Consider the following 873371-nt stretch of genomic DNA (forward strand, 5'->3'; position numbering starts at 1 on the left):
ATCGCCCTCACTCTATCTATTGCCCTCACTCTATCTATCTATCTATATATTGGCCTCACTCTATCTATCTATCGCCCTCACTCTATCTATCTATCTATCTATCTATCTATCTATCTATCTATCTATCTATCTATCTATCTATCTATCTATCTATCTATCTATCTATCTATCTATCTATCTATCTATCTATCTAACTATCGCCCTCACTCTATCTATCTATCTAACTATCGCCCTCACTCTATCTATTACCCTCACACTATCTTTCTATCTATCTATCTATCTATCTATCTATCTATCTATCTATCTATCTATCTATCTATCTATCTATCTATCTATCTATCTATCTATCGCCCTCACTCTATCTATCTATCGCCCTCACTCTATCTATCTATCGCCCTCCCTCTATCTATCGATTGCCCTCCCTCTATCTATCGCCCTCCCTCTATCTATCTATCGCATCACCACAGCATGACTCAGCATCACCACAGCATCACTCAGGGGCACCACAACATCACTATGCGCTACCACAGCATCACTGAACGCCACAGCATCACTCGTCGCCACCACAACATCACTCAGCACCACCACAGCATCAATCTGTGCAACCATTCAACAACAACTGGTTCATATATGTTCTCTCAATGTTTCGAGCTTTATTACAAATGTCACAAAAAGATGTTAATATTTCACTTCTGTTATTGGATTTTTGTCACAATAAAATACACTGAACATAATCTTCATAAAGTTATTTACAAAAGTTTAAGCTATTGCCATTATAAATTACAATAACTTTTATTTAAGTATTAATTATTTAAAAAAATTAAAAGACATTGTTATTTGTAACAGCAATACATCTAAGTCACGTAAATACAACACATATTGCATTACAAATGCTATAGGTGTCACATTTGCGAAAGTTATAACTATTGGTATTGTAAATGACAAAGCTATTAATTTAGCTATTTTCAAAACCAACACATAAATAAAAAAATTGTCATTTACAATACCAATAGCTCAAAGTTTCCTAATGCAAGACCTATTGCACTGCAAATTCTTGTTGATACTTTGAACCGTCCTCATGTAGGTATTTGGAAAGCCGGGCAGTACCCAAAATTACCGGTGGGACTGATAATGCTGAGAGACTTGGAGACGTTTGTTACTACACTGCCTCACATTTTAACCTGAATTTTAACCCTAATGTAATGTAGACCAGAAGCCAGGGATTTCGGGCCAGATGTAGGTAATCCAGATTCACCGATTCTAAAATACCGAAATTTACCGGTCGGGATTTTAGAATCGGTAAATGGGATGTAAGTATTCATTCGGTATTTTTTACCGAATCGGTAAGATTCGGTAAATACCGAATCGGTATTTACTGATTAGGTATTTCCCATTCATCCCTATGGGCCTCCAGGCCTATAGGAATGAATGGGAATTACCGAATCAGTAAATACCGATTCGGTAAAATGGGGAACACATTCAAGGGTGGCAGGGTGTCACTTTGACACCCTGTTGCAACCCTGAATAGTGCATGGGTGCACATGTGGCACACATACATGCCCTAAGGGCATGTATGTTTGCCACATGGCACTGTTAAAAAAGCACAAAATTGCTTTTTTAACAATTTTCGTTATTTACCACCAACTTGTAGTTGGTGGTAAATAACGAATCCTTACAAGTGAAAAGCCCTCAATTGAGTGCTTCCCACATTAAGGATTCGGTAATTTACCGAATCGGTATTTAAGAATTCAGTAATTTATCGATTCCTTAAATTACCGATTCGGCGAATCCTTAAATTAGGCCCCTACATCTAAAATGCCTAATACCAGTCGGTAACGGCAGAAATTCAGTAATTTCGGCCGTTACCGACCGGTATTAGGCGACCTACATCTGGCCCTTGTTGTATATATTAATGTTTCTAAATTGAGAGAAAATGTCAAAAAGAACACAGAATCTCTGATTAACAAGGAAATCCACTGGATTAGGAACCGGAGGGGATGCCTCTCACTTATTTATTCTGACATCATTCCTGCATAACACATAACAAGAACTTCTAATTCCCTGGACTTTATTAAGCTGGAACTAAATTATCAGAATCTGGCCGAGGGTCTCTAGTGAATTTGGATACAAGATCTATTCCATCCTTAATCACTACATTCCATTTCTAATTTAAGGCCGCAGAACTTACTCCTTCAGATCCCCCTCAGGCTGCTAGCTCAACCCCTGTGCTAGGCTACTCACCTGCAACCCATAGGCTCTTTTCTTCACAAGCTAGTGCTCATTGCGATCGTCAACAATCTTCTAGTCCTTGCTATGGAGAGGGTGCCTCAGGTGTGTTAACTAATCCATCAGATTCTCAGGTCCTTTCTACTTCTCCATTTAGGCCCCGATAACGAGTTTGGCAGTGTATGAAGCTGGACTGCCACTGCCGGGCCTCCACGAGTCTGGCGGTCCTTGGACCACAAGACTTGTAATCAGGACCTAAAAGAGATCGACTGTGCAAATATATGGGGCCTTGGATATTATAAGCAGGGCTTTACCCAAAGATCCATTGGTAACGGTACATCCTCCTTTGCAAACCCAGCCTATTCTTTACAATGTATCCCCTGTTGTTGGCCCCACTGACAACTTAAATATTTGAATTCTCTCATGGAACACCACCAGTCACTGTCCCCTCGTGGAATACATTTGTTGATTCTTTTCACATTGTTTTAATGCAAGAATCCTGGGCTGCCTCCCCGGTTAACAGAGTAGGGTAGGTTTTGTATTGCATTGATACCAGGCCTTCTAACAATGGGAGGCCCTGAGGAGGCTAATTATCTGAGGCACGATCTCCCTACTTTGTATTGTAAAAAAATTAGACATTCCATCACCATATATCTTGGGGATCAATATAAGATCCTTGAAAAAGGTACTGAGGTCAATATTTTTAATATTTATAACTGCTATGCAGCGAAAAACAAAGATTCCCCAAACCATATCTACTTTTGAAGACCATCTCTCGTTGAGTGTCTCCCTCCTATGATTATTTTGGGAGACTTTAATACTACCTACAAACCCTTGGATTGTATGACCACTATGACCCAGAGGGAAGACAAGTCTTTATGCATTCCCATTTTGAAGGCTGAGCCTATCAAAACCAGGAATTCTGCATCTTTCCAACTTCTCTCATTAACTTTGACTTACAGTCTCCGAACCTATAATGGCAAGTCCAAATCTGATAGGGGTGGGGTCTTTTCTTTTGAAAGGTGCCAACAGAGAAGTCATATTGACTATTGCATTCTGGATACCAGGCTATGGGGGGATTTCAGGGTGATCCCTAGATGGGATAGTGACTATAATGTCCTGGTACTCTCACTCTCTGCGGAAATGTTTGATGTCTTGATAGGGAATTCCCAACTCCACCCATTCCAACTAATAATAGGCAAGCCATAAAATAGCCCTCGCTTGCGGGTGATCCTGTTCAACTGACCAAAATCTATGAGGTATTTTTGTTCACCTTCAAAGCATCTGTCAATGTTAGATACACACACGGGATCATTCTACCTATTAAAAAACGTTTTCACCAACCCCATCAAGTAATTCACTATTAAAACTCATAAAACTACTTGGTATGATTCTGACTGCGGCCAAACCAAATCTAATCTTATTTCGACTGTAATGTCTCATAATCTAGCAGCTGTTAGGGACACCAGACTTTCCTACAAGAAGCGTTTGCATAAAAAGTAAAGAAGGTGGGATGAAGCAAATTGGCAGGACCTTTCAGAGGGTCGCCAGGCAAAAAAAGTAAGGTATTCTGGCACATTATAGCCAATGGCCATCTAGGCACCAGTCCCCAAACTGGTCATTTTATTTCACCTTCCACGTGGATGAAGCAATGTACTATATTAAAGATCTTGCCCCAAAACATCCAGTGAACAGTAGTTTAAATTGTACGCATTATATCACGCACGATGAGGACTGGCTATACTTTTCTCTGGTTGATACCAGAAATGCTATAGAATCTTTTCATCCAGGGAAGGCTCCTGGTCCTGATGTGATCCCTGGAGATCTCCATAAATCTGAAACTGATATTTGGGCTCCTTACATTAATCGCTTATTCAACAATATCCTAAGGGGAGCTAATCTTCCCGCCACTTGGTGTGGCACCCATATCATTCCAATTTTTAAGACAGGTGACAGGAATTATCCAAGGAATTATAGACCTATCAGTCATTTTTTGTTTTCAGTTGCTTGGTAAATCACAGGGCTGGATTCCGTCTGAAGGTCAGCACTATTGATCAGATCTTTCGGTTCTCTCCAATTACCTGGAAATATATCACTATACAATAGGACCATCTTTATGTGGCCTTTGTAGATCTAGGAGCAGCATTCAACCTGGTTCCCAGAAACACTTTTTGGGAAGTCCTTGGAGCATTGGGAGTTCCTGCAAACATTTTGAGCACCATTATTAGGTTCCATCAATCCACCTATGCCCAAGATGGGGTAGACTAGGAGAAATGACTGATCCAATCAAGGTTGAAAGAGGGTTACATCAAGGGTGCGTCTAGGTCCTTACTTAATTTTCATTGTTCATTAATGGGGCAAATGAATATTTTAATAGTGGCAAAATTGTTGCCCCAAAATTAAAAGATCCTCGCACTTCTCTTCGCAAACAATATGTTACTCATTTCGAGGGCACCTTCTGGTCTACAATACCTGTTTCACAAGTTTGAAGAATTCTGAAATGACAGAGGATTGGAGATCAAATTCAAAAGACTGAGCTTATGGTCTATAGACCACATAAAAATAGATTGAGTAATTCTTGTCTGCCAGATGACAAGCTTGAAGCAGTTAAATCCTTTGCTTACCTCTACCTAAAGGTTGCCACTTCTCTTACATGGTACAGATTCTTAAATGTTCCTATACTTCCCAGCATGAGGCTGCAGTCATTCTAAAAATGCATAGATCTTCACAGTCTGAATCTGTTTCTCCAGCCTTACAAGTATTTAGGGCTAACGCACAATCAGCTGCCCTATACGGAGAATTATAGGATACTGCCAAAGTAGGAATTCTGATAGGAAAAGAGTTTACATTTTTTAAACCTCTACTCAATCTTCCTTCTGGTTGGCCCAATTTCCCCATACTTTTTGATACTAGTCTTAAAGGCATTTAACATCTTGAGACACTCAAGCCCCTTCTGTACTGGGCGAGGCTCTTGTTTTATCATGAACTGGAGTCCTATAGTTCTGAACTACTAAAGTCTAGTGGTTTTCCCTTGTAAATGAGTGGTTTACAAAACTTGGATTTGAATCTTTTTTACAACAATCCGTCTTCTATTTCAAAACACACCAAAGGTCTTTTAATCACCACATACTGGGCTTACGTTGTTACCCAATTGCACCACTCTACTACCCCGGGGTCTTTGACTGATATGTTTTTATCTCACAAACCCATTACCAAAATTTGAGGTCTTTTTAGACAAGGTTTTTCCACCTTTGGCAAATCCCTTTTTGTTAAATTAAGATTAGCAATATTAACATTAAATGCCATCACTGACAAATGGTCAACTACTGCTCGATGCTCCCCACTGTGCAATATTGCATAACAAATTATTTAGCTGCTCTTAGGGTCCTAAAGTCAGATACCTCTAGGACAGTCTTGTTCGCCCTTAGCAAATCTTTTCTCTCGGCTTGGTTTAATAGTAACATACTGGCCTAAAAATGTTTGATATTACATTATAAATCAAAAATGTTAAATTGGAAGCAAGAATTGCTATTTTGTCTAGAATTTCGCCCATGCACTTTATTGCAAACTTCTGTAACCTCTCTAACATAGGTGTTGTCTTAGTTTTCAAAAAGAATGTTCTTTGTGTTCTATTCATACTGTACTTTGTTGTAAATAATCCAAATAATCCAATAATTGAAGGTACTGGTTTAATGGATACAGCACAGTACTCTCTTCATCAAGTTCCAGCAGAGATCTGCCAGTACAGTTACATTCACAAGTAAATAATTCTAAAAAGAACCTACAGACAGGTGCATGTGCACAGAACTAAGATACAGTGGATTAAAAGGGAAACACTACAATATGACTAAAAAGGGAAATAACATGTGAGAATAAAAATACAAAATACAACACATTTCCCTTCTTAAGAAAATTAATGATATAAAGTAATACATTTAGAAACACGTCTGACATTCCAAACTTTTCCATCTTGTGTGACAATACTGTTGCGATTCACTTTCACAACTTTGATGGGCTTACCAAATCTTGCTTCACCTTTGGAAACAAAACTAGGTTTGCGAATCCTTACCCAATCCCCACACTTAAACTCAGGTGTTTTAACTTTCATACGAACATCATAATCATACTTGATCTTCTCTTGCTTGATTCCAACTTTATGACCCACATCAGTAATTTCTGGTACAACATTATGAGAAACAGTACTCTTTTTTAACCACCAAGGACACAATTTTGAAATAGGATCTCTACCCCTCAATAACCGGAAAGGAGAAACTTCGGTAGTGGTATGAGGTGTAATCCGATATAACCAAAGTCTCTCACTCAACCTTTCTTTCCACAAGTTACCAAAAGTCCGGGCCCAAAGAATATCTTGTTTGAGTACCCTGTTGTACCTCTCAACTTGTCCGTTCCCTTGTGGTTCATACAATGCTGTTGTGATATGTTTGATACCACAATCTTTAAAGAATTCTTGAATTTCTGCAGATTTGAATTGCACACCATTATCAGAGATTATCATTTCAGGACAACCTTCTCGAGCAATCAGTTCTTTTAAAAACAAAATCACATTTCCTGAATTAGGATGAGAAATAAGCTTGACCTCTGGCCATTTGGAATGATAGTCAACAACCACAATGGCAAACCTGCATTCAGTGGGTAAAAAATTGAATGGACCAGAAATGTCAATACCCAGCTTTTGCCACGGATTCTCAGGCCATTTAATTGGAATTGAAGGAGCTGAACTACATTTGCAAGTCTTGTCACTTTCTATACACTCTGGACATTCTCTTACAAACTTGTCAACAAATTTATCCACCGCAGGCCACCAAAAATTTGATCTAATCAACCTCTTCATGGAAGACATGCCCATGTGACATTCATTTTTTTTGTTTGGTAAATATCTTTTTATTGCAGCAAAGTAAGTGGTACATTCAAATCACATGTGTCATTCCCTCTATTGACCATTACATCTATGAATCTCCAATATACGTGCCACACAGCCATTTAGCTCACACCCCGGAGGTCGAGCGGCGCAACAGCAGAGAAAGTCTTGTGCAGGGTAGAACAGCATGGATCAGTGGTTACCAGCTTTCTGGGAAATGACAGTGCTGCTTTCCGGACCTCCCATTCCCCCTCCCATGCGCAGTGTCCAGTGAGATCAGGAAGTCCTCTTCTTCATTCTTGAGCAACAACCCCCGACCCCCCATCCCTCCCTACCCCTCCCAACCCCTTCTCCAGAACTACCCCTCCTGCCCCCAACTCTGCCCCCCCACCCCCCAGACGTGCCAGCGTATCATCAGTGCGAGCCCACATCCATCCCGACCAATCCAGTCCCGAAGTAGGCCATCAGGAGCAATCAACAAACAACTTGTAGTCTTCACCCAGGAAGTATGGGAACAAGGGAGGGAGCCTAGGTCACCATCTCTCTGGGTAAGTGTTCTGCCGAAGCAGGGGGGTGTCCTCCTCATCTAGGCCCAAAAGCGTGAGGTCCAAGACCAACCCCTCCCACGCCCTGGCCCTCTCCAGAGACGCGTCATTGTCTGCTCTAAGCGCAGACTGCATACGGAGCTCTCCTTCACACCGGGCCCATTTGAGCAGCTCAGCCTTCCACCTCTCCACCGTGGGGCCCCTATTCGCCTTCCATTGGGATGTTATGGCCCGCTTTGCTAGGAGTAGACCCAGGTCCAGGAACTTGCTAGTAATTGTGTTCTTCGATGTGTGTGGGAACCAGTGTAGGATGCAGTGTGCCATGGTGAATTGTAAGTCCCTCTCCGTGACCTCCCTCAGACTGTCCACTACCTCCCGCCAAAAGGAACCCAACTCTGGGCAGGACCAGAACATGTGCTGGAAATCAGCCAAAATAAACCAAAGATTACGCCAAAACTGATGTATGAATTCAACATTAAATTTTTAACTCGTAAGGTACAGACATTAATCCAAACCTGAGATGTTTGCCAGCAGATAGCGATTTATTCATTTAATTTGTGAAAATTTCGTTTCAAAAAAATATTTACATTTTATACAAAACTACACCATTATATCATACAACACTCAATCAACTCGTCATCCATATCACAATCACACAAAATCAAACATCCATAAATGCACCAAATTTAAGAAAATGTCACAAGGAGAAAAGAAAACCGTGATAATAGGAAGAAAGAGACAAAAAAGAGACAAAAGGCTGCTCAAAAAATATACATTTGTAATATACCATCTATCTATACAATATGTACACTGGAAAATTAATCATAATCAACTTAGATGACGTAGCACATTGTATATATACAAATTAAAGCATTCAAGTTAGCACTTGTTTGAATTTTTAAATTTAGAGAGAGCAGCTCTTTGTGAAGGGGCCTACGCGTTTCGAGTCCTATACAATGAGGGGACTCTCATCAGGGCCATAGGGAATTATCTGAAAAGAAAAATATATCTCCATGTCAGAAAATTTGCTCAAGACCCTTTAAAGTGATTTTTTTTTTTTATTTTTTTTTAAAGTGATTTTTTGGCATAAACACCAATCCTCTCACACTGGAGTAGACCCAGGTCCAGGAACTTGCTAGTAATTGTGTTCTTCGATGTGTGTGGGAACCAGTGTAGGAACCAGTGTAGGATGCAGTGTGCCATGGTGAATTGTAAGTCCCTCTCCGTGACCTCCCTCAGACTGTCCACTACCTCCCGCCAAAAGGAACCCAACTCTGGGCAGGACCAGAACATGTGCTGGAAATCAGCCAAGGTCGCCGGGCATCGCGGGCAGGCCGCCGGATGGGCTGGGAAGTATTTATGTAATTTGTCAGGTGTCAGGTAGGCCCTGTGCAGGACATAGAAGTGCATCAGCTGAAACCTAGCGTTGCGCGTTCCGCTTCGGGCCCGCGCCACAATGCCAGCCCACGCCTCATCTGGGATCTCCGTTGCCAGGTCCGCCTCCCATTTCGCCTTCAGGGTCAGCAGAGGAGCAACAGTCTCCGAGACCATGCGTCTGTATAGGCACGTGACTGCCTTGACCGTCCCCGCCATCATTACCACGTACTGGCAGCCCAGGGACAGTGGCGGCTCCGTCATACCCGTCTTCCAGTGCTTGCGGATCCCCGACGTTAGAGCCGCATGAAGGAGGAAGTCCCCCCCCCGTCAGCTCAAAGCGGTCTCTTAGAAGGTCGAAAGGCAGCAGCACCCCATTCTCATAGAGGTCCCCCATGGACTTGAGTCCCTGCAGCTCCCAATCCCCTAGCCTGTGCCACGAGCCCCCATGCGGCAGCGCCCCGCACAGCTTGAGCGGTATCTCAGGGGCATATGGGACCATAATACGGCCCCTCCGGCGATATCTATTCCAGCATTTCCGGGCCATCGCAAATTCTTGAGTGAGGTGGAAATCTCCCATCGGGAGCCCCAGAACAATCCGGGATAACACCTGAACCGGGCCCGCCGGTTCCCCCGATCCGTCCTCCCCTCTCCTGGCTCACGCGACCCATTGCGTCAGCCACTGCAGCTGGGCCGCCAGGTAGTACAGCTCGTAGTCTGGCACCGCTAGCCCACCCTCCTCTCTAGGGCGGAGAAGTATGCTGTGCGCCACCCTGCGTCTGCCCGACCCGCACAGAAAGCCGATTACCATAGATCTCAACCGCCGGAAGTAGCTCGCCAGGATCCAGATCGGGAGGGTCCTGAAGAAATAAAGCAGCCGTGGCAGGGTCACCATTTTAAGAAGTGCTACTCTCCCCATTAGCGACAATGGGAGCGTGCTCCAAAACTCAAAGTTCTCTTTGGCGTGTCTAATTGCCGATCCTATGTTCCCCTCAAGAATATCCGCCTTATCATGAAAGATCGAGGTCCCTAGGTAGCGCAGGCTCCTCTCCTCCCACGTCACCCCCTCCGAGGGCTGTGGGCATATTCTACGTGGGCGGGTCGGGAACAGGTATGACTTCGCCCAGTTTACTCGGAGACCCGACACCCTACTCAGTGATTGTAGGAGGGTCTTAGCTCCACGCAGAGAGTCAGTCGAATCTGCCAGGAACATCAGCAGGTCATCTGCATACAATGCGATGTGGTGTACCTGGCCATAAACATCTAGCCCCTGATATGTCCGACCCAGCCGGGCTCGCGCCGCGAGGGGTTCGACAGCTATGGCGAACAGTAGGGGAGAGAGAGGACATCCCTGACGGGTGCCCCTGCTCACCGCACACATCTCAGAGATGATTCTCCCAATTCTGACCCTCGCCGTCGCATTTCGGTAAAGCAGCGCCGTCCAATCCACGAAGCCCTCGCCCAGGCCCAGCGTGCGCATGACATGAAAGAGATAAGACCATTCCAGGCTGTCAAAGGCCTTTTCCATGTCTACTGCAAACACCGCCGCCTCATCTCCGTCATAGGTGTCAGCCTCTAATACATGCAGGAGCCGTCGCACGTTGAGCGCCGTGTTACGGGCCGGGATGAAGCCGGACGGGTCCGCGTGGATCAACGTGGCCATATGGGGGAGCAGACGCGTCGCTAAGATCTTACTCAAGATCTTGTAGTCCAGGTTGAGCATGGACAGTGGGCGATACGCTGTCCTGTCCCACGGCTGCTTGCCCGGTTTCAATAGGGGGACTATGAGCGCTTCACCAGCGGACGTCGCAAGGCTGCCCAGCCGCTTCGCCTCATTGTAGACCCACGTCAGTTTGGGTGCCAGGAGGTCGAGATATGTGAGATAAAATTCCGTCGGGAGCCCGTCTGAGGCCGGCGTCTTGTTCCTCGCCATACCCTTGATGGCGACTCTCACCTCCCTCTCCTCAATTTTGCCCCCGAGCAGCTTCGCGACCTCCTCTCCCAACTCCGGCAAGTCTAGCCCCTCTATGAAGCTCTGGAATTCATCCACCGACGGCAGGACCCTGCTGCGGTAGAGCTCCGTGTAGTAATCATAGAATATCTCATTTATCCCTCCCTGGTCAAATCGTGCCACTCCCGAGCGGTCCCTGAGCTCAAGGATGACCGAGCTCCGGCGAGCCGGATTGGCCAGCCAGGCCAAAAGAGCTCCCGACTTATCGCGCTCTGAGTGCGCGCGTGTGAGGTAGGCCTTGTAGTCGAAGCACCTAAGGCGCTCCACTGTCGCCGCCACCACTTCCCGCGCCTCAAGTAGTGCCTCATGTGTGTCCGGCCGCTCAGGTCTCGCTCTCTCCAGCTCCCGCAATTTCTCGTCCCCCTTCGAGATGTCTTCTAACAAGGTCCTCCTAACTCCCGACGCCGCCGCAATGCATTGACCCCTCACCACCGTCTTGAAGGCGTCCCACTCGATCGCGGCGGAGCCCGCGGTGCCCGCATTGACCTGAAAGTATTCCTCGATGTTCGAGGCTATTGTTGTGCGGAAGAGCTGGTCGTCCAGCGCCTCCGGGCGCAGCTTCCAGGCAGGGATTCGCGGGCGGCACTGCGACCAGCGCAGCTGCAAAAGTAGCGGGTTATGATCCGAGATCGTGCGCGTGAGATACTCACTGTGGCACACCTCTGCATGCACGCCCTGGGAGCACAGGAAGGCATCGATGCGAACGTGTAGCTCATGGAGCGTGGAGAAAAACGAATAGTCCCTGTCTGACGGATGGTTAGCCCTCCATGAGTCGACCGGGTCCCATTGGCGCTGCCAGGCAGAGCGCGCAAGTGCTAGTTTGCCAGCTGGTGCATTAGGTAGGGGGGGCTTCGATCTGTCCAGGGCAGTGTCAGTCACGCTATTAAAGTCCCCGCCAAGGAGCAAGGGCTCCACCAAAAACGGGGCCAGCCTGCTGGACAACAAGGAGAGAAATGCAGGCTGGTCTACGTTCGGGGCGTACAGGCAGCCCAAGGTAAGGTCCCTCCCATCCAGTTTGCCCCTCACCATGACATACCTCCCCTCTGGGTCAATTAGATGTTGTGTGCACTGGAAAGGAACGCCCGCCCGTATCCAAATGGCCACCCCCCTAGCATATGCGGAGTATCCTGTGTGGTAGACCTGCCCCCTCCATCTCCGTTGTAGTGCCTTCCCCTCCTTAGCTAGTAGATGTGTTTCCTGGAGGAAGGCGAAGTGAATACCCCGCCTGACTAAATAGGAGTGGATCTTGTGGCGCCTCTGCATTGTATGCATCCCTCTTACATTCCACGTGAGACATTTGTAGCCTAAGTCGGGTCCCATTGTAGAGCCCATCGCGAATCAACCACTCTCTCAGCGATCCCCCTGGCACGCCCGGGTCCCACCCCCATTCCCCCCAACCTGATCAATTAAACTTCCCCAACTCCCACACCCCAGGACAGACAACCAACGTGGAAACCCCATCCAAACTCAAGTAGAAAGTGTACGTCAATAGAATAGGGCTAGGGTGGCCAGTACGCCGACCCGGGCAGGCCCGAAGCCCCCCGCTCCCGCCCCACCCCCCTCGGAACATTCAGGAGAAGCCCCTCGGCCCTTCCCCCCCCCCACAGCACAGTAATAAGTCTTTGGAGGCCCCCACACCTCTCCGCACAGCATCCGAAAGCATCCTCAAACCGCACCCAGTACCTTACAAATGTGCCCAGTGTCTCGTCGTCCGCCTCAGTCAAGAACTCCGTCCGCTGTTTGGGGGGTCACCACCGGCAGTTCCGTCTCCGAGAGATCGTGCCCACTACTGGAGCCAGGACTGGGGGCACTGACCCTCGACTGTTCCGACGCGCTACTGGATGGGCTGGCGTCTCCCTGGCTGATGGCCACCACCGCCAGGACTGCCTCAGCTCTCTCCTGCTGCCATCTCGACGGGGAACCAGACCTCCGCGTCGGCGTCATCTCAGCAGAGTGTCTTCTAGGCGAGGTCTCCGGAGGGGCGTCTGCACCCGACTCCCCCCTGGTATCTAACCAGCTCCAAGCCTCTTGCGGTGTGAGGAAGAAGTGGGAGCGTCCTCCAGTGATGACCCTCAGTCGAGCCGGGAACAACATAGCATTGGGCAGCTGCAGCGACCTCAACTTGCGCTTGACCGCCAGGAAAGATGCCCGTTGCCTTTGCACGTCTCTGGTGAAGTCCGAGAAGACCATGACCCTGCTATTTTCAATTCTCAGGTCCGGCAGGTCCCTGACCCTTCGGAGGATGTGATCTCTATCTCGGAAGTGCAAGAGGCGCATCACTATCGGCCGCGGCGGTCTTCCCGGCTTGGGGGGGCGCGCCGGGACTCTGTGGGCCCGTTCCAGAGCAAAAAATGGGGAAAGTCCTTCAGGAGCCACCGCAGTCCGCAGCCAATCTTCCAGGTAGGTGACCGCATCCTGGCCCTCCACTTTTTCTGGGACCCCCACGAGGCGGAGGTTGTTGCGTCTGGAGCGTCCTTCACTGTCCTCGGCCCTGAGCTCCAGCACCCGGACCCTCTGCACCACCTCCGCCAATGATGCTCTCAGAGTAGCCACGTCTCCAGGCAGATCTTTCAGGGTTACTTCCGAGGTCGCCACTCGCTCCTTCAGCTTCCTGTGGTCATCCTTCAGTAAGATCAGGTCCGATCCGATGGTGTCTATTCGCTTTTCAAGAGCTTCCCGTGACGCTACTATCGCCTGCATGATGTCGCCCAAGGATGGATATCGTGGGCAGGTCGAGCTTCCCGCTCCAGATGTCGACGCATCTTCCTCCACGAGATGGCCCGGGTCCTCCAGCTTCAGCGCGTCAAAGCACTTCTTTCTGCTTCCCCGCGTCATTCTGCCGGGCTGCAAGGCTTACGTGCCCCTGCGGTGGCCACCAGTGAATCAGGTCGTACCCGGGTATCCCTCCGGTCCCGTCTCAGCCGCTCGGCTCTACTGCGCCTCTCCGTTCTCGTCAGACGGGGGTCCAGACCATTGTCCAATTCAGGGAGCAGGTCCCACTCCACCAGGTCGACGGGGCACCAGAGCCCCCGCTTCAGTTACTTTAGTACAGGTGTTGCCAATCCTCCAGGGTGTCACATGCTGGTTTCGCGCTTCCAAGCGCCAGGCCGGCCCTGGCCAGGAATCAGAGCCTCACCACCAGCAGTCCAGGTGCCCCCGCAGTGGCCTCCAGCTAGGCAAGGCACTCGTGTATGCCTCTCCGGTCCCTCCTCCGCCACCCGACCCTGCTGCGCCTCCGGGCCCCCGTCAGGTGCGGTCTCTCTCCGCCAGGGCGGCGGGGCAACGTGTCCCTCGCTCCAGTCGCCCGACGGGTCCTCCCTCTCCGGGGTGCCACAGATCGTTCGCACGCCTTTGAGCGTCAGGCCCAGAGCAGCGGCAGGCGCGCGAGTGTTCCCGGCCAGGAAGTTGTGCCTCCGCTCGTCAGCAACCTGAGTGCCTCTCTGGGGCGTGTGTCGGAGCCCGCTCACCGTAAGTCCACAGGCAATGTAGGCGCCCGCTTCCCAGGGCGGAAGGGGCACCAGGGGTATGCCCGCGGCAGCAGGGTGAGTGTAGCACACCTCGTGGCCTCAGGGTCTCCGCCGCCGGCAGCTAGGGCAGCTCCTTTCATGCACGCGGCGCCATCTTGGGGTCAGGCAGCTCGTCAGCCCCTCGTTCTCGGGTCCCAACCGTGCCCTGATGTTAGGCGGTGCCTCTCACCTCCTACAGCCCCCAGGGGTCCTCCGCTGCCGAGTGGGGGAGTTTCTCCGTTGGACTGGGCTCCCCTCTGCTGTCAGCGTCCCTCCGCCAGGCGCATCAGGCAGAGACAGCGGCCGCCATTTTGCTCGCCCCTCGCTCCGGCCACCTCGCCTCACGAGGAATGCTCCCTGCAGCTAGTTATCGGGGCTCCCGGGTCTCTAGAGTCACCCCTTGTGCTCCCTAGATCCTCCCCTGCATGTCTAGGGGTCCATCCAGGGTCCGGGCCGGGGTACAGGATGTGGTGTGGTGCGAGGCGGGCGCGGAGGAGCTCCGGAGTCCCGCTTCCACCTACATCGGCGCCTTAGCCACGCCCGTCATGCCCATGTGACATTCATGACTAAGTTTTAAAATAAACTCACAAATCTCAAAGGGAGGAGTACACTTTCCAGATCTAAAAACCAAATCTCCTTCAGTAACTAATTCTTCTTTAATATTAAGAAAAGGTATGAGCTCACCAGACACCTTGTCCTTAGCAGGCCAACCCTTATTGATAAAATCTCTCACTTGACAAAGTAAAACATCTTCATTCATACTTTTTTCCCACATCTCTTTGGATATCAACTTAAAATTGTCAGATACAGACTCTGTAATACTAACTACAACCTCTTCATCACTGGGCTTATCAATACTGTCACATGGCAGTCTGGACACGCCCAGCGAGGCACGCCCAACCCGGAATCGAGCGCGTAAACAAAGCGCTCTTAAACTCATTCACCGGCCCCGCTCTCCATCGTCGGGGTCCGGTCCAGAGGGTTCTAACAGGTTGCCAAGCGGGATGTGAGCGCTGAGGGCGTGAGTCTGCACCCCCGGCGGAACGGCTACTACAATTAACAAAAGCTAAGTGCCTGTGTGTTGTATGGGTTATGCTGACATTCTCATCACGTTTTTTCTTAGGATGTGCCAAGCGCGCTCCAACCCCCCTCCCGAGACCCATGGTGCAAGTAGCGCCCAATTTTAAAGTGAGATGTTCTCCATATTTCACCATCTTGTGGGGGTCACCGACCATTTGGTCAAATTGATCCCTTCTCATGGAGAGTTCACACCGCATTTTTATCTCCTTCACTACAAGTAGTAGTTTTTAACCACCTCTAGCACTTCACCTCCTAGCCAGTACTTATATCCCTAAGGGCTACTCGGAAGGTGCATAAGTTATCTGTTATTGTGTGCACACATAGGTTTGCCACCATCTTAGGAGCACTATGATAAGTCTACGCTGGCATATACTAATCGTATGTTTGTCTATATTTGTTTGTCTGTATGTCTTTTCTTACAGGTGCTGATACACCCATAATTCGGGTTTTTTGGATTGAGCAATTTGCTCTCCTTATTTTTAAGCACTTTTTTCACTTTTTCCTTTTCACTTTCACGCCCCCAGGTCAGGGTGGACTATTAGAGTGTCCATACCGCCGGGGTTATAGTCCTGAAGAATGCCATGGTGAATATATACCACACTGAAGGCAGAAACATGTTGACTGATTTTAATAATATTGTGGTATCTAGCTGAATTTAAACAAAATCCTAACAACCTTGGCTTTTAAATTCAGACACATATACCACTTACACGTGTCTTAGGGATCACTCATTAAAGTTTTTTTGATACCCTTTTAGTCACTTTTAATTTGAGAAATCTTCACAACACCTCCTCCCCACACAACCAGCTCCGCAGTCTTTCTGGCGTCGTAGCACACCGAAGAGACACTCGGTCTCTTCGGTGGGGCCCGATGATGAAGCATGACACTGACTAGGTCGGTGTGTGAGGGCTTTCATACTCAAATAGAGTGACTGTGATCCCACTCAACTAGAGTGACTGTGATCAATACTATCCACTTATCCTTTTGCTCCTCATTTCTGGTAGTCGTGGACTTGACCAGATCAGACCTCTCTCTTTTTTTGTTGTTTGACATTTAACCGGGGACTAAGAGAGTGTCTATGAATCTCCCTACCTCTCTCCTTGTTGATATATATCATAGCAGCGCACAGCTGTGAGAGTTTTCTTTTATTACGAGCAAGACAACAATAGTTTCCTTTTGTTGCTTACTCTTTTAACCTACATCTCACTATGGCGAACCTGGGTCTGACATACTCTGAGGCAGAAATCGAGGAGTTGATGTCAGATGCTGCAGTTTTTGCAGACCCTCACATATCACAGGCAATAGCCAACACGGCTGAATGGGACAGTCTGTCAGAAAAAAAGAAAGAGCACATACGCACTGTCCTTCATGGTACTATCATGAAAGGCTATTTAACAACCAACACAGCACCGAAAGGTCTTTTGGTAACCAATGCCCCACGCATCTTTTTGAATGATGCTGCCTTTCGTAAGGACTGGGCCGCAATCGCATGGCACTGCACACGCGATTGGATGGTTCTAATAATTAAAACAGCCTTAAGACTTTCGGAATCCATTATGATAGAAATCAGGGAAACAGAGTCTCACTTCAAAGCCACTATCACCGGCTACAAAAAACGACTAGATGAACTTAATAAGGAGATGAACGAATACAGAGACAACCTAATGCAATCAAAGGTGACAAAACTTCAAAAGGACCAAAAGAAATTTGAGCATGAGAAAGTATATCCATATTCTGCGGCTTCATTCACTCCACCAGCACGCAATGCCAATAACCCAGACCATTCAGATGATGATTCATCGAATAGCAGTAGCTCCAGTAACAACTCATTTAAACAAACAAAAAGAAGGGGTAACCGTGGCAATAGAGCGAACAGAAGTGGACACGGAAACCAAGGCAACCACCAACAGTGGTACCCCCCACAAATGGGAATGGGCACCCACCCTTATGCTTTTCAACAGCCACCTTACCCTTTTATGGGCTGGAACCCAGGATTCTTGCCTCCGGCCAACTACCAACAACAGTATAGACAGCCTTTTTTAGAGAGCGGCCGGAGAGGCAGAGGCAGAAGAAGAGGGAACACCAGAGTAACCTGGCAGGAGGACGACTCAGTAGCGAACCACACCCGGAGCAACCAGCAGCCGGGTCCGAGCGGAGTCTAAGTCTAGTGACAAATCTATCCACCAGAATACTCACTCCTGTGGAGATCAAAGTTTTGGAGAATGGGCTGGGTTTTGTCCCCACAGCCAAACCCGATAAATTCAAAATGCACTGCGAATTAGCAGGGTTTTTTCGCAAATTGAAACTGAAAGCTTTTTTTGACGGAAAAACAGACCCACTGGAATCAGTCAGGAAAGGGGACACAGGCCTAAGACCTAACTCCACCTTCATCCCGCCCTCACACACAATACCAGCAGCTATAACTGCCTTTGAGCAAGCGGTATTTAAGGACCTAGAACACTGCCAAAACCCGCGAACATTCGGGAATTTCAGTACTGCTGAATTCGAGGCATTGCAACACTTGAAAAACGACATCTCCATAACCATAAAACCTGCGGACAAGGGCGGGGGGATCGTCATCCAAGACACTACTGCATATGAGACTACCTGCAAAGATCTACTCAGTGACGTTAGAAATTACACGCCACTGGCCTTGGACCCAACCCCAGACCTCATAAAAAGAATTAGTTCCATGGTAAAACAAGCAGAGGACCAAGACCAGATTTCCAAGAATGAAGCTGCATTTTTGAATAATACAAGTAGGATAATACCCTACTTCTACACTTTGCCTAAAATGCATAAGAACAAACTCCCCCCTCCTGGACGTCCAATCGTCTCAGGAATCGGGTCCCTTCTGGAACCACTATCACAATTTTGTGATCATTTCTTAAAACCATTAGTCCAGTCGACACCAACTTATCTGAAGGATACCAAGAGCCTGTTACGACTTTTGACAGAAATCAACTTCCCTGAAGACTCCGTCACCCTTGTAACATTAGACGTGGAAAGCCTCTACACTAGCATTCCGCAGGATGATACAATCGAGGTCCTTAAAAAGGCCCTAGACTCAACCAACTGGGAATTCCAAACTCCAAAAAAATTCATCATCGATTGTGCCACTATAGCACTAAAAGAAAACTTCTTTTCATTCAAAAACAAACTGTACCTTCAATGCTCTGGGACATCCATGGGCAGCACCTTCGCGCCGAGCGTGGCGGGGCTTTATGTGGCTGATTTCGAGGCCAAACATATCCTACCACCAACTGCCCCCTTTTTTGCGTCAATGCTTTTGTGGAAACGCTACATTGACGACATCCTACTCATTTGGAATGGTAGTGAGAATGACCTGAAAGATTTCCTTTCATGGATCAATACCTTAGACCCTAATCTAAGATTCACTAACACCACAAGCAAAAAAGAAATCGTGTTCTTAGATGTGGTCATCTCAATCAGTGGAACAACACTGGCCACAAAAACCCATAATAAACCTACTGCAAAAAATAATCTCCTGCAATTTAACAGCTTCCACCCGTGTCCGCTAAAAGAAAATCTCCCCTACGGGCAATATCTGAGGCTGCGGAGGAATTGCAGTACAACCAGAGACTTCAAAAATCAATCAGCTGATCTGACCGAAAAACTGAAAAATAGAGGCTATCCCAACTCCACCCTAAACAAAGGATTCAAAAGAGCTAAAAATCAACCAAGGGAAGCTCTTCTTGAAGAAAAAACTAATAATTCAGATCAGATTCCTCTCACCTGTGTCACAACATACAGCAGTCTCTCCAACATCATGAAAAAGAGTATAAACAAACACTGGAGTATTGTGAGAACCTTTAAAAAGGATTGGGAAAAACCACTCTTTTCCTTTAAAAAGGGACGCAGTTTAAGAGATACGCTGGTCCACACACGCCCAAAAGAGAATCCACTGAATGTTACACCATCAGTGACAATGTCGTGGGGATTCCCCAAAATCACCGGGCATTACCCCTGCTCGGACTGTAGTGTTTGCCATTTAACACAACCTACAAAAACCTTGGCATTGGAAGAAGGGAAAGTGTGGACGCAACGTGACCATACTAATTGCAACTCATGCAATGTGGTCTATCTAATCACATGTTCCTGCAATCTTCGGTACGTAGGCATGACGACTAGAAAAGTGAAACAACGGATCTGCGAGCACCGAAGTAACATAAGGTGCAAGAAAGTAACAACAAAGCTGAGCCGCCATTTCCTAGAAAAGAATCATACCACTAATGACATGAAGTGGACTGTCATTGAAACCATTGACGGCACAAGGAATACACAAAATAGACTGTTCGAAAAAGAACAGCGTTGGGTGTATCGTCTGGGGACAAATATCAACGGGCTCAACGATGATATCCCCTGGAACACAGTCCTCACATGAACTCCATCACCCCAGTAGGCTGTTAGACATCATACTGAACTGGTCTGTTTTAAACAGACAACATTCAACATATTTTTCTAATAAACTCTGTGCACTGTAACATCTTGTCCACAGTAAAATCCCAATCCTTTTTGAATGTATGTGTTTTATGAGTATGTGCTTTTCGCTCTGTCCCTCTTACACATAAAAACCTTTTTATCCATTGATTGGCATCATTACCAATATCATGAAAGCAAAGGAAAACGACCTAAATCCTTCGTTTTATTTACCGAAAATAATAATCACCCATGGTCCTGACATTAACCAATAGCGTACAACCATCTCGCTCATGCAAGCGCAGGGATAGGCTTTCCAATCCAAGCCTCGGTCTGATCCCTAATGCGCTCCGCCCGAGGGGGCGTGTGCGCCCCAAGCCTCGTTCCCAGCATGACACGCCCAGCGAGGCACGCCCAACCCGGAATCGAGCGCGTAAACAAAGCGCTCTTAAACTCATTCACCGGCCCCGCTCTCCATCGTCGGGGTCCGGTCCAGAGGGTTCTAACAGGTTGCCAAGCGGGATGTGAGCGCTGAGGGCGTGAGTCTGCACCCCCGGCGGAACGGCTACTACAATTAACAAAAGCTAAGTGCCTGTGTGTTGTATGGGTTATGCTGACATTCTCATCACGTTTTTTCTTAGGATGTGCCAAGCGCGCTCCAACCCCCCTCCCGAGACCCATGGTGCAAGTAGCGCCCAATTTTAAAGTGAGATGTTCTCCATATTTCACCATCTTGTGGGGGTCACCGACCATTTGGTCAAATTGATCCCTTCTCATGGAGAGTTCACACCGCATTTTTATCTCCTTCACTACAAGTAGTAGTTTTTAACCACCTCTAGCACTTCACCTCCTAGCCAGTACTTATATCCCTAAGGGCTACTCGGAAGGTGCATAAGTTATCTGTTATTGTGTGCACACATAGGTTTGCCACCATCTTAGGAGCACTATGATAAGTCTACGCTGGCATATACTAATCGTATGTTTGTCTATATTTGTTTGTCTGTATGTCTTTTCTTACAGGTGCTGATACACCCATAATTCGGGTTTTTTGGATTGAGCAATTTGCTCTCCTTATTTTTAAGCACTTTTTTCACTTTTTCCTTTTCACTTTCACGCCCCCAGGTCAGGGTGGACTATTAGAGTGTCCATACCGCCGGGGTTATAGTCCTGAAGAATGCCATGGTGAATATATACCACACTGAAGGCAGAAACATGTTGACTGATTTTAATAATATTGTGGTATCTAGCTGAATTTAAACAAAATCCTAACAACCTTGGCTTTTAAATTCAGACACATATACCACTTACACGTGTCTTAGGGATCACTCATTAAAGTTTTTTTGATACCCTTTTAGTCACTTTTAATTTGAGAAATCTTCACAACACCTCCTCCCCACACAACCAGCTCCGCAGTCTTTCTGGCGTCGTAGCACACCGAAGAGACACTCGGTCTCTTCGGTGGGGCCCGATGATGAAGCATGACACTGACTAGGTCGGTGTGTGAGGGCTTTCATACTCAAATAGAGTGACTGTGATCCCACTCAACTAGAGTGACTGTGATCAATACTATCCACTTATCCTTTTGCTCCTCATTTCTGGTAGTCGTGGACTTGACCAGATCAGACCTCTCTCTTTTTTTGTTGTTTGACATTTAACCGGGGACTAAGAGAGTGTCTATGAATCTCCCTACCTCTCTCCTTGTTGATATATAGTCTGGACAAACAGTCTGCAGTGACATTCAATTTGCCCGGAACATATTCAATATCGAAATTATACTCCTGGAGACGTGACATAAGCCTGGCTATGCGAGCAGTAGCTTTAAACCCTCCACCAGGTGACAAAATATTCACCAAAGGTTTATGGTCTGTTCTTAACATGAACCTTGCACCCCAAATGTAATTACGAAAATGTTCTACAGCCGAAACACAACCTAATAGTTCTTTCTCAATAACAGCATACCCTCTCTCTGTGGTGGTGAGAGTGCGAGACGCAAACGACACATTCCACTCCTCCTTACCTGCCCGCTGTGACAAAACACAACCTAGACCGTAAAGACTTGCATCTACCGTTAACAAACACAACTTATTCAAACAGAAAGGTTTGAGAGTAGGAGCAGCCACCATGTCAGCTTTTATAGAATCAAAAGCACTCTGTTGTCTACTGCCCCATACAAATTCCACGTTCTTCCTAGCAAGTTCTCTAATAGGTTCCATTTTAGAAGCAAAATCTTTGATAAACTTGCTGTAGTACTCACAAAGACCTGAAAATGATAGCAATTTATCTTTACAATCTGGTGCAGGTGCTTTTAAAATAGCGTCAACTAATGACTTTTTAGGAGATACACCATCTTTAGATATCGAGTGTCCTAGGTATTCTACAGTTTTCTGAAACAATTTGCACTTTTTACTCTTGATTGTCAAGCCAGAATCACTTAAAACTTTACATACATTTCTTAAATGTTCACTATGGACTTCTTTGTCTTTTGAGAAAATGAGAATGTCATCCTGGAAGCATTTAACATAATTTCCCATTTCTCTAAACAGGTGAAACATTGACCTTTGAAAAACGGAAGCTGCAGAGGCTAACCCAAACGGCATACGCTTAAATTGGTACAATCCCTGAGGAGTAATAAAAGCCGTTAGGTGTCTAGACTCTTCTGTCAATTCGATTTGATGATATGCCGATCTAAGATCGAGAGTTGAAAAAACTGTGGCATCCCCAAGCATGCTCTCCACCTCATTAATATTGGGTAGGGGATGGCAATCAACTACAATATTAGCATTCAACGCTCTCAAATCAATGCAAAGCCTCAAACTTTTGTCAGGCTTTCGAGCAAGAACCACTGGAGAAACCCACTCAGATGATTCAATCTCCTCTATTATTCCACTGTCCAACATTTCCTTAAGGGCTGTACCTAATTCCTCTCTGACATTAAGTGGTACATTCCTAAGTTTTTGTACTAGGGGTATGGCTCCTTGTTTGAGCTTGATGGCATGAGTAAAACCCTTCAACCTTCCTAACTTTTCCGAAAAAACTATGGGAAATTATTTAGCTAAATTTTCCCACCTGCAGTCATCCCATACAGTTACTATAGAACTCGTTTCTGAAAACATATCATTGCATAATGTGACTGGATCTTTACATCGTGGATTTAACATTATTCCTAACTTCCATTGATCCCTCCAACCAAGTACACCAATATCTTTTTTTGCCACATATAATTTAATAACTGCAGATCTTCCTTTAAAATAAATTGTAGACTGTAAATAATCAATACAATCAATGTTGGATCCATTGAAGCATAGAGCATTAATATCTGGGGAAGCCAGCTCTCTTTCTGACACTTTTGAACCATACTTCTCAGAAAAGTAATCCCTCGTAATGATGGTCCAAGGAGAGCCAGAATCTGCCATTAGTTCAAGATTCACATCCATAAAACTCACAATACACTTAGGTGAATTGAGTAACTCTGCGTCCACAACTCCGATGTTCATTAATGAAACAACCATCCCACTTTCTTTCATCATTTCTCCATTTTTTGAATGTTCACATTGAACACAAGAAATCTCAGAAGAAGGATAGGATCTCACACATGAAACTTCATTCTTTTTGAAGTGACTAATATTTCGATCACCACTCCCTTTTTTCAAATCCCTACATGCTTTAGAAAAATGGCCAATTCTCCCACACTTACTACACTCTTTACCAATAGCAGGACAGAATTTGAAAGATGCAACATGATTACTACTGCCACATCTGTAACAAACAATTTGATTTTCCCCAACATTCTTATTTGATTGAAAATTGTTCTTTACATTGCTTATAGCACAAACTTCATCTCCAGTCTTGTCATTCTTTACACCCTTAGAATTCTCTTCAATAGTTTTCATCCATTTATTGGATTGTTCAAATGCCTTAGCTGTAGATATGCTTTCCTTTAACGTTGGATTCCCCAAAATCCATAATTGTTCTTGTGTTTTCTTACACTTTACATTCACTATAATCTGGTCTCTTATCATTTCGTCAGTGATTTCCCCAAAATTACAAGAGACAACTAAAGATCTCAAGGCAGTTAAGAAATCATCAAAACTTTCAGAATCTTTTTGTGCTCTGGTATAAAACTTATAACGGTTAAGAGCAATGCTGGTGGTTGGTTTAAATCTAGTCTCAACTCGTAGCATGGCTTCATCAAAATTGCCTAAATCACCAGATACTGGTGGAAGAGTCCTAAAAATAGCTTGCCCTTCTGATCCTAAACAATGAAGGAAAATATTTTTCTTCCTCTCATTCCCCATCCTCTCCCCATCAATAGCCTTAAGATAAGTTCAAAATTCTTCTTTCCACCTATTCCAAGGTATCGGAGGATCACCCTTGTTCTGGAGAAATGTTGATGGAGGATCGAATTGCATGGCAGCAAAGAAATGTAAGGTGAAATCTTATGCTAACCAATATATTTTATGTGACTATAAAATGTTGTGCTTAAAATACTATAACTAAGAATGTCTACACAATACTGCTACTGAAATATAACCATTTTGATAAAAATAGAGTGTAAAATGAAAGAAGGCATGTTAAAGCATTTAAAAAATTAAGCATATTGTCAAAATGAGTAATAACATATTAAACACTTCTTTGAAAGTCAAGACACTTTAAAATCAGTCACTCTAAAGTGATAATGCAAATGTTGTAATACTTCAAAAATTGTTACTGCAGCGTTATTAAGTCGAAATCTTTCCTTTGCGGTTGTTATCACCGCGCTGTGTTACTAATTCAAAATCTTTCCCTTTTAGTTGTCATCACCGCGCTGTGTTATTAATTCGAAATCTTTCCCTTTTAGTTGTTATTGCGCTTTGTCATGAAATCATCCGGTGAGCGATTGCCGCGTTGCTGTGGAAACCTAAAATGGCTGCCAATGACGTATTACGTCTTCGTGTAGAAATGCAACGTCGTTTAGCCCAATCCGGTCACAGTCTCGTTGTGATGTAGCGCCGCTGCGCCCAACCTCTTCACAGACCTGTGATGTTGCAAAGTCGCGTTCACTCGTAGTCCAGCAGAACTCCCAAATAACAATGCTGAACGCGCGACTGCAGATAGCTTCACGCGGCTTCAACGTGAACAGGTTTGAAAAATGCCGAAATGTTTCTAAAATTCGTAATTTGGGAAAGCAAGTTTATGGAAAATCCTAGTTTTGACAGCAAAACACTGGCGGCGTTTTCAATTGACCAGCTCACAGTTGAAACAGCGTAGAATGTAAATCTCCTCAAACTGTTCAGATGAAAGTAGTTGAAAGTTCTTTTCAGCAGTAATAACAGGTTCAAAATTGCGTGTAAATTCGCATTCACAATGAAAATCCCATTTGAAGATAGTGATCAGTTGTAGGAGTTTAAGAAAAAGAAATAATCTTCATTAATATATATAAATCATTACTTCATGTCCAAAAAATTTGGAAATCTTGAAAATTTGTACCACTCCTGTGCTGTAGGTAGAGTAGATAGGTACTGGTCACCCTCGTCGCCAAATTTGTTGTAAATAATCCAAATAATCCAATAATTGAAGGTACTGGTTTAATGGATACAGCACAGTGCTCTCTTCATCAAGTTCCAGCAGAGATCTGCCAGTACAGTTACATTCACAAGTAAATAATTCTAAAAAGAACCTACAGACAGGTGCATGTGCACAGAACTAAGATACAGTGGATTAAAAGGGAAACACTACAATATGACTAAAAAGGGAAATAACATGTGAGAATAAAAATACAAAATGCAACACACCACTGTATTTGTACTCCCAATACCTTGAAATGTATGGTTCTATTTAAAAAAGAAAAAAAAAGATACGTGCGTGCTAGATTCACTGTTCTCTTGGGGGTTGATGAATGAACTGAACCTATGTTTCCTCATCACTTTACTCTCGATTTTATTACACACCTTCTTGTATAATATTTTATACACTTTTCACGAAAATGTTTTATGATTGTGTAATGTTTTTATGTACCTTTATTGTTAACTGACTGAAAGAAAGTAATTTGATGATGATGATGATGATGATGATAACGAAATTTAAAAAAAGTATTGTTTGTTGTACATTTTAAATTCAAAATAGGTTTTTAAAATATTTCCCAATTAAATAATACATGTGTAATTATTTTATATTTCTTAACATTTATTTATATTTTTAACTATTTTAAATAATGAAATTACTTTCACATTACTTTCTATGGGGTTTTATTTTAATTTCCTGCACTTCCATGTTTTTCTATGGCATGGTGCTTCAGTACCAGTGGTTGGTCATGTGTGGTGCTGGATTTGCTACTGTTTTTTTTAAACCAGTCACTTGCACTCAGATTTTGTGAATAATCAAAAGTGTAAGCTTCCTTTGTGGATCAAACCCTCGCTTTGAATCTAGATGCAATTTCCGTTATGTCTTTGCAGGTTTGTTTTGAATCTGAATCGTCAAGAGTATTTTGGATGTTTAAAGTCAGATGCAGAGTTTTTGTCTTCTTGAGATTTCACTTCAGATTCAATGGTTCTTTTAAAATCGTTTTGGAAAAGCATTACTAAGTTTTGTTATGCCCGGTACCTTTTGTCAATTTTGTCATTGGGGTTCAAAGTAGCCCTTCAGCATCAGAAGATGCGGACTTAGGGGTTTATTTAGAGTTTGGCAGAGAGGGTACTCTGCCACAGAGGTTGCAAAATGTATGGTTCCCTCGCTCTGTTTAGAGTCGGGGGAATCACTATGTTTCCACAGGCAGAACCTCTATTGGTTCCGCCAGCGGAAATTTTGACTGACGGCTCAACTGACATTCAGCCATGTCATTTTTTCCTGTTTGGGAAAGCCAGAGAAAGTCTGGTTGTCCTATATAGGAATCATGATTATTTCTTGTTTCTCGTCAGCAATCTCCTGCTTTAGGAATTTGTCTTTGAAAATCAAAAAGCTTCGCTGTGTGGATGCATTCAACATGGCGCCTGTACAACAAAGAATCTGTGCATGCGGAGGGATTAACCTGGTGGTACATCAAGATAAAAGCACAGAGATAGAGAATATGCTGGGTTGTACTGCGCCATGACAGTGGAGTACATTTCCTAACCGACCTGGAGGAACGTAGTTCAGCCGCTGAACTGTAAGTTAGCCTATTAGTGTTCATAGTCTACTCACGCTTACTCCATGATAGGAAAGCCCAGAATCGAATGATTACCATTATGTTCTGGCCTGTACAATGATGTAATGTCCACATTGTCCACATTTGTCTTCTTAAATCTGTCTCTTTAAGACGGCCGGAAAATCACATACACATTTCACCAATTTTGTGGTTCAGTTCAGGGAGATATGATGATTCATAAATTAATCTACACCTTGCAGTTTTATGATTATCTTTCATTTCCGATTTTCAGGAGAAAATCTATTAAAATGGTAGATTTCCATGCATGTTCCTCTTGTACAACACCTTCTTCTGATGATTATCTGCAAGATCACCAATCTTTGAAAGATGAAGTGATATAGTATGCTGTGCATCTCCAACAAGTGTGCGGTCCATTCTAAACTTCATTTGTTTTTGAGAGGTAATCTGCCCCAACATTGTGCATTATTCTTATTCCTTTAGATATTGCCAATCTCAAATATATAATTGTCTCATACACTATATTTGTCCTTATATCTTAAACGTACGCCTATTGTATAATTATCTTGATTTTAGCTTTGCGTTCTATAGTATTTTCTCAACAAAAACACATTTCCAGAACAAGAATACCTTTGCCTAAAATGTGATAAATATATAATTTTTTGCGTAATCATTCCTAACATAAACACAAACTACGGAAATGTTTCATGGGTGAGAATGCCATGCAATTGTTTTTTTTATGTTTGTGAATACTCATAAAGATTCAACTGTGAAGGTGTTCTAAGGTATTTCCATGTCAGTCTCCCTCCACAAACCCTTCTGCTCTTCTCTTGGAACCTGAATGTTTCTATACAAGCAAGCGGAATTTGTTACAGGAAAAATGTGCAAATCCAGATTCTGTGACTCAGGGTTCAGAAATTCTAACTTCATATCCAACTGTTTGCACAGGTATTTGGTGCAAATGTTTTCAAGATCAGGCCCTGAATGTATAAACACTGCCCACACAAGAGTCAATCAGAATTATCACTGGTGCCACCTAAATCCTCTAAAGCCCAGGCCCAGGGCTACATTTCTACTTATTTAAACTTCTCTTATGGCAGCTAAGAAATCATAACTCATGGTTATCAAAAGTCTGCATCTATTTCCCATGCAAATGGCCGACAGGCCCATGCCCAATGATGTGACTCATAGTAATCAAACACTCCCATACCATAACAGAGAAGTGCAGACACATAAACTTGCCGTATACCACAGAAGGAAAGACAAAGAGGCCTCACCCTCACTTGGCAGGAAACCCAAGACAAAAAGCAGGATCACCAAGTTTCTTTGTAACTTGTTTACACATTTACATATGTAACAAGTAAATATTACACTGTTCTCTTTCTTTAAAACATATTTATTGAAATGCATAAAAACAGACTTGCCATTAGCTTTCACAATATTTTATCACGTACTGTTATTTTACATGACCACTTCATCCCGGGCAGTCTTGATAATTGTAGGTTGTCCTTGTCCTGGAGACATCCAGCCACGCCATCCTAGCCCTGGTTATTTTATGTTGGTTTTACATAGAGCACGTACGCCTTTTTCAGCAGCCCTTCAGTGCATTCAATGTATGTATGTATGTGGTATTTAGATACAGTGAAACTAGTTAAAAGGCAGTGGAGCAATGCTCAAAGAATAGCCATTTTAACATACATCAAGGACTGAGATATATGTAATATCACTTAAACATGTAATAAAAAGTCATGATGCACACCTAATGCGTGTGCAAAAGTGTCACATTTCGCCATTTTACTATATCTTCTATACAAACGTAATCCAATCCGAAAAAAGACTGGATATAAAATATCCTAAACTTTGTTAAGTGATCCTAAGGTGTATTTAATTACGTTTCATAACCCTCACAGCTGATTTTAAAAATGTGACTAATTCTGGTGCATTGGAAGCTCTTAATGTCTAACATCTTAAATAATGCAGGAGGATCAGCCACCTGTAATATCTGTGTCACTTGTTTTAAGCTATGTAATACTTGAGATGCGTCAGTCTGTTGCTGACTTTAATGCTATATCCTGCCTTACTGGCAATAAATATATACTGTCTAGCTTGTAAGGGTTTGCTTTTGCCTATGAGAGCTTGTTTTTGGGAATAACTCATATTCTCAACATTCAGACACCATATCGACTCGCCTGCAATGACCACCATTGCAGGCGAGTCGATATGGTGATGGCCACCATTGCAGGCGAGTCGATATGGTGATGGCCACCATTGCAGGCGAGTCGATATGGTAATGAGACATAGCCCCGCGCCACGCTGGATCACGACTGACGCATCAGTTACAGTGACACAGTGAGACAGTGACCAAGCACATACTCACACAATCATGAGGGTACAGGTATGCCTACAGAGGGCCGGATCTCGGAACACTAACAGAATAAATCTATTGGTGCAGGGTGGAGTGACAGACCAACGGCCTGAAGAAATTGCCATGAGTCATCCGTGGGCAATGAAACATGTTGGCTTTTATGTGAGCAGGCACACAGCATTGAATAAAGGTCCACTAGCTAGTGGGGTCTAGCTCGGTTTTAAGCAGGTTAGATGCATCAGAAAGATTTGATGTATTGAGACCTCTCCTTGGGTCCAGTCCTGCGGTACACCACACTTGTCCGGGTGTACAGCCAGGCTTCAACACCCATGCACCTTCTTTGTATAGTTCCTTTTCTCTTCTTTTCTTTTGTGCACTATCACAATTTCTGTTTGGAGTGGTGGATGCTGATGATGAGAACCTAGGTAGCAGGCGAGTACCTTCCTGCTGGCCTCCATGGTGTTACTCCCGTGAGGCTCCACCACCCTCTTCACACACTTTTCTTTCTCCTTTTTCTCTTCACCTAGTCGAAGTAGCGCTTTGTGAGAGGGGAGGATTGAGATGAGGAAGGATAATAGTGGGAAACACAGCGCACCTTTTATAAACCAGTGTATAGACTGTGAAAGTGGTGACCCAGATCCATTAATTGCAGACGGCATATAAATAGCCGCTGCTCCAATAATGAGTTACAGTGTTAGTGGGATTTTGAGGATTTTATGCACCGTATGAACAGGTCCTAGGTTGTTTATGAGATTTTGAGTGGGGGATGACCTGTTCTTTACCCCTGTGGCTCCTATGTGTATGAAGCCATTCTAATGTATGTCAAGCTGCTATCCTGGACACTATAAGATTCCAGGTGGGACAGTTGATGCTGGTCCGCCTGGGGTCAGTTGTATAATTCCGACTTCTGAAATTAACCTCTTAAAATACATCGCTGTATGGTCTCAGACTGGTGACAAGGATAAGATGTGCAAAAGAAGACAGAACAGCTACCAACCCCACAGAGTAGTTCATGTTTTAAGTAATGGTTCGATCAGCACGGGCAAGCACTTCGCTGAACTGTGAAAACAATTCTATTTGTTAAACTTGAAAAATGACCAAAAAAATAATCTCAGAAATGTGGGGATGTGATCACATTAAAACAATATTTGGAAGTAGGAAGGATACCAAGGGGTCTAAGGATTAATATATTCCCTGCGGTGGAAGTTTTGGATGAGATTCAGGCAGAGAAATGGGGAAGAAAACAGAAACGCACAGGAATTTAATATTAATGTTCATAGAGCAGACAGAGAGTAAGATGGAACTACTCGGGTAAAGACATTGAGGCAACACGTAAGGAAATTGCTAACTTAAGGTTAGATGATGGGCACCAAGAAAAACTATGCTATTTTGCAGGAGGTATTAGACAAAAACAAGGATGAAATTAAGGAGCGAAAGAGATCTAAATTACTAGGGATTATAAACAATCCAGAATCTACTCATATGCAAGGAAATGTTATGCTCATTTTAGAAAAAGGGTATCTAGTATGGTGCCATCACAGGGGAGCAGTTCATTATCAGATACTTCTAGCATTTTTCATGTAGCATTTGGCACCATTTAGTGGCATTTCCATGTGAGCTGCCTCATCACTAATAATACAATTTACAGCCTAGCTTTATAAATCTATTAGTAGATTTCAAAGCAGGTGACCAGGACCATGCAATAAGGTGGGCCTGGGCCATAATGCCCACTTTCAACGCCCTTCGGATGGCCCTGATGCTGCATACCTGTTTCTTTCCATGCAGTTGATTTGTCCCAAGTCCAGGGGGCAGATGTCCAAGACTAGCAGTCCCTTCATCACGTTTTATGTTCCAAGCTCATCAACTGTGTGCTGGCAGGCTGGTGATGACAGTGGCAAGGAGCGATTTAGAGTACTATTCATGACCCACAAGTAAGCTAGGAGAATGAAAGTTAGACCCTTCCTACTGGCCTGTGGTTGTTGATGTCATTTTCCAGGTGAAAGACATACTACTAGGTTTTTGAAAGGACCAGAGAGTCAGCCAGGAGCACTCATCGCTCCATGGATGCCAAGTCCTTCTCTGTGACAGTAGCCAAAGCAGGACTCTTGATGACGTGGAAATGATGTGGCACAAGAAGCATATCAAAGAGTGTAGGGTTGCTTAGGAGTGGAAGCCGGCCAATCATTGGCTCACCATGCAGAACCAGAGTCTGGACTGATGTAAGTCATGGGAATCTCTTCCCAGAAAACAAGAGATCACCAATGGGAATGAAAGGCATCTTTCTAAATCCTTTTAGACATACAAGGGCAGGGCATACAAGAGAGAGTTTAATGAACTGCTCCTTTCAAACATCAGTGGCGTACCCTAGACTAAATAAAACAACCATAAAACGGAAACACTTTTTTTGAGGGGTGGAAGACTCCATAGGTAAGATGTAAAAAGAAGGTTTACCCTCTTGAATCACAATACTGCCTATCTCAAGATCTGGATAATCATTAGCAAGACCGTTACAATATAACTTTGAAAGGGAACAGTAAAGTGGAACATTGTCCAGTTTTTGCTAACCAAAATGGATCAACTCAAAAGCCTGAGAGAAACTAGGCTGACCGAAATTACAGAATAAATACAATCCGACTAACAAATGGCAAAAAGCAATGCCTAAAATGTTGAACTCAGTGATGGGCCAAGTAGGAATATCTAGGTGGTTAGGGATAAAGAATGCACCTAATAAAAAATTAAAAGCTGAAAATTCTCCTTGAAAATATAACTGCTTAAATAGCTGCAGTCATCACAGATAATAAAAATTACATTTTCAAAATTGGCAAAAGTTTTATGTCCTTGAGAGACAGAGTTGTAGAGGTTTTAGAAGGTAGGCCGATGACCAGGCTGAATCTAGCTCCAAAGCGGAAGACATTGAGGAATAGTTTCTCAAACTGCAAGATGGACTTGAGTTACAAGGTAGAAATTAAAGGGCAGTAAACATCCTTTGCATTGGCATTCAAGATAGCGAGAACGTCAGTAAGATTAGTTTATGCATAGTGAAAAAGAATGTAGGCAAAAGAGTACTCCAAGAACCTTAAAATTGCACTAGACATGGCGAGGAGCTTAGAAGCCTTTTTAATCGAAAGAACAAAGAGCTTTCTTGTCTGGATAACATAAATATAATTTGACAAGGGAAATTAAGCAGACCACCTAAAGGCCTATAAATTGGATGTCAGACTGCAGAAAATATTTTTCCCTAAGACAGACAATTGGGATATGTAGTGCAGGAAAAGTAAAAAATACATATTTGAGGATCATTGTGTACGGTATTACATGCTTCTGAAACCCCAAGCAGTGCTCCTTAAGAACGTTACACTAATATCTCTGAGTTACAGAGAGGCGAGAACATAGCTTCAGAAGTAACAGAAAAAATAGGGTAATTTCCGATATACAATACTTAGACCAAATGTGTTTATTTGGTATGCTACCTTTACTTTGGCAAAAGAAACAATTGATGAATGGAATGCTTGACAATGCAAGCATTCACCCCCAGTCACAAGGATCTGGGTTTAATCCATCATTCTTTTGCTGACCACACCTCCCCAGTTTGGACCCAGCCATATGCTAAACAGTCTTGATCCTGTTCCTTATATGAACAGTCCATCCCGAACTGCCATGCCAGGGCCTCCCTGGACCAGAAACAAGCATAATGGGACCAGTTTTGGGGACTCTCCCCTCATCAGCCAGGCTAGCATGAATCCAGTGGTGCAGCGAGCAAGGGACTCACGTATGGGCATACCCTTCCCACTTAGGGTGACAAATGCAAAAGAAACAATTGATGGACTGAGTGCTGGACAATGCAAGCATTCACCCCCAGTCACAAGGATATGGGTTTAATCCATCATGCTTTTGCTCACCACACCTCCCTAGTTTGGACCCAGCCATATGCAAAACAGTCTTGTCCCTGTTCCTTATGTGAACAGTCCAGCCTGAACTGCCAAGCCAGGTCCTCCCTGGGCCGGAAACAAGCATCCAATCCAGTGGTTCAATGAGCACCGGACCCATGTCTGGGCACACCCTTCTCACTTAGGGTGACAAATACAAAAGAAACAATTGATGGACGTAATGCTGGACAATGCAAGCATTCACCTCCACTCACAACTGGCAGTTCGGGCTAGACTGCTCACATTGGGCGCAGGTTCAAGACTGATTTGCATATGGCTGTTGGGGCTGGACTGTTCCTATTTGGCGCAGGGTCAAGACTGATTTGCATATGGCTTGGTTCAAACTGGAATGGTATGGGGAGCAAAACAAACGATGGATTTAGGCCCAGATCTCTGTTCTGGGGTGAATGTATGAAATTGTTATGCATTCTGTCCATCAATTATTCCTGTTGCATTTGTCACCCCGAGTGGGACAGGTATGCCCTGCTCCCCATGCCACTGGAGTCAAGCCACCTTGGCTGATGAGAAGTGAAACCCCAAAACTAGTCCTAGGATGCTTGTTTCTAGTCCAGGGAGGACCTGGCCTGGCAGTTCTGGCTGGACTGTTCCCATCGGGCGCAGGGTCAAGCTGATTTGCATATGGCTGGGCTCTAACTGCCATGGCAGGGAAGCAAAAACAAACAATGGACTTAGGCCCAGATCTCTGTACTGGGGTGAATGTATGACATTGTTCTGCATTCTGTCCATCAATTGTTCTTTTTGCACCTTTACTTTGGCAGCATTACATCGTGAGTAATCAATGATGTCATCAATGTTGTCATTTGAGCTGTCATCAGTGATGTCACCAATTATATAATTTAATGTTTCATGAGTGATGCAACATATGAGGTCATAAGCAGTGCATGATGGGGGAGGAATTTATTGTTAGTTTACCAAGGTTTTTTAAAACCTATAATATGAACCTACTAGCCAAGCTACCCTTCACTTTAACCTTTGTTTTTTTGTGATTTTTTAAAATATATTCTGCATTGAACTGTTTTTAGTATGTCAGCTTCTTCTAATGGCTAATCGTGACTGCACACATACTTTGGCTGTCTGTTGTAGGGACTAGCCACATGGAATCTGCCGAAACAGCTGTGAGAAGCCAACCCCTGCAGCACCTGACCTTTAGCCATGGGAAGCAGGGGTTGATGACAGGGCATGACTTTTGGCCAGACCATGCTCCCAAACTCTTCATGGGATGGCTGCGGAGCCTGGACCTGAACCCACGGTGTACATGGTCTTGTGGCCAGGCCCTGGACCCTACCTTCCGCAACTCTAGGAGGATAGTAAAACTGATTCCTATCTACCAGATCAATCAATCAATCAATAATTTGTAAAGCATAACTACTCACCCATGAGGGTCTCAAGGCACTGAGTGGAGTGGTGGGGGTCTGCGGTTCAGTTGAAGACCAGGTCTTGAAGTCCTTCCTCAGATAGCAAGGACCTGAGAAATGCAAGGTCCTGTGAGTCAGAAACAGGTTGTTAAAGAGAACCATCTTACAAACTGGGAGTCAATGTAGATCTTTGAGATGGAAAGAAACTGATGCTCGGGGAGTAACTTCATAATCAGATGAGCAGAAGAGTTCTAGACCACTTTCAGCTATCTGATAACTTGCTCCAGAAGGCCTTAATCAAACGTTCTCATAATCCAAACTAGAAGTAATGAGTGTGTGTATCTCAATTTTTTACAAATGCGAAGAAAAAAGGTATATACATTTATTTAGGTCATGCAACAACGAGAAACGGGATCCTACTACTGAGGAAACCTGAGGATTGACAGAGCTGTGAGTCAAACCTGACACCCAGATTCTTAACAGAAGTGGACTGGAAGGGTGCCGTTAGGGCAGAGGGCAGCAGTCTGCCAACCGACTGGAATGGGACTTACCAAACAACATGATTTCAGTCTTCTCAGAATTGCACTTCAAGTGTCTGTCCATCATCTAATCCAAAACCCCAGAAAGACAGGTTTTAAAGGATTGCTACATGGAAAACGAGTCACACTCAAAAGAGAAGAACAACTGAGTGTCATCTGTGTAGGAAACCACTTTAAAATGTATAATTCAGCCAAAGAAGCCAGAGGGGACATATAGACATTGAACAAAGTAAGGCTTAAGAAGGATCTTTCAGGCACCCCGCAAAGTAAAGGCTTGGTGGCCGAGGTGTTGTGTAGTTCCTAAAAATCTCTATAGGATCGAGTTTAGACAATGTAAACTATAGGAGTGGTATCCAGACTGATTCCAGATACCCCCACATGATAGGTTAGTCTGTGGTCATGCTAGCTCACAGTGCCCTATACAACCCTCTTACCATGGAGTGAATAGTTTCTGGCAACTATCGAACATGACAACCCTGATCCCTCAGAATCGTGGAAACAGTGCAGTATTTTTTGCTCAGTCACTCGTGCTCGATTCATCTCAGAGAGATACACAGAATAAACGGTGGGGACATTTTCAATAAGCATTTATTGAATCAGCGTCATTCTAATGTAAAATAGGTGTGCTGAAACAACCTTAAGACACAAACAAATATAAATGATTGTAAGCACCAATAGAGTAAAAGGATGGTAGATTCCTGCTATAGTGCTAAAACAATGAATACAGGCAAGTATAAAAATACATGACAGTAATAATGCGCACTCCTACGATGCAAGCCTATCTAGATGTACCTATGTGTACTTAACATGTATGTAGGTGTGGAGCCAAGAATCCCCCTAGGATAAAGCCAACCCCAGTACCTGAAATGAAAGACTTTGGGACCCTGTCTTGGGCTCGAGATGGACACCCCTCAAGGGATATCAAACCACTGTGATCTGGAGTGTCTGTGTGCAGGAACCTCAGCGTCTTGAGTCAGTATGTCAGCATGGAAGGCCTTTTTGCCTCTCCCTGCCTCAGCAGAGATATGGTGTGTATATACCCAAACTGGTACCCCCCTCAGGGGATCTACCTTGCTGTGTCATGTCGGACTAGGATGACGTAAGGAATAACTCTTATACATAGTCATTATGCAGGAGATGGTAGTCCTACTGAGATTCCAAGAATCCTCATGCATAATGAATGAGGCTAGTTTTCAGAGAAAAACCCACGTCATTTAAGCATTACCTCAACTAGGTAACAGGTCAGTACCAAGAACCATTATGTAGTGTAATGGCAGGGGAAATAAAGGTGAAAGGTTAGTTATTACCTGAGCCTATATCGGGGTATGTGTATGAAACATAATAGAGGTCAACGTAGCCAGCCTGGCCAGCTGTCCTTTGTTTTCCAGGAAAGGTTTAGAATGCCTTCTCACAGAGTATTTCATGTTAAATTTTGTGCGGTGTTTGGTACTTTTGGGGTAATCTTGTCTAAACTTTCATCCGCTGTGCCTGTTTTTTTAAACTCTTGGAATCCGTTGGCTCACCTGTCTTCAACTGCCGTCCTCTTGCCTCCAGCGCGAGCCCTGGCTTTGGCAGCTTGCAGTATGTTCTGCAGCTCCCACACTGTGTTGCACATGTGTGTCTGGAGTCACCCGGCACGCTCTTAGTGTACATGTTGTCAGCGTGCTGCTATCTTAATTACAGGCTGAAGTCGGAGAGTGTTAGATATTTTCCCTCAGCTGTATTGTGGTGATCCATCAAGACTTGCGCATCTGTGTGCCTCAGCGAGGAGTTCTGGTGTATAAACGTGTGGAAGCGACATTTTTGAACAGGAGGAGTTCTGGTGGCTAAACGGTTGGAAGTGACTTTGTTAAAACGGCAAGCCTCAATTTTGTTTCCTTTTAGTTGCATTTTCAGCGGTAGCGGATCACCATCCTTCTTTTTGGGATGACCATCACTGTCTTCTTTGGTATAGTAACCGCTTCAGTGCTCACCCTGGAAACTCGAGTAAACGCCAGGCCCTGATTGCTCTAGCCTAAGTTCTTGCTCTGTATTTCAAGCTGAAGGGTTAGGTTTTAAAAATGTTAATGTCTTGGAAGGGGTGCTTCACTGTATATGTATTTCCTTAAATCACAGTTTTTCCTGTCTTTTGGAATTCCACTTGCAAAATTTTGTTCTTTCGAATGATTGTGGTTTGTAGGTCGACTCTTTAACTTTAGGGTCACTCTGTGTTACCACCTTGTGGTGGTTGTCAGAGACTTCGTTGAGTCTCCTTCTGAGTGTGTGTGCCAGAGTTGACTTTTACGTGTGAAGTCTCTCTTGGTTATACTCTTGCCGTTGTTGTGGGAGTTTGTGTATCTCTCACTGTTGGGGGTGTTTGTACGAGAAGGCTATTAGGTGCAGAGCCTCCATGGCCTACCACTCTTTTTGTGGTTTTGGGTTGACTTAGGTTTGTCACCCTGGTGGGCGCTGTGTTAGAGTTGACTAGTTAGAAGTCTCTCGTGTCCATCCCCTTCGTGTGGTTGGTAGTCGAATTTGCTTTCAGCCCTGGTATAGACAGAAAGAAATTGACAGGTAGATTCTACTCCTGCCCCTCCTGTCCTGGATAAGGCACAATGTAATTCTATCGCTGAGTTTTTTATCACCAAGGTGGAATGAATCTACGATTCACTGGGTCTTCGACCTTTGAGCAAAGATTTACCTTCTACCCTTGTGCCGGTTCAAGACAGTCAATTCCCTACGACAATTAAACTTTCAGAGTGGTCGCTTTTTGATGATGTTTCTTTTGCCCATTGCCTTGAGAGCATCAAATCCGGTTCTCCTTGTGATCCTCTACCGGCTAAAATTTTGAAACAACTTGACCTGAAATGAAATGAAATGAAATGAAAAAATTGCATTTGTATAGCGCATAACTGCCCTAGGGCCTCGCAGCGCTTGGCCTGACCTGAACCCTCGTCGTGTGGTGATGAGGCTCCTTAATTCCTCGCTGATGGAATCCTGTGTTCCACAGAAGTGGAAACATGCGATGGTAGTCCCCCTGCTAAAAAAGGCTGGAGCGGATGCTTCCAATTTATCCAATTTTAGGCCCATTTCGTTGTTGCCTATTTTTTCCAAAATCCCAGAAAGGCACATTAACTCACAACTGACTCTCCTGGTAGAGAGTTCGGGCTTTCTACATCCATCACAATCTGGATTTAGAGCTCACCACTCCACAGAAACTACTCTTTTGGGAGTTACTGAGAATTTACGGCACGGTATCGATCGCGGGGAAACGTCTGCACTTATCCTTTTGGATTTAAGTGCAGCGTTCGATACCATGTCCCATTCCATTCTTCTCACATCTCTCCAATCTCTGGGAGTTGGGGGTTCAGCTCTGGCTTGGATTGCGTCTTTTTTAAGTGAGCGTACCTTTCAGGTTTTTTCAGCCAAAGCATCCTCCAAAATGTGTGCATCGGCGTACGGCGTTCCCCAGGGGTCTATTCTTAGTCCATTACTATTTAATATCTATGTTAGACCCCTGGCCACCATTGTGGAGGATGCCGGTCTGAATTTATTCTCTTACGCTGACGACACACAAATTATTTTCTCCCTCTCTAACAGGGAAGGCAATAATATCTCGGCTCTTAAGCAGGGTCTGTCTCAGGTGGCAAGGTGGATGCAGGAGAATTTCCTAAAGTTAAATGGAGATAAGACCGAGATTGTGATCCTGGGCAAGGGTAAAGACCTATGGGGTCCTCAACACTGGCCCGAGAGTATGGGTCCTATTCCTCAACCCGTGGCCCAGGTTCGCAATCTCGGATTCCTCATTGACGATAAGCTCACAATGCGGCAACAGTCCGTCAAGGTGGCTTCTATCTGTTTTGCCACCTTAAGATGGCTTCAAAAAATTTTGTGGATGCTTCCTGTCTCTACACAAAGGACGGTAGTCCAGGCCTTGGTAATATCTCGCCTGGACTACGGGAACGTCCTCTATCTTGGTGCCGATTTAGCAACTTTGAATAAACTTCAGGTTGTTCAAAACGCGGCCGCACGGCTGTTATGCAATGTTCCTCGGAGAACATCTGCTTCTCAAGCCCTTCGTGATCTACACTGGCTGAGAATAACAAATAGAATTAAATTCAAGGCCTTATGTTACATCTTCAAGATAAAACAGGGCTCTGCCCCGAGGTATTTACAGAATCTCATTCATGCGTATACACCTAGTCGCAGCCTGAGATCCTCAGGAAAAGGAGATTCTATCGTTCCTAGATTCAGGTTAGTGAAGATGGGCGGCCGCTCCTTTTCGCATTTGGGCACTAAATCCTGGAATGCCTTACCTGTGATATTGAAGCTGGAAACAGATCTTCTTCGCTTCCGTAAGGGCTTAAAAACTTGGCTCTTTCAGCAGTAATTTTGAACAGTCTTCTTTAGTAGCTCCACTTATAGATGCCTGGTAGTTCTTTCTTCTTCAGTCTATCCCTTGGCGCCGGGAAACCCACTGCGGGTAGCCGTGCGCCTTATAAGTTTAAATAAATAAATACATAAATAAATTGGGTGTGTGTAAGTCACCCTGTTGCTGTGGTCTTTGAGTTGACTAGTCTTTAGTCACTCATGTCTACCACCTTTGTGTGGTTGGTGGTTGATTTAGGTTTCAGCCCTGGTATTTGGTGTGTTTAAGTCACCCTTTTGGTATGGTGTCTACCACCTTTGTGTGGTTTTTAGGTGAATTAAGTTTCACCTCTTGCTTTGGCATTGTGGTTGAGGATTGTCTGTGTGATTTTCCACCCTTTCCTTCCTCCTTTATAGCTTGGGGGATGGTCCCTTGTTGTGTATTTGTTTTTCTGTGGCGAGATAGCTTCTGCACCGTTGGGGTTTGGTTCCCTGTGTGTTCACTTTCATTTTTCAGCTAGTTTGTTTGTGGCATACAGGGTTTGTTGGTTGTGTGTGGTGTAGAAGTTTACTGGTTTGTTAGGTGTTGTGTGGAAAGGTGGAAGGTATTTGTTTGATTTGTGTGGAAAAGGAGTCGATGTGGGTAGGTGTTGTCTTTTTCTTAAAGACTGATTTTCCTTGTCCAGTTTGTTGTTTTCATTTTTGTGAGTACACAGGTGGGCATTGTCATTTTTCATTATTGTATTTTTTTATGTTAATATTCAAGCAAATTGTCACTTTCTCCTGTGCTGTGTTGTATTTTGATGTTAACTTTCAAGCCCATTGTACTGTGTTTTCCTTGCCTTTGTTCTTAACTGGTTTGCCCATAACCATCTTCAGGTCTTTGCAATGGATCCTCTTCTTATTTCTGTGCATGTTATTTTTGCCAATGTTTGCTTCTTCCTCTGACCATTGCATTGTGTTCTTGTTCACTGTGAGGAAGGGAGAAGCGTCATACCTGCTGCTCAGCCAGTGTGAGTGTGGTGTGTAATGTTGGTGTGTGGTGATGAAGTGGAATGTTGGATGAGTGAGGCTGGCCGTTGGTGTATGGGCTGAGCAGCAGGAACTTTGCGCCTGGTGGGGCTCTCTGTACCTTTTATCCTGAACTTACTATCATGATAAATACTACCTAAACTATACTGGAGTTGGATCTTCGTTTCATTACAAGTTTCCTATTTAGATTTTTCACTAACCTGAGCTATTTTTCTTGTCATCAGATAAAATCATGTTCCAAACGGCCTGTGATCACAGCTCGCATGGAACAGTACATTTTATGTACAAAGGCAGGCATTGTATCCTACATTCGTCTCATGCCTTTCATACTTGCATGCTACTGGGTTTGCAGTGTGCTTGTTTTAGTTTATCTTAATGCATCTTAATGTACGTCTAGCACCATTTGGTAAAACACCTTGTTTGGGAGAGGCTTGCCACAAAAGAAAGCAACGGTGACTCCATAAATGCAAGGCATTGACACATTGCACTGTATTGCGCTGTACAGTAGGTGGTCCCAGTAAGAAACTTTACTTTTCATGCAGCAGGGAGACGATTCCCATGGAAGCCCGTGCTGTTAGACAGTCACATCCTCCTCCAGGAAAGATGTGATAGCAGGATCTGTGCAGTTTTTGCTTAAGGAGGAGCTATATTTTGTAACCGTACCTGCTATATAAAACCACCCAATTTGAAATCTCTCCACAAGGCCTTGATAAAAGGAACTGATAGAAATATGCAATGCACTTGAAGTACCTGTGCTGCTTAATTATTTTCTACAGTGAGCTTCTGAAATAATCTCTAGTAGGGAAGCTAATTTCAAACAAAGGGCCTAGAAATCCCAAAGTTTCTTCTTCCTTACCTGTCTGAAGCTCAGCTGTGAAGACACAGCCAATCCGGGGTAAAGAGGTACTCTGGTTTCTAAAGGCCACTTGTAAAGTGTAGGGTGGACAAACACATCAATACAACCTAAATACTTAAGAAGAAGGCGCTAGTAGGATGTTGCCTCTTGGTGACCTCTTAAACATCAATTCTCATAAAGGAGAACTAGCATGAAGCAAATTTCCAGGCCAAATACTAGTGTGGGTGCCTTGCAGCAGAGAAGCATCTTCATAAACATCCCTCCAGCTGATTAGATGAGGCACCTTTGCAGGGTTTGAACCTTCGCTTGTAATAAGTCTGGAGGTTCACAGTTCCTCATAAATATCATCTTGGCTTTGCATCTATTCACGTTGGTTCCGCTGATGCACTTGCCCATGGTGCAGGCTTCACACGTGTCGTGTAGTATAGAAAAACAGTGGTCCTACACTAATGTAGCTACAAATTCCTGTTTTGGCACATGAGATCAAAGGCACACATGTAAAATACAAAGGCCACTTACAACAAATGAATGAATAACTCAAATGTATTCATTCAACCTTTGAGTTATATCATAGTAACATATTGACATTTTTCGCTTGTCAGATATACATTGTTATACTTATACGGTTATTACCAGATGAAAGAAGATACGTGAGAAAGTGGAGCTCATGTGAAAGGATAAATAGAGAAGAAAGTGCAATGGTAGTAGCATAGGGTATCCTTATTTTCAATATTTACAAGAAACAAAGAAGGAGGGAGCCAACATGAATTGTGAAGGTCTCCCAAAATAAACAATCAGGCCTACCCACGAATACACAGTTATATACAATATGTTAATTAGACTGTTGTTATTCACAGTGAAACATCATCTGTTTGTCAGGTGTAGGGGCGGATGTAGGGTGTAGGCCTATTCGGGGTCGTCGACGTTTCGACCCTATTGCAAAGGGGTAATTAAGATCCTCAGCGGCGGGTCTTCCTCAGGACGGGGGTGGGGGATATCCAGAACCTGAGTTAGGTGAGTGCCAAAGGCTATTGGCCTCAATGTAGGTAAACGATAATTATTCCAGTGAGTACATCTTGGAAGGGGAAAGCCATTCCCAACACCGCTATGTGTTGCGGCGGCGTTGGGGTCTGGCAATATTAAAGGATTTCAATGAGTATTTGGTGTATCTGTTTCTTTGGAAATCGATCGTCTCCTGACAGCGCGCTTCATTAGTCACACATGTCGTGGCCACACAAGCCTGTTCCTCCCGTGCTTTTACCCCAACAGGATAACATGTATCTGTCGGCTGCAATTCAACCCGTGTAGGAGTGGCGTGTTGGGCATTTTAGTATACTCCTCCGTGGGTTCCACCAGGGAGCCAGGTGTAACCAGCTGTTCAGAGGCCGCAGTGGGCGGCCCCATATCACGTGGCCGCTTCTGGGTAGTATGGCCCTCAACAGGCTTTTGAAATCCCCTGGAGTCCCATCAGTTAGGGTTCACCTGCCTTTGGTATTCTTCAAAGTCTGTCCTTCATCACTCAAGTCTTATATAATGCAAGGAGGGACCGAGGCAGTATCACTGCGCGGCACCCCACTTACCAGTTTTTGATCTGTCCAGATCCAGGTTGAACTGAGCACCATTGCTATCTGTGGAGGCACTGTTCCTTGTGTTGTGCGAGAGAGAGCAATATAATGGAAGGCCTTTTTCGTTGCGCTAGTCACCCATTCTGGTTGTAAATAACACTTTCCTGCCTCTGCTATTTTTGTAGGTTCCTGCTAGTTTGCACAGAAACCTCACACATAGACGGCCCTGCTCTATTTACATATGGATTGAGGAACTGGCTACTTCTGTTACAGGGCTATATCAAGGTCAAGGTCAGCAGGGCGAACTGGGGAACCAAAACCAGCCCCAGCAAAGAATGCTCAAACCAGCCCGCTGCCTTTGTCTCCATGTGCACGCTCTCTTTCGACCCACCCTTTCTCCCTCTCTCTCTCCTCACTCTCTTATTGGTTTCTTTAAACCTTTCCTCTCCCTCTCTCTCTTTCTCTCTGCCTTGTAGCCTTCCCATACAAAAGAATCTAAAAGACTCCCCTAGGTAAAAATAAAATCTCATCAAACACTCAAACTTCACCGTGCACACAGCCAACATATTAGAAAGCGCAATACACCCAAACACCACGGAAGTTTAGAAAAGTACATGACTTTAATCGTCTATCATAAAATAATTTCAATTTACAATTTCTTATCAAGAAACACATTTCTAACTAAAGCACATACATATATCAAATAAAAATACAATAACACGAGAGGACACCTGAGACAAAAATGGTTAGCCTTCATAAAAAAGCACATCTGTTCATCGTGTCAACAGGGGTTCATGAATTAATTAGATAGTGGGTTATCCGATTGTTAGTACAATCTGTTTTGTGAAGTATTTTGACACCAGTTATAGTTCAGATTCGAGCACAAACTCCAGTTTGCACGATTACTTCTGCACTCCGAACAAGGCCTTGTGTTTTTATTCGACATGTACTGACAAAGTCAGTTGTTTTCACGTTTGAACAATAAAATATATTACCAAGCTCACTAGCACATAGGTACACTGTGAACATCAGCACTGCAAAGAAATGGTGGCCGCAACATTTGCAGTCTCAGAGCAAGACACACAGACACATTTGCAGTCTCAGAGCAAGACACACAGACACAGTGATGGAAGAAAACTTTTACTGAAAGTAGCAACTGCAGTCATTTGGGCCCACATGCATCATTGTGTCTTTTTGCATTTCTTAAATTGCGAAAAATAAGGAATCGCAAATTAAGAAATGCAAAATGATATGCATCAATATTTTCGGTATTCTTGTGGGATTCGGTAAAAATCGCATTTTTTACCGAATCCCAAAGAAATACCGATTTCTTAACTTAATTTTCGCAATTCCCATTGATTCCTATGGGCCAAAAGGCCCATAGGAGTCAATGGAAATTGCGAGTGGCACTTAGAAAATTTCATGGGTGCAGGGGGGGTCCAAAGGACCCCCCCATGCACCCCTGAAATGTACTTTTCAGCATAAGTTACATACACACATGTCCTAAGGACATGTGTGTGTGTAACTTTACAGTTTAAAAAATGCATTTTTGTGCATTTTGAATCAATTTCGCAATTTACCACGAAGTTTAACTTCGTGGTAATTTGCACTTCAAATTTAAAAAAACGCATATTTTTCTATAATGATGCATAGCATTTAAGAAATCGCACAATTGCGCTTTCTTAAATGCTAACGCAATTTTAGAAATCGTAAAAAAGATGCGACTTCTAAAATGGCATGATGCATCCCAACAAGCACTTTTGCATTCGCAAACGGCCGATTTTAAGGAATCGCACCGTCTGCGACTGCAAAAATGCTTGATGCATGTGGGCCCTGGTTTGTCGTTTCCTACTTCCTTTTCGCTATCCCTGGAACATCACAATAACAGATCGACATGTACAGCTAAAACATAAAAAAGGTTGGAAGGACTCCATCGACCAGTCAAGCCAATAAGAATGAAGGGATGAAGCAATAGAGAGCCATGATGCCATGTCATCTTATGCAGTGATCCATAGCGTGAAGAAAGTTTGCAAGTGCAAACGGGGCGACTCAGACAGAAACATGAGCTGAAGAGCACCCGAACAACTGCAGGTCATGGTGGGTTAGTTGGGGCTCCATTCTGACAGCTGTGGTAAGGATCTTCTTCATGCCTGCTTTAGAAGTCCTCCAGTGGTGGGCTTTAAAGTGCTTAATGGTGGTTTGGTCTTCAGCGTTTTTTTGAGGGCACTGAAAACTACCTCTGAAATTCACCCTACTGACATGCGCATAGTGGGGGATCACACCCATTAGATATCTTACACCCTAAAAAGAAACTGTGATCTTTGCAGAAAACCTGCAAATGTTTCTCTTTCCTCTCTTGATGTTTAATTCTCATTTGTGTTAAAGATTTCTTGCTTTTGCAGATGATATTTATGTTGGTATTTTTGAAAGATTCGAATTTATTATGTGCTTATCTTCTGTAAATCCTATAAGTGGTAGGAATGAGAAATACCTCAGTGACTATCGGCTACATGCATCATTGTAGGATTTTGCACTTCCTAAATTGCGAAAATTAAGGAATCGCAATTTAGGAAGTGCAAAATCCTATGCATCAAGAAATCCTAAAAGTTTTTAGGATTTCTTAATTTTCGGAAATTGCGATTCCTTAATTGCGAATTGCAATTAAGGAATGGCATTACATTGTTTCCTATGGGCCTAGAGGCCCATAGGAATCAATGCCGTTTTGCATTTCTTTTTTTTTGAACTTTTGAATTTGTTGATGCATTGCAAGGGTGCAGAGGGGGGTCCAAAGGACCCCCCCTGCACCCCTGACATGTATTTTAAAGTGCATGTTTCACACACACATGTCCTAAGGACATGTGTGTCTGTAACATGAAAGTTTAAAAAATGCATTTTTTTGCTTTTTTAAAGATTTTCGCAAATTAACACGAGGGTCAACCTCGTGTTAATTTGCACTTCCTATTTCAAAATTCGCATTTTAAAAAAAATTGATGCATTGCATTTAAGGAATCGCACAAATGTGATTCCTTAAATGCATTCGCATTTTTAGGAAATGCAAAAAAAAGCAAATTTTGAAACATTGTTTCATGCATCCCAAAAACGTATTTAGGAAGCGCAAACGGCCGAATTTACCGATTCGCACCGTTTGCACTTCCTAAATAGGTTGATGCATGTGCCCGCAAAAGTGGGGTAAGAATGAAAACTAGACACACAACAAATATTGTTCATCGTACATAATAAACCCTAGTTGATTTGTGGCACATCATTTACTAGTTCATAAAATTGACCAAGTCATTTAAAACCTCCCACATTCCTGCAAGCAAGGAGGCCTCAAAATAATCCCCATTTGACAGGATCTCTTCCCAGCCACTGGTCAGTTTCAAGGCCCTTGCTCAACCGCTATGGTCTTTCATAACAATTGCCTCTTAGGAGCTGATGGTGAAAAAGCGTCTGATGTACTTGCATTTTGCAACCCGGACTAAAAGCAACGCTCCCATTAGAACTATCAGGAATCCCGGAATCGAAAGTGCTGGTTTCTTTAAAATCTTGTCAGCACGAGGTCATTCTGCAGTCAGACCACAGCTGCTGCGAGCACCGCAGAGAACGGAAACATCTTCTCCCAGCAAATGCAACATGAACTGAAAAATATATTATAATCGGTGTGTTTCCTTGCAAAAATGAAGCAGAAAAACTCATATTAGTTTAGTTCTAAAATCTATGTCTCGCACAATTATGTTACATAAACCAATCATTCATATCCTTACCAATGAAATGGTCTGTGTTGACATGCATCAAGGCCTGTAATACTTTTCATTATTACCAAACGTAAAATCACCTGGCAACCTTGCACTTATTCATACATTAAACTTTCATGACTCTACAGGCATGTTAGTGTTTGCTTCCAAGGACTGCTGAATTATGCCCAACCAGAAGGAGGGCGACGGCAGACTGTGGGCTGCCCGTGGTCCATGAAGGGGACCCTCCTAAGAGGTGGGCCGGCGTAGTGCCACAGGAAGGCACACGAGTCAGCGGAGTAGGGTTTGCCGGTCTAGGGGCCAGATTTCAGTTGGCCGCTTCACTTCCGGCCGTGGTGGGGGAGGGCAGGGGTACTTATACCTTCCGCCGCCCACGGTGAAGCCTCTTTCTTGCTGCAAATAAACCTGTAGCAATTTTCTCCACTAACAAGGTGTTGTGTGGTTTATTTATGTATTTTGCGGTACGAAAACTGAGAAGTGTTGCTAAATATTGGCACTAAGTATGGTGAACCCTGTTTAGGGCAAACTTTAGCTTGGATACTGCAGGCAGGCTTTTCAATCAATCAGTCTGGATTTTTAAAGAGCGGCTAATCACCTGGGAGAGTATGCAGGCGCTGAGAGTGCTGCTGCCGAGGCTTAGTTGAACATCCGGGTCTTGAGTCCCATGCTGAATTCCAGTAGAGAGAATGAGGTCCATAGGTGAAGAGGGAGGCCGTTCCAGGCCTTCGTCGTGAGATAGAAGGAGTGTCCTCCACTGTTGCTGCGGCGAATGTTAGGGATGTGGGCGAGGCAGAGGGAGACAGAGCGCAGGTGTCTGAAGGGATAGTGGAAGTTCAGCTGTTGGTTGATGTACGCTGGTCCCTGGTTGTGGAGGGCTTTCAAAGCGTGGGTAAGCATTGTGAACTGGCATCTCTTCTGAATGGGGAGCCAGTGGAGATTCCTTAGGTGGAGGGTGATGTGGCGCTACTTGGGGAGGTCTAGCACAAGTCTGGCTGCTGCATTCTGTATCATCTGTAGTCTCTTGAGGAGGTGCAAGGTGATCCCTGCATAAAGTGCATTGCCGTAGTCCTGTCGGTTGGTGACCAGGGCCTGTGTGAAGGTGTGTCTGGTTCTGATGAGGAGCAATCTCAACATTTTGTAGAGCATGCAGAGGACAAGGAAGCATGCAGGTGAGAATGAGTTGATTGTTTTTTTCATGGTGAGCTTGCTGTCAAGAATGATGCTAAGGCTGCGGGCGTGGTCCGTTGGGGTTGGTGCAGGTCCTATTTCAGATTCAGGCTTCATTCCAAGGGGAGGTGCTTCCAAAGAACAGCACTTCCGTCTTGTCTGTGTTTAACTGTAGGCAGTTGTTCTTTATCAATAAGACGATGTTCGTCATGCATTTGCAGAACTTTGTCAGCATAGTGAGGGGTCTTCTGATGAGGAGATGGTGAGCCCGGCATTGTTGGCATAGGATATGATGTTGAGACCAGGGGATCTTACAACGTTAACCAGGGGTTTTTGACTGCTAATATTGTGGCAAATCGTCCTTTAAAGAGTCTCTGTGCATATGACATTTTGAGTGACACACAACTGCTATTTGAATGTTCCACTAATAATTGTAAATATTTGCAAGTTTTGTTTTAGGTGTAAGATTTTGGGGAGAGCCTCATAGTGCCATGAGCAGTGCTTGAGATGTATATTGTGTTTGTAGCAATAGGCAAGGCGTAAAAAATAAACTGTGTAATACTGTATGAACAGTACCTTTTTAAAGAAAGCTGCAGGGAAAATGACCTTTTTAACTTCCGTCAGCTAGTGCAACTCTCTGCGAAGCCCCCATAAGCAAAATCAGATTCCATATTTTAAGTTCCACTTGCTGAAACATCCATAATGCGTTCCCTATAGTGGGATAATCACAGCAATCCTCCCTTTAGTAAACCTATGTGCTCAGATATGAGATGCTTGTAACAAAGTCTATCCGAGCAGATCTTCCTGAACACTTCTCTCACCAAACAAGCCCGCTCAGGACCATGAGTTGTAAACAAAATATCAGACTGAACATCCCAGTGTAGTAGCCATAGAAAGAGATTATTATCATATGAAATACCACAAAAAGACCTGCACAGTTGCTCAAAACAGCACGCATACCGAAAAAACGTGAAGTGCATGATTGTCTCAACCTAATATAAACTTATTTTGACTTTTACTTCTGTGGTTGTCTATTTACTTACTTATATACTATCGCCAAACTTCCTCTGATGTGTCTGTAAAACATACATTTTGTCCTGAAGTTTTGTCCTGAATTTTGACCTTCTGTCCTGAATTTGTGTCCTGAATTTTGACCCCTTGTCCTGAATTTTTACACTTACCGTCCTGAATTTGTGTCTATGCCAATTGGTCACCCTAGTGTAAATGAGTGCCCTGTCCTCCTTCACAAGGTGTTACAGCAAGGGAGACCCGTCAATATCAAACCCCTCCTTCTCCCATCTTGCCAAATAGTGTAATAGAGGCACTCTCATCATTTAAATTGGCTACTTACTTGAAAGCGCCGTGGTGAAAGGCATAAGATTTTGGGAACTGTTAACACAAATCAGCGTTTTCAATTCCCAAAGATATTCCTAGAGGCGTTTCCAAGACAACCTTGAATTGATGTGAGGTTCTTGTAAACACTTCTAACAGGTGGCATAGTAATCTATCTAATGACCTTGCCTCTTGCTTCAGAAGTTAACTTTTCATGCTAGTGCTCATTTGGGGACGAGGGCCAGGAGTGTAATACCATTTCACTTCATTCTTTACATTGCCATGCTGGCTGTGTTGTACACGAAAATTATGTGTTAGCCTGGCTGGCGTCCAATCATTCGGTCTCACGGTTCAAGTTTGAACTTTAAGCAAGTCCAGCCAAGGCATATGGTTTTTCGGCACTATGTGCTAGAACTCCTTGACAACAAAGACCTTCTCTTTCCTGACCCTTCGAAGTGAGTTGAACGCTTGTTTTGTAGCCGATTGGCGTTCTTTAATGACATAGCCATACCTTCTGAGCTGATATGCCCAGAGAGGGTTTTGTGACCTATGCTTGTGTGCAGCATAAAGGGACAATGCCTCAGTGCTTCCTTGTTGCCGTTGGTTGCTGGTGGTGGCCACCAGCACTTATTTCTAGGACCGGGCAATTTTTTTTCATCATCAGACTTTGACAGGGCAGTAGCTATAAAGGAACAGGGAGAAAGATGGAGGAAGAGAAAGATAGGAAAACAGAGACAAAGGGAGAAAGCAGAGATGAAAAGGACCTTCAAGAGTGGGGAAAAGAGACAGGAAGTGTAGGGTGGTAGAAGAAAGAGGCGCAGGTGGAATCAAGACTAGGCAGCCTTGGTATTCTGCAACCCGAGCAGCGGGTCATACAAAAAACTCTGGGCCCCTGTGCTTAATGGTTTGCAAATTGAACACTGCAGTACCCACAAGACATGGTAGAGTATAGGAATTCACCACTATGTTTTGATTGAGTGGGTGAACCTGCCTCACCCATTTAATTAAATCATATTCTGAGGGGAGGAAAGGTTTGAGTATGAAAAAATCTGAGCAGGATATAGGCTAGAGAGACGACAACTCTTAGGGCCCAATTCCGATCCAGCTCGGAAGCACTCCTGACAGCATCCGTCAGGGGCTAGTCCAAGTCGTACGATTGATATCTGGGTGACTCGTACAGCTGTACAAGCAAGCAAGTACTATACGAAAATTGCCTCGGCTCCTAGCGACGCATCAGCGAGCCCCTACGGACGACTCTGCTATGGCCGACACACACAGTGCAACGGGGTGGATTCCCGTACAACCAAGTATGATGCGCGCGATGAGCAGCCGGATCGAGCGGAGCCTCTGACTCGAAAAAGCTCCGGGAAGCAGACTTCGGGGATCCATAGCTGGCCCCCTGCATCCGGGGCCCTACGACTAGATCACTGGGGGGGGTACCAAGGGTCCCCCCTACACATGAATGCACGGTGTGGGTGGGACCTAGGCATCCCGGTGACAGGGGGACCCTTGTCCGAGACATGCCTTTTTTTGTCTATGGGAGCCTATGTACGCAACATGCACCAGGCTCCCATAGACTTCAATGGGCTCCAAGCGACCAGAGTCCATCAGCGCTGCAGCGCATCATACTCTGTCACTCAGAGCCCAGGAGCCCAAGTCGCTCGGAAAGCTCTATGGGCGCGAGTCGGCCGTAGGGCTTTCCCAGCGAGATCGGAATCAGGCCCTTAGTCTACAACATAAACCTACATAAATAGCAATGAATAACAACACATCAGCAGTTGGTGTTAAATAAAAAAATGCTTCTAAAAGTGCAGTATATAGAATATTTATTTTACACCTGCTACAGATGAAACAGGGTTAGGTAAATATATACACATTAGACATGTATGTATGTGGTATTGGTGGAGTGGGTATTCAGTGTGCTCCACTATAAATTGTTCTTGATAACTTGCAAACTTGCAAAATCCTACCAGGGAGTGTTTGTCATATAGATCTAGGCATTGAGGTAAGGCCACAATTAGGAGTCGGCCAGGAAACGGTGAGGTATTGTAATTGTAACTTGAACTTATATAGCGCTTACTACACCTGTACACACCTGTAAACATACACAAAAAACGTGATACACACATATTCATCCATCCCTGGGCGAAGCCTAAACCCATACTGATGCACACATGCACAACGGCAGTTCCACATCCAGATACACATATTCATGTAATGCAAAATATACATACATTACATATACATAGAATAAAAAAATAGATTGATATACCTACAGACATATATAAACATATGCATTCATATACATACACATAACAGTGCCAGCCCTATACAAAGTATACAAACTATACACTCATATACATACACGTTTGTCCATATCCATTACAGAGTTTCCATACATAGACATATATAAATGTGTAAGCTATGGATATACAAGCACTGTTATATCCATAGCAGAGGTACTATATATATTAACTGACATTTTCACCAGATATAACGTCCATTTAACTTTTGTTTTTTGATGGAAAATATATATATATATATATATATATGTATATATATATATATATACATATATATATATATATATATTCCATTAAAAAACAAAAGTTAAATGGACGTTATATCTTGTGAAAATGTCAGTTAAAAATTAACATTTTAAACTAACAAAACCACTGAAATCCACTAGTTATAGTCATCTCAAGTAACTAAAACTCGTGCCCTAAATTAACTATAATTTGTGCCTGTGGTTTATTATGAAGTGAGATATTATTCCAATTCCTAACTCTACTGTCACTTAAACCTTTGGGTTTTTTCAGTAAATGTTTAATTTATTTTGTAAAGTAAGATGTCCAATGCTGTGTGTGGCTGAATTTGCTGAACTACCCCCCTCCACAGGCGCACAACCCCCTGTTGTGCATGGCCTTTGCCCGTGCATGGTGTAGAGTTGGGCACAGGGTCTGCTTGGCCCCCTGTGGACACCCAACTCCCTAATTTTCTATTTTGTTCCACCATACATTTACTGCAATTACTGGGGCTCGCTGTTGATCCGCAGCACCACAGAAACCTCCCCTCAAATTTTATTTCAATAATTTGGCCCTGGGGGGACCCCCTCCCACATGGCTCTGGGGGTCAGGGTACCCATACCCTGATCCTTATATGTAATATTATTTTGTAGGATTTGGTGACTGAGTACCCTAGTCCTGCGATGGCTGCCGCAACTTTTCCTTCAGGATGTGACCAGCCAATTACAATGTGTGCTTCAGCTTGCAGGTCTGCTGATCTACTATGGTGGATCCGCTGTGGAACTGTGGCATGAAAAATACATACATTTTGAGCCTTATTTTCGCAAAACTATTGAATGGATTTAAACAAAATCACAAACAGCACACTAACTGAGTCAAGACCTAGCTTTCTGTCAAATTTGGTGTAATTCCGTTCAGTCATTTTCAAAGTATCACTGATCAATTTTCCTATGAAACATTGCATGGCGAAAACTTGTCAAGTGACCCCTCATTTTGTATTAGCCCTCACTTCAGAGATCACCCCAAAACTCTCCAGGAAGAAGCTTAGGTGGATGCGACCTTTTTTTTGTAAAGTTTGGTGATGATTCTGCAATTGGTGCCAAAGTTATTAGCAAACCAAAAAATCTATTTCCTATTGAAAAATGGTCCTAACTATAACTACCTAGCGACTGCCACTGGGTAATGAATTCTAAACTCTATAGTTTAGCTGCTTGCACAGAAAAAGATGTTTTACCCATGTTTTTTTTCTAGTATGCTGGGATTTGGGGACTGGGTGCCAGTCTAGAACATACGTTTCAGTGTTGAATGTATTTTGTGATTTTCTTCCTGATAAACAGTGGGACTTTACCATTTTTGTGCCTTATGGGTGATACAGAGCAAGTTTAAGGAGGGCTGTCTGGTAACTGGCAATCAGCGGAGGGCTTGTGACTTTACATGAATGTATAGTCTGGCAGCCGAGTTCGGAATTCTCTTTAATCTTTACACAGTTGATAAAGGGGAGCTGTGATACATTTTATTAGCCTAACCTAGTTTTAATTGGACAACAGAGATTGTTGCTTGGACCTTGTGGGTGGGAGAATCCTAGGTGTGAGAAGATGCATCACAGCATTTTCATGGAAAGAAAGCAGATCTATCTTGATAGTTTATCCACTTGGGCATTCAGGGACAGCTTGGAGTCCATGGTAATTCAAAAGTTTCTTACCTCTTTGGATATTTTTGGTAGTGGTCCTAGATCAGCAGGCCATGCACAAAGAGGGACTTACTTTTTTGATTTGCCACAGGTGAGTATTTCAGGCTTGGAGGTGTCCTATTGTAGGATGCTCCATGTCATTCATTAGTCAATGGCCTGGTAGCAACTCAAGATTTTAGAGTGTCCAGTTGATGGCTTTCCAATGTAAAACATATCCGTATATCATCTGCATATTTATAGTAGGTGAACTCAAACATTGGTTAGTTCTGGTAAGGATTTCTTGTAGATCTTGAGAAGTAGGGGGGACTTGATAGAGCCTTGATGGAGTCACGCTTTTATGATGTAGGGTTTTGATGAGAAATGAGGAGTATGAATTACACATATATTGTGTAGGTAAGATGAGATCTAAATAAGAGCTGTAGCCTCTATGCCTTCTTCCTTGAGTCTTAGGAGTAATGTGACATGATCGACTATGTCGAAGTCAGCTGAAAGACCTAAAAGATTTCAGGTAGCATCAGCATTCTTGTCTACCATATTTTTTATATTGTATTTGGACGGAATACTTTTTCTATTCGTTTGCCCAGGAGTTAACAATTTGGTATTGGTTTGTAATTATCGGGGTCTTAAGGGTCCAGGTTGGCTTTCTTTAATAATAAGGTTATGTATGCTTCTTTCAAGTCTTTTGGTAAAACTCTAGTTGTTAAGGACTTGTTGATCAGTGTTCAGACTTGGAAGAATGTTTTTGAAGATTTGTGGTGGACAAGAGTCAGGAGGCTAACCGGCATGCCTGCTAGCTTTTACAGGATCTGAAATTCAGTTGGTGATATTTCTTTAAAGGAATGTAGACTGTGTTAACTTTCACTTGGGGGGGGGGGTGCTGGAAGTGGGTTACTGCTGATGGTAATTTTGTGTGTTAAGTAGGGATCCAACATGTCTGCTTTGGTTCTGTAATCAGCTGTCAATTTATGACAAAATTCCTTTTGAATTGTGAAATTCTATATTTTAAGACATTGTTTAAAATGGGGTTATTGGGTTAGTTTGCTTTGTGGATCCTGCTTTTTGATTGATGACTTGTACATTCAGTTATGTCTGTGTAGGGTTGTTTGTTTTGAGCCAGGTCCCTTGAAGGTTTGTGATTTGTTTTTTTAAATCTTTTTTGAATCTGCATTTATCCAAAGGACTTTTTTCTTTTGTTACGTTTAATGTTTTCTGTGTGATTAACATATCAAAAGCTCCATGGAAAACCCCATGGAGTTTGTAAAATATGTTATATGAGCCCGGATCGATGTTGGAAGTGAATTGGGTATCTAGGTCCTCCACACTCAGGTTGTTCCAAAGTCAAAATCTAGTTGTGGGTAGCTGAAGTTTGCTGGGGTGAGGTGTGGTGTCTTGTGTTGGAAGGCCACCAGTTGGTGTCCTCACTAGGTAACAGGAATAATCCTTTGGAAGGTGACTTGTTATGGGTTAGTGAAATGACATCTAAAGTATGCCTTGCAATGCTTGCAGGTTTGGGAATGAGCTGTTGTAGGTTGAGTGTGTCTGGCAGTGGGAGTATCTATCTGGGGTGGGACATACTAGGATTGTCAAACCATATATTTAGGTCACCAAGGATACTTCAAAGCTTTATTTCGATATGCACAAGATATCATAAAAGCACATACAAAGATTAAAAAAATGAAACCACCAAGGATACATATGTTTGAATATTTCGTAAGTAGGTTTGAAGCTTCCTCTAGAAAGGTGTTTGGGGATGATCCATTACTACAGGCTGGTCAGTAGAGAATGAGAAAGTTACAGGTAAAGGTTGGGGTGTGTTGCATCTTATAAGGAAGGTCTCTCAACTGAGTAAAGGAAAGATCCTCAGCTTTGGTGAGAGTTGCTGTTCTCTTCCTTTGTAAATGCAATTTTGAGTAATGGTTTGATAGCCTGGTGGAACATTTCATGAAATACTGAAGCCATGTCTTCCCCCAGCCATGAATCAGTTATGGAGACTAATTCAGGTTCTGTGTAAACAGGCCGAAGATGTAGTACTTGTTTCTGGACACAGAATGAGCATTTATTAGTGGGCAATTTAAAGGACCTGTTATGGATGTGGTGTGATTTTGTGTTGTGGGAGAGTTAGTGTTGACCTTGAAAGTTGTACGTGATGTGCTGTTGGTGGTTGTGTCAGCTATAAGAGGACTAAAAGGAGTTGGTTTTGTGTGTGGTTACTCTCGTCCAGCAGGCCTTTTGTTAGAGTCTATGTACGTGGGTAGTAAGGAGACAGCTTGTAAGGGAGGGGATGGGTTGCAGAAATGTCTTTGAGTAGTAACATTGTTATACAAATGAGATATAACAACAACAACATTTGTTGTGATGTAGAAAAGTGGATTCGAAGTTATGAAGAGTGGTGTGAAACTACGTTCTTTTGCATGAGTTGAAGGTGCAAGGGGTATGATTAAGATGTGGTGATGGAACATGAGGATCTGCTTTTATGGCTCTGAATTGTACAATTGATGATAGAGGAGTGAGTCATGTTGTAGTATTTGACACTCATATGCATGAGTAGTATGTACAACCACATAAGTACTCATACTACAGATGTGCCAAATACCTCATGTACTCTTTCTCTAGAAAACGATTAATTACATGGGGAACTGACGTTTTCTCATCTTCTTCTGTTTGTTTTTGAATTTGCCATGTACATTTCAGTGGGTTGGACCTGCTGACGTTTATGAGTGGAAAGTTATGGAGGTTTCGTGTTTTACCACAAATCTCAAAAGCATGAGTTTCCCAATGGATAAGAAATCACCACCCCACTTGTTATCAGGCCCTTAGTGGTGCGGCTGGTGATGGAAATCTGATTACTCCCTCGGAGTAAGGTGCACTATCCAAGTGCAGCAGTTTATGCCAGTAGCAGCTTGAGATGACGACCTGCAGATTGGCACAGAGTTAAGAAAAAAATTTACTGATGATATTAGCATTATGTCACGGAGAAGATCTGCTACTCGTGGAATGGCAAGGCCATCCGGGTCACTGTGTTGGCAAGGGAACCTAACATGCCACTAAAAACACCCTAATTGGGAATCAGAAATGGAAAATGGAGGCAGACTGAGTGATGGTTGGTAAAGCTGCAAATTGTGGAAGTCTTTTGGTGGGTAAGTATTTTATATTCTATTAACGAGGTTTATTGATTCCATGGGGTTGCGTGGCATCGTGTAAGGAAAAGCTGAACTGAAATCACGGCCTAAACAATTAAATAGATTAGAATAAAAATGTTTTCATTTTTTCTTAGATGTGCACATATCTCCCTCAAGAGGAAGAGGAGGAGGGCGCTTCTATGACAAAATTGGACCCTGATTGGAGAAAACTCAACTGCAGGCTTTCACAGACCTACCAAGGTTAACACGGCAATTGTGAGAGCAAAACTTGCTTTGAAAAATAAATTTTCAAGTTTTACCACTATTGACTGATGGAGCTCCGAACCAATTCCTAAGGAACTAGTATTCATGACACCCCTAGGGCAGGAGTACTAGCGGAATATTGAATTTTTCACTTTGACCCACAAAAATATTGACTCTGAACATCAAGTACCAATATAATTTCACGGTAAATATGCATTCATAAGTATATATTTACAGTTCTAAATTCCACATGTATGTGCTTTGAGGCAAATATCGTCCAGATTTGTGGAGTTAAGAATAGTAACTCTGTGCTTACCTTGAGGATCTAGCTATAGTTGATATTTTTATGGTTTGATATTTGTGAACTCATCGCTCTGGCATACAATACTCTGGGGAGTGCAACCCAAAAGTACGCCATATTTGGCCGTGCCGCGGATATCACGCAGGGCTATTGGATGCATATTATAACAGTCCATCCATATTTCTGATGGACTGCAGGATTACCATATACCTAACACTGCCACACAGCTAACTCTAACAAAACTGTGACCCTACTTTAATCCGACTACAAGATGACAGGAGATGAACTCAAGGGATGAGTACGAATAGAGAATAGAGAAAATTTGACCAAAAGGGGAAAAAGTAGCATTCAGTCAGGTAATTTTGTGAAAAAGTCTAACCCTGATTCACAAAATCAGAGTTACACTGCCTACTTTTTGAGAATTTATTCAATTCATGTTAGATCGTTTCCTACCCTATCTAGAAGAGACGAGGAGGAGGAGGAGAGAAGATAAGGAAGGGGACTGGTTTTAAATGTTGCTATTCTCTTTCCTCGCGGCCAGAGCCTGGAACGCCCTACTGCTCCACCTCAGAGAGACAACATCACTCTCCATCTTCACGAGCAACCTCAAAACGTGGCTCTTTGACAGACCCCCTCCTTGATGGACTGGAACCTGCACCTCCCCTCCTCCCCAGCGCCTTGAGACCCTTACGGGTGAGTAGTCGCGCTTAACAAACACATGATTGATTGATGCATATCAGTCTGACGTCGGTCATGGAGTGAGATGAAGGTATTCCAACAATCTTGCTTTATGTTTAACAACCAAGTGTACTTGACTGACTTAGAAGAATGGAGTGAGTTCAAGCTGTTAAGATGGCTGGTTATACAGTTACGTTTGTACATTCTGAAAATCTTCCTTTATCTGTCACATGCAAACGTGCTAGAGTTTTAGAGCAGTGTGAATTGGGAGGTGACAAGGGCATTAGCCTCGTAAAGTGGCAAACCTATGCATGCTCATGACCAGCACTGTTTGCTGTGAGGTCTCCTTCTTGACTCTTGACTGCCCAAGGAAAGAGCAACTCCTCCCATTAGCTACGGTGGCACCCTGCTCCTGATAGTATACGCAAAACGTGTCAAGTGTCTCGTTAAGACATGATCTTTTAAGGGCTTCTTCAACATATCCTTATCTGGAGAGGTTTTAATGATAGTTGGGGTGTGGGTTTGTATTGAGATCACAAAGCTAGTTTGGAGTCAGCAAGACCTCTGGGCGTCGTGGGAAGTATTTCTGTTTTGAAATGCGGATAAGGTCTGCTATTAACTTCCTTCCGCCTATGCTTCAAAGAGGTTAAAATAGAAGATAGGAGAAATGAAAGTTAGCAGAATAGGAAGGCCCTCAGCACTTGCAAGAAAGTAGATGAAACACTATAAAAATCCCTAAAGTAAAAACAGGAAAATAGAACCAAAAGATCCAAAATGGTGCTGGGAAATATGAAAGAAGCAAAGACCGGAAGCCTGGAAACCTTCAGAAAGAGTAATTTACAGCAAACAAAGCTGCAGGGCAAGGATATGCATTAATTCTCAGTCTCCTTTTATAGGTGAGTGTGACCTATGACCTGGAAGGTAATGTGGAGCCATCTAAGATGGAGAGTTTAAAAAGGAACACTGTGGCCTGAGGCTTCCTGAGGTAAAACATGCCGCTCAAGGAACTCATCGTCAACACCTGGATCTCCCGTAAGCTAACCCAACCTGTGTAATCAATAAACTTGCGACATGGTTTATCCACAAAAAGTTTCCATTTAATTTATTGTGTTGCACGCACTTTATTGTTGTAAGTTAAGGGTTATCACAGTCCAGAAGGGCTAGGGGTGGCAATGCTACGCTGCAGGCCACAACTAGCTTGAGGGGAGCAGAGGTGTCAGGCAGTAGATCTATCTTACTGCAACCTCCATCCAGCAATCCAGCCTGTGAGCAATCTTCAGCATCCTTGACGGCCTCATGGTTACAATATGTGGCTGTCTAAGTGCCACAAACGTTATGGGAATCCCACACTTTATATTTCGAATATGGAGTCACAGCGTCTAGTCGGCAGGCCATGCACTGTGGCAAGAGACTCAGAATATACGAAGTGCATTAACTTAGACTCTCTTTTATTGCCGAAACAGGGGGGGGGGGGCAGTTTCATGCAGCAAAGAAACAACTGATCTTCTGTGGCCCTGAAAATATGCTTACAATACCTATGAGACCCCAGGCCTCCTCTGTAAAACATAGGGCCAGACTGAAGGCCAGGCATTCCAGATGGGTTGGACAGTGTTTTGCGGAGAAGAATGGGGTGCACAGCACTGCCAATGCATTTGTGTCTGTGGGTGTGTAGAACAAGGTTTGCAATATGCGCCAACCTTCAGAGCCTCCACAGTCTTTGCACACAGCAGCGGCTCCTCCGCTGTGGCAGAGGAGCATCGACCCACCAGCCAGCAGCCGAAAAAATGAAAAATAAAACGATAATAAACTCTTGTTTATTATTGTTTTCTTTTTCTCTCGGAGCCGATGCTTGTGGGCGGGGCCAGGGTGGTGACAAACTGGAGGGGCAGTGCCTTCACGGCTAATGTGGGCTTGGCCGGCCGTCTCAGGTCGGCCAAACCTACATGCGCAGTGAAGCTCTCTCCAATTCCAGATGCATTGCCTGGTTGGAGAGAGCAGGCACAGGTTCCCAGTATGTGTGGGAGTGCAAATCCACAGAGCTTAGGCCAATCCTGAAGCTGCTTTCAGCAGCATGACAGCAGCGTCAGGATTGGCCGCAGTGCACTCTGGAAGCCTGTGCCTAGAGAAGCGAGAAGCGGATGCGGCGAGCAGGTAAGTGTTTTTTTTAAATTTGTCTCCCCCTCCCCGTTCCTCACCGCCCCCCGCCATGCCACTCTGTCACCTCGCCAGCCGCTACTGTCTGCACAGCTCTCTTTTGACATTTGAAGGGTTCCTCAGTTGAATCCCTGCTGACATTGCTTCCTGATGGAGATAAGAATAGGTTTACACATGCAGGAAGTACATTTTTCCATAACTAAGGCGTGTATATTGTTACTGGCAACGTGGGAACCTTCCCTGCGTTTCAGGAACTTTCTCCAGCAATAGTAATAGCAGCAATTTAGAAGTGACGTTTCAGCATTCCAATTAAAAGTAATAATGGCTAAGCGTTAATATCTTCTTCATTGAGTATTAACAGTGGTTAAGTACCTGGCTCACAATTATGAGTCCAATTCAAAATCGAGGGCGCATGATGATGGGAAGGGCAAAAACAACTGTTATCACTTAACTGGAGTTCCCTCCCCCATACATCTCACACACATCACAGGCAATAAATATGTCTATTGTCAGACGGCTTCATGTCACTGAATGTAAAAGACAAACTACAGTAGATAATGACAGGAGTCTAACCATTCTGATTGGCTAAGTCGTTCCTGGCATTCTATGCCATGTGCCAAAATTACTATAATTAATTATTATTAATATTATTCTTGATATTAATAGTAGTCATATTTTCTTTAATAAAACATTCATCAATAGGTGCTGTAAATAAGATGTTACTATCACCCAATGTCATAGAACCCAAGACATTATGTCCAGATAAGCAGCATTTAAACTGGGGTTCAGTGTGACGTCATTGACTGCATCAAGCTGATGCGTCATCGAATTGCCTCATGACATCATGGAGTATAATATATCACACGTACAGAAACAAAATATTGGAAAGAGTTTTAGTTTATATAATTTACACTGGTTTTATATTTCATGGTTGATCAGTGCATTTGTACAAAAACATGTCCTTCATCATACCCCACATGTCATGGAAGTGATGTTAAAACGTTATTTTATTTTCCACCGTTCACTGAAACAAAGTCATCCTGGTGGATTTTATAGTTCAGCCGATGGGAAAACTAGACATGTGTACACTGCACCATGTTATACTGTGATATTTGTTGTATATTATTACACATTGTTTTCAGAAGCCAGTGGGATTTACAGATGACTTCTCTTTCTGCCTCTTGGATTACTATCATATCACCAGAACCATTTCTCTTCCAGGGGATCCTCATCAATAGTCATAAGCATTAGCGGGACCCAGGAAACACTATATTATATGTGCCCCACATATATATAACCATATATATATGCATATATATATATATATAAAAATAAGCAATAGCAGCCTACTAAACACTGGAGCTGAATCATGCTGTAAAGAATTTCCCCCATACATGAACAAACATGCATTATAACATGAGAAAACAACAATAAAGTTTGTTTTAGAACTGTTTTAATGCTCAGAAAGCAGTAGAAATTCTTATAAAACACTGAAAGCATAGGAAGCTCCCAGGCTGCGTTGCAAATCCCCAGTCTAAAAAGACTGGAAAGCTAACCTGCAGCTGAATGCAATAAACTGACACCGTGCCTTTAAGGCACCCATGACCCCCAGCTTCCCATCATGCCTCAGGGGTGACAGTTAGGTCAGTTGTTCTTTCCGGCTCCTTCAGGAAGGATCCTGGCAACACAGCTCCACTCATTTCTGTATTTTCTGACAGACATTTTCTTCACTTTTCACAGTTTTTTTACTTACTTTGACTTTTTACATCTTGTCAAGTAAGAACCTGTCCTTTTTTGACAGTTTGGTGGGTATTTTCTGCTTTGAAATGCCTTCCCTTTTTGACAACTGCCCTTCTTGTGGCAACAAGAAGGCCAAGACAAACAGTCATGAAGTCTGTATTCTTTGTCTACCTGACAATCATGACCTAAAAGCCTGTCCTCACTGCAAAACCCTGTCAGGAAGAACTCTAAAGGATAGGGAGAGGATTCGCATCTATGGCCTAGCTCAAAGGTCATCCAGAGGAAGGTCTCCGGTAAGGAAGGGCTCCAAGAGGGCTAGAACACCTTCAAGAGATAAATCTTCACTCCCTTCAGCTTCAGCGTCGAGCTCGGCGCTGAGGAGAGAACTACCGGTGGGTCATTCATCTAAAAAATGACCGTCGACGGTGGGCTCGCTGTCGAGAAGAGGGGATTCAGGTACGTCGTCTTTGAGAATTCCAGACCCTCCGCCATCGTCAACTTGGCGACGATCGGCGTCGAGGACAAAGATCCCTCCGCCGTCATCAACCCGGCGACGATCGGCGTCGAGGACAAAGACCCCTCCGCCGTCGTCAACCCGGCGACAATCGGCGTCGAGGACAAAGACCCCTCCGCCGTCGTCAACTAGGCGACGATCGGTGTCGAGAAGTGTAACCCCTCCGCCGTCGTCAACCGGGCGACGATCGGCGTCGAGGACCAGACCCCCACCGTCGTCACGACGTTCGGCGTCGAGGAGAGGCTCACCTCTGTCGTCGCAGAGAGCCCGAGATCCTCCGCCGTCGACAACCAGGCGTCGATCGGCATCAAGGAGGAGATCTCCGTCGACGTCTCGTAGGCGTTCGGCGTCGAGGGTGACCAATACCCCGCCCCCGTTGTCGCGTAGACACTCGGCGTCGAGTTTGACTGCTCCTCCGTCGCCCCGGCGGCGTTCGGCGTTGAGGGCTCCGTCGGTGGCTTCACATCGCCGCTCGGCGTCGAGACATCGCCGATCCTCACATCGCTCACCGCCCAGGCATTCGACGACGTCGAGGCATCAAGAGCGGGCTGGGTCGACGTCGAGGAACTCCGCTTGAGGGAGAGAATCGGTGATTCTAGTGACGGAATCAGCCTCCCGCCACTCATCCTCGCATTCGTCTGGGCGAGCCGCTTCAAAGTCCAGAAGCCCTGCCCGCAAGTCACCTTTGAGGGACCCTTCTTCTGCAAATGTGAGGTGGTCCCCTAGATGGAATCTGCCATTGGATCATTGGCGGGATTCAGGGGCTGCGAGACGGATGCAGGAATACGCCAGTCCTGCACACAGGTCTCCGCTTCAGAGACTAGTGGATGAAGTGGACAGATGTAGTCCTCCCAGGCAAGCTGAAAGATCACCTGTAAGGAGGCCTGCTAGATCTCGTTCCCCCAGAAGGGAGGAACGTTCAAGAAGATCACGGGATAGGAGGCACAGTGCTCATCGCAGGAGTAGGAGGACACCATCTACTTCTTCTACATCCTCTACCCGATCTTCTAAGAGGGATTACTCTCCCACACTTTCGGATAGCCCTATCTCTAGGGTCTCACCGGTTGATGACTTCAACACTTTTCATGATGTTCTGCAAAGAGGAGCTCAAAAGCTCAACATTGAACTGTCTGTTCCACAAGTCACTACGACAGTGATTTTTGAGACTCTTCATCAGAAGTCTGCTTCACGTCCTTTGCTGCCATTAGTTCCAGGGATTATGGACCCGGTCAAAGATATATTCCTGGCTCCAGCGAACATTAGAGCGGTGCCGGCTCGCATCCAAAAAAAGTACAAGCCAGCATGCCTCTGACCCGGTCTTTGTCAAGTCTGATCCTCCTGCAGACTCAGTGATCGTAGCAGCAGCACGAAAAACACACTCGGTCACTGCTACCTCCTCAGTCCCGCCAGATAAGGACAGCAGATCACAGGACTCGTGGGGTCGTAAGGTCTGTAACTCTGCCTCTTCTACTCTGAAGGTCTCCAGTGCGGCTGCACTGTTGGGTAGATATGATAGAGCCTTGTGGGACTCCATGGAGCGTTTCAAGTCCAAGCTGCCGAAAGAAGACCAGAAGGACTTTGAAGAGACAATGACAGAAGGCTGTCTGGTAGCGAACCAGATGATTAGCATGGCTGCGGACGGCGCAGCCCTTGCGGCGCATTCATATGCCCATGGAATATGCGCCAGAAGGTCGTCTTGGTTGCGCCTGACAGGCCTCAAGCCCGATGCACAACAACGCATCTTAAACCCTCCTTTTTCTGGTTCCTCTCTCTTCGGTGAACACACTGACGAAGAGATGAGTAGATTGACAGCCGAACAAGAAACAGTCAAAGCAGTAGGTTTGGAAAAGAAAAAGGAGTTCAAGCGCCGTTTTAAAACCAACAGGGGCAGAGGGGCTCAACAGAGGGTTCAAACCCCTCAGTGGTCCCAAAACAAGAATCAGGGCAAGACCCAGTTTCGTGGAGGAAAATCCAACCGAGGTAGAGGAGGTCATCAACAACAATCCTCTACATCAACGAGAGGAGGGAAGTCATGAGCAGTGGCTTCCTCTGGCGCCGTTGCCCACTCCAGTGGGAGTAAGTGCTTCACAACATCTGGCAGAGTGGTGCAGCATCACAAAAGGCAGGAAGGCGATTGGATGTGTTCGGTGGATCTGCAAGATGCATACTTTCATATTCCAATTGCACTGCATCATCGCAAGTTCCTGAGGTATGTGGTCGGCAACAAACACTACCAGTACAAGGTGCTACCCTTCGGGCTCAAATCGGCACCTCGAGTCTTCACCAAATGCATGGCGGTGGTGGCAGCTTTTCTTCACAAAAAGGGGCTCTTCGTCTATCCGTACCTAGACGACTGGCTCCTAAAAGGTCCATCTCCTCTACAAGTAGAGAGCAACTTTCGCCTTTGCCTGCAACAATTGCACAAGCTCGGCCTCCATGTCAACGTGGAAAAGTCAGTCTTACAGCCAACCCAGTCCATCCACTACCTAGGCTCCGTTCTGGACACAATTTTGGGAAGAGCGTATCCTTCGGAGGAGAGACTTTTTTCGATGCAACAAAAGTGCAGGATACTGCTCGAGAGCCAAAGTCCAACAGTCCGTCAGGTAGCCTCCCTGCTGGGTTCCATGGCGTCCTGCATCTTCCTCATACCACATGCCAGGCTGAGGATGCGTCCTTTGCAACAGTCTCTGGAGGACCAGTGGGACTAATCGACACGGCGCTGGGAAGACCGGATCAGTCTTTCCCTGGCAGCAAGGATTTCCATCAAGTGGTGGACTCGACGTCAAAATCTGTTGGTGGGAGTTCCTTTTCACCAACCTCTTCCGACTCAGTCAATAGTGATGGACGCGTCCCTTCAAGGCTGGGGGCACACATGGGGTGCCTTCAAATACAGGGTCGGTGGTCGGTGCAAGAGCAGACCTACCACATCAACATGCTGGAGCTCCGAGCGGTGCATCTCGCTCTCAAAGCCTTTCTCCCTGCAATCAAAGCCAACTCGGTCTTGGTGCAGACAGACAATACGACCACCATGTTCTACCTGAACAAACAAGGCGGCACACGATCACACCCTCTATCTCTGGAGTCCCAAGCGATCTGGCACTGGCTTCTAGCTCGGAACCTCTCGCTGGTAGCAGTGCACCTTCCAGGCGAGCTAAACATCAAGGCAGACGCACTCAGCAGGCACTTCGAAGATCAACCAGACTGGGTGCTCAACAACGAAGTAGTGGCAGAGCTTTTTCGTTGCTGAGGTCGTCCGGCCATAGACTTGTTTGCAGACGACGAAAACAGAAAATGCCACGCCTTCGCGTCCAGATTCCACCGCCCAGGGACGCAGGGGAATGCACTCTTGATGGATTGGTCAGGGACATTTGCCTACACATTTCCCCCCCTGTCTCTGATTCCGAAGGTGGTTTCCAAGCTCCTCAGGTCGGACATGGAGATGTTCCTAATAGCTCCGGACTGGCCGCGGCAGTGGTGGTATCCGGACCTACTTCATCTGTCTGTGTGTCCACACAGACGTCTACCTTGCAAGCCGGACCTGTTGAGCAAGATGAGCGGGAGGATTCTACATCCCAACCTCCCCTATCTGAACTTGACGGCATGGCTCTTGAAGTCCTGCAGTATGGACATCTGAATTTGCCTCCTGATTGTATGCGCATTTTAAAGGAAGCTAAGAGACCCTCCACAAGAGCGTCATATGCGTTCAAGTGGAAGAGGTTCTATATTTGGTGTAGGGAACATCATCTTGACCCTATTAAAGGTCAGGAGGATGTTATTCTTCCATACCTTAACAATGTCTGGTTTGAAGTATGCTTCCATTAGAGTGCACTTGTCAGCCATTGTAGCGTATAGGAAATCGCCAATCCAAAAGTCTTTCTTCCAGTTGCAAGTGGTCAAGGACTTCCTGCAGGGGTTAAAGAAAGTCTATCCCCCTGTTCGAAATCCTTCCCCTCCCTGGGAGTTGAATCTTGCATTATCCAAGTTGATGGGAGCTCCTTTTGAGCCCATCCACAAAGCAACGTTACAACATTTATCTTGGAAGGTCGCTTTCTTAGTTGCTATCACATCAGCGCGCAGAGTAAGCGAAATCCAAGCATTGTGTACAAAAGAGCCTTACACTATTTTCCACCACAATAGAGTAGTATTAAGGACTCATCCATCCTTTCTACCAAAGGTTGTGTCTGATTTTCATATTAATCAGTCTATTTCTCTTCCATCTTTTTTTCCAAACCCTGCGACCCCTGCTGAGCGGTCGCTGCATTCTTTAGATCTCAAAAGAGTGCTTAAATTCTATTTGGAGAATACTAAGAGAGTATTAGGAAGACGATCAGCTTTTTGTCAACTATGGTTCCATGAGAACGGGTTTTCCAGCTGCCAAACGATCCATCTCCAGATGGATCATCTCCTGTATTAAATTGGCTTATCAGCTAGCGGGCAAGCCCTTGCTGTTGACACCTAAAGCGCACTCTATGTCTATGTCAGAGATTTGCAAGGCTGCAACCTGGAGATCAGTTCATACCTTTACAAGGCATTACTGCCTAGAATCTGATTCCAGGACTGATACTCAAGTAGGGCAAGCCTCTTTGAGGAATCTATTTGGGTAGCCTGCGGCCTGTTCGAGCTTAGTTTTGTCTAAGCTCATGAATGATATACTGTTTTTATTGATCCTTTGCCCGCAGAGAGATGAGGTGAGGCTCGCTATTCTATTTTAATGCTTATGACTATTGATGAGGATCCCCTGGAAGAGAAGGATTAGTTACTTACCTGTAATCCTAGTTCTCTTCCAGGGGTATTGTCATCAAAGTCATAAGCAACCCTCCCGCCTCCCCGGGCAAAGGACTACTTTAACTTGGAGATATTGTTAACCTATTGTTTCATGGTTTTTTCAGTCTCCGCAAAGAACAACTGACCTAACTGTCACCCCTGAGGCATGATGGGAAGCTGGGGGTCATGGGTGCCTTAAAGGCACAGTGTCAGTTTATTGCTTTCCAGTCTTTTTAGACTGGGGATTTGCAATGCAGCCTGGGAGCTTCCTATGCTTTCAGTGTTTTATAAGAATTTCTACTGCTTTCTGAGCATTAAAACAGTTCTAAACCAAACTTTATTGTTATTTTCTCATGTTTATAATGCATGTTTGTTCATGTATGGTGGAAATTCTTTACATCATGATTCAGCTCCAGTGTTTAGTAGGCTGCAATTGCTTATTATTATATATATATAAGAGAGCACACGAATACATTTTGCAAATCTACCTGAATGGGTCCGGTTCATTTTTTATCCTGGTGGCAAAGGATGACCTAACGGAGTTCCTGGAATTTATATATATATGGTTATATATATGTGGGGCACATATAATATAGTGTTTCCGGGGTCCCGCGCATGGGCGGGAATATTCTAATGCTTATGACTTTGATGAGGATACCCCTGGAAGAGAACTAGGATTACAGGTAAGTAACTAATCCTTATTGACATTATAGGAATATAGCACATGGTTACCACTATGCATTCTAAATATATAGGTATCATAAATAGATTGATCTCCAATACTTGGTGGGGAAGACGAGGCTATATCATTTTCACAACCACCTCTGGAAACATCCATGCAATGTGTCTTTTGGGCATTGCGGGCTCATAGTTTGTTCAAAATCTTTACATTTTATACAAAGCCGAATTGATAATTCCCAACTAATTCTGACTGCCCAAGCAGACAACTCCCCCCGCATATACAAGCACCTGAAGAGCGATATATTAATTTTCCAAATTGATCTTAATGCCTTTTATAGATGAATGAAGAAAGCATAGTTGCTTGTTTTAAATGATGTAGCAATGTTTTAGATTTTGTGGATAGAGCTGTGCTTGATGGGTCTAGCATGCAAACACTTTGGGCCCGATTCTGATGCGGTTAGGAAAGCATTCCCACCTAAGGCCTGATTCTGATGCGGTTAGGAAGGACTCCTAATAGCATTTGCTCCTTCCAAATTGGATCGGGAATGTGTCTTCCCGACCCAGGGCCCAATTATGATGCAGTTAGGAACATATGCTCCCATAGAAGTCAATGGGAGTCTAACCAAATCGTATCTGGAAGCATCCGGATGCATCGTACTCTGACGGTTGGACTCTCCCCCGATCCGAGTGGGTCGGAAACCATTTTCAAACCGATTTGGTTGGGAAGCTTTCCAACCTGCATCAGAATCAGGCCCTTAGTGTATTTGCAGTTCATGAAAGGACGCATACCCGAGGGGTGTCAGAGCCCTTTACAAAGAAAGAGTCCAGTGGTTGGTTACATGCAATCTTTATTATCTAGTATGTACGATCATTTACAATACTTGCTACAGCAAGAGAAATACGATTTTTTTTTTAACTGCAATAAAACATAAAAATGCAATAAAGTATGCACTATTGAAATATACATAATGCGGAGATTACACCATTAAATAGGTGTCTAGGAAGTCTTTCGGGATAGCAGTAAATAGGAAACAGGTCCCACTATTAGATCCTTATCCTGGGCAAGGCGTCAGTGAGTGAGATGACGATTAAGATGTGTTTTAGTTCCTGTGTTGTTTGAATCGCTCTCCCCACATGTACCTGTTTCATCGCAGGAGAACAGCTATTCACTGGTAGTTTGGACTTTTGTCTTCTGGCACTACCCTAGGGGACTAACATGAAATATTTAAAAAGGAAGACAGTGGTATATGGACGTTGAAAATGCACTTCAATTAAAATATTAAATGTAATAATATAAATAAATAAAATCACTTAAGTATATTTTATCTAGCTAAAGTTGATGGACTCAATCATACTACTAAAATACTAGTTAAAATGGCTAGTTGTATTGCCAGATGTACATTTTCTGTTTTTCTATCTTTGGACAATGCCATTGGGCAGTAGTTTCATGCTGATGGTTGGTCTAGGGGCACTGGTCGATTTGACACTTTAATAATTTGAAGGCTGTTTTTAAAACTATAGATCGTGTGTTTGGTAATAACAGTGGCGACAGCTGCATATTAGACGCACAAGAGATTGCCATTACTTTCCTTTTATATGTACTGTGCTATCGAATGACCGAGAAAGCAAATTATCAATTACCTGTAACTTCCATGGGCTGATAGACATTGTATTAATAATTGATGTTTCTCATAACAGTCAGTCTAAGAGACTGAAACCCTTGTGCTGCACTTTGACTAAAATCTTCTTGGATAGATTCTCTCATGTGATTCTTCTCTAACTTAAAGGAGACAATGCCAGAAATAGATCCTTTTAAGGTTTTGCCTACAGACAGCTTAAACTGCTTGGGGAGAGGCATGTCATCACTCAACACACACACAACACAACACACACTATACAACACAACATACACATACATACTGTGGAAAAGTAAATTTTGCCATGTTCTGTGTCCCTACGCGTCCTCCATCATATGTTATATGTGCATGATTAATATGCATATGTATTCCCCATGTTTGATTAAAGACGCAATTACAGTTGTGTCCACCTCTAGTATACCAGTTTCCAGTTCTCGTGAATACTACGAATATCAGGCCTATGTAAAGCTACGTTGCCACGTTCCTCAGTGTGCACGTTATTCCATTGTAAAGTCTCCGTTTCTAGGCCTCAAAAGGGCCTGGACACCAGATTTCAGCTCCTGTCTCCTGAGCCCTCGCTGAGGAGCGATACAGCCCCCACCTGTATCCTCGACCCTTCACTTACTTCCTGCCTCACAGTGCCCGGTTCAGCCTGGCTCTGCCTCTGAGTCTGCCAAGAGTATGTTATGATTCTAGTTATCAGTTCAGTCCTCCTTCTCTGCATTCCTAAAGCTACTGAATCGCATCAATAGTTTCCGTCATTGTCTAGCCTCTACGTCTCCATGTAAGAGAAATACTGCATTTAATGGTCATCTAATATTCTTCATCACGCACTACATGTAGAATAATGCATGCTCCAGTCTTAGAGTCTGTTCGCCTTTACCCCGATAACTTTTGGATTCCATCAACATGTTCTCTAAACATCAGATACTAGATACTACTTAGGTACATGTCGCCCTGACTCTCCAGACTTCAGTCTCTGCTCCTAGCACAGAGTTCATAGCCCCCAGCTTCTCCTAGTAACACGTCATTGCCAGTTTGCGCGCACCATCAGGTTAGAGGTCCCGGCTCCTTAGGTAGCCCCCTCCATGGTTTCCACCCCATTCATGACATATTCTGTTACGTTTGCATCACATGTCTATGTATACGCCCTGTTACACCCCTTTTCACCCTTATCTTTCGCGACTGCTACGCGTCACGCCTATTGCTCCACCCACTGCTACGCCTATTGCAATGTAATGCTATGTGTTTGCGTTATGTATATATGCTCATGTACTGTTATTAAATACCACGCTAGCCTTCTTGTCCAGATCCTGACCCCGGCAGCGCTGCCAGGGCTTGCCATCCTATTCCTGTGCAGGTTGTCCTGTCCCTGTCTTTATGCTGTATTAAACCTGCAAAAACTCCTACTACCTCGAATCTTGACTCTTATTTATTGAGCTATCTGTTATTCATTTATGCATTCAAAAAGAGAGGTATTATTTATTTATTTACCACATAATGGCGCCCGAATAGGGACTTGCCCTTTCCCCACGCGCCGGTGAAGCCACGCCGGCCCCCTGACCCTCTGCAGCCGTGACGGAACCATACCGTGCACGTGCAGATATTTCTGCTTCAAGTATCCCTCAGGCCCACGGAGGAGACGGAGGAGGCGGTCCAGCATCCAGACGAGGCGGTGGAGGAACGCGGCGAGTCCCGACCAGAGCCCAAGCCGAGAGTCCAAGGTCCGAGGTATCCGGAGGTCCACCCGTAACTGAAGTCCGAAGTTCGTCGTCCGTCGTCGTAGCAGTCTAGTCCAGTCCGAGGCCTTCCGTTCTTGCTGCCCGGTGAGTACCGTTACTGGGGTAGTATCTAGACAGGGTCAATTTAATTGACTCTGGTCCGTGGGTTGGTGGTACACAGACCCACAAACGAAGTGTCCATTTCAGTGGATGCGGGTCCTGACGTGTCTCTTTATGAGACCGGTAAGTTTCGTACTGTTTCAGCAGTGCATCTAGTTTCTGTTCTAGTCAGTTCTGTTCTCGAGAAAATTCATGTATTCTGTGTTCCGTATTCCAGGTTGTATTCTGTTCGAACTGTTATTCTAAATGTTCTTCATGTATTTTGATGTTGTGGTATGAGTGTGAAGTAATTATCGTGTTTATTGTGTAATTACGTATTGTGTCTCAGTTACAGTTCAGTCATGCCCTTGTTTTCTAAGTTACGTCAGTTAAAAACTAGAAAGGGTCTGCTGGAAGCAGCAGTTCCTGTCCCGTCTAGGGACAGTCCAGGTCATTTTATGTATCAGAAGCATGGCATAAGTGCCATATTATATCTAGATTTATGGGTAGAGTATACCAAAGAGTTAGAGGAAAAGTATAGATGGCCTGTATCAGGCACATGGGATGCCGAGTGCATCATGCGAGTAGAAGAGGCATTATGGAAAAAGAAAGCCAGACAGTCACAGAAAGATGCCATCGAGTTATGGCGCAAAGAATCTCATAAAAGAACCGAAAAAGAAATCAGAAAGTCAGAATTAAGTAGAGAATCCTTGGAACGAGCCCAAGAAAGGGAGTTAATCGAGATTGGTGAACGAGTTAAAACCGAACAGTCAGACAGACAGAGGCATGCTCTTATTAAGGGTATGTATCCTCTTCTTGCCGAGGGCTTGCCAAAAGCGACCCCGGAGGCATCCAGTAACTTTCCGCCACCATTAGTTCCGACCAAGCTACGTCACAAACCGACCGCAGCTGATATTTTCATCTCGTCCTATTTGGACGACACAGTCCCAGAATATGCAAATCCTGTTACTACTCCGCCAGTCCCTGTAAATCAGGCACTTCCCGCTCCTCCAGACACCGGAGTACCTGTTACGGTACCCCCGGTCCAGCCCGCCATACAAGTCCAGTCTGCATTTCCATTTCCCACTCTGCCAGGACGAAGAGTATCAGTTGACGATTCTAGTTTAGGGGCCGCAGGAGGAGGTCCTCCTCAGACCCCGCCGCCACACAAGCGTTTAACGTTAGTCGAATTACATGCTCAAGCGTCACAGCGTACGCCCAGATATCAGTCTGTAGCAGAAATAAGAAAAGCCCTTAATGAATGCGGCTATGATCCAGTCCCAGGCGAGGATAATATGGTTTTATATTCATTACGCGTAAGAAAGGTGGCCGAGTATCTAGTCACCCTACCGAATATGAAAGAAGATCTAGACAGAATATATCGTTTCATCCGTACAGGGGATGATCCAGAAAGCATTGGCGAAGTCATGTCTCAAAGGAAAGCCGAGATCCAGCTCATGATACTAAAGTTTTTGATTAATTGTTTAATAAGAGAACAAGATTACCCGTCCAAAGATCAAGCCGAAATGAGAACCCTGACAAAGTGGAGTGATAATATAGCCGAGGGTAAGCACAAGACCATCAGTGCTATGGAAAGTATGTACAAGAAAATCCGTAAAGAAATAATAAAGTTACACGAACAGCGTAAAGCAGCACAAGTAAGCGAGAAAGAAAGTAACTCTGATACTGAAGAGGTAGACGACGAGAATCCCGCCAGAATAGCGTATGTAGGAAAATCTAGATTTCCAGATCGCCATTTACGCCTAGAACACAAGTCAACTTTCCATCATCCAGCACCAGAACAAGGTTCTCTAGAACAAGTATTTCAAGCTACCGATCACATTCTGAAATCACGAATCGGTTATAGCGAGTTAAGTACCATGCATGAACAAGAACTAGTCCGATCAGCAGTCCGATGGACTACTGATTCTACCACTTTTCCAGACGAAATAGTGGCACAAATGTTTCTGAAAATGCCCCCAGCCGAGCAACGACTGGCGGGTATGTATATGATTCAGCACCTCATTACATTGTATGAGGGTCAGCACTCTGATCCAGGCCCGTTACATGATATCCTGAACGAGTTACTCCAGTATAGATGGAAAGGTTTAAGTACCGATTTAATTAGTGTCATTCTAGAACAGCGTCACAAATATAGAACGTTTTTGAACCCGCATTTTGTTTATGTCTCACCCCCAGAAAGTAAACCATTTTACATGGAGAGACAGAATCCGTTACGAGAAGTCCACCCAGTTAGAGGAACGGGTGGCGAACTAGAACGAGTGTTTGTTTACACCCCGATCACAAAGATGGAACTCTTAGAGATGAAAAAATTAATTCCCTGTCACGATAAAGATCCAGCAGGGTTCCATCGAGAATTAAAAGACATGCTCCGTATGGGAGAATACACGTATCCAGATATAATTAAAATGCTAAAGGTTCTGCTGCCCGCAGGGGTGTATGAAAAGCTCAAGGAAAAAGAATGGGAGGTGGGAGAGAAAAAGATCGATGGGGCAGTTCTAGAAGCTGAAGATAAGGCACGAGTACCAGGTACCGGTCTTGGAGCGAAATGTAAAGAATTACCTGAATTATTGATTCAAGTTTTACCCAGATTGTTAACAACGAAAAAGGAAGACTGGGATGCAATCTCAGCCTGTAAACAGAAACAAGACGAAGACATTAGTGATTTTTATTCTAGATTTGAGAAATGTTTTAGCATCAACAGTGGCCTCAAGACAAGTAGTGAGTCATACCCTCACCTTTTTGTTACTAAATTAGTCGAGAATTCAAGTCCACCAATTAAAAATCGAGTTCTGAAAGTCGAAAGTACCTGGCAAGCTAATACCCCGTCCCAGATGTTACAGATGCTCCAATACCACCAGAATAGAATCAGGGAAGAACAAGAACACGAGAAAAAGCGTATGAAAGACACGAAAATGAAAGTACTAGTTGCACAATCTATTCCACAAGACAGTCAGAAGAGGGGTCCGAATCAAGCCAGTCATCCTGCAGCTCCCGTTAAAGGGAACTGCAATTATTGTAAACAGCCAGGTCATTTTATAAACGAGTGTGCAGTTCTGAAACACAACATAGCTACTGGTAAGACTAAAGAAAGACCACGTCCACCTAGACAAGAACAAGTTTCACAGACTCCTCAGCCACAGAATGCACCACAGACAGTTACAGCACCGCAGCCCATCGCTGCAACACAGCATGTTACACAGCAGATGTACCAGTATGCACAGTCCGAATATCCAGAGTATCAACCGTATTCATGAAACAGCCTAGAGAGGGAGGTAGGCTTGCCTCTCATCGAGATACCTGTAGATCAAGAAGGTCCCTATGTTCACAGTCAAGTATTAGGGAAAGACAGAAAGTTTCTGATTGATACAGGGGCAAGTAGGACCACAATAAGTCACGCCGAAGTTCCAGGGGCTCCGCTCTCAGGCTCAAGAAATGTTTCCCTTGGATTTTCAGGAAAACCCATTGTAAATGAAATATCAAAGCCAGTTACTCTAGAAGTAGGTCCCTTGTCTCGTACTACTGATCTGTTACTTACTAAGTCATGTCCAGAAAATCTATTAGGTATTAAAACACTGAAAGAGTTAGGTGCAGTTATATGCTGTTCCCCGAAGGGAATACGTCTGTTCCTACGTGACTTTAAGGGTCACTATGTATTACGAGATTTTGATCCAAGATTGTCTAATGTTCCGCAGTATCTATGGGCGCAAGGTCCAACTGATGTAGGTTACATGCAAATCACACCCCATCGTGTGACTCTCAAGCCAGGTGTAGTGTTACCACGAATCAGACAGTACAGATTGCCACCTGAGGCTGTAGCAGCCTTATCCAACATTATTGACGAGCTCATCGCTCAAGGAGTGGTTGTAGAAACTGACTCCAATGTATGCAATTCTCCGATCATTCCAGTCATGAAACGTACTGATCCAAATGCACCCCCAGTATATCGATTAGTGATTGACCTACGAGAACTTAATAAATGTATTATTCCTCAGTACCCAGTTGTTCCAGATATCTCTTCCCTATTAACAGCCATTGATTCCGAAGCCACGTTCTTTACTGTAATCGACCTCAAGAACGCGTTTTTTAGTGTTCCCATTCATCCAGACAGCCAGTTTCTTTTCGGATTCTGTTTAAATGGAAGGAGCTATATGTTCACACGAGCTCCTCAAGGTTTCACAGAAAGCCCTAGTATTTACAGTCAAGCACTTAAGAGACAACTTGATAATGTTCACATGCCAACTGACACTGCCCTGCTCCAGTATGTCGATGATCTATTGATCACAGCCCGTTCTGAACGTGCTTGCGAGCGAGCATCCCTCACAGTTCTGTATTTCCTAGCCGAGATGGGGCACAAGGTGTCCCCTTCGAAGCTTCAATTCTGTGTACAGCAAGTGGTCTACTTAGGACACTTACTGTCCAAGAGGGGTAGGCAGTTGACACCTGACCGTATCCAGTTAATAGCGAGTCTTCCTCAGCCCAAGACCCAGAAGGAGGTACGTGCTTTTATCGGCCTTACTTCTTATTGCCGACAATGGATTCCTCAGTATGCATTTCTAGCCAAACCACTGATACAGTTAACGACACAGGAGGCAGCCGTATCGACTGTTCTCCCTTGGACATCTGAACATACACTTAGCTTCAATGAATTAAAGAAAGCTTTATGCCAAGCTCCAGTTCTAGCTACACCAAACTACAGTAAGCCTTTTACACTTTTCGTCACGGAACGTGAAGGTACAGCATTATCTGTCCTCACACAAGATCAAGCAGGACAATACAAGCCCTGTGCTTATTTTTCGAGCACATTAGATCCTGTAGCCCAGGCTCTGCCTGCGTGCCTCAAGTCAGTTGCAGCCACAGCACTAGCTATCAGACAAAGTGATTCCATAGTATTAGGACACTCCCTGACAGTACAAGTTCCACACTCCGTGGAAGTTCTTTTAAACCGAACACAAACTCAGCACTTGACAATTGCACGTTTGACAGGTTATGAATTGACACTGTTCCAGCCACACATAGAAATCAGACGCTGCAACGTTTTAAATCCTGCTACACTGTTACCGTCAGTTACTTCGAATTCTGCCACACACGATTGTGTGGAAGTAGTCAACATTACGACAAAGCCAAGACAAGACCTGACCGATATTCCGTTACCAGATCCCGACCTGACACTTTATGTGGATGGTTCATGTATGAGAACAAGTACAGGAGAATTAGTCGCCGCGTATGCAGTGACTACTGACACTGAAGTTATTGAGACACACCGCATTGACACCCTGTCCGCTCAAGCAGCAGAGCTAGTTGCTCTGACACAAGCCTGCATACACGCCAAGAACCTGAAAGTTAATGTTTACACGGATTCACGCTACGCATTTGGAGTCGTACACGACTTTGGAGTGCTCTGGCAGGAGAGAGGTTTCATGACTTCTCATGGAACCAAGATTCAGCATGGTCTCCTTATTCAAGCTCTGTTAGATGCAATACATTTACCGACATCCATTGCTATCATGAAATGCAAGGCACACACGAAAGTTACTGACATTATCTCTCAAGGTAATGATCTAGCAGACCGCACAGCCAAGCTTACAGCTCAGACTCCAGACATTCCAGTTAACATGACACACACTCCAGATCCGACTACATGTATGACAGTTAAGGACCCTACTCAAGATGTCATAGATATCCAGTTACATGCTACTCCCGATGAAATCAAGAAATGGTCCGAACAAGGAGGGTACCAGACAGATCAAGGATGGGTAACGAAGGGAAAAGCCACATGGTTTCTCCCCGACTCTATGGTTCAAGTCATTATCAATACCGCACATAGTCCAGCACATTTAGGAGAAAAAGCTATGTTAGACAGTATACAGAACCTTTGGTTTAACAAGCACTTACGAGCTGCAGCCAAGCAGAAAGTCCGTACCTGTATGATATGTTGTCAGTTTAATCCAGGTAAAAGTGTCCCGGTGGAACAAGGTGGATTCCAACCTCCTGACCACCCCTTTGAAGTCCTCCAGATGGATTATATTCAGATGGAGCGATGTCGAGGTTTCAAGTATGTCCTCGTAGTTGTATGCGCTTTGTCCAGGTGGACAGAAGCATATCCAGTCCCAGATTACACAGCCGCGACCACTGCCAAGCAGTTGGTTCGTGAGTTCTTCCCCCGTTATGGACTCCCTAGGGTCGTATATTCTGATAACGGCCAGCCATTCTCCTCAGAGTTAATGAAGCATGTTTCCCTTCTGTTAGGATACCAATGGAAGTTCCATTGTGTACGCCATCCTGAAGCAGCCGGTCTTGTAGAGAGACATAATCAGACCCTGAAAATTCGAATTGCAAAGGTTTGTCAAGAGAAAGGTGTGGACTGGCTAGTAGCTCTGCCAGTCGCTTTGTTCTATATGCGCATGGTCGCACATTCCAGATCAGGTCTGTCCCCGTATGAGGTCGTTTTCGGCCGCCCCCCTAACATGTGGGGTACACCCAGACCCCAAAGTATTACCGATGTTTCAAGTAATATGCTGACAGATTACCTAGCTTCCTTGATGTCTGCCCTCAACTCTTGTCGTTCACAGGTTGCCGCCGCATTTCCAGACAATACCGAGGTGGCACCGCATGTAATCGTTCCAGGATCCATGGTCCTGGTGCGAAATTTCGATCGCTCAAGTCCGCTGGAGCCTCGCTGGAAGGAGCCCCGACAGGTCCTCCTCGCCACCCGTACAGCCGTGAAGTTGGAGGGACGCAAAGGCTGGGTGCATCTTTCGCATATAAAGAAGTTTTATGGACTGAAACCGGTCTCAAAGAACATTTCCCAGGATTCTAAAGACTGCCAAAGTACTATTCTTAAGGACTGTCCCGCAAAGAACAATGATACTGCACCCTCCCTGTTAGAGAAAACTCCGCAGCAGGAGTATAAGTTGAAACTCCGGTCTAGTAAAATAAGTCAGCCAGTTTGATTGTCTAAGTCCTCCCCTAGGTGAAACGGTTAGACTGTTTCTGACATGTATAAAATAGACCCCCATAGTAAGAGAGTTAGTCAAAACTCAATCCGATGTATCGTTTTTCTATGTTTCATATTATTTCTCAGTATTATGATTTCCTGCACCAGTTATGCATTTTACCTGTATTTTCCAGTTTCTCATGTAAATAAGTCTTCTAATGCTACAGTAGAGCACACGTTTAGTGATCTGCCTCCTCATGAACTCTCCTACCGCCTTGCTATGCGAAATAATTCTTTTATCCGCATGTTACATTATTCACACCAGACCAGCAATGCCACTAATTGTTGGGTGTGTGGTCGACTCCCCCCTTTCCAGACACCGAAGGGAGTTCTGCCACTCTTTCCTTATCCTTTTTCACATAATGGTTCGTGTGGAGCATGGTCCACGTTAACGTCATCCTCAACAGATATGTCTTTTCTTAACAGTACATGTTTTCCAGACAAGCAAGGTCTCCCCCACAGAACCGGGTTGGATCTAGAAAATGAAGTGTATAATTTAGGTAATTATTCTTCGAATTTCATGGTCCTGAATGTTCAGTCTGATACTACTCCAGACTTACCTGCAATTTCGGTACTACCAGTCAAAGGCGAATTATGTGTCCGAAATAATGGTTCTACACACGTAGGACATAGCGATTGTACTACTATTGTCAAGTATAGTGACAGTGGGAAATCTATTTTCAAAGCTTCAGGTCATTCTTATTTTATTTGTGGTCAGACCGCATATGTTCGTCTGCCCCTCGATTGGGAGGGAACCTGTTACATTGCCTTCCTACTGCCACCGGTTTTTCTAGCCCCACCCGACTACCATAGGAATTCCCACCTAGTACATACTAGACACAAGAGAAACCTCCCGATTGTCGATTATACTGAAACTGCTCTAAAACAATATATAGATATCAATAAAGGTGTCTTCCCTTATTTGGGTACAGTTGTGAATAGTAAACTGATACGTAGGTTAACCAGAACCCTTGAAGCAGTAGTAATTGAGACTACTTCTGCTCTAAGTAATTTAACCGAGGAACAATCCTTTATGAGAATTGTCGTGCTCCAGAATCGTCTCGTCCTTGACGTCATATTGGCCGATAGGGGCGGGGCCTGTAGAGTCATCGGATCTAGTTGCTGCATTTTCATTCCAAATAACGCACCGTCTGTTTATTCAGCTATAACCAGACTCGATAAAATTGCCCATCTGTTACACCAAGATCCAGGCACCTGGACATGGTCCGGTTGGTTCTGGAATGTAATTTCCGCCTGGGGATGGAAAGTCTTGTCCTTTCTAGGTATTGCAGTAATGATCATATTCAGCTGCTGCCTCTGTATACAATGTGGCCCTGCGATTTGCGGCATCTGTGCTACCTCTTGTATTCCTAGTCCCAAACCCCATTCTAAAACCCGTTCCAAGAAAATTCGAGACGAGCAAATGATACTGTATGAAATGATAGATGGTATCATGAATATTGATGTTTCCTGAAGGAAACGTAGTGACAAGGAGGGAATGTGGAAAAGTAAATTTTGCCATGTTCTGTGTCCCTACGCGTCCTCCATCATATGTTATATGTGCATGATTAATATGCATATGTATTCCCCATGTTTGATTAAAGACGCAATTACAGTTGTGTCCACCTCTAGTATACCAGTTTCCAGTTCTCGTGAATACTACGAATATCAGGCCTATGTAAAGCTACGTTGCCACGTTCCTCAGTGTGCACGTTATTCCATTGTAAAGTCTCCGTTTCTAGGCCTCAAAAGGGCCTGGACACCAGATTTCAGCTCCTGTCTCCTGAGCCCTCGCTGAGGAGCGATACAGCCCCCACCTGTATCCTCGACCCTTCACTTACTTCCTGCCTCACAGTGCCCGGTTCAGCCTGGCTCTGCCTCTGAGTCTGCCAAGAGTATGTTATGATTCTAGTTATCAGTTCAGTCCTCCTTCTCTGCATTCCTAAAGCTACTGAATCGCATCAATAGTTTCCGTCATTGTCTAGCCTCTACGTCTCCATGTAAGAGAAATACTGCATTTAATGGTCATCTAATATTCTTCATCACGCACTACATGTAGAATAATGCATGCTCCAGTCTTAGAGTCTGTTCGCCTTTACCCCGATAACTTTTGGATTCCATCAACATGTTCTCTAAACATCAGATACTAGATACTACTTAGGTACATGTCGCCCTGACTCTCCAGACTTCAGTCTCTGCTCCTAGCACAGAGTTCATAGCCCCCAGCTTCTCCTAGTAACACGTCATTGCCAGTTTGCGCGCACCATCAGGTTAGAGGTCCCGGCTCCTTAGGTAGCCCCCTCCATGGTTTCCACCCCATTCATGACATATTCTGTTACGTTTGCATCACATGTCTATGTATACGCCCTGTTACACCCCTTTTCACCCTTATCTTTCGCGACTGCTACGCGTCACGCCTATTGCTCCACCCACTGCTACGCCTATTGCAATGTAATGCTATGTGTTTGCGTTATGTATATATGCTCATGTACTGTTATTAAATACCACGCTAGCCATCTTGTCCAGATCCTGACTCCGGCAGCGCTGCCAGGGCTTGCCATCCTATTCCTGTGCAGGTTGTCCTGTCCCTGTCTTTATGCTGTATTAAACCTGCAAAAACTCCTACTACCTCGAATCTTGACTCTTATTTATTGAGCTATCTGTTATTCATTTATGCATTCAAAAAGAGAGGTATTATTTATTTATTTACCACAATACAGAAGCGGAAAGAGGCGTTTGGAAATCTGGCTTCAGACCTTGGCTACTGAGTATTAGCTGACTTTAGGTGTTGTCCATCAAAAATGATATCAGCGCAAGGCATTTTGCAAATGTGAAGTATCTAAAAAAGTAGTCCACACACGTTAATTCCTTTTTATTAGTTCATGCATGCATTTTTTTATACACCTTGATCCACGTTAGCCCACCAGCGCATTCTTTGATGCTGTCAGCCGGGCTGCTCCAGTACATTAAGAGCATCTAGCAAGAAACTTTAATACTCCGACAACCACCCCACTGCTGTCAGCCGGGCTACTCCAGTACATTAAGAGCATCTAGCAAGAAACTTTAAGACCCCGGAACCCACCCCACTGCTGCAGCCGGGCAGCTCCAGTACATTGAGCATCTAGCAAGAAACTTTAATACTCCGACAACCACCCCACTGCTGCAGCCGGGCTGCTACTGTACATTAAGAGCATCTAGCAAGAAACGTTAGTACTCAACAACCACCCCACTGCTGCAGCCGGGCTGCTACTGTACATTAAGAGCGGTGAACAACCTTTACAACGAAACTATTACAACGCACTACCATTACAACGCGGTCATTACAACGCAAACCATTACAACGCATTGCGCTGGGGGGCGCTCTAGGATAGGGAATAAGTTTAATTTTCTATCCAACACCTTCCCTAGTGTCCACGGGGACTGGAGTTGGAATAGAAAATTATACTTACCACTATCCAGCACCTCTAAGCGCTATGCGTTATAAAGGTTTGCGTTTCTATAAACCGCGTTGTAAATGCAGGCGTTGTAATAGCCTGCGTTTAAACATCATACATACATTAAGAGCATCTAGCAAGAAACTTTAGTACTCAACAACCACCATACTGCTGCAGCCGGGCTGCTACGGTTCATTAAGAGCATCTGGCAAGAAACTTTTAAGACCCAACAACCACCCCACTGCTGCAGCCGGGCTGCTACGGTACATTAAGAGCATCTGGCAAGAAACTTTTAAGACCCCCGAAAACCACCCCACTGCTGCAGCCGGGCTGCTACGGTACATTAAGAGCATCTAGCAAGAAACTTTAAGATCCCGACAACCACCCCTCTGTTGCTGCCGGGCAGCTCCTGTACATTCAGAGCGTCTAGCAACAAACTTTAAGACCCCGGAACCCACCCCACTGCTGCAGCCGAGCTTCTCCTGTACACTCATGGAAGTCAGTGAGCAGTTTTCAGCATCTCCTGGATTCGTCGCACTGCTGCTGATGGTTGCTCCTGTCACCTGCTCGCACTTCTCACGCTTCTCCGGTATCCCCCAATGCTTCCACCAAGTTGTACCTGTACACCTGAGTACTCGCCTCCTGCTGCCGCAGCCACTCCTATACTCTCAGAGCACCCGAAGAGCAATTTTATGCCCCTGAATCAGCCTCGATACAGCAAAAGCATTGACAAAGCCAATAGGTCTGCACTAGCCTGTAAAAGGCAAGACCTATTAGCTTTGCTAAAGCTTGTTAGTTTTGGGCACAAAGAGAGGAAGGGCTCTTCTGACCATGGTGAGTTTTTAAGGAAAATCTTATATTATGGATAATCTCAGGGCACCAATGCCTTCTTCATATTTGCTACAGAATCATGCTACGTAATTTACAAAATAATATCTCAAAAATCACTTACTGAATTAAACATTACTTCTCTTTCCCAATAACCAATAAAATAGTGACTATTAATCCGTTTGACTAAATATAGTATCAAACCAGGATAAAACAAATCACCCCCTTTTCATACAAGTTTATCTTACAGAAATGTGAAGATTGTAGGACATTAGGATGTTTGTGGACTAGATACGCCCAATTTTCGCCTGGTGTCAGTGTGTTTTGACTGTAGTTCACTGGGATCCTGCTAACCAGGACCTCAGTGACAGTGCTCTCTCCTTCAAATTTACTGGTAAGTACCTTGTACACCCCACAATTGGCATACTGGGGTATCAATTAAGTACCTAGTATATTTGAGATACCCAGGGCATTGGTGTGCCTGGGGTCTCCTGTGGGCTGCAGCATGTGTTGTGCCATCCATAGGAGCCCATGCAAACTGTGTCTGTAGAGCTGCCACTGCAGTCTGTGTGACAGTGTGCATGCACCCTTCACTTAAGATATAAGGTTTCCTTAGATCCAGGTAACTGCACTCCAAGCTTATAAGTCACCTCTAAGGTAGGTCCTTCAGTTCAAGGGCAGGGTGCATGGTTCTAAGTGTGTGGGTACCCCTGCATGAGCAGAGGTGCCTTACAAACCCTGGATTCAATTTTCTGGGATGTGTAAGTGCAAGACAGCCATTCTTAGGTATGTAGTGGACACTGGCAAGTCGAGATGTCTTACTACATATAAGCTGCCCCGAACCTGGTCATATTTGGTATTAAACATGTTGGAATTATGCAACTACATAGATTCCAGTGTTAGTTGCATGATACCATGTACTTGGGGGCTCCTTAGAGGACCCCCCCCTAATACCTATTTGTGTAGCCTTCCAGGGTCTGACTGCCAGCCCGTGCTGCTGCCTACCCTAGACAGTGTTCTGCTCCCCTGCTGATGAGCTTCACTCGGGCAGAGGTAGCTGAACAAAGGATTTCCTGTGAAGGAGAGGTGTGACCACCTCCTCTTTAGAAATTAAGTATGATGGAGGCGCTTCCAAGCACCACTAGACTGCATTGAAGGGCACATTTAGTGCCCTCCATGCATAAATCAGTTTTGCCCAGTTCAGGAACCCTGGGCTCCCAATCTGGTGCAAAACTACACAAAGACATGGGTAGTGACCACCCCACTGTTCAGCTCCTCCCTAGCGAGATTCCCCAGAACGCCTTTTCGTGGCCACTTAATTCTGCTGTGTTGATTCTTGGCCCAATGGAGCACCTGACTGGCTAGGACATTGGAGTAGCGTCCCTGACTCCCTCTGATAGGTGTGTCACGTGGTAAGAGCCCCTTACCTTTTTTAAGGTTACTTAAGGGCCCCCATGAGGGTGGGTACTTAGATTAGTACCGACAAAAACTTCTGGAACCAACTGCCTGTCGTTGAAGATTGTTCAAATACTCTTCTGCTGGTGGACACTGGAACTCTGCTGTTCTTTAAGCCAGGAACCATGACAAGACTGCTCCCAGTAGGAAGAATCCTGCTGCATCTTCGTCCCTGTGCTTCTCCAAAGATCTGCGACTCCATAGTCGTGCCTCCTCAATGTCACAAAGGACTCAGTCTGCATCTTAGTCGGAAGGAATCTCCCTTGAAGTGAAGGAGTCACTTCCCTGCATCTGCAGGCACCTCGACGTCAACAACCAGTTTGCTGATCCTGTTCTCCCACCGACATCGCCCAGCTCTGCAACACGGGGTGTAGTTTGTTGGTTCTCTAGAGGCCTGATCAGTCTTCCCTGCAAGGTGGAAGACGGTAATCCCTCCCCAACCAACGTAGACTGCCTACTTGTGCATTGCATCTGTTTGGCGTTACCAAGGCTTGTTGGCTACTTCCACTGAGGCTCTTCAAGCTCCAAATAGCCCCTGCCTCCAGCACTGCACAGCTCTAAACCCGTCATCCTGCCTGCGTCTTCTGCCGCATGGGCCTTTGTTTCCGTGTGTGCTGCTGGGGCTTCCTTGCAACATCCTGTACCTGCTGCCAGAGGGCCCTCTAGGGGGCTCCATCAATTCCTGCTGGCTCTCCATCATGCTGAGGGCCTGCCTGAATTTCCTTTCTGCATCCTGGAGCTGCATTGCAATGCCAATTTCCCTCACACTTTGGTCCTCCTTTCCACTGCATCTAAAAAGTATCCAATGTAGCTGGGGGCCTCTCCTCTCATTTACTCCCAACAAATAACTTGTGCAGTTCCTATCTCTTTCTTTTCTTGCATCACCACGGACGAAGGACCACGGACTTCTGCTGTACCCTGCCTGCTAGCCGCTGCTGCTCGCCGGACCCGCTGCGCGGGTCCCGCTTCGCGGTCTAGCAGCGTGTTGAACTTTGCTTGGGGCTAGTTGGGGCTAGTTGTGATACCGGCAGGGCTGCGAGGGTAGAGCGGGTGGACTCTGTGTTCCAGGAGTCCCCGCGCGCCCCGGTCAGCTGGGCTCCTCTCCCTGCCGGCCGCGCCCCCAACCACAGCGGTATATAATTACCTTCAACGCTCACGCCAGCGGGAGTCTCTTTCTTTTTCTTGCATCACCACGGACGAAGGACCACGGACTTCTGCTGTACCCTGCCTGCTAGCCGCTGCTGCTCGCCGGACCCGCTGCGCGGGTCCCGCTTCGCGGTCTAGCAGCGTGTTGAACTTTGCTTGGGGCTAGTTGGGGCTAGTTGTGATACCGGCAGGGCTGCGAGGGTAGAGCGGGTGGACTCTGTGTTCCAGGAGTCCCCGCGCGCCCCGGTCAGCTGGGCTCCTCTCCCTGCCGGCCGCGCCCCCAACCACAGCGGTATATAATTACCTTCAACGCTCACGCCAGCGGGAGTCTCTTTCTTTTTCTTGCATCACCACGGACGAAGGACCACGGACTTCTGCTGTACCCTGCCTGCTAGCCGCTGCTGCTCGCCGGACCCGCTGCGCGGGTCCCGCTTCGCGGTCTAGCAGCGTGTTGAACTTTGCTTGGGGCTAGTTGGGGCTAGTTGTGATACCGGCAGGGCTGCGAGGGTAGAGCGGGTGGACTCTGTGTTCCAGGAGTCCCCGCGCGCCCCGGTCAGCTGGGCTCCTCTCCCTGCCGGCCGCGCCCCCAACCACAGCGGTATATAATTACCTTCAACGCTCACGCCAGCGGGAGTCTCTTTCTTTTTCTTGCATCACCACGGACGAAGGACCACGGACTTCTGCTGTACCCTGCCTGCTAGCCGCTGCTGCTCGCCGGACCCGCTGCGCGGGTCCCGCTTCGCGGTCTAGCAGCGTGTTGAACTTTGCTTGGGGCTAGTTGGGGCTAGTTGTGATACCGGCAGGGCTGCGAGGGTAGAGCGGGTGGACTCTGTGTTCCAGGAGTCCCCGCGCGCCCCGGTCAGCTGGGCTCCTCTCCCTGCCGGCCGCGCCCCCAACCACAGCGGTATATAATTACCTTCAACGCTCACGCCAGCGGGAGTCTCTTTCTTTTTCTTGCATCACCACGGACGAAGGACCACGGACTTCTGCTGTACCCTGCCTGCTAGCCGCTGCTGCTCGCCGGACCCGCTGCGCGGGTCCCGCTTCGCGGTCTAGCAGCGTGTTGAACTTTGCTTGGGGCTAGTTGGGGCTAGTTGTGATACCGGCAGGGCTGCGAGGGTAGAGCGGGTGGACTCTGTGTTCCAGGAGTCCCCGCGCGCCCCGGTCAGCTGGGCTCCTCTCCCTGCCGGCCGCGCCCCCAACCACAGCGGTATATAATTACCTTCAACGCTCACGCCAGCGGGAGTCTCTTTCTTTTTCTTGCATCACCACGGACGAAGGACCACGGACTTCTGCTGTACCCTGCCTGCTAGCCGCTGCTGCTCGCCGGACCCGCTGCGCGGGTCCCGCTTCGCGGTCTAGCAGCGTGTTGAACTTTGCTTGGGGCTAGTTGGGGCTAGTTGTGATACCGGCAGGGCTGCGAGGGTAGAGCGGGTGGACTCTGTGTTCCAGGAGTCCCCGCGCGCCCCGGTCAGCTGGGCTCCTCTCCCTGCCGGCCGCGCCCCCAACCACAGCGGTATATAATTACCTTCAACGCTCACGCCAGCGGGAGTCTCTTTCTTTTTCTTGCATCACCACGGACGAAGGACCACGGACTTCTGCTGTACCCTGCCTGCTAGCCGCTGCTGCTCGCCGGACCCGCTGCGCGGGTCCCGCTTCGCGGTCTAGCAGCGTGTTGAACTTTGCTTGGGGCTAGTTGGGGCTAGTTGTGATACCGGCAGGGCTGCGAGGGTAGAGCGGGTGGACTCTGTGTTCCAGGAGTCCCCGCGCGCCCCGGTCAGCTGGGCTCCTCTCCCTGCCGGCCGCGCCCCCAACCACAGCGGTATATAATTACCTTCAACGCTCACGCCAGCGGGAGTCTCTTTCTTTTTCTTGCATCACCACGGACGAAGGACCACGGACTTCTGCTGTACCCTGCCTGCTAGCCGCTGCTGCTCGCCGGACCCGCTGCGCGGGTCCCGCTTCGCGGTCTAGCAGCGTGTTGAACTTTGCTTGGGGCTAGTTGGGGCTAGTTGTGATACCGGCAGGGCTGCGAGGGTAGAGCGGGTGGACTCTGTGTTCCAGGAGTCCCCGCGCGCCCCGGTCAGCTGGGCTCCTCTCCCTGCCGGCCGCGCCCCCAACCACAGCGGTATATAATTACCTTCAACGCTCACGCCAGCGGGAGTCTCTTTCTTTTTCTTGCATCACCACGGACGAAGGACCACGGACTTCTGCTGTACCCTGCCTGCTAGCCGCTGCTGCTCGCCGGACCCGCTGCGCGGGTCCCGCTTCGCGGTCTAGCAGCGTGTTGAACTTTGCTTGGGGCTAGTTGGGGCTAGTTGTGATACCGGCAGGGCTGCGAGGGTAGAGCGGGTGGACTCTGTGTTCCAGGAGTCCCCGCGCGCCCCGGTCAGCTGGGCTCCTCTCCCTGCCGGCCGCGCCCCCAACCACAGCGGTATATAATTACCTTCAACGCTCACGCCAGCGGGAGTCTCTTTCTTTTTCTTGCATCACCACGGACGAAGGACCACGGACTTCTGCTGTACCCTGCCTGCTAGCCGCTGCTGCTCGCCGGACCCGCTGCGCGGGTCCCGCTTCGCGGTCTAGCAGCGTGTTGAACTTTGCTTGGGGCTAGTTGGGGCTAGTTGTGATACCGGCAGGGCTGCGAGGGTAGAGCGGGTGGACTCTGTGTTCCAGGAGTCCCCGCGCGCCCCGGTCAGCTGGGCTCCTCTCCCTGCCGGCCGCGCCCCCAACCACAGCGGTATATAATTACCTTCAACGCTCACGCCAGCGGGAGTCTCTTTCTTTTTCTTGCATCACCACGGACGAAGGACCACGGACTTCTGCTGTACCCTGCCTGCTAGCCGCTGCTGCTCGCTGGACCCGCTGCGCGGGTCCCGCTTCGCGGTCTAGCAGCGTGTTGAACTTTGCTTGGGGCTAGTTGGGGCTAGTTGTGATACCGGCAGGGCTGCGAGGGTAGAGCGGGTGGACTCTGTGTTCCAGGAGTCCCCGCGCGCCCCGGTCAGCTGGGCTCCTCTCCCTGCCGGCCGCGCCCCCAACCACAGCGGTATATAATTACCTTCAACGCTCACGCCAGCGGGAGTCTCTTTCTTTTTCTTGCATCACCACGGACGAAGGACCACGGACTTCTGCTGTACCCTGCCTGCTAGCCGCTGCTGCTCGCCGGACCCGCTGCGCGGGTCCCGCTTCGCGGTCTAGCAGCGTGTTGAACTTTGCTTGGGGCTAGTTGGGGCTAGTTGTGATACCGGCAGGGCTGCGAGGGTAGAGCGGGTGGACTCTGTGTTCCAGGAGTCCCCGCGCGCCCCGGTCAGCTGGGCTCCTCTCCCTGCCGGCCGCGCCCCCAACCACAGCGGTATATAATTACCTTCAACGCTCACGCCAGCGGGAGTCTCTTTCTTTTTCTTGCATCACCACGGACGAAGGACCACGGACTTCTGCTGTACCCTGCCTGCTAGCCGCTGCTGCTCGCCGGACCCGCTGCGCGGGTCCCGCTTCGCGGTCTAGCAGCGTGTTGAACTTTGCTTGGGGCTAGTTGGGGCTAGTTGTGATACCGGCAGGGCTGCGAGGGTAGAGCGGGTGGACTCTGTGTTCCAGGAGTCCCCGCGCGCCCCGGTCAGCTGGGCTCCTCTCCCTGCCGGCCACGCCCCCTAGTTTATTTTAAAAGAAGTAGCCGTTCCCGCAGCGCGGGAGCGCGCGGGAGGGCGCCGGGAGAAGCCCGGGACAAGGGCGGGACCGTCTGTGGCCGTCCGGGGCCGTAAGAGGCCGGGCTGGGCCTGACCCCTTACATCTTGCAGTTTGGAGGATAGTGTCTCGATACAAGAGGGACATGGCAACAGAAGAGGCTACTCCGGGTAAAAATTCTAAATTACGCAATGGCTCACTGGAGAATTACTTTTCTAAGAAGAGTGAGGGGGAAAAGGACGCTACCTTAGCTGAGCGCAGGGCAGAGCGGCGCCGCTCAGTTGAGAATTTGAAATCCAGACCCCTCTCCGATAGTCTTCATGTATTGAACCGGGAGGGAGATTCGACTGACTTGATTGATTTGAGCGAGGTTAACACTAGCCAAGACGGAGTTCCCTTATTATTTCGGGACTTTGTAGCTACCCCCTCTCTGCCCTCAGAGGACATTGTAATTGTCTCACCCACCCCTAGCAGTAGCCGTGTTGTTATTGAGACTTCTAAACATAAGCAGCATAAAGTAAAGTCCTTACCTGTAGTTCAGATTCACCGCCCTCCCCCCAGTAAAAGAAGGAAGAAACAAAGGGTGGTATCAGGCACAGCCAAAACATCGCACACCGACTTTGGTAAAGGGTCTAATACTCTTTTTACACGCGAGGCCCCAACAGTTGTGGAGCAGGATCATACACCCCAGGGTGTGGCTATACCGACTCTTTGCTCTGCTGTAGTGGATACACATGATGCGGCTCCAATTAACAACAATGGTGCGATGCCATCTGCTACTTCACCCCAACTTCCCTCTCCAGCGACAGGGAATTTGGAATTCTTGTTGAGATCTCTTCTCCGCCCTATTAATGAGTCTATTAAGAGGGTTGAAATTAGATTAACCATCCTGGAAGCTGCTATAACTAGTTTGTCCACTGCCACTATTAACAAAGGGAGTGGGGCGGTGCAATCTATACCCTCGACAGGGCCCCCTCCCACTATACCGTTAAAGAAACCTGGAATCTCTTCTGTCCCCGCCCAGATTAAGCAAATTAGCCAGTCCCAGGGCAGAGTTGACCCCCCTCCACAAAATTCATCGCCGTCTAAACATTCAAAGGCAACAGTCACTGCATCGGGTGTTGTCCCCACTAAACCACTCTTAAAGGCTTCGATTAGCAACACCCAAAATACAGTCAGGGACGGTGAAAATAGTAGATCTGCTCATAAAAGGGTTCCACAAGTAGAGATCCCCCCAGAAGCTGTGCCTTACGTTGTGGTTTTATCGGGGGTGCCACAGTTAACAGGTAATAAGAAGGAGGGATATGTTGACCTTAAGAATAAAATCATCCACTGGTTGAGGCTGCATAGGCCGATAGCACCGAATATAGATGGGGACATAGTTCATGTCAGAAGGATTAACTGGCTGGGGAGTACTACGAAAAATATAGAGGGGGACTTAGTGGTGGTTAACTTTAGAGACCCTCGGGCAGTTGATTATATCTTAAACTGGCCACCTGGGAACGGAGAAACTGGCATCTCCCCACGGGCTTTAACATTCTTTTATCCCAGGCTTGAAGCCACTACCACTAAATACGCTAAGAGACCTCGGCCTTTTAGGCCGCCCCTTATAAATCCCTATATTAACAATCATCCCCAGTATGGGCACCAGTCCTCTAGGATGCCTGATTTACACTCCGCTTGGTCTACGGTTCCTTATAGACATTCGCTGAATATGGGCTCTAGGATGAACCACCTAATACCATTTACCCCGTTGGATACTTACAATCGGTTTTCCCAGCTGTCAGGGCTGGAAGACTGCGATTGAAGTTTGGGGCTTGGGGGGGGTGAGTATGAACCTTATGGAGCAGAGGACACTGGATTAAACGGAGGGATCATAGAAGCAGGAGTAGATAGTTTACTTTTAGCCCATACGGCCATTACCAATGAACTTATTGAAGATTCTGGGCTAGCCGGGCCTCTACCTATTATGGCTGATCGCCCTATATCCACTACTTCACTGGTTAGGGAGGGGGGGAACCATATGTGCAGGGCGGTCGATGAGAGTCCAACTGTGGTGGGTAGCATTTCTTTTCCTAGAGGACAACGGGTAATAAACCTCCTATCCTGGAACATTGCCGGGTTAAAGAGGAAGCTCGACATCCCGGAGTGGCATACATTCATTGAGCAGTTTGATGTTTGCCTCTTTCAGGAAACATGGAGCTTAGTCCCGCTACACAAATCGGGGTTTACCACCCACTTTGTGCCTGCTGTAAGCAAAGGTAAGGGCAGACCAGCGGGTGGGCTCATTGTTTGGCTAAAAATAGACCTGAATTGGGGGGTCACACGCCACAATGTGGAGTGCAATGATATACTCCACCTTTCGGCGAGAGGACGGGAGGATGTAGCCAGGCTCGATCTACTTAATGTTTACGTTAGAGGGACACCGGGTGACTCTACCTCTTCGACTCTATCAGCCCTTGAAATGGCCTTAGCCAACTGCTCTTGTTCGGCTAAAATTCTTGTGGGGGGTGATTTTAACTGTACTTTCGAACCCCTCCTTGGTGATGACCCCTTGGGAATTGAAGAGGAGGATTCGAAATGGTCCATTCCAACGCTCTCCCTCCCCACTATCAAGAAGTGGTCACCTAGGGTCATTCAATTGAACGCACTGACTAGGGATTTTAAACTAAGAGCCCTTAATGGCAGGACCTTATCCGACCAGTCAGGGGCAGTGACCTTTAATAGACTATCAGGCCCGTCCCGAATAGATTACATCTTAATGGATGTTGGATTCTGGGCGGACCTCATTGATATGAAGGTCTCTCCTAGCCAGGATAGTGACCACAACCCCTTGTGCTGTAAGTTCAATTGGGGGGGTCTTAATGCCAGGGGGGTGAGTGACTCCTTAAAAATATCTAAAGAGGTGGTCCCATGTAATAACAACCGCAGATTAAAATGGGACAAGGCTAACCTTGGGGAGGACGATATGGGTAGCATTAAAACCCTGATTGAGGGTTTGACCTCTAAATTAGAGATCTGGGAGGGAGACAACCGGCCTACTGATTCCCATCACCCCTTACTTGATTCTGTCTATAAATCGACAATAGACCAAGTGGGCCAATTCTTTACTTCCAAGGGGAAAGGTAACAGGGTTCCCGCTATGCCGTTTACTCTTTGCAAACCTTGGTATACTGAACATTGTAAGAGCACTAGGAAAAATCTGACAAGAGCTCTGCTTTCGGGTGACTCCTTGCTGGTTAGAGCGGCCAGGAAGGATTATCTGAAAGCATTATTTCTGGCCAAACGGGAGTGGGAGGAACGGCATTGGCAGGAACTCTCCTTGGCTGTGAGCAGTAGGAACCCGAACCTCTTTTGGGATTTGATTAACAAAACAAGGCAGGGTAAATCGCAACCACTGGCTGTTCATATAACTAGCCAGCAATGGTTTACTCATTTTTCATCCCTATATGGTGACATAGAGGAAACATCGAGTTTTGGGGTGAATGGGCTGGGTGAAGGGGCAAAACCGGACGACACAGACTTGCTATTTTCGCCCTCAGAAGTACTGTTGGCAATCAGACGCCTTATCCCTAAGAAAGCCGCCGGGCAGGATGGGATCCCCGGAGATTTGCTGATGGCGGAGCCAGAAGTTTGGGCCAAACTAATTGCCAGTATAATGAATCTGATCACGAGGGGTCATCAAGTACCAGACTCCTGGAAAGGAGCCGAGGTAGTTACTGTGCATAAGAAGGGGGCAAGAGATGACCCTGCGAACTACAGACCTATTAGTCTGATTGACATCATTCAGAAAGTGGTCGGCAGGGTCATCATCTCGAGAGTAGATGACTGGATAGAGGAGGCTAGTGTTCTCTCCCACTTACAAGCGGGGTTCAGAAAGAAGGTTGGCACGATGGACCAGGTCTTTCGCTTTTTTGCAATCTATTGGAAGGCGGTTACCATCAAGAAAGGCAGTTTGTATATGGCCTTCATAGATCTCAAGACTGCTTTCGACCTGGTCCCTCGTGCAAAACTTTGGCAAATACTCGGTGAAATGGGGTTTCCCAGTAGTCTTCTGCATTTAATAATGAAGCTGCATGAGGGGAATTATGCGCGGGTTAGATGGGGATCGCAGGGACAATTAACAGATAAGATCCCTGTGCGGAGAGGAGTACGCCAGGGTTGTGTCATGGCTCCGACCCTCTTCTCCCTATTTGTAAACGGAGTGGTGGACCATCTGAAGGGGGAAGAGACGGATGCCCCATCCCTGGCGGGGGAGAAAATCCCCACACTTCTCTTCGCGGACGACACCCTATTAATCTCTAAATCCCCGGTGGGCTTACAAAAACTCTTGAACCTGTTTAGCTCCTTTTGCACTACCCGAGGCTTAACCATCAACACTTCAAAAACCAAATTGATGGCTTTTGCCCCCTCAAAAAGATTTAAAAATCACCTCGTGCTCAATAGTGCCCCCCTTGAGCTGGTCACATCTTTTGACTATCTTGGAGTCCGGATAAACAGTCGTATGACCTGGAAAGATCATCTTTCCAAAATGCTACTTAGTCATCGTAGAGTTTCCGGGGTGACGTTGAAGGAACTCCGGGAATCAAGCAGTAAACCGGTTTCTCCAGTTATGGCCATCTATGAGGGACAGATTCTTCCTACAGCACTATATGGCTCCGAACTTTGGGGGTTCGAAGGGGTTACAGATTTGATGGTGGCAGAAAACAATTTCTTTAGGAAAGTGGTTGCTCTCCCCGTTTCAACACCAATGATCCCCCTAAGACTAGATTTGGGCAGAAGATCTTTAAAAGACTTGGTGGGGCTTCGCCCGTTGCTCTTCTGGTCCCGACTAAGAAGAACTGAGGAGCTTGCTAAGTATGCAGAAGGGATGGACGATCTACTCTTGCTGGATACAGGTAATAAAATAGGATGGCTAAAAAAATTGAAAGACTTGGCCATTAATCTGGGTCTAAGAGAGGCATGGGAGTCGCAATCCCCGCCACCCAAAGCCGTTATAAAAAAACTTTACTGGGATTGGGTTCAGAGTAAGGCCACGAGGGCTATGAATGTGGGTTCACTTACGGACCAATTTTTATCAATTAAGTGTGTAAGGAAATTGGAACCCTTTTTAGACCTAATAACTAAACCGTTGGATCGATCGCTGTACTTGAAACTGCGTTATGGGACGCTTCCGGTACTTGATTTCACGGCGAGTTGGTCGACCTCTGATGCCCTCTCACGTACATGCCCCGGCTGTGCGGCCCCCAAGGAATCGGTTGCCCACCTGTTTTTTGCATGCCCAGCCTACAAAGGGGCGAGGAAGTTTTGGCTGAAACCCGTCTGCAGGGAACTAGGGTTGAGGTGCCATAGACAGGCACTTCGTGTCCTCTCTACAGACTCTTCGTCTGCCATTATGATCTGTGGGGTGGCTAAATTTTTGGGAAATGCATGGTTGATACGCTCCCGTTTATTAAAATCCCGGGGGGCCCTACAGGCCGATACTAATCTTGATGTGTTGTAAATTTATTAAAAGGAGATCTCCTTGTTCTTATGTATTTTACAAACTTTTTACTGGTAATTGGAATTGTATATGTATTATGTACTCTTTTATGGTGATAAAATTGCCGAATAAAGATATTATAACAATAAAAGAAGGTACCCCAATATACGGAGTCCTTCTGTCATCTCCGAAACATTAACCAATGAGGCCCTCTCCTCAAAAAGATTCATTGTCCCCTGAGACCATACATAGTGAGATTCTTTCAGCGAATGGTATGACGGTGGTCATTATGACATTGGTGGCTTGTGAGCTATGAAAGAGGTGGGGCGTAATAATTGCTATGGATTCACCCTGTTTGTTTCAACATTTGCTGTGCATGCCCCTTGAATGTTAAGAACTACTTTCAGTGTGACAGTGCAATTACATACAATATGCCAGTAGCGGCCCGTGGAGGGAGTTCTGTGGGGCGGTGAGGCGGGGCGGGGGAGGGGCAGGGTGGGGAATAGTAAACACCGGAATATGGATGAACGGAGGTAAGTAATCACTTAAATAAATAAAACAAATGTAGTTGTGTGCGCTGCATCACAAAATGCGGGGCATATGGAGGGTTAAGTGATGGTTAGAGAGGGGTTTGGGAAGGACCTGAACCCATCCACAAAAGAGTAAGTCCATGGCTATTCACAAACTGTGCTTCTAAAGTTACTACAGCCAAAAAGGGACTAAAAATTGAAGTAAATTACTCCAGTTCAAAGCTGGTGTAAATCCAGCACCACTCATGCCTAACCACTGGTACTGTAATACCCTCTATAAACAAGCATTGGCATAGCCAATAGGTCTTGCCTTTGAGACCTTATAATTGTTTAGCCATGCAGCACATTATCACCCACCGGGAAGATTTCTGTAATGGAACTAGTACTTATGTAAAGTGCTTTGATACCTTCATTCGCGCTACATAATGCAAAAAATAAAAAGGAATGAAAGGAGAAGTGCTTGCAGATTTCTGAGATGGGGGAGCGAAAAGATGCACTCTGTATAGTTACGCTGTGCCTACCTGCTGTAGATGTTTGTTTTTTCTCCACAACAGTTAGGGTAAAATGCTGATTGCTAACGTTCTTCTGCTTTGTTTAACCAGAAGCATGATCATCAGGTCAACAAATGGTTAAGTATCACAATGTAGCTATTTACTGAAATCCCACGAGGATCGTTCCCTTCCTCTCCAAGACATGAGTGGCCTTTAAGGAGCTTTACCTACTGTAGCAGCTGCTTATTGCCTTCTAGGGTAGGCTTGTTGGCCAAGACCCACTCATTAGGCGGTGCTGACGATTCCACTGAAAAGTAAGATGTCACCGTAATTGATTTCATTTCTGTTCCTTTGTGTTTTAGAGAAAATCTAAACGCACTCTTGTGGCGGTGGGGGGAGGGGACGCGCGTTCTAATGAAAGCGGCATGGTCTTGAAATGGAACCTGACCCAAAACAGATGGCAGCCTGCGCGCAGCCGCTGTTGGTTCTTATTATATAATGCCAGTACCAAATCAGTCCCAAATCAGAAAGCAAGCACAGTATAGAAAATCAGGAGCCGAATTGAAAGGAGGCGAAAGTGAGCAGCCGCGGCTGGTAGTGGGAGTACCGGCCGGGCGGTGATGTAGGGAGGGGGAGGAGCAGGGTGGGGGGTAGTAATGTATGGATTCCAGACCTTAACAGGTAAGTAAACATATAAATAAATAAATAAAAGGAATTTCGTTGCGCGCACTGCATCACCAAATGCGATGCAGTGCACGCAACGAAATTCGTTTTATTCATTTATATGTTTACTTACCAGTTAAGGTCCGGAATCCATACATTACTACACCCCACCCTGCCCCTCCCCTCCTCACGTCACCGCCCGGCCGGTACTCCCACTACCGGCCGCGGCTGAAAGTGAGTTATCCCAGTGTGCAAGTGAAGGCGGGGCTGGAGTATGCTGCATCTTGGTGCCGAGTAACAAATGTTTATTGCCAACCAAATGAATGTTAATTAGTTTGTCGGCCTCTAGTAGGATGAAAGGCTCAGCAGATTTACTGTAGTTCAAAACTGCATAAGATTAATAGGGTGCTTGCCTTAAAGTTAAGATTGCCTTCCTCCTTCTACAAGTCAACTGCAATGGGCCTAGCATTACAGCGAATGCACAAGTTTCTCATTGCAAACAGAACTTTGGCAGGGCTGTGCATGTGGCATGTGAAGGAAGGGTTGGTTAAAAAGAATGGCACGAGAGAGAAGCGGGGCGAGTGAGCACGCCAGCGCGGCGAACGCGAAGCGCTAATTAAAAACAGATGGTGACATGACCCCGGGCAGATGGCGCCCTGCTCGTAACCGCAAGCCGTAGGCTGTGGGCGGATACATTTACTGGGAAAGGTGGGACATGCAGCCGCCTTTGCCCAATTGCGTGCTGTCTTTTTATAAAGACGCACGCAAAGACCAATTGAAATAATGCAGAAAAAAAACCACACGCATGAGAGTGTGGAAAGTCCAGAGTGATTCCAAGAGGTTGTTTTCCTAGAGCAGCTCATGCACGCTGCGCTAGGCTCAACCTAAAAATAATGAAGTTAGTGACTTAAAATAACACCCCAGAGGAACTATTGTTAATTAAAATAATTTATTTAAAATTGTTGAACATTTAAATGATTATAATTCAATGTTTACCAAATATATAAAACAGTACATATGTTTTAATTATAAAGCGTTTATTAACCTTTTCTGCATTTTAAAGGTACTGTAAAATACATTTTATTAAAATATTATTAAATTACTTGTAATTAATTATATATGTCACTTATATTAATTGTTAATGCATAATACCATGTTTTACTTTTATTGAGAATTTATTTTTTAATTTAAATATGACAAAAATAATGTAATGCAATTTAATATATTTATGTTAATTAAAGTTTTTGTTCAAAATGTATTTATTAGTGCTGTAACATTTTTCTTTAGTTCCACATTTATTATAAATATAAAAAATAATGTACATTATTTTTTATATTAATACGCTTCAGGTGGACAGTCTCCTGTGACGTTTCATCTTTAGTTTTCATTGTTGCTTACACACGTTTTCCAGCAGCATCGTGCGGAGAGCCACCCGGTACAGCGTCTGCTGCGTGCCGCCATTTTGCAGTGTGCAGCTGTAAGCAGCTTTCAGCAAGTAATAGCCCAAGTCTTATTTTGCCGGTTGGGACATCGGTGCATGTGGAGCGCAACACAGTACCATCTATCTGTGGAGGTAACGAACATGATGGTCATTGTGTGGGTTTCGGTGTGCTATTAATGACCCATGTCATTGCGGTACGTGTTCCTGGGGTGAGTCTAATTTATATTGTAGACTTTGTTTGTGAACTCTGGCCCATTCTTTCAATCAAAATTTGAACGGTTGTGCGCTCTTTCTAAAACCTCAAAGAATACATGGACTACACGTGTTATGGGGCTATTGTCACCAGTGAAGAAGGTGGCAAAATTCGGCAGTGAATTTCCTGTCCTGGTGTTTTGACTGTCATAGTCTTCAAACTGTCTTCGAAGGAGAACTTTCTGAGCTGGTATCTTGTGTGACACAATCTTGCTACCCGTTTAAAGAAGACTCAGCCTGGGAGAAACCTCGGGTGAGACATCTCTCACCGGAGCTACATACTTCTTGTTTGCTGAATTTACTTGTGACATAATATTGCTTGTGTACTTAATTTACTTCTGACAGTTTTAAAGGGGATTTACATTTTATGTTCTGATTTTGTCCTAGTTGTGTTTCTAAGGCTTGTGAGCTTTGCCAGTGTTACTTAGAATTTTGCTTGGTACAATTTTGAGGTTGTTGTGGGAGCTAAGTGCCCCATATTTTAAGTGCCCCATATTTTGTTCCTCTTTGTTTTCCCGCTTTGACTGTAAGGTTGTGGGAGCTAAGTACTTTGAATATGTTTCACAGGGCATTTTATACCCTGTTACTTATACGTTGTGGAGTGTTAACTGCTCTTATTTTGTTATATAGGGTTGTATGTGTCCTAGTTGTTTGCTTTTGGGTCTGTGTGTGTCACAGTAATGATTCCTATGCACACAGCGTAATTCAGGAAATGTTCTTATTGTATTTGGGTAAGGTTAGTCCTGGGTGAGGGAAATTCTGCAATGTGTGTCCCGATCCATTATTGAATATTTAAGCATTTGGGTCAGGTAAATCCTGTAATGTGCACAAGTGAGTGTGTCTCAATTTATTATTGATTATTTAAGTACCTGGGTGAGGGAAATCCTGTAATGTGCACGTATGAGTGTGTCCCGATTTATTCGTGATTTTTTTAAGTATTTGGGTGAAGAAAATCCTGTAATGTGCACAAGTGAGTGTGTCCCAATTTATTATTGATTATTTAAGTATTTGGGTGAGGGAAATCCTGTAATGTGCACATGTGAGTGTGTCCCAGTTCATTTTGATTATTTTCACGGGTTAAGCTATTCTTGTAAACCCCGTTACGTTCTTGTTGTATTTAAGGGTGAGTGTATCTCTGCAACTTGTTTTGGGTGAGTGTATCCCTGTTTTCTTACTGGTGTCTTCTTTGTTGAGTACCAGTTGCCACGCATGTATCTACATTCTTGTTTTGGTTCTTTCAGTCTGTTGTTCTTCAGTGCTGGTTTGCTGTTAACTTCTTGGCTCCTCTTTAATCCATCATTTCTTCTGTTGCCGCTGACTGGATCTATGATGCATAAGGGAGCCTGAGACGTCAGGTTTACTTATGTTATACATGCGTTTCTCTATTTTCTCTTTCCGTTGCCTGTTACATGTTTTCTTTTCAGGTGTATGTATTTTCGTGGCACGAGTCTTGTTTTGCCTTCCTTTATGAGAAATGGGGATGGTGTACGTGCCATTTATTTGCTTATTTACAGATGAATTGAGTATGTATGTCAATACTTTCCTTCACAATGTGAATGTTATGTTTTGAGTATGCATGCTCTACTTTGATGTTGATTTCCGTTCATTGATGTTGGTGTTGCTTTCTCTAATTCCTCTTTTGTTATTTCCCTAAAGAAAGGAGATATGTTGTATGTGATCTTTGTCTCTTTTCTTCTAGTTGGGATTTCCCTGTGACTTACATGATGTCACTGTTAGAATACTTGGTGACATCGTAGAATGTTGGGGGCTTGGCCTGAGCTGACTGGCAGTTGGTGGCAGGCAGGCTGAGTGACAGGGAGGTCACTCCTGGTGTTTTTTTTATTATATTACCATCTTATGATCTGGACCAGCAACTCCACATGAATAAATGTAACTTGATTATATTTCTGGCTCAAGGACTTTGTTTATGTACATCAAGATCTCCGCCCTAACGGCTGATATCCACTCTGTTTTCATTCTGTTAATGAGGGAGGATTGCATGTTTGTTTTTTCACCTTAATACATTTCATCAGGTAAACGTTTGTTGTTCTTATCTTTGTTGACCCTGCCCTGAGTTTTTATGGGGACGTGCTTGATTGCTGGCCTTGCAATACCTGTAGTAGGTGTGATGTAATATGGTTCTTCTGCTTTCTGTGTAAACGAAGTTTGCCCTTCTGCCACTGAGTAATGCAAATGGTGCCCCCTCTTCTGCACCACCTACACTCACTAACCATTTTCTTCATGGAACAACTGCCACAATTATTGAGATAATGAAATGGACAGGGACGATTCCTCCATTGGAGTGGAGGAGCATCGCCCCACTTAAATTGCCCCCCAAAGGCCCGAAATGAAAAATAAAATAGTTATTCATTACCATTTTATTTCTCATCCCCTGTCCCGAACAGAGCATCAGGACAGACGCTGTTGAGTGACAGCAGCAGGGAGGAAGGTGGGCTGGATAAGCACTTTTCAAAGTGTGCATGTCCCTTTGGCCAGTCGACTTGCGACGGCAAGCCAGACATGCGCAATTTGAAACCTCTAACCCAGCTGTCTTAATGCCACTGGGTTACAGTAAGTGCAGGCAGCCAGAGTGCTGTGGAGCACCGAGTGAGGCCGCTGCTGTACGCTGCTCTCATAGCATGAGAGCAGTGCCAGGATTGGTTAAGGGGGTTGCAGCATCCAGTTCCTGTGGGCGTCGGCGTAAAGAAGAGCTCGGGAGCCGAGGACGGTGTTCGATACGTCTTATTAATTTAATTTGCGTGCGTGTCCACCTGCCCCCTACCCCGGGTAGATGCCAGCCGCCACTTGAAATGGAGGGACACAAATGCGATGGGGAAGCATTTTATTCTATCCATCTGAAGTGGGATCCAATTACTGTTCAAAGATGTAGTCCGTGAATTTGCTTCTGCACCCCCAAATGGGCAATAATTTAGCCATTATCTCGCAGTGGCCCCCAAACAGCTGCTCTACTGCTTTAGCAGTTCTGGCTGCTATCTACATTATAATTGGCTGCTACAGGCAGCCCACCTACCCAGACCAGTTTGCAGTCTGGTGAGGAGCAGGTAACACATTGAAATTGCTTTCATTTCAATTTTTTTCTTTTACTACATAATGTTTATCCCTTTAATCAATTAGTACTACTGTACTCCAAAGCATTTCGGGCTTCTGCCCTTCCTCAGGGAGCATATCTGTAAACAGAATCGTTTGCACACTTACTTTACAAATCCAGTTGGACACGAACGTCGGGCTAATGGAAAACGACGTACAATCACTATGAGCACCGACAATTGTAGTTTTACATGTCAGGGGGACATAATTAGAAATCACAAACACATGCATGATACACAATAAACCTTTTAAGACAAAATATTAGATGGGGGATAGTGACACTTATAAGTCAACTGAGAAAATGTCTTGTATAAACCTCATTTGCACACTGGATTTGTAAAGTATGTGTGCAAACAATTCTGTTTACAAATATGCTCCCTGAGGAAGGGCAGACACCCGAAAAACATTGGAGTACAGTAGTACTAATTGACTAACGGCATAAACATTTCAATGGAGATAAAATAATAAAGAACTTGATGGAGAATGTTGTATGAACCAATGTGATTATTACAAAGAGCAGAATATAACAAATCCTTGATACAAGCAGAAGGAGTGCCTAGGGGGATGCATCCAAAGTATTTTGGAAGCACAACACTATCTATAAGAGTGACGCCCATACAGGACGGAAGACGCAACCCCGAGAGCACCCTAAATACCACATTCATTTATCAAAATCAACTAGAAATATTTTTAAAAACAGTTGTGCGCAGGCTATTAATCTGCTGAGCAGGTAACACAAACAGGAATGATTTGCCTCTCTCATGGCACAAATATGCACTTATTCTAGTCTATCCACAGAGCTGATATTGATTTTTTATTAAACTGCACTCTTCTCTGCAGTAGAACTAAATATAACAAGCACTGGTAAATCCAACTGGTTTGGTGTTTGCAGGCTGATGCAATGGTTATTTTTTTTGTCCATTTTTTATTGCAAGAGTATTCGAAAACAATACAAAAAATAAAAAACATTTACCCACCTAAATGTGACCGCCCATATGTTTGGAACAACAATTCAAAGCTAAAAAAAACCATAATGCTATGACTAGTGATTATTTTATAAGAAAACTGTACAGTTGCATGACACATTTTAGTATTATTATTTGTGAAGGAGACAAGAATAACTCACCACCTAACCAAGCACTCAAACAGCAGGCAGCTACAATTTTACTGTGTCAGCTCAGCCCTTTCTAACTTTAAAAAGGTTGCAAGAAATAAATCATCATCTAACTAGGCCCCAAAGTGCAGGCAATATAAATAGTCGCTATTTAAATGTTACTGGCTTTGTCCAGTCACTTAAAATGATATTATTTAAGGGATTTTGAGAGCAGGTGACACCAATACGGAAGGTGTTCTGGTGCTATTTTCTGCTTTATGTTCATACTTAAAGTGAAGGAAGCTAATGGGTAAAGTGGCCTGAACCATAACCCTAAGCTGTAGTGTGTGGAAACAAAAGACGAATGAGTGTTTAACAGACTAATGAATCAAGCCCCCTGACCAAAAGCCCATCTAGGTTTCTATAATGTGTGTGCATTTTTTGAAGAAGCAATAATCAAGCAAAAAAGCTAAAGCTGTCTCAAAGGCCAGACCTAAAAAATGGTGAATTCTGCTAACCACTTTTGGGGGGAAATCTTCACTATTCCTGTAAAGAGCCCAATTATATGAAGTGTGAGGCACTGCTACAGGAAAACAGACACCAGACAAGAAAACATGTATTTTGGGAAAAACGTATATTGGGGCAGGGGCGCAGGAGAAGATGGACAACGAAGCGTGAACACAGGAACAGGGAGATACAGATACTGACACTGGGAGAAGGAGTAACAACCACCAGCGCTGGTGCAGCCAGGGCCGTCTTAACAGCATTATAGGCCCCTGGGCAAAGCAGCGCACTGGACCCTGCCTAAAGAACCACTCACAGGAATAAAAATGTTTCACGGAAAATTAGTGTTAAATTCTGGTCTGCATGGGACCCCTGTACTCGTGGGGCCCCAGCCGCCCCACGGGCAACTGCCCAGCATACCCATGCGTTCAGACGGCACTGGGTACAGGGAGGCGTGCACATGGGAACAGGGATATGGTAGGCACACAAAGGTGGTGGGTGTGGGATAAAGTCCCAGAAAAGTAAAGACAAGGGGGCAGGAAACACAGACACTTGTATAAGAGCGGACAGGTAATTTATTCCACCAGGCATTTTCCTGGTGGGCTGCAGCCCTAGGAGGCCAATTTTGAAAGTCTAAAGTGCTCCAAATGCTTCTGTCACTTTCCACAGGTCCTGGAGGTTAACTGCAGCAGGCATAGAGTGGCTTCAACAGAGAGGGAGGGAGGGGGAGGCAGGGAGGATGAAGCGATCCCAGAGGGAGAAGAGAGAGCGAAAAAGCAAGCGAGAGAAAGAATGGATGGATGGAGAGAGAGTGCGAGGAGATAAAAGGAGCAGGGCTGGTTTGAGCATTTTCTCCAGGGCTGCTTGTGGTTCTCCAGTCCGACCCTCACCCTGTCTGATAGGATGACCCAGACATCCCACATCCGCCCCACACCTGTACTTCCCCCGCAATACAAGTGCCCAACCCTAAGAGCTTCACACTGACAAGGAGACACCGACACGTGTGCAGAGTTAAGCAGGCGTCCCTATAAGGATGCATCGACCGTGATGGGAAGCATAGACCTGTGACAGGTGGGCATATACACTGCCACTGGAACAGACAGAATCGGACAGTGACAATGCGAATATATCCTACGAGGATACACTGCAGCAGTGAGACTGTGTCACTGCAGCAGCAAGACAAGGATACTGAGACATGGAGACGCATGCTCTGGAGGTCGAGCGATAATAGCAAGGAGGGCACGAGCTCAGCGGCACGCGGGGGTAAGAACAAACCAAAGAAAGCAGGGGGATCAGATCCCTGGCAGCGCGAGACGCGGATGCTGACAGCGGAGGTGCAGATGCTGACGGCAGAGATGCTGATGCTGGCATCAGAGAGATGCGCAATGGAACAGAGGGAAAGTGACACGGGCAAGACATAGACGAAGGACAACTGATAGGAAGACAAGGACACTGAGACATGGAGACGCTTGCTCTGGAGGTCGAGCGATAGCAAGGAGGGCACCAGCAGCACAGCAGCACGTGGAGGTAGGTAAAAACAAACAAAGCAGGGAGATCAGATACCTGGCAGCGGGAGACACGGCTGCTGACACCAGAGATGCTGATGCTGGCTTTAGAGAGCTGAGTAATGGAACAGAGGGAAGGTGACACGGGACAAGACATAGACGAAGGACAACTGATAGGGAGACAAGGGCACTGCGATATGAAGACAGACACCGCCGCAGTGAGACATTGGCAATGCGGCGCATCAGAAGAGGGACGTATGTTTCCAAGTGAGACACCCACTCAGTACAAAAAGACATGGATGCTTGTACAGGGAGCAGGTCAACAGGACTGTCGGGTGCTGTGCCATGGTTGGAGAAGTACAGAAAGATATAAGAACAGGGACACTGAGATACCGACAGCAGAGTGTCTTGACCTACAGACTCCGAGCTTTACAATAACAATTTGTACTGAAGCACACATACACCAGATCCCTTTGTCGAATGTGCTTGGTACTTATCAACGCGGTGAATCAGTCAGGAAGGAATGTGCATCTCTATGACGTCAGCAAGTGTACCTTACAGAGAGGACCCTGTCCATGTCACTGATGGCCCTGTGCCTCTCAATGGCAGTGGTGAGCCAGTCTGACTCTGAAAGTCCCTTAGGGCTTTGGGAGTAAGTAGTTTAACAGACTGACCCTCACATGCAGCTGACTGACTCTACTACAACCTAGCACAAGGGGGTGCATGGAAAAGGATTGCATTCATCTGAAGTGCTCTATATTACTCTGGGGCAGCCCTTTCACTTGTTTTTGTGCAGCTTCGCCATTATAGACACAAACCAATCATATGTAAATACATTTTGTCCTCTGTCCTAAAAGTACAATCCAGTACAAATTTCTAGTTTTCTGAATATTAACACAAGCTACCCCAGATGTAGTTCAGCCTTGTTGGTCCAATGACTTTGCAAGCCGGGAACCCACATCCACACATCCACCTGTCACTCAGGTGACTCAGCACAGAACTGATGGATGGAAAGGCTTGAATCAATCAGAACCACTTGTAATCATTATGGGTGCAGTTTTTCATTTTTAGCTCATCTACTCTTCAGAACCCTGGGGAACAGCAAGTTCGTTGTCAATCTGGGGGCAAATCCAAGTCAATTAGGGCGATTTACTTAAGCAGCACAATTGTGATAGATGAAATGGTTTAAAGTACCAAAAACTTGTAATTACTCTCGGTGCTCTCCATTCCACCTGCTCATGCCTAGCTTCTTTTGAGGAGCAGAATCCTGTCAGCGAATCTGCAGATTTTCATTCAGACAATCCACGTATACTGTATTTTTACATCATGACCTGTGACTAGTGCCCTCTTTTGCTCTTTCCTTCTCTGTTCTCTCTTCCTTTCGTTCATGTGCTCTTGCTTCCTCCACAGCTTTAATCTGTCTTCTCTATGAATCAATCTCTCTCTCTCTCTCTCTGTCTCTATATATATATATATATATATATATATATATATATATATATATATATATATATATATATATATATATACTTATATGAAGTCCAGGCTCTCTCTTACTCAAGAAAGAGTGTGACACAGCTCCGGGGGAATAAGCAACAGATTTATTGATTCTCGCGCTGGCAATAATTGTCCCTGAAACGCTTGGTAGACCCGGTTCAGCCATCAATTTGCCTCATCAGTGCCCGTCCCAGCTGCCTTCTCGCTGTTCCCGGGGGTCCGTAATGGCGATGTTTAAGTCCATGACCACTCCCATTCATGTGATCACTCGCCCCTCTTTTGCCTCACAGGTGTAAGGCACCTTGCTCTCTCCTACAGTACTGTTGCATGCTGGGCATTGAAGTCCTCCATTAGAGCCCATACAGTGAAGGGACTTTTAAAACACCAGGTGGTGCCTCCAAACATTCTTGGCCGTTGATCACACGCCGCTGCAGCTGGATTTGCAGGTAAATCTGTCCTTTGTCTCCCTTATCAGGCAAAAATGCATTTCCTTCTCTCTCCCCATGTGTCAATCTCTTCCAAGTGGGAATCCCACACCAGGGGGGCAACGCGTCAACAATGCCACCAGAGGTTGCAGGTACACCGCGTAGCTCCAGACCGAGAGGTCACGTCACAAACCAGCACCACAAGTTTAGAATGCTTAAAAGCTGTTTGCAGGTCCCATCTGGGGAGGGAAGTAATTGTGACCCGGGGTGTTTAGGATTCTCCATCCCAAATACCTGTATCAGACGTGTGCTGTGGAGGAGCACCTCATGTGTATGGCCACATTAGCCTTGGGGTATTCACAGCAGTGCGACCCCTCCTGGGCAGCTAAGAGGTATGCTTTAGGCAGGTGACAAGTGAGTAGGCAGAGGTCTTGTCTGGGGAGGAGGTTCCGCAAAGTCAGATCAGGGTAGGTGGTGTCTGGCCTCTTCCTTAAGCCAGGGAATATTGGGGTGCTTGTAATGTAAGACAGAGCCATCCATGCTCCCTAACCGTGAATGGGACTCCAATATCGACATGGCTCATTCAAGTGTAGGTTCCAGGGTGTCACTGCACGTGAAAGTGGACCATGGCCGGAACCTTACATCCCCCCCAAGGAAGGTGAGAGAGCATGGTAGCCCCAAATGTGTATGTAGAAGGGAGATTAGGGCAGGGGCCTGTCATTTTCATTATGCCAACACTTACTATCCTATATGTATATATAGGATATTTCTATAGTGTGATCCTGGTGAAAAGTCAGTGAAGTACTATAAAGAGTACAAGACAAGCATATAGTCAATGTGTGATAAGAGCGGTAGCTAGGGTGTGGAGAGTTAATCCATTGTGATATAGTGTTCTTTAAATAAGAGGGTCTTCAATTCTTTGCTAAATTGAAGTAGTGTTGGGCAGTCTTGATGTATGTGACAATGTTGTTCCAGATTCCAGGTGCATAGATGGAAAAGGTCTGCTGCCTTGTTTTTGTTTTTTATACTTCTTAGTCTCCAGTCGAATGATGTTCTGACTTCGGGTGTGTCAAGCAGCTAGTATTTTATTTGTGTGGAGCCTAAGCCTGGGATTTTCTCACCCTCCCAGCTGCCCCCGCCCTCAGGGGCTTTTACTCTTTGGTTCTAGCTCGTGTTTCCCTCCGCTTGGCATACTCTGCTAACCCACCTGACTTCACTCCATCTCCTCCGTGTTTGGCTTCCCCCGTCGCTGGTGCTTCTTCGACATAGCCCAACCCGACGCCGGGTTTTCCCGTTCGAGCGGCGGGTCTGTGTTGAAACGAGCCAGCTGATCTTGCATCACCTGACCTATGGGGGCGGAGCCCTACCAGAGGCGTCACGGTTGGGGACTACAAAGACTAATGACAGCTGGCCGCGCGGTAGTCGTGTGCAGACTTTAGATGCTTAGTGAATATTTGATCTCCTTCTCACCGCATTGAATTGGCGTTTTAGCGCGAGTAGGCGCTTTTGGATATTCCGTCTTGCGGTGCGGTCTGGGTCCCTCTGCCTCGTGGTGTTTTAATTTGGAGCTAGTATTTTATTCGTGTGGAGCCTAAGCCTGGGATTTTCTCACCCTCCCAGCTGCCCCCGCCCTCAGGGTCATTTACTCTTTGGTTCTAGCCCGTGTTTCCCTCTGCTTGGCATACTCTGCTAACCCACCTGACTTAACTCCATCTCCTCCGTGTTTGGCTTCCCCCGTCGCTGGTGCTTCTTCGACACAGCCCGATCCGACGCCGGGTTTTCCCGTTCGAGCGGCGGGTCTGTGTTGAAACGAGCCAGCTGATCTTGCATCACCTGACCTACGGGGGCGGAGCCTTACCAGAGGCGTCACGGTTGGGGACTACAAAGGCTAATGACAGCTGGCCGCGCGGTAGTCGTGTGCAGACTTTAGATGCTGAGTGAATGTTTGACCTGCTTCTCACCGCATTGAATTGGCGTTTTAGCGCGAGCAGGCGCTTTTGGATATTCCGTCTTGCGGTGCGGTCTGGGTCCCTCTGCCTCGTGGTGTTTTAATTTGGAGCTAGTATTTTATTCGTGTGGAGCCTAAGCCTGGGATTTTCCCACCCTCCCAGCTGCCCCCGCCCTCAGGGGCTTTTACTCTTTGGTTCTAGCTCGTGTTTCCCTCCGCTTGGCATACTCTGCTAACCCACCTGACTTCACTCCATCTCCTCCGTGTTTGGCTTCCCCCGTCGCTGGTGCTTCTTCGACACAGCCCGATCCGACGCCGGGTTTTCCAGTTCGAGTGGCGGGTCTGTGTTGATACGAGCCAGCTGATCTTGCATCACCTGACCTACGGGGGCGGAGCCTTACCAGACGCGTCACGGTTGGGGACTACAAAGCCCACATGCCTCACCGGCCGCGCAGCGGATGCGCGCCACTGGCGCGCCAAAGGCGCGACCAAGGCAAGCCCGTCTGCGCCCGTCCGCGGCAGACCGGGGCAAGGGGCATGTGATGCTGCCCAGATTTTTAAATATTCCTCCTTGGAGCTTATGGCGTGCCAAGGTGAGTGGTCTATCACTAAACACGTTCAGACCAAGCTTAGTTCACTTGGCCTCTACATTTGTTCCAATTCTCCATGTTCGTCACCTTGTGCGGCGGTTACATCGGCCTCGATAGATAATGGGATGCCGCCTATTGTTCCCCACCCGGGTGGTCTCCCTGTGTCCTTCTCGTCATGTTTGCTCAACACTCGATCGTTGGTCAAGTATCATTTAGAGATTTTTACTTTTCTTAATCAGGTTCAGCCTGACTGTTTATTCCTGTCTGAAACCTGGCTCACCCCCTCCTCCTCCCCAGACATTTTAGCTGCGATTCCTGACAACTACTATGTCTTACACTCTGACCGTGTATCTGGTAAACATGGTGGGGGGGTGGCCGCGATTATCCACTCAAGATGGTCATTTTCTCTAATTCCTTCTCCGGCGATTCCTGCCGTGGACTATTTAGTCATGAAAACACTGTCTGTCTTTCCTCCTCTTTTTTGTGTCTTATTTTATCGCCCTCCTCAGTCTATGCCTGCCTTTTCTACTTTGGTAGGGGATATCCTTGCTAATTTGATAGTAAACCATGCGCGCATAGTGATCCTAGGCGACTTTAATTATTGGCCTGGTGATCCTATGGAGAACTCTCAATCTAAAGAGTTCTCGGATTTACTTACTCATTTGAACATGACCCAACTGGTTGAACTTCCCACCCACACATCTGGCCATATCCTCAACCAAATCTGGTCAGCTAATCTGGATGTTTCTTTACTTTCGGTCCTTCCCTGTTTGTGGTCTGACCACTATTTGATTTCCTTTTCCTTTACATTAAATCCAGTGGTTAGTACCCATTCTCCTGTTAACATTAAAGTCAGGAACTGGGGACGAGCTAACATTAGCGCTTTGTGTGCTTCTCTTGTCGCTTCTAGCGTACTAGATGGTGACTACTTAGACTTATCCCTCCATGACCAGGCCTCGGCCATTAACACCTGGCTGACTTCATCGTGTGAGGAGTTGGTCCCTTTAAGATCAATTCGTCTTTCACGCTCACACGATTCACAAAAGTGGTTTTCCTCTTAGCTTCATGCAAAAAAACTCCAGCTTAGACAGGCCGAGCGCAAGTGGCGTCGGAGCTACGTCCTTTCTGATATGCTGTCTTACTCTGCTACTCTCAGAGATTACAAAAAAGACATTCTTGCTGCCAAAATTCAATACTTTTCTAGGCTGATTGCATCCTCTTCCAACAAGCCTAAGGACATTTTTTCCACCCTTAATAGCCTATGTAAACTAGATAGAGTGATTGCTAAACCTCAACCATCTCAAGATTTATGTGATTCTCTTCAGGATTTCTTTTTCACAAAAATCTCTATAATAAAACAACACATTGCCCTCCCCTCCTCTTCTTTTGATCCCCCCCCTTAGTACTCACTTGTTTACCCGCTTTCCGCCTATATCGACGGAGATTTTTATCAGTTTAGTGAAGTCTACAAAATCAGGCTCTCCTACTGATAGCTGTCCCGCACCCATCCTTCGGCAGGTTTTTTCAATCTGCCCTGACCCTCCTCTTGCCCTGCTTAACAAATCTTTGTCATCAGGTGTTGTCCCCAATATTTTTAAATCCGCTAAGATCGTACCGGTCTTGAAAAAGGTAGGTGCCGATCCTACTGTCTCTTCTAACTTCCGTCCCATCTCCTTGCTCCCTTTTTTGGGCAAGGTGTTGGAGAGACATGTAACTCAATGTTTGAGTTCTTATGTTGAAGCCTCCAATTATCTAGACCCTTACCAGGCCGGCTTTCGGCCTTCCCATTCGACCAAAGCAGTTATTCTTTCGGTCTTGGATGATCTAAGAGTGAGTGCTGATCACGGCTCTTCCCAGGCTTTGATACTCCTCGATCTATCGGCGGCGTTTGACACGGTCGACCATTCTCTGTTGGTCGACCGTGTCAGATGCGCTGGCATTTCGGATGTTGCCTTAAGTTGGATCGCCTCGTTCTTGGATAATCGCCAACAGGCGGTGCGGCTGTCCCCTTTCTGCTCCTCCCCCCGTGCGGTCACTTGTGGTGTTCCCCAGGGTTCCGCTCTCTCTCCCCTCCTCTTTAATCTTTATATTTTTCCTCTAATTTATGCTTTGGGTCGTCAGGAGGTCACAGTGTTTAATTACGACAAGGATACTGAGACATGGAGACGCATGCTCTGGAGGTCGAGCGATAGCAAGGAGGGCACGAGCACAGCGGCACGCGGGGGTAGGAACAAACCAAAGAAAGCAGGGGGATCAGATCCCTGGCAGCGCGAGACGCTGATGCTGACAGCGGAGGTGCAGATGCTGACGGCAGAGATGCTGATGCTGGCATCAGAGAGATGCGCAATGGAACAGAGGGAAAGTGACACGGGCAAGACATAGACGAAGGACAACTGATAGGAAGACAAGGACACTGAGACATGGAGACGCTTGCTCTGGAGGTCGAGCGATAGCAAGGAGGGCACCAGCAGCACAGCAGCACCTGGAGGTAGGAAAAAAACAAACAAAGCGGGGAGATCAGATACCTGGCAGCGGGAGACACGGCTGCTGACACCAGAGATGCTGATGCTGGCTTTAGAGAGCTGAGTAATGGAACAGAGGGAAGGTGACACGGCACAAGACATAGACGAAGGACAACTGATAGGGAGACAAGGGCACTACGATATGAAGACAGACACCGCCGCAGTGAGACATTGGCAATGCGGCGCATCAGAAGAGGGACGTATGTTTCCAAGTGAGACACCCACTCAGGACAAAAAGACATTGATGCTTGTACAGGGAGCAGGTCAACAGGACTGTCGGGTGCTGTGCCATGGTTGGAGAAGTACAGAAAGATATAAGAACAGGGACACTGAGATACCGACAGCAGAGTGTCTTGACCTACAGACTCCGAGCTTTACAATAACAATTCGTACTGAAGCACACATACACCAGATCCCTTTGTCGAATGTGCTTGGTACTTATCAACGCGGTGAATCAGTCGGGAAGGAATGTGCATCTCTATGACGTCAGCAAGTGTACCTTACAGAGAGGACCCTGTCCATGTCACTGATGGCCCTGTGCCTCTCAATGGCAGTGGTGAGCCAGTCTGACTCTGAAAGTCCCTTAGGGCTTTGGGAGTAAGTGGTTTAACAGACTGACCCTCACATGCAGCTGACTGACTCTACTACAACCTAGCACAAGGGGGTGCATGGAAAGGATTGCATTCATCTGAAGTGCTCTATATTACTCTGGGGCAGCCCTTTCACTTGTTTTTGTGCAGCTTCGCCATTATAGACACAAACCAATCATATGTAAATACATTTTGTCCTCTGTCCTAAAAGTACAATCCAGTACAAATTTCTAGTTCTCTGAATATTAACACAAGCTACCCCAGATGTAGTTCAGCCTTGTTGGTCCAATGACTTTGCAAGCCGGGAACCCACATCCACACATCCACCTGTCACTCAGGTGACTCAGCACAGAACTGATGGATGGAAAGGCTTGAATCAGTTAGAACCACTTGTAATCATTATGGGTGCAGTTTTTCATTTTTAGCTCATCTACTCTTCAGAACCCTGGGGAACAGCAAGTTCGATGTCAATCTGGGGGCAAATCCAAGTCAATTAGGGCGATTTACTTAAGCAGCACAATTGTGATAGATGAAATGGTTTAAAGTACCAAAAACTTGTAATTACTTTCGGTGCTCTCCATCCACCTGCTCATGCCTAGCTTCTTTTGAGGAGCAGAATCCTGTCAGCGAATCTGCAGATTTTCAGACAATCCATGTATACTGTATTTTACATCATGACCTGTGACTAGTGCCCTCTTTTGCTCTTTCCTTCTCTGTTCTCTCTTCCTTTCGTTCATGTGCTCTTGCTTCCTCCACAGCTTTAATCTGTCTTCTCTATGAATCAATCTCTCTCTCTCTCTCTCTCTCTCTCTCTCTCTCTCTCTCTCTCTCTCTCTCTCTCTCTCTCTCTCTCTCTCTCTCTCTCTCTCTCTCTCTCTCTATATATATATATATATATATATATATATATATACATTTATTTATATGAAGTCCAGGCTCTCTCTTACTCAAGAAGAGTGTGACACAGTTCCGGGCGAATAAGCAACAGATTTATTGATTCTCGCGCTGGCAATAATTGTCCCTGAAACGCTTGGTAGACCCGGTTCAGCCATCAATTGGCCTCATCAGTGCCCGTCCCAGCTGCCTTCTCGCTGTTCCCGGGGGTCCGTAATGGCGATGTTTAAGTCCATGACCACTCCCAATCATGTGATCACTCGCCCCTCTTTTGCCTCACAGGTGTAAGGCACCTTGCGCTCTCCTACAGTACTGTTGCATGCTGGGCATTGAAGTCCTCCATTAGAGCCCATACATTGAAGGGACTTTTAAAACACCAGGTGGTGCCTCCAAACATTCTTGGCCGGTGATCACCCGCCGCTGCAGCTGGATTTGCAGGTAAATCTGTCCTTTGTCTCCCTTATCAGGCAAAACGCATTTCCTCCTCTCTCCCCATGTGTCAATCTCTTCCAAGTGGGAATCCCACACCAGGGGGGCGACGCGTCAACAATGCCACCAGAGGTTGCAGGTACACCGCGTAGCTCCAGACCGAGAGGTCACGTCACAAACCAGCACCACAAGGTTAGAATGCTTAAAGGCTGTTTGCAGGTCCCATCTGGGGAGGGAAGTAATTGTGACCCGGGGTGTTTAGGATTCTCCATCCCAAATACCTGTATCAGACGTGTGCTGTGGAGGAGCACCTCATGTGTATGGCTACATTAGCCTTGGGGTATTCACAGCAGTGCGACCCCTCCTGGGCAGCTAAGAGGTATGCTTTAGGCAGGTGACAAGTGAGTAGGCAGAGGTCTTGTCTGGGGAGGAGGTTCCGCAAAGTCAGATCAGGGTAGGTGGTGTCTGGCCTCTTCCTTAAGCCAGGGAATATTGGGGTGCTTGTAATGTAAGACAGAGCCATCCATGCTCCCTAACCGTGAATGGGACTCCAATATCGACATGGCTCATTCAAGTGTAGGTTCCAGGGTGTCACTGCACGTGAAAGTGGACCATGGCCGGAACCTTACATCCCCCCCAAGGAAGGTGAGAGAGCATGGTAGCCCCAAATGTGTATGTAGAAGGGAGATTAGGGCAGGGGCCTGTCATTTTCATTATGCCAACACTTACTATCCCATATGTATATATAGGATATTTCTATAGTGTGATCCTGGTGAAAAGTCAGTGAAGTACTATAAAGAGTACAAGACAAGCATATAGTCAATGTGTGATAAGAGCGGTAGCTAGGGTGTGGAGAGTTAATCCATTGTGATATAGTGTTCTTTAAATAAGAGGGTCTTCAATTCTTTGCTAAATTGAAGTAGTGTTGGGCAGTCTTGATGTATGTGACAATGTTGTTCCAGATTCCAGGTGCATAGATGGAAAAGGTCTGCTGCCTTGTTTTTGTTTTTTATACTTCTTAGTCTCCAGTCGAATGATGTTCTGACTTCGGGTGTGTCAAGCAGCTAGTATTTTATTCGTGTGGAGCCTAAGCCTGTGATTTTCCCACCCTCCCAGCTGCCCCCGCCCTCAGGGGCTTTTACTCTTTGGTTCTAGCTCGTGTTTCCCTCCGCTTGGCATACTCTGCTAACCCACCTGACTTCACTCCATCTCCTCCGTGTTTCAAATCAAAGCATTTATATAGCGCACTACTCACCCGGAGGGTCTCAAGGCGCTTGGGGTGGGGGTGGGGGGTCTGCTACTGCTCGAACAGCCAGGTCTTGAGCTGCTTCCTGAAGGCGAGGTGGTCCTGGGTCAGTCGGAGGTGGGTAGGGAGGGAGTTCCAGGTCTTGGCGGCCAGGTAGGAGAAGGACCTTCCTCCAGTGGTGGCTCTCTGGATGCGGGGGACGGCGGCGAGGGCGTTGTTGGTCGATCGAAGCTGGCGTGTGGGGGTGTAGAAGTTGAGGCGGCTGTTGAGGTATCTCTGGCCTTGGTTGTGTAGGGCTTTGTGTGCGTGGGTGAGGAGTCGGAACGTGATTCTCTTGTTGACCGGGAGCCAGTGCAGGTCTCTCAGGTGTCCGGAGATGTGGCTGTGTCGGGGGATGTCGAGGATGAGTCTTGCTGAGGCGTTCTGGATCCGCTGGAGTCTCCTCTGGAGTTTGGCGGTGGTTCCGGCGTAGAGGGAGTTGCCGTAGTCCAGGCGGCTGGTGACGAGGGCCTGGGTGACTGTCTTCCTGGTCTCGGTGGGGATCCACCGGAAGATCTTACGTAGCATGCGCAGGATGTTGAAGCACGACGAGGAGACGGCGTTGACTTGTCTGGTCATGGAGAGGGAGGAGTCCAGGATGAAGCCCAGGTTGTGTGCGTGGTCTGTTGGTTTGGGTGCGATGCCCAGGGCAGGGGGCCACCAGGAGTCGTCCCATGCGGAGGGTGAGGAGCCCAGGATGAGGACATCCGTCTTGTCTGAGTTCAGTTTCAGGCGGCTGTTCATCATCCACTCGGCTATGTCTGTCATCCCTTCGTGTAGGTTGGCTCTGGCAGTGGCGGGGTCGTTGGTGAGGGAGAGGATCAGCTGGGTGTCGTCGGCGTAAGAGATGATGTTGAGATTGTGTTGGCGTGCGACGGCCGCGAGGGGGCTCATGTAGACGTTGAAGAGGGTGGGGCTGAGCGAGGAGCCTTGAGGGACGCCGCAGATGACTTCGGTGGCTTCTGATCTGAACGGGGGGAGGCGGACTCTCTGTGTCCTTCCGGCGAGGAAGGAGATGATCCATTCTAGTGCCTTTTCTTGGATTCCGACGTTGCTGAGGCGCTGCACTAGGGTGCGGTGGCAGACAGTGTCGAATGCCGCGGAGAGGTCCAGGAGGATGAGGGCCGCAGTTTCCCCATTGTCGAGCAGGGCCTGGATGTCATCGGTGGCTGCGATGAGGGCGGTCTCGGTGCTGTGGTTGGCCCGGAAGCCGGACTGCGAGAGGTCGAGGGATCCGTTCGTCTCGAGGAAGGCGGCCAGCTGCTTGTTGACGGTCTTCTCGATGACTTTGGCCGGAAACGGGAGGAGCGAGATGGGGCGCTAGTTTTTGAGTTTGGTGGGGTCTGCTGATGGTTTCTTCAGTAGAGCGCTGAGTTCGGTGTGCTTCCAGCTCTCTGGGAAGGTGGCGGTGTCGAAGGAGGTGTTGATGATGTCCCGCAGGTGGGGTGCGATGACAGCGTCGGCTTTGTTGAAGACGTGGTGAGGGCAGGGGTCGGTTGGGGATCCGGAGTGGATGGAGTTCATCGTGCGGATGGTGTCTTCGGTGGTGATCGGGGTCCAGGCGTGGAGGGTGGTGGTGGGGGTCGTTGGTGCGGTCATAGGGTGCGTCGGTTGTGTGCTGAAGCTGTTGTGTATGTCTGCGATCTTGTTGTGGAAGTAGGAGGCGAGGGAGTTGCAGAGGTCTTGTGATGGGGTGATGTCGTTGTTTCCGGCGTTGGGATTGGAGAGCTCTTTGACGATGTTGAAGAGTTCCTTGCTGTTGTGTGCGTTGTTGTCCAGGCGTTCCTTGAATGCGGTTCTCTTGGTGGTATGGATCAGTTGGTGGTGTTTTCGGGTTGCGAGCTTGAGGGTGGTCATGTTGTCAGGTGTAGGGTCTCTGCGCCAGGCTCGCTCGAGGGCACGGCAGTTCTTCATGGAGCTCTTGAGTTCGACGGTGAACCAGGGTGCTTTCTTGCTGCCGGGTCTGCTGGGCGGGGTCCTCAGTGGGGCGAGGTCGTCTGCGCAGTTGCTGATCCACTTCGTGAGGTTGTTGGCGGCCTGGCTGGGGTTCGCAGAGCTGGCGGGGGGATCTTGGCTCAGGGCTGCGGCGAGCTGGTCGGCTGTGATCTTGTTCCATTTTCTGCGTGCGACCTGCTGCTGGTGGTGGTGGATCGTGTTCTTTCTGAAGCTGAAGTGGACGCAGCTGTGGTCCGTCCAGTGGAGTCCGGTGGTGTGGCTGAAGGCAATGTGCTTGCTGGATGAGAAGATGGGGTCGAGTGTGTGTCCGGCGTAGTGGGTGGGGGAGGTCACCAGCTGCTTGAGACCGAGGTTGTCGAGGTTGTCCAGCAGGGTGCTGGTGTTGCGGTCGTTGTTGTTCTCCAGGTGAAAGTTGAGGTCCCCAAGGAGGATGTAGTCAGCGGAGGGGAGGGCGTGCGGGCTGATGAAGTTTGGCTTCCCCCGTTGCTGGTGCTTCTTCGACATAGCCCGATCCGACGCCGGGTTTTCCCGTTCGAGCGGCGGGTCTGTGTTGAAACGAGCCAGCTGATCTTGCATCACCTGACCTATGGGGGCGGAGCCTTACCAGAGGCGTCACGGTTGGGGACTACAAAGGCTAATGACAGCTGGCCGCGCGGTAGTCGTGTGCAGACTTTAGATGCTGAGTGAATGTTTGACCTGCTTCTCACCGCATTGAATTGGCGTTTTAGCGCGAGTAGGCGCTTTTGGATATTCCGTCTTGCGGTGCGGTCTGGGTCCCTCTGCCTCGTGGTGTTTTAATTTAGAGCTAGTATTTTATTCGTGTGGAGCCTAAGCCTGGGATTTTCCCACCCTCCCAGCTGCCCCCGCCCTCAGGGGCTTTTACTCTTTGGTTCTAGCTCGTGTTTCCCTCCGCTTGGCATACTCTGCTAACCCACCTGACTTCACTCCATCTCCTCCGTGTTTGGCTTCCCCCGTCGCTGGTGCTTCTTCGACACAGCCCGATCCGACGCCGGGTTTTCCCGTTCGAGCGGCGGGTCTGTGTTGATACGAGCCAGCTGATCTTGCATCACCTGACCTACGGGGGCGGAGCCTTACCAGAGGCGTCACGGTTGGGGACTACAAAGCCCACATGCCTCCCCGGCCGCGCAGCGGACGCACGCAGCAGGCGCACCGCTGGCGCACCGAAGGCGCGATCAAGGCAAGCCCGTCTGTGCCCGTCCGCGGCAGACCGGGGCAAGGGGTATGTGATGCTGCCCAGATTTTTAAATATTCCTCCTTGGAGCTTATGGCGTGCCAAGGTGAGTGGTCTATCACTAAACACGTTCAGACCAAGCTTAGTTCACTTGGCCTCTACATTTGTTCCAATTGTCCATGTTCGTCACCTTGTGCGGCGGTTACATCGGCCTCGCTAGATAATGGGATGCCGCCTATTGTTCCCCACCCGGGTGGTCTCCCTGTGTCCTTCTCGTCATGTTTGCTCAACACTCGATCGTTGGTCAAGTATCATTTAGAGATTTTTACTTTTCTTAATCAGGTTCAGCCTGACTGTTTATTCCTGTCTGAAACCTGGCTCACCCCCTCCTCCTCCCCAGACATTTTAGCTGCGATTCCTGACAACTACTATGTCTTACACTCTGACCGTGTATCTGGTAAACATGGTGGGGGGGTGGCCGCGATTATCCACTCAAGATGGTCATTTTCTCTAATTCCTTCTCCGGCGATTCCTGCCGTGGACTATTTAGTCATGAAAACACTGTCTGTCTCTCCTCCTCTTGTTTGTGTCTTATTTAATCGCCCTCCTTTGTCTATGCCTGCCTTTTCTACTTTGGTAGGGGATATCCTTGCTAATTTGATAGTAAACCATGCGTGCATAGTGATCCTAGGCGACTTTAATTATTGGCCTGGTGATCCTATGGAGAACTCTCAATCTAAAGAGTTCTCGCATTTACTTACTCATTTGAACATGACCCAACTGATTGAACTTCCCACCCACACATCTGGCCATATCCTCGACCAAATCTGGTCAGCTAATCTGGATGTTTCTTTACTTTCGGTCCTTCCCTGTTTGTGGTCTGACCACTATTTGATTTCCTTTTCCTTTTCATTAAATCCAGTGGTTAGTACCCCTTCTCCTGTTAACATTAAAGTCAGGAACTGGGGACGAGCTAACATTAGCGCTTTGTGTGCTTCTCTTGTCGCTTCTAGCGTACTAGATGGTGACTACTTAGACTTATCCCTCCATGACCAGGCCTCGGCCATTAACACGGCCATTAACACCTAGCTGACTTCATCGTGTGAGGAGTTGGTCCCTTTAAGATCAATTCGTCTTTCACGCTCACACGATTCACAAAAGTGGTTTTCCTCTTCGCTTCATGCAAAAAAACTCCAGCTTAGACAGGCCGAGCGCAAGTGGCGTCGGAGCTACGTCCTTTCTGATAAGCTGTCTTACTCTGCTACTCTCAGAGATTACAAAAAAGACATTCTTGCTGCCAAAATTCAATACTTTTCTGGGCTGATTGCATCCTCTTCCAACAAGCCTAAGGACATTTTTTCCACCCTTAATAGCCTATGTAAACTAAATAGAGTGATTGCTAAACCTCAACCATCTCAAGATTTATGTGATTCTCTTCAGGATTTCTTTTTCACAAAAATCTCTATAATAAAACAACACATTGCCCTCCCCTCCTCTTCTTTTGATCCCCTTCCCCCTTAGTACTCACTTGTTTACCCGCTTTCCGCCTATATCGACGGAGATTTTTATCAGTTTAGTGAAGTCTACAAAATCAGGCTCTCCTACTGATAGCTGTCCCGCACACATCCTTCGGCAGGTTTTTTCAATCTGCCCTGACCCCCCTCTTGCCCTGCTTAACAAATCTTTGTCATCAGGTGTTGTCCCCAATATTTTTAAATCCGCTAAGATCGTACCGGTCTTGAAAAAGGTAGGTGCCGATCCTACTGTCTCTTCTAACTTCCGTCCCATCTCCTTGCTCCCTTTTTTGGGCAAGGTGTTGGAGAGACATGTAACTCAATGTTTGAGTTCTTATGTTGAATCCTCCAATTATCTAGACCCTTACCAGGCCGGCTTTCGGCCTACCCATTCGACCGAAGCAGTTATTCTTTCGGTATTGGATGATCTAAGAGTGAGTGCTGATCACGGCTCTTCCCAGGCTTTGATACTCCTCGATCTATCGGCGGCGTTTGACACGGTCGACCATTCTCTGTTGGTCGACCGTGTCAGATGCGCTGGCATTTCGGATGTTGCCTTAAGTTGGATCTCCTCGTTCTTGGATAATCGCCAACAGGCGGTGCGGCTGTCCCCTTTCTGCTCCTCCCCCCGTGCGGTCACTTGTGGTGTTCCCCAGGGTTCTGCTCTCTCTCCCCTCCTCTTTAATCTTTATATTTTTCCTCTAATTTATGCTTTGCGTCGTCAGGAGGTCACAGTGTTTAATTACGCTGATGACCTCCAACTTATTTTTTCTCTTTCTGCTTCCCCTGATTCTGTCTCTTATTTTCAGAACACTATGATTTTTATCCACGATTGGATGTGTACGAACCATTTAAAGCTGAATCCCGACAAGACGGAACTCGTCTTGATCGGTGGTTCACCTAATCATTGTTGCTCTAATTTTTGGCCTTCCTCTCTTGGTCCTGCTCCCTCTGGATCTAAATCTGTGAAAAGTTTGGGCATCAAAATCAGTGATGATCTGTCGATGCACACTCAGATTAGCATGATTGTTTCCTCCTGCTTCCTATCTCTCCGTATGATTCGGAAAGTTTCTCGTTTTTTTTACCATTGATGCTCTGAAGGTCATCCTCTTGGCCCTTGTAATTTCTAAGGTGGACTATGCCAATTCTTTGTATCTTGGCATCCCTGCCTACGAGTTGCGGCGACTTCAGCTTATCCAAAATCAGGCTGCTAGGTTGATCTACAGTCGGTCTAGATTCCATCCTGCCCTCCCTCTTCTCAGACAATTGCATTGGCTGCCGGTCACCCATAGATGCCAATTCAAACTAGGGTGCCTCATTTTTAAGTCTCTGGCGGGCTTAGCTCCCCATTACATGGCATCTAGGCTCTTAGCCTACACTCCTTCCAGGCCTCTACGGTCGTCGTCAAAAAATCTTTTGGTTGTCCCTCGTTTTATCAGGAAGAAACATGGGGGGTCGTGTTTCTCCTTTTTGGCGCCCAGGTTCTGGAATGCCCTCCCTGACAACTTACGTTTTTCTCCATCATATTTGGAATTCCACAAAGGCTTGAAGACCTGGCTATTCATTAGAGCGTTTGAAGTCTAAGTTGTATACATGAGTTGCACACGATTAGCGCCATTAAACCTTTTTTGGTAAACGCGCGCTTTATAAATTGCCCCAACTTCAACTTCAACTTCAACTTCAAGAAACACCATACATGGTGAGCTTGTCTGCAAGATAAGCGGGGGCACTGTTTGAAATGGCTGTTAGAGATGGGATTTTTGGCAGGCTAGGGCATGTGTCAAAGCCAGGCAGGAACCATCACTCTAGTCAGGATAAGGGAGTTACACTCCTAAAATAACCCCTGCTCCCCTTGATAGCTTGGCACGAGCAGTCAGGTTTATCTTAGAGGCAGTGTGTAAAGCATTTGCACATAACCATCAGTAATACAGTGTAATCATTACAAAAGGACACCACACCAGTTTAGAAAAATATCCAATATTTTTATATACTTAAGGCAAGACCAAAAATGATAAAAATCCACAATACAGTACTTCAAAATCCACAGTTATCAAAATACGCTTTAAAACAGTTCCTTGATGTCGATAGCTCCGTTCGGGGCTATCACGGCGTCGTGAGCAAACAAATCCAAACAGTTCTGGCTGACCATGGCGTCACGGGCCAGCTACGGTGTCGGGAAGACCCGTAAACAGTACCTTTTAGAAATGCAGGGCATTGGTGACCTCTCGTTGAGCTTCCGAAACCACGCCGTCCGCTGGTGTCAGTTCCCGAGGTTGGTGCAGGAGTCATCGGGGCCCTCGTAGTCACACGCGATGCAGGTGGATCTCCTCTCTGTTGGAGTCAGGAGCGCTGGCATCGGCAGGCGTCGGGTGCTGTGGTGCGAAGTGCAGCAGTGAGGTGTGCGGTGCCCTCAGGTCGCGGTGCGAGAAGTGGCCTCGGTGGCGGCGTCAGATGGCGTTGTCGGTGAGACCAGGGTCGCGGTGCGAGATAAAGACGGTGCTCGTCACGGTGCTGGCAGGTCATGGTGCTGGCAGGTCACGGTGCAAGCAGCGTTGTCGGCGTTGCTGAAGTTATGTCGTCGGCTGACGAACTGGAGTCGATGGCGCTGGCATTGGTAGGCCAAGGCTGCGGTGCGGGATGAGGGCGGTGCATCGTGTAACTTTACTATCGGTGCCCTCGAACCACGGTGCAAGCAGCGGCATTGATTTCGGGCTGGAGCGGTGTCTTTGGGGAGGCCAAGGCTTCGTCGTGAAGCGAGGCGGTGCGGAGTGTGGTGCCCACAGGTCACGGTGCAAGCAGCGGCTCCGTGGCGACATCAGCAGGTGTTGTCGGTGAGACTAGGGTCGCGGTGCGGCATTGCAGCGGTGCCCTCTGCGGTGCCAAGGCATCATCGTGAAGTGAGGCAGTGCAGAGTGTGGTGCCCACAGGTCGCGGTACGAGCAGCGGCTCGGTGGCAGTGTCAGCAGGCGTCGTCGGTGAGACCAGGGTTGCAGTGCGGCATTGCGGCGGTGCCCTCTGCGGTGCTAAGGCATCATCGTAAAGCGAGGCGGTACGGAGTGCGGTGCCCACAGGTCGCAGTGCGAGCAGCGGCTCGGTGGCGGTGTAAGCAGGTTTCGTCGATGAGACCAGGGTCGCATTGAGGCGTTGCGGCGGTGCCCTCAGCAGTGCCTTCAGGACACACAGTCGGCAGCGGCGTCGTAGACTTCGTCAGGTTGCTTTTCTTCTGTTGCAGCACAAAACACACAGTTCCCAGTGCTGAGGTCAGAAGAGCTTGAAGTGTTTGCTGTTCCTGAGACAGGGGCAAGCTCTACCTAAAACCCTTGGAGAAACTCACGAAAGTAGTTTGCAGAACGTTCAGTCCAGTCCTTTCACTGCCCAAGACAGAAGCAGCCACTGCAGGCCAACACAGCAAAGCACACAGCAACGTGGTAGTTCCTCCTCACAGCATCTCCAGCCCTTCTTCTTGGCAGTCTTCTTGAACCAAAAGAGTTCTAAAGTTCAGGGGTCGGGCCCCAGTATTTGTATCCAAAAATCCTTTGATCCTCTAGGCCGAGGGTGTCAGTGCCCAGCCAGACAAGTTCTGCCTTCTCTGGTGTGATTTCCTGGCAGGGGGTGGAGATGGCATTGTCAGAGGCAGACTAGGCCCTTTGAGGTACGAGAAAATCTCCTCCCTCTTCCCCCATCGTAGCCCAGGTCTATTCAGCCCTTTCCTGACCTACCTAGACCATCAGGAACCACCCTTGTGTCCTAGCCATCTGTTGTCCAAAACCCAGACAGGCAATCCACATTCCAGCAGAGGCACACTGGATGACTGAGCAAGAAAATACCTACTACCTAAAAGTGGTATTTTCAAACAAAGAATGTAAAAATTACCTTTACTAAAAGATGCATCGCTAGATTCTGAGTTCAGGCATACTAAAATTTTATTTTCCCACCTAGTTCCCAAGGCCAGTGATGTTTAAAAGATGTTATACACAAACTTCCCAGTCTGTCCAATGGGGAACAGGTAGCCTTGCAATAGTGAAAAACGAAATGGGGTGTAATTCACTATCAGGACATGCCACACACACCAGGGCATGTCCTACCTTTCATATACACTGCACCCTGCCCACATGGGTACTTTGGACCTACCTTAGGATTGCCTGACATGTAAGAAAAGGTAAGGTTAGGGACTGGCCAGTGTGTGCACGGGCCAAGTCGATATGACAGTTAGAAACTGCGCGCAGCCTCTGAACTGGCAGGTCTGAGGTACCTTTTCCGGGCTACTCACGTGGGTGGCACAGTCCGTGCTGCAGGCCCACGCGTAGCATTGGATTCCCAGGCCCTGGCACACTCAGTGCTCTTTACTAGGGGCTGACAATAAAACCAAACAGCCAATCATGAAAGCACTAATCAATACCACAATTTACACAGAGAGCATATGCACTTTAACACTGATTAGCAGTGGTAAAATGCCCAGAGTCCTAAAACCAACACAAACAGGTCAGGAAAAGATAGGAGGAAGAAGCAAAAAGTTTGGAGATAACCCTGCAAAAAAGGCCATTTTCAATAATGGCTTTGCAAAGGATGCTGCAGGTTTTGAAGATGGTGTTAGCGGCAAGGGGAACCAATGGTGTACCATCAGGATGGAGTTGATATGATCATATAATTCTTAAGATGGATAAGAGGTGCTGCAATGTGAAGGATGTCCTTAAGTGGTGCCACAATGTAGTCTGAGAGACCGTGAGGCAGGGCGTGTGCATCCAGAATCGAGGCTACAAGGACTTGAACATCAGTTCCGTTTTCACTTTTTGAAGAAATTGTTTTACCGTGCTTAGAAGAGAGAGCTTTCAGTGAAAGTTGAGGTTCAAGCTGATAGATTATCATGTGCTTTGGTATGTCATCATTTGATAGTCATTGTCATCGTGTTCCCCCGGTATCTTCTAAATGGCATACAAGCTGTGAAGTGTCACTGTTTCCTTAAATGCCAGTAATCCATAATGTGACTCTGTTCGGCAAGCTACTCGATGATGTGCATGTTTACCCATATGCCAGCCATGCCACTACATGCTTAATTTCCCCAATATACTAGCCCTGACATGATGTAACCCTCTTGCCCCACTTAACAACTTTTTGATGATATGCCACTCTTCCCTCTACATGCTAACCATTGCATGATGTGTCTTTCATCGCATCTGCTATTTATGACCATCTCCTGACCATCTTTTGTTGTCTGATGTTGATGATATTCAGATATGTGTACGGATTCCCTGGCCATCCCATCGTTGGAATGTCTTGGTTTAACCTGTTTCAGTGTATTTGACAGGTGGCGCATCATGTGTCGTAAGCCTTCTTGATGGCTTGCTAGAGTGAATCTTAACCATCGGTTCATCTTGCTCATATCATTGTACCTTGTGAATCAAGTGAGTATGGTGCATTACATTCGGATTAGGGTAATGAGAATTGTGTCCAAATATGTGCTTCCTGCCAATACTGTTGTGTTAGTGGAGGTGGTAGGCAAGGCAGGATTTACTCCATTATATTTATTGGCTGATCTGTGGTCCTTCATCTGTATCACTGCCGTTCCTCCAGGTGTTTCAAACAACTACAATGTTACAGGCTGCAGTATTAATTGAAGTGCATTTTGTCTAAAAGTAAAATCACTGGCTGGTCAATGATTTGTTAATTGCTATTATGTGTTTGGCTGAGTTCTGAGTTTCTAACCCACGCCACCTTCCTGAGTAAGCCTTGGACTGCTGTGTCTCTATATCAGGAGGTAAAAGGATGTACTTGGTGCTGATCTTGGGTTTAATAGTTTGGTGGCATCAGGCCTTTGGCTCTGTCCCTTTGTTGATCTTCGTTATAGGCAGCTGATTAGGGAGCAGTTGAATTGCCATTCATAAGAAGTAGTTCCCTTGCTCATGATGCATAAAATCATCGTTAACACAGACCCCCACTTCAAATACAGTATTCAGGGTCTTTGCATGGTGCAGGCCCATGAAAAATACACTAATAAAAGTATTTTACATTGTGCATTCTCTGACAAATGCTGACAAACGCAATAGGGATGGGATTATATTGTGAACATCACAATAAACAATACAATAAATTGACTGTAGATTTTATAACACTGGAAGACCTTCTTATAAACATCTCTGATTCAGGTGGGGCTCGAGAGGGCTGGCTTTCATTCTGTATGTATAACATTTTATGTTCAGTATTTTATAATAAGTACATTAGAGTATTTTAGTTTTTAAAAGTGAAATCACAGGATCTACATTTGTTTATGTTAATGTATTTATTTATTTGAAAAGTTTTATATAGTAATTTTGTGATTAATGGAGTTCTGAGTTTCTAATCTACAGCTGATCCAGGGTTAATTAGTGGACATCTCTGTCTCACCACACTGAGGGTGAAGTACAACAGGGGTGTATCCGGTTTCAGTCCAATGGTAAAGTGGCTCCAGGACACCAGAGTTAAACCGTCCATTTGTAACAATTGTAGCAAAGTAACCAATGATTGTCCTGAGGTTCCTTCAACAGCTTCCCTCATTCCCACATGAACTGCAATGGAAGTGCCTTGTAATTGCCCACTGGAACAGAGCTATAAGTCTGCATGTCTCTGCTGGAGCACTGCAAGCTTCAATAGCTGCACAATAGTATTTCAAGCCCCTTATACTCATAGAGGCAGGGTTGGTATAACACAGTATTCTACACACTGGAGTCACTACTCTCCAGGTGGCCACCCCATTTAAAAGTAATGATGCAGGGGCATATGACTAGTGGTGTGCTTTGCAGTAATCACATACATAGCTATGCCACTGTGGCGTGCTTTCTGCACCTTTCCCACTGGTGATTATATTATGCATTGTCTCAACTACTGCCACACGTTTCCCGGAGCCATCAGTGACAACAGTCGGTGGGGACTATGCTGTGCTATCCTGGTTCATCCAGTGCGTGTGTATACCCCTCCTTAGTGATCTGGCTGGTGGTGAATCAGTTGTTCCATCAATCACACCCTATAGCATGTGTGACTTGCACATGAAAGGCACTTTGTTCCACTTGAGCAGAATGTGTGCACACATGCAGGGGGGTGGGAGTGGGGTTGAGGTTGAGGCACTGGGGAAGTCATCAGCCAAGCAGAGAGAGCAGCTGCGGGAAACTCTAGAAGAGCTGTTCATGTGAGGCTGGGGCAGTGTCCCAGACCAAAGGGCGAGTGTCGGCATAAGTCTGAAGGTCATACACTGTTAACTATTGTTACTGGTGCTTGTATACATGATGTAGGAGTACGAGATCCAACAAGGGGGTTTGTTGGTGGGGACAGCCTGTCAGCAGACACTGAGCAAATGATTTCAAAAGTAAATAAATAGGAAGCCAGGTACATAAATGCCCCTTCTTCCCCTAGTTTTTGGGCAGCCTCAGGAGCCAAAGCAGACCATCAAGGCTGATAAGTGGAGGGAGAGGACTCTGCTTAGTAATAATTGCTGCCGCATTGTGTCAAGGGTCAGACACATCCATCATTATATATTTACAGATCATGCCTTCAACCACAGTGTCAATGACAACATGATGGGGAGTGTTAAAGCTCATATGGTGGAAGAGCAAAATCACTCTGAGTAAAGACAGCAGTCTCACAGTCTTCATAGACTAGCAATGAGACATTACCAGAAGCATTCTAATACTCTTCATATACTAGCAGACTTACACTCCTGACACTTCCATGCATTACATCTGAATAGCAGTTAGACACAACCAGAATCCTTCTCACACCCCTCAGAGACTAGTAGTCACAACCTAGTAGTCGCAAACTCCAACAGCTCTAAACATCCCTCAGAGAAGCACTCTCATACCTAACATGCTAGCAGTCACACACAAATAAAACACAAACAATATGGCGTTCCATTGGGCTAACCCCACTTACATATTAAGAGGACAAGCTAATGTCTGTCCACTAACTGACCTCCTAACGTCATTGGAAAATCACTAAGGGTGTCCAAAATTTGTATTTTAGAACCCTCACCCACCTAGCTGGCATGCTTCATCATCGGATTCAGCCCCACGGTAGGCGGGCGCTGCAATGCCTAGTGGACCCTACCACCCCCAAAAGGGGGAGAAAGGTGTAGATCTATCATGATTGGTTCTTCAGTTATGTGGCGGGTGACTGTGAATGACGAAATCTAGAGCAATTGTGCACATGCTTTATTTATGGGGGTTCCTGTAAAGATGCAAAGATTTAAAATAGTCTAGAGGGCCAATGGAACATAAGTAATTCGGTGGCCCCTCTGTGATTATATATGTTTCACTCCTAAATCTGTCCAATCAGGTCACATGGCGTTTCGTCAGGATAAAAACAAGTATTTACCCTACCCTCGCGCGGTATAAACTGTCAGAAATCCCCACTATCTAAAAAGGATTCCTTTTTGGCCTGCCACCACCAACTCAAGTGGAATAAGCAAGTCAAACCCCTTTTACAGTGGGCTTAGGGCCCCATTGGACAACGGTGGAAGAGTCAATCCCTCTTTTACTGAGATCTGAAGGACGTCAGGAATGTCACCAATATTTACTCCCCAGTCCTGAAATGTCATATGACCACTCTGAAAAGGGTGAGTTTCATAATTGACGGGAGGATATACAACGGACCATTTGAAATCTCTCTTGCCCCTCTCCTCCTATGTTGAGGGTTTCTGTTGGATGGGAATAGAAGTCACGCTCTACTAGAAGCAAACACACCGCCACAAACTAGCAGCAACACCAGGAAGTCTGGCTCACAACTGAGTGAGTAAGTGCAGGATTTAATCAATTAGAAGTAAGGGAGCGGTGTGGCGCCGCGGCCAGGGCAACTGACGCTGGAATCTGGGGATCACGGTTCGATCCCCGGCTCCGGCGGCAGGTTAGCCCAGCACCATGCGACTCTGGGCAATAGCTTGCTTAATCTTCCCGACGGCCCCCAGCGCCTAGAGACCCTAACGGGGGATTGTGCGCTATACAAATGTGGATTATTATTATTATTATTATTAGAAGAGCTGATGCATCAAGTCAAGGATGAGCAGTGAAGTCCAAGTTTAAACCTGAAGTCTAAGGGTCCACCTCGTAAAGGTAAACTTAGACCTGAATTATAGGTTTAGATTCAAAGTCTAAAGGCCCAATTCACAAATGTGTAAGTTTACCTTTGTGAACTGGGCCCTGAGTGCATAGATAGATGAATGGCTGTATGGATGGAAACATCCAGGCACTTTCAGTTAAAACCAGACCCATTGGCTTTGCCAGTGCTCATGCTTACTTAGATTGTTCCTCTTGCTTGGACTGTATAATTATGTTCACTGTTACTTTTGGCACACAAGGGGTTTGGTACCTCTATTTTTCTGAACTGTAATTATACTTGAAGGCTTTAAAGAAAATGAGTCCTCTCTAGATCTGTTCTTGTGTATTCAAACATTTTGCTGCCCAGACTTGCATACCTTCCTTGCAGACCGGCCTCAGCTGTTACCGGATATATGAATTATTACTTGGACTCAGCTCTGGCGGAATTCCCCCCTGACCAATACTAAACCACATGTCTGCATGAATAGTATTTCTTGGATGCATGGCAGTGTGCCATCTGCCTGGCTCAGACCCGCCCGCCCATTCCTGTGCACACCACCTCTGGGCTGCAGGGCGGGTTCCTCACATGGCTCCAGTGTTGTGCTAATTCTGAAGGAGCTTTTATCCTTGGTATATATTTAATGTGCTTAACTAGTGTTATGTCTGATGGCTGAGTGAACTAATGCATCCATTGAAGGAACTGTGTTTGTCTCCTTATGCGCCATTGAGTTCGGGAACAAAACACATTAGCTATTCAGCACCAAGAAGCCAATAGGTGAACATGTCCTTTAGTAATACACCTTATGATCAGGGGCATAGCTTCAGGAGGTGTTTGGGGTGTTACAGCTCCCTAATACATTTATTTTCTGGTAAATAGTTGAGTACAGATGCTTTTAGTTGGTTATGGTGAGGTGTCTGTCTGATTTCACTAACAATGTTTACACACACAGACAAAAAGCACACATACTTCCTCCCTTTCTTTTTTAAAGTTTTCACAAATGTTGGTTATTATGCAAAATATTGTGATTTTTTTCACTTAGTACTCCTACCAATCTGCATTCTTCTCACCTTTCCACTGCCCTTTGGGCCCCGTTCATGTACTCTATTTGTCGTATAATGTATTTTAGTACTATATGCTAGTGTGATTGTTGGCAAATCTAAGCCCCTGCCCCTCCCACCACCGCCCCAACACACGCTCTTACTGACCAAGCTACTCCCCCGGATATGACACATCAATTGTAAGCAATCTTAAAGTTGCCTCAAGCACTATCGTTTCCAGCTGGGATTCAGTGTCGTAGCACAGTGGTCCGTCCGTCTTGGGCAGCATGAGTTTTTGGGGCAGCGGCCTCCCCAGAGCCCGCTCATACCTGTGGCCATCTCAGAGCGGCAAACGCAGGAATCGCCAGCAAATAGAAGGACCAACTTCTGGAGTGATGTGTTTGGCAAGGAGATTAAGGTTGGTTGAGTGTAAATTAAGATTTGAAATCTTTCAGGTCATAATTGAAGATTAGCAAATGAGACAAGTCATAGTGTTACTGCATTACCACTGGAAAATTAAATTTGTAGCCAACCTCAAAGCATGGGCCTGCACATGGAGCTTGAGCAGGGCATTGTTCTGAAAGGGCTTCAGCTCTTGTCATGCTTAGTAGGCTACGCAGAGTGAGATGAACCTTATTTTGGTGGTTATTGGTACCTGCAAAACACCCTCAAGAATGGAATTTTAATTTTGAGATCTCATCCCATGACGTTAGCAGCAAAATGCCCTCAAGGATGGAATTATGAGATCTCACCTAAGACATAAGTGGAAAAACGCCCTCATGGATGGAATTTTGAGATCTCACCCAAAACATAACTGGAAAAACGCTCTCAATGATTGAATTTTGAGAACTCACCCCACGACATAACTGGAAAAACACCCTCAAGAATGGAATTTTGAGATCTCACCCCACGACATAACTGGAAAAACGCCCTCAAGGATGGAATTTTGAGATCTCACCGCACAACATAACTGGAAAAATGCCCTCAAGGGTGGAATTTAGAGACCTCACCCCATGACATAGGTCATCAGTAGTGCAGTAATGTTTCGAATACAAAGAACATTAGAAACAATGCAGCATCATAAGCTCTCATCATGATCTACCTATGAAATGTGGTGGAATAAATAGCAGCACATCAACAATGCAATGAGGCACTCACAACTAAAAGTGGCAGATGCTGGATATGGCATTCATTCTGAACACCAGATAAAACTTCTCACACCAAAAATAACCTAGGCTCCTTACCTCTATTAGTGGTATTGTACTGGCTTTCAAAGACCACCTGGCCATAGATTAGAGAAGCCGACAGAGACAAAGGTTGCTGGTTCAAGGAGGTTATCTAAAACTCATAGTTTGAATGCATGCATCGACAGCGGAAAGGCAAAGACTGTCTTGAGGCTTGATTGACCAATTTTATCAAAAGCAGTAAGTCATCAATATAAGCATAGAGAAGGATCCCACAGGATCTAATCAAACAGACCAAGGGGCAGGAAAACAGGTTCCATAAATAAATAAATAATAGAACATATAGAGTGCCCCTTTGAAAGACCACATGGGAGAAGACAAGATGGAGAGGGGAAAGTGTGAACTCGATGGTGGTTTGAGAGGAATGCTAGCTTAAATCCAAAGCCTCATTCTCCAGTCTGACATGACGTCGGCCAGTGAAGGTGTATTTCACAATTATTGGCATTGAAAGCAGTTGGCTGACCTAACAATATCATTGAACAGACCATAGGTGAAGATTACAGTGGTGGGCGACACGCATCCTTGTTCTTGATCGCAGCGGTGATTGAACTATGTTTGAAACGTGGACACACAGCAACCTAGGAAATGGTCAAATGCACAAGATCCAGTTCTGGATCACCAGGTCTTTGGCATGAGAGAAGGTTGTTCTAGTAGGAAGGTAGGGTTTTGGGTACAAGAAGACCATAATGACAGCCCAGGCCAGAGATGTTGACACATGTACGACAGACAGAAGACATTGTCTGACAATTTGTAGATGGAAGGTAGAGTCAGACAATTCTTTCTGGTGTGAGTCCAATGTGGCAGCACATCACTGGAAATGTTACGGTATCACATTGAAATTGTGTGTGGTCTAGCAGGAGCGTAACACTGAGCGGTTGTTTGAGCTGGAATTAAATCTATTGTGAAGTACTGGCTTTGCTCAATGATATTACTTCCATACCATAAGATCATTGGCTCTGTGTGATTAATTTCCAAGTAGAACCAGTCATCGATACCCAGCGAGATCACCTGCTCTGCATCATTGTGCAGGGCACCATTGAAGCATGGACACTGAGCCTCATGAAGTGGGTGCCATCTTGGAAACGTTTGTGGACAGCTACAGTGCAATAGACCATCCTCAACAGACTGACTCCATCACACTCCCAAGCTGACACATGCAGGCTAAGGTGCTATGAGGGTAGTATCAGCTGTTCACATAAAAACAGTAGCAAGTGAGGAGATAAGCTGGATTTCTGGCAGTCACATCGGCCACTGTGCAAAGATTGAGAATGAGGTATAGCTGCACTTGCTCCGCACCCCATAACTGGTAGAAATTCCAGTTACAGATGGTTGTATTCGAACCCACTATGCTCTGCAACAGCTTTGCTGTATATAGTGAACCAGAGATGGATCTGAAAATGATGAGTTTAGATGGTCCAGTGCTTTTTCTTTTCTTCAAGGGAGGTGGTAAAATCACTCTCTTGATTTATGGTCATGAATAATTTTTAAATGGCAATGACAGCAGTTGTGGACATTCTTTGCGGGACCACTAACATACAGATAACTGTAAACATATCTTGGTTTATAGGTAAAGTGGTTATTTCCCTTTTTTAGGTCTGGGTTTTGACAAACAGACCAACATCTAACAATATCCTAAAAATTGGACTTGGAGTCAGCCTCTTTCAACCATTAGCTTTCTTTAACCAGTATCTTTCAGACATTGGCTATGAACTTTGTCAATCACATCTTGGTTCAGACTAGAGAGGTATTCATCTCTTACCTAATGCTTTGGCTGTTTGGATGTACCCTTCCGCTTCCACTCTAGTACTTGCATTGAACTGCCTGAGGGACTATTATATAACTATTGCACTTTCTTTACCTTCCTGCTGGCTCCCACCCATGTGTTTCTGTAATATGCTGATGCTGCATGCATTAGCACATCAAACCCAGAACTATTGGCTTTTCCAATGCTTGTTTTTAAGTTGCACTGAGAATAGCAAGTAGGAAATAATGCACTTTAAAACAAAAAGGATGCATAATGGCATTTAATATAAGGGGCAAATAAGGTGAGCCCTCTTGAATTAAAGTGTCAACAGCAAGCACGGGAAATTCATAGACTTCCTCTTGTGTGATTGCTACACATTGAAAAGAAGAGCCTGGTGTTAAGTTCTCATACTCCACCCCGCTTTGGAACCAATCCAAGCTACAAAGGAAGCGCAGAGAGCAGGGAGCGCCTTGCAGCACGTGGGCCTGGTCCATGTGAATAGGAAAAAGAAGGGAAGCCAGAGACTGATTCAGAAGCCGCATAAAAATAACAAACCCGAAAAGACCGCCGTAGCTGGTGTGTTAAAACAAGCAGTAGCAAAACCAATAGGTGTCTCCTACACAAGAGCTAGTGGCTTTGGCAATGTGTTTTTGTGATGTTGTACACCAGTGTGGTTGCTGTTTAGCATGTTTATCAACAGGAGGACAAAGTTCCTAGAACAGGGTGCAAAAGTCACCCATAGATCAAGGTGCAAACAGTCACCAACAAGGGTGCAAAAAGTCACCCATGTATCGGGGTGCTAACAGTCACCCATATATTAAAACAAAGAAAAATTAAGAAAAAAAGGGTGACTAAAGTAATCCTAGGTTTAAAAATGTCCTAATGTGAGAGGGAAGATAATTCTACATCCTCTGCTGCCCTCACACACCCCAGGGGGTGTCACGCTTCATCATCTGGCGTTTGCTCCTCGTAGGGCAGGCGCTGCAATTCCCTACGGGTCCCCCGAAGGGTCACTTTATCGGAGATCTTTTTGAGGATTGACGGATGTTGCATGCTGGTGTGTGGGGATTGGGTAAAAGGAGGATAAATCAATTTATGTGCACGTGATAGTGTAAAAAATGACTGACCCAAAAAGGGCCCATTCTGCCTGGGTGTCAAAAGTCAAGGCCAACATGTTTCGCGCCTCTGTTGCCCGTAGGTCATTGGCGCTTCTTCAGGACCACAATAATAAACAGTGTAGTGCACGTGCTATAATAAGTAAAGATTAAAATGAGAACCCTCTTAACTCAGCCAGGGCGGGTCTGTATACCCTCAAAGTGGTTACAGCTGCTACATGGAAGCCGCTCCTGGGTAGCACCCTCTTAACTCAGCCAGGGCGGGTCTGTATACCCTCAAAGTGGTTACAGCTGCTACATGGAAGCCACTCCTGGGTAGCACTCAGCCAGGGCGGGTCTGTATACCCTCAAAGTGGTTACAGCTGCTACATGGAAGCCGCTCCTGGGTAGCACCGTCCGGCTTCTGGATGGGTCCTGGCTGCTACCGTCCTACGTTTTTGATTTTAATGTTTAGCTTGGCCAAAAGTTAGTGGCGTGGAGTGTTGTAGAGTGGATTTGTTGGAGTACAGTGTTGTAGAGTGGAGTGAGGGAGTAGAGAGTTGTAGAGTTGATAGAGGGGAGTAGAGGTCAATGGTTTAGTGGCAGAGAGTGTCGTAGAGTGCAGTGGTGAAGAGTGGAGTGGCGTGAGATGGATAAGGGTGGACTGGGTTGGAATGGATTGAGGTAGTGGTATGGATTGAGTTGAAATAGATGGAGGTGGATTGGATTGCAGTAGAGTGTGGTGGATTGAATGGAGTGCGGTGGATTGGAATATGCTAGGGTGCAATGCAGTGTTGTGGATTAGATTGGTTTGAGGTGGGTGCATTGGATTGGGGAGGTTTGGAGTGGGGTGAGTTGAAGTGGGGTGGAGAGGAATAGGGTCGATTAGACTGGACTGGAGGGGGCAGATTGTTTTGGATTGGAGTGGGGCAGAGTGTTTTGGATTGGGGTGAGGCAGACTGTTTTAGATTGGTGTGCGGCATATTGTTTTGGATTGGAGTGGGGGAGATTAGAGAGGGGAATATTGAACTGGGGTAAAGTGGATTGGACTGGAGTGTATTGATGTGGGATGGATTGGATTGGAGGGACGTGAATTGGGTTGGACTGATGGAGTTGGATAGGAGTGGGGCAGATTATTTTGGTGCATATTGTTTGGTTTGGAATGTGGCAGACTGTTTTGGATTGGAGTGGGGCGGATTTTAGTGGGACAGATTGTTTTAGATTGGAGTGTGGCATATTGTTTTGGATTGGAGTGGAGCAGATTGGAGAGGAGCAGATTGTTTTGGATTGGAGTGCGGGAGATTGGATTGGGCAGACTGCAGTGGGGTGAGGTGGTTTAGATTGAAGTGGGGTGGATTGGATTGGGCTGTATAGGATTGGTAAGGGGTGGATTGAATTGGAAGGGGGAAGATTGGAGTGGGAAAGATTTGAGTGGGACAGATTATTTTGGATTGGAGTTGGGCTCATTGGATTGGAAGCGGGAAGATTTGAGTGGGACAGACTCTTTTGGATTGTAGTAGGGCAAATTGCTTTGGATTGGAGTGGAGCAGATTGTTTTGGATTGGAGTGGGGCTCACTGGAGTGGGGTAGATTGCTTTGGACTGGAGTGGGGGAGATTGGATTGAGGCAGATTGGAGAGGGGAAGATTAGACTAGATTAGATTTGAGTGGAGTAAATTGGAATGGACTGGAATATATTGATGTGGGATGGATTAGATTGGAGAGGAGTGAATTGGGATAGAGTGAGGTAGATTGGATTGGAGTGGTGCAAATTGTGGTGAGGCAAATTGTTTTGGATTATAGTGGGGCTGATTGTTTGGATTGGAGTGGGGTTGGTTGTTTTGGATCGGAGTTGGGCGGATTGGAGTAGGACAGATGGTTTTGGATTGGAGTGGGGAAGATTGTTTTGCATTGGAGTGGAGCATATTGTTCTGGATTGAAGTGGGGCAGATTGGATGGGGCAGCCTGCAGGCGGGTGATGCGGAATGGATTGGAGTGGGGTAGATTGGATTGGATTGGTAAGGGCTGGGTTGGATTGGAGTGGGATGGATTGGAGTTGGGCAGATTGTTTTGGCTCGGAGTGTGTCAGTTTGGAGGGGTGCCAATGGAGTGTGCCAGATGGTTTTGGATTGGAGTGGGGCAGACTGTTTTGGATTGAATGGGGCAGATTAGAGTGCAGAAGACTGTTTAGGATTTGAGTGAAGTAGATTGTTTTGGATTGGAGAGGAGCAGATTGTTTGGTTTGGAGTGGGACAGATTGTTATGGATTGGAGTGGGACATATTGTTTTGGACTGGAGTGGGGCATATTGTTTAAGATTGGATTGGGCAGCTTGTTTTGTATCGGAGTGGAGCAGATTGTTGTGTACTGGAGTAGGGCAGAGTGTTCCAGATTGGAGTGGGGCAGATTGTTTGGACTAGAGTGGGGCACATTTTTCTGGATTGGAGTCGGGCAGATTGCTTTGGATAGGGGTGGGGCAGATTGCAGGGGCTGATTGTTTTAGATTGGAGTGGTGCAGGTTATTTTGGATTGCAGTGGGGCAGATTGTTTAGGATTTGAGTGGTGCAGATTGTTTTCTATTGGAACAGAGCAGATTGTGTTGGATTGGAGTGCGGGAGATTGGATTGGGCAGACTGCAGTGGGGTGAGGTGGTTTAGATTGAAGTGGGGTGGATTGGATTGGGCTGTATAGGATTGGTAAGGGGTGGATTGAATTGGAAGGGGGAAGATTGGAGTGGGAAAGATTTGAGTGGGACAGATTATTTTGGATTGGAGTTGGGCTCATTGGATTGGAAGCGGGAAGATTTGAGTGGGACAGACTCTTTTGGGTTGTAGTAGGGCAAATTGCTTTGGATTGGAGTGGAGCAGATTGTTTTGGATTGGAGTGGGGCTCACTGGAGTGGGGTAGATTGCTTTGGACTGGAGTGGGGGAGATTGGATTGAGGCAGATTGGAGAGGGGAAGATTAGACTAGATTAGATTTGAGTGGAGTAAATTGGAATGGACTGGAATGTATTGATGTGGGATGGATTAGATTGGAGAGGAGTGAATTGGGATAGAGTGAGGTAGATTGGATTGGAGTGGTGCAAATTGTGGTGAGGCAAATTGTTTTAGATTATAGTGGGGCTGATTGTTTGGATTGGAGTGGGGTTGGTTGTTTTGGATCGGAGTTGGGCGGATTGGAGTAGGACAGATGGTTTTGGATTGGAGTGGGGAAGATTGTTTTGCATTGGAGTGGAGCAGATTGTTCTGGATTGAAGTGGGCAGATTGGATGGGGCAGCCTGCAGGCGGGTGATGCGGAATGGATTGGAGTGGGGTAGATTGGATTGGATTGGTAAGGGCTGGGTTGGATTGGAGTGGGATGGATTGGAGTTGGGCAGATTGTTTTGGCTCGGAGTGTGTCAGTTTGGAGGGGTGCCAATGGAGTGTGCCAGATGGTTTTGGATTGGAGTGGGGCAGACTGTTTTGGATTGATTGGGGCAGATTAGAGTGCAGAAGACTGTTTAGGATTTGAGTGAAGTAGATTGTTTTGGATTGGAGAGGAGCAGATTGTTTGGTTTGGAGTGGGACAGATTGTTATGGATTGGAGTGGGACATATTGTTTTGGACTGGAGTGGGGCAGATTGTTTAAGATTGGATTGGGCAGCTTGTTTTGTATCGGAGTGGAGCAGATTGTTGTGGACTGGAGTAGGGCAGAGTGTTCCAGATTGGAGTGGGGCAGATTGTTTGGACTAGAGTGGGGCACATTTTTCTGGATTGGAGTCGGGCAGATTGCTTTGGATAGGGGTGGGGCAGATTGCAGGGGCTGATTGTTTTAGATTGGAGTGGTGCAGGTTATTTTGGATTGCAGTGGGGCAGATTGTTTAGGATTTGAGTGGTGCAGATTGTTTTCTATTGGAACAGAGCAGATTGTGTTGGATTGGAGTGCGGGAGATTGGATTGGGCAGACTGCAGTGGGGTGAGGTGGTTTAGATTGAAGTGGGGTGGATTGGATTGGGCTGTATAGGATTGGTAAGGGGTGGATTGAATTGGAAGGGGGAAGATTGGAGTGGGAAAGATTTGAGTGGGACAGATTATTTTGGATTGGAGTTGGGCTCATTGGATTGGAAGCGGGAAGATTTGAGTGGGACAGACTCTTTTGGATTGTAGTAGGGCAAATTGCTTTGGATTGGAGTGGAGCAGATTGTTTTGGATTGGAGTGGGGCTCACTGGAGTGGGGTAGATTGCTTTGGACTGGAGTGGGGGAGATTGGATTGAGGCAGATTGGAAAGGGGAAGATTAGACTAGATTAGATTTGAGTGGAGTAAATTGGAATGGACTGGAATGTATTGATGTGGGATGGATTAGATTGGAGAGGAGTGAATTGGGATAGAGTGAGGTAGATTGGATTGGAGTGGTGCAAATTGTGGTGAGGCAAATTGTTTTGGATTATAGTGGGGCTGATTGTTTGGATTGGAGTGGGGTTGGTTGTTTTGGATCGGAGTTGGGCGGATTGGAATAGGACAGATGGTTTTGGATTGGAGTGGGGAAGATTGTTTTGCATTGGAGTGGAGCAGATTGTTCTGGATTGAAGTGGGGCAGATTGGATGGGGCAGCCTGCAGGCGGGTGATGCGGAATGGATTGGAGTGGGGTAGATTGGATTGGATTGGTAAGGGCTGGGTTGGATTGGAGTGGGATGGATTGGAGTTGGGCAGATTGTTTTGGCTCGGAGTGTGTCAGTTTGGAGGGGTGCCAATGGAGTGTGCCAGATGGTTTTGGATTGGAGTGGGGCAGACTGTTTTGGATTGAATGGGGCAGATTAGAGTGCAGAAGACTGTTTAGGATTTGAGTGAAGTAGATTGTTTTGGATTGGAGAGGAGCAGATTGTTTGGTTTGGAGTGGGACAGATTGTTATGGATTGGAGAGGGACATATTGTTTTGGACTGGAGTGGGGCAGATTGTTTAAGATTGGATTGGGCAGCTTGTTTTGTATCGGAGTGGAGCAGATTGTTGTGGACTGGAGTAGGGCAGAGTGTTCCAGATTGGAGTGGGGCAGATTGTTTGGACTAGAGTGGGGCACATTTTTCTGGATTGGAGTCGGGCAGATTGATTTGGATAGGGGTGGGGCAGATTGCAGGGGCTGATTGTTTTAGATTGGAGTGGTGCAGGTTATTTTGGATTGCAGTGGGGCAGATTGTTTAGGATTTGAGTGGTGCAGATTGTTTTCTATTGGAACAGAGCAGATTGTGTTGGATTGGAGTGGGGCGGATTGTTTTTTATTGGAATGGAGCAGATTGTTTTGGATTGGAGTGGGGCAGATTCCTGTGTATTGGAATGGGCAGATTGTATTGAGGCAGATTAAAGTGGGGAAGATTGGAGTGGGTGAGGTATATTGGATTGGAGTTGGGTAGATTTGAATGTCTGGACTGAATTAATGTTGGGTGGATTGGACTAGAGGGGGAATTGGGATGAGTGAGGTAGATTGGATTGGAGTGGGGCATGTTGGAGTGGGGCGGATCGGAGTGGGGCAGGCTGTTTTGGATTGTAGTGGGGCAGATTGTTTGGACTGGAGTGGGGCAGATTGTTTGGATTGGAATGGGGCGGATTGGAGTGGGGTGGATCGGACTGGGGCAGGTTGATTTGGATTGGCGTGGCGCAGATTGTTTGGACTGTAGTGGGACAGATTGTTTTAGATTGGAGTGGGGCAGATTGTTTTGTATTGGAGCAGAGCAGATTGGAGTGGGGCAGATTGTTTTGTATTGGAGTGGGGCAGATTAGATTGGTAATTGATGGATTGGATTGGAGTGGGAAATTGGATTGGGGTGGATTGTAATGAGGCAGATTGTTTGGATTGGAGTGGGGCAGCTTGTTGTGTATGGGAGTGTGGCAGATTGGAGGGGTCGCATTGGAGTGTGCCATATTGTTGTGGGTTGGAATGGGGCAGACTGGAGTGGAGCAGATTGTTTTGGATTGAGTGGGGCAGAGTGTTTTGGATTGGAGTGGGGCAGGTTTGAGTGGGGTAGATTGGTTTGGATTGGAGTGGAGAAGATTGTTCAGGGTTGGAGTGGAGCAGATTGTTTTGGACTGGAGTGGGGTGGATTTGAGTGGGTCAGATTGGTTTGGATTGGAGAGGGGCAGATTGTTTTGGTTTGGAGTGGAACAGACTGTTCTGGATTGGAGTGGGGCAGATGGTTTTGAACTGGAGTGGGGCAAATTTGAGTGGGGCAGATTGGTTTGGATTGGAGTCGGGCAGGTTGTTTTGGACTGAATTGGGCAGATTGTTTTGGAATGGAATGGGGAATATTGTTTTGGACTGGAGAGGGGCAGATTGGTTAGGATTGGAGAGGGACCGATTGTTCTGGTTTGGAAAGTGGCAGATTGGAGGGGTCACATTGGAGTGTGCCAGATTGTTTTGGATAGGAGTGGGGAAGTTTGTTTTGGATTGAGTGGGGCAGATTGGAGTTGAAAAGATTGTTTTGGATTTGGGTGAGGTAGATTGTTTTGGATTGGAGAGGAGCAGATTGTTTTGGTTTGGAGTGGGACAGATTGTTATGGATTGGAGTGGTGCAAATTTGAGTGGGGCAGATTGGTTTGGATTGGAGTCGGGCAGCTTGTTTTGTATCGGAGTGGAGCAGATTGTTGTGGCTTGAAGTAGGGCAGATTGTTCCAGATTGGAGTGGGGCAGATTATTTTGGACTGGAGTGGGGCAGATTGTTCTGGGTTGGAGTGGGGCAGATTGTTTTGGATAGGGGTGGGGCAGATTGCTTTAGATTGGAGTGGGGCAGGTTGTTTTGGATTGCCGTGGGGCAGATTGTTTAGGATTGGAGTGGCGCAGATTGTTTTCTATTGGAATGTAGCAGATTGTTTTGGATTGGAGTGAGGCAGATTGTTATGGATTGGAGTGGGGGAGATTGTTTTCTATTGGAATGGAGCAGATCATTTTGGAGTGGTAGAGATTGTTTTGGATTGGAGTGGGGCAGATTTCTTTGGATTGGAACAGGCATAATGTATTGGGGCATATTAGAGTGGTGAAGACTGGAGTGGGTGAGGTGGATTTGATTGGAGTTGGGTAGATTTGAATGGTCTGGACTGGATTGATGCAGTGGATTGGATTAGAGGGGGAATTGGAATGAAGTGAGGTAGATTGGATTGGAGTGGGGCGGATCGGAGTGGGGCAGGCTGTTTTGGACTGTAGTGGGGCAGATTGTTTGGATTGGAGTGGGACAGATTGTTTTGCAAGTGGGGCGGATTGGAGTGGGGCGGATCGGACTGGTGTAGGTTGTTTTGGATTGGAGTGGGCAGATTGTTTGGACTGTAGTGGGACAGATTGTTTTGGATTGGAGTGGGGCAGATTGATTTGTACTGGAGCGGAGCAGATTGGAGTGGGGAAGATTCTTTTGTATTGGACTGGGGCAGATTGGATTGGTAAGGGGTGGATTGGATTGGAGGGGGATATTAGATTGGGGTAGATTGGAATGAGGCAGGTTGTTTGGAATGGAGTGGGGCAGCTTGTTTTGGTTGGGAATATGGCAGATTGGAGGGGTCGCATTGGAGTGTGCAAGATTGTTGCGGGTTGGAGTGGGCCAGACTGGAGTCGGGCAGATTGTTTCGGATTGAGTGGGGCAGAGTGTTTTGGACTGGAGTGGGGCAGGTTTGAGTGGGGCAGATTGGTTTGGATTGGAGTGGGGCAAATGTTCTGGATTGGAGTGGGGCAGATTGTCCTGGATTGGTGTGAGGCAGATTGTTTTGGACTGGAGTGGGGTAGATTTGAGTGGGGCAGATTGTTTTGGTTTAAAGTGGGACAGATGGTTCTGGATTGGAGTGGAGCAGATTGTTTTGGACTGGAGTGGGGCTGATTGGTTTGGATTGGAGTGGGCAGATTGTTTTGGATTAACAACCAGCTCGCCGCCTTCCTTGAATCCAACAACTCCCTCGATCCATCTCAATCCGGATTCCGAGCCAAACACAGCACCGAAACAGCCCTCATTGCAGCAACAGACGACATCCGAACACTACTGGACAACGGTGAAACTGTGGCCCTCATTCTACTCGACCTCTCCGCCGCCTTCGACACAGTCTGCCACAGCACCCTTATACAGCGCCTCAGCAACATCGGAATACAAGGAAAAGCCTTGGACTGGATCACCTCATTCCTCGCTGGGAGAACTCAAAGAGTACGACTTCCCCCATTCAACTCTGAGGCCACCGAAGTCATCTGTGGAGTACCACAAGGATCTTCACTCAGTCCCACCCTCTTCAACGTGTACATGAGTCCACTCGCCTCCATCGCGCGTCAACAAAACCTTAACATCATCTCTTACACCGACGACACCCAGTTAATCCTTTCCCTCACCAAAGACCCTAACACCGCCAAAACCAACCTTCACGATGGCATGAAAGAAGTAGCCGAATGGATGAAACAGAGCCGCCTAAAACTCAACTCAGACAAAACGGAGGTGCTCATCCTAGGATCTTCCCCATCTCCCTGGGACGACTCTTGGTGGCCTTCCGCTCTGGGCACAGCACCCACACCCACAGACCATGCACGTAACCTTGGATTCATCCTAGACTCCTCTCTCTCGATGTCCAGACAAGTCAACGCAGTCTCATCATCCTGCTTCAACGTACTTCGCATTCTCAAAAAGATCTTCCGTTGGATCCCCCTCGAGACAAGAAAGACTGTCACCCACGCACTGGTCACGAGTCGACTGGACTACGCCAACACACTATACGCCGGAATCACAGCAAAATTACAGAAAAAACTCCAACGCATCCAAAACGCATCAGCGAGACTCATATTAGACATCCCTCGCCAAGCTCACATCACCGGACACCTAAAAGACCTCCACTGGCTTCCCGTCAACAAAAGAATTACATTCCGCCTTCTCACCCACGCACACAAAGCCCTTTACAATCTAGGACCCGAATGCCTCAACACTCGACTGTCCTTCTACAAACCCACCCGCCAACTAAGATCGTCCAACCAAGCCCTCGCCGCCGTCCCGCGCATCCGAAAATCCACCATGGGTGGCAGATCCTTTTCCTTCCTTGCTGCCAAGACCTGGAACTCACTCCCCACTCACCTCCGCCTTACTCAGAACCACATCTCCTTCAGAAAAGAACTTAAAACCTGGCTATTCGACAAATAAAGAACCCCCTACCCAAGCGCCTTGAGACCCTCTGGGTGAGTAGTGCGCTATACAAATACCCGAACTTGAACTTGAACTTGAGTGGGGCAGATTGGTTTGTTTCGCAGTGGGCCAGATTGTTTTGGATTGGAAAACAAGATAATCACCATCTTTTGAGAACAGTGCCCAAAAGATACAAAACATGAGTGTAAAGTGAGAAAAGATGAATTGGCAACATAAAAGAAAGTTAACTATAAAAAATAAGACTTTTTGCAATTTTGTTTGTACTGCGGCATGTTTTCGCCAGTCACCCTTCTGTTTGCAGTGCACTAGAAGTTTAAAAAGAACAAAATAGTACCTCAATCACATCGGGAGCAGTGGACAGGCACTGATTAAATTGAATCAATCAGTGTTTGGTCCCTAGTCCATGCAAAGGAACGGAAATAATGCTAGGCCTGCAGTGATCAATTACGAGGATGTAAGGTGTGCCACGCAAGCCAACACATGGTAAACAACGGGCAGCCTTTAGTCCTTTTTTGTTAACAACAGTGTCTTGCAAGCGATATTCATGCACTAGCACATGCTATCGCAAGCTCAACCCTAAAAAAAAAGATGCCCTTTGGAAGAGCAACGTTTTGAGAAGGCTCAATGATCATTAAGCTCATGAACATATGGAGCTTCTACTTGGATGGTAACATTTGCTACAGCAATTTAGTCTTGTATTTTTGCATTTTACACACTTTCATTTGCTATTTGTGTGTCGAGTTCTTATTTTAGGGCCTTGATTAGTGTACTTATTACTTGCAGCACCCCTTTTCTCTCTTCATTAAGTCAGAATGGTGCATTATAATTCTAGAATCTAAGAACTGGTGTAACAAAACTCAATCCGGACTCAATCAGGTGCTCTCCGGCCAGAGTAGTGTGCTGAGGAGGCCCCCTGGAGCCTCCTCAGCACAGTATTCTGGATGAGGGGGCCTTTGTTAAGCCACTGCATTCCCAGAGCCAGGGCTCCTCAGTTATGCTCACTCCTTTTTTGGTCTGTCTACAAACAAAAACAGCTAATGCTTTTTAAATGCCATCCTGTCATCAAGTACTCAACAAGCATTTGCAATGCAATAGGTCTCGCATTAGGAAAGTGTGAGCTATAGGTATTGTAAATGACCAATTTTTTTAATATGTGTTGGCTTTAAAAATATATAAATTAATAGCATTGTTATTCACAAAGCCAATAGCTTACACTTTCCTAATGCGAGTCCTATAGGCTATGGCAATGCTTGTTGGTAGCAAGCAAGGACAGTGCTGTTGTGGTGCTGAGTGATGATGTGGTTGGGCTGAGTGATGTGGTGGTGTATTAGAGTGATGTGGTGGTGTATTAGAGTGATGTGGTGGTGTCCCAGAGTGATGTGGTGGTGTCCCTGAGTGATGTGGTGGTGTCCCCGAGTGATGTGGTGGTGTCCAGGAGTGATGTGGTGGTGTCCCTGAGCGATGTGGTGGTGTTCCTGAGTGATGTGGTGGTGTTACTGGGCGATGTGGTGGTGTCCCTGAGTGATGTGGTGGTGTCCCTGAGTGATGTGGTGGTGCCCCTGAGAGTGGTGCCCCTGAGTGATGTGGTGGTGCCCCTGAGTAATGTGGTGGTGTCCCTGAGTGATGTGGTGGTGGTGTTCCTGAGTGATGTGGTGGTGTCCCTGAGTCATGTGGTGGTGCCCCTGAGAGTGGTGCCCCTGAGTGATGTGGTGGTGCCCCTGAGTAATGTGGTGGTGTCCCTGAGTGATGTGGTGGTGGTGTTCCTGAGTAATGTTGTGGTGTCCCCGAGTGATGTGGTGGTGTCCCCGAGTGATGTGGTGGTGCCCCTGAGCGATGTGGTGGTGCCCCTGAGCGATGTGGTGGTGTCCCCGAGTGATGTGATGGTGTCCCCGAGTGATGTGGTGGTGTCCCCGAGTGATGTGGGTGGTGTCCCCGAGGAGTGATGTGGTGGTGTCCCTGAGTGATGTGGTGGTGTTCCTGAGTGATGTGGTGGTGTCCCTGAGTGATGTGATGGTGTCCCTGAGTGATGTGGTGGTGCCCCTGAGTGGTGCCCGAGTGGTGCCCCTGAGTGATGTGGTGGTGTCCCTGAGTGATGTGGTGGTGTTCCTGGGTGATGTGGTGGTGTTCCTGAGTGATGTGGTGGTGTCCCTGAGTGACGTGGTGGTGTCCCTGAGTGATGTGGTGGTGTCCCTGAGTGATGTGGTGGTGTTCCTGAGTGATGTGGTGGTGTTCCTGAGTGATGTGGTGGTGTTCCTGAGTGATATGGTGGTGTCCCAGAGTGATGTGGTGGTGTCCCCGAGTGATGTGGTGGTGTCCCCGAGTGATGTGGTGGTTTCCCCGAGTGATGTGGTGGTTGATGTGGTGGTGCCCCTGAGTGGTGCCCCTGAGTGATGTGGTGGTGTCCCTGAGTGATGTGGTGGTGTTCCTGGGTGATGTGGTGGTGTTCCTGAGTGATGTGGTGGTGTCCCTGAGTCATGTGGTGGTGCCCCTGAGAGTGGTGCCCCTGAGTGATGTGGTGGTGTCCCTGAGTGATGTGGTGGTGGTGTTCCTGAGTAATGTGGTGGTGTCCCCGAGTGATGTGGTGGTGTCCCCGAGTGATGTGGTGGTGCCCCTGAGCGATGTGGTGGTGCCCCTGAGCGATGTGGTGGTGCCCCTGAGCGATGTGGTGGTGTCCCCGAGTGATGTGATGGTGTCCCCGAGTGATGTGGTGGTGTCCCCGAGTGATGTGGGTGGTGTCCCCGAGTGATGTGGTGGTGCCCCCCGAGTGATATGGTGGTGCCCCCGAGTGATGTGGTGGTGTCCCCGAGTGATGTGGTGGTGTCCCTTAGTGATGTGGTGTTGTCCCTGAGTGATGTGGTGGTGACACTGAGTGATGTGGTGGTGTCCCTGAGTGATGTGGTGGTGTCCCTGAGTGATGTGGTGGTGCCCCTGAGTGGTGCCCCTGAGTGATGTGGTGGTGTTCCTGAGTATTGTGGTGGTGTCCCTGAGTGATGTGGTGGTGCCCCTGAGTGATGTGGTGGTGTCCCTGAGTGATGTGGTGGTGCCCTTGAGTGGTGCCCCTGAGTGATGTGATGGTGTCCCTGAGTGATGTGACTCAGGGACGCCAGAAGGCAAGAATTTCCATCATTAAAGAGATTAAGTCTCTATTAAGACTATATATCAGTTTCAGACTCCTCTGAGAGATGAGCTGATGAGGTGTGCAACAATTTTATACAGGCAATTCACTTAACATAAGTTATCTGTCACAATTTCGGTATTCTACCAACATGAGACAACTCACGAAAAGCTGGTAAGGTGGTGTTTGGAATTTCTTTAAATACTTTAGCTTATGCTGATTTATCAGCAAACTCAGTGTTAACTCGGTTCTTGCATAAAAGCAATGTGTTTCACGCAGACTTCATGGTCTTCGGTCCCACTTCCTTGAATAGATTTTCTATTAACAGCATGCAGCAATTTACCCTTTCAACCCTGAACACTACATTGGTATTTATTTTCTGTTTTATTTGAAAATAATGTGCATTTCCAGGGCATTTTTATACAAGCAACTGAGAATGCTGCTTAGAAATGTACAAGTATCGCAGGCTGATCAAAACGGGTTGCACATATCAGAACATCAATGGAACATAAGAGAACTGTGTGTCAACCTGGCATTTCAAAAACAGTCCCGCTGCATGTTAATCCAAACAAAAGCATTTGAGAAGCTCTGAAATGCTGTAATAATCCATCAAGGTTTACATGTGCTGCCCCAGATGTTCTCTGGCATGCAGCGCCTGCACTCATGCAGAGATCAACAAATAACGAATTACCGAGAATTACACTTAAACGTGACTACAAGATATGAGTGGTACAAATAACATGGCGACATGAAGGCCTGCAACTTGGTAAGAGGGGGAAACAGGCATAAAACATGTGTACGAATAGTGATTCCGTAGATACAGGGAGATACCCTAAAGCATAACCAGTAACAAACTGGATAAACCAGATTTCACTAAAACAAAACAAATAAAAAGCAAGCAGAAGTAAGGAATCTACGGGATGCACGAGACATGGAACCTTTGTTTTTGTTTTCCTCCCCCCAGTGCACATGGCCCGGGACTGGACTGGATTATTTTCAAAGGGGCCGCTTTTATTCCAGGCCGTATATGGTCTCATTAAGAAGGTTCCCCGCCTGCCAGCCTGGGTCCTGTGGGGGAGTGCACGCGCGCCCGTGACGTGCTGGGAAAAGAGACTCCTCAAAGCAAGAAACCTCGTGAAAAGAGGGGTTTGTTTACAGGACTGGTTACAGAGCCGCCGTCAGATTATGTTCAATGTCACTCTAGCGCCAGTTAGGGTGCCGTTCTTTCTCCCGCTCTAATAATAGAGTTTACAGTTCCTCAGGGTGTATCTGGCCTCTCCAGTATCACCTTCTCATCAGTAAAAAAAAAAAAAACAAGATCTGTACTACCCTATGGAAGAACACGCGGTGAGCATATAGTGTACATACATGCACACGCACACGACACACATTTGAAACAATCGATACATTAAAAAAATGCATTAAAGCATCACAGATGAGCAACATTCACCTATGGTTCCTGCTCCGACTGTTTATAAGTGGTGTTATAAAGTAGACTAACGGTGTAGTAATATAGGGTGCTGTTCCAAAATGTATATGTTAATGGTGGCCATAAACAAAACGTTGAGGTTGGGTACAACAGTGGGTACTAAAAAAAATAATAAGATTGTGTACGATGGTTTCATGTTTGTTTTAAGCAAGCAAAACGGAAAGCACCAAGGGAAGGTAATATTAACAATTAGCAATTGTGACCTGCATGTGTTTTTTGTATGGCGCAGGGTTGTAAAATAATGTTTTTTGCATAGATATTGTAATATGCTGTTTCTGTTTGTGTGTGTGCATTGGGAAAATGTTGAGTAACATATGATACAGAGATATATGTGCACGTTTAGGAGCGCTGCTTCTAAACATGTAAAAGCAAACACCAGCAAATCGGTTTTGTAAGTTACCCTAAATAATAGGCTAATACTGTAAGAGCAAAAGTAGCATGAAAATATAAGTTAAAGCGCAGAAAAATGTACTGTTGTGATCGCGGCAGCAAAAGTACTAATAATGTAAAAAGGCTCCCTTTTAAATTAAAGAATGCGCTAAAATGCGAGGAAGTAGAACCGCTATAAAAACAAGCTCTCGGCATTGCTGTGGCGGGGGGATGGGCGGGGGAGCGGCAGCCTTTAAAGTCTGATGCTGAGGCACAGACAAATGGTGGCGTGCGAGCGGCTTCCTTTCAAGTCTGATGGGGTAGGGGGAGGCGGGGGAGCAAATAGTGAGCGCTCGCCTGGCGCACATGCACTGGCCATAATCCGCATTCCAAAGCCCTCTTGGCAGCCTTTCCTGGAGCCCTTACATAATTCTCGCCGAAGCAATGCGCAAGCGCATTGGCTCAGCGAGACCTAAAAAGGTACGGAGAAACAGTGGGGTTTACATCAGTCTCAATCAACCACTGATTTTCATGTGCTTTTTCCTGGTTTGTTATTGCTTGGCATTTTGTGGATGGTTAATGTGTCCCATTTGTGTTCCCATTATGTTTTGGGGATGGGTCAGTAGTCCTTCTATTAGTCTTTAGTCAGTGTGTGTTCTTTAATGTATTTACTTTGCTGATACAACATTTTAATTGCTTATTTGTGGTTATTAAATTTAGGAGGTTCTTCTGCCTTTATTTTGTTTTATTTTACTGTCATTATACCGTTTTTGAATTTACAACGTTTTGCCCACAAAGAGATGCATGTGTATAGGCTTTCTGAAACATGGAACAAAAATGTTATCCCTTTGTTAAAAGAATCTACTATCCAATATTTTGCTTTCTGTGCCTTTTAACTTTACCGCTTGTAACACAATCTGTCTCGAACTGAACTTTTCCGTGTTCATAATTAACATACACCTCTAACAACTGCACGTATATCGCATACAGTGTGTTTAACATTAGAAATATCTACCATAAAGACAACTGCCAGTCATATTTAAAATATCTAGCCTGATATGTCTGTTTACATAGAAAATATATAGCATACTTACAGTGGTGGCTGGTAGCCTTAGAAAGTGGTGGGTGAGCCAAGTGCCACACCGCTTCCCAAAAACCTAAGTTAAACAACGTATGCCTCCAAAAGTAAAAAACAACCAACCCCTGCCTCCAAAAGTCAAAAACAACCAACCCCTCCCTGCAAAAGCCCAAATAAAGACAACCCCATCCACTCAAACCCCTACAAAAACAAACAGTAACTTAATCACTACACTTACATGCATTACACATTCTTAATTAATAAAATGATACTTACCTCGAGCTCCACATCCTCCTCTGTGTTACTCTGCAGCCTGATGCACAAAGGATGATCCCCTAACCAATGCAGACGCTGCTCTCATGCGGCTAATCAGCTTTAGAGCAGTGCCAGGATTGGATGGAGCAGGCTGGCTAGACGCTCCTTCAGGCTCTGCAGGCATGTGCTTGATCAAAGTGCACATGTTACTTTGGCTAGTGCAAGACAGCCGCCCAAACTGATATGAGCATTTGGAGCATCCAGCCAGCCCCTGCTCCAGTCCTCTGCTGCCACACCTCCATTTCTCCTGGCTCGGGGCAGGCTCAAGGCTGCGACGCTCCATAGTAAAAAAGAAAATGGCAATAAAATAATTTCATTGACATTTTATTTTTCCTGTTTAGTGCAGCTCACAGTGGGTGGGGGGCCAAATGAAGATACCGCCCCTGCATACTTAACACATAAAGCAATTTTGACAATTTCTAGATCTAATAATAATAACTTTGAAACTAAAACACTGTTAAATTGAAAATGTCTAGAAAGATATTGTGGCTGCTTTCATTCACTAACCTAGTCTTCTGTATCCGAGTTATCTCCTCTCTCTCTGGACATTCATGGATAGTGGGTGACCGGACCATGTCACTCTCGCCTTTCTTTTATTGCTCTCTCCTCCTCCGCTGCACTGCATATTTTTTGCCAATGCTGTATTTCTTTGTTTCTATAGTTTGCTTCCTTACTGTCGGCCCATGCTGTATTTCTTTGTTTCTATAGTTTGCTTCCTTACTGCCGGCCTACGATCTAATGTAATGTCTTTCTGCTGTTTACTGTGTGTATGTAAAGCGCTCTGATACTTACGGGTTAAGCTAGCGCTATATAAAACTTTTAAAATAAATAAATAAATAAAAATTGAGAACATCGAACATAAATCACATTAAAACAACATTTGCAATATCTGGGCTGTATGGGAAATGTAACATAACATATCTAGACTGATGTTATTACACTGAAAATATCTTGAATGTTATTGTGGCGAGTAGCATGAAGAACATTGAGAATAACATTGAAAATAGCTAGGCTGATACTAGCCTCCTGCACTGACGCATGCTCTCCTCCACCAGTCCTGTGTTTATGCCATTTTAGAAAGTTAATGCCCATCACATCCTCCCGCACTTCCTTCCCCCAGTCAGCACTTGTGTACATTCCTTTGCCGCTCCTCGCCCACATGTGCTTTAAACAATACGCCATTTTGGTCGCCTGTCTCTGGACTGTCTCCTGTCTGCTTTCATGTTGTTCATATTTCCAAAAGCGGATATTGAGCAGCTGCAGCAGAGGCGGCAGATACTGGGTACAGGCTTGTTTCACTGAACATGACGTAAAGTAAACATAAGCTATTGTGTTGATTTATAAATCCCCTGAGCCCTTGCTTCATTAAGGCTTGGAGAAGGCTCCTGGCCCGTAGATTGTTAACAGGCTTGTTGTGCCGGGTTAACAACTGCGAATGGGAACTTGGTGGTTTACGAAGAGGCAGCGTGATTGGTCGAGCCGCGCTCCACAGGCTTTGTGGTTTCACGGAGAGGCAGCGTGATTGGTCGAGCCGCGCTGTTCAGGACTCGAGACGAGCTTTCTCGTGGGACGCGCGACGCTCCCAGACGAATTAATCCTCTTCAGTTAGCTCTCTGTCTCCTTCATTAGAGGTTGCTTTGCCATGGTCACGCATCAACATTCTCCCTCACACCAGGGATATCGATTAGCGTTGCCTAGAAATGAATAAAACAAGCGTTGGCAAATGCAGTGGGTTTCACCTCGTTGACCTATTGGCTTTATTTTTGTGACGCTCTTTAAGATCGGGTAGCCGCCTCCTCGTTCAGCGTCGGTTTTGGCAAGTGCATGATATGCTTTTGGAACTACGCATGCGCAAACATTCGTCTTCTCTCACACATCTTTCAGCCAGTATTTAATCCCTTAACTGCTGGACACTTTATTTAGCAATTAACCACGCATGCATACACAACCGGCTTTTTATTTTTTCAATAGCTGAAAATAAACTGTTTCCACAAGTCACAAAATAATGCACTTAAAACTACTGTTCAATAGAGGCATGAGAACGAGCTTCGTTTGGCAGGACCCTGCTTCCAGTTTTCACACTTCCCTTTCTGCGCTTGCCCGAGGCCACGCAGTGGCCATCAGGAGGGCGGGCTCCTAGTCAAGGAGGGCTGCCCCCGCCCACCTTGTGGCCAGCCACTCCTCGCCTGGGCAGGTATCGCCCAGTAGGAGGTAGGCGGGTCGCTGACGCACGTCCGGGGCGGCTAGGAGGAGCCTCAGGGGGTATATGACCCCAGTGCACCATTGTGGAGGCCTCTTTGCCGCTCCGGACATCGCGCGACAGCGTCGGGGACACTCTTTCTGGCTAGCGGTGAGTGAGGCTCCTCGGGGCCGGTACCCCCCCTCCGCCTACTCCCTCTCCTCGGAGGTTGAGCCGGGCCAGGAGGCCTGCTTAGGTAGCGGGCCGCTGTGGAGGTGGGGGTGCAGAGACAACTTGTGCCCACGCGGTGGCCGTCGTTGGTCGCACCGGCGGGGGATAGGGGCAGGCCTGGGCCGTCCGAGACGGGCCTCAGGTCCGCCTGCGTTGTCCACTATTCTTACTCACTGCTTGGGGGGGCCATGGGGATGGGACGGGACTCTACTCGTCCGCGGTCCCCGGGCCCGAGCATTCGCATCGGGCGGTCCTCCCCTTCTGGCGTCTGGGACTTGTCCCCGGCATCCTCCACCCCTCCAATCGACACTCCATTATTCAACCTCTAGCCCGCCCTTGGCGAGGCTCGGTATGGGTGTCCTGGCTTGCTCTGGCTGGGGCAGGCGGTAGGCCAGCATGCGGGCAATGAGCAGCAAATAGGCAGGAGACCTCGCGTACGGGCCAGCACCCATGTGTGTAGGGTGCCCGATTCTGTTGCGTTCGTAATTGGCCCCCACGCGTGGAGGCCACCCCCCCTCTCATCAGGGGGGAGTCGGTAAGAAGGCGTTTTCCTCAGCCCGCTTTGGGCAGCTGCGCCAGGTCCGCTCGTCATTGGCAACGTTATAGACCCCTTCAGGTCATGGTTCCCGTGCAGGGTGAGGGAATAGGCAGCTCCGTAGTTGCCTGCTTCGTCGACGAGGGTGTAAGGACACACCAGTTCGGCACCATGTATGAAGGGCTGGGAGGTCTAGGGGCCGGACACTGCTCTTATGTGAGCGTGCTTCTCAGAGGCCGCCGTAACACGAAGACCTGTGCTGGAGTGTATTCTCCCTCCCAGTCCTGTTCTCTTGAATGCATCCCCAATAGATAATACATTTTGTTCGGATCAGCTTCTACTCAGATGGTTCAGGCTTTTCCGTTAGAATAAAGCTCCAGGAGGTAGGCGGTACGTGCCAAGCTAAGATGATGCTCGGTTCTTGCACGTGCTTTGGGTTGAATAGGTTATTGTGCACACAGTAAATAGACATTTGAGCCTCAGACGTGTTTAGTTAGACGTCTGGCTGTGCCCAGCAGGCCACCAGAACGCTTGGCCCTGAGACTGTTTAGCGACGCCCTGGGGTGTGGGCGGCCTTTCACCTTCCCCCAGCCTAGGTCGGAGACGTTTAGCGGTATGGGGGCATCTTGGCCAGTGCCCGGGGTGGGCGGGGAAACCGGATTGTTGGTGTGATGGTGACCCTATAGCCATCTGCCATCATGGGCCGGGCTCGTGAGCATGGCGCGCGGGGGCTGCGAGCTGGCTTCCTTTTCACGCTCACCTCCGGTTATGGGAGCTAGGCACAGGGTCACCCCTGTAAGTCAGAGGGCGGGTCCGGTTATGTCGGGACCACAGCCCCAGTTGGAAGTCAGACCGTGGGCAGACATTGAACTGATGTGTGGTGTATGTTTATGGCATCGCGGTACTATGCCGCCAATGCAACGTGTCTTTAAGTACTACTGTTGTACTCTTTCTCTTTCCCACTTCCGAGGTATATTTACCATAGTTCGGTTTGCGACCTGACACGCCTTTATATACATCCCGTAGAACCCATATTATAATTGCATGCCGGGCAGGATACTATGAACATTTATTCACAGAGCCAGCTTATGTTGGAAGAGACTCATTTCGTAGTGGATATTTACCCCCCTGGTTTCCTGATTCTGCCAGGGATTAGGAGCAGTCTTCACTGCCACATTTTATGTCATTGTCTCCTGAGATGAGTTGCAAGGTTAATCTTTTCGTGGAGATGTTCCAATTGCAACGCTAACAACCGGCGGCTCCAGTTGGGAATTTTTGAGTTAGCCGTGCGTTCGCTGCCCTGGTGCGGAAGATGTAATATATTCAGCTAAACGTGGTCACTTGTGCTGTCGTCTACAGCAACAGCTGTCTGGGTTCGTCACCGGCAACCATGCGCCAAGCCCCCCCCCCCCCCCCCCCCTGTGTCCAACACGGTCCGCTCGGCTTCTACGTTGTTATGGTTGAGAAATTTACCACCAAACAGTATGGAATATTTGACAATTGGCCGGCGCATTCGAGCCTGTGCCTCCCCGCCGCCCTCGCGTACCCTAGCGGCGTGCGGTGCTCCAGCGTTCCCGCTGGTGTGTGTCGCCCGCTGGTGTGTGTCGGGGGTGGTGGCATCAGCGGGGGAGGAGCGGTGTATGCGCAAGCCCCAGGGGCTGTCAATTCCTCGATTAGGCGAATCGAGTTTATCATCTATCATACCCCCTGCTGTCCATGCTTCAGCCAGGGTCTCCTTCCCGGGAAGCGGGTCGGAGGCTTGGCGTCTCCCCTCCATGGCGCGCCGGAAAGATCCTGAGCGCCACCTTATGAGAGATCAGCGCCGGGCCAACGCTGGTGTTTGCTTTCGGCAGAGCGGTAACACCCTTTAGTGTCCACGCTCACTTTTTACCCGGTGTGGAGGGCCCGTCTGGATAGATGCTTCTGGGCTGGTGTTCTGTCCACCCTTTCTTCAATCCAGATGGGGCTCAGCCATGCGGGGAACAAGTTAAGTTTGTACTTGTCCTCTTACATTGCGTCTTTAGGTAGCGCAGACTTTACCCGCGGGGTCAGAGCGCTTCTCATTAGGAGCAGTAATGATACATGAGGAGCAGACTCAAGTGAGCATGCTACTGTAGCGAACGTTACTCTACGTAAGGCAATAGTGACAACCGTGCATGTATCGAGTGCAATCGGAAATCTTCGTAGCAATCGACACGGTGCAGGAGAACCTAAGTGGCGGGTGCAGGTACGTATGCGTACATGTACAACCCGGCAATTCTGGCCAGATTCGCAGCACAAGAACAAACGTCTCGATCTGAGGCAATGGTCGACCTTGTGCATGTTCAAGCACAATAATTCAAGGTGTTGAGGTTTGCAGGACATGTATGGCCGGGTTAGTAATAGCTGTAAAACACTGCAGGGTCGACGCGCCCGGTGCTGTATCAGTGTCTGCGAATTACAGGGCAACTTTGTGCACTCCGTGAGAGTAATAAACAATGTTTTCCAATGGCACCTACTGTTAGCTGAGATAGGCATTGATGCTGTCCAATTAGAGTTGTCCGCGTCCCCGTCATCCGACACCCCCGGTCCAGTCAATTACTGTACATTCACTCATTCCGGGCAGATTGCTTCACTATTTCGGACGCAGCTGTCCATGTCAACTGTGTGGCTGCTCCCCGCTTAGACTGGCTGCGGGTGCGGTCGTAGCACAGGGTTCGGAGATTTGAGCTTGTCGGGCTGGCTGCGGTGGGGGTGGGCCCGCTATGCCCTTGTATCTCCCTGCTTCCCGGAGATGTAGCTCTACGGCAAGGGCTTCGGCCTTTAGGGCCCCTCCAAGGCATATGTCGAGCACCAGCAAGGGGGGGAGGGGGGGCATCCTTGGGGATCCGAGTGTCCTCTAGCACGGTTCCCGGATTGTATCGAACCGGGTGAAGCGTCAATCGATCCGTCCAGGGGGATTGCCAGCACACAAGTATAATTGCATTCCTGCCTCTCGATTGGAATGGTACCCTGCGTTGGCAACTCCAGTGCGCTTTCCGCCCCCGCACTGTGTTTCTGCAGGCGGCGGTGCGCCTTGCAATAGGAACAGTAATGACACATGAGGAGAAACTTAAAGTGTACAGATTACAGGCTGTCCTTCAAGAAAAGAGTGGCGGTGTACGTACACAATCGTACCATGCTGGCACGAACATGGTTCTAGGTGTCAGAGCGCCGCATAGAAGAACCATTTTCATATACAAGCCATGGTTTATGCTTCCGGCATGCTGCGGGGCAGGAGCGGTAGCTTGTCTTTTTAAAAGTGTTTTATATGGCGCGGCCTTTGCCCATAGGTGTCAGAGCGCATTACATAGAATTAGTTCCCTACATTGCCCCGGGCTAGTAATTCTATATTAGACAGAAATGCCTACAGTTGCTTAGGAAAGGGGATGAGCGGAAGCGTTTCTATTTCACTTGCTAGGTTCTGCCATGGGGTTTGTGTACACCTGAATTGGGAGTGCTTCAGTGCCGGGTGAGGCAACCAGGTTGGCAGCAAGCCGACACTGCATGATACTCAGCAGGTACATATCCTGGGTGCCTGCATATAAGTTAAGATGATATACTCATTATGTTTACAGGTCTGAGTCCTGCATTTGGGGTGGGCGGTACACCAGGCCATCAGCTAGTGTACTCTGCATAAGGGCTGCTGATGTGTACGTGTGACCGGGTGCCCCTGTGCAAGAGGTGTGTTACATCAGACATGCAGCGAGCTAGACTGTATGAGGTGACTCAGGAGTACGTTATCTGTGAGCCCATGTTAGAGTTGTTGTTATCCCAGACAAACAGTAAGCCAATTAGGCACGAGGTGTGCAGCATGTACAGGTGACCGAGTATCCTGTTCTAGAACATATGCGATACACCAGCCAAGCAAATGCTACGGCATAGTGTGGACTAGATGCACACACAACCGATTGCTGGTGTACATCTCATGCAGAGGAGTTGCATGGAACAGACACGGTGTGCGGTGTGCGCAGCGTACATGTGAATGAGTGCCTGTCACCCGCAGGAGAGGTGCCGAGCTAGGGGTCATGTGTGCACAGCAGACTTATGTATGACTGCTCGGCCCAGGAGAGGCGCGTAGTTGCGCGCTCAGGTACATGTATGTGAACGGACGCCTGCTCTTGCGCATTTGTAAGGCCATTTTGAGCGTTTACTGGACTCCAACTATCATTATCCTTAAACAGGATAGGGCGACTGTCAGAACAGATGTACGTAGACCACAACAGTGTGGAATCAGTGTGCCAAAGGTGTTAATTTTCAGTCACTTTTCATGTATTTGGCGTCTTTTGGGTCTGTTCTATTACAGTGGAGCAGGCACTCCATAGAACTATACGTCTAAGTGTGCTAGGGGGAGCCCCGAGCTGAGTTGTGACTATTGATGGCGGTGTGCAAATTTATATTGGCACCATAATATCATACATATGGCAGATTTGCTGCGGTGCTTACTCCTGAGTCGCTCTATTGGGAGGGTTCCTCACTTTTGGGTATTATCTTACTGTACTGTCATGACAAGGTACGACTGTAGGGTAGTCTGTCTAGGATGTGCCAAATTTAAGATATTTAGCTAATTCTAGGTCTAACACTAGGCTAATAGGTCCATATCCCCTTGCGCATAGCGATCTCCTGGGGCCTTCCCAAGAGGCATAGTTAGTCTTGTTTGGGAACTTTCCTGGGACCTGCACTGTTTGTAGCTCAACCTTGAGAGGATAAGGTCACATGACAATAGTCATTTTGCTCTGCCATACTACTGTTGTTGCCTGCCTGTGTTTCCTAGGCTCTGGTTCCGGGAAGACTGCCATCCGCTGAGCCATCAGATCGGGAGATCCTGCTGCCTTTCATTAGTTGGTAGGGTTCGGCCTGTAGTTACATTCACTTCACGTACTAGGGGGCAACTGTGCAACCACTGCCGGAGCTTGGACTGCCAATAATACTTAAAGGAGTGGCCCCCCCTAGAAGACTCTCAAACTCGAGCTGTCCTGTGGCAGAGGACGGGCTCGCTGGCGGCACGCGATTATTTTAAAATTTAATTACTCACTCTCTTCTAGGCTGACCACTAGCCTCCGGATACTTTCCCCGCTGAGTAATAGCGGCGATATTCTTTTTGGTTTATTTTAAATCCCCCCGCCCTACCCGCCCTGTTGACCCCGCCCATTCTGGTCACGGGTCTATTTACTCCTCGCTCTCTCCGCCTGCCTAAACTCGAGCTGTCCTGTGGCAGAGGACGGGCTCGCTGGCGGCACGCGATTATTTTAAAATTTAATTACTCACTCTCTTCTAGGCTGACCACTAGCCTCCGGATACTTTCCCCGCTGAGTAATAGCGGCGATATTCTTTTTGGTTTATTTTAAATCCCCCCGCCCTACCCGCCCTGTTGACCCCGCCCATTCTGGTCAAGGGTCTATTTACTCCTCGCTCTCTCCGCCTGCCTAAACTCGAGCTGTCCTGTGGCAGAGGACGGGCTCGCTGGCGGCACGCGATTATTTTAAAATTTAATTACTCACTCTCTTCTAGGCTGACCACTAGCCTCCGGATACTTTGCCCGCTGAGTAATAGCGGCGATATTCTTTTTGGTTTATTTTAAATCCCCCCGCCCTACCCGCCCTGTTGACCCCGCCCATTCTGGTCACGGGTCTATTTACTCCTCGCTCTCTCCGCCTGCCTAAACTCGAGCTGTCCTGTGGCAGAGGACGGGCTCGCTGGCGGCACGCGATTATTTTAAAATTTAATTACTCACTCTCTTCTAGGCTGACCACTAGCCTCCGGATACTTTCCCCGCTGAGTAATAGCGGCGATATTCTTTTTGGTTTATTTTAAATCCCCCCGCCCTACCCGCCCTGTTGACCCCGCCCATTCTGGTCACGGGTCTATTTATACGGACCTAATGTGTCAGCGCAGCGGACGAGCGCAGCGGGCGCGACGGAGGCGTGCCTGAGTTAAGCCCGTCTGCGCCCGTCCGCGGCCGGTCGGGGCTAGGGGCTTGTCACTCTGCACCCCTTATTACCTATTCCTCGGCTAGTCTGAAACATTTACAAGGTGAGTGGCCACTTCCACCGGTCATTAGTAGTAACATCTCAAGCCTTGGTCTCACCCCTTCTACTCCGACGCTTTGCCCTTCTTTGCCCTCCCCTCCCCCCTCTTTGTCTTTTATTTTATTAAATACGAGGTCAGCGGTGAAACATCACCAGGACCTATTTATTTTGCTTGACACTCAGAAGCCTGATATACTGTGCTTAACGGAGACGTGGTTCGGTGACTCGTCACTCCCCGCTCTCTTAGCGGCTCTTCCCCTTACCTATGTGGCTCTTCGAATAGATCGCCCCGCAGGGAAAAAAGGAGGTGGCGTGGCGCTTATCGCCAAAACCAAGTACAACTTCCAGTTAATTCCATCTGTCGTTATTGACTCCGTTGAGTATCTGGTAGCTCGCTCTGATACCTTCTCCCCTCCTGTGATTTGTCTATTGACCTATCGCCCCCCTCAAAATACCCCTCATTTCATTACAGCCTTCCAGGACCTAGTAGCCACGCTGACAGTTAATTATGCCTCCCTCCTTATATTGGGGGATTTTAACTATTGGCCTAGCGACCCGTTTGAATGTCAGGCTTCGAAACAATTCTCTGACCTGCTCCGGTCTCTGAATTTTATCTCCCGTGTTCAGGCTCCCACGCATATCGGTGGACACGTGCTTGACCAAGTTTGGTCTCTTAACTATTCTATCTCCTCTGTAGCAGTGTCTCCGTGGTCTGATCACGCCTTCATTTGTTTTACTCTTTATCTTTGCGTACCAGCCAGGATCCCGCGGGAAAAGAACTCTTGGGCCAGGAATTGGAACCGGGTCGACCTGACGGTGTTATCATCATCCCTCTTAACCACTGCGCCTGACTTAGGCGGTTTATCCTCGTCAGCACAACTTACTGGGATTGATACCTGGCTTACGGAAGGCTGCGATTCAGCGGCCCCCCTACGCCGGATCTCAATTAAGAGACCTAAGGAGGCGAACAGATGGTTTGACAGTAACCTAAAAGAAAAGAAATTGTCCCTTTGCCGCGCTGAAAGACTCTGGAGAAGGGAATACTGTCCCTATCTGAAAACTCGCTATTTAACACTTCGGCAAGACTATAAGAAAGCTATCGTCGAAACTAAAACTACCTATTTTTCATCAAAAATTTTAGCAGTTGAGAACCAACCACGAGAAATTTTTTCAATAGTTAAGGAGCTAGCCTTCTCTGATAGGAGTACATCTAAACCCCTCCCTACTTAAGCCCTATGCGACTCATTAAATTCTTACTTTATAGATAAAGTACTTAATATTAAAAGTAACATCCCCCCTCCCTCCGCCTCTTATGTTGACCCCTGTCCACCAGCCCTGCCGCTTAGCTTAATATCTATTCCTCCTATCACGGAAACCGGGTTCCGGGAAATTTTGCTAAAGGTTAAGTCAGGTTCACCAGCGGACACCTGCCCGGCTCGTATCCTGCAGCAAATTTTCACGGTCTGCACACAGCCCCCGATCATCTTCCTAAATAGTTCCCTCTCACAGGGAATTGTGACCCCGGCCCTTAAAGTAGCTACCATTTATTTATTTAATGGTTTTGTAAAGCGCGTAGTAACTCAGAGAGCATCCCAGCGCTGACCTGATTCTCCAAGGATTTCAGCTGTATGGTGAGCTTATGTCTGCGGGAAAAGGAGGGTCTTTAAGGTTTTTCTGAACTGGAGGTAGTTCGGTTCTGTCCTAAGTTTCCGTGGTAACTGGTTCCAATGTTTTGCCGTGTGAACCGAAAAGCGACGGCCACCGGTCTTGGCTTTTCTGACTCTCGGGACTATGATAAGATTTTCTGCACCGGACCGGAGGTCTCTCTCCGCTTTGTATGGGATTAGGAATTCTTTAAGAAGGGGGGGACCGTTATTATTGATGGTTTTGTGGGCCAGGCAGAGGGCCTTGAAGACGACCCTTTCTCTGACTGGGAGCCAGTGGAGGGATTTAAGAGCCGGCCTGGCGGAAGATCTTCCTGGTGTGCCCGTGAGTAGACGGGCAGCGGCGTTTTGGACTTTTTGTAGTGAGTTCAAGGTGGCTTAAGGGGCTCCCAGGTAAATGGGGTTACAGTAGTCTAACCTTGCCAGGATTAGACCCTGAATGAGGAGCCTCCTTGCAGTCTCAGGGAGCAGGGGGAAGACCTTCCTGCAGGCTCTGAGTAGCCCAAAACATGTCCCCGCCGTTTTTTTAGCCTGGGTTTTAAAGCTCATATCCTTCTCAATCCATACACCAAGGCTCTTGACCTCTTCCTTGGGTCCATCGTGCCCATCCTGAAAAAACCAGGGGCCGACTCAGCTATTTCTTCTAACTATCGGCCCATCTCGTTGCTGCCGTACTTGGCCAAGGTGCTTGAGCGGCACGTGGCCGCGGTGCTTAGCAACCATGTTGAGGCTACGGGAGGCTTGGCATCCTGCCAGGCTGGCTTCCGCCCCAGACACTCGACTGAGTCTGTGGTGGTGTCGGTCCTAAACACACTCAGGGAGGGTCGGGACCAAAATAAACATCAAGCCCTGGTGCTCCTCGATCTTTCCGCCGCTTTCGATACGGTGGATCATTCCATCTTGCTTTCACGTATCGGAGCGGCGGGAATCGGGGGGTCAGCACTAGTGTGGCTCTCGTCCTTCCTGCGGGATCGCACTCAGGCGGTCCGGCTGGGAGAGTTCAAGGCAGACCCTTTGAAGGTCACTTGTGGTGTCCCCCAAGGTTCCTCTCTTTCTCCTTTATTGTTTAATCTTTATATCTATCCTCTTATCTTTGCACTTCAGCAGCTGGAGGTTGCTGTGTTTAATTATGCAGATGACCTCCAGCTGGTCTTTGACCTCTCTTCTTCCCCTCACGCTATTTCCAATTTTCAGTCTATTATGATTTTTATCAGGGACTGGATGAGTCACAATCATCTGAAGCTCAACCCGGATAAAACCGAGTTGGTGCTTACGGGTGGCTCCTCCAGTCCCTGGAACTCTGTATTTTGGCCCCTCACTCTTGGTTCTTCCCCCCTTCCTTCTTCTACGGTAAAAACATTGGGCATAAAAATTAACAACCAGCTCACTCTTCACTCACAGGTTGGTGCTGTTGTTTCTTCTTGTTTTCTTATGCTTAGAACTATTCATATTGTTTCCCGTTTCTTTTCCCCCCTGGCACTTAAACTCATAATGTCTGCCTTGGTCATCTCCCGGCTAGACTATGCCAATGCCCTTTACAACGGCATTCCGGCATATAGCCTACGCAAACTCCAGCTTGTGCAGAACCAAGCAGCCCGGCTGGTTTATGGCCTTCCCCGGTTCCATCATTCCACACCTCTGTTGAAGGAACTGCACTGGTTGCCTGTTCGGCAACGTTCGCTTTTCAAGATGGGGTGCATGGTATTTCAGGCACGACAGGGAACGGCCCCGGCCTTCATTTCCTCCCTTTTAACCAACTATGTTCCCGTCAGACATCTCCGTTCGTCTGATCGGTCCCTATTGCTAGTCCCTCGTTTCATCAGAAAAAAATGAGGAGGTTCCAACTTTTCCGTCCTAGCCCCGGTATTCTGGAACTCCCTGCCTGACCACCTTCGAGCTTTAAAACAATACCCCCTTTTCCGCAAGGGCCTGAAAACTTTTTTGTTCGCTCAGGCTTTTTCCCTCTAAATGGCCCAGTCCTGTTTTATTGCTAGCCGCCAAAGCGCCAAGAAACCGTAATGGTGTATGATGCGCTATATAAATTTTTTAAATTCAAATTCAAATTCATTGTAGATTTGCTCTAGAAGTGAAGTAACAGTTGTTATGGAAACTCAGTATGGCTATCTGGTACTCGAACACCCTTTCGTCCGTTTTCTCAACTATGGGTGGTGGCTTTGCACGATGGGCTCATTTCAGGATTAGGATGTAGGTTAGGCTGCATAGCTCAGTCATGTCAGAGATGACTGGGCGTGCTGATAGCTCCTCTCTGGGATCAGAGTTTGATCCGCATGGAACTCAGCTGCACAACTCCTTAGCACAGAGGGATAGCTTTACCCCCTTCAGTCTCATGTAATTGAGTGTGCACAGCGTAGGAGCTACACAGTCCTATGTCAGCTTGTTTGGCCTGGGCCGGCTAGAATGTTTTGGGCAACAGCATCGGCCTTTTGGCAGGGATAGGTCCCCTGCCCTCCTCCTTCACGCACTTGGGATAGTCGACACTATTGCTGTAAAGGGTTTCTGCCCGGGGGTTTATGCTGATTAGTTCAGAGGTGGTACTCCTTGGTTCAGCTTACTCTTCCCTTGGCGGGGGATGTCAGTCAATTTTTTAGACAAGCAATTCATTGTTGGCAGCAGGGTCTAAGCAGTCTCCGGGTTTAAGCAGTCAGGGTCTAGGCAGTCTCCGGCCTCCAGGGGGCATGTGTTATCGGCTGCTTACCTAAATGTGAGTCCACCACTCTAGCTATACTATTTCGCATCGAGCACTTAAAATAGCCCGCAGTACTTTGCTTGAGGATATTTGCTCAAGCGTACACAAAGCACAGTTTACTGTTGTATTTTGGGCACGGCATTTCAGCAGAAGTAGTACTTTACTGGGTGTAGTCTGACGCTTTGTGCGAAGGTGTGTGGTGGGTATCAGTGTCATGCGCTGGTTCTACTATGGTTCTGATCTGGGAGCGATATCAGCAGGGGAGGTCCCCTCATCTCTTGGGCCCTTTCCAGGGGTATTACCTCTAGAACCTGGGCTAGTCTACACTATTGCTGTAGAGGGATTCGTTCCCTGGGGTATTTGCTGACTAGTTGCAGTGTGCTTGTGGTGTCAGCGGGCGTGTCATGTGGCAGGTCGGGATCTTAAGGGGGCACTTTGTTTCTGTCCCAGCAATCCCTTGGTGGTGGTCTTGAGTCATTCTTACAGACAAGCTATTTACAGGTAGCATGGCCTAAGCTGCTTCCAGACTAAACCCGAGAGGGCAGGTGATGCCTACTGTTAATACCTGTTCAATCCTGTATTGGCATATGCAAAGTCATCGCCCAAGTATATAGTATAATATGTATTTATCCCTTCAAGGCCCCTGTGCTCTTTCGAGTATAGCTGCACAAGCGTCATGGTAAGCACACTTTCTCCATGTTTGCGGAGAACGGCGTACAGCAGGAGTTTTAACTGGCTGGGTATAGCCTGCTGACGCTTGTTGTGAAAGGGTGTGGTTGAGTTGCTGGGCATGTGCTGGAACGCCTATTGCTCGTCTCGAAGCACCTTCAGTAGTAGGAGCCCCTCCTCATCACTTTGTCATTCACCTGGGAGTATGAGGTCAGGTAACTGGGTTTGGTTACACTATGGTTGCAAAGCATTAAAAGCCCGGGGTATCTGCAGATTAGGGGCAGAGGGGCCTGGGCTACTTCAGGCATGTAATTTTCATGGGTATACACCTGTTACAATGCATTTTTTACTCCGCACTACCATTCCAACGCGACTTTTACTCCGCATACCGTTACAACGCATTGCGCTGGGGGGCGCTGTAGGATAGGGAATAAGTTTAATTTTCTATCCAACACCTTCCCTAGTGTCCACGGGGACTGGTGTTGGAATAGAAAATTATACTTACCACTATCCAGCGCCCCAAGGCGCTATGCGTTGTAACGGTATGCGGAGTAAAAGTCGCGTTGTAATGGTCTGCGGAGTAATAGTATGCGTTATAACGTCATACATCCTTTTCATGTCAGTATCAGGTCGCTGCGAGGTGGAAAGGGTCCTCCGCTCACCTGTCATTTTGGTCTTGCTCCTTGGACCGTCAAAATGCTCTGCAGAGCAAGGGTTGCAGGTTTCCCTAAAAAGCACAGTGGTGGGGGGCCGTGAAAAGATTCACACAACAGAGGGGCCTGAGTTTCATCAAACACGAGATGATTCAGGACAAGGTCAAGGATTACTTTGAGGAGGATGGTGTTCATCTCACGCCTGTGGGCGTAGACCTGTTCCTCCTAGACCTTTAAGGAGCACTTTCGAGCAAAGGTTGCAGGTAATGAGTAGTAGCAGTGGTGGGGGGCCCGTGTGGCAGCGGGTACCACCGCACGGGCTGTGGCGGAGTTACTGGGCGATCCGGAAGAAGAGAGGTGCAAACACTGTACTTCAGCAGGCACATAGGGGTGCCAGAGCCTAACCTGTAACCTCATGGGAGGTGCAGTACTCGTGTCGGTGCCCCAGTAGTCCTTCGGGCGGTTGTGGGCCTGTGCAGCCGGGGGTTTGCCTAGTCACGCCCTGCAAGGGGCTTGTGTAGTATAATTATAATAATTGTGCAGCAGTTGGGTGGTTCGCCACTATGCTGATTGGCTCAACAGGCGGGCAGGTGGCGAGAATGCGGCCTGCCTTCGGATCGTCCGTAAGATAACCCACCATCATTACATATGTTTTATGTAATAAACCTGCAGCAAATTTTCCCAAACTTAACACTTGTGTCTGTGTGTTATTTTGCGGGTCTGGGCATCACGGGGGCGGGGGGTTCTGTGGCCCTGATGTGACTATGGTCCTTATACTGCTTGACGCCCTCGAGGGGTGAAGGTGCATTAGTTACAAAATTGTAACAAATGTAGGACACCTACTGTTGTGTTGCACGCCGGGCTGGCGCCAACACTGAGGTGACTATGGTGTGGGCCTAAGGGGGCACAGTAAATGAGACACGGGAGGCTGGATATGGGTTGCTACTGGGACTCGTCTCCGTAGCCTGAAAGGCGTACGTTTGCGCGTAACTTACTTTTAGTTAATCTAGGTCATATGACCTTAATGTAACGTACGTGCCTGTTACGTCACAGGCACGATACAACATTCCTCCCCAACAAGCATCAAAACAACATTAGCTTCAGACCCCCAATACCGGACTAGTTGTCAAACCACACATTCCAGGACCAGCATCATTATATTCAGTAAACAACAAATCATGAGCAGTCTTACGTGAAATAGTCCTTCAATCGGCATGATGGTTCAGGATTTCTTTGCATTCTTTATTGGGACTGGTCTCGATTTTGAGAACCAGCAACTTCAGCTTCAGATGTGGCTTCACAGCAACCAGTCTCGGAATTATCCCGAGAGACCTCCAGCCCCGCACTGCAGATGCCATCTTGCTGAGGGAAACTAGAGGTGCTGGGTTCACCACCTTTCTCCAGGGGACCCAGCTCCGTCACGTCCTCTTGACTTTCACCATCCACTGACAGGGTGTCGTGACCAACCTCAGGCTGAACCGGGGATGACTCTGACACCTCCGAGTGATATTTCTTAAAGTGGGACACATTTAGGGCCACAGTCTTCTACCTCGGGCTGCAATGATCCGGGTTCCTTTGACATTAACCACAGTCCAAGGCTTCTTTTCGTATAGCAACCAAAACTTGCCAGTGGCGAAACGATTCCTGAGCAGCACCAAGTCCCCCCTTTCAAACTGTCGGGGCTTGGCCTTCCTCCGCTGACTGACTTGGGCGTAGGCCTCTCGACGTCGGGCGTCAATCCGGGTATCATCCGATGTCTTCGGCTGCCACTGCGGGTGGTGAGGTATTGAGTCCATGACCACCTGGCCCACGAGCAGGTGCGACACCCGTGGTGGTGTGGGGTGTCTGGCGGTAGCTTCTGAGAAAGGTAAAGATAGCCAGCTCTATTGACTGTCTCTTGTCGTGGGCAATTCTGATTACTTTATTTACAGTCCTCATGAATCTCCGTGCATCACCATTGGCTTGGGGCCATCTGGGAGTGATTCGGCGGTGGCGAATGCCAAGATCTTTGAGGTAGGTGGCCAGTTCTTGCCCCTGGAAGGGAGGCCCATTGTCTATTCGCAGTTCCTGTATCAGGCATTGTGCGGCCATGATCTTTTCAATCTTCGGTATCACTTCAGTGGCACTAGGAGCGGCTATGATTTCAACCTCGGGATACTTTGAATGTTTATCAATAGTCACAAATGTATGACAGCCATCAGGAAGATTGCCGAAATCAAGGCTGACGCAGGACCACGGAGACCTCGGCCGAGGTTCCGCAGTGACAGAAGCAGGACGAGGCATTTCCCCTGTCACTTGACATGACAAGCAAGAACGGACAGTAGCCTCCACCAATTCGTCCATCAGCGGGAACCACACTTTGGTTCTAAGACGGGACTTAGTCTTAACCATGCCTTGTGGCCCCATATGGGAAAGCTGGACGCATCTATCCGTTAACGACGTTGGGATCACCAGCCGATGTCCCCTCAGCCAGCACCCCGTATTGTTTTCGGTGAGCTCGTCCCTGAATTGGTATAGGCTCTCCAAGATCCGCTGGGCAGGTATCGTCAAGATCTTCCATTCTTCTTTGGCCTTGTGCCAATTGCCACTTTGAAGAGCAGCCGTAGCTCTTTGCAGACAACCATTGTTGGACGTTGCTTCTGTGAGATCCCCCATGGAGAGGGGAGGGGACACGAGCGGGTCGCAACGCACCTGACATATTCTTCCGTGTCGGCTGCGTCTTCCATCTCCTTGGCCGCGGCCACTTGGGGGTGCCGAGACAGGTAATCCGCAGGATTGCGGGACCCTGGTTGATATTCTACCTTGCAGTTATAATCTTGAAGCTGCAACATCCACTTCTCAATCCGGGGAGGTGGTTTGGTAGATGTCCCTGAAAACAGAGCCACAAGGGGTTTATGGTCTGTCGCCACTACAAACGGCTTGCCGTAGACATACAGGTGAAAGTGACGACACCCCCAATGAATGGCAATGGCTTCCTTCTATATTTGAGAATATCTCTGTTTGGTCTCGGTAAGGGACCGGCTTGCAAAAGCCACAGGGGCCCAGTCATCCTCCTGATGTTGTCTTTGCAGCAGTACAGCCCCTAAGCCCATGGGACCCGCATCCACCGCTATCTGGGTCTTTTCCCCCGGGTCGAAGAAGGCAAGAGTCGTCGCCTCTGAGAGCGCATTCTTGATTTCCTTGAAGGCCTTGGTTTGGTCCGGACCCCACTTCCAAGAAACCAAGTACTTGGTGAGCTCTCTCAGCGGTAGTGTCAAAGAGGTGAGGTCACGGATGAACCTGCAGCAGTAGTTCACCATGCCGAGGAAGCTGCGGACTTCCGTCATGCTGGCAGGAGCTGCGGCGTCTTTAATATCTCTGACCTTTTCTGGATCTGGGTTGACTCCGTCTGTGGAAAAGGTGTAGCCAAACAATTGTAGCTTTTCTTCAGAAACTCGTACTTTTCCCAGTGCAGGGTGAGTCCGACGTCCCGCAAATGGCGAAGCACTTGGGTGAGGCGAGAGTTGTGCTTTGGAAGTGATTTTGCATGGACCATGATGTCGTCACTGACGTTGATAACACCTGGGATGTCCATGATCAGCGCATGTATGATGTTCTGAAAGATCTCAGCTGCACTAGACACCCCGAAGCTCAATCGGGTATAGAGTCGAAGCCCCACATGAGTTGAGAAGGTGGTGATGTTTCGGGATGCTTCATCTAGCACCAATTGATGGTATCCGGACCGCAAGTCGAGCTTGGAGAACCAGCAGGCTCCGGCCATTTCCCAGAGGAGATAATCTATGGTTGGGGTGATGTGGCGTTCCCGTTTGATTGCGGCATTAGGTAGTCGTATGTCGACACTCTGCTGCTTGGTGCGGAGGCCCTCCACAGTATCGACACGTTTTTGCTTGTCCTGCGGTCGTTGTACCGGGCCCCTTCTTGCTCCACCTTGTCGTGGGCTTGGTCGAAACCGCATTCACCGGCTCTGTCTTCTCCGGGGCTTGGAGGGCCGCCTCCATGTGTGCTGCACGTGCCTTGGACAGTTCCTTGGGGCGCCCCAGGGTCAGAATGTTGGTGAGGGACTTACCGGATTCCTCTAGAATTCGTTCACAGAGTTTGGCGGAGGCACAACCCTGAATCACTTGGCCCATTATCTCTTCCCTCTCATCTTGGAACCCGCACGTGGATGCGAGGTTTTTGAGTCTTGCGTGGTACGTGTCCAACGACTCTTTGGGGAGTTGGCGCGCTGCCTACATATGAACTTTTCATAGTCCTGATTGGCCATCGGCTCAAAGTGTCCATTGAGGGCATTTATTAATGTGTGGTGATTCTATGGCGTGGCTTCTACAAGCGTCTTAGTGATGTTATGTATGTCTTTGCCCCCGAGATGTAACAGCATTGCTTTTTTCTGGTCCTTGTGAACCATAGTGCCTGGGCCACATGTGTCTCGCCGACGGGCGGAGCAGCGGCTCTCTGTCGCGCACCCACACGGTGGAGCGTCACTACATGGCAGTGCACAGCCGCGGCAGGCTGCACGTGCGGCGGGCGGCTTTGCAGGAGGCAGCGCTGGGGCAGGCTCACCTTCTTGGCCTCACCAGACCGCTCAGTCCTCTTCTCTCCCCGCACGGGACGCCGGGGCTCCACTCCAGCCGCACTTCGGGGCACGAGCGCCGCGAGCAGGTGGAAACGCTCGCGGCCGCCACTCCGTCCGGTGCGAGGGCACGACCACCCTCGTCGCCATGTTGCACGCCGGGCTGGTGCCAACACTGAGGTTACTATGGTGTGGGCCTAAGGGGGCACAGTAAATGAGACACGAAAGGCAGGATGTGGATTGCTACTGGGACTCGCCTCCGTAGCCTGAAAGGCGTACGTTTGCACGTACCTTACTTTTATTTAATCTAGGTCACATGACCATAACGTAACATACATGCCTGTTACAACACCTACCTCGGTTCCATGTTGGCGGCCAGGAGTTAAGTATTTGTGTTTAAGGAAAGGAGGGGAGACGCAGCTCATAGACTGTAAAAACACTGAGCAACAACGACGATTCCATTCAGAAACATGCAGAACCTAGTTAGTCACCTGCTCCCACAAAAGCAGGCCTTACACCCTTCCTTTTCAGCCTGCTGAGTGCCCTGAAGATACCAGGTCCATGATCTCAGGACTCCTGTCCTAGCCACTATCTGGTGGACTGAATGAATGGAACTGAAGGAAAAATCACCCACTGCACCCCTATTGCATCGAATGGCATACGTATGCAGTTTACATTTTTTTATTTTGGGTTTGACTCGGAGGGATTAGGAAAAAGCATAATGTTATGAAATGTGCATTAAGAATATGTCAACCCCGCACCCTTTTTTCCTTCCTTTCTTCTTTCCTTTTCCTTTTTTCTTTTCCTTCTTCCTCCACTCATGTATATTCCATGCTCCATGTAAATATATATATTTTTATACACAATAAAGAAATACAGAAATCAAAAAAAAAAAGAATATGTTCAAAGTAATTTTGTGACAAGAGACAAAAGTGGATAAATAGAAAGCAAAAGATTACGTTGTTCAAGCTGATAAGTGTGGTGATTTCACATTATAATTTGTACACATGATGCTTCATTTGACTAAAATGGGGTGGGTTTTGTGTTACTGACAGTGAGAATTTCAAGTCCACGATGAGCTCTGTATGAGCATCCCAAAATGTACACTATTTGCAATAACTCCTAAAATGTAAGAGAAATCTTAAAATGGGTAACAGAAACCTAGACACAATACATAGGCAGTGGTCACCAGAAAATGCCTAGGTGTTACATGAATCAGGGGCTCATCGCCCATTGGGCTTAACGGGCTCAGCCCCCCCACACCCCCCCGGTCGTCATCATCAGCCGGGCTGCCAAGGTTCAGATGATGGAGTTACATGCACTAACATAATTAAAGTATGCAAACCGTTCTGCGTCTGTTTCATTTGTATTAAGGCTCCACGGGTAGCGTTTTTATTATCGGAAACTTTCGCATCCCAGAATTTCATTTCAGTGATCACTTCTGAGAGGCCCCCAGGAGCCAGCCAGCCTCTGAAGGTTTCAGCAACCCGCCCTTTTGTTTTCTTTGAGACAGGGTGCCACCGAGGTGATATCCTTGCCTGTAGGCAAGGATTTCACCTAAGCACGGTTGATGTGCTGTGCAGCATGGGGTGAGTGTGTGAAGATGTGCCCATCAGGGGGCTATGACGCCAGCAGGAATTCCTTTACAAAGCAAAAGCGTCACCTGCACTAGTCATCCCTTCCCCCTGTTCTGTTTTGCACATCTTCCCGCGCCCTGCCATGAGGGGCTGTTGTTCAAGGGCTAAAGGGCGGTGCCCCTCCCCCTTTGTTTTGTTGAGACTTACTCCCAGTGAAATTCATGCACTTTCACAAGTGCCTTTGCCACTGTACCTTTGGGAGCACGTGGCTGAGGTATACAGCAGGGCTGCCAGAGCTTGCCCATGCACAGCCCTTATGTTTTATCAGAACTTCAGTCAGCTGCTATTACTTGATCCGTTCTTATCTCCTCACATGTCGGTGAGATCAGCAAACCTTACTGAACATACCCCATTCTATGACAAAATGGGAAAGAGTGGGTTTAAGAAGCATGTTACTGGAAGTCTGCACATACTTTATAGTCACATTTTATTAGGAGTACGTGACATTCTCTCAGCTCTCCCATCCTTCCCCCTCCCCACATCTCTAAGTGGTGGTGTTAGTTTCAGTAATTTATCTTGGCTAGTGATGTTTGTTTTATTTCTTCTGCAGATTAATGACTACATGTGATATATCAGATTAAACACATATTAAACAATCTGCAGGTTAAATAATACATTAACAAAGGCTCTATGTATAGCTTTTAATCACCGAAACTGCTTGATACTGAACGGTAAAGCTGTGTGCGTTTGTGTGAATGGATGAGACAATGATTGCAGGAGTTGACTTAGATGTTGAGTAAATGTGGGTGGCTGGGTACACGAGTTGGGTGAATGACAGTGGATAGTGTAATGTAGATGAGTGAATGGGTAGGTGACAGAAGGCAGTGATTGACTGAATTGTTGAATGCAGTTGGATGAGTAGTGAATGAAAGTAAGTGGGTAGTGAGGTTCAATCGTACGGTGCAATTCTGTTTGTATTTAAGCCCCACCACGATTTTCAATCACCAGCTGACACTGCTCCCTGCCCCAAGAGTTGTGTTATGAGACATTGGGTTTCGTGACTGACCTTTCAAGTGAGGCCCTGTCTGCCCTGGGCATTTTGGACACAGCATTTCGAGGAACACCTCAACCGAATTTTTATCAGTAGCTGTCATTACTTGTATCTAGTCTGTGTCTTTGGAGCGTCGTTAGATTTGGTGCTCGTCATTTTGATGTTGGGCAGGCTAAAGAATGAGTGACTGAGCTGGGAATCAAGCTTGTGATGTGGAGGCTACATACGAGATCGATGCTGTGAACACTCAACCCGCAGAACTGCACGAGGGGATGAGACACATTACGATGGTACTTTGAGGTTAAAATACTGTGTCAAGAGCCCCGCACAGGCGTCCTGTGGGTACTGTACGGGCATTCTTTGTGTGACCCCCGCAAGTAAGTCTCAGATTTACACTCATGATCAGTTTTTTGACTTAACACAGTGAATGGGGGCCGCGAATGAGTGCTTCCCATTGCCTCCTATGGCTCCTTCATTGGTTGGGGGGGGAGAGGGGCTATAAATGTGCATAAGCACAGCTATAGCACCCAGTAGGTTTTGGCACTGCTGACAATGCTTGTGCTGACAATGAAAGTGGCACATTGAGGTAGAGAGCATGGAGGCACCTACAGTTGGTGCCTGGAGTGGCTCTGTGGCCAGAAGCAGGCAACCGTGGGCCAGCGTCTGATAGGAAGGCTTTAGCAGCCATGTGTAAAGGAACTCTTTAATTTATTGCCCAACTAGTCCTTTCTTTGTTCAGTCCATTTTTATAATTTTTAACAAATCTTGCCACTGAAGGGCCTTACTTGGTTGGAAATAACATGTTAGGCCCTGGTACCCCACAATGCTTGTGCATCAATGGATGTAGGTGTTTAGATTCAGTTTCTGCACTCCTGGGTGGGCTGTGGGGTCACACGCTGAAGTGAGAGCAGAGATCCTGCCTTGAGGATGATGGCTGTTAAGTTGTGCGACATCACGTGTGTCCTGACCGTACACCATGAGTGTGATAGAGCTGATTGTCAGGGGCATGTGCTAGGTCCCAGTTCAACTGAGTGGGCTTGGGGCAGTGATGCTACGGGTACCTGCCTCTGTGTCTGCTTAGTGGTCCTGACATTGGTGCCATGGAAGGGCGGTACTTGCAAGTGATGCTGTTGCGAAGCAGATCGTGGTCTCACTTCCAGCAAGGGGCCTTGAGGCTGTGGTGCCCCTGGCATGTCCTTGCAAGAGATGCTCGTGTGAAGCAGAACAAGCCCCCCATATCTCCTGAGTGGCCATGGCCAGTGGTGCTACTGGTGGGAGGGCTTCCTGCCTGTGATGTATGTCGATTGAAGCATATGGGGCCCATTTCTAATACATAAAGTAATTTCTAATACATAAAGTCAAAGGGTAGGTTGGTCTTTCTAAAGTAGTAGATGATCGCTGAACATGTCTACCACATCCTAAGTTTGGATTGGTAGTATGTGTATTGCAGACAGGTTCCTTAATTTATTTGTGGATTTTTAGTTTATTTTCAAGTTTTTCTTCGATTCATCATCTATCTCAATGAAGAAGAATAAAACCTGCCAATCTTAAACATTCACTGTGCTGTAATTCATTTGTTCATCCATCATAATGCACATTTTAAGATGCCTTTTGCAAGTAACTGGCAATTCTTTGTAGGAACTTCCTCCATCTGAAGCCAGGCCCCAATGTGTTAAGCTGATTTATTACACCAGGCCTGTTCCCAGGCCATTTAGCTAGCTTAAGATAACTACTTTTTCTTAGTTTCATTTCATTATTCGTTTACAATGCAAATTGGCTTGTGTTTGGTCTCATTTTGTTATTTTCTTCAGTCTTTAGTATTATTTGCCCATTTGTTAAACATGGATGTTCACTCGCTGGGAGCCTCTTGGCGCGATAGATATGAAACAGATTCAGCTTGGTGGAAGGCATTATAGGTGAAAATACAGGGTTTTTTTTCCCCGTTATTTAAAGTGGGATAGTGGTCTGCAGTCTGTAATGGTATGGAATGATCTAACACCTAACACAAACACACAAGTACAAAAACACTTGACAGTCTAAGAGTATGAAATGCAACTTTATTCAACATATATTACCTTCCCTATGCATATATATATGTCGAAAACAGATTGGTACTGTGAAAGATACAGACATGAGCCACAAATGTATATTGTTTACAAAAAATGATTGCGATTTGCACAGCCATAGTTTTTACTATTATTAAGATTTTCATGTTTTTATCAACATATTGAATATATGTCACATGAATTTAATATGTAGTTCTTCACATATAGAATGTGAATTTGTAATGTTTTTTATGGCTAAGGTTTTTTATGAATTCTAATTATTTATTTATAATTAAATAAATAACATCTGGCCTCATATCGCTGGGTTTGTGTCTTTGTTCGCCAGGTGGAACGCGTCAGGTTCGAGGTTCTTTAAATAAATAACATCTGGCCTCATATCGCTGGGTTTGTATCTCTGTTCGCCCTGTTTCTCACCATATACCGCTCTCAATATATCCTCTACCTCAACTCTCTGCCTTATCTCAAATCTCACTCTACTACTTACTCTAATGGACTACCCTATTTCTAACCCTATACCACTCTCAATATATCCTCTACCTTGACTCTCTGCCTCATCTCAAACCCCACTCTACTGCTTACTCTAATGGACTACCCTATTTCTAACCCTATACCGCTCTCAATATATCCTCTACCTCAAATCTCTGACTCATCTCAAACCTCACTCCACTACTCTCTCAAATACACTACCCTACTTCTAACCATATACCTCTATCAATATATCATCTACCTCCACTCTTCATTCCTCACCCCTCTTTGCATCATCTCATACTTCATTTACTATTCAGATCTCCCAAACAAGCATTTATAAACCCTTCCCTCTGACTCTCCCCCCTCCACCTCCCCTTTACTCATCCCAAACCCCCTCCTAATGGTATGAACCCCCATAAAAAATTCTAGACCCTTCCTTCTTCTATCCCTCCGCTATTCCTTTTCAATACAAATAACAGACTAACATCTCTACCACTCAAATAATTTCATATTTCCTTATACTAAATCCTGACTAATCCTATTTGGGTTCCGGAGTAGCGTGCTACAGCCAAAGAGCACTTCAGCACCTCATAAGGAGTAGCAAGTGCTATACGAATGCATAACCTTCCCTTTTCCATCCCGCCACTATCTTTTTCAATCCAAATAACAGACTAACATATACACTGCTCAAATTAATTTCATATTTCACTTTACTAATTCACCACTAATCCTCTTTGGGTTCCAGAGTAGCGTGCTACTGACTGAAAAAGCTTTTTGACGCCTCGTCAGGGGTAGTATGCGCTATATAAATGCAATTACAATGGGAGCTGCACCAGCTAACGAGATAAGAACTTTGTGACAGGGATATAATTACCAAGTTCCGTGTTTCTCGCAGTATTCATTACCTGGCATTTGACCTGTCTTTTGCAGAACAGCAAATGTAACATGATGATACTGATCCAGCGCCCCTATAGAAAAACTGTCTCAACAACGCTACCCAACACCATGATACTCACCATTAATCATAAATCACTCACAAGGCCCATTAACCAAGGAGACAATTTTTGGGCAACTGAATCATGTGACCTAATTAATCAGAACCTATACACAAACTATTTACACATTTATATACATCTGCAGTTTATCAACTCTTACCATGGTTTTTATGCAAATAACATTTTAATTAAGTCACTAAGGTAAATGGATCAGCTAATGGTAACTAGACCATGAATAAACAAGACCAGCTTGTCGTTTCAAAATCTAATTTATTAATTTTATTCTTCAAAGGAAAAGCATCTTCTTTATTAAATCATAATTTTATTAGCAAATAAGCAGCATTTAATGAGGAATGATCAATTAGGCTGACATTTCAAAGCAATTCAGTAAGCATGTATTAAGGCAAAATAACAGTTTCCAATCCCTCAAACTATTTCCCTAACTAATCTTTGCTCCACCTGTAAGGGAAAAATCATTTGGGCCTATTATCCTTACGTGCGCCAAAAGTCCGTCAGCACGACACGCCCTTCAGGAATCGGAAAGCGAGAGGCGCCCTCCTGTCAAAGGGGTCAAGTTTTTATACCTTTCTAACTAGCTAATCTCCACTAAAAGTATTCTTTTTCCTGCCATCCAAAGTTCCAATTGGCTGACAGATGTCAGTCCATGTGAGATCATCACCTTTTTTTCAATCCAAAGTTGAGCTTTCTAAAACACCATTGTCTTCTCAGTCATGCGACTTTAGCTTCCTCGGAAACGCAACATTTTATTGAGTAACAGTTCGTTGCTTCCTTAGCTTGGCTGATTTGCCGCATCCTGTCCTTGGATTTGTCACTTTCAGAGCACGTCTTGCACAGTCTATTTTATTTATTTTTCTGATGCATTTCTCTGTGCTCAGCTCTTCACGACAGGATTCCAAACACCCACTTTCACAGGCCTCAGTCCTTAGGCCTCTCTCTTGATAACTAGTATTAAAACAAACACAAGACATTAATTAATTAAAGTAATGAAACTCGTTCTGTTACCCACCCCCTTTGCTAATTATTATCCCATTAATATATGTTACCTAGCTGAAGCACAAAGAGCTGCATATTTATATCTACCATCTTCATTTAGGCCGCAGAATCCTTCACGAGCTAGTGCCACATAAAGACGAAAAGACATAACATAAGCACACAAAATAAGCACATGCCATTAATTAAACAGTCGCATTTAATACTGACAAAGACAATAGACAAGGTTAGTTTGTTATTTTTTACGAACTTGCAGTTTGCAACATAAAGCACATGAGTTAATCCCTTGTGTCGTGTATGCATTTTAAACTAGGTTGATTAGTACATTTCATTACAAACTCATTAATACAGTTATATTATGGAAGTTTAACTTGGCGAGTCAGAACAAATTTTATTCTAAATCTCGCTCCATCAACTCCCTCATCTGGTGATTTCTAAATCACCAAACTACACCCAAAATTTTTAGCAACATTTTAACCCTTGAACATGTTTTGACTTTCACTGTATTAGTGTTCTAAAGTTTCGATTCTGCTGTCTGCTTGTAACTCTCATACTGTGATCTGCGAAACTCTTCTAATTCTATTTCCTTATCTTGTTCCTTTCTGAGCTTATAAATCCTCTTCTTTTCCCTTAGATATTTCTTTCTCTTGTGTAGCATGCAACTAATTTTCAACAAAAGTATCACATAGACTATAACTAATAAAGGAGTCAGTATTTTGCCTAAAATTGAACTACCAATCTCTTGAATCCAGGTTTTGATTGCTGCAATTCTTTTGCTCAAACGTTCTGAAAAGTCTTCATCTTCTAAAGGAACAATTTCTGAATGAAATTCTGTAATGTTTGTAATGTACATCTCAATATTCTGGCTTTTATCAGGAATATATGTGCAGCAATGCTGGACATGTAATATTCCACAAACTCCTCCCTCTTTTGCTAGCAGAATGTCTAAAGCAAGAGGGTTCTGCATAACCATGGTTCTCATAGCAATAATTTCAGTATCCACTAGCTGAAAACCACCAGCAGTATCAGTGGACAATCTGTCAACAGTTGTGGACAATTTTCTGATTTTAACTGCATTCAGGGTTTTACCCACAAAAGGTATTACTGCACCAAAAATATCTCCCAAAATTTCTGAAAAACTTTCTCTTTTGAATCTACTCAGATGATTGATAATTTCAAATGAACCTTTTTCATTTCTGTCTACATGAAAAATCTTTGGGAAAACTAATCCCACATAACAAGTCCCAAACCAATGGTCTGGGAGATTATAGTAAGCTTTGTCCCCACATACAAAATAAATTCCAGGAAACATTGGATCTTTGCCACCTTTGAATACCCATCCACCCAAGATTTGATAAGTATCCTCACACTGGCTTGCACCCACAAAGTAATTGTCAAAAAGCGTGTTGTCTCTTCTAATGCAAAGCTTTCCGCTAACAGGTGTATCTATCTGAACAGCAACATTTTCTGATGATCTACCATTAAGCTTTTCATCCTCAATTTGCCAAAACTTAGATTTGGTTTGTTTCAGCATTTCATTTCTCTTATAAATTGCTCTTCTCTCTTCAACTAAGTTTAAGAGAGATTTCTCTTCAGCTATCAATTTACAAGTTAAATTGTTTCTAAAAGCATACTCATATGTAAGTTCATTAGTTACAATGAAAAATTCCCTCATCTGTTTAGCTCGTTTATGCTTATTCAAGCTTTTATCAACTTTTAAATTTGCAAAAATCTCATCGTAATTAGAATAATAGTACTCTAAATGACCTGTTTGATAAAACAGACTAGCTATTACGCTGCAAGTGATGCCATAAGTAAGGGGAAGCATATTATATGTCACCCCCTCAGAAACAGAAACAGAAGCAGGAGTTTCACACAAATGAAGCAGTCTTTAACATCCATGACCCTAACATATTCAGATAAAAGCCTTGAAAAGGTATTACTAGAAAAATCACCAACAGATCTATCTTGGTGGATCTCTGGCTTGTGATCAATAACTCTATTAGTTTTGCCTGCTGTACCATGATTATCTTGTTAGCCATAGCTTTGCTTGTCATGTTAGCTTTGTACATTTCCTTTTCAACTCCAAAAGGGAAAATGACAGCTAAAATTAACCAGACCAAGATTATTAAAAACACACAAATTAAAGACATTTTACAACATCTTCTTAGAATGGAACATCTTGAATTTCTGTTAGTAGTAGGCATCTTTACTTTGTAACAAGAGCCTTACAAAAAAAATCAAAAATTTAAAAATTACTAATACCAATTACAATTACTAATACTCCCCTATTTTACTTTAAAAAAAAAAAAGAAACCCCTACTTCCTAACAGCTTTTCTTCAACCTTATGTCTTACATCAACGTATTTTCTAGCTAACACAATTTCTTCGACCTTGTGTCACCTAACACAATTTCTTCAGCCTTATGCCAAATGCAAATTACAAATTTATATGGAAACAAAATCAGTCATCATCACTTGTGTCATTTATATCTTCCTGACTACTGCTATTCACCTCCACCACAGGTGGGATGATAATATAAGTCCACTCTGGGGACTTGTACTTCTGGTTAGGCTTTACAACTCTTTTTGCTCTATTGCTAATTACTTCTATTTTCTTTCCTGACTGAATTTTCTTATCTGTATCTCCTTTTTGACTTGATATTTTATTAATTTGCTCTTTTGATCTGTTCACCAATTTAAATTTTAGGCCCTCATTTTCATTAGGCCAATTATCACCTTTTCTTGGTAATTTCTTCTTTGGTTCAGATTTGTTACACTCTGCTCTCCAAGCTCTCTTTCTAACATTTCTTATTTCATAATCTTCATCACTTTCATCTGATTCCGTTTCTGAGATTTCAATTCTAAATCTAGGTTCTTCTTTAATCTGCAGTTTCACTCTGTTAGGAACATCATCCTTATAGCTGGTACTCGGAATTTCGTCTTCTTCTTCTTCTGCAATAACTTCCAACTTCCCAGTTTCAGGACTCCCGTTCCTGCCTTCAGAGCTTCCAATCTTCTTTACAATACTCTCCTGATTTTGAATCTCCACTTGATCAGACTTTTCTTCTGCTTCTTTTTCTAGCAGATTTTCTTCATCTTCTGAGTTTAATATCACAATTTCTTCAGTATCTTCATTCGCAATTGAACTCTCCAGATGTCGACCTTCTTGTCGATCTTCAGGATCTGGATTTCTTTCAGTTTCGTCTTCAGAATCTGAATCAGTTGTAGTGTCACCTTCATCAGGATTTTCAGGTGGTGGCACACGAATGGTGTGACTATCGTGAATCCACCTCTTCAATCCTCTGCACTTTACTGCATTTGTTGTGACAAGTATCACTTGTCTTGCTTTTTGCCACCTGGGTACTAGACAATTTCTTCTCCGGTGTATTTTTGTCCTCACCCAGTCTCCTGGTAACAGATCATGAGCTTGTTCCTTCTCTCTTGTAATTACTTCAGTTCCCACCTGATGGAACACAGAAGTCACGACGTCAGAAAGGTTCCTACAGTATTCCAAAATGACGCTATCATTTATACTCCTTAATTTTCCAACAGGTACAAATGCTTGTCTCATGACTCTACCCATGACAATATCATGAGGGCTTAGACCTGTCTTTGTATAAGGAGTACTTCTCAAAGACATCAAAACAAGTGGAAGTGCATCAGTCCACTTTACTCCTGTAGCTAGACACATTTTAGCTATCCTATTCTTGATTGTACCATTTATTTGCTCAACAACACCTGATGCTTCTGGTCTGTAGGCACAATGCAGCTTTTGTTTTATATTTAATGCTTCACAAATCATTTGTAGTAGTCCGTTTTCAAAATGTGTGCCACGATCAGTTTCAACAGTCACTGGAAAACCGTACCTAGATATGATCTCCCTTAAAAGCAATTTTGCAACAGTAACTGAATCATTGTGACGTGTTGGGAACGCTTCCACCCATCTTGAAAACAAACATCACTAGAACGTACCTCAACCTGTTATGGGGTGGCATATCATGGCTTATTACCCTTAAATTTCCCTTGATTCTGATTAACATTTTTATTCTCCAGTGTTGCTATCTGTTGTTCAGCTACCTTCACCTGTGCCCACATTGCTTTCTCCTTTAGCTTCTTTTGCTTGGCATCTATTTCATCACTACAGTATTTTGCTTTTCTCAAAATGTCATCAACTGAGAGTGATTGCCAACCAACTATTCCGTTTGGTTTTGCAATTACTGAAAATCCACTAATCCATTGGCGACAATAACCAACCATTCCTAAAAACATTCTGACCTGTCTCTGTGTTTTTGGAGGTTGCAGTCCTTGAATCATTTTAATTCTCTCAATTGTCACTTGCCTGATTCCTTTTGCAATCCTGTGACCAAGATATTTAACTTCTTGTTTGCAAAACTGTAATTTTACAGGAGACACTTTATGTCCCTCATCTGCTAGATGATTCAAAAGAGTAATGATATCTGTTACACAGTTGTCGCGTGTTTTTCCAGCCACAAGGAGGTCATCTATGTATTGCACCAATGTTGATTTTCCAGTTAAATCTAAGTTTTCCAAGGATTTCTTTAGCAACTGATTAAAGATAGATGGACTCTCTGTATACCCTTGAGGGATACGACACCATGCTAAGATGCGATCCTGGAACCTAAACGCAAAAATTTGCTGGCTTTCTGGATGCAATGGAACAGTAAAGAATGCATTGCAAAGGTCTATAACTGTATACCATTCTGCATCATGCGGAATCTGATAAAGAATTACCGCTGGGTTTGGAACAACTGGGCAACATCGAACAACTATCTGATTAACCTTTCTCAGGTCTTGAACAATCCTGAAAGTTCCGGTTGGCTTTTTAATCCCCATAATCGGTGAATTACATGGACTGCTTTCAATTTCTTTTAAAACACCTTGTTTTATGAATTTCTCAATTACAGGTATGACACCTTCAATAGTTTCTGCTTTCATTTTATACTGAGGAATGTTTGGAAAATCTACTCCTTGTTTCACTGTAACTTTAACTGGGTCAACATTTTTCATCAAACCCATTTCACTTCCTGTCAAATCCCAAATTTTAGCATTGACTGTCTCTTTTAATTCATCTGGAAGATTATCTTTATCAAATGCAGGAAATAATTTACTTTCCTCTGCTTCAACCATTAACATTGTTAACCTGTAAAGTCCATCTTCCTCTTGAGTTTGAAGCTCTATACCATCCGGTGAGCAATATATTTTGCAATTCATCTTGCACAAGATGTCCCTCCCTAACAAATTTACTGGACTGCTGTTACAAATTACAAATCTATGTTTGTTTTTAAATTTACCAATTTCAACTTTGACCGGTTCTGTTAAATCTGTTTTAATTTGTTGATTAGCTACGCCAACTACTTGGATGGTGTCCCCAGAGAGAGGCAGGTTTTCTATTTCCACTGATCTAACAGTAGAACGGGTAGCACATGTGTCCACAAGAAAAGTGATTTCTACATCATTCACTTTACCATTTACAAATGGACCAGACTGATCTACCTCAAGAGTGGCTCCAAGCACACACTCTTTCTCCTCTCTCAGGCACCGTCATAAGTAATCCTCTGAATCACTCCCTCCATTTTCATTCAACAAATATTGTTGAGAAACATTTTGCACATTCACTCTTTGCGATCTGTTTACCTGTTCACCTCTGCAGAATCCCGTTTCTGTATTGTATCTCTGCACATTTACACAGTTTGGAAGTGGCGGTTGTGGAATCTGACTCTGCTGATTCACTACCTGTCGCTGTAGCTGTTGCTGCAGATTTATTTCATTCTGTATCTGTGGATTTAATGATGCATTTTTAAAATTTCTGGGCGGATTTTTGTTATCCGCGCTTCCAGTGTCCAATTTCGCCGCAATTAAAACATGGGAGTTTTTGCTTTAACTCTTCAATATTACCCATCAATCTAGGCTTATTACCCTTAAATTTCCCTTGATTCTGATTAACATTTTTGTTTTCCAGGGTTGCTATCTGTTGTTCAGCTACCTTCACCTGTGCCCACATTGCTTTCTCCTTTAGCTTCTTTTGCTTGGCATCTATTTCATCACTACAGTATTTTGCTTTTCTCAAAATGTCATCAACTGAGAGTGATTGCCAACCAACTATTCTGTTTCTAATCATCTCACCAATTTCAGGTCTTAAGCCATAAACAAACCTGTATATGAAGTGGCTCGTGTCCTTTTCACTTAATTTTTCATAGCCACTGTACTGTTTAAAAACCAACAGTAACCTTTCATAAAATTAATGTACTGATTCTTTTGGCTCTTGATTTGTTCTGTCAATTTTAACCCAATCAACTTCTTTCGGGGGAATCTTGTTTTTCAACTAGTAAATTACTTTATCATACAGATCCATAACATCTGCTGATGGAGCACCTGTTACTCTATTTCGTTCAGGTTCTTCCTTGGGCCAACTTACAGAAACTTTACATTCTGTCCAAAGATCCGATGGGACAACAAAGTCAAAGAATCCATCAAGATCAATCCACAGAACTTTTGAAACTTTGATAAATCTATCCACCTGTCGATACCACTCCACAGGCTTTTCACTCAGCCGAGGGAAATCATTGGTGAACAATACGATGTCCTGTCTTGTCCAAGGAACATGCACATACCCACCTCCAGCTATTTCTCCGATTGGAAACTGATTTGCTACTTCACCTCTTTCTCTTCTTTCTTCCTCTCTTTTCTTTGTCCATTTTACTCTCCATTTACTTAATTCACCTAATGTTTTTAGGAACACAATTAATTCTTTTATATGAATTATTCTTCCTTTAGTGTTCAGGTTTTCAATGTCTTTTTCAGTGAAGTCTGCTCTGTAATGTTGTCCCAAATTCTTCTGCCTGCTCAAATCAACTTCTAATTCAGTAGCTAATTCTTCTAACTGTTCATACTTTGTTTTGGTTTTCCATTGTATGCTTTTACAAATAAACAATAATTCTTCATCCTGATATTGCTTTAAATTGTCAGGTCCAATTGTACCAATAATCAATTCCTCCAAATCTTCTTTCAATTTTGCAACATCAAGTAAGTTAGTTTCTGGAGTCTTTGGGGTATGCGTTAAATCTATTTTATTTATGCTCTTTTCTGGCGATTCAGCATCAGATTCTGCACCTGTTGGTGTTCTACATAACGGACTTTGATTAAAAGTTAAATCGGGCATCATTGTTTTTTCTCTGTGAATTTCTGACAAATCTGAATAAAACTTTTCAGACACTTTCTGGATTTCTGCATTTAATGGAATAGTTAAAGCTGAGGTCTAACTTCTCTTTGATCAAATACTGGTTGTACAGGTCCAATCGTTACTGGAACTGTTACTGCTTCCATGCTTTTAGTTAACTGCTGTATTAATTCATCTTTTGTTCGAAAATATTCTGAAGTATTTGGCATTTCCCCAGAACCTTTTGTTCTCATTACATTTCTTGCCGTTTCTTTTCTGCGAACTGAAGATTCTGCATAATTTCTGTTTTCACCAGATATACCGGAATTAGTTCTGGTTTCTACTCTTACAGGAGTTTTTGCATTATTCGGGTATAATCTGGGTGATGCTTCATTAATAATTTCTCTTGGAGGAGCACTTGGAGTAGTTCCTGAAGGAACCATCGAGGAAGACCATGTACGGGCTGGTTGATAGGGAGTCTTTTTCTGATTTGTAATATAAATTTCTTCTAAAACTGGATCTTCTAATTCACTTTCTTCAACATTATTATTTTTCTTTCGGGCATTGTTTTGACTAGTACAGACCATCACATGCACTACGTCTCTATCGACGCATTCTATCCTCATGAGTTTCTCGATCAATGTCTAATCTGGTACCTCTTGTTATACCTTTACTCTCCCGTTTCAATTGAAACATCTCATCCTCCCATTCTGCTAAAGCCTCAAATTGTGTGGGTCTAGGCTTTGGTTCAAGTGTCATCATCTTGTCTCTTAAATTTTTCATAACCTTAATGTTAAAGGAACCATCTTCCGGCCATGCTAAAACACCATAATTCTTGGTATAATCCATCCAATTTTCAAACCAAAGGCAAGTATGATAACTATATTCACCTTCCATATAAGCTGCAGGTGTCTTGTACTTTTTCTTGTCAGATTTCAATTTATTTTTCAATTTCTGAAACCATGAAAGCTTCTTTTTCTGCTTAGTATAATAATAATCCATGTTTTAAATCTGTTTCCTTTACTTCAGTAAAGATTGTAATAAGGAAGTTAGTATTCCGCTGCACCAGCCAATCCGTGCGCAAAACTCACTAGCAAGCCAATCAGGTTAAGCTACGTCACCACCTTGCTCAACCAATAGAATTGCTGTTTTCAGGAAAAGCCAAACAGCTATCAGCTCGTCTTAGTCACGTGAACCAATCAGCGCGCTTGCTGTGACGTATGTTAGCCAATCACAGTGCCGACCCTGTGACGTACACTTCCGCTGCAGCTTCTTGTCTCTCGCTCCTAGAGCTCACCCCTCCTTCACAAAATATTTTCACAGCGCCATTTTAAACAAAACTTTTCAATGAATTTCAATTAGTAACTCCAGAAAAACAAACCATTTGTCTGTTTCACTAAAATAAAGTGATAGCTTTTACAGTCACTCAAGTATTCTTTTGCATGAAATAGACAACGCTATTTTCACAGAATATTCATTCGTTGATAAAGTAAGACTACTCTACCCTTCTAACAGATAATAACGAACTCGTTTCCCTCTGAATGCACATAAAGTAACAATTCAAAGCTTGACTTGATCGTATATTACAAAATCATTTACGCACATTCATACGGAAAATATCCCTAACCATACATACATGAAATCCTGGTAGGACTTTAACCAACCATAGAAATCCACACTCACTAGTAAGAATAGACAACGCTACCTTACCCTTCACTCAAGCTTGGATAAATTCTACTACTCTTTTCACAGTGAGTTTTAAAACAGCACAGATGTCCCTATACTCGAAGCAACGGTTTCATAGATAACCCTTACTATACATTTTACCTAACACACCTAGAATCCCTAAACTTGTGCTGTACGACCACAACACTAGTGATATATGACAATACCAGTGTTTTGAAATAGAACAAATGCACTGTGCAACTTCACCTGTTACACTACTCTTGTACCGGTACAAAACCAGGAATTTTCACACTGCTGGAAAAAACCTTTTGACTACATATAACAACTGAACAAACTCAACATATGTTAAACATCAATCCTATGTAATTACCATGTAGCATGACAGTTACCATAGCAACCGTAACTCTGCTACCAAGGAATTGATCCAGCGCCCCTATAGAAAAACTGTCTCAACAACGCTACCCAACACCATGATACTCACCATTAATCATAAATCACTCACAAGGCCCATTAACCAACGAGACAAATTTTGGGCAACTGAATCATGTGACCTAATTAATCAGAACCTATACACAAACTATTTACACATTTATATACATCGGCAGTTTATCAACTCTTACCATGTTTTTTATGCAAATAATTATTATTATTATATTATTATTATAAAGGGTTTTGTAGCGCGCTCTGTTACTAAAATAGTATCCTGGCGCGGAGGGAGAGGTCAGATTCCGAGGAACAAAAGAAAATAAAGATGTTTTGCAGAATTTAGAGGGTGATTTTGAACAGGTGGGTTTTCAGCCCTTTCTTGAAGGCCGTAATGTTAGGGGCAACTCTAAGATGGAGAGGGAGAGCATTCCAGGCCCTAGAGGCCCTAACCGAGATGGACTGGCCACCTAATCGGGAGAGCCTGAATCTGGGGACCGTCATTTGGCACTGATTGGCCGAACGGAGACATCTGTTGGGGATGTACAGGACGAACCTTTTTCTCAGATAGACAGGGCCGGTCAGATGGACCGCACGCAAGGCCAGAACAAGGGTTTTAAACAGAATCTGGTGAGCAACTGGAAGCCAGTGGAGGGTCCTGAGACAGGAGCGGACACTAGAACTAATGGGGAGATTGAACAAAAGCCTGGCGGCAGCATTTTGGATAACCTGGAGACGTTGGATCAGGAAGGCTGGGAGACCACAGAACAGACCGTTGCCATAGTCGAGCCTAGATAAAATTAAGGCGCGTAACACCGTCTCCTTGGCCTCTCTCGGAATGAGGGGAAAAAACCTGCGGAGCGCCTTGAGAGTGGCAAAGCAAATCCCCGTAAGGTTTTTGATATGCTCTTCAAACTTAAGGTCGTTCCCGATCCATACTCCAAGGTTTTTTGCTGGGCCGCCGATGGATTTTGGGCAGGGCAAGTCGCGCGGCCATAAGAGGTCGCTAAAATTGTCAGGAAAGGAGCCGTAGAGGATCACCTCAGACTTGTCCTCATTGAACTTGAGCTGAGCAAGCGCTAACCAGCGGAAGACGGATGAAAGGCAGAGTTGGACCGCCGACGTATCCAAATTGTCCTTTGGCCAGGTGAACAAAAGTTGGGTATCGTCGGCGTACGCCGTGATTTTGGCCCCCAGTTGTTCCACCAGATAAATGAAAGGGGTCAAATAAATATTAAAAAGCAGGGGGCTAAGAGTAGACCCCTGGGGGACTCCGGTAGAGAGTTTCTTGGGGAGGGAGGCAAAAGGAGGCATCCAGACCTGTTGAGTCCTATTGTCCAGGAAGGACGTCAGCCAGACTAGTGCGGGGCCAGTGATACCGACGGCCACCAGTCTAGTGAGGAGTAAAGAATGGGGCACCGTGTGGAAGGCGGCAGAGAGATCCAATAAAATCAGAGCTGCTCTGCCGCCACCGTCCAGGCACTCCCGAATAGCCTGCGACACTTCGACAAGCGCCGTTTCGGTGCTGTAGGCGGCCCGAAATCCTGATTGAGCTGGATGTAGTGCATGGGAATTTTCAATAAAATTGTCCAAGTGTTTAAAAGCGATCTTCTCGCAGACCTTTGCTAAGGCAGGCAACAAAGAAATGGGGCGGTAGTTAGAGAGTACAGCTGGATCAAGCCCAGTCTTTTTTAGAAGCGGCAGCAGTTTGGCTTGCTTCCAGCAGAGCGGGACAGTGGCAGAGGAAAAAGAGAGATTGACAATCTGGGTAATCTCATTGCTTACTGTTGCTGCTATCTCACCCAGGACCCTGGCCGGGCAGGGGTCGGAGGGAGATCCTGATTTCAAGGTTGCAACGACTGTAGAGATGTCAGACACAGTAGGGGGAGAGAAGAAAGCAAACTGCTCAGTTGGCTTCGGCATAGCGAAGGAGGGGGATCTGGGAGGACGCTGAAAACCAGCACAAACAGTCTGAAGGTTTTCTTGGATTTTAGCAATTTTGTCTATAAAAAAACAGGAGAGCTCTTCACACCACTGCTCGGAGAGGGGCAGTGTAGGCTGTGCCGCACATGGTGATAGGAAGCTTTTTACAATGGAAAATATTTCCTTACTATTATTGTTAGCTTTTTCGATTCGCCCTCCATAATAGCTGCTTTTAGCAGATTTGATAGCAGCATAGTATTTTTTTTGCGCCGTACGCAGGTCACATTTAGCCGCAGGCTCGTAGGTTTATCTCCACACCCGTTCAAGTTTCTTGCAGCCCAGTTTTAATTCCCGAAGGGTGTGGGTAAACCAAGGTTTAGAAGGGGTAAACCGCATTCTGCGAATGCATCCTTTGTTGATGGATGCGGCAGATCCAAGTTCTACCCAGGTGTTAAAAGAGCTGACCGCTGCATCAATCTCCGAAGGAAGTATCGGACCAGTTTGAGACAGGGAATCAGCCAGAGTGACTACGTTGATCCTCTGTGAGTGGGCAAGTAAGGGACCGAGCTCTTTTTCAGCGAACGCAGACCAAGAAAACCTGATCAACTTATGATCAGACCATGTCACACTTTCAGGGCAGGTCATATCAATGTCAAAATTGGAGCAGACTAAATCTAGTAGATGGCCTCCATCATGGGTTGGGAGGGCAACCAGTTGTTTGAGATGGGCCATGGAGAGGGCCTCTCCAAGGCGAATGGCCTCAGAGGCATCTGAGATGTCAACGTGTATGTTAAAATCTCCGAGAAGGAGATACTTGGAATATCTCAGAGCACACGGAGTAATGACCTCCTCTAGGGCTCCCACAAAGTTCCCAACATACCCCGGAGGTCGATAAACCAGTGAGCCTCCGAGGGTGAAGTGAGTGTTGAGCGCTAGCGAAAAGTGGAGCACCTCAGCGTCCTCCAGCACCCCCCGGGGCTCGCAGGCGAAGACCCACTGATCCCTATAGATCACAGCAACAACGACCCCTCTGCCGAGCAGGCGGTCTGCCCTCGCGATTTTAAAGCCTCGGGGAATAGCTGGCTCCACCACCGGGGCACACGAGGCGCTTAACCAGGTCTCTGTGATGAATAAAAGATCAAGCCGCTTCTCCGCCAACAATTCGAATATATCGGCCGCATGCTTGACCATGGACCTGCCGTTGATTAAGCCCGCTCTGATCAGCAGGGGGTCGGCATAAGAAGTAACCTGGCAGCTCAAAGTGGGGTGGAAGCAGAATTTACAGGCAGAGCCCTCACGGGATACACTGTCAGAGACCTCCCATGGGTTATCACTCCCACAGGGCATGAGGTTGCAGGCAGTGAGCTCATCGGGTGAGTACCTTAAAGTGGAGGTAAGAGGTTTTCTGTGAGGACGGGCAGGGGGACTGGCACTGAGCACATCCGGAGCACGGACGGGCACAGACGGGCCCTCCTTTGGCGCTCCTTCGGCACGCATACGGTGCGCCCGCTGCGCGTGGCCGCTGCGCGTCCTAAAGTGCATCGCTATTTAAGCCCCAAGCCCCTCCCTTAGCTGGACCGCTAACTCGGGTCCCGCAGGGGACCGGGCCTCACTCAAGATGGCGCCCGACCTGGCCCTCCACAACAATCGGCACCAAGAAGCCGCGGTGGAACGGGGCACAGTGAGACCGGGTGCAGTAACATTTCAATTAAGTCACTAAGGTAAATGGATCAGCTAATGGTAACTAGACCATGAATAAACAAGACCAGCTTGTCGTTTCAAAATCTAATTTATTAATTTTATTCTTCAAAGGAAAAGCATCTTCTTTATTAAATCATAATTTTATTAGCAAATAAGCAGCATTTAATGAGGAATGATCAATTAGGCTGACATTTCAAAGCAATTCAGTAAGCATGTATTAAGGCAAAATAACAGTTCCAATCCCTCAAACTATTTCCCTAACTAATCTTTGCTCCACCTGTAAGGGAAAAATCATTTGGGCCTATTATCCTTACGTGCGCCAAAAGTCCGTCAGCACGACACGCCCTTCAGGAATCGAAAAGCGAGAGGCCCCCTCCTGTCAAAGGGGTCAAGTTTTTATACCTTTCTAGCTAGCTAATCTCCACTAAAAGTATTCTTTTTCCTGCCATCCAAAGTTCCAATTGGCTGACAGATGTCAGTCCATGTGAGATCATCACATTTTTTCAATCCAAAGTTGAGCTTTCTAAAACACCATTGTCTTCTCAGTCATGCGACTTTAGCTTCCTCGGAAACGCAACATTTTATTGAGTAACAGTTCGTTGCTTCCTTAGCTTGACTGATTTGCCGCATCCTGTCCTTGGATTTGTCACTTTCAGAGCACGTCTTGCACAGTCTATTTTATTTATTTTTCTGATGCATTTCTCTGTGCTCAGCTCTTCACGACAGGATTCCAAACACCCACTTTCAGAGGCCTCAGGCCTTAGGCCTCTCTCTTGATAACTAGTATTCAAACATACACAAGACATTAATTAAGTAAAGTAATGAAACTTGTTCTGTTACCCACCCCCTTTGCTAATTATTATCCCATTAATATATGTTACCTAGCTGAAGCACAAAGAGCTGCATATTTATATCTACCATCTTCATTTAGGCCGCAGAATCCTTCACGAGCTAATGCCACATAAAGACGAAAAGACATAACATAAGCACACAAAATAAGCACATGCCATTAATTAAACAGCCGCATTTAATACTGACAAAGACAATAGACAAGGTTAATTTATTATTTTTTACGAACTTGCAGTTTGCAACATAAAGCACATGAGTTAATCCCTTGTGTAGTGTATGCATTTTAAACTAGGTTGATTAGTACATTTCATTACAAACTCATTAATACAGTTATATTATGGAAGTTTAACTTTGCGAGTCAGAACAAATATTATTCTAAATCTCGCTCCTTCAATACTATCAAAACTTAAAGGCTTTTCTATTTCTCATTCACCCTATGAATTTCAGCATTGTTATTCAGGGGGTGCTGCTGCACAGCACACCACCCACCCCTACTTCAACTGCCTATACATTAAAGGACCATGCTTTGAAGACTTTACTGCCAATAAGTTAATGTTTGTTAGGGCTATAGTTTGTAACAACACTGCAAATGGGCAGATTGCAAAATCTGAAATTCCTTCTGTGTCTTTGGGGGTTGGATAAGTACATGACATATGTGTCCAAAGTCCCCTTTTTTGTGTGAATTATAACTTTGACCAATCTAGGTTTTCCAAAGAGTAGCATATTGTGCTGGGCTCTTTTGAAACAGTTTCATGAGCATTTCATTAGAAAGAAGGGTGTAATTTTAACCATTTACATGATATCGTTGTGTGACAATATAATGCATTTGAGTGACACTATATTGAAAGATGAATAAATCCCTTATGTCTGTTATTATATAAATGGTTGAAATTACCCTCTGTTCTCCAATTCATTTCCTATAAAACTAAATATTGTCCAGTTTCAAATGCAGAGTTTTGCCACTTCTTTTTCTTAGCTTGGCCTGAGCATTACCCGATTGTCTGCCATTTTAGCCCCGCCCCATTGATTAACATGTTACCCACGCCCCTTCCTTTGCCATGTTAGCCCCCCCGAAGTTAAGACCTAGTTGCGCCCCTGACATGAATAGTCCTCATTTTACTGCTGTTTCAACCATGTTGTCTCTCACAACCTTGTGCTCTCTCAATAATTCAAATGCTTACATATTTATTCATTTTGAGAAAATACATCTGCAAAAAGGGTTGTACTTATTTCTATCCTCTCATCACATTCACCTTTTCTTTTCCTGTTTCGTACTTACACCCCCCTCGTCTCTTACACCTTCAGAGCGCATCACTCAGCAGGTTAACTGCTTCTGCTGTAGAAACTTACAAGACTTACTCAGCCTTTTAGCCTTCTGAGCTCTTTCACCCCTCCCCTGCTGATGACGGAACCGCTCCGTCATCAGCCGCGGTCGCGCTGTGCTGATGACGGAGCGGTTCCGTCATGGCCCGCTCGGCACGCCTGCGCGGCGTGGATTCCGCGCCTGCGCTGAGCGTTCTATTGAGCGGGGCGGGCCATGACGGAACCGCTCCGTCATAAGCACAGCGCAACCGACGCTGGTGACGGAGCGGTTCCGTCACCAGCATGCACCTGCCGCACTTCCGCCCCGCCCCCTTAGCACTGCGGCGGAATAGCCGCCGCAGTGAAGGGGTTAAGATGGATTCCACAGTGTTTTTTTCATCACATGAGTATGGGGAAAAATAATAAGAAATTTATGCTGTGAGAACACTACTTTATCGATGATGGTGTTAGAACTGGAAAGTTAAGGGAAAGGGGATCGGTTAGCGAGCCACAATGCGCTCGCTGGCAGGAGACCATCACACACTTTCACACCATCATTTTCATTATAACATGATCATTCCTTTTTCAATTATACCTATTTCTGATGGAGGGAGGAGGAAGAGAGAAGAAAAGAGGGGGAGGAATGAAGAGGAAGATATATGGAGGATAAATGTTGAGGAGGTAGAAGTGAAGAGAGAATAGATTTCAGAGTTGCAGTGAGGATGTGGAATGAGAGGGGAAATGAGGCAGAGCAGCCATGATATCCTGAAAAAAAGAGGCTGGGGTGGTGAACCCTCAAAATTTCAAATCTGCCCATTACATTCGGAAAGCTATAGCTATTTTGTTTTATATAGGGGTGAATGCCAAACCTTGCCCGATCTGCCATTGGTTCCTGGTCTGGTTGTGTAGGCATACGTCTCTGTGGTAATGGGAGGCTGTGGTAGGCAGAAGCAGCATTTTGGTTGAGGCGAGGATAAGAATATACAAGTAACCGCAGATGCCCCACTGCTCAAAGAACCCTAACAGAGGTGGTACTCAAAAACTGCAATATGCCAGCCAGTAGCAAATAGTAATCAACACTAGATGAAATAGGATAAGAAAATGACTTGGAAATCTGGCAGTCATGATCTTATGTTCATCTGAGAATGCAGCACTTGGAACTGTCTCGAAATTATACACATACATGGATATTGACATGATGATCCTAAAGGGAAAAGGTGCCCTTACCCTAATGTGTAAATGACACACTTACAGTAAGCTGACAGGGATGACCATAGAGTAATGCTGCAGTGTTATCATTATCTGACAATAATATGTTTATTCACTAGCATGCTTATAACTATGTGGCAGCATTATGTTGATTTAACAGTTATAAACTTCTAGTGATCTGGCAATGTTGTTTTGCATTGTGAGCTAGAAATGTTGCACTTCCTTTATTCGAGAAACGAGGCACTTCCAAAAATAAGGAACGGCGGCATTTACATTGAGGTGGAAATGACCACCTTCAGTGCTGCCATTTTCATTTCAAAATGCATAACTTTGTGATGTAATGAGAGTGACAACTAATGCAGCTAGAGCTTTGTAAAACAATGTACATCTATTTGCAGTTTGGCAGCATTTATGTGCCATCCATTAACCGACTCAATTGTGACACATTGTGCACATCTGCACAGAGCCCAATCAGCTGTCCTGATCAAGACCATATGTGTGGAAAATCTTGCTGGGCATTGGGATACATCGTTTTTTGGTATTGTGTCTTGCCAAATATATGACTATTTGTACTCCACGTTGTCACTTTCAGTGGCTCCAGTAGGCCAAACGTCGCTTGGCTTCGCTTCCAGTGACGTAATCAGGGTAACGGTCAGTTGATGTCACTTCCTGTTGATGTCACACAGGGGTCATATGGCGTGTGATGTCACTTCTGCTACCACTAGCATTTTTGTGAATTGATGTCCATGCTTAGGCCTCTCAGAGTTACAGTCCTCTTCCCAGCCCTAAGACTCTCACAATTAGAGGTCTTTTTCCCTCCCAGAATCTCTCGCAGTCACAGATGTCTCTGAAGGTTACGGCCCTCTCCTCTACCTGAAGCCTCTCGGGTCACTTGCTTTTCTCACAGGAATAAAATAAATGCTTGCATCCGGTTTCTTGACACCTTGCAGGTCTGAAACCGGGTTCCTAACTAAATGTTTCATATGTGAGTTCAACCGCTGATTTCTGGCATTCGTTGTTAAAGCCCTGGTTCTTATTGTTTTTTGTTACATAACACAGAGCAGCACAGGGAGCCTAAATTATTTATACCCCAAACTGTCAGAATTTAATAGTTCTAGGGCCATATGTAGGTCACCGATTTTGGCCGTTACCGACCGGTATTTGGTGATTGAGATGTAGGGGGCAGATATTTTACAGAATCAGTAAAATACCGAATCTGTAATTTTACCGAATGGGTCAATCCATATGTAGGTGGCACTGGAAACAGTGCCACAGGCCCCTAAGAATTCGTTATTTACCATGTAATACTATTGCATGGTAAATAACGAATTTCTGTGTACATGCACATCTGTGCATGTACACCTGTGTCATGTGGCACACATACATGCCCGGAGGCATGTATGTGTGCCACATGGCACACAAGCCTGAATCAGGGGTGCAACAGGGTGTCAAAGTGACACCCTGTCCCCCCTTATAAATTCGATAATTTTACCGAATCGGTATTTACCGATTCGGTAATTGACATTGGTTCCTATGGGCTTCATGGCCCATAGGAATCAATGGCAATTACTCAATCGCTAAATACTGATTCGGTAATTACCGAATATTACAGATTCGGTAAAGAATTCGGTAAATATACCTACATTGCATTTACCGATTTGTAAATACCGAATCGGTAAAATTCGATCTTTACCAATTGGTAAATGCCATTTACCTACATCGGGCCCTTAGTGTTTAGTACAACAATAAATGTATTGATAAATCATAGGTCGTGCGATTGTGCTTATTTTTACATCAAGTATTCATTTATAATTCCAAAAAGAACCACTCTTCTTTCTGATGTTGTTCTAAGTTATGTGACCATATATCAGCTACAGATCAACACATATCATAATAAGAGAAATGAGTAAGATTTCCCTGACACGCCATGTCAGCACTCTAATGTAGGTGGTATGTAAAATAAACATGTGTCTGTGTTGTGTTCGTATATTATTCAGTTATTAGGGAGCTTTAGCTATGTCAATTATTTTATGCCATTAGGGTTACAGTTATGTGGCAACTCTTCCTGTGAAGAATCAGGGGCAAAGGTTATTAAATGCCACTTCACTTGACATTATTAAGGTCAAAGGCCATGTGATGTCACTCCCACTAAGTTTGCAATTTTGGCACCCATGATTGTTCCATATAGTGAACAACGAACATTGTACAAAAAAAAGTGTCATGTCTGTATAAGTAGCCAATCCAGCGGTTTCAAAACAGGGCTTGTGTGACAGAATTGAGGTACAGATACTACAGTGTGTCTGGCTTAAATTGATTGAGGACAAAGAATTAACAATTAGTTAGGCTCCACTGTAATAATCAAGCCGAGATCTGATTAGACAACTTCATTGCATCCTTCTAATGTGTGGTGAGGTAGTATGGGTCCATTTTTTCTGAACTAACTCTACTAAAATGATTGAAACTTGGTTCCATCTGCAGGGCAGTGAGATGGCATACGATTCAGACCAAAGTTTTGAGGCCATATGAAATTGTGCCAGACATCTGATTTTTCTCCAGTGATATGAATTTTCATTTTCTCTCTATTAAACGTTAGCCTGTGCTGTCCCATCTAATCTTTGACTTCCGAAAGGCACTAGAGAGCTAAAACCATAAGTATGAACAACAGTTAGGGGAGTGTCATCTGCATATGTGTATGAATGTATACTATGAGATCAGGTCAAAGAGAAGAGTGACCTGAAATACAATAATGGAAATAACATTCTCATTTTAAAGGGTCTGGAACGAGACATGACTCAAAAGATAAGAACGTCAAGAAGAGGTAGCCTTCATGAAGTGCTTAGTGAAGTGGCCAGTTTTATGTTGCAAGCTAAACTTAGATTCCCAAGTCATTTTACATGGATCATGAACAAGCTGACAGAGGGTTATGGATTTTGATAACTATTGACTTGGGACAGATAAAATACTGTGAATCTATAGGTGAAAGCCTCTGCAGCCATACTATTGAGCCATCTAGTACTGACTAGATGTGTTCAAGCATTACGAATGGAGAAAATAGTCCATATATACTCAATGAGAGCTTTTATGGCCATTTACCAGACATAGATTCTGCTGAAAATACACTCCAGGAAATGGCTCAGGCCATTACTAAAGATCAGGCTGACCTTGTAACAGCTAGTCAGGAGAGGGCGTTCCTAATAAATCGCATCACTCATACCTTGTAACCTCCTCAAACTAATTGGAAGTCCAAAATAGTCACACGAATTGTTCGTGGGAAGTCAGACCATGGTGACCCCTTCAGTTCCCACAGAGGTAGGGACTCCCTCATCTTTTCTAGCACCTCCCGAAAAATACTTTGGAAACCCTTAACAGTTTCTTCATTTCTGACCCAGTGTCATTTACATTTTTAATTAAGATCGTAGTATTTTTCTGGTGGCACAGTTAAGGTTAAATGAATTTGTTGTACCTCACAAAAGAATCTATGGTATGCGCATCTCGATACATTTTTTGATAAGAGTCACTGTCTTTCAAATTAAGACCTATTTAGGACACAGATTAAGGTGAAATTTAGCAAAGATACACTTTGTGTTCAGCCTATTCTAGCCTCCATATGTTAAAACAAGGAAAGCAAGACCTTATTCCCTTCATCCCTCAGTTTTAACCGGTTATGTTTGAGGTCACAGAGACGGATGGAGCAGCTGCTGCATTTTGTCTATGGCTCAAGAGGAATTAAATGATGCCCTCTCTTTAGTGGTGCTCTGCCTCACCATAGCCGTGGCACTAATTTACTCAACATTACAGATGGATGCCCGATTGCAAAAAAAGGAAAGAATAGAGTTAGTCGACTCATCACCCAAGGCATGCTCCCATTCTTGTAGATGCTGCAGAGAAGTCCAAGGGTGAAGTATCAATGTAAGTAGAACCCTTATGCTGAAAGAATACATAGCAATATCCTTTACAACTCATTTCACTACAACGCAGCCATTACATTGCATGTCACTACAACGCATGTCACTACAACGCAGGCATTACATGGACTTAGAATAGTAATTTTTAACCCTACACTATCCAACACTTACCCTACTGTTGCACCCCCTGGAGTTAGAATAGTAATTTTTACCCCTACACTATCCAACACTTACCCTACTGTTGCACCCCCTGGAGTTAGAATAGTACTTTTTATCCCTACACTATCCAACACTTACCCTACTGTTGCACCCCCTAGAGTTAGAATAGTACTTTTTATCCCTACACTATCCAACACTTACCCTACTGTTGCACCCCCTGGAGTTAGAATAATACTTTTTATCCCTACACTATCTAACACTTACCTTAAATGCAATGTAATAGTAGGCGTTGTAATGGTATGTGTTGTAAGGGTATTATGCGATGTAATGGAATGCGTTGTAAATGTAGTTTTAAAAAATGTGTTGTAATGGCAAGTGTTGTAAATGTATGTGTTGTAACGTCATTGTCATCCTGCAATAATACACCATTCCAAAGAACTTGTGAAGTCTTTGGCAAATGTGGAACAGAGGAGACTGTGATTCTCTCTTCAGGATTCCTATCTGCACAACAAATTTGTCCATGTCTCAGAGATTGCAGCTGATGGATTCCAGAGTTTATCCAATATTCTTGGCATTCAGGGCCACTTAAATGGGGGAGTCCCTCAGTGATGCAGCCCTCAGGTCTTCATGGTTCAGTTGTGAAAGTGGCGTCTGACCCAAGTTGGCGATGTTGTGATATCCAGTCAGGATGGCACGCTACTGCTCAAGGTTCACACATTACAGTGGATGTTTCTGTCTTTCAGTGATGTTGCAGAGGACAATGACACTGCAGCTGACAATTCCATGCAAGTCAGCCCGGGCTACTTTGGATGAGGGTGTCTGATCAGAATGTCAGCATCAGTGTTTGTCCTCCCTGATGGGGAAGCGCCCAATGGCACCCAGCTTAGCTATTGACTTCAAGAAAGCAGCGAGGCTGCTGTCAGCCATCACTGCAAACTTGGAACTTTATAACTCATCATGAAATTTCATAGTGACCACACTTCAAGGTGAGATATTTTCACTTATTTTATGGGGTAGTTCTCTGACCAGGATGGTTTGCGGCAGGCATAGGCAACAGATTGACGAGAGCGAGGTTGGCGGATCCAAGGTTTCTCTTGGGTATGTGAAAGGCGATTCTCTCGTTGAGGTATTGGGGTCTGGTATTGTGGAGGCATTTGTAGTCATGGGTGAGTATCTTGAAGGTTACTCTCTTCTCAACAGGGAGTCAGTGGAGGTTCCGCAGGTGTTGGGTGATGTGTTTGTGTCGAGGGATGCCGAGGATGAGTTTGGCTGCGGTGTTCTGTATGATCTAGTGTTTGCAGAGCAGAGACTTGTTGATCCCCGTGTAGAGGGTGTTTCCGTAGTCCAGTCTGCTGGTTATGAGTGCGTGGGTGTTGGTCTTCCTTGATTGGGGGGTTAATCCATTTGAAGGTCTTTCAGAGGATGCGGAGGGTGTTGAAGAAGCTGGAGGCAACAGCGTTGACCTGTCGGGTCATGGAGAGGGCAGAGCTAAGTACGATGCTGAGGTTTCAGGTATGGTCCGTGATGGTGGGAGGGCTGCCGAGGGTGATGGGCCACTAGATGTTGTCCCGTGCAGAGGGGGAGGGTCAGAGGATGAGGACCTCTGTCTTCTACGAGTTGAGCTTCAGGCAGCTGTTGCTCATCCAGGATGAGACATCCTTCATTCCTTCCTGGAAGTTGAGTCTGTGGGTGATGGGTCCTTGGTGAGGGAGAGGATGAGCTGGGAGTCGTCGGCGTAGGATACCTTGTTGAGTCCATGCTGTGTGACAATGGTGGTGAGGGGAGCCATGTAGATTTTGAAGAGCGTGGGGCTGAGCGACGATCCTTGGGGTACTCCGCAGTTGGTTTCCGTGGGTTTGGAGAGGAAGGCTGCAGTCTGATTCTTTTGGTTCTGCTGGTTAGGAAGGAGCGGATCCAGTTGAGGTCGATTCCCTGTATGCCGGCGTCATGGAGTCTGGCGGTGAGTGTGAGAAGGTGTCAAATGCTGCAGAGAGAACAAGTAGGATCAGGGCCACGGTGTGTCCTTGGTAGAGGATGGTGCGGATGGCATCTGTGGCAGCGAATAAAGCGGTCTCGGTACTGTAGTTGCTGCGGAATCCGTATTGAAAGGGGTTGATGATGGAGTTTTCTTCAATGAATTTTGTTAGTTGGGTGTTGACGGTCTTCTCGGTGGCTTTGGCTGCGAAGTGGAGGAGGGAGATGGGTCGGTAGTTCTTGAGGTCTGTGGGATCTGGTGAGGGCTTCTTGAGTAGGGGTCTGACTTCTGCGCATTTCCAGTCACCGGGAAAGATGCCAGACTCACGGGTGGCGTTGATGGTGCGTCGTAGTTCCGGAGCGATGGCAGCTCTGTGGAATATGTGTGGGGGTAGGTACCCGTTGGGACTCTAGAGTGGATGCCTTTCATGGTTGAGATGGTGTCTTCGATGGTGACTGGGACCCAGGAGTAGATGGTGGGCTGGCTGGTGTTGCTGGAGTAGAAAGTGGTTTCGGAGTCGGTTGTCAGGTCGTGGAAGTTGTCGTAGAGGCCTTGGATTTTCAGATGGAAGTAGGAGCCGAGCTTGTTGCAGAGGTCCCGGGATCGGGTGATGTCTATGGTTTCACTGGCGACCTTGGTGAATTCCTGGATGATGCTGAAGAGTTCCTTGGAGTTGCTGGAGTTGGTGAGGATTTTGTTCTGAATGAAGGTCCTTTTGGTGGATCTGATGCTCTAGTGGTATTCCGTCATGGCATTCTTGTAGGTGGTGTGATCTTCCAATGTTTTGCTGTTTCTCCAGTAATTCACGCGACATCTGCAGGTGCGTCTGGATTCTTGGAGGTTGGTGGTGAACCAGGCGATGTTTGTCAGGGTTTCGTAGCAGTGCAAGCTCGTTTGCGCAGTTGGAGAACCATCTGTGGAGTTCTTTGGCTACGATGTTGGCGTCGGTCGAGGTGGTGGGGGCATCGTGGTTGAGGGCGGAGTTGAGTTGCTCCTCAGTGACTTTGCTCCAGTTTCTTCATGGAGGGCGTGAAGCGGGTTTGGGCGGCGTGGGTTTGTTGACATATGTAAGCATCAAAGTTCAGTTAGCTAGAATTGACCCTGGTGTAGGAAAATAGGATCTGCTTCTTATGATTACCCTCACTTTTTGCTTGATGTTACACTGTTTTTGACTGGTCTGAGTGGGATCCTCAGGACCCAAGTCTATCTGATTTCTCCCTAAAATGTTATGCCATGTACTTAGTTACACTCCAGATTGGATACTGGGGTACCCTTGAAAGCCCCTAGTATATGGTACACATGTACCCAGGGCATAGGTACCCCGGAGGCCTCCCATGGGCTGAAGCATGTATAATGCCACCCATGAGAGGCCGTGCAAAATGGAACTACAGGCCTGCCAATGCAGCCTGTGTAAGCTGGTGCTTTCACCACTTACAAAAGATATAGGTTTACTATATCTATAGGTCTCTACACTTAAAACCTATCAGTCACCCCTCTAGCAGGCCTTGACAACCCTGTAGGCAGTGTGCTGAGTTTTACGTGAGAGCATGACCCTGCATGAGCAGAGCACCCTTGCAGCCTTCGGAGACCATTCTCCTGAGTCGTCGGTGACGTAGCCAGACATATAGTTAGAGGGGCATTAGATGCTTGTGTAAAATGCTATTTCGAAAACCGCCTCAACAAAACATGTCGTGTTTGGTATCAAACACCTTGGAATCATACCTCCACACCAGTAATAGGTGTGGAGGTATGATTCAACCCTTCTGAAGTGAGCTTCGTGGGGTCCCTGTTTTTCCGGTACCAGCCTTCTCGACCTGAACAGCACAAAATGGTTGCTGCCAACCCGAGATACATTTCTGCCCTCCTGCTGTTGAGTCAAACTCGAGCAGGGGAAGGCAGGACAATGGTCATCCTGTCACAGGGAGGTGTGACCACCTCCCAGACAGGATTCAGTTTATTGGGGCTGGGCTAGCACTTCCAAAGTGTCTGAAAGTCTGCACGTCGGGCACATTTGGTGTCCCTGTGCATAGTCCAGTTCAAACCAGTCCTGTGAGCCGTTGGCTCCTGCTCGGGTGTGAAACTGGACAAAGGACAGGGGAGTATCCTCCACACTGTCCTGACCCTCCCCTGGGAGAGTCCCCTGAATCTGTTCAACCCTGTCCTGTGGGTACTTAAAGGCTTGCCTGGCTGTAGGACGTGTAGAAGATTCTGAACCAGAAACCAATGAACTTCAACCATCTGGATACTCTGGACTTCGACTGGGCCCGACACCATCTCCCTCTCCATCCAAAGCATCATCCATGCCCGTGCACCGCACAGGCTTCGTGCAGGACCTGTGGAGGATCAAGGACAATGTAAGTATCTTCCACGTGGTGAATGAGTCACTCCCCTGATCCTGAGCTCCTGCGGACTCCGAAGGCTACAGCAACACAGGTGGTGGGTTCCTACATTACTTGAGGTTGGGCTGCCCTCTCACCAAGTCTGAGGCTAGTATCCCTCATGGGGACTGCATAACTCAAACCCCTGTACATAGCGTTCTCTTGCAAGGTCTCCATCATCACACCTGAAGCACCCGACATCGGTGGGCATTCATCTACCGGGCCCCTGCTCCCTCCTAAGTGACCCAGACTCTGTCCCCTCTGCTTTCAGCTTACTTCCATCAAGAATCCACCTCTGGGTTCCAACGGACACTTTTCTTCTTTCCAGCAGTGGCATTTCTTTGAAGGCTCCCATTGAGATTGACAACCGTTTCCGTCCCCACTTCAGCCCTTTGCACCCGGCTATCCTGGGATAGGTAACTCTGGCACTTCAGTATCCACGGGTGGGTTGGCTCTCCAACTTTCTATGTTCTAGAGGGTTTCTTCGTAATCCACTGGGAAGGTTCCTTAAACTTTAAAACTGTAACCGCGACTCTCCCATTGAATTGTACGTAGCACACGGTTGTGTTCTCACATGGCACCCGTCCTCCGTGGGGTCCCTCCTTACCCATTTGGTTGGTTTCTTGGGGTCCCAGTGATTCTACAACCTCTAGACAATGTCTTGACTCGAGTCGTGGTTCTTATACCACAAATTTAGTATATGGTTTGGTCTCCCCCTGGAGTCCACTTTGTATTAGTGCTACTTACGATTGTTTCTGTGCTACAGTATTGTGTGCTTTGTGGTTATATGGGTGTAGCAGAACTTGTGAGGTATTTAAGGTGTGTTATAATAATAAATACATATTTTTGTAACTACTGTGTTGTTCTCCTTTCATTTAACCAATACAATAAGGTTGCATTCTGGTAAAACAAGCTGATTAATATTCCCTCAAGACAAAGCCGGAAGGCTGCTCTCCACAGCTACCCCTTGGATAGCTTTCTAAGGTTATCTTTGACCTCTTAAATCACCGTAAGGGTTGTTTGAACTTGTACAAGGTGCCCACTTTAATTAGTGGACTGCAAATACCAGGCCAACCTCTCACACCTGGGTATGCCCAAAATAATGGGGCACCTTTGTTCTCCACAAGAATTGCTCTTTTCCCAGAGACTAGAGCACACCACAGCGATAATGATGATTCACCTTCTTTGTACAGAGGGACTTTTCCCACTGGTACGTTGTCTTCCTGTCTGCAGTGGTTCCTTACAATTAATAATGCTTAATCAATAAATATAGACGAAGCTCTTGCCTAAGCCCTTTTGTTTGTTCCCTTTAATTGTTCCGTGTCCTGATATTTCTTGTGTGATTGACTGGGTACAGGCTTGTGCCCTGTCTTGTATATTGTGTGTTATTCATGTTTTACATTGACTGAAAAGTAAATACTAAGACCTCTGCCCGACTGGGCATGTCGCTTTCAAATATAGCAACAACTTCGTCTATATTTATTTATTAAGCATTATTAATTGTAAGGGACCACTGTTGCCTTAATAATATTGACTCCCAAGGTCCCCTGCCGACTTCTTTGGGTTCCCTTGTTTTTAAAAAGGCTTCCTGTCTGCAGCCTTTTAAAGGTAAGTCTGTTGACTCGCTAGTTCATGTGTCTCCAACCTTTTTTTGTAGTGAGAGCTACTTCTGATCAGTGAAAATCATTGTGAGCTCCTAAGGGCCAAAGAATGTGGGCATTGTTCCCATAGACCCCCAAGCCCAGCTTCTTTGACCTAGTTTAAGCCTAATTTCCCTGGAGCCAGATACTATGTTTGATCCAAATACTTAGAGTTCCCTAGCTACAAACAGTGATGGTTTTCGCCAAATTTGTTGTCACTGTGCTTCAAAACCTTTCAATTATCAGCAGTCACCAAAATAATAATTAAAATGCAACTCAAATAAACAACAAATAGGAAAATCAATCTTACCTTCAATATGGTACTGCATGATGTCCTCCAAGGCTGTGTAATCTGGCAGTTTCAGGTAGCAGTTCTGAAGCAGTCACCCACATTTTATTGAGATGTTTCCCGTCTTCCATCTGCACCTAAGATCCCAGGCTTCCCATCGAAGTAACGCATTGCAGAATTTAATGGGAATAAAGGGCCTGGCAGAGATTATATTCTGGAACAAAAAAGTATATAATTGTCTTTGTCGCCTTAAAGCATTTTTTAAAAACGGTCTTAAATCATTAAAATGTCTTCATTTCTTGGACGTCTTGTAAGTATCTCTGAGCATAATAGTTGTGACTCCCTGTCCTTATTTAAACTTATTTGAAGTGTTTTCCATATGGGAAACAAAAACAAAATGCCTTCCAGGTCTGACAATAACACAAATGCACACTGCAAATGGTTATCATTCCTAATGATGTGGGACTGTTCATCAACACTACAGCAATAGGATGTTCGGAATTGCACCTGCATTTGATCTGAAAGCCTAAAATCGAAAACTGTAATGTTGTTCTGTGTTATTACAGATAGTGCACGTGTTAGGGAAAAATAATAAGCATTATTTTTTGGGTGGTATGATTCATAGGATAGTAGCTGAAAGGCTATTATAGATACGTATACTGTTATTCGGTGTCATTCTAATAAAAGTTAACGCACTTGATACGAAAAGATAAATATGTTTTGTTTTTTGCTGTGATCCATTGAGAAAAAAAATATGCTTATTATCTAATCTTAGTAAGTGCACTAACGTTATTAGAATAACACAGAACGACATTACACTTTTCTATTTCAGGCTTTCAACTACTATTATATGAAGCATATCAAAATTAATAATGCTTATTATCTTTTCCTAGCAAGTGCACTAATTGCAATAACACGGAACAGCATTACACTTTGTATTTTCAAGACCAGCTAATCGTGTTTGTAATTAGGGCATGACGCTTACAGAGACAGAAAACAGAAATCAGTCTCCCCCACCCCGTTGGCTCCACTCACAAATAAAGCTTAAGTGAGATCCAGCTTTTTAAATAACATTTTCTGAAAAAGAGACATCAGTTCCAATAATGTAGCTTGGAATTGCTCGAGGGGAGCCCATCCTGCTCTCACAGGACTCTGGCAGGAGGAGTCAGGCTGTGTCCTGGGCTCTGCTATCAGACACAACCCAAGCCCCACAGCCACTGCTCAAGGCCAAGACTTGGGTGCTTGGCTGCTGCAGGGAAGGCAGGTGCTTGACAGGGCCGGACTGGGAACCAAAACCGGCCCTGGCAAAGTGCTCGGCTGGCCCCCCTCCCTTTTGTTCCAGGGCCGATTTTGCAGCTATGCCCCCACCTGTGCGGCGCACTGGGGGAATGCCCGGTGCCCGCTACGGCCAGTCCGGGCCTGGTACTTGAATCGCTCAGGCCCTAGCAAAACGGTGAACCAGAGCCCGAGCAAGTTGTTGCTACACGGAACCGCAGTGTCCCTAATCGCAGTTCAGAGCAGCGTAAGACAGGTGGCGCAGTACCTGCCATGACGAGAATTTGGTGCCGCTGGACTAAAATAAATAATGAAGAGGCCTGGGCACAAAATTAAAGGATCTTTACAATAGAAAGAAAAACGCTATACGTTTACATTTTAGAATACAAACATTTAACTTTTTCCCCCCAAATAAGGCTGCAAGCTACTCTAAGGGGGCCTTCGAGCTACCATTAGCTCGCAATCGACCTGTTGGAGACACCTGCAAGTGTAATTAATAAATCAAGAGGGTCATTTACAGGAAACAGGACTAGCTGAGACTCTCGTAGATTAAGTCCAAGGCTGTTTCTAAACACATATGATAAGGTTCTTAAAGTTATCATCTTGTGTTTTTACCCAAAAAATGTAGTTTCATTACAGAAGGCACAGTAATTAATAAATCAAATTGATCAGCAGGCAGACTGATGGTAAGGTATGTCTCCAAAGAAAAGCTTAAACAGCTCTCAGGGCAGTAAATCTCAAGTCAAAGGTCTCAGAGTAATGATTCCATTGCAAAAAAGGTCTACATTTCTTAAAAGTGTGAACTCAAAAAGCCTGGATAATCTCCATTTAGCACATCCTTTTATAATAATTTTGGTACAGAAGGCACATGCATTTTATATCATGATTTTACGTTGAAGAATGTTTTGTCCACCTAGGACAAACAAGCTATTAGGGGCATATTTACAATATTTTGGCTCAGGGCAGCGCAGAAATCCTTCTAGGTGACCGCAACTACGTCAAAAGAAAAGGGCAGAAATGCGCCATACCTACAAGATGCAGCGTATTACTGTCCTTTATGCCGGTGCAGAAACTGCAGCTGCGCGCCAACGCAGGCCCCCTTGGGCCATGGTGGCAGGGTGTCTGTGTTGTTGACATGATTGTTTTTGAGCAGGAAGGGACACCTTCCTGAACTAAAACAATCAAAGGAGGCGTTTTCCTTGTTCTATGAATGCTGCAGAGTACAGCACACTTGGAAAGAGGAAAATAGTAAACATTTCCCCTCATTGCGCCTGCTTTGGGAAGGCGTTAGCTTCGGCGCTGACCCAGATTCATGCTATGTTGTAAATCTGGGGCAGTGTCAAAAACCATGGGTGTTGCGTGAGAACACCCACTGCAACACCCATGGAATGCCCCTTCCACGCATAGTAAGGCATTGCCTTACACCATATTTACACAATCATGAAAAGCAACACAGGGTGGTATTGCGTGGCCTTGTAAATATGGGACGGCACACTACGTCTTCGGAGCATTACAGAAGTGATGTTCTGGAGGCGTAATAGTGCAGCATGGCCTTGTAAATATGATTCTTAGTTGCTATGAAATGACTGCAACACCCACTTCCTATAACAGCCTGTTGGAAGAGACATAATTAATTAAGGATATGAGCTCACACATTAAGAACAATAGCTTGCTTTAACTTCAGTGCACAGCTTCGAGCGGCCTTGACATTGCTACATGAGACATCCTTCCCCAGTTCTACAACAGAACACGTTAGTTTTATACACAGACTCCATGGCTAAAGCTGTATTTTCGCTAAATTTATGAGGCACATGCATGTAGAAAACACGCACACATAACATAAACTGACACTTTTCTTCCTGTGAATGATTTCAATTAAGCTAATTTATGGTCTAGTCTTGCTAACTAATGCATCTTAATTAATCATTAATTTCTAATAAATAAAAACTGTTCTACATCTATCTGCATAGAGGGTGCATCCTGTGACTTATGACAAAGCCAGATCCTTCAAAGTTTGATACTGATCAGTGAGGGTGCTGAACCAGGCACAGTATTTTGGCAGTCAATTTTCTAGCTATGATATTTTGCAAGCATAATATTCTTCTTGTTGATATTCTGACGTGCAGCTGACTGTGTAGCAAATCAGCAATAGCCCTCTTAGCCCACAAGGGCATTGCTCTGGCTCCCACCAGTTTTTCTGGTAACAGTCACCTTCTTGGCAGGTTCTCTCGATTTGGCAGCTTATAGCTCCACTTGCTCATTTGACCCCTCTGGCTTCTGCTGGTGTTCTGGTTTCTTGAAGCTGCCATCTTTCAGAGGTCTCAGCTACTTCCACACAGAATGCTTGTATTTTCCCCTTATCTTATGAAGTGTAGTAGGTGCTGAACTTCCTTGTCCTTCACCTTGAATTTCTGGATTGAGGTACTCGTAGATAAATGTCTATCCATGCCATATTTGTCACAGATCTACAGCCAGTGCTTTAGGTCTAGTTCTCTCCTGTATTTAATGTTCCTTTACTTGTTGATCTCTCAGGGTTTTCAGGACTTTCGGCTCAGTCTGGTGCCCAAGTTCCTTAGCATCAGGGTGACCAGGCTGAGTGGTGGCTCCCAAGAGATCTATTACCTTCGGTTTAGGTTCTCTTCCTACCAGCTCCTTCCTCCTCCACTGAAGTAAGTCTCTATGACTACAGACCTATCATCTTCGGAGTTGGTTCGCTTTACACTAGCACAATTGCTGTCTATCCAATATTGCGCATGAAGGCTGCACTCAGTATAACCAACAGAAGCAGAGACGTGATAGATTGAAGTATGGTTTCCAATTCCTTATTGCCGGGAAAACTAATTAAGCAGGCCTGAACATGGGATAAAATGATTCAACTCCTGTTTGCGACAATTTACATAGGGTGTGAATATTATTACACGTGGATACACCCTGGAATAAAGCCAAGCAATGCAACTTAAATACCTACTGTTATGTGATTTCTGCAGAAAAGGTCCTCCTCCAGGACCTTACATAAAGCAACCAAACCTTGTGCAACGGTTACCATAAATAGAGGCAGGTAAATAGAGAGGTGGGTGGGTAAACTGCCCTTCTGGAAAGATGACCTCACCACAAATCCAGCAGCAGCAGCTGTGAGTGAAGCAATTTCTTCTGGGAGAAATGGGAGGAAGTCAAGTTGAGTCATCTTCCTTACTTTTATCTGACCACCCTGGACAAACCCTTGGGGTAGCTCGGCTGCAAAGGTCAAACTGATGCCCTTGCAGTCAGTTTTAATTGGTCTCTGATGCTGATGTACAAGGCAAGGACCAGTGTGGATGGGAGTTAAAAGCAGTCATGTAACATGTTCATATCAGCCCCATATTGTGCAGAGTAGAGCAAGTGAGTATGTCTATCTCTAGAAGGACTGGTGGTGGGAGGGGGGCATTTTATCTATAAGACAATTTACAAAGAGCCCCTTGCAGAATTTAATCGATCCCTGACCCAAAAGCAGAAATCAAGGGCTGATCACCATAAAGTAGTTTCAGTCTGTTTCCTAAGCGAAGCTGGGCTGTGGAAATGCTCTAAAGTAGAGGTTCTTAACCATTTGAATTGTGTGGACCCCCACAGAGGCATTACTGGAAGCCGAGGTCTCCGGTTAAGCAATTTGGATGATTTGAACTTCAAAATAATACACAGAAATAGAGAATAAGCAATCATCAAACAAATAAACAACACCGGTCGGTACATTTCAGAGAGCTACCCGGTGTACAGGGGCACACGGCAGGGTTGTCTCCTGTCGCCCATCTTATTTGTCCTAACGCTGGAGCCCTTGGCCATGGCCCTTCGGGCTCGTGAGGAACGGATGGATATTTCCATTGGAAGGACGCATAACCTGATATCGATATATGCAGACAATATATTATTGTACTTCCGTGATCTAGCGGAGGATCATTCTGCGATAGCCGACATTTTCCTCCGCTTTGAGGTGGTGTCTGGCCTAGCTATTAACCCTGGAAAATCTGTTGGCTTTTACTTCAGGGAATTACCACACCCTCCTCTTGTTCACTTCGGGGGGTACCAGATTCCGGTGGCCCAAACCACGTTTAAGTATCTGGGAATTCAAGTTTATAGAACGCCCAAAGACCAGATTGAGGGCAATGTTCGAAAGGCCATCACTAACCTCCGCAGTAGAGTGGGGTTCTGGACGTCCTTGCCCTTGTCCGTCATGGGCAGAATCGCCGTCTCAAAGATGGTCCTGCTCCCCGCATGTTATATTAGTTTGTTAACCTGCCGGTCATCCTTCCTCAACAGATATCCAGCATCTTAAATACAATTTTGATCACTCTTATCTGGGGGTCCGGGCGAAGACGTATCAGCCCCCGAAAGCTCCAACTTGACACCAGATCGGGAGGTCTCGGAGTGCCAGACCTGCGAGGATATTATTATGCTAGCCAACTTCAGTGGCTGGCGCGATGGGTGGCAGGCAGGAATCTGCATGAGATTAATTTCACGGCGGACCTACTGGCACGCGGCGAGTTACACTCCCTGCTATTGCCTAAGGCCAGGATTCCCCCAGATTGCCACCCTCTTCTACGCACGGCTATGATGTGCTGGAGGAAGGCACTGGCATACACTTCTACGACCACACCATTCACCATTCACGGAAAATCACGGGGGCTCCCCACCGGTTATACTTATTACATGCCACTGTATCACACTACATAAGACGTACATGGGCCCCACAGCGGATCAAACCTGCACAACATGAACTGGTGCACTTAATCTATTATATGGGGGCGGGTGGCCACTTGGTGCGATGGCTCTACAAGGGGATCAGAGAACATGCTGCCACATCCCTGACCACACTTAGAGACACCTGGACACAAGACACGGGGGAGGTACTATCGGACAAGGCATGGAAGGTTGTCCTTGAGCACCCCAGGAAGGTGTCTGGAAATGTCAAGTTTAAGTTTATTCAGGTTATGGTGTTACATAGGGCATAACTTACACCCCAAAGGCTGCATCGAATGTTCCCGGATTCCCCCCACCATTGTCCTCGTTGTCAGACAGAGGAGGCTGGCCTCCTTCACATGCTCTGGGCATGCCCGCGATTATGCAGTTATTGGAGGGCAATCTGTCATATGCTACGCACTGTCACCGCCCTGCCGGTACCAGAGGAGGTGTTATATTGCCTGGTGGGACACCGTAAACGTCATAATCACCATAAAGCCCAGCAGAAATTCCTGGACCTGGCTCTGTTACGGACAATCAGAGCTTTGACAATGTGATGGAAGTCCCCCAGTCCCCCTGGAGTAGCGGTGTGGCAATCTGACATGCTGAGATGGGGCAGGGGAGAAGGAACGGCCTTACGCCGGGAGGAGGAGAGAGGACAGCGGAAATATCCCATTGCACAAGTCTGGGAACTTATGCTGTTAGAATTGGAAGAAATGGAAATAGAACCATCGCAGGTTAATGGGCTGTAAATGGAAGACCTATTGGAAATTATTGGAGTATGCTGGATTAGGGCATAGGATTAAATTAATGCGCAGGTGGTCCCTGATGTGATTCTACACAACATTTCAAGGTAACCCGTCATCTGCGGCACAAAGTGTTGCCAGTTGGTACTAGGGTGCCGGGAGATGTACAGGATGAGGGGTGGGGGGAAGCGGTGGGTGGGATGGTTCAATGGCTTCTTTTATTGCTTGATTTGCAGGATACGGCTTCTGTATAATGATGTGGTGCGTAATGATACACCGAATATATGCTCCCAATTCATTTTCCTGATTGCTACAGCCAATGTAATTATACAGCCAGTGTTGTTTAAGCCGGTTTGGGAATAGTAGGGGCGAAAAGTTAAAAGACTGTATTTCATAACTGATGAAAATGACGAGATGTATGTTATTATGCAGTCGCAAATAAAAAGTAAAAAAAAATAAAACAAATAAACAAATAGTGCAATTTTTTTTTCTTCAAAATCAAATATACTTTTTTTTTTTAATTGTCATTTTGATGGGCCCGTTAGGGTATTTCTAAAATCAACTGAGGACACCCATCAACTAGTATTGTATTTTGTTTGATACATTTGCACTGTTTCTACAAATCAATCTGAGGATACCAACTTATTTTTTGGCCTCCATTTGCAAATTCCTTCACACTTATTTAATGTTTCAAAATTTTACAACTAAAACTTTATTTCTTTATTACCCTCAGGGGTTCGCAGACCACAGTTTAAGAACCACAGGTCTTAAGAGCCTTTTGTGCTCGAACTTTTCCATGTTGAAAGTGAATGGAGGATCTCCGGATCATTCCAAGACAGACCCCCCAGGATATAGCGGCATGGATTGGCAAATTTAGCGGCACAAAAATGAAAATTTAGTGGCACAAAAATGGAAATTTAGCGGCATTTAGCGGCATTTTATTTTGGGGTTTTTGCAACACCAAACACAGATATCTTACTGTTTGAGTTATTTGACAACATGGAGCTATGTACATTTTGTTTATTTACAATTCAGCCCATTTGTTTTAGTTAAAAGGCATGTTAATCTTGGCCACGTACGTTCAGTTCTTCCGAGCACTCCAAATCTCCCTCTGCTCTACCCCCCCGACTTACTGCCCTCCATTCTTTATTCCTACATCCACCCCCGCTCCATGCTCTCCCTCTCACGTTGAAACCCCCCCTGAACCCATCGAACAGCCTAACTTTGTAGAGTAAAGAAACTAGGACTGTACTAATTGCTGAGCATATATTAATTAAATTTTTTTTTATAACAAAACGATGTCACTAATTTTTGTTTCTTTTGCAGGTGACTAGCTTGCAAGTAGGGAGAAAGCAACATTAATATCCACATTTACAAAAATCCTTTAGTCCTGGACACATACGTTTTCGTAAGCCTGGGTTTATGTTTTCCTTCATGCAAAACTATAAATAATTGTAAAAGGAGAGACAAGTGGTGGGACATGTCAGGACCGCACAGTTACCGGGTTTTAAAATATACAGAAACCAAGAAATGGATGTGTGGTATGAATCGTCCAACAGCCCTTGCAGAACTCTTGAGCACACAGAGTAGATCAGTGTATGCCTGTGATTGGAGGGTGTGCCTTTTGTAACTTGCACACACCACTCTGCCCTTGCAACACACGGCTGCTACCTCTCACATGTTTTTACCTTTGACACTTGCACAAGTGCCACCTTGCCCACGTAACGCTTGTTCCTGTGCCTGAGTGTCTAGCACTTATTGCAGTACTATACCTCAAATTATACTCTGTTTTCTCTTATAACTGCACACTTGTCACTTTCATCTCCTCTTGTGCACTTTTGACTACCTCATGCATTTTTGGTTGCTCACAATTTTTACTCAAGTATTTTGTTTGCTCACGATTGTCACTATTACCTTTACTACCTCATGTATTTTTGGTTGCTCACAGTTTTTACTACCTCATGTATTTTGTTTGCTCACAAATGTCACTATTACCTTATGTAAGTAACGTATGTTTTTGCAATCTGTTCTTTTGTAATGTTTCTCATTATGTTTCATCTCTGTTCCTAATGTGAAGCGCTCTGACGCCTTCAGGTAAAGTCCGCGCTATATAAAAATGCATAAATAAATAAATAATAAAAACTTTACCAAAGGCCGGGCGAGGCCTGCAATAACAGCTTTTCCCTCTCTCCTCTTCCACGTCTCCACTGCCCCCCTCCCACCCGGGCAGCGCTTCTTAACGAAGCTGGTTTTAAACTTGCCTACGGACGGTACCTGTCAGTGTTCTGTTCGCCGCCGGCCGGCTTTCCTCCTGCTCCGACGAGTCCGAGTCTCTGAGGAATGAGGAAGAGTCTTCGTGTGTGTCGCTGCCGCTTAGTGCTCTCTCCCCCTCTTGCTGGTGTGGTGCTGGTCTTCTCCCTCTCTCGGCCGCCGTGGTCTTCTCCCTCTCTCGGCCGCCGTGGTCTTCTCCCTCTCTCGGCCGCGCGTCCTCGACCTCCTGGCTCCTTCTCTTCTCGCCGCAAATCAAATGGAAAATGGGTGCCTCGCTCCTCTTCGGCGGAAACGGCAAATTTCGCGGGCTTTATGCCAAATATCACGGCATTTCCAGAGATCGCGCGATTTCGCGATTTTTTTGCAAATCGCGAAATGGCGATAAGCTGGAGGGTCTGCCAAGAGCACCCTTGTGCACCATTTTATGCTCTTTGGATAATACCTCAAGACCTATATTTTGGAATTTTTATGAATGGTTAGACACCAATGTGGTACTGCCCCTTTTGACGTAAAGTCCCTAAGGCCAGACTCCATTTTGAGGAGTTCCAGACTCCCTTTCACAATTTTTGTTAATTATTGACATGTCTGCTTTTGATGCAGATGTCGTCTGTACTTATCTATCCAAGAAAATGAGAAAGTGTCAAGTCATTCAGACAATTACATTGATAAGATCCCTGATGCGCAGACAATGACTTTGATAAGACAACCTAATGTGATATCAGTCTGGGAATAGTGCCTTGTTATCTCTATCACAAGGTCAGATAATAACGATAATATAAACATTGTAGTCTGAATTGACATGAAATTACCGTATTTGTTCAAAATAGATAGTTTAAGGCTAGCATATTGATGCACACAGGTTATGTCAGACATTCCTAAGGCTATGGCAGAAATTAATTTCTCAGATAAGATATAGTGTACCACTTGCTCAAAGAGGTCCTTCGTCCCAGATTATCGCACAAGATAGTGACATAAAATCACGGGAACACTTTCTCCTGGCTACTGATAACTATAGCCCCATGCTGTAAGTAGGTATGCAGTGCATTGGTTCTCCCTAAGAAACACTAGATGTGAGTTACACAACTTCATGTACTCATAGTATAGCGCATGTAGATGTAAATGTAGATTTAGGGTGTTAGGTTGCTAGATGATATTTCCATTATGATACAAATGTAAATTTTATTGTCGTTGTTTGCAACAGGCATTAGTGCAGTTTTAATAATATTTTCTGTAGCTATTTTAGATGTACAAATCAAAAGGATGAGACAGTTGAAATAAACACTTTAAGCATAAAAGGGCAGATTCACTAATATTTCAAGCAATGAAATGCAACAAGACAACTTGCTGTAATGCGCTGCGTCAAATCGAAAGTGCAGGAATGCGCCATATCTGCTAAGATATGGCGGGTTCCTGCTCTCTCACTGCAATGGTACACTTGTGACTGACAAGCTCCAATGCAGGCACCCTTGCACAAAGGTGCAAGGGTGCCTGCATTACAGCCAGGTTTGTTTTTGTGCAAGAAGGAACACCTTCCGGCAGAAAAAACAATCCTCTGAGGCTTCTTGCTCTTTCTATGTGTTCTGCAGAGTGCAGCAGATGTAGAAAGAGAAAACAAGCATTTACAATGCAATAGGTCTCGGGTTAATTAAGTTTAAGCTATTGGCATTGATAAATATTGCAACACCAACTGCAACAAAAGTCTATAAATTGTAGGCCAAAAAAATGTGTATTTATTTTTGTAGCAATGGTGGCATGCTGCGCTTTAGATGAATATGTTTAAAAGTAAAGTGCGCCATACTGAGATTGCTACAATAGTTAATTGTGGATGCGTTATCAAATGATGTGTGCACTGATGACTGGTGGTGTGTGTGCCTGTAAAAAATTGAGCACTGATGGCTGGTGGTGTGTGTGCCTGGTGAAAGTGCGCACTAAAGTAAAGTAAAGTAAAGTCCACATTTGTAAAGCGCACAATCACCCGTAAGGGTCTCTAGGCGCTGGGGGCCGTCGGGAAGATTAAGCGAGCTATTGCCCAGAGTCACATGGTGCTGGGCTAATCTGCCGCCGGAGCCGGGGATCGAACCGTGATCCCCAGATTCCAGCGTCAGTCGCCCTGGCCGCGGCGCCACACCTCTCCCCCTCTCCACACTAACGCTGGTGGTGTGTGTGCCTGGTGAAAGCGTGCACTGACGGCTGGTGGTGTGTGTGCCTGGTGAAAGCGCGCACTGACGACTGGTGGTGTGTGTGCCTGGTGAAAGCGTGCACTGACGGCTGGTGGTGTGTGTGCCTGGTGAACGCGTGCACTGACGGCTGGTGGTGTGTGCCTGGTGGAAGCGTGCACTGACGGCTGGTGGTGTGTGTGCCTGGTGAACGCGTGCACTGACGGCTGGTGGTGTGTGCCTGGTGGAAGCGTGCACTGACGTCTGGTGGTGTTTGTGCCTGGTGAAAGCGTGCACTGACGGCTGGTGGTGTTTGTACCGGGTGAAAGCGTGCACTGACAACTGGTGGTGTGTATGTCTGGTGAAAGCGCCCAGTGACGGATAGTGGTGTGTGCCTTGTGAAAGTGTGCACTGGCGGCTGGAGGAGTGTGCCTGCTGAAAACGTGCACCGCCTACAGCACCACTCAACCCCAAACGCCTACATCACCACTCAATCCCCACAGTGTACAGCACCGCTCAACTCCCAACGCCTACAGCACCGCTCAACCCCCAACGCCTACAGCACCACTCAATCCCCACCGCGTACAGCACCACTCAATCCCCACCGCGTACAGCACCACTCAACCCGCAACTCCTACATCACCACTCAACCTGCAACGCCTACATCACCACTCAACCCGCAACACCTACATCACCACTCAACCCGCAACGCCTACAGCACCACTCAATCCCCACCGCATACAGCACCACTCAATCCCCACCGCGTACAGCACCACTCAACCCGCAACGCCTACATCACCACTCAACCCGCAACCCCTACATCACCACTCAACCCACAATGCCTACAGCACCACTCAACCCGCAACGCCTACAGCACCTCTCAATCCCCACCGCGTACAGCACCACTTAACCCGCAACGCCTACATCACCACTCAACCCGCAACGCCTACATCACCACTCAACCCGCAACTCCTACATCACCACTCAACCCGCAACACCTACATCACCACTCAACCCGCAACTCCTACAGCACCACTCAATCCCCATCGCGTACAGCACCACTCAACCTGCAACGCCTACATCACCACTCAATCCCCACCGCGTACAGCACCACTCAACCTAGCAACGCCTACATCACCACTCAACCCGCAACACCTACATCACCACTCAACCCGCAACGCCTACATCACCACTCAATCCCCACCGCGCACAGCACCACTCAACCCGCAACGCCTACATCACCACTCATCCCACAACGCCTACAGCACTACTCAATGCCCACCCAAATGTTTGTTTGGTAGTTCTGCACGTCTAACTGCAGAAGCCAAACTTTAAGTCCCAGAAGAAACGAGTGCGCCCCTTCCAACTGCCCTGAGTCACGTGCCCATCTGGGCCGCGAGCGGGGCGTTGCCTGACCCGGATCTGTGAAACTCCTCGTGTGCCAGCGCGTGGAGAGCTGCTGTGGTGCGGAGCGGGTTAACATGTGACCCAGCGCGGGGAGGTGACCTTGTGTCTCTTTTCGTGCATGCGTGTGTGTGTTGAGAAAGAGAAGCGTGCATGTGAGCATGAAAGGATGGGTGTGTTCGGGAGACAGAGTGATACTGTGCAGAGCAGGGCTGGGTGTGGCGGGTCCGTGACCTCGGGCTTCTGCGTGCTCTGGAGGGAAACAAAAGCGTGGCACATGAGCCTCTCACGACAGCTGGGGGGCGCACCCAGTGCGAGCAGACCAGAGCGTGACCGCACAGGGGATCTCTGGGGATGGGACGACGCTGGGCCAAGAGTTCATCCCGGAAGTGAACCTGTCTCCTGCCCGCCCTCGAGTACACTAGAGGAAATAAGAGCTTTGAGCTGGCCGTTCGTGAGGCTTTGTCGTGCTCCGTGGGGTGAGACTTGCGCCCAATGAGTGAGAGAGGAGGTAAGTGGGGCTACATTGGCATCACGTCCATAAGGATGTATGTATTGGGCAAGGAATTGCTGTCTGTAAATGAGCCAGTATGATCGTGTCTGTGTAATTCGGGGAAAGTGGCTATGTACGTGCACAGATCTGACTTTTAGTCTCTGCTTTGTTAGATATGGTGTGATGTTGTGCCTTTAAAACACATGTTCGTCTGTAAGCCACAATATAATTGTGTGAGAGTGTTTAAAAGGCATCTCACTGCTATGTCTGTAAAGCAGTTTGTGATTGTGTGATGATAACATATCGGAGTGTTTTGTGTCTGTAACACATTGCAAAATTGTGTGTCTTCAACGCATAGCATGACTGTGTTTTTAACTCATAAAAAGGTTGTGTGTCTGTACGGCCTAGTGCGGTTTTGCATTGGTAAAGTTGTGACTGTGTGTTTGGAAAGGAAAAACACTACTTCTCACAGCTAGAGACGTATTCTTCTTCAGTTCAGAAGGCAAGAGCCAGAGTCTCCAGCTAGGCAACCTCAGTTGCCTTGTGCACTCATAGGTATAATGTGGCTGAGTGTCTCTAATAAATGATGTATTTTTTTATTGTAGATCATGGTGTTATTGTGCGATTGTTTAGAGAAATGGAAACTATCATGCGATTGTAGAGCCCTCTTCCGAACCTGCATCTGTCTATATTTATAGTTCAAAGAATTATGAATCTGCAGTGGAGATTCACAAAATAATGCCACAAAAAATAGGTTCAACCTATTATTGAAAGAAAAAACACTGATACATTCCTGATGCACACTGTAAAGGATGTTGTGAACGTGCTGCCTGTCTCTACCCCTGGTATGCCATATGGAAATGTCTTCACTCTGTTCCCTTAAGCCGTACTGCTTTCATAATGCCTTTAGATGCACTGATGCAATAGCCCTGACATCATGGCCGGGAGGTTCTCCTCGTGAAAGTAGGGGTTGCCTCCAGAGCAGCGCTATTGTGAAAACAAAACAAGCAGCAGTGAAAGCGATCGCTTTCGCGATCGCTATTGTAAAAAAAAAAAACGTCCGCGAGTGGTGCGCGCCTACACATGCCACTGTGAAGCAAATGTCTTCAATTATTGTGCCCGTGTCTGGGCACTATAATTGAAGACATATGGCCTTTGGTGCACGTAACAGACACCAATAGGCCATGGGCGGAGCTACGCGACCGCCCATGGCCTATTGCGTGTTCTGTTAAAAAACTACACGCACGCAAAGCCCAATGAAAATGGACCATAGAAAATGAACACGCACGAGCGCTGTCATTTTCTAGGTCCATTTTCAAAACCCAGAGAAAAGGACTCTGGCTCCGCGAACACTGCTGCGCAGTGTACGCTAGGCTGAGACCTAAAAACTAAGAGAACAAAATATATTTCTCCACATTATATCTCCCTTGGTAAGGTGTACTAATTTGACGCATTCCCAGGATTAGTAGTGTTAATAAATCTGAGAATGTGCCAAAAACTATGGGTAGATGTGTGGGAACACCCATGTTCGACCCATGGAACGCCTTCTGGGTGCAGAATAATGCAAAGCAGGGGCTTGCGTTACCTTGTGTTACTCCAGATTTGTTATGCTACACAGAGCCATGCAAGGTGGCTTTGCATGGCATAGTAAATGCTTAAATGCTTGCATTCTCCTTGTGTCACCTTGTGAGATGCAAGGGCAGCCCTTGATAAATCTGACCCAAAGGGCCTTGTGTGTGATATTGTAAAAAATTTAATTGGGTTTCAAAATAAGCACTGCGTACCTGGTTCCCCGTGTAGGGACTGTTAGTATCCTAGAAAGCAGAAACGCCACATCAACTATGCATTGAGTGTGGTTGTGTGAGTCTATAACAACCTGGTTTTTCACATTCAGTAGCTCGTACATTAAACTAAGTTCACTCATGAAACCTATGGGTGTGAAAGCAAACTTTGTTGAGATAAGCCAGACACTCTCTGTGTCCTGTATCTGCGCTCAAACTTATGTAATACACGGTGGGGAATGGTTTGCAAATAGGTATTTGTTAGTAAATAAAGACACATTCATCGACACATCGATAGATGCAGTTCTAGTGTGGGACATTTAATGGTATAATAATGGACACGGAAATAGATTTACACCTGTTTTTTGGGTTGAGATGTGTGTCTCAGTATCAACCTCTTTGAGGATCATGAACTGGATCTGTAATTATAATTTTCAGTTGTTTATTATGTACATAACACAAAATGCCACACGTTTTATAACAGCGGCAAAGTGCAGTAAAAACAAAACAACAATATAACCCCCAGGGCAACCAATCGTAAACCAATTCATAAAAGACAAATTACTAACAATAAAGCAGGAAAAATTACTTATCAATGTGCTATTACTTTTAAGCTATTGAAAAGGCTAGTGGTGATTTCAGTGGCATTCTTCTTTAACCTTTAAAGATTTACCTCCCAGCCACTTGCACTTACACCTCAAATACTCAGTTTACGTCAACTGTTGACTACAGTCGGGAGGCACACGGCTAGCACTTAGTGTGCTACTCTATGTTGGATTTTTAATTTGATGGTGAGCCAGCCAGGCTGTTTCCTGGTTTGGTGACATGCTCAAACTAATCAGGCCACAGATAGCCCTGGTTACCTAGTTTATAAGTGCCTTTAATTCCTTTAATTTAATTAAGAGTAATTACCAGTGGTTGAGATAATTCAAGCTTTGCATATGGCAACGCAGCAAGGCACATAGCTGTGCTCCTCCTCGCCGGGCAGGAATGCATTGTATTTAAGCACGGGCGGGTTTTGGCAACCTAGCGCCAATGTAGGCACCCTTGCGTGCCTCTTTTGCATGCAAGATTGTTTTTGTGCAGGAAGGGGCACCTTCCTGGACAAAAACAATCACAAGAGGTGTTTTCCTCTTTCTATGTGTGCAGCACAAATAGAAAGAGGGAAAACGAGGAGAAATAAACGTATTTCTCCTCATTAGGCCTCACCTCGGGAGACATACAGATTTAGCACTTCCCCAGGTTTAACATGTTTTTGTAAATCTGGAGCAACGTCAAATTCCATGGGTGTTGCATGGAAAAACCCACCGCAATGCACATGGAAGGCCTCCCGGGAGCAGAATAAGGCAATGTAGCTATTTGCGCAGCGTCGCCTTACTCACAGCAGCGGTGCGTCCATTGGGGCGTAGGGGCGTAGCCCCACTAAGCCCTGGACGCACCGTGGTGGCAGCATTGCATTGCTAAGCTTAATAAATATAGCTGCACTAATTCGCCGATGCCATCAAAACATAAACACTTGAGGCATACAGAACGGGCTGGTAAAACGCAGCGCGGGAGTGACACGGATCTCGGCCGGAGTGCGCAGGGGGTGGGCGGGGCTGCTGGCCTGCTGCAGCTGCTTGAGTGACAGTCTGCAGCAGGCCAGCACTGTGCGCACGAGTGTGCCGGGCTGATACTTGCCCGCGCATGCGCCGATGCCAGATTCAAAACACTTCAGGCCTAGAGACGGGGCCGGGGGTGCGGATTCAGCCGGCCGGGTTTAGGCTGCCCAGGGCGAGCAGCAAATGTGCCCCCCTAGCCAATCCTGGCGCTCCAGGCAGTGCCAGGATTGGCTAGTCCACCACGTAACATCCTTATTGGATGCCACGCGTGGGTGGGGGCAGAGTGGCGCGAGGAGAAGCTGGCAAGCAGACTCTGGCGAGAGCCCCGGAGACCCTTGCATAGAAACTTCCCTTGGCCAATGCCGGCCCATGCGTGAAACTAGTGGGGCAGTTTCAAACTGTCTTCCTGTGACCGTCACGTGCAAGAAGTGTTCCAGACTGCAGTCAAAGAGCTGGGTGAAGGCCGGGCACGCTGTGAGCAACAGAGGCCCTCTCAGAACCTTCAGATGCGGAACACGATGTGAAACATGCTGCTCGTCACCCGGTAGGGACCCAGCGCTTTCCCCGTGTTCTCTTTCAAGTTTTAATTCTTGTATGCATGATGCAGCCAGAGGAAACTGTTGGCAAATAGGCCCCTGCTCCCGACCTGGTGGTTTTAATTACACTGAACTTAAGGTGACGGGTGATGGTGGTGCGGAGCCCTGGGGCTAACGTGTCACCCAAGCTATGTATATATCAAAAGGGCGGGGCTAGGGGGCTTATGGGGCCCACCTGGGGGCAAGGGGGGGCAGAGAGAAGCTGGCGTAGGTGTGTGGGTGCTCCGCTATCCCGGGCAACATGGAAATGTACATTTAAAAAATATGTATTTGATGTGTTATATAGAAATCTGGCTTTATAAACTCTGATGTGTTTTTATTATTGGTGTTGTGTAAAGCGCCAGCATCTCCCTCGTAGCGCTGGGAAGTCTTGGGCGCTATGGTCCCCAGTGCAGGGTTGCCTGCTGCCATGGCAGCAAGTGTGGGGAGAGAGTTGGCGGTTCTGCGGGCGTTGTTAGGGGTCCGTTACATCCTTATAAGAATAGATGACTCGGGGATTGATTTAGTAGCGTGGATAGCTCCTTCTTGAAGAAGCGGGTCCTCGCGGAGCTAGCCGCATTAGATTCCACCCAATAAAATACATCCACAGAAACCCTCTAGATCACGCCCCTTCAGGCCCTTCACCCTCTGTGGGATAGAAGAGGGCTGGAGCTCAGCTGGTGGTACGGGTGACACTGCACATAGAGGAACACTGGGGCAACCCTGTGACGATGGGGCCCTGTACCGTAGCAAGGTAATTTGCAATGAAGTAGCCAATGGATGCATGAACACACCAAGTACGGGCCGACTCAGCCTTTCATCCTTCTGAGTCTGGTTCGCATAATCTTTGATGGGGGAGGTGCCGAGGGGCAGTTGGCCTCATCTAGAGAAGCTTTAGCTTGTCATTGAAACTCATTTAATGGGCAGCAGTAACTGCGGTAGGGGGGGGTGGGCATTGCGCAGCAACACACACAAATGTGCACTCGCACAACGAGAAGCGGCGCGAACCTAGGAAGGTTCGGATTATAAAAGTCTATACATGATAACAACGAGGGTCAGTGAATTGCAAGGTCGCTGCTACCAGGTCAATTGTTGTGCAAAGTATGGCAGAGCAGAGGTACATTTTCTCTCAACACTGCCCTGCTTTGTGGGCGGGCAACCACTTGCAGTGACGCCACACCCACAAATAATTATTTTTTTAGGCTGTCAGCCATTAACACCTGCGGATCAAGGTGCCCGCTTTGAATTCTGCCCGTTTTACCTATTTTTTCATCCTTTTTCCCAGGTTTATTTTGGCAAGTATGACTTGCCGAAATCTGTTCGAGTTAAAAACAGCGGGGTTGCGATGACTGATAGACAGCTCAAAATATCGAGGATCGAAATTCAATCCCAGCTTGTAGTCAGTGCCTTTGTCTCAGTGACAGTCGTGATATTTTGTGAATCAAATGTTGGTAATTGATCATAATCTCTCCTAAATACTGTACCACTCACAGTGCTCAACTAATGTCACCGAAAAGCTAAGTACTGCATCCCAGGAGGAACCGTTGTTTAAACAACAAAAAAAACGATGGATTGCAATGGGCGCTTAATTTGAGAAAAGCTAACTTTTTGAGTAAGTTTGTCCACATTACTGTCGACTGCTGCATTACATTTCATGAAAAGCATCACAATTACGAATGTGCGAAAAGATGGATGGTTTGCAGGGGGGAGGGGAATGGGTTCTGGATGCATGGAGTGTTCTTTAGATAAACTTTCTTAAAACATTACTGAGCAATGGAGAGAAAGGAGCTGGCCTCTCCATCAGCATCAGTGTGAGAAGCTGCCGCGCACTTTGAGCAGGTGACTGCGAGAGTGTAATCACGGGCCTCTGCCCTCTGGAGCCCATATGCCTGTGTATTATAATGAGTATGCATAACGGCGTGATCACAATCTTTGGAATTACTGGCTTTCATAATAAATTCACTCGTGTCTGCAATCCCAGACACATTAGTCTTGATTTCCTGTATTGTTCTTTCAAGCATGCTCATTATATGTCGGTGGTCTGGATCTTTGTAAACAGGGACAGGCTGGGAAATTATATGTTATCTTCTTTTATTGCGGCGTGTCCTAAACAAAAAAACAAATTACAGATGATGGGAAAGTCATCTATCATGTTTTATAATTGGACCAGAGAATAAATGCTTGAAACGTCGTGCCTCTGGTCATAGCTATATAACTCACTCGAGGTAAATATGTATCCAAGACAGCTTGGTGATATCATTTGAAGGAAGCTGGCGATCTCTTACGCTGATGATTATATGCACTTCTGTGAATCACTCGGCAGGACACTTGTTTACGTTTTCTCATATGTAGGCCGAACTAATTGAAGCATCTTCAAGGAAGGAAAAGCATTTCTTCTCGCATTCAAATGTGTTTGGTTGCTAATTGGGGCGAACCTAAGCGAGTAACAGGGTCCGTATAGTAAACTGTTCTAACAGATTCTGTACCAAAATTTCAAGGTAAAAAATATTGCGATACAAAAATATTGCGGAAAAAATACTGAGGCCATAAATATAGAGTGTTGAAACTGGCCTATTCTGTAGGGTCATCCCCAAACTTTTTGCCTCCTATTTGTCTGTCCTTGTTTCGTTGGCTAAAGGATTCTGGGCACTTTACCACTGCTGATCAGTGCTAAATGACATATGCTGTCTGTATAATTTATGATATTGATTGGTTATCCATGACTGGTCTATTTGATTTACTGGTAAGTCCCTTGTAAAGTGCACACTGTGTCTGGGTCTATTAGTCGGATCCTACTAATGGACTTGCAAAAAGAACAATTGATGGACAGAATGTTGAACAATGTCAAATATTCACCCCAGTACAAAGATCTGGGCCGAAATCCATTGTTTTTTGTTCCCTATGCCATTCCAGTTTAAACCCAGCCATATGCAAAAAAGTCTTGACCGTGCACCCAATGGAAACAGTCCAGCCTGAACTGCCAGGCTAGGATCTTGCAACACTGGTTGTGCCACCCACATGAGTAGCCCTTTAAATGTGTCTCAGACCTACCACTGTAGTGTCTGCATGTGCAGTTGTAAACTGCCATGTTGTCCTGGCAAGTGCACCCACTTGCCAGGCCCAAACCTTCCTTTTCCTTACATGTAAGGCACCCCTAAGGTAGGCACCAGGTAACCACCATGGGCACGGTGCAGTGTATGTGAAAGGTAGGACATGTAATGGTCTGTGTAACATGTCCTGATAGTGAAATAATGTGTATTTTGTTTTTCACTATTGAAAATACATCTGTAGGGACAAAATAGGAAAATGGAGTTTAGGCTCTCTGAACTCAGAATTTATTAACACACCTTTTGGTGAATGTTGTTTTTAAATTCTGTGTTTGAAAATGCCCCTTTTATAAAGTGGGCATTTTCTTACCTTACTATTCTGTGTGCCTCCGACTGTTTGTGTATTTAGCAGCTGGTGTTTGAATGACAGGGGCTGAGAAGTACATTCATTCTAGACAGTCACTGGGGGGGTTGATATGTTTCCTGCCTTGCCTGGGTGACTTATCGCAGGGCTGAATAGAACTGGTCCGCATTTAGAGTGGTGGGAGGAGTTTCGCTTGCATCTGAATAGGATTTGCCTTCCTTTTCACAATGCTAACTCGCCCCCTGTGGTTATGCTGCACTAGGCAGAACAGGACTGGTTTGGACTGGTTTGGACTGGGTTCAGAGACCCTTACACAAAGAGAACAATGATGTTTTGGGTTATAACTACTACACCTAAAACCCCAGGACTTTAGATTACATCAAGAAACAAGAAGACCCTGCCAAGAATAAGAGTTATGTTATGTTAACAAAAGCTTATAAAGCACACGGTCACCAACGGTTTCATGGCGCTAATCCTATGTAATAGCGTTGCGTACGGACTATTAGTAGGCTTGCTTAAACAATCATGTTTTCAAGGCCATTCTAAAGCCCAGAAGGTTGTCACAGCTCCTAATTGTCAGCTGGAGAGAGTTCCAAAGTTTGGGGGCAAGGTAGGAGAACCTACAGCCTCCCTGCTGCTTGAGTTTGATGGCTGGGATGGTCAGTAGATGTAGGTGGGCTGATCGTAAGTTGCGCCTAGAGACATGCTTTGTGACCATGTCGTTGATGAACTTAGGGCTCTTACAATGCGGCGCCTTGAAGGAAAGACAAGCCGTCATAAATGCCGCCCGCTGCGCCATTATTATTTTAGCAATCGTATGAATGGTCTCCTTGCCAGGTAGGTCACTCCCCCACCCCACAGCTCCGCCTGTGCTGCCCTGCTGCTGCTGGTTAGTGCTCTTGCCTCTGTCCCCCACTGCCTCCTCGTTGCTGTGCCAGTTTTTCCTGTTGTTGCCCTTTGCCCTCTGCCTTCTGTTCCTTCTGTTCCCCTCTGTGCATGATTCTGTGCCTGATTCTGTGCCCATTTTGCCTTCTGTTTCCCCTTGTGTGCCCCCTTTCCCTGCGCCCCATTGTTTTGCCTTCTGTTTCCCCTTGTGTGCCCCTTATTCTGTGCCCAGTTCTGTGTCCCTCGCCACTCCCATTCCCCTCCACTGCGTCCCCTGCAGCCCCGCCCCCCTGACTGACCATTCGCTGCCCCTGCCTCCCGCCTCCTGCTTCCCAGCTGCTCCTCCCTCACACCTCCCCATATATGACGGCCTTTCCCGAGTTGAATATCCCAGAGTATGCCCCCAAAAAGTTTTAATTTAGTTGCCAAACTATTTCCATTGATGTGCTGAATTTCTTAGGCAGGACCCGCACAGCGCAGTGTTAATGTGTTCACAGTTTCTCCTTTGCTGTCTAGGCATTTCAGACAAATGTGAGTAGGCAGTGTGCACGTTAAGGAATTGAAACTGTTCTCCTTTACTGTTTGAATGAAGTAAGATCTTTCCCAAAATGAAGGTAGCCTACGTGGTTTCCCCCTTTCTCTGCTTTGTGTGATCAATTGCACCTTTTTCCATTAAAACATCTACTTCTTAGTACCTCGTGCAAACAGGTTGTATTTTTGTAAAAATAATTATACAGGTTAAAATATCCTGGCTAGCTGGTGTGGGTGCTTGTGCAGGTGATCATGGGAAATTCCTTTTCTATTTTATGAACTTTACAGTATTATTAGGGTTTGGTGTTCCATAAGGACGCACCAGATCGTGATGCAGAATCGTGGAAACTCCTCCAGTGTCATTGGAGTGTTTTTTCGACTTTTCCAAAGACAACTACAAGAGTCCCCCTCCTCATTGGAAGTTGATTGTTTACCGAAGGTTTAGCTTATCCAAATGCTCTGCCATCATGCTCTGCCATCATACATGGGTTTGAACAAGTTCTGGAAGGTTCTGAGCAGCATTCCTGTTCATTTCAGGTACATCATGGAGCTGGTTACCAGTGTCCAATGGAGGTTTTTGTAGTTATCTAGCGTTTCTAACTATTAGCTACATTTATATACAATTACACATAAAATGTGTATACAGAAACCTAACAGATGCAGTTGAAATTGTTATCCTGGCTTTCACCAGGGTTACAAATTGCCTTAACGTCTCTACTTTGGAGACCCGGAAATGGGTTTGTCTCTTAAGTGTAAGAATGGTGCTTATTTCAGTGAACCAGGGCTTTCATTGAGATATGTACCAAATAATGTGCCATATGGACTGAATCATTGGTGGTATGAGGTGTGAAGCAGGAGGAATACTAATGCCCAAGCAGTCATTTCACACTTCTCAGAGGTGCTTTATTAACCTTCCTGCTTTCTCAAATTTGCTTGAAAATGCACGATTTTTCTTCTTTTTTTCAAAATTTTCTTGGGGGGGGTTATCACCCCAAACCCCCCTTTTGGGGTTCGGGCTCGCTCGCTTCGCTCGCTCGCTGCGGTGCTGTATGCAAATCACTTTGCGCCCCACCACTTTCAAATGTCACCCACCGCCCCTGCTTACTCATGATTTATGAGGACCCTCAAAGCCACGCAGGGTGGCTTTGCGTGGCTTCATAAATCCGAATGAGAGCCCCACATCACACATGTACCTCTTTACGTGGTGCAAACGCGGTGAAGGGCTCTCATAAATAAGCCCCTAGGGTACAAACGAGATTCTCCTTCAAAATAGGGTTCCTACTGCATATGTGCTTAATGACCTGTACCCCAAACTAGTTTGCACATAAGATTGTGAGATGCCAGCCCTGCCGCTCTCCGAGTTCCTGTCACAACAGTATAGGAGAAGTGATACACACTTTGATATTTTCATTTCATGCTTCTGGATTAATTTCCACAGGGATATCAGAGAAAGCCTCAAGGAGTTATGACGTTGTGTCCCAGTTACCTATTTTACGGTTTTACGTGGTTTTATCCATCTGCTGTGAGCGCCAAGAGTCGATATGATTTATTGCGGGTCTGTTAAACATGGGCCCAGAAGGCCTGGATATATGCCATATTTCCTGGCCACTCAAAAGATAAATATACATACAGTGAATGTAAATGGAGCTCATTTACATTATCAATGGGTGGTCTGAACACATGGCATGGTGATGGCTCTCTGGCACCTCAGATTTATAGTGTACACCGTATACAGGTTTGCATAAAAGTATAAATGTACATGAATGCATATGCATTTGTAAGACGCTCTGCCACATTTGGTTATTCTGACTTAGGTCTTTCACGTTATGATAAATTCAAATTTGCTTGCAAACCAATATGAACTGAGCTCTTTCCAGTCTTTGTTCGTATTTTAACCAATGCGACTGCTCAGGTGGGATGTAGCGGAAAAGTTCCTATGTTTCTGCAAATAAACCTGTATGGCACATTCCTGGCTACAGCCCCATGAGGCTGAATCTTAAGGATATTTAAAGAAACAGTGACATATTTTTTACATGCAAAATCTTTTCAGTTTAATTGGTTTTATGTGCTGTTTACTGAGAACGTTTAGCTTTCTGATGTTGAAGACCTATTGTGGACAGTACCAATGCTTAGAGTGGGCTTTGGTTCAGCCCATTGATTACTATTGGTTTGCAAACTTGTCAATCTTATTTGCTTGCATCTTATTCCTCTTGTGTTTGTCACTCCCCTCGAGCATAGCGTCTTTATTATCCTTTTGATTGGATGACATGTCCTTCCACAGCTTAGAATCAGGGGACTACTTGCTTCCTTTGACTTTAGCACTCCGGGAGTACGTGCGTTTTCTTGCTCCCTCCTCTCTGTGCTGCTAACCACTTCACATGCTTTCTGTGTTACTCTTCCGGCCCTATGCTTGCCCTTCTCTTCCTCCTCCTCCCCCTTCCAGAAAGCTCCCTACTTCTTTAAAACGCGCTTTTGTGCACATGTAACTTTTTTTTTTTTACTTACCTTAAACGATTGGTGTCCGCTGTCTTGGAAAAGTAAATATCACCCCCTAATATGATGGCTGTGTAATGTAATAAACACATGCATATGCTGCTCATGCATATACATTATCATCTGGGGCCGCCACGGCATCGTGACATATATAGTATATTTTTTTGAGGCTGGACTTTGTTTGAAAACTACCCTCCTCCTCTTTGTGGATGAATTTGCTCTATTTGTGTTTCCCTGACAAGTTGCCATCCCGGGTTGATGTTTGGGAGCTTTCTCCATGTGTTGTCGCAGTGATTTAGGTATTGCTCGTGATTTGAGTTGAAGGTGTTTTCCAGCCTGTGTGAAAAATCAACTAAATAGTTAGAGAATATTTCTCTATTTTAGTGACGCCATTGACGCCATCCCCAATCTCACTGACCCCGTCCCCATTGCACTCAGGATCATAGTACCCATACTTTTTTTAATGCACTTCGACCGATGTTGTCAGGGCACTTTCATCTTTTAGCTGCTTTGGATTGTGACAAATTCCTGTCACTTTGGTACATCCTCACAGAGTTAAGAATGGGGTGAGCAATGGTGTGTGGAGTTAACAGCTGGATTCTTACCACTAATCTTCATTACTCAGATTTTCCCTTTCTCCTCCCAGGTCTTCTTTCCTTTCTCCCCCCTCCCTTCAACTGGGAGTGATTTATCAGTGATCCTGGACTTTGCATCTTATGATCCAGGACGTTGCTCGGGCGGATCCAAACTTCAAGGGATCACATAGGAAGGTATGGCCTGTGTTTAGGCTAGTAAGGCAGAACACCTTTTTTAAAGGGTTTAAGGAGCTTTGCAAAGGGTACCTGCCTGGGTGGAACTGATCGCCGATCATGGAATAAGTACTATGATAAAGAAAGGAGACTTGGTGTAATGAAGATTACTGTTAAGTAATCAAGTCATTCTGATGATGCCCGTGGGGAAACAACATTTACAATGCCACTTTTACAACGCACTACCGTTACAACGAAACTTTTACAACGCAACATCCATTACAACGCATGCAATTACAACGCAACCATTACAACGCATGACACTACAACACACACCACTACAACGCATGTCATTACAACGCAGTCATTACAACGCATACCAACAACGCATAACATTACCATCCAACACTTACCCTACTGTTGCACCCCCTGGAGTTAGAATAGTAATTTTAACCCCTACACTATCCAACACTTACCCTACTGTTGCACCCCCTGGAGTTAGAATAGTAATTTTTACCCCTACACTATCCAATACTTACCAAACATGCAATGTAATGTTATGCGTTGTAATGATATGCGTTGTAAAGGTATTATGCGTTGTAATAGAATGCTTTGTAAATGTAGTTTTTAAAATTTCGTTGCAATGGCATGCGTTGTAATGGAATGCGTTGTAATGGATGTTGCGTTGTAAAAAATGCGTTGTAAAGGTATGCATTGTAAAAGTGTACATTCATGCCCGTGTGTCTGAAACACATTATTTCCTAAAACACACACCCCACAAATGTATGCATGTACAACCTCATATCACTCTCTTCAAGGACTCAATCCTGATGTTTAATCGTGATCATATCTCAAATACTGTCGATCTGCAATCTCTTTTTCTTCAGCCTTGCACTTTATGCACTCCCAGGCTGCTTCCTAAACTTAACCACCTTCCAAGTCAATTGCACATCCACACCACTCAAACAATAGTGAGCACCATCTTTACAGGAAGGCCTCCCTGCCGAGCTAAAGGGCAGCCCATGTCAGTATGTCCCATAATACAGAAAAAATGACAATTCAAGAGGAGCTACACAATGTCTTGGAGATTGAGTGGACCTGGAAGAAAGTAATTGGGACATATGAATAAATACTTATCTAGAGTAGTTAAAAGGCATACATAACTGGCAGTGATAATCCAAGTCTATTTTAAAATCTGTTTTTCCAAACTTGTGTTTTATGAAGAGAATAGTAGTTCTGATCGAGACACACAGTGTGTCTCTGACTGGCAGCTCTTCCATTCGAAGTGAATTGGCGTGGACTTGTGTCCACCCGCAATTTATATTTTGCGGGAGTGCACTACGGCTGCACCACTGCTGCCAAAGCAAGGCACCACTTGCATCACTTTGTCCAGCATCAGATAGTTTTATGGGGCAGACAGCTTCAGCCATATTATTTTCCTTGCATGAGGATCCTTCTCCCTACACCTTCCCTTTGCCCTAAATAGGGGCCTACCTTTCCATTTATTGGTGTTCCTTTCCTTATGTTTAGCAATTATTTTCAATTCCATATGGAAAGTTTACTTACTGGGTTTAGGTCTTGCTTTCCTGTCTTCCTTATTGGTAAACGAATGTTGGTTGCTTGAAGACATATCTTCACAAGGCTTTCTAATGGAAAGTTTACCCCCTTCAACCTGTCTTTTTATTCATATTTTTCTAGTGATGAGCTTGAATCCTGAGTATAATAATGAAAACAAAAATCCATGATCTATAGGTCAAGGATCTGGGTGACAAGAGGTCCCCTGCACTTGGTGAGCATAAATACTAAAGATGACATATAATCAGGACGAATGTATAGGCTTTCCATGCATTAGATAGTAATAGAAATCACATGGCCGAAACCGAAACCATGGGAGTCTTGCAGGTGCAAAAATAAAATTATATTAAAATTTCACTTACCTGAAGGGCCGCTGCCTCTCCTTCGTCCACTTCTCCTAGCAGCATGGAAGCACACAGGCTTCGAGACTCTCCTGGCCAATCACGACGCTGCTGTCATCAGCATGACAGTAGCATCATGTTTGGTCTGAGCGGACTGATTCGGCGCTCAGACAGGGACTGGGAACCTGTGCATGTTCTCCACATGACTGTGCAACACAACCAGGTGGAGAACATGCTAAGTGGACATTATACCACTACTCCTCCCTCTCCCTGTGACACAGCCCAGCCAGCCCTGCCCTAACCTGGCTCGGGCTTCTTACAGAAAAAGAAAATGATAATAACCTAACTTTATTAACGTTGCATTATCATCATATTATTTTTCCTTTTACATTCAGTGGGGCGATGCTCCTCCGCCTTAGCAGAGGAGCAGCCACTGGTTAACGCAGGCAAATAGAATGCAGCCGGTGATCACAGCAATGCTAACTGGAAGGTCTCAGACTAGTGTCTGTTGTCAAGCCAGTGTCATGCAGTGCTTCCTGGTGCCTGGCCAGAGCCCTGCTGCAGCATCTAGTACTGCTGAGCCATTCCCATGTCTTCTGATTGGTCAAGGCCCTTTATGCGTATCTTGTTCTCCTCCTGCACACTGGGACTTTTTTGGGAAACAATATCTCAGTGTGATGTATTTGCTAACTGACAAATTGACTATCAAGAGCAGCTGCCGTTTACTATTTTTGCAGTGGCATAAAGCAAAATGACGGGGCACCCCTGCAGAATGAGACGATGGGCCCCTGAGTCTCTTGTATCTCATTGATATTCATTGACCTTGGGCTGAATGAGGACCACCTGAAGGACAAAGGGCCCCCTGGACAGTTGGGGCCCCTCCTGCGCTGCAGGGGCTGCAGGAGCCTGCATTATGCTTCTGTATTTTTTGCAAAAAGTTAGTGACAGCAATCTAATTTAAGGGAAGTGCTAACTATCTCTGAGGGAAGTACAAGAGAGAAATTGTGACTATTTTAGTCAGAGAAACCCAGCCACTCTAGTGGTTGGTCACAGGAAATAGTTTGGGAGTTTTGCTGACCGCGTTCCTAAATTCGGATACAGCACAGTTTATTCAACCAGTGATTGTATATGTCCTTAATCTTTAGCATTTTTTTGTATCCAGGTACCGTATATTGTAATTTATTCAATCAAACAATACCTTTTGTCCCAACAAAGTGATTTATCTGGGTGGATTTTCCCATACACATCTCTCTTGTACATCACTTGTGCTCGATCCAAGCAGTGCATCTCAGAGTTTAGCTTCCATTAGTAAGGTTCTAGCTACCCTTTCCCTGATACTCTCTAACTCCGATTGCTTACTTTGTTGTAACCCCTTGTGAATTTGACTGTGGCTGTTTTCAGCTATGCTTTAGTATGTGTTGCCTTTGATTCTCTTTATTTATTTTGCTGGTGCCACTGTTTCTTTTCTGATGAGACTGTATTTTTACTTTGCTGCTTCACTGTATCAGTTTTGTGCCCTCTTGCTTTTAGCCTGTCAGCAGCTTCATCAATTTTTTGTACATGTACTTTGGAGCCAATTCAATGACATTGTATTCTAGAGAACTGATCTGACTGACAGGATTGCTACTATGGGCATGCAGCATAACCTTTACACTATCTGTTCCAGCGGCCGAATTATACAAAGTGCCCGTGGACGCAATGGGCGTTTGCACCTGCTTGGAGCATCCTGGGGCACATTGGTATTATAGAAAAAGTTGCAGACACTTGTGTGGCCCCTTCTGCAATAATAAAAGTGCTGGTGCAAATACAGAGCCAGTGCTATCTCAAGAGGGCATTCTCTCATTTGCATTGGGCGTGAAGCAGAAGAAGTCATGCCATAGAATAGGAAAAAGAAGAAATGTCGGTGTCTCAATTTATATAACATCAACCAACAACATTCGTGGCTGGTTATTACAAATGAGTCAGCAAGAGTACACAATATTCCTCTGTGTATTGAAATCACCTGTGCCCGCTTAACTACTAGGTAGGAGGAATAGGTTTCACCTCACCTGGCTACGGCCCAGGTAATTAGGAGCACCGCTCTAGTAAAAACAAATAAGGAGGGAAATGAGGGATCAGGAGATAATCACTCAAATACCTTTATCTATGCACAAAACATCCGTACACATGATCGTAAAGAGCCAAGAGGAATATTGTGTACTCTTGCTGACACATTTGTAATAAGCAGCCACGAATGCTGTTTGTTGATGTTATATAAATTGTGACACCGACATTTCTTCTTTTTCCAATTCTATGGCATGACTTCTTCTGCTTCTGGAAACGAATCCAGTGATACGGAGGATATACCCTATACACTTAGGGTTCCCAGGTGATATGGTTGTTAAATTTTGTTTTTTTCGTTTTTATATTTCTTTTTGCAGTAGCGAGTAATTGGTCCTGAAGAACGCAGTGGACAATCCCAGACTTTGAAAGCAGAAACATGTTGACCTCTAGTTTTCCTTAGCAGACATTTGTTTAACCTGCTATTTTCTCTGCTCTGTTTTTAATATTGGAAGATAGAAGGACACTGTTAAACATTTTCTTTCCCTCCCATCTCTCTAATTTTATCCACACTAGTCAATGCACATCACTTCCTCTTTATTGTTTTCACACGCACTGCAAATCAGTTACCCCAACATATCTGTCCAGGTACTCCCACATCCATCCTACATCACTGGTTTTCGGGAACCCACTTCCACACTAAGTGGCTACAATTGAACTCTCCTTGGTGTGAGGAGACCCAGATGATGCCAAGGGTGGTACCGGACGGTACCTGATGGGTACATTTCATGCCCTAGAGACACCCTATTGTGCCATATTCACAAAGGATGTTTTCTTCTTTTTCTTTTTCTTTTCCTCCCTCATAGTTCAACACATGTTGATTTCATGCCTTAGATGGGATTTTTTCTAGACCCACAGGCACTTTATGTATATTCATAATACAATTTAACTTCATTAGGATTGTAATAACATCGATAACCATAATCACACCAACATAACATTACATTTTTTGAATATGTCATGATTTATAACACATATTATAGATTCTTTTCATGACAAATGTTATTGGGTTTTTGCAATACACTAAGGCCAAAACGGCCCACAAATATACATAGGAGATTGAAATAAAAACCCCCATGAACAACTGGAACATATAAACTTAAACAGTCGCTCCCAAACATCCCCCCACTCACCCCACACCCCTTGCCTCCCAGAGCCCCTAATCGCATTTGACATTGAACACATTACTTAGTCTCTTGTGCCATGGCGCCATAGTTCCGTATTCCAGCATCAAGCTGGGAGTCCATAGTGTGAACAGGGGGCCAACACTATACCCTTATAGTCGACTCATCGCTGCCATATCATGGTGTGTTTTTGGGGACATCCCTTTGCCTGGAACTCTGCTACCTCTAGGCCCATACTGTGGCCCACCCCCCTTCGCATTTAATATTTTTATCACCGCTGACACTAACCATTGATATAATTAAAATTCACCTTCTTTACTCAGCCCAGTGTTTACCATCTCTAACATTGTTTACATTGCTACATCCCAGTATTAAAATTAACAGATCTTGAGTTTTCCCTATCAGGGTTATATCTACCTAAAATACTAAATTTCTGTGGAACTGGACTGAGGAATTGCAGGCCTTTGTCCAACCCGGCTCCCTTTCATATCACCCGGTGAAGAGGTTGGCACGTGAGGGGTCAAACGTGATACCCACAGCGTTCCCTTGTCACTGTCTACAGATCTATCCATTAACGTTGAAATGTTGTTGAGTCTGAAGTCATTCATTTCTTGTATCGTATTTCACTGTGTATGATAGTTTGATGAATGATTATATAAGAAAGTCTGTTCAGCATCCAGTCCCCAGTTATGTGTTATGTTTGTGTAAAGAGTCTTAACATGAATGGTAACGAAAATTTAGTTATTTTCTCTAAGTGTCTCATTCAGTCTGTATGAAATGAAAATAGAGCCTAATGTACACAAGGCTATTGATATTTTGATTTCGGTATTCTGATTTAATCTCCGTAACTGAAATATAATCAGAGTTGATTGGTGTTCTGTCGGACAAGGCCCTACTTTTAGATCTTTAGTAGCAAATAAAAAAAGAGGTAATTCAGGCTAGCAATTAGCTTGGGAATTACTGGTTGCATGAATTACACAATGATTTCCTCATGAATTATCCTACTCCAGCCTCAAGAGTATAATTAAACTTAAACAAATAATGCTAAAAAAAGCATTTGATAGTTAAGGAGTTGCACTGGCTTGTCAATCTATATAATTTATTTGACACTGTAGATTCAAACAACAGGAATGCAACATTCTTGAGCTTTTAAACTTGAATTTACATTAAATTAAATAATAAATATTTGCAGTGCATTTCCATTTAAATATCAAGGACAACGTTTTGCAATTAGTTAACTAGTGCTCCCAGGATAGACAATGTGTATAATGATGGTCTCTGTAATATGTAGCAATACAACTGGAAATAGCTACAACTCACATTAGTACTTACCAGTAAAGAATGTAGCGGCATTTTATCGAGCCGTCCTTGGGACCCAATTCACCTTTTGTGATGCTAACGTTTGAACACTAGCTCATACATATGTCTCATGTCTTGTATATATGATTACGTTTAGCGGTTAGAAGACCGTATTTTGTTTTCTTTTTTTTCCTTCCTCGTTTTAATCACTACAAGCACGAGTACCTTTACTGAAATTTTTGTATTTTAGCAAGGTAAAACTCCAAGGATCGTGTCACATTGGGGAGCAAAACACATGTGGCAGAGATCGGATAAAAATAACAACAAATTTAGGGAGCAAAACACATTGGGGTTGAGATTGGATAAAATTAAAACCAACTTAGAAGCAAATGAACTAATAAAAGATCAACAGAACCAGATGTGAAATAGTATAAAGCAAAATAAAAAAGCGACATTGAAGGTGATCTAAACACTTTCACGAATTTCTTATTGAATTGGATACAATTCAGTGAACTTGATACATTTTCTGGAATTCTTGTCCAGAACAAGACCTGAGAGAGGGATGTCTAGACCATTTAAAGGCCTGATTTGCAGTTTGGTGGGCTAGGTACTCGGACACAAATGTAACAGAGTACCTTGCCCTTCAAACTTTCATTCCACCCGCCTCATATAGAGACAGGCGGACAATAAGTATTCTGTGGACAGAGCCCCATTTGACTGAATGGAAGGAATACTTCCTCGCCTGCCCTGACAGAACAGGGGCATAGAGACATATGGAACAGGGTAGAGCATTACACTGTTTATCCTATTTAGGGTTGACAGTGTAAATCACTGCCTGGAAAACCCTAATCAAGTAGATGTCATTGCTGGCAGCGATGAGGGTAATCTTGGTGCTGTGATTGGATCTGGAATCAGATTGAGAGGGGTCCAGAAGTTGGTTCTCATTGAGTTGGTCGACCAGCTGTTTGTTTACAAGTTTTTCAAGTACTTTGGGTGGATAGGGAGCAGGGAGACTGGTGTACTTTGCCTTCGTCTTCGGGTCTGCGGAAAGTTTCTTCAGAAAGGGTAGCATGGTGGCATATTTACAGGCGTTTGGGAAAGTGGCTGTGGTGAGGGAGTCATTGAGCATTGGGGTGAGCGAGGAGCAGATGGGATTGAGTCCTTTGGTGAAGATGAAGTGTGGCCAAGGATTCAATGGCGCTCCGTAGTGAATGCAGTGCATGGTGGGGGCTGTCTCTGTGGAAGTGATAGTGCACTAGGAGATCATTACGGTTAGTAGGGTGTTCATCCTGTTGGGCTGGAGGGCGTTGAGGGTGGCTGGGTCCAGTTGGGGAGCAAAGTTGTTGTAAATGATGCTGATTTGTTGCTGTGGTAGTAGGAAAGCTGGATGCAGAGATCATGTGATAGGGTGAGCTATGCTCCTGGAGCTGGCGGCGGAGGAGGTGAAGCCCTTTACAATGGCGAAAAGTACTTTTATGTTTTTTGGAGCTGTTCTCATTGCGTTTGATCAGCGCTGAGAATTTAGTGGATCTAAGTTGCTGGTGAAAGGGACAGAGGGCAGATCTGGCAGTGCTTCTGTTATTTTTGTCATGGTTGTGTCTCCACCGTTGTTCTAGCTGTTTGCAATGGCGTTTGAAAAGTTATAGTTCTTCTGTTTACGAGCTAGCTTCAGATCTGCTATCTTTCTATGCTTCCATCACTGCCCCACTGGTCTACACCGGTCTCTCTCTGTCTACCTCTCTCCCACCTTTCTCCCTACCTTCCACCTTGCAGTGTACTCCAGCCCTTTACATTTCTCTACATTTCTTTGTCTCTGTCTGTAGCTCTCCACACCTCTCTAGCTTAGCACTCTACCTCTCTTTCTCTGTGTACCTTTTACACTTTCTTCTTCTCAGAATTCTTCTTTCGGGCCACCTCATATTTATTTATTTATAAAGTTTTATATAGCGCGAACTTGATCCCGAAGGATATCAGAGCGCTTTACATTCCTCTCTGTCTTCCTGCCTATCTATTCTGTGCAGCACTCACCCCTATCTATATACCAGGCCACATATTTCCATCACACAAATCCACTCCACACCACACAATTCCACACCACACAATACCACAACTAACAATTCCAGTCCAATCCACATAATTCCTCTCCACACCACATACTTCCATTCCACTTCAAATCAAAACACATAGGTAAAAAAGTGGAGTGGTGTGGCTCACTGGTTAGAGGCGGCAGACCCGGAAGCAGAGGACGGCCTGGGACCAGAGTTCAATTCCCGACGCGGCAGGGTCGTGGACCAGGGTCAGCGGACTCGATAATTCTCGCCTTGGTGCCTACTCTAACCAGGGATTACACTCGGCAACTCTGGGCATTAGCTTGCCTCATCTCCACAACGGCCCCCCACAAACGCCGGGGATGCCTGGTTTCACCTTGGAGATACCCAGTAGGGACCATCTCACAGGGAAAGCCTGGACGGGTTCCCCAGCGGTCTATAGCACAGAGATACTCCTTCGGGAGTCGATTCTAGCGCTTTAGAAACCCACAATTAATTAATTAATTAAAAGACATTGTCATTTAGAATGCCAATAGCTCTAACTCTCGCAAATTCAAGACCAATTTGCATTTCCAAATCCTGTTAAATACCATGCACCCCACATTGTGGGCGACAAGGCATACATAGGGGTGACTTATTAATATCTAAAAGGGAGGTTTTGACATGCAAACGCCTTTTTTGAAAGGTAGAATTGCAGTTTTCACAAAGCTACAGTGAGGTTTCACTGGTAGGCCTGAAGCCATTTTTGAACTGTCACTGTAGTGAATGGCACAATAGGTGCTGTAGTCCACTATTGACATTTAACTTATATGTATTGGGTATATTTTGTACCATATACTAGGGATTTATAGGTAAGTTAAATACGCAAAGAGGACATTATTTTACCGGTGGAATCCTCAGAATGGGTCTTTCCAACAGTTATGATGCAAAAGTAATCGAGCAAACTCAGCATGTCAGCCTCTGATCCCTAAGCATACCGATTCTCACAGTCATCCTTTATATAAAATTTAAGAGCTGTTTGCTGTCATGGGTGGAGCCAAATTCTTTTCGAATCTCAATTTATTTGCAGCTTATTACAAAATTCAGTTGATTCCCCATTGTAGATACTTAACCACGTTTCTCCCTGATGAGGGTGCCTTTTGTTACTTATGAATACTTTTAGGTTTGCCACCTTCTGCTTCTGAATTATGGACAATTTAGATATTGTAATTTTTTTCAAGATGACATTTTAGTTTTTGAATCAATCTTGGAAGACACAATAAAAGACTGAGTAGGATCTTGAGAATATTACAATGTAAGGGTATGATACTCCAATTGGAGTAATGTGCATTTCTTTGTAAGGAAGTGGAATGTTTAGAGCATTGCATACCCAATGATGGTATCAGATTTAAACAATCACTTCTACTATAATGTGTACTGATTCCCAAGTCTAAGGTCCAGCTAGCTTCTTTTTTGGGTTTTAACCAAGTATTCCTCCCCTTTAGTGGAGGACATTGAGGTTAACAGCTTTCTTGACAATGCTAATAAAAAAGAATGTTACGTTTGAACACGACAAATGCATGAAGATTTTGCGATTTTGAAGGATGATAATAATGTCCCTGCTTTAACACCTTTCAGGGAGCATTCTGGATGAAGTGTCGCTAAAGATGTCAGTAGCTCTGGCCTTTCTGCAGTACTCACTCAGAGGTCTAAATGTAAAAAGACAATTCTGAATAAATTTGTTTCCACTTTCAGGTTGCTATTTGATACTGAGCATTGGGGCATGTGGTCTGGTTGGACGGAAAACTTTTCTTTCCGGAAGATTTTTCACACTTGGAATTGATGACAAGTTTTGTTATGGGATAAAGGCACTGGAAAGAACTGTTTTCATTTAGAATGTTGTCCAAATTTTAAGAATTCAGTTTTTGCTACAATCATATTTTCGGTAAGGATAATAGCAGAGCTAATTTCTCAGCAGGAATGCTGGTTTGTGATGACTCAGTGGGATCCAGCATAATATGTCTCTCCTTACCTTAACTCTCTCCCTACCTTACCTATATTCCTATACTTACCTATATATCACCAGTGCTTGATTTGTGAAATAATAATTGTCGATACCCAAAGTTTTTCTCAGAAGCCCGTAGCTGGCGCTGCCCAATGCCAGGGTGGACGAATACCAAGGCTGTATACTTCTTATTCCATCTCATGCCTCTTTCATCCTCCACACTACAATCCGTGGTCCTTTATCTCACTCCTGCAGGTTCTTTTGCATCCCTGCTTTCTTCCTTTCTTACTGATGTCAATGAGGTCAAAGGGCATTTGATTTCACTTCCACTTCCTCTGGTATTTTGGTGAATCGGCGTCCATGCCCTACTTATGTTTGTTTATACAGGTTTTTAAAAAGCGGAAATCTTGTTCGGAAGTAGCAAGCCATTGTAAAGCCCACGACATGAGATTGAGGATGGAATACCTAGAATAGGAAGAGGAAGAGGAAGTTTCTCTGGGTGTAGGCCTATTAACCGCAGGAGTTGGACTCTTATTGGAGATAGATGCTCTGTTTCTTGAAGAGATGTCTTTCTGTGGACTGTGCGAAAGCAAGCAGAGCTGCAAAGGAGAAGTCTTCTTTAGGGAGGGAGACACCTGCTACAGGTAACAATCATGGTCCATTATGCAGCACTTTTATTTGGGGTTGTCCACTATTGATTTTGCTGTCAGTCAAGAAGAGTCCAATACTCAACGTACTGCCAATAGCTGAGCCTGTCACAGGCATGCTATTGATAGCTCACGATTCAACGGTCAATAAGAATTACAGAAATATATACAATATTGCCTGGCTTTTTCCTGCTCCCCATTTTACAGATACATTTTATAGAAGGGCTGCTGAATAACATAGATTAACTCTTTGGATGTGTGAATTTAGCAATTATAAACGTAATGAATGCCTGGTATAATTTACTTCCATCCACAAAAGGCAAAGGTTGGGTGGATGACAGGGTTGTTGATTGAGTATGATATGCAAGTGATAAATGGTCCAAAAAGCGACACGTTTAATTGGCCTGCTGATCTTTTTCTTGTCTTATTTCTTGCTTGTGTTTTTTTTTTAATGTGCGTATTTATTTATTTTAATTTTAAGTGCATGTGTAAGTCTGCCATAATTAGATTGCAGGCAAACAAATGTAGCAAGTCCTATCATTTTAAGCATTATGATTGCTATGTAATGGTTTGCTACTGGTGTTTTTATGGCACGCTTGTTGCCTGTGCAGATACCAAGGCTTTATGCAGCCAGTGTGTGAGGCCAGCCCTGGAGGGCTTATTTGAAGAGCCAGATCTTCAGCTTTATGAAGCACTCAAGAAGCGAGGAGGAGGTTGTGCGAGGACGTCCCAGGCTTTAAGAGCCAGGTATGAGAAGTCAAGACCCCCTGCTCTACTTTTGTGTATTAGTGGGTGTGTGTGAGTGAGAGATAGGCAGAGTGGAGGTTTCTGGAAGTTTGGTTGAAATTAATGCAGCTCTTCAGGTAGGCAGGGCTATGTTGTGGAGTGCTTTGTAGGTGTAGGTGTAGAGTGTGCATGCTTGTGTATCGGGAGCCAGAGACGTTCCAGAGTGTGTGGTGTGATGAGGGCTTGGCATGTGAGGTTAAGGTCTAGTCTGGCTATTATGTCTCGGATAGTCTGTAGTCTTCTTGTGAGCTGGTTGGTTATCCTTGCGTAGGGGGTGTTCCCATAGTCTAATCTGCTGGTGATAAGGGCTTGGGTTATAGTTTTCTTGTAGCCACTTGAAGATTTTCTTCAGCATCCTTAGGGTGTTGAATTAAGATGTAGTTACAGCTTTGACTTTGGCAACCATTGCTAGTTTATTTTCTATGATGATTTTGAGGTTTCTTGCTTGTGAGCAAGGCATAGGTGTGGGTCCAAGGTCTGTGGGTCATCAGGTGGATTCCCATGGCAAGACCTTTTTCTTGAAGAACACCACTTTGGTCTTGTTCCAGTTCAGTTTGAGGCAGTTGGATTTAATTTAGGGAGCCACTTCCACCAAGCATAGGGTGAACTTGTTCCTGGTGTTGGGTATTTTGTCCGAGAGGGAGAGTATAACTTCTGTGTCATTGGTGTATGTGAGGGTATTTATGCTGACATCGGTCAGTGGGCTCATGTAGATGTTGAAGAGCATCAGACTGAGCAAGGGGCACTGCGAGACTCTGCAAATGAGTTGTGCTTCATAAGAGATGGGGAGGTATGTTGACAGTTTGGGTTCTTCCTGTGAGGAAGAAGCATATCCACTTGAAGGTGTTTCCCTTGATGCCTGCTTCATAAAGTTGTTGGATCAGAATGAGATGGGAGGTGATGTTTAAGGTTGATGATCGGTCTAAGAGGATGATCGCTTCGATTTACTCCCTGTTGAGGATCATCTGGTTGTTATCTGTTGCTGCTATGATTGTGTTACTTCCAGAAGCTGATGATTTGTGAGGTGGTTAGAGAGACACTTGTTGATGGTTTTTTTTAAGACCTTTACTGGGTAGGAAGATATCAGTTAGTAGTTAGTGAGTTTTGGTCAGGTCGGGCAAGGGTTTCCTTAGGAAGGCATTGATAACTGCATGTTTCCATGGTTCCAGAAAGGTGCTGATGGATGTGTTGAGTATTGGAATGAGGGCCTCATTAATGGGGGTTGTTCCTTCGTTAAAGGCGTGATGGGTCAGAGATCGCTGGGACCCCAGAATTTATGGTCTTCATGATTGCTGTGGTTTCCTCTGTGCTGGTGGGGTCCCATGTGGTAATTGTGCTCTCTGTGTTTGTCACTGTGAGACTTATGGTGAGAGTCAGGGATTCTGGTTGTGAGGGAAAGTTGCTGCATATGGTTGTGATCTTGCTGCAAAACTAGTTTGATAGGCTGTTACACAGACCTTAGGTGTGGCGGATGCTGCTGGTGGTGGCAGCTGTGGGTGTAGTGAAGTTCTTGACGACTGTGAAGTTTTCTTTGCTGTTGTTAAAGCTGGTGTTTATTTATTTGACTAGGGCTCTCTTCTTAACTTATCGGATTAGCTGGTGGTGCCTTCTCTGGGCTGCTTTGAAAGCCCTTCCATTTGCCTGGTTCTCTGTTTCCGTTCCATTGTTTTCAGTGTTGCTTGGTCTTTCTTAGGTCTTCCGTTTATCAACTGGCTTGTGTGCTTGTTTTTGCTGTGTGGCTTTGTTCCAAGGGGGCCAGAATGTTGGCGCTGTTGGTGATCCACCTATTAAAATTTTCGGAGTCGAGAACTAGTGGGGTGATGATGTCAGTAATGTTGCTGGTGAAGTTGGCTCTGGTGCATTGAGGGCGGTAGACCAGGGTTCCACCCAGGGTGCAATTTGCTGTAAATTGTATTTTAAAACTGAGGTGTTCTATGTAGTTTGTTCTGGCTTCAGAAGAGGCTGTGCAGTTGAAGGTGTCTTTATACACAATGGTGATTTCTTCTCCAGGCCTGTTCCGGTGGTCTTGCCTAATGATCTTGTATCCGGCAGGGATAGCGCTAGCAATGTCTGGCGCTGAAGCTGTGGTCAGCTATGTTTCCCACGAGCAAGAGGAGGTCCGCAGGATTGTTGTCCAGCAGGTCCCACATTTCCGTGGCGTGCTTGAGGAGTGAGTGGGTGTTATAAGCAGGCAAGATATTGGTGTGTGATGGGTGCGGGTGTGCTTGCTGGTAGGTGTTTGTGAGTGTGTGGGTTGGATGTTGTGCATATGTTCATGGATGTTGGAGTTGTGGGAGAAGTGGTGCAGGTGAAGTGGCAGAGGGAGCAGGGGAAAGCTCCTTCTGTGTTGTGCTGTGTAGCTCACCAGCAGAGGGTTGTGCATCGTCCGGGGTTCAGGGTGCGAAGTAAGGTTGTGAAGTAGTGGTGGATCAGAGGAGGACTAGGATTTCTGGAGGTGTGCGCGGTCCAAGCACGGACAGGTGCAGTCTTGCCATTGGTGCAGCTGCACTGTGGCTGTCATTAAGTAGGTTCTGGGAGGGGGAGGGGCACAGGGGGCGGTGGGCCTGACTGAGGAGGAGCGATGTCAACAGAGAAAGAGAAAGGTGCAAAGAACAGATAAGGAGCGGGTGAGGGGGCCTTCAGAGGGCAGGAAAGTGGCACTGGGACAGCCACGGCCGGCAGTGGGAGTACCTGCAGGGCGGTGACGTGGGGAGGGGGAGGGGCAGGGTGGGGGGTAGTAATGTATGGATTACAGAGTTTTACAGGTAAGTAAACATTTAAATAAATCAAACTAATTTCGTTGCGCGCACTGCATCGCATTTGGGGTGCAGTGCACTCAACGAAATTCGTTTTATTTATTTAAATACGTGGAGTAGTGTGGCTCACTGGTTAGAGGCAGCAGGCCTGAGAGCAGAAGTCAGCCCGGGACCAGGGTTCAATTCCCGACGCGGCAGGGTCGTGGACCTTGGTCAGCGGACTCGATAATTCTCGCTTCGGTGCTTACTCTAATCAGGGGTTACACTCGGCAACTCTGGGCATTAGCTTGCCTAATCTCCACAACGGCCCCACCAATTCCGGGGATGCCTGGCTCCACCTTGGGGACTCCCAGCAAGGGACCATCCCACAGGGAAAGCCAGGACGGGTTCCCCAGAGTTATACAGCGCCGGGACGCCCCGTTGCTGGGGCAGCTGTGCGCTTTAAAAGTATACTACATTTACATTTACATTTACTTACCTGTAAAACTCCGTAATCCATACATTACTACCCCCTCACCTCGACCCTCCCCCTCCCCATGTCACCGCCCTGCAGGCACTCCCACTGCCGGCCGTGGCTGCACTGGGAGGGGGCATGCAGAGATATATCACCGAGGGGGCGAGGTCAGAAAAAGAGAAATGGCACAAACAGTAATGGTGCAAAGATTGAGGGAATGTGTCCTCATGTAACACAACTGGTGCTATGTAAAGCGCTCTGATACCCATACCGGGTCAAGTTCGCGCTATATAAAACACCGGAAATAAATAAAAATAGAAGTGATATACCAGTCACAGAGTATGGGAGAGAAAAGGCAAGAGAAGTGGCACAAAAGTCACAGAAAGAGAGAGAACAAAAGGCACAACGAGCAAAAGAAATGGGACAATAAGTTACAGAGAGAGAGAGAGAGAGAGAGAGAGAGAGAGATAAGTGGCCCAAACGTAGAGAGTAAGAGGGAGAGAGGTGAGACGGGTGCCTGCGGGGCTGGAGCCAGGTAAAGGACTTTGTGACCGGTCGGAGGCCTGGTCCCAGGTAAGTCAAGGGGGGGGGTTAGGCTTATGCACCTGCTTAATGGCTTGTCTCCGCTATGGCTGCCATTAAGTAAGTCCTGGGAGGGGGGCAGCGCAGGGGGCAGTGGGCGGGGCTGAGGGGGAGCATGGTAGGCAGGGAAGAGGGGAGCGAGGAACAGGCAAGGACTAGGGGAAGGAGGTAGGGGCCTCCGAGAAGGTAGTTAAGTGGCATCGGAAGGTGACACGCAGAGGCAGAGATAGGTCACAGAAGGAGAGAGGTCAGAAAAGGAGCGAGAGACATGGTGCAAAGAGTGAGAAAAAGAGCAAGACAAATGGTGCAAAGAGTGAGAAATGGCACAAGAAGTCAGAGAGAGTGCACGAGAGAGAGGGAGAGAATAGGCACAAAGAGTCAGAGAGAGTGCGGAGGGTGAGAGAGAGAGAATAGGCACAAAGTGTGAGGGAAGTGGCGTCACAGATGTAATGTTGAAGGACTGCAGGTTTGCAGTCTAGCCTTCTAGCGCACGTAGGCGTGCGCATACGCGGTGGCGCGATGACGCCGCGTGTAGTATATTAATAAAGAAGGCGTGGCCCCGAGTTAGTCGGGACCACGCGTAGACTAAGAACCGGTGTCCGTGTGAGTCCCTGCGCGGCGCGCACAGCACATGCGCTCACACAGGTTTTCAAACCTGACAATGGCGACGAGGATTTAAAACGGCCCCACGCTGTGCCTATCCCGGTGCTCCAAACAGCTATCTCAGAGCCCCGATGCTGGCCCGGCCCCGGCCCTCGATCTCTGCTGGCCCTGATGAGGCCCAGGCCCATAACACCACCGTGGCTGTGGCTCGCTGAGGCCCGCGGCGCTGCCACCACCTGGGCCCACCAAGCGCGTCAGACACATGCGCTGCGGGGCGGATGCCCCGTCGTCTCCTGCCTCCTGCCTGGCTGGTAGGAGAGTACTCACCGGTGCTCCAGACTAATCAGTGGCGTCGCTAGGCCGCAACACGTGGCCCATCTGCACCGCGACAGCGGGAATAAGCCCCGCCCACCGCTACAGTCGCAGCGAGCAACACTGCGGACGCCTGTCTTCCTGAGATCCTGCACGGGGGTGTCACCTGGCCCCAACCCCATTTCTTGGTACCACCTCCCACGGAGCGGAGAGTCCCAGCGCCGAGATGACGACCATCCCTCCAATCGAGTCTTTCGTGGTAGACGGAGCGCCCGCTTCCCTAGCACCGAGATGGAAAGACTGGACAGAGCGTCTGCAATTCTACTTTGAAGGTGCGGGAACGGCGAGAGAACGGCGCAGAGCACTCCTCCTTCACCTAGGGGGTAAGGACATTCACAGGATTTACAAGACGTTGACGGAGGCCACGCCTCACACATATGTCACCCTCCTGAATGCGCTCAATGCCTATTTTGAGCCCATGGCCAGCAAGGACTACGAAAGATTCATCTTTCGTCAGGCCCGCCAGGAGGCAGAAGAATCCCTTGACGCCTTCCATGGAAGGTTGAGGGAACTCGCCAGCACATGCGGTTTCAGAGACGAACAAGAGGAAATACGTGGCCAGATCATTCAAAATTGCTATTCATCCGACCTGCGAGTCAAAATCCTACAAGAAGATGGGAAGCCTTTGGCCGACATCCTGAAACTAGGCCGATCCAAAGAGTTGTCGCGAGCGAGAGCATCGCACATGGAGGCGGCCTTGCACAGACCAGTGAAGGTGGAACAGGTCAACGTGGCGGAACAAGTGAATGTTGTCCGACCGAAACAACGGCCATTCGGAGGTAAGAAGCCACAAGACCGGCGAAAAGATTGCGGGTACTGCGGAGGCGTACCACACCGTGCAAAGGACTGCCCGGCAAAAGGCAAGAAATGTGGCGCATGCGGACGGATGAACCACTTTGCCTCAGTGTGCAGATCTTCGAAACAAAAACCGGAGGCGGGACACGCCATTAGAGATAGCCCAGAGAGCGAGGACATGGATGACGACTCACATGACTATCCCGTCCACTACGTTTTTGCCATCAACTATCCTGCCAGGAAGAAGAGGCGACTCCCGAAGTGCCGAATAAGAGTGAACCAACAAGAGGTGAGAGCCACCATAGACACGGGGGCCTCGATAGAACTCATGGCGGCCGACGTATACAATCAACTACGAGACAAGCCAGTGTTGAAGACGGCGAAAATCCGCGTTTTTGCCTACGGACAGCAAACCCCGATCCCACTCATCGGGTGCTTCCAGACTGAAATCTGTCATCAAGATATAAAAGTCCCTGCAAGCATCTACGTGACGAAGGAGGGGAGCGGCATGCTCCTCAGTGGAAGGGCCGCAGAGGAACTTCAGCTAATATTCTATGCCATGGCCATTCTGGAAGATGAACTGGATGCTATTCTCGAAGAGTTCGAAGATACCTTTCGAGGCATTGGGTGCCTCAAGGGGAAAGAGGTGTCGCTACACATAGACCCATCTATCCAGCCAGTAGCCCTCAGACACCGGAGGATAGCATTTCACCTCCGGAAGAAGGTGGAGGAAGAACTCGAAAACCTAGAAAGGCAAGGCATAATCGAGAAAGTCGACGGGCCCACGCCCTGGGTATCACCGATTGTGGTAGCAAGGAAACCCAAACAGACAGGACAGGTACGCATATGCGTAGATATGCGCCTACCCAATGCAGCGGTCAAACGGGAACGCCACCTGACACCCACCATCGACGACATCTTAGGCGAACTCAATGGCGCCAAGTGGTTTTCCAAGATGGATCTTCGCTCAGGCTACCACCAGCTGCCACTGCACCCTGAATCCAGGTATATCACTACTTTTTCCACCCACGTGGGCCTCCGGCGCTATCGACGCCTACATTTCGGCATATCCAGCGCTGCTGAAGTTTTCCAAAATACAATCAGAGAGGTACTGAGCGGACTCCCAGGAGTGTTAAACGTCAGTGATGACCTGCTCATATACGCCCAATCTGTGGAAGAACACCACCAACGGTTGAGGGGAGTACTGAAGAGAATCAAGGACTCTGGCCTCACTTTGCACCGAGAGAAGTGCCAGTTTCTCCAAAATACGATCAGTTTTTTCGGATACACATTTTCCGACAAAGGAATCGCGCCCGACCCCGACAAAGTCAAGGATGTGCAGACAGCTCCTGCCCCAACGAACATATCCGAAGTGCGAAGTTTTTTAGGAATGGTCAACTTCTGTGGAAGGTTCATCCCAGACCTCTCCAACCTCACCCGACCACTCCGAGAGCTCACGAAGTCGACCACACCCTGGCAGTGGGGCGAGGAACAAAACGACGCATTCTGCAACACCAAGGCAGCCCTGTCAGCAGAGAGAACACTCTCCTACTTCGATCCAGCCAAACAGACCAACATTGCCGTTGACGCCAGTCCATTTGGCCTAGGGGCTGTCCTAACACAACGTCAAGGGGAAGACGACTGGACGCCGATCGCCTATGCAAGCAGGTCCCTCACCGAGACCGAACAAAGGTACTCTCAAATCGAGAGAGAAGCTATAGCGATCCACTGGGCGTGTAGACATTTCCACGTGTATGTGTATGGTCACCCATTCACCGTCTCCACGGATCATAAGCCCCTGATTCCGCTGTTCCGAGGTTCGGTATCCAAACCACCCCCCAGGATAGAAAAATGGATACTACAGCTACAGGAGTACGACTACCAGCTAGAATTCAAACCAGGAGCTACCAACCCGGCCGACTATCTCTCCAGGCACCCACGGGCCGCTACCACTGGAGAAAAGGAAGACGCCGAGGATACGGAGGCCTATGTGAATGCTGTAGTTGAGAGGTCAAGGCCCCTACCCATGAGTCTGGACATGATCATTTTGGCAACCAGAAATGATGAGGTCTCTCAGCTCATCGCGAACGCTATACGCACCAATGACTGGAAAACACTCCAAGCATCCCTGAGCAAAAGAACACCGCAGGCCAAAAGGGCATTGGAAGCGCTGATAAGAGTCAAGGAGGAACTATCAGTGGACAGTCAAGGATGTGTGTTGAGGGGACCCAGGATCGTGATGCCTTCAAGTCTCACCCGCCAAGCCATCACTCTCGCTCACCGCGGACACCAGGGAATGGTAAAGACGAAGAGCAGACTTCGAGCGAAAATATGGTTTCCAGACATGGATTCCCAAGTTGAACGAGCCGTCAAAGAGTGCCAATGGTGCCAGGCAGCAGGGCCACCAGACAGCCCACCCCCGGTCATCACCGAAGACGACCCTCGAAAGCCCTGGGAACACGTGAGTGCCGATTTTGGTCACCTACCAGATGGAAGACACATGCTGGTTATCATGGATGACTATACCAAATACACCGAAGTGGAAATTGTGGCGTCTCTCACAGCCAAAGAAGTCATCGCTAAATTTGAGAAGACCATCGCAACCCATGGCATTTTCGAACGAGTCAAGACTGACAATGGACCCCCCTTCCAGGGACAAGAATTTGCGGACTATCTCGCAGAATGGGGAATACAACACAGGAAGGTGACACCCCGGTGGCCGCAAGCAAACGGAGAGGTGGAAAGGTTTATGCGCACCTTAAACAAGACCATCCGAATAGCCCATGCCGAAGGAACCTCTTTGGAAAAGGAAATACACTAATTTCTCCGGGAGTACCGGCTCACACCGCACCGCACCACGGAAGCGGCCCCCGGCCCATCCACCATGGGACGCATAATCTGAGACACTCTCCCCAGTCACCACACTTGGAGCCCTAATAGGGCAGACTCGTGGAGGACACTGTCCAACAGGAAGAGGTCGAATGACTACGCCAGCTTCCGGCGGAAGTCCAAAGAATCATCTATCGAGGAGAATGACCGGGTTTATGTAAGAGACAGGTATCCCGGGAGTAAATTCAGGCTCCCCTACGAGCCACGACCATGGACAGTCACGGGCCGCAACGGGACAATGATCACCGCTCAGCGAGGGGGAGAAACAGTCACTAGAAATATCTCACTTTTCAAAAAAGCAGTTAGTCCGGAGGAAGACCAGCCGGCCCCGGAAAGTCATGAGGAGTCACCCAGTCGATCCGAAAGAAATCAGAGCCCTCTGGAAAGCGCAGACCAGGAATGGAACGACAGCCCAGCAGGGGAACCACGAGCTCCCGAGATGCCGAAGGCTGCAAATTCTCGGAGCCCCACGGGGCCACTGGATGTCAGAGCCCCCAGCAATGAGCCCCCCAGGAGAGTGCTGTTCCGTGGCGAAGCGGCAGGCTACCGGCTGAGGAAGAACCCAGCCCCCTCCTCACAGTTGGCGGACTATGCAGTGGGCTGAATGAGGACTGCAAAACCTAGAGACTGGTAACTGGCCGGATGGCCGTGAACTTTTGTTATTGTTGATTCAGATATAGTTCGTGCTGCCCAATTGCTGCGAATGTTATTTTTCTATTAAAGGTTGAAAGGAATGTAATGTTGAAGGACTGCAGGTTTGCAGTCTAGCCTTCTAGCGCACGTAGGCGTGCGCATATGCGGTGGCGCGATGACGCCGCTTGTAGTATATTAATAAAGAAGGCTTGGCCCCGAGTTAGTCGGGACCACGCGTAGACTAAGAACCGGTGTCCGTGTGAGTCCCTGCGCGGCGCGCACAGCACATGCGCTCACACAGGTTTTCAAACCTGACAACAGAGAGAGAGAATAACTGGCACAAAGAGGGAGGGAAATGCACAAAAAGTCACACAGAGAGCGAGAGAGAGAGAGCAAAAAGAGCAGAGAAGTGGCACGAGGTGAGAGTGAGAGCAAGAGGGAGAGAGGCGAAACGGGCCCCCCGAAGTGCTGGAAACGGATCCGCAAGGGCTTGACTGGTCAGAGGACTCACCGCAGGTAAGTCCAGGGGGTACTGGTCCGATGCACCTGCTGAGCTGCTCGCTATTCCAGCCAGAGTGCAGCTGTGCTGCTGGCCTTTAGTAGATAAGAGTTGTAGGTGAAAGGAGTGCCTCAGAATTGGCAGTGTCTGCTAGCTAAGAAAGAAAATAGAAGAGTTAAATCATGCAACTACAATTCACAGCTTTTTTTATTTCCACGTTACAGGGGATTTGTTTGTGTAACTGTACATTCTTCTTTGTGTGTTTTTTTTGTTTTGAGTGTAATTGATTTCCACTGCTTGTGCAAGAACAGTAGTTTAAAAATAATCATCATTTATAGCTCGCAACCAAACATAAACAAGCACTGAAAAAGCCAAAAGGTTGTGCCTTTCTAACCTTTCTGCTTTCCAATGCGTGTTGCAGATGCTGAAAAGCATCAGCGAAAACGAAAACAATTGTTTTTTGGGATCACTGACATAATATCGACAGTCACAATATCGAGATGTCAAAATATCGAGGTAAAAATATCGACTGACAAAATATCGACTTCCTATCTTCAAACAGGTAAGTACAAAAATATCGACTCCAAAATATCGAGTGTAAAAAATATAGACTGTCAAAATATCGTTTTTTTTAAATGTCCTAAAAGTAATTTAAAAGTAATATAATAATAAATAAAATTAATTTTAACTTATTTAAAATACTTAAATAAACATAACATTAAAAAATAAATAATATAACTTTAAAAATAGTCATTTATTTTTAATACATATATATATATATATATATACATATTATTAACAAAACATATACAATATTTTTACCGTAGGATAGCAAGAGGTTTAAATGTACTGTAACGACTCCAGTGAGTGCAACAGAAGGGAAAGCGTTGGATAGCGTAGGGGTAAAAATTACTATTCCCACTCCAGAGAGTGCAACAGTAGGGAAAGCGTTGGATAGCGTAGGGGTAAAAATTACTATTCCCACTCCAGAGAGTGCAACAGTAGGGAAAACGTTGGATAGGGTAGGGGTTAAAATTACTATTCCCACTCCAGAGAGTGCAACACTAGGGAAAGAGTTAGATAGCGTAGGGGTAATAATTACTTTTCCCACTCCAGTGAGTGCAACAGTAGGGAAAACATTGGATAGCGTAGGGGTTAAAATTACTATTCCCACTCCAGGGAGTGCAACAGTAGGGAAAGAGTTGGATAGCGTAGGGGTAAAAATTACTATTCCCACTCCAGCAAGTGCAACAGTAGGGAAATCGTTGGATAGCGTAGGGGTAAAATTTACTATTCCCACTCCAGAGAGTGCAAAAGTATGGAAAACGTTGGATAGCGTAGGGGTAAAAATTACTATTCCCACTCCAAAGAGTGCAACAGTAGGAAAAGCGTTGGATAGCGTAGGGGTTAAAATTACTATTCCAACTTCAGAGAGTGCAACAGTAGGGAAAGAGTTGGATAGCGTAGGGGTAAAAATTACTATTCCCACTCCAGAGAGTGCAACAGTAGGGAAAGCGTTGGATAGCGTAGGGGTTAAAGTTACTATTCCCACTCCAGAGAGTGCAACGGTAGTGAAAGAGTTGGATATCGTAGGGGTAAAAATTACTATTCCCACTCCAGCGAGTGCAACAGTAGGGAAAGTGTTGGATAGTGTAGGGGTAAAAATTACTATTCCAACTCCAGAAAGTGCAACAGTAGGGAAAGCGTTGGATAGCGTAGGGGTAAAAATTACTATTTCCACTCCAGCGAGTGCAACAGTAGGGAAAGCATTGGATAGCATAGGTGTAAAAATTACTATTCCAACTCCAGAGAGTGCAACAGTAGGGAAAGCGTTGGATAGCGTAGGGGTAAAAATTACTATTCCCACTCCAGAGAGTGCAACAGTAGGGAAAGCGTTGGATAGCGTAGGGGTTAAAATTACTATTCCAACTCCAGAGAGTGCAACAGTAGGGAAAGCGTTGGATAGCGTAGGGGTAAAAATTTCTATTCCCACTCCAGAGAGTGCAACAGTAGGGAAAGCGTTGGATAGCGTAGGGGTTAAAATTACTATTGCAACTCCAGAGAGTTCAACAGTAGGGAAAGAGTTGGATAGCGTAGGGGTTAAAATTACTATTCCAACTTCAGAGAGTGCAATAGTAGGGAAAGTAAATACTTTATATATAAATATAAATAATATAAATAGTAATACCAATTACAAATTAATTAAAATATTTAACAATTGTATAAAATATATTAAATAATTATTTATAAATACAAATTAAAATGATTTAATTACAAAAAAATTACTTACTAATACTAATTAATTACCTATTAACAATAAATTAATTTACAATTTAAAAATTAATCTATTAATTTTAATTACCAATTATATTTCAATTAATTACCAATTAATAATTAATTAACAATTATTTCTAAATAAATATCAATAAATAAATTAACAAATTTAATTAATTATAATTAAATTACTTCCCACCCTATTCCCCTATAAACCCACAACCCGCTACAGAAAATAAATTACTAAAATTAAAATATTTATCAATGAATCAATTATAATTAATTACCAATTATATTTTAATTAATTACCAATTAATAATTAATTAACAATTAATTCTAAATAAATATCAATAAATAAATTAACATATTTAATTACTTATAATTAAATTACTTCCCACCCTATTTCCCTATAAACCCACAACCCACTACAGAAAATAAATTACTAAAATTTAAATATTTATCAATTAATCAATTATAATTAATTACCAATTATATTTTAATTTATTACCAATTAATAATTAATTAACAATTATTTCTAAATAAATATCAATAAATAAATTAACAAATTTTATTAATTATAATTAAATTACTTCCCACCCTATTCCCCTATAAACCCACAACCCGCTACAGAAAATAAATTACTAAAATTAAAATATTTATCAATTAATCAATTATAATTAATTACCAATTATATTTTAATTAATTACCAATTAATAATTAATTAACAATCACTTATAAATAAATATCAATAAATAAATTAACATGTTTAATTAATTATAATACAATTACTTCCCACCCTATTCCCCTATAAACCCACAACCCGCTACAGAATTATATTACACAAACAATTAAAAATAATATTAACTTACCTTAAATTCGATATTTTTGTTGTCTATATTATGTCTAGTCGATATTATGTCTATTCTATATTTTTGATTCGATATTATGTCCATTCTTGTAATTTTTGTAATTTGTAGTGGTATTTGTAGAGCGCGACGGTCGCTCCGAAAGGAGCATCTTGGCGCTGTTTGATGGTAAGCAGTCAGTTACATAAGCAAAAAAATTAAATGGCGGCCATGATATATTCGTCTGGGAGATTAAAAATCCAGGTTTTCAGTAGCTTCCTGAACTGTATTTCTTGGGTTTGGGACCTGAGATTTTTGGGCATAGAGTTCCAGGCTTTAGAGGACAGATAAGTCAAGGTTTTGAGGTTAAACCTAGCTGGCTTTATTTGATTGTCATTAGAGGATCGTAGAGTTCTAGAAGGGTTGTAGTGGGGATAACGCCTAATGAGATATTTAGGGCCTGTGTTGTTGAATGCCCGAAATGCGACGATTAGAATCTTAAAAAATATTCTTTTATGCAAAGGGAGACAATGAAGAGTCTTTAAGGCAGCTGATATTGAGGATTTTCTGGGTAGTTTTAAAACTAATCTGGCTGCCGAATGTAGTACACTTTGGAGTTTTTTTAGTGTAGATTTTTTTGCACCTGCCATCACACCATTGCAGTAGTCGAGGCGGGCAAGGATAAGAGCCACTGCTACAGCCTTTCTTGAGTCAGTGGGTAAAAAGTCAAAAAAAAATGAATAGATTTTATGATGCCAAAGCAGTGACCTGCCACATTCCTGACATGTTGGTCGAAGGATAATTCCGTGTCGAACAGGACTCCGAGATTCCTTGCTGTCGCTACGGTCTGGGGGGGAGCAGTGGAGTCCTCTGGCCACCATAGGCTGGGACAGAAATTAACATTTGTTCCCATTGGGAGGATTTCTGTCTTGCTGGCGTTACATTTCAGGTGGTTTTTATCCATCCAGTGGAAAACAGCCTTCAGACAGTTTTTAAGATTTTGTTCGGCCTTAGTGGAATGTTCATCTAATGGTACAATGAGTTGAGTATCGTCGGCATACGAAGTTACGAGTATGTCGAATGATTCAATCATTCTATTCGATATTAATTTTTTCTAGTCGATATTTTTGTTGTCTATATTATGTCTAGTCGATATTATGCCCATACTATATTTTTAACTCGATATTGTGTCTAGTCGATATTATGAACTCGATATTTTGACTCTATACCCTTGGATACAAAACCACTGCATGTCATAAATATGCTCTTAATCCAGGCATGAATTTTTCAACAAAAGCACTGAGCAGGCTGGGATTTATAGTCCGAGTTCTATCATGCAAACACTAAAACCACAACTCCCAGAATGCTTATTGCTGCTGACCACAAAAGCAGGTCTGGACGAAATTCACTCTTATAACACGGGGCTGGTTAATACTTTGTGAAATTTAGTTAACAATAGAATGCTTTCATTTCAAAAGAAAATAAGAAAACTGAGCTCTTTCAGTATTCTAGTTGTATCAGATTGAATGTTTAAGGTTAAATTCCGTGTGTGTGTTCGATAGTGATCCAACAGGATAGGTAGCCGTATGACTCCATGCCACTAGGGACACTATGTTTTCCTTGAGCTTTCCGTTTAGAAATCCTTGTTTTTTTAACTGTTAATTCAATTGCGTCAGTAGAATGGATCAAGACTACATCTCCCAGAATGCACCAAGTTTATACTGGAATACCAGAACTGTACAGCGGTGAAATGATGTCATCTGGTAACCTTACCTAGAGACCAGATGCACAGTTCAATATGTAGTCAGCGAAAATAAAACAATGGAAACTAGACTGAAACGCCGATAATTCACAGTGGTTCAGAGAAAAACAGCTGTAACAAGCAGCAAAAGTGGAACCAACCCGAGTGCCAATAAACAAAAAGTAAAACTAACCGCAGTATGCATGATAGTATTTTAATTGCAGGATATTTTGCACAAACATAAAATGAACTGTTTAATGTTAAAAATGTAAACAGTTTTTAGAGCCAGGGGCGTAACACAGGCCCCCGCAGCCCACGCGGTGCGGGGGGGGGGAGGGGCGGGGGGAAGCTCCAGAGCCATCTTTAGATTTTTAACGTATGTGATTTGGGACTAGTAGGACAAAGGACATATGGTGATGCTGACTGAAACTGAAGTAAGAAGGGTGCTTTCCCTTAACCTGTTACTTTTGCCTGCTCATTAGAGAAGTAGTGAGGAATTTCAACTCTTGGAAATGTAAGCAAAAGTAGCGCATCGTGCACACATAGCTGAGTGGAATGTAGGCTGAGTCTGTGGAAGCATTTAACACCCGAGGCGACATCAGCAGCGAGATAAAGATAAAACTGCTAATTATAATGTAACACATACATTCCCTTCGAGGCAAGTTCTGTGGCCTGCTGGCAAAACAAAACAAGAAAGGTCGCTGGCGTTTTCTGAATCCCTCTTACAATGTAAGAACTGCCTGCAGTGGCTGTTCACTAGCCTCCTACTACTATCAACTACAAAACATCCCTTCACTATCCTTTTCAATCCAGATAACAGACTAACATGTCCAGCGCTCAAATGAATTTCATATTTCACTATACTAATTCACCACTAATATTTTATGGGTTCCGGGGTAACGCCAAACAGCGCTTCAGCCCCTCGTCAGGGGTAGCAAGTGCTATATAACTGCAAACCTTTTTCCCTCTTTCATCCCTTTGCTATCCTTCTCAATCCAAATTAACTCCTAACATATCCACTACTCAAATTACTTTCGTTTTTCACTATACTAATTCACCACTAATCCTTTATGGGTTCCGGAGTAGCGTGCTACTTACCAAAAAAAACGCTTCGATCCCTCATCAGGGGTAATAAGCGCTATATAAATGCAATTACACTACAATACATGAGATGGGATTAGGGTATCCCGAGGAGGGTGGAATGAACTGGACTAGAGAGTGCCCGCCAAGAGAGTGCTCGCCAATTGAAAAACAACTGGGCGCCCGTGTTTTTGTGGGTACATATATTCAGGCATCATGCACACTTTATGCAGCTGTCTTACAGGTATGGTGTTTACTTAATCTTTAGCATCACGACTATTCAGCACTTGGCTTCTCCGTAAAGAAATCACTTCTACCTGGTGATGAAATTGCTTAGTCTCATTGACCATGTGAGCCTTGCCCTCTTTAAAGTGATCACCCATAACTTACAGTATATTATTTCTTCATGCCCATTCCACCCATGGCCTCTCTGTTATAATCATAGACATGTTTCAATAGAATTCATTATCTTCATTTGTTGAATATGCAATATGCCACACCTAGGTTTGCCATCGATGTTCATCAAGATCCATATGCATTTCGAGCCATAGATCTCCAACATGGGGAGGGGCTGAAAGCTAAAGAGGTCTATTTATAGTGGAAGTGCTATAGTGATATCTAGTGAAGATAACACAATAGCACTGCCACTTTAAATAGACTTCCTGATGAAGAGCTACTGGTCAAAACGCACAGGGGCTCTGAATGACGACAGAGATCAATCATCAATGCGTTATCCAATTATGGAATCTGAAATCATGAACCCTGCAACAAATGAAATTAGATAATTAAATGACTAAACCAAAAGCAACGTTAAATTACTCATCTCAATTAAAGAGTGGTTACGTTTTACTGAAAGGAAACTCGATCTAAGTGTATCATTTGAAACACTATGGAGCATATTTACAAGAACAGACGCATTGTCATTGATGTGTCAGATTTCTTGTGCCTACTGCAAATGCCCTATCGACGCCATGGATGCGCTGTATTTACAATACAGTGCTCCATAGCGCAAGGATTCACAGATGCGTCAGAATTTCTAACGCATCTTTTGGCGCTAAAGTGAGGCATTGCTGGAGTTGGTCATAAGACTGACGCAACTCCAGCAATGCGTCAGAACACAGAGGCGAGTGTCATGTTAAAGCCCTGCGGCAATCCTTACACCTGGTTTGAGAATGCGTAGGGATTTTGACACAGTCAAATCATAGAGTGACGCAGTGAAGAGTTGTAAATTTCAGTGCGTCAGTTCTAAGTGGCTTTTAACATGGTAACACCTACCCTGCATACATTATATGGCACAGGTGTAATGTGACGCAGGCCTCTACGAGCTGACGCATCTGAGCCAATGCATCAGTTTGTAAACATGGAACAGTGTGGAGCACTGATTGCACCGCCCCTGCATCCAAAAAAATGATGCTGCGAGAGTGCTAGCTTTTTGTAAATATGCTCCTATACATTACTGTGGTGCTCAGACCAGTGCCGCAGCCACCAGATCGTTACCTTTAGAATTTAAGAAAAGGGTTTCACTGACCAGAGAAAACAGCCTATCTGCACAAAACAAACTTTTTGGATAAAGATCACCTAAACGTCAAAATCAGTGGAAGAATAAAAGCAATATTTCGTCTGCAGCTATGGGGAGTATCTTATACACCAATCATTGTGCTTTCAGGCCGGGACTTTCCCTTTACAAATAGTTATTATCAGGTGTGTTTGTTCAAATGAGGCAAAGAAAGACTACGATAAGCAGAATGCACTCGTTTGTTGAAAGAAATAAGGAAAAACCAAAGGTGGTGATGGACGGAGCGTTGACAATACAAGCACTCACCCCCAGTCAACTGATCTGGGTTTAATCCATCACCGTTCTTTAGCTCACTCCGCCACCCCAGTTCAGACATGGCCATATGCAAATCAGTCTGACCCTGTGCGTCATGGGAACAGTCCAGCCCGAACTGCCAAGCCATGTCTTCCCTGGACCGGAATCAAGCTTCCCAGGACCGGTTTTGACTGGGGGTGAGTGCTTGTATTGTCAACGCTCCGTCCATCACCACCTTTGGTTTTGCTTTGTTCGCCATAAGTTGGCAGGGTATGCTCAGGCGTGAGTCCCTTGCTCACTTTGCCACTGGATTCAAGCAAGCCGGGCTGAAGACGGCTGTAATGCCAGAAACCGATCCTCGGAAGCTTGTTTCCGGTCCAGGGAAGGCATGGCTTGGCAGTTCGGGCTGGACTGTTCCCATGAGGCACAGGGCCAGACTGATTTGCATATACCCATGTCTGAACTGGAGTGGCAGAGTGGGCTAAAGAACGGTGATGGATTAAACCCAGATCAGTTGACTGGGGGTGAGTGCTTGTATTGTCAACGCTCCGTCCATCACCACCTTTGGTTTTGCTTTGTTCGCCATAAGTTGGCAGGGTATGCTCAGACGTGAGTCCCTTGCTCACTTTGCCACTGGATTCAAGCAAGCCGGGCTGAAGACGGCTGTAATGCCAGAAATCGATCCTCGGAAGCTTGTTTCCGGTCCAGGGAAGGCATGGCTTGGCAGTTCGGGCTGGACTGTTCCCATGATGCACAGGGTCAGACTGATTTGCATATGGCCATGTCTATGGCCATGTCTGAACTGGGGTGGCAGAGTGGGCTAAAGAACGGTGATGGATTAAACCCAGATCAGTTGACTGGGGGTGAGTGCTTGTTTTGTCAACGCTCCGTCCATCACCACCTTTGGTTTTGCTTTGTTCGCCATAAGTTGGCAGGGATATGCTCAGAAGTGAGTCCCTTGCTCACTTTGCCACTGAATTCAAGCAAGCCGGGCTGAAGACGGCTGTAATGCCAGAAACCGGTCCTCGGAAGCTTGTTTCCGGTCCAGGGAAGGCATGGCTTGGCAGTTCGGGCTGGACTGTTCCCATGAGGCACAGGGTCAGACTGATTTGCATATGGCCATGTCTGAACTGGGGTGGCAGAGTGGGCTAAAGAACGGTGATGGATTAAATCAAGATCAGTTGACTGGGGGTGAATGCTTGTATTGTCAACGCTCCGTCCATCACCACCTTTGGTTTTGCTTTGTTCGCCATAAGTTGGCAGGGTATGCTCAGACGTGAGTCCCTTGCTCGCTTTACCACTGGATTCAAGCAAGCCAGGCTGAAGACGGCTGTAATGCCAGAAACCGGTCCTCGGAAGCTTGTTTCCGGTCCAGGGAAGTCATGGCTTGGCAGTTCGGGCTGGACTGTTCCCATGAGGCACAGGGTCAGACTGATTTGCATATGGCCATGTCTGAACTGGGGTGGCAGAGTGGGCTAAAGAACGGTGATGGATTAAACCCAGATCAGTTGACTGGGGGTGAGTGCTTGTATTGTCAACGCTCCGTCCATCACCACCTTTGGTTTTGCTTTGTTCGCCATAAGTTGGCAGGGTATGCTCAGACGTGAGTCCCTTGCTCACTTTGCAACTGGATTCAAGCAAGCCGGGCTGAAGACGGCTGTAATGCCAGAAACCGGTCCTCGGAAGCTTGTTTCCGGTCCAGGGAAGGTATGGCTTGGCAGTTCGGGCTGGACTGTTCCCATGAGGCACAGGGTCAGACTGATTTCCATATGGCCATGTCTGAACTGGGGTGGCAGAGTGGGCTAAAGAACAGTGATGGATTAAACCCAGATCAGTTGACTGGGGGTGAGTGCTTGTATTGTCAACGCTCCGTCCATCACCACCTTTGGTTTTGCTTTGTTGAAAGAAATGCCCACCCCAGAAACATTGACACGCTAGCAATACTACTACCAGCTGCACTTACTGGGTTTATTACGCTTTGCTTTCTACACAAACCACACGTTGATGTTGACTTCTTTTCATATTTCTGCAGACCTAAAAAAGCAAACACTGTGTATTTGTTTTAATTCCTTTATGATGCTGGCATTTGCATCTGTTGGTGAGGATTACCTCCCTGTAATGGGGCAAGGGGTGCAAGACACAAAGTCCTGCTTCGAAAAGAGGGTGACCTGCCTCAGCCGGCAGCATTGATACACTGCAAAGAGCTGTCACAACAAATGACGGCCTCAAAGGGTTCTCTGTACACACTGAACTTCAGTGGGCCTTCTGTGAAAACAACAGAAGACTTGTTAGAATGTGAGAAAGCTCAACTCCATTCCTGACTGGTGATGGGGCATTCCTTGTACGTTCGACCAATCACAACAGCAGCCACACACAAGCACATACCAACCCCCAGCCTCCTCTTCTAGATTAAACGCGATACATGCCAAGAATAATGGAAGTACTAATAAGCCAAAGCTTAAACAAGCTTAACAATGACTATTAGGAAGGTTTATGGTGATTACTTTGAAGTCGATAAAAGCCTTGGACTTGTTAAGTCTTATTGTCCAAGATGTTTCCTTTTCCTGCTCTCGTGGATGTCTAAAAATGGCTTAACTGAAGGACTGCATAAGAGTATAGATTTTGCAATAATATTTGCAAGACACTGGGAGAGAAAGTGCTTGAGAGTTAAGAAGGCAAACAACTTCCACCGCCACAGCCAGCCAAGGACCCTGCAGTTCAAACACTGTCCTGGGAGTTACTAAAGACCCTATTACTACGTGATTGTCTATTGCTCCGCACAACGTGACACACGCCAGGGAGTGAGGAGCAAATATTTATAAAATGGCTGCCGGGGGTTCACACGAGCCGCCTCCGATACTGTAATAATGACTCCGGGGGGTGAACCTGCTTGCATGTCTGTGCAGCACTGATGTATGGGAAAGACCCCGTGGCAATCTCTCAGAAAGGCCCGGTCTATTTCACTGTTTTGAAAAGTGCACGGAAACACAGCAGCCTGGGCGGGCTGGGACCCTGGTAGCAGGTGGCACCTGAAGGAACAGAACATGTGCATTGACCAGGGCAGTGTGGCCGAGTGCCCATCCTGCACACTTATTTTAAGCTGCCTCGTATTACCTGTCTACGCTGCAGCCTATCACGAACCAGGTTCCCTAAATGTTCTTGCACCTTGAACCCTGACCCCTGAGAGTGTTCGAGACATTTCTGTTTGCACTGCTTGACGGATCAGTAAGGTGTAGTGTTGGGGCCCTAGGCCCACATGGTGAGTAAAGGATGACACAGGACACCAGTTAGGGGATAGTAGATCTGGCCACGAGCACGTGCGCTCAGGGTCTTTTATTAACAGCATCACCTGACCCAGCGACGTCTGTGGTGGGTGGGTGTTTAGTGTAGGGTTACACTGCAAACAACTAGACTGTGTCCTGGCAGGACACTACATTCCTCCCAAACTTTAATGAAAGGAAAAGCGAATGTCCAACCTGCAAGAAAACAGAACAATAACATTTGATAGCCCCAACAGATCTTCTTCAGGCGATCAGCTGGGAGAATGTTGAAAGTTCCAGGACTACAAAGTCAGTCAGATGAGCTTCACCTCGGCGGTGTACTTCAGATCATCCTTGTCTTGCTGTGTTGACGCTTATATACAGTGTTCATCACTTGGATACCTGGAGCAGAATGGGATTGACCCTTGAGGGGTCTCGCATGTGTCCCTAGTCCCGTGGATCACAACGCTTGTTGGTTGTTGGAGACGATTATGGCACGAGAGGTCTTTCTTTGGATTTGCTGATCTTGATGCCTTTACACCTCCGTCCGGCCAAGTAACCTCCGACTTGCCTTTCTTGCCAGACTCCTCTCTCACTGGAGCCTCGAAGACTGGCCTCTCCTGCTTGGACTCCTCTCTCACTAGAGACGCTGGGAGGACCCTCTTGCCGGACACGATGGGACCGGGTGGGCCGTGCGGGCTTCGCATGAGCCGCGCAAAGGCATCGCTGCCGAACTGCCAACGGACTCACCGCCAAGTCTCTCATGATGTCCTCGGGGGTGTTGATGTCATCCGCCAGGATGGTCTTGCCGTTAGGACATGGGTTCAGTGTCTTCAACAGACCGTTTCTCGGTGCCAGGTGTTTACCTGGGGCCTTCATGCTTCCTGTTGCCTGTCGTGGAGCTGCCGCTGCTGCACCTCTCCCATCCGGATTCCTCTCTCACAGGACATGCGGCCGAGGCCCTTGTCCCCTGGACTGCCACATGATCGCGTGGGCTGTGCGGGTCGCTGCGGAACTTCGGACATGGCCACAGTCGAGTCTTGTGTAGTCCACAAGGGTGGATTGTCTAGTGCTCGGGTATGCTCTGCTTCGGCAAGCTTCAGGTTCACGGGGCACCCATGCAGTTCTTCAGTGGTTGGTCTCCTCGAATGCAGGTTGTAGGGATTACTGGGATCCACACGGATGTTGCGATGTTCCTTGGCCAGCACCGATGTTCCTATGTGCTGACTGTTGCGATGCTCCTTGGACAGCACCGATGTTCCTGTGTGCTGTGGTTCTCTCTCCTCCTCTGTGGAGTGATGTTGTGTTACTCCATTCTTCCTCTTCGTTCACTTCCTTGACGCGGTCCGGTCTTCTTTCTTGCTTACTCATGCTAACCAGGCTTCTCCATGTAGCGGGCCCTCTACATGTCGTCCCCTTGGTCTGGTCCCTGTGGTAGGACACTGTCTTCACTTGGCTTGGTGACTAGACCTGTCGTCATATCTTCCTGTCCCTTCTTCCTTTTCTTCATGGCGTCGCGCCCTTCCTTTTCATGTTCCTTCTTACGACGTGGTCTGGTCCTCTTGCTGTCGTTGGCCTTCCCGACCAGTCTTCCCCAGGCGGCGTGCACTCCACCTGTTTCGTTCTGGTTTGGGCATAGCTCTCCGGCATGGTGTTCTTCTCTTCTCTGACTGGACCAGTTGCCGCGATCTTCTCTGTTGTTGCTTTTCTCTCCTTGGTGACCAGACTGGGTGGTCGGCTTTCATCTTGGGCATGAGTTGTCATGCTGTGCTATTTTCTTTGTGGTCGCTATTCACCGTCACGGTGTTTTGGCGTTGGCGCGCTTTTGTCTGCGCGGAGGAGGGTTGCGTCACCGCTCCTGGTGCATGCCGCCATGCGTGCTGACGCTGGCGTTCTGGTTGCTGTGAGACATCGCTGTCTCTGTTGGGGACCTTTGTGCGCAGTCCCGTGGTGGTGGCGTATCGCTGTGCAGCATCACTCTGGCGCTCTTGATTCCTGGCGCTTCTGGCACGTTCCGGCGCAGTGCTGCGCGGCCCTGTCGTGCGGGTGTGGAGTTCTTGGACGCCTGTTGCGAGTCGTTGGGTACTTGCTGTTTTGGCTGTTGTCAGGGACTTGCTGCTTTGGACCGTTGGCGGGAGTAGTTGATGCTGCGGTGAACACCTGTGGCAACAAGGCGTCGCTGCTCTCTCTGCCTTTGATAGCGGCAGTCTTTTCCCTGGACGCTCTTCCAGTGCTTGGCAGTCGTTTCCTCCAGACGTTCTGTCAGTGCTTGAGTTCTTAGTGAGGCGTTCGTGCCTCTTCCCACGTCGCGCTGGAAGTGGCAGCTGCCGACTCCTTGCTGGTGTGTGTGGGTGTCTTCTGCGCTGTTGCGCACTTACTTGCTGCGTGAGATTATATGCTTTTCTTGGGGCGTTACTCAGTCTGTTGCCCCTTGCTGCTGTTCACCCATCGTGGGTTTGTGCAATGCTTGTTTTCTTCCTTTTTTGAATGGCAGGTGCAATTTTCCCCTCCGGCCACTAGATGGCGGTAGATTCCAATTTAGCAGCAGCTTGCCTTGTGGCTCTTGTCTTGCCTGTGTTGTGCACTCTACTGTCTGTCCCTCACCGGCTGCACACAGGGGGGGCTGGAGCTGCTGCTGGGCACCGGGTCTGCGCTGCCTTCCTGGTAAGTCCGTTCCCTTTATTATTTTGCAGGGGCTTTGTGAGGGTGAGGAGGAGGGGGAGAAAACGCTCGTTCCCTTCGTGCCCCTCGCAGCTGGCCTCAGTCATCACGGGCTGCGCAGGAGTTTGGTGCTGCAGCATGCCACTCTGTCTTCCTGATTCACATGCAGTCCTGGGGGCCACAAAGTAGGCGCTATTGCTGGGGCAGAAGACTACTTGGGGGCAGAGGAGAAATGCGGTGCAACTCGTGGTGAGTGCTTCCTTCTGGTCACGCTACTTGTGGGTAGTCTCTTGTTGCTCTCCTCGCCGCCGCAGCCTCACTTTCCTCACGCGGTGCGGCGGGGGGGAGGGGAGTCGATGTCCGCTGGTCTCCGGCCGTTTTCTGCCTCCGTCGCGCACCCAGGGATCGGCAGTGCGGCGAGGCAGGCGGCCATTCGCGGGTGGGCTCCGCTGCATGAATTGGTGTCCTGCAGCCCTTCACTCGCTGCAGGCGCTTCTCCGGGGACTATTCACCCCGCCGCCTCCATTCACACACGCGGCGGGGACAGGGGACGCTCCGGGCAGGCCGCGGGTAGGCTCCGCGAGTCCTGCATAATTTATGTTCATTCACCCTCGCAGCGGGGGACAGGAGGCATCACAGGCAGGCCGCGGGTGGGCTCCGCTGGTCCTGCTTTCACATAGAGTTTATTCCCTCGCCGCTGAACTTAACACACGCAGCGGGGACGCTGCAGGCAGGCCGTGGGTGGGCTCCGCGAGTCTTGCTTTGATGCAGGGACAATGGCGGGCACCCCTCGCACAGTTTGGGGGCACAGTTTATGTTTATTCACCCTCGCCGTACTTCGCTCCGCTTTGATGCACAGTCTTCCGGGGCAGTCACCTCCCGCTCCCGGCTCACCTTCGGCCGACGGGCCAGGTCCTGGGCTGCGGTCGTGGCGGGTGGGCTCCGCCCGGCCGGTGCACCTCTCCGGTGGGGGTCTCTGCTTCGCGGCCGTCTCAGGTGGGCACTGGGCGGTCCGCTCTTTCCTGGTGGTGCTTGTTGGTGGCGGCCAACGCGGGTGGGCTCTGGTCAGCTTGCTGTGGGCCTCCCGGTCGCTGCGGGGCTCTGACGTGCCCACCGGCTGCTCGGCGCGCTGCGCCGTGCTGCAGGGGATGCCCTCCAGGCGGGCAGCTCTCTTCCCCTTTTCTTCTTGTTGAGGGTAGTGGCACGCATGGGCTTCACTACCGACCTCGTCGCCAATGTAGTGTTGGGGCCCTAGGCCCACATGGTGAGTAAAGGATGACACAGGACACCAGTTAGGGGATAGTAGATCTGGCCACGAGCACGTGCGCTCAGGGTCTTTTATTAACAGCGTCACCTGACCCAGCGACGTCTGTGGTGGGTGGGTGTTTAGTGTAGGGTTACACTGCAAACAACTAGACTGTGTCCTGGCAGGACACTACATAAGGCTCATTGTGTGAATAAACAAAAAGGCCTTGGCGCACCTTTGCTCCTGCTAGGGTACATATAGGTCTTGTCAGAATTCCACACAGCTCACCGACTCAACTGGAGACAGGTTGTGTGGGAGCTCGTGCTGCACGTCGACACCTGTAGCCTGTAGCACCGTTCACGTAATGCTGGACAAGTCACAAGTTTATGAGCAGAACTAAGACGGTGGTATTTATCGCTTGTCACGAAGTGGCAAAATATGAGCCACAAATGTGGAACGGTTCAAACAGGCAAACCAATGCAAAAAGTACCTACATTAAAAGCAAGCATTGGCAAAGTAAAATAGGTCTCGCCTATGAGGGCTACTTGCTTGGGCAATGTTTTGTAGTCATGCTGTATAGCAGCGTGGATGCTTTGCAGTCAAGCTAAAACTAATTTAAAAAGCGTTATTACGCAGCCAGGGCGATTGCACTCTTTTTATAAGTGCATTTAGGAAGGGATACATCATAGAACATTTTTTATTATCTTTAGCCATGCTGCAGGGCAGCCCCACTGCTACACAGCTTGGCTACAAATCATTGCCAAAGTAGGCAATGCCTATGCTGTACATCATGAATAAAACGCAAGTTAAGAGCCAATATTCTTAAAGGTGAGACCTATTAGCATTGCCAATGCTTGTTAGTTCTTGGCACAACACCCCAGTGATTCTGAGCAAATCAGTTGATTTCCATATGGGTGAAAAAGGAAAAAAATACAACATTTGGCAAAAAACCCTATGCCATAAAGAAAGCAATTGCGCCTATGTTCATGGCTTGGGAGCAAATAACACCTGTTTTCACAATTAAAGCAGATAACATATGTTGTCACAATCAACATCCATTTCAAAGGAGAAAGGAGCTTCTTCGGAGTGCGTCCAGCTGATTACCACACAGCCAGTGCTTAATTTGTTAAAAATTAAGTGCCAGGGCTCTCATCAGGAGGCCATTGCAGCTTGCACCACACATTGCCCCTGCCATGCTGTCAATGATAGTAACAACACAACCACTAACCATCACCCTCCTACAAGTAGTCGCGGCCAACATGGCGGGTTGGGGGTGGCCGGGGGGGGGGCGGGGTCAGGCGGGGAGGGGGTCATGCGGGGGAGGTTTCATTTAAAATTAAAATAAATCAAAAGTTAACTTACCTTCGCTAGCCCTGTCCCTCGTAGTCAGTTCTGCGTCACCTTCTTTGGAACATGAAGCAGGCAGCCTCCCTGCCCTCCTGTAAGCCAATCACAACGCTTCAATGGCAGCGCTGTGATTGGTCAGGACACGCCCAGCCAGGCGTCTATAGGGAGGCCATTTTATCCATGTAGGCAGCCTACATGGAGAAAAGGCAGAGTGTGCATGACTGGTTTGGTGGGCAAGCCAGTCCTCCCCTGCCCTAGAGCAGGCCCACCCACCTGCCCCCAACCAAACACTTCTGCTTTCTCGCAGTGTGAGAAGCAGGAACATAAAATGGTATTTATAATACCATTTTATGTTTCGGCTTCTGGCACTGCGAGAAAGCAGTGAGGCGACGCTCATTCGACCACATGGAGGAGTCGCCCCTGCATCATGTGACCTCTTTAGACATGGTTACCGATTGACAGACTGAAGATTGATTAGTGCAATTACCGTGGGGGGCACCTTTTACCTCTGAGGGAGTTCAGATGTCATCACCACTTGTGTAAATTATTTTTGTGGCGTAATGACTCCAATCAGTGTTGAGATAGGCTGGCAGGTCAGGAACTTTCGTGTCTTTTAATATATCTGTTTTTATTTGTAAAGCAAGCCTTTGCACAAGAGGTGTTGTGCACAGCAAAAAGGCAGTGGATTTGTTCACAAGAGGTGGCATAGTGGCCAAGTTCAAAAGTGGAGGTGATTGGTTGAAAATGGGAACTTACAGAGATAGCAGGACATTTATCTGTTTGTTTGTGGCTTTATATGGTGCAGCCCAGACATTAAGATGACTTGCAGAGCGCCTCACAGAGATACATGGTTTTCTGCTTACATCAGATGCAGAATATATATATATCTTTATTGAAGAAAGAGATAGAAACAATGAGTAAAAGGCAAGTTTGGTTGCAGCACTGGGTAATTACACAGATGGAAAGACTCAGAGGTACAATGTAGGTAAAAACTGACGGCTTGATATTACTCATAGTCATGTGCTTGATTAAAGAGAATGTATGACGTTACAACGCATACATTCACAACGCATACCATTACAATGAAACTTTTACAATGCAGGATCCATTACAACCCATGCCATTACAACGCAGGCCATTACAACGCAGATGCTATTACAACGCTTGCCATTACAACGTAAGTGTGGGTAAGTATTTGTTTTATTTTAATTAATGGGAATGTAATAGTAGTGTAAATGTTGGATAGTGTAGGGGTTAAAATTACTATTCTAACTCCAGGGGGGTGTAATAGTAGTGTAAGTGTTGGATAGTGTAGGGGTTAAAATTACTATTCTAACGCCAGGGGGTGTAATAGTAGGGTAAGTGTTGGATAGTGTAGGGGTTAAAATCAAATTAAATACTTACCCATACTTACGTTGTAATGGCATGCGTTGTAATAGCATCTGCGTTGTAATGGCATGCGTTGTAATGGCATGCGTTGTAATGGATCCTGCGTTGTAAACGTTTTGTTGTAATGGTAGTGCGTTGTGAAAGTTGCGTTGTAATGGCTGTTTCCCATTAAAGACATCAAAGCCAGGTAGAAGGTCAAAGGTGAGAGTGTTTCTGCTAGAAGAGATGGTATTTCAGCTCATTTTTGAACGCTCTAGAGGAGGGGAAAGTCATGATTACAAGGGTAAGAAGTTCAGTCCCTTGTGTTCACTCCCTGCAAAGACTTGTCCACAAATGTAGTCAGTTCATAAGCCGGGTACTGCAGGGTTTTATGTAGGAAGTGACGTAAGGGTGACCATCATCGGAGCTAGGAGCCCCATCCTTCTGGCTCCTGATACTAAACTTGCAGCTGCATGATGGGAGCCTCCAGGGGGGAAGGTGGAGGTTGGTGATGCCCATCACTAGGTAGCTGCCGCAGTCCATCCTCAATAGCACCATCGACTGATTTAAAGCCATCTTTGGTTCATGAAAAGTTTAATCTCTTTTGAGGATTAGGTTCTAAATCTGATAAAGAACACAGAGACGTAGGACAACCAATACTGAGTGTTGCGCCGAACATGTAAACGGTGATGAGCCCATTTAATAAGCATTTTTTATACATGTTGATACATTTTCTAAACATTATACATCATATGCTTCAACTTCAGCAACAGGAGGGTGACGTTATTTGTCCATAATCAAACAATGATTGATCAAGTGGCAAGGACAGGATTACAAGTCAATCCGCTAGGTTCTGGTTTAAGCAATTGAATCTATAGAGTGGATGAAGGAAGAAGATGCGCTGTGTGGCTTGTACGACAGAAGTCACTCATTAGGTCTCGACTGCGACAGTGCATGTGCTGTATGCACTCTCGCTTGTGAGAGATATTTTATACAACTAGGGGTCTGCAGCCCACCCATTGCTTAACATTGTTGGTTCTATTGTCACTCTTAGTTGCTGCATTCTAATTGGCCAGTGTGGGCTGGTTTCACTGCCTCTTCTTTCGGCTAGAGCATGGACCAAGTACTGATTGCTTCAACTTGATTGCTGTTCTTCTGTTGGCTATAATTCAGGTACTACTTTTATTTTTTATTCTTTCCCTGTTGTCCTTGTTGAACCTCTTGCTATTTGAAGCTATGTTCAGTTCTTAATTTGAGCTGGTGGTTTCCAGTGCTTGACACCAGCACTACATTTTCAACACTGGCGCTGGTGACAGTCTGCCACAAGGTGCCACTGTCTAGCTAATTTAGACATGGCCACAACAGGTAATTATTAATTCAATGTGCATAAAAAAATTACTATTACCTGATGCCCAAGCCATTTTTACAGCTTTGGAAGCCTGAAATAGTCCGAATTGTCTCACTTGTAAGCAGGGGAGGCTCCTCCATGTGGGCGGAGTAGCGTCGCCCCACTGCTTTCTCGTACTTGCCCACTGCTGAGGGCAGTGACTGTTTGGGCGGTCCTCTGGGGCAGACGAAACTAGTCATGCGCACTCTGCCTTTTCTCCATGTAGGCTGCATGCAGCCTACCTGAAGAAAATGGCCTCCCCATAGACACCAGAGAATGTGTGACGGATTTCCAGGTGCTGATTGGGAGCCATTTGAAAATCTTCCTCAGTATCTTTGGAGTATAGAAGCATGAGGCAGGGCCAGCAATGATTTGGGCGGTCAAGTCGAGTTTGCTGTTAATGATGATCCTTTTGCGTGGCATGGGCGGATGTCGGCCCTAGCTCTGTTGACAATCAGCTGGAGTCCCACAATGATCTGCTCTTCCCCAAGTACACTATTTCGGTCTTCTTAGTGTTCAGGTTTCGACAGTTGGACCTCATCCAGTGGGTGATTGTAGGCATGCTTTGAAGAGGGGTGGACTCAGGGAGGATACTTGCGGAACCCCGCAGACAAGGTCACGGGTGTCTGAGGTGTACAGTGCCAAGCTGACTGACTAGGTCGTTCGAGTCAGAAAGGAGCAGATCCATTGAAGTGAATGTCCATGGATTCCGAAGTTCTATAAGCATTGAATGACGATGGAGCAGGAGATTGAGTCAAATGCTGTGTGGAGGTCCAGGAGGATGAAGACCACCATGTCTCCTCTTCCTAGAGACATGTGAATTTCATTTGCAGTGCGATGAGGGCAGTTTCCAATAAGTGGTTAAGTCTGAAACCAGAGTCGTATGGAGGAGTTGATGGTCATTGAGACATTCAGTGAGGTGTCTTTGATTGGGAACGGTAGCAGGGGTTCAGTCTGTAATTGGCAAGCATTGAAGTGTCCACGGAGGGATTCTAGTGGTCTGCAACACTCTACCTACTCACTGATTTTTAAAAGGGAGGGTTTTACCTGTCAGATTGGGTGTATTTTAAAATGTTGCAGTGCTAGTTTAATCTGCAACAGGCAGGTGAGACAGTGTAGGCCCGAAGCCCTGTTTGCATTGTCACTGTAGAGGGTGGTGTAGGAGAGTAGGGTCTGCTTCCTATGGTCACCCCCACTTTTTGCTTTTGCTTCTCTGGTTTTCTACTTAGATGTTGCTGTGGGCCTGCTGATCAGACCCACAGCCCAGATGCACTTTCTCTACATTTACACCATGTACTCTAGGTACATCCACAATTGGGAATTGGTTCACCTTATCATCCCCTGTACAAGTGTCCCATAGGTGCCAAGGGCATAGGTGCAACCAAGGCCCACCAGGGGCTGCAGCATGTATTATACCTCCCCTGGCTGGCCATCCAAACTGACACAACTGGCTGATCACTCAGCTGGGGCAAGGTCGTATAATCACCCCTTGCTTAGGTATAGTATTCCTATATCTACCCCTATATATGGGAAACATCCTTTACAACGCAACTTTTACTCCGCACTACCATTACGACGCAACTATTACAACGCAAGTCATTACAACGACTTGCGCTGGAGGGCGCTCTAGGATAGGGAATAGTTTAATTACTATCCAACACCTTCCGTACTATCCACGGGGACTGGAGTTGGAATAGTAAATTAAACTATTCCACTATCCAGCGCCCCCCAACGCAAGTCGTTGTAACGACTTGCGTTGTAAAAGTTGCGTCGTAATAGCATGCGGAGTGAAAGCATGCGTTGTAATGACATACATCCCTTATATATAGACACACAGTAACCTATAATTCACTCCTATGGCAGGCCTTAACAATCCTGGAGGCAGAGTACTTGGTTATGTGTGAGATGATGCTCTAGCATGAGCTGAGCCTGTCTGCAGCTTTCGGAACCATGTCCTTATAGCTGTTCTATGATATCGCCATACCATATACTCTTAAGTGGGATGCATGACGTTACAACGCATGCTTTTACCACGCATGCTGTTACAACGCAAGTATTACAATGCAAACCTTTACAACACATTACACTTGGGGGTGCTGGATAGTGAATAGTTTAATTTACTATTCCAACTCCAGTCCCCGTGGACACTAGGGAAGGTGTTGGATAGTAAATTAAAACTATTCCCTATCCTAGAGCGCCCCCAAGTGTAATGCGTTGTAAAGGTTTTCGTTGTAATACTTGCGTTGTAACAGCACTGCGTGGTAAAGGATGTTTGCCTCTTAGTGCACTATGATCATCGCGGTTAATGCTTGCTTTGGTTTGGCTTTATCCAAACATGTCGTGTAAGGTGTCATACGCTTTGGAATAGTACCCCCTCGCCAATTCTGGCATCGGGGGTAGCATTCCACCCATCTAGAGGGAGAAGACATGTCGTTGCTGACTATCCCGGTTAAAAGTTAACCAGAGCCCCAGCGTCACAAAATGGACGCTGCTGCCACCGACACAAGTCTGACCCCCTGCTGCTGGGAGTTCTTCCATTAATGGAGGTTTGGACAATAGGTTTCCTGCCTGGGGAGGTACGAGCACCGCCCCAGACAGGACTTTGTGTATTGGGACAAGGAGGGCTGAATAGAATGAGACACTGCCTGGAGCACCCTAGGTGCTCCATGCATACCCCGGTTCAAACCGGTTGCTGGGGCACTCAAGCCCCAGCTCTGGCGCGAAACTGGACACAAGGAAAGGGGGTGTAACCACCCCCCTTCCTGGTCCCACCCATAGGAGGGACCTAGACAGTAATCCAGCCCCTTTTAGTTGTATAAAGGTAGGAGCTGAGTCCTGAGACTTCAGATTAATCCTGAACTGTAAACTTGAAATGAAACTCTGGACCTTCGACATTCTGCTGAAGCTGTAGACTTAAGAATCTCCCTTGTGGCCAAGGAGTGACCACCCTGGGCAACCAGGCACCATCCAGCAAATCAACGTCTTGCTTTGTCGACGTTCCTGCCGGAACCCGAGCACAGAGCCTGACAAGACCCAGACTTCCAGACCTCTCTCACCCTCTCTTCATGACTTCATAGCTGAGATCCGTGGAGGCGACGAGACACGTGGGACCGGACATCTTGAAAAGCCTGCAAATTGCTACCTTTGCAACTCCTGAGGTACCCTCGAAGCTGTGCACTGGGGATTGAGAAGCCCCGATCCCGAGCTCCATCTGCGACGAAGATCAGCTCCCCACACTCCACGAGTTCTGCGTGGGGCCCTTCTGCTTTTGTTCTGCTCGACGCGTTGTCCGGTTGCTGGCCCGTTGGCTAGTAGCCTCTGTGACGACAATCCTTTTGAACCACCTCACTGGTCTGGTTGCTCCAGACTGGCCCTTGCTTCCCTGCAAAGGTGAGGCACCCCAGACCTTGCTGGTCTGCACCAGAAGCCTTTGTTGTATCCTGTGTGGGTTGCCTTTGCCAAGGCTTGTCGACTCCAATCCGGAAGTCGACCCCTCCATCTGCGAGATCCTTTGTGGGACAGCCCGTCTCCAGCACCTGGTTGTGGTCGACGCCTCCTGGTCCACGTGGCTGCCAAGACAAGCTTCAAGACAGCACCTGATTGCTACTCAACGTCGTCTGGTTCCTTCCTGGTTCCACCCGGTCACTGGCTAGTGACCCAGACTCTGTCCCCTTTGCTTTCAGGTCCTCTTCATCCTCGATCCACCCTTGGATCCACCCGGACATCTTCCTCCTGGTCGCCTGCAGCATCTTTCTTCAAGGCTCCATAGGATTCAACAACGAAACCCGACACATCTTCACACCTATGCACCCGACGTCCGTGGGTGAGGTAACGCGAGTACTTCGGTGCTCCCAAGGGTATGGACTATCCAAGTGTCTAAGTCTTTAGTTGTTTCCTCCTAGCTAAACCGGAAGTGTCCTAAATCCTTCTAAATCTAACTTCTAAGTTCCCATTGACTTTGCATTGACTCACGCGTGTGTGTAAAGACACTGCACACGCCGCCTGTGGGCCTCCTACTCCTAAACTATTGTTCAGATAGTGTAGCCCCAGCGATTTCCTAGGCCCTAGGCCTTTTCTCGTGACGTGGTACTTATACCACTTTCTTAATATATGGTTTGCTTCGCCCCTAGGGCCTAACCGTGAATTGTGCAACTTAACGTATTCTGACTAAGTATCTTGTTATGTGCTTTGGCCTCTGATCTCATAAAGAGTTCAGAGGAGTGTGTTAGTAAATAAATACATATATATTTTATATATATCCTGTGTGGTGTCCTATCATTTGATATTCAAGGGGTTACATATGATAAAACAGCTGGCTTTACACGCCCTCAAGAGTCTTTTAGCCTAAGACTGTTCTGTCCACGTTACCACTAGGATAGCTGGTCTATAAGGTTGACTTACAACCATCACCATAAGGGTTGCTAGGACTGGTGTAAGGTGATCACTAGAATAGTGATCATCATATACCAGGCCAACTTCTCACATTGGTGTGCAGCGGTTGGGATTAGAGCTTGCTGTTGTTTTACCACTTGTAATCTTGAGATATCATTTGAAAGATCACATAGGTACCTGTAGGTACATATAACAACAAGTCTTAGTATACTTAAGTTCTACTGAACTTAGCTGTTGTAGAGGAAAGGGCCTAGCACACCCTGACTACAACTCCTAGAAAGGTTCTGTAGGAAAACAAATAGTGTAGGTAGGTACAACACCACACCTCACTAGAAACCATGTCTCAGACAGTGAACCCGAGTGGTTCTCTGCCTGCAGAGGTAGATCCCTTGAGGACTGCTTCGAGATATGAAGCTTTAGCCTTCCAAGAATTGAGACAACTGTGTACTTCTAGAAGGCTAAAACAGGGGTCAAACCCTACCCTCAGATTCCTGGTTGAGCTCTTAGAAGAGTATGATGCTCAACAGGCACCTAACCCAGATGCCCCAGGTAGTGCAGATGAAGTCCTCCCCTCCTCAGATGATGCTCCTGATACTATTGAACCAGAGGAAGAAGAGGAGGTAGTGGAGGAAGATTCTGATCTTGAGGTAGACAGCCAGGTCCCAGTCAGAAGACATAGACAGGCTAACCTAAGCATACATGGGAGTCAGTATGGGCAGCCCCCACACTGACCCTCAAGTGGGCTTAACCAGAGGCAGAGGAGAGGAAGATCCCACTCAAGGGAATCTCTCCAATCTCATGCTTCAAATGGCTCTCATGGCCCTGCTCAAAGAGAGACGACCTCTCCTCAGAGAAGAGAACATGAGGCCAGAATGAGAGAGGCTGCTCTGAGGATTGAGAGGCAAGAACTTGAAGTTGCCTTGGCCAAAGAGAAGCTTGCTCGTGCTAGAGAGCACAGAGAGAGTGGGTTAGAACCCACTGGTGGCAGCAATATCCCTAAGGATAAAGATAGGTCCTATGAGAATAGAAACCTAAGCAAGATTGTTCCCCCCTACAAAGAAGGGGATGACATCCACAAATGGATAACAGCAGGTACCCCAAAGTCAGTGGGCAGCAATCTTATGGCTCTCCTTTTCAGAAAAAGGTAGAGATAAGCTCCTCACAGTTAGTGATGGGGATGCTAACAACTACTCTGTCCTGAAGAGTTCTCTGATTGATGGGTTTGGCCTAACCACTGAACAATATAGGTTGTTGTTAAGGGACACCCAGAAGACACAGACTCAGGACTGGACTGATTTTGTTGATTGTGCCACTAAGGCTCTGGAAGGCTGGTTATTGGGAAGTCAAGTTAAGGACTATACAGGATTGTATAATTTGATCATGAGAGAGCAAACCCTTAACAACTGTCAAAACCAGTTATTGCATCAGTACCTGATTGACTCTGATCTGACCTCTCCCGAAGAATTGGGAAAGAAGGCAGACAAATGGGTCAGAACCAGGATTAAGCAGAAAAACCAGAACCAGGGCGGTGATCAGAAAAAAGCAGACCAGAAGGGTAATGAGCAAAAACCAAAAGACCAGAAGTCTTCACCAGGCCCCCAAAAGGCACAGGGGGAGGGTTTTTCCAAAAAGAACAAACAGAAACAAGAAGGCCCAAAGAAGCCCTGGTGTGGATACAGTAAATCAGTCTCTCACTGGTTTAGTGAGTGCGCGAATAAGGGCACAGCACCAACCACCATTGCCCCTAAGGCAACTGTTCCCCCTAGTCCAGCTGTTAGTGGTGGTTCCCAGCAAAAGGGTGTAGTAGGGTTGACCCTGGGAACTGAGGTGGACTCTGGCCTAGCCAGAGTACCAACTCAGGCTGTTCTTGTCTGTGATGGGGACATAGCAATGTCCTCTACTGTAAGTCCCAGTAATCTGAGCAAGTACAGGCAGACGCATGTGCCAGTGTAACCATGGTGACACCTAACTTTGTGGACCCTGAACAGATCATACTAGGTGAGAAGTACCTAGTGACCAACGCTAGCAATGCCACTACCTCCCATAGTGTGGCAGTTGTTAACTTCTCCTGGGGAGGGGTAACTGGCCTCAAAAGAGTTGTATTGAGTTCAGACCTTCCTGTAGAGTGTCTGTTAGGAAATGATCTTGAAACCTCAGTCTGGTCTGAGGTGGAGTATAGGACCCATGCAGAAATGCTGGGAATATCAGCACATGTCCTTGCTGTGACCAGGTCACAGGCCAAGAAGTGCTTACCTGAACAGGTGCTGGATCTTGGAACAATAGACCAGACCCCACCCAAGAGAAAGAGCAAGAGGGTTAAGGCAGTGCCTTCCCCCTGCCTCAGGTTGAGGATCAGCCCTCCCAGGAGGATGATTCTGAGATCCAAGAGGGAACTGTCCTAGAAGAGCTTGAGCCTGACCAGGTTGAGTTTCTTGGGACAGGGGGACCTTCAAGGGCAGATCTGAGGCAGGCACAATTAGACTGTTCCTCTCTTGAACCCCTCAGACAGCAGGCTGCTGCTGAGGCTGCTGGGAATGCTCAAGGTACCCATAAAGTGTATTGGGATGATGGGATCCTTTATTCAGAGGCTAGAGACCCCAAACCTGGTGCTTCCAGGAGGTTGGTTATACCTCTGCAATTTAGGGGCTTTCTTCTTACCTTGGCCCATGATATTCCCTTAGCAGGACACCTGGGCCAGACCAAGACTTGGGACAGGCTTGTCCCTCACTTTCACTGGCCCCATATGTCAGAAGATACCAAGGAGTTTTGTCGCTCCTGTGTTACCTGCTAAGCCAGTGGCAAATCAGGTGTCACAACAAAGGCCCCCCTCATACCACTACCTGTGGTGGGGGTACCCTTTGAGAGAGTGGGGATAGACATTGTTGGACCAATGGACCCCCAAACAGCATCTGGGCACAGATTTATACTAGTGGTAGTGGATCATGCCACCAGGTATCCATAAGCTATTCCCCTGAGTACCACAACAGCTCCTGTTGTGGCAAGGGCCCTACTTGGAGTTTTCTCCAGAGTGGGGTTTCCAAAGGAGGTTGTCTCTGACAAACGTGCAAACTTCATGTCAGGATATCTAACTGCAATGTGGAAGGAGTGTGGTGTCAACTATAAGTTCACCACCCCCTATCACCCACAGTGCAATGGGCTTCTGGAGAGATTCAACAAGACCCTCAAAGGGATGATAAAAGGGTTACCAGAAAAGCTGAGGCGAAGATGGGACATCCTTTTACCCTGCCTTCTGTTTGCTTACAGAGAGGTCCAACAAAAGGGGGTTGGCTACAGCCCTTTTGAGCTTTTGTTTGGGCATCCTGTAAGGGGACCCCTATGTCTTGTGAAGGAAGGATGGGAGTTGCCTCTCAAAAAGCCTAAGCATGACATAGTGGACTATGTACTTGGTCTCCTCTCCAGGATGGCTGAGTATATGGAGAAGGCTTCTAAAAACCTTGAGGCTAGCCAAGAACTTCAGAAAGCTTGGCATGACCAAGAGGCTATGCTGACTGTGTACCAGCCAGGGCAGAAAGTGTGGGTGTTGGAGCCAGTGGCCCCAGCAGCACTCCAGGACAGATGGTCTGGGCCCCACACAATAGTTGAACAGAAGGGAGAAGTCACCTACTTGGTGGACCTTGGGACTCCCAGAAACCCCCACAGGGTGCTTCATGTCAACAGACTCAAAGCATTTGTCGACAGGGCAGACATGGGCTTGCTCATGGCTACAGATGAGGGGCAGGAGGAAGAGAGTGGCCCTCTCCCAGACCTGCTTACTCAGAACCCTGATGATGGTTCAGTAGATGGTGTTGTCTTTGCCGACAGCCTCTCTGAACATCAGCAGCAGGACTGCAGACAAGTTCTTCAGTCCTTCAGACATCTGTTTTCCCTGACCCCAGGTCAGACAAGCTGGTGCACCCATGAGGTGGACACTGGTGACAGTCTGCCTGTCAAGAGTAAAATCTTCAGGCAACCTGACCATGTCAGGGACTGCATTAGGACAGAGGTCCAAAAGATGTTGAAGCTGGGAGTTATTGAACCCTCAGAGAGCCCTTGGGCCAGTCCAGTAGTCCTGGTGCCAAAACCTCACACCCAAGATGGTAAGAGAGAGATGAGGTTTTGTGTGGACTACAGAGGTCTCAATGCTGTCACTAGGACATATGCCCATCCCATCCCCAGGGCAGATGAGCTCATTGATAGATTGGCTTCTGCCAAGTTCTTGAGCACATTTGACCTGACAGCAGGCTACTGGCAAATCAGACTAGCTGAGGATGCAAAAGCCAAGACCGCATTTGCGACCCCAGGAGGACATTATCAATTTGTGGTAATGCCCTTTGGTTTGAAGAATGCACGTGCCACTTTCCAAAGGCTGGTGAATCAAGTTCTCACAGGACTGGATGACTATTGTGCAGCTTATCTAGATGATATTGCTGTCTTTAGCTCCACCTGGGAGGATCACCTGGTCCACCTGAGGAATGTTTTGGAGGCCCTGCAGAAGGCAGGCCTCACTATCAAGGCCACTAAGTGCCAGATAGGACAGAGCAAGGTTGTGGACCTGGGCCACCTGGTAGGTGGGGGTCAGGTTCAACCACTGGAGAGCAAGATCCATACCATCATAGACTGGACTCCTCCAATCACCCAGACACAGGTCAGAGCTTTCTTGGGCCTGTCTGGGTACTACAGGAAGTTTGTTAAAAACTATGGGTCCATTGTGACACCACTGAATGACTTAACTTCCAAAAAGATGCCAAAGAAAGTTCAGTGGACAGTTAGCTGTCAAAAGGCATTTGATGACCTGAAGCAGGCCATGTGTACTGCACCTATTCTGAAAAGTCCAGATTACTCCAAAGAGTTCATAGTCCAAACAGATGCTTCTGAGTTGGGTGTGGGAGCTGTACTTTCACAACTGAATATAGATGGTCAAGACCAGCCCATTGCTTTCATAAGCAGAAGCCTGACCCCTAGAGAGAAATGTTGGTCAGCTATAGAGAGGGAGGCCTTTGCTGTGGTTTGGGCCCTGAAGAAGCTGAGGCCATACTTGTTTAGCACTCACTTCAAGATTCAGACCGACCACAAGCCCCATCTATGGCTAAATCAGATGAAGGGTGAAAACCCCAAGCTTCTTAGGTGGTCCATTTCCCTACAGGGGATGGACTTTACAGTGGAACATAGACCTGGGACTGACCATGCAAATGCAGATGGACTCTCCAGATATTTCCACTTAGAACATGAAGACTCAACTGGTCAAGGTTAGTTTAATGTCCCTAAGTTTGGGGTGGGGGTTGTGTAGGAGAGTAGGGTCTGCTTCCTATGGTCTCCCCCACTTTTTGCTTTTGCTTCTCTGGTTTTCGACTTAGATGTGGCTGTGGGCCTGCTGATCAGACCCACAGCCCAGATGCACCCTCTCTAAATTTACACCATGTACTCTAGGTACATCCACAATTGGGAATTGGTTCACCTTATCAGCCCCCGTACAAGTGTACCATAGGTGCCCAGGGCATAGGTGCAACCAAGGCCTACCAGGGGCTGCAGCATGTATTATGCCACCCCTGGCTGGCCATCCAAACTGACAAAACTGGCTGATCACTCAGCTGGGGCAAGGTCATGTAATCACCCCTTGCTTAGGTATAGTATTCCTATATCTACCCTTATATATAGACACACAGTAACCTATAAGTCACTCCTATGGCAGGCCTTAACAATCCTGGAGGCAGAGTGCTTGGTTATGTGTGATATGGTGCTCTAGCATGAGCTGAGCCTGTCTGCAGCTTTCGGAACCATGTCCTTATAGCTGTTCTATGATATCGCCATACCATATACTCTTAAGTGCATTATAATCCTCACGGTTAATGCTAACTTTGGTTTGGCTTTATCCAAACATGTCGTGTAAGGTGTCATACGCTTTGGAATACTAACCCCTCGCCAATTCTGGCGACGGGGGTAGCATTCCACCCTTCTAGAGGGAGAAGACATGTCGTTGCTGACTATCCCGGTTAAAAGTTAACCAGAGCCCCAGCGTCACAAAATGGACGCTGCTGCCACCGACACAAGTCTGACCTCCTGCTGCTGGGAGTCCTTTCAGTCACGGAGGTTTGGACAATAGGTTTCCTGCCTGGGGAGGTGCGAGCACTGCCCCAGACGACAGGACTTTGTGTATTGGGACAGGGAGGGCTGAATAGAATGAGACACTGCCTGGAGCACCCTAGGTGCTCCATGCATACCCCGTTTCAAACCGGTTGCTGGGGCTCTCCAGCCCCAGCTCTGGTGCGAAACTGGACAAAGTAAAGGGGGTGTAACCACCCCCTTCCTGGTCAAACCCATAGGAGGGACCTAGACAGTAATCCAGCCCCTTTTAGTTGTATGAAGGTAGGAGCTGAGTCCTGAGACTTCAGATTAATCCTGAACTGTAAACTTGAAACAAAACTCTGGAACTTTGACATTCTGCTGAAGCTGAAGACTGAAGAATCTCCCTTGTGGCCAAGGAGTGCCCACCCTGGGCAACAAGGCACCATCCAGCGAATCGGCTTGCTTTGTCGACGTTCCAGCCGGAATCCGAGCACAGAGCCTGACAAGACCCAGACTTCCAAACCTCTCTTACCCTCTCTTCACGGCTGCAGCATAGCTGAGATCCGTGGAGGCGATGAGACACGTGGAACCGGACATCTTGAAAAGCCTGCAACTTGCTACCTGTGCAGCTCCTGAGGTACCCTCGAAGCTGTGCACTGGGGATTGAGAAGCCCCGATCCCGAGCTCCATCTGCAACGAAGATCAGCCCCCCACACTCCACGAGTTCTGCGTGGGGCCCTTCTGCTTTTGTTCTGCTCGACCTGTTGTCCGGTTGCTGACCTGTTGGCTAGTAGCCTCTGTGACGACAATCCTTTTGAACCACCTCGCTGGTCTGGTTGCTCCAGACTGGCCCTTGCTTCCCTGCAAAGGTGATGCACCCCAGACCTTGCTGGTCTGCACCAGAAGCCTTTGTTGTATCCTGCGTTGGTTGCCTTTGCCAAGGCTTGTCGACTCCAATCCGGAAGTCGACCCCTCCATCTGCGAGATCCTTTGTGGGACAGCCCGTCTCCAGCACCTGGTCATCGTCGACGCCTCCTGGTCCAAGTGGCTGCCAAGACAAGCTTCAAGACAGCACCTGATTTCTCCTTGACGTCGTCTGGTTCCTTCCTGGTTCCACTCGGTCACTGGCTAGTGACCCAGACTCTGTCCCCTCTGCTTTCAGGTCCTCTTCATCCTCGATCCACCCATGGATCCACCCGGACATCTTCCTCCTGGTCGCCTGCAGCATCTTTCTTCAAGGCTCCATAGGATTCAACAACGAAACCCGACACATCTTCACACCTATGCACCCGCCGTCCGTGGGTGAGGCAACGCGAGTACTTCGGTGCTCCCAAGGGTATTGACTATCCAAGTGTCTACGTCTTTAGTTGTTTCCTCCTAGCTAAACCGGAAGTGTCCTAAATCCTTCTAAATCTAACTTCTAAGTTCCCATTGACTTTGCATTGACTCACATGTGTGTGTAAAGACACTGCACGCGCCGCCTGTGGGCCTCCTACTCCTAAACTATTGTTCAGATAGTGTAGCCCCAGCAATTCCCTAGGCCCTCGGCCTTTCCTTTTCTCATGACGTGGTACTTATACCACTTTCTTAATATATAGTTTGCTTCGCCCCTAGGGCCTAACCGTAAATTGTGCAACTTAACGTATTCTGACTAAGTATCTTGTTATGTGCTTTGGCCTCTGATCTCATAAAGAGTTCAGAGGAGTGTGTTAGTAAATAAATTAAATGAAATGAAAAGAGGTTTTATTAAGCGCAGCAGCTGCCCTGAGGCGTCCAGGCGCTAGGAACTAGAATGAGCCTTCCGGTGAGTCGGTCCAAGGGGGCTTAATTTAGTTAAAAAGAAAAGTTTTAAGCTGTCTTCGGAAGGTCGACAGATTAGGGTTGGATCTTAGATGCAGGGGGAGCGAGTACCATAGCTTGGGGGCATGGGGGGAGAAGGACCGGCCTCCTGCTCTGGATCTCCGGATCCAAGGGACTGCCGCCAGAAAAGCATGGGAGGAGCGAAGCTCTTTCTTTGGATAATAAGGGGTGATCAGAGGGTGACTAATTGTTGGGCCTGCTTTCCAGTAAGCTTGATGAGTGATACACATGGATTTAAACTTAATACTTTCTCTGACAGGAAGCCAGTGTAGAGCTCTCAGCCCAGGCTCTATCGGGATTCTGCGTGGTATTCCAATGAGTGTGTGTGCTGCACAGTTCTGGATTTTGCAGGCAGTATTCGGGTGTCCCTAAATACAGGGCGTTATTGAAATCAAAGCGAGACTGGATTATACCCTGAATAACTACCTGCTTGGCATCAAAAGGTAGGAGTGGGAGGATCTTTTTTATCATCCTGATGAGGCCAAAGCAGGTCGCTGACAATTTAGTTGCTTGAGTGTTAAACGTCAGGGATTTGTCCAGCCACACCCCGAGGCTTTTTATGTTTTCTTTCGGTGTGGGGGGTGCACCTAAGCTGGTCTGCCATAACAGCTCCAAGGTGGAGGGAGCTGAAGGGCCAAGAAGCATAAGCTCAGTTTTATCCCGTTGAGTTTCAGGCATGACTTCGTCATCCAGCTCTTCACCTGCTCCAGGCAGGTAATCAGGTTGGTCTGAGGTTGGTGGCTGTTTTTATGCGTAAGAGAGACCACTCTAGAGACTGATTTGCATATAGCTGGGTTCAAACTGGAAAGGCATGGTGAGCAAAAAAAAACGATGGATTTAGGCCCAGATCTCTGTACTGGGGTGAATGCATGACATTGTTCTGCATTCTGTCCATCACCTATTGTTTTTGCCTTTGTCACCCCGAGTGGGACGGGTATGCTCAGACGTGAGTCCCGTGCTCTCCATGCCACTGGAATCAAGCTATCCAGGCTGATGAGGGCTGAAAGCCCGAAACCGGTCCTTGGATACTTGTTTCCAGTCCAGGGAGGACCTGGCTTGGCAGTTCGGGCTGGTCTGTTCCCATGGGGCACAGGGTCAAGACTGATTTGCATATAGCTGGGTTCAAACTGGAAAGGCATGGTGAGCAAAAAAAACGATGGAGTTAGGCCCAGATCTCTGTACTGGGGTGAATGCATGACATTGTTCTGCATTCTGTCCATCACCTATTGTTTTTACCAGCTGGGTGTCGTCAGCATATGTGATGATGTTAATACCATGCGGACGAACAATCCCAGCTAGTGGTCTCATATACGCATTAAACAGCGTAGGGCTCAGGGAGGAGCCTTGAGGTACCCCGCAAACCAAAGACTTGGTTGCGGATACAGAGGCTCCTTCAAAGACCTGGAAGGTCCGATCACCCAGAAAGGACTTAAACCAGGCTAAGGCTTCTCCTGATATTCCTGCGCTGAGAAGACGGCTCAGGAGGATTTTATGGTTCACCGTATCAAAAGGCGGCGCTCAGGTCTAGGAGGATCACTGCCACTGATCTCCCCTGATCCAAGATCCGCCTTGCCTCCTCTGTTACTGCCATCAGAGCCGTCTCCGTCCCATGTTTGGGACGAAAGCCCATCTGGGTAGCGTCGAGCAAATGGTTATCCTCGAGAAACCTGATTAGACAGATGTTAATGTGTTTTTCAAGGACTTTGCTTACCCAAGGGAGCAATGAGATCGGGCGAGAGTTATTAAGGTTGTCAGGATCAAGGGTGGGTTTCTTCAGGAGTGCTCGCAGCATGGCATGTTTCCAGGTGGATGGTACAATGCTAGTCACTATCGAGGAGTTGAGCAACTCTATTAGCGTCGGAAGAATGACCTGGTAAGCCAAAACCAGCGTGCTAGGTGGAGCAGGGTCGCACGGAGATCCAGATTTTATTTGGTGCATCAGGGGCTCGAGTGTTTCTAGGTCTAGCTGTGGAAAATGGTCTAGGGTGTTTTGATGAGGCTCTTCCACTTCAACAGCTAGACGGAATCCTTGAGTGGGAGGCTCAGAGTCAGAGTCTGGGAAGCATAAGTAAATTTTGTTGATTTTGTGAAAAAAGAATTCAGCCAAGTCATTACAGCGCGAAAGAGGCTTGTGATTGGCCGTTGACGGTGGTGGAAGTCTTGTCTGGCTTCTTACCGTTTGATACATTTCTTTGGGCTTAGATTTCGCCGACATGATTCTTTCAGTGTAGTAGGCCGATGGTGTCATTTTTATCGAGGATTTATAAAGTCTGATCGTCTCCCTGTAGACAGCTTTATCCGTGGCAGCATAGCTCAGACGCCACTTTCTTTCCATCCTCTTGCATAAGTGCTTTTTGCCTCTAAGCTCTTCTGAGTACCAGGGTGCTGTTTTACGGTGTCTCTTTGAGCTAGTGGTACGGAGGGGGAGTACGACATCCAGCGAATTCCTAATCCAGTTGTCGTATTCCTTGTAATCTAAGGAGGGGTCGCAGTTGAGTGTGGGTCTGGTAGTTGTGAGAACGCTAGTCCAATGGTCCGTACATAAATACATATATATTTTATATACAGCCTGTGTGGTGTCCTTTCATTTGATATTCAAGGGGTTACATATGGTAAAACAGCTGGCTTTACACGCCCTCAAGAGTCTTTTAGCCTAAGACTGTTCTGTCCACGCTACCACTAGGATAGCTGGTCTATAAGGTTGACTTACAACCATCACCATTAGGGTTGTTTGGACTGGTGCAAGGTGATCACTAGAATAGTGATCATGATATACCAGTCCAACTTCTCACAGGTGGCACAATAGGCGCTGCAGGTCACTAGTGGCATTTACACCATATAACCATATTCTAGTGAATGAATGAATGAATGAGGATTTTCCAGAGCGCACAGCTACCTCAGCAGAGGTGCCCCAGCACTAGCGGTGAGCTTGCATGTAGGCAAGTTAGGAATATTAAGCCAATTAAACCATATTTAAAGGGGGAGCCCATGCACTTTACTAACGTTTAGCAGAGGCGAAGTGCACAGAGTTCTAAAGCCAGCAAGCAAAAATAGGGTGCCCAAAATGCAAAATTCCAGGGTGACCATGCAGAAAAGAAGGATTTCCTGCAGTGGTTATGTTCACCAGTGCCCGGATTACATACACTGCACCCTTCTGCTTTCTCAGTGACATTTGAAGAGCCTGCCAAGTGCAAAAATGTGAATTTCGCACTGCTAATTTAGTCTAAATGCCTGTGCCAATATTAGAGAAAAATTGCAATCTATTTAAGTACACAAGAAAGAATCTATGCAATCAGGCCCCATGTTTATTGTAAGGTATTGACAAAGTTCGATCTGAACGTGAAGTAATAGAAACAACTTCTTCTACAGTTACTTTTACAAATTTTACAAATTTCATAGATCCGATACTTTCCGTTATACACTTAAAGCGTACCTCTAGATTTCAGCATTGTTTGTTATCTTATCGTTTCACTTCTGCCTTCATCAGATGGTATTATGTATCTTTATTTTTACCGATTCTCTCATCTTCCCAGCATCCTCCCGTGCCCAAACACAGTTTCATTACTCTTTTTTGTGACACTTTGACTTCCGGATGCAGCCTAATCACGTTCTAAGCCCCGTGGAGAGGATGTGTGGGTTTCACACGAACGTAGTGCCAGTGTGACCAGCCAGAAAGTAACAGAACGCTCAGAGGCCTATTTTGCAAACACGATGAGGCAATGTAACGGCGCTAAGACAAAGTTACAGTTTTGCAGTGTCGGGTTGTCTCACATGAGGCTTCAGGGGTCTGCTAATGCACTCCCGATGCTTGTTATTTGTTACTATGACAGATGGAGCTCGGCAGGCAGGGAATTAAAGCGGTGTATAGGCCGTTGGCTCGTGCGAGGCACCTTCACAGCATGATGGGGCTAAGTAATAACATCACGTGACCTTTGTTGCACCCGTGAAAACCAGTGGCCTAGCAAGGTGAGGTGGTACCCGGTGCGGAAAAATTCTTGTCACCCCGGCTCGACAAAATGTCAAAAATATGTGTTTAAAAACACATATTTTTGCCATTTTGTCACCCCTCAGGGATGACACCTGGGGCGGCCCTCAACCACCTCACCCCCCCTTCCTATGCCACTGGTGACGAACGAATGGGTGTGCACGACTCAAAGGACTTGTACCCACTGTGGAAAAAGGCCTTCAAATCAGAGTCCTGCCGACTATGCGGCTTTAAACAAGAATCATTAATGCACCTACTATGTGCCTGTCCAGCTGTCCTAGACCAGAGGAGACAACACCTGAAATTAATTTTTAACGATCTGAATATTCGCTCTAGCAGGCAAGCGGTGATACGCTGGTTAGAGGGCACGTCAAACATCCTGGCTTGCCGGGGGGTCAAATACATGAAAATAGTTAGTAGACTTTTACGGCAAGCAGATGGTGAACCAACAAAATAAGCTGGATCTATGCAACTACACAAAAGCTGAATCCTCAAAACAAAAAGTGGACAGATGCTGACCCCAAAATCAAGTTGAGCACTGGGGCCCCACTGACATTATCATCCTCCTTAAGGGGTTTATACTCCATTAAATCTGCTGTCCTGAGTTTTAGGAAAAAAAATGTTGTTAAAGTAAGAACTCTAACATATGAATTTTAATGATAAGTCCCTTTTTAAATTATGAGTATTTTTATACAGAATGTTAACGTTATTGCCCATGTAACCCTTCTTATCTGTTTCAGGGGGGTATTGTAATGATTTTAATTAATCAAACAATAAAAAAATGAACTTGAACTTGAACTTGAGCTGGCGTTTTATGTAATGGTCAATTCACCTGGTGCTGCCGTGTGGCACAAAGCATCATGGGAGCTAGGTTAAACAAGCATTTGCAATGCAATAGGTCTCGCGTTAGGAAAGTTTGAGCTATTGGTATTGTAAATGACAATTTTTTTATTTATGTGTTGGTTTTGAAAATAGCGAAATTAATAGCTTTGTCATTTACAATGCCAATAGTTATAACTTTCACAAATGTGACACCTATAGCATTTGTAATGCAATATTTGTTGTATTTACGTGACTTACATGTATTGATATTACAAATAACAATGGCTTTTAATTTTTTTAAATAATTAATACTTAAATAAAAGTTATTGTAATTTATAATGGCAATAGCCTAAAGTTTTGTAAATAACTTTTGTGAAGATTATGTTCAGTGTATTTTATTGTGACGAAAATCCAAGAACAGAAGTGAAATATTAACATCTTTTTGTGACATTTGTAATAAAGCTTGAAACATTGAGAGAACATATTTGAACCAGTTGTTGTTGAATGGTTGCACAGATTGATGCTGTGGTGACGCTGAGTGATGTTGTGGTGACAACCGAGTGATGCTGTGGCATTCAGTGATGCTGTGGTAGCGCATAGTGATGTTGTGGTGCCCCTGAGTGATGCTGTGGTGGTGCTGAGTGATGCTGTATGCTATGCTATGTTTTGTTTTGATATCCTATCCTAAGTTTTGTTTTGTTATGCTATGCTATGCTATGTTTTGTTATGCTATGCTATGTTTTGTTATGCTAAGCTATGTTTTGTTACGCTTTGCTTTGTTTTGTTATGCTATGCTATGTTTTGTGATGCTATGCTATGTTTTGTTATGCTGTTATGATTTGTTATGCTATGTTTTGTTATGCTATGCTATGTTGTGTTGTGTTTTGTTATGCTATACTATGTTTTGTTATGCTATGCTATGTTTTGTCATGCTATGCTATGTTTTGTTTTGCTATGCTAAGTTTTGCCATCCTGGTGTATGGTTGTGTGTGTGTGTGGTTTTGTGTGTGTGTGTGGTTGTGTGTGGATGTGTGGGGGGTTGTGTGGGTGGGGTTGTGTGTGGGGGGTTGTGTGTGTAGGGTTGTGTGTGGGGGGTTGTGTGTGTGGGGTTATGTGTGTGTGTGTGGTTGTGTGTGTGTGGGGTTGTGTGTGTGTGGGTATGTGTGTGTGGGGTTGTGTGTGTGGGGGGGTTGCATGTGTGTGGGGTTTTGCTTGTGTGTGATTGTGTGTTTGTGTGTGTGGGGGGGTTGTGTGCGTGTGGATGGGGTGTATGAGTGGGCAGTGTGTGAGTGGGCAGTGTGTGAGGGGGCAGTGTGTGAGGGGGCAGTGTGTGAGGGGGCAGTGTGTGAGTGGTCTGTGTGAGTGGGCCGTGTGTGAGGGCGCAGTGCGTGAGGGGACAGTGTGTGAGGGGGCAGTGTGTGAGGCGGCAGTATGTGAGAGGCCACATTTGTCCTTGAAACAAAAACTGCTCTTTAAGGTAAATCACCCAATCTGCACAGAACATATGGCCAACCGGAACACCACCCCACCCCCTACTCTGCTAAAATAATGCAACTCTTCAGTAATCCTGTGAATGCTTGACTGCTCACCTGATGGTCAAACTGTGATGTTTAATTTCCTCACTTTTGTAAATATCCACAATGTACCAGTAGCTAGCACGTGATGCAATGTAATCCTGTGTCCTGTGTTAAGCACTTCGCTGTTCTGTTGGTATAGATCCACACTATATATATATATATATATATATATATATATATATATATATATATATATGTGTGTATTATGTTTTTATTGAGTTTTACAAACATAGACCACTAGAGCAACAAACATTGCCATCAAACAGTATAATGTGGACAGTCACCGTAGGCATTCATACAATGGTACCGCTGCCGCAGTAATACTAAGTGATATTCACCTTGCATATAAAATGCTACAAAGAATATGGGGTGAGTGTCAGCATGCACCGTGGAATTCGGTCTGAATCGCACCATAGTGTCTCTAACTGGGAAGGAAATAGGAACTGGGAAAGGGGGAGGGCAGATGGTGAGGTTAGCGGTGGCCAGCGGGAGCTGTGGGGAATAAAACACATGTACTGAATAGGCCCGTTTCCTGAGGCGAGTTCACATAGTGTAGCCAAGCGTAACCTGGGCGACGGCAGGCAAACTAAAATGGGAGCAGGGCTGGAGTGACAAAGGCAGGCCCAAAGAAAGGTTCTCTACCTGTTATGTGAGAGAGGGAGGGTAGGAAGGGACTTGGTAGTCTAGATGCTGGGAGTGGGAGCACAGCCAATGTTTTGTTCAGGTAATGACTGTAAACAAGAACAGGTCATACTGGCAGTCTGCTATTTCAGTGAACACACAAGCCCAGATGTCATTGTTAAGAGGCGAGTCTTATCTACACTAAAATACAAGCAAAGCAGTAAAGTGAGAAGCTACATTACAAACTCAATTTCAAACGTAAGCTTTGTCGGGCTAAAAGCAAACAAATTATAGTGGTAAATCTGGCGAGGTAAATCGGTTAGTTAGTTTACCCAGCCAACTTGATTTAGTTACACCCTGTTGAAGATAGTCAATCTAGTAAGTATGCTATGGATCGTGACATAACATAGATGGTCTAAGATATAAGTTCACACAGAAGATAAAGGGGCAGGCTAGGAACAGGATTGCTCCGTTTTTCAAGACATGCATGCACCCCTTCTTGGTTGAGCAATGAAATGCAAGAAGGGATGGGGTACGAGTCCAGCACTTTCGCTCTGGTTGCTATGCGTGTTTTCCCCTGACACAAAGAAAGGAGTCCATCTTCTGTTTATTGCCACAGCTCTTTCAGACAACGGGAGGGGACAGGAGCAGGAGCAAAGGCAAAATGAACAAAGAAAATTAGCTGAGGCAAAAAGAACAAGCGATGCGCGCTCTGTGCTGGGGGAGGGCCATTAAAGGAAGGGGGCGGAGAGGAGCCCGTGAGAACTCGCGGCTGAGATCAAAGGAAGGGTGGGAGGGACATTGGCGAGCAAGCATATAGGGGGTGAGGGGGTGTGCAGTCTGGTGACCTGAATGCGTGTGGCAGCAGAGGCGGATCGCTGCGCACGCGCACGAAGTGGAAGTGTCTGGTGGCAAATGGGAGCTGTGCACAATGCGCGTGGTTGTGCTCATATGCACTGTACCCGATCCGCACTTTGGGTGCACTTTTCAAAGCCCTTACTTTAATCTCGTCAAAGCATCCCTAACAGGATGGCTTCAGCGAGACCTAAAAAATAGTTGATGGGTCGCTTGTCACAAGACCTAGTTTTGACTCTAAATTGGGAAGAACCGTGGATGGGAGTGCAATCAATCAGGGAATTGTGAAGCATGCTACTCACCCATGAGGGTCTCATGCACTGGATAGGGGGGGCCATGAGGGGGGTGGAGCTCCGGGTCAGCCAACGAGCCAGGTCTTGAGGTTCTTCCTGCAGCGACCAGCATCCAACCAGGACAGTAAATAGCCCCGGGTACCGTAATAAAGTGGCCCACATTCGTCTTCTTCCTTTACCCATTCCTGTTTTGAAGTCCTGTTTGTCATTTGTGTCACAGAGCCATGCAGTGTGCCACTTTCCAATCTCCCCGTTATTCTACAGCCATACATGGTCTCCCAAGGAAGTAGCCAGAAAATTAAAATATCCCTCGCTTGAAATATACCAGTCAGACCGAGTGTGTGAAGCAAGCAAATGGGACCACCCTAAAGAGAGTTCCTTATAGTCTCCTTCCATCTATTTATCCATTTCATCCTTTCACCAAGCATCCATCCATTAATTTGTTCATGTAGCCATCTGTGTTTAACCATCCAGTTAGTCACTCTACTTCATCTGTGTATTCTTCTATACTTCCATCCATTCACACTTTCACCAGTTCTTTCCTTGAACTTTTCCATCCATTCTTTCACTTTTCATCCATCTTTCCATTCACGTTTCCTTCATTCCTTTCACCCTTCCTTTCTCCTTTCATTCTCCTTTCTCTTTATATCTACCCATCTTTTTTTCCTCTCATCCTTACTTTTTCTTTCTTATCTTTCTCTGTTATACTCATTGTTTTCCTATGTGTTTCTCTCCCTGGTTGTCTTCTAATATTTAGGTTTTTGTTTCTTTATGTATTTTATTTCCTGTGCATGCCATCTGAAACTTCACAACCTTCGCTCATGGTATTTCCTAACAGTGCTATTTATCAGCATTTTGTCTTCAGACTTGCAGAAAAAGAGGCCCATAAACAACGAATTAATGTTTATGTTGATCCAGTAAACCAGCAGGCGCAGCCGGCACAGGTATGCTTCGAGCACAAGGTAAGTGGTTTTATTGTTATTTATTTAATTAAATTGATTTTTTCGTCTGTCGACTTACCCACCCCAGCCTGCCCCACCCCCGCACCACCGCTCTTACCTGTGCCGTCCGCGCCTGTTCACCATCATCTCAGGCCCAGTGGGAGCCCCCGCGTAAGTTGCCAAAGTGGGGAGTTCCCTACGCCCCTGTGGTCTCCAGATTCACCCTTCCTAATTCAATTATGGTTATCCAAGGCAATAGCCCTCTTACCGTTTGCTTGAGCCTCAAAGGAAAACACTGAAGACGGGCTGAAGACTGCTGTAATGCCAGAAACCGGTCCTCGGAAGCTTGTTTCCGGTCCAGGGAAGGAATGTCTTGGCAGTTCGGGCTGGACTGTTTCCATGAGGCACAGGGTCAGACTGATTTGCATATGGCCATGTCTGAACTGGGGTGGCAGAGTGGGCTAAAGAACGGTGATGAATTAAACCCAGATCTGTTGACTGGGTGTGAGTGTATGATTGGTTCATATGCTCCGTCCATCACCACCCCCTTTTGTACCACTTTGTTCGCCATAAGTTGGCAGGGTATGCTCAGACGTGAGTCCCTTACTCACTTTGCCACTGGATTCATGCAAGCCGGGCTGAAGACGGCTGTAATGCCAGAAACCGGTCCTCGGAAGCTTGTTTCTGGTCCAGGGAAGGCATGGCTTGGCAGTTCGGGCTGGACTGTTCCCATGAGGCACAGGGTCAGACTGATTTGCATACGGCCATGTCTGAACTGGGGTGGCAGAGTGGGCTAAAGAACGGTGATGGATTAAACCCAGATCTGTTGACTGGGTGTGATTGTTTGATTGGTTCAGATGCTCCGTCCATCACCACCCCCTTTTGTACCACTTTGAGCCTCAAAGGAGTCATCCGGTGAATGATGTTGCCACGTGTCTCAAAATCCAACCTGACATCAAACAGTGAAACAATCTAGAATGTTTAATATTGGTGGTTGTTGTAATAAAGAGCTAGGCAAAAAGAACAGATTTCTTTAATTTACACTGCATGATCCATTTAGAGACTGCACTGGGTCAAAACCCTGCCTCCAAATTATGGTTTTTCTTAAACACTTGTAATTTGATAATCTAATTGCCCTTGTTTCCCTCCATGTCTTGGCATCTAGGTGTCGAGTTCCAGATAGCCCTCCCAAAAAACGAGAAGTCAACAAAAGAAGGGCTTATGGCCCATTAAGTGAGGCCTTTGTGTTGGGCCCAGTCTGATTTCCATAAATAATATTAACATTTGGATTCTTTGTTTTACCAAATACAGCAAATGCAAATGGTTTATAAGTAACAAGCCAGTAAATATACTAAACTTTGACTTACTAAATACATGTTATCTGTTGTTTATTAGGTGATTATTTGCTTACGATAGAGCATTTGCATAATATCTAAATTATGTCATAGTGCAATAATCAGGAAATACTTCAGAAACCAATCAACTGGTTACAGTTTAAAACAAAACTGAAACCAAAATGGGGAACACTTTTATCTTTTTGAATGCAAATAATCATGGTGAAGTAAAGAGATACAAATTTTGAAACCATTCTGAAATCATCAAGAACAAACCATCGTATCAGGCCCAGTGGGAGTCCCCGCTTAAGTTGCCAAAGATGGGAATTCCCTACGCCCCTGTGGTCTCCAGATTCACCCTTCCTAATTCAATTATGGTTATCTTATTGTGATGTAATTAGACACTCATTTATAAGTAATCCTTAAATCATCCAGATCAATCACATCTAGAGGAGTCATCAGGGAATCATTTTTCAGATCATCGTCAAATCAACGGGTGCACCCTAAATCATCCTCCTCCATCTTGTGAGTTGCGGCCTACCTGTGCCCCAGATTGCAGTGAGCAGAGCCCAGGAAGTGGTAAGGAGGCAGACTAGCGCTGTCTCTTTCCTAAAAAAGTTTTAAAAAAACGATTGTCCCTACCTGTGATTGCATCATCTTATTTTTCTTCGTTTTAAATTTCTTTAACTGTCTTTGCCTGCAGTTGTTACAGTTTAAAATTGTAGTTTTAACTTGCCAGTGATTGCATAATTCATCACCTGTTCTGTGTTTAAACTTGTGGTTTTTACTTCCTGTGACTGCTTCCATTTAACCTGTTGACTTGTGGGATTTGCAGTCCAAACTCTGTAGTTTTTCCCTCTCATTCCCCGTGACTATCAGTTTTTCCCTTCAAATGTCTCCTTTGCTCTGTGCTAAGACCTTTATGTTAAGCAGTGCACCCCCAGCCACCACTTTGTGTTAATAGGTCAGTGAAACCAGCCCCCCTCCCCCAACAGCAAAAGTGATATTTTACATCAGAGGGTGCTCTGGCAAAGCAGTATTCTGCTGTAAGCTGTTTAAACTGTGTTTAATAGGGACTTTGCACTTCGTTGTTTGGCCAGGAGAGGGAATACAGTTTTATACAGTAGTGAAGTTAGAGTTCAAGTTTGTTAGGGCCTTACCTGCAGAAGACCAAAGTGTGGATTGAGCCTGTCTGTCTCCTAGGAGATTTCGGAATAGAGGAGCAGATTCCAACTCCCTGGCCAGCAAACCTTGTCTGAGGTAGCTGGGACCTTATATTGTCTGATATTGTCTGGTACATGTGTACACTGATTGGTGGTTGTATCTGTTGTTTATATTGGATTAGGGTTAGTGTCCTCATTGGTTGGGTATTTGAGGGTTCTGATTGGTTTCTGGGTCTGTGATTCAATCAATGTAGAGTTGGGACTAGGGCTAGGGTTAGGATTGCTATTAGCAGTAGGGACTAGGGCTTCCTGTGTTATTGGTTGTTGGGACTAGGGTAGACTAGAGCTAGGGTTAGACCTTTAATTGGAAGTAGCGATTAGGGCTTCTGGTGTGATTGCTTGCTGGACTACGTGTGGGACTAAGAGTAGGGTTAGGCTTTCTGTAGGAACTAGGGATTTCTGTGCCACTGGTTGCTTGGACTTGGGTTGGGACTACTGGTAGGGCTAGGGCCTCTATTGGACATAGAGATCAACTGATTGGGTGCTTGGACTAGGGGTAAGATTGGCTGTAAGGTCCTGGCCTCCTATTGGTGCTAGATTTTAGGGCTAGTGTTGTGATTGGATAGTGTTAGGGATAGGGTTCCCATTGGCTGTAGGGGTCGCCTGACTACTAGGGCTATAAACGACCAAGGCTTAGGACGTCTCAGCCCAGGTGTCGGGGCTAAGGGTGGAGAGGACAAGGGTGAGTGCCTGTTTGAGCCTGTTCGAAACTGGTCAGGACCAGGGCCAGAAATGCTGCCCATTTTCCAATTCAGTAATACCCACCCTATGTATGTGTCCCTCTGTATATAAGCATTTATGTTCACTATAGGTATGTACCTATCTTTGTGTATTGCTCCGTATAAACATGTAGACTAATTATGTTGTTATAAAAAAAATTTAAAACGCTTTTGTCTACATGTACTTGCTTCCATTGTGCATCTATGTACCTTCCATGTACTTGGATCTGTGTGTCTGTTACTTTTCTCCTGACAAAGCATATTCAATGCACTACCCTATTTCTCATGCTGTACCTCTATCAATATCTTTAATCTTCATATACTTACCTTCTTTATGCATCTATATACTTTCAATGTACTTATGGTTCTATATGTTTATCACTTTCTTCTAATTTAGCATTTTCAATGCACTACCCTATTTCTCAGCCTATACTTCTCTCAATATATCTTCTAGCCCAACTTTCTGACTCATCTCAAACTTCTTTCTACTACTCTTTCCAATGCACTACCCTATCTCTCATCCTATACATCTATCAATATATCCTCAACACCCACTCTCTCATTTATCCCAAACCCATACCATGACTATGATCCTCAAAATAACCCTTTTTAGACTCTCTCCAACTCTACCCCTCCTTGCATCATCTGACACCTCTTTTACTATACCGATCCCCCAAAACAAACCTTTTTAAACTCTTCCCTCTGACTCTTCCCCTCCAAAAACCCTTTTTACTCATCCAAAAGCCTCCTCCTACTGCTATGACCTAAAAAAAGAAATCATTCACTCCTCTATCCCTCCACTATCCTTTTCAATCAAAATAACAGACTAACATGTTCACTTCTCTAATTCCATTTTCCACTACACTAATTCACCACTAATCCTTTATGGGTTCCAGAGTAGCGTGCTACTCGCCAATAAAGCTTTTCAACATCCCATCAGGGTTTCAAGTGCTATATAAATGCAAACCTTTTTCCCTTTTCTACTCCTCCCCAACCCTTCTCAATCCAAATAACTGATTAACATATCCACCACTCAAGTTACTTCGTATTTCACTATACTAATTTTCCACACTAATCCTTTATGGGTTCCGGAGTAGCGTGCTACTCGCCAGAAAAGCGTGTCAGCACTCATCAGGGGTAACATGCGCTATATGCATGCAAACCTTTCTTTCCCTTCTATCCCTCCGCTATCCTTCTCACTCCAAATAACTGACTAATATCCACCACTCAAATTACGTTCATATTTCATCATACTAATTCACCACTAATCCTATATGGGTTTCCAGAAAAGCGTGCTACTCGCCAAAACAAAGCGCTTCAACACCCCAACAGGGGTAAGAAGCGCTATATAAATACAAACCTTTTTTCCTCTTCTATCCTTCTGCTGTCCTACCAAATCCAAATAACTGACTAACATATCCACCACTTAAAATGTACTTGCCTGTTTCACTATACTAATTGAACACTAATCCTCTTTGGGTCCCGGAGTAGCGTGCTACTTGCCGAAAAAGCGCTTCAACGCCTCGTCAGGGGTAGTAAGTGCTATACAAATGCAATTACAATACAATACAATACATCGAGTGCTTGATGATGTCAGATGATGTTAAAATGACTTCTGATGTAGTTGGATGATCATCTGATGAATCTGCGATGGCTTCTAAAGTAATTTTGTTTGACATGGGTAAAGAAGTGGCCCATGTTTGCAAATCGGGGCAATTTTGAACATGCCTGGCCTATTTTGCGACGCATGGACGACTGCATGGATTTGAGCTTGTTGCAAGCAATGTTTGTTTGTTTTAATGTCAGGGAAATCAACAGTAAAACCCTTCTGAGCAGACCAAAAAACAGGCCCACAAACTACTAACAAACTGGCCCACACACTGACCTGCCAGAACAGCACTTTTGGCACTGCTTGATTGCCCAATAGGACAGTCGGACTCTTACTGCGACCCTAGCAACTTGCGTTATGCATTAATGTTTGATCCATTTTAAGACTGAACACTAAGCAGAGCTGTTACTTTCATTGCCAAATCTCTGTTCCTGCCTCCTCTGCATACATGCTGCCCACTCCAAACAGACAATCCCATTAGCAGCACCGCATAGACGTCATCACCATTGTCGCCCCACTTCTCGTATGGCGGTAGTGCAGTTAAGGTGGTTTGATTATGAGCCTCTCAAGTACCAGTACCATCCCTTTCCCTGTCATTCACACATCTTCCATTGTTACAAAAGTATGACTAGACAGCTCTCTTCGAGAGTAGACCCCAGAGAGTATTTTCGCTAACTAGAAGCTTGAAACAAATTCAACAGTTGCAACACCAAGGCTGGGATGGAATGGTACATGAAGCACAAGTTAAAAACCTTTTCTAAGGGGTTGGCAGGTATGCATGACCTCAGTATCACCTAGGTCAATACATATCCTTCAAAAGGCCCTTGAAATCAAAGAGTCACTGCGCAGCTCCTGTTACTCCAATCGAACAGATGCTGGATGTTCTCGCACAATAAGACAGAAGAAGTTTCCAGCAGCCTAAGTGTTTGCATACATACTCTCTTTCAAAGGAGGTAAATGGAAGACCCTCCAGGTGAGGGGATAAGTCCTTATGGCGGGGATGTTGGACCACTAAATATCAAAAGATTAAGCAGAAGTACCTCTTGTGGGTCAATATTATTAGCATCTTCAGGCTAAGTGATCAAGAAAACGAATCAGTTGATCAACAAATCTTTTTATTAAAGATATCTCATCAAGTCTATGTGTTCTTCAATGTTTAATTGTACGAAGTATTGTTGTTTGTTTAATTTCTTTCAATAAACATACTCATGAAACAAAAAAAGATATCTCATCATTAATCTCATCAATTCATTGATATGCTCCAATTAAAATGTTCATAAAACATAAATCATACACATGAACACAGTGAAAAATTGACAAATCACTAACATAATAATAGAAGAGATTGCATAAAATAAATGTTGTGCTTTTCTCAATCGCCATTCAATTAGTGCAGCATTGATAAGTGCCAGATAAATATTAAAACAATGGAATTCACTTCCAGTTCCTGAAATTTACAGACCAATGTACTTCCTATGCGTGCCCTTACTAATTTTATTGGTACAAATTTTAAAGGGGTTATAGCAAATGAGTAATGGCATTCTATTTGGGTGGTATAATATTAGCTTTTTAGTCTTTTCAATTGGATAGTATCTACATAGTTTTTTATCGATTAGGGCCCCTGGTGGGAATTGTCGATGCATTTCGACCCCAATCAATATCGGAATCTCCTCAGGGCAGGGGACTGGTATAACTGTTATGAAAGGAGGAATTGATGTTTAATAAAATGAAAACATGGTGGTCCATTCATGTACTTCATAAAACAAATCTCTTTTGTGCCTTGTTTTGTGTTCACTGGTATTGTCTTTTTGCATGCTCAGTGACACATTATTGTTTTGTGTGTCTCTCTCTGCAAGGACAGTACTTAATGAGTGTCAACTGTGTTAGCTGTGCCACAACTCGCCAAAATGGTGTGTGCAGAGCAAGTCCAGTCCTACCGTAATGGTTGTTATACATGCCCAATAGAGGCTGAAGCAAGGAATCCCTAGTCGCCCCTCCACCCGCTCAATGTGGTGTTTGCCCACTCTAACCACTCCTTTGGGGTAGCAGCATTACGAATGACAGCTGGACTGGAAGAGAATGACAGCATATGGATGATGGGAAAACACAGCAGCTTGAGTGGAATGGCATAACAGCATGAACTACAGCAGTGACAGTAGGACTCAGCAGGAAGCTTATGTCATACCCGCGCCTAGACACCTCCGGGTATTAGTGCGCGTTATAAATATACATTTCATTTCATTGCTGTTCTCCTGCAACTGTTCTGCAACTCGATCTGTCCCTGTTGTGTGTGTTTACACTCCCTGAGTTGTAACAGTTTTGTTGTTGCTGCTGCCACCTGTACAATCCTTTGTGTTGAGTTAGAAAAGCTGGCTCTGCTGCAGTGATGTATGTATCTTGGATGCTTGTAGAGATGGAAACAAACATTATCACTACAAGAAAGTCAAAACAAATGGCAATGCTTGTTTTAAAGCACGATGCAAATAATAGTGAGCATCCATAAACAAGATACAAATACTTTCTTTTTAGCTTTAAAAGTAAGGAGAGGCTAGACGGCGTAGTAAAATTTTAAAAACACCGCTTCTAAGTGACTTTATGTTGTGTGTGACTCCTCCAGCAAGGCCTGGGTATTTAGGTAGCAACACTTTGCATGTTACAATGTTAAAAATATCGTGTTCAAGAATGTAATATGCTAGTGCCTGAAAACGATTATCTGAAGGTGTCACAGTAACTTAGTAGCTATGTAACAAGTTTAAAAAACACAATTTTCAGTTAGCATTCCAGGCCTTGCAGGTTATCAAATATTCCTCAGTGAAGTGGGAAAAGTGGAGAGATTCATTTCACTTGCAGATGCTACAAAGTCATGTTGAACTGAAAATTGTCTTTTTGCACGGTTAGTGACACTTTTTTTTAAAGTGTTTTTTTATGTTAGTGACACGTTGCACAGTGTGAAGGTCAGTGTGTGAAATCTGTTGAATTATAAAGATGAAACATGAAAGCTTTTTTTCAGCCCTTGAAAGAGAGCATCGTCTCCAGGGTGTTATATACTGTACCACTGATGCCCCCAACCCGTTTTCAAATGCTTATTTCTAGTTCGAGTTTTATTGATATGTTTGTTGCATGGGTTTAGCCAAATGATGGCATTCGTAGTTTTTGTATGTTCACAAAATAAGCTCCCCGAAAATGTTGTAATTTATAGCGAAATGTGATGTATCCCTCCCAATGCTACTCAGTACAAGTGTTGGGCATACAAAAAAATGTAACAGATTGTCCTCACACACCACCAGGTGTCATGCTTCATCATAGGATAATCCTCGCTCTCCAAAACCTCTGTTTGATGGAGAGCTGGCCTACACCTGGAGTCAGGGAGGCAGTTCTAATTAAGAATAGATCCGTGATATGTGTGTTAAAAACCGATGTGTCATCCTAAAACTGTTTATTCGCTAGACACAGCACTTGGTGATTAAAATCAATTGTGGGTATAAGGGGAAATCAGTATCCCATCACCACTGTTACCGTCAAAATTTCTGCCTTGTGGCGCAATTGCATCCGCAGCTTTCATCAGGACAGGCACACAGAATCCTAATGAGGCAATGTACTTTGCCTCCAAACCAAAGTGACCTGTGTCTACCTCTTAACTAATCTCGCTTTCCAATACCTGTGGATATACAAGAATATGCTTACCATTCCATATTCTACATGTAGGGAATGCATCACAATGTTTGTATATTTGAAAGCATGCACAACATGCATGCTTTGTGGTTTTGTGGAACTTCACACATGAGGTAAAGTCCTGTCATTATTACAGTTGGGAGAACAGCTCACAATCTTTCCCCAATGGTGGGTCTCCTACACCCCAAGGAAGAAGGGCAAAGGGACCCCTGTAGTCACACTCGAAAGCGTAATGAAAAGGAAGGGAAAAGCTTTTAGTGTGCAGCATACACGTTCATCAACATTTATACATATCCAGGGATATTGAGTCCTCTGATCAATCAACCTCTTACTTCGTCAAGTTGCACCCTTACGGCAAGCCTAGATGTGTCTGTTCCTTCCTCCCGATGTGCGTAATGTAAATGTAAATGTACAGGAATTTATATAGCGCAAATCACCAAGCGGTTTCTAAGCGCTTGCTTAGGGAACCCGTCCTGGTATTCCCCTGTGAGATAACCCCGGCAGGGTATCCGCAAGGTGAAAGCCAGGCATCCCGCCGCGAGGGACCGTTGTGGAGATTAAGCAAGCTATTGCCCAGAGTCGCAGAGTGTGAACCCGTGAATCGAGTAGGCACCGGAGCGAGAATTGTCGAGTCCATGGACATTTTAGGACTCAAGACCCCGCCGAGCCGGGAATTGAACCCTGGTCCCGGGCTGACCTCTGCTTCCAGGTCTGCCTCCTCTATCCAGTGAGCCACACTTCTCTACACTACACTGGGTGTAGTGGAGCGGAGGAGCCTTTTTATGCTGACAGAGACTCACAATCAGCAGGTAATTGGTAGCACCTGCAAAGGGAGAAGCCATCTACTGGTGTACTACCATACCACCCGATCTAGCAGCTGATATTTTTCAAAAGCATGCATCTATTTCAGTCAATATGTATTTACTGACATCACCCATTTGAGGGTAGAAAATTATGGAGACATTGAACCACAAGTACCGCAATGCACTGAACCAACTGCGGGCGTCCACTAGGGGGCGAAGACTTGAAAAGTTAGTGACAAGCTTATTTGGTTTCATTGCACAAATTGATGTCAGCAGCGCACCTTTGAAAAAGTTCAATGTGAACAAAACATGTCAGGATTGTCGGTTGTGTTTCAAATTTAAATGGATACAGCCTTTGTTGTGGAGTGTGTCTGTCTCTCTATAAGAGGAGGGTTCTTTGTTGTATATATAAATATATATATATAAATATATATATATATATATATATTTATATATATGCCACAAACGCCAATAGTTTTTATATATAGAAACCTCACGGACACCTTGGGTAGTTTACAGATGATTTATTCAATGACTGCACCGCAATGCGTTTCGACTTTCGTCTTGTTCACACCAAGGAAACAGAATCATGTACTACCTATAAACGCTATGCAACGGTGTTGTGATATGGAGCTTTACAGCATAGGGTAGATTGTTAGTGCTACACGCACTGAATAAAGCATCAGATTTTGAATTCAGACAGGTCATTATGGAGACGCTGTCAATGAGTGTTTAAGGCTGAATACTTTTCTGCCCCACTTTCGAACTTATCGATTTTTATATTTTCGTGTATATAAATTCTTACTGTATATATTGTCTACTTGATATCAATTGAAGTAGAACTTGTCATGATTAATAATTTTTGTAACCAATTGTCCCTGTTATTATGGTTTCATGCAAAGAACAACTGGATATGTTGCACAGTAATGAATTTGTACACAGTGATAAGATGGCCGCCTCATTTCACTATACTTTGTATTATCGTCACTAGGGTGTACTTTTCAGTCTAATTGCTATGTTTAGCATAACTGTTTATATGTGTGTGGGATCCTGCCTGTTTCCTTGGCGTGATCAAGACGAAAGTCGAAACGTGTTGCTGTGCAGTTATTGAATAAATCATCTGCAAACTACCCAAGGTGTCCGTGAGGTTTCTGTATATAGAAACTATTGGCGTTTGTGGCATTGTGAAGGGCTACCGGTGCCCTGGTCATGGACTGCCCTGAGAGATTGCCTTTTTCAATGCTCGTATATATATATATATATATATATATATATATATATATATATATATATATATATATATATATATATATATATATATATATTCACTGAAAAAACCATAGGTTTTACAGACGTTATAGTTGGGAATTAGCAGCATTTAAAAAACCTTAGAAATTCACTAAAAAGAACATAAGTTTCAGGGACATTATAGTTAGTTGAACATTTGACTCATTTAAAACCAGAGAAATTTGCCTGTTATAGTTAGTTGAGCTAACTATGACTCACGCGCCCGCAAAGCACTGGTAATGACGACACATATTACATCACTGATGACATGGTCAGTGACATCACTGATGACATCTCAAATTACATCATTGATGACATCACTGATGACATCATCTAGTAAATGTGCATTTATGTAAAGTTTAAATATTTTTCATATATATCTATGCCAAAGTATATTGAAGAATGAGTGGATTTACAAGTGCTTGAATGGATTATTGAGTAGGTGATTGACTGACTGTATAAGTGAGAGATTGAACGTGTCTTACTGAATGCATGGGTTAGTGACTAAACTGTCTGAAAGTCTGTATTAGTCTCTCAGTTGGTTTGTAAGGGGCTGCATGGGTTGGTGAGTGTCTATATGGGTTATTGATTTGTTGTCTGAGTATCTGTATGGATGCCTGAGTGTCTGTGTGGGTGGGTGCGTGGGGGTGACTGTGCATACATGTCTTACTGGGTGATTCACTGGTTGTATGGATTCCAAAGTGACTCTGGGAAGGGCTGTATGGGTGAGTTAGTGTGTGTATGGGTGTGTTGGTGAGTGAATGACTGTCTCAGTGGTATATGTGTGAGTAACTACATATGTTTTAAGGCACTATATGTGACTGTTGGAATATATAAATGACTATACGTGAGAGTAATTTATTTGAAGAGTGTGTGTATAAATGAGTGTCTGCTTTTATCAGTGATTGTATAAGACAGTAAGTATGTGTTAATATCTGCATAAATAAGTGATGTGATGTGTGTATAAATAAGGGAGTTGGTGTGTATACCTATATACATAAGTAAATTGGTATGTGATTGATTCCTTGCATCACTGACTAGGTGTGTGAGTAACTCTATGGATGAGTGGCAGAGTGTTACTGTATGTATAGGTGTATGAGTGCATATTGCAGTACTGTATTGATGAGAATCCGCATGTATAAGTGACTGGATGTGTGTATGGACCTAGGAAATAGTGGGTGGTATGTAGTATCTGGCATTGTTGTGTGTATGGTTTCAAAAATAGTAGTCTGTATTTTAGAGTGCGTGTATCAAAGTTTATATTCGGCATCAGTATATTCATCATATTTTCACATGGACGATGTCATCAGCGATGTCATTTGAGATGTCATCAGTGATGTCACTGACCATCAGTGCTTTGCGGGCGCGCGAGTTATAGTTAGCTAACTGGTTTTATATGAGTCAAATGTTCAACTAACTATAATGTCCCTGAAACCTTTGTTTTTTTGTGTGAATTTCTAAGGTTTTTTAAATGCTAATTCCTAACTATAACATCTGTAAAACCTATGGGTTTTTCAATGAATTTCAAAGGTTTTTTAAATGCTAATTTCTAATTATAATGTTCATTAGGCATATCTTTTTTTTCTGTCTTTTTTAATTATCATCCCATTCTCAATGTGGTAAAAACTGCAAATCTCAACACTCTTCCATCGATACCTTCCGCCAACGAAAGTGCCACAAACCACAGCCACAACTAACGCTAATAATATACAAACTAGGCGTTCACGTGCAAAAAAACACGAAAACACCACTTCCCCATATTTTCAACAACCAGCCAAATCTGCAATGCTGCCTAAAAACAGACAACAGCCACACTTACCAGTAACAAATTAACATCAACCTTCAACTGATGTAAGGGCTTCAACTATCTACTGCGTGAATTACATCCAACTCACACCCACATCTAAAGACCAACACGTGCTAGAGGTACTAATCATACAGCTCCGACACCCAACAAGGCCACAACACCCAGCGCCACCACCATCAGAACCTCCCCCCCGGACCACTCCCCCACTACTACCACCGAGGCAGCGCAAAACAGGACAACGGAACTTCCCAAAATACCATATCCCCTCAACCGCAAAATAGCTGAATGTTCGGACATGTGGCAACCAACTATGTGTGAAGGAGGCAAGTCGCCCATCAACAATAATTCACACAATTTCAAGTGTACCAGTGATGTGCTGCACAGACCTCACTATGCACAGCACAAACCTCTTCATGTGGAGATATAGTATTGATCCGTGTAGTGTACTGCACAGTGGACGCAACCATCTTACTTCAGACTGTGGGTAAGATCTTGGTCAGGTAGCTGTGTTGTGTCCCCCCCCCCCTTGAAGCGGAAGCGGAGTGGGCTGGTCCACCATACGCAACTCCACCATAAGAGTATAAATAAATAGGCCATGCCCTGGACGTGGTTCACTTGTGCGAAGACAAACAAGTCTGCCAGAGCAGCGGCCCTCACCCTGGCACGTGGCTGCCGCCATGACCGTGCACCTCCTCCACACAAGCCCCCTGCGAACACAGCACCACAACATCGCAGACTGATGTCTGTACCGACTACTGCGTTTGATCTACACTGTGAACAGCAGGGTTCACAACTTGAATTCAACCTTGATTTATTAATTGCACAAGGAATTGTACACTATGTCCTTGGATTTTGTCAAGAAGAAGTCACAAAATGCATTCCTCGATGTCTATGCTAACTACTGCCTTTGTCATGTAGCTCCTGAATATCCTTATATCGTGTTAAGTTAGCATAGGTACATTTGAGGTTTAAACGCCATTTTCCATTCTTGCAACTTCTGCACACGACACTTAATTGTTGACTTAGCTTTCGACCTAGTAGTTTGCCGTGGTTTATGTGAGAATGATGTGTTGTTGCTCTGATATCAGCTTTGCTTAATAAACTATGTCTGCACGAAGAGTGCTGAAGTTTCAGGAACAACACGATATGGAATTGTTATGAGGTCTGATCTCCACGCCTTCATAGTCATAACACAAGTGCAGCCTTTGCCAACTCGGGCTTTAGGCGGGATTGATATTGCCTTGCATGAGGCACATAGAAAACACTTGATGCGGTGCACATGCAGAGAGAGCTGGTGTATGCTGATGTGATTCCGTCATGCTAGGACACTAAGGTATGGGCCCGCCCTAAACCAACCCAAAGAGACCTTCTTAGCTAATAATATAATATATGTGTTAGGGAGGGTGAGATATAAGTGTTGTTAACTCTTATTCATTACAGCATGTTAACATGCTGTCACCATTCGCTTTTTATGTATTAGTAACTATGCTGGTAATTTTGCTACTGATAATAAGTATACTTGTATTATCTAAGATACTGCGCCTGAGAAGACGGCATTAGTAAATAAACATTTCAAATGCACATGTGTTCTTCTTTACTCCATGTTTTGGTTTGTAATGATAATATAACGAAAGAGTGTTCATGAGTTCCACGTATCCTGAGGTACTGTAAGTTCATGTTCTGGTTTGTCTAAACATTGGGAGTTTGATAAGACCAATGAGACACTGTAGCTAGCTTGGTAAGGGGTAAGTTGGGTACTAAGGTGAGTTTTGGGTCACCCTAATTAGCCGAGGTTCCAATCCTATGTGCACAGTTCTGTGTGAGAACAGAAACCCTGCGACATGGCGCCCAACGTTTTCGGTGGTCTTATATCATGACACTCGAGTAGTATATCATTCAAACCTTAACCCCTTCACCTCCGTATCCGGAAAACGGGGTGTCGGTGAAACCTACCTATTTTTAGGTCTTTTTCAAGCTTGATTCTTTCTTAAACGGTTTCTTTGAATTACTACCCAGTTGTGCTACAAAGTCTTCTTTGTGTTTTCTTGTTTCCAGTGTTAACATGACGGTGGCCATTGCGCAACATAGTCGCGTAGCGGTGCGCACACATCTGCAGGCGTACCAAGTCCCGGTGGACGGTATGGCTGTGATTTTAGTGGTGGGTGCAGATCCGGCGTTCCCTTTTGAGTTGTTTTACTCTTGGGTAACGTTTCCGGCTGTGGACGCAACTTCTGGTTTGTTCCACTCCTACACCGCCTCCGCTGTCCCGGCTGAATATACACTGTACAGGGCACTGGAAATACCTATTGATCATTGGCAGTATCGCGTTTGGTTTGATGGCGCCCTCCCCCACTCTTTGTCCGCTGCGAGGTTAGGTCCACTCTCAATTCCAGGTGCAAACTGGCCTGCGTTGGGTGGGTTTACCCCGCACCCGAATCACGGCGCTTGTACCCTTGCAGAAATTCGTAGGCTACATGTGGTTTCCATTTCCGTGATTCGAGCATTAGTGCAATACATCGGTCGACATCTACCTGGTGGTCCCCAGGGGGGTGCGGCCGTTCCCTTGGATCGAGGCGGTATGCGTCTTAATCCGGTGATGGTAAATTCGGTTTTTGGTGCGCGTCCAGTTGACAACGATGACTTCCCATTCTGGTTAGCTGAGAAGTTTGATCAACTGGATGTTTCCGAATTCTACTCCTGCTGATAAGCATAGAATGTTGACGATCACTTTACCGAAGGATTTAACTCCTGAGCTTGTTGACTGTGAAAGCTGGGGGAAAACATTTGCAGCCGTTTATACGAGGTGCTTTGGCACCCCGTCTATGAATGCACTGCCTGAGATCATTAAACGTGTTCAGAATGATCACGGACCTGAGGCAGCGGTTGAATTGGGTATGCGCCTGTGTGGTTCTTTTGAGATTGTAAGTGATCTCATACTCTCCAATGATAAAGGAGATGCGGTGAACTTTCAGGTGTCGAATGCTTTGGCTGCTCTGCCCGATGCCGATAAACCCCGGCAGTTAGCAAAGATCGTTGTGGCCGCTTATAAGACAATTGGACGCACAAGTAGAGGTCTGAAATTTTTTCAGTAAAGGAGAAAAAACAACCTCAGGGACAATCTGCAGTGACAGATGTCCAGCCCAAGTCCAAAAAACAGAATTGGCCTATAAAACAGACACAGGGGAAGCAAAATAAACAGACTCAGGATTCTTTTCCTGCAATACAAGCTCCTGCGCCGACAGACAAAGTTTATGATTTGCGCGATCGCGTGATGATTAAATCACCTGATCGATTTCAGGGTTCTGATCAACGCTCTCCTCGTTCCTTTCAGGAAACATCGGCCCCGAAGACCGGTGGAGGAGGCGGTGGACGTGGACGTGGTGGCCAACAAGGACGTGGTCAGTCCCGCCAGACGGACGGCGCAGTGAAGCAGGAGGATTCTACGCCTAAGCGTCCGCAGTTTGCGAAAAAGAAAGTCGCAGCCTTAACAGCGCATAGATATGCCACAGATAGTGAGAACGCGGCTTCGGAATCTGACGTGGGCTCTGACCTTGCTGGACAGCGCGGCGGAGATTACCATAGTCAGAGAGGCGCTCCGTCCACTACTGAGGGTGACAGCGACTGAAGTGTTCGTTGTAATAGAAACGGCCGATACGAGACTAGCTCCCCCTGAAAGACTTTTTGAAATTGTCCTGTTAATTGAAGGTGACATACAGCGTACTGTCAGAGGGGTATTTTGGGAGAATCTTTCTTCTACTTATGACATTTTGCTTTCGGAGACTGACTGGCCCCCACCTTTTGTGCTCGCGGCGCCGCGAGGGGAGGAGGTAATCCTTCCCAGTTTCGCGAAAACTGTCTCAACTGAGCATGCGCAGCATTTTGCAGAAGAGTGGGCTCGGGCTCTTGCGCCGGCTCTGTACCGCAACCAATGTGGTTGGGATAAATTGTCTCCTTGCCACGAGATTCCGTTGCGGTCTCAGCCGCAGCCTCAGCCTCAATATCCTATACGGCGGGAAGCAAAAGCTGCCGTCGCAGAAATCCTTGAACAATTGGAATATCAGGGAGTTATTGAAACGTGTGTGTCACCGATGAATAATCCCCTTTTTGCTGTGACCAAGCCTGACGGATCATATCGTTTGGTATTGGATTACCGGCATTTGAACTCGCATTGCCGTAACTGTGCAGTACAGAATGCTCACGGCTCTGCCCTGGTGGATAGTCTAGTGCGTAAGCGTTTCAAGACAACGCTTGACATTTCCAACGGTTTTTATGCCCACAGACTGGATAGCTTTAGCTCCCAATGGACAAGTTTTACGTCCGCTGGTGTGCAAAAACGCTTCCGGCGACTCCCGATGGGCTACAAGAATAGTCCTGGCGTTTTCACCTCCCGAATAGTCACTCTTTTAGAGAGTATCGATCCGGATGCATGTTCTTATGTGGATGATATTTATCTCACAGACGACGAGATTTGGTTGCATCTGTGTCGTGTAAATTCAATAATTTGTAACTTTGCAGATATGGGTTACAAATTTAATTTTGCAAAATCGCACATTGCAGAACACACAGTGTTGTTCCTCGGCTATGAGCTGAACAATGAAGGTCGGGGTTTGGCTCCTCACTTCTTGGAGAAATGCGCACAATTGCGCGCTCCTACAACACTGAAAAAATTACAGTCTTTGCTGGGCTTCTTGAATTTCGGCAGAACTTATGTTCCGGAATATGCCCAGCGTATCAAGCCTTTGTATGCTTTGATACAACCAACTTTCTCAAAATCATGCTGGCTGCCTGAGCATTCGGCCATTTTGCAGTCATTGCAGGCTGATCTGCTCGCCTCTAAATACTTACTGACTCGTGATAACCACACCAACCTGGTGATAAGAATAATTCCAGGGGCGGTGGGTTTCACGTACCTGACTTTTAATGAAGGTGACACAGTACCTATTGCTTACTAGTCACACTTGTACACTTCGGCTGAGTTGCGGTTTCCCACTGTGGAGAAAGCTTTGACTGCTGTACAGATGGCGATTCTTAAAGAACGAGCTCTGTCACAGGGGAAGCGCATGTTAGTGGTAACACCCTGTCCTCATTTGGAGGCAGTCACGAAAGCCAGTGTACCGAATTCTAAAGCTTTGCACCCACGGTGGATTCAATGGGCAGCGTCATTGACGTCCACGGATGTCACGTTTATTTTTGACGCCTCATTACGGTCGCAAGAGTACTTGCAGTATGAGTTCGTTCATCCTGCTCCTCTGGATATGCGACCTTTGGAGGACTTCCATTGCATCATTTACACTGATGGGTCGGCGCAGGTTGCGCATGGCTCTAAACATGCCTACGTTTCCGCATGCGCTATTGTGGTTGGTGCTATGTTGAACGATGAGTTCATTTCCAGGGAAGTACACACGTTGCCCCTGGGCGATTGCACTGCACAATTGGCAGAGCTTCGTGCTCTTTTACTAGCGTTGGAGTACGCAGATCCAAGTGTTACTACTCTGATTGTAAGTGATTCTTACTACTGTGTTCAGTCTTACAATGAGAACTTGTTCTTTTGGATTCAAAATGATTTTCATGATTCCAAGGGTAGCACAATAAAACATAACATGATCTGGGTTCGAGTGGCAGAGCTTAAGGCTAAGTTGCCACTCGTTTTTGTGATTCATACTCTCGGTCATCAGCGCGTGGGAGTTCACGCTGTTGGCAATTCGCTTGCTGATGAAGTGGCGAAATCAGCAGTATCTACATACTTAGTTGCAGCGGTTACTAGATCCAAAACCAAGATTGATAGCGACATCTTGGCGGCTGTTGCTGCCTCTGAGAAGGGAAGTAAACATCCTGCGGGATTCCCTTCGAAGTACAAATACCACTTAAGTCCCGAAAAGGTTCCTTTTGTGACAATTCCTGACATTGGGGAACGGCTGATTCCCAACTCGGATCGCAGAGCAGACTTGATTACAGCGGCACATGAAGGTGTGGCGTCTGCGCATGCGGGCGTCTCGGCCACTGTAACTCAATTACAACAACGTTTCTGGTGGCGGGGACTGTACAAACAGACGCGTGATTATGTCCTTCTTTGTGACATATGCCAGCAGATTAAACCTTCGACTGCTACGCGTCCGCCACAGACTCAGTTGTACATTTCTAATAAACCGCTAGGTTGTGTTTATTTAGATCACTGCGGTCCTTTTTCATCTGCTACTGCGTATAAGTACATCTTAGTAGCAGTTGACTCATGCACACGCTTTGTGTGGGTATGGCCACATCGCAGCGCTGATTCACGGACTGTCATTAGAGATTTGCGTGTCTTTATAGGGATTTTTGCCTGTGGTACCTTCCATTCGGATCAGGGTCCGGCTTTCGCCTCTAAGGCGTATAAGGATGCCATGACTTCGTTGGGGGTCCAAGTCAAGTTTTCGTCTCCCTACAGACCTGAGGGTAACAGTGTAGTTGAGCGAATGAACCGTGATTTAAAGCAATCTTTGACAGCCCGAGTTATAGGCACTGGCAGAAACTGGCTGGCTCACCTCTATGGCGTGCAGCGTGCTCTTAATAATCTCCCAAGAAGGTCTCTGGGTGGGCGGACCCCATATGAAATGCTCTTTGGCATCAAGATGTACGTCCCTGACCTTGACGGTCTAGACTGTGTGGTTCGCGCCACTTCCTTTGACGCAGATGAACATCGCAATGTTTTACAGAATCTACAAAAGACCAGAGACAGTCTTGCAAAGGAACATTTGCCCTCCACGTCGGATGATGCGTTGCAGATCCCGGTAGTTGGCTGGCTACCCCAAGTTGGCGAACTGGTTCGAGAGAAGATCGATAACAAGAAAGAATTTGGTCCTTCCTATCGAGCTCCGGTTCCAGTCCTTGGAGTGAAGGGCACAAGAACAGTCATTTTACCACCACTTCCTGGTCGTAAGGAAAACAGGTTTATTTCAATTGACAATGTCAAGATACACAGAGTGGCCGATTCTTCTTAGCATGACACCGGCTGTTTCCTGTCCTTCCATTGTGAGAAATTCAGTTATGCCCACTGCTTCTAATATTGAACCTGAAGTGGCCATCGATTTACCTGCTGTTTCCAGTCCGTTATTAAATAATTTACCCGGAACTAACATTGATGAGATAGACTATACCTACCCCACTGATTTGTCCATGCCTGACCTGCAAGCACGTTTAGCCACGGAATCCAGATTTTCATTTGTCTCTGCTTCCCTTGCCTCGAAGAAACCCTCTCGAATTGCAGTTTATGCTAGCCTGTTTAAAAAACATTTTTTGATTCCCCCTTGGACATACATTTGGCTGGTCCTTTTTTCAGTTTACCTTTTTATGTCAATTGGTTTTGTGTTTTATTTTTTTCGAATCATCAATGGACACTATGTCGAGGAAAGAACATGCATTACTCATTTAAATGGAACTTTGGCCCCGCTTTCCTCGTCACATTCGACACACAGATTTAAAAGGGACTTGACTTTGGTTAACATCACAGCATGGCCTGTCCTTGATGGAATCGTGTGGGATGCAGTTCGGTTTCAGATTCATGGCCCGACGGAAGTCGTTAATGTTCCTAATGTACTTAGAGTGAATATGGGGGATGTGGTGAAACAGAACATTCGTTCTGATGACTGGGATGTTAATGCTGTAGAAAGTTTGTTTTCTGATTTACAATACTATGCTGCCATTGATGCTGAGGATTTATATTTAGAATCTGCTAATTATGGTGAATTATTCTGCTACCAACATTATGGCAATCACTTCTTACACAAAACATCATCCCGAAGGGATACTGTTAATTTTACTCAGTGGGAACATTGCCCAGCACCTAAACAAGGGAGTTCAGAAACGTTTCTGAAAAAGTATACTTATTTCACTGACTTTAACCAGTCCAATCCCGTGTCCTTTTATTTTAAATTTCATAACAAGCCAATGTCCAAGGTTAGACTTACCGATACTAAATTGTTGTATTCGAAGGCCTTCCTTGATCAATTAGTTACTGGAGGCTATGAGCTATGGAAGGAAACAATAGACCTTAAATCAGTTTGGGGTTCAAGGGCCTGGCAGGTCCAAGGCACTGAGGCTTTGCACCGTGCATGTCTCATCCCGACTCATATGTTGTTTTTAAATGAAACAATTTCCCAGACTACATGCTTTGGATTGGCTACTTCTAAAAAGTTAAACACTCCTTCTTTCCCGGAGTTGGAGGAATATGATGGTTGGAGTAACTTTACTCAGTTGTCCATTAGAGAATTACAGGCTCTACTCCTTAATTCCTCCTTTAACATTTCCAGTATGAATCCTAAAGGTTGGCTGCTTTGGCACCGTAGTGCTGATTCTTGCCAAACTAGATTTTTGAATTTAACTGACGGTTTTAAAACTGTTAGATCTGATCCCAGGTTTGACTTGGTTCATACTGTCACCTCTTATTCTGTAGGCAAATTGTGTCAAAATTGGCTGAAACATTCAACTTTACCTGCAGTGAAGAGTCACCTATCTAAACTGAATGCAGACGTGGATTTGAATGATTTCATTAAAGGCCCGGCTAGTGGCAGGTCGAAAAGGTGGATATATGGAGTTTACAATGAAATCTGGAAACTATCACAGATTGAGGCTGCTACACGCCTTAGGGCTATTGATCAGGCGAATCTTGAGAAAGTGCTTGCAGTTGTTGACAATAGTATTAACGTGCTTTCCTCTAGAATTTACACATTGGATAATATTGTGTCATCAGTTGTCGATATTGTGCATGATGAAGTGTCAGTATTATACCATGGTCAGAATCAATTACGTTCAATCATGCAATTTGCATGGACCCTTCAGACTCTGAAAAATGGTAAAGTTCCCTGGGGGTACATGAACGTTTCTTCTTTGTTTGCACCGTTTAATTTAACTGACAAACAACGCTTGCTTTCAATGCGTGATGCTTCCTTTTCTATGTTACATATTGAAAGGTTAGAATCTTTACCTTTTTCCGTGGCAGAGGCCACTGCTGCAACGTGGCTTATCCACGGTTTAATAACGCTGCCTTTTGCTTTATATAAGTTTTCAAATTGTATGAAATATGTACCCATTGGTCGTTATGAACCTTTAGGTAGCGGTTTCCTTCATGAAGTCTGGTCGCTTCCATACACATACAGATGTTTCAAGGATGACCAAGAAGTTTATCTGAATGGGGAGGAGTGTACTGAGACACCAGATCATTCTTTAATGTGTCGACACATACAGTTACACGGTTCATGCAACAAAGACCGACCGAATATGGCTCGCGTTTTGCAAGGCACGCCAGTTCCTGCTATCATCCCCACGTTTAAATTATTAGAAAATGGTAGTTGTTTAATGCTCAATAATGAAGACTGTTGTGGGTTAATTAAAGGTATAGCTTTCATCGTAACAGTAAGTGAGCGGGTTATTTGCTGCAGAAATGTGCTTTATCCTCCCACACATGAACATAGGGAGTCTTCCATCTGGCCACAGATACCAACCTTGGGAGCAGAATTCAGCGGCATGGCGAGAATAAGGGCTTTTTTGTCCCAGAAAGAGGTGGCCTTGAGCTCGGCCCGTGAAACTTTCGTGCTTCACATTGCAAACACCCGTACAGAGGTTCAGGCTCTTTTGAATACTGATTTGCCTTTGCATTTCGGAGCGATGGTTCGTACTATCTTTAACGCATCCTCCACAAAAGGCCTAGCGCATTTTTTTAAAGTTGTTAGCAGTGGTCTCGTGACTTCCTTTGAAAAGATTTTTGGAGTCATCCCTGCTTTCTTCCATTCTATTTTTTCATCCTTGTTTGGAGGATTCCCGTTTTTACTTGCATTAGCAGCTGGCGCTCTAGTGATTTTCTGTCTTTTTAAATATGGATGTCCTTCCTGTGCAAGACCCCGCGCAACAGCTACTGACGCAGTTTCGCAACCGCATGCTTGAATATTATGGCACACTGCCGTTGGCGACATTGAGCGCGGCATATGGATTATCTTTTCGATTCTCCTATTTCACCTGTGTCCAGCCTGTATTTCACTGCCTGACCTGTGATTTCCATTGGGCCATTGATTTGTGTCTCTGCGGACCGGTTTCTCCTGACGTCGATTTTAATCAGCTGATGAGTCCTATCATTGCTCACGAGTTGGTTTGTTCTGACGAGAGGATTATGGCCTTAGCAGTGGCGCATGGACTAATTGGTCCCTGGGATATATTGTCGGCAGCACAGAATTTCTTGGAACTAAGTTTTCTTGAAAACCCACCGAGCTGTCCTCTGATGGTTATAGAGGATCCGGTGCTGGGAGAACACGTATGTTCTTTTCATCTTTTAAATTGGATGGCTGAACTGTTTTCGGATGAGGACAGTGATTTCATATTGGAGGCTGTTGCTACTTACTTTGCATATACAGTTTTGTCATAGACACTGCCTCGGATTGACATGCTGATCAATAGCATTTCATTGATTTTATTGACTTATTTGTCAAATTTTTTATTATTTCCTTGCCTATTGGCTTGAGCCACATTATATTTTTGGGCTGTTTTTTAGCATTAATTTTTGATGTTTAATTTCGGATCATGCTCGTTTTCTGTTGAGTTCTGCTCTCATGAGATGGCACTTCTGTTATCATATTTAGTCCGTTCTCGGATCAAGGGGGGGTGTCATGTAGCTCCTGAATATCCTTATATCGTGTTAAGTTAGCATAGGTACATTTGAGGTTTAAACGCCATTTTCCATTCTTGCAACTTCTGCACACGACACTTAATTGTTGACTTAGCTTTCGACCTAGTAGTTTGCCGTGGTTTATGTGAGAATGATGTGTTGTTGCTCTGATATCAGCTTTGCTTAATAAACTATGTCTGCACGAAGAGTGCTGAAGTTTCAGGAACAACACGATATGGAATTGTTATGAGGTCTGATCTCCACGCCTTCATAGTCATAACACAAGTGCAGCCTTTGCCAACTCTGGCTTTAGGCGGGATTGATATTGCCTTGCATGAGGCACATAGAAAATACTTGATGCGGTGCACATGCAGAGAGAGCTGGTGTATGCTGATGTGATTCCGTCATGCTAGGACACTAAGGTATGGGCCCGCCCTAAACCAACCCAAAGAGACCTTCTTAGCTAATAATATAATATATGTGTTAGGGAGGGTGAGATATAAGTGTTGTTAACTCTTATTCATTACAGCATGTTAACATGCTGTCACCATTCGCTTTTTATGTATTAGTAACTATGCTGGTAATTTTGCTACTGATAATAAGTATACTTGTATTATCTAAGATACTGCGCCTGAGAAGACGGCATTAGTAAATAAACATTTCAAATGCACATGTGTTCTTCTTTACTCCATGTTTTGGTTTGTAATGATAATATAACGAAAGAGTGTTCATGAGTTCCACGTATCCTGAGGTACTGTAAGTTCATGTTCTGGTTTGTCTAAACATTGGGAGTTTGATAAGACCAATGAGACACTGTAGCTAGCTTGGTAAGGGGTAAGTTGGGTACTAAGGTGAGTTTTGGGTCACCCTAATTCGCCGAGGTTCCAATCCTCTGTGCACAGTTCTGTGTGAGAACAGAAACCCTGCGACACCTTCGAACTGCACTGCGGACAGCAGGGTTCACAACTTGAATTCAGCATTGGATCTACACTGCGGACAGCATTGAATTCAGCCTTGATTTATTCATTGCAGAGAGAATTGTACTCTATGTCCTCGGATATTGTGAAGAAGAAGTGACAAAAAGCATTCCTCGATGTCTATGATAGCTACTGCCTTCGATCTGCACTGCGGAGAGCAGGGTTCACAACTTGAATTCAGCCTTGATTTATTAATTGCACAGAGAACTGTACTCTATGTCCTCGGATTTTCTCAAGAAGAAGTGACAAAAAGCATTCCTCGATGTTCATGCTAACTAATGCCTTCGATCTGCACTGCGGACAGCAGGGTTCACAACTTGAGTTCAGCTTTCGATCTACACTGCGGACAGCATTGAATTCAGCCTTGATTTATTAAATGCAGAGCGAATTGTACTCTATGTCCTCTAATTTTTTCAAGAAGAAGTGACAAAAAGCATTCCTCGATGTTTATGCTAACTACTGCCTTCGAACTACACTGCGGACAGCAGGGCTCACAATTCAGATGCAGTGGCGATTGCATATGATGCAGTTCAGTTTGCAACACACATTGCACCCACTGCGGGCCACCGAGGCCACCACTCATCGTACGATGCGCACACGCTGTGTGCTTCAGGTGCTACTAACTCACTGCACCATAAGTCATCTCCATGTGGCCTTATCAAGTCAAGACATTGCTCCCACTCCGGACCTCCGAGACCACTTTTATTATTTTTTTATTTTATTTATAGAGTTTTATATAGCGCGAACGTGACCCTTGGGTATCAGAGTGCTTCACAGTTACATGAGGTAGGTTAGAGATACATCTTGTATGGCAAAACGTTTCACAATTATATGAGGTAGGTTAGGTATACAGCTATACAGTAAATGTTTCACAATGAAATGAGGTAGGTTAGGTATACAGCAATACAGTATTAGCATAAATATATACAATAACGTGGTAGATTTAGGAAACAATTAGATGTCAGAAAAAACATATATCTATATAATTCCTGTATATGTCTATCTTCAAGGTTACAAGAAAAGTTATTGGAATTGCCTACTGTACAAGGTGTACTGGGACTTCCAGTACAAATAGTTCCGAAGGGTCTTCTTCTGTGCATTCTACATCCATAAGTCTTGAGTGCTATAGTACCGACAAAGGTTATCCCCAGTATAACTGGTGAATTTCCCTTTACTAACATTGATGTTCTGTTTTGGAAACATCTATGTCACGGTGCTAGTGATGAACTGTCTTGCCTATGTAAGAAACTTACTCATTAGGAAGATCTTAGCTTCGATCTTGAATGTTGCTATATCATCTCAGTGTGCACACATGCCCAGTACAACAGGTGCCACGAACTGTGCAGCTCAAGTCAACGCCACGTAGCTGTGCGCCCATCCTGACCGCTGCCTCCGGCCTACACTGGGGTTACACGGTTCACAATTCTAGATTAGTAGCGAAGTAAATTGTGTAAGAGACTATAATAGGTTAAGAAGACCAAATGCTCCCAATCTGTGCAGCTCAAGTCAGCGTCCCCTGCCTGTGGACCTTTGCTTACCGCTGCCTCTGGCTGCACTGTGGAAGATCGGCGACACGTGGTGCCAACTAACCCTGTTCAACGCAAGCCGATCCCACATGTGTAACTGGTTCCAGAGTCCTGAGTGGCAGCGAACCCATCTTTGTGGCAGTGACCACAGCACCAGACTCCCTTTAATCAGTGAAGGATATTTGCATATGGAAGGCCAGCGACACGTGCTGCCACTGAACCTGTACTACGCAGGGCGGTGGGGCCACCAACGTATGCACATGGCTATGGGCCCATGGTCACCGCTACCTCTGACCTACACTGTGAAACACCGTCAGCACATGGCGCCACTAACCGTCTTTAAGACAAGCCAATCCCACATGTGTAACTGTGTCCTAAGTCCTGAATAACAGTGACCCCCAACTCCGTGAGACAACCACAGCAGCAGACTCCCTTTCGATCAGTGAGGCATTTTTCCATATGGAAGGCTGGCGACACATGCTGCCACTAACTCTGTTCAACACAAGCCGATCCTACATGTGTTACTGTGTCCTGAGTCCTGAATGGCAGTGACCCCAAGTCTGTGGCAGGGACCACAGCACCGGACTCCCTACGATCAGTGAAGCATATTTCCATATGCAAGTCCGGCGATAAGTAGTCCCACTAACCGTCTGTAACACCAGCCGACCTCACATGTGTAACTGAGTCCTAAATGGCAGCGACCCCAACTTTGTGGCAGCGACCATAGCACCTCACTCCCTTCGATTAGTAAGTAATATTTACAGACTGAAGTCTGCCGACAAGTGGTGCCACTGAACCTGCACTAGGCAGGCCGGTGACCCCACTAACATACGCAAAAGGCTGTAGGCCATTCCTCATTGTTACCTCTAACCTACACTACGTCAGCAGTCCTCACAATTCAGATACAGTCCCGATTCCACATGACACAGTCCAATACGCAAGACACATTGCTCCCAGTGCGACCCATTCACATCAAACATCATCACAGGCTCCTACACTCTCAATACTTCTGGTACCACTAACCCTATTTAACACAAAGAAATCCCACATGTCTAACTGTGTCCTGAGTCCTGAGTCCTGAACAGCAGTGACCCCAACTTTGTGTCAGCAACCACAGCACCTCACTCCCTACGATTAGTGAGGAGTATTTACAGATTGAAGTCTGCCGACAAGTGGTGCCACTGAACCTGGACTATGAAGTCCGGTGGGACCACCAACGTATGCACAAGGCTGTACGCCCTTCCTCATCGGTACCTCTCACCTACACTACGGTCAGCAGTCCTCACAATTCGGATACAGTCCCATTTCCACATGATGCAATCCAGTAGGCAACACACATTGCTCCCAGTGCGACCAGTCCACATGAAACATCATCACAAGCTCCTACACTCTCAATTCTTCTGGTACCACTAACCCTATTTAACACAAACAAATCCCACATATCTAACTGTGTCCTGAGTCCTGAACAGCAGTTACCCCAACTTCGTGGCAGCAACCACAGCACCAGACTCCCTTCAGTATTATTTGTTGTTCTTTTCTATAAATAAATTTTTTAATATGTAAATCTATACATGACTAAGGGCCCGATGTAGGTAATCCCAGATTACCGATTCTTAAATACCGAATCATACCGATTCGGTATTTCAGAACAGGCAAATGGGATCTAGGTAATTTTTCTTAAATAATTACCGAATCGATAAGTTTCGGTAATTAACGAATCGGTATTTACCGAATCGGTAATTGCCATTCATTCCTATGGGCCTGGTGGCCCACAGGAATGAATGTCAATTACCGAATCGGTAAATACCGATTTGGTAAATGGGGGAAACAATGAAGGGTGGCAGGGTGTCACTTTGACACCCTGTTGCACCCCTCAAATGTGTATGGGTACACATGTTGCAGACATACATGCCCTAAGGGACACCCCCGCGCCGCACGGCCACCAGCTGCTGCGTGTGCCCCTCTGCCCCGCTGTGCCTGACTGCCTCGCCGCCGGCCTCGCGGCCGCCTTGCGTCTCCCTTTGCGCTCTGCTCCAGCTGTTTTGCCGTAATTTGTGCTTGGTTTTTTTCCATAAGTTTTGCTTGTTTTGCCGTAATTTGTGCTTGTTTTTGGCCGTAATTTGTGCTTGTTTTTCCATAAGTTTTGCTTGTTTTGCCGTAATTTGTGCTTGCTTTCTGTGACATTGTATTTTCTGTGCTAACGTTCTTTATCCTCCTGTTTTCGATCTGTTTCCCCCCCCCATCTCTGCCGGTAGTATTATTATTGTTGTCTACCCTTTTCCCGCCGCCCTCGCCGTTCTCCCTCCCCGCTTCCCGCCACCGCCAGTTACCCCGCCCCTTTCTCTTTTGTTCCCTCCCCGCTCCCGCCTCCGAGCTGCTCCGCCCACCCGCGCACTTGGCCTTATATGGCGACCGTGCGACTCAGGTGAGTGTGACCCACTCGTGGGACACCCCCGCGCCGCACGGCCACCAGCTGCTGCGTGTGCCCCTCTGCCCCGCTGTGCCTGACTGCCTCGCCGCCGGCCTCGCGGCCGCCTTGCGTCTCCCATTGCGCTCTGCTTCAGCTGTTTTGCCGTAATTTGTGCTTGTTTTTTTTCCATAAGTTTTGCTTGTTTTGCCGTAATTTGTGCTTGTTTTTGGCCGTAATTTGTGCTTGTTTTTCCATAAGTTTTGCTTGTTTTGCCGTAATTTGTGCTTGCTTTCTGTGACATTGTATTTTCTGTGCTAACGTTCTTTATCCTCCTGTTTTCGATCTGTTCCCCCCGCCATCTGTGCCGGTAGTATTATTATTGTTGTCTACCCTTTTCCCGCCGCCCTCGCCGTTCTCCCTCCCCGCTTCCCGCCACCGCCAGTTACCCCGCCCCTTTCTCTTTTGTTCCCTCCCCGCTCCCGCCTCCCAGCTGCTCCGCCCACCCGCGCACTTCGCCTTATATGGCGACCATGCGAACGCGCAGCGTTGACGCGCAGCGGGCGCGCCGATTGTGCGCCGAAGGCGCGCCAAAGGTAAACCCGTCTGCGCCCGTCCGCGACCGGATCGCGACCAGCGCCAGGACCCCAGGTCCCCACCGACGGAAGCCGACCCGACGAACCTACAACGCCGCGGACCTCCTCGCACTCAACGCCGGCCGCACCCCAGGATGTCACCAAGCCGCCCCGAAGCACACCCACGGACCCTTCAGCTGCCACGCCTGCGAGTTCACCTGCATCCGGACTCACCCTGCACCAGCACTCGCCAAGCCGAACATCAGCAGCAACCACCTCAAGTGCATCCTGCTCAACACCCGCTCCGTCCACAGACACGCCGTAGAACTCTGGAACCTCCTCGACACCACCGCCCCTGACGTTGCCTTCCTCACCGAGACCTGGATGAACGCCTCCTCAGCCCCAGACATCGCCATCGCCATCCCGGAGGGCTACAAGATCATCCGGAGGGACCGCACCGCCAACCTGACGGGAGGAGGCATTGCCATCATCCACAGAGACACCATCCGCATCACGACCAACACCGACGACACCCTAACCACCGCTGAACACCTGCACTTCCAGATCCACACCGACCCGAAGACCACCCTCAGAGGCACCCTGATCTACCGACCCCCGGGACCACGCACACGATTCAGCGAGGACATCACCGACTTCGTCAGCCCGCATGCCCTCCCCTCCACCGACTACATCCTCCTGGGGGACCTCAACTTCCACCTGGAGAACAACAGCGACCGCAACACCATCAGCCTGCTCGACAACCTCGCCAACCTCGGACTCAAGCAACTGGTGACCTCCCCCACCCACCTCGCCGGACACACACTCGACGCCGTCTTCTCATCCAGCAAAGACGTCACCTTCAGCCACGCAACAGGACTCCACTGGACGGACCACAGCTGCGTCCACTTCACCTTCAAAAGAACGACGATCCACCACCACCAGCAACAGGCTGCCCGAAGAAGCTGGAACAAGATCACAGCCGACCAGCTCACCGCTTCCCTGAGCCAGCACCCTCCCGCCAGCTCAGCGAACCCCAGCCAGGCCGCCGACAACCTCACGATGTGGATCAACAACTGCGCAGACGAACTCGCCCCTCTGAGAACCCCACCCAGCGGACCCTGCAGCAGAAAAACACCATGGTTCACCGACGAACTCAAGAGCTCCAAGAAGAACTGTCGAGCCCTCGAGAAAGTCTGGAGAAGGGAACCAACCACGGACAACATGACCACCCTCAAGCACGCCACCCGGAAACACCACCAACTGATCCGCGCCACCAAGAAAAATACATACAAGGACCGGCTGGACAACAACGCACACAACTGCAAGGAACTCTTCAACATCGTGAAAGAGCTCTCCAACCCCAACGCCGCAAACAACGACATCACCCCGTCGCAAGACCTCTGCAACTCCCTCGCGTCCTACTTCCACAACAAGATCGCGGACATACACAACAGCTTCAGCAACCAACCAACGGAAGCCACAACCGCAACAACGCCACCCACCACCACCCTCCGCACCTGGACTCCGATCAGCACCGAAGACACCATCCGCACAATGAACTCCATCCACTCCGGATCTCCGACCGACCCCTGCCCTCACCACGTCTTCAACAAGGCCGACGCTGTCATCGCACCCCACCTGCGGGACATCATCAACACCTCCTTCGACACCGCCACCTTCCCTGAGAGCTGGAAGCACGCCGAACTCAGCGCCCTTCTCAAGAAACCCACAGCAGACCCCACCGACCTCAAGAACTACCGTCCCATCTCGCTCCTCCCGTTCCCGGCCAAAGTCATCGAGAAGACCGTCAACAAACAACTGGCCGCCTTCCTCGAGACGAATGGATCCCTCGACCCCTCACAGTCTGGCTTCCGAGCGAACCACAGCACCGAGACCGCCCTCATCGCTGCCACCGATGACATACGATCTCTGATGGACAACGGAGAAACAGCGGCCCTCATCCTCCTGGACCTCTCCGCGGCTTTCGACACTGTCTGCCACCGCACCCTAGTACAACGCCTCGGCAACATCGGAATCCAGGACAAGGCACTGGAATGGATCACCTCCTTCCTCGACGGAAGAACACAGAGAGTCCGTCTACCACCGTACAAGTCAGAGGCCACCGAAGTCATCTGCGGCGTACCCCAAGGATCCTCGCTGAGCCCAACCCTCTTCAATGTCTACATGAGCCCCCTCGCGACCATCGCACGCCAACACAACCTGAACATCATCTCCTACGCCGATGACACCCAGCTGATCCTCTCCCTGACCAACGACCCAGACGCCGCCAGAGCCAACCTGCACGAAGGGATGAGAGAGGTAGCCGAATGGATGACGACCAGCCGCCTGAAACTGAACTCAGACAAGACGGAGGTCCTCATCCTGGGCTCCTCGCCCTCCGCCTGGGACGACTCCTGGTGGCCCCCCGCCCTGGGCACCGCACCCAAACCGACGGACCACGGACGCAACCTGGGCTTCATCCTGGACTCCTCCCTCTCCATGACCAGACAAGTCAACGCCGTCTCCTCGTCATGCTTCAACATCCTGCGCATGCTACGGAAGATCTTCCGGTGGATCCCCACCGAGACGAGGAAGACGGTCACCCAGGCCCTCGTCACCAGCCGACTGGACTACGGCAACGCCCTCTACGCCGGAACCACCGCCAAGCTCCAGAAAAGACTCCAGCGGATCCAGAACGCCGCGGCCAGACTCATCCTCGACATCCCCCGACGCAGCCACATCTCCGGACACCTGAGAGACCTGCACTGGCTCCCGGTCAACAAGAGAATCACCTTCCGCCTCCTCACCCACGCGCACAAAGCCCTACACGACCAAGGCCCGAGCTACCTCAACAACAGGATCAACTTCTACACTCCCACGCGCCTCCTCAGATCAACCAGCCACGCCCTCGCCGCCGTCCCCCGCATCCGAAGAGCGACAACAGGAGGAAGGTCCTTCTCCTACCTGGCTGCCAAGACCTGGAACTCACTCCCGTCCGACCTGCGCCTGACCCAAGACCACCTCTCCTTCAGGAAGAAGCTCAAGACCTGGCTGTTCGAGCAGTAACGGCACCCCCCCCCCCCTCCCAGCGCCTTGAGACCCTACGGGTGAGTAGTGCGCTATATAAATGACTTGATTGATTGATTGATTATGTCTGCAACATGGCACTGTAGGAAAAGCAAAAAAAATGCTTTTTTTAAGGTTTTCATTATTTACCACCAACTTCTAGTTGGTGTTAAATAACGAATCCTAAGATGGGAAAAGCCCTCATTTGAGTGCTCCCTACATTTCAGATTCGGTAATTTACCGATTCGGTATTTTTAAGAATCGGTAAATTACCAAATCTGAAATAAAGCCACCTACATATGAAAAGCCTAATTCCGGTCGGTAACGGCCGAAATTCGGTAATTTCGGCCGTTACCGACCGGAATTACGCTTCCTACATCTGGCCCTAAGATTCTTATTTGTTCAACCGCACAGGGATACTTCTGGGCCCAAGAAGGTTGTTGGGGGTATGTGGTAATGTGGAAAAAGGGTAAGTTACCTCCTAATGTGGGAAGAGGGAGCGTCCAGAGGGGTATTACTCACAGACAGAACTCTGATATGTTTTCACAAAAGCCTCGGACAGATACCAGCTGATGGACTGAATCACAAAATAGTTTTTGAATACTTCTGTAGTGTGAACTATGAACAGTTCTGACCCCGGCTCGCAGAGCGACAGCTGCGGCCCATCCGCTCGAATCACAGACACAGTACTATGAGCCATCCACGTCATTGTGTCTATCCCTGCCCTGTTCCGTCGCACGCCACGCCACTCCAATTATGTTCCAACGTTGGCCCCACATAGGTACCTGTCGCAGGCGTACTCGCTGTTGGTGTGCAGTTCAGTGGTCTAGTTCTCAACATCTCACAGCCACTCCATGAGGGCAAGTTTGCACACACAGCACACTCATCCGGAACATGTGGCACAGGCCATATGACCACGCAAATATAATAGATCGACAACTTCACATCCTTTATTGCCGGTGCTGACTAGCTGGCGAACGGTCCACGGGTCTTAACCATAAAGACTTCACTAAAACTTGCACATAAGGTTAGTTGCACCCTCAACTGTATGGCCATCAGCAGCCTACCATTCCCTTGGCGCGGACTTCATATGCATATAGTTACTGCCACCCCAAACTCATGTGGCCATCAGGAGCCTACCACCAAGTGAGCCTACCACTAGCGTAGCCACGCCCCCTTCTATACAAAACGCGCGCTGACCACAAGCGCCGCGTTTACTAGCTTTAGCTCTTGAGGCACAGCCGGGAGCAGGGACAAACAGCTCATTTTACTTTGCACCTATTACCTGTAACTTGCTTTTAAAAATCGCCGTTTCTGTTGATCCCTCGCCACTCAGCAGACTGCATGCTGACGTGGGCAAGGTTCTCCTAGTTGCCGCAACGTGATTGGCCTGTCGCCAGGACACGCCCACTAGCGTAGCCACGCCCCCTTCTATACAAAACGCGCGCTGACCACAAGCGCCGCGTTTACTAGCTTTAGCTCTTGAGGCACAGCCGGGAGCAGGGACAAACAGCTCATTTTACTTTGCACCTATTACCTGTAACTTGCTTTTAAAAATCGCCGTTTCTGTTGATCCCTCGCCACTCAGCAGACTGCATGCTGACGTGGGCAAGGTTCTCCTAGCTGCCGCAACGTGATTGGCCTGTCGCCAGGACACGCCCACTAGCGTAGCCACGCCCCCTTCAACCCCTCCCCTTCTCTGTTACAAAGCATGTGCCGTCACTGGAGGCGCAGCGGACGAGCGCAGCGGGCGCGACGAATGCGCGACGAAGGCGCGCTTAAGGCAAGCTCGTCTGCGCTCGTCCGCGCCGAGTCCGGGCTTAGGGCACCCCCCCCCTATCCACTGCACACCAGCACACGATGTGCTCCGATATAGCAGGGAAACACTCATACAACTGAATGCACAGACTGATAAAACTGATTGCCCACGCCTACTCCCTCACGCAACACACCAGGGTAACAAAGCTTGCTCTCACTGTCAAGCTCGGCTCCCTCATATCAATCCCCTCCCCCCCAAATCAATCCTGTTGCCGTATCCTAGCCCTGACAACATCATGTCCCACCCCCCTTCAACCCAAGCAGGAGCTAAACGTAGCACCAAAAGGGAACTAATCAGCGGACTATTAAACGTCCGTTCCCTTCCGAAACATGCTACCGAAACACAGCTAATGATTGAGACTAATAAATTGGATATCCTGTTCCTGACCGAGACATGGATGGCTGAAGGTACAGAATCAGAGCTAGGCATAGCTTGTCCAGACGGGTTTAAGACCATCCAGAAACCCAGACCCTCAGGTCGAGGAGGAGGCCTGGGGATCATTTTTAGGAAACAACTTAACATCACCACCCTGAACATTGACACCATCTCCGATGTAGAAATCCTTGGGATTTCCATAAAATATGCTCCCGAATTCTGTCTCACGGCCCTTATATGTTACAGGCCCCCGGGACATTTCAAAGCCTCACAACAGGAACTAATTACGGTCATAAATAATCTGTCAATCTCCCATAAAAGGCTGTTGATACTGGGCGATTTCAACATATGGGACAATGACCAATCACGTGCTGCTCTGCACAATATCACTCAATCCTGCCTCATCCTAGGGCTGAAACAGTGGATAAACACCTCCACACACAGACTAGGAAACACATTAGATCTTATCTTTGCGGCAGAAGACCAATTGACCCTAGACACTATCCTTCCTGTAGCTTGGTCAGACCACTACCTCATCAGGTTCAAATCCCCTATCCCGCCCCACACAGAAGCCACGAGTCCGCAAGTCAAAACCTTCGTAGGTCGGGACTGGAGGAACCTGCTGAAGAGGAAAGAGGAGGGAAAATTCGACCAACACCAGGTTGGAGCCTCGTTCAAACCAGAAAATGACGTTACCGCGAACTATCTCTCCTTTCTCCACGAAACCACAAAGAAACTCGATGCCGCCATCCCATTGAAAACAATCACAAAAAGGGGAAAACCTTCCGCCCCCTGGTATACTGAGAAACTCAGAGTACTAAAAAACACCTGTAAAAAAGCGGAGAAGATCTGGAGGAAAAACTACTTTGACCAGGAGAAAGTACGTTGGAGGCTTACTATCTCACAATACAAGAAGGAAATAATCATAGCCAAATCCAATTATTTTTCTGAGACAATCCTTAATAGCTCTAATAAATCCCGGGATACTTTCAGGCTCATCAAAGACCTTTCCCACCCTGAATGTGCTAAAAGCCAAATCAAACCATCACAAGAACTCTGCAATGACCTTGCAGTGTTCTTTCAAGATAAAATTAGTAAAATTGTAGAGGAAATTAACAGTAATTCTTTCCCCCCACTACATGACACCAGTATCCTCACAAATAAAGGCGGAATGGTGGACCTTGATATGTACCCCCTCCCTTATGCCACCCTGGAAAACCTTATGGCCCCGTCGAAACAGGAATTCATCACAACAGCCCTCCACACGTCATCAGGCTCTCCTCTAGACCCTCTTCCCCATAAAATAGCTAAGAAATTCGAGGATGATGTTTTACCAGCTCTGCACCAACTATGTATTCAATCTTTGCATACTGGCTCCGTTCCCAAAGACTGGAAACTAGCGATTGTCACCCCGCTACTAAAAAAACCCAACCTGGACCCAAGCTGCCACAAGAATTACCGACCCATATCCCTACTACCATATCCTATAAAAATCATTGAGAGATGGGTCAGTAGAGCTCTGGCCCTCTTCCTTGAAACCAACAACATCTTGGAGGAGGAACAGTTTGACTTCAGACCAGTTCATGGAACGGAGTCAGCCCTGCTGACAGTTATGGATGACCTGCGAATGAGGGCGGACAGGGGAGAATCAGCAATGCTGATTCTGCTTGACCTGTCCGCCGCGTTCGATACGGTGAATCACGGCATCCTGATAGAAAGACTAAGGAACATCGGAGTCAGAGGGGTCGCGCTCGGCTGGTTCCGCTCTTATTTGACGGACAGTGGCAGGCTGTATCTATCCCTCCCTACCAATCCGAGTTCACGAAAGTCCCGCATGGAGTCCCACAGGGGTCTGCCATCAGCCCCATACTCTTTAATATTTACATGCAACCCCTGATGCGGATTATTAAAAGCCATGGCATCAGCGTGACAAACTACGCAGACGATACCCAGCTGATAATCTCGCTGGACGGAAATAGAGCAAACTCAATGGAAACTTTTCACACCTGTATGCTGGACATGTCTCTCTGGCTCAGTCAGAACTCACTAAAATTCAACAGTGAGAAAACTGAAATACTACACTGCACAGTAGGAAAAATCCCCAAAAGTCTTCCGACTGACTTTTGGCCTCAGTCGTTAGGGGACTCACCCACCCCAGTGAACTCTGTAAAAAATCTTGGAGTCACTATTAACAACAAACTAAGCCTAGAGACTAACGTCAACAAGCAGGTTGGCTGCTGCTTTGCCCTACTAAGAGGACTTCGAAGACTGCTACCTCTCCTGCCCCCACAGTCCAGGGCCGACATAGTCAGGAGTACTATCCTGAGCCGCCTGGACTACTGCAATGCCCTCCTACTGGAATCCCCTGCCTATCTCATCTCCAGACTCCAGAATGTCCAGGCAGCCGCAGCCAAACTGGCACTCTCCCGCGAGCGTAGATCCTCTACCACTCTTGCCCTGGCTGACCTTCACTGGCTGCCCATACACCAAAGGGTTTGTTTCAAATCCCTATGTATTGTTTTCAGGGCAGTTCACGGGCTAGGCCCCCGACCACTCCAGCACAAATTCAAGTGGTATGAGCCCAGCCGGTCTCTTCGATCCTCCACTATGAATCTCATCAGTACCCCCAGGATCAAGAAAGCCACCTGTGGAGGACGAGCTTTCAGCATTGCTGCAGCCCACCTTTGGAATACCCTCCCCTTTGACATCAGGACAACTAATAACCTTCTAACCTTTCGGAAAAAGGTGAAAACTTGGCTTTTCCCAAAAAATACCCCCAAAACCCTCCGCAATAAATAATTTTCCCCGGCTCAGCTTTTTCGTTCATGCTCCTGCCCCCCTCAAAACCTTAGCTACGTAACTAAGCGCCAGGATGCCCGTAGGGTTACAGAGCGCTATACAAATGCTATAAATAAATAAGTGCCACTAACTTGAGTTCCACAAGCTTAGCGGCACCAAACCTAAGGTGCTCTCCGCCATTGACGACTCACGACTCAGGACATGTGTGGGATATGCCAGGCCGCGCAGAAGTTCAAGTGGTCTCCACCATACACTACTCAGCGACATCTATCAGATCCGAGAAGAAGCTGATGTGGTCTCCGCCATTCAAGACTCAATGACATCTGTAACATGGGCTCACATGTTATGTGGTGTCCGCCATTCAGGACTCAGGACTCTGCAACACATCTGAGATCGGCGGGGTTTTGACAGGCACGAGCAGTCCGCCCACTGCTGCACACTCCGATAGCACTAAGTAATTAATTGCTAATAGATGCCCAGAGGCGACAGTCTCTCTCTCTCTCTTTTCTCTCACTCTGTCTCACTTCCTTCATTCCTTTCTTTCCAACTCTCTCTCCCTTATCCCTTTCTCAATCCCTTTCTTTCCTTCCCTCTCTTTTTCTCTCTGGCTTGTTTTTCCTTCTGTTTATTCTCTCTCAGTCTTTCATATGCACATTACACACATCCTTATTTTGTGCTTTATTTTCCAAGCTCTGTCGTCAACATCCATGGTCCCCACAGGAATCTTCCACCTTGCTGTTTTCTATTATATTTGTTGAATTTTATTTATTGCTTTATTTTTTATATATATATATATTAATAAAAAAAAATTGAGAATAGTTTTTGGTTTATATAACTTTATAAAAAATAAAGTTTGACAAAAAAAACTATAAACCTTTTCGATTTTTTTTCTTAACTGCTGTGTGACTCTTTCTTGTTCTTATTACTGTTATTTGCTGGTATTCACCATGGTGTTAAATATTAGAGCACTTATCGCGGGAATACTATTAATCTCTCCAGTTAGCACCAACGTCTAAATACTGTATTAGATTTATCTCAACTTTAGTTGCATTAAAGTGTTAATAATGAAATGCAGATTAGCCGTTCCCATGCAAAAAGACACTTGGTGCACCTTTGCGATTTATTCTAAATACTAAAATCCTGTATTGAATTGCACTGAGGTAGTCCCTGCACTTACAGTGTACACACAAAATCAATGTAGAAATCTCATTGTATTTATATTGATTAGGAATAGTGCATCAGATGCTGGATCTTGACGGGATACACTACCCAGTCCGTATATTGTTCTACACACGAACAAATGACATCACAACTTTTGCAACTACAATACAAAACTAATTCCGGCGATAACCCACGTTACTACCAAAAATTGTACACATGCTTTCTACTGGTGTTAAGCAGGACGACTACCTGCAGCATGAAAGGAAACACAGTGAAGAGACACACCAGAACACTCACAGGTGCCATAGAGTCAATGACCACGATACAGGGATACCCATGAGGGCCACTAGACTCACCACAACAATCCAAAAACCACCAACGCCCCCAAACCCGCATCTGAGCAAGTGTGTCCGTGTGGTCATTGTGTTAGCATGATAAGCAAATGCCCTGCAACATCACAATGTGCTGTCTTCAGCAGACTTTACCCTGTCACCTCAGCGTTAGCAGTGACACTGGACATGTAGCTACGCACGCATCCTCCTGCAAGCACAACACACGTGTGCTGGTCCGGCCTACACAAGTCAGCGCAGGGGTGTGCCTATCCGACAAGGAAAATGGGGTGTCTCCTACATGTCCGTGTACAGGAAGTGCGGTAACTTAGTCTCTGTGTTCTGATGTAGCCTGCCACAAGGGCCGCAGCAGACAATGTTGTAAAGTGGCATCTACCACCACCAAACGGCACTCTCATGGTATAGTTCGAATGCCGCACAACATGCCGAAATACGCATTACAATGCTGTGCCGTTGTCGCAGGGATTCTGCTCCTTATCAAAACTGTGCACAGAGACACAGGACCTCAGTGAATTGTGGTGTACCAAAAAACTCACCTCAGTGCCTAGAAACCCTAACCAGCTAGCATCAGTGTCACATTAGCTCTTCATCCTATAGCAAAGGAACCAATGATTAGACAACCCAGAACATGTGACTTAGGTTATACTCAGGAATGGTGGGAAGCAAGAATACTCTTTCGTTATACTTTCATACCAGTCCACGACAGGAGTAAAGAAGAGACACGGGAAGGGTTAACATATTTATTTTAACGACGTATTCTAAGATGCAGTATCTTTGCTAACATAAGCAGACATATGATTAGAAATAATATGATCAGCATTGTTACAATTCCATAAAACACAAAGGGAGAAATCATATTACAATGATGGCGAAAATAGGTCCTATAGCGCCTAGTGAATCACCCTCCCTAGCTAGGAACTATGTTTTTATAAAATATAGAACTTCTCTTAGGCTTGTTTGGGGGACCCCATACCTCCAAGATCAGCAGGTGTGAATCACATCAGGATCTGCAAAAGCTTCTGTCTGGAAAAACTGGCTTCTTCCAAGTGTGTGAAATCATGCTTACAGTGTGATATTAAAGGCGCCAGAATCACATTGGCTTGCAGCTGCATATATGTTATGGCTAGAACGTGAGCCGATCAGCTCGAACAACAGCTACTTTGTTATGATGACCTTATAGGCTTTAGAACTCAGTGTGCAGACTAGAGTCAGAATGTACGTCTAGGGATGCTGAAAACAAGCCCTTCGCATGTGAAGCATTTCATGGAGCGTAACTTACAACAACAATTATATGTAGTGTTGTGTGCACAAGCGGCAAAAAGGTAAAATGGCGTTTAAACTTCTAATAAGCCTATGCTAACTGAACAATGTGCGCAACAAGGCCCAGCCCACACTACACCGTACGAGTGCATGGGATTCAACAGCGCACCGTACAAAAGTATAGAGGCTCGAGGGAAGTAGTCACAGCTGTTTGGCAACGTAACACACAATGAACCCGCCCATGTGCCACGTGCTGGACATCTCATCCATGAAGACCACAGTCGCACACATCCAACAACACCCACGACCGGCCTTTGTGCACATCCTATATGAATGCAGCGTGGTTTTCACTTGTATGCTCGTTCAGGGCTGTGATGTTGCCGGGTTGTGTAACTTATGCTCCTTGTTGGTATGTTTCATTTTGGCCATTGTTTATCTATATTTGTGCTGTACTTCACTGTACCTGAATGTCATTGTACCCATCTCCCCTGTCCCCCGACTCCCTGCTTCTTCCTCTTCCTGCTGCTCTTCTTTCTATAATTTTGCTCCTCCACACATAGATACATATAAAGAACAAATTAGAATAGTTCCTTGATTCTTTCAGGTTGCAAAACTTCTCTCTATAATTTTTTTTCTAATTTTCCATATAAACAGTTTTTTTAATGTTCAAGTACACATAGAAGTCAAAATGCAACCTATTCTATCAACACACTTTCTAGAACATTCTACAACACGTGGAGGTTAAAAGTTCATAATTTTTTTTAAACCTAACGATATTTTTTTGCAACATTTTCTCGAACATTTAACGGCACCTGCAGGTTAAAAGTTCATGATTGTTTTAAGTTCGAACACTGCATTCCAAATGGAAGTAGCAGGTGTAGTTGAGTTGACCAAATTTTATCCTATAATATGTACTCCACGTTCAAACTGCTTTTTCTTAACGAATCACAAAGATGCTTTTCCACAAAACGAATGTGCACCCTACTTTTAAAAAACAATCCTTTTCATCTCCCAATCAAGTACCGTTTTGTATGTGAAAAAAAACGAGTTCCCCATCTTTAAACATATCTCTTATTCTACGAAGGAACTGCATGAACTACAGACATCTTTCCATACCTTCCAGCCATACCTTCAAAATGCTAGTGTGGATCGTAGGACATAGCTAGGTTTTCTGGTGCAAGAGGTATGCAGTACAGAGACGTATTGACCTAGGGCTAGGTTTACAAAATGTGGACATTAAATGGTTTCCACAGAGCGGATGGAAGAGGCACCAATTGTTCCCTTTGGTTAAAACCAGTTTGTATCTCCAACACCCTGACCTCATGATTGTGCACTGTGGTGGAACGACCTAGGCACATTGACTGGGGTAGGTTTGTAAATGCTTATAAAAGACACCTTTGGACAATTGATGTTACTTTTGCCTCAAAATGTCTTTGTATATTACATTATATCCCAAAGATAAAAGTGGAAATAGTCCAAACAATTTTGTCCTCAGGTTGAAAAATTTCGGAAGAAAGTCAACAAAGCTGTGTTGGCATACCTCGGAGATCACAAAATGGGATCCATCTACAACAACAACATACGTTTTGATATGGCGGATATCTACAGAAGTAATGGAAAAATCACAGATCAGGGAAATTGAGTTTTCCAGAATAAATTGAAGCTGTGTATCCACACTTATATGTAGCTCCAACTAATGAACAAAAGGCCTCTTTTTAGAGCCACCCTATAACTTACAACTTAGGTCCGCTATTTTAGGGCCACATAACGGCAACTCCCGGACCCTCGCCAAATTCTTTACTCCACACAGCTGTGGCGCAGCAGCCATGCCATCTCACTTTGCAGCACAGAGCTCCTGCTTTGATCCCTAGCTATACTCACCCATAGGGGTGAGTAGTTTGCACTTTACAAATACCGTATTGATTTACCTTCGCACTCCCTGTAAAACACCACCTAAGCACCATATACAAGTTGGACAGGTGTGACACAGCGCCCAGAGCACATGACTTCACAGCATAGCACACACAGTTTAGGCTCATGGTTTAATCCCCGACTCCAGCAGCAGCTCAATTTAGCAGCATGACACTCTAGGCAATACCTCACTTAATTTCCGTATCCAGCACTTTCAGACCAGTAGGGGTCAGTAGTTCAACATCTTTACCCCGAGTCCGTCAGCAACTCAGTTTACTCCCCCAGCGCCATCAGACCCGTAGGAATAAGTACTTAGCACTTCACAAATACTGAATTGATTTGATACGCGCACATTTACCTTCGCACTCCCTCTATGACACCCCCTAAACACCATACACAAACGACAATGTTCGAAACAAAAGTTCCTCCGAGTAGCTTTAACTACATGCTGACACTATTTGGACAGATGTGGCACAGCGGCCAGAGCACATGACTTCACAGCATATGACACACAGTTTGAGCTCACGCTTTCATCCCCGAGTCCGGCAGCAGCTCAGCTTACCACCAAGAGACTCCAGACAATACCTGACATATTTTCCGTACCCCAAGACTTTCAGACCAGTATGGGTCAGTAGTTTATCCTAGTAGGTATAAACACATGTTTGCACAACCTCCACAGGTGTAGTGCAGCGGCCACGGCACATGACTTAACACCATAAGACACACAATTTAAGCTCACGCTTTAATCCCTGAGTGCCGCACCAGCTCACCTTAGCAGCAGCACACTCTACGCAATACCTCACTTAATTTCCGTAGCTCAGCACTTTCAGACTAGTAGATATGAGTAGTTCGCTTCGCACACCCTGTATACCACACCCTAAACACCCCACATAGGTTACAGTGCTCCTACCCTCCTCTTTCCTATGTTTTTCACCCTTTTCTCCCCTTACTCGCTTCAACGAAATAACAAAATGGCAGCCAACACTTCCTAGTTCTATAAGACTCTAGACAATACCTCAAATATTTTATGTACCACAGGACTTTCACACCAGTACGGGTCAGTAGTTCATCCTAGTAGATATAAACACATGCTAACACTACTTCCACAACTGTACTGCAGCGGCCAGGGCACATGACTTCACAGCATAAGACACACAGTTTTGACTCACGCTTTAATCCCTGAGTTCCGCACCAGCTCACATTAGCAACATCACACACTAGGCAATACCTCACTTAATTTCCATAGCCCAGCACTTTCACACCGGTAGGGGTGAATACTTCACTTCGCATCCCCTCTATAGCACACCCTAAACACCCCACAAAGGTTACAGTACTCCTACTCTCCTCTTTCCACCTTTTTTCCCCTTACTCGCTACAACAAATGGCGTCCAACACTTCTTAGTTTCAACCGCTCGCAGTACTCGCAGCTAATAAGCCGCAAGATCGTGCTCGTAACGCCTCAGCCTCAGATGGCAGAATTCCCAAATATCGATATCTGTAAATTTCGATATTTCTCAAAAACTACCAAACAAATTTACACAAAATAAACAAAAGCATGCTTTTTAGACCAAGACACTTCTCCTTGCCAAATTTGGGGTAAGTCCGCGGACTCGATAATTCTCGCCGAGGTGCCTACGCTAACCATGGGTCCCACTCTGCAACTCTGGGCAATAGCTTGCTTAATCTCCACTACGGCCCCATCAACGCCGGGGATGCCTGGCTTCACCTTGGAGGTGCCCAGGAGAGACCATCTCACAGGGAAAGCCAGGACGGGTTCTCCAGCGGTATACAGCGCCAGGACACTCCAAGATGGAGTAACAGTGCGCTTTACAAGTATACTTACCTACCACCCGTTCGACCGAAAGCCTTGTCTAAAGTTTCCTATGGAAATTAACATTGAAAAAACAAGTTTTGGGACCCCCCTTTTTTCTGGGTCCCCCCCTTGACGAATCAACCCCAAACTTTCAACATAGGAGCTGATCTTAACAAATAATTAGTTTTTAAAATTTCGCGAAGATTCGTTAATCGGCGCCAAAGTTATTGGGAATTAAATGTTGCCATTTTCCTATGGTAACTAAGTCCTAACTAGAACTACCTACTGGCGACTGCCTGTAGGTAATATATATATATATATATATATATATATAGATATATCTATAGATATATATCAATATATATATATATATATATCTATATCTATATATATATAGATATAGATATATATATATATATATATATCTCGAAAACAAGAAGAAGCAAAACTGCCGTCCCGGGTCCCCAGGAAAACAGACAACTCCACGAATCCAGTATCCAGGCAAGGTTTTTTATTAAGCCACGCTTAACAGAGAGAGAAAACTGACGCGTTTCGGGCGGGGTGCCCTTGATCACAGTCAATTAAAAACCCCTCACACCTGAACTTTTAAGCTGCATGTGCATACCATGTGACACCTATAAACACGGAAGACATACTATCATTACGTATATTTTGGCATATGTTCGGGAAAAGGGGAAAAGACACATAATGTTAACGTGGCTTAAGCTTCCCTGACACAAAAAAGTTAATATCTGAATGAATTCAAAATATAATGGTGACACAAATTCTAACCGCATAAATGCTTAGTGTCACATATTTGTAAAAGTTTACAAGGGCAAGAATAGTAAAGATTCTATCATTTATGTATACCGTCAGTAAAGGAGTAAATTAGATAAAGTAAATACCATTATTTCATCACATGCTAACCAAACTTTAACTGAGTATGTTGACACAATTAATGATCATTATCTATACAAGAATATACATATAACTATAAAAATAAATGTCACTCATATATGTACATATTATTGTCGTCCATTTACTCTATATACAAACGACCATGTCTCATATGTACATCTGTGTTGGAAATACTATGTTCAGTGGATATTATCTTGATACTCAATAAATACTGTACAAATATATACAACTATACATAAAAATCAAACAATTCATGCCCTGTTTGTGAGTGGGTGGGGACATCGTTATATAGTGATGGCAACCCCACCTAGATATGCTTAATAAGGGGACATCAAACTAATGATGGCAGCCCCTGATTTCCCAAACAGGTCTCCTACGTCTAATAGTATATTTACCCCAACAAAAATAATGGGATTGTGTGCCCAACATCTAGTGAGTAACATAATGCAAAAGTAAACATAAATAAACAAAGTCATTAAATATTGTTTCACTTTGAATATGGTAGTTGTGCATACATCATACACCAACATACAGTAATGATAGATTTAATTCAAAGTTCAAACGTGAAATATATACATGGGGCGAAGTGAAGGAAAAGTAAGTCAACTTACTAAAAAACAGAAAAGGGGGTGTATACAATGATTAATTTTATTTAGTGAGTCAGTATGGTGACCTAAGAGGGGAGGCGGACTACACTGATATATTTTTAGGCAAAAAAATAATAGTGCCTACTAACACCAGACGTCACGTTAAGGCTAGTGTATACAGAGTATAGTGACTTTATAAGAAATGATATAGGTCCTCAGTGGTGTTAAGCCCATTCGGGACCTTGGTATCTAGCTCTAATATCATTCTGGATTCCAGTTGGCGAAGTAACTTGTCTCTGTCTCCTCCTCTACGAGGACGAGGCACAGAGGTGAGGACATAGTAGCTGAGACATTCCAAATTGTTACTGTGTACACTTTTAAAATGTCTCGCCACCGGGTAGGCATTGTCGTTGTTTACAATTGCTCGGAGATGCTGCAAAATCCTGACGTGCACCGCAAGCCGAGTACTCCCAACGTACCTCAGGCCGCAAGTACACGTCAGGACATACACAGCAAACTCCGTTCTGCAATCGTATTTGCCTTTTATTTTGACAGGCGTAGGGCTGAAAGGAGTCATGTAAGTGCTGGTGTTTACACCAAACCTACATGCCCGACAACTAGAGCATTTAAAAAAGCCCTGATGTTGCGGGAACCAAGTTTTCTGTTTGAGGATTTCGGGAAACGCATTGGTGACATGATTGCGGAGGGTCGGCCCTCTCCTGAAAGTAATTCTAGGGTTATCAGGGAGGTCAGATGCTATAACATTGTCTGTTTGTAAGATTGGCCAGCTTTTGGTGAGGATTGATCTAATTTTCCTGTTCTGGCAACTATACGGTGTAATGAATCTTAATTCAGACTGTTCAGAACTTGTTTCAGTGGTTGAATTACCACTATTCTGCTGTAGAAGGCATTCCCTAGATTTTTTGTTGACCTTTTGAACTGCCCTCTTTAAAATGTCAGCATGATACCCTCTCCTTCTGAATCTGCTTAATGCTTCAGTAGTGCATCTCTCCAATTCATCCTCACTGCTGCAAATTCTTTTAAGACGGAGCAGTTCTCCAAAGGGGATGTTTTCTATTGTGTGCTGCGGATGAGCACTGCTGGCGTGCAGAGTTGCATTGCCAGCAGTGGTCTTTCTATGAAGGGTAGTTGCAATTTTGCCAGATTTGTGATATACCCTTACATCTAGAAAATCAACTGATTGTTCACTGATATGGTGAGTGAATTTCAAATTGTAATCATTGTCATTTAGTTGATCAATAAACGCAAGTGCACTGGAAACATCTCCCCTCCAAATTAAAAACACGTCATCTATGAATCTTACCCACATCTGGACATGGTCTTTAAAAATCTCTTGATGCGTTCCCATGAGGACCTGCCTCTCCCAAAACCCCACGTGAAGACACGCGTAGCTCGGGGAGAAGCAGGCCCCCATCGCCACCCCTCTCTGCTGCAGGTATATATCCTTGCCAAACATAAAGAAATTATGGTTGAGACTCCATGCTGTCAATGAAATGAGCATTTTACTATGGTTGTAGCAATCAACCGGCCTTGTCCCTAGAAAGAACTCCATGGCCTTCAAACCTTTCTGATGTTCAATGCTCGTATACAGAGCCTCAATGTCTAGCGTAATTAGCAGAGAGTTATCTGTCCAGGTGGTATTGTGGATTTTGTTCAAAAATGTATCTTTGATGTATGTAGTAATTTAACCACCAAAGGTTGCAGAAAGTAGTCTATATACTGAGCAAGGTGTTCACCCATACTGTCTATAGCTGATATAATTGGCCTTCCCGGTACGGGTGTTACTTCCTTGTGGACTTTAGGTATTAGATAAAAACGTGCCATGCAGGGTAATTCGACATGCAGGAATTTGAATTCTTGAATGGAGATTAAACCCTCCCTTTTGTACTGAAGGAGAAGTTTTCTCAATTTGTCCCTTGCCTTGTCGTACATTTTAACATCTGTTTTTGTATAACATGATGAATCCGATAACTGTTTAGTAGCTTCAGCAATATATTGTTCTTGTGGCCATATAACAATATTGCCGCCCTTATCGGAGCTACACACTATATTGCGATAGTCGTTTTTAGGTCTCGCCTGTCGATGCGCATGCGCATCGAGCAAGCGAGACTATAGGGGCTCATCCAGACTTTATCTAACTTTCAAGGAATCGTGGCGATTCCTTGCAGTGCCCGTGACTTTTAAGCTCAATGCGCATGTGCATTGAGCTTAAAAGCGCGTGCACAGCCGCCCGCATTCCTCCGACACCTTTGAAGTGAAACTTAGCTTCACTTCAAAGGCCCGGCTTGTTCACACCCACATGCCGCTCTGCCCCGCTCCGCCCCCTCCCCTGAGTCATCCTGCCTGCCCCTTCCCGCCGTGTCGCATTTCTCCTCCCCCCTCCCCTCTCCCCTCTCCCCTCTCTTCCCTCCGTCTTGTTTTCTTTGATGCTGGTATTGCTGGCAGCGGCATTGCGCTTGGAGGGACAGCAACAACATAAAACTGACCATGAAGTTATTCACAGGACCCTGCAGCCGAAGGCTTCGTGCACTGAGCCCTCCCGGCATACACATAATTTTATCGCTCTCTTTCTCTCGCGCTCTCCCTACATCTATAGCTCCCCCTCCCTCTCTCCTGTCTTCCTCTGTCTCACTCTAACTGTGTTCCTCCCTCTGTCTCACTCCCCCTCTCTTTTTCCTCCTCTCTCCCTCCCTCTCCGTCTCGCAGCTTAGATTCACGTTTCTGCCTGTTTCACTCTCTCTTCCAACTCTCACCCCCCTCTCCATTTACTTACACAAATCTCGCAGATACCCCAAGCAGCGGTGCACGCAGTACCAATCCTTCTGTTATGCCACATCTCGCAGCTTAGATTCATTCGCTCTTTCTTTTAACTCTCCACGTTTCTTCCTGTTTCACTCTCTCTTTTAACTCTCACCCCCCTCTCCATTTACTTACACATATCTCGCAGATACCCCAAGCAGCGGTGCACGCAGTACCAATCCTTCTGTTATGCCACATCTCGCAGCTTAGATTCATTCCCTCTTTCTTTTAACTCCCCACGTTTCTGCCTGTTTCACTCTCTCTTCCAACTCTCACCCCCCTCTCCATTTACTTACACAAATCTCGCAGATACCCCAAGCAGCGGTGCACGCAGTACCAATCCTTCTGTTATGCCACATCTCGCAGCTTAGATTCATTTGCTTTTTTTTTTAACTCTTCACGTTTCTGCCTGTTTCACTCTCTCTTTTAACTCTCACCCCCCTCTCCATTTACGTTTCTGCCTGTTTCACTCAGCCACGCAACGCCACTCAGGCACGCAACGCCACTCACGCACGCAACGCCACTCAGCCACGCAACGCCACTCAGCCACGCAACGCCACTCACCCACGCAACGCCACTCAGCCACGCAACGCCACTCACCCACGCAACGCCACTCACCCACGCAACGCCACTCATGCACGCCACTCACACACGCAACGCCACGCACACATGCAACGCCACTCAGCCACTCACTGCCACTCTGCCACGCAACGCCACTCAGCCACGCAACGCCACTCAGCCACGCAACGCCACTCAGCCACGCAACGCCACTCAGCCACGCAACGCCACTCACCCACGCAACGCCACTCAGCCACGCAACGCCACTCACCCACGCAACGCCACTCACCCACGCAACGCCACTCACCCACGCAATGCCACTCACCCACGCAACGCCACTCACCCACGCAACGCCACTCACCCACGCAACGCCACTCAGCCACGCAACGCCACTCAGCCACGCAACGCCACTCAGCCACGCAACGCCACTCACCCATGCAACGCCACTCACCCACGCAACGCCACTCACCCACGCAACGCCACTCACCCACGCAACGCCACTCACCCACGCAACGCCACTCACCCACGCAACGCCACTCACCCACGCAACGCCACTCTGGCACGCAACGCCACTCTGGCACGCAACGCCACTCTGGCACGCAACGCCACTCTGGCACGCAACGCCACTCACCCACGCAACGCCACTCAGCCACGCAACGCCACTCAGCCACGCAACGCCACTCAGCCACGCAACGCCACTCACCCACGCAACGCCACTCACCCACGCAACGCCACTCACCCACGCAACGCCACTCACCCACGCAACGCCACTCACCCACGCAACGCCACTCACCCACGCAACGCCACTCTGGCACGCAACGCCACTCTGGCACGCAACGCCACTCTGGCACGCAACGCCACTCTGGCACGCAACGCCACTCACCCACGCAACGCCACTCCCCCACGCAACGCCACTCCCCCACGCAACGCCACTCACCCACGCAACGCCACTCAGCCACGCAACGCCACTCAGCCACGCAACGCCACTCAGCCACGCAACGCCACTCACCCACGCAACGCCACTCACCCACTCAACGCCACTCACCCACGCAACGCCACTCTGGCACGCAACGCCACTCTGGCACGCAACGCCACTCTGGCACGCAACGCCACTCACCCACGCAACGCCACTCACCCACGCAACGCCACTCACCCACGCAACGCCACTCACCCACGCAACGCCACTCACCCACGCAACGCCACTCAGCCACGCAACGCCACTCAGCCACGCAACGCCACTCACCCACGCAACGCCACTCACACACGCAACGCCACTCACACGCAACGCCACTCACCCACGCAACGCCACTCAGCCACGCAACGCCACTCAGCCACGCAACGCCACTCACCCACGCAACGCCACTCACCCACGCAACGCCACTCACCCACGCAACGCCACTCACCCACGCAACGCCACTCACCCACGCAACGCCACTCACCCACGCAACGCCACTCAGCCACGCAACGCCACTCAGCCACGCAACGCCACTCAGCCACGCAACGCCACTCACCCACGCAACGCCACTCACTCACGCAACGCCACTCACCCACGCAACGCCACTCAGCCACGCAACGCCACTCACACACGCCACTCACACACGCAACGCCACGCACACATGCAACGCCACTCAGCCACGCACTGCCACTCTGCCACGCAACGCCACTCAGCCACGCAACGCCACTCAGCCACGCAACGCCACTCACACACGCAACGCCACTCACACGCAACGCCACTCACACACGCAACGCCACTCACCCACGCAACGCCACTCACCCACGCAACGCCACTCACCCACGCAATGCCACTCTGGCACGCAACGCCACTCTGGCACGCAACGCCACTCACCCATGCAACGCCACTCACCCACGCAACGCCACTCACCCACACAACGCCACTCACCCACGCAACGCCACTCACCCACGCAACGCCACTCAGCCACGCAACGCCACTCAGCCACGCAACGCCACTCACCCACGCAACGCCACTCACACACGCAACGCCACTCACACGCAACGCCACTCACCCACGCAACGCCACTCAGCCACGCAACGCCACTCAGCCACGCAACGCCACTCAGCCACGCAACGCCACTCACCCACGCAACGCCACTCACCCACGCAACGCCACTCACCCACGCAACGCCACTCAGCCACGCAACGCCACTCAGCCACGCAACGCCACTCAGCCACGCAACGCCACTCAGCCACGCAACGCCACTCAGCCACGCAACGCCACTCACCCACGCAACGCCACTCACCCACGCAACGCCACTCACCCACGCAACGCCACTCACCCACGCAATGCCACTCACCCACGCAACGCCACTCAGCCACGCAACGCCACTCACACACGCCACTCACACACGCAACGACGCAGCAACAAACACGGAGGAATAACACACCTTTACCGCACGAACATTCACATCAATTTGGAAAAAGCCCCGTTGACGCATGTCAAATGCAACGCTACGTCACACAACGTAGAGCTGCGATTGGCTAAAAATTACGTAACGCTCATAATTACATCACCATCAATTAAAAAATAGAACGCTAACATCCCTTACGTAACAAACGTAAAGGGAATACATTGCGTAATACCCTTTACTAGAACAGAAAAAAAAAAACTTTTAATTACATACACTAAATAATTTTAGAAACGTATACACAAGCCAAGTGCGACCAAAAAACACGTACGGCAAAACGGAACACAATCCATGGCAACAAATACACCGAAATAGCAGCCATTGATAAAATAAAAATCAAATGCAAGAAGCCAGGCAGAAAGTACATGCGAGCAGAGAGACCTAATAAAATAATTACATTAGCTTTACAATAAGCAAATCAATAAACAAAAGTATAAAAGTCACAAAGACACGCTTCAATATTATGCAAATTAATTTGTCATTACCTGTCCATCGTAGCAGCTCATTCCCTGAAATAAAGAAAATATAAAAAAGAAAACACACAAAGAGAACATACACAGTGCATACATAAAACTTTTCACTACAACAATAAACAAACAAAAAAAAAAACTGTGCACGCACTACCAATCCTTCCGTTATGCCAGATCTCACAATCTTCCATCACACACGGAGCTGCTCCAGCACAGGCAACGGCAATGCAAGCTTCACTCAAACACGGAGCAGGTACAGCACAGGCAACAGCATTCCCTTACACATGGAACAGGTACAGCACCGAGAGCTGCAGTGCAATCTTCCCTCACACATACATCAGGTACAGCACAGCCGGCAGCAGTGCAAGCTTCCCTCACACACAGAGCAGGTACAGCACAGGCAGCAGCAGTGCAAGCTTCCCTCACACATAGATCAGGTACAGCACAGGCGGCAGCAGTGCAAGCTTCTCTTACACATGCAACAGGTACAGCACCGACAGCAGCAGTGCAAGCTTCCATCACACACGGAGCAGGTATAGCACAGGCAACGGCAATGCAAGCTTCACTCAAACACGGAGCAGGTACAGCACAGCCAACAGCAGTGCAAGCTTCCCTTACACATGGAACAGGTACAGCACCGACAGCAGCAGTGCAAGCTTCCCTCACACATACATCAGGTACAGCACAGGCAGCTGCAGTGCAAGCTTCCATCACACACGGAGCAGGTACTGCACAGGCAACGGCAATGCAAGCTTCACTCAAACACGGAGCAGGTACAGCACAGCCAACAGCAGTGCAAGCTTCCCTTACACATGGAACAGGTACAGCACCGACAGCAGCAGTGCAAGCTTTCATCACACATACATCAGGTACAGCACAGGCGGCAACAGTGCAAGCTTCCCTCACACACGGAGCAGGTACAGCACAGCATACCCTCAGACCCTCACCCTCAACACCTCACCCTCACTAACTTCACCCTTATCACCTCACCCACAATTCCACACCCTCACTCACCCTCACCATCACTCACCCTCACTCACACTCAACACATCACCCTCATCTACACTCAACATCACCATCACTCACCCTCAACATCTCATCCTTAACACCTCACTCTTAACACCTCACTCACCCTCACTCATCCTCAACAAGTCACACTCACTCACCCTTAACACCTCACCCTCACCCTCAATACCATTCAACACCTCACCCTCACCTTCACTCAACATCACCCTCACTCACCCTCAATGACTCACCCTCAGTTACACACACTAACACTCAAAAACGCAACAGCACTCTGCCTCTCCATCATTCACACTCTATCCATCATTCACACACTATCCATCTTTCAGAAACTCTGCATCATTCACCCACTCACCATCATTCACCCAATCTCCATCATTCACCCAATCTCCATCATTCACCCAATCTACAGCATTCACCCAATCTACAGCATTCACCCAATAGACAGCATTCACCCAATAGACAGCATTCACCCAATCTGCAGCATTCACCCAATCTGCAGCATTCACCCAATCTGCAGCATTCACCCAATCTGCAGCATTCACCCAATCTGCAGCATTCACCCACTCTGCAGCATTCACCCACTCTGCAGCATTCACCCACTCTGCAGCATTCACCCACTCTGCAGCATTCACCCACTCTGCAGCATTCACCCACTCTGCAGCATTCACCCACTCTGCAGCATTCACCCACTCTGCAGCATTCACCCACTCTGCAGCATTCACCCACTCTGCAGCATTCACCCACTCTGCAGCATACACCCACTCTGCAGCATTCACCCACTCTGCAGCATTCACCCACTCTGCAGCATTCACCCACTCTGCAGCATTCACCCACTCTGCAATTTGAGGAATGTTAGGCCATTTTCTTACACATAAAGAAATTTCAGGACGGAAAACAAGGGGGTCGACGGAGTATAGCATCAGATACGTTAGACACAAAAAAAACTTAACATCATTGACCTAAAAGGATGCAAGGATGTTAATCAGTCTTCGGGCCAAAAAGTAAATTTAATTCGTACGATATTACAACAATATTACACAAAGGAAACAAATACAAATATGTGGCAGGAAGCGAGGACGAGGAGATACAAAGACACAAGTGAAACAGGCAACTTTTTCGCCGGGCAATAAACAAGCACTATTCATCCGGAGAATGGGACGGTTTAAAGACAGTAGTCAACAGTTACACAAAAAACCGGACGCATACAACAATAGCACTTCTTCTCACGGAATTCCGTCTAATATAAAGCAAATATGACGAAATAAACAAAAATTCAGAAACAATCAAATTTTTCAGAGGGAAATAAACAAGAACGATTCATCCGGAAAATGGGACGCATTGAATACAATAGTCGAGATTTACACAAAAAAAGAAACGCTTAACACAATAGCATTTATCCAGACGGAATTAGTTCAAATACAATAAAACATATTACGAACATAGAAAGAGTCAGTCACAAAAATCTAACGAAAAATACATTAGTTCACTGTACATGTCGTTCATACATTGCTAAAAATACTACAGTCAGCAAAGACACAAAGTTTCATTTCATACTTCAAGTACGTCAATAACAAATTATCCGACTACTTCAGCATCACACAAAAAAATAATAAAAAAACAACTTACATCAATATATTACAACACATTTACCACTTCGAAATGAAACAAACCCCTTTTGTATGTCAAATTACCAAAAAAAGGACATTAATACATTACATTACAGTTTAACAAAACATATGCATTACACATCGGCAATAAAAAACACTACTTTATGTTACATTACAAACATTTACAAATATTACGAGTGAATTAAATAAATTTAGCAAGTATTTAAATTTTACATTGTATATATACTACATTACATTACATTAAAATAAACTTAGGAATACATTCTTACCTGTCAAACGACGCAGCAACACCACCGGGACAAGAACACGCCTTCCGCGCACCAACATTCTCGATCAATGGGGAATTCAACGGTTGACGTATGCAAATCGGAACGCTACGTCAAAAACGTCGCGCTCCGATTGGCTAGAAAAATACGTAAACAAAAAACACACACAACTCAAAAATAAACTAGACCGCTAAACATAGCAGACGTCGACGTGACGCTATACGTCGGCCATTTTAAAAAAAAAATAAAAACGAGACTACACAAACATGTTACAAAACATACACATAGTTAGTACAATACATACACATTTAAAATTACATACTAATATACACATAAGACTGAAGTAATACAAAGGGGACACCTTTAGTTACAAACAACACATTACTTAATTATTATTAACATATACACACACTCTTAACATCACCCTCACACAACAAAACTATCACACTCTTTCACACACGCTCAGTAACGCTAAAACAACCACGCAACGCCACTCAGGCACGCAACGCCACTCACGCACGCAACGCCACTCAGCCACGCAACGCCACTCAGCCACGCAACGCCACTCACCCACGCAACGCCACTCAGCCACGCAACGCCACTCACCCACGCAACGCCACTCACCCACGCAACGCCACTCATGCACGCCACTCACACACGCAACGCCACGCACACATGCAACGCCACTCAGCCACTCACTGCCACTCTGCCACGCAACGCCACTCAGCCACGCAACGCCACTCAGCCACGCAACGCCACTCAGCCACGCAACGCCACTCACCCACGCAACGCCACTCAGCCACGCAACGCCACTCACCCACGCAACGCCACTCACCCACGCAATGCCACTCACCCACGCAACGCCACTCACCCACGCAACGCCACTCACCCACGCAACGCCACTCAGCCACGCAACGCCACTCAGCCACGCAACGCCACTCAGCCACGCAACGCCACTCACCCATGCAACGCCACTCACCCACCCTCAACCCCTCATCCTAACTCGCAATAACCCTCCCTCACCCTCACCCTCACTCACTCTCACTCTCACTCACCCTCAACACCTCACTCACCCTCAACACCTCACTCACACTCAACTCCTCACTCATCCCCACCCTCACTCACCCTCAACACCTCACCCTCACACAGTGCAATAGGTCTCGTAGGATTTTTAGTTACAGCTTTTACAATTGTTTATTGCTTTTTTGATTTGTAATTCTTTAGCATTGGCAAAAAAAAATAAAAATGCAAAAGATTTACAACAAAAAACCCATAAACAATTCTAAATGCACTAACTCTAATGCTGCGAGACCTATTGCATTTCCAATGCTTGTTTAGTCTAGATACCAAGTCCCAGTATTGTTTTTCTTTATCATGTTTGATCCTGCCACGGTGTTTGACCTGGTGGTGTAACTTCTTCAGATCTGATATTACCACATCATGAAAAGAATCTATTGCATCCTTGGGCATGATGGGCATAAATGTAGATGATGGTTTGAATGGGCTTGATCCTGCTCCCATCTGTGGGATTTCAGAAGATCTTAGTTCTTCCTGAGTCGATATGTTGCCATCCATGTCATTCGTACCTTGATCCAACTGGCAAAGAGTAAGTAAACCTCTTACGTCACTGGCTTGGAGATTAGAAGTGGTTGGTGTGGCTGAGTCTGATTCCGTTGTGCATGTATTCTGCTTGATTTTAAAGAATTTAGACAGCTTGAGCTTTCGAATGTAGCGGAATATGTCTATTCTTGTGGTTGAATAATTAAAGTCCGTGAGAGGACAATAAGTTAGACCAAGACTGAGTAATTGCTGTTCCGCTATCGTTAAAGTTTGGGATGAGAGATTAATTATTGTTTTTTCGTTTGATTTTTCTTCTTGTGCCAGAATTTTTTCTTTTTGTTGTTGTTTCTTGCATCTGTTTTTTCGGCGTCGCTCTTTCCTGCGCCGGTTGATTCTGGCCCTTTTTTCTGCTGCTTTTGTGGCTGCTTGCGTGGACGCAAGGTTTGCAGTCGGGCGTTGACTAAAAAATCAATTTCTTCGCCCAAATCAAGCACCATTAATGGCTCATCCCCATCTTCACCGGTTGTTGAATTCTCACTGTCAATACTGCTCAAATTGGAGTTAGAGTCACTTGTGCTGGGTGAGTGCTCTCTTGGTTGCTCTCTTATACCGGATTGGCTCGAGGACGCTCCCCCATCAGTTGGCGGCAATGCCTTGTTTTGATTAATTTTCAAGCGCTTTGCATCCTCAAACTTGCGTGCAAACGTGTAGATTTTACCATGCTCGTAATCATCTTTATCACGTGCAAATTTCCACGCTTTACGAGTTTTGATTTTTTCCTCATGTCCATTGACTCTCTCCTGAATTTCCTTTCTTAATGAGGTAATTAAATCATTTGGTTCGAACTTGAGCAGTTCCTCATTGATTGTCGCTAATTCTTTTAGCAAAATATCACGGTCTATCTCAGCATATTCTATTAAAATGAGAATTAGGTTTTTTGAGGCCTCCAAATTGCTTTTCCCCCATTTTTCAGCATTTCTGGGTGGGGTTTCTCATAATTAGGTGCCAATAATATGCGTAAGCCTCGTGGAACACGTTCTTCCGCTATGTACATTGTCAATGATTTGTGTTCCCACCATTTGGTGACTTCACTTTTCATCACTTTTTCCAAGCGTTTCATTAATGCCTTTATTTTCGTTTCATCCGATGGGGGTTGTAATTGTATGGCCCCCGATATACCAGCTGTATTAGAAGCTCCTCTTTGAGGAATTTTCGGCAAGTTGGTAAATAGTAACAGCGAAGCCGCCTCCCGCCCCTTTACTGTGTCTTCCGACATCTCGAGTTCAATCTCTGTTATCAAGCGTATGTGCTTTGGTTTCTGAAATGCAGCGAAGACGATATAATTACACCGCCCTCCGCACAATGCCTTTTTCCTCCTCACCGCCAAGAATGTTCACTCACCGCCTCAAGGGAAGCCCTCCACAGTATGCCGACAGCCGCTTACTCGCTCGTGGTGTTCAGAATGCTGCACTTCACAGGCTTCCTTCAGCGCTCGGCGTTTGTGGGCGGGTAAATGCTTTTCTTCCCCGGCAAGGCGCGTTACTTCATCAAGGCAGGGTCCGTCGTCAAATTCCTGTTCGCACAGAGAGCCAGACCTGGTTGACGACGTCGGACACTTTAAAGGAGTGGATTCGTTGCGGAAGCAACCACCTTCCGCGGAATAAATCTCGAAAACAAGAAGAAGCAAAACTGCCGTCCCGGGTCCCCAGGAAAACAGACAACTCCACGAATCCAGTATCCAGGCAAGGTTTTTTATTAAGCCACGCTTAACAGAGAGAGAAAACTGACGCGTTTCGGGCGGGGTGCCCTTGATCACAGTCAATTAAAAACCCCTCACACCTGAACTTTTAAGCTGCATGTGCATACCATGTGACACCTATAAACACGGAAGACATACTATCATTACGTATATTTTGGCATATGTTCGGGAAAAGGGGAAAAGACACATAATGTTAACGTGGCTTAAGCTTCCCTGACACAAAAAAGTTAATATCTGAATGAATTCAAAATATAATGGTGACACAAATTCTATATATATATGACAGGAAACCCTTTTCACCGAAAAAGAAGAGAGCAGAGGCCACGTAAGGGGAAACAGCAAGGAGGCAGCTTTAATGACCTTCCATTGGCGTATGCATTTCGGCTAGTAGTGCCTTCGTCAGCGCCCAAAGGTAATCACACCACCTCACAAGTTCGCACCATGTTGCATCCTGCCGCCCTCTTAATGTTCAAAAAGGGTTGGCTCCGCCCCCTATGTAGCTGTTGCATCACCTGATTGCAGTTCCTTGTGTTGCTTGAAACTACAATGCCCAGAATGCCGTGTTCTAATTCCAGGCGGGTGATGATAGGATTTCAACCCTCTGGGGTGGGCGGAAAAAGAGATTTGCGTTTTAGTGGGCCCATGTGTAAGTCCTTGAAGTGTCCGCAAAAGATGCTCCCTCGAGTCCCCTGACCGCTTCCGCCGTCGTGCTGCTGTCCAAATGTCCGCGGGGGTCGGTGTGGCCATGCACATCACCCAAAGCCTGGTGGGTTACCTGGCAGCCGCCTTTTTTCTTTCTGCAGCAACGTGGCGGGTACCGGAGCTCTACCAATCCCTTGGTGCACACAAAATCTGCCACAGCAGTACCAGAGTGCTCCGGACCCTTTGTGAAGCGGGGACCTCCAAACTGCGTCTCTGGAAGCACGCAGATATATAACCCTTTTCCCCGAAAAGAAGAGAGCAGAGGCCACGTTAGGGGAAACAGCAAGGAGGCAGCTTTAATGACCTTCCATTGGCGTATGCATTTCGGCTAGTAGTGCCTTCGTCAGCGCCCAAAGGTAATCACACCACCTCACAAGTTCGCACCATGTTGCATCCTGCCGCCCTCTTAATGTTCAAAAAGGGCTGGCTCCGCCCCCTATGTAGCTGTTGCATCACCTGATTGCAGTTCCTTGTGTTGCTTGAAACTACAGTGCCCAGAATGCCGTGTTCTAATTCCAGGCGGGTGATGATAGGATTTCAACCCTCTGGGGTGGGCGGAAAAAGGGATTTGCGTTTTTGTGGGCCCATGTGTAAGTCCTTGAAGTGTCCGCAAAAGATGTTCCCTCGAGTCCCCTGACCGCTTCCGCCGTCGTGCTGCTGTCTAAATGTCAGCGGGGGTCGGTGTGGCCATGCACATCACCCAAAGCCAGGTGGGTTACCTGGCAGCCGCCTTTTTTCTTTCTGCAGCAACGTGGCGGGTACCGGAGCTCTACCAATCCCTTGGTGCACACAAAATCTGCCACAGCAGTACCAGAGTGCTCCGGACCCTTTGTGAAGGGGGGACCTCCAAACTGCGTCTCTGGAAGCACGCAGATATATGACAGGAAACCCTTTTCCCCGAAAAGAAGAGAGCAGAGGCCACGCTAGGGGAAACAGCAAGGAGGCCGCTTTAATAACCTTCCATTGGCGTATGCATTTCGGCTAGTAGTGCCTTCGTCAGCGCCCAAAGGTAATCACACCACCTCACAAGTTCGCACCATGTTGCATCCTGCCGCCCTCTTAATGTTCAAAAAGGGTTGGCTCCGCCCCCTATGTAGCTGTTGCATCACCTGATTGCAGTTCCTTGTGTTGCTTGAAACTACAATGCCCAGAATGCCGTGTTCTAATTCCAGGCGGGTGATGATAGGATTTCAACCCTCTGGGGTGGGCGGAAAAAGGGATTCGCGTTTTTGTGGGCCCATGTGTAAGTCCTTGAAGTGTCCGCAAAAGATCCTCCCTCGAGTGCCCTGACCGCTTCCGCCGTCGTGCTGCTGTCCAAATGTCCGCGGGGGTCGGTGTGGCCATGCACATCACCCAAAGCCAGGTGGGTTACCTGGCAGCCACCTTTTTTCTTTCTGCAGCAACGTGGCGGGTACCGGAGCTCTACCAATCCCTTGGTGCACACAAAATCTGCCACAGCAGTACCAGAGTGCTCCGGACCCTTTGTGAAGGGGGGACCTCCAAACTGCGTCTCTGGAAGCACGCAGATATATGACAGGAAACCCTTTTCCCCGAAAAGAAGAGAGCAGAGGCCACGCTAGGGGAAACAGCAAGGAGGCCGCTTTAATAACCTTCCATTGGCGTATGCATTTCGGCTAGTAGTGCCTTCGTCAGCGCCCAAAGGTAATCACACCACCTCACAAGTTCGCACCATGTTGCATCCTGCCGCCCTCTTAATGTTCAAAAAGGGTTGGCTCCGCCCCCTATGTAGCTGTTGCATCACCTGATTGCAGTTCCTTGTGTTGCTTGAAACTACAATGCCCAGAATGCCGTGTTCTAATTCCAGGCGGGTGATGATAGGATTTCAACCCTCTGGGGTGGGCGGAAAAAGGGATTTGCGTTTTTGTGGGCCCATGTGTAAGTCCTTGAAGTGTCTGCAAAAGATGCTCCCTCGAGTCCCCTGACCGCTTCCGCCGTCGTGCTGCTGTCCAAATGTCCGCGGGGGTCGGTGTGGCCATGCACATCACCCAAAGCCAGGTGGGTTACCTGGCAGCCGCCTTTTTTCTTTCTGCAGCAACGTGGCGGGTACCGGAGCTCTACCAATCCCTTGGTGCACACAAAATCTGCCACAGCAGTACCAGAGTGCTCCGGACCCTTTGTGAAGCGGGACCTCCAAACTGCGTCTCTGAAAGCACGCAGATATATGACAGGAAACCCTTTTCCCTGAAAAGAAGAGAGCAGAGGCCACGTTAGGGGAAACAGCAAGGAGGCAGCTTTAATGACCTTCCATTGGCGTATATATATATGCCACAGTAACCTTAATTGTGAAATACTCTATCAGTCCTGCGTGTATGAAGTCTGGGAGTGTTGCAAGTGGAAATACACACATGTATTGCAATGAGTCATCTGAGTTGTAACCATGGAATCTCTTTGTTTAATCCCTTCTCCCATGATCCCAGGCAATACACCTATCTTTGCTTGTGAATCAGAAGTTTCTTCTGGAGGTCAGGGGTGTTGGTACTTGCTTTTTCTTAGACTATCCATGTGAGATTCATATTTCTGTGTTTTAACTCAAGGTAATGATGTGTCAATTTAGTGTTATTTTGTTTGCAGCAAATTGTGCTCCTATGTTCATTAATGCACACTTTTATTTTCCGTGTGGTCATTCCAACATAAAATAAGCCACATGGACAGGTGATCAAATAGACAACATTTTCTCTGTTGCAATTGGTCAACTGTTTTAGAACCCATGGTCTTCCTGTCTTTATATCCACCTCTTTGGTTATTTTAGTGAGCTGGCATGACACACATTTGCCACATGGATAGTGACCCACATGTGCTTGTTTATCCCACAATGTTGTCAGTGAAGGGTCTTGTGACGGTGGTGTCTTAGTGTGTACCAGTTCATCGCGAAGGTTGGTATTTCTCTTAAATTCAAACGGGGGTGGGACCATTGTTTGGTTCTGCCATTTAAGATCTTACAGTTCTTCTTCATAATAGTTTAGACCTTATTCGAGATAGGAGTGTAAATGGTCACACATACCACTCTCTCTGTATCCAGTTTTGTATGCCTTTCCAACAGTGCTTCCCTACTGTTGCTCCATGTTCTCTTCTTGGATTTTTCACCATCTTTCTTGGGTAGTGATGGGCTACCAGTTTTTGTTCCAAAGCGCGGGGCTGTGTGTCAAATGTCTCCAGTGAAAAGCAATTCCTTCTGACTCTTGGAAATTTACCCACAGGTAAGTTTTGGAGTAATGCTCTCGGATGTTAACTCTCATACAAGAGTAGGCTGTTCTTATCTGTTGTCTTATTGTAGACCTTAGTGCTAATGCCTTCCTGATCAATGGTGATTACAAGTTCCAGAAACACTGCTTCTTTTTTACACACAGCGTGTGTGATTTTCAAATGTCTGTCTCTGGTATTGACCCATTCCACAAATTTGAAGGCTAGGTGTTCACTGTCATGCCATATTATTATTACATCATCAATTTACCCTATACCGTTCTCAATATATCCTCTACCTCCACTCTCTCATTCATCCCAAACCCCATACCACTACTATGAGCCCTAAAAAACCCTTTCTAGACTCTTTCCTACTCTACCCCTCCTTGCATCATCTCATACCTTTTTTACTATTCCGATCCCCCAGAACAAGCCTTTCTAAACCCTTCCCGCTGACTCTGCCCCTCCACCTCCCTTTTACTCATCCCAAGCCTCCTCTGCTGATATGAGCTCAAATATATATATCAGCTCTTGGCTGACGCAAAGAAAGGGTTTTTTAAATGTAAAATATGTAAGGCTTGCCAATCTGGAAGCAATAGAACTACATACAGAACCCCTTTCAATGATAATGAAATACCTATCAACAAATCCCTCAGCTGCAGGTCTGATTATGTTGTCTATGTGCTGGAGTGTCTTCTTATTGGTAGAGGAGGGTAATCTGGTTTTGTTCACTTGCTGACACAAAATGAGAGCTGGTGGTGGATTGCTTAACACACAGGTCTGAGCTCTTCCCGCTTAGCAACAGAGATATTATACATCAGAAAGTGAACAGAGGGAGTTCAAAAACAGCAGTAATCTGCTGTTAGCTGTTTAAACTGTGTTTTTTAGGGATTGCACACTCATTTTTCGGCTAGGAGAGTGATTGATGTTTTGTACAAACAGTATTGTTAGAGGGAAAACTTCTTATTGGAAGAGGAGGGTAATCTTGTGTCATTCACTTGCTAACACAAAATGAGAGCTGGTGGCGGATTGCTTAACACACAGGTCTGAGCATAGAGCAAGGGAGAAATTAGGAGGGAAAATAGGTAGTACGTACATGCACCACAACCCATGCACATGCCTACAGAATGATGCAGGTGCATTTTACCTTGTTTTCATTTACTGATCCAAGGTGATGGGCATCACTTGATCAGTAAATAAAAAAACAATCATTTCTTTTAGAGTGACCGCATGGTGGACGGGCTGCAGAGGAGTGAGTGGGGGAGGAGGGGAAAACAGCACACAAGATATAGAAATTTTGGGGTTGGAGAGAAACTCGCAATGGAGAGAACAATATGAAGCATGGGGGAGTCTGGCAAGGGGAAAAACACATGAGAGACACAGCAAGCAACACTTGAGGTTGGGAGGGATGGAGAGGGAGAAAGAGAACACATCACATGAATGTGAGAGCCATGCGTAGTGTGGTGGGGTGGGGTGATATTTGGCAGGTGGAGAAGCACATGAAGAAGAGAAAACACATGGACTCTCATGGATTGCTTATCCAAAAAGAAAAAAGAAGTTCCCTGAAAGTGAGCAGTTTAAAGATACCAGTCAGTCAGTCAAAAGCATGGTGATGAGGCTATGCTACAGAGGAGGGAGAAACACATGAACAAGAAGGCAAACCATCGAAACAGAAGCAAGCAAACAAGACTGACAATAAAGCCAATCAATGGTAATCAATAGACTGGCTGTAAGCCCACAGTAAATTCACAATAAGACTTTTGCAACCATGTAGCCAGCACTGTCTGAAAGGAAAAATCTAAAAAAACATGAGTCTGCTAAACACTTTACTGCCCATTAGAATAAGAGCCTCCAATAGTGGTGGGTTCTTAGAGACAGCGCATCTGCAACCCTCACCCCTCCTGTAGTCTTTCTGTAGACTGCAGTAGCTGAATGTGTATGAAGAGACCAGGAGTAAAACAAAATTCGCCTGTGCTGGCGCCACAGTCCCAGAGCAGAGCTTTGGTGGGCCTTCAAGAGCAGCATTTGTCTGAAATCAGGTGCTATAAGGGCAGTGACATTCGCCTGTCTTACCCAGGTGTGTAGCTTCTATTGGTGCATCAGGTGCAGGGCAACAGGTCCCAGAGACCTGTGGGGCCCGTTGAACCCCAATTATTGCTTTGTTTCATAATTCAGATAGCTGTCAAGGTGGCCCATGTCCTTCTTTGTACCAGGGCCCATCCTGCACTAGCTATGCTGCCGGTCTTACCCCTCTGTGACTCTGTGCCCCTCTGTGACTGGGGGTGAGTGTTTGAAAAGTTTCAGCACTCCGTCCATCATCTCCTTGTGTTTGCTTTCTTCGCCTTAAGTTGGCAGGGTATGCCCAGACGTGGGTCCCTTGCTCCCTTTGCCACTGGATTCAAGCTAGCCTGGCTGTTAGCCCGAAACCGGCCCCAGGATGCTTGTTTCCGGTCCAGGGAAGACATGGCTTGGCAGTTCGGGCTGGACTGTTCCCAGGAGGCACGGGGTCAAGACTGAGTTGCATATAGCTGTGTCTGACCTGGGGTGGCAAAGTAAGCTAAAGAATGATGATGGATTCAACCTAGATCTGTGACTGGGGGTGAGTGTTTGAAAAGTTTCAGCACTCCATCCATCATCTCCTTGTGTTTCCTGGGACTTGGGCAGCCTGAAAATGCACTGCTCTAGGCCAGGCGTCTTCTCAGGCTGTACCAGGGCTCCCAACTCCCACCCACCTCCAGTGCCCGCACCAATCCTGCCACCTCCCCCGCCTCCGTATGATCACATGGTGGCAATAACATCCTGTGATTCTTAATCTCCCTGTGCCTACCAAAAATGAATGTGTCCTTGTGTAATGTGACTGGTGGTCACGTAAAGTGCTTCAATTACTTCAGGTCGAGTTAGCGCTTTGTAAAACTGCAACACCAAAAATAAAATAAAAAGCTGGCAGGCCTAATGTTATGTTATTTTATGTGTATTATACTCATTACCACATTTGATTTCCTAGCTGCATACGAATGTATACATTTAAATCACACATTCGTAGTCTGTGGTTAAATATATGGTTCACCGAGACAGTCTTCAATGGATGGGTCTACCGAGCGCAAATCGCGCTTGCTCGCATTCAGGGTTACGTGCTTTGCGCAAAGTTCTGTATACAGCTTGGAAATGAATTTGAGACCATCTTTGCACTGGCACGTTGGTGCACAATTTTGCCTACAAAGTTGGTTGTTTTGCACATCGAAAACATGCTTTCGTTTGGTAATTAAAGAGGAATCTAGATTGTTTGAGGATCCAGTTCGTATGATGTTTGAACTTTGGCGTACAACGAGCAATTTAGATTTGTGTCGGTCGGCTTCATTTTCACGCGAAAATTTGCAAGCCGGATGCGTCTGATGCAGGGCTCAAGTCGAGGTACCACGCGGGTGGACGGCGTCCCCCCACTTATTTTACCGGGAGCTCGATAAGTGGAGCAAATGGAGCAGCACATTCACTATTTGGCCTCTCTGGGGTGAGATTGGAGCTCATTCAGAACGCTGCTCACGCACTGGCTTCTCTGATGCAATCGCATCTAAGGGGTGAGCGAGAGGAGGCAATGAATATGATGGTGCAAGCCACCTTTCGTGACATCACTTCCTGTTGTGACGTCAGCGTCCCCCCACTTCTTTTTTTAGGACTTGTGCACTGGTCTGATGCCTTGTGGGTGCAAGGAAAGTTCGGATTTTATTTAAGAAACGGAAAAGCTTTCCATTTCATAATTCTGTCACTCGTTAAACCTTCCTATTTGGAAAACATGAATATGCATAACAAATTTAAAAAATAAACTAATTTTAATTAAAATGCTTCAGCTGGTTCAGAAAACATGAATATGCATTTAAAAAAACTAATTTTAATTCAAATTCTTGATAGAAAACGTGCCTTTTTTTAGAGGTATTATATTGAATTTATTAATTCAGATTTTTTTTGCTAGAATCTTATTAAGAACGTAAAGATTGTAAGCACCATCGATCTACCAGGATCCGGATCGGGCCACTCCAAGGTCCAGAACTGCTCATTGTTTTGATACAGAGATGGGGCAGGTTCTAGTGGGGCCTGGGAGGATGCTGGCTGCTTCTTGGCCTGGCTTGATGAACTATGGAAAATGGAGACTAAGAAGAAAATGCTCTTAAAGAGGAAAATGTACCATTAGGTTTCCCTCTAAGGGGCCGATTCCGATTTCGGCTGGGAGGGCTCCGAACCATGTTCGGAGCCCTTCCGACCTAATCGGTCATTGCTGGCTGGATTCGTTCCCGACCGAGCCATTCCGATGGGCTCGGTCGGGAAGGAATCCGACTCAGATTTCCAGATTGCGGACGACAGATAGCCTGTCCGCAGTCCGGAAATCCTCCAGTCGCCTCTGTGAAAACGAGGGAGTACGATGGCAGCTTTTCACTGCCTTTTCGCGTTGGTCTGTCCGGCACGAAAAGGCAGTCGGAAGCTGTCTCTGGGGGCCCCCAGCAGGGCCCCCATGGTGTGAGGCCGCCAGATGGCGACCTGGGGGCACCAATGGTGCCCCTCTGTTGATCCCTGCACCCAGTGGCAGGCAGCTTGGGGTGGCGGCAACAGGGTGCAGGGATGAACTGGACCCATGCTTTCAGCAATGCAAGCATGCTTTCTGACCGGAAAGCATGCTTGCATTGTCAGGTATACGAACAGGGTTCGGTCGCATCGTACTACCAGGGCTGTAACCAACGACAGCAGGTCGGTCGGTTACAGCTGTCTGCGATGGATGGATGCAATGAGTCGTGATCTTGTATGGCTTGTCCCTCTCTTCTGCATTGGCGCGCCAGTCCTACAGGAGAAGCTGATGCCTTGCCACAGTGGTAGCTCCAGATGCCAATGCAGAAGATCTGATCCTGTCAAACGTCAGCCCAGATGGTCAACATCCCTTCCCAAGTGGAACCTCTTCCACTGCTTTAAACAAAGTGAGGAAATCTTTCAGTGACGACTGAGAAGTGAAAGTTGAAGACCCACTTGGCCATAGGAACAAATACATTAACACATAAAATATGTGTAGTGCCCACTTGTTACACTTGATCACCCAATCTCTGGTGGTGGATTTGTCAGCTGACTTCCATGGTTTACCAGCTCTGCAGATGAGCTGAAATGGTCTGCTCTGTTGTCAGTAAGAGTCCAAGGAGCCAAAGGTAGGATTAGCTAATGGGCTAATGGAGATGGAGGCAGGAGTGGGCAGGCCTGTGGTACTGTATGAGGATTGGTCTGGAGCAGGGCTCTCCAATGTCAGTCTTGGAGGGCTGGATCCAAGCCAGATTCTTACCATATCCACATTTAGATAAATGCAGCTATCATAAAAATCTGGCATGGATCCAGCCCTCCAGGACAGACATTGGAGAACCCTTTTCTGGAGGAATATGCTGGCACCTCATGTACTGGAATACCATGTTGTTTCAGACATGCAACAGGATTTGAGCCATGAAGTCCCTGATATTCTTATTCCTTGGCATAACATTCCACACGCCCGCTTCTACAAGAGAAAAATATGTGAATGGGCTTCAACTTAGCATCCTAGACAGTAGCCTATAAGAGCTGCCCTGAGAACATGGGGTTCATAGGGGCTCACACTCCCTCTGCCCGACAGGCTTCCTCCTGGAAAAGGAAAGGAAAATGAGTGAGAATGGGAACAGCCTTGGGCTTTCATCTGATGCTCTGGCCTACTAAAAGCCAATCCAAAGATGCGCGATGAACATAAACAAGTTTCCAGAAACATGGAAGTATTGGTGTTAGATATTGAATCAGATGCCTTTACTAAGTCGAGTCTCTCGCCAAGCTGCGACTACACGTTCATTCTACAAACAAAATTTCTTGTGCACAACCACTGACAATAGTTCATTTGGCTGTCCATGGTCAGTTCACTGCTTCATTCGCACAGGCAATGCAAAGCAGAGACTTGCAGCACTGCTCACACACCTACCCACCATTATTGGGCATTAACGTCCCACGGAAGCTCCCGCAGCATTGGAATGATGGGATAGATGTCCAAAAATCCACACCTGCACCGTGACTGATCTCCAGACTTCAGACATCTTATTAACTGGTAGATAGCTACCACAGCCCAAGAGTCTGACCAGTGAAGTTTTCCACAGCCCTCACTCAATAGGAAGTGAGGGACCCTCCATATGCTGTCCATGGTCATTGAACCCAGTACCTAGTCCTGGACGCGAGGGTCTTCGGGGGAGGAGACTCGATTTTGAAGGGAGTAAAAAGGAAAATGTAGTGGTCACCCGCTCAAGACTTGATCCAATCCAATGCAAGTAAACGTGGAAATTAAATTCCACTTTTTTTCCCCCTTAGAATCCGTCCTGAGTGTTCTCAAATGTTGGCATCAGTTCGTTGGGTTATGATGCTTTAGTAACAAGGGGCATGATTGCAGTTTCCAATACCATTCCACGAACCCTGACAGGCGCATACTGTCGAGGGCCCCATTGCAATTTTCTTTCTCTCCTATAGTATAAGTATTTTCTCATTGCACTTTATATTTGGAGGGACTTGTTCTAAAACTTTGTATGAAAGATTTCGCCACGGTTCGTTTTTCCATAAAATGGCGTCTTCCATGTGGTTCTGTGGCAATGACATGACAATGGCGCAGTATAGCACACAGCTGACGTTACTGAATGTGGCGTTTAGTCACTGTGCCTGTTCCTTCCATATGCTTGAACCCAGCCCCAAGCAGCAGGAGGCCGCACTCAGCTCTGTGGAACGCGTCAAGTACCCTGCCAGGCCTGTGAGAAATTCCTGTCCCTTCAGAAGTCGTATTTTTAGCCTCTTCGAGACTCTCTTCTCATTTTTAACATATACTGTTCAATTAGCAGCAGAACAAACAAAACCCCCTCCACGTGCCAGCGTTCAGCTCGGTGCCTCTCGGTAACTCTGAACAATTGGAGGTGATATTTATGTGGCGCCATTAGGTAATGTCGAGTCGCCTCATTCTCTGTGAAGCTGAGTTTCTCACAAACTGATGTCCGAGGCTGCCAACTCGGTGGTTTCAGGTTAGGAGATTTTAATCTAGGTGCGTCCTTATGGGTAATATTGCCAGATTTCCTCTTGAAAAAAAGCCTCAGATAACAGGCTACTTTTGAGAAAGGGTGGTAATTCCTGGAGGGTGCTTTGGGCAATAACCCCCCCCCCCCCCAAAAAATACATTCTGTAGTAAATAGATGTGTATAAATGCTTTCAGTCGGGTAATGTGAATTGTCTGTTTGATTTCACCTGGGATTTGTACTTTTTTTTTTTAGTTTTATATAACGTGAACTCGACTGGAAGGTACTGGAGCACTTTACATGAGCACAAGTTGTGTTACAGACAGACCGCATTCATTTTGTTAGGCACGGGGAGATTAAGGGGCAGATTTACAAGCCCCTTGCGCCACTTTTGCGTCACTTTTCCCATGTTAAAAGTGATGTAAAATTGGCGCAAGGGGCTTGTAAATCTGCCCCTAAGTGATTTGCCCTGAATCACAGGGTGTTGAGTGTCCCTGCGAAGACTCCAACCCGGTTCTTCAGCTTCGAAGTCGACCGCTCTAGCTGTTAGGCCACATCCTCTCCCCATGCCCACACCGCTGTCAAAATAACACACACACTGTTTTAATGCTCTTGAAAATGTTGATTAGTTTGAAAAAAGTTGCAATTTAAGAACCCCTAACAACCCACGGTCCTCTCTCTTTCCATTGCCCCTTCAGCCCTCCTCATGTTCTGCTTTTCATATAATGTATTTTAACAAGATATTGTAGTGTGATTGTTGGGAATCTGAAGCTCACACCCCCCAAGTCATACTGACCAATCTAGGCGCCTGCTTTTGAGAACATTTGCGTGGATAAAAGTCTATTGGTCATCATCATTCATTTTCACTTCTTGTACAGCACAAAGCTAAACCTTGAAAAAAGTGACAGTCAGTCAGCTACCCTGGATCAGAATGGGATGGGTAAAATGTCACTTGTCCTTACATATGATAGCAACCAGTTGCAGTGGAATAGCCCTTGCCATATCTCTTCTGGCACCTTTTGAGAAATTTAATTATTTACTTTACAGTACTCTTTATTATTCTGAATAAAGAGCACCCCGCCCAGTCTTAATCATTGAGGCTCTGCTCCCAGCCAGCGAGTTCCAACATCTGCTTGAATTTTAAATATAGTCCTACTTCTGTTTCGTATCATTGTAAGTACCCTCCCTTCACCTGGCACATATTCTAGAACAAGGTTCAGAAAACATCTTCCTGGTCCTGCAGGAACTATTGAATTTGTCTTTAACCTCTAATCCCCCCTTAATGGGAACGTGCAATAGTAAAGCCTTTTCTTAAAAAAAGCCCAGTCTGGACACTCTATACTTGGGAAACTACAGACCAATCTCCCTACTGTCGGGAGTGTCTAAACCCTTTGAGAAGCACGAGAGCCAACATCTTTTTCTTTTCTTGTAATCTAACAAAATCCTTTGCCCCACCCAAATGGGGTTCGTACCGTAGCATAGCACCGAAACTACAATTTTAGCCACAGTAGAAGAACTTAGACGACTTTCAGACCATGGAGGCTCTGCAGCAGTCATCCTTTTGGACCTCAATGCCGCATTTGACACTGTTGACCATGTAATACTCATTCAGAGAATTGTAGGCGTGAGTATAAATCAGGTGCACTAAAATGGTTGCCGTCTTTGATCTTTCAAGTTCCAGACCAAACATGCTATTCAGACATCTTTCCCCTGAAATGTAGAGTACTGCATGGCTCAACTTTGGGCCCTACCCTCTTTAAACTTTACATGCGCCCCTTGGTGGAGATAGTACAAGCTTTTGCACTGACAATAGTCTTGTACGCAGATGATACTCAATTAGTCATGTCTATCTCTCCAGAACAATGTTCCAATTGCCAACAACTTGTACCTTGTCTGAAGGAAGTGGCTGACAGGATGGCCAGTTACTGCCTCAGACTTAATGGGGATAAGATGGAATTCATGTTTCTGGGTAAGAATTTTACTAATCATGCTCCATTTCCCTGGCTGGACTGTCGAGGTTGTTCAGGGACTCCAGGGGGTCTGCATAGCCTTCTCAGGGGGTCTGCAACTATTTACAAAATTACATAATATTAACAGATTATTAAAGTGCATATCAATAAAGGAGCTATACACATTTGAACATTTTAAAATGTATTGTAAATGTGAAGGAATTTGAAATTGGATTCTAAAAATATAATTAGTATCCTCAGATTGATTTGTGGGAGCTGTGTAAGTGCATCAAACAAAATATAGTATGGATGATGAGTGGCCCCAAATGAATTTAGAAAAGCTCCAACCGTCATATTAAAATTAAAATTTTGATTTTTTTAAAATGTATATATGTTTCCAAATTAAATAAAATGTGTCGTTTTTTGTATATTTGTTTGAATGTTGTTTCTGTATTTTTGTAATTTTTTTTCATTTCAAATCATCGACAATGCTTAGGCCTGGACCCTCGGCTAGCAGTCATGACTCAGTGGGGCGTCCCCGGATTCCAATGATGATTTTGAGGGGGGGAGGCCCCAAATTCCAGTAATGATTAATTGGGGGTCCCCAGAAGTCAAAAGTTTGAGAACAACTGGTCTAGGTAATAAACCCAGCTACAAAAAAATCCCATAAAGAGCCAGGGTGTCTGGTTGGACAACACACTCCCTATGGAATCTCAGGCCAAGAAATTCTCAGCAAATTGTTATGACATACTAAGAATGCTTAGAAAAGTGTTAGATCTTCTCCCTTTCCTTTCCAGGAATGCTTATTTTATAGGTACTGGTGATCTCTCAACTGGACTACAGGAATTCCTTGTACCCTGGCTCCACTCACTACATCATAAAAAGGCTATAGGTTATTCAAAACATGATAGCCCGCCTTCTTCTTAATATTCAGAGGCACCAGTCAGCAAAAAGGGCACTTGCAGACCTTCGCTTGCTCCCAATTGAGCTGCAGGTGCAGTTCAAAGCCCTTTATATTTATTATAGGCCTATGATAACAAAACCCCCCAGCTACTACAAGCTGTTATTGAACCCTACATCCCTGGACGAGCTCTGAGATCAGCGAATGATCTTAATGGTACCTAAGAGCGATAGAACGAGATGGGGAAGCCGTTTGTTTAAGTATCTGGTGCCCAAGTTGTGGAATTCTTGCCGATTAGAGTGCGCCGGATAGACTCAGAATCCCTCTTTAGGAATTCTCTAAAAACATGACTGTTTGTGAACTAGTTGTCCTACGGAACCTGTATGCAGCTCCAGTTGAGGCTGCTCTGGTTGTTTTAAGCGCTGGGATGCCTCTGGGTAGCCATGCGCTCTACAAATTCAACAAAATAAATTAAATTACAGGGAACTACAAGATCTTGACTTGGCTTAATGTAAAATGCCAGGAAGCAATATGTTCAATACATCAACATCGTCAGTTCTTGTCCCAGTCGTAATCATTGAGGATGTACACAAGCCTCAGTCCATTTTACAAATTTGCATGCAATCACTTCTTTGGAGCTTTGAACACTCCTGTAGCAAATTTCAATGAATAATCTATATTCACATCTACCATATAGGGTGATGCAAAAGTGTGAGGAGAAGACCAAGTGCAAGGAATGAACTCTCTTCTCTGAGAGGAAGATGCTGCCTTTTCTTAGTTATTATGAATGCTCCAGTGAACATCTTTGTTCCGGTAGAAGACTGGTCTTCTGAAATTTATTATGAATCCCAGCAATCCAGACAGGAGAAAATTCTTCATGCTGGTTTCCACCTGCAAGAAAGACGAGTCAGATATCAAGCAGTCGTTCAAGTATGGAAATAGTTGAACACCTTGAAAAAAATTACAACTTATGCTAATACCGAAAGGAGAGGGCCTTGAAATGGAAATGCTATTCCTTTACCGCAAATATGATACACTGCTAACTATCTTCCTTAATCAGGACATGACAATATGCATCTTATAAATCCAAGGTCACCAGAAAGTGCTGATTTGTCAACATTGCTATCACCACCTGTAGAGTCAACATCTGCTGTGTGTGTATCTAAGAAATTTGTTGAGACATTTCAAATCTAGCACCAGCCTGTCTCTCTCTCCTTGCTTTGGTACTAAGAAAATTATGTAATACACTCCACTCCCTTTCTGTCAATCTGGCACTAGGACTATGGCACCTTACTGGCACAGAGTCCCCCCAACAGCATTGCCTGCTTCTTAGCAGGGTCCTTTGCAATCAGGGTAGGATGAAAGAACTAAGGAAACGCATCTTCTTTTATAAATCTATGGAATAACCATTGCTTATGACTTCCAATACCCATTGCTTCGATACCACTTGAACCCACTCTGTATAGAAATTCTTTATAAGAGCTCCTACTGACCCTTCTAAATAGTCATGATTTATTGACTTGCAGGGTCTCAGGTTGTGATCGGTATTTGGAGATGAGTGCTGTCCCAACCTTAAGTCCTGCCCAGGAAGGGACGTTTCTTCTCCGCTAGTGCTCTCACCAGCTTTCTCAGAAAAAAACTATTCTTTGTACAAGGTGCTCGAAAGGGAAACAGCAGTTTCCACTCCTCGCCTGACTTTTTCATAGTCTCTTCCAGTTACACATCAAACAACCTGTCCCCCAAACATGGTAGGTGGTGAATTAAAGATCTTTGCGAGTGATTCACGTTCCAGAACTTGAGCCGCAACAGCCTCCTACCAGCTATTGTTGCAGTCCTACAAAGTTGCAGCAGCCCGTAAACAATTAAACACTTTATCTGGCAGGACTTAGGCAGGCAGGCCCATCTTCCCCAACACTTCAGTAGGGTCTTTACCCTCTTGTGAACAGTCAAATAATACATGAATGTCCTTCAACATCGGGTGTGAGGTGTATATATAGCGTAAGAATTAGCTCCTAAAGAAAATGTAATGCTGTACATCCTCTTTCAAAGGCATTCTACCTCTGCTTCTACAGCATTTGGATTGGAAGAGTCCTCTGACACTAAGAAGGAAGTGAATGCCATATTTTCCAGAATGATATTTACTTTTAGAACATGCCTGTGGAAAAAGATTAAAACAAGTTGAAGGAATTGAAACAGAAAATAATTGCTTTGCACTGTTTCCTTTTATCAGAATTGACTCATTCATAGATAATTAAAGTAAACAGAAGCTGTCAACATGGAATAATTACACAAATATTGTCTTGGTTAGTCTGGACATAGATTAAGCGTCGGCATTTCAACCCTGACCCGACGCAGCAGACAGATGGTACTACGGCCCATCTGTCTTACCTTTTGGATTAGAATTCCTTGTAACACAGAACATTACACGTTTTGACCCGAATTTGAATTCTCCTCGAGTGTCCCTCGTCCTTGGCTAAGAGCCTTCCGGCAATCCTAGGGCTGTTAGCATCCTTCCCAGACACTTATGTCCTGATGAAGACCCACCGTGACCTCTAACCGGGGCACCTTTAGGGTTGAAACGTCGACACTTAATCTAGGTCCAGACTAACCAAGACTCCATATTATGCAAGAAAGGAGTCGCTGGTTTGAAAGCATTACCTGGCCTACATCCCCCCTCTGTATATAGAAATCACTGCCACCCTGTAGATACAGCACACTTATATGACACTGAGCACTTATGTCACATAATCACTCAATATTTGCGTAATTAATCCATGTTGACAGCTTCTGTTTACTGTAATTATCTATGAATGAGTCAATTCTGATAAAAAGAAACAGTACAAAGCAATTATTTTCTATTTCAATTCCTTCAAGTTGTGTTGATCCTTTTCACAGGCGTGTTCTTTAGGTTGCTATAATTTTCATTTTTATAAAGACACTATGAGCGTTATTAAGTAACGTACTTTCTACCCGACAGAACCACTTGTTGTTTAATTTATACCTACCCAGGTTCTGAGGGACACAGGGTTACCCCATTTTTGTTGAAACTCTAGCACCCTACTAGGCATCTTCACATACTCTCACCTACCCTATAGCCTAGACTCTGCGTGCTGTCCATCAGAGCCACACGCAAAGCCCAGGAGCTGACATGTACGTGGCTCACACACAGCACAAAGGCTGCTCTGCCACATCGCTCCCCGCCCCAGCCCAGCACGATTGGTGGGTGCTACGTACTACGCTTGCCTGCTCTCTGCCAGCTCTGCTAGCTGCAACATTAACAACATTGCTGCCTTACAAAACATCCTGCAATTCTCAAAACGCTGACGCGACACACACAGCTGACTGGAATAAGTGGGAACTGAAGGAGGGACCCTATGATGATAGTCCAAAACAGAAGTAGGACTATATTTTAATTTAAAGCAGACATGGGAAGGTGCTAGCTGGGGCAGAGCCTCAGTGATTCGGGCGAGGAGTGAGGATGAGCAAGTAATGGTTAGTTGTCTCATTCACGCTTCCAATAACCAGATGGTTTCACTGCTAAAACTGGCAGATGCACAAATGACTTTTTCCAACCAAGACTGGAAATTGAAAAAAGTCACAAGAGAACCCATACATTTAGAAAGAGAGGGAGTCATGGGTGGAAGGGTCATGGAGGTGCAAGAGTCAGGGTGAAGTGTGGTGTCGTGAGTAGAAGAGCCAATGACAGCCAGCAGCCGCAGCCCGTGGAGGGAGTGCCGGTGGGACAGAAAGGCGGGGCGGGGGAGGGGCAGAGCGGGGGGTGCTAAACACCGGAATATGGATAATTGGAGGTAAGTAAACAATTTAATAAATAAAACGAATTTTGTAAGGGGGCCCTGCATCGTAAAATGCGATGCAGCATGCGCTATGAAATTTGTTTTATTGATTAAATTGTTTACTTACCTCCAATTATCCATATTCCGATTTTTAGCACTCCCCCACCCCCCACCCTGACCCCACCCCGCCCCTCCTTTCTGCCCCACCGGATCTCCCTCCACGGGCCGTGGCTGACAGCCAGCCAAGGCCTGCCAATATAAATGCATTTTTTCTGTTGTTTTTTTAATGCTGACACCCAAAACCTGTCATTAAGGAAAAAAGTTATATTGTCTTTAATCAAAACACCATCATGTAATAACTTTTACGTTTAAAGTAGCTGCTGTAGAGCATTGTGTGTAATATGAAAGTTACATGTTTCTAGTCAAAGTTAAAAAAACCTAGTGGTTTCTTGAGTTTGTTGCATAATTCCTTCCTTGTATAATTCACAAGTTACACTTGTGGTAAAATAGCTTAGTGTGTTATCTACTAATGGCTGTGCCTGCTTGACATATGCAAGGCTTATCTCTAAGTCTTTGCACATTTCATTGTTCTTGTATAATGAGAACGTGTTCCAATGGGTAGCAAGAAACACATAATAATGGGCAACAAAATAATTCACCTTGTGGTTGTGGTTAATGTAGTTACACAAAAGTACCTGCCATTCCCACAGAGCACATGACCTATATACCTTGCTTAGATACACAGCCTGAGCACATCAACCCTTTTCTAACACAGTTTGTCGCTTGTAAGGGCCATATGTATCATACTACCGTTTTGCGAATTCCAAATAGCGAATTTTAAGGAATCGCTATTTGGAATTCGCAAAATGGTATGTATGTACAAAATTGCTATTAAATAGAGATTCTTTACCATTCCTAATTTGCGATTAGCAAATTGCTAATCGCAAATTACCCATTCATTTCTATGGGCCAGGAGGCCCATAGGAATGAAGGTGCAATTTGCGAGTAGCAATTAGCTAATCGCAAATTAGGAATTTCTTCAAGGGTGCAGGGGTGCCTCAAGAACACCCTGCTGCACCCCTGAAAAAGACATTTGGGGCATATGGCGCACATTATGGGCATCATATGGCACCTTTTGTTTTTTGGAAAAAAGCTTTTTGAAAAGAATTCGCAAATTACCACCAACTAGAAGTTGGTGGTAATTTGCGAATCCTTAATGGCATTTTTTGAATATTTTTTGTTTGATACATTGCATTTAAGGAATCGCAAAATTTGCGATTCCTTAAGTGCAATCGCAAAATAAGGAATTGCAAATTTTGCTATTCCTTATTTTGCATCATACATACCATTTGTCTAATTAGCATTCGCAAAGGACGAAATTCGCAGAATTTCGGCCTTTGCGAATGCTAATTAGCTTGATACATATGGCCCTAAGATCTTTACCCCGATGGTGCGCTAAGTCTAGTAAGAAGAAAAGCGTGGGGGTCTAGTTATGCCAAGGTTGACCTCCAACACTTAGTCCAAGCCAGGGCACAATTCATTCAAAAGAACCCTCTGATTGCCTGTGAACGGAGGCATTTATTTTGCAGCTGGGTGTCAGAAAATAGATTGCCTTATGCTCCCTGTCCTGCAAGCTGCTGTGCAAAAGCACACACTGGCAGGCAGTCGGCCACTTGAGGCTCTGGTTGATCCTTTTGAAATGAGCACAACAAAAGTTATTTAATATGCATTTAAAATGACAACTACCTGCTGCCTGAGCCATCCCTAAAGCTTTTAGTGGCCTGGAATAGTCTGAACTGGCACACTTTTAGGAGTGAGAGGGTTAGTTGTTGTGCTGGTAAAGTCATTAGCAGCGCTGGCAGGGGCAATGGGCAATGCAAGCTGCTTTGGCCTTCTGATGAGGGCCCTGGCACTACGCTTTTTACAAATGTGGCACTGGAGGGCAGTGATGTCCGAGACGCATGCCAACAGTGTCTGCATGTCGCTGGGCATTGCCATACCACGTGGTAGAAGTCTGCCTCCTCCTCTGCACAACCTGCATCCGACCTTGCCCATGAACAGCCATCCAGATACCTAGTTATCCCACATACTCTGCTGCATAGTCATTGAAAGAATGCGCTGAACATCTTACATACCACACAGGACCTGATGCAAACCATTGGTACACATCTACCACAGAAGAACCTTTCTTCTAAGGCAAAATAAACATCTTTCTGGGTGGGGCAGGAACAAACTGAACGCTGACTTGACATTCACCTTCGGCATTATTGCACCTCCTCCCCCCCATCACTTGGCTGAATAAACTCATGCAAAGGACACTGAGTGTGCCTTCAGGGAATGAGAGGCTATGGAATGACATTTCCCAGCAGCCTTAGCCATACTACAGCTCACAGATACAGGTCTGAGTTTATATCAGGGAGCTTCTTGTTCTAAAAAATCAATCCATGATCTATGCTGTAGTACTTATCGGCAATGGCCACGGGGAGAATAATGGGAGTAACTTAGTAAATATTATGTTGAAATATAGAGCATAGAATCAGCAATTTAGTCCTTTTAACAACTGTAAAAGAGGAGGTGCATGGGAAAACACTGATCAGTCAAGAAACACAATTAAATTGGTGGATGAGGTTGAATTCAGTTTTTCTGGTTTTAAAGTCTAATCTACCTATCAAAATGTTTACCAGCATATATCCCTACATCTGTGTTTATAGCTGTATCCAGGGTTTTATTTCTCAATAATGCAGAAGGTGCATGGGCACAGGCCCTGGGGAAGGAGGATCCCATTGCACCCCAATTATTACAGTTTTTACTTCCAAACTAGGGCATGGTGGGCATTTTTCTAGATTGTATTAGGGCCAGTGGCACCCTTTTTAGGTCTCGCCTAGCGTTGATGCGCACATGCGCAGTTCGCTCGACAAGATTTATTGTTTATGATGAGTTTCAGAGGAGGACTGCAAGCCCCGCCTCTCATTTCCATTGGGTAGAGTCAGCGTTTATAGTAAACAATGGCTTCCCATTGGAAAGGAGGGTTTTTCGTTGCCTCCCTTTGACTTTTTTGTCCGGCCCATTCGGACTGGAGCGCCTGCATTACGGCTGTCATGACGAAGTTTCTTATCAGAAGCTTCGTCACGCTGCCTTGCACGCGCCAGTCCGGATCTCTGATTGGGCCGGACAAAAAAGAGATGGTGCCGCATGTTTATTTTTGCATCTCGCTTTTACTTTAAAGTGAAAGCACAATGATAAAAATAAACAGCGGAAGTAATATGAAGATTTTTTTTAAGTTTGCTCGCAGTCTCTGTATAGATTGAGGCTCCTCCGTTTGGGATATCTGTTTATTTTGCTACCGTTTGCGACTCTGGGCTTGTGGCATTTTTCTAAAGCTGTGTATTCTCTCCTTGTACTACAGCACTGCGCACTTCAGTACCAGGCCCGGAGCCCGGCTCCGCCTTTTGCCGCCTCCTTCTTCTCGGTCGGCGCTGTATGTCCTCGGCTGTCCATGGCTCGGTGCTGTTGGCTCTCTGTGGCTGATGATGAAGCCCAGGCTGTGTGGGGCTCCCTACGGGATGAAAGCGATCCCCCTCCGGGGCTCCACTCCTCACATCCTCCTGCTGGGACTCTGCTTCCAGTCAAGCCTGGCTTTATTATGTGTGACTGCAGCCCCGGCAGTAGGAGGAGGAGGAAGGCAGTGCAGAGCCAGGACAAAGAGCAGGACAAGAGCGGGCTGCAGCTGGACCCGGGCACCCACAAGCAGCCCCCCACCCAATGGAAGCAAGGGCAGCTAACACCACTAGCAACCCCGGAGCCCGGCATAAGGTGGCAGAGCTACATGCCCCCTGACACTGAGCACCCTTCTCTGTTGGCACCTCTCAGTCCAGAGACTCCTTAGGGAGCACCACTCGGCTCTGAGCCTCCCCTGCCGGTCCAGTGCTACTTACAGAAGGAGATCGACCATCTCAGAGCGGCCCCCAGATGAGCGATTTATGGCCACCCACGGGTGGGGTACCAGCTCTTTCTGGACACCCACAGGATGAGAGCACTCCCCAAGCACCCCCAAGCACCTACAGAGGCGGAGGAACCGCCCTCCCTGAGCACCCTCGGGCGGTTATCGCATTCAGTGCTGTGGTTTCTTGAGCTGCACCGCTGCCTCTGCAATGAACACTTCCTTAGTGTGAGTGTAACAGTTCCCGTGAGCCTGGGGATGCATCCGAGAACAGACACCGGCACACCCCCACAAACCCCTACCCGGTCCGCCGGGTCCGGTTTATTTTTTACACGTTGTCAACGGGGTTCCACATTGGATCCCGAGGCCCCTCCAGCCGCATCAGTGCTTGGGGGCAGACAACACGACACCCCTTTTCCTTCTGGCGGAAAGAAGCAGCTTACTTCATCCATAGCAGGGAAGCAACGGCCGCTGGTTCACAGAGAAAGTTTGAGCAGGCGAAGAGGGCGGCAAGAGAGCCCTGAACATGTCCAGTTGGAAGCAGGCCAAGCCGCGCTCGCTGAAAGGTAAGGGGCAGTCTCTGCACCCGTCGCCGCTGCTCTGTTTGTTTTGTTTGTTTTCCCCTAGCTCCCCTTCTCTCATGGTCTGAGGTGGCGAACGAGCAGCCGGTGCTGCCTCGCGACCAATCATCTCCGGCTTTTGGGCACATGAAGCCTGCACACGAGGACACATCTTGTGCGCTCAACGGCCCCCTGCAACTGCCGTACAGACGTCACATGAAGGTTACTGCGGCAGTAAATAATGAGTCTTCGCAGTCATATTGACATAGCCTGCCGGTACCACCTCACACCTATAGAATGGATGTCACGCAACTTGAAAAGGACCGATCAGAGACTTGGACACATCATGCCAGAGATGTCTCTACAAGTGCCAGATTCACATCACACTTTACCAGAGACACATTGCACTTGACTAGGGGCCTGTCATTGCAAACTATTTTCCCCTAGTTTTTCTATTGTTTGGTCATTGTTGCTTGTTTGACATTGCGGTATTTCGAATTCGAGCTACAGGCAACGCGCATACGCTGCTCACTCAACAAGGTATACTATATTACAGTTAATCTTTAAGCTCTACACACTCTCCGACCACATTGGTCATCTGCTTATGTTATTCCCCATTGTAAATAATAGCTTCTATTTCCTAAATACACGTGTTAGTCCATCCTTAATACAGCATTATATTACTTTGTAAAATACCACGAGAAATGCCCCTTTTACTTCCATTATTACACAAAATAAATTATAACATAAGAAGTACTATTTTCGATAATGCTATCCCCCTATTACACCAACGACACCAAAGCATATGCACACAGTGGCATTATATATATTAATGCTTTTTATTTAGGTTTACAATACCTGCAAACGGTACGTAAACGTCGCTTGCAGGTTTTATAAACGCATAAATAAAAGGCAGTATCGTTACAATACTGTTTGTTTGTTTTCCAGTGGGGACCTAGGCGTGCCTGGCAAGTTGAGCATAAGCTAGACATACCTCTTGCATCTCCAGGAGGAGATACTAATGAATAGCCATGGTTACATGGCATCCACCGTAGATTTTAAATGCCTCACATGGAATGTTAGAGGGATGAACTCCATGGCAAAACATCATAAAAGATATGCTTACCTGGCTAGGAGGGGAGACCACATTGCCTTATTGCAGGAAACACATTTAACTGGCAAAGAATAGGCCGACTACAGCGTAGATGGAGAGGTCAAGCTTATTACACAGACTATTAAGCCTTTGACAGTGGCCACCGAGTTACTGGCGACCACCTCTCAGCCTTCCATACACATGAAGAGTCGGTCAGACAGTAGAGCTTACATACCAAGTATATTTATTCAGGTACACTCGAGCGGAGTCCAGTCTGACCATCCTCCTGGGATTGCTGCAGAGGGAGTGACTTCAGCAAGCATGGTGATACATTATGTACAAATCAAAACCAATGAAGACACGCCCTGACTGCAAATTTCCATTTGGAGGCAGTTGGACAAAGAGGTACAGAAGGATGAGTTTCGATTCTGAGACCGGGCACACGCTATCTTAATACCAAGGTCGTTCTGCCTGTGCCCGCCGCTCTAAAGGTGGGAGCAGGCCTATCTAGTGTGAAAGGTATGCGCTACTAAGAACAGTGTATTCATTAGTATAGCAAGGCTCAACCTTGGAGAAACGAAAACTATCGCAGCTGCTTTCAGCAGGGACAGAGAAAGAAATTATTTTCAATCATGGCTCAAAATGGCAGCTAAACATGAACTGGTGCCGCAAATGCTAAATAAAGACGTACAATACATAAGCAGCACAGCAAAAACATTTTTACTCCAACATAGCAACGCTGTCCAAAGTATTGGCACCATACAACTGTGAAGTAGATATAGTCTTGGATCGGTCTCACCCACCCTTGAAGGAGACCACCATGGTCAGAGTGGCTGAGGCTCTGAAAGTTTGGTGGCTACAGTGGGGTCTTATCGACTTATGGAGAAGTTTTCACCCCGACTACAGGGACTATTAATTTTTCTCACCCATATGATGGTTACACATTAGGTTGGATGCTATCCTTTGCACTTTTGTGATGAACCAGCGGCGCCTTCATGAGTGATTTCACAATGCCGCTTGACACCTGGTTTGGTAGAATGGACGGCCCTATTATATACAGAATGTCGGGCTAGAGTACAAACCGGAGGGAATGATTTCGGGAAGTTGCCGGATGTGCAGAGGCACTATACAGAGCTGCCCCTTATTGCCCCCGCTAATTTGCTCTGGCTATGGAGCCTCTGGACGCTAGGACAAGAACAGAGATTCCATTCCGGGAAATGAAGGTAATGGGTAGCTACCATCACATTGTATTATATGCTGACGATCTACTGCTGTTCCTTCGATCTGTAGGGGAGGATTTTGAAGGTTTAAGAGAGCTTCTTGCACATCTTGGGAAGAGTTTCAGGATTATCAGATGGAATTTCTTCTGGAACTTCCTCACAGGGGTGACTGGGGGGTGATGAGAATCTGGAGAGAGGTAGGAGTAACTAATCTTGGAGCGCTCTATGAAGATGGCTCCCTGCTACCATTCGAAGACTTTCGACAGCGCTATGATTTACCGCAGGGTCACTTTTTGTAACATAGAGCCCTTAACTGTAGAAGTTTGTGGCCACTGGGGGGCAGGCCTTGCTGAACCTCCACTTTCGGGGGGTGTCAATGCCTGGTTGCCTCCACTGGGACTTATAAAGCAGTTGCTTGTCTATTTAGCTGACTTCAAGATGAGGCGTTACCCACACTTAATACTGTGTGATTCCGATGGGAGGAAGACCCAGGGGTCCCTATTGAAGAAAAAGTATTGATTAAACTGGTGAAGCGATCCTCTAAAGTCTCCAGAAATACAAGGTTCCAGTTTATAAACCTCGACATACTATACAGAGCGTACCTTAAACCTGTCAGGATAAACAGATATTTTCATACAAACACTGCAAAATAGCCACGCTGTGAGGAGGTAGGGGCTGAATTTCTACATATGTGTTGGAGTTGCCCAGAACAGGGTTTTTTTCGAGGGCAGTGAAGGATACCTTAGCAGAGGTTACTGAGAGGGAGGTTTCCTGCAACCCTAGACATGGTTTGTTGCATTAGTTGTGACACAAATAACATTGGCAAAAAGTGACAATGTAGCCCGTCGCACTCCTTTGTGGGACAAGTTGTCTCCAATACAGTTAACCTGTGTATTCTCAATAAATCAATATGATCCACAATAATTTCAATGTTTTTAATCTTCATTCATTGTAAACTTGATTTTTTCAACTGTTCCATCACAGTCAGAAATCCAGTATCAAAATTCCTGTCATTATGTATACAATCCAGAAATTTTCTGTCATTTCATCAATACCAATTCCTTTCAAATCCCTATGCATTTCGTGCTTGCGCACTTCATCAGGGGAAATGTACAGCAAATCTATAAATAAAACATAATTGGAAATGTATAAATGATAAGGAAGTAGACAAACATTAATGTAGAAATCGCAACAAGATAGTGCTTATCCATGCTTATTTCATGTAAAGTGCCGGTGTTGCATGTGCACATGGTTGGTTTGGTGAAAAAAAAAAAAAAAAAATGTTAAGTGCAGACTGGTGAGTGTAATTAAAACAAATTCCAAACGAGCTCCGTGATTGTAAAGCATCATGCGAGGGTCGGTAATTCATAGAGTAGTGCTCATAATACATGTTTTAAGAAGATCGTAAAGTGTGTGAAAACGGGTCAAAGAACAACGTCCACACGTGAAAGTGATGCGTAATATTAACAGTGTTCAAGCGAAAAACACAAGTGGTGTTGGAATCTATGCGTGTGCCATTAACACGGTAAAGTAACACAGTGCTCGGAAACGATGACAAAGTGCTTGTAAAAACATCGTATGGGATGTTAGCGTCTGCACAAGTGACCCCAAAACAGTGGCTTTAATCAGGACACTATGCGATTACCCGCAGGAGCGCTTTGTCTGGAAGCAGCTTACCGGTAAACAACTTTAAATGTCCTCGAATCCATCCATGTCAGTGTCGGGGTCGAAGGTAGAACGCCACGCATGCGTGTGGCTGCTCAATATGGAGTAAAAGAAAACGGACTAACCCGAAAAAACGGTTCCCGTAATTCAATGTGTAACCAAGGCCCCAAGATCGGGAACATCAACATAAGACATATTCTGGTGACTTAAATCGGAAACCCAGACCAATGTAAATAAATAAGTTTCACCTCCGTGTTGTGTAAAAGAAACATATGCCGAAAGTCAAACACGGGATAATGAGTGAGTGTGGCGGCCATCTTAGAGAGGTCTACAGAGATGTGAAACTCCAAGGACTGTGTGTAAAAAACGCGAGGTAGAAGGCAGTAGAAAGGACATGTGTAAACAAACGTGTGCCAATAGAGTGGTGATAGTAAAAAAGCTGGTGATGATGAATCAAACAACTCATGTGCTAATTGGTCAAGCATATGCGAATATGACTTCAAATACATGCAATGTAATGTCTCAAAGAGTGAAATTAAATCATAAGAAGCAACTATATTCCATACGATCATTTATCCCTTTCGAGTTAAACGAATCCAATTTCTTGATCCAGTCCATTTCACGTTGCAAAAGTCTCTTTCTGTTGTCAATGCCTGGTTTTGCAGAAACAACCTCCAGAACCATGTATCTGATTTGACATACATTATGGTTGTTAGCGGCACAGTGTGCAGCAACCGGTGCTTTCATTAGCTTGTTTCTGATTGTACTTTTATGTTCCGTTAGGCGCATTTTAATTTTCCTTTCTGTTTTTCCCACATATGGGAGTCCGCACGGACATTTGAGCAAGTAGATCAGGTTCTTTGTATCACAAGTAGCATTAGTGTGTAGTTTGATTGGTTTGCCTGTAGTTGGATGGTTCAGTGTATTTCCACGTATGATGTTATTGCAATGCCCGCAGTTCAAGCAAGGGGTAGTGCCTGTGTACAGAAAGGAAAATTAAAAAATTAAAACGCAACAGAAAGAGACTTTTGCAACGTGAAATGTACTGGATCAAGAAATTGGATTAGTTTAACCCGAAAGGGTTAAATGATCGTATGGAATATAGTTGCTTCTCATGATTTAATTTCACTCTTTGAGACATTACAGTGCATGTATTTGAAGTCATATTCGCATATGCTTGACCAATTAGCACGAGTTGTTTGATTCATCATCACCATCTTTTTTACTATCACCACTCTATTGTCACACGTTTGTTTACACATGTCCTTTCTACTGCCTTCTACCTCGCGTTTTTTACACAGAGTCCTTGGAGTTTCACATCTCTGTAGCCCTCTCTAAGATGGCCACCACACTCACTCATTATCCCGCGTTTGACTTTCGGCATACGTTTCTTTTACACAACACGGAGGTGAAACTTATTTATTTACATTGGTCTGGGTTTACGATTTAAGTCACCAGAATATGTCTTATGTTGATGTTCCCGATCTCGGGGCATTGGTTACACATTGAATTACGGGAACCGTTTTTTCGGGTTAGTCCGTTTTCTTTTACTCCATATTGAGCAGCCACACGCATGCGTGGCGTTCTACCTTCGACCCCGACACTGACATGGACGGATTCGAGGACATTTAAAGTTTTTTACCGGGAAGCTGCTTCCAGACGAAGCGCTGCTGCGGGTAATCGCATAGTGTACCGATTAAAGCCACTGCTTTGGGGTCACTTGTGCAGACGCTAACATCCCATACGATGTTTTCACAAGCACTTTGTCATCGTTTCCGAGCACTGTGTTACTTTACCGTGTTATTGGCACACGCATAGATTCCAACACCACTTATGTTTTTCGCTCGAACACTGTTATTATTACGCACCACTTTCACGTGTGGACGTTGTTCTTTGACCGGTTTTTCACACACTTTACGATCTTCTTAATACATGTATTATGAGCACTACTCTCTGAATTACCGACCCTCGCATGATGCTTTACAATCACTGAGCTTGTTTGGAATTTGATTTAATTACACTCACCAGTCTGCACTTAGCATTTATTTATAATTTTTTTGTTCACCAAACCAACCATGTGCACATGCAACACCGGCATTTTACATGAAATAAGCATGGATAAGCACTATCTTGTTATGATTTCTACATTAATGTTTGTCTACTTTCTTATCATTTATACATTTCCAATTAGTTTTTATTTATAGATTCACTGATCAATGTACCCTGATGAGGAGACACCAGACACCCCCTGAGACTGTATATGACACTCCTATCTTATAGGAAGAGTCCCACTCTCCAGCCAGGTGGATTCCCAGGGGCAGGGACGCCAGGGGGTGTCCTAAAAGCTTAGACAATATATATTGCCATGGGTCCATACCCTCAATCGTTAATATGTACCATTTCCTATGTTGACATTTACAGACTGACTCCATCATGGCACGCCCAGGCGGAGGCGGGAGGGAAGGATTTGTTTTCTACAATGTTGACTAGCACTCTGGACATCGATGACCTCTTGTTTAGATGGATCTAGTAAGATGGATGCAGGAGTAAATTCAAGGTATTATGATGGAAGCATATTTATGCATATGGTATACCTTTTCGCATCAAACAACAATAAGAGAGGGATGAAACCACCCATTGGGTGGCTAACAACATTTATGTGCTATTATATAACTGTGCATTAGTACCTGTGAAATATGCTACTGTTTTATAGAACAATAAAAATCAGTTTAAAAAAAATTTGAAGTCAGTCTGTTCTGCCCAATAATACAGAAGGATTCTCATCTTATTAATATTTTACAAGCCTTAAGAAATCATTCAGTGGAGGCTGCTATTAGTGTCAGCGAGGGGCCTTCTCCTGCTTAAAGCAATAGACTGATAGTACTAAGGGATTTAGCAAATGAGAAGACAAGTGCAACAGACTGACTTTATTGAGGTAATCCAGCACTGACGCAATAATTTGGCCTTCCCTTCCTCCTCTGAACAGAAGGATGAGGATGATTCTTCTTGCAATATCAGAGAAAATAAACGTAATCCCTTCCACTACATAATGGAAAATATTGTCAAGGGAATGAAAGGATATAGAAAATTTGACTTTTGCAAGTTTGTTGGCCAATGTTATCCAATGACAAACTTCAAAGAAGAATTTCCATCCCTAGTTAAGACTGTATCCTTGAAGGGCGCGATGAGCAACCCAGGGAACAATCGTTTCAGAAGACACAACCCCTACAGATGTGGATGTTAAGAAAGTGGATGGGCTACAAAAATAACTCTTAGGCACTAATTTAGCAGTATGAACTGGAACTAATGAATTCTTTGAGTTGGGATTTTCTATCTTTAGAACAGGAAATGCATCAAGACATAGACTGTACTTCTCACCTCTCAATATGGAACAGCAGATTAGGTTCATATCTGACATTCCCATTAACCGTCACTGTGTTGCGGCAATGGCTAATGCAGACAATTCACAGAATGCACTGTTGCATCATCCCTCCTCTAATAGCTCCTGTTTGTTTGGATCCCAACTAGAGGAAATAGTAAAAAATCTGTAGAAGACTATATGTTTCTAGTGCCTGATCCCTCTAGAGACAGAGATTTTTCTGTAGATCTTTCATGGGTCTTTTCCTGTTTCTAAAAATATTCCTCAGCTCTTTTGAGGTAGGAGACGTGGCTGAGGAGGCCCCTCTGCTGACTAATCCTGACTCCAGCCTGTTATCTCACCTTTAACCCCTATACCCTCCTAATTCTGACTATGCTGATTTATTGGGAAGGAGGTTTCTGAACGTATACAGTGACTGGCTAAGTTCAACCAAGATCAGAAACCTCCTTCGATACCTGGTTAATATATGCAACCTCTCTTTTGAAGGCAACAGAAGCTGTAGGCAAGTGTGCAAAATATTGGCTGTGCATGGATTTCTTCTAAATCAATCTAAGACTTATCTGATTCTGCTACAGAACCTTCAGTACATCGAAGAAGCATTCCAGACAGATGTGGAACTAATGTTCCTTACCTTCAACGATAGGTTAGGTTGAGGAATCATCTAATGACACCACAGAACCTAAAATAAGCATCTGACAGGGAGACATGCTGCATGTACACTGGGTCATAGACTGGGGGAGATTGAAGCTTTCCTTTGTCACTACTCTTTAATCAGAATTTGTTCTGGACAAAGTATTGCTTAGATCTAATTTTTCTTTCCTTTCACAGATGTTTTCTTCCTTTCATGTTCCCTAGAATCTAATCCTTACAGTTTTTTCCTAACCATACATCTGTAGAGGAAAGCTGGTGGTATTCCCTGGATCTTCATACAGCTTTGTTGATTTAGTTATATAGGACTTTCTCTTTTACCAAGATTGATTTCCTTTTTGTGATTTTTGGGTTGATCTATAAGGGTCAACATCCCTTTATGGCTACTTTGACCTGCTGCAATAGATGGACTATTTCTTTGGCCTATCAAGCGGAAGGTGTGGATCTTCCTGCCCAAATTCAGGTACGATTTGGAAGTATTTTATTCTCACGGGCCATTTTCAAAGGAGCTTCTACTAAGGGCATTTGTGCTGCTGCTACTTGGGTGTCCAACAAACCTTCATTTTGCCTAAAAGTAAACACAGGAGGGTGGTAGTTTATTTTTCATGTGGCTCTTCAGTTCAGAGTAAAGTACCATAAAAATGTTTGTGACACAGGTTATGGTGCTTCTTTGAGGAAAATAATTAATGGGCGTTAGATTTTGGACTTCTTGCTCAGATTACTGGTCTGTACACTTCAAGTCCCAGTTCTTCCTATCACAGTTCAAACTGCCTCTCACCCTCCCAGAATAAGAATCTTTCTGACCCTGCTTATGAAACAGCTTTGTTTTAAAATAAGATATATGTGATTCCCTAATTTATCTTACTAGTGAGGGAGGGGCTGACTGGGGTCCTTCTCCTATATGGTTGGGTAGGAGATTTTTTAAAATTAATTAATATATACAAGATAGGCAAATTATGTGCACGTGTAGGACGGATCCTTACAATGCATGGGCTGTGATGAGGAGGACTAAACTGGAAGTCATTATTTCTAATGCCCATATTGAGGTTTGTGACTTCTACTGAAGTAGGGTTTAGGTGTTTCGTCAGTGCAGAAAAGTTATATTAACACACATATATTGCTTTAGTAATGTTGTCCTGTTTGTGATTCAGTCACACTCAGTTTGACCAACTTGTTACTAGAAAGTTTTCTTATGTATTCTCAGGCTGAATTATCAAGTGACTTTTAAACTTCACAATTCTGCTTTATTGAACATTAATTTGCAAATTAATAAGTGCTGGTGACCAACGCTTGCAATTAGCGCTGCTTAATGTCAGGGTAGCTGAATACCAAAGCTGTCTAGTGTTGATTTCGCCTCATGACTCTTTCATCCATAACCCTCTGTCTCTTCTTCTCAGTTTTGCAGGTTCTTTTTAAAAACATATTTTATTTTGTCAGAGGTCATACACATTGAAGAGCTCCTTGACCCAGGAAACGAATACTACATCACACATTACGAATCATTGTCATTGACAGCTGATTGTACATTATTGTCATCAGACTTTGTAATATAATAAAGCAGTAACACTTCAACCCCCCCCCCCCCCATCCCCATTGCACTAGCACACAGCTGCATATCGGCTGTCACCACCTCTCCCATCTCTACAAATCAAGTCCTTTACCACATATACAGACCCTTATCTTAGGGGCCCACGGATCAAAGTAATTATCGATGTGTCCACCGGAGCACTGGGTCCAATTCCAAATCTCGATAGTCTGCCCACCGCTTCCAGATTTTGAGGTGCTTTTGCGGGCATCCACTAGCCTTAAATATTGGGATCTCTAATCCCATGCAAAAGTCCAACCCATTTTTCCAAGCCGAGAGAGATGGAGGGGGCCATCGTCTTCTACAACCTTGCTATATCTCTTTTGTCTCCAACAGTAGTAGATGCCTCTTGTATATTTTACCTCATATACCCTCCATAATATGCAGAACCGTCAATTTCGGTGAGGATGGGCGCTCCCACATCAAAACCTCCGTCAAACAAGCCAACACTCCTCTCCAGAATTTCGTGAGTACTATACAGTGCCAAACAGCATGTATCATGGACCCCTCTTTCACCCACAAAGCAGGCACAGGGAAGCTATCAGACCCGCCTTCCACAGCTGAAGCCTAGTGTAATAAACCCGGTGGAGGTATTTGAATTGAATAAGGCGCAGCGTCAATATTGCTGCTCCTCTAGGTGAGGCTAGCGCATCCATTCAGTCATCTCCATCCAATTGGCCCACATCCCCAGCCCAAGCCTCTCTGAGTGTGTTCAGTCAGTCAAAAATACTTTATTCGGTTCATATCAAAACCACAAAAGTATACAAATGTAAACATAAAGGTCCAAAAAACACCAAAGGACACAATGACATTCAATACAATTAAACAGAGTACCCAATAAAAAGTATATAAAATACGAACGCATAATGTCATTTTAAAAATGTGTGCAATATGCCAAGATATTTAAGAAAAAAGATAAAATCATTTTACGCATAATATAAAAACTTGCCATAAGCAATATTTCATCTAAGACCAGTTAATCTTTTTGCTAAGTCTCATAGCTATGGTAAAAAATGTGGCCACATTGTAAATTTCCCATGTATTAGACAGTAATTGAAGGTACAGTAATGCGGGCTTCACTTGTCTAAACCCTTTCCCCTTTAATACAGGTATGATAAACTTTTTCCTTATATCTGTGAAGTGACCACAAAAAAACAGAAAATGAACAGTATCCATGAGGGAAAAACCGTCACATTTACATAGATCCATGTCTGAGGGCTTAGTCCAACAGGGCCGGCCTGAGATCAGGAAATGAATTTTATTTAACCTGAACTTTGTTAAAAGATATCTGTGATTGGGAATGTTAACAACCTTTAGATATAATTCCAGGTCACACCCTGAGGATACAATCAACTGGTGAGTTCTCACGGTTGGTTTAACCAACTCAAGACCTTCTCTATCCACCACTCTGTTCAACATAAAGGTGTTTTTAAACCATTTCAGGTCACCTTTCACAAGTTTGGCTGGCTCAGGGAACAATTCAGGCCGACCTAATGTTATAGATAATTGTTGGACATATTTTAGCCAGGGGATGAAGTCCTAGTGATCTAGTGAAAGACAATCCTTTAAAACTTCGTGGTTCACCTCCAGTTCCTGGTTCAGCCAAACTGAAATCCATTTCAGTAAGGGGGCCACTGCGTTTCGATCTTCCAAATAATCTACGCAACATTCTTGGTGCACTATGAAACCGGCCGTGGATCGTGGCAAGGATAGAATCGATTTCAGAAAATTGTCCTCCGCTACCTGAAGCATCTTAACTGGTCTGAAGCCCCACAAATCTGCACCATACATAGCAATGGCAATACATTTTGCAGCATATACCTTCAATACTGCCTGCAAGGGTTTTACCCCCAGTTTGCGGGAAAAACCCAAAACTGCCAGAATGGAGCGGACAAAGGCATTTTTTTTCTCCAGCAATTGGGGGTGCCAGGTAGAACGGTCATCGAATACAACCCCCAGGTAAGGAAACCTGGAGACTCTTGTCAGTTTGTGGCCGTTACATTGCATTGTCTTTACATTCTTCAACACCCTGCCTTTCGGGCCCACCACCATTACATGAGATTTACCATAGTTGACACTTAAATCAAGAGAAAACATGAACACATAAAATGAATTTAAAAGACATTGGAGTCCCACTGCGGTCCGAGCTAAAAGGGCGGCATCATCCGCATATAATAATGCCGGTATTAGAAACTTCCCTGCCCGTGGTATGTCCTTACATGCAGCACCTAAAACACCGCCCAGATCGTTGATATAAAGTGTAAATAGCAAGGGGAGAGGGGTTGGCCTAACGGCTAAGGCGCTCGACCTCGGACCTGGGGATCTGTGTTCGAGTCTCGGTAACGACTCCAAAAAACCCCTGTGATTCTCCCCGTGCCTAAAAAATGAAAGTGTGTCCTCATGTAACGTAACTGGTGCTGTGTAAAGCGCTCTGATAACTGATTCGGTTCGGTTCTAGTTCGCGCTATATAAAACTCCGAAAAAAAAAAAAAAAAAAAAGGGGGCTAAAATACAGCCTTGCCGTACACCGTTGGTGATTCTAATCTTGCCTGTGCAATTCCCTTTTCGGTCGTATCTCACCGTAGCTGTGAGGTCCCTATGGAGGTCTGCCAGGAAGTACACAATGTTAGCATCTATTCCTATTTTTAGAAGCAGGCCCCATAACTTGGACCTGTTTACTCGATCAAAAGCCGAGGACAGGTCCATGAATGCAATATGCAGTGTTCCTGGCTTCACTATTGTGTACTTCCCGATAAGCAATTGCAGATTTAAACTTTGGTCTATTGTGCTTCGTCCCTTTCTGAAGCCATATTGTAAGACAGAGAGGGTATTGGTTTCCTCCAGCCACTCAGTTAGTTTGGATAAGACCACTCTACCTAGGACCTTTACAGCTGAATCAATGAGCGAAATTGGGCGGTAGTTGCCCGGATCACCCCTTTCACCTTTTTTATAAATGGGCACAATCACCGACTGGGACCAAGTCTCTGGAATGCCTGTTTTGGAAATTCTATTAAAAACATTTGCTAAAATTTTGGACCAAAATGCTATGTTAGATTTAAAAAGGTCAGAAGGAACACCATTCGGCCCGGGAGCCTTGTTGCTGGTCATTTTACAAATTGCTTCGGCCACCTCACCTTCATTTACTACTAAGGTGTAAGGGAGCCTGGTAAAAGTGGTCGAAGCCTCAGCCCCCAAGTTCTCCTGTTCATAGACTGACTTAAAGTGCAAAAGCCATTTATCTTCTTGTATCCCACAGTCCAATTCGTGATTACGAGAGTCAGCAAAGTAAGGTTGATTAACCACGGCCCAAAACTTGGCACTATTTTTCAGCACGTCAATTGATGTTAATTCGGCCCAGGCGTCTTCTCTAATCTCCCGTCGCCTCCTTTCAACAGCTACCTTGTAATCTTTTCTGAGAGTAGCCACAAGCAATCTATCCACTGGTTTGCATTTAAGGGCCAGCCTAAGTTTTTGGTTGGCTACTGAGCAATTTTTATCGAACCATCCTACATTCCCAGGGGTTTTGCCTTTGCTGTTGCGTGTCAGATTAGATACAATTTGGAGGCAAATCTTTTGATACGCCTCCAGAACTTCCTTATCCCCTGCATCTACGTCCATACAGAGGTCCAATTCCTCCCGGCTACTACTACAGAGATTTGAGAAGAACTCATCCGGTACTATCTTGCACCATTTAATCCTGCGGGCTTGGTCAGTTAACCGGATATCACATTTCTCAACCATATTCAGCCTACTCTCGGTTATGACAATTACATCTCTCACACCTAACAGAACTGGGTTGTGATCACTAAAATGAGACCACACAGCTGAATAACTGATGATATGGCTGTCACAAGTACTACTTAAAAAAATAAAATCAATTATTGAACCACTACCATGCCCCTTAAATGTGGGAATATCCATACCTCCCCCGGTGGGTAACATTAAGCCGTTTTCAGCCAACATGGCTTCCAGAAAAATGCCCTGGTCCGAATGCTCAAAGTGAATATCCCCTTGTTCAGGGGGGCAAATAAAACGTTTGGTGGACATTTATCAGGACAGCCATGAATATTGAAGTCCCCCATTAATATAATGGTGAATTGAGACTCCGACATCTCTTTGTATTTTGTGAGAAAAGAGTTTAACATTGTCAGATTACTTGTTGGATAGGCCCTATCAAAAGAATTATAGAAATTCACAACCAGGACATTGTAATGACCCTTGCGGGTTATTTGGACTGCCAGACAATAGGGACAACCAGTGTCTAATACTTTATATATACCTAAAATTTTAGCAGCTACCAAAGTAACCAAACCCCCCGTGCTCGTCCCCGGGTGGAAGTAACAGCTGGTAGAAAGAAAGTTGTAAAACCATCTATTGTTAGTATGTTTTGTGTGTCCCAGGTTTCCTGTAGCCCAATAATATCCATGGTGCTTATAAAGTCCCTCCATATGGGGTCATCAACTTTATTCCTAAGACCTGCAATGTTCCATGTGGCCACAATTAAGTCTCCTTTCCCTCTTACTTTAACCATTTTTGCTGGTATTGAGTTCCCGCCATCTGTACACCAGTTAGTAACTGAAACTGGCGATCCAGTGTCTGTATTTGTCACCTGCACGTTCTGAACAAGTGTTACATGTTGGGGTGGGGTGGGGTGAATATTTTCCATCAATCCAGACACTGAGCTCTTTGTTTGTCAATCCACCCAGCCTAGGTCAGACAGACAGTCATATCGATTTGCCTTTGGGATGTTAAAATAGTTTTCATGGCTGAGGGCACTCTGGGCGTAGCTATTAGCGTGGCCATTTGGTGTCCCTACCCCAATCCAGCTATTAACCCGAGGGGTTTGTCCATAGGTAGATCTACCACCTCTTCTGTGAACCAGATTCCAGCCTTCCTCACCACCACTACCCCGTCCGTGGGAATGCAAGTCCCATGGGGGGTCATACCTCCTCCTTCCCTTATGTTCCTTTGACTCCCTTAGCCAGCTCCATCTTTTGTCCCCTTGCTCCATTGGCAAATAAAAATATGACAGTGGCCTGGCGGTAACTGTACTGGCATGGTAGCGAGAGGTCCCTCTGCAAATGTGTTCCACCACCTGCGGATTTTCAAAAGTTACCACTATGCAATCCCCTTGTGTTCTTTTACTATTTCCATCCACCCACCCAAGGTGTTCTCTCTACCATTAAGATGTTGCTGGGCATGTTTGCGGGTAGGGGGTGATTGTTAGAGAGCCAGTGGCACACCTTATTTTTTAGGGCTTGAAAAGATTCCACATGGGGAGATGTCAATTCCGTTACCCCAGTCAAGACCACTACGTATGGGCAGGCATCCGGAGGAAGGTGAATATTTCGCTGTAACTCCACCTTTTCTAGTGGGGCTAAATCTGGCTTCGGAGTCTTTGAATTTAACTTGGAGGGTATCTTTGGGTTTGGCCGGAATTGGTATTTTATTGGGTTCAGGTGTACTAACATTAACTCCTCCCAGATGTGAAGTATTTGGGAGGTTTATTGAGGGATTTTTTGGCACGATGTTTTTACCCAAGCCTGCATTTTTAGTGGCCGGTGGTTGCTTACGTGCGTTAGACGTTGCATGAGGGGCCTTATTATTCAGAGAAAAACTAGGGGCACGTATGTCCTTATGGATGTCTTTAAGCACAATTTCTAGGGTGTGTAGCCTTGCCTCTAAGGGTGCAAGAAGCGTTTTTAAAATTTCTAAGATGTTACTACTTGTCTGTCTCGCCTCTCCTCCTTCATGATAAGTTTCGGCCAGTTTATCTTCTTCCATACTCACTTCCAGGATATCATCCAAACTACTATCTGGAAGTGTGTCATCAGGAAGGGCCAGTGATACACCAACAGTTACCGGCTGGCCATCCCCTATATCATCTATTTCTACAGCCAAATCCCCACTAGCAGCCATGGACTCTTCCCTAGGTCTCGTCTGGTTAGGATTGGTATCTGCCTTCCTAACTTTATGGGAAATCGTCTTGATGGGCTTACGTTTGGTAATCGCCCCTCGATCTGGCCTCTCGAGTCGATATCAGGGGTCACAGATCGGGTATTCGCCTTGGGGGCTTCAACATTATTTCCCAATCGGTCTTCAATCAGGGAATGAGAATGTTGGAGAACACCAGGACCCAGATGAGGACTTTCATTTTGTGCATAGACATTAATCTGGGCTAAAGTGTTAATACATGTTGAATTGTCGGGGTTCGTGCCTGAGCAATAAGGCCTAATGAAGACCTTTTGGCTGAGGCCAAATCTTGGGACACCCTTCTCTCCATTAAGACTATCCCCTCATCAATTAATAGGTTAGTGCGGACTATAAAGTCGTCCAGAGTACCTGTCAACTTTTTAGCACCCCCTGCGGTCATACTTCTAGTCTCACGACAATCCATGTCAACACCCCTTCAGAGAAAATAAATATATTGACCAGAACAATTACACACACTTATCACCCTCAGGTCAACGTCTTTTTAAATAGCGGGCAATAACTGGTGATAGTCAGGAAAACACACAACTTTTAGGGTTTAGATGAATACTGAATGTATAACACCAATGCTTACAGTTCAGGTGTCCATATGTCCGATACCAGATACAAGGTGTATGGCCCAGCCCGGGCTCCTCCGGCCTCCTCCGGCCTCAGAGGGCCCGCCCTTTGCCCGGGCTTAGCCCGGGCGCTCCCGCGCGCTCTCGCGCTGCGAGAGTGCCTTCTTGAAAGTATAGGGGTTGGGTGAAGTTAGAGGGCGGAGCAAGCAGGGAGAGTGGCCCAGGTGCCGATGATGAGGGCTGGCGGGTGCTCCTGGGATTTGAAGTCCAGGGCCCGCTGGTCACTCGCAGCCCTGCCTGCTGTTGCAGCACACCTTCAATCGATGTCCTGTAGGCACCTCCAGTAATGTTTCCGGTTACAGATGTGCACTCGGGATTTCCCACAAAACGAAGCGGGACCCGCGGAGCGGGTACCGCGAGGAGTGAAGAGGTAAAACCAAAAGCGCCGAGTCCCAGCAATATCCAGTTTAACAACACAGCGTCCCAAGTTGCATTCAAAGACTGAGGTTTTTACCCGGTTGCAGAGGGCGGAGCAAGCAGGGAGAGTGGCCCAGGTGCCGATGATGACGGCTGGCGGGTGCTCCTGGGATTTGAAGTCCAGGGCCCGCTGGTAACTCGCAGCCCTGCCTGCTGTTGCAGCACACCTTCAATCGATGTCCTGTAGGCACCTCCAGTAATGTTTCCGGTTACAGACGTGCACTCGGGATTTCCCACAAAACGAAGCGGGACCCGCGGATTGGGTACCGCGAGGAGTGAAGAGGTAAAACCAAAAGCGCCGAGTCCCAGCAATGTCCAGTTTAACAACACAGCGTGAGTGTGTTCAGTGTAGTGAAGCTGTGGGTCACCAATGATTGGTAGATCTTTGAGATCTTATGATCTAGTAGATCTCCCATGAAGACCTTAGCCTCAATCAGACTAAATCAGGGAACGCCTCAATTCCGGAAATACTCGGATAAATGGCAGGCCGAAATTGGAGGTATTTAGAAAACTGGAGTTCTTGGCATACGGTATTCTTGCTGAAAGGATTTGAGCACTGAGCCTCGCTTTACTGCCCCTAATGTATAAATCCCTATGTTGTCCCCCCCCTTGAAATCCAGCTAGTGCCGCCAGCTGCGGCAATCAGCCATTGTGCCACAGCAGGGTCTCCCTGGTTAGCTTGTTCCACCATCCCATCTTACGGAGGGACTGTTTCCACACCTGAAACACCACCTGAGGGGCCGATGGCAAGGACTTGCGCAACACTGCCGAGTACAGAATATTGTGTAGGATGGACTCCCCCATTAGCCTCCGCTCTTCTTCATATGCGGGGTCTCCATGGTCGCCGTACCACCATTCATTAAGCACCAGGATTTGCAGGTTCTTTTTAATACCTGCTTTCTCCTTATGTTATTGTATGCCCGCTTTTCTCTTCAAAGTCCTTTCGCTGTTTTCTGCCTTTCTCTCGCTTCCTCTGGGTCCAAGTGTGATGATAAAATGTAAGTCCCAGTCCCCAAAACTGAGAAAATGAGTGCCGGTGAGCCCCACCTTCAACCAAGGGCTCAACTTAAGCACCGGTCAGACTGCAAGCACAGCACATCAGAACAACCCTTCACGCACAATAGAGCAATAGAGCAATGACCCGCAACCTCTGCACCCAATTATGTATAATCCGCGACCCGTGCAGGAAAGAGCGATGGAGTGGTGGGGCTGGGTTGGGGGGGGGGATTCGACAGATGACCACAAGGGAACATTACATAAATAATTAATTTTCCCTCGTCATCGTCTGACGAAATCCCATCCCACCCGGCCCCTCCGCTATTACCTGCACGGGCCGCAGCTAGTATGTTCTGGCTGCCGTGAGCCACTTAGCCAGAGAGATGAACCCCTGCTGTTATTAGAGGGCTTGAATCCCTGCACCTACAATATCCATTAGAACAATCTGACAGGCACAGGTAGGGCGACCACAACAATCCAGGTCCTTAGGAAAGTGTCTCCAGCCCTGATCGCGTCACCTACAAATCCTTCTTTCAGATGCATAGGTCCAATTAGTTCAATGGAAGAAAAGACTTCAGTGACCAGACTGCTTGAGGGATCCCACGAAAGTGCTGGACTGGAAACAGTGTTTGTAATGACCTGGAAGGAGGTGGTCCCCCCATGCAAGGCCATAAAGAGCCTGTGTATGGGAAACACCGCTCATATATTTCACGATTTCATGAGTTTTGCAGTTTACAATGCAGAGAAGAAGCATTTCTGTCCCCAGCCTGTAATGCGCCTATCCCCTGCAGCAACCTTTAGGTTTCACCACATCCCACTTAGAATGATTCATTGAATGCACCTGAGTGCAAATAGTTCATCGTGGCAAATGCATGCAAGTAAAGTGGTTTGCACACCTGTGGTGCATTGTGTGTAGTGTGTTAATTTATACTTTGCATAAAATACGCAGTTTCTCAATCTTGCTGGTGCAGATCGTGAAAAACGTTCATGTATCAGCCCGTCCACGACTAGGAGAATGGATTAAAAACATAGCAACATCCTACCTGATGAAATTGTGTGATCTTTGGCAAATTATGTTTCATCGCTTTGATTTTTTATTCTTTAACTGAAAAATTTCGAAGCACCCAAAGTCATTCAGTTCAGTATGTGTGCTATCTAAAAAATGTATTCATATATGTTGTTTCCCTATCTCTAATAACAGTATCAACTATTGATATAACGCGCTCTAAAATCTAATTGTCTCTGACTCATTCAAGGAACCTTTGTCAAGGCAATCTCTCCTTAATCTTTTAAATTTATAAATTTAACTTTTCTCAGAGTAGCAGTGAAATGTAATGGATTAAATGGAAATGTTTACAAAATGTCAAAAGTTAATGTTCGTTGGAATTTTACATAAGTGTTATATTTTTACTTGTACTCTGTGGCATGACACACATGCTGTGTTCTTCAAAGTCTTGGCTCAAACTCTGCTGCTCACGGCTTATGGCCAAGCCAGACCCTTTGTGGCTCTAGCAGGACTGTCCTGTGAATCTGTGGCTTGCCCATCTCTAGCCATGTTATAGCACAGATGCTGAAAGAAAGGCCAGCATTCAGAGAACATAAAGCTCATAACATGCATCAGTGGAGTCAGGGAGGTTGCCTTCCTGGTTCATATAAATCCATAGAAATTGACAAATAAAAAAAGAGTCCAGTGCCCATGGAGCATGGCTGAACAACAACTCTATACAGACCTCAGATGCTTGCACTGGCATGGTACACCCTCAACACAACTGTGATATAAATAAACCAATGTGTAAAAACAAGAAGCAAACACTGCCTCTTGTGAAGTTCCATGGTCCTATGCCAGCGTATTTCAATTGCAGTGCCCCGCTTGCCATCTGTATCACAATTAAGAAATCGTGTGCCACCCCCAGCCGGCGCCGGGTCTGCATCCCACTCTGGGTCAATGAATGGCCAGTCTGTTTCTGCAGCTGTACTCCTTATTCCAGTTAAAACATTGCAGCCTCTCTAAAACTAGGCTGCCCTCGAGAGTCGTCGACAAGGAATCTGAGTGGGACCAAGAGAGGAAGACCGAAGCGACAAGCAGGCCCGGAGAACGACAATGGTGTCGGAGCGCGACAACGCCGGCCTTCAAGTGAGTGCAACCTGGGCTTTCGGGCACCAACTCTTATTCTTTTTCAATTATGTTTTTAAAGCTCTGTGTTACTTTTCACAGTCACCCACCAAAGCCAAAATTACGACAGTGGGCTACATATTTTATGTTTTTTCACTCTCACGCGAAGAACAATTAGTTGCTCCTTGTGAAAAAGGGGAGGTTGCAAGTAAAAGGACCAGCAAGGTGGCAGGACAACAGCATTTCCTTTCAGAAGCTGAAATGTCCCTCGCTGGGCCCCTTTAATGAACGTTCATCACCTTGCTAAATTTAAAGGTACAGTCCAAATTTCTTGTGTCTGACAAAACAACACACTGCCCTCTGCAGCCAACAAAGGGAGCTGCAAGGGAAGAAGTGTTGTTTGGACAACCGGAGGATGTGTTTTCTTAGCTGCACAATGCAGTGGATAGGCTTCTAGACAGACACTTTCTGTGATTCACAGAATCAATGCCATATTCCTTCCCAGCACCATTATTAGGAAATTATAAACTGCTAGTGATAAGCTCCACAAACCTTGTGAGGATTAAAGTTTTGCTGCGGGAATGCTTTCAACACACAAAAACAGATGACCTTGGATAGCTCTCATTGTTTGTCAGTGGGAATACACCAATGTGTTTGTTTTTTCTGAATTCATATGCCAACTACATTTAACTACATTTCATGGGCTATTGTAGCATGTGACTGACCAGGGCTTTAGGTGAGCTGGGTCCCTCTAAGTCTCAAACCCAGTAGTAATTAAAAATGGACATTGAAATAGGTCCCTTTCTGGCCCTATATTCATGTCCTTCCTGATGTATCGATTTCTGAACAATGAATGGAAAAAACATTAAAGTAATACATGTCAGCGATTTAGTTCCTGTTTATATTTTATTTTTTATTTATTCTTGCAATCTCAAAGAATGTAAGCTATTTCCAAGATGTTGTCTTTCGTAACTTGTTTATGTGGCATATTAATCTTGTATACTTTGAACTGAGTTGCCTCCAGGTTTTTATGACGAACTTCGATTAACAGCTCTGGGGTTGAGGCTGAAGGCAGTGAGAGTTTCTCACACTATCCTATCTGTCCTTTTAATGGATAGTACACATATTTAAGGTTTTACTAATTGTTTATTATCTTGCAAAGGTTTTTATGGACTGTTTCTACCGCTACGCAATGTTTTACTATTTTGTATGGTTTTTAAGGACTTTTTATATTGCTATGCAATGGTTTTAAGTAACTATGCTAATACATAAACTTGACTTGACACACTACCTGTCAGTGGGTCGAAAAGGTCTTTGGAGTACATGGTCATCCAATCCGTGGCCTCTCTGCAGAGTGCACAAAGCATTGATCATATATTGAGTTAATATTTTGGTCTGAGCAAGTGTGTGTTAAGCTGGTACACCGTTGTCAAAATATTGACAAGGCGAAAGTAAAAGAAAATGCAGTGCATACAAGTGAGTGGGTGCGCTTTGTGTTTGGAGGTGGTGAAGTGTAAGAGATGCAAGGAACTGCATTCAGGAAAGAACAAAAATAGGTTTCTGAAGATGAAACAAATGAGGTTTAAGATATATAGCTAGATGAGGTGTGGAGGGAAAAAGTGCATACATGTCTAACATATAGTAAACATAATAAACGTAACTAAGACACTACCCTTTCCATAGGACTCAGAAATGTTTAATTCATAGTCTCACAATTTCAGATTTGAAACATTTTCAGTGTTAATGTACTTTAAGTGTTTAAGGCATATCTTAATTATACAGACCACACCTCTTTTAGCGCTCACCCCCACTTTTGTCATCCCACTTAAAGCCCTGCAGCTGACAAAGACTGTAAAAGCAGATGTTGAAAGTGCCCTGCTAGGCCCTGCGGATGGTTTGCAGGCCAGACAAATAATGATAACTTTTTTATTTAGAGTTTGCATGTTTATATAGTGTTTGCTAGATAAGTGTTGTTCCCTTTCACTGTAATTTTCTTGTTATTTAAATTATCCTGTGATAGCACAATACTTTTCAGTGAGTATTGCACTGAGCAGAATTCACAAATACAAACTGCAAAACAGGCGTCAGATGTGCTGATTTAATGACTAGGGAATGTATGTGGATGCCACACAAGGGCATGTGATGGATTTATCAAATGCCTGCAGCTGACACTGGTTACTGCCACTGTTAAAATCTAGATTGTGGCGTAAACATCATCGGCGCCATCTTGTCTCCTTTCAGATCCATGCGTGCGCGTAAGCAGCAGCCATTTTGAACGCCATGACCCCTCTGCCTACTGCCGATAGCCAGCGCGTCTCACCCCCTCACACCCCGGCTTCGCAAGCACACCCCCCCCCCTTTTCGACAGCCCCCGGTCTCTCCTGCTTGGCCCTAAACGCACCTCCAGCATGACCCTGCCTCCGAGCCACATCCCGCGCTGAACCCCCCCACACCCTTTCATCTCATTCATAAAACAGGCCCCTTTGATAACCTCTTCCTCCTTGCCCGATTGTTCGGCCCGACCCCAGGCCCTCACTTACCCCAACAGATGCGGTTTATTGCCTCTACAGTAGGACCTCACCTCACTTCAAAGGAGCGGGGATTAATCAATGCCCTCACACCCCTAGACCCGATCGATTACCCGCATTTCTGTTCCCAGCGGAATACCCAGCTGCGCGATAGCCATCATGCTGAAATTAGGGGTGGGGACTCCTACTGTAGATATGTGTGGAAGCGGACCTGAACCGGGGATTCCAAAGACGCCTTTTCTCCGGACTTCAAAGCATTACTAAGAATGTGTTGCATGTAATAAAGTAATAAACCAGTGTATAAGAGGCCAGGCCTCAGAGATGTCGAGAGAGCACCTCGAGAAGATACCCTGTTGTCTGAATTGACGTGTTCTGTTCCGTCGGAAATAAACTCCTGTTTCCTGCCTTCCAGTCTCCAGCGCCTGCCTCTTTATCTGGGTAATCGTGAGTTGGGTGAGAAGCGGCTAACGCCGGGCAAACCTAGAAAAGGGGTAAACGACCTGATCTGCCTGAACCCTTTTTCGACACCACAAGACGATGGCGGTGGCAATGGGAAAGCACCGTTGTCATGTCTGCATTTTGGGACTTTCACTCCACTGTAATGAAAGGATGCTTGCTTGTGCAATGCTGCGCGTGCCGCCCCAGAGAGAAAAAGAGGAAGGCAGCAGAAAGAGAGAATGAACTTCCCTAAGATGAAAAGTAAGACATTGAAAAAGAAAAGGAAGGAAAGGAATGATTAACAGGAAGAATGATTAAATAAGAGAAAATGGAGGGCAAAATGTGGAAAGGGTGTGAGTTGGTGATTCCTCCATGGCCGCCCAGAGTGGAGAGCATCCCCCCCTTCAGGGTACTGAACGGCTCCAAAAATGCAAAGGCACCCATAGAGTGACGTCTCTAAAAAGAAGGGGCTGCTGTTTCATGGAAACCATAGGCTTATGGCACATTTCTCACGTCATAAACACGTGCGACCAATAACCCCCCCCTATAACCTTTCTCAGTACGTAGATGCAAACATAAGATGAATTTACTGCAAAACATTTATAATGGCTACCAAAGCCTGCCAAAGACACTGTGTTAAGGGTTATACGTCCATTTATTGAAATAAGCCTCATATTGCAACATTGCCAGTGTGTATCAATCTGCCATAGAAGTAATGTAAAAGACAAACATTGGTAAAGCCAATAGGTCGAGCTTTAATGTGCATTTACATCAAAACGTGATTTGCACATGCCTGGGTTTGCAAGTATTGCCACAGTAAAGGCCTACTACTGGCTTTGATTAAGTGTTTTTGTGATCCTGTCATGGAAAGAATGATTTGTACCCCCAAAACCAATATTTAAAGAAGAATTAGGTGGGGTTACTTGATGAGATGGCTGCCCTAGCCCCTGTTTTAAATAAAACTCAGCATTATGAAGCAACTACAATAACCAATGGTAGAATACATTACAGAACTGTAGGCTAGATAATAAAAATAATACAAATCTTGTATCTTGAAAACTGTAGGAGCCCTTAAGGTTCTATCAGTACTCTTGCTCTATTCTAGTGCTGCTCTTGCTCTTTCACCTTTGACTTCTGGTGGGCAAAACACTGCTGTACATAAAAAAACAAGACAAAAAGGATTACTTTCTTTATTCAATGCCTATATGAACTAAATAGTTTAATGTGTGACGAGTTCGTCTACTTATGAGATGTAAAATAGAATTCATAAGAGGTGAAATGAGCCAGCCAATGGCAAGTGGTGAGAGAGAAATGCACTTCTGGGCAGAGCCACAACTCACTCTATGTATCTTTTAAATAAGTGGTAACAATAGGCCATCTGGACTCCTGAACAGTCCTGCTGAGCCTAAGAAGGCAGAAGATCCGGATACCGAAGGTGGAACAACAAGTGATATGTTCACATGTTGCAGTGTTTGCCAATGTGCAAATGCGACAAAGTGCGCCAATTGATCAAAGACGATGTATGTATGTTTGAGTGGAATGAGGATTGGTGCAAGAATACACCACTCGTGGCAAAGTTTGTGATTGTAGCACAAGTATTGATGCATGATGTGTCATATTTCATGCACCTGTGGAAGCTTAACATAAATATCGATTGGTGTACACATTATTTGTGGAAATACGTTTAGACGTATGTGTGGAAATATGGATTTAGAGCATAGCACAAATGTGAAAGTTTATCAGTGTAAGTGCAATTAATGTCAAAGTGTTTATGCTGTGAATATGTTACTATGTACATGTAGTAATGGACTGTCTTCAGAGACTGTACAGTGCATGCCAAATGTTGGAACAAAACATAAATGCCTATGTGGCAATGTTAATGGTCTGAATATATTTATCTGTAAGTATAATTAGGGTTGAAAGAAAATATCAGAAGCCAAATTATGTGAGTGGTTGTGTGTGGGTCAAATGCAATGGTCAATGTGTGTGAATGTTCTTATTGTTAGTATAAGTATTTATAAGATGTGATTCATGACTCTGAAGAGTATTGGGGAACGAGTATAACCCAAATGTTCAATTGTTAGCGCACCAAATGAGTCTCACTGTGTTCTGTAAAAGTGCAACCAGCATCAAGTTGGAGGTATACAACTCGTCAAAGGGTAAACATTGCAGTGCAGATGCATTCGCGAGAATTCAATGATCTCAATGATGTGTCAACATGTGTGTGTGTGTGTGTCTCACAATCAAGCCGTCCTTGTCTCACTCACAATTAATCAGTGACACAGGAAGACTTCTGACTTTTAAAACGTCAGCAGTCGATTTATTTGCAATAGTGTTAGAGTGAATCAAGTACAACAGCAAAACTTGCAAGCAAATGGGTTTGTCCTTGGCAAGCATGCATTTTCTTTATATTTTTTATTACATGACACGGTCAAGACAGCTGAGGCTGTCACTTGGCCAGACATACAAATGTAGATATCAAAAACGTAGACTACATACTTATAAATGAGCCCAGCTGGGAACAGTTCAATCATGAATCCAAAAGCGATGAACACTTCTGTCATGCATTAGGAGGCTGAAGAAAGTGATTTGCAGATCTCAGTGTCATAGGTTGCTTTTTATTTAAAATAATTTTTATTTGAGCAAAGGAGACAAACATAGTTCATAAATAATTAACAGTATGGCACTTCCAGTACAATTGTAGGAGTTCATATCATAAGTGTAAAAAGAAAGTTATACATACATCTCGAGCAGTAGCTAAGGAATATAAAGATATAGATTTATGGAAAATCACATTATATTATATCAATCTTTTATCATTCTGAGCCAAACAGCATTACATTTCAGCAGTGAACTAATGCCTCTAGTTTTAGCGAAGGCCTTTTCTCTCTTGAAAATCTCGACAACAATAGCCCACCTTTCTGCAACTCTATTGGGTCTTGAAGAAATCCAAGCCTTGAGATAGCTAATCTAGCAGTAACTAAGATGGTAGCGATCAGAGCTCGTCGTGGGTGACTGGGATCTGCCTTCTATACCAGCATAATCTCCTGTGTGATAAAAACACGGTCTAAACAAAGGTGGAGTTTACAAGCGTGTCTGATTGCCAGCCAGAATATCAATAACAATGGACATGTAACGAACATAGGCCCAATATTTGCAGCATATAGTCTGCATTTTGAACAGTTCATCTTATTGCTCAGAAATCGTCCTCCTTGTTCCCCCCAGCTAGTGATTTTTTCCGGGTGTAATATAACATGTATATCGTTCGAAACTGCTGAAGCTTTAAATTAATTGAGCAAACAGCCTTGTTTAATGTTGTAAATGCATCATTTACCACTGTTGGGGTAACATCTATCTTCAGCACACTGCTCAATTTTGAAGCTAGCTGTAGGCATGGGTCGACTCTATCCTGACAAAGATGTTGGTATGTTATACGGATTACATGTTTCTGAGGTATCTCCTGTAAGCATGTCAGTATGTCATACGTCTCTACAGATTTGACCCCAGGTGTTCTCAAGAAGAAGCCTGGTTGTAGATAGTTATAGTAATTTTGGCGTGGGATTGCAAATGTATTTTGTAAGCTTTCACATGCTTGAAACCCATTACAATCATAAAGGTGTCTGAGTCTATCAATCCCAAGCTCAGCCCAACTTCATACACTATCATGGAAAATCCCCGGTAATAATGTATTGTCTCAAAGGGGAAATCTGTCTGATAATTGGAAGGGAATATCTAGCAAGAATTTCCTTCCAGATAGTGACTAAGTCCCTGAGAGTCTTGAAACAAACTCTCTTGAAGTAGTTCGGGTCATGAGTCCAATAAAGAAACCTGCAGCTGTCATGGCCTAAGAGTAATTGGTGATTAAAGTCTTGCCTCTCATTTGAAAGAAGACTCTGCAAACGGCCCATAAAAGAAGCCCAGTAATATTGTTTAAAATCGGGAAGCTGAAGGCCCCCTTGATTATATGGGAATTTATATGTTTAATTGCCCGCCGGGCTCGGTTATACCCCCATATGAAAAACACGTATTGCGCCCTCTAGTTTAAAATAAAAAGAGTTAGTTACTCTTAGGGGAATTGAGCAAAATAAGTATATACATTTTGGAAGTATTGTCATCTTTATGATATTGCATCTACCTGTTATGCTTATTGGTAATTTATGCCAATTTCTTAACTTTTTAATAACATTTTGGAGCAACATATCATGATTCAAGCTAAGTATGCGTTTAATCTGGGATGAAATGCGAATTCCTAATTAAGTAACTTCGGGACATGCCCCCACAATAGACCTATCTGGTGTAACATTGTAAAGCCCCTGTGTCTTGCTAGGATTTAGTTTATATCCAGAGAAAAAAAACAAATGTTTCTTCCTCATTCATAATTGATTCTAAAGAAGAAGCTGGATCTGTTGTAAAGATAGCAATATCATCTACATAAGCAGTAACTTTCAAATCATTAAATCCCAAGCATAGTGGTGGGATATTTTCGTTAGCAAGTAATACATGTATGAAAGGTTCAATATAAAGCGCAAACATTAATGGGGAAAGAGGACAGCCCTGACGAGTATCTCAGTGTTACAAGTTGCAACATATAATTTTCTCTTTGTCTTTGAGTTTCGTATCACAACTCACTTCCTGAGATGACAGGTTCATGAGGATCTACTCCGATTGGCTTTCTCTTTCTGTCATTCATGTAATACATACTTCGTAAATGTCCAGAATATTGTTTCAAAAATCTTTGAGGAGGCAAAAATATTGTGTCAAAAGATGGTCCATTCAAACATATTGTGGAACAAAATATAGACGGTATGAATATAATTTTTAGGTCTATAAAATATTGCTTACTTTAGTATAGTTGCCTTAAATATTCTGTATTAATTATTTGATATATGTTAGTTACTATATTATATTTTTAGGTATTAATATTAGTAATATTATAATTGTTTTGTTTTGTAATTATAGTGTGTACGTTATAACATGTAATTAAATTGATTTACATTTAATTGGGAATTTGTATGGGAATAGGATGGGAAGTTATTTAAATTATATATTTTTTTACTTTAAATAATTTTTTATGTTAAATATTTAATTGGTAATCCATTGTGTTATTTAATTGTCAGCTTGGTCTTTTAATTATTTAAGTGTATTCTGTGATTTTAATTTGTAATTTAAATGTTCAAAAGTTTAATTACTACAACATCTAGTTTTATTTTATATAATGCATACATTTTTTATTTTAAATATGTTTTAATACTTTTTATGTTGTTAGGTATTTAAATGTTTTTTTGTTAAAATCATTAGGAATTGGAATGGTATATTAAACCTCTCCAAAGCCCAAAACATTCCCTGCTTTTGTTTAGATTGGAGTAGGAAATAGTAAATCGAACCCCTCCAAAGTCAAACACTTTCCCTTCTTTTGCGTAAGTTGGAATAGTAAATGTGACTCCTTTAAAGTCCAACACTTTTGCTAGTGTTGTTTATTTTGGACTGTTATTTTTCATTTTGTTTAATGCATTTATAAAAAAATTGAAATTCTTTATTTTCATTTTTTAGCTATTTATATGAATTAGAATTTGTATAAACAAGTGTAATATATTTTTTGTTAATATATGTCTGTTAATTTTAATTACGTAATTGTTAATATTTTTAAATGTGTGTAAATAATGGTTATTATATTTTAGTGTGTGTATATTTAATCATGTATATTATTAATATATTTAGTTCACATTATTAATTAAAATTATGTATTTATTTATATTAATTCCATTTGTTTAAATAAGATTCATATTTTATATTTATGTTTGTTAATTTTAATGCCAATGTTTTAATGTAATTTTCTAAATAATTGTTTAATTATTGCTTTTATATGTTTAAAGAAATCTATGTATATATTTTAATTCACATTACTAAACAAAACTATTTATTTTTAATGATATAATTGTAATTTTAAATAATATACACATAATGGTATATACATGAATATTTGAGATGCCTTTTATTTGATGATATTCTGTTTGGCTATATTTTTCACTTGATATTTTGGGGTCTGTATATACAAAGTATGTAAACTTGATACTTTTGGGCTATGTTTGACATGATATTCTGATGTCATGATATAACTGCTCTCGATATTCTGTCATACAACCATATACTTACAGTTTTCAGCATTTTTCTTCACTATCCCTCTCATTATAAAGAAGGTGTTGGTCTCATCAAGAAAGAGTTCAAGATTCTGTTCCTAGAAAGCCCTATAAACGTAAGCAATTTAGGCTGGTCCATTCTGCTCTTCAGTTCTAACTGGCACTATAAGTGCATGGGGACATGGCTCCGAGACAGCAGGGTACAGTAGTAAAATAATTTGGGAAATACATGGTGAATTAGGGTTAGGCTCTAGTTTAGGGTTAGGGTATACTGTAGGCTTAAGTTAACCATGTGCTTAGTTAAAATCATTGTGGGAGTTAGGAATAAATGTAAGATTAGGATCTGGGGCAGGGTAACGGTAAGTGTTAGGGTTTGCGTCATGTTAGTGATAGGGAACTAACATGGGTAAATCAGAGTTGAGGTTAGGTTACGACTAGGGTCAAGGTAACAGTTTGGATCATTGGTAGATTACTTAGACAACATTAGAGTTGAGGCCGTGTTAATGTTTAAAGTAAAGGTAACCTCTGCAGTAAGAGGTAAGGTCAGTGTTAGGCTATATCCTTCCTAACAATTAAGTAAAGTTGAGATTATGTAAGCGTTGGTCACCTAGTTAGGGTGAGGGTTAGGTTAGGATTAGAATTTGCTCTAGGTACAAAGAGTGAGGGTATAGCTGGGCTTAATGAGTGGGGCTGGAATTTCAGATGTTTTAAAAATATTTCCAAATAATAATGGGAATATCATTTAAAAAAAGTATTGTTTTCAGTTAAAAGATTTTCAAACAAGTAGTTTTCGCTGAAATGTCCACTTCAATGCAAGTCTTAGGAAAATCTGACTTTTTCAGAGAAATGTTTTTAATGGAAAGGCTCTCTGAAATTGTATTTCTTTGAAATGATCTGAGATAAAATGACACAGAGCCATACATATATGTATTGTGGTTATGAGTATAGAAATAAAACAAGTGTAAATAAAGATTTGTCAAACTGCAGCACAAATGTCTATACATTTGATAAGTGTCAAATTGGAAGAGTAACAATAGGTTCAAAACATCTACATGGTGTAGGCGAGGAATACCTAGTCCTGAATATTGATGGGACAAAATATTGTTACAACAATATCTAGGGAAAAAATACTGAAAGGTAAGTTTCCATACATTTTCTTTACCTAACCCCACATACACCTACCTTGGTGACATATATATCATCCAGGTTGTTGGGCAAGAATAACCCTACAATATGGACACCATAACCTTTACCACAATGGAGAACCCACAATTCAATTAAATGGAGATGGCAATTTGTCCCTGAGGTAAGGCAGTGCATCAAAATATCTGAAGTAACATCAATTTAAGTAAAAGGGCCCATTCAATAATTGAGTTCTAGAACAGCAGAATTATGTAAAGGATTTATTAACAAAAGTAATAAGAAATGCTGAATCAATGCCGTGATGGCTCTTTAGCAGCTTTCACATTAAGTGAAGTACAGAATCAAAATAGTCTAAGTCCCAGGAGGGCAGCAAAATCAGAAGAGAAATGGACAGCATCCCTAGTAAAATAGGAAAAGTCTTCCGGTCATCCCCCAAATGGTGGCTTTTTATACATTATTTTCGCATATGAAATTAACATATAAAAAATAACTGTGGTGTGAACAAATGTATAATTTCTTTAGTAAATAAGAACACAGTTTTATTAAACACCATATTGCCTTAACTCCTAAGCACTATCCCACCATATGAATATTGATTCTGCTCACTATGCTGATACCATCCAGAGATGGTAGAACAAACTTATATTTTTGCTTTCTTGCTTCTAAACTCTGGAATTCCCTTCTGCTGAGTTGAGGCAATCCCTGTCAGAACCTCAGTTTCGCAAACACCTCAAGACCTGGCTTTTTGAGGCCCCCTCATCCATCTGTCTCCTCAGCTTCATTTCGACAGGACTACCTATGCATTCTTTAAAACGTGTATTATTATTATTTTTATGGATGAATAGGACACAGTGAGCTAATAGGAGAACCTTGAAATGTAGTTACAGTTCTTACCGTTGCTTGACTGCGTGCTGCAGAAATAACAGACATTGAAATGTTCAGGGTAAGAAAAGAGTGACATCCATTTTGAACAAGATGGCTGCTAGCCCCAAATTGAGGCCCAGTTACTAAGAGTTAGGAAAGCACACTTCTACAGTTCATCTGAAATTTGTTTCAAAAGCAATCATATTAAATCAATTTGTACATATGTGATCGAATGTAAAACCACATTCTGCATGTTGTTAATAAATCATAAAAATCTATAGCACATAAATCCTCCACACCTACTTAGATGTGTAGTTAAGAATAGTATATCCTTACCTCCGTCTGTGCACTTGCCTCTCAATATTTTGTCCCTTGACATCATTGTACCAATATTCTGCCCGTTAATATTCAGGATTCAATATTCCCAACTACAATCCATCTACATGCGTAGGTGAAGCCCCAGTGGTCAGACTCTGTGTACAGGCTACAGAGCTGGGTCATGTCAGTGCAGCCAATGGAAATAAATGAAGTATGATTAAGGAACTTGGCTCAAAAAATGTGAGAATATTGGCAAACATTCTTTGCTTTTCTTCTAAGCTTTCTATGGCAGCCCGTTTTAGTTTAACTGTTGGGAAAGGCATTTACTTCCTGGTGGATTCATGGTGCAGGCAGGGTGGAAAATGGAAGAGAAGCCGGAAGGCTGTCCATGGTAAAAGCAGGTTACAGAGCCAAGCTGGAAAGGAGGAGAAGCCAGGTTTAAGTTTGATGCTGGGAGACGGTACAGAGTGGACTTTCAGAGCTGGGCTAGAAGGAAGTCCAGAGAAGTACTTTATAGCGATGGTAGGTGTGTGGTGGGGAGACATATCAGGGCCATCTTTCATAGCTGTGTGACGGAGAGCATGGCAATAAGAAATGAAAGTATGCCAATGTAGGTGAGGAGGGCAATGTAAGAAGAATAAGGTCAATGCATGCTAATTTATTCATTGACTTTTTATCACAGGACAGTTAGGGCCTCATTACGATGGCGGTGGGACCACCACCATCAGGCCATCGGTGGCGGTCCCACCACCATTGGACCCTTGCAGGACCGCCTGCCGCATTATGATGGCGGGTGGATGGAGGGTGGGCTTAGAGACAGACCGCCACACATCCGTCAAACCATCGGAGGGACTGCAATCCCTACAACAGTGGGGGTGCCTGTTCAGGTACCGCCTTAGGGATTACAAGTTATTTATTTATTTATTTATATTCTTGTATAGCGCAGGATTCGATCCCCGAAGGGGTATCTCCGCACTTACGCTTTTACCAAGAAACCTAATCATGATCATGGACTGTGAGGGAGTCAGTGTGTTGATATCTTAACAGGCCGGAAATAGATACGTTTTTAAAGTCTTCCTGAAAGACTGAAAGTTGGTGATTTGTTTCAGGGTGGGGGGGAGTGAGTTCCATAGAATGGGGCCTTTGTAAGAAAGGGCACGACCTCCCTGCCTAGCTTTTTTAATCCTTGGAACCTGGAGCAGTTGCTGACTACTAGAACGCAGAGTGGGTCCAGGACTATAGGGGTTGAATTTTTCTTTCAAGTATTTAGGTCCAGTGCCAAACAGACATTTGTGTATTGTGCAGCAGATTTTAAACTGTATACGCTGCCTAACCGGCAACCAATGAAGTTTGTCCAGGAGAGGGCGTGAAGCAGTCCTTGGCTGAGCATTGAGAACAAGTCTTGCTGCAGTATTCTGGACCACTTGTAGTCTTTGTAGTTGTTCCTCATTGGCCGAGATGAACAGGCCATTACAGTAGTCTAGTCTACTGATTACCAACGTCTGGACAAGTGTTTTCCTATAGGTATCAGATAGGAATGGGAAGACACGTCGTAGCAGTCCGATGACACAGAAACAGGATCCTGCTACTTGATTTGTGTGTTCTTTGAACAAAAGTGCCTTATCAAGCCGCACACCAAGATTTTTTACGGTCTGTTTGGGACTTGGTGTTAGTCCCAAATCCGGGGGCCACCATTCTGGAGACCACAGAAGGGTGGCCTCCCCAAACAGCATGACCTCCGTCTTGCCTACATTGCACTGGAGGCAATTTAAAGCCATCCAGTCCGATATTGCCCTCATTCCGTCCGCAAAAGATTTTTGTATTGCGGGCGTGAGGGTCCGAAAGGGGAACAAAAGCTGAGTGTCGTCAGCATACGACACTGGGGTGAACCCATGTGCTCTTACAATGTCTGCCAAGGGGGCCACATACACATTAAAAAGTGTGGGGCTTAGGCATGAGCCCTGTGGCACTCCCTTGGTGAGCTCCCTTGGGATGGAATGATGGGAGCCCAATCTGACTCCTTGTAAGCGGCCCGAAAGAAAGCTCTCCAACCAGGACAGAGTCACTCCTCCTATGCCCACCTCCCTCAAACGACCGAGAAGTATCTCATGTGACACCGTGTCGAAGGCAGCGGATAAATCTAACAGCACCAGAATCATAGAATCCTCTCCATCCAGCGACATCCTGATGTTATCGGTCACTGAGAGGAGGGCAGATTCGGTGCTGTGATTGGGCCTAAACCCAGATTGAGAAAAGTCTAGACCCTCCGCTGCCTCGATGTACTTGGACAAATGGGTGTTCACATGTCTCTCGGTCATTTTGCTAAGGTAAGGCAGGAGGGAGATGGGTCGGAAGTTTGAAAGGTCTGTCCATGGAAGTGCCGCGTTCTTTCGGATAGGGTTCACCACCGCTTTTTTCCACTACGTGGGCACATGTCCTTCCCTGAGAGAATGGTTTATTACTGCTTGGATATGAGGTCCAAGCAAGGTACTCAGGGAGGCAACTATTTTTCGGGCAGAAAATCATCAGGAGGCCCCGATTTTATGTGACTCATGAGGGAGGGTAGATCTAAATCACTGACTGCTAGAAATGCCATAAGTGAAATATCTCTCTGTGCAGGCAGAGTAAAAGAAACAGAGAGAGAGAAATATCTCTCTGTGCAGGCAGAGTAAAAGAAACAGGGAGAGGGGTTGGCCTAATGGCTAAGGCGCTCGACCTCGGACCTGGGGATCTGGGTTCGAGTCTCGGTAACGACGCCAAAAACCCCCTGTGATTCTGGGCAAATCACTTAATCTCCCCGTGCCTAAAATGAAAGTGTGTCCTCATGTAACGTAACTGGTGCTCTGTAAAGCACTCTGATAACTGGTTCGGTTCTAGTTCGCGCTATATAAAACTCTGCAAAAAAAAAAAAAAGATGCTGCTCTTTTGGCTGGAAGCCCCCATGATTTTTTCATAAATCAAATTGATTTTATTTTCAAAAAACAAAGAAATTTCGTCACATAAGGATTGAGAAAAATCATCTGGGCTTTCGCATGCGACGGGTTTTACAAACGCCTGTAGAATTTTAAATAATTCCTTAGAGGAATTACCCGCCTCTGCGAGTTGCTGAGTGAGGCTGTTCCTCCGTGCAAGTTTAATATTTTTATAATAGTTAGACTGGGCTTCGTGATGTGCTTTCTTGCATTCCTCTGTTCGCATTTTCCTCCATTTCTTTTCTATCTTCCTACATCCCTGCTTCTCTATTCTGAGTGCTTCAGTATACCATACTTCCTGCTTGGAAGTAGGGTATTGTTTATGTAGCTTCACAGGGGCTAATTTATCAATTGCCTCTGTGAGAGAATTGTTGAATTTGAATAGTGCGGACTCCACACTATCCTTCTCTAGTGGGATAGGCTGCTTCCATACCCTCTGTAATTCCTCTACCGTTACTTTGTGCCACTGTCGTCGCCAAAGAGGTGGGAAAGTGTTCTTTTGAGAGGATTTATCCACTCCTTATAGGGAAAATGCCACTATAAAGTGGTCAGACCAATTTATTTGAACAGTAGGTAGACATCGTACTTTAGAGCAATTGGAGAAGAGCAAATCTAGGAAGTGACCTCCTGTGTGTGTGGGTCCGCTATTCTGCAGATCTAAACCAAGAGTGGATAGGCCAGCGAGCAAAGATATACCGCCTGATTCATCAAGCTAAATTGCACTCGCAAAGGGCAAGATTCTCAGAATCTTGCCTTTTGCGAGTGCAATTTTTGCATTTGGGATTCATCATCCCAAATGCAAAATTTGCTATTTAAGAATTCGCACATTTGCGAAGAATTGAATTTAAGGAATCTCTATTTGAGATTCCTTAAATGCAATTCATGAAGCATTTTAAAATTGCGAAATTGCAATTTTGGGCTGCTATTTACCGAGAGGTCAGACCTCTCGGTAAATAGCAAAAACTTAGAAAAATGCATTTAAATGCATTTTTCTAAATTGCATGTTACACACACACGCAACACCAATGTAGATTACATTTCAGGGGTGCTACAGGGTGTCCTTTGGACACCCCTGCACCCTTGAAATGGCATCCTTATTTGCGATTAGCTAATTGCTAATCGCAAATAAGGAATCACTCCCCATGCATTCCTATGGGCCTAGCTAATCGCAAATAAGGAACATGTAGGAATCGCAATATTTATTGCAATTCCTACATGAATCCCGTTTTGCAAGTCCTTAATAGCGATTCGTTATGAATCGCTATTAGGGGCTCACAAAACGGGAGAATGATGAATCAGGCTGATAGTTTCTGGGTGTGCAGAAATATCAGCGTGAATATTAAAATCACAGAGGAGAATAAAATCTTCCTTTGCTTTAAAATGTGGAGCTAAAAGCTACAAAAGAGCGAGAGAGAAGCCCACACTAGATCCCGGTGGGCGATAAACTAATGCTCCTTTCCAGAAAATTTTAGTGGCAGAATTAACTTTAAAAATCATTATTTCCAATTGTGGGCTGTACTTTTGTTCTAATATAGTAACCTTCAGGTGTTCTTTATACATGATGGTTAAACCACCACCTGTTTTCTCTGGGCGATCTAGATTCACAAACTTATATCCCAAGGGAACCCCCACTGCTATAGCAGGGACGGTATGGGGTTTTAGCCAGGTTTCCATTAGGAAACATAAGTCTGGTTGCAGTGTATGTACCAGGTCCCATACCTCAAGTTGGTGTTTAGGTAGGGAGCGGACATTTAAGAAAAAACACTTTGTTTCTTTTTGTGGTGCTGCTTTCGCTTTATTGTCCTCAATACTGGAAGTAGCATAGGATGCTTGAAAATGGCAGTTAATACAGGAAAAAGGGCCCTCTGGACATGGCCAGGAATCTCTGCTACATCCTTTTTGTGGGGTTGTCCTTAAGTTTAATAAAGTTTGGGCAGAATACCTGATAATGTGTGTCCCTACAGATGGTATATACAAAGAAATCGGGCCCATGCCCTTAGCCCCATCCAGTCGCGGACGGGCGCAGACGGGCAGCTCTTTGGCTGCTCCTCGGCGTGTCTTCGGCTGCGCGCGACCGCTGCGTGCTCGTTGGGGGGCGAGGGCTAAATAGCCTTGAAGGAAAAACCACTAGAGCGCTAACCGCTCCAGAGATTGCCGGAAGTGCCTGGCTCTCACCTGACCCGCCCTCCGCACAACAGTACTAGTTACCCTGTCGGAACGAGGCGGGCAGGAAAGAAAGTTGAGCGGAGGCTTCCCCGCTGCCTTTAGCAAGTGATTCCCCTCCTATTAAATCAGGTATGGAGAAACACAGTAGCACTCTATAAGTGCAGAATCTGGCGTGATTTCTATTTAGCACAACATAGATTTAAAAGTTTTTAAAATCATCAATCACATTACAGTTAGGTTACAAATATCTCACTAGCACAGCATAGAGCGCAATTAGGCAGATGAGGTAGAAGCAAGCGGGTCAGGGACACTGCCACCGTCGCCTTACCGCAGCTTCGCCGAAGATGGTGCTCCACCTAAATAGCCTTGAAGGAAAAACCACTAGAGCGCTAACCGCTCCAGAGATTGCCGGAAGTGCCTGGCTCTCACCTGAAACGCCCTCCGCACAACGGTACTAGTTACCCTGTCGGAACGAGGCAGGCAGGAAAGAAAGTTGAGCAGAGGCTTCCCTGCTGCCTTTAGCAAGTGATTCCCTCCTAATAAATCAGGTATGGAGAAACACAGTAGCAATCTATAAGTGCAGAATCTGGCATGATTTCTATTTAGCACAACACAGATTTAAAAGTTTTAAAAATCATCAATCACATTACAGTGAGGTTACAAATATCTCACTAGCACAGCATAGAGCGCAATTAGGCAGATGAGGTTGAAGCAAGCGGGTCCGGGACACTGCCACCGTCGCCTTACCATGCCCCTTTCCATCGGCCATTTCATGGTAGTTAACCAGCCATGAAAAAACAGCCGGAAAGTAACTCTGGATCCCAAGCGTGACCTCTTTCCTTACCTGGCCCTACGATATGGGCCCTGGGGTAGCCCCCCTACATATCCCTGCACTATGTGGCAGGCACCGCATGGTGCCTGCCACATAGTGCAGGGATATGTCAGATGTGTATGTTTTGTACTGCGGAGTGTGCTTCAGCTACAGCACATGCTGCAATATAAAGTATACGTATTGCAACTGCCTTGAAGGCGGTCGCATTGAAATGCGGACAACGGGACCGCCAATTACTAGTCAGACGGTCCTTGTTCCACCACAGTAGCGTTCGGAAGTAAGGCCGACCTACATCGTAATGAGGCCCTCACTTTTATTTCAGCCAATTATATGTGGGTGAGAAAACAATAGTTGCTACTTTCCAACAAGGGGAGCAGCGCTTAACGATTATTTAAGCTCTGTGTACAGCTCAGGATGAAATTGTAGGACCAATAAATGGCTAATATTAACTTTTGTGCCATAACACAGCATTACTATTGTAACAGTGAGTTCCAATTGCATACAATTGCACAGACAACATATCACAATAAAATTGTAGGCAGAGCCCTAAAAATCTTTACAATAAAAAGTTTGGAATAACTCGTTAGTACCCTGGAGACGCGACTGTTGATGCGTGGTCTGGGTCATGGGGTATCTGCTAGCTATATCTCTCCCTAGACTGTAATGTCCCAGAGACATTGGACCTGCTCCTGCTGAAATGGAAGGGGTTGGGGAGCAGGAGGAGGTAGAGGTGTGGGATGCGTGCATGGCTCTTCAGCAACTTGCAATATCTGCGAGTCTCAGACTAATCCAAAATTGCCTCCATTCAACCTACATGCCACCCCAAAGACTGGCATGCAGGCATTATCCCCGAGCCTAATTATACGTGATGCTCATCCCCAGGAGCAGACTTTTTCCATGTGGTCTGGCAGTATCCTGTGAGTGCCCGATATTGGGCCCGGATAGGTATTGCCTTTTCTGTCGTCTTGGCCAAACCTGTTGCATTAACCCCAAAAATTGGCCCTTCTGGGTATCATGGATAAGTTTGATGGTGCGAGGGGAAATAGATCATTGGTTGGTTTGGTGGCACTGGTGGCCAAGAGAGATGTAGCAAGTGCCTGGACATCACTTGTGTGCCAAGCAAGAAGAACTGATCTATTTTGTTAGAGGCTGTCCTCGGAAATCTGGGGGTAGATAGTGTGAGTACCAGGGCCTGTCTTCTGCATTGAAGCCTGAGCCCTGGCATGTAACCTGAATAAATGCCGGAAGTGTGTGTGGGCAGAGGGATGAGGTCTTGGCCGGGATGCAGTGTTTCATTTTCTTTGTTACTGTACTTTTATTAAGAGCAATAAAGTCAGTTTATAACAAAAAAAACTCTTATATCCCTGCAAATCTTCAGTTCAGGCATGTAACACAAAACACGGCAATAGTTTAAATACAAAGCTTTAAAACACTTAATTTACAAGCTTAGCTGTTTTCATTTGAGTTTAACAACTGGTACGGTACTTTTTCTTAAACTTTTCTTTTTAGGCTTTTGAGGCTTGTTTCTTTATTTCTTTTGTTACAGCATAAAGCTTTTTATCCATATGGCACTGCAGAACCCACAGGATTTGCCTTTCATAGCTCGTGAAATGTGACTCACTTAAACTTGAAGCAGCCGCACCCCTAAGAGGTTTTACTTGGAACACTCATCTTAAAAAGTGGGAGATGTCCTCAGTCCCGCCAAGATGACATGTACACTTCTGGGCTTCTCCCAAAACCTCTCTTTCTTCTCTCAGACATTTATTTCTGGAAGTCTGTAAAATGTGTCTTAGTCACACATATTCCACTCTCTTTTTCTCATTCCCTTAAACGGGGTGCGCTGCATTAGGCTCAAAAATTATTTTATGATAGCTTAGACCAGTGGTGACTGGGCATCTGTGAAAGTGTTGGGGTGCAAACACCCCCCTGGATCTGGACCAAGCAAATGATCATAGTGAGTGAGCGAGTGAGTGAGTGAGCAAGGCTTCTTCTTCGGCACTTCAAAAAGCGAAGTGGTTCATTTTACAGCTCAATTGTCACATAAGTTGGCTAAGAGTCTAGAGGTTTTGAAGAAATGATCAAATACCGAATATTTTTGTGGCTTGAAAGGAAAACCTTACTCTCCTCAAGGAGGCTGATGATCACTCTTGCCAAATATCATTTGAATGATGGCACCGAAATACTAGATTCTGCATCCCAATGTCCCTAACATTGGACTAAGAGCTATATGTTACAAGCATTTTCAAAATCGGAGTATGCAGTTTCATATCTCATTATTCAAAACCTAGTTGTAACTTTCCCTTTATTTCCCCACCCTGCCTTTTCCAAATTGATTCTCATTCATATGTTATAGAGGAAAATCAAAAGTTATTCAATTCTCACAATCACACGTTATACTTCGCAGAGACTGACAAATTCTGCAGGACCATACAGCACTTTTTCTGCTCAAATGCCAGCACTTAATTTGCAAAAGAATGAGGGCTGGGGCCCAATGGGCCTCATTTATGAGAAGTGATGAATCGCTGCGTGAAAGCAGCGATGCGGCACTTCTCAGTGCGCCCTCCTTGCGACATAATTGATGCGTCATATTTACTGTATGACGCATCATGTCGCAAGGAGTTACAGATACGTCAGTATTTCTGACGTATCTGTATGGCGCAAAAGTGACGCATTGCTGGAGCGTGTCACAAAAGTGACACAACTCCAGCAATGTGTCCTTTCATACGGGGCAAGCCCCACGTGAAAGGGCCTGCTGTGAGGCAGGTGTAACATATTGATGCATTTGCGTCCTAGAAGTGGCGCATTGAAATCTTATAGATTTCACTGCGTCACTTCTATGACCCTTTCTTGCGGCCCCCCTGCATACATTATAACTGGCGCAGGTATAACGTGGCGCAGGGGTTTACAAAGTGACGCATCTACCCAGAAGCGTCACTTTGTAAATATGGTGCAACAAGGCACATTTTTTACACCACTAGTGCGTCACAAAAAGTGACGCACCAGCGGCGTAAAAGTGACGCATGACCTCATCAATAGGGCCCAAAGTGTTTCTCAGAAGTTTGCAGCCAATGCTGTTGAATGTCGGGGGTGCCGAACACAGGTTGTTTTGTCTTGTTCCACCTCATGTCTCTTTCATCTACCGTTATACATTACCTGCACCTTTATCTCACTCTTGCGGATTCTTTTACATCCCTGCTTGCCCCCTTTGTTGCTGTTTTTCCACCTTTTTCCTCTCCTATTTACACCATTTAAGTCTTTCTTGCTGTTATTCTAGGTCAAAATCTGATGATGAAAACTAAGTCCCAGTCCCCAAAATGTAATGCTGGTGAGTTCCAACTGCAACTACTGGCTAAAATTAAGCACTGTCAATTTCATAGAGTTTAAAGGACTAGCCTGCAAACAGACAGATTACAACCAAACTCTATGCCTATTTACATATGTTTCTTCCATTGTCCCAGTGTTTTATTTACAGGTAACCCACACTCCCACTCTATTTAAAACTTCTAAAGTAGTGTTTGGGTTGAACCTAATATCTTTATTTATCTATCACTTTGCATACAACTTAGAACTATGTAGTGTTTATAATGAACGTTTCGTACGACTGACATGTTTAATTGAACATGGTTGCTGATTAGGTCAAACGCATTCTTCACTGCCTAAAAATGGTGTGTCGGAAACTGATATACACAAGGGAAGTGCTTATCATCTGATTTCTAATGGTAGGAGCCTGAAACCCACTCCACGTCAAAGTCAGTGCAGCCGAATCACTGTACAAGCACAGCAATATTTTAACTGATTCTACTTTGAATTGAATAAAACAAATAGTTTTTACAATCCAGTCACCTCTTAGACCAACCTGTCCACATGGTATCTAATATGCAGTCTAAGCAGGGCCGGACTGGCTACCGGTCAGTTGTGTGTGCTGCTGAGCTGGGGGCTGATTTCGTTGAAGGGGACCTGCGTGTGCAAAGCGAAATTTGTTTTGCTTTTTTTATTTCAAAGCGCACGCAGGTCCCCATCAACGAAATAAGCTCCCACCACAGAGAAATTAGCCCCCAGCTCGGCAGCACACAGAAACGCCCGGTAGCCAGTCCAGCCCTGAGTCTAAGGGCCTGATTAAGATCTTGGTGGACAGGGTTACTCAGTCCCAAACATGAGGGCTATCCATATTACAATTCCATTATATCCTATGGGACTTGGAATTTATTTATTTAATTATTTGATGTGATTTTATATAGCGCAAACATTACCCGAAGGTGTCGGAGCGCTTTGCAAAAGAACCAGTTGCGTTACATAAGGACTTGGATTACATGAGTTACATAAGAGATATAAACAGGAAAAAAATTGCAAATGTACAAGTGGAGCGAAAGAAGGGAAAAATTGCAAATTTACTAGTTGTAAAGTCACTCAAAAAAGAGATACAAACAGATCAACTCTAAAATCACATAGGAATGGTAGTAAGTACAAAGGTCTACTACATATACTGGTGTTTGGAGTTATATATACAAGTTGAGTGAAAGGAGGGAAAAATTGCAAATGTACAAGCTGTAAAGTCACTCAAGGAAGAGATACAAACAGATAAACTCTAAAATCACATAGGAATGGTAGTAAGTACAAAGGTCTACTACATATACTAGTGGTTAGAGATAAATATATATACAAATTGCAAATTCGCTCAGGATTACATTTTAACAGTGATTAGGCTTGGACAATTATAAATTACATATTTACAGAGCAGGTAATTCGTGCCATCGTTCAGCCAGGTGTTCAGGTGGTGTTGCACTCAAGGGTGGTGCTCTTGGGTGACCGAACGTCTTGAGTCTAGAAACGCCTATGATTCAACTAAACCATGAATTTACCCCAAAGGCTAAATTCTGGTGGGCTCACGACTTCCCTAATCATGTTGAGAGGGCGCCATGTCAGAAGCAGAGGCAGCTTGGCAAAAACGGGACCGCAGGCAGGGGCTCCCCGATAAGGCAGTAAGATGGCGCCTGACCGCCGCCATCTTAAGGTCAGGCGCCAGTCTGCTAATGGTTGCTGCCAATAACCGTGGCAAGCTTGGAGAGCCCCTCTTCGCAACCGGAACTCCACTGACCACCAGGCGCTGGGGGCCTTCATGCCCCTGAAGGTCCTCTCCAGCTGGTGGGGGTCCCGGCTCAGAGTGACACCCTCCCGTCGCAGGCGTCACCACAAGTCGTGCTCCAGCAACGGAGCTGCAAGAGGGGGTTCACAACGCAGTGCCTCGGCATCCGCTGCCTCGGTAGTTGTCGTGGGGCTCCCTTTGTGACTCGGGGCCACCGCACTCAGAGTGGGAAGTAGAGTCGGTGTCAGCCGCCATTTTAGGTGGCGCAGCGGGCTCCATTCTCCGGTAATTTCCCCTTGCAGATCTGGACCCCCAGGGGGGGCAGGTCGCCTCTGGGGACTCCCCTCGCCGCCAGTCACCCTCAAACTTCAGATGAGGCGGTTTTGGGAGCCAAGGGTGCCATATATTGCATAGTTAATGCAGGGCCTGGAGAGGCTCCGCTCCTCAGGAGAATACGGTGGACTGGATATCCGTCATGTTTGTGATGGAGTATTCCATCCACCAAGATCGGAATCAGGCCCTAAGCGAAGATTAAGTGACAAAAATGACAACAGTTTACACCCACCGAAACAGACTTGGTACAGCGGTGTGGGCGGAAGGCAACCTGGGCTTGTCCAAGAAGCTATTTTTCTCAAAACCTTTTCCAATGTTACCATGGGTAGGAGGGAGGTGGATCTAAAGCTGCCAGGGAGCAAATGGTTAGGTCCAGGTTTTAAAAAAAAAAAGAAGTATAACCACTGCCTTTTTAAATTGAGAAGGTTTCATTAACAAAAGTGAGGGAACATAAGGTTGCTAAGAGTGATCTACTGTTCTGATCTGTTGGATAGGAATTGAGTCAAGAGGACAATCTGATTTAAGACAACTAAGTCAGCTAACAAGTAAAATCGAAAGACAATAAATCAAAGGAGAACTATATCAGAGTAGGTAAAGTCAAAGGAGTAATGGAGACATCTTTGGCTCCAGTGAGGTCATAATGGATTTTGTTGGCCATATCGGTGAAAAAGGAAGAACAGAATTACCTAACATTTGGGCATGAAGCACAAACCTGACCAGTGTGTGGACTGGTCAGGTTGAAAATAGGAAAAAAGCCCTTCCTTAGTATTTCCTTCCAAATTCCTAGAAGAAGAATATACCACATAAGCCGAATTATGCTCATTGTTGCTCCCAAGCCAAGGCTGAGTAGAACAACAGAGCCAGTTTAGGGCTAGAGAATATAGTTTTAAACTTAAACTGAGCTATTTCCACAAAAAATATAGTGATCAGAAGAACTTTATGTTTTTCTTCATGCTTGTCTAATCAAGCAGAGAGCAATTCCAAGTTAAAGTCTGGGATGACTTACTTTTAGGTTAGGTCTTAGAACAGAATGAGAAAAGGTAAAAAACACGATCTGATGAAAATAATGCCAAAATAGTTACACTGCCTAAATAATCAAGGGGCCAAAAAGATCTATGGTGTGCCTAATCTGTGGAAGGGTTCCTTGACACACAACACACGATCTAATTCACCAAGATGACCTGTAAGAGCTGTGGCTGCCCAAGAGTTAGGATTATCAGTATGTAGATTGATATCTCCCATTGCTCCAACATTGATCAAGTAAAGGGCACCAGAAGTGACAAAATGAAGGAAGCAATCAAGAAATAGAGCACAAGGGCAAAGTGGGCAATAAATCAGAGTAAAACTCAATATGAAATATCCTTTAGATATTGTACTAGGTGGTACTACATGCCCAACAGGTACTGCATCTAGAACAAAAGCCCATCCAATATATACTTTTTTATTTTACCAATCCCTTTTTAGGAGTAGATACACTTTTATTGACTCCTAAAATGGGATTGCAACCCCATACAGATTTGCTATTTGGAAAGGGTGTATTGTGGGCATGCCTTTTAAGTATGGAATCAATACGTTATGGATCTATGTCTTGCGACCGTAATCTGGTCTCAAAACTTTGAAAAGCTATAGACTTTCTATTTGGGGTGGGAACCCATTCACAAAAGAGAAGGGTTCCCCTTGGGACCCCTTCCCCTTTCTGAATGTTCAAAAACGTCTGCTGCAGAGCAGGCAGGGGTTCAGAGAACCACTGCCAGCTCTCCAACAAACTTCAACAAAAAAGTAAACTTTATTTTCTAACTGCAGCTCTGTTTCCTTTAACGAAAACGGACTGTATTTACAAGAACATTTTACTATATGTAAAGGCAATCACAGACATGGTGGTCTGATGACCCTAGCAGGTCACCATCACTGTGAAGTCTACCAATCAGAGTGAATTGCAATTTGCGACCTACCTCATTAATAGTTATGAGGTAATTCGGATTACGACCTACTCATACTTGGAATTTTGCAAACCTAAAAAAATACACACAAAGGATTAACAGATATGGTATTGTAGTGTAGTTCCTATTATCCCAATAGGCTCTGCGCATTGGAATAATACCTTCAATAGTATAGGCCTAGACCAGACGTTAACTAGGTCTACTACTGTCGATATTAGACTTAAAGTTTTGGGTTTGCCAGCTAGCTCAGAGTTCACTAGAAACTTTCTCGAATAGGCAAGGAGGAGTTGAACCTCCCTGGATAGACAAGAAGGGATTTAGTTTCTGACAACCATAGAACATGACAACTTTGCTCTCCCCTAATCAAGAGTGTATCTCGAGAGTCGTGTGAAAACAAAAGGCAATTTATTTTACTCAGTCAGTACGTGCATTCTTAGTCTCATCAGATTGTAGAGAAAAGGAAGAGACGGGCGTGTTCAATAAAAGATGTTATTTATTGATCAGTCTCTTTTCTCGTACAAGAGAAATGGATCGATATTATTGCAATACTTATGGTTAAGTAAAGTGCATACATTAAAAGCACAAGTATAAAATAATACTGTAAAAACATTGATATGGTTTCTAGGCCATATGAAGGTTTAAAATGAATAAGATATATTACATACACATATACATTTGACTAATCGTACTCAACTGGTGTTTCTAACTACGCCTACCCCGTGTACCTGACCTAAGTCTAATGCGTGGGCGGGAATAGAAAGTTACAGTTTAAGTTAAGTTTGTTTTGCCAAGTGACTGACTAAAGAATTCTCTGCGAGGGGTTATTCAGTTCTGTACCTGGAATCTAGGATGGATGAGGGATGGTATCTCTCGTCTCTGGTCTCGATATTCCAGGCTGCCTGCGAGGGCTACCCGGAAGCGCCGGAGCTGGATTTCTCGGCAGGAGAAAGCAGCGTCTCGTTCTCAGCGCGTCAGGAAGGCGGGGCTGCGCCAGCGGGGTCTGCTCTGCTCTGGGCTTCGGCAAGTCTGGCTGCTCCGATCTCGTCACCACCGCGTGTGTTTGCATAGGGCAATATCGGTAATATTTATACCTTTAAGGTGCCAAGATTGACGTAAGGATGGACATAGATACGTCAATAAGGATGTCATACGACCAGGTCGTTAGCACATTCTTTTGCTGAAGTTCTCGGCGAAATCAAAACAATGGCCGCAGGGTTTTTCCCAAGGTGTCATAGGTTTGATTTTTTTTGAGAACTCCGTATGCCTTATCAGGGGCTGGAGGAATATCGCTTGTCTAATTAGATGGCAAGCGTTATGACCTAATCAGATAACACGCTCCTGTGCCGTAGTGTGGCTTTATCAGATAACGGTTCCTGCATCATGGGGGTTTTCTGCCTCATGGGATGGCTGCTAGTTAACTTGTTAGTTTGTTAACCAGAATAGGGTCAGGAATAGGGGGATCGATACAGAACCTATAGGAATACATCACACCCACTCCACGCTAACTATGGACATATTTACTAATCTATGCATAGTAAAACATACTGTAGAGTATCGTGTATACCTTACCACCCCAAAATACATAAATGCATTTTGAAATTATCAAATATACGGGGAAAAAAAGCATTTACATGTATTGCATGCACTCAAGCTGTGAAATAATGCTAAAGTAATCACGCATTTGTATACATTATTGCTAAATGGTATATGAGAATTTACACATGAAATGGCTCTTAATACAGAAAAAAGTTTCGAGACCATTCCATCACAGAATAAAATAATTATGAAATACCAGCGGGCAGCTAATGTCTATAAGCTATCTAAAAGTAGAAATCTTAGTTCTCTAAGAATAGGTCTTACTTTAAGCAGAAGAAAGTGTCCCGAAAAATATGCAAAATATTTTGGGGCTGCTGAAAAAAAATTGCTGTCCGTGAACTGGAGGGAAAATTGTTCATGGTATTTTGCTTTTCTAGTTGAAGGTCAAATTCAGGGAACGCCGTGTACGAGCTTGCTCAAAAGTCTCTATTTCTGCTCTGGTGAGAACATCATATCATTTAGACTCTCGAAAAAGTTGTCAACAGCTTCCTGGGAGAGTTCCACTAACTCGGAAATAGGTGTAACCATGCATTCGTGCGCATGATTGTCTCCATTGACATTCCGATTTGGATTGCTGACAGACGGTCGTACCTGATCGATGCTGCTTTCATTTTGAACCTCACTACCCCTTAATCGTAGTGGTGAAGCTTCCACGAATGCCGTCATCAGGATTGGTAGCCGTTGAGGGCAGCACAAAGCATGAGCCTTTGTTGGACTCAACAATGTTTCTGCATCCATTGGCGTATCCGATTGTAGCGTCAGACAGGTGTCTAACACGCATTCTTCTCCGCATAGCAGGCACCTTAATACAGGTAAAACACTTCGTTGCCACATTGGTCGAAATGATAGAAACCAAGTCATGTTCAGGTCTCTAAGCCGGGATAGTCCCAGGATTTTTGATATCCGGTCCCGGTATCCAATGGCTAGGATTGTTTCTTCCCTTGTCGCAGGTGTTTTGTCTGTGACATGGTTTGCCATAACGAAATATAAGGACTAAGAATAGGATTCCTGCAATTAGTCCTAAAATGAGGGGAAGTCCGCCAAAAATCGAATGGACGAAACCTGGAAAAATACCCAGTATGGCTTTGAATGGTGTTAACGCCATCGAAAATACTGTCTTAAATACTTTTGAGACTCCACTGGTATCAGAAATATTTAAGATTTCATTCAGGATTTCTGCAAAATGTATGGGGGAATTAGTCGATAACAATGAATGTATCTCTGCAGTCGTCCTTGCGACTAGGAGTGTAGTGTAGTTCCTATCTTCCCAATAGGCTCTGCGCATTGGAATAATACCTACAGCAGTAAAGGCCTAGGCCAGACGTTAACTAGGTCTACTACTGTCGATACTAGACTTAAGTTTTGGGTTTGCCAGCGTAGCTCAGAGTTCGCTAGAAACTTTCTCGAATGTTCAGGAAAGAATTAACTCCCCTGATTAGACAAGAAGGGATTTAGTTTCTGACAACCATAGAGCATGACAACTTTGCTCTCCCCTAATCAAGAGTGTATCTCCAGAGTCGTGTGAGCACAAGGCAATTATTTTACTCAGTCAGTACGTGCATTCTTAGTCTCATCAGATTGTAGAGAAAAGGAAGAGACGGGCGTGTTCAATAAAAAGGTGTTATTTATTGATCAGTCTCTTTTCTCGTACAAGAGAAATGGATCGATATTATTGCAATACTTATAGTTAAGTAAAGTGCATACATTAAAAGCAATAGTATAAAATAATACTGTAAAAACATTGATATGGTTTCTGAGCCATATGATGTTTAAAATGATTAAAATATATTTACATACACATATACATTTGACTAAACGTACTCAACTGGTGTTTCTAAATACGCCTACCCCGTGTACCTGACCTAAGTCTAATGCGTGGGCGGGAATAGAAAGTTACAGTTTAAGTTAAGTTTGTTTTTGCCAAGTGAATAGCTAAAGAATTCTCTGTGAGGGGTTATTCAGTTCTGTACCTGGAAGTTAGGATGAATGAGGAATGGTATCTCTTTCTCTGCTCTCGATATTCCAGGCTGCCTGCGAGGGCTGCCCGAAAGCGCCGGTGCTGGGTCTCTCGGCAGGAGATAGCAGCGCGTCTCTCAGCGCGTCAGGAAGGCGGGGCTGCTGCCAGCGGGGTCTGCTCTGCTTCTGGGCTTCGGCAAGTATGGCTGCTCCGTCTCGTCACCACGCGTGTGTTTGCATAGGGCAAGATCGGCAATATTTATACCTTAAAGGTGCCGAGATTGACGTAAGGATGGACATAGATACGTCAATAAAGATGTCATACGACTTGCTCGTTAGCACATTCTTTTACTGAAGTTCTCTGTGAAATCAAAACAATGGCCGCACGGATTTTCCAGGTTGTCATAGGTTTGATTTGTTATGAGAACGTCGTATGCCTTATCAGGGGCTGGAGGAATGTCGCTTGTCTAATTAGATCTCAAGCGTTATGACCTAATCAGATAACACGTTCCTGTGCCGTAGTGTGACTGCGTCAGATAACGGTATCTGCATCATGGGGGCTTTTCTTGCCTCATGGGCTGACTGTTAGTTAACTTGATAGTTAGTTTAACCAGAATAGGGTCAGGAATAGGGGGATCGATTCAGAACCTATAGGAATACATGACAGGAGATCATACGTTTCTTTTGATGACGTGAGCCTTGTCGGCGTCTGAAGAAGCACTGTTTTCATTCTGCTTAAAGTATCTATTCGAATAGAAGTAATTTTCAAGTTGGGCCATGCCCTTGCCTCCCTGTCTGGAAAGGAGCTGGGGAACAATAAGCGTCCACAGCACTTGACCTTCGCAGTCGTAGTTACGAGATAAGGAGTCCCGGGCATAAGACTACAGCATCTGCGGTCTACAATTAGAATGTAACTCCCATTATAGAGTCTTTGAAAGAATGGTTCTATCTCTGTAGCAGGTGTGCCTAGCTGGTGACATGAAAGGTTATTTGAGTTCCCTTCACAGGCTCCATGCAAACTAATTCCGTTACACAGAAGTGTACCGCTTAGTGACATCGCACAATTATCGCCACTAAGAAACACTTTCTGTCCTTTATTACTGACACATGCATGTGAATAGGGCAGGTTCCAAGCTGTTTTAATGTACCCTTTTCCCAATTTTTCGTACATGCCAGCCTGTATATATTTCTGGCAGTATTGAAACCTGAAGGTTGAGATTGGAATATTAATTATCCCATGTATTATCCATTCACTGACAGGTCGTTCTGACATTGTCACTGGTAATCTTTCGAGTTTTTCAATGCTCAGGATTGTATAATCAGCACCCTTCTGGGCCATACTGATTTGTTTATCAGTAAGGTTAAAGATATTGAAAAGTGACGTTGTGTTGATTAAACGCCAAGGCACATAGCCTGAACGCAGATTTTGTAACGTCCAGCCAAGCTGTACAATAGAACGCAATTGAGACTGACCGTGTTGTAACAACAGTAAGTCTTGCGATATTATGTCGATTGCTGAAGACACAATGCTGTCCAGAGAAAAAATTCTGGAGGACAGAGTCATTAACCCATTGTCCACTACAGAAAGTGATTTTTCCAAATTAATACGGTCAATTTCCCGTATTCTTTCTGCTGTCTCAATTTGAGTAACCTTCCAGGCCTCGTTGTATGCTGCATATACAGAGGCTGCTATGAAACGTTTCTGACGCTGTTTGCGCGGTCCCATAATGAAATCACGCAAGTCAGCACCATCAGTAAGTAAAGTTAGGTGTTGCTTAATTTCTGCCAGTGTGGAAGTCTGTAGCCACTGAAGGCATAATTTGCCCACACTGTAGGTGGTTATTATTCCTGGGTGTTGTCTTTGGGAATATCTAGGGTCTGGCCTGGTCATTTTGAACCCCTGTGTTTTGTTCAGGAATCTGTCTTGACAGTTATTAGTATCTGTGGGCCAGATCAACCACTGTTTCCAATCAGGATGTGTTCTGTTTTGGTTCATTACATAATTTACGTCTATCTCTTAGTCTGTTGAGCTATTGCTGTTCAATGTTGGTTTTGGAATAGACGGTTTGTTTAAATCTTTGATTTTGGCTAAGCCAAGACAGGTAGTTTGTTGAACAGTGTCATTTAAAAATATAATTTGTTCTGGGATCATGCAGGCTCTAAACAAAGATTCTATACCCTGTACTTGCCATTCTTTTGTGCCCCAAACACTTTTCAATTCAACATTTTTGTCCCAATAATCAAAACCAAAAGTATTCATTTGTTCAAAGAATGAGTCTGAATATATCAATTTTGTGTTGGTTATCAAGGTCTTTGTCCCTGTCTTATTTGACAATTTGAAATAAAATGTTTCAGCATTACTTATATTAAAACCTGAAAAGTATGAATATTTGTCGTAAACGGTTCTTGAGCTTCCTTTTGGAGGGGTTGCACAATGTTCCCATTGATTATAATTTAAAACATTTCTAGGTTGTGCAGATCTATGTAGAAAATGGTTACCATAGTGGTTATAACAGTACATACTATCATAATTTGTCGAACCCTGCAAATAATCATGTTTGGTAAATTTAGCAGACATCACTAAGTCAGACATCATATTGTTTATACTTTCAAAGTCCCAATCATCAGCAAATGTGCTTGGTTTTACGAAGTCACTCAATGAGATTTTAATTTGGTGTGGATATTTCAGGATTTCAACCGGACCATAGATTTCGTAGTCAGTGTTGTCCCATGCTACCCCACCCGGTATAGGATTGGCTGTGAAGTTGACTGAAGAAAGTTCTCTTTTCTCGACGTGTGAAGATGTGTGTGGTTTGAGGATCAAGTTGATTTTCTGACTTGCTGTGTCCATTTTAGCATATTTTCCCTCAATGAAGCGTCCCAATGTTAGTATCATGATGAGCCAAAGTATGAGGATAAATGCACCAAAACCCACCCAAAATTCAATCCATGGAGAAATTAGATATGTTTCTTTCAGTTGTTTCAAAAGTACTTTAACTTTATCTTTAAAGGTTTTTGTTGATGGCTGTGTCTTTGATTCAGCGAAGCCTTCAGAGGAATCATCGAAGTTTATGAAGTAGCCGGATGCAGTTCTGTCTATTGTTCCAATTGTTTCAGGATTACTGTTTCTTGCATAGTCGTTTGTTACTTCATTATAGGTTGGTGTGTCTCTGCTAAATGTTTTTATTTGGGTGTTCAGAGGTCTAAGTTCCATTGCATTGTTGCATAGTCCTTGTTGTTCTTCTGTAGGCGTTTCGAATGTGATTAGCCTCTTTGTTAGGACCTCTGTACTGGTAGCAAACCTTGGTGTTCTGCTACTCATGGGGAGTCCACTTGGCCTACTGTTTGTTATCGGCCACATGATTGTGGTTTTACCAGGTCGATGGATACAACTCGGTTCTCCTTTTTACCACCAAGCGGCGGTAGTACAACTGATCTTGTCCCGTTGATAGACAAGACAGGAACTGCTTTTCTGTAGGAAGGACCAAATTCCTTCTTTACCGCGATCTTTTCTCTGACTAGATCCCCGACTTTTGGAATCCAGACAGGTCTTGCTGGGACAGGTGGTGGTTCTTCAGTGGTTGTTGGCTGTTGTTTCAACTTTATGTTGCTCAGGTCTTTTCTTGTTTCGTTTAAGTCCTTTAAAATAGCCAAACGATCTTTGATATCAAAGCTTTTTTCCTTTACCACTGAAGTCTGACTGTCAAGGTCAGAGATTAACGTCCTAGTTCCAAATAATAATTCGTACGGACTGAATCCCTTCAGAGAATTTCTTGGCAGGTTATTTAGACTACGTTGGACACTTATTAGATGTTTGACCCACCCAGCTCCCGAACCTAATATCCTTTCCGTTATAGATTGCTTTATGCCTTGGTTTTTTCTTTACACCATCCCGTATCCCTCAGGAAGGAAGTGAGAAGATTCCCGCTGTGCTATGCTCATTTGGCCATGTTTCCCCTCAGGCTGGAGGGCTCGAGTGAAAACAATGGTCAAACGTAGCATGCTCTTAGCGTATATGCCATTTAGACTCGCAAATCTTTGTATAACAGTCCAGACGTCAGCCGAGTGCTGGTGATCTACATTATAAGTGGAAACTAGCCTGTATATGTTAATCGCAAGCCTTGCTTTTTACTGTTGATTTTTTCTGGAGTGAAACGACACGGTATTACACCGTTTCTCTCACCACTGCGATTCCTGTTGCAGTTTGGGCACTTTTTTACAAACATGGTGTGATGCAGGCTCATGCCTGGCCACCAGTACCTTGATTGTAATTCTTCCAGAGAATCTTTTAGTTTGAGGTGTCTGAGACCCTCGCCCATATGTGCGTCTGCGATTAACAAGTTTCTCCTGTCCATGTTTGGAATCACTCTATCCCCCACTCCAGGGATTTGAGCAAAAGGGACGGAGTTTGCATCGATTATGTATGTATAATTGAGTGGATAGTTGATCGGTAGCGCTGAGGAGTCGCCTTTTGATGACGTTTTCACTGCCAGCACTGTTTCACCGTCAATATACTTCACTGTACGCTTTTTTCGATCTACGGAAGCTGATTTAGATGCTACCGCTGTGGCTGTTTCAGCCAATGAATTCCCTGCAACGTGAACGCCATCACGCTGATGACTCAGTGAGTGTGTCACGTGAGTCTTTGGTAGTTCTTTTTGTAAAAGAGCTATTTGTTCCCAGAGCAGTTTCTGCTTTATTGTTGCATCTGTGTCATCTTTGTAACCGTTTTGAATCCATGTCTGCAAATCCTTGTTATATGATTTGACGCAGTAATATGAATCGGTGTGGCGCTTACCCTGGGCGGAAGGTTCAGGAAGGGTCGAATAGCGGAGGACAGAAGATGTGGATCCCGCAAGTCGCCACTGGAGGGAGCCAGGCAACTGCGGGACTACAATTCCCAGAAAACCGGCCGACACGGAAACGGAAGGTTCGAGTTGACAAAAGCCTTCCGAGGTAACGGCTCGGGGCTTGTCAATCAGGACCTTTCGTTTGTTCAGGACGGAGCCTTGCCTGTGTAGCCAGAACGGAGATCTCAGGTACTGTTTCAGTATTAGCAGAACGGATTTCTGCTTCTCAGCATACCTCGAACCTTTGGTGATACTCTTTGCTTTCAGCGAGTCCCCGCAGCTATAAGACGGGTGGTTTCGCTCTTTCTTAGTGGCGTTTGTGAGACCCGCGCAGGAGCGCGTTGTCGTCTCCGCCACTGTGTTTTGTTTGTGGAGTGTGCTTTGGTACAACCTGGCGTGCCGGTACCGGTGCGCGCCACACAAGGAAGACCCTTGCTGATTTTGTTTCTTCTTTTGTTTATAACTACCTTGCTGATTTTGTCGACCCTTGGAACCTTGCCGCTTGTGAGCAGGCTATTCTTGAAAGACTTGGCTCCTTTTCGACACTGCATTGTTTCCTGCATTACATACCTGGGGGCTTTTTCAAGCGCTCCGGTCCACTCCAACAGTCAGTACCTATAAACTTGTGTATGTGTGTTCCCTTGCTTCTTTGCGGTGCTGGGTTTCTAATTGTTGGTTCTTGTTCCCTATTATCTGCAGCAAACACCAGGGGACATAGAAGCTGGCGAGAGAGTGGGTGGACGGCCTCCGTACAGTTCTCAGAAGCCTTTTGGGACATCCTTTATTGTTTTCTCCCCTTCCCCTTTTTCCCTGGGAGGCATTCATACATAGTTGTGTTACCCTTACACTGTGTAGTGTGCGTTCCGGAGAGGAGGGGGACTAGTCATCCATCCATCGTTCCTGCTGACATCTTTCAGAGGTTAGTGGTACGCCATTGACGTCGTGACAATCGGACACTATAAGTGTCGGGAATTCGCGATCCGCATTATCTAGCGCCATTTTCAATGCTATTATTTCAGTCTGTTGTTCTGAATTAGTTTCTACTGAGTGTGTTTTTGTTAATAGAGGTCTTAGTTTACCTCCACGCCACACTTCTTTTGTAATCTCACATGTGGGGTTGTATGCTTGTTCTCCCCAAACGGAGGGTTGAGCATGTCCGTCTGTATAGATTACACATGCGTATTGTCGTAAGGGCAGAATGTCGATAGGCAGAGGGAATGTTCTTTCATATTCTAGATTTTTCAATTCCTTTAGTTCTGGATCAAAGTAGTAGTATACTTTGTCCGTTGTAATTGAATTCACCCATTGTATCCATTCCGGATTCAATGTTGTTGTTGGTAAATTACCCGGTGTTGTTAATGCCTTAAAGGCTGATTCTGCTGTTCTGACTGTGATATGTCTACCGTCAGCTTGATCTTTTTCTCTAGCTATTGCGGTTTAAACTGCATGAACAATGTTTTCTTTAATGCTGAATTTCTTTTCAGCTTCCGTGTATAAGTGTGATTTGAATGCAATTGGTACCTTTTCTCCCTCATTAGAGGTCAGGTATGTGAATCCGCATCTTCCTGGGATGACTCGAATCACTAGATTGCGTGTGTTATCACGTGTTTCTAATTTTGCTCTAATTAACATGTCTGTTTGTAAGGATATCAAAATCTCTGTGTGTATTTGAGTCCAATTGGTTCTTTTAAAATCTGGTTTTATTAGATCATAAAGGGGTTTGACCCTTTCTGCGTAATTTGCAATGTATGTTCTTCCGAAATTTAGGAAGCCTAGAATTGACTGTAGGTTTTTTAGTGTTCTAGGTGCTTGGAGTACGGCACATTTCTCTAGGAAATTGTCAGCCAGGCTTTTGCCTTCACTTGATAATTCATATCCTAAGAACAGGACTGTCAGATGGGCAATTCTGGATTTTTTAAAGTTGAATTTGTAACCCTCTGCTGCGAACCCAAGTATTATGGTGTTCACTCTCTTCAAGTGAGTCTCCAAGTCATCATCTGTTAAGTATATGTCGTCGACATACGATAATGCTTCGTCGTCATATGTTTGTAGTAATTCTGTTACTCTCGCTGAGAATACTCCCGGGCTGTTCTTGTACCCCTGGGCTAACCGACAGAATTGTTTTTGAGTGCCATTTATTGAGAATGCAGACAAATATCTGCTCTCTGGTGCTATGTTTTGACAAAAGAATCCATTAGAGATGTCTAATGTTGTTTTGTATTTTTTGCGCACTATGTTATTCATTAGTGCAGCACTATGCGAGTTTTGTACTGCAAAAGTTTTGCAACATGAGTTAAGGTATCGGTAATCCAAAACTAGACGATATGAATTGTCTGGTTTGGAGACCGGAAACAAAGGGTTGTTCATTTGTGAGGTGCAAGTTTCATTCACCCCCTGGTATTCTAGCTGATCTAGGATTTCTTTTACCTGTTTTTTAGCTTCTTGCTTAATTGGGTACTGTCTCTGTGCAGTAGGTTGTGATTTTAACTGGATTTTGTGAGGAGGAGAGTCCTCATCCCATCCTACGTGATTTTTATATAAAGCAGGTGCTAGGGCTACTGCCCACTTTCTAGCAAGTGTGTATTTTTTATGAATTGGGATGTGATTTGAGAAGGCAGGCATAATTATTTCTTCGCCATGAGGGCACTCCCTGACAAACTCTGGTGGCCAGTCTTTTTCAGCTAGAAGGATGTCATAGCCCTTGGAGAGATTATCCCAAAATAGTCCCCTTATTTTTCTAGTCTTATCCCCCTCTATACGTAAAGTTATTTCATATATTTTGTGAGGTTTGCTAACTCTGGTGTCTGCAGTTTCCACTTGAAGATATTCATTTGTGTCCACTGTCTCCAGATGATTCATAAGGACTTTGCGAGCTATGCTCACTTCTGCTGCGCTGTCTAGCATTGTCTGAGCCCATTCTCCGTTTTTCAGTTGTGTCCTCAGTATTCTCGGCATTGTTGACTACCTTGATACTAGCTACCTTCTTTTTTGGAAATTGTAATTTCTTTTTTAGCTGAGCAGGTTCCTTGTCTTTGGACTTGGCGTGCTCTTCTCTTTGTTCTGATCGTCCTCTTCTTTCCGATTTCTGCGAGGAAGTCTGAAAAGATTGAGAGGGACGTGTATCAATGTCTTGATATCTATCAGGCTTCTTTATATTATCCCTATTTCTAAGGTTATATCTTTTCCCAGAGGGGTCACTTTGGGGTGACCTGTGTCTTTGGTTCGGAGATTTTTCTCTCCGCCGAGGAGACCTTCCTCTGGACTGGAATCTCTTTTCTTTAGGATTGGATTGTTTGTTTCCATCCCAGCTCTTTTTTTGTGATGTTGAATTATTATTAAAAAATATTTTTTCAGGACTTTCAATCAGTTGTGGTTTTACTGGTATTCCACCTAAACTATCTCTACCTAGTTCCTCATAGGATTTTTCTATGATTCTAGCTATTTCAGCTGGTTGGTCTGCTATATCTGTCTCCTTTAACCTCTGGCGGATCGCCACGTTTGCTGCTTCTCCCTTTATGTTGGCTAATAATAAAGCCGAGACCTGCTTGAAGTCTTTTAGTAATTTCATACCAAGAGTTAAAGCGGGCTCTGGACCATATTCGTCTTGAATTTGTTTTAGCACATCTGGTATTACCGAAATGGATGGAACACCGTGCGTTTTTGTGTAGATGGAAGCAAAGACTGTACCCCAAGTGTCACAGTCCTCAATGTGTGGTGCGATTCCCATTGGAAGACAGATAGTCAGAATCCTGTGTTTTTCTAACGGGGTGGTGTCTGGAAACACCGCCTCTATTTGGGTGATTTTTTGTGCTAACCAGAATGGTATTTGTTCCCGTTTAGCTGGTACTTTACCTAGGCAGGATTGTATGTTCTGTGGTGTAATTTTATTTGTGTTCCCCTGGTGAGGGGTCAGCTGTGGAATTTTAATTGCTGGTTGAATTGTTGAAGTCCGCATCACATATTGGACTAATTGTCTATGTAATTTTATTAATTGTTTCAACTGTGTTAACAGCTCTGCTGCAGACATCCCATTGATGTCTGGATGTGGTGTGTATCCGGCTAGGACCGGCCACGTTGCTCCTGGTCTACCTAAAGGACCGAGCCTGGTGATGTGATTATTGTGTTTTAGGGCGCCATTAAATAAGAGCAAATGCTCTTGAAATTTAAGTGGTACTTCCACCTCCTCGAAAGGAGTGTACTCTCCAGGAGGTTCCTCTACTTTGTAATAGTGGAAGTACTTTGTTACAGCATTTGCTGCTGGAAAATGTATCCATGAATAGTATACCTCTGTCTGCCGATATTCGTGTGCCTCAATTACGAATATGACTGTACCACCTCTAGGTGTCAGTCCATTTTCTATAAGTTTTAAAGTTATAGATTTCCTCTTAATGACCGGGATGAGTATTATATCCTGGTCTGCGTCTAGCAGTGCAGCATCAGCTGCTGCGAGTTCAGTTGCTAATCTAACTGCCTCTCTTTCTCCTTCACTGTCTGACATTGTACTGTCCAGAAGGTTATTTTGTTTGTTTGCAGATCAGGTTTCTTGTGGAAACAAAGATTAGATGCACAATATTTTGGAACTGTTTATCCTTCAACGTTGACTAAACCAAGTACCATACATAGGAGTTTCCTCCTGCGAGGTTTGGCGGATATTACCTTTCGCCCACTCCAGACGTCTTTGGAGTATTATGGAAAAAGGGGTCTGAGTGAGAAAGCACGACTGAGTTACTCTAAATGTCTTACGTTAATTTTATCGCCCTTCCAAACACGTTGGGCGCCATGTAGTGTAGTTCCTATTATCCCAATAGGCTCTGCGCATTGGAATAATACCTTCAATAGTATAGGCCTAGACCAGACGTTAACTAGGTCTACTACTGTCGATATTAGACTTAAAGTTTTGGGTTTGCCAGCTAGCTCAGAGTTCACTAGAAACTTTCTCGAATAGGCAAGGAGGAGTTGAACCTCCCTGGATAGACAAGAAGGGATTTAGTTTCTGACAACCATAGAACATGACAACTTTGCTCTCCCCTAATCAAGAGTGTATCTCGAGAGTCGTGTGAAAACAAAAGGCAATTTATTTTACTCAGTCAGTACGTGCATTCTTAGTCTCATCAGATTGTAGAGAAAAGGAAGAGACGGGCGTGTTCAATAAAAGATGTTATTTATTGATCAGTCTCTTTTCTCGTACAAGAGAAATGGATCGATATTATTGCAATACTTATGGTTAAGTAAAGTGCATACATTAAAAGCAGAAGTATAAAATAATACTGTAAAAACATTGATATGGTTTCTAGGCCATATGAAGGTTTAAAATGAATAAGATATATTACATACACATATACATTTGACTAATCGTACTCAACTGGTGTTTCTAACTACGCCTACCCCGTGTACCTGACCTAAGTCTAATGCGTGGGCGGGAATAGAAAGTTACAGTTTAAGTTAAGTTTGTTTTGCCAAGTGACTGACTAAAGAATTCTCTGCGAGGGGTTATTCAGTTCTGTACCTGGAATCTAGGATGGATGAGGGATGGTATCTCTCGTCTCTGGTCTCGATATTCCAGGCTGCCTGCGAGGGCTACCCGGAAGCGCCGGAGCTGGATTTCTCGGCAGGAGAAAGCAGCGTCTCGTTCTCAGCGCGTCAGGAAGGCGGGGCTGCGCCAGCGGGGTCTGCTCTGCTCTGGGCTTCGGCAAGTCTGGCTGCTCCGATCTCGTCACCACCGCGTGTGTTTGCATAGGGCAATATCGGTAATATTTATACCTTTAAGGTGCCGAGATTGACGTAAGGATGGACATAGATACGTCAATAAGGATGTCATACGACCAGGTCGTTAGCACATTCTTTTGCTGAAGTTCTCGGTGAAATCAAAACAATGGCCGCAGGGTTTTTCCCAAGGTGTCATAGGTTTGATTTGTTTTGAGAACTCCGTATGCCTTATCAGGGGCTGGAGGAATATCGCTTGTCTAATTAGATGGCAAGCGTTATGACCTAATCAGATAACACGCTCCTGTGCCGTAGTGTGGCTTTATCAGATAACGGTTCCTGCATCATGGGGGTTTTCTGCCTCATGGGATGGCTGCTAGTTAACTTGTTAGTTTGTTAACCAGAATAGGGTCAGGAATAGGGGGATCGATACAGAACCTATAGGAATACATCACAGTATTATATATCCATGAGTCTTCCTGTTGGAAAGAGACTGGCGTGAATAATTGTATATCTGGAAAAACTGGGTATCTCCTGCATAGTTAGATTTTTAAACTCTGAGGCACATGTACATGTCCCTATTGCCTTGGGAAAGTCACTTTTTGTGATAGGGGCCTTTATGTACAAGTCAGCATTAACGCTGCCTTGTACTCTGGTGCAAGGGGGCCTGCGTTGGCGCTAAGGAGCATATTATCAACAACTTGCGATATTTATCACTAAAGAAGCTTAGCATCATTTTTTTAATCGCCAAGCATTGGCGGATTTTATCGCAGAGATAACGTGCTATTAGCAACGTTTATCTCCAATGCGATAAAATAACCGGTGATAGCGGCGAAATGCGTGAATATCGCTGGAAAACCAGCGATATTCACGCATCATCGCAAATAGGGTCTTAGCCAGAATATCCACCTTCCATTGGATATAATGGCTACGAACTGGTATGAGCAGGCGTTAGTTTTTTCCGATATTCGCGCTTAGCGCAAATTTTTTTATGGCTACGCCTGACTTGCTAATAGGCGATAGCGACGTTAGCGACTGCTTTCAGTCGCTAACTGGTTGGGTACGCCCGCTTTGCATGCCTTTAACTTAGCACCATCGCAGGGAGAAACGCAAGGCTGCACCACATTCTTGTTAATATGGCCTTGAGTTCACGAAGTGGTGGAGCGTGTCGTTAAGCCCAGGAGGCTAACGACGCGCTCCACCACTTCATTGTACATATCCCCCTGTGTGTTCTCAATTTGCGTTGTTTACTTTAATGTGGCATAATGAAATACATTGTATGTTAGGTAATTTGGCATAACAAAGCATTTACTAGCATCGAACCCAAATCCAACCTGTCAACAAAATTTCCTGGCTCATCCTAACATGTGTGTGAGAAATGATCATGTTACATGTTTTTAATATATTTGAAATTCTAGTTGTCAAACTGGCCTGTCATCTTTTAATTTCCACACACTGAAATAATTCTTGAGAAGTCTACCCACTATTAAAGATGGTGCATATATTTATAGTCAATTCAGGTAACGATTCATGCCACTGAAGTATCTGGGTTTGTGACACCAGATTTACAGTATGCCCAAACACAGGGACACTGTGCACAGACCACAACAAGTATTTTAGATAAAGGTATGTTAAGATATCGGCAGGTTATTGTCATTAGTATAGTGAGCAGTCTGCTGTTAGGACAGTCTTAGAGTGGTGCTGGCCCTCAGGGGGCATGTCAGCATGCGATCCTCGGGTTTACTTTTTTTCGCAAGCCAGAGTCTTAGCTGACTTGATGATTTGTTCTGGGTATTGTGTTCTGATTTATTTCTGGGTGTCTGGCTGTGACATGTTCAATGAGTTGTTGCAGCAGGAATTGTGGTGTCTAAAAGCACTGGATGTGTGTACAATCTCTCATCCCACCAGAGTTAATAGTAAAAAAGCTACAACTATAGTGACAATATTATTGTGATGATATTTAGGACGCAATATTTCTGTCAGACAATATTTTTGCTTGCGATATTCTGACATACAACTGTGCTGGTGTATAGTGGATGCCTGTCTAATGTGTTTTATTGGAGGCCTTTCTGCATCTGAAGAAAGGGACTGCGAATCTTGGAAAGCCTATGCATTGTACCAACCCAACTTATCATTTTCAGGTTTCCAAATAAAAAGTATCACCCTTGGAGTTTCTGGAAGTTGACATTCATCAATTATACAATGTGAGCCTCTTCATCTTCACACATTTAGATAAAGGCAGACAGGAGAGAAAACATTCATGAGAGTAGAGATCTCTTTGACACTTAGGAAATTCTGGCTAAAATGAAGGTCCATTTGTGATGTTAGAACATTGGAATGTTTGGGAACTCCACTGAAGACAGTTGGGAGGCAGAGGGCCACTAATGGCTGCCTGGCAGGGTGAACACTTACCTGGAATATATTTTTAGAACTTTACAATTACAATTAGGTCGGAATTCAATCCTGAGAATCCTAGCAGCCTAATTATCAGCCGGAATTGCTGGCTAGTATCTTCACATAGAATTCCACCTATTATGAGTTATTAACACTGTCATTTACAGCAGATGGTAAATGGGAGCCGGGCCTCTCTGTCAGGCAAGAGTGAAGGGGGTTAGGGTGGATGAAGGAAGGGGAAAATGTGCCCTGGCATTGCATACTTCCTCTTCCCACAGAAAATGGTTGGCACTCTTCTTTTAGAGCCAGAGACTCGGGCGATTTTACTGGCTGGAATTTCTGGCTTATAACATTTCTCCAGCATCTGGGAAAACCAAGTGCAAAAATACTGTGCCACGAACGATCTGGCAGAATGGAATTCCACACCACTTAGGAATTCCACTCTCCTATCTCATAATCGCGCCAAAAAGGATTGAAGGATCAAAAATCAATCTGCTCACGTAACTCATGCTTCTTGGGAGGGTAGAAATTTGATTTGTGATAGTTTGTTGATCAAAGTACTGAACTTCGAAATTTTTCATGTTATGGCAAAGATAATCACAACTGTAAGCAGGAAATCGGATCTTTTTCCACCAATAAGAAAGGCGAACTAGTGAGATGGCCAACAAAGTACTTGAGTATTATAAAAGGAAGGTGTGACAAGAAAAGGAGGAGTGTGCCAATTGATTGTAACCTGCTTGTTGCACTGAATAAAATAGTCAAATACCTTTTTGGGACCTCACGCCAATCCACGAAAAGCACATAACTACGGAGAGTCTTGTATTTATATGGAAAAGGGACCAAGACGTGAGCAGTGTAATGAACACTGTAACCATCAAAGAATTATAATGTCTAGAAATCTGACCAAGGTTTCTATAGAACCATCTTATGCTGTATTCCAGAATTACATAAAATATTCTGGGCAAGTATAAAGGAACTTAATTTTTCAACTAAAAAAATGAAATTTTGTGTCAGTGGTGCCAACTATACTAATCTTGTAAAAGTAAGAACAGTAAAAAGTTTTGGCCAACAGTGGCCAAGACTGATGGTAAAGCAGAATAGGAAGATGATATGAACATTACTGAGGCCATTGAATAGATCGCATTGTGAAACTATATGGGCAATATTCATTATTCTTGCAGATGCTTTATGGGACTATTGAAAGGTTAATTATTAGGGCTCAGTTGTAATGAGTGTTCCACTGAAATATTAATTTTAGTTTAAATGTACCTTTTATGGCCCGATTTTTACAGCCAAGGAGGAAATTGATGCAATTCTTAGCCAGAAATCAAAGAAGGCACATGGCTTAGTGTGCCTGCCAATATCCTACATTCTGGGGTGCATCTATGAGTCCCAGTCCTGAGCCTGGTCTTTAGTCCACTTTATAACAGTGGCCATGTCCCACACTCGTAGAGGTTGGCGACGGTCATTCCTATTAGCAAGAAAAACACGTTTATCGACCATGCTAAATACCATCCGATTTCACTGTTAGATGATGTGGGAACATTTATGGGAAATTGCTATTACACCAAGGTCATGCTTGGGCTCAAAGAGAAAACTTCCTGGCAGGAATTCAGGCTGGATTTGGAAGGAGTTGGATACAAACAAACAGGCCAGGAGGCTTTACCTGATATGCACAAAGTACATAGAACTGAAGAAATCCCCCTTTATATCTGACACTTATAGACCTTAAAATATTGTTTGATTTAGTTGATCTAGACTGCCTATATACTGCCTCTATGAAACTGCTCGGAATACAAGAACAACTGCTTTCGGCCTTGATATCCCTGCAGCACCGAACAACAGTTAGAGTCATGTAAGGACTTTTACTTAATCTGTCCATGAATGATGTGGGCATTTATCTCCTCTGTTTGAAGTTGGATAAACGTAAACTGGAAGAAGAAAAAGTAGTGATGTTCCTCTTTGCGGACGATGCAGTGCTCCTAACACTAGCTGAATTGTCAATGCGCCACCTATTGAAGCGCTTTGAACGTATTAATCCAACAAGAGATTTGCTATCAATGCAAACAAGACGAAGTGTATGATCATAAACTGAAACGACAAACTGAAATGAACCTTCAAAGCAAGTGGAGCAATGCTGGAACAAGCATCAACATTCGACTACGTAGGTATAAGGTTCAACAACAAATTGGCATGCACCCAGCAAAATAATGAAATGGTGTGTGCTATGAATCAGAGCAGAGGATCTTTCCTCAGCTGTAATAGCAAAATGGGGGAGAATCAGTGAAATCAGTTCTGGAAGTATACTGAATGAAAGGAGCAGCAGTGTAGAGCTTTGGGGTATCCTAATGCTCCTGAGCTGCAAATGATGGAAAATCCCTTTCCAAGAAATATTCTTAATCTGGTCCCGAGTAGTCCTTTGAAGGCACCATGACTTGAACTAGAGATGAATACAACTATTATTCTGGACAAGACTATATATAATGTCTATGCTAAATTGTACTTAAGCTCCCTGATGAACCTCATTGGCTTGGAGGGGGATCTGCAAGAAAAAGCTGGCTGAGGCATGTGGCGAAAAACCTAAAAGCAATAGATTCTGCCTGCTTTTAGGACTATACTAAAGATGTCCAGTGCCTCGATCATTAAATAAGGTACTGACAAGCATACAAAATAAACACCACTGACCATGCCAGAGAAGGCACCTGATTAGAAGATTACCTAGGCACAAAAAGACTATTAATTGCCTCGAACCTTACTTGGATGTTATCCCACCTGAAATCCGAACCACTTTATTCGTAATATTAAAGCTTGGATCCCTACTAGTGCGAGCATTTGCTGCAAATTGTAACCCAAAGAAGGGGAAAATATGTGCATGCACCTGTTGGGGTAGGGTGGGGTATAAGCCAATAGTCACTTTATGCTACTTTGCATAAAAAACAATTTCCAAGAAAACGAATGCTCTTCCCATTATTTAGGTGGTACAGCATCAGATGTTCTAAAGACGTGATTAAGACAAGCCGACAAACACAGAAACCATCCTCGGGCAGCTTATGTTGCATTAGTTTGGCACTTTACACGGACTGCGCCCGGGCATACCAATAGCTACTTTCATAGTAAACCTTTCTTTTCCCAATAACTTGTTTTATAGTTTTAAACCTGTAGTATAAGTGATTATTTTTTTCCATTAACCTGCTTTATATTTTTTAACCTGCGTGATTGCTACATTGATTAGTAACTTTGTGTGTTTTTTGTTTGTTTGGTTTGTTTTACTGATTTTAGCTGAGACCATGAATTTGATTTGAGTTTAAATTCCGAGTTTGAATTCTTCTCAGGCCATAAAAACTTATCAGCAGTATTACTAAACGACTCTTCTGTTTTTTGGGTGAAGTAGATTGTTGCACTATTTCCTTCAGTTGGAATCACACGTATTATCCCAGAATCATAGCAGCGGAGCATTATGGGTCTGTTTTACTTATGAAAGGTGACTAAAACAAGCCAGCAATTATGAAATAATTGAATACGTTTATGCTGAGGGCACGGGATTCTCTAAATCCTTATTCTTCATTTGGAGGCTTGTCAGCTAGAAAATCAAGGAGCGCATTGGTCCCAGACAGTGTGCAGAGTAGGCATGGAGACAAATCACACCACTGTTGCACTACTCATAGCTGCATGTAGTGCCCTCTCTAGAAGGGACGCATGCCTATTTTTCTGCTTTGTCGATGATAGCAAGGCTTTTGATTGTGTTGTTCGTAGCATATTAGGGTTAACAACAAGAGAGGAAGGGCGTGAGCGAGCACTCCTGTGCCCCTGTCAATATATTGTAAACAACTAAGGAGTGACTAAGCAAGCAAGATAAATATTATATGGTTAAATTATGGTGGTTTTGTGCCTTATCTAATCAGTGAATCAGAAAAAGAAAAATCTTTTTTTTTAAAGAAGGACCCTCACTCACCACTGGTGGTGACATGCTTCATCATTGGGTCCCCGCTGGGGTGGCCGAATGCCCCCCCAGCGTGCTACAACGCCTGAATTACAGCGGAGCTGGATGGTGATGTGTGCAACAGTGTACAAACAAAATGTGTGAAAACTACTGTGAGTGCAATATTAAAAATACATGTTGAAGCCTATACAAAAATCTTTAATAAAGGCCAACATGTAATAGTTTAAAAACAGAGTGATTGGACAAAACTAGGTTCTATTTAGGAAACCTGTGTCCTATGAATAAAACAAGTGGTCGTAGCATATTGTCATCACAACTAGCCAAATTAGGAATCGAACCAGGATTATTTCATTCGTTGGAAGGAATTAATTCTAATGCCGCAGTCTAGATTCAATCAACGGGGGACGGGCAATTTTCTGAAAACATATGGACCAATAATGGCTTTTGCCAAGGATTATTCAATTTGTATTTATTGGAGACCCCAAATGCTTTTTAGGTCTCGTAGAACCAACGCGCATGCGTTGTTCTGCGAGAGTATAGTAGGGCTTTCAAAAATGCTCCCAAAGTCTGCAGATCGGACACAGTGCATGTGCTCGGGCGCGCGCAACATTTGTCCGCCTGCAGCTTTGGGAGCAATTTCGCGGCTGCTTTGATGTTCTTAGTGAGCCGCACGGCCACTGAGAACAACAAAGCGGCCCGCAAATGCTCACCATTTGTAACCCCCTCCCTTTCTGCTGGCATTCCCCCTCCCTTCTCGCCCAGTCCTTGTTTTATTGGAATCATACCCCACGCACTGCCCTTCTACTATTTATTCTGTAACATCCCATTGCTCTCTCTACGTCTTATCTTTTTGTGTGTTCTCTCTTGCAGGCTTTCCCATACAAACTGCTTGCTCTTCCTCCTGTCATGCCTGTGCTCATGTCTAATTTACGCTCTTTTTTCTGCACTCGTGTCCTCTCGTTTGTTCTCTCTAGCCTCACCCTCATCAGACTCTCCTAACGAGTCCTCCTTCTCCCGCATGTGACCCTACTTGCACCCTCTCGGATCCATCTTCATTCTTTTCTGCTTTTCCCTGTTTCCACCACACACTCCACTCCTTTGTGTCTCCTTTCTGGCCTCTTTCCTACTTAACTTTTCATCGTTTCTCGTTTAATCCCATTTCCACCTTCTCACAACCCCTTCGAGCACTGTTATCTTAACATTTGTGTTTTTTTCTCTGTCTTATGATGTCTGCCCTGACACCATTTACTCCGGACCCTCATACACCCTCACACCCTCTCACCCTCACACACCCTCACTCACCCTCACCCTCACCCACCCTCACACACCCTCACTCACCCTCACACCCTCACCCTCACATCCTCACCCTCACACACTCTCACCCCCCTCACCCTCACACACCCTCACTCACCCTCAAACCCTCACCCTCACAACCCTCTAACCCTCACTCACCCTCACCCACCCTCACCCTCACACACCCCCACTCTCACACACCCTCACACCCTCACCCTCACATCCCCTCACATCCCCTCACCCTCCCTCACACCCTCACACCCTCACCCTCACACCCCCTCTCCCTCACACCCCCTCACCCTCACACCCCCCTCACCCTCACACACACCCTCACTCACCCTCTCACCCACCCTCACCCACCTTCTCACCCTCACACACCCTCTCACCCTCACACACTTCTCACCCTCACACACACCCTCACTCACCCTCTCACCCACCCTCACCCACCCTCTCACCCTCACACACCCTCTCACCCTCACAACCCCTCTCACCCTCACACACACCCTCACCCTCACACCCCCTCACACCCCCACACCTCCTTACCCTCACACCCCCTCACCCTCACACCCTCACCCTCACACCCCCCTCAACCTCACACCACCTCACCCTCACACACCCTCACCCTCACACACCCTCACCCTCACATCCCCTCACCCTCACACCCTCACCCTCACACACCCTCACCCTCATCCCGTCACCCTCACCCCTGTCAACCTCACCCTCACACCCCCTCACCCTCACAACCCCTCTTCCTCACCATCAGTCACCCTCACACCCCCTCACCCTCACATGCCCACACCCTCACACCCCTCACCCTCACACCCCCCTCACCCTCACCCCCTCACCCTCACACCCCCTCGCCCTCACACCCCCTCACCCTCACCCCCCTCACCCTCACACCCCCTCACCCTCACATCCCCTCAACCTCACACCCCCTCACCCTCACACCCCCTCGCCCTCACACCCCCTCACCCTCACACCCCCTCACCCTCACACCCTCACACCCCCTCACCCTTACACCCCCTCAACATCACACCCCCTCACCCTCACACCCTCACCCTCACACCCCCTCACCCTCACAACCCTCTCACCCTCACACCCCCCCACTCACCCTCACAAACCCTCACTCACCCTCACACCCTCACCCTAACACCCCCTCACCCTCACAACCCTCTCAGACTCACACACCCCCACTCACCCTCACACCCCCTCACCCTCACACCCCCTCACCCTCACACACCTTCACCCCGTCACCCTCACACACCCTCACACCACTTTCACCCTCACACACCCTCACATCCTCTCACACACCCTCACTCACCCTCACACCCCTTCACCCTCACACCCCCTCACCCTCACACCCCCTCACCCCTTCACCCTCACACACCCTCACACACCCTCACACACCCTCACACCCTTACCCTCACACCCCCTCACCCTCACAACCCCCTCACCCTCACACACCCTCACCCTCACACACCCTCAAGCTCACACGCCCTCACCCTCACACCCTCACACCCCCTGACCCTCACACCTCCCCAACCTCACACACCCTCACTCACCCTCACACATCCTCACCAGCATAGCATAACAAAACATAGCATAGCATAACAAAATACAGCATAGCATAGCAAAACAAAAAAAGCATAGGATAGCAAAACATAGCATAGCATAGCATAACAAAACAAAGCATAGGATAGCAAAACAAAACATAGCATTCCAAAACAAAACATAGCATAGCAAAACACAACAAAGCATAGCATAGCATAACAAAACACAACAAAACATAGCACAGCATAACAAAACATAGCATAACAAAACAAAGCATAGCATAACATAACAAAGCATAGCAAAACAAAACTTAGCTTAGTATAACAAAACATAGCATAGCATAACAAAACACAACAAAACATAGCAGAACAAAACATAGCATGAAAAAGCAAAACATAGCATAACATAGCAAAACAAAGCATAGCATAACAAAACATAGCATAACAAAACAGCAAAATACAACAAAACATAACATAGCATAACAAAACACAACAAAACATAGCATACATAACAAAAGATAGCATAGCATAACAAAACACAACATAGCATAACAAAACAAAGCTTAGCATAGCATAGCATACCAAACACAACAAAACATAGCATAGCATAGCATAACAAAACATAGAATAGAAAAAGAAAGCACAGCATAATAAAACACAACAAAACATAGCATAGCATAACAAAACATAGCATAACAAAACACAGCATAGCATAGCATAGCAAAACAAAACATAGGATAGCAAAACAAAACATGGCATAGCATACAGCATCACTCAGCACCACCACAGCATCACTCAGGGGCACCACAACATCACTATGCGCTACCACAGCATCACTGAACGCCACAGCATCACTCGTTCGCCATCACAACATCACTCAGCGCCACCACAGCATCAATCTGTGCAACCATTCAACAAACACTGGTTCAAATATGTTCTCTCAATGTTTCAAGCTTTATTACAAATGTAACAAAAAGATGTTAATATTTCACTTCTGTTCTTGGATTTTCGTCACAATAAAATACACTGAACATAATCTTCACAAAATGTATTTACAAAAGTTTAAGATATTGACATAAATTACAATAACTTTTATTTAAGTATTAATTATTGAAAAAAAATTAAAAGCCATTGTTATTTGTAATATCAATACATGTAAGTCACGTAAATACAACACATATTGCATTACAAATGCTATAGGTGTCACATTTGCGAAAGTTATAACTATTGGCACTGTAAATGACAAAGCTATTAATTTTGCTATTTTCAAAAACAAAACATAAATAAAAAATGTGTCATTTACAATACCAATAGCTCAAACTTTCCTAATGCGAGACCTATTGCATTGCAAATGCTTGTTTTAAATGCCCAATGCTGTCCTCCAAAATTGGAGTCATGATTTGTTAGCATAGCATATGCTGACCACTTATTTCTGTTGTACTTTCCCTCAATTGGATTGCAACATCTTTTAATGCGACTCAAGATTTTTATTAGAGATAATTATATGAATACTAATCTTTAAAAAAAAAAAAAGGATGGCATAGGGAAAGTCAATAGGACTTATAAATGCTCTATTGCTGGGGTAAAATAGATTGATTAGGGTATTATGACTTTCTGAGAATGACCAATGGGAATAGACTGAATCCTACAGTAGTGGTCTTGAAAATATTTCATGTGAAGCCCCCCCTTACACACATTAATTCCATAGACCCCTTCTACAAAGTAAAAATGTGCTCTAGAACTTAACAATTCACGGGTTAAATGTTTTCAGTTGCTAATTCTGTCCTGTGCTGTCCTTCTCTGTCCGGGGATCTGCCTTCGGGCGGCCACATTCTTGAGGCGAACCTTCCAACTCCAAACAACCGAATGTACCACTCAAGCCGCGCCCCTCCCCTCCCCTCAGAACTGCAAATACTGCTTACAGCGGGGCCTAGGGAACTAGGCAGAACAATACCCCCTTCTTTGGGCAGTTTTTTTAAAAGCGCAAAGTAGAGCCGAAGGTGTCACAGGACCACTCGTTGCATTTCAAACAGACACATTGATATTTTTTATGCACGGAGAGATTAAGTAATTTGTTAATTTTAGAATGTGAGGCTTCGGCCGAAGCTCCAACTCAGTCCCCCCCAGCTTCAAGGTTGGCCGCTCCAGACAGTACGCCACATCCTCTGTTAACTTCAAGGTGCCAGAGTGATTTGAGATAAACAAAAGACACCTGGAAGCGTAGCTAGGGTCTGTCATGGCTTTGACTCACTTTAACAAGCATTGGCATAGCCAATAGGTCTCGCCTTTTTTCTGTTCTGGGCACGTGTTCGAGCAGTCTTTGGGGTCAGCTTGTGATTTCTTGAGCTACAATGTCTATGAGAGCTCTGGGAACAGCCCATAAACTATTTGTGTTGTTGCTGGGGCCTCATTCCTGCGTTTCTGCCAGTCTTCAGAGAGCCTTCGAGGAATGCACTTCCTCCAGATAAGCACAAGTTTTATAGGGTCCTTTGGTTTCACCCAAAGAATTCCTTGTGTCCTCTTTAGAAGTGGAGTGAGGGGCGGAAGTTTTATGACCTTCCGTCATACGTATTTCTACCCGTTCTGGTCTAGTTTCTTAGAGGTTTATGGAGCTGTTCATTCACACTTGACAGAGATGCCGAAAGAGCTCTTTTGAGCTTCTAATTTATTTATGTGCTAAGAAATGTTTTATTGTGTACTATACCGTGATGCCAAATTCTTTGTGAAGTCCGTGCATTGCAACAAACGCCTAGAGGCGCTGCTAAATTTTGCACAGCCTGCTGGCAGACTCCTGCAGGATTACCACCACACCCACCTCCACCACCACCACGTCCACCACCCACCACCACCATGTCCACCACCACTACCACCACCACCACATCCACCACCAAATCCACCACCACCACATCCACCACCACCACATCCACCACCACTACATCCACACCACCACCACGTCCACCACCACCACATCCACCCCCACCAGCAAGTCCACCACTACCACCACCATATCCACCACCACCACGTCCACAACCACCACCACCACGTCCACCACCACCACCACATCCACCACCACTACATCCACCACCACCACGTCCACGACCACCACCACCACCACATCCACCACCACTGTCCACCACCACCACGTCCACCACTACCACCAACACCACATCCACCACCACCACATCCACCACCACCTCATCCACCACCACCACGTCCACCACCACCACGTCCACCACCACCACCACATCCACCACCACTGCGTCCACCACCACCAAGTCCTCCACCACTACGTCCACCACCACCATGTCCACCACCACGTCCACCACCACACCCACCACCACCACGTCCATCAGCCATGTCCACAACAACCACGTTAACCACCACCACGGCCACCGCCACCACACCCGCCACTACCACTCCCACCACCACCACATCCACCACCATCACATCCACCACCACTACGTCCACCACCACCATGTCCACTACCATCACGTCCACCTCCACCACCACGTCCACCACCACCACCACCACATCCACCACCACCATGTCCACCACCACCATGTCCACCACGTCCACCATCACCATATCCACCGCCACCACGTCCTCCACCACCACCACGTCCATCTCCACCATGTCCACCACTACCACCACCACCACATCCACCACCACCACATCCATCACCACCTCATCCACCACCACCACGTCCACCACCACCACCACATCCACCACCACCACGTCCACCACCACCATGTCCACCACCACCACGTCCTCCACCACCACCACTGTCCACCACCACCATGTCCACCACTTCCACCACCACCACATCCACCACCACCACATCCACCACCACCTCATCCACCACCACCACATCCACCACCACCACGTCCACCACCACCACCACATCCACCAACACTACATCCACCACCACCAAGTGCTCCACCACTACGTCCACCACCACCACGTCCATCACCACCATGTCCAAAACCACCACGTCCACCACTACGTCCACCACCACCACGTCCACCACCACCACATCCACCACCACCATGTCCACCACTACCACCACCACCACATCCACCACCACCACATCCACCACCACCTCATCCACCACCACCACATCCACCACCACCACGTCCACCACCACATCCACCAACACTACATCCACCACCACCAAGTGCTCCACCACTACGTCCACCACCACCATGTCAACCACCACCACGTCCACCACCACACCCACCACCACCACGTCCATCACCACCATGTCCACAACAACCACGTTAACCACCACCACGTCCACCACCACCACACCCACCACCATCACTCCCACCACCACCACATCCACCACCACCACATCCACCACCACTACGTCCACCACCACCATGTCCACCACCACCACGTCCACCTCCACCACCACGTCCACCACCACCACCACCACCACCACATCCACCACCACCATTTCCACCACCACCATGTCCACCACGTCCACCACCACCATCTCCACCACTACCACGTCCTCCACCACCACCACGTCCATCACCACCATGTCCAAAACCACCACATCCACCACTACGTCCACCACCACCACGTCCACCACCACCATGTCCACCACCACCACCACCACCATGTCCACCACCACCACCACCATGTCCACCACTACCATGTCCACCACTACCACGTCCACCACCACATCCACCACCACCATGACCACCACCACCATGTCCACCACCACCACATCCACCACCACCATGACCACCACCAGCACGTCCACAACTACCATATCCACCACCCCCACGTCCACCACCGCCACCACGACCACCACCACTACATCCACCACCACCATGTCCACCACCACCACGACCACAACCACCACCACACCCACCTCCACCACATCCACTACCACCACCACCACGTCCACCACCACTACCACCACCACCACGTCCACCACCACCATGTCCACCACCACCGCTACCATGTCCACCACCAACACCACCACATCCACCACCACATCCACCACATCCACCACCACCACGTCCACCACGTCCACCACCACCACCAGGTCCACCACATCCACAGCCACCACATCAGCACCACTACATCAACCACCACTACGTCCACCACCACCATGTCCACCACCACGTCCACCACCACACCTACCTCCACCACCACTGCATCCCCACCACCATACCCAGCACCACCATCACCACCGCATCCACCCCCACTACCATCACCACCACATCCACCACCACCACGTCCACCACCACCACATCCACCACATCCACCACCACATCCACCACAACATCCACCACCACCATGTCCATCACCACTACGTCCATCACCACCTTGTCCACAACCACCACGTCCACCACGTCCACCACCACCACATCCACCACCACCACACCCACCACCTCCACCACGTCCATCACCACATCCACCACCACTACATCCACCACCGCCATGTCCACCACCACCACATCCACCACCACCAGAACATCCACCACCAACACAACATCCACCACCACAACATCCACCACAACAACATCCACCACATCCACCGCCACCACGTCCACCTTCACCACCCCCACCACCACCACGTCCACAACCACCATGTCCACAATCACCACCTCCACCACCACCACATCCACCACCACTACATCCACCACCACTACATCCACCACCACTACATCCACCATCCCCACCACATCCTTTACCACCACACCCACCACCACCATGTCCACCACCACCACCACACTCACCTCCACCACCACCACGTCCACCACCACCACACCTAGTACCACCACCACATCCACCATGACATCCACCATGACGTCCACCACCACGTCCTCCACCACCATGTCTACCACCACCACGTCCACCACCACCATTTCCATCACCATGTCCACAACCCTACGTCCGCCACCACCACGTCCACCACCACTACATCCACCACCAACATGTCCACCACCACCACGTCCACCACCACCACAACATCCACCACCTCCACAACATCCACCACCACATCCCCCACCACCACCACATCCACCACCATCATGTCTACCACCACCACGTCCACCACCACCACATCCACAATCACCACCTCCACCACCACCACATCCACCACCACCACATCCACCACCACCACGTCCACCACCACCACATCCACCACCACCACACCTACCTCCACCACCACATCCACCATCCACCAACACCACCACATCCACCTCCACCACCACATCCACCACCACCATGTCCACCACCACCACCACATCCACCATCACCACATCCACATAATTACACACAACTTAATTACACTCTACTCAATGCAACATACACTCCAAATACCACTCAGTGCCACATAGTTACACGCCACATAATTACACTGCACTCAATGCAACATACACTCCAACACCAGACACTTTGTGTGCGCGCGCCGCGCTCCGCCTCTGCTGCCACACGCATTCAGCTCACCAGGCTGCACACTCCCCCGCCCCCATAAGCTTGCTCGCCAATGCACCTCCAACCCTCCCTTTGATTTCCGCCGCGAATTCTCACAGGCTCCTCTCCGCCCCCGTCCTTTATTGGCCCTCCCCCAGCATAGAGAGCGCTTCGCATGTTCACTCTAGCCTCTGACCCAAAGCACTATCACCTCCCCCCTACTCGCTACGCTTCCAGTGGCGTCGTCTTGTTGTATTATTGGAGTCTACATAGACTTGGTGATGCCCAGTGCCTTGCAGCCCAGGAGCCTGTTAGTATGGACACACAGGCTTCTTTGGTGTGGCGTGGGGGGTCATTGAGTGTTTGTGCAGTCTGTCCAGCCCCCACTCTGCTGCACTTTTGTAACCCGATTAGACGATAGTTTGCTTTCCTGCCACTCCTGTAACATCTGGGAACCGGCTCCTGGAGTCAAGCATTCCGCACTGTCTGTGTTTCACAGGTATATTGGTTTAACAGGTATGTTCATTGTGCCTGTCAAACACCCCTCACTTCCCCATAGAACACACTACTTCACAAGTTGAGCCTGTCCATGCCTTCGGGACCCTCACATTATCCTACAGTAGTGGTCTTGAAAACATTTCATGTGAAGCCCCCCCCTTACACACATTAATTCCATAGACCCCTTCTGCAAAGTAAAAATGTGCTCTAGAACTTAACAATTCACTGGTTAAATGTTTTCAGTTTCTAATTCTGTCCTGTGCTGTCCTTCTCTGTCCGGGGATCTGCCAGCGGGCGGCCACATTCTTGAGGCGAACCTTCCAACTCCAAACAACCGAACGTACCACTCAAGCCACACCCCTCCCCTCAGAACTGCAAATACTGCTTACAGCGAGGCCTAGGGAACTAGGCAGAACAATACCCCCTTCTTTGGGCAGCTTTTTTTAAAGTGCAAAGTAGAGCCGAAGGTGTCACAGAACCACTCGTTGCATTTCAAACAGACACATTGATATTTTTTATGCACGGAGAGATTAAGTAATTTGTTAATTTTAGAATGTGAGGCTTCGGCCGAAGCTCCAACTCAGTCCCCCCCAGCTTCAAGGTTGGCCGCTCCAGACAGTACGCCACATCCTCTGTTAACTTCAAGGTGCCAGAGTAATTTGAGATAAACAAAAGCCACCTAGAAGCGTAGCTAGGGTCTATCATGGCTTTGACTCACTTTAACAAGCATTGGCATAGCCAATAGGTCTCGCCTTTTTTCTGTTCTGGGCACGTGTTCGAACAGTCTTTGGGGTCAGCTTGTGATTTCTTGAGCTGTAATGTCTATGAGAGCTCTGGGAACAGCCCATAAACTATCTGTGATGTTGCTGGGGCCTCATTCCTGCGTTTCTGCCAGTCTTCAGAGAGCCTTCGAGGAATGCACTTCCTCGAGATAAGCACAAGTTTTATAGGGTCCTTTGGTTTGACCCAAAGAATTCCTTGTGTCCGCTTTAGAAGTGGAGCGAGGGGCGGGAGTTTTATGACCTTCCATCATACGCATTTCTACCCGTTCTGGTCTCGTTTCTTAGAGGTTTATGGAGCTGTTCATTCACACTTGACAGAGATGCCGAAAGAGCTCTTCTGAGCTTCTAATTTAATTATGTGCGAAGAAATGTTTTATTGTGTACTATACCGTGATGCCAAATTCTTTGTGAAGTTCGTGCATTGCAACAAACGCCTAGAGGCGCTGCTAAATTTTGCCCAGCCTGCTGGCAGACTTCTGCAGGATTACCACCACACCCACCTCCACCCCCACCACGTCCACCACCCACCACCACCATGTCCACCACCACTACCACCACCACCACATCCACCACCACATCCACCACCACCACATCCACCACCACCACATCCACCACCACCACGTCCACACCACCACCACCACCACCACATCCACCACCACTGTCCACCACCACCAAGTACACCACTACCACCACCACATCCACCACCACATTCACCACAATATCCACCACCACCACATCCACAACCACCACCACCACGTCCACCACCACCACCACATCCACCACCACTACATCCACCACCACCACGTCCACAACCACCACCACCACATCCACCACCACTGTCCACCACCACCACGTCCACCACTACCACCACCACCACATCCACCACCACCTCATCCACCACCACCACCACCACGTCCACCAACACCATGTCCACCACCACCACCACATCCACCACCACCACCAAGTCCTCCACCACTACGTCCACTACCACCATGTCCACCACCATCACGTCCACCACCGCACCCACCACCACCACACCCACCACCACCACTCCCACCACCACCACATCCACCACCACCACATCCACCACCACTACGTCCACCACCACCATGTCCACCACCACCACGTCCACCTCCACCACCACGTCCACCACCACCACATCCACCACCACCATGTCCACCACGTCCACCACCACCATGTCCACCACCACCACGTCCTCCACAACCACCACGTCCATCACCACCATGTCCACAACCACCATGTCCACCACTACGTCCACCACTACCACGTCCACCACTACCACCACCACCACATCCACCACCACCACATCCACCACCACCTCATCCACCACCACCACGTCCACCACCACCACGTCCACCACCACCACCACACCCACCACCACCACGTCCATCACCACCATGTCCACAACAACCAGGTTAACCACCACCACCACACCCACCACCACCACTCCCACCACCACCACATCCACCACCACCACATCCACCACCACTACGTCCACCACCACCATGTCCACCACCACCACGTCCACCTCCACCACCACGTCCACCACGTCCTCCACCACCACCACGTCCATCACCACCATGTCCACAACCACGACGTCCACCACTACGTCCACCACCACCACGTCCACCATGTCCACCACCACCACCATGTCCACCACTACCATGTCCACCACTACCACGTCCACCACCACCACCACATCCACCACCACCACCACCATGACCACCACCACCATGTCCACCACCACCACATCCACCACCACCACATCCACCGCCACCATGACCACCACCACCATGTCCACCACCACCACTTCCACCACCACCACGTCCACCACCACCACCTCCACCACCACCACGTCCATCACCACCATGTCCACAACAACCAGGTTAACCACCACCACCACACCCACCACCACCACTCCCACCACCACCACATCCACCACCACCACATCCACCACCACTACGTCCACCACCACCATGTCCACCACCACCACGTCCACCTCCACCACCATGTCCACCACGTCCTCCACCACCACGTCCATCACCACCATGTCCACAACCACGACGTCCACCACTACGTCCACCACCACCACGTCCACCATGTCCACCACCACCACCATGTCCACCACTACCATGTCCACCACTACCACGTCCACCACCACCACCACATCCACCACCACCACCACCATGACCACCACCACCATGTCCACCACCACCACATCCACCACCACCACATCCACCGCCACCATGACCACCACCACCATGTCCACCACCACCACTTCCACCACCACCACGTCCACCACCACCACCTCCACCACCACTACGTCCACCACCACTACGTCCACCACCACCATGTCCACCACCACCACGTCCACCACCACTACCACCACCACCACATCCACCACCACCATGTCCACCACCAACACCACCACATCCACCACCACATCCACCACCACTACGTCCATCACCACCACCAGGTCCACCACATCCACAGCCACCACATCCACCACCACTACATCCACCACCACTACGTCCATCACCACCATGTCCACCACCACCATGTCCACCACCACGTCCACCACCACACCTACCTCCACCACCACTGTGTCCCCCACCACCATACCCAGCACCACCATCACCACCACATCCACCACCACTACCATCACCACCACATCCACCACCACCACGTCAACCACCACCACATCCACCACATCCACCACCACATCCACCACCGCCATGTCCATCACCACTACATCCATCACCACCTTGTCCACAACCACCACATCCACCACGTCCACCACCACCACGTCCACCACACCCACCACCACCACCACGTCCATCACCACATCCACCACCACTACGTCCACCACCACCACCATGTCAACCACCACCAGAACATCCACCACCAACACAACAACCACCACCACAACATCCACCACTACCACCACAACATCTACCACATCCAGCACCACCATGTCCACCTTCACCACCCCCACCACCACCACGTCCACAACCACCACGTCCACAATAACCACCTCCACCACCACCACGTTCACCACATCCACCACCACTACATCCACCACCACTACGTCCACAACCACTACATTCCCCACCACCACATCCGCCACCACCACGTCCACCACCACCATGTCCACCACCACCACCACACTCACCTCCACCACCACCACGTCCACCACCACCACACCTAATACCACCACCACATCCACCATGACGTCCACCACCACGTCCTCCACCACCATGTCTACCACCACCACGTCCACCACCACCATGTCCATCACCACCATGTCCACAACCACCACGTCCACCACCACCACGTCCACTACCACCATGTCCACCACCACCACGTCCACCACCACCACAACTTCCACCACCTCCACAACATCCACCACCACCACATCCCCCACCACCACCACATCCACCACCATCATGTCTACCACCACCACGTCCACCACATCCACAATCACCACCTCCACCACCACCACGTCCACCACCACCATGTCCACCACCACCACCACCACACCCACCTCCACCACCACCACATCCACCACCCACCAACACCACCACATCCACCACCACATCCACCACCACCACGTCCACCACATCCACCACCACTACATCCACCACCACTACGTCCACAACCACTACATCCACCACCTCTACATCCGCCACCACCACGTCCACCACCACCATGTCCACCACCACCACCACACTCACCTCCACCACCACCACGTCCACCACCACCACACCTAATACCACCACCACATCCACCATGACGTCCACCACCACGTCCTCCACCACCATGTCTACCACCACCACGTCCACCACCACCATGTCCATCACCACCATGTCCAAAACCACCACGTCCGCCACCACCACGTCCACCACCACCATGTCCACCACCACCACGTCCACCACCACCACAACATCCACCACCTCCACAACATCTACCACCACCACATCCCCCACATCCCCCACCACCACCACATCCACCACCATCATGTCTACCACCACCACGTCCCCCACCACCACATCCACAATCACCACCTCCACCACCACCACGTCCACCACCACCACGTCCACCACCACCATGTCCACCACCACCACCACCACACCCACCTCCACCACCACCACATCCACCACCCACCAACACCACCACATCCACCACCACATCCACCACCACCATGTCCACCACCACCACATCCACCATCACCACATCCACATAATTACACACAACTTAATTACACCCTACTCAATGCAACATACACTCCAAATACCACTCAGTGCCACATAGTTACACGCCACATAATTACACTGCACTCAATGCAACATACACTCCAAATACCACTCAATGCCACATAATTACACTGCACTCAATGCAACATACACTCCAAATACCACTCAGTGCCACATAATTACATGCCACATAATTACACTCTACTGAATGCAATACACACTCCACACAATACCACTCAGTGCCACCTAATTATATGCTACATAATTACACTGCACTCAATGCAACATACACTCCAAACAATACCACTCAGTGCCACATAATTACACACCACACAATTACACTCTACTGAATACAACATACACTCCACACAATACCACTCCGTGCCACATAATTATATGACACATATTACACTGCGCTCAACGAAGCGTACACTCCAAATACCACTCAGTGCCACATAATTACACACCACATAATTACACTCTACTGAATACAACACACACTCCACACAATACCACTCAGTGCCACATAATTTTATGCTACATAATTACAATCCAACATACACTCCAAACAATACCACTCAGTGCCACATAATTACACGCCACACAATTACACTCTACTGAATACAACATACACTCCTCATAATACCACTCAGTGCCACTTAATTATATACTACATAATTACACTGCTCTCAACGCAACATACACTCTAAATACCACTCAGTGCCACATAATTACACGCCACATAATTACACTGCACTCAATGCAACATACACTCCAAATACCACTCAGCGCCACATAATTATATGCTACATCTTTACACTGCGCTCAACGCAACATATACTCCAAATACCACTCAGTGCCACATAATTACCCGCCACATAATTACTCTATCTCTTTATCTATCTATCTATCTATCGCCCTCACTCTATCTAACTATTGCCCTCACTCTATCTATCTATCTATCGCCCTCACTCTATCTATCTATCGCCCCTCACTCTATCAATCTATCTATCGCCCTCACTCTATCTATCTATCCCCCTCACTCTATCTATCGCCCTCACTCTATCTATCTATCTATCTATCTATCTATCAATCTATCACCCTCACTCTATCTATCTATCGCCCTCACTCCCTATCTATTGCCCTCACTCTATCTATTGCCCTCACTCTATCTATCTATCACCCTCACTTTATCTATCGCCCTCACTCCATCTATCTATCTATCTATCTATCTATCTATCTATCTATCTATCTATCTATCTATCTATCTATCTATCTATCTATCTATCTATCGCCCTCACTCTATCTATCTATCACCCTCACTCTATCTATCGCCCTCACTCTATCTATCTATCTGTCTATCTATCTATCTATCTATCTATCTATCTATCTATCTATCTATCTATCTATCTATCTATCTATCTATCTATCTATCTATCGCCCTCACTCTATCTATCGCCCTCACTCTATCTATCTATCTATCACCCTCACTCAATCTATCTATCGCCCTCACTCTATCTGCCTATCTATCACACTCACTCTATCTATCGCCATCACTCTATCTATCTATCTATCTATCGATCGCCCTCACGCTATCTATCTATCTATCTATCTATCTATCTATCTATCTATCTATCTATCTATCTATCTATCTATCTATCTATCTATCTATCTATCTATCTATCTATCTATCTATCTATCTATCTATCTATCTATCTATCTATCTATCTATCTATCAATCTATCTATCTATCTATCTATCTATCTATCTATCTATCTATCTTTCTATCTATCTATCCATCGCCCTCACTCTATCTATCTATCGCCCTCACTCTCTCTATCTATTACCCTCCCTCCATCTAGCTATCACCCTCCCTCTATCTATCACCCTCACTCTATCTATCGCACTCACTTTATCTATCTATCTATCTATTACACTCACTCTATTGCATCACCACAGCATCACTCAGCACCACCACAGCATCACTCAGGGGCACCACAACATCACTATGCGCTACCACAGCATCACTGAACGCCACAGCATCACTCGTCGCCACCACAACATCACTCGTCGCCACCACAACATCACTCAGCGTCACCACAGCATCAATCTGTGCAACCATTCAACAACAACTGGTTCAAATAGGTTCCCTCAATGTTTCAAGCTTTATTACAAATGTCACAAAAAGATCTTAATATTTCACTGCTATTCTTGGATTTTCGTCACAATAAAATACACTGAACATAATCTTCAAAAAATGTATTTACAAAAGTTTTGCATTTACAAAAGGCATTAGCCTGACAGAATCTCTCCTGAGGCGGAAGCCGGGAGGAACGCTCGATCTTTTTAAAACTTACTGAAAAATAACTATTGTTTTTATCTGTGTCTCACATTCTCCTGTGCACTCCCCCTCCTTCTCACCTGATCAGACTCACCCCGCGCAGCCGATCTGAACGCTGCAGCGGGTCAGAGCACTCATTCGCCGCAAATAAGCCGGAAAGCCAGGCCACGCCCACTGCCCTGAGGCCACGCCCCCCACGACTGCTACATAAGCCGCCCTTGATACCAAAGCTCGCATTAGCCTGACAGAATCTCTCCTGAGGCGGAAGCCGGGAGGAACGCTCGATCTTTTTAAAACTTACTGAAAAATAACTATTGTTTTTATCTGTGTTTCACATTCTCCTGTGCACTCCCCCTCCTTCTCACCTGATCAGACTCACCCCGCGCAGCCGATCTGAACGCTGCCGCGGATCAGAGCACTCATTCGCCGCCAATTAGCCGGAAAGCCAGGCCACGCCCACTGCCCTGAGGCCACGCCCCCCACGACTGCTACAAAAGCCGCCCTTGATACCAAAGCTCGCATTAGCCTGACAGAATCTCTCCTGAGGCGGAAGCCGGGAGGAACGCTCGATCTTTTTAAAACTTACTGAAAAATAACTATTGTTTTTATCTGTGTCTCACATTCTCCTGTGCACTCCCCCTCCTTCTCACCTGATCAGACTCACCCCGCGGCAGCCGATCTGAACGCTGCCGCGGGTCAGAGCACTTATTCGCTGCCAATTAGCCAGAAAGCCAGGCCACGCCCACGGCCCTGAGGCCACGCCCCCTCCCCTCCCTCTTAAAACAATGTGCCTTGGCCGGACGCACAGCGGCCGCGCACTGCGGGCGCGCCGTCAGCTCGCCGAAGGCACGCCAAAGGTAAGCCCGTCTGCGCCCGTCCGCGCCAGGACGGGCCATGGGCCCAGTCCCCCTGCACCTTCCAGCTCGTCACTCCTCAGCTACGCTGCAGGCACACTCCGGCAACTCATGATTAGTACTCCAGACCCTTGTCTCCACTCAATCTCACCCGATGAGCGGCATAACAAATGCAACCACTGCTCATACAGACTCACTCCTCACTTCCCCCCCAAAATCAGCACAATCAAAATGCCCCTGCTCAACTGCAGATCCCTCCCCAAACACAGCACCGAGATCAACCTTCTAATTTTGAACAACGATATCGAAGTGCTGTTCCTCACGGAAACCTGGATCAACGCTGCATCAGATCCAGACATAGTCCAAGCTCTACCCTGGGTTACCTAATCAAACACCTAGACCGACCGCTAGGGCCAGGAGGTGGCATAGCAATTATCACCAAAGCCTACCTCTCCTGCCAAATCAAGGACAACCCTATCCTCGATTGCGAAAACATCCACTTCTCCATACACCTCTCCCCGGAGAAAACCCTGTCAGGACTACTGATCTACCGACCCCCGGGCCCACTTGGACAGTTCCCTAACTCTCTGGTGGACACAGCCACCTCCCTAGCTCGTCTCTCCTCCAACTTCACCGTGTTAGGAGATCTTAACATCCACTTTGACGACCCAGGGAACAAAACAGCCGTAGACCTCAAAGACGACCTAGCCGCACTCAGCCTCCTCTTGAAAAATCCTCACCCCACCAACAATAAGGGCCACCTCTTGGACCCTATCTTCTCTAACATCCCGGAACTTGCCACATCAATGCCCCTCCCCATCCCCTGGACAGATCACCACCTGATCCTCCTTAAACTCCCAATCTCCACTGAACCCACCCACGACCTTCCTCCCCAAGCACCCGCTCGCCCTTGGCACAAACTGGACACGGATGCATGGGCCAGCCAGCTGTCTACCTCCACTCCTACCTTGGATCCGGACCCCTCATTAGCAGACATCCAAATCCGTACCTGAATAGAAACATCCCTCGATTCGGTCCTCCCCCTCAAAATCCTCCCCAGTAAGAGGGGATCATTCAAGTCACCTTGGTTCACCCCTGAACTACGTGAACAAAAGAAAAAATGCAAAAAACTTGAACGTCTCTGGAGAAAAGACTGGGCTTCAAATAGCAAAGAAACCTACAAATCTTCCATAAAACAATATAAAACCCTTATAAAAAACATGCAAGCTGCCTATTTCGAAGGGAAAATTCTAGCTGCAGCAAACTCATCTAAGGAGTACGGTCACTTATGAAAGTCCCAGAAGCCCAGCCTGTCGGTGACCCCACCGGCGCCAGATGCACCCAACTCGCCGAGTTTTTCTCAACTAAAACCCTCAAAATCCTTAAGACCTTTCCCCGCTACACCCCCCGACTGATCCATCAGACGGGCCCGTAGACCAAGACGCCCCCTTCCTGGATGCCTTCCTCCCCATCTCCATTGAGAGACTGGTGGCCACTCTTAATCAAGTGAAGAGTGGATCCCCGGCCGATCCAGCGCCCATGTGCAAACTGAAACTAGTTGCTCCCACAATTTCTCCCCTCCTAACCAGGCTGATAAATACCTCCCTCTCCCGAGGGACAGTCCCCGCCAATTGGAAAAGTGCGATAGTTCGCGCTCTCCTCAAGAAACCCCACCTTGACCCCACGGACCCCTCCAACTTTAGACCAATCTCCCTCCTACCAGGCATTAGCAAAGTGGCATAAAAAATCGTGAACAAACAGCTATCAACCTTTTTAGAGACCAACAACCTCCTTCGGCACTCCCAGACTGGGTTCAGACCAGGACAGGGGACCGACACCGCCCTCCTGGCAGTGACAGAGGAGACTAGATCCATCTTGGACGCAGGGGGATCAGTGGCAGTGATCCTCCTGGACCTGAGCGCTGCCTTTGACACGGTGGACCACACCATCCTCCTCCACCGTCTCCACAAAACGGGAATCACTGGCACCGCCCTGGCCTGGTTAAAATCGTTCCTGGAGAATAGAACTTTCCAAGTGGCCGATAGCTACGGCCATTCCAAAGCTCTTCCCCTTCAATGTGGGGTTCCCCAGGGATCTTCCCTCAGCCCCACACTTTTTAATGTTTACATGGCCCCTTTAGACGACATACCCTCACCATTCGGCATAAAGGTGGTCATGTACGCCGGCGACACCCAACTAGTCGTCTCTATCAATCAAGCTGACCAGTCCATGGAGAATCTAGCCTCCTGCCTGCATAATATATCCAAATGGATGGGCGACTCTCGACTAAAGCTCAACGGCGAGAAATCTGAGATTATGCTCCTAGGTGACCCACACAAACTCCCCAAGTCCCTTGCCTGGCCATCCAGCATGGGCTCCCCCCTGCACCAAAAAAGGAAATCAAGAGCTTAGGCTTCTGGCTCGACCAGGATCTCAGTTTCAGATCCCAGGCAAGGAAGACAGCCGGCACCTGCTTTGGGCTCTTGCGAACTGCCCGGAAGATCCTCCCTCTCACCCCCCCCAGTCTAGGAAAATTCTCATCCAGGGCCTTATTATCTCCAGACTGGATTATGGAAACGCCCTGTACCTGGGCGCCCCAGTAGCTGTCATAAAAAAACTTCAGCACGCGCAGAATGCCGCAGCTAGACTCCTTACCGGGACGAAATCCAGATGCTCGGCTAAACCCTCCCTCAAAGCTCTTCACTGGCTCCCCATCCAGGAGCGCATCGCCTTTCAAACCCTATGCATATCTCATAAAATCTTACAGGGCAAAGGTCCGCCAATACTAAAACCACTCATCAAACCCCATAAATCCACTAGACAGCTCAGATCAGACTCTCTGTTCCTTGCCAGCATCCCCAGAATAAGAAGAGCGCGCACGGGCGGGCGCTGCTTTTCTTACAACGCCCCTAACCTCTGGAACAGCCTCCCCTTACCATCCGCAAAGAAACCAACTTGCTCTCATTCCGCAGGCTACTGAAGACCTGGCTCTTCCCCCAATAATTTCCCCACAGGAGCACTTCAGGTTGATATTATAGCGCTGGGACGCCCATGGGTAGCTACGCGCTTTACAAATCCAAAATCAAATCAAATCAAATCAAATCAAAAGTTTAAGCTATTGCCATTATAAATTACAATAACTTTTATTTAAGTATTAATTATTTAAAAAAATTAAAAGCCATTGTTATTTGTAGTATCAATACATCTAAGTCACGTAAATACAACACATATTGCATTACAAATGCTATAGGTGTCACATTTGCGAAAGTTATAACTATTGGCATTGTAAATGACAAAGCTATTAATTTGGCTATTTTCAAAACCAACACATGAATAAAAAAATTGTCATTTACAATACCAATAGCTCAAACTTTCCTAATGCGAGACCTATAGCATTGCAAATGCTTGTTATTATCTACCAGTGTCCATGCAGTCCTTCAATTGAAATCCCGCATGTTACTACTGTGATGCAAGCTGCTGTACATTTGTTAACATTGTCCTTCACTTTGAAAAGGGCATTTTTTGAGGAGCAATCAATATAACAGATGGGATTCTGTAATCCCTGAATAAAAGCCAGTCTCTAATTTCTTAATAATTGGCGAATTGTGGCGCACCCACTCAGTGATTATAAAGAAAAGACGTCACATTGCCTGCTGGCAGCAGCCGAGGTGACTAACAAGTCAGGTCACGGAGCAGAATTAAAGCAGCTGTTAATGGCAACAAACAGAAAGTAACTTTTCTTTCTTCTGTTCCATTTTAATGGTTTACAATGACAAGCAGAGACATTATTTTTCATTTTTTGCACTCCTTATGTAGAGAAAAGCTAAAAACGTTCTGCATGTTTCAACACATTCGGAGCTACTGCAGCCTTATTTATTTTTTTGACTTGTATTGAACTGTTTCTTAAATCTGTTTGCTCACACAAGGTGTTTAATTAGTCGTGGGAAAGATTGTGGGGTAGATTGAGTGGACTCCTGAAATAGATCGAAACAGAAGCGCTGCTGCGCTGTGCAAGTCTGCTTAGAGGCGCCTGTTGATTTGAGACTTCGCCTGCTTTTACATTATTTTAAAATTGATTACCTGCACTCTGCACTTTATTCAGGTCTCCATTTTGCGGCAGTCCGCCAAGCTAATCACCTGACCTGCGGCGCCCGTATGTAAGAGCGGGCCTGCTTCAAACCAGGTCAGCGTGCTAGTGGCTGCGACGCACAGGGGAGGGATATAACGGAATGCTGACGCGACCGCGCAGCATAGATTGAGTGGACTCCTGAAATTGATCATAGTGCCCACACCATCATCCGCTCCCCCCCTGCATTTTATACACTTGCCCATATAATGATTACACAAGACACATTATTATGGGTAAAGAACTGCTGCAGGTTTATTTTCATACAACAAAAAGTATGACGTTTTTTGTGGGTTATCTTACGGGCGATCCAGGGCAGGCAGCCCCTCGCTGCCCCGCCTGCCTTATGAGCCAGCCAGCACGGTGGGTCGACGCCCGGACAGTGCAGCCTTTGCTGATCCCCTTATGGATCATGTGATCATGTCTTATACTCCCGCCCCCCTTTCAGGGCGGAGCGTGGTGTGGCACACCCCCGGTTGGTAAGGCCCCCCAACCGCCCGAAGGACTGACGGGGCGCCGTCGCGGTTTTCCTGGAACCTCCCTGCGGCTCCAGGTCTTTGGCTCAGGCACCCTTACTGTGCCAGGCAGAGGTACCCTTACTCAACCCGTCTGCCGCAGAGGTACCCTTACTGTACCAGTCTGCCTCCAGATCGCCTTGTAACTCCACCTGCAACACAAAAGAAAACATTAGAACATCCAAATCAGCATGCCACCTGTCAAGCTGCTGGGTACGAGGACAGGGTGGGTGCAGCGAGGCAGGCAGGCGCAGGACAACCAGCACCGAGGTCAGACTGGGGCAGCCGGGAGGGCAGACGACCGGAAAAGAGGTCGCATGCAGGGCTGCAGGGACCTAAGTACCTGGCCCGTCCCCCAACGCGCCCTCCCCCGGATGCACGTCACTGTGCACCCGGCCAGGGGAGGGGCAGGTGCACTGCCCGAGCCTTCCCCTCCACGAGGACTGACGGAGGGGGGGGCTCTGACTAGTGGGACTAGGGAGCTGCCCTGCTGATGTCCCCCTGTGGGGCACGCGGGCAGCGGCATAGTGCCCACACTGTCATCCGCTCCCCCCCTGCATTTTATACACTTGCCCATGTAATGATTACACAAGACACATTATTATGGGTAAAGAACTGCTGCAGGTTTATTTTCATACAACAAAAAGTATGATGTTTTTGTGGGTTATCTTACGGGCGATCCAGGGCAGGCAGCCCCTCACTGCCCCGCCCGCCTTATGAGCCAGCCGGAACGGTGGGTCGACGCCCGGACAGTGCAGCCTTTGCTGATCCCCTTACGGATCACGTGATCATGTCTTATACTCCCGCCCCCCCCTTTCAGGGCGGAGCGTGGTGTGGCACACCCCCGGTTGGTAAGGCCCCCCAACCGCCCGAAGGACTGATGGGGCGCCGTCGCGGTTTTCCAGGAACCTCCCTGCGGCTCCAGGTCTTTGGCTCAGGCACCCTTACTGTGCCAGGCAGAGGTACCCTTACTGTACCCGTCTGCCGTAGAGGTACCCTTACTGTACCAGTCTGCCTCCAGATCGCCTTGTAACTCCGCCACAGCTCTGGCGGAGGCTACCGTCGATGACAGAGCCCCCCACCTCAGAGTTCCCTAGTTACGTCTCGTAGCTTCTAGTGCCTCCCGCATGTCAAGGAGAAACATATCCTTCCCGACTTTGCCACCTTGACGAGACACTTTCAAGTTATGTTCACGGTATCCTTGGCGCCCTGTCAATGGGGTCACCACGGGAATGAAGGAATAAGCACGGTGTCCCACCTAAGTCGTTGCACATTTCGTGGGGTGCAAACCTACCGATGGCCGGACCCTGTTATACACCTGTGACCCTGGATACTTATACCAGTACTGGTATCGACTACTAGGGTGGGTCACATGTCTAGCTATAGGCTTCCAGGATTCGCTGAGGACCCGTCATGTCCCTGCTATCAGCCCTCAGTAGTGGTTGTCCCTGACCTAGTGAGGCGCACAATGGCCATCTCCCCCCTTGGGGACTATCTCGCCATTCTGGCGTTGGGCTTGAGCCTAAATTTCCTGGTGCATGCTTAGTTGTGTGGGCCCCCAGCCTGGCAGCAAGCTTGGCTAAGGCCCCCATTGAAAGCACCTGCCTGTGCACGCCCGTCCAGCTATTTCCCTAGGCGTCCTGCCCCTAGCTACCAGGCTTACCACTCCCGGCATGTCACTAATTGTCCCCATCATGCGTTGAAGCCTCTTATGGGAACTACTTAGCCAATCTCCCTTCACGTTCCCCGTGCAGGGTGACTGGTAAGTCCGTCACATGACCCGTCACCCCTAATGGGCATTCATTGGATCCCAGGCGGCTGTTTGACAAGCACCCTGTTCTGATGAAAAAAACAGTTGGGCAACTAGGGACACTATTACTTACTCCCTATGCCCCTTCGAGCATGTAAATACCGCCTGAGATCTCCCTTCTTTAACCTGAATAACCAAACCTAAATCTGACTCAGGCTGCGCGCGTGCTGATGCACCTAGCCCAGGACCCTCCACTGCGTGAGAACCCTGCAGTTTGCATTAAGACCTTGTTGTTACCTACCCACATCTAGACCCGGAGCACACGTCTTCAACCAGGCCAACTGTTTACTTACTGCATGCTTCCTAGTTGCATAAAATAAATGAGCTCCAATGGTGCCCAAAACAATCAGGGTGCGGAAGACCCCTTTCATTCATCCCTCCCATTTGACCAGCAAGAGGCTCTCGGAAGCCATTGTTTGAGGCAGCCTTTGTGAGAAAACACACTCTTGGAGTGTGCCCCCTGCGACACTTCACCTTGTGCCCTATGTTCCCCCAACATCACTGAAGGGGCTCTTTAGATCAGGTAAAACCTCCTATATTCCAGCTGGTGGGTCACTTACTAATTTCTGTACCATTAATGAGCTGCTGCTGTGTCGCAGCACACAAACCCATCACCCTCCCCTAATTGAATGCAGACCTATTTAGAATTGTGCGTGTCATGCTCTTGAAAGCATGAGCATGAGAGGGGTGGCCTGTATCTAACCGAAGCTGCTCCACCCCGGGGAGAGGAGCGGGGGGCCCAACTAAGCTTTTACCTAGGGCAACTGATAATCATACTGCCTGTGCCGTGATGCGCGAATGCATCCCCACCCTCAAATCTTACAAATTGCAGCGTAAGAACGCGCCAGATCCCCCACATCCTGAAAGCGACCCTGCGCTATGTTGTCAACTGATCTGCAGGGACTTCTAAAGTGTTAGTAGTCGCGCAATTGTAATATGGCAGTAGCCAAATTAAACCTGCCTCAAGGAATAATAAACCTATTCTAACCACCTCATTAAACTGAATGAAGCACGACAAGCCAGGAATTGCTGCAAAGTACCTGCCACGTCCAATATTATTCACACAATCCACTTGAAGCAACATTTCAATGCCAATACCTCTGTTGACAGACCCATGTAGAGGGTTGAGAAATACCCTTAGTAGTATAACCTATGGTACGCCTATAGTCCCCTGCTTCATGTTTGAAGAGAGGGCAGGCCCACTGACCTTGGTTCGTGATCACTTTGAGTACTGGTGCACCGACATGTCACCATCAGTTCCAATTTGCAATCGCTGACAGATTCAGTGCTGATTCGTTAAAGGTGTTTGCGAAGTCTATCGTCCTAAAATGTGCTTCCCACTGTGCTATACATAAACTTGCTAAAGTGACCCTATGCCCTATGCGCTAACACGCAAGAATTAACGCAGCGAGGCAGGCAGGCGCAGGACGACCAGCACCGAGGCCGGACTGGGGCAGACGACCGGAAAAGAGGTCGCATGCAGGGCTGCAGGGACCTAAGTACCTGGCCCGTCCCCCAACGCGCCCTCCCCCGGATGCACCTCACTGGTGCACCTGGCCGGGGGAGGGACAGGTGCACTGCCCGAGCCTCCCCCTCCACGAGGACTGACCGAGGGGGGGGGGCTCCGACTAGTGGGACTAGGGAGCTGCTCTGCTGATGTCCCCCTGTGGGGGACGCGGGCAGCGGCAAAACCGAAGCACTGCTGCGCTGCGCACGTCGACTTAGAGGCCCGTGTTGCCTTTTAAACTTCGCATGCTTTTACATTATTTTAAAATTGTATACCTGCACTTTGCACTTTATTCAGGTCTCCATTTTGGGGCAGTCCGCCAAGCTAATCACCTGACCTACAGTGCCCCCGTATGTAAGAGTGGGCCTTCTTCAAACCAGGTCAGCGTGCTAGCGGCTGCGACGCACAGGGGAGGATATAACGGAATGCTGACATGACTGTGCTGGTGCGCCAAGGGTGCAGCAAAGGCAAGCCTGTCTGTGCCCGTCAGGGCCATGAATGCGCCATGCGCCAGGACCCCTGCCCATTTTTCTATCACTACCTTCTCCAGGAACCAACTAGTGGCTTTAAACAATGGCAAGTGTGGGAATCACACTCTGGACATTAATAACATGTACACTTGCCCCATTATCTGTCCCCAGTGTAGCTACTCATTGGCCAGCAAAAATCTATCACCCCCAACCCAGGCCACAAGCTCTCCTGATGAGGTTCCCGACCCATCGAATACCTCTAGGTTAAGGAATAATCACCCCACACTGGAAGGTTGATCATCCTCCACCTTCACACTCAACAATAACCTTCCATCAACAAAAACAGGCACGCCTAAGCCCATATTGCTTAATGCAAGATCGGTAATTAAACACAAGCTGGAGTTAGAATGCCTGTTGCAAATAACTGATCCTGACCTAATTTTCTTTACGGAAACTTGGGCCACTCCCACTTCTGAGCCGGACTTGGTGGAGGCACTGCAACCAGGCTACTCTCTAGCCTCGGTGCCTAGAATGGGACAAATGGGAGGAGGTATAGCAATCATCTATGGAGCAGAATATAACCTCGAATTTGCGCCAGTACCCCTCCCCAGAGCTGATGCCATGATGTCTAATATCAAAATCAATAATAAGGTATCCTTTACAGGTTTACTCCTTTACATACAACCGGGGCCTAAGGCACCATTCATATAGGGCTTACTCTCCTTCATGGAGTCCTGTTTGGACACTCCCTCGTTCACAATACCAGGTGATTTTAACTTTCACTTAGAGCTCCTTACGGAATCCTCAACCAAGACACTACTTGATAACCTGGAGGGCTTTGGCCTATCACAGATAGTAGTAGGTCCTACACATAAGGCGCTTCACACATTGGATGGAATTTTTACCAACTATACCGCTATTGAGATTAATAGAATACTGCCACTAACATGGACAGACCATAGGGCGATATTTTTTAATCTCCCTGTTGGGCAAACCCCAACCCCCTCGGCAGTGCGTCTATCCCCAACATATGCACAGTCCTGACAGAACTCAGCCCTGGTGCCTTTACCAATCTGCTGGCAAAAATGTGCTGGCACTAGCATCCGGTCCCAACACGGATGCGGACAGCTGTGATAGCTGGATCAGAATAACCATTGACCAATTGGCTCCTTTAAGATCGGTCTCCCAACGAAGGCACAAAATGACCGCTCCCTGATACTCTGCAGAGCTAAAATCCTTAAAATCCAAATGCAGGCACTCAGAACATGAATGGAGGGTGGATTATAATGTAGAGGGTAAAAACAACTACAATTGGACACTAACAGAGTACAGAGCTGCTATTATTAGAGCCAAAAAGGAATTCTGCACCAGTAAAATAGAGAAGGCAAATAACTTTACTAGAGAGCTTTTTAAGACCGTCTCCGTGCTACCCAAGCGCCTACAAGGAAATCTGTTCTCCCCTGATCAAACCATATGTGACAAAATTGCCTCGTTCTTCCAATCAAAAGTCCAAATAATTTACAGGGAACTGGAAGGGTCAGGCTCTGTCCCCCAAAACCCTCTGTTGCATGCAATGGAGGAGGGGCTCCTCGTCAGTGACACCGGACTTTGTGAACGATCTCCTTCTGACCATTAAGTCTGGCTCTCCGGATGATCTGTGCCTGCCGGACATCATTCACGCTGTCTCTAATTAAATCAGCGTGCTACTCGCGCCCCTTTTAAACACTACCATGAGGTCTGGGGACTTCCCGTCAGCCTGGAAGAAAGCGTGCGTTAGACCCATTTTAAAGAAGCCCTCCTTAGACCCATGTAATTACAAGCTACCAACCTATCTCCTGCCTGCCTCTGGTGGCTAAGGTTCTGGGGAAAGCTATAAACTCAGAACTAAACCTTTTCCGGAACTCTAATAATTTGCTTGACAGCTCTCAGCATGGCTTCCACTCTGGCCATTCCACTAAGAATTCAACAACATAAATCGCGGATAAAACGTAAAGTACAGAATGCCCCATTGGTTAACCACTGGCAAATGAACAACCATGGGGACAATGAATTACGATGGACTGTGATCACAAAAGTCGAACAAGATCCAAGAGGAGGAGACTTGGACGCAAAACTTTCAAAAAAGGAAGCAATGATGATCGTAAGATTCAGTACAGCCACAAATGGACTTAATGAACTTTCTGAGTTGTTCAAACTATAATTGTGAGCAATGATAGTACGATGTAGGTTCCATATGAATACAGACCATCTAAAATCAATATACGATCTAGTGGATAGCATCCCTATCTCAGATGGCCCCCACCGCACAAGGAACTGAGATGAGATCCTGCCAACCCCCTAAAGATTGGTCTAAAAATTTAATTTTCAATACAACCATCCACCAACTAATATACTTCAAACATACCCAAAAAACAACTTTATACCACCAAAACATGCATACATAAATATAGGAGCGAGTCTGGCTATACAAAGATGGCGCCCACATCACAACAGCAAGTCATGTGACATTACTCAACAGGAAACATTAGCAGCATCGAGCAGCGCGTCTGACAGTGCGAGACGGGACCAAGCCGGAGCACGCCACAACATGATCTGCCCGACAATAGAATGCAGCCCCCGGGCTCGTGTAACACCTGAACGGGTTCTGATATGCTCCACCCACCTTTTTACTAGGCGCACCGGGAGCCCGAAAAATACCGCTGACCTCCCACTATACATCACAAGACACACGGCCGAAATAGACTGGTAAGACATCCCACTCATGTGCAGGACTGCTGATTGAGTTTCACGACTGAGACCGCTCCTTTTACATTATCATTTCTGTTATTTTACAGAATGAACCAAACAAAACACTTCATAGTAGTAAGTACACCCAAGAACATGATGAATCTTGAATGCATGTGGTTAGATGAGGTAAACATCGTATGTATATTTGTTACGTAGGTGGTCCCGCTCCACGGAAGTTGGTGAATTTAAGAACCCCCTTCCATCTGACATGTAGAGAGGTAAGAAGGAGAGAGCTGGGTGTCAAGCTACCAGCAGCTTCTGTTATATAAAGAACGTTTCTAACAAAGGTTCCCCTTTTTCCATTCACAGTTTATGGTCCTGACGAGAACTCTATATTGAAATGAGCTTGAAACGCGTAGACCTTCTCATATAAACGTCGCTACGTTGAAACCATAAGAAAATTGAACAACCTTTTGATTACAGTGATTTATGTCTTTAAATGCGAGTCTATGGTTTCTCAAATTGTATATAAACTGTATCAAATATAGCTGTTTGTTATTTAGATCGCTAGTTGGATGAATGTGTATTGAGTGTGTATGGTATAGCTTTTTAGTGAGAACATGAGGATGAATGAGGTAAAAAGAGAGAATGAATATCATTGAGTAATTGTTTTTCTTTGTGATGTGTTTTGTAAGATTTTGTTGAAATGTCAAAAAACGAAATGAAAACGTTAAGTTGAAATAAAATGTGAAATCAAAAAGATTGATTCTAAAAATCAAACTCCTCTCACATAGTGTTTTTCTCGTATGTGTAAAATGAAATAATAATTCTAAAACTTAGATGAGCAGCATTGGCATCTTGTTTGTAATACAACTAAAGGCAGGGTTTGGCCTTGCTGCTTGGGAGCCCATACCCAGTGGTGATTAGCATTCCACTAAATCGGCATTAGTCATAGCAACGGAGAAAGTCCAATGGCAAATTGATAGGGGTGGCAGGGAAGTTCTGATCCTACTTGACCTATCTGCTGCATTCGACACAGTTAATCACCTAGTTCTTATGCAACGGCTGAAGGCAAGTGGGATCCGAGACAGCGTGCTGGCCCTCCTCACCTCATTCCACAAGGTATGCTGGGATAGCCGTAAGTTGGATACATTTCACCTCCCTTGTGGAGTCCCACACGTGTCAGCGCTTTCTCTCACATTATTTAATGGATATGTGACTCCTTTAGCCAAACTAGTCAAAGAGCATGCCTTCTCACTTGTATCATATGCTGATGATACGCAAATCATAATTTCAGTATCTTCCATGGAAGACGCGTTGTCGGCTAGGTTCCACAGCTGTCTCGACCACATCATACAATAGATGCACCTTAACTATCTGAAAGTAAATATTCAGAAGATGGAGGTTATGGAGTTTGGCACTAGTCCTCCCATTTGAAACTCCGCTTGGTGGCCGGCAATGGTAGGAGTCTGTCCGTCACCAGTGGCCAAAATGAGAAAAATGGGCATTGTCTGTGACACTCAGCTCAGTTTATCGGGACAGATCAACCAGGTTACCTCAACCTGCTACTTCACGTTAAAGATACTGCGGAAGATTTGACTGCTTCTTCCAATGGAATTGAGGAATAGTGTTGTGGTATCACTCGTATTATCTCGGATTGACTACTGCAACGCCCTTTACCTGATAAACTGCAGTCAGCCAAACTACAATCTCTGCAGAACGCCGCAGCCCGAACCCTACTGAACATCTTTAAATACAGTTATATATCTGGGGCCATTAGGAATCTCCACAGGCTCCCAGTCAAGGATCGCTTTGAATTCAAGGCAATATGTCTGGTTCATAAAACATTGTATGGAGGTGGACCATCGGAATATTGCAAACGATTCCAATGGTACACCCCTGGACGCGTACTGAGATCAGCTAATCAGGCATTGGTCAACGTTCGGATAAACAAGAAGGTAAAATGGGGCGGTAGATGCCTCTCCTATTTAGCTTCCACGCTCTGGAACAAGCTGCCACTCTATATTAGATCCCAACCTACTTGGACAAAATCCCAGGGCTTACTGAAAACTTGGCTCTTTCCCATACAGTAATGACCTGACCTTTCTGGGTTTCACCTCACTTCTTTGTCTCCCCAGTGTCAAAACACCTCGGCAATCAAGAGCTTTATTAATCTCTTACTTACTTAAAGGGTGATGGTTTGACCTTGTATTATATAGGATAAAGTACCCCCGGTGTAGATGATAAGGATAATGCAAATCACCTTGGAGTTCCATAACCTGCGGCCTCCTTCCACTACATGGTTCTGTAACTCTTCTGTGGCTTGCAATATTCTTATAGTGTAAGGTATGGGATAATTATCCCTAATATATTTCTGTTGGAAGAAACGAATGAGAACTCTTCACCAACTATAATTTTTATCAGCAAAGTAAAAAGAAACTATAATGTAAGTGGTACCTGGCATGTACCCAATACAACTAGGAGTATTTTATAAAAACGTTTGAAAAGTTTTGTCTTGAAACAGATATGTTTGTTGAATTCTTGTAGCTGACATTTTACGTAGTTGAGAACATTTATTGACAAGAAGCTTTACGCAGTTCCGGCCGGTAGCACCATGTGCACAAGCTGTTCTACATTTCCCTCTTTGACTAGTTCTTTCAAAATGGACACATGATTCTTTCAGTCTCCTATTCTGTCCCCGATACCATTCCTCAATGCGTCCTTGTGTTGTACTTGTGTGACTTTATAACCACTTAATGCAATATTGTTCAATTATGACTCTTATGAAGTAACTCATGCACCCTCGTGCAAGGCGCTCTGATACCTTAGTTCCTAGCTAGCGCTATATAAATCTCAAAAGAATAGGAGGCGTTGCCAAGGAAGCCAAGTTGGCGTTTTGGTTCTTAACGGAGCTCCCAATGCCTGAATAACATCGTCTACCACCCCAGGTCTCCTTTACCTGCCCACCCACCCCCGTGGCCTCGGTCTTGTAGGCACCGCCTGAGCCGTTTCATGATCGCTCTTGGGCTGGCAATGTTGGTGCAGGATGGCCGCTGTGTGGGGGAGAGAGGTGCTCAAGATGGCAGCCACAACACTGATGTGGAAAAACTGGTGAGCGGTCTCGCAGGACTCCTGGGTTTGTTGGGTCTGTCGGTCCAGAGATGCTTGCTGATGGCCTCTGCCAGAGGGATGAATCTGACCCCTCTGCAGTTGAGAGAGACCAGGCGGTGGATCCGGCGGAGCCACTGTGTGGCTGATAACCACCAGGAGTGGCTGTGGGTGATCGGATGGACCTGCTTGCAGTGTGTGTGTTGACTATGGTGACTTGCAGCATGGAGGTCGGAGGCAGGCGCAGGGGCCCTTGGTTGATGCCCTTCTTCCCCAATGCAATTTCTTACACAAGGGGACGGGTGTTTTGGTGAACCACCTCCCCTGTTGGGGCTGGACTGGGAGTCGGGTGGGCCTCTGTGGGGGTTTCTAGCTGCCTGGGCCGTGGTCAGGGCCTGCCTGCTTGATAACTGGACCACCCCCTTGGGAGACGGCATGGGGCCCCAATTGCTGCCACTTCAGGGCTAATTGAACTGTAAGATGGTGGTTTAGGCCACACACAAAATAAATAAAAGGTGGCAGCACAATGAGGGGTGGACTAAGGCATAGCCATACTGGATAGAGTGGCTCCTGTAGGGCACATCTGACCCCCCTGCTGCCTGAGTGTTGTATGTTGACCCATTGAACTACGGCTTGCTCCAGGACGCCTTGTGGTCAGTGACATTGTGGGGTCTACAACTGGTGCCTACTGGATGGTGTGACTCACCCGCAAATGTCAGAGGGGGCTGTTTCCTGATGGAGGCAGACTCACATCACCGCTGCTTCATATGTCGCTCCTAAGTGCCCGAGGGACCACTGTCCGTGAGGTGCCTGCCCTCTCTGCCTGCTCGTGCTGCCTTGGACAAACGGGTCGGCTCCATGTAACTCCCCATCTGCCTGGCTAGCCTACTTTGCCCTGGAGGGACTGTGCGGGCCACTTGTGGCCTGGACCTCGGATCTTCCACCAGATCCGCTCATGGTACCCTGGGGCAGGCGGGCCAATTTTGCTTGACCATACTCTTCTGATCTGCCTGGTTGGGCCTCGAGTGACTGAAGATAGGCAGAAATAAACCTCCGCCATCGAAGACAGCCAAACGAAAATGGAACTTCAGTGCCTTACACCAGAGGCACATCAGGGGAATCATCATCGACATTCCAAGCCCCCACCCCCTGTGGTCCTCCAGGCCATCCTCAAAATGATTCAATACTCTAGGGAGGCGTTTGAAGCCAAGGTGGAAGGCACCTGTATTGACCTCTCCCTCCACGGTCTAGACCTTCGTAGGGTGGGGAAGAGAGTTACTGAGGCAGAGCCATGAATCTCGATGACCGAAGATAACTTCGGGATCCTCAAACGTCAGATCTCCCAGCTGAAATCCACAGTAGCGGTCCTCATGAGAGGGCGGAAGACGTAAAGAATCGCTCCAGATGGTATAAATTACATCTGATTGGGATGTCAGTGGGGCTCGAGGGGTTCAGGAATGGAGTATTTTTTGGAAGACTGGCTTCTATCCTGGGTTCCAACTGACAAGATGTCCTGCTGTTTTGTAGTGGAGTGGGCGCACCGTGCTCTGACCAAGAAGCCTCCCCCTGGGGCCTCTCCCCGTCTGATGATGCAGCTCATCCTTAAGGTGGTGGTCCCCCAGTCGTCCCTCTAAGCTCAATCTCGTTTCCTGTTAGAGCTTAGAGGGATGACTGGGGGACCACCACCTCAATCTCGTTTCCTGTTATGTTCACCCACAACTCCTACAACCCACACTAAGGGCAGTTCACTCCCTTGTTGCAGCCCTCCCTCCGGGGACAACCGTGATCAGAGGGGACTTCAACGCAATTCCCAACCCCACACGGGACACATTGGATGCTCCGTGGCCAGGCAGGCTGGCGAGCTCTGAGAGCCTCATTTCCTGTGCGAACTCCCTGGGTCTTTGTGACACTTGGCGTAGTTTATTTATTTATTTGTATAGCGCAACTAATACCCCTGAGGCATCTAGGCGCTTGGCATCCAACCACATGATATCGCCGAGATTCCGTTGAAGGCTTGAGGTCAGAATATGAAAAAACTATAAGGTAAATAACCGAGTCTTTAAACATTTCCTAAAGGAAGGAAGGTCGGCATGTTTTTAAGCTTAAAAGGCAGATGATTCCACAGTCTGGCCGTGATGTTTACAAAGCTTTTACCACCCCAGTTTGAAAGTCGAGATTTTGACACCTCCACAAACTTGTGTGAAGAGAACCGAAGATTTCTGGATGGGGTATTATTATAATTATTATTATTATTATTGGGCATTTGTAAAGCGCCTGGTTACGTCACTGGCGTGTCCCCGCGCTGTAGTAAGTGAGGTGACTGTCCCCCCCTCTCCCAAGGAAGACTACTTGCTGAAGAGATGGGTTTTAAGCTTTTTCCTAAAAAGAACTTCAGAGGGTTCAAGTCGCAGTTCTAACGGTAGAGCATTCCAGCAACCAGGGGCAAGGTGTCTGAAAGATCTACCCCCCATACGTGCTTTCCTAACTCTGGGGATCTTTAGCAGTCCCGTTTGAGAAGACCGTAGACTACGTGTAGGTTCATAATGAGTCACCAGACTCTGAAGCGGAACGGGGGCTTTACCGCTTAAAATGCGGTGGCATGTGGAGAGAGCTTTGAACTCTATCCTCTTCTCCACGGGGAGCCAGTGGAGGGCTTGTAAAGCTGGTTTGGAGGGTGACCTCCTGGGGAGCCTGAGGACAAGCCGTGCCGCGGCATTCTGGAGCACTTGCAGGCGACCCAGGACCTTTTTCGCGGCCCCCAGATATAGCAGATTCCCGTAATCGAGCCGCGACGTGACCAGGGCGTGCACCAGCGTCCTTCGAGCAGAAATAGGGAGAAGATCTAAAACTTTCCTTAAGGCTCTCAGGACACCGAAACACACCCCCGTCACGCGGCTAATCTGGGGGCCAAAGGCAAGGTCCTTGTCCAACCACACGCCAAGGTTCCTAGCCTCATGGCAGGGAACGGGGACCTCACCCAGGCAGGGTGGCCACCGCGCCGATGACCACGCAGACGGACCTCCCCCCACCACGAGCACCTCAGTCTTGCTACCGTTCAACTTTAAACAGTTTGCGGACATCCAGGTTGCTAGATCTTGCATGCAATTCCTGAAGATGTCCGCTGCAAGGCCGGGAGCACGCGATAGGGAGATGACCAGCTGCGTGTCATCAGCGTAGGACACCAGGCGAAGGCCGTGGCCCTCCACGATAGCTGCTAGGGGGGAGACATAGATATTGAATAAGGTTGGGCTCAGGGAAGAGCCCTGAGGCATGCCCTGGCCCAACTCAATCTCCCTCGAGCAGCTATCACCCAGGCGAACCTGGAAACGCCTGTTGGACAGGAAGGACCCGATCCAGCCAAGCGCTTCTCCAGTGACCCCACCTTCATTCAGACACTGCAGCAAGGTGGAATGTGCTACAGTGTCGAATGCTGCACTTAGATCAAGTAAGATCAAGGCCATTGTTTGGCCCTCATCTGCGCCCTGGCGTAGTGCTTCAACCGCCACCAGAAGCGCTGATTCCGTCGAGTGACGGGGGCGGAAGCCAATTTGAGAGTCATGGAGTATAGAGGTCTCCTCCACGAACTTCATCAGTTGTAGGTTGGCTATTTTTTCCGCCACTTTGGCCATATAGGGCAGGAGGGAAATAGGGCGCAGATTGTTGAGTTTTTCGAAACTGACATTGGCTTTCTTTTGCAGGGGTAGTACAACTGCCTGCTTCCAGGCATTGGGAACACGCTGGGACTTGAAGGAGGTATCTAATAGGTGGCGAATATAGGGTTCAAGAACTTGTAGGCTACCCTTCAGTCGACCAGGGGTGGTCGGGTCTCTCGGGGAACCAGATTTTATCGACCCACAGATGCGGAGGAGTTCCTCCGCAGGAGGGGTGATGAAGATGGTTAATCGCTGTTCCCCTTGGGTTGTAATGGTCTCCTGGTATAAAGGACTATTGTCTGCTTTCTGAGGGAAGGAATTGTATATGTTGGTAACCTTATTTGCAAAGAACTCTGCAATCCGGTCACAACCCTCTGGGGTGCAAAGTTTCTTGGGCACCACCGTGGGCTTCCCTACTGCAATAGATTTGTAGATTGAGAAGAGTTCCTTGGTGGACTGTTCAGCTTCTTCAATCTTGTTGCAGTAGTATAGAGATTTGCCCTTTTTTATCAGTTTATGATAATTGCGCCTACATTCAGTGTATTCTGCTTTGGCATGGGACGAGTAGGCAATCCTCCATTGCCTTTCAGCACGTTTACACGCTGCTTTAGCCACCCGCATGTCCTCGTTGTACCATGGAGCCGATCTCTGGACTCGGCCCCCCATTTTTGCCACACCAAGCGGAGCCACCAGGTCCAAGGCCTCCGTGATACGTTGGGAGAGGTTAGAGTTGATTTCTTCAACCCCATCACCCCCAGGATGACCCTTCACAGTTAGTGCTTGATTGAATTTGGCTTGGGAGAAAGCCGCCCATCTCCGCCTAGGGTGTTTATCAGCAGGAGGTTCGGTCGTACTCGCTCCCTGCATCTTAATGGTGAATGGGATAAGATGATGATCGGACCATGGAATGGGGATCGGAGTCTGAGCTTCCACTTGGCTCCAGTTAGCAAAAACCGGGTCGAGAAGGTGGCCCATCTTGTGGGTGGGGTGCTGTACTTTCTGGTCAAACTGTAGATCTCAAATTAGCGCTGGCACTGTCTAGTGCAAGTGTCTCCTAGGGCACTGACTGCTGTGTGCTGAATTTGTCAGTAAAGATATGAACAATAAAGTTTTCCACCAAATCAATTTTCTTTCTCAAGTCTCTTAAGTATTTTATTCATACTTGTAAAGTTCTTCATTTGTAAATATAGTTTTTTTCATCTGAAATTGCATTGTATTTTACATCCAATTTGTTTTTCGAATAAACAAAAAAATACATTCCAATGCATTTCGGCCTGAGGCCTTCATCAGGGAAATCTGTGGAACAAAGATTGTATCCATCACGATATGTTTCAATACATAACATGGTATTAATAAAACAGTTAACTAACATAATGAAATGCATACTTCTCAAGTTTCAAAAAGTCCGTAATCATGTTACTAACTTCCAATATCGTTAATCATAACTTCAATGTTACCCTTCGTTTACGCGTTTATTGTGTGTCTGATATGTGTCTGAGTGATAACATGAACGACTTTTAAACTAAACGCATTAGCCGATAGTATGACCTGGATGTATCGAGGGTTGCTTCTATGTGGGGGCTAATCGCGGCATGCCGCATATTGAACCCCTAGGCGAGCTTACTTGCTAACGCGTGCAGTCATGTTTGTTTAAAAACGGTCCATATCACCTTGGGTAAGACGCTACGGCGTTCAAATATATTTACTCGCATTTCATTTTTGCCGCGATTAGCCCCCACATAGAAGCAACCCTCGATACATCCAGGTCATACTATCGGCTACTATGGCTAACCGGTCCTAAGATGCGTGTTTCCGGTTCAGGGAAGACCTGGCTTGGCAGTTTGGTCTGGCCTGTTCCTGTGAGGCACAGGGTCAAGACTGATTTGCATACAGCTGGGTCTGAACTGAGGTGGCGAAGTGAGCTAAAGAATGGTGATGGGTTCAACCCAGATCTGTGACTGGGGGTGAGTGTCTGAAAAGTTTCGGCGCCCCGTCCATCATCTCCTTGTGTTTGCTTTGTTCGCCCTAGGTTGGCAGGGTATGCCCAGATGTGGGTCCCTTGCTCAATTTGCCACTGGATTCAAGCTAGCCTGGCTAATGAAGGGTGTTATCCAGAAACCGGTTGCAGGATGCTTGTTTCCGGTACAGGGAAGACCTGGCTTGGCAGTTCAGGCTGGACTGTACCTATGAGGCACAGGCCAAAGACTGATTTGCATATGGCTGGGTCTGAACTGAGGTGGCGAAGTGACCTAAAGAATGGTGATGGATTCAACCCAGATCTGTGACTGGGGTTGAGAGTCTGAAAAGTTTCAGCGCTCCGTCCATCATCTCCTTGTGTTTGCTTTGTTCGCCCTAAGTTGGCAGGGTATGCCCAGATGTGGGTCCATTGCTCACTTTGCCACTGGATTCAAGCTAGCCTGGCTGATGAAGGGTGTTACCCAGAATCCGGTCACAGGATTCTTGTTTCAGGTCTGGCTTGAAAGTTCGGGTTGGACTGTTCCCATGAGGCACAGGGTCAAGACTGATTTGCATATAGCTGGGTCTGAACTGAGGTGGCGAAGAGAGCTAAACAATGGTGATGAATTCAACCCAGATCTGTGACGGGGTGAGTGTGTGAAAAGTTTCTGCACTCCGTCCAACATCTCCTTGTGTTTGCTTTGTTTGTCTTACAAACACATATCAGCATGTGAATTGCTACAGGTGCAGAATATCCAGATGCCAGGGGGCATCTGAGATCATACTCCTCTTCTTCTTGAATGGGTGCTCCTGTCAACTTCCTTCATCCCATGTGGGGACTCATTGCGTGGCACCTGATGGACCAAGAATGCATGGACTTGTGGAGAAGGAGATACATGCCTTTTTCTAAAACAACCGGGGCTCCATATCCACTGCCGGTACCTTGTGGGCAGCAAGCAAACCCACATTGCGGGTTCGTCTTAAGGGGTATGTGCAATATGGAGTGCGGCAGTGGAAGGCACAGATATCAGAGCTGAGAGACCCAGATCCTTGATCTAGAGTGGAAGGCGAACTGCTCCAGACTGGGGGCTACTGACCGTCCACTGGAGATGGCAAGAGCCAAATTGACTCAGGTCTCACTAGAAGAGGCACGGCAATGGTGGAGCGCATCTATACAAAGAGTATATGCTTCTGGAGACAAATCGGGTAAACTATTATACTGACTGGCAACTCAGGAGGTCTCTAGCAGGGTGTTCCCGGCCATTAGAGATAGTTCTGGCGTCTTATGTGAGATTCTACCTGCAATTGCCCAAGCATTTGTGACCTACTATCAGGAACTATATGTGGCATACCCCTCCCCCTCAAAGAAATCGGTCGACCCCTAATAGGATATATCCCTCTACCTTTCATTCCACCCTCCTTGGCCCGAGATTTGGATCTGCTGCTATTGGCAGAGGAGTTAGGGCAAGCAATAATTGATCTCCAGTTTGGGAAGACCCCTGGTCCTGAGGGATTCCCCATGAGTTTTTTAAACAGTACTGAGATCTTTTGTCTCCAAACTTATTGGCCCTCTATGCTGACACCCTAAAGCGCAGTTCTTTTCCTTCAGACTTAGACACTGCCACCACTGCGGCTATATCCAAGACAGGGCAACCGGCAGATTAATGCTCATAATATCTCCCAAATTCTCTCATCAACGTCGACATCAAAATCTTTGCAAAGTGTTGGCGACCAGGATTAGTCGAACCCTCCCATAACTCATGCACCCAGACCAGTGTGGCTTTATGCCAGATAGGAGCACCCACCACTGTATTCAGAGGGTGCAACAGGCTCTCTCAGGCACATCATCTGGGGGATTGACTGGCTCTCCTTCTGATTCACTTCCAAAAGGCCTTTGACACGTTCTCTTGTTCCTTCCTTGAGGCCATACTTCATGGAGCGGGCTTTTGACCTATTTTCTGCAGACTGGTGAAGCTGTTGTACAGCGCTTCCTCTGCTCAGGTTTGGGTAAAAGGGGTCCTCTCCCTGTCTTTTCTGATTTGCAGAGGAACAAGTCAGGGCTGCCCCCTGTCTCCGCTGCTCTTCGCTCTCGCCATAGAGCCCTTGGCATGCCTAATGAGATGTGTTGCGTGGGTTCAGGGGTTGGCTGAGGGCAAGTGGCATGGAATACTGCATTGCCCTATATGCGGACGATGTCCTGCTTTTTCTCAGTGACCCACAAATGACAGGTCCTAGGTGACTCGATTATATGCGGAGGCATCAGCTTGCTGGTTAATAGTAGGAAATCGGCTCTTTATTGGTAACTAGCGATGTGCGGGGAAGACACTGGTGCCCCAATATCCCTACCAGATGGAACTCCTTTATGTACATAGAGATTCATATCTCTTGACCTTCTGACCTGGCTAGGTCTCTCAATTTTCACCCTCTTGCGTCGAGGTTGGACCAAGAATTACTTAAGTGGAGCAGCCTGCCTTTAAAATGTTGAGGCATATCGCTCTGTTTAAAATGATGTGTTTTTCCCGATATCTATATGTCCTAACAAGTTACTCTCATCTCATTCCCCGTGCATGATTCTGCTCCTTTACTTCTAAATTAACCTCCTTCATCTGGGCAGAAGGGAGACGTCGTGTGGCCTGTGCATCCACCCGCAAATCACTATTCAGTGGAGGCCTCGACACTCCTGATCTTTATGGGCACTATCTCGTCGCACACCTAATCCCTGTGAATGAATGGTTTGCCGGGGAATAGGATGGACCTGCCTATCATCTTGAATTGCGCCTTTAAGGTTTCGACAGGCTTCTTGATCTACTCTATGGCAGCCCTATGCCTTCTACGGGACCATCCTGCACTCGAGTGACGGTGCTCTGCTGTAGAGCGCTCTACACCTCACTTGATGGACGTACCACCTCTCAGACATGATACCACTGGGGCGAGGTACCTAGTTGGACCAGGTGACTGGCCTTGCGAGAGTCTCTCAATGAGACCACATTGGTATTACACACCTGGGTGATGTTCGTGGAGGGGGGCTCCTGATGTCCTTCTAAGAGCTGCAGGACCAATACAGCCTATTGCAAAATAAAATGTTGCTATCTACAGCTATGCCAGGCTCTCCTGACCCACCTTCTGGCAGATGCACAGATCACTGAATAGATGTCCCTTGAAGCAAAACTCATGACAGTTTGTCTAGGCAAAGGGGCAATTTCTACGGTCTATCTCTCCCTAATGATCCACGCGCCAGATCTATTCTTGTATCTCTGTCGTAAACGGGAGGGCTGGATGGCCCATCTAGAAGATGACGACTCGAGGGAGGTGCATCTGGCCCCGAAGGAACTAGCAAGTTCTTTGCGTTTACGGTTGGTCCAAGTTAATTGCCTTCCTGCAGCATACCTATTCTCACAGCGATTACAGCGGATAGGCCAGAAGGTACAAGCTGTATGTGCACGCTGCTCCACCCGACTGCTGACTCTTCCATATGGCATTGTCCTGCCTGCTCCTGACACCCTTCTGGAGTGGAGTGAGACATGAGATCTCTGAGGTCCTAGGCCACCAAATTGATTTGGGCTCCCGGGAGGCACTCTTGGGTCTGTTAGAGGGAGTTGGCGATTCTGGTGCAGAGAGGATGTTTATTAGTTCGCATCCTTTGTGGCCAAGCAAGACAAGGCTCAATGCTGGAGGCATCCTAAGCTCCCTCCCTTGGGATGTGGCAGAAGGGTGTTGACTGAGGTGTGCGCCAAGAACAATAAATTTACGAGCCTAGATGTTGCCCTCGGAAACATGAGAACATATGGGTAATTAAAATATCTATCATGGGCTGCCTATGTAAATTGTGTATTTCTGATGGGGGCTGTCAGTGATCAGACCCAGGAATGTGATTTTAAGTTGTTGTAACCGTCTGTAGATGCTGCTGTGTACTACTAAATCTAATAAAACGCGGTTATTCTTGTTTTAACATCCTTAACATTCTATGAACTCATAACGTTTTCAAAAATGATACTATTATGGGGTGCTTCCACCCAGATTGCATGGATATTGCATCCCCCACCCAGATTGCATGGATGTTGCATCCCCCCAGATTGCATGGATGTTGCATCCACCCAGATTGCATGGATGTTGCATCCACCCAGAGTGCATGGATGTTGCATCCACCCAGATTGCATGGATGTTGCATCCCCCCAGATTGCATGGATGTTGCATTCACCCAGATTGCATGGATGTTGCATCCACCCAGAGTGCATGGATGTTGCATCCACCCAGAGTGCATGGATGTTGCATCCACCCAGAGTGCATGGATGTTGCATCCACCCAGATTATATGGATGTTGCGTCAATAATTATCTTGGCCTTGTTCTACTTACGCCCTCAAAGAGATGGACCGCTATTAGATTAATCAGCCCCTGCCATCAGCCTAACAGTGGTGCACAGCTTCTCATGCCTTTTCCTCTATATGTGCAAGGCTGGTGGTGGCATATTGAGGTGTGGAGTGGCCGACACGTTGGGGCACATGATGTAGTTACGTGAGTCGCAGAATGCTCACCGAGCAGTCCGTCCTCCTAATGGGGTGTGGCTTACCCTTTGTGGCCTGTTCCTGCGTGGGCATCTGTTTCCTGGCTATTGTGTTGGCCCTTCCCTTGTGGGAGGGGTTGGTTGAAACCATCATGTTTGGCCTCATCTTACGGGGCCCTTTGCTTCCTAAATAACCTCTGTCGACAACTACAAAAATGGGGTAGAGATTTATGGGAAATGTGGTCTATATGTTCAAACTCTTAGATGGATTAGTCATGTTCATGTTTTTTTATTTTTATTTATCCAATGTTAGGATGGAAGAGTACTGGAGAATGAAAATTTAAACCACTCATAAAATATATATAAAGGGGGAAGGATAAACAATTGCAGCCATATCTTTTATATGGGGATATTTTACTTTTCCTACGTTTTACCATATTAATTTTATGGTGATAATCTACAACCCGAGAAAAACGTCTAGTAAGTGGATCTGACAGGTCGCTGTTTTACATTGTAGTCTACATGGGGTGTTCTATCCAGTGTGTACAATAACTGCACTCAAGCTTCTAGAAGTTTCCTGCTGCCTCACAAGTAATGCCCACAGTATCTCATCATTCCATTCCTGTGTGTCTGTCCGGAGCCGATATGCCTAATAATATTTGTATTTCAGGACGGCTGCTGGCATATTTGTTTGTAAAGTTTTTATTTTTTCAGTCACATACAATTCTATGTCCTCTTCTGTGTGCCTTTTTTCGATATAATGCCTTGTTAATTTGGTGTTGTCTGTTTTGCATCTTTTTGTGCGCTTATGCTCGTTAATTCTCACTCGTATAGTTGCCATTCCTATGTACAACAATCTGCAGAGACATCCTAACATATTTATGGCATTACTAGAATCATAATTTGAGAGACTCTTTATTTGCCATGGAGTTTGAAGTCTCAAGTCCATGGTTTTGCATTTTTTGGTAAATCGACATACCTCATAGCCACCAAATGTTTTATGTCCCTTCGGAGCTGGTATATTCCAGAGGGTAGTTGAGCTATTCTTAGGAGTCTGTTTTCTCGGGCATGTATGTATCAATTTGTCTCGAGATTCTGTCCCCTCCTAAATAAGAACATTGGCCTCTCTATTTTCAATGTGCCTGAAGTCAAAATATTCCAGTGCTTGTCAATGAATTTCCTCAACTTATTCACGCTGAGGCTATACGTTGGCACACACATGGGTCTAGTCATTGATGGGTTTTTTCTGTGTCATTAGTAGGGCTTCTTTATTATTTCTACTTGCCCTTTCCCTTGTTTTCCTAATAATTTTCTCAGGATAGTATGCCTCTCTTAAGTTGTCACGCAACTGCTCAGCATGTGGATGAACAGTATTAATGTCAGGACAGTTGCTTCTCACTCTCAAACATTGTCCTACTGGGAGGTCCACCCATAGAGAGTGGGGCTAGAAACTCTTCTTGTACAGGAGCAAACTGGTTCTGTCTGTTGCTTTATAAAACGTCTCTGTTTTCATAGTCCTTTCTTCTGGGTAGATCCTTAGGGCTAAGAAACATATCTCTTGACTTTTAGACATTGTAAAGTTATGGAAGAGGTTCAGGCTATTCAACTATAGGGACATTGTTTCTGCTTATTCACACGTGCCCATCCAGATCACCAGGACATCATCTATATATACATTCTCCATAATCTCAGCTGGTATCTAAATGGATTACCTTCCGTATAGATACAATCCATTTCAATATTTTGTGCGTAAAGGCATGCCAGACAAGGAGCACGTGTGCTTGCCATGGAGGCGCGATATGTTTGCAAGAAAAACTCGCCCTCATACTCAAAGACGTTCCTTGTCAACGCCATGTGTGCGCAGTCTAATACAAAATCTGGGGAGGATCATCTGGCTGCTGTCCCGCTATCTCAGTAGTTTCTCAATCACCTTAAGGGTGGATGTGTGTGGATTATTTGTATAAAGTGATTCTACATCTAGAGTGATCATAAATTCTTCTGCTGGATTGAATTTGGTGCTGTGTTTTCTCTTAACCTATTAAGTGCGACCATCGGCCAATGGTTGGCAGCCACGTTACCTTCCAGTGCGGGTGCCGGCCATTGGCCCACTCTGGGACAGCACGTATGGGCCCCTCTGTTGCTTCAGGCTGCTCAGCAAGCACTTCCTGAGCAGCCTGATTTGTTTTTTTTTCCTCCAGTGACAATCAGCGTGCAGCTCGCACTGACATCATTACAGGAAAGTGATAGTAAAATGAGCTGATGAGCTTGTTTTACTTTCACTGAATCAGTCCTCTGAGGCACATCTCAGCCCCCTGAGCACTGATTCCTTTGGAAGAGGTATCGTTGGAAAGGGGAGAAGCTCCCCTTTTCTATGCTACCTCTGCCGCCCAGAGGATCCCTGCTTGGGTATTACCACAGGCGAGCAACCCCCAAACAGGCATCCAGCCACTAGCCACTAAGATAGGCAAGGGCTTGTGCTTCACCAGCACATTCAATTGCCCCAGTCTTTTTACCCCTGAACTTCCCCCCCCACCCCGCCCAGGGGGCGTAAAGCTCACCAAGGAAATGTTTTTTTAAATTTAGCGGTGGGGCTGCCCCAACTCAAAAAATTGAGCATCAGTCTTTCTGCCCTCTGATGTGCAGATGGGATAACTCCCCCAACTCCCCCTTGGGGGGGAGAGTGTGGTCAGACAGCCCACAAGACACCAAGGAAAGATGGTTTCTTTTTAAATAATTTGTTTGCGGTGGGGCATGGTGTTGCCCATATTGATCAGCCTCCCCACAAGAAAAATGAGATATCAGTATTCCTGCCCCCCAAAGGGACACAATGGATCATAATCCCCATCTGCTCTCCCTAAACCACCCCCGGGAAAGATAGACCACAATATGCCAGGGAAAGTGTTTTTTTAAGTATAGGGCTTCCCATCAAGGGCATGGGCCTGGCCTTGCCCCCACCCCACTTTAATGGGGCATCAGTCTTTCTGGCCCCACGGGGAGCATATGGGGGTAATTAACCCCAATCTACCCAAGCGGGAGCAGAAAGCTCACAAGACGCCTTGAAAGTTTTGTTTTTTAAGAATATAGGTGTGGGGGCTGCCCACCATGGGCTTGGCCATGCCACCACCCCAATTAAATGGGGCATCAGTCTTTCGGCCCCCGGAACACATCAGGGTAATTACCCCTGATCTGCCCCCAGGAGGGTAGAAAGACCACTAGACGCCAAGGAAAGCTTTTTTTTATGTAGGGGTGGCAGCTGCCCAACCACGTAGGGCATCAAGCTTTCTGCCCCCCTTTGGAGGGCAGATGGGGTACTTGCCACTAGATGCCAGGGATTTCAAAATGGCGCCAAAACAAACAAAAGGATGTGGTGGCCTACCCTGGCATCAAGACATATCCCTACCACAGTGGGGTCAGTAGTGTCTTTCTGCACCCTGAGGCTTGTCCCAGTTGGGGAGGTTGCCTCAAACTCCCCCCCAGGGGGAGTAGAAAATCCACCGGACACCAGGGGTTTTGCCTTTGGGGCAAAATAAAGTGCTGGGGATGTTGGCATTGGTCACATCCCGACCCCAAAAACAACAAACCAGTCCCACCCGCCCGAGGGGCAGCCAGGAAGTGTCCTCCGAACTTATCAGATCCAGACAGTTCTAAAAACTAGACATCCGGTGGAGTTCAAGGTGGTATGCTTTGCATGCACCCCCACCCTTTTCTTATGCACAATGCCCTGCACACCTTAGACTTGGACTAAAAACAAACATTTACTTTTTTGGGTGTGACAGTGCATGTTAGATCACTGAAATACAGAGTAACAGTCTTGAATTTGAGATGCTGTGTACATGATTTCAAGGAGTTCTCAGCCCTCCAATCGGCACACTCCTCCTTCAATAGCTAGAGCCTCTCCTAGCACACCATGGATGTTGGTCAATTGCACAGAAACATGCATTGGTTCACAGATAGCCAAGTTCGCTCCTCCAAACTCTCCTGCCACTGGCTACATATCTTGATGTGTTTTGGGGACATCCTCTTGCTCAGTAAATAGGTTTTTCTGACTGCACCACTCCGCGTTAGAGCCCCGCTGGCCAAACCCCCTTCAGCAATAATCCAAGTCGGTGTCTCCTATTGTGTACAATCATGTTCATGTGTAGTAGGACCAGTGTATGAGCTTCCGCTGGACCAGCTGGAAGTCCACCCGAGTGGCCACCACCCGAGGATATTGACAGCCAGCCCCCCATTTCTCATCCCCCAGTCTTCACGGACCTGTTTCCCATTTCTCCCTCAGGGTCTGCAGGGTGGATTTACAGTGTGCCATGGGTGCAGCGAACATCTGGGATGTGGCATGTCTGTGCAGGGGGGAAGCCAACACCCAATATTCTAAGGGACACAAAGTGTCTCCAGAGTCAGCTTATCCACCCATCCCATCCTCTGCAGTGCCCACTTCCAGGTCTGCACCACCACTGCAGTGGGCTCTGGAAGGCATACAACCCTAGTGGGCCCATATAGGTGTCCAGCGTAACTTCAAGAGTCCGCTGCCTGTCGATCCGCCAGCAGAGAGGGCTCTCCCTGGTCTGCAAAGGACCAGTCATTGACCACCAATAATTGAGCCACCCAGTAATAGAGGCGTAGATCAAGAAGTGCTATTTCCCTATCTGTCTGCTGCCTGGTCAGGGTGGAAAGCACTACTCGAGGGCTACCACCAGTCAAAAGTAGGTTTCTCATCTAAGCCTCTTAAAAAGCACATTTTCTTCACATTCCTGTGAGGGAAACTTCTGTAATCTGCAGGAAGCCACAAACTTCCTACCACGCAGCATTCCCACACGTCTCCTGATAAAAATGGTACCTCACTTGTGTGAGTGGACCAAGAGATTTTGACGCAAACAGACCTATAGAGCTAAGTGGAAAGATTAGCACTAGGGGTACCTGCAGGATTTGGGGCCGTGCTTGTTTGCCACACATGGAAGACTACCAACCACAGGCATTTCTGAAAACTAGACAACCAGGGGATTCCAGGGTGGTGTGCCTTGCGTGAATGCCACAAGATTTTCTTACCCACAAAGCCCTGCAAACCTCAACTTTGCCTGACATGCATTTTCCTGATATTTCTGTGATGGAAACTTCCAGAATCCACAGGAATCCACAAAATTCCTACCACTCTGCATTGCCACACTTGTGCCAATAAAAATGCTGCACCACTTGTGTGGTTGGGCAACAGAAACAGATCAAACCAGGGTATGGATTCTCTTGCGAGGGCTCCCTTGACCTTGGTTCGATCCATTTCTGTTGTGGGCACCACTTCCGGCAAAACCAGTGCTTTATATGAGTAGATACTGCCCGCACTGAGTACCAGCACTTACCTAACTTCAAAAGGGTTAGACCCTGCACTTCTAAGCACTGTTGAATTAAATTTAAAGACAGAGTACCAGCACTTCTCAGGATCAAGCAGGTACTGCGGATGTTGAGCCCTAGTACTTCTACATTTCCATTTAAAGCACTACAGCAAAAGGCAGGACAAGACATGGGGAGGGTTGTATTACAGAACAATGACTCCCTACACCATGCATGCCTTAAAAACACAGTCTTTACAATAACTGAGTCTTTACCTCTAATGCCTTTACAACAAATTTCATTGTAAAGGCATTATTGGTAAAGGTAGATGCATGGTAAAGATCACACCCCAGTCCCGCCCACCCTGAGTCCTGAAACCCAGCCCTGAGCCATGCAATCTACCCGCCTCAGCTCTACAAACTACCCCAACCTCCTAACCTGAACCCTAAAACCCGGTCCCCACCCAAAAATCTACCCGACCCCAGCCCCCTGCCTAGAGCCCTCAAACTTGGCCCCCAGCCCTAAACCTACTCTGACCTCAGCCCCCCGCTCTGAGCGCTAAAGCTTGGCCCCCAGCCCTAAACACTACCCTGACTCCAGCCCCCCGCCCTGAGTCCTAAAAACTGCCCCCAGCCCTAAAAACTACCCCCACTCCCTTTCATCCCTCCCTACCCCCAGCCCTATTTACCAAGCCGCTTCCCGGTCCTTCCTGTCCCGATCCTTCCTGTTCGTCTCCTTGCCCATCCGCTCAGCATCTAGAGTGCTGACTGCCTTAACCACGCACATGCGTGGTTAAGGCAAGCGTTGTTCTGCTTGTGTTGAAATGGCACGCTTTGTAAATGAGGTTTTCCCCGTGGGGAATTGCGATCCCAGTCAGGAAGCAGGCCACTGTGGTGGGTGACTATCCCTCCTTAAGTGTAACGAGGTTTGTATCCACACAATAGTATATGAATATTAATTCAGGAATCTCTGGCCTACCATACTGTGGTGATGTAAAGGTATAGTCGCGAGCGAATGTGTTTTAGACTGAATAATCAATGATCTTCAACCTTAAATTTGGCCCCACTTCACATTCTTGGACAAGGTTCAGAAGGTATTTACCCTGTCCTGCTTGATTTGTTGAACACGTCTCTGATCAGCGGGGAGTTCCTCCCGCAATTGAAGCATGCATTCACTAATAAAAAAGCCAGGCCTAGACCCTGTATGCCTGGGCAATCATTGGCGAATTTCTCTGCTGCCAGGTGTATCAAAGCTCCTGGAGAAACATGTAAACAAGCATTTTTCAATCTTTCTTGAATTCAACAAAATCATCTAACCCAACCCCCAACCCACCCAAATGTGATTCAGACCTCAACACAGCACTGATACAGCACTGTTGGCTGCGGTGGAGGAACAGAGATGGCTCCTAGATCAAGGTGGCTCTGCGGCCATCATTCTCTTGGATCTCGTGGAGCTTTTGACACTGTCGACCATGCCATACTTATCCAGGGAATTTCAGATGCTGGCATTGAAGGTAGGGCTCACTTCCTTGCTTGATAATAGAACGTTCCAGGTGTTAGTCCCATTCGGTTACTCAGTCTCCCAGTAAGCTGCGGGGTACTTCAGGGCACTGCCTTGAGCCCCACCCTCTTCAACCTATATATGCGCCCCTTGGCAGAAATTGTACGATCCTATGGGATGTTGTTAGTCTCTTACGCTGATGTCACCCAGTTAGTCATGTCAATTTCTCCAGATCCCAGTTCAAATCATCTCTAAATAGCCCCCTGCCTATAGGAAGTGGCCAGATGGATGGTAAAACTGTCGCCTGAAACTCAATGAAGATACGACAGAGGTCATGCTGCTGGGCAACATTACCAGAAACCAGGAGACGACACTTTGGCCCACTTGTCTCGAAAGCCTTCCGAGACCACAAAGCTTGATAAAGAAACAGGGTGTTTGGCTCGATAAAAACCTCACCATGGACTGTCAAGCAAAAAAGCTTGCAGCAAGCTGTTACGGCATTCTAAGAATGCCTATAAAGGTCCTTGACCTCCTAGCTTCCCCATCCAGAAGGCTGATTACCCAGGCCCTGATAATCTCACACCTCGACTATGGCAACTCTGTGTATCTTGGCTCTCCCCAGTATGTGCTAATAAGGCTCCATGTTGTTCAAAATACCGCTGCTCACCTCGTCCTGAGCAACCCAAGGCACCAGTCTGCCATAAAGGCATTGGTCGAACTACATTGGCTCCCTGTGAAGCAGCGGGCTTTGCACTTAGCACATCACAACAAGGGCCCCATGCAGCTACACCCTTTAGTCTCACCAGCGCCGGCGTTAGCGCTGGTGGAGCCCAGTGCGACAGTCATTTTTGGCACCCCCACACCCTATGACTGGGTGAGACTCCCTCCTCGGATTCCCTCACTACTACCGGGCAAAAGTAACCCTCATCTCTGCAATCATAAGTTATTGCTAAACACAGCGCTCCCCCTGAGGTCATTGCCCCCTCCACACGTCAGCGCCCAGTGCGGCTGCACCAGTCGCACTGCCCTAAAGCCGGCCCTGAGCCTCTCCCTGTATCCCTGGTAGGCTACTTAGATTGTTCTCGGCTCACCGTCTGCCTGTCCCAAAGATTCTCAGATCTAGAGGGGCTGGGGGGCTATTCGGCAGCCTATCTATCCCCCAAACTTTGGAACTCTTTTTCAATTGAACTACGCCGAATGGACCGGGAACTCCCTTGCAGATAGTCCCTGAAGACTTGGTGGATCATAAGTTAGCCCCCTCCCCATTCTGCCGCGCGCTTTACAAATGTTGCAGAATAGAATCCTATTACTTCATTATTACAGTAGTAAGCTTTATTTCGATATATAAAAACATATCATAAAAGCAGAACATCAAAATATAACAATATTCGAAAACAACTTACAATTCATTATTCAATAAAAGAGATCTGTCCGATGGACTAAAAATATGTTAAAAAAGGAGGGGAGACATTATTGAATCATCAGTTTTTTGGCAGTTCTTATACGCCAGGCCCATCCTAGGAACTTTGCCAAACAGATTGAAAAGAAGGGTCTTGCGTCTGAGAGCAGTATTCTCAAGGCTTCCAGATGTGAACGAGTTCCTAGGCTCCTGAAAAGAGGCTTCAACCACCTCCGTCTGGGAGCTAAGTAGGCTCGGCACTCGAATAGAAAGTGTGCAACAGATTCAGTTTTCAGCTCACAAAATGGACAGTCGGGAACAGTTTGCAAGGGCGGTTTCCAAGTAGAAGTGAACTGGCACAAGGGTAAAACCCCGACCCTGAATTTAATATACAGAGCCCTATCATGGGAGCTGTGTATCAAGTCCAAGTAAGCTTCTCTGGAGGGGTTACATTTGACCATCAGGAAGTTGGCAACAGTTTTTGGATGGTTTGATTTACACAGTCTCTCGCTGTCAACCCAAGTCCAGTATGCCTTCTTCAGCTCCTGTTTGGAAGGTGCAGTTTTATTTTCCCACGCAGAACCCAAACCAAGCAAGGTAAGCGCCTTCTTCACCTCTCTAAGCCAGGCGATCTTATGCCAGCCAGGGAGGGACAAGACATCCTTTAGGGCATCCGCGTAACTATGAAGTTCAGGAACATTCCAAATTCTGGACCACAGCAATAAAGGACGTAGTTTGGCTTGATCACAGATAGGGCGAGTGCCAGCGTCAAGCAAGAGTGGAATAGTGGGAGTGCTTTGGGGTAGCCTCATCAAGTCTTTATGAAATTTATTTTCTAGGTGGGCCAAGGTGTCCACTCTCTGGGTTCCCCAAAGTTCTGCTCCGTACAACGCTGCACTCACAATCCTAGCCCTATAGATGTCAAGCAGTGCCCCGATTGGTTTTGTAGAAGAGGCACGTTGTTCTTTGAGGAGAGCGCCAACAACCCTCTTGTGGGTTAAAAACACTTTCTGGTGATGGGCCTTCCAATTCATACTGTCGCAAAGGCGAATGCCCAGATAGTCAAATTCTTTGACCCGCTCTAATGGAACGGAGTCTAGAGTGGGGGGTTTTACAGATTTCTTCGGGGGATTCAGAACAAGGAATTTGGTCTTACCAATATTTATTGCTAGGCCCTTGGTATCGCAAAAGGCCTTAAAGCTGGAAAGTAGCGCCTGTATACCTGTCGGTGTCTTCGAAATCAGGAGGGTGTCATCAGCAAACAGGAGTGTCGGGATTTTCCTCCCGGCCAGGGATGGTGCATCAGCAGGATGTTGTAAAAGATGCTCCACCACTCCGTTCACGTATAACGAAAACAGAGTGGGGGCAAGCACACATCCCTGGCGAACACCCCTGTCTACTGGGATGCGCGATGTTTTTTCTCCCTGGGCACCCCATCTGATTTGGGCGAAGTTTTTTGCATGAAATTTTACCAATAGGGCCAGAAGATAGGGAGGTAGACCTAAACCGTCAAGGACCTTCCACAGTAGTGCTCGTGGGACTAGGTCGAAGGCCGTCTTCAAATCTATAAAGACTAGGTATAAACTGCCTCCTCCTAGCACCACTACCTTCCAATAGAGCATTAGAAGGCGGAAAGTCTGCTCGACGGTACCTGTCCCTGCTCTGAACCCCGCTTGGAAATCAGATAGTATCTGGTTATCGACCACCCACTCCAGGATCCTGCCCAATACTACTTTCCCGGCCACCTTTTGCGTTGAGTCCAACAAGCTAATGGGGCGGTAGTTTGCTGGGTCCTCCCTGATACCCTTCTTAAAAATAGGGACGACTTCAGCGCCCCTCCAGGAATCAGGTAAGGATCCCCCCATTGTAGCCTCATTGAGTAAGTCTGCAATAAGTCTGCTCCAAAATGTGGGATTAATTTTTATCAGATCGCCCGGGATCCCATCCGGGCCTGCCGCTTTATTGGGAACAATACAGCTAATTGCCTTCGCCACTTCTAGGGTAGTAAATACATCATCATTAGGTGGTAGAACTGTAGAACCAAACCCTAATGGCGGGTCTAGTTGGATGAGCCCTGTTTTAGCTGTGTACAAGTTCGAAAAATGGGCAAACCAAACAGCACCAGGAATGTTACAGGTCAATTGGTGGTCTACGGGTTTTTCTCTTGACCTTAACAAGTCCCAAAACCCCTTGGCATCTTTCTTTGTGCTTGCCTCCGTTAGGTCACACCAGAAATTGAAATCGTATGTCCGCTTTGCCTCGGACACAGATTTCCTGTAAAGATTCCTTGCAGACCTGATAGTGGTTTGGTCCTTCCCTTTGACAGCAGCCACGAGTTTACTTTTGGCATTACGGCAACTCGCTGTAAACCACTTTCCATTTGATCTTGGAACACTTTTTACAGCGCTTCTGGCGCTGGGTTTAAAAAAGGTGAATAGCCCACTTAACGCAGTTATTGTCTCTAAGAATAGTGTTAAAGACTTCTTAGTATCACCGTTTGTAAAACTAAACTTAGATTCAGCCTGGAGTAGGATGGTTTTAGCTTGCGTCATCCGTGCCTCATCTGATACGATTCTTGCCCATTTGAGACGTCTCCCACAATTCGAGGGAAGGATCTCACGTGTCGATTTCCATATCTGATTTGTGCTTTCTTGAGAGGCCTGGTGCCAAGGATTAGAAATAGTTACCGCAAGAGGGTTGTGGTCACTATCGCAGGATTCTATAACCTCCATGTCTTGATGGTATGACCAGAGGGTATAGTTGAGCATGACAAAATCGATTCTGGAAGAATGACCCGTCCTGTTATATGTATGGGTGCCCTTGGAGTCTGATCTGGAACGCCCATTCGTTGCTCTTAGGTTATGCTCCATACAGAGAGCGTTTATGTCGATCGCCCGTTGTGACCATTTCGGGATCGGGTCAAGATTCAAGATGGGGATTCCCCTCCTGTTGTCCTCCTCGTTAGTGTCCAGGATATCTTCTACAGCTAGAGGCTCAAAACAACAATTAAAATCGCCTGCCAGCAGGATGAGAGACTCAGCGTTGCAGCCAGCCAAGATGTTGTTTAGACCTGATAAGGTTGAAGATCCTCCGTTCCTGCTGTCCCTTAGATAGATGTTAAACAGTTCTAGCTTCCGTCCCCCTTTATGTTGGAGCGTTAGCCATTGGAGGTCGGGAGATTCAGTAGCTCTTTGGAGGACGCTGAAGTCAAGAGCTATATTAATCCAGATATGAAGACCACCTGACGGGCGTCCTTTGGAACCTTGTTGGTGTACAGCCGGGACATAAAAGGTCGAAAAACCCACTCTGTGTCTAGGTTCCTGGCACCATGTTTCCTGAAGCAAACAGATGTCATAGGGTGCCAGGAAGGTGTTCCATTCCGGATTATCAAGGTTACGTTCAAGGCCAGCCACGTTCCAGTTTAAAATCTTCAATGGGGAATCGCCGGGTGGAAGGATTTTAGGAACGTGCAAAGAAAAAAGAGATTTTTCTTCATCCTGAATAGTTGGTATTAAGGAGATCTTAGTCCGATATGATTCGATGGGGCCAGCACTACCAGGCTGTTCGCTCTCCAGTTGATTGAGCTGAACGGGAGGAAATACGGTTAGAGAGTGGGGGTCTGGCCGTAGTTTCATCCCTGTACAGTCTGAAGTAGCCGTTTTGGGCAGATCCAGGACACGTGGCGATTGAGGCAAAAGTACGCCAACATTATTTTGAGGGCTGTAAGTCTGGTTTCCAGATGGTTCCGGAACCGTGGAGGACAAAGCTTTTCCTACTTGTGGAGTGATAGTGGGCACAAAAAGTCAGTCGACCTCCTCCAGGCCTCCAAAACTATTATAGGTTAAGAGGCCATTCCAATGTGAAAAGGTGTCCGTTGGCCTCGTAGGATGGATGTTCCGTGGAGGGTGCTGCACCAAGGACCAATTGACCGCCTGGGTGTATTCTTGGCGTGGGGGGTAAAAATAAGATAGCGGCCTCGGGATAACAAGTGATTCTTCACTGGTTGGCCAAGACCAGATGTGGCGTGCTGTATGTGGGTCGTCAAAAGTTACAACTACACAGTCCCCATGTTTGGATTTCTTTGTTGGTCCCACCCAAGGTATTCTGCGGACCATCATTACCCGGCTTCTCCTCCCATTAGAAGCCGGCCTATGGACGTTGAGCCAGTGCATTGTTTTATTTTTCAAAGACCAATGATTTTCGTGTTGGTCAGTGCCAAGGACAGGGACGCCTGTCAACACAACTACATACTCATTGGCCTCAGGAGGGAGATCAATATAGCCACCTCTGAAATTTTCTTTTGAACGGTGGCCCTGGGTTTCAGTATGATGAAGTCTAGTAGGTGGGGCCAGATTTGAAGTTGTATTTTGTAGCTTCGGAATCCGTGCGGGAACCTGCGGCTGTAGAGCCTGGGATTTAGCGGTAGGTGGGGCCAGATTTGAAGTTGTATTTTGTGGCTTCGGAATCCGTGCGGGAACCTGCGGCTGTAGAGCCTGGGATTTAGTGGTCGTAGAAATTTGATCCACAGCCACCGTCCTTGGCTTGGGAACAGGCCTGGAAGCAGCAGGTGCTGGCACGGGGTACTGCTCAATTTGTACAGCAGGAGCTGGCAATTGTGGGTCAGATAAAGACACGCCCTGGTTTTCAAGAGTTCTTAGGCCAAGAGTGGCCAGAGCGATAATGCTCTTTTCCATCTCGAGTAAATTGTTTTCTATTCTAGATAGTCTTAAGTCGAGTGGTGAAAGAAGTTTTTTTAGTGTTTCCCAAACTTGGTCTATAAATTCTTTATTATTTGGTCCCTGGTACTGTAACTGCAACCCCTCAACCTCTGGTGTGGTAGTAGCTAAGCCGTCACCCATTATTTGGCATGCTGGCTGTGGGATTATAGGGCCCTCGGGTAAGGCAGTACATACCTGGGTATTAGCCATTGTAAGATGTTGGGAGCCTGCCACTTTAGCCTTTTTGCGGGAGTAGGCTGAGCGTGATTGGCGCTTCCTTTTAGAATGTGTGCTGGAAGCACAAGAGGTGATTAAAGTTTCTTGGGCAGGAAAGTTAAGGGTGGAGGGCTGAAGATGGGAAAGTACAGGGAAACTTGGGTCTTCTACAGTGCGTGTTTGCTCTAAAGGGGGAATGAAAGAAGGAGTGGTCGGGGGATGGTGGAGGTCGGCCTGAATAACAATACTATCTGGGCGAACAGGGCGAGCAGGGGTGACAGCAAAGGCTATATGGCCTAGAGAGGATTTTTTCGAGTGAGCCATTACCTCAGACAGCCTACGTGCGGCTGCCAGTTCTAGGGATACCCGGGTTTGGAGTTTGGATATTTCTTCATCAATGGCAATGTTAGTGCGGGTGATGAAGTCATCCATCGGGCCGCTGACTTGTGAACCCCTATTGGCGGCCTTGCTACGAGTCATCCTGGTGCTCATAATACTTACTATAGTGTTGTATTGTGTTGGGGCCCTCTCACAGACTACTAGGTGGGTTAGCTCTCTTTAACTGGCCCAGCTTACCCCAAGAGCAACAAGCGGGGTAGGAATAGCAGGGGGGGTGGGCCAGGGCCGTCCGCTGCCGTCCTCGAACGGCCTCAAACGGCCCGCTCTTTGCCCGCTCTTCGCCCCGAGCTGCGTCCCGCGCTGCGGGAGATTACGTCTGTTATATAGGGGCGTGAGGGGCGGGGGGCGGGCCAGCAGGGAGAGCGGACCGTCAGCTGTGACCCGGTCTCGCAGGGACTCCTGGTCACTGGAGTCCCTGCACGCTCGCAGCCCCGCTGAGCCTCTTACCCGGTCCGCCTTGGGAGCCGCCTTGGAGCCCGCTGCCTCACACCAACTCGAAGCGGCACCCGCGGAGCGGGTGCGGCGAGAAGTCGAGCCGGTCCTGGCGAGAAACAGGGGTATGTTACACCCACGCCGTCAGTTCCACAATGCCTCCATCGATAGGGTCTGGCAGGAAAGCGTCCCAAAGATAGCAGGTAGAGTGCTCCTTTTACCAGGTGCAGGGGGCGGGGGGCGGGCCAGCAGGGAGAGCGGACCGTCAGCTGTGACCCGGTCTCGCAGGGACTCCTGGTCACTGGAGTCCCTGCACGCTCGCAGCCCCGCTGAGCCTCTTACCCGGTCCGCCTTGGGAGCCGCCTTGGAGCCCGCTGCCTCACACCAACTCGAAGCGGCACCCGCGGAGCGGGTGCGGCGAGAAGTCGAGCCGGTCCTGGCGAGAAACAGGGGTATGTTACACCCACGCCGTCAGTTCCACAATGCCTCCATCGATAGGGTCTGGCAGGAAAGCGTCCCAAAGATAGCAGGTAGAGTGCTCCTTTTACCAGGTGCAGGGGGCGGGGGGCGGGCCAGCAGGGAGAGCGGACCGTCAGCTGTGACCCGGTCTCGCAGGGACTCCTGGTCACTGGAGTCCCTGCACGCTCGCAGCCCCGCTGAGCCTCTTACCCGGTCCGCCTTGGGAGCCGCCTTGGAGCCCGCTGCCTCACACCAACTCGAAGCGGCACCCGCGGAGCGGGTGCGGCGAGAAGTCGAGCCGGTCCTGGCGAGAAACAGGGGTATGTTACACCCACGCCGTCAGTTCCACAATGCCTCCGTCGATAGGGTCTGGCAGGAAAGCGTCCCCTTCATTATTAGTATAGGTGCTCGTTACAATTAATCGTAAAATAAATATTAATATCAAGAGGACTTTTTTTAATGCTCAACATGCAAATAATCTCAATTACGATTATTTGTAAATTCGACGCCTCATAGATGCGGTTTCCTTGAGACAATTTTGAAAATCACGATTGCACTATTCGGTGCGTCTAACAGGCCTAATTTCAGATGTGCAATGTGCGTCAAAAAATGATAAACCGAGTACCACCGAGCTGCGGAACAGTTACAACAAGAAAAAAATTAGATTGTGGTGAGTGTGGTTTGCCTCACATATAAACCTTGGTGACGTAACACTAAATGGCGTTGGGATAGCGCGGCCTGGGGGGGGGGGCGGGCATAGGGGGCTGGTGGTGTCGAGCGCACAGAGGAGGTCTGAGGTGTTTGTTGTGTGACAGTATTGCGTCGCAGTGTTTAATGTGCTTATGAAAAAGGCGGGGAGATTTAAGGCGCTTTAATGTGTCCGGCGGAATGGAGTGAGCAGCGTAATCTTCTTACCGGGCGGGAGTGGAGCGGCTTTCAGCCCAGACTCCAGGAGTGAAGGTTTAATCTGGAACGAAAGTAAATGGAAACTACAAGGGGACAAAGGGGCCGTCTGTTGTGCATGTTATGTTGTTTTGTGTCATGTTACGTTCGTTCGTGCCTTTGCTCCTGCTTTTGTGCAATGCGTGTGTTGTGGTTCCTGTGCGTCTTTTCCTCACTGTCAGCAGGGGGCCAGGAGCAGAGACTTCATCAGCGGCCTGTGAGCTGACAGAGGCCTCAGGGTTCAAGGGTGGGGCCTCTACAGGGTGCTGAATATACAGCCCTTGCCCCTGAGTGGTGGTATGTATTATTTTATAACGAGATATCCAGTGATGGAGTGTGGGAACTTGTCTAACCGACGTAGTCCCTCTTCTCTGTCTCCAAGTCAGTCAGCCATCATAGGCCTCATTTGGGCGAAAGATACACGTCCACGAGACTGTGGTGGACTCTAGCTACTACCAAGACACAGGTTCTCCAAGCCGTCAACAAGTGGGACCGAAAAGTTATTTCTGCAACTGCTGTAAACATGTTGGACCCGATTCACAAAACTAACTTAAGACAAAATCCTAAACTTACTACTTTTGGTATTCACAGAAGTTAGGATTTTGTCTTAAATTTGTCTTAAAACAGACTTAAGACAAAATCCTAACTTAAGTCTGTCTTAAGTCTGTCTTAAGACAAACTTAAGACAAAATCCTAACTTCTGTGAATACCAAAAGTAGTAAGTTTAGGATTTTGTCTTAAGTTAGTTTTGTGAATCAGGTCCGTTGTCTGTGTGGGTTGTACATATTAGCCTTTCTGGGTGGACTGCACAGACCCCTTATTGAGTCGTCTGTGGATTTCCCTGGACTGCGCCTTCAACTTTTCCAGTTGGACCCTGTAGACACTTGAACAAGATGTTTGTGGATTTTCCTTAATGTTGCACCATCGGCTCTTCTGGATGGATCCCACAGATCCCTTACTCGGATGCCCTGGGTCGTGCGCTTTCGCCACTTCTGGGTGGAAACCATACACAAATATACTACTACATTGCTTCTGTCCCTCTGAGTTCACCACCACCTTAATTTATTCCCATTAGGATCGTGGTGAGCAAGTTTCCCAGATCCATGTGTATCTCGTCCAGTTCAGGTTTTTGCTTTGTATCATGGAGCTTTTAGTCCTTTTGGTTCCATTCTTAAATGAGCACTACAAGACCAAGGAAGCAAAGACAGACACCTGGACAGGACGAGCGCGTCACGCATGGACCTAGGAAACTTGAGAGCTCTGTATTCACAGCCTATGAAGACAATGGACTCAGGTGTCCTAAGTCCACAGCATGTGCAAAGCTCATCCAGGCTACGTTTCTAATTTGCATTCGGTATTTTGAAGTCTTCTTTATAGACAATAAACTTATAACACAAGTGCCAAAATGCAACAAAAAGGCTAGACTGCATCCTCTACTCATACACAGACCGGCAAAGCTTGAGAGCTCGGTGAAGGTGCGTGATTTTAGGGAAACACATTATTTATTTAGTTTGTGTTACAGTGCAAGACTATGGGGTGAACAGATATTTTGTGGTGGGTTGCTTAGCTGCAAAGTGGCCTCATTGCTTGCATGGCGCGGTCAGCCAGTTGTTCCTTGTAACCATATGGGATGTTGCATTTTGGGGCTTGTAGTTTCAATTTTAACCTTGAGGATATTCCCTGAAAAATGTCATGCAAGATGCTTTTGGCGAACATGTTAGAACTTTCTGAAGGTGTAGCATGACATGGGCCAGTTAGTAGGCCTTCTTGGGAGGTTGCAAGTCATAGACGGGTACTGGTAGAGAGGGCTGCATAGCAGATCTTTATAGCTTCCCAGTTCCATCCATGAGTGAATCATACTTTCCTGTTTTTTCCCCAGTGCATTCTGGAACTTGTGGTCCTGTTGATCTCAGAATAAATGTAGGCCTGCAGGTCCCAGAATGTAAAAAAAAAACTGGACTGGATGAGCTTCCCAGAGATGGACCTGGGTAACTTGAGTAGTTAAAATGAGCCAGCACAGCAACCACATGGTGGCTATAGAGGAGTATGATTCAATAACAACCTATCAGAAGCAAACAGTGTCAGCTGACAGAGCGGAGAGACAACCATGCTAGCCACACACAACAACAGAATAAAAAAGCCAACCTAACCCAGCCTTGCAGAACATTTTCCTTTTTTTAAATGTTAGGTTCTCCTTCTAAGGCAGTCGCCTTTATGGAGAGCTGAAAGCGAGGAGTCGTAATTCAGGGGCTCCAGGGGATATTTGGAAAATGTTCATGTTTTCTTTGTTCTGGTGTAATTGTTTTTTACAGATACTGGAGAAATGGGATGTATATTAGTCCTGTTTTCATGGTTTCCGGATAAGAGCTCTCAGTATGACTAGGATTCAATAGTTGTTCAGTCTGCTGTATGTCTCACAAAAGTGATTCTGAAAGCTAGTTGGAGTACCCAAGGCTCTGTCCTCTCCCCACCCTCTTTAATAGTTATGTGGCGCTTCTCTGGGTTATCCTACACAAACACAGTGTCTCATTCCATCAGTACTCTGATGACACTCAAATCTATATGCAATTCGATTGGTATGACAGTCTCTCACGACTCATCAGTTGTCTCTCTGATATTCAATACTTGAATAACATGAAGCTTAAAATAAACGCACCAAAAACTGGATTCTTCGTCCCCTCACCCAGAATCAGCAATGAACTACCAAGAGACTGGATTAAAAACCTCAATGACAGAGCCATCTACCCCAAATTGAGCACATTGGCAAAATACATAGGTGTCTTACTGTCTCTCAGCTCAACCTAGAATCAGACAGCAAGGCAACTGAAAAAAGTGTAAGCTATCACCACAAACCTTAAACGTTTAAGCAACATCAAAAATTTATTCCTAAACCAGACCTCAAAATTCTAGTGCAAGCACCGGTGAGTTTTAAAAATGAAATTCAGTAACTTGTTGCTCAGCTGTCTCCCCAAATCTTGACGTACACCTTTGAAAGTCGTACTGCATTCTGCTGCCGACTCTTTGCTGGCAAAAGAAAATGGATCCATTGCCCTTGTGTTCTCCCTCCTCAGACTGGCTGCCTCTGGAGGCTAAAAGCATTTTTAAGACTGTTTGCATCACTCACCAGGCCGTTCACTTAAGCACTCCTTCATATCTTGCCTCAACACTTAGGGCCTGATTACGATCTTGGGGGGTGGGATATCCCGTCCACTGTATTACAAGTTCCATAGGATATAATGGAATTGTTCGCTCCGCCCTCTATGGCCGTGGTCCGGCCTATCTGAGAGCAAGATTTAGCCTCCACGCTCCGACCAGGCAACTATGTTCTTCTACCAAGTTAGTGGCATGCGTCCCCTGGTTTCGCAAACAGAGGCCCGGGGCAGCTCTCTGTCACGGATGGGGGCTGTTGCCTGGAACCAACTCCCAGTGGAACCGCGTGCTCTGAGTGACCCGAAGGTTTTCAAAAGGAGACTGAAGTCCCTACTTTTTAAATAGTCTTCTGTGATTTGTCTAATCAGCCCGCATGGCACGCGCTGGGCCACTCCCACGCGCTGGGCCACTCCTTGGAGGGCTGTTTGAATTAAATTAAAATCTGTCACTTTTGCATAACTCTGTCTGTCAAGATAGTAATCAGGCCCCAACTCTTTCTAGTGAAACTAAAACATTAAACATGGTTTATGCAACGGCCAGGGTTCTTTGTTGAGGGGATTTATTGCGCTCGGCAAATTCTTTCAGAGTGTGCCTGTCAGGCTCAAGCAATATGGTGGTGGTGCTACAGGAAAGGGGTGACCCTCCAACCCCCTTGGGAAATTGTTCACACACCACCTAAAATATGAGATACAATCCTATGCACACACAAGGCTTCAATATTCAGATAAAGAGATAATTAAATCATGCAACAACAAGATTGAAGCCTTGTGTGTGCATAGGATTGTATCTCATAAAACATTAAACATCTTAATCTACCAAAGTTCAAGAAATTCTCCCCACTTAAACGTGCCTTCTCTAGGAATTCCCACAAATTCCGCAACTCACTTCCCACCAGCCTATGGACAGCTCCATCTTTTACACAATTTAAATGGGGTCTAAAACAACTGCTAAAAAATGGCAACTACCCGGAAACGCAAATTGATCGGACGTAATCCTTTAAAAATGTATTTGAATGTCCCTCTATTCCGCACACATGATATACTTGCACGTCTCTATGCTTGATGGTCTACGTTTCTGTACTTATATCCTGAAATGTCTTTACTACTCTCTTGAAAGCACTATAGAGAAAAAAACGAATAAATAAATAAAACTATCCGGAAGTACAGCTGGAAGATGGCGCAGTGCAACGTTTACTGACATGCTTCATGAAACCCATTCTGTATTCACGTATTCCTGTGTGTGGATATTTTTGTCTGCATACATTTACGGGCTGTACAAAGTGGGCTTGCTGAAATGCTGTCGCGTTCTGCAATAGCACAATATTTTCTCCACAGGGGAATTATATTTCCATCCATTAGGTGGTAGGTATTGAGTCAGAATATGACTGACTGAGTCATCATTTTACACCATTGTGGAATAAAGTTGCGTTTGAGCAAAAGGTTTTAAAAGTTCAAGGACACCTTTTCTAAATACGCTGCACTGGTCAATACAGCCATATTGACACGTAAGCCATACTTGCACGTGGAATTGAGTCTGAGAATCGACCACGAGCCTCTTGTACGGACTCTCTCATGTGACAGCCTCATAAACAGCGCTCTCTTCCCCCTTGGCACAGGGGGCCCTTCATCGCCAGCCCGCATCTGCATCAGCAGCTGTGGACGAAGGCGTCCATTGCCAGCCCGTGCCAGGGCCCCTGGAGACACGGGGGCTCTGGTACTGTTTCAGCACATGACTATCCCCTTTCAGGCCCGCATCAGGAGGAGCTGGGAGGGCCCCAGCACGGGGAGAACCGGTTATTCTTAGGCAAGTCGGTATCTTTAGTATCTCTCATGAGACTGAAAGTGCCGTGGAGTATTTTTATACCCACGGAGAGACCACGTATTACAGGCGTGCACACTGCGTGTATACATGCATACTCTCACTCATCCCCTGTGCTGCTAGGCGTCTGTGTGATCTTGGACACATAATGGCAGATTGTGCACTCCTGGCCGTGGCTGCAGAAATATTGTTAAATTGAACCAGCATGGCCACCCATTATAAATAAAGATTTCAGCGACCACAAGTATGTTGGACGCCGGTTTATTTATCTGTTTTCTGTTATTGTTCATTTTTTTCGATCACAAAACATACCTTTCTCTCGCTCATCCTCGCCTCCTTGGTAATAGTATTTTTAAGCCTGGTGAAGAATGTGCATAGCTGCAAGTGTCCACCTCCTATAGGACACCGCTGCACAGTTCTTTTTAAGCCCATGGCACGTTGCATTCTGGGACTTATAGTTTCACTGTTAAGACTGAAAGTACAGGCCCCACCAGGAAAGATGATGTTGATTAATATGCCAGGTCTGGCTGACGGTGGACACGGGGCAGTTGGCAGCGATGGGTCCTTCATAGGGAAGGATAGAGGACTCTTTACCTAGGTTTTTGCATCTGCTCTGTCTCTAATCAGCCAAGTCCCATCAAGATGGCCATGAGTAGCCATGCACAGGCAGGTTATCGTCCAGGCTTTGATCATGTCAAAACTAGACTATGCCAGTTCCCTTTATTTGGTGACCAACCAATGCGAAATTGACAGAATGCAGCGGCTGGAGATTGGAGATTCTGTATCTGGTTAGAGAGTGAGCCAGGCAGGTGCCGGACTGCTCCTTAAGTATGCAGGCTAAGAGGAACCCCTAATGGGACTTTGGGACGTCTCTTCAGGCAGACATGCTCCAAAGGATGGTGATGGACCTGTAGTCTTGTTATTTAGGATTGAGGCTAATGAGTACAGATAGAGGATCTAGGAGAGGGGCTCCACAAAGGAGTACATATATGCAAAATATTTGCACATTGAGGACGTGTCCTCACCAGGCTGAGTCGCCATTCAGCTCACCTAAGCATGATTTCATCTTGAGCAGCCCTCCCCTGGCCTCTGATGAGGGGTGAAGAATCCTTCTTGGCACTTTGCGTCTGCATCTCCGGAGCATGCAGTCTAACAATCTTTCATCAGGTCTTCAGGCATAGACCTATCCTCGGAAACGGGGAGCACACAGCTCTATGTTTCAGGAGCACCACAGTAAGATTCGCACAGCTATGAGTTGTTTGCAGCTCTTCCCTTTGCTGATGTGGGTCGCCAGGTTTTATGCCCAGCCCTTGCTGCAGCCAAATGCCAGCCATTGTCAGTCTATTTTTAAAGTTCAAAAATCCAATCAGTCAGGTTTAGGAAGAGTTTACTTCCACAGAGCAGATCATGGGTAAAGCAAGCCTTCCCTGCTATCAAGATGCACTCCCTAAGTGACACCAGGCAGATAAATTCTCCCGGCGGGGATTCTTGTCTAATGGGAAACATGATGCATTCCCTCGTCACAGATCACAATGACAGAGGAGCAAGAGAGATGAAGAAGAAGTGGGGGTTAGGCTATCTGTTATTTTCTGTAGGCAGCAGCCATCTTACATTCCCTGTTCATACACAGCAATGTTAAGGATCATCTGCGGCTAACTATAATGATCGGTGCCCCAAAGGCGTCCGTGGTCAGTTTCTCTCCACATTCCTGATATTCGCAATTGTTATCGAGAAAAAAAGAATCAAAACATTGTGTGCAGAAATTTCCATTACACTGGACTTAAATCCCATAGTAGGCCAGTAGGTATCACCCCTGTGGGCAGTTGCTGAACACCAAAAGTGTATAGCTATGACCTCAAGTAAAGAATTTGAGAAAGGGACCAAGAGGGGGCACCCCTTCTAGACTACACGGTGGAGAGACCTGTTCTGGGTTTCCCCTATTGTAGAGGTAACCATGGTTGGCCATAAGGAGTACCTGATGTAAGGTTGAGTGGCTGTCTGAATAATTATAGCACCTAAAACGTAGGCAAAAGGAAAACACGCATTGGCATAGCCAATAGATCTCGCTTGTTAGGCCTTTTAAGTGTGTAGCCTTGCAGCACATACCATTTTCCCCAGGTTAGAAAAATACCAGTTACATTATTTCAACTGACTGAACATTAAATAGACCCATTAAGCCAAGTAAACATAATACAAAATGATGACTTCAAGATACATAATTTTGCAATTGCAAAGTAACAATTTAAATTAATATATAAACAGGCAGACATGAATACCGACATATTAAATAAAACGCATAGGTCACACAGTGTTCACGATTGGGACTCTTGGCATTAAATTATTTCCATTGCACCATAAACTTGCTGAGGTTAGGAGATAGCAACAAAGGCCGGCCTAATACTGCAATCCCATCTGAACACAGCCAAGTGATGCTTTAGTGACCACTCCATATTACAACTTTCACAGCAACCACATAAATATTAGTACCAAAAACCGACAACTAGATGAGACAAGTCAACTAGGGAACATGGTAAAATATATATCCGACTCACGTAACTGTACCATGTATGGATGAGGCATTCCTGGGATTACCTCTCCTACACAATGTTCTAATCCAGTGGTTTACATACAACAGTCACATGCAGCATAAATGACATTAGTGTTGCTTTGTGAGGAAAAAATCTTGTCAGCTGCGCATTATTTTCTTTAGACCAAAATGTGGCTACAAGATTTACTAAACTGGCGTGACCGTTAGTCGGATGTCAAATGATGGAGCCCAGAGCTGACATTGAGACAGAAAATTTCCAAGCGCCATTGCTTCAAAGATTTGTAAATCCGGGCCTCCAGTTTTTGAACCTGCGGCCTCGCATTGCCCAGAGAAGTTATTTCACCCAAAACTCTATCTAAACAGAATTCATTATGCACGTGTTAAGCGTTCCTACTTACAACACAATAGATAATTACAAAAACACAACATACAACTCTGGAAGCAAACCTAAAACTAAAGGTGTAACAAGTCAATATACTTCTGTCAGTTTTAAAGTATTTCAACTTGCAATTTAGACGTAGTTACCACGCTGAAGTCCAGCAAGTTATTTGTCTGTCCCGACTGCAGCCATTCTCTGCTGCTGGTTCATGCTCCTGCAGGCTCGGCGATGCCAGTCCTAGAGGGGAACATGTGGGGGGAGAGGGTTAGAGGACCTAGATAGCAGCACACAAGAAAGAGATACAGGGGTGAGAGGCTCAATCTGACACAGCTAGCCCTCCCACCACTCCACACATTCGGGGCCATCAAGCAAACAACAAAGAGTCAGGACGGAGTACATGTGTGAGGATAAACACTAGAAAGTTGTTATAGGGGCACTTGGGGCATTAAGAGGGGGGCGCCGCTGTATTAAAAGTCCACTAGGGCTCCCTCTCTCTGCTGGCATGTCCTCCTCCACCAGGGGCCTGGGCACACTGGATGCCCATTGTTTGAAAATTAGAACAATGTGTGCACCGCCACGCAGAAAAGAAGTTGTGTGGCCTCCCAAAGTGGCCTTAATGCTGAAAGATGGAGCGCGCCAGCCATGAAGCAGGCGCCACTCTGATCAAGGAAAACGAAAGACTAACGCATAAAAAAAGAAAGACGTGCTGCTTCTTGAAGTGGCCGCCATGCTCAAAGATGAAGCGCAGTGGCCATGAAGTGGGTGCCGCGCTGACCAAGGGAAATGAAACACGAATGCTTGTGTAAAGTGGTCTTTCAGAATTATTAAAAAAATTCCTGAGCAATAACTAAAATAGGACAAGTGGAAGGCTACGAGTAATGGTGCGCTGCTCCGTGGGAGTGAACAAACGTCAAAAAGGATGGACAAATAGGAAAGATTAACCACTTGGAAGCAAGGATTTTTAAAGGACACTGGAATAAACCAATGAAAAGCAATAGGCGGGCTGTAAGCCCACAAAGTAAATACAAAATGTCTCACAGAGATAGCCCAAGCACTGTCTTGACCTAAACCGTAAAACCTGATGGACAAGGGATAACATGCCAGAGATTGGACATCTGTACGGTGGTCTACGACTTTCACCTTTACAGCTGATATTAGTTTACTTTGCCCTTTGAACATGGAGTAGCTAAAGAATCTTTTTTTTTTTGTTTAAATCTGGTTATCGCACTTTCTTGATACAATCCAGTTATTAAAGCGACAATGAATTACAGTGTTACAGTAACAGTAGTTGCATCATAGTATTGCAAGTTAGGATACAATACATTGTTGTTGGATCTAGGACGCATATCATAATATTGTTCTGTGGGAAAAGGAGTGTAGGTAGACATATCCAGTTTACAGGAATGTTACGATGGCATATCTAAACAACACAATTCGGTTGGAGGCGTACCCAGGTCCCTAGAGGTGACAGATTGCAAGGTCAGAAGTACACATCCTTTTCTGTGTGTAACTATAATAGTAACAATAATGTAAATGTAGGTGTACTTATATAGCGCAAACCTGTCACCCAAAGGGCATCCTGGCGCTTGCTTAGGGAACCCGTCCTGGTATTCCCCTGTGAGAAACCCCGGCAGGGTGTCCACAAGGTGAAAGCCAGGCATCCCGCCGCGAGGGGCCGTAGTGGAGATTAAGCAAGCTATTGCCCAGAGTTGCAGAGTGTGACCCCGTGATTCGAGTAGGCACCGGAGCGAGAATTGTCGAGTCCGTGGAATTTTGAGCCCGAGACCCGTTGAGGCGGGGAATCGAACCCTGGTCCACGGTCGATCTCAGCTTCTGGGTCTGCCGCCTCTAACCACTGAGCCACGCTTCTCCACTTCTCCATAATAATAATAACAATAAAAATGTGGCCTATTAAATCATATCCCTACCCCATGCAATTAGCCACAGTGCAATTAATCGAGAAGACAACAGTAAAGAAACATTGTAACAGTCTCTGTTGCTTAAGTGGATCCTTGAGTTTAATGCATGGCAGTAGAACATGTTGTGTTGTGGGTGTAAAGGTGAGTAATATATATTTATCACAAGGTAGACAGGTTCTTGAAGTAAGAGGTGGGTTTATTCAACCTCATCCAGCAACAGCCCACAGCAACTGACAAGTACAGAATTCTACAGATACAACATTCTATATTCTAAGAACACAGGAGCTCTCTGAGCCCTCTAGTCTTAAAGGAGCCTGAAGGAGAACATCACACATCTCCCTTCTATACATTTGAACAAATGAGAAAGATATGCAAAACATTAAGAGAACATGAGAGAACTAAAATTGAGTAACTCACATAAACACCTTTAGCAAAGATAATAAAACAATAAGCATATTCAAACATAATCTCTCAAGTATACAGGAGCTCTACGGGTTCTTTGACTCCTTCTAAAGGAAGAAGAAGAAGGAGAAAACCTGTCAAAGGAAGAATTAGACAAAAAATGCAAATTATCATGTGAATTATCAACATGAACAGAGCCCTTTTGAGATGTCAAATATGGATCAATAACAACAACACGACTCTTATTCCATATTCTCCCATCATCAGTTTTAACAGCATTTTTAAAGATCTTAATCACAGCTCTAATATCAGTATATTTGGACCAAGGTCTACATCCTACAGGAGTCTTAATTTTCACAAAATCTCCAACTTTGACATCTTGATAATGGACATTTTTTTTTTGTCAAAGTAAGACTTGCGGGCATCTTGTTTGAGTAATTCTTTTGCCCTCCAAGCACCAATGTCATTGTCCACCAGACCTTTATTCATGCACATCCACCCAGGGCACAATAAAGTGTTAGGAACCCTCCCTTTGAAAAGTTCAAATGGAGACCTGCCCGTAGAAGCATGAGGAGCAAAGCGATAGGTGTTGATTCTGTCCTGCAGAGTGGACTTCCAATTCAGACTGGAAGAAGGAGCGAGCTGGATAGACTCCTTCAATGTCTTATTAACTCTCTCAATAGCGCCATTGGTTTCAGGATGGTACAAAGAACATTTCTTATGAACAATCCCACATTTTTTTACAAAATCAGTAAAAACAAGAGAACAAAATTGAGGCCCATTGTCAGATAATAAACTGTTAGGAAAGCTCTCCTTATTGAACAGAGGTTCTAGAAATTTAATGATAGCCTCAGAGGTGATATCTCTGACAGCAGAAACTTCAATCCATCTAGAGTAAAGGTCAATTAACACAATAAGATAAGGAGTATCAGAAACACCTGAAAGAGGACCTACGATGTCGATAGCAACCTCATCCCAAGGATGACCTGGCAAAGTTCTTTTTACCATAGGCATGTGTCTAGTTTTTAAAATCTTATCACTAGCACAACACTCAGGACATTCTCTGACCATTCTCTCAATATCTAAGTCCATACCTGGCCACCAAAATTGCATGCGAAGTATCTCCTTGGTTTTTACTATGCCTAAATGACCACAATGAGCATGTACTAATAGTCTTTTCCTCAATGTGCCAGGAGGAACAAGTTTGGTCCCTCTGGTTAACAGACCATTATTAACCGAAAGTTCATCTGAAATCAACAACCAAGGTTTAACCAACCTAATGTTATTCTTCAAAGATTGCATGACATTCAAAATTTCTTGATCCTTCTCCAATTCTACTCTCCATTCAGATTCATCAATTGCACCATCAGTCACCTCACACACATTCGTAAACTCTTCCCAGTCACCTGAGTCATCAACTTCAGAGTTATCAGAATCCACTAATCTAGACATACAATCCGCAGATTTATTAGCTAAGCCAGGAATGTACTCCACGTCAAACTCAAATTCTTGTAATGAGACAATCCACTTTCTGATTCTGGAAGATATCGCATCCAGACCTTTCTTTGAAAACACTTCTCTCAAGGGTTTATGATCAGATAATACACTAACTTTCGTGCCCCAGATCAAATTTTTTAACTTCCTCAAAGCCCAAAAAATTGCGAGAGACTCCCTCTCTATTACGGAATAATTGCATTCTGCACCCCTGAGACAGCGAGACGAACAGCAAATCAAGGCATCCTTCCCATTCTTCTTCTGAACCAACACCGCCCCTAGTCCCTTATCACTTGCATCGGTAAACATGATCGTGGGAAGACCAGGAACAAAAGCATGAAGAGAAGGTGCCTTTCTTAACTCATTCTTGATGCATATAAATTCTTCCTTACATTCATCCGCCCAGTCGAAGACAGCATTTTTTACCGTTAACCTCCTCAAATTGCAAGTTTTGTTGGCAAAATTAATGATAAACTTACCATAGAATTCTACCATCCCTAAAAATGAGAGAAGTTCATCTCTACTCCTCGGCTCTTTTACTTTATCAATTGCCTCAACTAATCCCTTCTTAGGAAAAACTCCATTACCAGTAATCCGATGGCCTAAATAATTGACCTCCTGTACCCTAAACTTACACTTAGACCTCTTCAGAGTCATACCAGCACCATCCAAACGTTCCAACACCAAAGAAACTCTTTTATCATGCTCAACAATGCTGTTACCATAAATCAGCAAATCGTCCTGGTAGCATTTGACACCCAACAAGCCCTTTAGGATCTTTGACATAACTCTTTGAAAGACAGAGGCCGCTGACACAAGGCCAAACGGCATCCTCCTGAATTTAAAAGTGCCCATGGGTGTTACAAATGCGGTCAGATCTTGAGAGGAGTCATCCAACTCCACTTGATGGTACGCGGAGGCAAGATCAAGTGTGGTGAAATATTTAGCACCCTCCAACGTACAAATCATCTCATTAATATTTGGAAGGGGGTACCTATCAACTACTACCTCCTTATTTAAGGACCTCAGATCTATGCAAAGACGGATCTCTCCAGTAGGTTTCTTGGCTATGACCACTGGAGCAAGCCACTCAGTAGCCTCAACTGGTACAATAATATTATTTTTGACAAGTTTATTTAATTCTTCCTGAACCTTAGGCTGTTCTACCAGAGGGATCCTTCTGACTTTTGCCACAACGGGCAGAGCATTCATTTTCAATTTAATATGGTGCTTGTAACCACGTAGACAACCCAAATCATCTTTAAAAACATTAGGGAATTGTTTAGCTAAACTCAAAGATAACTTTTCATCACTCATGTTGTTTACAGTATCAGATATTTCATGAACTTGAACCTGAGGAGATGCATTGGGGTCCAAAGTAACACCTAACTGACGTTGATGAAGCCAACCCAACAGTGCATCCCCCTTTTTTGACACATAAACTTTACCCACAATAATGTGAGAACCAAGTTCAATCTCAGCCATAAAATATCCTAACATAGAAATGGGTTTCTCACTATAACCTAGAGGCATAATGTCACATCTAAACAGTTTCACTTTCTTTTTAAACAAATCAATGAATAGTTTTTCATCAATTATCGTTATCTTTGAACAAGAATCAAATTTAAAATTTACCATACAATTTTCTACTTTCACCATGAATGAAGGATGATCTGGATCACTATCTTTTACCTCAAAACATATAGATCTCACATGTGGCTGAGACCATCTCCTCCTTGAGTTGTCAGTACTTTGTGGCCTTGTCCTGCAGAATTTCGCATAGTGACCTTTCTTATTACATACATTACAGGTTACTTTCAAAGCAGGACAAATGGGAGCATTAGCTAAATGAGTAAATTGACCACACCGAAAGCATGAAAACCTATTATAAGAAGAATTTGAAGGCCTAATTTGTTTCTCTTCAAAATTATCTCCCACAGTTCTTTTAACCTGACAGATCGTCTCATCCACTTTTACCTCATCTTTCAATTCAGACATTGCAGGTTTATCTTTTTCTTTTTTTAGTTCCCCAACACATTTTGTCATGTGTTCAACCTGTTTTGCGATTTCTAAAACTTCTTCAAGAGGAGGTTCATCTTTTAACCATAGCTCTTTTCTGATTTCATCATGTGCACATCTTAACACAAATTGATCACGAATCCTCTCATCAAGAGATTGACCAAAGTTACAAGACGATGCAAGTTTCCTTAAAGAAGATACATAATCTTCCACCGACTCATCTTTCTTCTGTTCTCTTAGGCCAAAATGGTATCTTTCCATTATTGTACTGAGACGTGGTAAGTAATGCCTATCAAGCTGGACAATCGCTATTTCATACTCATTTAAGTTCCTCTGTTCAGCAGCTGACAAATCAGGCAAATGCTCTAGTACATCCTGTCCTTCCCCTCCTAGACAATGTAATAATAGAGAATGCTTTCTTTCGGCACTCAGGTTTGTTCCACAGACTCTTGCATAGTTAGCAAAGATTTTCTTCCACTTCTTCCACTTTACGTTTGGTTCACCCGGACTTGTTAAGAAAAACGCAGGTTGTGTTACATTCTGCATATTTTATAATTCCGCTTCCTTTATGTAAATTGACTTTATCACAATAGTTCACTTGCAATTTGACTTTTCCACTTGTAAATGCAGGCTTTTTTTTTATGTAGACTAATTGCAATTTGATTTTAGCACTGTAGTTTATTTGCAATTTGACTTTATCAAATGCAGGCTTTTTATTTAGCTTGAAAAACAAGCGTTGTAATGCTCTTCACGTTTGTTTTCCTTTGGAAGCCGTTTTATTTAGAACAGGCAGTATAATGCTCTTCAAGATTGTTTTCCTTTGGAAGCTGTTCTATTTAGAACAGGCAGTACAATGCAGCAGGTCGCGCTAGTATTGAGCTGAATGGCGGCTTGAAACGCAACGTTCCGTTTCTTTGAAACGCAGAGAAGTCAAGGGGAAGCACGTACTGCGCGCACTATGACGTCTGTTCCAGCGCGAGAGCAGGCGCGAGCACAGCAAAACGCTCGTTATGCGCCAAAACAAGTCAGAAGTCTTTTTTTTTTTATAATTATAAACCATGCGCCTTAATTAATTTAAACTACCGCCTTACGCCTTAATAAATTTTAAGTTCTGACTGCCACCCGCTCTCCTCACCAGATGGATGCAGCCGCTGGGAAGACTACGCTTCACTTCTTTTCAAACAGCCGCTGGAGGAGAAAACGGGTCAGTTTCTCCGCTGTGTTGTCGAGTTGAGGCTTTAACTCCCGATCGTCGCCAATGTAAAGGTGAGTAATATATATTTATCACAAGGTAGACAGGTTCTTGAAGTAAGAGGTGGGTTTATTCAACCTCATCCAGCAACAGCCCACAGCAACTGACAAGTACAGAATTCTACAGATACAACATTCTATATTCTAAGAACACAGGAGCTCTCTGAGCCCTCTAGTCTTAAAGGAGCCTGAAGGAGAACATCACAGTGGGTCACCCTCTCAAGGAGGGGTGTGAGTTGCTCTTCCTCCAGTGGTGTGTTCAATGATGTGGAGGCAGTTTGTGTGTCAGCATGTAGGTCAACCATGATAGCATCCCAGCTAGTGGCTATGGGATATTTGCGAAGTCTCAGATTATCTTCCCTTTGTAGGGCAACACTCTTCGCTTGTGCCTAGGCAGTAAGCGACTCTATCCAGGCCATGAGGGGCTATTTCCATCTGCAAATTATACATCTTTTGGCTAGTAAAAGGCCCAGGTCACTAAAACGGGACGTGACTCTATATTTCTTATCCCTGCAGTATGAACCCAGGAGACATGCCTCCCATGTGGTTAACAATGCTCTACCAGTACAGTGTCACCCCTGCAAATATTGGTGCAAGTGGGGGAAGCCCAGAGCATATGAAGGAGATCTGCAATTGCAAACGGCACAGGGGACAGGCAGTATCTGTACTGTGAAAGTATTGATTTATTTTGGCAGGAGTGAAGTAAGCCCTGTGTACAATGTATAATTGGATTAGACGAAACTGGGCATTGCGAGGAATTTTAACAGGACTATCTAGGAGAGTAGACCACTCTTGATCTATGCTGGGGTAATTCAGGTAATTCTCCCAGTGATCGGGGATAGGTGTGAGCGACGCGCAGTGTGCATGCAAAAGGAATCAGCTAGCCTGTGTACCAGGTGTCTGCCCTGACCCAAAACGTGAAGATACTACAAAGTGAGATGGATTCTGGGTTCATGGCCATGTCACCCCATGCACGTCCCAATGCCCCAATGAGGGAATTGTGGAGGAGGAAATGTCCAGTGGTCAGGCTCTCATCCACCATCAAGGACTCAAATCTTATGTTTTTAATAACATTCATCTGCCTGCTTTAAATTTGGTCTTTTCCTTGTCTTACCTCATTTTGAAAAACTTTTTGGAAATGTTCTGCGAGAATTTCAAATAATTAAGTAGTCAGCAACAACCTATATCCAATTGTTTGGCAATTGGCTAGCCTAGTTCAAAGTCAAAGATTTTTACGGTTTACTGAGTAATTATTGCTGAAGCTTTTCTGTCATCTCCCGAACAAAGCAAGGGGTATGCACACTTCAGAGGAGTAATAGTACAAACTAGGTACCAACCTAGATGGGGTTCCTTCACAGAGAGATTAAGGGCCATATGTATCATAGTTCCGCTTTGCGAATTCTAAATAGCGATTTTTAAGGAATCGCTATTTAGAAATCGCAAAATGGTATGTATGTAGGAAATCGCTTATTTGTAGCGATTCCTTAACATTCCTAAATTGCGATTAGCAAATTGCTAATCGCAAATTTCCCGTTCATTTCAATGGGTCAGGAGGCCCATAGGAATGAAGGGGAAATTCGCGATTAGCAATTTGCTAATCGCAATTTAGGAATATTTTCAAGGGTGCAGGGGTGTCTCAAGAACACCCTGCTGCACCCCTGAAAATGACATGTGGGGGCATATGGCGCACATACATGCCCTAAGGGCATGTATGAGCGTCATATGGCATATTTGGATTATAAAAAAATTGCTTTTTTTAAAGAATTCGCAACTTACCACCAACTAGAAGTTGGTGGTAATTTGCGAATCCTTATGGGCATTTTTGAATTATTTTTTCTTTGATACATTGCATTTAAGGAATCGCAAAATTTGCGATTCCTTAAGTGCAATCGCAAAATAAGGAATGGCAAATTTTGCGATTCCTTATTTTGCTGCCAAAATGTTTCATACATACCATTTAGCAAATTGGCATTCGCAAAGGCCGAAATTCTGCGAATTTTGGCCTTTGCGAATGCAAATTTGCTTGATACATATGGCCCCCAGTTATTTAACATAAATCGCAATTTTTAGACAAGTGCCGAGGCCATGACTTGAACCCAGGTCCACAGGTTCCAAATACATCAGAATACATCTTCCCCCAGCCCTCACCCCCTCACCCCGTCACTTCTAACACTTTCCACAGTCCTGGCTTTTTAGCTAAAAGTATGTTGCAGGGTCAGGCATTTAAGCCTTCATCTTAAATGAGAAAGTGAAGCTAAAGTCCCGCAAGGAAAACAAATGTTGGCTAAGAGGCTACCACTAGCTGAAGGCATCACCAATAACATGGGGGCTCTTATCAGTTAATTCTTTGACAACTGTACGTGCTGTTTTACGAATCAGACACTTTGACAGTTTCCCTTCTTCCCACACTCTGAGTATAAGCAATAACCAGGAGTTGTACATAGAGTGAGCAATCACTTCCTGTTGACCTACTTCACAGGGAGATACCGAGAGCCTCGCGCCTGCTTGTGCAGGAGAGCTCGGCCCGCCTTGCATTCCTCAGACTATGAGTAAACCCTCAATCTATGCTGCCAGCCTTGGTGCCAGCTACCACACCTGATGCATAGACCTGCCTTCCTAATTCTTTACTTCTCTCATCTGTCAACACCCATGCAGCCTAGCCGACCAGGACCTTGTCTGACCACCTCTGCCAGTCACCGGTGGCTGCAGGTGGAATGCTGGTGATGGCAGCATTCCACTGTGTAAACAGCAGCGCCACTGGCTGGTGATGTGGTGGTAATACAAAGGGCATGGGTGTGGGAAAGGAGAGATGCCTGTGCAACGTCAGCAAAATGAATCCACCACCCTTTTCATGCACCTGCTCAGCCTCTGTGGGAAGACAGCTTCCAACCTTTGTAAACTGTGAGTCATTGTCAATATCCCACATTAGGTCACTGATTATAAGCAACCAGTCACCCTGTCAAGGTTTCTCCATGAGGATTGGGCACTCCACTCCAGTGGTAATGTTAACGCGGGGTTTCTGGTCTCTATTTACCTTACCAGATCCCAAATCATGTCGACTGAATCGTTGGTACCTGTCATTGAGTAAAAGATAATCTACTACTAGGTTAGTCAATTAAGAACTTACACCACTCTAAATAACCACTGACCCAGTGATAAAGTTTAAAGATTTAATACAAAGTCAAAGATAACTGAAGATACAAACTTCTCAAGATGAGGTTTAAAAGGTATACTGGTATCACTATAAACATAAATTCTTTGAATAATCTGAGTCTACAAAACAGAATAATAAGTACAAGTTCGAAAATCATCAGAGTTGCCAAAATGGATACAAGTTGCAACTTAAGAGTCATTACAGAAAAGAAGATTCAGGTTAGTCTGTCCCTACACTAGACTAAGTGACATCCCTACTTAACAAGATCTTTACCCCAAAAGGTGTCAGCCGTGGTGACTTCCTAAGAAGATCACGCACTTCTCTTTGTCTCTTCTGTAAATAGGTCTCTTGTGATCAGCCTATCTGCCTACCCCACCGCTCTCTTAGGTTTCCAAAATCATCTGCTCTACACTCCTCCCGGGTCGCTTTCCCTAATACAAAATCACATTTCCAATAGGAACGCCCCTCGGGACGCCCCTCACGTGGTATCAAATTTGGCGGTAGACTCCATGATGGTACTCTTCAAGACCCTCGTTAAAGTTGACCTTGGTTCCCAGGCTTCTTCTCCAGCGCGCCGGTACCCCCTGAAATTCCTGAAGACTCCTACAGGCCTGCGCCAAGCGCCACTGAACAAAGCCCCATTCATTTCAACTGATTAAGACCCCTCGCACCTGCATACAGGCCATCCTACAGTGGGCCTCAAATTCCAGGCTCCACCATATCTATAGGTCGTAAAACATATGTAAAGCACAGTACTTGGCGCCTCTCGACTTCTTCTCTAACGAGCACATTGCAGATCAAAGGAACGACATTACCTGTTCGGGCCTACTTGATTTACATGAAGCGGGTCCCTGCACTCTGAAAACATTTAACTTGATTTAAACAGTATTCTTAACTAACACACGTTTCTATAATGCCTCACATCTATAAAACATATATTTCAGTACTAAATTCAATAATACCTTTAGATGAACAATGTCAACCCCACCTCACATTATTTTAGCAGCACGTTTAGATTTACTGTGAATTGCCATGAGGCCTACACATTTCAACTGGTTTGCAAGACTCTATTTTTCTCTTACATGATCACTTTAACATGAGAACGTGAGGTTTTCATATTCATTACAGCATTTCTACATTAGTCTTCACATTGCTATGATTATTGTTACCCTACTTGAACACTCTATACATTTCACTACTGGGTATAAGACACTCTTGTGCAAAGTATATTTAAACTAACTACGTGCTTGTAAATATGGTGCACTCATATATTTTTCAGATTTGTGCTCTCTCAGTCCCCCCTTTGATGACTTTCAGGAGTCATCACCATCAAAACACCATCTCTAAATGTAGGACTCTTCAAAGGGAGGTCATGGCAGTACCACTTCTTTTCATTGTCTCCAATGCCTTCAGACTCTTATATTGCGTATCTTGCATCGCTGTCAACCTTCTCTCCTGTTCTCTCATAGATCTCTGCAACCTGTTTGCTTTATACCACTGATACAAACGCACCAATCCCCACAAAGTGATTACACAAATCACAATTATGATGATGGGTTTCAGTATGTACCAAACGATACCTTTTCCTAGGTTGGCAAACCAACCTCCAACTTTACCCATTCCATGACCTACTTTTTCCCACACGTTCACTTTTGTCAGATCTTCAATTTCGTGGTGAATTGCAGTGATGTTTCGTATATACTTTTCTAAAGGTTTTGAATTGTCTGGAATGTAAGTGCAGCATTCCTGGACCTTCAAAGCCTTACAGACTCCTCCCTCTTTGGCTAACAGAACGTCTAGAGCAAGTCGGTTCTGAAGAACCATTGCCCTTATCGATTGCATCTCACCCTCCACCAGCATTAATGATCTAGCAGTACTGGCAGATAACCTATCTACAACTGTAGCCAATCTTCTAATTTTGATGTCATTCAGTATCACTCCCAAGATAGGGAATGCAGCACCAAATACATCCCCAATTACCTCCTCAGCACCTACCCCTCTCTTCCCTCTTGTTGGTATTCCTCTCTTTGTCGTTTCTAAATTCTCAACATGATATATTTTGGGGAAGACAATTGCTAGATAGCATGATCCATACCAATTATCTGGTAGCTTCACATATGCATTTCTTCCACATACAAAATATACATTTGGAATTGCTTGCATCTCTTTCAGAAAATCTTTGGAGTAGTACTCCAATTGGAAAGCATGTTCACAACTGACTTGACCTACATACAGATTCTCATAATAGGAGTAACTCCTGTGAATGCACAGTTTCCCCCATTTCTCTTTGTCTAAGGCAATTGGACCAAAGCTACCCTTTCTTTGCTGTATCCTTTCTTCCTTGGTCCAATCTGTTTCCCATTGTCCTGAAGCCTTTAGAATCTTCTGCCTCCTGTATCTAGTATCCACCTGCCCTATAAACTTTTTCTCAATTTCTGACACTTGACAAGTCAGATTATTTCTTCGGGCATGTGAAGTATCTAACGTCTTCCATGGAATGAACCATTTCTGTAATCTGTCTTCGCTCTTGTAATGTTCCCACTTGTTCAGATGCTTGTAATTTGGGACCTCTGCCAATGTCGAGTCAAAATTCGAGAAATAATACTCGAACCCATCTCGTCCATAGAATATGCTTAACAACAAACTACATGTGATTCCATATGTCAATGGAAGATGATGGTATCTGATACCCTCCTCCACCGAAGCTGGTAATTGCATACAAACGTAGCAATTCTTCGCCTCCATGACATCAATGTATTCGTAAAGCAATTTGGCATAAGCATTTGACCTGAAGTTCCCCTGTGATTCATCTGTATGTAACCTTTTAATTTCCGCATCTAACAAAGCTTTGTCTTTATCATTGATGTTTCCCTTATGATTAACAGTGATTGTTCTCTGTGTTGACACTCCCTTGACTTCCTTGACTGCAGTTGCATCTCTCTCATGTCCCACTATGTATGAGACAGTAACCACCAAAACTATAAGTGAAATCACCACTCCTAAAAGTGTACCAACTATGCATTTTGCCCTGCGGTTCGGGTTGCCAGCCTCCATGATCTCAAACAGTGTAGTTTTGGTGTTCTTCTATCTCCAACGTCTCCTTCTCTCCGAAAAATGTCTCTCTTTTGAACACCTGGAAGTTGACAATTTACTCCGCAAAACAGTTCTAGAGTCCTGTAGAAATAGACAACCCTAGCCCTTCTCCATCCTCTAAAAGGAAGTCCCTACCATTTTCTTCTTCCACTCGGCGCTAGGTTATCTTGTAGCAATATTTACAAAGTTCTTTTCAAAAAGTCTTTTATCAGTCTAAAACTATGAGTGTTCCAAGAAGTTCCACTACTCGCTCAAGCATTTCCAGTCGAAGAAGAGTTCCCTCCAATACTGGATATCGTGAACAGCAAACCGGAAAGTCAACTGTCTCTAAAATCAATTTTCTTATTCCGCTCAAAAGAGGAGGATAGACGATGTTGAGTGTCAGCAACCTTTCGGTCTCCGCCCCTGGTAGCAGGAACCTTATTTGCACTGTGATGATCGGATCAGTTCTGATCAGGTTCACTTCCCTGACCCTCCCGGTTCTGTGTCCCACGGACATCTGCAACGAGGTAGGTCCAATCGGGAGTAAAGTACCTTCTGCTAGGCACTCGCACCCTCCTTGATCTTCTGGGACCCTCTTGGGCTTGATCCTGCGTATCTTCTTCCGGATCTGAGTCTTCGGATATAGGAGCAAGCGTTTCTTCTTGAGCAGACCTCAAGATCAACCTCCTCTTTCTTTACGGCCAGGTGGCTGCTCCACGCCTTGTTCTCCTATTTCTCGTCCTCACACTCGATTCCCGTTCGCTCTGATACTGATCTGTGTCTGAGTCGTATTCACTGCAGCTCTCCCCTTCAGTTGCGTCTTCGGTCTCACTGCCGTCCTGCCTTCCTTCCTCTTCTGGATCAGATGCGTTCCCAACTTCTTCCGACACCCCCACAGCTTGACTGGTCCCCCCTTGGGATTCTTCTTCCACTGCTGGACTTTCGTCTGGGAGAGGAGCTGTTTCTTCTAGAGGTGCTGGAACTCTTCGAGTATGGGATGTATGGATCCAATTGGGCAGCCCTCCGCACTTCACCGCGGTATTCGTGATCAGGATTACCTGAAAGGGCCCACGCCAACGTACATCTAGGCAGTTCTTCCGGACGTGCTTCTTGACCAGCACCCAATCCCCTGGGCTCAGATCATGACACAGATTCCTTGATGATGGAACTTCAGCCGCCTGCACCTGAAGGGACACAGAATGGATGGCGTCAGACAGTCCCTTACAATAATCCAAGATCAGATCATCTGTGATATGCAATAGGGCAGCAGTTGGAACTGTAGGAAGTCTCATGGCCCTCCCCATCAGAATCTCATGTGGAGAGAGACCTGTCCTCCTGTCAGGTGTGCTGCGCATACTCATGAGCACTAAAGGAAGAGCATCTGGCCAACTCAAAGATGTGGATGAACAGACTTTAGCTATTCGACTCTTCAGAGTGCCATTTACTTGTTCCACAATCCCTGAGGCTTCTGGTCGATAACTACAATGCAGTTTTTGATCGATCTTTAATGCAGAGCACAACATCTTCACAATTTCGCTGTTAAAATGTTTTCCTCTGTCCGATTCCAGAGAGGCAGGCACCCCGAAGCGTGGTATCAACTCCCTGAGCAACAGTTTGGCTACTGTGAGTGTATCGCACCTGCGTGTAGGGTATGCTTCAACCCACCTGGAAAATATGCATACAACCACCAAAACATACCGAAGGCGGTTGATTTTTGGCATTTCAATAAAGTCCAATTGCATTCTATTGAAAGGCCCCCCAGACCTCCCAATGTGACTCAGTGTAACTGGTGTTCTTTTTCCTATGTTTAATTGTTGGCAGGTGACACATCGCTTACATACTGATTCTGCTGCTATCCTAAATTTAGGGCAATACCAAGTCTGCCTAAACACTCTCAGCATAGCGTCTCTTCCTAGGTGTACTGGACCATGTATTTGCCTTGCCATGGGATTCGCTAGTTCCTCAGGTAACACAGCCCTCCCATCTGCTGAAATCCAAAAATCCATCTCGCTTCTCACGCAACCTGCTATCTCCCATGCCTTTTTCTCTGCTTCAGGTGCGTTCTCCTGCATCACCCTCAAATCCTCCCAAGTGTCTACAGTTTCCAACATCATACTCAATTCTGTCTTCTCTTCCGCCCCATCTATTTCTACCTTTGTGAAGCAATAGTCCTGCTCCGCACAATAGCGGGCAACTTCATCAGCATATCGGTTACCTTGTGACACGAAATCTGTATTTTTTGTATGAGCTACACACTTTACAATCGCAATGGCGGCTGGACCTTGCAATGCTTCCAACAACAGCCGCACAAATTCTCCATTTCGAATGGGCGAACCAGAAGAGGTCATGTAACCTCTCTGAGACCACAATTGCCCGAAATCGTGAACCACACCGAAACCATATTGGCTGTCAGTGTATATGGTGACTCTCTTTCCATTTCCTGCTATGCAGGCACGAGTTAGGGCAATGATTTCTGCTACCTGTGCGGAATGTACTCCTTCCAGGCAAGCGGCTTCCACAACTCCAGTAATGGTGCAAACAGCATAAGCTGCTCTCAACCGACCAGTATCATCTCTTAAACATGAGCCATCGACAAAGTAAATCTCATCAGGGTCAGACAACGGCTCATCCACAATATCTGGTCTGGGCTTCGTGCATAGTTCAGTCACATCAAGGCAATCGTGGTCTTCACATTCTTCGCCTTCTATTACAGTAGGTAGTGGCATCAATGTAGCAGGATTCAAAACAGAGCATCTCTTAAGGGTTACGTTCTCCGCAGCAAGGATAACTTGCTCGTAGCGCGTGAGCCTGCTATTGGTCAGATGCTGCGTCTTGGTCCTGGTCATTAACAATTCTACAGAATGTGGTACATATACCACTAACTGGTGTCCCATCACAATACTCTCACACCTCTCAATGCTGACACCCGTTGCAGCAACGGATTTGAGACATCCGGGCAACGCTGCGGCTACCGGATCTAATGTAGCCGAAAAGTAGGCAACTGGTCTACGGGCATTTCCATGGGTCTGTGCCAAGACTGACAAAGCACATCCCTCTCTCTCACAGCAGTAAAGTGAAAAAGACTTCTCGTAATCGGGCATCCCCAGAGCCGGAGCACGACACAAATCGTCTCTCAGCTGCAGGAATGCCACTAGGCATTCATCGTCCCATGGTACCGGATCACTCACCTCCTTGTGCGTCAGTTTCTGTAAGGGTTTTGCTTTCAGTGAAAAGTTAACTATCCACTGTCGACAATAACCAACCATTCCTAGAAACATCCTAACTTCTCTCTGAGTCGTAGGCGCATTCATTTTCATTATCGCCTCAATCCTATCTGGAGACACCTTATGTTTTCCCTTTTCTAACCGGTGTCCCAAATACTGCACTTCGGTCAGACAGTACTGCAACTTGCTCGGAGATACCTTATGTCAATTTTCAGCTAAGTGGTTCAATAAGGCAATGGAATCTGTTTTACAAGCTTCCTCAGTTTCTGACGCAACAAGTAGGTCATCTATGAACTAGAACCGAATTCTTCGGCAGTACTAGATTTTCGAGATTCTTCTTCAACAACTGGTTGAAGATTGATGGACTGTCTGTGAATCCTTGTGGGATTCGACACCATGTTAAGACGCGATCTTCCATTTTAAAAGCGAAAAGGTACCTGCTCTCTTCATCCAATGGGATTGAAAAGAAGGCCTGGCAAAGATCTATCACTGTGAACCATTCTGCTTGGCATGGTATCTGAAACAGTATCACTGATGGATTCGGTACCACTGGACAACATGAAACAACTATATTGTTAATTTTCCGGAGGTCCTGAACTATTCTAAATTTCCCACTAGGTTTCTGCAAACCCATAATCGGGGAGTTACAAGGACTTCCCATGATTTCTTTTAGTATTCCCTGCTGAATCATTGACTCGATCACAGGCTTTATTCCTGCAATCGTTTCCTGGGACAATTTGTATTGCGGTGTTCTGGGAAACTCGGCACTTGGCTTTACCATTATTTTTACTGGTTCTACCCCTTTAATCAATCCTATTTCCTCACCCGTGAAATCCCATACCTCTGACGCCACTGCATCTCGCAGGTCCTGGGGAAGATCTTCTACAGTCAGAGTAGGATATAGTTCTATGCAAGATTTGGAATTGGCTACCTTAAAGGTAGCGTCATCATCTGTAGTCTGTACCTCCACCCCTTGCGGGGTGCAGTATATTGTGCAGTTCAATTTGCACAACAGATCCCTCCCTAACAGACATACCGGACTCGAATCACATACCACAAACTGATGTTCATTCATATGGTTTCCTATTTTCACAGACACTAGTTCAGTCAGAGGACTAGTCATCCTTTTGTTTGCCACTCCTACCACTTGAATTGTTTCCCCTGACATCGGTAAATCTGGAACCACCACTGATCTCAACGTTGATCGAGTAGCTCCAGTATCCACCAAGAACATTGTAGGACATCCTGCCACTTCAGCCTCAACAAATGGCCCCCTTTGATCCACCTCTAGGACTGCCCCGAGGGTACAGTCCTCTTCCTTACTCACACGCTGTCCTGTCAACGGATCAACATAATAACACTTTTCTTCCTCGATAAAGAGAGGCATTTGTTTAAAGACCTTTCCCCCTGTCGCTATTTTCGGTGGCTGTGGGAACTGAGCTCGTGGAGCCAAAGTCCCCCCTTTGACCACCTTGCTTCCTGGGACTGTTGCCTTTTGAGCTGGAACCTCTTGAACTTGCTCCTCTAATTCCAGCTCTCCATTTTCAGGGTTAAAGGGACACTCGCGTCGCCAATGTCCCACCTGGTGACACAAATGGCACTTTGTTGTTTTCTTTAAAGTGGCAAAGTCTACTCTAGGTCTCTGGCCTTCTTCATTATCCTTGTTCTGACCATTTGGCTTTCGTCCCATCCCCTGCTTCTGTTGTCCACCCTTCCCTGCTGACTGCATCTGCACTACCATCAACTTCTCCTTTAGATTCTTTGCTTTAGAATCTATTTCGTCACTGCAGTATCTCGCATATCGCAGGATCTCATCTAGTGGTTTGTTTTGCCAACAGATTAAATGTTGTTGAATCATCAAACAAATATCTGGTCTCAGCCCCCAAACGAACATTGACACAAACTGCCCTATGTCTTTGGGATCCATTACATCGAGTCCACTATACTGTTTGAATATTTTCAGTAATCTCTCATAAAACTCGTGAACTGTCTCTTTGGGTTCCTGCCTTGTTCGGTCTATTTTTACCCAATCTATATCTTGTGGAGGCACTTTATCCTTTAACCAGGCTATTACCCTTTCGTACTTCTCCATGACACTGTCCGATGGTCCATTAGTTCTAGCATTCCTCTCAGGCTCTGCATTTGGCCACTGGACACTAATCTTGCACGTTACCCACAAATCCCCTGGAACCACAATGTCGAACAAGGTGTTCAAATCAATCCACAATACTTTGGAGATCTTTACAAACCTTTCTACCTGCTTATACCACTCTACTGGGTTTTCCCTCAGTTTCGGAAACGAGTTGGTAAATGCAGCCAAATCTCCCCTACTCCATGGTACATGTACATAGTTCCCATTTGATATTTCTCGCAAAGGGAATGCCTCCATCTGCATTACCCTTCCCTCGGGGGTCATCACATTTGTACTTCGTCTAACTGTGCCCTTTTTCGACCACCTTTCCTCCCATTTGTCCAGTTCTCTCCACACTCTTATTCCTGATACCAACTCTCTTATATGTGTTTTTAATCCAGTAGTTCTCTTCTCATCTAGGTCTTGGTCTGAGTGCTGCAATCTGTGGTTACTCTGCAATGCCCTTGTCCTAGATAAATCTACGGCATACCTGTCTGCCAAATTAGTCAGTTTCTCATGAATCGCTCTAGCCTTCCTAGTAGTATCCTTCGCTATGAACAGCAGCTCATCTTGTTCGTACAAATCAATCCTTTCTAAAGGCACCGTCCCTTCTATAATCTCATCTAGATCGGATTTTAGACTGGAGACATCAAGCCTTTTAACCTTTATTGCAGCTTTTAGTACTTCGGCTCCAGGTGCTCCTTCCGCATCTCTCCCATCCCAGCTCCTAGTCCTGCGCCTAAGCACTGGTGAGTTATGGGGAGTTCTCCCATGCTCCCATCTCTCTAGGTCCCATGCCCTTCCATCTTCTCGGGGTGGATGGTGAAACACTCCTTCGCGCCTCATAGCCCCGCGTTCCCCATCCTGTCTAGTTTCACGGGATACATGGTAAGATATTCCGTTACTCCCTCCTTCTTCCTCATGCATCTGTGACCTCCGATCACTCGATGTATGACGTGACCTTTCACTGTTCCCTCTTTGCCAGTGCTGTACTCTTTCCCCAGGTGCGTGATGAGTGCACCTAAACCTATCCCTGTACTCTTGTGTTCTTCGGTCTCCCTCGGTTTGCATGAGACGAGACATCTCCTCACACTCCATACTCCTACCATTCTGCTCCTGCTGTTCCCTCTCATTCATAGGACATGTAACTCCTCTATTCTCCTGACTTTGACCTTCTCGGCCCTGACTGCTTTCGCTAGCCCCACAATGAGATACAGTCCTGTTACCTCGGCTTTCCCACTCGGGTTCTGTTCTTAACCTATTACTCGGGGTTACTGCGGACCCATCCCATTCTCTCAAGTCAGCCCTTAATTCCGTATAGGGTTTCGGCCGTGGTCCCCTCAGGTCCATCGGTCCTCTCTGACCTCCCTGTCCTGTGATGGGACCCACAGTCGTATCGAATGGGGTGTTCCACGTTACCGATCCTGGCAATTGCTTCCATGCATTTGTCGTGTTATTCCTCCTTTCCATCTCAATCCTTTCTCTATCTAACCGTGCCTGCTCTTCTCCTTTCCCATGATCTGGATTGTAAATCGACACTATAGGTCCTATGGTAACAGGTACTTGAAGAGCATCCGGTAATCCAGAAGACTCAACCTTTTCGGTGTTTGGCGTCTTTTGTACCACAAACCTTCCCACTACACTCTGTACAGTGTTGTTTTGAGGTGTATCCTCGCCTTTGATAGGTGTCCATTCCGATATAGGGAGTGGTGTAAACCCCTCTATGGCAGTCCCATCTTCCCTGGCGAGCCCTCTATCTTCAATTTCCCCAACTCTCGGAGGAGGTCTGTCTATCAACAATCTGTTTATCACATTGTCCTCCGACTCGCTCTCCTCATCCTCTTCCATAAGGTTCCTCCCGCCTACCACCTCCCTCATTGGATACAACTTCTCTACCTCGATAGCCTGTACCCTCCATCTCTTTGCTTCCTCATCCCATTTAGAATCTCGCACTGCTCTTACCGATCGAGTCAATCTTTGTTGACGCCTGTTCAAATTTCTATCATGTGCCGCCCTAATCCATGCATTAAGGGCCTCAAACTGGGTTGGTCTAGGTGAGGGTTTCGATGAGGACATGGTTGCTTTTAGCCGATGTAACACCTCTAACTTAAACGTCCCGTACTTCGGGAACTGCATTTCCTCATTTCCTTCCGTAAGCTTATTCCAAGCCCCAATCCATAATATTGTATGCAGCCCCACATTCACTGCCATATAATGAGCTGGTGTACCCTCCGGCGGTGCCTCTTCCCCGTAATAATGTTCACTTCTTTTTCTTTTAAAAATCCCTTTCAAACACTTAAAGCACTTCATGATTTCTCTTTTCTCCGCGTTTGTTTACTTCCTAATGACACTCTACCAATCACCGCGCTGTTCTCGCTAACTGGCCTATCCGATCGCGACTTCTCACTGACGTCGCACCAGCCGCCCAATCGCGTCGCGGCTCTTGCCGACGTCACTCCAACCGTCCTATCTCGTCGCGGCTCTTCACTCGCCACCCTATCTCAGCGCGGCTCTTTCTGACGTCACTCGTCCCCCTTCGCAGCAGTTCCCCTCCTTTTTCAGCTCGTCTCCTCGGTCATGCGTGCATCCCATTCATACTCTGAAAAATGATTACTTCTATCCAAGCGATCACCTTTCTTGACTGTACGCCCACAGTCTTTCTGTAGTTGTCCCCTTAACTTGACGAAATGCCTTTCCGTTTACTTCCAGACAATCGCCTTCTCTGATAGGTTACACACACACAGTAACTTCCGACCAGCGTCCGTTACTCATACGCTCACTCTTACACTCCCCCTATCTCGGTCCCACGGCGGTCAATGGTACCTCATGACTTCCGTACTATGGTCGACAACTACTCTGGATGTTCGATACACCCAAAACCACTTAAGCTCTGGCCTGAACTTAAGATTCGCCAGTTCACCCGTTTACCAGGTAACCAGTTCACCAGGTTGCACGCGCTCACAATCACGCTACAGGCATTCAACTCCGCAAGACATTACACTACAAATACAACACAAAACACCGCAATCTGTTGACGCATGACCCTTGTTATACTCACTCTCCTCCGATACTGCTGCTTTCCTTGCCCCGTCTGTACCTTCGGCGCACGATTCTTCCGCTGCTCGTCTCTCGATGTCTAGGGGCTTTGGGGTAAACTAACCTCTCTAGATTACCTTCCTCAAGAAGATAACCATCCTAACTGCTACCAACTGTTAACGCGGGGTTTCTGGTCTCTATTTACCTTACCAGATCCCAAATCATGTCGACTGAATCGTTGGTACCTGTCATTGAGTAAAAGATAATCTACTACTAGGTTAGTCAATTAAGAACTTACACCACTCTAAATAACCACTGACCCAGTGATAAAGTTTAAAGATTTAATATAAAGTCAAAGATAACTGAAGATACAAACTTCTCAAGATGAGGTTTAAAAGGTATACTGGTATCACTATAAACATAAATTCTTTGAATAATCTGAGTCTACAAAACAGAATAATAAGTACAAGTTCGAAAATCATCAGAGTTGCCAAAATGGATACAAGTTGCAACTTAAGAGTCATTACAGAAAAGAAAATTCAGGTTAGTCTGTCCCTACACTAGACTAAGTGACATCCCTACTTAACAAGATCTTTACCCCAAAAGGTGTCAGCCGTGGTGACTTCCTAAGAAGATCACGCACTTCTCTTTGTCTCTTCTGTAAATAGGTCTCTTGTGATCAGCCTATCTGCCTACCCCACCGCTCTCTTAGGTTTCCAAAATCGTGGCGCCGCGGCCAGGGCGACTGACGCTGGAATCTGGGGACCACGGTTCGATCCCCGGCTCCGGCGGCAGGTTAACCCAGCACCATGTGACTCTGGGCAATAGCTCGCTTAATCTTCCCGACGGCCCCCAGCGCCTAGAGACCCTTACGGGTGATTGTGCGCTTTACAAATGTGGACTTTACACTCCTCCCGGGTCGCTTTCCCTAATACAAAATCACATTTCCAATAGGAACGCCCCTCGGGACGCCCCTCACGTGGTATCAAATTTGGCGGTAGACTCCATGATGGTACTCTTCAAGACCCTCGTTAAAGTTGACCTTGGTTCCCAGGCTTCTTCTCCAGCGCGCCGGTACCCCCTGAAATTCCTGAAGACTCCTACAGGCCTGCGCCAAGCGCCACTGAACAAAGCCCCATCCATTTCAACTGATTAAGACCCCTCGCACCTGCATACAGGCCATCCTACAGTGGGCCTCAAATTCCAGGCTCCACCATATCTATAGGTCGTAAAACATATGTAAAGCACAGTACTTGGCGCCTCTCGACTTCTTCTCTAACGAGCACATTGCAGATCAAAGGAACGACATTACCTGTTCGGGCCTACTTGATTTACATGAAGCGGGTCCCTGCACTCTGAAAACATTTAACTTGATTTAAACAGTATTCTTAACTAACACACGTTTCTATAATGCCTCACATCTATAAAACATATATTTCAGTACTAAATTCAATAATACCTTTAGATGAACAATGTCAACCCCACCTCACATTATTTTAGCAGCACGTTTAGATTTACTGTGAATTGCCATGAGGCCTACACATTTCAACTGGTTTGCAAGACTCTATTTTTCTCTTACATGATCACTTTAACATGAGAACGTGAGGTTTTCATATTCATTACAGCATTTCTACATTAGTCTTCACATTGCTATGATTATTGTTACCCTACTTGAACACTCTATACATTTCACTACTGGGTATAAGACACTCTTGTGCAAAGTATATTTAAACTAACTACGTGCTTGTAAATATGGTGCACTCATATATTTTTCAGATTTGTGCTCTCTCAGTAACTTTATTTTTCCAGTTAAGAGCATTAGAAACTGTTGCCTTCAACGAGTTACAACCTTCTTTGAAGAACTTGCTCTGATGGTGAAGCTCAAGGGCAGCTGCCCTCCCTGGGGGTATTCACTCCCACCGTCCCTTGTTTATTTGGGAGAATGCCACCAGCCATGGTTATTTAGAAACATCTTTTCATTTTGTGCCCAAAAGTTTGGGTTCACGCTTTCACTCCAACATCCATTCTTCATTTGAAGAGTGTCTTGATCCTGCAAGGTAACCCCCTTTGCCTCTCAATTTTCTCATATTGGAGACTTCATCTTGTTGCTAAAATCAAAATTGCAAATGGTGGAAATATTCCCAGCATAAACTGGAATATTTATTTACATTCCATTGAGAACTGCCTGTGAATGCTATGCCTCTACCACCCATATATTTAAAAAGACTGTGGTGTGTATTGTACTCTTTTGCCTCAATTATTCCCAAATGTTTGGGGTGCAGAACCTTCAAAGCCCCAAAGTGACTGATATTCTTACTTCGCAGTATAATAGGGGCTTGGTGAAACATTTTGCATGTGCGGGTTGTACTTTCACACCTGACCCCTACCGTTCAACTTCTATGTCGCTAAAACTGCAAGAATTTGCAGAACTAACACATCACATCAGCTCAACACATAGGGCCTGATTACGAGTAGCCATGTTAAATGCAATAATTATTGTACCCAATAAAAATCCGACTTAGGGGTGTTCAGAATTCTTCAGTTGTAATAGTTATCGCCCACTCCAACAATTTGGGGGGTAACATGTGGATTTTGGTGGCTACCACAACAAATCCTCATGTCCAAGTAAATTAGGGGCCTTTTCCCCCTATTAAATGTGGGCATGTTTGACCGGTCTACATTTAATAAAGCGTATGAACTCAATCCCCCTGGTGCAGGACCGGGTGCGATAACCAAACACAACTTATAATTGGGATCACTGAGAAAAAGGGTATTTGTGCTGGGATCGCAATTTAATCGGCCACCAGGGCCGGACTGGCCAAAGCGGGCACCGGGTATTTCCCCGGTGGGCCGCCAGGGTGGGGGCCTGTCAAAACCGGCCCTGGCAAACAACTCGGATGCACCCCCAAACCCCTGGGGGGGCCCAGCCGAGAACTTTGCCAGGGCTGGTTTTGGTTCCCAGTCTGGCCTGTCGGCCACCAGTCATCAGAGCATGCAGGGACCTGCAGATCACAGGAGAATTAAAAGTATATTCCACAGCATGCTTAGGGACCTTGAGTGAAAAAATAGGATTGGCGAAGGTTATCTTGGTGGCCTGGGTCTTGGGACCTTATTGTCTTTGTCACCATAAAGTGAAAGAGGGAACGCATGCCCAGAGAATACACACAAAGCTATTGTACCACCACCATCTCACAGACAGGGATTTGACAAACACCCTTTGGTTTATGACGTCGTCTTCCAGCAGATGGGTTGGAAAGGCAACTCCCGCTTTCCGAGCACAGAACATCATTCCTTAAATCAGTATCTCCGCTGCTTGTTTGCTACCTCGGTTCTCATGTATTATTCCAAAAGAAGAGCTAGCAGAGATTCCGATTGGTTGAGGCATCCATCCTGAATTCTCTTGTTTTATCTCCAAACAATGCCATCGCCCCAGGCTCTCAGGTGTCTTCCCCTTGGCTGCGAAGTTGTAAGCATGGTGCCAAATGGCGCATCGTTAAAGACAACAATTGATTCTCCACCTGCCTTTACAAGTCCTTAAGTCATTTGCAGGTATGGTATTATGCATGGGTAAAGTCTGCGGGTATTTCTAAATTCTGGCCATCCTCAAACCCCCTGAGCTAATAATCTAAAAGTCTGAAATATGTAGACGGTGTCAATGTGGATGGGGTGGTTGTTTGATATCTATCTATCTATCTATCTATCTATCTATCTATCTATCTATCTATCTATCTATCTATCTATCTATCTATCTATCTATCTATCTATCTATCTATCTATCTATCTATCTATCTATCTATCTATCTATCTACCTACCTACCTACCTACCTACCTACCTATCTATCTATCTATCTATCTATCTATCTATCTATCTATCTATCTATCTATCTATCTATCTATCTATCTATCTATCTATCTATCTATCTATCTATCTATCTATCTATCTATCTATCTATCTATCTATCTATCTATCTATCTATCTATCTATCTTTCTGTTTGTCTGTCTGTCTGTCTGTCTATCTATCTATCTATCTGTCTGTTTGCTCCTCCGACACAAAGTGTGTGCGAGATTCCTTTGGAGTCTAAACCACTTATTATCAAAAGGAGCCTAGAACCTATATATAGGTTTGCCATAGAGATATATATACACATATATCTGTATTCATATATATGTGTATATATGTATATATACACATATATATGTGTGTAAATATATATATAAGTATGTATATATATATATATATATATATCAGCAGCGGTGCGTCCATTGGGGCGTAGGGGCGTAGCCCCACTAAGCCCTGGACGCACCGTGGTGGCAGCATTGCATTGCTAAGCTTAATAAATATAGCTGCACTAATTCGCCGATGCCATCAAAACATAAACACTTGAGGCATACAGAACGGGCTGGTAAAACGCAGCGCGGGAGTGACACGGATCTCGGCCGGAGTGCGCAGGGGGTGGGCGGGGCTGCTGGCCTGCTGCAGCTGCTTGAGTGACAGTCTGCAGCAGGCCAGCACTGTGCGCACGAGTGTGCCGGGCTGATACTTGCCCGCGCATGCGCCGATGCCAGATTCAAAACACTTCAGGCCTAGAGACGGGGCCGGGGGTGCGGATTCAGCCGGCCGGGTTTAGGCTGCCCAGGGCGAGCAGCAAATGTGCCCCCCTAGCCAATCCTGGCGCTCCAGGCAGTGCCAGGATTGGCTAGTCCACCACGTAACATCCTTATTGGATGCCACGCGTGGGTGGGGGCAGAGTGGCGCGAGGAGAAGCTGGCAAGCAGACTCTGGCGAGAGCCCCGGAGACCCTTGCATAGAAACTTCCCTTGGCCAATGCCGGCCCATGCGTGAAACTAGTGGGGCAGTTTCAAACTGTCTTCCTGTGACCGTCACGTGCAAGAAGTGTTCCAGACTGCAGTCAAAGAGCTGGGTGAAGGCCGGGCACGCTGTGAGCAACAGAGGCCCTCTCAGAACCTTCAGATGCGGAACACGATGTGAAACATGCTGCTCGTCACCCGGTAGGGACCCAGCGCTTTCCCCGTGTTCTCTTTCAAGTTTTAATTCTTGTATGCATGATGCAGCCAGAGGAAACTGTTGGCAAATAGGCCCCTGCTCCCGACCTGGTGGTTTTAATTACACTGAACTTAAGGTGACGGGTGATGGTGGTGCGGAGCCCTGGGGCTAACGTGTCACCCAAGCTATGTATATATCAAAAGGGCGGGGCTAGGGGGCTTATGGGGCCCACCTGGGGGCAAGGGGGGGCAGAGAGAAGCTGGCGTAGGTGTGTGGGTGCTCCGCTATCCCGGGCAACATGGAAATGTACATTTAAAAAATATGTATTTGATGTGTTATATAGAAATCTGGCTTTATAAACTCTGATGTGTTTTTATTATTGGTGTTGTGTAAAGCGCCAGCATCTCCCTCGTAGCGCTGGGAAGTCTTGGGCGCTATGGTCCCCAGTGCAGGGTTGCCTGCTGCCATGGCAGCAAGTGTGGGGAGAGAGTTGGCGGTTCTGCGGGCGTTGTTAGGGGTCCGTTACATCCTTATAAGAATAGATGACTCGGGGATTGATTTAGTAGCGTGGATAGCTCCTTCTTGAAGAAGCGGGTCCTCGCGGAGCTAGCCGCATTAGATTCCACCCAATAAAATACATCCACAGAAACCCTCTAGATCACGCCCCTTCAGGCCCTTCACCCTCTGTGGGATAGAAGAGGGCTGGAGCTCAGCTGGTGGTACGGGTGACACTGCACATAGAGGAACACTGGGGCAACCCTGTGACGATGGGGCCCTGTACCGTAGCAAGGTAATTTGCAATGAAGTAGCCAATGGATGCATGAACACACCAAGTACGGGCCGACTCAGCCTTTCATCCTTCTGAGTCTGGTTCGCATAATCTTTGATGGGGGAGGTGCCGAGGGGCAGTTGGCCTCATCTAGAGAAGCTTTAGCTTGTCATTGAAACTCATTTAATGGGCAGCAGTAACTGCGGTAGGGGGGGGTGGGCATTGCGCAGCAACACACACAAATGTGCACTCGCACAACGAGAAGCGGCGCGAACCTAGGAAGGTTCGGATTATAAAAGTCTATACATGATAACAACGAGGGTCAGTGAATTGCAAGGTCGCTGCTACCAGGTCAATTGTTGTGCAAAGTATGGCAGAGCAGAGGTACATTTTCTCTCAACACTGCCCTGCTTTGTGGGCGGGCAACCACTTGCAGTGACGCCACACCCACAAATAATTATTTTTTTAGGCTGTCAGCCATTAACACCTGCGGATCAAGGTGCCCGCTTTGAATTCTGCCCGTTTTACCTATTTTTTCATCCTTTTTCCCAGGTTTATTTTGGCAAGTATGACTTGCCGAAATCTGTTCGAGTTAAAAACAGCGGGGTTGCGATGACTGATAGACAGCTCAAAATATCGAGGATCGAAATTCAATCCCAGCTTGTAGTCAGTGCCTTTGTCTCAGTGACAGTCGTGATATTTTGTGAATCAAATGTTGGTAATTGATCATAATCTCTCCTAAATACTGTACCACTCACAGTGCTCAACTAATGTCACCGAAAAGCTAAGTACTGCATCCCAGGAGGAACCGTTGTTTAAACAACAAAAAAAACGATGGATTGCAATGGGCGCTTAATTTGAGAAAAGCTAACTTTTTGAGTAAGTTTGTCCACATTACTGTCGACTGCTGCATTACATTTCATGAAAAGCATCACAATTACGAATGTGCGAAAAGATGGATGGTTTGCAGGGGGGAGGGGAATGGGTTCTGGATGCATGGAGTGTTCTTTAGATAAACTTTCTTAAAACATTACTGAGCAATGGAGAGAAAGGAGCTGGCCTCTCCATCAGCATCAGTGTGAGAAGCTGCCGCGCACTTTGAGCAGGTGACTGCGAGAGTGTAATCACGGGCCTCTGCCCTCTGGAGCCCATATGCCTGTGTATTATAATGAGTATGCATAACGGCGTGATCACAATCTTTGGAATTACTGGCTTTCATAATAAATTCACTCGTGTCTGCAATCCCAGACACATTAGTCTTGATTTCCTGTATTGTTCTTTCAAGCATGCTCATTATATGTCGGTGGTCTGGATCTTTGTAAACAGGGACAGGCTGGGAAATTATATGTTATCTTCTTTTATTGCGGCGTGTCCTAAACAAAAAAACAAATTACAGATGATGGGAAAGTCATCTATCATGTTTTATAATTGGACCAGAGAATAAATGCTTGAAACGTCGTGCCTCTGGTCATAGCTATATAACTCACTCGAGGTAAATATGTATCCAAGACAGCTTGGTGATATCATTTGAAGGAAGCTGGCGATCTCTTACGCTGATGATTATATGCACTTCTGTGAATCACTCGGCAGGACACTTGTTTACGTTTTCTCATATGTAGGCCGAACTAATTGAAGCATCTTCAAGGAAGGAAAAGCATTTCTTCTCGCATTCAAATGTGTTTGGTTGCTAATTGGGGCGAACCTAAGCGAGTAACAGGGTCCGTATAGTAAACTGTTCTAACAGATTCTGTACCAAAATTTCAAGGTAAAAAATATTGCGATACAAAAATATTGCGGAAAAAATACTGAGGCCATAAATATAGAGTGTTGAAACTGGCCTATTCTGTAGGGTCATCCCCAAACTTTTTGCCTCCTATTTGTCTGTCCTTGTTTCGTTGGCTAAAGGATTCTGGGCACTTTACCACTGCTGATCAGTGCTAAATGACATATGCTGTCTGTATAATTTATGATATTGATTGGTTATCCATGACTGGTCTATTTGATTTACTGGTAAGTCCCTTGTAAAGTGCACACTGTGTCTGGGTCTATTAGTCGGATCCTACTAATGGACTTGCAAAAAGAACAATTGATGGACAGAATGTTGAACAATGTCAAATATTCACCCCAGTACAAAGATCTGGGCCGAAATCCATTGTTTTTTGTTCCCTATGCCATTCCAGTTTAAACCCAGCCATATGCAAAAAAGTCTTGACCGTGCACCCAATGGAAACAGGTCAGCCTGAACTGCCAGGCTAGGATCTTGCAACACTGGTTGTGCCACCCACATGAGTAGCCCTTTAAATGTGTCTCAGACCTACCACTGTAGTGTCTGCATGAGCAGTTGTAAACTGCCATGTTGTCCTGGCAAGTGCACCCACTTGCCAGGCCCAAACCTTCCTTTTCCTTACATGTAAGGCACCCCTAAGGTAGGCACCAGGTAACCACCATGGGCACGGTGCAGTGTATGTGAAAGGTAGGACATGTAATGGTCTGTGTAACATGTCCTGATAGTGAAATAATGTGTATTTTGTTTTTCACTATTGAAAATACATCTGTAGGGACAAAATAGGAAAATGGAGTTTAGGCTCTCTGAACTCAGAATTTATTAACACACCTTTTGGTGAATGTTGTTTTTAAATTCTGTGTTTGAAAATGCCCCTTTTATAAAGTGGGCATTTTCTTACCTTACTATTCTGTGTGCCTCCGACTGTTTGTGTATTTAGCAGCTGGTGTTTGAATGACAGGGGCTGAGAAGTACATTCATTCTAGACAGTCACTGGGGGGGTTGATATGTTTCCTGCCTTGCCTGGGTGACTTATCGCAGGGCTGAATAGAACTGGTCCGCATTTAGAGTGGTGGGAGGAGTTTCGCTTGCATCTGAATAGGATTTGCCTTCCTTTTCACAATGCTAACTCGCCCCCTGTGGTTATGCTGCACTAGGCAGAACAGGACTGGTTTGGACTGGTTTGGACTGGGTTCAGAGACCCTTACACAAAGAGAACAATGATGTTTTGGGTTATAACTACTACACCTAAAACCCCAGGACTTTAGATTACATCAAGAAACAAGAAGACCCTGCCAAGAATAAGAGTTATGTTATGTTAACAAAAGCTTATAAAGCACACGGTCACCAACGGTTTCATGGCGCTAATCCTATGTAATAGCGTTGCATACGGACTATTAGTAGGCTTGCTTAAACAATCATGTTTTCAAGGCCATTCTAAAGCCCAGAAGGTTGTCACAGCTCCTAATTGTCAGCTGGAGAGAGTTCCAAAGTTTGGGGGCAAGGTAGGAGAACCTACAGCCTCCCTGCTGCTTGAGTTTGATGGCTGGGATGGTCAGTAGATGTAGGTGGGCTGATCGTAAGTTGCGCCTAGAGACATGCTTTGTGACCATGTCGTTGATGAACTTAGGGCTCTTACAATGCGGCGCCTTGAAGGAAAGACAAGCCGTCATAAATGCCGCCCGCTGCGCCATTATTATTTTAGCAATCGTATGAATGGTCTCCTTGCCAGGTAGGTCACTCCCCCACCCCACAGCTCCGCCTGTGCTGCCCTGCTGCTGCTGGTTAGTGCTCTTGCCTCTGTCCCCCACTGCCTCCTCGTTGCTGTGCCAGTTTTTCCTGTTGTTGCCCTTTGCCCTCTGCCTTCTGTTCCTTCTGTTCCCCTCTGTGCATGATTCTGTGCCTGATTCTGTGCCCATTTTGCCTTCTGTTTCCCCTTGTGTGCCCCCTTTCCCTGCGCCCCATTGTTTTGCCTTCTGTTTCCCCTTGTGTGCCCCTTATTCTGTGCCCAGTTCTGTGTCCCTCGCCACTCCCATTCCCCTCCACTGCGTCCCCTGCAGCCCCGCCCCCCTGACTGACCATTCGCTGCCCCTGCCTCCCGCCTCCTGCTTCCCAGCTGCTCCTCCCTCACACCTCCCCATATATGACGGCCTTTCCCGAGTTGAATATCCCAGAGTATGCCCCCAAAAAGTTTTAATTTAGTTGCCAAACTATTTCCATTGATGTGCTGAATTTCTTAGGCAGGACCCGCACAGCGCAGTGTTAATGTGTTCACAGTTTCTCCTTTGCTGTCTAGGCATTTCAGACAAATGTGAGTAGGCAGTGTGCACGTTAAGGAATTGAAACTGTTCTCCTTTACTGTTTGAATGAAGTAAGATCTTTCCCAAAATGAAGGTAGCCTACGTGGTTTCCCCCTTTCTCTGCTTTGTGTGATCAATTGCACCTTTTTCCATTAAAACATCTACTTCTTAGTACCTCGTGCAAACAGGTTGTATTTTTGTAAAAATAATTATACAGGTTAAAATATCCTGGCTAGCTGGTGTGGGTGCTTGTGCAGGTGATCATGGGAAATTCCTTTTCTATTTTATGAACTTTACAGTATTATTAGGGTTTGGTGTTCCATAAGGACGCACCAGATCGTGATGCAGAATCGTGGAAACTCCTCCAGTGTCATTGGAGTGTTTTTTCGACTTTTCCAAAGACAACTACAAGAGTCCCCCTCCTCATTGGAAGTTGATTGTTTACCGAAGGTTTAGCTTATCCAAATGCTCTGCCATCATGCTCTGCCATCATACATGGGTTTGAACAAGTTCTGGAAGGTTCTGAGCAGCATTCCTGTTCATTTCAGGTACATCATGGAGCTGGTTACCAGTGTCCAATGGAGGTTTTTGTAGTTATCTAGCGTTTCTAACTATTAGCTACATTTATATACAATTACACATAAAATGTGTATACAGAAACCTAACAGATGCAGTTGAAATTGTTATCCTGGCTTTCACCAGGGTTACAAATTGCCTTAACGTCTCTACTTTGGAGACCCGGAAATGGGTTTGTCTCTTAAGTGTAAGAATGGTGCTTATTTCAGTGAACCAGGGCTTTCATTGAGATATGTACCAAATAATGTGCCATATGGACTGAATCATTGGTGGTATGAGGTGTGAAGCAGGAGGAATACTAATGCCCAAGCAGTCATTTCACACTTCTCAGAGGTGCTTTATTAACCTTCCTGCTTTCTCAAATTTGCTTGAAAATGCACGATTTTTCTTCTTTTTTTCAAAATTTTCTTGGGGGGGGTTATCACCCCAAACCCCCCTTTTGGGGTTCGGGCTCGCTCGCTTCGCTCGCTCGCTGCGGTGCTGTATGCAAATCACTTTGCGCCCCACCACTTTCAAATGTCACCCACCGCCCCTGATATATATATATATATATATATATATATATATATATATATATATATATATATATAGAGAGAGAGAGAGTTTTCTGTGTGCCGGTTGTGTATTTGTGTGTGTGTGTGTGTGTGTTTGCGTGTGCAGCACTTCCATGCTTGTGTCTGTTGCTCTTGCCCTTTTAGGCAGCACGTTTTATAGCTTTCTATTATAGATTGAACCACCTTACACATAGGGAACACCATAATGACAAATCTAATTTTAATAGAGCGAGAGAGTAGTGAGCATTCTGGACTGGCCTTTAGTGCAGAGGAGTTTCTCTAGACACCTCTCACCACCGAATCCCTTTTGTGCAACCCTCCAACTATCACCTAATGAAGTGAAATGTACTGACCCTGTTATTTACATCCAACGGAGGGAACTGTGTTTACCCAATTGCTTACAACTTTATAATACCCGAAGGAGGCACTAATGCAAAAATATATTTATGGATATATGTGGCATAGAGTACCCCCTGCTGTACATCATAAAAAATATTGCAAATCACTGTGGAGTTCTATGATTGTAAAGAGGATTGAGGCTGAAGGCCCGGTTCCTTTATAAGGTCCAGTAATTCCGAGGTGACTTGCAATATCCTTTTAATGTAAGGTCGAAGGTATTGTAATCCTGATAGTATGTGGCCACACCATCACTTTCACAAAAACAAATGAGATCACTGGTCTCTTTCTCTTACATATCATTGTAGACCAGAATAATAAGATTGGAATCTGAACTGCAAAATAAAACCCACCAACAAGTAGTTAGTATTTTTGCTGAAAGGTATTTTAATTAGTTTAATGTAAGTAAGGTTAATAAATATTGTTTTTTAGATTGTGTAGAAAAATGTAAAGATTCTATTTTTCCTGTATCAACCTATGGCTTGGAATCAATATAAACATGTTGCCATACACATCTCCTTTTTACTGATGTTTTTCCTTTTTAGAAAACACATCAGAAGTAGAAAAGGCAATTTACAGTTGAGCAGCTAGGTTATTTCTAACCCTGGGTGAAGTACTCCGCTACGATCGCGTAGTTTGCGTACTCTGCACTACTTCGCACTACGCGAATTGCACGTAGCACAGTGCAAACACGCGTAGCGGTCTTTTTTCGCTTGCTCGTGGTACTCAATGTCAAGTTGGCGACCGCGAGCGAGCAAAATGACATCCCGGCGAGACTTTTTCCTCATACGCGATCCGCAACATCAAGTTGCCGATCGCGAGCATGGAAAGTAAACCTCCTGGCGAGATTCTCAACGCGGGGAGGTCAGGTTTCTCATTGCGTGTGGTCGCGTATGCTCACGACCACTCGTGATGAGAAACTACCAGTCCGCGTTGAGAAAGCTGCCGCCCGAGTAGAAATCTACTAGTCTTTTCTTTACAGGAGAGTCTTCCAGTGCTTGGCAAGGGTACATGTGTAATAGGAATACATGGATGCAAATGGTACATGTGAAGCTGCTGCCAAAGAGCCCGACTTGTTGGGGACCCCATTTCTGGCCAGGCGAACTAGGTCCCCCCCCTGTCCCGTCTTCATCAGTGAAAAGTCTCGGGGTGACTATAGACTCTGATCTCTCTTTGAAGGGACATGTGGGTACGGTGGTTTCCTCTTGTCTTTTCCAACTACGTAAAATAAGGAAAATTGCGTACCTGCTGTCGCACCAAGCTTTGATCCAGGTGGTGATAGCGTTGGCGCTTTCTTGTCTTGATTTTTCCAACTCCCTTTACACTGGCCTTCCCTTAGGGCTGCTTAATCGCCTTCAAATAATTCAAAATCAGGCGGCGAGACTGATTTACAAACAGCCGAGATGGCAGTCAGCTAGGCAGTTATTGTGTGACCTCCATTGGCTGCCTATAGCGCAGCGCACTGCTTTCAAGACGGGATGCATAGTCTTTAAGGCACTACGTTGCACAAGTCCTAAATTTATCAACAGCCTAATCACTAGACATGTCCCTACACGCAATCTCTGCTCCGCCCATCTTCACCTTCTTTCCACGCCATCAATCAAATTAAAACGACAAGGTGGTCGTAGGTTTTTTTATCTGGCCCCTAAGTTCTGGAATTCACTTCCACTCTCAGTTAGGAACTGCGAAAGTCTCTTGGGCTTCCGAAAGGCTTTGAAAACCTGGCTTTTTGTGCAATCACGCTAAAATGGTTCTCTGCAGTCACTGGTGTATGATTAGCGCCAAGAAACCTATGGTGTAAGTGCGCTTGATAAGTTTATCGTAACATAACATAACAAGCTAGGGCTGGGGGTGCCCAAACATCAGGAGTGGCTGCACAGATGTTTCTACCAGAAAAGTCTGGTTGAAGCACATTATAGCCTGCCCCACTACGATCAATTCTTGAGGCTACATATACTCACGAAGTTACTCTGCTAGCAAAATGTCAGCGGAGTGCAGTCTGTGGCAGGAGTACTGCCAAGCGGTGGGAATGGTAGTAAAGGGAGGCTGCATGCATGCTGCGCAAAGATAGTATATGTCTCCAAGTCAACCTCTCCTGCTATTGTGCACCAGTACTCAAGGCCCTAGCCAAACCATTGCTTGCTGTTGCCCCAGAGATCATGGAGGGAAACAAGAAGAATTCTGGTTTTATGTCCTCCAAGTGTCCCTTGAGGTTTCCTAAATGTGAACTCAAGTCCTTGTTGAGGACAATCCATGTCCAGTTAAGAGCCCCAAGAACTCACAGGAGGAGCCTTCTGCTATGCTAAGTGCATTTGGTTAGCCCCCCAACTCAACCCAGAAGGTATCCGGACGCCCATTAATGCAAGCTTCTAGGCACCCTGGGGGAGTTCTTATTCTCCAGAAGCCTAGTTCAGGCAATCCCAGGCTATGAGAGGGGCAGGACATGGACTTCAGTATCTTGCCGGAAGCTCCTCCTTGAACCTTTTGCCTATATCTAGTCAGAAGCAGATCACTTAGCAAATTGAGGGGGGTGTACCTAGCCCCCCCGATGCCTCCATCTGACTTTTCGTTTGTGGGTTTGCGGCTCAAATGCATCGATTTGGAGGATGCTATGTAGAAGGTCCACCTGACAATACTAGAGGAAGAGGGCGATCTCCTGCTTCCCGGCGCACTCCCTAGCTTGCCGCCATATATTTCTAACAGCCTGCCATGATCTCTCACTGTATCAGGATCTCCAGATATTGATTTACTAAAATGCCACAGACAGCGGGAGTGGCATCATCTGATACGAGAAGGCATCATAGGGTTGACCTGTTCTTCTATCTTCCCAACAGCCTTCTATTTGTGCAGCCATGCTAAAATCAAGAATTTCAAACTACAGAATGTAACAAAAAGCTCTTAGATTCCTGCTCACCATCTATTCCTGCTGCAGCTTTCTTGATCTTTTAAATCGGGGTGGTAGGAGGCGCGCCAGTGGCACCAAAGGGTTACTCTCAGTGCTTTAAATTGGGAAAAATAAGTGCAGGTACTCATCAAAATAGAGGTGTGGCAAGTGGGCGGGGCTAAGGGCAAAATATCATAGATAGAAACTTCTGTACCAGTTGCGGCACATATTAAAACACATGAGAAATGCCGCTGGCAGCGCGACACGAAGGGGAGCATGGGCGGGACAGCGCCCTAGTCCCACACGTCGGGCGAGCGGAGCCTGAAGCGCGCCCCCCCCTGGCCGCCCCCCCGGCCAACAGCCAATGGGGAGGGCTCTCCTGGGGCCGGGGGAGGCGCTTCCGGGGGATATGTCCAGGCCCAGCAACTAGGCTCGGCCTTTCTTTCCCGCGCCTAGTCCTAGGCTGCTCTGCGCTGTTCTAGGCTGCTCTGCGCTGTAAGCGCTGTCGTCGTCGTAGGAGTTAAGGTATGGGGCTGCATACGCCTAGTCTCCCCCCGGCCTGATCCCTGGACATGCCCAGGTTGATTGGGCCCTGTGGTGTCGACCACGGGGGGGGCTGGGGTTTGCTGGTCGTGTGTCGCGGGTATGGGCTCGGTGGGTTTAACAATCAAAGTACTTAGTCACAATATGAGAATATCTCAATTGAATAGCATGCGCAAAGAAAACAGCCTTTCCCGCCGTCTCCTGCCCAGCAGGGCATCCGAGGGCCCCAAGCTTTTCGATCGACGCGGTAGAAATAGCGCAGTGGGGAGAGCGTTAGACTGAGGAGCTAAAGGTCCCTGGTTCGTCCCGCGTTTCGGCGGATTCTTGTGGCCTTTGTCGGCCGCGCTCTTACAGGGCACCTGGGCCTGCACGCGTTGGTACGCCACACGTTGGTACGCCGTCATTACCGGCCACGAGTCGCCAACAGTACCTGGGCCGGCCACGCGTTGGTACGCCGCCATTACCGGCCACGAGCCGCCCATAGTTTGATGGCCGCGCATGATGTAATTTCAGCCTCTGCCTATCGTGTTGACCATTCTTTTCGTTTTCTTCGGCTTAAGTAATTTTGGTGGTGCACTTTTGATGGGTGTAGTAGGTGCGAGACACAGTCAGATAGACGGGGAGGGCATGATGTAATTTCAGTCTAGGCCGGCCACGCGTTGGTACGCCGCCATTACCGGCCACGAGTCGCCCACAGCACCTGGGCCGGCCACGCGTTGTACGCCTCCATTACCGGCCACGAGTCACCCACAGCTAGATGGTCGCGCATGTTGTAATTTCAGTCTCTGCCTATCGTGTTGACCATTCTTTGCGTTTTCTTCGCGCTAGTAATTTGGTGGCGTACTTTTGATTGGTGTAGTAGGTGCGAGACACAGTCATATAGACGGGAGGGCTAGCGCGGTGCTCATATTTTGGGAAGTAGATAACGAGTGGGAGTGGATTCCGGCACGACAGGAGTCAAGGTGGTAAGGTGCCGTCCGTACCTCGACCTGAGAGTGCGCTCAGGTCAAGGTAACCAGTTAAAATGCCAGCGGGTTCACTCAGCCCATCAAACGAGGGCCATTGGTTGGTTACAATAAACGAGGGTTATTAAGTGCTTGAGACCGATGGATGATAAGTGCGCCTTATAAATGACGCACTATTTATGTTGTGTCTGAGCGCTCATCTTCGCCGGAGCCCTCGGGCACTCTGGGGTGGGTGACCGTGCCACGCCGGCACTACAGCTGACCGTGGATGGCACTCATCCTCAGAGCGGTAAATTCGGGGAGCCTTGGGCTCTGAGCAAGCCTCGTCTTTGTGAGGTGGCACGCTGTGTAGACTCGCAAGGATACCATTGCTGCCAGACACGACGGGGTGCCCGATGGCAGTGGAGCAACCGGGGCGTGTGTGGAGACAAGGATATAGCAAACACAGGTCGAACTAGGAGAAATGCAGGAAGCTGGGACTGGTGCAGGAACACAGCTTCCTTCGTGAGGAATACATTTGCGCAGCAACTTCCTCCAAGATAAACTTCCTTAAATAGTCCCCCACTTGGGTCGCACTTGACATATAAGCCTGCAGGGACACCAGCATAAAAGTGTGCCATCTTTTGGGCTCACTGCGATTGATGACGCATACAGATCTGACGACATGGTGATGTCACATCTGCTGTTAGTGAAAGTATGAGCGCTACCAGTTCTGCTCGGTAAGCCGTGCACCAGCTCCCCAGGCCCCCGAAGCCTGGATAATGCCAGACTGTTCGGCTGCAGAGGCCTTGGAGCCCCGGCTAGTGCTATACGTGTGCCTACTGGTCTGTAATTAGGTTTTGGCTAACATTCTCTGCTGGCGCGGGAGCACGCAGTAAAAATACTCAACAGGACTGGCTGCAGGCTCTGGGACAGCGGCTATCCTAATAAAATTATTATCTCGGAAAATAGGTGCTGTAGAGTCTAATGCCAAGATGAAACTTTTAGCGGAACAGGGACCAAGTGCACAGCCGGCAATGAACTTTATGCCAAGCTCCGCTACTTATGTACTGTAGCTGGTGACAATGTGTCCACCGAGTATGAGCGACCTGTGGTTGACTACTCTACTGGTCCGATGAATATGTTCTAAACAGTATCATACATTATTTTCATCTGGAATGATAGATGCTTAGCCAAGGACTCACAGAGAATACGGCGCACAGTCACTGAGATCCCACAACAGGACTGGAGAACTCAGTCACAAATTTGAAGGCCTCCTATGTGCCCGGGGAACGGAGTGTGCCGGCCATGCCACCGGTGACACCGCCGGAGCGGCGCGCTCGGACGAACGCGTGGAATGCATTGAAGCTGCTGACCCACACGCGTGGCGGGCCAATGGCGCCGAGCAGACCTGGGGGTTCATGCGGCGGCGGAGACGCGCGCAGCCACCAAAAAAATGCATCGAGGGGGTGCGCATGGTGAGCAGGCACGGCTGCCCCCTTGACCGACATTTCAGCAAAGATTGCAGTGGAGTGGGGTTGCCCGCTCGATCGGGTGTGGGTGGCCCGGTGAATGTTTTCTCTCGAGGGCGGCTAAAAAAGAATGCTGCCCTAACGAGTAGCGGCACGTTAAATGCCTCAGCACTTCCATTGGGCACTTATTAAAAGCCAACATGGCGAAGGGGTGGGCGAAGAGTGAGTGAACAATAGGGAAACTGAAGTAGTACTGATTACACGTCCTCCACCTGAGGAGGGGACAAGTGCTGGATGACAGGTGTGTTTACATTCTGCCAGCAAACACTGTGCTGTGCAGCGTTAGTAATTACAGTTCATAGCCGAGTCTCACGACCGCTAAAAATGTACATCGGAAAACTTAATTTCTATGATGTCTTGTTTACCTTTAAAGAGGATTGCGTGGTGAGCAATTGTGAAGTCGAAGCGAAAAGGAGTAAGAGGTAGAAGTAGAAGTAAAGAGGATTGCGTGGTGAGCAATTGTGAAGTCGAAGCGAAAAGGAGTAAGAGGTAGAAGTTTATGTGTCAGCATGTTGTGCACAAACCATAGCGTATGTTCTGATGGGTGCAACGCGGGGTGGCACGAGCCGGGACGGTAATCGGGCGCCCTCGCGGGGGCGCAGGAGGCAGCTGTGAGCGGGGACCGCAGTACCACCGTAAAGAGGCAGAGTGCGCAAATGAGCCCCCCCCCCGTGCAACATGGCGAGGTCCCACAACTGGGCGAGTTCATTAACAAGTACACAAGGCAGCGAGTAAGAGATTCCATCGTGTAGGATACCGCATTGGTAATAGGGAAGTTAGTTACTGAGCGTGCGGGCGTGCCTGAGTTCTCCCACAGGCCAGTGACGGTACACGTGAATTATGGGCTAAATATCGATCCTGCCACCAGACTGACTGCTACGCGTTCAACCAGAGGCATGCCGCGGGTTGTTGATTCAGTTCCCTGAAGACAAACTGACTACACGCGCTGATTAATTATTAAATACCGCGCTGTAGTAAACAGTACGTGATAATGCAGCAGCATTGGGAATGCGCGAAGGTATTTGTGCAGCATTGGTAAGGTGCAAAGGTATTTACTGTGCATACTGGTTGGTATGCGTTCTCCAACAGCCATTGCCGGCACACGTGATTAATGGGCCAACACGCGCTTTGCAATTCTGTCCCTGCCGCTACACGGGCGGCCACGCGTTTAATTAAGTAGTCAATGGCAGATGATATGATTGCCATTGGCGACCGCGCTAATTGTAGCGACCTCGCAATGATGAGAAGCTGAGTTGGATCTTCTGGGATTCGAAAATGTGATCCTGCAGTTTGAGACAATCTCTGCAGTAGCACAGCTGTACCAACCCTATGATCCTGCAGTTTGAGACAATCTCAGCAGTAGCACAGCTGTACCAACGCTATGAGCGATCGTTCAAGGAGGGACGTAGTTCAGCTCCCCGCCGGATCGTATTGTACCAAAGGCAATTTTAAGCACACAGTGAGGTCAGAACAGAGGCCCTGGGCGAGAGTTCTTGAGGTGAACGAATGCTGAGAAGATGCCAGCTTTATTTGTGTGGGTTGTTTATATAGCGCAAACTCGACCCGGAGGGTCGGAGCGCTTTAGATGAGTGACAGTTGCATGCAGGCGGTCACGTTGAATTTGGGCAAGGGGAGATTGAATTATTAGTATGGCATTAAGACGGTGCACCTATTGCAACAAAAGGAAATGTTAACTATTGCATGAAAAGGAAATGTTAACATATTATAGCATTTCTCTGCCATTTGTGCAATGAGTTAACTTGCTGTGTTTATATAAACACATTTCCCATGTGTTTTGGTGTGTGCTGCAACTAATATAGCAGTCATGAAGTACCATCATGTCTTGCCTTTAGCCCCGCCCCAGTTTCCGGAGCATAAATCACTCGTGGGAAAGGAAAGGGTTTTAACTGCCATCCTTTCTGTTGAAGCAATCTTCAGGCAAGGATGGCTGATCAGGGGGGATTTACCCAACAGTTACAATTTTGATGTCTTCCAAGTATGAGAAGAGATAACACGCATTACAATGCAACGGTCTCGCCTTTGCAAAATTTAGAGCAATGGGCATTGTAAATGACACAAATTTATGTATGTGGTCTTTGAAAACAGACGAAGGGAAAACAGCATGGGCAGTTTGAGGAACGTGCGAGGCAGTTGGAACACAAACCAAAGTGTGCACAACGAGTAAAATGTTGTTCTTTCAGATCACGCCAAATACAAATGAGTACCACACACAGGTGCAAGGATAATACTGCAATAAATGGCAAATACTTCACAGGGACTGCACCACTCTTTCCAAGGCAGGATGGGTAGCGCTTGGAGGTAACATGCACACGATACATGGACATACATTGCGTAAGGGGGTAATTACAGCAGTACACATGAGGGGTACATGAGACGGCGAGGGTTACAAGGGATAGGTGTACCACCACCTGTTAGGTGTATCTGCCAGGCCATGCTATAACCATTCAGGCAATGACCTTGCAGTGTTTAGCCAGGACATGCACTGTCATAATTGTTTCGGCTACTGTGTTCACGCAGCAAGTAATTAATACTGATCACAGGGTGACTTCCATAATGCTTTCGCTTGCTTGGTCACATATCACGGGTTTTCCAGCACCAGATACAGTAAGGCAAATAGGCACTGGCCGAAAACAGTTACGCTTGTTCATTAAGCAGATAATAAGAAAGGTGTACTACTATGACATCTTGAAATAACACCCTCAAGTTCCCTGAGGGGAAGGATGGAGCATGAAGGCGAGGTCATGGCACTTGAAAGGCCTCTAGCAACTATACCGTATTTACAACATTACACGGGATGGAGGATTGCCGGAAATCCATTGTCATAATGACTACTATGCCGTGCCCGCATTACGGTTACATGTTACAAAAGAGTACTAAACACAAGTACAAGGATAATACTGCAGCAAAATGGCAGTGACTTAGGATAGTCATGCCTTGACTTTTGTTCATCCTACATATAAGTACAGGCACTTTAAGATTGCCAGATGTCTTTCTCTGTCCTTTACTTACCCAAATAACGTTGATGAAGCTATTCATTCCTTATAGCACTACTCTTCTCATTACAGGATGGTAGAGCGCTTTTAGTAACATGCACATTATACAGGTACAATACATTGCGTAAGTGGGTAATCACAGCAGTATACATAGTGTTCATGTGACGGCGAGGGTCACAAGGTACAGGAGTCCAATATCCTTCATAGTCCACGGTGGTACGTTAGAAGCATTCTAGTTATGAGCTGCAAGTAAAGCTATAACAAATACTAATTTAATCAGTCATCTGTTGATACATGATGGCTTTTCACTGCAGGCATTAACGTTATGCCTGCCATGCCCATCTCTTTGGTTCCTGGGATCAATATCACCGGTCTTCCATTAGCATCCGATAAAATTTTGCAAATAACATGCAGAATGCAACAGAGAAGCAGGGACCAAGCGAGGATGTGCGGCCCCTCTTGTAGATATTGACAGCTAATGCCAAACAGCTTAATTCAAACTGCGGGATTCACAAGAGGTGGAGGGCCCTGGGCCAGGTACATATTAAGCGGGCGCTCTGAGTCAGTGAATTATGGGTTATTCAGGTCCCAAGGTGGCGAGAGCAATGTTGTGGTAACTAGTCCTGTGTGAGTGGGGCCTACCCTTGTAGCATAATCAAGTGCGTGCAGGTTCAGATGGGGCGTTACCATGCGACAACTGGGTATCCAGTATGTAAAAGCACTTTGAGGCTCAAACAAGTACAGCACCCTGTGTACAAAGGTGTCTTTTCTACCTGTACCTACGCATCCCCATGAGGTGCGGCTTCTGTAACTTAGGGCGTGTCTACGCAATCCTCATTAACTGGGTATCCAGTATGTAAAAGCACTTTGAGGCTCAAACAAGTACAGCACCCTGTGTACAAAGGTGTCTTTTCTACCTGTACCTACGCATCCCCATGAGGTGCGGCTTCTGTAACTAAGGACGTGTCTACGCAATCCTCATTAGAGGTGCGGCTTATGGAACTACGGGCGTGTCCTAAGAACGGTTGTTAAGATATCTCCATAGTGGTGTGGCAAAGGGGACTATGATAGAGGTGCATGAAACAAAAGGGGAAGATGATAGAGGTGCACGAAACAGTGTCAGAAAGTAGATAGGTGGGGGGCTCTGTCATCGACGGAGGCCTCCTCCAGAGCTGTGGCGGAGTACAGGGCGATCTGGAAGCAGATGGACAGTAGGGGTACCTCTGCGGCAGAAGGATACAGTCTAAATACCTCTGCCTGGCACAGTAGGGTGCCCGAGCCAAGAACCTGGAGCCGAGGGGGTTCCAGGAAACAGCGTAGGCGCCCCGTTAGTCCTTCGGGCGGTCGGGGGGCCTGAACCGACCGGGGGTGTGCCTCATCTCCCGCCCTGACAGGGGGGGCGGAAGTCTAACGAAATAAAGTGATAATGTACTGCACCGTCAGAGCATCGCCTCGTCGTGCAAGATGGCTCCTTGGGCATGCGGGTCAGCGAGAGGCTGCTGCATTGGATCGCCTGTAAGATGACCCACCTGTCAGTACCTGTGTTGTACGCAAATAAACCTGCATCACTGGTTTCCCACAAATATGTCTCATGAGTTTCCTTGGTATGTAAGTGTAATGTGTGCAGGGCGAAGCAAGCACTGATGGTGTGGGCACTATGTGTTTATGTAAAAAAACACAGATTAACTCATAACACAAAATGGCACTTTCACCCCAATGGTCACTGCGCACCTGATTGACAGTGCAGGGTCTGTCTAGAGTCCCTGTCCTGTTAATCACAGCGTGAAACAAGCCCTCTCACCTCCCCTCTCGCCCCCCCCGTACCCTTCCCCCTTGCAGTTTGGGGACATTCAAATGGGCACTGCTGGAATCTTCACCAGCAAATATGCAAAAGGATATTTCAGCCTAGTTAATTACAAGCTGCTCGGAAGCAGAGAGGCCTCTGCACTGTACTGGATTAGAAACCTAACCTGAGCCTGCCGTGCCGTGGATCAGGGTACCGGTACTTTCCCTGGCTACAGAGAAGTGCCAGTACTGTGGGCAAAATACTTCGGAAGTGCCGGTACTCAGTACCTGTGAGTACCGGCCCATTTAAAGCATTGGTTACTCTGATACATTGAGCTACATTAATTCTCTGTGATGTACTATTCTGAACTTTCAAGTTTCCCAGGGACATGAGTGAGTAAATCTTTCAAGCCAGGTTTCTGCTTTGCATTCTGGGACTTACAGTCCTGACTATTTAAATAGGACTACAACAAGTCTCAGAATAAAAATCAAAAAACCTGACTTAGATGAGCCACTGAAGCCGAGACCTGGGACTTGACTATTCATACGGGGCTTTTACAGCTGCAAGCGCTGCTGCTGATCCCAGCGTCTTAAACCAAGGCCAAAAAGTCAGGAAATACTCCCCCAAGCTGCATTCTCAGTGAGTCATGGTGCGGTGTGAACTCGAAGGCTGACAACTTTGACAAGCAAGATTAGAGAGTACGTGAGCGTTGTACTCATGTGTCTGGCCTTCTTTAGAGGGTCATGCGAGGTGCCTGGCAGGCCCAGCATCCAGCACTCCCCTCCAGGTGACTGGTACAGGTGTGTCTGGTCCTGCTCTGTTAGTCACAGTGCGTCAGGCATTTCCTGCTAGGACTGCGGAAGCATTCCCTCTCTGAGAAACTACCAGGTGAAGCAGGTTTTTATACAACTATTGCGATCACCCATGCCTCCCAGATGAAAAACAGTTCTTACCAAATGTTCACAAAGCAATTACTGTCGAGGTTTAATTGAGATGCAGTTATTAATGCATTGGCTGAGAGGCCATGACATGTATGGGCAGGATCGCCAGGTCGCGCCAGGTCCTCAGGATACCTAGTTTCCAGGTTGGGATTTAATTTGAAAAATCGTTACACTCAGGTGTGTTAATTCAGTTGGTTAAACTGAAGTCTAAGAACACTGCAAGAGAGTACGCGATGAAAGGCAAGAACACGAAGCCCTTGTTAGTTGGGCCACTGGAATAATGCTTAGCGGAGGACCAAATTATGCTTAAAAAGTAAAGGCAGATTATTCAACAATTGTGCAGCACCTTTTACTATTAAAAAGAGCTATGTCAAACATTGACACACATTTGGATAATCTTACTAGTAAGTACTACAGGATTCAGAAATGAGACCCTAAAAAGACACTCAAAGTATATGCGATTCTTCTTAAGTTTGAGGGGAATATTTACAAGACCCTGTGCGTCGCTCTTGGATCACGCAGCGTGGTGCAAGAGCAACACAATTGAAAATGAGAATTATGTTACCACGCAAGGCGACCTTGCAAGGACCTGAGTGGCTTCATAAATCTCGAATAATGCAACACAGCGCAATTTGCTGCCTTGCTTTACTCTGCACTAGGGAGGTGTAATGGAAAGAAATGCAGGGAGTCCATTCCTTGTAAATTCATAGATGCATTTCTTCAAGTAGATATCAGAACGAGCCCCACCAGGAGCAGTCTGTGCGCTGCTCAGCCCACACAGCAACTGACCAAACCATTCCAACATTCTAACCTTCAACATTCTAAAATACACACATCCTGGCTGAGCAGCATACTACATCTTCTCCCTTCTTTGCAATGAAAAGGGAGAACTTCAAAGAGGCACTACAAAAGGTTACAAGCAAAGCATTAAGTGAAAATATCCTGAAAAGATAGGATTAGGAATACATTTTGAAACATTTAATGAGAAAATTATAAATTTTGGAACATGTAATGAGTGGTTGATAAATTTTGGAACATGTAGTGAGTGGATGATACATTTTGGAACGTAATGAGTGGATGATAAATTTTGGAACATGTAATGAGTGGATGATACATTTTGAAACATATAATGAGTGGATGATACATTTTGAAACATGTAATGAGAGGATGAAAGAGAGTAAAAGAAAAGCACTAAGGAAAGCACCAAAGTATGGAAAATGAAGGCAAAACTTTATAAATAAATAAATGGATTAAAAAAGAACCCAACCCTTCTTCCCTCGTTAACGGAGGCAACAGATTTAATGAAGATGCAAATCTCGCATGGTAGAGGGGAGGTTAAGAAGAGAGAGCGATGTAAAGAAAAGCAAGCAAAGTAATGGGAGATAAAATTTGAAACGTAATGAGTGGATGATAAATTTTGGAACATGTAATGAGTGGATGATACATTTTGAAACATGTAATGAGTGGATGATAAATTTTGAAACATGTAATGAGAGGATGAAAGAGAGTAAAAGAAAAGCACTGAGGAAAGCACCAAAGTATGGAAAATGAAGGCAAAACTTTATAAATAAATAAATGGATTAAAAAAGAACCCAACCCTTCTTCCCTCGTTAACGGAGGTAACAGATTTAATGAAGATAAATTTGCGTAGCAAGGTGGCGCAACACATGAAGAGTAAGGAATTGATATTCTAATCACCACAAAAGCACACCGGTTGGCCAGACCAGTGTGGAGGTGGCAAGCAGAAACAGAAATGGAAAAGAACAGATAGTGCAGGAGAGAGACAAGAAAAGCACTTTCAAGATGTAGGGGAGATGTGTGAGGTACACCTAGGTGGATTCTAAAAAATAAATCCACCAGACAGTAGTAAAATGTAAGATCACATACATGTACCATGTAGGGTGAAAATACAGACTGTCATGGATCAGGGGATATGTAAGAAAAGTACAGCGATAAAACGTAATGTAAGTAACAAATATAAATAGCGTGTAGTTTATCGTGACACAAGGCTTAGGAAAGTTCTCCTACAGGAGCTTGAGAAGAAGGCACTGTAAAGTAAAGTAAAGTAAAGTAAAGTAACATCATATAAATAAGCACTGTAATGTAAAGTGCCTTGAACAATGAAAAATTATCTTGCAGGAGCTTGCAGAGAAGGCACTCTAAGGTAATGTAAAGTAAGTTGATGTAATGTAAATAAGCACTGTAATGTAACACAACGTAAAATAAGCATAAATAAGCACAAACAATATGTGACAAAAGAATGTCAGCATGAAATGCATGAACACAAAGAAGTGCAAGTTGGCAATGTGGTTCACATGAGAAATGATAGACATTTTAAACATTAAGCAAGGTTCCATGAAAATAATAAGATAAAACAAATAAAGTGGTCATTGCACGCCTGGGTTCGTATTCCATTCTCGTCGCCAATTGTAATGGAAATAAATGTGGTGAGTCCATTCCTTGTAAATTTATAGATGTAGAAATCAGAACGAGCCCCACCAGGAGCAGTCTGTGCGCTGCTCAGCCCATACAGCAACTCAGCATTCTAAAATTCACACATCCGGGCTAAGCAGCATACTACAGAAGGCGTTTCCATAGGCATTGTATATGTGTTCCCATGCAACATCCATGGATTTTGACACATTCCCCGATTATTTAGAAGTAGTAGACATTGAAATGCGCAAAAAACCTACGCCTCCCCATGTGAGGCGTTCAAGGAGAAATATCTTTGTTTCTCCTAGTTTTTTCCTCTTTCAACCTGTGCTGCATTCTGCAGCACACGTAGAAAGAGCAAAACACCTCATGGGGTATTTTTGTGCAGGAAGGCGCACCTCCCTGCACATAAACAATCCTCCTTACAACGCAGGCACCCTTGCACCATTGTGCCATCAAATTGTGATCTTAACTCTATTTGGGCACGCCTCTCCCTCTTTATGTGGTTACTGACCGCAAACAAAACCTGAGGGTGACCAGTTAACTTTTATATACTGTCTGGTGTGGCCCTGTACCCCATGTGTAGTAATATTACTAACTTTTTATCCTTTTGAACTAGAAACACTTTATTTGTTAAAATCTAAGAATGATGTGGTACATGATGGTTTATGTGGGGAGTATGACAAATTCCTATTTATGCAAAATATACCACAGTCACTCACATTTTCCATTGGTTTTGTTTTTAAGGCATCTTCTGCCAGTCCAGGTCTTTTAGCCCACACACTACATCAGCTTCACATTAAAATCCTGGCAGGACAATACTTACAAGGTTCACGTGGGTCCTGTGTAAACCTTTTTCTTGTTCTCCATGCAGTTCTCCAGTTAACTGGTCCTTGCTCTTCCTTCTCTTTGTTAGGTCTTGGCGGTCCCAGCAGTTATTCTAGCAGGGCCTGGTAAAACACTAGAGTGGTTTCAGTGACCCGGGCTTACTCTCAGCAAAACGGTGGAATGTCCAATTGCATGCCAAACACTTTCGCTTAAATGGGTTGCCAACTTTCTTTGCGATCCAAATCTAAAAGAGGAGAATGGCTCTGGAAGGTCCAAAACGGTCTCTTTATGGGGAAAATGCAGAACACAAGGGCCAATGGGAAGGTGTGCCATCTTCACGTCATAACTCACATAATTCCAGTGTAGGCCATAACTAATTTTTTGATGAATAGTTCATGTTAAATTTGGAAACATTTAAAACTGCAGATTTATGCTATGTCTTCTCGCGTACAAAAACAAATAACTGTAGGCCACATCTTTCTGGGTGTGGCCCGATGTATATCGCATCAAAGTGTGAGATCATCACCCAGGTAAATCTGTGAGATCAATACACCTTATAGGATATATTGTTTGGTACTCACGCACAGGAACAAACTGTGGTTTGCTTCATCATCAGACCCTGTTATTGATTCAGGGTATTCAGGGTATCGGGAGCCAAGTAGGTGAGGATGCGAATGCAGTCCTTTGATGCAAGTGTGACTACAAGGACGTTCTCACCCGTTAACCCTATGAAGCCTAACTGGATAGTAGGCTATTGCAGACCATAACCAAGGAAAGTGCCAGAACAAATGGTCTGTACAAGATGTGTGTATATTTTTCTACCACAATTAAGTAAAAAACATTGTAACATTGGCAGCAAAAAGTAACCTTAATATATAGGGATCTTCATTATCTTTAAGGTCCTAAAGAAAGACAACTGACTCATATGAGCATTTAAACGGCTGAAACATGTTGACCACAGATGTATAGGGCCACTATAACTCTTAATCATTGCACTGTTTTTAACCTTGACAAAAGGAACAACTGTTTAAAAGAGAAATAGGATATGGCAGGCAATTTTTAACATAGCTCTGCATAAAAATGTGTCAAGCTAGTGAAGTCCTAGAGGTTCAGCTACCAATGGATGCAAAATATGTACTGCTGGGGATACTGTCCGACACAGACCTACTCAGACAGAGTCTTATCCTGTGTAATCTAGGCATGATAGTGGCCAAAAGGTCTATAGCCAAGAAATGGGGAGCGCCAGAGATTCCGACCCTTAGTGAGTGGAAAACAGGGATGAACATGTATATGGGTGGGGAGCAGGTGACTTACGAAATGAGAGGGTGTTCGCGGAAATTCTTTAAGATTTGGCCCCCCTGGCTTCGGTACTATGGTCTTGAAACCAAGACACACAGGAGGGGGCAAGTAACGTAGTGAAGCTTTTGGAGGGGAGAGGTCCCGTGGACAGTCGGCCCGAGATGGGAGGGGAGTAGATCCTAGTGGTAGTCCAAGGCTGTGTCCATGAGTAATACTGTATTGAGTCCAGAGAAAGAAGCATTTTCTGTAGCTGCTCGAGAAACGTGTGGTGCCTGCAGATCATATTTGTAACCTATGAGAAATTGATGTGCTTGCTAATCATGGAAAAGTTTCAATAAAAAGAGTTGTAAAAAAAAATGCGTCGAGCCTGCCGAACAACACTAGGTGAGTGAGGCATGGGTCCGATGATGAAACAAGCCATAGGTTGTACCTGTGGGTGAGAACCCAACAATATATCTTATAAGGTGTACTGATCGCACCAATTTTCCTGGGTGATGAGCTCACACTTTGACGCAATATACGTTGGGCCATGAAACAATCTCGTGGATGAAAATGGGATTTAGAAAGCAAGGGTGACCCTCTCTGGTGACTGTGAGAGATTATATTAAATTCTGTGCCAAAAATGGCCGAACATGATGGCAGTCTAGAGCGCTTTGGGTCCGTGATGAAACAGGGTTGACGGGCAATCGCAGAACGAAGAAGAGAGATTACTCATGAAGTTTGAAGTTTAAAATATTTGTAAACCGCTCTGTGGCCAAGCGGTTTCCTGGCGCTAGGAGATTAAAACAGTTACCAGAAGACAGGGCACCAGGAGGTGACTAGGACGGGAAAGCTTGGGAGAACAGATGTGTTTTGAGTGCCTTGCGAAAGTGCAAGTAGACAGGTATAGTTCTGATGGTCAGAGGAAGGCTGTTCCAGAAGCGGGGGGCAAGGATGGAGAATCTAGTGCCGCCTACTCTGGACTTACGGAAACGGGGGACGGTTAAGAGTGCCTGGTTGGAAGAGCGAAGGTTGCGGGAGGGAATGTAGTGGGTGATCATGGAGTTGATGAAGAAAGGGGCCATGCGAGCGCGGGCCATAAAGACCAGGCAGCCCATCTTGAAGAGGGTCCTCTGTAGGATGGGAAGCCAGTGGAGGGATCTAAGTAGGGGAGTGGTATGATGAAATTTAGGGAGCCTATGAATAAGGCGGGCGGCCTGATTCTGGATGGGCTGAAGACGCCGCAGCTCGTAGGCAGGAATGCCCTCATAGAGGCAGTTTCCATAGTCCAACCGTGAAAGAATCACGGCCAAAACAATAATTTTCAGGGCATCAAAAGAGAAAAAACGGGAAATCTTTCTAATAATCCTGAGGGACAGAAAGCAGGATGAGACAACAGAGCTGACCTGGGGACAAAGGGAGAGGTCCTGACTGATTTTAATTCCCAGGGTTCTAAGTGAAGCAGAAGCACCGGGGGAGGACCAAAGGTGGAAGGCCAGAAGGCAGAGGTCCAGGGGCTAGAAGAGCCACCAGTCAGGACAAACACCGTCTTGTCCGGATTAAGTTTTACATGATTTTGATTCATCCAGTCAGCAATGAAATTGAGTGTGGTTTGGAGTTTAAGGATGGAATCGGAGTCATGAGAGAGGTCAAAAACTAGCTGAAGGTCGTCGGCGTAATTATATATGGAGACCTCCATGTTTAACAAAGACACAATAAGCGGATGAATATAAAGGTTGAAAAGAAGAGGGGAAAGGGAGGAACCTTGGGGAACCCCACAGGGCACCGGACGAGGGGGGGCAGAGAAACTGGAGAGACGAACGGCCTGCGTCCGACCTTGAAGGAATGAGGCGAGCCTTGAGAAGGCAGAACCCCGGATGCCCGCTGCCATGACACGGTCGAGGAGGATGGAATGGTCGACCGCGTCAAAAGCCGCGGACAAATCAAGAAGCACGTAGCCTTGGGGAAAGTTGGAGTCAGCCTTACTCTTCAGCTCGTCTAGAACAGCAAGGACCACGGATTCAGTCGAGTGGACTGGGCGAAAGCCAGCTTGATGGGAGGCCAGAAGATGATTGTCCTTCGATGTAGGCCGAAAGGCAGGAAGTGATGTGGCTCTCCAGGATCTTGCCTAAGTAAGGGAGCAGAGAAATGGGTCTAAAATTGGTAGGGAGAGTAGGATCAGAGCCAGGTTTCTTTAGAATGGGAATCACTGTGGCTGATTTAAAGCAAACTGGAACTGTACCCTGGGAAATAGAGGCATTGAGAAGGGAAAGGGGGGGATCGGGGCAACCGGAGAACAACTCCCTTAAAATGCGAGCCGGTCCATAGTCGGCAGGGGAGCCTGACTTAATTTTCCTGAGCAGAATAAGGAAGGATTCCTTAGAAATAGGTGAAAATTGATTGAGAGAGGAGGAGAGAGGGGGGAGGGGAGGGGAGGGAAAGAGAGAAGAAGACGGAGGGATATTCCGTTTGATATTGGCAATCTTCTCAAGAAAGAAATCATTCAAGGAGAGGCAGAGGGCTTGGGATGGGACTCGGTAGGGGTTGACTCTATCAGATGCGGCCAAGGAATGAACGATAGAGGAAATCTCCTTAGGTTTATTTGCCGCTGACAGAATCTTGCCAGAGAAATAGTCTAATTTAGCTGAGAGAATAGCTCTCTTATAGTTTTTAAGGAGAGACCTGTATCGATCTCTCAGGGAGGGGCAATAGTTGCGCCTCCACTGGCGTTCTGACTGTCTGAGAGCCAATTCCAGAGCTTTAAGGTCATCAGTGAACCACTTGTTGACTTTGTGGAGGCGGCACGCCTTGACCCTCCTGAGAGGGGCCACTGGATCGCATGAGGTGGACAGCCAGCCGTTAATGGCGTCAACTTGATGATCAAGAGAAAGATCAGATAAGTCGGGAGGGAGGCCATTGCAGGCCAACACCCCCAGCAACAAACACTATGGGCCTGTGTGTTAGTAGGTCAGAAAGAAGGCACTATTTAAAGCACCATATAAAAAAACAATACCTGAGGGAATGTTATTGATCCGGTGCGATAAATAGCACCTATTACGAGTTTTCAGGGAAAAAAGGATTTTGGGACTTAACTCACCAAAATCTTCTTGGTACTATAAATACTGTACAAATTTACCCTATTAAATTCTGGTTGGTTTGGCCTGCCGAAATATGACGATGGTTGAGGTATTTCATGCAGCTGATAATTATCTGATGTAATTAATACCTTCCAACTAGGAAAACTGAACCGTACACAAACACGGTTTACAAGCGGGTCGGAATACACCGATCCACTAGTGATCAGGCCATACATGGGGAGCTGACAGGTGCTGAGTTTTATGGCTGAAGGGGTTCAGCAGTAGTCAGCTACCAACAGTCTCAGCAAGGTCCTGCCCTCAGAAGCATACTTCTGGACCTGTACTGCAATATACTCTTCCAGTTCTACACTTGAGAAGGACAGGAGCACAGCTCTCCTTTGGATGAATCACGAGAGGCACCCCTTTGTTGAAGGGCTCTACATGATCTCCCCTCCCAGGGTGCCTACCAGTGGTGACAGCCAGCTCCTGGATAAAGCAGGTGTCTTTTCTTCCATGGTGTAGAGTTTACCTAAAGGATCGCCATCTCACTCAGTGACTTTTTTGTGGAAGATTATAGTTATGTCAGATCATAATCCACATTTGTAAAGCGCACAATCACCCGTAAGGGTCTCTAGGCACTGGGGGCCGTCGGGATGATTAAGCAAGCTATTGCCCAGAGTCACATGGTGCTGGGCTAATCTGCCGTCGATGCCGGGGATCGAACCGTGATCCCCAGATTCCGGAGTCAATCGCCATATCCGCGGCGACACAACTCTCCCACCGCGGTGCCACACCTCTCCCACGATTGGGGCAGCTTACAATAGGAACCACTCAACAGTGCCCCTTTCACAAGCTCTTGTCTATAGTTATTTTGTCTGACTCCTACCATGGAGCTGGGAATCTCCCAGGCTGGGGTTTCATATATCCCTTCAAAGATGGGATATATGAAAGGGTGACTGAGAATCATTCCTGGTGGACAGCAAGCACAGCACAGACTCTCCATCTGCAGTTGTGCGGGCAGAGCTCTGGGCCCCTTATGACCCTTTTCATGATGAGATGCAGAGAGCTGGTGTGGCATCATCACCTGATCACCTGGCCGGCTCATTGCCAGGGACAGGACAACTGCAATTCTTTAGATGGCCAATAGAGTGATAAGATCCCTGAGTCGATGCAGGAATCAAATTAGCTGACAATGTAGGGTGGAGCTGCAGGGTGGACTGAGACTCAACCCCCCCCCCCCCCAAGAAAAGGTATGGTATCCCAATAAGGATCCAAAATTACCACTCATAAAGGGAGAACCCTTGCACCTTTCTTTCAGACAACAGCATGAAGGAAACCATGACTCCTAGATCTATGCTTTTCATGAGAAAAGCGAATGCTACAGCATAATATCCCCGGGTCTGACTGGAAGCCATCCTAATGGCAAGTAGTCAGCTGGTGTTCTAGAAATCAAGATCTGAATACCACAATATCACACAGTATCAGACCCTCAAATAGTTTAACATCTGGTATGAGTACCCTTTCTCTTAATTCTTGCATTCGTAGTGGCGAAAACAAACCTGTAAGTGCTATTCTAAAGAGAAATAACAAACCTTGCAAAGCCAATAGGTCTGGTTTTAATGTGTCAAAGCATGTAAGCAAAGGCATTTACAAAGGATGTTTTCATATGTTGGATACGCAAACACTATTTATCACATTAAAGCTTGCCAATGCTGGGAAGAAATTAGCAAAAAAGGATTGCTTTTCGTATAGAATGCGTATTTGAGATAAAAATTTCAATGTGAAGGTTTGATGTTTAAGTATATATTTCAGATGTAAGATAGTCCCTCATGCATTCCAATGGCAGGACTTACTGGAAGGCAGAATGATACACCAAGTAGCCAATGCCTTGAGGTGAGAAAGTGACGCACCTCTGGGTGGAGCCAAAGCCCACTCTGTACATTTTAAAGCAAAACGTCTTACAAACAACCATGCTGTCAGGCCAGACCTGAACACAGAGGGGCATATTAGCAAGAACCTCGTTAAAATTATCGCCGTTTAGCAGCAGGAAACTGCAGCTAAAACGGCGATAATGGGCTTGCTAATATGCGTTATAGAATTCCAATAGAAGCCCAGGTTAGATGTCCTGCACATCTAACCTGGGCTTCTATTGGAATTCTATAACACATATTAGCAAGCCCATTCTCTCCGTTTTAGCGGCAGTTTCCAGTGATAATTTTAACGAGGTTCTTGCTAATATGCCCCACAATTGGATGGCATACTCACCAATGAAGTAAGATAAGATGAGAGCTCTGGAAGGACATAGGACACACTGGCAACTTTCACGCACCAGTGGGAGAGCTCTGACTTTTCTAAGATAGTCCCCGTAGGCCCATCATCGCTAGCGCAGTGGATTTGCGCCTGCCCGAGGCCACCCGGTGGCCATCAGGAGGGCGGGCCCTTAGTCACGGAGGGCTACCCCCGCCCTCCCCAGTTGGTAAGTTGGCCACCCCTCCTCAGGGCAGCTTTGCCTAGGTGGAGGGGGGCGGTCAAGTGACGCACGTCCGGGGGCACGGGCTGGGTGAGGGTATATCTCACCCACCGGCCATTGGGCGGCCTCTTTGGCGCTCCGGACGTTGCGGCTGTCGCTTGTCGTGAAGGGTGTTTAAGTGTCAGGGCTGGTGCTGGAACGTCTATAATTTGATACAAAGCGCCTTCAGCAGTAGGGGCCCCTCCTCTTCCCATTGTCATTACCTGGTAGTATGACTTCTCGAACCAGGGATGGTTACACGAATTTTGTGAGGGATAAGACCCGGGGTATCTGCAGATTAGTGGCAGAAGGGCCTGCGTTCCTTCAGTCATGTATCTTATGTCAGGATCAGGCCCTCGTGGGGCGCTAAGTTGTGCCAAGCAATTACAAAGTCAAGGAAGGAAAGCTCAGTGCCATGAAGAAATTTACCCAACAGAGGGGCCTGGGTTTCATCAGACATGTGATGATACAAGACAAAGTCAAAGGTTACTTCGAGGAGGATGGAGTCCACCCGACGCCGGTTGGCTTAGACTTATTCCTCATCAATTTAAAAGAGGCTTTGCAGAGCAAAGGTTGCAGGTAAAAGTAGTAGCGTTGGTGGGGGACCCGTGCGACGGCGGGGACCATCACACGGGCTGTGGTGGAGTTACAGGGCAATCCGGAAACAGAGAGGTGCAATACAGTACTTCAGCGGGCACATAGGGGTGCCAGAGCCTAACCTAGAACCTCATGGGAGGTCTAGGAATCCGAGTCGGCGCCCCAGTAGTCCTTCGGGCGGTTGTGGGCCTGTGCAACCGGGGGTTTGCCTAGATACGCCCTGCAAGGGGCGTGAGTAGTGTATTACCATAATGGTGCAGCAGCTGGGTGGTTCGCCACTGTGCTGATTGGCTCATCAGGCGGGCAGGTGGCGAGAATGCGGCCTGCCCTTGGATTGCCCGTAAGATAACCCAACGTGATTACATAATGTTGTATGTAACAATAAACCTGCAGCAATATTTCCCAATCTCAACACTGGTGTCTGAGTGTTATTTGTGGGATATTGGTTATGTGGGGGCGGGGGGTTGCTGTGGCCCTGAAGTGACTATGCGCCTGCCCGAGGCCACCCGGTGGCCATCAGGAGGGCGGGCCCTTAGTCACGGAGGGCTGCCCCCGCCCTCCCCAGTTGGTAAGTTGGCCACCCCTCCTCAGGGCAGCTTTGCCTAGGTGGAGGGGGGCGGTCTAGTGACGCACGTCCGGGGGCACGGGCTGGGTGAGGGTATATCTCACCCACCGGCCATTGGGCGGCCTCTTTGGCGCTCCGGACGTTGCGGCGGACACGTCGGGACACTCTTTCCCTCCCTACCTCTAACCCTGAGCGTCAAGTATGGGGGGGACTCCTGAGGGAGTTTAATGTGTTCCTTTTTCGTTGCAGGTGGAGTTACAGGGCAATCCGGAAACAGAGAGGTGCAATACAGTACTTCAGCGGGCACATAGGGGTGCCAGAGCCTAACCTAGAACCTCATGGGAGGTCTAGGAATCCGAGTCGGCGCCCCAGTAGTCCTTCGGGCGGTTGTGGGCCTGTGCAACCGGGGGTTTGCCTAGATACGCCCTGCAAGGGGCGTGAGTAGTGTATTACCATAATGGTGCAGCAGCTGGGTGGTTCGCCACTGTGCTGATTGGCTCATCAGGCGGGCAGGTGGCGAGAATGCGGCCTGCCCTTGGATTGCCCGTAAGATAACCCAACGTGATTACATAATGTTGTATGTAACAATAAACCTGCAGCAATATTTCCCAATCTCAACACTGGTGTCTGTGTGTTATTTGTGGGATATTGGTTATGTGGGGGCGGGGGGTTCCTGTGGCCCTGAAGTGACTATGACTAGGTGACTGCAAGGTTGAATTGCACTGCAGAGCAACTGTAAGCAGGAGCCCATAGGCAGCTACATTTACTATGACCACATTTCCAGTCCCAGTTTTGCCATTTAATGGCGGCCCAAGTGTCCACATATTTATGTCTGACACTTTCCAGTCCTGACTTTTGGGGGTACATCTTGATTTTAAATTTGTAAGAAGAAATTACAAGTCCCAGAATACAAAGTGATCTTGGCTAACAAGGTCGTAATTGGGTGAAACTGTTAGTTACACACCTCATAGGCAAATGAGCAACTTTGATAATATATTGTTTAAGCTCCACGAGAGAGATCGGTTTGTTGTCACGATGCGAGATATCGGAAGGATCTTGAAATGGCGTCTCTAAGTTTACGCATTCTCTTTCTGGCGCTGTGGCGCCCTAGTTTCTGTGCACACTGTGTGCTGCACAAAGGAATAACTGTGACACGGAGAACTTTGTGAAGCAGTGATCCGATAACGGAGTTAAAATACCAAGAAACAGAGCGAGGAGTGCACGTGACTCCGCGCCACGCTCTGTTCCTGTTGAAGGTCGCTCTGGCCTCGTGCTCAGAGCAACAGGTTTGGAAACGGGAAAATGGCGGACTTGAAGCCGGTGCACACGCTGTGTGACGTCAGCGAACGCTCTGCCTCAGCTAAGCTCAGCTAAACTGTCACTTGAAAAGTATCCCCAACTTTCACACAACTGGAATGTGTGATCCCAAGTGCCAACATTAGGCTATGTATCTGGAACACGGCTGGCTTTTTATATGAAGTTGTGTTGTTATGATGAAAACAGTATGTATATGTAAATGAAAGTTATTAATGGACACCACATAAAAAAGACTAAGTAATAAAAACTTCAGGAAACCATTGTGTTAATATACCTATCCCAGCCTGTGGCCTCTTTTGCACAACCGTGGCAGCAGCGCTTTGCTGCCTTCGGGTAGGTTTGCGCTATACAATACCACATACAAGCTGCACACAAGTGGGATTATAACACAAGCTATCACGTGAAATCCGTGAGTACCCCATACAGTTCTATTTTTTCCTATGCATTCTGGTAGTTATAGTTTTGCTTTTACCTATTAGCAAATGTAGGAATACAAGTACCATAATGCAAAGATCAAAATCCAAGAGTGCAGAAGCTATTGAGGCCTGATATGGGACATCTTGAGTGCAGAAATCATACAGGACGTCACATTCAGGCTGTCTCTTCTCCGTTTCATAGTGGCCCGCAGTGGTAGGCTTCTAATTCTAAACTGCTGATGCCAGAGCTAGACATTCCTCATCCAACATGGGGCGTAATCTATTTTCTCATGGAGTGGAGAGTAGGTGCCTGATGGAATGGTTTGATAGAGCAGTTGTGGGCCGTTTTTTTCTGGCTTGGTGGGCTGGTTTTACTGTTGATTTCCTTGATATTACTACTTTTTTAGCTACCTGTTTAGCTAGTTGGGACCACTTTTATTTTGGTACCTGGCCCTATTTTTTGTCTCAGTCCGACCCCTGGTGGAGAGTGATTTGAGCATGATGATGGAATATTTAACCTTGGAGCAGCAGTGCGCTTTGAAAGACCTTATGAAGATGATGATGATTTTCTTTGCTTGCTCTAGGGCACATTGCTTCCTGGCAACACCACTACAGGCCTACAACCACTGCATTGTTGAGATCAGAGCTTCGAAGTTTCTCATTTCCATATGTGAGTAGCTCATCCAGTCCAGGGATCTCTTTGAATTCCGGGACTTTAGACATAATTTTTGCCTTTATGGCACTGCCTCAGTTCTCTTCTCTCCTTGGCATGGCTGAGGGCCTACACACAGGCAAGGCACGGCAGGCCAGCATTGCTCCATCAGAAGAAGTTGAGCTGTGCCAGAACCTTCAAGCTCATTTCTAACGAGTTAGTTACAGCAACAAGACGTGCTAATGGAAACCATAAAAATATAGTGAATTTATGAAATAGGTTCGAAATATACCTTTGGGAGTTTCTAAACTTTAGATTAGAATCTCGTGTGACTTGTAAAGAGTATTTTCGGTCATAGAAACTGGTCCAGAAGGGAATGTTGGCATCAGCAATCAGCACTCCAGCATTTAAAGATCGTCTCAATATATTCTAACAGATTTGGAACCTCACCCAACGCCATATGGTTTTTACGGCGCATAGTCTTGCACAAATTATCGTGCAACTCTCTGGATCTTGATTGACAGTTTACTTTCTGCTCATCTGGATTATTGACTGAGCCATATATTGCCTGCCTGGCCTGGACTAGTACACTACTGATTGTGCAATACTTTTTTGACTCTGCCCTGACAAAGCTCCCAAGGTGGTGAGCGAAACGCGTTGGCTGTCCTGTGCACCTTAAAACAAAAAGATTAATAAAAAGAAGAATATATTCTCACAACATTTTGTTTCTGCGAATTACTTTATAACTGATGCTGCCTCTACGTCTTTTCAAGCTTCTATCTGGGAACCCAGTGAGACCGAACCACAGCAGGTCTTGGAGGTTTAACAGCACATGTCATTGAATAGTTTATGGGACTGTTGAAGTTGAGGTGCTAATTGCTTGGTCCGCTGTGGAGATCTTCTATTGTTTTTTCTCATTTCTAACGAGGAAGGCATAGCCAAACTGCAGAGCCACACTCTGTATGCTTCACGTCAACAGGGTCCAGTGAGCAGGAGTGCAACAACTGCTTATATTGCGGAAGAAGGTTAGTTTGGCACAGGACCACTGCCTTTTAGTGTTAGGCACATCTCACAATTCATATGGTCAGTCAAACAGGCTGGGTTAGTCTTTCCCTACTGAGAGGTGTCTAGGGAGGTAATTTAGCCTGATGCACTATAAGAGGTCCCTGAGGGTTAGAGGATTCACAAACAGTGCCAAAAAACCTCAACCCTGTGTGCAATGCGTTTTCGGGGGATTCCCTGAAGTGTTTTTGTTTTGGGTCAGTTCTTATAATGTAGTCCTACTCATCGCCTGTCCGAGGTTTCCCCTGGACCTCCGTTGACTGGCTGCTCATCGGCACCAATTCTGGCACCTTCCAAGAGCTTAACATGACACCTGAATTTGTAAAGCGTACCTTCACCCCGAAGGATATCGTGTTGCCAACACAAGATGGTACTTATTTTATCACCCTTTGAAGGATGAAAGGCTGACTTGCCAGGATTTGAACCTTTGTTCGTGAAGCCAAACACAGATTCCTGCAGTGGAGGCCGACCCGACCCGGCTTACATGTGCACTCTGTTTAAACATGGCGTTACCGCACAACTAGCTTCATGCAAGGGTGAATGACATTTACAGTAATGGCAGGGAACCGTGAATTGTCCTAACTCAAACGTGGGGACGGAAACTGCTATAACTAACACGTGGAGCGCCCGCGCGCGCACACTCATGGTTAATGCGTCAACTTGGATCGAGCTAAACTGAGGAGACAAGTGGCCTACAGGGGGTGCGCTAAGGCCTCCTTGAAGCAGCTGGTGAGAAAGGTACTACAAGCATTTGCAATGCAATAGGTCTCTTATTTCCGCAAGTTTAAGCTATTGGCATTGTAAATGACAATGCCTATTATTTTTGTTTGACAATGCCTATTAGTTTTGTTTTTTAAAACATAAATACAAGGTATTGTCATTTACAATGCCAATAGCTTAATCTTGCATAAATGAGAGACCTATTGCATTGCAAATGGTTACATTTAAAACTGAGCGCGGCACTGCTTCATGGACACCGTACACTTTTTTGTTTTTTTAAACTTTAACAATGAGCATGGCGTCCTTGCAGCGGCACCCTGCTCAGTGTTAAAGAAAGAAAAAAATTAAGAAACTGAGTGCAGGGTCCTTGAAGCGGCGCCGCGCTCAGTTTTAAAGTAAAAAAAACAAAAACAAAAAAAACAGAGCACAGTGTCCCTGAAGCGGGCACTGCGCTCACTATGAAAGTAAAAAGAAACATTAAACAGAGCGCGGTGTCCCAGAAGTGGACGCTGAGCTCAACATGAATGTTAAATATAAATAAATAAATAAAGAGAGCCTGGTGTCCCTAAAGTGGGCGGCGTGCTCATCAAAATAAAAAGCATACAATTTAGAGCGCAGAGCGCTGCAGCCGCCATTGTCCCCATCAGTGTCCATTATCAAAATAGTACTCACCCACTAAGATAAAGTTGACCATTTAACAAGCGAAGCAAAAGGGCCAGTTCTTATGGGTGTTAACAAATGGAGACAAGGCGGTACCAAGGCGGGACTAACAAGCCTCATAATCAATCAAAAGCCAGCATTTACGAAGGACAATGACACAAAGCCAATGACCAATATGGGCTAAGTGTCGACAAGGCTTCCACAGTATACCCTACTACAGCATGCCTCGCAGAGATAGCAGTGCATGCGCGCTGCCGCTAGGCTCGACCTTAAAAAGGAAGTGCAGGGCGGTGGAAGAAAGAGGAATGGAGCAGAATCAGCACTAGGCAGTGTTACTCTTGACAATCCCGGCGGTGGGCGCTGGTGAGACCATTTGGGCACTGCATTTATTTATTTACAAATTATATCTGGAATATGGTACTCCAAAGGAGCGGTTGTACTATTGAATATTGACTGCCAGAATATGGTGACACAAGAAGAGAGACAAAATACTGAGAGCTAAGTCCATGTAGGCAAGTACACATTTACTATTCCTAACTCCACACCTCCATACATTTACATACCTTGAAGATATATATAGCCAAGGGGCATATATTTAGAGTTAGGTGCAGAAAATCTAGACTTATTAATCAATCAAACAGCCTTTTTAGAGCGCAACACTGTCACCCAAGGGGTATCTGGATGCTGTGTCTCTGTCGAAAAGCCAGATCTTGAGTCTCTTTCTGAAGTCTGCCAGCGAGGGGGTTGTACGGAGCTGGAGGGGAAGGTCGTTCCAGGCCTTGACAGCAATGTAGGTGAAGGAGCGGCCACCACTGCAGCTGCGATGGATGTGGGGGGGGGGGTGCGAGGGCGAGTGAAGAGCAGTGCAGGTGTCTAGAGCGTTGGTGGACGCTCAATCGATGGTTGAGGTAGACTTGCTTACCTGTCGATGTTTCATTTTCAATAATGTGTCCCATTGAAATTCTGGTGTGGATATTCAGGGTGCACACCATAAGAAACAACTCAATTCTCAATCTCTCTTGTATCCACTTACTCACCCTGCCTTGCACAGGAAGCCGTGTCTTGGTGCTTTCTTCCCCCAGACCCATGCTGTTTCTAATACTCCACTGTGTTACCTTCAGCAGCGAAGATAAACCATTGCTACACCCTCACTGACTTTACTTTATTCTTTTACCTTGTCCAATGTTTGGGGATTTAAGGTGTTGAGGAGGCGAACAGAATGAATAAGCAGCGGATTCTCTTCTCTACAAACAAAAATACATAGCAGGAGTGCTAATGATAATGTGTCATTAACAGAGAACTTTATGTAGAACATTGTAATGTGCAAAGATCCAAGAAGACAAGGGCAGAGGGATACAAAGAGGGCACAGATATGAAGAGACAACAAAAGACATGGGTGACTGGAAGGCTCGGACGGGGACAGATAACAGTCCGGGGCACCAAGATGAAAGTGGCCACCAATAGCAAATCAGACAGCTACAGACGCCACCCACATTTGCAAATGGAGCCCGTTTTGAGTTTGTACAGACACACTGCAAATGTATTTTGCAGGGTATGGGAGTCCTCATGCATTTGTGCTTGTCTCAGACAATATTTTTGGTAATATAAGGGACATCAACATTAAAAGGGGGCCCACCAATCATAACACAAGGCCACAAACAGTCAACCAACTGGCCCACACAATGACCTGTCAGACCAGCCCTTCGGGCACTGCCACATTTGCCTATAGGCCAGTTCGACCCTGGTGACTGGACATTGAGAAACATAGCACTAGAATACACAGACCCAGGGAGGCCTGGATACCGAGGGACCAATATGGAGAGGAGTTGGTGTATGGAATTATGAACATGGGAGATCAAGGTCAAGGGAGATGATGGCTGAAGATATGCTGTCAGTCGACATGTGAATGTAGAGGAAATATGGTGAATGAGAATGGCAGCTGACAGTCTTACCCGTCTTCTTACTCCTCTCTCGGCTCTCCATAGACCTGAGGAAGATGGGAGAAGGCGGGCGGCGCTGTGCCTGTACCAGCCGCCTTCTTCTCTGTCAGCACAACTTGCACTACAAAACATGCCGCAGCCTGTAAGCAGAGACTCCGTATTTCATTGAATGTACTGCCCTGGCGGCAGCGCGATGATTGTAATAGGGCGCACTGTCCCTGTTTGCGGCCAGCGCGAATATGCCACGTTACATCGCATGCTTTTTCAACGCATGCCATTACAACGCGGTCATTACAACGACCGCGTTGTTACATTGCATGCCATTACAACGCAAGTCAGAACAACGACTTCCTGTAAGGGGAGGAGCTGGATTTTGGAATAGTATAATTTACTATTCCAGCTCCAGTCAGTGCAACAGTAGGGAAGGTGTAGGATTTTACATCCAACACCTTCTGACCCCTACAGCAAGTTGTTGTTCCGACTTGCATTGTAATGGCATGTGATGTAACAACGCAGTCATTTTAATGACTGCGTTGTAATGGCATGCGTTGTGTCTCATGCGCGGTAAACAATGTTTACCGGCCAGCGCAACTGGTTAAAAGTGCACCGTGGCACAAACCGGGACAGTACACCCATTACATAATAAGGGACCAGGTATTTATTTGTTCATTTTGGTGGGGGAGTGTATGTGCTAAGGGTGGGGGAAGGATGGCAAGAGGTCAGATTTTTCTTTTACAATTTTGTTTTTGTTCTATATGGTTCTTCCATTGGTTCTCGGCCCCTGCGTTCGTTCATTTTGGAAGCAGGGGCAGATGTGGATGACAATATACAACTTAAAATTAGAGATGATTGAAATGTAAACTACAGAGATGTTTTTCAGCCCATGGTTCTGAGTGATATAGACAACTTGAGCTTCACTCATGATGTCTATTTGATGCCACTAAGAACCCCTCCGTGAAAAACATCTAAGCAGTTCACAGGTACCCATCTTGTGTGTGGGGACTGCCGGGGTTCTGAGGTCTGGCATGTGCTGCCTGGTCTCCGTGCTGTAATTACCTGTGGCTGGGTGTTTCCAACAAATGTTTTGGACCTGATTCCCATATCTTACACTGTGAGTAGGTATGTCTTACTCTTCTGGTACTCTTGAAGTATCCTTTGAAACAAGGAATAGGTCAAGAGTAATCCAAAAGTGAGTTATACCAAAATCTATGGAAATCAGGACCAAAACTAACTTCAGTGTATTTTTCACATTGCACTTAGGGTGTGTCATTAAAAACAGAACTGACATTGCACCTCATTGATGTGGCCCGACAAAGCTACACACGGTCTGGAGTTGCTTATGAGCCCACTCAGAGCGGACCTGGCCTGACAGTTTGGGATAGACTGTTCCCATTGGAGCAGGACCAATGCTGATTTGCATATGGTTGATCCCTGTCTGGAGTGGCACAATGATCCGAGCAACGCTGGACTGGAATGCAACCCAGAGTAATTACCAGTGGCTGAGGTTAATTAAAATATTCCATGTATCACTTTATTGCTTCTCTCATTGACGGGACACTGGGTATGTAACATCAGTGCTACTGTCTGTATGATCTGAGAAAATGACGGTACTGGTTTAAGGAGATCTTAGATAGTCCTTCAATCAACTAATGCTTTTCTTCGCATTTTGGTGCTAGTACTTTTGATTGTATTATTATTGTTTTCCAACGTTTGTACTGCTTTTTTTGTATGCAAATTCGATACTTTGCAGACGAGAGCATCTCGCACATATCACTCGCTATTCCTTGTGATCACATTGCCAAATATATTGATCTGTATCTACTTATCATCTAACAACATCAAACATTGCAACTTGTCACAGATGGATTGTGACCACTTTCCTGCCACTGCACACAAGCCTTGGCCTATTAGGTCAGGCCAAGGGGAGTTACCCGAGTGCTTACTCCAGGGACAAGTAGAGGTACTTGCATGGTTCAAACCTAGTTAAGTAGAAAGGGAGCACTGAACATAAGTGTGAAGGAGAGCCAAGAGTACAGAGAAGAGGGTTACCGTTGCATAAGTTCTGTGATGAGTTAGTTGATGGTGTTCTATGAAGAGATTTGTATGCATGTCTTTTGAAATTGCAGAGGGGCTTGAGCGAATTTGATGTCAATGGGATTGCAGTTCCAGCTTCTCTGAGCGCAGAATGAGAAGTTTGGTGATTTTGTTTCCTATTAAAAAGGTCACCGAGGCAGCTCTACTGTGGCTGGGTCTGTGCCTGGAGTGGGGCTTACGAGCAGCCAATGGACGAGCAAACTCAGACAGGACAGGTCAGGTTACATTCGATAATGGATCTAGCACAAGTAGAATTGATTATTTTTTAATCAAACTAGAGTTTTGGTCACTTTTAGAGGATATGGTAATCTCAGCGCGGCCAGAGCGTGACCATAATCCCCTGGTATTAAGTCTGAAAGTTGATGGGGGACTTGTTAGAACCAACGCTATAAATTGTATTACAGCGGAGGCCATTCTCACAAATGATTGTCGTAGGGTTCGTTGGTGTAGGGTCCTGGACGACCCAGCCACCCTTGATAAAATCTCCCACGAAGTTTCATCTTCGGTAAAACAGGCCAAGTCAGTGATTGCAAATTCAGGCCCACCTGAGCAGATTTGCTCTCTACATGAGCAACTGTTTGATAAATTAAAAACCCTCTTTACGAAGCCAGGGACATCTGGGAAAGTTGGCGGAGGTCCTTCTGGTACCAAATGGTACGACAAAACCTGTCGTCAGGCCCATAGCTCCCTGATTAATGCCATTAAATCCAGGGTGACATCAGTTATCAAAGCGGAAAGGTTAAACTATAAGAAGGTCCAAAAGGATGCGAAGCAATCATGGGACGACCGCCGCTGGCTGGATTTGTATGAAGCCAGCTTGTCTTCTAACCAGATTCAATTTTGGCAGGTCGTGAAATGGGGCGGGCCCAAGGACTCGCAAATACCAGCTAACTATGTTTCTGCCGAGGATTAGGTGGAGCACTACTCAACCCAGTTTTGTGGTCTGGTGATGGCACCGAATGAAGTGGGGAGAGACCTGTTGACCTTACTTAAAACTACAAGTATGCCAATAGTGTTTGAAAATATTGAGGCTGAGAAGGCGTTAAGTTTGGTCCAAGCGGGTAAAGCGCCCGATATGGACTGCATTCCAGCCGACCTTTTCAAGTTTGATCAGCACAACTGGGTACCATATATAACGACTTTAGCTAATGCCATTGCCAATGGGGCTAGAGTTCCAGAGTCATGGAAAGGGGCAGAAATCCTACCTGTTTTTAAAAAAGGAGATCGGTCTCTACCAGGGAATTATCGCCCTATAAGTCTTATAGACGCCTTGCAGAAAGTTATAGCAAGAATGCTCTTGGCTAAAATCCAGGCATGGATGTGTGAGGAAAATATTTTATCCCCGATGCAAGCAGGCTGTAGGTCAAGCACTAGCACAATCGACCAAGTGTTCAGATTCATTCTGATATATTGGAAGGTTGTGTTTTTAGGTGGGGGTACTATCTATGCAGCATTCGTGGACCTCAAATCCGCATTCGACCTTGTCCCTAGAGAGAAGCTGTGGGATGCTTTGGGCAAAATGGGAATGCCACCAGAACTTTTGGAGTTAACTGCAAGACTGCATGAGAATAACTTTGCTAGAGTAAGATGTGGTAGGCAGGGACAGGTGACAGAGCCTTTCCCCGTGACTCGCGGTGTAAGGCATGGTTGTGTCTTGGCACCAACCCTGTTTTTACTATTTATAAATCAAGTAGTGCAGTTTCTAGCAGATACTCCAACAGATGCACCAGTTTTGGGTGGGAGAAAGTTTCCCCTTCTTATTTTTGCCAATGACACGTTGATCTTGGCAAAAACACAAACGGGGCTACAGACCGCAATAAATACATTTGTGGATTTCTGTAAAATGAATGATCTTGAGATCAATGTGTCCAAAACGAAATTTATGGTCCTAACGAAAAATAAACCACAACGGAGTCAAGTTAGTATGAATGGCATCAACTTAGAACAGGTGGATGTTATGACCTACTTAGGGGTGGTTATAGATTATAGGCTTCGATGGAAGCCACAGATTGAGGCCCTCCGTTTAAAATTTGCTCGTTTAACGGGGTGTCTAGTAAAGGAGCAACGATGTTCGCAAACCAAAAGGATATTGCCAGCTTTAAAAATCTATAATGCAAAAATAAGTTCTGCTATCCTTTATGGAGCGGATTTATGGAGTTTTGTGGATCTTGCACCTTTGGTAAAAATCCAAAATAAGTTTTTGCGCAGCTTGGTTGGTCTTCCGCAATCTACGCCTATCCTCCCCCTTCTATTAGATATGGGCTGTCACTCTATTAAAGATCTAGCACGATACAGGATGGTTGCTCTGTGGAGACGTATATGGTCCACACCAGAATTGGTCTTATTTGCAAAAGAAATTTTGGAGCTAAGATCAATCATAGGGTCAGGTAACCTTCCGTGGTTTCGAGACGGGAAGTCCGTCCTGCAAAATATGGGCTTGAGTTTACAGTGGTCAGACCCGGGAAACAATGTTTTTCCATCGAAAAAAGAATTTAAACTATTATATTGGGCGACTGTAAAAGAACAACATGTTATATTATCACAGTCTATAAACTTGACAGGTCTTTTTTTGCTTCACAAGGTTGACATCCGCTTAGAGCCTTATTGGGATAGCATTACCAGAAGCCTGGACAGAAAACTCTACCATCAGTTTAGAGTTGGTACGCTACCTGTAAGGGCGTTTACATATAAATGGCGTGGTCAACAAAATGAGTCCTGTCCCTGGTGTAGTGGCCAAAGGGAATCCATTGGACACCTTTTTTTTGTCTGCCCAGCCTACTCTGCCCCTCGGCGCAAATGGCTTAAGCCCATTTGCAGGAGGATTAACTCACGGGTGTGTATGGAAGCCCTTTGGGTCTTAAGATCTAATACCTCTGAGTGCGTGACCATAGGCGTGGCTAAATTCTTAGGGTGGGCATGGATCATCAGAGCTAGGCACCCAATTGTTATATGATCAGATGAAGACTAACATTTTTTATTCTTGAATGAATTTCTGAACGTCTTTTGAATTTATTTAATCTAGTTTTATTGGATCATTGATGTTTTAGAGGATACTATGGAATTTTTTTTAAATTGTTGAACAAATTATGAACTGAATTTTTATGATATATGTATGTATTTTATATGATGTCTTTTATGGTGTAAAAATCGAAATAAAGACGTATGAAACTGAAACTGAGAAGTTTGGTGAAGTCTAGGCTCCTCGTGTAGTGTTTTCGTGATATGGACATTTTCTCAGCTAAGTATGAAGTTTTCTTGTTTCTGAAGGTTTTGTAGGTTATGCAGCCGGTCTTGAAAATCATGTGTGCATGGAAAATAATGTGGGAAACCAATAAAGTTCTTTTAGTACTGGGTTAATGTGGTTGAATGCCTTCTGTACCTCGAGGTGAGTGGTGGAAGCACATAGGATGCTTTTCAGGGGCCGTATTACACATTATCACTGTTTGCGCCCGGCGCACATTTAAAAGATGTGCCGGGCACAAACAGTGATAATGAGCCCCATTAACGTGTATACCATGCCCTCAGGGCAGCCGCAAACTTGTGCTGCCCCCAAGTCAGCACATTCATGTGAAAACACAGAGCAGCCTCTCCGTGTTTTCACAGTGTAGGTGGCACCCGCCTGCACTTTCAAAGGGGTTTAGAGATCCCCTTGCAGGCGGGGGCAGTCAGTGACTGCACCTACCTCCAAGGGGATGTCTGGGGGGTCCAAGGGACCCTCTTCACCCCCTGCAGAGGGCTGCTGTCAGGAGGTGCACTGACAATGCACCACCTTTTAAATGGCGTACTGTTAGTGCGCCTCCTGAGGGCTTCTTGGACTCTGCGCCCACTTCTGTAATATGGCGCGGGCGCAGAGTCAAAGGAATCCCCTCATTTGCATTGGGCACACAACTATGCAAATGAGGGAACGCCCTCTGTTGGTAGCACTGGTGCTTTAAGTGTGACAGCGCTATCGGTATTAGAGAAGAGGACGCACAAGCGTCTGTGTCCCCTTCTATAATACCAAAGTGCCGCGGGGGCGCGCAAAGCCGGCGCAAATGCCTGTGCGCCCCTGGTGCACCATCTGCAATATGGCCCCCTGGTCTGCCAATATAGAGTAAGAGAGGCCATTCTGTGGAGGATGGCCTCATACAGGTGGTAGAGGACCAAGGCCTGTACTACTCATTTGAATTTGTTTTCAGATAGGAAGGGTTTTGCTTTTTTTCAGGAGGACGAGCTGGTACGATGCTGTTGTGATTTTCTCAACAATGTTATCTTCTAAGTAGATATCTGTGCTAAGTATAAATCCAAATCATTTTTGGATTAGCTGCCAGCTGCAGGGTGAAGCGTTGACATTCAAGTCTTTGAGGACTTTAAACATCGATGATTCATGAACACTTTGCAGCACAATCATTGCCAACTGATTGATAGTGACTGAGTAAGTACTGCTGTTTGCACCGGCCACCAATTCTGGAAGTTGTCTGAAGTAGACCTGGGCATCATCCTTGACAGCCAACTTGACCATGAAACATCAAGTCAGCGCAGTCGCCTCCTCCTGCTTCCACACCCTTTGCATTCTCCGCAGAATCTTCAAATGGATGCCAATCAATACCAGAAAGACCGTCACATAGGCCCTGGTCACCAGCCGTCTCACCTACGGCAATGCTCTCTAAGCTGGAATTTCACATATCTCCTAAAAGACTCCAGACCATACAGAACACTGCAGCCAGACTCTTCCTGGACCTCCTTAAGCAGACCCACATCACCCCCACCCCCTCAGAAACCTCCACTAGCTCCCTATCAAGAAGAGATGCCATTTACAGATCCTCACACGCCTACAAAGCTCTACACGATCTAGGACCGGTTTAAATCAACCATCAACTGAACTTCCATCTGCCCACCAGACACCTGCACTCCTTTTCACTCACCTGGTAACAAAGCCCTATCCATTCATTAACTGGGAGCGATGAACTTCTTGGTTTTCTAAGCATCCTCCTGTTTTGCTTTTCCTGCCTCTGACAATTACTAGAACATACGACATGCCAGAGACTCCTATTGGGCGTGAGTCTCCACCATTGTGGGCTTCTTTGGGTTATTTCTTGTTGTGCTTGAAATAAAATGGGCCATTAGTAGTAAAGGGGTGACCCTGTGTCCCTCAGAACCTGGGTATGTGCGATATAGAAGGAGTGGTTCTGTCAGGAAAGAGGCAATTTCTTTTGTACAATGTATACAATACAGTATGATTGTTCACTTTAGTAATAACCAATATTACAGACAAGTGATACACAGGTTCAACAATATTTTTTAAGAACCTAATAGTAATACTTAGAACACACCACAAAGACCAGCGATTCATAGTCAAAAACTGAAAATTGCATTCTATGAATACATATTATTGCAAAAGCCTGTCAATAAAACAAAGACCTTTGAGAAAAGAAATGCAGTAATATAAGTCCCAGAGAAGGATATAAGGACAGGCATTTACTCTATAAATATTTCAGTCCACAAGGTGTCTGGGGTATTCTGGAAGGCCATAGGCTTGAAGTTTCTAAACCGTTAGGTGAAAGGGATATGCTTCAAAATGGAAACGCTTCAGAGAATCATCCCGTCAAAACAAGCAGACAGCTCCATGGCGATAGTGGATCTAATGAATGTATAATTCCATATCCCAATACCTCCTATATATTAAAAATACCTGATGGTTTGTGTTGAGAGCAGTAATTTTCAGTTCCAGCTTCTACCCTTTGGGTTCGGGTCTGCATCAAGATTCTTTACAAAGATGGTGGCAACTTTGCTGGCCCTATTGCATTAGCAAGGATAAAACATTTATCCATCTCTGGGTGACTGACTTCTGCCCAACCCATCTAAGGGCTAAGCCTGAGAAGGCCCTAAGGCAACTCAGTAGGTCTGGAGCAACATGTCTTCATATTAATTGGAAGAAATATCTGATGGAAACTTCCAAAGGCAGAATATTCCGCGGGGAAGGGGCAGGACAGATCTGAACCAGGTGTTGTTTCTGGAATACAGGCTAACAGTGATTCATCAATTTTAAGTTGTCCCATCAGCAAGAGGAGAGAGCTGACAGCAGTTGTGAGGACATTATTAAGGTCCAAACCATCTATTTAAAGGAACAATGCCTTGATAAGATACACCAATATTCTGACAGTTTCATCAGTCAGTCTCCGGGTGGAGTGGGGCGGGGTGGTAGTCCTGCACTATATCCTTGGGTCTGATAGACTTACCATGATTTTTGAGTGGAAATTGATCTGCTGCCACTTAGAGCGATCTTTGTGGGGGGACAACAAGGAGGCATGCCATCTGAGCAGGTTTTTTCTCAGTCTCAGAGATGGCCCTGACTCCTTTGTGCTTCAGGGAATATGCAGGAAGTTTGAGGCACCATTTATAAACCAGTTTACATCCAAGAGAAGTGCACATCTTCTGTGGTTTTGCTCCCACTTTCAAGAGAATTATTTAAGGAGGGGGGTGGGAGGACGGGTGCACTGTTTAGCCAATATCTTTAAAACTCTTATATACCTTTACCCAATGTCCGTTAATTTCCACGCTTTTGGAAAGAATCACAGAAACTAATCAAGAAGTGACCTTGATGGTTTCATTGTGGCCAATAAGATCATGGTTTCTACTTCTGCATATCGTGGTAACAACTACCTGATGTTACCTTTCGATAAATCCACCCCCTTTTCAACACAGTCTATTCTCCAAAGTCTATTCTCACTTCCTCTACCGAAGCATCTACGGCTTTCGGTTTAAAGGTTGAAAGGGGAGCGTTGCAAGGGAAGGGAATTCCTCAGCATTTAGCAACTGATATTCAGTATTTCTTCGAGTTATCCATATACAAAAACATGCTCCAAGCATTGGGGTCGTTCTCAGAAGTGGTATGATGGGAGGTCATTTTAGCTTTTTAATTGTGATGCTTCCATGATTTTTCAATTTGTATGGGAAGGGTTTGGCAAGATTTTGTCTGTATCAATCCTCAGGTCTCAATGGTTTGCAATAGAAGCGTTCAGAGAGCCATAGGAGAATGTGTACGTTGGGGAAAGCCTACGTTCCACAATTAATTTCATTGGGACCTTCTATTAGTTCTTCATGCCCTCTGGCAGAGACACCACAGCCAGAAGAATAAGGGAACTATGTGTTTTAATGTTCAGGACTTATTTTTCAATTTTGGACGAGAGGGAAATTTTGAGATCCCATTCAAATGTTCTTCCTAAAGTTCCACCCCCTCTACTGAGAACTCAAAAGATTATTCCACCACTTTTTCAGCTCCTTCTTCTTCTGAGGAAGTATTAGGACATCTGCTGAATGTTAAAAGAGAGTTTTTAGTTTACCTTCAGAGACAGAGTGATTTCAGAAAGACAGTTCCTCTTCTGGTACCTTTGGAGTCTGCAGGGCTGTGAAAAGAATCCTAATCAATTCAATCAGCAGGAGGATGCAGTCGACAACTGCTCTAGCCTATTCAACTGCTGATTGCCCTCTTCCAGAAGGTATCCTGGAAAAATCAACAAGACGATTGGCTGCAACTCAGGTAGAGGTTAAGAGGGTACCCATACTGGAGATTTGTAGGGCTGCTACAAGGACTTCTCCATTATATATCTGTGCAATATTACAGGTTACGGGGTATTGATAATGATGACAAGAACTCTGATGTCGGAGTGTTCAGATCTATTAATCATACTCTTCACACTTAAAATTTGATTAAAACAGTTTGGGTGGCTTGATCATAGTGTAAAATGTTTTCCTTTATATTGTTATATTGTTATTGTAGTCCTCAGAAGTAATAAATGGAAGTGGAGGTATAGTCCCAGATTACTCACTGGCAATCTTCATTACTCTAAGTCCTGCGGTCTCATACTGGTCATTACAAAACACCCACTCCTCTCTTTTTTTCTTCCAGTCTTTGTTATTGAACTTGGATAAACACAGGAGGATGCTGGGTGAGCCAAGTCCTTTACGGCTCCTAAGGAGGTAGCGGTGGGGCTTGGTTACCAGCTTTTCCAGTTTTTGTTTTTACTGTTGGTGAGGTGGATCTCATCACAAGTGGTATGAGAACTACAGGACTAGGAGTAATAAAGATTATAAGTAAGGTATCTGGGACAAGTCCTTCATTGTTAGGCTGACACAGTTTCTCCCTGTTCCAATGGCCTCTCTGCCAACTTCAAGTGAACTCAATTTATTTGAGCCCCACGTACCATGCAGTCTCCCTCACTGCGGCCTTTGGCGTTTCAGCAGCAGGAGTGCCAATCTTTGCCTTATTTGGCTAGGGCCACACAATTCCTGCAATTTTAGATATCTTTTGCAAGTAGCATTCCACATTAATGGATACACAAATCCCAGTGTACGAGTGATATATAGGCTATCCGAGGATTTTGTTACTTGTAGTATTTCATAAAGGACAATCTTTGCCAAAATGTCTGCTGAAGTGCTGAACACAACTGGAGCACATCATATAAAAATACAAAAAAACAGTATGAAGACATCTTCACTGTTAATAAAACAGCGGCCTACAGCATGCTGAATTTGCTATGTAATACGACAGCAACATAATATACTGTTGCAGTGTGTTAGTTTATGCCATGCTATGTTGGGCACCTTCAAAACGCTTCAAAACATAATCATTCGATAATGTTCCAGCTGTGATGTTTCACAGGAGATGGCTAACACCCTTGAGGCCCTGTTAGAACATTTTGCCTTAAGAAGCAAGCACTGGCAAAAACAATAGGTCTCGCCTATGTGAGCGGTATTGTATTTGTTAATGACTTTTAGCTATGTTGTACAGCAGCGTGGCTGCTATTCGGCATGGCTGAAAGTTAGTAAAAAAATAACTATGACAAGGCCAGTGCTGGCTGTGCCACAGTTCAGTTTTTTCTGGTGGGAGGGCAAGTCAAGCAACATAACACGGTATGGGGTTGAGAGGGATGCCTCAAGCAACACGACACAGGAGGGGGCAGGACAAGCAACACAATGGGACAGGGGGTGAGTAATGCAACAACTCGGGAGGCAGGGGGCAAGCCACACAGTGAGGGAGGGGGACGGGGCAAGCAACACAACCTGTGAGGGGGTGGTGGGATGGGAGAAGCAACCAAACTCGGGAAGGACAGGGAAAGCAACAGAACGCGGGAGGGGGCAGGCCAAAACAGACCACGGGAGGGTGAAGTGTTAGACCTGTCAGGGTGGTCTTCCCCAAACATTTTGCCTTTCCTCCTTCTGAGTTGCTAAAAATGTTTTTGTTGGCTTTAGAACCTTAGGTAGCCTGTGCTAAAGTGCCTGTGCTCACTCCATTAAACATGGTAAAATTGGCTTACACCTCATAGGCATATTTTTTTACTTATAAGTCCCTACTAAAGTAGTATACCATAATCCCTGCGGTAGTAAATTAAATACTACTAGTGGGTCCTGTGCTACCTATTGTGCCTCCCACTAAAGTAGCCCCTTAAAACATGTCCCAGGACTGCCATTGCAGCCTCTATGCGGTGTTAAACTGCCAATTTGACTTGGCAAAAAAAAAACCTTGTCAGTACTGAAACTCCATTTTTAGTACATGTAAGTCACTCCTAAGGTAGGACCTAAAGGGCACATAGGATAGTGAGCATTGTATCAAAAAGTTGGACATGCACTTTTAAGTTTTACATGTCCAGGTAGTGAAAACCTCACAAATTTTGTTTTCAGTATTGCGAGGCCTACCTCTCCCATAGTATAAAATTCGGATTCCTTATTACATTTAATAAGTGGTAACTTTGGTTTAGGATCAGATAGATATGTTATGCTTGGTGTCTAAGTAATTGTAATATAACATTTTCCTTAAAGGTAAAGTCAGATTTTTAGTCACAATTCTGAAAATACCACTTTTAGAAAAGTTGCCATATTCTTGTCCTAACCATTTCATGCCTGCAGCCTGTTTCCTGTGTCACATTCCAAGGTGTAGTTGGCAGTTGGCTTTTGGATATTCCTTCCAGATAGCCACACAATAGAGGGACTGGGTTTTGGCAGGATGGGCCATCCAAGCAGGATGGGGGGTGAGCTGTGCACAGCCCTACTTGCACATCAAAGACCCTGCCTCAGCTCACACACAAAGAACTTCACACTAGCCTTTTGTGCCCCGGACAGACTTGGACCAGGGCAGGGGGGCAGGAAAAAACAGACACATCATTGGAGGTGAACACTACCGAGCCTACGTGTTTGAGCCCAATTGTATTTCTTTAAAACATATACCATGTGAATGTTATATATACACTGTAATAACTGCAGATAAAAAAATATGAAAATAAAGAAATTTAAAAAAAAAACAATGGAGGGGAACACTCCAGACGTTTTCATTCCACATTCCTCAGACCCACTCTTCAGTTCACTTTTGGGCCTGCGGAAGGATCTCGGAGGACTGCCCTGATGACTGTGGCCTGCTGTGCACTTAAGAGGCTGTTGCACCAGGCCTGCTTTCCTGTTTGAACTCAAGGCTTCCAGAGTGACTCCAAGGGCTAGTTGTCTGGATTCCTGATCAAAGCCTCAGGATAATAAAAGGCTCCACCCATCTTAAACCCACACCTGGATCCACCTTGAGTGAGTTTTGACCATCCAAGTGGTGCCCCTTCAGTCCTGGACCAATCGAACTGATGCTAAAGGTGCCCAGATAGAACAAAGCCCAAAATTGGTACTGTCTACCGAAAAGTGCTCCGAGTATCAAGAGGAGACCAGTTTCTACATGCACCAATCCTCCTATGGGGCATAGGCCACTTGCCTGACTTCGCTGCAGCTTCTGCTACAATCCTTTTGGCAAAAGCAAATCCTGTTCAGCGGTTCCCTGCAGAGGGAGTATCCAGCCTTGTGGGAGCTCTTTTTGGCTACAGCCTGCAGCTTGTCCTGCTGGAGATGTTTGACTTCCAAAAATGAGGCTAAGTACGAATGTAGAAATCTTCACCGCAACTTCATTCATCAGCTCCCTGACGATGATTCCTCCTCCTCGGACACTGCCATCTGCGTTCTCCCACTGAACCTAACCTTCTCAGACATTTTTCTCTAAAACCTCTTCTAAGTCTGAAGGTAAGCAGAGCCTGGTCCAACCCACTTTATGTATCTGTACTGCGCTCCAGTTCAGTTGGCTATAATTTTCAAACTGTCCCAGGTCTCGCATGACTAGATATCCGTGGTTGGCACTTTGATCTTTTAGGCTCTATTTAACACTTTTCAATGCTCTACTGATTGGATTTTTGTCATTTTGGGGTCAAATTAAAAGTTACTCTATATTTTTTAATTAGTGTGGTATTTTTCTTTTTTGCCCCAAAGACTTTTATTAATTTTATATAGTTAAGGAACCAAACAATACACAGGGCTCAAATATGCCAGTTCAAACCAAACTCAGTAGCCATTGTGGAACAACCAGAGCCCGGGTCTTCCACTGCCCCTCTCTACAACAATGGAAAATTAACACACACATGTATCCAAACCACCCACTATCCCAATCCCTCTTGCACCCTAGAGAGTCCCCACCTACTCATCTCTAAGGTCCACTGCAATCTCCTTCACTCCCAGGCCCCCAAAGTTTTTCATACCTGCGTATACAGCCTCGGCTCTTGTATATCAATTTTTCTTTCGCCCTGCACATATCCATCCCCTGTCACCACTCCCTCAGTCTCGGACATTGTGGGCTACCCATATACCTTGCGATGTCCTTCTATGCCAGGATATAGCCAGGTTAATCAGGAATTTAGCATAAGAGGTGACCTCAGAGTCCCTCCAAATCCAGCGCAATGGCTCTCCAACAGCCTTCGCCAGGGTTGCCGTCACTCCCTCCCAGAAAGGCTGAAGTGTGGGGCAGCTCCACAGTATGTGACGGAAAGTAGCCTACTGGCCACACTGGCGAAGGCAGTGGATGTCCATGGCTCTGCCTATTTTATATAGTAGGACTCATGTGTGGTAAATCCTATGCAGAATTTTCAGTTGAATCAGGCAGAAGTTAGACCGAATGGCCACCCCCCCATGGGAACTGTAAGGCATCCCCCCAGTCCTCGTCCTCCAACTCTCCTATGTCAGCCTGCCAATGCGCCTGTAAACATCTGAGCTCCCCGTGTGTGTTCTTCATCACTGTGGAATATGTGAGGGAAGTGACCTTGGTAATCAAGCGCCGATCCACCACTGCAGCTCTAAAGGTGAGTCTTCCATTGTTTTCTCAGCTCGGGGAATTCTAGCCGGCAACGTGTGCCGTAATTGTAGGTATTTAAAAACCTGTGAGGGGATATATTATACTCCACTTACAAATGTACAAATGAGACTATCCCATTGGCATCCCATACATCCACCAGGGCAGAGAGGCCATTTCTTAAACCTCAGCAAGTCCAGAACTGGCCAGAGCCACATGCCCACCTCCACTCATGGTAGTGGCTGGTGGGATGTCCCCTGGCGTCCTCCCACTATATAGCACGTCATTTAGTCCCTCAACCCAGAACCTCCCGGTCCATTCGGAATGCGGTATCCATCTGGGGAGCGTATGCCCATTTGTTAACTATCTGCACTTGCGCAGCCTCATAATACCAGCAAATATCGAGAGCACATTGGCCCCAATAAAAGACTGTTCTCTGCAATGTAGCTATTACTATGCATACTGGGCCACCCAACTGCAGGAGGGACCTGTGAGATTTTTCTTATGTTGTCTTTTCACTTTATTACTGTTTAAGTGCTGCATAAATGCTTTACACGTTGCCTCTAGGTAAAGCCTGACTGCCTTTGTGCCAAGCTACCAGCGGGTTAAGAGCAGGTTAATTAAGTGTCTTTTTGTGGTTCAGCCTGACAAGATATGTGGCAGTTGCTTGAGTAGGGTGTCACCCCCTCAGTCAACAACCTAATTTCTCACAGCAGGCAAAACAAGGAACAGAGAGAGGAGGATGGGTTGGGGTAAGGAACATGATGGACATTGGAATACGGATGTGAGGGAGCAAGCAACACAATGGACAGAGGGAGGCGGGCAGGAGAAGGTTAGCAACATGGCAGACCAGTGGGAGGGGTCAAGTAGCACTTAGGTCTGTGGGAGGAGAGGGCAACCAAAATGCACTCTTATGGAGTGCTTCCACAATAAGAAATAAGTAGTTCCAAAAGTGCAGGCTGCGAAAGGAGACGCACTGAGCAAGGAAGTAGCACTTGGGCTATGCTCCAGAGAAGAGGCAAGCACAAGAAGAGGCAGTCAAGCCGGCACTCGCTGACCAAAGAGGAGCAAGAAAATGTGAATGGCTATGAAACCAAACAATAGTAGCCCAGTGTAAGTAAAAAAAAAAATCTTGCACGTGACAGTGCATGTATATTTTTCCGAGATAGGACTATACTTGCTGCAACTTAACTATTTCACTCACCTAAACTAAACATGCATAAATGTCAATACGATGAGAGAAAGTAATGAACATGAATACACTCATTGAAATATATGTGTAGACAGACAGACAGACAGACAGACAGACAGACAGATAGATAGATAGATAGATAGATAGATAGATAGATAGATAGATAGATAGATAGATAGATAGATACACCACTCATTATTGACAGAATGAAGGGACACTCAATTGACAACATTTCTACTTTTCAATGTAAAAAAAAAAATACAGACAAAGGGCATACTGTTTTTTGTCCGTATTTACGTGCAACAAAAATACAGTAGAAAAAGACAACTGACAGTCTTACTTAAATATTACTTAATGCTTATGTGCCTCTGTAATGCACCAGGTCTGCTGACTCAAGCTTAAAATGAAAGCTTTTTTATTTGTGGTATATTACTCTGTAAACATCTGCAAGAATACATTTTGCATTTCAGTAGGTCCAAAGTACTCCTTGCCTCTTTGAGTATCTGCTTCCCTCCCTGCCTCCCGACAAGTCAGGTGCTCGGAGCTGGGGGTGAAAGGTATGGATTTGGTCTGGGTGGGGAGGGGCCGATGGGCCATGAGTCATGCGATGATCAGGCCGCCTGAACGCTGGGATTACATCACTTGCAAACTCTCGCCGGCACCTCAAGCAGGTCAGCAGCTCAAGCCCAGGCAGGGATGATTGTCTTGCTATTTGAAGGCGGCTCAATGACATATTTGTCAGCTCTCTGCTACCAGCAGGGGAGTGGCGCCAAGGCAACAAATCCCCAAGTACTTAACTGTGCTCTCTCTGCCTCCTGGGGCCTCAGCACTGCCAAGAGAACAGTGGGCAGAGTGACAGTGTGACATAAACAGCTTCATGGGAGGTGCCACCGGGGACCAGGTGTGTTCACAGCTGTAACTGCAAGTGGCCACCTGGGCAGCTATGCCACCGAATAAACACTGCCAGCCAGGCCTGCATTTTAGTCAACAGCCATTTGCATGCCGGAAAATTTGTACCATTCACTTTCACCAGACACCTATGCTTTGCTTCACTGTCACTCGCACACACTCCCCGCATCCGCAAAAGCAAAACTGGAGGTCGTACATTTTCCTACATCGCACCCAAGACATGGAATGACCTCGCTCCACATATCAGAGCCTCCTCCTCACTTCTTGAGTTCCGCAAGAAGCTGAAGACCTGGCTCTTCTTGTAAGCACCTTGAGGACCTCACACCTACACACCTGCCCAAGCGCCTAGATACCCTCTCAGGTGATTAGTGAGCTTTACATATCAATATAACATAGTATAGCATACTGGCAATGTTAAAAGAAAACTACAGATCCCGGAATTCACACACTGATAGTTAAAGTATCTGGTCAGGCTGAAGGTTTCATCTGTGACTGCATGGCAAGAGCAGAGACATGCTGGCCAATGATGCAAAGTTTGCACTGTAAGGAGGCAGTGGGATTCTCCAACTCAACAAACAGTAAAAGCTCCCATAGGACTTTTATAATCTTGCTGACATTGCATTTTCATTCATTGAGGGGACAGGCATGCTATGAGTTCTTAGTAGTGCAGATTCCAGACAGATTCCTTACAAGTCATCTTCATCTATGAATACCGAGCCTGGCCAAGACTATGTCAGGCCAAAAGTCCATCTGATCATTTGGGGCCATACACAAATATATACCTTCTGCCAACCGGCCCGTGATGCCATCCCAAACCAACCTGTGTGCCTTTGACACCGGTTGTACATGCACTATCAAAAGCACCTCAAACAATGCTACAGTGCCCACAAGTCTGTGAACCAGATCTCATATTTTGTAGCCAATCACGAATCCTCCTACTTCTAGACCTTCTGCTGCTGTCGATACCGTCAATCACTCCACACTTCTATCCTCCCTTCACTCTCTTAACCTCACCAGCCTGGCTCACCTTGCAGCCTATATCTCCAACCAGTTCTTTACTGTCACTTGGCGCTCAAAACCTTGTGTAAGCACTCCTCTTCCAGTGGACGCCCCACAAGGATCAGTTATTTAGACGCTTCTCTTTATACATCACCTCTCTTGGTAATATCATTTTCTCCTTTGGCTTCTCTGATCCCCTTCATGCTGCCCAGCTTTTATTCTCCTTTCCAGATTTCACAGCTCACCTCTACGCAGTGTCTCTGACTGTCTCAGAGCCATTTGTCGCTGATGGTACTATGGTCATTGATGCTAAATTCTCTCTAAAGCAAAGTGCAATTCTTCACTTCCACTGCACACTTCTCCCTGGCCGACTCCACTGATTTCCCCCTAACTAATTGGATTTTGCCTCATTCGCTAGGAACCTTGACTTTCTCTTCAGCAAATCAATGAAGACAGAGGGCATCCTCACCAACATAGACTTAATAGCAGCATGATCCCATCTACTAACGTATGGAGAATCCATTTCTTGATCCTGGTCAACACTGCGAAATCACTCATCTGCTCACTAATAGACTTACAGCCTTATTCATCAACGGCCGTTTTGCAAGCCCCTAATAGCGATTCATAGCGAATCGCTATTAAGGACTCGCAAAACGGTATTCTTGTAGGAATTGCTAAATAAATAGCGAATCCTACACATTCCTTATTTGCGAGTAGCAAATTGCTAATCGCAAATAAGGAATAACTCCCCATTCATTCCTATGGGCCAGAAGGCCCATAGGAATGAATAAGTATTCCTTATTTGCGATTAGCAATTTGCTACTCACAAATAAGATAGCGATTTAAAGGGTGCCAGGGGTGTCCAAAGGACACCCTGTAGCACCCCTTAAATGCAAATTGAAACTGGTGTTGCGCACACACATGTCCAAAGGACATGTGTGTGTGCAACATGCAACTTAGAAAAATGCTTTTAAAAGCATTTTTCTAAGTTTTTGCTATTTACCGAGAGGTCTGACCTCTCGGTAAATAGCGGCCTGAAATTGCGAATTAGCAATTTAAAAATGGTTGATGAATTGCATTTAAGGAATCTCAAATAGAGATTCCTTAAATGTAATTCCTCGCAATTTAGCGAATTAGCAATTACCGATTTTTGCATTTGGGATGATGAATCCCAAATGCAAAAATTGCGCTCGCAGTGGGCCAGATTCTCAGAATCTGGCCCTTTGCGAGCGCAATTCGGCTTGATGAATCAGGCTGATAATTACCACAATAACCCACTGATTGTCCTCAACTACTCCTAAACTTTCCTAGATACGTTTTTGAACTTTGCAGCGAAACATTATTCAAGCTCCTGCGCCGTTGCCCCTCTTCAACTACTGCCACCGGAAACAACCGTTACATCGCAACTTTTACAACGCACTTCTATTACAACGCAACTTTTACAACGCTGGATCCATTACATCGCATGCCTTTACAACGCATGACATTACATAGCAGATGCTATTACAACGCATGCCATTACAACGTAAGTATAGGTAAGTATATAATTTTATTTTATATTTTATTTAACATTATTTAATTATTTTATTTAATATTAAAAATAAATAAATATATTAATTTATGTTTTTTTATATTGGGTTTGGGTTTTGGGGTACAGGGGTATTTTTAGGTTTCAGGGTTGGGTTTGGGTTTTGGGGTATAGGGGTATTTTTAGGTTTCAGGGTTGGGTTTGGGTTTTGGGGTACAGGGGTATTTTTAGGTTTCAGGGTTGGGTTTGGGTTTTGGGGTATAGGGGTATTTTTAGGTTTCAGGGTTGGGTTTGGGTTTTGGGGTACAGGGGTATTTTTAGGTTTCAGGGTTGGGTTTGGGTTTTGGGGTACAGGGGTATTTTTAGGTTTCAGGGTTGGGTTTGGGTTTTGGGGTACAGGGGTATTTTTAGGTTTCAGGGTTGGGTTTGGGTTTTGGGGTACAAGGGTATTTTTAGGTTTCAGGATTGTGTTTGGGTTTTGGGGTACAGGGGTATTTTTAGGTTTCAGGGTTGGGTTTGGGTTTTGGGGTACAGGGGTATTTTTAGGTTTCAGGGTTGGGTTTGGGTTTTGGGGTACAGGGGTATTTTTAGGTTTCAGGGTTGGGTTTGGGTTTTGGGGTACAGGGGTATTTTTAGGTTTCAGGGTTGGGTTTGGGTTTTGGGGTACAGGGGTATTTTTAGGTTTCAGGGTTGGGTTTGGGTTTCGGGGTACAGGGGTATTTTTAGGTTTCAGGGTTGGGTTTGGGTTTTGGGGTACAGGGGTATTTTTAGGTTTCAGGGTTGGGTTTGGGTTTTGGGGTACAGGGGTATTTTTAAGTTTCAGGGTTGGGTTTGGGTTTTGGGGTACAGGTTCTTTTTAGGGTTTAGTTTTAAAATACAATCTTTTATTTTAATTAAAAAAATTAATTTTAATAATTGTATTATTTATTAAAAATAGTTCTTTATTATTAAAAGTTCTTTTAAAAATAAACTTAAAGTATTATATGTACTAAATAATTATTTAAAAATAATTTAATTTATTTAATTAATTAAATTTAAATTACTTACATTTAAAAAAAATATATACATACCTATACTTACATTGTAATGGCATGCGTTGTAATAGCATCTGCTATGTAATGTCATGCGTTGTAAAGGCATGCGATGTAATGGATCCTGCGTTGTAAAAAATGCGTTGTAACGGAGTGCGTTGTAATATTTCGCGTTGTAACGTCATACATCCGCCACCGGAAACAACCGTTACATCGCAAATTTTACAACGCACTTCTATTACAACCCAAACCCAACCCTGAAACCTAAAAATACCCCTGTACCCCAAAACCCAAACCCAATATAAAAAAACATAAATTAATATATTTATTTATTTTTAATATTAAATAAAATAATTAAATAATGTTAAATAAAATATAAAATAAAATTATATACTTACCTATACTTACGTTGTAATGGCATGCGTTGTAATAGCATCTGCTATGTAATGTCATGCGTTGTAAAGGCATGCGATGTAATGGATCCTGCGTTGTAAAAAATGCGTTGTCACCACTAGGAAGGACGGCTAAAGGCAAAAACAGATCATTCAATAGATTAATAATACTGCTGTACACATTCATTAACAACCTGGCCACCATTGTTTTTCCAGACAACCTGTCATGCCACTCACCATCATGCAAACTTTCGATTTGCTAATCACGAAGTCTGACTACAACAGGAAGTCTGACTAGCCACCTTGTGCCACTTTCTTTGCCTCTCAAAAGTTGGCACACTCCATTGCAATGTCTTACCATCTTTCATTTGGGCCTCGGTTTAAAACCACAGTGAAGGAACACCTATTGAAACAAGATACTAACTGGGTGGCCACCTCCTCTACTGTTCATCTGTGTGTAGCTTATCACCTAGAGCCTTGATCCATCCTTGGTTAGACATGGGTGTCAGTGTCCCTTCTCCACCTCTTGTCCTTACCATTCATACTAAGATAATAGTGTATTTTATCATGATCAATCAGTTGAGATAAATTTGGATGAAGAAGAAATTCAAACTTTCTTGAAATGTACACCAGCTCTGACTGAAATGTTACGCTGCTGTCGCTAAATAAATCAACAAAATGCTCACACTCTTACACCCAGTCCCCTTTAAGGTTGCTGATCCCAACTTTCGCCCCAGGGTCATGAATTTCCATTTCTATTACTGATGACCTCCTAAACAGGCTTATATCACTCTGAGCCTCAGTACAGTATACTTACAAATGGCAGAAGCTGTATTTCATTTAAGGGTGGCACTGTTCATACCAGCTTTATACACACAATGCTTTACAGGAAGCCATTATTAACACAGAATTGACATGGTAAGATCAGCCACTATAGGAATATGTCCGGGAGCCGCATGCCACATGACTTTGGAGCCCCTCAAGTTGCACGTCTGTGTAGCGAGAAGTGACTGAGGAAGACACTGGGTCTAACCCATGGGAAAGCAACAGAGAGGCTCATATCTCGATAATGATTCTAGCCAGGAGCAATAAACTGGCATGAATCGATCCAACCTGAGACGCTCTCTGGAGTATCACGTTTGCTGTCCTCAGAGAGGCCACACAACTAAAACTTCACCTATCAAACCAATCAAAATCAAGTGCCCACTCGCATGCTTCATTTATTCTCCTGGGATTATGAAATGCCTGAAGTGGAAAAGAGTGATGTGAGGAGTTTGGTACTTCTCTATTCTGGCTTTGGACTTCTCTATTTTCAAAAGTTATTTATTTTGGCTGGCATGTACAAAGAGACTATGTTATCAATATTTTAAACCGAGTCACTTTTACTTACCGGCATGCGATTATGGATTCACTAAACCACAGCAGGAGCAAGATGGTATGTTACCGGGACTGTGTACTCTGCCAGTGGACAGTTGATTTTCATAGCACTTGCAAAGCATGCTGGTTCTTGCAGTTTATCATGACTACAAAAACGCGTCATGGTTGCATTTAAATTGACTGGTTGTGACATTCACCAATCATTAGCACCTACAATCAAGCCCGATGGCAGGCTGAAACGCGTCAGGAAGGAAGGATTACATGAAAGTCAGCACTCTGCCACCTTTATTTATTCTGAAATATACAGAGTGAATGTACAGATTTGGCTACAAACTCTTTCTTTTCATTTGTTTGTAACCGCTCTGCAGAGTCCACAGCTCCCGAAAAATGGAGGAATGTGTGTATGCATGTAAGTATGTATGTAGAAGAATTCCAATAATACTTTGAAGTGCTAAACAACAGCGCAACCCAATTGAAATTTACTTATGAAATAAGTAATGAACGTGTTGTATTCTTGGACACGGAAATCTATATCAAGAATAATCAGATCCACACGACCCTACACAGAAAAAGTACGGCTACTAATGCAACGTTGGACACCACAAGCTTCCACCAGGAGTCCCTCATCTCAAGTATCCCATATGGGGAATTTCTTAGGATCAGGCGGATATGTAGCGAAGATACAGAATGGAGCAACATGGGTCACATACAGCCGAACATTTCAAAAAAAGAAAATACAACATAAAAACAGTACAGGGATGCTGGGAAAGAACCAATAAGAAACCGAGAGAAGAATGTTTGACCATGAAACAGAAGGATAAAATGGCAGAAAAAGAACCAATCCGGTTGATAACAGACTACTCACTTGAAAGCAAACAAATAGTGGGGATTCTAAGAAAAAACTGGAAAATACTACAATTGGACAACACGATAAAACAAGTAGTAGGGAAACATCCAACAGTAACATATAGAAGAGCCAAGAATTTTAAAGATCACTTGATTCATAGCCATTTCAAATCCAAGAAGAAGGAAGGCACATCGCTCAACACGAAGGGCTTTGAGAAATGCCACATGTGCAAAGTCTGTCAAGTTGCTAAACAAACGAAAGAAATCAAGATGAGTGACAACATAGTCTGGGAAATCTGTCAACTAATAACATGTAAGACTCAATACACAGTATACCTAGTGGAGTGCCATGTCCATTGAAATATGAAGGGAGCACCATTTTTGAATTAAAGAAACTGATTTTGGAACACGTAAGAGCGACAATACACAAGGATCGAGCCAATGCTGTAGCAAAGCATATGGAGCGTTACCATCAAGGAGATTGGAAACAACTGAGATTTTATGGTATTGACACGATCCCAAAAAAAGAACGGGGTGGGGATCGGGAAAAACAATTAACACACACATGTATCCAAACCACCCACTATCCCAATCCCTCTTGCACCCTAGAGAGTCCCCACCTACTCATCTCTAAGGTCCACTGCAATCTCCTTCACTCCCAGGCCCCCAAAGTTTTTCATACCTGCGTATACAGCCTCGGCTCTTGTATATCAATTTTTCTTTCGCCCTGCACATATCCATCCCCTGTCACCACTCCCTCAGTCTCGGACATTGTGGGCTACCCATATACCTTGCGATGTCCTTCTTTGCCAGGATATAGCCAGGTTAATCAGGAATTTAGCATAAGAGGTGACCTCAGAGTCCCTCCAAATCCAGCGCAATGGCTCTCCAACAGCCTTCGCCAGGGTTGCCGTCACTCCCTCCCAGAAAGGCTGAAGTATGGGGCAGCTCCACAGTATGTGACGGAAAGTAGCCTACTGCCCACACTGGCGAAGGCAGTGGATGTCCATGGCTCTGCCTATTTTATATAGTAGGACTCATGTGTGGTAAATCCTATGCAGAATTTTCAGTTGAATCAGGCAGAAGTTAGACCGAATGGCCACCCCCCATGGGAACTGTAAGGCATCCCCCCAGTCCTCATCCTCCAACTCTCCTATGTCAGCCTGCCAACGCGCCTGTAAACATCTGAGCTCCCCGTGTGTGTTCTTCATCACTGTGGAATATGTGAGGGAAGTGACCTTGGTAATCAAGCGCCGATCCACCACTGCAGCTCTAAAGGTGAGTCTTCCATTGTTTTCTCAGCTCGGGGAATTCTAGCCGGCAACGTGTGCCGTAATTGTAGGTATTTAAAAACCTGTGAGGGGATATATTATACTCCACTTACAAATGTACAAATGAGACTATCCCATTGGCATCCCATACATCCACCAGGGCAGAGAGGCCATTTCTTAAACCTCAGCAAGTCCAGAACTGGCCAGAGCCACATGCCCACCTCCACTCATGGTAGTGGCTGGTGGGATGTCCCCTGGCGTCCTCCCACTATATAGCACGTCATTTAGTCCCTCAACCCAGAACCTCCCGGTCCATTCAGAATGCGGTATCCATCTGGGGAGGTATGCAACCTTTACAACGCAACTTTTACCACGACCTACCATTACCACGCATTTTTTACAACGCAGGATCCATTACAACGCATACCATTACCACGCATGTATTTACAACGCAGGTACTTTTACAACGCATACCATTACAACGTAAGTATTGGTAAGTATATTATTTTATTAAAAATATTATTTGGTTTTTTTTGTAAAGGGGTATTTTTTGGGTTCAGGGTCAGTTTTGGGTTTTTGGGTAAAGGGGTATTTTTAGGGTTCAGGGTCAGTTTTCAGTTTTTGGGTAAAGGGGTATTTTTAGGGTTTAGGGTCAGTTTTCAGTTTTTGGGTAAAGGGGTATTTTTTAGGGTTCAGGGTCAGTTTTCAGTTTTTGGGTAAAGGGTATTTTTAGGGTTTAGGGTCAGTTTTCAGTTTTTGGGTAAAGGGGTATTTTTAGGGTTTAGGGTCAGTTTTCAGTTTTTGGGTAAAGGGGTATTTTTAGGGTTTAGGGTCAGTTTTCAGTTTTTGGGTAACGGGGTATTTTTAGGGTTCAGGGTCAGTTTTCAGTTTTTGGGTAAAGGGGTATTTTTAGGGTTCAGGGTCAGTTTTCAGTTTTTGGGTAAAGGGGTATTTTTAGGGTTCAGGGTCAGTTTTTAGTTTTTGGGTAAAAGGGTATTTTTAGGGTTCAGGGTCAGTTTTGGGTTTTTGGGTAAAGGGGTATTTTTAGGGTTCAGGGTCAGTTTTTGGGTTTTTGGGTAAAGGGGTATTTTTAGGGTTCAGGGTCAGTTTTGGGTTTTTGGGTAAAGGGGTATTTTTAGGGTTCAGGGTCAGTTTTGGGTTTTTGGGTAAAGGGGTATTTTTAGGGTTAAGGGTACGTTTTGGGTTTTTGGGTAAAAGGGGTATTTTTTGGGTTCAGGGTCAGTTTTGGGTTTTTGGGTAAAAGGGTACAGTGTAAAAATTAAATATAATTAAATTTCAATTACATTAAATTAAATTGATTAAATTAAATTAATTAAATTAAATTAAATTAAATTAAATTAAATTAAATTAAATTAAAATAAATTAAATTACATTATATTAATTTTATTTAAATGAAATATTAAAAAATATTATATACTTACCAATACTTACGTTGTAATTGTATGCGTTGTAAAGGTATATGCGTTGTAAATACATGCGTGGTAATGGTATGCGTTGTCATGGATCCTGCGTTGTAAAAAATGCGTGGTAATGGTAGGCGTGGTAAAAGTATGTGTTGTAACGTCATACATCCATCTGGGGAGCGTATGCCCGTTTGTTAACTATCTGCACTTGCGCAGCCTCATAATACCAGCAAATATCGAGAGCACATTGGCCCCAATAAAAGACTGTTCTCTGCAATGTAGCTATTACTATGCATACTGGGCCACCCAACTGCAGGAGGGACCTGTGAGATTTTTCTTATGTTGTCTTTTCACTTTATTACTGTTTAAGTGCTGCATAAATGCTTTACACGTTGCCTCTAGGTAAAGCCTGACTGCCTTTGTGCCAAGCTACCAGCGGGATAAGAGCAGGTTAATTAAGTGACTTTTTGTGGTTCAGCCTGACAAGATATGTGGCAGTTGCTTGAGTAGGGTGTCACCCCCTCAGTCAACAACCTAATTTCTCACAGCAGGCAAAACAAGGAAGAGAGAGAGGAGGATGGGTTGAGGTAAGGAACATGATGGACATTGGAATACGGATGTGAGGGAGCAAGCAACACAATGGACAGAGGGAGGCGGGCAGGAGAAGGTTAGCAACATGGCAGACCAGTGGGAGGGGTCAAGTAGCACTTAGGTCTGTGGGAGGAGAGGGCAACCAAAATGCACTCTTATGGAGTGCTTCCACAATAAGAAATAAGTAGTTCCAAAAGTGCAGGCTGCGAAAGGAGACGCACTGAGCAAGGAAGTAGCACTTGGGCTATGCTCCAGAGAAGAGGCAAGCACAAGAAGAGGCAGTCAAGCCGGCACTCGCTGACCAAAGAGGAGCAAGAAAATGTGAATGACTATGAAACCAAACAATAGTAGCCCAGTGTAAGTAAAAAAAAAAATCTTGCACGTGACAGTGCATGTATATTTTTCCGAGATAGGACTATACTTGCTGCAACTTAACTATTTCACTCACCTAAACTAAACATGCATAAATGTCAATACGATGAGAGAAAGTAATGAACATGAATACACTCATTGAAATATATGTGTAGACAGACAGACAGACAGACAGACAGACAGACAGACAGATAGATAGATAGATAGATAGATAGATAGATAGATAGATAGATAGATAGATAGATAGATACACCACTCATTATTGACAGAATGAAGGGACACTCAATTGACAACATTTCTACTTTTCAATGTAAAAAAAAAAATACAGACAAAGGGCATACTGTTTTTTGTCCGTATTTACGTGCAACAAAAATACAGTAGAAAAAGACAACTGACAGTCTTACTTAAATATTACTTAATGCTTATGTGCCTCTGTAATGCACCAGGTCTGCTGACTCAAGCTTAAAATGAAAGCTTTTTTGATTGCACAAGTGGTTTATTTGTGGTATATTACTCTGTAAACATCTGCAAGAATACATTTTGCATTTCAGTAGGTCCAAAGTACTCCTTGCCTCTTTGAGTATCTGCTTCCCTCCCTGCCTCCCGACAAGTCAGGTGCTCGGAGCTGGGGGTGAAAGGTATGGATTTGGTCTGGGTGGGGAGGGGCCGATGGGCCATGAGTCATGCGATGATCAGGCCGCCTGAACGCTGGGATTACATCACTTGCAAACTCTCGCCGGCACCTCAAGCAGGTCAGCAGCTCAAGCCCAGGCAGGGATGATTGTCTTGCTATTTGAAGGCGGCTCAATGACATATTTGTCAGCTCTCTGCTACCAGCAGGGGAGTGGCGCCAAGGCAACAAATCCCCAAGTACTTAACTGTGCTCTCTCTGCCTCCTGGGGCCTCAGCACTGCCAAGAGAACAGTGGGCAGAGTGACAGTGTGACATAAACAGCTTCATGGGAGGTGCCACCGGGGACCAGGTGTGTTCACAGCTGTAACTGCAAGTGGCCACCTGGGCAGCTATGCCACCGAATAAACACTGCCAGCCAGGCCTGCATTTTAGTCAACAGCCATTTGCATGCCGGAAAATGTGTACCATTCACTTTCACCAGACACCTATGCTTTGCTTCACTGTCACTCGCACACACTCCCCGCATCCGCAAAAGCAAAACTGGAGGTCGTACATTTTCCTACATCGCACCCAAGACATGGAATGACCTCGCTCCACATATCAGAGCCTCCTCCTCACTTCTTGAGTTCCGCAAGAAGCTGAAGACCTGGCTCTTCTTGTAAGCACCTTGAGGACCTCACACCTACACACCTGCCCAAGCGCCTAGATACCCTCTCAGGTGATTAGTGAGCTTTACATATCAATATAACATAGTATAGCATACTGGCAATGTTAAAAGAAAACTACAGATCCCGGAATTCACACACTGATAGTTAAAGTATCTGGTCAGGCTGAAGGTTTCATCTGTGACTGCATGGCAAGAGCAGAGACATGCTGGCCAATGATGCAAAGTTTGCACTGTAAGGAGGCAGTGGGATTCTCCAACTCAACAAACAGTAAAAGCTCCCATAGGACTTTTATAATCTTGCTGACATTGCATTTTCATTCATTGAGGGGACAGGCATGCTATGAGTTCTTAGTAGTGCAGATTCCAGACAGATTCCTTACAAGTCATCTTCATCTATGAATACCGAGCCTGGCCAAGACTATGTCAGGCCAAAAGTCCATCTGATCATTTGGGGCCATACACAAATATATACCTTCTGCCAACCGGCCCGTGATGCCATCCCAAACCAACCTGTGTGCCTTTGACACCGGTTGTACATGCACTATCAAAAGCACCTCAAACAATGCTACAGTGCCCACAAGTCTGTGAACCAGATCTCATATTTTGTAGCCAATCACGAATCCTCCTACTTCTAGACCTTCTGCTGCTGTCGATACCGTCAATCACTCCACACTTCTATCCTCCCTTCACTCTCTTAACCTCACCAGCCTGGCTCACCTTGCAGCCTATATCTCCAACCAGTTCTTTACTGTCACTTGGCGCTCAAAACCTTGTGTAAGCACTCCTCTTCCAGTGGACGCCCCACAAGGATCAGTTATTTAGACGCTTCTCTTTATACATCACCTCTCTTGGTAATATCATTTTCTCCTTTGGCTTCTCTGATCCCCTTCATGCTGCCCAGCTTTTATTCTCCTTTCCAGATTTCACAGCTCACCTCTACGCAGTGTCTCTGACTGTCTCAGAGCCATTTGTCGCTGATGGTACTATGGTCATTGATGCTAAATTCTCTCTAAAGCAAAGTGCAATTCTTCACTTCCACTGCACACTTCTCCCTGGCCGACTCCACTGATTTCCCCCTAACTAATTGGATTTTGCCTCATTCGCTAGGAACCTTGACTTTCTCTTCAGCAAATCAATGAAGACAGAGGGCATCCTCACCAACATAGACTTAATAGCAGCATGATCCCATCTACTAACGTATGGAGAATCCATTTCTTGATCCTGGTCAACACTGCGAAATCACTCATCTGCTCACTAATAGACTTACAGCCTTATTCATCAACGGCCGTTTTGCGAGCCCCTAATAGCGATTCATAGCGAATCGCTATTAAGGACTCGCAAAACGGTATTCATGTAGGAATTGCTAAATAAATAGCGATTCCTACACATTCCTTATTTGCGAGTAGCAAATTGCTAATCGCAAATAAGGAATAACTCCCCATTCATTCCTATGGGCCAAAAGGCCCATAGGAATGAATAAGTATTCCTTATTTGCGATTAGCAATTTGCTACTCGCAAATAAGATAGCGATTTAAAGGGTGCCTGTAGCACCCCTTAAATGCAAATTGAAACTGGTGTTGCGCACACACATGTCCAAAGGACATGTGTGTGTGCAACATGCAACTTAGAAAAATGCTTTTAAAAGCATTTTTCTAAGTTTTTGCTATTTACCGAGAGGTCTGACCTCTCGGTAAATAGCGGCCCGAAATTGCGAATTAGCAATTTAAAAATGGTTGATAAATTGCATTTAAGGAATCTCAAATAGAGATTCCTTAAATGTAATTCCTTGCAATTTAGCGAATTAGCAATTACCGATTTTTGCATTTGGGATGATGAATCCCAAATGCAAAAATTGCGCTCGCAATGGGCCAGATTCTCAGAATCTGGCCCTTTGCGAGCGCAATTCGGCTTGATGAATCAGGCTGATAATTACCACAATAACCCACTGATTGTCCTCAACTACTCCTAAACTTTCCTAGATACGTTTTTGAACTTTGCAGCGAAACATTATTCAAGCTCCTGCGCCGTTGCCCCTCTTCAACTACTGCCACCGGAAACAACCGTTACATCGCAACTTTTACAACGCACTTCTATTACAACGCAACTTTTACAACGCTGGATCCATTACATCGCATGCTTTTACAACGCATGACATTACATAGCAGATGCTATTACAACGCATGCCATTACAACGTAAGTATAGGTAAGTATATAATTTTATTTTATATTTTATTTAACATTATTTAATTATTTTATTTAATATTACAAATAAATAAATATATTAATTTATGTTTTTTTATATTGGGTTTGGTTTTTGGGGTACAGGGGTATTTTTAGGTTTCAGGGTTGGGTTTGGGTTTTGGGGTATAGGGGTATTTTTAGGTTTCAGGGTTGGGTTTGGGTTTTGGGGTACAGGGGTATTTTTAGGTTTCAGGGTTGGGTTTGGGTTTTGGGGTATAGGGGTATTTTTAGGTTTCAGGGTTGGGTCTGGGTTTTGGGGTACAGGGGTATTTTTAGGTTTCAGGGTTGGGTTTGGGTTTTGGGGTACAGGGGTATTTTTAGGTTTCAGGGTTGGGTTTGGGTTTTGGGGTACAGGGGTATTTTTAGGTTTCAGGGTTGGGTTTGGGTTTTGGGGTACAAGGGTATTTTTAGGTTTCAGGGTTGGGTTTGGGTTTTGGGATATAGGGGTATTTTTAGGTTTCAGGGTTGGGTTTGGGTTTTGGGGTACAGGGGTATTTTTAGGTTTCAGGGTTGGGTTTGAGTTTTGGGGTACAGGGGTATTTTTAGGTTTCAGGGTTGGGTTTGGGTTTTGGGGTACAGGGGTATTTTTAGGTTTCAGGGTTGGGTTTGGGTTTTGGGGTACAGATTTTTTTAGGGTTTAGTTTTAAAATACAATCTTTTATTTTAATTAAAAAAATTAATTTTAATAATTTTATTATTTATTAAAAATAGTTCTTTATTATTAAAAGTTCTTTTAAAAATAAACTTAAAGTATTATATGTACTAAATAATTATTTAAAAATAATGTAATTTATTTAATTAATTAAATTTAAATTACTTACATTTAAAAAAAAATAATATACATACCTATACTTACATTGTAATGGCATGCGTTGTAATAGCATCTGCTATGTAATGTCATGCGTTGTAAAGGCATGCGATGTAATGGATCCTGCGTTGTAAAAAATGCGTTGTAAAGGAGTGCGTTGTAATATTTCGCGTTGTAACGTCATACATCCGCCACCGGAAACAACCGTTACATCGCAAATTTTACAACGCACTTCTATTACAACCCAAACCCAACCCTGAAACCTAAAAATACCCCTGTACCCCAAAACCCAAACCCAATATAAAAAAACATAAATTAATATATTTATTTATTTTTAATATTAAATAAAATAATTAAATAATGTTAAATAAAATATAAAATAAAATTATATACTTACCTATACTTACGTTGTAATGGCATGCGTTCTAATAGCATCTGCTATGTAATGTCATGCGTTGTAAAGGCATGCGATGTAATGGATCCTGCGTTGTAAAAAATGCATTGTCACCACTAGGAAGGACGGCTAAAGGCAAAAACAGATCATTCGATAGATTAATAATACTGCTGTACACATTCATTAACAACCTGGCCACCATTGTTTTTCCAGACAACCTGTCATGCCACTCCCCATCATGCAAACTTTCGATTTGCTAATCACGAAGTCTGACTACAACAGGAAGTCTGACTAGCCACCTTGTGCCACTTTCTTTGCCTCTCAAAAGTTGGCACACTCCATTGCAATGTCTTACCATCTTTCATTTGGGCCTCGGTTTAAAACCACAGTGAAGGAACACCTATTGAAACACAAGATACTAACTGGGTGGCCACCTCCTCTACTGTTCATCTGTGTGTAGCTTATCACCTAGAGCCTTGATCCATCCTTGGTTAGACATGGGTGTCAGTGTCCCTTCTCCACCTCTTGTCCTTACCATTCATACTAAGATAATAGTGTATTTTATCATGATCAATCAGTTGAGATAAATTTGGATGAAGAAGAAATTCAAACTTTCTTGAAATGTACACCAGCTCTGACTGAAATGTTACGCTGCTGTCGCTAAATAAATCAACAAAATGCTCACACTCTTACACCCAGTCCCCTTTAAGGTTGCTGATCCCAACTTTCGCCCCAGGGTCATGAATTTCCATTTCTATTACTGATGACCTCCCAAACAGGCTTATATCACTCTGAGCCTCAGTACAGTATACTTACAAATGTCAGAAGCTGTATTTCATTTAAGGGTGGCACTGTTCATACCAGCTTTATACACACAATGCTTTACAGGAAGCCATTATTAACACAGAATTGACATGGTAAGATCAGCCACTATAGGAATATGTCCGGGAGCCGCATGCCACATGACTTTGGAGCCCCTCAAGTTGCACGTCTGTGTAGCGAGAAGTGACTGAGGAAGACACTGGGTCTAACCCATGGGAAAGCAACAGAGAGGCTCATATCTCGATAATGATTCTAGCCAGGAGCAATAAACTGGCATGAATCGATCCAACCTGAGACGCTCTCTGGAGTATCACGTTTGCTGTCCTCAGAGAGGCCACACAACTAAAACTTCACCTATCAAACCAATCAAAATCAAGTGCCCACTCGCATGCTTCATTTATTCTCCTGGGATTATGAAATGCCTGAAGTGGAAAAGAGTGATGTGAGGAGTTTGGTACTTCTCTATTCTGGCTTTGGACTTCTCTATTTTCAAAAGTTATTTATTTTGGCTGGCATGTACAAAGAGACTATGTTATCAATATTTTAAACCGAGTCACTTTTACTTACCGGCATGCGATTATGGATTCACTAAATCACAGCAGGAGCAAGATGGTATGTTACCGGGACTGTGTACTCTGCCAGTGGACAGTTGATTTTCATAGCACTTGCAAAGCATGCTGGTTCTTGCAGTTTATCATGACTACAAAAACGCGTCATGGTTGCATTTAAATTGACTGGTTGTGACATTCACCAATCATTAGCACCTACAATCAAGGCCCGATGGCAGGCTGAAACGCGTCAGGAAGGAAGGATTACATGAAAGTCAGCACTCTGCCACCTTTATTTATTCTGAAATAAACAGAGTGAATGTACAGATTTGGCTACAAACTCTTTCTTTTCATTTGTTTGTAACCGCTCTGCAGAGTCCACAGCTCCCGAAAAATGGAGGAATGTGTGTATGCATGTAAGTATGTATGTAGAAGAATTCCAAGAATACTTTGAAGTGCTAAACAACAGCGCAACCCAATTGAAATTTACTTATGAAATAAGTAATGAACGTGTTGTATTCTTGGACACGGAAATCTATATCAAGAATAATCAGATCCACACGACCCTACACAGAAAAAGTACGGCTACTAATGCAACGTTGGACGCCACAAGCTTCCACCAGGAGTCCCTCATCTCAAGTATCCCATATGGGGAATTTCTTAGGATCAGGCGGATATGTAGCGAAGATACAGAATGGAGCAACATGGGTCACATACAGCCGAACATTTCAAAAAAGAAAATCCAACATAAAAACAGTACAGAGATGCTGGGAAAGAACCAATAAGAAACCGAGAGAAGAATGTTTGACCATGAAACAGAAGGATAAAATGGCAGAAAAAGAACCAATTCGGTCGATAACAGACTACTCACTTGAAAGCAAACAAATAGTGGGGATTCTAAGAAAAAACTGGAAAATACTACAATTGGACAACACGATAAAACAAGTAGTAGGGAAACATCCAACAGTAACATACAGAAGAGCCAAGAATTTTAAAGATCACTTGATTCATAGCCATTTCAAATCCAAGAAGAAGGAAGGCACATCGCTCAACACGAAGGGCTTTGAGAAATGCCACATGTGCAAAGTCTGTCAAGTTGCTAAACAAACGAAAGAAATCAAGATGAGTGACAACATAGTCTGGGAAATCTGTCAACTAATAACATGTAAGACTCAATACACAGTATACCTAGTGGAGTGCCATGTCCATTGAAATATGAAGGGAGCACCATTTTTGAATTCAAGAAACTGATTTTGGAACACGTAAGAGCGACAATACACAAGGATCGAGCCAATGCTGTAGCAAAGCATATGGAGCATTACCATCAAGGAGATTGGAAACAACTGAGATTTTATGGTATTGACACGATCCCAAAAAAAGAACGGGGTGGGGATCGGGAGAAACAATTACGCCAGAGAGAATCACGCTACATTTTAAAATTACGAACACTGCATCCATTTGGTCTCAATCAGTCAGAGGAACTTTGTATTCATTTATGATTGAGAACAGCTTCTGCGTTGTGAAAGTGAAAACTCCTGGAAGAGGAAAAAAAGAAAAAATGAGAACAAAATTGAAAGGGAAAAAAAGAAATAAGAAAAGAATAAGAAATAAAAAAAACAGCAAATTGAAATAGTGAAGAGTGAGGGACCAACCATCACCCACTAGAGGGGTAAAACTAAGAACAAAGAATAAATTACCTAGCATCAAAAAAACATCATTAAGAAAGATAAAAGGAAGGAAGTAGTGCTTTACTCAGAAAACATAAATTGAATGAGGGACAATCAATTACCCACTAGAGGGTTAAAAGCTAAAGAAATAATGTACCATCAAAGAATATAACTTTATTGACAAGGGAAAAGGGAAGGAACTCTCTCTTCGCTCACAATTATAAAAAATATTGTGAAAAAGGAACTATCAGGAACACTTTATGTATTAATGCACCAAATGTGAAATAATGAGACACTGTTATAAGTTATTTTTTACTTTAATATAGATGTTTGTCACTTTCACGTTTTAATATGTATAATTACAAAACTACATCCTCCAAAAGGCCGAGGGCTACAGTGTGTTTGAGCAGGAAATGATGTAACAACCATTTCAAATATATCTATGGGTGTGCCCTTAAGTGAGATTAATCGTGAGCAAGGGATAGGGTATCCCGAAACGCGTAGATCACATTCTGCCTAAAAACATCACATCACTTGAAGGATTAAAATAAAAAAGTGCAAAGTAAGGAATACGAGCGTTTGTCCCGTTTTTCTCTCTATCTGGAGAGATTTGGATGCATATATATAAATATATTATATATATATATATATCGATGCTTCTAATTTCCAAGGATATTTAATCCATAAAGAACGTAGCACACGCAGAGGGTAGTTCCAAGAAGGTTTTTAATGCAGGAACTTTTACAGCAACAAGACGCGTTTCGCCATCGGGCTTTGTCAAATTGTGCAGAGAGCCGAGGCGGCCACCTTAGACATCTGCATGTTAGTCCTTTGTTGCACTCTACATTCAGAATGACGTTTTTTAAAGCAGACGGGCGCCTCGGCTCTCTGCACTATTTGACAAAGCCCGATGGCGAAACGCGTCTTGTTGCTGTAAAAGTTCCTGCATTAAAAACCTTTTTTTTTTCACGCACAGAACTTCACCTCCACCGCTCCTCTAACGTTCCCGGGTGCTTCCATCCAGCGGGGGCGAGCCGCTTCTTTACTCAAACACGAACAGCTCTTTTTAGCTGAAAAAGGAGAGCACACAAGTATCCTTACGAAAGTGCCTTATTGCGGACCCCTCACCCCCCTCGACAGACGCGTTTCACCTTGCGGCTTCGTCAGTGTCGGTTTGCAAAGTGTAAAATGCAGCCATTTCTATTTTCAAATTGTCATTGACATAGAAAAAGGATCAGTATAAGCATTAACAATGTAGCGGCCATCTTTGAGTGTATATTCTACATTATCAGCTGAAAGGAAACGGCTGCTTAATAAAGTGCTAACGTGCAATAAGAAAACATATATGTACACACCAAACAGTAAAGTGCAACATTTCTCAAGGGAACATTCGTCTTCATTGTCAATGTTATATACATAATTTTCAACCGCTGTGTCTTTCCTTCCAAATTCATCTAAATTTACAAAAAACATATTGTTGTTGAAAGACCAATGACTAATTGTCAGCGTCCATGTATTGAAAAATGTTCCCTTTTCCTAGTTGTCTAGCCCTGTATGGGCAATTGTCTCAGTAAAATAGTAAATATTTACGTTAAGGGATGAGGGAGACTGATTAATTCATCTATTCTAGATCATGGCATTTCTTAAAAGTTTAAATTTTTTATGTTTTATGTTTTATTTTTTATTTTCAGTGTCTGTCATTCTCCCCAGGGGGAGGTTTGAGTGCAGCCTTGCTTTATAATTTTATTTTTTCAGTTTCATAATATATGATCCCATATATTATTAATATAGGTGTACCCACATTTCTTCGTCATTGTTTAAACCCCAGGGGGCTCTGGTCTGGAGATCTATTATATATTTCGATTCCAAAATTCGTAGGGTCTTTACTCTGTCCCCTCCCCTTTTGTTTCGGTCCACCTGATCTATGCAATAAAAACTTAATAAGTCCCTGTTGCTTTGATGAAAATTAGCAAAGTGGCGAGCCACAGGGTAGGTTTTATCCTTATTAGTTATCGCACGTAGAAAAGGGAACATTTTTCAATACATGGACGCTGACAATTAGTCATTGATCTTTCAACAACAATATGTTTTTTTGTAAATTTAGATGAATTTGGAAAGAAAGACACAGCAGTTGAAAATTATGTATATAACATTGACAATGATGACGAATGTTCCCTTGAGAAATTTTGCACTTTACTGTTTGGTGTGTTCATATATGTTTTCTTATTGCACTGTAGCACTTTATTAAGCAGCCGTTTCCTTTCAGCTGATAATGTAGAATATACACTCAAAGATGGCTGCTACATTGTTAATGCTTATACTGATCCTTTTTCTATGTCAATGACAATTTGAAAGTAGAAATGGCTGCATTTTACACTTTGCAAACCGACACTGACGAAGCCGCAAGGTGAAACGCGTCTGTCCAGGGGGGTGAGGGGTCCGCAATAAAGCACTTTCGTAAGGATACTTGTGTGCTCTCCTTTTTCAGCTAAAAAGAGCTGTTCGTGTTTGAATATATAGAGTTTAATGAACTCTGACATACTTTCGGACACAAATGTATTTGGACAAATGTGAAATTACAATTCACTCTGTCCCTAATGTTCAAGTTGTTTTGGAAGGTCTGAACCCCAAACCCCTTGAAAATGACCTAGGCCTGCCCTTAGACATGGTGAGAGGTTAGCAAAGGAGTCTCCCAAAGGAGGTAGCAGGGAAGACATCCGCCTTCTCAACTTCTCGCTCGAGGCAGGAAATAGGGACCTTCCTGCTGAAAGGTCAGTTGATTGCTCAAACCATTGTCTTCATCAAAGATTCTTCTGTACTCGTGATGAAAGAAAGCCATTTTCTTGCATCTAAGATGAAAGGCAAGAAGCAAATACCAATAGGAATTTTTTCAGTATGTTTCAACTTTTGTCTTTTTCACAGCATCGGTGGGGGTTACCCACAAAATGAACCATTGTGGCAAGTAGACCTGCTGCAAGACCAGGTAGAAAACGCTGCAACTAGGAGCCAAGGCACTATGACATGTCCTGGCAGAAACGACCACAGGGAAAAGGCAACAGTGCTCCAAATGTAGCAATATGGACTTTAGAGCCTTCCTTAGTAAAACTAGAGAGCGGTATCTAGAAATCAATACCAGAACAGCAGCCTTGCCGGGGACACTGTGGGAGGCACTGAAGGACACTGTCAGAGGAGGGATCATTAGCTATAGAATGGGACGGAAGAGACATGTTAAACAAGAGATCACAGATCTAGAGATGCGCATTTTAGAATAGGAGGCCCGCTACTTTAAGGCCACTGGCTCATCCTTCCTTCGAGACTCACTATTCACATGATCGGTACTGCAACAAACCTTCATGAATAAGGCAAGGATTGTGTGAATTGCCACGCAAAGTTGAATATACCAATGGGGAGACAAGGCAACTAAACCATTGCAATAGGTTTTCTCCCAGAGTTCCCACAGGGAGACCATCTCTCTTATCATGGATGAGCGGTTGCTCAAGTCTATGGAGACTTACCAGTGGCCCACACCTTCACGCAGTACTATGCTCCCTTGTATGCACAACATACACCGCTGAGACTAATTGAACTGGAATCCTTTCTGAGGGATCTCCTGGCCTGTTGACTGAACATGGAGGAAAGAAGCCAGCTCGAGGCTAAATTTACAGTGGAAAGGCATGGTGAGGCCTTCAGTCAGGGACATGCCCCGGACCAAATGATTTCTCATCAGAATTTTGCAAGGCCTCATGGTTCCAAGTGGGGAAGCTTTTATTGGCCGTATTTCACAAGCACTGGAGAGGGGATCACTCCCTCTGGATAGGAGAATGGCAGACTTCGTAGTGATCCACAAACCAGTCAGCCCTTGACTCTATGTGATTGTTACTGGCCCATATCCCTCCTTTACATTGAGGGAAAAATCTCAGCGAAGGCCTTGGCCAACCGTTTGCTCAAGGTGGTAGGTTCACTAGTCCATCCAGCTGAATCCGACTTCATGCTGCGAGACGCCACAAGGTATGACATCTGCAGAGTACAAAATGCGATAATCATGTTGGAGAGACTGCCGGGCAACCAGGCATTGCTGATGGTGGATTACTGCAAACCCTTCGACTCAGTAGACTGGATTACTTGTTCTCCCTCTTAAAAATATTAATTATGAGCCTTTCCAGGTGGAGAGGGGAATGCAACAGGGATGCCTGCTATTGCCACCACTTTTTCCTCTTGCCATTGAAGCGCTTGCAGAATGGCTAAGGGTGGATGCTCAGGTGTGGGCCTTTGAGTGAGCCCCAGGATTGGTGGACAGCAACTCTTGCTATGTGGGAGCGTACTAATATTCTTAAATGAGGCACAGTGGTAGGGTCCACGAAACCCGCAGATCCTCAGGATTACAACTGAATGTGGCAAGTTGCCAGTTTACCTGATCAGCCATGTCCCGCACGCTTGCAGCAGGCGTGGTTCCGATACCTCGTGGTATACGTGACGGATGCCCAGTAAAGGAACTGAGACTCTAATCTACAGCCACAGATTGAAGCCTGATTTGGGATTTCAAATTCTGGACCTCGCTCCCCCTCTCTCTCTTAGAAAGATCTGCAATCTTTAATATGGTGACTCTACCACGGTTGCTCTACCAACTCCAAAATGTCTGGTGCCTTGTGTTCGCACTAGCCAAATGTAAATGTATCCACGACAGCAGCATAGCTACCCTGGATATTGCATCCTACTACAGAGCCTCACATTTTGTGTCCCTGAATGAGTAGTGGTTTTGAGGGTTCGAGGACCCAGTGTACACAGGGTGTGGGCAATTTCGGACAATACAACTAGTGCAGAGGGGACCTCCCAGCGTGGCGGCCTTCGGCTACTAAGTCATACATGGTACGTCCGTATCCATGTACAGACCGCATGAGGTTAAAGTGCGTCTAACACCACTTTCGGACCACAAAATCTTGGCGATTTACCGATCACTCTTAGTTTATATGCCAGACTTATTTGGCCGCATATGCAACGCCTTGGCTTGGGCCTTAGGGCCACTCACAGATTATGACTGGCGGAATATGTTGACATCTCCATAGGAGGCAGCCATTGCAACCCAATACTGCACTATGCAGTTAAAGAGCCCGATTCACACAGAGTCTCTGCAGTCCAGGGTCTCATTGCGGAGGTCCCGCCACAAGTGCGGGCCTCAGTCACGAGTGCCGAAACCCTTTGTGAATTGCACCCAAAGTATCTACATCAGGTATATTTCACAATAGAGAGAGGTTGTGAAGGAAGGAGCTCGTAACAATCAGGCGCTGCTTGCAGTGCAACACGGAGACAGGGAATTGTAGGCTCACAATGTGTAAAAGTGACAGAATCTTAGGCTTCTGTGTGCGGGTGCTTGCGTGTCTGGAGGTGGTCCTGGGGTGGAGGACCCTAGATTTGCACATCTTCAAATTAATTAAGGCATTGAGAGTGATAGTTCCAAGGGGGTCTTTGTGTGGCTTAGCCTTGTGCTAGCCAAACGAAATAGCGCAAAACCCTGGAAGAACAGGAAGACACCGCCACTGGAGGCTATAAGAGTGGACTGGACCACTGCCTGCGGTGAGAAGTTCCCATATACACTGCACATGGCTGTCCACACAAATATAGCAGGATATGGTGAGACTGGGCCCGCTATCAGGGGATGCGCCTTGAGAGGAGCCAAACAAGGAAGTGGTCATTGCATAATAACATACATGCATTCAGGCACTGGCTGTTTGCGGGAGGGAGGTGGGGAGATCAGGAACAAATTGTTCTATTCAGAATGTTTATGGGATGGGCTACTGTAGTTGAGGGGTGTTTTGTATTTCTGCATTGATCTTATTAAAAAAAGAGCAATCTGGAGGAGCTGTCAATGACACCACTGCCTGTGGGCGACCTCCAACCTGGAATGCAAAGCTCCAGAACTATGGGGTGGATTTACAAGAAACTGACGCATTAGTACAGATGCGTCAGTTTCCTGCGCCTGAGTGAAAAAACGTAGCGCCACCATAGATGCCCTGTATTTACAATACGGCACACTCTGGCGCAAAAATTGACAGATGCAGGAGTTGTGTCGCATGCGTGTTGTGGACTACTTCCAATACACTGCATCACTCCTTACACCTGCTTCAAGCAGACGTAAGGTTTTGACGCAGTGGTGTCCTAAAAGTCATGCAGTGAAATCTTGCAGATTTCATGGTGTCACTTTTACGAGGCTTTACTGCGTGGGAATGCCTACCCTGCATACATTATACCACACGCAGGTATAACGTCACGCAGGCCTTTACAACATGACGCATCTCCCTGAATGCGTCACGTAGTAAATTTGCCGCATTTTTTACGCCGCAGTTGCATCACAAAAGTGACGCAACAGCAGCGTAAAAGTGACGCAAGGGGCTTGTAAATCTGCCCCTAAGTACTTACCCTAAACCTACATCTCAGACGTGGATTTTTACCTGAAGACAATGAGGATCTGGGAGTGAATGTTCACCTGAAGGGGCATCTGTGGTACCAGATGTGAATGGCCACCAAGAATGGAAAAAAGCAGATGATAAGTGTATACATGTTAGCTGGAGGGATTAAAAAGTTACGGAACGTGGAAGGCCATCCAGATGTAAGTTATGGTTTGAGTATTTAATGTGTGAAGGGGAGCTTTCCGGCACTGAATGCCGGTCCATTAATAATTGACATAAGGTAAAGATACCCAAGTAGAAAGTTCACCAAGTAAGAGGATTAATGAGGAGCCCAGCAGTGAACATATGAAGGGCACTAGCAGTATATGTTTAACATTCTGAATGTAGAGAGCGCAAGGTGAATGTAAAGAGGGGTTGCTTATAGGTGAAGCCATGGCAATATACCTGAGGTCTTTACTCTTCCAAGGAAAGCAACTGAAGTCTCTGTTATTGGGATGTGGGGGAGCATCAGTAACTGCCCTTGGTTGCCACCGCTATGGCCGTCTCACTTGCTGCTTCGGCAAAGAGTCACATTCTGGGGCCTCTTCTCAGGTGCTGTGGGGCAGATTTACAAGCCCCTTGCAACACTTTTGCGCTGCCGTTGTATCACTTTATGTGACGAAGCGGCGGCGTAAACAATGCACCACGTTCAGATGCGTCACCTTGTAAAGTCCTGCGCCACATTATACCTGAATCAGGTATAATGTATGCAGGGTGGGCGTTCCCATGCAGGAAAACCTCATAGATGTGACGTAGTGAAATCTACAAGATTTCACTGCGCCACTACTAGTACGCCACTGCCTCAAAACCCTACGCCTGCTTTGAGCAAGTGTACGGAGTGACACAGTGTATTGGGAATAGGCCTCCCTGTGCATTGCTGAAGTTGCGTCCTGCTTGCGACACTACTCCAGCAATGCACGACTTTTGCGCCAACAGATGCGTCAGAATTTCTGACGCATCTGCCAATCCTTGTGCCATGGTGCGCCCTACGTCAGTTTTTTGTAAATCTGCCCCAGTGAATTTATGTAGGCTTTCAAAAATTATTTGCGGAGCAATTCATTTTTCTAAAGCAGCACCACTTCCAATGTAGCTTTGCCAGGTAGTCTTGAAACCACGTCAACGTCACTTACGTGTCTGGGCCTGGTTGCAGCTCAGCCTTGTGACGTAACAGCAGGGTTTTGCGAACTGTGAAGCTGCGTTAGGAGATTATCATTTCAGGTCGCTGAGAATAGAAAAGCCACTGTGCGCGCGGGAAGAGAGTCAACATGCAAAAATGACTCGTCATTTAAAGGCTTCACATGCACGCGGGGCTTGTGGCTGGGCCCGGGGGCCCGAGCCGCAGACTAACAGCTCTAAGTGGATGACACGAAAGTAGGCCGCATCCTGCTCTTCATCACGTGACCCGCTCACACTTTGAGCTTTTGCTTTGCAAGCGGAAATCTGTTAAGAGCAAAAAAAATAAAACCCCAGCAGAGTATGCTAATCCGTGGTTATACTGAAGAAAAAACACATTTTAGAGTTTACACAAGCTTTCTTTTGCATATGTTTTTTTTTTGTTGTTGCTTTTTTGGTTTCTGTCTACATCTGTAACACTGCTGTGAGGTAATATTTCCTCTCTTTCCTTCCTGTGTTTGGCAACTTGTGAAGAAAGAAATAATAAAACAAATTCGTTGAGAATGTTCGAGGTGCTGTCCTTGTACACATGCCATTATGCACAGCAAACACCTTCTTTCCTCAACACCTTATTTTATAGAATACATACATACATAATTTATACATTGTGACTAAGAAATATCACAGTACAGTCCTCATTTCAATAAAATGCAGGTGGCCCCAGTCTTCAGTAGGGGACGCCATCATTGATTTCCCCGCCATGCTCGTGACTGAACCACACCGTAATGAGTCACGGGCGAGCTGTGCTCATGACGGCGTGGTTCCGTCATGACCCCGCCCACTCACTAATTCGCCCGCACAGGCAAGGAATCAGTGCCGCGTGGGCGGAGCGGCCGCAGCATGACGGAACCACGTCGTCATGAGCATACGCCACCCGTAGCTCATGACCGCGTGGTTCCATCATGCGCAGGGATGGGGTTAAAGGTGGTTATATTGGAACATACGCTTACGTTTAAAAGGAATGGCGTGCCACTACCTTTAGGATTTACTCTGAAGACAACCGCAAGGCACTGTGGTAGACTCCTTAGGTTCCTGCGGGGTACCAGATTGATTTTCTTCTCAAGATAGGAGTAACGTTAATAATAGCCTTAAACTTGAGAAAAACCTTTCTGAATTGGACACGTCCCTGCACTAGTACCCAGTTAAGAGCACGCCTGACTTGAGACCTTCTCTTGAGACCTGAGATCAAACGAGTGGAAGCGTTTTGAACACGTTTTAAATTCTGTGTTTGGTTGGATGGTAAGCCTGCATACAGACTACCGTAGAAGAATGTTTGAGTTGACAGCGATTTCAACAACCATGGGTTAGAGAGTGGGAGATAAAAAAGGGAGAATGCATCCTCGTGGAGACCCCTTACAACATGACAAATCTGTACCAAGATGGGCTGTCTGCATCATTAGTTTTGGCGGAAATGGGAAAAGATTACCCAGATAACTTGGAGATACAAGGTGAGGACAAGATGTCCCATCACTTACTTCCAGAAGAGTAAGCTGTGCTTTGGTGTTGTAAAGTTGTAGGAGACAATTGCTTATCTATGTCATGGCATCTAGCATAAATAAGACTTTGAAATTCTATATTTAATGTACACTGATTATCGCCGACTTCCGATTGGAGTGGTTACACATTGTACTGGACAGGAGGCGGTGGACAGCTCTGTGCAGAGACGTTTTAAGGTATTGGCAAAGTGGACAATTGCCCAGGGCCCTCACCTTCCAAGGGTCCACCTGGGAAAGTGAACTTTCTCGCTGTCTCACCTCTGTCTCTTTCTATATCTCAAATTCTCTTCTTCCCTCTGCATACGGTACCTTTGACTCTATCTCTCTTTGCCCAGTGTCATCTGAAGTTTCTTCGGGGTCCTGGGAAAAACATATTTTTACCTCTTTAAGTATGATCCAATTTCTGAAAGCTTGTTTGGCATGATGCAGGTTCGAATTATCAAAAAATGGGTAATAAAAGTCAAAGCCATTGTGGATAGGAGCCCCCAAAACTGGTTCTTACCCGTTGCCCAAAAACTCCTTAAGATGACACTGCCCTGTGGTATACCACAGGTAGTATGACCTTCCTAAGACATGTAAAGGACCAAAAAGACTTGTTGGGCTCGATTGTGAATGAAAGGTTTGAACCATTTTGAGGTAGTGGTAGCTGCATGGGCCAAAGAAGCTGATCTTTTTAATAAAGTGAATGACTGGCCCTATCACAAATGGTGAATAGCTACAATATGGCCGAAAGGCAACCAATCAGTCAATCAATCAATCAGTCAGGGTTTTGGGGGTGTGACTGCTCACTCGTAAGAGTCTCAAGGCACTGATGGGGGGTTGATTGGGGTTTCTGCTGTTCAGTTGAAGAGCCAGATCTTGAGGTCCTTCCTGAATTGAGGCAGAGATGGTGATTGCCTGAGATGCAGAGGAAGGGAGTTCACTCCTTTTGTTGTCAGATCACCCCAGAACCCCCAAAAAGGCAGCCTCTACACATATGTCAGTATAAAGCCAGACTGAGAGGGTGAGAGATAGTTGGTGCCATGCAAATGGTTCTGAAGTTGGGGAACCACGATTTTTCAAGAATCCTGGCTAAGATTGGCAAATTGGAGATTAGGTTAAAGTTAGCCAAGATGGTAAACTCTAAATGAGCTTTTGTCAAAAGTGGTATCACACAATCTTTTTTAGTAGATCTGGGACTATTCCTTGCTATGCCTGTTCATTTAGGAGGAAACTGATGGTAGAGGCGAGAACAGGAGTAATCTGTTAAAGGGGCCTTGATGGGGCAGAGAGAGTAGGCTTTAGAATGTGGCTGCAAAGGAAAGCGAGAGCTAGTGTCTCATGCTTGTATGGGCAAAGAAGGAGCCTATTTATCCATCGCGGTCATCTCATGCCCTTTTTTAGGTTTCGTAACCTGGCGAGGGGCGAAGCCACTCCCAGATCGAAATCTGTTGTTTCTAATAGTGAGGTTAGGACAGCCTCTGTTTCCAATTGGCTAGCTCCATAAATGGAGGCTAGCCATTGGGAGGCAGAGGCTGTCAATCGCGTTTTCTCTCGAAAACGCGATTCGGGGGCGTTTCTGGTGCTTTTTTTAAGCCCCGCCCCTTTGTCCCGGGCCGCGCTGCCATTGGCTGCCGGCCCGGGACACCCCCGTGACGTCATTCCCGGGCCGCGCTCTGATTGGCTGGCCGGCCCGGGACCTGAATTGTTCTTTAATGCTGACGTTGTGGATTAGTCTTGCAAAACCGCTTTTCTTTTCAGCGTAAAACTAAACATATGAAGGCATCTTCCAGGATATTGAGAAATATAACTGGTGTGAGCAATTGGAAAAAACTATGTATGATCACGTGGTCCGTTTTCACAAATTAAATAAGTAAAATAAAATGCACAATAAATAACACACTCAGCTTTTATCATTTTTTTAACGGGTCTGAGCTAAATCCTTGGGATATTTACTATCCATACATCTCAATCTCATGTTTAAAACGGCTTAGGTCGTCTTCAGGCAAGCCCGTCTTTGCTTTCAATGAGTGTCCCTCCTTCTTGCTGAGCCGGGAGCTCGAAGGTTTCACGTGACGTTTGAACTGACGTCTGTCATACGACAGGCAAGGAAACCTGGTGGTAGAAAGAAGATCCCGAAGAGCGCACCTGGGTAGGTACACTACTGGTGCGTTTTGGGGAGCAGTCAGTGCATTTTCGGGGAGTCATAATTTATGATAGAAGGGTCTGTTTGTAGCAGCCTTGTGACATATTACAAGGAGGGAGCTGGCGATTTAAGAAGTATCGCCGGTAATGTTAAATTAGGGGACGAAAGAGGGAAGTTTCTGGTTGTCTGAGCCACGGGAGCTCTTGCATTCAGAGAGAGAGAGTTGGTCATGTCAGAGGAGGGTAAGGTGGCAATTGTGAACGGTTAGTGTCTGCGTGAGGCCGCCCTCCCTTCCACTATGCAGTTCCAGTTTAGGGAATACACACTTCAGTGATTATTACATGCAGAGTAAACAACGGAAGTGATTGCATGCATTTGTAATGTCTGGTCCTCAATAGCGAGTTACTGAAGGGATGCTTTTGTTTGAGATGCTGCTACATTGTGCTTTTTCTGACGCGAATACAACTTGTAGTTTCCATTTATTTTCTGATTTGATCTGCTAGTTAATATACACATCGTCATATCTTTGCTCTTACAGGGACTTGAAGAACATGGGGGGTTTAAAATGGTGTAGACCGTTTCGAAGATCCGAGACATTCACCTTCCTGTTTCACAGACAGAAAAAAACCTCGCACAAACTGCTTTTTTTCCTCACTTGGTGGCCGCTTTAGGGCTCATGCATGTTTTTTTGCCCCTAACCCCTTCATCCAATGATGCCTGATATGAGTGCATGGTACAGCCCTGAATCCTGGGTAGCTTTTCTTACATGAGACATATTTTTAAATGCCTTTATCTGTCCGCATTGTTCTCCTAACTCATATTGAAAACTTTATATTAAGTGAATGTCCGGGCCTAAGTACATCCAATGCTAAATTTGTAAAAAGAATAAGTGCTCAAATCTTTAATGTATAAGCAATATAAATCTCAAGTGCCTGTCCTCTATCTCTTCTTTCACCCCTTGCTTTCATGCTCCTTTCTATTTTCCAGTCCTTCTTGACTGTTATGACAGGTAGGGAATGCATAGAATTATATAGACTAAAGGCGAGTGGACGAATCGTTGCAAACCCTGTAACAGAAATGCTAATATGTTCTTGTATAAAAATGTAATAAAGCATGTTAAAAAAAAAAAAGGCCGCCGGTGCTGCATACCGAATGTCATGGTTGCCAAATAACACCAAGGGTCTCTTGTTTTAATTTCACCTCAGATCCTTTCATCCACAAGCATACTGTACCTGCCTCTTTAACTCAATCTTGCACGTTCTTTTTCATCCATGCTATCTCTATTTTCCACTGTTTTTCTGTATCTCTCCTCCTCTTTCTACCCATACCCATTTGCTGCCTTCTCTCTCATGTTCTGGGTTAATGTCTAATGATCAAAAACAAGTCTCGGTCTGCAAAAAAAAGTGCAGTTGGGCCCCACCTGAAACCATCGTCTCAAAATAAGCAGCAGAAATTAGATGCAAATTAAAACCAAAATCAAATCCAAAGTTCTTTCCGAAGTATGCAACAAGTCTGATTGTGCTTGATTGTTCTTTAATTTATTTTCCTTCATCGCAAGAACAGAACAAACATTCGCAGCCAACACGTTTCGCCCAAGCATGGGCTCCTTCAGGGCAGTATTGTTCTAATAGCAGTAGAATTAACGTTGATAAATGACAACCTCCTACCAGAGTCTTAAGTCATCCGTTCTAGGCTAATTATATATATATAGAAGTTAGAAAAATCAGCAAAGATATGTTGTCCTGTGAGTCACGAATCCAACAGAGTAATCCTTATCTCAGGTATAATTATTTGAAAAGAGCAAAGTACCATGTTCGGCATAGCTGTCTGGCCTGCCGCGTCCATGTCCACGTGCAGCAAACCCTTTTGTGGATCTGGACGCAGCGGCCAAACGGCTTTGACGAACATGGTACTTTGCTCTTTGGAATAATTATACCTCAGATAAGGATTACTCTGTTGGATTCATAACTCCAAGGTCAACCTATCTTTGCTGATTTTTTTCTAGCTTCTATTTGTATATAATTAGCATGGAATGGACAACGTAGGACTTTGGTAGGACGTTGTCATATATCAACTGTAATACTACTGCTATGCGAACAATACTGCCCTGAAGAAGCCCATGCTTGAGCGAAATGCGTTGACTGCAAATGTTTGTTCTATTCTTGAGACGAAAGAAAAGAAATGAAAGAACATTCAAGCACAAACAGACTGGTTGCATTCTTTGGAAAGAACTTTAGATTTGATTTTATGTTCTTCACTTGCCTCTTATTTCTTGTATTTCTAAATGCTTAATTTATGACCACCTGGTAGCTGGTCATCTGAGGTGGGCAATGTCTATATAGTCCTAAATCTGTGGTTACATCATGTGGTGCAGTGACTGAGTTTCCTAGCTGGCAATATTTCCATAGTCAAAATAAGCACAGACTGTAGATCTGTGTAGTGTACAGTATGGAGTTGCCCAGTTTCAATGTGTTTCTTCTATGTATATTTAGTAGAGGGCATCTGCAAGCCTTATTAGTTTACTACATAAGGTGTCTTATACATTCTGTTCAATTGCTCCTTGTTACGTTGTATCCTGTAAATGTGATGTTGTGCGGTGCTGGTACTGTGCAGATTGTACATTCATTGGTCCAAACATATATTAGTTGATTCAATTGTTTATTTGTAGGTTCAGTTGTACATGTGTAAGAATTACTCTGGATTTATTTATCTCTATTTACATTCTTTAAATTGGTTCCATATTTGATTAGGCTCAGCTCCATTCCATGTGCTCTAGATAATGACGTGATAGTAAGTAGTAGTAAAACGTTATTCTATTTTTCACGAAAATCACAAAAGTGTACATAAAAAAAGCATAAAATACATAGCATGGGAGTCATTAACACTAGCATGCCTCTATTAGAAATAATAAATAATGGAAACAACAAAGCTTCTATGATAGTCAAAAAACCCACTTGTTTAAAAAAAAAAAGAACAGATGCCAACATTCACCTCCCATTAATAACCCCAGATAATAAATGAGTCAGATAAAACAAATGTTATGTGATTTTAACATTTGCAGAACGAGATGGCAGGCCTATCTTGTTTGAAATTCATTGGCAAGAGGAGTGGGCTGATAAATTTAAACCGCAGGTGGTTTAATGTAGGGCATATCTGGGCAATAGGGAGAGAGTAAGAAAGAGAAACGCCGTCATAGTGGTAAGGCGGAAGGTCTGAGACTTTGCACCAGGACCCCTTTGGTAACAGAAGTTGATAAAACATGTTAAACCAAAAATATGTCAGGAGCCTTCAATGATAATTCGACAACTCCAACGACAAATAGGGCTCCATTCCATGTACAGTTTCACCATGATAAAATGACGCATGGAGCGTTTATGAAGCTCCACTGCCTTGTGTTCCACAGCCATTGACATTGCAAATAACAATGCCTTTTATGTTTGTTTTTGTTTTTAAAACATAAATAAAAGGCATTGTCATTTACAATGGCAATAGCTTAAACTTGCGTAAATGCGAAACCTATTGCATTGCAAATGCTTGTTATTTATTTTATCTAAGAAAGGAATGTTACAGTTCCCACTTAGATCTATTGAAGGTAAAACTCAGGAGTAGCAGCGGGAAGTAAAAGAAGAGACAGAAACCAGCTTATAAAATTCTACTAGTTTGAAAGTTGCTGCAATAATCTCCTTTTTTATAAACTTATATTTTCTAATAAGAGCTAATTGGGCCTTAATGCCAGCTGGCTTACATATTTCCTCCACCGTGACTCCACTCTACAAATGGGCTGCTTCATTTCTTCTGTTGCATGTTATACGAAAGGGCATCATGAGACCCTGAATTTGATTGGTGCTGAGACGAATGTAAATCTAAAAGCCATGACGGCGAAGAAGAGCTCAACTGTTTCACTGTATGAAACTTTAAAGCTATTTAGGATCCTTTTTAGCGTGGCAAACTTTTGACTCAACCATGGCCGAATATTGCACAAGAGCTCCAACACAAGAGTATTTCAAGCTTTAGGAGGTGGAGAAAAAGTAGGGGCATGCATGAAAGATAACCTTAGGGTGATCTGACCATATGCAGTTATAGATGCTCTGAATGGAGGTGCCGAATTTTTCTTTTTTGTAAAGATCTCTAGTTTGATAGTTACAATAAAAGTGGGAGGTGAATTTATTGCCAATATAGTTGCATGAAAAGTGCTAGATCTGTGATCAGGTCTAGAAGGGTTTTCAGCATAGCAGTATTTTTACCCTCTGGATGGTTGGGGGGGGTGCAAGATTTGGTTGTAAGAATAATAAAACTTTGACAGCTCACTTGGTCAGCGAATGTATGGATACGTGAAAAAGAGGGAGCATTACAGCAGATAGCTGGTTTTTCACAGACTTTGAAGTCATGCAATTCCTCTTGGTGTCGTACAGCCCATCTTGTATTCTGTGGGCTGCATTTAAGTATTTGGGCGAAGTGAGCATTAGCATTTAGCTTTTTTCTCCTAAAAGTAACCCTAAAGGAATAGTCTTTTAAAGTGGTTGAGTTAATCACCATGAATAACAAGGAGATATTGAATCCTGCTTCTGACGGGTATAAATTTAAAAGTTAGAACCAGCAGGATGACTAGCACAGTCAGCGGTAACCTATTATGAGATATTTTTGTGGCCCAAACTGAAGAACCAGATTTGGCAATTTCTTTGGTTTAGGATGACAGCTCACATGTTCAGAGGACACAGTTGTAACTTAGTTACTTCGCATGAAAACAGAGATGTATCCCCAAGATAAGATAATAACAAATATATTTGGTTAATAAGTGCTTTGCCTCCTTAAAGCATTGAGAGCCTCTGATGTTTTACCCTTTCCTTTCACAAACCCGAGATGTGTTTTTCGCCCCCTGATTGGTTTGTGAAGGGGAATACAATTTGCGATGCAACTTTTGCACTATTAATACTTATAATTAGCTCTTAAGAGGTCGAAACAACGACCTGCATAATGAACATTTCTTAGGCAAGTTGCAATTTGATCAGCTCCGAATGAAGGGATAAAGTATTGAAAGGCACAGCAAACCTCATTGTCTGTATTTGCTTTCCCAAACAGAAATTATGTTTTCCTAAAAGCAGCTTGTGTTTATTAAATATACAGGTGCTGCTTTTAAAACAAGAATGTTCCCATTTGGGTAGAGACCTGGGAAGCAGGCAGTTCTTTTGTGGAGCACAGTCTGCTTCCCCCACAGGGACAGCTTTCTGTAAATCATTTACCCCCCCCCCCCACCCCCAACTTGGGGCTTAGTAACTAATAAATAGTTTTCCACTGCAATTGCAGTCACAAACTATTGATAGATTCCATTGTAAATACCACAGAGAAGTGGGAAACAATTTCAGGTTCAATCAATCGGTATTTGTGTAGCGCGACTTGCCACCTCGGGGATCTCCAGGCTCTGTGCTGCAGGTTTCATTTGAAAAGCCAGGTCTTGAGGTCCTTCCTGAAGTGGTTGTGGGAGGGTGAGGCGCAGAGTTGGAGGGTGTTCCAGGGTTAGGTGGCGAGGTGAGAGAAGGCGCGTCCTCTGGTGCTGCTGCGGGAGATGTGTGGAGTCTGTGTGAGGGCTCGGTGAGAAGAGCTAAGGTTTCTGGATGATTGGTGGAAAGTCAGGCGGGGATTGATGTATTGTGGACCTGTGTTGTGGAGGACTTTGTAGGCGTGGATCAAGAGATTGAACTAGCATCTCTTCTGGAGTGGGAGCCAGAGGAGGTGTTTGAAGTGTTGGGTTATGTGAGTCCTGCTGGGCAGGCTTAGGATCAGCTTAGCTGCTGTGTTCTGGATTGTCTGGAGTCTGTATAAGATCAGATGTTGTGCCGGTGTAGAGTGCGTTGCCATAGTCGAGTCGGCTAGTGATGAGGGCCTGCATCACAGTTTTCCTAGTGCTGATGGGGAAGCATTTGAAGATCTTTCCGAGCATGCAGATCCTGTGGAAGCAGGCTGAGGCATCCGTGTTTACCTGGCGTCTCATGGAGAGTTCACTGTCTAGTACAATGCAGAGGTTGCGGTGTGGTCTTTTGGTGACAGGGCGAGACCGAGCTCAGTGGGCCACCAGGAGTCATTCCAGAGTTAGGTGTGTCTATCAAAGAGGAAGACTTCCATCTTGTCCATGTTTAGTTTGAGGCAGTTTCTCTCATCCATGTCATGACGTGCATCATGCAGTCGTGGAAGATGGTGTTTGTCTGGGTGGCGTTTACTGAGAGTGAGAGGATGAGTAGGAGATGATGTTGATGGTGTATGCTCTGATGATGTCTGTGAGTGGTTCCATGTAGATGTTGAAAAGGGTGGGACTGATGGATGAGTCTTGGGGTACTCCGCAGATGGTGCGCTGGGGGGCGAGGTGAAGGGGGTAGGCAAACTTTCTTTGTGTGCGACTTGTGAGGAAGGATGCCATCCATCTGAGTGCATCCCTCTGCGTTGTCCCTTGAAATCCTCCCCCACCCGGCCCCGCCCCTGTTACCTGCACAGACCACGGCTGCACTGACCTACCTACGTTTGTAGTAGTTCCTGATTGCGTTACTGCAAACAGGCCCAAAATGCAATGTGTCAGCGCATATCCACGATAGCTATGGTTTTCGGTCAGACTAAACTTGGCCTCTGAGTGCTCAATGTGTAGGTGGAAAGTGTACTATGGTAATTCTAGTGTCCTTTTACATCTAACACTAAAATTCAGTTTGAGGCAGGTGCTGTACCCTAAACAAACCCAGAGGCAAAAGTCTTGTAGTACAAATGCAGGGCGTATAGTTGATACACAAGAATTGCCTTTGAATCCTGTTCTCTCTCTTTCAAAAGCACCCCAATTATTATACGTGGCTCAAAAGACTTGTCAAGCAAGATTTGACACTGTGCTGCTACACAGAGGCCCACAGCTCCCATTCCGCATATTCTAAAGATCTCAGAGGAGTCATGTCTGCCTATTCAGGTCAGCCTATTGTTGCTCCTTGGAAGCATTTCACACCTTTTCCATACCTATTCAAGGTTAATCACTAGCTGGGAGAAGCCGGACTGCCAATGCAAATGAGCCTCCAGTAACCTCAGGCGGGGAAAATGTAACTTTCTAAAAGTTACTTTTCCTGAATATTTATTAACAAACCTATTAAAAATAGTTGCTTAATTGTTTTTCTAGTTGGCCCCTATTCCCGAGATACAGGATCCGTTTGTAAGCCAAGCCTGCAACAGAGCATGCTTTGCATGCACTCTTCCTTGCAAGATATATTGTTTGCAATAAAGGGCTTAGAGCCTGCCCATTGCTTACCATTTGTTGGCTTCAGTATCACTTTTCTTTCTTGTCTCCAAATTGGCCAGTGCAGGCCAAGCATCACTTCCATTCCTTTACGTGGAGCATGGACCAAGCACAGATTGATTGAACTTAATTTGTGCCCATCCACTGGTCCCGCTGTGATTGAGTTACTATTTCTTCTTTCTCCTTCTCTGGTGGTTCCAGAGTCAGGACATCATTAGACTGAAGATAAAATGGGGGTAGAGGGCGGGGGGTAAAAACAACCACAAGGCACCATGCCTTCTCCATCTGTGCACCTGAGACCTAAAATGATATCCCTGTAGCTATCATGACTGCCCCAAGCTTGCTTCAGTTTATGAAAGAGCTGAAAGCTGCCTCTTTAAAGAAGACTACATCATAAGGCAGTAAAAGTCTGCCCACGAGCTACCACTTTTATCTTACTGGGTCTTTGTTAGTTGACCCTGTACAGTGCTCTTCTGCCTTCCAGCTATGTTTGTGCTACATAAATACCGCATACACATACATACATTCTAGACTGACCAATTCCCAGTACACCAAGCGCGCCTGTATACGTTGTACGAATATACCTTAATGCTCAGTGCCTTCTAACTCCCAGATTGGTGAAATGTGTCCTCTTCACTGTGCAATGCTTCAACGCACAAGCAAGAAACGCTGGCGAGGATTGCACACTTGATGATGTCACAGTCGATGTACCATTGACAGCGCGTGCACTTGATGTTGTGCTCACATAATATCCTATCAGAAGTGGTTATGAACCCACTAAAGTGCACACAGGGCGCATCCTACAAAAATACTGTAGATATCTATGCCCATGTACCACGCATGCTTCATTCAGTGCCGCGTCACCTCAGTCACTGTCCCACACTAGTGATGCACACAACAGCACCAGAGCACCCAACACAGGGCCACACACCTATACTCTCAACCTACTCAACGGCTGCCCTCAACCTTGCTTGGCACTTGAGCGCCCAATGCACTTTGCCGCAAAGGCCTGAGGACCGGGAACAGCACAAGGTAAGGTTCAAAACTCAAGCAGCCCATTGCCACACTCAGTTCAGGGCAGACTGCACAGAACCAGCATGAGTCATGCATTCCTTCTTTACACCCTGGTTCTTGTGGTCATGGATTTATAAAGGGATAAAAAGCACCAGTAGGAAAAAATTAACTGGGCACGCTCCAGCTCACACCTGACATGAGCCCAATGGAGATTATTGGTCTAAAAGTGCCTACCAGGTCAATAAAACAGCAGGCATGAGGCAATCTTCGCAGCACTTGTCTTGGGCTCAGGGGTGTTATGAGCGAGTTGAGGCAGCCTATCACGTGTCCTTTCACAATAATATCCCATTTATGCTTGACCGTGCTTGTTATTTCTTTAGACATACCCTTGGCACCAGAAATCTTTAGCCTAGCTGTGTTATTGATCGCGAGCTCAAGGCAGATCTTTTTCTTTATAGTTTTAATTTATTGTTTTCATCTTATGCTGTCAGACATAACACGGCTGTCATGTAATCACTACCCCTTGCTATAAAAAAACATACAGTGCTTTAAGTGAACGGGTACTGTCCGGTACTCTGTACCTGCACTTCTTCAATTTGAAAGGGAGACGGCCTGCACTTCTCAGCAGTGCTGCAATACATTCAATGTGAGAGTACCGGCACTTCTCAGGAGCAAACAAGCACTCTAAATAGGGAGTGTCTGCACTTCTATTCTTTTTAAAGCACTGGAACAAAGCTTTTTAGGAACCATGTGGAAAACTATATAAAATCTCAAACATACTCGCCTGTCCTCTTGGATGGTTGGGATTATTCTCCCTATAAAACAATGTTACTCCGTGGTATTAGCACTAGATTAAAATAATTTTGCACACATATTTCCACATTTTTTGCTGGAGGAACCCTCCGGAGCCCTCAGAATTTCTGCGATAAAGTGCAGTGTTAGAGTATCACTAAAATCAGTGGTAATGCCGAGGTGTGCAGCAGTTCAGTCCCTGCACATTTCTGCCATGACAGTCGATCTCTACATGGGCCAGGGGCCTAAAGGGTGATGACACTTTATACTAGAATACGAAACGCAAGCTCTGCCTCAGCACCCTCCTGGCATGCAGCGAGGGGGTGCGTATTGGGAGCAAGCATTGGTGGGCCCCACTTGAGTGTGAAGTGAACTCCGACAGCTTCTTGGATGTAAAGCTGCCCAGCCCTGGGGGGCCGCCTGCGGCTCCCGGCTCTGTGCCCAGTTCACGAAACGTTTGGGCTCATCAGACCAATCCCCCCCCCCCCTCCATGCTTGTTCCCTATTGGTGGATGTACTTGAGTGAGTGTGCCAAGCCAACAGCTGCCAAAATCATAGAAACGTTGATATGAGACATTCAGCTTTGCTGAGTGAGGCCTTGCACAGCGTGCCTTGCCCTTGGGATCCTGAGGCCCTGAGCCCCGGATGCAAAGCTCTCATGTTACCAAGTCTGGCATGACACTGTTTTCAAACTGCCACCCAAAGGATATGTCTCAATCTAGAGGTTTGCCAGCAGACGCACAAGACTACAATAACCCGAATGCACCGAGGTGTCTGATAAACCAGCAGATTGACATAATAGACTTGAAAACAGGGTCACTTGAGCTTTGGCCATGAAATACTATGCAGCTGAGTGAGGCCCTGCTATCCTCCTTGCTTATTTTTAATGACAACATGTTGACGATTTTAGACGATTACGATAAACCAGACATTTGCAGAAATTACCATATAGACCTGCATTCGCCCGGCAGACTGAGCCCGTGACAGAAAATTGCAGGAATAATATTAGCAAATACCACAACAAACCTCCCCCACTACTTAATAATTTATATAGCACCAGTTTCCTGGTTTCTAGGCATTTAAACCTTTGGCAAGTTCCATTTTAAAGTGAGCAGTGCCTTGAATCCTTGCTGAGGCTTTCCCTGGACAGCCACGTGCACTCAGGGGGCGAAGTGATGATTCAATAAAAATCAAACCGATTCGAAGGCCTTGGGACGCCAATCATGAATGGCAGTGTCCACTGGGTCGCATTGCCCCCGGTCACCAAGGACCCCGCAGCGGTTCAATGCAAGAGCTGCCCCCCTTTTAGCACTGTGTGAAACCCCTCTGCCTCCTCCACATCGTCACAACTCACCCTCGCCCCCAACGAATCACCCCAATTGATTGAAGGTGCATTGAGATTTGCAAATGTCACTGCAAATAGCAAAGCACACATTGCAGACTGTTGGCATTTGGAAGGGTAAGAGGTAGAAAGTTTAGGATCTTGGAGTAAGTTAGTTCTGTGAATCGGGCCCCATGTGTGCAGGCTTTGGACAGTGAGTGGGACAGGCAGCAGTGTCTTGGAGTGCGGCACGCTCTTCACAGTACAGTACATTTTGTGGCATTGGAATAGGTGCGGCACTGCTGGCATGTTACGAATCTGAATGCTAACATAAGTCTGCTGTCTCTTGCGAGCCTCCATCCCAGGATTTGATACTGCGTGCAAGGTGCAAGATGATGCAACGCTGATTTCCCTTCCCCACTAATATTAATTGGGGAGGTGATTGCACCTCACAGCGGAGTCTTATACTAAAAAGAGCAACCCGGAGCCTGTTGGCAGCGCAGTGCAATGCAGTGTGCTCCTAGTAGCCTCTTCCGGTTAATATAGAACAACCATTTGCAATGCAATAGGTCTCGCATTTCGAGAATTTTAGCTATCGCCATTGTAAATGACAATGTCTTTTATTTCTGTGATTTGAAAACGTGCAAGCGGTGCCTAAACCTGTACTTTGTGCTTATAGTCCTTGCTTATGAACAACAAGGCTGGCAGTAAAAGAGGTGCAGTTACTGCCAGCCTTGCTTCTCATGAGCAACGACTATAAGTACAAAGTACAAATACAATTAGTCGCTTTGAGATGGGACAAAATAATTATTATAATAATTCCAAATTAGGTTGTCCTCTATGTGGAGCTGATGAAGGGAAATTTATAGTAGGTCTAAATGAGATGTGGTAGGTGCAGTACAGCAATCTGCGCCTAAATATCCCTATCGAGCAAGGCACCAGCACTGCTTGTCTAGCTGCAGTAGCACAAGCTGTGCCTAGAGGTTCCTAGTGAGCATCATAAACTTTGAAGATATGGTAAATCTACTCTACCCATTCCATAATGCATTGTATGCAAGACAGTACCACAAGGACATTCAATTAGCCATGTCCATGTATGCAATAAGTAGCTTTGAAATGTGACAAAATAATTATTATATTAATTCCAGATTAGGTTGTCCTCTATGTGGAGCTGGTGAAGGGAAATTTATAGTAGGTCTAATATAAATGAGATGTGGTAGGTGCAGTACAGCAAGCTGCGCCTAGATGTCCCTAGTGAGCAAGGCACCAGCACTGCTTGCCTAGGGGCAGTAGACCCAAGCTTGCTCTTTTAATACCCACCTTCTGTATACCCACCTTCTGTATACCCACCTTCTGATGCGGCAAGTGTGGCCTCTCCACCCGAACCTCTACTTCTAATGTTACGGTACATCAACGGCGCAGTGTTTAAACGTGCATGAATGTAGGCGAAAAGCACCCATTCTACATTTGGTGAGAAGAAAACTTCACAAAAGCTCACTCATGAAACACCGAAGTGCCCTTAATAAGCTATTTAAACCTAGCAATCACTATACCACGTGTGGAATAAAAGCCTGGGAATCTAAAAGTGCTTAATTCATGTTGCACCTAAGATTCGCCCAAACATCATTCAACATTTCCTGCAAATTCTCAAAACCTTTGGATCTCACTCTGTCTTGCTCGTTTCCCTATTACTACAGTTCCTCCCTGCTTGGAGTCTGAGCAGTTTAAGGCATAAATGATCCAGTTTTGTTCTTTCTTGATTCGATTCTTCACCCAGTTTACAACAAGCATTTACAATGCAATGGTCTCGGCATTGTTAAAGTTAGAGCTATTGGCATTGCTCATGACATTTTTTATTTATGTTTTGGTTTTTAAAACATATAAATAAATGGCATTGTCATTTACAATGCCATTAGCTTAATCTCTCGCAAATGCGAGACCTATTGCATTTGCACCCACACACAGAGCCACACACAAAGCCACCCACACACACATACAGAGCCACCCACACAGAGCCACCCACAGTCATTCACATAGAGCCACCCGCACACACACACAGAGCCACCAACACACACAAAGAGCCACCCTCACACAGACAGAGCCACCCTCACACAGACAGAGCCACCCTCACACAGTCACACACACACAGACCCACACACACAGAGCCACACAGTGGCAAGAAAAAAACGAACAGCAGCAGGGAACAGAGGCAAGAAATAACAAGGGCAGCTCCCCCCAGATACAGAAACGTATTCCCAGGTGCTTTGTGAGTTTGCAACCCCCTGCCCCACCTACAGGGCAAATTGACCTAAAAAAAACAGGCAGTCTCACCCCAAGGAGGATGGAAGCAAAAGAAACTAGGAGTGAGGGATGCGGAATGAAGACCAAGGAATGAGGGTTGCGGAATGAGGAACTAGGAGTGAGGGATGCGGAATGAGGAACTAGGAGTGAGGGATGCGGAATGAAGACCAAGGAATGAGGGATGGGATGTATGACGGTGCAACGCATACTTTTACAACGCCTACCTTTACAACGCATTTTTTACACCGCAACATCCATTACAACGCACACCATTACAACGCATGCCATTACAACGAATTCTTTAAAACTACCTTTACAACGCATTCCACTACAACGCATACTACATTTACAACGCATACCATTACAACGCACTATATTGCATTGCATGTAAGGTAAGTGTTGGATAGTGTAGGGGTAAAAATTACTATTCTAACTCCAGGGGGTGCAACAGTAGGGTAATTGTTGGATAGTGTAAGGGTATAATGTGTTGTAATGTTATGCGTTGTAATGGTATGCGTTGTAATGACTGCGTTGTAATGGTATGCGTTGTAGTGGTGTGCGTTGTAGTGTCATGCGTTGTAATGACTGCGTTGTAAATGCATGCGTTGTAATGGATGTTGCGTTGTAAAAGTTTCGTTGTAATGGTAGTGCGTTGTAAAAGTTGCATTGTAAAGGTTGTATACCGAGGGATGCGGCATGAGGAACTAGGAGTGAGGGATGCGGAATGAGGAACTAAGAGTGAGGGATGCGGAATGAGGAACTAGGAGTGAGGGATGCGGAATGAGGAACTAGTAGTGAGGGATGCGGAATGAGGACCTAGGAGTGAGGGATCCGGAATGAGGAACTAGGAGTGAGGGATGCGGAATGAGGAACTAGGAGTGAGGGATGTGGAATGAGGAACTAAGAGTGAGGGATGCGGAATGAGGAACTAGGAGTAAGGGATGCGGAATGAGGACCAAAGAATGAGGGAAGTGGAATGAAGAATCAGAAGTGAGGGATGCGGAATGAGGAACTAGGAGTGAGACATGTGGAATGAAGACCAAGGAGTGAGGGATGCAGAATGAGGAACTAGGAGTGAGGAATGCGGAATGAGGACCAAAGAATGAGGGAAGTGGAATGAAGAACCAGAAGTGAGGGATGCGGAATGAGGAACTAGGAGTGAGGGTTGTGGAATGAAGACCAAGGCATGAGGGATGCGGGATGAGGAACTAGGAGTGAGGGATGCGGAATGAGGACCAAGGAATGAGGGATACGGCATGAGGAACTAGGAGTGAGGGATGCGGAATGAGGAACTAGGAGTGAGGGATGCGGAATGAGGAACTAGGAGTGAGGGATGCAGAATGAGGTACTAGGAGTGAGGGATGCGGAAAGAGGAACTAGGAGTGAGGGATGCGGCATGAGGAACTAGGAGTGAGGGATGCGGAATGAGGACCTAGGAGTGAGGGATGCGGAATGAGGAACTAGGAGTGAGAGATGCGGAATGAGGACCTAGGAGTGAGGGATGCGGAAGGAGGACCTAGGAGTGAGGGATGCGGAATGAGGACCTAGGAGTGAGGGATGCGGAATGAGGAACTAAGAGTGAGGGATGCGGAATGAGGAACTAGGAGTGAGGGATGCGGCATGAGGAACTAGGAGTGAGGGATGCGGAATGAGGAACTAGGAGTGAGGGATGCGGAATGAGGAACTAGGAGTGACCTGCAATGCTGGAGCATATATGACAGAATAAGAATCTGTTGGAAATCTACAAGCCTGCATTACACTCCTTTGGGCCCATGTTTGTGCAGAGTGAGCTACAATAGAGTTGCAGCCTACCAGTACCTGAGTCCATAATCTGTGAGTAAGGGTCCCAGGAACATACGACAACGTATATAGAGGAATACAGTAGTATTTGATGACCCCGCCCTGTCAAGTGGTATCACAGCAGCACACGTATTCTAAGGAGGGCTCCCTGGTTCAGAAGGGCTATCTCAGTCCTCACAACTCCACTTACAGAACTTGCAAGGCTCGGAAACAGCTGATGGGTACAACATAAGCCTCTACATACCTCACACTCAACCCCAAAAGAGTTGGGGACCCCAGCCAACAGAGTTTTTGTGATCCTCTTTCTTTAGCTGATTTTTTTCATACATGTATGTTGCTGGCCATATGCTCAGATTGAAACGCAATACATTTCAGCAATTTTTGGTTGCTTTCATTTTTTTAAAGTTTGATTATTCATTGCATTAATATTTTTGTATTCTATTCGCAATGGTCTAGTTCAAGGGTCTCCTACCAGCAGCTCGTGAGCTACCAGTAGCTCTCCAGCTACATGTGAGTAGCTCGTAAGTGTGCAGGCTACTAACACGAAAGCCTGTGCTTGCTTATATTATTATTTGTATGTCAAAATTAAAAAGCATTTATTTGAGATGAAAATGTGTGTATTGTGAGAACTTATAAACTGATGTTCACGAGAAAAATGGTTCCATTTTCAAAATAAATGTCAAGCTATTATTTGAGTTGGACATTTACTACTCGTATTACCTTGGTGCCGGGGAATTGCAGCTACAGCTGTTATGTATTACCTATGTAGATGCATTCCAAAGTGTTGGCGTTCTTTTACTTTACTGCTGACAACCCTGCCTAATCACTGATGGGATCACTGCCACGGTCTTGGATGGACTCTGACATTACAGTAGCTCGGGATAATTTTCTTTGAACATAAATAGCTTTTACTACAGAAACGGTTGAAACCCCTGGTCTAGTTGCAGAAAAATCTGTATGTAAGAACATGTTTTAAAGTTCCACCGTGTTCTTCAAAATGATTGCTCGTAAAACAAGGTTCTTGGAATAAAGAGTTTGATCTTTTCGCATCCGTGTTTGACCAGAACATTTCTGCACTTGCGTTCTGATGATGCAGACATGTTGTCGGTAGCAAAAAGAGGTACTTAATGGCTGCACAAGTAAGTCCCCACGCTGGCTGCCTTTAGCAACTCTCCAGAGTACTGGTTCGGATGTTTTCTGGAGCTCTGACATATGCTTTTAAATCGCAGTACTTCAACGACTGCCATTTAACGCCCAAGGAACATGGTGTGGCAGTGGGACAGCTAGAGCTACAGAAACCTGCTTTATCACTAACAGCGCTCCTAGTAAGGAATTATATTAATTTCACTGCTCCAGCTGGGTGAGGATGTGGTTTATCGGCTACAGCGGCCGACTTTGAAGCTGGGGAACTTGGTTCGAGTCTAGAGGGAGGCTCAAGCATCTTGTGATTCTGAGCAAATCACTTAATCTCCCAGTGCCTAAAAAAATGAATGTACCCCTCTGTAATGCAACTGGTGGTCATGTAAAGCGCTCCGATACGTGTGGGTCGAGTTAGCGCTATATAAACTGCAAAAAAAGTGCCCAGTAATGCCTCTCTGAGGCAGAGACCAACCCTCCCCCTCCTCTTCCTCCCTCCAGGGATCCAGCACATCTCTGCAGCATGCCACATACAACCATAGGCTCAAAAAGATGCCTCCTGCCTAGAAGCCCCCGTCGGTGCTTGGTGATTCCACCAACCACAGCCTCCTGACATAGGAAGCGCCTCTTAGCACGATAGGACCAAAGTTGGCAATGCAGTGGCGACGAGACTTTAGGAACACTGGGCACAGCCCATAGGTTTGCATCGTCCGTCCACCCAGCTTCAGTAAAGTCCGGCTCTACATCTGCACAGACTGCCGGTCTGATGGGCCCGTTGGGTCGGTTTCAAGTGTCTTTTTAGTTCGCAATTAACATGTCTTTATGTATGTGAGACAGACCACCTGCAATCACCTGCTTGCTTCTCAGAATACTACTACCAGATCAAAGCCACGGCGTGCCAGAGATGGTCTGCGTGAGTCATGACACGGGCTTCAAAGACAGCGCTGGGACTTCAAACAGCTATTCCTACAACTAACACTATCTTCGAGCTGGTCAACTCTGAGGAGCACGCACGAACCCTCTGCTTAGAAACCCGCAGTCCTCACGCACGCTTCACGCCGTGTGCTAAAATCACGACCGGCGTCAGTGCAGCCTGCTCCGACAATATTTGTGTTTAAGAAAAACAACTCGCAGCAGACAATGTTAGGAAACCCAGACGGCATGGAAAGCGAGCTCTGCGGAGCCCCCGCGCACACCGTCCGGTCCCCCTGCCCCCTCTGCGCCGCTGGCAGCGGAGAGAAAACACAGGGCGACCTGCGCTGGCCACAGAAACAACACAGTGCAGACAGCGGTGACGCCAGCCCCCTCCCCCCCAAGGTTTAGGTCAGACTGGGACCTCGGCGAGAGGGAGGGTGTAACTCCCACCACTAGAAAAGGGGCGGGGCTTAAAAAAAGAGAGAAAAACGCCCCCGAATCGCGTCTAGGCGGGGCCTGAACTGAGTGACGCTCCTCTCCTCCAATGGCTGGCCAGCATTTACGAGGCCAGCCAATGGAGAAGAGGGGCGTGTTCAAGCCCCCATACTACACACATATTTCGGCTCCGCCCACTGCTTACGCTGTGCGACGGTAGCCTCAACCTAAAAAGGGCTCAGCATCGGATCCTGCAAACTATAGGCTCATTGGACGTGGGAGCAAAATACTTTGCTAAGATTCTGCTCCAGGAGTTAGAAGGGTGGCCTCTAAGTTACAACTGATCCCTTAAAAGCAGGTGGCTTTTCATCCAGGGACAGGCACAACTCCAAACATGACCATGCTCTTAGTACCAACTGAAAAATCCCTTAGCATAAAAACTTTATTATATGCGTGTTTTGTCGCCAGTAGGCCAGCCTTTGACAAAATCCCACAAAGCTTCTATAGAAATAACTGCATGAAATGAAATGTGTACTTGTAAAGTGCACTTATACCCCAACTGCGGTGTCCTGGCGCTGTACGCATACCGCTGTGGAACCCTTCCTTGCATTTCCCTGTGAAATGTCCACTCCTGGGGATGCCCAAGGTGAAGCCAGACATCCCAGCGCTGTTGGGGCCGTTGTGGAGATTAAGCCAGCTATTGCCCAGAGTTGCAGAGTGGGACCCATGATTAGAATAGGCACCGAGGGGAGAAATTAGGTCCGAGAAAATTGAGCCCAAGACCCGCCGAGGCGGGAATTGAACCCTGGTCCCGAGCCAGACCTCTGCATTGGGGTCTGCCGCCCCCTAACTATTGAGCCACACTACTCCAATCCGCATCTCTGGGGAATACCACCTGTTCTGTTGCATGACATACAATTACTTTGCGTAAGAGTTAGAGGGGGTGCAGGTCAAGCTGTTTCCGCAAAAATATTCAGTGAAGAAGGACTAAAGCAAGAGTGTGAATTCGACCCCCCTCTGGTGCAATCTATTTATAGCAAATCTGAACTCTGCTCTTAACAAGGGGATCTTTAACTCTCCAAAAGTAATGGTGCAACAAATATCATTACATTGTGCAGCTGACACTGTACTTCCAAGCAAGATGCCAATTGGCCTACAAAGCATTCAATAATAAAAGCAATGAAATGGGGTTCAACCTAATCAAAACCAAAGGGAGGTCTCTTGGAGGAAAAGTAAATACACCAGGTACCTGGCTTATGAACAAAGAAGGATAGAGAGAGAGTAATCCAACACGAGACACCTTTCGTAGGCAAATATAAGTTTCTTCTTAGTTGCAATCACAGCAAGTAACTAATAGCTTTTCATAAAAAAGTGAAACCGAATCAAAACCACCCACAACAAAACCTATACAGAACTATCCCAAGACCAGGTCCTTTAGAGATTTCGTACAGCCTAGCAAACCTTGCATCTGCTCACTGGCACCTGAGAGGGCGCGTCCTCACCTGTTCAGTTCTTTGTACCTCTGGGGCTACACATTGCATTTTATTTGTTCCTCTAGCTGACATGGCATCCAAGTGGGAGACTCTGACCACCCTTTCTACATTCCACCAATGTCGCCCCTAATCTCTAACTGCATTGTCACATACCTGGTCCACAGTTTGGGGTCCTCTTCTCTCATAACACCTGACTTGAGAATCTAATCCCTCATAGTTATCTGTTTCGCAGTCTTCTTGCTGTCGGATGGTTCTTTCTGTTTGCCCTGTGGTTTCTGAACTCTTCCATGGACAATATCGTCCGGTTCCCCGAAGGACTCTCCAGTTCATATTCATTAAGCCATCCAGGCTGGAAATACTTTGGAGCATGGCTTTCTTCCCCAAAGAAGCTCAAAAGGTGATACCTTTGTAACAGTAAGTGGCATAGGGTTATACAACCATAGCAGGGATCTCACAATGTTCTCAAATACTGAATATTACACTCACTGCTGCATTGAGTGTCTCCAATGGCGAGTGGTTGAACTGTGTCACTAAAGAATCGTGCACACTCACTTGGGAGATTATAACAGAGAAGCTTAGGATCAGTGGAAGCGTGGTCTGAACTCGAGCCTGACTGAGGCAAATGCCACAGACGTGACTACAGTGGGAGGCTTGGTGTGCATTGTGAGTTCCGCTGATGTAGGCAACATGAACTGCATTGTGGATTTAACTGATTTAGGCCAAGGTGCTACATGAAATTAGTTCAATTGGTCCAGATTCAGCACCTTCCCAGCGTCAGAGAAGTCACTAAATAATGGTTTCTGGGAGGGATGCATGCAACTTCTCTAGATGCGGCCTACCAACAACAGCGTCAGTGAAACTAATAGCTGCTGGGAGGGGTGCAACTGCTTCATGGTTTTGCCTGCCCGGGGTTGCCAAAGGTAACATACTCAGGAGCGGAGCCGGGTGGACGCGAGTCTCCTCTGCTCCGGCACCCAAGAGCTGTTCCAAGTGCTTTCACTGTGCATTCTCGACCCTAAACTGGAGCGGAGTGCAAGGGGTGACAGGCGATGAAATAGATACCTGATCGAGAGGGTGAGCGGTACCGGAACTGAGACATTCAGAGCGCAAGAAGGAAGTTGCGCGATCCTCAAAATGGCGGCAGCACTCTGGCACACTTTAATATTTGCTGTCTTGGCCGCTGGCTTCCCCGACTTGCGAGGTGGGTCCCCTCTGCAGATTTGGAATAGCGGTGGAGGGCGGCGAGGAGAAATTGAGGAATCCGGAGGTGAGGGTGGCAGAACGACTGTGTTGGTGTTCGCGCCTGCCTGATGCCTCGTGACCACTGCTGGTAGGAGCTTGCAGATTGCCAGCACGAGAGACCCCCCTTTTAGTGAAGAGGACAGCCTGGAGGCAAAACACTGATAATTGAAGCCTGGGGGGCTGAGAAGTGCAGTGGGAATGCCCAGACACGATCTGCCTGACGGCGCACGCCGCTTACAATGCCAAAACACGGTTTTGGCGTTGGGCCTGCCGGGGCCTCACTGCGGGTGCTTGAGCCAGGCAGGAGACCTGGCTGTGGCACAGTTCCGCCTGCCCTTGAGTGCCCTCCTCTATCCACAAGAGGGAGCCCAGCATGACCTCAAGATCAGCCCGGGGATCCAGCATGCTGCTTCCCCCACCACCATCCGGCCTTCTACCCCGATGGACACCTCGGGATCCCTCCAGACCCAAGACCACCACCCTTGAGTGCAACATCACCTGAACACCTGGCTGAACGATGGCAAGAATTTTCTGCTCTGTAAATATGTAATATATAATTGTCCCAGCCTAATTACTTTTAAGATGTAATCCTGAGTAAATTTGCAATTTGTATATTTATAACTCTAACCACTAGTATATCTAGTAGACCTTTCTACTTACTACTAGTCCTGTGTGATTTTAGAGTTTATCTGTATCTCTTCCTTGAGTGACTTTACAACTTGTACATTTGTATTTTTTTTCTGTGTGTATATCTTCCTTGAGTGATTTTACAACTTGTACATTTGCATTTTTTTCTGTTTGTATCGCTTATGTAACTCATGTAATCCAAAGTCCTTATGTAACGCAACTGGTTCTTTTGTAAAGCACTCTGATACCTTCGGAGAATGTCCGTGCTATATAAAATCGCATTAAATAAAATAAAATTAAATAAAAAACATGATAGTTGACTCCAACGTATCTCACTCCACCCGCATACCATGAGGGGAGATGACCTGAAGACCTTTCCTGAATTATATTGTGGTTTCTGAAGAATGGAAATTCTCTCTAATTATCACCAAAAAGATGTTGTAATACAACACAAGGCCTCCATCCTGGTTGAATGTAAGTTTACTCTTAGTTGCGATCACAGCATGCCACCAACAGCTGTCCCCAGGACACTCTCAGCTCCAACTGTCACCCTGAGAACCCCAAACAGAAAACACTCAAGAACCACAGGAAGGTCTCAGAACCTCTAATCCTAATGTTCTCAGCCCAGCCATGGAGGCACACAACAAGTAACCACCCACAGATACTTGGGAATTCTGCTTGGCTTCCACGCCCACCAGAAACCACTCAAAGAGAAAGCACGACCATTTTTTGATCAAGACCAATAAGTGGCCCATCTCTGCAGCCTAATTTAATAGGAACAAAAGGAACGTTTTTAGCTGTACTAACATGTGGGATCAAAGCTATCCTTGGGAGAGCATCTAAATTACTCAATCTGGTTGTTACCGATCTCATCATTTGGCGCCTTCAATAAAACGTGATAATAAATTTAAATCCTATATTACATTTCATATAATTCTACAGCCCAGTTTTTTCATCTGCTCACCTGTGCATCACCTATACAAATTAGGCTGGGATTTGGCTTTGTGAAGCAATCCTTAGCATGTCGAGTGGCGTTATCAGGCAGTGCCTTAAACGGAAGATTGTCCCAAAGTCATCATTAAACCACCCTATCCGGTCAGAAATGGAAGGCTTCAGACCTGGCCAAAGAAACCCGCGGCGAGAGCATGTTCTAGCCGCCAAGGAAGGCTTGCACATGCGGGAGATATCAATGAGGCCTAATCTTTTTTTTTTTTTAAATGTCAGTAAATCGTCTAAATTGATGTCTCGTGTAGCAGATAAATCACTTTAAGCAAGTGCCCCCGCGGTTGGATGAATAGCAACACATATGCTTACAGGTCTGACCGTGCTAGACGCTCGCCACTGAAATCAAAACGTTAAAAAATGAACATGTACAATAAGAGATTTAGCACCTGTGGTTTCGACAGAACATGGTGAGAGGTGCATGGGGAGAGGTGAGCTGTTTATCCTCGGTTTCAGCAATTTTTGTTTCATTTCATGCAGGTATCTCACTTTATGACCGAAATGTTTTAAACACACGTTGTGGTCATATTTCTATTCAATATTTTTATTTTAAACCCCTCTCTCTCCAAAGCCTTGTTTTTTAGGTCTTTCCAAAATGAAAAAAATGGCAGTTGGCCTGCCATGCCACCAAGGTAGGGTGGCATTTATGTCGTTGCGTGTTTGCGCCTAACCGGATTCCTTGTCGTCATCAAGGACGTTTTCAGTGAAATGTCAGCTGCACCGGTGCAAAGTTCTAATTTGGTGCGGACTTTAGGTACCTTTCTTTCTTCCCACTTTCTTGGAGTTCAGTGGTGGTTTTACCACAGAGGCAGCCGGGCGCAGGCGGTGATCTGCGCCCATCCTCCTCTAACCCTCTTCCATCTATCTTCGATTCGTACAGAAGTAACGGAGGGCGGGTAGGTCCAGTTTTAGTAACTGCGCTACTCGAGGCCCCCGGTGCACATTTCTCCCTAAGTTGACATGTCGGTTTCTCCGGTTACTTTGCTTAATGCGTTGCACAGACCCGCCGCCCGCCCTCCTTCAGACCAGGGTTCGCGTATCCTGGGTCGCACTCATCCGAGTTTTGACATTAAGGGTTTTTTACTGACTAAGAGGCGATCGAAGGATCTCTTTTGTAGCTGCGGGAGGCAACATGTACTATTTACAGTTTACTAGACATACGAGGTTTTCGAGGACTAGGTGCAGATAGCAAAGAATCGTGATTGTGCAATTAATTGAACTGACATCTGAGCTCATCTGCGCTATGGGTCACAGGTCAGAACTTTTGGAAGGCAGTGGACGGCAGGGGCCTCGTTGCGCTGATAACGTGAAGTTCCCCTACTGGCAGTGAGTGACCTACAATGAAACCACGGGGCCATTTTGCAACATTTGGGGAGCGGCCGCTAAAATTTCTGGTAGGACTTCAGAACACAGATATTCATAAACATGGAGTCGAGTGGGATCTCTGAGGAGTGCACTGGTGGCTTACATCACTCCCCACTTGACAGCCCATTTTCCCAACAGGCAGCCATTTAAGTCCTATTTTGTATTTGCGGTTTTTTCATTTCAGTTCCATATGTAATGGTTACTTCATCCACGTTAGCTTATGTCTGTTCTTTGCTTTCTAGTTCTTTGTAGAAAATTTACCTTTTCTGCGTGGACACCCCTCATTTTCGCTTTTTACTGGACTCTACATTTTTTCTGGATTTAGAACTCTGTGCACATTATTATTATTATTTGTACGGGGCAACGAATCATCCCCAAGGGGATCTCTCGGCGCCTGGGTAGCAGACAACATAACTTACCTTTACCTAACTTTACCTCAGCTAACCAGTAGTAAGGGCCTGTGTTCCCTCTTTAAACATGGTCTAATGGGCATATTCCTAATTGGTATATTTAATGTACCCACAGGACCCTGGTATATGGTTCAAAGTGTACCCAGGGCCTGTAAGTTAAATGTCACTAGTGTGACTGCAACACCTTGGGGCCGATTCTGATCCTGGATTTTTATTTTCCATACAAATAAGATTTGTATTTTTTTCCATACAAATTGTTAAAGTCCCTTCCAACCCGTGTAGTACGATTCGTACGGGAAAAATACATACAGATCGGCCCGATCCTTACAAATCGGATCGGGAAAAGCTGTAAGACACGGACTTGTAAAAAAGACCATACAATTTGTAAAAAGGCTGTCCAACCCGTCAAGCACGATTCGTACCGGGTTATCAGCATACGATTTGTATGGAAAATGGCCTGTATATGGGGAATGACTCGTACCGAGCAACGAAGCGAACCCCTATACGCCTCGTACCCTGGTATGACTCATTCTGGGGTTATGACTCATACCGGGGTACGGGTCGTATAGGGGTATGAGGCGTACAGGGGTCCCCCCACATGCGAGGCGTGTGTATGGTACGTATCCCAAAATCGCGCATGTACACACCGTACGTACGCGATTTGGGGATACGGTGCGTACATACACGATTTTGGGGTACAGTGCGTACATACACGATTTTGGGGTATGGTGCGTACATTCGCGATTTTGGGGTACGGTGCATACGTACGCAATTTTGGGGTACATATGCGATTTTGGGGTACAGTGCGTACATACGCGATTTTGGGGTACGGTGCGTACGTACGCGATTTTGGGGTACGGTGCTTGTACGGTGCGTACACGACCAGTACCCCTTCATCACATATGTACGCACCGTACCCCACTTTCTGTGTCATCCGTACGCACCGTACCCCTGTATTCATGGGGTGTACGACGCGTACATGAGGGGGTCTGTCTCGTACTGTTTTCGGGGCGTACAAAGTTTTTCCGGCACTTTTTGGCTCTTGTAAAAAAAGAGCCGTAGAGAGTGCCGTTTGTACGAATCGTACTTGCCGGGTTGTAAACTGCTACCGGGAATACATGGGAACGTCGCGTACAGAGCAATCCGAATCGGAATCGCTTGTATATACGAGTTGTATGGTCTTTTTTACAATTTGTATGGAGTGCGTCTATTTGTACGGATCGTACATCCTAGGTTGTAGGGGCCTCCTTACAAGTACGAGTTGTATGGGGAAAACGCTACATACCAAGATTTGTACAGCGTTTTTCCAGGATCGGAATCGGCCCCCTATTGTACCATCCACTACAGTGAAAGTGTAAGACATGATTCCAGGCCTACCATTGCAGCCTGACTATGGTAACACTGCAATTGAAATTGATAAAATAAGTATTTTTCACACTTCAAAACCTCCCTTTTAAATATTAATGTCACCCCTATGTAGGCCTTGTAGTCCACCAGGCAGGATGCAAGGTATTTAAAAGTAGGACATGTATACATTTAATTTCAACATGTCCTTACAGAGACTAGCACCCTAAAACTATTTTTGACTGTGGTAGCCCTAGCTGTCCTATGTATAAAACCAAAGTACAGATTAAAATCCTAATAGTGTATCTCAGAAATGGGACTGACTAGAAAAATAATTAAAGAGCTATTTTTTTATAATTATTAAAAATCTAATTCAATGGTGAAGTTGGACTTTTAACAAATATTAAGGGAAAGTTACGTTAGAAAGTTACTTTTTCCCTGCATAACGTTACTGGAGGCTAGTCTTCCATTGATCTCCTAACTTTCCCCACCCAGTGTTTAGAATTTAATCAGGTGTGAAAAAGGTGTGACATGCCTCCCATGAGTTACACAATATGTCACTGTGATTGACATTTCAACCTGAATCCCTCTTTTGAGTTCAGCAGAAGGGTGGTGGGTGTGAGCATCCTTTTTGACATTACAGCATCAAATCTGACTTGAGTGTTAAATCCTGCTTGACTGGTCTGCTGGGTTCACACATAACACTTGGGGCGCACTTGAAAGTAAGGGAACAGGATACCAAGACTATTTATGTGTAGTCACTGTTTGGTTGCTGAAGAACCCTGCTTTTGTGTCAGCAAGCTTCTGTCTCTGGGTTTATTGGGGGCACATTGGCTGCTTCAAACTAGATTTTGGTGTTAGATGTAGAAGGACATAGAATTACTACAATACACTCCCAACACATGCCCTGAGCCCTCAGAGCCCAAGTTTAGTGTGGCCAAAGATTTCCACCATCTTGAAAATGCCCTAAGTAGGTAGGGTTGGCATCTGGAACTTTTACTGGCCCTGAGGGAGAATAGAAGAGGTCTGGATGTCCAGTCTGTGACCTCAGAGGAGTCCAGAATGACTAGACCTGCTCATTCTTGTGCCCAGGAGACAGAAATGGACTCAATGGGTCATCCGGGTCTAGTGGCTCAGTGGACTAATGTGTCCACTGTAATGGCCCTTTGTTTGACCTCATGGTCACAGGTTCAAATCCCGGCAGGTCCACTCAGTCTTTCACCCTTCTCAGATCAATTAAATGAGTACTATTGTGGTGGGTAACAATAAACCATCTGCTATTCAGTGCTAAGATACCCGTTGCGGTGAACATGCTCTTTACAAATGCACATGTTATGTTATAGGGCTGACCTATTCTAGCTAAAAGGATACAATAAGCTACAAGTGGCCTATCCTGCAACTGACGAGCTGACCACTGGCAAATGGACCTGGATTGGATCCTGCTGTTGGTGTCTGTTGGCACCCTGTGAGTTTCAAAATGTAATTCGTGGGGGCTTTAGAGGTGTGCTCCTGTTGTAGATTGGGATTTAAAGGACTAAAGTCAGAAGGTAAAATCTTTGACTACGACCAACTTGGTTCGTGGATCCAACTTCATCGCAGGCCACATCATATTGTGCCTAGATCCCAAATTTCCCAGACTATTGCCTACCATTGGCAGTTTGTAGAACTTTTAAAATTCCTTTCTCCGGTTCCCATATTTGATTTTTGTCAGTCTAATGTCATTTTGCTTAATTAATTTAACTCTATTTTCTAATTCAGTTTGTTATTTTTATTGTTTTGCCTTTTGACTTTAATACTTGACTTCTGCAAGAAGGCACTCCAAATGCTAGCCTGCCTGGACTGTGCCCAACAACAGAAACCCTGGTACTCCTCTGGCCCACCACTACCTCTCTGCTTTTCTTTGCCTCTTGAACTGTGGGAGTTGCCCCACCCTAGCTGGCATGCTGCACTGTACAACATGGAGGGAGCTTTCACCTCCTCTCTCTGCTGCTTCACTCGCACTACTGCTTGTGCAATTCCAACATCCATCAAGAACATACTCAGCACACAGAATCCCACAAACACTAAAACACCTACCAACAATCACATTTGCACCACACACACACTTAACTTGTGCATGCTTCTTAACACCTGCTCACTCAGCCAGGCCGCCATGGAGATCTGGGACCTGCTGGATGATGCTGCCCACACCTCCTCTTCCTCACGGAAACATGGTTGACCACAGCTTCAACGCTGAGACAACCTAATCAGGCTCGGAGGAGTAATAGTCATTGTTTACAAGGATACACCTTCAAATGCACTGCCTCCGCAGAAGCCACAACGAACTACAAGGAGCTCCTCAACTTTAAAATACAAATCACAACTAACTTTACCCTGGGTTAAACCTTGGTCTACAGCTCCTCCTCACCCACCGACCAGGCTTTGCTAGCAACATCATGGACCTCATCGCTCCACTAGCCCTAAACTCCAGGACATTCATCCTCCTAAGAGACCTCAATTTCCATCCAGATGACTGGACCAACCCCGACTCAGCCTCCTTCTTGACTGCCTTGGAAACCTAGGACTAACTCAATGCATCACGGAGCTCACCCACACTGCCTGACACTTAATAGATCCCGTCTTTACATCCTTCAATAACATCACTATCAATACACCGAGACGCGTCACCTTGGACTGACCACACCGTCGTCAGTTTCACAATTACCATCCATCCATGCAGAAGAAACCCCACAGAGGGCTCAACTCACCAGCACTTGAACAACCTTGAAAAAGCATATAGTCTGCCATCCACAAAACAAACCGAACCCACAGCCTCCTAGCACGCAACATTGACAATTTCAACAAGTGATTCACTAACTGCACTGACAAGCTGGCCCCTAACAAATGAAGCCACACTGCAAAATCATAACACAAGCCAGTTGGTTGATTAAAGACTTTAGAGTGACCAAGCAACACTTTAAAACCTGGCATAGAAATTGAGAAACAGTCATGTTGAAGTGGAAAAAGGTGCTTTTAAAGACACCCAGTAAACGAACCACCAGTTAATCTGAGAAACAAAGACGAAGGCCTAGTTGAAAGAAAAAATACCATCTCCAACAGCAGGAAAGACATCTTTGCAATTGTTAACAATCTCACCACGCTCACAGCAAACACCAGCAACATCAGCCCAACCCAAAATCTGTGCAGCAACCTTTCAAATTTCTTTTGCAGCAAGATCACAAAAATCTACTTTGATTCCCTGATTCTTACCAGAAGTCTTCCAGTGATGAACAAAGACAACACACTTACCACATGGGGCACCATCAGCCAAGAGGAAACCACAGCAATCATGAAAACCTTACACTAAGGGGCCCCTATGGATCCCTGCGCCCATCATAGAATCATGGAAATATGCATCCGTCAACACCCTCCTGAGGAAACCTTTGGCCCACTTGATCAAACTCGCCAACTACTGACTGATATTCCTCTTCCTTGACCCAGCCAAAGTATTAGCAAAAGCTATCAACAAGTGCCTCTCCAACCACCTCAACAATTACCAGTTTCTTGAAGCTTCACAATCAGAATTTAGACCTAACCACAACACGAAAACCTCCCTCCTAGCAGACAACATGGACCTCAAACAGGAAATGGCAGCCCTCATCCTCAGAGACCTATCAGCAGCTGTCAACACCGCCTCCCATCACACTGTGATCCGACGACTTCACAAAGCAGGCACCCAGAGACACGCCCTTGAGTGGATCTGCTCATTCCTCACCGGAAGAACCCAAACCATCAACATGTCTGCCTACTCCTCTAAAGCACAGTAACTCACCTGCAGAGTCCCGAAAGGCTACTTGCTCAGTCAAACACTCTTCAACATCTACATAAACCACTGTCTAATGTCCAACTCACAACATAAATATCCTCACATATGCCAACAATGCAACTGATAATCTTCCTCTCGGACAAAAAAACAACACCAAGAACAAGTTCACTACATTCATGTCTGAAATGGCCACCTGGAAGAAATTCAACTGCCTCATACTCAACTGGGAAAGACCAAAGTGGTGGTCTTTGCCTCGCCATGGGACTCTACCTGGTGGCCCACAGACCTCGGGCCACCCCCACACCTAGCTCGCAAGCAAGAAACCTCAACATTATCATAGAAAAAATACTGGAAATTGGTACCCAAGTCAACTCAGTAGCCTCATCCTGCTTCAACACCCTACGAATACTGAAGAAAATCTTCAAGTTCTAAATCGTCAAGCACTACTGAACAACACCAGGAAAATGATCACCCAAGCCCTCAACATGAGCAGACTAAACTATGGGAACACTCGATATGCAGGGATATGTACAATAATTTTGCAAGAGGAAACCCACTGCTATGCTTAAATTCGCTATTACAAGCATATGATCTGTGTTTAAACGGCATTGTGTTTCCTTTTTTCAAATTGTATTCTTTTAATTTATCTTGCAAATGTTTTTGAGTTTGTATGTGTTTTATTGTAGTTTTATCAGAGGGTGAACACAAGAATGAGCCAGTGGATGGATGGATGGAAGGATGCATAAGTGGAAGGATGAATGACGGAGTGCATGGATGATGACTTACTGAGCGCCTAAACGCATCAATGACACAAAACCCACTTTCCTTCATAAGCCAGATGTATTGCCATTGGCCGTGCTTATTTCTACATTGAAAGGTGGGCAAGTCATCGGCTTTGGTTCTCTCGAGTATTTTCACAAGTATGATTGACTTTTTACAGATGATTGTAGACAGCCAGCACTCAATGACCCACATTTGAGATGTATTCTTGTTTGTGAAGATTGGATTCCTGTGGTTGAACTAGGTTTTCCAACCTTGCAACAAAACCTTCCCTGGATTCCTTAGTCTCCTGGAATACTAAGATGAAAGTGTGACACTCCGGGTTCACATTCTTCTTGGGGTTGAAGTATGCCCATAGAGCTTCTTTTCACCTTTTTTGTGTATCTGTGTTTTTCATAGAGAAGGTTCTGATTGGGTGCTCGGTAGTTTCATCATAAGCTGAAGTTTTGTTCCCCTCTGTGTGCTCATGCTGCGTTAAGAAAATGACACAATGACCTAAGTCACTCCCTCTATTGTAGGACTGGACTCTGTTCATTGGACTTGGGGGAGCACTTTGTGGTAGGGACCTATCTTTCGTCAGGTTCTCCGTTCAAGTTAGTGGTGTAGTGTTGTGACACTGTTCCCTGACATGTTGTCTGTTATGGTGTCACTTATTGTGCGTTTTCCACTAGCGCCACATATGACAATGTCTTTTGCACAGCATCCTTAATTTGGAGCTGGTTTCCAGTATGAGACCACACACATGTGGCTGTCTTGGGTTTCAGTACAGTAACATTTACTGAATAATCACTTGTACTTTATAGAACATACACGTATATGTTGTATATGTTGAGGTTATCACCTCAATGCCATCTCTGACTGCTGCAAACAATAAGTATTGGTATTCCCAGTTTACTGACATTCAACTTACTGACACTGAAAGGATGAAAACAGAGTCAACACTACCGGGATTCACAAAACCCATTACCAGCAGATCACCACAGCTCTCAGCAGTGGGCGTTTAACTCACTGAGTCATCCTTTCAGGCTCTATTTAATTGGATTTATCGTGTAGCTAACCTTTCTTTTATTGCCTGCTTTGCAGGTATTTGAACTTCGCTTTTGGTGAGGGCTATTTGTCAGCCTCTTGTCACATAGTTCTTCTTTTCTTAATCTTTGTTCGATCTAAATCATTCAAATGTGGTATTTCTTTGCAGCAGTGGCGGCTGCTTTTGTACGGGGGGGACAGGGGGATAAAAAATTAACTTACCTTCTTCACCGCTGCTGTATGTCTTTCCTCAGTCCTTGCAGAGCACTGGAAGCACCCTGTCTCCACGACTCTCCCAACCAATCATGACGCTGCAAGAGCAGCGTCGTGATTGGTCTGAGTGGGCGAAAGGGCTGCTCAGGCAGAAACTGGGAGGCTGGGTGTGTTCTTCACTAGACTGTGTAACACAGCCCAAGGGAGAACATGCTAAGTGCGCATGACTGTTTGGACGGCTCCAGAGACCATTCCTGCTCCGTCTGGCGGTGGGGAGCCTAGCCCCGCCCCGACCGACCTGGCTATAGTCGGAGTCCTGCAAAAAAAATTAAAATAATAATAACTTCTTGATATTATCATTTGATTTTTCTTTCGCACTGTTCAACGAGCAGTGGGGCGACGCTCCTCCGCCTTAGTGGAGGAGCTACCACTGCTTTGCAGTCAATGTGACCTATCAATATCGCATGGTATTTGTTATTGTTGTATGTTCACTTCCACTCTGGGCAAGTACTCACACACTTTTCTCGTTTTAGCTCAGTATAAGTATATTCTAAGATGTCTTCCAAGTTGTACTTTGTTTACTTTACAAATGACAATCACACAATCTGGATGGATTGAACATGGGACATAGCCAGGCTTTTGCAGTACTCTTCTTTTTATTTGTTCCATTGAGCAGCTGGCTTAAAGTACTTGCATGTATTTTGTTGTTGGGTGGTGACTCAAATACAGGCAATAGAGTAAAATAAGCTTTGTCTATATTGGCACATAAGGCCACGGTAAAGATTCAGTCTTGAGTTGTGTTGTCTATTTTCTGGGGCCATTTGTGCACCCACTGTACCAGTTTGCTTGGTGGTTGTACAATTAGAGTGTGGATGTTACCTGTGAAGCAGCACAATATTTCTTCGGTTGTCTGTATATATTTTTTCTCTTCCTTTCTGTTTTATAATACTTTTTAAGATGACCTCCACATTTGTCCATATGTACCCGTCATATCTTCTGAATGTTTCACAAGACTTTTCATCCTTTTTTAGGTCGAAGCCAACCAGACAGCACAGCTGTCTGGTTTCAAAGACATATTGGGGATTCCTTAGGAATGCATTCCTCTCATTGCTTAACATTGGATTAGTGTTTTGTATCTCATATTTGCTTGCTTTTTATTTGCAGGCTTTATCTGCTTTAAGCTGTCCAGCATGATTTTGTCCCTCCCGTGGATCATAGCCTGTTTACCACCTCCCTGACTGGCTCCTTGTATTCTTCCGTGAGTGCTTGATTTTTAGGAATCTTTTTTGTTTTCCATGAAAGTATATGTGTTGTCAGTTGTCTCCCTTGCATACTAGTTCACTGCAGTAATCATGCTGCATTTCTTTGAAAGGTTTTCCTGCCTTCTGTCTTTCTGCTTGACTAATTCTACTTATCTCCACAACTACCTAGTCATCAGTCTTCCATGCCTGTGACAAACATTGCTCTGTATACGAGCTTGTTTCTTTTGGTCAGTGCCCTTTACTAATAGTATTACTTAAACAATCCTCTTCCTCCTTAACTTAACCCCATGCCATTGGTGCTGGAAGTATGTTAATGGAGGGGCTAAAGCACCCCCAAAATAACTGTGCTGGAGGTTAGAAGTGAATGAGCAATAAACAGGCCTTTTCATTTTGTTTTTTTTCTTGTTACATTTACTGTGCATTCAAAGACAGAGAGGTTAAAGGGCAGGCTCTGCCTTTAGAGGGAGGCTAGTGTTTACTTTTCTTTCTCTGACTGCAAAATGAGAGGATTTATCGAACAGTCTCGCTGGGCATTGGGGTGTGAAAGGAAAACCTGTTGGATGTTACTTTTTTCTAGCATAGCACACAACTAAATTTAAATGCTAGTAAATGAACTCTATCAATGGGGTAAACAACAAGCTAACCACAAGATATATTTTTACATTTACAGAGAATTTGATTATGCCTTGAATTATGTGAAAACAGTGTATACTAGAATTATTTGCTATTGAAATTACTAAAAAACACTTTTTCTATAAACAATGTAGGTACTGTAACATAGTATTTCGTATTTCATAAACTTTTATTCGATTATAGAATCATATAATCATAAAAAGTACATTTTTAAATCAGAAAATAAAAACAGTATGGAGATAAGATCACAAAGATGGAGTTTCGGGATGGTAATGTAGTCTCTCTAAATTGAAAATAATACAAGTTTAGTTAGAAACTTTGCGACGTGTTAATATAACTACTTTAAGAAAGGTCGCTATCAGTTTCGCTTCTTGTGGGGATTTCAGGGATTGTAAATGGGAAAGTGCTGGATACGATTGTCTAAGTCCATTGGATCGGAGGATAGGAATGATCCATGTTTTTCTTGCTGATCTGTAATATTTACAAAAAAGGACTACATGGATCGTGGATTGTGCAGAAACTCCATCGCAGGGACAGCTCATCAGATTACGGGACCAGTTCTTCGTTTCCGGAAATGAGACCAGTCGGTAAAAAAGATCAAACCGGAGCCTTGTAATTAGGAGCTTTTCATAGTTCGATAAGAGATATGTCAAATAGGGCTGAATGAGTTTCCCTGTCTGCAGTTTACAGATTTTTTCATTTTGTATTTTAGTGATCTCTGCTTGGTTTCGAAGTTCCCTTAGATGGCCCATACATATTTGTTTCAACTGTTTCTTCGAGATGTCTTCAATTGAGGGTGGTTCAAGGAAATAATGCTCACAGTCAAGATCTACAAAGAATTTATAGATATAATTCAGCCACGGAATTTTCCGCCAGTGCGCTAGGCCAAGACAGTCGGAAATAAGGGAACGGGTAATGTGACTTTCAGGATTACACCATATTCGCTGCCACAATAAGATGGGCTGGCTTCGTATGGTGTCGACAATATATTCCATCCCAAGCTCCCGATGCGAGGCTAAAATCGGGGAACTTTGGGGGAGAGATAGGATGTATTTAATAAAGTCGTTTTCGGTGACCTGGAATTGATCAATACATCCATAGCCCCAGATACCTGCTCCATAGGTAGCCACACTGTGGCATTTTGCATAGTATATAGTTAGCAATTCCGCTGGGGCTGGTTTGCCTAGTTTTCTTGAAAAAGCGGTTAGTGCTGAGGTAGCGCGGCGAAAATTAAGATTTCTAGCTTCCACTGCCTTGCGCCAGGTCATTGTGTCGTCCACTAGGATGCCCAAGTATGGGTACACAGGTGTTTTTTCTAATCTGGTGTTGTTTATAAGTATGGGCTTGGAGACTCTTGGCCTTGGGCCAATGTTCATTGTGAAAGTCTTTTTGATATTAACTTTAAGGCCAAGTGAATCCATGAAACTCACATACTTATTAAGCTGCAGCTGGAGTTGGTTAGAAGTCCGTGCCAGAATTACAGAGTCGTCGGCATACAGGAGAATAGGTACCGGGCGGTGGTCTATCTGCGGGAGGTCCTGGCTCCCTTCCAGCATAGCCTGCTCGAGCCCATTTGTATATAGGTTGAACAGGAAGGGAGCCAGTACGCATCCTTGCCTTACTCCTCTCGAGATTTTGAAGGGCCGTGAAAGTTCACCGCCGGTGCCAAATCGAACTCGACCTTCTGCATTGGTGTATAGTCCTCTTAGGAAGGCTAATAGAGGTGGGTCCACTCCGAGGTGTGCTAGGATCTGCCAGAGCTTAGCGTGTTGTACGCAGTCGAACGCCGCGCTTAAGTCTACATAGACCAGGAAGATGTTGCCTCCTTTAGCGCGTGCGTACTTTCCAGCCAGGAGGACGAGATTTAGGGCCTGCTCAACCGTTCCGAGCCCCTTCTGGAAACCATATTGCCGGTCAGTGATGATGTTATTCTCCCGGGCCCAAGATTGTAGTCGGTCCAGGAGTATTCGGCCTGCAATCTTGCCAGTGGAGTCCAGAAGGGAGATCGGCCTATAACACGCAGGGTCATTTCGGTCCCCTTTCTTGAAAATAGGCAGTAGTGTTGATGTTGACCATGAGGGAAAGAGACCGATTGAAACTACTGCAGCCATGACCCGTGTGATTATTTTCGACCAATAGTCGACGTCGTATAGAAACAGGTCCATGGGGACCCCATCTGGACCAGGGGCCTTGCCTGTTTTTGAAGCCTTAATTGCCTTTCTAACCTCATTTAGACTAAAACGTAGGTTGATTGGATAGATGTTACTCTTAACCAGATCGGGTTCATGCATTTGGGTTGTTGGTACGACATCTGATGATAATTCAAAGATTTTTGAAAAATGAGAGACCCAGTCGTTCTCGGCTATTGCCACGTCGAGATGGTCAAGATCGCTGGTGCTGGCCAAGAATGGTGATCTTATGGTCTGCCAGAAGGCAGTACTGTCTTTCCTTAGTGCAGTCTCATGTAATCGAAGCCATAAGTCTTGCTTAATCTGTTTTTTACAGTTTTTTCGAGCAGTGTTGTACTTTTTCCTCAATTGGGAAATTTTTTGAGGGTCTCTCGGTTGCTGGTGTAAGGCTTCTTTGAGAAATGTAAGGGCCTTCCGACAGGCGGTATCAAACCATCTCGTGGTGTGAAGTCTGGGCTTATTTTTTGGATTAATGAATAGCTCGTCCCTTATTACAACCTGGATGTTTTGAAAAGAGGTGACAATTAGATCTGGGGGTGTCTCGGGGGACAAACAGTTGGTTAGCCAGATGTGTGTTTTTTCGAGAATCCTTTGAGTCATCTCTTTCGGGTCGATCTTAGTCCATTTAATTGCATACCCGTTCAGCTTCTTCAACGCCAGCGACTGTTGATCGAGGGAACTAGCTTTTGTGGGGAGTATCTCGGCTTGTTTCATATGTATTTCCACACTAAGTGGGTAGTGGTCGCTGATTGGATTAGACCCAATCTTGTAGTTGCTTAGCTGCCCTCTATATGAGTTTGATGCTAAAATGTAGTCAATGGTAGACAAACATCCTCGCCCATGAAAGGTGGGTAGAAAAGCCTGTTCCGGGTTCACTAGTTCGTTTACAAAGTCAAGATCTAGAGTAAAGAGGGTTTCGTTTAATTTGTTACCACCTAGGGTGTGCACAAAGTGTGCAATGGGATTTCCAAGTTCGTTGTAAAGCCCGCAGTTCCCGTTTTTGTGCTTTGGGCACAGTGTGAGATTAAAGTCTCCACCCCAGATGAAGTAGATTGTGCGGTTATTGTTGATTTTTTGGAATGAAGATAAGTATGTGACTATTTTGTCTAGATGTAAGCAACATTCCAGAGGGCATGAGTTATTGTAGTAGTTTATGAGGAGATATAGGTTTCCTTTCAATGCTGTTGACTGTGTGATTTGTATAATTTGAAAAATGGGTGTTTCCTTTAACAGTTTCACAGTAAGGGGAAGGGTATTGGAAATGTAGGTCGTAAGACCACCTTTGGGTCTGCCCATGGTACCTGATAGTGCTTGAGTGAAGAAAGTTTTGTAGCCAGCTAAATGGAGTGGTGTTGTACACCAGGTCTCTTGTAGGCACAGAATTTGGTGACTCTTTGCTGTGTCCAGCCATGAGGAAGAAGTTATTTTTGTGTTTAGACCTGCAACATTCCAGTAAGCGATGGCAAATCTCATGGTTGAGAGTTCCGTCATGGTGTGTGCTGGTCTTATCGGGTTGTTAGCAGTCGTGGTGCCTGGTGTTTGTCGTGTTTTGACACAGAAATATTCGGATGAAACTTCAATGGCTGTGACTTGCTGATGGCACGTTTTGTCCCTGAATGGTCAATCGACCATTTCGAGACAATCAAAGCGGTTCCGGGTTGGGAGGCCCTGCCAACCTTCGTAGGTTTGATAGGGACTTTCTTGCCAATAGGGCCTCTGGTGTTCTCTAGGCCTATTTCTCGGTCCACCCCTACCTTCATATTCATATGGGTATTCCGTCTGTTTCCATGGCACTTGATACCATGGCTCTTGGTTCCAAAGTTCTTTAGGGAACTGATGCCATGACCAAGGTGGGGGGTTGCGTTGTTGTTTAGCTGGGGGATAGAAGAAGGAGAGATGACGAGCGTCAATCCCCCCTTTTTTTTTCAAGCTGAGGCCAGGCACAGATGTAGTCCACTGTTGAGGGATCTCTACATGTTACGATGATGCAGTCTCCGCGGATTGTTTTTATAGTTTTGCCTATCCAGGCTACCCTGCGGGCTGTAGTGACCCCTCCGGATAGGTGGGATTCGAGAGGTCTATTGATGCTTAACCACTGCATGGCCTTGTTTTTAAGTGACCATGCCGTTTCAGGTGTGTCATCTGTTAGCTCGGGTACACCTGTGAGAACTATTGTGTATGGGGTGGCTTCCGGAGGCAAGTGGGCAGGGCGTCTAGCTGCTACCGTTTTTTTGGATGTATTTTTAGGAGTCGGTTGAGAGGGCAGTGGTTTCGATGGAAAAGTTTCAGCCCTTTTTTCTGGGCAGGCTCTACTGGTGTCTATATTTGTCGACGGACCTGGGGTATCTATCATGTCTGGGTCTACATTTACTGTTTGCTGAATAGATATAGGAGAAGGTTTCTCTCTCTGGGGTTGGGGCGCTTTGACTGCCGCCTTTGGGAGTGAAGTGCTTTGTTTGTGATTATTCTGTGCTAAGGGCGTTGGGTTTGCATGTTTCACTGTTTTCTGTGAGTGTTCTTGATGTTGTTTTTTGGGTGGCTGTAGGGCATTCCGCTGACCCTTTGTTTCTATACGGGTGTTTGTATCTAGAAGGGTCGCCGAGATTATGGATAACTGAGCTTCAAGATTCCTAATGCTGAGTTGATAAGGCTTTAGGTATTGGTATAATAGATCTTTCGTTGTGGTAAGGACTTGCGAGGTAATTCTGCAAGTTTTGCATTGGTTTTCGAGATGGTCGGTTGAAATTGCCTTGTGTGGTTGATCGGTTACTGGGAGAAGTAGTATGCTATGTGACGTAGTGAGATTTGAATGAGTTATCAGGTGTTCTGAGCTCGAGATATTAGTTCCTAATTCTTCAGTGATTTGTGGATGTTTATTTGGGATTGCTCCTTCCCTTTCATCTTGTTGGAGCGAGTTTTCATTTAGCTGGGCGGCCCCCTGAGTATGGCAACCAGCTAGGTCAGGAGTGGTTTCCAGGTCGTCAAATGTTATGGAGAGATCTGACTCAGACTGTGTGACGGAGAGATTTACTACCGACGGTACTGTGTTTGAATCTGGTGCTAATAAAGTCATTGGAAGAGAACAGTTCTGTGTGCTGAGATGAATGGGAGAAGTAGCGTTTGCTATAGCACCCAGAGAGGAACGCTTCGCATTAGCGCTCATGAGATCTAGTGATACTCTCTTTTCCATTAGGGCTATACTCTGGTTTATTGTCTCATGGACCCGCGAAATGAATAGGTCGATAGGACCTGTTACTTGTGCTACCTCCTGTGCGTGTTTGGATTTTGGCTTAGTGGTACTCCTTGTTTTTGGTGGCATGATGTTACCTAGTTTCGGGTTCAGTGATGGAAAAGAGATGGCCCGGACCGGTCTCTATCGGGCACTAACGGGCAACAACGGGCCCGCCCTTGGCCCGGGCTTCGCCCGGGCTGCGACCCGCGCGCGTCCCGCGTTGCGTAAAGCGATCTTTCTTTTATAGCTGTGAGGTTGAGGGGGGGCGTGGCACTGGGAGGGGGCGCGGCTCCCTCGGGAAGAGGACCAGCTGTTGATGTTGCTTGCTGGTCCTCGCAGTCCCGGGGCCGCACCTCTCACCTCCTCTGCGGCCTCACTCTCGCGCTGCTCCTAGCGTCGGTGGAATGTCCTGGAAAGCGGCAGGTATAGAAATGAGCTGCTCCTGCAGCGAGTAACAGAGTTCTGGGCACCAGGAACCTTGAAACCTCTTTGCGAGCGGCTCCCGCGAAGCGGGGGCCGCGAGAGGTTATGGACGCGGCAGGGGGCGTGGCACTGGGAGGGGGCGCGGCTCCCTCGGGAAGAGGACCAGCTGTTGATGTTGCTTGCTGGTCCTCGCAGTCCCGGGGCCGCACCTCTCACCTCCTCTGCGGCCTCACTCTCGCGCTGCTCCTAGCGTCGGTGGAATGTCCTGGAAAGCGGCAGGTATAGAAATGAGTTGCTCCTGCAGCGAGTAACAGAGTTCTGGGCACCAGGAAACTTGAAACCTCTTTGCGAGCGGCTCCCGCGAAGCGGGGGCCGCGAGAGGTTATGGACGCGGCAGGGGGCGTGGCACTGGGAGGGGGCGCGGCTCCCTCGGGAAGAGGACCAGCTGTTGATGTTGCTTGCTGGTCCTCGCAGTCCCGGGGCCGCACCTCTCACCTCCTCTGCGGCCTCACTCTCGCGCTGCTCCTAGCGTCGGTGGAATGTCCTGGAAAGCGGCAGATATAGAAATGAGCTGCTCCTGCAGTGAGTAACAGAGTTCTGGGCACCAGGAAACTTGAAACCTCTTTGCGGTAACATAGTATATCATGTCTTAGGACAGACATTAAATACATGTATATAAACTTTCTTTGGTACTGTGGACTAAGGAGTGAGAACGATAGAAGCTTAATAAGCTCAAATGTTTATCAAAAACAGAGAATAAGGCCAAGAAACATGTCGTAGCTTAGTTGGTTTTAATGTTTGATTGTGTGTATTTTCTGTACCTTTTTAGAAAAAGTTGAGACTGGTTCACCTGAAGAAGGCTTTAACGCTGAAACGTGGTTGTGTCTCTTTTCCCATCGACCGCCAGCCTTTAAACTGTTCAATAACCCCTCCTTTAGGTTTTTAATAGAAAAAGAATTCTGTGTAATATTGGTTCATGTATGTTTGTGAAAGACTATCTGTGTGTCTTGATATCTATACATGAAAAGAATCATTATAAAAAACATACAAAATAAATATATATTTGATATATGTGATGAAATTATAGAAAAGAAAAATAGTAGAATAAAGATAATAATTTCACAATAAAAGAACAAGTGTTTTTAGTAATTTCAATTGCAAATAATTCTAGTATACACTGTTTTCACGTAAATCAAGGCCTAATCTAATTCTCTGTAAATGTAAAAATATATCTTGTGGTTAGCTTGTGGATTACCCCTTTGATATTGTGCCCTACAGCTAGCAAGATCTATTGTTTTTTCATAGGAGTCCCCCTTTTTTCAAAATAGTAAAGGAACTCTACAAATCTTTCAGAATATATCAGAATTTGGAAAGCACAAAGAACCATATGCTTTTGGTATTTGTACAGTATGATGGTAACTAATATTTCAATATGATCAAAACAAACCAATACACTAGTGATGCAGATTTCCACACATTATTGTTTGTGCGCTGTTAGTATTATTAGTAAAACTGTATGTCTGTACAAATGTAATGTTAAATTTGAATTAAAAGTGTGTTGTCTGTAATGGCTGCACACTACCACACAATGCATACCACACTCTAAGCCATTCTACGCCACTCCATTCTGTTCTACGCCACTTTACTCCACAAAAATTTACTCCACTCTACTCAACTCCAGTCTATGCCACTCCCAGTCCAACGTACATAGCTTCAGTTTATGCCCTTTTTTAGAGGAAATATACTGAACAATAATTTCTTTATGGGCACATCTAGTTCCACTTTAGTCATATATGTCACACAAGCACACTTGCCTCAAAAGTTTCCCAACCTCGGGCAGCAGCTCCATGTCATCTGGAGGAACAGCGTCCCTCCGCATCTCCCTCAGGAAGCTTGGTGCACTGGGCATATGCGCACCAATCTCTGTGGAATAAGGTACACCCTACGGGGGAGATGGAACTAAATCAGCTTACATCAGGCCTTAGGGGGGATGCCCTTGACCTGTATGCTCACCTTCTTCAGTCTCCTTCTATCAGGGCCTCCAGGCACTCTTCCGCCCATCCACCTGCATGGCATGTAGTACTGTGATCAGTCTCCTCCTACCTCTCAGTTCCAACATTTGCTGCATGACAGTATGCTCCAGACAAGCATCGGGGAAATGTTTTCCGTATACCACAGACTGTGTATGCCATCCTGGCATACTATACAAATTGCCCCAAGCCCATCCCAAATATTTCCTGTGCAAAAGGTACAAATCTACCAGTTAATTATTGTATTGTAATTGCATTTATATAGTGCTTACTACCCCTGACGAGGCGTCGAAACGCTTTTTCGGCGAGTAGCACGCTACTCCGGGACCCAAAGAGGATTAGTGTTGAATTAGTATAGTGAAACATGCAAGTACATTTTAAGTGGTGGATAGGTTAGTCAGTTATAGGTTAGTCAGTTATTTGGATTCGGGAAGATAGCAGAACTTTCGAAGCACGCTACTCAGGAAACCCATAAAGGATTAGTGCTGAATTAGTATGGTGAAATATGAAAGTAATTTGAGTAGTGGATATTAGTCAGTTATTTGAAGTGAGAAGGGTAGCCGAGGGATAAAAGGGAAGAAAGGTTTGCATTCATGTAGGACCTGTTACCCCTGATGGGTGTTGAAGCGCTTTTCTGGCGAGTAGGACGCTACTCTGGAACCCATAGAGGATTAGTGTTGGAAAAATTAGTATAGTGAAGTATGAAGTAATTTGAGTGGTGGATATTTTATTTAGTTATTTGGATAGAAAAGAGTAGGTTGTGGGATAGAAGAGGGAAAGAGGTTTGTATTTATATAGCGCTTGCTACCCCTTGATGGGGTCTTGAGGCACTTCATTGGAGAGTAGCATCCTACTCTGGAACCCATAAAGGATTAGTGGTGAATTAGTATAGTGGAATATGGAAATTGAGAAGTGAACATGTTAATCTGTTATTTTGATTGAAAAAGGATAGTGGAGGGACAGAAGAGTGAGATTTTTTTGAGGTCATAGCAGTAGGAGGAGGCTTTTGGATATGTAAAAGGGGTTTTTGAGGGGAAGAGTCAGGGGGAAGAGTTTAAAAAGGTCTGTTTTGGGGGATTGGTATAGTAAAAAGAGGTGTCAGATGATGCAAGAAGGGGTAGAGTAGGAGAGAGTCTAGAAAAGGTTATTTTGCGGATCATAGTAGTGGTATGGGGTTTGGGATAAATGAGAGAGTGGATGTAGTGGATATATTGATGTATGTATAGGGTGAGAGATTGGGTAGTGCTTTGGAAATAGTAGTAGAAAGAAGTTTGAGATGAGTCAGAATGTTGGGCCAGAGGATATATTGAGAGAAGTATAGGCTGAGAAATAGGGTAGTTCACTTGAAATGCTAAATTAGAAGAAAGTGATAAATATATAGATCCATAAGTACATTGAAAGTATATAGATACATAGAGAAGGTAAGTATATATAGATTAAAGATATTGATAGAGGTACAAGGAAGAGAAATAGGGTAGTGCATTGGATATGCTTTTTCAGGAGAAAAGTAACAGACACACGGATCCAAGTACATGGAAGATGCACAATCGAAGTAACTACATGTAGACCAAAAATGATATTTATTTATTTATGTATTTATAACAACATCATTATTCTACATGTTTATACAAAACAATACACAAAGATAGGTAAATATCTATAGTGAAAATAAATGTTTACATACAGAGGAATATGCTGTAAATTTCTGTTTGCTTATGGTGCCTATGTAGGAAAGAGCCAATTCTTGAGTAGTTTTCTGAAAATAAGGTGGTTGTCGGTGGATCTTATGTTGGGGGGTAAAGAGTTCCATAGTTTGGCTGCTTGAACATAGAAGGATGTGCCAACCATGGTTTTTTTCTTGTATCTTGGGATTTTGAAGCGAGATGCCCTTTAGAGCGTAGGTTCCTTTGTTGAATGTGTTTGGTGATTTTATTCCTGATGAAGAGTGGTCCCATTCCATGTATTGCTTTATGGGTGGTACAAAGTAGCTTGAACGTGGATCTTCTGGCAACCTTGTAAGCAATGCAGGGTTTTCAAGGCAGATGGGATGTGGTCTCGCGGTTTGATATGCAATCAGTCTTTTCATGGTCGTTAAAGGTGATCCATGGTAGAGGATATTGGCGTAATTGAGTTTGGACAGTACAAGGGAGATTGTAGCTTGGACCTTGTGTGGAAATCCCAAAAGAGGGAGAATTTGTCACAGCTTTTTTATATTGACAAAGCTTGATCTTGCTAGTTTGTCCACTGGGCATTCATCGACAGTTTGGAGTCCGTGGTCATTCCGAGGTTTCTGAGGTTTCCGAGGGTCCTGCTGGTGCGGTAGCTGAGCTGAGTGTAAACATTTTCTAAGGAGTTCCTACTACTGTTGTCAATGCGATGGCTTTATTTTAAAATCATCCTCACTTTTCACATCACCCTTATTGTCACTTATTGTGTGAGCACCTGAATACTATTGTTTTGGAATAAAGACCTGTCATAACTTCACCCATATGTCCCTTTGTATATTATATTTATTCAGCTTGTTTCTGAGCAACAGAACACAGACGGTCCAACTGGACCAGTTCTTCTCTACACCCAGGGCCATCGGCTGTGGTGTGCCACAAGGAGCATCCCTGAGCCCTACACTGTTTATTACATATGCGTCATCCTTAGCGAAAATCAGTAAAAATTGGGGTCTCAGCATTAGCTCCTATGCGGATGATACTCAGCTGATGGTAGTGCTTGAGGAAAGGCATGAGGATACCAAAGCAAAACTGAAAAACTGCCTCGCAGAGATGGCACAATGGATGTCTGAAGATTGCCTGAAATTAAACGCATGGAAATCGGAAATCCTGCTCTTTGGTGAAGCTAACCTGATCTGGGATGCCACTTGGTGGCCTCAAACTCTAGAAGATGCCCCAGCACCCAAGCAATGTGCAAAAAACTTAGGCATCCTCATTGACAATACCCTTTCCATGAAGGACCATGTGCAAACCCTTGTGGAAGGGGCTTTGCAATTCTGAAAATGCTAAGTAGACTCTTTCCCTGGATCCCATTGGAGTGGAGTCAAACAGTCCCACAGGCCCTGCTCATTAGCAAGCTATATTATGGCAATGCCTTGTCCGTAGGCATGGCAGGCTATCTATTCACACGCCTACAGGTACTACAAAACGCTGCAGCGAAACTGGTATGCAATAAAAGCAGACTGAGCTGAGCATCCTTGTGCATGAAACAACTCCACTCGCTACCCATGCAACAGAGAATAGTGTTCAAACTACTAAGTCACGCACTCAGGGCACTACACTGCAGTGGCCCAAAAATCTTACAGAATAAAATCGAATTTTATGCTCTTACAAGGTGCCTACAGTCACTCTACCAAGCACAAGCCAGGACAAAGAGCATAAGGAAAGTGAGGGCAGGTGGACGTTCATTCTCATATCTGGCAGCAAAAAAGTGGAATGAACTACCTCAAGACCTACGCCTGACAGCAGATTATCTGGTTTTCAGGAAAAAACTCAAAACCCATCTGTTCCCTACATCCTAATATCTGTCAAATTCACCACTGCCACTGGTAGCTGTACAACGAATTCCTGCTACTTAGCGCTGTGATATCCTTCGGGGTGATAGTTAGCACTCTATAAATAAATAAATATAATATATTACTTATCGCTCCCTTTAAAGAATTAACTTCCGACTCTCAAATCATAGTGCGCCCGAGGGTCACTTCTGAATGGACCAATGAGAAAAACAGAGATAAAACAACCGAAGATGTGTTTATTGACGAGCAAACCTGGGTCAATCATTTCACCCAAATATATGAAGCCCCAGGAAACAAGGAGTCATCTGTTGATAATTGCTCTAGAACTGCATATAGCACAAACCCCCTAGTGTTTAGTCTAGAAGAAACTGAGCAAGCTATTAGCTCAGTTAAAAATGGCAAAGCGCCTGGTCTAGACAAAATACCTGGGGACCTGTATAAGCATGAGATTGGAGTGTGGGCACCCTACATTAATCATCTTTTTAACATATTTGCTACCGGTGGTAATCTACCTGATAGTTGGAGGGGCGCTGAAATCATTCTCATTTTCAAAAAGGGAGATAGAGGTGTCCCTTCTAACTATCGTCCCATTAGTCTTTTAGACATTTTGCAAAAGATTTTTGCGAGGCACCTTTTAATTCGTGCAAATCAGTGGATTGATGAGAATGATGTCTTTACCAAATTTCAAGCAGGCTATAGACGTAACACCAGTACAATCGATCAAGTGTTCAGATTTTGCTGTATTTGTTGGAAATATGTTTTTTTATTGAAGGGACATATTTATGTAGCTTTTGTTGACCTTAGGGCATCTTTTGATTTAGTTTTGCGGGATCGTTTATGGGATTGTTTGTTTGAAATGGGACTACCAGTCTGCTTACTTGAGCAGATTAGAAGATTGCAAAATAACAACTTTGCAAGGATACGCTGGGGTCCGAATGGGGAACTATCTAATCCTGTTCCAATTAGGCGGGGAGTCCGCCATGGGTGCGTGTTGGCCCCTACTCTCTTTTCCTTATTTGTCAATGATATTCCGGCACACTTAGATGAGAGTCAAAATGACTCACCTAAGTTGAATGGAGAGAGGGTTCCTGCACTCTTATTTGCGGACGATACCATTCTGATCTCACAAACCCCGAGTGGTCTGCAAAACCTTTTAAACTCCTTCAAATTGTACTGTGATAAGAAGGGTCTAGAAATCAAAAGGGCCATTTCCTTCTTAACAATCAAAAACTGGAACTTATATCGGAGTTTTCCTACTTGGGCGTCTCTCTTGACTCCAAAAATTCCTGGAAGACACAACTAGAAAAAAGTAAAACTATTTTTAATCAGAACACTTTATCCATCACAAGACGACATGGGGCCAGCATAAACAAATCTATTACACCAGCCCTGGAAGTGTTTAAATTCAAGGCACAGGCCGGTGCCCTATATGGTGCCGAAGTTTGGGGTATGAATGCGGGGAATCTTTTTCAAAAAAGCGAGAATAACTTCTATAGGAGTATTTTGAGATTGCCCACACGCACTCCACTCTTACCCCCTTTTTTAGACCTTAACATGAAGCGTACAGACGATCTTGCAGGACTCCGTCCACTCCTATATTGGGTTAGACTGTGGAGTACTCCAGATCTTGCAGATTACAAAAGTGGTATTCTAGAAGTGAAGAACCTTGATGCTTATAATACTAACCCTTGGTTAAAGCATGTAAAAACTTGGCTTATTCAAATTGGTCTTACCCACTTCTGGGAAAACCCTGCACTTTTGACACAAAGTTGCAAGAAGCTTGTAAAGGCAAGATTCTGGTCTTATATCTCGTATAACTCCCTAAATAATAATTCCTGTGGTTCCATTACCAGTAGTTTTCTTAACTTCAAAAATGTACCACACTTTGAGGAGTTTTTAGATGAGATACAACCCCAGCTTGCAAAAAGTCTGTACCTAAAATTTAGATACGGAATACTTAAAACGAATGTAGTCCTAGCTAGGTGGGAAAAGCACACCGGGACAACAAAAAGTTTGAACTGTACATGTTGTCAGTCTAACTCAAAAGAGGATGAGAAACACATATTGTTGTTCTGCACCACATACGACAGAGCAAGGAGACGATGGATAAAGCCCTTGTGTAATGCCCTAGGTATTCGTTCGTATGTGGAAGCATTTAGGATCATCAAAACTGATACTAGTCGTCTTACTGTGTTTTGTGTCAGTAGATTCCTATTGCTTGTAAGTTATTCACGCAAGAAGCGGGGGTTAGAGCTATAGTTGCTTAGCTGGCCATTCGCTATGCAGAGGTTATGTTGTCCTGATTGTCCGAGGAATATTGTTGAGTCAATCTCTAGGATCATTCTCTATGGTGCCACCTAAAAAGTTTTTTATCTTGTATTATAACAACATTTTATATTTTATGTGCCTTTTTAAACTCATGAATCAACACTAAACTTGATGAATTGTATTGTATTCCAGCTCCCCAACAGCATATCATGTATGCACTTTTGTACTCACTGTGTAAAATGTACTGTTGTTTTTATGTGTCTTTTATGGCCAGATTGGGCCGAAATAAAGATTAATGAAATGAAATGAATGGACCTTTAGGCCACACCAGAACCATTGCTAGCCATGTTGTACAGCAGTGCAGTGTAGCATGGCTAAAAGTTAGAATAAAAAGCGCTATGATGTGGCCAGCACTGGAGGAAGGGCCAGAAGGGGCAGAAGGGAGGGATCAATCAAAAACAGGAGGAGGGCCTTGGTGGATGGGGCAAGCAACAATAGGGAAGGAGGGTGGGAGGATGGGCAAGGACAGGCTGAGGGACGATGGGAATGTAGGAAGCAATGCAGAGAGAGGGTGCTGGGGGAGGGGAGAATGGTCAAGCAACAATGCTGGAGGAGGAGGAGGAGGAGGGACGCTGCAATGATGGAGTAACAACGCGGGAGGGGGTGGCAAAACGAGGCAAGCAACAATGCTGATCGGAAGGGAAGACAGCCTGCAAACACATGCACTCTTAGTGAGAGCTGCAAGTATAAGAAAAAGTTAGCACAGATTAGAAAGCAGAGGAAGGAAACTCACAAAGAAAGGAAGTAGTACTTGGCCATGCTCCAGGGGAGGGCGAAACACACAAAGAGGAAGTGAAGCTGCTACGCGCTGAGTAAAAGGGAACCATTAAATAAGAGTGAGGATGAAGGCAACCAATGGTAGCAACAAACATCTGTGGCATGCAAGAAAGGAAGAAGTAGTACATTATTAATGTTGCTCGGGGGAATTCAGGATACATTAAGTGCGGATCGATCTCTCCTTTACTGCAAAATATGGAGAAGAGGGAAATCAGTATGCGAGTAAGGAAATCAGTCATGACAAGCCCAATGTGTCTCTTGTTGCCTTGGTGTACAGCAGCACAGCTGGCATGCAGCATGGCTTAAAATAAAACCACTGGCAAAGCCAATAGGTCTTGGCTATGAGAGCTATTGGCTTTTTCAATGGTTTTACCCGTGTTTTACATGCAGAATGGCCGAAAGTAAACTAAAAAAGCCCTATGATGCAGCTGTTCTTTTGTCATGGGTAAGGCTCATCAGGTTGTTCTAGATAACATATTGTTTACATGTACCCCAGGCTGTGTCTCAAGGCCTATTTCTTTCTTCTTTATTATTAGTGGCTATATTATTATCCCTACCCTATATGATTGAGGGTGTTGACTTTAACACCCAATTACTGATAGCCCACCAGGAGGAATGGCAAGGCTCTGTGCTATGGAGTGTTTGTGGGCGGTGCCGTGGTGGATGAAGCACAGCAGTCATCATAATCAGCTGCACTGGACCCTCAAAACCAGCTTTCCTTTGGCATGACAACCCCATCCTCTGTGGAGTCTGTTAGGAATCTGGGATTGGCAGTGATCTCTCCTTTAAACCACAAATAAATGCAGTAGCAAAAGCTCTACTTTCTCTCTCTAACCTATCAAGTGAAATTAGAGCATGCAAAGCTATTATTGCAGGCTTTTATTCTCTCTCAACTACAGTATTGTATGGTTGTTTGTCATAACATAACATAGCATAACATAACATAACAACAAAAAATAATGTGTTTGTGATGGATTTTGAAAATATGGAAAGTTTTGCTGAAGGAGCAGTGATTAACCCCTTGTGTGCTGTTGACGAGCTCAGCTCGTCATGAGGGACGGTTGAGCTGCCCTCATGATGAGCTGAGCTCGTCACAGCCGTTGGAACGTTCGCACGCGGGGATAATTACCCCACTGTACTGAACGTTCGAAAAACGGGTGTGGCTCGTCACAAGGGCAGCTCCGCTGTGCATCATGACGAGCCGAGCTCGTCAACAGCACAGCGCCACCGCGCACGGCCCCCTCACCCTCACACAGCGGGGGGAAAAAACCCCGCAGCCAAGGAGTTAATTGAGTCATTTTCAATTTTATAGGAATTTTCCAGCCTCTGTGTGTGATGTAAGTAACCAAAAATTAGATGCATCACTTCCTGTGAGAGCACCAAGCCAAAGGTCATGCAATATCACTTCCTTTGACTTCATGGGGTCCAAAGGTCATGTGAAGCCACTTCCTGTGATGCCATCAGGTGAAATGCCTTGCGATGTCACTTTCTGTGACATCATCGGGGTGGGTCAAAGGGCAGGTGATGTCACTTTCTGTTATATTCCAGGTCAGTGTTCGTGTGATGTCACTTCCTGTGACATCAGATGGGGGTCACATTGCATGTGATGTCACTTCCGCTACCCCTGACATTTTGATGAATCTACGTCCATGGGAGGAAAGCCACTCATCAAGAAGCAGGGAAATAGACAAGATAGCCATGCAATCAAGAGCAGGGGACAGAGCCCTCGATTAATAAATCTTTTCAGTTACCCTTGACAAAGGTACTCGCCAATAAAACAGATAAAGCTCCGTGTATGCAGACCTTAAAATGAACTTAATCCTTCATAAACCAAACCATACTGTGAAAGAAAGTTGCAACTCGCCTTGTTTCAGGGGGAAACAAACTCTTTCCTTCCCCCCTCTCTCTTAAACAAACATCATCTATCTCATTGTTAACCAAAACCCAAACATTCCGTAGTTCTGTTTTACAGGCAATTTGGACATCCTCCCGATCAGACAAAAGCACGTGCCATGTACCAGCTTTGTCGAAAAAGCAATCATCTGTCCTCTGACAATAATAAAAGAAAAGTGGGGGAGATCCATCCATAAATTATGAGTGCTTGGAAGTCAAGATGCATTAAAACATTCCCTTGTTTGCTGCTGTGACTGGCAATTGGAATTCTGCTTAAAGTTACTAAAAATCCTTTCTACAGCCCCTTCTGAGAGCAGTTTATTCATAATCTGTGTTTTCCTGGAGCAGTGCAGCCGAGTAAACCAACGCAGACATTTTTCTGAGCCACAGTCACACACGGCTGATAGAGCGGGTGAAACATGACAGCCTTCTAAGAATAGGGCCGTTCGGGCCTTGGAGCCTTGAATTCCCAGCAGCCCTCTCAAAAGGCCATTGTCTTTCCTCCTGGCACCAGCGTGGTGGCTATAAATACGAGCTGCACGCCTCACAGAGCCATTCTTCAGAACCCTGCACACAAGCTTTATGTGCGAATCTTGACCAATGACCGCCAAGCAGTGGTGGGGCAGATAGGCGCGTGCCCTGCCTTCTATGACTATTTCTGCCCTGCAGCTGGCTGCATGGCAGAAGAAGAGAGCGTGATGGGGGAAAGAGCACTCTTTGTACCCTTGGTGATGGACCCAAAACTGTTGGATACATGCAGTGTCCGGATGAAGGAATAAACTAAGATCTCCCTGAGCCATGACTCCTCACCCAACCTACCCCCAGCTGCAGATTTCCAGTGACACAGACTTTTCAAGGACTTCTTAGAATTGCCTTGGCTGGGATGTAATGTTGTATTTCATCCTTGATCTCCCCGTGTTAGCAATGAACTTAACCCAAAAACATATTTTCGGTGAGAGTTAGCCCATCAGCGTTTACCTTGTTTTCCAAATTAAGGTTGGGTGTAAGAGGGCTATTCATGTAGACTTGGCCCTTGTGCGTGAAGTAATGTGCAAACACCGCTAACTAGTTTCTATACTTTTATAAAGATTTCTATTAGAACAATACATGGAATCTAGTGTATTTTCCAAAAAATTAGAATGCTAAACGAAAATCGTTATCTAAAAAAAGTAGACATCTATGCAAATTGTTCTCTAAAAATACTTCTAAGTTCTATAAATAAAACCTTTTCCCATCCAAAATAGCATTTGAAATTTCACACCGTCCAGACCATGTACAGGAGGGGGTTTCTCTCCCCTGCCGGTTGGGTGCAAGTCCTGGGCAAAGGCCAGGCCCTGTGGCCTATTTGTGCAACACAGAGGGCGGAAGCAGCACAGAGGGTGTAGAAGCAATACGAAGAGCTTGGGTGCGAGAAAAGCAGACAGGTGAGAGAGAGCAATGTGGTGTTAGCATGGAGAGGCACATGTGCAACAGAGGCGTACATAGAGTGCGGCGGAGATAGGGAGAGAAGTACACGAGGAAGACAGCTGGGAAACATATGCACTCCCATGGAATGCTTAAACAAATAAACAACACGCATTGGTAATGCATCGGTTTGACTATGTAATGAATAAAGAGCTGTTTTCATCAATCATCATAAGGGAGAAGGAAAGAGCTCCCTGACAGATAACATGGGAGTGGAGAAGATGAGACGCAGCAGGGATCCCGGTTTGAGTCTCGGTGGAGGCGTAAACCCCGCGTGTTGCTCCACAGGATTCCGAGAACGGAACTGGAATGCCAAAAGTGAATTACCCCAGTGATTGAATAAATTGGACTGGGGCGCGATAGAAGAGACTTTCGATGCTCTAGAGGCATTTGGGGCGTACTGATTCTAAGAGAAGAAAAGAGCCATATCTACATTATAGTTGGGTGGGATATTTAAAGGTCCGAATTATATCTATACACCAATTCGAATCATACCTGTGTATATGTGGATTCCTGAAGCAAGTCACGCTCTGGCATCAGTTTTGATACAACATTGAGATACTCGTAGAAGCAAGAGAAAGAGGATTTTCTCTTTCTGGTTTAAATTGAGGCTGATTAAGTCCAATTTTTCGGATACTATAAAGAATCTGTAATAACTATTGGGAGCATTATTCTTTCCTGAAAAAGGTAATAGTCAAAATATAGTGCCCACGGAAACACGTCGATGCACTAACAAGGAAAGCCTACTGTAAATCTATGTAGACAACTGTTATTAAGTTTTATATAAATAAGATTGATCATCTCTTCAAAATACAACAAATGATCTGTGCTAGATTTAGTAGTTCTTTCCAGGATTAGGAATAATTTTCCTGCCAGTTCTCCCAAATTTCATTGCTGCTGTTATGAAATAGTATTAGGTGTTCTGTGTGTCTTCTATTGAATTGTTTATATCGCAGTCTATATGGTTTTTACATTTTTTTATATGATGAACTTTGATCAATATTAAAAATATCTTTAATGTACGTTGTTTTTAAGTAAACATTTCATTTTATTGTGCATATATATGTACCTAATAAATTTGCATTGCTATTTAGATTCGATTTTGTTACTTGATTTCTTTGTTCTCATGTCTTTGTCTTTATATTGGTGACATAAGGTTTCTACTGTGAGTGTTGATTTATGCATGTGTACTTACCCAAAGGTTTTTTTTTATGACTGAGGTCTATTCTGGTGTTCGGGTCCCTATCTCCTTTCTTGAAAAAGAACAAAAAAAGCCGCAGCGCAATATCCTGTGATTCTATGCAAATCACTTCATCTCTCCTGGTGATAAATTGTTATATAAATATGCTGCAAGAGTAAAAGGCAAAACTTTATGAAAATATAGTTTCACCAAAGAGGATGTTAACAGTAGTTTGGCGGCGGGAAACTGATAAGAGAAGCAGACGAGGAACAATCATTGGTAAATGCAGGTAAATATGCTGCAGCCAAAAGAAATGGAGGACAGGTAAGTGGCACGCACAGCAACCAATAAGAAGCCAGGAAAGAGAGAAGGCCGTTTGTAAGTCACTTTTAAGTTTATATTAAAAACAATAGATTTCTCCAGTACAGCACAAGCTCTGTGTAAGAAAAACAAAAGTAGTGGTTGGAAAGCAGGCAGTGGAAGGACTCAAGTAAAATATCCATGCTCCAGGAAAGGGACAAACTTAAAGTAAGCATGGGCGGAATTAGCGGATTCGCAATCCGTGAATTTGCGGATTTGCGTATTTGCGGATTGCGAAAATCCGCAAAATCCGCGAATTCTTGCGGATTTGCGGATTTTTTTGGGGGGTGTGTGTTCGCACGGGTTTCTGCAAGTTCGCGAGGGTTTTGTATAATTTCGCAAATTGCGAACTTACTTGTCGGGTCGCCAGTTTTGCGAACTTGTTGTTTCTACGTGCCCAGCCTGTTTGCAAGGCTTTCTTCATCACTGCCACCCTCTGTCACCACTGGCACTCTCTTTGGTCACCCATGCCACCCTCTGGCTCACCCATGTCACCCTCTGTGTCATCACAGCACCCTCTGGTTCACCAGTGTACATTATTGGGGCAAAGCAAAGCACTGCCATCCTCTGTCAACACTGGCACTCTGGTTCACCCATGCCACCCTCTGGCTGGCACACCCATGCCACCCTCGGTGTCATCACAGCACCCTCTGATTGACTAGTGAGTGTACATTATTGTGGCAAAGCCAAGCACACCTGCACTAAGTTTTGCAAACAACGACACCTGCCCTGCCCCAACTGACATTAATGAAGGCTGGCACCTGCTTGTCTGCTCCCTTTCCTTTTTGTTGCAATAACAGGATGCAATGGCATACTTGTAACTATTCTGTGACTGTCAGAGCAGGGTCACACAATAGTTGCAAGTAGGCAACCGGATTCTGGAGGGCCCCTTCAGGAAGCACTACAGGTAAATGGTTACAAATGATGAGCTCGAACTTTTGCACCTGCTCGTTGGTTTTGCTTTTGCAAAACTCGTTTTTCGGTAATTTCGCCCTATTCTCGAGGCGCGGCATCGTGCGAACTCGACCGTGGAAGCCGCGAACTCGTGCGAGTTACCCCAAGGTTGAGTATGGGCGCCGCCATTTTGTTTGCGTGACGTATTTCCGTTTCCGCCCGCTATGTGTAATCTCGCGCAATGAGCGCCTTGCGAATGCAATTTCGCACGAGTTCGCGAGAGAAATCGCGTGCGAACTTACTTACGCGCACGTGATCAGGGCCGCCATCTTGTTTTTCATTCATTCCTATGTGTCTGGGTATGGTGTTTCTATCCTCTGTATATCTCTGCCATCCTTTGCTTGTTTTAATATTTTTTTGATCTATTTAACTTTTTTTCTATCCCTCTATTTTTCTAGATCTATATTTTTGTGTTTTAGGCTACTTTTGTTTACTTTTCAACTACTTTTTTAAACTTTTATTTCCTTCTTCCCTACTCTTATTCTTTTTCATTTTGTCTCTTCTTTACTGCTAACACCTGCCCAGAACATGGTCAAGACAGCTGTCAAGCTGCCCAAGACGGGCACCGCAGCCCGTGCCCGGCTCCCGTGTGGTCGCTTGAGGGCGGAAATGGTGGTGCCCCGGGAGATCTTCAGCCCTGAGGAGGCGGGTGCACTTGTTTTTTATGTGCAGCGCCGTCTCCCCAGGACCATCGCGGCAGGCGGCAGGATCGCTGCTGGTTATACCAACAGCCAGGAGCGACGGAAGCGGTGGGGGCAGGTGTGCCGGGCCCTTTTTAAGATCACGGGGGTCCAGCGCACCTACAATCAAGTCACCCACCGCTGGACCGATATCCTGGACCGAGAGCGTGACCTGCTAGACGTGCTGGGAGTGGAGGTCCCCGGGCTTGGTGAGTAGTAGTAGCAATTTTTTCATCACTCACTACTCTGTTTTTTCTCCTGCTCTGTGTGACTGTGTTATATTGCAAATGTTTGCTTTAATTGTTTTACAAAGAGCAATAATGCTGCTGATTACATTGATAAGAGAGGTAAATTAATATTTCAAAATCTTCTGTGCATTTCAGGTGCACTGTTCTCCTTCTCTGTGGCGGTGCCACTGCTTATTTGTTTTCTATTTTGTGTTCATTTAATTGGGCTGAGTAATGTATGAGTGTATTTTACAGAACTGCGTAATGCTAGACACAAAGGGGCAGATTTACAAGCCCCTTGTTCCACGTTTACGCTGCCTTACCTGACGCACAGCGACGTAAACGTGGCGCATCCCTGCGAGTCATGTACAACGTGATCCATCTAAGGAGATGCGCCACGTTAAGGCCTGGGCCTGCGCCACAATGGGTGCGTTCCCACGCAAGGGGGGGAAGGGGGGTGGCGGTCAGGCAGCTGTGCACCTCGCAAAAGTGCCTGCGTGAAATCTACAAGATTTAACGCAGGCACTTCCGCGACGCTGCTATGTCAATTCTTTATGCCTGCTTGCTTGAAGCAGGCGTAAGGACTGATGCGGTATGTTGAGTATTGGGCAGCCCTGAGCATTGCTATAGTTGCATCGCGCCCGCGACGCGACTCTAGAGATGCGCCCCTCTTTCGTCACGAGATGCGTCACGCATCTGCCTACCCTTGCGCCAGGGTTTGCCGCATTGTAATAGCGGCGCATCTGCCGTGACGCAAGGTTAGTTTTGCATTACGCATTTGTTCTGGTGCACATCTGGAGGTGTCCAGCTCAGAACTCGTAAGTATGCCCCTAAGTGTCAGATTAGCAATTACCTGCGCATCCCTGCAAAGTGTGCGGCACGCCAGCACCACCCATGGTGCGCCGTATTTACAATGCGGCGCACCATGGTCCCAAAACATCACCGAAGCGTTACGCATCGGTGCCGTAAAGGCGGCTCATTGATGGAGTTGCGTTGCAACGATGGCGCAGCTCCAGCAATGCTGCGTCAAGCCGTAAGTCTGCTTCATGCAGGCGCAGGGTTTCAGTGACGCATCATAGTCCTAAATGACTGATTGAAATTTTATATATTCCCCATAGCCACTTTTAGCATGCGTTCCTGCGCAGGAACGCCCTCCCTTGCGCTGGAACGCTCCCTAATGGCGCAGGGCTTTAGAATGGGATGCATCTCCCATATGCGTAACGTTGTTAATATACGCCACACCATGGCGCCTCTCTTGTTGTGGCGCTGCGTCACAAAATTGACGCAAGAATGGAGCAAAAGAGCTGCAAGGGGCTTGTAAATCTGCCCCTAGAGTAGAGGCTCAGGTGCAGTCCTTCCTTTGTAGCCCTCATTTTGGATGAAATAGTTGGTTCTTGTTCTTTCTAAATGTTTGATTTGGTTGACAAGGACATCGGCAAGCAGCAATCATCAATGTTTTCTGTTCATTCTTTCATGTTGTACGTCAGGTCCGCCCAGGGGCAAGCGGACCGAAAAATCGGATGCAGTGGCTCCAAAGGAGGAGGATGCAGGCCAGGGCGGCGAGTGCTCCTTTGCTGGCCCCAGTAAGTTTTCATTTAAATATAGAGGACCTATTGTTGTCCAAGCGTTCCTAATTTAATTGTTTCGAAATAGTGTTTAGATAGGAGCAAAATCAATAATCCTACTGTTGCAGGGACAATTCTCCACAAACCGAACTATGGACACCAAAGACCAGAGTAATAATATTTCAGAGTGGCGTGTTTGGCACACTGTATAAACCTGGTAGTGTCAGCGGCACGGACTCCTCCTTGCAAAAATTGCAAAACTTTTCGCTCAGTCACTCTAGTCTGGAGGACCAAAAACCACAGAGTCTATTCAAGTTTAAAAGCTTTATTAAAAGTTTAAGTAAACACATATATTAAAATAAAGTTAGTTGGAAATGGAAAAGTGCTTGGTGCTGAGTTGATGAGTAATGGAACACATTTCTTGTGGTCGAGCCAAGCTTTCACCTGGTTTGAAGTTGATGTTGCTCTTGTCCTTAGAAGTCCAGTTTCTGTCTGTTCAGAGAAAAATGGTGTGTGTTAAAATTAAGCAAGCATTCAACAATTGTGACAAAAAAGTGAAGCAAGACAACAGCCTTCCCTGGAAGGAGGGACATTTTTACTTTAGACTAGAGTAGACAGTCAATTAATTTTTCTGTTGTTTTCACATTTTTTCATTCATAGACCAAATACTAGTGAGTGGTGTAATCTAACATTCTTAAATCTACTTTGTAGGTGGAACATCTGGTGGCGGGGCCAGCTCGGATGTGGTGGTGATCATTGACTCTGAGTCCGAGGATCAATCTGGGGAGGAGGCGGCGCTAGAGGAGTCGGACCAAGAAGTACAGACTGTGAGGAAGGAGACAGTGGCGGTGGCGAGTACAGGTAAGCTGGATCATGGTACTATCTGACTCTTAGATAGGATATGATGTGTATCCAGTGGTGGCCCAGTGACAAATTACAATATGGTAATTACAGCAGGCTGGGACCGACAGACAGATAGAGGCAGAGACAGAGAGAGAGGAAGACAGAAGGAGAGAGAGAGAGGGAGGGAGCCAGAGGGAGGGTGAGGGAGGGAGACAGAGAGAGAGAGACAGCGAGGTAGAGGGAGACACAGGGAGACATAAAGAGGGAGACAGAGAGAGAGAGAGAGAGGGAAACAGACATATCGCCTGGGCTTCTGCCAGATCTCTTTCATATGAAAGAGCATCAAACCAAGGATACAAGTGAGTTGTGGGAAGGGAAATGGTGATTCAAGCGCCCCCCCTTCCCCCTCCCTGCGGACGCCCATGATACTGGCCTGAATAGTTTTGTACTGCGCTGGCTAGTTGCTAGTTGTACTGTGACACAACTTCCTGCTGAATTATTTTGTGTTAATCATATTCTTAAAGAGCATTGGTTACATATTATGTCTTTCTTTCTTCATATAGTTGGCAATACTAAAACCTCAAAACCGACGAGGAGTATGCTGGCTGTACTGGCCCGGCAACGGAGGCTGGAAGCAACTGTTGCCGAATATCGGCGGCTGGTGGAACTGGAGGGGGACGACACGCACTCCAGTGCATCAAATCTAACATCTACATCCTCCTCCGTGACCCCATGTTCTGCCGGTAAGCGCAGTGCTCCAGCGAACCGGAGCCGTGCTGGAAGACGCCACCGCCGAGCAGCAAAGGCTGCACCTCACAGTACTGTTAAGGCTCGCTTGCGCCGTGCACTCCGCAGAGTGTCCGACCTAGAGGCGGAGGTCCAGAAATGGAACGAGTATCAGAATGTGGTGGAGGGCCTCCGCTTAGATCACGCCACCCTCCAGGAGAAGTATGATGCCCTGGCCCTAAGGCATGATGCCCTGGAGGCCAAACCCAACACCTTGCATCCCTAGAGTGTCCCTTGCCCCTTTTTTAGAGACTTTTGGGGGGTGGGAATTGGGAGTTGGTTTTTTTGGGGACTTTTGAAGGACTATTTATTTGTTGGGGTTAGGGAGGGTCTTGCGGGAGATTATTTTATTAGGGATATAAATATACTTTTTCAAACTTTATCTGAGCATACCTGTTTTTTTACTACTTTTGAGCTTGGTGGGTGGTGGTTTTGCAGTAAGTTCATTTAACTGAACACTGTCATCGTGTTGGTTCACGTGCAATAGGCCAAATGTTTTCCAAAGTAAATGCCTGTCACAGAGTTTGTTAATTCAAGAGCCCTAGGACTTTACTACTAGTACCACTGTCACTCTCTCGCCTCTCCGAACACTCCATTATACTACCTCCCATCCAAACGCTTATCTTACCTGTAATTTGTGTTTGAGGGCTGGCTCCACCTGGAATTCACAGAGTCCTAAAGCGTTCTGCAGCAGGGCCACAACTGGAGTTTCCCGGCGTGGATTTTCTGCAAAACAAAAGCAATCAACATTAGAAATGTGGCAGCGGTGCTCACACACCACAAAAACCTAGAAGCCCCACAGACAGCACCCCTAAGACAGGCAAGCGAGCAATAATAACGCCTAAACGTTCACGTGCAATAGGCCAAATGTTTTCCAAAGTAAATGCCTGTCACAGAGTTTGTTAATTCAAGAGCCCTAGGACTTTACTACTAGTACCACTGTCACTCTCTCGCCTCTCCGAACACTCCATTATACTACCTCCCATCCAAACGCTTATCTTACCTGTAATTTGTGTTTGAGGGCTGGCTCCACCTGGAATTCACAGAGTCCTACAGCGTTCTGCAGCAGGGCCACAACTGGCCAATTTCATCCCTTAATAGACCTTGCCAGCAATGGCCCAGCCAAGACCCGTAAACCCAAGCGCAAACAAGTTTGACAGTTGACACCCCCAAACAGCCAAAAATGCAAATCGGGGAAAAAAAGTCACACTTAGCAAAATGTATTTAAATGAGGACTCACTACTTCCAGTCCCTCTTTAGGGGACTCAACGTAAGTTTCTTCATTGTGCAGAATCCAGGCATCAGCATTACGGGAAATGGATAGGATGAGTGGAGGAGGAGGATAGACGACCAGGACTGAGTTCTTGTCAACTAACTGTTGTGAACATGAGGAATGCTGCGGCATCAAAATCAAGACAGTTCTGCTGATGGGCTTGTTGTTGCTTGTGATGGGGTGATTACAGTTTTGTTGTTAATGTGATGAAGCACTTGCTAAACAAAGAAAGACAGACACACAGGAATAAAAGTGAATAAGGAGGACTAAATTTACAGTTAATGAGTCATTGACTCATTTTCAGAACTCGCTGTCAGGGAAGCAGAACTCGTCCTCATACTCTGCTAATTCATCACTCGGTTGTACTACTGGTAACTGAGGAGAACTTTCCTCAGGTAGGTCGGTGTCCTCTTCTTCCTGCGTGCATTCTCGTACTTTGTAATCTGGTGGTATGAAGTGCTGGTTCATCTTTATCACGGTGAGCCGCTCCACATTTGCGGGCAAGAGGCGGGACCTTTTGCAAGTCACAATGCCACCAGCAGAACTAAAAACACGTTCTGAAGACACGCTTGCGAGTGGGCAAGACAAGTAATTGATAGCCAGGTTGGTGAGCTCTCGCCATATTTTTCTTTTGCCATGCCAATACGCCAATGGGTCCTCAGTAATATTGACCGCTGTGGAGTCATCCAGATAGGCCTGCACCATTGAAAGAATGTCCTCCCGCATTCCTGTACTTTGTACTTCTGTGTCCTTTCTGGGACAAGGATAGCCAATCCGCTTCAGACATATCGCCTGGGCCTGGTGCAGATGATACGGTTGCTGGTGTGGTTAACGGCTTAGTGGAAAAGTCACTCACTTCTGCCAGAGGCACAGATGCAGAAGTGCTTTTTTGGGACGCCTGATGGCCTGCTGATTCACTAGTAGTACTGTCTTCTCGTACAGTTTCCTTCCGCTCTCTTTCAAAACGAATGGCTGACTGAGCTAGCCAACCTTTGTACTCTGTAACATCTGATGTTTCAAAAGGAATTATTACTTTGCCAAACAATGGCTTTTTGTAACGTGGATCCAGAATAGTAGCACAAATGTAGTGCTGTTGTTTCTTGATATTTACAAGCCGTTTATTGCTAACTAGGCGTTGTAATAATCTCTGCGCCAACTCATATGCTTCATTCTTTCCAGCATCTTTTAATTGTGAAGACCCCACCTTGACTTGGTGCTCGAGCTTCAGCAACAATGGGATAGCTTTGCTCAAAGAACAGTCCTCCCTGCTGACGTCACGCGTGAAGACCTCAAAAGGACGAAGCATGTCTGTCAGGCTTTTAACTAGCTACCATTGCTCCACCGCTAGCATCATTTCTGTCGTATCACCACCCAGGTTGTAGAAATACTCATTGAGTACTGGAAACAGCTCATGCAGACGCTCAAGCATGTAGAAGGTTGAGTTCCAACGTGTTGCCACCTCCTGGATAAGTGCTTTCACTGGCATACTACGTTCATTTTGCTTGCGCCTCAGCTCCTTCCGGGCCTTAAACGAATGGTTAAAATGTGTGCATGTTCTTCTGCAGATGGTCAGTATTTTGTCGACTGCAAGTTCTTTTTTCAAGAACTTTTGCACGACAAGGTTCATACAGTGCGCCAAACACGGCACTCTGAAATAGAAACAGTCCTCCATGGCCCTAACTACATTGCTGCCATTATCAGTAGAAACATAACCAACCTTGCATTTTCTTGGGGGCAGCCATTGCGAGACCTTTTTGTTAAAGTCATCCAAAATGTTGGCTGCAGTATGACTTTTCTCCATGCCAAACATGGCTAATGTTGCATGTTTACGAGCACCCTTAAAAATCTCGACCAAGTCACCACCTGCATTTATCTGTTTTGTAACCCCTGAAAAAGAGACCCAGTGTGCAGTGATGCACATGTAAACAAGGGCTTGGCAACTGGTCCACATGTCGGTTGTCAGGTGTATAGTGTGAACAGCACTCTTCTGCAAAGCAGCCCCAACCAACTCAAGCACCTCTTTATATAGTGTTGGAACAGCAACCCTGGCAAAATAGAACCGGCTAGGAACCTTCCATTTAGGGGCCAGTGTTGCCACGAGTTCAAGGAAACCCACACCTTCAACAAACGAAAAAGGGAGAAGGTCCACCACTAGCATTTTAGCCAGCTTAGTGTTATACAGGCGTACAATTGGGTGGTTGCGTTGAAATTGCACATCTGAGGAGAACATGGCTGAAATGGTGTGCTGGACAAATTTACGGGATGATGCTGATGCCTTCTTCGACCCACTTCTGATCAGTGTTGACATTTTCCGCATTGGTGTGTCTCCCAGACTCTCAGTGTGCCTCCTATGTGTTCCGGAGGGTGTGGTGCTGCCAGGGGTACTGGGTGCAACCGGACACATGTCTGCCGCTTCTTCTACCTCCCCGTCATCTTCAGATGAAACACCTAGTATGGGTATATTTTGGCCACTTGCCCTTTGGGATTGCTTTCCCTTGATGTTTGCTAGGTGCAAACCATTCGACAGCGTGCCTTCTTTCAAGATGACCTATCTGGCCTCCGGTTCCATAGTTGGTACCAGTCTTACCACGGCTAACGCTAGTCTTACAAATGCAACAAACGGCTATGTTATCATACTTTGCATGGACACTAAAAAAGTTCCAAACTGGGGACTTGAAACCTCTGGTTTTGGCGCACGAGATGATACTGCCAATGCCAGATGAAGCAGTGGTGGATGAGCCTTGCAGACATCTACTGGGTTGTGCAATTATTTCAGCAACCCTACTTGAGGGAGTCGAGCTGGATGGAGTCCCCCTCTGGGGAGAAAATATGGGAGCTGTAGGTTTTGTTGAACTTGTTGTACTACTTGACTGCATTGGTGGTGCTACCAGTGGCACGTCGCCAGGGTCACGCTCAGCCTGACTTCGGGATAGGGTATAAATGTCTGTCTGCTGCAAGGCCGGTGTGGCTGGAATGACGTGTGTGATGACTAGGTCATTGCTGTCATCCTGTTCATCAACATCAGAATGAACCACTTCATCAAGTCCGATGTTCGGATCCATAAGTATGAGCTTTCCGGGGCCCTTCCTTTTAACATTTGATACCTTTCGCAGCTCATGGTGTGCCTCCCTCTCAGACGTCGGAGATGGGTGCCAATCTAGATCCAGATCATCATCTGATGGAGCGGGGCTTGAAGAGGAACTTCTACACACACTCCTTGATCTTTTCTTTGGTGGGGAGCTGGGAGAAAATGAATCATCAGGAGGAGTGACTTTGTCTTCCTGACATGATACCCCGGCTCCAAAGTCAATTTCCTCCTGTGCCCCTACTTCTGGAAGAACAACCATTGTGGGCACTTGCACCGCTCCATGCGCCGCTACATGGGCCTCTTCACTGATCGCTACTTGCAACTCTCCATGGACCTCTCCTTCTCGGCCTTCTCCTTCTCGGCCTTCTCTTTCTCGGCCAGCTCCTTCTCGGCCAGCTCCTTCTCGGACAGCTCCTTCTCGGACAGCTCCTTCTGGGACAGCTCCTTCTCGGACAGCTCCTTCTCGGACAGCTCCTTGGGCATGTACTTGTGCTTGTACTAGTAACCCATACAGTTGTTGTTGCGGCTTTGGTTGTTGAATAGTACTTGTGAGATGAGTTACAACCTGTGTTGATGGTGTGCTGCTACTTTCTTGCGATGAGCCAACATCACTGGTCGTTGGTGATGTAACCACTAAACAGGCTACCTGTCCAGCACTCATGGTGGGCCTTTGTTTTCTCCACAAAAATTTAGTGGTGGTGCCACCAGTCTCCTTGGTAAGTGGTGCCACTTGCTTCTTCTTCTCCTTAGTAGAGACATCTTTCTTGCTAGAGGACCTACGGGCACCTCTTTTTGGAGCCATCTTCTTCAGATGTCGGAACAAGAGGCCGCACCAGGACTTCTTCCTGGCACTGATGCTCAACGATGATGCGGATTTATTGACTTTATGCACCTACAAGTAAACGAAGACAGAGGAACATCAGTAAATATATGTTGCATATGTAGCACTTCAATAAATAGTTTGCAAGTAGGCATTTATGAATACACTCGTGCACACCACACAATATGGAAATTTCAAAATTAAGAATTGCTAAATTTTTGGGAAACAGGAATTTAACATTGATCCAAGAGAGCACACACAGAGAGGGTTATAGTTTAATGTACCACTGACTCCCCCTGGGCACAATGGGTGAAAGCAAGGCAAAATGGGTGCAGGCCTATGGCACAAAGCTCACTGCCTGCCTTCAAAATGGCCGCTTGACCCCCATCCACATGGCCAGGACCATGCCTCAAAATGGCCACCACCAACATAGCCAGCCCCCAACCCCTACTCCAAAAAGTCAAAAAACACAACACAAATCAAATCACCACAATCCAATGCCATCCATGAAGTTTCAGAAGGCTTATGCTGCCTGCTGGTGGTTTTCTGGTGCAAAATTGCAATTTTTACAATTTCGCGAGTGCGAGATTGTTGCTTCACGGCGCGAACGTGCCGAAAAACCAGCAAAATCCGCGAACAGACCGATTCTGGGCCCCCTGGCCATAATGGATGAAATCAGAGCACACTGGGAGCAGGCCTATGGCACAAAGCACACAAACTGGCTTAAAAATGGCCCATAGACCCCCACCCACACGGGACCAGGCAATAAAATGGCCCCCACCCACATAACAAGCCCCCAACACCACCCCAAAAAGTCGTAAAACACACAAAAATCACCACAATCCAATGCCATCCATGCCCTGGCCAGAAACATGTTAAAAATAAATGTCAACAAAACAGTTGTATCATGCATGCACCCATAACTAAGCCTGGTGGTTTTCAATTCATGTGCAGAATTGTAATTTTTACAATTTCGCGAGTGCGAGATTGTTGCTGCGCGGGACGCGAGCAGTGCGAACACAAGCAAAAAAATCCTCAGCTCGCGAACTTGCAGATTTTCCCCCCAAAAAAGTCGAAAAACAAGCAACACACACAAAAATCACCACAAACAAACAACATCAACTTACTTCCTTGTGAAATAAAATTTCGAATCCAAAAGTAATCCAAAAGGCCTCAAATCCAAATATCCAGCAGCATCCACAAAAAGTAATCCTTCCCAGTCAAGATCGAAAACAAAGTGGCCAGGAAATGGACTAAGCAATGGGAGGAGCTTGCTGGACAGGAACAGGAAGTTGGAGATTGGGGCACTTCCTTCACCCCACCCCTATGGGAGGAGCTTGCTGGACAGGAACAGGAAGTTGGAGACTGGGCCACTTCCTTCACCCCTCCCCAATTGTAACTTTTGTACTTTCGCGAGTGCGAGATTGTTGCTGCCCGCGCCGCGGACCGCGAGCAGTGCGAACACAAGCAAAAAATCCGCTTCGCACGGATTTGCGTATTTTCGCCACATCCGCGAGAGTTCGCGGATTGCGGATTTGCCGAAAATCCAAAAAATCCGCGAGCGGAACGGATTTTGCGCCCATGCTTAACTTAAAGAAGAGGAAGGAAAGCCCACACAAGCTGACGAGTAATAAGCAACAAAATGAGAGTGACAATGAAATGGTGAATTTGAGGGATTTTCCATTTGATGAACCATAACTAGCCTTTTACTATGGTATCTATAAGGAATATATTATAGTTTGGGTGTGTTAATTGGCAGTTCACAGGGAACTGAAAATATGGAAACTAGTTCATGGCTGTGAAATATGGGTCATCATAATGAGATCCCAGGGCCACTGTGATTATGCCAGCAAAGGATCAGTAAATTATATGTTAGGACTGTCTAAATTATGCAGTACACACCACAGCCACAGAATTGCATAATTCCATTGGTACTGATTATTGTTCATTCTTTTATCATCAATCTATTTATGGAAGGTAAACATACAGTGAATTTGTAAAGTGCACCATCACCCAGAAGGGTATTTGGGTGCTGGGAAACAGATGTTTATTGTTACCTAGCTCAAAGGCACTCATTTTAAATGAAAGGCTGAGTGGACTGGTCGGAATTTGATTCTGGTCCCCCCTGAGGTCGAACAAATGTCTCTGCAGTGGATACATGAAAATATATATTATGCTTTATAGCGTTTGAAAAACATCAAAGAAAAATATTGTTCAAGTGCACATATTTAAAAGTAACAAAAGTCACGAGTTGCAAGGAGCCTTCGGTTTATTCTTGCTGTCATGCTAAAAGTATATGCTGCCATAATCTCCACAAAACACGTGAGTCTCAGGGAAATGGTTAGAGGAGACGCTTCTCCTCCAGTCTACCTTTCTCACCTACATGCATGTATAATCAAGAAATTTCCATTGTGCTGCTACATTGTCAGTATAATTGGCTCACCTGTGACCAAGGCTGATTAGACAGCGGAAACGTGCAAGGAAAGAGAGAAAATCCAGCCTCCCAGAGCGAAATAAAAGCGCTGGTGTTTCAAGGATGTGGGCTTCAATCTTCTTTCTTTTGTGGGATTTAAATGTGACAGGGAGCTCCATGCCTGTCCTTAACGAAGCTGCCCTGCAGGGATGGGGACTCCCAGGGAAGTGGAGAATTTTGTTTGGATATATATATATTGAAGTGAAATTATAGTTGGGTATGGTAATAATGTCTTACTTTGCATAAAAATACCTCAGAAGTTTACTGAAAAAAACATGTTTAAAGTGACTTTATAGTGGGGTGAAAAGGTCCTTTTAAACGTAACGTTTTAAACATTAAAAAAACACCGAGATTCACCTGTTACAGTTATTTCAAGTAACTATAACTCGTGTTCCTACAATGCACGGTGTTGTCGCCAAGGATGTCATGCAGATGTTATCATCGTGCTAGAATATGTCATGGGTGATGAAATATGTGAATGGCTCCCAACTCCCCGCGGGCAGCCAACCCCCCCACCAGCCACCTCACAAGGCCCTAGGCAGTGCACAGCGTGGATTAGCCGGAGGGCCAACTGCCCATATGGGGTAATCTGACCACAGACACTTCCATGCTCCCACTTTTTAGGTCTAGACTGGGCAACTCACGCATTGCTTTGCGAGGCATACTGTAGTCGATTATGGAGTTGAAGCTACACCCACTCTCCGCCCATATTTTTCATTGGCTTGTGTCATTTTCCTTCATAAACGCTGACTTCCGATTGGTTAATAGGCTTGTTAGTCTCTCCTTAGTACCGTTTTGTCTTCATTTGTAACCTCCCATGAGGACTGGCCCTTTTACTTCGGTTTTACACGGTAGTCTTATTTAGTCATAAGCACTATTTTCTTAAATGAGTTTTTGGTGCTGCAGGCACGACGTGCTTTGCAGCAGCATTCAGCGTTCCATGTGAGCTTTCACTTTTATTTAGAACAAATGATTTGTTTATGCCTACATGGGTCTCCTTAGCGGGATCTGTGATTTTGCCACACTTCACCTTTAAAAAAGGTGGTCGCACGCCTTTCTTTTCTTCTGCACGGCGCAGCATATTTTATCCAGCTGTAATCCTGTCAGGTGAGGGCAATTTCGTGCTGTCGTAGATAGCATGGAGCTCTTGTGGCCAAAAGTAGAAAACAGCTAAGGTAGCCCAGGGCCGGAGCTAGGCATGGGCAGCGTGGGCGGCTGCACAGGGCCTCGCACTTAGCCCACCAGCATGGGGCCACGCACTGGTGATGTGTCCTGTTGTTTCCCTGGCGATCTATTAAAAAAAAAAAGGTGTCGCCTTGCAATCAAGGTCCATTGGAGGTGGCCCCCTCCCCAGGCCTCTCAGGGATGGTGTCTGTCTGGAGGCAGAGGGGAGGGAGACGCTCCCTCAATTGCAAGGAGACCATTCACAAACACTGTGGGGGGCCCATTGTCCAGCATTGTGGCGCCCCCACAGTTTTAACTTTTAGACCACAATCAATTCTCACACCTATCGGACTGAAGGTGTGAGAAATGCTTGTGGAGTAAAAGTTAAAACTGTGGGGGCGCAAAAATGCTGGACAATGGGCCCCCCCACAGTGTCTCTGAATGTTCTCCTTGCAAGGGGCCACTTATCTAAATTAGAGGGGGCCTCGCACGTTCCCTTTTAGCCCAGGGCCTCGCAAATCCTAGGACCGGCCCTGAGGTAGCCATCTAAATTATGGAATTCACATTACATGAAACATTCAGGGTGCCGATGTCGTTTGATATCCTCGTTCCAGCCTCTTAACTCTTATTGCAATCATCAGCTCAGCAGAACCCCCTCCCTCAGCTGCACGCTCGCCATCCTGAAGAGTTTCGCCTACTGCACCTCCTTCGAGCACCTCGGTGAGAATACATTCCCCTCACTCGCACAGCCCACTCGTCTGCCTGGAAAGCACCCTGCCAGCAGCAGGGGTCCACCATTTATTCTGACTTACTTTCCCTTTCGCTCGGTCAAAGTATGATGATAAAAAAACAAGTCTATGTCCCTATAAATGACTGTCGATGCACATCCTTTGCAATCAGTCATCGGAAGATGAGCTGGTACAATAATGTAACCAGTTTTTTGTTGGTTTTTTGTACAGCTCAACAAAAAAAATCCAAAATAAAGAATGAAAGGAACTTGTAACAAGCATTTGGAATGCAATAGTTCTCGCATTTCCGAGAGTTTAAGCTATTAGCATTGTAAAATGACAATGCCTTTTATTTAGGTTTTAAAAATCAACACATAAATAAAAGACATTGTCATTTACAATGCCAATAGCTCAAACTCGTCGGAAATGCAAGACCTATTGCATTAGAAATGCATGTTTTATAATGGTTTTGCGATCCTGCTGCAGTCTTGCGGGAGCCAATGCGGCCGCTGTACTCCTGTGGGTCCGAAAATGTTTCAGAATTTGGCCCCAGGGGTGTCTCTCAGGTATAAAATACTCCATATGATATATTTGTGCTAATATTTAGAAATATGCACATGTACAAGAAGGAATACTTTTAGAATGCCAGCGTTTTCTTTATGTGATATAAAGAGTATATTGATATCCTAGAAAAGCTGTGATGTCAGGGCTCGATGGACCTGGAACAATGCAGCTGTGCCCAGGACTCCCTTGCATCACCCCGGAAGGTATTAAACACACACCGCCCACATCCACGTGCCTTCGGAGTTTATATGATTGTATAATAGCAAAGCCAACTCAGCCTTACATTCTTCTGAGGTTGGTAAATTGAGTCCCATGACCTGGATAATAGCACTTGCTATTTCCAGACCTTAGAAACGAGGCGTGCTATATGAAGCGCTACAAAAACACATTATTGTTCCCATTGTTATTATTAGCACTCCAGATGAGGTGAGGCAGCAGAGAGAATTGTGGGACAGGTGACAATGAGACAGAAGCTGGGGCGGAGGCAGGCAGATTAGGGAATCAGAAGTAGCAGAAAGAGAAGGAAGGGAGGAGGCTGAAGGTGGGACGAGGAGGAACCGCGTCGCTGTCGGTAGCAGCTGAGCTCTGGTGGCATGGCCATGGTGCCACCCCGCCCACCGTATGCCTTGCAGCAGCTGGCAGGCCATATCCGCCAACACAAGCTCCGTGCGCGCGAGCGGTCACGTGACCGTTGCGCGCGCTGGCTCCTGCCCGGACCCGTGACACGGTAACTCCTCTCTCGGCCACAGCAGCAGAAGGGGGATTTGGGGGGGCAGCCGACCGTAGGGAGGCTTGCACACCCGGGGATGTTTGGGGCAGTAGGGGGGGGGGGGATAGGTGTCCTAGACAGGCACCCGTAGCTTGGGCTCCTTGGGCTGGTTTGGGCTCCTTGGGCGGTTTTTGGGCTGGCCGGGGATATATACGGCCATTTTGTAGCTGGGGGCACCATTTCAGGTGCAGTGACACGGCAGCCGGGGGTGCTAGGTGGAAAGCGTTGTCCTTGTCACGTGGTGTTCGGCGGCGCGAGAGGGTGCTGTGGAGCGTCGGTTTTCGTTTCCTACGTAGCGGTGTGGTTTGTGATGGCGGAGCGGGATCCCAGAGTCGCGGAGGCGTTGCGGTTGCTGGGGGAGGCGGGCCGGCTGGATGTCCTCAGGCCGGACTTTCAGGTGAGGCCTCCGCCGCGGCGCGCTGCCAACGGCGCCGCGGCGGCCGTGTGGGCCTGTGAGCCGCCGCGGTCGCGACCGCGGCCGGCTCTGAGTGTGCAGAGGGGAGGCGGGGCTGGGGGCGGCGGCGCGAAGGCCGCGAAGAAGCGTGTGGCGGCGGTGCCGCGTAAGGCGGGGGGAAAGGGCGGGGGCGCGAAGGCTGGCCAGCGGGGGGCGCTTAAGAAGGCCCTGGAGTTCGTGGAGGGTGGCGGAGGGCAGGCACCGGTGGCGGTGGGGGGGAGGGGGTGCGGGCGGCAATTGACGGGGACGGAGGGGTGGGGGGGGAGGGGGTGTCTACAGTGCCGGCAGGGCTGGTTGGTGAGGGGGCGGGGGGGTCGGGGGAAGGGAGTGCAGGGGGGGTGAACCAGGAGGTGCAAGGAGGGGGGGGTGGGGGTGAAGGAGTGGGGGGGGCGGGGTCCCCTGAGGTGGTGGAAGAGACTGAGGTGGAGGAGATGGGTGGGGGGGCAGACACAGAGTTGGACTGGAGCTCTTCAGGGTCGGAGGGGGGTAGGGGCTTGGGGGTACAGGAGAGAGGATCGTCCCCAGGGCTGGAGAGGGGGGGGGGGTGGGGGGCCAAGGGGAGGGGGGGCTTGGAGAGCGGGAGAGGCGGGGGCGTGTGGGGGGTAGGGGGTGGGTCGGGAGACGGGGGGTGGTATGGGGGGATGGAGGGGGAGCATGTGGGGGGGGGCGTGGGGCGCGGCGGGGGGCTGGGATGGAGGGTACGGAAGGGGTGCGGGGCCTGGTTGGGGGTCCGGCGGGTGGGGTGGCACCGGGGGCTGGAGCAGCATGGGTGGGTGGGGCATGGGTGGCGGAGGGGTTCCCTCGCGTCGCGGCGGTCACTCAGCGGGGTGGGGACGGGGGGCGCCGCTGGGGTGGGAGAGTGGGTGGGGTGAGTGGGGGGGTGATGGTGGGTTTGTGCACCCCGGTATGCTGGACTCCACTTTTTTCCCTTGGCAGGAGCTGCTTGCGAGGCGCTCGGGTGAGCAGCATGCGGCTCTACTCCACCGAGAGGATGGGCCGGCTCTGTCTAGTGCGGGCGGTCGCGCTCCAACGAGGGACCTGTCAATGGAGCGTGGTGGATGGCGGCGGGGGTCAGCCCCGCCGGCCCCCCCCCGAAGGGTTGTTACGGCCGCCGGGGGCGGGGGAGTAGTTGGGGATGAACAACTTATTGAACCGGGCGTGAGTGGAAGGGATCGGCGTGGGAGTGTGGATTTGGGTGAATTGATGAGAGTGTGTCGGGAGAGAGCGGGCTTGAGCCGGGTGGATCCCCCAAGGGGGGGTCGGGAATGTGTGGATGTGGCGGCGGAGGAGTCCGCGGAGGAAGGGGAGATTCGGGAGGACAGGGGGGAATGTAATGTTGTTGCCAGTATTTTACAGGTGCCGGCGAGGCAGGAAGCACCGAGAGTGTCGGCCCCCTCAGCTCCACTGGTTAGGCGGCGGGATCCGGTTCGGACGCCGACCTTGACGCCAGGTAAGACGGGAGAAGGGGCGGAGAGTGGTAAGCGGCGATGTGTACAAGTTTCAGTGGGGACTGGGGGGGAGGGAGCTGAGGGTTGGAGGCTGGTGCGGGGACGGTACATGCGGGACACCGGAGTGGGCACGGATGGCGCGGCGGACGGGGTGGCCGGCGCGGGAGGTGGGTCGGACACGGTCGCAGGCGCGCGAGAGGGAGAGGGGTCGGGGGCGGTCGCCGGCGCGCGGGAAGTGCCGGGTGCGGTCGCCGGGAAGGAGGCGGCGAGCGGGAAGGAAAGTTGCGTGGTACCGGTGCGTAAGTTGCCATACATGGGCATTACGAAGCCACTGGGTGCGCACCTGTCGTTGGCTACGAAGGAAAAGATTTGGAAGGGGGAGTATGTCGACATACTCAAGCTTCTCCACCGGGAGTTGACGTCCAAAGAGGGATCGAAGGAGGAAGAGCAGGAGTTGGCCAGGCGTCCGAAGGTGCCGTTGACACTGGACAACTGGTCGGCGGCTTTCCTTATTTACGCAAGTGTGTACTGCGAGAAGTTCCCCGACCGATCCGTGGCACTCATGAAATACATGGATGTGGTGCGGAGGGCCCAGGTGACGTACGGCGGTTTCGCATGGTCGCACTATGACGAGGAGTTTCGGGCGCGAATGGCGGCGGATCCGGAAGCATTGTGGGGGGAGCTGGACGCGGACTTGTACCAGCAGACGATGGGCGGGGCCAAATTCGGCCACACCATTTACACGGCCAGTGGGTTGCCAGTGGGTTCCCCCCCCTTTACCGCGCGCCCCACCCGGGGGGTGGGGCGGGGTGAGTCCACCGGGCAGGCCGCGCTCGGGGCCTGTTGGGATTTCAATAGAGGGTCGTGCGGGCGGGCAACTTGCCGTTTTAGGCATGAGTGCTCGAATTGCGGAAAGCGGCACCCGGCGCAGCGGTGCTGGGGGCTCGTTGGACAGCCAGGCCACCAGCAGGGGCACGGAGGTCCCCAGGGAGGGGGGCAGCGGGGTGGGGGGCGAGGGGGGGGAGCCGGAGCTTTGGGCAAAGGCTCGTACTCCGGTTAGGCTGGAAAGGATGGAACCCTGGTTGGCGGCGTATCCGCGGGCGGAGGATGCTGAGGTGCTGCGTCGGGGTTTTCAGGAGGGATTCCGCCTGGGCTACGAGGGCCCCCGGATTGCCCGCTGGGCGGACAATCTGAAGTCAGTCAATGCACACAAGGGTATCGTGCGGGAGAAGTTGTTCAAGGAGGTCAGAGAAGGGAGGATGGCGGGCCCGTTCACGGAGCCGCCGATGCCTGACCTGATCATCTCCCCCATTGGGGTGGTGCCCAAGAAGGAGAAGGGGCAGTTCCGGCTGATACAACATCTGTCTTGGCCGGAGGGGGAGTCGGTGAACGCGTACATTTCGGCGGACTTGGCGTCGGTGACTTACTCGTCGGTGGACGTGGCGCGGAGGCTTGTCACGGCGGCGGGGAGGGGCGCCTTGATGGCTAAATGCGACGTCAAGTCGGCCTTTCGGCTTCTCCCGGTACATCCGGCGGATTTCCAGCTGCTGGGGATTCAATTTGAGGGGTGCATTTTTGTGGACAAGGCACTGCCGATGGGTTGTTCCATCTCGTGCTCGCTCTTTGAGCGTTTCAGTTCGTTCCTGCAGTGGGTTTTTTCCAGGCGCACAGGCTCGGAGTCAGTGACGCACTACCTGGATGACTTTTTCCTGGTGGGGCGACCCGACGCGACGGACTGCCAGCGGCAGCTGGACGGTTTGGCCGGGTTGATGGGGGACTTTGGTGTTCCCCTGGCACCGGAGAAAACATACGGTCCCAGTACGGTGTTGTCCTTTCTCGGTATCGAGCTCGACTCGGTCGCCATGGAAGCACGCCTACCGGACGATAAGAAAGCGGCTATGTTAGGGCTGGTGGCCGACATGCTGGCCTGCAAGAAGGTGGTGGTGCGAGAGGTGCAGGTGTTGTTGGGGCACTTGAACTTTGCTTGCCGCGTGGTGCGGGCGGGACGGACGTTTTGCAGGCGGTTGGGAATGGCGTTGTCCGGGTTGGCTTTGCCACACCACCACGTGAGGTTGTCGGCGGGAGTGAAGGAGGACCTGCGCATGTGGCAGGCGTTTTTGGAGCGTTTCAACGGAGTGCCCATGGCGCCGGCGGAGGATTGGGAATGGGACGTTACCATGTACTCGGACGCGGCGGGTGTTGGCGGTTTCGGCCTTTACTGGGATGGTCGGTGGTGCGCGGAGCAGTGGCCGGCACACTGGCAGGCTGGCGGCCGGAGCATTGCGTTTTTGGAATTGTTCCCGTTGGTGGTGGCAGTCACGGTGTGGGCCGGGGAGTTGGCTCACAAGCGGGTGTTGTTTCGAGTGGACAATATGGCTGTCGTCCAGGTGGTGAATAGGCAGTCGGCCAGGGACCCGCAAGTGCTGAAATTGATGAGAGTGTTTGTGCTGCGTTGCTTGGAGAATGACATCCTTTTTCAGGCGCGACACGTACCGGGTGTGGACAATGACATTGCAGATGCTTTGTCTCGTTCGCAGTGGGAGAGGTTCCATGGGCTAGCCACGGCGGCGGAGGAGGTCAGGACGCCGGTGCCGGGAGAGATGTGGTCGGTGGGAGAGCCAGGGTCTTCCAGCTGGTGAAGAGATCCGTGGCGGCGTCAACGTGGAGGGCTTACGAGCAATCCTGGGAGGAATTCTTGCGGTCTGGCGCGGTGAGGCGGGGGGACCGGTGGCAGCGCGAGGAGCAGGTGGTAAGGTACATGTTGGAGCTCATGGAGAAGGGTTTGTCGCGGGTCACCATCGCGGGCAAGTTGTCAGCTGTTGCGTTCATGGGTAAGCTGTGGTGGGGCTACGTTCCGTCGGCAGGGGAGCTGGGGGCCCGGCTCTTGGAGGGTTGGGCGAGGGAAAAGGGCGCGGCGGTCCGCTTGAGGCGTCCGGTCACGGTGGCGTTGTTGTTAAAAATCATTGGCGCGCTGCCGGAGGTGTGCAGAGATGAGGGCGAGGTGGTGCGCTTTTCCACGTTAATGTCTTGGCTTTTTTATGGTGCTTTTCGAGTGTCGGAATTGTTGGGGACAAAGGAGGCGCCAGGAGTGGGGTGGGATGATGTGGAGCTGCGCGCGCGAGAAGTGGCGGTGCGGCTGCGGCATTCCAAAACTGATCAGAGGGGGGTGGGGACTTGGGTGGTCCTGGGCCCGGGGGAGCAGGAGGGAGCTTGTCCCGCGGCGTGGGGTGGGCGGCTGATGGAGATCCGGAGCCGGGAGGCGGGGCAGGTTTTTGGCAGGAGTAGTGGGGGTAGGGTGACGGCGGCGCAGGCTTTGTGGGTTTTGCGGCGCGCCCTGCGGGACTTGGGCGAGGACCCCCTGCTGTTTGGGACCCACTCCTTCAGAATCGGGGCGGCGACTGAGGCGGCGCGTAAGGGTTGGGGGAAGGAGGAGATTCAGAGGCTGGGACGGTGGAAGTCGGATTGTTACCGGACGTACGTGCGGTTGCGGGAGGTGGAAGGGGTGACGTCTTTGTGATTTCGAAGCCTGATATGTGTTTCTTTGCAGGTGCTGTGGCGGGGCCGGAAGTGGCGTTGTTGAATGTTTATTTGGTGGGCCACTCGTTTGTCAAGAGGGCTGAGCAGGCGGAGTGGGACAAGCATCGTGCATTGAATTTGGGACTGGATACTGGACTGTATAGGTGTCACTGGCGGGGCAAGGGGGGAATGCGGTGGCACGAGTTGTTGCCTATGTTGAGTACGGTGGTGAGAGCGGGAGTGTGTCCGGATGTGGTGGTGATTCATTTAGGGGAGAATGACTTGGTGCAGTGCAAAGGGCTGGCGGTGGTAAAACAGATGATGAGGGACCTCCGGGAGATCAAACAGCGGTGGGCGGGGTGCCATGTGATCTGGTCCGAATTGATCCCCAGGCGGGTGTGGAGGGGTGCTGAGCGCCCGGGAGCGATAGACAGGGCCCGACGGAAGATTAATCGGGTGATGGGGGATTTCTGTGAGAAGGAAGGGGTGGGGAGAATGGTTCATCCTGACTTGCGATATGGAGCGGTGTATTTTTTCAGGGAGGATGGGGTACACCTTTCTAGATATGGCATGGAATTGTACGTAGTACAGTTGAAGGAGGCACTGAATAGAGCGCTAGGGGTGATTAGGTATCCTAGGAGGCAGGAGTCCTAAGGGGGGGGTCGGAAGGCGTAAACGACTTCCGAGTGGCGTTTCCCTAGGAGAAAAGGGGGGATTCACAGGAGGCCTGGGGCTGTAGGGGCAGTTGGGGAGCGGAGGTCAGGAAGGTCACTAAGGTCATTTGAAGTTGGGGGTAGGTTGCTGAGCGGATGTTGATACTTTGTTGCAATGTTGGGGATACAATTAGGGGTGGGGGTGGAGGGGGACTGTTAGGCGGTTACTATTTAGAGAGTACTAGTTTTGTTCGGCACAGGCCAGGTGGGGTTTATTGCGTAGGTGCACCTGATTCCAAATAAAGCGGCCTTTAACACACTAAGTTGGTGTCTGTTTCAGTGCTTTCCCCCCCCCACCTACAGGTGTGCCCCAAGGGGGATTTGGGGGGGCAGCCGACCGTAGGGAGGCTTGCACACCCGGGGATGTTTGGGGCAGTAGGGGGGGGGGGGGATAGGTGTCCTAGACAGGCACCCGTAGCTTGGGCTCCTTGGGCTGGTTTGGGCTCCTTGGGCGGTTTTTGGGCTGGCCGGGGATATATACGGCCATTTTGTAGCTGGGGGCACCATTTCAGGTGCAGTGACACGGCAGCCGGGGGTGCTAGGTGGAAAGCGTTGTCCCGCCCTCCCTCCCTATGTCCGTGGGATGTTTTTGGCCAGGGTGGGCCTCTTGGGGGGTTGTGAGGGGCTTTGTTGGTTGAGGGTGCACCTGAGTTAGGGTACAAGAGTGGTTGTCGCTGGAACAGGTGCTGTGAGGGGTGGCGTTTCCCTAGGAGAAAAGGGGGGATTCACAGGAGGCCTGGGGCTGTAGGGGCAGTTGGGGAGCGGAGGTCAGGAAGGTCACTAAGGTCATTTGAAGTTGGGGGTAGGTTGCTGAGCGGATGTTGATACTTTGTTGCAATGTGGGGATACAATTAGGGGTGGGGGTGGAGGGGGGCTGTTAGGCGGTTACTATTTAGAGAGTACTAGTTTTGTTCGGCACAGGCCAGGTGGGGTTTATTGCGTAGGTGCACCTGATTCCAAATAAAGCGGCCTTTAACACACTAAGTTGGTGTCTGTTTCAGTGCTTTCCCCCCCCCCACCTACAGGTGTGCCCCAACGCGGCCCCAGGAACAGCGCGCGAACAAAGGCCCTCACTTCACGCGGCCGCCCCCCGCCCTCGCCAACCACAGGCGGGGACTTCTCATCCCTGCTGCGGCCACAGCTGTTGTTTCAAAGGAAGCGACGGAGGAGAGAAACCGCAGCTATGAAGAATGTGCATGAGCAACATGTCAGCGCTGGTGAGGGGCCAGAAATCAAGGGACCCAGAAGGACTTATCCGCGCCGACGGATGAAAGCAGCGGAGCAACAGTCGGACAAAATGATAGATGCCAAGAGGGAAAACCAAAGTATGAACACACTTTAATACCAAAGTATGAATGCACTTTAAAACCAAAGTGTGAACGCACTTTAATACCAAAGTATGAATGCACTTTAAAACCAAAGTATGAATGCACTTTAAAACCAAAGTATGAACGCACTTTAATACCAAAGTATGATCTCACTTTAGAACCAAAGTATGAATGCACTTTAGAACCAAAGTATGAACGCACTTTAATACCAAAGTATGAATGGGTTAGAACCAAAGTATGAACGCATTTTAAAATGCCATTTAAAAGTGATAAACTCACATCAGGAAGGAATTCTCAGCCAAAGAGGGTCTTTCCGAGGAGCCTCGGCCCAAATGAGTGCGGCCCGACAGTGACACACACCACTTACGAGGCCAGGGATGTCTCTCAACACCCCAGCATAGATTGCATGCACCACAGATATGCTCCCTGACTGTAAATGGCATTTGAGTAGCTTACATTCACATTCGGCAATTGCCATGACCTCTTAGCGCTTTTGACAACCGATTGATTTGCTCATGATGAGTGAATGAATTAGGTGACTCAAATAGCGCAACGAATGCCTGGAGGCGTGTTGGCACTGTGAGAGCAGAGTGAGAGGGAGTTCAGTTGACGGTTACTGGGTGAAAAGCCAAGGTTTTAATGAATTCCTAAAAACTGAGAGAGATGCAGTAGTTTTTAAACTTAACGGAGATGATTCCATGGTTTCTATTACAGACTGGAGTCTGATTCAGCCATGGAGGAGGTGGTGCGTGCATTGTGTTCTGGTCAAATTCAGTGAGTAGTGGGTGTGTGCAGGGTCGGGCAGGGACAAAAAACAGAGGCAGGAGCCAAAATATAAGTTCTCCCCTCGTTAGTGAATCAGATAACTCAAAAAGTGGGCCATGGTTGCAAACTGAGACAGTTTTGAACCAGTGGTGTAACGCAATGTGTTGCCCACTTCTGCGGAATGTGACGATGGCCCCCAAGTCTCCCATATCTCACAGGTATTCATTGGCCTTTGGCTGAATGGGGCCCCCTTGAAGGGTTTCACTTTCTGGCCCCACTGGCGTATTGGGGCCACACTGATCCGCAACGGCTTGTATTACACCCCTGTTTTGAACTTTTATTAGAGCTTGCGTGCATTTTGGATTACTGGAGGCAATTTTTTATTTTATTTCAGGGAAATCAATAGTAAAAACCAGCCCACCTTGTCATAAGACAGGCCCACAAACTGCTAAAAATCGGCCCACACACTGATGTGTCAGACCAACGCTTCGGGCACTGCCTTGATTGCCCTGCAGGCCAGTCCCACGATGGGTGTATGATGCTTGTATTTTAAGGTTAAGGCTGAAGGGCTCTGCCAATTGCTTCCACATCTTTTCAGTGGACACACATGTCAATTTCCCAGCAAATGAAAATATGTGTAATGATGGATGGTGCGGAGTGCTTATGATAGCTGACTTTTGCTCCCATTATGGGTCCCCCGTGCTGTAGATGTTAATGTCCCACCCCCACAGTTAGGGATGTTGGGGGTCCTGTTAACACTGAGGGTGTGGAATTATGGGCATTTTGGATTGAACCTTGAGAATTTCCTGAATAATGAGGAACGGGGGGGGGAGGGAGGGGGGATCGGTTATTCCAGTCTGATAAACACAGTTATTCCTAGTTTACCCTGTTTTCAGTGGTTTGGCAGATGGTCATGTTTTCCAATCAGCCCAGGGCTACCAAGATTTCCTGATCTAAGTATGAGTGACTCTTTCTTTGTTTTATTTTTTGCATTATGTGACTATCTGCTTTAAAAAGCGGGACTACATTTTCCAGAACGCAAGGAAACGTCATGCACCGAATTAGATATTCATTCGTAAAGCTGAGCAACTAGAAAGCGCTGTCTGAGTCCAGCTGTTCACTGACATATTTAAAAGAAGATGTGAGGTTTGCTCAATTCCAGCAAACTCCTCAAAAGGAACATTATCTACCTGTATAAATAATTGTGTGCAATATGTCACAGATTTAAAGTCACCCGAAATGCTGGCCTACTGATATAAACACACCAAAATTATGTATCAAAACATATCAAAATGTTATTGTCAATTCATTAAGTTTAACTTTTAAATAGATACATAATAAAAACAGAGCACATCCCACACCACACTCACTCAGCCATTCTGACATCCAAATTCATACTCACACACACTCATACGTCCTGAAATCAGGAATCCAACAATACATAAATCATAAGTAAAACACAAGTGAACAAATATCCCCACAAAAAGATAACATCAGTAATTATTATTTTTTTTTAATTTGTTTATTGAGGTAAGAGGATTGATGCACTTCATGTTGCTTACAAACAGAAAAAAAAGGGTAAACATATACAGTGCATATGCCTACATCCATAAATGGCCGGCTACCCGCACTCAAAAATCAAAATCATTGGCATTAGTGTTACACGGCCCATCAGCCGACATCCAACGGACCGGCGGCGTAATGTCTGATAGCACCCACATGTATATCAGTGCTGTATTCGCTCACTTATAAATCAGTAATCTTACATTTTCAAAGTTTTTTTCTTATCTTGTACCGTAACTGAAACAAACCAAACAATGTAGTCCCCAACTTTTAGTTCACCTTCTGCTATAATCCTTCTGTGTCACAGCATCCTCCCTCCTCAGTGCCATTATTACGAAACTTGTTCACTCTGAGTTGTCAGTGTCGTATCTGTAGGTCCCTCTATCTCCGTCTCCGATCCAGAACCATCATGTGCCGGTAAATACACCCGCAAGTACCCCCAATAATCCTTGGGCCTAGAGCCACCTGGCAGCTCTTCTTCATACGTTGCGAGTGTGTCTCGACAATACACCATATCTCTCATCCAGTGCTTCACCTCAGGGGCCCTTCTGCCATTCCAGTGCATAGACACCCTTCTCTTAGCCAGTAAAAGCGCTATAGCACAAAATTTGCGTTTCAATGCTCTAAGTTGCGGGATAATGCCCAACAAACAGATTTTCGCATCACACAGCATAGAGGTCCCCAGCATCTCGTTCAGGACCTGCATGACGCATTCCCAAAACCCCGCCACTTTGCGGCAGTGCCACGCTAGATGCATGAAGTCCGCATCATCTTGCTTACACCTACAACATTGTGAATCATCTCGCAAACCATATTTATGTAATCTCTGAGGCGTGTGGTATACCTGATGCAAATACTTGTAGTGTATTATTTTCAAGTTCCCGTTAGGGGTCAACATACCAGTGAGCGCACAGGAGGAATCCCATTCCAAGTCAGTGAGAGGTTCTGCTAGTCCAGCGCTCCATCTGTCCCTAGCCTTGTGTGTATTCGCCCCCACCGCCTCTTGTACAGTTGCATACAGTTTGGATACTAGATGAGACGCTGTCGGTGTAGTTAGGAGTAGTTGTAGGGGCGCGAGTGTGGGAGGTTCCTCCGGATGTGTCGGGTAGTGTTCCCTAAGCGCTCTTTGTAGTCTATAGTAGTTGAAACTGAACAATGGAGTCGGGTTTGTGATGTAGTTTAGCTTGTCCAGTGTTAGGAAGACCCCGCCATCGTATAGGTCCCCAAGAGTGTCTAGTCCCGCCCGCTTGAACAGATCCATGCCGACCCGCTCCTGCGTTACCAAAAGAGCTGGGTGATGTGCCAGAGGAAGTGTCGGTGCATACAGTGGTAAGCTGTGCGTTGCCTTGCCTATCAGCCGCCATGCCTCAGCCGTGGTATTAACTGGATTTATGTCACGTTCATGTAGTTTAGTGCGTTTATGTGTCAATATGTTGGCTAGTGGGATAGGGTCAGTGTCACCCGCCTCTACGGCCACATGTGTCAAGAAGGGCACCTCGTGGAACCAGTAATGCGCGTATTGCGCTTGCGCGCATAAGTAATATAAATAAAAGTCCGGCACCCTGAAGCCCCCCTTAGTATATGGCAGCGTCATGGTACGTAATTCCATCCTCGCTTGTTTCCCCGCCCACAACAAATTAAGGACCAGTGTGTTAATATTACGGAATACGGCTGCGGGCGGTTTGATTGGGATATTATTAAACAAGTACAGGAACTTCGGTAGAAGCACCATTTTTACAATGGCCGCCCTGTCTGCCAACGATAGGGGAAGTCTGTTCCATCTCTTAACCTTGTCCTCTAGTGACGATATGGTCCGCCCGTAGTTCGTCCTTACCACCAATTCCGGGTCTCTGTGGAACCATACACCTAAATATTTCGTAGGTTCCTCTTGCCATTTTAAAGGATAGTCTAGTTTGGTCGGGCAGGTGCTGTCCGTTAAGGACAGAACTAGGGATTTATCCCAGTTAATCTGCAACCCGGATTGTAGGCCAAACCTAATGTACTCTCTCAGGAGTGGATTAAGGTGTTGTTCAGGATTCTTAACATACAGCACCATGTCGTCTGCGTACAGTGAGATATGTATGGGTCTGGAGGGCATTTGTATCGCTGAATAGTGGTGATGCTGCCGGATCTTACATGCCAGCGGCTCCAGCACCAACGCGAATAGCATCGGCGAGAGCGGGCACCCCTGTCGAGTACCTCTGCATATTGGAATGGGCTCTGATATGTACCTGTTCACTCTGATGCGTGCTGTCAAGTTTGAATATAACATCGTTATCCAACCCAGAAAAATCTGCGGAAACCCCATACGCACCAGTACTGCTTGGATAAAGGGCCAGCCGATTGTGTCAAATGCTTTAGCTGCGTCCAGTAACACAGCCACCGCCTTCGTTTCCGGTGTTAAATAATGGGCCAATGCGAACAATGTACGAGTGTTATGTGTAGTCGCTCTGTCGGGGATAAAACCAGATTGGTCTGGCCTGATCAGCAAAGGCATAAGGGGTTTCAACCTGTCCGCTAGTAAACTAGCTATGATTTTAGTGTCCACATTCAATAATGAAAGAGGGCGATATGAGTCGCATTTATCTACCTCTTTACCCGGTTTCAACAACGCCACGAGCAGTGCTTCTCTCATGGACGCTGGTAGCGTCTGAGCTTCATGCGCCGCCCCGTACAGCCGCACCAAGTATGGTGCAAGTGTATCAGCGTATTTTTTATAGAATTCCGTGGCAAAGCCGTCCGGCCCAGGTGCTTTGTTATTTGGTAATCTCCGAATGGTATCAGCCACTTCTTCCACTGTTACCGGGCGTTCTAGATATTTCCTGTGCCCTTCAGCTAGCCATGCCAGCTCTATATCTTCCATGTAGTGTAGTAAATCACCCTGTGTCGGTGATGGACGCGCTGTGTAAAGTGCCTCGTAAGTATTCATAAATTCAGTTAATATCCCCTTGGTGTCCGTGATCACCTCCCCTGTGTCCGTGCTAATGGACGTTATGTTTTGTGGGGCTCTACCCGCGCATATTTTTGCGGCCAATTCCCTACCAGGCCTACCTCCTTCCCCATACCTCCTCGCTGTCGCACGCTTTGACACATACTTCAGTTCGTCCGTCGCGAACTCATCGTATTCAGTTAGTAGCGCTTTAATTTCCCCCAAAACAGCAGCGTCGCCCGTCTGGGTGTACGTTTGTTCCAAGGTTTGTATAGCCTGTTCTCGTGTGTGCAGTTGCCGTCTGATATCTTTGAGGATGCCTGAGGTGGTGCTGATACAGATCCCCCGTATCGTGGCCTTAAAGGCCTCCCATAGCAGACCAGGGTCTTCAGTAGTTGGGGCGTTGAGATCGAAGTAATCTATTATAGCCTTGTGTATGGTTTCAACATATATGGGGTCTTGCAGTGCAGCCGCGTTGAAACGCCAGGTAAAAGGTGGTGGGTCATAGTATGGTATAGCGATGTCTAATAGTACTGGACCATGATCCGAAAGTGTTCGTGGTAGGTGAGTTATGTCCCTAACCCATGAAAGTATCTCCTGCGTGCCCAGCCAGTAGTCTAGCCTAGACCAACTATTGTTTGCTGCATTTATATGTGTCGCTATAGTCGTTACTGGGTTGCGTGTCCTCCATAAATCTACCATGTTTAGGTCTTCCATGGTGTCTCGCAGCATCAACCGCGCTTTGCCGTGCTGTTCCAGCGTATGTGTTGCCCTATCCAGAGTATCCTGTAGGGTGACATTGAAATCCCCACCCCAAATTACGTGAGTTGTCTGCATGTCGACGATAGTGTGCCACACCTGTCTGAAAAATTCCGGGTCGTCCACATTAGGCCCATATGTGTTTACTAATAGTATCTTCTGCCGCCTTACCACTCCAGCTATTATGACGGTCCTCCCTTCTGAGTCCCTGTGTATGCTCGTGATCTCAAAACCCGTTCCCTTTCTGATTAATATGCTCACCCCTCTAGAGTATGACGAGAAGTTCGAGTTGGTGACAGACTCAGCCCATTTAGCGCCTAGTGTGGAAGTACTGTCTCGCGCTAAGTGCGTTTCCTGTAAAAACACAATGCTAACTTGTACCCTGTCAAAGTAAGCAAAGAGTCGCCTGATCTTTTTCGGGTCGCCTAGCCCCCTTACATTCCACGTTAGAAATTTGAGCGTGTTAGTACCTGTCATGGGTGTGAACTTGGATATCAATGGTGTATACCTTACATTTATAACTCTGTCTGTTCAGTGCGTACTGACGTAAACATTTTACAGTGACCGGCATCGATGTTGGTACGCTCTGTACATAGACATCTCTCACATCATAATACACAACTAAGGAGTTCGCCATGCGTCTCAGACACAGAAATTGCAGTTGGAAATATTCAGAAATTCCCACCCTCCCCCCACCCACTTTAGCCCCCGAACTTTGCCAAAGCCATCCCTTAACAACCTTTAACTGTAATGCCAAATTCTTAGCGGGGTACACCCACTCGGGGGTATCACCAGGTTCACACGTCACCATCCACATAGTGGACGTGGACGGTCGCAAGTCCACGCTGTAATGTAATACACGTGCTCTAGTTCCCCCAACCCCTCACCTCCTCCAGCATAAGCAGGGCCGCCAAAGTGGTATGATGTCAGTTCGCCAATTCCCCCACTATTAGTTACATCTGCGTAGCCACTAGACTGAACCATGGTATGGACAATGTGCCTTCTGTCAGTTGAGCTATGTAAGCCATACTTTTTGCCAGGGTGGCAGGCACTAGGTCGTGACCACGCAATCTTCATAGCTGAGTAGCAAATAACAAGAAACCCCTATGCCCTCTATTCCATTGATACTCACAGTCATGCTGACTCTGCCGCGGCACATCTCCATCAAGGTCCATACTTACAGTGAGTTCGTAAGTGCCACGCCAGGTCACCATCCGCTACAGTCACAAATGCCTAGGTGTGTGTGAACATTCGCCCACGAATGCAGTGTCCATCGCCTGCGCCGCACAGATGGGCACCTAAATTCAGTTCCGTGCGTCCACAGTTTGGGTCAGTCATTCCACATCGCTCGTGTCCGCACTTCGATCTTGCTGCTTGCGCCGTTTCAGTTGTTGCCGAACGTATTCCTGTGCCGCCTGTACTGTTGGTAGTATGACCGGTTTCCCGCCAGTGAAGATTTTGAGTTTCGCCGGGTATAACATTGCATATTCTTGTCCGAGTTCTCTCAGCTTCTTTTTAACTGGAGCGAATTCCTTCCGAGCCAGTTGCACCGCCATGGTATGATCTGGATAGAACTCCAGCGTGTTACCTTGATGAGTGACCTTACCCATTTCTCTGGCCAACCTAAGTATCGTGTCGCGGTCTCGGTAGTTGAGTAAGCGGGCTATGACCATGCGTGGGGCGGCACCAGGTTTTGGCACAGGCGCAAGTGAACGGTGTGCCCGTTCGACCAGGAACACGGAAGACAGTTTCTCAGAACCAAATACCTCTTTCACCAACGATTCTATATAAGTCTCCATCTTCCCTGTGTTTGTGGATTCCGGCAAGCCCGAAATCCGGACGTTGTTGCGCCTGGACCTGGCTTCCTGGTCCTCCACCTTGGCGCGCAAGCTTTCCACTGTCTTTTCCAGGCCTCCGCAGGACCTGGACATGGCCTGATGATCATCCTCCACTTGCGAGATTCGTTGTTCGGCTTCCGTTATACGCCCGTCGTGCTGTTCAATTTTCGCCGTCATGTTGTCCACTCTTTGCACCACGTTGTCCAGTTTTCCATTCATTTCCTGCAGGCTCTTCTGAATCGCCCGTAGCACTGATTCCATGCCCGTGGCGCCCGATTGTTCCTGGCCCCCTTCCGCCTCTGGGTCTGTCGTGGCCATTTTATCTTGCTTCCGCGCTTCAAATTGGAGCTTAGTTTGTTGTCTGTCTGGTTTCCCCATGTCAATCTGCTGCTTTGGCGTAGTTTGTGCCGATGACAATCTGGGGCTGCTAGCCGTTGTCCCACCGGCCGTGGAGTTGACGCGGTGTGTTTTCGCTGCAGCCCCCCACCGAGCTTTACGTGCAGTCATTAGCCAGCCACGTGCTTTGGAAATATGGCCGATCGTCTTCGTGCAGGGCCGTCTTCTCAGGGCTCCAAACGGCGCTATTATAGTGGCTGCAATGCGTTGGGGGGCCTCCCCTCAGAGCAGGTGTGCAGACCTGACGTGCGTGGCAGAGTTATGGGGTCCGTTCCTCATATGTGCATGCTCCATGCATACCCCTCACCTCCTGGGCAATGCGCAGTCAGCCTCATGACTCTCGTGGGGGCTAGAGATAGCGCTTGTGAAAGTTAGGTGCCTCTGCACGTTGCATATATCTCCTGCCGGCAGCTGAGGCGTGCACGGTACTCACTGCGTGTCCTCGTGTGGGGGCCTCGCTGGCCGAGCGCTCCACAGGCGCCTACTGCTGACGAGGATTCAAATGCTTCTTCTCTCCCTCATGTGCGAGTGGCACCGCTAGTCTTCGAGGGGCTCCGACCGGCCTGATCGACCGGTGCCGCCGCCAGTGTTGTGCGTTCCACAGGCGCCGCCATCTTGCCCACAGTGGAACGCACGCCGATTTGGAGTTGCGCTAAGTTCTGGGGACCTGCGGGGGCCCCGCCGAGCCCCAGGTGTTGTCAGACAGCCATATACCAAGCCGCGCCGAGTGTCAGCTTCAGTCCAGGCACGCTAGGTGCTGGCAATCGCTCCGGGTCCCTGAGCCTCCGGAGCGGCCATTTTGAGCGGCGTCCGCGAGGGCTCCGGTTTTTTAGCTGTATCGTCTGTTTCTCGCAGCGCAGGCCGAGTCACCGTGTCAGGAGAGGTCAGCCCCACATTCCGACGCACAAATCCTTGCTCAGCGCTTGTGTTGGTGGGGTTTTAGGGGGTCAGAAGTCGGTAGAAGCGCGACCGCCCGGCGGAGCTGACTCGCTAGCCAGCCATACCGCAGTGCGCCCTCTAGCGCCCCCAACATCAGTAATTATTTAACAAAGAGCTCACATAAACATATTTAAAAAGTAATAACTAATACAAATACATTTAAAATAAATTAAAAACTCTACACATAAATTAATATATATACTTACTCCACATATTGCATGAGTAGGGAGAGCGTTGGATAGCGTAGGGGTAAAAATTACTATTCCCACTCCAGAGGGTGCAACAGTAGGGAAAGCGCTGGATAGCGTAGGGCTAAAAATTACTATTCCCACTCCAGAGGGTGCAACAGTAGGGAAAGCGCTGGATAGCGTAGGGGTAAAAATTACTATTCCCACTCCAGAGGGTGCAACAGTAGGGAAAGCGTTGGATAGCGTATGGGTAAAAATTACTATTCCCACTCCAGAGGGTGCAACAGTAGGGAAAGCGTTGGATAGCGTAGGGGTAAAAATTACTATTCCCACTCCAGAGGGTGCAACAGTAGGGAAAGCGTTGGATAGCGTAGGGGTAAAAATTACTATTCCCACTCCAGAGGGTGCAACAGTAGGGAAAGCGTTGGATAGCATAAGCATTATATTAACATACTTATCAATTACATATTTAAAAAAAATAAGAAATTGTAATATTTTATTTACAAAAATATATCACTAAATACCAAATATTTATAAATATTATTAGCTTAACAAAATATTACTTCCCACGCTACTCCCCCTTTAACACACAACACACTACACATACAAACAAACACAATTAATCAAAATATCAATTAATAAATTAATAACAATTAATATTATTAAATTGATATAATTATAAATTAAGTAATTAACAAATATGAATTACCAATTAATAATTAATGAACAAATATTAATTAATTAACAAAAAATTACAATGAGAATAAACAATATATATTAAGAAATTATTTATAATTATTATAATGAAGTAATTTAAAAAATACTAATTACCAATTAATTAACAATTAATTAATAATAAATACCAATAAATAAATACAATCTCTTTAATTAATTTAATTTAATTATTTCACACCCTATTCCCCTATAAACCCACAACCCACTACACATAAATAAATCACATCAAAATATTAATCATCATTTAATCACTTAATAATAATTCATTACCATTTAATTATCGATTAACAATAACAAAAAATTTAAAATATTAATACATTCAATCTAATTAATTTAATTAACTAATTAATAGGAATTAATTACCAATAATTATTAATTAACAATTAATTATTAATCAATAATATTAAAAACATATTAATTAATTAATTATATTTAAATTACTTCCCACCCTATTCCCCTATAAACCCACAACCCGCTCTGATACTAAAACGCAAATTGTAAACAAAATTACTAATTTCTAAACATACATTAAAAAACATGTTTAACAAATATATAAAATACATAACACTAAACAAAATTTCGATATTAGTAACATCAATATATTTGATATCGATATTACTAACTTCGATATTACTTACCTTAAAGTCGATATTCTGTACATCGCTATTACTGCACATCAATATTCTGTACCATCGAAATTAAAACATCGATATTGTTGTATATCGATATTTTAAACTCGATATTTTGGCTACTCACCACTTGGAATCATTGCTGGCGGTCTGTAGATTGAGATCATGGGTCGCAACAGAGTAGTGGGGCCTGGACAGGCCAATCACATCGACAAACATACAGTGGCCATGGGTTGCGGCGATGGTGCGACAGGAGGGGCTCCACAGGAGGAACCTGAGGACCAGCCCCCAGACCACTCCTTGAAGGACATCATGAAGGCGATAAGGCAACTGAAGGGGACCCTGGTGCCAAAGCTAGACTCCATCACGGAGAAGGTGAACCTTTTGCAAGCAGACCTTTGGAAAATTTCGGAGAAGGTGTCCAAGGCAGATGCAGGAATTGGGGGCTTACAGTCCACAACTAAACGTCTTGAAAACCAGGTTGCCACGTTCACAAAGAATCAATCTGATATCTACGCCCAGCTTGAAGACCAGGAAGGGAGGGCCCGGCACAATAATATTTGCGTTGTGGGAGTGCCGAAGGGAATGGAGGGACCGTCAATGGACTTGTTCCTGGAAAATCTGATTTTTAAACACCTGGAGCCCAAACACTTATCTAACTTCTTTTCCATAGAACGTACGCACCAGCCTCTTGAGGGTAGGCTTCACCCTGGAGTCCCCCCATGCATGATTATAGCCCGCATTCCGAATTTCAGGGACAGGGATGGTATCCTACAAGTGGCACGTATGCACGGTGAACTCCAGCACGAGAATGTCACCATCCGCATTTCCCGGACTTTACGCTCCATGTCCAGCGCCAGAGGCAAACATTCAATGCCGTTAAAAAAGCCCTTTGTGAACAAAATATGAAATCCATGATGCTCTTACCCGTTAAACTCAAAATCATAGACGAGGGGAAGACATACTTCTTTCACTCACCAGCAGAGGCAATTGACTGGCTGGAGGGCTGGTGTACTGTTAGTCGCAAAGGAGGCAGAAATCAAACGATGGCGGAGAGCGGCCGCGATGTAGAGGAGCAAGAGGCGGAGCGGACATCCAGTGACCAAGTGCAATGACAGCGGACAGATAAGTGAACTGCGGGGCACTCCCCTAGTCATTGGAACTGAACTTCTCCTCGATATAAACACTGAGGGGTGCAAGATGGGGTTGGAGAATGGTTCTATGGGAGAGGGGGCTCACCTGAATATGGCAATGTGATATTGAACGGACTTCTGTAATGAATGGCCCCCGCCCTTTCTTTTTCTAAATATATAGACAGGCCACTCGTGTTTCGATAAGTATGGAGGCTACTGTATTACATTGTATGGGCTTGACAGTATTCATTAGCAGACAAATTGTACTTCATGCTGGAGGCTGGTTCATGGCTCCCCACAAACGATTCTTACTACACAGTTTGGACTACTGGCACTCAAAACGTTTGGGAGTTGGGAGGTTGGGAGCTCACCTAGCAGGGCTGGAAGGAGGGGGGAGTTGGGTACACTGTTTGACTTGTTTGGGGGGGGATGGGTACCACGCTCAAGACCAGGATATCCAGCACACACAGGAGGCTAACATGAAGGAAACCCGAGAGGTGAGGGAACACTCAAATACTATTCACCCTGCCCGGGGCCATGGGAGACTTAACTAGTGTGCAGGTATGGACCTGGAACGTAAATGGCTGGGGAACAAGATTAAACGCACATTAGTCCTGCAGTATGTCAAGAGGCATTCTCCAGACGTTATATTGATTCAGAAATCGCATCTAAGAGGGAGTAAATGTAAGGTACTAGATCGCTTTAGGTACAGAATGGTGGTCACTCCGAGTATTCGTCTGGGGCTCGTGGGGTGGGAATCCTGATACGTAATGTGCTACCACCAGTTATGACAGGCACTTGGATGGATGACGCGTGCTGCTTTTTTGCGGCATCGGGTAAATGGGAGGGGCACCTACTTGTACTGTGTTCATGCTATATACCCCCGGGTCTCCATGCGGTGGTCGTCTCGAGGTGCAGCTCGCTCCTGACAGACCTGCTCCATGGCACTCTGCTGATTGGTGGAGATACGAACGCAGTCATGAACCCGGAAATGGACCGGTCTGGTTCCCATACGGGCCGGCAGGGAGAGCGTGGCCTGGCGGACTTCGTTATGGCCATGGGCATGGTTGACCTGTGGCGGGCATTCAACCCACTACTATGGCACTATACCTACTATTCTGCACGAGACGACTCCTTTCTAGATAGACCACTTTTTAACTCGTAATAACAGAGTGGGGGAATTCTCTAACCCTAAACATATGGTAAGGGGCATTTCAGATCTTTCCCCAGTATGTGTCACTATTAAAGGTCTGCTGCTATATAGTGCTGCATTCAAAAGAATTGACCCCTGGCGCCTGCGAGACCCAACGCTTAGGGACAAAATCCGAGAGGGCTCGTAGCTATATTTTAAACAACAAACGGGGTCAGTAGATTCACACATTACTCTATGGGAGGCCTATAAGACGGTCCTGAGGGGACAGGCACAGGCGCTGATCGGGGCCCAGAAGTAAGAGGAATTCCTACAAATTCAGCAGCTTGAGCAGGAAATTCACCAGGTGGAAGGTAATACTGCAGTTGCAACAAGTGCTAGCATTGAGGCAGCGGGAATTGAGGGCCCTAGCGGATAGCGAGGCGAGGGCATATGCACTGGCATTGCAGCACTGCTTGTATGACGTAGGAGATAAGGCACTGAAGCTCCTAGCGTGGCTGGAAAGACGCGGCAGGGAGGAATCATGGGTGACTAGGGTCCGTGATACTACTGGGTCACTGAAAACTGCAAGTAATGAAATAGCAGAAGCCTTCGTCATACACTTTGAGCATGTTTACTCACCAGTGAGCACGAGGTCGGAAAACAACTGTGAAGAATTATTAAGAGATTTCACCCTGCCCATGTTGTCCAGGGAAGCGCGTGACATGATAGAAGCCGACCTCACGGAGGAGGAGCTAGATGGCGCTCTGGGCTCCCTGAAAACCAGGAAAGCGTCCGGCCCGAATGGGCTCCCAGTTGAGATTTACAAAGGGGAGGCTTCGACCATAGTACCACCGCTTCGAAACATGTTGATTGAGGCGCAAGAAAAAGGGCAACTCCCTCAAGACCAACGGGTGGCAATCCACAAAGTCGGAAAGCCACCAGAACAATGTAGTTGTTAATGTCCTATCTCTCATATTAATGTGGAAGTCAACATTCTGGCCAAGGCTCTGGCAGACAGGCTGGTGTCAGTCGTTGCGGAATTGGTTCATGTGGATCAATTGGGCTTTATGCCCCGCAGAAGCCCCCTGGCATAATCTTCGCAGACTATATGGTATACTCCACATGACAAGCGACCCTACAGCCCAGCAGACGGCATTGATGGTGCTAGACACGCCAATGATATTTGACAGTATTGAGTGGGCCTACTTGTTTAAGGTGCTCCATAGATTGGGTTTTGGTCTCAACTTCTGCGGTTGGGTAAGGCTATTGTAAGAGACACCCACAGCTCGAGTACTAGTTAATGGGGCACTATCACGCTCCTTTCAATTGTGGAGAGGCACTAGATAGGGATGCCCCCTGTCCCCGCTACTGTTTGCCCTCGCACTGGAGCCATTGGCACACTGGATTAGGAGGGACCCGATGATCTGGGGTACAGTGGCACCAGGGGAGGTGGGAGGAGTGAATTTTGCTTCATGCTTACGACATAGTCTTATACCTTGCACGACCCTACCACTCTATGGCGCGAGTGCTCCACATCTTCGAGCTATTTGGTAGCTACTCGGGCTACAATATTAATTGCTCCAAGTCAGTGATCTTTCCATTTTCTGGTCCCCACTCCCCAGGGTTCCAACGCGGTGCCCGACCCCAGTCGTGTCGGATGGATTCAAATACTTGGGTATCCATGTTACGCAGGACCAAAAGGTGTTTTTGGAAAAGAATATTGGGTCTCAGATAAGTTGACTTAGGACTGATGTCAGTCATTGGCGCACTCTTCCGCTTTCACTTATGGGCAGGGCGGCCCTGTTTAAAATGATGATTCAAAAGGGGGTGGTGATGGACAGAGTATCTGAATTAAGCAGAACACTCCTACCCAGTCAAAAGATCAGGGCTTGATCCATCACCGTTTTTTAGCTCACTCCACCATCCCAGTTCAGAACCTGGCTACATGCAAATTAGTCTGTCCCTGGCCCAGTGCATCATGGGAACAGGGCAGACCAAACTACCAAGCCAATTCTTTACTGGAAAGGAAACAAGCTTCCGGGGACCGGTTTCTGGCATTACAGCCGTCTTCGGCCCGGCTTGCTTGAATCCTGATGGTGCAGTGAGCAAGGGACTCACATCTGAGCATACCCTTCCACACTTGTGGTGGCCAAAACGATTCAAAAAGGGGGGTGGTGATGGACAGAGTATCTGAATTAAGCAGAACACTCCTACCCAGTCAAAAGATCAGGGCTTGATCCATCACCGTTTTTTAGCTCACTGCACCATCCCAGTTCAGAACCTGGCTACATGCAAATTAGTCTGTCCCTGGCCCAGTGCATCATGGGAACAGGGCAGACCAAACTACCAAGCCAATTCTTTACTGGAAAGGAAACAAGCTTCCGGGGACCGGTTTCTGGCATTACAGCCGTCTTCGGCCCGGCTTGCTTGAATCCTGATGGTGCAGTGAGCAAGGGACTCACATCTGAGCATACCCTTCCACACTTGTGGTGGCCAAAACGATTCAAAAGGGGGTGGTGATGGATGGCATTGCAGCGTCTCCTCTATGTTCTCCAAAACACCCCACACCCTTTCCCTCCAACAGTTTTTAGACGGATAGCGCAGGTGGTCAGAACGCTGTTGTGGCAGGGTGATTCACGCAGATTAGCGCTTCACAAGCTACAGAAGAGAGTGTATGATGGTGGCCTGGCGATTCCGAATGTCAGGTTATACTACAGGGCCTCGCAGCTCCAAGTCATAAATGACTGGGTGTATGTGGGCGTTGAGGAGCCGGCATATAGGGTGGATAGAGCTGTCATGCCGGGAGGAAACTGTGTGCCTCTCCTCGACTCCCGAAAATCACGAGCAGTGCTGGAGAGAGGCCAATAAACTACTTTGCCGGATGGGGAAACTGACTAGTCGAACTCCGCTAAGGGTGGGTGATTCACTGCACGAGGTGGCTGCCATAACGGTTTTCAAAGGGTGGAAACTGATAGGCATCGAGTACTTTGGAGATGTTTGGAAAGGGGATACTCCCCTCACTTTTGACGATCTACAGCGGGAATATAATCTACACCAGAGATTCCATCATTTGAGACTAATACATGCACTACGCACCCACATCCTCAATCACGCCTCTGTTCCGGATTATTCCCCATTAGAGGATAGGTTGCTACTAGACCCTATTGCCGAGAAGGCAACCTCCACGATTTACCGTAAATTTATAAACAATGTACCTGACCCTCTAACAACCCTCAGAGAGGTATGGGTTAAATACCTGGGAAGTATTGATGACGAGGAGTCGCAGGAGGCAATTCAGAGCCCAAGCGAGAAAGCGGTTCGATCCTGATTGAGTTTAGAACAACTTTGATATTACACTGCACTTATTATCCTCATTCACACCTATACACCTGGGGCAAGACCCCTACAGCATTGTGCGTTAGGGGATGCCAGCCGGAGGGAACCTTCCTACATACTCTATGGGAATGTACAGAGATCGTCAGATACTGGCAGAAAGTCACATATACTATGTCCAGGGTGAAAGGAGTGACGGTTCCAATGGATGCTAAATGGCTTCTATTAATAATTAAGGGGACTCTGATTGGTCCAGATATGTGGGTATTTTGTTGGCTCTTCCAGCGTATATCGCTAAGCGAAACATTGCCAGGGAATGGGGGGTGTCTTTGCCTCTGACACTGAAAGAGTGAGGGCGATATCTCGACTGGTGCCAGCGGGCTGAAGAAACAAAGTATAAGAGCAGGGGGTCTGTCAAAAAATGGGAAAGAGTATGGGCGCCCTGGCGAAGATACAGAGGGATGTGCATGAGACAATGACATGCAAACAGCTGAAATGGGGTGGAGTGGCGGTGGGTTGTAATGACCCGAGTTGTGACACTAACTACGCGAATTTATCATGGTATTTGGGCTTACTCGGAAAAAGTTTTCATATGTTCTTTAAGTCTCCTGTTCCCTTGTGACTGTTATTATTATTGTTGTAATGTATCAACCTCACTGCGTATCAATGCAAGGAATTCCTGTGAAGTATGGTCTATTGAGCATTGTTAATAAAAAGAGTTACAAAAACAAATTGCCTTCAGGAAAGTTGAAGACTATTGCAAAACCTTGAAAGGCCATCCTTACTGTCTTCAGAGAAAATGCTATTTATGAGAACAAACCACAAGCAGTCAAATCCTTCGCTCCCAAAAAATCTTATCATATCCTCCCTCCCGCATCATCCGGTGTTAAGAAAGAATATTGGAAAAAAATATTGTGGGACAGAATATTGTGTCAAGAATATTGAGGACATAAATATTGTGAAGGAGAGCAAACTTTTACGCTAGATAACACCACATATATGTACCTTGATGATATATATATATATATATATATATATCATCAAGGTACATATATGTGGTGTTATGATAAGATTTTTTGGGAGCGAAGGATTTGACTGCTTGTGGTTTGTTCTCATAAATAGCATTTTCTCTGAAGACTGTAAGGATGGCCTTTCAAGGTTTATATATATAATATATAGACCAGGCCTAATCCTCTTGCTGACTTAAATGTGGTTTTACCAAAGCTCTGTGACATGGGTACACCGGTCCTGGAATTCATTTTACAAAACTGTTGTAGTGTTAAGCCCAATAATATTAACACATTTTAATGAAGACTACAAATCCCAGAATGCATTTGTTTGACATGCGAAAGCCAGGAACTAGAAAGATGGTAACTTTACCAGGAGCACTGAGGCGAGTATCAACCTCCCCAATTCTGAGAAGCTAATGCTGACTCCTCATTCAAGAACACATCTTAAACTTCTCTCCATTGTTCACAAGTTTCACAAGTTTCAGTTGAGAAAATAAGTTCTTCTCACTATTCACAGTGTATGCTGCTTCTTCCTACTACTTGAGGGAGCGATACCAGAGGTCTGTTCATAATTGAGATCTTAGCTTTTTATTAATATGGTGTCTTTATTAAACTCAATAGGCCAGATTCGCACAAAAACAGAACAAGTCCGAATTCTACATACGCAGGTTTTTGATAATATATATGTGCAGATTCTAGACTTTTTAGAACATATTAATGTTTTAAATGTAACACCTGGACATCCTTATAGCTTACCAGGCATATACCTAGAAAAGTTTATAATGTTTTTGCGTACTAGAACATGACTGAATATTTTATGGCATACAAAAAAAAAGTTTTTCATCATTTCTTAAATGGGGCAAATATTTTTCCCTGTAGAGAAACCTTTTACCTCACAGTCCAACCATTGTATGGGGTGAATTGTTCCATTTCTCTCTCTTTTTTTTTTAAATCGTCTTTATTGATTTTTCACAGTGTGCCAATATTATCATACAAAACAGTACAGTGACAATTGCACTTTTGACGCTTGGAGGGGAACCAGGCTGCGTTTCATATTGGTGACAGAAGAATAAAGACAAAGGAAACCCTACCTAACAATTGCACATGTCTACGCAAATAGGCCACTTTATGATCAGAAAACATAGCAATATAGACACTTTTTTCCTCCATCTCCATAACTCCACTACAAACGATTCAATAAAACACCAACTCAAACTGTACGATCTCAACTAACCCATACATGTTCTGTGATTCAGGTCGTTAATGGCCCAGGGTGCCGGCTTACATATGGACCCTTTACCATAGGGGGAAGGACAGCGGGACCGGTGAATAGGAGAGAGGGAGGGGGAAGGGAGAAAGGGAGAGTGAGAGAGAAAGAGGGGAAGGTGTATCACAGATCGCGCTGTTGCATGTTCGCAAGAGCCGGAAAGTCTTGCCTGGGTAGGCTAGGACCTGCCTAGTGCAATGGCCACCGTGACTCACTCGCTATTGTGTGATGGCATGTTCTTGAATGTGCCCAGCAGAGTATGTCCGTTCAAACTAATGAGGCGCTAGATACATTCAATTTGCTTTCCACGAAAGATAAGTAATCTTGCCATTGCATGGGATTGGCCTGTGGGGGGTCTCGGGCGCCTTCAGTGTTTGTGTTGTGTGTTCTGCCACCAATGCCTTGCGGAGATCCAGTAAGGTAAACATCTCTTACTACGAATCCGTCACACCGCATGCAATTACAACGCGGTTGTTACAACTACCGCGTTGCAACAATGCATACCATTACCCCACAAGGCGTAACAACCACTTGCAAAGGGGAGAGAAGGTGTTGGATTTAAAATCCAATACCTTCCCAACTGTCTGCAGAAACTGGAGTTGGAATAGTAAATTATACTATTCCAACATCCAGCACCCCCCTCCGCAATTCGTTGTTACGACTTGCGGGGTAATGATAGGGGTTGTTACAACGCAGTCGTTGTAACGACCGCGCTGTAACAACATGCGGGGTGACAAGCGTAATAAAGAGTCATATCCTCCAGTAACCATGTGCGGTTGTTGGGAACGGCGCTTGATTTCCATGACATTGCTATTCTACATTTAGCTAACGCCAAAGCTAAATCTAGGAATTTATTAAGGTTTTTTCTTGCATCAGTATGCTTGGTGATGCCAAGTAAGAAATGTAGGCCGACACAGGAATCAGTACATCCGTTGCGTCCTCTAATGTCACCACAACCTCGTTCCAGTAGGCTCCGAGGCAAGGGCATGTCCAGACTATATGTATGAACTGCGCGCCCATCCGTGAGCAGCGTGAGCAGAGAGGGCAAATGTCAACAGACGTAGGATACATGCGGGACAAGCTGTACGGTGTTAAGTAAGAATGATGTAGGTAGTTGAACTGGGTATATTTCAATCTAGCATTCATAGACACAGTTTTGGGGTACCCTTTGCACTGCGAACACTGCTTGTCAGTCATGACAACTGATAAATCGGAATCCCAGTACGCTCAAAGCTTTGTCAGTAGCGAGCCAGGACCAGGTCTCAGGAGCTATATAGCACTGTCACTGCATTACCTCATCGTCCCTCCCTCGCTTCCCTTACTTACAGAATTGAGGCATCCCTGGCTCACCAGACACCCGTACCCACGTGATTTGTCACGTGGGGACTATATATAGCCCCCAGCCCCCTCCTACCTCCTGTTATTTTCTGTCTCACCATTGTGAGACGCGCGTCCCACGCGCTGGCCGTTCTGCGGTGCTGCGGTCTTTTCTTCGGGTTGGAGGGCTTCTCCCTCACTTGCTGTTGCCTGCTGGGTCTGGCGACGCCGGCCTGGTGTGCGCGAGCCTTCCCCACTGCGTTTCTGGAGTTGCGGTGCACTTTTCGGCGGCTGGGAGGTCGGGTTCCGGGTGACGGAGTCACCGGCCCTGAGTGGCTGGGGCTGTAGTTCCGGTTCGGGGGACCGGAATGGGAGACGGCGGCTGGCGGATGTGCTGTGCCTTCTCGGCTGACTGTTTCCTATGCTCCTTTACGGTAGGGGCCTCGTTTGAGGTCGATTTGTATGCGATTTTCGATTTTTGTGATTGGTTTTCTGTTTTTACAGGCTTCTTCATTGGTTGCCTTGTGGATTTTTATTTCTATTGGTTGTCTCCCGGCTGGGGCTGTGCTACACGTTATTTAAGTGCTTGCCTCTGCTGTTATACCCTGTCAGTTGCAATATGGCTAAGCGAACTTCTAAGCGCTTGAGAGTTTTGTCTTCCTCTGATGATGATGATGGTGAGGTGCCTGTCCCGGCTCGTCGGACCAGGTCCCAGGGTCCGGTGGATTCTTCTGCCCTCCTGTCTGCTTCTGAGGTGCAGTCCATGATTGAGGCTGCTGTGCCTCGTGCCCTGGAGGCGAGAGGTGCTAAGACAAGGCGCAGGTCTTCTCGTGCTGCGGGGGGTCCGGTGGACTCTCCCTCTAAGGACTCCTCTTCTTCTTCGGACTCTGCCATGCCTTCTACGTCTTCAGGGAAGTTTGTGCATAGGGAAGAGGTGCCTGCTATTCTCCAGCACGTCAGGGTGAACTTGGGATTTTCTCCTTTTGCTGCTCCCGTGGGGTCTGAGGACATTTTTCCCCAATATTTTAAGCCTCCTGCTCTTGCTATGCCCTTTCATGGCCGCATCAATGACTTGATTTCGGGGGAATGGCGGGACCTTGAGCGCGCCTCTGTTCCTCGCTTTTTGCAGAAGCTTTATTCCCTGGAGGAGGGGGAGGTCTCTCTTCCTCACTCTGTGAAGGTGGATGCCATGTTGGCCACTCTTATTGGTCGCACTTCTCTCAATCCTGAAGATTGTTCACCTTCGGATGCCACTGATAAGAAGGTGGATGCTGCACTGAAGAAGGCCTTTTCCGATGGGAATTTGTCTTTGCGTGCTGGCATCTACTCGGCGTATGCGGCACAGTCCTTGGTGTCTGACTTTGGCAAACTGGCCACGGCTATTCAGGAGGAGACGGACTGCTCTGCCTTGCTTGTTCACATGGAGCAACAGGCTAAGCTCTTGGCTGACGTCTCTTCGGATGTGCTTCGGTCTGCGGCCATGGCCTCTGGCTCCTTGGTATTGGCTCGTCGGAACTTGTGGATGCATGACTGGAAGGCTGATTCTTCGGAGAAGTCCTCGCTCCTTAAGATCCCCTTTGATGGCAAGATGCTCTTTGGTGACCAGCTGGATAGTATGATCACTAAGGCCTTCAAGGACCGTAAGCATGCTCTGCCTTACAAGGGCAAGGCGTCTGCCTCTGGTTCTCGCCGTTTTTGAAATCCGGCTCCTTCCTCCTCTGCGTCCTTTCAGTCTTCCCGCCAGTCCTCCAAGAACTTTTCTGCTCGTCAACGCCGGTTCAGACCCGGTAAATCTTCGGCCTTGCCTGGGCCCAAGCTTCCGGCGGATACCTTCAAGAGGAAGTCCTGACGTCAACTGTGTTTCGGCCGCAAGTCCTGTGGGCGGGAGGCTGATGTCTTTCCTGGACGCTTGGCGGCTGGATGTAAGGGATCTCTGGGCATTGACTATTATCAGGAGAGGCTATCTTATAGACTTTGTCGCCGTTCCACCCGGCTGGGGCACCATCCTTACTCCTATCTCCAAGTCTCCGACCAAGAGGGAGGCTCTGCTGGAGGGGGTTCGGGATCTTCTGTCGAAGAAGGCGATCCTTCCGGTCCCGCTGGCTCAGCGAGGTCTGGGATGTTATTCCATTTTGTTTCTGGTCCAGAAGGTGTCAGGGGGATTCCGGCCAGTTCTGGACCTGAAGAGGGTGAATGGTTGGGTTCGGACCGTCCACTTCAAAATGGTGACTTTGCAGTCCATCATCCCGTTGGTGGGGGTCCGGGACTTCATGACGTCTATCGATTTACAGGACGCCTACCTTCACGTTCCTGTGGCTCGGACTCCTCAGCAGTTTCTTCGTTTTGCGATTGGCAGCTTCCACTTCCAGTTTGCGGTTTTGCCATTCGGGCTGAAGTCCGCCCCTTGAGTCTTCACCAAGCTCTTGGCCCCTTTGGTGGCCCTGGTCCACTCTCGGGGGATATTTCTACATCCATATCTAGACGACTGGTTGGTTCATGCTCCCTCTTTCCAGTTGACTCTCGATCACACGGACATGGTGCTGGCCGTTTTGAGGGAGCACGGCTTTCTTGTCAATCTGGGCAAGTCGTTCCTTGTTCCGTCCCAGGATCGTCTCTTCATTGGGACCAGGTTTCGGACCGATTTGGGGGTGGTCACTCTGCCCGAGGCTCGGGTGGCCAAGATTCAGGCTCACATCCTATCTCTTCTGTCCGGTCCGGTGCAGGTGGCTGCATGTTGGCTTCAGGTTCAGGGGGATATGGCAGCCACTGTTTTTCTGGTTCCTTGGGCCAGATTCCATTTGCACACTGGCTCATGTTCTGGTGCATTGGTCTCCCCATTGCCTTCCCCTCTCTTCTCCAATCCCGGTTTCCCCTCAGATCAGGTCGTCTCTGGGTTGGTGGCTGGTTCGAGGTCATTTGCTGAAGGGTGTCTCTCTCTCTCTCCTCCGGCTCTGGTTGTGGTGACCACCGATGCCAGCCTCTCGGGATGGGGGGCCTGGCTGGGGGTTCATCAGTCCAGGGGCTTCCGGTCTCCCGCTCAGAGCGGGATGTCGTCGAACTGGAGGGAGTTGGAGGCGGTCCGTTTGGCTCTGTTGGCCTTCTCCCGGTTTCTGCAGGGTGCCGTGGTCCTGATCAGGACGGACAACATCACTGCCATGGCTTACGTCAAAAGGCAGGGGGGGATGAGGTCCTCTTCTCTAGCCCTGGTAGCGAGGCTGTTGTTTGTTTGGGCGGAGTCTCATTTGTTGGCGCTCTCGGTGATCCATATTCGGGGGGTGTCCAATTCCCGGGCGGATGCCCTCAGCAGGGCCATTCCATCTTCTGTGGATTTCTGCCTTCATCGGGAGTTGTTTGTGGCTCTGACGATGCGTTGGGGTGTTCCGGTGGTGGACCTCTTTGCGGATGTGGGAAATGCCTTGGTGTCCCGGTTTGTCTCCCGCTGTCGGGAGGGGTCGGCCTGGGCGGTGGATGCTCTCTCCTGCCCTTGGCCCCGCGGGCTTCTGTATGCGTTTCCTTCTTTTCCCCTTCTTCTCCGCTTCCTTCTACGGGTCCGGTTCTCGGGGGCTTCTGTGATTCTGGTGGCTCCGGCGTGGCCTCGTGCCTCCTGGTTTCCTCTCCTGGTGGAGATGAGGTCGGAGGTGGAGTGGTTGCTGCCTCTGTCTCCTCCCCCTTTGGTCTTCCCGGCGTTGCAACGGGATGTTCTGGGCCGGATGCGCTTGGCGGCTTGGAGGTTGAACGCTTAGGTCTTCTGCGTCAAGGGGTTCCGGCTGGTTTGACCTCTACTCTGCAGGCGGCTAGGCGCGCTTCGACCAACAAGTCTTATTTACGTCACTGGAGTTCTTTCAGTCGATGGTGTCTTGTCCGGGGTTTGGACCCTACTACCTCTTCTTTGTTTGAGGTGATGCTGTTTCTTCAGGAGGGTGCTGCCTTGGGCTTGAAGGTGTCTTCCCTTCGTTTGCAATGGGCGGCGATTAAGGCGTATCGGAGCTCTTGGGGCAATCTCTCTGATTCTGAGGGGTTGGTCAGTCGCCTTTTTTTTTTAAATAAATTTTATTTTTGTAGTTGCTATCATATGGTATACAATGACAATCAATCGTTCTGTAGAACAGCGTCAACATTCAGCTGTCTACCAATAATAAAGCAACATTTTATGTTTAACCCCCCCCCAACTTGAAACTTGCTACTTCAAGGGTTGCATTGCATGATCATGAACCGTAGTCTATTGCAACATTGGTGTGTATCTAGGCGTTCAGCGGCCCAAAAGATAGTCTTTGGTAATTACATTCACTCCACCATTTATGTTCCCCAGGTCCCGGGGCCATGCTGCTCATCTGGGCCACCCTCCACCCCTCTCTCATTACTCCAGATCCTCATCGTCCCCTGAGCTGTCTCCATCCTCCTCTTCGGGCAAAGGCTCACAAATGTCCCCCCTGTAAGTATTCCATGGAGTCCAAATTCTGTTCCATTTACGTGGATTATGTCTCTGTTGATATACTGCCCTCTCTGTCACCATGAGCACATCCATATTCCTGCACCATAGCGCTAGTGTCGGTGCCTCTAGTGCCCCCCAGTTTTTCGCGATATCACGCTTTGCCATCATGACGCCAATAATCACCCAGCCCTTTGCATGCAATGACAGATCGGTTGGGCCCCATATATTTAAGAGACATGTTCTGGGGTCAGGTGTGAACGGGGTCCGGAGGGCTTGACTGATCGTGCGTGTGACACGCCTCCAGTAGTCCTGTATGATTGGGCAGGTCCAAATAGTGTGGAACAGTGTACCCTCCTCCCCACATTTTCTCAGGCAATACGGGTGTTCAGCTCTGTGTATTTTATGTAGTGTGGTGCGGGTGTAGTAGACCCTATGTAGTATTTTGAGTTGGATCAGCCTGAATCGGGTGGAGATACCTGCCTCCCTGGGCGATGCCAAGGCTGCGTTCCAATCTGCCTCATCTAGTTCTCCTATCTCGTCCATCCAATAGCCCTTTAGCTTTCCAAGGGGATCCGGTAGGTTGTTCATCAGCTTGCGGTAAGTGAGGGAGGTTGCACTGGACTCCATGTATTCCGTAAGCAATCGATCCTCTAACGGGGCCGATTCCGGAAGTGCCACACCTGGTTCCAACACTGACAAGAGTGCGTGCCTAATTTGTATGTATCTGTATGTTTCGGTCACCTCTAGGTTATATTGCTCCCTCAGGGTCGCAAATGAGAGCACGCCATCTCCTGTCCATAGGTCGCCCACCGTGGATATCCCAATGGTATCCCATTGATCAAACCCTTTTGAACTGCGCAGGTTGCCAAGGGCTTTGGTGTCCCATAGTGGCGTGAGTTTAGTGATCACTCCCTCCCAGGCCAGCCGCCTTTGCGCTTTGTGCCAGATGGCTACCGTGTGTTTGGTAGGTCCCTCCAGCTTTCTCACTATTCCTTTGTTGTAGAGTGGGGCCAGAAGGGTGGACGTGCCCAGCTGGTGCCTATCCGCCTCATATGCCGGGTCATCGTGTGCCGTGTGGACCCATCTGTTGATCACTTTGAGGTGAGCGGCCCAGTAGTACAATTCGAGGTTGGGGAGGGCTATCCCCCCACTGTACCAATCCCTGGTCAACTTCGATTGCGCAACCCTAGCCGGTTTGTCACCCCACAGAAGGCCGGACAATTGTGCCGACACGTGGTGGAAAAATGCTACGGGGACCATCGCCGGTGTGTTTTCCAGGACGTAGAGAAAGCGAGGCAGCGCCATCATCTTAAAGAGCGCTGCTCTACCTAATAGAGTCAAGGGGAGATTTTTCCAGTGGCGCACATCCGCCTTCAGCCTGTCCAGCTGGGGCTTAAGATTCAGGTCAAGGAAGGTCGAGTGATCCCTCGTGATCTGTATCCCTAGGTACTTAAAGGAGACGTGTTCTACGAGTAATTGGCAATCCTCAGGCAAGGCTGGAGGGTCACCCCGTATCATGAAGAGTATGGACTTGGACCAGTTAAGTTTGTATCCCGAGGCTGTACCGTGGGATTCGCACAGTGCCAGTAGGACCGGGATGCTGTTCGTGAGGTCCATGAGGTAGACGAGCATGTCGTCGGCATATAGGGACACTCTATCTTCCCAGCCACCTCCCCATCGAACGCCTTTCAACAGCTGGGTGGTTCTGATAATTGTAGCTAGGGGTTCCAACACTAGGGCGAACAGAAGTGGCGAGAGTGGGCACCCCTGCCTCGTGCCCCGTGCCAGCGGAAACTCCCTAGATATGTGGCCATTTGCGGTTACCCGCGCCACGGGTTCGGTATACAGTAATCTGACCCATGATATGAACGTCGGGCCTATACCCATGTGCTCCAGGACCGCAAAGAGATAGCGCCACTCCACCATGTCAAACGCCATTTTGGCATCTAGTGACAGTACCGCCGCAGGTTCCTCCAACCGCGGGGCTCGGGCCAGCACCCCGTGCAGCCGTCTCAGGTTCAGCGCCGTACTCCGGTGCGGCATGAAGCCCGACTGGTCCGGGTGTATCAAATGCGGCAGGTGAGGCAGGAGTCTGGTGGCCAACAGTTTCGCCAGGATTTTGCTCTCAGCGTTAAGGAGGGAGATCGGGCGGTACGATCCACAGTCCTCAGGGGGTTTGCCGGGCTTAGGTATCGCGACAATCGTGGCCGTACGCTGGTCAGGAGGCAGTCGCCCCTGTTCCCGACACTCCTGGAACATATCGAGCAATGGCGCGGATAGTGTTTCGGACATAATCTTGTACCACTCTATCGGCACACCATTGGGGCCTAGCGCTTTCCCCGGGTGTAGTGCTGCTATGGCTAACTGTATTTCGTCTGCCGTCAGGTCGGAGTCAAGCTCATCCCGTTGGTCGGGGGTGAGAGTGCGAGTCGGCACTCCAATGAGCGAGCTCTCTGCCATATCCCGTGTGACCTCATACTCAGGGGTGTACACGGAGTGGAAGTGATCCGCCAGGAGTTCCACTATTCTTGCCGGACTGGTATGCATCTCGCCATTAGGGTCTTTCAGCTGGAGCACTGCCCTATGACCTCCCCGTGCTTTCTCCAGCCATGCCAGGAGCTTCCCGGCTTTGTCGCCTATGTCGTATACCCTACTCGTAGTCGCCGACATATGTTCCCTCACTCTGCGGCTCAGAAAATCGGTATGGCGTTGCTGGGCCATTCGGAGCGCGTGTTGCGTGTCCCCAGTTGGGTTCCCTTCGTGGTCCTGGGTTGCCTTGTCAAGTTGTTCCTCCAGACCTATCAGTTCCTGACGCTGTGTGTGCTTGTGCCGTGCGATCACTGAAATCGCCTGCCCGCGGAGTACCGTTTTGTAGGCCTCCCACAGGATCGTAGGCGATGCCACTGAACCCACATTTTCGGTGAGGTAGGATCGTGTATTACTTTTCAAGGCCTTGGCTATGGCAGGCTCTCTAAGGTAGCCCGGGTAGATAGGGAAGAGTCGCCTACGGGTCCGTTCCTGACTGGAGAGAGTCAGTGTTAACGGGGAGTGGTCGGAGACCCCTCTCGATCTAATCTGAGAGTCAGTGTAAGTGAGGAGACCCCCTTCCAACGTCAGGAAATAGTCAATCCGCGACAGGCTGTCGTGGACTGCTGAGTAGTAAGTGTATTGCCGGTCCACTGGGTGGAGCCGCCTCCATATGTCCACCAAGCCCTGCGCTTCCATGAAGTCATGCAATTTGGAGTGTGCCTGTGTTTGCGTACGCATTGGGTATCTATCTAGGGAGTCCTGAGCCACTGCATTAAAATCCCCGCCCATTACGAGAGCCCCCTCTGGAAGGTCCAGTATGAATTTACCCAATTCCGGGAAGGCTATGGCGTGTAGTGCCGGCGGGATGTATACTGATACCACGTTAAGTGGTTTTCCCTCCCACTGTCCATGCACCGCCGCAAAGCGACCCTGTGTGTCCACTGCTACTGATTGGACTACAAACCTGGATGTACGGTGAATTAGTATCCCGGTGCCCCGGGACCCCTTTGTGAACTCAGAGTGGGCCACCATGCTATAGCCCTTCCTGTCTAGGGCCTTTGTGGCCGTACCTGTAAGGTGTGTTTCTTGTAGTAGGACCAGGGCGGGATTCAGTCTTTTTATACTGTGCAGGACCAGCCCTCGCTTAATTTTGTCACCCAGACCTCTCACATTCCAGGACATTAGGCTCAACGGGGACGCCCGCCCCACATCAGTGCCCTCCCCCATCATGTTCGGGTATGCGGACTGAGAAGTCGTGTACATGGAGGACCCGGAGGTCCGAATAGTGACTTCGCGTGCAGTATCGTGACATTACCATTCTGTGTTCATGTGCCCCTTTGTAGCAATCTCGACCCCGTGTAGAAATTAAGAACCATAACCCCATCCTACCCCCAACTCCCCCCCTCCCTGCCCCCCTGCTCAACGGACTCAAAACTGCCCGCCCCCTCAACTCAGCAGAGTGCTTGATCCCAACCCATAACATAGTACTTGCTCGCTGGGGTGAAGGTGTCTCCGTGGTCGGCGGCCCCCTTCCTCAGCTGCGGAGGCCCTTCCGCCCAGTGTCCAAAGCGGCCTTGTCAGTCTTTGTTTTCAGCGGTTCATCCAGGCAACAGCAGTGAATCACAGCCCTCCGTCAGCACCGTCTTCATGCTGATCGGCCAAAGGAGAGTGTACCTCTGCGTCTTCGTCGTTGGTGTGCGAGCCCTGTCGAGAGCCAGCCGTACGGTGCTTGTTCTGGCTGTTGGACCGACGGGGGAGGCCCGCCGTTCTCCATCCCTCCAACCAATCTTGCGCCACCTCCGGGGAATCAAAAAACCAGGTTTTGTTGTCAGCCACTACTCGGAGCTTGGCCGGGAAGAGCATGGAGTATGGGATTTCCCTGGCCCTTAGTTCTTTTTTGACTTCAAAGAAGGTTCGTCTCCTCCGTGCAACCTCGGCCGTGTAGTCAGGAAAGAATGCCAGTGTCGCGTTTTGGATCTTAATGGGAGGGGAGTTCCTCGCCGCCTGTAGGATGGCGTCCCGATCCCTGAAATTGAAGAGTCTAGCTATTATTGGTCTGGGGTTAGCGCCCGTCTTATGGCGTCCTCCCGGAATCCGGTGTGCCCTTTCCACTGAGAAGAAGGCTGAGAGTCCTTTGGGCTTCAGAGTCTCTTTGATCAGGTTCTCCACGTATAGGTCCATCGCCCTCGTGTCTTCCGATTCCGGTACACCTATTATACGGATGTTGTTCCGCCTTGAGCGCCCTTCCTGGTCATCAAGCCTGTCGCGCAGTTCCTTATTTTCTTTTGAGATGCGCTCCATGCTGATTTGTAGTTCCGACACGTCTTCAACCAGTGATTTGGTCACCACCTCCATGTTGTTCACCTTCTCTGTCATTTTATGAAAGTCCGCCCTTATAAGTGTAATCTCAGCTGAGATCGACCCCACCGTGGCTTGTACCTGTGTGAGGGCCCGCATGACGTCGTCAATTGTCGCCTTCTTGCCATTGGGCACGTCAGCCGTCCTGCCTGACTGCGATTTGGCTTCCTGCGAGGGGGAGCCGGGCTTTTCATACGCAAACCTGTCCAGGCGCGATTGGGCCGCCCCGTTTTTAGGCCCTTTGCCGGCCATTTCGGCTTCCCTTGGGCCGGCCTGATGTCGTGTGATCTCTTCACCCCAAGTGCCACTGGGGGCTGTGCCTTCCTGACCACCTCAGACAGCTATTCGGGGATTGTCTCGGGGCCCACTCGATGTGCAGGGGTGGGGTGCCGCCCTTGAGGGGCACACTAGGTGCTGCGTCCAGTACAGGTACCAGGCTGGACAGGGTGGCGGTCGTTCGACAGTGTGAGGCTGCCAGGAAGGTTTTGGGCTAATCAGCGTGGTATGTGAACGATCCTAAGGGAACTTTCACTGTCCCCCGTGATGTCCACGTGTGCCACCTCCTACTCGTGGCCGTCGGATCCACTGCTCGGGGCCTCTGAAGTAGGTGGGGGGCCCCGGGCTGGCGCCAGACAGACCCCACCGGGGAAAGGACGAGTGCCCCGTGTAGATGCCCGCCAGGCGTCAGGGCCCAAGCCCGGCGGGGGTGTCTCGAAGTCTATTCTGCCTGCTGGCTCTCCGCCGCTCACTGCGCCCACAGGCGGCGGGGGGGGAGTTGCTGAACGGTGCAGTTGAGAACGCGGAATCCCCGTCTCCTGCCCCAGCACTCTGGCCGCCGCCGGCCAAGATGGCGGTTGCCGGCTTGGATTACACCGCTCTGTGCCCCTGTCTGCACCCTCGCCGGGCGCCCGCAAGGGTGTCTCTCTCACCTCCGATGTGTCACACGGCAGGAATCGCGGGCTCCCGATGTCCGGCGAAGGCGGCCGGGTGCTCCGGTCTGTTTACCGCCGCTGCTCTCCGCGGCCGTGCACTTCCGGTGGATTTGTTGCCCGAGACAGGTCACTTCCTCCCAGGCTTGCCGCTCACTGTGGTCCCCGGTCCGGACGCTGCTCACAGGCCCCTTCTGGATTTTGTCGGAACCGCACTTCCCGACCTCGGATTGAGGTCCCGCTGGTCCGGTTCGTTGCCGCTTGGTCCTAGGCTTCTGTGCCTTCCCGCCCGGGAAGTTTTGACAGACGGATAGGTATTCGGATTGATACAGGAGCCGCCTCAAGCACGGAGCTCTTCTTCTAGGCTGCCGCCATCGCCGGCTGCTAGCCACGCCCCCCTCGTCAGTCGCCTTTTTAAGGGTTTGGGTAATGTTCTTCCTGCCCCTCGGAGGCATTTCCCGACCTGGGATTTGTCTCTGGTCTTGGACGCCTTGATGTCTTCTCCCTTTGAGCCTCTGCTTTCGGTGGATCTGCGCCTCTTGTCCTTCAAGACCTTCTTTCTGGTGGCCATTTCCTCTGCTCGCCGCCTGGGTGAACTGGGTGCTCTTTCTTCCAAGCACCCTTTTTGTCGGATTTTTGATGACAGAATCGTGTTGCGGCCGATTCTTTCCTTTCGTCCTAAGGTGGATTCTCAGTTCCACAGGGATCAGGAGTTGGTTCTTCCTTCCTTTTTTGATTCTCCGTCCTCGGAGTCTGAGGTCCGGCTTCACTATTTGGATGTTAGGAGGGCTCTCCTAGTCTATTTGGAGCGGGTCGCTCCTTTCCGTCTCTCGGATTCCCTTTTTGTTAATTTTGGTCCTGTGAATCGGGGTTTGCTTCCTTCTACTCCTTCCTTGAGTCGTTGGGTTTGTTCACTGATTTCTTTGGCTTACAAAGAGGGGGTCACCTTTCTCCTTTGGGGGTTCAGGGTTGTTCCACTCGCTCCTTGGCTGCTTCCTGTGCGGAGGTCCAAGGGGCTTCCATTTCTGAGATTTGCCGGGCTGCCACCTGGGCTTCCCCGTTGACCTTTGCCTCTCATTACAGGATTGGGCAGGAGGTTGACTGTGCTGATGTCTTTGGACACAGGGTTCTTTCCACTATGGTTCCTGAGTAGTGGTTTTTCCCTTGTCTTCTGTGTTTTTTAATAAACCTTTTTGCATACCTTCTTTGGTTGTCCTGTTTGGCTTTGTACATCTCAATTCTGTAAGGAAGGGAAGCGAGGGAGGGACGATGAGGTAATGCTTCAATTACTTACCGGTAATTGCATTACTCTGAGTCCTACTCCCTCGCTTCCCTTACTTACATCCCTCCCTCCATCCTTGATGGTCCAGGCCAACCTTTTGGTATGGTTTCGATCTGTGTGGTATTACAGGAGGTATGAGGGGGCTGGGGGCTATATATAGTCCCCACGTGACAAATCACTTGGGTACGGGTGTCTGGTGAGGCAGGGATGCCTCAATTCTGTAAGTAAGGGAAGCGAGGGAGTAGGACTCAGAGTAATGCAATTACCGGTAAGTAATTGAAGCATTCCTGCCCTTCCCGTGTGTGAGCATTGTCTATAACACCTGAGATGGGTCCGGTTCCGACTCAACGTTTCCCCAAATTTGGTGGAATTGACGCGCTAGTAGCGTGTAAAGCATAACTGTACCCTGCGTAATACCGAAGTTCTCTATCGGCCCTTCCAGACTCTGCCACTGTGCATCCGCAAATAAAACACCCCAAGTGTCCAACCCTACTTCCGCCCAAGATTCCAACTCCAGACGGTCGTGACAGACAAACGTCCTAGGTAGAATATCCAGTGGCAGCGGAGGTGCATATGGCGTCGCCCATTGTTCCCCTTCTCAAGTTCGAAAACTATTTTTTCCTACACTTGACTGGAGAAAGTAAAGTGTCTGACGAATTTGAGGTGGAAGTGGTTGGAAATGGTTTGTGAAAACTTACAAATGTGTACGTTAGTGGGTGTTCACAAACTTCCAGGACATTAACACCTTACAATGCCCACTCCTGCTGGTAGATTAACTAACACACCAGCTTCATATGAGCAAATGTTTTGAGTGCAAAACCAACATTTGAGACTAGAGAAAGTTTTTTTCGTCTGTAAACAGGCCTATTAGAGTGTGTAAGTCAAACCACCTTAAATCCCTGCTCATTTGTAGGTAAACCCCTAGCAGTAACTGGTGATAATTTACAAATAAACACTGGCAAAACCAATTGGTCTGTGCTAGAATGAGGCAGACGGGTAGGAGTGAACAAGAATGGGCTGAGGGGGCTATAGCAAAGTAGATCCTCCTTCAGTTCAATGCAGCAGAAGGCTCACAGTTTGTATTTTTGCCGTGCAATGCCAGCATCTCATTTTCACTGTACTGGAGTATATTGAGGTAGTCACCAGCGTGTGCAGTTGAATTTGCACAGGATGACTTGATCCAACAGACTGTCTAGCGATAGACAGAGAAGGGGTTGGAAATATGATGGAGAACATGCCTGTTAGAAATACCAACTGCATCCATGGGCAAGCCTGAGAGACGTAATGAGGGAAACGGAGAGGTTTTCCAGGCAGAGCGGCAAGCATCAGTGTTAATAAAACAAGTGGTGAACTTGCCATTTATCATGCAATCAACATAGAGCCTTTAGTACTGGAATTAAGGTAGTCAGGGCACAATTGGGTGCTTTTGGGCTGTTCTAAAACTTAGTAAAGAAGTGTTGTGTAATTTGGTTAAATTCAGGCGGGTCCACAAGACCTGGCACATTTGAAACAGCATTAAGCAGTCTCTTTTCCAATACCCCAGTTGACCAATGGCAATACAAGATCCTCCTGCCCACAGGGCTTCTGCACTCCCTCTCCATTGTCCTCCTCTTTGCTCCTCCATATGTTCCCCCCTTTGAGGGGCTCCCTGCCCTCTCCCTTTTCCACTCTGCTGCATGTTCTGCAGCTTCACAGACGTTCATTTGTATTCAGCTGTCTCCTACTTTCTTTCCTGCGAAGCAACACTGGTTTGAGATTGTCATCTTATCTACTTCATTTTCCGAAACCCTTGTAACATTTTACCATTTGGTGTTGATATTCTTGTTTTTTTATGATTTGATGAAATACTTGTTATGTATTGTCAGTTCATGATATGTATGTGACACTGAAACTGTTTAACAATTTTTATATGCAATAATAAAATGAAAATATTTTTTCAACTTTCTTTGTTTGTCAGTACACTGAGGTCCTGTTTATCAATTTGTATGTGTTAAACCTGACTCCAGACAGGTATTCAGTTGCCTAGGAACTATTATTACTTAAAGCAACACTGGCTTGCAATAGTCACAAATTCTGCTGTGTTCTTAGTTTGCCATCCAATATATATTGGCATTTACTGACTTGTCACATCTGGTAACAATCCCTGCATAAAAGCAACACCTGCACCTTCCTGAGGCTTCTTTTACTATCTCTCAAACACATCCTGAAGCCTGCCTAAATAATCTGAGGGTGACTTGCCCTTATTCTATTTGCAATTGGAAATCTTGGTCCAACAGTTTTCACCGGGCACACATCTTTGACGTCATTCATCAAAGCATATTTTGCCTTGTTCAGGCTGTTGACATGACTGGGTTTCTGCCTCGACCATGCCAACTTTTCCACCTACTGATCTCTCACTGGGTACCTCCAAACATAGCAATTGATTCACATCAATCCAATTCTGTCAATACTTTTTAAACACACTCTGCACTTATTTACAAAACTTGCCTGGATTTTCCCTGATATTGAGGAATCGCTACTTAATGCTCATCAGGTCAGAGGGGTTCCAAGGGATTTGGAGAGTGATTCTACCCCTGGCCTCAGGGTAGGATCTCAGTGGTAGGAGGGTATTTGGGGCAGGGCACGAGTCAGGGGTACACGCGGGTGGATGGCGTCCACCCACTTTTTTCACAAGAAGTTGGTCCCCACTGAAAAAGATGCTGAATTCGTCCCGGTGTAATTTCCAAACACCGGGACACTTTCACAGCGCCTACACATTGTTGTCTGCTTTCGATCCACAACAACGTGCAGGTGGGGAGGGGGCCTTCTCATTTCTGTCTCCTGCTGGGCCCATACCAAAGGCCGATTCTGAGGGGTCATCAGGCCTCCTTTTGCTCGAGTCTCCTGGCTGGCAGCAGTCAGGAGACTCACAACTACAAGCAAATGCAGTAGAGGGGAAACAAAGGCTCACACCTTTTAGCACTTCTCACATTCTTAAGAGAGGCAGATTTTCCCTTTGTTCAGGCTCTCTTTAGGAGATATGCATTCACTGTAAGAACGTCGGATGTGTTGGTCTTTCCCAGTATTTGCACAAAATAAATAGCATTTATACAGAGCTTACTACCCCTGAGGAGGCGTTGTAATAATTTAAAAATCACTATGTTTACTTTTAAAGCACTATGGTTAGAGGAAGCTTTACGCTGACAAAAGGCAATATTGTTTTATGTGTAGCGTACAAAAGTGTGAATCTTCTGCCTAAATCAGGAGGGTTTGCAAATATACTCGAAATGTGCTCAAATGTACTTATGATACACCTGCTAAACATATATCTGAGGGCTTAAGATCTAATGTCACTTCTTGTGATGCCACTTCCTGTGATGTCACGCGCCTCACGCGACGCTATGTCACGCGCTGGCGCTCTGATGCCACTTGCATAATGATTAACTATGTTAGTCCCCCCACTTCTCTTTTTAGGACTTGTGCCCTGATTTGGGGCAAACAGGGTGGGGTCTTCATCATCTGCATTGCTGGAGTGAAGGGAGAAGTGTCTCCTAGCCATCCGGTCTGCTGTCCTTCTTAAGCTTTCTCTAGTAATTGTGAGGCTGCACTCTCATGGATCTGTGCACCTAGCCACTTGTGCACCAGAACGATCCACAGTAGTCATGTCTGGTCACTCACATGCCTCTGCCTAGTGGTTTTCTGTCAGTCAGTAGCAGATTTCACGTGTGCATTACTTCTTGTGCTCTATCTGCCACTGGCACTAATCCGTTTCTCTTTATGTTGTGGTTTACTGATCTGGGGGAATAGATAGGGAGGGGCATAGCAGCAGGTGTTTAAGCTCTAATTCTATCCTGGAGGTGACTTATTTGTTATTTTAGTTTTTCTTGGGTATTTTTCATACCACAGACTTATTTGGTATTCTAGTTTCTCTTGGGTATTTTTCATACCATAGACTTGTGATTCCTGCTTTCATTTATTGGCCTTCCTATGCCATTGCAAAAAAAGTGGCCATTGTTCAGCGTTTATTTTGTTCCTAGGATCCTTTAACATGTTTTGTAAGTTCCCTAATCTCGCTATAGCAAAGGTACCACATTGAAAAAAGGGCTTCTCATCCTTATTAGTGAGTGCCACTCACTGTTTCAGATACTTTTACGTGGCTTGACCATACATAGTGTGGGCATTATTCCCTTTTGATCACTTGGTTTAGATTTCTCACCCCCAATCTCTGCTCTCTACTCACTCACACAAAGAAAAACAGGAAAAGGGTCTATTGATCTTGTGCCTGCAGCTCATCCCATGAAGAAGGGTGGAAAGGAAATAGGAAAAAGTGTAAAAGTTTCCTTAGTTAATATTTGTAACTAATCTTTTGGAGGCGGAACGGAAAGGTATCGTACAACCACACCCAAAAACTCCCTTACATTCGGCTGACCTTCGTTTGTGCATCAGAAGGGTCTAGTAAAGGAGCGTGGTAGCTTTCTCCTCTAGATTCATCCTTCAAGGATCTGTGCTTTGGATCCTGGCCCCCCTGCCTATCTTCTCCATTTCTCCACTATTTAATAGAGCCCGTTCGCTCTATACAATGGATTTGATCACTCAGTTTTTGTCTTCGGACTCCTCCCTTTCCTACCCATTCAACAAATCTAAGGGGCTCATTAGGATGGTGGCCGCCATCCTGGAGTAAACCGGGACCATCCATCAAGCATGCAGTGGTTCTGCACACCAGATTAGGATGCGTCTGCCACCATGGCGGAAGAATCCTGCAGTTTAACATTTCGGCGAGTGCTGCTGACAGCAGCACCCGCCGCGAGGCAAACATGCCGGGTGTTGCATTTCACAGCAGTACGTGGCAGGTGCCTGCCACGTGGTGCTGTGAAATGTAGGGGGGTACCATGGGTACCCCCCAAGTGCACCCTCACCTCCCACTACACATGCGGACATGCGGGGGCCTACCAAGGACCCCTGTTACCAATCCCCACAGGCCTTTTCATGGCGGCATCCCCACCATGGAAATGCCGGCTGGAGCCCGCATCATTATTTGGTGGACGGTAAATGCTGGGCACCGTCACCATATCTGGCCTTGAGGACCGTCCGCCAGGAAATCTGTGAGATTGCTTGTGGTGGACAGTCTTTATGTCCGCCACGGTCCTAGCGTGTTTTCCTCCGCCATCGTAATGTGGCGGGGTAAAAGCGCTGTGCGATGGCGGAAGGACCGCCACTGCATGACTGGCGGTGACGGGCCTTCCGCAATCGTAATGAGCTCCTCAGTTTCCAACGGATCCAACCCACATGACACCTTTTGTGCTATTAATACATTACAAATAATGCAACACAATGTAAGCAAGCAAAATATGGTAAACCCAGCTAGGCTTCACGTAAATTTCAGCTTGCTTACACTGTCCAAGTGAATCACCAGATCCAGTGTTGGCCTTTGCCCACCCTAGTTTCCCTAGAGAATTCTCTCCTTTACCTGTGACACCTGGTGTTGTTGAGTGGAGTCCGGTCCAGCGTCTGCCCTACTCACTGTGTAGAGATGTTTCTCGGCACTCAAGGCATGTATAAGAAACACAAACACTTGGGGCATATCGCATAGAAGTCTAACGTGTTTAATGCCCAATTAGCCAGCAAGAATTAAAAAATAAGCAAAGCAATTCTAATCCTAATCAACAGACCAGAACTTCACCCTCGATCAGTTGGAGCATATATTGCTAAAGTCCATACATTTTGGTGGTACGTTTATACACTTTTTCTCAACGCAAGTTAATGGAAGCAACAGCATATGCTAAAATCGAAATTGGCAAATGAGCCGGGACCATGCTCTTCTCTTGGGAAGAATATGAGAAGACCTTGAAGGAAAAAATACAAGTATAACCTGCAAGAGAGGACTCTATGTCTCTAAAATCCCAGCTTCAATGTGGTAATTTAGGAACGAGGCTACGCTTTCTAGAGTGGTTCAGCAGAAATGTGTAGTATACAACAAGATATGCAAATATTTTTTAAATGTCTATATTGCAGTCATTTATGCATCCCTCTAAGTAACTCAGGCACTTATATTGACCGGGATTGACTGACATGCCATATAGTTAAAGTATTTTGCAAAGTGTGGTGTTCATATAAGTCCCGTTACTGTTCCTTTGCCTTCTTACAGTTGTCCCAGATGTCCTGGAGCAAAACGTCCGGTGTCCCATCTCCATCACCTGTTCGCAATGCCCCCAAACACATGCTCTAGCCCTTGTCTGACCAGGCAGTCGGCCAGCTAGCTAGGCATCGTTGAGCGAAGACTGGTATCCTGAAAGCCCAGCCAGGCCTTCATTATCCTGAGGAACATTACTTCACAAGCCCAAATGCTATTTCCCTTCAAGAAGCTCTAGCTCCCAGGGTCATGGATATTACGAGAGCTGCAGCATAAGTGCCATGGGGTTTTGTGGGCCCCATGCAGCTCATTTCTGACAGTGTGTTTTCCAGATGGGCTCATTTCCTTTCTTGCTGGAACATATGCTAGAACCCCTGCAGCTCCCCCTCCAAATCCCTTCTCTTCAGCAGTGGTCATACAAGTAAAATGTCTATGAGGATGCGGCATGCACCAGTGGTCTGCCTCTGTGACACAGTTGTGAGAGTATGAGTAGAAGTTCTGCTGCCCTACTCTCCTCTTGGAACACTGTGGAGAGAGGGGTACACAGTGCACTGTCTCCTGTGGTCTCAATCTAGTCTGCTCTGACACATACTGTGGTTTCCATCTCTCTGACACTCTGTGTTTCCTCTCCGCTAACTTATACCGACTTCACATTGCTGTTCCTGCTCTCTTCTACTCACTCATGTGTTGCCGTTCAGTTAGTTGTTACCCCTGGCTGTCAAAAGTGCTACAAGCCCATACAAAGGGCACAAATGCAAACTTTAGTGATGCATAGAGGGCTGAATATACTCATATATGTTCTGCACCAGCATGTGACCGCGACATTGTGATTTTACTGTCATCCACTAAGTTGTAAGCCCCTGTGGTTTGGCAAGGCCTTGCCATTTTGTACCACAGAAGATTATCTCATGCTGTTCAGCTTCCTGTTGTTTCCTTTAGGGCCTTGTGAGGCAATGTCACGTGCATCTCAATGCCACTATGGTTTTAAGTTTTTTAAATGAGGTTTACAATGTCCATTCCTACAGCAATCCGTAATTGATGTCGTTTATGTTGAAATGGCCTTTTCATATGTCTTGTTTTGCATCTTATCAACATTAAAATGTAAGCACTCAGATGTATAGCTGCCACGGTTTCAGATTGCAATGTGTGACATTTTCATAAAATCAGTGTAATTATGAGTAACATTTCAACCACTATGAGTGTCACTTTTTTGCTAGCAAAATCAAGCAGTAAAGACGAGGGAAACATATATAAATATCAGAAATAACACCCATTTGAGCAACAAGAATGTTTAAGAAAATCTTAGGCCTGCTGCTATTCACCAGAAATCTAAGGGAACTAACCTACTGCCCAAATGGATCGTAGTTTTGGGAATATGCAATGTATCATTGATACAGTCTAATGCTTTCAACAGGTATATTTAACCCCTCATCAGTGTGACATTATTCTAGTAGCCTTCATTTAACCCCTTGTGTGCTGTTGAGCTCAGCTCGTCATGAGGGACGGTTGAGCTGCCTTCATGACGAGCTGAGCTCGTCACAGCCGTTGGAACGTTCGCACGCGGGGATAATTACCCCGCTGTGCTGAACGTTCGAAAAACGGGTGTGGTGTGACGAGCTCAGCTCGTCACGAGGGCAGCTCCCCTGTGCCTCATGACGAGCCGAGCTAGTCAACAGCACAGCGGCCCCGCACGCGGCCCCTCTCCCCCCCCCGCACAGAAGGGGGAAAACACCCGGCAGCCAAGGGGTTAATAATACCTTGTGTCTGCTGCTGTACAGTAGCCAAGGGGAAATGTCGTTTACAACGCGGTGTTTACACCGCACGACCTTTTCCACGCAGCTATTACAACGCAAGTCGTTACTACGACTTGCGCTGGATGGCGCTTTGGGATAAGGAATGTTGTAATTTTATATTCCAACACCTTACCTACTGTTACGGGGACTGGTGTTGGAATATAAAATTATAAAATTCCTAAATCCGCGCCCTCCAACGCAAGTCGTTGTAACGACTTGCGTTGTAAAATCTGTGATGTCAAGTACCGCGATCTAAAAGATCGCCTTGTGCTGACATACATCCGTAGCCAAGTCAGTCTGTCCCCAGTCACAACGCTGGTGGTGAGGAGATCTCTATGCAGAACGGGTCATAGTGGCACTGCTCGGCTAATGTGAGAGGCGGGCCTGCCCTAAACACCACATGCCCAGCCTCTCCCGGACTCAGAGCACGTGTTGAAGGAAAGTTCTAGTGTTGTCAGGCGATAACAATTCCTAGGAGCCCGGGCTGGGGCACAGGCTGAGGGTGGCGGATATCCTGAGCTATACATGAACTACAAAGCACTTTCGTGAAGGCCCAGAGTGCCTTTCAAGTTCAACAGCTTATTATGTCTATTTAGCAGTGTGTACAACTAAAGTTTATATTATATTCATTAATTCTTTGAAACATACATATTTTAAAGTTGTTACCACTTATTTATCGTAATTTGTACAATACTGTTTGGCTCGATGAGCCGAATGGCTTAGAAACATAAAGCTTTTTTTACAAAGACACGCTCGCAAAACAGCAACGTCTTATGCAGGAAAGCAGCGAAAAAATTATGTTGCGAAAACATGTTGTCATGCGGAGAAGTGAACAGCTGCTTTATAGTAGCCGCAAAGTGCACCACAATTGACACCGACCTTTGCAAACCGGGCTCTACGTCACCAATTAAGCCGTCATGATTTACAAACCAGGAGGAAGACAGCCTTCCGTTTTTCGACAAAGCGCTCTCACTGACACAATTTCCATTGCTCCAGATTGTCGATAAGCTCACGCTACCGGACTTAAAAATACAAAGTTTTCCAAAACGCCCGCCTCAAGGTATGGAACCCCACATCATGCATTTACATAATACCTTTCTGCCGCGCTGCTCTAACACAAATTACACAAACAACTGACTGTCCCTGCTGTGAGTACTGTCTTCCTGGCGGCCGCTAAATGAACCTTACCGTGAGTGTGACGGACGACTCCCACGAGGTCCACTGCAGTCTCCCTTGGCAGAAATATTAAATTGACATCGGGCTGCAGCCATCAAATGCCTCACAGCGCGGGCAGCCATGTCCTATGAGCAGCAACAGACAGCAGCTCTGAGACAAGACAGGGCCAGCCACCCGCATACCAGTGAGACCCCAAGGCGCCAACCTTCCCCTCAAGTTTCCGGCGTCGCTCTAGTAGGACGTGACGTCCCCTGCAGCGCACCGGCCAATTATATCAAACAATCTGAATGGGCCCAGCCCTAAGTCAGGTTGTTTGAATCAGAGCCGCGTGGCGCCGCAGAATAATTACATGAAGATACATTGTAGCACGGTGAGATTGCCAGCGCCGCCTTAGCTCAGCTGGGAGCCCCCAAGCCTGCAGGAGCATTGCTCACAGGGCACAAGGCAGGGTGCTGCCAGCCACCTACCACACACAGTGCCTTCCATAGATGCTTCACAGGGACAGCTGACATATCTGCAGAAATGCGTGACAATGCATTTCAGTGCGGTGATGCGGAGCACCACACTGAAATGCGTTAGCATCACGCCTGATGCGTGATACTTGGCAGGACTGCAGATGGTATTAACTGTGTATTATTCATGTTTAGATTGACCATAGCTAATGTAGGCCTGTATTTTAAAATGGCTAAATTCTGTTGCCTTCTTGTTTCATGACAAGTGTATTTAATTTCTAGAAAAAACTGAAGTACGAATCAACAAACACAATAAGTCTCTATTTTCTTTCTCGTTTGAAATGTTATACTTTACGTGATAACTGAAGAATGTCCAAATTAATTGCAACAGTACACTTCCAGAGTACAGGCTGGTCCAACGAATCTTGTTTTGTTGCAGATAACTGTAAGTTTGAAGGACGTTTGGAGAAGCTGCATTGTAAAGGATCACCAAAATTAACGCGCTTCAGATTGTATCTTTATGGTTTTAACGTGGGCACTATGTGTCGGTGCAGCAAATGATAGAAGTTGTGCGATTTAATCTAGTGCAGAGTGAGATACACTTCAGAACGCTATTAGGACATGGAATAAACACAGCAGAGTTGTATATTGAGGGGACTGTCTTCTTGGGAGAACTGATCTTACTTAAACTTTCCTTTGAAGCAACTTTATAATAATTGTTTCTCATGTGTATGACTTTGATTGATTTGAACTTCAAATTTACTAATGGATTCATGTATTGATTAATGATTGATATTAATGTTATGATTTGAATTTGGAAACTTTCTGATCTTTAATAAACCTCCATGGTTTGAAAACATAATTACACTCTGTCTTCCTTGTGGAGCCTAATGTTTTCATAATATTTAAATGACTAGCATCTTTTGTGGATTTCGATTCATCATATAGCGCTTTATCAGTCCTAAATTTGCACAAAGAAAAGCGCAAACAACATGGCGGACGCACATGCCGTCTTGCTGCATCTGCATGACTGTGTGTAAGTGTGTAGACAGACTTTGTAATCCCACACTTTCACGGTTTCGTTTTAATCAGATCCAGTATTTTCCTGTGCTTCAATTAATTGTAAGCATTCAACAGGCTTAGTACTTGGACTATGTGAATAAGGTAACAACGTCCCTCATTAGAGCACAGTGACCTAGTTGCAGCATAGGATTAGAAGGTGCTTATTATTTTGCTGCTACTTGGGGTGATTGTGTCATTCCGGAATTCCCCTATTTAATTATTCATTAAGAGTTTTATATAGCACCAACAAGATTCGATGGACATTAAAGTACATAATAATTTCATACTGCAAAATAGACTTTTACATAATAACAGTTTCAGAAGTTTCACATAAGTACAACTTCATACTGCAAAACAGCACTTAACATGAGAAAGGTTTCACACAAACCTTCATGTAAGAACACTTTCATATTGCATAAGTGATGTTTACACATGATGGTTTTACTAAAAGTTACACAATAACAAACAATTCGTACACCAAGATCCAAGTAGAACTGTGCCTCATTCTTTTATTGATATTTGAAGGCCTCCTTCCTCACCAAAGATGGCCATCCAAAGATCTAGTGAGGTTTCTTGCAAGGATGAGGCGGTGTGGAGCTTGACAATTTCTCCCTGCCATCTAGTATTGTCACTAGGCTGAGGAATGTGCTCCAAGAGAACCACATATTTAACACTGTACACCTGCACCAGGCCAGGGAGGCCTTTTATTTCTATCTGCCCCCATCATCAGGGGTAGTAAGAACAATATAAATGCAGTGTCACTCTTGATCCATATGGCTGATCAGTTCTTTTGCAGCCACTTACCTATCATGAAGGATTGAGGATGCTCAAGTCCAGCTTTCTTCTACATAGCCAAACACAAATTTAACACCACCATAGTTTAACTTAAGTCTTTCATCACCCTAAGTACAAGAAGGAAGGATGGAGAAATGCCACAGTCCATTAGGTCAGACTTATTTTATGAATAGGGCTCCCGATGTTATGGTACTTTTTGTCATTTCCATCTGTATTTACCCATATTTATTTTTTGGCAACTTAATCTGTTTTTATCCATATTTATTATGGGGTTTGTGAAAAAAGTAAAGCTTAAACTGGCATATTTCCACATTTATTTAACCAATAAATATGCAGGCATGCTTGACTGCCTGCCAGGTTTCAGTGATATGAACACCTGCAGAAAATATGACCGTTCAGAATCAGCTTTGTGCATAGCTACTGCTGTTTAAGACTACTAAAATTCCTTTATTTTTTACCCCCTTACTTATCAATCCACACAGTTATTGGTCTGGCAGTCATGTCAAAGTGTATTTAGAATCACTCAAAAAGTACCCAATTTTCGTTTTTATCCACATTTACAAATAAATAGACGCAAGAAAAGAAATGGTTTTCTGTCTGTATTTATCTGTAAAAAATCAGTAAAAACGGAAAACAGGGAGCCTTGTTTATGAACAGTTACTGTTCAATATCACACATCACCTATCCTCCCATGGTAGTGATTAGAGCAGGGTGGTGATGGTAGTTAGGGTGGGGTGGTGGTGTTTAGTGTAGAGTAGTGGTAGTAGTCGTAAGGGTATGGTGATGGTGGTGTTTAGTGTAGAGTAGTGTTGTTTACAGTGGGGACGGTGGTGGGGTGGTAGGGTGTTGGGGTGGTAGAATGGTAGCTGAAGGATGGTGGTGGTAGGCTGGTTGGAGTGGTGGTGATTATAGTGGTGGTAGTGACAGTGTTGGAAGGGTGTAGGTGGTGAAGGTGATGGTTAGGGTGAGGTTAGTTAGGGTGGGGTGGTGGTGGTTAGGTTGCAGGTGGTGGCGGTGGTTAGGATGATAGTAGTTAGGGTAGGGTGGTAGTGATTAGGGTAGGGTAGTGGTTGTGTAAGGAGGTGGTGGTAGAGTGATGGTGGTAAGGTGGTGGTGGTGGTTAGGTATTGGTAGAGAATTCATAGTGGAAGGGTGATGTTCGTAGGATTGTCGGAAAGTGGTTATAATAGGGTGGCTGGTTTTTGGGGGTAGGTTGGTAGGGTGGTGGTAGAATTGTGTAGTGGTGGTAGGGTGGTGATGTTGGTAGGAGGTGTTGCGGTAGGGTGATGTGGTAGTGTTGGTGGTGGAAGGGTGCTGTGTGGTGGTAGAGTGTTGATAAGGTGGTGGTGTTAGGGTGGTGCTGGTAGTGATGATAGGATGGTAGAGTGAAGGGTGTTTGCATTTGTTGGACTTCCTTGTGTCTGAGCGGGTGTGTGAGAGAGAATTTGTTTAGGTGTTTAGGAAACCCTATTTTCCCAAACAAATACAATCCCAGCAATGTTTTTCCATAAGTCTTCATGAAATGTGATTTTAAACAGGTAAAAGGAAATATTGAAAAAAGGCAGGCTGAGAGATGGGAAAATTTGCAGACGACGTAATTCCCTTGTGTACAATTTGAAGGATTAGACAAGGTGCTCTAAGGCCTGTTAATGGAAGATGTGCTATACAGAAAAATCAATAATAAAAAAAGTAGTTACATTGAGAAAGAGATGTTTATCTGCTCCACTAAAAACATTATGCCACCATAAACATCACCCTGATATTTATCCTCCTCTGTGAAGCCAGTGAGCATTTATCTCATACCACATTTGCTTCACCAGCCCAACACCCAGCAAGCATCAACCTGCTTGCAATGTGCAACATCAGTTAGTTGCATTGTGGGACTTTTAGTCTAGCTTATACCTTTTTAACGATCCAGTCCACATTTGTGGAGCACACAGTCTCCGTAAATGTTCCTCTTCTGATTGACATTAACAATGACAAAATACCATTATGTGCAAGCTTGGCTGCCACAATCCTCATGTGATGTGTTTGTTTTATGTAAAATGGGATTAGCCTTGGTAGGGTTAACCCTTTGACTTTTTCCTGAACCTCTTTTCCAACAACACAAGAGAGAAGGGAAGGTGTAAGCGGGAAATCAACAACAAAGAGCAGGATGGGAGGGAGTGCTGGAACTAAAACAAAAAAAGGAGTGGAAACTGCCAAAAGTGTGCCAGCAGTGGAAGGACTCTGAGTATCGCAAGGAAGAAGTACTGGGGCCAAACTCCATGGGACAGACAAACACATGAAGAGGAAGTGAAGCTGGCACAGTCTGACCATAGTTGTTAGATTTGGCCCATTGGTGCTCACGTAATGCCATGTTTTAGTTAGAATTCACTGCACCATTTTTTTCAGATTCCATTTTGTATGCTTATCGAAACTAATCTTTCTTAGTTCTGAGAAATGCCCTTCGCTAAGTTTTATGTCTGCAATAAAGACAGTTAGTGCCAGCAAATAGCTTTCCCACTTGATAACGGTCCCCCCCCACCTGTCTGGTGGTTTGATTGCAGCGCAGGGTGGAGCGGCCTTGGACAGTGCTGCGTTGTGTAAGATACGAGACAGAAGACCATTTTTTGTCTTTTACTGTCCAGGTACATCTGCCTGGAAAATTCCACTGTGGAGTGCTCTTGTCTAACCACTCTTCTTGAGACTGTGCAGAAGGGGCCTTGCTCTGAGCGTTTATGAATAAACAGTTATTGGCATATATTCTCCACTGTCTCTTCGACTCTTCCTTTGTAGGTCACTTCCTTCATATAGAAGCAAGGAAATAAGAGTGAAGATGAAGCCAAGAGATGGTAAGCAATGGTAAGCAAACAAAATGTCTCACTATCGGCAGCGCATGTGGTGTCTCAGGCGAGACCTAAAAAACTGGATCTGGAGGGCCATTTTTTAATCCGTAACAAAGGGGCCAGTCAGAAGGTGTGCCATGTTCAAAATCCATTACTCTTGCCAACAAAGATTAGTACATAGTCCTGGGCTTTCTTGGTGTGGTTGTGCAGCTACAGGTGACAAAAGATCAATGGAAAGTTTATCCCAAGGGGGACAGTGTCGACTGTGGTGGGTCTCTGTGACGTCCTGGGCGCTTATAGTGCAGGACAAACAGAGTGGAAAGAAATATCCATCGGGTGTGGCTGGCCAAACATCCTAAACTGGAGTTGGCTACCTCGCAAGTAGAGCCGCAGGCCAAACTTTCAAGCAACAACACTGGAACTGGTGAGAACTTTGTTCTGTAGCAGTTTTGAGGCCCACTTTCCTCACCTCCTCCCCAGCAGCATCAGGGCTGAACAAGGGAATCGACACAACCAAATTCACATCTCCAGAGGAAACATGGACGTGGTCCCACATCTACAATCATCATGTTCTCTGGAACTATACCGCCCACAAAACACATGCACACCTTCCCATGCAACAGAGAAACACAGCATATGCTCCACAAAGGGAACAACAGGTAAAAGGCTTCTTCCCTTCCTTTCCTTCCTTCAACTGCCTGGTGCTTAAGGAGAGTGCAGTAGCCAGGGTTGAGCACAGGTGGGTATTCCCGATGCTTCCATGCCCAGTTCATCCGTGCCCTTTGCTGAGCTACCGAAGCTACACAAAACACAGTGAACATTGCCAGGAAGCTCACAGGTGTCAAGCTCCATGGAAGTAAAACCAGTGTTAATATGAGCCGGTGGTTCCGGTGCCCGGCACCGGCACTTAATTGCCAAAACCAGCACTTATGACAGTGTGCCACATGGTTGGATGTTTGTCTTTGTCAGAGGTGAATACCACAAAAGCTGTTCATTAATTCAACATACAATAAAATGACTAATATCTCCCACCCAAGACATTCTTATAGCTTGTGAGGTCTGGAATAGTCTGAATTGTCACAATTGCAAAAAAGAGTGTGTTGGTTAGTAGTTGTGTACGTACTGTCACTGGCAGCGATGGCGGGGGCAATGGGTGGCCCAAACTGCAGTGGCCTCCCGACGAGGGCCCTGGCACTTATTTCTTTACAAATTAACCACTGAGTAAAACACAGGGCCAGCCAGAAAGTCGATAGAAAGTGATAGGTGGCACAGCAGTCCACACAGTGCGAAGTCCAAGCACACATCACAACAATCAGAACATTTTGAATGCATGATACCAACATTTTGATATACTTATTCTTTTCATAGATGTATTGGAAGGGTTGTAAAAATAGTACAAACTATAAATCATCAGAGGCATCATATATACTTATTTTAAGTCTCTGGGAATTTTCCATTGACTAGATTGATTTACTATAGTTATAATTCTTTTTGTTATCAGCAGTTTTATATAGCAGGTAGAAAGTCCAATGGGTGGTGGTGTATTGTACATAGGAACAGTTTGCTAGAAAGTGAAAAATATAATGAAGGTTCTCAGTTTTCCGTTCTGCTTTGTTGCTGAGAAATATATACAGAACCATCTATTTCTTTGTCTGCATTGGCTTTTAAATATGGAAAAATAGAAAATAGGTATTCTTTTGAGTAGTTCTCTAAACTGTCAGTCATGACAATATATATGGCAGACTGACAAGCAGGAACTTTAAAAAAAGACAAGATGTAATGAAGTCTTAAACAGCTGCACAAGTACGTCTGTTTACATCTCAATGCTAATATTTTCATATGAGGAAATTGCTTTTGAGTGATACATTATCTGTGGCTTCCCAGTGCAAGTCTGCCTTTATTGAGTAGATTGATATCAAAACATACTAGTTGCAGCATCTTTTTTCACCACAAAATAAATTTGATACAGATAAAATGAGCAAAAAATATATATGGATTAAAGCAGATGGAAATGTAAAAGAAAATGAATCCCATAGTGAAAAACGAATTTAAGAGTTTTTCCAATATATAATACAGGTAAATAAATAACAATATAATACGGCTACATCAGGCGAAAAGAATATGCATGGTGAAGAGCACACAGCAGGATCAAGCCATTGACAAGTATTTGTTCAGAAAGCTTCAGCAAGGAGAGAATGCATTGACAAAGCCAATTGGTCTTGCATTTAAGACCTCTTGGCTTTGCCAATTTTTTTGGGTGATGCTATACAGGGTCAGAGAAAAAAACAATGCTGTGAAGCATTGGCAAAAACAAATATGAAAGGTGTGATGACAACCCCTGCTGGCATTAATGAGAATCTGCTGTTGCGCTGAAGCTTGATTATGTATGCATGGAGACCCACGGAATGACATGGGCACCATTTGCTCTATTTTTTAATTATTCAAGCAAGCTGTCCTTGCCACTTGGATTGGTAAATAAAAAAAGTATTATTATTTTTATTGCAAAAGTGCAAAGTGAAAATTAAATGAAGAGTGGCGGGTGGGGGGTTGAGGTGTGCAATAATGGAGTGGGTGGGGGATTGGGTGAGGAGGAGGGGAAATGAAGTGCATGATGAAGACTTCTGGCCTGCCACTACCTCATCCATGGTTCATCCTGTGAAGAAGGTCCGTAATCTCGGCATCTTGTTTGATTTCAAACTTACTCTAGAATCTCAGGTCATGAAAACTGTGACCTGCTGTCTGGCTATTATCAGGTCTCTGCGGAAGATCCTTCCTTTGCTTCCATCTCATGCTCGGGCTTTGATAGTACATAGTACTATTCTTAGTAGACTTGATTATTGTAATGCTCTGTTTCTCGAGTCTCCTAAATTCTTGTTTAACAGGTTGCAGAAGATTCAGTCTACAGCTGCCAAATTGGCTTTGGGGTGGCCTAGAAGATCTGCCTCTTCAGCGGCTATGGCAGAACTGCACTGGCTTCCGCTTAGACAAAGAGTTCAGTTCAAGTCTCTCTGCATAGTGTTTAAAGCCTTGCATAGGTTGGGGCCTGTGTCTATGCAGAGAAAGTTTGAGTGGTATGCTCCTGCGAGATAGATGCCTTCGCTCCTCTTCAGCAAGACTTGTGATCATTCCCAGATTTAGGAGAGTCAGGGCAGGTGGTCGATCCTTTGGGTACGCTGCTGCCAAACTTTGGAATCAACTTCCTCTGGAGCTAAGACAAGTTAGTGATCTGTGTGTCTTTAGAAGGAGACTCAAAACCTGGTTGTTTCCTAAAACCTAGTCGGATGTCAGCTCCGGCTCATCTTCTGGTCCTTTCTTATCTTGAGTCAACAGCGCCAGGATGCCTTTTTGGTGATAGTGCGCTCTACAAGTTAAATAAATAAATAAGACAGCAACAGAAGGAGAGGGGTAGATGCACGCAGTGGAGGCTGGGGGGAGAAAAATGAACTCAAAAACTACAGGCCTATAGCGAGTCTACCGTTTCTGGCCAAAGTGGCCGAAAAGGCTATGAATTCCCAACTCTCAGACTATATCGAGAAACATCGATTGTTGGATGACTCGCAGTATGGCTTTAGGAGATTTCACGGGACTGAGACCGCCCTTATCAAGGCTGCTGACGATGTCAGAGCAATAAGGGATCAAGGTGGGACTGCTATTTTAGTCCTACTTGACCTGTCAGCAGCTTTCGACACGGTCGACCACAACACCTTGATCGATCGTGTCGGAAGGCTAGGCATTAGTCACTCTGCTAAAGATCTGCTTGCCTCCTTTCTTGCTAAGAGAACTCAAGCGGTCACCCTTGGACCGTTTCAGTCGGCTCAATTCACATTGCCATGCGGTGTCCCCCAAGGCTCATCCCTTAGTCCGACACTATTTAATATCTATGTGTCGGACCTTGCAACTGTCATCAGAGCATACGGGATGAGCCTAACATCTTATGCGGACGACACGCAGCTGGTTCTGGCCATTAAAGGTGATGGAAGACAGGTGGCCCACAATTTCAAAAACGGAATGACGGAAATAGGAGCATGGATGGCCACAAATTGTTTAAAACTCAACTCTGAGAAGACTGAGGTAGTCATCTTCGGTCCTCTTCTCCCAGAATGGCCATCATGCTGGTGGCCACCGGCTTTTGGTTCACCTCTCATTCCAACCGCAAAGGTCAGGAATTTGGGAGTCATTTTCGACAATGGGCTCAGCTTTATGGACCATGCAAATAAAGTTGCTACAACGGCCCATTACAAATTAAAAATGATAAGGAAGATTAGCCCCTTTCTTCCAGAAGTACTAATTAAAACACTGGTATGTTCCTTAGTCTTGTCCTCATTAGACTACTGCAACGGACTCTTTCTCGACGCTCAGGCCAGAGTCATAAACAAGCTTCAGTCCATACAGAATGCGGCGGCACGCCTGCTCTCCGGAACTGCTAAATTTCACCCCATTTCAGAAACAATAAGACGATATCACTGGCTCACCATTAAAAATCGAATAAAGTTTAAGTCCTTATGCATAGTCTACAAAACCCTCAATAACCAAGGACCTCATACACTAAAGGATCAACTAAAACCTTATATTCCCCGCAGACATCTTCGATCCTCGGAACAGCATCAACTAGTTGTTCCTCGATCAAAGACGGTGTCATGGGGTGATCGCCGTTTTCTTGTGGCCGCTCCTAAACTATGGAACACACTTCCTCAACACATTAAGATGAGTCCCTCTCTCCGCCAGTTCAGGAAACTTGTAAAGACATGGCTGTTCAACCAATGAAATTATCTGCACAACTAGGAAACAAATGAATGGTCTAGCGCCGAGACGCCTCAGGGTATTCGCCGCGCTCTATAAATGTCAAAAATAAAATAAATAAAATAAGAAGCGCATGGAAGAGTGAGGGCAACGCACGGGTGACAAGAAGCAAACGAGGGTGAAGGCAGTGCTGTGGGAAAGGCACAACATAGAGCACAGAGGGTAGGGAGAAATACAAGAGAGAGAGGGGTACATCTTCGAAAGCAATACGGAGCATGGGGTGGGCATCAAGGGGTGAGCACACAAGAGAATTGGAAAACACATGTAATCTCATGGAGTTTGTTGGCAATTAGGCTACTGATTGAGGGTGGTGAAACCCTACTCAAGCAGGAACCACAATCTCTGACAGGGTGAAACATAAGCAAACCAAATTAACCTGTGCTTAATACTCTGCTAGCTTGGCACAAAAGCAGTCAGTCTTAATTTAGAGACAATGTGTAAAGTATTTATGCACCACTTCAAAACAGTAATAAAGTGAAAACACAACACATGAAAACATCTCACACTACTTTAGAAAAATAGAGTAAAATGTAATAATTTATTTGACTTGGACCTGTCAGCAGCCTTTGACATGATACCACACTCCACACTTCGAGCACGTCTCCAATCCATTGGGATAGTTGAACAAGATGTGAAATGGCTTGCCTCTTTCTTCAAGGCTGGAGGACAGGAGGTATGGATCCCCTCTTTTTTCCTCAGGGTTCATTGAGCTGACAATTTGTATTTGTATTTGTATCTTATGTATTCCTAAAGCGCAAACAATCGCTCCGAAAGGAGCATCCTGGCGCTAAATAGATAGTGTGCAAAAATTAGAAAAATTAGGAGACTAGATGAAGGTCATTACATGATCATCAGGGAGAGAATAAATCCATGTTTTGAGCTGCTTTCTAAAATGGTTTTCCTGAGTTAGGGATCTGAGATTGTTGGGAATTGAATTCCAAGCTTTGGAAGATAAAAAGGATAAAGACTTGCCTCCTTTAGTTTTGTATTTGAATTTTGGCAGCTTAATCAGGTTTTGACCTGAGGATCTTAAGGTCCTTGCGGCATTGTAGTGGGAGAATCGTTTAATAAGGTAGGTCGGGCCGGTGCGATTGAATGCACGGAAGGCTATGATTAAGATTTTAAACAATATTCTTTTGGAGAATGGCAGCCAATGAAGGGTTATGAGGGCGGCCGAGGCTGATGATCTCCTGGGTAACTTGAGAACAAGTCTAGCCGCTGCATGCTGCACGCCTTGGAGCTTTTTGAGAGTGGTCTTCTTTTTAACACCTGCCATCAGACCATTGCAGTAATCAAGACGTGCAAGGATTAAGGCCACTGCCACTGCCTTTCTTGAATCTATGGGTAGAAAGTCGAAAAACTTTTTCAGTGATTTAATGATATTAAAGCAGCTTCCTGCAACATTCCTGACATGCTGGTCAAAGGATAATTCGGCGTCAAATAGAACACCCAGATTCCTCGCTGATACCACTGCTTGGGGCGGTGCAGGAGTGTCCTCAGGCCACCATTTGCTGGGACAGAATTGGAGGTTTTTTCCCATAGGGAGAATTTCTGTCTTATTGGTGTTGCATTTGAGATGGTTTTGATCCATCCAGCAGAAGACATTTCTTAAACACTTTTTTTAATTCAGCTCAGCATCTGTAGAATTGTTCTCCAAAGGAACAATAAGCTGAGTGTCATCGGCATATGATGTCACTAATATGCCGTATGACTCAATTAAAGAGATGAGAGGGACCATATAGATGTTGAACAATAATGGGCTTAATATTGAGCCCTGAGGGACTCCAGAGTGTACCTTTTTCTCTTTAGAAAGAAAAGGGCCCAATGAGATGGTTTGGGATCTGTCTGCCAAGAAGGAGATTATCCAATCCAATGCAACATCTGTAATTCCTATATCCCTAAGTCTGTCTATCAGTAGGGAGTGGGATTTGGTATCGAACGCCACCGTGAGATCTAATAAGATCAAGACGGCGGTCTTCCCTTCATCCTGTAATAGTTTTATTGAATCGGTGAGTTCGATCAAGGCAGTTTCCGTAGAATGGTTTGAACGGAAACCCAATTGCTGGGGATGGAGGATATGGTGTGTATCTACGTAATTTTTTAATTCTTTGTGGACCATTTGTTCAGTAATCTTATCCAGGACGGGGAGGAGTGAGATCCGGCGTAAATTTGCAAGGTCTGTGGGGGATTTATTTGATTTTTTCATGAGAGGTTTCACGATTGCATGTTTCCATTCGCTAGGCACAACGCCTGAACTCAGGGAAGCATTAACAATCTCATTTATGATGGGATTGACAACCTCAATCAATTGATGAAGGATTCGAGGGGGGCATGAATCCGAGGGGGCACCAGATTTACATGTCAGGATTGCCTCCCGGGTCTGGAGGAGGGTAGCCGGGGTAAAGGTTCTAAGGCAGCCCTTCGGGATCTCTCCACAGTCCGATGGAATAGGGAACAAGTCTCGACAAGGTGATTGGAAGTCCTTATAGGAGCTCCTCAGGGTTTGGCCCTGAGTCCAACACGATTTAACATGTCTCACCCACTAGCCCAGATGGCGGGAGTCTAGGGGGCGAAAGTGATATCAAATGCTGATGACACTCAGTTGCTGTTCTCTTGTGGGAGAGGAGAAGAGATCAAGGGCGATTCCACCAAAGACTGCCTTACAGCTGTATTCCACTGGATTACCATCCACCAACTGAAATGTAATTATTCGGTAATAATACCCCAGAAACAAGGCGGACTTTCTGGCCTGAAGATGCCCCCCCTGACTCCCTGGCCCTCAGGAGGGAACAGTTTAGAATTTGGGTGTAAAATTCGATAATTGGTTTTCCTTCCAGCCACAAATTAAATCTGTGGCTGGCACATGTTTTGGGCTAATGTTCACTCTAACAAAGTATTCCACTTTCTTTCATTGTCTGCAAGAAAATCAGTAGTCTAGGCACTTATACCCTCCAAAGTGGACTATGTAAATGCCCCATATCTTGGACTTCCCGAATACCTAATCAACAAACTTCAGGTGGTCCAGAACAGGGCAGCTCACGTTTTTCTTAACCTACCTCCAAGAATGCATGTGTCCCCTCACTAACGCACCCTCCACTGGCCCCCAATAAGGAAGAGAGTCTTGTTCAAAACATTAGTTTTGGTCAACAAGGCTCTTTATCATACAGGTGCAGGCCACCTCAGGACAAGAGTCAACTTGTGCATCCCCTCTACAAATTTGCAGTCAGCCAACAGTTTTCAGGCTCGGATCCCTAAGATCTGCCGTTCTAAAGCTGGGGGACGTTCCTTTTCCTATTAAGGGCCATCTGCATGGAACAAGCTCCCACTTGAGATATGTTCGGTGGACGTTATCTCAGTGTTTTAAAAAAAAGCTGAAAATCTGACTTTTTAAGCAGGAATATACAGTCCGCCAATACTCTGTAAAGTGGCAACTAGCTAAGTGCTGGGACACTCCTTGGAGTGGCCGCGATCGATACAAGTCTCATTTCATGTATTCATTCACACCAAAACAGCAAGAATCTCATTAGTTGAACCGAAGATATGCAATTTTAAAGATTTAAGTGAAACTAGTGCCTAGAAGCACAAAGCGGCAACTGTGGTAATGTGGTCGCGCCAGGGACCAAGTCACAAGTTCATGCCGACCATGATGGAGTGTGGGCCGGATACAGGGACGAAGTTAGGCCTTCTGAACTAGAGTACCTTAAATCCTGGTTGCAGGGTGTTGTGAAATCCCATGTCGAGGATGCCTCGTGCAGCTGCAGTTCTGAAGAGCTGAGAGGCTGTAATGTGAGACCCTGCATCGATGTTCAGGCTGCCATGCACAAGGGGCCTGCGATGCAAAGTCGAAGATGTGTTGCTCACTGACTGGTTCCGAAGTAGTTGCAGGGCTTGTGATGCTTGGTTCCTCCCTATCATGCTCCTCAACAGCGCTGAGATGCCCCCGGGTGATACGTGCGCTATAGAAATAGCATTAACATAACAACATAACATAACAGAGCCCTGCATCGTTGTCGAGGGTGCCATTGGCAAGGGGCTTACGTTGCGGAGGCCTGCGTTGAGTATGCATCATGCAGTGGCAGTTTCGAGGAGACGGCGGGCTGTGATGTGAAGTCCTGCATCGGGGATGCGGAGCACAGCGGTGGTCCTGAAGCTGAGATGCATAATGCTGCGTTGGTTCAGCCCACAACACCACAGCTGGGCTGGCAGAGAACCTTCAGGTCCACTTCCAAGGTCCAGGACTGGGGTGGCACCACTTGGGGGACTCACAGCAGGCTGAGTCCATGTGATGGGTTCAAGGTGGTTGGAGCATGTTCTGTCCCTGAGATTTCTGACTAGGTGGCGAGCCAACCGACCCTTTGCGTCACTCTGGCGGTAAAACACTGGTCCAATCCTTCACTAAGGCAGCAGGGCAGCAGTTACCAGGGTAGCAGGGCAACAGAGTAGCAGTCCTTACAGAGAAGCACAGTGGTCCTTCTGAGTATTCCACAGGTCTAGAGGTGTACTAAGAGCTGGGTCTGAGGGTCCAATATTTATACCTGGTGCCACTTTGAAGTAGGAGAAGGTGGATGATGTGCCCCACCCCCAGAGATGCTTTGAATTTTCTGTCTCCTTGACCTGGCCCCAGATTGTCTGGGTCATACTAGACTATTGTCAAACCCTTGTGAGTATGCCCAGGCATTGGCTTTGTGATGTGTAAGTGTGATAGGTGACTGGTCCTTCCCCTCGTCAAGTCATAGAGCTCCTGTCCTGCCATGACCTATGGCCCTTTGTTTCACTGTCTCATGCTACTTCAAAATGAATGTTTAAAACTGCACACACATGCTGCATTGTCAGGCCCGAGACATGGTTAAAGGGCTACTTAAGAGGGTGACACAATACGTGTGCAGGACCACTAATATGTTATGTTATGTTATGTTAAGGGGGTGCTTATAAAGCGCACTGTCACCGTGAGTTTCATGGCGCTGATAGGGTGCTGAAAGGAACAGAGGGACTTTTAGCTAGATTGTGGGAAAAGCCAGGTTTTTAGTGATTTACGGAATTGGATAAGAGTGCCAGAGATCCTGACTGAGAGAGGGAGGGAGTTCCAGAGTTTGGGGCCGAGGTAAGCGAATCTCCGACCACCAGATCTACAGAGTTTGATGGGAGGGACAACCAAGAGGTGTAAGTGTAGTGATCTAAGGTTACGTGAAGGACAATAGGGCCGAATGAGGGATTTCAGAAAAGCGGGGCAAGAGCCAGAGAGAGACTTAAAAATAAGGCAGCCAAGCTTAAAGGCAGCCCTTAGGCTAACAGGGAGCCAGTGCAATTTAATGAGGAGGGGTTTGGCAGACTGCCATTTCGGTATCCCGAGGGCCAGTCTCGCCGCCTGGTTTTGAATGATTTGCAGCCTATAGATGGAACATTTAGGTAAACCATGGTAGATGGAATTCGAAAAATCCAGGCGGGAGAGAACGAGGGCCATGATGACTTGCAGCAGAGCATAGGGGGTGAGGAGGTAGGCCACCTTCCTAATCCTGCGCAGCTGGAACATGCAGGAGGAGACCACCGTCCCCACCTGCGGCCCGAGAGAAAGCCCGGCGTCAATAGTGACCCCGAGGCTTTTCACCGAGGCCACCGGGGTGGGAGGGGAGCCAAGCTCTGCCGGCCAGAAATGTGGACCCCAGTGGGCGGCGCTCTTACCAGGCAAGAGGAGCTCCGTCTTTCCTGGGTTCAATTTAAGCTGGTTCTGACACATCCACTGAAAGATATGGGACATAACTGCCTGGAAAGTAGGGATAGCAGAGGGGGAGTTTAAAGAAAAAACGAGTTGCAGGTCGTCCGCGTAATTAAAGACGGTGACGTCCCACTGCCTCAGAGAAAAAAGAAGGGGGCGAAGATAGAGATTGAAGAGAAGGGGGGATAGAGAGGAGCCCTGGGGGACCCCGCAAGGCAGGTGCTCCCTGGGAGCCCTAAATGTACCTAGGCTGAGGGTCTGGGATCTCCCAGTAAGGAAGGATTTAACCCATGCCAGCGCCAGGCCCTGGATGCCGGCCTGTTCGACACGGTGGAGAAGGATGTTATGGTCCACCGTGTCGAAGGCGGCCGACAGATCTAATAATACCAAGGCCTGGGAGGTACCCTTGTCAGCTCCGTCTCTCAAGGTATCCAGAACGGCCAGGATCACGGTCTCCGTAGAATGACCAGGACGGAAACCGGCCTGGTTAACTTCGAGGAAGCTAGAGCTCTCGATAAACCTCGAGAGACAGGCGGTGACATGGGCTTCCAAGATTTTAGAAAAGAAGGGTAGAAGAGAGATGGGAAGATAGTTCGCCGGGACGGCAGGATCGGCTCCAGGCTTCTTCAACAGAGGCACCAGAACGGCCTCCTTGAAGGAGCTGGGTACCGTCCCGGAAAGGAGAGAAAGATTAAGCAAGGGAAGGATGCAGTCGGGTAGAGAGTGGCAGATGTCCCGTAATATAGAAGGTGGACAGCGGTCGTCAGGAGAACCAGACTTAATACGAGCGGCCAGACTGGCTAGGGATGTAAGATCTAAGGGGGGGAACTGAGTAATGGAAAGAGCATTATGGGGGGGGAGTAGCAGAATCAGCGCCCGGTGAGGTGACCGGAATAGTGTCCTTAATCAAAACAATCTTCTGTATAAAAAAGGTGCTGAGTGCATTGCAGGATTCCTGTGTGGGGGCCTGGGTCGGGAGCGTCCTGGGATCGGAAGTGAATTCATCCAGGACTCTGAAAATCTCCTTCGACTTGCAGGGGGCTAGTAAGATTCTCTCTGAGACATAGGCTTTTTTTGCTGTAGAGATGGCAGATTTGTACTTATTACGGACTGCCACATAAGTATCCCTGCTTGACAGGCCGTAATCTCTTCTCCACTTGCGTTCAGATTGGCGGAGTTCCAACTGTATGGCTTTAAGGTGGGGAGTAAACCATTTATGGGAATTGCTGTGTCGGGATCGAGGGAACTTGGTTAGTGGGGCAAAGATGTCACTAGCTGACACGAGCCAGTTGGAAACTTGACCATCTAGCTCGTTGATGTCAATATTGTTGAGGGTAGGGGGGCGTGTGTTAGACAGGTGGGATAACAGTTTGGAGGAATCAACAGCCTTCCACTTACGAGCCATGCCACCCTCCCGCGGGGGAGTCCTAATCTGACCTGCCACAGAAATGGTGGTGTCAATAAGAAAATGGTCAGACCATACACAAGGTGTGGTAAGCGGGTGGGAGGGCTTCACCCCATGGACCCAGATGTGGTCAAGTATGTGACCGCCACTGTGAGTGGGAGAGGTGACTAATTGGCTGAAGTTCAGGCTCGAGAGACCTTCGAACAATTCAGAGGCATGGGGACCGGCATCCTTATGCTGAAACCAGTCGTTAAAGTCCCCGACAATAGCTATACGTGGGGAGGAAGTAGCTAGGCTGGCAAGCTGTTCAATGAAAGATGCAGGGAAGGAGGGCATGGGCTGGGGAGGGCGGTAGAGTACCATAAAGGTGACTGCGCCCACCTCAGTCCCAAGACTGAGAACCAGATTGTCCACATCAGGCAGAGTCATAGAGGTGGAGGCAGTAACCCTGATGTTCTTATGTATTACCGCTGCGACCCCCCCCCCAGAGCGGCCCCCTTGGCGGTTGGTGTTAAGCAGGTAATAGTCTGGAGGTAACGCTGCCAATATGTCCGGGAGGGAGTCGTCCGTGAGCCAGGTCTCAGAAAGTAAAAGGACGTCAGGCCTTTCAGTCAAAAGTAAGTGAAAAATGTCAGTTTGATGTCTGACAAAAGAACGAGTGTTTAAATAAAGTAAACGGATATGTGACTCGGGGGTACTAGGAGAGGTGGGAGTAGTGACCGGGCCCAGATGGGGGGAGAGATCACCAGCGATTCCAAGTGAAGTGATCCGTGTCCAGGTGTCCGGTGATAGGGGACAAGCGGCGGATTGAAGGTGCATGAGGGCAGAAGGAGAGTAGGAAATAGCAGTAGCAGCGTCCCTGGCCCCTGGGCCCGTCCGGCCGTGGACGGGCGCAGACGGGCTTGACTCTGGCGCGACTCCGGCGCGCCGCCGGCGCGCCCGCTGCGCTCGTCCGCTGCGTGGCCGCATAGGGGACATTTAAATAGGCGCGTGACGCAGGAGGTGGGAGGAGCCAACAGGGCGGGAGGAGTGAGTTTTAAAAAAGTGGATGGCGTCCAGCGCTTGCAGTCAGCGGGACGAAGGGCTGCTCTTCGGTCAGCAGAGGAAGAAGGTAATTAAAAGCAAAATGTAGCGCCCAGCGCGCGCGAGCCCTCTGCCACCGGGCTGCTCGTCTGTTCACCAACAGAAAAAGGGGCGTGGCCTAAATAGGCGCGTGACGCAGGAGGTGGGAGGAGCCAACAGGGCAGGAGGAGTGAGTTTTAAAAAAGTGGATGGCGTCCAGCGCTTGCAGTCAGCGGGACGAAGGGCTGCTCTTCGGTCAGCAGAGGAAGAAGGTAATTAAAAGCAAAATGTAGCGCCCAGCGCGCGCGAGCCCTCTGCCACCAGGCTGCTCGTCTGTTCATCAACAGAAAAAGGGGCGTGGCCTAAATAGGCGCGTGATGCAGGAGGTGGGAGGAGCCAACAGGGCGGGAGGAGTGAGTTTTAAAAAAGTGGATGGCGTCCAGCGCTTGCAGTCAGCGGGACGAAGGGCTGCTCTTCGGTCAGCAGAGGAAGAAGGTAATTAAAAGCAAAATGTAGCGCCCAGCGCGCGCGAGCCCTCTGCCACCGGGCTGCTCGTCTGTTCACCAACAGAAAAAGGGGCATGGCCTAAATAGGCGCGTGACGCAGGAGGTGGGAGAAGCCAACAGGGCAGGAGGAGTGAGTTTTAAAAAAGTGGATGGCGTCTAGCGCTTGCAGTCAGCGGGACGAAGGGCTGCTCTTCGGTCAGCAGAGGAAGAAGGTAATGAAAAGCAAAATGTAGCGCCCAGCGCCGCGAGCCCTCTGCCACCGGGCTGCTCGTCTGTTCACCAACAGAAAAAGGGGCGTGGCCTAAATAGGCGCGTGACGCAGGAGGTGGGAGGAGCCAACAGGGCGGGAGGAGTGAGTTTTAAAAAAGTGGATGGCGTCCAGCGCTTGCAGTCAGCGGGACGAAGGGCTGCTCTTCGGTCAGCAGAGGAAGAAGGTAATTAAAAGCAAAATGTAGCGCCCAGCGCGCGCGAGCCCTCTGCCACCGGGCTGCTCATCTGTTCACCAACAGAAAAAGGGGCGTGGCCTAAATAGGCGCGTGACGCAGGAGGTGGGAGGAGCCAACAGGGCAGGAGGAGTGAGTTTTAAAAAAGTGGATGGCGTCCAGCGCTTGCAGTCAGCGGGACGAAGGGCTGCTCTTCGGTCAGCAGAGGAAGTAGGTAATTAAAAGCAAAATGTAGCGCCCAGCGCGCGCGAGCCCTCTGCCACCGGGCTGCTCGTCTAGCATTTAATTTACAGGCCCTGGGTACACGTAGCACCACTTTACTACTTACACGTAAATTCAATATGCCAATTGGGTGTAAGCCAATGTTACTATATTTGAAGGAGACAGCACAAGCACTTTAGCACATGTTAGCAGTGGTAAGGTGTGCAGAATCCAGAAAAAACAAACAGTATATTAGAAGGCAAAATGTTCGGGGGAAACCACACCAATGATGTTAGGTCAAACAGAGATTTTAACCAAAAAGAAGTTCCCTAAATGTGAACAGGGGAAGACACAAGTCAGTCAAATAAAGAGATGGTAAAGAGGTTATGTCCCAGGAGAGGGACAAACACAAGAGGAACAAGGAAAGCTGTCAAATAAGAAGCCAGCAAATGAGAGTGTCAACAAAGCCAACCAATGGTAAGCACTGGGCGGGCCCTAAGCACATGCACTTTTTTTGGTAAGCCCATAGTTGGTCTTTCACAACCAGACAGGCCTAAAAAGGCATTTCACCTTTGAAAGTGGTACTTCAATAGCAGGCTTTCCAGATTTAATTTGGAAGAATCATAGGACAGTATTGTTCTAATGTATGGTTCGGCATGGAGTTACACACTCTTTGTGTTTTAGTGGCTTTGTCTTCTTTAACCCTGGTGTTTCACCTGGAGGCTGTAGGGGCTCAGAAGAAAGCCCTGGCCCCCCCAACCAGCCTCCCTCCCCCGAGATAGTCAGTTTCTGGGCAAGGTTGTTAGGGTTCCCATGAAAATAGCGCTTTGTGTATGACGCAAGCCATTTTAAGGATACTCCTTCTTCAGCATAGGTGACCCTTCAGAAAGATCAAAACAAGTGAGATGTGGTTGAACTTTCTTGTGTGTGGACAGCCTAGCTGCAGGGAAGGCTGTTTTGGGAAGCGCTAAATGAATTCATTGTTATTTGTTATACATCATTGCTATTCGAAAGCAGCAACTACCGACAGTTCGCTTTGAAGTGTTGAGTAATGCAAGACCTTGATATGCAAATACTTTGAAATAACATTAAAGACGTGCTAATCTACCATGTGTGGCTGCCCACAACTGAGTCATTCTCTCTCTCTCCTCTCTGACGTCATAAACATGAGCCCACACTCCTCCAGGCATTCACTCTTTAGAACAACAAGGCAGCAGGTCTCCGATTTGGGATGAGGCGACAGCTGTAGCCTGAATGTGACTAATAAAAGATTTCTCAGAAAGCAGGTTCCTCAGTCTTAATAAAAAATGTCGCCTCCTCTCTGTGGTATAAGTTCTAGACCGACAAAACCTATTGTTGAATATATAATATGATATGCATTGGTGGGTGCAGGTATGATATTGCTTTTTTCTGCAGGAGCCTGCACCTTCAGAATAGCAATAGCCCCTCAATTCCAAGGAATGCCGCTGAGCCTTATGGCTTTCAGTATCTTAGAGGGGGTTAATGCTGCCAGCAAGTCATAGATGATGGAATATAATGAATCACCCATCGTACCATTTTGAAATATGTTACTGGCTCGTTCCTCCCAAAAGACAAGGCTAACGTGTCACAAGTGGAAGGTTTAGTAATCGTAGGGTCCGTCCCTTTCTCTGTGGGTATTTGCACAAATGTCAACATCAGAAAAGGGGTATTTGCAGTGCCTAAAGTGGAGTGAAAACGGTGGAGGTCTCTAGAAAAAGGGTGTAAGAAGTGCAACTAAGCAGCCTCTAAAAGTGGTATGTCATATGTAACTGAGGATGTGGCCTAAGAGCCACACTCATGAAGCAACAGATATGTTTATTGGCTACATGCAAAACAAACACTTAACAAGATAAATAATTTTTGTGTGTTATAATTCTTTATTAGTAATTTTAGAATACAATAACTTTGTAGGACTACCAGCATTGGCCACACAAATACAATGGCCATATAAATATTACAACAGAAAGAATGTTGTGGTACTTGCCTCTTGAAGATTAAAGAGAGTATACAGGAAGAAGGTGGAAGGACAGGGGTAGAAAGAAAGTGGGAGAGGAGAGAGAAGGGGGAGGGGAGGGATAGGAAAAGATATGCCTATTCCAGTATGCCAATTGTTAAACATACTGTGTTGGAATGTGTGAAAAAAGGAGAGGGAAGATGTTGATGTATCAATAACAACAAATTATATATGGTTATGCCGTGTCAAATCGCACTGGGTACATATCAATACCTAGACATAAGGGGAAGGGATTGAGCCCGGGACGTATAAACCCGTAAGGATGTGTAACATTTGGTGAATCAAAATGAAGCATCTTTTGTCTATATCAACTGTGATAACAAATATAAATATAATATAGGCACGGGAAGGAGAAAAGATATTTAACTTCGTCTGCTTATGATGAACCGACACATAATATTTGGGGGTGGTTTAGCCAGTACTAGTCTAAAGAGCCATGGTGCCAGGAAACCAGGGAGGAAGGGGAAGAGAAAAGGGGAGGAGGAAATTGGTGGAGAGGAAGTACCAGGGCAAAAAGAGGGGATGGCAAGGATTCGTTTCATTGGGAAGGGCAGGAATGGGGAGGGCTAGTGGGGGGGATTAGAAGAAATAAAAAAGGGGGATAGGAGAAAGGGGACTCATGTGTGTGAGTATGTATTATGTAGTATGTGTTATAATAAAGTAGTGTGAAGTCAGATGCTTTGAAATTGTGGTGGAGTCATGTTGATGTTCTAAGTGGGCTTCCTGCCACGGGGCAACCTACACTGTCATTCTCTATATGCAAAAAAGGCGCCCATACCTGGAGAAAAAGGTCAGATTGATCATGTAAATTGTATATGACTCGTTCGTGGGAGGCTGTGTGGATCATGGCCACCAACCAAGCCTCTTGAGACGGAGGAGTCGGCGACCTCCATTGACTCAGGATACATAGCTTAGATGTGGCAAGTGCTGTATGATAGAGTCGACGTCGCGGTTTTGACAACTCTGAGGAACATCACAGGTCATGTAGAATGATAGCAGCAGAAGTGAGCGGCAGACGCGATGGCATAGTGTTGCTCAGGGTTTTGCCCACTTATGACCAAAAGGATTGTACCAAGGGACATTCGCATATAATATGGGTCATATCGCAAGCCGTATTTGTACATCTCCAACAATTTGCGTGCAAGAGAAGGCCTGCTTTATGTAATTTCTTTGGTGACCAATGCCACTTGTGTAAAATTTAAAATGTACTAAATTTCAGTCTTGCCTCTCGGGCACCCCTGTCCAGATCATCTAATATTTCTGCCCGCTCCTCCGTTCCATCAGAAACCAAAAGTCAGGCTTGCCATCTGTTGGAAAGGGTTTGTAATAGGGGTTGTGAGAAAAGATGAGAGGTGAGTACTCCGTAGAGGCCGGACGTGACTCCTTTGTGAGTTCCCCATGTGTGGAGATACAACAGCACTGGTGAGGTTGGTAATAATAATGGCCAAGGGCGCGGTCCCAGACATTTTTGGAGGCAGCGGTAAAGCTTCATATATCTGCAAGACTGCGAAATGGGAAGGGCAAATTCCTCTTGGAGGTGCGCAAAGGATGGCCATGATAGCAACTGTTTATTGATGAGTATACCAGCATTCCGCCAGAGGGGGGCTTTCTTGTGAATTTGTGGGTGTGAGCCCATTAGACGATGCATACTTTGCCAAGCCCCGTGCATGGCTAATAATATCGGATTAGAGGGGTTTTGGCGGCACACTTCTTGTCCATAGAAAACAGAGGGGCCCATCCCTGTAGATAGAAGGTGTCTCTTTATGTGCACCCATTGTGGTACATCAGAGGTATCTGGTAACAAGTATGCCAATAGGGAGAGCTGCAGTGCAAGTACAAAATGTTCAATTGATGGGAGGCTTAGTCCCCCACAAGCACGACGAGCCTTCAATTTCAGTGCTTCCAGACGGGGTCTCAAGGAACCCCACAGAAAGGATTTAATTTTGGAGTCAATTAAATGCAGTGTGACCAAGGGTACCTGTAAGGAAAGCATGCCCAAGGTGTATATGATTTCTTCAAAAAATAGGGGGAACCCGGTAAGCCATTGGCATCTGGGTAAATAACGTCACATACAAATGATGCCTAGGACATAAATAACACGCTTCTAGTAATAGGTGAGATAGCTTAATTGTCTCCTCCTACGATAAGTATATTATCTAGAGCAAAAATGATGATTACGCTATTTGTAATTATGAAGCTTCCCACCTCCACACAGAGAACACACTATATCGCTCTCCTTATTTGTTTGTTCTTCAATTTAATTGAAAAAAGATTAGATAATGGCTCATTTAGTTGGTGAGCCCATATCAGACTTAAGACAAAACAACCATATATATATATATATGACTTTTTACATAAATATATACAAACAACTATACAACAACAACTATACAAACATTAATCCATTCTTATTTCTTTGTCAAATATTGTAGCCCAATTTCTTTCACAAGGATGCTTGCTATATGTACAAACTCAGCATTCCTGTCAAGTAAGATCATCCAGACCTAAATCAAGAAGTGTAATAGGTCTGTCTCTTTTTTTGACCTGTATTCTATCTTTTACTCCTTGTACAAAATTTTTTTTTTTTCAAATCAAAGCATTTTGTCTGGAGTCTTCTTTCAACCAAGTGTCGATGCATTTCAGCCTTTACAGTACAGGCCTCATCAGGACTCGGGATAATGACAACTTCTATCTAAAGGATCAAAAAATCATATATAACTATATGCATCCAAAAACAACTACATTCAGAGGTCAGGGTTCTATATTTATAATTTACATATATACACATCCAATGTTAAACTACCTTGGAGTGGTCAGACTAGATATAACATCACACCCCTAGTGTAATTACTATAAACAGTGTCTAAAATCAGTGTATTTTATCGTCTAAAAAACTTCTTAAGTATATTACCAGAGTGAAAGGGAGAAGGGAACACCCTGTGTTGTGTCTGTATAGCAAGCCACAAGAAAGCCACAAGAAAAACGCCACCTTGAAATATTTCCGGTCGTTCACACGCATTCCTAATTATCATGACATTCTGCTTTTACAGATATGTATGACCTCTTGCAACCGCAATTTTTCGTAAAAGTTCAGTATTCGTCATCTGGAGCTAAAAAATGGGTATAGGAATAATTATATAAATCTATACCGATCACTATATTTCTCCACTAGCCACAACTCTTACAAAATGCTCACCTATTGAGCAAGTCCATGTCGCTACTTCCAAATTAAGCGTAGCCATCCGTCTTTTACTGGCTGCTCGATACTCAAGGTTCTCAGGGACTGCTGTTAAAAAACAAACAAAACCAAGGGTGGCACGTGTGTCAGCTACTCTGAATACTTGTTCCACATGCCGATATTTTCTAAACCTAATGGCGCTACTCACTCGTTCTCTCCAAGAGACCACCTTCAAATTTGGTATCCTCTCGCGCTCCGTCACCAGATAGTTTCAGATACAAATGCCGATCACGTGACGCTAAAATCAACCGCGAGACCGCTAAACACAAACAGAGGACTACTCAGTAGAGAGTCTCTGTCGTGAATATAGAAAGGGGGCTGTATTGTTTACTGCGCTCAGGGTGTAATGTGGGCCACCACGCCAAACTCCCCACCAATGTAAACATACATCAATGCCATTGCTACACATAACAAAAACTACAGACAACACTGAAAAATTACTACAATCTTATTAATAAAAAGGCCCTATTGAAATTAATAGTTAAGGATATAGAAAAGAGAGTAGAAAATAGAAAATAGAAGCTCCAGTCTGCCACTCCTTACATTCTAATATTTCCAGTGTAAATCCACACATCACCTATACATCATATTATGTTTTTTTGCAAAAAAGAGGGAAGAACATTCCTAAATCAACTCGGTGGAATGCTAACAATCCGGACAACAAGTACAGAACAGTAACTCCATTATTATACAAAACAGTAACTCCATATTAGCTTAAGGAAAATGTATTTACTCAAAGTAGTGACCAGATCTCTTCCCTATCGTTTAGACAAATACTTGTAGTCTTGTATTTCTCTATTAGTCTTGCCTCCAAACTGGCCAACTTGCTTTTAATTTCTTCCTGTTTAGTTTTACCCAATACACATAGCACTGTCCAAACCATATCGTTTTCTGTTTGTTGATAGGTTTCATAATGATGCACCAAAGGGGCTCCCTGTACCTTACATTTGACCCTTGATTTATGCTGGAGAATGCGTTTCTTTACAGCTTGTGTCGTTTGTCCGATGCAGCATTTATTGCACGGACATTTTATACAATAAATCGTATTCTTTGTATTACAGTTCGAAAAATTATTTTGGCGATGTTTATATCCATTAATTTCGAACTCTTTGGTATCTCTTGTAAGATTACAGGCCACACAATTTTGACACCTATAATACCCTATTATAGGGGGTAATTTTAGCAGTCCACGTAAATCTTGAGTTGGAGGGTCAGATTTTCTTATGGCTCTTACCAGGGATTGTCTAATGTTTTTGCCCTTTTTAAAAGCAAACAGAGGTTTTTTATTCCCAAGTGTTCAATCAGCTTCCAATGTTTTTGAATAACTCTTTTTACTTTGTTCGCTTTAGGATCATATGTAAGTACGCATGTAAGTGGTGTATCTTTTTCTTTAATTTTAGGCACAAGAAGAACTTCTCTAGGGGTAAACCGAGCCCTTTTCAAGGCGATCTTAACTAACCGTTTGGGGTAACCTCTGCCTACCAATTTGTCTTTAAGAATTTCAGCGTTTTTAAAATATTCCTCTTTTTTGCTGCAATTTCTCCTCACGCGGAGAAATTGCCCGTACGGCAAGTTTTCCTTTAGGGTACGGGGATGACAACTTTTAAAATGTAGCAGTGTGTACTTTTGGTATATAGACTCACCTCTAGGTGGCCATTATCATCTTGGATGTTGACATCCAAAAAGCTCAGTTTTTCTTGACTACTGGTCATTGTGAAATTAAATTCCAAAGTACGTGAATTCAACCAGTTGTGAAATTCTTTTAATAGTATGTCATGTCCCTGCCAAATCATAAAAATTTCATCTATATAGCGACACCAAAAATTAACCTTGTTTTTAAAAGGATTGGTGTCGCTATATAACCACTTTTTTTCAAATTCCGCCATTACCAAATTGACAATTTCAGGCGAAAAACTACATCCCATGGCTACCCCAGATATTTGTAAATATAGCTGGCCTTTGAAATTAAAAAAATTGTTTTTTAAAACAAATGGTAGCTAATGATACAAGAAAATCTGTGGGCACTTGGTGTGGACGTTCACGACAGAGACTCTCTACTGAGTAGTTCTCTGTTTGTGTTTAGCGGTCTCGCGGTTGATTTTAGCGTCACGTGATCGGCATTTGGATCCGAAACTATACGGTGACGGAGCGCGAGAGGATACCAAATTTGAAGGTGGTCTCTTGGAGAGAACGAGTGAGTAGCACCATTAGGTTTAGAAAATATCGGCATGTGGAACAAGTATTCAGAGTAGCTGACACACGCGCCAACCTTGGTTTTGTTTGTTTTTTAACAGCAGTCCCTGAGAACCTTGAGTATCGAGCAGCCAGTAAAAGACGGATGGCTACGCTTAATTTGGAAGTAGCGACATGGACTTGCTCAATAGGTGAGCATTTTGTAAGAGTTGTGGCTAGTGGAGAAATATAGTGATCGGTATAGATGTATATAATTATTCCTATACCCATTTTTTAGCTCCAGATGACGAATACTGAACTTTTACGAAAAATTGCGGTTGCAAGAGGTCATACATATCTGTAAAAGCAGAATGTCACGGTAATTAGGAATGTGTGTGAACGACCGGAAGTATTTTAAGGTGGCGTTTTTCTTGTGTCTTTCTTGTGGCTTGCTATACAGACACAACACAGGGTGTTCCCTTCTCCCTTTTACTCTGGTAATATACTTAAGAAGTTTTTTTAGACGGTAAAATACACTGATTTTAGACACTGTTTATAGTAATTACACTAGGGGTGTGATGTTACATCTAGTCTGACCACTCCAAGGTAGCTTAACATTGGATGTGTATATATGTAAATAATAAATATAGAACCCTGATCTCTGAATGTAGTTGTTTTTGGATGCATATAGTTATATATGATTTTTTGATCCTTTAGATAGAAGTTGTCATTAGCCCGAGTCCTGATGAGGCCTGTACTGTAAAGGCTGAAACGCGTCGACACTTGGTTGAAAGAAGACTCCAGCCAAAATGCTTTGATTTGAAAAAAATACATTTTTTTACAAGGAGTAAAAGATAGAATATAGGTCAAAAAAAGAGAGAGACCTATTACACTTCTTGATTTAGGTCTGGATGATCTTACTTGACAGGAATGCTGAGTTTGTACATATAGAAAGCATCCTTGTGAATGAAATTGGGCTACAATATTTGACAAAGAAATAAGAATGGATTAATGTTTGTATAGTTGTTGTTGTATAGTTTTTTTTTATATTTATGTAAAAAAGTCATATATATATATGGTTGTTTTGTCTTAAGTCTGATATGGGCTCACCAACTAAATGAGCCATTATCTAATCTTTTTTCAATTAAATTGAAGAACAAACAAATAAGGAGAGCGATATAGTGTGTTCTCTGTGTGGAGGTGGGAAGCTTCATAATTACAAATAGCGTAATCATCATTTTTGCTCTAGATAATATACTTATCGTAGGAGGAGACAATTAAGCTATCTCACCTATTACTAGAAGTGTGTTATTTATGTCCTAGGCATCATTTGTTTTACAAGGTGTATATGAAGCGCGGAAGTGTGACCAGGGTACTGTCAAAACCCTGCCTCATATAGAAAGCTTATATGCCTTCCATTTATCAAAGTCTCGATACATCTGGGTTAACAGGGGACTCATATTGTCTGCAATCATCCGCTCGGTCCCTTTATTCACCAAGACACCCAAGTATTTCAGGGTTGCCAGTGGAAGGGGAATCCATGTATGGCCGCCTTACTGGTCCCATCCAAGATGGGCAATGCTTCACCTTTGTACCAATTTATTTTGTAATCAAAAAAGGATGAAAAGTATTTAATTATTTGAAGCAGAGACGGAAGGGAACTGGGCAGGTTTGTGAGGGTGAGTAGAATATCATCTGCATACAAATAGAGTTTGGATTCCCCTACCGGGAGGGGGAACACTGTGACTGTGGTTGACTGATGTATGGTAGCTGCTAAGGGTTCCATAGCAAAGAGAAAGAGAAGTGGAGAGAGGGGACAGCCCTGGCGTGTCCCCCGACGAATTGGAAATGAGTCAGAGATGTAACCCCCACAATTTACCTGGGCGGTGAGATTTTCGTATAGCAATCCTACTTTGGCAATGAATTGATCTCCCAATCCGAATAGCATCAATACTTTAAAAAGATAGCCCGCATCGAGTGACAATGCTAGTGTAGCTGACGGAAGATTTTTAGCGGACCATAAAGTATGTGCCAGAGTTCGCATATGATTTCTGGAGGAACGACCTGGTACGAATCCTACTTGTGTACTAGGAGGGAAGATCTTTGCGGAGACAGGCAGCCAGGATTCTGGCTAAGATTTTGAAATCACAATTCAGCAGTGATATGGGACGCTGCATAGTGTAGGGTCTTTCCCAGGCTTTGGTAAAACGGCAATCACTGCTTTATTGGAGAGGGGACCTAAAGAGGATGTGTGCTCTGCTTCTTGGAATGCCGTCTGGAGAGTGTGAACTATCTCTTCTCCGGCCCATCTATAGAATTCCAACAGAAATCCGTCTTCACCGGGGGCCTTGTGATAGGGGAGTTTTGCTATTGCTTGTGCTATTTCCTCCTTGCTGATGTCTCTTTCAAGAAATTCTCTACCCTCATCAGATAAGCGAGGAAGAGTCACCTTCCAGATAAAAATGCTAATTTTATCTGTGTCTGTCTGAGCTCCAGGGGTGTAAAGGGTCTGATAGAATTGAGCATATTGGTTTACAATATCTTGGGGTTGAGTGAGAGTTGCCCTGCTGGTTGGCTGTATTGCCGGTATGGCTATAGCAGCTTCCCTTTGGCTAACTGCCAGTAGCCTCCCTGCCTTTTCTCCCTGCTCGTAATGCCTTCCTTTCATCCTCTGTAGAGCGTATTCAGCTTTTGAAGTGAAGAGGCTGTTTAATGCCATGCAGGCCTGTTCTAAGGATTTACGGTGCTGCATAGTCAGTTTATTTGTGTATAGGTGTGTATAGGACGAAATGCCCATTTCCAATTTTTCCTGCTGAACCATTATTTGCCTATTGGCCTATGCTGCATCTCGCATGAGCTGACCCTGAATTGTAGTTTTCGCTGTGGCCCAGAAGATCCTGCCCGAATTCACAGACCCCTGGTTGGTAGCAAGATATCCCTGGAGGTGCTCACGTAGTTGAGATTTACCTTTTGGGGTGCGATGGCGGTGTATGTTCATGCAAGATGGTTTCCAGGCCCGGACTGGTCAGTCCCAACTCCAGTGAAAGGAGAACCGGTGAGGGATCAGAGAGTGCGGCTTCTAGAATGTGGGAATCTTGAACTAATTGCACCGTCCTCTGGGAAATCAGGAAAAAGTCCAATCGGGAGAGCATGCCGTGGGTCCGGGAAGTGAATGTATATTCTGCGTCAGTCGGGTGAGAAAAGCGCCAGTGGGTCATTGTCAGTCAAAATATTGCTCATTAAAGCACTATCCGCAGCATTACTCTTGTCAAGAGGGCCCGTTCTGACTAGAACAGGATCCCTTACCAGGTTCCAATCCCCACCAATAAGATACTGCGCGGCATCTATTTCTACTAGGAGGCGATTCAGTTGGAGAAGGAATGATTTTTTTGCACCAGTCGGACATTGACTGATCCAACGCAGACAAATGCCTCTCCTATGCGCAACAGTGCAAACGCGTACCTCCCATCTGAATCTATCCATGTCTTGGACAACGTGACCGGGAGAGATTTGTGTATGAGGATCGCCACCCCACATTTCCTGGTAGGCGTCGCATCTGGAGAATCTCTCTTGCCTATGCTACTGTGAATCACCTTACCCACCCAGTCTCTGCGCAACTTCTCAGATTCGGGGCATCAAAATGTGTTTCCTGTAGAAGTGCTATGTCCACCTTCTTTAATTGAAGGTAAGAAAGCGCTTTTTCCTCTTTATGTAATGTATAATTACATGTACATTCCATGTTACCGCGCGTAACGGTTGAGAAGCAGCCATAGTGTGTAGGCTAGAACAAATTGATGTTGATAATAGCCTCTAAAGGATGCGTTGAGTGTGCTCATTAGGGTGTATGATGCTCTGGAGGGCAGTGGAGGTAAATCCTACTTTACTTAAGTGCGTGAGTAACGGAGTATTCGGGGCGGTGAGCGGTGAGAGGGGGGTATGGATTAGAGCAGTGGTCGAAGTGGGAAATAAAAAGTAGGGGAACTGTGGGTGGAGAATCAGGGGGCAGGAATAACCAAAGATTGAATAAGTGGGCGGAGTCAGGGGTGTGGCTAGAAATAGCAAAACATACCAATTTTTAGTATGTTTAGCATTTCACTGACCAGTTACAGCTTATAACGTTATTTAATTAAAACAATGGATAAACATGTTGCCTCTTGTGCCCCGTCACTTTTCCTTCCTCGTTGCATTTCCTGCCCCGTCACTGCTCCTGTCCGTTCACTGCTCCTGTCCGGTCAGCACTCCTGCCCGATCACCGCTCCAGCCCGATCACTTCTCTTGTCCCATCACTTCTCCTGTCCCGTTCACTGCTCCTGCCGGTTACCGCTCCTGCCCATTCCTAATCACCGCTCCTGCACCTTCACTTCTCCTCCCCCATCACTTCTCCTGCCCCGTCACCTCTACTTTCCTGTCACCTCTCCTGTCCCATCACTGCTCCTGACACGTCACCTCTCCTGCCCCGCCACTTCTCCTATCCGTTACTTCTCCTATCCGTTACTTCTCGTGCCTGTCACTTCTCCTGCCCAGACACCTCTCCTGCCCAGTCACCTCTCCTGCCCAGTCATCTCTCCTGCCCAGTCACCTCTCCTGCCCAGTCACCTCTCCTGCCCAGTCACCTCTCCTGCCCTATTACCTCTCCTTTCCTGTCGCCTCTTCTGTCCCGTCACTGCTCCTGCCCAGTTCACTCTGTGTACAACATTGACAAATTACACAAGGTGGCAAATTCCCCACAGTACTCTGTTTGGGGAAAGCTCCTCTGTAATCACTAACTCCAATCTCACTGGCACATGACATGCTAAAAGCATACGGCGGGCGCATTGTCATTCGAAAGGGGGTAATCAGCCTCAATCGGAAACTAAAGCATTTTCAATCGGAAACTAAAGCATTTTCAATATTATATACAACAAAGCCATAGTTGTATGAATGTAGTATATTTATCTTTTCCAACCAACAACCTTTGATAAAGCCAATAGTCCTGGCTTGTTGTAGGTGTAATGTTACTTGTTGTATTATATATGTGGAGGCAATAACAGAAGCAGCAAAATACAAGTCGGGCAGCACATTACGCTGGGCACATATTTTTAGCACAAATGTTTTAAGCCACATCCTTAATTATATCGGCCACGTCCCTTTGAGAGCCCCCAGTTTTTTCATCCCACTTAAAGCCCTGCCCCAATTGTGCTGTGAGTGATGGAAGATCATGAAAAGTTGGTCGTACGGGTGTCAAGGGGGATCATATTGTTTGTCAGAGCCACTATAGCGTCACAACGAGAGTTTCCCCAGCACACAGGCCCTTTACGAGGAGATACAAAGGTATACTGATCTGCGCTGCTTAACGATTTCAATCAGATCTGCAGCCATTGCAGTCTGACAAACAAAGTCAGAAGTGTGGCTCACTGGTTAGAGGAGGTAGATCCTGAAGCAGAGGTCAGACCCGGGACCAGGGTTCAATTCCTGACGCGGCAGGGTCTTGAACCCAAATATCCACGGACTTGATAATTCTCGTTTCGGTACCTACTCGAATCACGGGTTCACACTCTGCAGCTCTGGGCATCAGCTTGCCTAATCTCCACTATGGCCCCCCCGCGGCGGGATGCCTGGCTTCCACCTTGGGGATGTCCAGTACGGGTATCTCACAGGGAAAAAGCCAGGACGGGTTCCCAAGGCAAGTGCCGAGATGCCTACGGGTAATCGAGCGCTATATAAGAATGCATAATGCATAATAAAAGTCAGCATAGAGGGAATTGAGACAAATTGTTTTTCTCAGTCTCTTTTGATTGTACTGGGTTGCATTCCTGAGGAACAGTGCAAAAAATGTCAGTGCATCAGTGAAAAAAAAAATAGATTAACGCTATACACAGAAAAGGCATTTTTTTCAGGCCTTCTCACATAACATGACACATTGTAATTGCCATTTATATAGTGCTTACTACCCCCAACGAGGCGTCAAAGCGCTCTTTCGTGGGGTGGGGGGCGAGGGGAAGATCCTCTGTAATCACTAACTCCAATCTCACTGGCACATGACATGCTAAAGGCAGGCGCATTGTCATTCGAAAGGGGGTAATCAGCCTCAATCGGAATGACAATGGGCCCGCCCTCAGCCTGTGAGAGCTTAGGGAGGGGCTGCGGCTGCCTCTGGAATTTAACAGAGAAGTGCGAGCAGCCCCTGAAAGCGGAAAGAAAAAGTTATTTTTTTTTATTAAGTAGAACTATTCTTGCTGTCCCGGATGCTTTTTGGAAAGTAAGAAGTAGGGGAACGGACTGGAATAATTTCTAGACGTAGGGGCACGCCGTGCCCTTCCGTCCCCGCCCACTTCTACCACTGGATTAGAGATAGAGAAGCACGGATGTAGGAGTGGTTAGAGGAAGGGAAGAAGAAAGAAGGGAGTGGAAAAATGAGGTAAAATGAGGAAAAGAACGGGAGGGCAATGGAAAGACAAAGCCTGGGGAGGGAAGGTGGGTCCCAGCACATGGAGAAAGCAATACAATCTATTGACGCAGCCGGGGGGAGGAGGGAATGATGTCAACGAACGGAGCGTATGTCTTGATGTACAGCTCAGGGAGAGTAGTTTGTCTTGTCGAGAAGCAAGGTATAGAAGGAAGGAGGGAAGGAGGAAGAGAATGAGGATAGGGCCAGAAAGGGAAGAATGGTGGGTGTTGGGAAACAGCACAGGGGTACTGATTCTTCGACTGCGGGTCTAAGCTCACTGGGGCATCACCGCAAGACAGAAGGTTTAATACTGATTGACTTACCTGTTTCGTTCACCTGCTCATTTGTAAATCGCTCTGATACCCTCTTTGGTCATGCATGCGCTATATAGGCAAGGCAGCAAAGGTGGGTAGAGGTCAGGATGCCAGTGACCCAGTTATTACTCTGTTGCAGATGCTCTCCTCCGGCTCCTCAGGCGTGGGGGCCGGCCTCTCACTTGAACCTGGCAAATTTTGAGGTATTGAAGTATGTTGAGGTTCGTGCCCGACTCTTACAAGGCTCTTCCGTCTGGGGAGGAGGTGGGATGGAGCGGGGGTCCTGGGTATTTAATTCAGGGTATCATGATTCTTTCTCCCTCTTGTCTGCATAGGAGGCTGTGCTCGTATTTCTCACTCTCATTCGTGGTGCTTAGTGTGGGTTGGTCTTGGGGCTAGTGTAGGGCCTATTGTGCCTCAATCTCAATCGCCCTCATAGCCGCCACGGACGACATCAGACTCCTGCTCGACAACGGGGAGACAGCAGCCCTCATCCTCCTCGACCTCTCTGCTGCCTTCGACACCGTATGCCACCACACTCTGCGTACACGCATCTTCAACGCAGGGATTCGCGACAAGGCCCTGGACTGGATCACCTCCTTCCTCTCAGACAGAACCCAAAGAGTCCGCCTCCCCCTGTTCCACTCCGGAGTCACCAAGACAATCTGTGGTGTCCCTCAAGGATCATCCCTCAGCCCTACGCTCTTTAACGTCTACATGGCCCCGCTCGCACGCATCGCCAGACTCCACGACCTCAACATTATCTCCTACGCCGACGACACCCAACTGATCTTCTCCCTCACCAACGAACCCCGCACCGCCAAAGCCAACCTGCATCGCGGTATGAAGGCTGTCGCCGACTGGATTGAAGAAAGCCGGCTCAAGCTCAACACAGACAAGACAGAGATCCTCATTCTCGGACCCAACCCTTCAGCCTGGGACGACTCATGGTGGCCCACCTCCCTGGGCATCGCACCTACACCAACCAACCACGCACGCAATCTGGGAGTCATCCTCGACTCAAAACTCTCCATGGCCAACCAGATCAACGCAGTCTACTCAACCTGCTTCTACACCCTCCGCAAGATCTACAAATGGATCCCGACCGACACACGAAAGTCCATCACACACGCCCTCATCAGCAGTAGACTCGACTACAGCAACGCCCTCTATGCCGGAGCCCCGGCCAAACTCATCAGCAGACTTCAAAGAATCCAGAACACCTCTGCCCGCCTGATCACCAACGCCCCCCCCCGCCGAGACCACATCACCCGCCACCTGAGAAACCTGCACTGGCTTCCCATCGACAGAAGAATCACTTTCAAGCTCCTCACCCACGCACACAAGGCACTCCACAACACCGGCCCGGCCTTCCTCAACAACCGACTATCATTCTACGCACCCAACAGGAGACTCCGCTCCGCCAACCTCTCCCTGGCTGCCGTCCCACGCATCCACAGAACCACCGCCGGAGGCAGATCCTTCTCCTACCGCGCCGCCAAGACTTGGAACTTCCTCCCCCTCCACCTTCGGCAGACAGAGGACCCTCAGACCTTCAGGAGACTACTCAAGACCTGGCTCTTCAACCTCTAGCGGCAGCCCCCCCCCCCTCAGCGCCTTGGGACCCTCACGGGTCTGTAGCGTGCTTTATAAATGCCTGATTGATTGATTGATTGAATCTCGCCTCTAGATTATATGTATGGGGTGGGGTGGGGGAGGGGGCACACTCACCCACTTCTGGTTCTCCCCTACGTGACTGCTGCAGTCCGGTGGGGTTCTAAAATACACTTGCTGTGTCAACACACCGGGTTTCTTTTTTTTTAGGTCAATTTTCAAAGTGGGGGGCGTGGACAGCAACCTTCTCCACAAATAGATGTTGTTCAGTACACTTCACATCTAGTCATGGCTTTATCAAAATATGTTGGTGATAAAATGTGGCATTTCGCTGCTGGTTAGTTTTCTTTAGGAGGGAAAGAGTCCCCGGAGGGGTCCGTTATCAATGACAATTTATTTTCTGTGCCAGTGCCCAGACCCTGGCCCACTTACACCACTGTATAAAAGCATTTTAAATCCATACATTAATTACACTTTCCCCATGCTTTTTCTCCAGCAAACCGAAGTTTGCCTGTGTCTGCAGTCTGCCTAAAGGGATAAAGAATTCATTCTTAAGAGATTCAGTGACCCATATGAATATGGATCTCGAATTGTGTTCATGTGTAATTGAATAATCACTCTGTAATGATCATGTTATGCAGTGTAGTGGAGTGATGCATTCAAATGGAATTGTGTCCCAGAAAAGTAATGTGCAGGGACTGAATACATGTTGAATGATAGCAAGGGTAGTCAGTCATAGATGGACAAAGATGAAGCCATTAAAGTGCTCTTGCTTCTAACCCCTGAACTTCGACCTGTAACTCGGTGTTGGATACAGAAGGCCCCATGTCCATGCATGTGGCTGGGTGAATGGCCTCCTATGCTGCTTCTCCGTCACAGGAATCCTTGAACGGCTGAAGTTGGGGCGCTCTACACATCATGCTGGCATGGAGCACTTTGAAGCATGATGATGAGTCTAAGGCAAAGTATATCAGATGGACAGAGACTAACTATCCTATAAGGACACTTGCACCTTCTCTGGTGAGCAGAATAAATTCTTCAACACCGTATAGCTCTCAGAGGTAGTAGCAGCTAGGCGAGACTCGCCTTGTCCGAGGACTTCTGGACTCTGAGAGCTCCTGCCCTTGCCTAGGCTAAGCCCGGCCCCTTTGAAGTGCAATGGTGTTTTCTGAAGGAACCATCAGAATAGAGGTGGGTTTGCACTCACAGGGCATCTCTTTCAAACCCTGAATGATGTCATTGCAGCCACCGATGTCACCTCGCCGTCTCAGATGAGTTGTATCACTGTGGGACGGTAGATAGATTTTTTGGGAACACCATATGCCCCAGATGCTTCAAGTGACGTGGGCACTGAAAATGGCATCACTGGCTCTAGCCAACAGTTTTTACATACAGATATCTCTTATTTGGCTAAATTCTAATCAGTAAAGATTAAATCGTAGTCGAATTCCTACAGTAGCGTTGCCAACGGACGGACATGTTGGGAGAAGTGTGGCTCAGTGGTTAGAGGCGGCAGACCCGGAAGCTGAGATCGGCAGTGGACCAGGGTTCGATTCCCCGCCTCGGCGGGTCTCGGGCTCTAAAATTCCACAGACTCGATAATTCTCGCTCCGGTGCCTACTCGACTTACGGGGTCACACTCTGCGACTCTGGGCAATAGCTTGCTTAATCTCCACTACGGCCCCTCGCGGCGGGATGCCTGGCTTTCACCTTGTGGATACCCTGCCAGGGTATCTCACAGGGGAATACCAGGACGGGTTCCCTAAGCAAGCGCTTAGATACCGTGTCGGTGATTTGCGCTATATAAATACATGTACAACACCACAAATGTATGGACTGACGCAATTCGAGGGAGGGATGAGAGTACCTACATCTCTCCCCACACCTCAGGAAAGATCATCATTTCTTGCAGCATATTTTGGGGCCTGAACAGTTAATGATGGCGCACAGAGCAACACTAACCCTCGGAGGCAGGTGTCTTGATTCTCTGGGAATCCCACGAATTTCATGTGTCCTCGCCTCCACACACCAATTACATTTAGGCCCCAAAGTGCTTTGTGATAGCACAGCTACCAGTCTGTGCCACTGTGGACGGCCATTTTCCGGTGATCACGTCAGTGGAAAGCAGGAAACCAAGAGGGGTGGCGCCATTGCCCCGCCTACTCCACTGCTTGCTGAACATCCCTCATAAGGCATGTGTCTGTGAGATATTTGCTCCCCACCGCGAGGTGTTTACGGAAGTACGTCGTTTGCAGGATTCTAGGAACCCTTCTCACAGAACCTGTTGTTTTCTCCGGCCCTGAAGGAGGCTTGCTGTGATTGGCCAATCTCGTGCCTCCTACCTTTCCACCCTCTCAAAGAGAAGCATGAATGGACAAGGGGTATACTTACAAGTTTCCCTCACATTAATGTATACAGATATAGACGCATTCACGGACCTATGCTTCCAGAATAAACCGGTGTTAACCGGTGTTATCAATGTCCGCAGTGTGGAAATGACCACCTCCCTCTGAAGCTGGACGAAAAACAAGAGGTGGCTCGAGACACTATTACCCAATGTGGATTTTAAAAAACGACAGTACATTATGGGACCAAACCGAGAGAACTATATTACAGCTTTAGATCGCATAACTTGAAGTTCAGGGGTTCATTTGTACAGGGGAGGCACAGGTTCACAAAAACATTAACAAAAGAGGAAAATTAATTGTAGTTTTTATACATTTTCTGACCTAAGAGTTTTCTTTAAAAGATAAACAGTGCTAGCAAGGAAATGCATAATCGATCCAAAAACAGGGCTAGGAAATCACCAAACGGATCTAGGGGCTGAAAATTAACTTTTGGTCAGTTTGTTTGTGAAGACAACATATAGCAAAATGAAAGGAGAAAATTATCATAGGTGAATCATGAAATCGAATGGGAGTCTGGCTAAGAATGACAAAAGACAACGCCCAGACCTGCAGGTGACAACAACTGCTGAGCAAATGGTACATTTACATCAGCGTAAACACCTGGATTGCATGCATCATCACTTATAGGCCGTTTAAATGTAAATAATGCCAGAGGCTTGTTCACTGTGGAAAACCTACACACATACACACACATACTTGCCCCCAATGTAGCAAAACCGGATGTATAGATGTGAGTGCGAATGAATTGAGAGCAGCAACATGAGCGTAAAAATACTAAATTGATTAGCAGAAAACGTCTTCAGACCATGAAGATCTTGAGCTGTGCAATCCAATGAGGCGCACTATCGCTCTTCCACGGCACCAAAGTAATTTAAAGAGGAATGAGTACATACACACCGCACTCAACGAGCACACACGCCTAGAGGTGTGGGGACTGCAGAAAAAGGATCCAGGTTCAGGGGAGCGTCGCTCAACTGCTCACAGTTCAGGAAAAATAATGTTATTATTTTATTTTTCGTAGGTTCGGGGCTGGGTTAGGGAGGGGCGGGGCTGGTGGCACATTGGAAGGAGTGGTTTGCACACTAAAGTGTGCATGATGGTTTGTCCGGCCATCTTGGGCCGACCAAAGAGTCATGCGCACTTTGCATGTACCCCACCAGGCTGAAATGCACAGCCTGGTAGGGAACATGCACAGGCTCCCTGTTCCTGTTGGCGCTCAGACCAATAATAACTCTGCATTGCAGCGTTGTGATTGGCTTAGGGGAGCCTGGATGCTTCCTGCTTCCGAGACTCACCGGAGAAGCGGGGACATGACGGTGGAGAGACGGCGGCTGTAAGGAGGTATGTGTTGGTTTTTTGGCCCCTCGACCCGTGTTCCCTGCCAGCGGCTACTGTCCAGGTCATTCATACCAGAGGAGCTTTGCTAAACAAAAAGACAACTAAACCAGGCACCCTTCACTTGTGAAGGGAAAAAAACAGGCAGCCACTCTCATGAAGGAACAACTGCACAGCTTTATGACCAGGAATGTAGACGGGTATTGTCCAACAAAGGACCCAATAATAAATAGTGCATTTGATCAAAAACAAAACCAGGTCCCAAACTCGTACACAGGAGGCCATGTTTGTCGAGGAAAAATAGTGAGGTTCACTCTGTGTTGAAGCCACAGTTGCCCGGGAGACAGCCAGTAGAGATTCACCCAGCAGCCTAAAATGTTCATCGGCAATACAATCTGTCATGTCACTTATGCATCCAATCCCTATGTGCCATGCTATGTCACTTCCCTCAAATATTACAGGTAATCAGCGAATGCAAGAGACATTTCTTCAAGGCTTTTTGATTGCCCCTTATCTTAGGTACAGAAATAAACAGTTGCTCTCAAAGGAATTATCTGTACACTTAATTATAAAAAAGTATTCAAATGAATCTTTGAGAGGAAGGTGGAACAACATCACATCTTGATTCAATGAATGCAGACTTAATCCAACATACCTTTAGATGAAGACAATTCAGGCGTACATGTAAGAAAGTTTCATTGATAATCATAGCGTTTCAGTTCTTCGAAACGTAAGGGGTTCAAATACAGTATATGCACATGTATGTCAACAATAACACAATACTTCAATGTACACTGTTTAGTTGCATATAGGTGCTAATCCACTCTTACTTAATATACTATCCATTAAGCATCTATGAGTTTACTTGCGTTGTTGCTGAGTTGGCAGGTGGGTTTCTGCAAGGCAAAAACTAAATCGCCCTTTTAGTCTCTCGGCTAACGAATAAGCAAGTTCATCCTCAAGACTAGGGGTCTCCAACCTTTTATTTATTTATTTGAAAAGTTTTATAAAGCGATTGCTAGACCCGAAGGTATCAGAGCGCTTTACATGAGGACAAGCACCGTTTCAGAGCATAGTTACAAGTTACTTAGTTACAAGTTACACAGTTTCAGAGCATGGTTACAAATAGCTGGAGCGTAGGTACATGCGTTAAAAACATATACGTAAGGGAAAAAGCAGGCAAGGGGAGAGGGGATAGGAGCAGGGGAGGTAGACAAAGAATGAAAGAGGAAAAGAGTTGGGGGAGGGTGAAAGAAACACAACCAGGAGACGAGGAAAAACAGTGTCCAACGTCCGGTGTGCTGTGATCCCAGTAGAAATGGTGTCAGTGTGTGGCTCCCTTTACGCTGTGGACTCTCTCAGAGGGGTCTCTGAGACTCCAGGGCATACATACTGGATCCCTCCCCAACAAGGGAAGAGGGAGTGCTTTGGCAAGGGGCACCATTCTCACACCTCCGCTATGTGTGGCTCCCTTGACGCTGTGGACTCTCTCAGAGGGGTATCTGAGACTCCAGGCTATAAATGCTGGATCCATCCCCAACAAGGGGAGAAGGAGTGCTTTGGTAAAGGGCACATGGTTCCAATAGTTAGAGTTGCAAAAGTCCAATACAGATGAAACAAGTCCCCAGGAAAGGAAAGAGAGGTGGGGGTGTAATGAAAGCTACTTATGTTCAAGTGAAAGTCATTGAGAGCTACCAATATTATTGCATTGTAACAGTAGCCACCATATGCAAGGTTTCTAGCAGTTTACTACCAGCGATCACCTCAGTGTATCAGGCATAGTTGCCATCAGTAAGGTAAAAAAAGGCTTTGCCAGTCTGAAATGACTCTACATGGGTCAGCCATAGCTGCAATGCCTCTACTACCAAGGTAATAACATTTGTAAAAATTCCCATTAATGCCACATGAATCATCACTCAAGTCAAGTCAAGTCATAAGCTTTTATTCGATTTGAGAAATACAAATCATACAAGCATAAAACATATAAAAACAATTCATTGCATACGTAATTATTCTAAAAACAAAGTGACTCAAGTGAACTCGAGAATAATTCATTAAAAAGAAGAGAACATACACTGGCGTACGCTGGGCAACAATACATAGTTAAAGATGTAATTTAGCTAAAAAAAGGGTCATACATGTACAGACAGGAATAAATATAATTATCACACAAATTGCTTTTCTTGGCAGCTGTACATTATGAAGCAAAGGTTCCAATATGACTCGGGCAAACACGGGGAGGTTAATTCATATGTAAACAAAAATGTAAAAGACCATACATTTACAAACGGTGGGCATAATGCATGATTAAAATACGATATACTGTTAAAAGAGACATATATGTACAGACAGGAATATATAAAGTTATAGCAGCACTATGCTCTTCCTGGCAGCTGTACATTTTAATATAAAAGTGGCAACAAAGAAACAGATATCCACGTTCTCTAGGGAAGATAGTAACTCTAGAGCGCTCTTTGAAGATCGAATGTTGTATTTTAAAAGGATAGGTTTTAGATACCTTACCCTTTAAAAGTTAAAAAATTTACAGAAAAGTAAAAAATGACAGCAGCTCTGGCGTGAGGTATTGCCACACGGGCAGGGAGTCTCGGATCTTGTTTTCTGGTCTGGGAATGCAACAAGGTGATGTACAATACCCAACCTGACTCGGGTTAGTACAAATTGATGGGAGGGACGAGAGACAATCGAAAGGTAGGCTTGAAACCCCGGAGTTAAGTTTAGTTCCTTATAGAACTTCACGGTGGCTAACTTGCCATACACCTTATCTCTCCCTTTCTTTTTAAAATTTAAAAATGTTTGTTTGATTTCTTTTTTGGGGATTGCAACCGCCAATTCGGGGTCGAGGAGAACATCAATTTCAAATAAAGTTTTGTACCAGGAATGAATGTATTTCAACCACTGGATGCGTGATGAGTAGTCCAATCCTATACAATCAAGAATAATTTCTTGAGTGAAACGAGTCTCTGGCTTAGCCCAAATAGAACGCCACAATAAGAGTGGCCGAACGGCTGCTAAGTCAGAAATAAACTCGATCCCTACCTCATCATGAATTAATTGGGCAGAGGGGGGGACACATAACAGTCTTTTTAAAAACTTGTTTTCATCTTTTTGGAGCGAAGAGCCCTCAATTTGACCCCACACACCCGCCCCATACAGTGCAGAAGAAACACAACGTATATTATATATGTTAATCATATCTAAGATGCTTCTCGTTCCGAGCTTGGATGCAAATCGGAATATACTACTAGTATACCGCATCATTTTCAACCTGATGTTATCAAACTCGGGTACCCAAGACCCGTCGTTGGCGTAAGTGATTCCCAAATAACAAAATGATTTAACGTGTGTCATCTTGTCGCTATCCAAGAAAAAGCTGTACTTCAGTTTATTTGCAGACTGCCCGCACAACATTACATAAGTCTTAGTTTTGTTCACGCGGAGCCTCCTGTTTTGAATAAACAGCATGAATCTGTCAATGAGTCGCTGTAACCCAATCTGAGTGCGGGATAAAAGAACAGCGTCGTCCGCATATAGTAAGATTGGGACAGGTCTGCCTCCAATCAGGGGAGCATCTGCTGGGGTATCGGCCACGATGTGATCAATATAATTAATAAAAAGGGAAAATAAAAGAGGGGTCAGTACGCATCCCTGGCGAATACCCCGTGAAACTTTGAGAAACGGCGTACATTCGCCTAGGGTACCATAACGGACCTTACAGGATAGTTTCTCGTAAAGCCTGGCCAGAAAGTGGACAATTTCCTTTGGTGCCCCTGACTCCAGCAAAACCTGCCAAAGAATAGCGTGATCAACTAAATCAAACGCGCTGCTCAGGTCAGCGAAACATAAAAAAAGATTGCCCTTTTTGACTACAGTATATTTATTGATAATGAGGTCCAAATTTAAACATTGCTCCAAAGTGCCCCTACCTTTCCTAAAGCCATATTGCACTTTTGTTAAAATGTTCATGTCTGTAGCCCAAGTTTCTAGTCTTTTGAGCAAAATTCTACTCATGACCTTTACTGAGGCGTCCAACAAAGAGATCGGACGATAATTGGAAGCCTCAGATTTACTGCCTTTTTTGAATAGGGGAATAATAACTGATTGACCCCAGGAGGGAGGAATGTTACCTTCTGCTGCGCAGTTAAAGGTCCTCACCAGAATAGGAGCCCACAAGTTTGGTTCTGCTTTTAGTAAATCAATGGGGACCCCATCGGGGCCCGGGGCCTTCCCCCCCTTGCTGTTGGAAAGCCCTTCGTGACCCTCCTCCAAGGTTACTCCCAGAGGTAGAGGTATCCAAGAGGAGGACTCGGTCACTGATACGGTTGGGGGTTTCCCTTCCGGGTTAAAGATATTAGTAAAGTGGGTAATCCACTCGTTGCATGCAACGTATGATGTTATTTCCGGGATACCATCAGTGTTTAGAAAAGGGCTGTTAATTATTTCCCAATAAAGTTTACAATTTTTGGTCTCAGCTGCTTCTTTCAGCTTATCCCAAGCTTCACTTTGTAAAACCTTTTTCCTGTTGGAAACAGCCATTTTATAATTAACCCTTAATTGTTTTATTCCATTGCTGTCTCGGGGTTTGATACCTAAAGCTTTCTTCAGTTCCCGTAGAGCTGCTGTACAGGGTTTATCAAACCATCCCCGTTTTATAACTCTGTTGGATGGGGATTTCTTAGTAAAAATACCTTCAATGATGGTGTTGATCTTGATAAATTGTGACAACAGGAAATCGGGGTTAATGGCATTTTTTAAACAATAGCTGATTTCGATTTTACAACTAACTATAACCTCCCTCTGTTTGGCCATGGAGCTGGTTTCAGACCATTTAATCCTCAGACCATTTGGTCTGATCGGAACGATATCGGTGGAACAGGTTTCTCCAGTCACTAGTTTTGCATCCCGTCCCGGTAGGGTAACGCAGATGCTGTTGTGATCACTTAGATTTTCCTCCCTGATACACAGGTTTATAAAGTCTCCTGTGCTGGAGAACAGAATAAGGTCTATAAATATCATCTTTAAACATAGTTTGGAAATTCAGCCATTTTCCTTAAAATATCGGTTTATAAGTTTGGAAAATAAACACATTTTCATCCCAAATACACATTCTCAATTTTGTTATACATACATTATTTCAGCCAAGCAATAGCTTCTAAGTTAGCAGAGTTGGCTGCACACAAGAGAGCTACTTCCAGGGCACTCACAAGCTACTTGTTGGTGAAGTCTGCTCAAGACTATATATATGCTGCTGACAATTTGGGTGATCCCAATTGACCTAAAACAATAAGAAGATGGTCCAAATATTTCAAAAAATAAAGTGGCAGATGTTAAAGTCAAATGAGTGGGTGTGGTTGATCGAAGGCATGAAGTGGATCCAGGTTCCCTTCCAAGCACCATCAAGCCCTAGTACCCAGTTCAAGTGATAGGCCTTCTTTATTTCAGAGGTCCATAAATCTTACTTCGTCAGTAACGTTCACTCGAAAAGAGCGTTCATGTTCCACTGTTTCTTAAGGAGTGGATAAGTTGGGGAAGATTTGTGGCACATTGTAGGAGATGAAAAAACTAGGTCTGGGAGGGCCAAAATGTGGGAATGAGGACCATTCTGAGCCAGACTACGGCACAGATGAAGTAGAGTAAAAGGGATCAGACAGAACAAAGTGAAGGCGTATGCAGTAAAAGGGTTACAGTCCTGAAGAAAGGTATCCACAGGCCACATTTCACATGACACCAACTCATGGATTTTTGTAGCGGTTTGTTGAGACAGGAGGTAAACCAGTCTCCTTCCAATGTACCCCAGAGAGAGAAGATCTCAGAAAAAATCGGGTGGTCTGACGTCTAATTACTGGAGTTGCGAAAGCAAAGGAAGAAACCAATCAACCAGATTGTGAGAACCTTTCCAAGGCAAAAATTCTATAGTTGCAGAGCCAGAGAGGCCAATGCCGTGGACTTTGCCCCTTCCACTCTGTTCACATATTGGTTCATTGAAATGCAGTCTGACCAGAGGATGATACAGCAGTTGACTTGAGCTGAAGGATACTCTTAAAAGCAAGGGTTCCTACACGAAGAGCCCGGGAATTAATATATAAAGGTGTTTTTTCCTGGGACCAGGCAGCTCCCATAGAGATGCCTTGGAAGCCGCTCCACCAGCTAAGGTTGCTTACATTTGATATGATTACTAGGTCTGGACGGAACAGGAAATGGCCTTGCTATAACAATCGTACACTTTGATAGCCATGAAAGTAGTTACTCCTGGCTGTTGTTTTCCAGATTGATTAGGGGAGACCCTGGTGGAGGTGGTAAGTGGACAGCTACGTACTAACTATACCATTTGTAAATCTATTGTGTAATTCTAATGCAATGTCCACTCCTCTCATTGCTTATCCCTCCCACAACCCTGTTTATTCACACATACAATAAAGTTTATGTTGAGTATTCCCCTGAAGTGATTACAATTGCTTTCTAGATTAGCCTGAAGTTTCACGATTAAGGTTCATCACAATAGTTATCCTTTATGACTAGTTTAGATTGCAGAATACAGACTTCTACAATCGAGTTTACTAATTTCAATGACCCTGCACTACTTCCACCCACAAAGTTAGAACCCGCTCTGGCTTACACGTTAGAATTATACATCTTTTTGTAGTGGCGACCTATATTTCTTTAATATATCATCAACAATATCTTACAATTCTCCTTAAATTATTTTCTTTCAGACTTTTATTTCATCATTTTTACACATAACGCCATTTCAAAAGAAAAAGTTCTCTATACATTTCTAAAACCAATCTCATAATTATCCCTAAACATAACGATTTACACGGTTTTCTGGTTATAAAAATAAAACACTCAGGGCCATATTATTAAGAACAGGCGATACAATTATCGCCGCTTTATCGGCAGGAAACTGCCGCTAAAGCGGCGATAATGGGCTTGATAATATCTCCTTGTGAATTCCCATAGCAGCCCAGATTCTGGTGTTAACCTGGGCTGCTATGGGAATTCACAAGGGCATATTATTGCCGCTTTAGCGGCAGTTTCCTGCCGATAAAGTGGCGATCATTTTATCGCCTGTTCTTGATAATATGCCCCTATATTTCAACAAGATGGGTCCATGGACCACGTTGTATACAAATATATTATCTTATAAAAACATCTCTTCTTTCAGTCATAAGTATGTGTTTGCTGTTAGAAGTTGCTATTTCTCACATAGAGCCAACGTGACTTTTCACGGTTAAAAAGAGCTTGTTCAGGGCTAAAGTTTAGCTAAAAAGTCCCTGTTGACTCCTCATTAGAGGTTGGAGGATATCTTTATTGCTCTTCCAGAGTTACAATCTCTCAGCTTAAATTCATTCGACTGAATGGTCGTTGTCATATCTTCGACATTAAGGTCATCTGATTCAAAATGAAAGGTCACCGCGTTTCCAGTGTCTCGAGCTGACGAGCCTCTACCGCCCAGAATCTTCCATCTGATTGCAGTCTAACCCCGTGGTTGGGAGTCAGACACAACTTGTAACTTATCATGTCACCCTGACTGGGACTGCAAAGCCTTGTAGAAGCAATGACTCAACCGAAGTACTTGAAGAGTTGATGAATGAATACATCAAGGGGATACAGACAGGGATACGCGAATGACTTTAAAAAGGGCCATTTGAAACAGTGACTGTGTTATTTGTTGCAATAAGCATGTTTATTAAACATCTACTTTTCGGTTAATTTTTTAAACATGAATTATGATTACTTTTATTTTCGATGGTGAATAGGTGCAAATTGAGGGAGGTTAGTGTAAACCTTCTCGCTTGTTTTGCACATGCATGTTTTTATCAGCCTGTTCCAGTTAATTTGCAAAGACCTAAAAAGAAAATGTCAGAGCGCAGAGCTGCTTTCCAAATTTGGCAACGACGCACTCCAACATTTTCAAAACGCTGGGATGCACCGTATTGGAGCCCGGAAGGCAAAGCCAGACCCGATGGGGGCCCGGGACAACGCCACCTGGAGGCGGGAATCCCTCCTCCACCCGTTCGCGAAGCCCGCAAAAAAGGGGCTATCAGGATTGGTCGCCCCAGGGCAAGCCACAGGCCCTCAATCCGGGGGGAACTGGCGAGCAGCATTGGGGTTTAAGGAGGGCACTGGGCCCGGGTGCTCTGCATACAACCCCCTCATGAAAGTTAGAAGTGAATCCTCCTCAACAACGACGAGTGGGGAAGCAGCGTGGACCTCAGCCGGAGGAATATTGATGTCTCGATCGCCAGGAGGAAGAAGACCGCCCCCGTTGTGGTTGCCAGGAGGAACTCGGCATGGAGTCCTAGAGGCGCCTCGAACAACAGGGAAAGGAAGAAGTGGCGCGAAAGCTGCTGGAACCGGCGTGCGTACTGAAGTCGGTTTCAAGCGTGTATCATCCCCATGGGCCGCCGCAGACGGGATGACGATCACCCGGTGCAGCCAGGCCTACTGAACTCACGCGAGGCCGGAGGCTGCACCCAGAAGATTTTGTGCCCACGCAGGAGCCAAAAAGAGCAGCGGACGGTGAAGGAGGCAAGTTGCCTGACCATAGGGGGAAGAAGAAAGGGTCTAGCAGGATGGTCAACAGGCTTGGGGCAGCTGGGAGGTAAACACGGCTGCCAGCACGTTTCAGGGAGGCGCAGGAGCACCCAGAGACCCACCAAAATGGCCACAAGAGGCATAGAGGATATACAGGACCGGATCTAGACACTGATCTGCAGGCTTTGTTGGACAAAGCCAGGGCGCTGGTGGCCCTAAAAGGGAAATCCTAGATGGATCAGCACACCGGGGAAGACCCACAGGAAGGGGAAGAAGCAATGGCAGGCATCCCCTCCTTCACCACCCCTCAAGAAACCGGGAAGCAGGGGGTATGCAGCCAAAACAGTGGCCCCAGGAAGATCACCAAGGCAGGAGCAAAGAATCCTGCTGCCAAAAAGGCAGAGAGCAACGGGGGCAGGAGCACACAAGCCAGGAATGGGAGGGCAGCCACCCCCAAGATGCTGTAAAGCTCGGATACTGAGGAGAGCAGAGGTGGTGAGGGATCTGTAGCCAGCACAGCGGCTTCTCAGAAGTCATGCAGAGGGCGGAGCAACACGGCAGACAAAGACAATGGTCAGCACCACACACAGAGAGAAAGGGGAAGGCGCAATAGGGGGTAGCGCTTGTTCAGCAGAGGGGGGACCAGGGCAAAATGTAAACTTGGGAATGCAGCTAGGAGTAAGCAATCTAGCGATACGTTGCCCTGCCTCTACATCCTCCCTGGCAGGTAGGGCAGGTAAGGGACCAACGGGGTTTCGAAGGGGAGTCATGGAGACAGGGACCGGCTCATCCGACGGCTTGGATGCCCTGGTGGCTGTGACCTGGGGCGGGACCACCATTTCGGGAGGGGGGCAATGGAATACAGAGAAGAATGGGGGAAGCCAGGAGCCAGAGCAGAGAAAGGTGGGGGCTTGAGGGGGACAGCGGGCAAGTGAAAGGAGAACCCTCAGTGGGCAACTTAGAGTGAGGAAGTAAGGCCTGAAGAGACCACGCAGGTGGGGGCAGCCCCTGGGGTCACTACTGCGGGGAAAAGAGGAACAGGAAGGGGCCGGAACCAAAGGGGAAGCCGGCCAGCGAGTACCTACGCCCTTCCCCGGGAGACCCCCCTACTACCACAAAACTCCTAGGGTTCTCCAATCTTATCCCGCTGACAGTGAAAGAAAGAATATGGAGGAAGGAATATATAGACTTTTTTTTACTGCTAGAAGTGTGCAAAGCAGGCTTACACCTGAGGACGCAAGACAAAAAAGATGATGACAGGTGGGATAGACGCAAGCCCAGGGTAGAAAGATCAATGGAGAATTGGCTGAGAGCGTTCAGAACCCTTCCTCATCTTAGGTACCTCCCCCTCCGCATGGGACGACTCTTGGTGGCCAGAAGCTCTTGGAAAAGCACCCATCCCGACAGACCACGCACGGAACCTGGGCGTCATCCTGGATTCCTCACTTTCGATGAACAGACAAATCAACGCCGTCTCCTCATCCTGCTTCAACATTCTTCGCATGCTCAAAAAAACATTTCGTTGGATCCCCACCGAAACTAGGAAAACGGTCACCCACGCTCTGGTCACGAGCCGACTGGACTATGGAAACACCCTCTACGCCGGGACTACCGCTAAACTCCAGAAAAAACTCCAACGAATCCAAAACGCCTCAGCCAGGCTCATATTAGACATCCCGTGTAAAGAACATATCTCTGGTCACCTGAGAAACCTCCACTGGCTTCCCGTCAATAAGAGGATCACTTTCCGGCTCCTAACCCACGCACACAAAGCACTCTACGAAATCGGACCAGAATGCCTCAACACACGACTGTCCTTCTACACCCCCTCCCGCCAGCTTCGATCTTCCAACCAAGCCCTTGCCACTGTACCTCGCATCAACAAAACCACCATGGGAGGTAGATCCTTCTCCTACCTGGCAGCTAAAACCTGGAACTCACTTCCCACTTACCTTCGCCTTACCCAGAACCACCTAGCATTCAGAAAGCAACTTAAAACGTGGATATTTGACAAGTAATTCCCCACCCCTCCTTAAGCGCCTTGAGACCCTCTGGGTATGTAGTGCGCTATATAAATTATCTGACTTGACTTGACTTAACTAACATGCGTTTTCATCGAGAAGTTCCTCCAGAGTGCAGCGGCACTTATTTTATATGAGCCGATGGTGCACAATGCACAACAGAAGTACCAGGTGGATGCATGTTTGAGATACAATGAGGGCTTTAGGGAAAAGATGCAGACGTGGATAGTGATTGAGTGGGATTGTCAGGACATGGAGGGGTTCACAATGCACATGGTAGCTGCCAGAGAAGGGGCCAGCTCAAGGGAGCACTATTTTCGTCCCTACAGGAGTAAAGGAAAATATGAGATGCAGGGACAGGTGTACAAAAGTAAGAACCAAGGCTTTCGCACATCAGGAAAGCCATGCTAGAAATTCGACAAGGATGATTGTAAGTGGGTGCCGCCAGCAGTTTCAAGCATGCATGCAGGACCTGCGGGGGAAACCACTCCACCATACGCTGCAAGCAGGCCCAAGGACAAGGGCCAGCAAGGAAAAGGGAGGTACAAAGATGTGAGGAACAGGCGCACCCAAAAAGGGGCAAAGGGGTGCGGGTGGGGGTCAGCCGCTACCCACTCCATAAAAACAAGCATACTATTATATTTATTAGGTCGTTATCCCAAGGCATCAGACAGGCAAAGGTAAGCGGAAGGTTTCACAAAAGGTTTTCCCATCCCTTACAAAGGTCCTAGGGGTGCTCAGGAAAGCCAGAACCTGAAGTCAATAAGAGACAACCCAGGGGTGGCAAGGCCGAAGGTGGAAAAGGAAGTTCAGCTGGGGAGGGTAGCCGGATCGTTCATTTCTCCCCGGCTGGAGGATTTGGTGGTATCTCCTCTGGGGGTGGTGCCAAAGAAGGAGGTAGGCAAATTCAGGTTAATACATCATATGTTGCACCCTCACTGGGACTCCATCAATGACTGGCTGGAGCAAGGGAGTTGCTTGTTAACTTAAGCATCAGTGGAGGATGCAGTAGACCTGATAAGGCAAGCAGGGAGGGGGACCACGTTGGCAAAAACAGACATAGAATCGGCCTCTTGCCAGTACACCCAGATAGCTGCCACTTGTTAGGTTGTCAGCTAGACGGCCAATACTACTATGACAAATGCTTGCCAATGGGTTGCTCCACATCCTGTGCATACTTTGAGGCCTTTAGCGGATTCTTGGAGTGGGATCTGGGAACACGTGCCCCTGGGGGGGACGGGTCCACTATCTGGACGATTTGCCTTTTATCGGCAGGACAGGCACAGGGGAATGCGCTCACAGTTTCATAGACCAGGAGTTGGGAGTGCCCCTAGCTCAAGACAAGACAGAGGGCCCAACCACAAAATTGTCCTTCCTCAGAATAGAGCTGGACTCGGTGGCTGGGACATGCAAACTGCCTCCCGAAAAGGTGGCGGCGCTAAAGCAGATCATTGGCAGGTTGAGGCAACAGAAAAAGGCGACATTAGGCGAAGTGCAACAGCTGCTGGGGAAATTGAATTTCACCACAAGAGTAGTCCCTGCAGAGCGCCTCACTAGACACTCGGCCTGGATGACTAGGGGCATGACACAGAAGCACCACAGGGTCTGCGTGACGCAGGGGGTGAAAGAGGACTTGGGGCAGTGGGAACGTTTCCTAACCAATTTTAACGGCACCCTCATGTGGTGTGAGCCATGGGTGCAATCTAACCAACTTGAGCTTTACAGAGACTCGGCCAGGGGTTAGGGCTTCGGGGCATCCTAGGAAAAGCATGGACAGCAGAGTCTTGGCCGGTGAGCTGGCAAAAGACAGGGGTCGCCGCCAACATCGCCCTACTGGAGTTGTTCCTCATTGTGCTGGCATATCACATTTGGTCCCAATGGCTGGCCAACAGACAGATAATTCTATGGTCTGACAACCACGCAGTAGTGACGCGATCAACACAGGGACAGCATAGTGTCCAGTAGTGGTCAATCTGCTGCGGAAATTAGTCGACTGCCAGCTAAAGGTAAACATCGTGCTTAGGGCACAACACATCCCAGGGGTAGACAACTCAATTGCAGATGCCATTTCTCGTTTTCAGTGGGGCAAATTCCAAGACCTTGCCCCAGACGTGGACCGAGGGATGACACAGGAAGAGGCATGGGCATGGGTGGACCCGGGTTAAAGACGATGCTGGACAGCGCACTGGCCCCAAAAACAGAGATCCGATACGGTAAGTGCTGGGCGACGTTTGCTGACATAACAGGGGTCATGGGGGCCGGCTGGCGGGGCAAGAGGAGGTCTGAAGCTTCAGAGAATGGGCTTTCTTGACAGGGAAAACAAAATCCTTGGCCCAAGCCCACCTTAATGCCGCAGCATACTACACACAAATGGCAGCGGGGGAAGATCCAACATGGGCTTTCCGTTGTAAAATGGCATTAAGAGGATGGGGCAGATTACAACAAACAAAGAGGGATACTAGGCGGCCCATTCACTTTGGGATACTACAGCAAATGATAGGGACCATGGGGGAAGTGTGCAACTCGGAGCTGGAGGCCACACTCTTTAGGACAGCGTTCGCGCTGGCGTTCTTTGGGGATACAGGGTCAGCGAGTTGGTAGCCCCAGCTGAAGACAACCCAGGAATAGCTTGCATACGCAGGACCGACGTAAAACTAAGGGAGGGACACATGAATATCCTTCTGCGGCGTTCAAAAACGGACCAGGCAGGCAAAGGGAGGTGAAGCAGGGTAAATTGCATCAAGGACAAGTCATGCTATCCAGTGTGCTTAGTTCAAAGGCACATGCAGCACGGGGAACACAAACATGGGCAGTGCGGGAAGCTGTGAAGCAAGGTGGCAGACCGGATTCAGTGGTGGTACACCTAGGTGGAAACAACCTGGCAGCAATAGGAAGGAGGGGTCTCCTGGAAAAAATGCAAGAAGGCCTCTCAGCCATGGCAAGAATACTCCGCCGAGCCAGAGTGATTTTTTTAGAAATAATAGAGCGTAGCATGGAAAGGGGCCTTGGATCTCGGGGCGGTGGAAAATTCCAGACGTAAACTGAATATCACCATGGCACAAATATGTAGGGCCAACGCCTGGGGTTTCGGAAGGCATGATTTCATCAACTTGGGGTCCTCTGGTTATCACTTGGAGGATGGGGGGCACCTTACGGGGGTGGGGATGGATATGTTCCTTCTAATTTTTTTATAAGCCCTCAACCCCCCTGTTCGCGAAGCCTGCAAAAAAGGGGGTTTAAGAGAGGGCACTGGGCCTGGGTACTCACATAACCCCCTCACGGAGGGTAGGAATTAATCCCATCCATCCACACCAAAAGGACGCAGACTTCGCTGCCACAAGGGTAGAGGTGAAGCGGAAGGAACCCAGGAAAGATATACAAAAGAGAAAAATTACTAGAGATTGATGAAGGCTCACACAGTGTCTTTGGAATGCCTCACGGCAGGGGCACTGAGAGAGCTAAGGACGGCACACAGCCACAGACAGAGTAGATGTGATGCTCCCACAGGGCCCTTGGGATGCCTCACAGCAGGGGTACTGAGAGAGCGAGATGTCAGGATGAAGCCTAAGGCAGAATAGATGTAATGCTCACACAGGGTCCTTGGGATGCCACATGGCAGGACCCCTGAGGAGCAGGTGAGGGGCCAAGAAGGGGTCCATGGCAAGCGGAATGGCACTTGCAGCCCGGGCAGATCCTGGTGGACACCCACCAAATTCGGTAGCAAGTTGAAGCCTGGAACTGCTGAAAGAGAGTCCCGGACGATTGCCCCCCCCCCAACCCCCAAAATAGACTGGCTGAGAGCGCATAACGACAAGGATTGTAAAAAGATAATTGCAAAGACAAGAAAAGTATATGATAACATGGATGTTTATGAATGACCATTAAAATTGCTAAATGTACAACATTGTTATGTTTGAATAAACTGCAACCTTTTAAGGCACTAAAACACATTGTCAGTGGTGTAATTTCAAGGGTAAAATGGACGCAGTTAAAGTCGAGGGAGGAGGATTTGCCTCCTGGGAGGAGTTTACAAAAATACGGCGCACCACTGCATTCCCCCTAGCGTTAGTGCAAAAAAGCTGCTTAGCACCAGCACAGGCACCCTTGCACCATGTTGCAAGGGTGTCTGTTCTGCAGGGGAAATTGTTTATGAGCAGGAAGGCACACCTTCAATAATGGCGATTTGCTCTTTACATGTGTGCTGCAGAAGAGCAAAAAACAAGGAGAAATTCTCCTTGTTTTGCTCATTTAAGACGAGATATTACCTGGCCTTAGTTTCTGGTGCTGTCCCAGCCTTGTAAATCTGGGGCAGCCTCAAAAAGTGGTGGAATGCCCACAGCAACACCCATTGCCCACCCCTTTGCCGCAGCAGACTGAGGCGGAAAGGGGCATATATGCAAGCTGACGTAAAGCCACATTAACTGGCTCAGCGCCATCTTGTAAATATAGGAAATGGCGCAACACCACCGGAGGGTCAGAAAAAGTGACGCTCTGGGGCATTAGGGGCTTGTAAATATGCCCACCGAGGTCTAGTGGAAACTTAAGGAACACTTCACTAGCTACAAACAGGAGAAGCAGCGCCTTCCAAAGCCTTTTGTAATCTTCACTGCGGCGAACGACAAGGCGTGCGTGATGTCAAAGCAGGAGGCGTTTGTTTCGTTCTCTCAGGCCTTCTTGTAAATTACTTGTTTCACCCATAAGTCTCTGCACTGCCTTCAATGCCAGCATACAGTGGGCAATGGCCGAATTCTGGTGGTAGCTGTTCTTATGCTGGGGCCAGGTCCTTCCCAAAATAACAGCCCCAATTGTGAATGAGGGTGTTAAGCAAGGAAGCGCATCAACGGCTCGTTTTTCAACCTTTAAAATAATGAAACATGTAATCAAAACCTTCTAGGATTGAAACGTATGCTTTACAAGTAACATCCATGCCACTTTTTTATAGAGTGGGGGATGGGGGTCAGAACCCATTGAGTATTTTAGGATTGGAACTTGTGACCTGCAGGTTGCACAAGAATCACTACAATTAGACAGAAATTAGAATTAGAAAGACTACGGAATTGTGGCCCTCAGCGGACTCCCGCTATCCACAACAGCACCCTTAAGAGCCTCCCTGAACGCTGCCGCGAGAATCATTACTGGCTCAAGAAAGCATTCGCATATATCCCCAGACTTAAAGTCTCTAAAATGGCTGCCTTTTGAAGCCAGAATACAGCTAAAAATTGCAGTTATGACACACGCGGCCGTGCACCACAATGCACCCAACTACCTCGCTCAAAAGTTGTCCATATCAGGAGGTTCGAGAACCAATAGAAGTACAAAAAATCTACTCCTGAAACCTCGTAGATTCAGGAAAGAGAAAACATACAAGCGCTCCTTCTCAGGAATGGCACCCAGGATCTGGAATGCGCTCCCTCCTGAAACCAGGCTTATCTCCTCCACCGCAATCTTCAAGAAAGAGGTGAAAACCATCCTTCTGGCCAAGATCTCCTGAACTTTATAGGTGCTGGATCAGAGACTCTGCTTTGCTTTGTATCACTGTTCACCTTGTCCTTTGGCACTATGCTTCTACTTGAGGGGGACACTACTACGTTACTCTCTTACTACCGACCAATATATGATACACGTTGGTGTACTGATCCACTCTCCCGATGCCCCCACTCAGTGTTCTCTCTATACTAAAACATTGGTATAAGCCATCCACACACCCAAGGTGTACCTGAACACCTCTGTAGTGGGATCAATGACTTGCCGTCATATATTACTTGTTTACCTGATTGTATATTGATTTGTTTTATGTATGTTATTATTATCCTACCATGTTAGTGACTATTATACTGCTCCCATTATCTCTGTTCATTCCTACTGCCCCTACCCTGTCTTTGTGAAGCGCTCTGATATCTGTAAGGATCTTGTTCGCGCTATATAAAACTTTGAATAAATAAATAAATAAATAAATAAATGCATTACCCACTGAGCTTTCTAAGTAAAGTATAAGATACGAGGCTGTGTGGCCTGCAGGGTAGGCTCAGTGCTACGCTCTTTGTTATTTTATGATGAAACAAACCGATGAAAAGCACTTTATACACCGGTCACTGCAGCAAGCTCTGCCATCATGAACCTGTACTTGAATGAATGTGACACTTATAACTAGATTATTTTTCTGCAGTGCTTAATTTGTAAAAAGTTGATTGCCAGGTTCCTTTTCGGAAGGCCACTGCAGCCTGCATCATGCATAGCCCATGACAGCGCTACCATAATTAACAGTACCAACATAACACCTACCATCCGACTCCTAAAAGTGTGACAATTCAGACTATTTTAGGCCACACAGAGCTATAATAATGGCGTGCGATTCTGGTAATAATCATTTTCAGTGGCTCAAATTTAGTACTGCTTTTCTGTCATCCCACTCCAATGTGTGGGTTCCTGGAGAATACTCTTTCCATTCCCAGCATCTATATGGCTAGTCATCTCAATGCTGTGGCTTACTTACCTACGAGTTCTCAAACCTTCCACAGCAAACACTTTCTGGCATAGCGTTATGAATTTGTCAGACATATTTTATATGACTTTTAACGGTGCAGTGCGCTAGTCTCTACCACTGAGAAGCGCATTAGAATGCAGGAAATTTTAGAAGATGAGTTATGTTTTTTTTTAAACTCCTGTGATACGGACCGTAACGCGGATTACGCGAGGCAGCTGTTCTCCGCTGCCTCTCTCCAAAGCGAAAAACTGACAAACCGCTCACCAACCTCTTCCTACAGTTGCACTCCATCATCCCTTCCAGTTGCATCTCTCTCTGTCTCTCGCTCCCTCTCCCTCCTTCCTTACCATCCCCCCCTCAATCCGTGGACTCTGGTGTCCCACCTTAAATTCCATCCCCTCAATAAAGCGCAAACTCTGCATATTCGTGATACACATACTCCCTTTTGCCACAAGTTTGTCCCCATCTGATGATAGGTGTATGCATCTGAGGAAGAATTGTCCAGGCAGAAGGCAGGACTGGTTTGGGTTAGGTAACTTTGGCATTCGCTGGTCCGATGGTGGGTGTATCTGGGAAAGAATTTTCCAGGCAGGAAGTAGGACTGGCTTGGGTTAGGGTAACATTGGGACTGGCAGGTGTGGTGGTACTTGGTTTCTGGTAAAGAAAGTGGTACTGGGTGTGTCTGGTAAAGAATGCTCCAGGCAGGAAGCAGGACTGGTTTGGGGTAGGTAACTTTCGGATGGGCTGGTGTGATGCTGCTGGTAGTGTCTTGGGATAAATGTTCCAATCACAAAGCAGGTCTGGATTGGGGTAGGTAACTGTGGGATTGGCTGGTGTGATGCTGCTGGGTGTGTCTGGGGATGAATGTTCCAATCAGGAAGCCGGTCTGGTTTGGGGTAGGTAACTTTGGGATTGGCTGGTGTGATGCTGCTGGTAGTGTCTTGGGATAAATGTTCCAATCACAAAGCAGGTCTGGATTGGTGTAAGTAACTGTGGCAATGGCTGGTGTGATGCTGCTGGGTGTGTCTGGGGATGAATGTTCCAATCAGGAAGCAGGTCTGGATTGGGGTAGGGAAACTGTGGGATTGGCTGGTGTGATGCTGCTGGGTGTGTCTGGGGATGAATGTTCCAATCAGGAAGCATGTCTGTTTTGGGGTAGGTAACTTTGGGATTGGCTGATGTGATGCTGCTGGTAGTGTCTTGGGATAAATGTTCCAATCACAAAGCAGGTCTGGATTGGGGTAAGTAACTGTGGCAATGGCTGGTGTGATGCTGCTGGGTGTGTCTGGGGATGAATGTTCCAATCAGGAAGCAGGTCTGGATTGCTGTAGGTAACTGTGGGATTGGCTTGTGTGATGCTGCTGGGGTGTGTCTGGGGATGAATCTTCCAATCAGGAAGTAGGTCTGGATTGGGGTAGGTAACTTTGGGATTGGCTGGTGTGATGTTGTTGGGTGTGTCTGTGGATGAATGTTCCAATCAGGAAGCAGGTCTGGATTGGGGTAGGTAACTGTGGGATTGGCTGGTGTGATGCTGCTGGGTGTGTCTGGGGATGAATGTTCCAATCAGGAAGCAGGTCTGGATTGGGGTAGGTAACTGTGGGATTGGCTGGTGTGATGCTGCTGGGGTGTGTCTGGGGATGAATGTTCCAATCAGGAAGCAGGTCTGGATTGGGGTAGGTAACTGTGGGATTGGCTGGTGTGATGCTGCTGGGTGTGTCTGGGGATGAATGTTCCAATCAGGAAGCAGATCTGGATTGGGGGAGGTAACTGTGGGATTGGCTGGTGTTAAGGACCTGAGTGTTTCTGGGGATGAATGTTCCAATCAGGAAGTAGGTCTGGATTGGGGTAGGTAACTGTGGGATTGGCTGGGGTGATGCTGCTGGGGTGTGTCTGGGGATGAATTTTCCAATCAGGAAGCAGGTCTGGATTGGGGTAGGTAACTGTGGGATTGGCTGGTGTGATGCTGCTGGGTGTGTCTGGAGATGAATGTTCCAATCAGGAAGCAGGTCTGGATTGGGGGAGGTAACTGTGGGATTGGCTGGTGTTAAGGACCTGAGTGTTTCTGGGGATGAATGTTCCAATCAGGAGGCAGGTCTGGATTGGGGGAGGTAACTGTGGGATTGGCTGGTGTTAAGGACCTGAGTGTTTCTGGGGATGAATGTTCCAATCAGAAAGCAGGTCTGGATTGGGGTAGGTAAACTGTGGGATTGGCTGGTGTGATGCTGCTGGGTGTGTCTGGGGATGAATGTTCCAATCAGGAAGCAGGTCTGGATTGGGGTAGGTAACTGTGGGATTGGCTGGTGTGATGCTGCTGGGTGTGTCTGGGGATGAATGTTCCAATCAGGAAGCAGGTCTGGATTGGGGTAGGTAACTGTGGGATTGGCTGGTGTGATGCTGCTGGGTGTGTCTGGGGATGAATGTTCCAATCAGGAAGCAGGTCTGGATTAGGGGAGGTAACTGTGGGATTGGCTGGTGTTAAGGACCTGAGTGTTTCTGGGGATGAATGTTCCAATCAGGAGGCAGGTCTGGATTGGGGGAGGTAACTGTGGGATTGGCTGGTGTTAAGGACCTGAGTGTTTCTGTGGATGAATGTTCCAATCAGGAAGCAGGTCTGGATTGGGGTAGTTAAACTGTGGGATTGGCTGGTGTGATGCTGCTGGGTGTGTCTGGGGATGAATGTTCCAATCAGGAAGCAGGTCTGGATTGGGGTAGGTAACTGTGGGATTGGCTGGTGTGATGCTGCTGGGTGTGTCTGGGGATGAATGTTCCAATCAGGAAGCAGGTCTGGATTGGAGTAGGTAACTGTGGGATTGGCTGGTGTGATGCTGCTGGGTGTGCCTGGGGATGAATGTTCCAATCAGGAAGCAGGTCTGGATTGGGGTAGGTAACTGTGGGATTGGCTGGTGTGATGCTGCTGGGTGTGTCTGGGGATGAATGTTCCAATCAGGAAGCAGGTCTGGATTGGGGTAGGTAACTGTGGGATTGGCTGGTGTGATGCTGCTGGGGTGTGTCTGGGGATGAATGTTCCAATCAGGAAGCAGGTCTGGATTGGGGTAGGTAACTGTGGGATTGGCTGGTGTGATGCTGCTGGGTGTGTCTGGGGATGAATGTTCCAATCAGGAAGCAGATCTGGATTGGGGGAGGTAACTGTGGGATTGGCTGGTGTTAAGGACCTGAGTGTTTCTGGGGATGAATGTTCCAATCAGGAAGTAGGTCTGGATTGGGGTAGGTAACTGTGGGATTGGCTGGGGTGATGCTGCTGGGGTGTGTCTGGGGATGAATGTTCCAATCAGGAAGCAGGTCTGGATTGGGGTAGGTAACTGTGGGATTGGCTGGTGTGATGCTGCTGGGTGTGTCTGGAGATGAATGTTCCAATCAGGAAGCAGGTCTGGATTGGGGGAGGTAACTGTGGGATTGGCTGGTGTTAAGGACCTGAGTGTTTCTGGGGATGAATGTTCCAATCAGGAGGCAGGTCTGGATTGGGGGAGGTAACTGTGGGATTGGCTGGTGTTAAGGACCTGAGTGTTTCTGGGGATGAATGTTCCAATCAGAAAGCAGGTCTGGATTGGGGTAGGTAAACTGTGGGATTGGCTGGTGTGATGCTGCTGGGTGTGTCTGGGGATGAATGTTCCAATCAGGAAGCAGGTCTGGATTGGGGTAGGTAACTGTGGGATTGGCTGGTGTGATGCTGCTGGGTGTGTCTGGGGATGAATGTTCCAATCAGGAAGCAGGTCTGGATTGGGGTAGGTAACTGTGGGATTGGCTGGTGTGATGCTGCTGGGTGTGTCTGGGGATGAATGTTCCAATCAGGAAGCAGGTCTGGATTAGGGGAGGTAACTGTGGGATTGGCTGGTGTTAAGGACCTGAGTGTTTCTGGGGATGAATGTTCCAATCAGGAGGCAGGTCTGGATTGGGGGAGGTAACTGTGGGATTGGCTGGTGTTAAGGACCTGAGTGTTTCTGGGGATGAATGTTCCAATCAGGAAGCAGGTCTCGAGTGGGGTAGTTAAACTGTGGGATTGGCTGGTGTGATGCTGCTGGGTGTGTCTGGGGATGAATGTTCCAATCAGGAAGCAGGTCTGGATTGGGGTAGGTAACTGTGGGATTGGCTGGTGTGATGCTGCTGGGTGTGTCTGGGGATGAATGTTCCAATCAGGAAGCAGGTCTGGATTGGAGTAGGTAACTGTGGGATTGGCTGGTGTGATGCTGCTGGGTGTGTCTGGGGATGAATGTTGCAATCAGGAAGCAGGTCTGGATTGGGGGAGGTAACTGTGGGATTGGCTGGTGTTAAGGACCTGAGTGTTTCTGGGGATGAATGTTCCAATCAGGAGGCAGATCTGGATTGGGGGAGGTAACTGTGGGATTGGCTGGTGTTAAGGACCTGAGTGTTTCTGGGGATGAATGTTCTAATCAGGAAACAGGTCTGGATTGGGGTAGGTAAACTGTGGGATTGGCTGGTGTGATGCTGCTGGGTGTGTCTGGGGATGAATGTTCCAATCAGGAAGCAGGTCTGGATTGGGGTAGGTAACTGTGGGATTGGCTGGTGTGATGCTGCTGGCTGTGTCTGGGGATGAATGTTCCAATCAGGAAGCAGGTCTGGATTGGGGTAGGTAACTGTGGGATTGGCTGGTGTGATGCTGCTGGGTGTGTCTGAGGATGAATGTTCCAATCAGGAAGCAGGTCTGGATTGGGGGAGGTAACTGTGGGATTGGCTGGTGTTAAGGACCTGAGTGTGTCTGGGGATGAATGTTCCAATCAGGAGGCAGGTCTGGATTGGGGGAGGTAACTGTGGGATTGGCTGGTGTTAAGGACCTGAGTGTTTCTGGGGATGAATGTTCCAATCAGGAAGCAGGTCTGGATTGGGGTAGGTAAACTGTGGGATTGGCTGGTGTGATGCTGCTGGGTGTGTCTGGGGATGAATGTTCCAATCAGGAAGCAGGTCTGGATTGGGGTAGGTAACTGTGGGATTGGCTGGTGTGATGCTGCTGGGTGTGTCTGGGGATGAATGTTCCAATCAGGAAGCAGGTCTGGATTGGGGTAGGTAACTGTGGGATTGGCTGGTGTGATGCTCCTGGGTGTGTCTGGGGATGAATGTTCCAATCAGGAAGCAGGTCTGGATTGGGGTAGGTGACTTTGGGATTGGCTGGTGTGATGCTGCTGGGTGTGCCTGGGGATGAATGTTCCAATCAGGAAGCAGGTCTGGATTGGGGTAGGTAACTGTGGGATTGGCTGGTGTGATGCTCCTGGGTGTGTCTGGGGATGAATGTTCCAATCAGGAAGCAGGTCTGGATTGGGGTAGGTAACTGTGGGATTGGCTGGTGTGATGCTCCTGGGTGTGTCTGGGGATGAATGTTCCAATCAGGAAGCAGGTCTGGATTGGGGTAGGTGACTTTGGGATTGGCTGGTGTGATGCTGCTGGGTGTGCCTGGGGATGAATGTTCCAATCAGGAAGCAGGTCTGGATTGGGGTAGGTAACTGTGGGAGTGGCTGGTGTGATGCTGCTGGGTGTGTCTGGGGATGAAGGTTGCAAACAGGAAGCCGGTCTGGATTGGGGTAGGTAACTGTGGGATTGGCTGGTGTGATGCTCCTGGATGTGTCTGGGGATGAATGTTCCAATCAGGAGGCAGGGCTGGTTTCTGTGAGGTGCTTTCCATAGAATGATGCTGTCCCCAGTCCCTTTGGCTCTCCTTCATGGTCTCTCATCAGCTTCGCTGCAGCCACCTTCCTATGGCTCATCCTCTGTCACATCTCCTGGTGGCGGCTGCCCCCTGATGACGCGAACTCAGCAGCTTTGCCGGTAACTCTTGTGCTCACTAGTGATGGTGTCCTCGAGGGATCAAAAGCCGGCAGCCTATCAGAGTGGTAACAGAGTGCACGCCATGGTTGTGACAAGCAAATCACAGAATTTACAATTTTACATGTATACATTTGCCTTTTGCAAGACAAATAACCAACAGAACAATGACAGGAACTATACGAAGTAACACAAAGCTGCAAGGACGATGTCATAGGACAAGACAGTGCAGCCCTGTTCAGGCTCTACCTATGCATATATTTCTGGCTCTCTCACACGGGAAACAGAGAAGACGGCGGACAGCGCGGTGGGCAGGCTGCTCAGTGGGCATTAAATAATTAAACGGTCATTAGAGAGGCATCGTGAAATGTCTGCTCCCCTAGAACATTGAAGTTATGTATGATATTAATCAATAACATTAACTGGCAGCTCAGTAGGACTAGATGAGAGTAAATGTCCATGCAAGGCTTCCGTATTGAGGCTCATCCCACCAAGCGCCTGTGGATCTTAAAGGCAAAGAGTTCTTATATTGCTCTGCTAGATATGGAGCAAGTCAGCTGCCTATGCAAGCTATTCCATATACCACTGATCTGTTCTTTCACCTTCTCTTACCTCTGTGCAAGCAATTCAAGTAAAATGAATACGTGTTTACTGTTATCATTCATTAGTTTCACAATCACAATTGAATTATCTTAAAACGCCCTGGTAGGGTTATATAAATGTAATTGATTCTGTGGATGAGTTGTCTTCTAATTACTAAAATACCGGTGTTTTAGGAAGGTGTCTGTTTTCATCAAAAGTGAACATTAATCTGAATTTGATGAGAAGGGAAGCCATGATGTGGTGTGTCTAAAAATCATATACTCAGACAAGAGAAACACACATTTAACTTGAGTCGGACACTCAGGGCCCAAAAACCTATGGGAGAGTGTGCTATCTGTCCACCTAAGGAGATTGGACGCCTTGTCGGGGGTGGGGGGAAGCAGTATATGATAGAAAAACTGAAACAGAGCACAATAATGCAAAGGCACCCACAACCAAAAGAGTAGGTTGTAGCTTAACTGCTTTGAGATTGACTGTGGGCTACTAATAAATAACTAAGTTCCACATTTATAAAGTGCAAACTTATCACCCTAAGCCTTAGGGCATTCAAGCGCTGGGGGTCCGTTGGGGAGATTAAGCGAGCCATTGCCCAGAGTCACATGATGCTGAGTTGCCGCAGGTGATCGAACTGTGAGCCCCGTGCTATGGAGTCATCCGCTCTGGCCACTGTGCCACACCTCTCCTGCTCCTAGAGGGTGGACAAAAGAGATTATCAACTCTGGCCAAGAAACGCTGACGCCGTTGCACTTCGAGCATGAGAGGCCAGGTTAATTTCTGATCTTTGCCCTGCTTAGTAAATTAACAAGAAGCACGTTGCTAAGGAAATTGCTCTCTATTTGATGACGTATACAGTTGACCAAAAAGATTTCAAATGCTTTTTCCCATCTCACTCTGTATTGACTTTGCTCGACTGTTTTTTTGGTCAATGCCAATTTTTTTGTGTCATCGTTTCTACAAAGAAAATAGCTCTCAAACTGGGATGCTATTCCGTCTTTATTTGCCACCATACAAAGTCAGAATTCTGAGGCCTAGATTTACTAAGGACTGTGTGGGTATTTGTGCTGTGCAGGTTTGTACTGCACGCAGACATTTTCAATGGTAAACAAAATGATGCAATGGTTGCGCCACAGGAGCGCCTGTACAATGCATTAGTAAGTACCCACCAAATGTCTGGGGCTCCCTTCTTGGTTGCTTGAGCACTGCACGAATAATTTCACTTATTACTTGGTTATTTTGAGTCTGCTTTCATTAATCACTTATAAAAAATTCTTGGTTTCTTACTACAACACTGTGGTTAAAAATTATATCTAACTTTGTATATTTTTTCAACTTTTTCCTGTTTTCAAAACCTCTTTCCGGTTTCCCTTTTTTTGTTTCTTGCAAATATTTGATATTTCTTTATGGCATTATTTGCAGCTTTGAAAAAGTTACTCTGTAACGAAACACGTATCGGCTGCCGGTCCAACGCCCTACAGGAGGATCACTGTATTATGCTCTCCATCTCTGAATTATAATGTTTTTGAAATTCTTAGCTTCCAAATTTATTGTCAAATTTGTGTGTTCCATATATATTAAATTGATCAGCAAGTTGAATACTGCTTTTTTTTGTCGAAATTGATTTGCATAGCAACAAGAGAACTATTTATGAATCAATATTGAACTGATTAGTGCCGAGGTTTATTCTTACAAATGACAAGTACTCACCATGTGGCTGGAGATTTTCACCATCTAAACCCCTAAAAAGAATAAATCGATTAGGTTGTATAGCGGTGTTCATTTTTATTTTTTCTGGCCCATAAGCCTATCTTATTTTTTTATTTTATTTATTTTTGGAGTTTTATATAGCGCTTGCAAGACCCGGGGGTATCAGAGCGCTTTACAGCATACATAAAAGTGAAAAACATAAGCAATAAAGTACAGTTGGAATCACACGGATATTGGGTACCAAAGTAACAAAGTCATTGTCCGGGAGCATAGAGGTGGCGGTTGAGGAGAAGTTCTTTTAGTTGTCTCTTGAAGATCGTGAAAGAGGGATTCGTCCTGATGTCGGTAGGGAGAGAGTTCCAGATTTTAGGGGCATTCCCAGAGAAAGAGCAGGAGAGGGCTTTTTGTTTATGTCTTTTTGGGGAGAGGAGTGAGTTTGAGCTTCTGAGGTTTCTTGTTTGTTCAGCTTTTGTGAGTTTGGCGGCGAGGTAATCCGGTTTGCCGGTGTGCAGGGCTTTATGTGTGAGGCAGGTCGTTTTGTAGGCGCAGCGTGCTTCTATGGGTAGCTATTTAAGGGCCTGTAGAGTAGGGGTAATGTGGTCAAATTTCCTGTCCCTGAGACCGTACTTGCTGCAGTGTTTAGGGTGGCTCTCAAGGGGGCTGTGTGTGTTCTAGCTGACCCAGTTAGAGTGGCATTGCCATAGTCAAGTCTGGAAAGAACTAGAGATTGGGTTGCAGTTTTTAGGTACTTGGGGGGTATGAAGGGTTTGATTTTGTTGAGGAGTTTTAGCTTGTAGAGGGCACCTTTTGCAATGGATTTGATGTGGGAACTCATGTTGAGGCTTGGGTCTAGAGCGATCCCTAGTGATTTGACTGAGTTTGCTGGAGTGAGTTTGCAGTTTAGAGTGGTAAGGTGGTTTGCCATTCTTGGATCTGAGCGGGTTGCTCGTGATTTGAGAAGACAAGGATTTCGTTTTTTTTTTTGGTTGAGTTTGAGGTGGTTGAGAGTTAGCCAATGATCTATTTTTGAGAGAGTGGAGTTAAGGCGGAGGATGTCATTGATGGAAGAGACTTCGAGGTACAACTGGGTGTCGTCAGCATAGAGATGATAGTCTACGCTTGCTTGTTTTATGATGGCGGTGAGTGGTCCCATGTAAATGTTGAAGAGTGTGGGGGAGAGGACTAAGCCTTGAGGAACACCCCGAGTTGAGGGAGAGGTGTCGGACAATGAGTTTTTGATTTTTATGAGTTGTGAGCGGTTATGTAGAAATGAGGAGAACCATTTTAGGACATTGCCCTCAGCTCCTACGCGTTTTTGAAGGGCATCTAAGAGTAGGTTGTGGTCAACCGTGTCAAAAGTAGCTGATAGGTCGAGGAGGACAAGTAGGCAGCATTTGTTGGAGTCAAGGGAGTTGTGAATGTCGTCTGTAATGCTCAGTACAGCTGTTTCTGTGCTGCATCCTTTTCTGAACCCAGATTGGTGTGAATCGAGTAGGTTATTAGCTTCCAGTTGATGGTTCAATTGGGAGAGAACACATTTCTCCAGGATTTTGGCTAGGAAAGTGAGGTTGGTGATGGGCCTGACATTTTTGAGGTAATTAGGGTCGGCCTCAGGTTTTTTTAGGAGAGGGGTGACTTGGCCTAATTTGAGGCAGTCTGGCATCATTCCATTGTTTAGAGAGCTGTTGATAATCATTGTCCACAGCGGGGTTAGGGTGAGGTTGAGGTTCTTGGCTAGGGAGGTGGGTAATGGGTCTGCGAAATGGTTGGAGGGTTTGGGGTTAGCAATCACATTAGAAATGTCCTCTTCGGAGAGAGGGATGAAGTCTTTCCATTGCTTGGGGGGATGGGGGGCAAGGGTGGGGTGTGACTTTGGGGGTCGATGGAGGAGTGGTCTCGGCTTCAGTGAGCGTGTTGTAGGTTGGGGATGGGAGAGGTATCATAAGGGGTGTGGATTTGCTGTGTTGGGATTGGGGGGGGGGGGTGGCCTAGGGAGAGCTCAATTTTGGAGATTTTGTCATCACAGAATTTAGCCAGATTGTTGCAATGCAGTTTGGAGGCAGTGGGGTTAGCCTTGGTGGGCTTGGAGGCCTGTCTCTGGATGATGTTGAAGAGTTCTTTGGGGCGGTTTTTGGCTTTGTCTAGTGCGTTCCGGAAAAAGGAGCCTTTCTCCTTGAATATGTGTTTTTTGTAGTTGTTGCGTTCTTTCCTGAGTTGGGAGAGGTTGATTGTGGATGGGTTCCCTCTCCCGAGTCTCTCAGCAGCTCTTACTTTTCTTCGTTCGGAGTTTAGGTCGTTATTGAACCAGGCTCAGGAGGGGATGTCTCTAACCCTTTTGAGTTTTAGGAGGGCTAGTTGGTCAAGGGCAGTTGTCATAGTTTTGTTGTACAGAGTGGTGAGCTCGACTGTGTTGAGGTTGTCTGAGCAGGTTGGGAGCAGCGATGTTATTGTTTCTTGGGGGGCCGGGAGGAGGATGTCTTTGAGATTTCTGGACCATTGGTGGGTGATTTGAGACTTGACTGGAGGAGCTACTGTTTGGTTGATACTGAAGAGGATGATGTGGTGATCTGACCAGTCGATTGGGAGAATGTTATTTATGGTTACAGTTTAGTTTCTGGCTATGATAGCATATAGGGTAGAGCCCTTGTTGTGGGTTTGACCCTTGTCAATATAACATCTAACTATATGATATTGAGAATTCAGTGGGGTAGTAAGGGAGTATTGGGTCTTAAAATTGCCCCCCCATTCTACAGCTGTGTAAAAAAACACAGCTGTAATTGGGGTGCAAAGCACCTGCTGAGCCTTAGTTTAGCTGCCAACTTTGGAGCTAGGGAACTAGGTTTGAGTCTCCACGCCGGCTCAACAGCCTGCGATTCTGAGTAAATCACTTAATATCCCTGTGCCTGCCAAAAATGAATGTGTCCTTATGTAATGTGACTGGTGCTCATGTCATACATGCCAACCCTCCCAATTCTGGCGGAAGACTACTGATTTCAAAGTTAGTCTCCCACCTCCTGATTCTTGCATGCAGAAACCGATTCTGAGTTTTGAAAAACTGGCAAAACTAAAATGTTGATGCCTGTCACGCACGCTCTCATTTCCCCCACTAAAAATGACATCTGATATCCAAGGATAACCTTAATTGTTGGAGGGGGAAATTAGAGCATGTGACAGGCCTCAACAAGTTATTTTTGGCATTTATACATAGTGCAAACAAAAAAAAGAGCTTAGAACTTTGTTTGCGCTCTTATTAAACTGACAAAAAGGAAATTCTGATTGCCACCATACGTACCGATAGACCCGATTGAGGCAGATTGCCTCTGCTTCAGTATAAGTCAATGTGAAAAATACTTTCTCCCGATTATTAGTTTGCTCTAAAAGGTTGGTATGTATGTCATGTAGAGTCCTCCAATCACTTCGGGTTGAGTTTGCGCTATATATTAAAAAAAAAAGCAAGAAAGAAAAACTATGGGGGATATGTCCAAGGGAGTGGCGGAGCGCGGCGTTAGCCTCCTTGGCTTAACTCCGCGCTCCACCACTTCTGAAATGCAATGCTGCACCCTATTTACAAGAATGTGGTACAGACTTGCGATTCCCCCTGCGACGGAGCTAAAGGTAGCAACTTAGCGCCAACACAGGCAACCTTGCACCATAGTTTAAGGGTGTCTGTGTGCAGGGGGGATTGTTCATGTGTAGGAAGGCGTCCCTTTCTGCACATAAACAATCCTAAAATGCCATTCAGTCACTTTCATGTGTGCTGCTTCATGCAGCACACATGAAAGTGGCAAAATGGCATTTTTAAAAAAAAGGTTTGTTTATGTACAGGAAGAGACACCTTCCTGTATATAAACAAACCATGGATTTAGCTTTTTCCATGTCTGCTGCACAAGGCAGCACACATGGAAAAAGCAAAAACGAGGAGAAATAATGCATTTCTCCTCGTTTCACCAAATTAAGACCAGGATTTACCTGGTCTTCATTTTGGCGCTGCCTCCTATGAACGCCATCCTTGTACATAGGGGACAGCGTCAAAATGAATGGGTGTTGCAGTGGAACGCCCACCGCAACACCTACTGCCCACCCCTTTCACGCTAACCATAGCGTGAAAGGGGGCCTTATGTACAAGACAGCATTAAGCCACAGTAAGGTGCAGCCCCCATTGCCTCCACAACGTCGGTAAAAGTGTTTCTGAAGCAGAGGCTCGAGGCCGGAGCTGCTCAGACTTGCTCAAAGCATGAAGTGCAGCAGGGCGGGTATTCGGAGCTGGGAGGCCTCTGACTTCTCAGAGCATCTCTGCAGGGTCCCGTGGCCTAACGCAAAATAACGTAACGCCCCCTGGAGGGTTGGGGCCCCCTCGCCACAGGGTAGCGCCTAGTGTATTAACAACAGTGAAAGGCTGCAGCATCCCAACGGCATATTATCGCCCTCATGTGTTTCAGCCTGTTACAACCAGCGAAGTCATATCTTTCACAGGAGGGGTCGAGCTGAGGGGACTTTGAAGCGCATTCAGTTCTACTTCCCACCACTTTAATTCCTACTTCTGTTTCATCCTGTAAAATTGTCCCTGAAGGATGCATTTATTGCCACTTAAAACTGCAAAGACCGCATTTCTCCCCTATGGAGCATGGAGTTGTGTTTGTTTTCGGGTTAGAGGTAATTTTGGAGATGTATGGTTAATCGTTAGCACTACTGTAGAGTAGGGTACACCAAGATAGTATTATGGAATAGAAGAGGGGAGAGGAAAGAAAAAGGGGATACAGGAAAGGGTTGGAGGTAGAGATAGCTAGGGAGAAAGATGATGGTTAGAGGAAAGGAGATAGCATAGAGGGGAGGGGAGGTATGAGGTTATGGGTAAGGGGGTAGTAAAGTGTCCATTTGGAAGATGAGGAGTGGAGGTGAGTGGGAAAGGAGGATTTTATGCCTCTTTTTTTGGGGAGACTTTAAGACAGAGTTTAATGAGTTGTCGGCACCCCAAGTTAATAGGACCCATTTGCACCAAGCATGAATAGAACGTTTGGAGAGGTCTTTACATTTAGAAAGAAAAGCTTTAGGGTCAATAGATAGCAGTATGTCCCATGAGATACGGCTTTCGCCGTCAATGTATTTGGCAAGTTCGGGGGGACGACTACCCAGTTTTATGGAGGCGAAATTGGGGGTCCAGTCTATTTGAAGAATCTTAGATATGATGGGCCAAGACCAGATTTTTTGGAATAGGTACAGTTGAGTAGCATATGGGGAGTTGGTCACACTGTTTGTTGGGTGTTGGGCTTTGTTGTAGGCCTGTACTTGCAACCGACTCCCAAAGCGATGGCTAAAGAATGTAAGGCAGTGCTTAATCTATACAAGAATTTGGGCTGGTGCCCAAAGCTCTACTCCAGCGGTGGAATAAAAAATCGGCACACAGAATACCAAGGCTGCGTAGTGTTGAATTCACCTCAAGCCTCTTTCATCCACTACCACACACTGCTGTCCCTTTACCCCACTCTTGTCGGTCCATGCTTTCTCCCGTAGTGTCCGTTTTCTGTCATTCTCTTCCCTTCTTCTTTCCTGTTTGACTGCAGTGGTTCGCTGTGCAGAAGGTTGGTGTAGGATGCAGCGTCAGGCCACAGGTCTGACCCTTCTGCCATCTCTATGCAGCGGGATTTGGCCGTACCAGTGGTTGGGCGCAGACACCCGTGGCATTCAGTATGTCAAACAAGATGGTGTTCAATCTATCATCCAAATGAGTAATTCTGTGTGATAGTGCCTGATAACACCCAACACGTTTTTTTCTTCAAATTGTTTTTATTGATTTTAGTTTTTCCATAGTCATAACAGGCAACTTGCATGAAAGCGTCCAGTTGTGCATGGGATCATTCACCAACCTCTGAATTTACGCTGTCTGCAGGTGCACATGCATATACTGAGTATACCAAAATCAATAAGGGGAGCACTCACACAGGAGCAAAGTTAACTTTGATATGGAAGTCATATTACAGAACGCAGAGATTGCAGTTTAATAGCAGTGCGTTAACAGCATGACAGCGTTAAAGGTCCACTCCAGTTCTCTCCCCTTTGGCGGTTAAACAGATGACATAAGTAAGAACCAAGAAAACCGTAACAAAAGCAGCAGTGACCAGTATGCATACATTAAACTCACTCAACCCCTTCCCACACCCCGCACCCAGTGTCTGTCATTTACGTGTTGATTGTAGCTGTGCATTAGCGGCGTCCACACATGTGTAGGAGCTTAACTAACGGGTGAATCCGTACTGGAATATCATGGCAGTGTGTTAATGGCAGGCGCATTCCCTCCTGTGTGTTCATTATCCGTTCCCTCAGGGTGTCTCCCTGGCCTCTCCCTCTCCGTCTGTTGTAGCGCACAGAGTATTCCTTCCCAGTGAGCTGCTATGGGTTCTTTCCGTAGCCCTAGTGTTTCTTCCCTCAGAATGGCAATTCCCTCCACCTTAGCCCATGCCAAAAGCGAATAGCTACACATCCGTGTGTGCGAGTTGGTCGGCGCTTTCCACCTCCTTGTTAAGAGACGTTTCGCAACCACTAGTCCCAGATCTAGGAACCGGGACATCAACTTGTCCGCAGGAGTCCTCCTGAAATGGTGCAAGAGGTGCACAGGTCATTCAAATGGTATAGTGCGGCCAGTACATCCTTGTAACAGCCTATTGATTGTGTGCCAGTATGTACCCAGCCTAGGGCAACTCCACAACATATGTAGTAGTCCTGCCCCTTGCTCACGACACCTGGGGCACGCCGCATCGTTGCGGTGAAAATACCTGTTGATTAGCTCAGGTGTAAGATATGCCCTAGGGACAATGAATAACTGTATTTGGCGGAATAACACCCAACAATTATTATGCGTCTTGTATAAGGTTTAGACTATCTCTCAGTTGTTACTTGTGGACTAATCTGAACTAAAACATTACCAATATACCTGGGCCTTGTAGCTCCACAAAACACTTTCTTGACACAACACCAAAGCAGGGGCCTTATTTATGAAGGCCTTGCGCTGCTGGTGCGTCACTTTTAACATGGGAAAAAGTGACGCACCGGTGGCGCAAGGCTTTCATAAATAAGGCCCCAGGAATTTTGCCTTGGGATAAGGGTGGGAGTGGCCAGCACCTACAGCTATTTGCCATGTGAGATAACGAAACAAGAGTACCATTCCCAAAGTGCAATATTTAGCATATTATTAAATGAAAGGCCAGTATTCAGACATATGTTATCAAACCCCATTAGACACACAATATAAATCCACTGGTCCACACGGACCGAACAAGCATGTCTTGGTAAAATACGCATATATTGTTCTTGTGTCATTTAAACGGATGTTTTGTCTGTGGAGGTAAAAAAGGGAAATGTTTTAAAGTGCAGATGCATTTTTCCTTAAGAATGTACATATTTATACGTGCTTAAGTTACTACGCAGTTGAAACATGACTGCTGCAGTTTTCTAGAAGTCGTTTTTGAAATTTACAAAAATGCATAAACTAACAACAAACCTAGGAGTAAATCTCTGGCTGTACATATACTCCTTTTTTGATACTGAACCACAGTATCTAACACACACTCCATTCTACAACTCTAGTTGAATATATCTCTCTCTAGCATTTGTAAACTTGCACATGAACACTATTCTTCGAATGTAAAGTATGGTAAAGAAATTAGCATCTGTGTAACTTTTGTGCAGTGTTTGATCAGATGTTCACGTTCCACACACCTAGGGGGATATTTACTAAAACATGTCGGAGAGCGGTGTTACGCCAAAATTGTTAATGCTGCCCATTTTTAGAATGCAGGGATGTGCTGTAAAAAATAGAGCTAATAAAGCTGCCTAGTGCAAGCGCAGGCACCCTTACGCCATGTTGAAAGGGTGCCTGCGCAGCAATGGTGATTGTTTATGTACAGGAAGGGAAACCTTCCAGCACGTGAACAATCTTGAAAGATGATTTGCTCTTTGTATGTGTGTGAAAGAGCAAAAACCAGGAGAAACTAATCATTTCTCCCCTTATTGCCAGTCTAAGACCAGGTATTCTCTGTTCTTCATTTTTGGCAGTGCCACAGCCTTCTAAATATGGGGCAGCGTCAATAAGTAATGAGTGTTGCGGCGGAACGCCCATCAAGTGAGCATGAAAAAATGCCTTATTTACAAGGTGGTGCTAAGCCAAGTTAAGTAGCTTAACACTGCTTTGTAAATAAGGAGAAGTTGATATCACCACCAGAACATCACTATAAGTGACGTTCTGGTGGCGCTACCCCCTTGTAAATATTTCTTATGGGATTGAAAACATGCATCGTCACTCTTCCATACTGAACTAATACACATATGACCCAGCACAATTCTCTGTTCCTTGTGGATCAAATGCACATCCGTGCATCATTCGGAATCTTGTTCCTGTTCACAGCCATGAAAGCCAGCAGATGCCATGCTAATAAACGTCAGTGCAGAATCCTCACATGCATCAAATGCATAAAAACAACACAGTCCACTCTCCCGTGTGCCCGACTGTGCATTGTTTGTGCACCATTTGGAAGCTTGGATACATGCGCCCTCTTTGAAATACAACCAAGTGAAAACACACAGCGTGGGCATTGAAACATGCTCACCTCTTTAACAGTTTAACGCCCACACCATTGTTCTACACAGACACAACCATGGGTTCTGTATGTTCTGTATACACATCGGGTTCTTGTCCACTCACAGGTGCATCAGCACTAATGTTACAAACAAAAATTTGTAATATTAACACATAATTCTGGCAGGAATTACAGAGGTCTCACTAGGTATGTGATCCAATGTGTGCACAAAAAAACATAGACCAGAAATATTAAATATATCCTTTTAAAATGTGTATGTTTATTGTCGGTTTAAAAATGAACATGAACAATAAAAAAAGAAAATAATATAAAGTAAAAAGACCACCTTAACTACCCTGTCAAAGTTACTTTAAGTTGTTAAAAAAACAAGTAAGATTAATACAAATTTCACTTGTAGGTGGATTCATTAACTGAATCCAATACTCACAGTATGCAGTGGTAGAAGAGATTAAATGTAACAATATCGTCAGTAAGAAGGCACTAATTATGACCAAAATAGGAGCATAGGACATGTATTTCCTGTAAAGCTCTGGGGACAAGGATTTATGAAGATTATTCTGCATTCACCCATTAATTAGACTCTGTATTTCTATCTCTCACTGGGATGTTTTTGAGACTGACACTTAATCTTCAATCACATAACCAGAATTTCATCTATAATTTAGGAGCGTATTTCGGAAGATATTCCTTGTTCTATACACAATCTTAGGTACCTCAAGATAACATATTCCCCATAAACCTTCATATTTTGAATGGATTTGTTTACATAGTAAAAGAAAAACATTTCTTATGTAGAAGCTGCTTTAGAGGCACACATCTTAGCTCAAAACTAATTAGTTGGAATGGCACGGCATGATGTAAGCCCAGCCACTGACTCTAAATTATCCCCTCCAACTGGTCCATGAACCATCTGGGCTCAAGAGGTCTCCCAAGTGCTCTATAAGTAATTTGAGGGCTAAACTTGGCATGATTTACTATCTTCAAATACCTCAATGTTAGTCCTATATGTTTAGGCTATCTGGTTTTAGGTGCAAACCTATAATAACTGATAAAACCCGACCAAAAGGAAAATAGCCATCACCGGTGTAAACATATAAACACTAAAAAAAGACCTTTGCAACCACAAACTAAGTGCCTTTCAAAGAAAGGAAAACATGTGTGAAAGAGACATTTTTATTTCTTCCTGAAGGGGCCTATAAAATGTAACTTTGTTATACAAGGTACCATCAAGAAAGACTGGGCTAACATTATTCTGCTTGAGTTTTGTTGTTTAGGGATGTCACTAAAACATTGTCTCTTCTACCTTCTGCTTTTTTCAGTTTTGTGGTCTTTGGTCTAAAGCTGCAGTGTTTAGAAGCATGTTTTAGGTCTGATATAGTTATTCTATAAACTGTAGATAATCAGGAAATATCAAAATCATATTTGATATTTTGGCTACATTTGATTTCACAGATAGGTAAAATAGCTGGTTTAATAAGAATCTTTTCTAATATGTACTATCACATTTACCCACAGACAGAGAATGGGTGAAATCTTTGATATATCAGCCCCCTTTTCTAGTGAGTCAGTATTGATTGTAAGTGAATTGCCAAACACCCCAAGCATTAAACATTCAATGCAAGATGTAGTGACAGGTATATGTGAAAAGAATGTTGTCAACAAGCATCTGAGATAGTGGTGAAAACAGGACATCAGACGTTTGGTAAACATAGAACGCAGTGTCACTTGGAATGCTGCTGAAAAAAGTTCCTACCAAGTTCAATAAAGATTGGAGTGATACTGTTTGTTTTTGCAGTAATTCAGCTATTTATACAAAAAAGTTGTATGATGGCCTGTCAAAATTGGTACCTGAGCTGAAGTGCTTCCGTGTAAGAGAGCCTTGTAACTTGCTAGACGGTATGCTGAAAGCATCTTTACGATCTTCAGAGTTAATGAAGAATCTTATGGACTTTGTAGTCCATTCTGGTGCAGTAAAAATGTATTTGGACCTCTTATACCCTGTGCACATGCTATCTATACGCATGCACCATCAGTGTAATGCAAAGCAAGCAATAATTACAATTAAATTAAAATTCCAGAAACACAGGAAAAAGCCTTTCTGTTGTTCTTAATGGCACAAAAATGTGTAACCACTTATAACCACTGTTTTTTTAAGGTATTGAAAAAACTGAAAAAACCCCACCAGAATTTACCAAAAATAGAAACTGAAAACAGGAAAGCCTATATATGTTTTATTGAATGCATTGAGACCAATCAAGGTAGAAAGTATTGGGCGCTCTTTGACCTCTGTCAAATGTATCCTTGAACACTCAAGTGGCCAATTAGCCACTGCTTCATACCTCTTTTCCAACCAGCAAATACCACCACTATTGTTTTAGTACAGTTTATGTCAAGATGTGTGTTTGTGGCAATAATGACACAATCTGTTCGAAAATTACTACTGGCCTGTTGGTGTGTGATTGTACAGCATGGCATCTTCTGCATATCAAAGTGTGGGGTGTATTCTTTTCTCAGCTTAGGAGAAAAATGACCCCTTGGTTAACTTTACCAGATCAATCAGGTATGTTCTGATTCATAAGGGCGGATAAACACATTACTCCTGGACACTGCACCAATATATCACCTCACCACTTGACAAAATCCAAGATGAGTCTAACAGTTTTCAGTGTAAAACATGAACCCTGGAAAACGGTGCCCCTGTAATTTTCCAGTACCCAGACCAGACCTCTGGCTCTTCTGTTAAATGCTGTGGTTAAACCTCTGAAAGTACAGCACAAGAGAAAATACTTTTTAGTAACAGAGAAGTTATCAAAGTGCTTACAAAACAGAAAACTGTGCAGCATAGAGGCATTCTAGCCAACAAACAAAAATACATTATGTGTTTGCACCAATTTTGTCAATATCAATAAAACAATGTTTTCTTATAGTTTTATTTACACGAGGCTACATTACCAACAGCCTGTAGCGTTTTGGGCTAATTGTGCAATCCTTTTTATGCACTACTCCCACTATAGAGTGATTGAGACACGTCTGAGCAGGTGGCTCACATATGGATTTTAAAACAAACTCCCATCATCTGGCGTAGCATAGCAGTTGTGTTGTTGAAGAAAAACAAACATTTGGCAACAATTTTTAGTGACACATTTTTGTCAAACACGTTTCCACAATTTTTTCACCTTAAATAGTATTCATCAGGCCGACGAAACTAACTGGACCCCAGGCACTTTGGGGCCTCATCGAACCTCGGTCCTGTACACTTTTCCAATGAAAATCTTAGGAGTATTTCCTCGTTATGACATTATGACAAATGGAGTTTTGTAAGAATAGTTTTATCATGCTGGCGTTTCCTATTTTGGGACTTTATCCTAATGACATACTGCCAGTAAACAGTACTCTAACATTTGTATAGAACGTAATGCTTGGGCGTGTCCAAGATGGCGGCGTGATCGGACGCAGGTCTCCGAGGCTTCCTGCCCGATCCCGCCTAAACGCCGCAATTCTCGAATAAATCTCCCCTAATAGCAAGGGAGAGCACCGAGAGAGGTGCTACACAGCAGCGGCAGTCCCAGATTCAAGCCACTGACCTGCGCGCCCCGTGGGGGGCTCTGCCCGTGTGAGGACATCCGTCCACGGCCTGTAATGGCGGCCGCGCCGGAGATCTGGCCGCCTAGATGCCGCTGCTCCGAGATCTCTGGGGGCGGACCTGGCGGGCCTGACGGGCTGAGTGCGGAACCTGCTGCAGCGGGTCCCCGCTGGGAACCCAAGACCCGACGCAGAGCTGCCCTCGTGGCCCGGCCGGCGTGCATGAGGACCCGGCCGGAGGTCGCGAAACTAGAGGCCCCGGCTTCGGGCCTTGCTCACAGATACTGGCGGTCATTGGCGCGGCCGACCGGAGCGCCCCTACGACGGAGGAGCGGACCCTGCCTGTGGCGGACAGCGTGACGAGGCCCCCCCCCACGGGGAATCGGGCCCTGAGAGTGCCCCAGGTGGACCAGCGAGACCCCCGGTGACCCACGAGGACAGCGCCGAGGTAGCCTTGTAGCCCTGCAGATCCGAGATACGCTCGGAGGGAGAGCGGAGCAGCGCTGAGGGGCCGGTATCATAACAGAGGACCGCACCTCAATCGGTGGACACACAGGTGAGGAGAGTGGAGGTGGGCACCATATCAGACTCGGGGGGCACAATCGAGCCCCCGGCGTGGGGCTGACTGTAGAGGCCGGGGCCACGCGGCACTTGAGACCTGTGGGGCCGGACTGGGCACACTACCACTGGGCCGCTGGAAGTCGCAATTCACAAGCCCCTACTACACACCACTGTACGATGACCCGGTGGGGGACATATGGTTAGCTGACCAGGGGCCGACTTCGTGGCACTTCTAGCTGGCAAGGCGGCAATCGGCCGCACCGGCTGTCTACACCCCGGGTGTCGTGGGAGGTGAGCTAACCTGAGCCAACACGACTCGCCCCTAACCAAAGCGTCGCCGGACTCCTACCCTTACCACAAGCCCCCGAAACTCACCGCCTACCTGCTCCTGGGGCCACACACGACATGGCGGGCCAGAGGGGGAAGAAAGGGACCCAGACACTCCCCGAACTAATGGCCAAGTCCCAGCCTAAGCCCAGCAAAGACCCACCCTCCCCGATGACCGCAAAGTCACCGTCACAACCTACAGATGACCAGATACCTATCACCAGATCCTTTCTAGAGACATTGTTCAATTCACTAAGAGAGGACTTCAAATCCTTAAAATAGGAGGTAGCAGGCGAGGTCCGAGAACTCCGACGTGATGTGGAGGGCCTCGGAGAGCGGGTGGCCGCCGTTAAGGAGGCTGATCAAACCAGAAGCAACGAAATTGAGCAGCTCCAGCAAGAAGTCTTACGACTCACAGACCAACAGCTGGACCTCCAGGCCCACGCGGAGGACCTTGAAAACCGTTCCCGCCGCAATAACATACGGATCCGGGGAGTCCCTCAGAAGGCAGAGGGGACCGATGTCACCGAATACCTGCGGGCCCCCTTCCGGAACATCTTGGGGGAGCCGGCGGACTTTGTCATTCGCATCTACAGGGCGCACAGAGTTGGGCTGCCGCGGCGGGCCTCAGCCCCACCACCGGACATTCTGGCCTTCCTACCTGATATTCCGTTAAAAGAGCGGACTCTCCGAGAGGCCCGGCGAGTCCACCCTCTTCAATATCAAGGTCATCCCATAGCCCTGTATCAAGACCTCTCCGCCATCACTGGGGTCATCCGTTTCAACTCATATTCAAATGGAACGGGCGGTTACATCAACTGCGGTCGCTTAAGGACACCTGTACACTATTGGGACTCGACCAGGAAGATGAGGAGCCTACAGCGAGAGCATCCCGGGGGTCATCCAGGGGTGGATGGCAAACAGTGAGCCACAAGCGATCCCCGTTGCACCGCCTAAAACCAGACGTTTCTGTCATCACGCAGGAACGCGCAACAGCAGTGGCAGAAGTGGCCAAGGAGACTTCTCCCTCTGAGTGATTGGTACTTTCTTTTGCTTGAGAGATTGCGTATAGCACATGCCTTTGCACATGCGGTGGGGAGGAGTCGGGCGGGGGGCCGGAGAGGCCGCCATCGGAGATGACCCACACGAGATACACTACCACAGCCCTGTGCGGACTAACAGTCCTGGGACTATGCTTCCTTTTGATTTTGGGGTTGGAGGGGGGGAGTTGGGAGGGGAGGGAGAGTTATTCTGCTCTGGAACAATGGACTACGATAACTTTCCACAGAACTGAACTGCGTTACACCAGGGCCGGGACTATGGTTTGCCTACAGGATCTTCATGTTCGGGTACGGGAGGGGGGAGGGGGGCGGGTGGGAGGCGAGTTGGGGCCAGGGGTGTTCTTGGGGGGTTCTGTGGTTGGGGTTAGGGAGGGTCTGAGAGGGTGGGGGGGAGGGAGTCCTCCCTGTCCAACGTCCTTTTCTTTTGAGGTTTGGTTCCTCGCCAGTCAGACAACGCCACGCAGCGCAGTCCCGCCTACATGCCTCAGATGTCTCGTCCACTGAAAATTCTCTCCCTCAATGTACGGGGGCTCAACAGCCCCAATAAGCGCCGGGCGATACTCTCCCTCTTGGAGAGCACTGCTGCGGACATCTGCCTGTTGCAGGAAACTCATTTGCTACCCAAAGACCATCACCGCCTTAAATCTAGGTCCTTCCCCCTCCAGTTCTTCTCCTCAGCGACTAAGAAGGTGGCAGGGGTCGCGATCTTAGTGTCCAAATCCTTCCAGGGACGGGTCCTTCAAAAGGTGGCGGAGCTTAAGGGCAGATTGCTGGTGCATAGCTCCGTGGTCGAGGGGCACACACTATTAGTGGGGTCCATCTACGCACCCAACGAGGGGCAGGAGAAATTCCTCCATGCCGCGCTAGAGGCAGCCACAGCCAACACACATCCACACCTACTCTTGGGCGGGGATCTTAATTTAGTATTCCACAACACAACGGACCGCTCTAACCAGCGATATGGGCAAGTGGGGGCACTCTCTGAGGCAGGTCACACCCACATCGCAGACCTAGGCCTAGCTGACCTATGGAAGCACCTACACCCACAAACCACAGCGTACACCTATTACTCGGCTGCACGTAAGTCTTACGCTAGACTTGACTATTTTCTTTGCTCGTCGCAATTAGCTCTCCGCGCTCAGGATGTAGACATCCTCCCGACCTCGTTGTCGGATCACTCTCCCATGCTGGCCTCTTTCCGAGCACACCCGGCCCGCAACGGTACTGGCGCCTGCGGGACACTTTGATCCAGAATCCCGCCATAGTGGAACGTATTGGGGCCGCCATCACCCAATTTCTCACCCACAACGCCAATACAGACACTACTAGGGCCACCCAATGGGCTGCGCTCAAGGCAGTCTTATGGGGAGAATTTATCTCCATAGCCTCGGCTAACAACAGAGAACGTGCGCTGAAAAGAGCAGAAATAGCCCAACGTGTCGCGGAATTGGAGCAGATGCACCAACGCACGGGAGCGGCCCGGGCCTGGCGTCAACTATGCATGGAGAGGAAAATGCTTGCGGCCCTAGACCAAGATGTGGCGGAATACGCCGCCATACGCCTTCGGCATGCCTATTACACAGGGGGAGACCGGTGTGGGAGGCTGTTAGCAAGTAAGCTCCGGGAGCAACGCCAAAGACAGAGCATCCGCACTATTAGGTCCAGTAGTGATGAACATATCACGGACGATGCGGCCATCGCCGCAGAGTTTGGAGACTTCTATGCCAACCTCTACGCAGCAGACACACTAGATGTACACGCAGGGCAAAAGTATCTAGAGGGTGTGACCCTTCCATCCCTAACTGAGGCGCAGACTGAGTTCCTAGATAGGCCTATTGGGCTGGATGAGGTGATATCGGCGATATCCCGCATCAAACTGGGGAAATCGCCCGGCCCTGACGGCTACTCAGCGGCCTTCTACAAAACCTTCTGCCACCAGGTGGCTCCGATACTACGAGACCTCTTCAACACTTTCGACCAACCCGGGGCCATCCCTGCTGGAAGCGGCGATAACAGTGATACCGAAACCAGGCCGAGACCACACCCGGTGTAGCTCTTACAGGCCGATCTGCTTTTTAAATATTGATCTTAAGCTATACACCGGGATTCTGGCGAATAGATTAGCATCTTATATGCAGCAGTTAGTAGAACCGGACCAAGCGGGTTTTATCCCCCAACGCCAGACCAGCGACAACACCAAACGGGTCTTACATCTTAGAGAGGTAGGTTCCCGAACAAGGCCAGATTGCATGCTGCTTACCATCGACGCAGAGAAGGCCTTCGATAGGGTACACTGGCCCTACCTAGAACAGGTGCTGCAACGATTCGGTATGGGGGAAACTCTCTGCAACCGCATACTTAATTGCTATCGCCAGCCCAATGCTACCGTTCGGGTCAACGGGCACACCTCCCCGCGCTTTCCCATAGGCAGAGGTACCCGAAAGGGGTGTCCTCTTTCCCCGATCCTATTTGCACTATACATGGAACCGTTGGCGCAAAGGATCAGGCAGCATGACCTTATTAAAGGGATTAAATTCGGGGGAGATATACATAAGATTAGCTTATATGCGGATGACATTCTGCTCTCCCTGACGGAACCGATGCAATCACTCAGAGCCCTCTTTATTGAACTCCACACCTTTGCATCCGCCTCTGGCTTTAAAATCAACATAGAGAAATCAGAAGCCCTGAGTTTTTCCTATCGGCGGAGGTACTCGCCGAAGCCAAGGATGAATTCGACCTGACATGGTCCGATGCTTCGATCCCATACTTAGGCGTCTTGCTAGCCCCGACCATACAGGCAACCGCAGACGCCAACTATAACAAGCTTCACTCCCGCCTAAATGACAAACTCAGGAGGTGGAAACGGCACTCGCTCTCCTGGCTGGGAAGGATCGCCGCGGTCAAGATGACCCTGCTGCCGCAATTCCTGTATGTATTCCAGACCCTCCCACTACGCCCTCCCCTGGGTTGGCTCCAGCGAGCGCAGTCTGACCTGGTGCGCTTCATATGGAATGGCCGTCGACCGCGCTTCAAGCATGCGATCGCTATTCTTCCTCCCGAACACGGCGGAGTCGGAGTGCCTGACCTTACCCTATACTATCAAGCGACACAACTCCGCACACTGGTGGAATGGCACCAATTAGAATCTAGCAAGCACTGGCTCTTTCAAGACCAGGCGGTGGCGACCAGACCTCTCCAGGGTGTCCCGTTCTTGCCTCGTTGCCATAGGCCCCCCAACCTATACGCGTCACACATCACAAGCACAGTCCTGGAGGTATGGGACAAAGTGGCGGTCAAACATGACCTTACTTTGTTCCCCTCCCCGATGACCCCACTCTTCGACAACCCCGATTTTTCCCCGGGTATGGACCCCAAAGCGTTTGCGGCATGGAGACGCAAACCATGCAGAGCTCTGGGGCACCTGTTTGACCTAAACGGTATCCTTCCCTTCCAGAAAGTGAGGGAGGACTATGACATACCGGAAACGGATCGCTTGCCCTACTTACAAGCTCGGCACTGGGTCCTACAACCGACGGTCAGACCCGGAGCCCAGCGTCTTCTCACCCCATACGAAAAATGGTTGTTGACACGCACCTCGGATAAGAAACTGATTTCAGACCTATACCAACAACTCCTCCTCACCAACAAATACACATACAACACAGGGAGGGTCAGATGGGAGAGAGACCTGGGGAGACAGCTCACACATAAGGAATGGGATGGCATATACTATAGGGCCAGACACTCGGCCTATCACACCGGTCTCACTGAGACTCTGACCAAGGTGGCCACCTATTGGTACCATACACCAGAACGCTTACACCATTGGGACTCCCGCATACGTGACCGCTGCTAGAGGGACTGCGGGGAGCTTGGCACGCTGGAACACTTGTTGTGGAGTTGCGGCCGCCTGCAACCCTACTGGAACTCAATACTGGATGACATAGACCCCCACTTAGACACTCAACTCCCCAGATTCCCAGCCTATATCCTGCTCTAGCTTCCCAACACACTGATGTATCCCCTAAAGTCTAGGAGGGGGCGGCTCATTGCGATAGCGTTAGGGGCGGCTGTCCAAAACATTGTGGCACACTGGAGGACTACTCAGCCCCCACCACACTCCGGCTGGCTACATAGATTGTGGACGATACTAGGGATGGAGAAATTATCGCTGGCGAAGGCAGGGCGAGGAGAAGAGTTCGCCGCGCTGTGGCGGCCGTTTTTTACTCTGCTTACGGGAGAGTTCAGGGAGCTAAGCTGTCCCCGATACCTGCGCTTACTACGCCTAGCAGACACCCCGATTGAGGAACCTCAAACTAAGCAGCGCAAGCGACAGACCCGAACCGAGGTGTAGCATGCATCCCCAACCTGGTGATTGTAGGCTGTCGTGCAACACTTTAGTTTCCTTTTACACGCTTTGATGGGATGGACAGGGAGGGGGGACGGGAGGGAGACGGGGAGGGAAGGGGAGGGGGGGGGAACCCGAGGCCTAGAGTTCTTGCTGCTGAGCCTCTACCCAATCGACTTTGATTTTATTGCCACTACCTTACGCCTTGAGAAGGACTCCCTATAGATGGCTCAGCACGAATATACCAAATGGCGACTGTGGTCTCTTTGCTTTTTTTCTATGATGTTGAAAATAATAAAAGATTTAAACCATAGAACGTAATGCTTTCAATGAGGCCCCAAAGTGCTTCTGGATGGTTGGCTAAACAATTGCATGGTTGCTAGCATGTTGCCTTGTAGTGCGGCCTGTGTGGGAAGTAGTGAGTGTTGTGCAGAAGGTTAAACGGCTGGAATTCACGAAAATACAAACTTAAATTTCGATTAAGTTGTAGATTAAGGTACCAAATTTATTCTCTAATTGTTTTATCTTTGGTTATACATTGTGCCAATTTTCTTAAAAGTTGTCTACGAATAAATTCAGAAAATAGTAGCACAATTTACATATATTAAACAATGAGTGGTATTATTCCTCCTCCCTCATTTTTGGCAAACAAAGGTGATCCACCTATGGACTGGGAAATATGGGAACCAGTTTTTTTAGCCTATGTAGAGGTTTTGGAAGGAACAGAATGTGAAGCAGAGAGAAAATTGTCCCTTTTAAAACATTGTCTTGGAGGAATTGGACTAAAAGAGTTCCTTACTTTACCTGGGTTAATCAATCCTGGCGATGAAAATGTTTATGATCGCGCTGCAGAACAGTTGAAAATAAGATTTGGGAAGAAAAAGAATGTTGTTATGGAGAGATTTACATTTTATTCCCGTAAACAACTTGCTGATGAATCAACTGAAGATTTTGTATCTACTCTCAGATCGTTGGCTGTTACTTGTGACTTTGAGCATATCACTTATGAACAAGTATTGAGAGACCAAATACTAATGAGAACAAATAATAAAAAGGTTCAGGAAAGACTTTGGACAACATCAGATATGTCTCTTAATGCTGCTATTGATATTGCGAGGTCAATTGAACATTCTGAGAAATTCATGAAGGAAATAAGAGGAAATGAAAAAGGAGACGTTTTCAGTGTTTCAAAAGAAGGAGATAAATTTAGGAAACCCTTCATTCAAAAAAATGATAATCCCAATAATAAGAATGATTGGAAACCTAGATATACTAAGAATGAAAAGAAGAATACTCAATGGATTTGTTTCAGATGTGGAAATCCTAATCATTTAGCAAATTCCAGATCCTGCCCTGCCCTTGATAAAGTGTGTTCAAAGTGCAATAAGAAGGGGCATTTTACTAAATTTTGCAAATCCACTACTAAGAAAGTTAACATTATTCAAGATGTTGATGATTATGAATTTCTAAATGAAAATGAAATCAACACTGTAATCAATATTTGTGGGAGTGAGGGTGTTAGTAAGTTTCCATCTTGCGATGTAGTTATTGATGAAATGATTATAAATGTTTTTGTTGATTCATGTGCATGGTACACCCTAATTGGTTTAGATGTGTTAAAAAAAAATTGGCCAAACAAAGTTTTACTCAAATCTGACATTTCTCCAGGAGGTTACACAGGACACAAAATTGACTTGGTAGGATTCTTTTGGGGGAAAATTACTTTCGCTGATGAATCCACATATGGGAAGATTTATGTTGCAAGGTCAGGGCAATCCTTATTAGGATGGCCTCACCAAGAACAACTGGGAATTAAGATTGATCCTAGAGCTAATCCTCCTGTGTATTCCATCGTAGGCACTAGTAATTCTGACGGGGATGTTATACTCAGTAAATTGAAATCGGAATTTCCAAATGTCTTTAGTGAGAAACTTGGTAAGTATCAAGGTTTCAAACACACAATAAAGGTCAATGATGGTGTTATTCCTGTTCGGCACAGAGTCAGAAATGTACCTCTTACATATAGAGACAAACTTAAATTGTTACTCAAGGATTTGTGCGACAAAGATATTATTGAGCCCATAGAGTCGTCACCTTGGGTTTCTCCGATTGTGATTTCGGTTAAATCCAACGGCGAATTGAGATTATGTGTAGATCTTCGCAGTCTAAATAATTCCATCTGGGTTGATGCACATCCTTTGCCAAATCTTCATGAGATGGTCTCAATGTTGGGGGGTGCTGAAGTATTTTCATGCATTGACTTGGCAAGTGCGTATCATCAAGTGGTCTTGGATGATGAATCTAAGAATTTGACAGCCTTTATCACACCCGAAGGTCTTTTCAGATATAAACGTATGCCTTTTGGGTTGGCTAGTGCCGCTTCAGTCTTTCAAAGACTTATGAAAGAGACACTTGATGGTTTAACAGGGGCGGTCGCTTTTCAGGACGATATACTTGTGTATGGGAAAAATGTTGAGGAGCATGATGACAATTTAAGAAATGTGATATCTGCATTATCTGTTAAAGGTCTTACTCTACGTCTTGATAAATGCAAAATCAGAGAAAAAGAAGTAGAATATTTGGGGCACACCATCAGTGGTGCTGGGATCAGACCTAAGCAGAAGCATATTGAAAGTATTATCAAAGCACCTGTACCCATTTCAAAGGAACAGTTAGTCGCTTTTTTAGGACTAATGGAATTTTATGCAAAATTCATTCCCAATTTTTCGTCGAAAGTAGACCCTTTCAGACCTCTCTTAAAGAAAAATGCAAGATTTCTATGGTCTTGCGCGATGACTGAAGCATTTCAAAGTCTTAAAACCTTTATTGTAAATGCACCGTGTTTGAAACCTTTTGTTGTTGGAAAAAAATGTACCGTTATGGTTGATGCAAGCAGCACAGGGTTAGGTGCTGTTCTCATGCAAAATGACTGTGGAAAGGAATGGATAATTGCATATGCCTCAAGAGCATTAAGGGATGCTGAGAAACATTACTCAGTTATCGAAAGGGAATTGTTAGCATCAGTTTGGGGGGCTGAACATTTCAAAACATTCTTATGGGCACAAAGTTCACAATAAAAACTGATCATAAACCTCTTATTTATATGATGGCACCAGGTGGAGGTCGTACTATGTCAGCTCGTCTTGCTAGACTAGCATCTAGACTGCAATCATTCCAGTATGAAATGGTCTATGTAAAGGGGAAAACTAATGTTCATGCGGATTGCATGTCCAGATTACATACTTCTTGTGAAGTTCCTATTGATGATGATGAATGTGAGGTTGCGTTTACTTCCCAAGATGTCATGTTGGTATATGGGGAGAATGGGAAGAAATTTGATTTGAGTAAGGAATCTTGGACAAGGGAAATGGAAAAAAGTATTGAGTTGACTGAAGTTAAGAACTACATTTTGCAAGGGTGGCCGGAACAAAGGAAACTTTCAGGCGAAATGATGAGTTATGCTAAAGTACAAGATGAATTAGCAATTGAAAATGGTCTACTCATGAGAGGTGACAAATGTATTCCTCCTCATTCTTTGAGAAATACTATTATTGGCATTGCTCATGAAGGGCATCTAGGAATTTCGTTTACTAGAAGACGAATAAAAGATTTCTTTTGGTGGCCAGGTGTAGATAGTTGCGTGGAACATTTTGTTCAGGAGTGTTCAGATTGTGCCAATAGTGACAAGTCTGCTGTCCCTTTGCGATCTGAACCTTGTCCTGTGGAATATCCTCTTGGTCCTTGGCGAAAATTAGGTCTGGATTTCATTGGTCCGTTTAGTGTATTACCTGAACAAGGAAGGTTTGGAATTGTTTTGATAGACTATTTTTCGAAATGGCCAGAAGTTAAAATGGTAAGGGACATAACAACAAAGAATGTGATAGAATTTTTGGATGAAACTTTTTGCAGAGAAGGAATTCCAGAGGAGATTGTAACGTTTACAGTTAGGATGGGTGTTAAACTCATATGAACGAAAAGCTGCACATATACATACAGTGTGGCAGAGATGTGTAAGATGTAGAGAATTGCGCATGAAGATAAGTAGCATTCCCCTCAGGAGATTGCCGCCTTCAAATGTTTAAAACCATGCGTGCGGTGCAGATTTCCGCGCTGCGCTGCAGTTCGCAAAAACCCGCGGTTCATGACGAGCTCAGCTCGTCATGAGTGTACGAGAGGTGTACCTCATGATGAGCTGAGCTCATCATGAGCGTCGAAGGGGTTAAGAAGCTTGTGCATCCTATGAGCCGTCTGCCAAGACAGAGTATCGTGCAGCCATCAAACAATACCACAAAGGCATTCGTAGAGCCCGTGCTGACTACGTGGCAACTAAAATTCTATCTAGCTAAATCCCTGCTAAAACCATCTTTTCGCTGCTTAGCAACATGAAAAGCGCAGGCCGTAAGAGGGCTTCGTCTATCACCTCCAACCAACAATGTGATGAACTTGCCCAGTACTTTTTAAATAAAGTGGAGCTAATTTACAGGGGGCTACCGACGTTGTCATGCAACTCTGAAGCTGAGTTGTCTCGTGTTCCTGGTAACCCGGGGGCAGGTAGTCTGTCCTCATTTCCCCCTTTGACTCTGTCCGGTTATGAGATCTTGAGCTCTAAAATTAGATTTGGCTCTCCGGCGGATCCTCTGCCACCTGACCTTCATCGCCAACTATGCCCCCCATCTCTCCGATATGTCTTGAGTTGATCAATTTATCCTTGAGCACAGCGTCTGTCCCCCAGGCATGGAAACACGCCAAAGTGATCCCATTATTAAAAAAGCCTTCCCTGGACCCGAGCGTCCCCGGGAACTACCGTCCAATCTCCCAGCTCCCATTCTTGGCTAAGCTGTTGGAATCCCATGTGAACTCATCTTGGCAGGATTCCTCAAGCAGAATGCCATCCTTGACGTAACGCAGCATTGCTTTCGGCCACGGCACAGCACTGAGTCTGCCTTACTCACTGTGTCGGAGAGCATTCGTGGGAGTCTGGACATTGGGGACTCTGCGGCGCTGGTCCTCTTGGACCTAAGTGCCGCATTCGATACGATCTCTCACGACACCCTTCTGAGGCGTCTCAGGGCAGTGGGACTGGGAGACTCGGCATTGGCCTGGTTGCGGTCTTTTCTTGAGGACACGTCTTTCCAGGTTCTGGGCCCTCCATATCATTCTTGCTTAACGGCTCTACATCGGGGAGTCCCACAGGGCTCCGTTTTGAGTCCCTTGTTGTTCAACTTGTATGTTGGACCGTTGGCTGAGGTGGCAAAGAGCAGAGGACTATCCCTGGTGTCCTACGCCGATGACACCCAATTGGTGCTGGCTTTCTCTAAGAAGTGCGACAACACACTGGTCAAGTTTAAGGACGACCTTCTGGCAATCTCGGACTGGATGACGGCTAACTGTTTACAGTTGAATGCCAGCAAGTCTGAGATCCTCCTCTTTGGCAGGGATCGCGAGCTGTGGTCCGACCAATGCTGGCCGGATCGCCTTAAGCCCACCCCTTGTCCCAAGGAGGCAGTGAAGAACCTGGGCGTATGGTTCGTTAGTAACTTGTCCTATGAAAAACAATCTAAGGCTGTTGCAGGGACTTGCTTCGGACTTCTACGAGGCCTTAGACCACTGCTCGGGTTCTTTCCTACCAAGGTGCGCCAAACTATCATCCAGGCGTCCATTATATCCAGATTGGACTATGCCAATTGTCTTTATCTGGGCGCCAACAAGGCTAGCATCAAACGCCTCCAGAGTGCCCAGACCGCGGCTGCTCAGCTTCTAGTTGCTCTGCCAAGATCGCATTTAGTTGCTCATGTGCTCTCGAGGCTACATTGGCTGCCAGTCGAACGTCGCACCGAGTTTAAAGCATTGTGTTATTCCCACAAGATTCTGGCACGACAGGCCCCAATGGGGCTACTCCACCTGCTAGAGCGTTATGTACCGAGCAGTCCACTGCGTTCTGCCGACCTTGCCTTGGTCAGTGTTCCACGCATCCGGAGAGCGAGGGCTGGTGGTCGTTCCTTTGGCTACCTGGCCCCGAAACTCTGGAACTCACTCCCTTTTCCCATGAGGGTTACTTTGAACCATCTGGCTTTTCGCAAGGCCTTGAAAACCTGTCTTTTCCCTTGCAAGTAGCTTATCTGTGGGTTTTTTACTACTGGCTCTGGTCCGTTGGGTTTCTGATAGCGCTGGGACGCCTCGTCGCTGGGGCAGTCATGCGCTTAACAAATCAGAAAATAAAATAAATAAAATAAATAAATAAAATCTCCTTGAGCTTGAGAGCTATGCCAGGGAAGCTTAGTCTCTTACTAGGCTCACCCAAGCCGGGTAGGTCAAAGGGTAAACACCAAATCAAGGGCGATCCAGCAGAAAGAATCACTAACACTTCTGGACACAAGGGCCTCCCAGGGTCTCTGCAGGAGACATGCATGAATGACAGAAGTCAGCAAACTGAAAGAATGACGGAAGTTCTGAGTGGCAAGTGCAAGACCAGAATCAGATTCTAGAAGGTACGGACTTACTATGTCACAGGAAAGCTGGCGCAAGTAACATCTGAGATGAGGCCAAAGAACATCTGGTGGTGAACTGTGGAAACAGAAATGAAGACTTTGAACCACAGCTTAGTTACTGTTCGGAAACTTGCTCAAGACAAACAAAAGTGGAGGTTCTGCGTTGCTGCCCAACATGGCAGGCAGCAGATTGGGCGATAGTAAAAGTGGCATTGTCGCCTCATTCATCCTGTCCATCAGTGGGTCATTTGTTTGGAAACAGTAACATCTTTGCCTCCCTCTGGAAAATCAAGTGTTTGTGGATGATCCTTTGTCTTGACTAAAGTGAGGTCCAGGTTTGGCCGTCTGAACTAAGAAGGAAGTTTGCCAACGCAACACTTTCTGAAGAGGAGATTGTCAGGAGTGGCAAGAGTCAGGAACGGAGTGTCCTGAGTTGGGTATATCATATGTCAGCAATTTTAGTTGGAAGCAAATTGTCCAGACCATGGAGGGGTCAGTTGACAATGCAGAGAAAGTAAACAGTGCTAATATGGCTGCTTGAGTCACACTGACCAAAATGCTTTAACCTCTTCGAGGCTCATGACGAGCTGAGCTCCTCATGAGCCGTGGAACGCTCAGGTGCGAGGAGAATTCTCCTCCTGTGCTGAGCGTTCCACGGGAGGTAATACACCTGTGATGAGCTGAGCTCGTCATGAGCACCGTAGCGCCGTAGCTCATGACGAGCTCAGCTCGTCATGAGCATGGGGGTACTGTGCGCGCCCCCCTCCTCCCCATCACAGCGGGGGAATAACCCCCGCAGCGAAGGGGTTAAGCAACTAACTATAATGTCCAAATTGTCATTGAGATTGATCTCTGTTAGCCTCATCTACATTCCTTGAGGTTCTTGCTCATTATGTCACTCTGATATAACGTTGAGGTATTCCTTTACCAGTCTATAGCAGAAATACCCTTACACTTGTGATGATGATAATTGGAATACATTGGCTACTGATTTCCAAATCTTTTGTGCCCTTTGTTGTATTTATAAAATGTCCTAGATTAAGCACAGGTGGGCAACTAGAGCCAAATTTCGGGGTGGGGGTTGGGGGGGGGCTAATTCTTTCGAACTTAGACAGAGTGGCTGTAAGAAGGGGTGAACACACAACAAAAGCTCATTTACAACTAAAAGCCACATTTACAACTAAATGGTCTTTTAAAGACCTGTTAAGTACTCGGGAGCGGCTGCAATTAGATGCTCGCCAGCCCGAGAAGCTGCTTCGCCCGGGCTGACACACACGACGGAGGGGGTGGGGGGGGAAGCCCCGTGAGCCCAATGGGTGTTGCGCGCCTGATTAAGCATCACACATTTGCATATTATTTCGAAAATATTATATTTTTTTCTCAATTTATATATCATACCATGAGTGTTGCCAACCCTCATCGATCTCTCTACGTCACAGCTTGATTTTGTCGCTAACAAGAGCCTTATGTTTTGCACACACATCAATCAGGAAGTGTGTGCTCCATTGGTTGTTAATAGGGCTCCTAGTTTTCCATTTTTACTGATTTTTTCAGATAAATGCAGACAGAAAACTATTCATTTTCCTGTCTGTATTTATTTTTAAATACAGAAAGATACAGAAAAGAGGCCTTCTTTGGATGACTTTTCTACTGTCTCTCATGAGTGCCAGGTCAGTAACTGTACAGATTGAGAGGTGGGGGAGATGAAAGAAGACAATAACAGCCTGATTCATCAAGCCGAAATCGGCTCGCAAAGGGCCAGATTCTGAGAATCTGGCCTTTGCGAGCGCTATTTTTGCATTTGGGATTCATCATCCCAAATGCAAAAATCGGTAATAGCGATTTCGCTATTTTGCGAGGAATTACATTTAAGGAATCTCTATTTGAGATTCCTTAAATGCAATTCATCATCCATTTAAAAATTGCGAATTCGCAATTTCGGCCCGCTATTTACCGCGAGGTCAAACCTCGTGGTAAATAGCGAAAACTTAGAAAAATGCTTTTAAAAGCATTTTTCTAAGTTGCATGTTGCACACACACATGTCCTTTGGGCATGTGTGTGCGCAACACCTGTTTCAATTTGCATTTAAGGGGTGCTACAGGGTGTCCTTTGGACACCCCTGGCACCCTTTAAATCGCTATCTTATTTGCGATTAGCTAATTGCTAATCGCAAATAAGGAATACTCCCCATTTATTCCTATGGGCCTTTTGGCCCATAGGAATGAATGGGGAGTTATTCCTTATTTGCGATTAGCAATTTGCTAATCGCAAATAAGGAATGTGTAGGAATCGCATTTCTTTATGCAATTTCTACATGAATCCCGTTTTGCAAGTCCTTAATAGCGATTCCTTATGAATCGCTATTAGGGGCTCGCAAAACGGGAGAATGATGAATCAGGCTGTAAATGTCTTAATTAAGTGCAGATCTGCAGTTATTTATGCTATGCTACAATGCAAGTGTTTTCAGATAACGTTATTGCATTGTATACTGCTGAAACAATTAGGACATTCAAAAGTGAGTAGACATTTTTAATTTAAATAAATGTGGAGAAATACCCATTGCAGCTTCATTTATACAGTGAATACCAAATAAAAATGAAGACAGATAAAATTAGCAAAAAATAAATCTGGATAAATAAAGATGGAATTATTGAAAAAGAAGTACCATAAAACCGAGAGCCCTAGTTGTTATAGGGCTGCTTCTGTCGAGAGCATGGTTATTAAATACTCCCCCTTAACTGAAGACAGGATAGTTTATAGTACTTCTTCATTCCTATTTCATCATACCAGTCACCTATGATAAGCTCTTGCCAAGACTTTACAAAAGAAAGATTCATAGACTCCAACAAGAAGACTGACATGAAAAAGAAATACAGAGGGTCTGGAGAACAAGAGATGGACAAGGAAAAGAGAACTCTAAGAGTAATACTTCATAAAGAGGTGGTGAAAAAGTAAATCACTCACCTGACAATGGTGTCCTGGTGTGCATTGTAGTGCTCCGCCGGTCTCCTGATCCGAGACCCTTCAGAGCTTCACCCTAAGATGGCCATCCTAACTCTCCTATTTAGGTTTCTGTTAATACTTATACAATCTCATCTTAAGGTAGGCAGGAAACAGCCTGGTTAGTAATCACTTCATTTGCATTGGAAGGCCATGGTATATTTGATTCATCTAAAATGCTCTCCGTGTAATGCATTGATGAGGACTGTTTCTCTGACTATCCAGGATGGAGTCTTTGTCCACCCTTTTTAAATTGTGAAATAACTTACGTGAACAATTCATCCAATTATTTTCCCCATTTGACAGTATTTTTAAATTTAAAGATTTAAATATAGATAACGTGGTGAGAAAATCGGTTACAAAAATGTTATAATTTGTCACTTTTGGCACTGAAGCCACTTTTAGATATTGTGATGCTCTCTTTATATTTATTAATGAGATTGTTCAGGATGAGTGCACATTCTTTTCATCTAGCAGGTGGTAACTATTGTCTTATAGGTAATTGTTCACTATTATTTCACAGATTTCATCAGATCAACAAAAAGGTGCAGGCGGGTTTCCATTGTATTTTGCTTTTGTGAGCTGTACTGATACGCACCGAACAACCACTAGCACTTTCAGATCGGTGCTAATTGCGTACTTGATGAATTCACCAATCAACCTCCCCTTCCTCATATTTCTTGTGGTAATAGAAATGTGATATATCACAATGTGCCTACTGTGTAGCATGGGGAATAGATCCACATTGCTGAGGATACAATAGGCGAAAATGATTTTGTTTCCTTGGTTCTCTGTGAGTCAGGACCGTATCTCCTTTTCATCATTCATATGTTCGATTATCAAAGTCTCTTCTCTGCCCTCAATTTATGTGTAGTTGTAACATGTAATCTGTAATCGCAATGAAAGGCACGTCTACCAAGACATAGGGCCTTATTACGACTTTGGCGATCTTGGACAGGGTCTGCCATTACTGTGGTCCCAGGAAGACCGCCAAAGCCGTGGTGAACCCACCCACTGGATTACGAGTATAGTTGTGGGCGAGCAGGTGGGTAGTGCTGCGGAGGTCTCATGGCACTGGTATGTTAGGCTCATAGAAGAGCCTATACAGCATACCACCGCTGTGACAGCACCAAATGCTCGTTGGTGCAGGGTGTGGAATGCACCATGTCCTGCACGCCACACAGTGCACACACAACCATGAACTTGTGGGGGGGCACAGTGGGATCCAGGATACTGGCGGTGCAGGCAGTGTTGTATCAGGCTGCAGCTCACCGCACAATTAATACGGCAGGCGGACCGCTGTGGTCAGACCGCCAACGCAAGTAGGGCGGTCCCAGGATTGCCGTACTCGTAAAAAGACCCAACATCTGGTCACGAGCCAGTCAATGACACGTCTTACTGAGTGAAACCCAGTCACAACAATTAGAAGAAATAATTGGGAGCCAAAGAAACCTTCAGTCACATTGCTAAAGTATCACAGAAATGTGGTAAAGAATGAACACAAAACATCAAAACTCTAGCAGCATATCATTTTTCAGGACCAATGACCTGAGTAAAGCAACACAGATCAAACCGGCAATGTAAGTACAAGCATACACCACAAAACCATTGGACAAATAACTAAGTCTCATTCCAGTCAAAAAGTCCAACAGGTAGAATTTTAGAGCCAAAGCAACATCATTATTTGGGTACAAGAAACTCTTATTTTCCGATAACACATTGAGGGACATGAGGAGCCCAAGCAACGCTATCGGAGGATACTTAAGCCAAGAAACGCGGAAACAGATGGGGATCATGCATACACTTGAGATGCAAGTCAAATAACATGGCAACAGAAATATGAGCTGCAGGCCCACAATGGAAAACAAATTGGAATAGAAGAAACAAGGTAAATGATCAACTGCTGCCACTGGAATGCATAAAGGTACACAAGTATAAAAGGATGCAAATATTTATGCAACTTAAAATGAGATGGATTTTACGTTATACTGGAGTTACTAGTACCTCGATATAACTCTTGACGTTGGCGCAAAGGCCCTTACAACAAGTTATTCATTAGGCTTGAATCTTACACCAATCACATCCATGAGAGCCCCTTTACAATGCAAAACTGTGTTCTTACAAAGATGTAACATCTAAGATATATCTATTTTCCAAAAAGAAGGGATGTCTTCCTTGTTGTGCAAATGCGGGACTGAAGATACATTCTAGGAAGAAAGAAAGTCCAAAAGGACTCTCTGTACCTTTGTTGTCAACATAAGCCTGCATTATGCCAAAGTATCTAGAGGTCTGGGGGGCCCACGGATACATTTTCTAGGTTTTTCTCTGGCAGTAAGTGGTTTGGACTGCAGTCGCCCAAAATCAACTGAGCAAATATTTGAATGAGTTGCATTTCAGGTAACAATCAATGCTATGAGATATCAAAGAGATAATTAGTGGAGGTCAAACTCTTTTTCACTATGGAAGGAAACACTGAAGAACTCTAGGAAACAAAGAGATACATTTTGAAGTTTTATTCATAAAATCAAAACTCTATCCTAATCCATACAATATGAATAGTACCAGTTCGCAGAGAGGTAGTGGGTTCATTATAGACCAGCATACCGCCATCCACTGGTTGATTAAAAAATGTTTTAATCTAACCAGGGAGTCCACCAATAAAGGGAAGTTAAGAGTTCCCTGCCTTAGTTTTAACATTGTTTTCTCTGCCCTTTTCCGTTGATCCCGCATTTTTTCCATTATGTTTGTTTTGTCTCCCCCACCCTATTGCTCCACCTCTGTTGTTGGCTTGCGTGGATGTGTTGTAGCAGCCCTATGATGAAGCATGCCACAAATTTTTGTGGGTGAGGGCAGTTTTAACAACATGTGTGTCTTGTCTACTCACCTCTTCTAAATAGCGACATACCTCTTATTGCCCCACTTCTCTGTGTGTGTAGAGTCTTTACATGCGATCCCCTGGTCAACAGCAACACTGGGCTGCTGTTTATTCGACTCAGCACTAACATTAAAAAGATGTTATATAAATAGGCAAGCATTTATTTAAAGGTTAATTTCAGTTAAAGAAAGAAAGTAGCATGTTCCGCACAGCTTAAATTTAGAAATACCTTTCTTTTTAAAAACATTTTGCAGCAAAAATGGAAATATATGATAAAGTCTGTTAAAAAATTTAAAAAATTTATATCATTAACATATATTTAATAAGTGTGCCCCTAGATGAATATGTTTTGCATCCCCTACACCCACCTTACTGCCAATCCCCCCCAGCCCTCGACAGCCACCCCGCTGGCATCAATGCAGCCCTGTCACATCACAGACCAAACTTTGTGGCCCCTGTGAAAATGTTTGCGAATACCTCTGTCTTCCTTGGAAGGAATGTGTTCAGTAATTCCGTATTCCCCAGGACCTCTGACAAAGTAAAATCTTCAGCCTAATGCCACCCAAGGGTGAGACACGAGCCCTTCAAGAAGGACTTTGACCTATCTCTGTCTACAAGTTGATAAATGAGAGCCCCTGGATGCTTTCACCTACTGCCCTGCCTCTCAGCTTCCTACACCCAGCATTTATACTTGACCTTTATATATAAATGCAGACCAGGTTCACTTCTCATTTCTAAACTCCTGATTCTCTTAATTTCATTTCAGTCCAGCTACTTGTAGGAACCAGCCTGAAAGTAAAACTATCACATTGTGATAAACATTTTGCACACCTAAATTGGACTTAGGAGTGCAAATGACAACTCTAGGAATGTAAAATCTCAATTCTGTTTCAGAATTCATAAATGTCCAGAGACTCAAAATCTCACTTCCTTTGAAATGCATATAAATTCGTGCCTGTAGAAGTCAGGATACGTGTACCTGAAGGTTGGAAAAAGAGGCGCGGCACTACCGTATGCAACGCATGGATGAAAAAAGAGGTTAAATCTGCAAAAGAATATTTGTGTCAGCATTGCCCATAGAGCCCTTTCCAACGACTGAAAATTTGATTTGCCTAATTTTGTGCATGCAAGTATCCCTGAAAATGTATTACTGCTGAGGATGTACAAGCTTGCTCACTATGTTGGTTTAAATTTGAATTTGAATTTCATGTCCTCCAAGTTAATGAGCAATTCCAAAGATCCAAATTTCCAAGTTTTGTCACCAGCACTAATCCCTTTGTCAATTGGGCCCAGTGTTAGAAAGATCACACTTGCTTTTAGGAACTGAAAACTGCAATTTAGTTTTTTGCTTTGTTGTCTGCGAAATGTAGGACATAAGTATGAATCTGGTTCATTTTATTATCTTTCTGAGGTCAATAACATAAGAATGCTTGAAGTGTGAAACTTTAACAGGTATTATTGATGTCTGTGTTATAAATTATCCATGTAATTGTTGTTAAAAAGGATAGCCGGTCATAACGTTTATTAAAATGCCTCTTGTTGGCGATTTTTAGTGCTGCAGGACTGGGCAACAAGAAATGTTTTTTCTCTAATCTAGATGGCCCTTGAATAACTTTCCTAAAACTGGTATTGTGTTTTTTTTTTTACTCCACACAAATCTTGTGCATTTGTTGCTTTGCTAACTCTGTAAAGTGCTTTGCATATTTATACCGTATCTACCTCAAAACTGTATCGTCAACATATCCCAATGCCTTTGTATACTATCACTAAGCATCTATATTTACTCCAAATGCAACTCAAGTAATTGCTGCTATACCCACTCTGTGAAGCGCTCTGATACTTCTGGGTCAAGTTCACGCTATACAAAACTCAATAAATAAATACATAATATATTTTGTGCTCATTTCAATGCTTTCAAAGAGGAGTGGAGTACTGCAGAACAGTGGCGGCTTCTCCACTAGGGCAGAGGACCGTTGCCCCACTGCTTTCTCACAGTGCGAGAAGCAGAAACATAAAATGGTAAAACTACTATTTTATCTTTCTGCTTCTCGCACTGCGAGAAAGCAGAAGTGTTTGGTTAGGGGCGGGGAGGAGTGGCTTGCCCACTGCTGAGTGCGCTGACTGTTTGGTCGGCCCTTTGGGGCCAACCAAGACAGTCATGCACACTCTCAACTTTCTCCATGGAAGCTGCAGGCAGCCTCCATGGAAACAAGCATTAGAAATGCAATCGGGCTCGGATTTATTTGAGTTTGAGCTAATGGCATTGTAAATGCCAATGTATTGTTGCTATGTGTTATGGAGTGTGTTCATGTGGTGTGTACTGCCAGTGATCTCCTTGTGAGTGTGAGAATATTGCACCGTTACTGCCTGTGATGTCCTTCTTGTGAGTGTGAGGAGCTTGCACCTCTGCTGCCTGTGGTCTCCTTGTGAGTGCAAGAAGATTGCACTGCTGCTGCCTGTGATGTCGTTCTTGTGAGTGTGAGAAGCTTGCAACACTGCTGCTTGTGATGTCCTTGTGAGTGGGAGAAGCTTGCACCTCAGCTGCCTGTGGTCTCCTTGTGAGTGTAAGAAGCTTGCACAGCTGCTGCCTGTGATGTCCTTCGTGCGAGTGTGAGAAGCTTGCACCGCTGCTGCCTGTGAGTATGAGAAAGATTGCATTGAGCATCTCTGTGCTGTGCCTGTTCTTTGTAAGGGACTCTTGCTCTGTTGCTGCTGCTGCCTTGGCACAGTACCTGCTGTGAGTGTGTAAGGGAAGCTTGCACCACTGCTGCTTGTGATGTCGTTCTTGCGAGTGTGAGAAGCTTGCACCTCTGCTGCCTGTGGCCTCCTTGTGAGTGTAAGAAGCTTGCACTGCTGCTGCCTGTGATGTCGTTCTTGTGAGTATGAGAAGCTTGCACCGCTGCTGCTTGTGATGTCCTTCTTGTGAGTGTGAGAAACTTGCACCGCTGCTGCCTGTGAGTATGAGAAGATTGCATTGTGCATCTCTGTGCTGTTCCTGTTCTTTGTAAGGGACTCTACTCACTACTCTAGTCACTACTCTGCACTCACTACTCTACTCACTACTCTACTCACTACTCACTACTCTACTCACTACTCTACTGACTACTCTACTCACTAGTCTACTCACTACTCACTACTCTGCACTCACTACTCACTACTCTCCACTCACTACTCTACTCACTACTCACTACTCTACTCACTACTCATTACTCTGCACTCACTACTTTACTCACTACTCTACTCTACTCACCTCACTACTCTACTCACTACTCTACTCACTACTAACTACTCAACTCACTACTCTACTCACTACTCTGCACTCACTACTCACTACTCACCTCACTACACTACTCACTACTCTCTTCTCACTACTCACTACTCTGCACTCACTACTTTACTCACTACTCTACTCTACTCACCTCACTACTCTACTCACTACTCACTACTCTGCACTCACTACTCACTACTCACCTCACTACTCTATTCACTACTCACTACTCTACTCACTACTCACTACTCTACTCACTACTCTACTCACTACTCTACTCACTACTCACTACTCTACTCACTACTCTGCACTCACAACTCACTACTCTAGTCACTACTCTGCACTCACTACTCACTACTCTACTCACTTCTCACTACCCTACTCACTACTCTGCACTCACTACTCACTACTCTACTCACTACTCACTACTCTACTCTCTACTCACTACTCTACTACTCTACTCACTACTCTACTCTCTACTCTACTCACTACTCTACTCCCTACTCTACTCACTACTCTACTCACTACTCTACTCACTACTCACTACTCTACACACTACTCTGCACTCACATCTCACATCTCACAACACTTACGACTTGAAAGCGCTGCAACAAAAGATGTTACAGTTAACCAATGAATTGGTACGCAGTTTACATACATAGGAAGGATGGACATTTACGTTGGCTTTGCTTGTTCTTCCTATCAAAACCGATGTTCGCAGCAAGAGTTTAACTCAGTGAGACATCTTGCTGTACATTATGCGTGTTAGTGCTTACAAACTACTGTATTCAAACTACGTTTTGTAGTGTTCTGCTCTGCAGTGCCCTGTATGACCTCTGAGCCCTCCATTGCCATTTGACCCGCACTAAAGTGCACAGGTGCACATCCCCTCCCTGGCCCAGGGCCTGGGTTATTGCCCTGTGTCCTTTATGTGCTGCGTACAAGTGCCTAGATCTGCTTGCGTCCGTTCTGCCGTGCCATGAATAGGCGCTGGAAGGAAGCGTGTCACCTCTACATTCATTGTGTAACAGTTTGTTCTAGCCTAGGCAGCAGTGTAGCTCACTGTATGTCTTGTGCTGTGTCATGCTGCACTGCATTCTGCAGCATTGTCTCCCATCTCATTGTCTCGCCTAGCCGGCTTTTCAAATTTTGGTTATCCATTTGTTGTTGAAAGTGATTCTCCCCGCCAAACCTCACAGGTTATTTCTTCGTCGCTGCATATTTGTTCTAGTGCGGAGAAGGGATGTTCTTGTGCAAGATCCTTGTCGATAACACCTACATCCGGTCTTCGTCCGGCTTTCCAGTTCTGCATCTGCAGTCAATGCTATTGGTCTTTGTCTGTCTTTTAGTTTTCCCAACTCTACTTTAATGATAATCAGCATTTCATCTCGCCACCGTTAGAAACATAGTTGGTCTCGTTCATTATGCAAATATCCAGTTTTCTGTGTTTCATGCAGCCGCAGCCCGGTCAGCTTGGCCTACCCCAGGTGACAGGAGAGGGGGGGAGGGGGAGGGGGAGGGGGAGGATGGAGGGGGGTTGAGGGGGGAGGAGGGGGGGGGAACTGGAGCACTCTCAACCCAATGGGCTTTGCATTATTTCTTTGGTGTTTTTTTAGCTGATCTGAGCCATAGTTTTCATCCGTTTATAGTGCCTGGTGCGTTTCTCAGTGATAAGATTTGTTGTAGTTATTAGTTTTCACAGGTGCTCGGTGTGAGCTGCTATAACGCATATTTACGTGCTCCGACTTAAAGCATTTTTTCCTTGTAATCCCCTCTAGAAATGTCCTGGCCTTTTTGACATAATCCGCGAACTCCTTTTGGCCCGTGTTTTGGCAAGATAAGAGTGTTCCTGCTCGAAATAGTGTGTTATAAGAATACATAATCCTTGTATCCCACCTTCTTAAAGATTGATGGAGTTTTGGCAGCGCAAATCACGAACAGCTTGGATCCGTGTGCTGTTTTGTGTTTACACAGGCGCTCCTCGCATTGTGATGCTTTACAATTTCAGCTTGGCAAACCGGTGCAGACTAGAGCGCCTCGCAGTTCGGTGCTTCTGCTGCCGCTGCCCTGCGCGAGCCCATTACCCAGTGCGGATGGGCTCGGGGGCCATACGGGAGCACAGCGGCGCTGCTGCTGCCACTTGCACGTCCCCATAAACTGCAGAGAGCACCGCAGCACATCTACTGCTCCTGGCACGTGCCCATAAACTACAGACTAAATCAGGCGGGGAGACGGGGGGTGAGCCAGAGAGCGGCAGAGCAGCTCCCCGGGCCGGCAGGAAGGAGCCGCACACGGCGTCTATGCCTGTGTGCACGTGAGGAGGACGCGCGCCAGACAAACACACTGCTGGATGGTGAACGCGCGCACACCATCTGGAATGCATTACACGGCCACCCTGACAGCTCCTAATTATAATTAATGTATTTCTTTGCGCGAGCACGAACGAAATATGCCCAAAATGGCGGAACAAAACTACATTTACCCTATCACTTCAAGCCTATTAAAACGACAACACAACGAAGACGAATCACTGGCCAGATGACAGAAAACGCTAAGGAATGTGTGGAATTTGTCTCGGCCAAAGCCCTAGGAGATACTTCTTTTTTTTCTTCTTTAACATTAGTTCTCTAACTCCTCCCACTTTCAGTGGGGAGGAGTCCGAGCCCTAAAAATGGCCTCCCTAGAGGCGCCTGGCTGGTCGACGTCCCGACCTATCACAATGCTGCCATTGCATCGTTGTGATTGGCTTAGGAGAGGGGAGGGAGGCTGCCTGCTTCATGTTCCAGAGGCAGCAGAGCAGGAGAGGCGCAGACGACTCAGGACTGGGCCGGCGAAGGTTAGTTAACTTTTTTTAAAATTTAAATTACCCTCCGGCGCGACCTCCCGCACCCTCAACCGCGAGTCATGCTGGCTGCAACAACTGCTGAGTGCAAAAGCATGCACAATGATGAGGTGCTATCATCATGGGCAACCAGATAGGGGGAGTGGGTGGGTAGTGCTTTAAGTGGGGTGGGAAAGGGGCTTTTCTAAAAGGGGCGTGGCCAGTGACATAACTAGAAACACTTTAAAGATGTTTTGCTTTAAACATGTGAACTAAAATCACATGCTTCACGCAGTGTGCCTGCTGACTAGTATTTGGGTGCCTCTGTGTGAGTTTTCTGTTATTGCATCCAGGCATGTCATACAACAACTAACTGTTATAAATATCACAGGCCAGATAAATTGGCTTTGCCAAAGCACTCTATAAGATAAACGAACAACTATTTTTTTATGAATACTCACAACTTAAAATGTTTCAATTCTGAAAATATGACACTGTATCACTCTGTATGCTCCTTGGAGGAGAGGCCAAGGATTGGATGTGCAGATGTGCATTTAGTCTGCAGACCTTTATGATTCACTGATGGTACTGTGGGAAACTTACACTGCCTTATGCCTCAACTTCAGATCCTATGTTCGCGTACATCATAACCCGGCAACACCCCCCCCCCCCCCACCACCACCCCACCACCACACACACACACACACACACACACACACACACACAAATCTGAACTCACTCAGACAGCTGGTGGAAACTCAGTGTGAAGTATGCACTAGACAGCAGTCATAAGCTGCTTGGAAAAAATACAGAAACGCAGCTCCTTGAAAATACCCCCTGCCCTCAGGGAACACTACACGATGAAGTAAAAAAAAAACACGTGATATGTGAACAGGGATTACATCACTGAAATGGCATGCTTTGCAGGGCTTTGCAGGTTTTTACAGCCTTTGTTCAGAAATTCATCAGGTTTTGCCACTAAACGGATAGAGTACCAGTTTCAAAGTCGGCCACCCGCCCACACTTAAAGCCCAGTGGGGGAGGCCATCATAATAATGTGAGATGACTTTTTTGAGCAAGTGCTCTGGAACAGAAGAAAGCCGAAAGGTGGTCAAAGGGCATGGCGAAGACAGACATGCAGAAGTCGAAAAAACATGCAAGCGAACTTGAAAAGAGTAAAAATGCAAGCGAACTTGAAAAGAGATGGAAAAACAAGTTTGGCTTGTATGAAACATGATATCCTTTTTGGAGGGAGGCGTTCAACCGCAGAGAATTTCCTGCCGCGTTTAGTATAATTGGAAACGTTTTCAAATGCTCGTTAATATAAATGCCATTTAATTTATTTAGGGGCACCTATAAAATGTCTCGGCCGCCATCTAGCGGATAATTTAGGAAGCGTTGCACCACGAACAGTATACAACGGTGGAAAGTAACAAGGCGGAGGCATTTCGAGTAGGGTCCGACTCGGACAAAATATAAGCACAGACACCAAAATAAAAGTGCCCCCAGCCTCTCCCCCCGACGATTGGCGAATCAGATAGCTAGCTACTGGTGGCCCACATTTGCCAACCGGGCACTTTTGAACTACTGGGAGTAGTTATGGTCTAACCAGGGCCGGCGCTAGGCATGGGCAGCATGGGCGGCTGCCCAGGGCCCCGAGCTCAGCCCATCAACAGGGGGCCTCGCAAAAGTGTTTCCCCACCAGCCTCGCGCCTGTGGTGAGCACTGCGTGGCCCAGGGAAGGGCTGCCTCTCCCCTGCGCTTCGCAGGCATGTGTAGGAATAGGGGAAGAGGCCCCCCTCCCCTGTGCCTCGCAGCACTGGGCAATGGCTGTTAACCCCCAGGGAGGGGGCCCCTTTTCCCCAGGGCCGTGCAGCCCATATGTAGCGCGAGGCCCGTCTGCATTTGCAGGTTTGACCTGTAATTGGGGACAGGGTCGGATTACGAAGGCAAGCAGTCGGGCATTAGCCGATGGGCCGGTGCTGAAAGGTGTGACATGTGGGATGGTTGTTAAAGGGCCTCAGCTTCATTCCTGCCTCCCAGGCCATCACACTTCTGGCTATGGTGTGCGCGGCGAAGGTGTTAAGTGTGGCAATATGCCGTAATTGTGGCCAGTTGTTTGCTCTATTTGTTGTGTCATTCTTCCCTCAACCCCCCCATTGGGGCCCCCCCGCAAAGAAGTGTCTTGCCCCAGACCGCTCCCCTGCCAGGCAATGGTGGGTGGGGGCAGGTGGGGGTATGCAGGGGTGTCACTGAGGGAGCAGGTTTTTGGCTATGGGCAATTGACACCTTAGTCTCCATGGTAGCAGCAGTAGCTGTGTCCTTTTTCTTGACCCCCCTCCCCTGCAAGGTCATCACCTTGAGGATATGGAGGGCTGGGGAAGGAGTGAACTACGATAAGCCTTCCTGGAGGGTGTGGGTGTATTTACATGGGCCTCGCAGTGAGATAACCTTTGTTAGGCTTTTATTAAACTAGAGAGGATGTGGCGTTGTGTCTTAAGCTGCCTACATTGGCAGTCGGAGACCAGGTTCTAGTCCCAGCATCAGCTCAACATCCTATCATTCTGGGCAAATCACTTAATCTCACCAAAGACTAAAGTAAAAATACATTTGATCTTGTGCAGTGTAACTGTTGCCCATATAAATCACCCCATTGCCCTAGCACCGAGTTCACCTTATGTGAACTATAAAAATCACGGACCGATCGCAAAAAAAGCCATTTTTTTGACCCAATTCCAGCTATTTTAATGCACACTAACTGCCTGATCTGCTCACACTGCAACGACAAGGAGTTTAATCCCCAAGCCATAGTTTCCACTTGCCTTGAGTTTGCTTTGTGCTCAATGTGTCAATGTATGCGTATAGCACCGTATGTAGATTTGCATATACACCTGGCACATAGCACTCCATGCATTATCCTCACTGGCCTTTGCTATTCGCCAACAATGTATTTTAACAAAAATAAAATGTGAACAAAAAGTCGGAATGCTTGTTCTTTACTTTGCATGTTTGTTGCCTCTGAGTAAAATTAACTGTGTTTTTTTGGTGAGACAGTGTAGGAACAGAAACTGTCTATGAAGAGAATGCTGCAAAGCATTCAAAGCAAAGAGAAAATAAAACGGCAACTTATTTATGTTATAAGATTCTGCAACTGCAACGGCCAGAGCATGCTAAATAGAGAGCACTATTTATATGTAAATATCAATATTATTTTTAACATGTCTTATCTGTCTTTGTTTGTTTAACTATTAGTCATAGTTATGTAAAGCAGCTTAAGAACATATTTTAAAGTGCTTTCAACTTACGTTGACTGTTTATATACTGAACAGAGAAAAAAATAGAGACTTACGCATTTTTCTTAATTTTCACACCGGCCAGGATATTAAAATACAGGTCATGTCAGTAAAAAAATCAGCCAGGTGGCAACTCTAGCCAAGTCAGTTATTGTGGCCCTTGTGCCATTTTATTTCACCTAGCCCGCCTGGTCTAAATGCAGTGCTTCTAGTTTTCACCAATCTTACTCATTCTAGAGGCTTTAAAGTGCTCAGGTTACCAAACATTTCTCTAAAAAAAGAGTTCAATGAGACTAATCAAATGATGTTTTCTGAAAGAGCACGACCTGCAAATGTGGGCCACTTTTTAGGAACTGCCGGGGCCTAATTGCAATCCCAATCTGACCCTGATTGGGGATGCCGTCCACTTCCCACCCCAGTGCCAATTAGCACGCATTTTGGGGCCTGACAGTTGTAATGATTTAGAAAGACAAGGAACTCTCACTCTTTCAGATGCTGATGAGCTGCGAAAGAGATGGTGGTCAGTGGCAGAAAGGAAGGCGTTGTAGCACACGAGGGGGGCATGCACCATGCAGGGTCAGGAGCACATTCCGCAATTAAGATGCAAATATCTTTCAATATCTGAGTTCCAAAGCGCTCTCTCAGTCCAGGGGCTGTGTGTCAGGTCAGTTAAAAATGTTAAGTGTTTTGCAAATGTTTGGCAGGCTCCACTGGTGGAGAGTTCATACTACTCCTCATTTCAGTCTTGCATGAATGTTACGCGGCGTCCCCAAAGCTTTGAGGGGAAAAAAAGTTACCTTTTAATTAGTAGTTACGAAAAAACTTGATTGTGAAAAATGATGTCTATTTGATGAGTACTGTGTCTAGAATTTTAAGCCATAGGCTACGTTTTACAACTCACAGCCATTTTACAGAGCCGCGAGGCCTGCGAGAGGCCCTCCCTCCCATGGGCATCACAGCCGTGGTTCGACACTCACAAGAGGAGGCACCCTCCAATGAGATAAGCAGCACTGGAACATGGCTATGAGGCCCATGGATCCTCTCTCAGGGGGTGTAGTTAACAATAGTGCAGCAGGTGCAGTGGCACCAGGGTGCTTTCTTGCATCACGGTCCATGACAACATTACTATGTCACTGGTTCTTTCTCCCTTGCACCGCCCAGCCATGATCCAGTACTGGTGTGCAGCTCAAGGAAGGCCTACCCTCCCCTAGGCCTCACTGTCATTGTCCAATGCTGAGAGGCAGCACAGATTCATGAATTCCATGCTTAGGGCAAGAGGCAACATCTGAAGGGCATAGCTATCAATAGTGTAGAAAGTGCAATGGAACCATGGTCTTGTGGGGTTATGTGTCCAATGCACCCAAATTATGGCTGCTATTACTGCTCAGTCAGTGACCAGAGGGTAGTGGGGAGTCACAATTTGCCTTGCTTGCACGACGGCTGGCCTGCTTTCCTACACCTTGCAGCCATGATCCTGTTCTGCGATGTCCAAATGTCATTCTCTCCCTTGGGCCTTATGTTTATTACTATATGTGTTGTGTTTTACACTTAACATAATTCTGACGAGTAAAGAGCCTACACACGAAAAAGATTGTCCTACGTCTCTTAGCGTGTGCGTGTGGGATACTGGTGAGAGAGAGGATTTATGTTAAAGCAAATTACGAAGTATTAATGTCATCCTAAGGTAGCACAATAATGGCTCATAAAGATAAGGGAGCCTATTGAAATTTGCAATTATATCCATAGTGAGTGAGGTTTTCTCTTGTGTCATTTTATATTTTGAATGATCCCGCCCCTCATTACCTCACAGGATCTCCCCCCTTTATGAGGCAGAAATGGAAATTGTATCATGTGACAAATGTGACAAATGTAATCCATTTAATACAGTTTTAAAATATATGGACTCATTTAATTTGTATATTTATTTTTTTGTCCATGTTACTGATATTTAGGTTAGGTCTCTTCAGGGATGCCAAATAAAATCAATAGTCCTGCGGTGTAACTTTCTGTTATGCCACTTCTTGTGAGGTTACCAAGGGCGGCTCCTCCACTAGGGCGGAGTAGCGTCACCCCACTGCTTTCTCGCAGAGCGAGAAGCAGAAACATAAAATGCTAAAACTACCATTTTATGTTTCTGCTACTCACACTGCGAGAAAGCAGAAGTGTTTGGTTGGGGGCGGGCGGGTCTGCATTAGGGCAGGGGAGGAGTGCCTTGCCCCCTGCTAAGGGCCCTGACTGTTTGGTCATGCACACTCTGGCCTTTCTCCATGTAGGCACCAATGCACCCTACATGGAGAAAATGGCCTCCCCATAGGCGCCTGGCTGGTCGGTGTCCCAACCAATCACAATACTGCCATTGCAGCGTTGTGATTGGCTTGGGGGAGGGAGGCTGCCTGCTTCCTGTTCCTACATTTTATCAAGGATAAGGGATGCACACCTAATTTTCAACAATTTTTCTTTTTTCTTCCAACTTCCTTGCCATTAGGTTTGTGATAGCGTGCATATTGGTATGTGGCATGCCCAAATGCCACCAGGTACGACCTAGACAATTACAAATGGGACACATTCATGCCCCAGCCAAATGCACAGCATTACGCCGCCCTTGCGGCATTCAAAACTTTAACCATTTACTCCAAATCTTAATATTCGACCATTATTTATTTCTCCATTTTTGCTGAATTCTTCATGCTCCATTTTCAGGAGCAGAGATGACGCGAGACCTGGGAAGGTAAGTTTATTTTATTTTTAAATTACCCTCCCCCCCGCGCGAACCCCTGTGAGACCTCCCACCCTCGAGTCATGCTAGCCGTGACTGGATTTTACATGCAAATTAGAGGGGCCTCACATCTTCCCTTTCGCCCGGGGCCGCAGAAGTTCTAGGACCGGCCCTGGGTCTAACAGCTTTGGAAATCAGGAACCCTGTTCGAATCCCAGCGTCTGCTCAAAATCTTGTGATTCTATGCAAATCACTTCATCTTCCCAGTGCCTAAATAAAAAAAAAAGAAATATGACCTTGTGTGATGTAATCTGGTGCTCATCATTTAAAGTGAGTAATTGCCCTTTGGGTAAAGTTCCATATATAAAACAGCACAACAAAAATCACACACAAACCACGATTTATAGGAGTTTTGCAAGAGATGGGAAACTGCATGCATTTGTGTATGATGCAGGCAACACTTGTGTTAATATCAGAAGAGCCCTTCTGGCACCAAATTGCCCTATAGGCAGGGCCACTGGAATTATCCAGCACAAGAGGGCCATAATGTGAATTATGCGGCAGGGCTGAGTAAATTATGCGACAAGAAAAGCTAAATTATGGGGCATAAAGCAGCATTTTTTTTAAATAGTATTACTTCATTATTTTGTACTTTTTAGGTCGAGCGTAGCGATGGACCTTTTGTTGGCGTGTTAGGGGGAATGTGAGACAGCGTACAGGCACGAGCGTCTCCGATTTGCCGTCGAGGGTGCGCACGGCGCCGTGCAGATGCCATGCCTCAGATTCACAGGCTCACTCACGCATGCGCACAGAGACACACACTGCATATATACACACACACACAAACGTGCGCGCTCGCACACACAAATGCACGCAGCCACCCCCCACTCACCTGGCTCTTTTGTCGTGACTCCCCGTATCTCCGCCGCATCGCCTGGCCAGCATAATTGAAACGTTACCCAACAGCCATGCGCCGAAACCGAGTGGAAGCGGACGCCGCGTCCCTAGCGCACCCCTTGCCTGTAGCACCCGCCTCTGCTGACCCGGAAACGCTCCAGCCGGCTCCCCGCCTCCGGTACCCGGATGTATTACATTCTGCTCCTTGTTGCTTTAGTTCGCTAAGAGAGACAAACCATGTGCACGCCCGCCGCCGGACAGGCGATGTGCACGCGCATGGCGTCTCCCACCGCGCGCTGGATTTATTACGGCTCGCTCCCTCTTGTTTCTTCTATTAGCACAATGGCAAATCCACCGAGGAGTCCTCCGTTGTGCGCTCTGCTTTCGCAAGAGCACTCGCGTTTTACGGGCGCCATGTACATAACTTAATTTGAGGGTTAGGTTTCTGTTTGCTTCTGAAGGTAAATACTAGCATGGCTCTTTTATTCAATAGTTTTTGCTTTTACGGTGCTTTCGAAAAGCACTGCAGTAGATTATCTGAAGTGATCGGTCACTGTCCGGAGACTGTAGCTGCGGCGGCTCTGCACTGTGTCCTCAGCCCAGGCCACCCACTAGAGGGCACAGAGGAATCCCATAGTAGGGCGGGCCTACAGCGAGCCGAAGAGTGTGGGGGCCGGGAGCGAGTGCTGCTCCGCTGCCAGACTCAGCGCTGGTACCTGCTGCAACCCTCAGAGGCAGGCCCGAGCCGGGGCATAAAGGGTCAGTCTGCCACTAGACGGCACGGTGCGCACCGGGCTCCCACCAGCCCCCCCACAGTCTGAGCAATGCAATAGGTCTCGCAATTGTGAGAGTTTGAGCTATTGGCATTGTAAATGGCAATGCCTTTTATTTACGTTTTAAAAACCAACACATAAATAAAAGGCAGTGCCATTTACAATGCCAATGGCTCAAACTCTAACATCTGCGAGACCTATTGCATTGCAAATGCTTGTAACACTTGTTAACACTGTCTGGGCATTGGGTGCATCCCATTAGTACCAGTTTAGTACCCAAATATAGTAATAAGGAACAGAAAGGGGACCAGTCAACCTTTGCAAAAGGCCTTCCTCTGCGCGACAGCACATGATGCTCCGTTTTTAGTAACTTTTGAACTGTTTGAGCTAGAAATAAAAAATCTTTTTGTTAAAATCTGTGCAGATTGTACAGTAGATGAAGGAGTATGTGGCAAATGCAGCAAATCTATAATTATGCGAAAATTGCCACGGTCGCACAATCGCATAATTGCAGTGGCCCTGCCTAACTATAGGTTAGCTCTGCCCTTATAACCAGCCATGCATCTACATAACCCATACCCACAAGTGCACAAAAATATCCTGCTCCTAAGCAGAAAGCGGTACAAAAGGGGGTGGTGATGGACGGAGCATCTGAACCAATCAAACACTCACACCCGGTCAAAAGATCTGGGTTTAATCCATCACCGTTCTTTAGCCCACTCTGCCACCCCAGTTCAGATCTTTTGACTGGGTGTGAGTGTTTGATTGGTTCAGATGCTCCGTCCATCACCACCCCCTTTTGTACCGCTAAGCAGAAAGCAGCATCATATCATCAGATTATCATTCCAAGACAGTCCTCTAATCACGACGGGAGTACTCTCCGAAACCTGATTTATATACCTTTAGACGTCTCTACCCGAATTACAAGTTATTTCAAGATATATGCTCATACATCTGACTACATATCCTGGGATATAAGCATTACTAAGACCCATCATCTTGAATGGATTTCTTACAGACTTTGCCTATAGTATGGCAGACCTGATTTTGGATTCATGGTTGCCCTAAGGAAGTCGATGGGTGATGTACCCAAGACAAAACACGTGTTGGCTACATCTCGGCTATGCCTGCTACGCCTTTGTGCTGTCATGAGCCACTTGTAAAAGACCTATGGCTTTGAACAGGATGAGCAAATACAGAATACTAACATTCAAGACTCGGACTGATATTTTCTTGGACTGATAAGCTGATGATATAATTTTGCTTTCTGCTCGGGAACAGGATATTTTTGTGCATTTTGCTCTTTGTGAACCTTCGGTCACAGAGGACTATTGGATACGTGGGTGGCCATTTTCCAGCTGTTCCCTCGAGCACCCCCCAGATGTTATTGGTATCTTGAATATAATAATGGTATTGCACGAGGTTTAACCTAGCCAAACTCCAAAGTTACATACCCACAACTAGCAAACCTTTTTCATCCGTCCACAGCACACCTCATCAGAGCTGCAGCATGCCATCAAGCACATTCTCTCTCTCAAAGGCTTCATCACACATGGCAACCACCTCCTTACTGTGGGAGGTGGCTGAGCGGGGGCTGGGCTGTTGCAGCACAAACCTACACTTATTTTACCTGCTAGATTTCAGAACCCATACAGTTGGGTCTGGCATTCTCTGTCCTATGAAATCCAGGTGCAGGAATACCGGGCCAGTTGCAATAGCTGGAATACAGCTCTGCCCAACATGATATCAGCCCCATTGTGTGTTCAGGAGTACCAAACTTAACCAGTTATGTGCTTGGACTAGGTGCGCAGCTCATCAGGGAGGTGGACAGGATGAAGGGCATGATGTGGAAAAGAACAGACAGTCATATGAGAAGTGGCCTAGCTCATGGGCCAGATCATTAACCACTGGGTTAAAAATTACTGTGGGCGAGTGCCCAGTAAGGGCGACCCTGCAGGAGCACCTGAGCGGGCCTTTGACCCCTGCCCCCCGACATCTGACCAACCCCTCGAGCACTCGCTGCCGTCTTGCTGAGCCAGTGCTGGGAGAGCGAGCGGCCTGCGCCCCCCTTGCTGGTGGGGCCTCCGCGGGTGGCTGCCTGACCGCCCTGCGTCGCCTGCTGGAGATCGCACCCCTGCGGCCTAGAGGACCGGCCTGAGGCGGGGACGTGAGGCCTCTCAGAATCGTGAGTACTCCCCCATCTTCCGGAGGGACCTGGGGCCCAACTGCTTTTTGGGGGACACAACGGAGGTGGGGAGGCGACCCACACACCTGCCACTCCTGAGGGACGCTGCCTCTGGTGGGGAGCGAGAGCGCCGCGGCGTCCCGAACCCGGGGTGAGGTCTACCCCCAAGACACCGAGTGCTGACCAACTGACCACTGCGGTCACCCTGCGACCCCCAGGAAGAGAGGGCCTACGTATATCACTCCCTGGGAGACACAGGACGGCGTGAGGGGAGGCGCTTGATACGGGGGAGGTCGATTGGTGGTGTTCTGACCCTCCGCCGCACTACTATAGCACCAGGGGGGTGCGGAGCTAACGACGGCGTGCGACGCATTGGGTGGTGGAGCGCCACGCTCAAGACAGACCATGACCCGCGGAAGGGGAGGTAAGGCGGACCAGGCAACGTCGTCCAAGGGCACCTCGGTGGTTGCCATGTGGGGCAAGGCAGGAGCGGCAGCACCAACTGAAGAAGTGCCACCATCGGTCACTGACTCCCCGCCGGTGACACAAGCCTTCATGTCCTCCTTCATGATGGACCTGAAGTCTGAAATAGGGTCCCTAAGATCGGAGGTGCAAACGTGCGTTAAAGAACTACGCAAGGACGTGACGGAGCTGGGTGACAGGGTAGACGGTCTCGAGAAGCTGGTGGACACGCGCACTGAAGACTTGGAACAGCTGTGGCAGAGAGTGGCAACCCTGGAGGAGCAGAATATCGAACTTCAGATTAAGCAGGAGGACCTCGAAAATAGGGGACGCCGCAACAACCTCCGCATCCGGGGCGTGCCACTCGGAGAAGAAGGGACGGACACCATGGCCTACGTGGCGCAGCTCCTGCATGAGGTGAGGGGCAACAAGGAAGCCCCCCTGCCGCTTTTGGACCGGGCACACCGAATCTTCGGAGCGGGAGGCAAGACGGGTCTCCTCCCAGACATCATCACCCGAGTGCACTACTTCACGGAGAAGGAGGCCATTCTGAAGGCGGCGAGGGACCAACAGGATTTGCGATATGGAGCCCATAAGATCCAAATTTTCCAGGACCTGGCCCCTAACACGCTGCACAGACGGAAAGTCTTCCGCCCGGTGACGGAGAAGCTGAGGGCCCTCGAAATCCCCTACCAGTGGGGACATCCCTTTGCTCTCATCTTTCGTTAGGAAGGCAAACGCAAAGTCATCCGCTCCTACAACGAGGCGGCGCAGCTGCTTAAGCTCTCGGAGTCCCCGGAACGCAGTCCTGCCCGCACCAACCGCCCGGAGAGGGCCCCGGCCCGACTGGACCACAGTGAATCGACGCCGCCGCTCACCCCCGATGGACGCAGGCTCCATGTCCCAGGCAAAGCAGGACATCATAGAACACATCCGCTCCCTTGAGCACGACAGCGAGGATCAAACCTTGGGGCCCCACACTCCGTGAATGGTCTCATTCTAACCCTTGCCACGCTAACTATGGACCCCCGGCGCCCCAGGCCCAGCGGAGTGAAGGATGCTGCACCCCATAGTAATGCGGCGGACATTTCTTGAAATCCAGAACCCCCCCGCGGAACGCTAGCTGACCCCTGCATGCCAGCGGCCCCTCTATGACTGCGCGTCCAGGCGCACCTTGTAGCGTACATCGCTGATGCCGGAGCCCGCCGCACCAACAGGTGAGGCAGACAGGGCGCTGCGGGGGGTCCCGACAAAGCACTGTTGGGAAGGGAATTGGTTCGGAAGGCGATGGTTTGCAGCTACCCCCCCGCGGACGCCCACGAAGTTCGGCTGCGGCGGCTGGAGGACCAGGGAATGATGTCTTTCCGCCGGGGCCCAATGCTGCCGACCTGGCTGTCCTGACACTACTCTCTCTTCACTGCCCCTATGCTACATACCCCCGAATCAACCCTGAGCAACGGGGCGGACGGGCCTCGGGGCACTTGAGACTACTTTCTCTGATAAAGACACCCCCACTTTGTCCCCAAGGAAGTGACATTCCTGAGACCATCCAAACCCTCGGGTAGAGGATGCCCGGAATCTGGGACATTGTACTACGGCCACGTTGGCCAGTTGTGGTTATACTCTCTCTATGTGCTCCCTCTTTTCTTACCTGTTCTATCCCTCCTACTTCTCGCTCGACCCTCCCCTTTAACTGGTTTCCCCTTCAGTTATGCAGTGTGGCGGCCTGGAGACTGTCGATGGAGCCTGCATGGTCATGGTGGGTGGGGGTGGCTGGACCCCCTTGCTTGATGGGGTGGGGGCTGCCGGGTGGCGAGACGGCTTCACTCCCCTTGATTCCATGGTGATGAGTGTCCCTACACCTCTCAAAGTCCTGACGCTTAATGTCAAAGGACTTAACTCCCCCAACAAGCGGAAACAGGTGTGGCGCTATCTCCTGCAACATTCTCCTGACATTGTCTTCCTTCAGGAGACGCATCTCCTGCGGGGAGACACAGGCCGCATGGCACATCCCAGATACCCCATGCAGTTCTGGGCGTCAGCTGACACTAAAACGGCGGGGGTGGCCATTCTCTGCAGAGCGGGCTTTAGGCGGGGATCCACAAGACCCTACAAGAGTGGTGACGGACGCTTCCTTCGGGCCACGGTACAGATGGGTGGGACACAGTACACCCTGGGCAACATATATGCACCTAACCAGTCGCAGGACAAGTTTCTCCAGGCACTCCTAAGGGACCAGTTCCAAGCTGGCGAACCCCACACAATCCTAGGCGGGGACTTCAACCTGGTGTGGGACCCAGACATAGATCGTGGAGACAACACGTTTAGCGGCACGGGCGCAATGTCGGCCGCACTGAAAGAGCAGATCACGGACCTAGGGCTGGTGGATGCGTGGAGGTACCATAATCCAGGAGTCCGTGACTATACCTTCTACTCGCACTCCCACAGAACGTACTCGCGCATTGACCACCTTTTCACCTCTCTAGCCCTGGCGCGGGACACGCTGAAGGTCACCATCTCAGATATCTCGCTGTCGGACCATGCACATGTGGAGCTGCTGTTGCAGGACCCGCGGGCGTGCGCCCCCCGGGAGCGACGATGGCATCTCCCACCGAGCGTTCTCCGAGACCCGGAAGATGTTGATAGCATTCGGGAAGCCATAGACTCGTACTTCACTCTCAATGACATCCCGGAGACACCATTCCCGGTAGTGTGGGATGCCTTTAAGGCCACCATACGGGGGCATATCACTTCTCTGGCGATCGCGAGAAGGAGAGCGGCCTGTAAGCTGGAGGCTGATCTGGCAGGTGAGATCAAACAGGCGCAGGCGCACGACAGGGAACGGCCCTCGCTGGCGTCCAGAAGGAAACTGGCAAACCTCAGGGGACAACTTCGCCTCATACGCACTAACAAGGCAGAACACTCCCTCTTAGCGCTAAAACAGAAATACTACGAAGGGGGGGATAAAGTAGGTAGACAACTGGCGAGACGGCTAAAGGCACGGATGGCTAGAGCTCACATCGCTAATCTGCGACATCAGGATGGTACGTGCGCAGTCACCGAGCGAGCCAAGCAGGACGCCTTTGTGGCCTACTATTCTTCCTTATATGCGGAGGAGCCTACATCAGCAGAGGCGCGGGCTGCTGTCCTCGCTGACTTTGAGGGGACCCCCCTGTCGCCGCATCAAACGGCGGAGTTGGAAGTGCCCATACTTGAGGATGAGATCTCCTCGGCCCTTAAAGACCTTCCCATGGGGAAAACTCCGGGGCCCGATGGCCTGCCGCTCTCCTTCTATCGCACCTTCCAAACCCAGCTTCGCCCCCATCTGCTGAGATTGTTCCACTCCTTCTAAGACGCGGTGGGACCGTCCCCTGACATGGGAATGGCGAAAATCGCACTAATACCGAAGCCAGGGAAAGATCCTGCGCTGTGTGCTTCCTATCGGCCCATTGCCCTCCTGAACACTGACCTGAAGATATATACTAAGATCCTGGCTAAGCGACTAGACCCGTACATGCCAGGGTTGGTGAACCCGGATCAAGTGGGATTCATCCGCGACCGGCAGGGAGCCGACAACGTGCGCAGACTGGCCCACTTGGTGGGCAAAGTGCGACATTGGGATATCCCTGCTTGCCTTCTCTCGCTCGACGCAGAGAAGGCTTTCGACCGGGTGGACTGGACCTTCTTGAAGGAGACCCTCCGGAAGCTAGGCCTGGGCCCCAAAATGATAGCGTATGTTATGGCCCCGTACCTGGGTCCACAGGCCAGGATCAGGATAAATGGCCAACTTACCCCGCCGTTGGCGATACACCGAGGCAGGGGTGCCCCCTCTCGCCACTCCTGTTTGCCCTGGCAGTAGAGCCCCTGGCGGCACTGATCAGACGTGACCCCAGAATACATGGAATAACTCTTGGGGGGAGAGACAATAAGGTGGCGCTCTTTGCGGACGACCTGATTCTCACCCTTACACACCCTTGCACGTCTCTACCAGCGGTCCACGATGTACTCTGTCTGTATGAACGAGCGTCGGGCCTCAAAATAAACCACACCAAATCTTGGGCACTCAACCTCACGATGCCTACTGCGGACGTCCTCTCCCTGAAGGAGTCCGTACCCTATCGATGGGCGGAGAGCCATATTAGATACTTGGGCCTCGCCCTTACCCCCCACTTGGACTCCTGGTCCTCGGTAAACTGGGCAGAGTGTCGTAAAGCTGTGCTAGAGGACCTTAGGGAATGGAAACCGTTGATGATGTCCTGGCTGGGGCGTCTCAACGCAGTTAAAATGTCGATCCTCCCCCGAATTCTCTATGTATTCCAATGTCTACCCACCCCTATACCGCTTCACTGTATCCGGGCCCTCCAGCGGGAGATTACGTCCTTTATTTGGGGTGGGAAACGCCCTCGGTTCTCACAAAAGGTCCTCATGGAACCAAGAGACAGAGGAGGCCTGGCCTGTCCCAATTTGGTGCACTACTACTGGGCGGCACATCTCCGATTCGTGGTGGAATGGGGCGCACGCGAAAGCGATAAACACTGGTTCCACATGGACCGAGCGGTCACCGGATGTACAATATGGGACCTGCCTTGGCTTCCGCGAGCTGCACGCTCGAGAAGTGCGTACCTTGCAGTACCCACGAAAACGGTGCTTGACATCTGGGATAACATAGCCGTGTCTAGAGGTCTGACCACGTTCCCGTCCCCACACACCCCGATAGCGGGGAATCCGCAGTTCCCCCCGGCCCACCGGACTCGGGCGTTTGATAAATGGATTCAAGGGGACTGTAGAGTAGCTGGAGACCTATTCCTTGAGGGCATGCCCAAATCTTGGATGGATTGCAGGGAGGAATTTCGGGTGCCTCCGCAGGCTGCCTTACAACACGTCCAGCTACGCCACTGGACTGCCGGGGACGAAATGTACCAAGCGGCTACCCGAGCATACACGCCCTTTGAGAAATTGGCGCGCTCCCTCGGGGGACTGAAGAGGCTGATCTCCCAGATATATTACATTCTGCAGCATCCTATATTGGCGCCTGCACACCCCTATCAGAGGCAATGGCAATTAGCGACGGGCGTAGACATTACCCCCTCTCAATGGAGCAGACTGTGGTGGGATATACCCAAGGTATACCGCAGCATTCCACAGAGGGAAAACGCCTACAAACTACTTACGCAATGGTACTATACCCCCCTACGCCTTAGTCAGATGTTCCCCACCGCCTCCCCGAAGTGCTGGAGATGTGAATCTGCGACTGGTGACTTCGTGCATATATGGTGGACGTGTCCGGCCCTTACTGTTTTCTGGAAGGAGGTGCTTAGCCATATCAAAGGGGTGTTGGGGTTCCCGCTGCCCGAGGAAGTGAGCGTGATCCTACTTGGCATACGTCCTGCTACGCTCAAGGCACTCACTCGTGGAGATTGGATCCTCACACTCCAAATGCTAGGTGCCGCTAGGCAACTCATTGCCCTGTACTGGAAGCGAGCGGAGGCCCCTCCCATAGCCGCCTGGTTTGTGGGCCTTTGGCAGGTCCTAGCGATGGAGCTACTTACGGCGCGTCTACAGGCGCGAGATGTGCGCTTCAAGGCGGTTTGGGAGCCCTTGGTGCGTCATCTCTGTTCTGTGGAATATGCGCGACACATGCCCACTAGACTCCGCGCTCTGCACCTATTCGAGGACGCGCTTGTCCCTAGAGACCCGACCAGATTACATCCCTGATCACCCTACACACCGCGGCTGCGACCACACACACGCACGCCCCCCTGCACCCTACCCCCCGCCATGCTGCCAATACCCACCATTCCATCGAACCTCCCCCTCCTCCCCCCCCCCTCCGCTTTGTCTGTCCGTAGGCCTCTTTGACCTTCCTACTCTCTTTCTTCCTACTAGCCACCCTGGCGCCTATCTTCCCTTGAGATGGTTGTGCCCCCGTTGGGCTGTTAGAGATAGCTGGGCTACCTGCCCTCCACGCATCCTACTTGCCAAAGCGAATACACTCATGAGTTTGGCAAGACTTTGACCACGGCACCCCTAAGCCATGCGGCCGGCCCTCCGAGGAGGGTTGTAGGCGAGGCGCTGTGTTAAAGCTTTTCCCCGATTGCACTGGCACAGAACTCGACGAGATACATCTTGCGCGGCCGGCCTCGGCAAGAGGTTGTAGGCTTAACGCTGTGTTCAAAAATAAAACAGATTTTAAAATAAAAAATTACTGTGTCATTAACCAATCTTTGAAGATATAATTCTGAGGATCTCTCACCCTTGAGTGATATGGACCTGCTGAGGTCAATTTGAGAGAAGTGGCTGATCCTACTCTTCACTAAGGAAATTAGAAACCAGCATGAGAAGAGAGAGAGCGAGAGGGGAGAGAGTAGTGATGGCGAAAGGTTATGTAGAGCACAGAAGAGCAGACATGTAGAATAGGAGACAGTAAAATAGGAAGGTAGAAAAAGCCTTGACGAGACAAAGGTGGATAGAGAAGAAGAAAGTATGGTTGTGGGTAGGTTGTACACGAAGACCTGATCCTGCTTTTGCTACACTACTAAATTGTGGGTTCTGAGCGACCTATAACCTTCCAAAATTGGCTGTAGACAATTCAGGTTCAAAATTGTGCTACAAAACGAAACACCCGCTCACACAAAAGGGGCGAGGAAGAGGATAGTATGGCAAAACTGAGGAAGAAAAGTAGAGTGGATAGTCAGAGGAGACAGAAATGGACGCAAATGCTTGACAAGGAATCAACACAAGTCCTAGCAAAAATGCTCATGCTACACACTAACATTACACTGGGCAAGTGAGCCTAATGCTTTTCTGTGAGCTAGAGGGCAAATGTGTTCTTATTTCAAGAAAACAATGGATCCTTTGAGAATAAATGCTGCATTTTACAGCTTATTTTCAAAATATTTTGCTTTAAAAAAACAGAAGCTTCACAAGCAGGTCTGAAGGGTAAGGAATTAACTCTTCTAATACTTCAGAGTTCACCAGAGTGCACACAAGCACTATTTGAGTAGGGATATATAACTGTGCCGCTAGAAGAAGGCCTACCTAAGACACTGCCCCATGGGGAGACTAGGGCTCTCGCGACGCATCTCGATATAATGACCAGCTCTGATCTCAGTATTGAGACATCCACTAAGCTCTCACAATGCTCCTCTATCCTTATTATGTTCATTAAGGCACTCGCATGGAACACGACCGCGTAAGCCCTCGAAGTCAGGAATAACGAGGTTAGTACAACTAGAGAGTTTGTAATCTTGACGAAAGAGCAGTGTTCTTGGTATTATTTTCTGACCGGTCTTTGCATCCCTTCCTGACCGTGTTTTCCTTTTTAGGTCTCGCTGGAGTTAGCATCCGAAGGATGCGTCCAGCTAGAGACATATAGCTGCCCGTCTCGGGGGAATTAGAGACAGGAGGGTGTTACGAGCTTTTTCGTGTGGATTTGGGTGCGCCGTGCACACTGTCTTAAACACGGGCACCCGCAGGGAGGGAAAGCACACGGGGGGGGGCACGGCCACCGGCAATGTGCCCCGACGCCCCCCTCTGCTACCACAACACCGGCCCCACTTACCGGTAGGCTGCCGTGTGCTCTGGAGCTCCCGTTCTTAGGGGCTCCTGCCGCGGCATCTCCTCATGTAGCGTGGGGCTCGCTCCATCATACAGGAGCCCCGCGCAGCTCCACCGGCTTCCCCTTCACCCGGCAGCTCCACCGGCTTCCCCTTCATCCGGGCCCCCTCCTGGGACCCGGGGCTTTCTGCAGCAACTCCGGTCTCCCTCCACCGCATGGGAGACCGGCAACGACAGCTAAAGTTTCCCCCAGGCAGGGGGAAGCGGAAACCTCGATCAGGCCCCGCCCACGTCTCCTCCGTGTTTGCCTGTCTTCCTGCCTCGGCGGCCGCCAATGACAGCGCGGCCCTGAGCAGGGAGGCGGGCACAGCGTCTCCCGTCCACAGTACAGCGAGGTAGGCTCTCGCTTAGAGAAATCCATTGTTTGGAAGGCATTGCACCCGGGGATCTTGTTCCATAACAAAGCTCTGCATTTCAGCTGCTCTCCTGGCAGGGGTCACAGGAGACAGCCAAGCTTCTTCCCGCCTTGGCACCAACACAGCTGGGGAAGATGATCACATTAGCATATCTATAGAATCTGGGGAGCAACCCCGCCCCCCCATCAAGTCTCCCCTCCCATTCTCCCCCAAGAGACAAACTTTAAGAAGCTGAGAGGGCTTGGGGGTCACAATCCTACAATCCTGAGCAAAAGCAGAGCAAGATGGCGAGCCTTCTGACTCTGGCAGGTGGAACCAGCGAGGAGAGGGGGGTCCGCAGGGACCCCGGCGCCAGCGCAGAGCCCGAGGTATGGCAGATCTTCATTCCGGTGCTCTCCCTCTCGCCCACCGTGCTGGGCCTCCAGAGACACCAGGGTGCACCGGGGCCAAGGAGCGCACCCAAGAGCCGGCCTTTAGGAGCCAGAGGATGGCACAGAGGTGAGAACCGATGACTGTACACTACAGGGCAGCCCCGTTCACCACTGACATCTGGGCAAGTGGGCAGGCCAAGAGGTGCACACTCAGTGCCACATAATTATATGCCACACAATTACACTCTACTGAATACAACATACACTCACACAATACCACTCAGTGCCACGTAATTATATGCTACATAATTACACTGCGCTCAACGCAACATACACTCCAAATACCACTCAATGCCACATCATTACACACCACATAATTACACTCTACTGAATGCAGCACACACTCCACACAATAGCACTCAATGCCACATAATTAGATGCTACATAATTACAATGCAACATACACTCCAAACAATACCACTCAGTGCCACATAATTACATGCCACACAATTACTTTACTGAATACAACATACACTCTTCATAATACCACTCAGTGCCACATAATTATATGCTACATAATTACTGCGCTCACGCAACATACACTCCAAATACCACTCAATGCCATATAATTACACGCCACATAATTACACTGCACTCAATGCAACATACACTCCAAATACCACTTAGTGCCACATAATTACATGCTACATAATTACACTGCACTCAATGCAACATACAATCCAAATACTACTCAGTGCCACATAATTACACGCCACATAATTACACTGCTCTCAATGCAACATACACTCCAAATACCACTCAATGCCACATAATTACACTGCACTCAATGCAACATACACTCCAAATACCACTCAGTTGCCATATAATTACAAGCCACATCATTACACTGTACTCAATGCAACACACTCCACACAATACCACTCAGTGCCACATAATTATATGTTACATAATTACACTGCACTCAATGCAACATACACTCCAAATACCACTCAGTGCCACATAATTACACGCCACATAATTACACTGCTCTCAATGCTACATACACTCCAGATACCACTCCATGCCACATAATTACACTGCACTCAATGCAACATACACTCCAAATACCACTCAGTGCCATATAATTACAAGCCACATAATTACACTGTACTCAATGCAACACACACTCCACACAATACCACTCAGTGCCACATAATTATATGTTACATAATTACACTGCACTCAATGCAACATACACTCCAAATACCACTCAGTGCCACATAATTACACGCCACATAATTACACTCTACTAAATACAACATACACTCCAGACAATACCACTCAGTGCCACATAATTATATGCTACATAATTACACTGCGCTCAATGCAACATACACTCCAATCACTACTCAGTGCACATAATTACACAACACATAATTACACTGCACTCAATGCAACATACACTCCAAATACCACTCAGTGCCACATAATTATACGCCACATAATTACACTGCACTCAATGCAACATACACTCCAAATACCACTCAGTGCCACATAATTACACGCCACATAATTACACTGCACTCAATGCAACAATACACTCCAAATACCACTCAGTGCCACACACCACATAATTACACTGCACTCAATACAACATACACTCCAAATACAACTCAGTGCCACATAATTACACGCCACATAATTACACTGCACTCAATGCTACATACACTTCAAATACCACTCAGTGCCACATAATTACACGCCACATAATTACACTGCACTCAATGCAACATACACTCCAAATACCACTCAGTGCCACATAATTACACGCCACATAATTGCACTGCACTCAATGCAACATACACTCCAAATACCACTCAGTGCCACATAATTACACGCCGCATAATTACGCTGCACTCAATGCAACAATACACTCCAAATACCACTCAGTGCCACACAGTTACACGCCACATAATTACACTGCACTCAATGCAACATACACTCCAAATACAACTCAGTGCCACATAATTACACGCCACATAATTACACTGCACTCAATGCTACATACACTCCAAATACCACTCAGTGCCACATAATTACACTGCACTCAATGCAACATACACTCCAAATACCACTCAGTGCCACATAATTACACAGCACATAATTACACTGCACGCAATGCAACATACACTCCAAATATCACTCAGTGCCACATAATTACATGCCACATAATTACACTGCACTCGATGCAACAATACACTCCAAATACCACTCAGTGCCACATAATTACACGCCACATAATTACACTGCACTCAATGCAACATACACTCCAAATACCACTCAGTGCTACATAATTACATGCCCCATAATTACACTCTACTGAATGCAACACACACACTCCACACAATACCACTCAGTGCCACATAATTATATCTATCGCCCTCACTCTATCTATCGCCCTCACTCTATCAATCTATCTATCTATCTATCTATCTATCTATCTATCTATCTATCTATCACCCTCACTCTATTTATCTATCGCCCCCACTTTATCCATCGCCCCCACTCTATCGCCCTTTCTCTATCTATCTATCGCCCTCACTCTATATATCACATCACCACAACATCACTCAGCACCACCACAGCATCACTCAGGGGCACCACAACATCACTCAGCGCCACCACAGCATCAATCTGTGCAACAATTCAACAACAACTAGTTTAAATATGTTCTCTCAATGTTTCAAGCTTTATTATAAATGTCACAAAAAATATGTTAATATTTCACATCTATTCTTGGATTTTCGTCACAATAAAATACACTGAACATAATCTTCACAAAAGTTATTTACAAAACTTTAAGCTATTGCCATAATAAATTACAATAACTTTTATTTAAGTATTAATTATTAAAAAATAAATAAAAGCCATTTATTTGTAATATCAATACATGTAAGTCACGTAAATAAAACACATATTGCATTACAAATGCTATAGGTGTCACATTTGCGAAAGCTATACCTATTAGCATTGTAAATGACAAAGCTATTAATTTCGCTATTTTCAAAACCAACACATAAATACAGAATTTGTCATTTACAATACCAATAGCTCAAACTTTCCTAATGCGAGACCTATTGCATTGCAAATTCTTGTTTATTTTCTTTTCTTTATTAGTCAGGGATCCGGATGCTTTGGGACTTCGGCTTCATGCTTATTACATTTGTTGAATCATGACCGCTAATAGGTTGGAATGTGTGGTCTTTTGTTTTGAAACCTTAACTGCATGAGATAAGTTGCATGTTCTTCACTGGTTATAAAAACTCACGTGGTTTTATGGTCACACGTTCGCTATCTTTCGCATGATTGAGAGCACTCCTGGTACTTTTAGTTTCGCACCAGGGATAGCTTAGTGGGCTTACTTTTTTTTGGGTGGCATAAGCTTAACCATTATTTGATGCGAATAGGAGTTTGAGATGGGGCAAGCCCTATAACTCATCTGTTTCTTATTATCTTCAACTACTTTCACATGGTTTCAACCACAATGGTTTTTGATTAAGTGACGTCCCTCACGATATGAGGTTATCATTTTGTAAATAGTAGTTGACTTTTACAGTTTCATGGCTGAAATGATGTATTTTTGTTTGTGGACACCCCTGATAAAGGGCCTTTGTAGTGGCCTGAAATGCATTGTGTTGAATTGATTTGCCAATCTTCAAGAAAATAAAAGCATCATTCACTTGGATGAATTATCAACAACTATGTTGTCTTCGCAGTATCATTTATTAGACTACTGCTATTTGATCCGACTGCATTGGGGATGTTTCATAGCTGCATGTTCTATTATTATTGTTTTTCACTATTGCTGACAAATTGGGAAGAAACCCCCAAGGGGGACTTAGTAGTTCACACGATGTCTATATCAGAGGCTCTAGAAATTCCTAATTTGTATAACAAAGGGTCGGGGTGGGGCCCCTTCACCAAGTGCACACTATGATTTAAAAGCACGTAAAATATTGTTTTAGATAATTTTGGTAACAAAAAAAGTAACAAACAAGTGCATCACGACCAATATTCATTATCCTCTATTACGTCTCACATCATTCACTACTAGCCTAGTACTGGGTCATTTGCACAGCTCTCCTAATTCACACCTTTTCTGACCTGCAACAGGCACAGCTGCCCTGCCACTGACCCATCCACAATACATCTCAGTGCTCTCTTGTACCATACACTGGTGTACAGTTAGCGAGACATCTGGATGGCCCTACCAATGCCCCTATATGGGCATTAAACACTGGAGTGCAGGTAATGCAACAGATTAGGAGTGTTTACAAAGAAGGCCTACATTGTCCCACAGTATGAATTTGCCTTCAGTCCCTCACCAAGCACCTTCCGGCTGACTTGCTCCATTCTCTAGTAGATCAGTACAGCATGGATTTCACAATGGAACCTTTACCCTGATTTACAGTGGACCTGGTAGCATTGAAGGCTTGATGGACAGTGGCAAGGCAGACAGAGGACAGTAAGACGTAACTAGGAGTAGAGACTTAGAACAATCACAACATTATTTTTTAAGGATATTAATTTCCACATTAACTTACTCTAAACCAAATAGCAACTCTGGTCGCTTTTAGCCACCTCCTCTCTTTGGGTCCAGTGCACTGGTCTACACGACCATCACAGGGTCAAGCATCTGAGAGTTACATGGTAGTGTTTCCGATACACGATTGATGCTGCTCCAAAACAGCAAGCTTTTCGAATACACTAGCCTGTCAGAACATGTATCAGATTTACTATAGACTAGGCTGTCTCCTCATTTTAGTGGTTCACCAGTCTACCACAAGGAAATACAAAAAAAACCAAAATAACTCTTAATTGATTTTATCTTTCTATTGCTGTTTACGTACCTACCTCATACCACTGTGAACGTGTACTATAACAATGCTTGTCAATAACTGCCTCATGTAATGTGAAGCGCTCTGATACCCAAGGGTCATGTTCGCGCTATAGAAAACTCTTAAAATAAATAAATACATAAAAACTAAATTTCTTTGAACTGGCATTATTGAAAGTTGTTATTGTATTTGTTAGTTATATTGTTAGTATTCATTATGTACCTTATGTTGTTGATGAATGATTCCTTTGTTGGATTACTGAACAAACTATCACTTTTCTAAGGTGGAAGAGACTCCAGTTTCTCACGTTGACTCTTTTCTTCTCAGATGGGCAATCCTTCCCGTAGAGATGAGATACCCATCAACATTAATCACTATGCCACAAAGAAGAGTGTGGCGGAGAGCATGCTAGATGTGGCACTGTTCATGGCCAACGCAACACAACTGAAGGCTGTGCTAGAACAGGGTCCGTCGTTCCAGTACTACGTCACCCTCATTGTGCTGATCAGCATCTCCCTCTTCTTCCAAGTGGTGATCGGAATCATGCTAATCATCATTGGTAAGAATTTGCCAGTTCATTTTCTTCTGTGGAATTAAACTACGCGTGTCTGTGTCTCGTTGCGCAGCTATTGTTGTTTTCAATTTTAAAATTTTAATTTTGAGTGAATGGTCAACATGGCTTTCATTTAAAATGTCTTTTTGTGCCTGGATAATGAGCCAGTAAAATATATCAGGAGCCCTCAAAGCAAGTTCCTACGAAGACAACATCCTCTATTACCTCCTCGTAAGTCTTCCTCGCCACATGACTAACGTAGCTTCAGCTCTACACCAGAACCCTCCAAAGCAATAAAGTCAGCTTCCCATGCCTCCCAGCCCTTCCCAACATGGCCGATCCATTACACCCTTGACCTCTATAAGAGGCGGGCCGGCCCAACTCTTCAGTGTGTTTTTTTGGTTCTGCGCTGCAGTTCTCTCCAGAGCTTGTTTCAGGTAAGTTGGGGCAAGGTCCTGCTCCAGCAGGTCCCTGGGCCCTGGGGAGGAGGCTCTGCTCAAGCGGGCTCGCGCAGTAGGCTGTTCCCCCACCTTGCGGGCCCTCGCACTACCCTTTAGAAGCTCAACGCTAGCGGGCTCTGGTGGTTGCGGGCTCTTGGGGTCTCTTCTGCCCTGCGCTAGCGGGCTTCCCTGTTGGTGCCCTTTCTGATCGCCAGCATGCCAGTTTCCTGCGCCTCTGGTTCCCGCATTCGCCCACCCACCGGTTAGTATTCTTCCTGTTAGGCTTGGCCGGTCCTGTCTCCTAGAGGGGCTGCCACTCTTGTCATGCTTCCCGCTGCCCCTGGGGTTGTGTGGCGGGGTGGGATTGCATTCCGGCATTTTTACTTCAGCAAACTCGCAGGCAGTGCGTTTCTTCCCCTAGTGCGTGGGTCCAAGAAAGGAAGAACAGCGCTGGGGTCCTGCGGTGTATGAGGGCTTAATGTTTACAGTTCTTCAAGGTAAACGTTCCCCTCTTCCTACAGCGTGGTAGCGCTGGCACTTCTGCGTTGGACCTGGGCCTTTTCTTATGGTGCTTCATGCCCATGGGTACCCCAGCAGTCAGCCGTGAGTGATGCCCCTTTTGCTGTATGTACCAGTGTGTTGTGTGTCTTGAGGCTGCGTACATGTGCTCCGGTGGTGCCCCAGGTCTGGTCTCATGGGCGGCTCCCCGGTGATTGATTGATTGATTTTAAAACTTGTATAGCGCTTGCTGTCACCCCACGGGTATCCTGGCGCTTCAGACTGTCAACTGAACCACGATTGAATAGGTCACACCTGCCCGAGCCTAAAAAGACTCAAGCTAAGCCTTGGGAAAAAGCCAGGTTTTCAGGTGGCTGGTCCCGCCCCTCGGTGGGGTTCCGGGTTCCGTGCCATTGCTCTGTTGGTTTACCGGGTGGAGCTAGGCATCGGCGCAGCCTTAGGCAAGGGAGTTTTGGATTCCTCTGCTTGTGCTGGGCCCGTGTACGGGGTTCCCTCCTTCCCCCCTAAGGTCCACTGTGCGGCCTCAGGGGTGTTTCGGTGCCGGCCCTGGTGCTTCCCCACTTGGCCCGGGTCACGTTGCTGGGGGGGAGGGGCGCCCACTCATGTTGGGCGCCCAGTCATGTTGGGCGTTTGATTGCGGTTTGGCCGCGGGTGCCCTCCTTTCTCCTCACTGGGGTTTGTGTCCGGATTCCTATGCCCGTTTCTCCTTCCTTCATGTGGATCTGGTGGATACGTGCGGTTTCTCCTGTGGGCTCCCGCTGCACTATGGGCTCCTGTGGCAGTTGGGTAGGGTTCCAACAGCCTTTGGGGCGGTTTGCTCCTTTTTAGGCTCTCCCTGCAATTGCGCCTCCACTTGTTGGGACCTTCGGACTTCTCGGTTTTCACTTGTGGGGGTCTGGGCCTCTCATGGAGTTGTTATGATCCCTGGCGGGGTGAATGTTGCTCTCCTGCTCTGTGTTTCCGGCCGTCTGTGGTGAATGGTTGCGGCTGTTCTTGGCCGTGGCTTTCCTTTCGCCTCCTTGGGGTCACAGGCTGTGTACATTTGTTGCACCCTCCCCTTGGGTGGGTCGTACACGTGTGCTTATCTCTTCCCTGGCCAGGTTCTCCTGCGCACTGAGTTTCTCAGTCGGGCCTGATGGTGGTGCTACTTTCTTTAGTGGCTGTGCATGTGCGGGGAGTTGTGAGGGGAGGTGGCCTTCTGGGTGGAGCGGTCGTCCCCGAGGAGGGGTAGCCGGTTCTTGTCTCGGCGATGTCGTTCAACATCCTGTGATACTACCCTTTCTTTTTCTGGTTGAGCCCTCTGCGGTCTGTGTTTCTTGCACACTTTCTTTCTTTTTGCCTAATGGCCAGTGCTGGCTATGTTTGTAGTGCGGTGTAGTAATTTCTTTGCTGCTGCATCCGGGGCCTTGGGTGCACTGTTGCATGCACTGCTTGTTGCAGCTTTGGGCTCCTCTGGGTGTTTTCTGCCCCGGGGCTGTGGCTCGCTGGTGACTCGTGTGCCTCAGGTGCACAGGCTCCCGCAGTGCTGGGGTAGATGTCTACCTGCAGCCATGCCACCCTGTTAGCCCCTGGTTTCTCTGTTTTCAGACATTGAGCAGGGTCAGGCCTCGTTCCTACCTGAATGCACTGTTTCCCGCTTGGGTTGCTGTTCCTACATTCCTTTGCGGTTGTGTGTTCCTGTCGTTTTGCTGGGGCATTTGGGGTGTTTCACGGGCCATGGCTTCGTTGTTGGCTGTTTTCGTCCCGTAGGCTCCTGTTCCCTCCTCCTCTCCTTGGGGTGCGGGCTGGCCTGGTTGATCCCTGGTTAGGGGTCCTCCTGGGGGTTCCGGGGGTTGTTGGCGGCTGCGGGTCTGCTGGGGGCAGGCTGCCTTTGCCTCCTGTCCGCCCTTCTCTGGGCTGCTTCTGTGGTCTCCGTGTGGGCTTTTTGCTTCTGCTCCTTTGGACTTGCCATCTCCTCCCTTTTTCTCGTCTGGATTCTTGGCTCTGCATGCGGTGGCTCTGCCCCTTGTCTGTGTCAGGCTTCCTCAGCTCCTGGCTGTTGGGACTCTGTGGGGGGCCGTGTATAGCTTCTCCTTGCGTCTTGGGTGGCCTCTGTGGTGGTTTGTGCATCCCGCCTGCTGCCGTGCCTCTCGATTGTCGGTCTTCCTGGTTCCCCTTCAGAGTGAGCCTGTTCGGCAGGGGGTCTTGGGGCTTGTCCTGTTCCTGGCAGTCCTCCTTGGTTTTTCATCTGGCCCCCTGACTTTGGGTTGAGGCCGGGGGGCTCCCTCGGCATGTGTGTCGGGTGTCCTTGTGCTTTGTTGGCAGGCGGTGCTTTGCATTGTCCTTCTCTTGGGTGCTCGTGCCCTCCGGGGTTCTCCCGTGCTGCTGGTCTGTCCTGGGGGTCTTCACCTGTTGCTATGGGTGTTTTCCCTTATCCCGCTCCCGGTTCCGTTCTGCTGGTGGTTGTGTCTCTGCAGTTTCGGTCTGGTCTGGGTTGGTGGTGTCCGTTCTCTTCCCCTTCCTTTTAATCTCGGGTCTGGTGCCTGCCTCCCTTTTCTGCTCTATCTGCGAGTGTGGCCTGCAGTCTTCCTTTTCTGGTTTTCCTCATGCCGGGTGGTGCGGTCTTTCCAGCCTGCGGGGTGTCCTTCGTTTCCCTGTCAGTGCCGGGTCGAATGGTCTCCCTGCTGGCGGGTGTCTCGTCTGGCTTCTGTTGGCCATTCCTTGGCTTCTCTGGGGTTTAACCCTCCTGCGGGGGCTTCTTGTCTCTGTTCTGGGCGTTAATTTTATTTTCCTCCCCTGCCTTGTCTCCGGGGGGTTGCTTGGTTGGCCCCTTTGGCTTTTGGCACATTTGTTCTGTCCTTGACTGGGTCTCTTTTGCTCCGGTTTTGGTTGGTGTTCCCGGTTGTGGCTCTTTCTGCCTTCTCGTCCGGGCTCCCGGTTTTGCTCTTTCCTCTGGTTTTCTGCTTACGGGGGTCTGGGCTTGTCTGGCCTGAGCGGGACCTTTGTCCTGTTGGTTGCACTCTCCTGGGTGCTTCTCTCTTGCTTTCTGCTACTACGAATGTTGGGCCACGGGGATGTGGCCTATTGGTGGGTTTGTGCTTCTGGGTGCGCGGGCCTGCACTGGGTGGGAGTTTGTCTCCTGCGGCTACTTTGGTTTTCTCCCTCGTTGGTGCTCTGGGGTTGCTGGATTTTCCATATTCTCCTTCCCTGGGTGGGGCCTGTGATTCCTATGTGGTACTTGCATCCCTTACTTCTTTGTCCCTGGTTTTGGGATGCTGGGGCCTGCTGGCTCGGGTTGGCCCCCTGGAGGTGTTGGCATTGATCGGGCTTGTTTCGTCTAGCTTCTGTCCTTCTTGCCTTTGGTGTGTTTTTGCCTGTGGTCTTGCCTCCTGGTCCACTCCTGTTCCTGTCCGCTCTTCGTTGTTCGGCTGGGGTGGGCCTGGTTGTTGACTGGCTCTGTGGCCTCCTGGATGCTCGCTTTCTGCTGTTCGTTTGCTACTTGTGGAGCATTCCTGGGGCATTTTGCATGGCCCCTTGGCGGGCGGTCTTGCTCTTCCGTGCTGCGTTCCCCTCCCTGCCGGGTTCTTTTTGCTTGGTGACCCCTGGTGGGCGTTCACTTCCTTTCTGGTGGCTTAGCCTTGGGCCTGGTCCCTTCCCCTCTTCGGGCTCCGTGGACGTCCTTTTGGGCTTTCCACTTTTCGCTGTTGGCCAGTTGGGTTCCTTTGGGAGCCGGGCCGTTCCTGCGGCTTACTGGGTCTGTTTTGCCTTGTTCCTGTCTGGGTTCTCTCTTTGGTGTCGCGCTCCCTTCTGGGTGATCCTTTGTGTGACTGGGGTCCGTGTCCCGCCTGTTTCTCCTTGCTGGTGGGGTTTTGATGGCCTTCATTTTTGTTGCTTATTTGGTTGGCATGCTGGGTTCCTTTCTGCACCTCTTTCCGTTCTAGCGGCTCCTGCCAGTCTGTGTTTTGTCTGGTTCCGCTGCTTCGGTTCTGTCGCCTGGGCTTGCTCCCCTCTCGCTTTTGGCTGCCCCTTGCGCTGTCTTGGTGTGTTTGGGCTGGCTTGCTGCCTTCTGTTCTGGGTGTCTTTCTTGTGGCTTTTGGCTCCATATTGTCTGGTTCCGTGCCTTCTCTGTCTTCCTTCGGTTGTTTGGTTGGGTGGTTTTTCTGGCATCCCTGCGGGTCCCGGGTGTCCGTGTTCTCAGCCCTTCCGGTGTCTCTCTGTCCCGGGCTGGTTCTTCCTGCTCGTGGTTGCCTCTCTTTCGGGTGGTCCTTCCACTAGTTTGGTCCTTTGGGTTTGCCTGCTTCCTTGGCATCCCCTTCTGGTTCATTGGTTTCTTGTGAGTTCCCATGAAGCCGCTTGACCTTGGTAAGGGGTCACTACGTTAGTCATGTGGCGAGGAAGACTTACGAGGAGGTAATGCCCCGGTTATCTTCATTATTCCGAGTATAGTCTTCCTCACCACATGAGTTCCCATCCCTCCCTCCCTGTCTGGCTATCGGCTTCATGTTTATGCTTGGTAGTTTCAGGCTGAAAGGTTGTGCCGGCCCGCCTCTTATAGAGGTCAAGGTTGTAATAGGTCGGCCATGTTGGGAAGGGCTGGGAGTCATGGGAGACTGACTTTATTGCTTTGCAGGGTTCTGGTGTAGAGCTGAAGCTCACTACGTTAGTCATGTGGCGAGGAAGACTATACTCGGAGTAATGAAGATTACCGGTAAGTAACCGGGGCATTCTCCCATCATGACACTCATTTCTGATGAAGCAGTGACACTCTTCTCAACAGTTTGAGCTTCCATCTCACAGGTTGTCTGCCTGGCCACCCTAAAAAGAGCCTTGCCACTGCTAAAAAAAGCTAATGTAGGCACAAATAAGTCCTGCCTGGACATCTGTTAACGATTCACCGACCACCTATTTTTTAGTAAACTACTAAAAAAACACTTGACATGCACCTCACACCAATAGCAGATTAATGGCAATCACCTTCTCAACAGAATAAGAGTTTTTACAAAGAACAATTATCAAGCAGGCTTCAGAGAATGTTTCAGCACCAAGACAATCACCGCCAAAAATGTGTATGACAGACTATTCAACGATATTGAAATCAATAGGGTGACCCTGTGTCCCTCGGAATCTGGGTAATGATACTGTGAACTACAAATGGCTCCATTGGGTAGAACCGAAAAAACTTTCTTTTATGAACAAAGTATTTGTAAGTAGGATATAGATGATAATTCAATTACCGTGATATGCACATAATGAGAATCCACAGCCAATGAGCATTCCTTATTGTCTAATAATCAAAAACGACATTTTTATATATCAAAAGATTTTTTTTAAGTGTTTAAATAGGCTGACAAACAAAATCCAACAATTAATATCGTTAGCAGCAATGATAATAACACAATAAATAGTGACTGGTGTGACAAATAGTGAAATGAAACAAAATTGTATCAAATTCATACAGAACAAGACAACAACACAACCATAAAAAATCTCTGTCCTATTATGAATTTTAACAATTCCCGGAATGTCTCTAAATATATGGTTACAGAGACATGAGGGAATACTACATCGACGTTTTGACCCTGGTATCAGTGTGATTTTAGGTTCATCAAATACGGTCTTCCTCAGGACAAAATAAAACCTAGTGTCAGCCTATACACCAAAGAGAGGAAAAGGAAAACAAATAGTAGAAAAGTGTGTGCATGTTATCTGATAATGAAAAGTCGGGCATGACGGATTGCCCAGAGGATAACTCACCTCGGTGTAACTGAGTTGGCTCCTCCAATTATGGTAGGAGCTTAGTAGCGGAAAAGTAACTCTAAATCGAGACAATGCTCAAAGTTTGGTGGATTGGTCTGTGGGTAAACAATGTGTAACAATCACTTATTCTGATTATAGCAACCTGTTGTCATTGGGGATCTAACAGCCGAATCACTCGCCATAGGGTGTTAATCCTAAGGCATCAATAAGGTCCAAGCCTCCATTGGTCCTAGATATAGGTCCTGTGTGTTTACGACGGGGTGTTCCCTGGTTCATGCAGATCTATGTTCCACAGTATAGGCAATCCAATCTGTAGAAAACAATTATTATTTACCCACAGAAAATCGACTAAACATTGACGATTGTCGATTGACAGTTTATTGAAATCTTCAAAAAGAGGCATTGTAGCTAAGATCTTAGAACAAAGCAATCTATAGCTCAGGCTCTAAAAAAGTAAAGTATCAAGTACAGCATATGCACAGTATGCTCATCAACAAAAAACAACTTTATCATGAACTGCCAACTCTAAAAAAAAATGTTAATGTAAAAACTAGAAAACAATCTACAACCAAATTTAAAAAAATCTACAAAAAATCCGCCAGCCCTACAAGAAACATTCCTGGAAGTATTTTATATTATGTTATTATAAACTGACAATTTCTAATTGTTCATCTTTTAATATGTAATTAAAAAATCTTACCAAACTAGCCAAACTCTAAAAATAAAATAAAATCCAAGGCCTCTAAAACACAGTTTATAAACAAAACATATTTAAATTCTAAAAACATCATAGATTAAAATATAAAAAATCATACATTCAAATACAAAAAGCGAAATCAGATCCGTAGATCTTCCAAGTATATAAAACTTATATATGAAGCATTTTATAACACAGCATATGATACATATTAAACAGAACAATTAAATCTCCCATACATGTTCTGAAATAAAAGTATGCTTTCAATTTTTTTAGCAGTAGCACATCTACTAAAGCCCTCTTCTGTTGCTAATATTCCATATAGAACTCTTCCACAAAAATGCAAATAAAAAAAAACAATCCATCCACAAAGCCAAACTCATAGATAAAGTCCAAGTTTCCAAACAAACCTGACAAATATCGTTTAAAAAAAACCCAATAAATAATAGGAGATATAAAACATTTAGATATAATAAAGTATTTAACACATTTTTAAAAAAAAAATCCCAAATCCCAAAAACAAAATTGGGATGCGATATCTAAAATAAGTCACCCATATAAAAGTCTTCTTCACTTCTGCAAAGAAAAAAACCTACATTTCCCACTACCACTCAAAACAAAAGCATATACACAAAATGTTTAACAAAACACATTTACAAATACAGAATAAAAATAGATTTAATTAAATACATATGTAAGCATTATCCATAGAAACAAATAATCATAACATGCAATAAACCAAATTCTGCACAACTACCTTATTCTAACAACACATAATCAAACACATTAATGAACACTAAACCCCCACTCCTAAATCTAGTTTTTTTTTAGTAAAATAGAAGTAAAATGTAAACTTACCGGTTACGATCAACTGCAATCCTGCTTCAATTCACTGCACCAAGTGCAGTAGAATGAGGAAACAAGAAATTACGGCTATATGAAATACCAGTGTCTGTAAATGAAATACCAGTAGCGCGCACTGCATCACATTTTGCGATGCAGGGCGCGCTACGAAATTTGTTTTATTTATTCAATTGTTTACTTACCTCCAATTATCCATATTCCGGTTTTTAGCACCCCACACTCTACCCCTCCCCCGCCCCGCCTTCCAGCCTTTTGGATATAAGCCCAAAAAGTTATTTTTAGCAGTTTCTTTGATATTGGTATCAGCTGAGTCGGATCTTCCCAAAAATGCGATATACCCAACTTTGAGAACCAAGAGGAAATATGCTTAAACTATGGAATATCCCTACTCCTGTCGTTCTTTAATATCTCCTCTAGACCTTCCCTACAATGTTTCAGTTCCTGGGTTATCCAGAGTCTTTCCTAGAACAGGAGTGGTCTTAATAGAGCGACATGGTTGGTGCGTTTAACATTCAGATCTATGGTAAATGGAATCAAGGGAGTTCTCATAGGGAGACCTAATAAGATCTAAACACATCTTGGCAAATGCATATAGGGGAGTAGGGGTTTAATATTCTAACTCAAAAAGCCTACAAATATTGGGGTGTCTGCAAATATTTTGAGAACTGCAAATATATTAATTTAACTGCATTACTTATATACATTGGATAATTACATATGTTTTGGGAAGTGACAAAATATTATTCTAACTCTAAAACCTTCATACATTGGGGTGAGTGCATATATTTGGGGGAGAGGGGTTAAGATTTACTAATCTAACTCCAATACCTGCATACAATAGGGTAACAATATATTAGGGGTCGGGCAAATTTCCTATTCCAACTCCAAACCTACAAATGCTTAAATAAATTAATTTATTTATGGGAGTACAATTGTGCTAATCTAATATCTAGCCATACAAAGATGGAGACAAACAATTAATTTGACACAGTTCAGATTCACTCTTCTAACTTGTAGGCCTACAAACATTAGAGTAACAAACTATGGTTGGGGAGTGCACATTTCTATTCTAACCCCAATGCCTACAAACACCACTGGCATGTATTTGTGGGAGGACAAAGAGTATTATAAAAATACAAGAGTGTTAACTGCAAATACAAAATATACAAACATTAAGAAAATATTTTTATACGTATCACATTTTACATTTTAACTAAATCCCCTAAAACTTAATGTATATTTGAATTCCTATATTTTTTGTTTTTACAATTATATTTTTACAGAAATATCCTTAAAATATAAGTTAATTCCATTATTATTCTAATTTCATATCAATTATTTATTTACATTCCCAAAACTATATTAATCAAATCCTAATGTAATTATTCATGATTTAATGTTTTAATAATTGTAATTATTTTTAATAGTATACCCAATGAATAATACACATTTTTAATAATTTGAAAAATAAATATTATAATTGAAGACAGTGGAGTGCTCTGTGCTTCTACTGGCTGGTAAAGGCCTGCAGAGCAACATTCCAATGTTTTCACAAACGCCTCTCGGAGCCCGAGGGGATTTAAACCCCCTCGGGCATCAAGAGGCCTTGTTTAATTTGTTAGAACATTCTGCCCTCTAGAGGCTGAATGTTCTGATAGCCTTACAGCCCTTCATAGCTGGGCTGTACCGGCTATTAAAGTCCCGCTCCCTCGTTGAAGCCCCTCGCCTTCAGCTCGGGCCTTTAAAACTGGAGCGGGTATAGCCCGCTATGGCGGGTTATAAGGCTATAATATTTCAAGTATTCTAACAATTTTACATTTAACATTATCTGATATGGATCATCAGTTATGTTTAGCATTGATATTTCAGTGTCCAGATCCGAATCTAAATTGGAATTTGCTTAGAGGTTCATTTTTATTGATCTAATATTTTAGGGCCCTCATGTACAAAAGACTTTAGCCTACGCAAACTCTCTGATTCTGTAAATCACAGCGACTACGAATTCTAAAATCCTTTTTGAAATGTATTAAGCCCATTCAAAGGTTTTCCAAGTTGTTAACAGTATAGAAACCATTATCAATCGGTATTTGGAAGAACGTGTTAAATGCGTCCCATCCAAATAAAAATTCCTTAAGGTATGTTTTAATGTTTTTCGACTGAGATCCAGTTGTAAAACATGAATATTTTGCCACCAGCTCAGAAAAGGTGGTAACTCATTTGTAAATGTGAAGGGGTCTCCCAGGAACCTCTTCCCTTTTGTGAAGGATATGAAAAACATGTTTTAGCAGTAGGCAGTGATCTTTTGAACCACTACCTACTCCACAAAAAATGTTGGCTAAACATTTAATTTTGTATTAAACACATCCTCTTTACTTTTTAGGATCACAGGTTGCGTTTAAAAAAAGATTGCTTTCTTTAAAAAATATCACAGTCATGGTACTCTGCTTAGCCCAGCAGGCCACCATCACTATCATTGTAGTCAATCATAGTGGGTTGCAATTTGTGATCTACATCATTAATATTAATAAGGTAGGTTGAATTGTGACCCACTATTATTCTCTATTTTGTGAACTGATCTATTAGTACATAGGTCGGTTCACAAATAAACATGTATTCAGGAAAAGTCAGTGTGCAAATTATGACCACTATTACCAAATGCATTTTCAGTACACGAGGCCCATTGTTGTTAGAAGACTAGTGATTGAGCAGTAGTTCTCATTACAGTCCAGGTCACCATTCGTTTCTTTATAATATGCCTGATAGTGTTTTGTTTTTTTCAAAAGGAGATGTACACAAGGCCTTTGTTAAGTCAGGAAAAGTTAAGGGGTGATTGATTTTTCAATTCTAAGTGGTATAGAATCCAAAGGATAGGTAATTTGGTTGAGTAGAATGTACCAGTCAGTGCTTCAGGACTGTTGAGGTTAAAGGAGGTCAAGTTGTCTGGTGGCCTTCTGGGAACACAATTAGGCTTTTTGTAACCGAGGTAGTCATGTCACAGCAAATCCCATTAAGGTATCCTTGTTATTTTTCCTGAAGAAATGTGCTAGTTCTGCACTGAGCTCCTCAGAGATGTCGTTTCTGCCAATGTCAAGCAGTTTGCTGGTTTAAATTTGGCTGCCTTTAACTTTTCTTTGAAAAATGTGACTTTACTGGTTAGATATTTGGATTTGCATACATGTGTCCGAATCCTTATAATTTCAGCCAGGATGGGAGTAGGGCATTTTTTCCATTCAAGTTCATTAATTATACCATCCTTTGTCAGTTCTTGTTTTAGCTCTGTAAAGATACTGGGGCTATAATGGCCAGGATGGAGTTGTTTTGTGGTCCAGAGGATTTATTTTGTAGATGACTGGGTTGAGGTTGTCGCTATATACATATTTTTCTACTCCTGATTCAGCCGTATTTGGAGATAATTTGTGATGGTGTTATATTGATAGAGAATGAGATAATAAAATAATCTGTCCAATTAACTTGGGTGGGGTTGTCAACAGCAATGAGTTTTGGATCCCAATAAGTAGGCCAAAAGTTGCTCCTAAATGAATAGTTGTCTCACTGTAGTCTGTATGAGGTGTTTGTCTAATAGGAAGGAAGAAACAGTAGCTACTCTTCTTTTGTCATTCTCATTCTAGTGTAAGCTGGAAATCCTCATTGGCAAGTGATCAGGTAGATCAGTTCTTCCATGAAATAATTAGTACTGCCTGGCATGTGGCCAAAGGATGGTGTTAATGTGGTGGGAATTGAAAGTTTGAGTATTAGATTAGTGCCGTTGGAAGGAGCGGGTCATGGTTGATTCTACAGTATTGCAGTTTTATAGTGCCTCTTTGCGTTATATCACCTCCATTGTCCACGTTCTTTTCTTTAGCTTTACACAAAATTGTTTAACCCTGTGGAAACAGTAGATACACAAGGGGATGGGTAGGCCAGGCACCAGCCCAGAGGAGGATTTCTAGGTTGGATTATAATGTAAAATCAGCAAATTATGCTGTATTAGATGTAGCAAATTGGCAATTTAATACAACGTCTCACATTTTTCGTTGGTAGGCTCTTAGTGACTGATCTTTGACCCTGTCACCAGGCAGGTCGCTCCCCCACGCCACCACACAGCCCTCCTGTGTGCCCTGAGCCGCTGCTGCCGCTCAATCTGGTTTGTGCCTGAGTGATTTACATTTGCTGTGCTCCCTGTAATTGTGCCCCTCTGTGCCTCTCTTTGCCTTGTGTATCCCCCGCTCTGTGCCCCCACCTGTTTAGTTAGAATTGTTGTTGTTGCTGTACTCTTGTGCCCCTCTGTGCCCACTTTTGCCTTCTGTATCCCGCTGTGTGCCCGCTCGTCCCCGTCCATGCTCTTTCCCGCTGCTGCATCCCCTGCTGGCCCCTGCGGCCCGCCCCCATGCTCCTATTCACTGTCACGGTCCCACCTCCCAGCTGCTCCTCCCTCCCACTCCCCCTCATATGGAGGCCGCACAGCGGACACCTGCACTTCAAGATCCACACCGACCCCAACACCACCCTCAGAGGCACCCTCGTCTACAGACCCCCCGGACCCTGACCTCAGTTCAGCGATTCCATCGCCGACTTCATCAGCACACACGCCCTCGCCTCCACGGACTACATCCTCCTCGGGGTCCTGAACTTCCACCTCGAGAACAACAACAACTCCAACACCTCCACCCTGATCGACAACCTCGGCAACCTTGGAATACTCGGCACAACACCCACTCACTCCGCCGGCCACACGCTTGACCCCATATTCTCAGCAAGCACCCACATCTCCTTCGACCGCACCACCGAACTCCACTGGACCGACCACCACTGCATCCACTTCACCTTCCGGAAACCCACCACCCACCACCCACCACCGCACCAAGCCGATGCCTCGCCGCAGCTGGGGCAAGATCACCGAGGACCAGCTAACCACCGCCCTCGCCCAGAGCCCACCCTCAGACCCGACCGACCCTGACGCCGTAGCCCGCAACCTCAGACAATGGATTGACGACTGCGCCAACACCCTTGCCCCGCTCAAGAAACCCCCCAACACCCAGACCAGCAAGAGAGCCAGCTGGTTCACCGAAGACCTCCAGGCCTCCAAGCAAACCTGCCGAAAACTGGAAAAAAACTGGACCCGCGAAAGAACATCGGAAAGCTACACAGCCCACAGGAACGCCAGCCGCCGACACCACCAACTCATCAGATCCGCCAAAAGGACCACCTTCAGAGACCGCATAGATAACAACGCACACAACAGCAAAGACCTCTTCAGCACTGCATCGTGAAGAAAAATCTCCAACCCCAGTTCCAACACCGACGACATCCCACCGTCACAAGACCTGTGCGACTTACTGGCCACCTTCTTCTATCACAAGATCGCACACATCCACGACAGCTTCGACGCCGTCATCACCCCGGCAACTGCCGGCACCCTCACCCCCACGGCCACCACCCGCACCAACCTCCTGCTTGCCTGGACCAACATCAACGACGACGATACCATCAAAATCATGAACACCATCCACTCCGGATCCCCAGAAGACCTCTGCCCACACCACATCTTCAACAAAGCCAGCAGCACCATCGCACCCCATCTCTGGAAAACCATCAACATTTCCTTCGAGACAGCGACCTTCCCGGAGAGCTTGAAACACGCAGAGATCAACGCCTTACTCAAGAAACCCAAGCCAGATCCCAAGGACCTAAAGAACTTCCGACCCATCTCCCTGCTCCTGTTCCCGGCGAAGTTAATCGAAAAAGCCATCAACAAACAACTGACCAGCTTCCTCGAAGAGAACAACATCCTGGACCCGTCCCAATCCCGATTCCGTAGCAACCACAGCATCGAAACTGCCCTCATCGCCACCACCGATGACATCAGGATCTTGCTCGACAACGGAGAAACCTCATCCTCCTGGATCTGTCAGCAGCTTTCGACGCAGTCTGCCACCGCACACTAAAAGCACGCCTCCACGATGCCGGAATCCAAGAGAAGGCCCTCGACTGGACCACCTCCTTCCTCATCGGGAGAACCCAGAGCGTCCGCCTCCCCCCCTTCCTCTCCAAAGCCACCGAGATCATCTGCTGCGTACCCCAAGGATCATCCCTCAGCCCAACGTTGTTCAACATATGCATGGCACCGCTCACCCATGTCACCCGACCTAAACATCATCTCCTATGCTGACGACACCCAGCTGTTCCTCTCGCTCACCAAGGACCCCCACACCGCCAAACCCAACTTCCACAAAGGAATGAATGCCGTCGCCGACTGGATGAGGAACAGCCGTCTGAAGCTGAACTCGGACAAGACAGAGGTCCTCATCCTCGGTTCCAACCCCTCAGCCTGGGACAACTCCTGGTGGCCGACGGCACTAGGAGCACCACCTACACCCACCGACCACGCACGAAACCTGGGGGTCATCCTCGACTCCACACATCTCCATGACAAAGCAGGACAAAGCCGTTTCCTCCTCCTGCTTCAACACCCTCCGCATGCTTCGAAGGATCTTCAAGTGGATCCCCACCACAACTAGAAGGACGGTCACCCAGTCCCTCGGCAGCAGTAGACTGGACTACGGCAATGCACTCTACGCAGGAGCCCCGGCCAAACTCCTGAAATGGCTCTAATGCATCCAGAACACCTCAGAAAGCCTGATCCTCGACATCCCGCGCCACAGCCACATCACACTCCACCTGAGATACCTGCACTGGCTCCCCATCAACAAGAGGATAATCTTCAAGCTCCTCACCCACGCACACAAGGCACTCCACAACACCGGACCAGCATACCTCAACAGCCGACTCAGCTTCTACACCCCGTCCCGCCAGCTCCGCTCTGCAGACCGCGCCCTCGCCACTGTCCCCCGCATACAAAGAGTGACCCCCGGTGGCAGATAATTCTCCCACCTCGCCGCCAAGACGTGGAACACCCTCCCCACCCGCCTATGGCAGAGCGAAGACCTCCTAACCTTCAGGAGGCTCCTCAAGACCTGGCTCTTCGAACAGTAGCAGCGTTGCCCGCCCAGAGCCTTGAGACCCTCACGCCCTTTACAAAATCTATGACTGATTGATTGAACGTCTTCTCCTGAGATCACCTAGGTGAGGCTGTCATAATCTATACTTCTGATTGTTATACATTTCTCGAAAGCTTGTAGATTTATATGGTCTTTGAGTGTGATATTTTAGGTGCAATGTACAATTTTAACTTCAAAATATTCAAGGTGCAGCATATTCAAAGACGTGCAGTACAGTCATAATTACAAAGTAAAAGCATAAAATATTAAATGGTGCAACATAAATTTTATGTTGCGTCATATTCAAGGTGCAAAGTAAAATGACTTTTACAATGTATAGGGATATACTGGCTGTCACAGGGTCATCTAAAGGTTCAAAAAGGAATGGGCCTTTTGCATGTCTGGCTTCACATAGATTGCCACATAGAATGCCTGGGCAAGGATACCCTAGATGAGCTATTAATAAGAGGGCAGCAGAGATGTGCAGAGGTAAATTTGTTGACTGCCTATTTTGTTTTAATAAATTTGGACTGGGAATATTTCAGTCAATTATGTTTAGTGAATAAACTTTGTGGGGCTGTAAGCCAGATATCTTGGAGCCCACAAGAGATAAGAGATGTTTGAAGGAATTGGAATTGGAATTGGAAGCGGATTTATAGAGCGCGTAGCTACCCTTGGGCATCCCAGCGCTAAGAGGACCTAGTTTATTCTAAAAGGGGTCAGTACAGGAGGGAAGTATTTAAGGAAAGAGCCAAGTTTTTAATTCTTTACGGAAGGATAGTAGGTTGTGATCATTCCTCATGACTAGTGGGAGGGAGTTCCAGAGCTTTGGGGCGTTGTAGGCGAACCTGCGGCCACCAGATCTTGCCTTTTTTATTCTAGGGACGGAGGCCAGGGCAAGTGAATCCGATCTAAGGTGTTTGTTAGATTGGTGAGGTTTAATCAGGGATCTGAGTATTGGGGGGCCTTTGTCATGCAGGATTTTGTGCGCTGTGCAGAGCGTCTTGAAAGTGACGCACTCCTTCACTGGGAGCCAGTGTAGGCTTTTGAGGGCAGGTTTAGCCGAGCTCCGTGCTTTGGTTCCCATGAGGACTCTAGCTGCGGCATTTTGGGCCACCTGAAGTCTTTGAATGACTGATGCAGGGGCTCCCAGGTACAAGATGTTACCATAATCTAGTCTCGAGTTGACCAGTCCCTGCATCAGTAGCTTTCTGGAATGGAAAGGGATCAGGTGGAAGATCTTACGGGCCATCCGGATTAGGCATTTAAGGTCTGAGGTAAAGTTGGTCTAAGGGAGCCATCTGCTGCCATCGCTGATACATATAATTTCAAAATTCATGTCTAATAAAAAGGACTGGAGACTCCTTAATTTTTCTGACATGGAACAGTGATAAGCCTGTCATAGAAGTGTTTTAATTTAAGAAGTCTTGTATATATTGTCAAAAATGGAGTTATTAATTTAGAAGGGGTCACAACAGACTTCTAACAGAATCTCATCTTAATAGGTGGTACGTGTGGCAGGTGCAACTGGCTATTCCTCAGAAAAATGCAGCACCAAACAATATGAAGAACACTACACATAAAAATTTCCAAACCACTTAAGGAAAATGAAGAGAAAATTAATATGCAAAAGACACAAAAATGATCAATAGATACAAGGGGAACTGCAAACATAGATTTACATTTTTATAGCAAAAAGTACCAAGAAAACACAAAGCATCAGTTTAATGTAATAGTTTGTGGTTTACTGGGACCTAGGCATGATTTCAAGCAGACCACAATGGAGCCGGAGTCGGGTAGACCAAATGGGTCACAATGGTCAAAGTTTTTACCTTCAGACTGAAATATTTTTCTGGTTCTCAAAGTCCTCCAGTGGGACAAAGCAGAATGCCCCTGGGTGCATTGTTGTCGAGCTCCAGTTGACATCTTCAGTTCTGGTGCTAAACACTAGGAACAGGACGAAACAGGATTTAAGGGCTGCGAAATGCCAAAACTGCAGTCAGGGTTTGTTTGGCGCCTTGCCCTAGTTTCAGGTTATGCCTTCAGGTGTAGTGGCTTGTTTGTTTCTTGAAATCATCCAGTGGTGCAAGGTTAAATGCCATAAGAGGGCAGGTCTCCACAAAGTCATTTACCTTCACCAGAAGGTCTTGCCAAAGCCCTTTTCTGCACATCAAGACTTTCCAAGCACAATAAACCATCCTATCTTGCTCGCAGAAAGAGGGCCCTCCCTCGGAAAGTATTAGCACCTTGTCTTAGTCCTCTGGAGGTCGACAGACAGCGTAAGTCCCACAAACTTGGTGCTTTTGAAAACACACCTCTCTATCCTGCGACCCTTCGCACCTCATTGCAGGCTTCTAGGCACCAGGTGTCTCTCTAGACAGTGCTCTCTCAGGGTCTAGTCCGCATTGATCAACTGGTCCTTCTTCAAATTAGGGCTCAGTACTGCCTGTTGAGTACATGTAGCAGCAACAGGAGGCCAACTACTTGACCCTTGGAAAGCAGTTCATGTCGCTGGGGAAGTTTTGTTAATCTATTTTAGCATATAGGTAGCATTTCCTATATGTTAAGTTAGATAAAAGGTTTTTTTAAAAATCACAGCAGTATCCTTTTTAGAATTAATCTTGTCTGACCAGAGACTCAGCATGGACCCTTAAAAGGTCTCAGCCATGGTTGAGAAGCTAGTTCCTTGTGCCATGCCGGCAGTACAAAGATTCGTTGGCTTTGCCAATTTTATGCATAAACTTGATTGAAGCTATTTCAACAACTGTTGCAGCCATTGTATGACTAAGAAAGGTGCCACCTTCTAATGGGGATCAAAACTATTAAGGACTTTCGCACTGTTAACATTGTGTAAGGCTGCGCCTGTTCTGAAGCATACTGATCACACTCCTTCACCACTGAAACAGATGCTTTGTCATATGCTTTAGGTGCAATTCTGTCACAGAGATCCCATCGCTGAAGCTGTCCATTCAGTCGCTTTCTTTCCCCATATTTTTACATCTAAGTACTGAATTACACAATTTAATTTATGACAAAGAATTGTTGGTGATTAAAGATCCTTTCGCTCATTAGCACTATCAGGTGGAAGGTGCAGCATATTCAGTAACTATTTGGGCAACAAAAAAAACTTAGGGTTTCTAAAGTCAATGAAGTGTTCTATTGCCCGACATGCTCATTAGATTTTATTTTTCTATCTCTTCCAACACCAACTAACTTACAGACAACATAAGAACCTTGTACCTTGTCATCTTCATACAATTTCAGAGGTTTGCTGCTATACAGACGGCCAGGAGCACGTTCTGGATTCCTCTCTGAATTAGGCACCATCCTGGAAACCTTGGCAACTGAAGAGTCATTAACGATACTTGGTGACTTTAATTTTCCTTTAGATAAAGCTGATGACGGTGATACGCTCTCTCTTTTATCTGATATGGAAATTTTGGGGCTCCCTCAATTGGTAAATCGCCCCACTCATGATGCCGGGCATATGTTAGACGGTATTTTCTCCAACTTAGAGGATATCCATATAACTGATATCCTCCCGCTTCCTTGGTCTGATCATCATGTAGTATTAGGTACTATCATAACCAATGAGGTTTCCACAGGTAGTGTATCTACCTCTAGTCGTGAACATTTCAAGGCTTGGAGAGATATCAACAACCCAAGCCTCAAACTTTTACTCGATAGTACCCAACCTAAATTTTCAATGGACCCCAACATTGCTATTAAGCAATACCAGGATTGGTTAGGTCATGCTACAAATTCACTGGTTCCACTCAAATTAGTAACCAGAAATAGGAATGTCCCTTCAGCTCCCTGGTTTTCTGAAGAACTAAGGAAGCAGAAACTACTTTGCAGGAATAGGGAGAGGCATTGGCGGAAACGTTATGATGAAGAAAGTAAAAACCGCTATAAGGAGATGCTAGCTAAGTACAAATCCATGATCATATGTGCTAAAGGGAAGTATTTTAGCGAGCAAATAGAGAATGCAAAGAATTCCAATAAGAGGCTCTATGATATCACTAAGCAGTTAGCAGGAAACTCTCCTGATCTAAATCCTCCCCCTTCCCAATCCTTTTGTGATGCATTGTCAAAATTCTTTTTCACAAAAGTTAATGATATTTACCTAGCATTTTCCTCTAATACCAATTATATTACACAAATTGGAAACTCCTCTTCTCCTGATAATTCACTCACTCAGTTTAGTGATATTACGGAGGCCCAAACTTGGGATATTATAAGTTCCATCAAATCAGGATCAGCCTTGGATCCATGCCCTTTTAAAACCCTTTCCCTGATCATGGATTCCCTGATTCCGGTTATCACGCAAATTTGTAACTCCATGTTTAGATCAGGAAACCTTTTGAAGCCCCTCTTAAAGAAACTACTCCTAGACAAAGCAGAGCTGAAAAATTATCGACCAATAGCCAATCTTCCATTTCTGGCAAAAGTCGTAGAAAAAGCAATGACTACCCAGTTAGCTGCATTTATTGAGGAACATCACCAACTGGACGGGACCCAATTTGGGTTCCGTAAGTTCCATGGCACAGAGACCGCCTCGATCAAAGCTGCCGATGACATCAGAGTCATCCGAGATCAAGGAGGATCAGCACTACTAGTGCTGCTGGATCTCTCTGCAGCATTCGACACGGTCGACCACCTGATTTTGGTCGACCGTGTCGAAAAAATGGGTATCCAAATGACAGCCAAGAGCCTATTGGCCTCCTTTCTGAACGATAGAACTCAGGCGGTGACCCTGGGACCATTCCAGTCGGCCAACTTGTCTCTGCCGTGTGGGGTACCACAAGGTTCATCCCTTAGTCCGACACTTTTTAATATCTATGTGTCGGACCTAGCTAAAACCATCAAACCACATGGGATGAACCTTACCTCATACGCAGACGACACTCAGTTAGTCCTGGCCATCAAAAATGATGGAGAAAGAGTCGCCGAGGGTTTTAAAGTAGGCATGCTGGCGATTGGAGACTGGATGTCTGCGAATTGTCTAAAACTTAATTCCGAGAAGACGCAAGTAGTAATGTTTGGACAGCTAACTCCAAGTTGGTCCCCCGCCTGGTGGCCAACATCTTTTGGAACTCTGCCCAAACCGGTCTCCAAGGTTAGGAACCTGGGAGTTGTTTTTGATAGAGACCTCAATTTTGTTGCCCATGCCAATCAGACCGCTGCCACTGCTTTCCATAAACTACGACTGGTGAAAAAAATCCGTCCTTTCTTACCGGAGAGTGTAGGCAAAACTCTGGTAAGTTCCCTAGTGCTATCGTCATTAGACTATTGCAATGGCTTATTTGCCAATGCCCAGAGTCGTGTAATTAATAAAATGCAGACTGTACAGAATGCGGCTGCCAGGCTTCTTTCTGGAACTCCTAAGCATAAACCCATAGCTGACACAATTAGAAGCTACCATTGGCTCCCAATAAGAAACCGCATTAAGTTTAAGACATTATGCATAGTATATAAATCATTGCACAAACAAGGACCCCAGTTTTTTAGAGACCAGTTGACACCTTACTGCCCCTCGAGACCACTTCGATCTTTCAATCTTAACGAATTAGTGGTGCCACGCACCAAGTCTGTCTCTTGGGGAGATCGCCGCTTTTTGGTCGCGGCTCCAAAATTGTGGAATACATTACCCCAGTCCATTAGAACCAGCCCTTCCCTCTTTTCATTCTGCAAAAAACTGAAAACGTGGTTGTTTAATCAGTGATGGGCAGAAACTCAGTAGTGGAGAATTTTGCAGAAGTATCAGCGCCGAGACGCCTACGGGCAATTGTTCACGCTTAATTAAATGTCATTAATAAATAAATAATAAATAAATATCTTGGGCATTCAAGCAGCCAATGTCACTGAGAAGGAGAAGCTTATAACTGAGATTAAAGAGGTTTAATATGGATGAATGGATTCAAGAGAATCCCGAGGAATGAAATATGTTGGAGGACTAATTTTTCATCAGGGGAAACGAATTCTGCCTAGTTTCAGAACAAAGTTTTATTTTGGTGCCTTTACTTGCTAGATGTAATAAAGATACATTTGTGTGGCCCCCATGTGTGATGAGACATTCAATGATCTGTTCAGCAGTATTCCAATTGTGCTTAAATTAACAAATCACACCAAAAGGCATGTGGAGGCTGATGCACTAAGATTTCTATTAAGAAACTGTTTCTTGCAATTTGTGATTTTTTTATTAGGAATCTATTAAAATGGATTCAGTACAAGTGGGTGCAATTGGCACACTGCCTTTTACCAGATGCATTGGTATTTTGTGAACCTACCCTTGTATTAATAGGTTGGTTCACAAAATACCAAAATGTATATTCATAGTGGGTTGCTATTCCTCATTAATATGCATGAGTTAGGTTGCAAAATTGAGAATCTCTACAATTGGTTAGCTACAGGCATGGTGGCTTGATGGGGTCTGCAGATCACCATACCTGCGATTGCTTTAAAATAAAGCCATCTTGTTTTTTTAATGCAGTCCATTTTCCTAATAGGAAATGGGTTTAAGAAACAAAAACATAATACATTTATAAACAGTTTATAGGAACAGGCAGATGTCCAAGGGACCACATCTATTCAAAAAACGTTTTTTTCCAAATTCACAAAGGGGAAAGGGTACAATCCACACCCAAAGACCCGTCACCTGGACAGACCATGCTATGGTCAGTTTTACTATAGATACTGGAACAACTTAACAGAGGTGAAGTGGACAACTTCCCTACTCGAAAACACACCGGAACCCATGAGCACCCCGGCACTCGACATCGAGAACTTCAATAGGTGGATTACCAACTGTGCTGACGCTCTATCCCCCATGAAAGGAAGCAATACAGCAAAACCCAGAAAACAAGCCAGCTGGTACATAGAAGACCTCAAAATGACCAAATAACACTACAAATAACTAGAATGGAAATGAAGAACCAACATAGGGGAAATGGAAAAGGAAAAAGATGCCTTCATAGTCACCCAGAGGAAGTAGCACCATCTCATCCGAGAAACCAAGAGGAAGGCTTTAGTCGAACAAATAAATGACAGCTACAACAGCAGCAAAGAAATCTTTACGGTCGTCAAAGATTTCACCACACCTACAGCTGTCGTCGGAAACATGCACCCATTACAATATCTGTGCAACCATCTCTTGAAGTTCCTCAGCAAATTTGCAACCATATACACAACTCCCCCACGCAACCAGACCCTATTGCCCACTCAAGACAGTCACCACATGGGATACCATTAGCAGAGAGGCAACCACAACAATGATGAAGACCATTCACTCCGAGAGCCTGGTGGATCACTGCTTCCATCAAGGCTTCGACAAAGGAGCAATCACTATCAGCCTAGCCCTCACCACTATTCTCAACACCTCCATCAGTGCAGCCACCTTCCCGGAACCATGGCAACATGCAGCCGTCAACGCCCTCCTAAATAAACCCTCGGCTGACCTGACCAAACTTGCCAATTTCCAAATGATATCCTTTCTTCCCTACCAAGCTCAACCAAGATCGCAAAACACCAGCTTCTCAACACCACCCAGTCACTTTTCAGACCCAACCACAGTAAGGAAACCATCCTTATAGAGGCAGAAGAGGACATCCGGATGATCCTCGAGAGGAGGGAACCAGAGCCCTCATTCTTCTAGACCTATCAGTTACCTTCAACAACCTTCCCCGTCCCAACCCAACACGATCACTCCACAAAGCAGGCATATAGGGATGTGCCCTCTAATGGAACTACTCCTTACTTACAGGAAGAACGCAAACTGTCTATATACTCCTCTATGTCTTTGAAGTACAAGATCTTATTTGCGGAGTTCCACAGGGTGCTTTGATTAGCCCAATGCTCTTTACAATCTACATGACCCTCCTGGCCAACATCAAATGAGCTCACAACATCCTCTCTTACGCCGACAACAGGCAACTGATACTGTTCCTCTTGGTCAAAAAAACAACCAACACCAGGAACAAGTTCACCCTATGCATGACAGAAGTTGCCACCTGGAGAAATCCAAGTGCTTCAAATTAAACTCGGACAAGACTGAGGTGATCGTCTTTGGGAAGAAGGCCTTGCCATGGGGACTCAGCCTGGTGGCTCACAGACCTTGGACCCACCCCCAGCACTGGGCCACAAGTGAGAACTCTGAATTATCATAGACAACAAACTGGACATGATCCACGCATTGGTCGCAGCCTGCTTCAACATATTAAGGATGGTTAAGAAAAAGTGACTACCTGAAAATTCTAGGAAACCAATCACCCAAGCCCTCATCACAGCAGACTAGGCGATGGAAACACCATGTACACATGGATTACCAACCAGCACACTAAAAGACTGCAGACCGTCCAGAACACAGCTGCCAGACTAGGACTCAACCTCCTGCGTTAAGCCCACAACACACCACTGCTTATGATAGATGGCTCCCAAGAATTTGGGGTGGAATTTGTAGTATATTCAAGTAATGTGAGAGGTCATTGGCAGAAGCTAAGAACATGGAAGAGGTAAGGGCTGGCAGAGCACTCTTGGGAATCAATAACATTTTGTCCATGCCCCCAGATTAATGGCTTACTTTAATCGGGAATTTTCGGAGAAACCAACACCAAGAAGCAGGGGGCCCGAGGGGGCGCCTGTCAGGAATCAGCAAGGTATCGAGGATGGTTCCAAGAACACCTATGAGGCATTTCTCTTCAAGCCTTTGGTGCACCAGCCTATGGCAGGTACGGCGCCATGAATAGCAAGCTAGCCTGGGACAAGTACTGGACTTCTGGGTCGTGACAGACAGCAGCAGTATTTAAGTCTCACAGACACTTTAGGAAGCTGTCCCAGGCACCTTTGAGTAGTATTGGCACCTTGCTTGTGGCTATTTTGTTCACAGTTACCCATCTCCCACCTTTGTTATTTTCCCCTTTTACGGTTCCTTGATATTCTAACCTCTCTGCCTATTACTCTGACCTTCTCTTTGGATACACTTATTGCATTGGCATATTACTGTGTTTACGGTCCCTCCACCTTTTTTGCCTGTTATGGTATCCTTGCTCTTCTTGCTATTTTTCTGTGATTTCCCCTATCCCCTTCACTGCTCAGACAAGCCCTAATAAATGTACTAAGTCTGGGACTGACCTGCTTTTCTCCAGCATGGCTTAGGTTCACTGTGGCCTCGCTTTCCGAAGCTGGTGAGCATGTATGTCTGTTATATTATATTTTGAATATCATGTGCTTTTTATTTATACTAAAATGTTGCTTGCATCTTCTCTGATTAGTAGTTTGGTCAATCACTGAAGACTTCCCGGACATACCTGTGGTGCAACCAAAGACATGCCACCAGAGAGAGCTTGGTAAAGAAGACATGGGCATGCTGTTTGATGTTTTACTGGGTCTGGTACATCCTGTTTGGGAATTTAGGCAGTTTGTCATCAGAATTCTGCGCAAAACCTGACCGCTATCTCACTTGCAAGTCATACATGTTAAAAAGCAACGAGAATCTGCACCTTTTGTTCCATAAACCCATTAAACACTGGATTGTGAAAGTGCCAGGTGTTTCTGTCCAGTGTGGACCTTATGTCACATTTAAACAAAATTCAATAACAATCAGTCAGTATCTACACATCACTGAACTTTTACTGGTATTGTCATATTATTCTCCTGGGCCCACTTAGGTTGACAGGCAAGCCTAGAAACATACGGCCACATGCATCATTGTTGGTATTTGCGATTCCTAAATTGCGAAAATTAAGGAATCGCAATTTAGAAATCGCAAATACCTATGCATTAAAAATTCGCATTTTTTTGCGATTTCTTATTTTTCCTTATTTGCGATTCCCAATTTTGCGAATCGCAAATAAGGAATCCCTTTACAATGATTCCTATGGGCCTAGAGGCCCATAGGAATCAATGGCAAGGCATTCTCATTTTGCGATTCGCAATTCAGGAATCGCAAAATGAGAATGCAATTTCTAGGGTGCAGGGGGGGGGTACTTTGGACCATACATACAGTCCATTTTTCACACATACATGCCCAAGGGCATGTATGAGTGTAAAATGAAAGTGCATTTTTGAAACTTTTCTAAAATTACCATGAAGGTTGACTTCATGTTAATTTAACACTTCTAATGTTCGAATTCGCAATTTTTTTGGATGATGTATTGCATTTAAGAAATCACAAAATTGCGATTTCTTAAATGTAATCGCAATTTAAGAAATCGCAAATAAATTGCGATTTCTTAAATTGCGAAAAAGCCAAAAAGGTTAATGCATCCCAAAACAATGAATTGCATTCGCAAACGGCCGAATTTTGCGATTCGCACTGTTTGCGAATGCAATTCAGTTTGATGCATGTGGGTAATAGTGAAAGCCGAAACCTTACTTCACTGCTAGGAGTTGAGTCCGGCAACGTGTATTTTGCAGCCTATGAAACAGCCTTCTCCTAAAAGGTTGTCCAGAAAAACGTAGAAAGTGCAAATCTGAACAGGTGCCTTAAGGATCAAGCCTCTATCTTCTTGAAGATCATTTACACAGATTCTACATATAACCGAAACAATGTGCTCACCTCAAGATCTTTGTGCATGATCGTCCTTAGGGAGCTTCTTATTACATAATTACAAAATGCTGTCAAACAAGTTGGATTTCCTTGCAGGTTCGCTAACAGGGAATTTGAGTAATTTTTGTGACTGATGTACATCATTTGAAGTTGCCTTTCACAGATGGGCCAAATGTGATTATTTAGCATTAAAGAATTTCCATGAACTATAATTGTTCACATTGGATTTGAATCAAAACTGCAGGCACAGTGTGCTAACTTGATTGTCTATGTAAAGACATATGTTTCTCTTAGTAGAGCTGAACCTAAATTGATATGATTCAAACAAGGCAAATAGGACACAGTTTCTCTGACTCTGTATATATTTCTTTGCCTTGCAGCTCGGAAGAACCTGAATGTAATATCAAAGCAGCTACGCCTGGACATGCTCAACAACATAGTCATGGCTTTGATTTTCATCACTGTTGTCCTGAACATCTTCATCACAGCCTTTGGTGTGCAGAAAAGTGGTCTTTATCCTGTGGGGCCTACTCGGAGACCTTACGGAACTCCAGGTCGTACTTAGGTAAGCCCAAAAAAAAGTAATGCTGGGAATTCACTCAACACTTAAGGGCAGATGAGGCTCTTCGGTTATCCCTTTAATTATTATCAGTCCACATACTGGTATCAATAGAGATGCCAAGTTGGCCAATATATCGTGATAAGCGGTCAAGTAGTTCTAGGCCTTAAGGCAAAAGCACTTCTTCTGGAAAATTAAGTTAATTTTTTTCCC

At 46.0% G+C, this 873371-nt stretch overlaps 1 protein-coding gene across 1 annotated transcript; it reads left to right on the forward strand.

Moving 5' to 3' along the window:
- The first annotated feature begins 387349 nt into the window (after positions 1-387349).
- On the forward strand, positions 387350-873164 carry NINJ2 (ninjurin 2). Its single transcript, XM_078647385.1, has 3 exons — positions 387350-387473; positions 846574-846805; positions 872980-873164. The coding sequence occupies exons 1-3, from the start codon at positions 387441-387443 to the stop codon at positions 873162-873164; spliced, it is 450 nt and encodes a 149-aa protein (XP_078503511.1). The 5' UTR covers positions 387350-387440.
- Positions 873165-873371: the final 207 nt, after the last annotated feature.

The sequence above is a fragment of the Lissotriton helveticus genome, chromosome 1_1 (assembly GCF_964261635.1).
Source record: "Lissotriton helveticus chromosome 1_1, aLisHel1.1, whole genome shotgun sequence".
NCBI lineage: Eukaryota > Metazoa > Chordata > Amphibia > Caudata > Salamandridae > Lissotriton > Lissotriton helveticus.

Excerpts from the sequence above, each read along its gene's own strand:
- NINJ2 (XM_078647385.1), top strand. The coding sequence starts at position 387,441 with ATGGTGTCGGAGCGCGACAACGCCGGCCTTCAA. Across the intron at positions 387,474-846,573 it reads GCGACAACGCCGGCCTTCAA|ATGGGCAATCCTTCCCGTAG; the intron begins GTGAGTGCAACC and ends TTTTCTTCTCAG. Across the intron at positions 846,806-872,979 it reads AATCATGCTAATCATCATTG|CTCGGAAGAACCTGAATGTA; the intron begins GTAAGAATTTGC and ends TTTGCCTTGCAG.